This window comes from Pseudophryne corroboree, chromosome 1 (assembly GCF_028390025.1).
Source record: "Pseudophryne corroboree isolate aPseCor3 chromosome 1, aPseCor3.hap2, whole genome shotgun sequence".
In the NCBI taxonomy this organism is placed as follows: Eukaryota; Metazoa; Chordata; class Amphibia; order Anura; family Myobatrachidae; genus Pseudophryne; species Pseudophryne corroboree.
In genome coordinates, this window is record NC_086444.1 from 1,145,595,756 (window position 1) to 1,146,691,666 (window position 1,095,911).

Below are 1,095,911 nucleotides of genomic sequence, written 5' to 3' on the forward strand. Positions count from 1 at the left end.
GCCTGTTAATTGCTCTTCCCTGCCAGATATCTTGGGTTCTGTCTGATTTAGAGCTTTTCTGCGGTTATAATCCTAAAGCTGTGACTCTCCCCTTTTGGTGGACACTGGCAGCTTGTCTCTACTATGCCCAGAACAAGAGATATCAGCCTTCAAGCAGCCAGTCCCTGCTCCAGCTCCACATGCCTAATATGCAGTTTTAGATTTTCAGAATCAGAATCAGAATCAGCTTTATTGGCCAGGTATACTTACGTATACTAGGAATTTGTCTTCGGTTTGCTATACAACAGCCAAGTAGGTAACAGGTAAGCAGGTGTGTGTGTGTGTGTGTGTGTGTGTGTGTGTGTGTGTGTGTGGGGGGGGGGGGGGGGGGGGGGCAAGTAAAGTTACACAGATAGGTATACCGCAGGGACACAAGTGAGTCACATGTACGTCTAGTCAGTCAATGTTCAGGAGTTCAGCAGGCGGACAGCTTGGGGAAAGAAACTTTTGAGGCTTCTGGTGGATCTGGCGGGGACAGCCCTGTAACGCCTGCCTGAAGGAAGCAAGTTAAACATGCTGTGGCCGGGGTGTAGCTGGTCATTTACTATCTTCATTGCCCGCTTTTTAGCTCTGGACAAGTACAGGTCCTGGACTGAGGGAAGGTCGGCCCCGATGATCTTCTCTGCGATTCTGACCACCTTTTGGAGCCTGCATATGTCCCTCGCACTGGCGGAGCTGTACCATATGAGTATCGAGGAGCACAGTACCGACTCCACAATCGCGGAGTAGAAGAGGAGCAGGAGCTTCTGTGGGATGTTGAACTTCCTTAGTTGCCTGAGGAAGAACAACCTCTGCTGCGCTTTCCCAACAGTGGCGTCAGTGTTGGACCCCCATTTAAGGTCCCTGGAGATTGTGGTCCCTAGAAACTTGAATGAGTCCACTAGCGATACCACACTATCAGCAATCGTTAGCGGAGGTGCACTAGATGACTTCTTCCTGAAGTCCACTATCATCTCAACAGTTTTGAGGGGGTTGAGGTCAAGGTTGTTGTGGATGCACCACTGGGCCAGCCGGTCTACTTCCCGTCTATAGGCCGATTCGTCCCCATCCTTGATGAGGCCGATGACGGTGGTGTCATCGGCGAATTTGATGATCCTTACTGATTGCGCCTCTGAGGTACAGTCATTTGTGTACAGGGAGAAGAGCAGGGGTGAGAGGACACAGCCCTGAGGGGCCCCTGTACTGATGGACCGCGCTTGAGAGGTGAATTCCCCCGCTTTCACCACCTGTGTCCTATCTGTCAGGAAGTCTATTATCCAGGAACAGGTAGCTTCTGGGACCCCTAGGCGAAGTAATTTGGGGTGGAGGATGCTGGGGACGATTGTATTGAAGGCCGAGCTGAAATCGACAAACAGGACCCTCGCGTAGGTACCGGGAATGTCTAGGTGCTGTAGAATGTAGTGCAGGCCCAGGTTGACTGCATCCTCGTGTCACGAACCGGTCTCTCACCTTTGCGGGTTCTGGGGTTCATCCGTTGCCAGTGCGGTTGCTCGCGGTGCTGTGCGCCCGTGTGGGGACACGGCGTGATCAATGGCACAGGTAATGCAGAGTCTGGGAACTGTGAGTGCGGGGACCAAATGGCCTAAGGCACTGCGGTGTGTCTGCTGTATAGGAGGTGGCCATGTTGGAGACCAAATAGCTAATACTGAGCACTTGTGAAAACACCTGTGGGCAGGTGTAAGCCAATCCCGTGCTTGTGCTGCCTTTAAGTAGGCTGGGATTATGTTACTCTGGGCCAGTGCTTTGTTGTATCAAAGCTGTGCTCTAGCTCTGAGCTCTCTCCGTGCATTCCTGTGTGATTCCCGTGGTCCAGATATCGCCTCCGTTCCCAGAGGTCCGTCTGCAGCCTTCACTGCTGAAAGATCCACCGGCTCTCCGCTGTGCTGTCAGTTAATTGCACTCCTATTGGAAATAGTTGGATTCCCAGTGTCCTGCATGAGGTTACCTTGTCAGTCTGCCTATCATTCAAAGTCTGGAGGATTCTGTTTCTCTCAGCTGTTCGTTTGTTCAACTCTGCATTTAACCCATTCATCACCTTGTCTTCTACTACAGTTTCACAGTGATCTCCGGAACCCGCAAGTAACCCAATTCAGTACTTTTATTTGCTATGTTGTCATTACAAGGATAATTCATCACAGTTTCTCAGTTAACCCTCAAAACTCCATTGCAAATTCTTACAGTTAATTCACCATGTCTGCATTAACCAGTTAAACACAATCTGCAGTTCAGCATCAAAGCTTGTTTATATTTGGACAATTCAACATTTATTCTTCAGCTTGTTTTTGCATATGTTTCCATGAACATTTCTTTTATTTATTTTTGAGTTTTCTCTTGCATATTATTTCTGCCATTCTTGCAATATTTCAGTATAATGATGATTAACAACTAGTCATTTAACTCCTTACTGAATTGTTATTTAATAAATATATGAAGCGGAACTTTCTTCGTTCTCCCTGCTTTCTTCATACCCCAGCACCTACACCTGTGGTTGGTTCCGGGTTAACGGATTCACAAAAACACCCGGGCCTGACAGTAAGCACTGGCCACATGGATCCGTCAAGTGACCAATTCGCAGGAGGCGGTGCTACGTCAGATATCCTTTCCCGTCTGGAAAACCAGGAGTCTATACAGACACAAATAGTGCAGTTTATGCAAACTATGGCAGACCGTTTAGAGACTCTTCATACAGCTATTAAAACGTCTCAAGTTCAGATTCCAACTCCGGTTGTCCCAGTTACCACTACAGCTTCTCCTGTGATGCTGCCTACGTCCCGCTTGCAGTTACCCTCTCCAAGTAAGTTTGACGGGACTCCAAAACTTTGCAGAGGATTCCTGAATCAATGCGAGATCCAGTTCGAACTGATGTCCGCCAGTTTCCCATCAGCTCGTTCTAAGGTCGCATATATTATTGCCCTCCTCTCTGGTCAGGCTCTGGAGTGGGCATCACCATTATGGGAGAGAGGTGATCCTATCCTCTCTAACTACAAAGAGTTTGTATCTTCCTTCCGGAGAATCTTTGACGAACCAGGCAGGACCACCTCAGCATCCTTGGAGATTCTCCGTCTACGTCAAGGTTTACGTCCTGTCAGTCTATATATTACTCAGTTTCGCACGTTGTCTTCAGAGTTAAACTGGAATGAGGAGGCCCTGATCGCCGCGTTTTGGAATGGACTTTCAGAGAGAATCAAGGATGATTTAACTATCCGGGACGTGCCAACTAAACTGGATGAATTGATTTCTCTCTGTAACAAACTTGACCTACGCTACAGGGAGCGATGTTTAGAGAAATCCAGGGCAGAGCGATCCAGTCCACGTTATCATCCTAGGCCTCGACAAGACTCTTCTTCACAGTCTCCGGTAACGACAGAAGAACCTATGCAGATTGGGCGCTCTCGCCTCACAGAAAAGGAACGACTTCGTCGTCGACAGGGTAACCTCTGCATGTACTGTGGGTCCTCCGAACACTTAGTTAAATTCTGCAAACTCCGACCGGGAAACTCTCGCTCCTAGCTTATTCAAGAGAGGTTAAGCTAGGAGTTACTCTAGAATCACGTTCTGGGAAAGAGCCGACCTTGTCTATTCAATTAGAAGTTCCAAGTTCTACAGTGAAAGTTTCAGCTCTCCTAGATTCCGGGGCAGCCGAGAACTTCATCTCCTCAGCCTTTGTCATACGGTCTAAAGTTCAAACCATGCCTCTGGAAGCAGCAGTTGCCGTTACAGCAGTGGATGGAAGTCGAATTCCAGATGGTATAATTACTCATCGAACCGTATGTCTCAAGATGAAAGTTGGTGTGCTCCATTCCGAATACCTCTCCTTCTACGTGATTCCCAAAGCCTCTCAAGATGTGATACTTGGTTTACCTTGGCTGCAGAAACATAATCCTCAACTTAATTGGCAAACCATGGAAGTCCTTTCATGGGGTAAATCTTGTACCAAGGACTGTTTAGCCTCAATTGTACCTCTCCGGTCAATTAGCCTTCCCGACCTACCTCCGGTGTATCAATCCTTTGCGGATGTTTTCAGTAAACAAGCAGCAGACTCTCTACCTCCTCATCGCGAATGGGACTGCCCAATTGTCCTGGTTCCGGGTAAAACACCTCCTAGGGGACGAATTTATCCGCTATCCATCCCAGAGACGCAAGCTATGTCTGATTATATACAGGAAAATCTAACCAAAGGATTTATCAGACCATCTTCTTCACCTGCAGGAGCCGGATTCTTTTTCGTTAAGAAGAAGGACGGTGGGTTACGACCATGCATAGATTACCGTGGACTCAATGAGATCACTGTGAAAAACAAGTATCCATTACCCTTAATTCCAGAATTATTTGACCGGGTAAAAGGAGCTACTGTGTTTACAAAACTGGATCTCCGAGGGGCCTACAATTTAATCCGCATCCGGGCAGGGGACGAGTGGAAGACTGCTTTTAATACCCGGGATGGGCATTACGAATACCTTGTAATGCCTTTTGGTCTTTGTAATGCACCTGCAGTTTTTCAAAGCTATGTGAATGAACTTTTTCGTGATCTTCTCTACAAGTGTCTAGTAGTGTACCTGGATGATATCCTAATATTCTCTAGGGATATAAAGTCTCACCGTCACCAAGTTAAAGAGGTACTGACACGTCTGAGGAAAAATCAACTTTATTGTAAGTTAGAGAAGTGCACTTTTGAAGTATCTTCCATACCGTTCCTTGGTTACATCATTTCTGGATCAGAGCTATGTATGGATCCCGGTAAGGTACAAGCTATCCGAGATTGGTCCACTCCTACAACTCTCAAGGGGATTCAGCGATTTCTCGGCTTTGCTAATTTCTATAGGAGATTCATTAAGAATTATTCTACGTTAGCTGCTCCCATCACAGCCCTAACTCGCAAGGGAGCAAATCCTACGAACTGGTCTTCTGAAGCAATCAAAGCCTTCTCTGATTTAAAGCAAGCCTTTGGGTCAGCACCCATTCTTCGACAGCCTGATTTGAATCGTCCCTTTCTACTAGAGGTGGATGCATCTACAGAAGCAGTAGGAGCTGTGTTATCACAAGTCTTTGAAGATAAAAAGGTCCATCCCTGCGGATATTTCTCCCGTAAGTTCCTCCCGGCCGAACGTAATTATGCAATCGGTGAGCAAGAATTACTTGCCATCAAGTTGGCATTTGAGGAGTGGAGATACCTTCTAGAAGGAGCACAACATCGCATTACAGTTTATACTGATCATAAGAATCTTCTGTACCTGCAGTCAGCTCAGTGTTTGAATCCACGACAAGCTCGATGGGCGCTTTTCTTCACACGATTTGATTTCAAGCTCACCTATCGTCCAGGGTCTCAGAACAAAAAGGCAGATGCCCTTTCCCGGTCCTTTGCTTCTTCTGAATTAAATGATGCTACCATGAATCAAGCCATTGTGAATCCTACTGTCACAACTGAGGGCCTGAGCTGACGGGAGGCAGCCTCAGTTGTAGGGGCTGAGATGTACCGGAACCTGGGAGGTTGTATCAGACCCCTGGACATGTAAGTAACATGAATAATAACTGCCCGAAGGCGTGACCACGACAACTTGGATAAAAGTCAATGATGTTTATTATGACAACTCCGCAACACAGCAGCAGTAAAAGAAAACGTAAAAGTCAGCAAAGAATAAATACAGTTCCTGGGTACTACAGGATGGCAAGAGCCACAGGGCACTGGTAGTGTGAGATAGTTCTTATGATCTTCTAGATGGAAAGTCCTTACCAGGCCCGACTGTAGCAATGGAGATAACCCAGGATTGTGCCAGCTGGTGTTCCAGGAAAAGCTGGGTTGCTGAAGATAAAACAGCTGCTGTGGATACTGGCTGGAACCAGACTGTTGTTAGCACGGAGTGGATACTGGCTGGAACCAGTTAAATAATAAATGAACTTGGGAGCGATGAAATATGAACTGAAATGTAGAACTTGAGAGCGGAGAAATAATAATACCGGTGGAGAGTGGTAAAGTGTAGAAAGGACACCGGCCCTTTAAGGGAAGCTGTACTCTGCTGGAAGCTGAGCTGGAAGCAGGTAATGTTGTAGCTGGAAACAGATGAATCCACAATGGATTGGAGAGTCAGGCTACACCGCAGGTGGAACGCTGGTGCGGGTCTCTATGGTGGAAGTCTTGAGACAGGAGCTGGAACCTGGAAGACAATCACAGGAGAGAGACAAACAGGAACTAGGTTTGACAACCAAAGCACTGACGCCTTTCTTGCTCAGGCACAGTGTATTTATACCTGCAGCAAGGAAGGGATTGGCTAGGCAATTATGCAGATTATCAATACTGAGAACAGATTGGTGGAAATGATCAGCTGACAGAATCCAAGATGGCTGCGCCCATGCAGACACTTGGAGGGAAGTTTGGTTTGTAATCCATGTGGTAATGAAAACAGTAATGGCGGCGCCGGCCACCGGAGACAGGAGGCGCCAGGCTGACAGATGCACATCCAACCACGCGGACACAGCGGAGGCCGCGGCTGACGTAATCGCCACTCAGACACTCTGCATGCAGAAGTTCAGGGACGGCGGCGGAGGCCGCGGGAGACGCCATGCCAGGTGTAATATGGCGTTTACTGTGAAAGCGTCCCAGAGTGACAGGAGAGGATACAGGAATGTACACATCAGGATAACAGATGGAATCCGGTCCTGGAACGCTGAGCCAGCCTTAGGAGGCATCTGATGGGTAAGAAATGGCGTCCAGATACCCGGATCGTGACACCTACGTCCTTTTTAATGACTCGAACCTCTCCAGTTTCTCCGCCTGGCAAGACCTTTGTCGCCACAAGTCTTCGAAAACGGCTGCTTACCTGGGCTCACTCCTCTGCCTTCATGGGTCATCCTGGCGTTCTAAAGACTCTCAAGTTTATTCAACAGTCTTATTGGTGGCCACGTCTCAAAGCCGATGTCCAAGAGTTTATTGCAGCATGTCCTAAATGTGCCCAACATAAGAGTCCAAGAAGTTCTCCACCAGGTTTATTACATCCATTATCCATACCCAAACAACCATGGACTCATATCTCAATGGATTTCGTGACCGATCTACCTCCATCAAAAGGGCGAAATACCATTTGGGTGATAGTGGATCGATTTTCGAAAATGGCACATTTCATTCCATTAACTGGGTTACCATCAGCCCCTTTATTAGCCAGATTGTTCGTCTCTGAAATCTTCAAGTTGCATGGCCTTCCTCGAGAGATCATCTCTGATCGGGGAACACAGTTTGTGGCCAAGTTTTGGAGGTCGCTTTGTTCATCTTTAAATGTCAAGTTGAACTTTTCTTCTGCATATCATCCTCAGACAGATGGACAAACTGAGAGAGTCAACCAAGATCTTGAAACATTTCTCCGGCTATATATATCGTCCTCACAGGATGACTGGGTTGACTACCTTCCATTGGCAGAATTTGCTCATAATAATCTCTTCCATTCATCTTCAGAATCTACGCCCTTTTATATTAACTTCGGCTTTCATCCTCGTGTGCCAGAGTTTCATCCATTGCCAGCCCTAGAGGTTCCAGCGGCAGATCAAGAGCTTCAACGTCTATCTAGCATCTGGAGTTGTGTACGTAAGTCCTTGGTCAAAACTTCCGCTCGTTATAAATCTTTTGCAGATAGAAAACGTAAAGCTGTACCGAATTACAAAGTGGGAGACCAAGTTTGGATTTCTACGCGCAATCTCAAGTTCAAAGTTCCTTCTAAGAAATTTGCTCCCAGGTTTATTGGTCCATTTCCCATTGTAAAGGTACTCAACCCTGTGTCATACAAAGTCAAGTTGCCACCGTCTTTGAGAATTCCTAACGCCTTTCATACATCTTTACTGAAGCCTTTGATTCTCAATAAGTTCCGTACTACCCAGTCCAAACCTCCTAAAGTTCACTCTTTGCAGAATGAGGAATTTGAAGTTAAAGAGATTGTGGACTCACGTTCCCGATATGGACGTTTACAGTTTCTGGTCGACTGGAAGGGTTACGGTCCGGAGGAGAGATCCTGGGTTTTCTCTGAAGATGTTCATGCTCCAAGACTGGTACAGAAATACTTCTCCAAAAATCCTGACAAGGTTCAAAGGTGTTCGGAGACCACCCGTAGAAGAGGGGGTACTGTCACGAACCGGTCTCTCACCTTTGCGGGTTCTGGGGTTCATCCGTTGCCAGTGCGGTTGCTCGCGGTGCTGTGCGCCCGTGTGGGGACACGGCGTGATCAATGGCACAGGTAATGCAGAGTCTGGGAACTGTGAGTGCGGGGACCAAATGGCCTAAGGCACTGCGGTGTGTCTGCTGTATAGGAGGTGGCCATGTTGGAGACCAAATAGCTAATACTGAGCACTTGTGAAAACACCTGTGGGCAGGTGTAAGCCAATCCAGTGCTTGTGCTGCCTTTAAGTAGGCTGGGATTATGTTACTCTGGGCCAGTGCTTTGTTGTATCAAAGCTGTGCTCTAGCTCTGAGCTCTCTCCGTGCATTCCTGTGTGATTCCCGTGGTCCAGATATCGCCTCCGTTCCCAGAGGTCCGTTTGCAGCCTTCACTGCTGAAAGATCCACCGGCTCTCCGCTGTGCTGTCAGTTAATTGCACTCCTATTGGAAATAGTTGGATTCCCAGTGTCCTGCATGAGGTTACCTTGTCAGTCTGCCTATCATTCAAAGTCTGGAGGATTCTGTTTCTCTCAGCTGTTCGTTTGTTCAACTCTGCATTTAACCCATTCATCACCTTGTCTTCTACTACAGTTTCACAGTGATCTCCGGAACCCGCAAGTAACCCAATTCAGTACTTTTATTTGCTATGTTGTCATTAGAAGGATAATTCATCACAGTTTCTCAGTTAACCCTCAAAACTCCATTGCAAATTCTTACAGTTAATTCACCATGTCTGCATTAACCAGTTAAACACAATCTGCAGTTCAGCATCAAAGCTTGTTTATATTTGGACAATTCAACATTTATTCTTCAGCTTGTTTTTGCATATGTTTCCATGAACATTTCTTTTATTTATTTTTGAGTTTTCTCTTGCATATTATTTCTGCCATTCTTGCAATATTTCAGTATAATGAAGATTAACAACTAGTCATTTAACTCCTTACTGAATTGTTATTTAATAAATATATGAAGCGGAACTTTCTTCGTCCTCCCTGCTTTCTTCATACCCCAGCACCTACACCTGTGGTTGGTTCCGGGTTAACGGATTCACAAAAACACCCGGGCCTGACACCTCGACACACCGATTCGAGCGATAGGCGAACTGCAGGGGGTCCAGTTGGGGGCCAGTCACAGTTTTCAGGTGATTCAAAACCAGACGCTCGAACGTTTTCATGACCACAGACGTCAGTGCTATCGGCCTGTAGTCGTTCAGGTTCGTGATAGTGGGTTTCTTGGGGACCGGGACTATAGTAGACCTTTTGAGGCAGGAAGGGACTTTCTGTAGCTCCAGCGATTTATTGAAGATCTTGGTGAATATGGGGGCGAGCTGACCCGCACATGCTCTTAGGGCAGATGGTGACACTCCGTCAGGACCCGGAGCTTTCCTGGTTTTGGTCCTTTTGAACAATGCCTCCACCTCTTCTTGGGTGACTTGCAGTGCCTGGGGTTGGCCGTCGGTGTTCGGGGCATCGTAGAGGTGATTGTTTTGGTTGCAGGGGACTTCTTTTGCGAACCTGCAATAAAAGTGGTTCAGTTCATCTGCAAGGTCTTGGTGCATGGCGGTGGACTTTGATGTTTTCCTATAGTTGGTTATGGATTGCATTCCTTTCCATACAGATACGGGGTCATTGGTGGAGAGATCGTTTGTCAGTTTTTCATTGGTGAATTGCTCTGGCTCCTGAACTCTGATCCCCAAGTCCCCAGTACTTTCTGAAAGGTGGGACTCTCTAGTTTTTTTTATCCCATTCAAAGCTAAGAAATACATTTTCAGGAACTTGAGATATCTGCAGTCAAGCACGCTGCCCTCCCACGGGAAATTGATAGATATTAAGCCCACACCCCTCCCCTACGTATTAAACACCCCCTACCACCCTGGAAGTCATGTACTAGGGCTTCTTCATTCAGCCCAATGCCCCCTTCTACAGTTTAGCCCCATCTGTACAGTAAAGGAGTAATTAGCAGAAATTACTGCTCCAGGTCCTACATGCTGAGTGGAAGATAGAACACCCCCTACCGCCTGCGGGACATCAAAGCTTCCGCTGATAGCACCTCCCACCCTTACTGCTGGAGGATGGGTAGGGGACCCAGTGCATTGCTGTGCCCAGGGGCCTACACTGCTGTTAAGATGGCCCTGGATAGAGAGGGTGCACCCCTACTTCTGCTGTCCAATGTCATATACGGTTATAGAGGACATTGGATGAGAGAGATGGGGTGCTGAGAGAACATTTTTTATAGAAATGTATGACAGATATTTCTACCAGGTGGTTTGTAAACATCATAACCTTTTTTGCCAGAAATGTGTGGTAAAACTGTCACCTTTTTCCAGACAATGGTTTTATTAGGTATTGGTGGACATTATAACCTCTTTTGTCAGAAATGCATGACAAGTACTTAGTAGAAATAAGTGCAAGCACTTTAAGCAGTAGGTGAAAATTAATGAGCAATGGGTTAACACGTCAGTAATTTGTATATTCAAAATGTACCCTCAAATTCCTATGGCTTTTTAAATAAAGTCCAAAGCATATGTTGGTACATCAAATTGGGAAAAACAATAATGACCCCTTATAAACAAAATGGATTGATCACAGGCACATATATATACTGGTCGGATCCATTCCGACTAGAGATGTGCACCAGAAATTTTTCGGGTTTTGTGTTTTGGTTTTGGATTCGGTTCCACGGCCGTGTTTTGGATTCGGACGCGTTTTGGCAAAACCTCCCTGAAAATTTTTTGTCGGATTCGGGTGTGTTTTGGATTTGGGTGTTTTTTTTTTTTTAAACTAAAAAAACAGCTTAAATCATATAATTTGGGGGTAATTTTGATCCTATAGTATTATTAACCTCAATAACCACAATTTCCAGTCTATTCTGAACACGTCACACCTCACAATACTATTTTTAGTCCTAAAATTTGCACCAAGGTCGCTGGATGACTAACCAAAGCGACCCAAGAGGGCGGCACAAACACCTGGCCCATCTAGGAGTGGCACTGCAGTGTCAGACAGGATGGCACTTCAAAAAATTGGCCCCAAACAGCACATGATGCAAAGAAAAGAGAAAAAGAGGTGCACTGTGGTCGCTAAGCGACACAAACACCTCAATATCACAGGAATTATTCGTTCTAATCAATGGTATTATTGGTCCAAATCACTGGAAGAAAATGACAAAATCACTGGAATTATTTGTTCTAATCAATGGTATTATTGGTCCAAATCACTGGAAGAAAATGAAAAAATCACTGGAATTAAATGACAGTAAAGTCGGGAATGATATCAAATGGCAGTACCACTGGACATATACGGAAGTGTCAGACAGGATGGCACTTAAAAAAATTGTCCCCAAACAGCACATGATGCAAAGAAAAGAGAAAAAGAGGTGCACTGTGGTCGCTGGACGGCTAAGCTAAGCGACACAAACACCTCAATATCACAGGAATTATTTATTCTAATCAATGGTATTATTGGTCCAAATCACTGGAAGAAAATGACAAAATCACTGGAATTATTCGTTCTAATCAATGGTATTATTGGTCCAAATCACTGGAAGAAAATGACAAAATCACTGGAATTATTCGTAAACATTTGTAGAAAGTCGCTGCTTTCCGATTACAGAAATGCTCAGATATTCCTGCGAATCCACAATCCCTTCCTAGAGGAGAAAGAAATTGAGAAACCGTTGTTTGAGAACATTTGTTCTCTTTCCCTTACAAAGGAACAAACCACTTTCCAAGAAGACTGACGTTTTTGGGATTATGGAGACATAATGTTTTTGAATATAAATCCTAAAGCAGGTGGTGTATTAGAGCAAAAGAATGCAAGAGACCAGCCATGCAGTTTCTGAAATATTATGACAAAATATTACTGTATTTCATAAGCACTCATTCCTAACTCTGCTAAGTACTGTTTGGTACACTGTATCTGGCTTCCATGAGGTAGTTGTCCATTATTTCAGCTTCCATTGACCTTTTTGAAAGCGGTAGAAGTTATCAATTCTTTTTTTTTTTTTCTCCCCTATTTTTAATTTTCTCCTGCATAGCCCAGTAAACTGTTGCAATGTTAAGTATTGACTTCTGGGGGTCCACTTCTTCACCAAACCCAGCCAAATCTCATCCTAACCCTCTGTTCCACGTTCTCTATGTACCCCATCTGTGTCACCCATATCTGTCTACCCCTCCCCTTTAGGTTGTACGCTCTCACGAGCAGGGCCCTCTTCCCTCATGTGCTTATCCTTTGTCTTACTTTAATAATCTTCAACTGTACCACATCCAGCAGTCTTCTGCCACCTGATACTTATTCCAGTGTCATCTGCTGATGTAACTGTGTATTTACCCTGTACTTGTCCTATACTGTCATCAACTGTAAATTGCTGTTTTCCTGTTTGATTATTTATGTACTCTGTAATTGGGCGCTGCAGAACCCTTGTGGATAATAATAATAATAATATAGGGTGTATAATCCCCAGGTGTATCTCACATATCACACAGTACAGTATATAGGGTGTATAATCCCCAGGTGTATCTCACACATCGCTCAGTACAGATTACAGGATGTATAATCACCAGGTGTATAACACAAGTCGCACAGTACAGTATACATACTGGTCACAACAATGCAGCAGATATTGAGCACTGATCAGGATACTAGAAGTGACACAGAGCTGCAAGATAGAGCAATGGCCTACTGTAGTGTACTATATATGTATACGGCTGGTCACCAAAATGCTGCACTGTCCTACTATATACTGCTCACAATAATGCAGCACAGATATGGAATGGATACTTGTAGTGACACAGAGCTGCAAGATACTACAGCAATGGCCTAATGTACTGTACAACTATATACTGTTGGTTACCAAAATGCTGCACTGTAATACTATATATACTGCTCACAAAAATGCAGCACAGATATGGAATGGATACTTGCAGTGACACAGAGCTGCAAGATACAGCAATGGCCTACTGTACACAACTATATACTGTTGGGTCACCAAAATGCTGCACTGTAATACTATATATATATATACTGCTCACAAAAATGCATTGACACAGAGCTGCAAGATACAGCAATGGCCTACTGTACACAACTATATACTGTTGGGTCACCAAAATGCTGCACTGTAATACTATATATACTGCTCACAAAAATGCAGCACAGATATGGAATGGATACTTGCAGTGACACAGAGCTGCAAGATACAGCAATGGCCTACTGTACTGTACTACTATAAGTATAATTATATACTGGTGGTCCCCAGTCCCCACAATAAAGCACACTGAGCACAGATATTTGCAGCACACTGAGCACAGATATGGAGCGTTTTCAGGCAGAGAACGTAGATATTTTCAGCACACTGAGCACAGATATTTGCAGCACACTGAGCACAGATATTTGCAGCACACTGAGCACAGATTACGGAGCTTTTCAGGGAGAGAACGCAGCCACGTCCTCTCCGTTCAATCTCCAATGCACGAGTGAAAATGGCGGCGACGCGCGGCTCTTTATATAGAATACGAATCTCGCGAGAATCCGACAGCGGGATGATGACGTTCAGGCGCGTTCGGGTTAACCGAGCAAGGCGGGAAGATCCGAGGCTGCCTCGGAACCGTGTAAAATGGGTGAAGTTCGGGGGGGTTCGGATCTCGGAGAACTGAACCCGCTCATCTCTAATTCCGACAAATGAATATCGGAATGGATCTGACTTCAATTGAATATACCTCTATATTTACATCCTCTTGTTAGAAATAGAAATCTAATGACACGTATTCAAATACCAAAAAATTAAACTTTGCTCAGCTGATTACCCACAGCACCAAGGGAGCAATTATCAAGGAGTTTACATGATACTCATATCATTTTATTACAGTAATAAATGTACTCCTGATACACTTAGATATCATATATATCTCTGTTTTGAAATATTTTTCACCTTAGGCGTAAATCTCAAGTTGACACTGTCCACTATGGAATTTGATTAGTGTCAATAGAGGGTATTTTTAACCCTAATATTTACATAGTTTAAGCATCCTATAGGTGTTTGTTTTTAGACTAAAGTCTATGTCGATCCTTTTTCTTATGATTAACTTTAATAAACGTTAAGTTTTAACATATTTCATATTTCCAAAGTGTGCACCAACACAGTCTTTCTTTTTCCTTCCAAAACTACCACTTGTATTACTGACTCTGGGAGCACCACCAACATATACACAATAGATACCCATAGTAGGGATCATTTATTTGTTACATATTGTTGGTCTCTGCAAAGGCATATGCAAAACCCTCCGCAAACAGAAATTCAGTGCGGTGTCCAACCCCACTAAGCCTTGCCTTATACCAGAGACGAGTGGTAGGGTGAGGCAGGTGAGGTAGAGCCTTTCCTGTCATACTAATGTTTGTACCAGAGGTTTGACTGTATAAAGTATATGAAAAATACAAAGAAGATGTTTCAAATATCTTTGCATTATTTTAATCATTTTTATAGCCAAAGCTCTGGAGTAAAAAGTCTATGGCAGGTGCACTGACCTATCAAGACTCACCAAATTTCCAGAAGTTTATACTGCTGCACCTGTGTATAATGCCCAGATGTACGTTTTGGCTCATATATTGCGTTTAAATCTGGCTTTGGTGCTAGCCAGTGCCTCCTGAGCCATTTAGCTCACCGCACGTCCCTGCCTTATACAGAGTCAGACAGACACTAGTGCATCTCAGTTTGTGATTTTCTTTAAAATAGCATCTCTGAGACCTACTTTGAGTCAGTAGCATCTCCAGCTTCAGCCCCCTTTCCTGGTCTGGGACTCAGAGCCGTAACTAGATGCGTGCGGAGTGTTCCACGGTACATAGCGCTGCAGGGTAGGGGGCCCTATTGATGGCACTTGTCAATTATTTGTATTAATTACTTTCACTTGCAGCTTCCCCCCTATTTTGAAGCCAATCAACTCCTGATTGCCGCTGTCTCCTACCCCCACCCTTTCCGTTGCTAATACCTATACAACATTTATGAATTTAGGGGGTAATTCAGACCTGATCGTAGATGCGCTAAATTTAGCACATCTGCAATCATCCACACTGACATGCGGAGGGACGCCAAGCACAGGGCTAGCCTACCCTCCAACATGACCCATTCCACTAGGTACAAAATGCTCTGTTCCTGGTTTTTCTTGCCAGTGGCAGTTACAGAGGTGGGAATGCAACACAGTCCAAAATTCAAACAGGGAAGCCACACCAACTGCCAGTGAGTCCTGGCCGGTGATGTTTGGCAGTGTTTGGGGCAGCAGTTGGTGTGGCTCCCCTGTTTGAATTTTGGACTGTGCTATAGCCCCACCTCTGGAGCCACCATTGGAAGAAAGTCCAGGAACAGAGCATTTTGTACCTAATGGAATGAGTCATGTTGGAGGGTATGCGCTAGTCCACCCTGCATGTCAGGCCCCCCCGATCCACACAGGTACAAAAGCATTGCATCTCACTGGCTGCACATGCGCAGTGCGCCTGGCGCGCGTGCGCACTGTGCATAGTAATTCAGACTGCGATCGCTTCCGTTGCAGCGATATGCAGTCTGAATTACCCCCTTAACTTGATAGCTCTTTGTCATTCAGTCACACTGTCCTTTATTAAATTTCAAGATGCTGACATACCCGGGATTCAAACCCATTGCCTGTGGCATTGCAGTCAGACGCCTTATGTCCCTATTGGAAAAAGGAAGGGGGGCACTGATTCTCTTTCTGGCACAGAGCAACAAAAAGTCTAGTTATGGCTCTGCTGCGTCTCATCCCACCCTTCCCTTATCGTACTTGAAGTGGACCAGAGGAGAAGTTGCCTATGGCAACCAATTATCTTCTACCTCTTATTTTTTACAATGTACTTGATAAATGCTACCTCAAACCTGATTGGTTACTATGGACAATTTCTCAACTTGTCCGCTTCTCCGCTCTTTAGAAGTTTTAATACATTTCCATAAATCTTGATGGGCATGCAGGGGTGAGTTACAGAGAGGATAAGGTAGTTCAGCACACAGGTGGTTATTCAGATGTGGCTAGCACACATTTTGGCATCATGTGATATGGCGGCCCAGTAGTCAGATCTAACCAGACATATCTGACTGTTCCCTCTTCCTCCAGCTGTCCTCCGAGCTGTCAGCAGCCTCTAAACACTCAATCTGCAGCTGCCACGGAAGAGGGGCTCTGTGGTTTCCATGCCTGCACTGTGGCTCATCACTCTCAGGCTCTGCTGGCCGCGAAGCTGCCCGCAGCCAGCCGTCAAGCTCCGCCCTAATTTCATCCGGACTCGCACATGTGCTGTTCACATTTGAGCCAGGACTGGGGGACTCTAGGGGATTTCTACCGGCCAGTGTGAGACTGGTCGGTAGAACGGGAGCCTCCCGCAGAATGCGGGAGTGTTGGCAAGTATGGCTTTACATGTTAGGTTAATTTCTTAATTAAGACTAGTAACCAGCAGCTAATAGGGCCGATTCAGAGTTGGGAGCTGAGCAAACAAAAGGAGCAACTTTGTACTTTGGTAAAATTATGTTGCACTGCAGGTGGGGCAGATGTAAAATGATCTAGATTTTAAGAAAGGGGCTTCTGCTCGTTACCTCACAGAGGCTGGTTGTAGAAGCCTGGAAGAGTAGGTGGCCCTCCCGCATCCCACATGCGCCCTAGTGCAATGGGCCAGACAGGGAACATAATGCTGCAATTTGCTGGTTTATGAGGAGGCGACGGAGCCCATATGATGCAATTCTATGAGATGCATTAGATCATTCAGCAGCATTTTACCTCCAGACTTTTCGCAGAGGGAAGAAACTTACGTATGCCAGTATATTGCATCTGTTATTTGTACAGCAACGGCCTATGTGGTAATCCCAGTCACATTGCTGACTAAATTGGGATGGCTGAGTGGTAATGGACGTTTGCACATAGGACAAGACCACTGAGGGCGTGCTGAGCGTTGCTGGAAATGTGAGACTTGTGTGTATGCAGCGATCTGCCTGATAGGATAGACCGGTGCACACTGATAGTGATGACGCCTACTTCTAAGCGTGCAGAGAGTGGAACTGAGCATGCATTTCCATGCGTACACACAAGCTGCAACATGAGTGCAACTCTGATCATGGGCCAGTGAATCTACTTCCACATGTCAGCGGCTGGTGATGTTAGATGTTTCGCCAGTAGAAGGATGGGTGAACCTGTTGTCTGTCGTAAAGCTGGGTACACATTAAACGATGTGCAAATGATGCAATGGTTGTCCCGATTTCCCTTGAACTCCTGGACAAATGAGGCGCACCCACTGTGCAATCTTACAAACGACCAACTGAAATATTGTGCATTAAGGTTGGGGTTGGGATGCCGGTGGCCAGCACAGTGACGCCGGGATCCCGGACGCTAGAATGCCAGCAGGGGGGCGAGCGCAACGAAGCCTCTTGCGGGCTCGATGGCTTGCTGCGCTTGACACAGGTTCTTTTCCCACTCTATGGGTGTTGTGGATGAGTGGGAACAACCCCTGTTAGCCAGGATCCCGACTGCCGGCAACATAACTAAGGGGGCAATTCAGAGCTGATCATAGATGTGCTAAATTTAGCACAGATACGATCATCTTCCCAGACATGTGGGGGGACGCCCTGCACAGGGCTAGTCCGCCCCACATGTCAAGCCCTGCCCTGCTCCCCCCCCCCCCCCCCCACACACACAGGTACCAAAGAATCGCACAGCGGCTATGCTTTTGTACCTGGCGAGTAACTCCCTGGCAGCGCAGCTACTGCATACTGGCAGGGAGCTAACCGTCTTATTCTGGGTTGCAGTGGCTGCGTGTGACGTCACGCAGTCGCCGCAGGCTGCCACCCAACGGTCCAGACACGCCTCCGTTGTCCGGACCATGCACTGTCAGCAGCATTCTAACACCGTTTGTCACGCCCCCTCCAACCCCACAACCGCCTCTGCCTGTCAATCAGGCAGAGGCGATCACAGCCCTGAGATGCTGATAGGGGTGCGCATGCGTAGTGCGGCCGCTGCGTGTGTGCACTCCACAAAGTAATTCACACTGCGATCACTGCCTCTGTAGTGATCCAGTCTGAATTACCCCTATATCCCGTAGGTCGTTAACAATATATATGTGTACTAGCTGGAGTACCTGGCGTTGCCCGGGATTTTAGAAATGGCTGTTTACAAACATAAATGTAAATATTAAACACACGGTATAAATAACATTGTAGATAGCTGGATACCCGTGCTTTACTACGGGATGGGGATGGTAAATTAGAATTATAGTTGTTCGTTAATTTATGTTGGTTGGAGATCTAGTATATAGGCATATCTTGCTTCCCTGATGCACTTTGTATAGTGGCCGGACCCCTTTTTGGTCCCCCAAGGGACCCTGCTCTTCCCCCTATAAAACTCTCAGTCTGTGGCTTCCTGCTGCCTCCATTCCCCTCCTCACATCATGTCAGTGCCCCTGTAAAATCATCAATTTTTTCACAGTTTCTTATATAGCGCAGCACATTATGTATCTCCTGATATACTCTGTGCTGCTGGGGGACCGTGCTACTTCCACTATATAACTCTCAGTGTGTGGGTTTGTGCAGTAGTGGATCTTGCCACGGGCAAGCAAGACTTTTGCCCGGGGCGCCACCTTCCGGAGAGCGCCGGCGCCATCTGGAGGGCGCCGCACCATGGCAAGATCCGCTACTGCTGTGCCCCCCGCTGCCCGCTGTGTCCCCCGCCGCTCCGCAGGTTCCCCGCTGTAAAGGGAACTAGACGCTGCACGTCTAGTTTCCCTTCGTGGAGAGGACCTTTGCTGTGCGGTGCGCGATGACGTCATCGCACACCGCACAGCATTGTGGGACTGACACAGACGCTAGGGGTCATAATTGACCTCTAGTGTCTATCTATGCCAGATCCGAGGAGAGGAGCGGCGCCGGTGGAGGTCTGCAGCGGTCAGGAGCGGGGATAGTAAGTATTAATTTTTTTTTCCTTTTTCAGCGGCGCTACTCTACTGTACAGGGGGCGTAACCGACCACGCCCCCTGTATGAAGCCACGGCCATATTTCCCGCCCTGGGCGCCAAAAGGGAAAGAACCGGCCCTGGGTTTGTGCTACCTGCATTCCCCTCCTCACATCATGTCGCTGGTCCTGTCACATGCAGCCCTGTCATCACTGACATATCATGCATGTCCTGATATACTCTGTGCTGCTGGCCCACCCCTAGGGGTGCTAGTGGTGTGTTACCCCCACAGTGTTTGTTCCCAGAGTGTAAGTCATTTGTGTAGCAAGTTTGGTGTAAATAGGTCCAGGCATTCGTGAGTTATGTTGTCTTCTGAAATTCTCTGTGCTGCTGTCCCTCCCCTAGGGGTGCTAGTGGTGTGTTACCCCCACAGTGTTTGTTCCCAGAGTGTAAGTCATTTGTAGAGCAAGTTTGGTGTAAATTGCTCCAGGCATTTCAGAGTTATGCTGTCTGCTGAAAAACTTTGTCAGCCTGTAAGTCATATGTACCCCATCTGTGTCACCCCTGTCTGTCTACCCCTCCCCTTTAGATTGTAAGCTCTCACGAGCAGGGCCCTCTTCCCTCATGTGCTTATCCTTTGTCTTACTTTAATAATCTTCAACTGTACCACATCCAGCAGTCTTCTGCCACCTGATACTTATTCCAGTGTCATCTGCTGATGTAACTATGTTTATTTACCCTGTACTTGTCCTATACTGTCATCAACTGTAAGTTGCTGATTTCCTGTTTGATTTTTTATGTACTCTGTAATTGGGCGCTGCGGAACCCTTGTGGCGCCATATAAATAAAGGATAATAATAATAATAATATGTGTACCAAGTTTGTTTTAAATAGGTCCAGGCATTCGTGAGTTATGCTGTCTCATGAAATACTCTGTGCTGTTGTCCCACTGCTAGAGGTGTCTAGAGTTTGTTTAAAGATTGTAAGTCAGATGTGTATCAAGTTTGGTGTAAATTGTTCCAGCCCTTCCACAGTTATGCTGTCTGCTGACATACTCTGTGCTGCTGTCCCACCTCTAGGGGTGCTAGGGGTGTCTGACCCCCACAGTGTTTGTTCCCAGAGTGTAAGTCATATGTGTACCAAGTTTATTGTAAATTGCTGCAGGCATTCCAAAGTTATGCTGACTGCTGACATACTCTGTGCTGCTGTCCCACTACTAGGGGTGTCTGACCCCCACTGTGTTTGTTCCCAGAGTGTAAGGCATATGTGTACCAATTTCTGAGTACATTGCTCCAGCAATTCCGGAGTTATACTGTCTCCTGATATACTCTGTGCTGCTGTTACCCCCCCTAGGGGTGCTAGGGATTTCTAATTGTTTTAGTTGCCTCCGGCGTGTTTTAATACACTTGTATGTCAAATTTCACGATCTTCGCTTGTAAACTGTGGATTTGTATAGAAAGACAGACAGAAGGACAGATTTTCACTTTTATATAGTAGATATATAAGGTAGTGCATACACACAGGGGCATATCTACCTATTGGCCAGGATGGCACTCGCCAGGGGCGCCAGCAGAGGAGGGGCACCCACGGCCAGTAGGTAGCAGCTGAATCTGTTCCTCCTCCCCTCCCCTCCCGCGCCGGGTAGTTTCTTACCTGCTGCAAGGGCCAGCAATGAACACAGCATGCAGCAGCGGGCACCAGGGTCTGGCACTGCTCCACACTACAAACAAGAAACTCTACATACACTACACCTCCCAGCAGCCCGTGCAACCTGGAGCTCCCAGCAGCAAGGGCTGCTGGGAGGTGTAGTTTATGTAGAGTTTCTTGTTAGTAGGGAGCTGCAGTGCCGGACGCCGGCGCCAATTACATCGGCTACCGCTGCTGCTTGCTGTGTCCATTGCTGGCTGTCACAGCAGGTGAGGAAGTACGGGGGTAAAAGGGGTTCAGCTGCTGCCTCTAAGAGTGCAATCATTCTATATATATATATATATATATATATATAGAGAGAGAGAGAGTTATTGCACCCACTGTATATATATTGTATGTATGTATATATATATATATATATATATATAAAATGTAAACTGTATAATTATTGCACCCATTGTATATATATTATACATTATATAGCCTTCCAAAAAAGAGACTGGCACTCAGGAGACTGCTGAGAATGTTAAGTGTATTGCCCCAATATCAACATTTCGGAGGTATAATCTTCGTCGTCAGGACCATATAGCAAAACAGGTATATGGTCCTGACGACGGGGCTTATTCCCCCGAAACATTTTGATATTGGGGCAATACACTTTACATTCTCAGCAGTCTCCTGAGTGCCAGAGCAGATGAAAAAAGCATAGGGGCGCCAGCAGTCATTGGATTGGTATATATAATATATATATGCACGACTGTGTGGCATAATGTGTATAAGGGGCAGGACTGTGTAGCATAACCTGAGTAACGGACATTACTGTGTCATGTAATGTGAGTAAGCGACACTACTGTGTGGTGTAATTTGAATTGGGGTACTATTGAGTGGCCACACCCCTTTTTTGACACACGCGCCTTCCCTATTTCAATAATGGCGGGGCGCCAGTCCTTTACTTTGCCAGGGGCACTTGGAACCCTAGATACACCCCTGCATGCACACTGCACGATGTGCTGAAAATCGTTGACCTTCATGTACAATCTGAAGATGCAACGAACGACTCATGGAAGTGCGCGATAGTGCATACACACTGGATGATGTGGACAATTGTGCAGTAACTGGTGTCAGTGCATCTCCTGCTCAGTGTCTGAGACTGTAGGTCCATTGCATTGAGGCCCAGCACTTTCTGCTGCAGTTACCATACAGACTCGGGGTGGGGGATGATCCCCATTGTTGAGCTGGGCTGTGGACGTCCATGTCCGCCCTCCTGATGCAAATTAATGTAAACTGGATTAGGCACTGAATGAAGCTGAGTGGCCTCACCGTTCACTTTTGGCTTCACGCTCCCTCACAACAAGAAGAGATTTCATTAATTAACAGGAATTACATGCTGTAATTATGGGCACAGGTGAAGGGTATGCAAGGTTGGTAGGACTGAAACTGTTAAATCTAAGCTTAGATCTAGTGGACATGAGTCTGAGGTGGGCACAGGGCTGTGGGGTGCAACAGGATGTATATATATATATATATATGGGATTCTGAAGTAAATATTTAATTATTATTTATTAATAGTTTCTTACATAACACAACAAATTCCGTTGCGCTTTACAATTGGAAATAACAATGATATAACAAAACTGGGTAATAACAAACAGTCATAGAGGTAGGAGGGCCCTGCTCGCAAGCTTACAATCTATAGGGAAATAGGCATGGATACACAAGGAAAGGTGCTATCTATTGCATAGTTGTCCACCAGATTCCAACGGTTCTTGTTGGGCTGTATGATATGGTCACACAGCAATGATGAACCGGGGTCGGGAGGAAGGGAGAGTGAAGAATGAGAAGACATGTGAGGATATGTGTGTACTGTGCAGAGTGGATGCAGTTAGGTAGGAAAGCTTAGTAAGGTTGAGTGAGCGGTTCTGGAATGTGATAGGCTTGACTGAAGAGGTGAGTTTTCAGGGAACGCTTGAAGGTTTGGAGACTAAAGGAGAGTCTTATATCTGGTCACATTGCTTTATGCTAGAGATGTGCGGCGGGCACTTTTTCGTGTTTTGTGTTTTGTTTTTAGTTCTAATTCCCCGCTTGTGTTTTGGTTTTGCCAAAACCACCCTTTCGTGTTTTGGTTTGGATCTGGATGATTTAAAAAAAAAAAACAGCTAAAATCACAGAAATTGGGGGTAATTTTGCTCCTACGGTATTATTAACCTCAATAACAATCATTTCCACTCATTTCCAGTCTATTCTGAACACCTCACACCTCACAATATTGTTTTCAGGCCAAACGGTTGCACCGAGGTGGCTGTATTACTAAGCTAAGCGACACAAGTGTGCGGCACAAACACCTGGCCCATCTAGGGTTGGCACTGCACTAATGGCGGATACCGAACGCACGTCTAACACTAGCATAGTTGTTATGGCCTCAGTAATCCGCTTTGCAACAGGGTATAAATATACGGCAGTATCACTGGACTTATACGCCAGTACCACTGTAATTATACGGCAGGATCACTGGATTTATACGGCAGGATCACTGGATTTATACAGCAGGATCACTGGATTTATACGGCAGGACCACTGTAATTATATGGCAGGACCACTGTAATTATATGGCAGGATCACTGTAATTATATGGCAGTACCGCTGGACATATACGGCAGTATCACTGGACATATACGGCAGTATCACTGGACTGTACTTCTACGCCAGTACCACTGTAATTATATGGCAGGATCACTGCAATTATACGGCAGGATCACTAGAATTATACAGCAGGATCACTGGAATTATACGGCAGGATCACTGTAATTATATGGCAGGATCACTGGAATTATACGGCAGTACCGCTGGACATATACGGCAGTATCAATGGACATATACGGCAGTATCACTGGACATATACGGCAGTATCACTGGACTTTACTAATACGCCAGTACCACTGTAATTATACGGCAGGATCACTGGAATTATACGGCAGGATCACTGGAATTATATGGCAGTACCACTGTAATTATACGGCAGGATCATTGGAATTATATGGCAGTACCGCTGGACATATACGGCAGTATCACTGGAATTATACGGCAGGATCATTGGAATTATACGGCAGTACCGCTGGACATATACGTCAGTAACAATGGACATATAGGGCAGTATCACTGGACTGTACTTATACGCCAGTACCACTGTAATTATACGGCAGGATCACTGGAATTATACGGCAGGATCATTGGAATTATACAACAGTATCACGGAAATTATACGCCAGTATCACAGGAATTATACGGCAGTATCACAGGAATTATACGGCAGTACCACAGGAATTATACAACAGTATCACGAAAATTATACGCCAGTATCACAGGAATTATACGGCAATATCACTGGAATTAAACGCCAGTATCACGGGAATTATACACCAGTATCACTGGAATTATATGTCAGTATCACAGGAATTATACGCCAGTATCAGGAATTATACGACAGTATCACGGGAATTATATGCCAGTATCACAGGAATTATACGCCAGTATCACAGGAATTATATGTCAGTATCACTGGAATTATACACCAGTATCACGGGAATTATATGACAGTATCAAGGGAATTATACGCCAGTATCACTGGCATTATACGCCAGTATCACGGGAATTATACGCCAGTAACACTGGATATATGGCAGCAGAGGACACCACCACTGTGACTGGCTGGACTGATGCAGCATAAGACACTACACTGGACTGAGCAGCACAAGACAGCACTGGAATCGCCACCCCACTTTCTCGCCCACACAGACACTGAGGACGGAGACACGTCCTCTCACTACACTCTCCGAGACTGGAGTGAAAATGGCGGCGACGCGCGGGTCCTTATATGGGATCCAAACCCAGCGAGAATCCGACAGCGGGATGATGACGTTTTGCCTCGTTCTGGTTTTCGAGTCAGGTGGGAAAACCCGAGCCTGACTTGGATCCGGACTCGGGTAGGGAGGTTCGGTAGGGTTCGGTTCTCAGGCAACCGAACCCGCTCATCTCTACTTTATGCGCTGAGCATTAAACTGCTATTCTGGGTAGAGTCAGTGTTTTGGGGAAATGGGTTTGCTATGAGCTGTATTTATATTTCTGCTATACCGTGACATCTACATTCTCTTTCTGTTCTGTGCAGAGCACAATTATTTATGTTACCTCATCCAGATGTATCCATTACCACCGTTACTTCAGTCATGCCAAACAGCCCCATCAGATTCCGTACAACTCTGCCGTACCAAGAGTCTTTTCTGCTCAAAATCTGTGTCCTATTCTCATAATGAAAACACATAGGAGAATATTCAATTGATCGCTGGTAATTGTCCTGCGCGGGGGCTATTCAATTAGCCCCGATAAGACGATTTATCGGGGATTTGTATCACCTGCCACAGACAGATTAATAAAACCCCTAACCGAAAATGGTCTGAACCTGTGATTTCGGGTGAAAATGTTTTTTCTGGGTGATAAAACATTGATGAAACATCAGAAAAAAATGCCTGCAGCTTCTTCATGTATAATTGAATACCCCCCATAGAAGCATCATAACCGCATTGCTAGCATACACTGATATATCTGATGTGCAACATTTGTACATCTGTGTTCAAATTAGTGATGTGCACCGGAAATTTTTCGGGTTTTGTGTTTTGGTTTTGGATTCGATTCCAAGGCCGTGTTTTGGATTCGGACGCGTTTTGGCAAAACCTCCCTGAAATTTTTTTGTCGGATTCGGGTGTTTTTTTTTTTACAAAAAACCCTCAAAAACAGCTTAAATCATAGAATTTGGGGGTCATTTTGATCCCATAGTATTATTAACCTCAATAACCATAATTTCCACTCATTTTCAGTCTATTCTGAACACCTCACACCTTACAATATTATTTTTAGTCCTAAAATTTGCACCGAGGTCGCTGGATGACTAAGCTAAGCGACCCAAGTGGCCGACACAAACACCTGGCCCATATAGGAGTGGCACTGCAGTGTCAGACAGGATGGCATTTCAAAAAAATAGTCCCCAAACAGCACATGATGCAAAGAAAAAAAGAGGCGCAATGAGGTAGCTGTGTGACTAAGCTAAGCGACCCAAGTGGCCGACACAAACACCTGGCCCATCTAGGAGTGGCACTGCAGTGTCAGACAGGATGGCAGATTTTAAAAATAGTCCCCAAACAGCACATGATGCAAAGAAAAAAAGAGGTGCACCAAGGTCGCTGTGTGACTAAGCTAAGCAACCCAAGTGGCCGACACAAACACCTGGCCCATCTAGGAGTGGCACTGCAGTGTCAGACAGGATGGCAGATTTAAAAAATAGTTCCCAAACAGCACATGATGCAAAGAAAAAAAGAGGTGCACCAAGGTCGCTGGATGGCTAAGCTAAGCGACCCAAGTGGCCGACACAAAAAAACCTGGCCCATCTAGGAGTGGCCCTGCAGTGTCAGACAGGATGGCAGATTTTAAAAAATAGTCCCCAAATAGTCCCCAAACAGCACATGATGCAAAGAAAAATGAAAGAAAAAAAGAGGTGCAAGATGGAATTGTCCTTGGGCCCTCCCACCCACACTTATGTTGTATAAACAGGACATGCACACTTTAACAAACCCATCATTTCAGCGACAGTGTCTGCCACACGACTGTGACTGAAATGACTGTTTGGTTTGGGCCCCCACCAAAAAAGAAGCAATCAATCTCTCCTTACACAAACTGGCTCTACAGAGGCAAGATGTCCACCTCCTCCTCATCGTCCGATTCCTCACCCCTTTCACTGTGTACATCCCCCTCCTCACAGATTATTAATTCGTCCCCACTGGAATCCACCATCTCAGGTCCCTGTGTACTTTCTGGAGGCAATTGCTGGTGAATGTCTCCACGGAGGAATTGATTATAATTCATTTTGATGAACATCATCTTCTCCACATTTTCTGGGAGTAACCTCGTACGCCGATTGCTGACAAGGTGAGCGGCGGCACTAAACACTCTTTCGGAGTACACACTGGAGGGGGGGCAACTTAGGTAAAATAAAGCCAGTTTGTGCAAAGGCCTCCAAATTGCCTCTTTTTCCTGCCAGTATACGTACGGACTGTCTGACGTGCCTACTTGGATGCGGTCACTCATATAATCCTCCACCATTCTTTCAATGGTGACAGAATCATATGCAGTGACAGTAGACGACATGTCAGTTATCGTTGGCAGGTCCTTCAGTCCGGACCAGATGTCAGCACTCGCTCCAGACTGCCCTGCATCACCGCCAGCGGGTGGGCTCGGAATTCTTAGCCTTTTCCTCGCACCCCCAGTTGCGGGAGAATGTGAAGGAGGAGCTGTTGACGGGTCACGTTCCGCTTGACTTGACAATTTTCTCACCAGCAGGTCTTTGAACCTCTGCAGACTTGTGTCTGCCGGAAAGAGAGATACAACGTAGGTTTTAAATCTAGGATCGAGCACGGTGGCCAAAATGTAGTGCTCTGATTTCAACAGATTGACCACCCGTGAATCCTGGTTAAGCGAATTAAGGGCTCCATCCACAAGTCCCACATGCCTAGCGGAATCGCTCTGTTTTAGCTCCTCCTTCAATGTCTCCAGCTTCTTCTGCAAAAGCCTGATGAGGGGAATGACCTGACTCAGGCTGGCAGTGTCTGAACTGACTTCACGTGTGGCAAGTTTAAAGGGTTGCAGAACCTTGTGTTATGATTCTGATACTCAGGTCAGGGGTGATCTTATACGGTAGGACCTGAATACCAGAACGTAATGCTGGGAAAGGGGAATGGAAAGGGAATAGCCCCTGGCACCCTATCTCCGTTGTCTCGCCCGTGCTGTCAGTACACTCTTGCGAGACTATGGTTGCTTGGGCCCATGGCAGCCGCGTTTGAAGGGCGGATTACGTCTGCCCAACTCCGATGCCCCCTCAGGTCTTAATGAGAGACAAAGAGTGAACCGAGACAGGGTGATAACAAGGGGCCCTCTAACTGAACAACAAGGCCAGGGGCTACTAACAAAGCTGAAACTAAAGTATGCGCGGATTTCCGCCAGGGAAAAGAACAACAAAATACTCCACTTGCCCACTCTCCTACACGGCACCGCCGAGTACCGGAGAGGACTGTGGAAGCGGATACCTCCGCAAATGCTCCAATAACAGAAAACAATATAAAGCGGTTTAGGTCGCAACTTGCGGCAGAGCCGCCACTCACGAAACCAAGCAAGATCCTCTATCGACTGCCACAGGTAAACGAGGACCAGAAGAATTCCTTAGGATAAGATGGCTACTCCAAGACTCAGGAACTCAGAGAACTGGAAAGACCGGGCACAGCAGACCAGGAACGGACGTTCACCAAACATGAGCAGCATGCAGGAAGCTATCACCGGCGTCTGTGTGAGGCACTGAGGAGGCTTAAAACAGGGAACCCTCCAATCAGAGTCCAGAGCCTAATTACCCAAAATGTCGTGCAGCTGCCTTGCTGCACGACCAGAGAACATGTGTGAGTGCATACTAATTAAACACCAGCAACGGGGAACGCGGTCCGCCTGTGGCGTCCCCGTTGCTATGGACCCGGCGGCTCGGCACGCACGCGTCCTGGCGTTGCTAGGGACCCGGCGGCTCAGCGCGCACGGCGTCCTAGCGTTGCTAGGGACCCGGCGGCTCAGCGCGCACGGCGTCCCTAGCGTTGCCAGGTGCCGTGCAGAAAGGGGAGAAGGTGCAGCGGCCGGCTACGGACCGCTGCGCCTAACAGTACCCCCCCCCCCTTGAGGAGGGGTTAAAGAACCCCTAAAGCCAGGTTTCCGAGGAAATTCCTGAAAAAATAATCTCTTGAGTCTAGGGGCATGTAGATCGCCATCCAGGACCCAAGACCTTTCCTCCGGACCATAGCCCTTCCAGTGAACCAAACAATAAAGTCGGCCCGAGAAACTTTTGAATCTAAAACCTTCTCAACCAAAAACTCCTGTTGCCCCTGAACATCCACTGGAGATCTACCCTGGGAGGTCTTCCGAGGAAATCTCCTGGAAGAAACATATTGTTTCAACAGGGAACAGTGGAAAGTATTTCCAATTCTGAGATATCTTGGCAAGCGTAGCCGAAAGGCAACTGGGTTGACCTTCTTAATGATAAGAAACGGTCCAATAAATTTGGGTCCCAGTCTAGCCGAGGGTTGTCGGAGCTTGATGTTGCGAGTTGACAACCATACCTTATCTCCCACCTTAAAAGTGAAAGGACGTCGGAGCCTATCAGAAAATTTCTTTTCTCGGAAGGCAGCTTTTCTGAGGGCAAGGTGCACTTTTCTCCAAATTGCTCTGAGGTGGGAGGTTAAGGTCAACGAGGAAACTGGAGAATGATGGAAAAAAAAGTTGGCTCTAGGATGAAAACCAAAGACTGAAAAGAATGGGGACTCCTTGGTGAAGGAATGACAAGAGTTATTATAAGCAAATTCGGCCAAAGGAAGAAACTCGGACCAATCATTCTGGAGTTTGGCCGAATACAAGCGTAAGTATTGTTTTAATGACTGGTTGACTCGTTCGGTTTGCCCATTAGACTGTGGATGGTAACCAGATGTTAAAGACAGTCTCATCTTCAATGAGGCACAAAAACGTTTCCAGAATCGTGCGATGAATTGCGGACCCCGATCAGAGACAATATCAGTGGGCAAACCATGGAGCCTGAACACATGGCGGAGGAACAAAACTGCCAACCCTTGAGCAGAGGGTAATCGGGGAAGAGCAATGAAATGAGCCATTTTACTAAAACGGTCCACCACCACCCAAATGACTCGAAATCCGGCTGAAAGGGGAAGGTCAACCACGAAATCCATGGAAATATGAGACCATGGCCTGAGAGGAACGGCTAAAGCAGGGGTGGGCAATTATTTCAGCTGGGGGGCCGCTTAACACTTCCAGCGAATATTCGAGGGCCGCACACAAAATACTCAAAAAGAGATCCCTTTTTACACATTACGGCAGACAGCGTCCCCCTGTTTACACATTACGACAGACAGCATCCCCTTTTTACAGATTACGACAGACAGCACCCCCATTTTTATAATTACGGCAGACAGCGCCCCCGTTTTTATACATTACGGCAGACAGCGCCCCCGTTTTCATACATTACGGCAGACAGTGCCCCCGTTTTTACACATTACGGCAGACAGCACCCCCGTTTTTACACATTACGGCAGCAAGCGCCCCCGTTTTTACACATTACGGCAGACAGCATCCCCTTTTTACACATTACGGCAGACAGCGCCCCCGTTTTTATACATTACGGCAGACAGCGCCCCCGTTTTTACACATTACGGCAGACAGCGCCCCCGTTTTTACACATTACGGCAGACAGCGCCCCCGTTTTTATAATTACGGCAGACAGCGCCCCCGTTTTTACACATTACGGCAGACAGGGCCCCAGTTTTTACACATTACGGCAGACAGTCCCTACCCCCCTTTCCCCACCCTCCCCTAAACCTATATAGCAGTCCTTACCCTCCCCCTCCCCTAAACCCATATAACCGTTTTTAACTCCCCTCCCCTGAACTTATATGGCAGCTTTAGCTTTATCCAGGACAGGGGGTTTACCTATTTGTCAGTGGCAGACGATCCCCGCTGTCTGATGATCCGCGCTGCTGCTGCTGCTGCTGCCGCCGCCGCTTCTCCTCACTGGCCGCCGCTTCTTCTCCCCGCTGGCCGCCGCTTCTTCTCCCCGCTGGCCGCCGCTTCTTCTCCCCGCTGGCCGCCGTTTCTTCTCCCCACTGGCCTCCGCAGTGCTCCCCACTGGCCGCTTCTGCTCCGAGTCCCCACTGCAGTGCCCGCCCAGCGCCGCCCCCCGTGACGCCCAGCGCCGCCCAGCGCATGATAGAGGAAATCCCGGTCAGCTGACCCTGTGACGTGACCGGGATTTCCTCAGCGGCGCCGCGTCTGAGAGCAGTGCAATGACAAGCGGCCTGTCGGGCCTCTTGTCATTGCACTCTGGTGGGGCACAGCGGGCCAGGCAGGATCGGTCCGCGGGCCGCATCCGGCCCGCGGGCCGCCTGTTGCCCACCCCTAGGCTAAAGGCATGAGTTGCCCGATAGGCAACGAACGAGGGACCTTATGCTGTGCACAAACATGACAGGAATGGACGAAATCCTTAACGTCTTTAGAAAGACTAGGCCACCACACTGAGCGAGAGACTAACTCCAAGGTCTTAGTGATACCTGGATGCCCCGAGACTTTGTTGTCATGAAACTCAGTTAAAACAGTGCCTCTCAAAAATTCAGGGACAAAAAGACGACCAGCAGGAGTTAGCCTAGGAGCTTGGTGTTGAAGCTGGTTTAACTAAGTAAATAAATCCTGTGTGAGGCCTGCCCGGATGACTGAAGATGGAACTATGGGGGTAGTAACAGGATTGCTATTGTGAACCGGAAGAAAGCAACGTGACAGGGCATCAGCTTTCGTATTCTTGGAACCAGGCTTGAAGGTGATAATAAACCTGAAACGAGTAAAGAACAATGCCCAACGTGCCTGCCGAGCATTAAGCCGTTTAGCTGACTCAATATATTGCAGGTTCTTATGGTCAGTAAATACAGTAATAGTATGCCTAGCTCCCTCCAGCCAATGCCTCCACTCCTCGAAAGCCCATTTTACTGCCAGTAATTCCCGATTACCAACGTCATAGTTGGATTCTGCGGAGGAAAATTTCCTGGACATGAAGGCACAAGGATGTAGTTCCTGAGACTCCGGATCTTCCTGAGAAAGGATAGCCCCCACTCCAACCTCTGAGGCATCAACCTCCACAATAAAGGGAAGCTCCGGATTAGGATGTCTGAGGACAGGAGCCGAGACAAAGGCCTGCTTCAAGGCCCGGAAGGCAAACTCAGCTTCAGGCGACCAATTGGAAGGATCCGCTCCTTTTTTAGTCAAAGCTACTATGGGAGCGACCAGGTCAGAAAAAGTATGAATGAACCGCCTATAATAATTTGCAAACCCTAAAAAGCGCTGAATTGCTTTTAAATTAGTGGGTTGCGCCCAATTAAGAATGGCCTGGAGTTTTTTCGGTTCCATGCAAAATCCCTGGGGAGAAATAACGTACCCCAAGAAAGACACTTCTGTGATGTGAAAATCACACTTCTCAAGCTTAGCATATAAATGATTCTCTCGTAGTTTTTGAAGAACCAGACGCACCTGGGTAACATGTTGTTCTATAGACTCAGAGTATATCAAAATGTCGTCTAAATAAACGACCACGAACTTCCCAAGGAAGTCACGGAGAACATCGTTGATGAGGTCTTGAAAAACCGCCGGAGCATTTGACAGGCTAAACGGCATCACCAGGTATTCATAGTGACCCGACTGAGTGCTGAAAGCCGTCTTCCACTCATCCCCAGATTTTATTCGGATGAGGTTGTAAGCTCCCCTCAGATCGATTTTTGAAAAGATCACGGCGGAGCGTAACTGATCAAAAAGCACTGAAATCAATGGCAAAGGATAGGTGTTCTTCACAGAGATTTTATTCAGAGCCCTAAAGTCAATGCATGGTCTAAGCGACCCATCTTTTTTCTCAACAAAGAAAAACCCTGCACTCAACGGAGATTTTGAAGGCCTAATAAAGCCTTTCTTAAGGCTTTCCTGAATGTAATTATTCATGGCCGTGGTTTCTGGTCCGGACAGGGCATATAATCTCCCTTTAGGCAAAGTGGCACCTGGTACTAACTCGATTGCACAGTCATAGGACCGATGGGGAGGCCGAATGTCCGCATTGCCTTTGGAGAACACATCGGCAAAATCCTGATATTCCACAGGAATAAGTTCTGGGACGACTGCCACAACCCGGACTGGATGAGAAATACATTCCTTAACACAAAAAGGACTCCATTGGGAAATCTCCCCAGACCGCCAATCAATGGTGGGTTTATGAAAGGCAAGCCAAGGGTGACCCAAAACTACAGGGACTGCCGGACAATGTGTAAGGTAGAATTCTATATCTTCTGAATGTAAGGCCCCTACTGTAAGTAATACTGGAGGTGTGCGGTGAGAAATTATCCCATTGGAAAGCGGACCCCCATCTAACCCGTGCATGGTGATACGTCTATCCCAGGGAATCTGTGGAATGCCTAAGGCCTTAGCCCAAGCTAAGTCCATAAAATTTCCTGCAGCTCCACTGTCGACGAAGGCCGACACTAATGAACCGAGGCTGCCAAAGGAAATTTTAACAGGAACTAATAGAGAGTCATTTGAGGAGATAAGCTGCAGACCCAAGTGAACCCCCTCACAATTCACTTGGTCAGAGCATTTCCTGACTTGTTCGGGCAGTTGCGAGCAATATGTCCCTTACCACCACAGTACAAACAGAGACCAGAACTTAATTTTCTGGTTCTTTCCTCTGGGGACAGCCGGGAGAGACCCATCTGCATGGGCTTCTCGACGTCCTCAGGAAAGGTATAAACACTAGGACTAGGCCTAAAAGTTGTGCCTCTTTCAGCCCTCCGCTCTCGGAGACGACGATCTATTTTAATTGCAAGCTCCATGGGTTTGTCGAGAGTCTCAGGAGCAGGGTACTGAAGGAGACTGTCTTTAATAAGTTCCGACAAACCGAGGCGAAACTGACTGCGCAGGGCCGGGTCATTCCAGCCACAGTCGTTCGACCAACGGCGGAATTCGGTACAATACACCTCTGCAGGATTTTTACCTTGTTTAAGAGCACGCAGGTGACTCTCAGCTGACGCCTCTCTATCAGGGTCATCATACAACAGGCCTAACGATTTAAAAAAGGCGTCTACTGATAACAAAGCAGGATCTTCCGTTCTTAACCCAAACGCCCAGGTCTGTGGATCACCCTGGAGCAATGACATAACAATCCCAACCCGCTGAGACTCAGTACCAGAGGACTTAGGCCTTAAACGAAAATAAAGCTTACAAGCTTCCTTAAAATTAAAAAAATATTTTCGGTTACCCGAAAAACGGTCGGGTAAATGCATCTTTGGTTCTGGGACCACACTCGGGGAGGCTCGCAAAAGATCTTCCTGCGATCTCACCCGAAGAGAAAGGTCCTGAACCATCTGAGTTAGTTCTTGAATTTGGTTAACCAAAAGCTGACCGGGATTTGGTCCTAACCCTGCCGGATTCATGAAGCCGGATTTTACTCTCACCAAAACAGAATGGGAAAAAATAAAAACCCCTTTTTCTTTTAAAGTTTTGGGCCGGTGATAATGTTATGATTCTGATACTCAGGTTAGGGGTGATCTTATACGGTAGGACCTGAATACCAGAACGTAATGCTGGGAAAGGGGAATGGAAAGGGAATAGCCCCTGGCACCCTATCTCCGTTGTCTCGCCCGTGCTGTCAGTACACTCTTGCGAGACTATGGTTGCTTGGTCCCATGGCAGCCGCGTTTGAAGGGCGGATTACGTCTGCCCAACTCCGATGCCCCCTCAGGTCTTAATGAGAGACAAAGAGTGAACCGAGACAGGGTGATAACAAGGGGCCCTCTAACTGAACAACAAGGCCAGGGGCTACTAACAAAGCTGAAACTAAAATATGCGCGGATTTCCGCCAGGGAAAAGAACAACAAAATACTCCACTTGTCCACTCTCCTACACGGCACCGCCGAGTACCGGAGAGGACTGTGGAAGCGGATACCTCCGCAAATGCTCCAATAACAGAAAACAATATAAAGCGGTTTAGGCCGCAACTTGTGGCAGAGCCGCCACTCACGAAACCAAGCAAGATCCTCTATCGACTGCCACAGGTAAACGAGGACCAGAAGAATTCCTTAGGATAAGACGGCTACTCCAAGACTCAGGAACTCAGAGAACTGGAAAGACCGGGCACAGCAGACCAGGAACGGACGTTCACCAAACATGAGCAGCATGCAGGAAGCTATCACCGGCGTCTGTGTGAGGCACTGAGGAGGCTTAAAACAGGGAACCCTCCAATCAGAGTCCAGATCCTAATTACCCAAAATGTTGTGCAGCTGCCTTGCTGCACGACCAGAGAACATGTGTGAGTGGATACTAATTAAACACCAGCAACGGGGAACGCGGTCCGCCTGTGGCGTCCCCGTTGCTATGGACCCGGCGGCTCGGCACGCACGCGTCCTGGCGTTGCTAGGGACCCGGCGGCTCAGCGCGCACGGCGTCCTAGCGTTGCTAGGGACTCGGCGGCTCAGCGCGCACGGCATCCCTAGCGTTGCCAGGCGCCGTGCAGAAAGGGGAGAAGGTGCAGCGGCCGGCTACGGACCGCTGCGCCTAACACCTTGCACAACGTTGAAATCATTCTCCACTGCACTCGAGTTCCCCCTCCTTTGCTTATATCGTAGGCAGATGTATAGGCTTGAATGGCCTTTTGCTGCTCCTCCATCCTCTGAAGCATATAGAGGGTTGAATTGCACCTCGTTACCACCTCTTGCTTCAGATGATGGCAGGGCAGGTTCAGGACTGTTTGCTGGGGCTCCAGTCTTCGGCACGCGGTGGCTGAATGCCGAAAGTGGCCCGCAATTCTTCGGGCCACAGACAGCATCTCCTGCACGCCCCTGTCGTTTTTTAAATAATTCTGCACCACCAAATTCAAGGTATGTGCAAAACATGGGACGTGCTGGAATTTTCCCAGATGTAATGCACGCACAATATTGGTGGCGTTGTCCGATGTCACAAATCCCCAGGAGAGTCCAATTGGGGTAAGCCATTCTGCGATGATGTTCCTATGTTTCTGTAAGAGGTTGTCAGCTGTGTGCCTCTTATGGAAAGCGGTGATACAAAGCGTAGCCTGCCTAGGAACGAGTTGGCGTTTGCGAGATGCTGCTACTGGTGCCGCCGCTGCTGTTCTTGCTGCGGGAGTCAATACATCTACCCAGTGGGCTGTCACAGTCACATAGTCCTGAGTCTGCCCTGCTCCACTTGTCCACATGTCCGTGGTTAAGTGGACATTGGGTACAACTGCATTTGTTAAGTGGTTAAGTGGACATTGGGTACAACTGGCGTTTGCGAGATGCTGCTACTGGTGCCGCCGCTGCTGTTCTTGCTGCGGGAGTCAATACATCTACCCAGTGGGCTGTCACAGTCACATAGTCCTGAGTCTGCCCTGCTCCACTTGTCCACATGTCCGTGGTTAAGTGGACATTGGGTACAACTGCATTTTTTAGGACACTGGTGACTCTTTTTCTGACGTCTGTGTACATTTTTGGTATCGCCTGCCTAGAGAAATGGAACCTAGATGGTATTTGGTACCGCGGACACAGTACCTCAATCAAGTCTCTAGTTCCCTGTGAATTACCAGAAACACGTTTCTCACCATCCAGGCTGCCAAGGCCTGAGTTATCCGCTTTGCAGCAGGATGACTGCTGTGATATTTCATCTTCCTCGCAAAGGACTGTTGGACAGTCAATTGCTTACTGGAAGTAGTACAAGTGGTCTTCCGACTTCCACTCTGGGATGACGATCGACTCCCAGCAGCAACAACAGCAGCGCCAGCAGCAGTAGGCGTTACACTCAAGGATGCATCAGAGGAATCCCAGGCAGGAGAGGACTCGTCAGACTTGACAGTGACATGGCCTGCAGGACTATTGGCTTTCCTGTGTAAGGAGGAAATTGACACTGAGGGAGTTGGTGGTGTGGTTTGCAGGAGCTTGGTTACAAGAGGAAGGGATTTAGTGGTCAGTGGACTGCTTCCGCTGTCATCCAAAGTTTTTGAACTTGTCACTGACTTCTGATGAATGTGGTCCAGGTGACGTATAAGGGAGGATGTTCCTAGGTGGTTAACGTCCTTACCCCTACTTATTACAGCTTGACAAAGGCAACACACGGCTTGACACCAGTTGTCCGCATTTCTGTTGAAATAAATCCACACCGAAGAGGTGATTTTTTTTGTATTTTGACCAGGCATGTCAATGGCCATATTCGTCCAACGGACAACAGGTGTCTCCCCGGGTGCCTGACTTAAACAAACCACCTCACCATCAGAATCCTCCTTGTCAATTTCCTCCCCAGCGCCAGCAACACCCATATCCTCATCCTGGTGTACTTCAACAGTGACATCTTCAATTTGACTATCAGGAACTGGACTGCGGGTGCTCCTTCCAGCACTTGCAGGGGACGTGCAAATGGTGGAAGGCGCAACCTCTTCCCGTCCAGTGTTGGGAAGGTCAGGCATCGCAACCGACACAATTGGACTCTCCTTGGGGATTTGTGATTTAGAAGAACGCACAGTTCTTTGCTGTGCTTTTGCCATCTTAACTCTTTTAAGTTTTCTAGCAGGAGGATGAGTGCTTCCATCCTCAGGTGAAACTGAACCACTAGCCTTGAACATAGGCCAGGGCCTCAGCCGTTCTAGCCACTCCGTGTCGTAAATGGCACATTGGCAAGTTTACGCTTCTCCTCAGACGATTTTGATTTCGATTTTTGGGTCATTTTACTGAGCTTTATTTTTTTGGATTTTACATGCTCTCTACTATGACATTCGGCATCGGCCTAGGCAGACGACGTTGATGGCATTTCATCGTCTCGGCCATGACTAGTGGCAGCAGCTTCAGCACGAGGTGGAAGTGGATCTTGATCTTTCCCTATTTTACCCTTCACATTTTTGTTCTCCATTTTTTAATGTGTGGAATTATGTGCCAGTAATATATCAATAGCAATGGCCTACTACCAGTGCCGTTTCTAGCGGCGGGTGAGCCGCGCAACCGCACGGGGCGCCCGCCGCGGCACTTTGTGTGGCCTTATCTCCTCTCCTCCCTCTTCCCGAGCGCTCCAGCTCGGGGGGCGGAGTTTCTCGGAATGACGCGCTTGCGTCGTAACGTCACGACGCAAACGCGTCATTCCGTGAAACTCCGCCCCCCGAGCAGGAGCGCTCGGGAAGAGGGAGGAGAGGAGATAAGCCTGGAAGGAGGAGGCGGCCGGCGCGAGGGACGTGAGGCGGCCGGACCCGAAGAGCGGGTAGATGTAAGTAGTATCTCTATCTCTCTCTCTCCCCCTTCCTTCCCCCCCACTTGACACCTGCCTGCCGCACTGTGTAAAATGGGGATACCTGCCTGCCGCACTGTGTAAAATGGGGATACCTGCCTGCCGCACTGTGTAAAATGGGGATACCTGCCTGCCGCACTTTGTAAAATGGGGACACCTGCCTTCCGCACTGTGTACAATGGGGGCACCTGCCTGCCGCACTGTGTAAAATGGGGGCACCTGCCTGCGTACTGTGTAAAATGGGGGCACCTGCCTGCCGCACTGTGTAAAATGGGGATACCTGCCTGCCGCACTGTGTAAAATTGGGACACCTGCCTGCCGCACTGTGTAAAATGGGGGATACCTGCCTGCCGCGCTGTGTAAAATGGGGACACCTGCCTGCCATGCTGTGTAAAATGGGGGCACCTGCCTGCGTACTGTGTAAAATGGGGATATCTGCCTGCCGTACTGTGTAAAATGGGGATACCTGCCTGCCGCACTGTGTAAAATAGGGATACCTGCCTGCCGCACTTTGTAAAATGGGGACACCTGCCTGCCGTGCTGTGTAAAATGGGGGCACATGCCTGTCACGCTGTGTAAAATGGGGACACCTGCCTGCCGCACTGTGTAAAATGGGGACACCTGCCTGCTGCGCTGTGTAAAATGGGGACACCTGCCTGCCGCGCTGTGTAAAATGGGGTCACCTGCCTGCCGCGCTGTGTAAAATGGGGTCACCTGCCTGCCGCGCTGTGTAAAATGGGGACACCTGCCTGCCGCACTGCGTAAAATGGGGACACCTGCCTGCCGCGCTGTGTAAAATGGGGACACCTGCCTGCTGTAATGTGTAAAATGGGGACTTTTTTTCTTTTTTTTTTTTTTTCCCTGTGGTGGGCGTGATGATATCAGATGAGGCCACACCCACTTTAATGAGACCACGCCCATTTTAATCAGGTGACACGCCCTTGTCGGGAGAGCGCGCGCATGCTTTTTCTTTTTATAGCTATGTGGGGGGGGGACGCAATTTTTTTTATAGCAATGGGGGGGGGCGCATTTTGAAATCTCGCACTGGGAGCCAAATTGTCTAGAAACGGCCCTGCCTACTACTATATATACTGCGCACAACTGAAATGCACCACAGGTATGGATGGATAGTATACTTGACGACACAGAGGTAGGTAGAGCAGTGGCCTACTGTACCGTACTGCTATATAGTATATACTGGTGGTCAGCAAACTGTGCAAAACTGAAATGCACCACAGGTATGGATGGATAGTATACTTGACGACACAGAGGTAGGTAGAGCAGTGACCTACTGTACCGTACTGCTATATAGTATATACTGGTGGTCAGCAAACTGTGCAAAACTGAAATGCACCACAGGTATGGATGGATAGTATACTTGACGACACAGAGGTAGGTAGAGCAGTGGCCTACTGTACCGTACTGCTATATATTATATACTGGTGGACAGCAAACTGTGCAAAACTGAAATGCACCACAGGTATGGATGGATAGTATACTTGACGACACAGAGGTAGATAGAGCAGTGGCCTCCTGTACCGTACTGCTATATATTATATACTGGTGGACAGCAAACTGTGCAAAACTGAAATGCACCACAGGTATGGATGGATAGTATACTTGACGACACAGAGGTAGGTAGAGCAGTGGCCTACTGTACCGTACTGCTATATAGTATATACTGGTGGTCAGCAAACTGTGCAAAACTGAAATGCACCACAGGTATGGATGGATAGTATACTTGACGACACAGAGGTAGGTAGAGCAGTGGCCTTCTGTACCGTACTGCTATATAGTATATACTGGTGGTCAGCAAACTGTGCAAAACTGAAATGCACCACAGGTATGGATGGATAGTATACTTGACGACACAGAGGTAGGTAGAGCAGTGGCCTACTGTACCGTACTGCTATATATTATATACTGGTGGACAGCAAACTGTGCAAAACTGAAATGCACCACAGGTATGGATGGATAGTATACTTGACGACACAGAGGTAGGTAGAGCAGTGGCCTACTGTACCGTACTGCTATATAGTATATACTGGTGGTGAGCAAACTGTGCAAAACTGAAATGCACCACAGGTATGGATGGATAGTATACTTGACGACACAGAGGTAGGTAGAGCAGTGGCCTACTGTACCGTACTGCTATATAGTATATACTGGTGGTCAGCAAACTGTGCAAAACTGAAATGCACCACAGGTATGGATGGATAGTATACTTGACGACACAGAGGTAGGTAGAGCAGTGGCCTACTGTACTGTACTGCTATATATTATATACTGGTGGACAGCAAACTGTGCAAAACTGAAATGCACCACAGGTATGGATGGATAGTATACTTGACGACACAGAGGTAGATAGAGCAGTGGACTACTGTACCGTACTGCTTTATATATAGTTATACTGGTGGTCAGCAAAATTCTGCACTGTTCCTCCTACTACTACAATGCAGCACAGATATGGAGCGTTTTTCAGGCAGAGAACGTATAATACTGGTGGTCACTGGTCAGCAAAACTCTGCACTGTCCTCCTACTATATAATACTGCTGGTCCCCAGTCCCCACAATAAAGCAATTAGCACACTGAGCACAGATATTTGCAGCACACTGAGCACAGATATTTGCAGCACACTGAGCACAGATATTTGCAGCACACTGAGCACAGTCAGATATGGAGAGTTTTTCAGGCAGAGAACGTAGATATTTGCACTTGCAGCACACTGAGCACAGATATTTGCAGCACACTGAGCACAGATATTTGCAGCACAATTTGCAGCCCACTGAACATAGGGGACGCCAGCGGCTGCAGTTTTTCCTTGTGCTGGTGAGGTTATTTTTAGGCTGCGGGAGGACGGTTAGGCTGTGGGGGGAGGGGGTTGGGCTCTTAGGCACCACCGGGGTGGGTTAGGCTGCAGGAGTGGGTGGGTTAGGTGTAGGCTGCGGGGAAGGGGGAGGTAAGATTTAGAGACCACCGGAGAGGGTTAATGTTAGGCTGTTGGGGGGGGGGGGTTAGGGTCAGGCTACAGGAATGGAGGGTTAGAGAGGAAGAGGGAGGTTTAGCCTACTTACCTTCCAGGTGTCAGGAATCTGTGTCGGCATTCTGACTGCCGGCATCCCAAGCACCGAGATCCTGATACCATCCCAGAAGATGCATCTCTACCGATCTTTACTATAACTGACAAGAGACACGCAGAGATGTAAAAAATTACATTGTGTTTGTTTGGGAAATAGTTAACAGCTTTGTTAGTAGACCCTATATAGGGACTATAGCAAAGAATACAAAGGAAGACTTACAAAAATATACAGGTATGTTATTACTTACCCCCCAGCTGCAGGAGCAGAGCACTTATGAGTGAGCTGGAATAAAGTCAGGGAGAATCCTCTCATCACTAATGCTAGGAAGATCTTTTCTTTGTAGATTCGATGAAAGAAAGTGTAGTTATTTATATTTATCAGACATTTTCTGTAATTGCATTTTATTCCCAACTCTCCTTCTAGTCTGGGCAATTTGCTTTTATACTGCAGATATAATGGAATATCAGAATGATGGAGCGGAGCTGCATGTCAGATACACATTTACCTGCATTCCTTCCCCCATATGCCTGTAACACCTGAAAGATGATCCCCAGCAAGGCTTATAATTAATTCACTCCGAGTCGCATCTCAGTGACTCTCCCCCTGGACGTACAGCCAGGAGGTCACTTCATGTTACATTTCTCCAGCATTTTAAGCTTTCCCTTGTCAAATTATCCAAGACAAGATTTCAAGTTACGTGAATTCAGAGACCGTAAAAATGTCTTACTCCAATAATGAAACACCATATACAGTTCATATTATTATGCCGTGAACTACAGAGATTGGCCAGCGGTAAGGTACTATTGGCAAACAAAGAAATATCTACTTAATAGACTACTGAACCTAGAATACAGTCCTGTATAAAAGCGCAGCTTATAACACTGACAGATCTATATAGAAAGATTTCCATACCTTTCATGATCTTTGATAGTGCAATAGATGTTCTGTTATCAGCCATATTCAGGCTAAAAGTGTCTTTGAGGGTCATTCCGACCCGAACACACGCTGCAGTTTTGTTCGCAGCGATGCATTCGGGTCAGACTGCGCATGCGCCGGCGTCGCAGTGCGTCGGTGCATGCCAGACGGCCGAAGGACCTCGTTGCTTAGCGATCGCCTCTGCCTGCATTTGGCCGCCTTTTGTGGGTGCGGCCCGGCCAACGCAGGCGTGGCTGGACCGTGGGGGGGCAGGCCACAGCGGCTGCGTGACACACACAGCCGCTGCGACCCAGGGCAGCGACGAGTAACTCCCGGCCAGCCGCAGGAGTTGCGCTGGCCGGGAGTTACTCTTCAAGTACAAAAGCAACGCCGCTGTACGATGCTTTTGTACTTGTGCAGGGGGTCTGTCATGCGGGGCGGACTAGCCCTGTGCTGGGCGTCCCCCCGCATGTCAGTGTAAGTGATTGTTGTTGTGCTAAATTTAGCACAGGTATGATCAGGTCGGAATGACCCCCTTTTTTTGTGATGTTCATCCATGGGATTACCAACATGAACTCTGCTGTCCTTAGGATAAATATATTCCCCCACAATATCTTCAGTTGAGTTGGGTAAGTATACCTACCTTCCACCCAATGCCCCCCTAACCCTAAAGGCCCGTATTTACGGGCAGATCTAGGGAGAGATGTGTGATGAGCGTGCGGGGGGGGGGGGGGGTCGCTCATTTCACCCAGCGGGTGAAGTGAGTGACCTGCTAGATAGAGGCCAATCTAGCACCAGCGATAGCGATGCACGGGGCTGCGCATCGCTATCACTGTGAGGGGTACACACGGAGTGATCGCTGCTTAAAATCTAAGCAATCTAGTCAGATTGCTTAGATTTTAAGCAGCGACCTCTTCGTGAGTACCTCCCCCCCCCCCTTAACCCTCCCTTTCCACAGCCTAACCCTAACCCTCCCTGGTGGTGCCTAATCCCATTCAGTTTAGCTCCTAAAGTGTGAATTGTATTTTCTGGCTTTTCTTAAGTGTTAGAATAGTTTCAAATAAGACTACTAAAAAAAAAATAGTTCACAGCTTATTGTCATATTTCTATGACACTATCACTAGCCACTGCAATAAATTCATTAAATGAATAATGTAGAGAACATCACAGTGACCACCATATAATACAGAGAGCATTGCAGCAACTAGAGATGAGCGCCTGAAATTTTTCGGGTTTTGTGTTTTGGTTTTGGGTTCGGTTCCGCGGCCGTGTTTTGGGTTCGAACGCGTTTTGGCAAAACCTCACCGAATTATTTTTGTCGGATTCGGGTGTGTTTTGGATTCGGGTGTTTTTTTCAAAAAACCCTAAAAAACAGCTTAAATCATAGAATTTGGGGGTAATTTTGATCCCAAAGTATTATTAACCTCAAAAAACATAATTTACACTCATTTTCAGCCTATTCTGAACACATCACACCTCACAATATTATTTTTAGTCCTAAAATTTGCACCGAGGTCGCTGTGTGAGTAAGATAAGCGACCCTAGTGGCCGACACAAACACCGGGCCCATCTAGGAGTGGCACTGCAGTGTCACGCAGGATGTCCCTTCCAAAAAACCGTCCCCAAACAGCACATGACGCAAAGAAAAAAAGAGGCGCAATGAGGTAGCTGTGTGAGTAAGATTAGCGACCCTAGTGGCCGACACAAACACCGGGCCCATCTAGGAGTGGCACTGCAGTGTCACGCAGGATGGCCCTTCCAAAAAACCCTCCCCAAACAGCACATGACGCAAAGAAAAAAAGAGGCGCAATGAGGTAGCTGTGTGAGTAAGATTAGCGACCCTAGTGGCCGACACAAACACCGGGCCCATCTAGGAGTGGCACTGCAGTGTCACGCAGGATGGCCCTTCCAAAAAACCCTCCCCAAACAGCACATGACGCAAAGAAAAAAAGAGGCGCAATGAGGTAGCTGACTGTGTGAGTAAGATTAGCGACCCTAGTGGCCGACACAAACACCGGGCACATCTAGGAGTGGCACTGCAGTGTCACGCAGGATGTCCCTTCCAAAAAACCCTCCCCAAACAGCACATGACGCAAAGAAAAAAAGAGGCGCAATGAGGTAGCTGTGTGAGTAAGATTAGCGACCCTAGTGGCCGACACAAACACCGGGCCCATCTAGGAGTGGCACTGCAGTGTCACGCAGGATGTCCCTTCCAAAAAACCCTCCCCAATCAGCACATGATGCAAAGAAAAAGAAAAGAAAAAAGAGGTGCAAGATGGAATTATCCTTGGGCCCTCCCACCCACCCTTATGTTGTATAAACAAAACAGGACATGCACACTTTAACCAACCCATCATTTCAGTGACAGGGTCTGCCACACGACTGTGACTGATATGACGGGTTGGTTTGGACCCCCCCCAAAAAAGAAGCAATTAATCTCTCCTTGCACAAACTGGCTCTACAGAGGCAAGATGTCCACCTCATCTTCACCCTCCGATATATCACCGTGTACATCCCCCTCCTCACAGATTATCAATTCGTCCCCACTGGAATCCACCATCTCAGCTCCCTGTGTACTTTGTGGAGGCAATTGCTGCTGGTCAATGTCTCCGCGGAGGAATTGATTATAATTCATTTTAATGAACATCATCTTCTCCACATTTTCTGGATGTAACCTCGTACGCCGATTGCTGACAAGGTGAGCGGCGGCACTAAACACTCTTTCGGAGTACACACTTGTGGGAGGGCAACTTAGGTAGAATAAAGCCAGTTTGTGCAAGGGCCTCCAAATTGCCTCTTTTTCCTGCCAGTATAAGTACGGACTGTGTGACGTGCCTACTTGGATGCGGTCACTCATATAATCCTCCACCATTCTATCAATGTTGAGAGAATCATATGCAGTGACAGTAGACGACATGTCCGTAATCGTTGTCAGGTCCTTCAGTCCGGACCAGATGTCAGCATCAGCAGTCGCTCCAGACTGCCCTGCATCACCGCCAGCGGGTGGGCTCGGAATTCTGAGCCTTTTCCTCGCACCCCCAGTTGCGGGAGAATGTGAAGGAGGAGATGTTGACAGGTCGCGTTCCGCTTGACTTGACAATTTTGTCACCAGCAGGTCTTTCAACCCCAGCAGACCTGTGTCTGCCGGAAAGAGAGATCCAAGGTAGGCTTTAAATCTAGGATCGAGCACGGTGGCCAAAATGTAGTGCTCTGATTTCAACAGATTGACCACCCGTGAATCCTTGTTAAGCGAATTAAGGGCTGCATCCACAAGTCCCACATGCCTAGCGGAATCGCTCCGTGTTAGCTCCTTCTTCAATGCCTCCAGCTTCTTCTGCAAAAGCCTGATGAGGGGAATGACCTGACTCAGGCTGGCAGTGTCTGAACTGACTTCACGTGTGGCAAGTTCAAAGGGCATCAGAACCTTGCACAACGTTGAAATCATTCTCCACTGCACTTGAGACAGGTGCATTCCATCTCCTATATCGTGCTCAATTGTATAGGCTTGAATGGCCTTTTGCTGCTCCTCCAACCTCTGAAGCATATAGAGGGTTGAATTCCACCTCGTTACCACTTCTTGCTTCAGATGATGGCAGGGCAGGTTCAGTAGTTTTTGGTGGTGCTCCAGTCTTCTGTACGTGGTGCCTGTACGCCGAAAGTGTCCCGCAATTTTTCTGGCCACCGACAGCATCTCTTGCACGCCCCTGTCGTTTTTTAAAAAATTCTGCACCACCAAATTCAAGGTATGTGCAAAACATGGGACGTGCTGGAATTTGCCCATATTTAATGCACACACAATATTGCTGGCGTTGTCCGATGCCACAAATCCACAGGAGAGTCCAATTGGGGTAAGCCATTCCGCGATGATCTTCCTCAGTTGCCGTAAGAGGTTTTCAGCTGTGTGCGTATTCTGGAAAGCGGTGATACAAAGCGTAGCCTGCCTAGGAAAGAGTTGGCGTTTGCGAGATGCTGCTACTGGTGCCGCCGCTGCTGTTCTTGCGGCGGGAGTCCATACATCTACCCAGTGGGCTGTCACAGTCATATAGTCCTGACCCTGCCCTGCTCCACTTGTCCACATGTCCGTGGTTAAGTGGACATTGGGTACAACTGCATTTTTTAGGACACTGGTGAGTCTTTTTCTGACGTCCGTGTACATTCTCGGTATCGCCTGCCTAGAGAAGTGGAACCTAGATGGTATTTGGTAACGGGGGCACACTGCCTCAATAAATTGTCTAGTTCCCTGTGAACTAACGGCGGATACCGGACGCACGTCTAACACCAACATAGTTGTCAAGGACTCAGTTATCCGCTTTGCAGTAGGATGACTGCTGTGATATTTCATCTTCCTCGCAAAGGACTGTTGAACAGTCAATTGCTTACTGGAAGTAGTACAAGTGGGCTTACGACTTCCCCTCTGGGATGACCATCGACTCCCAGCGGCAACAACAGCAGCGCCAGCAGCAGTAGGCGTTACACGCAAGGATGCATCGGAGGAATCCCAGGCAGGAAAGGACTCGTCAGACTTGCCAGTGACATGGCCTGCAGGACTATTGGCATTCCTGGGGAAGGAGGAAATTGACACTGAGGGAGTTGGTGGGGTGGTTTGCGTGAGCTTGGTTACAAGAGGAAGGGATTTACTGGTCAGTGGACTGCTTCCGCTGTCACCCAAAGTTTTTGAACTTGTCACTGACTTATTATGAATGCGCTGCAGGTGACGTATAAGGGAGGATGTTCCGAGGTGGTTAACGTCCTTACCCCTACTTATTACAGCTTGACAAAGGGAACACACGGCTTGACACCTGTTGTCCGCATTTCTGGTGAAATACCTCCACACCGAAGAGCTGATTTTTTTGGTATTTTCACCTGGCATGTCAACGGCCATATTCCTCCCACGGACAACAGGTGTCTCCCCGGGTGCCTGACTTAAACAAACCACCTCACCATCAGAATCCTCCTGGTCAATTTCCTCCCCAGCGCCAGCAACACCCATATCCTCCTCATCCTGGTGTACTTCAACACTGACATCTTCAATCTGACCATCAGGAACTGGACTGCGGGTGCTCCTTCCAGCACTTGCAGGGGGCATGCAAATAGTGGAAGGCGCATGCTCTTCACGTCCAGTGTTGGGAAGGTCAGGCATCGCAAACGACACAATTGGACTCTCCTTGTGGATTTGGGATTTCAAAGAACGCACAGTTCTTTGCGGTGCTTTTGCCAGCTTGAGTCTTTTCAGTTTTCTAGCGAGAGGCTGAGTGCTTCCATCCTCATGTGAAGCTGAACCACTAGCCATGAACATAGGCCAGGGCCTCAGCCGTTCCTTGCCACTCCGTGTGGTAAATGGCATATTGGCAAGTTTACGCTTCTCCTCCGACAATTTTATTTTAGGTTTTGGAGTCCTTTTTTTTCTGATATTTGGTGTTTTGGATTTGACATGCTCTGTACTATGACATTGGGCATCGGCCTTGGCAGACGACGTTGCTGGCATTTCATCGTCTCGGCCATGACTAGTGGCAGCAGCTTCAGCACGAGGTGGAAGTGGATCTTGATCTTTCCCTAATTTTGGAACCTCAACTTTTTTGTTCTCCATATTTTATAGGCAGAACTAAAAGGCACCTCAGGTAAACAATGGAGATGGATGGATTGGATAGTTTACTAGTATACAATTATGGACGGACTGCCACGGTTAGGTGGTATAAAAAAACCACGGTTAGGTGGTATATATTATAATAATAATACAATTATGGATGGACGGACTGCCTGCCGACTGCCGACACAGAGGTAGCCACAGCCGTGAACTACCGCACTGTACACTGGTTGATAAAGAGATAGTAGTATACTCGTAACAACTAGTATGACACTATGACGACGGTATAAAGAATGGAAAAAAAACCACGGTTAGGTGGTATATATTATAATAATAATACAATTATGGATGGACGGACTGCCTGCCGACTGCCGACACAGAGGTAGCCACAGCCGTGAACTACCGCACTGTACACTGGTTGATAAAGAGATAGTAGTATACTCGTATCAACTAGTATGACACTATGACGACGGTATAAAGAATGGAAAAAAAACCACGGTTAGGTGGTATATATAATAATAATACAATTATGGATGGACGGACTGCCTGCCGACTGCCGACACAGAGGTAGCCACAGCCGTGAACTACCGCACTGTACACTGGTTGATAAAGAGATAGTAGTATACTCGTAACAACTAGTATGACACTATGACGACGGTATAAAGAATGGAAAAAAAACCACGGTTAGGTGGTATATATTATAATAATAATACAATTATGGATGGACGGACTGCCTGCCGACTGCCGACACAGAGGTAGCCACAGCCGTGAACTACCGCACTGTACACTGGTTGATAAAGAGATAGTAGTATACTCGTAACAACTAGTATGACACTATGACGACGGTATAAAGAATGGAAAAAAAACCACGGTTAGGTGGTATATATTATAATAATAATACAATTATGGATGGACGGACTGCCTGCCGACTGCCGACACAGAGGTAGCCACAGCCGTGAACTACCGCACTGTACACTGGTTGATAAAGAGATAGTAGTATACTCGTAACAACTAGTATGACACTATGACGACGGTATAAAGAATGGAAAAAAAACCACGGTTAGGTGGTATATATTATAATAATAATACAATTATGGATGGACGGACTGCCTGCCGACTGCCGACACAGAGGTAGCCACAGCCGTGAACTACCGCACTGTACACTGGTTGATAAAGAGATAGTAGTATACTCGTAACAACTAGTATGACACTATGACGACGGTATAAAGAATGGAAAAAAAACCACGGTTAGGTGGTATATATTATAATAATAATACAATTATGGATGGACGGACTGCCTGCCGACTGCCGACACAGAGGTAGCCACAGCCGTGAACTACCGCACTGTACACTGGTTGATAAAGAGATAGTAGTATACTCGTAACAACTAGTATGACACTATGACGACGGTATAAAGAATGGAAAAAAAACCACGGTTAGGTGGTATATATTATAATAATAATACAATTATGGATGGACGGACTGCCTGCCGACTGCCGACACAGAGGTAGCCACAGCCGTGAACTACCGCACTGTACACTGGTTGATAAAGAGATAGTAGTATACTCGTAACAACTAGTATGACACTATGACGACGGTATAAAGAATGGAAAAAAAACCACGGTTAGGTGGTATATATTATAATAATAATACAATTATGGATGGACGGACTGCCTGCCGACTGCCGACACAGAGGTAGCCACAGCCGTGAACTACCGTACTGTACACTGGTTGATAAAGAGATAGTAGTATACTCGTAACAACTAGTATGACACTATGACGACGGTATAAAGAATGGAAAAAAAACCACGGTTAGGTGGTATATATTATAATAATAATACAATTATGGATGGACGGACTGCCTGCCGACTGCCGACACAGAGGTAGCCACAGCCGTGAACTACCGCACTGTACACTGGTTGATAAAGAGATAGTAGTATACTCGTAACAACTAGTATGACACTATGACGACGGTATAAAGAATGGAAAAAAAACCACGGTTAGGTGGTATATATTATAATAATAATACAATTATGGATGGACGGACTGCCTGCCGACTGCCGACACAGAGGTAGCCACAGCCGTGAACTACCGCACTGTACACTGGTTGATAAAGAGATAGTAGTATACTCGTAACAACTAGTATGACACTATGACGACGGTATAAAGAATGGAAAAAAAACCACGGTTAGGTGGTATATATTATAATAATAATACAATTATGGATGGACGGACTGCCTGCCGACTGCCGACACAGAGGTAGCCACAGCCGTGAACTACCGCACTGTACACTGGTTGATAAAGAGATAGTAGTATACTCGTAACAACTAGTATGACACTATGACGGTATAAAGAAAGAAAAAAAAATACCACGGTTAGGTGGTATATATTGTAATACAATTATGGATGGACGGACTGCCTGCCGAGTTCCGACTGCCGACACAGAGGTAGCCACAGCCGTGAACTACCGCACTGTACTGTGTCTGCTGCTAATATAGACTGGTTGATAAAGAGATAGTATACAATACATACAACAATGAATATACTACTATACTGGTGGTCAGGCACTGGTCACCACTAGTCACACTGGCAGTGGCACTCCTGCAGCAAAAGTGTGCACTGTTTAATTTTAAATTAATATAATATTATGTACTCCTGGGGGCTCCTGCTATAACAACCTGCAGTGCTCCCCAGTCTCCCCCACAATTATTATAAGCTTTGCCTTTTATACATTGATGTGCAGCACACTGGGCTGAGCTGAGTGCACACAGACTGAGTCACACTGTGTGACTGGCTGCTGCTGTGTATCGTTTTTTTTCAGGCAGAGAACGGATATAGCAGAGAACGGATATATATTAAAATAAATAAAAGTTAACTAACAACAACTGCACTGGTCACTGTGGTAAACTCTGTCTGACTCTGCACAATCTCTCTCTCTCTTCTAATCTAATTTCTAATGGAGAGGACGCCAGCCACGTCCTCTCCCTATCAATCTCAATGCACGTGTGAAAATGGCGGCGACGCGCGGCTCCTTATATAGAATCCGAGTCTCGCGAGAATCCGACAGCGTCATGATGACGTTCGGGCGCGCTCGGGTTAACCGAGCAAGGCGGGAGGATCCGAGTCTGCTCGGACCCGTGAAAAAAACATGAAGTTCGTGCGGGTTCGGTTTCAGAGAAACCGAACCCGCTCATCTCTAGCAGCAACTACCATATAATACAGAGAGCATTGCAGCAACTATCATATAATACAGAGAGCATTACAGTGACCACCATATAATACAGAGAGCATTACAGTGACCACCATATAATACAGAGAGCATTATAGTGACTGTCATAATACAGAGAGCATCGCAATTAGCACCACACCTTACAGAGAGCAATGCAGTGATCAATATATAATACAGGGTATTACAGTGACTGACATATAATACAGAGAGCATTGCAGCAGCTGCCATATAATACAGAGGGCATTACAGTGACCACCATATAATACAGAGAACATCTCAGTGACCACCATATGATAGAGCATTATAGTGGCTGCCATATGTTACAGACATCATTGCAGTGACTGCCATATAATACAGTATAATGCAGTCAGTCATATCGTGCAGTCTGTGGCGCCGCTGAATAATAATGATTATTAATCATCATCACCAATGGCAAATTTTACCTATGGACTGTAGGACTGCAGCCTCCCCCCCCCCCCCCTCCCTTCCAGGTAAAATTCACCACCCAGTAGATTTTACCTTGTCAGCGAAGCCAGATGCAGTCCGTGTTTAAGTAAGTAGGAGCCACCACTGATCATCCCCTTTCATTTATCTCACCGATGCAGCTCACTCCCAGTTGTCCCATCCTCCATCACCCAGAGCACATGCCCCACCCACTCCCTGCACCCCAGCATATATATATATATATATATATATATACGCAAAAACATATCAATACAACATACATATAAATACATAAATATACCCTCCAGACCTCACATATTCAGATTATCTGCCTCAATCTCAACTCTCTCAGGTGACAGGTCCTAGTCAATCATTCATGATGTGTCTTCACAGAGCTGCTCTTCCTCTGACTGCTTTGGGTGCGGTGGAATGTGACATCACACAGCGCAGAGAAGGTGACGAGGTACTCTATATGGCGCAGGAACTGTTTCAGAGCGGAGAATAACAAATACAGTCATGAATCTCCCTTCTGGATCCTGGAACATCTTGAGTAAAAAATCCAGTGTGGCACCATGGCTGAGGCCAACTATCCACAAAATAGATGTCTCACTGATGTAACAGCTCAGTAATCACTCAATCTATAGCAAGAAACACATTATTGTCTCAAATCACATAAACAGTTCGACCCTTTATTGCAAAAGAATTAACCCTCTAGAAGGTAAATATCCAAAATATTCCAACACTGACAATATTTATAAAAAGGGCTTTTCAAAAATGAACCCGGTTGGACCACTTGGTTATATACAGGGTAGGACTTAATTTGCCCCAATGTCTAACTGGGTTGTTGTGGAGTGTGTATGAAACTGTCTGGATGAGCCGTATCTCGTTAGCGGTAAGAACGCAGCACTTGTGCATAAAAGTTCATTTTATTTTAATGGCAAACATCTTGTAATTAGATATGTTTTCCTTTCCGTGTTGAGCAATCAAACTAAACTTCAAACAACACCTTAATGTCCTAATGGGATTCAGCTGCAGTCATTGCCTCCGAAGTGTTCAGCAAAAAGCCGCCTCCATCTCCTCGCTGACCTCTCCATGACTCTCCATCCGCTCTTTCCTGAAATTGTTTGGTGGCTTAATATACAAGCGAAGTTGGGAAAATACTTCCACAGTGTGTAATGAATGATCAGAAAGCAGAGGAGCGTGCACAGCCTGCTTCTGCTCCTTCATTCCCATCCTTCATACCGTACGGATCTGAGTGGCTGAATAGCTCATTTCCCAGTGTGTGAAAATATACAAGCCTATCTCACTTTCATACAGAAACTCTTTAAATGAACTAAAGTCTGGGATTGTAATGGAGATGAGGCCCATAGCAACCAATCAAATTCTAGCTGCCATTTTCTAGAAAGTACCAAATAAATCAGAAGCCGAATCTTATTGGTTGCAACACTCGCTTTTGTAAACCCACTTTAGTAAGGGTATCCCTATGTTTGTCATGTAAAGGTCTTTTTATATAAGGCTCACAGTAGAACAATGTGTTCCTTGGCCCATAGCAGGAGGGTATGGAGTGGGACCCAGCAATGTTATTGTGGTTCAAAGAGCAGAGAGGAGGCTACCTCTGAGTGTGTGCACCAAGGCAGAGTGAATAGTTGCGGGTGCCTTTGGCCCCGTATGCTGTACATATCGTACTACAGAGAGGCTTTGACTTTACAGACGGCACTAAGGACCACTGATTGAAAACTACGTCCCATGAGGCATCTAAAGGGTGATAATTCACTTCTGATTGGCTGTCCATACAGGGCAGGATAAAGGATTGTGGTAGCCCCAGCGCAACGCGCTTGTGGGGGCACGAACCCAAAAAGTTAATTATGCCACACAGTGCCCCCCATATGCCACACAGTGTCCACCAATTACTCTACACACTGTTCCTCAATTATGCCACATTGTCCTCTATATGTCACACAGTGTTCCCCAATTATGCCGTAGTGTCGCCCCTATTATGCCACACAGTGCCCCCACTACTGCTACTCCTGGCAGGACCATGGTGACTTTGCAGAGGTGGCATCAATAAGAGAGCAAACAGAGTAGGTCACATGACGTAACACTTAACCACTTAACTGGCATGGTCGCATGTGACGTGACTGGAGCCAGGTGCACATTACCTGGCTTGGTCACATCACATGCGACATGCTGACTCCGCCGTCTGCAGCCCCCCTCTCTCTCAATCTTCGTGACGCCATGTTTGGGAACAGGTGCCACTGGCCATCTGCTCTCATGTTCTTTTAATCTAACCCTATGTCCGTCCATTAAGAATACGGGTTACTGTACGCTTAGAGGTCTATTTATCATGCAATATTTGCGGGTAGCCGCAAATATTTAGGATCCCCTGGATGTACCATGGGGGGATTACAGCTGTGCTGTGGCCCCCCATATCTTCGGGGGATGCTATATAGTCGGATTTGCTAAGCTCTGGAATTCAGAGCATTCCGTAGCTTAGCCCCAATAGGTAATGCTATCTCCAGATGGCTGTAGCCCATACTTGCCAAATCTTTGAATGCCAGGGAGACTCCCTGTAATAGTAGCAACCTCTCAGACTCTGGATCACTATTCGTTGGCCCTTGGTGATGCATCCACCACGCATGGCTGCACAGGACCCAAACCAGGAAGCAATGTGATTGCATTATGATATAACACTGCTTCCAGCGCCTCGCCAGGACAAGCTCTTATCAGAGCCTGCCTCCAGGCAAGAGAAGATTGGTCATTTTGCATGGAAATATTCATTATCACATTGCAATTTTATGCAAAAAATACTTATCACATCAGCATATGCCCTGGGCCGAATTAAGCCTTGGTGGTGCCCGGGGCACATAAAACAGGGGGGGGGCAGTGGAAGATTGTGCACACCTCCCAACATAGGGGGCCATTCCCGAGTTGATCGTAGCTGTGTTAAATTTAGCACAGCTACGATCAGGCACTCAGACATGCGGGGGGACGCCCAGCACAGGGCTAGTCCACCCCGCATGTCAGCCCCCCCCCCCCCCCCACACACACACACACACACACACACACACACACACACAAGTACAAAAGCATCGCACAGCGGCAGTGCTTTTGTACTTGACAAGTAGCTCCCTACCTGCGCAGCTCCTGCGCTCCGGCAGGGGGCTACTTGTCGCATCCTGGGTCGCAACAACTGCGTGTGACATCATGCAGCTGCCGTGGCCCGCCCCCCGCATGGTCCAAATGCTGCCGGCCCGCCCCCATCCGCTGGTCCGCCCCGCATGTCAGGCCGCCCCCCCCAACAGAAATGCAAAAGCATCGCACAGCGGCTCCTACGGCTGGCCGGGAGAACCTCTTCGCTGCCCGGGTCACACAGCCACCGCGTCCCGTCCCCCCAACGGTCCAGCCCCTCCTGCGTCGGCCGGACCGCGCCCCCTAAATGGCAGCTTAACGCTGCCGTCCAGCCCCCTCCCGCCCAGCGACCGCCTCTGCCTGTCAATCAGGCAGAGGCGATTGCTAGAGAACAACGGCCTTCAGCCGTCCAGCATGCATCGGCGCAATGCGGCACCGGCGCATGCGCAGATCCGGACCGATCGCTGCTATAAACTGCAGCGAGCGATCGGGTCAGAATGACCCCCATAATCCATTCCAGGAGGGACAGAATGCTCTCTACCTGGACTTCCCTTTTAATGTATGATTGGCATTACCTGTGTGGAACTATTTCATTGATAAGAAAGGTGTTTTCAACACAGGTGATTGCAATCAGAAATTAAGAAGGAAGTCCAGGTAGAGAGCATGTTGTCTCTCCTGGAATGGGCCATGGTAAGATGTGTGGATTGTGTATATTCAATCTAAGCCAGTGGTTCTCAAACTCGGTCCTCAGGACCCCACACAGTGCATGTTTTGCAGGTAACCCAGCAAGGGCACAGGTGTATTAATTACTCACTGACACATTTTAAAAGGTCCACAGGTGGAGCTAATTATTTCACTTGTGATTCTGTGAGGAGACCTGCAAAACATGCACTGTGTGGGGTCCTGAGGACCGAGTATGAGAACCTGTGATCTAAACCAATGGTGTATATTAGATTTAAACTAATAGTTTACTAATGCCTGGGTACTGTTTAGAGCGCCACTTAATTGAGAGACAACTATTTTATAAAAATTTCTTGTAGTGGAACAAAGACAACTTTAAAATACACGTAGAAAAATAAAATCTGTAATGTATCTTGTCACTTGCAAGAATAGCAGCAGCCTCTGTACTACTTACACACTCAGAGCCGGCCCTAACCAATATGATGCCCTAGGCAAGATTTTGGCTGGTGCCCCCTAGCACCACCGCTGGTTCTGCCTCTGACCTTGCACCTCTTTCTCAGCACCAGTGGCGGAACTAGCAAGCGGTGGGCCCAGGTGCGACAAAATGCTTTGCCCCCCCCCCATCCCATCCAAGTCCACCCCCTCACCCCTTGAGAGGATCTGGTGAGGGGGACCTGCTCAGGGCCAGAGAAATGGATACCTAGCAACAGTGCCGTAACTAGACATTTTAGCACTGTGTGCAAGAAACGGCATCGGAGCCCCACTCCTGCATGCAAAACAGGGGCAGTGCGCGCAAAAATACATAGTGGCGCGGCTTCGCGGGGAAGGGGTGTGGCCACAAAATAATACCAATTCATAAAACGGTGCACAGTAGTCTCCATTCTTCAAATTACGCCGCACAGTAGCACCACTACACCAGGTAGAGACCCTTTTACACCTTACAGCGAACAGATTCCTCTTTTTACACATTACGGCAGACAGCGTCCCCTTTTTACACATTACGGCAGACAGCGTCCCCCTTTTTATACATTACGGCAGACAGCGCCCCCTTTTTACACATAACGGCAGACAGCGTGCCCTTGTTACACATAGCGGCAGACAGCGTGCACTTTTTACACATTACGGCAGACAGCTTACACTTTTTACACATAACGGCAGACAGCGTGCCCTTATTAAACATAGCGGCAGACAGCGTACACTTTTTACACATAACGGCAGACAGCTTCCCCCTTTTTACACATTACGGCAGACAGCGTCCCCTTTTTACACATTACGGCAGACAGCGTACACTTTTTACACATAACGGCAGAAAACGTACACTTTTTACACATAGCGGCAGACAGCGTGCCCTTGTTACACATTACGGCAGACAGCGTGCCCTTGTTACACATTACGGCAGACAGCGTGCCCTTGTTACACATTACGGCAGACAGCGTGCCCTTGTTACACATTACGGCAGGCAGATTCCCCCTTTTTACACGTTGCGGCAGGCAGTGCCCCGTTTTTACACATTGCGGCAGGCAGATTCCCCATTTTTACACATTACGGCTGGCAGATTCTCCCTTTTTACACATAGCGGCAGGCAGATTCCCCATTTTTACACATTGCGGCAGGCAGATTCCCCATTTTTACACATTGCGGCAGGCATTCCCCCTTTTTTACACATTGCGGCAGGCAGTCCCCCATTTTTACACATAGCGGCAGGCAGTCCACCCTTTTTACACATTGCGGTAGGCAGTCCCCCATTTTTACACATAGCGGCAGGCAGTCCCAACAAATAAAGAAAGAAAGAGACAGAAAGAAATAAAGAAAGAAAGAAAGAAAGAGAAAGAAAGAAAGAAAGAAAGAAAGAAAGAAAGAAAGAAAGAAAGAAAGAAAGAAAGAAAGAAAGAAAGAAAGAAAGAAAGTAGAATCATACTTAACCCTCTCCACTGGCTCAGGCTCCTTGTGCAGCTTGACGATTCCCGGGCAGTAGACGAGGTGGAGGAGGGAGCCGCAGCAGCGCTGTGTTATTGGTGGAGGCGCTGCTGCTGCTGCCCCCCTGCTTCACTATAGGCTGTTCTCGGAAGACAGCCTATAGTGAAGCAGAGGGGCAGCAGCAGCAGCGCCTCCACCAGTAACAAAGCGCTGCTGCGGCTCCCTCCTTCACCTCCTTCCTCCTCCTTCCCCCGTCCGTGCCGCTGCTCTTCTCCTCTGTGGGCGGCTGTGTGCTGCGGGCAGCGGTTGCCCGCAGCGCACAGCGGCATGTAATGAGTCAGTTTGACTCATTACATGCTTGGGCCCCTGGACAGAGGCGGGCCCCAGTGCAACGCACTGCTTGCCCTGCCGGTAGTTCCGCCTCTGCTCAGCACCATCATCCCTCACCCATAGCAGTCCTTGTACCCCCTATATTTTAAATCGGAACAGTTCGCACATATGACGCACAGCCCAAAAAGGGGCATCTTCTTACTGGGAAGGGGTATGGCCACACAATAGTAACCCCAATTCCAATTACGCCACACAGTACTGCAACTTTATTCACATTTTATCTTGCAATAGTGTCCATAATTCATATTACATCCCACAGTAGTATCACTTTACCTTATAAACATTACACCTCACAGTAGTGCCCCTTATTCACATTACATCACACTGAATTGCTCCTTATTCACATTACACCACACCTTATTGCTCTTTATTCACATTAGACGACACAGTAGTGCCCTTTCTATATGCAACGCCACATAGTACAGCACCTTATACACATAATGCCACACATTAGTAATGCATTTATACACAATTCCATACAGTAATGCCCCTTACACATATGAGACACATTAATGTCCCTATAAACTTAATGCACCTTACACATTATGACAACCTTTATTATGCCCTTTTACACATAATGTCCCTTACACATATGCCGCACATTATTAATGCCCTTATACACATAATGACACACATAGTGCCCCCTACACATTTGCTGCACATTATTAGTGCCCCTATACCCATAATGACACACATACAGTAGTACCCTGTTACACATATGCCGCACATTATTAATGCCCTTATACACATAATGACACACTTAGTGCCCCTTACACATATGTTGCCCATTATTAATGCATTTTTACATGACACACATAATGCTCCTTACACATATTCCGAACACTACTGCACAACCAACCCACTCACATGCACACAGCACTCACACTGCCACTAACACTGTGACCTCTGTCTCTGCTTGGATACAAATGTGTCCTCATAAATCTTGCATCAATGCTAACGTCGGGCACCTTTTTTTTTAATGAAAATGCATCTTATTTGCATTACTATGTGGCTAGGATGCACAAGCAGCTTCTGCTGATTAAACTGATATGCAGCATGCCTATATATTGTGTGAGACTGTGGGTGTATCTGCATATGAAATGCTACATACAGAATATAGGCATGCTGCATATCATTTTAATCAGCAGAAGCTGCTGATGCCCCTGGGCATATCAAATGTCCTAGGCAATTGCCTAGTTTGTCTATGCCTATGGCCGGCTCTATACACACTTGGGGGGGTGATTCAGAGTTGATCATAGATGTGCTAAATGTAGCACATCTACGATAATTTACTTTGACATGCGGGGGGGCGCCCAGCACAGTGCTTGTCCGCCCCGCATGTCAGGAGCCTCTCCCCCCCCCCCCCCCCCCCACACACAAGTACAAAAGCATCGCACAGCGGCAGTGCTTTTGTACTTGACAAGTAGCTCCCTACCTGTGCAGCACCTGCGCTCTGGCAGGGAGCTACTTGTCGCATCAGGCAGAGGCGATCGCTGGGATGCATATGCGCACTGCGGCAAATGCGCACTTCAGACCTGTGCGAAAACGCAAAGCAGCGATCAGGTCTGAATTAGCGTGTGTGTGTGTTTGTGTGTGTGTGTGTTTGTGTGTGTTTCTCTAGATCCTCATTCGATAACAGTTTACACAGGACTCAGACATCCGGGCGGGGAGGAGGAGAAGCTGGGATCCCTGTGTCACTTACAGCTCTCTCCACCCTCCTATCTCTCCTCTGGTCAGAAAGCTCTGTCAGTAGCTCATGAAACCTGATACTGCTGTGTCTCTACCTGCACTGCATACTGTCCTGCTCGCATTCTGGCTGCTGGCTCCGCTGCTGCATAAGAGGGAAACTAGTGATGTCCGTGTGCTCTGGCTGGGGGGCCCCCTGCAAACGGGGTCCTGGGGTACAGTATGCCCCTATATCACCCCATTAATCTGGCTATGCATATGCCCCAAACTCATTTCACGCCGGGAGCTACTCGGGAGCAGTCCATGTTACTTCCATGGGTCTTTTCTAAATGGATTAAGGCGGATCAAGGAACCAAGAAGATTGTAGCTAGGTAACGCCAACTCCAGCTGGCTTAGCCAATAGCAGCTTATGGGCCATCGGCATCTTAACGTACAGGCACACTGGGCAGCAGCCCAAGGCTCCACGATTCTAGGGGCCTTCGAGCAGGAGTGGGCCGGGCCTATCTATCTGCCTCCCAGTCTGCCACCTGACAGTAAGTGTCTGTCAGCATGCTGACTGGTGGATTACAGAAGCTATCCACCAAAGTGCAGCATCCTCTACCTACCTACCAGCCTGCAGCCAGATAGTGAATGGCTGTCAGCATGCTGGCTGAAGCTATCCACCAGAGAGCTGACAGTCATTCACTGTATGGAAGCATGCGTAGATACGTTATGCATGTTGAAAGACTGCACCGAACCGCAGGAGGTGTACATTTATTGTTCCTGTGAATGGGTGGGTGGGTAGGAGCCCCAGTACATTGCTTGCACAGGGCTTAAAATGCTGTTAAGGCGTCCCTGCTATGAGCTACTGTTTTGCTAAATCTAGGTTCAAAATAATATTACTTGCACAAAAATTATACCTAACTTAAAACAAAGGGGCAATATTATTAAAGAAATACTATATGCTGCACTTTTTAAAAATAAAATATAGGTGCACTATCCTTTATTTTACAACATTGGGGGACACTAAAGCGGCTTAGTATAGTCCTGTTAAAATAGGTGCTCATATAGGGAGTGCTGCAAGGGTCCCCCACAAGCGTCCACTCAGGTCTATTCTTCCTACCAATACATTTCTATATATACACAGTACTGTGCAAACGTTTTAGGGAGGTGTGGAAAAAATGCTGCAACGTAAGAATGCTTTAAAAAATAGAAGTATTAATATTTGTTTTTATAGATTAACAAAATGCAAAGTGAATGAACAGAAGATAAATCAATATTTGGTGTGACCTCCCTTTGCCTTCAAAACAGCAGAAATTCTCCTAGGTACACTTGCACACAGTTTTTGAAGGAACTCAGCAGAGAGGTTGTTCCAAATATCTTGGAGAACTAACCACAGATCTTCTGTGGATGTAGGCCTGCTCAAATACTTTTGTCTCTTCATGTAATCCCAGACAGACTCGATGATGTGGAGATCAGGGCTCTGTGGGGAACATATCCTCACTTCTAGGACTCCTTGTTCTTCTTTACACTGAAGATAGTTCTTAATGACATTGGCTGTATGTTTGGGGTCGTTGAACAAATTTGCAGCCAATCAGATGCCTACCTGATGGTATTACATGATGGATAAGTACATGCCTGTATTTCTCAGCATTGAAGCACAAAGCAACGGGCAATGTTGAGGACCGTAGATGCAGTGGTTGGTGGTTGGAAACTTAGTGCATCAGATGAAAGACACATAGTGCTTACTTCCCTTCGAAACTGGAAGATATCCAGGAGTGCCATCAGCTCAGAACTGGCAGAAACCAGTGGGACCCAGGTACACCAAGCCACTGTTTGGAGAAGACTGGCCAGGCCCAGAAGTGGTCTGCATGGAAGAATTGAGGACAAAAAGGCCATACCTTCGGTGTAATTATAAAATATAAAACTATATTCCATAAAATAACATAATCTGACAGTTCCTGCTGGTTGCAGCAGTGTATTACTTTCTTAGCTAAGCTGCCATAGCAATACTCTGCTAAATCTAGATCTATGACTCCACTCTACAGTGTGAGATCTCTAGCAAATTCCGCATAAATGCATTACCGGGCTTCATCTAGTAAATCCGGAATGGTTTTATTATACAGTGCTGTCATGCGTTGCAGGGTGGATAGTAACAGTGTGTTTATGAAGAAGAATTCTCTATTACATCAGCTTTACCTAGGTGCTGTAGCTCTATCTAGTGTTTCCACATGTGTGCAGTTCTCAGAACATTCTCATTAGAGAGCAGACAGAAATGTAAGAGCGCCCTCTTGTGCTCCATATGTTTGGTGCACCGAAGAGTTTGCCACTACACTAAGCCCATGAGATACACTAATAAACAGGAGCTCACTGCCACTTGTTGTTGCTGTTGTTGGGGGATTTTTTTTGTCCTCTTGGCTCTTCAATGTGAGCCAACACATTGAGGAAACCATCAGTTTTATACGTTCTGCCAGTGGGGAAGATAACGGGGAATGTTAAATATGAAGACCAACTGCGCAGGCCTAATTTACATGTGCTGCACAACGGTGGCCCAGCTGTATTGGGTCAAGAATAGCTCAGGAAAATCAAATTCCATTTTAAATCCATCCATAAGGTACAGTCTTTCCCAGCCGCACATTGGGGGTCATTCCGAATTGATCGCTCGCTAGCAGTTTTTAGTAGCCGTGCAAATGCTATGCCGCCGCCCACTGGGGAGTGTATTTTAGCTCAGCAGAAGTGCGAACGCATGTGCAGCCGAGCTCTGCAAAAACAGTTTGTGCATTTTCTGAGTAGCTCTGAATCTACTCAGCGCTTGCGATCACTTCAGCCTATTCGTGTCCGGATTTGACGTCATACACCCGCCCAGCGAACGCCCAGCCACGCCTGCGTTTTTTCAGACACGCCTGCGTTTTTGCAAACATTCCCTGAAAACGGTCAGTTGACACCCAGAAACGCCCCCTTTCTGTCAATCTTCTTGCGGCCGTCAGTGCGAAGGAAAACTTCGCTAGAACCTGAGCACAACCACAAAGAGCATAAATGCAGTTTTTTCACCTGATCGCTGCGCTGTGAAAATCAGCAGCGAGCGATCAACTCGGAATGACCCCCATAGACACTGCCAAAAGGGTACAACAGTGGCTAGAGACATCTGTGGGTTTATACACTATACCAGGGATTCCCAAACACGGTCCACAATGCACACTAGCAGTCCAGGTTTTCTGGATAGACACACTTGAGCACAGGTGACTTAATAAGTTCCTCAGTTATTTTGAGTTAACTGTCTGCGCTCAAACATGGATATCCCAAAATCATGGACTGTTAGTATGCCCTGAGGACCGAGGGTAAGAAACACTGCACTATACTGTACACACCTCTAACCAGCTTTCTGGTGGGCAGCCTTGCAAGAGTTCTTCCCATTAATGTATTTTAGACTAGACATTTTTAAGGGTACTTAAGTTTTATGGAATAAAAAGAATAATGCACTAGATGCGTTTTTCTGTCTTCTAATCCCTTTTCTTCAGGAAACTCATAAATAAAGAAAACAGCTTTAAAAGGAAGAATTTAGAAGAAAGAAAATAGAAGAAAGGAAAATCGACATCCAATTATATACAACGCCTGCTACATCTATTATATAAAGTAAGTGCATTACAATTTGGCCGTGAAAGGCGCTGCAAGCAAGTTTTCCCAACTTATTTGTATGTGGACTTTTTGTATGTAAAAATAAGTAGTGGCTGAAAGGAAGGATAGAGAACCGAGACTTAGATCATATTTTATGTTTTACTCAGTGTTCCGTGCTGAAAATAAGAACGCACTATGGGGGTCATTCCGAGTTGTTCGCTCGTTGACGATTTTCGCTATATTGCGATTAGTCGCTTACTGCGCATGCGCAAGGTTCGCAGAGCGCATGCGCTTAGTTATTTTACACAAAAGTTAGGTATTTTACTCACGGCATAACGAAGCTTTTTCATCGCTGTGCTGATCGTAGTGTGATTGACAGGAAGGGGGTGTTTCTGGGCGGAAACTGGCCGTTTTATGGGAGTGTGCGGAAAAACGCAGGCGTTCGAGTTGCAAAATGCAGGAGTGGCTGGAGAAATGGAGGAGTGGCTGGGCGAACGCTGGGTGTATTTGTGACGTCAAACCAGGAACGAAAAGGACTGAGCTGGTCGCAATGGCTGAGTAAGTCTGGAGCTACTCAGAAACTGCGGGGTAATCGTTACGAGAAAATTAGCAAAGCTTTCGTTCGCAATTCTGCTAGGCTAAGATACACTCCCAGTAGGCGGCGCCTTAGCGTGTGCAATGCTGCTAAAAGCAGCTAACGAGCGAACAACTCGGAATCACCCCCTATGTGCTCTTTTCCTGAATACTCGCCCCCTCAGGGGCAGCTGATGACAGATAGATAGATAGATAATATCTCTATCTATCTATCTATCTATCTCTATATACACACACACACACACACACACACACACACACACACACACACACACACACATACGCACACATTTATGGAAGAAGCAGCATAGAGGACAATAAGGGGAATGCAGATAATAGTGTATTCGAAGAAAAATACAACATTAAGGGCCCATTAACTGTTTATTGAGGTGTATACTCAATAAATAGAATTTCTTATTGCTGCTATTCGGACAATAAGAAATAAATTTTTGCCCAGATTTATTAAAAATCACATCCAGGGACAGACGGTTCAATAGGAGCTCATCCCAGCAATGTGTAAGCTACATAAAGTGATGGTTATGCTGAGCGCCTACTGCATATGTGTGGTCATTAGACAGCACATACACCAGTGGCTGTTACCGGGGAGGGATCTGGACAATCCCTCTCCTAGTAAATTGTGCAATATGTATCCCATAGTTAACAATGGCTAATGGCATCACTATTGCAGTAGGAAACAGGGAAAGCACAGCAGACATGTTTGATATCTGCTGCGGAACCCCTGTAATACTTTCAGGGGATCATTACTGTACATTTTAAGGGTATGCTGATTTTTTGGGTGATTTTCCACAAAATACATATAATGCCCCGAGAACATAACTGTAATGTGAGTGGCTTTATGTAGAAGACAAAGAGACAGGATCCACTCATAGCTCACACACTGACTGTGGGCTAGATGCATCATCGCATGGAGAGTGATAAAGTACAAAGCCAATCAGCTCCTAACTGTCATCATGTTACAGGCTGTGTTTGAAAAATGACAGTTAGGAGCTGACTAGCTGGTACCTTTTCTTTCTCCATTTTATCACTCTCCGAGCAATGACGCATCTAGCCCTGAGACTTTACAGGGTACATTTGCAGCTGTACGCGGTTGGAAATGGAGGAAGGTCAGGGGGTGCCGTGAGGGAAGGGGGTTGGAGGACAAAGGGGAACTGAGGGGGGAGAGGCGAGGAACATATGAAGTGGGAGGTCAGAAGAGCACAAGGCTGGTCCCAAAGCGAGAGTAACTAGCCACACACTGTAGGGGTTAGAGCTGGGTGCAGAAGGGAGGAGGGCTTAAGGGGAAAGGGGGCTCTGGGGGTAAGTACCCCAGGCCCCCCTATTTGAGAGGTCCCCCCTCCACCAGCCACTGATCAGATCTGATCTCTATAGCTCATTGGATCCACGATACAATGATCCCGGCTCCGCACTTACACCCTGACAGCTGCCGGCACCACAGAGCAGTAATGGGCTGCAGCTGCCAAGCAACGGATCAGCTGTCCAATAGTAAGTTAAGCTGTCGCCAGCAGCTCCATGACTGGCTGAGTGCGCAGGTTGCGGTGAAGAAGGAGGCAAGATCCCCTGGCAGTAGCAGCTAGAGCAGATCCCTGGCGGCGGATAGAGGTTGTGTGCTCAGAAGAGAGACAGAGAAAAATGTGCATGCTATCGCTCTCCTGTTACTGTATGTGCGTGGGTCATCACCGGCTGTCTTTGGTGTCAGCAAAGCAAAAGTAAGACAGGCTGTATTAAACTTTTATTTTCTTCTGTTACCAATTAAAGTTGAATTGTAGGCTCTGGGGTTTATGAATGGTTATGGTTTATGATATGTTAGGAAGTTGAAATGTAACATGGGTATTCTTCAGGTGGGAAATAAGAAAACTACGTAATTAGCATTTTAATAAACCTCCCCTAAGGGGATGAAAAGGGGGATGACATAATGACATCATTAGCTATGTGTGGCTTGCGTTCCATGAAAGATAACGCCCAAAGACAACCATCGGATCAAAATTTGGATTGCACCTCCAGTGTGTAGAGTTTAATAAACTACAAAAATGGTCCTGTTACTTTTGACCATATCTCCTACGGGTGCTCCTCGGGTAACGCCAAGAACCATGGATTAATATTTACTTATATTAAGATGTCTCAAATTTACATCTCTATAGATTTACCAAATTTTTAACACTCATTTTTATTTACAACCGTGAAAATCAGAATCTCCTGTGCAAAGAACTCCACAGCCCCCCCCCCCCCCCCCCCCTCCCCACACGCGTATTTCACCACCAAACGCTCACTTGGGTTCCTGGTGAAACCCCATCACTGCTTGGAATGACGGCGACGGCATCCCTACTAGGATCACTATCCTAGTTCCGGAATTCCAACTGCCAGAAACCTGAACGAGTGTTTGCCGGCCTGCCAGAGAGGTAAGCCGCGTGCGCAGGGGGCAGAGGGAGTTAGGTTTAGGCTGCGGGGGGAGGATTAGGGATAGACTATGGGGAGGGTGGGTTAGGTTTAGGCTGCGGGTGGGGGGGTAGGTTTAGGTACCCACGGGGAGGGTTAGGCTATGGTTGGGAGGGTCAGGTTTAGGCTGTGGGAAGGAAGGGTTAGGTTTAGGCGCATCCAGACCGCCGGCAGATCACTCCCCACCCAATCTCTCAGATAGCGGAGATGGATAGCATGACTGTAAGCACTAATGAGCCTAATTCAGCATGGATCATTATTCTGAGAAATTGCCGTTATCTGCGAGTAGAAAGGCGCCACACCAACAGGAAGAGAAAATGCCCCATGCAAAATTTCAAATGCATTGCAGATCGCTATCAACTCACAGATGCATACGCAATTCCCGGAACATGGAAGAATCTTTGGGGGTAATTCAGACTGCATAGTTGCAGCGGCAGCGATCGCAGTCTGAATTACTATATGCAGTGCGCACGCGCGGCGGGTGCCCTGCGCATGTGCAGCCAGTGAGATGCTATCAGCATCTCACTGGTGCAATCGCCTCTGCCTGATCGACAGGCAGAGGCGGTCGCAGCGCGGGAGGGGGCGTGCCAATGGTGTTAGAACGCTGTTGGCGGGGCACGGTCCGGACAACGGAGGCGTGTCCGGAGCATTTGGGGGGTGGGCAGTAGCGGCGGCTGCGTGACATCACACGCAGCTGCTGTGACCCAGGACACAAGGGTAGCCCCCTGCCAGCGTGCAAAAGCATTGCCGCAGTGCAATGCTTTTGTACCTGTGCAGGGAGGGGTGGGGGGGTGGGCCTGACATGCGGAGCAGACTAGCCCTATTCTGGGCGTCCCCCGCATGTCAGAGTAAATTATCATAGCTGTGCTAAATTTAGCACATCTGCGATCAACTCTGAATTTCCCCCTTTGCCGTCTGAGCAAATGTGAGTAGGTCTCAGAGTAGATCTGAGGCTGCCAGTAATCTGTGAATGAGACGGCCTGGAAGTGGTCTGCCCTGATGTCAGAGACCCTCCTCAAAAACACCTTGGGGAATGGATGCCTGCGTTTTTTTCTGACTCACCAAAACAACTGCACGTTTCTACAAAGAAACACCGGCTTCCTGTCAGTCAAACAGCGGCTACATTGCGATTATTATCTGCACGCAATTTCTGTCACTATTACTCCTCAAGCGTGTGCAATGCAAATGCTACGCATGCGCAGTCTTCCGATAAACGCTCAATTTGCGATTTCTCTGAATAGCGATCCATGCTGAATTAGACCCAGTGTTAGGTAGGCTACTACCACCATTGAATCTGCTTTGCTGAAGCTTTACAAGGCCATTCCTAGCCCTCTTACCATTCCAAGTAAAAGTGTGTGCTGCACCTAGACAAATTAATGAGTGTCCTTAGGGACTTTGGGGCATATTTATCATAAGAACACCAATGGGGTATATGCAATTGCGGTCGAATTCCCGAAATTGTCGAATTTCGGGTCATTTTCGACCAAAAAAAAAAATCGCCTATGCAATTCAGTGCTTTCCGACCAAAAAACGGACTTTCAAAATTCGACTTTTTGAAATTCGACTTTTTGCAAATTCGACTTTTCTGCAATGATACAAGTGCTGCAATTCGACCAAAGCATATTCAATTCAAGTTTGGAAATTCGACAGCAGTGCTTTTAGACAGCAAATTCGTCATTTTCAATCCGCCACACTTTGGAGGGTGAAAACAAATAAAAAAATTTTAAACATGTTTTTTTTTTGTGTTTTTTTGGGGGGGAATAACAGATCTATTTATATTAGAAGGGATTAGGTACTTTTTTTTTTTTTTTTTGGAGGCACAAATATTATTTATATATTTTTTAAAATATATATATATATATTTTTTTTTTTTTATGCTGGAACGGTGAAATCATAAAAAAAAATGGCGTGGGGTCCCCCCTCCAAAGCATAACCAGCCTCGGGCTCTTCGAGCTGGTCCTGGTTCTAAAAATGCGGGGGGGAAATTGACAGGGGATCCCCCGTATTTTTAAAACCAGCACCGGGCTCTGCGCCTGGTGCTGGTGCCAAAAATACGGGGGACAAAAAGAGTAGGGGTCCCCCGTATTTTTAACACCAGCATCGGGCTCCACTAGCTGGACAGATAATGCCACAGCCGGGGGTCACTTTTATGCCGTGCCCTGCGGCCGTGGCATTAGATATCCAACTAGTCACCCCTGGCCGGGGTACCCTGGGGGAGTGGGGACCCCTTCAATCAAGGGGTCCCCCCCCCCAGCCACCCAAGGGCCAGGGGTGAAGCCCGAGGCTGTCCCCCCCCATCCAATGGGCTGCGGATGGGGGAGCTGATAGCCTTTTGTGATAATAAAAAGATATTGTTTTTTCCAGTAGTACTACAAGTCCCAGCAAGCCTCCCCCGCAAGCTGGTACTTGGAGAACCACAAGTACCAGCATGCGGGAGAAAATCGGGCCCGCTGATACCTGTAGTACTACTGGGGAAAAAATACCCAAATAAAAACAGGACACACACACCGTCGACAGTAAAACTTTATTTCATACGTCGACACACACATACTTACCTATGTTCACACGCCGACATCGGTCCTCTTCTCCATGTAGAATCCACGGATACCTGAAAAGAAAAGATCAATATACTCACCCCAGCCATGGTCCAGAGATAAATCCACGTACTTGGCAAAAAAACAAACCGAACACCCGCTCCATGCCGGACTGAAAGGGGTCCCATGCTGACACATGGGACACCTTTCCACGAATGAGACCTGTCAGTGACAGCTGTCACAGAAAGGTCTCTAAGCCAATCAGGAAGCGCAACTTCGTTGCGCTCACCTGATTGGCTGTGCGCTGTCTGTACTGTGACAGCACATCGCAAAGCCGCTCCATTACTTTCAATGGTGGGAACTTAGCGGCTAGCGGTAAGGTCACCCGCCGGTCAGCGGCTGACCGGCGGGTGACCCCACCGCTAGCCGCTAAGTTCCCACCATTGAAAGTAATGGAGCGGCTTTGCGATGTGCTGTCACAGTACAGACAGCGCACAGCCAATCAGGTGAGCGCCACGGAAGTAGCGCTTCCTGATTGGCTGAAGGGACTTCAGTGACAGGAGTCACGTGATGTCCCGGCATTCGGTAGAAAGGGGTCTGATGTGAAAGCATTGGACCCCTTTCTAGTCCGGTATGGAGCGGGTATTTGCGTGTTCTTTTTTTTTTACAAGTACGTGGATTTATCTCTCTGGACGTGGATTTATCTCTGGACGCTGGAAGGTGAGTATCATTTTTTCACAGGTACCCTCGGATCGTCGGAGACCGTGGCAGTCGGCGTGTCAACATAGGTAAGTATGTGTGTGTCGGTAGTGTGTAATAAAGTTTTACTGTCACGGTGTGTGTCCTGTTTTTTTTGGGGTATTTTTTTCCCAGTAGTACTACAGGTACCAGCGGGCCCGTTTTTCTCCCGCATGCTGGTACTTGTGGTTCTCCAAGTACCAGCTTGCGGGGGAGGCTTGCTGGGACTTGTAGTACTACTGGAAAAAACAATATCTTTTTATTATCACAAAAGGCTATCAGCTCCCCCATCCGCAGCCCATTGGATGGGGGGGGACAGCCTCGGGCTTCACCCCTGGCCCTTGGGTGGCTGGGGGGGGGGGGACCCCTTGATTGAAGGGGTCCCCACTCCCCCAGGGTACCCCGGCCAGGGGTGACTAGTTGGATATTTAATGCCACGGCCGCAGGGCACGGCATAAAAGTGACCCCCGGCTGTGGCATTATCTGTCCAGCTAGTAAAGCCCGATGCTGGTGTTAAAAATACGGGGGACCCCTACTCTTTTTGTCCCCCGTATTTTTGGCACCAGCACCAGGCGCAGAGCCCGGTGCTGGTTTTAAAAATACGGGGGATCCCTGGCCAATTTTTCCCCGGATTTTTAGAACCAGGACCAGCTCGATGAGCCCGAGGCTGGTTATGCTTTGGAGGGGGGACCCCACGCCATTTTTTTTTCCGGGTTTTTCCCGTTTTTTACCGTTTTTTAAAATCGCGGCAAAATCCGCCAAATCGGCCGATTTTCGCCCGCGACTCTGGCGAATCCGTTTTTCATTGAATATGGTGAATTCCGGAAGCCACCTTCCGGAATTCACCTGTCGAATTGAGTCGAATTTAAAAACGGCGATAATTTGCCGCGATTCGCCGTGAATTGCATATACCCCTATATCTGGTTGATATCCGCAAGCTTCAAGCATCTCCAGAATGTATCTAGGAGACTGCAGGAGATATCGGATAACATTATGAATTTGGCATTGTACATGATAATTTAACATTTCTATTAAAAGATACGTACTTTACTGGGCCCCATAGTGGCTGTGAAGTACTAAAAATCGCATCGCTGAATTGTGGAAGCCTCCTGCCTCGTTTCCTGGCTGCAAAGTCAGGCACAGAGCGACCATGTTTTCACAAGGACGCCCCGAAAACAACACTGACCCGCCCCCATTTCCCTGCATCGCCTTCCCACAACATCAAGTCAACACCTACCCGACGCCCAGCGCGGTCAATTCCGGGATGAGACCGCAATATGCCAGCCCGCGAATGCGCATCGCCACTGACAGAGCCGGCCTTAGCTATAGGCAGGCTAGGCATTTGCCTAGGGCATCCAAGCATGTCTAGGGGCATCCAAGCATGTCCCTGCAGTATCTCATGCTGAGAGGGACAGTCCGCAAACTAACTGTTACTTTCCAAATGTATTCAATCAGTACTTGTATACACTGCTGTTTACATTTGTAAAAAAAAATGCACACTGTGCCTTAAACTTCCTCTGACATGCTTGAATGCCCCTGACTTGTGAGACCTCAGACAGACAGCAGAAGCCAAGTAAATGCAATTCCTGGACCTGTGACATTTTTACTGACTATATAAGGTTATTACTGGATGGCTTCTTATGATAACACATGTGTATTTTGGAAGACTGCTTCACAGAAACCTGACATCACCTATACTGCTTGTGCACATAGGGGAGGGGGACCCTGTTATCCTGTGTCCCTTATCCCTGTGCAATTCCCAGGTGTCTGCAGGGACATAACATGGGCAGTGTTCTCCCCACACTTTATTTCCTAGTCAGTCCATACCGTAAAATTCCCCTGCCATCTAGCACTGTAACGTGGTCAGTAAGTTGCGTTGTGCTTTTCTATATGAAACATCAGAGCAGCGTGACTTTCGGACTCATCAGACTGGAGGGCAGAGCATTTAGCTCCCACAGTATAAAGTAAAGGGCATGCAGTTAACGGGAGTAACAGACACCAGCAAACACACTGAATAGTGAAGAGAATGGACAGTTTCTACATGTTTGATACTGGTCTTTTTGTATAACCAGCAAGTGTGGCAGTATCTGTGGCAGTATATGTGTATTATGGGCATTACTAATGTGGGGCATATGTGTAAGGGGCATTACTGTGTGGCATTATGTATATTATGGGCATTACTAATGTGGGGCATATGTGTAAGGTTCCTTTACTGTGTGGAATTATATGTATTATGGTCATTACTGTGTGGCATTGTGCAGAGTTGAACTGGCCCACAGGGTAACCCCCCCGGTGGGCCCCACTACCTGAGCGTTGCAGGTACAGATGCAGAACTAGCGGCGGAGCTAGGGGGCACCAGACAAAATTTTGCCTAGGGCATCAAATTGGCTAGGGCCGGCTCTGGCCACTGATGCACATAAGCAGTAAAGTATGGGTCAGGAGAATGTATCTCCGACTCATGCTGAATAAGGCCCAATATATATCATACCCCTTTCACATCGCACAAATAACCCAGTATCGACACGGCATATTGCCATGTCGAAACGGGTCAGTGTGCGATGTGAAAGCACTTGCACCGAATTAGCGGGTCGCCTGACCCGGTAATTCAACCCGGTAAAAAAGAAGGATTATACCCGGGTTGAATACCGGGTCAGGCGCAGTGTGAATGGGAGCCACGTCGATGCGACACGGTTCCCGTTCACAGCATAGGGAGAGGCGGCGCAGGAGATGAGCTCATCTCCCAGCGCCGCCTCCACCCCCGCCCCTGCTGCGCCCCCCCCCCCCGCTGCTATGGCAACCGACCCGGTATATTGCCGGGTCGGAAAGCCACCATAGCAGAGCAAATGCCGGATCCCACCTGGTAAGGACAAGTTTCTCTTCCCGGGTGAGATCTGGCATTTGCGATCTGAAAGCGGTATAAGACAGCTACTTTTTCCCTAATTCCTTTCTACAGTAATTCCTAAATTAACTTGAAAACTTTTTGGGGGGCTTAAATGTTCTCACATGCAGTTATGGCATGTAGAAATGTGTTTGCTTCAGGAATACAAATGAAATATCTGTCCAGAATAGCAGATACCAAAACAATATTACTTTTCTTTTAATGCTTAGTTCCGCTTTATTGAATTTAAAGCTTTATTCATGCAATTTGCAGTACATCTGGATTCAAAGGTCATAAGCAAATAGTGGCATTAAAGGGGAAGTGGAACTTCTCAAACATTTCTGCTATGGAACAACATTATTATTGTAGGAATACAATTTTTTTTAAGTCCTGTTTGGGGCTCAAATAGACGGGGGCGATATGGTCTGGGAATAAGATGGATTACATGTACTGTATGCAGTCCCCATGTCAACATGGTCTGAATGTCAACACATTTAGGGGTAGGGTTATATTGCAAATGGGACTCCTTAATCCACATACATTTTTGTCGTTTAATCTACATTTCAAGTTCACAGTAACCTGAGTTACCAACATTAACTGCATCAAGGGTACCATGGTGGTCATTCCGAGTTGATCGCTCGTTATTTTTTTTTTCGCAACGGAGCAATTAGTCGCTAATGCGCATGCGCAATGTCCGCAGTGCGACTGCGCCAAGTAAATTTGCTAAGAAATTTGGTATTTTACTCACGGCATTACGAGGTTTTTTCTTCGTTCTGGTGATCGTAGTGTGATTGACAGGAAGTGGGTGTTTCTGGGCGGAAACTGGCCGTTTTATGGGAGTGTTTGAAAAAACGCTGCAGTTTCTGGGAAAAACGAGGGAGTGTCTGGGCGAACGCTGGGTGTATTTGTGACGTCAAACCAGGAACGAAACTGACTGAACTGATCGCAGTGGCAGAGTAAGTCTCGAGCTACTCAGAAACTGCTAAGAACTGTCTATTCGCAAATCTGCTAATCTTTCGTTCGCAAATCTACTATGCTAAGATTCACTCCCAGTAGGCGGCGGCTTAGCGTGTGCAAAGCTGCTAAAAGCAGCTTGCGAGCGAACAACTTGGAATGACCACCCATATCCATTGCAGCACTGCATACCGGCTAATTTAAAGTATATATTGTGGTTTAGTTAGCCATAGCGAGGCATGTGATTTGGTGCATAAAACAGTGTGATGGACCTTACAGGTTATTTACTTATATTGAGACCATGGGCATAACTGTAATGGGTGCAGGGGGGTACCATGATTACGGGGTCCAGAGGTTTGGGGGAACATGGACCTAGAATATAAAGTTGCATACCAATCTGCCATATTTGCCTGCTAAGCAATTGTGTCTGACCCATTGCTCAGCCTGAAGTGTGTGACTGGAGGGCACTGTAATGTGGCACAATCTGATCTGCTCATTGTAATGTGGAGGGCACTTTAATGTTACATAATAATAAATGGGGCACTTTAATGTGCACCAGTGCTCAAAGTAAGCCGGTATGCAGTGGTATGGCAAACCGGCACTTTGATTGACTGACCAAGAAGTTGCTGCATTCCGAGAAGCGAGCGGCTGTACAGCGGGGGAGTGGCTTACGGCATGCAGAATGTTGTACAGCCACACGCTAAACTGTCATTTTAGATACAGGTCTAGTAGCCCCCAGGTTCATTTTGACGGTGAGCTGCTGCAGTGTAGCGTGTTTGTCGGTACTCATGCACCACTGTAGCTGACATTTACCTCTCACGTCAATGTCACATGGTGCTCCGCCATTTTCACAATGGTTATTCGCAATGGTGCCATTTGTCCAGTCACGACACACCTTCACCGCAGCAGCACGCAAACAGTTCACAAACTGCGCTGTTTCAGAAATACTGCCACCCTTGGCCGGAAAGCCGATAAGCATCCCTTTTTTGCAACTCAGATAAATCGCCCCTTTTACCCATGACAGCAACGAGTGATATGTGTGCAGTCGGCCTATCGCACACCTTATATACCCACCAAGCCAGCGCACAACACATTACGTACTTCATGCGCTACACGCAGCCGATGTCAAAGGTAGGATGTGGTCATAATAATGTGACTTGATGTAAAGCTGTAAGATAAAGTAAAATAAATATATCTATTTTTGTGTTTCATTTTGGTTACCACACAGTCTCCACTTGTATTCGCAATTACTTGAGAATTAGGGGGACATGTACTAAGCAGTGTTAAGAGTGGAGAAGTGAGCCCGTGGAGTAATTGCCCATGGCAACCAATCAGCTGCTCTGTGTACTTTTATAGTATGCAAATTATAAATGTTACGTCAATGCGGATTGGTTGCCATCTGAAACTTCTCCACTTTTATCACTGCTTAGTACATGCCCCCTGACAATGCTAAATTCCTTTGTCGTATAAACAACTCTTTATGAAGCTAAGAACACTGTACGCTGTTTACTTAAGAAGTACCGTAATGGTACGCTATCTGCGTAGCGATCGCTCAGCCGTAGGCGAGACGCTCAAGCGTCACGTTCGCTCACGGCCCAGTGATCACAGGACACGTTATTGGTTATGTCTAGGGGAATGATTCGCTGTAGCGTAGCATACGCTCGAGACCACGAGGAGGTCACCAGCGATGCAGACGCTTACAACACTATACCTTTATGTTAAAACCTTATACCAATGAAATACACTGAATACCTTAATGTGAGTACAGGGTGTAAGTGCAACCTTGTGTAACCTGACTATCTACAAAGCTGCTTGAGCGTCACCGACGCTCAAGTGAACACTTATCACTATAGAAAATACACAGATACTGGTTTAGGTTCCAAGGCCTATTAACTGTATTATGTCTAATATACTTGTAAAAGGGGATAACAGTACATATGATACACTACAATATAACAGAGACTTCCTAACCACAGAACTAAACAATAAATACAAAAGGACAATACTACTCTGACCTAAATGAAATACAATACAATACTATCTAATACAATACAATACTAGCCTAGTCTAGGGGAGATATGAGAGAACAGAACAGAGAGAGAGAGAGAGAGAGAGAGAGATATATTGGCTCACAGAAAGACAATGATAACGGAGAGAAACTTACGCACAAAGGGTATGATCGCCTGCGCCTCGATATCCAGCTCCCGGCTATCAGCAGATAACCGTTGATGAGAGAGTGAGAGCTGGATGTGGTCGGCCTGCCTATTTATGCCCCACACACAATGCAATCTCCTGGTCCTACAATCCCATTGTCCATTGGCCGAAGGAATTCGGTCCTGCATCATAACAAAAGGTCATAGGGTGATTCATACAGGTGGGCTGTGACGATTTCCAACAGCTCAGGTGGGTGGGAAACTGGGTTTCCCGCCGCATACCTGAGTATGTGTAAATAATAGAAATGGACATAAACTTCTTATGTCCATAACTATTCGCACGAGCGATTAATACGCTCCAAACCAACACCGGAATATTGCTAATTAAATACTCTTCCGATGGGTACCAAACACTGCTGTATGATTCCTGTTAGACCCTTTGTACGATATAAAGAGGGATTCCTCAGCTCTGGGACATTGTATTTTAACCAAACTTTCAGAATCTATCAAAGGGACCGTGATCTATAAACTACATTAATTGTGAACATTTGTAACGAATGAGTCGCACGCTACGACTACATAAACTCTACCGTAAATACGCATACCGCGCCTGCGAGTGCACGTTATTGCGGGTATGCGCATCCACGGGAGAGCGTACGCACGCGCAGCGCGGACCAGTGTGCGGTGCAAATATGGCAACGTGCATTGAGACATTTTTCTGACTTTGACAGTCCACCCTTTGGCAGTCAATAATAACTGCCACAAAACATTTAAGGAGAAAAATGTAAGTCAGGGGTTAATTGATTTCCATGGTTGGGTAGGGGAGGAGAGAGGAGAAGGTGTGAAGAGGGTATGACCTAGTGAGATAGCAGAAGCATGTGTGTATGAATCCATGTTTGGGGGGTCATGTATCATCGTGCCGTACGTGTTGTAAATCAAGCTTCGAGGTATTGCGAAGTATACATTTGAATTCCTTCTTATCCTGTGGTACAGGTCTGTGGATGGGCTGTCAAACTTTACCGAGCTCATTTCGGCTGTGGTTGTAACAAAATGGGGATGCACATTTTAGTTGATGATACATGAATGGGGGAGGTATGTGGTTGCTGATATCTGTGCCTGTATTCCCTATCGTCTATGTGTGTCGTTACCTGAGGGTTGTAGAGATGAAGATAAAGAACACTTACGAAAAATGCAATGATATTCTATGTCAGGGAAATGTACATCTGTCGTCGAAGTTGTTTTCGGTATCTGTTGAGAGTCGTCTTCTTTGTGCTGTATTGCTCCTTAGGCATGAGCAAATAGCTTTGTCTGAGCCATCAGATTTACAAAAATGTTGGGCTAGCGTGAGTTTAAAAATACTAGGGAAACTGGGGATCCATGGCAAAGTTCATCAAGTGTCCATATTTAAAGTTGTCAAATCTTCTTCTTCGGTGCTTGTCTGTTGTCTGTATACATCTCGTCTCGTCAGCTTCCTCGTCCAAGGGGGTCTTTGTATCTTGGAGAAAAGCAGAAAAACAGGTGAAAGAAACGGACCGTATAATCGCATTTTCATCACATTCTGGTTTCTATCATTGGGTCATAAATCAAATCCAGGTTAATTACAGTTTCCTCACTCCTCAAGCTCATCACTTTTGTACTTTGTTTGCACCTCATTAAAGCCTGCCCGCATCTAAATATCAATCCAATCGATATAACGACACCCAAGATACATAGTAGAAACTTTCCAACATCCATTATGACTCCTTGAGCCCAGTCCCCCAAACCGGAGAACCAATTTCGCGGGTTCAACCATGACACCCAACCAGTCAGCTCATTACCTACAGCAGCAAGGGTGAGATTGTGTTTTCGACGAAATTCCCACTTCAATTGGAGAATATCATCCATCTTTTGGTCTATGACCTCTACCGGATCCTCGGTGCTATTTGTGATATACGTGCAACACTTTATGCCGTACTGTGTTGCCAATGTAACACAATATCCGCCTGTTACTGCTGTAAGATAATTAAGAACCATCCTATGCTGAACTAGTTCTGTTTTATAAGCTTGAAGTTCTCTTCCAGTGTATCTAAACGTGTCATCATACATTTCAGTGATATTATCTAACAAATTGGCGAGTGCGGAAATGTATCTATAATTCATCACACCTCGAGCGGTACGAGTGAAATCTAACGCTACCAGAACCTGAATCCCGGTGGATTCATGGATAAGATCAGAGGCCGGATGCTCTAACCTTTCTGACAGTTGTCTTTTAACTCGGTGCTCGTAATGAGTGTGAGTATAAGGAGCTTGGGCACCACGGTGTATGTCCTTCATTTTGTCATGTGTAACAGTCATCACTTCAGGCAATACTTTTCCAATATAACACAATCCTTCAGAGTTTGGGGCAAGCCACTTGTACGCCTTTCTCCCGCATATGAAATATGCATCATCGGGGAGAACATATGGGACGGAGAAGGACATGACCATGTTACAAACCTTCCAGGTGAAATCTCCTGACCCTAATTCTTCCAACTGCTTAATGCACGTATCGGTTTGTACGATATGTGCACAGTATCCTGGTGATACCTCTCCAACTCTAGTAATCCTATTTCCTAAGGTATATCGATACCGGAAAGATTTTCCTCTACTGGCTATGTGGCGTACGAGCTCTGTATCTGTAGGCATTCTATCTGCTCTGTGTGAAAAGGTCATGGTAAGGTTGCTCCATGACACTTCCCAATTTCCCGGTTTTCTGGGATTGGAGATGTTAAAACATAAGAGGGACCTATCCACATGGTATTGGTGGAGCTTCAAACTAGGAGGGCTGGAGATATTAAACCTCCGGTCCACCGGTCTCCCACCGCTTAGCTCAAGTACCTCCCCTAACGTTAAAGGAAATGGTACTAGCCCTGATTTGCTGTGTCCCTGAGGTACTTGAGAGCATACCCAACAATCGGTCTTATTTAACACATTACCCACTAAGGAGTGATAGTCACTCAATGGATGCCGGTCCATATGGATATTAAAACTGGATTGGCATTACTTTGTTACAGAGCCTACAGATACAACTTTCTTTTTGAACTAACATTCCTTCACAGTTGTTTACAAATAACATGGTTGTTAGATCGTGCCCGGTACTCGCCTTTGCTTGGTGATTGGGTTGCTATTGGAAATTTACACCTCCGTCTCAGTCATCAGGACCTTTCTGGATCCTTTCTCGACCTCACTGGTACTCTCACCGAAACAGACTGCTCTGGTCAACATCATGGTTAACGGGAAAATCCATGTCACAGTCTCTTGGGGCAAGTCCATCTTACAGGAGGAGAAAAGAAGAAATTTGTAAAGGGGGTATAAGAAAATCAGTTTGAGGGGGAGAGAACTCGTTACGATAATAAGTTCTCTCGTTTTGTTGTTCTTTTTGTTCTGCTGTCCTCTCAAAAGGTGTTGTCTCTCAGTCTTCAAAAACGATCATTCTGGTGATGCAATATTCCTTCCTAACCGACGATCTTTCTGTAAGGAGCAAAAATCTGGCATTACCATTGGTCCAACTGAGGGGTGACATACCATCTTTAAATCATGGAAACATGAGTGAGAAGAGAGAGAAAATAAAAACAAAAGAGATAGAGAACAATTCATGTGCATATATACATTACATAACTCGACAATAACCATCAATAAGAGAAGAGAAACAAAGCATTTTTAAACATTGTCAACATTAAGAAAACATTGTCAGACTATTTGGCTGTCGTATCTACGTGTCTAATGGTTTCCTTGAGCAGTCCCTCCCCACCAGCACTTGCATTATTCCACTGTCTGTATCTGGCCAGAATACATTGTGGTGGATAGGTCATGCTGGGGTTTGGTAGACTTCTGCAAGGACCAAGCGAATATGCAATGTTTGAATTCTTACCAATAATCGTCAGAGATGGGGATAGAGAGAGAAAGAAAAAACATTTTTCACAAATACATTTACAACGTTTAACCTGGTCATTCCTGTGTCTTCAGTGAATGACCTCCCAATTTACTAACCGTTACTTCAGGCTTGCCTCCATTCCTAATAATCACCTTTCCTGCCTATGTGATCCTTGATTATAATGGTGTGTATTGTAATTTTGCTCATTTCTTGGTCTAGGGGGTCTAACTTTATGTGGGTTATTACAGTTGCTAGCATAATGCCCTTCTCTCCTACAATGGTAACAAATCCTGGGCTCCCTCCACGTGTCAATGACCTGAGGTTTTGGTTGATTTGATGCCTCCTCAAACGCTCGGATGCTCATCACCATCAACCGCTTTCCCTGTACCTACCTGATTCCTTGGATACCATGATTATGTCGTTGTCTAGGGGGTTGGTATGCCTTCTGTGAATCTTTGATCATACAGTTAGATCTTTCCTAGGATCTGGGTAATCAGACATGATTGATCTCAATTCTGTCCGGGACCAGGGATGGCGCATTGCACTGTCCTTGACGGGAATGGTTCCCTGATCGTCAGTCTTCCCATTGGGGACTGTGATCACCCTGACAGGACTAAACTCAATTACATCACCTTGTTTTGGTCTTATAATATGGGGTACATTTGTTTGTGCGTGATATAAAACATTGTACGTACCTGTGGACACGACCTCACCTGACCCTCCGTTAGGGGGTTTGATTATTGCCTTTACCAATTTGGTCGTGTCCACCTGGATGTCTTGTAGGATGGCTTCTGGAAGAGGTGCCGACATCGTTCTGGGCTCACTTTCTTGTTTGTATTCCTGAGGGAGGTTTGACATGGGGTGCAGCTTGCACAGGTTAATAGTTGTACATTCAACAGTATTACAATAATCATTGTTACATTTATTACACTTATTCTTATAATCTATATTACAGTTGCTAAGAGCGTTTTTATTGTTCCACCTTTGTGCTTTTCTCTCCGCAATCAACTCCTCTCCTGCTGCCATATCTCTCCTCTCAAGATAAGAGTCAGAAAAGTCAATAGACTCTTTTTGTAATTCACTTTCCTGTTGCCATAACTGTAAATATTCATAATGTTTATTTTGTCTCTTCGTTGGTTCAATGAGACTTATCCTCCTCCTTAAATTTTGTAACACTACTGGACTGAAGCTACCTATTCTTGGGAATTTGTCCCTGTCTTGTACAGTCATTCTCTCCTATTCATCACATAAAACTTCAGCGTGATTTCCATATTTCTTACACATCACATATCGTGCCGACCCGATGGATCGGTTCTCTGAATCAACCCGAACCGAGGTTGATCGCCCCCTACCTGAACAAATGGCCCCCATAATCTGCAGGCGTTGCCTATTCCTCCTTGAATATCAAGGCTTTCAGCGAACCCTTACAAACAAACCAAGATGTCCTTGGGCAGGCCGGCGGTGGTGGTTTATCAAGTACCCCACTTACTTCTCGCCCACGTTGGCCTGTGCTGCAATCACTGTAGCCAGAGCTGCTGTACCCAACCTAGGGCCCCTGTGAACCTTTATTTACTGGGGCGTGCTGGACCTACCAGTCCCCAGTAAGTATCGGTTGTTGGATAGTTCCCGAGTGACCAGCGAACTTCCCTTCCAAAAATAAAAAATTACACAAATCACGTCAGAATGTACAGATAGCGTTTGTGACCACTTTACTCTAATGGTATTAGGTCAGATTACTAACTACTGCACACAATTACGTGCGGTCCAATCGTTCAGTACACGAGCACTACTTGTCATGTACTGAAAGATCAATGGAATCTATGTTTCCGGCTGCGATTCCTTCAGCCAGAGCTTGTATGGCCTATATGGGTTCTGCACCAACACCCCAGGCGTTGTGCCACTGTACTTTTATAGCGGACCTCTTTGTTACCTTATGACCTCCTGGTCTGTTACCTTTACCTTATGACCTCCTGGTCTTGTTACCTTATGACCTCCTGGTCTTGTTACCTTATGGTCCGCTATACTCTAATGCTCAAATATTATTTAACCAGGGATGCCTCCCTAGCCACCGTATATGTCACTTACACGTATGTCCCTTGACGAGTACCCGGCTTTTCCTTTTGGTTCCACCTTTTAAATTGTATAAACACACTCACTCAACACATGTACACTTTTGTTTTTATATCTATTTCTGCGCAGAAATTTGTCTTTAGCCCAAGAGTGTTACCAATTAGGAGCAGGATCTGTTAAACTAAATTTCAGATTTTCTAAAAATAGATTTGCGTTATTTACCGCTTCGCGTTATCTACCGCTGTGCGTTACTTATCGCCTTGCGCTAATTATCGCTTTGCGCTAATTCAACTTTTTCGTGACTTGAGCTACGTGAGCGTAACCGGACGCTACGTTGCGTAATGTACGCTGCGTGCGTCTGCCTTTTGGATTGCGTACGCTAGTCTTTGTTAGCGACACGTGTACGCAATGCAAAGGATCCACCGTAACACAATATATTTTTATCAATGTAAATGATCCCTGATCATCTACCGCAATCCACACTGACTGCCTTGTATCTCAGACAAACCGTGTGTTTGTTCTATACTTTAACTATTACCTCTACTATGAAATAACAGCAAATCTCTTTTTAGCACTTTCTATCAACTATAAAATTGGCAAACAGGAATAGTGATATACGAAAATGAAACAGAAATGCAGATATATGCGTGCGTACGCAAGACAAAAGAAAAATAAAAGTTTTAAAAGACACAAGCGTTTTGTTCTTACTTCCGGTTACCGGGTTCCTTCAGCACTCTTTATCTAAGCGAAGCAGACGCTTATCCCGCCAGCACTGTGAGACAACCTCCCACCCTTTGCTGGGGGATAATGTCTGCTGATCTACCTAGTGCAGATGTGAGAAGTATAGGACGAGCCCGCAATTGACAATGCTAAATTCCTTTGTCGTATAAACAACTCTTTATGAAGCTAAGAACACTGTACGCTGTTTACTTAAGAAGTACCGTAATGGTACGCTATCTGCGTAGCGATCGCTCAGCCGTAGGCGAGACGCTCAAGCGTCACGTTCGCTCACGGCCCAGTGATCACAGGACACGTTATTGGTTATGTCTAGGGGAATGATTCGCTGTAGCGTAGCATACGCTCGAGACCACGAGGAGGTCACCAGCGATGCAGACGCTTACAACACTATACCTTTATGTTAAAACCTTATACCAATGAAATACACTGAATACCTTAATGTGAGTACAGGGTGTAAGTGCAACCTTGTGTAACCTGACTATCTACAAAGCTGCTTGAGCGTCACCGACGCTCAAGTGAACACTTATCACTATAGAAAATACACAGATACTGGTTTAGGTTCCAAGGCCTATTAACTGTATTATGTCTAATATACTTGTAAAAGGGGATAACAGTACATATGATACACTACAATATAACAGAGACTTCCTAACCACAGAACTAAACAATAAATACAAAAGGACAATACTACTCTGACCTAAATGAAATACAATACAATACTATCTAATACAATACAATACTAGCCTAGTCTAGGGGAGATATGAGAGAACAGAACAGAGAGAGAGAGAGAGAGAGAGAGAGATATATTGGCTCACAGAAAGACAATGATAACGGAGAGAAACTTACGCACAAAGGGTATGATCGCCTGCGCCTCGATATCCAGCTCCCGGCTATCAGCAGATAACCGTTGATGAGAGAGTGAGAGCTGGATGTGGTCGGCCTGCCTATTTATGCCCCACACACAATGCAATCTCCTGGTCCTACAATCCCATTGTCCATTGGCCGAAGGAATTCGGCCCTGCATCATATCAAAAGGTCATAGGGTGATTCATACAGGTGGGCTGTGACGATTTCCAACAGCTCAGGTGGGTGGGAAACTGGGTTTCCCGCCGCATACCTGAGTATGTGTAAATAATAGAAATGGACATAAACTTCTTATGTCCATAACTATTCGCACGAGCGATTAATACGCTCCAAACCAACACCGGAATATTGCTAATTAAATACTCTTCCGATGGGTACCAAACACTGCTGTATGATTCCTGTTAGACCCTTTGTACGATATAAAGAGGGATTCCTCAGCTCTGGGACATTGTATTTTAACCAAACTTTCAGAATCTATCAAAGGGACCGTGATCTATAAACCACATTAATTGTGAACATTTGTAACGAATGAGTCGCACGCTACGACTACATAAACTCTACCGTAAATACGCATACCGCGCCTGCGAGTGCACGTTATTGCGGGTATGCGCATCCACGGGAGAGCGTACGCACGCGCAGCGCGGACCAGTGTGCGGTGCAAATATGGCAACGTGCATTGAGACATTTTTCTGACTTTGACACCCCCTTAGTTTACAACTGCGTGCAGTAAGGGTTTCTGATGATATACGCTCATGCGCAGTAGCAAAACGTTGAACATTTGCAACATTGTGTATAAATCGTAATCAGGCCCTCTGTGGAATGTTGTTGGGGTGTTTACAATAAGACCTGTGTAATAGTAGTTAGACTGTGGTCTGTGTTATGGATGTAGTCTGCAGACCGCCGTTTACTGGTGACATTTAACCATGACATACTGTGTGTTGTCATGTACACATATATGTATGCAGGGTCACATAGAATGAAGCAGGTACATGAGTCACATGAGTCAATCAGGCAGAGGCGATCGCAGAGCTGAGACAGCCGTCGGCTGTATGGCATGCGCCGGCGCACTGCGGCGCTGACGCATGCGCAGTTCTGACCTGATCGGCTGCTGTGCGAAAACACATAGCACCAATCAGGTCTGAATTAGGCCCTATATCATAACACTTCATCACTGCACTACATTCCCCTATCCACTGCACTACATCACTACACTACATCCCCCTACATGCTAAACTACATCATTACACTACATGCCCCTATACACTGCACTACACTACATCCCCCTATTTGCAGACTACATCACTACACTACACTGCACTATATACCCTTTATGCTACACTACATCACTACACTACATCCCCTTATATGCTATACCACATCAGTGCACTACATGCCCCTATATACTGCAATACATTACTACACTACATACCCTATATGGTACACTACATCACTACATTACATCCCCCTATAAGCTACACCAAATCCCCCCATCTGGGAGTCAAAGCGGAGGTTGATACTGCTAACTGGGAGCACAGTGCCGATAATAAAGTCTGTCTTTAAACTCACCACAAAGCTGCTGTAGTGATACTCAGTGAGAGCTGGAGGTTGTCCAGGCTTTTGGTTGTGGTGTGTAGCCAGCATCTTGTTATTGGTTGGTGCTGGGCAGGCAGCCGGGATCATAGCCTGCTGAAAAACACAGCACCAACAGATCGCTTCTATAGCTTGCACGGTGCACCGCATACTGGTCGCTGCACTGCATGGCATAGAAGAGAGTTTAAGCCAATAGCCGGCATAGGAGAGATTCCAGATACTGGAGCTCACCCGAACAGCGTTGGAGCCAGCTGCGGGCAGACAGGTGGGTCTGTGACAATGCCCTGGGAGCCATCTGCTGTTTCACTGGAGCAACACAGCAATGCTGATAAAAAATAAATTAAAAAAAACAACCCTGCTCCTCTGTAACTCCTCGGCACCCCCTCAAATCCTGCACCTGGGGCGCATGCCCCCTTAGGCCCCCGCCCCTACTTGAGGCCCTGAGTTTAAACAGTGCTTTAGGGGTTTGGAACTGTTTCAGTTTTAGGGGTCTATTCATGAAGCAGTGAAAAGTGTGGAGAAGTGAGCCAGTAGAGAAGTTTCATAGTATGCAAATTAAAATGTTACTTCAGTGCTGATTGGTTGCCATGGGCAACTTCTCCACTGGCTCACTTCTGCACACTTTCACTTCATGAATAGACCCCCATAGTCCTCCAATGTGCTGGATATTAATTCTGAAGCCATAATCAACTTCAGTATGCGGAGATTTCAACCTACCAGAAAGTTTTTATTTATAGCATAACTGTGTGCCGTGGTAATCCTGGGGTGCCTCAGGGCACTTGCCGGGGTGCCTTGGATAGGTGGTCCAGGGCCAGTTCAAATTATTTGTGGTCAATGGAATGGGCAAAACCAGTGCTTGTGGCTGCCAATCATAAAATGTGTGGAAAAACAGAAGCAAATTCTGTCCCTCACCACACAATTGAACCTAAGGATGACATATAAACACAATTTACTTAATTTAACATTTCTTTCTAAATTTCTCGATACGAAACTTTTGGCCTAGGGGTGCGGTGAAATAATTATTTTACTCTAGGGTGCCGTGATTTAAAAAAGTTTGGGAACCACTTCCTTAATCACTTACCTTGTGATGTGGGCTCAGGGCCTTTGATTAGTATGGAAATGGGGGGAATGTTATGGGACAGAATACTAATGATGTGATTGTGTGTACTTTATAATATTTATCTCACAGTAATTAGGGAACTGCCATTGCACAGCATGCTATAAATCAGGGGAGCTGGTCTGGGAATATGTGACTGAACTATAAGACACTAGGGCGTGTGCATCCGCAATACAAATAAAATGTAATATAACACAATAGTAAGAACTTTAAAGACTCTGCAGGTAGTGGCGGTTCCAAGGGGGATCATATCATGATGGAATATTGCTAGAAATAAAGATATTGCTCGCTGAGTATTTTTTTATTAACATGAAATAAGATGAGACGCATAATGAGGAAAGCAGCATAATGGTCATTAACGCAAGTCCCGTCAGCTACAGATAAAACATTAAAAAATAGATTATGTCTGTGACATTCAACAAAATACAGCTCTTCTATCATAGAAAATAACATGTTACTAATGACACATTCTCTTAGTATTGTCAGTGGCTTTTTATGTATATATAAAAATATTCAAACTGGAAAGCTCCCCCATGTCACCATCTTTATTTACAGGGACCTGCAGCCTACACACACAGCAGAGTCGGCCATTTTGTTTTCTGAGCTGTACCTGCAGGCATTCCCATAATGGTCAATTGGGACCCAAAACCACCCAATATTCTTGTTTCCAACATGGTCACACCAAGATTAGACGAAGACACATTGAATGCCAAAACCTGGGACTGTCCTCGGTAAATCTAGATTGTTGGAAGATTTGACAAACTCATAGTCAACCCATAATTTTCATTTCTTGCTGACAGTCCAAACAGGGCCGAAACTAGGACTAACGGCACCCGGGGCAAGACAGTAATTTAGCGCCCCCCCTTCACCCCCCCCCCCCCACACACACACACACACACATAAAGGAAATATATTAAATACAGAATTACATAGAACAAAAAATAAATAAATAAATAAATAAGTAAGTAAGAAACAAACAACAAAATTCAAAACAGATATCCCTCAGACCAGCAGACCCCAGTAATACAAACATGGTATAATACTATATATATATATATATATATATATATATATATATATATATATATAGTAGCAGTATTACCCGGCACTCCTGGTCCTACGGTTTCAATTTGCCTGGGTGCCCTCCATAGCAATGTATACAGACGGTAGGAAATAAATGGCGTCACTCCAGGTCTTGCAATCATCAAAATGTGTATTTAAAAAATTAACACAGTGCCAACGTTTCGGGGCCCGTAGCCCCTTTGTCAAGGTGTGTGTGGTATAAGGTAAGATGATTTTCTGTTATACCACACACACCTTGACAAAGGGGCTACGGGCCCCGAAATGTTGGCACTGTGTTAATTTTTTTAAATACACATTTTGATGATTGCAAGACCTGGAGTGACGCCATTTATTTCCGACTATATATATATATATATATATATATATATATATATATATATATGTGTGTGTGTGTACACACCCACATACACTATATATATATATATATATATATATATATATATTCTGTAGTTGTCACAGTGGTGAAAATAAGCGGTCTCAGCATTTATAGATTAGGGCAATATACTGTACATAAGTTTAAGAAAACTACAGTATAAATGAACTGCAGGGGTTAACACCAGTCACAGTGAGTATGAGAGAGAGAGTGACAGTGTGTGTGTGTGTGTGTGTGTTTTACCTCCAGTCCTCTCGCTCTTTACTAAGGTGGAGGTGAAGGCTGCCGTCCTGCTCAGTGCTTACATCCATCACTGTGCTGTCAGCGACTCAGCCTGAATGCAGCTCTGTGTGGGGCCAGTGAAAGGTCAGCAGCATGACCACTTTCATAGCTAGGGCGGGCGGCTGGTATACATTTTCGCCGCTGAGGAAGGGAAGCTACACACGCTGTCCTGACTACTGAAGCTCCAGCAGCGGTGCAATGCATCATGGGATTTGTAGTCTGTTTGTTACTGCATAAAGTCTAAGCAGTAGCACACATGACTACAAATCCCATTTTTCTACACTACCTTCTCTGCTGTGTCAGATGCAGCTGATCCCAGCGCCCTATCCAATCCAGCGCCCGGGTCACATGCCCCCCTAGCCCCTCCCTAGTTTCGGCTCTGGTTCAAATTATGCATCACTTTCTTCCAGAATGTTCAGAGGATTCCCAAATTTTTGGGATGTCCTATGGACTCTGGGGAAAGTGGGCTACCCTCCTGTTTAGTGAAATTGTCAAAATGGGGAGGGGAGGGGGGATCATCTTGGACTCACCCCCTTCTCACCAACCAGTGATTTGTGGCATTATTGGTGTGTGTGGGGGGGGGGGGGGGGGGGGTGTGTGTGTGTGTGTGTGTGTGTGTGTGTGTGTGTGTGTGTGTGTGTGTGTGTCTTGATATGTATCATTGGTTGCAATGGTTAGGCATAATCCGTGTTGAGGGTCAGAGTTTGTAGGTAGTAGGTGTTGTAGTTATAGCATGGTGTGTGTGTGTGTGTAGGGGGGGGGGGGGGGGCTAATGATGAAAAGCTCCCGACCGCAAACCAACAGTGATCATCTTCTCTCCGGCATCTATAATGAAGAAAACCATTTTAAAGTTTGTAAGTAAGGTATGTCCCAAATGGTCATGCAGAAGGTTATGCAACAAAACCACCAAAACAAACCCATTGTGAGACCACTCATCTTTACAGTTACAGTAGGATGTACACCTTTCTGATGCTGCAAAACTGGGCTTTGGCAGATACACAATTCTCAATGGTTCCGAGATATCACTGATGGATAAAGATGAACAAAAAATGATCAACTTAAAGGTATGTGACCACAACGATGGACCTTACTGCTGCAAAATGTAAATCTCTGCAACACTTTTCGCTCATGTTTATGGAAGCATGAGGCTCTTCATGATGTAACTGGTTCCTGGTGGACTGTTGGGTTGCCTTCTGATGAATATTGGTTAAACTCACAAAATCGCTCCTTGCAAGTTGTGTAGGTAACAGGACCACTTGAAGTTTTTTTTATTCCTTAAAGTGAATAATTTTCTATTTATTTTTTTACAGCTATACAATTTACAATGTTATCTAAATATAACAAGTGCATATAGATACCTTATATATATATATATATTTACATAAACTATGCTAGTAGTATATATTTTATGAGTGAGTGCAAAAAGCGCATTGGTGGGAAATCTGACTGCTGGTATAGACAAAAATGGAAAAATAAGTGGGTCTAGTAGCAGTTACAAAATATACATACGTGTTTCCGTATCCAAACAGAATGTAATATATTACATTATATTATAAGTGCCACACATAAACAGGTTGCATTAAAAAATACACTAATAAAATTGGTTCATTATTGGTAGCCATTGACCGCCGGTCCTGGCTATTGGAAAAAAACTTATTTATTGTGAAAAACTGGTATAAATGTATTTTTTTGTGGCATAATAGAGACGATGGCCCAAATGTAATAGGCACCAATTTGGTTGGTCTAAATCGATTCTAGCAATATAGGGGGTCATTCTGAGTTGATCGCTTGCTAGCTAGTTTTAGCAGCCATGCAAACGCTATGCCGCCGCCCACTGGGGAGTATATTTTAGCTTAGCAGAAGTACGAACGCATGTGCAGCCGAGCTCTGCAAAAACAGTTTGTGCAGTTTCAGAGTAGCTCTGAACCTACTCAGCGCTTGCGATCACTTCAGCCTATTCATGTCCGGATTTGACATCATACACCCGCCCAGCGAACGCCCAGCCACACCTGCGTTTTTTCAGACACGCCTGCGTTTTTACAAACACTCCCTGAAAACGGTCAGTTGACACCCAGTAACGCCCCCTTCCTGTCAATCTTCTTGCAGCCGCCAGTGCGAAGGAAAACTTTGCTAGAACCTGAGCACAACCACAAAGAGCTTTGTACCCGTACAGCGCGCGTGCACATTGCGGGGCATACACAGAAATTACGTTTTTTTCACCTGAACGCTGCGCTGCGAAAATCAGCAGCGAGCGATCAACTCAGAATGACCCCCATAGCCGCTAGATTTAAAGTGGTGATTTCAAGGCAAAACCATGTTTCTTTTGCGTTGAAGCTAATTGCCCCTTTAAATCTTGTGGTTATTTCTCCAGAATCACGGCGGGAACCAGCAAACTGGAGTCTGTGACATTTCTGCCTGCATGGCTGGTCTGTGAGGGCCAAACACAGTCCTGTAGGCAGTTACTTGGATGGTACGGATACCAATTCGTCTTCTTCTATGTCTTTCCGTAGACTGATGATGAGTTTTCCTTCCTGGCATGTACAGAAGAATATGGTTTCTGCGCTAGTCCACAAGTGTTACAGGTGATACCTTCGGGTGTGGGAAACTCTAGAATCTATCACTGCTACTTGTAGTGGCCTAACGAGCAGTTGCTGGGCAGTGGGTCTCTACTCACAGCTCTGGAGCCCCCACTGGTTCTCTGAGAATGCCCCTGGCCTGCCAGTTGAGTTTCATTACAATGTAGAAGAGTAGGGCAGGAAGCCCAGGGGCTAATGAACATACACCACTGGCCACTCAATTACCGTTAGGCATCAGAGCAGCCACTTGGGCTGACGTACCAGTAGTTATACCCCTGAGTACTAGTCATTCCCAAGTACAGATGATGAATACGAAAACTGCATATATTATATTCAACAGTGGGACATTCAGTTGGCATGGTACCATAGTGAGATAGTCCTTGAGAAATCAGGTCTGTTCATAGCCGCATAGAATCATTGACCACTCAACATTTTTACTCTTTTGAAAAAAGTGATTAAAGCAGCAATAATCCCTATATAAGTGCTGGGCTGTTATACAAAGTCTTCAGTAATGGTTCTGTTCTTCGCCAAGTTACGGTGCTCAAAGATGTCATGACAACTGCCCATGAGTCCATCTCCCTACCATAAACCATAAGCGGACAGTTGTTGGCTTGGAGATTGGAGTGTTGCGGAGCGTTATCCATAGGAACTAGTAGATATGAGATATGGTTATTCCCCAAAGCAAGTTAGGGTGCTGATTTGGAGATCATCTTCTCCAGAAGGTTCATCATCCTCTCCTGGAGCTGGAGGCTTTGTACCTGGATGATGTTCTGCTGGTCCAAGATCCGTCGGACCTCTCTGCAGGTTTCTTCCATCGCTCGGCTTAACCTCTTCTGCTCTTCTAACATGTTCTCCATAATCTTTAGCTTCTTCTTCTGAAAACTACAGCTGTGCAGTTTCCTTTTCTTGACGGCTCTCTCTCCAGACCTAGGACAAGGAGGGAAAAGTTACTGCAAATGTTGTTATCACAGTACACAAATATTGTATAAGTATAAGAATAATTGGGGTGATTCAGACCTGATCGTAGATGTGCTAAATTTAGCACATCTACGATCAGCTCCCCTGACATGCGGGGGGACGCCCAGCACAGGGTTAGTCCGCCCCGCATGTCAGGCCCTACTCCGTCTTACAAGAACAAAAGCATCGCACAGCGGGGGATGCTTTTGTACTGTAGGAGTAGCTCCCAGGCAGCGCAGCTCCTGCGCCCTGGCAGGGAGCTACTCGTCGCTGCCCGGGTAGCAGCGGCTGCATGTGACGTCAGGGAGCTGCCACGGCCCGCCCTCCCAACGGTCCGCGCACGCCTGTCTTGTCCGGACCACGGCCCCTAAACGGCGTCCAAATGCCGCTGGCCCGCCCCCTCCTGCCCAGCGTGATTGACAGGAAGAGGCGATCGCAGGACCAACGTCGGCTGTCTGCCATGTGCCGGCGCATGCGCACTTCAGACCCGATCGCTGCTGTGTGTGCGATCATGTCTGAATTAGCCCCAATGTCTCATATATGGTGAGCACTGATGTGATATAAAGGACACTGCGGACATACTGGTTTAAGATGGTGAATACTTAGACCGCTACATATGTCAGCAAAAGTGCATGTGCGCAGTTTGTAAATAGTCGTGATATGCTGCAGCATTCAAACTTGTGTGTAAATCACAATCTGACCATTAGTGTGTTACATGAATTATATCACCTGTAAATCCGTGGGGGGAGCTATTTACATGATTTGTACAAAACATTAATGGTCAAATTTTATATATTTTTTATTTGTTTTGATATAAACTTAACAGTGTTTTCAGTTAGGTGTAAATATGATTTATTACATAAAAAACAGATGCTTTGTATGGGAAGTAGTTGGCATCCCGACAATTACAATTCCAGCTGCAGAATTATGGTTCCATAATCCCGACACTTGTCAAAATCCCGACACCAGAAAGTTGACATTCATAATGCCAAATGGAAGTATCAGGGGAGGGTTAGAGTTAGGCTGTGGTGGTGGTGGTGGCGGGGGTGGTGGTGGTGGTGGGGGGGGTAGAGTTAGGCTGTGGTGGTGGTGGTGGTAGGGGTGGTGGTGGGGGGGGTAGAGTTAGGCTGTGGTGGTGGTGGTGGTGGTGGTGGTGGGGTTAGAGTTAGGCACTAGGGAGACGGTTAGGCTGCAGGAGGGGCGGGTTCGGGGAGGAGTAGGGTTGGGTTACTTAAAATAGTATCAGGATTCTGACCAGGATGCCTCTTTTGGTATTCTGACTGCCAGCATCCAGACTGTATGTCCCATTTTGCCTGAGTACTCCGGTATCTTAAAACGCTTTAAGAAAGTTACAGTACTGCTTTTTCTACCTATTAGGACAGAGGGGGAGATGTACTAAACCGTGGAGAGTGATAAAGATCCCAAGCTTTCCAGTTTATCTAGCAGTCCGTGATGCGGGACTGTGTCAAAAGTCTTACTGAAGTATAGATAAACTACATCTATGGCCCCACCTTGATCTATTACATATAATTTTTTTATTATTTAGTCATGCAGTAAAAAAAGTAATTAAGATTTGTTTGGCATTATCTCCCCCCCAGTAAATCCATGCTGTTTATGATCCTGTAAATAGCTGAATGTGAGATATTCCACTCTTTTTTTTAATAGTGTTTCCATTAGTTTTCCTACTACTGATGTAAGGCTCACTGGTCGGTAGTTGCTTGATTCTCTCTTGCTTCCACTTTTGTGCAGTGGGACTACCTGCGCTATTTTCCAGTTCTCTGGAATTGCTCCTGTAGCTAGTGAGTGGTTAAATAACTGTGTTAATGGTGTTACTAGTACCCCTTTAAGTTATTTTAATATCCTTGGATGTATCTCATCTGGTGCTTTGATTTATCAACTTTCAGTTGTAACAGTTCTGTTAGGATCTTCTCCTCTGTAAATGTACTTTTATCTATAGTTGTGGAAACTCTAAATATCTGTAGACAAGCATACTGCTCGGGAACTGGCCATCAATGTAGCAGCTAGTGGTCTACTTCGTATGTAAGCACCACTCATAATGGAAGTGAAAGCCACAGCAGCCAGTAAGGAGATAGAAATCAAGTAACAAAATTGTCTTCACCACTGAACCATCTTCGACACCCTGGTCTCCCTTCTTATCATGTGTATCCAGCTGTAAACGCGGCTCTATAAATCCTTGTAGTATTGTTGCTCCTACAAAGGAGCATATGACAATGACATCAATCCGATATTCAATCCAATTCTACCATTTGGCTTGTGCCTGAGCAACAAATTTTCTAGCTATAGTTGTTTGATCCTTACTCTTATATCACTGTATTACAGAGCTCTGACCTTCATTGTTTGCGTTAACTTGCTTGGTGTAGTTATTGATTTATAAACCAGTACCACAGGCCTATGACCTTACAATAGCATTCTGACTTTGCGTGTAAGCTAAAAGGTCCAACTTAGCTGTACCTGAATGTTCTCCTGCCAGTCAGTGACTACCTAACGAGACAAGCCTAGGGGCTGTGGCCTGTGGGTTAGTGACAGTTTTCTCTTTCACTGATGTTACACTATGGTAACACTACAATCTAACAAACAATACCAGATCATGCACTTTCTTAACGGTCTGTCTAATGACCTGGATGCATTTCAGGGTTCTCACTTTCTAATGCTATTCCATCTTCTGCACATCAGAGCCTATTCCTGTACCATCCAAGTCTAAACTTTATATTCCTCTTTAGTGCCTTGCTCTAATGTAGGTCCACAGACCTGTATAGTGTTCCTTGGTGTTCAATATATTTTCACTTACAATCAGGCAATTTTATCAATTTTATCTGTGAACAGACTGAAGCAGCCGTCATCATCCCATTATTATGCTATACCTCAGGCCATAAACAGGGTTTCTCCAACGTGAGAAACAAATGACCCTAGTATTTACAGGTGCTCAGCTGTCATTTCAGCTCTCCTCAGCGTCTTTGACAAACCCTGACAGGGGTCTTCTACAATGGAATATAATCCCATGTCAACAGTCACAATGTCAACAGTTATGATGTCAGCATTGTTAATATGTAGAATGTTGACATCCACAAAATGTCAACATGTTCAAAATGTTGAACTCTGAATTGTGGACAAGTGGTAGCAGATGGACAGGCACTATGGAAGGTTTAGGGTTAAGGTGCAGAGGAAAGTTAGGGCTAGGCTACGGAAGGGAGGATTAGGGTTAGGCCCTAGGAGGAGGGTTAGAGTTAGGCTGTCAGTGAATAGAGTAAGAGTTAGGCCCTAGGTGGGGGGGGGGGGGGGGGGGGTTAGGGTTAGGCTGTGGGAAGGGGGAGTTAGGGATAGGCACTGGGGGTTAGGGTTAGGCTGCGGGAGGGGAGAGTAAGGGTTAGGCTGCGAGAGGGGAGAGTAAGGGTTAGGCACTAGGGGTTTAGGCTGCGGAAAGGGAAAGTTAAGGTTAGGCACTGAGGGGATTAGGGGAGGGCCGAGGAAGGGAAGAGTAAGGGTTAGGCACTATGGGGGTTAGGGTTAGGCTGCGGAAGGTGTTAAGGTTAGGCACTGAGGGGATTAGGGAAGGCCGAGGGTTAGGCTGCAGGAGGAGAGAGTAAGGGTTAGGCACTAGTTGGAGGGTTGGGGTTAGGTACTAGAGGAAGGGCTTTGGTTAGGGGCATTATTCACCACTGGATCACTGCTGGAAGTCATCAAGTAAGCGCTGCACCACTGAGACTTTTTTGTCGACATTCTAATCATGTTGACATTTCATCAGTGTCAACATCGCGAGTGTTGACATGGCCAACATGCTGCATGTCAAAATGACAACGATATCAACATTCGAATGTCGACATGGTAAATATTGACAAAATAATATATCGAACCCTCTACATCTACCATCCTACTTCATTTTAGGCAGTGCAGAATGACAGTAGGTAAGTGTGCCATACAATTCAGAACTGTAGCCTCACAGTTTAGTTAGAACACTGAGTCTTGGGTCACTGCTTTCTAGCAGGCATCTCTGAATCAGCATCTCATGACCTCCTGATCTTGGTGATCTTATGTAGCAAGAACATTTCAGGGAATGCAGTTTATCGAAGGGAAATGCGTTAGGTCCATATGCGTCCGAGTTTTAGAAATATCACTGATTTATTTTACCGATTAGCAAGTGGGCCATTTTTCATATTTCTGGTGAGAACCTTGGGTCTACACTACAGTATGAATGATCACAGAGGCAATGTTAGGGGAAAATAAATCCTATTCAATTAATAAGCCTTAATTTATTTTTTCTATTTTTTTCAGTGTAGCAACTTTCTCCACCTTTGCCTTCCAATACTCTGTGGCTGTTCTATACCTTTCTATCATATTATGGAATTGCCACAATTCCTTTTGACTATCAATTGGCTTCTAGCACTATTGGTGGGAGCTTCATTGCTGGTGGCTTTGTTGGGTTTTGGACAGCCTCTCAACATATAAAGGAAAATCTTGTGCTTCATTTCTTCATTGTCTATTTTTATTGTCTGTCTCTGCAGGTGTACTGTGCATCCGGAAAGTGTTCACAGCGCGTCACTTTGTCCGCATTGTATTATGTTACAGGCTTATTCCAAACTGGAATAAATTCATTTTTTCCGTCCAAATTCTACACACAACACCCCATAATGACAATGTGAATTGGGCGACGGTTTCAGCAGGACAACAACCCTAAGCACACAGCCAAGATATCAAAGGAGTGGCTTCAGGACAACTCAGTGAATATCCTTGAGTGGTCCAGCCAGAGCCCAGACTTGAATCCGACTGAACATCTCTGGAGAGATCTGAAAATGGCTGTGCACCGACGCTTCCCATCCAACCTGATGGAGCTTGAAAGGTGCTGCAAAGAGGAATGGGCAAAACTGCCCAAAGATAGGTGTGCCAAGCTTGTGGCATCATATTCAAAAAGACTTGAGGCTGTAATTGCTGCCAAAGACGCATTAACAAAGTGTTGAGCAAAGACTGTGAATACTTATGTACATGTGATTTCTTAGTTCTTTATTTTTAATAAATTTGCATAAATCTCAAAAACACTTTTTTCATGTTGTCATTATGGGATTTTGTGTGTAGAATTTTTGACGGAAAAAAATAATTTATTCCACTTTGGAATAAGGCTGTAACATAACAAAATGTGGAAAGAGTGAAGCGCTGTGAATACTTTCTGGATGCACTGTATATTCTCTTATAGTTTACACGTGAAACCTGTATTGCAGTGGTTCTCAAACTCGGTCCTCAGGACCCCAAACAGTTAACGTTTTCAAGGTTACCTGGCAGGTGCATGTGTATCACCAACTGCCACATTTTAAAAATCCACAGGTAACATGGAAAACATGAACTGAGGACCGAGTTTGAAAACCTGTGCCGTATTGAAAAAGTTTGTACTAAACTGGAGAAATTTACTTTTTACAAGCCCAGGCTTCTTTTTAAAGGTGCACCACTGGACTTCAGATAGACCCGATAAGGTGCCTGCCATTCTGAACTGGCCTCAATCTGAAGGTCTCAGGACCCCACAGTTGCTTTCATAATAGTGTCACTAGAAAGTGGGCTAACTCACAATGGAATTTTTCTTTCGCTATTGCGCTATTGCCACCCCCTGATCCTTCTTGATTTTTTTTTATAGATGAATGATAAATATCAGGAGAGTACAAAACTTGTAGGAGTCATTCATACTTAAAGGAATCATAATTGGGGAAGCATGGTTGGCATAGTGGTTAGAATTATAGTGTTACAGCCCTGAGGTCATGACTTCAACTCCTTATGTGGGCCATATAGGTGTGGAGTTTTTACGTTCTCTCTGTTTGCATGGATTTCCTCTGGATGCTCTGGTTTTCTCCCACAAATGAAAAACATCCTGGTAGTTTAACTAGCTTCTGACCAAAAAAACTCTAAGGGTCACTGGTCGGCTCACTCTAATGTGTATCTGTGTGTCTATTGTTCAAAGAGGAGTACGTTACTGCACACAGGGCCGGTGCAAGGTTTTTCGGCACCCTAGGCAAAACTACAGCAGCTCCCCCCCCCCCTTCCCCCCGCCTCTACCCAGTCCGTCAGGTGAAAGTATAGAGGTAGCTTCTTATAAGTTCCGCTCCCAGCCACTTGACCTTCAATTCCTCCTCTCTGTACAGTCCACACATATCCTGACATATTTTGTCTTTTTTTACTTTCACATCCTCCTGACCCTTGGTCAACATCACTGGGTAAAATAGTCTCACCCGCACACTATAAAATATATTTAATTAATTTCTCACCCTCAATGACCTCAGTGCTGACTTGCGGGTCCCAGCTCGGTCAGGCAGATTCAGAATCCGATTCCAGTCTCCCGAGTCCCACTCATCGTCGCCTTCTTGCGGGATGAGACGTCATAATGTCTCATCCACAGTGCCAGCAGCACACGGTCATCTACCAATCACTGGTCCCGCCAGAAGGGGAGAACAAGCAGCACTGCGGGTTTATAGACACAGCTGCGCGAGTCGGCGATTATTCTACTTCTCTCCCAGCCAGTGTTAGATTAAGGCTTGTAGGGGTCCAAGACAACCAAGTTGTGGGAGACCCCACTAATAACATTGATGTGAAACCACATTACCCCCCCCCCCTCCCCACCCGCATAATAGTTATACCCCTTTTCCACTAGCTCAAAAAACATGGGTAAATGCACGGGGGCGCGCATTTACCCGTGTTTTTTGCTAGTGGAAAAGGGTCAACCCGGATCAAGTGATCCGGGAATCCTACTCGGGTAGCTTACCGGGTTGAACACGAGTTCAACCCGGTAAGCCGTGCAGTGTAAACGGAAGCCGTGGCGATGCGACACGGCTCCCGTTCACAGTCTATGGAAGGGCGGCGCTGGGAGCACAGGTGTCAGGCTCCCGACTGCGATCCTGCTTTAGAGGTGGAAAAGGGGTATTAGAGGTACATTGGGGCGGTGGGTGCCACAGACGCACACCGCCGGCCAGAGACAGAGCAGGGAGCCGCTGGGTGAGGGCACGGAATCCCCTTCATGCTTCTTCTTCACACGAGACAAACCTAGGCAGTGTGAGGAGCTCATCGGCATCCAAAGAGGGGGGTATGGGGAAACAACTAAATGTTGTGCTCTGATTTTATTTGCAGTGCTGGTAGCTGATTCGGGAGATATTGTGTTAGGGCCCCAGGACGACTGTCCCTGTTGACCTTTTTATAATCTAGCCCTGGTCCCAGATATAGATATATTGTGTTACATATATTGGGAGTGCTGTCTATTTGGAATTATATATATATATATATATATATATATATATATATATATATATTTATTAGCAGTTTCTTATATAGCGCAGCATATTCCGTTGCGCTTTATATCCACACACATAAACCCAGAGCCTAATATTGAAATGTAGTTGGTAACAGAAAAAAAAAACATTTAATACAGCCTGTCTTATTCTTTGCACAGGACAGAGAGAGCCTGAACATTCCTCTCTGTCTGTGCTGTAAACAAACATAACCTCAAGACTCACATGGATCCCGATTCCTTCTTCCATGCAGCCTGCGTGCCCAGCTAGTCACGGAGCCGCAGGCTGCATACACTAGATAAGTTACTTCTGGGCAGCTGGTCCATTCATTGCTCGGCAGCCACAATCACTGCCTGCGAAGCCAGCGGCTGTCAGCATGCAAGTGGGGAGCAGGGAGCACTGTACCGCAGATCAGATCTGTTATAGAGATCAGATCCGATCTGTGGTGGCTGGCCCATTCAGATGGGGTGGGGGGGCAGCAATCATGAAGGGTGCGTGGGGGGGGGGGGGGGCTAAGAATATGCGGAGTAGCAATCGCAGGGTGGGCCAGGGGGTGTAATATGCGGGATGAGTGAGAGAGGGTGGGAGAGATCGTGCTGTTGTGGTGCGGGGCGGCAGTGAGGGTGCGGAACAAGTGAGTTCATTACAGCGAGGGGGGGAGGAGAAAACTACAGGGAGCAAAGGGCAGCGCCGGCCAGTGGGAGGAGAGCAGTTGGAGAAGACAACGGTAGCGCAGAGAGGGGAGATTCTGCAGCAGGACAGCTTAGAACAATCCGCACTCACACTGTTAGTGCCGGCTGATGGGAAGTGACGGGCGGCTGCAGCATCCTTGCTCCTCGTCTCTTAGGGAATGTAAGGAGCACACAGCTAAGGGCATAATAAAGGAAGCGTTTATCGGAAGTGTGCGGGGCCGCCCTCCAGTGGCCGGCGCCCATAGGCAGCTGCCTAAAGCTGCCTAGTGGTGGCGCCGGCCCTGACTGCACAGACTCCAGTCTTCTGTCCTCCAGGGCAGCTTCATGCCCTACCCCAATCACTGTGTGAGACTGTATTAGAGCATCACAGTGGAAGACATATTTTTCACTTAACTCCAGATAAACTTGTGATTATCGGCAGACCACAACAATTCCAGTGTTCCTACACCACTGCCCACTGCCTACATACAGTGGAGCGGTATGACACACGCATGTAACAGTGAGTACTGCTGTACCTGCTATCTATCAACAAACCAACACCGCTGGTTAAGTAACTGGGATGTTCAACGTTTAAGTTATCCACTGGTGTATGGATATGGAACTCTACAAACCAACGCATGCACACACATAATTTCCAACAGGTTATAAGCATAGGCACCCAGACACACAAGCTACTAGGAGGCCAGTGGCAAACACAGGATTTCTAGAGGGGGGTTTCAAAAATACAATCCAAACTCTCCCGCTCTGCAGGACCTTGGAGCAAGGGCGGGAGTTTAGGCAAGCGGTAGAGAGACCTAGTACCAACCCTGGACATTAATGTACACATTGGTCTTTTTATATACTGGATACCGTGTTGAATACAGTATTAATATTTAACGCTATAGATGCTCTATATTATATGCTGTATCAAACATATTTAACTAATATAAATAAAATAACCGGTCAGGTAAAGGTTAAACAGCCCACAATGGAGAGAAACATAAGAGAAACAGTAGGAGACAGAACTGCACTTTCTAAGCACACATTCTTCCACCGGGTATGGGCCATTAGGTCGACAAGATTTAGGTCGACAGTCATTAGGTCGACCACTATTGGTCGACATGCATTAAGTTGACAGGGTCACTAGGTCAACATGGTCATTAGGTCGACATAGAAAAAGGTCGACAGTAGTTTGTTTTTTTACTTCTTTTGGTGTCATTTTCTTTGTAAAGTGACGGGGAACCCCAATTAGTACACAGTGTCCGCTCACCATGCTTCGGGCACTTCCCTCTGCACAGGTTACCATTCCCAATTGTAGTCCATGTGGCTCATAAAGTATGAAAAAGTTAAAAGAATGGAAAAAAAGGAAAAAACTCATGTCGACCTTTTTCCATGTCGACCTTGTTCATGTTGACCTAATTACCATGTCGACACAATGACAATGTCGACCAATAGTGGTCGACTTAATGACTGTCGACCTAAGTCTTGCCAACCTAATGACCGTAAGCCCTTCCACCTCATGGTAATGTGTCTGTCTCTTCTTCTTGGCAGCTACTCTCTGGTCCACTACAGTGACTGAGGGTTCAGATCCACACACATAGCAAATTTGGTAGAAGCTGCTACTACTATCCCTTAAACTGCAGGTTGTGGTGACAGCTCTCATAATCGTATTATATTCTATTGCTATTGTTGTCATAATCTGAGTCGCAGGCCAAGAGGAGGGGCGTTTCCAGGCAACCGGAAACCCCCCCCCCCCCTTCCCCTGCATTTCCCTATGTAGGAGACCCACAGTAGCACACAGACGGCATCTTTAGCACATGTATAGTGCAGAGTGCCATAGAGCACAGAGTGAAGACAACACAGTGTGTTTCCAGTGTAGTGTGTCAACACAGAAGCTAGTTAGTACAAATAAGCTACCTAGAACAGCACAGAGTGTTTCCAGTGCAGTGTAGCAGCACAGACGCTGTTTAGTGCACAAAACCTGCATAGTTAAGTCTGTAGCGATCATGAATACAGAAGATACACAGATAATGGGGTTTCTCAAGCTAAATGTTTCAGAGAATTATATAACCTGGAAGTTTGCTATGGAAATATATAATTGAAGCGTGAAAGATTGTGGAAGGCTACAATAGATCCAGATGCCGTTTCAAACTCAGACAATGTAGAGAGAAACATGGTACCATCATCTTAAGTGTAGAGCATCATGTTTCTCTATAATGTATGGGAAGATGTCAGCTAAAGACATGTGGACAGCACTGCAGGGAGCATATCAGGGTAGAGGTTTTAAGAGAAGGATACATTTAAGACGTGCATTGTACAATACTAAGTTATGTGAATGTAGCAGTATGAGTGACTACATTGACAAAATAATTCACGCTTGTGTTTACTGTTCTCACTCTGCACTTTTCTGGTCTGTTTACCAACCTCCAAATTTAGTCAAATGGTGATTCACTGGGTGTGGCCAAAGACATGATAATCGGGGGATACTCAATTTTTTGAAAAGTTGGTTGAGTGTCTGTTTTTTCCTGTCTATTAGATAGGAAAAAACAGACACCCAACTGACTTTTCAAACATTTGAATCCCTTCCGATGAGTTTTCCAGTATATTAATTACCTTTACTGTCCCTGTGTAGGCAAAACGTACAGTATTTGCAAAAATCTGTGGCCCTAACACTTAACCTAAAGTTGTTACTGGCAGCCAGTGTTGTCCCAGTGGTTGTGTGGTGTAGTCTACCTAGAACGTGATTATGGATGGAATCTTCATGATCACTTATGGCCAAGTCAATATTTAGAAAATGCTTTGGTTAAAAAGATGAATAGAAATTTTCCATGTATCACATATGGTGGTCTTATCCTAAAATAACAGATTTTGGAGCTGTATAGAATTTACTGTATGGCTGACAAAGGAGGTGTCAGGTGGCCCTACTAAATAAAACAAATCCCAAATTACCTAAATCCATCCACAGTCTTACTTCTAAGGAACTCTTTGCCCGAGTGATCCTTTGATTTTTTTATTTTGATCCTTTGATTTTGGTCTGGAATCCTACTTCTATTATATGTACCTGAAACTCATGTTTAGTGTCTGGATGGTAACCAGCAAGCCCTGGTGTAATCATACCTCCTCTAGGAATGATGCGTGGGGTAACTTACCTCAGTTTGTATGACTGTAAGCTTGTGGAGCTCTCTGAGTTGTCATCCTCAAAACACCCTTCCCTCTCCTCATATGTAAACTGGTTGTACGGCAAGTAGAGAGGTGTAGATTTGGTAGACGGGGACTGAGAGGCCTCGGTTTGAGATGTTGAAGGTCCGGGCTGTAACTTTCCATCACTCTGCTCAGGTATCTTGGACAGAATTCGGTCAATGGTTTTAAAATAGGGCCAATCGGGAGGAACAGATTCCCCATCTGTCATACATTTTAATTTCCTACAAAAAAGAAAAAAAAGAAAAGAAAAAAGACATAATAATAATAATAATAATAATAATAATAATAATAATATAATCTTATTTAATAAGCTGTTAAACAATAGTTTAAAGACTGACTGAATCAATCAGCCGATCATATCTGTGTTGTCACAATAGCCTCTTGTATTATGGAACTATAAAGAACCACCTCAGACCTCCATGGAAACTGATAGATGTAGATCAGAGCTGGCCAAACCAGTCCTCGAGATCTACCAACAGTTCACATTTTCCAGATCACCTAGATGGTGCTCAGGTGTAGTCATTACTAATTAAGATGTGCTGCATTCATTCCTAACTGACAATTCTACAGATCTCCAGGAGGCCTGGAAAACATGAACTGTTGGTAGATCTCGAGGACCGGTTTGGCCAGCCCTGATGTAGATAGTCTCAAATGTAGAAAAGTAGGTCTCAATCAATATATTGATGAAAGGATATTACCAGCTTCCTATAAGCAATGCAAGGCCTGGATAATGCAGTTTTGTACAATGGGTCTGGGCTGCGATTAAATATTGGATACACGGAGACAAAAACTTTGGTACAAGGAGACCTCACCGTCAAGGAAAAAGAACTGTTGCTGCCCAACAAGACCCTTCCCATTGTGCAGTACACGTCAAGGCCACCTCAGCCCTATAGGAAAATAGGCAGTGATACTCAAGGGTAGGTGCTATCTATTGCATAATGGTCCTGACAGATTGCAAAGGTTCTTAATGGGCTGTATGATATGATATGATCACACAGCAATGTTGGCCAAGGGTCAGGAGGATGTGTGGACTATATAGAGGGGATGTAATTAGGTAGGGCAGTGGTTCTCAAACTGTGTGCCTATGCACCCTGGGGTGCCTTGGGTACTTGCAGGGTTGCCCTGGGTTGGTGGTCCAGGACCAGTTAAAATTAGTTATGGCCAATGTTTGTGGCTTCCAGTCATAAAATATGTGGACAAACCAAAGTCAATCCTGTCCCTCATCACATAACTGGCCCTAAGGATGACATATACACAAAATTTACTTAATTTCATATTTTTTTTCTCTAAATTTCTCAGTAAGAAACTATTGGCCTATGGGTGCCGTGAAAAGAATTCTGATACTCTAGGGTGCCGTGACTCAAAAATGTTTGGGAGCACTGGGATAGGGTAACTTCTGAAAGTTTTTTTGTCCAGTTTGACTTTTTCTATTCCCAGTTCTGCCTCCTGAAATGTGCTGAAATTTGGATATCATAGGCATACATAGAAGTTATTCAGGTTTGTTAGCAAACCAAAAAAGCACACTAATGGGCAAAACCATGTTGCACAGCAGGTGGGGCAGATGTAACATGTGCAGAGAGCGTTAAATTTGGATGGGTTATATTAGGGGTCATTCCGAGTTGTTCGCTCGCAAGTGAATTTTACCAGATTTGCTCATGCTAAGCCGCCGCCTACTGGGAGTGAATCTTAGCATCTTAAAATTGCGAACGATGTATTCGCAATATTGCGATTACACACCTCGTAGCAGTTTCTGAGTAGCTTCAGACTTACTCGGCATCTGCGATCAGTTCAGTGCTTGTCGTTCCTGGTTTGACGTCACAAACACACCCAGCGTTCGCCCAGACACTCCCCCGTTTCTCCAGCCACTCCTGCGTTTTTTCCGGAAACGGTAGCGTTTTTTCCCACACGCCCATAAAACGGCCTGTTTCCGCCCAGTAACACCCATTTCCTGTCAATCACATTACGATCGCCAGAACGATTAAAATGCCGTGAGTAAAATTCCAAAGTGCATAGCAAATTTACTTGGCGCAGTCGCAGTGCGGACATTGCTCATGCGCATTAAGCGGAAAAACGCTGCGATGCGAAGATTTTTACCGAGCGAACAACTCGGAATGACCCCCATTGTTTGTGTGGAAGGTAAATACAGGCTGCATTATTTTTACACTGCACTACACCCCACCCAAATATAATTGTTCTTGGATGATTGGGAGAAGTTGCTCTTGGGGGATTTTTTGGTACCATTCTATATTCATGGCTGTGTTCTTAGGCAAAATTCTGAGTGAACCCTATACACCTATGGCAACCTATCTGATTGAAACCCCTGAATTCAATAATTAACAGGTGTGGCCAAACACTTTAGTCCATATAGTATATATAGCCCAGCCTGATGGCCATCTGGATCCGGAGAATACTAGAGCAGAGAAATGGAGCACTCACCAATACAACAATGGTACTGTCTTCTTTATTGGTCACATATTAAAAGAATTAGTCGACGTTTCGGTCCCATGTGGACCTTTGTCAAGACAAGCAAAGTCCTGGAGCAGCAGCATCATACATATATATATATATATATATATATATGTATATGTGGCATGCAGCATAAAAACTGTCTGCTTTTGCATGTAGTCCACAAATACTGAACATATTTGTGGCTCCTGCACTCCATCATGGACACCAAGGCCATAACTAGGTGTGTGCAGAAGGTGCTTTGCCCACAGTGCATTTGCCCTGTGGGTGCACCTTCTACATACACCCGAAGTAGCCGCATATTCCTCTGCTGATGGCCGCTCCTGCTCCCTTGTATGCTCTGCAGCATCTGGCGCCCGCAACCCCAAGCTCTGACCAGCGGGAGCCTCTGCCGCTGGTCGCTGCATATAGTCAGCGGAAGCACTGGCAAGTGAGTAAATCTCAGTGTGCTGTGATCCCCTCTCTTGGCCTGCAGTGCAGTCTACAGAGAGAGTGAATTCCGGGGCAGAAGCCAGCAGCAGTGCAGGCAGAAGGGAGAAATAATGTAAGTGCCTACACACTACACTACTCTACACTATATTACACTATACTATACTACACTACACTACACTACACCCTAAGGGTGGTTGGGGGGGGGGGGGTATGTAAGGTGCTCTACCTGACATAATGTGTACTAGGGAGTCTACCTGGCATAATGTGTGTGAGGGGCTCTACCTGATGAAATGTGTGTAAGGGGCTCTACCTGGTGTAATGTGTGTAAGGGGTTCTCTCTGGCATAATGTGTGTTAGGGGCTATATAAGGGCTATACCTGGCATAATGTGTATAAAGGGATCTACCTGGCGTAATGTGTGCATAGGGATCTACCTGGCGTAACGTGTGTAATGGGCTCAACCTGGTGTAATGTGTGTAAGGGGTTCTATCTGGCATAATGTGTGTTAGGGGCTCTATTAGGGCTCTACCTGGTGTAATGTATATAAAGGGATCTACCTGGCGTAATGTGAACATGGGGATCTACCTGGCGTAATGTGTGTAAGGGGCCTTCGGTGTGCACTAGCCCTATTTTACATATTTGGGGGGAGGGCACTAATTCTCTTTCTGTCCCAGGGCACCAAAATGTCTAGTTACAGCTCTGCTGGACACTGTACCCATCTGGACATCGGTGACCTGGTCGTATCTGTCCACCTACCCAAACTCTTACCCTAATACCTTAACCCTAACTCCTAACCCTAATCCCCAAGGGCGTAGCTACCAAGGGTGCAGGGAGTCCATCACAGCTGCCCGCTCTGCTGGGATGAGCTATCTGTGTAATATAATGTGACAACAGTCCTATGCAAGGTGAGCTTCGTAGGCCTGGCGTCATTAAAAACTCAGGACCAAACTGGCTTTGAAAAGTTGGGACCAGGGGTAAGGGAGCGTCTTGTGGCGCCCGTCAGTGTATAGTTACACCCCTGCTAATACCTTAACACTAATACCCTAACTGAACCATTTTCCGCTAACCCTAAGACCCTAACCCTAAAGGGCCAGACTAGATGGGCCAACTGGTTCTTATGTAATGTCAAATCCTATGTTTCTATGTTTATTTTTATGCTGCAGTTTAGATTGAGACCCTCCCACATCTAAATCTCTCTGCACCTTTAAATCTGCCCTACTTGCTGTACCAGGGCTCCATAACTGCCCCATCCATCCCTGATCAGCCCCATGGGGGTTTGGAGGTTATAGTATGCAATTACCAAATAAATCAGTATCACAGTAGCAAGTTGAGGGCTATCACAGAAGGAAAGAAGTAATTATGCTGCTGCTGAGCACATACTAGGGGAATGTTCTGTATGTCTCCTAAAAGTGATGTCATTCTGCATAATGGACTGATTTTAGGAGGTCACTCTTTGCAGCAGTGTTCCCTGTGCTAAGGAAGGACCCTTCACAGATCCTGGTTATAATTATTGTAGGATATATGTCTGCAGTCAGAGCTTCCTCAGGTTTAACTCTCCCTGCACAACTGCAATAAAATACTTCCTATAACTTTTATATTACCTTATACTCCCACATGTCTGTTTATAGGCTGAATATATCACAATACGCGCACATACCGTACATAGCCCAAGTCATTCCTGGCTCTGTCACTTTGCCCAGAAACCACTGCGTTAACAGCAACAACATAATGTAAGACAGATCAGCAATCAACGATTGGCAGCTTAAGTGTACCAGCAAAGGTCACGTATCACACGCACCATTATTCTTACACTCCCAATAACAAAAGTGTTTTTATTCTGTTTGTTGGTGACCTGCTCAGCTCTTAGCAGGAAATGTATCAAAGCTTAGAGAGAGAGAGATAAAGCGGAGAGAGATAAAGTGCCAACCAATCAGCTTCTGGCCTTTTTTAAACACAGCCTGTAAAATGACAGTTAATTGGATGTTACTTTATCCCTCTCCAAGCCCTGATAAATCTCCCCCTTAGTATCAAATTATTTAAGCCACAGTTGTGAAACGTTCCAGGAACAGTCCTTGCTATTAAAAGGTTTGTTTTGGGATATTTTTAATCCCTATTTTCAGTATTAAATAATGGCACAATACACTTTTTCTTCGTTGGCATGTTAGATGCAATTCTTTCCATCTAGTCCTAGTCGCCCGTCTTTAGGAAGGAACATGCTTGAAAAATAATATTTAAAATGAAAAAAACAAAACAAAACTCTGCTACCTCATTCATTAGACCTAGCCAACTGGGGGGCTGTAGTCCGCGGAGGTCCGCTGAGAAAGTTTCACACTGGAGCTAGGTGAGCGCACTGTCAGCAAGGAGCGTCTGGATAATGTTTTAAAAAAATGGTCAGCGATGTATTTTTGCCTAGTCTTATCATACTTAAACTTAAATTACAAAAAAATAATGTCTGCTGTTAAATGAGATAATGTTGAAGCCTAATATGTTTGTAGTTTGTATAAACTCCCTGGGTTCCGTAGTTGTACCATTTATCCTAAAAATCTCCTATGATATGCAATATACAACTAAACGATTCAGATCCTAAAAATCTGCATAATGTTGGACTGTGATATAAGGTTAATATTCTTTCTGCATATAATATACAGTAGTGTGGTTTTCTGAGCAGGGCCAGCGTCATTAGTTAGAATAAAAACTTCCCTCTGTGCAGCAGACCTGAGAGATCTTGGCATTTAATTGCGTTTAAATGAAACAGACCATTTACTGTCGCCTATAGGGAAAAAACCCCACTGAGATTGAACCTCACCAATCAAAAGCAAAGTACCAGAATCCTCTCTGGCAACCGTTGAGGATTTTTGCCAGTAGATATTCTCCTCACAAAGGCGCAAAGCCTGCGGTTAGCTCGGAGGCTGTAGGGGATAAAGGGGGGTTAAGCAGAAAACACAGGGCTGCAAAACTTACTCACCTGTACTGAAAAGTCATGTTGGTGATTTTGATTTTTATCTCTTCGCCGTGGCGGTGTTCCCCGGTCATTTCAAAGAGCTTATTCGCCATGCGCTCATAAACTTTGGCGTTCCTCTTAGTCTGCTTCAGCTCCTCGAAAAATTCCTCCCACACCAACATAAGGCCTCTCATCTCTGCGTCAGTCCAGTTCCTGGCCCTCCTGTGCTTCTCACTCTGAGAGGAAAGCAGATAGCCAGGTACCTCAGCTGCAGCCATGGCTGACTGAGGCAGCTGAGAGGGGTTTTAAAAGACAGAGCTGATTTTTAAGTTTAAATCCCCTTGCCGAGCCAGGCTTGTGCATGTGTGCAGCTGAAGCATTTGAATGACAAGAGAACATATGAAACCCTTTTGCAACAGCTTGAAGTCTGAGAGCATAAAATGGGGCCTACATCTGACAGGCTGGAATTCAGTTAAAAGCTTTTAAACAGGAAAACGTCAGCTTGATGTCACGTTCCTATGGCAACAGAGCAGCAGCATAAGCTAGAACAACAAAAACCTTTTAACTGAAAGCCAAATAATCAGGACAAAGTTGACAGGCCTTCAATATTAAAGCTTTTAAACACTTAAAAAAAAAAAGGTTCAGCAATAAAAGATCCGCAGAGCCTTTGGGGTCATGCTTTCTAGAAGAAGCTTTTAAGTTGCTCTTTATAGCATTATTTTATTTTTCAGAGAGAGAGAGAGAGAGAGAGAGAGAGAGAGAGAAGAGAAAAGAGAGACCAAATACACAAAATACACAAAGGAAGCTTCTCCATTTAGAATGTTAATTAAAGATTGCAGAGAACTGCGTCGTGCTGCTAAATGTATTCTGGAGGTCTGTTTTGTAGAAATGTTACATCCACTGAAAGAGGAAGGCTTTCCTACCACAACGTTAGACTGTGAAAGCCAACGAAAGAATTGCGGCCTTATGTATGCATTATCATTTTTACGGCTAAGTGTTCTGCTCACATATCCCAGGATGGATCTGTGGCAATACAATAAAATTGATCAAGCAAACAGGATTAGATTTATCAGATCTTGGAGAGAGATAAATTACCAGCCAACCAGCTCCTGCCAGCTAGAAAAATAACAGCTAGATGCTGATTGGTTGAAACTTTAAAAAATTGGCAAAATAATCAACTATATAGGGCCTAATTCAAGGTTGATTGTAAAACAACATTTCTGTCTAATGGGCAAAACCATGTGCTGTGCAGGTGGGGCAGATGAAATGTGCAGAGAGAGTTAGATTTGGGTGGGTTATTTTGTTTCTGTGCAGGGTAAATACTGGCTGCTTTATTTTTACACTGCAGTTTAGATTTCAGTTTGAACGCACCCCACCCAAATCTAACTCTCTCTGCACATGTTATATCTAGCCCCCCTGCAGTGCACATGGGGGTCATTCAAACCCGATCGCACGCTGCGTCGCAGCCGTGTGATAGGGTAGTAACTGCGCATGCGCTGCGGCCGCAATGCGCAGGCGTGTCGTTGCCCGGCGATGGCCGTCACCAGTCAGCAACACCGCTAGCAAAGAAAGCGGGCGCAGCAGCGACCGCTAGAACATTGACAGGAGGAAGGCGTTCTGGGGTGTCAACTGACCGTTTTCTGGGAGCGGTGTGGTGAACGCAGGCGTATCCAGGCGTTTGGAGGGCGGATGTGTGACGTCAATTCCAGGACCATCAACGCTGGATTCATTGCACAGGGTAAGTAACTCATACCCTGGTCTTGTTCTGCACAAAACTTTTTTTGCATAGCAGGGCTGCACAAGCGATCGCAGCCTTGCTATGTAAAAAAAACACTCCCCCATAGGCGGCATCAAGTTGATCGCATGGGCTGCAAAAAGTTGCAGCGTGCGATCAACTCGGAATGACCCCCAAGGTTCTTTCCGTTAGATGAAAATGTTGTTTTGTAACCAACCTCGAATTAGGCCCATAGTACAATGTGACGGCCTCTTGTGAGAGTCCGGTACTAATTGCAGGTCACTTGCGGACACTGACATAGGGATGAATGGGTGAGCTCTTTGTAGGTCACTGCTCACAGGGATGACTGACCAACGGAGGCCTGGTCATGACAGGAGGCCTGGTCATCTCACCTCTGTAGTCACACAAACTCCTGTAGATCATCTATGATTTTGTTTGGAAATCTGAACGATACAATATTTAGGAAGGACAACCACTAAAACCTGTGACTAATGGTACAAAGCCAGTTTCCCTCTGCCAGATCATAAAAGAGCTTGGGAAGATGAGATAAGTTATATAACTCATGAGTGGGTAGAAACATTGGCATTAAAGAGAATGTCTTGCCATGTGTTTTATATTTAAGACTTTGTCAAGTGTTTGCCTCTATTAAATAAAGTTGTACATTTATAGGGAATGGGAATGACTGACATGAGGAGCAGTCTAATGGCTGTTAGAGGAAGCAGTGGTCTACCTGCTGTAGCCTTGCGGGAAATTAGACTGAAATACAGAACATTACACACATGTGAGAGCAGTGGCGGGAACTAGCGAGCGGTGGGCCCAGGTGCGACAAAATGCTTTGGTCCCCCCCCTCATCCCATCCAAGTCCACCCCCTCACCCCTGGGACCCCCTCACCCCTGGAGAGGATCTGGTGAGGGGGACCTGCTCAGGGCCAGAGAAATGGATACCTAGCAACAGTGCCGTACCTAGACATTTTAGCACTGTGTGCAAGAATCTGCATCGGAGCCCCACCCCGGCATGCAAAACAGGGGCAGTGCACGCCGTAGGCGCACGCAAAAATACATAGGGGCGTGGCTTCGTGGGGAAGGGGTGTGGCCACAAAAAAGATACCAATTCATAAAACTGTGCACAGTAGTCTCCATTATTCAAATTACGCCTCACAGTAGCACCACTACACCATGTAGAGACCCTTTTACACCTTACGGCGGACAGATTCCTCTTTTTACACATTACGGCAGACAGCGTCCCCCTTTTTACACACAACGGCAGACAGCGTCCCCTTTTTACACACAGCGGCAGACAGCGTGCCCTTGTTACACATTACGGCAGACAGCGTCCCCCTTTTTACACATTACGGGAGACAGATTCCTCCTTTTTACACATTGTGGCAGACAGCGTCCCCTTTTTACACATCACGGCAGGCAGATTCCCCCTTTTACACGTTACGTCAGGCAGATTCCCCCTTTTTACACACTGCGGCAGGCAGATTCCCCCTTTTTACACATTACGGCAGACAGCGTGCCCTTGTTACACATTACGGCAGACAGCGTCCCCCTTTTCACACATTACGGCAGGCAGATTCCCCCTTTTTACACATTACGTCAGGCAGATTCCCCCTTTTTACACATTGCGGCAGACAGCGTCCCCTTTTTACACATTACGTCAGGCAGATTCCCCCTTTTTACACATTGCGGCAGACAGCGTCCCCTTTTTACACATGAAGAAAGAAAGAAAGAAAGAAAGAAAGAAAGAAAGAAAGAAAGAAAGAATTATACTTACCCTCTCCGCTGGCTCAGGCTCCTCGGTGCAGCTTCTGGCAGAGATGGATCACGATTCCCGGGCAGGAGAGAAGGAGTAGGAGGGAAGTGGAGGAGGGAGCCGCAGCAGCGCTGTGTTATTGGTGGAGGCGCTGCTGCTGCTGTCCCTCTGCTTCACTATAGGCTGTCTTCCGCCACTGTGAATGGCTGGGATGCGCTTCACAGCGTCGGAAGACAACCTATAGTGAAGTAGAGGGACAGCAGCAGCAGCGCCTCAACCAGTAACAAAGCGCTGCTGCGGCTCCCTCCTCCACCTCCCTACTTCTCCTTTCCCCCGTGACCGCTGCGCTCCTCTCCTGTGTCCTGCGGGTGGCTGTGTGCTGCGGGCAGCGGTTGCCCGCAGCACACAGCAGCATGTAATGAGTCAGTTTGACTCATTACATGCTTTGGGCCCCTGGACAGTGGCGGGCCCCAGTGCAACGCACTGGTTGCACTGGCGGTAGTCCGCCTCTGTGTGAGAGGTCTAGTTACATTACCTAGTGAGCAACACTCGTAATTAATGTTTTATCAAATTTTGTTAATATCATGGAAAACTTCATTTGCTAGCATCCATAAGAAATCTGAAATACCCAGGAACAGACTTTTCAAGATCTACAATTAGGACACTTTGCCCCAACCTCATCATTGCAAAGTACAATTGTTACCAATTAAAGGGGAATGCAAATACCTGCCCAATCAAAGGAAAGTTATTTCCTTCCCCTACCATGCCATCCTCATTCCAAGATCATCCATCCCAGGAGCTGCACAGAATGGCTTGGTAGCACTATTCAGATTTAACATAAGACAAAGAATTCTGGCGAAAAACTCATAAATACTCAATAAGCAAGGGAAACACCTACAGACACTGGTATCTGAAAGCAGGGCCGGCAGCGGCGTAGCAATAGCCCCCCGGAGACCGCATAGTAGCTTGGAGGCGACAGCACTGACTGGCTGACTGACGCTCTTTTCCCCCCATAGGAGAATCTAAGGGGTGGTCCGGATGTGCACTGGACCAGAAACTCTTTTGGCAAGGGTGTGCAAAATTTATAGTTACACCACTGAGGGTCGGAACTTAATCTTAGCACCTGGGTCAAGAAGAAAAACTGACACCCTCTCCCTTCCATCACCCAGTCCTCAAATGCCACCAAATGAATCTAAAATATTAATTTCCATACATCCCCTTCATCTTTGAGCCTTGTGCGGTTGCCCTACTTGAACTGCCCTGCATGAAAAGCTCCACTGCATGCGCCCAAGGACATAAATCGTGAACTGGAGATATATGGATGAGTTGGAACCCTCTTACGCATCTTTGATCTTCCATGGATAAAACAGAACTATAGCACAGAAACCACAGTAACACACATTCCCACCTCCATGATATAACTCTTACTTAATAAGCTGATGAAATGAGTTGAGAAACTAACCTGGCAATGCTGCTAAATACCAAGTAGCCTGCTTCTGGGAAGATGAAGATTGTCCCTATTATCGTGAGGTGATAAGCCACATGTGGGAGAGATGTATAGAGCCTTGGAGAGAGATAAAGTGGGGAAGTTGCCCATAATAGCCAATCAAATTCTAACTGTCATTTCTTTGTGCAACTTCACTTTCTCGATCTCCAAAGCTTGATACATCTCCCCCATGGTCTGCTCTACATAGCAGCAGTAGCAGCATAAGAAACAACACCTTGTACAAACTGCATAGGAACGGATACCCTTGGCACTTATTTCACTCAGTTTCCCTCCCAGATTCATCCTGATAGATGTTCCCCAATCACCCGTCAACTATCCACCCTTAATTTATTTACAGAAACGTCCATAATATATCAAAATCATCTCCACGATTTTGCCACCAAACCTTCCTTTAATTTCCCCCCATGAAAATAAAATTTTCTTTTCACGTTATCTGAAAAACACGTATATGTATATGTATGAGCAAACATATACTAATACTTTTATTTATCTGCCTTTCACATATCCAGTGGCATCAAGAGGTAAGTGGAGCGGGGACAACTCACTTGGGCCCCTATAGGGGCCTGGGAGTGCAGGGAAGGGGTAACCTGTTTTACCACAATTACACCCCTGTGCTTTAGGATGAGGCACACACTAGTAATGTATATAAGGGTTCAATTAATTTCTCACCGGCAGATCACAGAGTTTTTTTTATGGTATATACTCATCATCACCAGTGCCACTGCCATGTGGTGTTCCACAAGGTTCATACTATCCCCCATGCTTTTTGCAGTATACATGCTACACTGGGTGAAATATTCGAGTGTCATGGCCTGATCTACCACCAATATGCAGATGATACCCAACTGTACCCAATAACAACCCTATATGGCTGTCTAGATGAGCTCCAGGTGGCTGCGACTGAATCCTTATAAAACATAGGGGGTAATTCTGACCTGATCGTAACTGTGCTAAATTTAGCACAGCTACGATCACTGACACAGACATGCGGGGGGTAGCCCAGCACAGGGCTAGTCCGCCCCGCATGTCAGGCCCGGCCCCACCGCATAAGTACAAAAGCATTGCATCTTTTGTACTTGTAGAGTAACTCCCAGCCAGCACATCTCCTGCGGCTGGCCGGTAGTTACTTGTCAATGCCAGGGTCGCAGAGGCTGCGTGTGACGTCACGCAGCCTCTGCAGCCAGCCCCCTGCGCCATCTGGCCACACCTGCGTTGGCCACCCCCTCCCGCCCAGCGACTGACTCTACCTGTCAATCAGGCAGAGGCGATTGCTAGGCAACAACAGCTGTCTGGCATGCGCCGGCACACTGCGGCATGGGCGCATGCACAGTTCTGACCCGATCGCACTGCTGCGAAAAACTGCAGCGTGCGATCGGGTCGGAATGACCCCCAAAAATCCTTATGATAGGACCTCAACATCAAAGGACAAGACTATAGCATAGCCAACCAACTTGACTTGTATCTGAACGCCCAAATTAAAACATTGATTATGTGCGGAATCTTGGCATTGTCCTGGATGGTGCCTTGACACTTAAATGTCAGATATCAGCCACAATCAAATCCTCATTCTTTCATCTGAGGAACATAGCCAGAATCAAGCACTTAATTTCTTCTGAAGATCTGCCAAACGTCATAAATGCATTTGTGTCATCGTGATTAGACTACTCTAATGCCCTCTACCTACGTCTCCCAGGAAAACAATTGCTCTGATTACAGCTGGTACAAAACGTAGCTGCCAGGCTATTAACCAAGCAGCCCCATAACACCTATTATCTACTCCCTCCACTGGCTGTCTGTAAGATGGAGAATCATTTTCAAGATTGCCTTACTGACTTTCAAAGCCCTACATGACCAGGGCCGCTTCTGGTTCCATACTGTCCCACTCAATAACTGCGATCTGTAGATGAAGAACTTTAAGCAGTACCTAGAATCTCCCATAATTCATCTGGGGGTTGAGCTGTTAGCTATGCAGCTCTGACTCTATGGAACTCTCTTCCCAGCACAGGTTGTGAGGCTCCCCCTCTAGAATGCTTCAAAAACAGACTTACGACTCTCCTGTTTACTCACGCATTTGCTTAATGTCCTTTTAGTTTCTCTTTGCTCTCTGTATTTTATGAAAAGCTCTTTTGTTCTGTATTGTTTCTGTACTGTATTATGTTAATGCTACCTGTTAAGCGCCTTGAGTCCTATTGGATAAAGAGCGCTACATATATAAAATTATTTTTATTAAGGGGGTGTAGTCGTTCCACCTCTGCACCCACCCACCCATAGTTATGCCAGCCCTGCCCATGTTTGTATGTATATAATATGTACAGTATTGTGACATAAGCAGTCTAAAATAAATAAAATAGATGGGACCAAATAGTGATCTACTTTTATTCCTAGAAAGGGTATTGTCTTTATAACTTATACTTGAAACATTTAAAATATTTGCAAAAAATATATACATGTACAAATGTACAAATAAAAAATATACACGTACACATATAAATGTACAAAATTGATCTCTGTACTTTTAATTAAGAGTATTATTATTATTATTATTATTATTATTATCATCATCATTTATTTATATGGCGACACATGGGATCCGCAGCGCCCAATTACAGAAAAAACAAATAAGCAAAACATGAAGACAGTGACTTACAGATCAATACAATATAGGACAAGTAGAGGGTATATAAACATAGCTGCGTCAGCAGACAACACTGAAATAAGTATCAGGGTGGCAGAAAACCGAAGGATTTGGGAAGAGGACCCTGCTCGTGAGAGCTTACATTCTAAAGAAGAGATGTGCTGCGGGCACTTTTCGTGTTTTGTGTGGCACAAATACCTGGCCTATCTAGGAATGGCACTGCAGTGGCAGACAGGATGGCACTTAAAAAAACTAGGCCCAAAACAGCACATGATGCAAAGAAGAAAAAGAGGTGCAAGATGGAATTGTCCTTGGGCCCTCCCACCCATCCTTATGTTGTATAAACAGGACATGCACACTTTAACAAAGCAATCATTTCAGCGACAGGGTCTGCCACACGACTGTGGCTGAAATGACTGGTTTGTTTGGGCCCCCACCAAAAAAGAAGCAATCAATCTCTCCTTGCACAAACTGGTTCTAGAGAGGCAAGATGTCGACCTCCTCCTCATCCTCCGATTCCTCACCCCTTTCACTGTGTACATCCTCCTCCTCACAGAGTATTAATTAGTCCCCACTAGAATCCACCATCACAGGTCCCTGTGTACTTTCTGGAGGCCATTGCTGGTTAAGGTCTTCCCTGAGGAATTTATAATTCATTTTGATGAACATCATCTTCACCACATTTTGTGGAAGTAACCTCCCACGCCGACCGCTGACAAGGTTTCCGGCTGCACTAAACACTCTTTCGGAGTACACGCTGGAGGGGGTGGGCGGGCAACTTAGGTAAAATAAAGCCAGTTTGTGCAAGGGCATCCAAATTAAATTGCCTCTTATTCCTGCCAGTATACGTACGGACTGTCTGACATGCCTACTTGGATGCTGTCACTCATATAGTCGTCCACCATTCTTTCAATGGTGACAGAATCATATGCAGTGACAGTAGACATGTCAGTAATCGTTGGCAGGTCCTTCAGTCCGGACCAGATGTCAGCACTTGCTCCTGACTGCCCTGCATCACCGCCAGCGGGTGGGCTAGGAAATCTTATCCTTTTCCTCGCAGCCCCAGTTGCGGGAGAAAATGAAGGAGGAGCTGTTGACACAGGTCACGTTCTGCTTGTGTTGACAATTTTCTCACCAGCAGGTCTTTGAACCTCTGCAGACTTGTGTCTGCTGGAAAGAGAGATACAATGTAGGCTTTAAACCTAGGATTGAGCACGGTGGCCAAAATTTAGTGCTCTGATTTCAACAGATTGACCACCCTTGAATCCTGGCAAAGCGAATGAAGGGCTCCATCCACAAGTCCAACATACTTTGCAGAATCACTCTGTCTTAGCTCCTCCTTCAATTTCTCCAGCTGCTTCTGCAAAAGCCTGATGAGGGGAATGACCTGTCTCAAGCTGGCAGTGTCTGAACTGACTTCACGTGTGGCAAGTTCGAAGGGTTGGAGAACCTTGCACAAGACGGAAATCATTCTCCACTGCGCTTGAGTCAGGTGCATTCCCCCTCCTTTGCCTATATCATAGGTGGATGTATAGGCTTGAATGGCCATTTGCTGCTCCTCCTCCATCCTCTGAAGCATATAGAGTGTTGAATTCCACCTTGTTAAACAACTTGCTTCAGGTGATGGCAGGGTAGGTTCAGGAGTGTTTGATGGCGCTCCAGTCTTCGTCATGCGATGGCTGAATGCCAAAAGTGGCCCGCAATTTTTCGGGCCACCGACAGCATCTCCTGCACGACCCTGTCATTTTTTACAAATTTCTGCACCATCAAATTAATTGTATGTGCAAAACATGGGATGTGCTGCAATTTGCCCAGATGTAATGCATGCACAATATTGGTGGCGTTGTCCGATATCACAAATCCCCAGGAGAGTCTAATTGGGGTAAGCCATTGTGCAATGATGTCCCTCAGTTTCCGTAAGAGTTTGTCAGCGGTGTGCCTCTTACGGAAAGCAGTGATACATAGCGTAGCCTGCCTAGGAACGAGTTGGCGTTTGCGAGATGCTGCTACTGGTGCCGCCGCTGCTGTTGTTGCTGCAGGAGGCCATACATCTACCAAGTGGGCTGTCACAGTCATATGGTCCTTAGTCTGCCCTATTCCACTTGTCCACATGTCCATGGTTAAGTGGACAGTGGGTACAACTGCATTTTTTAGGACACTGAGGACACTTTTTCTGACGTCTCTGTACATTCTCGGTATCGCCTGCCTAGTGAAGTGGAACCTAGATGGGATTTGATACCAGGGACACAGTACCTCAAACAATTCTCTAAGTACCAGTGAACTAATGGCAGATACCGGACACACATCTAACACCAACATAGCTGTCAAGGCCTCAGTTACCCGCTTTGCAAAAGGATGACTGCTGTCATATTTCATCTTCCTCACAAAGGACTGTTGGACAGTCAGTTGCTTAGTTGAAGTAGTACAAGTGGTCTTCTGACTTCCCCTCTGGGATGACGAACGACTCCCAGCAGCAACAACAGCAGCAGCAGAAACAGTAGGCGTACCACTCAAGGATCCTCTGAAGGAATCCCGGTTAGGAGAGGACTCTACAGTCTTGCCAGTGACATGGCCTGCAGGACTACTGACGTTACTGACTGAGAAGGAAGTTGACGTTGAGGGAATTGGTGGTGTGGCTTGCAGGAGCTTGGGTACAAGAGGAAGAAGGAATTTAGGTGTCACTGGACTGCTTACGCTATTACCCAGAGTTTCACAACTTGACACTGACTTTTGTTAAATGTGCAGCAAGTGACGTATAAGGGAGGATGTTCCTAGGTGGTTAACATCCTTACACCTACTTTTTACAGATCGACAGAGGCAACACACGGCTTGACACCTGATTTGTGGAGAAATAATTCCACACCGAAGAGGTGGCTATTTTGGTATTTTGCCCAGGCATCACAATGGGCTTCTTCATCCCACGGACAACAGGTGTTTCCTCCGGTGCCTGGTTTAAACAAACCACATCACCATCAGAATCCTTATCGTCAACTTCCTCTTCAGCACCAGCAATACCCATATCCTCATCCTGGTGTACTTCAACAGTGACATCTTCAATTTGAATATCAGAAACTGGACTGTGGGTGCTCCTTCCAGCACTTGCAGGAGGCGTGCAAATGGTGGAAGGAGCCACCTCTTCCCATCCAGTGTTGGGAAGGTCAGGCATCGCAACCACCGACACACTTGGACTCTCCTTGGGGATTTGTGATACCATCTTAGAATGCACAGTTCTTTTTTGTGCTTTTTCCAGCTAAACTCTTATAATTTTTCTAGCGGGAGGATGAGGGTTTCCATCGTCATGTGAAGCTGAACCACTAGTCATGAACATAGGCCAGGGCCTTAACCGTTCCTTGCCACACTGTGCAGTGGCGTAAGTTTGTCCCAGACGCCCGGAGGCAAGATAAATATCGGTGCCCCCCCTATATATAGACAAATAAATATATATATATATAAATATATATATATATATATATATATATATAGAGGTGGAGAGGCACCCATATTTATATGATGAATATATATATATATATATATATATTTATTTCACCATTCTTCGCAGGCATAATGGCGTATGCTTGAAGAAAATCCCAAAGGACAGCTCTTGTGGTAAGAGCTGTTCTTTGGCTATGATGGGAATTCCTGCGCATGAGTGGGCAGACACGTGCCACTGGGAGGCATCTAATTGAATCCTATGTCAGACTGGGGGGGGGGGGGTGCAGACCAGAGTAGGGGACAGGATGAGGCAGAATGGGGGTAATTGCTGACTAGTATATATATATATATATATATAGCTATATCTGTTTTTATATATGTATGGAAAACAAGAATGGTCAATGCGCTACGTCCCTCCACCTTTAGTAGGAGAAGTAGTACTTTCTTCGATCTGTCGATAAGTGCATGCAAAGTTCCACAAGCAACATGTGGGCGGCTGCTCAGTCCTCAAAACGGCCACTAGGTTCAGTGGCTGGAAAATCTGGAATGAGAGGGGAAGAGGACATGCGCCTGATGGTGCAGTAATTTTCACACTTGGTTTAGTGACGCAACAACACTCATAAAGGTAATCTGCGTACCAGATGAGGGATTTTGTATCATGCACATCAAACACTATTGCTCTGGTCTTCAGTCTGTTGCTCACAACAAAGGGGGGCTATAAACAAAAAACATAAAAAACACCTCTCATGGTGCAGTATTGTTGTATCGAATTGAAGGATATTCAGCACCTCTGTAGGTATTGGGGGTAATTCCAAGTTGATCGCAGCAGGATTTTTGTTAGCAATTGGGCAAAAACATGTGCACTGCAGGGGAGGCAGATATAACATGTGCAGAGAGAGTTAGATTTGGGTGTGGTGTGTTCAATCTGCAATCTAATTTGCAGTGTAAAAATAAAGCAGCCAGTATTTACCCTGCACAGAAATAAAATAACCCACCCAAATCTAACTCTCTCTGCAAATGTTATATCTGCCTCCCCTGCAGTGCACATGGTTTTGCCCAACTGCTAAAAAATGTCCTGCTGCGATCAACTTGGAATTACAACCATTATGCGTACCAAAAGGTTGGAATAGATCAGCAAATCACAAGGAGTCTTTATCCTCCAATTTGTAATTGACACTGCAGCGGAATCTCACCCTGTGATCCAGGCTGTCTCTTTGGGCAGTGCAGCAGGGGTGCGAGCACACCTCGGGAGGAGATGAGAAGGCAGCGGCAGCACCCTCCACATATGGTACTCTCCGCGATGTAACGGTCGGGTTGGTCCTGTGATTTGGTAGTATTTGTTTATAGCCCCCCTTTGTTGTGAGCAACAGACTGAAGACCAGAGAAATATTGTTTGATGTGCATGATACAAAATCCCTCATCTGGTACGCAGATTACCTTTATGAGTGTTGTTGCATCACTAAACCAAGTGTGACATGTACTGTGTACATATATATATATATATATATATATATATATATATATCACAGTATATCACAAAATATATTTACTAGAATATGGCAGTGCACTCAAAGAGGGAGAAAGGGAGCATACCTTTTATATAGGCACGTACAGAACACAGACACCTCGTTCCTAATCTTCTCCTGGTGCCCCTTCTACTCGTCCTCCTCTGCACTAGTGAAAGAAGGCTCTGCTCTCCCCGCAGAGCACCAGCCACAATAGGGAATCTGAGGTGAGCGCTGTAGCTGTACCGGCTGTTCTTATAATAACAGTGCCGTGCACGTCCGTCCCCCCCGTCCCTCCTGCAGCAGCAGAAGCTCCTCTCCCAACTTTCACGACCACTGCAGTCGCGCACAAGTGACATGCCTTCCTGGAGGTGAGTGCTGGAGGAATCGCATCACAGTCTGCGGCCGGCGGGCTTACTGTATGGGAATGAGTCAGTTTGACTCATTGCTGCCTTCACGTAACTGGAGACAACGGAGGTGAGGTGCCCCCTGTAAAGCAGGAGCCCGGCGGCAGCCGACTCCGTTGCCTCCCAGAGTTCTGCCTGACTCCGTGTCGTAAATGGCATATTGGCAAGTTTACGTTTCTCCTAAGACCATTTCAATTTATTTATTTTTAGGTCTTTTTACTGAACTTTGGCTTTTTGGATTTTACATGCCCTCTACTATCACATTGGGCATCGGCCTTGGCAGGCGACGTTGATGGGATTTCATCATCTATGTCATGACTAGTGGCAGCAGCTTCAACACTAGGAAGAAGTGGTTCTTGATCTTTCCCTATTTTATCCTCCAAAATTTTGTTCTCCATTATTTTTCTGGAGTTATATAACAATATGCATGATAGGAGAGCGTACCTCTACACCACACAGGGCAAACCCTGTGAAAATAGGATTTTAATACCTACCGGTAAATCCTTTTCTCTTAGTCCGTAGAGGATGCTGGGGACTCCTTAAGGACTATGGGGTATAGACGGGATCCGCAGGAGCTTGGGCACACTAAAAAGACTTTGGCTGGGTGTGAACTGGCTCCTCCCTCTATGCCCCTCCCCCAGACCTCAGTTATAGGAACTGTGCCCAGGAGAGACGGATATTTAGAGGAAAGAATTTATTGTTTAAACACAGTGAGTGTCATACCAGCTCACACCATGAACAAACCGAATAACGTGGCATTCAATAGAATACCAGCCAACGGCATGAAAAATACACAGCCACATGCTGATAGAATATGTAACACAAGCAGTGTGTCAACACACCAATAATAAGACACCGTCTGCCAAGGCATGCACAACATCAGCAACAGCCTGACAGAAAAGAAACACCACAAGAGTGTAACCATCACCAATAACTGCAGACACAGTACGCACTGGGGCGGGCGCCCAGCATCCTCTACGGACTAAGAGAAAAGGATTTACCGGTAGGTATTAAAATCCTATTTTCTCCTACGTCCTAGAGGATGCTGGGGACTCCTTAAGGACCATGGGGTTTATACCAAAGCTCCAGACCGGGCGGGAGAGTGCGGACTACTCTGCAGCATCGATTGAGCAACATGAGGTCCCCATCAGCCAGGGTATCAAACCTGTCAAGCTTAGCAAAAGTGTTTGAACCCTAACCAAGTATCCGCTCAGCAAAGTTGAACCGCCGAGACTCCTCGGGCATCCGCCCAAGAAAAAACCCACCTTCCTAGTAGAATGGGTCACCACCTAATTCGGTAACTGCCATCCAGCCGTAAAACGAGCACGCCGAATCGGATCACAGATGTAGCGTGTAACCGACTGCAGAGACGCAGGCGCCCCAATCACGCTGGGAGCCTACCGGACAAAACAGAGCCTCTGTTTCCCCAATCTGAGCCAAATTGGCGACATAAATATCCAAAGCCCTGACTACATTGAGAGACCTTGAATCAGCCAATGCTTAAGTAACCACAGGCATCAAATAGGCTGGTTTCAGCTAAACACCTAAACCACTTTTGGCAGAACTATTATCCGAGTTCTCAATTTCGCTCTATCCACCTGGAAGATCAAACAGGGGCTCTTTTGAGACCCAGCCAGTACATCCGACACCCGCCCTGCGGACGCCAAAGGCAAAAGCACGACCACTCTTCCAGAGAGAAATTGTAACACAGCCCTTCAGACAGGTTCCAATCATTGTGACACAAGAAAACTCAACACTACTGCGAGGTCCCAAGGTGCCAATGGGGGCACCAATGGAGGTTGGATGTGCAGTACTCCTTCCCCGGTCCGAACTTCCGGAAAGGCTGCCAATTATTTCTTGAAAGAAAATTTTATAAGGCCAAACCACATTTGAATGGAGCCTAACTTTAGTCCTGCACCCACACCTGCTTGCAAAGAATGGAGAAGAACGACCCAGCTGAGGCTTCCGTAATAGCCTTTTTGGATTCACACCAAGACACATATTTCCTCCAAACACGGTGGTAAGGCTTTGCCGTTATTTCTGTTCTAGCCTGAAGAAAGGTGGAAATGACTTCACTGGAATACCCTTTCTGGCTAGGAAATGGCGTTCAACCACCACACCGCCAAACGCAGCCGCGGTAAGCCTTGATACATGCCCGGATCTTAATGTAACAGTTCCTCCCGTAGAGGAAGAGGCCAGGGAACTTCTATGAGGAAATCTTAAAGAACTGGATACCAATCCCTCGATGTTCAGACCGGAACAAAGACGATCGCCTGAACCTTTGTTCGTCTTACGTTTATCACCTTCAGAAGAGTGAAAACGGAGGGGACACATAGACCGACTGAAAACACCCAAGGTGTCCCGAGGACGTCCACTGCTAAAGCTTGAGTGACCCCTGACCTGGAATAATATCCCTGAGATCTCCCGTTGATGTGAGACGCCAACATGTCCAATTGAGGCCCTCCTCAAGACTCGCCGCTTCAGTGAAACTTCTCGATGACGACTGTATTTCTCCCGGATGGAGATCGCATCTGCAGAGGAAGCTATTTTTCGGTCGTTCACATCCGGAAAGAAGACTGCTAATATAGCGTTTATCAGTCCTTTCGTCCAGCGGAAAACTTTTACGTCATCTGCCATTGCCACTTTGCTCCTTGTTCCGCCCTAGCGGCTTACTTACACCACTGCTGTCAATTCATCCAACAGAATCAACACGGCCAGATCACTAAGCATATATTCACTGAAAATAGCTCTTAATCCAAGAAAGCTTATTGCAGACAAGCTTCCCAGTTTGACCTTTTCCTCTGAAAATACTTCCCTTGCAAGGACTGCTCCCCAGTCTCGGAGATCTGCATGCATGGACACCAGGAACTCCACCTGGATTCCGAACCTTCGTCCCTCTAGGAGGTGAGAATTGTGCATACACCACAGGAGCGATATCCGTGCCATTAGGATTATATTCTGGAGCATGTGCAGGTGAGACCTGGACCGCATTTCCAACTGTCCTTGTGAGAACCACTCTGGCATTCGACCTGCTCACTGAAAAACTTCTTAGGCCGCACCATCTTCTTCATCAACGGAACATATTGCTGGATTGTCACTGCAAATCTGAGACTCTGGATCCTGAGACCCTTTTTCCACAGGAAACCACAGAACCTCAACCGTTCAGTATCTACTCTGATACCCACCTCCGACATCTGCTTCGTTGGGAACAACAGCCATTCCCTGTGTTGAAGCACAGTCAGAGAGAACCAACGTCTTGCACCACTTGCTTCTTGACCTCGCCTTAATCAGGAGAGCGTCTCAGTACAGAATAACCATGGCTCTTACTATTGAAAGAAACCCATCATACTGCCATCACTCCGGTGAAATGGCAAATACAATCCTGGACATCAACCCAGGTAAGCCGAATGCGGAGAAAAACACATTTAACCCCTTTTCTACCTTTACGTGCTGTTTTAAAAAAAAAAAATGATGGACAGCAGGACCATGTCCTGAACGTGACGCAACTCTGGTATGGCATTGCATACCGCCTCCCCTTCTAGAGGGGAATCCCTAAGATCTATTCAAACACTCAGTGAGGGGAATCATCTGTAAACTCCAGCATGTCCCCTATTGGATTCTATTAGAAACTCACAGGTTCAAGGCTCTTCCCGGACTGACCGAAAAATAATAGACAAGTTTCCACCAGAGTGGGCACCAGCCAGACAGACCCAGCGACATGCTTTGGATGTGGTAGAACAGAAACCAACATCCGCTTCTGCGAACCTAACAAGGCTGCAGAACTCTTACCTTGTCACCTTCCACAATCTGCACCGAGAAGAAAAAAAAAGAAAGGTATCTAACCGGTTAAATGACTGCATCCCACAACCGAATGCGTCACCAGCCCTTGTGAGGAAATCTAACTCACGAAGTTAGGCTTACCCGTGGTATCCGCCGAGATTGACTGATCTGAGGCCTCCCTAACAGCTGTACACCGTCCCAGGGAAACACTCCAGTATCACGGATTCAGCCTCAGCATTTCTTCTGCAGTCGTACAGCAACCTGCCTCCATGTTATAGAGAAGGATCAACATAAGGAACATCCCCTCTCTCTATAGGGTAATTCTATCGGATGCCTTACCGAATACAATCACTCCCCCATGTGCAGGCAATGCAAATAGCTCCAAAGTAAAGAATAAAAATGTCAATTAGCTTCCTGTATACAATCCTTTTTGATAGGGCCCCGTGTCGTCCAGGAGTTGACCTTCACAGTATTCTATCCGCAGCGGGAAAAGAATAATCATTCGGATTCCTTGAGGATCTGAGACCAACTTTTCCCGGCCGACCTAGAGCTTTTTCAACAGAGCGACCAGCACATGAGAAGGAATACCATTATTTCAGCATTCATTATAAATCATAATATGATTATACATAATGTAATACACAATTTTACACATATCCTAAACATATATATAGCAAAACATTCCAAAAGCATGAGAATCCCTCCTCAGCAAAAAGAAAGAAACCAGCACACCAACAATAATCGATTCAAAAGTGCTCTATTTCAGCATGGCAACAGTCAGAATTTGAAAAAACATTATCTTCCAGTTAGGCTAAACATGATACATCACATGTCCCTCTGGTAGGAAAGTCATGGTTTCATCTGCCCAACAGCTGTTTCGGTGTCACCACCTTCCTCAAGGGCATCCAAACTACTACTGAGCCAAACCCTGTCTTTTATCCTCAGTCAAACGCCCGTCAACAACCTCATAATCCCACTCACCTGTCCACAAAAAGTACCAACACCTGGGACCAGTCACGTTCACATTGCTCAAAACCGGAAGTTCCCGACTTGGAACGCAATCGGCCCGCGGTGGAACGCACTTTCTGTCCCGGCCTACATCGCGGGAGCAACACACTTCCGCAAATTGCGGCCGGGCGCTCCCGCTAGCCAATCCACTGTGTGCACAGGAGTTCACCTAGGCAACCAAGGTAAACTAATTCTCCTCGTCATCCGAATTTAGCTCTGACGGTACTCTGGTAATCACCCACAGGTGCTCCCAGCATTTTCAAAGAACCTAATGTGACTGGGACTGAGATATGCCTGACAGGCGTCATTCCCGAGGACTCCTATGTCAAATCAATACAGGACCCAAAAATAATAACAAAACAACAAAAAAAACATATATATACATATCCTACAACATACAAAAATAAAGAAATAAAAAACACAATATTAAACATAATCAATAATCATAAAGCAGCCCTCAGAGACCATTCCTACTAATATCAACATGGCAAGTGTGAACCACGGCAATAATATGATGATCTAATGAGAAGCGCTCAAAAATTAATCATATTTATAAGAAGCAAGTAAACGTTAATTCCTCATTTAGACCAAGAGGTGAGACAGTCTTGAAGTTATATATCAGTTCACATTCTTTCTGTAGCAGCCTTTTATGCCGATCACCCCCTCTCTTCCAAGGTTTGATCTGATCCAACGGCATAAATTTAAAGTCACGTAATGTGTGACCACAGGTCGCAAAATGCCTCGCTACAGGAGGTGTAGTTTGTTCAACCTTGGACATAGCTTTTTTAATTGAAGAACGATGCATAGCAATACGTTCTTTCAATCTCCGGATCGTTTTCCCAATATAGATTAGCTTGCATGGGCACAAAACCAGATACACGACATATTTGCTATCGCAGGTCATGTGATGCCTGAGGACAAATTTCTTTCCAGTTTGCGGATGGATAAAAGTATCGCCAGTAATCATATGCTGGCAATTGACACAGCCACTACACCCATAGGCTCCATTTGATGGTGCCTGCTTGCATGTTCAATTCATCAATAAAGTTGGACAGTGTACCACTGTCCCCTGTCCAAATTAAAAAAATATCGTCGATAAAACGCACAAAAAAAGCAATGTACTGTGAATATAGAGTGCTGCCCAAAATGTGTTTCTTTTCATACTCATGCATAAATAAATTGGCGTATGATGGGGCCACATTGGACCCCATCGCCGTCCCTCGTAATTGTAGAAAAAAAGAATTTTCAAAAATAAAATAATTTTTATGCAAGATCATATCCAAAAGCAGCACTAAATATTCACAGGGGGGACCTGTATATGCATCATTTGAAGTGATAGATGTTCTTATAGCATCAATACCTTCCTCATGCCCAATATTGGTATAGAGACTCGTAATATCACATGTGACCAACAAGCATTTGTCAGGTGGAGGACCAAATGCAGCTAGTCTCTGCAGAAAGTCTGTTGTATCCTTTAAAACTGTCGGTGTGGACCGTACTACCGGCTGCAAAAAATAATCTACAAACTGATATATAACTTCAAGACTGTCTCACCTCTTGGTCTAAATGAGGAATTAACGTTTACTTGCTTCTTATAAATATGATTAATTTTTGAGCGCTTCTCATTAGATCATCATATTATTGCCGTGGTTCACACTTGCCATGTTGATATTAGTAGGAATGGTCTCTGAGGGCTGCTTTATGATTATTGATTATTGATTATGTTTAATATTGTGTTTTTTATTTCTTTATTTTTGTATGTTGTAGGATATGTATATATATGTTTTTTTTGTTGTTTTGTTATTATTTTTGGGTCCTGTATTGATTTGAAATAGGAGTCCTCGGGAATGACGCCTGTCAGGCATATCTCAGTCCCAGTCACATTAGGTTCTTTGAAAATGCTGGGAGCACCTGTGGGTGATTACCAGAGTACCGTCAGAGCTAAATTCGGATGACGAGGAGAATTAGTTTACCTTGGTTGCCTAGGTGAACTCCTGTGCACACAGTGGATTGGCTAGCGGGAGCGCCCGGCCGCAATTTGCGGAAGTGTGTTGCTCCCGCGATGTAGGCCGGGACAGGAAGTGCGTTCCACCGCGGGCCGATTGCGTTCCAAGTCGGGAACTTCCGGTTTTGAGCGATGTGAACGTGACTGGTCCCAGGTGTTGGTACTTTTTGTGGACAGGTGAGTGGGAATATGAGGTTGTTGACGGGCGTTTGACTGAGGATAAAAGACAGGGTTTGGCTCAGTAGTAGTTTGGATGAAAATTCTTTTTTTCTACAATTACGAGGGACGGCGATGGGGTCCAATGTGGCCCCATCGTACGCCAATTTATTTATGCATGAGTATGAAAAGAAACACATTTTGGGCAGCACTCTATATTCACAGTACATTGCTTTTTTTGTGCGTTTTATCGACGATATTTTTTTAATTTGGACAGGGGACAGTGGTACACTGTCCAACTTTATTGATGAATTGAACATGCAAGCAGGCACCATCAAGTTGACGCACAATAGCAGCCCTCAGAGTATAGATTTTTTAGACATTACGGTCTCTATTAATCATGGCAAGTTTGATACGGCAATTTTTAAGAAACCGACTGATAAGAACACGGTATTACTATGTGAGAGCTTTCATCCTAGACCACTCAAAAAAGGACTTCCGTTCTCACAATTGATCCGAGTGGTGAGAATAACATCAGATAAGACCACACTAAAAGATGCTTTGTGGAAAATGGGTAACGATTTCATTGAACGAGGTTATCCTGTAGCGGAGATCGAGGAGGCTATTCAGAGATGCCTCACATTAGATCGCAGTTCTTTGTTAAATAAATCTCAGGATAAAACAGCCTTGGACCGGATGATTTTTCCAAATACATTTTCTATTTCATCCCAACATTTAAGAAGTTCAATCTATCAGCATTGGCATATATTGCAGTCAGATCAGACTATGGGTCCTTTTTGCAGAAATAAGCCGCTTTTTGCATATAAAAGAAGTTCTAACCTGAAGGACATGATTACATCTTCTGACATTAGCCCAGGAACCCTGAGAGCAAATTGGCTATCCTTGAAAAATGGAGCCTATGGGTGTAGTGGCTGTGTCAATTGCCAGCATATGATTACTGGCGATACTTTTATCCATCCGCAAACTGGAAAGAAATTTGTCCTCAGGCATCACATGACCTGCGATAGCAAATATGTCGTGTATCTGGTTTTGTGCCCATGCAAGCTAATCTATATTGGGAAAACGATCCGGAGATTGAAAGAACGTATTGCTATGCATCGTTCTTCAATTAAAAAAGCTATGTCCAAGGTTGAACAAACTACACCTCCTGTAGCGAGGCATTTTGCGACCTGTGGTCACACATTACGTGACTTTAAATTTATGCCGTTGGATCAGATCAAACCTTGGAAGAGAGGGGGTGATCGGCATAAAAGGCTGCTACAGAAAGAATGTGAACTGATATATAACTTCAAGACTGTCTCACCTCTTGGTCTAAATGAGGAATTAACGTTTACTTGCTTCTTATAAATATGATTAATTTTTGAGCGCTTCTCATTAGATCATCATATTATTGCCGTGGTTCACACTTGCCATGTTGATATTAGTAGGAATGGTCTCTGAGGGCTGCTTTATGATTATTGATTATTGATTATGTTTAATATTGTGTTTTTTATTTCTTTATTTTTGTATGTTGTAGGATATGTATATATATGTTTTTTTTGTTGTTTTGTTATTATTTTTGGGTCCTGTATTGATTTGACATAGGAGTCCTCGGGAATGACGCCTGTCAGGCATATCTCAGTCCCAGTCACATTAGGTTCTTTGAAAATGCTGGGAGCACCTGTGGGTGATTACCAGAGTACCGTCAGAGCTAAATTCGGATGACGAGGAGAATTAGTTTACCTTGGTTGCCTAGGTGAACTCCTGTGCACACAGTGGATTGGCTAGCGGGAGCGCCCGGCCGCAATTTGCGGAAGTGTGTTGCTCCCGCGATGTAGGCCGGGACAGGAAGTGCGTTCCACCGCGGGCCGATTGCGTTCCAAGTCGGGAACTTCCGGTTTTGAGCAATGTGAACGTGACTGGTCCCAGGTGTTGGTACTTTTTGTGGACAGGTGAGTGGGATTATGAGGTTGTTGACGGGCGTTTGACTGAGGATAAAAGACAGGGTTTGGCTCAGTAGTAGTTTGGATGCCCTTGAGGAAGGTGGTGACACCGAAACAGCTGTTGGGCAGATGAAACCATGACTTTCCTACCAGAGGGACATGTGATGTATCATGTTTAGCCTAACTGGAAGATAATGTTTTTTCAAATTCTGACTGTTGCCATGCTGAAATAGAGCACTTTTGAATCGATTATTGTTGGTGTGCTGGTTTCTTTCTTTTTGCTGAGGAGGGATTCTCATGCTTTTGGAATGTTTTGCTATACTTGTTATATGGAATTACAGCACCCGGACTTAACTATGCAAATGTGTGCGGCTTTTCTTGCTTGTTTTTTCTAAACATATATATATATATATATATACACATATAATCGGATTATCCGGAACCCACGGGTCCCTAGTGACATTAATGTGTTCTGAATGTGTATGACCATGTACTGAATGCCCCAGTTGTGGATCTACCAGGAAACATTATGGTCGACAGAAAACTTAGTATTCATCGACAGCAGGGAGTAGTAACTAGGTAAAATAACAGTCTTGTAACTCCAAGGGGACCGAGGGAAGTATACATAAATAAGTACAATAACACTGCCCCACATATACTACCATGTCTGCGCTCGACCTACAGGCCCATGGAACCGTACCATACATATACATATAAACATATATACAGGCATAAGGTAGTTACCGCAAGTTAATTTACACCCAATAAGAACAGTTGGTGCCGACAGAGTCACCCACATACTACTGTCTCCCATACAGTGTTTACTTTTGATAAGTATACAACTACCGACCTGCCGACACTGCATCTACAGAATCAATTACCAACCCAAAGTGAGGACTAAGCCCCGCCCCTTCTCGACGCGCTTCAGCCCGCTAAAAATATAGCATTATTTATGGTATTGGGGGTCCCTATACAGCGTCTTCCCACTGTATAGCTCTGTTGTCACCCACAAATAGGTATATTGCCGCCCAGGGCGCTCCCCCCTAGCGCCCTGCACCCTGTACAAACCGTTGGTGTGTGGGAGCAATGGCGCACAGCGTGACCGCTGCGGTATCTGTCGGGGGAATCGTAAACGGTGCCCAGGCACCAAACATGTAATTATGCCAGTGTTAAAACTTACAGTAACTTGCTGCCCAGGGCGCTCCCCCCCCAGCGCCCTGCACCCTGTGAGTGCTGTTGGTGTGTGGTAGCATGGAGCGCAACGCGACCGCTGCGCTGTACCTCCGTTACTGAAGTCTTCTGTCGTCACTGATGTCTTCTTTTCTTCTAATACTCACCCGACTTCTTTCTTCTGGCTTCTGTGAGGGGGGTGACGGCGCGGCTCCGGGAACAAGCAGCTAGGCGAACCAAGTGATCGAACCCTCTGGAGCTAATGGTGTTCAGTAGCCTAAGAAGCAGAGCCCTTAACTAAGAAGAAGTAGGTCTGACTTCTCTCCCCTTAGTCCCACGATGCAGGGAGCCTGTAGCCAGCAGGTCTCCCTGAAAATAAAAAACCTAACATAAAGTCTTTTAGAGAAACTCAGTAGAGCTCCCCTAGTGTGTGTCCAGTCACTCCTGGGCACAAAGTCTAACTGAGGTCTGGGGGAGGGGCATAGAGGGAGGAGCCAGTTCACACCCAGTCAAAGTCTTTTTAGTGTGCCCAAGCTCCTGCGGATCCCGTCTATACCCCATGGTCCTTAAGGAGTCCCCAGCATCCTCTAGGACGTAGAAGGAAATTATTTGGATAAAATATGAATAACCCCTTTATTTGGAGTAAATAATATAAAGCACAGGACAGCACCACTGAACTTATATGGCAGCACCACTGGACTGGATTTATACGGAATTATATGGAATTATACGGCAGGATCTCTGGATTTATACGGCAGTACCGCTGGACATATACGGCAGTATCAATGTACATATACAGCAGTATCACTGGACTGGATTTATATGCCAGTACCACTGGAATTATATGGCAGGACCACTGGACTTATACGCCAGGATCACTGGACATATACGGCAGTATCACTGGACTGGACATATACGGCAGTACCACTGGAATTATATGGCAGGATCACTGGATTTATACGGCAGTACTGCTGGACATATACGGCAGTATCAATGGACATATACGGCAGTATCACTGGACATATATGGCAGTATCACTGGACATATACGCCAGTATTACTGGAATTATACGGCAGGATCACTGGATTTATATGGCAGTACCGTTGGAATATACGGCAGTATCAATGGACATATACGACAGTATCTCTGGACATATATACGGCAGTATCACTGGACCAGATTTATATGCCAGTACCACTGGAATTATACGGCAGGATCACTGGATTTATACGCCAGTACCACTGGAATTATACGGCAGGATCACTGGAATTATATGGCAGTACCGCTGGACATATACGGCAGTATCACTGGACTGGATTTATATGCCAGTACCACTGGAATTATACGGCAGGATCACTGGATTTATATGGCAGTACTGCTGGACATATACGGCAGTATCACTGGACAGGATTTATACGCCAGTACCACTGGAATTATATGGCAGGATCACTGGAGTAATACGACAGTACCACTGGAATTATACGGCTGGATCACTGGATTTATACGGCAGTACCGCTGGACATATACGGCAGTATCAATGGACATATACGGCAGTGTCAATGGACATACACGCCAGTACCACTGGAATTATACGGCAGGATCACTGGATTTATACGGCAGTACCGCTGGAATATACGGCAATATCACTGGACATATACGACAATATCACTGGACATATACGGCAGTATAACTGGACTGGATTTATACGCCAGTACCACTGGAATTATAAGGCAGGATCACTGGACTTATACGCCAGTTCCACTGGAATTATACGGCAGTACCGCTGGACATATACGGCAGTATCACTGGACATATACGGCAGTATCACTGGACTGGATTTATACGCCAGTACCACTGGAATTATACGGCAGGATCACTGGACTTATACGCCAGTACCACTAGAATTATACGGCAGGATCACTGGATTTATACGGCAGTACCGCTGGACATATACGGCAGTATCAATGGACATATACGGCAGTATCACTGGACATATACGGCAGTTTCAATGGACATATGCGGCAGTACCACTGGACATATACGACAGCACAGGGACAACACCACTGGACTGATGCAGGACAACACAGCACCACTGCAATGGACTGGACTTATACAGCAGCACTGGACATATGGCAGCAGAGGAAACCACCGCTGTGACTGGACTGATGCAGCACAACACACCACCACTGGACTGATGCAGCACAACACAGAACCACTGGACTGGACTTATACAGCAGCACTGGTCTCATGGCAGCAGAGATCACCACTACTGTGACTGGACTGATGCAGCACAAGACACCACCACTGGACTTGATGCAGCACAACACAGCACCACTGGACTGGACTTATACAGCAGCACTGGACATATGGCAGCAGAGGACACAACCACTGTGACTGGACAGATGCAGCACAAGACACTACCACTGAGGACGGAGACACGTCCTCTTTCTACACTCTCCAGTGCCGAAGTGAAAATGGTGGGGATGCGCGGCTCCTTATATGGAATCCAAACCCCGCGAGAATCCGACAGCAGGATGATGACGTTTTGCCTCGTTCTGGTTTCCGAGTCAGATGGGAAAACCCGAGCCTGACTCTGATCTGGGCTCGTGACATGAAGTCCGTGGGGGTTTGGTTCTCTGAGAACCGAACCGCTCATCTCTGTTCTAAAGGGGAGTATAATTTGCCAGTCTACAGACTTCAATGGGCTGACTGGACTTGACCCTTAAAATCCTTATGGGCAGTGCCGGATCTGCAACTTTTCACTTACAGCCCATGGAAAACTTGTCTGGAGGACGCAATGTGCTGTTCCAGAATAGCACACAGAAACATAGAATTTGATGGCATATAAGACTAGTCTGCCCCTTTCTCATCCTTTAGGTAATCTCAACCCTTATTGAACCTTAGTTCTTTGTAAGGATATTCATATGCCTATCCCAAGCATGTTTAAATTGCTCTACTGTCTTACCACTTCCCTCTCTGTGAAGTAATTTGTCCTTGAATTTCCCCTGAACCTACCTCCCTCCAGTCTCAGTGCATGTCTTCGAGTTCTAATACTTCTCTTACTTTGAAGAATGTTTCCCTTAGAGATGAGCGGGTTCGGTTCCTCGGAATCCGAACCCGCCCGAACTTCAGTTTTTTTTACACGGGTCTTCCCGCCTTGCTCGGTTAACCCGAGCGCGCCCGAACGTCATCATCACGCTGTCGGATTCTCGCGAGGCTCGGATTCTATATAAGGAGCCGCGCGTCGCCGCCATTTTTCACACGTGCATTGAGATTCATAGGGAGAGGACGTGTCTGGCGTCCTCTCCGTTTATAGAGATTCGAGAAGAGAGTGAGACAGAGAGAGACACAGTAGTAATTTGGGGAGCATTAGGAGGAGTACTACTACTACTAGTACTTGCTGAAGTGATAGAGAGAGATAGTGTGACTGTATTATCTGACTTGTGGGGGAGACACTGACAGTGGGGAGCAGTTAGAGTCTGAGAGCAGGACTCAGGACTCAGGAGTACATATAACGTACAGTGCACACTTTTGCTGCCAGAGTGCCAGCCACACTGCCATTGTTTGTGACCACACTGACCACCAGTATAATATATATTGTGATTGTCTGCTTAGGACTCAGGAGTACTACTTGCAAGTTGCTGATAGTGTGACCAGTGACCTGACCACCAGTTTAATAATCACCACCAGTTTATGAGTTTAATATATATTATATATATATATATATATATATATATATATATATAATTGTATATAATATATATATAATATTGTATACCACCTAGCACCTACCCGTGTTTTTTTTTTTTTTTCTTTCTTCTTTATACATACTACTATAGTAGCTTACTGTAGCAGTCTGCGGTGCTGCTGAGCTGACAGTGTCCAGCAGGTCCGTCATCAGTCATTACATAATAAATATATAATATATACCTGTCCGGCTGCAGTACTAGTGATATTATATATACATATATATTGATTTCATCTCATTATCATCCAGTCTATATTATCAGCAGACACAGTACGTTAGTCCACGGCTGTAGCTACCTCTGTGTCGGCACTCGGCAGTCCATCCATAATTGTATACCACCTACCCGTGGTTGTTGTTTTTTTCTTTCTTCTTTATACATACTACTATAGTAGCTTACTGTAGCAGTCTGCGGTGCTGCTGAGCTGACAGTGTCCAGCAGGTCCGTCATCAGTCATTACATAATAAATATATAATATATACCTGTCCGGCTGCAGTACTAGTGATATTATATATACATATATATTGATTTCATCTCATTATCATCCAGTCTATATTAGCAGCAGACACAGTACGTTAGTCCACGGCTGTAGCTACCTCTGTGTCGGCACTCGGCAGTCCATCCATAATTGTATACCACCTACCCGTGGTTTTTTTTTTTTCTTTCTTCTTTATACATACTACTATAGTAGCTTACTGTAGCAGTCTGCGGTGCTGCTGAGCTGACAGTGTCCAGCAGGTCCGTCATCAGTCATTACATAATAAATATATAATATATACCTGTCCGGCTGCAGTACTAGTGATATTATATATACATATATATTGATTTCATCTCATTATCATCCAGTCTATATTATCAGCAGACACAGTACGTTAGTCCACGGCTGTAGCTACCTCTGTGTCGGCACTCGGCAGTCCATCCATAATTGTATACCACCTACCCATGGTTGTTTTTTTTTTCTTTCTTCTTTATACATACTACTATAGTAGCTTACTGTAGCAGTCTGCGGTGCTGCTGAGCTGACAGTGTCCAGCAGGTCCGTCATCAGTCATTACATAATAAATATATAATATATACCTGTCCGGCTGCAGTACTAGTGATATTATATATACATATATATTGATTTCATCTCATTATCATCCAGTCTATATTAGCAGCAGACACAGTACGGTATTCCACGGCTGTAGCTACCTCTGTGTCGGCACTCGGCAGTCCATCCATAATTGTATACCACCTACCCGTGGTTGTTTTTTTTTTCTTTCTTCTTTATACATACTACTATAGTAGCTTACTGTAGCAGTCTGCGGTGCTGCTGAGCTGACAGTGTCCAGCAGGTCCGTCATCAGTCATTACATAATAAATATATAATATATACCTGTCCGGCTGCAGTACTAGTGATATTATATATACATATATATTGATTTCATCTCATTATCATCCAGTCTATATTATCAGCAGACACAGTACGGTAGTCCACGGCTGTAGCTACCTCTGTGTCGGCACTCGGCAGTCCATCCATAAGTATACTAGTATCCATCCATCTCCATTGTTTACCTGAGGTGCCTTTTAGTTGTGCCTATTAAAATATGGAGAACAAAAATGTTGAGGTTCCAAAATTAGGGAAAGATCAAGATCCACTTCCACCTCGTGCTGAAGCTGCTGCCACTAGTCATGGCCGAGACGATGAAATGCCAGCAACATCGTCTGCCAAGGCCGATGCCCAATGTCATAGTACAGAGCATGTAAAATCCAAAACACCAAATATCAGTAAAAAAAGGACTCCAAAACCTAAAATAAAATTGTCGGAGAAGAAGCGTAAACTTGCCAATATGCCATTTACCACACGGAGTGGCAAGGAACGGCTGAGGCCCTGGCCTATGTTCATGGCTAGTGGTTCAGCTTCACATGAGGATGGAAGCACTCAGCCTCTCGCTAGAAAAATGAAAAGACTCAAGCTGGCAAAAGCACCGCAAAGAACTGTGCGTTCTTCGAAATCCCAAATCCACAAGGAGAGTCCAATTGTGTCGGTTGCGATGCCTGACCTTCCCAACACTGGACGTGAAGAGCATGCGCCTTCCACCATTTGCACGCCCCCTGCAAGTGCTGGAAGGAGCACCCGCAGTCCAGTTCCTGATAGTCAGATTGAAGATGTCAGTGTTGAAGTACACCAGGATGAGGAGGATATGGGTGTTGCTGGCGCTGGGGAGGAAATTGACCAGGAGGATTCTGATGGTGAGGTGGTTTGTTTAAGTCAGGCACCCGGGGAGACACCTGTTGTCCGTGGGAGGAATATGGCCATTGACATGCCTGGTGAAAATACCAAAAAAATCAGCTCTTCGGTGTGGAAGTATTTCAACAGAAATGCGGACAACAGGTGTCAAGCCGTGTGTTGCCTTTGTCAAGCTGTAATAAGTAGGGGTAAGGACGTTAACCACCTCGGAACATCCTCCCTTATACGTCACCTGCAGCGCATTCATAATAAGTCAGTGACAAGTTCAAAAACTTTGGGTGACAGCGGAAGCAGTCCACTGACCAGTAAATCCCTTCCTCTTGTAACCAAGCTCACGCAAACCACCCCACCAACTCCCTCAGTGTCAATTTCCTCCTTACCCAGGAATGCCAATAGTCCTGCAGGCCATGTCACTGGCAATTCTGACGAGTCCTCTCCTGCCTGGGATTCCTCCGATGCATCCTTGAGTGTAATGCCTACTGCTGCTGGCGCTGCTGTTGTTGCTGCTGGGAGTCGATCGTCATCCCAGAGGGGAAGTCGTAAGCCCACTTGTACTACTTCCAGTAAGCAATTGACTGTCCAACAGTCCTTTGCGAGGAAGATGAAATATCACAGCAGTCATCCTGCTGCAAAGCGGATAACTGAGGCCTTGACAACTATGTTGGTGTTAGACGTGCGTCCGGTATCCGCCGTTAGTTCACAGGGAACTAGACAATTTATTGAGGCAGTGTGCCCCCGTTACCAAATACCATCTAGGTTCCACTTCTCTAGGCAGGCGATACCGAGAATGTACACGGACGTCAGAAAAAGACTCACCAGTGTCCTAAAAAATGCAGTTGTACCCAATGTCCACTTAACCACGGACATGTGGACAAGTGGAGCAGGGCAGGGTCAGGACTATATGACTGTGACAGCCCACTGAGTAGATGTATGGACTCCCGCCGCAAGAACAGCAGCGGCGGCACCAGTAGCAGCATCTCGCAAACGCCAACTCTTTCCTAGGCAGGCTACGCTTTGTATCACCGCTTTCCAGAATACGCACACAGCTGAAAACCTCTTACGGCAACTTAGGAAGATCATCGCGGAATGGCTTACCCCAATTGGACTCTCCTGTGGATTTGTGGCATCGGACAACGCCAGCAATATTGTGTGTGCATTAAATATGGGCAAATTCCAGCACGTCCCATGTTTTGCACATACCTTGAATTTGGTGGTGCAGAATTTTTTAAAAAACGACAGGGGTGTGCAAGAGATGCTGTCGGTGGCCAGAAGAATTGCGGGACACTTTCGGCGTACAGGCACCACGTACAGAAGACTGGAGCACCACCAAAAACAACTGAACCTGCCCTGCCATCATCTGAAGCAAGAAGTGGTAACGAGGTGGAATTCAACCCTCTATATGCTTCAGAGGTTGGAGGAGCAGCAAAAGGCCATTCAAGCCTATACAATTCAGCACGATATAGGAGGTGGAATGCACCTGTCTCAAGCGCAGTGGAGAATGATTTCAACATTGTGCAAGGTTCTGATGCCCTTTGAACTTGCCACACGTGAAGTCAGTTCAGACACTGCCAGCCTGAGTCAGGTCATTCCCCTCATCAGGCTTTTGCAGAAGAAGCTGGAGACATTGAAGGAGGAGCTAACACAGAGCGATTCCGCTAGGCATGTGGGACTTGTGGATGGAGCCCTTAATTCGCTTAACAAGGATTCACGGGTGGTCAATCTGTTGAAATCAGAGCACTACATTTTGGCCACCATGCTCGATCCTAGATTTAAAGCCTACCTTGGATCTCTCTTTCCGGCAGACACAAGTCTGCTGGGGTTCAAAGACCTGCTGGTGAGAAAATTGTCAAGTCAAGCGGAACGCGACCTGTCAACATCTCCTCCTTCACATTCTCCCGCAACTGGGGGTGCGAGGAAAAGGCTCAGAATTCCGAGCCCACCCGCTGGCGGTGATGCAGGGCAGTCTGGAGCGACTGCTGATGCTGACATCTGGTCCGGACTGAAGGACCTGACAACGATTACGGACATGTCGTCTACTGTCACTGCATATGATTCTCTCACCATTGAAAGAATGGTGGAGGATTATATGAGTGACCGCATCCAAGTAGGCACGTCACACAGTCCGTACTTATACTGGCAGGAAAAAGAGGCAATTTGGAGGCCCTTGCACAAACTGGCTTTATTCTACCTAAGTTGCCCTCCCACAAGTGTGTACTCCGAAAGAGTGTTTAGTGCCGCCGCTCACCTTGTCAGCAATCGGCGTACGAGGTTACATCCAGAAAATGTGGAGAAGATGATGTTCATTAAAATGAATTATAATCAATTCCTCCGTGGAGACATTGACCAGCAGCAATTGCCTCCACAAAGTACACAGGGAGCTGAGATGGTGGATTCCAGTGGGGACGAATTGATAATCTGTGAGGAGGGGGATGTACACGGTGATATATCGGAGGATGATGATGAGGTGGACATCTTGCCTCTGTAGAGCCAGTTTGTGCAAGGAGAGATTAATTGCTTCTTTTTAGGTGGGGGTCCAAACCAACCCGTCATTTCAGTCACAGTCGTGTGGCAGACCCTGTCACTGAAATGATGGGTTGGTTAAAGTGTGCATGTCCTGTTTATACAACATAAGGGTGGGTGGGAGGGCCCAAGGACAATTCCATCTTGCACCTCTTTTTTCTTTAATTTTTCTTTGCGTCATGTGCTGTTTGGGGAGTATTTTTTGGAAGGGCCATCCTGCGTGACACTGCAGTGCCACTCCTAGATGGGCCCGGTGTTTGTGTCGGCCACTAGGGTCGCTTATCTTACTCACACAGCTACCTCATTGCGCCTCTTTTTTTCTTTGCGTCATGTGCTGTTTGGGGAGGGTTTTTTGGAAGGGCCATCCTGCGTGACACTGCAGTGCCACTCCTAGATGGGCCCGGTGTTTGTGTCGGCCACTAGGGTCGCTTATCTTACTCACACAGCTACCTCATTGCGCCTCTTTTTTTCTTTGCGTCATGTGCTGTTTGGGGAGGGTTTTTTGGAAGGGCCATCCTGCGTGACACTGCAGTGCCACTCCTAGATGGGCCCGGTGTTTGTGTCGGCCACTAGGGTCGCTTATCTTACTCACACAGCTACCTCATTGCGCCTCTTTTTTTCTTTGCGTCATGTGCTGTTTGGGGAGGGTTTTTTGGAAGGGCCATCCTGCGTGACACTGCAGTGCCACTCCTAGATGGGCCCGGTGTTTGTGTCGGCCACTAGGGTCGCTTATCTTACTCACACAGCTACCTCATTGCGCCTCTTTTTTTCTTTGCGTCATGTGCTGTTTGGGGAGGGTTTTTTGGAAGGGCCATCCTGCGTGACACAGCAGTGCCACTCCTAGATGGGCCCGGTGTTTGTGTCGGCCACTAGGGTCGCTTATCTTACTCACACAGCTACCTCATTGCGCCTCTTTTTTTCTTTGCGTCATGTGCTGTTTGGGGAGGGTTTTTTGGAAGGGCCATCCTGCGTGACACTGCAGTGCCACTCCTAGATGGGCCAGGTGTTTGTGTCGGCCACTAGGGTCGCTTATCTTACTCACACAGCTACCTCATTGCGCCTCTTTTTTTCTTTGCGTCATGTGCTGTTTGGGGAGTGTTTTTTGGAAGGGCCATCCTGCGTGACACTGCAGTGCCACTCCTAGATGGGCCCGGTGTTTGTGTCGGCCACTAGGGTCGCTTATCTTACTCACACAGCTACCTCATTGCGCCTCTTTTTTTCTTTGCGTCATGTGCTGTTTGGGGAGGGTTTTTTGGAAGGGACATCCTGCGTGACACTGCAGTGCCACTCCTAGATGGGCCCGGTGTTTGTGTCGGCCACTAGGGTCGCTTATCTTACTCACACAGCTACCTCATTGCGCCTCTTTTTTTCTTTGCGTCATGTGCTGTTTGGGGAGGGTTTTTTGGAAGGGACATCCTGCGTGACACTGCAGTGCCACTCCTAGATGGGCCCGGTGTTTGTGTCGGCCACTAGGGTCGCTTATCTTACTCACACAGCTACCTCATTGCGCCTCTTTTTTTCTTTGCGTCATGTGCTGTTTGGGGAGGGTTTTTTGGAAGGGCCATCCTGCGTGACACTGCAGTGCCACTCCTAGATGGGCCCGGTGTTTGTGTCGGCCACTAGGGTCGCTTATCTTACTCACACAGCTACCTCATTGCGCCTCTTTTTTTCTTTGCGTCATGTGCTGTTTGGGGAGGGTTTTTTGGAAGGGCCATCCTGCGTGACACTGCAGTGCCACTCCTAGATGGGCCAGGTGTTTGTGTCGGCCACTAGGGTCGCTTATCTTACTCACACAGCTACCTCATTGCGCCTCTTTTTTTCTTTGCGTCATGTGCTGTTTGGGGAGAGTTTTTTGGAAGGGACATCCTGCGTGACACTGCAGTGCCACTCCTAGATGGGCCAGGTGTTTGTGTCGGCCACTAGGGTCACTTATCTTACTCACACAGCTACCTCATTGCGCCTCTTTTTTTCTTTGCGTCATGTGCTGTTTGGGGAGGGTTTTTTGGAAGGGCCATCCTGCGTGACACTGCAGTGCCACTCCTAGATGGGCCAGGTGTTTGTGTCGGCCACTAGGGTCACTTATCTTACTCACACAGCTACCTCATTGCGCCTCTTTTTTTCTTTGCGTCATGTGCTGTTTGGGGAGTGTTTTTTGGAAGGGCCATCCTGCGTGACACTGCAGTGCCACTCCTAGATGGGCCAGGTGTTTGTGTCGGCCACTAGGGTCGCTTAGCTTAGTCATCCAGCGACCTCGGTGCAAATTTTAGGACTAAAAATAATATTGTGAGGTGTAAGGTATTCAGAATAGACTGAAAATGAGTGGAAATTATGGTTTTTGAGGTTAATAATACTTTGGGATCAAAATGACCCCCAAATTCTATGATTTAAGCTGTTTTTTAGTGTTTTTTGAAAAAAACACCCGAATCCAAAACACACCCGAATCCGACAAAAAAAATTCGGTGAGGTTTTGCCAAAACGCGGTCGAACCCAAAACACGGCCGCGGAACCGAACCCAAAACCAAAACACAAAACCCGAAAAATTTCAAGTGCACATCTCTAGTTTCCCTCCCGTACCTTGTTAAAACCCTTGGTATATTTGACAGTTTCCATCATGTCCCCACTTTCCCTTCTCTCCTCCAAACTATACATGTTAAGATCTTTTAGTCTTTCTGGGTAAGTTTTGTGATGTAGGCCATGCACTAATTTAGTTGCACTTCTTTGTACTGTCTCTAATGTATTAATATCGTTCTGAAGATATGGCCACCAGAATTAAACACAGTATTATAGATGAGGCCGTACCAATGACCTATACAGTGGCATTATTACTTCTTTCTGCTGCTGATTCCTCTCCCAATGCAGCCAAGCATCTGACTAGCCTTCCTCATTGCTTTAATACATTGCTTACCTGCCTTTAAGTCACCTGAAATAGTGACTCTTAGATACCTTTCCTCCTCAGTAGTTTCCAGTATAGTACCCTTAATACTATATTTAGCCTTTTTGTTTTTGAGACCCAAGTGCACTATTTTGCATTTTTTAGCATTAAACTGCAGTTGTTACGTTCTTGACAATTTCTCAAGTCTACATAGGTCATCAATAAAAATTTTTTTACCTCTTCTGGTGTGTCTACCCTGTTGCATATCTTTCTGTCATCTGCAAAAGGCATACTTTCTCTTCATTACCATTTGCAATGTCACCAACAGAGATATTAAAGAGCACCGGCCCAAGTACAGATCCCCGGGGTACTCCACTGGAATGCACTCCATTTACTACAACTGTCTGTTTCTTATCCTGCATATCGTCTGCTATGCCGAAGTATTGAAACCCCCCCCCCCTATAGTTTATGAAAGCTACCTTACATAAAGTGTATTTGAAAAACAAGTCAAATGTCACCTTATTTTCACTAAATGCTCCATCACCTGCACATTAGATATCACACTTATTTTTCTACTGAATATTACAATGTCCAGCTTTGCATCCTTTTTTCCCCCCACCTGCCCATAAGGACTTTTAATTGTCATAATTTTAGCAGAAATCTTCTTTACTGGCCTTGCCTTTAAACATGTTTTTTTTATTTTTATTCAAAATAAAATGTTATGTACAAATATCGCTTAACACACAGGAAACACGGGTAATACACATTTGCAGTACAACAAAATAAAATATATAAATATAGTATTGAGCTTGAAGCACCACATACAATGTAATATATTACGACTGTAACAGAGAGCCTGGTTTATAATTACACATCAGAAAACACTGTATTTTAAGTGCACATGTGGATAGGCAAATACTCATACTGAAAAAATAGCGAAATCTGTAAACAGTATAATGACCATCATTAAACTTTTTTTTCACAATTTACATTTGTAAATAACTAATTAACCTATAAAAACCTTATAACAAAAAGAAGAAAAAAAAGCGAGAAGTGAAAGTACAATTATAAAAGTACCTGAAGCACGGCATCCACACAGGGCCCAGAGAGTCCTAGATCCCCAGTACCCTCTATATTAGAAGATTCGGGTGAGGAGTATGGAGATTTGAGCCAGGGAGACCAGATTTTCTCAAATTTAGAGGTAGCGTTATGTTTCATATATATGAAGCGGTCCTTGGAAAGAGTGTCATTCACCAAGACCCTGAATGCAGAAAATGAAGGACTATCAGGAGCCATCCATAGTCTCGCAAGGTACACCTTGGCCAAGGCACATATACTGCTAGCGTACAGGCTCTCCCATCTGGACACAAAAGCAGATCCACCCATCCCCAAAAGACAAAACTGTGGGGTGAGCAAGTTCCCAGACACTCCTGTTCCCTCCAGAATCGACCTGATCCCAGACCAAAACACTCGCACCGACGCACAATCCCACACTAGATGCCAGAAGGAGCATACCGCAACAGCACATTTAGGGCAGACGTCTGAGTGGCCAGTCCCAAACCTAGCCAGCCGAACCGGTGTCATGTAAGTTCTATGTAAAAGAAAAAACTAGATCTGTTGAAATCTAAGGGACTTGGTGACTGTGCCAGGGTATTCCAAGGCAAGAGCCCAGCCCTCTTCGTCTATAGGGCCCAAATCGCCCTCCCATTTCTCACGGAGACGAGAGAGAGGGTCCATATGAAGTTTAGCAAGAAGATATGCATAGGCGAGGGAGGTCGTCTTAACTCGACCCAGTTTGCTTTCAAAGGTCTTAATGGGAAATGGGAGGAGTGCAGGGGGTGAATTCATGAACTGAGTCTGTACAGCGTGCCGAAGTTGTAAATATCTATAGAAATATGAATTAGCTAAATCAAACTCATTTTTTAATTACTGGAAAGATTTTAATGTGTCATCACTGTACAGCTGGGATATTGAGACTATGGATCTAGGATCCCAAACCTCCCCTCCCGCAAGAGTTTTTAATTCAGGGAGCCACCTAGAGTACCAGAGGGGAGTATCCGGGTGCAAACTCTCACATTTAAGAAGAACCCTCAGGGCCTGCCATGTTTTTGTAGCCTGAAAGACAATGGGAGGAAATAACTGAGATATGTGCCCGCTCAATAAAACCTGCGTAGGGGACAGGCCAGGAAAGTAGCATTGGATAAACACCCAGTGTAGAGAACTGACATTAGCACCTTGCACCCAGGCACTAAGGTATGCCAACTGGGCGGCATAGTAATACATTTGAAAATTAGGTAACGCTAATCCGCCATCACGTTTCTGCCTGGTGAGAGTAATCAACTGTATTCTAGGTCTCTAATTAGCCCATATCAAAGACAATAAAATATTATTCAATTTCCTGAAAAATGTCGGAAAGATGTAAACAGGAGATTGCAGAATAATATAAAGAATTTTAGGCAGTAATAACATTTTAATGAGGCTGACCCTGCCAGTCACTGTTAACGGGAGCTTGCACCAAGTTTTAAATTTACGCGTAATCTGTTGCATGAGCGGGTCGAGGTTCAGAGGTATGAAGTCTGAAGGGTCATTTGTAATTTGGATACCGAGGTACTTAAATTGTGCTGTCCAACAAAGCGGCAATGACATTTTTTGGAACAGTAGGGGGGGGGACCAATAACTGGCATTATAAATGATTTAGTCCAGTTGATATGGAGACCAGAGAAACTACCAAATTCCTCAATCACCTGCAACAGAATAGGCATAGACTAGGCATAGTCCTGCAAAAATAACAACAGGTCGTCTACGTAAAGGGCAATCTTATCTGTGCGAGGGCCTGTATCAATACCTACACTACCTGTGTGAAATCTAATTAGACAAGCCAAAGGCTCAATGGCTAGGGCAAACAACGTGGGGGAAAGGGGGCAACCCTGCCTGGTGCCACGGGACAATGTAAAGGAGGAAGAAATATAACCGTTTACTGAGATTCTGGCTATCGGGTGTTGGTACAGCAATTTGGTCCACCGTATATAGTTAGACCCAAAACCCATACATTTCATGACTTCCCATAGGTAAGACCATTCAACGCTATCAACCACCTTGGCCGCGTCCAAGGAGACCACGATCGAATCTGAGGGAAAGGCATGTGGGGCTTGTAGAATGGTATGTAATCTATGCAGGTTAATGGAGGTGGACATCCCATGCATTAAGCCAGTTTGGTCCGGGTGATTGATGGACGTAATAACCGTGTTAAGCCGTAGTGCCAAAATTTTTGCCAGGATCTTTTTTTTTTTTTTTTTTTAAATTGTTTATTTAAGTTTTCAGGCTATAAAGGGTTACAACGACCCCCCACCGCACATGGGGTAAGCCTTTTCGTTAAACAATAAAATACTAAGAGCAGAAATATAACTACAGAAAACAGCGGTAAAGTATACATCTGGAGTTACAACAGCAGTTCAATCGAATGGGAACCAAACATTAAACTCGTGGCTATAGCAGAAGATAGAAGAAGACTAAAGACAAAGTAAGAAGAGAGAGAGGAAAAGAAGGGAAAGACGGGGGGGGGGGGGGGTATAGAGTAGGGGGAGAAGAGATGGGGTTAGAGGGAACCGCTGGCGCGCCCCCAGACGCCACAATCCCCGCTCAAAGCGCTAGCGTAAGATGTAGGGTAACCTTTGAGGAACACGGAAAGGGAACACTAGGGGTAGAATCCAATCTACTCGACAGGACAGGAAACTACAGAAATCATAGTAGCAGAGCCATCGAGCCCCCAGAGGAGCGTATTCTATTTGCGGGAGCCTGAGAGGCGAACCATAGTTCCCAGGTCATAAGAAACTGGAAAGATCTATTATGAAGGTATGCAGTGATTTTTTCCATGCTTGCGAAGAACCATACTTTATCGATGACCTGTTTGATAGGGGGAGCCTCTCTCTGTTTCCATTGGAGGGCAATTGAACACCTGGCTGCGTTTAAGATCTGTGTCAGTACTTTACCGGCTTGTGGGGGAACGTTAACAATGGGGAGGCCTAGTAGAAAAGACCAAGGGTCTTTGCATATTTGGGTCTGGAGCACTGTACTCATCAGGCTTGCGACTGAGTCCCAAAATAGCATGATCTTAGGGCACGTCCACCAGATGTGGTGGAAAGAGCCATGACCGCTGCAACCTCTCCAGCACATGGGTGAAGAGGAGGGAAATATTTTGTGGAGTCTAGAAGGGACAAAATACCACCTATATAATATTTTGTAGGCGTTTGCCTTTACTAGGGTTGAAATGGAGGATTTCGCGGCCGCCGAGAAGACATCCGACCATTCATAGTAGTCAGGCAGCGGTCCTAGATCCCGTTCCCATTGGAGCACAAAGGCCGGGGTCGCCGACTGGCCCCATGTCTGGAGAAGGGAGTACAGTAGGGAAATGATTCCGCGGACAAGCGGTTTGTGATAGCAATAAGACTCCAGGGTGGATAAAGGTTGGAACGGGGATGAGTTTGATAAAGAAGAAATAAAGTGTCTTAATTGGAAATAGGTAAAAGGATTCACTTCCGGGAAGTTATATTTTGACATGATCTCCGGTAGAGGTGCACAGGCACCCTCGTGTAGCACGTCCAGAACAAAGCGGATATTCCTCTCCAACCATGGGCGGGAGCGGGCCAGAGAATGACCCGGAGCAAAAGAAGGGTTATCCCAAAAGGGGGTAAGCACAGAGGGGGATGACAGCAGGTTAAAGGGACGAGTGCAGTAGTCCCAGAGCTGGCAAGTGAATTCCAGCACAGGGTGCAGTTGCAAATGGGGAGATCTAGCTCTAGAGGGGGATAAGAGTAAGGACGACAAAGATGGGGTGTGACTGAGCGCCGTTTCCAACTGGAGCCAACGAATGGACTGGGTAGGGGCGAACCATGCCACCGCTTAGCTAAGATGAGTGGGCAGATAGTAAAGGCGAATATCTGGGAAACCCCTGCCCCCATCCTCCACCGGTTTGCGTAAAGTAGAGAAACCTATCCTAGGGACCCTATTTCTCCACACAAAGCGGAGCAACCAAGAGTGGATCTGTGCTAAGACAGAGTCCGGAACTTTCACTGGTAGCGTCTGAAACAAATAAAGTAGGCGGGGGATAATGTTCATTTTCAGCGCTACTATACGACCCAGCCAGGAGATAATCAAAGATTGCCATTTATGAAGATCAGCCTTAAGGTTATTAGGCAACGGCGGGAAGTTCTCCTTATACAGGTCTCCGTAGCGGCGCGTGACAAAGATCCCCAGGTATCGGATTTTAGACGCACACCAGGAGAATTTAAAGTTGGTTTGCATGCGGGACAGTTGAGGAGGGGGAATGTGGAAGGGAAGAGCTTCCGTTTTAGACCAATTGACTTTATAACCCGAAACATGTCCGTAGTCAGACAGGAGGTTAAAAAGGTTTGGCAGAGAGGTGTGTGGTGAGGAAAGCGAGAGGAGGACATCATCTGCGAATAGGGAAATCTTGTAAACAGAGCCCCCCACCTCCAGACCCCCAATGTCGGTCGAGGCTCGGATACGGGCTGCTAATGGTTCAATTACTAATGCAAAGATCAGGGGAGAGAGTGGGCAGCCCTGTCTGGTGCCACTGGAGATATCCAGAGGGTCCGACTGCACGTCGTTCACGGAAACCCTGGCGGAGGGGTTCAAGTACAAGGCCTGGATCCCCGTGAGGAATTCCCCCTGAAAACCAAAGTGAGCAAGAGTTTCAAACATAAAGGGCCAGCCTATCCTGTCAAACGCTTTCTCTGCGTCCAGAGAAAGCAAAAGAGCAGGGGTATGTGTGAGGTTGATACAGTGAGCCAGGCTAACAACCCGCCTCGTGTTGTCTCAAGCTTGGCGGCCGGGTATAAATCCTACCTGGTCATTATGGATAAGGTGGGGCAGGACGCTGTTCAAATCGGAGAGCAAGGATTTTCGCGTAAATCTTAATATCAGAGTTAAGTAGTGAGATAGGTCTATAGTTAGCGCAATTGGATGTATCCTTGCCATCCTTGGGGATGACTATGATCTTAGCCTCCAGAGTAGACTTGGAGAAAGAGGCTCCCTGTAAAACAGCATTGAAGAGGGTTGAAAGGTGGGGCGCCAACTGGGGGAGAAAAGTTTTGTAATAGGCGGCCGAAAAGCCGTCCGGGCCTGGAGCCTTGTTAAGTTTTAAGGATTTAACGACGGTGGCAACTTCTTCGTCAGTGATCTTTGCGTTCAGTTCTGCTGAAACCGATGGGCTCAGACAGGGCAAATGGCAGTGGGACAGAAAAGTGTGAATAGCTGCATGAAAGTCCGGGCTCGATTGAGTGGGCCCATGAGCATTGTACAATTTCTCGTAGAAGCGAGAGAAAGTCTTGGTGATACGCTTGGGATCACCCGTTTTCTTACCAGGGGAAGACTCGATAGATAAAACGTTATTCCTTGCCAATCTAGCCCGAAGCCTAGAGGCTAGTAGACGATCAGCCTTATCCCCTTTTTCGTAAAAGGACTGGTTGAGCCATTTCAAGCTAGTTTCTACCTTATCCGTCAGGAGCATGTTTAATTCTCCCCTGGCTGAGGACAGGGAAGAGAGATCTGCTGCGGACCCTGACTTTTTGTGTTTCAGTGAAAGGGAAGCGACCAAGTCCGAGAGCTCCTGGATACGTTTGGTTCTGGCCCTCTTGTTATGAGAGGAGGCACTGATCAGGCATCCGCGTATTACCACCTTATGGGCGTCCCACAATAACATAGGAGGAACAGACGGAGACGTGTTTGTTTCAAAGTAATGGGATATTTCGGCGACTATGTGAGCTTTGGTTTGGGGATTAAAAAGGAGTCTGTCATTCAACCTCCATGCAGGGTGGCGAGCTGGGGGATGTGGACCAGGGACATCCACAGTGACCGGGTCATGGTCTGACCACGTACTAGGGTGAATGGAGGCGTCAAGGATACACTGGGCAGGCTCTGTACTCAAAAAAATCATATCCAGTCTTGTGTAAACATCATATATAGGGGAATAGTAAGTGTAGTCCTTAGCATTTGACTCCTTCATTCTCCACGCATCGAAGAGAAGGTGTCGTGATAGCAAAAGATTCAAAGCAGTTGCTTTAAGCGCATGAGAGGTGCGCATAGATCTGGGCAGAGGCCTGGATCTATCCAGTGCACTATCCAGGGTCACGTTAAAATCCCCCCCAAGACCACATTACCACGCCTGTGCAGGGCCAATAGGCTATTTAGGGAGTGAAAGAAAGGGGCCTGTAGTTGGTTGGGAGCATATATATTCAGGAATGTATAGGGGGTCCCATTTAACAACCCCACTAACAGGAGGTATCTACCCTCAGGGTCCCTCAGCACCTCGGACGGGATGAAGTCCAGGTGGTTAGCAAAGAGTATAGAGACCCCCTTCTTCTTGTGCATGGGATCGCAAGCATGGAAAGTGTGTGGGAAGGGTTTAGACCTAAGTTCAGGATGTGACTTGCCAGAGAAGTGGGTTTCTTGTAGAAATATGATATCGCCTCTGAGTTGTTTAAGGGACTGAAATAAGAGAGAATGTTTGCGTGGGCTGTTCAAACCTTTCGTGTTCAGGGAAACTATTCTAAGAGCCATGGAATAGAAGTGGAGAACTGTCCATGTGGAAGCGCACCAGCGGGATCCCAGAAGAGAAGGGGAGCAAAGAAGGAAAGAAAACCAGAGAAAGAAGAGGAGAAAGGGTAGGAGAACAGAAGAAGAACAGGCATATATCAGTACCAGTAACTAGAAAACAGAGAAGATCTATTCTCACTAGTCGGACCCAAGGAGGAAATAGACCCGCGGGTCCAGTTCGTCCGACGTCGACCTTGGAGGTCGAGTGGGGGATGGGTGAACCCAGCCGCACGGAGAGGAGACCGGGGCCCGTGTGTGGACAAAATCAATTAAGTGTACGTATTGTATTTAGTAAGCAAAAGGAGCTATAGGGGGAGGGAAGAGGAGGAGAGGGAGGAAAACAAATCTACAGGAACAGAGAGGGGAACAAGGTGTGGTGACCTAATAGCCGCAGTAGTAACACTATAACTTGTTAGAAACACGAAGAGGAGGGTGTGACCCCATCGGGCCACCCGGGGCCGGAGCCCCCGCGGCCAGCCGCGGAAAACCCCGGCCCCGGGGGCCCGAACAGGCCCACCCACCCCAAATTTACCAAGGCGGTAAACGATAAACATTAGCCAAACAGAGGATTCTGCACAGTATGGGAATCTTGACGTATGGCAGAGATATCCCCTGGGGTCCATAGAGAACATGTGCGGACATGGAGTTAGTACAGGGATCGCCACATCTGTAGAATCATGTATCCGGAGAGGCATGGGAAGCAGATCCAACGGTGTTCCAATTCGAGGATGGGGCTGTGAGGGAAGGGGAGGTGTTGACTGGGGGAGGACGCTGTGAGATGGTTGGAGGGCCGGAGATGTTCAAATGGCGAAGTAGCTGGAGGGCCTCGTCGGGGGATCTAGCAGATAGGATTTTGCCGTCCGCCCTGACTTGGAGGGCAAAGGGAAAGCCCCACCTATATCTGACGTTGTTGTCTCTCAGGGTTTTGGTTATATCCTTTAGTTCCCTTCTTCTGTTCAACGTAACCGGTGACAAGTCCTGAAATATTAGGAGATCTGAGCCTTCGAAAGAGATGATTGGCGTCCTCCGGGCTTTAGCATAGATTTGATCTTTGTCAGCAAAGTAGTGGAAACGTAGAATTACATCTCTCGGCTTTTTAGCGTCTTGAGATCTAGGTCGAAGGGCCCTGTGAGCTCTATCTAGAAGTAGCATATTGTCGGGAACGGAGGGGGCAAGTGAGCGGAAAAGGCGGAGCAGGTAATCCGTGAGGTGGGTTTGTTCCACCGTCTCGGGGACATTACGGATTCTAAGATTGTTCTGACGACCTCTGTTATCCAGGTCTTATTGTTTATCCGCTAATAGCATAACATCTGTACGCATTTGGGTCATCTCCTGTTCTGATTCTTGTTGGAAGGCAATGAGCTCCTCTTGTTTCCTTTCAATGTCATCAACCCTGGAGCCTAGGTTGTCCACATCTGTCTTCAGCCCAGATATAGCCTCCTGCACCTCCGCACGGATTGATTTTTTTAATGTTGCGCATTTCGGACAGGAGAAGAGCTATGTCTGCTTTTGTAGCGGGGGTAGAGGAAGAGTCATCCTCTGAGTCCCGGTTGGACGCTGCTGATGTGGGCGGAGGTAAGGATGGTTTCCGGGCGGAGGATGGGGTAGAGTTCTTGAAGTATCCCACCAGATTATGGGCATTTGACTTTTCCCCCCCTTTAGGCATGGTGACGATGAGAGATGAGGTATATTGGTAGTCAACACCTGGGCGGGAGCGGAGAAGCTCCTATAGCATTAGAATCACACACAGGACCGGGTGCGTTACATCATGAGATCACATGGCGGGCAGTTCACAGAGAGTGGCCGGGAGAGCCCGGCCGGGTATATTGTAAAATGTAGAATGTAGATATTGACCAGGTCTCAGCACAGTGGGTGTTCACCGTCCAGCCCAAATAGATGCGGGGTCATCAGGGGGGCTTAGGTTATTATGAGGGGGCCCCCACAGTTCCGCAGCCGCTATATGGGGGGAGTGCAATAGAGGTCACCACAGATGTGCTTTTAGAGGCACGGGTGTTTCTGTTAGTGTGCCGCAACCCTACCTAGGCGCAACCGGAGGGAGCAGCATAACCCTCAATACGGGGTATTTAGGGAGGAGAGAGCACGTGCAGGGTGTAATCCCCCAGCAGCAGCACGGAGAACTTCCCCGTTGTTAGTATATAGTGCAAAGCTGTGCAGCTAATAAATGTACAGGGGCCCAAAGCAGGTATCCTGGGGGTCAGGGACAGCTATTGAGCTGCACATCTCCCACCCCAAAGAGCAACAGGAGTGCCAGGGGAGAGCTGCGTCCCCACTAAGATGGCCGCCGGGCTTCCCGTGGAGCCGCCGGTCCGCCCGTCCTTCGTCGCGGCCTCCGGCTAAGATGACAGGTGGGGATGGCAGGGAGGTGTTCCCGGGAGTATGCTACAGCGGGCCGGGCAGACAGGAGTGGAGGAGGAGACCGAGAGACCCTAACCGCCACGTGCGCGGGCCTCCCCGGCTTGACGGCAGAATCAAGGCCCCGGCTTGAGGGCCGCTGATAGGCCGCAACCCGCGGGAGCTCTGGGGACTGCTCCCCGATTCCGTGGCACGTATCAGGCCCCCCCAGGTATGTCAAGAGGGGCAGGGGTGGTGAGGGGAGAGAGGAAGGGTCCTCGATGCTGCGCTGGAGCAGACCAGCAAGAGGGGACTCACCCGCCGTACGAGGCCGCACGAGGCCGCTTCCGTCAGCAGTACCGTGTCCGGATGTCTGCCACAGGCTCACGGGGGAACTCAGGCACCCGCGTTATCGACGCACAGGTCTCCGAGGTATCCCCCACCGGTCGGCCCGCACAGCCATGCTTCCGGGTGGGGGGGAGAGAACCGCACCACAGACCCCGGCTTCTTGTGGAGGGGAAGGCCGCAACCCGCAGGAACCCTTAAAAGGGCTCCCCGGCTCCGCAACCTAGACCCTCTGGACCCAGATGATATAGGGAGCAGGTATACTGGGTACAGGAGTTTGTAGACCTGCAAGGTGCTGTGTAGAGCAGGTAGTAAAACAGGGCCAGCAGGAGCTCTTACAGACTGCCTCCTCTCAGCTCACGAGCCAGGCCACACCCCCTTTGCCAGGATCTTAGCATCTGTGGGAATTAGGGAGATTGGCCTATAAGAATCCAGAAACCTAGGGTCCTTACCGGGTTTTGGTATTACTATGATGATAGCCTCAGACATAGAGTGGGGGAAATTGGTTGTAAGCAAATACTGTATATCCAAATATATAGTATGCAGGGGCAATAAATAGGGGCAATAAAAATCAATGGGGTATATTTACTAAGCTCCCGATTTTGACCGAGATGCCGTTTTTTCATCAAAGTGTCATCTCGGTAAATCTCGGTCATTTACTAAACACTAATCACGGCAGTGATGAGGGCATTCGTAATTTTTTGCTAGTTCAGGTTAAAAATTACGAATGAATACACCATCGGTCAAAACGCGGCTGTTTAAGTATGAATCTCGGTCATTTACTAAGAAGTGCAAAGCAAAAAAACACAAAACACTGCCGTGAAAAATTACAACTCGTAAAAAAGTCCTAAAAAAAAAACAGACCTGCTTTTTTTATCCGTGATTTGAGATGCATGCAGGGATCCATGAGATCCGTGCATGTATATCAGTGGGAAGGGGTGTGAAAGTGCTTATTTTTGCTAAAAAAATTGCGTGGGGTCCCCCCTCCTAAGCATAACCAGCCTCGGGCTCTTTGAGCCGATCCTGGTTGCAGAAATATGGGGAAAAAAATGACAGGGGTTCCCCCATATTTAAGCAACCAGCATCGGGCTCTGCGCCTGGTCCTGGTCCCAAAAATACGGGGGACAAAAAGAGTAGGGGTCCCCCGTATTTTTAAAACCAGCACCGGGCTCCACTAGCTGGACAGATAATGCCACAGCCGGGGGTCACTTTTATACAGCGCCCTGCGGCCGTGGCATCAAAAATCCAACTAGTCACCCCTGGCCGGGGTACCCTGGGGGAGTGGGGACCCCTTCAATCAAGGGGTCCCCCCCCCCCAGCCACCCAAGGGCCAGGGGTGAAGCCCGAGGCTGTCCCCCCCCATCCAATGGGCTGCGGATGGGAGGGCTGATAGCCTTTGTTGTAAAATAAAAGATATTGTTTTTAGTAGCAGTACTACAAGTCCCAGCAAGCCTCCCCCGCATGCTGGTACTTGGAGAACCACAAGTACCAGCATGCGGCGGAAAAACGGGCCCGCTGGTACCTGTAGTACTACCACTAAAAAAATACCCAAAAAAAGACAAGACACACACAACGTGAAAGTATAATTTTATTACATACATACACACATACATACATACTTACCTATGGCCCCACGCAGGTCGGTCCTCTTGTCCAGTAGAATCCAAGGGGTACCTGTTGAATAAATTATACTCACGAGATCCAGGGGTCCAGGCTCCTCGGCAAATCCAGGGTTAATCCACGTACTTGTTAAAAATAAAAAAACGGTATCCCGACCACGAACTGAAAGGGGACCCATGTTTGCACATGGGTCACCTTCCCACGAATGCCAGAAACCCACTTTGACTTCTGTCTAAGTGGGTTTCTTCAGCCAATCAGGGAGTGCCACGTTGTAGCACTCTCCTGATCAGCTGTGTGGTCCTGTCCTCACTGACAGGCAGCACACGGCAGTGTTACAATGTAGCGCCTATGCGCTACATTGTAACCAATGCTGGGAACTTTCTGCCCTGCGGTTGACCTAAAGTGACGTCACCGCTGAGCAGAAAGTTCCCAGCATTGGTTACAATGTAGCGCATAGGCGCTACATTGTAACACTGCCGTGTGCTGCCTGTCAGTGAGGACAGGACCACACAGCTGATCAGGAGAGTGCTACAACGTGGCACTCCCTGATTGGCTGAAGAAACCCACTTAGACAGAAGTCAAAGTGGGTTTCTGGCATTCGTGGGAAGGTGACCCATGTGCAAACATGGGTCCCCTTTCAGTTCGTGGTCGGGATACCGTTTTTTTATTTTTAACAAGTACGTGGATTAACCCTGGATTTGCCGAGGAGCCTGGACCCCTGGATCTCGTGAGTATAATTTATTCAACAGGTACCCCTTGGATTCTACTGGACAAGAGGACCGACCTGCGTGGGGCCATAGGTAAGTATGTATGTATGTGTGTATGTATGTAATAAAATTATACTTTCACGTTGTGTGTGTCTTGTCTTTTTTTGGGTATTTTTTTAGTGGTAGTACTACAGGTACCAGCGGGCCCGTTTTTCCGCCGCATGCTGGTACTTGTGGTTCTCCAAGTACCAGCATGCGGGGGAGGCTTGCTGGGACTTGTAGTACTGCTACTAAAAACAATATCTTTTATTTTACAACAAAGGCTATCAGCCCTCCCATCCGCAGCCCATTGGATGGGGGGGGGACAGCCTCGGGCTTCACCCCTGGCCCTTGGGTGGCTGGGGGGGGGGACCCCTTGATTGAAGGGGTCCCCACTCCCCCAGGGTACCCCGGCCAGGGGTGACTAGTTGGATTTTTGATGCCACGGCCGCAGGGCGCTGTATAAAAGTGACCCCCGGCTGTGGCATTATCTGTCCAGCTAGTGGAGCCCGGTGCTGGTTTTAAAAATACGGGGGACCCCTACTCTTTTTGTCCCCCGTATTTTTGGGACCAGGACCAGGCACAGAGCCCGATGCTGGTTGCTTAAATATGGGGGAACCCCTGTCATTTTTTTCCCCATATTTCTGCAACCAGGATCGGCTCAAAGAGCCCGAGGCTGGTTATGCTTAGGAGGGGGACCCCACGCATTTTTTTTTTTAATTTTACATTGTTTAATTAAATAAAAAAAAAATAAGAACCCCAGCACGGATCACACAGATCCGGCCGAGATTGATTGTAAAAAAAAACGGCAGTGTTTTGCTAATCACTGCCGTAAAATTAGGTAAAAAACCACGAATGACATCGACATCGGAAGAAAAGAAAAACCCGAATACGACAGCTTAGTAAATCCATCGTAATCAATTCAAAAAGTTGCAGTTTTACACTGTCGATGTCATTCGTGATTGAACTTTGACCTTTTTTCGGAAATTACGAATCTTAGTAAATTTACCCCAATGTGTTTTTTTGTAGACTTCAGTGGAGATTCCGTCACTGAATCTGGTGCCTTACCGTTTGGAGATAAGCCAATGGCCGCGGTCACCTCATCTAACATTATAGGAGCATCCAACAAATCACGAGCCTCAGAGGAAAGTGTAGGAAGAGTAGTAGTCTGCAAATAAAGGCAAAGGTCCGCATTGGAGCAGGCCAGCCTAGACTTATAAACATCAGCAAAATAAGACAGAAATAACTGCACAATGGTGGTCATTCCGAGTTGTTCGCTCGCTAGCTACTCTTAGCAGAAATGCAAACACAAAGCCGCCGCCCTCTGGGAGTGTATCTTAGCATAGCAGAATTGCTAACGAAAGATTAGCAATTCTGCTATTAAGTATTTCCTTGCAGTTTCTGAGTAGCTCCAGACCTACTCCTAGACTGCGATCACCTCAGTCCGTTTAGTTCCTGGTTTGACGTCACAAACACGCCCAGCGTCCGGCCAGCCACTCCCCCGTTTCTCCAGCCACTCCTGCGTTTTCTGCTGGCAAGCCTGCATTTTTTAGCACACTCCCGGAAAACGCTCAGTTACCACCCAGAAATACCCACTTCCTGTCAATCACTCTCCGATCAACAGAGCGACTGAAAAGCTTTGTTCGCCCGTGAGTAAAATAGCATAGTTTTGTGTGAAATTGCTTAGTGCATGCGCAGAACTGCCAAATTTGAGCCTATTAGCAATTCTGCTAAAAATAGCAGCGAGCGAAGAACTCGGAATGACCACTAATGTCTGGCGTGGTGTCAACAATAGTGCCATCAGGAACGGACATTTGAGTAACAGTAGTCCCAGGATGATCATATAGTGTACTAAATGGGCCAGCAAGCTGCCAGGTCTATCTGCTTGCATATATATATATATTGGTAGCTCGAAACAGAAGAGAACGTGAGTTCTTGTCTGATAGGTGGGCTAACCAAGCTGACTGAGCCATCAACCAGCGCGTTCTAAATGCAGGGGTACCATCTTTCAAATAATGAGTCTCCAGATTCCTAAAGTCAGTTTCAAGGGCCTGCTCATTTTCCCTGCAAGACATTTTATGGGCTGCTATTTGTCCAATAAACGTTCCACGTAAAAAAGCCTTCAATTAATCCCAGACTACTGTTACTGGGGCAGAATCTGTATTATTGGTGAAGTATCCCTCCCATTGCGTCTCCAAGTCGTGACATTCGCCCAACTGAGCCAGCCAGGAAGGATGCAGCTTCCAATAGGACTGTCCACTCTGGCACTCTACATTAAGTAACATCAGCAAGGGTGAATGATCGGATACACCCCGTGCCTCATAATGGACATCCGTGATTTTAGGCATCAGTGCAGGAGAAACCAGGATCAGGTCAATTCTAGAAAAGGAACCATGCGTGCTGGAAAAACAGGAAAACTGCTGGAGCGTGGGATACCAAGCTCTCCAAGCATCTATCCACTGTAAACTACTTTAAAAATCAGCAAATTTAGCGGAGCCACCACCCACCACGGGGACAGGAGGAGACCTCCATCTATCCAGAGAAACATCTAGGACATTATTAAAATCCCCCAAACAAATGACAGGAGTATGAGGGGAGGAAGCAGTAAAAGAGGCGGCCTGTTGCAAAACATCATAAGAGAATGGAGGAGGGACATAGACAGATAGAAGAAAAAAGGGCTGAGAGCTCAATTTACATTCTATACAAAATTACCATATGGGTCAGTTTTAATTGAAAGTAACTGAAATTGCACAGTTTTTTATCAGGACCGACACCCCACGAGAGGAGGAGTGTGAAGCGTGATAAGCCCACCCCACCCAGGGTCTGCGAAGTGACATCAATCTGTTACCCTCCAAATGAGTCTCACTGAGACAAGCAATGTCCGGGTCATACTTCCTAATCATGTTTAGGACTAGGGAGCATTTCATTTTATTGTTAATACCTCGGGCGTTCCAGGCAAGAAATTTCAGGTCGGGCATAGCACCTGTGGGAGCATGTGAGTTACTGCAGATAAAAACCATGCAAAGTATTCTTGAGGACCCAATGGTAAAAGCAGCCAGGTATACAAATGTCTAAATGATCCAGAAAAAGGGTCAGAGCCTCTGAAAGGGGGCCAAATATACATTAGCCCATAGAAATAATGAAATCCTAAATCCCTAACAGAATCAAGCCATACACTGTCCCTGAATTGTAAACCGTGCCAACCAATAAAACTGGCAGTCACTTCGCAAATTGGAGTATGCACATTTGAGGAAAAAAAAAAAACTGAAGAAAGAAAAAAAAAGATACACAAAAACTAACAATTTCCCAACAATCCCCCACCCCGTACACCACCCCAAACACTGGCATACTTGTATCCCAAACAAAACCCTAACCCTTAAAAACGAAATTCCCAAGAGAAAACTGTAAATAAGGCTAGTCGGTGAAGTCCAGAGCCACCAAAGCAACGGGGGCTCCCCGGACATATACTTGCATATCCAGTGTACAGAAATCTGGCAGTATCAGCACAGGAAATTAGTCTGGAGCCAGCTGACGGGCGCCCGGTGCATATCTGTCCAACCAAGCGGCCGCCTCTCTAGAGGAGCTGAAGAATTTAGTCTCCCCCTCCGCCACCACCCGGATCCTGGACGGAAATAACAAAGTAGGAAAGATTAAGATCCCTGAGACGACGCTTGATAGGCATAAATTGAGCCCAGTCCTTCTGAACAACAGCAGTGAAGTCTGGGAACGCCAACACCCTGACGCCATTCCTGAGAAGCGGACCATTTATACGGCCCAAACGAAGGACTGAGTTACGATCTTTATAGTGTAGGAATTTTGCGATAAAGGTACGTGGAGGGACACCAGGAGGTAAAGGTCCAAAGGGTTTGTGGTGTGCACGTTCCACCACAAACTGTGAAGTAAAGGAATTCGCACCATACAGCTCTTTGAGCCATGATTCAAGAAAGTACTCAGGGTGAGATCCCTCCTCTTTCTCAGGCAGACCCACAAATCTTACATTATTTCTGCGTAGGTGACCTTCCATATCCAGGAGCTTGTTTTGAAGTGAGGAAAATTGCTGGGACACAGAAAGTTTGCTTTAAGGGACCACATAAATCCTCCAAATTGGAGACACGCGTCTCGGCCTCTCCCACTCTCTCTCAGATGCATTGAGCATCTTACCGCAACAAGGATGGTCACAAAGTACTTACTCCATTTTATCGGACAAACGTTGTTCATTGCCCGCTATAGCTTCCAGCACTTGTTGAATAGAGGGAGCAGAGGGTGACGTAGAGGTACCTGAGGCGGGCCCCAGAAGGAGGATCAGGATGAGCAGAAGAAGACGGGGGAGGCGTCTGCGAGGCCTGACTGCCAGATTGTCTAGCAAACTTCTCCAATTTAGCTGCAGCCACACGCTGGCCATCCTTTACCATAGTGACCAAGTATGAACTGGCAGGCAAATAGAGAGAGGAGCTCAGGCAGTGTCACAGAGTAGAAGTGTAGACAGTTGCAGGCAGCAATGAGGTCACAAATATTCAGTATCAATAAAGGCAGCCAGTGTCCGAGTACATAGATCAGTGTGATGAAGACTGAGGAGGCTGCTCCCAAAATGGCCACCGGACCCAGAGCCCCCCCTCCTTCTCTATTAATATGCAGCCACCAGACACTGGGCCCATGGGGGAACAAGGTAAGGATACCTGGGGGCAGCAGGGGTGTCTGTCTGCACTCAAGGGACCAAGTGGCGCCGGGTACCACAGCGGGTTCACGGATGTAGCTAACCAGCGAGCACCTCTCCTGCCCCTCACTGCTATGTCCAGCGGCAGCGTGTGGGATCTCAAAACAGTCGCTGGTTCGTGAGCCAATCAGAGCTCATGGACTGGCAGCCAATCAGGAGCCAACGATGCCGGTCTGCGAGCTCTGATTGGCTCATGAACCGGCGCCTGGTTTGAGATCCTACACGCCGCCGCCGGACTAAGCACTGAGGGGCAGGAGAGGCATGCGCTGTGCTCTCCTTCCCTAACTCACACACAGCAGCAGCAGCTGTGAGCAACACTGTGCGGTGGGGGCATGTGTGTACCTGGCACTGTAGGGGGCATATCTGGCACTGTGGGGACATATGTGTATCTGGCACTACTGGGGACATATGTGTATCTGGCACTGCACTACTGGGGGCATATGTGTATAACGCCCCCATTTTCATTGGCCACTCCCCATGTGGCCACACCCATTTTTTTGGCACACAAGCACACAGTACCACCAACACATTTTTTCTACTTGCACCACTGTTTATTGTATACTAGTTTTTACTTTTTGGTATTATTAAATATCTGTGTATTCATCTGCCAATTATATTATATATGTAATATTCCCACTGCAATATTTTACTATTGTTACCTCAGGTTACGCAGCAGTTGTTATAAGGTGAAGTTTCCATTAGGTGTCCTGGTATATTTATTCTAACAATCTTGGATAAATTCTTACTGCCACACAAAAGTCCCGGTGGCATCTTTAGCTGTATGAGAAAGGTGGCTGTTGTACTGTAGGCAATATCAAAGGTTCTGACTCTGAAATGTAATAAGTATTATTATAAGATTCCGAACAACATGCTTGAAATTCTAGACTTTAATCAGAGACAAGTTATACCCAATATTTAATTCCCTTCCATTGTTACAGAACGCATTCTCAGCATTCCATTGCTACATTATTCCAGGCACCAGTTAGGTCTGTCACTTCACATGGACAGTGATCACAACCTCACTTACCAGGTTTTAATTCCACTGTTACGTTTTTTTTTTTTCCTTGTGTTCTTAATACTCATATTTCAAATGTTTATAACCTAATTAACATTTATTTGTGGCGGTTTTTACATCATGCTTTCTCTCACTATTGATAAAGCAGCAAGCTATTCAATCAGATCTTTTTTTTTCGATACAGAAATAAAAGGGAAAAGGAGTGATAGAAAGGGTTTAGAATTTTACAACTGAAAGCAAAAATTCTTATATTAAACCATCAACAGGAGAATAGAATTCAAATCCTTACGTAGCTCCTAAAATTCTAAGATCGGAAAAGGCAAAGACCCCTTCTCAAGATCTAGAGTTCACAAAGGAACTAAAACAAAAATATAAAAGCCAACCCTGCCTCAACCCTCAACCCCCCCCCCCCCCCCCCGCCCCTTAAAAATAAACAGGAAAAATCACCTCTGTGGTGGTAAAGCGAAACTTAGTAACATAACAATGAATAAAACTTTTATTATGCACTTGCAAATTATTGTGATAAAAACAGCGTTGACTGTATCACCCTATTATATTGGCTTCGACAAGGATTTTCTACTGCGACTAGTGATGAGCGCCGGAAATTTTTCGGGTTTTGTGTTTTGGTTTTGGGTTCGGTTCCGCGGCCGTGTTTTGGGTTCGAACGCGTTTTGGCAAAACCTCACTGAATATTTTTTGTCGGATTCGGGTGTGTTTTGGATTCGGGTGTTTTTTTCAAAAAAACCCTAAAAAACAGCTTAAATCATAGAATTTGGGGGTCATTTTGATCCCAAAGTATTATTAACCTCAAAAACCATAATTTCCACTCATTTTCAGTCTATTCTGAACACCTCACACCTCACAATATTATTTTTAGTTCTAAAATTTGCACCGAGGTCGCTGGATGGCTAAGCTAAGCGACCCAAGTGGCCGACACAAACACCTGGCCTATCTAGGAGTGGCACTACAGTGTCACGCAGGATGGCCCTTCCAAAAAACACCCCCCAAACAGCACATGACGCAAAGAAAAAAAGAGGCGCAATGAGGTAGCTGTGTGAGTAAGCTAAGCGACCCAAGTGGCCGACACAAACACCTGGCCCATCTAGGAGTGGCACTGCAGTGTCACGCAGGCTGGCCCTTCAAAAAACTACTCCCCAAACAGCACATGACGCAAAGAAAAAAAGAGGCGCAATGAGGTAGCTCTGTGACTAAGATAAGCGACCCAAGTGGCCGACACAAACACCTGGCCCATCTAGGAGTGGCACTGCAGTGTCACGCAGGATGGCCCTTCAAAAAACTACTCCCCAAACAGCACATGACGCAAAGAAAAAAAGAGGCGCAATGAGGTAGCTGTGTGAGTAAGCTAAGCGACCCAAGTGGCCGACACAAACACCTGGCCCATCTAGGAGTGGCACTGCAGTGTCACGCAGGCTGGCCCTTCAAAAAACTACTCCCCAAACAGCACATGACGCAAAGAAAAAAAGAGGCGCAATGAGGTAGCTCTGTGACTAAGATAAGCGACCCAAGTGGCCGACACAAACACCTGGCCCATCTAGGAGTGGCACTGCAGTGTCACGCAGGATGGCCCTTCAAAAAACTACTCCCCAAACAGCACATGATGCAAAGAAAAATTAAAGAAAAAAGAGGTGCAAGATGGAATTGTCCTTGGGCCCTCCCACCCACCCTTATGTTGTATAAACAGGACATGCACACTTTAACCAACCCATCATTTCAGTGACAGGGTCTGCCACACGACTGTGACTGAAATGACGGGTTGGTTTGGACCCCCACCAAAAAAGAAGCAATTAATCTCTCCTTGCACAAACTGGCTCTACAGAGGCAAGATGTCCACCTCATCATCATCCTCCGATATATCACTGTGTACATCCCCCTCCTCACAGATTATCAATTCGTCCCCACTGGAATCCACCATCTCAGCTCCCTGTGTACTTTGTGGAGGCAATTGCTGCTGGTCAATGTCTCCACGGAGGAATTGATTATAATTCATTTTAATGAACATCATCTTCTCCACATTTTCTGGATGTAACCTCGTACGCCGATTGCTGACAAGGTGAGCGGCGGCACTAAACACTCTTTCGCAGTACACACTTGTGGGAGGGCAACTTAGGTAGAATAAAGCCAGTTTGTGCAAGGGCCTCCAAATTGCCTCTTTTTCCTGCCAGTATAAGTACGGACTTTCTGACGTGCCTACTTGGATGCGGTCACTCATATAATCCTCCACCATTCTTTCAATGGGGAGAGAATCATATGCAGTGACAGTAGACGACATGTCCGTAATCGTTGTCAGGTCTTTCAGTCCGGACCAGATGTCAGCATCAGCAGTCGCTCCAGACTGCCCTGCATCAGCAGTCGCTCCAGACTGCCCTGCATCACCGCCAGCGGGTGGGCTCGGAATTCTGAGCCTTTTCCTCGCACCCCCAGTTGCGGGAGAATGTGAAGGAGGAGATGTTGACAGGTCGCGTTCCGCTTGACTTGACAATTTTGTCACCAGCAGTTCTTTGAACCCCAGCAGACTTGTGTCTGCCGGAAAGAGAGATCCAAGGTAGGTTTTAAATCTAGGATCGAGCACGGTGGCCAAAATGTAGTGCTCTGATTTCAACAGATTGACCACCCGTGAATCCTTGTTAAGCGAATTAAGGGCTCCATCCACAAGTCCCACATGCCTAGCGGAATCGCTCTGTGTTAGCTCCTCCTTCAATGTCTCCAGCTTCTTCTGCAAAAGCCTGATGAGGGGAATGACCTGACTCAGGCTGGCAGTGTCTGAACTGACTTCACGTGTGGCAAGTTCAAAGGGCAGCAGAACCTTGCACAACGTTGAAATCATTCTCCACTGCGCTTGAGACAGGTGCATTCCACCTCCTATATCGTGCTCAATTGTATAGGCTTGAATGGCCTTTTGCTGCTCCTCCAACCTCTGAAGCATATAGAGGGTTGAATTCCACCTCGTTACCACTTCTTGCTTCAGATGATGGCAGGGCAGGTTCAGGCGTTTTTGGTGGTGCTCCAGTCTTCTGTACGTGGTGCCTGTACGCCGAAAGTGTCCCGCAATTCTTCTGGCCACCGACAGCATCTCTTGCACGCCCCTCTCGTTTTTTAAATAATTCTGCACCACCAAATTCAAGGTATGTGCAAAACATGGGACGTGCTGGAATTTGCCCAGATTTAATGCACACACAATATTGCTGGCGTTGTCCGATGCCACAAATCCACAGGAGAGTCCAATTGGGGTAAGCCATTCCGCGATGATCTTCCTCAGTTGCCGTAAGAGGTTTTTAGCTGTGTGCGTATTCTGGAAAGCGGTGATACAAAGCGTAGCCTGCCTAGGAAAGAGTTGGCGTTTGCGAGATGCTGCTACTGGTGCCGCCGCTGCTGTTCTTGCGGCGGGAGTCCATACATCTACCCAGTGGGCTGTCACAGTCATATAGTCCTGAGCCTGCCCTGCTCCACTTGTCCACATGTCGGTGGTTAAGTGGACATTGGGTACAACTGCATTTTTTAGGACACTGGTGAGTCTTTTTCTGACGTCCGTGTACATTCTCGGTATCGCCTGCCTAGAGAAGTGGAACCTAGATGGTATTTGGTAACGGGGGCACACTGCCTCAATAAATTGTCTAGTTCCCTGTGAACTAACGGCGGATACCGGACGCACGTCTAACACCAACATAGTTGTCAAGGCCTCAGTTATCCGCTTTGCAGCAGGATGACTGCTGTGATATTTCATCTTCCTCGCAAAGGACTGTTGAACAGTCAATTGCTTACTGGAAGTAGTACAAGTGGGCTTACGACTTCCCCTCTGGGATGACCATCGACTCCCAGCAGCAACAACAGCAGCGCCAGCAGCAGTAGGCGCTACACGCAAGGATGCATCGGAGGAATCCCAGGCAGGAGAGGACTCGTCAGAATTGCCAGTGACATGGCCTGCAGGACTATTGGCATTCCTGGGGAAGGAGGAAATTGACACCGAGGGAGTTGGTGGGGTGGTTTGCGTGAGCTTGGTTACAAGAGGAAGGGATTTACTGGTCAGTGGACTGCTTCCGCTGTCGCCCAAAGTTTTTGAACTTGTCACTGACTTATGATGAATGCGCTGCAGGTGACGTATAAGGGAGGATGTTCCGAGGTGGTTAACGTCCTTACCCCTACTTATTACAGCTTGACAAAGGCAACACACGGCTTGACAAATGTTGTCCGCATTTCTGTTGAAATACTTCCACACCGAAGAGCTGATTTTTTTGGTATTTTCACCAGGCATGTCAATGGCCATATTCCTCCCACGGACAACAGGTGTCTCCCCGGGTGCCTGACTTAAACAAACCACCTCACCATCAGAATCCTCTTGGTCAATTTCCTCCCCAGCGCCAGCAACACCCATATCCTCCTCATCCTGGTGTACTTCAACCCTGACATCTTCAATCTGACTATCAGGAACTGGACTGCGGGTGCTCCTTCCAGCACTTGCAGGGGGCGTGCAAATGGTGGAAGGCGCATGCTCTTCACGTCCAGTGTTGTGAAGGTCAGGCATCTCAACCGACACAATTGGACTCTCCTTGTGGATTTGTGATTTCGAAGAACGCACAGTTCTTTGCTGTGCTTTTGCCAGCTTGAGTCTTTTCATTTTTCTAGCGAGAGGCTGAGTGCTTCCATCCTCATGTGAAGCTGAACCACTAGCCATGAACATAGGCCAGGGCCTCAGCCGTTCCTTGCCACTCCGTGTGGTAAATGGCATATTGGCAAGTTTACGCTTCTCCTCCGACAATTTTATTTTAGATTTTGGAGTCCTTTTTTTACTGATATTTGGTGTTTTGGATTTTACATGCTCTGTACTATGACATTGGGCATCGGCCTTGGCAGACGACGTTGATGGCATTTCATCGTCTCGGCCATGACTAGTGGCAGCAGCTTCAGCACGAGGTGGAAGTCGATCTTGATCTTTCCCTATTTTTGGAACCTCAACATTTTTGTTCTCCATATTTTAATAGGCACAACTAAAAGGCACCTCAGGTAAACAATGGAGATGGATGGATACTAGTATACTTATGGATGGCGAGCGACTGCCGACACAGAGGTAGCTACAGCCGTGGACTACCGTACTGCGTCTGCTGCTAATATAGACTGGATGATAATGAGATATAAAATATATATATATCACTACTGCAGCCGGACAGGTATATATTATATAATGACGGACCTGCTGGACACTGTCAGCTCAGCACTGCAGACTCCTAAAGTAAGCTACTAGTATCAAGAAGATAGAAAAAAAAAAAAAACACCACGGGTAGGTGGTATACAATTATGGATGGACGAGCGACTGCCGACACAGAGGTAGCTACAGCCGTGGACTACCGTACTGCGTCTGCTGCTAATATAGACTGGATGATAATGAAATAAAAAATATATATATATATATATCACTACTGCAGCCGGACAGGTATATATTATATAATGACGGACCTGCTGGACACTGTCAGCTCAGCACTGCAGACTCCTAAAGTAAGCTACTAGTATCAAGAAGATAGAAAAAAAAAAAACACCACGGGTAGGTGGTATACAATTATGGATGGACGAGCGACTGCCGACACAGAGGTAGCTACAGCCGTGGACTACCGTACTGCGTCTGCTGCTAATATAGACTGGATGATAATGAGATAAAAAATATATATATATCACTACTGCAGCCGGACAGGTATATATTATATAATGACGGACCTGCTGGACACTGTCAGCAGAATGCGTTTATAGAATAAAAAACACCACACGACGAGTGTTTAACTTTTTCAGGCAGACAATCACAATATACTGGTGGTCAGCAGACAATCACAATATACTGGTGGTCAGTGGTCACTGGTCAGTCACACTGGCAGTGGCACTCTGGCAGCAAAAGTGTGCACTGTACTTAAAATATGTACTCCTGCTATAACTGCTCCCCAGTCTCCCCCACAATTAAGCTGTGTGAGCAGTGAGCACTCAGCACAGTCAGATATACAGTATTACATATGATGCAGCACACTGAGGCTGAGCACAGATATGGTATGTGACTGTGTCACACTGTGTATCGTTTTTTTTCAGGCAGAGAACGGATTAATTAAACTGGTGGTCACTGGTCACACTATCAGCAACAGCAAGTAGTACTCCTAATATGCTCCCCAAAATTAGTAAATCAACAATCAAGTGTCTCTACTCTAGTCTAAACGGAGAGGACGCCAGCCACGTCCTCTCCCTATCAATCTCAATGCACGTGTGAAAATGGCGGCGACGCGCGGCTCCTTATATAGAATCCGAGTCTCGCGATAGAATCCGAGCCTCGCGAGAATCCGACAGCGGGATGATGACGTTCGGGCGCGCTCGGGTTAACCGAGCAAGGCGGGAGGATCCGAGCCTGCTCGGACCCGTGTAAAATAAGCTGAAGTTCGGGGGGGTTCGGTTTCCGAGAAACCGAACCCGCTCTCGACTGCACAAGATTTTCACTGCCAGGAGTGAGATTTTGTCAGGTTGTGGCTGCCAGTGCCATGCTTTGTGCATGATGAGATGTGACTACTTGAACTTTGGCACATTACTTTTATTGCATCACTATTGTACTGAGTTCATTTTACAGTTTGTAGACAGTCTGTTGCCCATCACTGTGCATATCCATCAGCCCCTTTCATCAACTGTCCATTATCGGGAATGAGACCAATGTCATCCAGATGTTAATTGGATAGTGGGTGGGGCATCATCACAATGTTCCACAGCCAGTTTACGTTAACCTCCCAGATGTGATAAGGGGAATGGTGGTCCAGAGCTCTGGAACTCATGTAACACCTCCAGGTACTTAAAAGGCCAGGACGGTCGCCGATCAGTCAGTCACCACACTTGAAGCTTTTCGGACAAATGTCTTTCTTCAGAAGCATGGTGGCTGACTGCACTGATCACATTTTGATACAGGACCGGTATGGGATTCCGGAGGTCAGGAGACAGACGCCAGGAACCCGACTGCCAGCATCCTGTTCCCTAGCGGGCTTGCTGCGTTCACCACACTTTGGGCCCGGTGGCAATCTTCGGTCACCACACTATTATATTCCCCGCCGAGTGGTAGCGTGGACCACCATCCGAGTGGGAATACCGGGCTTGGGTTGGGATTCCGACCGCCAGTAATTTAACTGCATACCATTTATACCCCATATGATTAGTAATCCAGTCTAGGTGTAACTGCACACTGATTGCAATAGGACTTCCAGGTCTCCAATGTCAGGAAAGACGTGCTGGACGAATTATTGGAACCGTAAGTGTGTCACTGCGTTCCAGGTCTAAAATGGCAGAAGTGACGCGACGGGTAGTGCACCGGAACCGGAAGTAGACAGTATGCGTTCCATCACAGCCATGAATTACACTGGCATCCATAATGGCGTCCATTCCAAAAGTATATGGATCCACCTCGTTAAGTTGCAAAATGCATTTGTCCTTCATTTTAGAATGTAAGCTCTCACGAGTAGGGCCCTCTTCCCTCATGTGCTTATCCTTTTTCTTACTTTAATAATCTTCAACTGTACCACATCCAGCAGTCTTCTGCCACCTGATACTCATCTCAGTGTCATCTGCTGATGTAACTATGTTTATTTACCCTGTACTTGTCCTATATTGTCTTCAACTGTAAGTTCCTCTTTTCCTGTTCTAATTATTTATGTACTCTGTAATTGGGCGCTGTGGAACCCTTGTGGTGCCATATAAATAAAGGATAGTAATAACCACTCAACGGACTATTTTTTCCCCAAAAAACCGCTCAGAAACTGTTGTGTTTTTTTTAATGAGTGAATTAGGTGAAGAACATGAATTTAACCCTATCCAAAATGATGTTAGTTAAAAAAAAGATATTTTTCAAACATCCCCCCCCCCCCAAACATCGATCGGGAACATCACGACCATCGGAACATCAGTAGCATCGCGACTTTAGTTTTTAGAGCCCGGACAGCTGCCAGGTACACAGGGTGGGTCTGGGGGCACTTGGGGGCAATGATTTACACTTACCAGCGGCTGCTATTGTCTGCAGCCTTCGGGGGATCCTGCCGTGCTGACCCATCAGGAAAGATCAGCAGCACGGCAACACTGGGGGCTTCTGGTCCCTCTGAGAGCAGCAGCAGAGGGAACTTTCCCTTCCCTGCCACTGCTAACACTTTGTCTGACTGGTCGCACCCTATGCGACCAGGTCAGAGAAGACACTTCTGGTGCAACCCTGCCAGGCAAGTGGTTAAAGTCCACAGGGTTTATAAATATATAAAAGCCACAGAAAGAAGTCTTACTAAAACCAATGGCAATTAAAGATATATATATCAGTAAAAAAATAATAAAAAAAAATCGAAAACAAATGGTTTTTGTGATATTTTTTATTGATATACAGTGCATCCGGAAAATATTCACAGATCTTCACTTTTTCCACATTTTGTTATGTTACAGCCTTATTCCAAACTGTAATAAATTCATTTCCTCCCCCCCTGAAAATTCTACACACAATACCACATAATGACAAGGTGAAAAAAATTTTTTTTGCAAATTTATTTAAAATAAAAAACTAGGAAATCACATGTACATAAGTATTCACAGCCTTTGCTCAATACTTTGTTGATGCAACTTTGGCAGCAATTACAGCCTCAAGTCTTTTTGAATATGATGCCACAAGCTTGGCACACCTATCTTTGGCCAGTTATAACCATTCCTCTTCGCAGCACCTCTCAAGCTCCATCAGGTTGGATGGGAAGCGTCAGTGCACAGCCATTTTCAGATCTCTCCAGAGATGTTCAATCGGATTCAAGTCTGGGCTCTGACTGGGCCACTCAAGGACATTCAGAGTTGTCCTGAAGCCACTCCTTTGATATCTTGGCTGTGTGCTTAGGGTCGTTGTCCTGCTGAAAGATGAACAGTCACCCCAGTCTAAGGTCAAGAGCGCTCTGGAGCAGGTTTTCATCCAGGATGTCTCTGTACATTGCTGCATTCATCTTTCCCTCTGTCCTGACTAGTCTCCCAGTTCCTGCCTCTGAAAAAGATCCCCACAGCATGATGCTGCCACCACCATGCTTCACTGTAGGGATGGTATTGGCCTGGTGATGAGCGGTGCCTGGTTTCCTCCAAACATGATGCCTGGCATTCACGCCAAAGAGTTCAATCTTTGTCTCATCAGACCAGAGAATTTTGATTCTCATGGTCTGAGTCCTTCAGGTGCATTTTGGCAAACTCCAGACGGGCTGCCATGTGCTTTTTACTAAGGAGCGGATTCCGTCTGGTCACTCTACCATACAGGCCTGATTGGTGGATTGCTGCAGAGATGCTTGTCCTTCTGGAAGGTTCTCGTCTCTACACAGAGGAATGCTGTAGCTCTGATAGAGTGACCATCGGGTTCTTGATCAAATCCCTGACTAGAGCCTTTCTCCCCCAATCGCTCAGTTTAGACAGCTGGCCAGCTCTAGGAAGTGTTCTGGTGGTTCCAAACTTCTTCCATTTACAGATGATGGAGGTCACTGTGCTCATTGGGACCTTTAAAACAGCAGATATTGTTCTGTACCCTTCCCAGGATTTGTGTCTCGAGACAATCCTGTCTAGGAGGTCTACAGACAATTCCTTTGACTTCATGCTTGGTTTGTGCTCAGACATGCACTGTCAAGTATGGGGTTTTATATAGACAGTTGTGTGCCTTTCCAAATCATGTCCAATCCACTGAATTTACCACAGGTGGACGCCAATATTAAGCTGTAGGAACATCTCAAGGATGATCAGTGGAAACAGGATGCACCTGAGCTCAATTTTGAGCTTCATGGCAAAGGCTGTGAATACTTATGTACATGTGATTTCTTAATTGTTTATTTTTAATTCATTTGTAAAAATCTAAAAAAAAAAAACTTTTTCGACATTGTTATGGGGTATTGTGTGTAGAATTTGGAGAAAAAAAAAAAGGAGATTTATGGTAAGACTTACCGTGGTTAAATCTCTTTCTGCGAGGTACACTGGATTCCACAGTGAATAACATTGGGGTGTAGAGTTGGATCTTGATCCGAGGCACCAACAGGCTAAAAGCTTTGACTGTTCCTAGGATGCATAGCGCCACCTCCTCTATATCCTCACCTCCAAGCACTGGAGCTCAGTTTTGTTAACCAGTCCAATGCAGTAGCAGGTAAGAGAGACGACAACAGTTAACAGCCACATACAAGAATATATAAAAAGTGTATTGCGCTTGATGTATAAATGTTTATATTTAGGTTTTCAAAAAATATATATACAGGTGTCTGCTTGTACCCAATTCAGCACACATGGAACTTGCTTAATACATTTAAATAAAAATTCATTAACACATAGACATTAACTAATAAACCAAAAATTTAGCTCAGGCACACTGATAAAAGCATTCAAAGTTCATTGCCACTTTGTAGTTAAATGGAGACAATGTAGCTTGTGTAATACCACACAGACCCGTTTGGTCTATTTGAGTAAATAAACAAATTGCAACAGTTGCTAAAGCCTTTGATGAAAACTGTAACTCCGGTCCTCTGTGCTACTGGCGTCCCAGTGCAGAGGAATGCTGCTATTTATAATTACCCGACCTGCGGGAGTGTTCAATCTTGCAGCACAAGAATTCACGGAGGTGTCTTCACAGCGTCCGCCGCCGGCACTATCACGGTGCAGATATCACTGTCCTGGCGGGCGGGTGCGGACGCATCAGATGTCTGCAGACCTGGCGTACCGGTGTGGGAGCTCCAAAGGCTGGTCCAAGGTTAGCCGCTATAATTAATGTATAATTAATTCATTTACAACTATTTGCGCCAGGAGTAGGAGTGGTAAAACACTCCAAACAAATAAAACAGCCACATACAACTAAATTCTGACGACAGGAGAAGGTACCAGCTGCTAATGCCATACAAACCCAAAGAAGCTAAGTGCATCAGGGTGGGCGCCCTGTGGAATCCAGGGTACCTTGCAGAAAGAGATTTAACCATGGTAAGTGTAACCATAAATATCCTTTTCTGCAGCAGGGTACACTAGGATTCCACAGGGAATAACATCAGGTACGTCCAAAAGCAGTTCCTCATGGGAGGGGATGCACTGTAGTGGGCACAAGAACCTGGCGTCCAAAGGAGGCATTCTGGGAGGCAGAAGTATCGAAGGCATAGAACCTTATGAACGTGTTAACCGAGGGACACGTAGCCGCCTTGCACAATTGTTTAAGGGTAGCACCACGGCGGACCGCCCAAGAAGGTCCAATAGACAGAGTAGAATGGGCTTTGATGGTAGCAGGAGCTGGAAGGCCAGCCTGTACATAAGCATGTGCAATAACCATTCTAATCCATCTGGCCAAGGTCTGCTTATTAGGCCAGCCACGTTTTTGAAAACCAAAAAGAACAAAGAGAATCAGATCTCCTAAGCGAAGCTGTTCTCTTCACAAATACGAAGAGCCCGTACCACATCCAAAGACCGCTCTTTGGAGGATAAACCAGGAGAGGTAAAGGCCAGAACCACAATCTCTTGGTTAAGGTGGAAAGAGGACACCACCGTAGGCAGATAACCGGGGCGAGTTCTAAGAACCACCCGGTCACTGTGAAAAATCAGAAAGGGTGACTGATAGGACAGGGCACTCAAGTCTGGCACCCGTCTAGCAGAGGCAATAGCCAGCAAAAACAAGACTTTCAGAGTAAACCACTTAAGGTCCACAGACTCAAGAGGTTCCAATGAAGACTCTTGTAAGGCATCCAGGACAACCGAAAAATCCCAAGGAGCCACAGGAAGAACATAGGGAGGTTGAATCCGTAAAACACCCTGGGGCAGATGTATTAACCTGGGGAAGTAATAAGGAAATGATAAACCAGTGATAAAGGGGTGATATGTGCAAGGTGATAACGCACCAGTCAATCAGCTCCTAACTGCTAATTTAAATGTGGGAGCTGATTGGCTGGTGCATTTATCACCTTGCACTTATCACTTCCTTATGCCTTCTCCATGTTAATACATCTGCCCCCCTGAGTGAAAGTATGAACGTCAGGCAGAATCACAATTTCTCTCTGAAACCACACCGACAAGGCCGAAATATGAACCTTGAGGGAGGCCAGACGAAGGCCCTGTTGCAGAAAAGCCAAAAGTTTGGCAGTACTGAACTTATATGCATCATAATTCTTAGTCTCACACCAGGTCAAGAATTCCAGACCCTATAATAAATCCGAGCTGAAGCCGGTTTACGGGCTTTCAACATAGTTTGAATGACCGCCTCAGAGAATCCCTTGGTCCTCAGAACTGAAGCTTCAAGTGCCATGCTGTCAAAGCCAGTCGGGCCAGATCCTGGTAGACACAAGGGCCCTGAACGAGGAGGTCTGGGTGATGCGGAAGTAGAAGAGGACGTTCTATCGAGAGACCCTGCAGGTCTGAGAACCAATGCCATCTGGGCCACGCTGGAGCGATTAGAAGTAGTATTCCTCCTTCTTGCTTGAACTTCCTTATCACCCTGGGCAGAAGTGACACCGGAGGGAACACGTACGGCAGCCGAAAGTTCCATGGAATTGCCAGGGCATCCACGAACGCTGCTTGAGGATCCCTTGTCCTTGCTCCGAAGACCGGAACCTTGTGATTGTGTTGAGACGCCATCAAATCTACATCTGGTAGGCCCCACTTGTCCACTAGGAGTTGAAATACTTCAGGATGAAGGCTCCACTCTCTGGCGTGTACGTCCTGACGACTGAGGAAGTCCGCTTCCCAGTTGAGGACACCCATAGAAGAATCTTTGACACTTCAATCATTGCCATGCGGCTTCGAGTGTCGCCTTGATGATTTATGTACGCCACCATGGCGTTGTCCGACTGTACATAAATAGGCCTGTTCTGTACTAGAGGCAGGGCCAGTGTCAAAGCATTGAATACTGCCCGCAACTCCAGAATGTTTATCAGGAGGAAAGATTCCTCCCTGGTCCATCGACCCTGAAGAGAGTGTTGCTCGAACACTGCACCAAAACCCCGCAGACTGGCATCCGTCGTTAGAAGGACCCAGTTGGAGATCCAGAAGGGATGACCCCTGCTCAATTGCTGGTCCTGTAGCCACCAGGTCAGTGACAGGCGAACCTCCGGAGTCAAGGAGATCATGCGGGTCCTGATCCTGTGTGGCAGGCCGTCCCATTTGGAAAGAATTAACTTCTGCAGAGGACGGGAATGAAATTGAGCGTACTCCACCATGTCGAAAGCCGACACCATGAGGCCTAGTACTTGCATCGCCGAGTGTGTCAACATACGTGGGCGAGATAGGAAGCATCTTATCTTTTCTTGAAGTTTCAGTACTTTCTCTGGGGACAACAACCACCGTTGGTTGTGGGTGTCCAATAATGCCCCCAGGTGCACTCTGAGCAGGGACCAGTGAGGATTTCTTCCAGTTGATGAGCCACCCCTGGGCTTGCAGGTATTGGACCGTCCATTCCAGATGACGGAGGAGAACCTCTGGAGAGTTTGCCAGGATCAACAAATCGTCCAGATACGGCAGGACCCTGATACCCTGACGGCGGGGCATAGCCGTCATGACATTGGTGAAGATTCTCGGAGCTGTGGTCAGACCAAAAGGTAAGGCCTGGAATTAAAAATGTAGGTTGCCAATAGCAAACCGCAGGTATTGCTGATGCGACATGGCAATAGGAATATGCAGGTAAGCATCCTGTATGTACCATATAGTCCATGGACTCCAAAGCCAGAACAATAGGGCGAAAATTTTCCATACGGAATTTGGAAACTTTCACAAATTTGAGGTTGAGAATGGGCCGGGAAGACCCATTCGGTTTTGGAACTAGGAACAACGATGAATAGTACCTTCTGCCTATCTGAACCAGAGGCACCGGCACTAACACTCCTGTGTCTAGGAGGGATTGTACCACCAAATGGAGTTTTTGCTTTTACCGGATCCGAAGGGATGTTTGTTGAGCAAAAGTGGCGAGGGGGACGTTTCTTGAAAGATGTATATAAAGAAAATGAAGCGCTGTCCAAGTCAGTATACAGTATATTTAAAAAACACAAAACATTTATTAAACAATACATTACAAACACATATCACTCGGCCGGTGTTTGATGTTATTGAAACAATTAGAAAAAAAAGCTTAACATTTCTCATAGCTACTCCGGAGTTTTACAGGCTTAATTAGTGCACTATAGGTTAGTAGCAAATGATCACGCCTAAATCAATGGGCTTGAAATAATTAAAAAGTTAAAAGCATGACAATTTGTTAAGCTTGAAAGAATTGAAAGTTCAAGGCATGCAGACTTGTTAGTATAAAGCGTATTAATGGAAAAAACACTTTCATGCAAAAAAGTACATCCACTGCAGGATGAAATTATACTTAGCAGTCCAGCGTGGCCATGCTTGATTTACAGCAGGTCTGCGTGTCTTCAAACCTGGAAATTGTATATGCAGGGTGACGTCTCACTCCTTTTAGCTCTGTAACCAGTCCTCACGCTGTAATGCTGTTGAAGAAAAACAAATGCTCCCAGCCGGGGATAGCACTCCTCTTACTCGTTTCTCCGCCTGTGTGCAGCTCGGCGGCTTCCGCAAAGAGGAAATTCATTCATTCTCTTTTGTCATTTTTGAATCTCAGCAAGGTTAACAGTGACCTCCTAGTGAAGCGGCAGCCCTAAATCAGTGAGTCTAAACACCATAGGATTTGAGTGTCAGCGCCCAGGTATTCTTATGTTTCTTGAAAGAGATGGCGTATACGTGAGTGACGACTTCCTGTACCCAGGCATCCGAAGTGGTCTGTTACCATAACTGTGCAAACCGCAGAAGTCAGCCTCCCACCCTGGGGTCCCCCAGGAGGAGGCCCGCCCCGTCATGCAGCCGGCTTGTCTGTTTTGGAAGCAGGCTGACGGGCAGCCCAGGAGCGTTTAGGTTTGGGCTTAGTGGATTTGGAAGTGTGAGCCTGTTTCGGGTACGCCTGACCCTTTGCTTTACTTGGAGGTCGAAAGGAGCAAAAGGAAGTACTAGGCAGACAGGCAGTCTTAGTGGATGCTAAGTCAGCAAAAATCTTGTCAAGATCCTCCCCAAAAAGGATGTTTCCCTTAAAGGGGATCACCTACAAGGTCTTTTTAGAGTCCAGATCTACAGACCAGGATCGCAACCAAAGAATCCGGCGAGCCAGAATGGACGTAGTAGATGCTTTGGCCGCTAGGACACCAGCATCAGATGCCACCTCCTGAATATAATGAGAGGCTTTAATAATATATGAAAGACACTGTCTAGCATTATCAGGAAAATCAGACGGTAGTTGCGCTTCAACTTCCTGAACCCAGGGCTTCAATAGCTTTTGCAGTCCAAGAAGCCGCAATAGTGGGCCTATGCACAGCTCCTGCAGGAGTGTAAATAGACTTCAAGCAACCCTCCACACGCTTATCCGTCGGTTCCTTTAGAGAGGTGACGGTAGTGACAGGCAGAGCAAAAGAGACCACCAGACGCGCGACCTGTGAGTCCACCGGCGGCGGTGTTTCCCAATTTTTACTTAACTCTGCAGCGAGGGGATAACAAGCTAGCATCTTCTTAGACAGGGAGAATTTCTTTCCTGGATACTCCCAGGATTCCTGACGTATGTCAACCAAATGGTCAGAATGGGGTAAAATAAGATTTTAAACCTACCGGTAAATCTTTTTCTCGTAGTCCGTAGAGGATGCTGGGGACTCCGTAAGGACCATGGGGATAGACGGGCTCCGCAGGAGACATGGGCACTTTAAGAAAGATTTTGGATCTGGGTGTGCACTGGCTCCTCAGTCTATGCCCCTCCTCCAGACCTCAGTCAGAGAAACTGTGCCCAGAGGAGACGGACAGTACGAGGAAAGGATTTTAGTTAATCCAAGGGCAAGATTCATACCAGCCACACCAATCACACCGTATAACTTGTGATATACAATCTAGTTAACAGTATGAAAAAACAACATAGCATCGGTCCAAAACCGATGAAACTATAACATAACCCTTATGTAAGCAATAACTATATACAAGTCTTGCAGAAGTAGTCCGCACTTGGGACGGGCGCCCAGCATCCTCTACGGACTACGAGAAATAGATTTACCGGTAGGTTTAAAATCTTATTTTCTCTAACGTCCTAGAGGATGCTGGGGACTCCGTAAGGACCATGGGGATTATACCAAAGCTACCAAACGGGCGGGAGAGTGCGGATGACTCTGCAGCACCGATTGAGCAAACAGGAGGTCCTCCTCAGCCAGGGTATCAAACTTATAGAACTTTGCAAAACTGTTTGACCCCGACCAAGTAGCAACTCGGCACAGCTGTAGTGCCGAGACCCCTCGTGCAGCCGCCCAAGAAGAGCCCACCTTCCTAGTGGAATGGGCCTTAACCGATTTTGGTAACGGCAATCCTGCCGTAGAATGTGCCTACTGAATCGTGTTACAGATCCAGCGAGCAATAGTCTGCTTTGAAGCGGGAGCGCCAACCTTGTTGGCTGCATACAGGACAAACAGTGCTTCTGTCTTCCTGACTCTAGCCGTTCTGGCCACGTAAATTTTCAAAGCCCTGACCACATCAAGGGACTCGGAATCCTCCAAGTCACGCGTAGCCACAGGCACGACAATAGGTTGGTTCATATGAAAAGATGAGACCACTTTAGGTAGGAATTTAGGACGAGTCCGCAATTCCGCCCTATCCATATGGATAACCAGATAGGGGCTTTTATGTGATAAAGCCGCTAATTCCGAAACTCGCCTAGCCGAAGCCAAGGCTAACAACATTACCACCTTCCAAGTGAGATATTTCAACTCCACCATTTTAAGTGGTTCAAACCAATGTGACTTAAGGAAACTTAACACCACGTTAAGGTCCCAAGGCACCACCGGAGATACAAAAGGAGGCTGAATATGCAGTACTCCCTTCACAAACGTCTGTACTTCTGGGAGAGAGGCCAATTCCTTTTGAAAGAAAATGGATAAGGCCGAAATCTGAACCTTAATAGATCCTAATTTTAGGCCCAAATTCACTCCAGTTTGTAGGAAGTGAAGAAAACGGCCCAGATGGAATTCTTCCGTAGGAGCATTCCTGGCCTCACACCAAGAAACAAATTTTCGCCATATTCGGTGATAATGTTTTGATGTCACGTCCTTCCTAGCCTTTATTAGTGTAGGAATGACCTCATCCGGAATACCTTTTTCCACTAGGATCCGGCGTTCAACCGCCATGCCGTCCAACGCAGCCGCGGTAAGTCTTGGAACAGACAGGGTCCCTGTTGCAACAGGTCCTGTCTTAGAGGAAGAGGCCACGGATCTTCTGTGAGCATCTCCTGCAGATCCGGATACCAGGTCCTTCGTGGCCAATCTGGAACAATGAGGATTGTTCTCACTCCTCTTTTACTTATTATTCTCAACACCTTGGGTATGAGAGGAAGAGGAGGAAATACATAGACCGACCGGAACACCCATGGTGTCACTAGGGCTACCGCCTGAGGGTCTCTTGACCTGGCGCAATACCTTTGTAGCTTTTTGTTGAGACGGGACGCCATCATGTCTATTTGGGGCAGTCCCCACTGACTGGCAATCTGCGCGAAGACTTCCTGATGAAGTACCCACTCTCCCGTATGTAGGTCGTGTCTGCTGAGGAAGTCTGCTTCCCAGTTGTCCACTCCCGGAATGAACACTGCTGACAGTGCGCTTACATGATTCTCCGCCCAGCGAAGAATTCTGGTGGCTTCCACCATCGCCACTCTGCTCCTTGTGCCGCCTTGGCGGTTTACATGAGCTACTGCGGTGACGTTGTCTGACTGGATCAGAACTGGTTGGTCGCGAAGTAATGCTTCCGCTTGACTTAGGGTGTTGTATATGGCCCTCAGTTCCAGGATGTTGATGTGGAGAAAAGTCTCTAGACTTGTCCAAAGACCTTGGAAATTTCATCCCTGTGTGACTGCTCCCCAACCTCGGAGGCTCGCGTCCGTGGTCACCAGGATCCAGTCCTGAATGCCGAACCTGCGGCCCTCTAGGAGGTGAGCACTCTGCAGCCACCACAGGAGAGATACCCTGGCTCTGGGGGACAGGGTAATCCGCTGATGAATTTGTAGATGTGACCCAGACCACTTGTCCAGTAGGTCCCATTGGAAAGTCCTCGCATGGAACCTGCCGAAGGGAATGGCTTCGTATGATGCCACCATCTTTCCCAGGACTCGAGTGCAGTGATGCACTGACACCTGTTTTGGCTTCAATAAGTTCCTGACCAGAGTCATGAGTTCTTGAGCTTTTTCTGTCGGAAGAAAAACCCTTTTCTGGTCTGTGTCCAGAATCATGCCCAAGAAGGTCAAACGATACGTAGGATTCAGCTGCGACTTTGGAATATTGAGAATACAGCCGTGTTGCTGTAACACCTTCAGTGAAAGTGATACGCTGTTCAGCAACTTCTCCCGTGATCTCGCTTTTATGAGATCGTCCAAGTATGGGATAATTGTGACACCCTTGCGCAGGAGCACCATCATTTCCGCCATTACCTTGGTGAAAATCCTCGGGCCGTGGAAAGCCCAAACGACAATGTCTAAAATTTGGTAATGACAATCCTGTACCGCAAATTTCCTTTATGTCCAGAGACACCATAAAATCTCCCCCTTCCAGGCTGGCGATAACCGCTCTGAGCGATTCCATTTTGAACTTGAACCGTTTTAAGTAAAGGTTCAGGGATTTTAAATTCAAAATGGGTCTGACCAAACCGTCCGGTTTCGGGACCACAAACAGAGTTGAGTAGTATCCCTTCCCTCTTTGAAGCAGGGGAACCTCGACCACCACTTGTTGAAGACACAATTTGTGAATCGCATGTAACACTATCTCCCTTTCTAGGGGAGAAGTCGGTAGCGCCGATTTGAAAAACCGGCGAGGGGGCACCTCTTTGAATTCCAGCTTGTATCCCTGAGAAACAATTTCTATTGCCCAGGGATCCACCTGTGAGTGAACCCAGATGTGGCTGAAAAGTCGAAGACGTGCCCCCACTGGAGCGGACTCCGCCAGGGGAGCCCCAGCATCATGCGGTGGATTTTGCAGAGGCCGGGGAGGACTTCTGTTTCTGGGAACTAGCTGTGTTGTGCAGCTTTTTTCCTCTGCCCTTACCCCTGGCAAGAAAGGACGATCCACGTACTCTTTTGCTTTTATTTGAACGAAAGGACTGCATTTGATAATGAGGCGCTTTCTTAGGTTGTGAGGGAACATAAGGCAAAAAATAAGATTTTACTCACCGGTAAATCTATTTCTCGTAGTCCGTAGTGGATGCTGGGGACTCTGTAAGGACCATGGGGAATAGACAGGCTCCGCAGGAGACTGGGCACTCTAAGAAAGATTTAGTACTACTGGTGTGCACTGGCTCCTCCCTCTATGTCCCTCCTCCAGACCTCAGTTAAGGAAACTGTGCCCGGAAGAGCTGACATTACAAGGAAAGGATTTTGGAATCCAGGGTAAGACTCATACCAGCCACACCAATCACACCGTATAACTTGTGATAACATACCCAGTCAACAGTATGAACAACAACAGAGCATCAGACAAACCTGATGCAACCATAACATAACCCTTATTTAAGCAATAACTATATACAAGTATTGCAGAAGAAGTCCGCACTTTGGACGGGCGCCCAGCATTCACTACGGACTACGAGAAATAGATTTACCGGTGAGTAAAATCTTATTTTCTCTAAAGTCCTAGTGGATGCTGGGGACTCCGTAAGGACCATGGGGATTATACCAAAGCTCCCAAACGGGCGGGAGAGTGCGGATGACTCTCAGCCAGGGTATCAAACTTGTAGAACTTTGCAAAAGTGTTTGAACCCGACCAAGTAGCTGCTCGGCAAAGCTGTAATGCCGAGACCCCTCGGGCAGCCGCCCAAGAAGAGCCCACCTTCCTTGTGGAATGGGCTTTTACTGATTTTGGAGGCGGCAAGCCAGCCGCAGAATGAGCCTGCTGAATCGTGTTACAGATCCAGCGAGCAATAGTTTGCTTTGAAGCAGGAGCACCCAGCTTGTTGGATGCATACAGGATAAACAGCGAGTCAGATTTCCTGACTCCAGCCGTTCTGGCTACATAATCTTCAAAGCCCTGACTACATCTAGTAACTTGGAATCCTCCAAGGCACGAGTAGCCGCAGGCACCACAATAGGTTGGTTCAAATGAAAAGATGACACCACCTTTGGCAGAAATTGCGGACGAGTCCGTAATTCTGCCCTGTCCATATGGAAAACCAGATAGGGGCCTTTACATGACAAAGCCGCCAATTCTTGACCACTTTCCACGTGAGATATTTTAACTCCACGGTCTTAAGCGGCTCAAACCAGTGAGATTTCAGGAAACTCAACACCACGTTAAGATCCCAAGGTGCCACTGGTGGCACAAAAAAGGGGCTGAATATGCAGCACTCCCTTTACAAACGTTTGAACTTCAGGTAGAGGAGCTAGTTTTTGTATGAAAGAAAATGGATAGCGCCGAAATCTGGACCTTAATGGACCCCAATTCTAGGCCCAAACTCACTCCCGACTGTAGGAAGTGAAGGAAAGGCCCAGCTGGAATTCCTCTGTAGAGGCATTCCTGGCCTCACACCCAGCAACATATTTTCGCCGTATACGGTGATAATGTTTAGCCGTCACTTCCTTCCTAGCCTTTATCAGCGTAGGAATAACCTCATCCGGAATCCCTTTTTTCTACTAGGATCCGGCGTCCAACCGCCATGCCGTCAAACGCAGCTGCGGTAAGTGTTGGAACATACAAGGTTCCTGCTGCAACAGATCCTGCCCTAGAGGCAGAGGCCCTGGGTCCTCTGTGAGCATTTCTTGCAGCTCTGGATACCAAGTCCTTCTTGGCCAATCCGGAACAATGAATATTGTTCTCACTCCTCTTTTCCGTATGATTCTCAGCACCTTGGGTAAGAGAGGAAAAGGAGGAAACACATAAACCGTCTGGAACATCCACGGTGTCACCAGTGCGTCTACAGCTATCGCCTGAGAGTCTCTTGACCTGGCGCAATACCTCTGTAGCTTTTTGTTGAGGCGGGATGCCATCATGTCCCCCTGTGGCAGTTCCCACCGACCTACAATCTGCGCGAAGACTTCTTGATGAAGTCCCCACTCTCCCGGGTGGAAGTCGTGCCTGCTGAGGAAGTCTGCTTCCCGGTTGTCCACTCCCGGAATGAACACTGCTGACAGTGCGCTTACGTGATTCTCCGCCCAGCGAAGAATTCTGGTGGTTTCTACCATCGCCACCCTGCTCCTTGTGCCGCCTTGGCGGTTTACATGAGCCACTGCGGTGATATTGTCTGACTGAATCAGAACCGGTTGGTCGCGAAGCAGGGTCTCCGCTTGACTTAGGGCGTTGTATATGGCCCTTAGTTCCAGGATAATGATGTGAAGGCAAGTCTCCTGCCTTGACCACAGCCCCTGGAAATTTCTTCCCTGTGTGACTGCCCCCCACCCTCGGAGACTTGCATCCGTGGTCACCAGGACCCAGTCCTGAATGCCGAATGTGCGACCTTCGAGGAGGTGAGCACTCTGCAGCCACCACAGGAGAGACACCCTGGCTCTGGGGGATAGGGTAATTAACCGATGCATCTTGAAGATGTGATCCGGACCACTTGTCCAGTAGGTCCCATTGGAAGGTTCTCGTATGGAACCTGCCGAAGGGAATGGCCTCGTATGATGCCCCCCTCCTTCCCAGGACTCGAGTGCAGTGATGCAATGACACCTGTTTTGGTTTTAATAGATTCTTGACCAGTGCCACGAGCTCCTGAGCTCTCTCTATCGGGAGATAAACCCTTTTCTGGTCTGTGTCTAGGATCATGCCTAGGAGAGGCAGATGAGCTGTAAGAAGCAACTGCGACTTTGGAATATATAGAATCCAGCCGTGTTGCCGTTACACTTCCAGAGAGAGTGATACGCTGTTCAGCAACTGCTCTCTTGATCTCGCTTTTACGAGGAGATCGTCCAAGTACGTGATAATAGTGACACCTTGCTTCCGCAGGAGCACCCTCATTTCCGCCATTACCTTGGTGAATATTCTCAAGGCCGTGGAGAGACCAAACGGCAACCTCTGAAATTGGTAATGACAATCCCGTACCGCAATTCTGAGGTACGCCTGATGAGGTGGATAAATGGGGACATGGAGGTATGCATCCTTTATGTCCCGAGTCACCATAAAATCTCCCCTTTCAGGCTTGCAATGACCGCTCTTAGCGATTCCATCTTGAACTTGAACCTTTTCAGGTATATGTTCAGGGATTTTAAATTCAATATGGGTCCGACCGAACCGTCTGGTTTCGGGACTACAACATGGTCGAATAATAACCCCTTCCTTGTTGAAGGAGGGGAATCTTGACCACCACCTGGTGAAGATACAATTTGTGAATTGCAGTTAACACTGTTTCCCTCTCGTGGGGGGAAGCCGGCAGGGCCGTCGGTGAGGGGGCATCTTCTCAAAGTCCAGCTTGTATCCCTGAGACACAATATCTATTGCCCAGGGATCTAACAGGGAGTGAACCCACTTGTGGCTGAACTTACGAAGGCGTGCCCCCACCGGGCCCAGCTCCGCCTGTGGAGCCCCAGCGACATGCGGTGGATTTTTGTAGAGGCCGGGGAGGACTTCTGTTCCTGGGAACTAGCTGTGTTGTGCAGCTTCTTTCCTCTGCCCCCCCCCTCTGGCAAGAAAGGACGCACCTCGGACTTTCTTGTTTCTTTATTTGAAAGGCTGCATTTGATAATGTCGTGCTTTCCTAGGCTGTGCAGGAATATAAGGCAACATATCAGAATTACCAGCTATAGCTGTGGAGACCAGGTCCGAGAACCCTTCTCCACACAATCCTCAGCCTTCCATATGCCTCTTAAGTCGGCATCATCTGTCCATTGCATATTCTACAGGACACGTCAAGCAGAAATCGACATAGCTTTGACTCTAGGACCCAGTATACTCATGTCTCTTTGGACATGTTTTATATATATATACATATCTCTTAAGACAGCATCTTTAATATATATATATCTCTTTCTATATATATATATATATATATATATATCTATATGTATACTAGGGTCTCAATCTCTGCTGATAAGGTACCTGTCCACGCTGCCACAGCGCTATAAACCCATGCCGACGCAATCGCCAGTCTGAGTAGTGTACCAGAATGTGCACGCTATCTGCAGGATCCCTGAGAATAGCTAGTGCTACCTTCTGGGCAAACGTGACACCCTAGGGGAAGATTCCCATCACATCCTGGCCCTAGTGGGGAAAGGATACTGCCTGAGAATTCTTTGTGGGAAGCTGCAGTCTCTTGTCTGGAGATTCCCGCTCTTTTTCCTCATGAGAGGAGGGAAATTTACCTCAGCTTTCTTCCCCTTAAACATGTGTACCCTTGTGTCAGGGACAGATGAGTCATCAGTGATATGCAAATCATCTTTTATTACAATAATCATATATTGAATACTTTTCTGCCATTTTGGCTGTAACTTTGCATTATCGTAGTCGACACTGGAGTCAAACTCCGTGTCGATATCAGTGTTTATTATTTTGGATAGTGAGCATTGTGAGACTCTGAAGGTCTCTGTGACATAGGGACAGACATGGGTAAATTTCCTGTCTGTTCTCTAATCTTTTGTGCAACAAATTCACCTTAGCACTTACACATATCCAAACAGGTGTAGGCATTGTCGACGGAGACACCCTCTCACACACATATTTGCTCTATCTCCTCCTTAGGGGAGCCTTTTACCTCAGACATGTCGACACACACGTACCGACACACCACACACACAGGGGATGCTCTATTTGAAGCCATTTCCCCCACAAGGCCCTTTGGAGAGACAGAGAGAGAGTATGCCAGCACACACCCCAGCGCTATATGACCCAGGAATCACACAGTAACTTAGTGTTAACCCAGTAGCTGCTGTATATATTGTTTTTACGCCAAATTTATGTGCCCCCCCTCTCTTTTTCACCCTCTCTATCGTGCTTCTGCAGGGGAGAGCCTGGGGAGCTTCCTCTCAGCGGAGCTGTGGAGAGAAAATGGCGCTGGTGAGTGCTGAGGAAGAAGGCCCCGCCCCCTCAGCGGCGGGCTTCTGTCCCGCGATTTTGTGTAAAATTAATGGCGGGGGCTCATGCATATAACAGTGTCCAACTGTATATATGCGGCTTTTGCCAGGAGGTACTTAATTGCTGCCCAGGGCGCCCCCCCCCTGCGCCCTGCACCCTACAGTGACCGGAGTGTGTGGGTTAGTGTGGGCGCAATGGCGCACAGCTGCAGTGCTGTGCGCTACCTCATATGAAGACAGGAGTCTTCTGCCGCTGATTTTGACGTCTTCTTGCTTCAACCCGCCGGCTTCTGTCTTCTGGCTCTGCGAGGGGGACGGCGGCGCGGCTCCGGGAACAGACGGCAAGGTCAGGTCCTGTGTTCGATCCCTCTGGAGCTAATGGTGTCCAGTAGCCTAAGAAGCGCAACCTAGCCGCAGTTAGTAGGTTTGCTTCTCTCCCCTCAGTCCCACGTAGCAGAGAGTCTGTTGCCAGCAGAAGCTCTCTGAAAATAAAAAACCTAACTAAAATGCTTTCTTATTAGCAAGCTCAGGAGAGCTCACTAAAATGCACCCAGCTCTGTCCGGGCACAGATTCCAACTGAGGTCTGGAGGAGGGGCATAGAGGGAGGAGCCAGTGCACACCAGTAGTACTAAATCTTTCTTAGAGTGCCCAGTCTCCTGCGGAGCCCGTCTATTCCCCATGGTCCTTACGGAGTCCCCAGCATCCACTAGGACGTTAGAGAAAATTCGATTTACCTGTGTAGCTGTGGAGACGAGGTCTGAGAGGCCTTCTCCAAATAATTCCTCACCCTTGTAAGGTAAAAACTCCATATGCCTCTGAGTCGGCATCACCTGTCCACTGTCGGGTCCATAAGACTCGCGTAGCAGAAATAGACATAGCGTTTATTCTGGAACCCAGTAAACTAATGTCTCTTTGAGCATCCCTCATATATAACACAGCATCTTTTATATGCCCTAGGGTCATTAAAATGGTATCCTTATCTAGGGTCTCAATTTCCGCTGATAAGGAATCTGTCCATGCTGCTACAGCACTGCAAACCCAGGCCGACGCAATTACCGGTCTGAGTATCGTACCAGAATGTGTGTAAATGGACTTCAAGGTAACCTCCTGCTTGCGGTCAGCAGGATCCTTGAGGGTAGCCGTATCTTGGGATGGCAGCGCTATCTTTATTGATAAGCGTGTCAATGCTTTGTCTACCCTAGGGGAGGATTCCCACCGTATTCTGTCCTTTGGCGCGATAGGATACGCCATAAGAATCCTTTTGGTAATCTGCAGTTTTTTGTCTGGAGTTTCCCAAGCTTTTTCGCATAATTCGTTCAGCTCGTGTGAGGATGGAAAGGTGACCTCAGGCTTCTTTCCTTTATACATGTGTACCCTCGTGTCAGGGACAGGGGGTTCTTCTGTGATATGCAAAACATCTTTTATTGCAATAATCATATATCGAATACATTTAGCCACTTTTGGGTGTAATTTTGCATCATCGTAGTCGACACTGGAGTCTGAATCCGTGTCGGTATCTGTGTCAACTATTTGGGATAGTGTGCGCTTCATGAGACCCTGAAGGTCCCGGCGACATTGGGACAGACATGGTTTGACTCCCTGACTGTTCCCTAGCCTCAGCTTTGTCTAATCCACACGTTCTCAAACTCGGTCCTCAGGACCCCACACAGTGCATGTTTTGCAGGTCTCCTCACAGAATTACAAGTGAAATAATTAGCTCCACCTGTGGACCTTTTAAAATGTGTCAGTGAGTAATTAATACACCTGTGCACTTGCTGGGTTACCTGCAAAACATGCACTGTGTGGGGTCCTGAGGACCGAGTTTGAGAACCACTGGTCTAATCTTTTGTGCAATAAATTTACATTAGCACTTAAGACATTCCACATATCCATCCAGTCAGGTGTCGGCGCTGCCGACGAAGACCTTACATTCATACACTCCCCCTCCTCCTTAGGTGAGCCTTCAACCTCATACATGTCGACACACGCGTACCGACACACCCCACACCAGTGGCAAACGCAGGATTTAGCGAGGGGGGTTTCCGTGGGTGTGTATGTATATGTGCATGTATGTGTAATATATATATATATATATATACATACACAGTGGTCGGAGTGGAAATTTTGAAGTGGGGGTATGCAAAAGTCAAGGACGTACACTGAATGAGCCGAAATTCACATTGTAGCACACTGAATGAGCCGAAATTCACATTGTAGCACACTGAATGAGCCGAAATTCACATTGTAGCACACTGAATGAGCCGAAATTCACATTGTAGCACACTGAATGAGCCGAAATTCACATTGTAGCACACTGAAAGAGCCGAAACTCACATTGTAGCACACTGAATGAGCCGAAACTCACATTGTAGCACACTGAAAGAGCCGAAATTCACATTGTAGCACACTGAATGAGCCGAAAATTCACATTGTAGCACACTGAATGAGCCTAAATTAACATTGTAGCACACTGAATGAGCCGAATTTCACATTGTAGCACAATGAATGAGCCGAAACTCACACTGTAGCACACTGAAAGAGCCGAAACTCACATTGTAGCACACTGAATGAGCCGAAATTCACATTGTAGCACACTGAATGAGCCGAAATTCATATTGTAGCACACTGAATGAGCCGAAACTCACATTGTAGCACACTGAATGAGCCGAAACTCACATTGTAGCACACTGAATGAGCCGAAATTCACATTGTAGCACATGGTACAAGCCGAAACTCACATTGTAGCACACTGAAAGAGCCGAAATTCACATTGTAGCACACTGAATGAGACGAAATTCACATTGTAGCACACTGAATGAGCCTAAATTAACATTGTAGCACACTGAATGAGCCGAATTTCACATTGTAGCACAATGAATGAGCCGAAACTCACATTGTAGCACACTGAAAGAGCCGAAACTCACATTGTAGCACACTGAATGAGCCGAAATTCACATTGTAGCACACTGAATGAGCCGAAATTCATATTGTAGCACACTGAATGAGCCGAAACTCACATTGTAGCACACTGAATGAGCCGAAACTCACATTGTAGCACACTGAATGAGCCGAAACTCACATTGTAGCACACTGAATGAGCCGAAATTCACATTGTAGCACACTGAATGAGCCGAAATTCACATTATAGCACATGGTACAAGCCGAAACTCACATTGTAGCACACTGAATGAGCCGAAATTCACATTGTAGCACACTGAATGAGCCGAAATTCACATTCCAACACACGGTACGAGCCGAAATTCACATTCTAGCACACTGAATGAGCCAAAACTCACATTGTAGCACACTGAATGAGCCGAAATTCACATTGTAGCACAGTGAATGAGACGAAATTTTGACAGCAGGGACAGCCAGAGTGACGACAGGGAGAGAGAGAGTGACAACAGGGAGAGAGAGAGTGATGACAGCGACGACAGGGAGAGTGACGACAGTGAGAGTGACGACAGGGAGAGAGAGTGATGACAGGGAGAGAGAGTGATTACAGGGAGAGAGGTGACAGCAGGATGGCCACTTCCCTCGCCTCCTGCTGCACTTTCAGTGCATTTCAGCCCCACTTCGACCACTATATATATATATATATATATATATATATATATATATACACACACGCACACACATACATACATATATACCACATTCAAACATACATACACAAACACACACATATACACAAATACACATCCATACATACATACATACTGTACATACACCAGTGCACAAACACACAGGCATACTGTACATACAAACATACAAATACACACATAAACACTGGCTGCAAACTTACATGATACACCAGGGCCTGGGACAGCAGAAGGACGGCAGAGTGAGGATGGAGCGGAGGGAGCTGCTGTTGCTGAGCATGCGCAGCCAGCAGCTCCCTCGGCACATTCTGCAAGCAGAGAGCTCCACAGCTCTCTCTTGCTGCTGCAGCTCCGCGGTCGCGATCGCGGTAGCGGCTTTTGCTGAGATGGAGACAAAGCTGTCTCCGTCTCAAAATAGAAATCTCGGCTCATCAGGGGGGGTTTCCAGGTACTCGGAAACCCCCCCCCCCCCCCCCCTGCGTGCGCCACTGCACACACACAGGGAAGCTCTTTTCTGAAGACAGTTTCCCCACCAGGCCCTTTGGAGAGACAGAGAGAGAGTATGCCAGCACACACCCCAGCGCTATATGACCCAGGAAAAACACAGAATGTTTACCCAGTAGCGCCTTTATGTATGTATATGCGCCAATTATGTGCTTCCCCCTCTTGAAAACCCTCTGTCACCATGAGTAAGCAGGGGAGAGTCCGGGGAGCTTCCTCTCAGCGCTGTGCTGTGGAGAAAATGGCGCTGGTGAGTGCTGAGGGAGAAGCCCCGCCCCCTCGGCGGCAGGCTTCTGTCCCGCTCAAAATTCTTAAAAACATGGCGGGGGCTCTTTATATACATGTACAGTGCCCAGCTGTACATGTATATATGTACTTTTGCCACAGGAGAGGTTTATATTGCTGCCCAGGGCGCCCCCCCTGCGCCCTTACAGTGACAGATGTGTGTGAGGTGAATGGGAGCACCTCTATGAAGATCAAGATGTCTTCTGCCGCATCTGAAGTCTTCTTTTCTTCTCATACTCACCTGGCTTCTATCTTCCGGCTCTGCGAGGGTGAGACCTGCGTACCAATCCCTCTGGAGCTAATGGTGTTCAGTAGCCTAAGAAACAGAGCCTTGAAACTCAGAGAAGTAGGTCTGTTTCTCTCTCCTCAGTCCCTCGATGCAGGGAGTCTGTTGCCAGCAGTGCTCCCTGAACATAAAAAACCTAACTAAAATACTTTCTGACAGGAAACTCAGGAGAGCTCCCTGAAAGCACCCAGTCCCCACTGGGCACAGTATCAAACTGAAGTCTGGAGGAGGGGCATAGAGGGAGGAGCCAGTGCACACCCAGATCCAAAGTCTTTCTTAAAGTGCCCATGTCTCCTGCGGAGCCCATCTATCCCCATGGTCCTTACGGAGTCCCCAGCATCCTCTAGGACGTTAGAGAAAACGAATTTAGTAACCTTCCGACGCTTGAACTTATCAGGTTTCTTAGAGGTATCTGGAGGTTCTGCTTCATCATCAATTTGAAGAATCAGTCCGTTAGCCTCCAAGAGGTCAAGAACATCAACCTGTGTAACAGATTCCCCATCAGAAGCATCTGCATCAGTGTCTGAGGGGTCAGTATATGGGCCATCTTTATCAGATGAAGTATCCGAAACGTGTGTGGATTGTGAGGAAGTAATGGCCCGCTCAGATGACCCCTTGGTCTTAGGCGGGCAAGGGTTAGGTTTTTGTTTTGCCAAAGACTGATTTAATTGCTGTAACTGAGTGGACAGATTATCTGCCCATGGCGGATTAACCGCAGGGACAATATGTGGCTGTAATAGCACAGGTGGTCACACAGGGGGCGCAAGTCTAGTTACCAGCGTAGTCAGTAAATTAGAAAAGGCAGCCCAAGGTGGGTCTTCGTGTGCCTCTCGGTGCTGCAGACTGACTGAGGGGTATAGAACCCCCGGTACCTGAACCCCCAGCTGCAATGTTTTCCTACGAGCAATCCGTGGCGTCAGCACTGCACGGTGCAGGATCAGCCATGGATCTACCACCCTGTTTAGCAGACAATATTTGTAAGCGTAACCTTAGGGCGTATTAGTACAATAAAAGCAGATAAATTACCTGACAAAAATCCCCTGTATAGTGCGACTGCAAAGCAGAGCACAAACAGAGAATTTACAGGTATATGGAGACTGAAACACACAGCGAAAAATACGAAAGTAGTATATCCTGTGAGACACTATATCATATGAGAACCCTGATGCACTTATCCCCCCTCAGGGCACAGAATATAGGGATAGCAATATGTGTGAGATACACGGAATAGAGATCGCACAGCAGCTATTTGGCACACACAGTCACATGTACAATGCAGAAATTATTATAAACAATAAAACTGCACTGGATTAGCAATACTAAGTAACTGGACTAAGTAAAGCTATGCAAATATATATAACAATGGACAGTAAAGACTGGATGTACTGTATATCACAGGGTACTTGTACTAATTATCCCTGTAGTAATGCACATGTTCTTAACCAACACTGACTAAATGACATGTAGAATACTTAAGTGTCCTGTAAATGCACAGCGCTGATGAAGCAGGCGGCTTTTCAGAGGAGACATTGCCCAGCAGTCCCAGAACCCACTCAGCTCTGTGTGTAATGGCGCCCAAACGCTGACAGGGAGTGAGGGAGGCAGAAGAATGCAGCTCCAGGGCGGTCACATTTGCAGTAAATGGCGCCTGGGGCTACAGGTCAGAACCTTATCCCCTTGCTGGACTTCACCACCGGGTACTGTGTGGCCTATTTGAAACAGATTTTAAGAAATCTGATCTGTGCCCCTTGCCCTGGTGGTCTAGTGGGGTCCCTGTACTGCCACAGTGTCCACGCCAGCGCGTGCGGTCCATCTCCTGGAAACCACGCCGGATCACGATTTCAGCGGGTCCCGGCTGGGGAACCCTACCTCCTTCCAAAGATGCGGCCACGCGATCCAGGAGAGCAGCGGCGAGTGTGTGCCTGAAGTAACCGGAGCCCTCCGCTGTAAGTACCCGGTAACCAGGGCGTGGGAGTATACAGCGCTGCTGGGGGAGGTGAGGGAGGTGCAGCACGATATGTCAGCATGCCTGTGCTGTGGCCCTTGAAGTCTTCTTTCTTCAGAAAAGCTCTTTTCAGGGCTGCCTAGCACAGCCCTCCCTGTTAGCTGCCTGCACTGCAGGCACCAACTTACAAACTGAGCTCCAGTGCCTGGAGGCGGGGATATAGAGGAGGCAGCGCTATGCATCCTGGGAACAGTCAAAGCTTTTAGCCTGTTAGCGCCTTGGATCAAGACCCAACTCTACACCCTGATGTTATTCCCTGTGGAATCCCAGTGTACCACGCTGCAGAAATGAACTTATTACATTATGGAATAAGGCTGTATCAAAATGTGGAAAAAGTGAAGCGCTGTGAATATTGTCCGGATGCACAGTATATCTTTAATTACCATATACTTTTGGAATGGACTTCATTACAGATGCTGCTATAGCTGCTGTAATTCCAGTTTGCGGCTGTGATGCATTGAACTACCCGTCCCTTCTGCCATTTTACGACCTGGAACGTATGGTGGAACGCAATGATGCACTTCCAGTTCCGGTAATAAGTCTGGCGCGTCATTCCTGACATTGGAGACCAGGAAGACCTATTGCAATCAGTGCAGTTACACCTGCACTGGATTACTAATCATATGGGGTATAAATACAGTATGTGATCAGTCTAGTCAGCCACCATGCTTCTGAAGGACATTTGTCCGAAAAGCTACAAGCATGGTGACTGACTGATCGAGACCATCCTGGCCTTTGAGTACCTGGAGGTGTTACATGAGTTCCGGAGCTCTGGTTCATCATTCCCCTTTATCACATCTAGGATGGTAACTAAAACTGGCTGTGGAACGCCATGATGATGCCCCACCCACTCTAGTGGTATACATGCTTTTATTCTTGTATACATATATTGTGAGTCCTTTGGCATAAAAATAGGATTTTAATTACCTACCGATAAATCCTTCTCTCATAGTCCGTAGAGGATACTGGGGATCCATTTAGTACCATAGGGTAGAAACGGGTCCACTAGGAGCCATGGGCACTTTAAGAATTTGATAGTGTGGGCTCTATGCCCCTCCTACCAGACTCAGTCCAGGAAACTGTGCCCAAAGAAACGGACATACTTTGAGAGAAGGATAAAAGGATAGTGGTGAGATTCCGAACCAGCACACACAAACAAGAGGAAAGTGAGGCTAACCAAACTTGAAATAGCAACAGCCGAACAAACCAGAATACTTAACCAAGTAACAGTGCAGGAAGAACGAAGCACTGGGCGCCCAGTATCCTCTACGGATGAGAAAAGGATTTACCAGTAGATAATTAAAATCCTATTTTCTCTTACGTCCTAGAGGATTACCATGGGGAAGTACCAAAGCTCCCAAACCGGGTGGGAGTGCTGAGGTTCCTGCAGAACTGATTGACCAAACTGAAGGTCCTCAGAGGCCGAAGTATCGAACTTGTAGAACTTTGTAAATGTGTTCAAACTAAGTAGCCGCTCGGCAAAGCTGTAAAGCTGAGACACCCCGGGCAGCTGCACAGGAAGAACCCACCTTACGAGTAGAGTGGGCCTTAACAGATTTAGTACACAGCAATCCTGCCGTAGAATATGCATGCTGGATAGTGACCCTGATCCAGCGAGAGATCGTCTGCCTAGAAGCAGGACACCCAATTTCTTGGGATCATACAGGACAGAGTCCGATTTTCTGTGACGAGCAGTCCTCGTCACATAGATTTAGGAAGAGTAGAAAACGTCCCAGTTGAAACTCCACCGTAGGAAACTTCTTGGACTCACACCAAGATACATATTTTTCCCAAATACGATGGTAATGTTTAGATGTAACTCCTTTCCTAGCCTGTATCAGGCGTTCAACCTCCATGTCGTCATACGCAGCTGCGGTAAGTCTTGATAGGCGAACGGCCCCTGCTGCAGCAGGTCCTCCCGAAGAGGAAGAGGCCTCGGCTCTTCTAGCAGTAGATCCAGAAGATCCGCGTACCAAGCCCTTCTTGGCCAGTCCGGAGCAATGAGGATTGCCTGAACTCTTGTTCTGTTTATAAGTTTTAGAATCCTTGGAATGAGTGGAAGTGGAGGAAACACGGTCACTGACTGGAACACCCACGGAGTCACCAGGGCGTCCACCGCCACTGCTTGCAGGTCTCTTGACCCGGAACGTACCTCCGAAGCTTCTTGTTGAGACGGGAGGCCATCATGTCTATTTGAGGTACACCTCAAAGATTTGTCACCTCCGTGAACACCTCCGGATGGAGGCCCCACTCTCCTGGATGGAGATCGTGCCTGCTGAGGAAGTCCGCTTCCCAGTTGTCCACTCCCGGAATGAAGATTGCTAACAGCGCCAACGGGTGCCTTTCTGCCCAGAGGATGATTCTTTTTACCTCTGACATTGCAGCTCTGCTCTTCATTCGACCCTGTCGGTTTATGTAGGCCACCGTCGTTACATTGTCCGACTGCCCCTGCATGGCCCGATCTTGTAGAAGATGTGCCGCTTGTAGAAGACCGTTGTACACGGCCCTTAGTTCCAGAATGTTGATTGGAAGAATGGATTCCAGACTTGACCACCTTCCTTGGAAGGTCTCTTCTTGGGTGACTGTGCCCCAACCTCTGGGGCTTGCATCCGTGGTTCGAAGGATCCAGTTCTGAATCCCGATCCTGCGGCCCACTAGAAGGTGAGGCAATTGTAGCCACCACAGGAGTGAAATCCTGGCTTTTGGCGACAGACGTATCCTCTGGTGCATGTGCAGATGAGATCCCGACCACTTGTCCAGTTGGAAGGACCGTGCATGAAATCTTCCATACTGAAGAGCCTCGTAGGAGACAACCATCTTTCCCAGAAGGCGAATGCACTGATGAACCGATACACGGGTAGGCTTCAAGACATCCCGGACCATAGCTTGGATCACCACCGCCTTTTCCACCGGTAGAAATACCCTCTGCACTTCCGTGTCGAGGATCATCCCCAGGAAAGACAATCTCCTTGTCGGCTCCAAATGTGATTTTGGAAGATTCAGGATCCATCCATGTTCCCTGAGCAATGGACTGCAATAACCTTTCCCTGCAAGATGCCTTTATCAGCAGATTGTCCAGATAATAAGAATTTACTTACCGATAATTCTATTTCTCGGAGTCCGTAGTGGATGCTGGGGTTCCTGAAAGGACCATGGGGAATAGCGGCTCCGCAGGAGACAGGGCACAAAAAGTAAAGCTTTAGGATCAGGTGGTGTGCACTGGCTCCTCCCCCTATAACCCTCCTCCAAGCCTCAGTTAGGTACTGTGCCCGGACGAGCGTACACAATAAGGAAGGATTTATGAATCCCGGGTAAGACTCATACCAGCCACACCAATCACACTGTACAACCTGTGATCTGAACCCAGTTAACAGTATGATAACAGCGGAGCCTCTGAAAAGATGGCTCACAACAATAATAACCCGATTTTTGTAACTATGTACAAGTAATGCAGATAATCCGCACTTGGGATGGGCGCCCAGCATCCACTACGGACTCCGAGAAATAGAATTATCGGTAAGTAAATTCTTATTTTCTCTATCGTCCTAGTGGATGCTGGGGTTCCTGAAAGGACCATGGGGATTATACCAAAGCTCCCAAACGGGCGGGAGAGTGCGGATGACTCTGCAGCACCGAATGAGAGAACTCCAGGTCCTCCTTAGCCAGGGTATCAAATTTGTAGGATTTTACAAACGTGTTTTGCCCCTGACTAAATAGCCGCTCGGCAAAGTTGTAAAGCCGAGACCCCTCGGGCAGCCGCCCAAGATGAGCCCACCTTCCTTGTGGAATGGGCATTTACATATTTTGGCTGTGGCAGGCCTGCCACAGAATGTGCAAGCTGAATTGTATTACACATCCAACTAGCAAAAGTCTGCTTAAAAGCAAGAGCACCCAGTTTGTTGGGTGCATACAGGATAACAGCAAGTCAGTTTTCCTGACTTCAGCCGTCCTGGAACCTATATTTTCAGGGCCCTGACCACATCTAGCAACTTGGAGTCCTCCAAGTCCCTAGTAGGCGCAAGACACCACAATAAGCTGGTTCAGGTGAAACACTGACACCACCTTAGGGAGAGAACTGGGGACGAGTCCGCAGCTCTGCCCTGTCCGAATGGACAAACAGATATGGGCTTTTTTGAGAAAAAAACCACCAATTTGACACTCGCCTGGTCCAGGCCAGGTCCAAGAGCATGTTCACTTTTCATGTGAGATGCTTCAAATCCACAGATTTGACTAGTTTTAAACCAATGTGTTTTGAGGAATCCCAGAACTACGTTGAGATCCCACAGTGCCACTGGAGGCACAAAAGGGGGTTGTATATGCAATACTCCCTTGACAAACTTCTGGACTTCAGGAACTGAAGCCAATTCTTTCTGGAAGAAAAATCGACAGGGCCGAAATTTGAACCTTAATGGACCCCAATTTGAGGCCCATAGACACTCCTGTTTGCAAGAAATGCAGGAATCGACCGAGTTGAAATTTCTTCGTGGGGCCTTCCTGGCCTCACACCACGCAACATATTTTCGCCACATGTGGTGATAATGTTGTGCGGTCACCTCCTTTCTGGCTTTGACCAGGGTAGGAATGACCTCTTCCTGAATGCCTTTTCCCTTAGGATCCGGCGTTCCACCGCCATGCCGTCAAACGCAGCTGCGGTAAGTCTTGGAACAGACATGGTACTTGCTGAAACAAGTCCCTTCTTAGCGGCAGAGGCCATAAGTCCTCTGTGAGCATCTCTTGAAGTTCCGGGTACCAAGTCCTTCTTGGCCAATCCGGAGCCATGAGTATAGTTCTTACTCCTCTACGTCTTATAATTCTCAGTACCTTAGGTATGAAAAGCAGAGGATGGAACACATACACCGACTGGTACACCCACGGTGTTACCAGAACGTCCACAGCTATTGCCTGAGGGTCTCTTAACCTGGCGCAATACCTGTCCCGTTTTTTTGTTCAGACGGGACGCCATCATGTCCACCTTTGGTAATTCCCAACGGTTTACAATTATGTGGAAAACTTCCCCATGAAGTTCCCACTCTGCCGGGTGGAGGTCGTGCCTACTGAGGAAGTCTGCTTCCCAGTTTCCATTCCCGGAATGAAACACTGCTGACAGTGCTATCACATGATTTTCCGCCCAGCGAAAAGTCCTTGCAGTTTTTGCCACTGCCCTCCTGCTTCTTGTGCCGCCCTGTCTATTTACGTGGGCGACTGCCGTGATGTTTTATCCCACTGGATCAATACCGGCTGACCTTGAAGCAGAGGTCTTGCTAAGCTTAGAGCATTATAAATTTACCCTTAGCTATATTTATGTGGAGAAAAATCTCCAGACTTGATCACACTCCCTGGAAATTTTTTCCTTGTGTGACTGCTCCCCAGCCTCTCGGACTGGCCTCCGTGGTCACCAACATCCAAAACTGAATGCCGAATCTGCGGCCCTCTAGAAGATGAGCACTCTGTAACCACCACAGGAGAGACACCCTTGTCCTTGGATATAGGGTTATCCGCTGATGCATCTGAAGATGCGATCCGGACCATTTGTCCAGCAGATCCCACTGAAAAGTTCTTGCATGAAATCTGCCGACTGGAATTGCTTCGAAGGAAGTCACCATTTTTTTTACCATGGCCCTTGTGCAATGATGCACTGATTTTAGGAGGTTCCTGACTAGCTCGGATAACTCCCTGGCTTTCTCTTCCGGGAGAAACACCTTTTTCTGGACTGTGTCCAGAATCATCCCTAAGCACAGGAGACTTGTTGTCGGGATCAGCTGCGATTTTGGAATCTTTAGAATCCACCCCTGCTGTTGTAACAGTATCCGAGATAGTGCTACTCCGACCTCCAACTGTTCCCTGGACTTTGCCCTTATCAGGAGATCGTCCAAGTAAGGGATAATTAAGACGCCTTTTCTTCGAAGAAGAACCATCATTTCGGCCATTACCTTGGTAAAGACCCGGGGTGCCGTAGACAATCCAAACGGCAGCGTCTGAAACTGATAGTGACAGTTCTGTACCACGAACCTGAGGTACCCTTAGTGATAAGGGCAAATTTGGGACATGGAGGTAAGCATCCCTGATGTCTCGGGACACCAGATAGTCCCCTTCTTCCCGGTTCGTTATCACTGCTCTGAGTGACTCCATCTTGATTTGAACCTTTGTAAGTGTTCAAAATTTTTTTAGATTTAGAATAGGTCTCACCTAGCCTTCTGGCTTCAGTACCACAATATAGTGTGGAATAATACCCCTTTTCTTGTCGGCCGGGCACAAAAATCTAACTGAGGCTTGGAGGAGGGTCATAGGGGGAGGAGCCAGTGCACACCACCTGATCCTAAAGCTTTACTTTTTGTGCCCTGTCTCCTGCGGAGCCGCTATTCCCCATGGTCCTTTCAGGAACCCCAGCATCCACTAGGACGATAGAGAAAAGGAATTACATTCACCCCCTGCCTGCGGGGGAGAATCATCTCTGCCATTACCTTGGTGAACCACCCTCGGTGCTGTGGAGAGGCTGAATGGCAGTGCCTGGAAATGATAGTGACAGTCCAACAGCGCAGATCTGAGATAAGCTTGGTGTGGCGGCCAAATCGGAATGTGGAGGTATGCATCCTTGATGTCCAAGGACACCAGAAACTCTCCCTCCTCCAGCCCTGAGATCATCGCTCTCAGAGACTCCATTTTGAACTTGAATTCCCTCAGATAAGGGATTAGCGACTTCAGGTTCAAAATTGGCCTGACCGAACCATCTGGTTTCGGTACCACAAACAGGTTTGAATGGTAACCCTGGTTTACCAGATGAGGTGGAACTGGAGCAATTACATCTGACCTTTCCAATTTGTGAATGGCTTCCTGAAGGATAGCTCTTTCTATCAACAAAGCTGGCAGGTCTGATTTTAAGAACCTGTGGGGTGGGAGCTCTTGAAACTTCAGTTAGTACCCCTGGGACACAATGGGGGTAATTCCAAGTTGATCGCAGCAGGAAATTTTTTAGCATTTGGGCAAAACCATGTGCACTGCAAGGGGGGGCAGATATAACATGTGCAGAGAGAGTTAGATTTGGGTGGGTTATTTTGTTTCTCTGCAGGGTAAATACTGGCTGTTTTATTTTTACACTGCAAATTAGATTGCAGATTGAACACACCACACCCAAATCTAACTCTCTCTGCACATGTTATATCTGCCTCCCCTGCAGTGCACATGGTTTTGCCCAATTGCTAACACAATTCCTGCTGCGATCAACTTGGAATTACCCCCAATATCCTGTACCCAGAGATCCAGACCGGACGACACCCAGACGTGAGAAAAACGTCTGAGCCTCACTCCCACCTGCCCGTTCTCCAGGCAGGGAGGTCCACCGTTATGCTGAGGATTTTGAGGACACAGAGGCAGGTTTCTTGTCTTGGGAACCTGCCAATGCAGTTTTTTTTTTATTTTGCTCGCCCACCTCTGAAGAAAGTGGTAGGAGTCTTGGACTTTTTAGCTTTTGCAGACCGAAAGGACTGCACAGAGGACGTAGAAAAATGTTTCTTCGCCGTGAGAGAAGAAAGGTTGACTTACAAGCGGTTGCCACGCATCCACTGCTTCCCCAAATAGAGCCTGACCTGTGAAGGGTAGGTTCTCCACACTTCTCCTGGATTCTGTGTCTGCAGATCATTGGCGTAGCCAGAGTCACCTGCGAGACTTATGTCCGATGTCCTTGCAGTCAGATTACCCAGGTCCTTCATGGCCTCCACCATGAAGCCCGCAGAATACTGTATGTTACGTAAAAACATTTCAATGTCACTTCTATCCATAGAATCTAAGTCCTCTAGTAATGTGCCTGACCACTTTACTATGGCTTTAGAAATCCATGCACAGGCAATAGTGGGACTTAATGCCACTCCTGAAGCAGTGTATATGGATTTGAGCGTAGTTTCAGTCTTGCGGTCTGCCGGTTCCTTCAAAGCTATAGACCCCGGGACAGGTAAAACCACCTTTTTAGACAGTCTAGATACAGAAGAGTCTACTATAGGCGGGTTTTCCCACTTTTTCCTATCATCCTCAGGGAAAGGAAAAGCCACAAGAACCCTCTTTGGGATCTGGAATTTTTCCTCTGGATTTTCCAAATAATGTGTTTAATTCCTTAGACGCAGGGAAAGTCAGGGAGGCCTTCTTATTGTCTGTAAAGTAAGCCTCCTCTACCTGTTCAGATGGTTTGTTAGTAATGTGTAACACATCCCTAATAGTCTCAATCATGAGTTGCACCGCTCTTGCCAGGGAAGCCTCACCCCCCCCCCCCCCCGCATATCCGCATCACCCTCTGCCAGAGTCGGTGTCCGTGTCGACCTGCATAATCTGAGCAAGCGCACCTTTCTTGGATACACCAGGGGATTTTGAGGTACAGTAGTGGGGACAGAACCATACAAAACCTCCACAGATTGTTTTAAAATCTGTGATTCAGTCTCATTGTGGGCAATCCTAGTTTTAAATCTGGGAAATCATGCCCCTAATAGAAGCTACCCACTGGGGCTCAGATTTAGAGGGCTGAGACAAAATATTACATTCCTGAGTACATGGAATGGATTCCTCTGGAGAAGATACATATTCTGCCGCAGAAGACACAGAGTCCCTGGACATGGTTATGTGAGAATCTGCATACACACACACACACACAGGAAAATGTCAGATACAGTTTCCCCCAAGTACCTTCAGAGAAACACAGAGATTGGAGCCAGCACACACAGCGCCCCAGTATGCAGTGACAGAGTAACTGCCTGGCGCTGACTGTGTCCCCTTGGGTCTGGGAATCAGGGTCGACAACAAAAAGGTCGACACACCTTAGGTCGACGCCAATTGATCGACACCTTAGGTCGACATGGACAAAAGGTCGACAGGAACAAGGTCGACATGGAAAAAGGTTGACATGAGTTTTTTTAATGTTTTTTTTGTGTCGTTTTTTTCGTAGAGTGACCGGGAACCCCAATTAGTGCACCGCGTCCCCTCGAATGGCTCGCCATGCTTCGGGCATGGTGCTTTCGCTCCGCTACCGCTTCGCTCGGCACAGATTACTGTTCCAATCGTAGTCCACGTGGATCGTTAAGTATGAAAAGGTTCCAAAAAAGAAAAAAATTGTGAAAAACTCATGTCGACCTTTTTCCTTGTCGACCTTGTTCATGTCGACCTTTTGTCCATGTTGACCAATTGGCGTCGACCTAAGGTGTGTCGCCCTTTTTGTTGTCGACCTGGAGTCCGGATACCGTCCCCTTAATAGAATACACAGTAAAATAGTCGTCCCCTTCCTTCTACAACCCCCTGGTACCGCACAGGATAGCTGGAGTTGTCTGGAGGGTCAGCGCTTCTCAGTGATGACCTGCATGAAAAAAATGACGCTGGTGAGCTGCTGGGTCTGCTGAGAAACTCCACCCTCAAACATGGCGCGTCTTCCCGCACTTTACTGGATCATACTGGCCTGAGGTATTATAAACTAGCAGCAGAACTAACGCCCCTGATAGTAGAAAATAAGATTTTACTTACCGGTAAATCTATTTCTCGTAGTCCGTAGAGGATGCTGGGGACTCCGTAAGGACCATGGGGAATAGACGGGCTCTGCAGGAGATAGGGCACTTTAAGAAAGCTTTGGACTCTGGGTGTGCACTGGCTCCTCCCTCTATGTCCCGTCTCCAGACCTCAGTTAGAGAAACTGTGCCCAGAGGAGATGAACAGTACGAGGAAAGGATTTTTGTAAATCTAAGGGCAAGATTCATACCAGCCACACCAATCACACCGTATAACTTGTGATGAACTACCCAGTTAACAGTATGAACAATAACATAGCCTCGGTTCAAACCCGATCAACTATAAGAAACCCTTATGTAAGCAATAACTATATACAAGTCTTGCAGAAGAAGTCCGCACTTGGGACGGGCGCCCAGCATCCTCTACGGACTACAAGAAATAGATTTACCGGTAAGTAAAATCTTATTTTCTCTAACGTCCTAGAGGATGCTGGGGACTCCGTAAGGACCATGGGGATTATACCAAAGCTCCCAAACGGGCGGGAGAGTGCGGATGACTCTGCAGCACCGATTGAGCAAACAGGAGGTCCTCCTCAGCCAGGGTATCAAACTTATAGAACTTCGCAAAGGTGTTTGACCCCGACCAAGTAGCAGCTCGGCACAGTTGTAGTCCGAGACCCCCCGGCCCGCCGCCCACCTTCCTAGTGGAATGGGCCTTAACCAATTTAGGCAATGGCAATCCTGCCGAAGAATGCACCTGCTGAATCGTGTTACAGATCCAGCGAGCAATAGTCTGCTTTGAAGCAGGAGCGCCAACCTTGTTGGCCGCATACAGAACAAACAGAGCTTCGGTCTTCCTGATCCTAGCTGTTCTGGTCACATAAATCTTCAAAGCCCGGACCACATCCAGGGACTCGGAATCCTCCAAGTCCCGTATAGCCACAGGCACGACAATAGGTTGGTTCATATGAAAAGATGAGACCACCTTGGGCAGAAATTGAGGACGAGTCCTCAACTCTGCCCTATCCACGTGAAAAATCAGGTATGGGCTTTTATATGATAAAGCCGCCAATTCCGAAACCCGCCTTGCAGAAGCTAAGGCCAACAACATGACCACTTTCCAAGTGAGGTATTTCAACTCCACTGTTTTGAGTGGTTCAAACCAAGGTGACTTGAGGAAACTTAATACCACGTTTAGGTCCCAAGGCGCCACCGGAGGTATAAAGGGAGGCTGAATATGCAGCACGCCTTTCACAAAAGTCTGTACTTCAGGAAGAGAAGCCAATTCTCTTTGAAAGAAAATGGATAAGGCCGAAATTTGAACCTTTATGGACCCTAATTTTAGGCCCAAATTCACTTCTGTTTGAAGGAAGTGAAGCAGACGGCCCAACTGGAACTCCTCCGTAGGAGCAGCTCTGGCCTCACACCAAGAAACATATTTTCGCCATATACGGTGATAATGTTTCGACGTCACGTCTTTCCTAGCCTTGATCAGGGTAGGAATGACCTCCTCCGGAATCCCTTTTTCCGCTAGGATCCGGCGTTCAACCGCCATGACGTCAGACGCAGCCGTGGTAAGTCTTGGAACAGACAGGGCCCCTGCTGCAGCAGGTCCTGCCTTAGAGGAAGAGGCCACGGATCTTCTGTGAGCAACTCTTGCAGCTCCGGATACCAAGTCCTCCGTGGCCAATCTGGAACAATGAGGATTGTTCTGACCCTGCTTATTCTTATTATTCTCAACACCTTGGGTATGAGAGGAAGAGGAGGAAACACATAGACCGATCTGAACACCCAAGGTGTCACCAGAGCGTCTACCGCTACCGCCTGAGGGTCCCTTGACCTGGCGCAATATCGCTTTAGCTTTTTGTTGAGACGGGACGCCATCATGTCTATTTGAACCAGCCCCCACCGACCCGTGATCTGTGCGAAGACTTCTTGATGAAGTCCCCACTCTCCCGGATGCAGGTCGTGCCTGCTGAGGAAATCCGCCTCCCAGTTGTCCACCCCCGGGATGAAGACTGCTGATAATGCGATTACATGGCCTTCCGCCCAGCGTAGAATCCTGGTCGCTTCTGCCATGGCCACTCTGCTTCGCGCTCCGCCTTGGCGGTTTACATGAGCCACTGCCGTGACATTGTCTGACTGAATCAGAACCGTTTTTTCCCGAAGCAATTCCTCCGCTTGACGCAGAGCGTTGTATATGGCCCTCACTCCAGGACGTTGATGTGGAGACAAGTCTCTAGATTTGACCAGAGACCTTGGAAATTTCTTCCCAGTGTGACTGCTCCCCAGCCTCGGAGGCTTGCATCCGTGGTCACCAGGACCCAGTCCTGAATGCCGAATCTGCGACCCTCTAGTAGGTGAGCACTGTGCAGCCACCACAGGAGAGATACCCTGGTCCTGGGAGACAGGGTGATCCTTTGATGCATTTGTAAATGGGACCCTGACCACTTGTCCAAGGGTCCCATTGAAAAGTCCTCGCATGGAACCTGCCGAAGGGGATGGCCTCGTATGAAGCTACCATCTTCCCCAGAACCCGTGTGCAATGATGCACTGAAACCTTTTTTGGCTTTAATAGGTTCCTAAGGGGCTATGAGCTCCTGAACCTTTTCGATCAGAAGAAAAACCTTTTCTGGTCTGTGTCCAGAATCAGGCCCAAAAAGGTCAGACGCGTTGTAGGGACTAGCTGGGACTTCGGTATATTGAGAATCCAGCCGTGTAACTGCAACGTCTTCATGGACAGAGACACGCTGTCCAGCAACTTCTCCCGAGATCTCGCCTTTATGAGGAGATCGTCCAAGTATGGGATAATTGTGACACCCTGCCTGCGCAGGAGCATCATCATTTCTGCCATTACCTTGGTGAAAATTCTCGGGGACGTGGAAAGCCCAAACGGCAACGTCTGAAATTGGTAGTGACAGTCCTGCACTGCAAATCTCAGGAACGCCTGGTGAGGGGGGAATATCGGAACATGAAGGTAAGCATCCTTTATGTCCAGGGACACCATCCAATCCCCCCCCTCCAGGCTGGCGATGACCGCCCTGAGTGATTCCATTTTGAACTTGAACCTCTTCAAGTACAAGTTCAGGGATTTTAGATTTAAAATGGGTCTGACCGAACCGTCTGGTTTCGGGACCACAAACAGGGTTGAGTAATATCCCTCTCCTTGCTGGAGATGAGGAACTGTGATAATCACCTGTTGAATATACAATTTTTGGATTGCTGCCAACACTAGCTACCTCTCTGACGGGGAAGCCGGCATTGCTGATTTGAAAAACCGGCGAGGAGGCAAGTCTTCGAATTCCAGCCTGTATCCCTGAGAAACAATCTCTAATGCCCAGGGATCCACCTGCGAGTGAACCCAGACGTGGCTGAAAAACCGAAGACGAGCCCACACTAGGTCTGCCTCCCCCCGGGAAGCCCCAGCGTCATGCGGTGGACTTTGCAGATGCAGGGGAGGACTTCTGCTCCTGGGAACTAGCTGTGTGCAGCCTTTTTCCCTTGCCTTTTCCTCTGGCAAGAAAGGACGATCCCCGTACCTTCTTGCTCTTATTGGAACGAAAGGACTGCATTTGATAATGAGGTGCCTTTTTTGTATGCTGCGGGGGGACATAAGGTAAGAAATTTGACTTACCAGCCGTAGCAGTAGAGACAAGGTCCGAGAGGCCGTCTCCAAAAACTCCTCCCCCTTGTAAGGCAAGGACTCCATATGCCGCTTTGAATAGGTGTCTCCCGTCCACTGTCGGGTCCACAAGAGCCGCCTAGCAGAAATAGACATAGCGTTTATTCTGGAGCTTAGTAAACAAATGTCTCTTTGAGCATCTCTCATATACAAGGCAGCCTCCCTGATATGCTCTATGGTCATTAAAATGGCATCCCTATCTAAGGTGTCAAGCTCCGTAGATAAGGAATCTGCCCATGCCACGACAGCACTACAAACCCAGGCCGAAGCTATAGCCGGTCTAACAATAGTACCGGAATGAGTGTAAATGTGCTTCATGGTAATTTCCTGTCTGCGATCAGCAGGATCCTTGAGGGAAGCCGTATCCTGCGAAGGCAGTGCCACCTTTTTGGATAAGCGTGTCAGCGCCTTGTCTACTTTAGGCGAAGATTCCCATCGTATCCTATCAGTTTGTGGAAAAGTATACGCCATAAGAATCCTTTTGGGAACTTGTGGTCTCCTATCTGGAGATTCCCAAGCCTTTTCGCACAATTCGCTCAGCTCAAATGAGGACGGAAAGGTGACCTCAGGCTTTTTCCCTTTATACATGTGTACCCTCGTGTCAGGGGGTTCCTCAGTAATATGCAAAACCTCTTTAATGGCAATAATCATGTACCGAATACCTTTTACCACCTTCGGCTGTAATTTTGCATCTTCATAGTCGACACTAGTCAGTATCCGTGTTGGTATCTGTGTCATCGATCTGGGATATGGTGCGCTTCTGAGGCCCTGAAGGTCCTGGCGCCACAGGGACAGGCATGGACTGGCTACCTGACTGATCCCTAGCTTCAGCCTTGTCTAACCTTTTATGCAATAGATTGACATTTGCATTTAAGACATTTAGCATATCCATCCATTCCTGTGTCGGCGCTGCCGACGGCGATATGACATTCAAGCACTCCACCTCCACATTAAGCGAGCCTTCCTCGTCAAACATGTCGACACACGCGTACCGACACACTTCACACACGGAAACTCTTTTCTGAAGACAGTATCCCCTTTAAGGCCCTTTGGGGAGACAGAGAGAGAGTATGCCAGCACACACCCCAGCGCAATAACCCTGGAGACCAACACAAAATGTTTTTCCCCAGCCGCACTGTATAATATGTTATTCGCCAATTATGTGCCCCCCCCCTTCGTTTTTAAACACCCCTTCACCGTGTGTAAGCAGGGGCGAGTCCGGGGAGCTTCCTCTCAGCGGTGCTGTGGAGAGAAAATGGCGCTGGTGAGTGCTAAGGGAGAAGCCCCGCCCCCCCTCGGCGGCAGGCTTCAGTCCCGCTCAAAGTTATTAAAAAATGGCGGGGGCTCTTTTATATACTTGTACAGTGCCCACCTGTACATGTATATTGTCTTTTGCCATAAGAGAGGTGTTATATTGCTGCCCTGCACCCTTACAGTGACCGGAGTATGTGAGGTGTATGGGAGCAATGACGCACAGCTGCGGTGCTGTGCGTTACCTCAGTGAAGCTCTGAAGGCTTCTGCCGCCTGAGACGTCTTCTGTCTTCGTTTCTTCTGGCTCTGTGAGGAGAATGGCGGCGCGGCTCTGGGGTGAACGCCCAGGACGAACCTGTGTTCACTCCCTCTGGAGCTAATGGTGTCCAGTAGCCGAGGAAGCAGAGCCTATCAATTAAGAAGGTCTGCCCCCCTCTCCTCAGTCCCTCGATGCAGGGAGCCTGTTGCCAGCAGTGGTCCCTGTAAAAATGTAGAAAAATTCCAAACAAAAATGCTTCCTAGGCAGAGAACTCCGGGGAGCTTCCTGCAGTGCACCCATCTCGCTCTGGGCACTGTGTAAAACTGAGGTCTGGAGGACCTAGAGGGAGGAGCCAGTGCACACCCAGAATCCAAAGCTTTCTTAAAGTGCCTTATCTCCTGCGGAGCCCGTCTATTCCCCATGGTCCTTACGGAGTCCCCAGCATCCTCTAGGACGTTAGAGAAATTATCAGTTTTGAGGGTGTTTGCGCTGGCCCAGGGTGCCGCACCTGATGTACCGCTGAGCCTTCCGGAGCGCAGTGTCAGTCCTGCGCTCCCACCATTCATACCAGCTCCCCGCTTGTCGGATCAACGGTGTCACACTCACCACCGCGATCTTCTGGCTGTTAGGGGGTGGCGGCAAGCTGCAGTAGTGAGCGGTCGCCTCGGGGCCAACGATCATCACCCTCAGGAGCTTAATGTCCTGTCAGCGGAGACAGTGCCCATTAACCTCTGAGGGTTGGACACTGCTCCCCCCCTAAGTCCCACGAAGCAGAGAGGCTGTTGCCAGCAGCCTCCCTGTGCCTAGCATCTTAAAAAAATAAAACCAGAAAAGCTATAGGAGCTCCCCTAGCCGTGACCAGCTCCACCGGGCACATTTTCTAAACTGAGTCTGATAGGAGGGGCATAGGAGGAGCCAGCCCACACTATTAAAGTGCCCATGGCTCCTGGTGGACCCGTCTATACCCCATGGTACTAATATGGACCCCAGCATCCTCTAGGACTTAAGAGAAAAATGCAGAAAACTCTTCTGGAGCTTCCATAAGCGTGACCGGCTCCTCCGGGCACATTTTCTAAACTGAGTCTAGTAGGAGGGGCATAAACGGAGGAGTCAGCCCACACTATCAAATTCTTAAAGTGCCCATGGCTCCCAGAGGACCCGTCTATACCCAATGGTACTAAATGGATCCCCATTATCCTCTAGGACGGAAGATACATTTCTGTAATCCCTATTCAATTGGCTGTATTACACAATGCCCCTTTCTTTGTATTTCTGAGCTTGAAAGGTGAAGTATGGAATTGCTACTCACCATACAGCTACTTAACAGCACCAAGCTGAAAAGGGAACACGTTCTATTTTGAAAGGAAATTGGACATCAAAGTTATTCGTAATGTAAGAATATTTGAAATGTGTTTGCGCTAACTGTGGATTTTATTTGTTTTATTGTATCTGTATACTAGTGAAGAGTCTGTTTCCACAGAAGCTGCATCCCTGGTTGCACGATCACTGTTAAAAAAAAAAAAATTGCAATATTTGTTATTTGGATAGTGACACTGCTCATATAAAATCCCGTGTGTAGTTTCCAAAAGTGACAGCATTATGCCTACTCATCCCCCGCATTCAGTATGACTTTCCGGCACTTGGGTTCATGACGGTCATAATTCCAATGCCAGGGTCCCGAAGACTACAACCACTCCCTTCCTGTACCATAACCTCACCCTATTGTACCTGCTTGTGGTGGTACTGACAATGCTAAATTCCTTTTGTCGTAATTATAACCCTTTATGAAGTCTAAGAACACTGTACGCTGTTTGCTTAAGAAGTACCGTAATGGTACGCTAGTTGCGTAACGATCGCTCAGCCGTAGGCGAGACGCTCAAGCGTCACGTTCGCTCACGGCCCAGTGATCACAGGACACGTTATTGGCTATGACTAGAGTAATGATTCGCTATGGCGTAGCATACGCTCGAGACCACGAGGAGGTCACCAGCGGCGCAGACGCTCACAACGCTATACCTTAATGTTTAAACCTTATACCAATGAAATACACAGAATACCTTAATGTGAGTACAGGGTGTAAGTGCAACCTTGTGTAACCTGACTAACTACAAGGCTGCTTGAGCGTCACCGACGCTCAAGTGAACACTTAATACTATAGAAAATACACAGATACTGGTTTAGGTTCCAAAGCCTATTAACTGTATTATATCTAATATATTTGTAAAAGGGGATAACAGTACAAATGATACACTACAATATAACAGAGACTTCCTAACCACAGAACTAAACAATAAATACAAAAAGACAATACTACACTGACCTAAATGCAATACAATACAATACTATCTAATACAATACAATACTAGCCTAGTCTAGGGGAGATATGAGAGAACAGAACAGGGAGAGAGAGAGAGAGATGAGAGAAATTGGCTCACAGAAAGACAATGATTACGGAGAGAAACTTACGCACAAAGGGTATGATCGCCTGCGCCTCGATATCCAGCTCCCGGCTATCAGCAGATAACCGTTGATGAGAGAGTGAGAGCTGGATGTGGTCGGCCTGCCTATTTATGCCCCACACACAATGCAATCTCCTGATCCTACAATCCCATTGTCCATTGGCCGAAGGAATTCGGCCCTGCATCATAACAAAAGGTCATAGGGTGATTCATACAGGTGGGCTGTGACGATTTCAAACAGCTCAGGTGGGTGAGGAACTAGGTTTCCCGCCGCATACCTGAGTATGAGTAAATAATAGAAATGGACATAAACTTCTTATGTCCATAACTATTCGCACGAGCGATTAATACGCTCCAAACCAACACCGGAATATTGCTAATTAAATACTCTTCCGATGGGTACCAAACACTGCTGTATGATTCCTGTCAGACCCTTCGTACAATACAAAGAGGGATTCCTCAGCTCAGGGACATTCTATATTAACCAAACTTTCAGAAATCATTAAAGGGATCATGATCTATAAACTACATTAATTATGAAAATATGTAACGAATGAGTCGCACGCTACGACTACATAAACTCTACCGTAAATACGCATACCGCGCCTGCGAGTGCACGCTATCGCGGGTATGCGCCTTCACGGGAGAGCGTACGCATGCGCAGCGCGGACCAGTGTGCGGTGCAAATATGGCAACGTGCATAGAGACATTTTTCTGACTTTGACAGTCCACCCTTTGGCAGTCAATAATAACTGCCACCTTCTAAAATATTTAAGGAGAAAAATGTAAGTCAGGGGTTAATTGATTTCCATGGTTGGGTAGGGGAGAAGAGTGGAGTAGGTGTGAAGAGGGTATGACCTAGTGAGAAAGCAGAAGCATGTGTGTATGAGTCCATGTTTGGAGGGTCATGTATCATCGTGCCGTACGTGTGGTAAATCAAGCTTCGAGGTATTGCGAAGTATACATTTGAATTCCTTCTTATCCTGTGGTACAGGTCTGTGGATGGGCTGTCAAACTCTACCGAGCTCATTTCGGCTGTGGTTGTAACAAAATGGGGATGCACATTTTAGTTGATGATACATGAATGGGGGAGGTATGTGGTTGCTGATATCTGTGCCTGTATTCCCTATCGTCTATGTGTGTCGTTACCTGAGGGTTGTAGAGATGAAGATAAAGAACACTTACGAAAAATGCAATGATATTCTATGTCAGGGAAATGTACATCTGTTGTTGAAGTTGTGTTCGGTATCTGTTGAGAGTCGTCTTCTTTGCGCTGTTTTGCTCCTTAGGCATGAGCAACAAGCTTTGTCAGTGCCATCAGATTTACAAAAATGTTGGGCTAGCGTGAGTTTAAAAATACTAGGGAAACTGGGGATCCATGGCAAAGTTCATCAAGTGTCCATATTTAAAGTTGTCAAATCTTCTTCTTTGGTGCTTGTCTGTTGTCTGTATAGCGTCTCGTCAACTTCCTCGTCCAAGGGGGTCTTTGTATCTTGGAGAAAAGCAGAAAACAGGTGAAAGAAACGGACCGTATAATCGCATTTTCATCACATTCTGGTTTCTATCATTGGGTCATAAATCAAATCCAGGTTAATTACAGTTTCCTCGCTCCTCAAGCTCATCACTCTTGTACTTTGTTTGCACCTCATTAAAGCCTGCCCGCATCTAAATATCAATCCAATCGATATAACGACACCCAAGATACATAGTAGAAACTTTCCAACATCCATTATGACTCCTTGAGCCCAGTCTCCCAAACCGGAGAACCAATTTCGCGGGTTCAACCATGACACCCAACCAGTCAGCTCATTACTTACAGCAGCAAGGGTGAGATTGTGTTTTCGACGAAATTCCCACTTCAATTGGAGAATATCGTCCATCTTTTGGTCTATGACCTCTACCGGATCCTCGGTGCTATTTGTGATATACGTGCAACACTTTATGCCATACTGTGTTGCCAATGTAACACAATATCCGCCTGTTACTGCTGTAAGATAATTAAGAACCATCCTATGCTGAACTAGTTCTGTTTTGTAAGCTTGAAGTTCTCTTCCAGTGTATCTAAACGTGTCATCATACATTTCAGTGATATTATCTAACAAATTGGCGAGTGCGGAAATGTATCTATAATTCATCACACCTCGAGCGGTGCGAGTGAAATCTAACGCTACCAGAACCTGAATCCCGGTGGATTCATGGATAAGATCAGAGGCCGGATGCTCTAACCTTTCTGACAGTTGTCTTTTAACTCGGTGCTCGTAATGAGTGTGAGTATAAGGAGCTTGGGCACCACGGTGTATGTCCTTCATTTTGTCATGTGTAACAGTCATCACTTCAGGCAATACTTTTCCAATATAACACAATCCTTCAGAGTTTGGGACAAGCCACTTGTACGCCTTTCTCCCGCATATGAAATATGCGTCATCGGGGAGAACATAAGGGACGGAGAAGGACATGACCATGTTACAAACCTTCCAGGTGAAATCTCCTGACCCTAATTCTTCCAACTGCTTAATGCACGTATCAGTTTGTACGATATGTGCACAGTATCCTGGTGATACCTCTCCAACTCTAGTAATCCTATTTCCTAAGGTATATCGATACCGGAAAGATTTTCCTCTACTGGCTATGTGGCGTACGAGCTCTGTATCTGTAGGCATTCTATCTGCTCTGTGTGAAAAGGTCATGGTAAGGTTGCTCCACGACACTTCCCAATTTCCCGGTTTTCTGGGATTGGAGATGTTGAAACATAAGAGGGACCTATCCACATGGTATTGGTGGAGCTTCAAACTAGGAGGGCTGGAGATGTTAAACCTCCGATCCACCGGTCTCCCACCACTTAGCTCAAGTACCTCCCCTAACGTTAAAGGAAATGGTACTAGCCCTGATTTGCTGTGACCCTGAGGTACTTGAGAGCATACCCAACAATCTGTTTGGTTTAACACGTTACCCACTAAGGAGTGATAGTCACTCAATGGATGCCGGTCCATATGGATATTAAAACTAGATTGGCATTTCTTTATGCATCCATCTTCAACCAGATTATCACAGAGCCTACAGATACAATTTTCTTCAGCTAACAATCCATCACAATTTCTTCTATCGGATCGTTTTCTGATACTCGCCTTTGCTTGTTGGTTTGGTTGATCTTGGAAAACTACGCCTCCATCATCATAATCGGAACCCATTCCAGAACCTCTCTCGACCTCTATGGTACTCTCGCCGGAACAGACTGCTCTGGTCAACATCATGGTTAACATCAAAATCCGGATCACAGTCTCTTGGGGCAAGTCCATCTTTGAGGAGGAAATAGAGAAGAATGAGAAGGGGGAAAAAAAAATTTTTTTTTTTTAAGGGAGAGGGGCTGGGAAGTGGAGAAAAACAATAAAAGGGAGAGGGGAGTCGACAACTGCTTCCGGTCTTCAAGGCTCAGGTGCCGCCTCAGTCCTCCTGGAACAGACACTCTAGTGATACAACCTCTACCGTCTGTTCCTTATCACGGGACTTCTCTGGATCAGCAACCTTTTTGCAGTGGGATGAATGGACCCAAGTCTCTCTCTCAGCAACCTTCAATGCTGTGGTGCTAGTCAATAAGACCTGGTATGGTCCTTCCCATCTATCAATAAGACAACCTGAGCGTAGAAAATTTCGTATCATTACATAATCCCCAGGTTCAATGTCATGACAATTACTACCTGGTAAATCAGGAATCACCAACTTCAGATTATCATTTTGACTCCTCAACTGCTTACTCATGTTAATCAAGTACTTTACAGTTACTTCATTGTTACATTTCAAATCATCCTGAGGGTTAATCATGACATGCGGTTGTCGACCAAACAAGATTTCAAAAGGAGACAGATTAAGAGGGGACCTGGGAGTGGTTCTGATGCTATACAAAACAATGGGTAAAGCTTCTGGCCACGTCAATCCTGTCTCTGTCATTACTTTACTCAATTTATTTTTAATAGTGCTGTTCACTCTTTCGACCTTCGCGCTCGCCTGTGGACGGTACGGAGTGTGCAGCTTGCTATCAATACCCATTAATTTACACATTCCTTGAAAGACATCACCTGTAAAATGGGTACCCCTATCACTTTCAATGATTCTAGGGATACCATATCTACATACAAATTCCTGCACAATTTTCTTAGCTGTAAACATAGCGGTATTTGTAGCTGCTGGAAATGCTTCGACCCAATTCGAGAAAACATCTATACAGACAAGTACATATTTCAAATTTCGACATGGGGGTAATTGAATGAAGTCAATTTGTATTACCTGGAAAGGCCCGCCGGCAGGTGGGATATGGGATGGTTCTGTAGGTATTGCTTTTCCAATATTCTTTCTCAGACAGGTAAGGCATGACATTGCTCTTTTACTCGCATGAGAGGAGAATCCTGGGGCGCACCAGTATGCTCTTACCAATTTGCACATCCCCTCCTTGCCTAGATGAGTCAGCCCGTGAGCTGCTTCAGCCAGACATGGAAGGTATGCCCTGGGGGCCACCGGTTTACCATGTCCATCCGTCCAGAGCCCTGAGGACTCCTGGCCATATCCCTTTGCCTTCCAGACTGCTCTTTCCTGTGTGGAACACAAATTCTGCATCTCACACAACTTTTGTGTGTTGATGGTATTAAATACCATCAGTTGTGTGGTGTCTGTCTGTATGGGGGTAGCAGCTGCAAGCTTTGCGGCTTCGTCTGCTCGGCTGTTACCAAGTGACACTGGGTCTTGACTATATGTATGTGCTTTACATTTGATAACAGCCACTCTGTCGGGTTCCTGTATCGCTGTTAGAAGCCTTTTTATGTGAGCTGCATGCGCTATCGGTGTGCCAGCTGCCGTCATGAAATTTCTGAGCCGCCATAGGGCTCCGAAATCATGGACTACCCCGAAGGCGTATCTAGAATCGGTGTAGATATTGGCTGACTTACCCTTAGCCAATTCACATGCTCTGGTTAGGGCGACCAATTCAGCAACCTGGGCTGAGTGAGGTGGGCCTAGCGGTTCCGCTTCTATGGTGTCTTGGTCATCTACGACTGCGTATCCAGTACACAAGTCTCCCGAGTCTGACTGTCTGTGACAACTACCGTCCGTGTAGAACGTGAGTTCTGCATCTTCCAGTGGATTGTCACTGATGTCAGGCCTTGCGGTAAAATTTTGGGTCAAATATTCCATACAATCATGTGTATCTTCCTTTGCATTAAATCCTCCTTCCCCATCACTCTCACCTTCCACCCTTTGTGCCTGACCAGGCACACCTGGGAGAAATGTTGCAGGGTTTAGTGCACTGCATCTCCTTATGGTGATGTTTACTGGGGCCATTAATGCCAATTCCCATCTCGTAAACCTTGCTGATGAGACGTGTCTGGTTTGGGCAAAATTCAATAAGGCAGATACCGCATGCGGTGTATGGATTGTGAGGTTGTGGCCTAGCACGACATCTTCGCTTTTTGTCACTAGCAATGCTATCGCCGCAACGCTACGCAAGCATGTGGGGAGGGATCGCGCTACCGTATCTAGCTGAGCGCTGTAATATGCAACTGGCCTGCTGGCATCACCGTGTTTTTGTGTTAGTACACCTGCTGCGCACCCAGCACTTTCTGTTCCGTATAGTTCAAAGGGTTTCCCATAGTCTGGCATACCTAGTGCTGGTGCCTGCGTTAGGCATTGCTTGAGTCTCTCAAATGCTGTTTCAGATTCGTCTGTATGCGAAATCCGATCAGGTTTGTTTGAAGAGACCATTTCCTGCAAAGGTAGCGCCAATATGGAAAACCCTGGGATCCAATTACGGCAATACCCACACATTCCTAGAAACGTCCTGATCTGTTGCTGGGTTTGTGGCAGTGTCATGTCTCTAATGGCTTGGATTCTATCAGCGGTCAGGTGTCTCAGTCCTTGTGTTAGACAGTGTCCCAAATATTTTACCTTAGTTTGGCATAATTGCAACTTGTCTTTGGAAACCTTGTGACCTGTGTCTGAAAGATGAAACAGGAGCTGTTTCGTATCCTTCAGGGAAGCTTCCAATGAATCAGAACACAGTAGTAGATCATCCACGTACTGTATCAACACTGATCCACTCTCCGGTTGGAAAGACTGTAAACAATCATGCAAAGCCTGAGAAAATATACTTGGACTATCTATGAAACCTTGGGGTAACCGAGTCCACGTGTATTGGACTCCTTTGTATGTGAATGCAAACAAATATTGGCTGTCAGGGTGCAGAGGTACCGAAAAGAATGCGGAGCAGAGGTCAATAACAGTGAAAAATTTGGCAGTGGGAGGAATTTGCATTAGGATGACAGCTGGATTAGGCACTACGGGGAACTGACTCTCAACTATTTTGTTAATCCCCCTTAGATCTTGCACTAGCCTGTAACCCCTCCCCCCACTCTTTTTAACAGGGAAGATGGGACTATTTGCTGTGCTGGACGTTCTTACTAGAATGCCCTGTTGTAGCAAGCGCTCTATTACTGGGAAAACTCCTAACTCCACCTCTGGCTTCAGAGGATACTGTGGGATTTTTGGAGCTATCCTACCATCTTTTACTTGTACAACTACTGGAGCTACGTTTGCCATTAATCCAGTGTCCTGTCCATCTTTTGTCCAAAGTGACTCTGGTATCTGAGATGTCATCTCTTCTACTTGGGATGGATTCCTATTTGTCATAATGGAATGTGACATTAATTTTGATGGGGAGTCTAACATGTCTCGTACCTCCTGAGCGTGATTCTCAGGGATGTCCAAGAATACACCTTCAGGAGTACAATAAATGACGCAACCCATTTTACATAGTAAGTCTCTACCCAGGAGATTAGTTGGTGCCGATGCAGCCAGCAAAAAGGAATGCTTGGTATGCAAAGGCCCTATTGTAATCTCGGCTGGTTTGCTAACAGGGTAGTGCTGGACTACTCCTGTTACTCCCATGGCTGGAATTGTCCTACCAGTGGTTCTCATGCCCACTGTCGAATTTATCACTGACTTGGCCGCCCCTGTGTCTACAAGAAAGTTTAAAGTTTTTCCAGCTACATTGATTGCAATTTCTGGTTCGCTTCCAAGACTAGCAATCAACTTAACTGGGTGCAGATTACAGGTATGGCCACACCCCTATTGGGTATGCTGACCTCCCTGAATCCCGCTGGCAGCAACTACTTGTGAGGGGGTTAGCTGGGAACTACCAGAGGCATGCCAATCTCTGTTCGGGGGGTATCTTTTTGTTTCCCCTGTATGTGGCTCAAAACTCCGCCTCTGTGGACCCTGCTCCCATTGTCGTGTGTTGTGTTGTTGTCTAGGGGGTTGAAAAGATCTTTGTACATTCTTTGTTCTACATTCTCGTGCAAAGTGTCCCGGTCTGTTACAAGAAAAACATGTTATTACACTTGCCTTACCCACAGGATTCGGTGGTACATACGCAGGCTGCTTTGTGGTCAGCGCCTGTATACTTACGGACATCAACTTATCACTTTGCGACTCCCTGTGCCTAGTGATATTTCTGTCGTGATCAATAGCAGCCTCTCTCAATGTGGACACTGACAGACCTCGCCAGCATGGTTGCGTGGTCTGTACCCTAGCTTTCAATGTTTCTTTCAAACCATCCATCAGTACAGATACTGCTACTTCTCGATGGTTTGGGTTGGTCTTAATGTCTTCTATACCAGTGTACTTTGCCATTTCTAATAGTGCCCGGTGAAAATATTCTGTTGCCGTTTCGGACTCCTTTTGCTTAATGGAAAATATTTTATTCCATTTAACAACGGCTGGGAAATACTCCTTTAGCTGTAAATTTATCCTTTTTACATTATCCTTGTTGTACACGTCTGTAAGCGGTACATCTTTATCCAATGCACAGTCAGCTAAAAATTGAGTTGCGTCAACATTGGAAGGTAAACAAGCTCTTAGCAGTATCTGCCAATCCTTGTTGTTGGGTTCTACAGTGTTACCTAGATCCCTGATGTATTTTTGGCTAGCAACTAAATCCTTCCTGGGGTCAGGAAATTCGGACACTATTGTTCTTAATTCCATTCTGGAAAATGGAGTGTACATGGCAATGTTCCTTATGGGAGTGGCTCCAGACACATCTGTTTTTCCATTGGGAACTGCTATTACCCTTACAGGAGCAATTCTAACAGCCTCTTCCTGTGTAGATTCTACAGCTTGTTGTGGTACAATTGTTTCAGTGTAGTGCATGGTGCCGTACTTACCCGTTGACACGACCTCACCTATCCCTCCGCTAGGGGCTTTCACTAATCTCGTGGGTGTCGCTGTGCCTACTGTGGTCTCTGCTATGGTGGCTGCAAGAGAGAGAGAGCTGAAATTGTTGCTGAATCGTCTTCTTGATCACACTCCTGAGGAAGGTTCAAAACAGGGTACATCTTGCACGGGTTAATACTTGCATGAGTTATTTGGTTAACATCATTAACATTTACAAGGTTACTAAGAGTTTTTGTTTTATAACCCAGTGCGTTTCTCTCCGTAATCAACTTCTCTCCTGCAATGTATGGTGGAGGAGGAGCTGTGGCTATCAGCTTCCTGACTGCCCCAGATCCTGCCGCCAGAGCCAAACCTCTCTGTATCTCACCTTCCTGGTGCCATAACTGTAAATAATCATGATGCTGAATTCGTCTCTTTGCTGATTTTACGAGACATATCCTCCTCCTTAAATTTTGTAACACTTCTGGACTAAAGCTACCTATTCTTGGGAATTTGTCCCTGTCTTGTACAGTCATTCTCTCCCATTCATCACATAAAGATTCGGTGTGACTTCCATATTTTTCACACATTACATATCGTGCCGACCCAACTGGTCGGTTCACAGAATCAACCTGAACCAGGGTTGATCGCCCCCTACCTGAGCAACTGGCCCCCATAGTCTGCAGGTGTTGCTTAGTCCTCCTTGGATCTCTGTATCAAGGTTTTCAGCAAGCCTTTTCAGACAACCAAATTACTCCACAGTAGGCCGGCGGTGGCGGTTTACCGAGTACCCCACTCACTCGCCCACCTCGACCAATACGACCTGATCACACCGACGTGGTGCTGGCGTACTCGATACAGGGCCCCTATGGAAGCTTCAGTTTACTGGAACATATGAGGGTTACCCGCAGGACACTTACTCTTTCCAGTAAAGTTGGGGTTGTTAGATAGTTCCTGAGTGACCAGCGAACTTCCCTTCCAAAAATAAAAAATTACACAAATCACGTCAGAATGTACAAATAGCGTTTGTGACCACTTTACTCTAATGGTATTAGGTCAGATTACTAACTACTGCACACAATTACGTGCGGTCCAATCGTTCAGTACATAAGCACTACCTGTTATGTACTGAGAGATTAATGGAATCGATGTTTCCGGCCGCGATTCCTTCAGCAAGAGCTTATGGCCTATATGGGTTCTGCACCAACACCCCAGGCGTTGTGCCACTGGACTTTTATAGCGGACCTTTTACCTTACGACCTCCTGGTCTTGTTCCTTATGACCTCCTGGTCTTGTTACCTTATGGTCCGCTATACTCTAATGCTCAAATATTATTTAACCAGGGATGCCTCCCTAGCCACCGTATATGTCACTTACACGTATGTCCCTTGACGAGTACCCGGCTTTCCTTTTGGTTCCACCTTAAAGTTGTATAAACTTATGTATACAAAACCACACTCACTCAACACATGTACACTTTGTTTCTATATCTATTTCTGCGCAGAAATTGTCTTCAGTCCAACAGTGTTACCAATTAGGAGTAGGATCTGTTAAACTAAATTTCAGATTTTTTTCAAAAATAGATTTGCGTTATTTACCGCGTCGCGTTATCTACCGCTGTGCGTTACTTATCGCCTTTGCGCTAATTATCGCTTTGCGCTAATTCAACTTTTCGTGACGAGCTACGTGGGCGTAACCAGACGCTACGTTGCGTAATGTACGCTGCGTGCGTCTGCCTTTTGGATTGCGTACGCTAGTCTTTGTTAGCGACACGTGTACGCAATGCAAAGATCCACCGTAACACAATATATACTTTTATCAATGTAAATGATCCCTGATCATCTACCGCAATCCACACTGACTGCCTTATCTCCCAGGCAGATCGTGTGTTGTTCTATACTTTAACTATTACCTCTACTATGAAATAACAGCAAATCTCTTTTAGCACTTTCTATCAACTATAAAAATTTGGCAAACAGGAATAGTGATGTACGAAAATGAAACAGAAAGAAATGCAGATAAATGTATGCGTGCGTGTATACGCAAGACAGAAGAGAAATAAAACAGTTTTAAAAGACACAAGCGTTTTGTTCTTACTTCCGGTTCCCGGATTCCTTCAGCACTCTTTATCTAAGCGAAGCAGACGCTTATCCCGTCAGCACTGGGAGACAACCTCCCACCCTTTGCTGGGGGATAATGTCTGCTGATCTACCTAGTGCAGATATGAGAAGGATAGGACGAGTCCCCAATTGACAATGCTAAATTCCTTTTGTCGTAATTATAACCCTTTATGAAGTCTAAGAACACTGTACGCTGTTTGCTTAAGAAGTACCGTAATGGTACGCTAGTTGCGTAACGATCGCTCAGCCGTAGGCGAGACGCTCAAGCGTCACGTTCGCTCACGGCCCAGTGATCACAGGACACGTTATTGGCTATGACTAGAGTAATGATTCGCTATGGCGTAGCATACGCTCGAGACCACGAGGAGGTCACCAGCGGCGCAGACGCTCACAACGCTATACCTTAATGTTTAAACCTTATACCAATGAAATACACAGAATACCTTAATGTGAGTACAGGGTGTAAGTGCAACCTTGTGTAACCTGACTAACTACAAGGCTGCTTGAGCGTCACCGACGCTCAAGTGAACACTTAATACTATAGAAAATACACAGATACTGGTTTAGGTTCCAAAGCCTATTAACTGTATTATATCTAATATATTTGTAAAAGGGGATAACAGTACAAATGATACACTACAATATAACAGAGACTTCCTAACCACAGAACTAAACAATAAATACAAAAAGACAATACTACACTGACCTAAATGCAATACAATACAATACTATCTAATACAATACAATACTAGCCTAGTCTAGGGGAGATATGAGAGAACAGAACAGGGAGAGAGAGAGAGAGAGAGATGAGAGAAATTGGCTCACAGAAAGACAATGATTACGGAGAGAAACTTACGCACAAAGGGTATGATCGCCTGCGCCTCGATATCCAGCTCCCGGCTATCAGCAGATAACCGTTGATGAGAGAGTGAGAGCTGGATGTGGTCGGCCTGCCTATTTATGCCCCACACACAATGCAATCTCCTGATCCTACAATCCCATTGTCCATTGGCCGAAGGAATTCGGCCCTGCATCATAACAAAAGGTCATAGGGTGATTCATACAGGTGGGCTGTGACGATTTCAAACAGCTCAGGTGGGTGGGGAACTAGGTTTCCCGCCGCATACCTGAGTATGAGTAAATAATAGAAATGGACATAAACTTCTTATGTCCATAACTATTCGCACGAGCGATTAATACGCTCCAAACCAACACCGGAATATTGCTAATTAAATACTCTTCCGATGGGTACCAAACACTGCTGTATGATTCCTGTCAGACCCTTCGTACAATACAAAGAGGGATTCCTCAGCTCAGGGACATTCTATATTAACCAAACTTTCAGAAATCATTAAAGGGATCATGATCTATAAACTACATTAATTATGAAAATATGTAACGAATGAGTCGCACGCTACGACTACATAAACTCTACCGTAAATACGCATACCGCGCCTGCGAGTGCACGCTATCGCGGGTATGCGCCTTCACGGGAGAGCGTACGCATGCGCAGCGCGGACCAGTGTGCGGTGCAAATATGGCAACGTGCATAGAGACATTTTTCTGACTTTGACAGTCCACCCTTTGGCAGTCAATAATAACTGCCACCTTCTAAAATATTTAAGGAGAAAAATGTAAGTCAGGGGTTAATTGATTTCCATGGTTGGGTAGGGGAGAAGAGTGGAGTAGGTGTGAAGAGGGTATGACCTAGTGAGAAAGCAGAAGCATGTGTGTATGAGTCCATGTTTGGAGGGTCATGTATCATCGTGCCGTACGTGTGGTAAATCAAGCTTCGAGGTATTGCGAAGTATACATTTGAATTCCTTCTTATCCTGTGGTACAGGTCTGTGGATGGGCTGTCAAACTCTACCGAGCTCATTTCGGCTGTGGTTGTAACAAAATGGGGATGCACATTTTAGTTGATGATACATGAATGGGGGAGGTATGTGGTTGCTGATATCTGTGCCTGTATTCCCTATCGTCTATGTGTGTCGTTACCTGAGGGTTGTAGAGATGAAGATAAAGAACACTTACGAAAAATGCAATGATATTCTATGTCAGGGAAATGTACATCTGTTGTTGAAGTTGTGTTCGGTATCTGTTGAGAGTCGTCTTCTTTGCGCTGTTTTGCTCCTTAGGCATGAGCAACAAGCTTTGTCAGTGCCATCAGATTTACAAAAATGTTGGGCTAGCGTGAGTTTAAAAATACTAGGGAAACTGGGGATCCATGGCAAAGTTCATCAAGTGTCCATATTTAAAGTTGTCAAATCTTCTTCTTTGGTGCTTGTCTGTTGTCTGTATAGCGTCTCGTCAACTTCCTCGTCCAAGGGGGTCTTTGTATCTTGGAGAAAAGCAGAAAACAGGTGAAAGAAACGGACCGTATAATCGCATTTTCATCACATTCTGGTTTCTATCATTGGGTCATAAATCAAATCCAGGTTAATTACAGTTTCCTCGCTCCTCAAGCTCATCACTCTTGTACTTTGTTTGCACCTCATTAAAGCCTGCCCGCATCTAAATATCAATCCAATCGATATAACGACACCCAAGATACATAGTAGAAACTTTCCAACATCCATTATGACTCCTTGAGCCCAGTCTCCCAAACCGGAGAACCAATTTCGCGGGTTCAACCATGACACCCAACCAGTCAGCTCATTACTTACAGCAGCAAGGGTGAGATTGTGTTTTCGACGAAATTCCCACTTCAATTGGAGAATATCGTCCATCTTTTGGTCTATGACCTCTACCGGATCCTCGGTGCTATTTGTGATATACGTGCAACACTTTATGCCATACTGTGTTGCCAATGTAACACAATATCCGCCTGTTACTGCTGTAAGATAATTAAGAACCATCCTATGCTGAACTAGTTCTGTTTTGTAAGCTTGAAGTTCTCTTCCAGTGTATCTAAACGTGTCATCATACATTTCAGTGATATTATCTAACAAATTGGCGAGTGCGGAAATGTATCTATAATTCATCACACCTCGAGCGGTGCGAGTGAAATCTAACGCTACCAGAACCTGAATCCCGGTGGATTCATGGATAAGATCAGAGGCCGGATGCTCTAACCTTTCTGACAGTTGTCTTTTAACTCGGTGCTCGTAATGAGTGTGAGTATAAGGAGCTTGGGCACCACGGTGTATGTCCTTCATTTTGTCATGTGTAACAGTCATCACTTCAGGCAATACTTTTCCAATATAACACAATCCTTCAGAGTTTGGGGCAAGCCACTTGTACGCCTTTCTCCCGCATATGAAATATGCGTCATCGGGGAGAACATAAGGGACGGAGAAGGACATGACCATGTTACAAACCTTCCAGGTGAAATCTCCTGACCCTAATTCTTCCAACTGCTTAATGCACGTATCAGTTTGTACGATATGTGCACAGTATCCTGGTGATACCTCTCCAACTCTAGTAATCCTATTTCCTAAGGTATATCGATACCGGAAAGATTTTCCTCTACTGGCTATGTGGCGTACGAGCTCTGTATCTGTAGGCATTCTATCTGCTCTGTGTGAAAAGGTCATGGTAAGGTTGCTCCACGACACTTCCCAATTTCCCGGTTTTCTGGGATTGGAGATGTTGAAACATAAGAGGGACCTATCCACATGGTATTGGTGGAGCTTCAAACTAGGAGGGCTGGAGATGTTAAACCTCCGATCCACCGGTCTCCCACCACTTAGCTCAAGTACCTCCCCTAACGTTAAAGGAAATGGTACTAGCCCTGATTTGCTGTGACCCTGAGGTACTTGAGAGCATACCCAACAATCTGTTTGGTTTAACACGTTACCCACTAAGGAGTGATAGTCACTCAATGGATGCCGGTCCATATGGATATTAAAACTAGATTGGCATTTCTTTATGCATCCATCTTCAACCAGATTATCACAGAGCCTACAGATACAATTTTCTTCAGCTAACAATCCATCACAATTTCTTCTATCGGATCGTTTTCTGATACTCGCCTTTGCTTGTTGGTTTGGTTGATCTTGGAAAACTACGCCTCCATCATCATAATCGGAACCCATTCCAGAACCTCTCTCGACCTCTATGGTACTCTCGCCGGAACAGACTGCTCTGGTCAACATCATGGTTAACATCAAAATCCGGATCACAGTCTCTTGGGGCAAGTCCATCTTTGAGGAGGAAATAGAGAAGAATGAGAAGGGGGAAAAAAAAATTTTTTTTTTTTAAGGGAGAGGGGCTGGGAAGTGGAGAAAAACAATAAAAGGGAGAGGGGAGTCGACAACTGCTTCCGGTCTTCAAGGCTCAGGTGCCGCCTCAGTCCTCCTGGAACAGACACTCTAGTGATACAACCTCTACCGTCTGTTCCTTATCACGGGACTTCTCTGGATCAGCAACCTTTTTGCAGTGGGATGAATGGACCCAAGTCTCTCTCTCAGCAACCTTCAATGCTGTGGTGCTAGTCAATAAGACCTGGTATGGTCCTTCCCATCTATCAATAAGACAACCTGAGCGTAGAAAATTTCGTATCATTACATAATCCCCAGGTTCAATGTCATGACAATTACTACCTGGTAAATCAGGAATCACCAACTTCAGATTATCATTTTGACTCCTCAACTGCTTACTCATGTTAATCAAGTACTTTACAGTTACTTCATTGTTACATTTCAAATCATCCTGAGGGTTAATCATGACATGCGGTTGTCGACCAAACAAGATTTCAAAAGGAGACAGATTAAGAGGGGACCTGGGAGTGGTTCTGATGCTATACAAAACAATGGGTAAAGCTTCTGGCCACGTCAATCCTGTCTCTGTCATTACTTTACTCAATTTATTTTTAATAGTGCTGTTCACTCTTTCGACCTTCGCGCTCGCCTGTGGACGGTACGGAGTGTGCAGCTTGCTATCAATACCCATTAATTTACACATTCCTTGAAAGACATCACCTGTAAAATGGGTACCCCTATCACTTTCAATGATTCTAGGGATACCATATCTACATACAAATTCCTGCACAATTTTCTTAGCTGTAAACATAGCGGTATTTGTAGCTGCTGGAAATGCTTCGACCCAATTCGAGAAAACATCTATACAGACAAGTACATATTTCAAATTTCGACATGGGGGTAATTGAATGAAGTCAATTTGTATTACCTGGAAAGGCCCGCCGGCAGGTGGGATATGGGATGGTTCTGTAGGTATTGCTTTTCCAATATTCTTTCTCAGACAGGTAAGGCATGACATTGCTCTTTTACTCGCATGAGAGGAGAATCCTGGGGCGCACCAGTATGCTCTTACCAATTTGCACATCCCCTCCTTGCCTAGATGAGTCAGCCCGTGAGCTGCTTCAGCCAGACATGGAAGGTATGCCCTGGGGGCCACCGGTTTACCATGTCCATCCGTCCAGAGCCCTGAGGACTCCTGGCCATATCCCTTTGCCTTCCAGACTGCTCTTTCCTGTGTGGAACACAAATTCTGCATCTCACACAACTTTTGTGTGTTGATGGTATTAAATACCATCAGTTGTGTGGTGTCTGTCTGTATGGGGGTAGCAGCTGCAAGCTTTGCGGCTTCGTCTGCTCGGCTGTTACCAAGTGACACTGGGTCTTGACTATATGTATGTGCTTTACATTTGATAACAGCCACTCTGTCGGGTTCCTGTATCGCTGTTAGAAGCCTTTTTATGTGAGCTGCATGCGCTATCGGTGTGCCAGCTGCCGTCATGAAATTTCTGAGCCGCCATAGGGCTCCGAAATCATGGACTACCCCGAAGGCGTATCTAGAATCGGTGTAGATATTGGCTGACTTACCCTTAGCCAATTCACATGCTCTGGTTAGGGCGACCAGTTCAGCAACCTGGGCTGAGTGAGGTGGGCCTAGCGGTTCCGCTTCTATGGTGTCTTGGTCATCTACGACTGCGTATCCAGTACACAAGTCTCCCGAGTCTGACTGTCTGTGACAACTACCGTCCGTGTAGAACGTGAGTTCTGCATCTTCCAGTGGATTGTCACTGATGTCAGGCCTTGCGGTAAAATTTTGGGTCAAATATTCCATACAATCATGTGTATCTTCCTTTGCATTAAATCCTCCTTCCCCATCACTCTCACCTTCCACCCTTTGTGCCTGACCAGGCACACCTGGGAGAAATGTTGCAGGGTTTAGTGCACTGCATCTCCTTATGGTGATGTTTACTGGGGCCATTAATGCCAATTCCCATCTTGTAAACCTTGCTGATGAGACGTGTCTGGTTTGGGCAGAATTCAATAAGGCAGATACCGCATGCGGTGTATGGATTGTGAGGTTGTGGCCTAGCACGACATCTTCGCTTTTTGTCACTAGCAATGCTATCGCCGCAACGCTACGCAAGCATGTGGGGAGGGATCGCGCTACCGTATCTAGCTGAGCGCTGTAATATGCAACTGGCCTGCTGGCATCACCGTGTTTTTGTGTTAGTACACCTGCTGCGCACCCAGCACTTTCTGTTCCGTATAGTTCAAAGGGTTTCCCATAGTCTGGCATACCTAGTGCTGGTGCCTGCGTTAGGCATTGCTTGAGTCTCTCAAATGCTGTTTCAGATTCGTCTGTATGCGAAATCCGATCAGGTTTGTTTGAAGAGACCATTTCCTGCAAAGGTAGCGCCAATATGGAAAACCCTGGGATCCAATTACGGCAATACCCACACATTCCTAGAAACGTCCTGATCTGTTGCTGGGTTTGTGGCAGTGTCATGTCTCTAATGGCTTGGATTCTATCAGCGGTCAGGTGTCTCAGTCCTTGTGTTAGACAGTGTCCCAAATATTTTACCTTAGTTTGGCATAATTGCAACTTGTCTTTGGAAACCTTGTGACCTGTGTCTGAAAGATGAAACAGGAGCTGTTTCGTATCCTTCAGGGAAGCTTCCAATGAATCAGAACACAGTAGTAGATCATCCACGTACTGTATCAACACTGATCCACTCTCCGGTTGGAAAGACTGTAAACAATCATGCAAAGCCTGAGAAAATATACTTGGACTATCTATGAAACCTTGGGGTAACCGAGTCCACGTGTATTGGACTCCTTTGTATGTGAATGCAAACAAATATTGGCTGTCAGGGTGCAGAGGTACCGAAAAGAATGCGGAGCAGAGGTCAATAACAGTGAAAAATTTGGCAGTGGGAGGAATTTGCATTAGGATGACAGCTGGATTAGGCACTACGGGGAACTGACTCTCAACTATTTTGTTAATCCCCCTTAGATCTTGCACTAGCCTGTAACCCCTCCCCCCACTCTTTTTAACAGGGAAGATGGGACTATTTGCTGTGCTGGACGTTCTTACTAGAATGCCCTGTTGTAGCAAGCGCTCTATTACTGGGAAAACTCCTAACTCCACCTCTGGCTTCAGAGGATACTGTGGGATTTTTGGTGCTATCCTACCATCTTTTACTTGTACAACTACTGGAGCTACGTTTGCCATTAATCCAGTGTCCTGTCCATCTTTTGTCCAAAGTGACTCTGGTATCTGAGATGTCATCTCTTCTACTTGGGATGGATTCCTATTTGTCATAATGGAATGTGACATTAATTTTGATGGGGAGTCTAACATGTCTCGTACCTCCTGAGCGTGATTCTCAGGGATGTCCAAGAATACACCTTCAGGAGTACAATAAATGACGCAACCCATTTTACATAGTAAGTCTCTACCCAGGAGATTAGTTGGTGCCGATGCAGCCAGCAAAAAGGAATGCTTGGTATGCAAAGGCCCTATTGTAATCTCGGCTGGTTTGCTAACAGGGTAGTGCTGGACTACTCCTGTTACTCCCATGGCTGGAATTGTCCTACCAGTGGTTCTCATGCCCACTGTCGAATTTATCACTGACTTGGCCGCCCCTGTGTCTACAAGAAAGTTTAAAGTTTTTCCAGCTACATTGATTGCAATTTCTGGTTCGCTTCCAAGACTAGCAATCAACTTAACTGGGTGCAGATTACAGGTATGGCCACACCCCTATTGGGTATGCTGACCTCCCTGAATCCCGCTGGCAGCAACTACTTGTGAGGGGGTTAGCTGGGAACTACCAGAGGCATGCCAATCTCTGTTCGGGGGGTATCTTTTTGTTTCCCCTGTATGTGGCTCAAAACTCCGCCTCTGTGGACCCTGCTCCCATTGTCGTGTGTTGTGTTGTTGTCTAGGGGGTTGAAAAGATCTTTGTACATTCTTTGTTCTACATTCTCGTGCAAAGTGTCCCGGTCTGTTACAAGAAAAACATGTTATTACACTTGCCTTACCCACAGGATTCGGTGGTACATACGCAGGCTGCTTTGTGGTCAGCGCCTGTATACTTACGGACATCAACTTATCACTTTGCGACTCCCTGTGCCTAGTGATATTTCTGTCGTGATCAATAGCAGCCTCTCTCAATGTGGACACTGACAGACCTCGCCAGCATGGTTGCGTGGTCTGTACCCTAGCTTTCAATGTTTCTTTCAAACCATCCATCAGTACAGATACTGCTACTTCTCGATGGTTTGGGTTGGTCTTAATGTCTTCTATACCAGTGTACTTTGCCATTTCTAATAGTGCCCGGTGAAAATATTCTGTTGCCGTTTCGGACTCCTTTTGCTTAATGGAAAATATTTTATTCCATTTAACAACGGCTGGGAAATACTCCTTTAGCTGTAAATTTATCCTTTTTACATTATCCTTGTTGTACACGTCTGTAAGCGGTACATCTTTATCCAATGCACAGTCAGCTAAAAATTGAGTTGCGTCAACATTGGAAGGTAAACAAGCTCTTAGCAGTATCTGCCAATCCTTATTGTTGGGTTCTACAGTGTTACCTAGATCCCTGATGTATTTTTGGCTAGCAACTAAATCCTTCCTGGGGTCAGGAAATTCGGACACTATTGTTCTTAATTCCATTCTGGAAAATGGAGTGTACATGGCAATGTTCCTTATGGGAGTGGCTCCAGACACATCTGTTTTTCCATTGGGAACTGCTATTACCCTTACAGGAGCAATTCTAACAGCCTCTTCCTGTGTAGATTCTACAGCTTGTTGTGGTACAATTGTTTCAGTGTAGTGCATGGTGCCGTACTTACCCGTTGACACGACCTCACCTATCCCTCCGCTAGGGGCTTTCACTAATCTCGTGGGTGTCGCTGTGCCTACTGTGGTCTCTGCTATGGTGGCTGCAAGAGAGAGAGCTGAAATTGTTGCTGAATCGTCTTCTTGATCACACTCCTGAGGAAGGTTCAAAACAGGGTACATCTTGCACGGGTTAATACTTGCATGAGTTATTTGGTTAACATCATTAACATTTACAAGGTTACTAAGAGTTTTTGTTTTATAACCCAGTGCGTTTCTCTCCGTAATCAACTTCTCTCCTGCAATATATGGTGGAGGAGGAGCTGTGGCTATCAGCTTCCTGACTGCCCCAGATCCTGCCGCCAGAGCCAAACCTCTCTGTATCTCACCTTCCTGGTGCCATAACTGTAAATAATCATGATGCTGAATTCGTCTCTTTGCTGATTTTACGAGACATATCCTCCTCCTTAAATTTTGTAACACTTCTGGACTAAAGCTACCTATTCTTGGGAATTTGTCCCTGTCTTGTACAGTCATTCTCTCCCATTCATCACATAAAGATTCGGTGTGACTTCCATATTTTTCACACATTACATATCGTGCCGACCCAACTGGTCGGTTCACAGAATCAACCTGAACCAGGGTTGATCGCCCCCTACCTGAGCAACTGGCCCCCATAGTCTGCAGGTGTTGCTTAGTCCTCCTTGGATCTCTGTATCAAGGTTTTCAGCAAGCCTTTTCAGACAACCAAATTACTCCACAGTAGGCCGGCGGTGGCGGTTTACCGAGTACCCCACTCACTCGCCCACCTCGACCAATACGACCTGATCACACCGACGTGGTGCTGGCGTACTCGATACAGGGCCCCTATGGAACCTTCAGTTTACTGGAACATATGAGGGTTACCCGCAGGACACTTACTCTTTCCAGTAAAGTTGGGGTTGTTAGATAGTTCCTGAGTGACCAGCGAACTTCCCTTCCAAAAATAAAAAATTACACAAATCACGTCAGAATGTACAAATAGCGTTTGTGACCACTTTACTCTAATGGTATTAGGTCAGATTACTAACTACTGCACACAATTACGTGCGGTCCAATCGTTCAGTACATAAGCACTACCTGTTATGTACTGAGAGATTAATGGAATCGATGTTTCCGGCCGCGATTCCTTCAGCAAGAGCTTATGGCCTATATGGGTTCTGCACCAACACCCCAGGCGTTGTGCCACTGGACTTTTATAGCGGACCTTTTACCTTACGACCTCCTGGTCTTGTTCCTTATGACCTCCTGGTCTTGTTACCTTATGGTCCGCTATACTCTAATGCTCAAATATTATTTAACCAGGGATGCCTCCCTAGCCACCGTATATGTCACTTACACGTATGTCCCTTGACGAGTACCCGGCTTTCCTTTTGGTTCCACCTTAAAGTTGTATAAACTTATGTATACAAAACCACACTCACTCAACACATGTACACTTTGTTTCTATATCTATTTCTGCGCAGAAATTGTCTTCAGTCCAACAGTGTTACCAATTAGGAGTAGGATCTGTTAAACTAAATTTCAGATTTTTTTCAAAAATAGATTTGCGTTATTTACCGCGTCGCGTTATCTACCGCTGTGCGTTACTTATCGCCTTTGCGCTAATTATCGCTTTGCGCTAATTCAACTTTTCGTGACGAGCTACGTGGGCGTAACCAGACGCTACGTTGCGTAATGTACGCTGCGTGCGTCTGCCTTTTGGATTGCGTACGCTAGTCTTTGTTAGCGACACGTGTACGCAATGCAAAGATCCACCGTAACACAATATATACTTTTATCAATGTAAATGATCCCTGATCATCTACCGCAATCCACACTGACTGCCTTATCTCCCAGGCAGATCGTGTGTTGTTCTATACTTTAACTATTACCTCTACTATGAAATAACAGCAAATCTCTTTTAGCACTTTCTATCAACTATAAAAATTTGGCAAACAGGAATAGTGATGTACGAAAATGAAACAGAAAGAAATGCAGATAAATGTATGCGTGCGTGTATACGCAAGACAGAAGAGAAATAAAACAGTTTTAAAAGACACAAGCGTTTTGTTCTTACTTCCGGTTCCCGGATTCCTTCAGCACTCTTTATCTAAGCGAAGCAGACGCTTATCCCGTCAGCACTGGGAGACAACCTCCCACCCTTTGCTGGGGGATAATGTCTGCTGATCTACCTAGTGCAGATATGAGAAGGATAGGACGAGTCCCCAATTGACAATGCTAAATTCCTTTTGTCGTAATTATAACCCTTTATGAAGTCTAAGAACACTGTACGCTGTTTGCTTAAGAAGTACCGTAATGGTACGCTAGTTGCGTAACGATCGCTCAGCCGTAGGCGAGACGCTCAAGCGTCACGTTCGCTCACGGCCCAGTGATCACAGGACACGTTATTGGCTATGACTAGAGTAATGATTCGCTATGGCGTAGCATACGCTCGAGACCACGAGGAGGTCACCAGCGGCGCAGACGCTCACAACGCTATACCTTAATGTTTAAACCTTATACCAATGAAATACACAGAATACCTTAATGTGAGTACAGGGTGTAAGTGCAACCTTGTGTAACCTGACTAACTACAAGGCTGCTTGAGCGTCACCGACGCTCAAGTGAACACTTAATACTATAGAAAATACACAGATACTGGTTTAGGTTCCAAAGCCTATTAACTGTATTATATCTAATATATTTGTAAAAGGGGATAACAGTACAAATGATACACTACAATATAACAGAGACTTCCTAACCACAGAACTAAACAATAAATACAAAAAGACAATACTACACTGACCTAAATGCAATACAATACAATACTATCTAATACAATACAATACTAGCCTAGTCTAGGGGAGATATGAGAGAACAGAACAGGGAGAGAGAGAGAGAGAGAGATGAGAGAAATTGGCTCACAGAAAGACAATGATTACGGAGAGAAACTTACGCACAAAGGGTATGATCGCCTGCGCCTCGATATCCAGCTCCCGGCTATCAGCAGATAACCGTTGATGAGAGAGTGAGAGCTGGATGTGGTCGGCCTGCCTATTTATGCCCCACACACAATGCAATCTCCTGATCCTACAATCCCATTGTCCATTGGCCGAAGGAATTCGGCCCTGCATCATAACAAAAGGTCATAGGGTGATTCATACAGGTGGGCTGTGACGATTTCAAACAGCTCAGGTGGGTGGGGAACTAGGTTTCCCGCCGCATACCTGAGTATGAGTAAATAATAGAAATGGACATAAACTTCTTATGTCCATAACTATTCGCACGAGCGATTAATACGCTCCAAACCAACACCGGAATATTGCTAATTAAATACTCTTCCGATGGGTACCAAACACTGCTGTATGATTCCTGTCAGACCCTTCGTACAATACAAAGAGGGATTCCTCAGCTCAGGGACATTCTATATTAACCAAACTTTCAGAAATCATTAAAGGGATCATGATCTATAAACTACATTAATTATGAAAATATGTAACGAATGAGTCGCACGCTACGACTACATAAACTCTACCGTAAATACGCATACCGCGCCTGCGAGTGCACGCTATCGCGGGTATGCGCCTTCACGGGAGAGCGTACGCATGCGCAGCGCGGACCAGTGTGCGGTGCAAATATGGCAACGTGCATAGAGACATTTTTCTGACTTTGACAGTACCTAACCCTCCCCCTAAACCTCTCTCCCCTGTGGGTGCCTAAGCCTACTGCCCCCTTCCCCCCCCCCCCCACGTCTCCAGATGTTGACTAGACTAACACCCCCCCTCCCCCTTAAACCTAACCTAGGCGCTATACTTACGTAGGTTGGGATTCCGGTGTCTGTCTCCTGACCTTTTCAGGATTCCGGCGCTGACATTGTGACAGGTGTTGGGATTCCTGCATCAGGATCCAGACAGCCAGCAAATTAACCATACCCCGATCCCCCTACCACAGTGCATTCAGTTATTTACATTTTTTATATAACCCATTCTGCCTGTTAATTGTACATACACTCACACAATAATTAGAACCTACTATAAACTATATATAATCGTGCCACTAAAGTAGTAGTCAATTGTTAAGTCACTCGGCATGTATTTATTAGTGATACGGTGTGTGATCTGTAAGGAAAGATGGAGAAGTAGTGGCCGGATATTGCAGTTAGTGTGACCAAAATAGAAGTGCCATGCCTAAATGTACCTGGTTCTTTACTGTACTCAGTCTCTGTCTTTAGTGCTCTTTCATCTGTATAACTTACATGTCCGAGAGCAGTGTTCTAGTATTTAACACCACACACACATTACACATCATGCTGATATAAAAGACTTGTTTTAGGCAGGAAATCTGGAGCACAAACAGCCAAATCACCAATTGTGAAATGCGCGGAGTCCCATTGGACAGAACTGTTATCCAGCAGTTTTAGTTGGGGAGACCAAATTTGTTCTAAAAATATTTTATAAGCAAAGAACATTTAAAAAGTGTAAATATAGAAAATATTCTGAAATTTCTGAGGCCTTTGGAATGGGTTCTGAGCTCAAAAAGTCTGACATGTCCTGGTGAAAATCCCTGGCCTCAATCGTAACAAGGTACTGGTGTATTTCCATCTAATTTATTGGTGGGCACCATTCTTTCTAACCCACAGCGCACAAACTAACTTTATGTACATTTATGTCATGCTTTTACTGTTCATCCCCAAACACAATGAATGACTTGCTTTTATGGTTTAACATTTCTTTAATTTATGTGTGCAATATAACCAGCAATCTTTTAATTTAAACATACATTTTAATATATATACTCTGCTTAACTGTGAAAAACAAAGAAGGTTGGGCTCCGGAAGTCACCCATCATAGCCCAGGTAACAGGTTACAAAGTGGCACGTTAAAGTCTAACGATGAACTGGAAGTAAATGAGATGAGACTGGATTAGCAAAGAACATGCAGATATTAGCGGAGAAGGAATGAAAGGTCAGCCTAATGCACAGCTGTTTACTTTAAATGAGAGGTGAACTTCAAGCACTGTCCACCTCTCTGCAATGTTTCTTCTACCTACTGGGATCGCTCCTCAAAAAATGACATGGCTGAAAACAGCAGATCCTTCAGTGGCATAAAGCAGCCAATATGTCTGCCCTTACATTACTATAACTCGTTCTTGCTAATCACACAGCTCCCAATATTCTTGAATGGAAATATCAGGGTGTTATACCCACACTTTTCACATATGGCAAATCCCTTTTACCCATAAGAACAATGGATACCTAGTATGTTCGAATGTACTTTTACCAAAGCCATAAATAAAAAAGAGGCTATGGCTATCCAAGACAGCTGGATATATGAACAATTAAAAATAAATTTAGAACAAAGATTTCTAGATTATAGTCAAAAGGGTCTCCACCATCATACCCAAGGTCATCCCTGTGGATGCCTATGAACCCTGAAGAATAAAGTGTTGTAGTAAAAGCTGCAATTCTTGATAAGACCTAGCCAGATGTCCAGTAAATTATAACTACACATAGTCTTATATGATCACAGGTATATACTGTAAGTGCTTCAGGTAATAATTAGAAGTGAATGTAAGACCGCAATAAAATACTGTTACAGTGGAACTGAAGGCAACCTCAAGGAAGCTGTTGTTTAGGGGCTGAACAAATATTTAGGACACTGAAGGCTACCGATTCACAAGGAGCCATCTCTGAAGCAGAGTACGCCCATAGTCAGGATTCTAATGAAAATTGGTCCAAAGACTTATGTGGCGGGACCACTTTAAAACATACACCAGTGAGCCATTCATATTACACAGGAAGACACGGTTGTACATAAGCTGATAAAACCATGTATATACTCTCACCTATTTTACAAGACATCTCTTCTGATTACTCCACATTTTAGGCTTCACATCAACAAGCAGTTACAGAATACTCAGTGCTGAGCACAAAAATAGGGATTTTTGTTTACTTACCGTAAAATCTCTTTCTCTGATTCCATCTGGGGGACGCTGCGCACTTACTAATGGGGTTAGAGTGTGTGGGATGGGAGTTTGGCACAGAACCTATAAAAAAAACTAACTCCTCCCCCCTCTAACCCCTCCCATCTCCAGCCTGACCAGCAGATTACCTCAGTTAACGTTTAACAAAGCCGGAAAAGGCAGAACAGAACATATATACGGGAGGGATCGCAGCGTCCCCCAGATGGAATCAGAGAAAGAGATTTTACGGTAAGTAAACAAAAATCCCTATTTCTCTTTCATCCATCTGGGGGACGCTGCGCACTTACTAATGGGATTTCCCAAAGCAAGCTAATTAGAGGAGGGAGACACAGACGACATAGCAGTCTGCAAAATTTGATGCCCAACAGAGGCAGTCTCCAAACCAAAAGTATGAAAAACTGAAGAACCTTGTGAAGGTATATACGGACGACCAGGTCGCCGCTCTACACAGCTGTTCGACAAATACACCGCCGCGAACAGCACAAGAGACTCCAACAGGTCGAGTCGAATGAGCCCCTAAGGAATCAGGAACAGGCAACGCCTAAGAAACATAAGCCTGCTGAATAGCAGAATTAACCCAGCACGTCACCGTGTTCTTAGAGGTCAGCCAGCCACGCTTGGGCGCAGCAAACAAACCCAACAAGGTAATATGTAAGGTTCGAACGACAACCAATAAGGCCAAGTACCGCCCCGCCCCGGATGAGCCCGGGACGACACAGAAAGCACAATGTGTTGGAGAGGAAAAAACAGCTACAACTTGTGGTTTGTAAGTAAAACCACCCTAACTGCATAAACAAAAACACTGTAAGAGAAAAGAAACCGCAACTCAACAAGAGTCCAGAGGCCGGAAAGGAGAAACAGGAGCCATTCTGGAAAGTAAATTCTAGAGCAGAACCCTGTCTCCTAAGACAAGAAGACAATGTAGCTCTGACAACTGTGTTGCAGAAAAGATAAGAGGCTGAAAGGACTAAGAACTCCAGCTGAGTGACCGTTAAATACACACCAACGATGACAAGTGTTCTGGCATTGTGATTGGTTAGAGACCCAGAAACGTAGTAGGGCTTGATGACGTTGTTCTCCACAATCACGCCGTCACAGTCAGAAGAGACAAAAGCCCGTTGATGACGCAAAGTTTGAGAGTGGAAAGCTGGCCGGAAAGGTACCCTGTAAGGAGCCCTGGTCACCCTGGCCTGAAGCATTGCAGAACATAGTCAACAGGCAAATCCGAAGCGGATTAGGAAAACCGAAAGAGCCACTGGTCAAATGCGTTGAAGTACTCACTAGATTTTGCCAGAGGTAGAATAAATATGCTAGATGAAAGTGAGAAGGAGCTGACACAGCATCCATGATTGCCACAAGAGGATCCCCGGAGCGATCACAGTACCAAGGAAGCCCTGAGGTCTATGTCGGCTAGTCATAGACACACCAAAGCCAGAAATCCCAGAGGAAGAACAGCCTGACGATCCAGGAAGTCCGCTCCCCAGTTGCCCATTCTGCAACTGGAGATGACAGATATTGCCGGAATCCAAAATTCCGCCCTCTGCATATGTTAGATACTGTTCCGATGGCTCTCCAGCTACAAGTGCCACAGAACAATTGATATAGGCCACAGTGGACAGACCTTATAGAAGACATTGAGCTGGAGTCAAGGCGTTGTAGATCGCCCGTAGATCGGAAGTGACATTTCCACTTCGGACATCAGTTTCATTGAAAATGACAGAGTTGAAACCAAAAACCGTAATGTGTGAAACTTTTGACTGTAGGTATGACCCTCCATGTCGAGACAGAATGAAGTCCTATGAGTCAGATCTGTATTGTGTAACGAAAAGATCGACCAATGAAAATATCTTCGTATTTTAATTGAGAAGCTATGCTGTTTATGTAAACTCAATCCTGCCTGAGATTAATAACATTGAAACTGAGATTGAAGAAACCCGGCAGAAGATCGGGGGAATGGAGCCACCTGTAAAATCACCACTGTCCTGCAGAGGAAGTGTATGCCTGACCCCTGAATCTATTCTGGTCAGTAAATCCTGCACTCCGCCAAAGTTCGAGATACCAGGTATCGAAAAGAATACCACCCATGAATAACATCATCTGCGAAGGAAGAAATCCAGAACCAAGGTCCGCTGTAGAACAAAGTGCATGAGACAGAGCTCTTTTTTTTTTTTTTTTAACAACTGACCCAAAATGGCAGCGATGCCCAGATGATGGGAAAAGGATTGGACTGAATACTCCTGTGGCGGATAGCGAACAGACTGCAATGATTAGAGCCCGTCTCTTGGATGCAACATAAACAAGATGGGCACTAAAGAATTTTGCTTGGTACGTGTTCCCCAAGATTCAGAATATATGTTCGTGATACAAATTCACTACAACCAATGGACCAGTGGACTCTGAGAAAGTTGGTATCTTCCCCACTGGGAACCAGCGTGTCCGACTCCGTGGCCCCTGCAGAGGGCACCTCGGAAGGCCGTGTTCTAGGCAGACAAATGCCTCCCAAAAGAATACACATTTTCCTGACATAGGTTAAAATACCCATTTCTCAGCTATTTACTCAGGATGAGAACCCACGACCTGTTATACCGCAGGCATACACTTTACTGATAGAGTTATTTGCTCCTGCCTGCAAAGTACGTTGTAATTTGGAAGCAGAATTTCACGATTCGCAACCATAATGAATAGAAGGGTGTCATAGCCAGGGAAAAGATGCAACATTGAGTAGATAGGGAATAGAGCCTGAGAGACCAAATCTGTCAATGGATAATTTGAAAAGGATCAGCTGCCACAAGAATGGACAACTTGCATTATGCAACCTGCAAACGGTTTAAAAATTCATGCATAAGCCAGGAGAGCGCGTAGTAATATTCCTGTCAGAATGAATACCAATATAATAACGGTCTCACTGTTGTCAATCTGTGATGACTGTTAAGGTCACATACTGTACTTTAGTAAAGACAGTCGCCGTAGGCTCTCCCATGATGGATGCGTCCACTAATTATTAGTGGAACCTTCATTAGATCAGTGTCTTTATCAGCGAAAAGGATAAAGAAATACTGTCTCTAATAATGAGACACCGAAACTGAACCGAAAACAGTATGTACTAGAGACAGACACATTTCCCTGGAAATATAAACTTTTTGCATCAGGTGTGTAGTCAGACTTCCATCAACATTCTCTCAACGTGAAGGAAGAGGTGGAAACCAAGAAATTCAGTAGATTATTTCTTATTTCTATCCTGAAGGATCCTCACTGACAGGATTTATCTCACCATTTTCTTTAGAAGAAGCCTCAAAATGCCTCTGAAGTAAAGGAGCTATATTGTCTGTCAAAGACCAGCTTCGTTGCACAGTATGAACTGATTAAGGAGCTTTGTCAAGCCATTTGGCAATTCATGAGTACATAGAGTACAAGAAATAGAAAAAGTCTGTTTGACAGGTGCACCGGTCCCGGAGGTACTGCAATACCGGGTCAATGCGTGGAGTGGACAGAGCAAGCTCTTCTTCCATCTCCCTGTTCTAAAAATCCATTTAATACATGGCCCCCAGATAGGGGGCGTATCAGATATTAAACTGATAAGAATAGATACTACACCTGATCTTAGCCAAAAGACCAAGAAGCGGCTAAGTAATAAACAGAGTACCAGACCCATTACATTGACATAGTGTAAGGAAAAGTAGACTCAAAAAAATACCGGTATTTGTGGACCGGTCCTGGAACCCCAATCCCTGCAAGTACAGGGAATATATATACATATATAACTTCACACAGTTATGGGCATACACTGAACGGAGGTAGGTTCAGGGAAAATTTAAGGAAAAAATTTATTCACAGAAGGGGTAGTGGATAAGTGGAATAGCCTCCCATGAGCGGTGGTAGAGGCTAAGACTGTAGAGCAATTTAAACCTGCTTGGTATATGCATATACTTCTATTTAAACAAGCTCATGGCCTCAGTGCTGTGAGGCAGCAATGCTAACCACTACCCCATCCGTATTATTCTGGATTGGGGTGTGTCTGGCCCACAGAGGCATAAACTGATCCCTGGAACCTCCCGGCTGCTCCGCAACTAGTGTCCCGGAGCATGGGGTACCTGTGTCCGTGCTACCTTAAGGAAGTCTGGAGCCACATTGGGAACATGCAATTAAATGTATATGGGAATCAAACCTGTGTACTCTATCTTGCCAATACACAGCATTAGCCCACCACGCTATTGGAGCTCCTGTGTAGTAAACTACTGAACTTGCCGTTCCTTTAGGAGATTTGCTGGTTTACAGACCATGGAATATACAAGGCCACAACCAAAGCACACAATAATGTTCCTCTTAACTCTGTGTGCTGTGGTCCAGTTCTACCGACTGAGCTATAACGCTCCTTTTATAACATGATGTTTGTAAACAGGTAAAAAACAAAAAACTGTTGTCTATGTCAGAATAGCACAACACTAGTTAAGAAATGATCCCCGCCTGTGTAATAAACAGGGTGAGATAAAAATAACTTTATTACAGTGAGACTACCGAAATATAGGCAGACAAGACATAAAATTGGGAGATGCAGATTTCTGATTTAACCCAATAACACTTGTATTTTCTGATCCCCGCCTGTATAATAACAGGGTGAGTCAGGTTTCTGTCAGATAATCTCCTCCTCTGTTGTGCAGCGTTCCCTGTTCAGACAGCGTTGATACAGAGGGAGTGGGTAGTAAAATGGCGCCCGCTGGTTGAGTCCGTCCCCACAGACAGTGATGGGCGGAACAGTAAAGACCGGCAATGCGGGAAGAGCACGGCGGGAAGCCCCTTTAGGAGAACGGCCTGTAGCAGCCGTAAAACTCCTTCAGTTATACAGACGCGACTACCGCTCCCCTTCTGCAGTCCCGCCGCCGCCTGCCCTGAAGCGGAAATGGCAGGATCCGAAGTAGCGGTGAGCGGCATGTCAGCGGCGTGATCCTAGCTGCTCTCAGTACCCTGCTGCGCGTCACTGTCTAAATGGAAATAGTAATAATGGGACACTGTCCAACACTGCCAGGGCAAGTTGTCTGTCCTACCTGATATAGTGCCTCCTCGGTGCTGTGTCCGGTAACAGAAAGCCCCAGAGACCTCTGGCATGGTGACTTTCTAGAGGCTGGGTGAGTGAGAAATAAGGCACACAGCCGCCTTCTATATAACTTAACCCCACTCACAATATGCTTGTCGCCTGTATACAGGGACTAAACATAAAATCAAAACAGATAGGAAACAAAAACCTACTAAAATCTAAGAGCAAAGGAAACTGTGCCTGTCCTCCAAGGCACAAAACTAAAACTGAGGTAATCTGCTGGTCAGGCTGGAGATGGGAGGGGTTAGAGGGGGGAGGAGTTAGTTTTTTTTATAGGTTCTGTGCCAAACTCCCATCCCACACACTCTAACCCCATTAGTAAGTGCGCAGCGTCCCCCAGATGGATGAAAGAGAAAGGCATACACCCCAATGTCAAGAGCATACACCCCAAAGTCAGACACAAGTAAGGAAATATCATAAAACATCTCACCCAGCACCAACCCATGAATTCCTTTTATTCCTTTTTATGGTGTACTAGAGAAGTACAACTACCAATGCTCAGGGAACATTGGTAAGTTCTCCACAATTGATAATATAGAGACTCCCATTGTCGAAATGACCATGGGATAAAACGAAGCCGTGTTTTAGTACTGATAACGGATCAAGCTACAAAATGAAAAAAGGGAGTCAAGTACAAGAAAACTAAAATGTACAAATACTTTCCTCCAAATATCAGTCTGCACAGCAAAATCCCAAATATATATGTTAGACATATGGAATCCACCATACGAAAGCACTGTCTTTACTGTCTCATTTGTGTGTCAGCCTATTAACTACCTTGTTGCAGATTTCAGTCCTACCAGTAAGGCGGCAGTGCTACACTTGTATAAATTCTCTCAAAAATATTTTCAGCTTCCTCAACTTTCACAGAGTTTCTCTCTTTGAATAATAACAATCAATGGTGGTAAAAGCACAGTACTGTCTCGGGAGTGGACCCCTCCAAGACGAATGGATGAACTTTAGCTTAAATCTGTCTATTATAATACTTAAATCGGTGAAAATAGGGTTGGAGCTGTGTTACCGCTGGGCTCGCCACAAGTGGGAATATTCCCTGTTAGTTGGCATGCCGACTGTCAGGCTTTCGTCCCGTGAAAATACTATCGCAGTGAGAAGCCTGTGTACTCCCAAAAAATATGACGCAATGCGAACTACTGTCTGTGTGTTTTAATGCAAATCAAAAACTAAATGTGCGTAATTGGTTCTTTATTTAGTACACATGAAACTGCAGTGCAATCTGGCCCCTGCACACTGAGAAACAGGCCACAATGTATGGCTGCATCCTGCTGGCCTCACTTTACAGACTTGTTCTATTGCGGGAGTCCTGCACTAAAGCATAAACAAGTCCTAGCACAGTGGCGTACAACAAAATCAATACACAGGGCCAGATGTACTAAGCCTGAAAAGTGATAAATATCACAGTGATAAAGTACCAGCCAATCGGTTCCTAACTGTCATTTTTCAAACACAGCCTGTAATATGGCAGTTAGGAGCCGATTGGCTGGTGCTTTATCACAGTGATATTTATCACTTTTCAGGCTTAGTACATCTCCCCCACTGACAGATATTATATGGGCGCTCTTATCTTGCTGGAGGGAAAATCGCAGAAGGTAATACTGCAATAATGACACTTGACATGTGTTTTTTAGCAGTTATGTTTCAGGGAAATCTTGTTTGTACTTTAACTGTAGGGACAATGGGCAGTATTTTTAGTACAAAGGATTAATCACTCACTTAAATCAAAGTGAAATATTTCTGAGACAATGGAACCCCCCCCCCCCATTTAAACAAATTTAAAAAAACAAACTCAATTGTAAGATGCAGTATTTGTGATATGAGGAGTTACAGTAGAATGTTAGTACTCCCATTACCCGCAGATGGGATCATACAGACCCAACTGGCCAGACAAGGCGGGCCTCGAGGTATAGTACTTTAATTAGGATCTAAAGCAGTTGCTAGCCCCGGTTTATAGATTAGATGGTTGAAACTGCAAATTATTTTGTGTTGGCAAACCTATATGGTGTCTATGGGAAAGAGCAGAGGAGGATGAAGTACTAGTACACAGCTGTGATGGCACCAAGCCTGAAGATTCCAACGGTGAGAATGGTGGTGAAGGTACCGCTCGCAGAGAACATGGTAACGCCAATTCTGCATGGTAGATATTTTAGAATATGACTTTTTGTGTGTCCATATAATGAAAACTGCAACACCATGAGATGAATGAAGTGATAACCACGTCATGTTCTGCATTAGCTCAGGTCTGTGTAAATTATTTCTATGAATGGGTTAATGAGATGACACTCTCTCTAGGCTGCATAAGAGCTGCAAAACAGGCAATGCGGGAGAAAGGATGTAGCAGAGTATCATGAACTGTCAGTTTTACAATTATACATATTTTACATTATATAGAAATAGAAGATAAAACCATTTATGCCAATACCCAAATTAAGTGAAGGAAATGGGAGAATGACTGTAGTGCACATTATGCACCGAGGTCTTTACACCAACGAAATGCCCGCTGTGGCTGATAGGCTTACCCAAGAACACGTGACCCTTCTCCAAGTGCGCCTGTGAATCGCCAGAGGCAATGACTATCCCGCCTCTCAATTGCTACTCACTAAAGGTGAGGGTCACTATTACTCATGCGGCACTTGAGAGTAACCATCCAGCCCTCTACGTTAGATGCTGTTCTCGAGACACTCCACAAGTCGTTATGAATGGACTCCACAAAGGAGGTTTAGTAACACACATGAACGGACACGTGGATATTGTTTAGTGGTGCAGGTTTGTGTTATTACAGACTTCCACTGTAAAAACACGTTAAAGAAACAGGACATTTACATTCACTGCATTAAAGCAAAGATCTATTTGCAAATCAGGACATATGTACAAGAAGCAACATTCAGAGAAGTGTGAGAGTCACGGTTACTCCGGGGCGGGGTTGGTGAGGTTGCTCGGGGCTTGGAGACGTAGAAGAGCTGTAGAGTTTCCCTTGTTTTAGGATGTCTGTTGCGTTGTTACTGCCAGCGTCGCCCGCTCAGTGCTTAGAACACCGTGATCTTGTGCACATTCTGCAAGCACATCAGCAGGCTGTGATAGGGACTTCCAGGGGCAGCCACCAGCTCAAACACTGACTGAAAGGCTCTGCGGTCCAGTTCTTCATCTATCTGATGCCTGTAAAAGTCTATGGCCACTAAACAGAACAGGTTGATGTCCACTGGCTCCGATTTTCCCATTCTGCTGATCACATGTGGAAGACTTTAATGGAAGTTAAGGGGAAAACAAATATAATAAGACATAACTTAGCATTTCTGTAACACTAATGAATAAGGCACTGGACCCAATTCCAAATCGCTGAAAAACAGAAAGCGGCTGCATCTAGCAATCTAGACCAACAGGCATTTTATCTGACCCTGCCGATATCCAGGACATACACTGAGATCTCTCACAGTGTATGTTACGCGATATTGGTGCTCCGTCCCCGGGAGGAGACATTTCCCCATTCCTTCCTATGTGAAGGTACAGGGGAATTTCTGTCGGTCGGCTGCAGTAGGGCATACACATCTATATTTTTGGGTCTCTCGTCCACATACACACTGCAATTATCTGTCCGATCCACTAATTGTATGACCAGCATTAGCGTTCTGTTGACCGCAAGTGCCTAGAATTGCGGCTGCACTACATAGGACTCAGGAACCAGGAGCATACTATGGATACCACACAACAATGAGCTAGAAAGCCACCATATCTGAGCGTTCTAAAGGGCACTTTATAACTGCGTATTTCCTTACATCAAATCTTTTCCTACATTTCATCCATAGACCCATGCCCCCAGATGAAGGAGGACTCCCCAAATGCTCTCACAAGACCCAGCCAGAGATGGGTCTTACTGCTGTGTTTGGAGTAGGAAGGGACCATTAAGGATACATTGCAGAGATCCACTTGCTGGTAGACGCGCTGACAAAGAAGCAGGAGAGGCTCCACATAGCCATGGCCACCGGCGTTCTCTGAGTGAAGTTGGAGAGGGACAGCATCACCCAGTCACGTACCATAGAGGACTGCCCAGTGGCATGCAACGTCTGAAAGACCTGGAGAGAACACAAAGCTCATCAGACATGTCCCAATGCACAAGAACATCCTCTACACACTAATCTGAGCGGAGGGACAGAAAAAAAGAATCCTATAAATGCAGTTCCTAGAAGTGCCCCAACCGTGCCCCTAATCCTATGTTATGTGCTCCCTCGTGCAGCAAACATGAGCTACTGAACAAAAATTCATTCTTTGTTGTAAATGGGACCAAATACTGAGGTACAAGTGGTGTTCTGAGTTTTCCACATTCTTTTTACTCATGTTTTGCCAAATAAGTAACTACAAACCACCATGGTTAGACCATACCCCTCTAATACCCAGCGCAGTGGTCATGGGCTGTGGCGAAGTTCCTGAGAATGGGGCTTCATGTCTCAGAGCAGTCACTGGTGAATGGAGGCTGTACTGTCATCACTATGGCTACTGTGCACAAAATGGCGGAATTACTGTGCACTGACAAGGTGCACACTGAAGCTGGCATTCAGGTTGTAATGCACGTTTGTAGTGTGCTGCCCCATGGGCTGAGGGAAAATAACATTACTGAAACATGTCGTAAGAGACTTGTATTGTTTCCAGTCACACTGTCTCACATACAAGTTTTATTTTCCCTTGAAGAAATTTATTTGCAGTTGATGTTCTTTTTTTTTGGGGGGGGGGGGGGGGGGGGACGACGACAATGGGACCAAATTATGAAAGCAAATTGCAACGCACTGTAGAGAGAATATGGATGCACTACAATGATTGCTGGCTTATAGTTTGTGCACATGAGAATTAGTGAGGTGTAAATCCTATGTACGCTGTACCCTGCAGATTCTAGCTCACTCCAAACTGCCAATTTACATTTGTAAATTTGCCCTTGGCTGATGCATAGCAGGTTGCAGGGTAACACATACGGTTATTGGCACCTGTGGAGATTAATATACTTCTGTAACAAAACATAAAGGTCTCTACAGAACCCTTTATTCTGTAACGCAGGTATCATGGTGTTAACCTGTTCACGGACACTTGGGCTGTGGATATAATGCACTGCAGGGTTGCACGGTGAAGGGATTTGGCTGAAATCCTATTTCCGTCCGCTCTGTGCAGACACGGCAGGTAGCAGCATTGCAGAGAATCAGGAGGCTCTCAGGCAGTGTAAAAACATCCTTATATTACTACGGCAATTCCACTTTATTACTGAAGGGCACATTTACTTCGTATAATATGGGGATGTTTTAGAAAATAGATGGAATGCAAACTTTAGTTATAAAGTAGCTCTGGCAATATTTAATCTCATATTGCTAACATAGGTATAATAACTACAGTGTGCATTTACTAACAGCCCCTCAACTGTTACACCGCGCCGCCCAGCGCACGACACAAATATAGCGCAATGTCTCCTGGCTCATTGGTATACTTCCAATGGCACCATCTGCCCCAGATCTTTAATTCTTTCAATACATTCTCATTATATTAACACCCCTTTATGTAGGCAGCCCCTCCATATGTATGCACTGCTGAAAGAGCTTACGAGGGCTTCTCTGACACTTGCAGCAACGGAAGTGAATTGCAGTGCTGCACTCCACGTTATCACCACTCTCACAAGTGATGCTCACATCACGTAACAGTGTACACAGGGCCCGATTCATGTTTGTACGGAATTGCACAGCGGCACAGAAGCGGCTGTGCAATTCGATGTCATTAAAATTTGAATACAGCGTCTGTAGTAGATAAGACGCCTGCTGCTTCTGAGGAAGCAGCCTTGGATCACAGACTGTGGCCATTCCCAATGGTTTTAGGCACCGACCCGTCTGTGTAAGTTACTCAGGCTGGCCGTAAGGTTGGACACTTGGGTACAGGATGTCTAAACCAGTCACGTCTTGAAACATGGGCAGCATGCCCCTGATTTGAAAGATGGTGCCGCGTGCTGCCACCAGGGGCGGAGGTGGGTGGGTGGGGGGGGCTGGGGGGGTTTCAAAATAAATAAATATATAAAAGCCAGGGCATTACAGCTAGATGTTATATAAATCTGTTACTGCAGATTCAGCTACTTCATGACAGGATATTCCTTCCCCTACACTCAGGCACATAAACAGACACTTTCAAGATCTTAAAAATATTTATGTAAACACAGAGAACAATTCTTAAAAAAACAACAACAAAAAACCCCCAAAAAACTTCTGTATGAATAGGATGCTTTCATTAGTATAAAATAAATGTAACCATTCTAGAATAAATAGATGTACACAGACACAAGTGGGTAAACAATAGGCTTTTTCAAGTTTCTGGCGTCATGTACTATCGGGGAATCCAAGCTCACACAAAGACATATTTGTTATGGCTAAAATTCATCATCAGAGTTGTTGACATCTGGGTTCTAGAACTAATCTGTGACATCTATTATCTGATGGGACCTGCAATATTGTTGGATACTTTTGGATTAAACATCTTACAGTAAGCCTGACCTGAGGCACTGGCCTTACCTTGTAAACAACAGTCGCCATAAACTGTGGGTAGGGCTGCTGGTTGGATAAAAACTCCCCGATGACTTTGTTCATTACGTCCTGAGGGGGGAAAAAGTCATCCAAAAATTGGGGGAGGATCCTCGCCACCACTCTGGCCTCAAAGGGGAATCCTTTCCTTATCCTAACGCAAGAAAATGAAATAAAAGAACAGTTTATGAATGCTAAACAAAGTGCTAAGGGGCAGATTCAATTACACACCAGCTGCCAGTTACAGCAGGCCAATTCTGCTTGCAGGAAGGATATTACTGGCCCCCACGGATCTGTGACTGATTGCTGCAATTCACCGATCCAATGCCTGGGTCAGAGAATCGGTGATATTCAACAGGTTGAAAGATGTAAATTCCCCTATCTCAACCCGAAAATGGTCAGGATTGGCAAATCGGAATTTTTAACATTAAGAATTTCCCCCATTGCCAGACAGATTGCTGATCATTTATGGCCGCCTGGTTGGATCAGAGAGTTGGGGAAAAGAGGATTTTAATACCTACCGGGTAAATCCTTTTCTCTTAGTCCGTAGAGGATGCTGGGGATGCTTCAAGAAACATGGGGTATAGATGGGATCCGCAGGACACATGGGCACGCTATAAGACTTTGAATGGGTGTGAACTGGCTCCTCCCTCTATGCCCCTCCTCCAGACTCCAGTTATAGGAACTGTGCCCAGGGAGACGGACATTTCAAGGAAAAGGATTTATTGTTAAACTAAGGGTGAGATACATACCAGCTCACACCTCAAACACTCCGTACAACATGGCATTAGCAAAAAGTCCAGTCAACGGCATGAACAAAATCAGCAACAGGCTGACCATAACTGAAACACAACCTTTGTGTAACACAAGTAATAACTATTAAACAAGTACTGCAGATAGTGTCCGCACAGGGACGGGCGCCCAGCATCCTCTACGGACTAAGAGAAAAGGATTTCCCGGTAGGTATTAAAATCCTATTTTCTCATACGTCCTAGAGGATGCTGGGATGCTTCAAGAACCATGGGGTTTAAACCAAAGCTCCAGAACGGGCAGGAGAGTGCGGATGACTCTGCAGCACAGATTGACCAAACAAGAGGTCTTCCTCAGCCAGGGTATCAAACTTGTAAAACTTTGCAAAGGTGTTTGAACCCGACCAAGTAGCAGCTCGGCAAAGCTGTAATGCCGAGACCCCTCGGGCAGCCGCCCAGGATGAGCCCACCTTTCTGGTAGAATGGGCCTTCACCGATTTCGGTAACTGCAATCCCGCCGTAGAATGGAGCCTGCTGAATCGTATTACAGATCCAGCGTGCAATAGTCTGCTTGGAAGCAGGAGCCCCAATCTTGTTGGGAGCCCACAGGACAAACAGAGCCTCTGTTTTCCTAATCTGAGCCGTTCTGGCGACATAGATTTTCAAAGCTCTGACCACATCAAGAGACTTCGATTCCGCCCAGGCGTCAGTAGCCACTGGCACCACAACAGGCTGGTTTACGTGAAACGATGAAACCACTTTTGGCAGAAATTGCTGACGAGTTCTCAACTCCGCTCTATCTACATGGAAGATTAAATAGGGGCTTTTGTGCGACAAAGCCGCCAATTCAGACACCCGCCTTGCGGATGCCAAGGCCAACAGAATGACTACTTTCCAAGTAAGGAATTTCAACTCTACCGTACGTAAAGGTTCAAACCAATGAGATTGCAGGAACTGCAACACCACATTAAGATCCCATGGTGCCACTAGGGGCACAAAGGGAGGTTGGATGTGCAGCACGCCTTTCACGAAGGTCTGAACTTCTGGAAGGGAGGCCAATTCTTTCTGAAGAAAATTGATAAGGCCGAAATTTGTACTTTAATGGAGCCTAACTTTAGGCCCGCATCCACATCTGCTTGCAAAAAATGGAGCAAACGCCTCCGCTGAAATTCTTCCGTAGGAGCCTTCTTGGATTCACACCAAGACACATATTTCCTCCAAATACGGTGGTAATGCTTCGCTGTTACTGCTTTTCTAGCCTAAAGTAGTGTGGGAATGACTTCACTGGGAATACCCTTTCGGGCTAGGATTTGGCATTCAACCGCCATGCCGTCAAACGTAGCCGCTGTAAGTCTTGATACACACACGGTCCTTGCTGTAGAGGAAGAGGCCAGGGATCTTCTATGAGTAATTCTTAAAGATCCGGATACCAGGCCCTCCTTGGCCAGTCCGGAACAATGAGTATCGCCTGAACCCTTGTTCTTCTTATGATCTTTATCACCTTTGGAATGAGTGGAAGCGGAGGGAACACAGACAGACTGAAACACTCACGTTGTCACCAGGGCGTCCACCGCTATTGCTTGAGGGTCCCTCGACCTGGAACAATATCTCTGAAGTTTCTTGTTGAGGCGAGATGCCATCATGTCTATTTGAGGAATTCCCCAACGACTTGTCACTTCTGAAAAGACCTCTTGATGAAGACCCCACTCTCCTGGATGGAGATCGTGTCTGCTGAGGAAGTCTGCTTCCCAGTTGTCCACTCCTGGAATGAAGACTGCTGACAGAGCGCTTGCATGTTTCTCTGCCCAGCGAAGAACTTTTGTGGCCTCCGCCATCGCCGCTCTTTGTTCCGCCCTGGCGGTTTATGTACGCCACTGCTGTTATGTTGTCTGACTGAATCAAGACGGGCAGACCGCGAAGAAGTTCCGCTTGCAGAAGGCCGTTGTAAATGGCCCTTAATTCCAGAATGTTTATGTGCAGACAAGCTTTCTGTGGTCACCAGGATCCAATCCTGAATCCCGAACCTGCGTCCCTCCAGGAGGTGAGAACTGTGCAGCCACCACAGGAGTGAGATTCTGGTCCTGGAAGATAGGATTATTTTCCGGTGCATGTGCAGGTGAGACCCGGACCACTTGTCCAACAAGTCCCACTGAAATACCCTGGCATAGAACCTGCCAAACTGAATGGCCTCGTAGGCCGCCACCATCTTCCCCAGCAACCGAGTGCATTGAAGAATCGACACGCTTGCCGGTTTCAGAATCTGTTTGACCATGTTCTGTATTTCCAAAGCCTTTTCCACTGGAAGAAAGACTCTCTGTAATTCTGTATCCAGAATCATACCCAAGAATGACAGCCGTGTTGTCGGAACCAACTGTGATTTTGGCAAGTTTAGGAGCCAACCATGTTGTTGCAGAATTGTCAGGGAGAGCGTAACGTTTTTCAGTAATTGCTCCTTGGATCTCGCCTTCATCAGGAGATAGTTCAAATACGGGATAATTGTGATTCCCTGCTTGCGCAGGAGAACCATCATTTCCGCCATAATCTTGGTGAAAATTCTCGGAGCCGTGGACAGACCAAACGGCAACGTCTGAAATTGGTAATGACAATCCTGAACAACAAACCTCAGATAAGCCTAATGTGGAGTATATATGGGGACGTGTAAGTAGGCATCCTTTATGTCGACCGACACCATAAAATCCCCCTCCTCCAGACTGGAGATCACTGCTCGGAGAGATTCCATCTTGAATTAGAATTTTTTTAGATAGAAATTGAGGGATTTTAGGTTCAGAATCGGTCTGACTGAGCCATCCGGCTTCGGGACCACGAACAGGCTCGAATAAAAGCCTTCCCCCTGTTGTGACGGGGGTACCGTGACAATGACTTGATTTTGACACAGCTTTAGTATTGCAGCGCATACTACCTCCCTTTCTGGAAGAGAAGCTGGCAAGGCCGATTTGAAAAATCGGTGATGGGGCACGTCTTGAAACTCCAATTTGTACCCTTGGGCTACTATTTCCAATACCCAAGGATCCAGGGCCGAGCGAACCCAGATCTGACTGAAGAGTCGGAGACGTGCCCCTACCGGTGCGGACTCCCGCAGAGGAGTCCCAGCGTCATGTGGTGGATTTGGTAGAAGCCAGGGAGGACTTCTGCTCTTGGGAATTTGCCACAGCCTGTGACCTTTTTCCCCTTCCTCTCGCAGCAAGGAAGGAAGACCCTCGTCCTTTTTTGTATTTATTGGGCCGAAAGGACTGCATCTGATAGTGTGGCGTTTTCTTTTGTTGTGCAGGGACATAAGATAGAAACGATGACTTACCCGCGGTAGCCGTAGATACCAGGTCAGCGAGGCCGTCACCAAACAAGACACCACCTTTATACGGCAGAGACTCCATAGCCTTCTTAGAGTCAGCATCAGCATTCCATTGATGAATCCACAATGCCCTCCTAGCCGAGACTGCCATGGCATTGGCCCTTGATCCCAAAAGGCCAATATCCCTCGCAGCTTCCTTTAGATAGGCTGCAGCGTCCCTGATATGACCCAGTGTCAAAAGAATGCTATCCCTGTCCAGGGAATCTATATCAGATGACAAGTTATCTGCCCACTTTTCAATAGCGCTACTCACCCATGCCGATGCAACTGCAGGCCTGAGCAGTGCACTTGTAGCGACATAAATGGATTTGTGTATGTTCCTGCTTACGATCCGCAGGATCCTTTAGGGCTGCCGTGTCAGGAGACGGAAGCGCCACCTTTTTGGACAGACGCGATAAAGCTTTGTCCACCGTGGGGGTTGACTCCCACTTTTCCCTGTCCCCAGAGGGGAACGGATATGCCACCGGAATTCTCCTAGGAACCTGTAACTTCTTGTCAGGATTTTCCCAAGCTTTTTCAAAAAGAGTGTTCAGTTCATGAGAGGGAGGAAACGTCACCTCAGGTTTCTTTCCCTTAAACATACAGACCCTAGTATCAGGAACAGCAGGGTCTTCCGTGATATGTAATACGTCTTTTATCGCCACAATCATGTACTGAATGCTCTTAGCCAGTTTAGGATTCAATCTGGCATCACTATAGTCGACACTGGAATCAGAGTCCGTGTCGGTATCTGTATCCACTATCTGGGTAAATGAACGGCTTCTGTGACCCCGAGGGGGTTTGAACTTGTGATAACGCATCCTCCATGGATTTTCTCCATGTCTGGTTCTGAGACTCAGATTTATCTAATCTCTTATTTAATCGAGCCACATTTGCATTCAAAAACACTCAAAACATTAACCCAATCAGCTGTCGGCAGTGCAGACACGGTCACTCCCACAGTCTTTTCTGTCCCCAGTCCAGCCTCCTCCTGGGAACAGCACTCAGCCTCAGACATGTCGACACCCGCGACCACACTGGGCTATAGGGGACAGACCCACAGTAAAGCCTGTCAGAGAAACACAGAGGGAGTTTGCCAGCTCACAACCCAGCGCCTATGCCGGTACTGAAACTTACACACAATGCCTCAGACCTGTTAGCGCTTTTATAATTATTAAAACAGCACCAAATTTACTGTGCGTGCGTGCCTGCCCCCCGTTTTGCACCCTGTTACTTGGACAGTAGTGTAGGAGGCCGGGACCAGCGTTTCTGCAGCTCTGTGAAGAGAAAATGGCGCTGAAGAGAGCTGTGAGGGCTAAGCCACGCCCCCTTAATGGCGCGCTTCAGTCTCGCTAATTTTCTTATTCTTTATACTGGCGGGGGTCTGGATATAGTGCCAAAGCACTATATTCCTCTTTTGCAAGGTGTTTATGAGGTATTATGCTGCCCAGGGCGCCCCCCCTGCGCCCTGCAATGCTGCTGTGTGTGGGGGAGCATGGCGCGCAGCGCGGCCGCTGCACGGTACCTCAAACACACTGAAGTCTTCTGATCTTCTTTTACTCACCCGTCTACTGATTTCTGGCTCTGCAAGGGGGGTGACGGCGTGGCTCCGGGAACGAGCATCTAGGCGTACCTAGCGATCAGACCCTCTGGAGCTAATGGTGTCTAGTAGCCTAAGAAGCAGAGCCTTGAAACTCACAGAAGTAGGTCTGCTTCTCTCCCCTCAGTCCCACGATGCAGGGAGCCTGTTGCCAGCAGGTCTCCCTGAAAATAATAAACCTAACAAAGTCTTTTTTAGAGAAACTCAGTAGAGCTCCCCTGGGTGTGACCAGTCTCCCTGGGCACAGAATCTAACTGTAGTCTGAAGGAGAGGCATAGAGGGAGGAGCCAGTTCACACCCATTTAAAGTCTTAAAGTGCCCATGTCTCCTGCGGATCCCGTCTATACCCCATGGTTCTTGAAGCATCTCCAGCATCCTCTAGGACGTATGAGAAAAGAGGATTTTGGTACTTACCAGGTAAATCCTTTTCTTTGAATCCATAGGGGTCACTGGAGTACTCTTAGGGATATGGACGGGCCGTTAGCAGGAATAGGCACATTTAAATTAGTAACCCTTCACCCCCTCTATACTTCCAAAGGTACCTCAGTGTTTTTACTGAGCCGAACAGGAGCGAGAGAGGATGAACAATAGAGAATTACATATAACATTATAACAAAACGAACAACTATAAAGTTGACACATAACATAACGGACAACTAAACAGTTGGCACAACAATAGCTAACAATCGCCTTAACATTTGAACAAGTCGGTGAGGATGTGTTACAATAAGATCTACTGAACTTACCACAAGCCAGGTGAAACTACTCTGGGTGGGCGTCCAGTGACCCCTATGGATTCAAAGAAAAAGATTGACCTGGCAAGTACTAAAATCATCTTTTCTTTTTTATCCATTAGGGGTCACTGGAGTACTCTTGGGACGTACCAAAGTTTACCCCCTGGGCGGGAGAGCTGTTTGGCATCTGTAATACTAGATGGCCAAAGCTAGATGCTGATGCCGCAAACGTATCAAACTTGTAAAAGCGCTTAAACGTGTGCACAGATGACCATGTAGCTGCACGGCAAAGTTGTGTCGTAGAAGCTCCACGACCTGCTGCCCATGATGTTCCCACAGAACTTGTGGAATGCGCTGAAACTGATGCAGGTGGTTGTAGACTAGCATGAAGGTAAGCCTGACATATGGTCAGCTTAATCCATCTGGCCAAGGTTTGATTGGAAACTGTCCAACCTATCTTGACTGCATCATGGAGAACAAACAATGTATCCGTTTTACGTACTGTAGATGTTCGGGCTACATAAACGCGGAGTGCACGTACTACATCCTGCACCTTCTGATAAAACAGGAACTACGATTGGTTGATTGATGTGAAAAGACACTACCTTTGGTAGAAAAGCGGGATTTGTCCGAAGTTCCGCTCTATCATCATGAAACACCAGATACGGTGGCTTGCATGACAAGGCACCCCAAGTCTGAAACACGCCTTGCTGATGCTAAGGCTAGGAGAAACACTGTTTTCCAAGTTAGAAACTTAACATCCACTTGTTGTAAGGGTTCAAAAAGTGAAGACTGCAAAAAATCTAAAACTAGATTCAAGTCCTATGGCGCTGTAGGTGGTATAAATGGAGGTTGTACTCTGAGGACACCTTGCAGGAAAGTGTGAACTATTGGCAAAAGGGCCAAACGCCTTTGAAAGAAAATTGACAAGGCAGAGACCTGCCCCTTTAGTGTCGCAAAATGTAGTCCTCCATCTAAACCAGTCTGTAAAAATAGCAAAAGATAGGATAACTTGAAAGAAGACGTTGGAAACTTCAAAGCTTCACACCACCCAATATAAGCTCGCCAAATCCTGTGATAATGAGCTGCTGTAACTGGCTTCCTAGCACGTAACATGGTTAGTATCACAGACTCTGGAATGCCCTCTCGTCTTAAGAGAGCGGTTTCAATAGCCACCTCGTCAAACGCAGCCACGCTAAATCGGGGTAAAGAAATGGACCTTGTTGTAGCAGGTCTGGACGTAGCGGGAGCGACCACGGATCGTCTGTGAGTAGACCACAGAGATCCGAGAACCACGCTCTCCAAGGCCAATGAGGCGCCACTAGTATGATAGTCGTGGATTCTCTTTTGATCCGCTTTAACAACCGAAGAAGCAGCGGAAATGGTGGAAATAGATACACGAGGCTGTACGGCCACACTATTGTGAGAGCATCCACTGCCATTGCCTTTGGATCTCTTATTCTGGACACATACTGGGGTGTTTGATGATTTTGGCGAGATGCCAACAGATCCACCTGTGGGTAACCCCACCGCTGGACCAACAGCTGGAACACTTCTGCATTTAACGCCCACCATTCTCCTGGATGGAAATCCTGATGGCTGAGATAATCCTCTTCCCAGTTGTCCACTCCTGAAATTAATACTGCTGACAATATCACCTGGTGATGCTCGGCCCAATTCAGGATTCGAGCAACTTGTCGCATGGCCTTGTGACTTTGAGTTCCTCCTTGCTTGATGATGTATGCGACTGCCGTCGCGTTGTCTGACTGAACCTGACAGTAATCTTTCCCGGTCTGACCATAGACCCTGAAGCTGACAATTGAGGACCACTGCTCCCCAACCTCTGAGACTTGCGTCCGTCGTCAGAATTATCCAATTCCAAACTCCAAACCTTTTTCCTGCGGTGAGATTGTGTATGTGGAGCCCACCAGAGTAATGATACTCTGGCCCTTGGAGACAACCGCACCAACTGATGGATCTGTAGATGTGAGCCTGACCAGTTGAAAAATAGGATTTTGGTACTTACCAGGTAAATCCTTTTCTTTGAATCCATAGGGGGCACTGGAGTACTCTTGGGATATGGGCGGCGTAGCAGAACAAAGGCACTGAATATTTAAATTTAGAACTCTCCACCCCTCCATATCCCTAGAGTACCTCAGTGTACGAACCCAGTGTTTTTACTGAGCGAACTACTATAGAGAGGTTGACAATGGAGAATTTCTATAACATAACGGACAACAACAAAGTTGACCCATAACGTTAGTGTCAACTAAACAGTTGACAGCATAACCGATAGACCTTTATAGTTTGAACCAATCGGTGAAAATGTGTTACCATAAGCTCCTTTGAGCTTAATACAAACCAGGTAAAACGTGTTACCCTAAGCTCCTCTGAGCTTAAAACAACCCAGGTAAAACTGCTCTGGGTGGGCGTCCAGTGCCCCCTATGGATTCAAAGAAAAGGATTTACCTGGTAAGTACCAAAATCCTATTTTCTTTTTCATCCACTAGGAGTACTCTTGGGACGTACCAAAGCTTCCCTCGTGGGCGGGAGAGCTGTTTGACACTTGTAACAGTAGGCAGCCAAAGCTAGATGCTGATGCCGCAACCATTCATAACGTGTAAACGTGCACAAACGTGGTGCACTGAAGGCTATGTAGCCGCGTCGTAGACGCTCCACGACCCGCTGGGTCTGACATTCCCACAGAACCTGTGGGATGAGCTATTACTGACGTAGGCGATTGTAACTTAGCCTTAAAGTAAGCCTGACTTGTAGTCATTATTGTAACTTAGCCTTAAAGTAAGCCTGACTTGTAGTCATTATTATTATCCCACTGGATAATATCTGCTGAGAAACTGGCTAACCCCAGTTGGCAGCATTATAGAGAACAAACAACGTATCCGTATCCGTATCACGTACTGTAGACGTTCGGGACATATATAAACGCGTAATGCGTGTACCACATTCAGAATTCTAGAATGTGCTGTCAACACAGGAACCACTATTGGTTTATTGATGTGAAGAATAATAAAGCGGAATTCGTCCGAAGATCTGCTTTGTCATGAGAAAACTCAAATACGGTGGCTTGGAATACAAGGCACCCAAATATGAAAACAAAACCCTTGCCGAAGCTAAGGCTAGAAGAAAAATGTTTTCCCAAGTGAGAAACTTAATCCCCATTTATTGTAAGGGTTCAAAATATGAAAACTGTAAGAAATCTGAACCCAACCTCAAGTCACCTGGCGCTGTAGGTGGGATAAATGGAGGCTGCACTTTGATGACACCTTGTAGAAAGGTGTGTACAGACGCAATAGAGTCAAACGTCTTTGAAAATAAGTTGACCACACAGATACCTGCACCCTCAGTGCAGATAAACGCAGTTTTCCATCCCACCCCGTTTAACAGAATACGGGTAACTTGAAGGATGATGTCGGAAACTTCCGAGCTTTACCACCTATGTAAGCACACCAAATTTTGTAATAATAAGCTGCCTTAAGCGGCTTACTAGCTCGTAACATGGTTGGTATAATACTGTAATGCCCTATTTCTTTTCTTAAGAGGGCGGTCTGAACCCTCACCCCGTCAACCGCAGCTGCGGTACATAGGTAATAGGTACATAGGTAACTATGGGTAAAAGAACGTTCCCTGTTGTAACAGGCTGGACGTATTATGAGCGGGCCAAGATCGTGTGCAAGTATTCCTTGGAGATTCGAGAAGCAAGCTCTCCGAAACCCATGAGATATCACTAGTATGACTGTGACGAACTGTCTTATGATCCGTTTTGGCAACGGAGAGAGCAGCGGAAAATGGTGGAGCCAGATACACGATGCTAAATGACCACACGAATGTGAGAGACTCCACCGCCACTGCCCTTGTGATCTGTTGTTTTGTACACATACTGAGCTGTAATTGTGGCGAGATGCCATCATGTATACCTGAGGCTAACCCCCTTCTGTGGACTCACATATGAAACACCTCTGGATGTAATGTCCAGTTTTCAGGATCTAAATCCTGACGGGTGAGATCATCTGTCTAACAGATGTCCACTCACGGAATGAACCCCGTTGACATTATCACATAATGGTGTTCTGGGCAATTGAGGATTCGAGTTACCTGCCGCATTGCCATGCGGCTTCTTGGTTCTCTCTGGTTGTTGTGTATGCAACTCCCGTTGCGTTGTCTGACTGTTGGTCAGACTGAAAGCGAAGCATGTAGTGCATTGTAAAATGCACGGAGTTCCAGGACATTTATCGACAGCAATCTGTCGTGATCCGTTTCAGAACCTCTGTCGCTGATCTTTTTTAACTACAACTCCTGAACCTCTGAGACTCTCGTCCAGATTATATACACCCTCGCCCCTCTGTGGGAAACGCGAGTGAAGGCCGGCGAACTAAATCGCTTTGAAACACATCATTATTCTTAACAGGCGAATCCAGCAATGTACCGCTAGTGCGCGTGTTGGCGAATACAGCAATGTACCGCTAGTGTGCGTGTTTTGCACTAATAACTAGATGTACATTTGTTCTTGCTGGTGTAGTAGGTAAATGTCTTCGATTTACCGTATTTATAATCTTACCTAGGAATTGACGTCGTTTAGACGGAATTAGATGCGATTGTTTTTGAACTTGATCTGCCACCGCAGTATACATTAGTAGCGCAAGTTAGAGGAACTTTGTTGAGACAGAGTTCTGGCAGATCGTCTATCAGGACTCTGAGATGAGCTATCATCACCAACATCACTTTGGTAAATACCCGAGGCGACAAGAAACGGTAGACCTGAAATGGTTAATGGTTGTGGCGTTTTGCAAACGCTAGAACCTGTGATGAACAAACCGGAATGGGTAAATACGCATTGTGAAGATCAAATGCAATTATGCAATTTTGTGGCTCTAATAAGCAAAATACTAACCGCAGAAATTCCATTTTCAAACTGCAGTAAGTGACTTGCTGATTGAGATTGCGACGGAGCTGTCTGGTTTTGCTCAAACAGAGGGGAATAAGTAACCCTAACTCTGTTGGTGTACTACTGCCTGGATTATAAAGACAGCTGAAAACCAGCAGAGACTAAATGGCAACCTGCCAAACCGTTCGACAGAGGCAGTCTTGTCCTTTAATCTGTAAATAGCTGAGACATCCATGAGTTGAAGTCTGGAACCCCCGCAAATGTAACATGTAAAGACGCGCTTCCACAATTGGAAAAGAGGTCATCAAACCACTGGCTTGCTGACTGTAGCGTCCTGTCGTTACAAGGCGTGACTGTTTTGTACCACCGCCTGGAAAAAACTGAAGTCTAAAGGGACTAAACGCCGGCACAAGTATTTCCGTTTTGATACTGAATGCGGTAATGGCTGAATATCAAATTTAGGACCAAACAAGCTCTGGCCTTGTCGTGCTGAAACTAGCGACGATGAAAAGTGAGAATCGAAGTAACCGGCGTTAGTAGAAGCTTTACAGATATACTCTACAGCTTCTTTTAACAGTTATCTCATTGTTTGCATACATAGAGTCTAGTGACCCAAATGTATCTTGGGTCTTTATAATGTTTGACACAGACGCATTTACCAATGGCGGATCGCGTCATTTTGGAAAGGATTAAATAGTGGTCAAAGTCTACTCAGTCTTTGTAAAAATGGAGACATTGACTGGGATTTAGCAATGTACGTCAACAACCCCGCACTATCTGAGTGCTGGTCTAATGTACCCTTCTCACTCGTAGTTATCGGTGTGAGATCTGACATAGAATCGTGCATTAAATTATAAGACCAGTTAAATAAACACCCTGGTACCCAAAGGGAAATTGGCCCTTTGGAAAGACTGTCTTTTGTTAGAGCAGGCGGAGTACTTCCGAGACTCCGATGTTACCGCTCTTTTAATTTGAATTGCCCATGCTTATAGGATTTTTAAAATTATTTTTAGTCTGCGCTAGAGCCTCACTCGCTATGCAGACAGACACCACAATAGGCAACGGACAGACACTTGCCCGACTTATTGAAGTTATTATGTGTCATATATATATTTTATTGTATATGAAACTCATGGTTGTTCCTCTCTACGGAAATCTTTAGTAAAAGGCGAAAGATTTATTCGCTCTGAAGAGAAACAAGAGTATTCTTATGTGAAAAGCAGTTCACATGGGCATGTGAAATCCGAACCAAATTCCCACTAACACCCCTGCGCCTCTGGTGGCTTAGAGATGTAAGGCAGGAATGTTCCAGAATTACAAACTGGAAAACAACAGGAAGCATGGTTAAAATGGCCCCTTTGCCATGCTGACCCTGATAATCACAGAACAAATTACAATTGTTTCCGTGTTAATATATTATACAGTATAATCACAGGCCGGGTACAACACATGCTCTATGAATAAATATATCTAAGCTCATAGCCTATGATAATTACATACATTAATATATTTATACAGCATTAATATAGGCTCAATAGCCTATTATACAGTGATACCACCGACCTTAATATAGGCTCCCTAGCCTATTTACAGTGTTAATAACAGCCATTAATATATAGGCTCAATAGCCTATTCACAGACAGTAATATAGATTCAATAGCCTATTACTGCCAGGACAGGTACAATACCTTATAAATACCTGTGATATATATATATATATATATACCCTGCTGTTGATATATTTGATCCGCCAGCTTCCACCGTGCCTCTTCCCCCCTGTAACGCTGTGTCTGCGGGAAGCCTGCACTGGCATGTCACCGTCTCTGTACTGAGACTGAGGGAGCTGCGGCTGTATGGCGCTGGGCGGCCGGACGTAGCTGGGCGGCCGACTCTCTGCGGGAGGCCTGCACTAGCACTTTGTGGATGGAAGGTGCCGGAGCGGCGGTCATACTGAGACTGAGTATGGCTTCCCCCCTGCTGTGCGGCCGGACGGAGCTGGGCGGCCGAACGGAGCGCTGGGACGGGCGGCTTGATGTCACCGTCTCTGTTTCTCTGTTAGACGTAGCGGCTGGGCTTGGCGGCGTATGAGCGGCGAGGCAGCATATTACCCCCAACATAGCGGGGCGGCAGCCTGCGCTGACCGCCCCGTTCCCCAGCCTACCTTGCTTGCTCCTGATCATGGCTGCGACGGGGCTTCTTATGTGTAAGCTCCGTCCAGCTTCAGTGATGTGACTCATGGCTGTGACGGGGCTTCTTCTGTGTAAGCTCCGTCCAGCTGTGTAGTCCTGGCTGCGACGGGGCTTCTATGTGTAAGCTCCGTCCAGCTTTCAGTCAGCTTCCAGTGATCTATGGCTGCGACGGGGCTTCTTCTGTGCAAGCTCCGTCCAGCTTTTTAGTCCTGGCTGGCTCTTTGTAGGAGCAGTGGGCTGTCTGTGGCTGTGAGGGTGCTCTTTGTGAGGACCGACACGCCATGCGCTGCCCGTGCAGCGGCACTATCCCGGACCCATGTCTTTCTTGAAACTGGGAAGGGATGTGCTCTTAAAAAAAAATTAAAAATAAAAATGAAAAATTAATAAAATCTTCCAACAAGTGTGGGAATCCCACAAGCCGATGTTAGTGCTTTGAGCACAGAAAAAATAAGATTTTACTTACCGATAAATCTATTTCTCATAGTCCGTAGTGGATGCTGGGGACTCCGTCAGGACCATGGGGAATAGCGGCTCCGCAGGAGACAGGGCACAAAAGCAAGCTTTTAGGATCACATGGTGTGTACTGGCTCCTCCCCCTATGACCCTCCTCCAAGCCTCAGTTAGGTACTGTGCCCGGACGAGCGTACACAATAAGGAAGGATCTTGAATCCCGGGTAAGACTCATACCAGCCACACCAATCACACCGTACAACTTGTGATTTGAACCCAGTTAACAGTATGATAACAATGAAGTAGCCTCTAAAAAAGATGGCTCACAACAATAATAACCCGATTTTTTGTAACAATAACTATGTACAAGTAATGCAGACAATCCGCACTTGGGATGGGCGCCCAGCATCCACTACGGACTATGAGAAATAGATTTATCGGTAAGTAAAATCTTATTTTCTCTAACGTCCTAGTGGATGCTGGGGACTCCGTCAGGACCATGGGGATTATACCAAAGCTCCCAAACGGGCGGGAGAGTGCGGATGACTCTGCAGCACCGAATGAGAGAACTCCAGGTCCTCCTCAGCCAGGGTATCAAATTTGTAGAATTTAGCAAACGTGTTTGCCCCTGACCAAGTAGATGCTCGGCAAAGTTGTAAAGCCGAGACCCCTCGGGCAGCCGCCCAAGATGAGCCCACCTTCCTTGTGGAATGGGCATTTACAGATTTTGGCTGTGGCAGGCCTGCCACAGAATGTGCAAGCTGAATTGTACTACAAATCCAACGAGCAATAGTCTGCTTAGAAGCAGGAGCACCCAGCTTTTTGGGTGCCTACAATATAAACAGCAAGTCAGACTTTCTGACTCCAGCCGTCCTGGAATTATATATATATATATATTTTCAGGGCCCTGACAACGTCTAGCAACTTGGAGTCCTCCAAGTCCCTAGTAGCCGCAGGCACCACAATAGGTTGTTTCAGGTGAAACGCTGACACCACCTTAGGAAGAAACTGGGGACGAGTCCGCAGTTCTGCCCTGTCCGAATGGAAAATCAAATATGGGCTTTTGTAAGACAAAGCCGCCAATTTTAACAATCGCCTGGCCCAGGCCAGGGCCAACAGCATGGTCACTTTCCATGTGAGATATTTCAAATCCACAGATTTGAATGGTTCAAACCAATATGATTTGAGGAATCCCAACACTACGTTGAGATCCCACGGTGCCACTGGAGGCACACAAGGGCTGTATATGCAATACTCCCTTGACAAACGTCTGGACTTCAGGAACTGAAGCCAATTCTTTCTGGAAGAAAATCTATAGGGCCGAAACTTGAACCTTAATGGACCCCAATTTGAGGCTCATAGACACTCCTGTTTGCAGGAAGTGCAGAAAACGACCTAGTTGAAATTTTTTCGTGGGGCCTTCCTGGCCTCACCCACGCAACATATTTTCACCACATGTGGTGATAACGTTGTGCGGTCACCTCCTTCCTGGCTTTGACCAGGGTAGGTATGACCTCTTCCGGAATGCCTTTTCCCTTAGGATCCGGCGTTCAAACCGCCATGCCGTCAAACGCAGTCGCGGTAAGTCTTGGAACAGACAAGGTCCCTGCTGGAGCAGGTCCTTTCTTAAAGGCCGATGCCACGGTTCCTCTTGGAACAGACATGGTACTTGCTGAAAGCAAATCCCTTCTTAGCTCCCGAGGCCATTAGTCCTCTGTGAGCATCTCTTGAAGTTCCGGTTACCAAGTCCCTCTTGGCCAATTCGGAGCCACGAGTATAGTTCTTACTCCTCTATGTCTTATAATTCTCAATACCTTGGTTATGAGAAGCAGAGGAGGGAACACATACACCGACTGTTACACCCACGGTGTTACCAGGACGTCCACAGCTATCGCCTGAAGGTCTCGTGACCTGGCGCAATACCTGTCCCATTTTTTGTTCGGGCGGGACGCCATCATGTCCACCTTTGGTCTTTCCCAACGGTTCACAATCATGAGGAAAACTTCCCGATGAAGTTCCCACTCTCCCGGGTGGAGGTCGTGCCTGCTGAGGAAGTCTGCTTCCCAGTCGTCCACTCCCGGAATGAACACTGCTGACAGTGCTATCACATGATTTTCCGCCTAGCGAAAAATCCTTGCAGTTTTGCCACTGCCCTCCTGCTTCTTGTGCCGCCCTTTCTGTTTACGTGGGCGACTGCCGTGATGTTATCCCACTGGATCAATACCGGCTGACCTTGAAGCAGAGGTCTTGCTAAGCTTAGAGCATTATAAATTTGCTCTTAGCTCCAGTATATTTATGTGGAGAGAATTCTCCAGACTTGATCACACTCCTTGTGTGACTGCTCCCCAGCCTCTCAGGCTGGCCTCCGTGGTCACCAGCATCCAATCCTGAATGCCGAATCTGCGGCCCTCTAGAAGATGAGCACTCTGTAATCACCACAGGAGAGACACCCTTGTCCTTGGATATAGGGTTATCCGCTGATGCATCTGAAGATGCGATCCGGACCATTTGTCCAGCAGATCCCACTGAAGAGTTCTTGCGTGAAATCTGCCGAATGGAAGCGCTTCGTAATAAGCCACCATTTTTACCAGGACTCTTGTGCAATGATGCACTGACACTTTTCCTGGTTTTAGGAGGATCCCGATTAGCTCGGATAACTCCCTGGCTTTCTCCTCTGGGAGAAACACCTTTTCCTGGACTGTGTCCAGAATCATCCCTAGGACCAGCAGACGTGTCGTCGGAACAACTGCGGTTTTGGAATATTTAGAATCCACCCGTGCTGTCGTAGAACTACTTGAGATAGTGCTACTCCGACCTCCAACTGTTCTCTGGACCTTGTTCTTATCAGGAGGTCGTCCATTTTCTTTGAAGACGAATCCTCCTTTCGGTCATTACCTTGGTAAGGACCCGGGGTGCCTTGGACAATCCAACGGCATTGTCTTGAAACTGATAGTGACAGTTCTGTACCACGAACCTGAGGTACCCTTGGTGAGAAAAGGCAAATTTTGGGACATGGAGGTAAGCATCCCTGATGTCCCGGGACACCATATAGTCCCCTTGTTCTTTGCTATCACTGCTCTGAGTGACTCCATCTGGATTTAAATCCTTGTAAGTGTTCAAATTTTCCAGATTTAGAATAGGTCTCACCTAGCCTTCAGTACCACCATATAGTGTGGAGTAATACCCCTTTCCTTGTTGTCGGAGGGGTAATTTTATTATCACCTGCTGGGAATACAGCTTGTGAATTGTTTTCAATACTGCCTCCCTGTCGGAGGGAGACATTGGTACAGCAGACTACAGGAACCTGCGAGGGGGGAAACCTCTCGACATTCCAATCTGTACCCCTTGGATACTACTTGTAGGATCCAGGGGTCCTGTACGGTCCCAGCGTCATGCTGAGAACTTGGTAGAAGCGGTGGAGGGCTTTTGTTCCTGGGAATGGGCTGCCTGCTGCAGTCTTCTTCCCTTTCCTCTATCCCTGGGCAGATATGACTCTTATAGGGACGAAAGGACTGAGGCTGAAAAGACGGTGTCTTTTTCTGCAGAGATGTGACTTAGGGTAAAAAACGGTGGATTTTCCAGCAGTTGCCCTGGCCACCAGGTCCCATGGACCGACCCCAAATAACTCCTCCCCTTTATACGGCAATACATCTTTGTGCCGTTTGGAATCTGCATCACCTGACCACTGTCGTGTCCATAAACATCTTCTTGCAGATATGGACATCGCATTTACTCTTGATGCCAGAGTGCAAATATCCCTCTGCGCATCTCGCATATATAGAAATGCATCCTTTAAATGCTCTGTAGTCAATAAAATACTGTCCCTGTCAAAGGTATCAATATTTTTAGTCAGGGAATCCGACCAAGCCACCTCAGCTCTGCACATCCAGGCTGAGGCGATCGCTGGTCGCAGTATAACACCAGCATGTGTGTGTATACTTTTTAGGATATTTTTCAGCCTCCTATCAGCTGGCTCCTTAAGTACGGCCCTATCCGTAGATGGTACCGCCACTTGTTCTGATAAGCGTGTGAGCGCCTTATCCACCCTGAGGGGTGTTTCCCACCGTGCCTTAACTTCTGGCGGGAAAGGGTATACCGCCAATAATTTTCTATCGGGGGAAACCCACGCATCATCACACACTTCATTTAATTTATCTGATTCAGGAAAAACTACAGGTAGTTTTTTCACCTCACACATAATACCCTTTTTTGTGGTACTTGGAGTATCAGAAATATGTAACACCTCCTTCATTGCCCTTAACGTGTGGCCCTAAAAGAAAATACGTTTGTTTCTTCACCGTCGACACTGAAATCAGTGTCCGTGTCTGGGTCTGTGTCGACCGACTGAGGTAAATGGGCATTTTACAGCCCCTGACGGTGTTTGAGACGCCTGGACAGATACTAATTTGTTCGCCGGCCCTCTCATGTCGTCAACCGGCTTGCAGCGTGTTGACATTGTCACGTAATTCCATAAATAAGCCATCCATTCCGGTGTCGACTCCCTAGAGAGTGACATCACCATTACAGGCAATTTGCTCCGCCTCCTCACCAATATTTTCCTCATACATGTCGACACACACGTACCGACATACAGCACACACATAGGGAATGCTCTGATAGAGGACAGGACCCACTAGCCCTTTGGGGAGACAGAGGGAGAGTTTGCCAGCACACACCAAAACGCTATAATTATCCAGGGACAACCTTTATATAAGTGTTCCTCCCTTATAGCATTTTAATATATATACATATCGCCAAATCAGTGCCCCCCCTCTCTGTTTTAACCCTGTTTCTGTAGTGCAGTGCAGGGGAGAGCATGGGAGCCTTCCCACCAGCCTTTCTGTGAGGGAAAATGGCGCTGTGTGCTGAGGAGAATAGGCCCCGCCCCCTTTTCGGCGGGCTTCTTCTCCGGAGTTTTAGATATCTGGCAGGGGTTAAATACATCCATATAGCCTCAAGGGCTATATGTGATGTATTTTTCGCCATACAGGTATTATACATTGCTGCCCAGGGCGCCCCCCCCAGCGCCCTGCACCCTCCGTGACCGCTGTGCGAAGTGTGCTGACAACAATGGCGCACAGCTGCAGTGCTGTGCGCTACCTGATGAAGACTGAGAGTCTTCTGCCGCCTGGTTCCGGACCTCTTCATCTTCAGCATCTGCAAGGGGGGTCGGCGGCGCGGCTCCGGGACGAACCCCAGGGCGAGCCCTGTGTTCCGACTCCCTCTGGAGCTATGTCCAGTAGCCTAAGAATCCAATCCATCCTGCACGCAGGTGAGTTGAAAATCTCTCCCCTAAGTCCCTCGATGCAGTGAGCCTGTTGCCAGCAGGACTCACTGAAAATAAAGAACCTAAAAACTTTTTCTAAGCAACTCTTTAAGAGAGCCACCTAGATTGCACCCTTCTCGGCCGGGCACAAAAACCTAACTGAGGCTTGGAGGAGGGTCATAGGGGGAGGAGCCAGTACACACCATGTGATCCTAAAAGCTTGCTTTTGTGCCCTGTCTCCTGCGGAGCCGCTATTCCCCATGGTCCTGACGGAGTCCCCAGCATCCACTAGGACGTTAGAGAAAACACTGGGTTCGTACACTGAGGTACTCTAGGGATATGGAGGGGTGGAGAGTTCTAAATTTAAATATTCAGTGCCTTTGTTCTGCTACGCCGCCCATATCCCAAGAGTACTCCAGTGACCCCTAGTGGATGAAAAAGAAAGGACGCGAGTGAAATCTTCCGAACTGGATTGTTTTCAAAGACGCCACCATCTTTCCTAACAGTCGAATGCACAAATGCACCGAGACTGTCCGTGGTTTGAGCACTAGCTGTACCAGATGACGAATACTTTGTGCTGTCTGTTCTGGCAGGTAAATTCGTTGATCCACCGTATCGAGAATCATTCCTAGGAACTGAAGTCTTTGAGACGGAATCAGGCTTCATTTCTTGAAGTTGACAATCCAACCATGCTGTACTAGTACATTGTACGTTACTAAGGCATGGTGAAGAAGTATTTGTTGAGACGGCGCTTTGATGAGAAGATCGTCTAAGTTTGGAACTATTATCACTCCCAGGGATCGGAGATGAGCTATCATCACAGACATCACCTTTGTGAATACCTGAGGCGCTGACGAGAGGTCAAACGATAGTGTCTGAAATTGATAATGGATTTGTTGTACTGCAAACCTTAAAGTACACCTGATGTGGTGACCAAATTGGAATGTGTAAGTACGCATCCTTAAGATCCAAAGAAATCATGAATTCCTGCGGTTGTAAACCTGCAATCACTGACTGCAGGGATTCCATTTTGAATCTGTAGCAAGTGACGTATTGATTGAACCCCTTGAGGTTCAATATCGGTCTGACAGAGCCGTCCGGCTTTGGTACTACAAAAAGATTGGAATAACAACCTTGACCCTGTTGGTGAACTGGGACTGGAATCAAAACTGCAGAATCTACGAGAGACTGAATTGTGATCTGCAGAACTGGCTTTTTGTCTCCTGACACAGGCAGGCCTGTCTTTAAAAATCGCATTGGTGGTAGACAATCAAACTCTATTTTGTAACCTTTGAACACTAAATAGCGGATCCACCCATTTGTGGATGTCTGAAACCACGCCAACCCGAGATGGGCTGGAAGCCCGTTATGCCACTGGCTTGTCAGCGGCCTTTGTGTCCTGTCGAGAGTTAGTGGTTTTTTGAAAACCATGTTCTCTACCACGTCTACTCTGTATGGTTGTTTCTCTAGCACGGCCTCGAAAGGACGGAGTTCTAGAAGATTTGAACGCTGGTCCAGCATATTTGGAACTGGTGTGGGCAATGGCAGGAAAACAGACTTTCCCCCAGTGGCCTGAGAAATCCATTTGTGTAAATCAGGACCAAACAACATATCGCCAGTATAAGGCAACGCTTCTATTCCTCGTTTTGACTCCGCCTCCGCTGCCAAGAAAGGAGCAAAAGCACCCATCGGGCCGCAACTAGAGACGCAGAAAGGCGAAAACTAACTTGGCCGACATCCATAGAAGCCGTACCTAAATACTCAGAAGATTCACAAATGTGATCAGCAAGAAGTATAAGCTGGTCTAAGGGGAGATGCTGTTGTAGGCCCAACTCGAGCTGTGTTGCCCATGCAACTACAGCCTTGTTAACCCAAACTCCAACTAAAGCAGGTCTAAGCAACACTCCTACCGCTGTATACATTGACTTTACGCTCTGAAGGGTCCTTAAGCGTCGTAGCAGCTGGGACTGGAATGGTTAACTTCTTGGAAAATTTGGACACAGAGGAGTCCACCGTCGGTGGAGTTTCCCATTTCGTAGTCATAGACTCTCGGAATGGGTAGTTAGACAGAAACCATCTAGGCATAGAAAACCATTTATCCGGATTCTTCCATAAGGAAAACACACACAGGTGCTCTGTGTTTTTTTTGCAAATAAAACCTAATCATTTGAAAGAGGTTCTTCAGTCTCAGTAAAATTCAAAACCTGACTTACTGCCCTGATAAGATTATCAACGGCCGGGCTATCAGTAACCTCACTATCTGACTCCTGGGCCAGTTCACCTTCCTCATGTTCCTCCCGAGATAACAGGTCTGGCATGGAATTGTCAAAATGCAACACAGCTGACACCGGTAGGTTATGAGACCACCGATGACTACTTTTCGGATTTGCACTAGACTGGGACTGCTGTAAACCTTGCAAAATCCTTGACATCTCCTGAGCCCACTCCGGCAGCTCAGACGGTATCAACCTAGCCTCAGATCTAGCCATCTCACGTGCAGCAGCCAACTTTGATTGTAAGCCAGTCATCACACCCAAGGCAGATCAGGGGAAATGGTCGTATATGTACCCGTATTTGCAAGAGACATTGTGTTCCCTGAGGTAACACACTCTCACAGACCTTGCAGCCAAGCTGCTTTTGCATTTGTACACACACAAATATACAAAAGACAAGTCACACGACTCAGTAAATTAACCAAAGTGTATATAAGCCAGAAGTGCAGTACACGTTTGGACACTCTAAATCAGTTAAATAGCTTTACTGAATTCCTACCAACACTCCTACTCCTCCAGTGGCTGAGTGTTGTAGTACTAGCACCAAACTTCCTGCAAGAAGAACCAGGAAGTAGTGTTAAAATGGCGTCCTGCCATGTGCTCTGCATATACACAAAACCCTATGTATAATAAAGCAACCTGCTTAGACTATCGCCATATTAGTTGATATATGTATGTGTATATATAATAAGAATTTACTTACCGATAATTCTATTTCTCGGAGTCCGTAGTGGATGCTGGGGTTCCTGAAAGGACCATGGGGAATAGCGGCTCCGCAGGAGACAGGGCACAAAAAGTAAAGCTTTACGATCAGGTGGTGTGTACTGGCTCCTCCCCCTATGACCCTCCTCCAAGCCTCAGTTAGGTACTGTGCCCGGACGAGCGTACACAATAAGGAAGGATTTATGAATCCCGGGTAAGACTCATACCAGCCACACCAATCACACCGTACAACCTGTGATCTAAACCCAGTTAACAGTATGATAACAGCGGAGCCTCTGAAAAGATGGCTCACAACAATAATAACCCGATTTTTGTAACTATGTACAAGTAATGCAGATAATCCGCACTTGGGATGGGCGCCCAGCATCCACTACGGACTCAGAGAAATAGAATTATCGGTAAGTAAATTCTTATTTTCTCTATCGTCCTAGTGGATGCTGGGGTTCCTGAAAGGACCATGGGGATTATACCAAAGCTCCCAAACGGGCGGGAGAGTGCGGATGACTCTGCAGCACCGAATGAGAGAACTCCAGGTCCTCCTTAGCCAGGGTATCAAATTTGTAGAATTTTACAAACGTGTTCTCCCCCGACCACGTAGCCGCTCGGCAGAGTTGTAATGCCGAGACCCCTCGGGCAGCCGCCCAAGAAGAACCCACCTTCCTTGTGGAGTGGGCTTTTACCGATTTTGGCTGTGGCAGGCCTGCCACAGAATGTGCAAGCTGAATCGTACTACAAATCCAGCGAGCAATAGTCTGCTTAGACGCAGGAGCGCCCAACTTGTTGGGAGCATATAGTATAAACAGCGAGTCAGATTTCCTGACTCCAGCTGTCCTTGAAATGTATATTTTTAAAGCTCTGACAACGTCCAACAACTTGGAGTCCTCCAAGTCGCTTGTAGCCGCAGGCACTACAATAGGTTGGTTCAGATGAAATGCTGACACCACCTTAGGGAGAAAATGCGGACGAGTCCGCAGTTCTGCCCTGTCCGAATGGAAAATCAGATATGGGCTTTTGTAAGATAAAGCTGCCAGTTCTGACACTCTCCTGGCTGAAGCCAGGGCTAGTAGCATGGTCACTTTCCATGTGAGATATTTCAAATCCACAGTTTTTAGTGGTTCAAACCAATGAGATTTGAGAAAGTCCAAAACAACATTGAGATCCCACGGTGCCACTGGAGGCACCACAGGGGGCTGTATATGCAGCACTCCCTTAACAAAAGTCTGGACTTCAGGAACTGAAGCCAATTCTTTTTGGAAGAAAATCGACAGGGCCGAAATTTGAACCTTAATAGATCCCAATTTGAGACCCATAGACAATCCTGATTGCAGGAAATGTAGGAATCGACCCAGTTGAAATTCCTCCGTCGGAGCACTCCGATCCTCGCACCACGCAACATATTTTCGCCAAATGCGGTGATAATGTTGCGCGGTTACTTCCTTCCTTGCTTTAATCAAAGTAGGAATGACTTCTTCCGGCATGCCTTTTTCCTTTAGGATCCGGCGTTCAACCGCCATGCCGTCAAACGCAGCCGCGGTAAGTCTTGAAACAGACAGGGACCCTGCTGAAGCAAGTCCCTCCTTAGAGGTAGAGGCCACGGATCTTCCGTGATCATCTCTTGAAGTTCCGGGTACCAAGTCCTTCTTGGCCAATCCGGAACCACTAGTATCGTTCTTACGCCTCTTTGCCGTATAATTCTCAATACTTTTGGTATGAGAGGCAGAGGAGGAAACACATACACCGACTGGTACACCCAAGGCGTTACCAGCGCGTCCACAGCTATTGCCTGCGGATCTCTTGACCTGGCGCAATACCTGTCCAGTTTTTTGTTGAGGCGAGACGCCATCATGTCCACCATTGGTCTTTCCCAACGGGTTACCAGCATGTGGAAAACTTCTGGATGAAGTCCCCACTCTCCCGGGTGAAGGTCGTGTCTGCTGAGGAAGTCTGCTTCCCAGTTGTCCACTCCCGGGATGAACACTGCTGACAGTGCTATCACATGATTCTCTGCCCAGCGAAGAATCCTTGCAGCTTCTGCCATTGCACTCCTGCTTCTTGTGCCGCCCTGTCTGTTCACATGGGCGACTGCCGTGATGTTGTCCGACTGGATCAACACCGGTTTTCCTTGAAGCAGAGGTTCTGCCTGGCTTAGAGCATTGTAGATTGCTCTTAGTTCCAGAATGTTTATGTGAAGAGACGTTTCCAGGCTCGACCACACGCCCTGGAAGTTTCTTCCTTGTGTGACTGCTCCCCAGCCTCTCAGGCTGGCGTCCGTGGTCACCAGGATCCAATCCTGTATGCCGAATCTGCGGCCCTCCAATAGATGAGCACTCTGCAACCACCACAGAAGAGATACCCTTGTCCTTGGAGACAGGGTTATCCGCTGGTGCATCCGAAGATGCGACCCTGACCATTTGTCCAACAGATCCCTCTGGAAAATTCTTGCGTGGAATCTGCCGAATGGAATTGCTTCGTAAGAAGCCACCATTTTTCCCAGGACTCTTGTGCATTGATGTACAGACACCTTTCCTGGTTTTAGGAGGTTCCTGACAAGCTCGGATAACTCCTTGGCTTTTTCCTCCGGGAGAAAAACCTTTTTCTGAACCGTGTCCAGAATCATCCCTAGGAACAGCAGACGTGTTGTCGGAATTAACTGGGATTTTGGAATATTCAGAATCCACCCGTGCTGTTTTAGCACTTCTTGAGACAGTGCTAATCCCATCTCTAGCTGTTCTCTGGACCTTGCCCTTATTAGGAGATCGTCCAAGTATGGGATAATTAATACGCCTTTTCTTCGAAGAAGAATCATCATCTCGGCCATTACCTTGGTAAAGACCCGAGGTGCCGTGGACAATCCGAACGGCAGCGTCTGAAACTGATAGTGACAGTTCTGTACGACGAACCTGAGGTACCCCTGGTGTGAGGGGTAAATTGGAACGTGGAGATACGCATCCTTGATGTCCAAGGATACCATAAAGTCCCCTTCTTCCAGGTTCGCTATCACTGCTCTGAGTGACTCCATCTTGAACTTGAACTTCTTTATGTACAGGTTCAAGGATTTCAGATTTAGAATAGGTCTTACCGAGCCATCCGGCTTCGGTACCACAAATAGAGTGGAATAATACCCCTTTCCTTGTTGTAAAAGGGGTACCTTGACTATCACCTGCTGAGAGTACAGCTTGTGAATGGCTTCCAAGACCGTCACCCTGTCGGAGGGGGACGTTGGTAAAGCAGACTTCAGGAAACGGCGAGGTGGATCCATCTCTAGTTCCAACCTGTACCCCTGAGATATTATCTGCAGGATCCAGGGATCTACCTGCGAGTGAGCCCACTGCGCGCTGAAATTCTTGAGACGACCCCCCACCGCCCCCGAGTCCGCTTGAGAAGCCCCAGCGTCATGCTGAGGCTTTTGTAGAAGCGGGGGAGGGCTTCTGTTCCTGGGAAGGAGCTGCCTGTTGCTGTCTCTTCCCCCTTCCTCTGCCTCGTGGCAGATATGAATATCCCTTTGCTCTCTTGTTTTTAAAGGAACGAAAGGGCTGCGGTTGAAAAGTCGGTGTCTTGTTCTGTTGGGGAGTGACTTGAGGTAAAAAGGTGGATTTCCCGGCTGTAGCCGTGGCCACCAAATCCGATAGACCGACACCAAATAACTCCTCCCCTTTATACGGCAAAACTTCCATATGCCGTTTTGAGTCCGCATCGCCTGACCACTGTCGCGTCCATAAACTTCTTCTGGACGAAATGGACATAGCACTTACCCGTGATGCCAGTGTGCAGATATCCCTCTGTGCATCACGCATATAAAGAAATGCATCCTTTATTTGCTCTAAAGACAGTAAAACATTGTCCCTATCCAGGGTATCAATATTTTCAATCAGGGACTCTGACCAAGCTACCCCAGCACTGCACATCCAGGCTGTCGCTATAGCTGGTCGTAGTATAACACCTGTATGTGTGTATATACTTTTTTGGATATTTTCCATCCTCCTATCTGCTGGATCTTTAAGTGCGGCCGTCTCAGGAGAGGGTAACGCCACTTGTTTTGATAAGCGTGTGAGCGCCTTGTCCACCCTAGGAGGTGTTTCCCAGCGCGCCCTAACCTCTGGCGGGAAAGGGTATAAAGCCAATAACTTCTTTGAAATTAGCATTTTTTTATCGGGGGCAACCCACGCTTCATCACACACCTCATTTAATTCATCTGATTCAGGAAAAACTATAGGTAGTTTTTTCACACCCCACATGATACCCTGTTTTGTGGTACCTGTAGTATCAGCAATATGTAACGCCTCCTTCATTGCCAAAATCATATAACGTGTGGCCCTACTAGAAAATACGGTTGATTCGTCACCGTCGCCACTGGAATCAGTGCCTGTGTCTGGGTCTGTGTCGACCGACTGAGGCAAAGGGCGTTTTACAGCCCCTGACGGTGTTTGAGGCGCCTGGACAGGTACTAATTGATTGTCCGGCCGTCTCATGTCGTCAAACGACTGCTTTAGCGTGTTGACACTATCCCGTAATTCCATAAATAAAGGCATCCATTCTGGTGTCGACCCCCTAGGAGGTGACATCCCCATATTTGGCAATTGCTCCGCCTCCACACCAATATCGTCCTCATACATGTCGACACACACGTACCGACACACAGCAGACACACAGGGAATGCTCTTAACGAAGACAGGACCCCACTAGCCCTTTGGGGAGACAGAGGGAGAGTTTGCCAGCACACACCAAAAGCGCTATATATGACAGGGATAGCCTTATAATAAGTGCTCCCTGTATAGCTGCTTTAATAATATAGTTTTGCCACAATTTTGCCCCCCCTCTCTTGTTTTACCCTGTTTCTGTAGTGCAGTGCAGGGGAGAGCCTGGGAGCCTTCCTGACCAGCGGAGCTGTGTGAGGAAAATGGCGCGGTGTGCTGAGGAGATAGGCCCCGCCCCTTTTTCGGCGGGCTCGTCTCCCGCTCTTTAGTGGATTCTGGCAGGGGTTAAATATCTCCATATAGCCCCCGGAGGCTATATGTGAGGTATTTTTAGCCAAAAAAGGTTTTCATTTGCCTCCCAGGGCGCCCCCCTCCCAGCGCCCTGCACCCTCAGTGACTGCCGTGTGAAGTGTGCTGAGAGGAAAATGGCGCACAGCTGCAGTGCTGTGCGCTACCTTAAGAAGACTGAGGAGTCTTCTGCCGCCGATTCTGGACCTCTTCTCGTTTCAGCATCTGCAAGGGGGCCGGCGGCGAGGCTCCGGTGACCATCCAGGCTGTACCTGTGATCGTCCCTCTGGAGCTAATGTCCAGTAGCCAAGAAGCCAATCCATCCTGCACGCAGGTGAGTTCACTTCTTCTCCCCTAAGTCCCTCGTTGCAGTGATCCTGTTGCCAGCAGGACTCACTGTAAAATAAAAAACCTAAGCTAAACTTTTCTAAGCAGCTCTTTAGGAGAGCCACCTAGATTGCACCCTTCTCGGCCGGGCACAAAAATCTAACTGAGGCTTGGAGGAGGGTCATAGGGGGAGGAGCCAGTACACACCACCTGATCGTAAAGCTTTACTTTTTGTGCCCTGTCTCCTGCGGAGCCGCTATTCCCCATGGTCCTTTCAGGAACCCCAGCATCCACTAGGACGATATATATATATATATATATATATATTTCTCTATCTATCTATCTATCTATCTATCCATCAATATAGTAATATAACGGAGACCCTCATAAACCTGCAACACAGGCTTAATAGTCTGAAGGCAGGGTCTACTTGCCCACTACTATAGTAATATAACCAAGACTCCCCATAAACCTGTAACACAAACTTAACAGCCTGATTTACTTGCTGCACTGTGCTGCTGCAGGCATAATCCCCCTCTCCCTCTTCAGCTCGCAGCTTCATGCTGGCGGACCGCGGCAGCAGTGAGTGTTGTCCATGGTCAGCCTGAAGACGGAACCGCGGCAGCTTAGAAACTGTCTGCGGCAGAGAGCCCTGGGCGGGTAGAGGAGGCTAACCGTGGAATTGAGGCGGGGAGCGGCAGCTGGGCAGGGAGACAAACAATGAAATGTACAGTCCCCACATGGTGCCCCTCACCCCTAATAAAATAAAGCAAGGGAGTGGCGGCAGTGTGAGCTGCCTAACCGCCCATTACCTGCATGTAGAGGGGGCTATGCCGGGGCTTCTCTCTAAGCAGTGTCCAGCTCCTTCTGCAGCCTGAGGCAGAAATAGGCAAACACTGATTGTGGTCTATGATGGGGCTCCTCTCATGAGCACCGACCAAGCCAATAGCTGCAATGAGCAGCACCAACAATCTGGACCCAAGCTTCTTAATAAGCTGGGAAGGGATTTTGAGATTTTAAATTTTTTCACACAAGTAGAAGAAAAACTGTGGAGAATCCTCCACGTGTGCCTTCCCAACTGAGGCACAAAAAACACTGAGGTACCTTTGGGAGTATGGAGGGGGTGGAGGGTTACTAATGTAAATATTCTAGTGACCAAGAGTACTTCAGTGACCCCTAATGGAAGAAAAAGAAAAAGCCACCAGATTTATGGGGCCCTTCAGACACAAGGGTGGAAAGAGGGATGTGTGTGTGTGTGTTACTGATTGCTTGGTTCTGCAGAAGGGGGCCATGGGCAGCTGTTTTACAGCACCGCACTAAGTATAATTCCTTTTCTTAGGGAGGTGTGGCCACACCGCCCTGATTTGACTTCCCCTACAATACTACGTCTCATTTTAAAGGACTGAACAGCGGCTGTTTTAAAGGAAGGTGTCAGTCTCCTAACTCAAACTGATTAAACAATAATAAATGAAAAAGGAACAGCCTTGTAAAGTGTAGAAGAATACCATGTAAATACAGCTTCAGTCTTTGCTGAATTACTCTGGTTATAGCTCTTTAAATGACAATGTGCTGACATTCTTTCTTCCAGTAATGATAATATTATATATATATATATACATATATATACAGTACATGTAGTAAAGATGGATAATCCCACAGCATACACATATACCTAATCCCTCAATTACCTGTCGAAAAGTACAGACACACGCTCCATGGCTACGATAACAGATTCGCTGTCTGGGACGGCCGGATTCGCCTCTGATGTGCGGCCGGGGCTGATCTTCTCCTTCCCTGGATAGGACAAAAAAAGAAGCCCCTCAATCTGTTAATACGAGTCTCCCAGTGTTGTACTCTTATGATCCACGTAATAGGGAAAACATCCAATAACCACCAGCACAACGGCAGGGCATTGCAGGCTGTATCAGAGATGTACAACACACTACCATGGAAGAAACACTTATGGCAACAGGGATGTTCTATTATTCATAAAGGGGGCCGGCAGAGGGATGTATAAGGGATAAGAATCAGCTCCTGTCCCTGCACAGGTCACGCTCCAATATCGTTAGACTAATCTGCCTGTAAATCAGTGCTGGGGCTGCTTGCAAGAATGTAGCAGAGGGTGAACGTTTTAGAGTGTAAACCTTTATTATATTTATACATAAAATATTTTCAAATAAATAAATCGAACTATACCGTACTCCTCCATATTCACATTGCGATTAGTGTGTATTCACAAACAACTATCTTGCCCCAGTGCCCAGCTATAATGTGAGCTAATGGATAGTCTTCTAGTACTCAAAATAAACTGTTTTGTTTCCTTAACATGTCTGTAGAGTAATGTACGGGATAGTCACATGGATGACATTCATAATGCCAAACCCACCATGTCGACACTTGAAAGTCAACATGGTTCATACGCTGACAGACTCAGAATGTTCACAATGTTAACATCTGAAATGTCGCTCATTCTCAGAATGGTTAGGTATAGTCACCGCCACAAGGGCTCGGCATTAGGGGGAGATTAGGGTTAGGATGCAGGGTGGAGGTTAGGGTTAGGCACTAGAGGGAGGTTCGGATTAGGATGCAGGTTAGGCACTAGAAGGAGGTTAGGATGTAGGGTGGATGTTAGAGTTAGGCAATACTAGTGGGAGGTTAGGGTTAGGATGCAGGGTGGAGGTTAGGCATTAGAGGGAGTTTAGTATCCAGGATGGAGATAAGGCATTAGAGGGAGGTTAGGATGAAGATTAGGGTTAGGCATTAGAGGGAGTTTAGTATCCAGGATGGAGATAAGGCATTAGAGGGAGGTTAGGATGAAGGTTAGGGTTAGGCATTAGAGGGAGGTTAGGATTCGGGATGGAGATAAGGCATTAGAGGGAGGTTAGGACGAAGATTAGGGTTAGGCATTAGAGGGAGTTTAGGATCCAGGATGGAGATAAGGCATTAGAGGGAGGTTAGGACGAAGATTAGGGTTAGGCATTAGAGGGAGTTTAGTATCCAGGATGGAGATAAGGCATTAGAGGGAGGTTAGGATGAAGGTTAGGGTTAGGCATTAGAGGGAGGTTAGGATTCGGGATGGAGGTTAGGGCTAGAGGAAGGTTAGGATGGAGATTAGGGTTAGGCACTACTAGTGGGAGGTTAGGCATTAGAGGGAGGTTAGAATGCAGGGTGGAGGTTAGATACTACCAGAGGGAGGTTAGGCATTAGAGGGAGGTTAGGGTTAGGACGCAGGGTGGAGGTTAGGCATTAGAGGGAGGTTAGGATTAGGATAAAGGGGGGAGGTTAGGGTTTGGCACTAATAGAGGGTAGTTAGGGTTTGGCACTACTAGAGAGGGTAGTTAGGATGCAGGGTGGAGGTTAGGGATAGGCACTAGAGGGAGGACCAGATTAGGATGCAGGGCGGAGGTTAGGCACTACTAGTGGGAGGTTAGGGTGCAGGTTAGGCATTAGAGGGGGTTAGGATCCAGGAAGGAGGTTAGGATGAAGGGTGGAGGTTCGGGTTAGGCATTAGAGGGAGGTTAGGGTTAGGCACTACTAGTGGGAGGTTAGGGCTAGGCACTAGAGGGAGGTTAAAAATAAGAATTTACTTACCGATAATTCTATTTCTCATAGTCCGTAGTGGATGCTGGGGACTCCGTCAGGACCATGGGGAATAGCGGCTCCGCAGGAGACAGGGCACAAAAATAAAGCTTTAGGATTAGGTGGTGTGTATTGGCTCCTCCCCCTATGACCCTCCTCCAAGCCTCAGTTAGGATACTGTGCCCGGACGAGCGTACACAATAAGGAAGGATATTGAATCCCGGGTAAGACTCATACCAGCCACACCAATCACACCGTATAACTTGTGATCTGAACCCAGTTAACAGTATGACAAACGTAGGAGCCTCTGAACAGACGGCTCACAACAATAACAACCCGAATTTGTTTGTAACAATAACTATGTACAAGTATTGCAGACAATCCGCACTTGGGATGGGCGCCCAGCATCCACTACGGACTACGAGAAATAGAATTATCGGTAAGTAAATTCTTATTTTCTCTAACGTCCTAAGTGGATGCTGGGGACTCCGTCAGGACCATGGGGATTATACCAAAGCTCCCAAACGGGCGGGAGAGTGCGGATGACTCTGCAGCTCCGAATGAGAGAACTCAAGGTCCTCCTCAGCCAGGGTATCAAATTTGTAGAATTTTGCAAATGTGTTTGCCCCTGACCAAGTAGCAGCTCGGCAGAGTTGTAATGCCGAGACCCCCCGGGCAGCCGCCCAGGATGAGCCCACTTTCCTTGTGGAATGGGCCTTGACAGATTTAGGTTGTGGCAAGCCTGCCACAGAATGTGCAAGTTGAATTGTGCTACAAATCCAACGAGCAATCGTCTGCTTAGAAGCAGGAGCACCCATCTTGTTGGGTGCATACAATATAAACAGTGAGTCAGACTTTCTGACTCCCGCCGTTCTTGAAATATATATTTTCAATGCCCGGACCACGTCCAACAACTTGGAATCCTCCAAATCGTTAGTAGCCGCAGGCACCACAATAGGCTGGTTCAGGTGAAACGCTGACACCACCTTAGGCAGAAAATGAGGACGTGTCCGCAGTTCTGCCCTGTCCGTATGGAAAATCAGATATGGGCTCTTATATGATAAAGCCGCCAATTCTGATACTCTCCTGGCTGAAGCCAGGGCCAGTAGCATGGTTACTTTCCATGTAAGATACTTCAACTCCACCGATTTGAGCGGCTCAAACCAATGGGATTTGAGAAAATCCAAGACTACATTAAGATCCCACGGTGCCACTGGGGGCACAACCGGGGGCTGTATATGTAGTACTCCTTTTACAAAAGTCTGGACTTCAGGAACTGAAGCCAATTCTTTCTGGAAGAAAATCGACAGGGCCGAAATTTGAACCTTAATGGACCCCAATTTGAGGCCCATAGACAATCCTGTTTGCAGGAAATGTAGGAATCGACCCAGTTGAAATTCCTCCGTGGGGGCCTTCCTGGCCTCACACCACGCAACATATTTTCTCCAAATGCGGTGATAATGTTGTGCAGTCACCTCCTTCCTGGCTTTTACCAGTGTAGGAATGACCTCTTCCGGAATGCCTTTTTCCCTTAGAATTCGGCGTTCAACCGCCATGCAGTCAAACGCAGCCGCGGTAAGTCTTGGAATAGACACGGTCCCTGCTGAAGCAGGTCCGGTCTTAGAGGTAGAGGCCACGGATCCTCCGTGAGCATCTCTTGAAGTTCCGGGTACCAAGTTCTTCTTGGCCAATCCGGAGCCACTAGTATCGTTCTTACTCCCTTTTGCCGTATAATTCTCAGTACCTTTGGTATGAGGGGCAGAGGAGGGTACACATACACTGACTGGAACACCCACGGTGTTACCAGAGCGTCCACAGCTATTGCCTGAGGGTCTCTTGACCTGGCGCAATACCTGTCCAGTTTTTTGTTGAGGCGGGACGCCATCATATCCACCATTGGTTTTTCCCAACGGTTCACAATCATGTGGAAGACTTCTGGATGAAGTCCCCACTCTCCCGGGTGTAGATCGTGTCTGCTGAGGAAGTCTGCTTCCCAGTTGTCCACTCCCGGAATGAATACTGCTGACAGTGCTATCACATGATCTTCCGCCCAGCGAAGAATCCTTGCAGCTTCTGCCATTGCTGTCCTGCTTCTTGTGCCGCCCTGTCTGTTTACGTGGGCGACTGCCGTGATGTTGTCCGACTGGATCAACACCGGCTGACCCTGAAGCAGGGGTTTTGCCAGACTTAGAGCATTGTAAATCGCTCTTAGCTCCAGTATATTTATGTGAAGAGACATCTCCAGGCTTGACCATACTCCCTGGAAGTTTCTTCCCTGTGTGACCGCTCCCCAGCCTCTCAGACTGGCATCCGTGGTCACCAGGACCCAGTCCTGTATGCCGAATCTGCGGCCCTCTAACAGATGAGCACTCTGCAACCACCACAGAAGAGACACCCTTGTCCGTGGCGATAAGGTTATCCGCTGATGCATCTGCAGATGCGATCCGGACCATTTGTCCAGCAGATCCCACTGAAAAGTTCGTGCGTGGAATCTGCCGAATGGAATCGCTTCGTAAGAAGCCACCATCTTTCCCAGGACTCTTGTGCATTGATGCACAGACACTTTCCCTGGTTTTAGGAGGTTCCTGACAAGTTCGGATAACTCCCTGGCTTTCTCCTCCGGAAGAAACACCTTTTTCTGAACCGTGTCCAGAATCATTCCCAGGAACAGCAGACGTGTCGTCGGGGTCAACTGAGATTTTGGAAAATTCAGAATCCACCCGTGTTGTTGCAGCACTAGTTGGGTTAGTGCTACTCCAGCTGTTCTCTGGACCTTGCCCTTATCAGGAGATCGTCCAAGTAAGGGATAATTAATACGCCTCTTCTTCGCAGAAGAATCATCATTTCGGCCATTACCTTGGTAAAGACCCGAGGTGCCGTGGACAATCCAAACGGCAGCGTCTGAAACTGATAATGACAGTTTTGCACCACGAACCTGAGGTACCCTTGATGTGAAGGGCAAATTGGGACATGTAGGTAAGCATCCTTTATGTCCAGGGACACCATAAAGTCCCCTTCTTCCAGATTCGCTATCACTGCTCTGAGTGACTCCATCTTGAACTTGAATTTTTGTATGTACAGGTTCAAAGATTTCAGATTTAGAATAGGTCTTACCGAGCCGTCCGGCTTCGGTACCACAAATAGCGTGGAGTAATACCCCTTTTCCTGTTGTAGGAGGGGTACCTTGACTATCACCTGCTGAGAAAACAGCTTGTGAATGGCTTCCAATACCGTCGCCCTGTCTGAGGGAGACGTTGGCAAAGCAGACTTTAGGAACCGGCGAGGGGGAGACTTCTCGAATTCCAACCTGTAACCCTGAGATACTACCTGCAGAATCCAGGGGTCCACCTGTGAGCAAGCCCACTGTGCGCTGAAATTCTTGAGTCGACCCCCCACCGCTCCTGAGTCCGCTTGTAAGGCCCCAGCGTCATGCTGAGGGCTTTTCAGAACCCTGGGAGGGCTTCTGTTCCTGGGCAGGGGCTGCTTGCTGCCCTCTCTTACCCCTTCCTCTGCCCCGAGGCAGATATGACTGTCCTTTTGTCCGCTTGTTCTTATAGGACCGAAAGGACTGCGGCTGAAAAGACGGTGTCTTTTTCTGTTGGGAGGGGGTCTGAGGTAAAAAGGTGGATTTTCCGGCAGTTGCCGTGGCCACCAGATCCGATAGACCGACGCCAAATAATTCCTCCCCTTTATACGGCAATACTTCCATATGTCGTTTGGAATCCGCATCACCTGACCACTGTCGCGTCCATAAACTCCTTCTGGCAGATATGGACATCGCATTTACTCTCGATGCCAGAGTTCAAATATCTCTCTGAGCATCTCGCATATAAAGGAAAGCATCCTTTAATTGCTCTATTCAATAAAATACTGTCCCTATCCAGGGTATCAATATTTTCAGTCAGGGAATCCAACCAGACGACCCCAGCACTGCACATCCAGATCTGAGGCGATGGCTGGTCGCAGTATAACACCAGTATGTGTGTATATACTTTTTAGGGTAGTTTCCATTCTCCTATCAGCTGGATCCCTGAGGGCGGCCGTATCAGGAGACGGTAACGCCACTTGTTTTGATAAGCGTGTGAGCGCCTTATCCACCCTAGGGGGTGTTTCCCAGCGCGCCCTAACCTCTGGCGGGAAAGGGTATAATGCTAATAACTTTTTTGAAATTAGCATTTTTCTATCTGGGTTAACCCACGCTTCATCACATACATCATTTAATTCCTCTGATTCAGGAAAAACTACAGGTAGTTTTTTCACCCCCCACATAATACCCCTTTTTGTGGTACTTGCAGTATCAGAGATATGCAAAGCCTCCTTCATTGCCGTGATCATATAACATGTGGCCCTACTTGAAAATACGTTTGTTTCATCACCGTCGACACTAGATTCAGTGTCTGTGTCGACCGACTGAGGTAAAGGGCGCTTTAAAGCCCCTGACGGTGTCTGAGACGCCTGGGCAGGTACTAACTGGTTTGCCGGCCGTCTCATGTCGTCACGTAATTCCATAAACAAAGCCATCCATTCCGGTGTCGACTCCCTGGGGGGTGACATCACCATTATCGGCAATTGCTCTGCCTCCACACCAACATCGTCCTCATACATGTCGACACACACGTACCGACACAGCAGACACACAGGGAATGCTCTTATCGAAGACAGGACCCCACTAGCCCTTTGGGGAGACAGAGGGAGAGTTTGCCAGCACACACCCAAGCGCTATAATATATATGGGAACAAACTTATATAAGTGTTGTTCTTTATAGCAGCTTAAATATATCAAAATATCGCCAAAAAAATGCCCCCCCTCTCTGTTTTACCCTGTTTCTGTAGTGCAGTGCAGGGGAGAGTCCTGGGAGCCTTCCTCACAGCGGAGCTGAGCAGGAAAATGGCGCTGTGTGCTGAGGAGAATAAGCTCCGCCCCCTATTTCGGCGGGCTTTTCTCCCGTAGTTTTAGATAACTGGCATGGGTTAAATACATACATATAGCCTCAATGGCTATATGTGATGTATTCTTTTGCCATAAAGGTATTAAATATTGCTGCCCAGGGCGCCCCCAGCAGCGCCCTGCACCCTCCGTGACCGCTTGGTGTGAAGTGTGTGACAACAATGGCGCACAGCTGCAGTGCTGTGCGCTACCTTCATGAAGACTGAAGAGCCTTCTGCCGCCTGTTTCCGGACCTTCAATCTTCAGCATCTGTAAGGGGGGTCGGCGGCGCGGCTCCGGGACGAACCCCAGGGTGAGACCTGTGTTCCGACTCCCTCTGGAGCTAATGGTGTCCAGTAGCCTAAGAATCCAATCCATCCTGCACGCAGGTGAGTTGAAATTCTCTCCCCTAAGTCCCTCGATGCAGTGAGCCTGTTGCCAGCAGGACTCACTGAAAATAAAAAACCTAAAAACTTTTTCTAAGCAGCTCTTTAGGAGAGCCACCTAGATTGCACCCTGCTCGGACGGGCACAAAAACCTAACTGAGGCTTGGAGGAGGGTCATAGGGGGAGGAGCCAGTACACACCACCTAATCCTAAAGCTTTATTTTTGTGCCCCGTCTCCTGCGGAGCCGCTATTCCCCATGGTCCTGACGGAGTCCCCAGCATCCACTTAGGACGTTAGAGAAATGCAGGGTGGAGGTTAGGCACTAGAGGGAGGTTAGGATACAGGGTGGAGGTTAGACATTAATGGGAGGGAGAGAAGATGGCATTAGGGTTAGAATACTCACCAAAATGTCACTCCTCAGACATCTCCACCGGAATTGCTACCGCCGGTAAATGAAAGACGATGCTGAAGTTGTGGGGAGCACCTAAGAGCCCACCATGGATGGTAGTTTGTTGACAGTCTATCATGCTGTCAGTGTATACATGATAGAATACTAAGCACGTCAACATATCCACCATGTAGACAATCTCATGTCAACCTAAAGTGTGTTCACATGATAACTATCGACCTGTCTAGTAAGTATGTGAATATGGATGGATGAATAAATTAGTAATGATAGGTAACTTGTGTGACAGGTGCATGTAAGCAATGCGCATGCTCCGCAGCTGACGGCACGTATAACTGGGTGGCAACTGCGTATAAGCATGCACGGTAAAGGTGACAGGGCGTTACATCTATTCTGAGTTATGCATACACAAATAACCATCTGATTTCAGACGGGTCTCTGCAGGGCTGGTGCAAGTGCGCCCCAATAATGATGTCCACTACTTCCATAGGCTGAGGGGTACGGGTGATGCGATCGTACTGATGTAGGTTATGGGTTAATGCCCACATTTAGTTCTGTCTGAACAGAGTGAGTGCGACAGTGGTCGTCTTGCGTTCAACTCCGAGTGTCTTATTCATCTTTCTGCTTCAGGTTCCATAGGGCTTCACAGGGATAACATCGGGGTTATAGGTGGAACGATCAGATCCTGGGCACCACATAGTTAAGCCTTTCCGATATCCCAGGATGTTCCGGTCCCAAAACTATAACTCTGCCCCCATGCTCAGGCAGGTCAATTTTTTGTATGGTCCAGCAGGAAGCTGGATGCCCGTTTTTACAGGGGGCTGCTCTTGCAGCCCCAAAGCCTTTTTTACTTATTTTTTTCTCTTTTCATACTGAGCCTGTCAGCGTTGGATGTCTATTAGAGTCCAGCACACAGGCTACAACACTCCCACACAGGCGGATAGCACCGCTGTTGCTGGCAACCCCCGGACTGCGAGGCCGGCCATCAGGGAGCAGGTAAATCGTGGTCCCGTTCTGCAGTGATGCAATACGTTTTGAGGATTACATCATCTCTCTATGTACACTGATGAATCACCATGCTCTTTGAAGTATCAGGGTGGTGCAGATGTGCTAGAGTCACTACGTAAACAAAAGCGTTCTATATAAAAGGATTTGGCAACCTTTAGTCTCGCCAGCTGTTGTGGGATTTGTAGTTCCTCAAGGGATGGATTTGCTTAGCTCAGATCACAAGTTAATGACATGGGATATTACTCCTGGCTTCATGACACATGCTGTTTGTTTATTGGCCTCAGAATGCCAGAGGCACACAATGCTTGTATATTGCCCCAGGCAATAAGAGTACACTATACAAGAATAGCAGCTCAGTAAGCACGTCGATAGCTCTATATCAGTAAAGTCATGCAATCCCCACCTGTGTACATGCACGTCAGCATCAGTCCTAATGCAGTCATCGCTCTGTGGGGACTGTGCATATTGACTCTGTCAACGCTCAGTTTTACCAGAGCTTCCCCATCCAGCCTGGACAGCTGCTCGGATAGCAGGAGGCGTTCCAGCCCTCTCAGAACGCAGTGATAGATCATAGACGGCGTGGACTCTTCACTCCCAGACACCATCACTCCGCACATCTAAGCAGAGAAGAGACAAGGATCAGGACATCCTACTGGTACTGATAACAGGTGTTAAACAGAACGGTATGCAGCTCAAAGCTGGAGCTGCGAGATAAAGACGCACTGCATTAAATATCACCAATATGGGTATGGGATCTATTATCCAGAATACTCAAGCGTTCTCTGGATTAGGGTTTAGAACACAATGCCTAAAATTTACTAAAATATTCACTTGTGACACAGTGAGCTTAGACCTCAAGTACCTAAAACCCAAATTACATACCCTGTATAAAGAGCTGCAGTGACAACCTAACCAGCAATAAGTCACGTGACACAATCACGTGACTGTAATTAAAGAGGACAAAGTAAGCAAGAACGCAAAAGACATCATATTACTACAAATTCATAGCGGTAAACCATCATGTAACGTAGTAACCTACAGCAATAACATCATCTATTTTTTTAGAACAGTTAATTTTTTTTTTTACAAGAAATGTGATTGGCTGCAGATGGCGACAGAATCTTATTTCCAACCGGATCAGCATAATACAGAAGACAATGGTTAATCGTAACGACTAACACAACAGATCAGTTGTGTAACAAACTTTAGCGCCAGTGCGGCCCAGGCTGTAATGAGGGCCAGATGTGTGCAATGTCAACAATTCTGTCTGCACTTCATTACATTCAAGTACTGTACATGTAATGAATTTTCAGTGGGTAGGCCACTGCATGCCTACCTGTATAATGCCCGAAGTGAACTCTGACCCCACATCCAAGGGGTAGTTCTCGATCAAGTAGAATGCGGCAGCGCACATAATGAGTAGGTGCTGCTGGTTATGAAGATTTACACAGCTAGAAAAAAAAAAAAAAAAAAAAAAGAAGCTATGACAAGGTAATGAAATATGAAGAGGAACCTTATAATGTTCCCAAAGGTACAAAAGCTGCTGACTACGATTTTAGTAATACATACAGGTACTAAGACAATGAGATACACGTAAGACACTCACTGTGCGATTCCCCGCAGGTTGGAGAGCAGGTAATCGCTGATGATTGGGATAAGCTGCTTGGCCGTTTCATCCAGAAGATCACACTCCAGCACATAGAGGATACCGTGTAAGGCTCCAATGCGGCTGGGCATGTGAGTGCTACGAAGTGCCGTCTCCAACAATCGACTGACAGGCTCAGCGATAGCCTTATCCTGAGAACAATTGTACAATGAGTCAGCCACGGTTAATGAAAATAAATAAATAAAAAAAAAAAATCGAATGCACCAATACAGCCTATTCATTTAATAGTAAATATCAAACAAGTTAGAAAATGCAACCTAGCAAGTCAATGGGAACTAGCGACATCACATAACGTCATTCCGTATTGTCCTAAAATTTCTAGTGAACCAAAACTCCGCTGAATATTGGTTCACGTCCCATGAAATAATAAAAAAATAAAAAAAGGATTTTAATTACCTACCGGTAAATCCTTTTCTCGTAGTCCGTAGAGGATACTGGGAATTAATTTAGTACCATGGGGTATAGACAGGTCCACTAGGAGCCTTGGGCACTTTAAGAATTTGATAGTGTGCGCTGGCTCCTCCCTCTATGCCCCTCATACCAGGCTCAGTCTAGGAAATCGTACCCGAGGAGACGGACATACTTTGAGAGAAGGCTTGATAAGGAAAATAGGATTTTAATTACCTACCGGTAAATCCTTTTCTCGTAGTCCGTAGAGGATACTGGGCACCTGCCCAATGCTTCGTTTTTTCCTGCACTGTTACTTGGCTAATTATTCTGGTTTGTTCCGCTGTTGCTGTTCATGTTTCAAGTTTGTTTAGCTTGACTTTCCTATTGTTCTGTGTGCTGGTTTGTAATCTCACCCCTTTCTCTAAAGTCCTAGAGGATACTGGGAATCCATTTAGTACCATAGCTCCCAAACCGGGTGGGAGAGTGCTGAGGTTCCTGCCGAACTGATTGACCAAACTGAAGGTCCTCAGAGACCAAAGTATCGAACTTGTAACCTTTGCAAACGTGTTCGAACCTGACCAAATAGCTGCTCGGCAGAGCTGTAAAGCCGAGACACCTCGGGCAGCCGCCCAAGAAGAACCCACTGACCTAGTAGAGTGGGCCTGTACAGATTGTGGAACCTGCAATCCTGCCATGGAATAAGCATGCTGGATAGTGAGCCTGATCCAGCGTGCGATAGATTGCTTTGAAGCAGGACACCCAATTTTATTGGGATCACAGAGAACGAACAGCGAGTTGGATTTTCTGTGATGAGCTGTTCTCTTTACATACACCTTCAAAGCCCTCACAACATCCAAAGACTTTGAAGTAGCAGAGGTGTCCGTCACAGCCGGAACCACAATACGTTGATTGATGTGAAAAGCAGACACCACTTTAGGAAGAAATTGCTGACGAGTTCTGAGTTCAGCTTTTTTTTTTTAGTCGGGATAATTTTGGGATTCCTCTTCTGGCTAGAATCACCGTTCAACTTCCATGCCGTCAAACGTAGCCGCGCTAAGGCCTGATAGACGAACAGTCCCTGTTGCAGAAGAGGTAGAGGCCACGGATCTTCAAGGAGCATCTCCAGAAGGTCCGCGTACCAGGCCCTTCTTGGCCAGTACGGAGCAATGAGTATTGCTTAAACTTTTTCCCTTTTTATTCTTTTGAGAATTCTTGGGATCAGAGGAAGTGGAGGAAACACGTACACCATCTGATAGACCCATGGAGTCGTCAGACCGTCTACCGCCACTAACTGTGGGTCACTCGATCTGGAACAATACCGCTTGAGCTTCTTGTTGAGACGAGAGGCCATCATGTCGATGTGTGGATATCCACACTGACGCGTCAAGCACCTGAACACTTCCGGGTGAAAGCCCCACTCCCCCGGGTGCAGGTTGTGTCTGCTGAGGAAGTCTGTTTCCAAGTTGTCTACTCTCGGAATGAAGACCGCTGACAACGCCACAGCGTTTTTTTCTTCCCAGAGGAGAATTCTTGACACCTCTGACATTGATGCTCTGCTTTTCGTTCCGCTCTGTCGGTTTATGTACGTCACTGCCGTCACATTGTCCGACTGCCCTTGAATGGCCTGATCCTGAAGAAGAGGCCTGCAGAAGGGCATTGTATATGGCCCTGAGTTCCAGAATGATGATTGGAAGGACAACTTCCTGACTTGACCATCTTCCCTGAAACTGCACCCCCTGGGTGACTGCTCCCCAACCTCGGAGGCTTGCATCCGTGGTTAACAGGACCCAGTCCTGAATTCCGAATCTCCGACGAGGTGTGAGGTCTGTAGCTACCACAGAAGGGAGATCCTGGCTTTTTGGCGACAGACTAATCCTCTGGTTCATGTGAAGATGTGATCCGGACTATTTGTCCAACAGATCGAGCTGGAAGGGTCTTGCTTGAAACCTTCCGTATTGAAGCGCCTTGTAAGAGGCCACCAATTTCCCCAGAAGGCGAGTGCATAGATGCACCGATATACAGGTTGGCTTCAGGACATCCCGTACCATTGACTGGATTACCAATGCCTTTTCCAATGGAAGAAACACTTTCTGCGACTGTGTCCAGTACCATTCCCAGGAATAGGAGCCTCCGTGTTGGGTTTAGGTGAGATTTTGGAAGGTTCAGAATCCACCCGAGATCCTGGAGAAGTTTGGTTGAGAGGGCAATGCTATCCAGCAACCTCTTTCTGGATGGCGCCTTTATCAGAAGATCATCCAGGTACGGAATTATGTTCACTCCCTGCTTGCAGAGTATAAAAATCATCTCTGCCATCACCTTGGTGAACACACTCGGTGCCGTGGAGAGACCAAATGGAAGGGAGTGGAACTGGTAGTGACAGTCCTGTAGTGCAAACTGTAGATAAGCCTGGTGAGGCAGCCAGATCGGAATGTTAAGGTACGCATCCATGATATCCAGAGACACAAGGAATTCCCCTTCCTCCAGACCTGAGACCACCGCTCTCAGTGATTCCATCTTGAACACTCTTAAGTACGGGTTCAAGGACTTGAGGTTCAGAATCAGATGTACCAAACAGTCCGGTTTCGGTACTACAATCAAGTTGGAATAGTACCCCTTGTTGTGTAGATGAGGTGGAACGGGAACAATGACTTGAGTCTGTACCAGTTTTTGGATGGCCTGCTGTAAAGTTATACTTGCCTCTTGTGAAGCTGGTAAGCCTGATTTGAAGAATGTGTGAGGTGGGAGCTCTTGGAACTCCAGTCTATAGTCCTGGGAAATAAGATCTATTAGCCAGGGATCCCGGTACGAACTTGACCAGATGTGACTGAAAAATTGAAGTCGGGCTCCCACCTGACAGACCTGCAGGCCTCGCGGTCTACCGTCATGCTGAAGGCTTTGAAGAAGCAGAGCCTGAGCTCTGTTCCTGAACACCTGCAGATGCTGGTTTGCGTGGTTTACCTCTTGCGCCAATGGAGGCTGTAGTAGCACCTCTGGATTTTCCCTTAAACTTGGCTGTAAATTTGAAGCTTAATAAGCTTACCTGGCTGGGCGAGCTGCAGAAGGAAAATATGTAGACTTACCCGCAGCAGCTTTGGAGAGCCATTTGTCTAGTTCGTCTCCAAACAAGGCCTCTCCTGTGAATGGTAGGCCTTCCACGCCTTTCCTGGAGTCCGCATCAGCCGTCCACTGGCGTAGCCACAAGCCCCTTCGTGCTGACACTGCCATAGCGGTGGTGCGTGCATTAAGCAAACCAATCTCTTTTATGGCTTCCACCATAAAGTTTGCAGAGCCCTGCATATGCTGCAGGAGTAAAACAACATCCTCCCTAGACAAGGAATCTAACCCCTCAATTACAGTAGGTTACCTGACCATTTAGCAATGGCTTTTGTGATCCACACACATGCAATAGTGGGTCTTTGGGCCACCCCAGCAGCTGTGTACAATGATTTGAGTGTAGTCTCAATTTTCCTATCTTTTCGGGAGGCTGCACCAGGGACAGACAATACAATTTTACGTGACAGCCTAGAGACTGATGCGTCCACTATCGGTGGATTTTCCCATTTTTTCCTATCCTCCAGAGGAAAAGGAAAAGATGAGAGCAACCCTTTAGGGATTTGATATTTCTTATCGGGATTAACCCACCGTTCTTCAAACAGGGTATTCAATTCCTTTGACGCAGAAAAGGTGACCGTGGACTACTTTTTTTACATTAAGATTCTCACACTCCTCTGACACCTAATCAGGAATTTGCAGAACATCTCCGTTAGCCTCTATAAGGGCTTCTATTCCCTGTGACATAGTAGCATCCCCCCCTCCCAATCCACCTCACCCTCCTCTATGTCTGACCCGTCAGCATCAGACTGCGGGATATGGGCAAGAGATCGTTTTTGTGGACAAAATGGGAGGGGATTGAGACGCTAGCTTGGGGACCGAGTCTCTATCCATAAACTCATCCACAGTCTGTCTTAAGTATTGCGTCTCTTTTTCTTGTTGCAGGATAGCTTTGTAGAAATATTTGAGATCATTCCCTTATTGGAATTAACCCATTCCGGCTCAGCCCCGCTATTCTGGGAAGGTGCACTGTCCTGAGTACCCAGTAGTGAGCCCCCTGGTGAAGAGGAACATTCCGCTGTACAAGAAACACACTCTTTGCCTGACATAACGTAAATGTGACAACACACACACACAGGAAAAGGTTAAGCACAATTAACCCACAAAGAGCCCTTCAGGGAGACAGAGTAATTTGGAGCCAGCCCCCACCGCGCCCTTATCGCTAATGCCAAGCTTAGCCGGGTCGCAGACTAAGTACCTTGATAGGGAACTTAGTGTACTAATAGTCGCTCCCCCCCCCTGTTATGACCCCCTGGTACCGCTGAGGTAATATGGAGTCACACTGGAGGAGCTGCGCGTCCCTGTCAGTCAGCGTCTGTGTCCACTGCAGAAGGAAAATGGCGCTGGTGAGCTGCTGGATCCGCTCATAGTGAAGCCCCGCCCTTCAATGGCGCGCTCTGTTTATACTGGCTGAGGTAATCTGTTGCTTAAAATGGAGAGAAACTGATTTAAGGCTGTTTTTGCCAGTGTGGGTACTATGTACAGTGTACTGAGACGCAGCTGTGTACTGTGTCTGGAGACGCAATCCACCCCAGTTAGAAGCCATGCGTCTCTGTACCCTCATGCCGCTGTGTGTCTTTGTAACCTCATGCTGGCTTAGTACTCACCACTCTTCTTTCTTCTGGCTCTGTTAGGGGTGGCGGCGTGCTGCGGGAATGTACGCTCGCCGTGGTGGGGCTTGCGAATAGTTCCCTCAGGAGCTCAGTGTCCTGTCAGCAGGGAACGGGACCATTAACCCTTCAAGAAGTTGGGCCGTTCCTCCCCCGAAGTCCTACGAAGCAGGCAGGTTGGTGCCAACTAGCCCTGCCTGAAAATAACATACCTAAAATAAATGCAGAAAACTCTTCCATAAGCGTGACCGGCTCCTACGGGCACATTTTCTAAACTGAGTCTGGTGGGAGTGGCATAGAGTGAGAAGCCAGCCCACACTATCAAATTCTTAAAGTGCCCATGGCTCCTAGTGGACCCGTCTATACCCCATGGTACTAAATGGAGCCCCGTATCCTCTAGGAGGTAAGAGAAAAAAAAACATACATAAAACCTTCCAGGTCCACTGACTTGGGAGTTCAGCTTACTAACACCACAGTAAGTCTGATATCAATGACCTTTAGGCCATCCAGACCCAGGGGCACGCAATGTCGGGCGCAGTGGAGCAGGTTTTTTTTTTGCCACCGCGCATGAGCCAAAGCAGCACGTGCAACAAATGATTAGTGATTGTGGACGCATAGAGGATATATTCGCAGAGTGAGTGACAGGTAGTCTGCGTTTGGGGAAGGAGGCTAGAAAGACGCAGGCCTGTCGACACCATTGTCTGGCCAGGCCATAGTCAGCCACTGCAATTTCATTCCCAGCTGGGAGAGGTCCCGGCGGCTTAGGTGAAAAGCTTATTCTGAGACAGCCTAGGGTGCTCAGTTGTCCAATGGTGTGACTGATGTTTCTGCTTTTGTAAGTAAGCGGTGGGTGTGAGGCGCTAGCAGCGGGCGTCGCTATGTACAAGGCAGCATTGGAGTCGAGCATATTTTTTCACGTGTGCCCCATATGTATATCGCAGCGGCGCATGCCACTGCCTGCGCCTCCGGCTCAGGCCCCCAGTCTCACTGCACTCTTGAGTGTGTCAGGTGATCCCCCAGGTTGGCTGGTACACCTTGCGGGTGGGGGTGGGTTGAGATAGAGAAGGGGGGTCTCCTCATTAACATCTTGTTTGCAGATGTGCCTCACCCCCATACATAATGCTTCTGTGTGGTACCTCCTACCTCCTGTAGAAGAAAAGCCCAGCAATGGTCATTTATTACATTGTGATTTCCGGTGCAGGACTCACAGCGCAACAATGACTGCAGTGTTCCTAGGATGTTCTGCTTACAGCCCCCAGCTGTGGATAGTTCAGTTACTCAGTGCCCAATATGTTTATCTATATGTGCATGTATATGGGCACATATAGTAAATATAATTACATAAATGTATATTCTATACACAGATACACTGAAACCACAATTCAAGGTGTTTCACAATAAAGATTCTATTGGAGTTTCCCCCTGTGCGACAAGACAAGCATACACATCTCCGCCACACTGCAGCCACCGTGCATTCTCCTGGGTAATGCTGGAGGAGCTGCTAATGGAATGGGCAACAAGGGGGTGGCACTTCCAGCTCAGCGTGCAGCACATTCATGTCACCAATTAAGAGGGCAGAGAGTCTTTCAGAGCGCTCACTCCCACACTGAGCAATAGAGCTTCAGGCCGCCGGAGCTCATCTTACCATTCCCAGCACGGCCGCAGCTTTGCAGATTGCAGGCACTAGATACTGAATGAGAATTTCATCCTCGGATGGGTGCTGCTTCTGGAGCTCAGTTAAAGCCGTGTACATCATCTCAAACTGATTCCTCTCCGTGAATAAATCAGACACTGCCAGCAGCTGCAGCGGGGGGAACAAAGTGAGAGACTAAAACCACTCTAATAACACAACGTGCTGATTTGTAAACACTGTCTGTCCTTATCCTAAACGTTCCAGATGCTATTAAAGGAATGTACAGTTAGGCTGGGCATACACTATACAGTTATCACGGATTTTACCAATTTGTCTTTACCATTGTCTTTGTTCTGTTTGCAGATGATCGATTGTCATTTGTTCCCCACCATTACCAGATTTTAATTCCAAGCAACCAGATGTTCTGCCAGACAACTGATGCTACCGGAGCCAGGCGTACGTCACCTAGCCAGGATGCATCACATAGGACGCCTTGCCTCTGCTGTGCGCTGCCCCCACTTGTGCCCAGAACCCGGCAGTGACCCGGCGGTCTCTGCGACCTCCGACATCACTTTCGGAATCGTGCCATAGAATGCAGTGTATGCTCTGAGGAAGCGCAGTGCTGGGAACTTCATAAGGCTGACTACTGCAAGTGGGGGGTGGAGAGATATAGTGCTTTTACTGGCGAGAGGGGGTTTGGATGGGAAGTGTTTTTATAAAACATGTTTTGTGGGTGGTTTTTATACTAAGGGGGTGTGGGAGCTACTATTATGGATTCAGTCCACTGGGGGTCTAATCACAAATGGGGGTCGTAAAGTTATTTTATAGTGGGGGCCTATGGATGCGGGGGATGCAAAACACCCCCTAGATATAGTTTTATATAAAGTAATTTTAGATTTTATTGAAGATACTCTTTAAACTTTATTAAGCAATAAAAAAAATAAAAAAAAAATCATCGGAGTGGTCTTGTGGGGGAAAATCATCAGTTTAGTGGTTAAGAAAACAGCAGACACAGCCTCTGAGCACTGTACATAGTAACGATATAAAAAGGTGGTTCTTTAGCAACTGCAGACACATCCGGACAACTGTGCATCTCTATACAGTTATATATCGCAAATGATATGTGTGGTATAAATGTGTAATACTGTCTATAGCAGACTCATGCCCTCCACAAAATGGGAGAGATGTATTCAACTTTTTAAAGAACACAAGTGGAAAAGTTGCCCATACTGTAGCTAATATTTGATAGAATTGCTAGACAAATGATTGCTAGAGTCTAATTGGATGCTATGGGCCACACCAGTTAGCAGCATTACAACTGCCGGGAGAACATAGCTGGCATTTCAGTGTCTACTAGATTTCCATGCCCACCATCACAGACATTAATGGGGAGATTCAAATGTTTGAAAAGTCATTTGGGAGTGTGTCCTATCTAATAGACAGGAAAAAACAGACACCCAACCGACTTTTCAAAGATTTAAATTCCATCCAAAGTCTCATGCTTATTACCATGTCACCTCTATTGCACCTGCTCCCACCATAACAGCCTGATGTTCACATGTTTTGTGCCCAGATTTCTCCAGTCTTACCTAATGATACCCTGGACCTGATACACAGGCTCATGCTAACCACATACTATACAGTCCTACAGCGTGCCAGTCTCTTCTCTTGTCTCCATGAAATACAGTCCTCCTGCCAACTTAATTTACAACTTCTTACATCACTCGATGGTGGTCAGTGGGGAACAGACAGGTCTCGGGAACAAAGCTGCACAAGTACTTAATGTACCTGCTCCTGTGACTTACTCACCGATCTCACCACCTCACTGATCAGAATGACTGGAGTCTTCTTGCCGGTACTAGTGGGGAGAATCCACTGGCTGTACAGCTCAAGAAGAAACTGAGAACAGGAATGTATATCCACTCCAGCACGATGTTTCCTGGAAGTGGTCAGAAAGGACACTTAATAACAGCGTACAGGGTCCATCTGGGAGAAAACACAAAGACAGGGCCTACCTAGAGTTTATGGGAGATACTGGAGGAGAAGACGGGGCTGGAGCATCATTCTCATCTTCTTCATCGAGTTCCTCAGGTCTCAGTGGAGTGATGTTGTTTCCCAGCCAGACAGAGTGGATAGAGACCTAGAACATGGACAGATTTATCGTAGCAGTAAAGACTAACAGAGAAGATCCAGAGCACCTCTGGTGAAATTGTACACAGTAATACAAAAAGCTGAATTTGAAATAGCTTATCGTACAATATACATGACAGTGGGCCTAATTCAGAACAGATCTCTAGGAAACAATTTTTGCACTGCTGCGATCAAATAGTCGCCGCCTACAGGGGGAGTGTATTTTTGCTGTGCAAGTGTGCGAATGCATGTGTAGCAGAGCTGTACAAACATATCTTGTGCGGTCTCTGCGCAGCCCAGGACTTACTCAGCCGCTGTGATCACATCAGCCTGTCCAGGACCGGAATTGACGTCAGGAACCGTCCCTGCAAATGCTTGGACACGCCTGCGTTTTTTCCAGACACTCCCTGAAAACGGTCATTTAACACCCACAGACGCCTTCTTCCTGTCAATCTCCTTGCCATCTCCCATGCGAACGAATCCGTCGCACAAACCCATCGCTCAGCGGTGATCCGCTTTGTACATGTGCGACGCGCCTGCGCATTGTGGTGCATATGCAGTTTGGACCTGATCAGGTCTGAATTACCCACATCACCCCTACTAAATTCCAGGAAAATCTGAAATAATTGGCTGCAAATCGCACCATGTATGGTAATCATCAAGTTACATGGCAAGGACAGTAATACCAGCATATTAAGTCATTGTCTAAGTCACAGTCGTGATGCCTCATCTGATCTGAATGGCACAAACTATGATCATTGGTAATTCTCCTACATCCTAATGTCGCTGGTATAAAAATCTGATCCGTAAGCTAAAGCTATTTGCAGAGTTATAAACAATGAACATAACCCTATCTGGTGTAGCCAAAGTGTGTGTATTTTCTATTGTGATCTACAGGAACATAAGGAACCATTGGCTCGCCATTGCCTACACAAGTGGATGCATTCATGCTATTGGCGGACCTCTCCTCATGTAAATGCAGCCTCGGTGAGGTCATTGGTTCCCAGCAACTTGATAGGCTTTATATGCCTCTGAGAACGGTTGATTCCCAAAAGTATGGATATAGGGTGTATTTGCATATTGTTTAATCCTACAAAATTTGGATTTTTTACTTACCATAAAACCTCTTTCTCAGAGTCCATCTGTGGGATGCTGCGCACTTACTGCTGGGTTAGAGTGTGTGAGCATGGAGTTTGACACAAGCTATGAAAAGAACTCATCCTCCTCTAACCCCTCCCATCAACCCCCAGGTCACAGGAAGGAATCCTGAGTTAAAGTTTAAGAAAGCCAAGAGAGAGAAAAAACCCGAAGCCAACAACCAATAAACAGGACAAAAAAAGGAAAGGAATCGCAGCGTCCCCCAGATGGACAAATTGCTACAGAATTTTGTAAAGGTATGCACAGACGACCAGGTTGCCGCCCTACACAGCTGCTCAACAGAGGCACCCCTGCAAACCACCCAGGAGGCTCCAACAGCCCGAGTCGAATGATCCCTCAGAGGGTCGGGAACTGGAACAGTAGAAGACATGTAGGCGTGATAGACAGCCGAAGTGATCCGATGAGCTATAGTGTTCTTAGAGGCCGGCCAACCTCGCTTCGGCATTTCGATGAGAATCAATAACGAATCTGTACGGAGAACAGACTCTGTACGAGAGAAGTTAATGTGTAACCCCCCCCTCCCCTCTCTGTCGGCTATTTGTTTGTGATCCCTCCCCCTTCCTAGCATCTGATACATAATTATCTCCAGGAATGATTGAGCAGCTGCTACTGTTACACAGTCTCGAATGCCGCCACCATTTTGCCCAAGACCTGCATGCACCGAAGGACTGAGACCAGTGGCATCTGTAACAGAGATCTGACCCTGGCTAGTAGATCCTGAATCTTGTCCTGTGGAAGAAAGATCCTCAGACAGGTTGTGTCGAAAAGTAGGCATAAAAATAACATTCTTTGAGAGGGAACAAGTGTGAACTTGGGAAAATTCCCTATCTACCCAAATTGCTTTAGAGTGTCTATTGTGAGCTGCAACTGTAGTCGGTGTCAACTCTGAAGGAGCCTTCAGCAACAGGTCGTCTAAGTAGGTAGTTATGTTGACTACCTGACATCCCAGCACCGCAATCATGTCAGCCATGACCTTCGTGAACACGCGAGGGGGAGTGGAAAGGCCGAATGAGAGTTTTAAATTGTAAATGCCAAGGACCCACTGCAAACTTCAGAAGATGATGACCACACCAAATAGGAATGTGTCCATTATGTCAGTGGAAGCCAAAAACTCCTCTGCTTTCATGGCGCAGATGTTGAACGAATGGATTCCATCTTGAACTTTTCCACATAAAGATAAGGATTGAAGCATTTCAGGTTGAGAATTGGTCGATACGAACTGTCCGATTTGTTTAGGAAAAAAAAAGATTGGAGTAAAAGCCTCGACCTTGCTGGTGTTTGGGAACTGAAACTGAAAGGATTACTCCTTGTTCTAAAAGATATAAAACTGCCTGAATGAGAGCTTGACACTTGGAAGAGTCCAGAGGAAGGGGTGCAGTGAAAAAACGTCTGGGAAAGACAATCGAGGTCCAGACTGTAAGCCCGTGAAATGATCCCGCTCACCCAACAGTTCGGGTTCGACTGAAGCCAACATCTAAGCAAGCATCAAACCGTCATGCTATAGGCTTGTCAGTTGGTTTGGTAGCTGGTTTACAGACTCCCTGAACTCCTCTGCCTCAAAAGGCTCCTCTGTGTGGTGGTCTACCACGAAAGGAATGAAAACTGCCCTTGCTTTTGTCCGAGAAGTGTGAAACTGGCTCTTACCTTCCATGGTATTTGAGATAATTTTGGTAAGTTCTGAACCAAAGAGAAATTCACCTACGAAAGGGACTGCTGTTAACATGTGTTTGGAATCGAAATCATCATTCCAAGAACGAAGCCAAAGAGACCTCCTTGCCGTCACGGCCAATGTAGAGACTTGAGATTTTAAGTAGACAGAATCCAGTAAAGCTTCCCCTACACATGTGAGCACCCGTGAAATCTGTTCTGACAACTGAATAGCCTCAGATGGATCATTGGACTGCATTCCTGTAACTACCTGCGTCAACCATGTGTCCACTGACGTATGAACCCAAGCACTCGCAAGGATAGGACAAAGCGATATTCCTGACAATGCAAACATTGATTTGAGAACTGCATCTGTCTTCCTATCCGTAGGATCCTTTAACATCACTGACTGTACAGAAGGTATAACTGTGCCTTTGAGAGATGAGTAATTGGAGCATCCACTTTTGGAGGTACTTTCCAAGGTTTAGTATCCTCCTCTGCGAACGTATATAGATATCTCAATTTCTTGGGAACTTGAAATTTTGAATTTGGTTTGAGCCTGGCTTTAAGGAAAAATCAAAATACAAAAAAGGAAAAACTGCAACCTGGTTCTTCTGTCGCTTAAACAGAGTATGAACCTGTCTCTGCCACTGTCTCCTGTAGATTAAAAGTCTGGGAAATTGCATCTATCAACAGCCTGACTCCAGCACCTGTAGTCATCTCTTCTTCCTCCCAGGCAGATGTGTCCTCCCACTCTGGGTCTAATTCACCTTCCTCCTGAGAGGAAGCAGAGGAGTACAGTTCCTCACCAGGAAAGTTTATAGCAGGAGTTGTCTGACGTCTTCGTATGGTTAACCCATAGAGGCCACTATTTTGTTTAAAGACTGCAAAATCGGAGAGGCATACTTTCCCATACTTTTAGCCCAAGGAGGTTCCTCAGTAGACTCCACTGAGGCAGAGCTTGACTAGGACTGACGTAGATCTGCTATGGCGACTGTCATATTTCTGGCCCACTGAGGTACAGACTGGTCTGTAGAACCTCCCGGTCTCTCCACAATCCGTGCCTCTGAGCAAGCAGTACAGGTGGTCATTCCGAGTTGTTCGCTCGTTATTTTTTTTCCGCAATGGAGCGTTTAGTCGCTAATGCACATGCGCAATGTCCGCAGTGCGACTGCGCCAAGTAAATTTGCTATGCAGTTAGGTATTTTACTCACGGCATTACGAGGTTTTTTCCTTCGTTCTGGTGATTGTAGTGTGATTGACAGGAAGTGGGTGTTTCTGGGAGTGTGTGAAAAAACGCGGGAGTGGCTGGAGAAACGGAGGAGTGTCTGGGCGAACGCTGGGTGTGTTTGTGACGTCAAACCAGGAACGAAACTGACTGAACTGATCGCAGATGCAGAGTAAGTCTGGAGCTACTCAGAAACTGCTAAGAACTGTCTATTCGCAAGTCTGCTAATCTTTCGTTCGCAATTTTGATAAGCTAAGATTCACTCCCAGTAGGCGGCGGCTTAGCGTGTGAAATGCTGCTAAAAACAGCTTGCGAGCGAACAACTCGGGGCCAGAGAGCAACTTGGTCCGGCACTCGCCCCTTTTCAGCTGGGTTGATGTGCACAGGTACCCTCCGGGAGATGAATCCAATATATCAGACCGAATTGCGGCACTCCGAGACTGGTGTAATTTTAAGAAAAGTACTTCAAATTACACCAGTCTCGGAGTGCCGCCATTCTGTCTGATATATATATATATATATATATATATATATATATATATATATATATATATATCTCTATATCAAACTGTCTTTTCCGACAAGTTTGTTAACAAGGGTAACTACAAATAAGGCTGATACAGAACATTGAACTAGCCCTACTATAGCATAGCACTAAAATTAAATAGAAGATGAAACAGAGTTAAAGAAGGGCTGATGCAGTCTCTGATCTAGCCCTGTAATACTTGCTGTGAGCGCCGCCTGTGTAGTGTTTGGGAGAGCTAGCAAAAGCGCTCCTTTAAGCGTCCCCCAGCGCGCTGCAATCGGTATAGCATCCGTTCCACAGCCTGGGAAACAGCTAACTAAAATGGTACCAGTCCCTTACAGCGTGCGCCCACCAGAAGCAGACGCGCGTCGCTGTTGATCGGAGAGCAGGAAAAAGACATGCAGAGAAAAGGGGGAGGGACGCAGCTGTCCACCACACTACTGCGGTGCTTCCTAAGGCCGTGCGGCATCCAGTAAAAACAGTGTGGCCGTCGATAAGACACCGCCTCGCTTCACCACCGCTATATGCTGAGGTAATAAAAGTAATGGCAGTTCACAACAACCGCGCGACAGCAGCAGACTGGGTGACCCGTACAGTTGGAGTACCATAACATAACAATATGGATCCAGCCGAACGCTATGCATAAGGTTATAGCTGTCTTATCTGACCCCAACGCCTCCTCAGTGCTGTGTCTGGAAGGGAGAACCCCAGTGAGCCAGCGGTATGGCGACTCCCGAGAGCCAGATGGAGTGAGGATCCTACTCACAGCAGCCTACCTAACTAAACCTCACTCCTTATATGCTTGTCGCCTGTACACAGGGACTAACCGGTTTTATTTTTCAACAAGTAAAATAATATAAACTTAGCTAAAAAAAGTCTGTGCCTGCACTCCAAGGCACAAAACTAAAACTGAGGATTCTTTCCTGTGACCAGGGGATCGATGGGAGGGGTTAGAGAGGGAGGAGTTAGTTATTTTCATAGCTTGTGCCAAACTCCAAATTCACACATACTAACCCATCAGTAAGTGCGCAGCGTCCCCCAGATGAAAGAAAGAGAAAAGGCCAACACTGCTGTGAGTAGGCAACACAAACTTTGAAGAACTATAATAGATTACAGAAACAAAACAAAACCCCAGGAATTGCTCACCTGACCCAACTTATAGCTCATGTTGCCAATTTCCCGTTCTGTATTGATCTGCAATAATAGCTTCTCATGGCTTATAAGAGCTCCTGAAACAGATAGCATATAAAATGAGTGACGTAACCACATCTCTCCCGACGCATCAAACAATATAAAATATTTCCTGCTTCCAAAAATAGGATTTTAATTATATACCGGTAAATCCTTTTCTCGCAGTCCGTAGAGGATACTGGGGTCCATTTAGTACCATGGGGTATAGACGGTCCACTAGTAGCCTTGGGCACTTTAAGAATTTGATAGTGTGCGTTGGCTCCTCCCTCTATGCCCCTCCTACCAGACTCAGTCTAGGAACCTGTGCCCGAGGAGACGGACATATGACAGTGGTGAGATTCGAACAAACACACACACACACACACACACACACACGGGGAAAGGCGTGCTAACCAAACTTGATGAGGAACAGCAACAGCTGAACCAACAACAGTACTTAACAAGTAAACACGAAGAACTGGGTGGGCACCCAGTATTCCCTACGGACTACGAGAAAAGGATTCACTGGTAGGTAATTAAAATCCTATTTTCTCTTACGTTCTAGAGCAGGCATTTTCAACCAGTGTGCCGTGGCACACTAGTGTGCCGCGACCAGTTGCAAGGTGTGCCGCGGAGCCAGAGCAGCTTCCTGCACCGTCAGAGTGAACGGTTGGCCCAGGCTCTTCTTAAAGGATCAGTCGTGCTCTGGCAGTGACCTATGCCTTGAAGACGCAGTGGTGTGATATCATAGGTCACGGCTGCCGCGTCTCACCACCCAGCCAGCCCACCCGCCTGCAATATGCATCTTCCAGTTCCTGCCTGCATACACAGCTTTCTTTGCACACCCACACATACCCGACCACCCGCTGCTCAGTATTCAAAGAACTCCACTATGAATAACCCCCGCCACTGAGTGACAGGGAGGACAGCTGACCGGTAGGGGCTAATATTTGTTATGTTATTTCTCCTGTGGGGTGCAATAGGATTTATGTGGGGAGAATAAGGATTTATGGATTTATGTGGGGAGCAATGTGATTGATATATGTGGGGAGCAATAGGATTTATGTAGGGAGCAACATGATTTATGTAGGGAGCAATGTGATTGTTTTTTCTGTGTAGGCCAATGTATGTGTGGATTTTTTTTTACTGATGGAGTGCCTTGGCAATTTTAAAATATTGTTTGGTGTGCCGTGAGTAAAAAAAAAAGTTTGAAAATCACTGTTCTAGAGGATACTGGGGTCCATTTAGTACCATGGGGATGTACCAAAGCTCTCAAACCGGGTGCGAGAGAGTGCTGAGGTTCCTGCAGAACTGATTGACCAAACTGAAGGTCCTCAGAGTCCAAAGTATCGAACTTGTAGAACTACGGAAACGTGTTCGAACCTGACCAAGTAGCTGCTTGGCAGAGCTGTAAAGCAGAGACTCCCCGGCCAGTCGCCCAGGATGAACCCACCGTCTAGTAGGGTGGGACTGTACAGATTTTGGAACCACCAAACCTGCCATAGAATAAGCATGCTGGATAGTAAGCCTGATCCAGCGAGCAATTGACTGCTTTGAAGCACGACACCCAATTTTATTGGGATCATAGAGAACAAACAGCGAGTCTGATTTTCTGTGATGAGCTGTCCGCATCACGTAGATCTTCAAAGCCCTCACAACATTCAAGGACTTTAAAGTAGCAGAGGTGTTGGTAACCTCCGGAACCACAACAGGTTGGTTGTTATGAAACGCAGACACCACCTTAGGAAGAAATTGCTGACGAGTTCTGAGTTCAGCTCTATCTTCATGAAAAAATCAAATCGGGGCTTTTGAAGCACCCAGTTCCGACACACGCCTTGCTGAAGCTAAGGCCAACAGTGTGATGGTTGTCCACGTAAGAAACTTCACGTCAACCTCCTGTAATGGCTTGTAGAAACGGCAACACCACGTTGAGATCCCAAGGTGCCGTGGGAGGCACAAAGGGCGGTTGGATGTGCAGAACACCCTTCAAGTACTTCTCTTCCTCCGGGAGTGAAGCCAATTGTTTCTGAAAGAAAATGGACAAGTCCAAAATTTGGACTTTTATGGAGCCCAACGTAGGCCCACGTCCACCTCTGACTGCAGAAAAAGGGGAACACGTCACAGTTGAAATTTCACCGCAGGAAATGTCCTGTTTTCACACCAAGAGACTTATTTTTCCCAAATACGGTGGTAATGTTTAGACGTTACCCCCTTTCTGGCTTGGATCAAAGTTGGAAGAACCCTGTCTGGTATCCCTTTCCGGGGTACAATTTGACGCTCAACCTCCATGCCGTCAAACGTAGATGTGTTAAGTCTTGATAGACGAATGGCCCTTGTTGCAGAAGATCCTCGCGAAGAGGTAGAGGCCACGGGTCCTCTAAGAGCATGTCCAGTAGATCCGCGTACCAAGCCCTTCTTGGCCAGTCCGCAGCAATGAGTATTGCTTGAATATTTTCTCTTCTTATTCTTTTGAGAATTCTTGGGATCAATGGAAGTGGTGGAAACACGTACACCATCTGGTAAACCCATGGAGTCACCAGAGCGTCCACCGCCACAGCCTGTGGGTCTCTCGACCTGGAACAATACCGCTTGATCTTCTTGTTGAGACGAGAGGCCATCATGTCGATTTGAGGAACCCCCTACTGACGTGTCAAGCACCCGAACACCTCCGGGTGAAGGCCCCACTCTCCTGGGTGGAGGTCGTGTCTGCTGGGGAAGTCTGCTTCCCAGTTGTCCACTCCCGGAATGAATATTGCCAACAACGCCATAGCGTGTCTTTCTGCCCAGAGGAGAATCCGTGTTACCTCTGACATTGCTGCTCTGCTCGTCGTTCCGCCCTGCCGGTTTATGTACGTTACTGCCATCACTAAACCTGAATGGCTTGATCTTGAAGAAAATGCGATGCCTGTAGAAGGGCGTTGTATATGGCCCTTAGTTCCAGAATGTCGATTGGGAGAATGGTTTGCTGACTTGACCATTTTCCTTGGAACTGTTCCCCTTTGGTGACTGCTCCCCAACCTCTGAGGCTTGCGTCTGTGGTTAGCAGAATCCAATTTTGAATACCGAACCTTCGGCCCTCTGTCAGGTGAGAGGTCTGAAGCCACCACAGAAGAGAAATCCTGACTCTTGGCGACAGATGATCTTCTGGTGCATGTGGAGATGCGATCCGGACCATTTGTCCAACAGATCCAGCGTGAAACCTTTCCGTACTGCAGTGCCTCGTAAGCGGCTACCATCTTCCCCAGAAGGCGAATGCATAGATGCACCGATATCCGGGTTGGTTTCAGAACATCCCGCACCATCAAGTGGATTACCAAAGCCTTTTCCAATGGAGGGAATACCTTCCATGCCTCCGTATCTAGTATCATCCCCAGGAACGGAAGCCTCCGTGTTGGTTCCAGGTGAGATTTTGGTAGATTCAGAATCCACCCTTGATCTCGGAGTAGACGAGTTGAGAGGGCAATGCTGTCCAACAACCTCTCCCTGGATGGTGGCTTGATCAGCAGATCGTCCAGGTACGGAATTATGTTGACTGAAAACTCTTACTCATGTTCCCACCTGCCTGTCTTCCATGCTGAAGGCTTTGAGGAAATATAACCTGAGTTCTGTTTCTGTGAACCTGCAGTTGCTGGTTTTCTGGGTTTACCTCCATTGCCTCTTGAGGCTGTAGAAGAACCTCTGGTTTTATTTTTAAATTTAGCTGTCCGAAAGGACCGCAAAGTTGGAGCAGAGTAGGTCTTCCTAACTGGGGGGGTTGTGGAAGGAAGATATGTAGACTTACCCGCCGTAGCCTTGGATATCCAGTATCCAGTTCATCTCCAAATAGGGCCTCACCTGTGAATGGTAGGCTTTCCACGCCCTTCTTGGAATCCGCATCCGCAGTCCACTGGTGTAGCCATAAGCCCCTGCGTTCTGACAATGCCATGGCAATGGTGCATGCATGGAGCAAGCCTATTTCTTTAATGGCCTCCACCATAAAATTTGCAGAGTCCTGTATATGTTGTAGGTGAAAAACTACCTCCCCCCTGGATAAGGAATCTAATCCCTCAATTAGGTTACCTGACCATTTTGCAATGGCCCTAGTAATCCATGCACAAGCAATAGTGGGTCTCTGGGCCACCCCAGCAGCTGTATATACAGATTTGAGAGTGGTTCAATCTTGCGGTCAGCCGTGTCTTTTAAGGAGGCTGCCCCAGGGACAGGTAAGATTATTTTACGTGATAACCTAGATACCGATACATCAACAATCAGTGGATTTTCCCATTTCTTCCCATCATCCTGAGAAAAAAGGGAAGGATGTGAGTAACCTTGTAGGGATCTGAAATTTCTTATCAGGATTAACCCAAATCTCGTCAAATAGGGAATTCAACTCTTTTGAAGCAGAAAAAGTAGCAGAGGATTTTTTTTTACAATAAGATTCCTCATCCTCCTCTGTCACCTTATCAGGAATGTGCAGGACGTCTCTAATAGCTTATATCAGGGCCTTTATTCCTTGTGATAGAGCAGCATCCCCCCTTCCTGAGTCCACCTCACCCTCCTCCGCATCTGATACGTCATTATCAGCCTGCAGGATCTGGGCCAGTGCATTGCAGAAAAATGGTAGGGGTCTGAGAGACTGGTATGGGAACTGAATCTCTAATCATCAGGTCATCCACAGACTGCCTCAAGTATTGCGTCTCTTTCATGATGGGATAATGTTTTCAAAATATTTGCGATCATCCCTTTAACGGAATCCAACCACGCTGGTTCGGACTCACTAGCCTGAGAATGTGTATTATCCTGAGTGCACTGTAGTGATCCCCATGAGGAAGAAAGACACTCTGCGGTATATGAAACACACTCCTTGCCTGACATTGTAAATGTGAAGCAGACACATACAAAAACACACACACACACACACACACACACACACACACACACACACACACACACACACACACACGAAAGGTTAAAACACAGTTAACCCCCACAGAGCCCTTCCAGGGTAGACACAGAGTATATAGGAGACAGCCACATTGCGCCCTTAGTGGTAAAGCCAACCTTAGCTGGGTCGCAGACTAAGTACCCTGATATGGGCTTAGCACTCTAATAACGCTAACCCCCCTTACTATGGAGTCCTTCTGGAGAAGCTGTGTTTCCCTTCCAGTCTGGCTGTGTAGAATTGCAGAGGGAAAATGGCGCTGGTGAGCCGCTCATAGTGAAGCCCCGCTCCCTTAATGGCGAGCGGTCCTCCCAGTTTTATTTTAAACTGGCCGAGGTGTTTTAGATGCCTAAACAGTGGGACTTAGCCCCTGTAAGTGTATTTGCCAGTGCGGATACTGTATAGGATGACTCAGCTTGCCCCTCAAAGCGGTGCAGCCTGCGCTTGTTTGAGCCTGGAGACGCAGCCTGCTCCTCAGTGCTGCGCTCCGTACCCTCATGCCGCCATAATAGCCGGCGACCCGCTAAGCGGGATGCCGGCCTAACACTCGCCACTCTTTTTTCTCCTGGCTCTGTTAGGGGTGGCGGCGTGTTGCGGGAATGTACGCTCGTTGCGGTGGGGCTTGGGAATGGTTCCCTTAGAAGCTCAATGTCCTGTCAGCGGGGAACGGGACCATTAACCCTATAGGAGGTTGGGCCGTTCCCCCCCAAAGTCCCATGAAGAAGGCAGACTGGTGCTAACCAGACCTGCCTGAAAATAACTAATAGAAAATAAATGCAGAAAACTTTTAAGGAGCTTCCCTACGCGTGACCGGCTCCTCCAGGCACATTTTCTAAACTGAGACTGGTAGGAGGGGCATAGAGAGAGGAGCCAGCCCGCACTCTCAAACTCTCAAAGTGCCAATGGCTCCTGGTAGACTAGTCTATACCATATGGTACTAATGTCGACCCCAGCATCCTCTAGGATGTAAAAGAGAAAATAATTGTGTGTAATAAAAGCAAGGGGGTGGGCAGTATGGGACAATATACTGCAAAACTACAAGGATAATTCCTAAGTGGATTGCTCTGTACAGCTCTTACATGAAAGCAGGCTGAGTCACAGAAGAACAGTTAGGGTATAACATAGTGTAGGGGAACGTACCGTACATCTCATTACAGAGCAATACCTACAGGGAAGGACACCAATTCAAAAGTACTGTACAAGTGGAAATAATGGACATTAATGGTGAATGTAGACAAATGTAGCTATTTCTTCAGTGCAGGGAAAGTAAAGGACAGATGGTGACACAAAGCTTATTAGGAATGTAGATTAAGATACAGATATGCAGCTGTGGGAAGAGAAATTTATTCTGAAAGTAATTTACTATTTTTAATCCCCAGGTCAGTGATCTTAATACTTGCATATGGAGATTTCAGCAAGCATGTATTAATAGGATTTGAAAAGAGAAGAGTCTGGATATCTCTTCGCTTCTCTGTTCACAACAATAATCTCGGTAAGCAGTCGGGACAGTGGTTACTTGTTGCACGTGACTAGGATCTAAAATACGGAACGATGTGTCCTCCGGGGACATATCTCGAGCGACAGGACCTGGTGGAGTGCCAGTATCGGCAAGTGTACACATGACGAGCGACGGCAGGGTGTTTGGTGAGGAGTGGGGCCATACTGCATTTGGCATCGTTTGCCACCTCCTCAGATTCTTCTGCGTGTTCAAGAGATCTGAGGAGACAACGAACTACACATGGATGCGTGCATCGCATTGTTGACATGCCCACACTCGGACCGTTTTTAAACAATGTGTCGTTCCGATCAATCAGAAACACCCAAATTAAATGTATGGGCACCATTGGTGGGCACCATGTGTGGGCACCATTGCTGTATTTAATCCTTACTTCCGAGTCCTGCATCTTTTCAAGGGAGGCAATGGTTCTGGAGTCCACTTGCATGTATGACTGCTATGATCCCAAGAAGTGGTGATTGGGAAAGGTACTGTACCTGTGGTTGAAGCAGATAAGCAAGGCACGGGGTCCCACGCTTGATACGCATGATGGGTGGCAATATTGTCCCTTCTGGATACCAATGCTTGGATTTCTTGCTCCACAATCCCCCTTATAACACTCAGCTTCCTGCCAAACCTGGAGGTAACAGAAATAGAACAGTTAACACTCAGTTATCTTCAGCTACTATGGTAAATAAATACAGTTCGGTCCTTATATACTGTAGTTGGACACAGAGACAATTTTTGGCATATTAGTTGTTTACCAAAACTTATTTGAGTTACAATTGTATAATGAATATGGTTTTAAAGTGCAGAGTATCTGCTTTGAGGGGGTTCACATCCAAATTGGAAGAAGGGTTTAGGAACTACAGCTGTTTAATATGTAGACCCCTCTTTCTCAAGAGACCAAAAGTAATTGGACAATTGACTTGAAAGCTGTTTGATAAACAGGTCTTGTTATCTAGCAATTGAGCAGGCAAAAGGTTTGGCGTTGATTCCAAGTATGGCATTTGCATTTGGATGCCGATGCTGTGAACCCAAAAACATGTGGTCAAAGGAGCTCTCAATGCAAGGTAGGAAGGCCATCCTTAGGATGCAAAATCCACCGGAGAGATAGTGGGAACCTTAGAAGTGGCCAAATCAAGAGTTTGGTACATTCTGATAAAAAAAACCTAGTTAGCACGGCAACAGCAAAAGGTCTGTGCATATATAGAAGACAACAGTGTTAGATGATCGCAGGATCCTTTCCATAGTAAATCAAAAGACATATTATCCAAGTCTACCATACAGAGAAGACTTCACGAGAGCAAATACAGAGGGTTCACCACGAGGTGCAAACCATTCAGAAGCCTCACAAATAGAAAGGACAGATTAGACTTTGCCAAAACAAAACATCTAAAAAAGCCAGCCCAGTTCTGGAACAACATTCTTTGGGCAGATGAAACCGAGATCAACCTGTCCCAGAATGACAGGAAGCAAAAAGTATGTAGAAGGCTTGGAATGGCTCATGATCCAAAGCATACCACATCTGCTGTAAAACATGGTGAAGGTAATGTGATGGCTTGGACATGCATAGCACTGGGTCACTAGTGTTTACTGATGATGTGACAGAAGTAGATGGATGAATTCTGAAGTGTATGATATACTGTCTGCTTAGATTCTCGGTACAGATGGACAATGACCCAAAAAGTATTCCAAAAGCAACCCAGGAGTTTAAGGCAAAGAAGTGGAATAATCTGCAAATAAAAATGTTATTAGGATTATGTTAATTTGTCCATTTACATTTAAGCCCATGAAAACAGGAGACAATGCATAAAACTGGGAGTAAATCCGAAACGTTTCATACAGTATTTCTGTTCAACCCCTTGAATCAAGCTGAAAGGCTGCACGTTAATTGCATCTTTATTGTTTACTTTTAAATCAATTGTTATGGTGGTGTGCAAAATTAGGAAAATTATGTCAGTGTCAAAATATATATGGACCTAAATTTAACTTATCAGAGTCATCAATACTATTAGAAACAATTAGGAGCAGGGTAAAATGGTACAGATGGGTACTGGGGCTGGGTTCTCTTCATTCATTCAATTCATTCCTTAATTAATTTAAATCCTGGGACGCAAAGTGTCTTATGGGAGACTTTTACTTCAGGGTTTGGCTATCATTGTTCTGGGGCAGATTTTGGTTTGGGGGGAGTGGGGGCTGAACACTAAAATAGAGATCCTGTGAAGTAGCATGTGTGGAATAGGATTTTACCGGTAAATCCTTTTCTCCTAGTCCGTAGAGGATGCTGGGGTCCACATTAGTACCATGGGGTATAGACTGTTCCACTAGGAGCCATTGGCACTTTAAGAGTTTGAGAGTGTTGGCTGGCTTCTCCCTCTATGCCCCTCCTACCAAACCCAGTCTAGAAACTGTGCCAGAGGAGACGGACATCTTCGAGAGAAGGATTACACAGATAGTGGCGAGATTCACACCAGCTCACACACAAGGCAACCCAAGCTAACTAGCTTGAAACATCAGCTGAACAAGATTACTTACCAAGTAACAAGACTGAACTAAGCAGTACTGAACTAAATAACCACTGCAGGATAACAGAGTGCTGGGAGGGCGCCCAGCGTCCTCTACGGACTACGAGAAAAGGATTTACCGGTAGGTAATTAAAATCCTATTTTCTATTACATCCTAGAGGATGCTGGGGTCCACATTAGTACCATGGGGATGTACCAAAGCTCCCAGAACGGGAGGAAGAGCGCGGAGGCTCCTACAGACCCAATTGACCAAACTTAAAGGTCCTCAGAGGCCAAAGTATCAAACTTGTAGAACTTTGCGAACGTGTTCGACCCCGACCAAGTAGCTGCTCGGCAGAGCTGCAGTGCCGAGACAACCCGGGCAGCCGCCCAGGAAGAATTCACCTTACGAGTAGAGTGGAGCTCAGTTTCGTTAACCAGCCCAATGCAGTAGCAGGTAGTAGAGACGACAATCGCTCGTAGCCAAGAACACCACACACACCACAGGAGAGGGTGTCGGCCGCTATGCCACACCAACCCAAAGAAGCTAAGTGCGTCAGGGTGGGCGCGTTGTGGAGCCCAGTGTACCTCGCATAAAGAGATTTAACAACGGTAAGTTCTTACCATAAATCTAATTTTCTGCTGCAGGGTACACTGGGCTCCACAATGATTAACATGGGGGATGTCCTAAAGCAGTTCCTTGTGGGAGGGGACGCACTGTAGCAGGCACAAGAACCTGGCGTCCAAAGGAAGCATCCTGGGAAGCGGCGGTATCGAAGGCATAGAACCTTACAAACGTGTTCCCTGAGGACCACGTTGCCGCCTTGCACAATTGTTCAAGGGTCGCACCACGGTGGGCCGCCCAAGAAGGTCCAACCAACCGAGTAGAATGGGCTTTGATAGTAGCAGGAACCGGACGACCAGCCTGTATATAAACATGTGCAATCACCATTCTAATCCATCTGGCCAAAGTCTGCTTGGTAGCAGGCCAGCCACGTTTGTGAAAACCAAACAATACAAAAAGATAATCAGATTTCCTAATGGAGGAAGTTCTCTTCACATAGATATGGAGAGCACGTACCACATCCAAAGACCGCTCTTTGGAAGACAACTCAGGAGAATTAAAGGCCAGAACCACTATCTTCTGGTTAAGGTGGAAGGAAGACACCACCTTAGGTAAATAACCTTGCCGCGTTCTAAGAACCGCCCAGTCACGGTGAAAAATCAAATAGGGAGACTTACAGGATAAGGCACCCAAGTCCGAGACCCTTCTAGCTGAAGCAATCGCCAGCAAGAATAGGACCTTAAGGGAAAGCCACTTAAGGTCAGCAGAGGCAAGAGGTTCAAACAGAGACTCTTGCAAGGCCTTCAAAACCACAGACAAATCCCAAGGGGCCACAGGTGGCACATAAGGAGGCTGAATACGCAACACACCCTGAGTGAATGTATGGACATCAGGTAGGGTAGCAATTTTTCTCTGAAACCAAACAGACAAGGCAGAGATGTGAACCTTGAGGGAGGCCAGAGGCAGGCCAAAGTCCAGGCCCTGTTGTAGAAAGGCCAATAGTTTGGCCGTACTAAACTTGAAAACGTCATGATTGTGAGACGCACAACAAGTAAGCATTCCAGACCCTATGGTAGATCCGAGCAGAAGCCGGCTTACGGGCCTTCAACATAGTTTGAACGACCGCCTCAGAAAAACCCTTGGCCCTCAGGACGGAAACTTCAAGGGGATCCGGTCTGAAGGTCGACAATGTTTAGGTCGACAGTCACTAGGTCGACATGGATGGAAGGTCGACAGGGTTTCTAGGTTGACATGTGCTAGGTCGACAGGTCTAAAGGTCGACATGAGTTTTTCACATTTTTTTTTTCATACTTAACGATCCACGTGGACTACGATTGGAACGGTAAAGCGTGCCGAGCGAAGGCACCATGCCCGAAGCATGGCGAGCGAACGCGGTGCACTAATTTGGGATCCCGGTCACTCTACGAAAAAAACGACACCCCAAAAAAAAATAAAAAAAAATCCTCATGTCGACCTTTAGACCTGTCGACCTAGCACATGTCGACCTAGAAACCCTGTCGACCTTCCATCCATGTCGACCTATAGTGGTCGACCTAAACATTGTCGACCTAGACACTGTCGATTTCATGAACCACACCCGCTTCAAGAGCCATGCCGGCAAAGCCAGACGGGCCAAATCCTGGTAAACACAAGGGACCTGAACGAGAAGGTCTGGTCGTTGTGGAAGGAGAAGGGGACGATCCCATGAGAGACCCAGGAGATCGGAGAACCAGTGCCATCTGGGTCACGCAGGAGCGACCAGAAGCAGGTTTCCTCCTTCTTGCTTGAACTTCCATATTACTCTTGGCAGGAGTGACACCGGAGGGAACACATACAGTAGCTGAAACTTCCATGGATTTGCCAGAGCGTCCACGAAGCTTGAGGTTCCCTTGTCCATGCTCCGTAGACCGTAACCTTGTGATTGTGTCGAGACGCCATCAGATCCACATCTGGAAGACCCCACTTGTCCACGAGAAGTTGAAATACCTCCGGATGGAGGCTCCACTCTCCGGCGTGTACGTCCCGACGACTGAGATAGTCCGCTTCCAAGTTCAGGACGCCCGGAATGAACACTGCGGATATGGCCGGCAGAAGGCACTCCGCCCACTGAAAAATCCGTGATACTTCCCTCAGTGCCATGCGGCTTCGAGTGCCGCCTTGATGATTTATGTACGCCACCGTGGTGGCGTTGTCCGACTGTGCTTGAACAGGTCTGTTCTCTGTTAGATGCTGGGCCATTGTCAACACATTGAACATTGCCCGCAGTTCCAGAATATTGATCGGGAGCAGAGATTCCTCCTTGGTCCACCGACCCTGAAGAGTGTGTTGTTCCAACACCGCGCCCCAACCTCTCAGACTGGCATCCGTCGTCAGAAGGACCCAGTTGGATATCCAGAAGGGATGGCCCTTGCTCAATTGTTGGTCCTGAAGCCACCAGCTCAGTGACAAGCGTAACTCCGGAGACAATGAGATCATGCGAGATCTGATCCGGTGAGGCAGGCCGTCCCACTTGGAAAAAATTAACTTCTGCAGAGGGCGAGAGTGGAATTGAGCATACTCCACCATGTCGAAAACAGACACCATGAGACCCATCCCTTGCATTGCCGAATGAATTGACACTTGCGGACGAGATAGGAAGCATCGAATCCTGTCCTGAAGCTTCAGGACATTCTCCTGAGACAGGAACAACCGTTGGTTGTGAGTGTCCAATAACGCTCCCAAATGTAACATGCTCCGAGCAGGAACCAGGGAGGATTTCTTCCAGTTGATCAGCCACCCGTGGGCTTTCATACACTGGACAGTCAGATCGAGATGACACAGGAGAAGTTCTGGGGAACTTGCCAGTATCAACAAATCGTCCAAGTACGGTAGGATCCTGAGCCCTTGATGGCGGAGTGTAGCCTTCATGACCGCCATAACTTTGGTGAAAACTCGTGGAGCCGTTGTCAAACCAAAGGGTAACGCCCGAAACTGGTAATGAAGGTTGCCCACCGCAAACCTCAGGTACTGCTGATGAGATACCACAATAGGAATATGTAGGTAGGCATCCTGTATGTCCAGGGAGACCATATAGTCCCCAGGCTCCAAGGCCAGAAACTTGGAGACCCGGCACATGCTTGTTCAAGGACGTCAGATTGAGAATGGGCAGCGAGGACCCGTTCGGTTTCGGGACTAGGAACAGCGGTGAATAGTACCCCTTGCTTCTCTGAGCCAGAGTCACCTGTACTACCACTCCTGTGGACAGGAGGGAATGTACCACCGAGTGCAAAGTGTTTGCTTTTACCGGATCCAGAGGCACATCTGTCAGGCAAAAATCGATGAGGGGGACGATTCTTGAAGGGTATGGCGTAACCTCGAGCAATGACTTTCCTCACCCAGGTATCTGAAGTGGTCTTCAACCATTCCTGGGCCTTACCTAGAAGTTGCCCCCCACCTTGGGATCCCTCAGAGGGTGGACCTCCCCGTCATGCGGCAGTCTTGTCAGGTTTGGAAGCTGGCTGACGGGTGGCCCAGGCACACTTCGGTCTGGGCTTGGCAGGTTTGGAAGCACAAGCTTGCTTTGGGTACGCCTGACCTTTTGCTTTTCCTGGAGGACGAAAGGGTCGAGGGAAAGTACTTTTAGCCTTCTGTGCGGAAGGAGCCGTACTAGGTAGGCAAGATGTTTTAGCAGTAGCCAGATCAGCCACAATCTTATGGAGGTCTTCTCCAAAGAGAATGTCTCCCTTGAAAGGGAGCACCGCCAGGGTTTTCTTGGAATCCCTATCCACCGACCAGGATCTCAACCAAGGATACATCTGGCCAAGACGGACGTAGTAGCAGCCTTGGCCGCGAGCACCCCGGCATCGGAGGCCGCCTCCTTAAGGTACAGAGAAGCCGTGGTAATATACGAGAGACATTGTCGAGAATGTTCAGATGCGTTAGAAGGCAGTTCCGCCTCAAGCTCCCGAGCCCACACCTCAACAGCTTCAGCAGCCCAAGTTGGTGCAATGGTTGGTTTATGCACATCCCCCATTAGGGTATAAATCGCTTTCAAACAACCCTCCACACGTCTATCTGTTGGTTCCTTCAGAGAAGTGACGGTAGTTACAGGCAGAGCAGAGGAAACAACCATAGGCGCCACATGAGAATCTACGGGCGGAGGAGTTTCCCAATTCTTTCATACCTCCACAGAGAGAGGCTAGCGAGCCACCAGTCTCTTACTCGATGTGAATTTTGTCCCCGGATTTTCCCAGGATTCCGGACGTATGTCAACCAGGTGTTCAGAATGAGGTAAAACTTGTTTAACCACCTTCTTACGTTTTAACCTATCCGGTTTCTTAGAGACAGCCTCAGGCTCAGGATCATCAGACACCTGAAGAATGAGCCTAATAGCTTCAATCAAATCCGGGACATCCACCAATGACTTCCCTTCCCCATCAGAAACATCTGTGTCAGTGCCTGTGGGATCAGTATATGCGCCATTCTCGTCAGAGTATGTGTCTGGGATAGCAGTGGATTGGGAGGAGGTATGGCCCGTTTAGAAGACTTAGTCTTAGGCGGGCGAGAGTGACACTTAGATTTAGTCAATGTTCAAATGCTGTAATTGAGTGGAGATTTGATCTGCCCATGGCGGATTAATAGCAGGGACCATAAACTGCTGCATTGGCACATGTGGTCCCACAGGGGACGCCAATTTAGTTACAAGCGTGTTTAACAGCGTGGAAAAGGTAGCCCAAGGTGGGTCCTGAGATGCCCCAGGTGCTACTGACCCACTGGGGGGGTAAGGAACCCCCTGAACCTGAACTCTCAGCTGCCATATTCTCCTCCATCACGTCTGCGGCCTCACTACCACGCAATGTGGGAGAAACCCCAGCGTCGTTGCCACGTGTAGCAGACATAGGAATGTGCACAATAACGGGCAACCTGGTACAAGGTGTAGCAGCAATATACCTAGCAAGAACACTCGGTGAAGTGTGACTATGACCGCACAAACTGGGATTTCAAGAGATATATAGGGTGACTATGAATCACAAATAATAATACACAGCAAGTATATCTTGTGATACAATCCTATAGTATGCAGAAAGAAACCTGATACACTTAGCCCCCTCAGGTATAGCAATATAGGAGTAGCCCACTGAGTGAAATACCCTTTAATAAGGCAACCACGCAGCAGCTACATGCACACACACAAATATAGTCACAAGTGTACCATGCAGAAATGATGTACCATAAAACTGCACTGGACCAGCAATACAAAGTAATACTCAGTATGGCTATATGTGTTAACAAAAAGATAGAAAGCACAGTAACTACTGGATGTATATCACAGGGTGTTTGTACCACACAACCCTGAATGTATGCACTCTTTCTTAACTAACACTGTCCCAGTGACAGGTAGAATACTTAAGTGTCCTGTAGGAAGCACAGCACTGGCAATCAGGCGGTTCTACAGAGGAGGATTTGCCCCAGCAGTCCCAGTAACAGTACAGCTCTATCAGTGATGGCTGCTGGCCAGGAGTGAAGGAGAGGAAAGCAGCTCCAGGGCGGGAACATTTGTAGAAATAGCGCCCTGGGGCTGGGGAGAGGGGCCACAGGTCCGACTTGCGCCCCCTGCTGGCATCCCCATCGGGCACTGCGGGTAGTTAAAAATGGGGTTTATGTACAGTAAAAGCCCCCCCAGACCTGTGCCCATTAAGTGTCCCTGGTGGCTAGTGGAGCGGCAGCCCAGTAATTACTGTCCACACCAGCGCGCGCATGGCCCACCTCCTACGGCTGCACTGGATCGCGGTAAAGTGCGTGCACAGAAGACCCTTATCTCCCCCGTACCTGCGGCCCCACGATCCGGGAGGACGGCGGCGTGCGTGTGAGACTCACGATTTGAAGGAACCGGCGCCTCCGCTGCACTGACTCGGCAACCAGGGCGCGGGAGTATACAGCGCCATTTGGGGTGACGGAGCTGCAAACAGGAAAGTGTATGAGACTTTGCCTGCTGCAGCCCTTTGTAGTCTGACAGAAGAATCTTCCGTTCTTTCTTTCAATTAAAGCAATGAATAGGCTGCCTAATGCAGCACTCCTGTTAAGTGCCTGCATACTGCATGGCACCAACTTACAAACTGAGCTCCTGTGCATGGAGGCGGAGTTATAGAGGTGGCGGCGCTGTGCATCTTGGGAACAGTCATAAGCTTTGAGCCTGTTGGGGCCTCGGATCAAGATCCTACTCTATACCCCGATGGTAATCCTTGTGGAGCCCAGTGTACCCCGCAGCAGAAAAATACTTTCTGCAGACCTGAATTCAGTACAGCCCCCGAGTGAGTCATCCGTTGTGACGGCACCAGAGATAATTTTGCCTAATTTATGAGCCACCCGTGTCTCTGCAGGCATGTTATTGTCTGTTGGAGATGGCACAGGAGCAATTCCTGTGATCGTGCCAGGATTAAAAGGTCGTCGAGATATGGAAAAATTGTTATCCCCTGCTTGCGGAGATAAGATGCCATAACCACCATAATCTTGGTAAATACTCTGGGGGCTGTGGCTAACCCAAAGGGTAGGGCCTGGAACTGAAAATGCTGCTGGAGGATGGCGAACCTGAGATAACACTGATGGGATAGTGCTATAGAAACATGTAGGTAAGCATCCTGAATATACAGGGATACCCTATAATCCCCTTACAGGTATTTAGACAGGGATAGATAGGGATTTAAAACAAACCTTATTCTTTGGTTAAATCTATACCCGATCCTTAATTAGTCCTAAAAGGGCTGTAAACATGTCACTAATTTTTTCCTTCCTACAGGTTTTGCGCACATATTCTATATATATATATATCAAGCGCTCATTACTTTTATCTTATACTATTATTTATAATAGAGCTGCTAAAAAAAAATCCCATTTAGCGCGATTAAGTAATTCTTTTTATCTTGGACCTGCTAGTATATCAGACACAGACGCCCGCCGAAACAGCACTGTACTCGTGGGTAAGCGTTGTCACGACCCGGCGGAGAGATGTTGGAGCTACTCTTTCCAATATGCGTATAAGACGCTGTTTAGAAAGATCACTCAAAAAACAAAACAAAAAAAAACCAACTAGTTAATAAAAATAAACATGAGAAAGCTTAGGGCTGCTAAAGAAACAGCAGCCCTCTGACCATGGTCCGGCTCCTGCCGCACCAGACAAAAAACTGATTTGCCTGAGCCAGTGGGCAGGATATATGGATGGACCCGTTGCATCCTGGGAGGCCAGAAAGCTTTTGATCGTTTAGTGCCAATCCGCTGTCGCTCCATCATATCCCAGAGGTATCCTGTGGAAAACCAGTGGACCCTGCCGGAGAAACAGATCCCTGCCACAAAGAAAAATGGTGAAAATGTGAAAGTTGTCAATAAGCAAAAAACAAATCAGCCTGCACTCATTATAGGGACAAGTGGGCTGATTATCCCTAGGCAAACCTGTGCGTGATAAAAGAGGAAATTTAGTCACTTATTATTGAATCTTTTTTCTTATTTTTTGATGTAGCCAGCGAGACACTGGACCATGGGATTGCAGGTTGGGCTGGAGTTTGAAACTTTAACTACTGTAACTTAAAAATTTAGCTCCTCCACCTACATCCCTATAAGGACAGTCAAGGAATAGCAGTAACCCAGTGAAACCAGTAGGGAAAAGAAGATCAAAAACCAAAATCCTGCATGACAGTGTGAGGGAGGCAATGCAGTGTCTCGCAGTTTGTTTCAGAAATAAGGATTCAACGATTAGTGACCAAAACTCCTCTTTTCTCTTTCAACAAGGCTGGTGGGACACTGGACCATGGGGATGTTCAAAAGCCACCTCCACGGCAGGGAACGCTCAAGCTGCTTGACCGGAGAACTGAATGCTCAAAGTGGGCGTCGGAGGCAAGAACATGAAAACGGTAAAAACAAGTAAATGTGTGGACAGAGGACCAGGTAGCTGCACGACACACCTGTTCAGTGTTGCACTGCCCAGGAGTTCACCACCGCCATATTGGAATGCGCTGACACCTGGTCTGGTGCCAGTCGACCCGCATTGGATGAGTGGGTCCAATGTGCAATGGTCTGCTTTAAAGTGGCCCAACCAGGTTTGTGTGTGTCATAAAGAACAAGCAGAGAATTCATGCGGCGGACATGTTCAAGGAAATCCGCAAAACTCAGACTACATCTAGCAGAGCCAGATCATTTTGGTCCCGGGAAGTGACCGATGGAGGAAAAACCAGAAAGAAAAGTTCCTGGTTTAAGTGAAAAGCTGAAACAACTTTTGACTGGAATGCAAGAACTGTACAGAAAACCATTCTATTGCCATTGAAGGCTAGAAAAGGCGTCTTGCAAGGTAAAGCCCCTAACTTGGAAACACACCGGGCTGAGACAAGCCATAAGCTAAACTAGCTCCCAAGTAACAAACTGAAGATGAATCCAAAGGCTCAAATGGTGTCAAAGTCAAAAAATATTGTAATACACACATCATGTACTAACCACACACACATGCCCGCTGCGCGTGCACTTGTTCCGCCGTGCGTGCACATATCAGCAATTTGCGTATGGTAGCTCCCGCGGTCCTGCGCGTGGTGTGGGTATTTACGGTGGAGTTTGTGAACGCATGGAGGGTTATCAAAACATTACATATTTAATCCAAATAGTGCACAATGAACACATAGTCCCCCTGCACCACATCAGCAAGTATCAACAGTTTAAATAATAATAATAATAATAATAATAATAATTTTATTTATATAGCGCTCTTTCTCCAACAGGACTCAAGGCGCTTTACAGACATCAAAAACAATACACATGATACAGAGGATTTGAGTAATATGACAATAGACAAGCAACACAGACATAAAATAAAAACCTTAAGCCCACAGAAAGCATAACGCAGGATTGGTGCAGGTATTTTGGGTAATGACTTCCAAGGGTTGTGGTTGTGATTCCAGGACTCAGGAATTCGCCTTTACATGATAGGAAGGGACAGACTTAGGTTATAAGGTGGTCTAGTATCCAGCTGTAGGGTATTTTAAGGGTAACATTCCGGTGTTGGTTAGAGGAAGATCGCATGTTCTTGCGTATAGTTATGTGCAGAAGTAGAATATAGATATAAACTGTATTTACTGTATATTATGTATGCAGCGGGAATCCAGAGGAGACCACCGACAAGAGCAGTTGAGAAAGACATCGCCCACCTTTTCAAATCAACCTATGACCTCTCCTGTAATGTAAAGATGCATCTCTGTGTCCAATGGACAACGGGATTACAGTATCAATTGTATTGTTATTGGAAGTAGTGTATAAAAAGCCTGTTGCTGCCTGGCTGGTCAGAAGACTCTTAATGCTATCTACCTGATGAGCGGAGGACTGAACCAGGTTGCGCAAGCGAATATTCTCACGTATGTACATTGACTGTAGCAATTTACTCTGTTGTATTTTGTAGTGTATAAATTGTATTGTTATCCCCTTTCAGATATATACGCTGAGGTTTCGGATCCCAGTGTTTAACTACAAATTGGTGTTGTGTCCTCTTTTCCCTGCTAGGGTTTAAAGCATATTACATTACCAAACTGTATAAGGTTTAAGAGTGTATTGATAAGGTGTGTGCACGCTGCGGGTACTTTGTACCGTCAGCAATGCATAAGGTTTAAGGTGTAACATCTTTGCAGTGCTTTGCTGCATAGGGTTTAGAGTGTAATAATATCATTGCATTGCATTACTAATAAGGTTTAAAGAATATCAAGAGTGTGCGCTCGCGGTGTGTACTTTGTACTCCCGGCACGGCGTTTGTACGCTAAGTCCGTATAAGGTACGGGACTCTGTACGCAAATAGCGTACAAGGTACGTAGCGCGTGTATTAAGTCTAGCGGTCACAGCGGCTCCATGGTAAAACTGTGTTGAAAGGTATAGCTTTATGGTTTAAGATAATATCGACATTATCAATTGGGGGCATCGTCCGGTTTTTCCACATACCCGCAACCTAGCAGGTTAAAGCAGACTTTATCTATCAGCAAAGGGCGGACAGGTATCCTACGTAAGCCTTTTTCTGGCTGTAGAATACACTGGTAAACCCTATCTCAATTGCTGATAAGATGGCGTCTGCTCTGCATGGTTTGTAGGGATGCTGGTGGGAACTGTAAGGTAAATATACAAAGCTATTTTAAAAGTCTGTGAATTTCTGTTTGGCGCCAAATGCGCACACAACACAAGCATACACCTGTACTTTGTATTTGTATACCTGCTCGCATTGTTGCCATAAGTACTGATTACTAGATTCATTTAGACCTGTACTGAGAAATTTGTTGCTATTTAGTTAAAATATAGAATAAATATTAAGGAAGTAAACGTAAAACACAAATACAGTCTGGCCTAGTTAAACAGGTTTATACAGAAAGATACTGTGTTGTGTTAAGTAAACGATTATAGGTAATATCGCTTACATTTATAGAAGTGTGGGATTTGTACTATTGCGGACGTACAGTCTTTGTACACGTGTCTCGGACAAAGTACGGGACTGCGTACGCAACGTAAAGACATACGCACGGTCGCGTGTTTGCGCAACGTGCGTAAGGGTACGACCGCTCAGTACAAATTAAACAATAGCATTGTTTAGTTTAGGGGCCGGACGGTAGCCACGCGACAATAGCACAAATTGCTCAGTTGCCAAGATTTAGTTTAAATAAAACCTTTTTTAACTGTATTACCTCTGGTACTAAGGCTGTTTATCTGAATGAAAGTTAATTTTCTGTTCAGAAAAACCAAAGTGTATTTGAGTGAACGAGCGTGAGTGTGCAAATATAATAAAGGTTTTGTGGACCCAGGGAATTCGGGATCCCGTAGGAGACCACACCAGGTGAGTGGAGACTTGGTGGCGTGAGAATTAGCTGGTTCACGTTAACATAAATTGAAGTACAAAGGAGCAAGGTAGCAGAGTACTGCAGGCCAGAAGGTCAGCAAAGGTTTAGAGTACCGCAGACCAGAGGTCAGCGAGGTTTTAGAGAACCGCAGCCCAGGGGGTTGGCGAAGAAACCCATTTAGTTTTTTTGATCGATTCGCTCCGGCTGAGGGTTCTTAGCCTGAAAAACCGATTCCAATGGTCGTATGGCGGATAAGTAACAAGTACCTATACGCTGTGCGATTGGACCGCGCGTTCGTGGCTGTAATAGTTAGCGCAACTCTTTTACGAGCTTTGCGTAAAATCGCGGTATCATTAGCGCTGGTTATGATTTGTGTGTAATAAAGGTTTAGGGAGTGTTCGCTGGTCTCTCTCTCAGGAACTCTCCAACAACCAATATTTAGTGGAAAGGGTAAGTCACTCCCAGAAACCTCCAGTGAATAGAGGCTACACAGGGCCCTAGGTTGGGTACGTGCCTTCGCTATACAGCATCCGGTAGTATTGGCCAACGTGGGCGGTGAGTGGGAGAAAGTACTCGGAGAACTTTCACCGTTGCCTTATATTGAGTATTTTGTTTTTTTTTGTAGGATTAGCCGGGACGGCAATACCTGCAAAATATGGGGGCCAGTTGCTCAAGTAAGGGACGTGCAACCAGGGTTCAGGTTGACATACCGCGACCCAAAGGGTAAGCATGGACCACATGCAGAAATTTTGTGCAATGAATGGGAATGTATGACTGCGGAAGATAGGGAACCATTCCCTAAGGTAGGCAGTTTTGAACCAGAGCTACAGATGTAGCCACCTTTATCTTGACCAATTCTCCACCAAGACGGACGTTTAGTTACGCTAAGGCGTTAGCTGAGTTTAAACACAGACAGGCGCGTTGAGGCGATTCTAGATACTCAGCATGCATTACACATCTCCACCACTGGGTGGCTAATGCTCCACTAATCCAGTACTTTCGATCGTACAGTATAGTGGCAGATTGATCTACAGCTCTGGCAATTGGTCAGTGACGACTGTAATGTTAATACTGTAGGCGTAACGGGAGGCGGTGGAAAAAGATGGTGACCTACACTGTGCTTTTAAAATACATGTACAGTACATGTGCGTCTGAGTTCCCTAAGGCATAATGGGAATGGTGGTCTAGCGGGAGGCGGTGGAAAATACAGTGCTTTACAAATGCGAGCGTCTGAGTCCCCTAAGGCATAAACCAACACCAATGGGGAGGGGGCCGGGCGCTTTTTGCTGTACTTTTACACATGAAATTGGGAATCTCTCATGAGGTGTCGTGGGCTAGCGATGAAGGCTCCCACCTCCCATGCTGGGGGTCTAGGGTTCAAGACCTGATGTGCCTTTTTTTTTTAAATTGTAATAATATACTGTATTATTTTATTTTCATTGTAAGACAGTCAATGGAAAGGTGCACACAAGTTACATATAAATCAGAGTACATCTGCAGGAGCGATTCTTTACGCTAAATGCAACTACGCAGCGACAATGAGTAGAAATTAGTGTATTCTGACGCAACGAATTGAGCAAAACAGTACAGTAGATCTTCGGCGTTTGTGTATTGCACAGGACCTGAATTCCCTGTCTACTGCATGATCTGTGCAGGCTCCCAGGGGGGAAGGGCGATGGGGGTAGGGGGAGACGTTGGAAAATACTGTGCCTTTGAAATGCAATTATATGAGCGTCCAAGTCCCCTACGGCATAAACCAACACCAATGGGAAGGAAGTGCCAACCTTTTTTTTTTTAATGTGTTCCCGTGACATTCACTTTAATATTTTTTTTCTCTCTCTAATACATCCAATGTAAGGATGCACACAAGTTTCACATAAATCAGAGTAGATCTGCAGGAGTGATTCTTTACGCTAAATGCATCTACACAGCGGTAATGAGGAGAAATTAGTGTATTCTGAGTGAGCAAAACAGTACTGTAGATCTTCGGCGTTTGTGTATTGCACAGGACCTGAATTCCCTCCCTATCCACTGCATGATCTGTGCGGACTCCCACGGGGAAAGGGCGATGGGCTAGCAGAAGGCGGTGGAAAATACCGTGCTTTACAAATGCGAGCGTCTGAGTCCCCTAAGGCATAAACCAACACCAATGGGAAGGAAGTGCCAACCTTTTTTTTTTTATGTGTTCCCGTGAACAAGCACAAACAGCTAATTAGTACCCTAATAGAACATAATGTACAGATATACTAAGTACGGTGATTTGGCATCCAGGAACTTACTGAGGAGCTTTTATCTCTCTCCATTTTACATAGAAATATTAAACTTGCCACTGTACGTTACAAGCTGTTCGTGCTAATTAGTACACTAGTAGAACATAGAGTACAGAGATACTAAAGACGGTAATTTGGCACCCAGGAACTTAGGGAGGAGCTTTTATCTCTCTCCATTATACTTAGAAAGATTACAATGGAGAGAGATTAACGCTCCTTCCTAAATTCGTGGATGACAAATCACTGTCCTTAGTATCTCTGTACAGTATGTTCTACTAGTGTACTAATTAGCACAAACAGCTTGTAACGTACAGTGGCAAGTGTAATTTTTCTAAGTATAATGGAGAGAGATAAAAACTCCTCCCTATGTTCCTGGATGTCAAATTACCATGCTTAGCATTTATGTACAGTATTTCCTATCTAGCCAGAAAGCCTGCATCCTGTGAAAGTTAGGCGGACAACTGGAGGGGACCTGAAACACGGTTGCTTCCCGTTTCCCTTTCCAGTGTCACATAAACTAGTGGTTGGTCTGCCCCCGAAAGCCAAGAGTCTCCTCATTTGTATGGTACCAGTCCTGAGTCTCTGGCACACCCAGAACCAGAGATATCAGTACGCAAAGTGGACCCATTTTCCCATACTTTAATGGGCCCCCGTTAATTCAGACCCACCATGGGTTCCGACGCTTGCCATGAGCCTTGTGGGGGTCACAGAAACTTGGGGTTGGTACCCTCCGGTAGCTAATTGTCTCCCCTTCCATACCAACCTAGCGATGAAGGCTCCCACCTCCCATGCTGAGAATCCCAAAGTGCCAACCTTTTTTTTTTATATGTTCCCGTGACATTCACTTTATTATTTTTCTTTGTTATACATTCAATGAAAGGGTGCACACAGGTTTCACATAAATCAAAGTAAATCTGCAGCAGCGATTCATTCCGCTATATACAAATACACAGAGGTAATGAGTATAAATTAGTGTATTCCGACACAACTGAGTAACACAGTGCTGTAGATCGTCAGCATTTGTGTATTGTACCTGACCTGAATTCCCTCCATGTCCACTGCATGACCTGTGCAGGTTCCCAGGGCGATGGGGGTAGGGAGAGGCGGTGGAAAATACCGTGCTTTTGAAATACAAGTATTAGCATCCGAGTTCCCTAAGGCATAAACCAACACCAATGGGAAGGAAGTGCCAACCTTTTTTTAATGTGTTCCTGTAACATTCACTTTATTATTTTTTTTCTTTGTTATACATTCAATGGAAGGGTGCACACAGGTTTCACATAAATCAAAGTGGGCGGTGGATTTTCCTACATACAGTAGTATACTGTTGCACATGTCTTGTAACCTGATCGGAACTCCCTCCCTGTCTACTGCATGTACTTTGCAGGCTCCCACGGGGGAAGGGGAAAGTGGGATGGGGGTAGGGTGAAGCAGTGGAAAATACAGTGTTCAAAGAAAAGGCATAATCAAAACCATGGGGAACGTTGCGGTGTATCGTTATGTGCAAAGACCTCACTTATCCCTATCACCCCTGTGTATTTTAGCTAGGGGATTCTGACGCTCCTTCAGCATTGCCCCGTGACCTATCAAATCTGTGCTGTTACTTGCTCCATAGCCGAGGGCCTCCATTGGGCGAGGAGTCACAGGCAGTAGCCATTTCAATTGAGTCTGCCCTGCTACAGAATTGTATGTGTACAATATGGTGCATAGACCCTTAACAGTACAACTGCTCCTGCAGCTTTGCCCTGGTTTATGTGAATAACTCCCTCCCTGTCTACTGCATGACCTGTGCAGGATCCCAGGGGGGAAGGGCGATGGGCTAGCGGGAGGCGGTGGAAAATACTGTGCTTTTGAAATGCAAGTACTATATGAGTCCGAGTCCCCAGTACGTTCTTCTAGTGTACTAATTAGCATGAACAGCTTGTAAAGTACAGTGGCAAGTTTAATCTTTCTATGTATAATGGAGAGATCAAAGCTCCCCAGTAAGTTCCTGGATGCCAAGTCACCGTCCTTAGTATCTCTGTACAGTATGTTCTACTAGTGTACTAATTAGCATGAACAGCTTTTAACTAGATGCCAAATCACTGTACTTAGTATCTCTGTACAGTATGTTCTATTATGGTACTAATTATCAAGACAGCTTGTAAAGTACAGCGGCAAGTTTAATCTTTCGATGTATAATGGAGAGAGATAAAAGCTCCCCAGTAAGTTCCTGGATGCCAACTCACCGTCCTTAGTATCTCTGTACAGTATTTTCTATTAGGGTACTAGTTAGCACAAACAGCTAATTAGTACCTTAATAGAACATACTGTACAGAGATACTAAGTACGGTGATTTGGCATCCAGGAACTTAGGTAGGAGCTATTATCTCTCTCCATTATACATAGAAAGAATAAACTTGCCGCTGTACGTTACAAGATGTTCGTGCTAATTAGTACCCTAATAGAACATACTGTACAGAGATACTAAGTACGGTGATTTGACATCCGGTAAAAAAAGCTGTTCATGCTAATTAGTACACTAGTAGAACATACTGTACAGAGATACTAAGGATGGTGATTTGGCATCTAGGAACTTCCAGATGAGCTTTTATCTCTCTCCATTATACATAGAAAGATTAAACTTGCAACTGTACGTTACAAGCTGTTCGTGCTAATTAGTACACTAGTAGAACATAGAGTACAGAGATACCAAGGATGGTAATTTGGCATCCAGGAAGTTAGGGAGGAGCTTTTATCTCTCTCCATTATACTTAGAAAGATTACAATGGATAGAGATTAAAGCTCCTCCCTAAGTTTGTGGATGCCAAATCACTGTCCTTAGTATCTCTGTACAGTATGTTATACTAGTGTACAAATTAGCACGAACAGGTTGTAACGTACAGTGGCAAGTTTAATCTTTCTATGTATAATGGAGAGATAAAAACTCCTCTGTAAGTTACTAGATGCCAAATCACCGTCCTTAGTATCTCTGTACAGTATGTTCTACTAGTGTACTAATTAGCACGAACAGCTTGTAACGTACAGTGGCAAGTTTAATCTTTCTATGTATAATATAGAGAGATAAAAGCTCCTGGTTGCCAAATCACCGTCCTTAGTATTTCTGCATAGTATTTTCTATTAGGGTACTAATTAGCACAAACTGCTAATTAGTACCCTAATAGAACATACTGTACAGAGATACTAAGTACGGTGATTTGGCATCCAGGAACTTAGGTAGGAGCTATTATCTCTCTCCGTTATACATAGAAAGAATAAACTTGCCGCTGTACGTTACAAGCTGTTCGTGCTAATTAGTACACTAGTAGAACATACTGTACAGAGATACTAAGTACAGTGATTTGGCATCCAGGAACTTAGGGAGGAGCTTTTATCTCTCTCCATTGCAATCTTTCTAAGTATAATGGAGAGAGATAAAAGCTCCTCCCTAAGTTCGTGGATGCCAAATAACTGTCCGTAGTATCTCTGTACAGCATATTCTTCTAGTGTACTAATTAGCACGAGCAGCTTGTAACGTACAGTGGCAGGTTTGATCTTTCTATGTATAATGTAGAGAGATAATAGCTCCTCCATAAGTTCCTGGTTGCCAAATCACCGTCTTTAGTATCTCTGTATAGTATTTTCTATTAGGGTACTAATTAGCACGAACAGCTAATTAGTACCCTAATAGAACATACTGTACAGAGATACTAAGTACAGTGATTTGGCATCCAGGAACTTATTGAGGAGCTTTTATCTCTCTCCATTATACATAAAGATTAAACCTGCAATGTACGTTACAAGCTGTTCGTGCTAATTAGTACCCTAATAGGACATACTGTACAGAGATACTAAGTGCGGTGATTTGGCATTCAGTTAAAAGCTGTTTGTGCTAATTAGTAAACTAGTAGAACATACTAAACAGAGATACTAAGGATGGTGATTTGGCATCTAGGAACTTACAGAGGAGCTTTTCTCTCTCCATTATACATAGAAATATTAAACTTGCCACTGTACGTTACAAGCTGTTCATGCTAATTAGTACACTAGTAGAACATAGAGTACAGAGATACTAAGGATGGTAAATTGGCATCCAGGTAGTTAGGGAGGAGCTTTTATCTCTCTCCATTATACTTAGAAAGATTACAATGGAGAGATATTAAAGCTCCTCCCTAAGTTCGTGGATGCCAAATCACTGTCCTTAGTATCTCTTTACAGTATGTTCTACTAGTGTACTAATTAGCACGAACAGCTTGTAACGTACAGTGGCAAGTGTAATTTTTCTAAGTATAATGGAGAGAGAGATAAAAACTCTTCCCTATGTTCCTGGATGTCAAATTACCATGCTTAGCATTTCTGTACAGTATTTCCTATCTAGCCAGAAACCCTGCATCCTGTGCAAGCTAGGCGGACAACTGGAGGGGACCCGAAAAACGGTTGCTTCCAGTTTACCTTTCCAGTGTCACAAACTAGTGGTTGGTCTGCCCCGAAAGCCAAGAGTCTCCTCTTTTGTATGGTACCAGTCCTGAGTCTCTGGGACACCCAGAACCAGAGATAATCAGTACACAAAGTGGACCCATTTTCCATAGACTATAATGGGCCCGTTAATTCAGACCCACCATGGGTTCCGACGCTTGCCATGAGCTTTGTGGGGGTCACAGAAACTTGGGGTTGGTACCCTCCGGTAGCTAATTGTCTCCCCTTCCATACCAACCTAGCGATGAAGGCTCCCTTCTCCCACGCTGAGAGTCCCAGGTTTAAGTCCAAAAGTGCCAACCTTTTTTTTTATATGTTCCCGTGACATTCACTTTATAATTTTTTTTCTTTGTTATACATTCAATGAAAGGGTGCACACAGGTTTCACATAAATCAAAGTAAATCTGCAGCAGCGATTCATTCCGCTATATACAAATACACAGCGGTAAGGAGTATAAATTAGTGTATTCCGACGCAACTAACTGAGCAACACAGTGCTGTAGATCGTCGGCATTTGTGTATTGTACCTAACCTGAACTCCCTCCCTGTCCACTGCATGACCTGTGCAGGCTCCCAGGGGGGAAGGGCGATGGGGGTATGGAGAGGCGGTGGAAAATACCGTGCTCTTGAAATACAAGTATTAGCGTCCGAGTCCCCTAAGGCATAAACTAACACCAATGGGAAGGAAGTACAGGTTGAGTATCCTATATCCAAATATTCCAAAATACGGAATATTCCGAAATACAGACTTTTTTTTGTGAGAGTGAGACAGTGAAACCTTTGTTTTTTGATGGCTCAATGTATACAAACTTTGTTTAATACACAAAGTTATTAAAAATATTGTATTAAATGACCTTCAGGCTGTGTGTATAAGGTGTATATGAAACATAAATGAATTGTGTGAATGTACACACACTTTGTTTAATGCACAAAGTTACAAAAAATATTGGCTACAATGACCTTCAGGCTGTGTGTATAAGGTGTATATGTAACATTAATGCATTATGTGCTTAGATTTAGGTCCCAAAACCATGATATCTCATTATGGTATGCAATTATTCCAAAATACGGAAAAATCCGATATCCAAAATACCTCTGATCCCAAGCATTTTGGATAAGGGATACTCAACCTGTACCAACCTTTTTTTTTTAATGTGCTCCTGTAACATTCACTTTATTATTATTTTTTTTCTTTGTTATACATTCAATGGAAGGGTGCACACAGGTTTCACATAAATCAGAGTGGGCGGGGGATTTTCCTACATACAGTAGTATACTGTTGCACATGTCTTGTAACCTGATCGGAACTCCCTCCCTGTCTACTGCACGTACTTTGCAGGCTCCCAGGGAGGAAGGGGAAAGTGGGATGGGGGTAGGGCGAGGAAAATACAGTGTTCAAAGAAAAGGCATAATCAAAACCATGGGGAACTTTGCGGTGTATCGTTATGTGCATTGACCTCGCTTATCCCCATCACCCCTGTGTATTTTAGCTAGGGGATTCTGACGCTCCTTCAGCATTGCCCCGTAGCCTGCAAAATCTGTGCTGTTACTTGCTCCATAGCCGAGTGCCTCCATGGAGCTAGGAGTCACAGGCGGTAGCCATTTCAATTGAGTTTGCCCTGCTATAGAATTGTATGTGTACCGTACAGTGCATAGAACCTTGACAGTAGAAGCTCTCCTGCAGCTTTGCCCTGCTTTATGTAAAACTTGTGTTTTGTCAGTTTGCTATGCAATCGAGCCCAGTGTAACGTAATGTGCATAGACCTCACTTATCTTTATCGCCCCTGTGTACTTTGGCTAAGGGATTGTGACGCTCCTTCAGCATTGCACCGTCGCCTGACAAACTTATACCATCTCTCACTCCATATCCGAGCGCTGCCTGCCACATGGTGGGGGTTCAGGGGCAGTGGCCATTTTGCCAGTGTGCTATGCGATCGAGTCCGGTATACCGTAATGTGCATAGACCTCACTTATTCCTATCGCCCCTGTGTATTTTAGCTAGGAGATTGTGACGCTCCTTCAGCATTGCCCCATAGCCTGCAAAATCTGGACTGCTACTTGCTCTGTAGCCTAGGGCCTCCATGGAGCAAGGAGTCATAGGTGGTAGCCATTTCTATTGAGTCTACCTTGCTACAGAAAATTTACAGGAATTTAAAATATGTGTTAGTCTGTATTGATGTGTTTTCCAATTGGGTAGAAGCGGTCCCTGCTGCCAGAAATACTGCTACGTTCACTGCAAATAAAATTGTGCAGGAATTTGTGTGTAGATATGGTATCCCTAGAATAATTGAAAGCGATAGGGGTACCCATTTTACAGGTGAAGTATTTCAGGTTATGTGCAAACTGATGGGAATTAATAGCAAGCTGCACACTCCGTACCGCCCACAGGCGAGTGCGAAGGTGGAGAGAGTAAACAGCACTATTAAGAACAAACTGAGCAAAGTGATGGCTGAAACTGGATTGTTGTGGCCAGAAGCTTTGCCACTAGAACCACTCCCAGGTCCCCCCTTAACCTATCACCCGTTGAGATTCTTTTTGGTCGACAACCCCATGTAATGATAGACCCCCAGGATGATTTGAAATGCAATAACGAAGTGACTGTAAAATATTTGGTTAAGATGAGCCAGCAGCTGAGGAATCAAAACAGAAATCTAAAGCTGGTGATTTCTGACCTACCAAACAGTAATTGCCATGAGATTGAACCTGGGGATTTTGTAATGATTCGAAATTTTCTACGTTCAGGTTGCCTCATTGACAGGTGGGAAGGACCATACCAAGTTTTACTAACCAGCACGACAGCATTAAAGGTTGCCGAAAGAGAAACTTGGGTCCACTCGTCCCACTGTAAGAAGGTCGCTGACCCAGAGAGAACCCGTGATAAAGAGAGAGTGATAAAGATCGTATCACTGGAGTGTCATTTCCGGGAAGGCTGAGAGGCAGTACGGTTGAGACGGCACCTGAGCGCGGAGAACAACAAGACCAGAGGCGGTTGTCGCACCAGTTTTTCTTTTTTATTATTTTCTCTATCTCCCACCACCCTCCTTCTCTCCTTCCCTTTCCTCCCCTTCTGGTTTCTTTTCTCTCCCCTTAACAAGATGGACTTACCCCAAGAGACTGCGTTCCGGGTTTTCCTGTTAATCCTGATGTTGACCAGAACAGTCTGTTTCGGTGAGAGTCCCAGAGAGGTCGAGAAAGGATCTGGAATGGGTTCTGATGGAGGACGGATTTGTAGAATTCGAAGAGCAACACATCACTCGAGCAAAGGCGAGTATCAGAAAACGATCTGGTAGTCAGGAAACTAGGAGGCACTGTGAAGGGTTATTGGCTGAGGAAAATTGCATTTGTAAAAATCGGGAGAACATAGTTGAGGATGGGTGCATCCAGAGATGTCAGTCTAGCCTTAATATCAGGGTCTTAAACAAGACAGAATGCTGGGTGTGCTCACAAGTACCTCAAGGTCAGAGCAAGTCAGTTAGTACCGTACCCTTTAGCAATAGATGAGGTACTGGAATTACGGGATGGGAGACTGGTGGACAAGAAATTTAATATTTCTAGGCCCCCTAGTTTGAAGCTCCACCAGTATCATGTAGATAGATCCTTAGTGTGTTTCAACATTTCCAATTCCCGAAAAACCAGGAAATTTGGAGGTGACATGGAATAATCAGACCATGGCCTTTTCGCATAGAGCTGATAGGATACCCGTAGACTCTGAACTTATACGCCAAATAGCCAACAGTGGAAGGTACTTCCGGTACAGGTATACTCAAGGAAGCAAGACCATGCGGGTTGGAGAAGTATCACCAGGGTACTGTGCGCATATCATACAGCCTGATACTAGTACTGAACAGATGAGAGAACTAGGGTTTGGGTTTTTCACTTGGAAAGTTTGTAATATGGTAAAGTCATATTCTGTCCCATATGTTCTCCCCGATGATTCCTATTTCATATGTGGGAGGAAGGCGTATAAGTGGCTTGCCCCAAACTCAGAGGGATTGTGTTATGTTGGAAGAGTGTTGCCAGAGGTCATGACCATAACCCATGATAAAATGAAAGACGTTCACCGCAGTGCTCAGGCTCCTTATACTCATACACACTATGAACACATCGCTAAGAGACACCTCATAGATAGGACAGAGCACGTAGCCTCTGATATGATCCACGAACCACCGGGATTCAATTCCTTCAGGTATACGGGTAGAGAGTTGCAAGCTTACAAAACGGAACTGATCCAGCATAGAATGGTCCTTAATTATATCACAGCTGTGACGGGTGGGTACTGTGTCACTTTGGCAACTCAATATGGTGTGAAGTGCTGCACGTATATTACAAACAGCACCGATGACCCAACCGAGATCATCGATCAAAAGATGGACGATATCTTGCAGTTGAAGTGGGAGTTCCGAAGGAGACACAACCTTACCCTGACAGCTGTGAGTAATGAACTGACCGGCTGGGTCTCATAGTTGAACCCAAGCAATTGGTTCTCAGGTTTAGGAGAGTGGGCTCAAAATGTTATTATGAGCGTAGGGAAGTTTCTCCTTTGTATCTTGGGAGTCGTCATAATTATTGGCTTGATATTTAGGTGTGTTCGAAATTTAACGCGGCGCAAGCATTGTTACAGCAGATTTGATTTACGACCCATCCATAGAGACAATGTTATGATAAGACATGATTGCAAATGAATTCCACGGCCCGTTTCTTTCACCCGTTTTTCCTTTGATCCGGAAGAGACATCGACTACACCCAAGAATTATTACGAAATTGTTATGTGAATGTATTTTAGATATGTGTCTTATCTTCATCTCTACAACCTTCAGTTAGTGACACACATAGTCGACAGGTGATATCTACATATACTAGCACTCACATATTTTCCCCCTCCATGTATCATCAACTAAATGTGCACCCCATTTGTTAGAACAAGAAGCCGAAAAGAGCTCGGTAGTGTTTGTTGGCCCACTTACAGACCCTTAATACGGGATGAGAAGGATTTAATGTATACTTCGCAATACCTCGAAGCTTATCTAGAACATATGCGGCACGATGATACATGCCCCTCAGACATGGATTCATACATACATGCTTTTACTATCCCACTAGGTCATACATTTCCCGCCTACACCTCTCCTCCTACCATCTAATCATCTCTAGATATTGTATTGTATATTTCTGTTTAATGTTTAGATAGTGGCAGTTATTGTTGACTGCCAAAGGGTGGACTGTCAAAGTCGAAAAATATTGTAATACACACATCGTGTACTAACCACACTCCGCCGTGCTTGCACATATGCGCAATTTGCGTATGGTCGCTCCCGCGGTCCTGTGCGTGGTGTGGGTATTTACGGCGGAGTTTGTGAACGCATGGAGGGTTATCAAAACATTACATATTTAATCCAAATAGTGCACATTGTACACATAGTCCCCCTGCACCACATCAGCAAGTATCAAAAGTTTAAATGATTCCAGGACTCAGGAATTCGCCTTTACATGATAGGAAGGGATAGACTAAGGTTATAAGGTGATGTCTAGTATCCAGCTGTAGGGTATTTTAAGGTTAACATTCCGGTGTTGGTTATAGGAAGATCGCATGTTCCTGCGTATAGTTATGTGCGGAAGTAGAATATAGATATAAACTGTATTTACTGTATATTATGTATGCAGCGGGAATCCAGAGACCACCCACAAGAGCAGTTGAGAAAGACATCGCCCATCTTTTCAAATCAACCTATGACCTCTCCTGTAATGTAAAGATGCATCTCTGTGTCCAATGGACAACGGGATTACAGTATCAATTGTATTGTTATTGGAAGTAGTGTATAAAAAGCCTGTTGCTGCCTGGCTGGTGAGAAGACTCTTAACGCTATCTACCTGATGAGCGGAGGACTGGACCAGGTTGCGCAAGCGAATATTCTCACGTATGTACATTGACTGTAGCCATTTACTCTGTTGTATTTTGTAGTGTATAAATTGTATTGTTATCCCCTTTCAGATATATACGCTGAGGTTTCGGATCCCAGTGTTTAACTACAAATCGGTGTTGTGTCCTCTTTTCCCTGCTATGGTTTAAAGCATATTACATTACCAAACTGTATAAGCTTTAAGAGTGTATTGATAAGGTGTGTACACGCTGCGGGTACTTTGTACCGTCAGCGCTGCATAAGGTTTAAGGTGTAACATCTTTGCAGTGCTTTGCTGCATAGGGTTTAGAGTGTAATAATATCATTGCATTACTAATAAGGTTTAAAGAATATCAAGAGTGTGTGCGCGCGGTGTGTACTATGTACTCCCGGCGCGGTGTTTGTACGCTAAGTCCGTATAAGGTACGGTACTCTGTACGCTAATAGCGTACAAGGTACGTAGCGTGTGTATTAAGTCTAGCGGCCGCAGCGGCTCCATGGTAAAACTGTGTTTAAAGGTATAGCTTTATGGTTTAAGATAATATCGACATTATCAATGGAGACTGCAAAAAAAAGGGGATATTGTAAATTCTGGCGCAAAGTTGTCAGCCCAATCTATAACCTCAACAAATCTGCCCAAATAACAGATCAAATATTGACATAAAATAAACATTATGGGGGTATGATCAAAGGCGATAACAAAAAGAAAAATAAGGATGTGAAAATACGTAACTTGTATAGTATGGAGTCCTTTTCAGGTAATTATCCCTCTTTTGATCGTCTCACACAGCATCCAAATTTTATACATGTAAACAAGAAAAAATACACACACATGGGTGGTATTGCATGATATATAGATTATACAGCCCGTGAATGTCCAGAAAGGAAAATTCTGAAGTGCTAGAACCAGATTTTGTAGATGATAGTATCTCACCACCACTTCACTCTGATTAATTGACGTACCGAGACTCGCAGGACCAGGTGTGTAAGGGTATCTTTAATACTTTATCCCACGTGATATAGAACAGGAAACTGAGCTACTACGGGTAACGTACCCAACTCACTTTTCAAAGAGGATTATTCCACATATAAAGGTATCTTTAAGCCAGGATCATGAAGATGGCATCCAAAAATGATTCAACAGAATTTATTCATAAAAAAATGTATAAAACAGCATTCTGCTACTTTTCTGTGATAATTCCACTTTTTAGTTTGCACAATAGTATGTAGGTCAGATTTAACAGACAAAAACAGGTGTAATCCGGTTTTACACCAGTACTATAATGTAGAGTACGCTTCTAAAGTAGTGTCCACATGAAAAGAACAAAATTTCAATGAAAATGGTCAATAAAAATAGTAAAAAAAACCACTGCCTGGTGGCACCAAGGTGACCTTGACAAAGACCCGAGTGGTCGAAACGCCGTTGGTGCCACCAGGCAGTGAGTTTACCATTTTTATTGACCATTTTCATTGAAATTTTGTTCTTTTCATGTGGACACTACTTTAGAAGCGTACTCTACATTATAGTACTGGTGTAAAACCGGATTACACCTGTTTTTGTCTGTTAAATCTGACCTATATGCTATTGTACAAACTGGAATTATCACAGAAAAGTAGCAGAATGCTGTTTTATACATTTTTTATGAATAAATTCTGTTGAATCATTTTTGGATGCCATCTTCATGATCCTGGTTTAAAGATACCTTTATATGTGGAATAATCCTCTTTGACAAGTGAGTTGGGTACGTTACCCGTAGTAGCTCAGTTTCCTGTTCTATATCACGTGGGATAAAGTATTAAATATACCCTTACACACCTGGTCCTGCCAGTTTTTGATGCGAGTCTTGGTACGTCAATTAAGCAGAGTGAAGTGGTGGCGAGATACTATCCCTATCATCTACAAAATCTGGTTCTAGCACTTCAGAATTTTCCTTTCTGGACATTCACGGGCTGTATAATCTATATATCATGCAATACCACCCATGTGTGTGTATTTTTTCTTGTTTACATGTATAAAATTTGGATGCTGTGAGACAATCAAAAGAGGGATAATTACCTGAAAAGGACTCCATACTATACAAGTTACGTATTTTCACATCCTTATTTTTCTTTTTGTTATCGCCTTTGATCATACCTCCTACTGTTTGTTTTATGTCAAATGGAGACTGTTTGAGAGGAAATACGACCAGATTCCCAGGGTGCTACAGGTGGACAAAATGGTGCTTGAATACGCACCACACCCTGTAAAAAGGTTTGGGCCTCTCTAAGAGGTCCAAAATCCGTACAGGGCCGAAATCTGTACTTTCAAAGAACGAAGTTTCAACTCCCCCTGAAGGAAGGCTAAAAACAGAGAGATGAAACCTGGATATATGAACCCTTTTCAGTCCAGACCACAAGATGAAGTTTCCATACTCTGTAATAATTGCTTGACAAAACCGGTTTCCGAGCTCGCAGTATTGTACGGACTACAAAGGAAGAAAACCTTTAGCTTTCAAAAGCTCAGTCTCAATAAGGAAGGTCTTTATGTAGAAATACATTGTTGTAGCAGGTCTAGCTGAAGAGGAAGGAAGACGTCACCCAGGACCTGCCGAAATTTAGAATGCTGGCATACCACTACCTGCGTTGCCAGTCACCTGTTGATCCTTGATGCGCTTGAGTACCTGAGGCAACATTGGGATCAAAGGAAACAGATAAGCTAAATATAAATCCTATGAAACTGTCATGACAACCACTGAGAAAGCCAGCGGGTCCCAGGATCTCGCACAAAACTGTGGAACCTTGAAGTTGTGTAGAGAGGCCATGAGATCTACCTGCAGAAGGCCCTACTTCCGAACAAATAGATGGAAAAACTGGATTGAGAGACTACTTTCCTGTGTAAAAAAGTTCTCCTTAGGAAGTCTGCTTTAAATGTTTTCTCTCGGTATGGATTCCGCTAACAGTGCTGGAAAAAGGTCTTCGCCCAGGAAAGGAGGCAGGCTGCCTCCACCATTGTTGCGGTTCTCTATGTGCCTCCCTGACGATTTACATACACCATTGACGTAGTTTTTTCAACTGAATATGAACTGGCTGGCCAGGATGGACTAGGCATCCCAGAGAGAGTCAGAAAAATGGCTCAGAGCTCAAACACATTGATCGGCTAAGCAGTCTCCCCTGTGACCAACGGCCTTGGAACCAAAGATGTAATGTTACGGCACACCATCCTAGGAGCCTCGCATCCGTGGTCACAATGACCCAATCCAGAGTGTCCAATGATCATCTTGTGAGGATTATCAGAAACCAGCCACCGATTTAGAGATTATCTAGTGCTGATGGACAGAACAAGAAACTGAGATGAGATGGATGCGGAGCATCCCGTCCAAATTTGGAGAATTTCCCCCTGGAATTCACCAAAATGGAATCTGGCAGGAGGAGACCAATGGGCCAACAGCTTCATGCAAAACTAGATAGATAGAAGAGGCACTGACAGTACCAGCGTGAGCAAGTTCTTCAGGATCCATGCTTTGGACTCAGTCAAGAAAAATAGCTGGAGAGAGGAATCGATGATTACCCCCAGTAACTGAAGGCACTGACAAGGTCTTAGGTGAAACCTCTTAAAATTCAGTCTCCATCCGTATTTCTTTAGTAGTTGAACTGTGCGATCCAGTTGTTTTTGCAACCGTGCAGCTGAGTCAACTTCCTTTTGCAGTAAGCTCGCCATCACAGACATGATGATGGTAGGGCCTGGAACGGATAGCTAGAGGATATGACTGCAAAAAAAAAAAAAAAAAGAAGGAGAGAATGAGGACCTACCCAAATCAGAACATGACGGTACGCTTCTCTGGAATCAAGGGAGGCCAAAAATTTGTTGGTCTTCATGCTGTGAATCATTGATTGGAGAAATTCCTTTTGAAAATGAACTACCCACAACTTGGTGTTCAAGGTGTAAAGATTCAATTCTGCCAGAATGATCTGTTCGCCTTCCGAACAAGATGGAGTAAATGCCCAGTTTACGTGAAGGAACGGACGCCGTCCGAGAGGAGGGAATAGATAGCCTGTTCCAATGCCAACCCGAGGAAGAGCTGTGGCGAAGAAACGCAGTATTGGTGGACCAGGGGTTTATGATGTAACCTCTGTAAATGATGCCTAGCACATAGATGTCTTTAACGACTCCACCCAATGGTCTCTGAAAATGAGAAACTGCATTGGTGACCGTACTAGGTGGAGAGGGACCCAGTCAGGCACTAGGCTTCTCCAGAGCCTTTGCGTCCAAGCACTGGCTGGCACCACAAAAACTGCTCTTCGATGCCATACCATTGCCAGGGAAGCGGCCTTTTGGATGCATGATACTCCGGAAGTGGATAAAAGGAAGTGAATTTGCAAGGAACAGAACTTTTTATATGGCGCTTTCCTGACGACCCTGATGAGGTTGGAGAGCTCTGAAACAGACAGGAAAGTAAGCACTTTCTTGTGTCAACACAAGAAGGGTCCCTCATAGTCTCTGCTTGGGAAAAAGAGGATTTTGGTACTTACCGATAAATCCATTTCTCTGAATCCTCTAGGGGACACTGGAGTCCTATACAGTAGGGGTGTGAAGCTTGCAACCGGAGGTGTGGCACAATCTAAAATTAGCACTGTCTGCACAGCCGGCTCCTCCCCCTTCACATCCCTGCTCCCTCAGTTTGAAAAGTTTGACTGAGAGAATAGGACATGATACTATAGCACATGGCGAGGAACCGAACCGTACAACATATCAAACAACAGCCAAGAACTCTTAACCGAATAACTAATGCTGTTTGCACGAACGGTTTTAATCATGAACTTTGAACACAGCAGGTCGACAGCACCGAGGCGGGCATCCAGTGTCCCCTAGAGGATTCAGAGAAATGGATTTATCGGTAAGTACCAAAATCCTCTTTTCTCTTTCATCCACAAGGGGACACTGGAGTCCTATACAGTAGGGGACGTCCCAAAGTTATCCCCCAGGGAGGGAGTGCTGTCGGTGGCCTGCAAAACTAAACGTCCGAACTTAGAGTCTCCGGGCGCAAAAGTAACAAACTTGTAAAATTTCGCGAACGTGTGGGCTGAAGACCACGTCACCGCTCTGCAAAGTTGAGTAGTGGAAGCACCCCTGGCAGCCGCCCACGAGGCACCCACTGATCGGGTAGTATGAGCACCCGTCTGAACCGGAACCTGTTTGCCACAGGAAATATAAGCTTGCCGAATGGGAAGTCTTATCCATCTAGACAAAGACTGCTTAGATGCTGGCCAACCCTTCTTTGGCCCATCATAAAGAACAAACAAATGGTCCGACTTTCTGAAGGACAACGTAACCTGTACGTACACCCGTGAAGCTCGGACAACATCCAATGACACGTGCTCATCTGTGAGACCCTGGAAAGATGGAACCACTAGTGGCTGGTTTACGTGAAACCCCGAAACCACCTTCAGAAGGAAGTCTGCTCTTGTACAGAGTTCCGCCCTATCCTCATGAAAAACTAAAAAAGGACTCTTACAGGATAAGGCTCCCAACTCAGAAACCCGCCTAGCCGAAGCCAAGGCAAGTAATAACGTGACCTTCCAAGATAGATATTTCAGGTCTGTTCTAGCCAACGGCTCAAAAGTTGGTGATTTCAAATAATCTGGTGCAGTGGGAGGACGAAAAGGGGGTTGTATCCTCAGAACCCCCTGTAAAAAGGTTTGAATCTCTAGCAAGGATGCTAACCGCTGCTGAAAAAGAATGGAGAGCGAAAATCTGAACCTTCAGAGAGCCCAGTCTGAGCCCTCCATCTAGACCGGCCTGAAGGAAAAGTAGAAGTCGGGATAAGTGGAAGATCGTTGAATTCCATCCCCGTTCCTGACACCAAACCATGTACAGTCTCCAAATCCTGTAGTAGTGCCTGGCTGTGACTGACTTCCTAGCGGCAATCATTGTAGGAATGGCCGTTCGTGGTATCCCTCTGTTTCTTAAGATCCGGGTTTCAATAGCCACGCTGTCAAACGCAGCCTGTCCAGGTCGGAGTGTAGGAACGGTCCCTGAGATAGCAGGTCCTCTCTCTGAGGTAACCTCCAAGGATCTTCCGCAAGTAACCCCCGCAGGTCTGAGTACCAACTTCTGCGGGGCCAATCTGGTGCAATTAGAATTGCCCACACTCGTTCCCGCTTCACCTGTTTCAGAACCCTGGGTATGAGTGGGAATGGTGGAAATATGTAAACCCTCCTGTACCACCAAGGAAGCGTTAATGCGTCCACTCCTTCTGCTGCTGGATCTCGTGTCCTGGACACATATCTGGGCAGCTGATGGTTTTGCCGAGACGCCATTAGGTCCACCTGAGGCAAACCCCATCTCCTCACAACCATGTCGAAAATCCGTGGATGTAGGCACCACTCTCCCGGATGCATGTCTTGGCGACTGAGGTAATCTGCTTCCCAGTTCTCCACACCTGGAATGAACACTGCAGAGAGGATGATTTTTCGACTTTCTACCCACAACAAGATCTTTGTGGCTTCCTTTAACGCCATCCTGCTCTTTGTTCCTCCTTGACGGTTTATGTAAGCCGTCGTCGTGACATTTTCCAACTGTATTCTGACGTGTTGATTTATGAATAGGTCTTCTGCTAAGAGAAGCGCGTTGTAAACTGCTCTTAGTTCGAGGATATTTATGGGTAGTTTGCTCTTTTGTAACGTCCACCGTCCCTGAAACTGATGGTCCTCTAGGACGGCTCCCCAACATCTGAGACTGGCATCCGTTGTCAGGATCCTCCAATTCCAAATGCCGAATCTCTTCCCGACTGCGAGGTTCTTGTGTAACGACCACTATATCAAGGAGACTCGCACTTGCGGTTGAAGTCGGATTCTCTGACGGAGAAGCCAGTGTGAACCTGCTCCCTGAGCAATGAGGTTTATTTGGAATGGTCGGGAATGAAGTCTGCCGTATTGGAGAGCTTCGAACGACGCCACCATCTTCCCGAGAAGTTGCACACAGAGGTGCAGGGAAACAGTTTGCGTCCTCAGTACCTGAGCCACTAATCTCTGTAGGTCCTGGACCTTGCTCTCTGGTAGGAACACACGTAATAGTACTGTGTCCAAGATGAGGCCGAGGAATTGAATCCGTTGAGTCGGTAGGAGGTTGGACTTTTGGAAATTGACAATCCACCCATGTTGAATAAGAAATTGATGGGATGTCTGAACACCCTTGAGCAGTCGACTCTGAGATGGTGCCTTGATCAGTAAATTGTCCAGATAAGGTATAATTGTGACACCCAACAGTCTCAGTCCTGCAACCATAATTGCCATGATCTTCGTGAAGATTCTTGGGGCTGATGATAGACCGTCCGGAAAGGCCCTGAATTGGTAGTGATCCGCCATCAGTGCGAACCTTAAGTAAGCCTGGTGAGGAGTCCAGATTGGAATATGCAGATATGCATCCTTTATGTCCATGGATACCATGAACTCTCCCTGTTCTAAGCCTGCAATGACCGATTGGATTGATTCCATCTTGAATTTGTAGACCCTCACAAACTGGTTGAAAACATTTAAATTGAGTATTGGTCTGACCGTCCCGTCTGGCACGACAAAAAGACTGGAATAGAACCCCGTTCCTCTCTGAGAAGCGGGAACCGGAATAATGACCTCTGACTGTAGCAATTTTAGAATTGCTGCCCGTAGTGCCCTTGCTTTTTGAGGGCACTGAGGCAATCCTGTTGTAAAAAACTGACTGTGAGGCCTCTGTTGAAATTCTAGCTTGTATCCCTGAGAGATTAAGTTGTTCACCCAAAGTTCTGGTGAGGTTTTGGCCCAGATGTCCTGAAAATCTTCCAGATGGCCGCCCACCAAGGGGGACCCCAGGTGAGCTGGGAGGCCGTCATGCCACGGTCTTGTCAGCAGGTTTATCCTGCTTTCTGGTTGCTGCCTGTGAGCGGCCTCTACCTCTGCCCCCACGTGCCTGTGTACCGAACCCCCTTCCCCGGGCTCGAAAGGACTGTGATCTAAATGAAGTAAATGCTGGTCCCGAATACTTCTCCTAGCCTGTGGAGCGGTTCTCGTATAAGGAGTAGGCAGAAAAGTGGACTTCCCAGCTGTAGCCTGCGAAATCCACTTGTCCAACTCTGGTCCGAAAAGCATCTCACCTCCAAAGGGGATGGATTCTACCGCCTTCTTGGTGTCAGTCTCCCTGCCATTCTCTGAGCCATAAAATCCTTCTGGCCGATATGGCCGATGCAGATATGCAAGATGCTATTCTGCTAATATCTTTAGAGGCTTGACACAGGTATGAAGCAGATTTTCGAATGTGTTCCGCCAGTTGGGTAATCTCTGCTAAGCTATTTTCCTCCTCAATAGCTTGTACAATACGTCCAGACCATGCACCCATGGCCTTGTTGACCCAAGCACAGACGATCGCAGGTCTCTGCGCTGCACCAGCTGCTACAAAAATTGACTTTAATGCTGTGTCAACCTTACGGTCTGAAGCATCCTTTAAAGTCGTTACATTAGGAATTGGTAAGATTGTCTTCTTTGACAACCTCCCTAGGGAAGCATCCACTACTGGTGGGGTCTCCCACTTATCTATTACACCCTTAGGTAGAGGATAAGTTACCTGAAACCTTTTTGGAAATTGAAAGCGTTTGTCAGGTTGTTTCCAAGCCTCCTCCATCTGAGATTGGAGGGATTTAGGAATGGGAAACACTGCTGAACGCGGCTTTTGGGATTCGAACAAATCGAAATCTTCCGGCTCCCGTATTTCTTCTTCCTTAAAGTTTAAGATCTCCTTTACCGCGTCAATTAAAGAATCAAGACCCGAGATTGCCGTGTCCTCCTCTGGAAAATCGGTGTCTAGGGTAGATTCAATTAACCCACCTTCCTGTATCAAGGAGAAGACACTCTTCCTCCTCTGAGTCTGGTATAATAGGGAGAGGTCTTTTTTACCAGCCTTGCGCACACTCGTTTCTGCGTGTGCGGGCGGTGTTAACTCGATGAGAAATTCCTCCATCGTCTTTGAGAATCCCGCAGCCCACTCCGATTGCTGCTTGCGCGATTCTGCCATTTCCTTGGAGATTCTATTAGCAAGGTTGTCTTCCCATGCCCTAGCCAGAGCACTGCTCCCAGGTGGAGCGTCCTTGTCTAAGCAGGAGTCGCACACCCTGGAGCTGCCAACCCGTGTGCTCTTCTTGTCACATTTCGTACAAACATAACAGGTCTGGGAGGTCTTGGTTGCCTTAGACATGCTGTTTTCAAACCCTTTACCAGGGTATTACGCATTTCACCCTTTAAACTAGGAAGAGAAAGACTGGGAGATGACGGAAGCGAAGGTATTGGATCAGACTGGAATTACCTGTCCCTTCCTTATATAAAAAGGATCAGGCTAAAATATTTTTACATGAAAAAAAATAAGATTTTACTTACCGGTAAATCTATTTCTCGTAGTCTGTAGTGGATGCTGGGGACTCCGTAAGGACCATGGGGATAGACGGGCTCCGCAGGAGACATGGGCACTTTAAGAAAGAATTTAGGTTCTGGTGTGCACTGGCTCCTCCCTCTATGCCCCTCCTCCAGACCTCAGTTAGAGAAACTGTGCCTGGAAGAGCTGACAGTACAAGGAAAGGATTTTGGGAATCCAGGGTAAGACTCATACAAGCCACACCAATCACACCGTATAACTTGTGATAACTTTATCCAGTTAACAGTATGAACAATCACAGAGCATCAGATAAACTCTGATGCCACCATAACTTAACCCTTATTGAAGCAATAACTATATACAAGTATTGCAGAAGAAATCCGCACTTGGGACGGGCGGCCAGCATCCACTACGGACTACAAGAAATAGATTTACTGGTAAGTAAAATCTTATTTTCTCTAACGTCCTAGTGGATGCTGGGGACTCCGTAAGGACCATGGGGATTATACCAAAGCTCCCAAACGGGCGGGAGAGTGCGGATGACTCTGCAGCACCGATTGAGCAAACACAAGGTCCTCCTCAGCCAGGGTATCAAACTTGTAGAACTTTGCAAAAGTGTTTGAACCTGACCAAGTAGCCGCTCGGCAAAGCTGTAATGCCGAGACCCCTCGGGCAGCCGCCCAAGAAGAGCCCACCTTCCTAGTGGAATGGGCCTTAACTGATTTTGGCAGCAGCAATCCAGCCGCAGAATGAGCCTGCTGAATCGTGTTACAGATCCAGCGAGCAATAGTTTGCTTTGAAGCAGGAGCACCAAACTTGTTGGAAGCATACAGGATAAACAAAGACTCTGTTTTCCTGACCCTAGCCGTTCTCCTCCAAGTCAGTAGTAGCCACAGGCACCACAATAGGTTGGTTTATATGAAAAAGGATGAAACCACTTTCGGTAGGAATTGTGGACGGGTCCGCAATTCTGCTCTATCCGCATGGAAAACCAGATAGGGGCTTTTATGTGACAAAGCCGCCAACTCTGACACACGCCTAGCCGAAGCCAAGGCTAATAGCATGACCACTTTCCACGTGAGATATTTCAACTCCACCGTTTTGAGTGGTTCATACCAGTGGGATTTCAGGAAACTCAACACCACGTTAAGATCCCAAGGTGCCACTGGAGGCACAAAAGGGGGCTGAATATGCAGCACTCCCTTTACAAACGTCTGAACTTCAGGTAGAAGCCAACTCTTTTTGAAAGAAAATGGATAGGGCCGAAATCAGGACCTTAATGGAACCCAACTTTAGGCCCAAATTCACTTCGGACTGTAGGAAGTGAAGGAAACGGCCCAGCTGGAATTCCTCCGTAGGAGCATTCCTGGCCTCACACCAAGCAACATATTTACGCAATATACGGTGATAATGTTGAGCGGTCACATCCTTCCTAGCCTTTATCAGCGTAGGAATGACCTCATCCGGAATGCCTTTCTCAGCTAGGATCCGGCGTTCAACCGCCATGCCGTAAAACGCAGCCGCGGTAAGTCTTGGAACAGACAGGGCGCCTGTTGCAACAAGTCCTGTCTTAGAGGAAGAGGCCACGGGTCCTCTGTGAGCATTTCTTGCAGTTATGGATACCAAGTCCTTCGTGGCCAATCTGGAACAATGAGTATTGTTCTCACTCCTCTTTTTCTTATTATCCTCAGCACCTTGGGTATGAGAGGAAGAGGAGGAAATACATAGACCGACTGGAACACCCACGGTGTCACCAGGGCATCTACAGCTATCGCCTGAGGGTCTCTTGACCTGGTGCAATACCGCTGTAGTTTTTTGTTGAGGCGGGATGCCATCATGTCCACCTGTGGCAGTTCCCACCGACTTGTAATCTGTGCAAAGACTTCCTGATGAAGCCCCCACTCTCCCAGGTTGAGGTTGTGTCTGCTGAGGAAGTCTGCTTCCCAGTTGTCCACTCTCGGGATGAACACTGCTGACAGTGCGCTTACGTAATTCTCCGCCCAGCGAAGAATCTTGGTGGCTTCCGCCATCGCCACTCTGCTCCTTGTGCCGCCATGACGGTTTACATGAGCTACTGCGGTGATGTTGTCTGACTGAATCAGAACCGGTTGGTCGCGAAGCAGGGTCTCTGCTTGACGTAGGGCGTTGTATATGGCCCTTAGTTCCAGGACGTTGATGTGAAGGCAAGTCTCTTGACTTGACCACAGACCTTGGAAATTCCTTCCCTGTGTGACTGCACCCCAACCTCGGAGGCTTGCATCCGTGGTCACCAGGACCCAGTCCTGAATGCCGAATCTGCGGCCATCGAGAAGGTGAGCGCTCTGTAGCCACCACAGGAGTGACACCCTGGCCCTGGGGGATAGGGTGATTAACCGATGCATCTGAAGATGTGATCCGGACCACTTGTCCAGTAAGTCCCATTGAAAGGTCCTCGCATGGAACCTGCCGAAGGGAATGGCCTCGTATGATGCCACCATCTTTCCCAGGACACGAGTGCAGTCATGCACTGAAACCTGTTTTGGTTTTAATAGGTTCCTCACCAGTGTCATGAGTTCCTGAGCTTTCTCCATCGGGAGATAAACCATCTTTTGGTCTGTGTCTAGAATCATGCCCAGGAAAGGCAGACGAGTCGTAGGAACCAACTGCGACTTTGGAATATTTAGAATCCAGCCGTGTAGCCGTAACACTTCCAGAGAAAGTGCTACGCTGATCAGCAACTGCTCTCACGATCTCGCCTTTATGAGGAGATCGCCCAAGTATGGGATAATTGTGACTCCTTGCTTTCGCAGGAGTACCATCATTTCCGCCATTACCTTAGTAAATATTCTCGGTGCCGTGGAGAGACCAAACGGCAACGTCTGAAATTGGTAATGACAATCCTGTACCACAAATCTGAGGTCCGCCTGATGTGGTGGATAAATGGGGACATGAAGGTATGCATCCTTTTGGGTATATGCAATTGCCGGCGAATCGCGGCAATTTTTCGCCCCCCCTTTTTTTTTTAATTCGACAAAATTCGACCACCGAATTCCGTCAAGTGGGTACCGGAATTCAACATATTCAATAAAAAACGGATTCGACAGTCCCGCTGTCGAAAAACGGCTGATTTGACGGATTTTGATTAGATTTTTAAAAAGCGGGACACCCCCCCCCCAAAAAAAAAAATTGCGTGGGGTCCCCCCTCCAAAGCATAACCAGCCTCGGGCTCTTCGAGCCGGTCCTGGTTCTAAAAATCCGGGGGAAAAACTGACAGGGGATCCCCCGTATTTTTAAAACCAGCACCAGGCTCTGCGCCTGGTGCAAAAAATACGGGGGACAAAAAGAGTAGGGGTCCCCCGTATTTTTTACACCAGCATCGGGCTCCACTAGCTGGACAGATAATGCCACAGCCGGGGGTCACTTTTATACAGCGCCCTGCGGCCGTGGCATTAAATATCTAACTAGTCACCCCTGGCCGGGGTACTCTGGGGGAGTGGGGACCCCTTCAATCAAGGGGCCCCCACCCCCCAGCCACCCAAGGGTGAAGCTCGAGGCTGTCCCCCCCCATCCAAGGGCTGCGGATGGGGGGCTGATAGCCTTGAGAAAAATGAAAGAATATTGTTTTTTCCAGTAGTACTACAAAGTCCCAGCAAGCCTCCCCCCGCAAGCTGGTACTTGGAGAACCACAAGTACCAGCATGCGGGAGAAAAACGGGCCCGCTGGTACCTGCAGTTCTACTGGAAAGAAAAATAGGATTTTGGTACTTACCAGGTAAATCCTTTTCTTTGAATCCATAGGGGGCACTGGAGTACTCTTGGGATATGGACGGCTTAGCAGAAACAAAGGCACTGAATATTTAAATTTAGAACTCTCCACCCCTCCATATCCCCGAGTACCTCAGTGTAGTATCTCAGTGTTTTTTACGGAGCCGAACAGGAACTATAGAGAGGTTGACAATGGAGAATTCCTATAACATAACGGACAACAACAAAGTTGACACATAACGTTACAGACAACTAAACAGTTGACACCATAACCGATAGAACCTTATAATTGAACCAGTCGGTGAAAATGTGTTACCATAAGATCCCCTGAGCTTAATACAACCCAGGTAAAACTGCTCTGGGTGGGCGTCCAGTGCCCCCTATGGATTCAAAGAAAAGGATTTACCTGGCAAGTACCAAAATCCTATTTTCTTTTTCATCCACTAGGGGTCACTGGAGTACTCTTGGGACGTACCAAAGCTTCCACCGTGGGCGGGAGAGCTGTTTGACACCTGTAACACTAGGCGCCAAAGCTAGATGCTGATGCCGCAAACGTATCAAACTTGTAAAAGCGCACAAACATGTGCACTGAAGACCATGTAGCCGCACGGTCAAGCTGTGTCGTAGAAGCTCCACGACCAGCTGGCCATGACGTTCCCACAGAACCTGTGGGATGAGCTATTACTGATGTAGGCGACTGTAACTTAGCCTTAAGGTAAGCCTGACGTATAGTCAGTTTTATCCATCTGGATAAGGTCTGCTGAGAAGCTGGCCAACCCCACTTGGCAGCATCATAGAGAACAAACAACGTATCCGTATTACGAACTGTAGACGTTTGGGACATATAAACGCGTAATGCGCGTACCACATTCAGAATTCTAGAATGTGCTGTCAACACAGGAACCACTATTGGTTGATTGATGTGAAAAAAATAAGAATTTACTTACCGATAATTCTATTTCTCGTAGTCCGTAGTGGATGCTGGGGACTCCGTCAGGACCATGGGGGATAGCGGCTCCGCAGGAGACAGGGCACAAAAATAAAGCTTTAGGATCAGGTGGTGTGTACTGGCTCCTCCCCCTATGACCCTCCTCCAAGCCTCAGTTAGGATACTGTGCCCGGACGTGCGTACACAATAAGGAAGGATATTGAACCCCGGGTAAGACTCATACCAGCCACACCAATCACACCGTATAACTTGTGATCTGAACCCAGTTAACAGTATGACAAACGTAGGAGCCTCTGAACAGACGGCTCACAACAAATAACAACCCGATTTTTTTGTAACAATAACTATGTACAAGTATTGCAGACAATCCGCACTTGGGATGGGCGCCCAGCATCCACTACGGACTACGAGAAATAGAATTATCGGTAAGTAAATTCTTATTTTCTCTAACGTCCTAAGTGGATGCTGGGGACTCCGTCAGGACCATGGGGATTATACCAAAGCTCCCAAACGGGCGGGAGAGTGCGGATGACTCTGCAGCACCGAATGAGAGAACTCAAGGTCCTCCTCAGCCAGGGTATCAAATTTGTAGAATTTTGCAAACGTATTTGCCCCTGACCAAGTAGCAGCTCCGCAGAGTTGTAATGCCGAGACTCCCCGGGCAGCCGCCCAGGATGAGCCCACTTTCCTTGTGGAATGGGCCTTGACAGATTTAGGTTGTGGCAAGCCTGCCACAGAATGTGCAAGTTGAATTGTGCTACAAATCCAACGAGCAATCGTCTGCTTAGAAGCAGGAGCACCCATCTTGTTGGGTGCATACAATATAAGCAGTGAGTCAGACTTTCTGACTCCCGCCGTTCTTGAAATATATATTTTTAATGCCCGGACCACATCCAACAACTTGGAATCCTCCAACTCGTTAGTAGCCGCAGGCACCACAATAGGCTGGTTCAGGTGAAACGCTGACACCACCTTAGGCAGAAAATGAGGACGCGTCCGCAGTTCTGCCATGTCCGTATGGAAAATCAGATATGGGCTCTTATATGATAAAGCCGCCAATTCTGATACTCTCCTGGCTGAAGCCAGGGCCAGTAGCATGGTTACTTTCCATGTGAGATACTTCAGCTCCACCGATTTGAGCAGCTCAAACCAATGGGATTTGAGAAAATCCAAGACTACATTAAGATCCCACGGTGCCACTGGGGGCACAACCGGGGGCTGTATATGTAGTACTCCTTTTACAAAAGTCTGGACTTCAGGAACTGAAGCCAATTCTTTCTGGAAGAAAATCGACAGGGCCGAAATTTGAACCTTAATGGACCCCAATTTGAGACCCATAGACAATCCTGTTTGCAGGATATGTAGGAATCGACCCAGTTGAAATTCCTCCGTGGGGGCCTTCCTGGCCTCACACCACGCAACATATTTTCTCCAAATGCGGTGATAATGTTGTGCAGTCACCTCCTTCCTGGCTTTTACCAGTGTAGGAATGACCTCTTCCGGAATGCCTTTTTCCTTTAGAATTCGGCGTTCAACCGCCATGCCGTCAAACGCAGCCGCGGTAAGTCTTGGAATAGACACGGTCCCTGCTGAAGCAGGTCCCGTCTTAGAGGTAGAGGCCACGGATCCTCCGTGAGCATCTCTTGAAGTTCCGGGTACCAAGTTCTTCTTGGCCAATCCGGAGCCACTAGTATCGTTCTTACTCCCTTCTGCCGTATAATTCTCAGTACTTTTGGTATGAGAGGCAGAGGAGGGAACACATACACTGACTGGAACACCCACGGTGTTACCAGAGCGTCCACAGCTATTGCCTGAGGATCTCTTGACCTGGCGCAATACCTGTCCAGTTTTTTGTTGAGGCGGGACGCCATCATATCCACCATTGGTTTTTCCCAACGGTTCACAATCATGTGGAAGACTTCTGGATGAAGTCCCCACTCTCCCGGGTGTAGATCGTGTCTGCTGAGGAAGTCTGCTTCCCAGTTGTCCACTCCCGGAATGAATACTGCTGACAGTGCTATCACATGATCTTCCGCCCAGCGAAGAATCCTTGCAGCTTCTGCCATTGCTGTCCTGCTTCTTGTGCCGCCCTGTCTGTTTACGTGGGCGACTGCCGTGATGTTGTCCGACTGGATCAACACCGGCTGACCCTGAAGCAGGGGTTTTGCCAGACTTAGAGCATTGTAAATCGCTCTTAGCTCCAGTATATTTATGTGAAGAGACATCTCCAGGCTTGACCATACTCCCTGGAAGTTTCTTCCTTGTGTGACCGCTCCCCAGCCTCTCAGACTGGCATCCGTGGTCACCAGGACCCAGTCCTGTATGCCGAATCTGCGGCCCTCTAACAGATGAGCACTCTGCAACCACCACAGAAGAGACACCCTTGTCCGTGGCGATAAGGTTATCCGCTGATGCATCTGCAGATGCGATCCGGACCATTTGTCCAGCAGATCCCACTGAAAAGTTCGTGCGTGGAATCTGCCGAATGGAATCGCTTCGTAAGAAGCCACCATCTTTCCCAGGACTCTTGTGCATTGGTGTACAGACACTGTCCCTGGTTTTAGGAGGTTCCTGACAAGTTCGGATAACTCCCTGGCTTTCTCCTCCGGAAGAAACACCTTTTTCTGAACCGTGTCCAGAATCATTCCCAGGAACAGCAGACGTGTTGTCGGGGTCAACTGAGATTTTGGAAAATTCAGAATCCACCCGTGTTGTTGCAGCACTACTTGGGTTAGTGCTACTCCGTCCTCCAGCTGTTCTCTGGACCTTGCCCTTATCAGGAGATCGTCCAAGTAAGGGATAATTAATACGCCTCTTCTTCGCAGAAGAATCATCATTTCGGCCATTACCTTGGTAAAGACCCGAGGTGCCGTGGACAATCCAAACGGCAGCGTCTGAAACTGATAATGACAGTTTTGCACCACGAACCTGAGGTACCTTTGATGTGAAGGGCAAATTGGGACATGCAGGTAAGCATCCTTTATGTCCAGGGACACCATAAAGTCCCCTTCTTCCAGATTCGCTATCACTGCTCCGAGTGATTCCATCTTGAACTTGAATTTTTGTATGTACAGGTTCAAAGATTTCAGATTTAGAATAGGTCTTACCGAGCCGTCTGGCTTCGGTACCACAAATAGCGTGGAGTAATACCCCTTTCCCTGTTGTAGGAGGGGTACCTTGACTATCACCTGCTGAGCAAACAGCTTGTGAATGGCTTCCAATACCGTCGCCCTGTCTGAGGGAGACGTTGGCAAAGCAGACTTTAGGAACCGGCGAGGGGGAGACTTCTCGAATTCCAACCTGTAACCCTGAGATACTACCTGCAGAATCCAGGGGTCCACCTGTGAGCAAGCCCACTGTGCGCTGAAATTCTTGAGTCGACCCCCCACCGTTCCTGAGTCCGCTTGTAAGGCCCCAGCGTCATGCTGAGGGCTTTGCAGAACCCTGGGAGGGCTTCTGTTCCTGGGCAGGGGCTGCTTGCTGCCCTCTCTTACCCCTTCCTCTGCCCCTAGGCAGATATGACTGTCCTTTTGTCCGCTTGTTCTTATAGGACCGAAAGGACTGCGGCTGAAAAGACGGTGTCTTTTTCTGTTGGGAGGGGGTCTGAGGTAAAAAGGTGGATTTTCCGGCAGTTGCCGTGGCCACCAGATCCGATAGACCGACGCCAAATAATTCCTCCCCTTTATACGGCAATACTTCCATATGTCGTTTGGAATCCGCATCACCTGACCACTGTCGCGTCCATAAACTCCTTCTGGCAGATATGGACATCGCATTTACTCTCGATGCCAGAGTGTAAATATCTCTCTGCGCATCTCGCATATAAAGGAAAGCATCCTTTAATTGCTCTATAGTCAATAAAATACTGTCCCTATCCAGGGTATCAATATTTTCAGTCAGGGAATCCAACCAGACGACCCCAGCACTGCACATCCAGGCTGAGGCGATGGCCGGTCGCAGTATAACACCAGTATGTGTGTATATACTTTTTAGGGTAGTTTCCAGTCTCCTATCTGCTGGATCCTTGAGGGCGGCCGTATCCGGAGACGGTAACGCCACTTGTTTTGATAAGCGTGTGAGCGCCTTATCCACCCTAGGGGGTGTTTCCCAGCGCGCCCTAACCTCTGGCGGGAAAGGGTATAATGCTAATAACTTTTTTGAAATTAGCATTTTTCTATCTGGGTTAAACCACGCTTCATCACATACATCATTTAATTCCTCTGATTCAGGAAAAACTACAGGTAGTTTTTTCACCCCCCACATAATACCCCTTTTTGTGGTACTTGCAGCATCAGAGATATGCAAAGCCTCCTTCATTGCCGTGATCATAGAACGTGTGGCCCTACTTGAAAATACGTTTGTTTCATCACCGTCGACACTAGATTCAGTGTCTGTGTCTGTGTCGACCGACTGAGGTAAAGGGCGCTTTACAGCCCCTGACGGTGTCTGAGACGCCTGGGCAGGTACTAACTGGTTTGCCGGCCGTCTCATGTCGTCAACTGATTTTTGTAATGTGCTGACATTATCACGTAATTCCATAAACAAAGCCATCCATTCCGGTGTCGACTCCCTGGGGGGTGACATCACCATTATCGGCAATTGCTCTGCCTCCACGCCAACATCGTCCTCATACATGTCGACACACACGTACCGACACACAGCAGACACACAGGGAATGCTCTTATCGAAGACAGGACCCCACTAGCCCTTTGGGGAGACAGAGGGAGAGTTTGCCAGCACACACCCAAGCGCTATAATATATATGGGAACAACCTTATATAAGTGTTGTTCCTTATAGCAGCTTAAATATATCCAGTATATCGCCAAAAAATGCCCCCCCTCTCTGTTTTACCCTGTTTCTGTAGTGCAGTGCAGGGGAGAGTCCTGGGAGCCTTCCTCACAGCGGAGCTGAGCAGGAAAATGGCGCTGTGTGCTGAGGAGAATAAGCCCCGCCCCCTATTTCGGCGGGCTTTCCTCCCGTGGATTTAGATAACTGGCATGGGTTAAATACATACATATAGCCTTAATGGCTATATGTGATGTATTCTTTTGCCTTAAGGTAATAAAATATTGCTGCCCAGGGCGCCCCCAGCAGCGCCCTGCACCCTCCGTGACCGCTTGGTGTGAAGTGTGTGACAACAATGGCGCACAGCTGCAGTGCTGTGCGCTACCTTCATGAAGACTGAAGAGCCTTCTGCCGCCTGTTTCCGGACCTTCAATCTTCAGCATCTGTAAGGGGGGTCGGCGGCGCGGCTCCGGGACGAACCCCAGGGTGAGACCTGTGTTCCGACTCCCTCTGGAGCTAATGGTGTCCAGTAGCCTAAGAATCCAATCCATCCTGCACGCAGGTGAGTTGAAATTCTCTCCCCTAAGTCCCTCGATGCAGTGAGCCTGTTGCCAGCAGGACTCACTGAAAATAAAAAACCTAAAAAACTTTTTCTAAGCAGCTCTTTAAGAGAGCCACCTAGATTGCACCCTGCTCGGACGGGCACAAAAACCTAACTGAGGCTTGGAGGAGGGTCATAGGGGGAGGAGCCAGTACACACCACCTGATCCTAAAGCTTTATTTTTGTGCCCTGTCTCCTGCGGAGCCGCTATCCCCCATGGTCCTGACGGAGTCCCCAGCATCCACTTAGGACGTTAGAGAAAATTACACTAGCTTTGGTAAGAAATCGGAAATCGTCCGAAGTTACGCTCTGTCATCAGGAAACACCAAATACGGTGGCTTGCAAAACAAGGCACCCAAATTTGAAAAACGCCTTGCCGAAGCTAAGGCTAGAAGAAAAAACGTTTTCCAAGTCAGAAATTTAATATCCACTTGCTGTAAGGGTTCAAAATATGAAGACTAAGAAATCTGAACCCAAATTCAAGTCCCATGGCGCTGTAGGTGGGATAAATGGAGGCTGTACTCTGAGGACACCCTGCAGAAAAATGTGTACCGACGGCAATAGAGCCAATCGTCTTTGAAAATAAATTGACAACACAGATACCTGCACCTTCAGTGTAGATAAACGCAGTCCTCCATCCAACCCCGTCTGTAAAAATAACAGAATACGGGTAACTTGAAAAATGATGTCGGAAACTTCCGAGCTTCACACCAACCTATATAGGCACGCCAAATTCTGTAATAATGAGCTGCCGTAACCGGCTTCCTAGCTCGTAACATGGTTGGTATAACTGATACTGTAATGCCCTCTCTTTCTTCTTAAGAGGGCGGTCTCAACAACCACCTCGTCAACAGCAGCTGCGCTAAATAGGGGTAAAAGAACGGACCCTGTTGTAACGGGTTGGACGTAGTACGAGCGGCCAAGGATCGTCTGCGAGTAGTCCTCGGAGATTCGAGAACCAAACTCTCCGAGACCCATGAGATATCACTAGTATGACTGACGGACTCTCTTATGATCCGTTTTAGCAACGGAGAGAACAGCGGAAAACGGTGGAAACAGATACACGAGGCTGTACGGACACGCGATTGTGAGAGCCTCCACCGCCACTGCCCTTGGGAACTGTCGTTCTGGACACATACTGGGCGTTTGTAATTGTGGCGAGATGCCATCATGTCCACCTGAGGGTAACCCCACCTGTGGACCAACCTGTGAAACACCTCTGGATTTAATGCCCAGTCTCCTGGATGAAAATCCCGACGGCTGAGATCATCTGTCTAACAGATGTCCGCTCCCGGAATGAACCCAGTCTACTTGTGGTATGAACCTTGTGGTATTCTGGGCAATTGAGGATTCGAGCTACTTCCCGCATTGCCATGCGGCTTCTCGTTCCTCCCTGGTTGTTGTGTATGCGACTGGCCTTGGACAGTCTGAGAGCGAAGCATGTAGTGCATAGTAAATTGCACGGAGTTCCAGGACCTTTATAGACAGCAATCTGTCGTGATCCGTTTAGAAACCCTGTCGCTGACCATTTTAAACTACAACTCCCCAACCTCTGAGACTCTCGCCCAGAGTAGAGACACCCTCGCCCCCCTGTGGGATACGCGAGTGAAAACCTCCGAACTGAAGCGCTTCGAAAGCCCATCATTGTTCCTAATAGGCGAATACACCAATGTACCGATAGTGTGCGTGGCTTGAGCACTAATTGTACCAGATGGCGTATAATCTGTTCTTTCTGGTGTAGTAGGTAAATTCTTTGATTTACCGTATCTGGAATCATACCTAGGAATTGAAGTCGTTGAGACGGAATTAGATGCGATTGTTTTTGAACTTAACACTGCAACCGTGGTGTACGTTAGCAGCGCAAGTCGGAGGAGCATCTGTTGAGACGGAGCTCTTATGAGCAGATCGTCTAAGTATGGAACGATTGTCACTGCCAGGGATCTGAGATGAGCTATCATCACAAACATCACTTTGGTTAATACCCGAGGCGCTGACAAGAGGCCAAACGGTAGAACCTGAAACGGTTAATGGTTGTGGCGTATTGCAAAACGCAAGAACCTGTGATGAGGTGACCAAACCGGAATGTGTAAGTACGCATCCTGGAGATCAAGCACAATCATGCAATCTTGTGGCTCCAAATATGCAAATACTAACCGCAGAAAATCCATCTTCAATCTGTAGTAAGTGACTTGCTGATTGAGACTGCGACGGAGCCCTCTGGCTTCGGTACCACAAACAGACGGGAATAATAACCCTGACTTTGTTGGTGTACCAGGCCTGGAAATAAAAACTGCTGAAAACAGCAGAGACTGAATGGCAACCTGCCAAAACGCCTTATTTCGTCCGACAGAGGCAGTCCTGTCTTTTAACCCTAAATAGCGGATACATCCATGAGTGGATGGCTGGAAACCCGGCAAATGTAACGTGTAAAGGCGCACTCCCACAATTGGAAATTTGAGATGGGCTGAGAGCCCGTCAAGCCACTGGCTTGTTGTGACTTTAGCGCCCTGGCGTTACAAGGCGTGACTGTTTTTGTACCACAGCCTTGAAAAGACTGAAGTCTAAAGGCTTTAAACGCCGGACCAGAGTATTTCCGGCTTGATACCGGAGGAGGCCATTTTGTCAAATTTAGGACCAAACAACTTCTGGCCTTGTCGTGCTGAAACTAGCGACGATGAAAAACGAGAAGCAAGGTAACAGGCGGCAGCAGACGCTGTACCGAGATACTCAGCAGCTTCTCATTAACGATAAGTATAACGTGATCGTCATTGTTTCCATACACAGAGCGCCCTAGTGACCCAAATGTATCTTGGGTCTTTATAAGGTTTGACACAGACGAATTCACCAATGGCGGATTCTCCAATTTAGATGTCACTGTGTGGAAACGGGTAAATAGCCTTAAATCTTAGTAAGATATCTAAATAAGAAAACCATTGAAGATCTGTCGTTTAGTAAATACAACGGATTAGATGTTAGAGGCTCCTTATTCTCTGTAAATTTAGATGTTAGAGCCTCCTTATTCTCTGTAAATTTCAGAGACTGACTCACTGGTCATTAGCAATGTATGGTTGTCAAAACCCGCACTATCTGACTGTCTAATGTGCCCTCCTCACTCGTATTTAGCGCTGTGAGGTTTGACATAGAATTGTCAGGACTGCAACATAGAAGAAATGTCCAAAGCGAAATTGGACTGAGACTCCTCCGTTAAAGCTGGCGGAGTAACTTCCGAGACTCCGATCTTACCGCTCCTGTCGAGCGGAGTCAATTTGAATTGCCAATGCTTAACATAGGATCTGGGAATGAACCGGCTTCCGGAGTGGAAACCTACAAAACATACTGAACATGTGGTAGATTTATGTCCAGACTTTTGTTTAAAAGTATTTTTAGTCTGTGCTGGAGCCTTACTCCTTATGCCGACAGACAACACAATAGGCAAAGGACAGACACTTGCACGACTCAGTAAAATTATTACTTAAGGTGTGTAATATATATCTATCTATTTATGGCCGAAATGCAGTTCACATGGCCAGCCTATGTGAAACCTGAACCAAACTTCCCACTAACACCCCTGCGCCTCCGGTGGAGTAGTGATGTAGGGCAGGAATGTTCTGGAATTACAAACTGGAAGAAACAGGAAGCATGGTTAAAATGGCCCCCATGCCATGCTTACCCTGATAATCACAGTTACAATTGCTACATTGTCAATATAGGCTGAATAGCCTATTATACAGTGAAAATCACAAGCAGGTTACAATACATGCTGTAGTGTTAATATAGGCTCAATAGCCTATTATACAGTGAAAATCACAGGCAGTCCACAATACATGCTGTAGTGTTAATATAGGCCCAATAGTCTATTACACAGTGAAAATCACAGGCAGTCTACAATACATGGATCCAGTATTAATATAGGCTCACTAGCCTATCATACATTAACTCTGCCTGCTGTTTATATAGGTATGGCAGCCCTTTACATTCCCTTGCCGCTGTAATCAGCCAGATTCTCCCCCCCCCCCCCTTCCCCCTGTACTCCCTGTAGCGCTGTGTCTCAGCGGGGAGCGCCGGGAAGTTGCAGGGAGGCGAGGGACACTTCTTGCCGAGCAGCGGAGGTCGGCTGGCCGGAGCGGCGCGTAGCGGCTTCCGGCGTCGCTAGCCGAGCTGCGGCGGTTCTCCCCCTCTCAGCGCTGGCACCAAGACAGCACTGACGGAGCGTCTGGGCGGGCGGACGGTGCTGGAGCAGCCGGACGGAGGGGCTGGGGCGGCCGGAGCGGGCGGCTGTATGAGCGGCGGCATTACAACAGTGACACCACACAGCGGGGCGGCAGCCTGCGCTGACCGCCCCGTTTCCCCAGCATACCTTGTTGTAGGGAGGCCTGCGACGGGCTTCTAAGCTCCGAGCTCTTCCGGTCATGGCTGCGACGGGGCTTCTATTTGTAAGCTCCGTCCAGCCCTTCAGGTCATGGCTGCGACGGGGCTTCTATCTGTAAGCCCCGTCCAGCTGTTGCAGGAGACAGTGGGCTGCCTGTGGCTGTGAGGGTGCTCTTTGTGAGGACCGACACGCCATGCGCTGTCCGTGCAGCGGCACTATCCCGGACCCATGTTTTTCCAGAAACTGGGAAGGGATGTGCTAAGTGAAAAAAAAAAGTAAAATGTAAAAGTAAAAATGAAAAATTAATAAAATCTTCCACCAAGTGTGGGAACTCCACACAAGCCTTGTTAGTGCTGTGAGCACAGAAAAAACACTGAGATACTACACTGAGGTACTCGGGGATATGGAGGGGTGGAGAGTTCTAAATTTAAATATTCAGTGCCTTTGTTTCTGCTAAGCCGTCCATATCCCAAGAGTACTCCAGTGACCCCTAGTGGATGAAAAAGAAATACCCAAATAAAAACAGGAGACACACACCGTGAAAGTAAAACTTTATTTCACACCTGCCGACACACACATACTTACCTATGTTGACCCGCCGACTGCCACGCCCCCCTCGTCACTGAAGAATTCGGGTACCTGTGAATAAAATTATACTCACCTGATCCAGTGTCCAGATTATAATCCACGTACTTGGCAAAAAAAAACAAAAAAAAACGAACACCCGGACCAGGCGGCTGAAAGGGGTCCCATGTTTACACATGGGATTCCTTTCCCCGAATACAGAGACCCCTGAATGTGTATAAATGGACTTCAGGGTACCCTCCTGTTTGCGATCAGCAGCATCCTTGAGGGTAGCCGTATCCTGGGACGGCAGGGCTACCTTTTTGGATAAGCGTGTTAAAGCTTTGTCCACCCTAGGGGAAGATTCCCATCGTAACCTGTCCGTTGGCGGGAAAGGATACGCCATAAGAATCCGTTTGGAAATCTTCAGTTTTTTATCTGGAGATTCCCAAGCTTTTTCACATAACTCATTCAGTTCGTGTGAGGGGTGAAAAGTTACCTCAGGTTTCTTTCCCTTATACATATAAACCCTTGTGTCAGGGACAGGGGTTTCCTCTGTGATGTGCAAAACCTCCTTAATTGCTATAATCATATATCGGAGTGATTTAGCCAACTTTGGCTGTAACTTTGCATCATCGTAATCGACACTGGAGTCAGAATCCATGTCGGTATCTGTATCAACAATTTGGGATAGTGGGCGCTTCTGAGACAATGAAGGCCTCTGCAACATAGGATCAGGCATGGGTTGGGACCCTGACTGTCCTGAGGCGTCAGCTTTTTCTAACCTTTTATGCAAGGAATTAACATCATCATTTAAAACCTTCCACATATCCATCCAATCAGGTGTCGGCGCCGTCGGCGAAGACACCACATTCGCTTGCTCCCGCTCTGCTTCCACATAGCCTTCCTCATCAGACATGTCGACACAAGCGTACAGACACCACAAACACAGGGAATGCCCTTTTTGAAGACAGTTCCCCCACAAGACCCTTAGGAGAGACAGAGAGAGTATGCCAGCACACACCCCAGGCTATAAACCCAGGAATAACACAGTAACTTAATGTTAACCCAGTAAGCTGCTGTTTATATTGTTTTTTGCGCCTAATTATGTGCCCCCCCCCCCCCCCCCCTTCTTTTTACCCTCTTCTACCGTGTAACTGCAGGGGAGAGCCTGGGGAGCTTCCTCTCAGCGGAGCTGTGGAGAAAAAATGGCGCTGGTGAGTGCTGAGGAAGAAGCTCCGCCCCCTCGGCGGCCGGCTTCTGTCCCGCTTAAATATGCAATTTTTGGCGGGGGCTCATACATATATACAGTGCCCAGCTGTTTATATGTTTAACTTTTGCCAAAAGAGGTCCCAAATGCTGCCCAGGGCGCACCCCCCCCTCCCGCGCCCTGCTTACAGTGACCGGAGTATGTGAGGTGTGTGGGAGCAATGGCGCACAGCTGCAGTGCTGTGCGTTACCTCAGTGAAGAACGGAGTCTTCTGCCACCTGTGAAGTCTTCTTTGCTTCTCATACTCACCCGGCTTCTGTCTTCCGGCTCTGCGAGGGGGACGGCGGCGCGGCTCTGGGATCGGACGGCGAGGGCGAGTTCCTGCGTACGATCCCTCTGGAGCTAATGGTGTCCAGTAGCCTAAGAAGCAGGACCTATCTTTAGAGAGTAGGGCTGCTTCTCTCCCCTCAGTCCCATGATGCAGGGAGTCTGTTGCCAGCAGAGCTCCCTGAAAATAAAAAACCTAACAAAATACTTTCTCTCAGCAAACTCAGGAGAGCTCACTGAAAAGCACCCAGCTCGTCTGGGCACAGTATCAATCTGAGGTCTGGAAGAGGGGCATAGAGGGAGGAGCCAGTGCACAACAGAACCTAAATTCTTTCTTAAAGTGCCCATGTCTCCTGCGGAGCCCGTCTATCCCCATGGTCCTTACGGAGTCCCCAGCATCCACTAAGACGTTTCCCTTGAAAATATAATTAGTAAAATAGCTCCCCCTGCTGCTCTGACTGGATATATGACTATACTAATTTTAGTACAGGGATTCATTATGCTAACAGCTCCCTCTGCTGGTGTAAATTATATATGTGAGGATTTCCTGAAAAGTAATCATATTTCTGAAGAGCCTCCCTTATGTTCTTCCCTGGGGGGGGATACATCCTTTCCCTCAGACTGGCGCCATAAATAATATTAAACATGGCTGCCACTAAAGTTCCAGGTCATATCTTTTTATGCCCTCAGTATCAGTCTTGTCTTTTACAGAGTTAAAAATAATTCTCACTCCCGCTGTGCCTATATCGCCGCGCGCTGCCGAGAAACTCCTCAGCTGCGCGGCGCTTCTCTCTCTCTCCCCCTCCCGCTGGCTGGCGCACGCCGGGACCGCTGTTAGAATGTCCCGTAGCGGCGTCTGTGCACCGCTTCTTCCGCTCTATAGCGCGCCGCTCTGCCGTCTCTCCCTGCAGACAGGGAAGACAAGCTGAGTCTCGCGCCACACTTAGCTCCCGCGCGCCGGCCGCTGGATAGGCTTCTATGAAGAGGGGGGATTAAGCTACAATAAAGCAAGTAACTGAGACAAATAGAAACTAAAAAAAAAAAAAAAAATGTTTAATTAAATATTCTACATGAAAGGACCTAGTCTAAGCTATTCTTCTAATCTCTTTCAACCAGTACTCACTATTAGTTGTTGGAGGATCTCCTGTGGAGAGATGCAGGTCCCTTCAAAAGGGATCTTTGTCTCTCCAATATAAAGTGGCTTTGACTTCCTTTTATTAGGTTGACGCAGCACACCACTTTAGAAATTTCAGTCAGGAGCTCAGTTCTCCACGTGCTGTACCTCCAGCACAATTTTTTAAACTGAGGGAGGAGGGATGTGAACGCGGAGGAGCCGGCTGTGCAGACAATGCTAATTTTAGATTGTGCCACACCTTTGGTTGCAAGCTTCACATCCCTACTGTATAGAACTCCAGTGTCCCCTAGTGGATGAAAGAGAAAAAAACATCTAAACAGCGTAGAGATTGGCGTACAGCAGCAATGAGGTCTTCCACAGCATGACTGGAGGAGCTAAGTTCACTCTCCTCCTCTGACTCTTTCAACCAAATCCTGAAAGGAGGAAGACGATTATGCGCTGCACACAGCTGAGGTTCCTCGAGGGAAAAAAACGTTCAAAATAAGAGGAGCCTTTTTCAAACCCTGACGCCATGCACTCTATGATACCGAGCCAGGAAGGGTTAGACACCGATTGAGCAGTCGTCCCTCCAGGAGCAGGCGACTCAGAACCACACATAGATGAAACAGATGCAGTAACAGCTCTAGCCTGATCCTCCCACTGAAGCGCTACAAGTTCACCATGTCAGAAACCGACCAACCGAGAGCCTGTCTCCCCACAATGGCAGACACAGTGGCCTGGGACGCCTGCATGGCACTAAACCTCGCTTGACAGTCCACCTATCCACATGGTAATGTAAGATTACACTGGGTACAAGTGAAATACAAAGCCATAGTAGCATTTTTTTTGTTTTGACGGGTTTGGCTTTAACTTTTGGGTGCTTAAATTTCCCATTTAAATAGGACAATTGTCACTATTCAGTTGTTTTTGCGTAAATGCATATCGCTCCCAAACAGACAGGGTTTAGCCGCGAAAAAGGGATGTTGAAGGGTAAAAATACTTACCCCGTCCAATGATAGGATCTTCAGTGTCGGGATGCCGCGGTCGGTCATCTCAATAGCCGGAATTTCACATGTATTCCCTTAGAACAGCAGAGGCAATAATAGATAATAAAAAATTCAAATACTCAGCTTTCCTGAGGTTAACAGCTGCAGAGGAGAGGAGCCTAGGCAAAACTTGCACCAGGCAAAATCAAAGCCTGCAGAGGTCCAGAAGAGTAAATTTCACTTTTCTCTTGTGAGTGCTCTGCAGCAGTAATGACTGCACCACCATAGTAGAAAGAGCAGGGGAGACCAGCAGCTGTAGGCTCTGCCTCTCAACTCCGTGGCTGCACTGTGTTAATGTGCTACGCTACTGTGAGGGGAAAGCACTTAAGATTGCCCCAAAAGCCAGGCAAGATGGCAGGTGTCAAAGTCGAAAAATATTGTAATGCATACATCATGTACTAACCACACACACATGCCCGTTGCGCGTGCACTTGTTCCGCCGTGCGTGCACATATCCGTAATTTGTTTGTGAGCGCATAGAGGGTTATCAGAATATTACATTTAACCCAAATAGTGCACATTGTACACATAGTCCCCCTGCACCACATCAGCAAGTATCAACAGTTTAAATGATTCCAGGACTAAGGGATTCGCCTTTACATGATAGGAAGGGACAGACTAAGGTTATAAGGTGATGTCTAGTATCCAGCTGTAGGGTATTTAAGGGTAACATTCTGATGTTGGTTAGAGAAAGATTGCATGTTCCTGCGTATAGTTATGTGCAGAAATAGAATATAGATATAAACTGTATTTACTGTATATTATGTATGCGGCGGGAGTCCAGAGGAGACCACCCACAAGAGCAGTTGGGAAAAGACATCGCCCACCTTTTCAAATCAACCTATGACCTCTCCTGTAATGTAAAGATGCATCTCTGTGTCCAATGGACAATGAGATTACAGTAACCATTGTATTGTTTATGGAAGAATTGTATAAAAAGCCTGTTGTTGCCTGGCCGGTCAGAAGACTCTGATCGCTATCTACCTGATGAGCGGAGGACTGGTCCAGGTTGCGCAAGTGAATATTCTCACGTATGTACATTGACTGTAGCCATTATTCTGTTGTAGATTTATCTTGTTAGCCTTGTAGTGTATAATTTGTATTGTTATCCCCTTTCAAATAATCCACTGTGGTGTTAGAACCCAGCGGTTAACTACAAATCGGTGTTGTGTTCTCATTTCCCTGCTAAGGTTTAAAGCGTATTACATTACCTAACTGTATAAGGTTTCAAAGTGTATTGATAAGGTGTGTACGCACTGAGGGTACTTTGTACCGTCAGCGCTGCATAAGGTTTAAGGTGCAACATCATTGCAGTGCTTTGCTGCATAAGGTTTAAAGTGTAATCATATCATTGCATTGTATTACTAATAAAGCTTAAAGTTTATCAAGAGTGTGTGCGCGCGCTGTGTGTACTTTGTACCCCCAGTGCGCCGTTTGTACGCTAAGTACGTACACAGTACGGGACTCTACGCAAATAGCGTACGAAGTACGTAGCGTGTGTATTAAGTCTAGCGGCCGCAGCGGCTCCATGGTAAAGGTGTGTTTAAAGGTATAGATTTGTATTTTAAGGTAATATCGACATTATCAATGGCCATCCGCAACAGTGCTGCCGCCGGGCAACTTCTACAAGGGTGAGTGCACATACTGTCCAAGTGAAGACGGTCCCCACCCTAATCCTTGAGGTACTTAAAAACAGGATTTTAATACCTACCGGTAAATCCTTTTCTCCTAGTCTGTAGAGGATGCTGGGGTCCACTTCAGTACCATGGGGTATAGACGGTTCCGCAGGAGCCATGGGCACTTTAAGACTTTTCAAGGGTGTGAACTGGCTCCTTCCTCTATGCCCCTCCTCCAGACCTCAGTTATAGGAACTGTGCCCAGGGAGACGGACATTTCGAGGAAAGGATTTACTTTTATATTAATGGTGAGATTCATACCAGCTCACACCTCAACCATGCCGCACAACATGGCATTTAACATGACACACACCAACAGTCATGAACCATTTACAGCAACATGCTGAAAACAAATGAAACACAACTTGTGTAACTATAAAGAACAAACTGCAGGTAAAGTACGCACTGGGTCGGGTGCCCAGCATCCTCTACGGACTAGGAGAAAAGGATTTACCGGTAGGTATTAAAATCCTATTTTCTCATACGTCCTAGAGGATGCTGGGGTCCACTTCAGTACCATGGGGTTGTACCAAAGCTCCAGTACAGGTGGGAGAGTGCGGATGACCCTGCAGTACAGATTGACAGAACTTGAGGTCCTCATCGGCCAAGGTGTCAAACTTATAAAATTTAGCAAATGTGTTTGACCCAGACCAAGTAGCTGCTCGGCAAAGTTGTAAAGCCGAGACGCCCCGGGGCAGCCGCCCAGGATGAGCCCACTTTCCTAGTAGAATGGGCCTTCACAGACTTCGGTACCGGCAAGCCTGCCGTAGAATGAGCCTGCTTAATTGTCCCTCTGATCCAGCGCGCAATAGTCTACTTAGAAGCAGGACACCCACTCTTGCTGGGAGCATACAGGACAAACAGAGCCTCTGTTTTCCGTAATCGAGTTGTTCTTGCGACATAAATCTTCAAAGCTCTAACCACATCTAGAGACTGTGACTCACTGAAAGTGTCAGTAGCTACTGGCACCACAATAGGTTGGTTTATGTGGAAGGACGAAACCACCTTTGGAAGAAATTGTTGACAAGTTCTTAACTCTGCCCTATCTTGATGGAATATCAGGTAAGGGCTCTTGTGAGACAAGGCCCCCAACTCAGACACCTGCCTTGCGGATGTCAAGGCCAAAAGCATCACCACTTTCCAAGTGAGAAACTTCAATTCTATATCCTGCAGAGGTTCAAACCAATCTGACTGAAGGAACTGCAACACCACATTAAGGTCCCATGGTGCCACTGGAGGCACAAATGGAGGCTGGATGTGCAGAACCCCTTTCACGAACGTGTGAACTTCAGGAAAGAAGGCCAATTGTTTTTTGAAAGAAAACTGTTAAGGCCAAAATTTGGACCTTGATTGACCCCAATCTAAGGCCCGCATCCACACCAGCCTGCAGAAAATGGAGAAAACGTCCCAACTCAAACTCTTCCGTAGGAGCCTTCTTGGATTCACACCAAGACACATATTTTCTCCAAATACGGTGGTAATGTTTAGACGTTACTCCTTTCCTGGCCTGAATAAGAGTGGGGATGACTTCCTTGGGAATACCCTTTCGGGCTAGGAACCGACGCTCAACAGCCATGCTGTCAAACGTAGCCGCGGTAAGTCTTGATACACACACGGCACCTGCTGTAGTAGGTCCTCTCGAGGAGAAAGAGGCAGAGGATCTTCTATGAGCAACTCCTGAAGATCTGGATACCAAGCCCTCCTTGGCCAGCCTAGGGCAATGAAGATTGCTCAAACTCTTGTTCTTATTATTATTTTGAGAACTTTTGGAATCAGTGGAAGTAGAGGGAAAACATATACCGACCGAAACACCCACTGGGTCACCAGTGCATCCACTGCTGTTGCTTAAGGGTCTGTCAACTTGGAACAATATCTCTGAAGCTTCTTGTTTAGACGAGATGCCATCATGTCTACTTGAGGAACTCCCCAAAGACTTGTCACCTCTAAAACTTCTTGGTGGAGGTCCCACTCTCCTGGACGGAGATCGTGTCTGCTCAGAAAGTCTGCTTCCCAGTTGTCCACTCCCTGAATGAAAATTGCTGGCAGAGCTCTAACATGTCTGTCTTTCTGCCCAGAGGAGAATCCTTGTCACCTCTGCCATTGCCGCTCTGCTTTTCCTGTTTATGTACGCGACTGCTGTTACATTGTCCGACTTGATCTGCACGGGATCTTGAAGAAGATGTACCGCTTGTAGAAGGCCATTGTAAATAACTCTCAATTCCAGAACGTTTATGCGAAGGCAGGCTTCCTGACTTGACCATTTTCCTTGGAAGCTTTCCCCCCTGTGTAACAGCTTCCCAGCCTCGTAGACTTGCATCAGCGGTTATTAGGACCCAGTCGTGAATCCCAAACCTGCGTCCCTCTAGTAGGTGAAAACTGTGAAGCCACAACAGGAGCGAAATCCTGGCTTTGGGGAACAGGATTATTTTCCGGTGCATGTGTAGGTGGGATCCGGACCACTTGTCCAACAGGTCCCACTGGAATACTCTGGCATGAAATCGGCCAAACTGTATGGCCTCGCAGACCGCTACCATTTCCCCCAACAACAGAATGCATTGATGGATCGACACGCTTGTTGGGTTCAATATTTGTTTGACCATTTTCTGGATTTCCAGAGCCTTTTCCACTGGAAGAAATACTCTCCGTACTTCTGTGTCCAGAATCATCCCTAAAAAGGACAATCTTGTCGTCAGTTCCAACTGCGACTTTGGAAAATTCATGATCCAACCGTGTTGTAGTATTGACAGGGAGAGTGCGATGTTCAGCACCAACTGTTCCCTGGATCTCGCTTTTATCAGGAGATCTTCCAGATAAGGAATTATATTGACTCCTTTTTAACGAAGGAGGACCATCATCTCCGCCATCACCTTGGTGAATACCCTCGGTGCCGTGGAGAGTCCTTAAGTGAAGCCATTCCAGGCGCAGGGAGAAACACCTTTTCTCTTTAATGACAGGGCCCCGTCTAAAATGCGAGGCGACTCCCATCTTTTTTAGAAAAAAGTAAGCTGCCTGAATTCCTTTTAGGAATCTGAAATTTCTTTTCAGGTTAAATCAGACTCCCTCCAAGAGACTGTTCAATTCCTGAGGTGGAGGGAAAATAACATGACTTCTTTACTAAAGAAAACCCTCTCCTTGTGGTAAAAGAGGGGACTTCGTAACTTCTAACACCTCCTTTATAGCTAAAACATGTTTTGAATGCTTTTTTGCTAACTTAGGACCTATTCCCCTGGAATCACTAGTGTCGACACAGGAATCAGAGTCCGTGTCGGTATCAGTTTGTACTACTTGTGCAAATTTGTATGTGACCCAGAAAGGTCCCTGTGGATGAAAGGCAGAACTATTAAAAATCACATCTTCAACAGATTATTTTCATTTTCTGTATGAGATTCAGTCCAACCTCTTACTGATATGATTCACACTATCATGTAACCTTTCACCCAGTCAGGCTCTTGGTGTCATATTACACCTCTGTGTCCCTAACATGTCCCCACAGCGTTCCCTGCCACAGACATGTCACACACGTACACACCCACACCACAGACACTCCGGGACTTATAGGGGGACAGACCCACAGTAAAATCCGTCAGAGGGACACAGATAGGATTTGCCAGTTCACAGCCCAGCGCCAGTAACACAATTTCTGTGAACACAAATTGCCAAGACACGCAGCGCTTTATAATGTTAATCAAACAATTATAGAGCACCAAATTCACTGTGGCCCCCCGTTTTACACCCTGATACTTGTTCAGTAGTGGAGGAGGACCAGCGTTGTCTCTGCAGCCTGAGGGGAGAGAGAAAATGGCGCTGAGCAATGTGCTGGCTGACTGAGGAAGAAGCTCCACTCTTCAATGGTGCATTTTTCCTCAGCTTTTATGAGGTAATTTTTTATACTGGCGGGGGTAGGACTGTGCCTCAGCAACTTATGCCCCTTATTTATGCCAGTTTCCATAGGTTTCATGCTGCCCAGGGAGGGCGCCCCCCCTCCCCGGACAGCATGAAACCTATGGAAACTGGCACCTTGAAGAAACGGTGAGGCGGGGGATCTTGAAACTCCAGTCTGTACCCCCTGGACACTATATCCAGGACCCAGGGGTCCAGACCAGACGACACCTAGACATGGCTGAACTGTCGAAGTCTCACCCCCACCTGACCGTCCTCCAGGCCCAGCCGTCCACCGTAATGCGGAGGGCTTAGTGGCATCAGAAGCGGGCTTCTGAGTATGGGAACCTGCGGAAGCAGGTTTCTTTCCTTTTGCATGACCACCTCTGAAGAAGGTGTTTAAAGGTTTGTTTTATATTTGCCTCGCGGTCCGAAAGGACTGACGCGGCTGGTGTAAAAAGGCTTCTTCGTAGCCGGTCCAGCTGAGGGGAGAAAAGTAGACTTACCCACGGTAGCCGTGGCAATCCATGCATCCAGCACCTCCCAAAGAGTACCTGACCAGTGTAGGGTAGGCCCTCCATGCTGTTCCTGGATTTTGCATCCGCAGACCATTGGCGCAGCCAGACCCCTGCGAGCAGAGACGGACATGGAGGAGATCCCCGTAGCCATGGAGCCCAGGTCCTTCATGGAATCCACTAGGAACCCTGCAGAATCCTGATTATGTTGTAAAAACATATCAACGTCATCTTTATCCAGCGTAGCCGATTCTTCCTGCATAGTGATAGACAACCTGGCAATAGCTTTGCAATCCAAGCAGAGGCTATATGGCCCCAGAAGCCGTGTACATGGATTTTAACGTAGCATCCACCTTGCGATCCACTGGGTCTTTCAACGCGGTAGATCCTGGTACCGGCAGCACAACCTGTTTGGACAGCCTAGATAGAGAGGCATCGACCATTGGCGGGGACTCCCATTTTTTCCTATCTTCCTCTGGGAAGGGAAAAGCAACCAAAACCCTCTTAGGGATCTGAAATTTCTTTTCCGGAGTTTCCAAGGCCTTTTCAAAGATAGCGTTTAACTCTTTGGATGCTGGAAAGGTGAGGGGGGGGGGGGCTTCTTGTTTTCTGTAAAGAAGGCCTCCTCCACCTGTTCTGGAGCTGTGTCCGAAATGTGCAAAACATCTCTAACAGCCGCAATCATCAACTGTACCCCCATGGCAAGTGATGCCGTTCCCCTCTGTCGAAGTCGGAAAATATTGCAATACACACACCACATGCAAACACCACACAGATGGCATCCATATATGTACTTAGTCTGGCGTGCGTGCAGCATACTCGCAAATAGCGTACAATCGCCTCCCACGGGAGTGCGCGTACGGGCGTGGTATGAGCAATTACAGAAAGATTCTTACTTGCAATGGAAATTAATACAGGGACACATGCCACATGACCCAGCCTGTGTCGAGTCATTGTTCACACACACACTAATCTAACCAAACACGCACATCCTTCCAACACAATGTCTTGTTTACTCCAATGTTTGAACAGACCCCCTGGTCTGTGAAGAAAGACAAACAAACCAAACAAGACATCGTTTGTGGGGGCCAGAACAATGGGAGACAAATATCCCAATAGATACACAAGCCTGCGGTTGCAAATTATTAACTACTGGCAGCCTGCAGTCTAAAAAAACCTTTGAAAGATAGATATAATTAACAGGGAAACACTTGTACATATATATATATATATATATATATATATATATATTTATTTATTTATTTGTGTGTATCTTGAGAATGGTTGGTCATTTCATGTGTAGGATCATGTTGCCTGGAGATAACATAACAAAGTAACCTAATTAACATGGAAATATCTGTCACACATTACATATTTCCCAAACTTAGTACACACATTACACATTGTCTCCCCTTTCCCCTCATGCAACTTTTACTTATTTACAAGGCACAACAAGGGAATTATACACCTTTACAGTATGCGAGGGGACAGTAACTGATCAGAGCATCGTGCATGGTATCTACGTGTTCGGATAATTATGAGTAATAATCCGGTGTTGGTTTGGAGAAGATCGCATGTTGTTGCGAATAGTTATTCGCAAAGGCAGATTAAAGGTATATTTGGGTTTATTATGTACTTGGTATGCGGCTGGAATCCAGAGCTGACCAGCTGTACACACCCCTGGATCAAGGCATCGCCCATCTCTTCAAACCGACCAATGACCTCTCCTGTACTGTAAACGACCATCCCTCCAACCAATCAGTGGAGAGCATACAACCCCATTGTATTGTATTTTGGGCAAGGGTATATAAACCTTGCACCTGGGCCGGTCACTCTCTTTCTGCTTTTTAAAGACTCATAGGTAGTCTTGCCAGACGGCTGGGGACCGGATCCGGGTAGCGCAAGCGACAAAGCGTACGTATCATTGGGTGTGACTCTCTCTCTGTGTGATTGAATTGTATTGTGTTGTACCATTTATATTGTAACTTATTGTAATCCCCTTTTTCAAATATATTATTACTTGTTGCTGCTTTGGACCACAACATACAATCACATACTGTTGTCGCATTCAGTTTCTGTCGAGCGTTTGTATAGTGTAATTGCCACACCTAGAGCTGCCTTGTGCTCTCAGCGTGTCAGTCTGTGTGTATGCACTGAGTGTAAGCTGCACGGCTATTTCGGAGTGTGTACGCAAAGTACGTGCACAGTACGGGACTGTGTACGCTAACTGGGGACAGAGTACGTAGGTAAAGGATTTATTACAGCGGCCGCAGCGGCTTCAGTTACAGTGTGCAATCACCTCGACACATTCCCGTCAGAGTCGGTGTCCGTGTCATCCTGCAACATTGCAAGTGCACGTTTCTGAGAATGAATCGCAGGGGACCCCCGAGGAGGCGGTATCAGACCAAAAAACCACAGAGGACTGGAGGACCTGAGTGGCGTGTGCAGTCCTAGCAACTCTATCAAATCTGGGAAATAATCCCCCTCAGAGAGACTAACCATTCTGGCTCTCTAGCAGGGATCTGCGCTAAAACTGTGCAATCCGGATAACATGGAATGGAGCCCTCTTGTGAGGATAAATCCTAAGCAGCATATGATACATTGTCCCTAGACATGTTACCACACACACACACACACACACACACACACACACACACACACACACACACACACACACAATGGCAGAGAGACACAGAGATTGGAGCCAACCCACACGCAGCGCTATTAAAGGTATAGGGAGTCCCTAACCAGCTGGAGATTGCTCTGGAGGGACCTGGATCCACTTGGCAGTGAGAGCAGGCAGGAAAAATGGCGCTGAACGCTGATGGGTCCGCTCTGAGCAGACCCAGTGGCCGGCTGCTGGGGCGGGCGTCCCCCTGTGGCGGGGCGCGATCGGACTCGCCGGAGCGAACGTCCAGTCAGCGGGAGCAGTGGCTCAGGACCCCGCGGGGCGAACACTCCTCGCCAACAGCCTCCCTGTAAAACATAAAATCCTGAAAGAAATACAACTCTTATACCAAGAGAACTCAGTAGAGCTCCCCTAGCTGTGACTGCCTCCTCCGCCCAAATTTTCTAAACAGAGTCTGGTAGGAGGGGCATAGAGGGAGGAGCCAGCCAACACTATTAAACTCTTAAAGTGCCAATGGCTCCTGGTGGACCCGTCAATACCCCATGGTACTAATATGGACCCCAGCATCCTCTAGGACGTAAGAGACAGAACATGATAAGATTGCATAGAGGAGGAGCCTACGTTTTAAAGTTACAGTATTTTAAGTGCAAACCTCCAGCCCAAGCTGCAATCCCATGTCCAGTGTCCCACCATCTTTGCTGAAAGGGCAAGTATATATGCAGTAAGAAAGAAGTGTCCCATATAGAAAAGGAATGGGTGTTAAAAGTTATTGACATTACAATGCTCTGCTCACTTTCAATGGTAACTGTACAGAAAAGGGCAGCATTGTCTAAAGAAATCAGACATTTGCTATTACAAATTAAACTATATTTAGAGTATTAAAACATCTTGTAAAAGTGGTTTTACCCACAGCAGATATCTGTACACAAGCTTTCAAAGATCACACCAAATTTCTAGACTAGAATGAAAAAGCGTAACACAATGGTCTGCATTGGAGAGGAGGCATTTATTGTTCAGATTATCCATTTTAATATAATCAAGACAAATAATTATTGGTGTTCAATTATTCATCAACTGCAGGAATCTAGTAAGATGTTCATCTATGCAATGAAGTGAATTTCTACACAGAGAACAATGCAACAAAATAGTGCAACAGATTGCCATATACAGTATATGACCACTAAAATATAAATGCATACCTGGTGTCAAGGGACTTCAAAGTCTTGTTTCGTGGTTGCTGTTCCAGGCAGCTGATGGATGGATTGCCAGCGGAAGGGATGGTCATTGCACTCAGCACCAGGGATGTAATGGCTTGAACCGCAAGCACATTTATTTGGGTTCTCTCCGTGTCTTCCTGCAACCAATGACAGTACATTGTGAGGGAAAATCCACTTTAGTGTCCCCATCTCCTATATGATGATCCCTTTCTGGCACTGGCTCTTCATTATTACAAGAACACTGATCATATAAAGGTACAATTGGAAGAAGGAGGAACACCATATTGCCCGAGGATTTTAATTACCTGAACGGTAAATCCTTTTCTCGTAGTCCGTAGAGGATACTGGGGTCCATATTAGTGCCATGGGGTATAGACGGGTCCACCAGGAGCCATTGGCACTTTAAGAGTTTAATAGTGTGGGCTGGCTCCTCCCTCTATGCCCCTCCTACCAGACTCAGTCTAGAAACTCTGCCCGAGGAGAAGACATACTTCAAGAGAAGGAATTACAGATAGTGGCAAGATTCATACCAGCTCACACAACAAGGCAAATCCGGCCAACATGCCGGAACAACTCAGCAACAGCTGAAACTGTAAACAACGCAGGACTTACCTAGGCACCAGGCAGTACTGAACTATAAAAAAACAAAGCAGGAAAACAAAGCGCTGGGCGGGCGCCCAGCATCCTCTATGGACTACGAGAAAAGGACTTACCGTTCAGGTAATTAAAATCCTATTTTCTCTTACGTCCTAGAGGATGCTGGGGTCCATATTAGTAACATGGGGATGTACCAAAGCTTCCAGTACAGGAGGGAGAGAGAGGAGGCTCCTGCAACACTGCTTGACCAAACTTGAGGTCATCAGGGGCCAAAGTATCGAATTTGTAAAACCTGGCAAACGTGTTCGACCCAGACCAAGTAGCAGCTCGGCAAGCTGTACAGCCGAGACACCCCGGGCAGCCACCCAGGAAGAGCCCACCTTACAAATAGAATGGGCCTGGACAGATTTAGGACACGGCAATCCTGCCTTAGAATATGCATGCTGGACGGTGAACCTGATCCAGCGTGAAATTGACTGCTTAGAAGCAGGACACCCAATTGTCTTGGGATCAGAGAATAAACAAGGAGTCAGTCTTTCGATGACGAGCTGTCCTCTTCACATAAATCTTTAAAGCCCTCACAACATCCAAGGCCTTTGAAGCAATTGAGGAGTCAGAAGCCACTGGCACAATAGGCTGGTTGATATGGAAAGCCGATACAACCTTAGGCAGGAACTGTGGACGAGTCCTAAGTTCCGCCCGGTCTTCATGGAGGATCAGATAGGGGCTTTTACAAGATAAAGCCCCCAATTCCGACACGAGTCGTGCTGAAGCCAAGGCCAACAAAGTGACCGCCTTACACGTGAGAAACTTGAGATCAGCCTCCTGTAGAGGCTCAAAGCAAGCAGATTGCAGGAACTGCAACACCACATCAAGATCACAAGGTGCCGTAGGTACCACAAAGGGAGGCTGGAAGTGTAGAACCCCTTTCAAAAAGGTCTGAACCTCAGGGAGGACAGCCAATTGTTTTTGAATAAAGATGGACAAAGCAGAGATCTGGACCTTGATAAAGTCCAATCTCAGTCCCATATCCACACCTGCTTGCAGGAAAAGGAGAGAACGTCCAAGTTGAAACTCCACCGCAGGAAATTTTCTTAATTCACACCACGAAACATATTTCTTCCAAATACGATGGTAATGTTTAGACGTTACCCCCTTCCTAGCCTGAATCAGGGTAGGAATGACTGCACTCGGGATACCTTTCCGAGCTAAGATCTCGCGTTCAACAGCCATGTCATCAAACGTAGCCGTGGTAAGTCTTGATAAGCGAACGGCCCCTGCAGTAACAGATCCTCCTGAAGAGGTAAGGGCCTTGGATCCTCTAACAGAAGATCCAGCAGATCCGCGTACCAAGCCCTCCTTGGCCAGTCCGGAGCAATGGGAATTGCCAGAACCTTTGTTCTCCTCACCAGCTGAAGAACCCTTTGTATCAGAGAAAGTGGAGGGAACACATACACTGACCTGAACACCCACGGTGTTACCAGTGCGTCCACCGCCACTGCCTGAGGGTCTCTCAACCTGGAACAGTATGTCCCCAGCTTCTTGTTGAGGAGGGAGGCCATCAGGTCTATGTGAGGAACCCCCCACCAACCGGTTACCTCCTCGAACACCTCCAGGTGGAGGTCCCACTCTCCCAGATGGAGATCGTGGCAGCTGAGGAAGTCTGCTTCCCAGCTGTCTACTCCCGGAATGAAGATTGCCGACATCGCGTGTCTTTCTGCCCAGAGGCGGATTCTTGACACCTCTGACATGGCAGCCCTGCTCTTCGTTCCGCCTTGTCGGTTTATGTAGGCCACCGTGGACACGTTGTCCGACTGCACCTGAACAGCCCGATCCTGTAGAATGCGTGCTGCTTGCAGAAAAGCAAACATGGCCCTTAGCTCCAGGATGTTTATTGGGAGAAGGGATTCTAGATTTAACCACCTTCCCTGAAAGGTTTCCCCCAGAGCGACTGCTTCCCAACCTCTTAGACTTGCATCTGTGGTTAAAAGGATCCAGTCCTGAATTCCGAACCTTCGGCCTTCTAGAAGGTGCGTAAGTTGTAGCCACCAGAGGAGTGAAATCCTGGCTTTCGGAGACTGGCGTATCCTCTTGTGCATGTATAGGTGAGAGCCCGACCACTGGTCCAATAGATCCAGCTGAAAAGGTCGAGCATGAAACCTGCCGTACTGCAGAGCCTCGTAGGCGGCAACCATCTTCCCCAGAAGGCGGATGCATTGATAAACCGATACCCGGGTAGCCCATAAGACATCCCGAACCATTGTTTGAATCACCAATGCCTTCTCCACTGGGAGAAAAACCCTCTGCACTTCTGTGTCGAGGATCATTCCCAGGAAAGACAGCCTCCTTGTCGGCTCCAAATCAGACTTTGGAAGGTTCAGGATCCAACCGTACTTCATGAGCAGCTGCGTCATGAGCGCGATGGATCGCAACAGCCTCTCCCTGGACGATGCCTTGATCAGGAGATCGTCCAGATATGGAATTATGTTCACCCCCTGCTTGCGGAGGAGAACCATCATCTCCGCCATCACCTTGGTGCTGTGGAGGGGCCAAACGGCAGCGCCTGGAACTGATAGTGATCGTCCAACAGTGCAAACCTGAGATATGCCTGGTGCGGCGACAAAATGGGAATGTGGAGGTAAGCATCCTTGATGTCCGGCGACACCAGGAACTCCCCCTCAGTCAGTCCTGAGATGACAGCTCTCAGAGATTCCATCTTGAATTTGAACTCCTTGAGATAAGGGTTCAAAGATTTTAAGTTTAGAATAGTCCGTACTGAACCATCCGGTTTTGGTACTACAAAAAGGTTCGAATAATAACCCTTGTTCCACTGTTGAGGTGGAACTGGAACAATGGACCTCTGACACCATCAATTATATTCTGCCCGCCAACAGAGCTGGCAAGCCTGACTTGACTAAAACAGTGAGGTGGGGGACCTTGAAACGCCAGTCTGTACCCCCTGGACACAATGTCCAGGACCCAGGGGTCAAGACCAGAAGACACCCAAACATGGCTGAACTGCCGGAGTCTTGCCCCCACCTGACCTTCCTCCAGGCCTGGCTGTCCACCGTCATGCGGAGGACCTAGAGGTATCAGAAGCGGGATTCTGGGCTTGGAAACCTGCGGGAGCAGGTTTCTTTCCCTTGGCACGACCACCTCTGAAGAAGGTATTCAAAGGCTTGTTCTTTCTAGACCTCGCGGGCCGAAAGGACTGTGACGTGGCTGGTGTAAAAGGCTTCTTCGAAGCCGATGCAGCTGAGGGGAGAAAGGTAGACTTACCCGCGGTAGCCGTGGCAATCCACGCATCCAGCACCTCCCCAAAGAGAGCCTGGCCTGTATAGGGTAGGCCCTCCACACCCTTCCTGGATTCCGAGTCTGTAGACCATTGGCGCAGCCAGAGACCCTTGCAAGCCGAGAAGGACATGGAGGAGATCCCGGCAGCCATGGAACCCAGGTCTTTCATGGAATCTACCAGTAATCCTGCAGAATCCTGAATATGGCGTAAAAATAAATCAACGTCACCTGTATCCATCGTAGTCGATTCCTCCTGCAGAGTGATTGACCACCTGGTAATAGCTTTTGCAATCCAAGCACAGGCTATATTAGGCCGTAATATAGCCCCGGAAGCCGTGTAAATGGATTTTAGCGTAGCATCCACCTTGCGATCCGTCGGGTCCTTCCATGCGGTAGATCCCAAGACTTGCAATACCACCTGTTTAGACAGCCTGGTGACAGAGGCGTCCACTATCGGCGGGGACTCCCATCTTTTTCTATCTTCCTCTGGGAAGGGAAAAGCAACCAAGACACTCTTAGGGATCTGAAATTTCTTTTCTGGAGTTTCCCAGGCCTTTTCAAAGATAGCGTTTAATTCTTTGGATGCCGGGAAGGTGAGGGGGGGGGGGGGCTTCTTATCAGTAAAAAAGGCCTCCTCCACCTGCACAGGCGCTGTGTCAGGAAATAAGAATTTACTCACCGGTAATTCTCTTTCTCGCAATCCGTAGTGGATGCTGGGACTCCGTAAGGACCATGGGGAATAGCGGCTCCGCAAGAGACTGGGCACAACTAAAAGAAAGCTTTTGGTCTAACTGGTGTGCACTGGCTCCTCCCACTATGACCCTCCTCCAGACTTCAGTTAGGATACTGTGCCCGGAAGAGCCGACACAATAAGGAAGGATTTTGAATCCCGGGTAAGACTCATACCAGCCACACCGTATAACTCTTGATACAATACCCAGTTAACAGTATGACAACAACTGAGCCTCTCAACAGATAGCTCAACAATAACCCTTTAGTTAAACAATATCTATATACAAGTATTGCAAACAATCCGCACTTGGGATGGGCGCCCAGCATCCACTACGGACTACGAGAAATAGAATTACCGGTGAGTAAATTCTTATTTTCTCTGACGTCCTAAGTGGATGCTGGGACTCCGTAAGGAACATGGGGATTATACCAAAGCTCCCAAACGGGCGGGAGAGTGCGGATGACTCTGCAGCACCGAATGGGCAAACTCTAGGTCCTCCTCAGCCAGGGTGTCAAACTTGTAGAATTTAGCAAATGTGTTTGACCCCGACCAAGTAGCTGCTCGGCAAAGTTGTAGAGCCGAGACACCTCGGGCAGCCGCCCAAGAAGAGCCCACCTTCCTCGTGAAATGGGCTTTCACTGATCTAGGATGCGGCAGTCCAGCCGCAGAATGTGCAAGCTGAATCGTACTACAGATCCAGCGAGCAATAGTCTGCTTTGAAGCAGGTGCACCCAACTTGTTGGGCGCATACAGGATAAATAGCGAGTCAGTCTTCCTGACTCCAGCTGTCATGGAAACATACATTTTGAGGGCCCTGACTACGTCCAACAACTTGGAAGCCTCCAAGTATTTTGTAGCCGCAGGCACCACGATAGGTTGGTTCAGATGAAAAGCTGATACCACCTTAGGGAGAAACTGGGGACGAGTCCTCAATTCTGCCCTATCCATATGGAAAATCAGATAAGGGCTTTTACATGACAAAGCCGCCAATTCTGATACACGCCTGGCCGAAGCCAAGGCCAACAACATGACCACTTTCCACGTGAGATATTTCAATTCCACGGTTTTAAGTGGCTCAAACCAATGTGACTTTAGGAAATCCAACACCACGTTGAGATCCCAAGGTGCCACTGGAGGCACAAAAGGGGGATGAATATGCAGCACCCCCTTAACAAAAGTCTGAACTTCAGGTAGTGAAGCCAATTCTCTCTGGAAGAAAATCGATAGAGCCGAAATCTGGACCTTAATTGAACCCAATTTGAGGCCCATAGTCACCCCTGACTATAGGAAGTGCAGAAAACGGCCCAGCTGAAATTCCTCCGTTGGGGCCTTCCTGGCCTCACACCACGCAACATATTTTCGCCAAATGCGGTGATAATGGTTTGTGGTCACTTCTTTCCTAGCTTTAATCAGCGTAGGAATGACTTCCTCCGGAATGCCCTTTTCCTTCAGGATCCGGTGTTCAACCGCCATGCCGTCAAACGCAGCCGCGGTAAGTCTTGTAACATACAGGGCCCCTGCTGCAGCAGGTCCTGTCTGAGCGGCAGAGGCCATGGGTCCTCTGAGATCATCTCTTGAAGTTCCGGGTACCAAGCTCTTCTTGGCCAATCCGGAACAATGAGTATAGTTCTTACTCCTCTTCTCCTTATAATCCTCAGTACCTTTGGTATGAGAGGAAGAGGAGGGAACACATAAACCGACCGGTACACCCACGGTGTCACTAGAGCGTCCACAGCTATCGCCTGAGGGTCTCTTGACCTGGCGCAATATCTTTCTAGCTTTTTGTTTAGGCGGGACGCTATCATGTCCACCTGTGGCTTTTCCCAGCGGTTACAATCAGTTGGAAGACTTCCGGATGAAGTCCCCACTCTCCCGGGTGGAGGTAGTGTCTGCTGAGGAAGTCTGCTTCCCAGTTGTCCACTCCCGGGATGAACACTGCTGACAGTGCTAACACGTGATTTTCCGCCCATCGGAGAATCCTTGTGCCTTCTGCCATCGCCGTCCTGCTTCTTGTGCCGCCCTGTCGGTTTACATGGGCGACTGCCGTGATGTTGTCTGACTGGATCAGTACCGGCTGGTTTTGTAGCAGGGGTTTTGCCTGACTTAGGGCATTGAAAATGGCCCTCAGTTCCAGAATATTTATGTGTAGGGAAGTCTCCTGACTTGACCATAGTCCTTGGAAGTTTCTTCCCTGTGTGACTGCCCCCCAGCCTCGAAGGCTGGCATCCGTGGTCACCAGGACCCAATCCTGTATGCCGAATCTGCGGCCCTCTTGAAGATGAGCACTCTGCAGCCACCACAGCAGGGACACCCTGATCCTTGGAGACAGGGTTATCAGCCGATGCATCTGAAGATGCGATCCGGACCACTTGTCTAACAGGTCCCACTTCGTAGGAAGCTACCATCTTTCCCAGGATCCGCGTGCAGGGATGCACCGACACCTGTTTTGGTTTTAGGAGGCCTCTGACTAGAGAAGACAGCTCCTTGGCCTTCTCCTCCGGGAGAAACACTTTTTTCTGTTCTGTGTCCAGAACCATCCGCAGGAACAGTAGACGTGTCGTAGGGACCAGCTGTGACTTTGGAATATTTAGAATCCAGCCGTGCTGTTGTAGCACCTCCCGAGATGGTGCTACCCCGACCAACAACTGCTCCCTGGACCTCGCCTTTATCAGGAGATCGTCCAAATACGGGATAATTAAAACTCCCTTCTTTCGAAGGAGTATCATCATTTCGGCCATTACCTTGGTAAATACCCTCGGAGCCGTGGATAGACCAAACGGCAACGTCTGGAATTGGTAATGACAATCCTGTACCACAAACCTGAGGTACTCCTGGTGAGGATGGTAAATGGGGACATGCAGGTAAGCATCCTTGATGTCCAGTGATACCATGTAATCCCCCTCGTCCAGGCTTGCAATAACCGCCCTGAGCGATTCCATCTTGAACTTGAATTTTTTTTATATACGTGTTCAAGGATTTCAAATTTAAAATGGGTCTCACCGAACCGTCCGGTTTCGGTACCACAAACATTGTGGAATAGTAGCCCCGTCCTTGTTGAAGTAGGGGCACCTTGACTATCACCTGCTGGGAATACAGCTTGCGAATTGCCTCTAACACTGCCTCCCTGCCTGAGGGAGTTGTTGGCAAGGCAGATTAGAGGAAACGGCAGGGGGGGGGGGGGGGGGGGAAGACGTCTCGACTGATCGCTGAAGTTTTTGAGACGGGCCCCCACCGTACCTGGCTCCGCCTGTGGAGCCCCAGCGTCATGCGGTGGACTTGGAGGAAGCGGGGGAGGACTTTTGTTCCTGGGAACCGGCTGTATGCTGCAGCTTTTTCCCTCTACCTCTGGGCAGAAAGGACGCGCCTTTAACCCGCTTACCCTTATGGGGCCGAAAGGACTGTACCTGATAATACGGTGCTTTCTTTGGCTGCGAGGGAACATGGGGTAAAAATGCAGACTTCCCAGCTGTTGCTGTGGAAACGATGTCCGAGAGACCATCCCCGAACAACTCCTCACTTCCATGTGCCTTTTAGAATCTGCATCACCTGTCCACTGCCGAGTCCATAACCCTCTCCTGGCAGTAATGGACATTGCACTTATTTTAGATGCCAGCCGGCAAATATCCCTCTGTGCATCTCTCATGTATAAGACTGCGTCTTTAATATGATCTACGTTTAGCAATATAGTGTCCCTGTCTAGGGTATCAATATTTTCCAACAGGGAATCTGACCACGCAGCTACAGCACTGCACATCCATGCTGAAGCAATAGCTGGTCTCAGTATAATACCTGTGTGTGTATATACAGACTTCAGGATAGCCTCCTGCTTTCTATCAGCAGGTTCCTTTAGGGCGGCCGTATCCGGAGACGGTAGTGCCACCTTCTTTGACAAGCGTGTGAGCGCTTTATCCACCCTAGGGGATGTTTCCCAACGTGACCTATCCTCTGGCGGGAAAGGGTACGCCATTAGTAACCTTTTAGAAATTACCAGTTTCTTATCGGGGGAAGCCCACGCTTCTTCACACACTTCATTTAATTCCTCAGATGGAGGAAAAACTACTGGTAGTTTTTTCTCTCCAAACATAATACCCTTTTTTGTGGTACCGGGGGTAACATCAGAAATGTGCAACACATTTTTCATTGCCTCAATCATGTAACGTGTGGCCCTATTGGAAGTTACATTAGTCTCATCGTCGTCGACACTGGAGTCAGTATCCGTGTCGACATCTGTGTCTGCCATCTGAGGTAGCGGGCGTTTTAGAGCCCCTGATGGCTTTTGAGACGCCTGGGAAGGCACAGGCTGAGAAGCCGGCTATCCCATATTTGGTATGTCGTCAAACCTTTTATGTAAGGAGTCGACACTGTCGCGAAATTCCTTCCACATAACCATCCACTCAGGTGTCGGCCCCGCAGGGGGTGACATCACATTTATCGGCATCTGCTCCGCCTCCACATAAGCCTCCTCATCAAATTTTTACGCCTATGTAGCCTTCCTGACTATATATGGTGTAGATTTGCCAGCCAAGGTGTATTATATTGCCCTCAGGGTGCCCCCCCCCCCCCAGCGCCCTGCACCCATCAGTGACCGGAGTGTGAGGTGTGCATGAGGAGCAATGGCGCACAGCTGCAGTGCTGTGCGCTACCTTGTTGTAGACAGAAGTCTTCTGCCGCCGATTTTCTGGACCACTTCTTGCTTCTGGCTCTGTAAGGGGGACGGCGGCGCGGCTCTGGGACCGAACGATCGAGGTCGGGTCCTGTGTTCGATCCCTCTGGAGCTAATGGTGTCCAGTAGCCTAAGAAGCTCAAGCTATCTCCAGTCAGGTAGGTTCGCTTCTTCTCCCCTTAGTCCCTCGCTGCAGTGAGTCTGTTGCCAGCAGATCTCACTGTAAAATAAAAAACCTAAATATACTTTCTTTCTAGAAGCTCAGGAGAGCCCCTAGTGTGCATCCAGCTCAGCCGGGCACAAGATTCTAACTGAAGTCTGGAGGAGGGTCATAGTGTCAGGAGCCAGTGCACACCAGTTAGACCAAAAGCTTTCTTTTAGTTGTGCCCAGTCTTCTGCGGAGCCGCTATTCCCCATGGTCCTTACGGAGTCCCAGCATCCACTTAGGACGTCAGAGAAATATGTAATATATCCCTCACAGCTGCAATCAACTGCACCCCCTTAGCAAGTGATGCTGTTCCCCTCGACACATTCCAGTCACCGTCTGCAGTATCAGAGTTTGTGTCCGTGACATCCTGCGTAAGCAATGCAAGTGCATGTTTATGAGAATGTACCGCAGGGGACCCCGAGGAAGCAGTATCAGACCACACAACCATAGAGGATTGTAGGATCTGAGTGGCATGCTCAGTCCTAGCAACCCTGTCAGAAATCTGAGAAATAGTCCCCCTCAGAGAGACTAACCATTCTGGTTCTCTAGCAGGGATCTGTGCTAAGACAGTGCAATCCTGATTACATGGAATGGAGTCCTCCTAGGAAGACAAATCCTCGGCAGCATATGAAAAAGTGTCCCTAGACATGTTGCACACACACTCAAACACCCCACAGACACACAGGGTATTATGAAGACAGAGTTTCCCCCCAAGAATGGCAGAAAGACACAGAGATTGGAGCCACAGCGCTATCAAAGGTATAGGGAGACCCTAACCAGCGCAGACTGTGTCCCTTAATAGGTGACACAGCCTGTATACAGTAAACTCCCCCCTACCTTGAACAACACCCTTGGTACCGTACATATAGCTGGAGATTGCACTGGAGGGACCTGGTTCCACTTGTAGTAAGAGCAGGCAGGAGAAAATGGCGCTGAACGCTGCTGACCACTTTTCTGACCACTTTTCAATAGCATTACTCACCCACGTACACAGGCAATGGTAGGCCTGAGTAATGTCCCATTAGCCACATAAATAGATTTGAATGTATTCTCTAACTTGCGGTCTGCCGGCTCTTTTAGTGAAGCCGTCCCAGACCAGGGAGAATCACCTTTTTTGTTAACCGTGACAAGGCACTGTCTAAAACAGGGGGTGACTCCCACCTTTTCCTGTACTCTGCAGGGAACGGGCACGCTACCTGAATTCTTTTAGGAATCTGAAATTTCTTTTAAGGGTTTGCCCAGACTCCCTCAAATAAACTGTTCAGTTCATGAGATGGAGGAAAAGTTACATTAAAGCTTCTATTCTTTATAAAAGTAAGCCTTCTCCTGTGGTAAAGGAGGGGTCTCCGTAACTTCTAAGACTTCCTGTATAGCCACAATCATGTATTGAATGTTTTTCGCTAATTTTGGATCTATTCCCCTGGAATCACTAGTGTCGACATAGGAATCAGAGTCCGTGTCGGTATCAGTTTGTACTATTTGTGCAAATGACTTTTTATGTGACCCAGTGGGGTACCCTGTGGATGAAAAAGCAGAACTACTAAAAATCACATCTCCCACGGATTTTCTCCAGGTTTCTGCAGGAGACTCAGACTTATCCAATCTCTCACTGATATGATTCACACTATCACGTAATTCTTTCACCCATTCAGGTTCATGGTGTGCCGGCAGAGCCACCACATAATAACTCTGTGTCCGTAAAATGGCTCCCCTCAGGGGAAGAGCTCCCTGCCTCAGACATGTCACACACATACACAAACCCCCCACAGACACTCCGGGGCTTATAGGGGTCAGAACCACAGTAAAATCTGCCAGCAGGACACAGAAAAGGGCTTGCCAGTTCACAACTCAGCACCAGTGACTAAAATCCGTGTCATGTAAAATGTCTAGAGACCCTTAGTGCTTTTACAATGTCAAATTGTATAATTGAGCACCAATATACACTCTGCCCCCCCTTTTTTTCAGCCTGATACTTGTTCAGAAGTGGAAGAGGACCAGCGTTTCTTCCCCTGCAGTCTGCCTGGAGAAAATGGCGCTGAGCAGTGTGCTGGCTGACTGAGGAGGAAACCCCACCCCCTGTAATGGCACATTTCCCCTCAGAAATGATCACAATACTTTTTATACTGGCGGGGGCGTAGGACTTTGCCACGGCATCATATGCTACATTTAGCCAGTTAAAGAGTAGGTTTCATGCTGCCCAGCCCCCCCGTGCCTGTGTTATGGAGAGCATGTTCGAGCAGCGTTCCCGCCCGCTGCGCGGTACCTTGAGCCGTCACGAAGACCTGAGGTCCCTCTTGCAAATCTCCGGTAATATTACTTACCTGTCTTCTGACTCTGTTATGGGGGTGACTGCGTGCTGTGGGAGTGAGCGCATAGCCGCAGCTAGTGTTCAGTACCCTTCAGGAGCCAATGGTGTCCTGTCAGGCAGAAGCAGAGCCATGAAACTATTCAGGAAGTTGGTTCCTACTTCTTCCCCTTAAGTACCACGAAGCACGGAGACTGTTGCCAGCAGTCTCCCCGAAAATAAAAAACATAACAAAGTATTTTAGTGAAACTCAGTAGAGCTCCACTAGAGTGCGACCAGTCTGCCTGGGCACATTTTCTAAACTGAGGTCTGGAGGAGTGGCATAGAGGGAAAAGCCAGTTCACACTCTGAAAAAGTCTTAAAGTGCCCATGGCTCCTGCGGAACCATCTATACCCCATGGTACTGAAGTGGACCCCCAGCATCCTCTAGGACGTATGAGAAAATGTGTTAGTCAATATAGTCACTATACTAATTTGTGCAATGTACATAATTTGTTAATTTAGAAGAAACACCCTCAGCTGTCGCATGCTGAACTTAAGTAAGGATCTTGTCGGGGACAAATGTAATTTTTGATAGCCCAAGACTGTGACTCAAGAATCCTGGCTAATTCCCAGTAACATGCGTAAAGCTAAATCAAAGACACTGTCATAATCAAGAGACCATTAGGTAAGGAATAATCATCCCTCTTCTTGAATCAATTAACACACAATATAAATATTACACAACAGTTTTGGATTTCCATTGTTGCACTTGGGACTAAGCTGGCGCCACTTATATGTTTTTCACATATCAGTTGGGAGGTGGGGAACCAGAATTATCTGGATCAATATTACATTACTGAACAATAACTGGTTACCTTCTGTATCTCTGGAAAGGGCCATAAAGTTAAATAAGTTTTGTTAATTGAGGTGAATTACTTGGTGCACATTCGTAGGACTGTACCTCTTGCTGGCTTTCCTCCTGGCCCATTGCTATAGGCTGTGTCACCAGAACTCCGAGCAATGTAGCCCAGGTCTCCTCAAACTGCGTGCGACTGGTCCATCCTACAATTCAGGTGGGATATGTCAGAAGAAAAGTGTGAGGAATATATAGAAATACAACAGGAGAATAAGGTCACATAATTATAGTTACAGTTAAGTAGAAAATCAATGTGTTTACATAAATGTCAAGCACGGACAGAAGGGAGAATTAAGAGAGGAGGGGCCCCAATTGCAGCATCCGTGTGGACCCCCTCTACTCTCCCAGTCTACTGCGATGTCCAGGAACCTGGGCGCATGCCATATTCTAGTGCAGGCATTCCCAACCACGGTCCTCAAGGCACACCAACAGTGCAGGTTTTAGTGATATCCAGGCTTCAGCACAGGTGACTTAATTAGTAGCTCAGTTATTTTGATTTAACCATCTGTGCTGAAGCCTGGATATCACTAAAACCTGCACTGTTGGTGTGCCTTGAGGACCGTGGTTGGGAATGCCTGTTCTAGTGGATTCTCTGCAAATCTTCATGAAAATGGTGCCAGAATACCCAATAAATAAGTATGGCTTAACTCAGACATCTTGGGTGGCGGTGAACTCGACAGAGAGGTGGCCTAAAGGTGCAGGAGGAGCAGTGTGTCCCCCCCTCCCCCACACATTCTTGATACACCAATGCACGGACAATGTTATTGGTGCTCTTGTAAAAACAAGGATTTTAATACCTACCGGTAAATCCTTTTCTCTTAGTCCGTAGAGGATGCTGGGGACTCCAAAAGGACCATGGGGTATAGACGGGATCCGCAGGAGACATGGGCACTTTAAGACTTTAAATGGGTGTGAACTGGCTCCTCCCTCTATGCCTCTCCTCCAGACCTCAGTTATAGGAACTGTGCTCAGAGGAGACAGACATTTCGAGGAAAAGGATTTTGTTAAACTAAGGGTGAGATACCTACCAGCTTACACCACCACACACCGTACAACATGGCCTGTAACTACAACCAGTTAACAGCGTGAACCAAAACGATCAGCAACAGGCTGACCTTAACCAAAACACAACCATTGTGTAACATAAGCAATAACCGTTAACAAGTACTGCAGATAGACGGGCGACCAGCATCCTCTACGGACTAAGAGAAAAGGATTTACCAGTAGGTATTAAAAATAGGATTTTTGTACTTACCAGGTAAATCCTTTTCTTTGAATCCATAGGGGGCACTGGAGTACTCTTGGGATATGGACGGCTTCCGCAGGAACAGGGCACTGAATATTTAAATTTAGAACTCTCCACCCTTCCATATCCCAGAGTACCTCAGTGTTTTTTACTGAGCCGAACAGGAGCTATAGAGAGGTTGAACAATGGAGAATTACATATAACATAACAGACAACAATAAAGTTGACACATAACGTTACTGACAACTAAACAGTTGACACCATAACCGATAGAACTTGATAATTTGAACCAGTCGGTGAGAGAGTGTTACCATAAGATCCCCTGAACTTACCACAAACCAGGTAAAACTGCTCTGGGTGGACGTCCAGTGCCCCCTATGGATTCAAAGAAAAGGATTTACCTGGTAAGTACCAAAATCCTATTTTCTTTTTCATCCACTAGGGGTCACTGGAGTACTCTTGGGACGTACCAAAGCTTCCCCCGTGGGCGGGATAGCTGTTTGGCATCTGTAACACTAGGCGGCCAAAGCTAGATGCTGATGCCGCAAACGTATCAAACTTGTAAAAGCGCACATACGTGTGCACTGATGACCATGTAGCCGCACGGCAAAGCTGCGTCGTAGAAGCTCCACGACCAGCTGCCCATGAAGTTCCCACAGAACGTGTGGAATGAGCTGTTACTGATGTAGGCGGCTGTAACCTAGCATGAAGGTAAGCCTGACGTATGGTCAGTTTTATCCATCTGGATAAGGTCTGCTTAGAAGCTAGCCAACCCATCTTGGCAGCATCATAGAGAACAAACAACGTATCCGTCTTACGAACAGTAGAAGTTCGGGATACATAAACACGTAACGCGCGTACCACATCCAAAGTTCCAGAATCTTCTGTTAACACAGGAACTACTATTGGTTGATTGATGTGAAAAGATGACACTACCTTTGGTAAGAAAGCGGGATTCGTCTGAAGTTCCGCTCTGTCATCATGAAACACCAAATACGGTGGCTTGCATGACAAGGCACCCAAATCTGAAACACGCCTTGCTGAAGCTAAGGCTAGGAGAAAAATTGTTTTCCAAGTGAGAAATTTAATATCCACTTGTTGTAATCGTTCAAAATATGAAAACTGTAAGAAATCTAAAACCAGATTCAAGTCCCATGGCGCTGTAGCTGGAATGAATGGAGGTTGTACTCTGAGGACACCTTGCAGAAAGGTGTGTACAGACGGCAATAGAGCCAATCGTCTTTGAAAGTAAATTGACAAAGCAGATACCTGCACCTTTAGTGTAGATAAACGCAGTCCTCCATCTAACCCAGTCTGTAGAAATTATCCAATTCCAGGCGCCGAACCGTTTTCCTGCGGTTAGATTGTGTACTTTGAGCCACCAGAGTAGAGATACCCCGGCCCGTGGCGACAACCTCACCCTGTGGTGAATCTGCAGATGCGAGCCCGACCACTGTGCAAGCACATCCAGTTGAAAAGTACGTGGGTGAAATCTTCCGAACTGAAGCGCTTCGAAAGCCGCCACCATTGTGCCTAAGAGGCGAATGCACAAATGTACCGAGACTGTGCGTGGTTTGAGCACTAATTGTACCAGATGACGAATAATCCGTACTTTCTGTTCTGGTAGGTAAATTCTTTGATTTACTGTATCGAGAATCATACCTAGGAATTGAAGTCGTTGAGAGGGAATTAGATGTGATTTCTTGAAGTTGACAATCCAACCGTGCTGAACCAGTACATTGTACGTTAGCAACGCATGTTGGAGGAGCATCTGTTGAGACGGAGCTTTGATGAGCAGATCGTCCAAATACGGAACTATTATCACTCCCAGGGATCGGAGATGAGCTATCATCACAGACATCACCTTGGTGAATACCCGAGGCGCTGACGAGAGGCCAAACGGTAGAGCCTGAAACTGCCGTATCGCAAAACGCAAGAACCTCTGATGAGGTGGCCAAATTGGAATGTGTAAGTACGCATCCTTGAGATCTAGCGCAATCATGAATTCCTGTGGCTCTAAACCTGCAATTACTGACCGCAGAGATTCCATCTTGAAACTGTAGTAAGTGACGTACTGATTCAGACCCTTTAAGTTCAATATTGGCCTGACGGAGCCATCCGGCTTTGTTACCACAAACAGACTGGAATAATAACCCTGACCTTGTTGTTGTACAGGGTCCGGAATCAAAACTGCTGAATCCAGCAGGGACTGAATGGCAATTTGCAGAACCGCCCTCTTGTTGTCCGACAGAGGCAGTCCTGTCTTGAAAAACCGCAGTGGCGGGAAACAGTTGAACGCTATTTTGTAACATTTTAACACTAAATTGCGGATCCACCCATCTGTGGATGTCTGGAACCATGCCAAATGGAACGTCTGAAGGCGTGCTCCCACAATTGGAGATTCGAGATGGGCTGGGAGCCCGTCATGCCACTGGCTTGTCGGTGACCTTAGCGTTCTGACGACTGCTGTTGGTTTGTTGGAAACCACGTCCTCGACCTCGTCTACCAGGCGTGGCTGTTCCTCTACCACGGCCTCGAAAGGGCTGAGGTCTAAAGGATTTGAACGCCGGGCCAGAGTATTTCCTTCTAGGTACCGTTGGAGGCGATGGTAGGAAAACAGATCTTCCTCCCGTGGCCTCAGAAATCCATTTGTCCAATTCAGGACGAAACAACTTCTCGCCACCGTAAGGTAACGCCTCTATACCTCTTTTTACCTCTGCTTCCGCTTGCCAAGAACGCAGCCAGAGTGCTCGTCGTACTGTAACTAGCGACGAAGAAATACGAGAAGTGAGTAGTACAGACGTCAGTAGAAGCTGTACAAAGATACTCAGCAGCTTCACAGATTTGATCAGCGAGAAGTATAAGGTGATCATCATGTAGGGTAGACTTGAGTTCTGTTATCTACACTATTAGCGCCTTAGTGACCCAAATGCCAACCAACCCAGGTCTAAGCAGCACTCCTGCTGCTATATACATGGACTTTAGCATAGTTTGTATTTTACGGTCTGAAGGGTCTTTAAGCATAGTAGCAGTTGGTACTGATACAGTTTATTTCTTTGTAAGTTTGACACAATCCATTGGCGGATTCTCCCATGTACATGTTACCGACTCTGGAAACGGGTAACTAGACTTAAATCTGCGAGGTATAGAAAACCGTTTATCTGGATTCTTTCGTGTTTCTACTAACATCTTATTAAGAGATTCCGAAACAGGAAAACACATTGGAGATTTCTTTCGTTTAGTAAAGACGACTTCATAATTTGTCAGAGGCTCCTCAGTTTCTGTAAACTTCAGAGACTGACGCACCGCTCTGATGAGATTATCAATACCTGGGCTGTTAATATCATCACTATCTGACTGCTGGTCCACTTCCCCCTCCTCACCCTCATCTTGCGCAGTGAGGTCTGGCATGGAACCGTCAGAATGCAACATAGCAGAAACTGGTAAATCATAAGACATCTGAAATGTATCCCGTCTACCCAAAATGGATTTGGACTTTTGGCAAGGCTGAGACGCCTCCGGTAGTTCTGGCGGTCTCACCGTAGACTCAGATCTTGCCGCTTCCCGCTCTTGTCGAGCGGCGGCCAATTCTGATTGCAACCCAGCCATTACATTGGCTAGCATTTCCCATGGAGGGTCCGGGGAGGAAACCGGCTTCAAAACCGAGCAGAAATTGTATTCGTAGCTGAATTCACAAAACATACTGTACAAGTGGTAGATCCATCCGGTAACACACTGTTGCAGACTTTGCAGTGAAACTGCTTTTTTGCTTTTGCTGGTGCCTTACTCATTATGGAGACAGACAATACAATATACAAAGACAGACAACTTGCACGACTCAGTAAAATAGTACTAAGGTGTGTGTGATATATATATCTGGCCAAGTGCAGTGCACGTGGCCAGTACTATATGAAATCTGATCCCAAATTCCCACTAACACCCCTGCGCCTCCGGTGGAGTAGAGATGTAGGACAGGAACGTTCTGGAATCACAACAGGAAGCATGGTTAAAATGGCCCCCATGCCATGCTTACAGTATAATCACAGTACAGGTTATAATCTTGTGAAACACATATATAACCTGGGATAGTGTTAATAAAGGCTTAATAGCCTATGCTGTCGTATTATCTATGCAGCCTATATACTGCTGCTGCCCCCACCGTGCAGCTGCATGTGCTGTGAAACTCCCCCGCCCCTCTGTGCTCCGTGTACTGGAACACCGGGGCGCGACTAGAGAGAGCTGGGTAGCGGGAGCCGGGGAACGGGAATCGGGTAGCGCGCTCCATCGAGCCGTGAAGCGGCTTATATGAATGAAAGAACATGCGGCCGGCGCGGCAGGACATCAATCAGCGGCCGCGGCGGGCGGCTTACATAGCGGCGGGCGGCGCTTCACAGAAACAGTGTCCCCACACAGCGGGGCGGCAGCTCCCGTCCCCCAACATACCTGGACGCCTGTGGTGAGGGCTATGACGGGGCTTCTCTGCAAGCTCCGTCCAGCCTTTTCTGCAGGTAGTCTGCACTTGGCTGTGAGGGTGCTCTGTAGTGAGGACCGACACGCCACAGCTGCTTGCAGCAGCTTCCACTATCCCGGACCCTTGCCTTTTGGAAGGGGGGAAGGGATGTGGATAAAGTGAAAAATAAAAAATCAAATAAAAATATATTCAAAAGAAGTGTGGAAGCTCCACACTAGCCTGTTGCTACTTCGAGCACAGAAAAAACACTGGGGTACTCTGGGATATGGAAGGGTGGAGAGTTCTAAATTTAAATATTCAGTGCCCTGTTCCTGCGGAAGCCGTCCATATCCCAAGAGTACTCCAGTGACCCCTAGTGGATGAAAAATAAATCCTATTTTCTCCTTCGTCCTAGAGGATGCTGGGGACTCCAAAAGGACCATGGGGTTTATACCAAAGCTCCAGACTGGGCGGGAGAATGCGGATGACTGCAGCACTGATTGAGCAAACATGAGGTCCTCATCAGCGAGTGTATCAAACTTAGAGAATTTTGCAAAAGTGTTTGAACCTGACCAAGTAGCTGCTGGGTAAAGTTGTAATGCCGAGACACCCCGGGCAGCCGCCCAAGACGAACCCACCTTCCTAGTGGAATGGGCCTTCACCGAATTCGGTAACGGCAATCCAGCCACAGAATGGGCATGCTGAATCGTATTACAGATCCAGCGTGCAATAGTCTGCTTAGAAGCAGGAGCCCCAACCTTGTTGGAAGCATACAGGACAAACAGCTCCTCTGTTTTCCTGATACGAGCCGTTCTGGCTACATAAATTTTCAAAGCTCTGACCACATCGAGCGACTTAGAAACAGCCAAGACTTCAGTAGCCCACAGGTACCACAATAGGTTGGTTCATGTGAAACGAAGAAACCACCTTTGGGAGAAATTGTTGACGAGTCCTCAATTCCGCTCTATCAATATGGAAACCAAAGTAGGGGCTTTTGTGAGACAACGCCGCCAACTCTGATACCCGCCTTGCGGACGCCAAGGCCAATAGCATGACCACTTTCCAAGTGAGAAATTTCAACTCAACCTTTTGTAAAGGTTCAAACCAATGTGACGTAAGGAACCGTAACACCACGTTAAGGTCCCATGGAGCCACAAATGGAGGCTGGATGTGTAGTACCCTTTTTTACGAAAGTCTGTAATTCTGGAAGCGAGGCCAATTCCTTTTGAAAGAAAATAGATAAGGCCGAAATCTGCACTTTAATGGAGCCTAACTTTAGGCTCGCATCCACACCTGCTTGCAAAAAATGGAGAAAACGACCTAGCTGAAATTTTTCTGTAGGCGCCTTCTTGGATTCGCACCAAGACACATATTTTCTCCAAATACGGTATAATACTTCGCCGTTACCTCCTTCCTAGCTTTCAGTAAAGTCGGAATGACCTCTTCGGGAATACCCTTTCGAGCTAGGATTTGGCATTCAATCGCCATGCTGTCAAACGCAACTGCGGTAAGTCTTGGAACACGCACGGTCTTTGCTGTAATAGATCCTCTCTCAGAGGAAGAGGCCAGGGATTTCCTATGAGTAATTCCTGAAGATCCGGATACCAGGCCCTCCGTGGCCAATCTGGAACAATGAGTATCGCCCGCGCCCTTGTTCTTCTTATGATCCTTAACACCTTTGGGATGAGTGGAAGTGGAGGGGAACATAGACCGACTGAAACACCCACGGTGTCACCAGAGCGTCCACTGCTATTGCTTAAGGGTCCCTCGACCTGGAACAATATGTCTGAAACTTCTTGTTCAGGCGAGACACCATCATGTCTATTTGAGGCAGTCCCCAACGACTTGTCACTTCTGCAAAGACCTCTTGATGAAGACCCCACTCTCCTGGATGGAGATCGTCTCTGCTGAGGAAGTCTGCTTCCCAGTTGTCCACGCCTGGAATGAAGACAGCTGACAGAGCGCTTGCATGTTTTTCGGCGCAGCGAAGAATCCTTGTGGCCTCCGCCATCGCCGTTCTGCTCCTTGTTCCGCCCTTGCGGTTTATGTGCGCCACCGCTGTTATGTTGTCCGACTGAATCAGGACAGGTAGGCCGCGAAGGAGATGTTCTGCTTGTAGGAGGCCGTTGTAAATGGACCTTAATTCCAGAATGTTTCTTGGCTTGACCATTTTCCCTGGAAATTTCCCCCGTGTGACTGCTCCCCAACCTCGGAGACTCGTATCCGTGGTTACCAGGATCCAATCCTGGATCCCGAACCTGCGATCCTCTAGAAGGTGAGAACTTTGGAGCCACCACAGGAGAGAAATCCTGGCCCTGGGGGGATAGGCTTATCCTCCGGTGCATGTGTAGATGGGACCCGGACCACTTGTCCAACAGGTCCCACTGAAAAGTCCTGGCATGAAACCTGACAAACGGAATGGCCTCGTAGGCCGCCACCATTTCCCCCAGCACTCGAGTGCATTGATGAATCGACACTATTGCCGGTTTCAGAAGCTCCTTGACCATTTTCGGGATTTCCAGAGCTTTTTCCAATGGAAGAAAAACTCTCTGAACATCCGTGTCCAGAACCATGCCCAAGAACGACAGACTGGAGGGGGGGGGGGTTATGGTGTCAGTCGACATAAAGGATGCTTACCTACATGTCCCCATTTATCCTCCTCATCAGGTACGCCTGATGAGGAGGACAAATGGGGACATGTAGGTAAGCATCCTTTATGTCGACTGACACCATAAACCCCCCCCCCCCCCCTCCCCTCCAGACTGGAGATCACCGCTCGGAGAGATTCCATATTGAATTTGAAACTACTCAAAAACAGACTGAGGGATTTTAAGTTCAGAATCGGTCTGACCGAGCCATCCGGCTTCGGGACCACAAACAGGCTTGAATAAAACCCTTCTCCCCGTTGTGATGGGGGTACCTCGACAATGACTCGCTGCTGACACAGCTATTGCATTGCTGCACACACTACCTCTCTTTCCAGAAGAGAAGCTGACAAGGCCGATTTGAAAAATCGGTGTGGAGGCACGTCTTGAAACTCCAGTTTGTATCCTTGGTCACAATTTCCAGCACCCAAGGATCCAGGCCCGAGAGAACCCAGACCTGACTGAAGATGAGCCCCCACTGGTGAGGACTCCCTGCAGGGGAGCCCCAGCGTCATGCGGTGGACTTAGCAGAAGCCGGGGAGGACTTCTGCTCCTGGGAGCCTGCCACAGCCGGCGATCTTTTTCCCTTACCTCTTGCCGCAAGGAAGGAAGGATGATCCACGTCCTATCCGGAATTTTTGTGACCGAAAGGACTGCATCTGGTATTGAGGCGTTTTCTTTTGCTGTGGAGGAACAAAGGCAGAAAAGAGGACTTACCCGCGGTAGCTGTAGAAACCAGGTCCGCGAGGCCTTCACCAAATAAACTCCACCCTTATAGGGCAGAGTCTCTATAGCCTTCTTAGAATCAGCATCACCATTCCATTGATGAGTCCACAACGCCCTCCTAGCCGAGATTGCCATGGCATTGGCCCTTGATCCCAAGAGGCCAACATCTCTCGCAGTCTCCTTTAGATAAACTGCAGCGTCCCTGATATGACCTAGTGTCAAAAGCACGCTATCCCTATCCAGGGTGTCCAATTCAGGTGACAAGGTATCTGCCCACTTTTCAATCGCGTTACTCACCCAAGCCGATGCCACGGCCGGCCTGAGCAGCGTCCCCGTCGTAACATACATAGATTTCAAGGTAGCTTCCTGCCTACGATCAGCAGGATCGTTAAGGGCTGCCGTTTCAGGGGACGGTAGTGCCACCTTCTCAGACAATTGCGCTAGAGCTTTGTCTACCATGGGTGTTGACTCCCACCTAACCCTATCCTGAGAAGGAAACGGATATGCCATAGCAATTCTCCTGAGAATCTGCCACCTCTGGTCTGGAGTTTCCCAGGCCCTTTCAAAAAGAGCGTTCAGTTCATGAGAGGGAGGAAATGTTACCTCCGGTTTCTTCCCCTTAAGCATACAGACCCTTGTCTCAGGGACAACGGGGTCTTCCGTGATATGTAACACGTCTTTTATCGCCACAATCATGTATTGAATACTCTTAGCCACCCTAGGGTGCAACTTTGCATCATTATAGTCGACACTGGAGTCGGAATCCGTGTCTGCTATCTGGGTAAATGAACGTTTCTGAGACCCCGAGGGGGTATGAGTGTGTGGCACCACCTCTCCCATGGATTGTCTCCATGCTTGGTTCTGAGACTCCGATTTGTCCAACCTCTTATGCAACAATGCCACACTTTTATTTAAAACACTTCACATCTCAACCCAATCAGCAGTCGGTGGTGCCGACCGAGTAACTCCCTCATTCTGTTCAGCCCCCACGCGAGTCTCCTCCTGGGCATAGCATTCAGCTTCTGCCATGCCGACACACGCATACTGACACCCCCAAACACACTGGGCTAAAGGGGTCAGACCCACAGTAAGGCCTTTCAGAGAGACAGAGAAGGAGTTTGCCAGCTCACACCCAGCGCCCCACCGGTCTGAAGAATTAAACAATGCCCCAGACCTATAAGTTACTGTTTTATAATAATAACCAACACCAAATTTTCGTGCCCCCCCCTTGTTTTTAACACCCTGTTACTTGTGACAGCAGTGAAGGGCCAGGAGCAGCGTCTCTACAGCAAGCTGTGGAGAGAAAATGGCGCTGGTCAGAGCTGGAGAAAGAAGCCCCGCCCCCTACATGGCACGCTTATGTCCCGCATTTTTTTTTATACTGGCGGGGGTCTCCTAACAGTGCCTCCCCACTGTATATACATGCCAGTCCTTATTTTTTAGGTTTTTATTGCTGCCCAGGGCGCACCCCTGCGCCCTGCACCCATGTAGTGCCTGTGTGTGCGGGAGCAATGGCACACAGCGCGACCACTGCGCGGTACCTCAGGAAGACTGAAGTCTTCTGCCGCCTTCACTGAAGTCCTCTTTGCTTCGGTTACTCACCTGTCTTATTTCTTCAGTCTCTGTGAGGGGGACGGCGGCGCGGCTCCGGGAACGAGCAGCTAGGTGACCCAATTGATCAGACCCTCTGGAGCTAATGGTGTCCAGTAGCCCAAGAAGCAGAGCCTTTCAACTCACAGAAATAGGTCTGCATCTCTCCCCTCAGCCCCACGATGCAGGGAGCCTGTTGCCAGCAGCGCTCCCTGAAAATAAAAAACCTAACAAAAGTCTTTTTAGAGAAACTCAGTAGAGCTCCCCTAGTGTGTGACCAGTCTCCTCTGGGCACAGAATCTAGCTGAGGTCTGGAGGAGGGGCATAGAGGGAGGAGCCAGTTCACACCCATTTAAAGTCTTAAAGTGCCCATGTCTCCTGCGGATCCAGTCTATACCCCATGGTCCTTTTGGAGTCCCCAGCATCCTCTAGGACGAAGGAGAAAAATAAGATTTTACTTACCGATAAATCTATTTCTCGTAGTCCGTAGTGGATGCTGGGGACTCCGTCAGGACCATGGGGGAATAGCGGGCTCCGCAGGAGACAGGGCACATCTAAAAAAGCTTTTAGGTCACATGGTGTGTACTGGCTCCTCCCCCTATGACCCTCCTCCAAGCCTCAGTTAGGTACTGTGCCCGGACGAGCGTACACAATAAGGAAGGATCTTGAATCCCGGGTAAGACTCATACCAGCCACACCAATCACACCGTACAACTTGTGATCTGAACCCAGTTAACAGTATGATAACAATGAAGTAGCCTCTAAAAAAGATGGCTCACAACAATAATAACCCGATTTTTGTAACAATAACTATGTACAAGTAATGCAGACAATCCGCACTTGGGATGGGCGCCCAGCATCCACTACGGACTACGAGAAATAGATTTATCGGTAAGTAAAATCTTATTTTCTCTAACGTCCTAGTGGATGCTGGGGACTCCGTCAGGACCATGGGGATTATACCAAAGCTCCCAAACGGGCGGGAGAGTGCGGGTGACTCTGCAGCACCGAATGAGAGAACTCCAGGTCCTCCTCAGCCAGGGTATCAAATTTGTAGAATTTTACAAACGTGTTCCCCCCTGACCACGTAGCTGCTCGGCAAAATTTTAAAGCCGAGACCCCCTCGGGCATCCGCCCAAGATGAACCCACCTTCCTTGTGGAATGGGCATTGACAGATTTTGGCTGTGGCAGGCCTGCCACAGACTGTGCAAGCTGAATTGTACTACAAATCCAACGAGCAATAGTCTGCTTAGAAGCAGGAGCACCCATCTTTTGGGGTGCATACAATATAAACAGCAAGTCAGACTTTCTGACTCCAGCCGTCCTGGAAATATATATATATATATATATATATATATATATCTATATATTTTTAGGGCCCCGACAACGTCTAGCAACTTGGAGTCCTCCAAGTCCCTAGTAGCCGCAGGCACCACAATATGTTGTTTCAGGTGAAACGCTGACACCACCTTAGGAAGAAACTGGGGACGAGTCCGCAGTTCTGCCTTGTCCGACTGGAAAAACAAATATGGGCTTTTTTAAGACAAAGCCCCCAATTCTGACAATCGTCTGGCCGAGGCCAGGGCCACAACATGGTCACTTTCCATGTGAGATATTTCAAATCCACAGATTTGAGCGGTTCAAACCAATATGATTTTAGGAATCCCAACACTACGTTGAGATCCCACGGTGCCACTGGAGGCACACAAGGGGCTGTATATGCAATACTCCCTTGACAAACGTCTGGACTTCAGGAATTGAAGCCAATTTTTTCTGGAAGAAAATCTACAGGGCCGAAACTTGAACCTTAATGGACCCCAATTTGAGGCTCATAGACACTCCTGTTTTCAGGAAGTGCAGAAATCGACCTAGTCGAAATTTTTTTCGTGGGGCCTTCCTGGCCTCACCCACGCAATATATTTTCACCACATGTGGTGATAACGTTGTACGGTCACCTCCTTCCTGGCTTTGACCAGGGTAGGTATGACTTCTTCCGGAATGCCTTTTCCCTTAGGATCCGGCGTTCAAACCGCCATGCCGTCAAACGCAGTCGCGGTAAGTCTTGGAACAGACAAGGTCCCTGCTGGAGCAGGTCCTTTCTTAGAGGCAGATGCCACGGTTCCTCTTGGAACAGACATGGTTCTTGCTGAAAGCAAATCCCATCTTAGCTCCCGAGGCCATTAGTCCTCTGTGAGCATCTCTTGAAGTTCCGGGTACCAAGTCCCTCTTGGCCAATCCGGAGCCACGAGTATAGTTCTTACTCCTCTACGTCTTATAATTCTCAATACCTTGGTTATGAGAAACAGAGGAGGGAACACATACACCGACTGTTACACCCACGGTGTTACCAGGACGTCCACAGCTATCGCCTGAAGGTCTCGTGACCTGGCGCAATACCTGTCACGTTTTTTGTTCGGGCGGGACGCCATCATGTCCACCTTTGGTCTTTCCCAACGGTTCACAATCATGCGGAAAACTTCCCGATGAAGTTCCCACTCTCCCGGGTGGAGGTCGTGCCTGCTGAGGAAGTCTGCTTCCCAGTCATCCACTCCCGGAATGAACACTGCTGACAGTGCTAACACATGATTTTCCGCCTAGCGAAAAATCCTTGCAGTTTTGACCACTGCCCTCCTGCTTCTTGTGCCGCCCTTTCTGTTTACGTGGGCGACTGCCGTGATGTTATCCCACTGGATCAATACCGGCTGACCTTGAAGCAGAGGCCTTGCTAAACTTAGAGCATTATAAATTTGCTCTTAGCTCCAGTATATTTATGTGGAGAGAATTCTCCAGACTTGATCACACTCCCTGGAAATTTTTTCCCTGTGTGACTGCTCCCCAGCCTCTCAGGCTGGCCTCCGTGGTTACCAGCATCCAATCCTGAATGCCGAATCTGCGGCCCTCTAGAAGATGAGCACTCTGTAATCACCACAGGAGAGACACCCTTGTCCTTGGATATAGGGTTATCCGCTGATGCATCTGAAGATGCGATCCGGACCATTTGTCCAGCAGATCCCACTGAAGAGTTCTTGCGTGAAATCTGCCGAATGGAATTGCTTCGTAATAAGCCACCATTTTTACCAGGACTCTTGTGCAATGATGCACTGACACTTTTCCTGGTTTTAGGAGGATCCCGATTAGCTCGGATAACTCCCTGGCTTTCTCCTCTGGGAGAAACACCTTTTTCTGGACTGTGTCCAGAATCATCCCTAGGAACAGTAGACGTGTCCTCGGAAAAGCTACGATTTTGGAATATTTAGAATCCACTCGTGCTGTCGTAGAACTATTAAAGATAGTGCTACTCCGACCTCCAACTGTTCTCTGGACCTTGCCCTTATCAGGAAAGCGTCCAAGTTTCTTTTAAGAAGAATCATCATTTCGGCCATTACCTTGGTAAAGACCCGGGGCGCCGTGGACAATCCAAACGGCAGCGTCTGAACTGATAGTGACAGTTCTGTACCACGAACCTGAAGTACCCTTGGTGAGAAGGGCAAATTTGGACATGTAGGTAAATGTCCCTGATATCCAGTGACACCATCTCATCCCCTTCTTCCTGGTTCGCTATCACTGCTCTGAGTGACTCCATCTTGATTTGAACGCTTGTATGTAAGTGTTCAAATATTTCAGATCTCACCGAGCCGTTTGGCTTCAGTACCACAATATAGTGTGGAATAATACCCCCTCCCTTGTTGTAGGATGGGTACTTTGATTATCACCTGCTGGGAATACAGCTTGTGAATTGTTTCCAATACTGCCTCCCTGTCGGAGGTAGACGTTGGTAAAACAGACTTCCGGAACTTGTGAGGAGGAGACGTCTCGAATTTCCAATGTACACCTGGGATACTACATGTAGGATCCAGGAGTCCCCTTGCGAGTGAGCCCACTGCGTGCTGAAAATCTTGAGATGACTCCCTACCGCACCTGAGTCCGCTTGTACTGCCCCAGCGTCATGCTGCGGACTTGGCAGAAGCTGTGAATGGCTTCTGTTCCTGGGAATGGGCTGCTTGCTGCAGTCTTCTTCCCGTTCCTCTACCCCTGGGCAGATATGACTGGCCTTTGCCCGCCTGCCCGTATGGGGACGAAAGGACTGAGACTGAAAAGACTGTGTCCTTTTCTGCTGAGATGTGACTCGGGGAACAAAAGGTGGATTTTTCAGCTGTTGCCATGGCCACCAGGTCCGATGGACCGCCCCTTTATACGGCAATACTTCCATGTGCCGTCTGGAATCTGCCTCACCTGACCACTGTCGTGTCTTCGTCTGGCAGATATGGACATCACATTTACTCTTGATGCCAGAATGCAAATATCCCTCTGCGCATCACGCATATATAGAAATGCATCCTTAAAATGCTCTATAGACAATAAAATCTTGTCCCTGTCAAGGGTATCAAAATTTTCAGTCAGGAAATCCGACCAAGCCCCCTCAGCGCTGCACATCCAGTCTGAGGCGATTGCTGGTCGTAGTATAACACCAGTATGTGTGTATATACTTCTTAGGCTATTTTTCAGCTTCCTATCAGCTGGCTCCTTGAGGGCGGCCGTATCTGGAGACGGTAACGCCACTTGTTTTATAAGCGTGTGAGCGCCTTATCCACCCTAAGGTGTGTTTCCCAACTCGCCCTTACTTCTGGCGGGAAAGGGTATACCGCCCATAACTTTTTATCGGAGGAACCCCACGTATCATCACACACTTCATTTAATTTATCTGATTCAGGCAAAACTACAAGTAGTTTATTCACACCCTACAAAATACCCTTATTTGTGGTACTTGTAGTATCAGAAATATGTAACACCTTCCTCATGCCCTTAACATGTAACGTGTGGCCCTAAAGGAAAATACGTTTGTTTCTTCACCGTCGACACTGGAGTCAGTGTCCGTGAGGTAAATGGGCGTTTTTACAAGCCCCTGACGGTGTCTGAGACGCCTGGACAGGTACTAATTTGTTTGCCGGTCGTCTCATGTCGTCAACCGGCTCGCAGCGTGTTGACATGATCACGTACTTCCACAAGTAAGCCATCCATTCCGGTGTCGACTCCCTAGAGAGTGACATCACCATTACAGGCAATTTGCTCCGCCTCCTCACCAACATTTTCCTCATACATGTCGACACACACGTACCGACATACAGCACCCACACAGGGAATGCTCTGATAGAGGACAGGACCCACTAGCCCTTTGGGGAGACAGAGGGAGAGTTTGCCAGCACACACCAAAATGCTATAATTATACAGGGACAACCTTTATAAAAGTGTTCCTCCCTTATAGCATTTAATATATATTTATATCGCCAAATCAGTGCCCCCCCTCTCTGTTTTAACCCTGTTTCTGTAGTGCAGTGCAGGGGAGAGCATGGGAGCCTTCCCTTCAGCCTTTCTGTGAGGGAAAATGGCGCTGTGTGCTGAGGAGAATAAGCTCCGCCCCCTTTTCGGCAGGTTTTTTCTCCCGGTTTTTAAGAACTGGCCTGGGTTAAAATACATACATATAGCCTTAATGGCTATATGTGATGTATTTATTTTGCCAATAAGGTACTTATATTGCTGCCCAGGGCGCCCCCAGCAGCGCCCTGCACCCTCCGTGACTAGGTCAGTGAGCCGTGTGACAACAATGGCGCACAGCTGCAGTGCTGTGCGCTACCTTCATGAAGACTGTGAAGTCTTCTGCCGCCTGTTTCCGGACCTCCGTTCTGCCGTCTTCTTCAGCGTCTGTAAGGGGGATCGGCGGCGCGGCTCCGGGACGAACCCCAGGCTGACCTGTGTTCCGACTCCCTCTGGAGCTCAGTGTCCAGTAGCCTAAGATCCCAATCCATCCTGCACGCAGGTGAGTTGGAGATCTCTCCCCTAAGTCCCTCGTTGCAGTGATCCTGTTGCCAGCAGGAATCACTGAATGAAACCTAAAAAAAAAAACTTTTCTAAACAGCTCTTTAAGAGAGCCACCTAGATTGCACCCTTCTCGGACGGGCACAAAAACCTAACTGAGGCTTGGAGGAGGGTCATAGGGGGAGGAGCCAGTACACACCATGTGACCTAAAAGCTTTTTTAGATGTGCCCTGTCTCCTGCGGAGCCCGCTATTCCCCCATGGTCCTGACGGAGTCCCCAGCATCCACTAGGACGTTAGAGAAATAGGATTTTAATACCTACCGGTAAATCATTTTCTCTTAGTCCGTAGATGCTGGGGACACTTCAAGAACCATGGGGTATAGACGGGATCCGCAGGAGACGTGGGCACTTTAAGACTTTAAAAGGGGTGTGAACTGGCTCCTCCCTCTATGCTCCTCCTCCAGACTCCAGTTATAGGAACTGTGCCCAGGGAGACGGACATTGAGGAAAAAGGATTTATTTTGATTTAAACTAAGGTGAGATACATACCAGCTCACACCTCAAGCATGCCGTACAACATGGCATTTAACCCACAATAACGACAGCAACAGGCTGACTATAAATGCAACACAACACGTGTTTAACTATAACCAATAACTGCAGATACAGTACGCACTCGGACGGGCGGCCAGCATCCTCTACGGACTAAGAGAAAAAACTGAAGAGTTTGAGACGTGCCCCCACCGGTGCGGACTCCCGCAGAGGAGCCCCAGCGTCATGCGGTAGATTTGGCAGAAGCCGGAGAGGACGTCTGCTCTTGGGAACTTGCCATAGCCGGTGACCTCTTTCCCTTTCCACTAAAAGCAAGGAAGGAAGACCCTCGCCCTTTTTTTAATTTATTGGGCCGAAAGGACTGCATCTGATAGTGGTCACCAAACAATACACCACCTTTATACGGCAGACACTCCATCTCAGGGGACGGAAGCGCTACCTTTTTGGACAGCCGTGATAGGGCTTTGTCCACAGTGGGGGGGTGACTCCCACTTTTCCCTATCCCTAGAGGGGAACGGATATGCCACCCGGAATTCTCTTGGGAATCAAACTTCTTGTCAGGATTTTCCAAAACCTTTTCAAATAGAGCATTCAGTTCATGAGGGGGAGGAAACGTTACCTCCGGTTTCTTTCCTTTAAACCTACAGACCCTTGTATCAGGAACAGCAGGGTCCTCCGTGATATGCAACACGTTTTTTTTATCGCCACAATCATATACTGAATGCTTTTAGCCAGTTTTGGATTTAATCTGGCATCACTATAGTCGACACTGGAGTCAGAGTCCGTGTTGGTATCCGTATCTGCTAACTGGGTAAATGAACGCTTTTGTGACCGCGAGGGGGTCTGGACTTGTGACAACACATCCTCCACGGATTTTTTTCCATGCCTGGCTCTGAGACTTAGATTTATCTAATCTCTTATTTAACTAAGCCACATTCGCATTCAAAGCACTCAAAACATTTAGCCAATCAGGAGTCGGCGGTGCCGACAGGGTCACTCCCACAGCCGTTTCTTTCCTTAATCCAGTCTCCTCCTGGGAAGAGCACTCAGCCTCGGTCATGCCGACACACGTGTACCGACACCCACAAACACACTGGGCATATAGGGGACAGACCCACAGTAAAGCCTGTCAGAGAAACAGAGGGAGTTTGCCAGCTCACAACCCAGCGCTTATCCTGGTTCAGAAATCCCTTATGTAAAGCCTCAGACCCGTTAGCGCTTTTAGAATTACACCAAAATAACTGTGCCCCCCCCCCCCGTTTTGCACCGTTACTTGTACAGCAGTGTAGAGGAAGGACCAGCTTCTCTGCAGCTCTGTGAAGAGAAAATGGCGCTGGCAAGAGCTGTGAGGGCCCTTAATGGGGCGCTTCAGCCCCGCTATTTTTTTAAAAATATTTATACTGGCGAGGTTTCGGATTTAGTGCCTAGGCACTTAAAAACCACATTGCCAGTCCATATTGAGGATTTTTATGCTGCCTCTAAGCAGTCACTTAAGTCTTCAGATCTTCTTCTTCCCACCCGTCTTCTGACTTCTGGCTCTGTAAGGCGGGTGTCGGCGGGCTCTGGGAATGAGCATCTAGGCGTACCTAGCGTTCAGACCCTCAGGAGCTAATGGTGTCCTGTAGCCAAAGAAGCAGAAGCCTTGAAACTCACAGAAGTAGGTCTTCTTCTCTCCCCTCAGTCCCACAATGCAGGGAGCCTGTTGCCAGCAGTTCTCCCTGAAAATAATAAACCTAACAAAAAGTATTTTTCAGAGAAACTCAGGAGAGCTCCTCAGAGTGCATCCAGTCTCACTGGGCACAGAATCTAACTGGAGTCTGGAGGAGGGGCATAGAGGGAGGAGTCAGTTCACACCCTTTTTAAAGTCTTAAAGTGCCCATGTCTCCTGCGGATCCAGTCTATACCCCATGGTTCTTGAAGTGACCCCAGCATCCTCTAGGACGTAGGAGAAATTCATATTTCCCTTGCATATCATTGAGGGCATACAATAGTTTATATGGCTGTTGAATTTAACTCTCACAGAGGGATATTTGAAACACCATGCGTATATGCTTTATAAGTTAGAAGGGACCTAGCTTACCTAATGTGTTGATGCGGTAGATAAATTCTTTAAATACTTCTTTTTCTTGCAAGAACTCAACAGGAATTTCAGGAAGCGACGTTCCAAAATCCCCCCCTGTCTTAGGGGACCAGCCAAGTTTCCACACCTTAGAAAGGTAATCAATAATAGGTTATATAGAGTAACATCGCCCCAGCAATGTCATCAATATTGGAACTTGTTTGAGAAATATATAAATATTTTTTAATCTTTCAAAAAGGGGACATATTTTAACAAACACACTGCAAAGAGGTTACATGTAACGGGTTCACTACGGCTGGCCGGCGGTCGGGCTCCCGGCGACCAGCATCCCGGCGCCGGGAGCCCGACCGCCGGCTTACCGACAGCGTGGCGAGCGCAAATGAGCCCCTTGCGGGCTCGCCGCGCGCCACACTATTTTATTCTCCCTCTATGGGGGTCGTGGACCCCCACGAGGGAAAATAAGTGTCGGTATGCCGGCTGTCGGGCTCCCGGCGCCGGTATACTGAGCGCCGGGAGCCCGACCGCCGGCATACAGAAGACCACCCCATGTAACACCTACGTCACTTAATAGCCTTGCATCCTCTGAAATAACACCTTGTTTTGACATTAATGCTGGAAATAAGGAGAATTATGGTAGACTTACTGTACAGTACCTTTGTTTACTCTTTCTTCGAAGACCATAGAGTCCACAGGGGAGACGAAGTGTAGGTGGTGGTTGGGAACAGGCATCAAATAGATTAACAGATCCCCGGATGCTCCAGTGCACCCCCCCTATACCGCGCCCACAGCCCAGGCTACTCACTTTTGTTAACAAGCCCAAGGCAGGAGCAGGATAGGAGAGAAGGAAGACTGGTACACAGAAGAATTACACTCTCACGCAACACAGAGGGGAACTGGTGACCAAAAGGAAAAACACATAGAAGCCAAGTGTGTTAGGGTGGGCACCCTGTGGACTTCGAAGAAAGAGAATTAACAAAGGTACGTTTACCAAAACTTTGTTTTCTTCAGGGTCCATAGGGCTTCACAGGGGAGACAAGTCCAAAAGCAGTTGTTCAAGGGAGGGGTTGCTCCTGAGCGGACAGGACAATCCGGCGTCCACATAAAGCATCCTGAGATGCCAACATATCAAAGGTATTGAACCTGAGAAAGATGGAGACAAAAGACCACATGGCCGTCTTGCAGAGTTGTCCGGCAGATGCGCCATGGCGGGCCGTCCAGTAAGGACCCACAGAGCAAGACTGTATCCGGCAGCCTGCGTGCAAGCATGTGAGATTGACATGCGACGCTATCTAGAGTCTCTGTTTGTCAGCTGGCCAGACCCTCTTGTGGAATCCGTAGAGGACAAAGAGGAAATCCGATTTCTAAATGGAACTGGTCAGTCCACGTAAATCCGAGGGGCACGAACCAAGTCCAAGGAGGACTCCCTCGCCGAGAGATCCGAGAATTGGAAGGCCGGTACCACTATTTCTACATTAAGTTGTAAATGGGACACAACCATGGGAAGGTAGCCAGGCTGAGTTTCAAGAACAGCTCTGTCCAGATGAAAGATCAGAAAGGAGGAGCGTCAGGAGAGCGCCCCCAAATGGGACACCCTGCGGGCAGATGCAATAGCCAGAAGAAACGGTGTCTACACTGTTACCCATTTAAAATTCACTGATTCCTGGGGTTCAAACGGAGGTTCTTGAAGTGCCTAGAGAGACAATGACAGATCCCATGGAGCCACCGGAGAAACAGAGGGAGGTTGAATATGAAGGACTCCGTGAAGAAAGGTGCGAACATCAGGCAGTGAAGCAATTCTACGTTGGTACCAGACTGATAAGAGCCGAGAAGTGTACTTTCAGAGATTCTAACCCTCCGAGGAAACGACCAGCCACTGCCGGTCAAGAAACGCCTCAGGGCTGGACTCAGGATCCGACTACTTCCATCTGATTACTTCCACTACCCACAATCTCCATTTGCTTCAGCTTCCATCTAATGTCGGGCTGAATTTGCCCAAAGAAAAACACCTGCATTGGTCTCATTTGCAATACAGGGACCGTGGCTACAAAATCATCTCCCCATGCCAGCGGGACATTGGACACTCACAGTGCCGTCGGATGCTTCTCTGGAGGCGGTAAGCGGCTAATGGTCTGACACGCTGTGGCAGGGAGAAAGTGTAAGATTGAGCCTCTGGAGTTAGCGGCATCTAAGCACCTGTCAGTGCCGTTGTTACATCTATCGAGGAAGTGGTAAGCGGGATCATCCCGACACGCTGCTACAGTAATCAGAATAGCAGATTGAACTGGTGCGGTATTTGGTATCTAACAAATAATAAGAATTTACTTACCGATAATTCTATTTCTCGGAGTCCGTAGTGGATGCTGGGGTTCCTGAAAGGACCATGGGGAATAGTGGCTCCGCAGGAGACAGGGCACAAAAAGTAAAGCTTTCCGATCAGGTGGTGTGCACTGGCTCCTCCCCCTATGACCCTCCTCCAAGCCTCAGTTAGGTACTGTGCCCGGACGAGCGTACACAATAAGGGAGGAATTTTGAATCCCGGGTAAGACTCATACCAGCCACACCAATCACACCGTACAACTTGTGATCTAAACCCAGTTAACAGTATGATAACAGAGGAGCCTCTGAAAGATGGCTCCCTACAACAATAACCCGAATTAGTTAACAATAACTATGTACAATTATTGCAGATAATCCGCACTTGGGATGGGCGCCCAGCATCCACTACGGACTCCGAGAAATAGAATTATCGGTAAGTAAATTCTTATTTTCTCTATCGTCCTAGTGGATGCTGGGGTTCCTGAAAGGACCATGGGGATTATACCAAAGCTCCCAAACGGGCGGGAGAGTGCGGATGACTCTGCAGCACCGAATGAGAGAACTCCAGGTCCTCCTTAGCCAGAGTATCAAATTTGTAAAATTTTACAAACGTGTTCTCCCCTGACCACGTAGCTGCTCGGCAAAGTTGTAATGCCGAGACCCCTCGGGCAGCCGCCCAAGATGAGCCCACCTTCCTTGTGGAGTGGGCCTTTACAGATTTAGGCTGTGGCAGGCCTGCCACAGAATGTGCAAGTTGGATTGTGCTACAGATCCAACGAGCAATCGTCTGCTTAGACGCAGGAGCACCCATCTTGTTGGGTGCATACAATGTAAACAACGAGTCAGATTTTCTGACTCCAGCTGTCCTTGCAATATATATTTTCAATGCTCTGACAACGTCCAGTAACTTGGAGTCCTCCAAGTCACTTGTAGCCGCAGGCACTACAATAGGCTGGTTCAGATGAAATGCTGACACCACCTTAGGGAGAAAATGCGGACGAGTTCGCAGTTCCGCCCTGTCCGAATGGAAAATCAGATATGGGCTTTTGTAAGATAAAGCTGCCAGTTCTGACACTCTCCTGGCCGAAGCCAGGGCTAGTAGCATGGTCACTTTCCATGTGAGATATTTCAAATCCACATTTTTTAGTGGTTCAAATCAATGAGATTTTAGAAAGTCCAAAACCACATTGAGATCCCACGGTGCCACTGGAGGCACCACAGGAGGCTGTATATGCAGCACTCCCTTAACAAAAGTCTGGACTTCAGGGACTGAAGCCAATTCTTTCTGGAAGAAAATCGACAGGGCCGAAATTTGAACCTTAATAGATCCCAATTTGAGACCCATAGACAATCCTGATTGCAGGAAATGTAGGAATCGACCCAGTTGAAATTCCTCCGTCGGAGCACTCCGATCCTCGCACCACGCAACATATTTTCGCCAAATGCGGTGATAATGTTGCACGGTTACTTCCTACCTTGCTTTAATCAAAGTAGGAATGACTTCTTCCGGCATGCCTTTTTCCTTTAGGATCCGGCGTTCAACCGCCATGCCGTCAAACGCAGCCGCGGTAAGTCTTGAAACAGACAGGGACCCTGCTGAAGCAAGTCCCTCCTTAGAGGTAGAGGCCACGGATCTTCCGTGATCATCTCTTGAAGTTCCGGGTACCAAGACCTTCTTGGCCAATCCGGAACCACTAGTATCGTTCTTACGCCTCTTTGCCGTATAATTCTCAATACTTTTGGTATGAGAGGCAGAGGAGGAAACACATACACCGACTGGTACACCCAAGGCGTTACCAGCGCGTCCACAGCTATTGCCTGCGGATCTCTTGACCTGGCGCAATACCTGTCCAGTTTTTTGTTGAGGCGAGACGCCATCATGTCCACCATTGGTCTTTCCCAACGGGTTACCAGCATGTGGAAGACTTCTGGATGAAGTCCCCACTCTCCCGGGTGAAGGTCGTGTCTGCTGAGGAAGTCTGCTTCCCAGTTGTCCACTCCCGGGATGAACACTGCTGACAGTGCTATCACATGATTCTCTGCCCAGCGAAGAATCCTTGCAGCTTCTGCCATCGCACTCCTGCTTCTTGTGCCGCCCTGTCTGTTCACATGGGCGACTGCCGTGATGTTGTCCGACTGGATCAACACCGGTTTTCCCTGAAGCAGAGGTTCTGCCTGGCTTAGAGCATTGTAGATTGCTCTTAGTTCCAGAATGTTTATGTGAAGAGACGTTTCCAGGCTCGTCCACACTCCCTGGAAGTTTCTTCCTTGTGTGACTGCTCCCCAGCCTCTCAGGCTGGCGTCCGTGGTCACCAGGATCCAATCCTGTATGCCGAATCTGCGGCCCTCCAATAGATGAGCACTCTGCAACCACCACAGAAGAGATACCCTTGTCCTTGGAGACAGGGTTATCCGCTGGTGCATCTGAAGATGCGACCCTGACCATTTGTCCAACAGATCCCTCTGGAAAATTCTTGCGTGGAATCTGCCGAATGGAATTGCTTCGTAAGAAGCCACCATTTTTCCCAGGACTCTTGTGCATTGATGTACAGACACCTTTCCTGGTTTTAGGAGGTTCCTGACAAGCTCGGATAACTCCTTGGCTTTTTCCTCCGGGAGAAAAACCTTTTTCTGAACCGTGTCCAGAATCATCCCTAGGAACAGCAGACGAGTTGTTGGCATTAACTGGGATTTTGGAATATTCAGAATCCACCCGTGCTGTTTTAGCACTTCTTGAGACAGTGCTAATCCCATCTCTAGCTGTTCTCTGGACCTTGCCCTTATCAGGAGATCGTCCAAGTATGGGATAATTAATACGCCTTTTCTTCGAGGAAGAATCATCATCTCGGCCATTACCTTTGTAAAGACCCGAGGTGCCGTGGACAATCCGAACGGCAGCGTCTGAAACTGATAGTGACAGTTTTGTACGACGAACCTGAGGTACCCCTGGTGTGAGGGGTAAATTGGAACGTGGAGGTACGCATCCTTGATGTCCAAGGATACCATAAAGTCCCCTTCTTCCAGGTTCGCCCTTGTTGTAGAAGAGGTACCTTGACTATCACCTGCTGAGAGTACAGCTTGTGAATGGCTTCCAAGACCGTCTCCCTTTCGGAGGGGGACGTTGGTAAAGCAGACTTCAGGAAACGGCGAGGTGGATCTGTCTCTAGTTCCAACCTGTATCCCTGAGATATTATCTGCAGGATCCAGGGATCTACCTGCGAGTGAGCCCACTGCGCGCTGAAATTCTTGAGACGACCGCCCACCGCCCCCGAGTCCGCTTGAGAAGCCCCAGCGTCATGCTGAGGCTTTTGTAGAAGCGGGGGAGGGCTTCTGTTCCTGGGAAGGAGCTGCCTGTTGCTGTCTCTTCCCCCTTCCTCTGCCTCGTGGCAGATATGAATATCCCTTTGCTCTCTTGTTTTTAAAGGAACGAAAGGGCTGCGGTTGAAAAGTCGGTGTCTTTTTCTGTTGGGGAGTAACTTGAGGTAAAAAGGTGGATTTCCCGGCTGTAGCCGTGGCCACCAAATCTGATAGACCGACTCCAAATAACTCCTCCCCTTTATACGGCAAAACTTCCATATGCCGTTTTGAGTCCGCATCGCCTGACCACTGTCGCGTCCATAAACTTCTTCTGGCCGAAATGGACATAGCACTTACCCGTGATGCCAGTGTGCAGATATCCCTCTGTGCATCACGCATATAAAGAAATGCATCCTTTATTTGCTCTAAAGACAGTAAAACATTGTCCCTATCCAGGGTATCAATATTTTCAATCAGGGACTCTGACCAAGCTACTCCAGCACTGCACATCCAGGCTGTCGCTATAGCTGGTCGTAGTATAACACCTGTATGTGTGTATATACTTTTTTGGATATTTTCCATCCTCCTATCTGCTGGATCTTTAAGTGCGGCCGTCTCAGGAGAGGGTAACGCCACTTGTTTAGATAAGCGTGTGAGCGCCTTGTCCACCCTAGGAGGTGTTTCCCAGCGCGCCCTAACCTCTGGCGGGAAAGGGTATAAAGCCAATAACTTCTTTGAAATTAGCATCTTTTTATCGGGGGCAACCCACGCTTCATCACACACCTCATTTAGTTCTTCTGGTTCAGGAAAAACTATAGGTAGTTTTTTCACACCCCACATAATACCCTGTTTAGTGGTACCTGTAGTATCAGCTAAATGTAACGCCTCCTTCATTGCCAAAATCATATAACGTGTGGCCCTACTGGAAAATACGGTTGATTCGTCACCGTCGCCACTGGAATCAGTGCCTGTGTCTGGGTCTGTGTCGACCGACTGAGGCAAAGGGCGTTTTACAGCCCCTGATGGTGTTTGAGGCGCCTGGACAGGCACTAATTGATTGTCCGGCCGTCTCATGTCGTCAAACGACTGCTTTAGCGTGTTGACACTATCCCGTAATTCCATAAATAAAGGCATCCATTCTGGTGTCGACCCCCTAGGAGGTGACATCCCCATATTTGGCAATTGCTCCGCCTCCACACCAATATCGTCCTCATACATGTCGACACACACGTACCGACACACAGCAGACACACAGGGAATGCTCTTAACGAAGACAGGACCCCACTAGCCCTTTGGGGAGACAGAGGGAGAGTTTGCCAGCACACACCAAAGCGCTATATATGACAGGGATAGCCTTATAATAAGTGCTCCCTGTATAGCTGCTTTTATAATATAATTTTTGCCACTATTTTGCCCCCCCTCTTTTGTTTTACCCTGTTTCTGTAGTGCAGTGCAGGGGAGAGACCTGGGAGCCGTCCTGACCAGCGGAGCTGTGTAAGGAAAATGGCGCTGTGTGCTGAGGAGATAGGCCCCGCCCCTTTTTCGGCGGGCTCGTCTCCCGCTCTTTAGTGGATTCTGGCAGGGGTTAAATATCTCCATATAGCCCCCGGAGGCTATATGTGAGGTATTTTTTAGCCAAATAGGTTTTCATTTGCCTCCCAGGGCGCTCCCCTCCCAGCGCCCTGCACCCTCAGTGACTGCCGTGTGAAGTGTGCTGAGAGGAAAATGGCGCACAGCTGCAGTGCTGTGCGCTACCTTTAGAAGACTGAGGAGTCTTCTGCCGCCGATTCTGGACCTCTTCTTGTTTCAGCATCTGCAAGGGGGCCGGCGGCGATGCTCCGGTGACCATCCAGGCTGTACCTGTGATCGTCCCTCTGGAGCTGATGTCCAGTAGCCAAGAAGCCAATCCATCCTGCACGCAGGTGAGTTCACTTCTTCTCCCCTAAGTCCCTCGTTGCAGTGATCCTGTTGCCAGCAGGACTCACTGTAAAATAAAAAACCTAAGCTAAACTTTTCTAAGCAGCTCTTTAGGAGAGCCACCTAGATTGCACCCTTCTCGGCCGGGCACAAAAATCTAACTGAGGCTTGGAGGAGGGTCATAGGGGGAGGAGCCAGTGCACACCACCTGATCGGAAAGCTTTACTTTTTGTGCCCTGTCTCCTGCGGAGCCGCTATTCCCCATGGTCCTTTCAGGAACCCCAGCATCCACTAGGACGATAGAGAAAGAGGTAATACTTCATGAAAAACAAATAACAGTGCACTTGTTATACGTTCTATTATGGGACTGATCTGTGGATAAAACACAAAACTGTCAGCAGTAACCATCAGCTGTCATTTCTTGGATCAAACAAGGGACATGTTGGGTCCACTATAGAAGATCAGCATTGTATCGGTTCCTATCTATAATCTATTAGTGCACTGATATTATGGAAATATAGGAAGTTTAGTACGGTTCCTGTTCTAATATTCATTGGCTACGATTTTGTATTTTTAGGTATATCTATACCATTTTACTATGTGATGATTGTGCGTATTTTATGATTAAAAACTGTTAATTTTAGGAGTCTGCTTGCGCTCTCTTTTTTCTATTTATGTTTTTCTTGTTTAGGGTTGCTAATACCCTATTCCCCTGAGAGCAGCGAGCAGCACTTCAACATAAGCTCTGGGAAGCGCCTTTCTTTCCCCTTTTTTCCATTTACTTTCAGAGAGGCCAGGCTCGAGTCCGAGATACTGTCTAGCTTGAAGAGGTAAACTCGAAAAACCAGAGGGTCAGTGTTTTCAGCGCTCCACTGGAAGAATGTATGCCACACCTGGTAATAGATATGGGCAGAGGCTGATTTCCACGCCCGAAGCATGGTCTGAATCAGAGTGGGAGAACCCCTTGGACCTTAGGAGGGATGACTCAAGAGTTGACCCTGAGATAACCGGTCTGTTCGGAGAGGAAGTGGAAATCTATGGATAGACTGTGAGAACCAATGGCCTGGGCCAGGCCGGAGCTACCAAAAGTGCTGGATGGCAGGGGAATTTTACTGCATGGACTGACTGAGAAACAAAGTGAGGAGAGAACACTGCCCATGTTATATCCCTGCAGACACCTGGGGTTTGCACAAGAATAAGGGACACAGGATAGCAGGGTCCCCCTCCCCCCTGTGCACAAGCAGTATAGGTGATGTCAGATTTATGTGGAGAAGTCTTCCAAAATACAAATGTGGCATCATAAGGAGCCATCCAGTAATAACCTTATGCATTCTACATGACAAATGTAAACAGCAGTGTATACAAGTACTGATTGAATACATTTAGAAAGTAACAGATAGCTTGCAGACTATCCCTCCCAGAATGAGATACTGCATGGACATGCTTGGATGCCATAGGCAAATGCCTAGCCTGCCTATAGCTAAGGCCGGCCCTGTCTGGTGGAAGGAAACTTCTCTATGCCTGAGAAACCAAGAGAGCTCCCAGTGTAACATCCTTTGAGAAAGCATAAGGGATGACTTTTTCAAGTTGATTAGCTAGCCGTATATTGGCAGGAAGGTAATGGTCAGCTGAAGATGGAGGACCTCTGGAGATTGTGTAAGGATCAGCAGGTCGTACAGGTATGGGAGTATTCTGACCCCTGACGACACAGCTGTGCAGCCATAACAGCCATGATTTTGGTAATTACCCTGGGAGTAGTAAAAGAACAAAGTGCATGTCTGTAATTGGAAATGTTGCTGGAGGACAGCAAACCGTAGGAAACTTTGATGAGAGGGTGCTATAGATACATGCAGGAAGCCAGAGTGAACGCTGTGCTGTAATCGCCAGAGCAGAAACGCGTGACTGTAACAAAGTTGATTCCAACAAGGCTTCCCCAACATAAGTGACAGCCTCAGAAATCTGCTCAGCTAATTGGATAGCCTCCGACGGGTCATCAGACTGCATGCCCGACACCACCTGCGCTAACCAGTCATCTACAGCTTTAAGTACCCAGGCACCAGAGCGAACTAGACGCAGAGAAATACCTGATAAAGTAAACATAGATTTAAGAATTGCTTCAATCTTTCTATCCGTCGAATCCTTCAACGTCACTGATTGCACCGAAGGAATTACTGTAGCCTTCGCCAGGTAAGAAATAGGGGCATCCACTTTCGGAGCAGTCTCCCAGAATTTGGTATGCTCCGCAAAGGGATAAAGAAACCTTCATGACTTCCGGTTCCGGCGCCCATGTGAGGAGAAGCTGATTGCTGCAGCTCTCCTGCACCCTCGGCAACCGGAGCACACAGCGCCTCCAATTCGCGTCTTTTCTCCGCGCCGGCCGCACAATAACAGTGGGAAGGTGTAGAGAATTGGATGGAGAGGTTTCTGTCCTCCCCTATGCCCCCTAAAGTCCAAAGATCGAGGTCTGAAAAACGGCCGGGAGAATCCAAGATGGCCGCCGCATCTAACTCACAAACGAGTCTGCAGGCTGCTGGCAGCACCAAACAGGCTTCTGCAAAACACACTTCTCCCTCAGGTGAGCCTGACTGTACCCCTGTCTGTCCAGTGACTTATGCTGATGTAGTAAGAGCTGTTAGGGATGCCATGGAGCCTATCATGGATGCACATGCTGAACAAGGAACTGTGGGGCACAGGACCAGGCTCAGCAGGGACATCCCTATTGCTTCTAAGTATTGAGTATGCCCCGCACATTATCTTACCCACCCGTACTAAGATCTAATCAAAATGTTAGCCCAATCCTACTCTACCACTGGTTACCTGTTTTTTTTTTTTTTTCCCTCCATTGCTCGCTTCCACTCCACCATGTGTTTTTCCTGTAATGTTTACCTCCACTGATTGCACACCTTTCCATTGTGCCCTACATGCAGGGTACATCATACTACAACATAAGCATCAGTTTTCCCACATTTGACCTTGGCCCTTGTATGGCTCACCTCCCACAGTGTAACCTCCAAAGTGCGCCCAACATGGCTGCCCCATATGGTACACTTGTGGATGGGATGAAAAATACATAGGCCTGATGGTTTTGATGGAACCCTACTCTGAACTGTAGGACTCTGAAATCACCCCCATTTTGTGTCATCACTTCTAGGGGCGGACTATCCCACCCTGGGTAATCCTACGCCGAGCGCCTAATATGGCTGCTGCACCTGGTACCTTGTGAGGGTGGAATACACAACCCTTGGAAGTTATTACCCAAAATGCCTGCACCAATCCTGCGTTATGCTTTCTGTGGGCTTAAGGTTTTCTTTTATGTCTGTTGCTTGTCAATTGTTGTATTACTCAAATCCTCTGTATCATGTGCATTGTTTTTGATGTCTGTAAAACGCCTTGAGTCCTGTTGGAGAAAGAGCGCTATATAAATAAAATTATTATTATTATTATTATTATTAAAATGCAGCAGGCAGTAAAAGATCTAAAATCCAAAATTAAGCAGCTCACCAAAACTGTTCTTACAAATGAACAAAGGCTGGAGGAGACTTTTCAGGATGTTAGGGATCTTAAGCACAGATATGATGAGCTCCAGAAATCTCACTTTCAACTGCTGAACAAGGTTGATGATCTTGAAAATAGATCGAGGAGATCGATTCTTCGGGTACTGGGGCTCCCTGAGTCACTGAAAGGTCCTGATTTGACTCTGTTTTTGCAAACGTCCCTCCTTGATTTACTGCATATCCAAGATGAATGCACCGGCTTAGTTATTGAGAGAGCCCACAGACTGGGTCCCCCACGTTCTGCACCTAATAGCAGACCACGTGTGGTCATATTTAAATGTCTGAACTTTCTCCATAAGGAGGCAATATGGTCGGCATCCAGGAAGCATAGAAATTTACAATGGGAGGGAGCTCGTTTGGCCATTTTCCAGGACTACTCCGCGGAGGTTTCCCGGGCCCGTCGAGAATTTACCCCCCTTTGCTCTCGTTTGGTAAAGGCGAATAAAATATTTGCTCTGCTCTTCCCTGCAAGACTGCGTCTGTTTGATGGAAATTCTTTTCGAGACTTTACAAATCTTGCAGATGCAGAGGCTTATATTTCCGAGGCCTCCCAGGCAGATGAAGACTCCTCTCAGGCGGACGACACCCTGGAGAGGGATGGCTGAGTATTGCTCCTGGACTTCTCTGTGTCTGGCGATGCCCGTCAATCTAATATAATTTAATTATTGCGGTAGAAGCTGCAGCAGGTGTTTTTTCCCACAAAAGAGCATTTGGTCTTATACAACGGGCCGAACCATTTTACTTTGTTTTATGTTTTAGATTTTTCTTATACATCTGCTGTTTTCTCCTGGAAATGCAATCTTTCTAGAATGTTTACATATGTTTAGAGGAGATATTTCCATCCTTTTATTTATGTGACAGGCTGCATTTTTCTTTTTCTGTAACATGCTCTGTGTGCTCTGATATTTTCTGGTTAATTTTCTTAGATATATTTTCATATAATATGTTGCCGAGGGTGGGTAGGGGCGCCCCCTCCCTCACTTTTTTTTCTCAGGTTATCAAATTCTGGCTTGCTCAGTGGTGGTCTATGACGGCCTCTGTGCTTGCTCGAACCGGTTGTTCTTGTTTTCTGAAGTTATGATCGTCCTTAGCAGGACTTTCTTTCACAATTTTAATGTTATATTCTGTGTGTTTTCTATGTTTTTGTTCTTCTTTTCTTCTCCCCCTCCCCTTCTTTTCCTTATGTGTCCACCCCGGTATGTTTGGTATTTGTTTTTCGACGGCTGTAGATATTATGGTTACTGTGCATGTTTTCAGGTTCTCTCAGGACATTTGATGCATGGCTAGTCTGAGGGTAGGCACGTGGAATGTGGGAGAGATCAACTCCCCAGCTAAACGCAGAAAGATTTTACTCTATCTTCGGAAGGTGGATCCACTACGGACTACGAGAAATAGAATTATCGGAAAGTAAATTCTTATTTTCTCTGACGTCCTAGTGGATGCTGGGAACTCCGTAAGGACCATGGGGATTATACCAAAGCTCCCAAACGGGCGGGAGAGTGCGGATGACTCTGCAGCACCGAATGAGAGAACTCCAGGTCCTTCTCAGCCAGGGTATCAAATTTGTAGAATTTAGCAAACGTGTTTGCCCCTGACCAAGTAGCTGCTCGGCAAAGTTGTAAAGCCGAGACCCCTCGGGCAGCCGCCCAAGATGAGCCCACCTTCCTTGTGGAATGGGCTTTTACAGATTTTGGCTGTGGCAGGCCTGCCACAGAATGTGCAAGCTGAATTGTACTACAAATCCAACGAGCAATAGTCTGCTTAGAAGCAGGAGCACCCAGCTTGTTGGGTGCATACAGGATAAACAGCGAGTCAGATTTTCTGACTCCAGCCGTCCTGGAAACATATATTTTCAGGGCCTTGACTACGTCCAGCAACTTGGAGTCCTCCAAGACCCTAGTAGCCGCAGGCACCACAATAGGCTGGTTCAGGTGAAACGCTGACACCACCTTAGGGAGAAACTGAGGACGAGTCCTCAATTCCGCCCTGTCCGAATGGAAAATCAGATAAGGGCTTTTACAGGATAAAGCCGCCAATTCTGACACGCGCCTGGCCGAAGCCAGGGCCAACACATGACCACTTTCCACGTGAGATATTTCAAATCCACAGATTTAAGTGTTTCAAACCAATGTGATTTTAGGAACCCCAAAACTACATTGAGATCCCAAGGTGCCACTGGAGGCACAAAAGGAGGCTGTATATGCAGCACCCCCTTGACAAACGTCTGAACTTCAGGAACTGAAGCCAGTTCTTTCTGGAAGAAAATCGACAGGGCCGAAATCTGAACCTTAATGGATCCTAATTTTAGGCCCATAGACACTCCTGTTTGCAGGAAATGCAGGAATCGACCCAGTTGAAATTCCTCCGTTGGGGCCTTCCTGGCCTCGCACCACGCAACATATTTCCGCCAAATGCGGTGATAATGCTTTGCGGTCACATCCTTCCTGGCTTTGATCAGGGTAGGAATGACTTCTTCCGGAATGCCTTTTTCCGTCAGGATCCGGCGTTCAACCGCCATGCCGTCAAACGCAGGCGCGGTAAGTCTTGGAACAGACAGGGTCCTTGCTGGAGCAGGTCCCTTCTTAGAGGTAGAGGCCACGGGTCCTCTGTGAGCATCTCTTGAAGTTCCGGGTACCAAGTCCTTCTTGGCCAATCCGGAGCCACGAGTATAGTTCTTACTCCTCTCCGTCTTATAATTCTCAGTACCTTGGGTATGAGAGGCAGAGGAGGGAACACATACACTGACTGGTACACCCATGGTGTTACCAGAGCGTCCACAGCTATTGCCTGAGGGTCCCTTGACCTGGGGCAATACCTGTCCAATTTTTTGTTGAGGCGGGACGCCATCATGTCCACCTTTGGTTTTTCCCAATGGTTTACAATCATGTGGAAGACTTCTGGGTGAAGTCCCCACTCTCCCGGGTGGAGGTCGTGCCTGCTGAGGAAGTCTGCTTCCCAGTTGTCCACTCCCGGAATGAACACTGCTGACAGTGCTATCACATGATTTTCCGCCCAGCGAAGAATCCTTGCAGCTTCTGCCATTGCCCTCCTGCTTCTTGTGCCGCCCTGTCTGTTCACGTGGGCGACTGCCGTGATGTTGTCCGACTGGATCAGCACCGGCTGACCTTGAAGCAGAGGTCTTGCTTGGCTTAGGACATTGTAAATGGCCCTCAGCTCCAGGATATTTATGTGAAGTGATGTCTCCAGGCTTGACCACAAGCCCTGGAAATTTCTTCCCTGTGTGACTGCTCCCCAGCCTCGCAGGCTGGCATCCGTGGTCACCAGGACCCAGTCCTGAATGCCGAATCTGCGGCCCTCTAGAAGATGAGCACTCTGCAACCATCACAGGAGAGACACCCTTGTCTTTGGTGACAGGGTTATCCGCTGATGCATCTGAAGATGCGATCCGGACCATTTGTCCAGCAGGTCCCACTGGAAAGTTCTTGCGTGGAATCTGCCGAATGGGATTGCTTCGTAGGAAGCCACCATTTTTTTCCCAGGACCCTTGTGCATTGATGCACTGACACTTGGCCTGGTTTTAGGAGGTTTCTGACTAGTTCGGATAACTCCCTGGCTTTCTCCTCCGGGAGAAACACCTTTTTCTGGACTGTGTCCAGGATCATCCCTAGGAATAGAAGACGTGTTGTCGGGATCAGCTGCGATTTTGGAATATTGAGAATCCAACCGTGCTGCCGCAACACTACTTGAGATAGTGCTACCCCGACTACCAATTGTTCCCTGGATCTTGCCCTTATCAGGGGATCGTCCAAGTACGGGATAACTAAAACTCCCTTCCTTCGAAGGAGTATCATCATTTCGGCCATTACCTTGGTAAGGACCCGGGGTGCCGTGGACAAACCAAACAGCAGCGTCTGAAACGGATAGTGACAGTTCTGTACCAAAAACCTGAGGTACCCTTGGTGAGAAGGGTAAATTGGGACATGGAGGTAAGCATCCTTGATGTCCAAAGACACCATATAATCCCCTTCTTCCAAGTTCGCAATCACCGCTCTGAGTGACTCCATCTTGAATTTGAACCTGTGTATGTAAGTGTTCAAGGATTTCAGATTTAAAATAGGTCTCACCGAGCCGTCCGGCTTCGGTACCACAAACAGCGTGGAATAATACCCCTTTCCCTGTTGCAGGAGGGGTACCTTGATTATCACCTGCTGGGAATACAGCTTGTGAATGGCTTCCAATACCGCCTCCCTGTCGGAGGGAGACATCAGTAAAGCAGACTTTAGGAAACGGCGAGGGGGAGTGCCTGAGTCCGCTTGTAAAGCCCCAGCGTCATGCTGAGGACCTGGCAGAAACGGGAGAGGGCTTCTGTTCCTGGGAACTGGCTGATTTGCTGCAGCCTTTTTTCCTCTCCCTCTGCCACGGGGCAGAAATGAGGAGCCTTTTGCCCGCTTGCCCTTATGGGGCCGAATGGACTGCGCCTGATAATACGGCGTCTTCTTATGTTGAGAGGCTACCTGGGGTAAAAATGTGGATTTCCCAGCAGTTGCCGTGGCCACCAGGTCTGATAGACCTACTCCAAATAACTCCTCCCCTTTATAAGGCAATACTTCCATATGCCTTTTGGAGTCAGCATCACCTGACCACTGCCTCGTCCATAACCCTCTTCTGGCAGAAATGGACAGCGCACTTACTCTTGATGCCAGTCGGCAAATATCCCTCTGTGCATCACGCATATATAGAAATGCATCTTTTAAATGCTCTATAGTCAGTAATATACTGTCCCTATCTAGGGTATCAATATTGTCAGTCAGGGAATCCGACCAAGCCACCCCAGCACTGCACATCCAGGCTGAGGCGATTGCTGGTCGCAGTATAACACCCGTGTGAGTGTATATACATTTTAGGATATTCTCCTGCTTTCTGTCAGCAGGTTCCTTAAGGGCGGCCGTATCAGGAGACGGTAGTGCCACCTGTTTAGACAAACGTGTGAGCGCTTTATCCACCTTAGGGGGTGTTTCCCAACGTGCCCTATCCTCTGGCGGGAAGGGGTATGATGCTAATAACCTTTTAGGAATTATCAGTTTTTTATCGGGGGGAAACCCACGCTTCATCACACACTTCATTTAATTCCTCAGATGCAGGAAAAACTACAGGCAGTTTTTTTCTCACCAAACATAATACCCTTTTTAGTGGTACTTGTATTATCAGAAATATGTAAAACATTTTTCATAGCATCAATCCTGTAACGTGTGGCCCTACTGGAAGTCACATCCGTCTCTTCATCGTCGACACTGGAGTCAGTATCCGTGTCGGCGTCTGTATCTGCCATCTGAGGTAACGGGCGTTTTAGAGCCCCTGATAGCTTTTGAGACGCCTGGACAGGCACGAGCTGAGTAGCCGGCTGTCTCATGTCATCTACTGTCTTTTGTAAAGAGCTGACACTGTCACGTAATTCCTTCCATAAGCTCAGCCACTCAGGTGTCGACTCCCTAGGGGGTGACATCTCCATTACAGGCAATTGCTCCGCCTCCACACCATTTTCCTCCTCATACATGTCGACACAATCGTACCGACACACAGCACATACACAGGGAATGCTCTGATAGAGGACAGGACCCCACTAGCCCTTTGGGGAGACAGAGGGAGAGTATGCCAGCACACACCAGAGCGCTATATATATACAGGGATAACCTTATAGAAGTGTTTTTCCCCTTATAGCTGCTGTTTTATTTATACTGCGCCAAATTAGTGCCCCCCTCTCTTGTTTTACCCTTTTCTGTAGTGCAGGACTGCAGGGGAGAGTCAGGAAGACGTCCTTCCAGCGGAGCTGTGAGGGAAAATGGCGCCCGTGTGCTGAGGAGATAGGCTCCGCCCCCTTCTCGGCTGACTTTTCTCCCGCTTTTTGCTATATTCTGGCAGGGGTTAAAATACATCCATATAGCCCTGGGGGTTATATGTGATGTATTTTCGCCAGCCAAGGTGTTTCTATTGCTGCTCAGGGCGCCCCCCCCAGCGCCCTGCACCCTCAGTGACCGAAGTGTGCCTGAGGAGCAATGACGCACAGCTGCAGTGCTGTGCGCTACCTTGGTGAAGACTGATGTCTTCTGCTGCCGATTTTCCGGACCTCTTCTTGCTTCTGGCTCTGTAAGGGGGCCGGCGGCGCGGCTCTGGGACCGGACTCCGAGGCTGGGCCTGTGTTCGGTCCCTCTGGAGCTAATGGTGTCCAGTAGCCAAGAAGCCCAAGCTGGCAGGTTCGCTTCTTCTCCCCTTAGTCCCTCGATGCAGTGAGCCTGTTGCCACCAGGTCTCACTGAAAATAAAAAACCTAAAACTAAACTTTTACTAAGAAACTCAGGAGAGCCTCCTAGAATGCACCCTTCTCGGCCGGGCACAAAAATCAAACTGAGGCTTGGAGGAGGGTCATGGGGGGAGGAGCCAGTGCACACCAGGTAGTCCTAAAGCTTTACTTTTGTGCCCAGTCTCCTGCGGAGCCGCTATTCCCCATGGTCCTTACGGAGTTCCCAGCATCCACTAGGACGTCAGAGAAAAGGGATTTAGATTTAAAATAAGAATTTACTTACCGATAATTCTATTTCTCGTAGTCCGTAGTGGATGCTGGGGACTCCGTAAGGACCATGGGGAACAGCGGCTCCGCAGGAGACTGGGCACAAAAGTAAAGCTTTAGAACCACCTGGTGTGCACTGGCTCCTCCCCCCATGACCCTCCTCCAAGCCTCAGTTAGGATACTGTGCCCGGACGAGCGTACACAATAAGGAAGGATTTTGAATCCCGGGTAAGACTCATACCAGCCACACCAATCACACCATATAACTCGTGATCTAAATCCAGTTAACAGCATGATAACAGAGGAGCCTCTAGAAAAGATGGCTCACTACAGCAATAACCCGATTTTTTTTTGGTAACAATAACTATGTACCAGTATTTCAGACAATCCGCACTTGGGATGGGCGCCCAGCATCCACTACGGACTACGAGAAATAGAATTATCGGTAAGTAAATTCTTATTTTCTCTAACGTCCTAAGTGGATGCTGGGGACTCCGTAAGGACCATGGGGATTATACCAAAGCTCCCAAACGGGCGGGAGAGTGCGGATGACTCTGCAGCACCAAATGAGAGAACTCCAGGTCCTCCTCAGCCAGGGTATCAATTTTGTAGAATTTTACAAACGTATTTGCTCCTGACCAAGTAGCTGCTCGGCAAAGTTGTAAAGCCGAGACCCCTCGGGCAGCCGCCCAAGATGAGCCCATCTTCCTTGTGGAGTGGGCATTTACAGATTTTTGGCTGTGGCAGGCCTGCCACAGAATGTGCAAGCTGAATTGTACTACAAATCCAACGAGCAATAGTCTGCTTAGAAGCAGGAGCACCCAGCTTGTTGGGTGCATACAGGATAAACAGCGAGTCAGATTTTCTGACTCCAGCCGTCCCGGAAACATATATTTTCAGGGCCCTGATAACGTCTAGCAACTTGGGAGTCCTCCAAGTCCCTAGTAGCCGCAGGCACCACAATAGGTTGGTTCAGGTGAAACGCTGAAACCACCTTAGGGAGAAACTGAGGACAAGTCCTCAATTCCGCCCTGTCCGAATGGAAAATCAGATAAGGGCTTTTACAGGATAAAGCCGCCAATTCTGACACGCGCCTGGCCCAGGCCAGGGCCAACAGCATGACCACTTTCCATGTGAGATATTTTAACTCCACAGATTTAAGTGGTTCGAACCAATGTGACTTTTGGAACCCAAAAACTACATTGAGATCTCAAGGTGCCACTGGAGGCACAAAAGGAGGCTGTATATGCAGTACCCCTTTTACAACGTCTGAACTTCAGGGACTGAAGCTAGTTCTTTTTGGAAGAAAATTGACAGGGCCGAAATTTGAACCTTAATGGATCCCAATTTCAGGCCCATAGACACTCCTGTTTGCAGGAAATGTAGGAATCAACCCAGTTGAATTTCCTCCGTCGGGCCTTACTGGCCTCGCACCACGCAACATATTTTCGCCAAATGCGGTGATAATGTTTTGGGGTTACATCCTTCCTGGCTTTGATCAGGATAGGGATGACTTCATCCGGAATGCCTTTTTTCCTTCAGGATCCGGCGTTCAACCGCCCTGCCGTCAAACGCAGCCGCGGTAAGTCTTGGAACAGACAGGGTCTTTGCTGGAGCAGGTCCCTTCTTAGAGGTAGAGGCCACGGATCCTCCGTGAGCATCTCTTGAAGTTCCGGTTACCAAGTCCTTCTTGGCCAATCCGGAGCCACGAATATAGTGCTTACTCCTCTCCATCTTATCAATCTCAGTACCTTGGGTCTGAGAGGCAGATGAGGGAACACATACACTGACTGGTACACCCACGGTGTTACCAGAGCGTCTACAGCTATTGCCTGAGGGTCCCTTGACCTGGCGCAATACCTGTCGAGTTTTTCCCAACGGTTTATAATCATGTGGAAGACTTCTGGGTGAAGTCCCCACTCTCCCGGGTCGAGGTCGTTGTCCACTCCCGGAATTGCTGACAGTGCTATCACATGATTTTCCGCCCAGCGAAGAATCCTTGCAGCTTCTGCCATTGCCCTCCTGCTTCTTGTGCCACCCTGTCTGTTTACGTGGGTGACTGCCGTGATGTTGTCCGACTGGATCAACACCGGCTGACCTTGAAGCAGAGGTCTTGCTAAGCTTAGAGCATTGTAAATGGCCCTTAGCTTCAGGATATTTATGTGAAGTGATGTCTCCAGGCTTGACCATAAGCCCTGGAAATTCCTTCCCTGTGTGACTGCTCCCCAGCCTCGCAGGCTGGCATCCGTGGTCACCAGGACCCAGTCCTGAATGCCGAATCTGCGGCCCTCTAGAAGATGAGCACTCTGCAACCAACACAGGAGGGACACCCTTGTTCTTGGTGACAGGGTTATCCGCTGATGCATCTGAAGATGCGACCCGGACCATTTGTCCAGCAGGTCCCACTGGAAAGTTCTTGCGTGGAATCTGCCGAATGGGATTGCTTCGTAGGAAGCCACCATTTTACCCAGAACCCTTGTGCATTGATGCACTGAGACTTGGCTCGGTTTTAGGAGGTTCCTGACTAGCTCGGATAACTCCCTGGCTTTCTTCTCCGGGAGAAACACCTTTTTCTGGACTGTGTCCAGGATCATCCCTAGGAACAGAAGACGAGTCGTCGGACCCAGCTGCGATTTTGGAATATTGAGAATCCAATCGTGCTGCCGCAACACTACCTGAGATAGTGCTACACCGACCTCCAACTGTTCCCTGGATCTTACCCTTATCAGGGAATCGTCCAAGTAAGGGATAACTAAAATTCCCTTCCTTCGAAGGAATATCATCATTTCGGCCATTACCTTGGTAAAGAACCGGGGTGCCGTGGACCATCCATACGGCAGCGTCTGAACGGATAGTGACAGTTCTGTACCATAAACCTGAGGTACCCTTGGTGAGAAGGGTAAATTTGGACATGAAGGTAAGCATCCTCGATGTCCCGAGACATCATGTAGTCCCCTTCTTCCAGGTTCGCAATCACTGCTCTGAGTGACTCAATCTTGAATTTGAACCTCTGTACGTAAGTGTTCAAAGATTTTAGATTTAGAATCGGTCTCACCGAGCCGTCCGGCTTCGGTACCACAACAGTGTGGAATAATACCCCGTTCCCTGTTGCAGGAGGGGTACCTTGATTATCACCTGCTGGGAATACAGCTTGTGAATGGCTTCCAAAACTGTCTCCCTGTCAGAAGGAGACATCGGTAAAGCCGACTTTAGGAAACGGCGAGGGGGAGACATCTCGAATTCCCCTGAGATATCACCTGAAGGATCCAGGGGTCTACTTGCGAGTGAGCCCACTGCGCGCTGAAATTCATTGAGACGGGCCCCCCACCGTGCCTGATTCTGCTTGTAAAGCCCCAGTGTCATACTGAGGGCTTGGCAGAGGCGGGAGAGGGTTTCTGTTCCTGGGAACTGGCTGATTTCTGCAGCCTTTTTCCTCTCCCTCTGTCACGGGGCAGAAATGAGGAACCTTTTGCCCGCTTGTCCACGAAAAGACTGCGCCTGATAATACGGCGTCTTCTCATGTTGAGAGGCGACCTGGGGTACAAACGTGGATTTCCCAGCTGTTGCCGTGGCCACCAGGTCTGAAAGACCGACCCCAAATAACTCCTCCCTTTAATAAGGCAATACTTCCAAATGTCGTTTGGAATTCGCATCACCTGACCACTGACGTGTCCATAACCTTCTACTGGTAGAAATGGACAACGCACTTAGACTTGATGCCAGTCGGCAAATATTCCGCTGTGCATCACGCATATATAGAAATGCATCTTTTAAATGCTCTATAGGCAAAAATATACTGTCCCTATCTAGGGTATCAATATTTTTAGTCAGGGAATCCGACCACGCCAACCCAGCACTGCCCATCCAGGCTGAGGCGATTGCTGGTCGCAGTATAACACCAGTATGTGTGTAAATACCTTTTAGGATACCCTCCTGCTTTCTATCAGCAGGATCCTTAAGGGCGGCCATCTCAGGAGAGGGTAGAGCCCTTACAAGCGTGTGAGCGCTTTATCCACCCTAGGGGGTGTTTCCCAACGCACCCTAACCTCTGGCGGGAAAGGATATAATGCCAATAACATTTTAGAAATTATCAGTTGTTATCGGGGGAAAACCACGCATCATCACACACCTCATTTAATTTCTCAGATTCAGGAAAACTACAGGTAGTTTTTCCTCACCGAACATAATACCCCTTTTTGGTGGTACTCGTATTATCAGAAATGTGTAAAACATTTTTCATTGCCTCAATCATGTAACGTGTGGCCCTACTGGAAGTCACATTTGTCTCTTCTCCGTCGACACTGGAGTCAGTATCCGTGTCGGCGTCTATATCTGCCATCTGAGGTAACGGGCGCTTTAGAGCCCCTGACGGCCTATGAGACGTCTGGACAGGCCCAAGCTGAGTAGCCGGCTGTCTCATGTCAACCACTGTCTTTTATACAGAGCTGACACTGTCACGTAATTCCTTCCAACAGTTCATCCACTCAGGTGTCGACCCCCTAGGGGGTGACATCACTATTACAGGCAATCTGCTCCGTCTCCACATCATTTTTCTCCTCATACATGTCGACACAAACGTACCGACATACAGCACACACACAGGGAATGCTCTGATAGAGGACAGGACCCCACTAGCCCTTTGGGGAGACAGAGGGAGAGTTTGCCAGCACACACCAGAGCGCTATATATATATATATATATATATACAGGGATAACATTATATAAGTGTTTTTCCCCTTATAGCTGCTGTATCTTTAATACTGCGCGTAATTAGTGTCCCCCCTCTCTTTTTTAACCCTTTCTGTAGTGTAGTGACTGCAGGGGAGAGGCAGGGAGCTTCACTCCAACGGAGCTGTGAGGGAAAATGGCGCCAGTGTGCTGAGGAGATAGGCTCCGCCCCCTTATCGGCGGCCTTATCTCCTGTTTTTCTATGTATTCTGGCAGGGGTTAAATGCATCCATATAGCCCAGGAGCTATATGTGATGCATTTTTTGCCATCCAAGGTGTTTTTTATTGCGTCTCAGGGCGCCCCCCCCCAGCGCCCTGCACCCTCAGTGACCGGAGTGTGAAGTGTGCTGAGAGCAATGGCGCACAGCTGCAGTGCTGTGCGCTACCTTGTTGAAGACAGGACGTCTTCTGCCGCCGATTTTCCGGACCTCTTCTGCCTTCTGGCTCTGTAAGGGGGCCGGCGGCGCGGCTCTGGGACCCATCCAGGCTGGGCCTGTGATCGTCCCTCTGGAGCTAATGTCCAGTAGCCTAAGAAGCCCAATCCACTCTGCACGCAGGTGAGTTCGCTTCTTCTCCCCTTAGTCCCTCGATGCAGTGAGCCTGTTGCCAGCAGGTCTCACTGAAAATAAAAAACCTAAAACTAAACTTTTCACTAAGCAGCTCAGGAGAGCCACCTAGTGTGCACCCTTCTCGTTCGGGCACAAAATCTTAACAGAGGCTTGGAGGAGGGTCATGGGGGGAGGAGCCAGTGCACACCAGGTGGTTCTAAAGCTTTACTTTTGTGCCCAGTCTCCTGCGGAGCCGCTGTTCCCCATGGTCCTTACGGAGTCCCCAGCATCCACTTAGGACGTTAGAGAAATTCACAATATTTGGAAGCCCAGGCGGCTCTCACTCTCGCTTTCCAGGAATTTAAGTCCTCCCCCTCCCCTTCTACTAGAGAACGGTACCTTACACAAAAAACACTGTTTGATACCCTCCTTTCTCAATTGGAAGCGAAATATTCTTTTTCAAGAGACTGTAGCATTTACAGATATGGCAACAAGTCTGGCAAACTGTTATCACGTTTATTAAAGGGCAGACACCCTAAAGTGGTCATTCACTCTCTGCTCACCCAAGGTGGAGACAGAGTACGGACCTCGGCCGAGATTGCTGAGGTGCTACAGTCTTTCTATTCCACTCTGTATGCACGTCCTATTATCAACCAGACACACAAATCTAGCTTTTGGTCTTCTACTGATCTGCCTCAAATGTCTGAGTCGCACTGTACCTCTCTTCTTGCACCTATCACCACTGAGGAAGTTTCTCTAGCAATAGCTGGACTGAAGACTGGGAAGACTCCGGGCCCTGACGGTTTCGCCAATGACTACTATAAAATTCTATCTACTAGACTGAGCGAACCTCTTTCTGTCTTATTTAATTCTTTTATGCAGGGTGCTTCCTTGCCCCAATATTTTATTAAGCCGTCATAAAGGTTATCCCGAAGCCTGGCCGGGATCCTGAGTCTCCCAGTTCTTATCGTCCGATCTCCCTTTTAAACACGGATTATAAATTATTCACTAAAATCCTCTCAAATAGACTCAAATTCATAGTCCCCGACATAGTGCATACGGACCAGACTGGATTTGTCTGGGGTCGGCAATCAGTGAGCAATATCCGAAAGGTCTTGACTGTTATGCAGGCCTTTCAGCTTTCCAAACCCACTGATACTAATGTATTATTATCCATTGATGCCGAAAAGGCGTTCGACCTGGTCACCTGGGACCATCTGTATGAAACGCTCCATCGCTTTGGTGCACCCGAGGACTTTGTCGCTCTTATTTCCGGTCTATATGAATCTCCCTCCACTCAAGTTTTGGGGAATAGTATTCTCTCTTCCCCTTTCCTTATCCAGAGTGGCACACGACAGGGCTGCCCCTTGTCACCTTTATTATTTGCCTTAGCTTTAGAACCCTTAGCTGTTTCCCTGAGAAACTCTCCCGAATTTGCAGGCATAAAAATCATGGACACCACGGTAAAATTATCACTGTATGCCGACGACATGCTGCTATTTATTTCCCATCCTGATACGTCCATCCCTGCGATTGTCTCCCTGATTGAACAATTTGGTTCTTTTGCGGGATACAAGATTAATATATCTAAATCCGAGCTCCTCCTCCTTTCAGGGGACTCTTCCCTCTTTCCATCACACCCGGTCCTGTCCCGATTCCCAGTGACCCGAGATAGTCTTAAATATTTAGGAGTTCAGATCCCTACTTCTCTCCCGGATCTATATGCGATGAATTTTGGTCCTATTTTGTCCAAGGTGTCTAAAATACTTACTGACTGGGCGTCCCTGCCCTTATCTCTTATGGGTCGTGCAGAAGTTATTAAATCTGTGATATTTCCCAAGATTGCTTATTTCCTGCTTATGCTCCCTATTGCCCTCGTTGACAAAGATGTCCTTTTCCTTAAACAATGTTTCACTAGATTTCCATGGGCCGGAAAACGACCAAGAGTCCCCTACGCTAGATTGCAGCTATTACGTGAAGAGGGAGGTATGGGAATCCCGGATCCTGTCCTATTTAGTAGAGCAGCAATGTACAGGTATATCACAGACTGGCTTTGGGGCAGATCAGTATTTACGAACCTGACACTTGAACTGGCCGTATTTCACCCTTTCTCCTCTGCTGCACTCTTACACACCCCAAACTCCCGTCTCCCATCTGGGATAAAACAGAATATTTTGTTTTGGCATACATATCGAGCATGGCAAGCCACACACACTAAAGCACAGAGAAAACCTGACACCTCTCTTCACACTACATTCTGGGGCAACCCATGTTTCCTTCCTGGCCTTGATAACACACATTTTTTGAGTTGGAGAGAAAAGGGGATCGCAGCTATTAGAGACATATACGACCCAGGAGGCAACGCAGTGCTTTCTTTCTCTGACATCCAGATAAAAAATAAGAATTTACTTACCGATAATTCTATTTCTCGGAGTCCGTAGTGGATGCTGGGGTTCCTGAAAGGACCATGGGGAATAGCGGCTCCGCAGGAGACAGGGCACAAAAAGTAAAGCTTTAGGATCAGGTGGTGTGCACTGGCTCCTCCCCCTATGACCCTCCTCCAAGCCTCAGTTAGGTACTGTGCCCGGACGAGCGTACACAATAAGGAAGGATTTATGAATCCCGGGTAAGACTCATACCAGCCACACCAATCACACTGTACAACCTGTGATCTGAACCCAGTTAACAGTATGATAACAGCGGAGCCTCTGAAAAGATGGCTCACAACAATAATAACCCGATTTTTGTAACTATGTACAAGTAATGCAGATAATCCGCACTTGGGATGGGCGCCCAGCATCCACTACGGACTCCGAGAAATAGAATTATCGGTAAGTAAATTATTATTTTCTCTATCGTCCTAGTGGATGCTGGGGTTCCTGAAAGGACCATGGGGATTATACCAAAGCTCCCAAACGGGCGGGAGAGTGCGGATGACTCTGCAGCACCGAATGAGAGAACTCCAGGTCCTCCTTAGCCAGGGTATCAAATTTGTAGGATTTTACAAACGTGTTTGCCCCTGACTAAATAGCCGCTCGGCAAAGTTGTAAAGCCGAGACCCCTCGGGCAGCCGCCCAAGATGAGCCCACCTTCCTTGTGGAATGGGCATTTACATATTTTGGCTGTGGCAGGCCTGCCACAGAATGTGCAAGCTGAATTGTATTACACATCCAACTAGCAAAAGTCTGCTTAAAAGCAAGAGCACCCAGTTTGTTGGGTGCATACAGGATAACAGCAAGTCAGTTTTCCTGACTCCAGCCGTCCTGGAACCTATATTTTCAGGGCCCTGACCACATCTAGCAACTTGGAGTCCTCCAAGTCCCTAGTAGGCGCAAGACACCACAATAAGCTGGTTCAGGTGAAACACTGACACCACCTTAGGGAGAGAACTGGGGACGAGTCCGCAGCTCTGCCCTGTCCGAATGGACAAACAGATATGGGCTTTTTTGAGAAAAAAACCACCAATTTGACACTCGCCTGGTCCAGGCCAGGTCCAAGAGCATGTTCACTTTTCATGTGAGATGCTTCAAATCCACAGATTTGACTGGTTTTAAACCAATGTGTTTTGAGGAATCCCAGAACTACGTTGAGATCCCACAGTGCCACTGGAGGCACAAAAGGGGGTTGTATATGCAATACTCCCTTGACAAACTTCTGGACTTCAGGAACTGAAGCCAATTCTTTCTGGAAGAAAAATCGACAGGGCCCAAATTTGAACCTTAATGGACCCCAATTTGAGGCCCATAGACACTCCTGTTTGCAAGAAATGCAGGAATCGACCGAGTTGAAATTTCTTCGTGGGGCCTTCCTGGCCTCACACCACGCAACATATTTTCGCCACATGTGGTGATAATGTTGTGCGGTCACCTCCTTTCTGGCTTTGACCAGGGTAGGAATGACCTCTTCCTGAATGCCTTTTCCCTTAGGATCCGGCGTTCCACCGCCATGCCGTCAAACGCAGCTGCGGTAAGTCTTGGAACAGACATGGTACTTGCTGAAAGAAGTCCCTTCTTAGCGGCAGAGGCCATAAGTCCTCTGTGAGCATCTCTTGAAGTTCCGGGTACCAAGTCCTTCTTGGCCAATCCGGAGCCATGAGTATAGTTCTTACTCCTCTACGTCTTATAATTCTCAGTACCTTAGGTATGAAAAGCAGAGGATGGAACACATACACCGACTGGTACACCCACGGTGTTACCAGAACGTCCACAGCTATTGCCTGAGGGTCTCTTAACCTGGCGCAATACCTGTCCCGTTTTTTGTTCAGACGGGACGCCATCATGTCCACCTTTGGTAATTCCCAACGGTTTACAATTATGTGGAAAACTTCCCCATGAAGTTCCCACTCTGCCGGGTGGAGGTCGTGCCTACTGAGGAAGTCTGCTTCCCAGTTTCCATTCCCGGAATGAAACACTGCTGACAGTGCTATCACATGATTTTCCGCCCAGCGAAAAGTCCTTGCAGTTTTTGCCACTGCCCTCCTGCTTCTTGTGCCGCCCTGTCTATTTACGTGGGCGACTGCCGTGATGTTTTATCCCACTGGATCAATACCGGCTGACCTTGAAGCAGAGGTCTTGCTAAGCTTAGAGCATTATAAATTTACCCTTAGCTATATTTATGTGGAGAAAAATCTCCAGACTTGATCACACTCCCTGGAAATTTTTTCCTTGTGTGACTGCTCCCCAGCCTCTCGGGCTGGCCTCCGTGGTCACCAACATCCAAAACTGAATGCCGAATCTGCGGCCCTCTAGAAGATGAGCACTCTGTAACCACCACAGGAGAGACACCCTTGTCCTTGGATATAGGGTTATCCGCTGATGCATCTGAAGATGCGATCCGGACCATTTGTCCAGCAGATCCCACTGAAAAGTTCTTGCATGAAATCTGCCGACTGGAATTGCTTCGAAGGAAGTCACCATTTTTTTACCATGGCCCTTGTGCAATGATGCACTGATTTTAGGAGGTTCCTGACTAGCTCGGATAACTCCCTGGCTTTCTCTTCCGGGAGAAACACCTTTTTCTGGACTGTGTCCAGAATCATCCCTAAGCACAGGAGACTTGTTGTCGGGATCAGCTGCGATTTTGGAATATTTAGAATCCACCCCTGCTGTTGTAACAGTATCCGAGATAGTGCTACTCCGACCTCCAACTGTTCCCTGGACTTTGCCCTTATCAGGAGATCGTCCAAGTAAGGGATAATTAAGACGCCTTTTCTTCGAAGAAGAACCATCATTTCGGCCATTACCTTGGTAAAGACCCGGGGTGCCGTAGACAATCCAAACGGCAGCGTCTGAAACTGATAGTGACAGTTCTGTACCACGAACCTGAGGTACCCTTAGTGATAAGGGCAAATTTGGGACATGGAGGTAAGCATCCCTGATGTCTCGGGACACCAGATAGTCCCCTTCTTCCCAGTTCGTTATCACTGCTCTGAGTGACTCCATCTTGATTTGAACCTTTGTAAGTGTTCAAATTTTTTTAGATTTAGAATAGGTCTCACCTAGCCTTCTGGCTTCAGTACCACAATATAGTGTGGAATAATACCCCCTTTTCTTGTTGTAGGAGGGGTAATTTAATGATCACCTGCTGGGAATACAGCTCGTGAATTTTTTCCCATACTGCCTCCTTGTCGGAGGGAGACCTTGGTAAAGCAGACTTCAGGAGCCTGCGCAGGGGAAACGTCTCGACATTCCAAACTGTACCCCTGGGATACTACTTGTAGGATCCAGGGGTCCTGTACGGTCTCAGCGTCATGCTGAGAGCTTGTCAGAAGCGGTGGAACGCTTCTGTTCCTGGGAATGGGCTGCCTGCTGCAGTCTTCTTCCCTTTCCTCTATCCCTGGGCAGATATGACTCTTATAGGGACGAAAGGACTGAAGCTGAAAAGACGGTGTCTTTTTCTGCAGAGATGTGACTTAGGGTAAAAACGGTGGATTTTCCAGCAGTTGCCGTGGCCACCAGGTCCGATGGACCGACCCCAAATAACTCCTCTTCCTTTATACGGCAATACACCTTTGTGCCGTTTGGAATCTGCATCACCTGACCACTGTCGTGTCCATAAACATCTTCTGGCAGATATGGACATCGCACTTACTCTTGATGCCAGAGTGCAAATATCCCTCTGTGCATCTCGCATATATAGAAATACATCCTTTAAATGCTCTATAGTCAATAAAATACTGTCCCTGTCAAGGGTATCAATATTTTTAGTCAGGGAATCCGACCAAGCCACCCCAGCTCTGCACATCCAGGCTGAGGCGATCGCTGGTCGCAGTATAACACCAGTATGTGTGTATATACTTTTTATGATATTTTTCCAGCCTCCTGTCAGCTGGCTCCTTGAGGACGGCCCTATCTATAGACGGTACCGCCACTTGTTCTGATAAGCGTGTGAGCGCCTTATCCACCCTAAGGGGTGTTTTCCAACGCGCCCTAACTTCTGGCGGGAAAGGGTATACCGCCCATATTTTCTATCGGGGGGAACCCACGCATCATCACACACTTCATTTAATTTATCTGATTCAGGAAAAACTACGGTAGTTTTTTCACATCCCACATAATACCCTCTTTTGTGGTACTTGTAGTATCAGAAATATGTAACACCTCCTTCATTGCCCTTAACGTGTGGCCCTAATAAGGAATACGTTTGTTTATTCACCGTCGACACTGGATTCAGTGTCCCTGTCTGTGTCTGTGTCGACCGACTAAAGTAAACGGGCGTTTTAAAACCCCTGACGGTGTTTTTGAGACGTCTGGACCGGTACTAATTGTTTGTCGGCCGTCTCATGTCGTCAACCGACCTTGGCGCGTGTTGACATTATCACGTAATTCCTAAATAAGCCATCCATTCCGGTGTCGACTCCCTAGAGAGTGACATCACCATTACAGGCAATTGCTCCGCCTCCTCACCAACATCGTCCTCATACATGTCGACACACACGTACCGACACACAGCACACACACAGGGAATGCTCTGATAGAGGACAGGACCTACTAGCCCTTTGGAGAGACAGAGGGAGAGTTTGCCAGCACACACCAAAAACGCTATAATTATATAGGGACAACCTTATATAAGTGTTTTCCCTTATAGCATCTTTTTTATATATTTCTAACGCCAAATTAGTGCCCCCCCTCTCTGTTTTAACCCTGTTTCTGTAGTGCAGTGCAGGGGAGAGCCTGGGAGCCTTCCCTCCAGCCTTTCTGTGAGGGAAAATGGCGCTGTGTGCTGAGGAGATAGGCCCCGCCCCTTTTTCGGCGGCCTCGTCTCCCGCTCTTAACGGATTCTGGCAGGGGTTAAATATCTCCATATAGCCCCCGGAGGCTATATGTGAGGTATTTTTAGCCAAAAAAGGTTTTCATTTGCCTCCCAGGGCGCCCCCCTCCCAGCGCCCTGCACCCTCAGTGACTGCCGTGTGAAGTGTGCTTAGAGGAAAATGGCGCACAGCTGCAGTGCTGTGCGCTACCTTAAGAAGACTGAGGAGTCTTCTGCCGCCGATTCTGGACCTCTTCTCGTTTCAGCATCTGCAAGGGGGCCGGCGGCGAGGCTCCGGTGACCATCCAGGCTGTACCTGTGATCGTCCCTCTGGAGCTAATGTCCAGTAGCCAAGAAGCCAATCCATCCTGCACGCAGGTGAGTTCACTTCTTCTCCCCTAAGTCCCTCGTTGCAGTGATCCTGTTGCCAGCAGGACTCACTGAAAAATAAAAAACCTAAGCTAAACTTTTCTAAGCAGCTCTTTAGGAGAGCCACCTAGATTGCACCCTTCTCGGCCGGGCACAAAAATCTAACTGAGGCTTGGAGGAGGGTCATAGGGGGAGGAGCCAGTGCACACCACCTGATCCTAAAGCTTTACTTTTTGTGCCCTGTCTCCTGCGGAGCCGCTATTCCCCATGGTCCTTTCAGGAACCCCAGCATCCACTAGGACGATAGAGAAATTGGTATATCCCACCGGGAATTTTTTATGTACCTACAGGCTAGACATTTTGCTCAATCCCAGTCTCATCCTATGATTTCTGAGGCTACCACAGACCCGCTGCGCACCCTAATGGTGCTCACTAAAGATTGTCCTTACCATCTCAATTATTTCAGAAATACCTTTAGGGTCTCATATAGAGACCGGCTCTGGGAACCCGCGCTGTCCTCATGGTCCAGAGATATCCCCAATATGGGATCGAGTGCTGAATTATTAGATAACATTTTACCCATTTTTAGGTCCTTATACTCTGCCTCTTTGCAAGAGGTACACTTGAAAACGCTCCAAAGGGCATATATAGCACCTAATCAGAGGGCACACATGGTCCCAGACGACACTGGCTGTTGCATCAAATGTACTGCGCAGAATGCCACCTTGTACCACAATATGTGGTCTTGCCGGAAAATATCTAAGTTTTGGTATAAGGTGGTCGCTTATCTCAACACAGTATTTAACTTACGGTTAATAAAACGTCCTAAGGCTTGCTTGTTACTTGATTTTAGGGAATGGTCTCTTGGGCCTGAAGATAGAGATATTGTTCCGGTAATCTCCGTCATTTTGACAATTGCCAAGAAACAAATTCTTAATAATTGGATCAAACCGTCTACCCCTTCTTTGATGGCTGTGAAACACATGACCCTCCGAATTATTTATTTTGAGAGGCGTGCTACTCTTCCTGATATAGAAATGGGGGTCAGGCGGTTTGCCAAGAAGTGGGAGAGGTACATTGATACTCTAGATCCGGACATACAATCTTTCATTTATAAAGTTTTTGAGACCACAAAGTGGTACCTATATAGACAAATCGATAGGGCCTCTTGATAACTTAGGCCTATGTACTGTTCCTTTGAGACCTCCTGTTCTTTTCCTAGGAAATGTAATCATACTAATTTTAATACCCCACGCTGTATGTTTAGTCCGAGGCCAATTAGATACTGAACCTTCTCTTTGGTTAGAGTGGCTAACCATGCCGGAAATGCCTTTTTACTATTCTTAATTAAGATGTCTTTGGCCGTTACTCACTCATGAACTGATCATACTTGTATTGTCTTCCCCATTTGTTCCCCCCCCCCCCTCCTCCTGTCTCTCTTCTTCATTGACCTCTCCGGTATATTGATGTTCTGTGAATTCTCAGGTAAAACTAGGTGCTTGACCTTGGGTATATGATGATTTCGTATGCTGAGACGTACACGGGTACTGTTTTCATCATTTCCTAGACCTCATGTAGATTAAGATTGTCCATCCTTTGCCTCTTACCCAAGCCCACAGCTACCGACTATTTGTTGATTTCACTAATGTGATTTAAAAGCACTTTACGTTGGAACACTGTAACTATACCGGTTTCTCTCCGGTTTTTGGTCTGTCTGTACCATGAAGGTCTTCCCTGTTTTTGTATTTCTATATAAAAATCTAATAAAAATTGTTGAATAAAAAAAAAAAAAGAAACCTTCATTTTTTTAGGCGCTTGAAACCGTGAATCCGGCTTAAGCCAAGGTTCTTTCAAGATATCTGCAAAATGTGTATATGAAGGAAAAACAGTTACTTGTCTCTCCTGCAGTTTGAAAAAGGCCGTAGAAGTCTCCGCCTCCACCGTATCTTGAATATTAAGGGTTTGGCGTATGGCTTCGATTAATAATCTGACACCTGAATTTACAGACCAGTCTTCTTCTTCCCAAGCGGAAGAATTTTCCCAGTCAGGATCCAGTTGTCGAAGTCAAAAATATTACATAGAAAGAACATACAAACTACACACATTATGAGTCGGTATACTTACAAATATGCGCAGCGAGCACAGCAATATATTGTAACACACGCATTTACACGGACATGCCACATAGATGGATTCGACACTTATTTCATACAGTACATAATTAAAATAATATAAAGCGCCAGACATGATGATTTAAAATTGTATAATGAAGTAATGTCATGTATGTGTATTATTTGAACGAAACAAGATAGACCTGTCATATTTACTATTAAAGCAACCAGATTAATGTGTAGATTCATTTGATACTTGTTATTAAGTTGTAGGACATTGCAACAAATAATTATGATTAAAGGTATAAAAGCTAAAATCACTTATTTAAAACAATAAGATATTCCAAACAGGTAGTGGACAGGAAGCTCAGGCCAGCCCCTTTGAATGGCCCCAAAGCTGAACCTGTTTAGCATATACAAAGAGACTAGTGACTCATCATGAATGAGTAAGTTCCCTCCCCAAAAACTAGGTAACACATTGCTGATCACACAGGAGGTCAGTTGCTGTGTTTTGGACTAGAGGATGATGGAGTTATTGCCAGATCAGTTCCTGTATTTATTTGCTGAGAGAGAGAGAGAGAGATATTAAGAGGAGGATGCATTGAAAGATATGGTAATTGTATCGCTGGCCTGTAACTGTATGTTTTAACTGCTTACTGTGTCAGTGTAACCATTGGTATAATATACTTTGTAATATATTGAATCCATATCTTTTTGATAACAAATATATACATCAATAAGCTTTGGAACTCAGATAATGTGTGGGTGTATTGTTTTTCTCTTATGCGATAAAGTGTTTTGCAATGTACAGCGCACTTTTATCGTATATGGTAATAAGATGCGCCTGGCGTCTGCAGAATATATTAGAGTGGGCATTTAAAATATTTGTGAGAAAGCAATTTGGCATTCACACAGTTCACCCTCTTCCAAAGGAGTGGCTGGAACTGACTCCTCACCAGGAAAGGTGATAGCAGGTAGCGGGTGCTGTCATTTTGCGGCTGCTGAGCCCGAAGTAGTCATAATTTTGTTAACAGACTGTGCTAAATCCGACAGACATTTACCCATATTTCTCGCGCAAAGTGGTTCTTCCGCAGGTTGATCTGTACGAGAACCTGACGGAGATTGACGCAAATCTGCAATAACATCAGTCACGTTCCCGGCCCAGAGAGGCACAGATTGATCTGCCGACCGACTAGGCTGCTCAACTACAGGTGTCCCAGAGCATGCAGAGCAGAGAGAACCTGGATCCGTGCTACCCTTAGAAAGTTTGAATACGCATTGTGAACAAGCAAAATAAACAGCAGAGCCTGTTTTCCCCTTAGCGGGATGGCCAATAAGCCGGACAAATCTGCTATGTTAAAGATCAAGGATATCCTAAGAAAGGAGTACTAAGTAAAAACTGACACAATCTACTCTTAACCCCCCTATCTATCTGAACCCCACATATAAAGAAAAACTGCGGCGGGGGAGAGACTAGTATCTGAACAGAGTAAAGCTAGGGACTCAACTGTAAGTGATACAGTGTACTTGCGGTTGGCTGATTCCCTCTTGGAAGGGTGAGAAGCCGAATCTGAAATGCTGTGTATGTGATGTGGAGCGCAGCGTCCCCCGCACTGTAGCCGTCACTGTAGCGTAGAGAAAATGGCACCCGGAGAAGAAGCCCGCCCCCACGGACTGAGGTGGGCGGCGCTGTGCTAAGCGGGAGAAGTCCTGTTTTACCCTGCTTCCGCCGCGGCTGATGGACCTTTGGTACAGCCGTGCCGCCTAGCAGGGACGGGGTTCAAGCGCAGTCTCGCGCCCTCTTAGAAACAAACCAGTGGTGACCGGTGGTAGAGGCAGGCAGGAGTAGCAGCTCGCCCGCCTTCTCCAGCGCTGTCACGAGTGGCAGTTTCTCCCCCTCACAGCGTGCGCTGCACATACACACACACATGCTAAGGAAAAGTAAAGTGAAAGGAACAGCCCAACACAGTAACACAGGTTGTGGCTGTTCAGCATACCTGTATAGGAGCCTCATTTGTAGAGAAACAAATCTAGATAGAGTGAGCCCCAGTGTCAGAAAGTGGTGACGTCCCCAGAGGCTGCAGAGAGTGGGGAAGAACTTAACTAACTAGCCCCCACTCAATAGACACCTGTCACCTGTAAACAGGGACTTGGGATATCTTTCAATTAAAATCAAAACAAACCAAAGAATACCTAACTAAAAACTAACAGAAAGGAACTGTGCATGCACTCTCCAGGCACAAAACTTAAACTAACGTGTTAGGCCAGGCTGGAGATGGGAGGGGTTAGGAGTTTATTTTGATAGGTTCTGTGCCAAAGCTCCCTCCAACACACTCTAACCCATCAGTACAGACACAGCATCCCCCAGATGGATGACAGAGAAATGGCACTCAGAAAGCGTCACACACGCCCGCCAATTGGATCCTGTTCTCACCCATAAGGAACACAAGATGACTTGCAGTCTCCCCATCCTATTCCCCCTCAACAAGGCTGCATCATCTACCATATGACAGGAAACTTCTGATAATCCAGGTACTACAAACATTTTATTGCTACATTACTACAAGCATCCACGTGACATATGGAAGCAGTTTTATTATTTTAATGCTACAACTTCATAACTATAATATGCACTGCAGATTATTTTCAGCATCACAGAATTTATTTCTTTTTCATCCAATAGGGGTCACCGGAGTACTCTTGGGATATGGACGGCTTCCGCAGGAACAGGGCACTGAATATTTAAAATTTAGAAATCTCCACCCCTCCATATCCCAGAGTACCTCAGTGTTTTTTCTGTGCTCACCGCACTAACAAGGCTTGTGTGGAGCTCCCACACTTATTTTGAATATCTTTATATTTTTCTTTTTAACAACTTTATCCACATCCCTTCCCCGTTTCCAAAAGGCGTGGGTCCGGGATAGTGGAAGCTGCTACAAGCAGCTGTGGCGTGTCGGCCCTCACTACAGACCACCCTACAGCCAAGTGCAGACTACCTGCAGAAAAGGCTGGACGGAGCTTGCAGAGAAGCCCCGTCATAGCCCCTCACCACAGGCGTCCAGGTATGTTGGGGGACGGGGCGGTCAGCTCACGCTGCCGCCCCGCTGTGTGGGGACACTGTACTGTAAAGCGCTGCCCGCCGCTATGTGAGCCGCCCGCCGCTGCTGATTTATCTTGTGAGCGGATGACGAACCCGCTCAGTCCCACCGGACAGAGACGGAGAGAGGGAAGTTTCTCAGCAGCTACATTGGGGGGGGGGGGGGGGGGGGGGGGGGGGTTGTGTACCCATAGCAGCAGCAGTATGAAACGCTGCATGGGTTATAAGAAGCATAGGCTATTAAGCCTTTATTAACAGAATTTGTTATTACACAGATATTCCCAGGTTATATATGTTTGGCACAAAATTATAACCTGTACTGTGATTATAACTGCAAGCATGGCATGTGGGCCATTTTAACCATGCTTCCTGTTTTTCCTGTTGTGATTCCAGAACGTTCCTGTCCTACATCTCTACTCCACCGGAGGCGCAGGGGTGTTAGTGGGAATTTTGGCTCACATTTCATATAGTACTGGCCACGTGCACTGCTCTTATATATTTATAGACACACCTTAGTACTATTTTACTGAGTCGTGCAAGTTGTCTGTCTTTGTGTATTGTATTGTCTGCATAATGAGTAAGGCACCAGCAAAAATAAAAAGCAGTTTCACTGCAATGTCTGTAAGAGTGTGTTACCGGATGGATCTACCATATGTACAGTATGTTTTGTAGATTCAGCTACTAATACAATTTCCGCTCCGGTTTTAAAGCCGGTTTCATTGCCGGACCCTCCATGGGCTATGGTAACACAGGACATGGCTGGATTGAAATCAGAATTGTCCGACGCTCAACAAGATCGGGGAGCAGCAAGATCTGAGTCACGGGTGAGACCGCTAGAACTAACGGAGGGGTCTCAGTCTTGCCAAAAGTCCAAGTCCATTTTGGGTAGAAGGGATAAATTTCATTTGTCTTATGATTTACCACTTTCTGCTATGTTGCATTCTGACGATTCTATGCCAGATCTCACTGCGCAAGATGAGGGTGAGGAGGGCGAAGTAGACCAGCAGTCAGATAGTGAAGATTTTGACAGCTCAGGCATTGATAATCTCATCAGAGCGGTGCGTCAGTCTCTGAAGTTTACAGAAACTGAGGAGCCTCTGACAAATTATGAAGTCGTCTTTACTAAACGAAAGAAATCTCCAATGTGTTTTCCTGTTTCGGAGTCTCTTAATAAGAGGTTAGTAGAAACACGAAAAGAATCCAGAAAAACGGTTTTCTATACCTCGCAGATTTAACTCTAGTTACCCCTTTCCAGAGTGTGACATGTACATGGGAGAATCCGCCAATGGTGGATTCGTCTGTGTCAAAACTTACAAAGAAATTAACCATACCAGTAAAGACCCTTCAGACCGTAAAATAGAAGCTATGCTAAAATCTATGTATATAGCAGCAGGAGTGTTGCTTAGACCTGGGTTGGTTGGCATTTGGTTCACTAAGGCGCTAATTGTATGGATAACAGAACTCAAGTCTGCCCTACATGACGATCACCTTATACTTCTTGCTGATCAAATCTGTGAAGCTGCTGAGTATCTATGTACAGCTACTACTGATGTCTGTCAGCTCACTTCTCGCATTTCATCGTCGCTAGTTACAGTACTACGAGCACTCTGGCTGCGTTCTTGGCCAGCGGAGGCAGAGGTCAAAAGAGGCATAGAGGCGTTACCTTACGGTGGCGAGAAGTTGTTTGGTCCTGAATTGGACAAATGGATTTCTGAGGCCACGGGAGGAAAATCTGTTGTTTTCTTACCATTGCCTCCAACGGTACCTAGACGGAAATACTCTGGCCCGGCGTTCAAATCTTTTAGACCTCAGCCCTTTCGAGGCCGTGGTAGAGGAACAGCCACGCCTGGTAGACGAGGTCGAGGACATGGTTTCCAACAAACCAACACCAGTCGTCAGGACGCTAAGGTCACCGACAAGCCAGTGGCATGACGGGCTCCCAGCCCATCTCGGATCTCCAATTGTAGGAGCACGCCTTCAGACGTTCCATTTGGCGTGGTTCCAGACGTCCACAGATGGGTGGATCCGCAATTTAGTGTTAAAAGGTTACAAAACAGAGTTCGACTGTCTCCCGCCACTGCGGTTTTTCAAGACAAGATTGCTTCTCTCGGACGACAAGACGGCGGTTCTGCAAATTGCCATTCAGTCCCTGCTGGATTCAGCAGTTTTGATTCCGGTCCCTGTACAACAACAAGGTCAGGGTTATTATTCCAGTCTGTTTGTGGTAACAAAGCTGGATGGCTCGGTCAGGCCAATATTGAACTTAAAGGGCCTCATTTAGTACGTCACTTACTACAGATTCAAGATGGAATCTCTGCGGTCAGTAATTGCAGGTTTGGAGCCACAGGAATTCATGATTGCGCTGGATCTCAAGGATGCGTACTTACACATTCCGATTTGGCCACCTCATCAGAGGTTCTTGCGTTTTGCGATAAGGCAGAACCATTACCAATTTCAGGATCTACCGTTTGGCCTTTCGTCAGCGCCTCGGGTATTCACCAAAGTGATGTCTGGGATGATAGCTCATCTCAGATCCCTGGGAGTGATAAGTTTCGTACATGGACGATCTACTCATCAAAGCTCCGTCTCAACAGATGCTCCTCCAACATGCGTTGCTAACGTACAATGTACTAGTTCAGCACGGTTGGACTGTCAACTGCAAGAAATCACGACTTCAATTCCTAGGTATGACTCTCGATACGGTAAATCAAAGAATTTACCTGCCAGAACAGAAAGTACAGATTATTGTTCATCTGGTACAATTAGTGCTCAAGCCACGCACAGTCTCGGTACATTTGTGCATTCGCCTCTTAGGCACAATGGTGGCGGCTTTCGAAGCGCTTCAGTTCGGAATATTTCACTCCTATCCTTTTCAACTGGATGTGCTCGCACAGTGGTCGGGCTCAAATCTGCAGATTCACCACAGGGTGAGGTTGTCGCCACGGGCCAGGGTATCTCTACTCTGGTGGCTCAAAGTACACAATCTAACCGCAGGGAAACTGTTCGGCGCCTGGAATTGGATAATTATAACGACGGACGCGAGTCTCAGAGGTTGGGGAGCTGTAGTTCAAAATTGTCAGCTCCAGGGTCTCTGGGCGGATCACAAAAGATTGCTGTCTATAAATGTCCAGGAACTCCGGGCAATTTACAATGCGCTACGACAAGCAGTGCACATGCTTCGGTCGCAGACTGTCCATGTGCAGTCAGACAACGCGACGGCGGTCGCATACATCAACAAACAAGGAGGAACGAGAAGCCGCATGACCATGCGGGAAGTAGCTCGAATCCTCAATTGGGCCGAGCATCACCAAGTGATATTGTCGGCAGTGTTCATTCCGGGAGTGGACAACTGGGAGGCGGATTATCTAAACCGTCGGGATTTTCATCCAGGAGAATGGGCATTAAACCCAGAAGTGTTTCACATGTTGGTCCAGAGGTGGGATTACCCACAAGTGGATCTGATGAAAACGCGCCGCAATCACCAAACGCCCCAGTGTGTCCAGAACGCGAGATCCAAAGGCAGTGGCGGTGGATGCTCTCACAATCGCGTGGTCGTACAGCCTTGTGCATCTGTTTCCACCGTTTCCGCTGCTCCCTCTGGTGCTAAAATGGATCAAAAGAGAGTCCGCCACAGTCATACTAGTGGCGCCTCATTGGCCTCGGAGAGCTTGGTTCTCAGATCTCCGCGGAATACTCGCAGACGATCCTTGACCGCTCCAACTACGTCCGGACCGGTTACAACAGAGTCCGTTCCTTTACCCCGCTTTAGCGCGGCTGCGTTTGACGGGGTGGCTGTTGAGACCGCCCTCTTAAGAAGAGAGGGCATTCCAGAATCGGTTATACCAACCAAGTTACGAGCTAGGAAGTCAGTTACGACAGCTCATTATTACAGAATTTGGCGTGCCTATATAGGTTGGTGTGAAGCTCTGAAGTTTCCGACATCTTTCAAGTTATCCCGTTTTTTGTTATTTCTACAGACGGGGTTAGATGGAGGACTGCGTTTATCTACACTAAAGGTGCAGGTATCTGCTTTGTCAATTTACTTTCAAAGACGATTGGCTCTATTGCAGTCTGTACACACCTTTCTGCAAGCTGTCCTCAGAGTACAACCTCCATTCATTCCACCTACAGCGCCATGGGACTTGAATCTGGTTTTAGGTTTCTTACAGTCGTCATATTTTGAACCCATACAACAAGTGGATAGTAGGATTTTGGTACTTACCAGGTAAATCCTTTTCTTTGAATCCATAGGGGGCACTGGAGTACTCTTGGGATATGGACGGCTTAGCAGAAACAAAGGCACTGAATATTTAAATTTAGAACTCTCCACCCCTCCATATCCCAGAGTACCTCAGTGTACGACCTCAGTGTTTTTTACTGAGCGAACAGGAACTATAGAGAGGTTGACAATGGAGAATTCCTATAACATAACGGACAACAACAAAGTTGACACATAACGTTACTGTCAACTAAACAGTTGACACCATAACCGATAAACCTTTATAATTTGAACCAATCGGTGAAAATGTGTTACCATAAGCTCCTCTGAGCTTAATACAACCCAGGTAAAACTGCTCTGGGTGGGCGTCCAGTGCCCCCTATGGATTCAAAGAAAAGGATTTACCTGGTAAGTACCAAAATCCTACTTTCTTTTTCATCCACTAGGGGTCACTGGAGTACTCTTGGGACGTACCAAAGCTTCCCTCGTGGGCGGGAGAGCTGTTTGACACCTGTAACAGTAGGCGGCCAAAGCTAGATGCCGCAAACGTTTCAAAACGTGTAAACGCGCACAAACGTGTGCACTGAAGACTATGTAGCCGCGTCGTAGAAGCTCCATGACCAGCTGGTCATGACATTCCCACAGAACCTGTGTGATGAGCTATTACTGACGTAGGCGACTGTAACTTAGCCTTAAGGTAAGCCTGACTTGTAGTCAGTTTTATCCAACTGGATAATGTCTGCTGAGAAACTGGCTAACCCCAGTTGGCAGCATCATAGAGAACAAACAACGTTTTCGTCTTACGAACTGTAGACGTTCGGGACATATAAACGCGTAATGCACGTACCACATTCAGAATTCTAGAATGTGCTGTCAACACAGGAAACACTATTGGTTTATTGATGTAAAAAATAAGAAAATCGGAATTCGTCCGAAGTTCCGCTCTGTCATGAGGAAACCCAAATACGGTGGCTTAGAATACAAGGCACCCAAATGTGAAAACAAAACCCTTGCCGAAGCGAAGGCTAGAAGAAAAAAACGTTTTCCAAGTGAGAAACTTAATCCCCATTTGTTGTAAGGGTTCAAAATATGAAAACTGTAAGAAATCTGAACCCAGGTTCAAGTCGCATGGCGCTGTAGGTGGGATAAATGGAGGCTGCACTCTGATGACACCTTGTAGAAAGGTGTGTACCGACGCAATAGAGTCAAACGTCTTTGAAAATAAATTGACCACACAGATACCTGCACCCTCAGTGTAGATAAACGCAGTTCTCCATCCCACCCCGTCTGTAAAAGAACAGAATACAGGTAACTTGAAAGATGATGTCGGAAACTTCCGAGCTTCACACCCACCTATATAGGCACACCAAATTTTGTAATAATGAGCTGCCGTAAGCGGCTTTCTAGCTCGTAACATGGTTGGTATAACCGATACTGTAATGCCCTATGTCTTTTCTTAAGAGGGCGGTCTGAACCACCACCCCGTCAACCGCAGCCGCGGTACATAGGTAAATAGGGGTAAAAGAACGGTCCCTGTTGTAACAGGTTGGACGTATTATGAGCGGGCAAAGATCGTGTGCGAGTATTCCTTGGAGATTCGAGAAGCAAGCTCTCAGAAATCCATGAGATATCACTAGTATGACTGTGACGAACTGTCTTATGATCCGTTTTAGCAACGGAGAGATCAGCGGAAAACGGTGGAGCCAGATACACGAGGCTGTATGACCACACGAATGTGAGAGCCTCCACCGCCACTGCCCTTGTGATCTGTCGTTCTGTACACATACTGAGCGTTTGTAATTGTGGCGAGATGCCATCATGTACACCTGAGGGTAACCCCACCTGTGGATCCACATGTGAAACACCTCTGGATTTAATGCCCAGCTTTCTGGATGAAAATCCCGACGGGTGAGATCATCTGTCTAACAGATGCCACTCCCGGAATGAACCCCGTCGACAACATCACCTAATGATGTTCTGGGCAATTGAGGATTCGAGCTACCTCCCGCATTGCCATGCGGCTTCTCGGTCCTCCCTGGTTGTTGTGTATGCAACTCCCGTTGCGTTGTCTGACTGCACTTGGACAGACTGAAAGCGAAGCATGTAGTGCATTGTAAATTGCACGGAGTTCCAGGACATTTATAGACAGTAATCTGTCGTGATCCGTTTTAGAACCCCTGTCGCTGACCTTTTTAACTACAACTCCTCAACCTCTGAGACTCTCGTCCAGAGTATATACACCCTCGCCCCCCTGTGGGAAACGCGAGTGAAACCCGGCGAACTAAAGCGCTTTGAAAACACATCATTGTTCCTAATAGGCGAATACACCAATGTACCGCTAGTGTGCGTGGCTTTTGCACTAATTGTACTAGATGGTATATTTGTTCTTTCTGGTGTAGTAGGTAAATATCTTTGATTTACCGTATTTATAATCATACCTAGGAATTGAAGTCGTTCAGACGGAATTAGATGCGATTGTTTTTGAACTTGACCTGCCACCGTGGTGTACGTTAGTAGCGCAAGTAAGAGGAACCTCTGTTGAGACAGAGTTCTTATGAGCAGATCGTCTAAGTATGGAACGATTGTCACCGCCAGGGCTCTGAGATGAGCTATCATCACCAACATCACTTTGGTGAATACCCGAGGCGTTGACAAGAGGCCAAACGGTAGAACCTGAAATGGTTAATGGTTGTGGCGTATTGCAAAACGCAAGAACCTGTGATGCGGTGACCAAACCGGAATGGGTAAATACGCATTGTGAAGATCAAGCGCAATCATGCAATCTTGTGGCTCCAAATATGCCAATACTAACCGCAGAAAATCCATTCTCAAACTGTAATAAGTGACTTGCTGATTGAGACTGCGACGGAGCCCTCCGGCTTCGTTACCCCAAACAGAGGGGAATAAGTAACCCTGACTCTGTTGGTGTACCAGGCCTGGAAATAAAAGCAGCTGAAACCAGCAGAGACTGAATGGCAACCTGCCAAAACGCCTAATTTCGTCCGACAGAGGAAGTCTTGTCTTTTAAACTGTAAATAGCTGATACATCCATGAGTGGATGTCTGGAAACCCGGCCAATGTAACATATAAAGGCGCGCTTCCACAATTGGAAAATCGAAATGGCCTAAGAGGCCGTCAAGCCACTGGCTTGTTGACTTTAGCACCCTGGCGTTACAAGTCGTGACTGTTTTTGTACCACAGCCTTGAAAAGACTGAAGTCTAAAGGGATTAAACGTCGGACCAAAGTATTTCCGTTTTGATACCGGAGGCGGCAATGGCCTGAATATCAAATTTAGGACCAAACAACTTCTGGCCTTGTTGTGCTGAAACTAGCGACGATGAAAAGCGAGAATCGAGGTAACAGGCGTCAGCAGAAGCTTCACAGAGATACTCTGCAGCTTCTCATTAACAGTGATCGTCATTGTTTCCATACATAGAGCGTCTAGTGACCCAAATGTATCTTGGGTCTTTATAATGTTTGTCACAGACGAATTCACCAATGGCGGATTGTCCCATTTAGATGTGGAAACGGGTAAATAGAGTTAAATGTTAGTCAGATATTCTAAATAATAACTCATTGAAGATCTGTTGTTTATTAAATTCGACGGATTAGATGTTAGAGTCTACTTAGTCTCTGTAGAAATTGAGACACTGACTCACTGGTTATTAGCAATGTATGGTTGTCAAAACCCAGCACTATCTGACTGCTGGTCTAATGTACCCTTCTCACTCGTAGGTATCGCTGTGAGGTTTGACATATAATTGTCAGACTGCATTAAATTATAAGACCAGTTAAATTAACACCCTGGTACCCAAAGGGAAATTGGACCCTTGGAAAGACTGAGACTCCTTCGTTAGAGCTGGCGGAGTAACTTCCGAGACTCCGATCTTACCGCTCCTGTCGAGCGGAGTTAATTTGAATTGCCAATGCTTAACATAGGATCTGGGACTGACCCGGCTTCCGGAGTGGAAACCTACAAACCAACTGAATCTGTGGTAGATTTATGTACAGACATTGTAGTAAACCTTATATTTAGTCTGTGTTGGAGCCTTACCCCTTATACAGACAGACACCACAATAGCCAACGGACAGACACTTGCACGACTCAGTAAAATGTTTACTTAAGGTGCGTAATATCTATATATATATATATATATATATATTTATGGCTAAATACAGTTTACATGGGCCTATGTGAAACCTGAACCAAAATTCCCACTAACACCCCTGCGCCTCCGGTGGCGTAGAGATGTAGGGCAGGAATGTTCTGGAATTACCACTGGAAGAAACAGGAAACATGATTAAAATGGCCCCCATGCCATGCTTACACTGAAACTCACAGGAGAAGTTACAATACCTGCTGCCACTGATAATCACAGTCTAGTATACACTGATAATCACAGTCTAGTATACACTGACACATGCAGGTTACAATACAATCACAGGAAGGTCACATTTAATATAAGCTCTGCCTGCAGTTAATTATGTATTAATATCTTCTATAGATATGGCAGCCTGTTAATATTAATATCTTCTATAGATATTGATTTTCCCCTTGCAGCATCTGGCAGCTGCAGCCACGCAGTAATCAGCCAGGTCCCCCACTCCCCCCCCCCTTCCCTGTACTCCCTGTAGCGCTGTGTCTCAGCGGGGAGCCGGGAAGCTCATTGCAGGGAGGCGAGGGACCATAGTCCAGAGCAGCAGAGGTCGGCTGGCCGGAGCGCGGCGTCGCTAGGCAAGCTGCGCGGGTCTGTCTCTGAGAGCACCGCTGACGGAGCGAAGCTGCGGCGGGTCTCCCTGTGTGCGGCGGGTCTCCCTGTGTGAGCACCGCTGACGGTTGTGGCGGGCGGCGCGCCTGGCGGGAGGACGGAGCGCCTGGCAGGGGGACGGAGCGTGGGGCGTCGGAGCGGCAGACGGGGCACTGGAGCGGCTATCACGGTAGTGAGCGGTCGGCTTTACCCACGGACCCCACACAGTGGGGCGGCAGCCTGCGCTGACCGCCCCGTTTCCCCAGCATACCTTTTGTAGGAAGGTCTGCGACGCTTTCCGGTCATGGCTGCGACGGGGCTTCTATCTGTAAGCTCCGTCCAGCTCCTCAGATCATGGCTGCGACGGGGCTTCTATGTGTAAGCTCCGTCCAGCTGTTGCAGGAGACAGTGGGCTGCCTGTGGCTGTGAGGGTGCTCTTTGTGAGGACCGACACGCCATGCGCTGCCTTGCAGCGGCACCATCCCGGACCCATGTTTTTCCAGAAACTGGGAAGGGATGTGCTAAGTGTAAAAATTAAAAAGTAAAAATTAATAAAATCTTCCACCAAGTGTGGGAAGTCCCCACAAGCCTGGTTATTGCTGTGAGCACGGAAAAACACTGAGGTCGTACACTGAGGTACTCTGGGATATGGAGGGGTGGAGAGTTCTAAATTTAAATATTCAGTGCCTTTGTTTCTGCTAAGCCGTCCATATCCCAAGAGTACTCCAGTGACCCCTAGTGGATGAAAAAGAAATTAAGTTTCTCACTTGGAAAACAATTTTTCTCCTAGCCTTAGCTTCGGCAAGGCGTGTTTCAGATTTGGGTGCCTTGTCATGCAAGCCACCGTATTTGGTGTTTCATGATGACAGAACGGAACTTCGGACGAATCCCGCTTCCTTTCCAAAGGTAGTGTCATCTTTTCACATCAATCAACCAATAGTAGTTCCTGTGTTAACAGAAGAATCTGGAACTTTGGATGTGGTACGCACACTACACGTTTATGTATCCCGAACGTCTACTGTTCGTAAGACGGATACGTTGTTTGTTCTCTATGATGCTGCCAAGATGAGTTGCCCAGCTTCTAAGTAGACCTTATCCAGATGGATTAAACTGACCATACGTCAGGCTTACCTTCATGCTAGGTTACAGCTGCCTACATCAGTAACAGCTCATTCCACACGTTCTGTGGGAACTTCATGGGCAGCTGGTCGCAAGGCTTCTACGACGCAGCTTTGCCGTGCGGCTACATGGTCATCAGTGCACACGTTTGTGCGCTTTTACAAGTTTGATACGTTTGCGGCATCAGCATCTAGCTTTGGCCGCCTAGTGTTACAGATGCCAAACAGCTATCCCGCCTACGGGGGAAGCTTTGGTACGTCCCAAGAGTACTCCAGTGACCCCTAGTGGATGAAAAAGAAAATAGGATTTTGGTACTTACCAGGTAAATCCTTTTCTTTGAATCCATAGGGGGCACTGGACGTCCACCCAGAGCAGTTTTACCTGGTTTGTGGTAAGTTCAGGGGATCTTATGGTAACACTCTCTCACCGACTGGTTCAAAGTTTCAAATTCTATCGGTTATGGTGCCAACTGTTTAGTTGTCAGTAACGTTATGTGTCAACTTTATTGTTGTCTGTTATGTTATATGTAATTCTCCATTGTCAACCTCTATATAGCTCCTGTTCGGCTCAGTAAAAAACACTGAGGTACTCTGGGATATGGAGGGGTGGAGAGTTCTAAATTGAAATATTCAGTGCCCTGTTCCTGCAGAAGCCGTCCATATCCCAAGAGTACTCCAGTGCCCCCTATGGATTCAAAGAAAAGGATTAACCTGGTAAGTACCAAAATCCTATTTTCACACTGAAACACATTGTGGCTGATTCAATTAGCCATAAAAGCAGTTAACTGCAGAAGGCAATTTCTGCTCACACCCCATGGAGGTACAAACATGGAGGTGCAAACAGAATCAGCCTATCAGCCTGACGGCCGGCATCCAAAGTAGGGACCCCTGCCTGACGGCCGGCATCCAAAGCATTGCCCCCTGCCTGACTGCCGGCATCCAAAGCAGGGCTCCCCGCCTGACGGCCGGCATCCAAAGCAGGGCACCGCGCCTGACGGCCGGCATCCAAAGCAGGGCCCCCCGCCTGACAGCCAGTAAATTTAAGAAATATAATTTAATTGTTTTAGAAGAGCAGGCTGTACTTACCAATGGGGGTACTCTGGTGTAGCTGTTGACTATAGGTAGTCTAGCTAAACTTATGATTATGTTTCTGAAAACAGGAGTGAGAAACGCGGCTATATTGCTATTCTTGTTGTGCCCATAAGATAAAACGGTCTGCAGAGAATCCACCATCTCAGACATCATCACACAGGTAGCCTTGATAGCTGCAGCACCTGGGTGAAAACAAATGCATATACATCATGCAACTGGTCGCCTACCAACAGTGCAGGCATAAGAATGGAGCCACCACATGATGCAGATTGCCACAATGATGTCATTGATACCTTGTGGGGTGGTGGGCAGCATTTTTACAAAAATACCTGCCATAGTCCTGTGTAGATACATTTTTGCATGTTCAAACGTTACTGTACCTAGAACGCCAGGATCCTCCTTATCCCCAGACTGGTCATCTGATAAGCAATTTTTTTTCCTCTCTGGGCTTAGAAGTTGTTCCCCAGGTTCCACAGCAACTAAAACACACAATTACCAAATCAAGATACATGAAGCATCTCAAATCTATTCATTAACAACAGAAAAAGCAGCCAACTGTATTTTTGCTATTGATGGCCGAGACCCAAATAGTTCTCTGCCATCGATGATACAGAGCCCCCCCAATGTTTTTTTTTTTTTTTACAAGGTGCCGGGATACGGAGCAAATCTATTCTACCCCCCCACCCTTCCCCCTACCAATCCCTTAACCGATGCACCCACAAAAACCCGTCCCCAATCTCTGATTGGCCTGCAGTGCAGCAAGTCATAGAGCATGAATGACCATCGGTGGATGAAGCCATAGATTGGTTCCATGTGAAAGGTGTTATCCGATGGTAACATCGATGTTAACCCACTGATGGCCATCCCTACCAGGAAGCATGTATAATGGTTTTACACAACTGCAATAATAAATTTAAAAAAGGACAATAGATAATTCTGTGCAATAGATAATAACATATAGTGTATGCATCATCCTTTAACACAGGTGGCAGCCATTTAGTGGGCTGAACCAACCTGGATATGCCTCCCTCAGGAACGTCACTATTTTCATGTGAACGGATAGGCCGCTTCCTGCATTACCCAGGAATATTTGCTCAGCCCACCTCAACAATGTGACAAGTTGTATTATAATTTAGGAGTAGATTTATCAAACCTTCTACAAAGGACTAGAGGAGATGTTGCACAATAGCCACCAGATTTTAGCTATCATTTTACAGAATGTACTAAATGATAGCTATAATCTTATTGGTTGCACACCTCCACTTGTCCTCATTTTGAAGCTTTACTAAAACGTCCTCCTATATGTTCCCAAACTCTCTGAGCCACCGAGTGCTGAAATGGTGACCAGTAGGCTAACTGTTCCACACCATGCTCATCATAGATGTGTATAGGTGTTTTGTGAGGTATTAAAGACCAACCATATATGAATGTAAAGTATCTTATTATACAGAAGATCAGCATTCTGTAAATACCCGTATTAGCATAGAAAATAAGAATTTACTTACCGATAATTCTATTTCTCGCAGTCCGTAGTGGATGCTGGGAACTCCGTAAGGACCATGGGGAATAGCAGCTCTGCAGGAGACTGGGCACAAAAGTAAAAGCTTTAGGACTACCTGGTGTGCACTGGCTCCTCCCCCTATGACCCTCCTCCAAGCCTCAGTTAGGATACTGTGCCCGGACGAGCGTACACAATAAGGAAGGATTTTGAATCCCGGGTAAGACTCATACCAGCCACACCAATCACACCGTACAACCTGTGATCTGAACCCAGTTAACAGCATGATAACAGAGGAGCCTCTGAAAAGATGGCTCACAACAATAATAACCCGATTTTTTGTAACAATAACTATGTACAAGTATTGCAGACAATCCGCACTTGGGATGGGCGCCCAGCATCCACTACGGACTACGAGAAATAGAATTATCGGTAAGTAAATTCTTATTTTCTCTGACGTCCTAGTGGATGCTGGGAACTCCGTAAAGACCATGGGGATTATACCAAAGCTCCCAAACGGGCGGGAGAGTGCGGATGACTCTGCAGCACCGAATGAGAGAACTCCAGGTCCTCCTCAGCCAGGGTATCAAATTTGTAGAATTTAGCAAACGTGTTTGCCCCTGACCAAGTAGCTGCTCGGCAAAGTTGTAAAGCCGAGACCCCTCGGGCAGCCGCCCAAGATGAGCCCACCTTCCTTGTGGAATGGGCTTTTACAGATTTTGGCTGTGGCAGGCCTGCCACAGAATGTGCAAGCTGAATTGTACTACAAATCCAACGAGCAATAGTCTGCTTAGAAGCAGGAGCACCCAGCTTGTTGGGTGCATACAGGATAACAGCGAGTCAGATTTTCTGACTCCAGCCGTCCTGGAAACATATATTTTCAGGGCCCTGACTACGTCCAGCAACTTGGAGTCCTCCAAGTCCCTAGTAGCCGCAGGTACCACAATAGGCTGGTTCAAGTGAAACGCTGAAACCACCTTAGGGAGAAATTGAGGACGAGTCCTCAATTCCGCCCTGTCTGAATGGAAGATCAGATAAGGGCTTGTACAGGATAAAGCCCGCCAATTCTGACACGCGCCTGGCCGAGGCCAGGGCCAACAACATGACCACTTTCCATGTGAGATATTTTAACTCCACAGATTCAAGTGGTTCAAACCAATGTGACTTTAGGAACCCCAAAACTACATTGAGATCCCAAGGTGCCACTGGAGGCACAAAAGGAGGCTGTATATGCAGTACCCCTTTTACAAACGTCTGAACTTCAGGAACTGAAGCTAGTTCTTTCTGGAAGAAAATTGACAGGGCCGAAATTTGAACCTTAATGGACCCCAATTTTAGGCCCATAGACACTCCTGTTTACAGGAAATGCAGGAATCGACCTAGTTGAAAATTCCTCCATCGGGGCCTTATTGGCCTCGCACCCCGCAACATATTTTCGCCCAATGCGGTGATAATGCTTTGCGGTTACATCCTTCCTGGCTTGATCAGGATAGGGATGACTTCATCCGGAATGCCTTTTTCCTTCAGGATCCGGCGTTCAACCGCCCTGCCGTCAAACGCAGCCGCGGTAAGTCTTGGAATAGACAGAGTCCTTGCTGGAGCAGGTCCCTTCTTAGAGGTAGAGGCCACGGGTCCTCCGTGAGCATCTCTTGAAGTTCCGGGTACCAAGTCCATCTTGGCCAATCCGGAGCCACGAGTATAGTTCTTACTCCCCTCCGTCTTATAATTCTCAGTACTTTTGGTATGAGAGGAAGAGGAGGGAACACATACACTGACTGGTACACCCATGGTGTTACCAGAGCGTCCACAGCTATTGCCTGAGGGTCCCTTGACCTGGCGCAATACCTGTCCAATTTTTTGTTTAGGCGGGACGCCATCATGTCCACCTTTGGTTTTTCCCAATGGTTTACAATCATGTGGAAGACTTCTGGGTGAAGTCCCCACTCTCCCGGGTGGAGGTCGTGCCTGCTGAGGAAGTCTGCTTCCCAGTTGTCCACTCCCGGAATGAACACTGCTGACAGTGCTATCACATGATTTTCCGCCCAGCGAAAAATCCTTGCAGCTTCTGCCATTGCCCTCCTGCTTCTTGTGCCGCCCTGTCTGTTTACGTGGGCGACTGCCGTGATGTTGTCCGACTGGATCAGCACCGGCTGACCTTGAAGCAGAGGTCTTGCTTGGCTTAGGGCATTGTAAATGGCCCTTAGCTCCAAAATATTTATGTGAAGTGATGTCTCCAGGCTTGACCACAAGCCCTAGAAATTTCTTCCCTGTGTGACTGCTCTCCAGCCTCGCAGGCTGGCATCCGTGGTCACCAGGACCCAGTCCTGAATGCCGAATCTGCGGCCCTCTAGAAGATGAGCACTCTGCAACCACCACAGGAGAGACACCCTTGTCTTTGGTGACAGGGTCATCCGCTGATGCATCTGAAGATGCGATCCGGACCATTTGTCCAGCAGGTCCCACTGGAAAGTTCTTGCGTGGAATCTGCCGAATGGAATTGCTTCGTAGGAAGCCACCATTTTTCCCAGGACCCTTGTGCACTGATGCACTGACACTTGGCCTGGTTTTAGGAGGTTTCTGACTAGTTCGGATAACTCCCTGGCTTTCTCCTCCGGGAGAAAACACCTTTTTCTGGACTGTGTCCAGGATCATCCCTAGGAATAGAAGGCGTGTCGTCAGGATCAGCTGCGATTTTGGAATATTGAGAATCCAACCGTGCTACCGCAGCACTATCTGAGATAGTGCTACCCCGACTTCCAACTGTTCCCTGGATCTTGCCCTTATCAGGAGATCGTCCAAGTAAGGGATAACTAAAACTCCCTTCTTTCGAAGGAGTATCATCATTTCGGCCATTACCTTGGTAAAGACCCGTGGTGCCGTGGACAATCCAAACGGCAGCGTCTGAAACGGATAGTGACAGTTCTGTACCACAAACCTGAGGTACCCTTGGAGAAGGGTAAATTGGGACATGTAGGTAAGCATCTTTGATGTCCAGAGAGACCATATAGTCCCCTTCTTCCAGGTTTGCAATCACTGCTCTGAGTGACTCCATCTTGAATTTGAACCTTTGTATGTAAGTGTTCAAGGATTTTAGATTTAAAATTGGTCTCACCGAGCCGTCCGGCTTCGGTACCACCAATAGTGTGGAATAGTACCCCTTTCCCTGTTGCAGGAGGGGTACCTTGATTATCACCTGCTGGGAATACAGCCTGTGAATGGCTTGCAATACTGTCTCCCTATCTGAGGGAGACGTCGGTAAAGCAGACTTTATGAAACGGCGAGGGGAAGAAGTCTCGAATTTCTTGAGACGAGCCCCCACCGTGCCTGAGACCGCTTGTAAAGCCCCAGCGTCATGCTGAGGACTTTGTGGAGGCGGGAGAGGGCTTTTGTGGGAATTGGCTGTGAGGGGCGCATAGATCTGGGCAGAGGTTTAGATCTGTCCAGAACGCTGTCCAAAGTCACATTAAAATCCCCCCCTAATACCACACTACCGCATCTGTGTAGGGCTAAGAGGCTATTTAGGGAGTGGAAAAAGGGGGCCTGGTTCTGGTTTGGAGCATAGACATTTAAGAATGTATAGGGGGACCCGTTTAACAACCCTAACAGCAACAGGTATCTACCTTCAGGGTCGCTCAGTATTTCAGAGGGGATGAAATCTAAATGATTAGCAAAGAGTACAGAGACCCCTTTCTTCTTGCGTATGGGGTCGCAAGCATGGAAAGTGAGCGGGAAGTGTTTGGACTTAAGTTCTGGATGAGATTTACCCGAGAAATGAGTCTCCTGTAGGAAAACAATGTCGTCTTTAAGTTGCTTAAGGGATTGGAATAAGAGAGAGCGTTTACGCGGGCTATTCAGACCTTTCGTGTTCAATGTGATTATTCTAAGAACCATGGTATGAGAACAGAGCACTCTTCATGTGGGAGCGCACCAGCTGGGCTCCGAAAGAGATAGGGGAAGGGAAAGGAAAGAGGATCAGAGAGAGAAGAAAAGAGAGGGTAGGAGAACAGATGAAGGACAAGCATATATTAGTATCAGTGGCTAGAGGGCGGAGAAAATCCATTCTCGCTAGTCGGACCCAAGGAAGAAGTCGACCCGCAGGTCCAGGTCGTCCGACGTCGACCTTAAAGGTCGAATGGGGGGTGGGTGGACCTAGCTGCTCGGAGAGGAGACCAGGTCCCGTGTGCAATCAGACTAAAATTAAGTGTACATATTGCGAACAATAAACTAGGGGAGCTTAAAGGGGAGGGAGAAGGGGAGGGAGGAGGGGGGGGAGGAGGGAGGGAAACAGCATTAATGGAACTGGGGGTAAACATGTCATGTCGACCACATAGCAACAATAATAACATTACAACCTGCATGAGGTAAAGAGAGAAGGTTCGGCCCAGACGGGCCTCCCGGGGCCGGAGCCCCCGCGGCCAGCCACGACGAACCCCGGCCCCGAGGGCCCGGACAGGCCCCCCCACAACAGGATCACCAAGGCAATAAATGGTAAACATTAGCTTAACCAAAGTCTCTACATCCTATGGGGATCTTGGCATAGTGCGGAAAGACCCCCTGCAGTCCGTTAGGGACTCGTATGCGCATCGAGACCCATCATGGACATCTATACATGGCGATTCATGTATCTGGGGAGGTGTGGGAAGCAGATCCGACGGTGGTCCAGTTTGAGGCTGGGGCTGTGAGAGAAGGGGAGGTGTTGACTGGAAGAGAGCGTTGAGGAGTGGTCGGGGGGCCGGAGATGTTCAGTTGATGGAGTAGTTGGAGGGCCTCATCTGGGGACCTAGCAGAGAGGGTTTTACCATCCGCTCTGACTTGGAGGGCAAAAGGGAAGCCCCATCTGTATCTGACATTATGATCTCTTAGGGCTTTGGTTATGTCTTTTAGCTCCCTCCTTCTGTTCAGCGTGACCGGCGACAGGTCCTGGAAGATCAAGAGATCGGAGCCCTCGAACGGGATAGTCGACATCCTCCTGGTTTTGGCGTAGACTCGATCTTTGACCGCGAGATAGTGAAAGCGGAGAATTATGTCTCTTGGTGTTTTGGCGTCTTGGGATCTAGGACGTAGAGCCCTGTGGGCCCTATCTAGAAGAAGCATATCGTCTGGGACGGAGGGAGCAAGTGAGCGGAAGAGGCGGAGTAGATAATCCGTGAGGTGATTTTGTTCCACCGTCTCGGGAACGTTGCGTATTCTAAGATTGTTCCGACGGCCTCTGTTGTCCATATCTTCCTGTTTATCCGCTAAGAGCATAACATCCGTACGCATTTGAGATATCTCCTGTTCTGATTCTTGTTGGAAGGCGATAAGCTCTTCTTGTTTTCTTTCGATGGCATCCACCCTGGTGCCCAGGCTATCCACGTCCGATTTTAGACCCGAGATAGCCTCCTGTACTTCTGCACGAATTGATTTTTTAATATTACGCATCTCGGATAGGAGAAGGGCGACATCAGCCTTTGTGGCGGGAGTGGAGGAAGAGTCATCGTCCGAGTCTTTGTCAGAGGTTGCTGAAGTGGGTGGGGGTGAGGTTGCTCTCCGGGTGGAAGATGGAGCCGAATTCTTGAAGTAGCCCACCAGGTTATGGGCATTCGACTTTTTCCCCCCTTTAGGCATATTGGCGGAAAGAGGTGAGGTAGGTTGGTTGTCAACACCTGGGAAGGACGAGGGAGGCTCCTATATCATTAGGATCACACACGGAACCAGGTGTAGTACATATCGAGGTCACATGCTAGGCACTTTGAAGAAGATGGTCAAAAGGGTCCAGCTGGGCATGCCACGGCATGTAGGTAATGAGTGACGCTTCTAAGCTCCGGCAGGATTGGGATCCTCCGGAGGCCGGGGCTTCTTTCAGAGATACTCAAGGCCCTGCAGGCGTCACGTGTGTGGGTGTCAGGGGGGGGGAGGGCCCTGCAGGGTGCTTAAAGAGTACCGTTGTACCGGTAATAGTGGCCTGAACCCTCTGAGGTGCTATCTGGTCCAGTAGTTCTAGCCCGTAGGAGCACCTATAGGGCGTGATAGGGTGTTCAGGAGGTGAGGGTGAGAGCAGGGTAAGGAATTCTGATGAGGTCACTAAGCGAGGCTCAGAGGGTGAAGTGGAGCCGCAGTGGGCCGGTCTGATGGAGTGTGTTCTGCTCCCAAGATGGCCGCCGGACTTCTTCTAGCTCCGCCGGGCTGCCCCGTTTTCGTCCTGGTCCCTGGCCTACGGAGCTGGTAAAAGCAACAGGGAGCCCTCTAGAATGTGCAGCGGCTTACTGAGGGGTCAGGAGCGAGGAGAGAGGCCACACCTCCAGATCGCGTCTGACGTGGTACACGCCGGGCTGGTCCTGTGCGCGAGTCCCCGGTCTGAGGGCCGCCGGGAGGCCGCAGCTCGCTGGAGCTCAGGGCCTGTTCCCTCGACCCGCGGCACACAGCAAGCCTCCTCCGGTGGTATTGTAGAGGCGGGAGCCGCGGGGAGAGGGGGCAAGGAGCCTCGTTGACCCGCTTAAGTGCGGTAGCAAGAGGGGACTCACCCGCCGCGTAGAGCCCTCACTATCAGCTGCGCCCGCTTCCGATGGCCGCTACAGGTTCACAGGGGGTCTCCGGCGTTGGTGGCAACGACTCCCACCTCTCCAGGTAACAGTCGACAGCCGCGTCTATCCGGTTTCCTCCGTCACCCGGCCCGTCCAGCCGTACCTCTGGTAGGGGGGTCGCACCACAGTCCCCGGCTTCCTGGGGAGGGGAAGGCCGCAACCTGCAGGAGCCCTGATAAGGGCTCCCCGGCTCCGCAACCGAGCCCCTCTAGTGTTTTGTGTTAGGGGGAGCAGGTGGTATTATAGCCCCTCCGAGGTAGCACCAGCCCGTGGGAGCACAATTTAACCTTGATAGGGTATATTAAAGGAGAGAGGGCAATTGCAGGGTGAAGTGGTCGCTGCACAACAGGTTCTCCCCCCTCACAATTTGGCGTAGTGAGCAGCAGTGCCGAGGTACTGGGCACGGGGGTCTAGGCGGGGGTTCTGAGGAGTACTGGGAACCCAATCCCCCAGCGGTGTTTTCAAGATGGCCGCCGGGCTTCACGCACTTTTGCCGTGCGGCACTATTTTGTGCTCGGTGCGATGGAGAGGTAGAGGTAATAAGGCCTCTTTTAGGGATGTAGCCGCCAGCCGAGCCGTCAGGGGCAGTGTCAGGGGCCGCAAAATCTGTCCGCGGCTATCGCGGGTCCGGCCCCGCAATCGAGGTCCCGGTCTGAGGCCCGCCGCTAGGCCGCGTCTCGCGGGAGCTCCGGTGACCGCTTCCCGAGTCCGCGGCACAGAGCAGGCTGCAGCAGGTGAAGCGGTATGGACAAGGGCCGCGGGGAGAGGGAGGGGAGAGCCCCGATGCTGCGCTGGTGTGCACCGGTAAGGGGGGGACCCACCCACCGTACGGAGCCGCCTCCGCCGCCAACCGCACACGATCCCGATGGCTGCTGCAGGGTCACAGGACGGGGTCCCCGGTCCTGGGGATATCTCTTTCCGTCGGCCCGGCGTATGGGCTCGTCCTCCCGGACAGCAGTCCCGATCAGTCTCACTTCCGGTGGGGTGGGAGGTCGCACCACAGACCCCCGGCTTCTTATGGAGGGGAAGGCCGCAACCTGCAGGAGCCCTGACAAGGGCTCCCCGGCTCCGCAACCGACACCCTCTGGTACTGGCTGGAACAGGGAGCCGGTATACACGTTTAGAAGTGTGTGGTGACCTGTGAGGTATATTTTATAGGTGATAGAAGGCCCAAGCCTACAGGAGCACACACAGTTCACCTCTTCTCTGCTTGCTAGCTAGGCCACGCCCCCCCCCCCCCCTTTTTTAACCCCTTTCTGTAGTGTAGTAACTGCAGGGGAGAGCCAGGGAGCTTCCCTCCAACGGAGCTGTGAGAGAAAATGGCGCCAGTGTGCTGAGGAGATAGGCTCCGCCCCCTTCTCGGCGGCCTTTTCTCCCGTTTTTCTGTGGAATCTGGCAGGGGTTCAAATACACCCATATAGCCCTGGGGGTTATATGTGGTGTATTTATGCCAGCCAAGGTGTTTTACATTGCTGCTCAGGGCGCCCCCCCCCTAGCGCCCTGCACCCTCAGTGACCGGAGTGTGAAGTGTGCCTGAGTAACAATGGCGCACAGCTGCAGTGCTGTGCGCTACCTTGTTGAAGACTGATGTCTTCTGCCGCCGATTTTTCCGGACCTTTTCTTGCTTCTGGCTCTGTAAGGGGGCCGGTGGCGCGGCTCCGGGACCGAGCTCCGAGGCTGGGCCTGTGTTCGGTCCCTCTGGAGCTAATGGTGTCCAGTAGCCTAAGAAGCCCAATCCACTCTGCACGCAGGTGAGTTCGCTTCTTCTCCCCTTAGTCCCTCGATGCAGTGAGCCTGTTGCCAGCAGGTCTCACTGAAAATAAAAAACCTAAAACTAAACTTTTCACTAAGAAGCTCAGGAGAGCCCCTAGTGTGCACCCTTCTCGGCCGGGCACAAAAATCTAACTGAGGCTTGGAGGAGGGTCATAGGGGGAGGAGCCAGTGCACACCAGGTAGTCCTAAAGCTTTTACTTTTGTGCCCAGTCTCCTGCGGAGCCGCTATTCCCCATGGTCCTTACGGAGTTCCCAGCATCCACTAGGACGTCAGAGAAATTAAATTATTACTTTTGCTGTTGAATCTCCGATTAATGTATGATACAGGAACAGTAAACACAGAATTCACTTTAATAATCCTGGATACAGAAGGTGAAAATCCTTTTAATCAGGTTTTTTAATTACACATTGCACGTCCATACCCAGACATCTCCCGCTAGCATTAGTGCACGCTCTGCTAGCATGTGTATAACATAATCTATACTTCATGCTACATATCAGCCAGGCTCTTCCTTGCGATCGAACCAATGCATCCGTAATAAGGCAACGAATGTAAAGGAATGGATTACAGGGAAAGAAGTGAGGCAGAACATGGAAACCACGCTGTGCTGTAACAAATCAGTCTGAGTTATGTTTTCTAACGGATTAGAGAATTTAGGTTTTATATCTACTGTTGTATACCTTTTCCACCAAAATTCTAGATGCAACCCTGAGATTCGGAAGACTGTACCAACACGGGTTAGACCCGGGACGGAGACCGTTACCACTGCAGCTCCGACCCCGATTATTCCCGGGTCGGCGTCATTTACACTGTACAGTGGTGCCGTCTAGTCTGATGGCCCTAGGAGATTAGATCATCTCCAAGCGGCCGGAAATCCAGCTCTCCCCATGCTCTAACCGGGATCCGAGTCAGATAACATGTGTGACCCTGGTTTACACTGCAACCTACCCCGGTTAGGATTACTGGGTCATTTTAGACTTAGGAATTTAGAAATAGAAACACTCCCGAACCAGGATATTTATTTCTGAAAAATCTATTAGGAAGGAATATCACGTAATATTTTATGTTTACAATTAGGAATATTTTTACATGAAATACGTGTAGATGGTGCTGCTAGTTGATTCAAATGCATATGAAAAATTTAAAAAATGAGAAAAAGGAATCAACTTTCTAGCAGCAGCACTCTAACATTATTTCTCCTTCATCCACTAGGGGCCACTGGAGTGCAGATACAATAGGGATATAGTAGGCAGTAACTGGTGTCAGGAATCCGCAGTCTCCATTGCATCACTTCCAGTGAACAGGGCTCTCCTGGCTTCAGTCCTCTGTCCTCAGAGCATCCCCTGTGAATTGGACCTGTGGAACTACAGGTCCCAGCAGTTCAAGTTCTGTTCCAGTCTTCAGTCTCCTGCAGCCCACAGCTCACCGTGCTCCACCTAACCAGTTCAGTTCTGTTCCAGTTCTGGTTTTCAGTCCTCTGCAGCCTGGAATGCTTCAGCTAACTCACAGCTGATCTGGACACCTAATCCAGCTAGTATCTCTGCCTGCAGTTTGTGTCCAATCACTGCTGGGCAGGAGGTATAACTTCCAGTTTGTGGCTCTCTCACATGGCCTTGGACAACACGTCACATCCCGTGAACAGACCGCTCCTGTTTGCAATCCTCTGTCTACAGAGATTTCCTTGTGTATTAGACCTGTGGAACAACAGGTCCCAGCTGTTCCAGTTCCCAGTTGTTCCTGTGTTCCTGTGGAACTACAAGTTCCAGCAACCCCTCCAGCTCTCCTGCGACATTCCGTGTGCAAGTTCCTGTGTTCCTGTGGAACTACAAGTTCCAGCAACCCCTCCAGCTCTCCTGCGACATTCAGTGTGCAAGTTCCTGTGTTCCTGTGGAACTACAAGTTCCAGCAACCACTCCAGCTCTCCTACTGCATCCTGTGGTTCCCTGTGTTCCAGTCTCCAGATCCCCTGTGTTCCTGGTTATCCTCCTGCATCTCTGTGGAACTACAAGTTCCAGCAACCACTCCAGCTCTCCTGCTGCATCCAGTGGTTCCCTGTGTTCCAGTCTCCAGATCCCCTGTGTTCCTGGTTATCCTCCTGCATCTCCGTGGAACTACAAGCATCAGCAATTCCTGCATTCATTTACAGGCTTCACACCAATCTCCAACACAGTGTGCTTCAGCCTCAGCTGTAGAGACTCCATCTCCAGGTGCAGCTCATCACCTCACCTGTGAATCAGCTTGCAAGCTGCCTGTGCTTTCCAATAGCACTGTGAACCCTGCATCAAGTCTTCTGCATCTGCTACCAGGTTTGCTACCATTATCATCACCTCTGCTGGCTCCACGTGTTTATCATCTCTGGTTCCCATACCAGCATATTGCCATAGACTCTCACTGTATTGCCATAGACTCTCACTGTTTTGCCATAGACTCTCAGCTTCCACGCTGCATCATACCCATTGCATTTATTATTGTTTATTTCTCCAAGTATTCCTGCTGCCATATTGTTTTATCTTTCTCCTTAATAAACAACATTGCGCACATGCGCAGGAATCCAATCCAGTATCCTCACTTCTTCCATCCTACCTCCACTGACCCACTAGCGCCCCCTCCGGGGACACAAACCAGACCGAACCTGACAGTTTGTCCAAGGCCCATGGACTCGGATGGTGGTCAGAATGTGGGGTCAGGGGCCTTACAAAATCTGGTCTCCCGTTTGGATGGTCAAGAGGCTGCGCAGCAGCAGATGTTCCAGTTTCTACAGGGAATGTCTATCCGTTTGGATACCTTGCAGCAATCCCTTCCAAGTTCTGTTGTTTCTCCAGTTCCTGTTCAAGTCACTCCTGCTCCAGTCATTTCAACTTTCCCTGCACAATCCGTTCCTGTGGATGATTCTTGCTCAAGTCAGTCCTATGGAAGTCCCTTCACAGCTAATTCTCCTGAGAGAGCGAATTCCTCCTTTGAAAGCTTCAAGACTCCTTTGTTGTCTGCTGTGAACTCTGAACCAATAAGCACACTTTATCATCTATTGGAACAACTTCAAAGTCTCCTAACAAAAATCATTCCAATAATGCCAGAAATCCTAGGTGGTGCTTTAAACGCAGTCAAGAGTACCGCTCAAAGTATTGAGACTAGTGCGACCTCCGTGTCAACTTTTCTTCAAGCTAAAGTCTCTTCTCCTATGCAGAGAGAGGGCAGATTCCAGAGCTACCCGCGCTCCAAACTAACGGAAGCTGAACGCCGGCATCGCAAGCAGCTTCACCTCTGCTTTTACTGTGGGAGTTCTAGTCATCTTATTAAGGACTGTTCCTTCCGCAACTCAAAAGTTGGTGACAGGTCCCAGCATCACAGTGTTTTCACCTGCAAACCTTCCAACGTATCCTCTGCAGTTTCAAGTTCCTTTACCTCGGACAGGAGAGTCCAAAAAGTATACGATTGGGGTCCTGTGACAAATAGACCCAATCCCAAGTTCAGAAATCAACAGAGACTATCTATGTTACCCATAACTAAAGTAGTTTCTGTGCCTACAGCCCGAGAAGGGGCGTCTGTGCCTACAGCCCGAGAAGGGGCGTCTGTGCCTACAGCCCGAGAAGGGGCGTCTGTGCCTACAGCCCGAGAAGGGGCGTCTGTGCCTACAGCCCGAGAAGGGGCGTCTGTGCCTACAGCCCGAGAAGGGGCGTCTGTGCCTACAGCCCGAGAAGGGGCGTCTGTGCCTACAGCCCGAGAAGGGGCGTCTGTGCCTACAGCCCGAGAAGGGGCGTCTGTGCCTACAGCCCGAGAAGGGGCGTCTGTGCCTACAGCCCGAGAAGGGGCGTCTGTGCCTACAGCCCGAGAAGGGGCGTCTGTGCCTACAGCCCGAGAAGGGGCGTCTGTGCCTACAGCCCGAGAAGGGGCGTCTGTGCCTACAGCCCGAGAAGGGGCGTCTGTGCCTACAGCCCGAGAAGGGGCGTCTGTGCCTACAGCCCGAGAAGGGGCGTCTGTGCCTACAGCCCGAGAAGGGGCGTCTGTGCCTACAGCCCGAGAAGGGGCGTCTGTGCCTACAGCCCGAGAAGGGGCGTCTGTGCCTACAGCCCGAGAAGGGGCGTCTGTGCCTACAGCCCGAGAAGGGGCGTCTGTGCCTACAGCCCGAGAAGGGGCGTCTGTGCCTACAGCCCGAGAAGGGGCGTCCGTGCCTACAGCCCGAGAAGGGGCGTCCGTGCCTACAGCCCGAGAAGGGGCGTCCGTGCCTACAGCCCGAGAAGGGGCGTCCGTGCCTACAGCCCGAGAAGGGGCGTCCGTGCCTACAGCCCGAGAAGGGGCGTCCGTGCCTACAGCCCGAGAAGGGGCATCCATGTCTACAGCCCGAGAAGGGGCATCCGTGTCTACAGCCCCAGGTGGGGCATCTGATGTTGTGACCCCAGTAGGGGTATCTGATGTTCAGGTTCCAGAAGTGGCATCCGGGCATGCAACTCAAAGAAGTGTGTCTGATCTATTAACCCCAGGAGGGGTCTTTAGAGTTTCAGCCTCAAGTGAGGAATCCAGGGCCAAGATCCCAGGAGGAATTCTTAAAGTCACAGATACAGACATGAACTTTTGTTTGCCAACTTCAGAGAGTGCTACCAGCTCAGTACCACTCCAAAAGGGATCATCAGAACATCCGGATTCTGTCTATACAGAGTCAAGTGTCAATGGACCTAGCCCGGTTCCAGCCGTCGGTCCAAAGTCTCCACTGGTTCCAGCCAGCCTGAGTGGCTCCAATGATGGGCTACCTCCTTCGGTTCCAGCCGATTCCAGAATCCTCGGATCAAATCCGGTCCTATCCGTCAGTCCGAGGACTCCACCGGTTCCTGCCGATTCAAGCTCTTCCGGACCCAATCCGGTCCCATCCGTCTGTCCGGATCAGCCTCCTCTGGTTCCAGCCAGCCCGAGTAGCTCTGTTTCCAATGCTGAGCTACCTCCTTCGGTTCCAGCCGATTCCAGCATCCTCGGATCAAATCCGGTCCTATCCGTCAGTCCGAGGACTCCTTCGGTTCCAGCCGATTCCAGTCTCTTTGTATCAAATCCGGTCCTATCCGTCAGTCCGAAGACTCCTGCGGTTCCAGCCGGTTCAAGCTTATCTGGACCCAATCCGGTCCCATCCGTCTGTCCAGATCAGCCTCTTACAGCTCAAGTCAATTCAAGTAGTCCTGGACAAATCCCTGTTCCATCCGTTTGTCCAAAGTTGTCGTCAGTTCCTGCCGATTCCAGTTCCTCTGAACCCGGTGTGGTTCTCTCCAGTGTTTCAAGTAAGCAACTCCTGTCGCTATGTCCAGAGTCTACAGTTCTTCCAGATATTGCAGTTGCCTCAATCCAGATGGAGGCTCTACGCATATCACCCCAAGATGAAGCTTCTAGCGTTCTGTCAACCTCGGCAGAGAATTCCCGTCAGTCAATCCAGGAGATGACGTCCTCTCTCCACCCTCGAGCATTTCAAGTTGATTCTACTCCTGCTTCTGAATGCTTATTCCAGTCCTCAACTCTCAAGTGTCCTACATTGTCTTCCGAGACTTCAACTGACATTCAGCCTTCCAAGTGTCCACCAGATACAAAAGCTCCAGTCTACTTTGATGGTGACTATGCTCAGTTTCGTGCAGTGGCGAGCCAATACCTCGCTTTTACTGAGTCAGAACCTTCAGTGACTATTTCTCCAGCCAATGCAATCAGATACTTCCTCCTGTTCTTCAAAGGTAGAGCACTGGACTGGGCGAATCCTCTCATTGAATCTAAAGATCCGCTACTGAGTGATCTTCCCGCTTTCTGCGAAGCCGTAAAACAGGAGTTTGCTCCAAAGTTTATGCATTCAGAGTCATCTGGGCATTCTGGCCAATTTGTCAACAGTTTGTCTACTGCTAAATCCTCTCCAACATCTCTGTCTGTGCAAGATCAGGATACGTTAGACCAAGCTATTAAAGATTTCCAAGCTGTAAAGTCAAGACAAGGTTCTCAGACTTCAGATTTGAAAGTTGCATATACTCCCGTGTCTCCATCCTACAGCAACACTTCTGAAAGTGAGTTTGTTGATGACGACTCAAGTTACATTATGGGGGGTTCTATCCTTCCGAGTTATGCCTTCTTCCAGGAAGTAAAACCTGTCTCAAATGACCATGAATGGTCTACTTGTTCTGACGAGGAAAATCTGTCTTCTGAAGATGAAAGTTGGGAAGACTTTTGAGGACCTCTGCTTTTGTGTATTCCTAAGTTCTTTTTCAAGGATCCTCCAAGTTCCTGCGTGGGTGTTCGGTGCCCACCCATAAAAGGGGGGGTACTGTCAGGAATCCGCAGTCTCCATTGCATCACTTCCAGTGAACAGGGCTCTCCTGGCTTCAGTCCTCTGTCCTCAGAGCATCCCCTGTGAATTGGACCTGTGGAACTACAGGTCCCAGCAGTTCAAGTTCTGTTCCAGTCTTCAGTCTCCTGCAGCCCACAGCTCACCGTGCTCCACCTAACCAGTTCAGTTCTGTTCCAGTTCTGGTTTTCAGTCCTCTGCAGCCTGGAATGCTTCAGCTAACTCACAGCTGATCTGGACACCTAATCCAGCTAGTATCTCTGCCTGCAGTTTGTGTCCAATCACTGCTGGGCAGGAGGTATAACTTCCAGTTTGTGGCTCTCTCACATGGCCTTGGACAACACGTCACATCCCGTGAACAGACCGCTCCTGTTTGCAATCCTCTGTCTACAGAGATTTCCTTGTGTATTAGACCTGTGGAACAACAGGTCCCAGCTGTTCCAGTTCCCAGTTGTTCCTGTGGAACTACAAGTTCCAGCAACCCCATCCAGCTCTCCTGCGACATTCCGTGTGCAAGTTCCTGTGTTCCTGTGGAACTACAAGTTCCAGCAACCCCTCCAGCTCTCCTGCGACATTCAGTGTGCAAGTTCCTGTGTTCCTGTGGAACTACAAGTTCCAGCAACCACTCCAGCTCTCCTACTGCATCCTGTGGTTCCCTGTGTTCCAGTCTCCAGATCCCCTGTGTTCCTGGTTATCCTCCTGCATCTCTGTGGAACTACAAGTTCCAGCAACCACTCCAGCTCTCCTGCTGCATCCAGTGGTTCCCTGTGTTCCAGTCTCCAGATCCCCTGTGTTCCTGGTTATCCTCCTGCATCTCCGTGGAACTACAAGCATCAGCAATTCCTGCATTCATTTACAGGCTTCACACCAATCTCCAACACAGTGTGCTTCAGCCTCAGCTGTAGAGACTCCATCTCCAGGTGCAGCTCATCACCTCACCTGTGAATCAGCTTGCAAGCTGCCTGTGCTTTCCAATAGCACTGTGAACCCTGCATCAAGTCTTCTGCATCTGCTACCAGGTTTGCTACCATTATCATCACCTCTGCTGGCTCCACGTGTTTATCATCTCTGGTTCCCATACCAGCATATTGCCATAGACTCTCACTGTATTGCCATAGACTCTCACTGTTTTGCCATAGACTCTCAGCTTCCACGCTGCATCATACCCATTGCATTTATTATTGTTTATTTCTCCAAGTATTCCTGCTGCCATATTGTTTTATCTTTCTCCTTAATAAACAACATTGCGCACATGCGCAGGAATCCAATCCAGTATCCTCACTTCTTCCATCCTACCTCCACTGACCCACTAGCGCCCCCTCCGGGGACACAAACCAGACCGAACCTGACAACTGGGAGTTGGCACTTTAAATTTATAACCATGTGACTAGCTCCTCCCCTACTATGTCCCCCCCTCCAAGCCAGTCTTTAATTTGTGCCCAAGTTGAGCTGGTCACACTTGAAACTTCTCCTGAAGAATTTTATTTTATTATTTATTTATTCTTTTATTTACTCACAGACTGGCAGCTCTGCCACTGCCTGTCTGCACAGCGGGAGCTGCCAGCGGGGTCTTATCGCAGCTGTGTGCGGATCGGGATGGATCCCCGGCTGAAGGAGACACTGGCTCTCTGGAGATGGCCGGACGCCGCGCGTGTCGGGGCCACTCCATCAGCAGAAGATCCAGCAGATGTAAATATAAAAGGCCCCCGGCTCGCATTGCCGGCGGAGGATGCTGGGCTCCCCCCACTACGATTGCGCTAGGCGCTTCTACAGTTTAAATTGGGTGCCATAACGGGGGGCTGAACATCTGACCGGACTCCGCTGCTTGTCGGGGTCAGCTTCTCGGTGGCCCGGCCAGCACGGCAGCGGTGAGTATAACCCTGGCTTCTGTCTTAAACCAGACATTGACAAAAGACTTGTGCTGTTCATACAAGAGGCATCATAGCCTAGTGGACAGAGGCACTGTTATATCAATGTTCAATCCCTGTACGGGACCCATATTTACACTCCCACCGCAATTTACCGGGAACATCCAGGTACAGAGACCTGGGTTTCAAAGTCCCACATATCAGGCTGGCCGCCATTTTATAACTAAGCGGTGCTTACAAGAAACCGGTATTACACATGTTTTACTAAGTTAGCAGTGCACTACATACGGGGCGGGTACTGCCTTCCCTTTATTTTTCCTTTGATTCACACTTTTTTTTTTCCAATAGTGGGTTGAGGACAACGCCACAGGCACTAACAGCAGGGTCATCTGAACACAGGAACCTGGGTTCCATTCCCACCAAAGGCAAACTTTTAGGAATGTGTGTGGCATCAGACAGGGAAACGTGACTGTCAGTGCACGTTATATAGTGCAGGGATTATATAGGGCTACACTTCTTTAACCGCCTTTTCTTTTAGTTTAACTAACGCAGTGTGTGTAGGGGTCTGTGTGAAAGGTGCTGGCATAGCTGGTAAAGGTTCCAGTGCAGCACAAAAGGTTTTCACATGTCCGAAATGTTCTGTGAGGTTCCCTCAGGACAGTCGGAGAGTTCCCTATTATGTGAGGATTGTGCGGCGGAGCCATCTGCGCAGCCCTCAATGCAGCTGCAGGACGCTCCTGTTTAGACTGCTCAGCTTACGCAGGTAATGTCACTATTAACCAGAGACCCTGTTAGTCATTTCTCCCCAGGTTTCAAAAAAAGAGGTTGCTAGCCTCAATGTTACACATCTCTGCTGATGAGAGGCCTCTCTTGGACATCTATCACCTCCTCCAGAATACAGATGACAATAGGGTTTATGTGGAATCTGAACCGGTGTCTCGGGGTATTGGGAGCGTTTATTGCAGCAGTTCGTCTTGTGATGCAGGTGAAAGAGTCGGAACTGGACACTTCACACCCCTCGGGGTTCGGCACCAATAAACACCGGACAGCGACTTTTCCATTTTCTGATGAGCTTTGTGTACTCCGGACGGCGGCCTGGATACATCCGGATGCAACATTCAGGTGTCAAACAATGTTTGTCTTCCTATCCTTTCCCCGCAGATAGCAGGAACCGATACAAGACCCCTCCAATAGTATACCCCTTGTTGTCTCGCAGGTCCACGAAGATGCCGGTCCCTGCAGCAACTTAGTTGAAGGAGCAGTCTTATAGAAATACGCGGCAGCGAGGGGGTTTTACTTTGCCCGGCGCAGGTAGGTTGTTGGGGAATAATTGTCCTCAGTGCTACAGGACGGTTTGTATCAGGATCAACTGATACCTTTGGCAGATCATATTCGCGAATTTGCTTTAGATCCTTTTGAGGTCTCCAAGGACGTCTCTATCCTCGGAGCCTGAATTTCCGCTTTGGCTGTCTTGGCCCCGAAGAGCGCTCTGGCTGAGACAGGGGCAGGCGCATACTGAATACAAGTGGACAGCAAAGGCGTAGCCCTTTACGGGCCTGGTCGCCATTTCTCTTCCCACTGCTGCTCTAAGCTCTTCAACAGACCTATTACAGTCCTTCCTTTAGATCCTTTTGTGCCCCCTCCAGGTTTCGAGACCATGCCGGGGGCGGTGCCTTCATCATCCGTGGATCTCAAGATACGGGCCGAGTCAGAGGTTCAACAACCTCGGCCCAGTCAGATGGTAAGTCCTCCACCACATCCACCGCATGACGGGCCTCCCAGGCTGGGAGCTTGTCAGTGGAATTTCGGGAGGCCTGGGTTCAATCCTGTCCGGATGCTTGGGTCAGGGTTCTCATCACTTGAGGTTACATGCTCGATTTTAAAAACCAACCGCCTCAGTGGTTTTTCGCCACAGGGTTGCTGGTTTCCGACGACAAGAGGGTCATCCTACAGGCGGCGTTCCAGAAGCGTCTATCAGCTAGGGTGCTGATCCCCGTTTCCTCACATTATCGGAAACGGGGCTATTTCTCAGACCTTTTTTCGTGTACCGAAGCTGGACGGCTTGGCTAGGCCTATTCTGAACTAAGAAGACCTCATTCCATTTTTGAGGAATCCTTTCAGTCTGTCATTGCCAGGTTAGAGCAAATTGAGTTTAGGCATCCTTAGACATCAAGGAAGCCTGCTTACACGTTCCCAATTGGCTTCCTCATCAGGCGGTTCGCGATACAGGATGCTCCTTTCCACTTTCAGGCCCTTCCGTTCGTTCTCTCTTCCGCTCCCAGAGTGTTTTCACGAAGGTCCGGGCACTCAGGAGTACGGATGGCGTAGTGGTTAGCATTACTGCCTCACAACACTGAGTTCATGGGTTTGATTCCCACCATGGCCCTAACTGTGTGGAGTTTGTATATTTTTGGCCCTACTTCAAAAAGGCAGGGAGTGACGATTGTGGGAGACCCACTCTACAGTCCTGTTGCTTCAGGATATCCGGATAACCTAGGATCTTCTGATTCGGCACAGGTCTCAATTATGCCCCTCGCACAGTTTCTATGTTTGGGGATGATTCTCAACACGGTCCATCAGAGGTTTTTTCCTTCTTCAGGACCAGCTCCTCTCTCTTCAGACAAGTGCAGTACTGAGAGAGGTCACCAACGTTATCCTCTGAGCAGGGGAAAACAATCTTCATTCCAGGGGTGGTCACGTGGGAATCCGATTATCTCAGCCGCCAGGTCGGGCACCCGGGTGAGTGTACACTCAATCCCCGGGGTTTCGTCAGCTAGTCCGCCGATGGGGGCAGACCTCTGATCGACCTCAGGGCGTTCCGACTGACTCTTCAATTGCCTCTTTACTACTCTCGGACGAGAGCCCGGGTGACAGTGGCCGTAGATGCCCTCAGGACTCCTCGGAATTTCTGGTTAGTTTACCTTTCCTGTAACTACCTCGATTTCTGCAACGCGTAAAGGGAGTATGCGCGCTAGTACTCCTGGTGTTCCAGATTGGCCGCGCAGGACTTGGAACTCCGCCCTACACCTGTTGTCTGTAGAGGAGCCTTGGCCCCTGCCTCTCCGAGACGATCTACTTCAACAGGGTCCTTTTCTTTGCTCAGCCTTCCACGGACTTCATTTGCCGGCGTGGCTGTTCACAAGACCTTCTATGAAGGAAGGAGTTCCCTCGTTCGGTTATACCTACTATGCTCCGAGCTCGGAAGTCAGTCTCCTCGTTTCACTTTTACCGCTTTTGGAAACTATGTTGCCTGGTGTGAACGACACCCTTCGGTTTTTCATTTAGCCGCCTTCTTCGTTTTCTCCAGGTGGTTTTCTCGGCTGAGCTCTGACTAGGTTCACCTGAGGTTCAGATCTCTGCTTTTTCGTTTTTCTTCCAAAGGAAATTAGCCTTGCTGCCGGATATTCGGACATTCTTGCTGGGAGTTCTCTGAATACAGCCTCCCTTTCGCCCTCCAACGGCACAATGGGACCTCAAACGTTTTCTCACTTTTCTGCAGTCTCTTTAAATTTCTGGAGTCGGTGGAGCTGAACTCTCTCACCAGGAAAGTGGTCCTTCTCCTGGCTCTGGCCAGATGGGTGTCGTAACTTGGGTCTCTTTTCTCTCCTGTCGGCCTCCTTACCCGATTTCCATGAGGATACGGCTGAGCTTCATGCTCGGATGTCGTTTTTTCCAAGTGTAGTGTCCGCTTTTCACATAAATCAGCCACTCGTGTTTTCGGCCCTCTCGGTGGATTTGTGAACTTTGGATGTTGTCAGGGCGCTCCGACTCTCTGTACAGAGGACTTCGGCTATTTGGCGGTCTGATTTCTTCTTTGTTCTGTACGATGCTCCCGTCCTGGATGGCCGGTTTCCACACAGACGTTGGCCCGTTGGATACGTCTGACCATCAGACAGGCTTATTTGGCGGTTGCTCGAGAGCCTCAGTCTCCCATTTCGGCGCACTACGCGCTCTGTTGGACCTTCGTGGGTGGCCGCCTGCAGGGTTTCTGTGACTACTTTATGTTGCTATGCCACTTGGTTGGGCCGTCATACGTTTGTCACGTCTTACAGGTTTGACACTTATGCGGCCTGTGTGTCACAGTTTGGCCGGGCGGTTTTGCAGGACTCTCAGCGCTTTCCCTCCCGTCTTGGGAGCTCTGGGACGTCCCCATTGTATCTGCACTCCAGTGGCCCCTAGTGGATTAAGGACAAATCAGGATTTTGGTACATACCGATAAATCCCTTTCTCCGATTCCACAGGGGCCACTGGACGCCCATCCTGCGCTGTTTTCCTCCTACGTCACTTCTCGTTTACAGGTCACTGTGCGACTGCTCGTTTTGTTCATGTTACACTTTCACTTTGTTTCCAGGTTTCCTTGGTGTTATCCTGTTTTAAAGGGTTTAGCTACCTCCTCTACTTTAACGTTGGTCTTTTCCAGCTCTCCTCAGGCACAGTTTTACCTAGACTGGCTTGGAGGGGGGACATAGTAGGGGAGGAGCTAGTCACATGGTTATAAGTTTAAAGTGCCAGCTCCCAGTTACTGCCTACTATATCCCCATTGTATCTGTACTCCAGTGGCCCCTGTGGAATCAGAGGAAGAGATTTATCGGTAAGTACCAAAATCCTGATATGAGCATGGGGAATACGTAGGAACATGCAACAGAAATCACTTGATACAGTAGGACGCATCATTATAGCAGGCATTTTTCTTTTTCATCCACTAGGGGTCACTGGAGTACTCTTGGGATATGGACGGCTTTAGCAGAACAAAGGCACTGAATATTTAAATATAGAACTCTCCACCCCTCCATATCCCCGAGTACCTCAGTGTTTTTTCTGTGCTCACAGCACTAACAAGGCTTGTGTGGAGCTCCCACACTTGGTTGAAGATTTTATTAATTTTTCATTTTTACTTTTACATTTTACTTTTTCACACATCCCTTCCCAGTTTCTGTAAAAACATGGGTCCAGGATATAGTGCCGCTGCACGGAGCAGCGCATGGCGTGTCGGTCCTCACAGCCACAGGCAGCCCACTGCCTACTGCAACAGCTGGACGGAGCTTACAGATAGAAGCCCCGTCGCAGCCATAAACTGAAGAGCTCGGAGCTTACAGATAGAAGCCCGTCGCAGGCCTCCCTACAACAAGGTATGCTGGGGAAACGGGGCGGTCAGCGCAGGCTGCCGCCCCGCTGTGTGGGGTCAGTGTTGTAATGCCGCCCGCCCCAGCCGCACCGTCCGGCCGCCCCGTCCACCCGCCCAGACGCTCCGTCAGCGCTGTATTGCAAGTGCCAGCGCTGAGAGGGGGAGAACCGCCGCAGCTCGGCTAGCGACGCCGGAAGCCGCTACGCGCCGCTCCGGCCAGCCGACCTCCGCTGCTCTGCAAGTAGTGTCCCTCGCCTCCCTGCAATGAGCTTCCCGGCGCTCCCCGCTGAGACACAGCGCTACAGGGAGTACAGGGGGAAGGGGGGACCTGGCTGATTACAGCGCGGCTGCAAGGGAATGTAAAGGGAAAGAATAGCACTGCCATATCTATATTAATAGAGAGATCCCTATATTAAACTGCAGTCAGCAGGCAGAGCCTATATTAACACTGGAGGCATGTATTGTAAACTGCCTGTGATTATCACTGTATACTAGACTGTGATTATCACTGTATAATAGACTATTGAGCCTATATTAACACTGCAGCAGGTATTGTAACCTGTCCTGTGATTATCAGTGTAAGCATGGCATGGGGGCCATTTTAACCATGCTTCCTGTTTCTTCCAGTTTGTAATTCCAGAACGTTCCTGCCCTACATCTCTACTCCACCGGAGGTGCAGGGGTGTTAGTGGGAATTTTGGTTCAGGTTTCACATAGGCTGGCCATGTGAACTGCATTTCGGATAGATATATATATATATATATATATTTTACACGCCTTAAGTAATAATTTTACTGAGTCGTGCAAGTGTCGGTCCTTTGGCTATTGTGTTGTCTGTCTGCATAAGGAGTAAGGCTCCAGCACAGACTAAAAATAAGTTTTACTACAATGTCTGTACATAAATCTACCACATGTTCAGTATGTTGTGTAGGTTTCCACTCCGGAAGCCGGTTCATTCCCAGATCCTATGTTAAGCATTGGAAATTCAAATGGACTCCGCTCGACAGGAGCGGCAAGATCGGAGTCTCGAAAGTTACTCCGCCAGCTCTAACGGAGGAGTCTCAGCCTTTCCAAAGGTCCAACTTCACTTTGGGTACCAGGGTGTTAATTTAACTGGTCTTATAATTTAAACATTTCTGCTATGTTGCAGTCTGACAATTCTATGTCAAACCTCACAGCGCTAAATACGAGTGAGGAGGCCACATTAGACCAGTAGTCAGATAGTGTGGGTTTTTGACAACCATACATTGCTAATGACCAGTGAGTCAGTCTCTGAAATTTACAGAGATTAAGGAGCCTCTAACATCTAATCCGTCGTATTTACTAAACGACAGATCTTCAATGGGCTTCTTATTTAGGATATCTTACTAAGATTTAAGTCTATTTACCCATTTCCACACAGTGACATCTAAATTGGAGAATCCGCCATTGGTGAATTCGTCTGTGTCAAACCTTATAAAGACCCAAGATACATTTGGGTCACTAGGGCGCTCTATGTATGGAAACAATGACGATCATGTTATATTTATCATTAATCACATCTGAGAAGCTGCCGAGTATCTCTGTACAGCTTCTGCTGCCGCCTGTTAGCTCGCTTCTCGCTTTTCATCGTCGCTAGTTACAGCACGACAAGGCCAGAAGTTGTTTGGGGGAAAGTCTAGTTTCCCGCCATTGCCTCCTCCGGTATCAGGACGGAAATACTCTGGTCTGGCGTTTAAAGCCTTTAGACTTCAGTCTTTTCAAGGATGTGGTAAGTCACGCCTTGTAACGCCAGGGCGCTAAAGTCACCAACAAGCCAGTGGCTTGACGAGCTCCCAGCCCATCTCGGATTTCCAATTGTGGGAGCGCGCCTTTACACGTTACATTTGCCGGGTTTCCAGGCATCCACTCATGGATGTATCCGCTATTTAGGGTTAAAAGAAAGCTGTCTCCCGCTACTGCGGTTTTTCAAAGCAGGACTGCCTCTGTCGGACGACAAGAAGGCGTTTTGGCAGGTTGCCATTCAGTCTCTGCTGGATTCAGCAGTTTTTAATTCCAGGCCTGGTACACCAACAAGGTCAGGGTTATTATTCACGTCTGTTTGTGGTACCGAAGTCAGAGGGCTCCGTCACAGTCTCAATCAGTAAGTCACTTACTACAGATTGAAGATGGAATTTCTGCGGTCAGTATTTGCATATTTGGAGCCACAAGATTGCATGATTGCGCTTGATCTCCAGGATGCGTACTTACACATTCCGGTTTGGTCACTTCATCACAGGTTCTTGCGTTTTGCAATACCCCACAACCATTAACAGTTTCAGGCTCTACCGTTTGGCCTCTTGTCAGCGCTTCGGGTATTCACCAAAGTGATGTTTGTGATGATAGCTCATCTCAGATCCCTGGCAGTGACAATCGTTCCATACTTAGACGATCTGCTCATAAGAGCTCCGTCTCAACAGATGCTCCTCCTACTTGCGCTGCTAACGTACACCACGGTTGCAGTGTCAACTTCAAAAAAAAAATAAAAATTGCATCTAATTCCGTCTCAACGACTTCAATTCCTAGGTATGATTCCAAATACGGTAAATCAAAGAATTTACCTACTACACCAGAAAGTACAGATTATACGCCATCTTGTACAATTAGTGCTCAAGCCACGCACACTATCGGTACATTTGTGGGCTTTCGAAGCGCTTCAGTTCGAAGGTTTTCACTCGCGTCCATTTCAACAGCAGTGGTCGCCCTCACATAGGCAGATTCCCCACAGGGTGAGGTTGTCGCCAGGGGCGAGGGTGTCTCTACTCTGGGCGAGAGTCTCAGAGGTTGGGGAGTTATAGTTTAAAATGGTCAGCGACAGGGTCTCTAGACGGATCACGACAGATTACTGTCTATAAATGTCCTGGAACTCCGTGCAATGTACAATGCACTACATGCTTCGCTCTCAGACTGTCCAAGTGCAGTCACACAACGCGACGGCAGTCGCATACACAACAACCATGGAGGAACGAGAAGCCGCATGGCAAGGCGGGCAGTAGCTCGAATACTCAATTGCCCAGAATACCACAAGGTGATATTGTCGACTGGGTTCATTCCGGAAGTGGACAACTGCTATGCGGATGATCTCAGCCGTCGGGATTCTCATCCAGGAGACTGGGCATTAAATCCAGAGGTGTTTCACATGTTGGTCCACAGGTGGGGTTACCCTCAGGTGGACCTGATGGCATCTCGCCACAATTACAAACGCCCCAGTATGTGTCCAGAACGACAGATCCAAGGGCAGTGGCGGTGGACGCTCTCACAATCGCGTGGCCGTACAGCCTCGTGTATCTGTTTCCACCGTTTTCCGCTGCTCTCTCAGTTGCTAAAACGGATCAAAAGAGAGTCCGTCACAGTCATACTAGTGATGCCTCATTGGTCTCGCAGAGCTTGGTTCTCGAATCTCCGCGGACTACTCGCAGACGATCCTTGGCCGCTCCTACTATGTCCAGACCTGTTACAACAGAGTCCGTTCTTTTACCCCTATTTAGCGCGGCTGCGTTTGACGGGGTGGTTGTTGAGACCGCCCTCTTAAGAAGAGAGGGCATTACAGTATCGGTTATACCAACCATGTTACGAGCTAGGAAGCCGGTTACGGCAGCTCATTATTACAGAATTTGGCGTGCCTATATAGGTTGGTGTGAAGCTCGGAAATTTCCGACATCATCTTTCAAGTTATCCCGTCTTCTGTTATTTTTACAAACGGGGTTGGATGGAGGACTGCATTTATCTACACTAAAGGTGCAGGTATCTGCGTTGTCAATTTATTTTCAAAGACGATTGGCGCTATTGCCGTCGGTACACACTTTTCTGCAGGGTGTCCTCAGAGTACAGCCTCCATTTATTCCACCTACAGTGCCATGGGACTTGAATCTGGTTTTAGATTTCTTACAGTCTTCATATTTTGAACCCTTACAGCAAGTGGATATTAAGTTTCTCACTTGGAAAACGATTTTTCTTCTAGCCTTAGCTTCGGCAAGGCGTTTTTCAAATTTGGGTGCCTTGTCATCCAAGCCACCGTATTTGGTGTTTCCTGATGACAGAGCTGAACTTCAGACGAATCCCGCTTTCTTACCAAAGCTAGTGTCATCTTTTCACATCAATCAACCATTAGTAGTTCCTGTGTTGACAGCACATTCTGGAACTCTGAATGTGGTAACGCGCATTACGCGTTTATGTGTCCCGAACATCTACAGTTCGTAATACGGATACGTTGTTTGTTCTTTATAATGCTGCCAAGTGGGGTTGGCCAGCTTCTCATCAGACCTTATCCAGATGGATACAACTGACTATACGTCAGGATTACCTTAAGGCTAGGTTACAGTCGCCTACATCAGTAATAGCTCATCCCACAGGTTCTGTGGGAACGTCATGGGCAGCTGGTCGTGGAGCTTCTACGACGCTGCTTGACAGTGCGGCTACATGGTCTTCAGTGCACACGTTTGTGCGCTTTTACAAGTTTGATACGTTTGCGGCATCAGCATTTAGCTTTGGCCGCCTAGTGTTACAGGTGTCAAACAGCTCTCCCGCACACGGGGGAAGCTTTGGTACGTCCCAAGAGTACTCCAGTGACCCCTAGTGGATGAAAAAGAAAATAGGATTTTGGTACTTACCAGGTAAATCCTTTTCTTTGAATCCATAGGGGGCACTGGACGCCCACCCAGAGCAGTTTTACCTGGGTTGTATTAAGCTCAGGGGATCTTATGGTAACACATTTTCACTGGTTCAAATTATAAGGTTCTATCGGTTATGGTGTCAACTGTTTCGTTGTCAGTAACGTTATGTGTCAACTTTGTTGTTGTCCGTTATGTTATAGGTAATTCTCCATTGTCAACCTCTCTATAGTTCCTGTTCGGCTCAGTAAAAAACACTGAGGTAATCGGGGATATGGAGGGGTGGAGAGTTCTAAATTTAAATATTCAGTGCCTTTGTTCTGCTAAAGCCGTCCATATCCCAAGAGTACTCCAGTGCCCCCTATGGATTCAAAGAAAAGGATTTACCTGGTAAGTACCAAAATCCTATTATTCTGCTTTATATACAAGGGACAATAGGCATACAAGTTTGCACAGCTCCAGGTATTATCTGTATTTTAAATAAAGCGGTTATTAGTCAGACAATTATTTAGCATATCTATTAATTGTATTAATAGCTGGATTCATTCAGTGTTTATAAGTCAGGCATATACCCAATTGTATTGCATGGGGAGGACGGGAACCTGCTGAACACTGTAATGCGGTTATAAATACCTCTATTTAGCTACAGGAAAGCAACAAATATAAATTTCTAACCACTGAAATAGGAATGCATAAATATCAGACATAATATTGTTACAGTTGTTGCCACCATCAGACATCACTGCTAAAAATAATCTAGCTGTTATTTATAAGCAGAAAAGTAATTTCAAAAACATTACAGGTAAAAATCATCATACAGAATAAAGACAGCGCACAAGCATTATCTTTTAAATCACATTTTTATTTTTTCACACTAGTTTTTTGTAATGTACTTTCTACACTTTATTCACTATCAATTTTTATATTTCATGTTGCATGACCCCAGACTTTAGGGGAACATATAATACATCATATGTGATAATATCAAATAAATACATATCACATATGGGTATTGGAGAAAAAAGAAAAGAAAAAAAAAAACCTAAAAATCTAAGATTTTTTTTTAATCAATAAAGTATTTATGCTATATTCTACAAGAAAAATTATATTTCTGTTTGTGGAATGGGAAAGTGTTGCTGGTAGAGAGTTGATTCCCTTTTCTCTTATTTGGAATTTTATCTTAGACCCTACTGTCGCTCAAGGCTTGGGATAGGAAGTCGGAGCAAGCCGAGACCACCAATGTATTTGCACCCAAATAACTGCTGCAGTGGTAATCAATAATATATGAAATCAAGCCGCAAAGGCAGCCAATGCAAGACCCCATGTGCTGTGGACTACAAAATAATTATCCTGCAGGATGGGTATACAGAGGGGAATACATTTTTAGCAACTCTAATTTACTTAAAGTGCTTAAGTCCTTATGGAAGCGCTATATCCCTGTGGTCCTGTGAGAAATTAGATGCAAGACCATTTCGATTGCAATTTCCTCCATGTCTTGCAAGGAATAAGGAGTTCTGGTAGATTACCTTTGTCAACTCTCTTCTTCAAGTCCCATAGGGCTCCAAAGTTAGACAATGGAGTATAGGTGGTGGCAATGGGCCGGGCACAAAACCGTTAAAACTTTATTCCATGATGCTCCGGTACTTCTCCCCTATTACACCACCGCCACCCCAGCCCCCCCCCCCCCGCCCCCCCAAGCTCAGGCGCTTCAGAATTGCTTTTGTGCCGGCAGGAGCCGGTTCACTATTAAGCAGCCCAAGCTTTGTTATCTTACTTTTTTTAATCTCTTCTGACAACAGAGCAGCAGCGCTAGGCAGTCCACTGGACGCCAGCGCTTCCGCTCAAACCCCCCCATCGGCAACAAAACTTCCTTGGCCTGGTACTTTCTGGCGGGGCACCTGGGAGCTCACCTAGCACAGCTCTCATGGAGGACCCTGGACTGCAAGCTGGCACAGGGGGTACAGGTATGGAGGGTTCCTGCGTCTTGTATGGAGTCCTGCCTCCTTTCTCAGGACACCGGTTCGGGGCAAACATACTGGTGCAGGTTTCAGCTTAAACAGAGGCCAAGGTACCAGTGGATTAAGTCAGCATAGGGGAAGGCAGTCCCCTGCCTGCGGCTCCTCCCCCAGCTCAGGGCGCCATTAACTGCGGTCTATCTCCACCCTCGTGCCCTCAGAGACCCACAACAGCAATTTTCAGCTCTGCAGCTACAGGTCTTCGGGAACACTGGGTCCTGTCTCCCTGTATACTTCTCCTACCAGCCACTGCGATCTGTGTAGTTGATTCAGTGTCCATTGCAGTATAAATTATTGCATTCTGCATTGTCTGTGACTTGTGCTAGATCTGCTGTTTGATTTCTTCTACTGTCAGCTTATACCTATCCCTTTGTCTCTTTCAACCCTGAACACGTGTTTAAGAGTTTCATCTACTTCACAGCTCCCCGAGTTGGTGAAATTTGTCACAGTACTGCCATTGTTACATACTGCTTAGTGCCATATTGTGCGTTTGTCATACTCTTGCAGCTATGTGTAGCAAAGGCAAGGGTCGCAAGGAGGCTGCTGCACCTGTTGGTCTCATGCAGGACCTGTTCTGTAGGTTTATCCTCTCAGGACATTGTACAGGATGGTTTATGTGCATCTTGCCCCACCTCACCATCCAGCTCCTCCAGCCCCTGTGCAGGATACCCCCTGGGTTTCCTTTTCACAGTTACTGGGTCAGATAGCTGACTGCCTTGCAACCTCTGCAATTGCTCCCACTATGGCATTCCCTCAGCAAATACATTCTGCTATGCCAGTGCCAGCTATGCCCTCCTCCTGTGTGGATGTCCTTTCTACCGCACAGAGTCTGGCAAATACCTCCACTGCTTTTCAACAGGATGTAACAGGGTGAAAGGCCCTTGTCCACTAAAGCCACTAGGCATACTGTACCCTCCTCTCAATATACGCAGCTTTCAGAATCTGAGGTATCATCTGGTGAGCCAGAGGATGCAGATACCGCTCTCACCGAGTCCCCCTCAGGGGAGGAGGAGGTGTCAGCCTACCTTAGACATATCTGCGCGTGTAAGAGCAGCCAAATGCATTTTTCAAATAGAGGAGGAGACTGCTCCTGAACCAAAAAAGTCCCAGCTATTTAACTGGTTCTGTATGCTGTTCTCCTGGCTTCCACTGCGTCTGCTACCTCGGTGGTTGTCTGCCGCATCCTCTGGCTCTGTTCGTGGAAAGCGGACGCGAATTCCAAGTAGGCACTGGAATTGCTGGCTTACACTGGGGATATCCTGTTTTGAGCAAAGTTGGATAAGAGTTAGACCACAGAGCGAGAGAAACCTTTGGATCTCAGTAAGGATGACTACAGAGCCACGCCGTCAAATACACAACGGGCTAGGTCTGGTGTAGACAGGGGTCCTGAGACAACAGGTCTGGTTGTAGGGTAAGTGGAAAGGGAAGATCTATGGAAATCAGAGTACCAATGGCGTCTTGGCCAGGCTGGAGCTACCAAAAGGACAGTGCCTACTTCTTGCTTGAATTTCCAAAGAACTCGAGGAAGAAGGGAGAGGTATGCCAGACAGAAGGTCCACCTCACTTGTCAGAGCGTCCACAAAAACTGCTTCGGGATCTCTTGTTTAGGAACCATACACAGGAACCTTGTAGTTGTGACGGGAGGTTATGAGGTCCACGTCCGGCAGGACCCACTTGTCCACCAGAAGCTGGAAGAAGTTGCTGTGAAGAGCCCTCTCATCTGCATGCACGTCGTGACGGCCATGAAAGTTAGCCTCCCAGTTCAGTATCCATGGTATGAAGACAGCCGAGATGGCGTTCAGCCCACCTGTAGAATGTGCGCTACCTCCTGCATCGCCAACTGACTGCGGGTGCTACCCTGAAGGTTGAGGTAGGCCACTGCCGTGGCACTGGCGGACTGAATTCGAACCATTTTTCTCCAGATTAGATTCTGCGACAGAGTGAGAGCTCTGTATACCGCCTGAAGTTCCAGAACATTGATGGGCAGGCAGCTTTCTGCAGAAGTCGAATGGTCTTGAAAGGAGTACTGTCCGGTCACTGCACCCCATCAGCGGAGGATTGCGTCCGTGGTAATAAGAACCCAATCCAGAATTCAGTGGGTTCGTCCCTGGTTGAGACAGTCCATATGGAGCCACCAGGTGAGGGACAATCGTACCTCCGGGTAGAGAACCATTGTCAGTGACCTGATTAAATAAGGTTGCCCATTCCACCCGGACAGTGGAACAGGTGTTGCAGAGGTCTGGAATGGAACTGGGCGTACTCCACCATGTCGGAGGTGGAAAACAAGAACCCCAGACTTGCATGGCCGAGTCGATGGACACAATGTGACGGTGCAGCGCTGAAATCTTGTCTGCAGATAGGAAAAGTCTCTGGACCAGAGACTCAAAGAGAGCTTCCAGATGTTGAATGCGTTGTGAAGACATGAAGGAAGACTTTTTCCAGTTGATGAGCCAATCATGTTGCTGCAGGATGGCAATAGTCAGTTGGATGGCATTGCAGGACCTCTGGAGAATGTGCCAGAAGGAGCAGGTCGTCCAGTTAAGGGAGTAGTCTGACCCCCTGACGACGTAGCTGTGCCACCATAACTGCAACAATTTAGGTAAAGACCCTGGGTGCAGTAGACAGTTCAAATGGCAGGGCCCGAAACTGGTAATGTTGTTGAAGTATAGCGAACAGGACTCGTTGATGAGAGGGTGCAATATGGAGATGCAGATAGACATCCTGAATGTCGAGAGACACCATAAAGTCCCCAGGCACCATAGCCAGGACAATAGAGCGGAGGGTTTCCATACGAAACCTGGGTACTCTCACAAATGAGATTGAGGAAAGGTTGATGAGCCCAGTTAGGTTTCTGAACCAAAAACAGGGTACAACAGAAAACAGTCCTACGTTGTGACCAAGGGACAGGTACTATCACTCCTGACTGCAGGAGAGATCGACTAACCTCATGGAGGGCTGCAAAGGGCCTGATGGTGCAGGATGGAGATGCATTACAAGAGGTACACAAATCATCTTGTACAATGTCCCGAGGAGATAAACCAGCAGAGCAGTACTTACATGAGACTAACAGAGGAGCCTCTGTCTCTTTATGACTCTTGCTTTTGCCAGGCACAGCTGCAAGGGTATTTCTGCACACAAAATGCAAACAGTGCTGTGACTAACTTCACTGCTCTCAGAGCTGCTGAAGACTGTAGCAACCCTTAAACACCTGGTCACGGGGTGAAAGGGAAGAAACAGAAGGGATAGGTATATGCTGACAGTGAATAAGTAAAGAGAACAGACAGCAGCACCACCACAAGTCACAGACAATTTTAAATACACTGCAATGGGCACTAATTCAATTACATAACAGCAGTAGCTGGTAGGATATTCACGCTTAATAACTTGGCACCTTGGAGAGATATACAAGGAGACTGAACCCAACGTTCCCGGAGACCTGTAGCTGCATACGCTGAAAATGGCTGCTGTAGGTCTCTGAGGGGAAAATGGAGCAGCTCAGCGGCAGGGAGACCGCATGGATGGCGCACTGAGCTGGGGGAGGGGTCCCACAGGTAGAGTGCTATCCTTCCCTATGCTGGCGTTACCCACCTGGCACTCTGGCCCCATTAAGGTTTGCCTATGCCAGTAAAAGGCCATGGTGGTCTAGTGGAGTTCTGGCGCACCAGTGTCCACACCAGCTTCCTCCGGTCTTTCTCGTGTGAATGGAGGATAGATGGCTAAGAAGTTGCGGGTTCCATAGGATAGCCTAGCGCTGCTACTCATATTTGTTAAAAATAAAATCTTCTAAGCAGCCCCAGTTTAAACGGTGACCCGGCTCCTGCGGCACCAAAACTAAACGGATCTGACTGAGCATTGAGGCGGGATATAGAGGGGTGGAAGGACCGGAGCATCTTGGTATACCTAAAAGCTAAACTGTTTGGCGCCCAGTCCTTTACCACCACCTACAGTACACCCCACTGTCTCCCCTGTGGAGACTATGGAACCTGGAAAAGTAATAAATAGCCAGTTGCTGGGAAGAACCATCCCTAAATCGTCCAGACCCAAAAGAACTTTGAGAACTGTGGACGCCTCTATTCGGAAGTGCGTGATGTAGAAGGGGGATGACCCTTCAACTGTCTCAATCCTTGCCCTAAAAATACACTAACTCATAATGGTGGCACTTACCCCCAATCAGTAAACCTGTGTCCCCAAGATGAATGCCCGAGAAATGGGATCTCTAGTATTCTACAAAGGCTTACAATGACCACTTACCTGCTTCTATAATGAAGCGTATACAAGTGATGAGGGAGCAGGCTTGTGTCATATACTCTGTAGAAGCCAGCAGATTCCACAAGCCAGGCTGCTGGAGAGCGAGGCAGCAGCAATCCAGCACCGCCTGGAGATCCACACTCAGCGGGATCTGCTCATGTACAAAGTGCCAGGAGACAGCCTGCAGACAGAGATTTCATCAGCTGTGCAACTGCTGCCTATTTATACAAATGCACATATCTTTTTCTTCTTGGTGTACTAGGTGCAAGTCACTTACCTCCACTGACATCACCACAAACTTCACAATGTCTGACTGCTTCTCCTGAGTTATGTGATAAGCTGGAGGTAGTTTTGGAAGAAACAGCATATACTGCGCCATAGCACGACAGATGGTGACAAGAGAGTGGTATACCTCGGCGTCACCTAAACCAAACATAATGTCACTAAAGGTGCAGAGCTTCAGCTTGGTGTACAAATCACACACTACTGATGATATAAGACAAAAATGGATACGGATTTAGATATCCAGCCCTACAGACAAAGATGACTGGTAAAACAGGAAAAGCACAGACTTTCCTTATGGCAAAAGCAAGTTTTCTACCTTATAGTGAACCAACTTGAGCATTATGTGGTTGTTCTATCATGTACTTGTCATGACACAATTTATATGCACTTTAAATGCCCTTCCCAACAAACCCCCACCAGCGACCATATTAAGAACTATTTTTATTGCCAGCAGTGTGGCTGAATTCACTGCTACACCCTCACCTTGGAGGAGATGTATCAAACCTAGGAGAAATATAAAGTACCAGCCAATCAGCTCCTGTTATTTTGCAAGCACAGACTGAAAATGGCAGTTAGAACCTAATTGGTTGGTACTTTGTCTCTTTCTAAGCTTTGATATATCCCCCTTGTTTCAAACGGCTATGGACATTTGAACAAAGTTCTGTGGGGTATGTGTGTATGACCCATGTTATAGGCTGCATACCTACAGATATATCCCCCCACATTTCTCGTCGCGAACTGGCCGCACGGTGACTAGCTGCGACCCACTCGCAGGGGCGTGCACAGTGCAGAGTCGCATTTTCCGCAAATAGCCGCAAAGATTAGCTAAAACTCAACAGTATGTAGATAAAAGGTAGGGTGACGGCCACTCAAACAACGGCAGATAGGCGAGTCAGCCATCCTACACCACCAGGTTCCACTAATGTATCTCAAGCTTCCCTATGCAAAGCAGCGAGTTTCTGATGTGAAAAGAATCTGGTGACTTCATTAGTAATTACCCATAGAATCTGAGGAACATGAATTTACCAGGGTCACAGTAAGATTTGCAGGTCACAGATATGAATGAACTAGAAACAAGTGTGACATAGTTACCTATAATTATGCTCAGCTTGTCCCAGTAGGGGTCCTTCTCCATGGGCTGCAGAAGTTGGAGGAGCTGATGACTGACTGGCAGCTGCTGTACAGTCTGCGACATGAGATCCAGAACCACCGACCTCGATGTCTCAAAGAAAGTGCTGTCCTGATCTCCTAACATCTGGTTCACCCCCAGGGCTAAGCAAGGAGCTAGCAGGCTCAGGTTAAACTCCTGGAATTGTAAGGAAAATATCACCCGAGTTTAACTATTACCAACCTAAATCTGAAGAGCATGTGTGACAAAATGCAGCTTTCTAATCTAATTATTACATGCAGACCCCTAGCCCGCTGTCAGCTGTCATGTTCTTCATACCTTGCTGGCCATAAAGGGAAGGCGCTCAGATGGAGGGATTCTATTCACCAATTCTGCTCCTTCCAGCAGTGCAGAATCCGAGTGTGCGTAACACTGAGAGCGTACCAATGACACATACCAGTTCTAGAGAAATACAAAAAACACCACAAGTGGTAAACTCTTTATTTACATTCTTCATGCTCAGATGTGATTACATGTCTATGATCCTCATGTAGTGTTGTACGTAAAATATAGATATTTCACTGCATTCCTTAAAGCTCCTATATGTCTGCAACATGATTATGAGCATGGGGGGTTATTTAGAGATGAACGCAGTTCCCACCGCTCATGTGTCTTTGGACGCCACAGCAATGCGAAAATATTCTAATACTGCAGAAGGCGCCTTATGTTAGTAGACTCCTCCTTCCAGCATGTGTGATCCTTGCTGCGTCCAATCCCCAGCCGTCTGATCATTTGCATGAACATCAGCAGTCTGAGGATGGCTGTGTAGTCCAGACTTGCGGGGCCATACGACACAGACCCTGGCCTCGGCAAGCCTACAAATCGGGAGCTCCCGTCACCTCCTCCTAAACAGCATGCTGTGGCTGAGGGGCGCTGCGAGCGGGATCACATACAGATATGGGCATATGCTCAGTACAGATTCTGAGTATTCGCCAATCACTAAATCTCAGAGTTGTGCTAAAACCTTTGTGTTAATGTTTATTTGCTAGGCAGATATACATAACACCATAATTTACCCCCTGCTTACCGAGCGCACAGAAAATTATTCTGACACGAGTATGGTTATCTCAGCTATGGTGTGGAATCAGGTATTATTATTATTTTTTTTTAATTTACTTTTAATTTTGCCATCAACAAATGCTCAAATTTTTCTTGAATGGTTTTAGAACAGGGGGACGGTTACAGAAAAACAAGTAAACCTATAATAGGTACATCTTCAGAGCAACAACCTGAATTTACTTGTTTCTTTAAAATACTAACAATCTTCCTCATCCACCACATAGCAGAGGCTTACCCACCTCATCAGGGTCCAACGTCTCCAGCCGTGGCCGATTTTCCCCGTCCAGCGGGTGAGAGGTTACTAAAGGAGAAGGGCTGACTGTATCCAGTGCCACAGTAGCCCGAAATCTGTCCAGCAGAGAATAAAGTCTTTGGTGCCTTTAAGAGCAGATATGTCAATAAGACAAAGGAAATGAGACAACAATAGGCTGCTTTCTAGAGAGCTCCATTTGCATAATATTACGCACCATAATCAGGAGTTACAGGACTACAGAAAATAAGAATTTACTTACCGATAATTCTATTTCTCGGAGTCCGTAGTGGATGCTGGGGTTCCTGAAAGGACCATGGGGAATAGCGGCTCCGCAGGAGACGGGGCACAAAAGTAAAGCTTTTACAGGTCAGGTGGTGTGTACTGGCTCCTCCCCCTATGACCCTCCTCCAGACTCCAGTTAGGTACTGTGCCCGGACGAGCGTACACAATAAGGGAGGATTTTTGAATCCCGGGTAAGACTCATACCAGCCACACCAATCACACCGTACAACTTGTGATCTAAACCCAGTTAACAGTATGATAACAGAGGAGCCTCTGAAAGATGGCTTCCTAAACAATAACCCGAATTAGTTAACAATAACTATGTACAAGTATTGCAGATAATCCGCACTTGGGATGGGCGCCCAGCATCCACTACGGACTCCGAGAAATAGAATTATCGGTAAGTAAATTCTTATTTTCTCTATCGTCCTAAGTGGATGCTGGGGTTCCTGAAAGGACCATGGGGATTATACCAAAGCTCCCAAACGGGCGGGAGAGTGCGGATGACTCTGCAGCACCGAATGAGAGAACTCCAGGTCCTCCTTTGCCAGGGTATCAAATTTGTAAAATTTTACAAACGTGTTCTCCCCTGACCACGTAGCTGCTCGGCAGAGTTGTAATGCCGAGACCCCTCGGGCAGCCGCTCAAGATGAGCCCACCTTCCTATTGGAATGGGCCTTAACAGATTTAGGCTGTGGCAGGCCTGCCACAGAATGTACAAGTTGAATTTTGTTCCAAATCCAACGAGCAATCGACTGCTTAGAAGCAGGTGCACCCAACTTGTTGGGTGCATACAGTATAAACAGCGAGTCAGATTTTCTGACTCCAGCCGTCCTTTAAATGTATATTTTTAAGGCTCTGACAACGTTCAACAACTTGGAGTCCTTCAAGTCGTCTGTAGCCGCAGGCACTACAATAGGCTGGTTCAGGTGAAACGCTGATACCACCTTAGGGAGAAGATGCGGACGCGTCCGCAGCTCTGCCCTATGTCGAATGGAAAATTAAATAAAGGCTTTTATAAGATAAAGCCGCCAGTTCAGATACTCTCCCGGCCGAAGCCAGGGTCAGTAACATAGTCACTTTCCATGTGAGATATTTTAAATCCACATTCTTTAGTGGTTCAAACCAATTGGATTTGAGGAAATCTAAAACTACATTTAGATCCCACGGTGCCACCTTAGGCACCACAGGAGGCTGTATATGCAGTACTCCTTTGATAAAAATCTGGACCTCAGGGACTGAGGCCAATTCTTTTTGGAAGAATATTGATAGGGCCGAAATTTGAACCTTAATAGATCCCAATTTGAGACCCATAGACAATCCTGATTGCAGGAAATGTAGGAAACGACCCAGTTGAAATTCCTCCATCGGAGCACTCCGCTGGTCGCACCACTCAACATATTTTCGCCAATTACGGTGATAATGCTTCGCGGTGACTTCCTTCCTTGCCTTTATCAAGGTAGGAATGACTTCTTCTGGAATGCCTTTTCCTTTTAGGATCTGGCATTCAAACGCCATGCCGTCAAACGCAGCCGCGGTAAGTCTTGAAAAAGACAGGGACCCTGCTGCAGCAGGTCCCTTCTCAGAGGTAGAGGCCACGGATCGTCCGTGACCATCTCTTGAAGTTCCGGGTACCAAGTCCTTCTTGGCCAAACCGGAGCCACTAGTCTTACTCCTCTTTGCCGTATAATCCTCAATACCTTTGGTATGAGAGGCAGAAGAGGAAACACATATACCGACTGGTACACCCAAGGTGTTACCAGCGCGTCCACAGCTATTGCCTGCGGATCTCTTGACCTGGCGCAATACCTGTCCAGTGTTTTGTTGAGGCGAGACGCCATCATGTCCACCATTGGTTTTACCCAACGGTTTAATAGCATGTGGAAAACTTCTGGATGAAGTCCCCACTCTCCCGGGTGAAGGTCGTGTCTGCTGAGGAAGTCTGCTTCCCAGTTGTCCACGCCCGGGATGAATACTGCTGACAGTGCTATTACGTGATTCTCCGCCCAGCGAAGGATCCTGGCAGCTTCTGCCATTGCCCTCCTGCTTCTTGTGCCGCCCTGTCTGTTTACATGGGCGACTGTCGTGATGTTGTCCGACTGGATCAACACCGGTCTTCCTTGAAGCAGAGGTTCCGCCTGGCTTAGAGCATTGTAGATTGCTCTTAGTTCCAGAATGCTTATGTGAAGAGACTTTTTCAGGCTCGACCACACTCCCTGGAAATTTCTTCCCTGTGTGACTGCTCCCCAGCCTCTCAGGCTGGCATCCGTGGTCACCAGGATCCAATCCTGTATGCCGAATCTGCGGCCCTCCAATAGATGAGCCTCCTGCAACCACCACAGAAGGGATACCCTTGTCCTCGGCGACAGGGTTATCCACAGGTGCATCTGAAGATGCGACCCTGACCATTTGTCCAACAGATCCCTTTGCATGGAATCTGCCGAAAGGGATTGCTTCGTAAGAAGCTACCATTTTTTCCCAGGACTCTTGTGCATTGATGTACAGACACCTTTCCTGGTTTTAGGAGGTTCCTGACCAGGTCAGATAACTCCTTGGCTTTTTCCTCGGGAAGAAAAACCTTTTTCTGAACTGTGTCCAGAATCATCCCCAGGAACAGCAGACGAGTTGTCGGCATTAATTGGGATTTTGGAATATTCAGAATCCATCCGTGCTGCTTTAGCACCTCTTGAGATAGTGCTAAACCCATCTCTAGCTGTTCTCTGGACCTTGCCCTTATTAGGAGATCGTCCAAGTATGGGATAATTAATACGCCTTTTCTTCGAAGAAGAAATATTATCTCGGCCATTACCTTTGTAAAGACCCGAGGTGCCGTGGACAAACCAAACGGCAGCGTCTGAAACTGATAGTGACAGTTTTGTACAACGAACCTGAGTTACCCCTGGTGTGAGGGGTAAATTGGAACGTGGAGATACGCATCCTTGATGTCCAAGGATACCATAAAGTCCCCTTCTTCCAGGTTCGCTATCACTGCTCTGAGTGACTCCATCTTGAACTTGAACTTCTTTATGTACAGGTTCAAGGACTTCAGATTTAGAATAGGCCTTACCGAACCATCCGGCTTCGGTACCACAAATAGAGTGGAATAATACCCCTTCCCTTGTTGTAGAAGAGGTACCTTGACTATCACCTGCTGCGAATACAGCTTGTGAATGGCTTCCAAAACCGTCTCCCTTTCGGAGGGGGACGTTGGTAAAGCAGACTTCAGGAAACGGCGAGGTGGCTCTGTCTCTAATTCCAACCCGTACCCCTGAGATATTATCTGCAGGATCCAGGGATTTACCTGCGAGTGAGCCCACTGCGCGCTGTAATTCTTGAGACGACCGCCTACCGCCCCCGAGTCCGCTTGCGAAGCCCCAGCGTCATGCTGAGGCTTTTGTAGAAGCCGGGGAGGGCTTCTGTTCCTGGGAAGGAGCTGCCTGTTGCTGTCTCTTCCCTCGTCCTCTGCCTCGTGGCAGATATGAATAGCCCTTTGCTCTCTTATTTTTGAAGGAACGAAAGGGCTGCGGTTGAAAAGTCGGTGCCTTTTTCTGTTGGGGAGTGACTTGAGGTAGAAAGGTGGATTTCCCGGCCGTAGCCGTGGCCACCAAATCCGATAGACCGACCCCAAATAACCCCTCTACGCATCGCCTGTCCACTGTCGTGTCCATAAAGCTCTTCTGGCCGAAATGGACATAGCACTTACCCGTGATGCCAGTGTGCAGATATCTCTCTGTGCATCACGCATATAAAGAAATGCATCCTTTATTTGTTCTAACGACAGTAAAATATTGTCCCTGTCCAGGGTATCAATATTTTCGATCAGGGACTCTGACCAAACTACCCCAGCACTGCACATCCAGGCAGTCGCAATAGCTGGTCGTAGTATAACACCTGCATGTGTGTATATACCTTTTTGGATATTTTCCATCCTCCTATCTGATGGATCTTTAAGTGCGGCCGTCTCAGGAGAGGGTAACGCCACTTGTTTTGATAAGCGTGTTAGCGCTTTGTCCACCCTAGGAGGTGTTTCCCAGCGCTCCCTAACCTCTGGCGGGAAAGGGTATAAAGCCAATAACTTCTTGGAAATTAGCAGTTTTTTTATCGGGGGCACCCCACGCTTCATCACACACGTCATTTAATTCTTCTGATTCGGGAAAAACTACTGGTAGTTTTTTCACACCCCACATAATACCCTGTTTAGTGGTACCTGTAGTATCAGCTAAATGTAACATCTCCTTTATTGCCAAAATCATATAGCGTGTGGCCCTTCTGGAAAATACGGTTGATTCGTCACCTTCACCATGACGCTATCCCGTAATTCCACAAATAAGGCATCCATTCTGGTGTCGACCCCCTAGGAGGTGACATCCTCATATTTGGCAATTGCTCCGCCTCCACACCAATAACGTCCTCATACATGTCGACACACACGTACCGACACACAGCAGACACACAGGGAATGCTCTATACGAAGACAGGACCCACTAGCCCTTTGGGGAGACAGAGGGAGAGTCTGCCAGCACACACCAAAAAGCGCTATATATGACAGGGATAGCCTTATGATTAAGTGCTCCCTTATAGCTGCTTTTATATTAATATATTGCCATTTATTATGCCCCCCCTCTCTGTTATACCCTGTTTCTGTAGTGCAGTGCAGGGGAGAGACCTGGGAGCCTTCCTGACCAGCGGAGCTGTGACAGAAAATGGCGCCGTGTGCTGAGGAGATAGGCCCCGCCCCTTTTTCGGCGGGCTCGTCTCCCGCTATTTAGTACATTTAGGCAGGGGTAAATATCTCCATATAGCCTCTGGGGCTATATGTGAGGTATTTTTAGCCTTTTTAAAGGTTTTCATTTGCCTCCCAGGGCGCCCCCCCCCCAGCGCCCTGCACCCTCAGTGACTGCCGTGTGAAGTGTGCTGAGAGGAAAATGGCGCACAGCTGCAGTGCTGTGCGCTACCTTTAGAAGACTGCAGGAGTCTTCAGCCGCCGATTCTGGACCTCTTCTTGCTTCAGCATCTGCGAGGGGGCCGGCGGCGCGGCTCCGGTGACCATCCAGGCTGTACCTGTGATCGTCCCTCTGGAGCTTCATGTCCAGTAGCCAAGAAGCCAATCCATCCTGCACGCAGGTGAGTTCACTTCTTCTCCCCTCTGTCCCTCGTTGCAGTGATCCTGTTGCCAGCAGGAATCACTGTAAAATAAAAAACCTAAGCTAAACTTTCTCTAAGCAGCTCTTTAGGAGAGCCACCTAGAATTGCACCCTTCTCGGCCGGGCACAAAAATCTAACTGGAGTCTGGAGGAGGGTCATAGGGGGAGGAGCCAGTACACACCACCTGACCTGTAAAAGCTTTACTTTTGTGCCCTGTCTCCTGCGGAGCCGCTATTCCCCATGGTCCTTTCAGGAACCCCAGCATCCACTTAGGACGATAGAGAAATTAGAATTTACCTTATCATGGGGCACATTTATCAATGAGTGATAAAACTTGTTTAATTAGTTCCCAAGTGTCATTTTGCAAACACATGACAGCTAGGGACAGATTGCCTGGAGAACCATTTATCACACGCAATGAGTTTTATCATTCACAACGAGTTTTAGGACTCGTTGATAAATGGGCCCCTATATCAGCTGTTCGGACAAGGGGCTGCAGGGAAAGAAGTCAATAGTAAACTCATGCCACTCATCCTGTGTATTAGATGCAACCTCCACATCACTACACAAAATTGTGTAGTGGCTGAAACATAACAGGGCCGGAAATGAAACTTATCGGCAGCACAAAACCGCACAAGTGCCAAGACAACCAGTCAGGGCCTCGTCAGATATGTTTTTCACATCAATAAAAAGCCATGAGTACCTCCATACCTTTACTTATGGGTCTGCAGCCAGGATAGAGTGCACAGCTAGAAAACCAGAGTGCCCCATGTTTACATACATATACACATTATTTTTCTCTCTTTGGCACGTCACATTCTCTCAGGCACATAATGATATTATGAACACTGCTCTGGGTAAACACTTAGATTTGTCAGCTAGGGAAATGAGCCGTGCCAGACTCACTACCTAGAGGGGAAGAGTATGTGTATTCCCAAATGGCCAAGCGCCTGTATACTTGTTGCAATGTTTATAGTTTGTACAAATGAACAACACTGTACAATGCTCTTACCTGCTGCTTTACCAATATATGTGTTTGCCCATAAGCAAAGAGTGTACACAGTTACCTTTGTGCTAATCCACTGCTCTGCAGATACTCCTGTATTCTATTCAACTCCTCCACAGGCAGCTGAGAATTAGTATTCTGTAGGGAACAAGCATAATGACTCGGCATCAAATATAGGGACTAATTCAGACCTGATCGCTTGCTAGGGCTTTTTTTTTTTCATTGCTGCGAGCAGATAGTCGCCACCCATTGGGGAGTGTATTTTTGTTTTGCAAGTGTGCGATCGCATGTGCAGCCGAGCGCTATAAAAGTTTTGTGCAGTTTCTGAGTTGCCCAGAACTTACTCAGCCGCTGCGATCACTTCAGCATGTCCGTCCCTGGAATTGACGTCCGACACCCACCTTTCAAATGCTTGGACACGCCTGTGTTTTTCCAAATACTGTCAGAAAACTGTCAGTTGACACCCATAAACGCCTTCTTCCTGTCAATCACCTTGCATTGACTGTGAGAATGGATTCTTCGTAAAATCCATCGCACAGCAACGATTTGCTTTGTACCCGTGCGACGCGCCTGTGCATTGTGGTGCATAAGCATGTGCAGTAATGACCTGATCACAGCACAGCAAAAAAACAACTAACGTGCTATCAGGTCTGAATGACCCCCATAATCCATAGCCTTAAATCTTCCAGTTCTCTCTAGCCTTTACATCGGGGCATGGAAAGCTAACAGTTTTTCTAAATTCAGGTAGTTACAATGCCAGAAGCAATGAAATGTTCATTTTGTCAATTTTGATCTGTCAATACAGATACAGATCTGTCCTCATACACCTATCCCTTTTTCGGCTCTTTGGAATGAGAAGCCTGGCGAGTTTCTCATGCTGCATACTTTTTTCATCAGTCTTGTGACAATAGGCTCGATTCAATTCAGCACAAACTGAACGGCGTCGAAAAGGAGATCCCGGAGCTATTCAATTCAGTGTGATGTTATGCCCGACTGGAGAATTTCTTCTTGCACCCCTCCTGGGGTGCGAGCAGAAATCCGACAAAACTGCTGGCAAGATGCAGTTTTCTGTCCTTAGCACGCTTGAAACAGCATCGTGACCAGCACTTAAGTAGTAGAATGCCGGATCTCGCGACTAAACATGTTTAAGGCGCGAGAACAGTCATTCTCTGACATAACAGCGTGCTGAATTGAACAGAGCTCTCAGTTGGCAAACAGTGTCCTAGATGTTGTTGCAAAGTATTTGGCATACAGTCGGAGATAAAGCCTACTGATGCATGGCGAGAGTCTCTCGTATCGTATCGGTTATGCATACTTATATCTCAATTTTGTGTCTTAGTTCGTAAATAGTGTATTAGGTGCTTAAGATTAAGTAGCAAAATTCACGGCTCGATAAATTTGACTATTTGGAGCAATTTGAGGTAAGGAATATGTAGACACATCAGTATCAAAAGATATTCAATTAATCGTGGGACCAAAGGGGGGTACACACGGAGAGATACGCGTTTAAAATCTAAGCAATCTGACTAGATTGCTTAGGTTTTAAGCACGGATCTGTCGTGTGTATGCCCCCCAGCGATAGCGCTATCGCCGGTGCTAGATTGAGAATGCATGCAGGCTCAATCTAGCGGGTCGCTCACTTCAGCACTGTGTGAAGTGAGCGCCCCCCCACCTTCCTCAGCACACACGCTGTGCTGAGTGGGGGAGAGATGTGTGCTGAGCGGTCTGTGTTAAGATCGCTCAGCACACATCTCTCCCGTCAGCTCCCAGGTTAAAACCCTGAATCTATTCAAATACTGCCCGTGGTAAGCCCAGGGGGACCACGTAATGCAGATTTTATTTGCACCTCCGGAGGGTGTAAACAAAGTGCTTCCTCGGAACACACTGCACGTTGTAACTAACGGCTCCGCGCAATTCACCTGGAATCTACACCTTACCAATCCTGGGGCTTACTGATGGATATAAGTGAATATCTCCGGGCACTTAACCAGTAAGTCCCACGGCTAAGTGAATATGTCTCTAAAAGGCATGCAACACTGTCCTTTTTCTGGGTTAGTACCCAGTAGGTATAGGCAATGGTCACACAAGTAGTTCCCCCAGCTTTATTAACAGCAGAGGTCTGGGCTCCCAGGAGAATTCAGCAACACGCTATATGAGGTCCTGGTGTTCTCCATCAACAACAGTGAAGGGCTGCAGATTGTGCACAAATAGTAAAGAGAGATATCTAGTTACAGCAGAGCAGTGATAGCCCAGTACCTGTGGAGTGGCAGCCAACAGCATTTCCACCCGACGACAGGCCAGCGTATCCACCATGCGGGCCAGCACACGGAACGGAGTACACAGCAGCTTGTCAATGTACAACATCAACACAGCACCAGACTGACTTAGGTGAATGCCTTCTAAGCACTGCAAGGTTTTCTTCAGGGACGTCGGCTGGTGGACAGAACAGGAACAGACATTAAGCTATCGGCTACGCACACTGTAAGGTTACCTTTGTTTAATTAAAATTAACCTGCTAAACAGAAAATCAGGAGTAATTTCTGGGAGAAGACTGCAGGGAACTGTACACCGTATTCAGATATTATATTTGCATTTTCTATAAATGATCTGTATAATTCAGTCACAATTCTTTTAGCACTTAACTACTGTATTTTTCCCAATTAAGTCTGCATTCATCACCAGCTGTCCTACTGTTATGATGGCTGGTGTAACTATAGACTGTGGTATTGTAGCCTACTGTATGTAAAAAAAAAAAGTAGAATACATAGGGTGGTATTCAAATGATATATCACGCCAAATCTCCTTTCTAAAATGATACCCGTTATCGCGCATATCGCACACATAGTAATCAGGATTAACTACGTAAAGGGTTAGGGCGCCTCGCTACCCCAGGGGTAGCAAGCTGAAATGATGACACCACACCCGTTAGCAGAAACAGAACAGATGTGGAAAGGGGTGAAAAGAATTGAATACCACCAATAGGCTTGAAACTAACGCCCCCTTGTGGTCATTCAACATGGGAACGCATTTAATAAATTGCCTTGTTTTACAAAGGCCGCAACTATAAAATGTGAACCACTGATAAAAGCCGACACAGCCCTGCCAACAGATAATTGCCCCAGACACACATGTATCTAGGTGCGGGTTTGGTATGTCTTGCCCACACAATGCTGACAGTCAATTTCAGCCTAGCTTTAAATCGCTAAAACTCCTATTGTCAACATTGTGACAGTTGACATTAGTGTTGGCCTTTTGGGCGGGATTCAATTCTTTTCACCCGTTTCCACACTCGTTCTGTTTCTGCACTCAGGATCGTTGTATCATTATTTCAGCTCGCTACCCCTGGAGTAGCGAGGCACCCAACCCTTTACACAGTAAACCTGATTACAATGGGCGCAATATGCGCGATAACGGAGATCATTTTAGAAAGGAAATTGGGCGTGATATGTCCATTGAATCTCACCCTTAGACTGTTGACATGACAACTTCATACCTCCAGGCAACTGCTGAATTAGGACTATTTATATATAAAGTGAGCAATACATTTTCAGTGGCCCGTATATGGGTGTACAGCACTTCTTTCATTTAAAACAATAGCTTCCAACAATGATGGGCTCTTAATCTCGCTCTACTGAAACTACAACAGAATGCTTGGTGCCTGAGACAAGACCTGGAGCTAGTCTGATAAGGGAACGCTAATGCTGTCCGCACCCGCATTTTGAAAAGAAAATGTTACAATGTTTTTTTGGCTACTGTTCTTACCTTAAAGGCCACTGGTGACTTTTTGATGTCAAATATGACATTCTAACCTAGCTTTCAATTTAAGCAATCATCAACTTTTAATGCCAGTGCTTGTTATCCACATCTTCTCGCAATCATATTTACAAACCTATACCCAACGTCTGTAATACAAAACATCTCCTATCGCTTAATTCCTAATTACAATCTAACCCAAAATGGATTACCAGAATAATCCCTTAGTACAGTGCTTGAACACATGTTGTCACTTAGTAGAACTAGTTAGTTATTGATAATAAAGCCAGGTTATACTGATTTAGCTCATTACTGATGAACAGAAGGCACTCACCGTTGCTAGGTTCTCACAGCGGGACTGGATTGCCTGGATGAAAAGGCCGCTAGCTGCGGAGTTCCGGTGTATTGCACTAATGAAGTCCTGCACTGGGGGTTCGTGTGACAGGTTGATTAGATCCTGCACGTGGTTCACTATCAGCCAGGTGAGATGCTCTGAATCGTGCAGATTCTGACACTAAAACACACAAAGTAACAGCATTACAGCCATAGGATTGTAGTAGGATTTAACAGTGTTAACAATACTTTCTGTCAATATGGGGGGTATGAATGCAAACTGTGCACACAAAAAGAGGACTTTAAATACCTACCGGTAAATGCTTTTCTTGTAGTCTATAAGGGATACTGGGAACACTTAGTATGATGGGAAAAGAAGGGGTCCAAAGGAGCCGGTGCGCTTTAATTTTCTTCAACAGGGTGTGCTCCCTCTCTTCAGATTATTTTTAGAACCGTGGGGAGCAACGGAATCAGAAGGCACAGGTATACCAGCTGGTAAACCCATGGAGTTGCCAGCACGTCCAATGCCCTTGCCAGGGAGTCCCTCGTCCTGGAACAATAGCACTGAAGCTTGTTGTTTTGACGAGAGGCCATCAGATCTATCTGTGGGCAGCCCCACATCTCGGTTATTTGTCAAAACACCTGAGGATGGAGACCCCAATCTCCTGGGTGGAGGTCGTGACGGCTAAGGAAGTCCGCCTCCCAGTTGTCGACACCTGGAATGAATATGGCAGACGCCGCTCTTGCGTTCTCTTCAGCCAAGAGGAGGATCTTGGATAGCTCCCTCATGGAGGCCCTGCTCTGTCCCGCCTTGCTGATTGACGTAAGCCACAGCCATGGGGTTGTCATACTGTCCTGTAAGGCTCGGCCTTGGAGCAGAGGAGTTGCCTGTAGCAGAGCATTGTATATCGCTCTGAGTTCCAGTATGTTTATAGAAAGACGGGCTTCCAAGGTGTGACCACCGGCCCTGGAATTTTTTTCCTTGAATCACCGCTCCCCAGCCCCGAAAACTGGTCCATGGTCAAAAGAATCCAATCCTGGATCCCGAATATTTGGAGGATTGCAACCACCACAGGAGGGAGATCCTGGCCTGCGATGATAGACGTATGACCTGGTACATCTGCAGATGTGAACCCGACCATTTCTTCAGGAGTTCCACTTGGAAAATCCTCGTATGGAATCTTGACAAATGGAATGGCCACGAAAGAGGTCACCATTTTTCCCAACTGATTGGGTCTCTGTGCCTCTACAACCAACTCCTGAAGTGCTTTCACCTTGTCTGGGAAGGAATACCTTCTGAGCCACAGTGTCCAGGATCATCCCGAGAAACTGGAGACGCTGGGTTGGCTCCAGGTGAAACATTCAAAAATTTAGAATCCACCCGTGACAGCAGGGAAGTCGTGCGGGAGATGCTGTCCAGCAGTAATTCTTTTGATCTTGCTTTGATCAGCAGATCATCTAGGTAGGGGACAATATTCACACCCTGAATCCGGAGTTTGAACATCATTTCCGACATCACTTTGGTGAAGACCCTTGGGGCCGTTGATAGGTCGTAGGGTAGAGCCTGGAACTGGTAGTATTCCTGCAGCAGAGCAAATCTGAGGTAAGCCTGATGATGCGGCCATATTGGTATATGGAGGTAAGCATCCTTTATGTCTAGGGAGACCAAGAACTCTCACTCCAGACTTGAGATCACTGCTCTCAGAGACTCCATTTTGAACCGAAAAAATCCGCAGATGTGGGTTTAACGACTTGAGGTTCAAAACGGGCCTCACTGAACCGTCCGGCTCTGGTACCACAAAAATATACGTTATGGTAAGAACTTACCATTGATAACAGTATTTCTCATAAATTCACAGGTTATCCACAGGATAACAATGGGATATGATGGAGCGACAGCGGATTGGCACCAAACGATCAAAAGCTTTCAGGCCTCCCAGGTTGCAACGGGCCCGTTCAAATATCCCCGCCCACTTGCTCAGGCCAATCAGTTGTATTCCAAAGTACTAGGCAGGAGCATCATGTAGAGCCCTAATCATGAGAGAAGAACACACATGCACACCCTTCCGTACAAGAAGGAAGATGTTAGTTAGTAGAAGGATCCTCAAATAAGGTGCGTCAGGGTGGGATCCCTGAGGTACCTGTGGATTTAGGAGAAACACAGTTCTCAATGGTAAGTTCTTACCATAACGTATATTTCTCCGGCAGGGTCCACAGGTTATCCACAGGATAACAATGGGATTTCCCAAAGCAATTTAGTGGTGGGGACGCTCCTGATTGGACAGGAGAACCTTACGCCCGAATTCAGCGTCATGAGAGACAAAAGTATCCAAGGCATAATGTCTAATGAATGTGTTAATGGAAGAACATGTGGCTGCCTTACATATCTGTTATGCTGAAACACCATGTTGTACTGCCCATGAAGAACCTACCTTTTGAGTAGAGTGAGCAGAGACATTAGCCGGAACAGGGAGATCAGCTTGAAAGTATGCTTCTGAAATAGTCATTCAAAGCCATCTTGCCAGCGTCTGTTTAGTAGCAGGCCATCCTCTCTTGTGAAATGCGTAGAGAATAAAATAGGATTTTAATTACCTACTGGTAAATCCTTTTCTCGTAGTCCGTAGAGGATGTTGGGGTCCATGTTAGTACGATGGGTATAGACGGGTCCACCAGGAGCCACTGGCACTTTAAATGTTTAACAGTGTGGGCTGGCTCCTTCCTCTATGCCCCTCCTACCAGACTCAGTCTAGATACTGTGCACGAGGAGACAACATACGTCGAGAGAAGGAAATACACAGATAGTGACGAGATTCATACCAACAAACACAACAAGGCAAATCCGGCCAACATGCCGGAAAACTCAGCAACAGTACTGGAACAGTAAAGAACGCAGAACTTACCTAGGAACCAGCCAGTACTGAACTGAGTAACCAATGCAGGAAACAAAGCGCTGGGCGGGCACCCAGCATCCTCTATGGACTACAAGAAAAGGACTTACCGTTCAGGTAATTAAAATCCTATTTTCTCTTACGTCCTAGAGGATGCTGTGGTCCATATTAGTACCATGGGGATGTAACAAAGCTCCCAGAACGGGAGGGAGAGCGCGGAGGCTCCTGCAAGACCGCATGACCAAACCTGAGGTCATCAGAGGCCAAAGTATCGAACTTGTAAAACTTAGCAAACGTGTTCGACCCAAACCAAGTAGCTGCTCGGCAAAGCTGTACAGCCGAGACACCCCTGGCAGCTGCCCAGGAAGAACCCACCTTACGAGTGGGCCTTTACAGATTTTGGACACTGCAATCCTGCTGTAGAATATGCATGCTGGATGGTGAACATGATCCAGCGTGAAATCGACTGCTTAAAAGCAGGACACCCAATTTTCTTGGGATCATAGGAGGACAAACAGAGTCAGATTTTCAACGACGAGCAGTCCTCTTCACATAAATTTTCAAAGTCCTCACAACAGCCAAGACCTTTGAAGCAATTGAGCAGTCAGTAGCCACTGGCACCACAATAGATTGGTTGATATGAAAAGTTGAAACAACCACTGGAAGGAACTGCGGACGAGTCCTGAGTTCCGCCCTATCTTCATGGAAGATCAGATAGGGACTTTTACAAGATAAAGCTCACAATTCCGACACACGTCGAGCAGAAGCCAAGGCCAACAAAGTGACCGCCTTCCACGTGAGAAACTTGATATCAACCTCCTGTAGAGGCTCAAACCAAGCTGATTGCAGAGCTGCAACACCACATCAAGATCCCAAGGTGCCGTTGGCGCCACAAAGGGAGGCTGGATGAGCAGAACCCCTTTCAAAAATGTCTGAACCTCAAGGAGGACAGCCAATTGTTTTTGGAAGAAGATGGACAAAGCAGAGATCTGGACCTTGATGGAGCCCAAGCTCAGTCCCATATCCACACCTGCTTGCAGGAAAAGGAGAAAACGTCCAAGTTGAAACTCCACCGCAGGAAATTTCTTGGACTCGCATCAAGAAACATTTTTTCCAAATTTCATTGTAATGTTTAGACGTTACCCCCTTCCTAGCCTGTATCAGGGTAGGAATGACATCACTCGGGATACCCTTCCGAGCTAAAATCTGGTGTTCAACCGCCATGTCGTCCAACGTAGCCGTGGTAAGTCTTCATAGGCGAATGGCCTCTGCAGTAGCAGATCCTCCCGAAGAGGTAAGGGCCTTGGATCCTCCAGCAGAAGATCCAGCAGGTCCGCGTACCAGAACCTCCTTGACCAGTCTGGCGCAATGAGGATTGCCAGAACCTTTGTTCTTCTTACCAGTTGAAGAACTTTTGGTATCAGAGAAAATAGGATTTTGGTACTTACCAGGTAAATCCTTTTCTTTGAATCCATAGGGGGCACTGGAGTACTCTTGGGATATGGACGGCTTCCGTAGTAAACAGGGCACTGAATATTTAAATTTAAAACACTCCACCCCTCCATATCCCCGAGTACCTCAGTGTTTTTTTCTGAGCCGAACAGGAGCTATAGAGAGGTTGACAATGGAGTATTACATATAACATAACGGACAACAACGAAGTTGACACATAACGTTACTGACAACTAAACAGTTGACACCATAACCAGCACTTGATCATTTGAACCAGTCGGTGAGAGTGTGTTACCATAAGATCCCCTTAACTTACCAAAAACCAGGTAAAACTGCTCTGGGTGGGCGTCCAGTGCCCCCTATGGATTCAAAGAAAAGTATTTACCTGGTAAGTACCAAAATCCTATTTTCTTTTTCATCCACTAGGGGTCACTGGAGTACTCTTGGGACGTACCAAAGCTTCCCCCGTGGGCGGGAGACCTGTTTGGCACCTGTAACACTAGGCGGCCAAAGCTAGATGATGATGCCGCAAACGTATCAAACTTGTAAAAGCGCACAAACGTGTGCACTGATGACCATGTAGCCGCACGGCAAAGCTGCGTCGTAGAAGCTCCACGACCAGCTGCCCATGAAGTTCCCACAGAACGTGTGGAATGAGCTGTTACTGATGTAAGCGGCTGTAACCTAGAATGAAGGTAAGCCTGACGTATGGACAGTTTTATCCATCTGGATAAGGTCTGCTTAGACGCTGGCCAACCCATCTTGGCAGCATCATAGAGAACAAACAACGTATCCGTCTTACGAACTGTAAACGTCCGGGATACATAAACGCGTAAAGCGCGTACCACATCCAGAATTCCAGAATGTGCTGTTAACACAGGAACTACTATTGGTTGATGTGAAAAGATGACACTACCTTTGGTAAGAAAGCGGGATTCGTCCGAAGTTCAGCTCTGTCATCATGAAACACCAAATACGGTGGCTTGCATGACAAGGCACCTAAATATGAAACGCGCCTTGCTGACGCTTAGGCTAGAAGAAAAATTGTTTTCCAAGTGAGAAACTTTATATCCACTTGCTGTAAAGGTTCAAAATATGAAGACTAAGAAATCTAAAACCAGATTCAAGTCCCATGGCGCTGTAGGTGGAATGAATGGAGGCTGTACTCTGAGGACACCTTGCAGAAAAGTGTGAACCGACGGCAATAAAGCCAATCTTCTTTGAAAATAAAATTGACAACGCAGATACCTGCACCTTTAGTGTAGATAAACGCAGTCCTCCATCTAACCCCGTCTGGAGAAATAACAAAAGACGGGATAACTTGAAAGATGATGTCGGAAACTTCCGAGCTTCACACCAACCTATATAGGCACGCCAAATTCTGTAATAATGAGCTTCCGTAACTGGCTTCCTAGCACGTAACATGGTTGGTATAACAGATTCCGGAATGCCCTCTCTTCTCAAGAGGGCGGTCTCAACAACCACCCCGTCAAACGCAGCCGCGCTAAATCGGGGTAAAAGGAACGGACCCTGTTGTAACAAGTCCGGAGGTAGAGGGAGTGGCCAAGGATCGTCTGCGAGTAGTCCGTGGAGATCCGAGAACCAAGCTCTTCGAGGCCAATGAGGCGCCACTAGTATGACTGTGACGGACTCTCTTTTGATCCGTTTTAGCACTAGAGGGAGCAGCGGAAACGGTGGAAACAGATACACGAGGCTGTATGGCCACGCGATTGTGAGAGCATCCACCGCCACTGCCTTTGGATCTCTCGTTCTGGACACATACTGGAGTGTTTGGTGATTGTGGCGAGACGCCATTAGGTCCACCTGAGGGTAACCCCATCTGTGAACCAACATGTGAAACACCTCTGGATTTAATGCCCATTCTCCTGGATGAAAATCCCGACGGTTGAGATAATCCGCCTCCCAGTTATCCACTCCCGGAATGAACACTGCCGACAATATCACCTGGAGATATTCTGCCCAATTGAGGATTCGAGCTACTTCCCGCATTGCCATGCGGCTTCTTGTTCCTCCTTGTTTGTTGATGTATGCGACTGCCGTTGCGTTGTCTGACTGCACTTGGACAGTGAGAGCGAAGCATGTGTCCTGCTTGTCGTAGTGCATTGTAAATTGCACAGAGTTCCAGGACATTTATAGACAGCAATCTTTCGTGATCCGCCCAGACACCCTGGAGTTGACAATTTTGAACTACAGCTCCCCAACCTCTGAGACTCGCGTCCGTCGTTAGAATTATCCAATTCCAGCCGCCGAATAGTATCCCTGCGGTTAAATTGTGTTCCTTGAGCCACCAGAGTAGAGACACCCTTGCCCTTGGCGACAACCTCACCCTGTGGTGAATCTGCAGATGTTGAGCCCGACCACTGTGCGAGCACATCCAGTTGAAAAGGACGTGAGTGAAATCTTCCGAACTGAAGCGCTTCGAAAGCTGCCACCATTGTGCCTAAGAGGCAAATGCACAAATGTACAGAGACTGTGCGTGGCTTGAGCACTAGTTGTACTAGATGGCGAATAATCTGTACTTTCTGTTGTGGTAGATAAATTCTTTGATTTACCGTATCGAGAATCATACCTAGGAATTGAAGGCGTTGAGACGGAATGAGATGTGATTTTTTTTTTAAAGTTCACAATCCAACCGTGGTGAACTAGTACATTGTACGTTAGCAGCGCATGTTGGAGAAGCATCTGTTGAGACGGGGCTTTGATGAGCAGATCGTCTAACTACGGAACTATTGTCACTCCCAGGGATCTGAGATGAGCTATCATCACAGACATCACTTTGGTGAATACCCAAGACGCTGACGATAGGCCAAACTGTAGAGCCTGAAACTGGTAATGGTATTGGCGTATTGCAAACCGCAAGAACCACTGATGAGGCGGCCAAATCGGAATGTGTAGGTACGCATCCAAGAGATCTAGCGCAATCATGAATTCCTTTGGCTCTAAACTTGCAATCACTGAGCGCAGAGATTCCATCTTGAATCTGTAGTAAGTTACATACTGATTGAGACCCTTTAAGTTCAATATTGGCCTGACTGAGCCATCCGGCATCGGTACCACAAACAGATTGGAATAATAACCCTGACCCTGTTGGTGTACAGGGACCGGAATCAAAACTGCTGAATCCAGTAGGGACTGAATGGCAATTTGCAGAACTGCCCTCTTGTCGTCTGACAGAGGCAGTCCTGTCTTGAAAAACCGCAGTGGCGGAAGACAGTCGTCTTAACACTAAATTGCGGATACACCCATCCGCGGATGTCTGGAACCACGCCAAATGGAACGTCTGAAGGCGTGCTCCCACAATCGGAGAACCAAGATGGGCTGGTAGCCCGTCATGCCACTGGCTTGTCGGTAACCTTAGCGTCCTGACGACTTGTGTTGGTTTGTTGGAGACCACGTCTACCAGGCGTGGCTGTTCCTCTACCACGTCCTCGAAAGGACTGAGGTCTAAAGGATTTGAACGAAGGTCCAGAGTACCTCCTTCTTGGTACCGGTGGAGGCAATGGTAAGAAAACCGACTTTCCTCCCGTAGCCTCAGAAATCCATGTGTCCAATTCAGGACCAAACAACTTCTTGCCATCGTAAGGTAATGCCTCTATACCTCGTTTGACCTCTGCCTCCGCTTGCCAAGAACGCAGCCAGAGTGCTCGTCGTGCCGTAACTAGCGACGATGAAATACGAGAAGTGAGCTGACAGACGTCAGTAGAAGCTGTACAGAGATACTCCGCAGCCTCACACATTTGATCAGCAAAAAGTATAAGGTGTTCGTCGTGTAGGGCAGACTTGAGTTCTGTTATCCATACTATGAGCGCCTTAGTGACCCAGATACCAACCAAGCCAGGTCTCAGCAGCACTCCTGCTGCTAAATACATGGACTTTAGCATAGTTTCTATTTTGCGATCTGAAGGGTCTTTAAGCGTAGTAGCCACTGGCACTGGTATGGTTAATTTCTATGTAAGCTTCGACACTGACAAATCAACTATTGGTGGATTCTCCCATGTACATGTTACCGAGTCTGGAAACGGGTAACTACAGTAGACTTAAATCTGCGAGGTATAGAAAACCGTTTATCAGGAGTACGTCGTGTTTCTACTAACATCTTATTAAGAGACTCCGAAACAGGAAAACACATTGGAGTTCTCGGTCGTTTAGTTAATACGACCTGATCATTTGTGAGAGGCTCCTCAGTTTCTGTAAACTTGAGAGACTGACGCACCACTCTGATGAGATTATCAATGCCTGAGCTGTTAAAATCCTCACTATCTGACTCCACTTCGCCCTCCTCACCCTCATCTTGTGCCGTGAGGTCTGGCATGGAATCGTCAGAATGCAACATAGCAGAAACTGGTAAATCATAAGACATATGAAATTTATCCCGTCTACCCAAAATGGATTTGGACCTTTCGCAAGGCTGAGACCCCTCCGGTAGTTCTGGCGGTCTCACCCTAGACTCAGATCTTGCAGTTTCCCGCTCTTGTCGAGCGGCGGTCAATTCTGATTGCAACCCAGCCAGTACATTGGCTAGCATTTCCCATGGAGGGTCCGGGGAGGAAATTGGCTTTAAAACCGGAGCAGAAATTTTATTCGGAACCGAAACCACAAAACATACTGTACATGTGGTAGATCCATCCGGTAACATACTGCTACATACTTTGCAATTATGCTTTTTAATTTTTGCTGGTGCCTTACTCATTATGGCGACAGACAATACAATACACAAAAAATAGACACTTGCACGACTCAGTAAAATAGTACAAAGGTGTCTATATATATATATATCTGGCCAAGTGCAGTACACGTGGCCAGTACTATGAAATGTGATCCCAAATTCCCACTAACACCCCTGCGCCTCCGGTGGAGTAGAGATGTAGTACTGGAACGTTCTGGAATCACAGCAGGAAGACACAGGAAGCATGGTTAAAATGGCTGCCATGCTTACACACATAATCACAGTGTAGGTTACCAGCCTTTAAAGTGACATCTAACCTGTGTAATTAACCCTGCAGCCTAGCATACTGCTGTTGCTGCAGGTTATCCCCCCTCATGCCGCTGATTGCATCTGTTAGCAGTTCTCACTGAGCAGTATATCACAGTACTATCCCTGACCCTGCCTTTTGGAAGGGGGAAAGGGATGTGTATGAAAAAGAAAAAATATTCACAAAAAAAAAAAATATATATTCAAAAGAATTGTGGACCCAGCCACAGACCTGTTGCTACTTCGAGCACAGAAAAAACACTGAGGTACTCGGGGATACGGAGGGGTGGAGTGTTCTAAATTTAAATATTCAGTGCCCTGTTTCCTACGGAAGCCGTCCATATCCCAAGAGTACTCCAGTGACCCCTAGTGGATGAAAAAGAAAGTGGAGGGAACACATACACGGAGGTGAATACCCACGGTGTTACCAGTGGGTCCACCGCCACTGCCTGTGGGTCTCTCGACCTGGAACAGTACCTCCCCAGCTTCTTGTTGAGGCGGGAGGCCATCATGTCTATGTGAGGAACCCCCCACCAACCGGTTACTTCCTCGAACACCTCCGGATGGAAGCCCCACTCTCCTGTCTGCTGAGGAAGTCTGCTTAAAAGTTGTCTACTCCCGGAATGAAGATAGCAGACATCGCCACCGCGTGCCTTTCTGCCCAGGAGGATTTTTGACACCTCCGACATGGCGACCCTGCTCTTCGTTCCGCCTTGTCGGTTTATGTAGGCCACTGTGGTCACGTTGTCCGACTGCACCTGAACAGCCCGATCCTGTAGAAGGTGTGCTGCTTGCAGAAGGCTGTTGTAAACGGCTCTTAGCTCCAGGATGTTTATTGGGAGAAGGGATTCTTGATTCGAAGACCTTCCTTGGAAGGTTTCCCCCTGAGCGACTGCTCCCCAACCTCTTAGACTTGCATCTGTGGTTAGAAGGATCCAGTCCTGAACTCCGAACCTTCGGCCTTCCAGAAGGTGTGGTAGATGTAGCCACCAGAGGAGCGAAATCCTGGCTTTCGGTGACAGACGTATCCTCTGGTGCATCCCGACCACTGGTCCAAGAGATCCAGCTGAAAGGATCGAGCCTGAAACCTTCCTTACTGTAGAGCCTCGTAGGAGGCAATCATCTTCCCCAGAAGGTGGATGCACTGATGAACAGATACCCGGGTAGGCTTCAAGACATCCCAGACCATTGTTTGAATCACCAATGCCTTCTCCACCGGTAGAAACACCCTCTGCACTTCCGTGTCTAGGATCATCTCCAGCAAAGACAGCCTCCTTGTCTGCTCCAGATGAGACTTTGGAAGGTTCAGGATCCAACCGTGCTCCTTGAGCAGTTGTGTCATGAGAGCAATGGATCTTAACAACTTCTCCCTGGACGACGCCTTGATCAGGAGGTCGTCCAGATACAGAATTATGTTTACCCCTTGATTGCGGAGGAGAACCATCATCTCTGCCATCACCTTGGTGAAGACCCTAGGTGCTGTGGAGAGGCCGAATGGCAACGCCTGAAACGGATAGTGATCATCTAACAGTGCAAACCTGAGATATGCCTGATGCGGCGACCAAATGGGAATGTGGAGGTACGCATCCTTGATGTTCAGGGACACCAGGAACTCCCCCTAGTCCTGAGATGACAGCTCTCAGACTCCATCATGAATTTTAACTCCTTGAGATAAGGGTTCAAAGATTTTAAGTTCAGAATTGGACGTACCGAACCATCTGGCTTCGGTACCACGAAAAGGTTCGAATAGTAACCCATGTTCCACTGATGGGGTGGAACTGGAACAATGACCTCGGACACTAACAGTTTTCGGATAGCTTCCAGAAGAATTGTTGTTTCTGCTGGCAAGCCTGATTTGAAGAAACGGTGAAGTGGGAGAGTTTGAAACTCCAGCCTGTACCCTCTGTACACAATATCTTGTACCCAAGAGTCCAGGCCAGACGACACCCAGACATGGCTGAAATGCCGGAGTCTTGCCCCCACCTGACCTTCCTCCAGGCTGAGCTGTCCACCGTGACGTGGCTGGTGTAAAAGGCTTCTTCGTAGTTGGTGCAGCTGAGGGGAGAAAAGGAAATTTACCCGCGGTAGCCATGGCAATCCACGTATCCAGCGCCTCCCCAAAGAGAGCCTGACCTGTATGTGGTAGGCCCTTCACACTTTTCCTGGAGTCCGCGTCCGCAGCCAGAGACCCCTGCGAGCCAAGACGGTCATGGAGGAGATCCCCGCAGCCATGGAACCCAGGTCCCCTGCAGAATCCTGATTACGTAAAAATAAATCAACATCACCTTTATCCATCGTAGTCAAGTCCTCCTGCAGAGTGATTGACCACCTGGCAATAAGCTTTAGAAATCCATGCACAGGCAATAGTAGGCCGCAGTATAGCCCCTGAACCCGTGTAAATGGATTTGAGGGTAGCATCCACCTTACAATCTGCCGGGTACATCAACGCGGTAGATCCCGGGACTGGTACAGCTCCCACGGTGCAGACTGGCAGTGGCAGAGCTGCCAGTCTGTGTGTGTGTGTGTGTGTGTGTGTGTGTGTGTGTGAAAGAAAAATAAAATAATAAAGAAAAAAGAAAAAATTCTTCAGCTAAACCCAAGTGAACCAGCTCACCTCGGGCACTAAACTAAGACTGACTTGGAGGGGAGATAGTAGGGGAGGAGCTAGCCACAGTGTTACAGTTTTAAAGTGCCAGCTCCCAATTACTGCCTACTATTTCCCCATTGTAACTACGCCCCAGTGGACCCTAGTGGATGAAGGAGAAACCACCTGTTTTGACAGCCTGGAGACGGAGGCGTCAACTATCGGCGGAGATTCCCATTTCTTTCTATCTTCCTCTGGGAAGGGAAAAGCAACCAAGACCCCCTTAGGAATCTGGAATTTTTTCACCGGATTTTTCCAGGCTTTTTCAAAGATAGCATTTAATTCCTTAGATACTGGGAAGGTGAGGGGGGCTTGATACTGTCCGTGAAAAAGGCCTCCTCAACCTGCTCAGGAGTGGTGTCAGAAATGTGCAATACATCCCGTACAGCCTCAATCATCAACTGCACCCCCTTAGCAAGTTATACCGGCCTCCTCGACACAATCCCGTCACCGTCTGCAGTGTCAGAATCGGTGTCCGTGCATAATTTTGGCAAGTGCACATTTGTGAGAATCCAGAGGGAGAAGTCAGACCATACAACCATAGAGGATTGCAGTACCTGAGTGGCATGCTCAGTTCTAGCAAACCTTTCAGAAATCTGAGTAATAGTCCCCCTAATGGTGTGTACACACGGTGAGATCCTTGCTATGCCCGATTTTCACTTTGCGATTTCCCATGAAATTCCCGTAGCCCAGCACCACTGATATTGACTAACTTTTCTTGAGATATGGACTATGTGCTTACGATTTTGGCTTTTGAGAGATTTTGGCTTATGCGAGATCTAATTGACATGCGAGATGAACTAGATAGTACACCGATCTAGCAAGGATTGACTTGCCTGCCCGGTGTATCTTTTCTTGCGATAGCAACCTGGAGGGACCGCGAATCGGGATCGCAAGTGGCATAACACCTTGCGATTTGCACTAAGTTTTCTTGCGATTTTGACTACATAGTAAAAATCAAAAGAAAAAATCTCAACGTGTGTACACACCATAAGAGGGGCTAACCATTCCGGCTCTCTAGCTGGGATCTGCGCTACAACAGTGCTATCCTGATTACATGGGATGGGATCTTCCAGAGTAGATAAATCCTCCACAGCATATGAAAAAGTCTCTAGACATGTTTGCAAATACACTCCAATCACCCCACATACATACAGGGTACTGGGCAGACAGTCTAACCCCCCACCCCCCAAGAATGGCAGAGAGACACAAAGATTGGAGCCAACCCACTCACAGCGCTATTACAGGTATAGGGAGACCTTAAACCAGCGCTGACTGTGTCCCTTAACAGGAGACACAGCCTTTATACAGCCTCCCCTCCCTTCTACAACCCCCAAGTACAGTAAAGATAGCTGGAGTTGCACTGGAGGGACTGATCTTCTACTTGCACCCGACTGCAGGCAGGAAAATGGCGCTGAAACGCTGCTGGGTCCGTTCTGAGGAGAAGCACCGCCCCTTTAATGGCACTGTCTTCCCACTCTTCTGAGATTATACTGGCCTGAGGATTTTGTTCTGGCTGAGATCCGCAGACCCCGACAGTGTAGAGTCAGGTGCTGGCTCATGGCGCCCCTCACAGCGCCAAACCGAAGTACCGCTGAGCTGTCCGGAAGCGCAGTTAATACTACGCTCCTACCCTGAAGCCGCCATCTTCACACCGACCCCCCGCTTGTTAGGGGGGACGGTGACTTACTCGCCACACTTCAGCTCTGCAGGGGGGTGGCGGCCTGCTGCTGGGGTGAGCGTTCCCCTGTGGCGGAGCTCGATCTATCCCCTCTGGATCTTAATGTCCTGTCAGTGGAGACAGTGGCTCAGAACCCACAGGGCGGACACTGCTCCCCCCCTCAGTCCCTCGATGCAGGCAGGCTGTTGCCCACAGCCTCCTGTAAAAAAATAAACTCTAAAGATAAAACTTTACTAGAAAAGCTCTGTAGAGCTCCCCTAGCTGTGATCGGCTCCTCCGGGCACATTTTCTAAACAGAGTCTTGTAGGAGGGGCATAGAGGGAGAAGCCAGCCCACACTATTAAACTCTTAAAGTGCCAATGGCTCCTGGTGGACCAGTCTATACCCCATGGTACTAATATGGACCCCAGCATCCTCTAGGACGCAAGAGAAATCTGAGCGCTGATGAATCAAGAGGATTTACAGAGGAGACCTTGCCCTGCAGTCCCGGAGACCTGTCGCAGCTACTGTGAGAAGATGGCGCTCAGTATCTAAGTCAGGGAGTGTGTAGGGCAGCTCCAGGGCAGGAAACCCAATGCCTTTTCCCCTATGCTGGTCCTCACCACCGGGTACTATGGGGCCTTATTAAAGTGGATCATTTACTATCCGACCTGTGCTCCCATGCCCTGGTGTATATAGTGGGGTCCCTGCTCTGTGACAGTGTCCACGCCAGCGGCGCGGTTCGTCTCCTTAAACCACAACTGGAATGAGATTTAACAGCGGGTCCCGCCTGGGAGACCCTCTTACCTCCTCCCTTAGTAGCAGCCACGCAATCCAGGAGAGCGTCTGCGGTGGTGTGCCTAGGAACCAGAGCGCGTCTGCCGCAAGTACCCGGCAACAGAGTCTGTCGGGGTCTGTGGATCCAGGCCAGCATAATCTTCACTGAACAGGAAGACAGCGCCATTGAGGGGGCGGAGCTTCTCCTCAGAGCGGACCCAGCAGCAGTCAGCAGCTCACTGCCAGTGGATGCCAGGTCCCTCCTAAACGACTCCAGCCATCTGTACGGTACCAGGGGTTTGTAGAAGGGAGGGGGAGACTGTGTTAAGGCTGTGTCACCTATTAAGGGACGCAGTTAGAGCGGGTTTAGGGTCTCCCTATACTCTAACAGCGCTGTATGTGGGTTGGCTCCAGTCTCTGTGTCGCTCTGCCATTCTGGGGGGGGGGGGAACGGTCTGCCCAGTACCCTGTGTGTTTGGGGGGGGAGGGGGTGACATGTCTTGGGACACTGTTTTATATGCTGCAGAGGATCTGTCTTCCCAGGAAGAGGAGGAAACGTCCCAGTTGAAACTCCACCGTAGGAAACTTCTTGGATTCACGCCAAGAGACATATTTCTTCCAAATACGATGGTAATGTTTAGACGTTACCCTTTTCCTAGCCTGCATCAGGGTAGGAATGATCTGAATGCCCTTCCGAGCAAGTATCAGGCGCTCAACTTCCATGCCGTTTAACATAGCCGCGGTAAGTCTTGATAGGCAAACGGCCCCTGTTGCAGCAGGTCCTTCAAAAGAGGAAGAGGACTCGGATCTTCTTGCAGTAGATTCAGAAGGTCCGCGTACCGAGCCCGTCTTGGCCAGTCTGGGGCAATGAGGATCGCTTGAATTCTTGTTCTCCTTATGAGCGGTTAGGATTCCTGGGATGAGTGGGAGTGGTGGAAACACATACACCGACTGGAACACCCACAGACACACCAGGGCGTCCACTGCCACTGCCTGTGGGTCTATCGACCTGGAACAATAACGCTGAAGCTTCTTGTTGAGGCGAGAGGCCATCATGTATATTTGGGGTAATCCCAAAAGGTCTGTTATTTCCTTGAACACCTCCGGATGGAGACCTCAATCCCTTGGATGGAGATCGTGTCTGCTGAGGAAGTCTGCTTCCCAGTTGTCTACTACCGGAATGAAGATGGCTGACAGCGCCAACGCATGTTTGTCTGTCCAGAGGAGTATTCTTGTCACCTCTGACATTGCCACTCTGCTCTTCGTTCCGCCTTGTCGGTTTATGCAAGTTACTGTTGTTACGTTGTCCGACTGCACTTGAATGGCCCGATTTCTTAGAAGAAGACCGTTGTAGACGGCTCTTAGTTCCAGGATGTTGATGGGCAGGACAGCTTCCAGGCTTGACCACCGTAATTGGAAGGTTTCTCCTTGAGTGACTGGTTAGCAGGACCCAGTCCTGAAACCCGAACCTGCGGCCTTCCAGAAGGTGAGGCAATTCGAGCCACCAGAGGAGCGAAATCCTGGCCCTTGGCGACAGACGAATTCTTTGTGCATGTGGAAATGAGATCCTGACCACTTGTCCAGGAGATCCAGTTGGAAGTCAGAGCGTGGAACCTCTCGTACTGGAGAGCCTCGTAAAAGGCCACCATCTTTCCCAATAGGCGAATGCATTGATGAACAGACACCCGGGCTGGCTTCAGGACATTCCGGACCATAGCTTGTATCACCAACGCCTTTTCCTGCGGAAGAAACACCTTCTGCACTTCCGTATCCAGGATCATTCCCAGAAAGGACAACCTCTGGATTAGTTACAAATGTGACTTTGGAAGGTTCAGAATCCAACCATGACTCCTGAGGAGGCTTGTTGTAAGAACAATGGATTGCAGCAGCTTCTCCTTGGACGATGCTTTTATCAGCAGATCGTCCAGCTATGGAATGATGTTCACACCCTGTTTGCGGAGGAGAACCATCGTTTCTGCCATCACCTTGGTAAACACCCCTAGTGTCGTGGAGAGGCCGAATGGCAGGGCCTGGAACTGGAAATGACAGTTCAGCTATGCGACACGGAGATAAGCTTGATGCGGCAGCCAGATCGGAATGTGGATGTATGCATCCTTGATATCCAGTGATACCAGCAATTCTCCCTCTTCCAGACCTGATATCACCGCCCTGAGAGACTCCATCTTGAACTTGAACTCCATTAGAAAGGGGTTCAATGATTTCAGGCTCAGAATGGGCCTGACCGAACCGAACCATCTGGTTTCAGTACCATGAAAATTGTTCGAATAGTAACCTTTGTTCTGCATGTGAGGTGGTACTGGCACAATGACCTGTGCCTCCACCAGCTTTTGGACAGCGTCCTGTAGTACAGTGCTGTCTGCCAACAGAGCTGGTAAGCCTGATATGAAAAAAATAAGATTTTACTCACCGGTAAATCTATTTCTCGTAGTCCGTAGTGGATGCTGGGGACTCCGTAAGGACCATGGGGAATAGACGGGCTCCGCAGTAGACAGGGCACTTTAAGAAAGAATTAGGAATACTGGTGTGCACTGGCTCCTCCCTCTATGCCCCTCCTCCAGACCTCAGTTAGGATACTGTGCCCGGAAGAGCTGACACAATAAGGAAGGATTTTGAATCCCGGGTAAGACTCATACCAGCCACACCAATCACACCGTATAACTCGTGATACTATACCCAGTTAACAGTATGAAATATAACTGAGCCTCTCAACAGATGGCTCAACAATAACCCTTTAGTTAGGCAATAACTATATACAAGTATTGCAGACAATCCGCACTTGGGATGGGCGCCCAGCATCCACTACGGACTACGAAAAATAGATTTACCGGTGAGTAAATTCTTATTTTCTCTGACGTCCTAGTGGATGCTGGGAACTCCGTAAGGACCATGGGGATTATACCAAAGCTCCCAAACGGGCGGGAGAGTGCGGATGACTCTGCAGCACCGAATGAGAGAACTCAAGGTCCTCCTCAGCCAGGGTATCAAATTTGTAGAATTTTGCAAACGTGTTTGCCCCTGACCAAGTAGCAGCTCGGCAAAGTTGTAAAGCCGAGACCCCTCGGGCAGCCGCCCAAGATGAACTCACCTTCCTTGTGGAATGGGCTTTTACGGGTTTAGGATGCGGCAATCCAGCCGCAGAATGCGCCAGCTGAATTGTGCTACAAATCCAGCGAGCAATAGTCTGCTTAGAAGCAGGAGCACCTATTTTGTTGGGTGCATACAGGATAAAAAGCGAGTCAGTTTTCCTGACTCCCGCCGTCCTGGAAACATAAATTTTCAAGGCCCTGACTACGTCCAGTAACTTGGAATCTTCCAAGTCCCTAGTAGCCGCAGGCACTACAATAGGTTGGTTCGAGTGAAAAGCTGATACCACCTTAGGGAGAAACTGGGGACGAGTCCTCAATTCTGCCCTATCCATATGGAAAATCAGATAAGGGCTTTTACATGACAAAGCCGCCAATTCTGACACCCGCCTGGCCGAAGCCAAGGCCAATAACATGACCACTTTCCACGTGAGATATTTCAAATCCACAGTTTTAAGTGGCTCAAACCAATGTGATTTCAGGAAACTCAACACCACATTGAGATCCCAAGGTGCCACAGGAGGCACAAAAGGGGGCTGAATATGAAGCACTCCCTTAACAAAAGTCTGAACTTCAGGCAGTGAAGCCAGTTCTTTCTGGAAGAAAATCGACAGAGCCGAAATCTGGACCTTAATGGAACCCAATTTTAGGCCCATAGTCACTCCCGACTGTAGGAAGTGCAGAAAACGACCCAGCTGAAATTCCTCTGTAGGGGCCTTCCTGGCCTCACACCACGCAACATATTTCCGCCAAATACGGTGATAATGGTTTGCGGTTACTTCTTTCCTGGCTTTTATCAGCGTAGGAATGACTTCCTCCGGAATGCCCTTTTCCTTTAGGATCCGGAATTCAACCGCCATGCCGTCAAACGCAGCCGCGGTAAGTCTTGGAACAGACAGGGCCCCTGCTGTAGCAGATCCTGTCTGAGCGGTAGAGGCCATGGGTCCTCTCTGATATCATTTCTTGAAGTTCTGGGTACCAAGCTCTTCTTGGCCAATCCGGAACCACGAGTATCGTTCTTACTCCTCGCCTTCTTATTATTCTCAGTACCTTTGGTATGAGAGGCAGAGGAGGGAACACAAACCACGGTGTCACTAGAGCGTCCACAGCTATCGCCTGAGGGTCCCTTGACCTGGCGCAATATCTCTTTAGCTTTTTGTTGAGGCGGGACGCCATCATGTCCACCTGTGGCCTTTCCCAACGGTTTACCAACAGTTGGAAGACTTCTGGATGAAGTCCCCACTCTCCCGGGTGTAGGTCGTGTCTGCTGAGGAAGTCTGCTTCCCAGTTGTCCACTCCCGGGATGAACACTGCTGACAGTGCTAGTACGTGATTTTCCGCCCCTCGGAGAATCCTTGTGGCTTCTGCCATCGCCATCCTGCTTCTTGTGCCACCCTGTTGTCTGATTGGATCAGTACCGGCTGGTTTTGAAGCAGGGGCCATGCCTGACTTAGGGCATTGTAAATGGCCCTCAGTTCCAGAATATTTATGTGTAGGGATGACTCCTGACTTGACCAAAGTCCCTGGAAATTTCTTCCCTGTGTGACTGCCCCCCAGCCTCGAAGGCTGGCATCCGTGGTCACCAGGACCCAGTCCTGTATGCCGAATCTGCGGCCCTCTAGAAGATGAGCACTCTGCAGCCACCACAGTAGAGACACCCTGGTCCTTGGAGACAGGGTTATCAGTCGATGCATCTGTAGATGCGATCCCGACCACTTGTCCAAGAGGTCCCACTGGAAGGTCCTTGCATGGAACCTGCCGAATGGAATTGCTTCGTATGAAGCCACCATTTTTCCCAGGACTCGTGTGCATTAATGCACCGATACCCGTTTTGGTTTCAGGAGGTCTCTGACTAGAGATGACAGCTCCTTGGCTTTCTCCTGCGGGAGAAACACTTTTTTCTGTTCTGTGTCCAGAATCATCCCCAGGAACAGTAGGCGTGTGCAAGGAACCAGCTGTGACTTTGGAATGTTTAGAATCCAGCCATGCTGTTGTAGCACTTCCCGAGATAGTGCTACTCCGACCAGCAACTGCTCCTTGGACCTCGCCTTTATTAGGAGATCGTCCAAGTACGGGATAATTAAAACTCTTTTTTCGAAGGAGTATCATCATTTCTGCCATTACCTTGGTAAACACCCTCGGTGCCGTGGACAGTCCAAACGGCAGTGTCTGGAATTGGTAATGGCAATCCTGTACCACAAATCTGAGGTACTCCTGGTGAGGAAGGTAAATGGGGACATGCAGGCAAGCATCCTTGATGTCCAGGGATACCATGTAATCCCCCTCGTCCAGGCTTGCAATAACCGCCCTGAGCGATTCCATCTTGAACTTGAATCTTTTTATGTATGTGTTCAAGGATTTCAAATTTAAAATGGGTCTCACCGAACCGTCCGGTTTCGGTACCACAAACAGTGTGAAATAGTAACCCCGTCCTTGTTGAAGTAGGGGTACCTTGACTATCACCTGCTGGGAATACAGCTTGTGAATTGCCTCTAGCACAGCCTCCCTGCCCGAGGGAGTTGTCGGTAAGGCCGATTTGAGGAAACGGCGGGGGGGAGACGCCTCGAATTCCAGCTTGTACCCCTGAGATACTACTTGAAGGATCCAGGGATCCACCCGTGAGCGAACCCACTGATCGCTGAAATTTTTGAGGCGGCCCCCCACCGTACCTGGCTCCGCTTGTGGAGCCCCACCGTCATGCGGCGGATTTGGAAGAAGCGGGGGAGGACTTTTGTTCCTGGGAACCTGCTGTTTGTTGCAGCTTTTTTCCCCTTCCTCTGCCTCTAGACAGAAAGGACCCGCCTTTTCCCCGCCTGTTTTTCTGGGTCGAAAGGACTGTACCTGATAACACGGCGCTTTCTTATGCTGTGAGGGGACATGGGGTAAAAATGCTGACTTCCCAGCTGTTGCTGTGGAAACAAGGTCTGAGAGACCATCCCCGAATAACTCCTCACCCTTATAAGGCAAAACTTCCATGTGCCTTTTTGAATCTGCATCCCCTGTCCACTGCCAAGTCCATAAGCCTCTCCTAGCAGAAATGGACAATGCACTTATTCTAGATGCCAGCCGGCAGATCTCCCTCTGTGCATCTCTCATGTATAAGACTGAGTCTTTTATATGCTCTACGGGTCCTGCGGTCGATCCCTCTGGAGCTAATGGTGTCCAGTAGCCTAAGAAGCCCAAGTTAGCTGCAAGCAGGTAGGTTCGCTTCTTCTCCCCTTAGTCCCTCGTTGCAGTGAGCCTGTTGCCAGCAGGTCTCACTGTAAAATAAAAAACCTAACATATACTTTCTTTCTAGGAGCTCAGGAGAGCCCCTAGTGTGCATCCAGCTCGGCCGGGCACAGAAATCTAACCGAGGTCTGTAGGAGGGGCATAGAGGGAGGAGCCAGTGCACACCAGATAGTACCAAATCTTTCTTATAGAGTGCCCAGTCTCCTGCGGAGCCCGTCTATTCCCCATGGTCCTTACGGAGTTCCCAGCATCCACTAGGACGTCAGAGAAACGATGAGGAGGGAGACTTTGAAATTCCAGCCTGTATCCCTGGGATACAATATCTATCACCCAGGGACCCAGGCCGGACGATACCCAGACGTGACTGAATTGTCTGAGTCTGGCTTCCACTGGCCCCATCTCCAGGCCGCGCGGTCCATCGTCATGCGGAGGACTTGGCGTACCTGAAGCAGGCTGTTGCTCCTGGGAACCTGCAGCTGCAGGTTTCTTGGGCTTAACTCGACCTCCCCTAAAGGTATTGGACGTTCCAGCCTTTCCAGGCCTGTTAGGCTGAAAGGACTGCGTTGCAGATCGAGAAGGATTTCTTCGGAGCAGGTGCTGCTAAGGGAAGAAACGGAGACTTACCCGCTGCAGCCATGGATATCCACGCATCTAGAGCTTCCCCAAAGAGAGCCTGACCTGTATAGGGTAGGGCCTTCACACTTTTCCTGGATTCTGCGTCGGCAGACCACTGGCGCAGCCAGTACCAGACAAGCTGAAACAGAAATTGAAGATAATCCTGCCGCCATGGAACCCAGGTCTTTCACAGATTCTACCAGAAAACCTGCTGAATCATGTATATTGCGTAAATATAATGCAACATCTTCCTATCCATCGTATCCAAATCCTCAAGTAAGGTAGCCGAACACTTTACTATTGCTTTTGCAATCCATGCAGTAGCAATAGTGGGACGTAATATGGCCCCTGAAGCAGTGTACATTGATTTAAGCGTGTTATCAATTTTTCTATCAGCCGGCTCCTTTAAGGCGGTAGATCCTGGAACAGGCAAAACCACCTTCTTTGAGAGTCTGGACACAGATGCGTCAACAATCGGTGGGTTTTCCCATTTTTTTCCTATCATCCACAGGAAAAGGAAACACCACCTGGACCCTTTTAGGGACCTGGATTTTTTTCTCAGGGTTTACTCATGCTTTTTCAAATAGAGCATTCAATTCATTTGAAGCAGGGAAGGTTAGCGAGGCTTTTTTATTTCCAGTGAAAAAAGCCTCCTCAACCTGCTCAGGTGTGGTATCATTAACATTCAACACATCCCTGATAGCATCTATCAACAATTGCACCCCCTTTGCAAGAGATGCGGACCCCCGCAACACATCCCCATCACCGTCTGTGGTGTCAGAATCAGTATCCGTGTCGTCTTGTGTGACCTGCAGAAGCACACGTTTGTGAGTGTATACAGCGGGCGTCCTGAGGTACCAGAAAACGGCCATACTGCCATAGAGCTCTTGGTTGCAGATTCATTACTTGCAACCCTGTCAGAAATCTGATAAATCCAAGATTTGATAGAGGAAAACCACTCAGGTTCCCTTGCTGGTATCTGTGCTAAATCAGTGCTATCCTGAACACATGGAATGGGATCATCCTGGGAGGATAAATCCTCTGCAGCATGACACAGTGTCCCTGGACATAGCTAAAGAAGACCACCAGACACTACACACACAGGTGAGGGCAGACAGTTTCCCCCCCAAGAATGGCAAGGGAGAGACAGAGATTGGAGCCAACCCACACACAGCACTTTTAGCAAAGGCAGACACCTTGTCAGCGCTGACTGTGCACCTTAATAGGACACACAGTCTTATTACAGCCTCCCCTCCCTTCTACAACCCCCTTGTACCGTGTACAGATAGCTGGATTTGCTGTGGAGGGACCTGTTGTTCCTCTCAGCGCTGTGCAGGCAGGAAAATGGCGCTGCTGGGTCCGCTGTGAGGAAAAGCTCCATCCCCTTAATGGCGCTGTCTTCCCGCTCTTCATAGATTATACTGGCCTGAGGAAAATGTGCTGGTTGAGATCCGTGGACCCCGACAGGCTTCTTGACCTGTGTACGGGGTAAGCGCTGGCCCAGGGCACCCCTCACAATGCCGCACCATGTACCGCTGAACCTTCACAGGAGTGCAGTTAGTACTGCGCTCCCTCCCCGTTGCCGCCATCTTCACACCGGCCCCCCGCTTGCTGGGGGGTCGGTGTCTCACTCACCACATCTTCAGCTCTATAAGGGGTTGGCGGCATGCTGCTGGGGCGAGTGGTCCCCTGTGGCGGGGAACGATCCGACCAGTCTGGAGCTTAGTGTCCAGTCAGCGGAGACAGTGGCTCAGACCCCGCTGGGCAGACACTGCTCCTCCCCTTAGTCCCTCGCTGCAGGGAGGCTGTTGCCAGCAGCCTCCCTGTAAAAAAATAAACTCTAAAAATAAACTTTCCTAGAAAAGCTCAGAAGAGCTCCCCTAGCTGTGACCGGCTCCTCCGGGCACATTTTCTAAACTGAGTCTGGTAGGAGGGACATAGAGGGAGGAGCCAGCCCACACTCTCAAACTCTTAAAGTGCCAATGGCTCCTGATGGACCAGTCTATACTCCATGGTACCAACGTGTACCCCAGCATCTTCTAGGACGTAAGAGAAACCCCATTTCATAAAGGAAATAAAATTCTGCAATAGCACTTGTGGATTTTAACAAAATATTTAAGCCTCGTACTTACGATGCCTGAGAGGTATATACAGAACAGCTGTCTCACAAGCCCTGGATACTATAGAGAACGAGGAAAGCTGCAGTGTTTACATACTAAGAAACCTGCATTTTAGGTCATCCATTAAATATGTTACACTCCATGTCTACTTACTCATTCATATCACATTCTAACAAAGGAACAGCAAAGGAATAAAATAGCCTCTGATGGGGACTATTAAGTATTTATTTTACGTATTTATTTTTATGGCATATAAAAAGGCATGAGAAAATGAACAAGTTTGTCTTATAAAAGCACCACCTTCCTGGCGACTGTCAGACATCAGAGCCCAGCTGGTGCATTAGAGATAATGCTCCCGTTTACACAGACCTATATAAAACATCCCACCTGCTGATACTTAATGCGAGGAGAAAACCATGCAAATTTTCTGCAGTTACATATCTTTTCCAGCACTTAAATTGCATTAAGAGACAAAGCAGAAGCAGCTGCATTCTTTATATTCTTATGCAGTATTAATGAATGATACAGTACAAATACTCTACTATACATTTGCTATACTGTGTACTAGGAAAAATAACTCGTTGCTAAATAGCAAACCGAAACGAGAATTAAGTTTTAGTAAATATATCCACTCTGTATTATCATACAATATTTAATATGGTGCCCATCTGCATCAGACTAATACAGCTTGAGTATCCCTTATCCAAAATCCCACAATATCGTTTTCTCAGTAGGGGAACCAAAAATGTGGGATTTTGAATTTTGGATACTCAACCTATAATGCGATCATTAGACTAATTATGTTATCATTTGCCGGGGAAGGCACATATTATACTCACCACATAGTCACAGAACAGGATAAGGGCACCGCGTCTCACTATTTCCCGGTTGCACACGCCAAGCTTGGATTGTGGCTCTGGCTCGTCACTGTCAGTTGACATTTGAGGACTTAGCAGTAGTTTAGTGCTGGACAGACTGTTCCTCCTGCACACATTAGATAAATGATTAGTTTGTAGCATTTTATGGTAAGATCAGTTTTGTTAAGGGCCCTACAGACTGGGCGACCCGCAGCCGAGCTGCCCAACTGCCGATACGGCAGACGGGCGACCCGGCGGCAGGGGGAGTGAACACTCCCCCCGTCACCCGGCTCCATAGCAGTGCATCCAACTATGGACGAGATCATCCATATTGGCCTGCATGCACAAGCGACGGTGCACCAACACTGAACGAGCACGGGGCCGCGCATCGTTCATCGTTGCTACCTCCAAACTGAAAGATATGAACGGTATCTCGTTCATTAATGAACTAGATTGTTCATATCTTTCAGTAATATCGCCCAGTGTGTAGGGCCTACCAGATTACATCACATTTAAGGTTCATTGAAACTTTTAGTGATAGCAATATACGGCACTGACCTGGTTAGAAATAAGGAGAGTTATGGTAGACTTACCTTTGTTAATCTCCTTCTTCGAGGTCCATAGGGTCCACAGAGAGACAATGGGGTGTAGGTGGTGGGAAAGGACCAGGCACCAAACAGTTAAAGATTTAGGTATCCCATGATGCTCCGGTCCTCCCCCCCCCACCTATAACCCAGCTCCAGCTTCCTAAGTTTTGTCAACAAGCCGAAGGCAGAAGCAGGATAGGAGAGAAGGAAGAAGTGGCACACACAGAAAACACACTCTCACGGACAACAGAAGGGAACCGGTGACCAAGAAACAAACCCATGAAAGCCAGGTACATCAGGGTGGGTGCCCTGTGGACTCTATGGAGCTCAAAGAAAGAGTTAACAAAGGTAAGTCTACCATAACTCCCCTTTTCTTCTTTGCGTTCTTTAGAGCTCCACAGAGAGACAATGGGGAAAGCAGTTGTTCAAGGGAGGGGATGCTCCTGAGCAGATAGAAGACTGAGGCGTCCAAATAAAGCATCCAGAGAGGCAAATGTATCAAAGGCATAAAACCTGAGAAAGGTGTGGACAGAAGACGACCATGTGGCTGTCTTGCACAGTTGTTCGGCAGACGCGCCACAGCGATCTGGCCACGAATGACCCACAGACTAAGTAAAATGAACAGAGACCGTAGCAGGCGCAGGAAGGTAAGCCTACGTGTAAGCCTGTGTGATAGTCATGAGAAGCCATCTGTTCAAAGTCCATTTATCAGCTGTCCACCCCATTTTGTGGAATCCGTAAAGGACAAAGAGAGAATCCTATTTCCGGCTAGAAATGGTACGATCCATGTAGATCCAAAGGGCACGGCCCACATCCAGGGAGGCCTCCGCTGCACAGAGGTCAGGAGAGCGGAAGGCCGGTACCACTATTTCTTCATTAAGGTGGAAACGGGACACCACCTTAGGTAGGCAGCAAGTCCGAGTTCTAAGAACAGCCCTGTCCCAATGAAAGATCAGAAAGGGGGAGTGAAAGGAGCACGCCCCCAAATCTGACACTCTACGGGCAGATACAAAAGCCAGAAGAAAGTTGTCGCTGTTAGCAATTTGAGATCCACTGATTCCAGGGGTTCAAACGGAGACTCTGAAAGTGTATGGAGACTCGCTTACAAATCCCATGGAGCCACCAGAGGGACAAAGGGGGGTTGAATACTGGGGACACCCTGAAGAAAGGTATGGACATCCTGCAGCAATCCTGCGCTGGAACCATATGGACAGAGCAGAGACATGCACTTTCTGAGATACAAGACAGTCCTAGATACAAACCAGCTTTAAAGAGACAGGATCCAGTAAAATCGAAAAATCAGGGGGTTATAGCGTCTGGCAGTGCACCACTGGAAGAATGTATGCCACACCCGGTAATCTATACAGGCAGAGGCCGACTTCCAAGCTCTAAGCATGGTCTGAACCACAGAGCGAGAGAAACCTTTGGACCTTAGGATGGATGACTCAAGAGCCACGCCATCAAAGACAGACGGGCCAGGTCCGGTTGGAGACAGGGGCCCTGAAACAATGGAAGATAAAAACTTAATCTCACTCGCAAGAGTGGGTATGCCACGCGCTTGACAGAGTTGATTCTCCTCTAGCAGCTGGAAAAAAATTGGAACGTCACTCCAAACTGAACACAATATACAGTTATAGTCTAGGTACCAAAGACAGCGCTTAGTAATACACAAAAAATTTTAAAATTAAAAGTAAAACAGATGTATGCAGACAGGTGGAAAGGATTAATCAATATTTATTGAATTTCTATTTGGTCGGTTTAAAATGCTTTGTTACACATATAAGGGCGTTTATGTGAACAAATTAAAACATGACTGACTTGAAGCAAGCTGGGTGATCGTGTGCAGGGCACTAATAAATAACCAGTGGTTGGTGGACCTATATTTACCTTTCATACCCAGGAAATATAGGTCCACCAACCACTGGTTATTTATTAGTGCCCTGCACACGATCACCCAGCTTGCTTCAAGTCAGTCATGTTTTAATTTGTTCACATAAACGCCCTTATATGTGTAACAAAGCATTTTAAACCGACCAAATAGAAATTCAATAAATATTGATTAATCCTTTCCACCTGTCTGCATACATCTGTTTTACTTTTAATTTTAAAATTTTTTGTGTATTACTAAGCGCTGTCTTTGGTACCTAGAGTACAACTGTATATTGTGCCCTGAAACAATGGGTCTGGTTATAGCGGAAGTGGAAAGGGAGCGTCTATGGAGAGACTGTGGAGATCTGAGAACCAAAATCGCATCTGGGCCAGGCCGGGGTTACCAACAGGATGAAGCCTCCTCCTTGCTTGAACTTCCGAAGAACTTGTGGAATGGAAGATTTATGGTAGCCGGAAGGTCCATCTCACGGCAGCGCGTCCACGAAGGCTGCTTCGGGATCTCGTCCTGGACCCGTACATGGGAACCGTGGGGTTGTGTCGTGAGGCCATGATGTCCATGGCCGGCCCCATTTGTCAACCAGAAGCTGGAAGATTTGTGGGTGTAGAGACGACTTGTCGGAGTGTACATTGTGAGAGCCGAGGAAGTCCTCCTCCCAGTTGAGGACCCTGGGATGAATACTGCCGAGATGGCGATCAGCCCATCGAAGAATATGAGCCACTTCCTGCATTGCCAATAGAATGAGTGCCCCCTGATGGTTGAGGTAGGCCACCGCAGTGGCGTTGTCAAAAAAATGGACCTGGACCAGGTCCTGTGCTAGAGTGAGGGCTCTGTAGACAGCTCGTAGCTCCAGAACATTGATCGGAAAGTAACTTTCGGCAGGAGTCCAACTGCCCTGAAAGGAGTGATGTTTCGTCACTGCACCCCATCGACGGAGACTTGGCATCAGTGGTCAGAAGTGTCTAAGTGCGCAGTCTAGAGCCACCAGGTTAGAGACAGTCGAACATCCAGAGAAAACCATCGTCTGGGACCTGATCAGGTGTGGGTGTCCGTTCCACCTGGACAGAAGCTGCAGGAGCCTGGAGTGTATTCCATGTTGAAGGTGGAGACCATGGATCCTAGAACATGCATGGCCGAGCGGATGACACTCGGTGGCTGTGAAGCAATCTGCACACCCGTTGCTTTAATGCTGAACTTTTGTCTGCAGGTAGAACAGCCTCTGGACGTGAGACAGTAGGAGAGCTCCCAAATGTAGCATCCATTGTAAAGGGGTAAGGCATGACTTGTCCCAGTTGATTAGCCAGCCATGTTGCTGCGGGAAGGCAATAGTCAGCTGAAGATGGCGGTGATGGACCTCCGGGGAGTATGCGAGAATTAGAAGGCCGTCCAGATAAGGGAGTATTCTGTCTCCCGGACAACGTAGGTGTGCCGCCATAGCAGCCATAATCTTGGTAGAGACCCTGGGAGCAGTTGAAAGACCAATGGTCAGTCACCGAAATTGGTAATGTTGTTGAAGGATAGCAAACCTTACTGATGAGAGGGTGCTATAGGGACATGCAGAAAAGCATCCTGAATGTCCAGGGCCACCATAAAGTCAGCAGGCGCCATAGCCAGGGCAATAGTGGAGGGTTTCCATACGAAACCTGGGTGCCCTGATTAACTTATTTGAGATTGAATGTGGGTCGATGAGACCCGTTGGGTTTCTAAACCGGGAACAGGGTGGAAAGAAACCGGTCCCGCATTGTGATCAAGGGACTAGCACTATCACTCCTGATTGCAAGAGGGACTGAATGGCCTTCTGGAGGGCCAGAGCCTTGCACGGGTCCATGGGCCTGTGCAAAAGAATTGTTGAGGGGGGGTCGTCTTCTGAATGAGACAGCGTACTCGCGAGAGACCACTTCCTGCACCCAGGCATCTGTGGTGGTCTGACACCAGGAGTGTGCAAACTGAAGAAGTCGGCCTCCCACTCTGGGATCCCCCAGGAGGCCAGCCCCGTCAAGCGGAGGGATTGGCGTCAGTCTTGGTAGTTGGATGTCTTGCAGACCAGGCTGCTTTGTGGAAGTCGTTTGTCTAGCGAAGGACTGACCTTTAGCTTTACCTTGTGGACGAAAGGTTGATGTCAGAGCCCGTGGAGTAGAAGCCAAAGGCAGGAAAGCCATCTTGGCAGCTGCCAATGTAGCCACAATTTTGTCCAACTCTGCTCCAAACAGGTCTTCAGCGTATGGCACGAGCCTAGACAGAGGATGTGGTGGGCGACTGACGAGGTAGCAGACGCCCTGGAAGCTAGGGGACCTGCATCCAAAACTGCTTCCCCTAGGTAAGAGGCAGCCTAGTTGATATGAGAGAGGTGAGATAGATGCTCTGGGGACACGTCCGAGGGAAGGCCTTCCTACAGGGCCTACACCCAGCTGCTGGAACAGACGAATGAAACTAGTTGCCTAGGGAGTGGAAATTACTTACCAGGAGTATTCCAAGCATCACGCATGAGCTCCGTAAGATCCTCACCCTCTATTTGAAGGATAGATTTGACAGATTATGTCCAAGGTAGACCGACGCTCATCACCCTCCCCCTTAGGGAGAGACATCAGCCTACTCTGCCTCACCAGATAATGCCTCTAAATCTGAAAGCTACATAGATTGTGAGGAGGGCGCAGTATGCCTGGTGGCCTTAAAGGGCAAGGGCCTGTCGCCTCATAACATCTGTTAAATAGTGGAGGTAGTTACCAGGCTTTATACGGAGGTGGAGTCTGGTAACCACCCAAGAGGGAGGCATTGCTGGGATTGGTATAGCAGGATGTACCTGCTGAGGGAATCCCATAGGTAAAGCAACCGCAAGGGTTGCAAGACTGTCAGCTAATTAACCCAGTAACTGTGAGAAGGAATCCCGGGGGGATCCTGAACATGGGTTGGGGTGCTGGCTGGTTAGATGTGATATAGCAAGATGCATATAAACCATCCTGTACAATATCCTGAAAGGATAAATCTGCTTAACAGGACCTGCATGAGAATAACAGAGGTGCATCAGTCTTCATGCTACTTTTGCCTTTGCCACACATCATCGCAAGAGTAGTATAGCACGCAATATAGCACTAGAAAGTGTACAACAATACTGTACTGTGACTGGCTTCAAAAGCCCAGAGAGCTGTGAAGTATTTAGAACCACTTAAACACCTGTTCTGTAGGATAAAAGGGAGGGGAAAAAAAGGGAAACGTATATGCGGACAGTAGAAGAAAGGCAGACTGCAGAGCTAGCACACGTCACAGACAACGCAGAATGCAATTTAAACATACTGCAATGGGTACTAAATTAACTACACAGCCACAATGGCTGGTAGGATATAGCGCTGTATAACCTGGCACATTGGAGAGGTATACAGGGAGACTGTAACCACGTTCTCAGAGACCTGTAGCTGGAATTGAAAATGGCTGCCGTTGGTTACTGAGGAGAAGCAACGCAATGGCAGGAAAACCGCAGTGGAATCACTCCATGAACTGGGGGAGGGGCCGCAGGCAGGATGCTGACCTATGTTGGTGTCACCGACTGGTGCTCTGGCTTCTGAAAGTCAACCTGCACCAGTAAAAAGCCCTGGTGGTCTAGTGGAGTCCCGTACAAACTGGGGTCCACACCAGCACCTCCGGTTCATCTCCGGGGAACGGAGGAAGGACTGCCTCCCAATGCCGGCTTGCAGTCCTGGGGTCCCCCGTGGGAGTTGTGCTAGCCGTGCTCCCCCTTGCCCTGACGGAAGTACCTGGCCTGAGTTTCGGCACCTGCAGGGAGTGATGGAGCAGCAGCGCTAGCATCCAGAGGACTGCCTAGCATTGCTGCTCTGTACAGATAAAATAGGATTTTAATACCTACCAGTAAATCCTTTTCTCTTAGTCCGTAGAGGATGCTGGGGTCACATCAAGAACCATGGGGTATAGACGGGATCCGCAGGAGACATGGGCACTTTAAGACTTTCAAAGGGTGTGAACTCCCTCTATGCCCCTCCTCCAGACTCCAGTTATAGGAACTGTGCCCAGGGAGACTGACATTTCGAGGAAAAGGATTTATTGTTAAACCAAGGTGAGATACATACCAGCTCACACCTCTAGCACGCCGTAGAACACGGCATTCAACATAACGCAAGTCAACAGCATGAACAACTTCAGCAACAGGCTGACTAAAAAACATAACATGTGTTGAAACGTAACAAAAAAAAACAAAAAACTGCAGATACAGTCCGCACTGGGACGGGCGCCCAGCATCCTCTACGGACTAAGAGAAAAGGATTTATCGGTAGGTATTAAAATCCTATTTTCTCATACGTCCTGGAGGATGCTGGGGTCACATCAAGAACCATGGGGTTATACCAAAGCTCTAGAACGGGCGGGAGAGTGCGGATGACTCTGCAGCATCGGTTGAGCAAACATGAGGTTCTCATCAGCCAGGGTATCAAACTTGTAGAACTTTGCAAAGGTGTTTGAACCCGACCAAGTAGCCGCTCGGCAAAGTTGTAATGCCGAGACCCCCCGGGCAGCCGCCCAGGACGAGCCCACCTTTCTGGTAGAATGGGCCTTCACAGATTTCGGTAACGGCAATCCAGCCGTAAAATGAGTATGCTGAATCGTATGACAGATCCAGCGCGCAATAGTCTGCTTCGAAGCAGGAGCCCCAATCTTGTTGTGAGCATACAGAACAAACAGAGCCTCCGTTTTCCTAAACTGAGCCGTTCTGGCGACAAATTTTCAAAGCTCTGACTACATCGAGAAACTTCGATTCCAGCAAGGCATCAGTAGCCACTGGCACCACAATAGGTTGGTTCAAGTGGAACGACAAAACTACTTTCGTCAGAAATCGCTGACGAGTTCTCAACTCTGTTCTATCTTCATGGAAGATCAAATAAGGGCTCTTGTGAGACAAGGTCGCTAATTCAGACACCCGCCTTGCAGATGCCAAGGCCAACAGCATGACCACTTTCCAAGTGAGGAATTTCAACTCTACCTTCTGTAAAAGGTTCAAACCAATGAGATTGAAGGAATTGCAACACCACGTTAAGATCCCATGGTGCCACAGGGGACACAAAGGGAAGTTGGATGTGCAACACGCCTTTCACGAAAGTCTGTACGTCTAGAAGGGAGGCCAATTGTTTTTGGAAGTAAACCGATAAGGCTGAAATTTGTACTTTAATTGCGCCCAACTTCAGGCCCGCATCCACACCAGCTTGTAGAAAATGGAGAAAACGTCCTAACTGAAATTCTTCCATAGGAGCCTTCCTGGATTCACACCAAGACACGTATTTTCTCCAAATACAGTGATAATGTTTAGACGTTAATCCTTTTCTGGCCTGAATAAGAGTGTGGATGACTTCCTTGGGAATACCCTTTTGGGCTAGGATCCGGCGTTCAACCGCCAAGCCGTCAAACAAAGTCGCGGTAAGTCTTGGAACACGCACGGTCCCTGCTGTAACAGATCCTCCCTCAGAGGAAGAGGCCAGGGATCTCCTATGAGTAATTCCTGAAGATCTGGATACCAAGCCCTCCTTGGCCAGTCTGGAACAATGAGGATCGCTTGAACCTTTGTTCGTCTTATGATTTTTATCACTTTTGGAACGAGTGGAAGCGGAGGAAACACATACACAGACAGGGCTGTCACTAGGGCGTCCACTGCTATTGCTTGAGGGTCTCTCGACCTGGAACAGTATCTCTGAAGTTTCTTGTTGAGGCGAGACGCCATCATGTCTATTTGAGGAATTCCCCAAAGACTTGTCACTTCTGCAAAGACCTCCTGATGAAGACCCCACTCTCATGGATGGAGATCGTGTCTGCTGAGGAAGTCTGCTTCCCAGTTGTCCACTCCTGGCAAGAAGATCGCTGACAGAGTGCTTGTATGCCTTTCCGCCCAGCGGAGAACCTTTGTGGCCTCTGCCTTTGCCGTTCTGCTCTTTGTTCCGCCCTGGCGGTTTATGTACGCTACTGCAGTTATGTTGTCCGACTGAATCAAGGCGGCCAGATTGCGAAGATGTTATGCATGCAGAAGGTCGTTGTAAATGGCCCTTAACTCCAGAACGTTTATGTGTAGACAAATTTCCTGGCTTGACCATCTTCCCTGGAAACTTTCCCCCTGTGTGACTGCTCCCCAGCCTCAGAGACTCGCATCCGTGGTCACTAGGATCCAGTCCTGGATCCCGAACCTAGGAAGTGAGAGCTGTGCAGCCACCACAGGAGTGAGATTCTGGTCTTGGAAGACAGGATTATCCTTTGGTGCATGTGCAGATGGGACCCGGACCACTTGTCCAACAGGTCCCACTGAAACACTCTGGCATGGAATCTGCCAAACTGAATGGCCTCGTAGGCCGCCACCATCTTCCCCAGCAACCGAGTGCATTGATGGATCGATACTCTTGCTGGTTTCAGAATTTGTTTGACCAGGTTCTGAATTTCCAGAGTCTTTTCCACTGGAATCATTTCCAAAAACGACAGCCGTCTCGTCGGAACCAACTGTGATTTTGGCAAGTTTAGGAGCCAACCATGTTGCTGCAGAATTGTAAGGGAGAGCGTAATGTTCTGCAGTAATTGGTCCCTGGTTCTCACCTTTATCAGATCGTCCAAGTACGGGATAATTGTGACTCCTTGCTTGCGCAGGAGAACCATCATTTCGGCCATTACTTTGGTGAAAACCCTCGGAGCCGTGGACAGACCAAACGGTAACGTCTGAAATTGGTAATGACAATCCTGAACTGCAAACCTCAGGTAAGCCTGATGTGGAGGATAAATGGGAACGTGTAAGTAGGCATCCTTTATGTCTACCGACACCATGAAATCCCCCTCCTCCAGACTGGAGATCACTGCCCGGAGAGATTCTATCTTGAATTTTCTCAGGTAGAAATTGAGGGATTTGAGGTTCAGGATTGGTCTGATTGAGCAGTCTGGCTTCGGGACCACGAACAGGCTCGTGGTCCCGAATAAAAACCTTCTCCCTGTTGCGACGGGGGAACCCTGACAATGACTTGTGACACAATTTTTGTATTGCGGCGCATACCACCTCACTGTCCGGAATACAAGCTGGCAAGTCCGATTTGAAAAATCGGCGAGCGGGAACGTCTTGAAACTCCAGTTTGTACCCCTGTGACACTATTTCTAAAACCCATGGGTCCAGGGCCGAACGAGCCCAGCACTGACTGAAGAGACTGAGACGTGCCCCACACCGAGCCCCAGCGGCATGCGGTGGATTTAGCAGAAGCCGGGGAGAACATCTGCTCCTGGGAACCGGCCACAGCCGGTGATCGTTTACCTTTTCCCTTTTCTCTAGAAGCAAGGAAGGAAGACCCTCGGCCTTTCTGTATTTATTGGGCCGAAAGGACTGCATCTGATAGTGGTGTGCTTTCTTTTGTGGTGCAGGCACATAAGGTAAAAATTATGACTTACCCGCGGTAGCCGTAGATACCAAGTCAGCGAGGCCGTCACCAAACAATACACCACCTTTATACGGTAGAGACTCCATAGCTTTCTTAGAGTCAGCATCAGCATTCCATTGATGAATCCACAATGCTCTCCTAGCTGAGACTGCCATGGCATTGGCCCTTGATCCCAGGAGGCCAATATCCCTCGCAGCTTCCTTTAGGTAGACTGCAGCGTCCCTGATATAACCTAGTGTAAAAAGAACGCTATCCCTATCCAGGGTATCCATTTCAGATGACAAGTAATCTGCCCATTTTTCGATAGCACTACTCACCCACGCAGATGCAATGGCTGGTCTGAGTAGCGTACCCGTGGTGACATAAATGGATTTCAAATGTATTTTCCTGCCTACGATCCACAGGATCCTTTAGGGCTGCCGTGTCAGGGGACGGAAGAGCCACCTTTTTGGACAGCCGTGTTAGAGCTTTGTCCACAATGGGGGGGGGGGGGGGGTGACTCCCATTTTTCCCTATCCCCAGAGGGAAATGGATACTGGCCACTGGAATCCTTTTGGGAATCTGAAACTTTTTGTCAGGATTTTCCCAAACCTTTTCACAAAGTGTGTTCAGTTCATGAGAGGGAGGAAACGTTACCTCAGGTTTCGTTCCTTTATACACACAGACCCTAGTATCAGGAACAGTAGGATCCTCAGTGATATGTAATACGTATTTTATTGCCACAATCATGTGCTGAATGCTCTTTGCCAGTTTTGGATCTAATCTGGCATCACTATAGTTGACACTCGAGTTAGTGTCCGTGTCGGTATCCGTGTCTACCAGCTGGGCAAATTAACGTTTTTGTGACCCCGAGGGGTTCTTGACTTGAAACAACACATCCTCTATGGATTTCTTCCATGCCTGGTTCCGAGACTCAGATTTATCCAATCTCTTATTTATCAGAGCCACATTTGCATTCAAAGCACTCAAAACATTCACCCAATCAGGCGTCGGCGGTGCCGACAGGGTCACTCCCACAGCCATTTGTGTCCCTAACATAGTCTCCTCCTGGGAAGAGCACTCCGCCTCAGACATGCTGACACATGCGCACACCCAACACACCCAGACACACTGAGCCTATAGGGGACAGACCCACAGTAAAGCCTGTCAGAGGGACAGAGGGAGTTATTGCCAGCTCACACTCCAGTGCTCAATCCCGGTCTGAAACACCACAGAAAATGCCCCAGACCTGCAGTGCTTTTATAATTAACATATAATGCACCCAAATAACTGTGCCCCCCCCCACACCCCGTTTTTCACCCTGATACTTATGCAGCAGTGTGAGGAAGGACCAGCGTCTCTGCAGCCTTGTGTAGAGAAAATGGCGCCGGGTTGTGTGCTGCGAGGGCTAAGCTACGGCCCCGTATTGGTACGCTTCAGACCCGCTCTTTTCAAATAAATTTTTATACTGGCGGGGGTCAGGACAATGTCCTGGCACTATGTCCGCTCTTGCCAATTACTAATAGAGGTTATATATGCTGCCCAGGGCGCCGCCCCCCTGCACCCTGTAGTGCCACTGTGTGTGGGTGCATGGCGCGCAGCGTGCGAGCGCTGCGGTACCTCAGAAGCCGTCACTGAAGTCTTCTTTTCTTCTACTCACCTGTTTTCTGGCTCTGCATGGGGAATGAGGGGCTCTGGGAACGAGCATCTATGCGCACCTGGCGATCAGACCCTCAGGAGATAATGATGTCATGCAGCCAAAGAAGCAGAGCCTTTAAACTCACAGAAGTAGGTCTGACTTCTCTCCCCTAAGTTCCACGAAGCGGGGAGACTTTTGCCAGCAGTCTCCCTGAAAATAAAAAACCTAACACACCGTATATACTCGAGTATAAGCAGACTTTTCCAGCGCTTTTTTGTGTGCAGAAAAAGCCCCCTCGGCTTATACTCGAGTCAGTGTAGGGAAGGAGTGGGGACACGGAGGGCAGTCAGTGCAGTGTGAAGGAGGGACACGGAGGGCACAGCGCGCACCTCTCCTGTGGGTCTATTAAAGGAAGTACCCGTTCGTGAGCTCTGATTGGCTCACGAACCGGCACTTAATTTAACAGACCTGCCACGGCCGCCGGGGACACAGGAGAGGCGCTCTCTGTGCTCTCAGTGTCCCTCCTTCACAAGACAGCGTGGGAGCGGCGGAAGGTAAGTAACTGGCACTGGGGGAGCATATTTGGCACTTGGGGGGGGCGCATATCTGGCACTATGTGGGGGGCATATCTGGCAGTGTGAGGGCTGTGTACGGCTAGAGCTGCATTTCCCACCCTAGGCTTATACTCGAGTCAATAAGTTTTCCCAGGTTTTTGTGATAAAATAAGGTGCCTCGGCTTATATTTGGGTCGACATACTCGAGTATATACGGTAAGTCTTTTTCAGAGAAACTCAGTAGAGCTCCTCAGAGTGCACCCAGTCTCACTGGGCACAGATTCTAAACTGGAGTCTGGAGGAGGGGCAGAGGGAGGAGCCAGTTCACACCCTTTGAAAGTCTTAAAGTGCCCATGTCTCCTGCGGATCCCGTCTATACCCCATGGTTCTTGATGTGACCCCAGCATCCTCTAGGACGTATGAGAAAAATAAGAATTTACTCACCGGTAATTCTATTTCTCGTAGTCCGTAGTGGATGCTGGGGACTCCGTAAGGACCATGGGGAATAGACGGGCTCCGCAGGAGACTGGGCACTCTAAAGAAAGATTAGGTACCATCTGGTGTGCACTGGCTCCTCCCTCTATGCCCCTCCTCCAGATCTCAGTTAAGGAAACTGTGCCCGGAAGAGCTGACATTACTAGGAAAGGATTTGGAATCCAGGTTAAGACTCATACCAGCCACACCAATCACACCGTACAACTTGTGATAACCTTACCCAGTTAACAGTATGAACAACAACTGAGCCTCACTCAACGGATGGCTCATAACAATAACCCTTATTAAGCAATAACTATATACACGTATTGCAGAAAGTCCGCACTAGGGACGGGCGCCCAGCATCCACTACGGACTACGAGAAATAAAATTACCGGTGAGTAAATTCTTATTTTCTCTAACGTCCTAGTGGATGCTGGGGACTCCGTAAGGACCATGGGGATTATACCAAAGCTCCCAAACGGGCGGGAGTGCGGATGACTCTGCAGCACCGAATGAGCAAACACAAGGTCCTCCTCAGCCAGGGTATCAAACCTGTAGAACTTTGCAAAAGTGTTTGACCCCGACCAAGTAGCTGCTCGGCAAAGCTGTAAAGCAGAGACCCCTCAGGCAGCCGCCCAAGAAGAGCCCACCTTCCTTGTGGAATGGGCTTTCACTGATTTAGGATGCGGCAATCCAGCCGCAGAATGAGCCAGCTGAATCGTGCTACAGATCCAGCGAGCAATAGTTTGCTTTGAAGCCGGAGCACCCAGCTTATTGGGTGCATACAGAATAAACAGCGAGTCAATCTTCCTGACTCCAGCCGTTCTGGAAACATATATTTTCAAAGCCCGGACTACGTCCACCAACTTGGAGTCCTCCAAGTCCCGAGTAGCCGCAGGCACCACAATAGGTTGGTTCAAATCAAACGATGATACCACCTTTGGGAGAAATTGGGGAAGAGTCCGCAATTCTGCCCTGTCCATATGGAAGATCAGATAGGGGCTTTTACATGACAAAGTCGCCAATTCTGACACACGCCTAGCCGATGCTAAGGCCAACAGCATGACCACTTTCCACATGAGATACTTTAGTTCCACGGTCTTAAGTGGCTCAAACCAGTGGGATTTCAGGAAATCCAACACAACGTTAAGATCCCAAGGTGCCACTGGTGGCACAAAAGGGGGCTGAATATGCAGCACTCCCTTTACAGACGTCTGTACCTCAGGCAGTGAAGCCAGTTCTTTTTGAAAGAAAATAGATAGGGCCGAAAAGAGGATTTTGGTACTTACCGATAAATCCATTTCTCTGAATCCTCTAGGGGACACTGGAGTCCAATACAGTAGGCGTGTGAAGCCTTGAACCGGAGGTGTGGCACAATCTTAAATTAGCATTGTCTGCACAGCCGGCTCCTCCCCCTTCACATCCCTCAGTTTGAAAAATTTGACTGAGAGAATAGGACATGACACTATAGTCCATGGCGAGGAACCGAACCGTACAACATATCAAACAGCGGCCAAGAACTCTTAACCGAATAACTAACGCTGTTTGCACGAACTGTTTACAACAAGAACTTTGAACACAGCAGGTTGACAGCACCGAGGCGGGCGTCCAGTGTCCCCTAGAGGATTCAGAGAAATGGATTTATCGGTAAGTACCAAAATCCTCTTTTCTCTTTCATCCACTAGGGGACACTGGAGTCCTATACAGTAGGGGACGTCCCAAAGTTTTCCCCCAGAGAGGGAGTGCTGTCGGTGGCCTGCAAAACTAAACGTCCGAACTTAGATTCTCCGGACGCAAAAGTATCAAACTTGTAAAATTTCACGAACGTGTGGGCTGAAGACCACGTTGCCGCTCTGCAAAGTTGAGTAGTGGAAGCACCCCTGGCAGCCGCCACGAGGCACCCACTGATCGGGTAGTATGAGCACCCGTTTGAACCGGAACCTGTTTGCCACAGGAAATATAAGCCTGCCGAATGGCAAGTCTAATCCATCTGGACAAAGTCTGCTTAGAGGCCGGCCAACCTTTCTTTGGCCCATCATAAAGAACAAACAAATGGTCCGACTTTCTGAAAGATGACGTAACCTGTACGTATACCCGTAAAGCTCGGACAACATCCAATGACACGTCCTCATCTGCGAGACCCTGGAAAGATGGGACCACTATTGGCTGGTTTACATGAAACCCCGACACCACCTTCAGAAAGGAAGTCTGCTCTTGTACGGAGTTCCGCCCTATCCTCATGAAAAACTAAGAAAGGGCTCTTACAGGATAAGGCTCCCAACTCGGAAACCCGCCTAGCCGAAGCCAAGGCAAGTAATAACGTGACCTTCCAAGAAATATATTTCAGGTCTGTACTTGTCAATGGCTCAAAAGTCGGTGACTTAAAATATTCTAACACCAAACCTAAGTCCCATGGTGCCGTGGGAGGACGAAAAGGGGGTTGAATCCTCAGAACCCCTTGTAAAAAGGTTTGAATCTCTGGCAAGGATGCTAACCGCTGTTGGAAAAGGATGGAGAGAGCCGAAATCTGAACCTTCAAAGAGCCCAGTCTGAGTCCTCCCTCTAGACCGGCCTGAAGGAACAATAGAAGTCGCGATAAATGGAAATTTGATGAGTTCCATCCCCGTTCCTGACACCAAGCCATGTACCGTCTCCAAATCCTGTAGTAGTGCCTGGCTGTGACCGGCTTCCTAGCGGCAATCATTGTAGGAATGGCCGTTCGTGGGATCCCTCTGTCTCTTAAGATCCGGGTTTCAATAGCCACGCCGTCAAACGCAGCCTGTTTAGGTCGGGGTGCAGGAACGGTCCCTGAGATAGCAGGTCCTCTCTCTGAGGTAACCTCCAAGGATCCTCCGCCAGTAACCCTCGCAGGTCGGTGTACCAACTCCTGCGGGGCCAATCTGGAGCAATTAGAATAACCCACACTCGTTCCCGCTTTACTCTTTTCAGAACCCTGGGTATGAGTGGGAATGGTGGAAATATGTAAACCTTTCTGTAACACCACGGAAGTGTCAATGCGTCCACTCCTTCTGCTGCTGGATCTCGAGTTCTTGACACATATCTGGGCAGCTGATGGTTTTGTCGAGACGCCATTAGGTCCACCTGAGGTAGGCCCCATCTTCTCACAATCATGTTGAAAATCCGTGGATGAAGGCACCACTCCCCCGGATGCATGTCCTGGCGACTGAGGTAATCTGCTTCCCAGTTCTCCACACCTGGAATGAACACTGCGGAGAGAATGGATGTCTCGTCTTTCTGCCCACAACCAGATCCTTGTGGCCTCCTTTAACGCCATCCTGCTCTTTGTTCCTCCTTGACGGTTTATGTAAGCCGTCGTCGTGACATTGTCTGACTGAAGCCTGATGTTTTGATTCATGACTAGGTCTTCTGCTAAGAGAAGGGCATTGTAGACTGCTCTTAGTTCGAGGATATTTATGGGTAATCTGCTTTCCTGTAGCGTCCATCGTCCCTGAAACTGATGGTCGTCTAGGACGGCTCCCCAACCTCTGAGACTGGCGTCCGTCGTCAAGATCTTCCAATCCCAAATGCCGCATTTCTTGCCGGCTGTAAGGTTCTTGTGTGAAGACCACCATATCAAGGAGACCCTTACTTGTGGTTGAAGTCGAATTCTCCGATGGAGAAGCCAGTGTGAGCCTGCTCCCTGAGCAATGAGGTTCATTTGGAATGGTCGTGAATGAAGTCTGCCGTACTGGAGAGCTTCGAACGACGCCACCATCTTCCCGAGAAGTTGCACACAGAGGTGCAGAGAAACGGTCTGCGTCCTCAGTACCTGAGCCACTAATCTCTGTAGGTCCTGTACCTTGCTCTCTGGGAGGAACACACGTAAGAGGACCGTGTCTAAGATGAGACCGAGGAATTGGATCCATTGAGTCGGTATGAGGTTGGACTTTTTGAAATTGACAATCCATCCATGTTGAATTAGAAATTGATGGGATGTCTGAACATCCTTGAGCAGTCGATTCTGAGATGGAGCTTTGATCAGTAAATCGTCCAGATAAGGTATAATCGTGACCCCCAACAGTCTTAGTCCTGCCACCATGATCTTTGTGAAAATTCTTGGGGCTGACGCTAGACCGAACGGCAAGGCCCGGAATTGGTAGTGCTCCGCCACCAGTGCGAACCGTAAGTAAGCCTGGTGAGGAGTCCAGATTGGGATATGCAGATATGCATCCTTTATGTCCATGGATACCATGAACTCGCTTGGTTCTAAGCCTGCAATAACTGATTGGATTGATTCCATCTTGAATCTGTAGACTCTTAAAAACTGGTTGAAAACTTTTAAATTGAGAATTGGTCTGACCGTCCCGTCTGGTTTTGGCACGACAAAAAGATTGGAATAGAACCCCGTTCTCTCTGAGAAGCGGGAACCGGAATAATGACCTCTGCTTGTAGTAATTTTTGAATTGCTGCCCGTAGTGCCCTTGCTTTTTGAGGGCAGAGGCAATCCTGTTGTAAAAAACTGACTGTGAGGCCTCTGTTGAAATTCCAGTTTGTATCCCTGAGAGTTGTTCACCCAAAGCTCCGGTGAGGTTTTGGCCCAGATGTCCTGAAAACCTTCCAGTCGGCCGCCCACCAAGGTGGACCCCAGGTGAGCTGGGAGGCCGTCATGCCACGGTCTTGTCAGCAGGTTTATCCTGCTTTCTTGTTGCTGCCTGCGATCGACCTCTACCTCTGCCCCCGCGTGCTTGTGTACCGAAACCCCTACCTCGGGCTCGAAAGGACTGTGATCTAAATGAAGTAAACGATGGTCCCGAATAACCTCTCCTAGTTTGTGGAGCGGTTCTCGTATAAGGCGTAGGCAGAAAAGTGGACTTCCCCGCTGTAGCCTGCGAAATCCACTTGTCCAGCTCTGGTCCGAACAGCATTTCACCCCCAAAGGGAATGGATTCTACCGCCTTCTTGGTGTCAGAGTCTCCTTGCCATTCTCTGAGCCATAAAATCCTCCTAGCCGATATGGCCGATGCAGATATGTGTGATGCTATTCTGCTAATATCATTAGAAGCTTGACACAAGTATGTAGCAGATTCCCGAATGTGTTCCGCCAACTGTGTAATCTCTTCTAAGCTATTTTCCTCCTCAATAGCTTGCACTATACGGCCGGACCATGCACCCATGGCCTTGTTGACCCAAGCACAGACGATCGCAGGTCTCTGCGCTGCACCTGCTGCTACAAATATTGATTTTAACGCAGTCTCAACTTTACGTTCGGACGCATCCTTTAAAGTAGTTACGTTAGGAATTGGCAAGATTGTCTTCTTTGACAACCTTCCTAGGGAAGCATCCACTACCGGCGGAGATTCCCACTTGTCCATTACACCCCTAGGTAAGGGGTAAGTTACCTGAAACCGTTTCGGAAATTGAAAACGTTTGTCAGGTTGTTTCCAAGCCTCTTCCATCTGAGATTGGAGGGATTTAGGAATGGGAAACTCTGCTGAACGCGGCTTCTGGGATTCGAACAAATCGAATTCTTCCGGCTCCCAGATTTCCGCTTCCTTAAAGCTTAGGATGTCCTTTACTGCGCCAATTAAGGAATCCAGACCCGAGATCGCCGAGTCTTCTTCAGGAAAATCGGCGTCTAGGATGGGTTCAATTAACTCACCTTCTTCCGTATCCGGAAGAAAACCCTCTTCCTCCTCCGATTCTGGTATAATAGGAAGAGTTCTTTTAACAGCCTTGCGCACAGTCGTCTCAGCGTGTGCGGGCGGCGTTAACTTGATGAGAAATTTCTCCATTGTCTTTGAGAATCCCGCAGCCCATTCCGATTGCTGTTTGCGGGATTCTGCCATTTCCTTGGAGATTCTATTAGCAAGGTTGTCCTCCCATGCCTTAGCCAGAGCACTGCTCCCAGGTAGAGCGTCCTTGTCTAAGCAGGAGTCGCACACCCCGGAGCTGCCGACCCGCGTGCTCTTCTTGTTACATTTCGTACAAACATAGCAGGTCTTTGAGGTCTTGGTAGCCTTAGACATGTTGTTTTTGTTATTTTAAAACCCCTTATCAGGGTATTACGCAGCGCTTTCACCCTTTAAACTAGGAAGAGAAAGACTGGGAGATGACGGAAGCAAAGGTATTGGATCCGGCTGGAATTACCTGTCCCCTTTTATAAAAGGAACAGTTCAAAAAATTTTAAATTTTTTTTTAAATAAAACACCAGCCGACTCGCAACCCTCACACCCCAACTGTAAATCAGCTACGATGTTAGAGTTGGCTTGCTTCCGTGTATTTTCTCCGGGATCTTTGAAACAGACGTCCCTTGAAAATATAAATTTGTAAAGTCTGATTACTTTTCAGGAGATCCACATATTGTATAATATACATTTCACCAGCAGAGGGAGCTGTTGCCTAACTCTCTCTACTATTTTAATGCCTGTTCTATCCAGGCTGTGCAGCAGGGGGAGTTTTTCTACTTCCTATGTACACTACTGGTGGGGGAGGACCCATCCCTCACCTAAGCCTGGCGCCAAAACGTAAAATGTCCTTCCTATAATAAAAATATATATGTGTGCCGGACTGATTTTACATCTAGTGCCTTTGCATTTAACTGGTCCTTGTGTCCGCTACACAGCGCGCTCCGGACCCGCCGGCTGGCGCGCGACGGGTCCGTCTCCCGTAGCGGCGCCTGTGCTCTCTCTCTTACCGAGTCTTCCCCCATGTGCAGCGCACCCGCCGGCTGGCGCGCGCGACGGGTCCGTCTCCCGTAGCGGCGCCAGTGTTCCCCTCCGGCGATGGGCTTAAATACCTGCTGCTATTGCTGACAGGGAAAGGCAGTGAGTCACTGAGAGAGCTCCCGCGCCGCACTAGGGCTCCCACGCGCCGGCCATACTCTGTCTGCTCTGCCCTTTCCTATCAGGTTCTATAAAGGGGAGTTAACAGCAAGCTATAAGATGGAAGAGAAAGGGGTAAAAAAAAAAAAAACTTTTACTACTGAAAGACCCTAGTCTAATTTATACGACCAGTACTCACTATTTTGCAGGATCTCCTGTGGAGAGATGCAGGTCCCTTCAATAGGGATATTTGTCTCTCTGACCTGAAGTAGCTTTGTCCCCCCTTTATTAGGGTTACGCAGCCCCCCTGTTATTTTTGTCAGGAGCTCAAGTGCTCCACGTATTGTGCCTCCAGCACAATTTTTCAAACTGAGGGATGAGGGATGTGAAGGGGGAGGAGCCAGCTGTGCAGACAATGCTAATTTAAGATTGTGCCACACCTCCGGTTCAAGGCTTCACACCCCTACTGTGTAGGACTCCAGTGTACCCTAGTGGATGAAAGAGAAATCTGGACCTTTATGGACCCTAATTTTAGGCCCATAGTCACACCTGACTGTAGGAAGTGCAGAAATCGACCCAGCTGGAATTCCTCTGTAGGGGCCTTCCTGGCCTCGCACCAAGCAACATATTTTCGCCATATACGGTGATAATGCTTTGCTGTCACATCCTTCCTAGCTCCTATCAGCGTAGGAATCACTTCATCCGGAATGCCCTTTTCCTTTAGGATCCGGCGTTCAACCGCCATGCCGTCAAACGCAGCCGCAGTAAGTCTTGGAACAGACAGGGCCCCTGTTGCAACAGGTCCTGTCTGAGAGGCAGAGGCCATGGGTCCTCTGTGATCATCTCTTGTAGTTCTGGGTACCAAGTCCTTCTTGGCCAATCCGGAACTATGAGTATTGTTCTCACTCCTCTTTTTCTTACTATTCTCAGTACCTTGGGTATGAGAGGAAGAGGAGGAAACACATAAACGGACTGGAACACCCACGCTGTCACTAGTGCGTCCACAGCTATCGCCTGAGGGTCCCTTGACCTGGCGCAATATTTTTTTTAGCATTTTGTTGAGGCGGGACGCCATCATGTCCACCTGTGTCCGTTCCCATCGATTTGCTATCTGTGTGAAGACTTCTTGATAAAGTCCCCACTCTCCCGGGTGGAGGTCGTGTCTGCTGAGGAAGTCTGCTTCCCAGTTGTCCACTCCCGGAATGAACACTGCTGACAGTGCTTGCACGTGATTCTCCGCCAAACGAAGAATCTTTGTGGCTTCCGCCATTGCCACCATGCTTCTTGTGCCGCCCTGGCGGTTTACATGGGCGACCGCAGTGATGTTGTCTGACTGAATCAGCACTGGTTGGTCTCGAAGCAGGGGCTCCGCTTGACTCAGGGCGTTGTATATGGCCCTTAGCTCCAGTATATTTATGTGCAGACAAGTCTCCTGACTTGACCACAGCCCTTGGAAGTTTCTTCCCTGAGTGACTGCCCCCCATCCGCGGAGGCTTGCATCCGTGGTCACCAGGACCCAGTCCTGTATGCCGAACCTGCGGCCTTCGAGGAGGTGAGCACTTTGCAGCCACCACAGAAGAGACACCCTGGCACTGGGGGACAGGGTGATCAGCCGATGCATCTGAAGATGCGATCCGGACCACTTGTCCAACAGATCCCACTGAAAAATCCTTGCATGGAACCTGCCGAAGGGAATGGCTTCGTATGACGCCACCATCTTTCCCAGGACTCGCGTGCAGTGATGCACCGACACCTGTTTCGGTTTTAGGAGGTCTCTGACCAGAGTCACGAGCTCCTGAGCCTTCTCCGCCGGGAGAAACACCTTCTTCTGGTCTGTGTCCAGAATCATGCCCAGGAAGGGCAGACGCGTCGTATGGATCAGCTGCGACTTTGGAATATTCAGGATCCACCCGTGTTGTTGCAACACTTCCTGAGTGTGCTAGGCCGATCAGCAACTGCTCCCTGGACCTCGCCTTTATGAGGAGATCGTCCAAGTACGGGATAACCAACTCCTCGCTTCCGAAGGAGTACCATCATTTCCGCCATTACCATGGTAAATACTCTCTGTGCCGTGGACAGACCAAACGGCAACGTCTGGAATTGGTAATGACAGTCCTGTACCACAAACCTAAGGTACTCCTGGTGAGGTGGATAAATAGGGACATGCAAGTACGCATCCTTGATGTCCAGAGATACCATAAAATCCCCCTCTTCCAGGCTTGCAATGACCGCCCTGAGCGATTCCATTTTGAACTTGAATCTCTTGAGATAAATGTTCAGGGATTTTAAATTCAGAATGGGTCTTACCGAACCGTCTGGTTTCGGTACCACAAACATAGTGGAATAGTAACCCCTTCCTTGTTGGGAACCTTTACTATCACCTGCTGGAGGAATAGCTTGTGAATTGCCGCCAGTACCACCTCCCTTTCCATGGGGGAAGCTGGCAAGGCCGATTTTAGGTAACGGTGAGGGGGCGTCACCTCGAATTCCAGCTTGTATCCCTGAGATACAATATGTATAACCCAAGGATCCACCCGTGAGCGAACCCACTGGTTGCTGAAATGTCGGAGACGCGCCCCCACCGCTCCTGGCTCCGCCTGTGGAGCCCCAGCGTCATGCGGTGGACTTAGTGGAAGCCGGGGAGGACTTTTGTTCCTGGGAACTGGCTGCATGGTGCAGCTTCTTTCCTCTCCCCCTGCCTATGGCAAGAAAGGAAGCACCTCTGACCTTCTTGCTTCTCTGAGAACGAAAGGACTGCATTTGATAATACGGTGCTTTCTTGGTCTGTGAGGAAACCTGAGGCAGGAAAGTCTACTTTCCAGCTGTCGCCGTGGATACGAGGTCCGAGAGACCGTCCCCAAACAATTCCTCACCCTTATAAGGCAACACCTCCATGTGTTTTTTAGAGTCGGCATCCCCTGTCCATTGCCGAGTCCATAAGACCCTCCTGGCAGAAACGGACATTGCATTAATTCTATAACCTAGCAGGCAAATGTCCCTCTGGGCATCCCGCATATATAAGACGGCGTCTTTTATATGGCCCAGGGTTAGCAAGACCCTGTCCCTGTCCAGGGCATCTATGTCCTCTGACAGAGTATCTGTCCAAGCTGCTACAGCGCTACACATCCAGGCTGAAGCAATAGCTGGTCTCAGTAAAGTACCAGAGTGTGTATAAATAGACTTCAGGATAGCTTCCTGCTTCCTACCCGCAGGATCCTTTAGGGCGGCCGTATCCTGAGACGGCAGGGCCACCTTCTTAGATAAGCGTGTCAGCGCCTTGTCTACCCTAGAGGGGGATTCCCAACGTAACCTATCCGTTGGCGGGAAAGGGTACGCCAGCAGTAATCTTTTGGGAATCACTATTTTCTTATCAGGGGAGGTCCACGCTTCTTCACATAACTCATTTAATTCATGTGACGGGGGAAAAGTCACTGCCTGCTTTTTCTCCCCAAACATATGTACCCTCTTGTCAGGGACAGGGTTAACCTCTGAAATGTGTAAAACATTTTTCATTGCAATAATCATATAGCGGATGGCCTTGGTCATTTTAGGCTGCAATTGTGCCTCATCATCGTCGACACTGGAGTCGGACTCCGTGTCCGCATCCGTGTCAACCATCTGAGATAGTGGGCGTTTATGAGACCCTGGCGGCCTCTGAGTTGCCTGGGCAGGCCCGGGATGAGAGCCCGGCTGTCCCCCGGCTGTAACATCATCAAACCTTTTATGTAATGAGTTTACATTATCATTTAAGACCTTCCACATATCCACCCAATCAGGTGTCGGCCCCGACACCACATTTATCTGCACTTACTCCACCTCCACACAACCCTCCTCATCACACATGTCGACACAGCCGAACCGACACACAGCACACACACAGGGAATGCTCTGACTGAGGACAGGACCCCACAAAGGCTTTTGGGGAGACAGAGAGAGTATGCCAGCACACACCACAGCGCTATATAACCCAGGAATACACTCTATAAAAAGTGATTACCCAATAGCTGCCGATTATATGACTTTTGCGCCTAAACTTATGTGCCCCCCCCCCTCTCTTTTTACCCTTCTTGTATCAGGATACTGCAGGGGAGAGCCTGGGGACCGTCCTTCCAGCGGAGCTGTGAAGAGAAAATGGCGCTGGTGTGCTGAGGAATAAGGCCCCGCCCCCTCAGCGGCGGGCTTCTGTCCTGCTTCTGTGTGAGAAAAAATGGCGGGGGATTTTACATATATACAGTGCCTGACTGTATATATGTAGTTTATTCCAAAAGGTACTTCAATTGCTGCCCTGTGTGGTGTGCTGTGGGAGCAATGGCGCACAGCTGCGGTGCTGTGCGCTACCTTAAATGAAGACAGGAGTCTTCAAGCTTCTGTTCTTCTGGCTCTGCGAGGGGGACGGCGGCGCGGCTCCGGGAACGGACGATCGAGGACAGCTGCCTGTGTTCGCACCCTCTGGAGCTAATGGTGTCCAGTAGCCTAAGAAGCGCAACCTAGCTGTAAACAGGTACGTTTGCTTCTCTCCCCTCGGTCCCTCGTAGCAGTGAATCTGTTGCCAGCAGAAACTCACTGAAAATAACAAACCTAACAAATACTTTCTTTAACTAGCAGGCTCAGGAGAGCCCACTAGGAGCACCCAGCTGTGGCCGGGCACAGATTCTAACTGAGGTCTGGAGGAGGGTCATAGAGGGAGGAGCCAGTGCACACCAGATACTACCTATTCTTTCTTTAGAGTGCCCAGTCTCCTGCGGAGCCCTTCTATTCCCCATGGTCCTTACGGAGTCCCCAGCATCCACTAGGATGTTAGAGAAAATAAGAATTTACTTACCGATAATTCTATTTCTCGTAGTCCGTAGTGGATGCTGGGGACTCCGTCAGGACCATGGGGAATAGCGGCTCCGCAGGAGACGGGGCACAAAAATAAAGCTTTAGGATTAGGTGGTGTGTACTGGCTCCTCCCCCTATGACCCTCCTCCAAGCCTCAGTTAGGATACTGTGCCCGGACGAGCGTACACAATAAGGAAGGATATTGAATCCCGGGTAAGACTCATACCAGCCACACCAATCACACCGTATAACTTGTGATCTGAACCCAGTTAACAGTATGACAAACGTAGGAGCCTCTGAACAGACGGCTCACAACAATAACAACCCGAATTTGTTTGTAACAATAACTATGTACAAGTATTGCAGACAATCCGCACTTGGGATGGGCGCCCAGCATCCACTACGGACTACGTGAAATAGAATTATCGGTAAGTAAATTCTTATTTTCTCTAACGTCCTAAGTGGATGCTGGGGACTCCGTCAGGACCATGGGGATTATACCAAAGCTCCCAAACGGGCAGGAGAGTGCGGATGACTCTGCAGCACCGAATGAGAGAACTCAAGGTCCTCCTCAGCCAGGGTATCAAATTTGTAGAATTTTGCAAATGTGTTTGCCCCTGACCAAGTAGCAGCTCGGCAGAGTTGTAATGCCGAGACCCCCCGGGCAGCCGCCCAGGATGAGCCCACTTTCCTTGTGGAATGGGCCTTGACAGATTTAGGTTGTGGCAAGCCTGCCACAGAATGTGCAAGTTGAATTGTGCTACAAATCCAACGAGCAATCGTCTGCTTAGAAGCAGGAGCACCCATCTTGTTGGGTGCATACAATATAAACAGTGAGTCAGACTTTCTGACTCCCGCCGTTCTTGAAATATATATTTTCAATGCCCGGACCACGTCCAACAACTTGGAATCCTCCAAATCGTTAGTAGCCGCAGGCACCACAATAGGCTGGTTCAGGTGAAACGCTGACACCACCTTAGGCAGAAAATGAGGACGTGTCCGCAGTTCTGCCCTGTCCGTATGGAAAATCAGATATGGGCTCTTATATGATAAAGCCGCCAATTCTGATACTCTCCTGGCTGAAGCCAGGGCCAGTAGCATGGTTACTTTCCATGTAAGATACTTCAACTCCACCGATTTGAGCGGCTCAAACCAATGGGATTTGAGAAAATCCAAGACTACATTTAGATCCCACGGTGCCACTGGGGGCACAACCGGGGGCTGTATATGTAGTACTCCTTTTACAAAAGTCTGGACTTCAGGAACTGAAGCCAATTCTTTCTGGAAGAAAATCGACAGGGCCGAAATTTGAACCTTAATGGACCCCAATTTGAGGCCCATAGACCAGGCCTGGCCAACCTGTGGCTCTCCAGATGTTGCAAAACTACACATCCCAGCATGCCCTGCCACAGTTTTAGCATTCCCTAATAGTAAAACTGTGGCAAGGCATGATGGGACTTGTAGTTTTACAACAGCTGGAGAGCCACAAGTTGGCCAGGCCTGCCATAGACAATCCTGTTTGCAGGAAATGTAGGAATCGACCCAGTTGAAATTCCTCCGTGGGGGCCTTCCTGGCCTCACACCACGCAACATATTTTCTCCAAATGCGGTGATAATGTTGTGCAGTCACCTCCTTCCTGGCTTTTACCAGTGTAGGAATGACCTCTTCCGGAATGCCTTTTTCCCTTAGAATTCGGCATTCAACCGCCATGCCGTCAAACGCAGCCGCGGTAAGTCTTGGAATAGACACGGTCCCTGCTGAAGCAGGTCCGGTCTTAGAGGTAGAGGCCACGGATCCTCCGTGAGCATCTCTTGAAGTTCCGGGTACCAAGTTCTTCTTGGCCAATCCGGAGCCACTAGTATCGTTCTTACTCCCTTTTGCCGTATAATTCTCAGTACCTTTGGTATGAGAGGCAGAGGAGGGAACACATACACTGACTGGAACACCCACGGTGTTACCAGAGCGTCCACAGCTATTGCCTGAGGGTCTCTTGACCTGGCGCAATACCTGTCCAGTTTTTTGTTGAGGCGGGACGCCATCATATCCACCATTGGTTCTTCCGAACGGTTCACAATCATGTGGAAGACTTCTGGATGAAGTCCCCACTCTCCCGGGTGTAGATCGTGTCTGCTGAGGAAGTCTGCTTCCCAGTTGTCCACTCCCGGACTGAATACTGCTGACAGTGCTATCACATGATCTTCCGCCCAGCGAAGAATCCTTGCAGCTTCTGCCATTGCTGTCCTGCTTCTTGTGCCGCCCTGTCTGTTTACGTGGGCGACTGCCGTGATGTTGTCCGACTGGATCAACACCGGCTGACCCTGAAGCAGGGGTTTTGCCAGACTTAGAGCATTGTAAATCGCTCTTAGCTCCAGTATATTTATGTGAAGAGACATCTCCAGGCTTGACCATACTCCCTGGAAGTTTCTTCCCTGTGTGACCGCTCCCCAGCCTCTCAGACTGGCATCCGTGGTCACCAGGACCCAGTCCTGTATGCCGAATCTGCGGCCCTCTAACAGATGAGCACTCTGCAACCACCACAGAAGAGACACCCTTGTCCGTGGCGATAAGGTTATCCGCTGATGCATCTGCAGATGCGATCCGGACCATTTGTCCAGCAGATCCCACTGAAAAGTTCGTGCGTGGAATCTGCCGAATGGAATCGCTTCGTAAGAAGCCACCATCTTTCCCAGGACTCTTGTGCATTGATGCACAGACACTTTCCCTGGTTTTAGGAGGTTCCTGACAAGTTCGGATAACTCCCTGGCTTTCTCCTCCGGAAGAAACACCTTTTTCTGAACCGTGTCCAGAATCATTCCCAGGAACAGCAGACGTGTCGTCGGGGTCAACTGAGATTTTGGAAAATTCAGAATCCACCCGTGTTGTTGCAGCACTAGTTGGGTTAGTGCTACTCCGTCCTCCAGCTGTTCTCTGGACCTTGCCCTTATCAGGAGATCGTCCAAGTAAGGGATAATTAATACGCCTCTTCTTCGCAGAAGAATCATCATTTCGGCCATTACCTTGGTAAAGACCCGAGGTGCCGTGGACAATCCAAACGGCAGCGTCTGAAACTGATAATGACAGTTTTGCACCACGAACCTGAGGTACCCTTGATGTGAAGGGCAAATTGGGACATGTAGGTAAGCATCCTTTATGTCCAGGGACACCATAAAGTCCCCTTCTTCCAGATTCGCTATCACTGCTCTGAGTGACTCCATCTTGAACTTGAATTTTTGTATGTACAGGTTCAAAGATTTCAGATTTAGAATAGGTCTTACCGAGCCGTCCGGCTTCGGTACCACAAATAGAGTGGAGTAATACCCCTTTCCCTGTTGTAGGAGGGGTACCTTGACTATCACCTGCTGAGAAAACAGCTTGTGAATGGCTTCCAATACCGTCGCCCTGTCTGAGGGAGACGTTGGCAAAGCAGACTTTAGGAACCGGCGAGGGGGAGACTTCTCGATTTCCAACCTGTAACCCTGAGATACTACCTGCAGAATCCAGGGGTCCACCTGTGAGCAAGCCCACTGTGCGCTGAAATTCTTGAGTCGACCCCCCACCGCTCCTGAGTCCGCTTGTAAGGCCCCAGCGTCATGCTGAGGGCTTTGCAGAACCCTGGGAGGGCTTCTGTTCCTGGGCAGGGGCTGCTTGCTGCCCTCTCTTACCCCTTCCTCTGCCCCGAGGCAGATATGACTGTCCTTTTGTCCGCTTGTTCTTATAGGACCGAAAGGACAGCGGCTGAAAAGACGGTGTCTTTTTCTGTTGGGAGGGGGTCTGAGGTAAAAAGGTGGATTTTCCGGCAGTTGCCGTGGCCACCAGATCCGATAGACCGACGCCAAATAATTCCTCCCCTTTATACGGCAATACTTCCATATGTCGTTTGGAATCCGCATCACCTGACCACTGTCGCGTCCATAAACTCCTTCTGGCAGATATGGACATCGCATTTACTCTCGATGCCAGAGTGCAAATATCTCTCTGAGCATCTCGCATATAAAGGAAAGCATCCTTTAATTGCTCTATAGTCAATAAAATACTGTCCCTATCCAGGGTATCAATATTTTCAGTCAGGGAATCCAACCAGACGACCCCAGCACTGCACATCCAGGCTGAGGCGATGGCTGGTCGCAGTATAACACCAGTATGTGTGTATATACTTTTTAGGGTAGTTTCCAGTCTCCTATCAGCTGGATCCCTGAGGGCGGCCGTATCAGGAGACTTTAACGCCAATTGTTTTGATAAGCGTGTGAGCGCCTTATCCACCCTAGGGGGTGTTTCCCAGCGCGCCCTAACCTTTGGCGGGAAAGGGTATAATGCTAATAACTTTTTTGAAATTAGCATTTTTCTATCTGGGTTAACCCACACTTCATCACATACATCATTTAATTCCTCTGATTCAGGAAAAACTACAGGTAGTTTTTTCACCCCCCACATAATACCCCTTTTTGTGGTACTTGCAGTATCAGAGATATGCAAAGCCTCCTTCATTGCCGTGATCATATAACGTGTGGCCCTACTTGAAAATACGTTTGTTTCATCACCGTCGACACTAGATTCAGTGTCTGTGTCTGGGTCGACCGACTGAGGTAAAGGGCGCTTTACAGCCCCTGACGGTGTCTGAGACGCCTGGGCAGGTACTAACTGGTTTGCCGGCCGTCTCATGTCGTCAACTGATTTTTGTAATGTGCTGACATTATCATGTAATTCCATAAACAAAGCCATCCATTCCGGTGTCGACTCCCTGGGGGGTGACATCACCATTATCGGCAATTGCTCTGCCTCCACACCAACATCGTCCTCATACATGTCGACACACACGTACCGACACACAGCAGACACACAGGGAATGCTCTTATCGAAGACAGGACCCCACTAGCCCTTTGGGGAGACAGAGGGAGAGTTTGCCAGCACACACCCAAGCGCTATAATATATATGGGAACAACCTTATATAAGTGTTGTTCTTTATAGCAGCTTAAATATATCAAAATATCGCCAAAAAAGTGCCCCCCCTCTCTGTTTTACCCTGTTTCTGTAGTGCAGGGGAGAGTCCTGGGAGCCTTCCTCACAGCGGAGCTGAGCAGGAAAATGGCGCTGTGTGCTGAGGAGAATAAGCCCCGCCCCCTATTTCGGCGGGCTTTTCTCCCGTAGTTTTAGATAACTGGCATGGGTTAAATACTGTATTTGCTGGCGTATAAGACTACTTTTTTGCCCTGAAAAACATGCCTCCAAGTGGGGGGGTCGTCTTATACGCCGGGTGCACTTCAGTTGGGATAGACATAGCTGCCATAGTGGCCTTCCGATACTCGTCCGATGCCCACAGTGGCCTCCCGATGCCCGCCCACCTCATTCTACATACCATCCAGTATCGCGCGGTATCCAGTGCGGCCGCGGCGGGTCACTAGTGCCAATTACAGGAAGATGCAGGGACTGGCCGGAGGCACTGCGGTCGCGTTGTGGCCGTACAATGGTGACAATGACAGGTACTGTAATGGCACTAATACTATTGGCACTCATGTGAAACCGGTAACAATAAATGCACACAGGGGTATACTTTTATACATTTTACAACTTTCTCCTCGCCCCCTCCCCCCTTCTTATGCATACCTTGATAAATACTCCCTATCCAAATCTCTTATCAGGTCATAATATACAGTATGTCACAAATCTGATGTTCTTTTACGTTTTATTTGGTGTGTGGAAGGGGGTAGTCTTATACGGCGAGTATATAACAAACTCTATATATTGAGTGGAAATGTTTGGGGTCGTCTTATACGCCCAGTCGTCTTATACGCCGGCAAATACGGTACATACATATAGCCTCAATGGCTATATGTGATGTATTCTTTTGCCATAAAGGTATTAAATATTGCTGCCCAGGGCGCCCCCAGCAGCGCCCTGCACCCTCCGTGACCGCTTGGTGTGAAGTGTGTGACAACAATGGCGCACAGCTGCAGTGCTGTGCGCTACCTTCATGAAGACTGAAGAGCCTTCTGCCGCCTGTTTCCGGACCTTCAATCTTCAGCATCTGTAAGGGGGGTCGGCGGCGCGGCTCCGGGACGAACCCCAGGGTGAGACCTGTGTTCCGACTCCCTCTGGAGCTAATGGTGTCCAGTAGCCTAAGAATTCAATCCATCCTGCACGCAGGTGAGTTGAAATTCTCTCCCCTAAGTCCCTCGATGCAGTGAGCCTGTTGCCAGCAGGACTCACTGAAAATAAAAAACCTAAAAACTTTTTCTAAGCAGCTCTTTAGGAGAGCCACCTAGATTGCACCCTGCTCGGACGGGCACAAAAACCTAACTGAGGCTTGGAGGAGGGTCATAGGGGGAGGAGCCAGTACACACCACCTAATCCTAAAGCTTTATTTTTGTGCCCTGTCTCCTGCGGAGCCGCTATTCCCCATGGTCCTGACGGAGTCCCCAGCATCCACTTAGGACGTTAGAGAAAATAAGAATTTACTTACCGATAATTCTATTTCTCGGAGTCCGTAGTGGATGCTGGGGTTCCTGAAAGGACCACAGGGGGATAGCGGCTCCGCAGGAGACAGGGCACAAAAGTAAAGCTTTTACAGGTCAGGTGGTGTGTACTGGCTCCTCCCCCTATGACCCTCCTCCAGACTCCAGTTAGGTACTGTGCCCGGACGAGCGTACACAATAAGGGAGGATTTTGAATCCCGGGTAAGACTCATACCAGCCACACCAATCACACCGTACAACTTGTGATCTAAACCAGGTTAACAGTATGATAACAGAGGAGCCTCTGAAAGATGGCTTCCTAAACAATAACCCGAATTAGTTAACAATAACTATGTACAAGTATTGCAGATAATCCGCACTTGGGATGGGCGCCCAGCATCCACTACGGACTCCGAGAAATAGAATTATCGGTAAGTAAATTCTTATTTTCTCTATCGTCCTAAGTGGATGCTGGGGTTCCTGAAAGGACCATGGGGATTATACCAAAGCTCCCAAACGGGCGGGAGAGTGCGGATGACTCTGCAGCACCGAATGAGAGAACTCCAGGTCCTCCTTTGCCAGGGTATCAAATTTGTAAAAATTTACAAACGTGTTCTCCCCTGACCACGTAGCTGCTCGGCAGAGTTGTAATGCCGAGACCCCTCGGGCAGCCGCCCAAGATGAGCCCACCTTCCTTGCGGAATGGGCCTTAACAGATTTAGGCTGTGGCAGGCCTGCCACAGAATGTACAAGTTGAATTTTGTTACAAATCCAACGAGCAATCGACTGCTTAGAAGCAGGTGCACCCAACTTGTTGGGTGCATACAGTATAAACAGCGAGTCAGATTTTCTGACTCCAGCCGTCCTTTAAATGTATATTTTTAAGGCTCTGACAACGTCCAACAACTTGGAGTCCTTCAAGTCGTCTGTAGCCGCAGGCACTACAATAGGCTGGTTCAGGTGAAACGCTGATACCACCTTAGGGAGAAAATGCGGACGCGTCCGCAGCTCTGCCCTATGTCGAATGGAAAATTAAATAAGGGCTTTTATAAAACAAAGCCGCCAGTTCAGATACTCTCCCGGCCGAAGCCAGGGCCAGTAACATAGTCACTTTCCATGTGAGATATTTCAAATCCACATTCTTTAGTGGTTCAAACCAATTGGATTTGAGGAAATCTAAAACTACATTTAGATCCCACGGTGCCACCTTAGGCACCACAGGAGGCTGTATATGCAGTACTCCTTTGATAAAAATCTGGACCTCAGGGACTGAGGCCAATTCTTTTTGGAAGAATATTGATAGGGCCGAAATTTGAACCTTAATAGATCCCAATTTGAGACCCATAGACAATCCTGATTGCAGGAAATGTAGGAAAACGACCCAGTTGAAATTCCTCCATCGGAGCACTCCGCTGCTCGCACCACGCAACATATTTTCGCCAAATACGGCGATAATGCTTCGCGGTGACTTCCTTCCTTGCCTTTATCAAGGTAGGAATGACTTCTTCTGGAATGCCTTTTCCTTTTAGGATCTGGCATTCAAACGCCATGCCGTCAAACGCAGCCGCGGTAAGTCTTGAAAAAGACAAGGACCCTGCTGAAGCAGGTCCCTTCTCAGAAGTAGAGGCCACGGATCGTCCGTGACCATCTCTTGAAGTTCCGGGTACCAAGTCCTTCTTGGCCAATCCGGAGCCACTAGTCTTACTCCTCTTTGCCGTATAATCCTCAATACCTTTGGTATGAGAGGCAGAGGAGGAAACACATATACGGACTGGTACACCCAAAGTGTTACCAACGCGTCCACAGCTATTGCCTGCGGATCTCTTGACCTGGCGCAATAACTGTCCAGTGTCTTGTTGAGGCAAGACGCCATCATGTCCACCATTGGTTTTACCCAACGGTTTAATAGCATGTGGAAAACTTCTGGATGAAGTACCCACTCTCCCGGGTGAAGGTCGTGTCTGCTGAGGAAGTCTGCTTCCCAGTTGTCCACGCCCGGGATGAATACTGCTGACAGTGCTATCACGTGATTCTCCGCCCAGCGAAGGATCCTGGCAGCTTCTGCCATTCTGTTTCTTGTGCCGCCCTGTCTGTTTACATGGGCGACTGCCGTGATGTTGTCCGACTGGATCAACACCGGTCTTCCTTGAAGCAGAGGTTCCGCCTGGCTTAGAGCATTGTAGATTGCTCTTAGTTCCAGAATGCTTATGTGAAGAGACTTTTTCAGGCTCGACCACACTCCCTGGAAATTTCTTCCCTGTGTGACTGCTCCCCAGCCTCTCAGGCTGGCATCCGTGGTCACCAGGATCCAATCCTGCATGCCGAATCTGCGGCCCTCCAATAGATGAGCCTCCTGCAACCACCACAGAAGGGATACCCTTCTCCTCGGCGACAGGGTTATCCGCAGGTGCATCTGAAGATGCGACCCTGACCATTTGTCCAACAGATCCCTTTGCATGGAATCTGCCGAAAGGGATTGCTTCGTAAGAAGCTACCATTTTTTCCCAGGACTCTTGTGCATTGATGTACAGACACCTTTCCTGGTTTTAGGAGGTTCCTGACCAGGTCAGATAACTCCTTGGCTTTTTCTTCGGGAAGAAAAACCTTTTTCTGAACTGTGTCCAGAATCATCCCCAGGAACAGCAGACGAGTTGTCGGCATTAATTGGGATTTTGGAATATTCAGAATCCATCCGTGCTGCTTTAGCACCTCTTGAGATAGTGCTAAACCCATCTCTAGCTGTTCTCTGGACCTTGTCCTTATTAGGAGATCGTCCAAGTATGGGATAATTAATACGCCTTTTCTTCGAAGAAGAAATATTATCTCGGCCATTACCTTTGTAAAGACCCGAGGTGCCGTGGACAAACCAAACGGCAGCGTCTGAAACTGATAGTGACAGTTTTGTACAACGAACCTGAGGTACCCCTGGTGTGAGGGGTAATTGGAACGTGGAGATACGCATCCTTGATGTCCAAGGATACCATAAAGTCCCCTTCTTCCAGGTTCGCTATCACTGCTCTGAGTGACTCCATCTTGAACTTGAACTTCTTTATGTACAGGTTCAAGGACTTCAGATTTAGAATAGGCCTTACCGAGCCATCCGGCTTCGGTACCACAAAAAGAGTGGAATAATACCCCTTCCCTTGTTGTAGAAGAGGTACCTTGACTATCACCTGCTGAGAATACAGCTTGTGAATGGCTTCCAAAACCGTCTCCCTTTCTGAGGGGGACGTTGGTAAAGCCGACTTCAGGAAACGGCGAGGTGGCTCTGTCTCTAATTTCAACCTGTACCCCTGAGATATTATCTGCAGGATCCAGGGATTTACCTGCGAGTGAGCCCACTGCGCGCTGTAATTTTTGAGACGACCGCCTACCGCCCCCAAGTCCGCTTGCGAAGCCCCAGCGTCATGCTGAGGCTTTTGTAGAAGCCGGGGAGGGCTTCTGTTCCTGGGAAGGAGCTGCCTGTTGCTGTCTCTTCCCTCGTCCTCTGCCTCGTGGCAGATATGAATAGCCCTTTGCTCTCTTATTTTTAAAGGAACGAAAAGGCTGCGGTTGAAAAGTCGGTGCCTTTTTCTGTTGGGGAGTGACTTGAGGTAGAAAGGTGGATTTCCCGGCCGTAGCCGTGGCCACCAAATCCGATAGACCGACCCCAAATAACTCCTCTACGCATCGCCTGTCCACTGTCGTGTCCATAAAGCTCTTCTGGCCGAAATGGACATAGCACTTACCCGTGATGCCAGTGTGCAGATATCTCTCTGTGCATCACGCATATAAAGAAATGCATCCTTTATTTGTTCTAACGACAGTAAAATATTGTCCCCGTCCAGGGTATCAATATTTTCGATCAGGGACTCTGACCAAACTACCCCAGCACTGCACATCCAGGCAGTCGCAATAGCTGGTCGTAGTATAACACCTGCATGTGTGTATATACCTTTTTGGATATTTTCCATCCTCCTATCTGATGGATCTTTAAGTGCGGCCGTCTCAGGAGAGGGTAACGCCACTTGTTTTGATAAGCGTGTTAGCGCTTTGTCCACCCTAGGAGGTGTTTCCCAGCGCTCCCTAACCTCTGGCGGGAAAGGGTATAAAGCCAATAACTTCTTTGAAATTAGCAGTTTTTTATCGGGGCACCCCACACGTCATTTAATTCTTCTGATTCGGTAAAAACTACTGGTAGTTTTTTCACACCCCACATAATACCCTGTTTAGTGGTACCTGTAGTATCAGCTAAATGTAACATCTCCTTTATTGCCAAAATCATATAACGTGTGGCCCTACTGGAAAATACGGTTGATTCGTCACCTTCACCACCGGAATCAGTGCCTGTGTCTGGGTCTGTGTCGACCGACTGAGGCAAGGGGCGTTTTACAGCCCCTGACGGGTGTTTGAGGCGCCTGGACAGGCACTAATTGAGTGTCCGGCCGCCTCATGTCGGCAAACGACTGCTTAAGCGAGTTGACGCTATCCCGTAATTCCACAAATAAAGGCATCCATTCTGGTGTCGACCCCCTAGGAGGTGACATCCTCATATTTGGCAATTGCTCCGCCTCCACACCAATAACGTCCTCATACATGTCGACACACACGTACCGACACACAGCAGACACACAGGGAATGCTCTATACGAAGACAGGACCCACTAGCCCTTTGGGGAGACAGAGGGAGAGTCTGCCAGCACACACCAAAAAACGCTATATATGACAGGGATAGCCTTATGATTAAGTGCTCCCTTATAGCTGCTTTTATATTGATATATTGCCATTTATTTTGCCCCCCCTCTCTGTTATACCCTGTTTCTGTAGTGCAGTGCAGGGGAGAGACCTGGGAGCCTTCCTGACCAGCGGAGCTGTGACAGAAAATGGCGCCGTGTGCTGAGGAGATAGGCCCCGCCCCTTTTCCGGCGGGCTCGTCTCCCGCTATTTAGTACATTTAGGCAGGGGTAAATATCTCCATATAGCCTCTGGGGCTATATGTGAGGTATTTTTAGCCTTTTTAAAGGTTTTCATTTGCCTCCCAGGGCGCCCCCCTCCCAGCGCCCTGCACCCTCAGTGACTGCCGTGTGAAGTGTGCTGAGAGGAAAATGGCGCACAGCTGCAGTGCTGTGCGCTACCTTAAGAAGACTGCAGGAGTCTTCAGCCGCCGATTCTGGACCTCTTCTTGCTTCAGCATCTGTGAGGGGGCCGGCGGCGTGGCTCCGGTGACCATCCAGGCTGTACCTGTGATCGTCCCTCTGGAGCTTCATGTCCAGTAGCCAAGAAGCCAATCCATCCTGCACGCAGGTGAGTTCACTTCTTCTCCCCTCTGTCCCTCGTTGCAGTGATCCTGTTGCCAGCAGGAATCACTGTAAAATAAAAAAACCTAAGCTAAACTCTCTAAGCAGCTCTTTATGAGAGCCACCTAGAATTGCACCCTTCTCGGCCGGGCACAAAAATCTAACTGGAGTCTGGAGGAGGGTCATAGGGGGAGGAGCCAGTACACACCACCTGACCTGTAAAAGCTTTACTTTTGTGCCCTGTCTCCTGCGGAGCCGCTATCCCCCTGTGGTCCTTTCAGGAACCCCAGCATCCACTTAGGACGATAGAGAAATAAGATTTTACTCACCAGTAAATCTATTTCTCGTAGTCCGTAGTGGATGCTGGGGACTCCGTAAGAACCATGGGGAACAGATGGGCTCCGCAGGAGACTGGGCACTCTAAAGAAAGATTTAGTACTACCTGGTGTGCACTGGCTCCTCCCTCCATGCCCCTCCTCCAGACCTCAGTTAAGGAAACAGTGACCGGAAGAGCTGACATTACAAGGAAAGGATTTTGGAATCCAGGGTAAGACTCACACCAGCCACACCAATCACACCGTATAACTCGTGATAAACTTACCCAGTTAATAGTATGAAAAACAACAGAGCATCACTCAACGGATGCCACATAACGATAACCCTTTATTAAGCAATTAACTATATACACGTATTGCAGAAAGTCCTCACTTGGGATGGGCGCCCAGCATCCACTACGGACTACGAGAAATAGATTTACCGGTGAGTAAAATCTTATTTTCTCTAACGTCCTAGTGGATGCTGGGGACTCCGTAAGGACCATGGGGATTATACCAAAGCTCCCAAACGGGCGGGAGAGTGCGGATGACTCTGCAGCACCGAATGGGCAAACACAAGGTCCTCCTCAGCCAGGGTATCAAACTTATAGAACTTTGTAAAGGTGTTTGAACCCGACCAAGTAGCTGCTCGGCAAAGTTGTAATGCCGAGACCCCTCGGGCAGCCGCCCAAGAAGAGCCCACTTTCCTTGTGGAATGGGCTTTCACTGATTTTGGATGCGGCAAACCAGCCGCAGAATGAGCCTGCTGAATCGTGTTACAGATCCAGCGAGCAATAGTCTGCTTTGAAGCAGGAGCACCCAGCTTGTTGGATGCATACAGGATAAACAGCGAGTCAGTTTTCCTAACTCCAGCCGTCCTGGCTACATAAATCTTCAAAGCCCTGACTACATCAAGCAAGCTGGAGTCCTCCAAGTCACGAGTAGCCGCAGGCACCACAATAGGTTGGTTCAAATGAAAAGATGACACCACCTTCGGGAGAAATTGCGGACGAGTCCGTAATTCTGCCCTGTCCATATGGAAAACCAGATAGGGGCTTTTACATGACAAAGCCGCCAATTCTGACACACGCCTAGCCGAAGCTAAGGCCAATAGCATGACCACTTTCCACGTGAGATACTTTAGCTCCACGGTCTTAAGTGGCTCAAACCAGTGAGATTTCAGGGAAAACTCAACACCACGTTAAGATCCCAAGGTGCCACTGGTGGCACAAAAGGGGGCTGAAAATGCAGCACTCCCTTTACAAACGTCTGAACTTCAGGAAGCGAAGCCAGTTCCTTTTGAAAGAAAATGGATAGGGCCGAAATCTGGACCTTTATGGACCCTAATTTTAAGCCCATAGTCACTCCTGACTGTAGGAAGTGCAGGAACCGGCCCAGCTGGAATTCCTCTGTAGGGGCCTTCCTGGCCTCACACCAAGCAACATATTTTCACCATGGGGGTCATTCCGAGTTGTTCGCTCGGTAAATTTCTTCGCATCGCAGCGATTTTCCACTTAGTGCGCATGCGCAATGTTCGCACTGCGACTGCGCCAAGTAAATTTGCTATGCAGTTAAGTATTTTACTCACGGCTTTTTCTTCGTTCAGGCGATCGTAGTGTGATTGACAGGAAGTGGGTGTTTCTGGGCGGAAACAGGCCGTTTTATGGGAGTGTGTGAAAAACGCTACTGTTGCTGGGAAAAACGCGAGAGTGGCTGGAGAAACGGAGGAGTGTCTGGGTGAACGCTGGGTGTGTTTGTGACGTCAAACCAGGAACGACAAGCACTGAACTGATCGCACTGGCAGAGTAAGTCTCGAGCTACTCAGAAACTGCACAGAGAAGTCTTTTCGCAATATTGCGAATCTTTCGTTCGCAATTTTAAGATGCTAAGATTCACTCCCAGTAGGCGGCGGCTTAGCGTGTGCAATGCTGCTAACAGCAGCTTGCGAGCGAACAACTCGGAATGAGGGCCCATATACGGTGATAATGCTTTGCTGTCACATCCTTCCTAGCGTAGGAATAACTTCATCCGCAATGCCTTTTACCGCTAGGATCCAGCGTTCAACCGCCATGCCGTCAAACGCAGCCGCGGTAAGTCTTGGAACAGACAGGGCCCTTGTTGCAACAGGTCCTGTCTGAGAGGCAGAGGCCATGGGTCCTCTGTGAGCATTTCTTGCAGTTCCGGGTACCAAGTCCTTCTTGGCCAATCCGGAACAATAGTATTGTTCTCACTCCTCTTTTTCTTACAATTCTCAGCACCTTTGGTATGATAGGAAGAGGAGGAATCACATAGAACGACTGGTACACCCACGGTGTTACTAGTGCGTCCACAGCTACCGCCTGAGGGTCCCTTGACCTGGCGCAATACCTTTTTAGCTGTTTGTTGAGGCAGTTACCATCGGTTTGCAATTTGCGTGAAGACTTCTTGATGAAGTCCCCACTCTCCCGGGTGGAGGTCGTGCCTGCTGAGGAAGTCTGCTTCCCAGTTGTCCACTCCCGGAATGAACACTGCTGACAGTGCTTGTACGTGATTCTCCGCCCAACGAAGAATCCTGGTGGCTTCTGCCATTGCCACCCTGCTTCTTGTGCCGCCCTGGCGGTTTACATGGGCCACTGCAGTGATGTTGTCTGACTGAATCAGCACTGGTTGGTTTCGAAGCAGAGGCTCCGCTTGACTCAGGGCGTTGTATATGGCCCTTAGTTCCAGGATATTGATGTGCAGACAAGTCTCCCGATTTGTCCACAGCCCTTGGAAGTTTCTTCCCTGAGTGACTGCCCCCCATCCTCGGAGGCTTGCATCCGTGGTCACCAGGACCCAGTCCTGTATGTCGAACCTGCGGCCTTCGAGGAGGTGAGCACTTTGCAGCCACCACAGAAGAGACACCCTGGCCCTGTGGGACAGGGTGATCAGCCGATGCATCTGAAGATGCGATCCGGACCACTTGTCCAACAGATCCCACTGAAAAATCCTTGCATGGAACCTGCCGAAGGGAATGGCTTCGTATGACGCCACAATCTTTCCCAGGACTCGCGTGCAGTGATGCACCGACACCTGATTCGGTTTTAGGAGGTCTCTGACCAGAGTCACGAGCTCCTGAGCCTTCTCCGCCGGGAGAAACACCTTCTTCTGGTCTGTGTCCAGAATCATGCCCAGGAAGGGCAGACGCGTCGTAGCGATCAGCTCCGACTTTGGAATATTTAGGATCCACCCGTGTTGTTGCAACACTTCCTGAGAGTGTGCTAGGCCGATCAGCAACTGCTCCCTGGACCTCGCCTTTATGAGGAGATCGTCCAAGTATGGGATAATTGTAACTCCTTGCTTTTGAAAGAGTACCATCAGCTCCGCCATTACCTTGGTAAATATTCTCGGTGCCGTGGACAGGCCACACGGCAGCGTCTGGAATTGGTAATGACAGTCCTGTACCATAAACCTGAGGTACTCCTGATGAGGTGGATAAATGGGGACATGCAAGTAAGCATCCTTGATGTCCAGCGACACCATTAAATCCCCCTCTTCCAGGCTTGCAATGACCACTCTGAGCGATTCCATTTTGAACTTGAATTTCTTCAGATAAATGTTCAGAGACTTTAAATTCAAAATGGGTCTGACCGAACCGTCCGGTTTCGGCACCACAAACATTGTGGAATAGTAGCCCCTTCCCTGTTGAAGAAGGGGAACCTTCACCACCACCTGCTGGAGATATAACTTGTGAATTGCCGCCAACACTACCTCCCTTTCCATTGGAGAAGCCGGCAGGGCCGATTTTAGGTAACGGTGAGGGGACTTCACTTCGAATTCCAGCTTGTATCCCTGAGACACAATTTGTATAGCCCAAGGATCCACCCGTGAGCGAACCCACTGGTGGCTGAAATTTCGGAGACGCGCCCCCACCGCTCCTGGCTCCGCCTATGGAGCCCCAACGTCATGCGGTGTATTTAGTGGAGGCCGGGGAGGACTTTTGTTCCTGGGAACTAGCTGCATGGTGCAGCTTCTTTCCTCTACCCCTGCCTCTGGCAAGAAAAGATGCACCTCTGACTTTCTTGCTTTTTTGTGAACGAAAGGACTGCATTTGGTAATACAGTGCTTTCTTTGGCTGTGAGGGAACATATGGCAAAAAATTCGACTTCCCAGCCGTTGCTGTGGAAACCAGGTCCGACAGACCGTCCCCAAACAATTCCTCACCTTTGTAAAGTAAAACCTCCATGTGTTTTTTTTAGAGTCGGCATCACCAGTCCACTGCCGAGTCCACAGGACCCTTCTGGCAGAAATCGACATTGCGTTTACTCTAGAGCCCAGTAGGCAAATATCCCTCTGGGCATCCCTCATATATAAGACAGTGTCTTTGATATGTCCCAGGGTCAGTAAAATAGTCTCCCTGTCCAGGGTATCTATTCCCTCAGACAGAGTATCTGTCCATGCTGCTACAGCACTACACATACAGGCCGAAGCAATTGCTGGCCTCAGTAGAGTACCAGAATGTGTATAAACAGACTTCAGGATACCTTCCTGCTTCCTATCCGCAGGATCCTTTAGGGCGGCCATATCCTGTGACGGCAGGGCCACCTTCTTAGATAAGCATGTCAACGCCTTATCTACCTTAGGGGAGGATTCCCAGCGTAACCTGTCCGTTGGCGGGAAAGGGTACGCCATAAGCAATCTTTTGGAAATCAGTACTTTCCTATTAGGAGAATCCCAAGCTTTTTCACATAATTCATTTAATTCATGTGAAGGGGGAAAAGTCACTTCTTGCTTTTTCTCCCCATACATATAAACCCTCTTGTCAGGGACAGGGTTTTCCTCTGATATGTGCAATACATCCTTCATTGCTATAATCATGTAGCGGATGGCCTTAGCCATTTTAGGCTGCAACTTAGCATCATGGTCATCGACACTGGAGTCAGAATCAGTGTCGATATTTATGTCAACAATCTGGGATAGTGGGCGCTTTTGAGACCCTGGCGGCCTCTGAGCTGTAGTATCAGACATGGGTTGAAACCCGGACTGTCCCAAGGCTTCAGCTTTATCCAACTTCTTATGCAAGGAGCTTACGTTATCATTTAACACCTTCCACATATCCATCCAATCAGGTGTCGGCGCCGCCGTCGGCGACCCCACATTCATCTGCACTTGTTCTGCCTCCACGTATCCTTCCTCGTCAAACATGTCGACACAAACGTACCGACACGCCGCACACACCCAGGGAATGCTCACTTGAGGACAGGACCCCCACAAATGCTTTTGGGGAGACAGAGAGAGAGTATGCCAGCACACACCGCAGCGCTATATAACCCAGGGATTACACAGTAACTTAGTGTTTACCCAGTAGTTGCTGTTTATGACAATTTGCGCCTAAATATATGTGCCACCCCCCTCTCTTTTTCACCCTTTTTCTACCTGGATACTGCAGGGGAGAGCCTGGGGAGCTTCCTCTCAGCGGAGCTGTGGAGAGAAAATGGCGCTGGTTAGTGCTGAGGAAGAAGGCCCCGCCCCCTCAGCGGCGGGCTTCTGTCCCGGGTCTGTGTAAATAAAATGGCGGGGGCTCGTACATATATACAGTGCCCGGCTGTATATATGTGTCTTTTTGCCAAGAGGTATCCTGATTGCTGCCCAGGGCGCCCCCCCCGCGCCCTGCACCCTACAGTGACCGGAGTGTGTGGGTAGTGTGGGCGCAATGGCGCACAGCTGCAGTGCTGTGCGCTACCTCATGTGAAGACAGGAGTCTTCTGCCGCCGATTTCGATGTCTTCTCCGCTTCTGCCGTCTTCTGTCTTCTGACTCTGCAAGGGGGACGGCGGCGCGGCTCCGGACGACCAAGGTTAAGATCCTGTGTTCGAACCCTCTGGAGCTAATGGTGTCCAGTAGCCTAAGAAGCGCAACCTAGCCGCAGTTAGTAGGTTTGCTTCTCTCCCCTCTGTCCCTCGTAGCAGAGAGTCTGTTGCCAGCAGAAGCTCTCTGAAAATAAAAAACCTAACTAAATTACTTTCTTATTCGCAAGCTCAGGAGAGCTCACTAAAAGCACCCAGCTCTGGCCGGGCACAGATTCTAACTGGAGGAGGGGCATGGAGGGAGGAGCCAGTGCACACCAGGTAGTACTAAATCTTTCTTTAGAGTGCCCAGTCTCCTGCGAAGCCCGTCTGTTCCCCATGGTCCTTACGGAGTTCCCAGCATCCACTAGGACGTTGGAGAAATATATAAAACCTCAAATAAAAGCATGGGGCTGTTTAGAAGTATTCCCACTGTTAAATGGAGCGACTGGCTCCTGTCGGCACCAAAGCAAAACTGAAGAGCCTGAGTGTGGAGGCGGGGTATAGGACCAGAGCATCTTGGGATGCCTAAAAGATTAACTGTTTGGAGCCCAGTCCTTTACCACCACCTACACCCAATTGTCTCCCTGTGAAGCCATATGGAACCCGAAAGCACCCCTTCCTTTGGGTACGCTAAGAAATACTAGTTCCCTACAAGATGGGTATACAAGAGGATCACACTTTGTGTTAAAAGTGCTATTGAAAGCTCTATACCAACATGGTCTGATTCCCATCATAGGATGAAATAAAGTCAAAAAGGGAAAAAGCCGACGTCGCTTTAGGTAGAAGCTAGTAACCATGACAGCAAACTGTTATTTGTTAGGCATCCCAATTAATAATATGGGACCAAGTAATTATGCACAAATTTGGGGGGGGGGGAATACACTTTATGTGATGGCTGTATAGGAACAAACAATGTATTTATGAAGAAGTGTGTCATATTAGATTTGATCTTACAATACATGTACCAACCTTTCCTTCTACAACAGTTGTATTTAAAGCTAATTATGAGGTATCCCGAGGTTGCATATGTTTGTAAAATAATTGATAATAAGACATAAAACACTAAAAAGGAGTTTTTTTGTCCATACCTGTCAAATACTTTTCTCAGAATCCATGAGGGACACTGTGATGACCCTGGTTATAGAGTGGAGCTGGGAACTTGGGCACCAAACAATTAAACGTTCCTTTCCCAGGAACACAGGCTCACTCTCTCCTATACCCTGCCCACACTAAAGCCAGTTACATTAACAAGCTCAAGGACAGGGAGACGGAGAAGGAAGACTGGCACACACAAAGCATAAAAACCATAGCTGAGAGGAAAAACTGAAGCATGTAACCCCCCCCCCCCCCCCCAGTAGGGTGGGCGCCCTTTGTTCCCTATGGATCATGGATTCTGAAAAAAGGCTTTGACAGAAAAGGACAAGAGACTCCTTTTCACCATTCATCCATAGGGAACACTGGGATGACGCTGTGACATCATAAAACTGTTACCTTAAGGAAGAGAATGCTAAATGTGCTGCACTCAAGACCCTACACCCAACATTAACATGAGTCGAGGCAAAAGTGTCAAAACGCTAGAACTTGATGAACATATGAGCAGAGGACCACGTGGCCACTTTACACAGCTGCTCCGCAGAGGTGCCACGCTGAGGACAGGCCGGCTGGACCATCAACAAATAAGCATGTCCAATAGTGAAACGAAGCGAGCGAGCTAAGGTTCGTTCTGTAACCGGCCAACCACGCTTGTGGAAGTCAGAGGACCAACAGATAATCAAACTACCTGATGTCCTGAGTTCTGGAGATGTAAATCCGGAGATCACGAACAACATCCAACAATGTCTGTTCAAGGGAAGAGTCTGAAAGGCAGGGACAACAATGGCTGATATGAAAACGGAGGACTACTTTTGGTAGGTATCTGAGACGTGTCCGAAAGACAGCCCTATTATAGTCGAAAACAAGAAAAAGGAGAGCAATGGTATAACATGCTCAAGTCTGAGACTCTACGGGTCGAGGCTATGGTAAGCAGGGAAACAGTCTTCAGGGTGAGCCACCAAAGATTCAGTGTTAAAAGTAAGCTGAACGAAGAGTCCTAAGGACCAACGACAAGTCCCATGAAGCCACCGAAGGAACAAATAGACGCTGAATAGAAAAAAAGGCGTAGGGCCCAAGACAAACCTGGCCTACGGTAATGACAAATCCCGGGGGGGAGTCCACATGACAGAGACAGAAGGTCCGGCCTCAGAATACGCCTCGGGGAGTCTATGGAGAGACTCAGAAGAAACGTGAACCAGGCCGGATGTGGGCAATCCAAAGCGGCAGATTGGTGGTACGACCCTGCATCTTCAGATTACCGAGAACCCGTCAAATATTGGATATTGGACGGAAGATGTAAAGAAAACATCCACGGAACGGTCAGAGGGTTCACCAGAAGAGTCTCCGTAGTGCACATCCTGGCAGCTCAGAAAGTTTGCCTCCCAGTTTTGGGCGCCAGATGTATGAACTGTCAACAGTGCTTGAAGGTGCAGCTAAGTCCACCTGAGGATGTGACTTAATTCTCTCATAGCTACCCCTGCTTCTGGTTCCGTCATGATTGTTTATATAAGCGTTTATCGTGGCGTTATTGGACAGAACCTTGACCGGCCTATGTAGAAAGAGGAACTTGTGTTCTGTAAATCACCCAGAGCACCAATATGTTGATTGTGAGAACCGCCTCCCACTCCATCCAGCAACCCTGAAAAAAGTGTTTACAGGTCACCACCCCCCAGCCCCGAAAGCTTGCATAGGTGATGAGAAGGACCCAGTCCTGGATCCAGAAGGGATGGCCCTTGTCCAAGTTTGGGGGATAGAGTCACCACAATAAAGAGTTACCCACCTACAGAGATAGAATTGTTTGAGACCAGAGGTGTAGTTGGGAGTAGTTCCACCAGGACAAAATCTCCAGTTAGATGCCTGAAATGAAACTTGGCAAACTCCACCACGTCCAAGGTGGATACAAGATGTTTAAGCAGGCATAAATTAACACCTGTGATGACATAAGAAAGCCTAACGTTTGTCATGTAAAGCCGTTAGTTTGTCTTTGGTGAGAAACACCCCCTGAACTTGAGTTCAGCAAGGCCCCCCAAGTGAAGCATCTTTTTAGACGGAGACCAATTAATCAGCTATCCATGGGATTGGAGGATATCTACGGTGAGCCGATGGTGTTCCTGAAGAACATCCGAAGATTGTGCCAGGATAAGCAAGAAGCTCAAATAGGGGAGTATGTGGATCCCTTTGCGTCCGAGATACACTGCCATCACTTTTGTAAATACCCATGGTGCTGTGGAAAGTACAAATGGCAAGACTCGAAAACGGATCGTGAACCGCCCTGACCGCAAACCTGTGGAACCTCTCACATTGGTACCAGATGGGAATACACCTCCTGGATGTCCAACGAGGCCATATAATCCTCTGTTGCCAATGTTAGATAGAGCGAAGGGACTCTATTCAAAATTTGGGAAACCTGGGGACACAGATTGATGGATTTTAGTTTGAGAATAGGGTGGAAGGAACAGTCAGGTTTCCACACCAAAAAAAGATTGGTGTAAAAACCTGTGCTGCGAGAAGGTGAAACTGGGACGATCGCGTGGGTGACCAGAAGAGACTTAATGGAAGTCTGCAAGGCTTCTGCTTTTCCAGGATTGAAAGGAAGGCCTATGAAAAAAATGGGTTGGAGGCTGTTCCAGGCAGGTGAGTATCCCCTGGAAACGATGAACCTTACCCACAGGTCTGAAGTAGTCTTTAACCAGGCACCGGAAAAGCAGAAGACGGCCACCCATGCTGGATGGTCCCAGGTGGGGGCCCGCCATATCATGTGGCAGGCTAGTCAGCACATTTGGGGCCCGAGCGGCATGTCCACCAGGACTGGCGAACTCGAGATTTGGCACCTTTAGCAGAAGAACCCTGTGACCTGGAATAAGACTGACCCTTGGTCTTGCCTTGTGGGCAAAAGCCCCTCGACTTAGGAGCCGCAAATGGCAAAATATCTGTGTTTGATGCCAACAACTTATCAAGCTCTGGACCAAATAAGAAATTACCTGAGAAAGGGAGAGACTCTAATGCATTCTTTGAATAGGAGTCTGCCTGCCAGGTACGTAGCCAGAGGACCCGCCTGGCGGCCACAGATGTAGCAGAGACTCTAGAGGAAAAAATGGCTGAATCTTTGGCCGCTTCACGAAGATAAACACTGGCCTTACGAATCAGAAATACTTTTGACAGCAATTTTGTTCTGTGGGTACCTTTGCGGAGATCCTTGTCTATAGTCCACCCAAAGGGCCAAAGCTTTAGCAACCAATACCGACGCTAGTGCAGGACGTATGGCTGCACCCGCATTGGCATAAATAGACTTAAGTAAATTCTCCACTTTCCTGTCGGTAGGATCAACAAGAGTTGCCGAGCTCGGATTAGGTAGAGCCATGGGTTTGCCCAAATGGACAATATGCCAATCTACCAGAGGTGGAGTTTCCCACTTTAACATGTCTGCAGAAGGAATGGGATAAAATTTCAAAATGCGCTTGGGGACTGAAAAGCATTTACTAGGATGTGACCAGGCTTCATCCAGATCGCCTGTATGTGTAAAGGAAGGAAAAACAGGCGCCACTCTCTTTTTACGCTTAAAAAGCGGACCCTGTGCAGGAGGTGCTGTGTCTGAGTCTTTAATTTGGAGTACGGACCCGACAGCTTTAACTAAAGCATCTACATCCACTTGACACAGGTCTTCATCCAGGCTGGAAAAAGATTCCACATCAGAAGTAACAGACATAGCTTCCCCTAGATCTGAGGAGTGTTCTAACAAACTCGCATAGCCAGATTGAAGGGGAGTGTAACTATCCCGTCTGGTAGACTCCCCCCTAGACGGGTGTTCCAGCATATGCTGTTGAGAGGAATGTGCCTGCATGCAGCCCTGAACACGGGCCGGATCTGCACTGGTAGGCTGTGAACCCCTTGGGTGCACTAACATTAGCTGACCCCCACCAGAAAGTGGCTGTACGGAAGGTGGAGGCCGGAAAGCTGCCAACTGACTAGCTAATTGTATCATAGACTTCGTAAGTTTAGATACCCATGCCGGTTCCAAGTGGGAACCCGTGGCATTAGAAACCTCACGCTGCACCTCTGTGAAGCAAACCTGACATATGCCATCATGGTCCTCAGCTGGAGCAGAAATAACCTTGCTGCAGGTTTTGCAGGACAAAGTGTGCAGCACAGCAGCATCCCCCTTCCTGGGGACTTTAGCTTCACGGCCCTTGAAAGACATAGCAATAAAAACCAAAGGGTACCCCTGTAAACACTAATATTACCAGCTGGATGATGTGTGTGTAGTGGGGGAGGCAGGGAATGTGCAGAGTCCCACAAAGAAGTGCTACAGTTGTGCAGTAACTGCAATAGAACGCTGGAGAGTGTTTTAAATCAGCGTGTAGCGTTTTTCAAATAGAGGAAATAGTTTGTCAAAACCAATAAAGATACTGACAGAACAAGAGAAGAGATACTGACAGGATTACAGGAACAGAGGTAACATGCACTCATGTAACACATTCACAGCCAAAGACATGGGCACAAATTGCTCGACAACCAAACCCTACTGGGGAGACAGTGTGTGCAGCCTGCACCCGGTGCGCGGTATAGAGGAGGCAGGAACCCGATATGCCTTCTATTCAGTGCAAGGCAGTGGCGCTATAACATGGCAGCCCGGCGTCTCCGGAGAGGAGGAGAGAGGGGCAGGGGAAGCCCTGTGGCGGGAAACCTGGAGCCGTGGACGCGCCAAGTGTTGGAGGAGGAGCTGTTGGGGAATGCGATCCTCCTCCCGCCCCGTCTGGTAAAGAGACCTTCCCCCAGGGAAATGGCCGCCATGCCTGCTAGTGCCCCATTACCAATAGCACTCTGGTGTTCCAGTCGGGGTGCGGAGATGACGCGGCGGCGGTTTCCACACACGGGCGGTAACAGCCGCTGTATGCCGAGAGCCGCTCTGCCTGCTCCCCGACTCGCCCGGTGGGCTGTGTGCTGCTGATGGGCGCGCTGGGATACAGTCAGTCAGCGCTCCGGCCGCCTGGCTGGGGAGCAGGGAGAGCAGCAGGGGTGCCGGCGTCGCTCAGTCAAAAGAAGAAACCGAATATAAAAAGTGAAACAATTAGGCCGCTCAGAGTGATGAAATGGAGAAAGATAAAGAATCAGCAGAGGCTGTGACATGGCAGAAGCTGATTGGCTGGTACTTTCTCCATTTTATCACTCTCTGGGGTAAATGTATGAACAGTGGTTATGGGGGAGAAGCAGTATCAGCGCTCTACCGCTTGACCCCCATGTATGATAGCTGTGGTGCGGGCACAGTGGCGGAACTACTGCCAGTGCAAGTGGTGCCTTGCACTGGGGCCCGCCACTGTCAAGGGGCCCAAAGCCAGTGCGGCATGTAATGAGTCAAACTCATTACATGCCGCAGTCAACTGTAACGGAGGCCACCGCCAAGGAGAGGAGCAGCAGGGACGCTGTCTGCTGTAATGTGTAAAAAGGGGACGCTGTCTGCCGTGCTGTGTAATATAGGGGACGCTGTCTGCCGTAATGTGTAAAAAAGGGGACGCTGTCTGCCGTAATGTGTAAAAAAGGGGACGCTGTCTGCCGTATTGTGTAAAAAAGGGGACGCAGTCTGCCGTAATGTGTAAAAAAAGGCACGTTATCTGCCGTAATGTGTAAAAGGTGGACTCTGCCGTAATGTGTAAAAAGGGGGACTGCCTGCTATAATGTGTAAAAAGGGGACACTGTCTGCCGTAATGTGTAAAAAGGGGAATCTGCCGTAATGTGTAAAAAGGGGAAGCTGCCGTAATGTGTAAAAAGGGGACGCTGTCTGCCGTAATGTGTAAAAAAGGGGAATCTGTGCGGCGTAATTTGAATAATGGAGACTACTGTGCACAGTTATATGAATTGGTATTATTTTGTGGCCACACCCCTTCCCCATGAAGCCACGCCCCTATATTTTTTGCACCTGCTTTGCATAGAGGGGGGGGCTCAGATGCCATTTCTTGCATACAGAGCTAAAATGTCTAGTTACGGCACTGTTACTAGGTATCCATTTTCCTGGTCCTGAGCAGGTCCCCCTCACCAGATCCTCTCCAGGGGTGGACTTGGACGGGATGAGGGGAGGCCCAAAGCATTTTGTCACACCTGGGCCCACCGCTCGCTAGTTCCGCCACTGCAGTGACGGGCGCATCCTTATTGGCGCTGCTATCTAAAAGATGCTTGGGCAATGATGCTGACCGTTCTGACACCTGCAGCTGTCGATTTCAACAGCTGCATGGCGTTGATGTCATGTTCTCCACAGCAGGGACAGAGCTGTGCCTGGCTATGGGGCGGGTGCCGGCTCTGGACTGCACAGGGGATCTCGCATGAGTAGCGATATCCCGCACATGCGCACGAGAGCCAAGAAGGAGACTCAGCGCGTCGCCTCTGAGCTGACGCTCTGTGAGCTCAGGAGGACATAGCCGGAGAGGGCAGCGCGCTTCAGCAGACAAGATGTTAATACATCTTGTTGATGTCCCTTCCTGCTTTACCTCGGTAATGAGGAGAAGCAGGAAGTGCGTCCGTCACCTCTAATTGCAGGCGGAACTCCGCCCGGCCACAGTATCAGGTCCCTCCTACATTATCAAGGTGTCAGCGGCCGCCAGCCAATCCTGGCTCGCGGACCGGCTGCAGCACCAATCAAAAGAAGGGGAGGCTTTTTTAAAATCTGCAGCGAGCCAATCACGGCTCCCGAATCACCTGCCAATGAGAAGCTGCCAAGTGGCAGCTTCTCATTAGCTGGCGGTCCAGGAGCAGTGAATGGCGCACAATCGACATCAGATTCAAAGTGCCCTCTCTCCCCCCTCTCCACCAGGGAGGTTACAGTGCCCAATCTTCCCCACAGCCGCCAGAGTGTGAGCCGCGGGCTATAACGCCCGATCCCCCCCGCAGCCGCCGGAGTTTATTGTGAGGCTAAGCAGCATGCAGTAATGCCCGTACCCACTCCCCATCTCCCTCTGAGCGGTGTGCAGTAATGCCCGTACCCACTCCCCATCTCCCTGCCAGCGCAGCATCTTAAAGTCCACCACACCCCACAGCTTAGTGACCCGCGGGCTGTAATGCCCTTCCCACCTCCACCGGACCACTGTCTGCAAGTGAGTGATGGTCCGAGGCCCTATCCTAACCGTGGCACACCCCTGGGCGTCTGGCATACTAGTCACCTGACACAGCCGATAAATTACTAAGGAGCAGCTAAGGAGCAGCTGACACAGGTTTGGAACAATTAAGATTACACAGGGGTGCATGAAAAGGCCTGTGACCATGGTTAATAAGAGTTAACCAAAGATTAACCCCATAGTATACAAACAAATATAGAAAACCACAGCACTCGCTGTGTCAGGTGACTAGTATGCCTTTTAAAAGCCACTAGATATGTGGCAGGCATACATTAAACCTAGTGGGCATATTTGCAGTTATATTATATATGATACAGTTGCCAGGTTTTAATTCTTTAAGCTTTGTGATAGTGTAGGACCTGCATGAAGGTGGGGTACCTTAAAAATCGGTATGCAGGCTTCCGTGCATTGGCCAATCCACTAACTAAACCCCCATCATTTATTTATTGATGTAGTGAGGACAAGTGAGCTTGCTATGGCGAGTGCTGAATTCTCTATTTTGTATGTATTTGGGTAGGTGGCCATGGGCTGCATGCACCCCACCCTATGAGTGGTGAGTGCAGACACTGCACCCCGCTTCTGGGGTGGCGAGTGCTGTGGTTTTCTAGATTTGTTTGTATATATATATATATATATATATATATATATATATATAATCTCTACATCTCTATATATCTCTCTCTCTCTGGAAAACCCCTCATAAAATCCTGCGTTGCCCCTGGAGGGGGCTCTATCTGCCGTACTGTGGAAAATGAGGCTCTGTCTGTCATACTGTGTAAAAGGGGGCTCTGTCTGTCATACTGTGTAAAAGGGGGCTCTGTCTGTCATACTGTGTAAAAGGGGGCTCTGTCTGTCATACTGTGTAAAAGGGGGCTGTCTCTCTTACTGTGTAAAAGGGGGACTCTGCCTGCCGTACTGTGTAAAATGGGGTTCTGGCTGCCATACTGTGTAAAAGGGTCCTCTACCTGGCATAATGTGTAAAAGGGAGCTCTACCTGGCGTAACGCATGATAGGAGCTCTACCTGGTGTAATGTAAGTGGTGCTACTGTGCGGCATAATTTGAATAATGGAGATTACTGTGCAGCGTAATATGAATTGGTATTATTGTGTGGCCACGCCCCTTCCCCCTGTATTTTAGTCACTGGTCCTCTTTTAAATATGGGGGGGGGGCAATGCTGTTTCTTGCACACAACGCTAAAATGTCTGGTTACGGCACTGCCTAGGATGAAGATATGGACACATGAGAGTGTCAGACAAAGGAATCAAGAAAGCAGAAGGGACACATAGAAGACATACTGTATGAGAGGTGAGCAAAGATTGTTCAACATATACTCCTATATTGTGAACCAAATCTAAAATTAGGAGGGGGGCACTGCTGTGGGCATTGTGTGTGTGTAAGTGGCTCTGCTATTGTGGGCATTGTGTGTGTAAAGGGCACTAGTATGTGGGGCGGGCAATGTAAATAAGATTGTGCTACTGTGAAGCATTATTTTGAATTGGTGGTACTTGTGTGGCCACGCCCCTTCCTTGTGAGGCCACACCCCTTTCTGTGGCGCATGCTAAGCAGGAGGGGTCGTGGGCGAGGTGAGTTCCCCCACCTCTCCAGGACCACTTTAAGCCCTGCATTTACCTATCCAAGCGATGAAGCATCTAGCCCACTGGCTCTAGGGGCTGACAGTCAGCGCATGGAGGAGCCCTGTCTTCAGCCCAGGTGTTGTGGTAGTTGCCAGAAATCTCGTTATAGAAAAGGTCACCTACTGTAAAGGTGGGTACACACTTGTGAACTATATCGTTAATTTTCCCACTCGGTGTGTATGCCGCTGCCGGGCAATGCTTGGCACCGAGGTTCGTTATCGACCCTCGGTCTCAGCGGTGCATGCAGATCAATTTGGGGGGAGGCATTCAATTTTCCGGCTGTCAGGATACAGACGCCGGAATCCTGACACCCGGTGAAATACCGGCGGTCGGGATTCCTTCCGACCGCCGGCTGAAATCACCACTCGGGTGGGGGTCCACACCATTACCTGAGGTGGAATATAACCCTGTGGCGACTAAAGGGGACACACTGCGCTCACCGATGGAATCCCGGAGTCGGTCTCCTGACCACCGGGATATCATACCGAATCCATTTGTGATATCATAGTGTTTCCCCTCCCGGTCCGGGATTGGAAATACTAGGCAATGTTGATCACGGAGCACATCGCCTAGTGTGTATCCACCTTAAGTCAGACCCTGCACTGGCCATGTCACGCCATCATCCGAGGTGGAGGTAGAAGGGATGATTCCATGGCGGAAGTAATACCGCGGCTCCTTGTGCCTCCCTTGGAAGAGGTCACGAAGCGCTGCTCAGCTCCTTAGGGCTTGCAGCACAAAGCATCCACACCCTGGGCTGGACGCAAGGCATTATGGAGTGATACCTGTATATGGGGAATTTTTAATTTTTTGATAGTCACTCCAGGTTTTGGGGCCCATTTATCATTAATCGCATATTCAGTGCGATCTGGACAATATACGATTGTACCAGTGCCATATATTATAGAGCACCCGCAGGACTCGGAGCCCATCCCTGCAATGCGCTCAGTGTGGAAGCAGCACAAATGCACATGCGCAGTCCTGCTGACCACACTTGTACAGCGGCTTTTCCGGTGTGGATTCCGAAGGAGCTCTCTGCCGAGGAGGGATTGCAATGCGTGTTTAGCCCATTCCGGAAATTGATACATCTGCCAGCATCACATCCCACATAGAAACCTATGGGGGATGTGGCTGCCGGCGGGAATGGAGGGAACGCAGCAGGTATCGGAGATAACTGCTGAAGTTCCTCCCACAAACATTTGAGGGATACTAAATATTTGCGGCTAACCCTTGAATACGGGGGTTCGGGGGAAAAAACAACAAATCTTTTTTGATAAATGGGCCCCCCTAGCCTTGGATGTACTGTACTTCCCAGACATAGAAAATGAGGGGGAGAATGATAAGACAGCTGCAGTTAAACAACCCCAATAGGAAGTGGTGATATGAAAAACAAATCCAGAGACAGGAAAGAGCCCAAGACAACACCTAGAACCCTAATCCAACATCTGCTCCCCCCCTAAGGGCCAGTTGGCACTGTTACAACCGTCACCTCGCACAGTGGAAATGTGGCAGCAGCAGCAGTGACTGGTTTCGCACACTGGCACAGCCTGCCAGCAGAAGGAAGTACCGTGGAATGGTCTAGACCAAGGGTGGCCAACCAGTCAGAGGCAAAGAGCCTAAAAATATTTGTAGTAAAGTTAAAAAGCTGATATCACGTGCGCGCCGTAGGCCCATTTTTGCGCGCCTGCCTTCAGTATGACGATTGTAGGAGTATGAACATGTCACGCTGAGGACGAGAAACACTGAAACAATCCAGATCCACAAAGTATACTGAAACAAGCCAGTCTCCCCCCTTCACTCCGTGTCTTCTCAGCCTGCTCCCCCTTCACTCTGTGCCTCCCAGCCTGCTCCCCCTTCACTCTGTGCCTCCCAGCCTGCTCCCCCTTCACTCTGTGCCTCCCAGCCTGCTCCCCCTTCACTCTGTGCCTCCCAGCCTGCTCCCCCTTCACTCTGTGCCTCACAGCTTGCTCCCCCCTTCACTCTGTGCCTCACAGCCTGTTTCCTCCTTCACTCTGTGCCTCCCAGCCTGCTCCCCCTTCACTCTGTGCCTCACAGCTTGCTCCCCCCTTCACTCTGTGCCTCACAGCCTGTTTCCTCCTTCACTCTGTGCCTCCCAGCCTGCTTCCTCCTTCACTCTGTGCCTCCCAGCCTGCTTCCTCCTTCACTCTGTGCCTCCCAGCCTGCTTCCTCCTTCACTCTGTGCCTCCCAGCCTGCTTCCTCCTTCACTCTGTTCCTCCCAGCCTGTCCCCCCTTCACTCTGGGCCTCCCAGCCTGCTCCCCCCTTCACTCTATGCCTCCCAGCCTGCTTCCTCCTTCACTCTGTGCCTCCCAGCCTGCTTCCTCCTTCACTCTGTGCCTCCCAGCCTGCTTCCTCCTTCACTCTGTGCCTCCCAGCCTGCTTCCTCCTTCACTCTGTTCCTCCCAGCCTGCCCCCCCCCCCCCTTCACTCTGGGCCTCCCAGCCTGCTCCCCCCTTCACTCTGGGCCTCCCAGCCTGCTCCCCCCTTCACTCTGGGCCTCCCAGCCTGCTCCCCCCTTCACTCTGGGCCTCCCAGCCTGCTCCCCCCTTCACTCTGGGCCTCCCAGCCTGCTTCCTCCTTCACTCTGGGCCTCCCAGCCTGCTTCCTCCTTCACTCTGGGCCTCCCAGCCTGCTTCCTCCTTCTCTCTGTTCCTCCCAGCCTGCCCCCCTCTTCACTCTGTGCCTCTCAGCCTGCCCCCCTCTTCACTCTGTGCCTCTGGGCCTCCCAGCCTGCTCCCCCCTTCACTCTGGGCCTCCCAGCCTGCTCCCCCCTTCACTCTGGGCCTCCCAGCCTGCTCCCCCCTTCACTCTGGGCCTCCCAGCCTGCTCCCCCCTTCACTCTGGGCCTCCCAGCCTGCTCCCCCCTTCACTCTGGGCCTCCCAGCCTGCTCCCCCCTTCACTCTGGGCCTCCCAGCCGGCCCCCATTCACTCTGCACTCTTCAGCCTGCTCCTCCTTCTCTCTCAGCCTGACCTATTCTTCTCTCTGCCTCTCAGCCTGACCTACTCTTCACTGTGCCTCACAGCATCCTTCCCATCTCAGGTCACTGGTAGCTAGCCACACTCACCTGTATGGGCTATTTCACTCCAATCGCAAGAGGTCAGACAGGGCAGGGCAGGGAGTTGGCCGTGATGAAATGCAGACATCGTACGCCCAACTCCTTTCCCTGCAGCCCTGCGGTAAAGGCGGGTTCGGGTGCCACCGCTGATCTAGACATTCCCGGCTGGTTAATGGGACTGGAGGCATGAGGGGTGTGTGTGGACGGGGATGGCATCAAGGCTATAGTAGCCAGACTGCTTTCAATGCACTCTAGGAGAATTAATAATTACAAATCAATTGCTTTTGATATGTACTTTACTCAAAAGAACCAAGGGAAACACAAGACCATTCATTTGTGGTCCGGACAATAAGGGGCAGAAAATAAGCCTTTATTGCAATGCACAAGTAAACAGATTTTGTTTTTCTATTTATCTAAGGAGAAAAATGCACTGATCATATACTGACCTACACAAAACACACAAACAGTGCAAATAACTTCAGGCATATTCATTAAAGCAAAAGTATGTAATGATGTGCAGCAAGAGGAGAACACTACGCAGCCAGGGAATGAGCACGTGTCAACGTATGGCCTCTGTACTGCCACCAATATGTCACTACTAGGCTGAGCCCAAAAGTACTGACATGTATTATATCACCATACAATCCCTGACTTGTAGAAAGCATATCCTACCCCCTTACGCATAAAACCACACACTTCAGGAACTTTAGTGCAGAGTTAGGGATTCCTCTCGGCAATTACCAGCACATTTAGGGGGACATTTACTAAGTAGTGATAAGAGCGGAGAAGTGAGCCAGTGGAGAAGTTGCCCATGACAACCAATCAGCATTGAAGTAACATCTATAATTTGCATACTATAAAATTATACAGAGCTGCTGATTAGTTGATGGGGCAACTTCTCCACTGGCTCACTTCACCGCTCTTATCACTGCTTAGTAAATGTCCCTCTTCGTTACAGGATTCCGTCTGGCCTTACTTGAGGGTTTGGTGCACTTCCGACCACCAGTTGTAGTTCGTGTAGTCAATGAGCAGCAGGAACTGGCACCAGAGCAGCACTAGAGGAGGGTGGGTAGGAAACAAGGACTGCACCAGGGTGCTCAGCCTCTCCAACGTGTAGAAGTTCCCATTATCACCATCCCCCTTGAACAATCTTGAAGCTGCGCTTGTGATCCTTCGGAATGTTCCTGCATGCGACACAATGGCAGTATCAGGACAGAGTATAGTGAAAGTAAAACCTACGTGCCCTGGCCCATGCCAATCCAGAATGAGCCACATTCAGCACTTTTATACAGGGCCGCTGAACACAGACACCTCATTGATTGCTATGGGATAGAATCACATTGTTGCTCTAGGCACCACATTGTTAAATACATAGCATTATTTACATCTAATAAGGGGTGCTTTGTGTAGATGTTGGTCATCATTTATTAATACACTGTACTGCTTTATGGTGAAGCGTCCTTTGCGTACAGACATTTAATAACCTGTTCAGGAACTACGAGATCCAGTATGCTAACCAGCATCTAATGGGCACAGGTATGCTGAGACTTGTAGTCTAAAAACCGCCGATGATGCAAAGGTTGCCTATGCCATCAGCGCAAAAACCTTAAATATTTAATTGGAGAAAACAGGATAGAGAAATGAGCCTGTCCGAGAGCAAGAGGCGGCTATACAGTACAAGGAATATGTACAAGAGCCTCACTCATGTTATCCCTGTGGAGCCCTATGGAACCCGAAGAAGAAAGTAACTATTGCGATTAAATGTTGGGAATTCGTAACAAAACCTAACAAAGGACCGAAGGATCCTCACGGACACTGTATACTGATTTTAACAAGATTATATTTAATTGTACATGAGCTGAATGTCTGCGAATGCTTTATTACAGCATCTTGGTTTTGTGGCCCCGACTATGGGCCTAATTCAGACTTGATAGCTGTTGTGCGAAATCGCACAGCGGGCAATTATCAAACAACTGCGCATGCATACAGATAGTAATGCGCAGGCCAAACTGCGAAAAAAATCCTGCGTCTTTTTTGATCACTAGGTGTACGCCGGTTGATTGACAAGAAGCGCGAGATTGGGGGTGGTAACGGCCTGTTTTCTAGGAGTGTCAGGAAAAACGCAGGCGTTCCCAAGTGTTTTCCGGGAGGGTGTGTGACGTCAGCTCTGCCACGATCAGTCTGTTTCTTTCGTGCTGTAGGAGTAAGTCCTGGGCTATGCACAGACTGGAAAAATCATTCGATGGTGAGTTGCAAACGGATTTGCAGCTGACCAGCATTTGCAAAGCTTTTCCCATGGCGTACACAGACTTGCACGGAGTGGATTTTTCCTCTGGCTGGGCGGCGACTATCTGATCGCAAACCTCTGCAAATTCACAGAGGTGCGATCAGGTCTGAATTAGGCCCTATATACAGAGCCACACACCACAACACAGTCAGATTGATATATTTATGAGGAAAAGGAGTGGAATATCCATATAAAGGGACATAAAAGGGCAACAGGAGAACAGAAGGCAGTATCCTGTAGGAATGTACATTGTTACCTGATTTGAAGATATGGACCAGACACATGAGCAGGGTCCCCAGCTGCTGACAGTAAAACGTATGCTGCTGCTCACTCAGGTCCACCTTCAGCTCCTTGTGTACAATATCCTCCAGCAGGATACCCACCAACTGTAACAGGAACCTTAACCATGACAAAACCAATAACTATAACAACAAGCACAGATCAGTCATGGCACAGAATTTATTTGCTAACAGTATTATACTGATTATTACACTGCAACTGCTGCTAAAGACTACATCAGGCTTTTTCAACCAGTGTGCCGTGGCACACTAGTTTACCGCGACCAGTTGCAAGGTGTGCCGTGGAGTCAGAGCAGCTTCCTGCACCTTCAGAGTGAACTGTTGGCTCGGGCTCTTCTTAGAGGATCAGTCATGCTCCGGCTGTGACCTATACCTTGATGACGCGGCAGTGTGATATAAAGGTCACGTCCGCCGCGTCTCACCAGCCAGCCCACCTGCTTGCATACACATCTTCCAGTTCCTGCCTGCATCCACAGCTTTCCTTGCCCACCCACATCCACACCTGCCCAACCGCCCGCTGCTCAGTATTCGCAGCACTCCACTATGAACAACCTCCGCCACTGAGGGACAGGGAGTAGGACAGCTAAGCAGTGGGGCTAATATTTGTTATGTTATTTCTCCTGTGGGGAGCAATAGGATTTATGGGGGGAGAACAATGTGAATAATTCATGTGGGGAGCAATAGGATTTATGTGGGAGGAAATGAGATTGATTTATGTGTGAGCAACATGATTTATGTGGGGAGCAAAGTAATTGTTTTTCCTGTGTAGGCCAATGTATGTGTGGATTCTTATTTTACTGTGAGGGCCAATGTATGTTTTGTTTTGTTTTTCTGTGGGGAACTGATGGTGTGCCTTGGCAATTTTAAAATATTGTTCGGTGTGCCGTGAGTAAAAAAAGGTTGAAAATCACTGGACTACAGAGTAAGTATGCCTTCACACAGCAGCAGCAGCAGCAGCAGCCATTTTGTGGGATGAACCAGTATTAAGGAAAATAATCTTTGAAGGTTTAGCGTACAAAATGGTTGCCTCAAGAAAAAGTTTGCTGACTTAAAAAAAAAAATGGCTCCCTCTGAATAATTTTATCTGACAACAATAAAGCAAAGAGCACGATGAAAGCAGTGTTTACATGCAATGGTGCAAGCAGATTTGCGAGCGATAGGCTCACTGTTTCGACAGATAGAAGACCACAGAAGTTCAGAGGGCCATCTTCAATTTTAACATGTTAATAAACATGTGTATGAAACAGGCCAATGGAAGGTGCAATACGTTAAGAGTCATACAAAAGTGCGGGGGTGAATAATTACCGAGAGACGGTTTCCTCTGGGAGGACCTTGATCTGGTTCTGCTCCACACAATTTTCTAAAGTTGGATGGAAATTGTCCTGTTCTCTTAACCGAACAATATTCTGACATGAGATGAGAAAGGGAGAGAAGGACAGCTCCTGGATTCGGGACAGAACAATATCCTCCGTAGACTGTGAGATAAGGACGCGGAGAATGGCCAGGATTCCCGAAATCCAGAGCTGGACAGTGCCGACTGAGGCCTGCAAGAAGCAAATGCACACATCATTAATATATATGCAATATTGACCATATACCACTCCCTTCACCTGCCTCATTATACAGATAACATTCACCTGGATTCCAATGTTCTAGTAAATTTCCAATGATCCATTTATAACATGCTAATGGATAAAATCCAGTAACTAATATCTGTATATACAGAGTTCCGAAATGATTATTTTAGTATTCAATATGAAAATGTGAGCATTATAAGAAAAAAAGCACTCCACAAAGAAACTTATTATAGATATTACAAATCACCTTGGAGGCCCGTATATGGTCAGGGGAGAACTTGGTGACTTTAGGGGAGGTGTAGAAAACCTTCTAAAGACAAGTGGAGAAGTTGCCCATAGCAACCAATCAGGTTTTGGATATCATTTTATAGAATGTAAGGTTTGATACATCTGTAGTTTAATATTCTAGAATTTGTAGTAAGAAATACGCTATAACATCTACAGATGGCCAATATATTAGAATTGTTATAAAAGTAGGTGCAAATGTTTATAGGAGCAGATCTGCTGAAAGTGCGGAGGGTAGGTCACAATTAGGCTTTATCCCAAGCAGATACAGGTGTATCCTCATGCACCTAGCCTCAATACGCTATGTGGTGCAACATACCTGCTGCAAGTGAACTGCATCGAGCGGTGGCTTTTTTGCATCATCTTAGCTTGAATGTGTGTCTAAGTTGCAACTGGATGCGACAAACCCGCTTCATGAGACTGCACTGATTAATTACATATGTGACACTTGAATATCTGTGTACTGCCGCTGCATCGTAGCACTTGGTTTACAGACTCAGTCGCACACACAAGTGTCTCAAATCAAATTAATCAGTAGAATTTTGTGAAGCTGTTTTATTGCATCTCATTGTGATTAAGATGCACATTCCAGCGAAAGAGACGCCTAGCGCAAGCCAAGCCGCTTGTGACCTGGCGTGCTGAGAAGGCATGTTTGGTGCGACTGCAGCAATAGTGTATGGGCACACCTCTGTATGTATTATTCTTGAATTATTTTGTAAAACTGGGGCAGATGTATTAAGTCTGGAGAAGGCATAAAGAAGTGATAAAGCAGCGATAAGTGCACAGTGATAACGCACAAGCCAATCAGCTCATAACTGACAATTTACATATTGGAGCAGATTGGCTGGTGTGTTTACCCCTTGCACTTATCACTTGTTTATCACTTCTTTATGCCTTCTACAGGTTAATACATCTGCCCCAATATTCCACAGCACAGTGTAAGTTATCCTGTCTCTCTGATAGTCACTAGTCCTTCTAGTCCATTCCACATATTTACAATCTTGAAATATCCAAATCATAGCATTAAACTTAGTATGTAAATCCAGCACAATGCCATTTACTGTTATTTTATCTGAGTGTTATTTGTGAGCATGCCGTCTCCAACACAGAGACTCTTGCAGCAGGGCCGTCTTTTCGTATGGGCTCAATGGGCACTTGCCCAAGGGCCCCAGGAGTATAAGGGCCCTAGGCTGACAGCTGAGGGTCCCCTCTTTCCAGGGGTACCAGATTTTTTAAAATCGGGCTAGGGAAACCAGAGATATCCAACTTCAAAGCAGTGGTCCCCATCCAAGCCTGTTAATTGCTCTTCGCAGCCAGATAACTCGGGTTCTGTTTGACTTATAGTTTTTCTGAAGGTATAAACCTAAAGCTGGGACTCTCCCCTTTTGGTGAACACTGGCAGCTTGTCTCTACTATTCCCAGAACCAGAGATAGCAGCCTTCCAGCAGCTGGTCCCTGCTCCAGCTCCACACACCTGGTATACAGTTTTATATATTTGTTGGTGGATTGCTCTGGCTCCTGAACTCTGATCCCCAAGTCCCCAGAACCTCCTGAAAGGTAGCACTCTCTAGTGTTTTTATCCCATCCAAAGCTAAGAACTTTATTTCCAGGAACTGGAGATATCTGCAGTCAAGCAAGCTGCACTCTCACCAAAAAATGGTGAATATTAAGCCCACTCCACTATCTACCCCTCCCCTGCATATTAAAAACCCCCTACCACCCTGGAAGTCATGTACCAGGGCCCCTTCATTCAGCCCAATGCCCCTTCTACAGTTTAGTGTTCCCTCCGCCTCATCTGTTCAGAAAAGGATTAATTAGCAGAAATTACTGCTCCAGGTCCTACATGCTGAGCAGAAGATAGAACACCTCATACCGCCCACGGGACATCAAAGCTGCCGCTGATACCACCCCCACTGCTGGAGGATAGGTAGGAGCCCCAGTGCATTGTTGTGCCCAGGGGCCCACACTGCTGTTAAGACGGCCCTGTCTTGCAGCTCTGATCTTTCACATGCACCAAAAGGGAAGATCTTGCATTATCCCCGAAGCAATATGGAATTATGGAATTGGGCAGTACCATCCGTACTGCCCAATTCCATAATTCCATATTGCTTCGGAAATGGTTAGCATTACTGCCTTAAAGCACTGAGGTCAGGGGTTCGATTCCCACCATGGCCCTAACTGTGTGGAGTTTGTATTTTCTCCATGTACTTGCGTGGGTTTCCTCCGGGTACTCCGGTTTCCTCCCACAATCCAAAAATATACTGGTAGGTCAACTGGCTCCCAACAAAAAATTAACCCTAGCGTGAATGTGTCTGTGTGTACATGTGATAGGGAATATAGATTGTAAGCTCCACTGGGGCAGGGACTGATGTGAATGGGCAAATATTCTCTGTACTAAATAAATAATAATTAGACCTCTATATCCAGCTATTAAGCCTGCAATTACACGTCATGTTCTCTACTCACCATAGTGTATGGAATTACAAACATACTTCTCAGTAACATGTCTACTGGGCGCAGGGATGATGGAGCCAAGGTTTCAAATAAAGTATTTAACACACCCAGAGCTTCATGACAGTCTATGTGCATCTACGTAGAAAACAAATGACACATCACCATCCATCTCATTACTCTGTTCAGGAAAAATGCGCAATACTGTTAGATTAGTTGCACATCTACAATTGAAGTTCAGGGTAGGTAGATATTTACCTGTTGCTTTGACAGCATTGGTAGAATGACATCAGCTATCTGTCGAGACAACCTTTTCCACTTGTCTTCATTCTCCTTGTGACACTGCTGCAGGACTAATATAAACATCTCCAGAACCTACAAAACAAAGAACTTACACTAGACACCCAAGGGCGAGCCCAGCCAGGCGGCCCCACCAAGGGCGAGCCCAGCCAGGCGGCCCCACCAAGGGCGAGCCCAGCCAGGCGGCCCCACCAAGGGCGAGCCCAGCCAGGCGGCCCCACCAAGGGCGAGCCCAGCCAGGCGGCCCCACCAAGGGCGAGCCCAGCCAGGCGGCCCCACCAAGGGCGAGCCCAGCCAGGCGGCCCCACCAAGGGCGAGCCCAGCCAGGCGGCCCCACCAAGGGCGAGCCCAGCCAGGCGGCCCCACCAAGGGCGAGCCCAGCCAGGCGGCCCCACCAAGGGCGAGCCTAGCCAAGCGGCCCCACCGATGATTTGTCTGAGACAGACGATTGTGATCTGCCAATTCTTATGCTCAGATGTATATTGTATGAGTCTCTCTTTGCATTGTGTATACCTAGATTAGTGAAGTACTCAGCAATAACGGATGAAAGCGTAGGGGATGACCCCGCTCACCTGATGGTACTGGATCAGCCGGAGAAGCATGGACACCACAACCTCTTTCTGAGTCTCCAGCTCTTTACCCGCATCGGCTTTATTTGCTCCCCTCAACACAAACAAGTCATGGACTATGGGCTGCAGTGCTGGAATCGCTACAATACAAAGACCAAAATCACCAAATCATCATCATCTGAATAAAGAAATACCTCAAGGAAATGTTTTCACTGATTGATTGATTGATTGATCATCTTCTATAACAAACACTGAAAGGGTTGGCAGAATAATATGGTACCAGTTGCTCTGCAAGGTCTAAGCAGCACAAAGTCCTGTAATGTGCGACTGGTTGTTACGGGTTACAGCACACTGTTACAGACTGTGACCTGTCTATGTACCGTGAGTGACTGCTTTCCTCCCGCTGGCCATGATGCCGTCACACAGCTGGATGATTTTGGGAATGCCAATGATCTGCTTGGAATGGTAGCGCTCATAGGACAGCAGTACCAGGAAGAAGAACACACTGGGAATGATAGCTTCAGACTCTCTGCCAGGATAATGAAATAAACATAGTAAGTACTGTAATGGGAAATGGTCTGCATTACAGGTACCTCTAATAACAGCGACACACAGATGGGGGCTCACCTGAACTGACCGACTTCAATGTATTCAAACTGCTTCAGTACAAACCCAATGAACACCTACGGGTAATAAGTGGGGAAAATAAAGACCTAAAAATCCTGTCCTCCTTCACATGATTCATCAATTACACGAGAACTTGCTGCATACTAATATTCTATAGATTACATGGTGTTTAGGGGTATCAGGGACCATATATTGCTAATATAATTACTACTGAACAGCAACCTGTTCCTAATCTCTACCCATCTTTCCATCTATCCTCTGCAGCTCATATAGATAGATAGATAGATAGATAGATAGATAGATAGATAGATAGATAGTTAGTATATGTATAGATAGTATATGTAGATCCTTCTATATCGACATTATATATATATATATATATATATATATATATATATATATATATATATATATATATATATATATACACATACATATACACACACACACACACACACACACACACACACAGTACCACTCAAGTTTGGACACACCTTATCAATGTTTTTTTTTTATATATTAATTACTTTCTATATTGTAGATTAATACTGGAGACATCAAAACTATGAAAGAACACATATGGAATTATGTTAGAAACGAAATAGTGTTAAACAAATCAAAATAGGTTTTATATTTTAGATTCCTCAAAGTAGCCCCCTTTTGTTTTGATGACAGCTTTGCACACTCTTGGCATTCTCTCAATCAGCTTCATGAGGTAGTCTCCTTTAATGGTTTTGAATTAACAGGTGTGCCTTGTCAAGAGTCAATCTGTGAAATTACTTGCCTTCTTAATGTGTTTGAGACCATCAGTTGTGTTCTGCAGAGGTAGGGTTAGTACACAGTGGACACCCCTATTTGACTACTGTTGTAATCCATATTATGGCACGAACCACTCAACTCAGCAAACAGAAACGACAGTCCATCATTACTTTAAGATATGAAGGTCAGTCGATACGGAAAATGTCAAGAACTTTGAATGTATCCTAAAGTGCAGTTACAAAAACCAAACGCTATGATGAAACTGGCTCTCATGAGGACCGCCCCAGGAAAGGAAGACCAGGGGGTAAATTTACTAAGATGGGAGTTCTATTTAAGATGGGATGTTGCCCATAGTTATCAATCAGATTCCAGGTATTCTCTTCTAGAAGGTGCTAGAAAATGAGAAATAGAATCTGATTGGTTGCTATGGGCAACATCCCATCTTAAATAGAACTCCCATCTTAGTAAATTTACCCCCAAGAGTAACCTCTGCTGCAGAGGATAAGTTCATTAGAATTACCAGCCTCAGAAACCGCTACTTAACAGCACCTCAGACTAGAGCCCACAAATTCTTCACAGAGTTCAAGTAGCAGACAAATCTCAACATCAACTGTTCAGAGGAGACTGCATGAATCAGGCCTTCATGGTCAAATTGCTGCGAAGAAGCCACTACTGAGGATGAACAACAAGAAGGAGAGAATTGTTTGGGCCAAGAAACACAAGGAATGGACATTAGACCAGTGGAAATCTGTACTTTGGTCTGATGAGTCCAAATTTTAGATTTTTGATCAAACCGCCGTGTCTTTGTGAGACGCAGAGGTGGTGAGCAGATGGTTTCTCCATGTGTGGTTCCCACTGTGAAGCATGAAGAAGTAGGTGTGATGGTGTGGGGGTGCTTTGCTGGTGACACTGTTGGTGATTTATTCAAAATTCAAGACACACTTAACCAGCATGCCTACCACAGCATTCTACAGTGCCATGCCATCCCATCTGGTTTGCGCTTACTGGGACCATCATTTTGTTTTTCAACAAGACTGACTCCAAACACACCACCAGGCTATGTAAGGGCTACTTTACCAAGAAGGAAAGTGATGGAGTGCTGCGTCAGATGACCTTGCCTCCACAATCACCCGACCTAAACCCAAATGAGATGGTTTGGGATGAGTTGAAGTGAAGGAAAAGCAGCGAACAAGTGCTCAGCACCTCTGGGAACTCCTTCAAGATTGTTGGAAAACCATTCCAGGAGACTACCTCATGAAGCTGATTGAGAGAATGCAAAGAGTGTGCAAAGCTGTCATCAAAGCAAAAGGGGGCTACTTAGAGGAATCTAAAATATAAAACATATTTTGATTTGTTTAACACTTTGTTTGTTTACAACATAAGTCCATATGTGTTCTTTCATAGTATTGATGTCTTCAGTATTAATCTACAATGTAGAAAAAGATTAAAATAAATAAAAACCATTGAATGAGAAGGTGTGTCCAAACTTTTGACTGGTACTTTCTGTTGGGTGTTTACCAGAATGCTACATTCCATTACTGTGTGTATCCGCATTTACACATCACACATGCCTACAATTGCTAGAAACAGATATCGCATTGATATGCGTTTTTATACCAGTGTCCCCAAGATTGGATGCCAGAGAATATAGGTTCCGTCTACTAAGCAGTAACATTTGGATTCATATGTGCTAATTATCACAGGGATATTACCTGGTCAGAGTCCAGTAGGCAGTAGTTGACCCGAAGCTGGACAAGCTGAGCAAGAAGATCCAGGACCTGCCTCTGCAGCTGCACAGAAGTGGTGGTGGTGTACTGCTTCAAGGCTTTAATCACCAAAGGCTCAAACAGGCGGATATGATTGTGAATAGTATTCTATAATAAAACAAAGAAAGTCTCTAGCTGCGCTCTCTGGTATATTCACCACTGACTGGTCTCATAACCAGACAGCCACATGTTTAACAGGTCTCATAACCGCACAGCCACATGTTTAAAGTGAAATTATGTTATGAAACTGCTGGTTATATTGGGATATTCTGCACTCCATACTCCAGTAACACATAAAGGGTCTGTACTGGCACAGCTCTTGGACCTGCATGGAAATGTATTATCCCCTTGACACAGATAATTCACCACTTTCTAAGATGACAGGGTCTGCCTACATGTTTACATTCAGTGGTTACAGGTTTCTGGAATTTGTCTGACTCTGATCCACCGTACCAATATCTTGTCACCTATCAATTACTGTAAGTCACTAGCTATGGTTCTCCTGGGGCGATGTACAGCCATATTATTATTGGCAGATGTAATTTCAGCAGTATCAAGGATAAAGAACTCCAAGGGGGGAATCCAAATGTTTGAAAAGTCGGTTGGGTGTCTGATTTTTCCTATCTTTTAGATAGGAAAAATCAGACTCCTAACTGACTTTTCAAACATTTGAATCTCCCCCCAAATCTTCTTTAGTGAAAATAAATAACAGTTGGAAGTGCTAAATTATAGAGCTACCATGGCTATATATTACTCTTACTAAAGGACGGGGTAACAGGTACAGATGTGCCCTCATACACTACTGCTGTAATCACGCCAAACAGCTCTTCTCAGCGCCCCAGGTCCCGTGCGACTTGGCTTACATTGAGCGTCTTTTTCCATCAAATGTGCGTCTTAATCGCATTGCGATGAAACAGAACCGCTTCACGAGACTGCACGGATTAATGTGATATGCAAAACTTGTCTATATGTGTGCCACTGACATACAAAGTGCTATGAAGCAGCGCCAATTACTCGTGAAGCAGTTTTGTCACATCAGATTGTGACTAGACATCTTCAACCAAATAAGATGCTGCACTGCTCGGCTCACTCGCACCAGGAGTCTAGCACCGCATGGCGTATCGCGGCTATGTGCATGAAGACACATCTGCAGGCCACAGAGAGCCAACTCTTCATAAAGACGGATTTAGCTATAGATCAACCCCTTGTCATCTAGTACACAACACAACATACCTTGTCTGCTCGATGCTTAGTAACATTGGTAATGTTGTTCTTCAGCTGTGAGGAAACCTTCTGGAGAACATCAAACCACCTACAGTACAAAACATAGTATTAAATCGATGTAACAAAAGGACCATAGTGACCGGTGTACAGAGAGTGTAAAGAGAGAACATGATAAAGCTGACTTGGAAGCCAGGACTGGTAAGTGATAATCTTAGTACAACAGAACTACCAGTGTGAGACAAGGTACAAACCAACAGCATGTAGCACTGATACTAACTTGTAACTTAAACATGTATAAGCAGTGGGAACTTACCCCGATGTTTCCTGCTCCTGGTCAGCCTGAACCATGTTCCTTAGACTGGCATCTGCCAATGCCTGGGTGAAATGCGTATATGGGGCCATGAAGCAATAATGGTATAACCCGGGGCGCAAGTTAGAGGAGCCCAGGCGCTGGGCTTTGCCTTGGGATTTGCTTGGGTTTGATGATAAAGCCTCAAATTGCGATGCCAGGTTAGTTCCAAAGAGGGTCTTCAACAGCTAAGGAACATTGATAATAATTAACTTCAATGTAGGAGTACAAAAAAAAAAAAAAAAAAAACCAACGGAAAATAAGTACATAACCAATATCAGAAGAAAATATTGAGGTGTTGCTACAGCCAGAAGTACATAAAGCCCCACTAGTTCATAAATATTACAGGTAATGAGGATGTGTGTCATTCAGCAGGCTAATGTAACGCACAGATAAGACATGTCCTTTGACAGGACGCAATAACGATTAAAAATATGAGAAGCTACAGTAAAACAATGCATAAGGCTGCATAGCGTCATGTGACACAGTAGTCACGTAACGAGGTCATGAGCTTGGAGGCCCCACGACAAAGCAAAGCAGGCCCATTGTAATACAAAAGCAGGACGGCCACCCAACAGTCAGCGTCATATTTCTTGGTTGCTTAATCTCACCTGCTGCACACAGACTGTGGCCATAACCGGTTCACGGTTGAAACAGGACTTCAGATAACCCAGTATTTCTTCAACGCTCTGTATAGAAAACATTACCGGATCTCAGAGAGCAATACTATAGAAAACTGCACAAGCATTTTTATCATCAATGCAAGAAGAGTGCATGCACAGGACATAGTTGGATGCAGATTATTAATACAGGTTGAGTATCCCATATCCAAATATTCCGAAATACGGACTTTTTTGAGTGAGATAGTGAAACCTTTGTTTTTTGATGGCTCAATGTACACAAACTTTGTTTAATACACAAAGTTATTAAACATATTGTATTAAATGACCTTCAGGCTGTGTGTATAAGGTGTATATGAATCAAATGAATTATATGTATGTACACAAACTTTGTTTCATGCAAAAAGTTATGAAAAATATTGACTAAAATCCCCTCCAGGCTGTGTGTATAAGGTGTATATGTAACATAAATGCCCTCTGTGCTTAGACTTGGGTCCCATCACCATGATATCTCAGTATGGTATGCAATTATTCCAAAATACGGATACTTCTGGTCCCAAGCATTTTGGATATGGGATACTCAACCTGTACATTATTAAAGACTACTATTAAAATGCACAGTGCATATAAAACCTTTACTGGTACATTAACTAGTGCATAAATGTAGGAAAAGCAAATACTGTAAGCCATACAGTGTATTTACCAGGGCTGGTCTCAACCAAACCCAAAACACACGTTTCTCTCCTCCCTTTGCATTCGTCCAATGTAAATATAAAGAGGTCATTATATAAAAAAGCATACCTTTTATAGGACTTTACCTAGTGTCTTATGATGAGGATAGTAAAAATGCTCGTAGAGCTCATCACTGCTATTGTCTGTATTCTCCTTCCCATAATAGTCTCCTAAGCATTTTGCAAAGCTCACTGAGGCGTGAATCCTCTCCAAACACAGGGGCAGATGTATTAAGCCTGGATAAGGCATAAAGAAGTGATAATGCGGTGATAAGTGCAAGGTGATAAAGCAGCAGCCAATCAACTTATAACGGTCAATTTACATATTGGAGCTGATTGGCTGGTGCGTTATCACCTTGCACTTCTCGCTTTATCACTTCTGTATGCCTTATCCAGGTTTAATACATCTGCCCCACTGTGAGGTTGGAGAGTTTTCAAAATGCGTGATGGGGCTGTAGTAGTCAAGGCGGCGGACAAGGCTTATGAGTAACAAACGGGACAGAGAGCAGGCATAGAAGTAGGAGGCACAACGCCCTTAAGGTGGGTACACACTGGCCGTTCTATTGAACGTCCAATATATCGCAGGTCTGTCGGCCAGTGTGTACGGGCGATATGTCTGTGAACTCCATCGTTCACAGACATATTGCGTCAGCCCCGCAGCACAGCCGACGGACAATAAATCTACCGATATACTGGCGCGTCGCTGTGTGTGTACGTACACATACTGCGGCAAACGGCGGTGACTGACAGCTAAACTGGTTCATGATGTTAGTCCCCGACGGATCGGGCAGTGTGTATGCTCAACACAATGCCCGATCCATCCATAGATGCAGATCAATTGATTGGCAGATATATCTATCAGTGTGTACCCACCTTAAGTTTGATGAGACATTCCAGAGGCGGCTGTAGACATCAGGAGGTTCAGATGTTAGCTCCTGAGCCAGCCTCTAGAACCCCACTGTGAGCTGCGTCCCCCAAAAGGATTCCGAGAAATGGATTTAATGTTAAGTTTCAAAAGTCCTCTTTTAATAATGTGTTATACTGTATGAGGATTATCACATAAAATGACCAGAGAAATTTGGGAGGCGTGATTTATGTGCAATGGCAAACATCATGTAGAACATCAGACAAGATGCAGAATATGGTCACTCACTTTGCCGATATCCGTTAGTGTAGCAAGTTCTAAAATCTGCGATAGAACATCCAGGGCCGAGCGTAGAAAGCTCACAAACTTCTCATTGCTGGTCTGTAGGTCCAGCGTCACCTGGGCGCACGAGAGGAGGCAATTCACCCAATGTTACAACAAAAAGGCAATACAAACATCCAAGCTAACCGCGGGAAGGCCACAACAGTTTAATCATATATTTTCAAAGTTTATTTACTGTAAAGAGGCCTGATAAAGGTACACCCTGATAGGCCCTGGTGGCTGCCTACCTTGTAGTTGGCATAGGTGGCTTTCAATACATCATATAGTTTTAAATACGATGGAAGATGGTAGAAGCTACCAAGAGACTTGCTTGTTTGAGCCGGACCAGAAGTGTCTGTTTGCCGAGAAGCTGTAATAAATATATAAGACCACAAACACAAATATATGAAAAAATCAGCATCCAACATTCTTTGGTGCTGTGACGTACCCACTAAACTACATCACATGATTCACTTTCTTAAATCACCAAAGTACTATAATACACAGAACTAAAATCATCATAATTTATTATTCTAGAGATGTCGACCAGTTACATACAGGGAAGAGAGAGTTAGTGGAATTTAACAATTCTCTTAGTGTCAATACGGTATATTATCATTAATTAATGATCAGCTTTCTATATAGTGCTCTCGCATTACGCAGCACTTTACAGAGAAACATTTGTAATTCAGATCAGTGCCTGCCTCAGCACACAATCAGGCCAATTAACTACCAGAATTTTTTTTTCTTTTGATTGTTGGAGGAAACTATTACAAACATGGGGATAACATATAAACTCCACACACAATAGGGACCTGGTGGGAATCTAATTAATTAACCCTTATTGATCTGAGATAGCAATGCTATAATCCAACACAAGGGTTCAATCAAGAACAATGCTATATATTATACTAGTATATACTCGCTGATGTGGCAGCCATACAGCATTATCCTCACTGTATCTCTCCAGCCTCATGCCACCCCTGTATTCTATCATCTGTCTCCCCTCTGTCACCTCCGTTTATCTTATCTCTGCCCTCCTCCTCGCTCTGATCTCTCCCCTTAACTTGTTGGGGGTGGGGGTGGTCTTGGTGGGTCCATAGTAAGTGTTGTAGTTGGTATAGTTGGTAGGGCAATGGGGGGGGGAGGGGGTCACATGTATGGGTTTGCACCAGTTCCGAGCGCTAACAGGTGTCTTCTCCCCTCTTCGCATCTATGTAAATCTCCCTGTCTGTCTCTTTCATCTCTGTCCCCCCAACTTGACAGTGCTGGGTGAGAGAGAAGTGAAGCAGGCAGCCAGTGAGAGCTGCGAGGGAAGGGAAGTGGCGGGTCCTCCCCAGGAGCTCCCTACTGAGCCTATGCTAGAGATATGCCTTACCGCATTCATGCTCTGAAGAACATCATAGGCTAAACATTGGCAAACTGCCATGGAAATGGCATCACCCAGAAGCCTATTCTACTACTCTTTAGAGTGCTTCACACACGTGTTATTCAGAACGTCTTGACACACAACACATGTCCTGACACTTGAAAGAGGTCTCCTGGCACATTATAAAGGTCTCCGCAGTATATTACAGAATCCATACAAAAGTACACCTTAGCCACTCTCTTATCAGGATTGTAGTATTGCGCTGAATAATGAACTGAGACACAAAAGAATAATCCGCACGCCAGACTGGTCGTCCGATTTATAACTGGGGGAGATGTCTGAAAGTGTGCTGTGGTTTCTGCTGACCACAGTGCACATAAAGCCTGCATTTTGCGCTTCACATCAATGTATGAACGGCGTGTGCATTGCCAGTCGCGTAGCCCAGCCGCTTACTGCTTCCCCGTAGTAGAGAATAGGAGAGGAAGGGCAGAGGCAATGTATGATTGCCTCTGCTGTCACTGTTTGTCTCCTAAAGCTGCCTGGCCGGAACTTCTCCCCCAGGCAGGCGAGGTGTGCAAAATGTGCACTCGCTTAGTCTTTTTTATTTATTTTTTTTAACAAACTTTATTGAACGTGGACATTCTTCTGCTGGTACACACAGCTTAATTGCGCATGTGCCGGGGGCCTCCAGCGGCGCAGGCAGGAAGCAGGGGAGAAGGGCGCATGCTCACATCTGCGGCACCGATCCCAGCAGAGCTGATGTTGAAGGAGCGATATCGCGGGACAGGTGAGAACGCCCTCCCACATCAGCTGCCACACATATAATACATTGTGGCGGCGGGTGGGTGCGTATCACCACGATAATGTGGTGATACGACCCCAGGCACATAACGTCCGTTAGGACGTTTTTCATACATCTCCCTCTGTGTTCTCTGATGCAATTATTCTATTTCCTGCACAAAGGGCCTAATTCTGAGTTGATCGCAGCAACAAATTTGTTAGCAGTTGAGCAAAACCATGTGCACTGCAGGGGGGACAGATATAACATGTGCAGAGAGAATTAGATTTGGGTGGGGTGTATTCAAACTGAAATCTAAATTGCAGTGTAAAAATAAAGCAGTCAGTATTTACCCTGCACAGAAACAATATAACCCACCCAAATCTATCTCTCTCTGCACATGTTATATCTGCCCCCCTGCAGTGCACATGGTTTTGCCCAATTGCTATCAAACTTGCTGCTGCGATCAACTCAGAATTACCCCAAAAACTCCTCAGGGAAATCAGGGTTCAGACTTTATTAGCCAGATCCTGACTCTTTGGTCAGTCTAAGAGAATAATGATGTTTAAACTCTGATTGGATTCACGTTTAATTGACTGTAATGATCAGCCATATGGGAATACTTTGGCACAAGTCAATCACTTTAGCACGAATTACATTATACGGAACTAGGATTACCTGTTTTAATACAACTCATTTATTTTTTATCCACTAGGGGTCACTGGAGTACTCTTTGATATGGACGGGGTGTAAGCAGGAATAGGCACATTCAAATTAGTAACCCTCCGCCCCCTCCATACTCCCAAGGTACCTCAGTGTTTTTTCTGTGCCTCGCTGGGAAGGCACACGTGGAGAGTTCTCCACACTTTACTTCTATTTTTGACTAGATGTTTATTTTTACACTCAATCCCTTCCCAGCTTATTCAGAAGCTTGGGTCCTGGATTGTGGGTGCTGCAGACTGCAGCATTGGCTTGTCGGCGCTCAGGAGAGGAGCCCCACCATAGGCCACAATCTGCAGAGCTGATTTCAGCCTAGGGCTGCATCAAGTAGCTGGACAGAGCTTACTGAAGAAGCCCCGTCACAGCCTCCACTGTGCTCAGGTAATAAGCGGCCAGGCAGCTCCCACTGCCGCTGCTCCTTTGCTGTGACACATTGCTGGGGGATCGGGGCGGCCGCTGTTTGGGACTGTACGTTTTTAATACATATGTCTCCCGGCTACTGCTCCCCAGCCCATAGCTCCCGCTGCCAGCTCCCCAGCCCAGCCACGCTGCCGCCGCTGGGCGCCCGCCGCCGCTCCCCGGCTCCCTCCCGCTAGCTTAGTCACACTGCCGTGGACAGCTTCTACGTTGCCGCGGCTCAGCCCTTACTCAGATTACGGACAACTCTCACTGCTGCTGCGGTCTGCCAGTGTTGGAAACAGCGATGCTGCAGGGTGGAGATAGCAGGGGGGGGCTGTGGGTATAATAATATGGGTCTAAGTGATATACAGTCCCTGCTATCAGGCTATTAAGCCTGTAATGCATGCTTATGAGGGATGTATATTACAGAGAGTTATAAATAATCGGTATGTATTCTGTGATTAGGTTATAACCAGACAATGTGGCTTTATTATACATAAAAAATTATGTATATGGTGAAAGCACATGGCTGGACGTCATTTTGACTCAACTTCCTGCTTATTACAGAAAGTTTGCTACAGTCCTACAACACTCAGCCACTGGAGGGTGCAGAGGTGTTAGTAGAAATTTTGTAAAGCACATATTTCATTGATTGTAGTGTGTACCAGGTGCACTGCACTTCTGGGTTATACACACTTTAGTTAAATTTTTACTGAGTCGTGGGACTTGTCTTTCTCTGTATACTGTCTGTGTACATAATGGGGGTCATTCAGAGTTGATCGCTCGCTAGCAGTTTTTAGCAGCCGTGCAAACGCATTATCGCCGCCCACTGGGGAGTGTATTTTTGCTTTGCAGAAGTGCGAACGCTTATGCAGCAGAGCGCCTGCAAAAACATTTTGTGCATAACAAGACAAACCCTGAACTTACTCTTCGTGTGCGTTGATTCTACCGTTGGTGGGATGACTGACGTCACACACCTGCCCAGCCACGCCTGCGTTTTCCTTGGCACGCCAGTGTTTTTTCAAACACTCCCAGAAAACGGTCAGTTGCCACCCAGAAATGCCCCCTTCCTGTCAATCTTCTTGCAGCTGCCAGTGCGAATGAAAACGTCGCTAGAACCTGTGCAAAACCACAATTCACTTTGCTGAGCATATGCACGCGCAGATTATCCCATTTTTACACTGATCGTTACGCAGTGAACAACGGCAGCTAGCGATCAACTCGGAATGACCCCCAATGAGTAAAGCTAATGCAAAATCTAAAAAGCAGCTTGTCTGCGATATCTGTCAGAGTGTGTTACCTGATGGAACTACCACTTGCACAGTGTGTCTGGTCAATACGGGTACTAATACGAACCTCTACCCTGATCCTCCTTGGGCGATGATGGCAGGTGTGATGACTGGCTTACAATCAGAGTTGGCTGTTGCGTGAAAGGAGCGTGAAGCGGCTAGATCTGAGACTAGGTTAATACCGTCTGAGCTGCCACAGTGGGCTCAGGATATGTCAAGAACTTTGCAGAGTTAACAAAAGTACAGATCTGGGGGCGTGTCCTGACCTTGCTGCGGGAGAGACGTGTCTCTCTGGAGCTCCTGCACAGGGCGCTTATCTTTGTTCCTCCCTGCACTCCCGAGGTGCTGTTGAAGTCCAGGTGACTCTCTGCTCTCCCCCCCCCTCCCCCTCATACCCTGGGCAGCGCTGCGGAGCCAGGGACCGCGCTTGGTGATCGCACGGGTTGTAGCCTGCTCGCCTACCTAACACCGGGGCCTCGATTTAAGGCTGCACCAGACGTGGACTTCCAGACTGGAGGGGCCGCGGTATAGAGGCCTCCACCGCCCGCCAAAATTGCTGCCGACAGGACCGCCAGGTACAGACACTCTGCGGGAGCCGCGGCTGACACTCGTGCCTGTGTCCTCCCGAATCGGCCCTGCTACCCGGCACCCATTTAGCGGCCCTCACCCTCCTCACTCCCATGCATCCCGGGACGGCTGTCACCCCCAGAGGCTATCCACCTGTCCTAAAAGTGCCTCCTCTCTGCCACTGCAGCTGTAGACAGCCTGGATCAGCACAGCTACTGCCGGCACCCAGACTCTTTATAGCTCCTGCGGCCATCTGCTCACGGGCGGAGGGACCAGCTGCGGGGGAGGGGGAGCTGTTGCAGAACGCGGCCCCCTGCGGCTTCTGTCAATCTGCTGCTTCTGCCAACCTGCTGCTCGGCTGTCACCCCCAAAGGCTATCCACCTGCCCTAAAAGTACCTCCTCTCCGCCACCGCAGATGCAGGCAGCCAGGATCAGCACAGCTGCTGCAGGCACCCAGACTCCCTATAGCTCCTACGGCCATCTGTTCATGGGTGGAGGGACCGGCTTAGGGGGGCTGTTGTAGAACACGCCCCCTGCGGCTTCTGTCAACCTGCTGCTGTCCGGGCCACTGGCGTTACCGCAGGCTGCACTGCTTCTGGAAACCTGGACCCAGCGATTGCCTCCCCTCTGCAACTGGATCTGACTGGTTGCCTCTCCAGGACCAGAGCGGGGCCAAGTCCTCAATATCAACCTCCGGGCTACTTCGCATCTAACCAGGGCAGGTGAGTGCGCTCTTGCAGCACACCCTCTTCAATCCTACTAACCTTCTCCCTTATTCTGCTGCAGTGCCCTCTACCCACCCTCTGCCATCCGAGCAGACAAGCCAACAGTGGTATATAATCTACTAGAAAATTGGGGTTGGTGGGAGGTAGTATCCCCCCCCCCCTTCCATTTGACATAGGACCTTCTTATTAAACCACAATTCGCCCTATCTATACGGTTAAACCGCATCTCAGCTGTACGTCAACTGCACAGAGGCTCAGACCATGGGGTAAATTTAGTAAGATGGGAGTTCTATTTAAGATGGGATGTTGCCCATAGCAACCAATCAGATTCTACTTCTCATTTATCTAGCACCTTCTAGAAGATAATACATAGAATCTGATTGGTTGCTATGGGCAACATCCCATCTTAAATAGAACTCCCATCTTAGTAAATTTACCCCCATAATTATACATTACATTGTGTCCCTCTGGGATCTCCCAGTTTTCTCTGAACTGTCTACAATGTGATCTTGCAAAGTAAAGCACCTGGCCCCGTGTGTGATCCTGATGCCTTAGGAGCTTCCCCATTCCCAACCAGGTGTTGACTAAAGTACTACCTCCTTTATCTCCTTCACCATACCTAAAAGGGGGAAAAAAGACGAATGCCTATAACTTGGTGAGTTATTTCAAGAACTCTACTCCATCTTCTTCCCAGAAATCTTCACCACCACCGCCTGCCTCGACAGCCTCCAATTGTGACTCTGATGACGACTCTTCCTCAACTCCCGCCACTAAGGCAGAAGTCGCTCTTCTTCTGTCCAAAATGCGCAATATAAAAAAAAAAAATTAGCGCAGAGGTACAAGAGGCTATTTCTGGCCTAAAAACGGATGTGGACAGTTAGGGGTCCAGAGTTGATGCCATAGAAAGGAAACAAGAAGAGATTATCGCCTTTCAGCAGGAATCGGAACAGGAGGTGACACAAATGCGTACAAATGTTATGCTATTGGCGGACAAACAAGAAGATTTGGATAATAGGGGCCGTCGAAACAATCTTAGAATATGTAACATCCCCGAGACGGTGGAACAGGTCCACATCACTGATTATCTGCTCCGCCTTTTCCGCTCTCTCGCTCCCTCTGTTCCTGATGATATGCTACTCCTAGATAGGGCTCACAGGGCCCTCCGTCCTAGATCTCAGGATGCTGAAACGCAGAGATGTGATTCTACGATTTCACTACTTTGCTGTCAAAGACCAAGTCTATGCTAAAGCTTGGATGTCTCCTGTCATTTCTTTCGAAGGCGCCAACCTTCTTGTCTTCCAGGATCTGTCTCAGGTCACGTTGAACAGACTACGGGAACTAAAGGCCCTCACAAAAACCCTGAGAGACAATAATATCAGATACAGATGGGGCTTTCCCTTCGCCCTCCAAGTCAGATCCGACGGTAAAGTCTTAACGGCCAGATCCCCTGATGAGGCCCTTCAATTGCTCCACCGATTGAACATTTCCGGCCCTCTGATTACCTCTCAACTTCCTCCTCCAGATAACACCTCTCCTTCCCTTGCAGCCCCATCCTCAGCCTGGAACACTGTTGGATCAGCCTCCCATACTCCTCCAGTTACTAATTATGCTACTACCCTAGAGTTGGTCCTACTCTCACTGGATCTCAGGTTGACTTTTTGTGTATCATCACTGTTCCCATAACCTGCAGTGTCCTATATTTAGTTATCAATTGCTGTTCTTTAAATCCATATGGTTGAGGAGGTTGGGCCTACTTGGACCTCGGGGTTTGTGTTCTTCGCAGTCAACCTCACGAGCCTATAAGTACTTCTGCTTAAGATATATTCTGTTGATATGGCTCATATTTGTGTGTATGTGGACACCGGCTCCGAGGGATCCAATCCGGTCATGCCTTATATTCCGGTTTTTAATGGTTCTAATGTTATTGTTTTTCTCTTTCCCGGTGTTTCAATGTATGTTATTTCGGGGGCTCTGGAGATGGGGGTCTTCGGACCTCTGTTTTTCCTAGGGATATATAGCTGCCACACCATGTTTCCCCTTTGTTCCTTTGGATTTGGCCTCCCTCCTCTTCTTCCCCTACCTTTCTTCCTCCCCCCTCCCCATCAGCTCCTTTTGCCTTTTAATTACGTTACACGGCCGACATCGGACATAATAGACCTGCGATTCTATGTTCCCCTTGGGTCCGATTTGTGGGAATGAATTTTCTCTGTTACCTAATTGTTGGTACTATCATATGCCTGTTTACCATCTGCTCTCCTCCTATTCCTCTTCTTCTTTCTCTGGTCTTCTTTTCTTTTTCTTCCCCTCTCTTTTCCGAGGTCCTGCTGGTGCAACTCTACCTGAATAGTGTTACACTCTTATTCCATGGTTCTTAGAATAGTATCCCTGACCACGAAGGGTTAGAACAGCCCACATAAACGTTCTCTCTTATTTCAGTCCCTTAAGCAATTACGAGGTGATATTATATTTTTGCAAGAGACCCACTTTACTGGCACGTCACACCCTGAACTTAGATCTAAAAATTTCCCACACACTTTCCATGCTTGCGATCCCATACGCAAGAAGGGGGTTTCGATACTCTTGCTAGCCATCTAGCTTTCACCCATTCCAATATAATGAGACCCTGAGGGTAGGTATCTGCTGTTAGTGGGGTCATTAAATGGGATCCCCTACACATTCCTGAATGTCTACGCTCCAAACCAATCACAGGCCCTTTTCTTCCATTCCCTAAATAGCCTATTGGCTCTGCATAGATGCGGTAATGTGGTTTTAGGTGGGGATATTAATGTAACTTTGGATAGTCAACTGGACAGATCTAAACCTTTGCCCAGATCAATGCGCTCCTCTCATTCCTGTAATTCTGCTGCTTTGAATCTTCTGCTGTCCCAACATCTCCATTTTGACACATGGAGAGTGAAAGAACCGAGCGCTCGCAATTACACCTACTAGTCCCCTATATATGATGTTTACACAAGATTGGATATGCTTTTTTGAGTACAGAACCTGCTCAGTGCATTCTTGACACCTCCATTAATCCTAGCACGTGGTCAGACCATGGTCCGGTTACTGTGGACGTCCCGGGCCCACAACTTCCCACACGCCACCCCATGTGGCGGTTAAATGACAGAATCCTTCTTAATCCCCAAATGAAAGCCCAAATCGCTGCCAAATTTTCCTAATACTTTAACACAAATGCATCTCCGACTATTTATCCTATGTCCACAAGGCGGTCCTACGTGGTTATTTGATCAGTGCCTCCTCTCATAATGCGAAATCAAGAACCAACCGCATTCGGGAACTCTCTGATATGATCAGATCCCTTTTTTCGCTGAAACAAACCGTCAGGGTCCAAAGCAGATCTCTCCTCTTTGTCCACCACCAGGGGCGAGCTAAACTTAGTTTTGACGGCTAAGGCAGAAGCTAGCTTGAAATGGCTCAACCAGTCTTTTTATGAAAAAGGAGACAAGGCTGATCAGCTGCTAGCTTCTAGGCTTCAAACTAGATTGGCAAGGAGTAACGTTCTCTCTATCCAATCTTTTCCTGGTAAGAAAACTTGCAATCCTAAACTTATCACTGAAACTTTTTCTCGTTTCTACGAGAAACTATACAATGCTTTTGGATCCTCCCAGACTAACCCTGACTTTATTGCGGAAACCCGTGACTTTCTGTCCTGTTTGTCTCCAACGGTTGCCATAGAGCTTAACTCTAGGACCTCTGATGAAGAAATTGCCACCGTCATTAAAAATCTAAAACTTAATAAAGCTCCTGGCCCTGACTGCTTCTCAGCTACCTACTACAAGACTTTTCTTCCCCAGCTTACGCCCCACCTTTCAACTCTCTTTAATGCTGTTTTACAGGGAGCATCTTTTTGCGAGTCAGCTCTGGAGGCTAGGATTATCCCCAAAGATGGCAAAGATGCTTCCAACTGTATTAACTATAGACCTATTTAATTATTTAATTCTGATATTAAGATATATGCGAAAATCCTGGCCCTCCGTTTGAAGTGTGTTACCCCAACTTATCCATAATGACCAGGTGGGATTTATTTCTGGTAGACAGGCCCGCGATAATACAAGACGTGTTATTAGCCTTGCCCACAATATCAACCTCACACATACCCTGGATCTTTTGCTTTCTCTGGACGCGGAGAAAGCATTCGACCGGATCAGCTGGCCCTTCATGTTCGAAGCTCTCGCACGTTTTGGTTTTAGGGGTGAATTCCTCGCAGGGATTCAGGCCTTGTACTCGTGTCCTTCTGCAAAGGTCTCCGTAAACGGAGTGTTGTCATACCCTCTACAGATCTCCAACGGTACTAGGCAGGGCTGCCCACTCTCGCCCCTGATCTTCGCTTTAGTGATAGAACCGCTGGCAGCCCGCATTCGGACGATATTAAGGGGGTTGACGTGGGGGGCTCTGCCTACAAGATCTCCCAGTTTGCAGATGATGTCCTCCTTTCTCTTTCCTCACCACACACTTCCTTGACAAACCTTTTCAGCCTTCTGTCCGAGTATGGACATGTGCCTGGTTACAAAATTAATTGGTCACTTCCATATCCCTCCAACCCACCTGACCCACATGCCAGCCAACTATACATATACCTGGTGTTCTTCTAAAATCCTATACCTGGGGATTTCTATTACACGCCGCTACGGAGATCTGTATAAATAAGAATTTACTCACCGGTAATTCTATTTCTCGTAGTCCGTAGTGGATGCTGGGAACTCTGTAAGGACCATGGGGAATAGACGGGCTCCGCAGGAGACTGGGCACTCTAAAAGAAAGATTAGGTACTATCTGGTGTGCACTGGCTCCTCCCTCTATGCCCCTCCTCCAGACCTCAGTTAGGGAAACTGTGCCCGGAAGAGCTGACACAACAAGGAAAGGATTTGGAATCCAGGGTAAGACTCATACCAGCCACACCAATCACACTGTACAACTTGTGATAACCATACCCAGTTAACAGTATGAACAACAACTGAGCCTCATTTAACGGATGGCTCATAACAATAACCCTTTAGTTAAGCAATAACTACATACATGTATTGCAGAGAGTCCGCACTTGGGACGGGCGCCCAGCATCCACTACGGACTGCGAGAAATAGAATTACCGGTGAGTAAATTCTTATTTTCTCTGACGTCCTAGTGGATGCTGGGAACTCCGTAAGGACTATGGGGATTATACCAAAGCTCCCAAACGGGCGGGAGAGTGCGGATGACTCTGCAGCACCGCATGAGCAAACTCAAGGTCCTCCTCAGCCAGGGTATCAAACTTGTAGAACTTAGCAAACTTGTTTGACCCCGACCAAGTAGCAGTTCAGCAAAGCTGTAAAGCCAAGACCCCTCGGGCAGCAGCCCAAGAAGAGCCCACCTTCCTTGTGGAATTAGCTTTCACCGATTTTGGATGCGGCAATCCAGCCGCAGAGTGAACCAGCTGAATCGTGCTATAGATCCAGCGAGCAATAGTCTGCTTCGAAGCAGGAGCGCTAACCTTGTTGGCTGCATACAGAATAAACAGCGAGTCAGACTTTCTGACTCCCGCCGTTCTGGAAACATAAATTTTCAAAGCCCGGACTACGTCCAGCAACTTGGAATCCTCCAAGTCCCTAGTAGCCGCAGGCACCACAATAGGCTGGTTCAAATGAAACGATGATACCACCCTAGGGAGAAATTGGGGACGAGTCCTCAATTCTGCCCTGTCCATATGGAAGATCAGATAAGGGCTTTTACATGACAAAACCGCCAAATCTGACACACGCCTAGCCGAAGCTAAGGCCAATAGAATGACCACTTTCCACGTGAGATATTTTAGCTCCACGGTCTTAAGTGGCTCAAACCAGTGGGATTTCAGGAAATCCAACACAACGTTAAGATCCCAAGGTGCCACCGGTGGCCCAAAAGGAGGCTGAATATGCAGCACCCCCGAAACAACGTCTGAACTTCAGGCAGTGAAGCCAGTTCTTTTTGAGAGAAAATGGATAGGGCCGAAATCTTGACCTTTATGGATCCTAATTTTAGGCCCATAGTCACTCCTGACTGTAGGAAGTGCAGGAATCGACCCCGCTGGAATTCCTCTGTAGGGCCTTCCCGGCCTCACACCAAGCAACCTATTTTCGCTATATACAGTGAAAAAGTCTTGCGGTCACGTCTTTCCTAGCCTTTATCAGCGTAGGAATAACTGCATCCGGAATGCCCTTTTCCGCTATGATCCGGCGTTCAACCGCCATGCCGTCAAATGCAGCCGCGTTAAGTCTTGGAACAGACAGGGCCCCTGTTGCAACATGTCCTGTCTGAGAGGCAGAAGCCCTGAGTCCTCTGAGAGCATTTCTTGCAGCTCCGGGTACCGAGTCCTTCTTGGCCAATTCGGAGCAAAGAATATTGTTCTCACTCCTCCTTTTATTACAATTCTCAGCCCTTGGGTATGAGAGGAAGAGGAGGGAATACATAGACCGACTGGAACACCCACGGTGTTACTAGTGCAACCACAGCTATCACCTGAGGGTCCCTTGACCCGGCGTAAAACCTTTTTTAGCTTTTTATTGAGGTGGGACGCCATCTAGTCCACCTGAGGCAGTTCCCATCAATTTGCAAACTGCGTAAAGACTTCCTGATGAAGTCCCCACTTTCCCGGGTGGAGGTCGTGCCTGCTGAGGAAGTCTGCTTCCCAGTTGTCCACACCCGGAATGAACACTGCTGACAGTGCGCTTACTTGATTCTCCGCCAAGCGAAGAATTCTGGTGGCTTCTACCCTCGCCACCCTGCTCCTTGTGCCGCCTTGGCGGTTTACATGAACCCCTGCGGTCTGACTGGATCAGAACCGGTTGGTCGCGAAGCAGGATCTCCGCTTGACTTAGGGCGTTGTATATGGCCCTTAGTTCCAGGATATTGATGTGAAGGCAAGTCTGTTGACTTGACCACAGACCTTGGAAATTTCTTCCCTGTGTAACTGCCCCCCACCCTCGGAGGCTTGCATCCGTGGTCACCAGGATCCAGTCCTGAATGCCGAATCTGCGGCCCTCGAGAAGGTGAGCACTCTGCAGCCACCACAGGAGAGACACCCTGGCCCTGGGGGATAGGGTGATTAACCGATGCATCTGAAGAGGTGATCCGGACCACTTGTCCAGTAAGTCCCATTGGAAGGTCCTCGCATGGAACCTGCCTAAGGGGATGGCCTCATATGATGCCACCATCCTTCCCAGGACTCGAGTGCAGTGATGCACTGACACCTGTTTTGGTTTTAATAGATTCCTGACCGGTGTCATGAGCTCCTGAGCTCTCTCTATCGGGAGATAAACCCTTTTCTGGTCTGTGTCTAGGATCGTGCCTAGGAGAGGCAGATGAGCTGTAGGAACCAACTGCGACTTTGGAATATATAGAATCCAGCCGTGTTGCCGTTACACTTCCAGAGAAAGTGATACGCTGTTCAGCAACTGCTCTCTTGATCTCGCTTGTATGAGGAGATCGTCCAAGTACTTGATAATAGTGACACCTTGCTTCCGCAGGAGCACCATCATATCCGCCATTACCTTGTTTATGACAATCCCGTACCGCAATTCTGAGGTACGCCTAATGAGGTGGATAAATGGGGACATGAAGGTATGCATCCCTTATGACCCGATTCACGAAAAAGTCTCCCTCTTTTTAGGCTTGCCCTGACCGCTCTTAGCGATTCCATCTTGAACTTGAACCTTCTCAGGTATATGTTCAGGGATTTTTAATTCAATATGGGTCTGACCGAACAGTCTGGTTTCGGGATTACAACATGGTCGAATAATAACGCCCTCTTGTTGAAGGAGGGGACCCTTGACCACCACCTGTTAAAGATACAATTTGTGAATTGCAGTTAACACTGGATCCCTCTCTTGGGGGGAAGCCCGCAGGGCCGTCGGTGAGGGGGCATCTTCTCACAGTCCAGCTTGTATCCCTGAGACACAATATCTATTGCCCAGGGACCTAACAGGGAGTGAACCCACTTGTGGCTGAACTTACGAAGTCGTGTCCCCACCGGGCCTAGCTCCGCCTGTGGAGCCCCAGCGGCATAGGTGGATTTTTGTAGGGGCCGGGGAGGACTTCTGTTCCTGGGAACTAGCTGTGTTGATCCCGGCTCTGACAAGAAAGGACGCACACCAGACTTTCCTTTTTCTTTATTCGAAAGGCTGTATTTAATAATGTTGTGCTTTCTTAGGCTGTGCAGGAATATAAGGCAAACTAGCAGAATTACCAGCTATAGCTGTGGAGACCAGGCCCGAGAACCCTTCTCCACACAATCCTCAGCCTTCCATATGCCTCTTAAGTCGGCATCATCTGTCCAATGCATATTCTACAGGACACGTCAAGCAGAGATTGACATAGCTATGACTCTAGGACCCAGTATACTCATGTCTCTTTGGGCATGCTTTATAACTATATATCTATCACTTAAGACAGCATCTTTAATATATTTACTAGGTCTCAATCTCTGCTGATAAGGTACCTGTCCACGCTGCCACAGCGCTATAAACCCATGCCGACACAATCTCCGGTCTGGGTAGTATACTAGAATGTGCACGCTATCTGCAGGATCCCTGAGAATAGCAAGTGCTACCGTCTGTGCAAACAGGACACCCTAGGGGAAGATTCTCAACACATCCTGGCCCTAGTGGGGAAAGGATACAGCCTGAGAATTCTCTTGTGGGAAGCTGCCGTCTCTTGTCTGGAGATTCCCGCTCTTTTTCCTCATGAGAGGAGGGAAATTTACCTCAGCATTCTTCCCCTTAAACATGTGTACTCTCGTGTCAGGGACAGATGAGTCATCAGTGATATGCAAATCATCTTTTATTTCAATAATCATATATTGAATACCTTCTAGCCATCTTGGCTGTAACTTTGCATTATCGTAGTCGACAGTGGAGTTAAACTCCATGTCGATACCAGTGTTTGTTATTTTGGATAGTGAGCATTGTGAGACTCTGAAGGTCTCTGTGACATAGGGACAGACAAGGGTAGATTTCCTGTCTGTTCCCTAACCATTTGTGCAATAAATTCACCTTAGCACTTACACATATCCAAACAGGTGTTGGCGTTGTCGACGGAGACACCCTCTCACACACATATCCGCTCTATCACCTCCTTAGAGGAGCCTTTTACCTCAGACATGTCGACACACGCGTACCGACACACCACACACACAGGGGATGCTCTATTTGAGGACAGTTCCCCCACAAGGCCCTTTGGAGAGACAGAGAGAGAGTATGCCAGCACACACCCCAGCGCTATATAACCCAGGGATTACACTACAACTCAGTGTTTACCCAGTAGCTGCTGTATATACAATTTTTAGGTGCCCCCCCCTCTCTTTTCACCCTTTGTGTACCAGGATACTGCAGGGGAGAGCCTGGGGAGCTTCCTTCCAGCAGAGCTGTGAAGAGAAAATGGCGCTGGTGTGCTGAGGAAGAAGGCCCCGCCCCCTCAGCGGCGGGCTTCTGTCCTGTTTCTGACTAAAAATGGCGGGGGTTTTACACATATACAGTCACAGACTGTATTATGTGTATTTTTATGCCAAAGGTATTTTTATTGCTGCCCAGGGCGCCCCCCCCAGCGCCCTGCACCCTACAGTGACCGGAGTGTGTGGTGTGCTGTGGGAGCAATGGCGCACAGCTGCGGTGCGCTACCTTAATGAAGACAGGAGTCTTCTGCCGCCGATTTCATCGCTTCTCTTCTGTCTTCTGGCTCTGCAAGGGGGACGGCGGCGCGGCTCCGGGAACGGACGATCGAGGTCAGGCCCTGTGTTCGAACCCTCTGGAGCTAATGGTGTCCAGTAGCCTAAGAAGCACAAGCTAGCTGCAAGCAGGTAGGTTTGCTTCTCTCCCCTCAGTCCCACGTAGCAGTGAGTCTGTTGCCAGCAGATCTCACTGAAAATAAAAAACCTAACAAATACTTTTTCTAGCAAGCTCAGGAGAGCCCACTAGGAGCACCCAGCTCTGGCCGGGCACAGATTCTAACTGAGGTCTGGAGGAGGGGCATAGAGGGAGGAGCCAGTGCACACCAGATAGTACCTAATCTTTCTTTTAGAGTGCCCAGTCTCCTGCGGAGCCAGTCTATTCCCCATGGTCCTTACGGAGTTCCCAGCATCCACTAGGATGTCAGAGAAAAGAGAATTTTTCCCCTTTACTTATAAATATTAAAGGCTGATCTCCATAAGTGGCAGTCTCTGATTATCTCTTGGCTGGGACGTATTATAGCCCTAAAAATTAACATTATGCCCCGTCTACTTTATTTGTTTCAAACGTTGCCAGTGAAAGTCCCGGACTCTATCTTAGCACAAGTACACTCCTGGTTCCTTCGTTTTGTCTGGAGAAACAAGGTCCCTAGGATAGGTTTTTCCGCTCTTCGCAAACTGATACAGGACGGTGGCAGACGCTTCCTAGATATCCGCCTTTACTACCTGGCCACTCATCTCAGTCAAGCTATTGCCTGGTTTCGGTGGCTTCAGCTGAAATCTGCGCTATGCCACACTATTTCTTTGCCGTCCTTGCTCTTATCCCCCTCTAAATCCAGAACTCCTCACTTACAATTACAGCCTGTGCTAAAATTTTCTTGCCAGATATGGGACTATTGCACACGCTGCTTTAATCTGCTGTCATCCCCCTCTTCGCTTACCCCCTTATGGGACAATCCTTCTTTTATTCCGGTCATTCTTTAACTTGCTCTCGTCTATGGTCAGGCAAGAATATCCGTTTTGTTCTAGATGTACTGTCCGAGGGCGCCTGCGCGCCTTTATCGGATCTCATGACAACATATCACTTTACCGAGGCAAATCCTTTCACCTATTTTCAGATAAGACATTTTGTCTCCTCTCTATCGAACTCTTCACCATTTCAACCCTTATACACTCTGGAGTATTTTTGCTATCATAAATCGCTTGCTCGTGGAATTATCTCCCGACTATATTCCGTTATGGATTGGGGTCAGTCGTCGACACCGTCATTTGTACCTCAGTGGGACCGGCACCCGGGCCCACCACCTGCTGACCATGATTGGTTGGATATCTTCACTGCTGTTGCAAAATCTATCTCAACCCTGGTAAAAGAAAATGCCTACAAAATACTATATAGGTGGTATTTTGTCCTCACTAGACTTCATAAAATGTTTCCTTCTTCTTCTCCCTTGTGCTGGAGAGGCTGCGGCGGGCAAGGCTCTTTCCTCCATATCTGGTGGTCATGTCCTAAGATTGTGTTTTGGGATACGGTCGCACACCTAATAAGTACAGTGATCAACACCCAGGTGTCTAAAGATCCTTGGTCTTTTCTCCTGGGCCTCCCCATTGTAAATATTCCTCCAAACTCCAGTAAATTGATAATGCAGATCTTGAACGCCGCTAGGTGCTTAATTGCCCTCCACTGGAAACAGAGAGAGGCCCCCCTCTTAGTTGGGTCATTGATAAAGTATGGAAAAGATCACTGCATACCTCCATAACAGATCATTCCAGTTTTTACTGATATGGGACATGTGGTTCAAATCTCAAGCCCCCACATGTAGTTCACGCTCCTCTAGAAGTTCTCTAGCACTCCTCCTGTGACTTTTGTAAACCCCTATCCTATTGAGTAGCCATGAGGACGTTCTTTATAGTACCATTTCGTGTATTTCAGCTATTAGCTCCAACCTATAATTAGACTTGCGAGTTATTTATGTTACGTAAGGAGATGTACCAGGGGGTCCTCCACCCGTCTATTTCCCCTCTACTCTATACCTTCCCCTTCTTTCCCCCCTCTCTTCTTCTCTTGCCTCTTCTTCATTCTTCCGTTCTCTGCTTGATTACTAGACTATTATTTGGTTCCTCTATGTATGACTTGCTTTTGTTACTCACGATGTCTATTTTTTTTCTTTTCTTTTCTCAGTGTAATGTCTTTTACTCTGTGAACCCTATGACTGCTTTATCAATGTTATATTTCTAATCTATACATACAGTAATGTAGTTTTATGAATACATTCTCTCCTCGCTGTGGGGGGACATTGTTGTCTCTTTTAACTTGAAAACTAAATCAGCAATAACAAAATAAAAAAAAAAACAGATCTACCTCAATTCCTAAAACTGGTCATACTTTGTCTCATAATGTACCGGTTTCAGCTGTGTTACATTCTGACGATTCAATGCCAGACCTTATCTCGCAGGAGGAACATGAGGAAGGTGAATTGGGCCAGGAGTCAGATAGTGAGATTACTGATAGCCCAGCCATTGATAATCTCATCAGGGCAGTATGCCAGGTTCTAAATTGTCCAGAATCTATGACAACTAAATGGGAGAATCCACCAGCAGTGGATTCCTCCGTGTCAAAACTTTCAAAAAAAGGTGATTTTTGTTACTTACCGTAAAATCTCTTTCTCTGATTCCATCTGGGGGACGCTGCGCCATTACTTGTGGGTTAGAGGTGTGTGGTTGTGGAGTTTGGCACAGAACTATTAAAACCTGACTCCTCCCCCCTCTAACCCCTCCCATCTCCTTCCTGCCTAGCCAGTACCTCAGTTAACGTTTAGCCAAGCCAAAGGAGATAGATCAAAGAAAATTAACTGGTTAAACCAGACAAACATCTGGGAGGGATCGCAGCGTCCCCCAGATGGAATCAGAGAAAGAGATTTTACGGTAAGTAACAAAAATCACCTTTTCTCTTTCATCCATCTGGGGGACGCTGCGCCATTACTTGTGGGATTTCCCAAAGCAAGCTAATAAGAGGGAGACGGGGACGGCATAGCCGTCTTTAATATACGACGCCCAACAGCGGCAGTCTCCAAACCAAAAGTATGAAAACGGTGAAAGTATGTGTGAAAGTATGAACTGACGACCAGGTTGCCGCCCTGCACAGTTGCTCAACAGATGCACCACCGCGAACAGCCCCAAGAGGCTCCAACAGCTCTAGTAGAATGAGCCCTAATTGAGTCAGGAACCGAAACATTAGCAGACACGTAAGCCTGTCTTATGGCCGAAGTTATCCAACGGGCCACAGTATTTTTGGAGGCCGGCCAACCTCGTTTCGGAGCATCAATCAAAACCAGCAAGTTATCCATACGCCGGAATGACTCGGTGCGAGACAAATAGACACGTAAAGCTCGAACCACATCCAGGAGAGCTAAATGAGAGTCCTCCCCAGGAGAAGATGTCGGAGTAAAGGCCGGAAGGACAATGTCCTGATTTAAATGGAATTTTGAAACAACCTTTGGAAGGAAAGAAGGCTTAGTCCGTAGAACCACCCGGTTCTCATGAAACACTAACAAGGGGGGTCTGCAAGAAAGAGCCGCCAACTCAGATACTCGTCTAGCTGAGGCAATAGCCAACAGAAAAAACAACTTTCTGTGTCAGATAACGGAGTTCAACCGATTCTAAGGGTTCAAATGGAGAGGTCTGAAGAGTCGTAAGGACCAAGTTTAAATCCCAGGGAGGAACCGGAGGGACAAAAGGTGGTTGAATCCGAAGTACTCCCTGCAGGAATGTTTGAACCTCTGGAATATTTGCTAGTTTCTTCTGAAAAAGAACCGATAAAGCTGAAACCTGACCTTTTAGTGAAGAAAGCTTTAGGCCCTTGTCGAGACCCTCCTGAAGGAAAGAGAGTAGGCGAGGTAGCCTAAACAAATGCGGAGTTAGTCTCCGTTTTTCGCACCATGCAATGTAAATACGCCATATCCTATGGTAAATGCCAGAGGTCACCGGTTTCCTTGCTCGAATCATCATCTGAACAACCGATCGAGAAAGACCTTTTGCCTTCAAAATCTTGGATTCAAGAGCCAAGCCGTCAAAGCCATCCTATGTAAATCTGGGTGGCGACAAGGTCCTTGAATAAGAAGATCTGGTCGCAGAGGTAGGCGAAAGGAGTCTGACGACCATACTGCGCAGTAGAGTGTACCACTGTCGACGCGGCCAATCTGGAGCCACTAGAATCACTGCGAGACCCTGTCGCCGAATGCGTTGAAGTAGACTCGGGATCAGTGGAATTGGCGGAAACACATATCCCAGTTGAAACTGCCATGGAGCAGTTAGAGCATCGATCAGGAATGCCTGTGGATCCTGAGTCCTTGCGCCGTAGTGAGGAAGTTCTGCGTTGAGGCGAGACGCCATCAGGTCTATGTCTGGCATTCCCCATCGGTCCACTAGAGAGAGGAACACCTCCTGATGAAGTTCCCATTCTCCCGGATGAATCGTGTGATGACTCAAAAAGTCTGCTTCCCTCCTGGAATGTGGATCGCGGAGATCACCGGAACCCAACGTTCCGCCCACGCGAGGATCTGAGCGACTTCTCTCATTGCGGACCAGCTGCGAGTTCCTCCCTGTTTGTTGATGTAAGCCACTGCGGTGGCATTGTCGGACTGCACACGAACTGGTTGACCCTGTACCATGGTTTGAATGTGAAGGAGTGCATACCGAATCGCCCTTAGTTCCAGAATGTTGATTTGCAATTTTGACTCCTGATTGCTCCAGCGTCCCTGGAAGTGATGAGTCTGGAACACTGCCCCCCAACCACTGAGGTTTGCATCCGTGGTGACCATCATCCAAGACCAGATCGTGAAAGGTGTACCCTTTTTCAAATTCCGACTGTGAAGCCACCATTGAAGAGACTGACGAGTCTTTACCGACAAGCGGATCAACTGTAATTCGAGACGCGGTTCCGTCCGAGTCCAACAGTTGAGTCTGGAGAGGTCGGGCATGAAATCTGGCATATGGAACTGCCTCGAAAGAGGATACCATCTTGCCCAACACCTGCATACATCTGAGGACCGACACTACTGGTAAGTGTAACAGGGTTCGGATTCTGGACTGTAGTCCCTGAATCTTGTCCGCCGGAAGAAACACCTTCTGGCTGTTGGTGTCGAATAGAAGTCCTAGAAAAATCATTGTCTGAGAAGGAAGTAGAGATGACTTTGGAAAGTTGATTATCCACCCGAACGACTGTAGCGTCTCCATCGTGAGATGCAGGTTCTGAGTGAGAATCTCCGCTGATGGTGCCTTGACCAACAGGTCGTCCAAATATGGAGTGATGTTGACCCCTTGACAACGGAGAACTGCGACTACATGACCTATGACCTTTGTAAAAAACCCAGGGAGCCGTAGAGAGACCAAAGGGAAGAGCCTGAAACTGAAAGTGCTCCGGGCCCACTGCAAATCTCAGTAGAGATTGATGTCTTACCCAAATCGGGACATGTAAGTAAGCGTCTTTTATGTTCTTGAATTTTTGGGTTGAGGGATACGGGCTGAGAGCCTTCAGATTCAGAATGGTTCGAAACGAACCATCCGGCTTGTCTACGAGAAAAAGACCTGAGTAAAAACCCCGACCCCTCTGATGAGAGGGAACCGGAATGATTACTCCATTTTGTAAGAGGGTGTTAGGGTCTCCTGCCCTGTGCTGCCACGTCGTCATGGCAACCGGGAGACAAGTGCTAGTGGAGTAACCTGAGCGCAGCTGATACTCCGGTTCGGGTCTTTTGCTGTGCAGTGGTTATAGGCTCTGTGCACGGCAGGGGATCCGGTGCTGGTTTTTGTGCTCACAGTCTGTGAGGTCTGAGTGGGGCGTGGACAGCACCTGCTTTATAAGGCCTCTTTTCAGGGTAAGCAGATGCTGCTGAATCTTTGTTGGTTAGTCAGTTTCTGAAAGTTAGCCAGTACTGTGTAGCTTTGTATTTGTTTGTTGCTTACTGCAAATAGGCCTGGGGATTTGGTATTACACTCTGCCAATCCAGACCTAGCAGTAAGACTGGAGTCAGTCGTTTAGCTTGCTGGGGTTCTGTTACTACTCTGTGAACTTAGCAAGTTTGCGGCTGTATTCTAAGACTTGCCTGTCTAATCCTGTCTCACTGTGCTAGGTGTCAGGGGTCAGTTTAGTGGCAGTAAGCTAAAACCTGTGCACTGCAAGTGAGAAATAGGATTGTGGAGACTCTCCTTGTGTCTATCATTCCATCTCTGACCAAGGAGTTTACTGCCACACCCGTTGGTAACCCTTTAGGGTTTTGCTGTTGCCCTTAGCAACAGCATTTCGGGTTCTCTACGTATTAAAACACAACATCTTGCTTTTTCCATCTGTGCAGTTCTAATACAAGGGAGATACCCAGTTCCTTAGCCTCTGGGCTTCTCTGTTCACTTTGTGTGTATTTTGTTACCCTATTACCTTCTGTGTACGTTATGTCATATTCCCCAGTTTGTCTGTGAGTCCATTTGTTTTGCATAACAGTTCAAACACCAGTACATTCCTGCAGACACTGGAGTGCATAACAGTTCTGACACCAGTACTTTCCTGCAGGCACTGGTGTGCATAACAGAGGGTTGTTATTGCCTGAAGGAGAGCTTGACGTCTGGAGGGATCGTCTGGGAGAGGTGTTATAAATAGTCGGGTTGGGACTGTTTCTTCGAAATCCAACATATATCCTCTGGATATGACTCCCATTATCCACCGATCCGGTTTCGATAGGAGCCACACATCCTTGAACTGAAGTAACCGGGCCCCAACCTTCTTTGATCCCTCCAGGAGACCTGAGGCGTCATGGCTCAGGTTTGTCGGCAGGCTTACTGGCCGGCCTGCGAATAGCCTGGGATCCTCTTCCTCTGAAAGACCCCCGTCTTGGAAATCTGTAGGAAGCACGAAAGGATTGGAAACTACCTCTGCCCTGTGTACGAAAGGACCGAAACCTTGTAGGTTTTGGTTTGTGAGGTGCAGATGGAAGGAAAGGGCTCTTTCCTCCAGTAGTGTCTGAAATAATCTTCTTTAACTCTGATCCAAAAAGAAACTCACCTTCAAAAGGCACTGCCGTCAAGGTTTGCTTTGAGTCAGAATCAGCATTCCAAACTCTAAGCCACAAGGAGCGTCTTGCGGATACTGTCAAGGCTGAAACCCGAGACTGTAGCGCAACCGAATCCAACCAGGCCTCACCCACATAAGTGAGGGCCTCCGAAATCTGCTCTGCTAATTGGATGGCTTCTGACGGATCGTCCGACTGCATTCCCGATACCACCTGTGCAAGCCATTCATCCACGGCCTTAAGTACCCAGGCACTCGCCAGTACTGGACGGAGGGAAACACCTGATAAAGAAAACATAGATTTTAGTAATGCTTCTATCTTCCTATCGGTAGTGTCTTTTAAGGTCACAGACTGTACCGACGGAATCACCGTAGCTTTTGCCAGATGTGAAATAGGAGCGTCTACCTTTGGGTCCGTCTCCCAAAATTTTGTATCTTCCTCCGTAAAGGGATATAGAAACTTTAACTTTTTAGGCGCCTGAAAACGAGAATCCGGCTTAAGCCAGGGTTCTTTTAAAATATCTGCAAAGTGAGAATAAGAAGGGAAGGCAGTAACCTGTCTCTTCTGTCGTTTGAAGAAGGGGGAAAGAGTCTCCGCCGCGTCCTGAATATTAAGAGTCTGACGAATGGCTTCTATTAGCAATCTAACTTCCCAAGCCGAAACTTCATCCCAATCAGGATCTACCTCCCCCTCCTCCAAAGGAGATGACAGAGTGTCCGCCTCCTTACCTGGAAACGCTATAGCTGGTAACGGCTGCGATCGCTTAGTAGCAGTCGAACTGCTGGCCGCATTTACAAACTTATTTAAGGACTGAGTTAAATCAGTGATACTCCTGCCCATATTCTGGGCCCACAAGGGCTCCACCTGAGTCCGAGCAGATTCAGTCTCTCTAGACTGACGCAAATCTGAAATTGCACCAGAACATGCTGTACATAGGGTACCCGCGTCAGTACTACCTTTTGCTAGCTTTGAGCCACACTGAGAGCAGGAAAATTAAACCACTGAGGCCCCGTTTTTCCCTTTGAAGGTTTGTCCGGTTTACTAGTCATTTTCTCTATTCTGAATGTACTAAAGAAAGCAGCATACAATTGTGACTAGTGACCTTTCAATAGGAAATTTATAGCTTGAAGAGATCTCTGGGACTGTAACCCAGTATGCTGGCTCTCTTTGCCAAGTAATAAACAGCCTTAGCCCATTAGCTTGATTGTAATCTCCCCCTATGAATAGCCCCTCTATACTTGCGGTTTTGTAAATAAAGTCTCCCCCTGAGAGGCTCTCCTGTACTGCACAGCGTCCCCTCCGGAAGATGGCGTCAGGCAAAGTGACGCGCGCGCGGGCAGAGCAGGGCGGGAAGCAGTCCCTGCACTCCTGTTACTACGCGATCAACCGGAAGTTCGGGCTGCCGCGCGTTGCTAAGTATAGCGACTTACGCGGCGGCTTCTCCGGGATCCCCGTCCGTCCCCACAGCCCCTCAGACACTACTGCGGGTGTAGGGATACAGGTCTCCGGCATAGCTCCCGCTGGCGGGCTTGCGCCGGGGGAGAGGGGGTCGGGGGGGGGGGGGGTGAAATATTAATAATCAATAAAATAAATCAAATAAATAAATATTAAATAAAATAATAATAAAATAATAATAAAAGCAGTTAGGGACAGCCCAATACTGTCAGTGACAGATTGTGGCTGTCCAGTACCTTTTTGATCTGTCGTTTTAGTGAATAAAAAGGCCCCAGTGACCAAGGTATGGTGGCCCTTTCTGACAGCATCCTTGTTCCATTTATACCTGTCACCTGTAGACAGGGACTAGGTATAGAAAAATAAGAAAGGGAAAAAAAAAAAAAAAATCTAAGGAGAAAGAAAAACTGTGTCTGTACTCCACAGGCACAAAACTAAAACTGAGGTACTGGCTAGGCAGGAAGGAGATGGGAGGGGTTAGAGGGGGGAGGAGTCAGGTTTTAATAGTTCTGTGCCAAACTCCACAACCACACACCTCTAACCCACAAGTAATGGCGCAGCGTCCCCCAGATGGATGAAAGAGAAAAGTTAACCATTCCAGTCCCCGCTGCAACGACTCTTAAAGACCCATCAGAGTGTAAGCTAAAAGCTATGCTAAAGTCAATGTATACAGCAGTAGGGGTGTTGCTTAGACCTGCTTTGGTTGGAGATTGGGTTAACAAGGCTGTCGTTGGATGGGCAACACAGCTCAAGTTGGGCCTACAACAGGATCTTCCCTTAGACCAGCTTATACTTCTTGCTGATCACATCTGTGAATCTGCAGAGTATTTAGGTACGGCTTCTATGGACGTCGGCCAGGTTTGTTCTCGGCTGTCAGCTTCACTAGTTGCGGCACTATGGCTGTGTTCTTGGCAGGCAGAGGCAGAGTCAAAATGAGGAATAGAAGCGTTGCCTTACGCTGAAGAGATGTTATTTGGTCCTGAATTGGACAAATGGAGTGGTTTAAGACATCCACAGATGGGTGGATCCGAAATTTAGTGTTCAAAGGTTACAAAATAGAGTTTTTCAAGACAGGCCTCCCTGTGTCGGAAGACAAAAAGGCGGTTCTGCAGACCGCGATTCAAACACTCGTAGATTCAGCAGTTTTGATCCAGGTTCCAGTTCACCAACAGGGTCAAGGTTATTATTCCAGTCTTTTTGTAGTACCAAAGCCGGACGGCTCTGTCAGACCGATATTAAACCTGAAGAGGCTCAATCAGTACGTGACTTACTACAGATTCAAGATGGAATCCCTGCGGTCAGTGATTGCAGGTTTAGAGCCACGGGAATTCATGATTTCGCTGGATATCAAGGATGCGTACTTACACATTCCAATTTGGCCACCGCATCAGGTGTACTTAAGGATTGCAATAAAGCAAAACCATTATCAATTTCAGGCACTGCCATTTGGCCTCTCATCCGCGCCTTGGGTATTCACAAAGGTGATGTCTGTGATGATAGCATATCTCAGATCCCTGGGAGTGATAATAGTTCCGTACTTAGACGACCTACTCATCAAGGCTCCGTTTCAACAAATACTCCTTCAACATGCCTTACTAACATACAATGGGGGTCATTCTGACCTGATCGCTCGCTGCCGTTAAGCACAGCAATCAGGTCAGAATTGCGCATTCGCCGGCACATGGCTGACAGCCGATTGTTGTCATTACCTAGCAATCGCTTCTGCCTGATTGACAGGCAGAGGCAGTCGCTGGGCGGGAAGGGGTGGCACGGTGGCGTTTGGCAGCCGTATTGTGGGTGTTCCGTCCGGCCAACGCAGAAGTGGCCGGATCGTGCAGGGGGCGGGCCGCAGAGGTGTTGTGACGTCACACGCAGCTGCTGCGACCTGGGCAGCGACGAATAGCTGCGCTGGCCGTGAGCTACTCCTTAAGTGCAAAAGCATCGCCGCTGTGCGATGCCTTTGCATTCTGGGTGCGGGCCTGACATGCGGGGCAGACTAGCCCTGTGCTGGGCGTCCCCCCGCATGTCAGTGTGTCTGATCGTAGCCCTGCTAAATTTTGAAGGGCTACAATCAGGTCTGAATTAGGCCCAATGTACGGTTGTATTGTCAACTTCAAGAAATCAAGCCTGGTTTCGGGTCAAAGAATTAAATTCCTAGGAATGATTCTGGATACGGTGGATCAACGCGATTACCGGCCAGAAAACAAAGCACAAAGCATTTGTCATCTGGTACAGTTAGTGGTCAAACCACGGATAGTCTCGGTGCAGTTGTGCATCCGCCTGTTAGGAAAGATGGTGGCGTCTTTCAAAGCTCTCCAGTTCGGAAGATTTCACTCACGTCCTTTTCAGCTAGATCTTCTAACACAGTGGTCAGGCTCTTATCTACAAATTCATCAGATGGTGCGGTTGTCTCCAAGGGCCAGAGTATCACTACTCTGGTGGCTCCAAGTACAGCATCTCACCGCGGGGAAAACAGTTCTGTTTGGAATTGGATAATTCTGACAACGGACGCTAGTCTCAGAAATTGGGGAGCAATGGTCCTACATTGTCAATTTTAGGGTCTCTGGTCTGACCGAAAAAAAAATAAGAATTTACTTACCGATAATTCTATTTCTCATAGTCCGTAGTGGATGCTGGGGACAACGTAAGGACCATGGGGAATAGCGGCTCCGCAGGAGACTGGGCACAAAAGTAAAAGCTTTAGGACTACCTGGTGTGCACTGGCTCCTCCCCCTATGACCCTCCTCCAAGCCTCAGTTAGGATACTGTGCCCGGACGAGCGTACACAATAAGGAAGGATTTTGAATCCCGGGTAAGACTCATACCAGCCACACCAATCACACCGTACAACCTGTGATCTGAACCCAGTTAACAGCATGATAACAGAGGAGCCTCTGAAAAGATGGCTCACAACAATAATAACCCGATTTTTGTAACAATAACTATGTACAAGTATTGCAGACAATCCGCACTTGGGATGGGCGCCCAGCATCCACTACGGACTATGAGAAATAGAATTATCGGTAAGTAAATTCTTATTTTCTCTAACGTCCTAAGTGGATGCTGGGGACTCCGTAAGGACCATGGGGATTATACCAAAGCTCCCAAACGGGCGGGAGAGTGCGGATGACTCTGCAGCACCGAATGAGAGAACTCCAGGTCCTCCTCAGCCAGGGTATCAAATTTGTAGAATTTAGCAAACGTGTTTGCCCCTGACCAAGTAGCTGCTCGGCAAAGTTGTAAAGCCGAGACCCCTCGGGCAGCCGCCCAAGAGGAGCCCACCTTCCTTGTGGAATGGGCATTTACAGATTTTTGGCTGTGGCAGGCCTGCCACAGAATGTGCAAGCTGAATTGTACTACAAATCCAGCGAGCAATAGTCTGCTTAGAAGCAGGAGCACCCAGCTTGTTGGGTGCATACAGGATAAACAGCGAGTCAGATTTTCTGACTCCAGCCGTCCTGGAAACATATATTTTCAGGGCCCTGACAACGTCTAGCAACTTGGAGTCCTCCAAGTCCCTAGTAGCCGCAGGCACCACCATAGGTTGGTTCAGGTGAAACGCTGAAACCACCTTAGGGAGAAACTGAGGACGAGTCCTCAATTCCGCCCTGTCCGAATGGAAAATCAGATAAGGGCTTTTACAGGATAAAGCCGCCAATTCTGACGCGCGCCTGGCACAGGCCAGGGCCAACAGCATGACCACTTTCCATGTGAGATATTTTAACTCCACAGATTCAAGTGGTTCAAACCAATGTGACTTTTGGAACCCAAAAAACTACATTGAGATCCCAAGGTGCCACTGGAGGCACAAAAGGAGGCTGTATATGCAGTACCCCTTTTACAAACGTCTGAACTTCAGGGACTGAAGCTAGTTCTTTTTTGGAAGAAAATTGACAGGGCCGAAATTTAAACCTTAATGGACCCCAATTTCAGGCCCATAGACACTCCTGTTTGCAGGAAATGTAGTAATCGACCCATTTGAATTTCCTCCGTCGGGCCTTACTGGCCTCGCACCACGCAACATATTTTCGCCAAATGCGGTGATAATGTTTTTCGGTTACATCCTTCCTGGCTTTGATCAGGATAGGGATGACTTCATCCGGAATGGCTTTTTCCTTCAGGATCCGGCGTTCAACCGCCATGCCGTCAAACGCAGTCGCGGTAAGTCTTGGAACAGACAGGGTCCTTGCTGGAGCAGGTCCCTCCTTAGAGGTAGAGGCCACGGATCCTCCGTGAGCATCTCTTGAAGTTCCGGTTACCAAGTCCTTCTTGGCCAATCCGGAGCCACTAATACAGTGCTTACTCCTCTCCATCTTATAATTCTCAGTACCTTGGGTATGAGATGGCAGAGGAGGGAACACATACACTGACTGGTACACCCATGGTGTTACCAGAGCGTCTACAGCTCTTGCCTGAGGGTCCCTTGACCTGGCGCAATACCTGTCGAGTTTTTCCCAACGGTTTATAATCATGTGGAAGACTTCTGGGTGAAGTCCCCACTCTCCCGGGTGGAGGTCGTATCTGCTGAGGAAGTCTGCTTCCCAGTTGTCCACTCCCGGAATGAATACTGCTGACAGTGCTATCACATGATTTTCCGCCCAGCGAAGAATCCTTGCAGCTTCTGCCATTGCCCTCCTGCTTCTTGTGCCACCCTGTCTGTTTACGTGGGTGACTGCCGTGATGTTGTCCGACTGGATCAACCCCGGCTGACCTTGAAGCAGAGGTCTTGCTAAGCTTAGAGCATTGTAAATGGCCCTTAGCTTCAGGATATTTATGTGAAGTGATGTCTCCAGGCTTGACCCTAAGCCCTGGAAATTCCTTCCCTGTGTGTGACTGCCCCCCCAGCCTCGCAGGCTGGCATCCGTGGTCACCAGGACCCAGTCCTGAATGCCGAATCTGCGGCCCTCTAGAAGATGAGCACACTGCAACCACCACAGGAGAGACACCCTTGTCCTTGGTGACAGGGTTATCCGCTGATGCATCTGAAGATGCGACCCGGACCATTTGTCCAGCAGGTCCCACTGGAAAGTTCTTGCGTGGAATCTGCCGAATGGGATTGCTTCGTAGGAAGCCACCATTTTTCCCAGAACCCTTTCATTGATGTACTGAGACTTGGCTCGGTTATAGGAGGTTCCCGACTAGCTCGGATAACTCCCTGACTTTCTCCTCCGGGAGAAACACCTTTTTCTGGACTGTGTCCAGGATCATCCCCTAGGAACAGAAGACGAGTCGTCGGAATCAGCTGCGATTTTGGAATATTGAGAATCCAATCGTGCTGCCGCAACACTACCTGAGATAGTGCTACACCGACCTCCAACTGTTCCCTGGATCTTACCCTTATCAGGGAATCGTCCAAGTATGGGATAACTAAAATTCCCTTCCTTCGAAGGAGTATCATCATTTCGGCCATTACCTTGGTAAAGACCCGGGGTGCCGTGGACCATCCATACGGCAGCGTCTGAACTGATAGTGACAGTTCTGTACCACAAACCTGAGGTACCCTTGGTGAGAAAGGTAAATTGGGACATGAAGGTAAGCATCCTTGATGTCCCGAGACATCATGTAGTCCCCTTCTTCCAGGTTCGCAATCACTGCTCTGAGTGACTGAATCTTGAATTTGAACCTCCGTATGTAAGTGTTCAAGATTTTAGATTTAGAATCGGTCTCACCGAGCCCTCCGGCTTCGGTACCACCACAGTGTGGAATAATACCCCGTTCCCTGTTGTAGGAGGGGTACCTTGATTATCACCTGCTGGGAATACAGCTTGTGAATGGCTTCCAAAACTGCCTCCCTGTCAGAGGGAGACATCGGTAAAGCCGACTTTAGGAAACGGCGAGGGGGAGACGTCTCGAATTCCAATTTGTACCCCTGAGATATCCCTTGAAGGATCCAGGGGTCTACTTGCGAGTGAGCCCACTGCGCGCTGAAATTCATTGAGACGGGCCCCCACCGTGCCTGATTCTGCTTGTAAAGCCCCAGCGTCATACTGAGGGCTTGGCAGAGGCGGGAGAGGGCTTCTGTTCCTGGGAACTGGCTGATTTCTGCAGCCTTTTTCCTCTCCCTCTGTCACGGGGCAGAAATGAGGAACCTTTTGCCCGCTTGCCCACGAAAAGACTGCGCCTGATAATACGGCGTCTTCTTATGTTGAGAGGCGACCTGGGGTACAAACGTGGATTTCCCAGCTGTTGCCGTGGCCACCAGGTCTGAAAGACCGACCCCAAATAACTCCTCCCTTTAATAAGGCAATACTTCCAAATGCCGTTTGGAATCCGCATCACCTGACCACTGTCGTGTCCATAACCCTCTACTGGCAGAAATGGACAACACACTTAGACTTGATGCCAGTCGGCAAATATTCCGCTGTGCATCACGCATATATAGAAATGCATCTTTTAAATGTTCTATAGGCAATAATATACTGTCCCTATCTAGGGTATCAATATTTTCAGTCAGGGAATCCGACCACACCAACCCAGCACTGTACATCCAGGCTGAGGCGATTGCTGGTCGCAGTATAACACCAGTATGTGTGTAAATACATTTTAGGATACCCTCCTGCTTTCTATCAGCAGTATCCCTAAGGGCGGCCATCTCAGGAGAGGGTAGAGCCCTTGTTCTTACAAGCGTGTGAGCGCTTTATCCACCCTAGGGGATGTTTCCCAACACACCCTAACCTCTGGCGGGAAAGGATATAATGCCAATAACATTTTAGAAATTATCAGTTGTTATCGGGGGAAACCCACGCATCATCACACACCTCATTTAATTTCTCAGATTCAGGAAAACTACAGGTAGTTTTTCCTCACCGAAAATACCCCTTTTTGGTGGTACTCGTATTATCAGAAATGTGTAAAACATTTTTCATTGCCTCAATCATGTAACGTGTGGCCCTACTGGAAGTCACATTTGTCTCTTCACCGTCGACACTGGAGTCAGTATCCGTGTCGGCGTCTATATCTGCCATCTGAGGTAACGGGCGCTTTAGAGCCCCTGACGGCCTATGAGACGTCTGGACAGGCACAAGCTGAGTAGCCGGCTGTCTCATGTCAACCACTGTCTTTTATACAGAGCTGACACTGTCACGTAATTCCTTCCAACAGTTCATCCACTCAGGTGTCGACCCCCTAGGGGGTGACATCACTATTACAGGCAATCTGCTCCGTCTCCACATCATTTTTCTCCTCATACATGTCGACACAAACGTACCGACACACAGCACACACACAGGGAATGCTCTGATAGAGGACAGGACCCCACTAGCCCTTTGGGGAGACAGAGGGAGAGTTTGCCAGCACACACCAGAGCGCTATATATATATACAGGGATAACCTTATATAAGTGTTTTTCCCCTTATAGCTGCTGTATCTTTAATACTGCGCCTAATTAGTGCCCCCCTCTTTTTTAACCCTTTCTGTAGTGTAGTGACTGCAGGGGAGAGCCAGGGAGCTTCCCTCCAACGGAGCTGTGAGGGAAAATGGCGCCAGTGTGCTGAGGAGATAGGCTCCGCCCCCTTCGCGGCGGCCTTATCTCCCGTTTTTCTGTGAATTCTGGCAGGGGTTAAATGCATCCATATAGCCCAGGAGCTATATGTGATGTATTTTTAGCCATCTAAGGTGTTTTTATTGCGTCTCAGGGCGCCCCCCCCCCCAGCGCCCTGCACCCTCAGTGACCGGAGTGTGAAGTGTGCTGAGAGCAATGGCGCACAGCTGCGGTGCTGTGCGCTACCTTATTGAAGACAGGACGTCTTCTGCCGCCGATTTTCTGGACCTCTTCAGTCTTCTGGCTCTGTAAGGGGGCCGGCGGCGCGGCTCTGGGACCCATCCATGGCTGGGCCTGTGATCGTCCCTCTGGAGCTAATGTCCAGTAGCCTAAGAAGCCCAATCCACTCTGCACGCAGGTGAGTTCGCTTCTTCTCCCCTTAGTCCCTCGGTGCAGTGAGCTTGTTGCCAGCAGGTCTCACTGAAAATAAAAAAACTAAAACTAAACTTTTCACTAAGCAGCTCAGGAGAGCCACCTAGTGTGCACCCTTCTCGTTCGGGCACAAAAATCTAACTGAGGCTTGGAGGAGGGTCATAGGGGGAGGAGCCAGTGCACACCAGGTAGTCCTAAAGCTTTTACTTTTGTGCCCAGTCTCCTGCGGAGCCGCTATTCCCCATGGTCCTTACGGAGTCCCCAGCATCCACTTAGGACGTTAGAGAAATACTGTTAATAAATGTCCTGGAACTCAGGGCAATCTACAACGCTCTGCGTCAGGCAGTTCAAATATTCCAGCCTAAGACTGTTAAGGTTCAGTCAGACAACGCGATGGCAGTCGCCTACATCAACAAACAAGGAGGGACTCAAAGTCGCATGGCTCGAATCCTGAATTGGGCCGAGCATCACCAAGTGATATTGTCGGCAGTGTTCATTCCAGGAGTGGACAACTGGGAAGCAGAGTATCTCAGTCGTAAGGATTTTCATCCAGGAGAATGGGCTTTACATCCAGAGGTGTTCCAGATGTTGGTCCAGCGGTGGGGTTACCCACAGGTGGCTCTAATGGCATCTCGCCAAAACCATCAAACTCCCCAGTATGTGTCCAGAACAAGAGATCCAAAGGCAGAGGCAGTGAATGCTCTTACAATAGCGTGGCCGTACAGCCTCGTGTATCTGTTTCCACCGTTTCCACTGCTTCCTCGGTTGCTAAAGCGAATCAAAAGAGTCCATGACAGTTATACTAGTGGCGCCTCATTGACCTCAGAGAGCGTGGTTCTCGGATCTCCGAGGTCTACTCGCAGATGATCCATGGTCACTTCCGCTACGTCTGGACCTACTACTACTACAGGATCCGTTCCTGTACCCTGATTTAGCGCGGCTGCATTTGACGGGGTGGCTGTTGAGACCGCTCTCTTAAGACGAGAGGGCATTCCGGAGTCGGTTATACCAACTATGTTACGTGCTAGGAAGCCAGTTACAGCAGCTCATTATCACAGCATATGGCAAGCTTATATACTGTAAGTTGGTGTGAAGCTCTGAAGTTTCCGACATCTTCTTTCAAGTTATTCCGTCTTTTGCTATTTTTACAGATGGGGTTACATGGAGGACTACGTATTGAGACACTAAAAGGTGCAGGTCTCGGCCTTGTCAATTTTCTTTCAAAGGCGTTTGGCCCTTTTGCCAATAGTTCACACTTTCCTGCAAGGTGTCCTGAGTACAACCTCCACTTATACCACCTACAGCGCCATGGGACTTGAATCTAGTTTTAGATTTTTTGCAGTCTTCACTTTTTGAACCCTTACAGCAAGTGGATGTTAAGTTTCTAACTTGGAAAACAGTGTTTCTCCTAGCCTTAGCATCAGCAAGGCGTGTTTCAGAATTGGGTGGCTTGTCATGCAACCCACTGTATCTGATATTTCATGATGACAGAGCGGAACTTCGTACGAATCCCGCTTTTCTACCAAAAGGTAGCATCTTCCTTTCACATCAATCAACCAATCGTAGTTCCTGTTCTTTCAGAAGGCTTAGGAACTCCAGCTACTTTGGATGTGGTAGGCGCACTTCGCCTTTATGTAGCCCGAACATCAACAGTACGTAAAACGGATACATTGTTTGTTCTCTATAATGCAGTCAAGATAGGGTGGCCAGCTTCCAAACAGAGCTTGGATAGATGGATTAAGCTGACCATTCATCAAGCGTACTTTCATACTAGTCTACAACCACCTGCATCTGTTTCAGCACATTCCACACGTTCTGTGGGAACGTCATGAGCAGCAGGTCGCGGAGCCTCTACGACGCAACTTTGCCGTACAGCTACATGGTTATCAGTGCTTTTACAAGTTTGATACGTTTGCGGCATTAGCATCTAGCTTTGTCCGTCTAGTGCAGTGTTTCCCAACCTCGGTCCGCAAGGCACACTAACAGTCCTAGTTTTAGTGATATCCAGGCTTGAACACAGGTGACTTAATTAATACCTCAGTTATTTTGATTTGACCATCTGTGCTGAAGCCTGGATATCACTAAAACCAGCACTGTTGGTGTGCCTTGAGGACCGCGGTTGGGAATGTCTGGTCTAGTGTTACAGGTGCCAACTTGCTCTCCCGCCCAAGGGTACGTCCCAAGAGTACTCCAGTGACCCCTAGTGGATGAAAAAGAAAATAGGATTTTGGTACTTACCAGATAAATCCTTTTCTTTGAATCCACAGGGGGCACTGGACGCCCACCCAGAGCAGTTTCACCTGGCTTTTGGTAAGTTCAGTAGATCTAATGGTAACACATTCTGGCCCATCTAGACTTCCCTAATCACAAGTACATGCAAACACTGGGGTTATTTTTTGGGGGGGGGAACCAATTAACCAACCATAATTTTTGGATTATGGGAGGAAATCTGAGTACCCGGAAGAAACCCAAGCAAACACTGGGAGAACGTACAAACTCAGTACAGTTAGGGTCATGGTGGGAATTGAACCCCCAACCTCAGTGCTGTGAGGCAGTAATGCTAACCATTAAACTATTTGTACTGCCCAGCTGGCAGCCTGGCACAGCTGCTGTGCTGAGACCCAGTGCCATGCCACTCAGGGTGCACTCAACAATTTTGTGAGGTGAGCAATCAAATTTTCTATGCAAACCGCCATGTTTGAAAAAAGAAAATGAATACGCCTGCGCTTGCTTTTAGCCATATTGTACATGCGGAGAGATGTACTACGCCTGAAAAGTGATACATTTCCTGGTGATAAAGTGCCAGCCAATTGGCTCCTAACTGCCATGTCACTGGCTGCGTTTGAAAAAAGAGGATTTTGGTACTTACCGATAAATCCATTTCTCTGAATCCTCTAGGGGACACTGGAGTCCTATACAGTAGGGGTGTGAAGCTTGCAAACGGAGGTGTGGCACAATCTAAAATTAGCATTGTGTGCACAGCCGGCTCCTCCCCCTTCACATCCCTCCTCCCTCAGTTTGGAAAATTTGACTGAGAGAATAGGACATGATTCTATAGCACCTGGCGAGGAACCGAACCGCACAACCTGTCAAACAGTATCCAAGAAACGGTTAACCGAAAAACGAACGCTGTTTTACGAACTGTTTAAACAAGAACTTCGAACACAGCAGGCTGACAGCACCGAGGCGGGCGTCCAGTGTCCCCTAGAGGATTCAGAGAAATGGATTTATCGGTAAGTACCAAAATCCTCTTTTCTCTTTCATCCACTAGGGGACACTGGAGTCCTATACAGTAGGGGACGTCCCAAAGTTATCCCCAAGGGAGGGAGTGCTGTCGGTGGCCTGCAAAACTAAACGTCCGAACTTCTCCGGACGCAAAGTTATCAAACCTGTAATAATTTGTGAACGTGTGGGCTAAAGACCACGTTGCCACTCTGCAAAGTTGAGTAGTGGAAGCACCTCTGGCATCCGCCCATGAGGCCCCCACTGATCGGGTGGTAAGAGCACCCGCCTGAACCGAAAACTGTGTTACAGGAAATATAAGCTTGCCGAATGGCAAGTCAAATCCGTCTAGACAAAGACTGCATAGGTGCAGGCCAAAACTTCCGTGGCCCATCTAAAAACAAAACAAATGGTCCGACCTTCGGAAAAGTCGATGTAACCTACACGTATACCACTAAAAACGCGGACAACATGCAAAGACACGTCCCCATCTGCAAGACCCTAGGAAGACGGGACCATGCATGGCTGGTTTACGTGAACCCCCGAAACAAACTTAGGAAGGAAATCTGTTCCTGTACGGAATTCCGTCCTATCCGCATGAAAGATGAAAAAGGGACGTCTACCCTATAAGGCTCCCAACTCATAAACCCGCCTGGGCGAAACCAAGGCAAGCAATAATGTGATCTCCCAAGAGAGATATTTCAGGTCTTTCTTGCAAACGGCTCAAAAGTTGGAGTTGTCCGAAACTCCAACTCCAAAATGAAGTCCCACGGCTCAGTGGGAGGACGAAAAGGGGAACGTATGCTCAGAACCCCCAGTAAAAAGGTTTGACCTCTGGCAAGGATGCCAACCGCCGTAGAAATAGGATGGAGGGAGCTGAAAGTTGAACCTTCAGAACGCCCAGTATCAGTTCTACCTCTAGACCGACCTGAAGGAAAATAGAAGTCTGGATAAGTGGAAGTTCGTCGAATTCCACCCACGTACTTGACACCAAGCCATATATCTCTTCCATCTATGTAGTAGTACATGATTGTGACCAGCTACCTAGCGATAAACATCGTAGAAATGGCCGTTCTTGGTATCTCTCTGTCTCTTAAGATCCGGGTTTGAAGAGCCACGTCGTTAAACTCGACCTGTGCAGGACTGGGTGTTGAAACGGTCCCTGATATAACAGGTCCTCCCTCCGAGGCCACCGCCAAGGATCTTCCCCTAGTAATCCTTGCAGTTCTGAGTACAACTGCGGGACCAGTCTGGTGCGATCAGGATCGCCCACATTCGTTCTCTTTTCAACCCTTTCGGAAACCTGGGTATGAGTGGGAAAGGAGGAAAAATGTAAACCCTCCTGCAACACCAAGGAAACGTTAATGCGTCCACTCCGTCTGCTGCTGGATCCCTTGTCCTGGACACATATCTGGGTAGCTGATGGTGTTGTCAAGACGTCATTAGGTCCACTTGACGTAGACCCCATCTCCATACCACAATGTCGAACATACGTGTAGGCACCACTCTCCCGGATGTATGTCCTGGCAACATGAGAGAATCTGCTTTCCCAGTATTCATCACCTGGAATGAACACTGCCAAGAGGATGATGCGTCGCCTTTCTGCCAACAACAAGAACCTTGTGTCAGCCCTTGGCGCCTTCCTGCTCATTGTTCCTCCTTGACGGTTTAAGCAAGCCGTCGTCATGCCATTGTCCGACCGTATCCTGACGCGTTGACCCATGACTAGGTCTTCGGCTGAGTACACCGCTCTCAGTTCGAGAATGTACATGGGCAGGCTGCTCTCCAGTAACGTCCATCTGCCCTGAAACTGATGTTCCTCTAAGACGACACCCAAACTTCTGAAACTGTCGTCTGTTGTCAGGATCCTCTAATCCCAAATGCCGAAACTCTTGCCAGCTGCGAGATTCCTATGTAACAACCACCAAATTAAGGACGTTCGTATGCGCGGTGGAAACCGGATTCTTCGATATAGAACCCAGCGCGAACTTGCTCCCTAAGCAATGCGTTTATCTGGAATTGTTGAAAATGAAGTCTGCTGTATTGGAGAGCCTCGAACGATGCCACCATTGTTCCGAGAAGATGCATACAGAGGTGTAGCGAAACCGTGTGTGTGTCCGCAGTTCCTGAGCCACTAAGCTCTGCAGGACCGGGACCTTGCACTCTGGTAGGAACACTCCCAAGTGTACCGTGTCCAAGAGGAGACTGAGGAATTGAGTCTGTTGAGTTGGCATGAGGATGGGTTTCTGGAAATTTACAATCCACCCATGTTGTATGAGAAATAGATGAGATGTCTGAACATCCTTGATCAACTGTTCCCATGCCTTGATCCGGAGATCGTCTAGAGACGGTACAATCGTGACACTCAACAAACTCAATCCTGCAACCATGATTGCCATGGGCTTCGTAACATTTTTGTGATGAAAGACCTAATAGCAAGGCCCAGAATTGGCAGCGATCCATCACCAGTGCAAACCCTACTCAGCCTGGTGAGGAGCCCAGATTTGGATATGCAGACATGCATCCTGTATGCTTTCTGAGGGCAGTGGGGCAATCCCGTTGTAAACAAACTGACTGTGAGGTCTTTGCGAAAATCCAGTTTGTTGGGAGATTATGTTGTTTATGTAAAGGTCTGGTGAGGTTGTGGCCCAGATGTCCCGAAAACCTTCCAGACGTGAGCCCACCAACGGGGACCCCAGGTGAGCCGTTAGGCTGTCATGCCACGGTTTTGTCAGCAGGTTTATCCTGCTTTCTGGTTGCTGCCTGTGAGCGGCCTCTCCCCTGCCCCCACGTACTTGTGTACCGAAACCTCTTCCCCGGGCTCAAAAAGGACCGTGATCTAAATGAATGAAATGAAAAACTGGTCCCAAATAACCTCTCCAAACCTTGGTTCCTGTATAAGGTGTAGGCATAAAGGTGGATTTCCCTGCAGTAGCCTGCAAAATCCACTTGTCCAACTGTAGACCGAAAGGCATTTCACCCCCAAAGGGGGTGTATTCTACCGCCTTCATGGTGTCAGTCTCCCTGCCATTCTCTGAGCCATAAAATCTGTCTAACCGATATGGCCGATGCGGAGATGCGCGATGCTATCCTTCTAATATCCTTTGAGGCTTGACACAAGCATGAAACAGATTCATGACTGTGTTCCGCCCGTTGGGTAATCTTTCCTAAGCTATTTTTCCTAAATAGCCTGTACAATACGTCCAGACCATGCTCCCATGGCCCTGTAGACCCAAGTTCAGATGATCGCAGGTTTCTGTGTTGCACCTGCTGCTACCAAAACTTTGCCTTGCAAAATCGTCACATTAAGTATTGGTAAGATTGTCTTCTTCGACAACCTTCCTAGGGAAGCATCCACTACTGGTGGGTTCTCCCACTTAACCATTACACCCATAGGCAGGGGATAAGTTACTTGAGGCCCCCTTTTTTTTTTTTTTTCCCCCCAGAAATTGAAAATGTTTGTCAGGGGATTCCCAAGCCTCTTCCATTTGAGATTGGAGGGATTTAGGAATGGCAAACACTACTGAACGCGGCTTTTGGGATTCGAACAATTCGCATTTTTCTTCCATTACCGCTTCAAATAAAGACTCAAGACCTGAGATTGCCGTGTCCTTTTCTGGAAAATCGGCGCTTAGGTTAGATTCAATGAACTCACCTTCCTCTGTATCAATGAGAATACCCTCTTCCTCCTTCCGGTATAATAGGAAGAGGTCTCTTAACTGCCTTGCGCACATTCGTTTCTGTATGTGTGGGTGGCGTTAACCTGATGAGAAATTCCTCCACCAATCTTAGTTTTATTCTATTTGCAAAGTTGAGCGTGTTCCCTTCCTTCACGCTTTCTGCAACCGCAATCTGGTTTAGCGTGCTTGGCTGGTGCTTTTGACTGAAACAGCAGACACACACATATAGAATATTCAGCGGTACTTTCACCCTTTTAATTAGGTAGAGAAAGACCGTAGGGATGATGCAAACAATAGCCTTTACCTGGCCGGCTGCGTCTTCAGAATTAAATTATTATTATTATCTTCCATATAACAGCCGTCTTACAACCCTTGCACCTCCAACTGTGAATCAGCTTTTATGAGCGGGGTTGATGTTCAGTTGCATCTCTTTATTTTCACGGATCTTTTAAATAGAAGTCCTTGAAAATATAAAGCATAAAGATCTATGATTAATATATACAGGAGGATCCTTTGCAGCAGTGACCACTATTCACCAGAAGAGGGAGCCAAATCCTCTGTATTTTTACCAGGCCAGATTTCTCATAAATAGAGGGAGCACTCATATTTTAATATAAGACCCCACCCCCTATTCTGACTGGCCAGACCTCATGTCCCCACGAAGAGGGGCGTGTTCTTGCTAACAGTGACGTTTGGCGCCTCTTAGTCCCGAAAAATGGCCGCATTTGAACATTTTGTGACACCTCAATTACATTTACAAAAGGTACCCTGTGGCTCCCGGAGCCCCTAATGTCTCAGCGCTCGTTGGCTTTGCCGTCCTCGCAGCGCGTCCCATAGCGAGACGCCTCTGCTGCATGAGTCACCCTCCACCCCGCCGCTCACACAACACAGTCTCTCCCGATCTCCTCCATATGCTGCACCGCGGAGTTACCTTGCCGCGTGTGCAGCTTAGAAGCGGGAAGGGACGGCTGCAGCTGGCCGGGAGGCTGGAAGACTAACACTGTCTCCGTGAGGCGGCGGGAGGGGGATGATCGCATGTGCCTCGTTCTTACGTCCGCTAATTTCTGCTACCCCTGCTGCGGCTACACTGATCTCCTCACCGCTGTTAACAGGGGAGATCAGTGTGTAAAAAATAAGAATTTACTTACCGATAATTCTATTTCTCGGAGTCCGTAGTGGATGCTGGGGTTCCTGAAAGGACCATGGGGAATAGCGGCTCCGCAGGAGACAGGGCACAAAAAGTAAAGCTTTCCGATCAGGTGGTGTGCACTGGCTCCTCCCCCTATGACCCTCCTCCAAGCCTCAGTTAGGTACTGTGCCCGGACGAGCGTACACAATAAGGGAGGAATTTTGAATCCCGGGTAAGACTCATACCAGCCACACCAATCACACTGTACAACCTGTGATCTAAACCCAGTTAACAGTATGATAACAGAGGAGCCTCTGAAAGATGGCTCCCTACAACAATAACCCGAATTAGTTAACAATAACTATGTACAATTATTGCAGATAATCCGCACTTGGGATGGGCGCCCAGCATCCACTACGGACTCCGAGAAATAGAATTATCGGTAAGTAAATTCTTATTTTCTCTATCGTCCTAGTGGATGCTGGGGTTCCTGAAAGGACCATGGGGATTATACCAAAGCTCCCAAACGGGCGGGAGAGTGCGGATGACTCTGCAGCACCGAATGAGAGAACTCCAGGTCCTCCTTAGCCAGAGTATCAAATTTGTAAAATTTTACAAACGTGTTCTCCCCTGACCACGTAGCTGCTCGGCAAAGTTGTAATGCCGAGACCCCTCGGGCAGCCGCCCAAGATGAGCCCACCTTCCTTGTGGAGTGGGCCTTTACAGATTTAGGCTGTGGCAGGCCTGCCACAGAATGTGCAAGTTGGATTGTGCTACAGATCCAACGAGCAATCGTCTGCTTAGACGCAGGAGCACCCATCTTGTTGGGTGCATACAATATAAACAACGAGTCAGATTTTCTGACTCCAGCTGTCCTTGCAATATATATTTTCAATGCTCTGACAACGTCCAGTAACTTGGAGTCCTCCAAGTCACTTGTAGCCGCAGACACTACAATAGGCTGGTTCAGATGAAATGCTGACACCACCTTAGGGAGAAAATGCGGACGAGTCCGCAGTTCCGCCCTGTCCGAATGGAAAATCAGATATGGGCTTTTGTAAGATAAAGCTGCCAGTTCTGACACTCTCCTGGCCGAAGCCAGGGCTAGTAGCATGGTCACTTTCCATGTGAGATATTTCAAATCCACATTTTTTAGTGGTTCAAACCAATGAGATTTTAGAAAGTCCAAAACCACATTGAGATCCCACGGTGCCACTGGAGGCACCACAGGAGGCTGTATATGCAGCACTCCCTTAACAAAAGTCTGGACTTCAGGGACTGAAGCCAATTCTTTCTGGAAGAAAATCGACAGGGCCGAAATTTGAACCTTAATAGATCCCAATTTGAGACCCATAGATAATCCTGATTGCAGGAAATGTAGGAATCGACCCAGTTGAAATTCCTCCGTCGGAGCACTCCGATCCTCGCACCACGCAACATATTTTCGCCAAATGCGGTGATAATGTTGCACGGTTACTTCCTTCCTTGCTTTAATCAAAGTAGGAATGACTTCTTCCGGCATGCCTTTTTTCTCTAGGATCCGGCGTTCAACCGCCATGCCGTCAAACGCAGCCGCGGTAAGTCTTGAAACAGACAGGGACCCTGCTGAAGCAAGTCCCTCCTTAGAGGTAGAGGCCACGGATCTTCCGTGATCATCTCTTGAAGTTCCGGGTACCAAGTCCTTCTTGGCCAATCCGGAACCACTAGTATCGTTCTTACGCCTCTTTGCCGTATAATTCTCAATACTTTTGGTATGAGAGGCAGAGGAGGAAACACATACACCGACTGGTACACCCAAGGCGTTACCAGCGCGTCCACAGCTATTGCCTGCGGATCTCTTGACCTGGCGCAATACCTGTCCAGTTTTTTGTTGAGGCGAGACGCCATCATGTCCACCATTGGTCTTTCCCAACGGGTTACCAGCATGTGGAAGACTTCTGGATGAAGTCCCCACTCTCCCGGGTGAAGGTCGTGTCTGCTGAGGAAGTCTGCTTCCCAGTTGTCCACTCCCGGGATGAACACTGCTGACAGTGCTATCACATGATTCTCTGCCCAGCGAAGAATCCTTGCAGCTTCTGCCATTGCACTCCTGCTTCTTGTGCCGCCCTGTCTGTTCACATGGGCGACTGCCGTGATGTTGTCCGACTGGATCAACACCGGTTTTCCCTGAAGCAGAGGTTCTGCCTGGCTTAGAGCATTGTAGATTGCTCTTAGTTCCAGAATGTTTATGTGAAGAGACGTTTCCAGGCTCGTCCACACTCCCTGGAAGTTTCTTCCTTGTGTGACTGCTCCCCAGCCTCTCAGGCTGGCGTCCGTGGTCACCAGGATCCAATCCTGTATGCCGAATCTGCGGCCCTCCAATAGATGAGCACTCTGCAACCACCACAGAAGAGATACCCTTGTCCTTGGAGACAGGGTTATCCGCTGGTGCATCTGAAGATGCGACCCTGACCATTTGTCCAACAGATCCCTCTGGAAAATTCTTGCGTGGAATCTGCCGAATGGAATTGCTTCGTAAGAAGCCACCATTTTTCCCAGGACTCTTGTGCATTGATGTACAGACACCTTTCCTGGTTTTAGGAGGTTCCTGACAAGCTCGGATAACTCCTTGGCTTTTTCCTCCGGGAGAAAAACCTTTTTCTGAACCGTGTCCAGAATCATCCCTAGGAACAGCAGACGAGTTGTTGGCATTAACTGGGATTTTGGAATATTCAGAATCCACCCGTGCTGTTTTAGCACTTCTTGAGACAGTGCTAATCCCATCTCTAGCTGTTCTCTGGACCTTGCCCTTATCAGGAGATCGTCCAAGTATGGGATAATTAATACGCCTTTTCTTCGAAGAAGAATCATCATCTCGGCCATTACCTTTGTAAAGACCCGAGGTGCCGTGGACAATCCGAACGGCAGCGTCTGAAACTGATAGTGACAGTTTTGTACGACGAACCTGAGGTACCCCTGGTGTGAGGGGTAAATTGGAACGTGGAGGTACGCATCCTTGATGTCCAAGGATACCATAAAGTCCCCTTCTTCCAGGTTCGCTATCACTGCTCTGAGTGACTCCATCTTGAACTTGAACTTCTTTATGTACAGGTTCAAGGACTTCAGATTTAGAATAGGTCTTACCGAGCCATCCGGCTTCGGTACCACAAATAGAGTGGAATAATACCCCTTTCCTTGTTGTAGAAGAGGTACCTTGACTATCACCTGCTGAGAGTACAGCTTGTGAATGGCTTCCAAGACCGTCTCCCTTTCGGAGGGGGACGTTGGTAAAGCAGACTTCAGGAAACGGCGAGGTGGATCTGTCTCTAGTTCCAACCTGTATCCCTGAGATATTATCTGCAGGATCCAGGGATCTACCTGCGAGTGAGCCCACTGCGCGCTGAAATTCTTGAGACGACCGCCCACCGCCCCCGAGTCCGCTTGAGAAGCCCCAGCGTCATGCTGAGGCTTTTGTAGAAGCGGGGGAGGGCTTCTGTTCCTGGGAAGGAGCTGCCTGTTGCTGTCTCTTCCCCCTTCCTCTGCCTCGTGGCAGATATGAATATCCCTTTGCTCTCTTGTTTTTAAAGGAACGAAAGGGCTGCGGTTGAAAAGTCAGTGTCTTTTTCTGTTGGGGAGTAACTTGAGGTAAAAAGGTGGATTTCCCGGCTGTAGCCGTGGCCACCAAATCTGATAGACCGACTCCAAATAACTCCTCCCCTTTATACGGCAAAACTTCCATATGCCGTTTTGAGTCCGCATCGCCTGACCACTGTCGCGTCCATAAACTTCTTCTGGCCGAAATGGACATAGCACTTACCCGTGATGCCAGTGTGCAGATATCCCTCTGTGCATCACGCATATAAAGAAATGCATCCTTTATTTGCTCTAAAGACAGTAAAACATTGTCCCTATCCAGGGTATCAATATTTTCAATCAGGGACTCTGACCAAGCTACTCCAGCACTGCACATCCAGGCTGTCGCTATAGCTGGTCGTAGTATAACACCTGTATGTGTGTATATACTTTTTTGGATATTTTCCATCCTCCTATCTGCTGGATCTTTAAGTGCGGCCGTCTCAGGAGAGGGTAACGCCACTTGTTTTGATAAGCGTGTGAGCGCCTTGTCCACCCTAGGAGGTGTTTCCCAGCGCGCCCTAACCTCTGGCGGGAAAGGGTATAAAGCCAATAACTTCTTTGAAATTAGCATCTTTTTATCGGGGGCAACCCACGCTTCATCACACACCTCATTTAGTTCTTCTGATTCAGGAAAAACTATAGGTAGTTTTTTCACACCCCACATAATACCCTGTTTAGTGGTACCTGTAGTATCAGCTAAATGTAACGCCTCCTTCATTGCCAAAATCATATAACGTGTGGCCCTACTGGAAAATACGGTTGATTCGTCACCGTCGCCACTGGAATCAGTGCCTGTGTCTGGGTCTGTGTCGACCGACTGAGGCAAAGGGCGTTTTACAGCCCCTGACGGTGTTTGAGGCGCCTGGACAGGCACTAATTGATTGTCCGGCCGTCTCATGTCGTCAAACGACTGCTTTAGCGTGTTGACACTATCCCGTAATTCCAAAAATAAAGGCATCCATTCTGGTGTCGACCCCCTAGGAGGTGACATCCCCATATTTGGCAATTGCTCCGCCTCCACACCAATATCGTCCTCATACATGTCGACACACACGTACCGACACACAGCAGACACACAGGGAATGCTCTTAACGAAGACAGGACCCCACTAGCCCTTTGGGGAGACAGAGGGAGAGTTTGCCAGCACACACCAAAGCGCTATATATGACAGGGATAGCCTTATAATAAGTGCTCCCTGTATAGCTGCTTTTATAATATAATTTTTGCCACTATTTTGCCCCCCCTCTCTTGTTTTACCCTGTTTCTGTAGTGCAGTGCAGGGGAGAGACCTGGGAGCCGTCCTGACCAGCGGAGCTGTGTAAGGAAAATGGCGCTGTGTGCTGAGGAGATAGGCCCCGCCCCTTTTTCGGCGGGCTCGTCTCCCGCTCTTTAGTGGATTCTGGCAGGGGTTAAATATCTCCATATAGCCCCCGGAGGCTATATGTGAGGTATTTTTTAGCCAAATAGGTTTTCATTTGCCTCCCAGGGCGCTCCCCTCCCAGCGCCCTGCACCCTCAGTGACTGCCGTGTGAAGTGTGCTGAGAGGAAAATGGCGCACAGCTGCAGTGCTGTGCGCTACCTTTAGAAGACTGAGGAGTCTTCTGCCGCCGATTCTGGACCTCTTCTTGTTTCAGCATCTGCAAGGGGGCCGGCGGCGAGGCTCCGGTGACCATCCAGGCTGTACCTGTGATCGTCCCTCTGGAGCTGATGTCCAGTAGCCAAGAAGCCAATCCATCCTGCACGCAGGTGAGTTCACTTCTTCTCCCCTAAGTCCCTCGTTGCAGTGATCCTGTTGCCAGCAGGACTCACTGTAAAATAAAAAACCTAAGCTAAACTTTTCTAAGCAGCTCTTTAGGAGAGCCACCTAGATTGCACCCTTCTCGGCCGGGCACAAAAATCTAACTGAGGCTTGGAGGAGGGTCATAGGGGGAGGAGCCAGTGCACACCACCTGATCGGAAAGCTTTACTTTTTGTGCCCTGTCTCCTGCGGAGCCGCTATTCCCCATGGTCCTTTCAGGAACCCCAGCATCCACTAGGACGATAAAGAAAAATAAATAAATGACGCAGCGCTCACTGAAGAGGGGACGCAGGGAGAGCTGGCTGGAGGTACTGGATAAAGCTGTGGAGGGAGGGAGGGAGTGTTGTAATAAATAGTCAGATGGCAGCAGCGTGGTGTGGGGTTAAGAAACTGGGGCTTCTGTTACTACCAGTACTCACGACACCTCTGAGTCCTCCTCCCGTTGAGAGATCTAGATCCCTTTAGCTGGGATCCTTGTCTCTCCACACTGCAGACACTTGTCCTCCTTTTACTAGGTGGACGGAGTCCTTTATTCGTTTTGTTAAGCCTGCACCCTCCTTCCATTTAGGTGGGATTGGGCAACGTCTTTTTTCCTGTGCTCAAGCCTGCACCCTCCTTCCATTTAGGTGGGATTGGGCAGCTTTCCTTAGGAAAAAGCCTGCACCCTCCTTTTAGTTAGGAGGGATTGGGCCAGTATAAAACAATAAAAATTAAAAGTAGAAATAAATAAAATAAGTAAATTGTCTTCATGGAGCAGGAGCTCCCATCTTGTGCTTCTTCCTCCTGGCACAATTTTCCAAACTGAGGGAGGAGGGATGTGAAGGGGGAGGAGCCGGCTGTGCACACAATGCTAATTTTAGATTGTGCCACACCTCCGGTTGCAAGCTTCACACCCCTACTGTATAGGACTCCAGTGTCCCCTAGTGGATGAAAGAGAAATGACAGTTAGGAGCCGATTGGCTGGTCATTTATCACTTTTCAAGGCTTAGTACATCTGGCCCTTGGAATCGGGTGGTCTTCAGTTTGCCAGCTGTCAAGATCCCGGCGCACTGTATACCGGCACCGGAATCCCGAAAGCCGGCATACTGACACTTTCTCCCTCTTGGGGGTCCACGACCCCCCTGGAGGGAGAATAAATAGCGTGGCGAGCGTAGCACGCCACCGAGCCCGCGAAGGGCTCATTTGCGCTCGCCACGCTGTCGGTATGCCGACGGTCAGGATCCCGGCGCCGGTATGCTGGTCGCCGGGAGCCTGGCCGCTGGCATACCATACTACACCCCTTGGAATCAGCTGCACAGCAATATTAATGCCATACATGAATACAAAACAGAAAGACGGCTGTTGTCCGCGCTAACACGGCTACTGGAAATTTGTGTAATCTAGCAAATGAAGGCATTGGCAATTATTTATATTTTGATCAAAACATTTACGCTTGCAGCCCATCATCAAGGGACCCCAATAATCTCTGTTCCAATGCAAGCCTAAAATGACTGTAGTGATCCACCTAGCAATGGTCTGCTTGGACGCTAGCAAACCTCTCCTGAGGGCATCATAGAGATCCAAACGATCATCTGTCCTGCACAACTCAGACCATCAAAGCCCTAATAATGTTCAGAGAGCCCTTATCTTCAGTCTAAGGCCAGGATCACAGCACAGCAACCAGTCCTAGACCCTTCTCTAGCACGTTTACCTGGAGTGACGTCGCTGGACTTCTTTGGGCTCAGCGGCACTGCCGTTTGATCAGCGGTTTCTCGTTCCTTCCCTTTCCGTCGGATGGGACTTAATGAAGGCGGGTTAGTAAGAGACGGTAGGGTTGTCTGAAAGTAACACAAACAACGAGTTGTCAGTAGTCTGCCGCATATCAAAGCCTATCATTCTGTACAGAGACAACCACACAACACAGTAACAACTGTGGAGGGAACTAAGCTTTACTAACAACTAACTAAAGGCTCTTTACTTATTAGAAACAATGGGGTGTTTAAAATACAAGACTCCTGTAATAACCAGGTTCTACTCCTGGACACTGCAGATCTAGTACTCTCTGTTACTACCTACAGAGCAAAGTGCAGAGTGGCTGGATACAACATATACAAACACAGCATAGAAAATCCAAATAGGCCACATAGGATGTAATTGTCCGAGCTCACCTTTATTACTGGCCCTGGAGTCACGTCATCAATCACATGAGCACATATATTGATGGCCTTCAGTAAATGAACAAACAGCTGGTCCACCATGCTGATCATGGAGCGATCGCCAAGAGCTGGCCATGGTTCTTCTTGTTTGTTTGCTCCCTGGTTGGTTTCATCCTCTGCTGTCCATGGATTTTTCAGAGATTTAGGGACAGTAGCTGGAATGAAATAAAAGCCCCACTGGATATCAGGCTTGGTGTGTACTAAACTACTCTCTAAATTCTGCTTTACTTTACTATTCTTTTAAAACTCAGCATACAGTAACGGTATGTAGTTAATATCCCGGCACAGTAACACGTGACATTAAGTCATTGAGATTTCTTCTACTTCAATGTACAGATATCAGAGAGAACGTGGCCAAAACCGCACTAAGCTGTGCTCTATCATAACATTAGCATTTGCTATGGATTGTTTTGCTTCCCAGCGGGCGAAGAAGTAGAACAAGATATAACTGGAGTATACAGTTTTTTTTCCTCCATCATCTGAATTGGTGACAATGAGCTCATGGGCTATAGGGGGCACAGACATAAGTTTGGGCACTTTAAAGACACTGAGCCAAGTCTGAAACTCTTCCCCTTATAGGTTCCCTATTCACTGGGAAAGAGGAGTACTGAGAACCGGGCTATCTGCTAGCACAGAACACCCAGAGCTGGGAAGGGGGTCAGGTTAGAGGCTTTACAAGACACAAGGCCCCTCTCACAGGCAACAACCGCCCAATAGGGTCACAAACATTTTTTTATGGTTTTCCTTAAATGTTGAGATCAGGAAGAAATCAAACCCCAACAAAATGAACCTCCTCCTTGCATGTGTTTTATTTATAATAGAGGAAAGCTCACCTAATCTGTAAATTGAGACCAACAGCTGCAGCTCTTTCCCCTGATCTCTCGCTGCAAGGTAGTACATTTTTCTCCTGTTCTGCAAGGTCTGTAAACGCTCCATTACACTCATGGTTCAGTCATGTTAGACAAAGGGAGTAGCGACAAAGCTAGATCTGGAGGTGGCATAATCTGTACAATTTTCCAAAATTGGCCAGTGGACATTCAGTGGGGGACGCCCTTGGCGCAGTGTGTTAGGCTGGGGCAAGATTAAGGCTTGGGAAGTGGACACTGGGTTGTCGTCATGGGATTTAAAATGGCAAAAATATTAAATGCAAAACACTGCTGATTATGCACGCAATAATATTTCCCTCCTAGATCAGGTAATCAGAATTGCTGGAAAGTGCGTCATAAATATATGTCACAGAGTCTAAGTGGAGTCCTAAGTACCTGCTATTTGCAGGTAATGTCTTCTACCTGCAGTAGGTAACAATTATTAGTCAGACCACAAAAGCTGTGAGCATCACTAGAGTGGGTGTCTTACCGACTTACCCTGTCAACCCCAGTCCTATCCCTTGTGAATAGAGGGGTGGCCTCACGTCAGCAAAGCCACGCCCCCAGGTACATGTCTGCATGTCATGCCCCTGTATTCGTCATGCTGGGGGCTTGCCCAACACTCCGGTAGCTGCTGGGTGGCACCCACCAATGCCTGTTCTCATTGCTGCTCGGTGACACCATCTGAGGGTGCTCAGCTATTTTGGTGCCACCCGCTCGTATAGCGTCAACCACTGTGGCCCGCACCCCCTAGTGGCGCCACTGCACGTTAATGTTCTAGAGGTCCTAGATTCCGATCACTGTGCTTCTCAGGATGAGTTAGTGGCTCTAATTCCAGATATCAATGCTATGTCAGCTAAGTGAGCAGTCGCCAAGGTCACATAAGTGTTCCAGGACATATAAAGACTGCTCTGAGGAACGTTATTCAGTCTCAAATCTCCTCTGTGTTGGTCATTCAATTCCCTGAAACAGTGCCACAATTCTCAGTACACAATACAGCTGGGAAGCAAGGTGAGAGGGGGTAATAAGCGAAGGGCGAAACCTGTCTCCGGTAGTGACGGCACGCCGAGCATGAGTAGAACCATGGAAGAGACGAAGGGCTGTGACCGAGAGTAATTCCAGGCTAAACGGCCACCGAGTAGGTGAAGTCCGTCGCTGACGTGCTAGAGAAGAGGGCTGTGAAAACAGGAGAGAGGAGGACCCTGCTCCTAGGAGCTTACAATCTAGAAGAGAGGAAGACTGACAGATGACAAGAAGGGTGAGCATGTGGATGGGAACATGGGAGCAGGAAGTAGGAGAGGTAGAAATGACGGAGGTAGGAGGGTGGGGTGAGACACCCGGTGACAAGGTTACTATATGTGGTGGAAGGGTAGGCTTTGATGAACAGGTTGAGCTTTCTATGCACGTTTAAAGCTATGCAGGGTCAGGGAGAGCCTGATGGAGCAAGGGGGGCCATAGGCGCAAAAGTAGTAAGGTATGTGACCACATATCTGCACTATTCAGTTCTGTGCTTACGTACATACCTGCCAGCAAGTTTCCAGCAAGGATCAGGGCATCCTGATGAGCAGAGAGATCAAGGGGGAACCAGACAGAAGACAGCAGAGATAGCATCATATTGGCCATGCCAGCGGTGCAGCTTTTCCGGGGCTCCTCTGAGGGGCTCTGCTGGGAAATGCTGGAAACAAACACAATTGCAGCTTTATATTTATATGCCAGACTGAGAAAAACTGCACCTTTACCATTACTACATGAACTAACAACATGTATCTACCATCATAGTCAGAAATGCACGGCTCTCCAGAACTGCCTACACTGCACACCCCTTTATTATGCCTCACTGTGCCACATATGTGATACCCGCATCTCTTAGGTTGTGTCCCTGCTTCTGGCATACACACTCTTCCATTCGCTGACAACCTGCTCGCTGTGACAGCAAATCACATACCCACCTTCTGAGTAAATGTTGCAGGCTGGGTTTGAAAAATGACAGCTAGGAGCTGTTTGGCCGATACATTATCTCCATCCACTTTACTGTAGCTCTATCAAAGGCTTAGTAAATAGACCACTTTGCCCTCAGCAAGTGTAAAGGAAGGATTCAACGGCAAATGTACTGTAAGTGTAGCCCTGCAATCATACTACTGCAGAGGTCTGATCATAAAAATATACTGATATTTATCCCTTAATACTTACAGTATAAAACCAATTCATAGGGAAATATAAAAACAATGCTTGGAGATTCTTTAATATCATGATTAACAGATCACACTTTCATACCCAGATGCAGCTTAACCAAGTAACACTCCAGGTCACCTAGGTGACCCTTAGTTTACACATGCAGTGACCCAAGCTTCAGGCTGTTAACCAGTCCTCTGAGTTTATCAAGCTACTAATTTCCGTCATGTGCATTTCTAACCACCAATCACATCCCATTATTATTCCTACCTAAAAACAGACACTGCAGGTCAGATTACCTACAGCCGAATTACCTGAAGGAGCGGCCTCGGTTCTTATACACTTGGATCCGTGAAGTCTGTGCGCCGGAGGAAATGACGTACCCACAATGCCACCCGACACTCCATGTGCATACTGGATATACCGTTGATAGCAGACATAAAGCTTCGCAGCAACCAAACTAAACGGCGAGAGTACAGAAATAAGTCCTAGGTTATATAAATCAGTCTGTTGGCTTGCAATTCTATTTTATGGCTTCTGGCGTCATGGACAAACCGCCTTTCCCAAATCATGGCATCGGTTAATGATAGTATGGTAACTATCGAAAAAAATAAAGCAAATAAAAAAAATAAAAAAACATAAACTAAGCTTAATACCCTAACCCCTAGCCCTCAAGGGCAGACTGGATGGCCATAGATATAGTTTTTATCTGTTGTCAAATTCTATGTTTCTATGAATTGTGCTTTAAACTCTATAGCCAAAACCGTTTATAAGTCGCATGGTCAACAGTACCCATGACGACATCACAATGTAAACATCAGAATACCGATGCAGCTAAAACTGTCAACACCATGTCAACATTCTCAAACAATCGACTGGTTCATAATGTCAACATCTGAAATGTTGCCATGTGAAATGTAGACATTCAGAGGACACCGATGGTTAGGGTTAAGCACCACCACAGGGGTAGGGGTAGCATCGAAGATCCGTGCTGGAAGCTGATGTCACTACACAGCCGATACCACTAGGCCACAAAGAGGCAGTTTGTCGACAGTTCTTCATGTCGACATATCCAGGTAGACATGATGAATGTAAACATGGTCTCTGTCAACACGCTGCATGACGACAGCTCAATCATGTTGACATAATCATGTTGACATTCTCATGTCGGCCTGACGACTGTCGACATGATAATCATTGATAAATTATACCACACCCGCCAAAACCCAAACAGAAGTGGTGACACTGCATCCGGAACCCGATTGTACTAATGATCCAAAGTGGGTCGGAGGTTTATTAATAAAACAGGCCTATGCATTAGAGTTAGTTATAAAAAAAAAAACAGCCACAAACGTGGGCAGAATCCTATACCCTTATTCACTGTACTATGGGGGTAATTCCAAGTTGATCGCAGCAGGAAATTTTTTAGCAGTTGGGCAAAACCATGTGCACTGCAGGGGGGGGCAGATATAACATGTGCAGAGAGAGTTAGATTTGGGTGTGGTGTGTTCAATCTGCAATTTAATTTGCAGTGTAAAAATAAAGCAGCCAGTATTTACCCTGCACAGAAACAAAATAACCCACCCAAATCTAACTCTCTCTGCAAATGTTATATCTGCCACACCTGCAGTGCACATGGTTTTGCCCAATTGCTAACTTTCTTGCTGCTGCGATCAACTCAGAATTACCCCCTATGTTAAAAAGAGAACTTGTTTTTATTATAATTGCTTTTTAGGTTAATACTACTAGAATAGCAGAGGCCACTTGGATTAGTTTAGCCCTAAATGCGCAATTAGGAAACCCTCTCTGCCGTCAGTCACTATTGATCAGAGTTGATGACGGCCACATTTACCGTGAGAGCTCGTGTGGTCGATGTGGTCAGGGCGTGAGAAACAGCGGTGATAACCTTGGACAAGTTATTCTCCATACTGACATCGGTGGGACTCTGCAGAATATTGTACCCTCGGTAAATCCTGCAGGAAGAGTCAGAACAAACATATAGAATGATCTCACTGTGGCCTGAACTTTCAGCACAGTTCACTAAACTACAATGTACCCAATAGTGAGTTGGATGCAGTAGCACCTGTGTCTTTTGCTGCAGCTGCGTCTGATGCCAATCCCTTATCCCGATTTCATCTAAACTGAGACACTCACATGCAGCATCTAGAGACGGTGCTTTTCCTTCTTAGAGCGTCTTTAGACGCACTATTGAAACTATGCCTATGGCAGGTGCAGGTTCTCCACCGGAAAATGGCATCCTTTATGAGTGCCTGGGTGTCTTTGGACACAGACACTCTCAGCAACACCCCGCATCGATTTAGCCACAGCCATTACTGCAGAGGAACTCCTGCTAAACTCCAGTGAGACTGCGTCCTTTGCTGTAGTGGGTCTCTGAGTGGTAACAATTGGGACCCATGTGCAACTCTGACGCATGGGCAGACTTACAAGACTGGCCAACTGCGTGCTGCACTGTGCCCAGCCCTGACTCAGCCCAATGTGTCACCCCTGACAGTGAGAACATCCATTACAGAGATTACAATGTATCTTGTAATGTAAGTTACCGGGAATAAGCGGACTTAATGGACCAACTGGGAGCGAGACTCGTATAAACACATGCTAGCCTCAAACTGCAAACTAAAAGGTAGTGTAAACCCAAAACACAACATGTTCTATATCAAGAACATGTAGAGTGCATCCGGAAAGTATTCACAGCGCTTCACTTTTTCCACATTTTATGTTATGTTACAGCCTTATTCCAAAATGGAATAAATCACATGTACATAAGTAATCACAGCCTTTGCTCAATACTTTGCTGATGCAGCAATTACAGCCTCAAGTCTTTTTGAATATGATGCCACAAGCTTGGCACACTTATCTTTGGCCAGTTTTGCCCATTCCTCTTTGCAGCACCTCTCAAGCTCCATCAGGTTGGATGGGAAGCGTCGGTGCACAGCCATTTTCAGATCTCTCCAGAGATGTTCAATCGGATTCAAGTCTGGGCTCTGGCTGGGCCACTCAAGAACATTCACAGAGTTGTCCTGAAGCCACTCCTTTGATATCATGGCTGTGTGCTTAGGGTTGTTGTCCTGCTGAAAGATGAACGGTCGCCCCAGTCTGAGGTTGAGAGCGTGCTGGAGCAGGTTTTCATCCAGGATGTCTCTGTACATTGCTGCATTCATCTCTCCCTCTATCCTGACTAGTCTCCCAGTTCCTGCCGCTGAAAAACATCCCCACAGCATGATGCTGCCACCACCATGCTTCACTGTAGAGATGGTATTGGCATGGTGATGAGCGGTGCCTGGTTTCCTCCAAACATGACGCCTGGCATTCATGCCAAAGTGTTCAATCGTTGTCACATCAGACCAGATAATTTTGTTTCTCATGATACGAGAGTTCTTCAGGTGCATTTTGGCAAACTCCAGGTGGGCTGCCATGTGCTTTTTTACTAAGGAGTGGCTTCCGTCTGGCCACTCTGCCATACAGGTCTGATTGGTGGATTGCTGCAAAGATGGTTGTCCTTCTGGAAGATTCTCCTGCTGTAGCTCTGACAGAGTGACCATCGGGTTCTTGGTCACCTCCCTGACTAGGCTGTAACATAACAAAATGTGGAAAAAGTGAAGCTCTGTGAATACTTTCCGGATGCACTGTATTTCCTGATGCGTACATGCTTTTTTTTACGCTTATTCAAAAACTCCACAGCCAGACATTTGGGGTGTAAAGGTGACATGGCGCTGAGCATCACTTTATTAACCATTCCATAGGCACTAACGAGCGCACATCACCTGGAACTGAATCTACCCCCTAAAATAGGTAACACATGGTAACCACTTGCACTAAGCGGCAGATCATATGCAAATATACCATATACCAAACACTTCAAGGTCAGCCACTGTACAGGAACATTCACATTTCTGAATAAGAAGCCTGATTTCAATAGACTCTATAGCAGTAATCATTATGGAAAAATTCTGGTAAAAACATTTGAGGGGGGAAACAAACTAGCCACTCGCAGAAATGATACGGTTACTCTCGAAGCTATTCACTAAAACAGCCTCTTCCCCACACTATAAACACGTGCACTAACCCACTTATTCTGTGTAATGCAGAATCAATGGGCAGTATCCTAATCCAGGAGATTAAATGGGTGTGGTTCATTAGGTCGACATACATTGGGTCGACCACTGAAGGTTGTATGCATTAGCTCGACATGGAAAAAAGGTTGACATTGAAAAAGGTCGACGTGGAAAAAGGTCGACATGAGGTTGTTGTTTTTTTACTGTTTTTGGTGTTGTTTTCTTTGTAAAGTGACGGGGAACCCCAATTAGTGAACCGCGTCCGCTCGCCATGCTTCGGGCAAGGTGCCTCGCTCCGCTACCGCTGCACTCGGCACAGGATACCGTTCCCAATTATAGTCCACGTGGATCGTTAAGTATGAAAAAGGTGAAAAAATGGAAAAAAAATTTTAAAAACTCATGTCAACCTAATGCATGTCGACCCTTCAGTGGTTGACCCAATGCTGGTCGACCTAACGACCGCCTCCCGATTAAATGTCAGGTGCGCAAAACGTCAGTTTTTCACAACTGTTTATTTTCCGCTTTTTTCTGATGTTTCACCAATTTTTTTATTTTTATTTTTTATAGGCTATCTAATTAGGATCGCCCGTATAAAAACAGCTTTCCTCCCGAAAACACACAGGTTCAGTGAAACCTGTGCGTTTTCTTGAGCAACAGCCCCGTTTTTGCTTGAAAACGGGGCTGTTTCCAGGAATCTGGTTTCAAATGCCGAGGCAGGTGAAACAAAATCCCTGATAAGCCACGGCAGCCTGTCAGTGTCCCATGCCTGCCGCAGCAGCACACTGGGACTGCAGTGAGGGCGCCGCGGCCCGGGAGCCGGTACTCAGCATTGTGACCCTCAGCAGGGGGAAGGCGGTGCAGCGCCATGACCCACATCCCCCCTCTTCCCTGCCCCCGATCACATGATGGGGGACCGGTCAGGTGACTGGGGAGCCAGAGGTGCAGCACTGCACCGGGAGCTAACATTGTTCCAGGAGGCTGGGACTACACCCACCATTCCCGTGTCCCCTGGTACTACACACTGTTCTGTTTTATAGGGTCTGGCCCAACAACAACAACCACTAAAGCCTAACAGTTCTCTATCAAAAGGGAAATTAACACAATTTCCACAGCAGTGATTGGTATTACAGATAAACACAGAAGAAGGGGTTAGAATATTTATAGTGATAGATATGAATTTTAGTTTCCCATTACAGTATTTTTGTTAGGTTAGGAATAATTGTGATGTCATTTCTGTACAGTGTAGAGATTGCAGCACAGTGATGGTCTCTGGACTCTTCCAGACGGCAAACGGTGCTCATACCTGGTGACCGTACTGATGGCAAAGTGCGACGCCGGCTGAGTTTCATGCATGAGAAGCTTCAGGTAGACACTGCTTTGGTCTCTGGCTGCTGCTACCACAGGGTCTGCCTGCCCTTGATCACAGTTGTAAAACAACTTGGGAACCAGTCTGTGTAACAACAAAGCAAAAGGAAGATTTGAAAATAAAAGAGGTGACAGCGGCTGTGCTTGTGTCCCCAAACCACATTAACAATGGGAATCTCTCCAAGCTATGAACCAATGGTTACATGCACGGATTGGCCCACATTTACACTAAGCGACTGGGTGGAGAGACTGGTTCAAACCCTGTTATACCCGGCGTAACATGGAGAAACCCCATTAGCAACACTGAAATGTGCATTAACAAAAGAGACATCGTCCCATTCATGCTGACTAATTACCGGACTAATGAGGCTGCAGCTACATGCCTCACCCGCGCATCTTCATCTCCCAGAAGGCTGACAATCACGCCGTTTAACACACGGTCCTGAAGGTGTAGCAGCTGCAGAAGACACAGATCACATATTAGAATAAAACCAGTAGCCCGTCCACTTCTGTTTCAGTCAAAACACTTGTTTGAAAATAACTTAAAAATTAAAACCTCAAATCACTTTCATGCATCATAATGGCCATAGTTCAAGTGGGTGCAATCTCTTTTTACTTTCAGCTGGCAGTCAACCCAGTTATAATGACTGACATTTTGTCATAGATCAACACAATCCAGTGCTACAGGCCGTTTGTACAGTACAAACAAAATTCCATGTTTAGTTACCATTTGTGCTCACCTGTAGGTGCTGCTTCCAGGACCGCCATGTATCTATACTAGCATTTCTTACTTTGTAACGCTGGAGGTTCATTTGTCATGTGGATACAATTAGAAGTACAAGTATGTGCACAAAAGATGCCCAAGAATAACACAAGCAAAATACTGCCACCTTCTGGTTAGAGGGAAAGGTGCAAAATATAATGTACCTTCCATGCAGCAATGCTTTATAGTTCTTGCACAACTCATTTAATAAAATGTATAAAACCTGGTCAGTTCTTTGCAGAGGTCTTTTATATTATATGAAACTCCATTTCAGCTTTCAGGGCACCAGCCAGCTGTTTTAAAATGCCCTTTGTAATATACTATATTCAGAAAAGATTAGCTGCACTCACCCCAGTATAATGGTGGACACCTCTATGGAGCCCTTCTGCTCGTCCTTCCAAGAAACTGATTAACCTGCAACAAAACCCCCCAGACAAGTTGGAAGTATGAGAGAACATAGAGAACACACACTGGACACCTCATTATTCTGCTGTAATTAACAACAAGCATCAAACCATAGCTGCCCCCCCCCCCCCCCCCCCCCCCACAGATTAGCCCTAGCCGCCAGCCCCAAGGGTTAGGGTAGGGGTAAAATACTTACCCCTTTCTAGTGTTGGGATCCCGCAGTCGGTCATGTGACCGCCAGCATCCCGACAGCCAGTCTTTGATACCCAAAATGTTTAAAGGGGGGGGGGGAGAAGAAAAAAAAAGCAGCTTGCTTTCCCTTTTCTGTGATTAGACACCTCGTTCAATGAGGAATGGATCACACCTAACTGTGGACTCCCGGCAGACGTTTGTTCAAGATCCCGACGTCAGTATTCCAAACATCAAGCCCACAGTCAATACGAAACTTTGTATATATTATATATCACTTTATATTAACTCACCCAAAGTCAATTTCTGCAAGTGTTTCCAAGAGCTCCGTCCTCACCAGCCAGTAGGAGCTGTTTTTTAGGGTGAGCAGATCGACCATCAGCTGTAATCCAAGCTCGCTGTATGTACTACAACATAAGCTTGATATGCAGTGCTGGAAATAGAAACACAGGTATGTTCCCCGGACGTTTGGACCGAAACAATCATAGTATTACCTCTGTATATCAGACTAAAGCAGAACATATAAATAATAATTGGAATAAAAAGAACAATAACGCAGGAAAGAAAATTAACCTGCTTCTTCTGGACACATTAACACAGTGAACGGCTGCTCACATAAACTCATGCGTCTGCATGGACGTCCTTTTAATTACACCTGTTTACTGTTCATCTTTTTTTTTTTTGTTAGACTTCATGCAGCCCATATGAATTATCATTGTGTTTCTTTATACTCATAGGGCACGATACTAAGGGTTGGGGCTGCATTACAGGCGGCCGGGATCCCGGCGGTTAGCATCCAGACACCTGGATCCCAGCTGCAGAACGCCAGCGCTGGGGGCGAGCGCAACAAAGTCCCTTGCAGGCTCGGAATAGTCCCCGTTAGTCGGCATAACGACTGTCGGGATTTTCGGGGGTTGGAATGTAGTGGTCGGTATTGTCACCGGTGGTCTCCTGACCGCCAGTCACATAACTACATCCCGATACTAATACTACTCCTAAGTACCCGGACACTATAATCAACTTTGTATGCGGCTTCAACACCAATAAGCTACATTTAGGAAAAGGCCCTGGAATCGCTACCCACGGCAGGGCGTATATGGATGGATGGATGAGAACACATCTGTACTGGCCACTTGGATAGAGAGCAGATATTTCCTTACAATGTATTTCTTGCCTGTGTTCTAGTGTGTGCCGTAAGTGTACTCTACGGCTAACGTGCCTTGTAGAAAGAGGTGTATGCACAGCAACAAAGCAGGAACAAACCCCCACAACTTGCAGGCCCATAATGGCAGCGTACAGAGCGGATCCTTGCACTCACCCTGACTGCAGCACAAGCCAACTTGCACGTAACAGACGATTCGTCTCGCAGGCACTTCTGTAACAGAGGAATGCAGTCCTCCATAGAAAAGGTATTCCCTACCGAAAAGTAATCACACACACATTACATTACTGTATTCTGCCCCATACAGTACAGTATTCCCTACACAATAATACTCTGATGTAGATCTTTCTCATACACATTTTCTAACAAGTTAGTTATTCACTGTATAATATATGCTGCAACTGACAAGCTTGATAACTATGATGGTAACTATGTAGCATCCTGGGCAATGTGCCGGCTAGTGTCATATACCTGGGATAGAACAACTCTAAGGGTGGTACTCAATTGTTTGAAAAGTCAGTTGGGTGTCTGTCCTATCTAATAGACAGGAAAAAACAGACACCCAACCGACTTTTCAAACAATTGAATTCCCCCCTAAGAATTATCTACATTTTGAAAAATTATAAAATTAGAACTTCTGATAGAACTAGATAGTGAAAATATCAATGTGATCAGAATTAGACTCAAAATGATTGTCACTAAAGTTGTATAGAATAAATTAGAAGTAAAAGCTTACTGCCCACTTTACAAATTACTCTACTGTAGTTGCCAATGATATTTCAGTTTACAGATGTCCATCAATGTTCTTGTGATGAACAATCTAGTATTTACAGCTTCTAGTAAAGTTACCATCACAAATCCTAGATTGGCAACAGGGTGCCTCTTGCCCTAAGGTCTCCTCATTACCAGTACTGCTGAGAATTGGGACAGAACTGCACACATCCAGATCTGTTATCTACTGATCTATAAACTGCCCAGTTCTACGTAAAACATTGCACTCAGATGTTGGTTTGGGGTTTTCAGATATCAGATAAGTTACCTGTACAGCTTTTAACAATGGCTAGCCACTGCTCAGCATCATAGCGAGACTTGTTCAGTATAGAAAAGACCAGAGTTCCACACAGAATGGACAAGGCTCCCCTAACCTGAGGGTCTCCGTGATTAATGTAGTCCAGGATGTCTGAAACATATTGTACGTCTGTAGTGGAGGAGAGGAAAAAAACACCGTCAGTCACCAGCACCAGACATCTTTAACAGAGCTCAGGCAGTGCACGAGCAGCGGAGCGCCGACAGTGCACGAGCAGCGGAGCGCCGACAGTGCACAAGCTGCGGAGCGCCGACAGTGCACAAGTTGCGGAGCGCCGACAGTGCACAAGGGGGGGTACTGCACGAGCGACGGAGCGCCAGCACTGCATGACTGATGGGGCCCACGCACTGTATAATTACACAATTTAATTTAAGATTACTTAAAATAAACTCCTTTTATTCTGATTAACATACAAATTAAACAAAAAAAATAGCTTACTTTACTAATAATAGAAATTATAATACACTAACTATTTTATTATATATACTTTATATCAAAAAAGGATGAAAAAAGTGAGCTCCCATTCAGTCCCCATGCAATCCTCCAAACCTGTTTGCAGCATACCCCATTTGTGATTGCTACATGAGCGATGATTGCTGTGTGTGGGGTACATGAATAAAAACTGCAATATGCAATCTAACCAGCTCAGAAACGTGACGTCCGATTCGGACTACAAATAATGATACAGATAAGGGCACGGCCAACTTTCAGAATTAGGAAATGTATTCATTGCAGAAGTTTAAAAACATATTAAGGTGGAAGATCCTCTGGCAGCAGCAGCGCACCACAAGCGGGATAATACACAAGAAGCATAGGCGTGACAGTACCTGAAGGATTGTTACATTCGGTCTGCAGCTTGAACAGCCTGCTGAAGAAAGCTTCAGGATACAGAGCCACCGCTGCCCCGGCACAGCTCAGCGCCAAGGCTTTCACGCTGACCCGCACTTCTCTGTCTGGAACCAGAGCTGGAGAACACAAACGTCACAACAAGGTAACAGCACTGTCACACGGAATATCATCCTCGCTCATCTTAACCATTACAGTATCAGAAGAAGGAATTAGGGGTTGACGTATCAAGCCGTGGAGAAGTTGCCCATAGCAACCAATTAGCTTTGATGTAGCATATATCAAGCACATTGTATAAAATGAAAGGTAGACGCTGATTCTTTGCTTTGGGAAGCTTCTCCACTTTTTTCACGGCTTGATAAATTCCCCTCATTGGGAGCAATGGACGGTGCCAGGAATGTTGTATTGGTATTCAAATATTTGTATGGTAATACAAAATGACAATCCCTATAGCCTAGAATACAAATGTCTTCTGTTAAATCTATTATCCCTCAGGTCCATTGGGGGGCCTCCACACAATGCGGCATACAGTCTGTATACAGTGCGGTGGCAGAAGCTTGAGCACTTTACATTAATGTACACGTACAGTAATTACTCTTTATAACCAGGCAGGCCGTTCAGTTGTATTGAGTGACTGCTGGAGCTGGGCACTTTTTTCATGGCATCCTATGGCAGTCACTTTATGAAGCTCCATTTTCTTTCCATTCAAGATGGAGCACCTCACTCTGCCTCTAGGAAATGCCTCTAGGGGGAGCTAGTCAGTGCAGACATACAACTCCCGTACTATGGAACTGTACTGTTATCACAGCTGACTCCCTGCTGTGCTCTTAGACAGGAACAGGTTTTTGAATCTGTTCCACACATATTTATGAAAATGACTAGTAAATGTGTCATATATAATATATATAGGTGGCATTTTAGGTCTAGAGTCCAGAAGTCAGGTTTGTTTGTCACCACTTTTCGATTAGGCTCCAGTTCTCAGAGTGATAACAATGTAATGGTGTTCTTACCTCCCTTCTGTCCAGTGAGCAGGAAGGAAGCAGAAAGCAGACGTACACAGTGCACTAAAGGTGGCGCATCGGTATCCGTGTAATGTCCTATGTCTCCCTTCATCCTGGGGAGCTGCAACATGAACGAAAACAATAAGGGGGCATAAGCATCTCATACTCACTATGGACACAGGAATAAAATACTGCGCATGTGTCATCTGCATAATACACAAATTGTCACCTTATTTTCCAAGTCTCCCGGCTCCACCATTTCCTCCTTGGTGACAAAGCGGTCAACGCTGCTATCGGAGGACTGACGGCTGTGGCCCATGGTTTTTAATAGATGACTCTGGTTCAGCCCTACAGAGATAAGGAAGACGTATATGTTTAAATTAAATATTTCTTAGAAGAAAACAATCAGAAATTTGTACTAAAAACACACAATAAAAAAAGGTGCATTTGATTATAGGGATATAGCACAAATAGATATACTTACAGCGTACCTGTTAGATTAGAAGGAACAGTATAAAATCTGAAGCCAGTAACTACCTGTTAAGTGTGCAGACTGCACTGTGTAATGAAAATTCCCATCATTTTATCCTTAATAAATTAATGGCTAAAAATAAACATTACAACATATCTTGCTGTAATTCCTCTGCTACTAGCTTTTAATTTTTTCATTTGTTTCCTTTACAAACAATAAAATTGGGAACCTATATTTATCCCACCGTTCACCTTTATAATGCTTAATGAGAAGCCAACTACTAGGCTTATAATAGCTCATCATGTGGCCTCTGTCATGTATTCTTCTGTACATAGGACTCTTCCCTCCCAGGTGGTAGCGGATGTTCCATCAGACCCCAATTTGCTCCTTCCACCCCTTCCATTACTTATTTACTCCCAATTGCTAGTGTTATGAAATACTTAAATCTAACAGGACGATAAACTGAATGAAACAAAGGATCACATACCTATAATAATAAACAAAGTGGAAATACAGTATAAAAATCAACAAACAATTCACCCTGGTGCAGTATACTGTAAGTAATAAACTGCATTATTATTATTATTAGTTATTATTATAAGTGAATGTATAAATCAGAAATGACTCCTCAGTGAAAAGCAGATGAATGTAAGGAACCTTAGAACCTAATTTTATTGTTTCAGCAATGATGTCTATAAAGAGGACAAGCACATTACAACCCATAAAATACAGCCAATCTACCAAGAGACGGGTTCCCGAAACAGTCTGCTAGCTCTTCCTGGAGAATGAGCGCCCCTTCATCTTCCTCATCCTGCAGCTGTCCGATCTGCATGCCGGAATACTGGCTCTCAGCACCGTCAATTACCTGCAGGTTACAGATACAAGAGACTCCTAGAAGCATCTACCAAATACCAGGACGAGGATTCACCAAATAGCAATACAAATCATAAATGATCTCCTAAAGCAAAGCACGAGAGTTAAGGGACAAAGCAATAATTAGGGGTCTAATAGCAATAGTTTAGTTTTCATACCAGTCTCTCAATGACCTATACCAAACCAGAAAAGCCAGGTGAAACTAGAGGACATCATGCCATGAACACAGATCATACAAAGCATTGCAGCACTCAATATCGAGAAGCCACATATACAATGTAGCTATATACAGCATAGCCTTTAACAATGTCAAATCTGAGCATTTAACATGCTTCAGTAGGCAGAGTATGGGCTGAATGGTTTGAGAAACGTTAGTGATTTATTACCAAGCTGAAGATAAACCAACCAGACTAGCATCCTGGAAGGACAGCACGCCATATGCTCGAAAAGGACGTAAACGGTTCACCATGATGTGTACACAATTTAAAGGCTTTCCACATGAAACGGAGGGCTATCTACAAGGAGCTATGCCATCAAAACATATTTTAACAGAGTCCCTTAAAGCCAACTGTAATGGAAAGAAAATATAGAGACGGGAAACCTAGAACTTAAAATACCATAGTCTCAAATTCTTGTCACATTCCACATGATACAAACTTTATAGGCTCTTACCCTAAGTCAGAGGTTCTCAAACACGGTCCAGGTTATAGGTATAGCCATGAATTAGCACAGATGGTTAAATCAAATTGGATGAGGTGCTAATTAAGTCACCTGTGGAAAAGTGATCCGTCTGCCAATATGTCCCCTACCCTATATGTACAGTAATTGCTGTTTCCATGCACTCTACTACAGTTTATATTGCACTTCCTGTACCTGGTTTGAAGCTCATGAAGTCTCAGCTATCTACAGAATGATGCCTTTACCATATTACCAAGCCATAGAATTTGGACATAGTACTGGAAATTTCCATTTATTATGCTGACTAGTTCATGCTGGGATTGTGTTGTGGTGGATGGTAAGAAACGGCACACAGATCCGTCCTGAGGAAGAGGTCAGGAGCTCCAGGCCAGGTACAGGTGTAGTATAAACTCCGGTGACATCATCTCATATGTTAAGGCCTCAGTTACCCACAAAAGATACTCTAAAGGGCCCCATACACTACAACGATAAGTCTGAGGCGATTTCCCTTGAACTCTTCCTGGCGCTTCCCGGGAGTGGTTCCATACGATTTTATACGATTTGGTACATTTTGCATGTGATATATCGTATGTGATCCAAGCCATGCATGCAGGAACTGACATATCACGAGTGCAGCACTAACGATCTAGGGGAACCGATCCGACCCTAACGGAAACACGCATTGGATCAGATTGGATACACCTCCAAAATGCCCTATTTCAACCGATATATCGGCCCGAATGCCCGAAATTGGATGAAATCAGGCATTATTATTCTAGTGTATGGGGCCCTTAAGAAGAGTACCAGGCTTCCAAATATCTGTGGGTCGCGTCTTAACATTCCATTATTATACTCAACTCATAGTTGCCCGCCTTTGTATTGCTTCATAGGGTGTATGGGGTAGCATGCCCAAGATGCACTAAAATCTACACAAAAAAAAGCATTTTGGAAAGTGTTTGTAGTAATGAAATGCAGATACTTATGACACAAAAAATAAGAATTTACTCACCGGTAATTCTATTTCTCGTAGTCCGTAGTGGATGCTGGGGACTCCGTAAGGACCATGGGGAATAGACGGCTCCGCAGGGCACATCTAAAGAAAGATTTAGGTCTATCTGGTGTGCACTGGCTCCTCCCCCTATGACCCTCCTCCAAGCCTCAGTTAGGACACTGTGCCCGGAAGAGCTGACACAATAAGGAAGGACTTTGAATCCCGGGTAAGACTCATACCAGCCACACCAATCACACCGTATAACTCGTGATAGGAACCCCGGTTAACAGTATGATAACAACGGAGCCTCTGAACAGATGGCTCGCAATAACAACCCGATTTTGTTAACAATAACTATTTACAAGTATTGCAGACAATCCGCACTTGGGATGGGCGCCCAGCATCCACTACGGACTACGAGAAATAGAATTACCGGTGAGTAAATTCTTATTTTCTCTGACGTCCTAGTGGATGCTGGGGACTCCGTAAGGACCATGGGGATTATACCAAAGCTCCCAAACGGGCGGGAGAGTGCGGACGACTCTGCAACACCGATTGAGAGAACTCCAGGTCCTCCTCAGCCAGGGTATCAAATTTGTAGAATTTTGCAAACGAGTTTGCCCCTGACCAAGTAGCAGCTCGGCAAAGTTGTAAAGCCGAGACCCCTCGGGCAGCCGCCCAAGATGAGCCCACCTTCCTTGTGGAATGGGCTTTTACAGATTTAGGCTGCGGTAGTCCCACCGCAGAATGCGCCAGCTGAATAGTGCTACAAATCCAGCGCGCGATAGTCTGCTTAGAAGCAGGAGCACCCAGTTTGTTGGGTGCATACAGGATAAACAGCGAGTCAGTTTTCCTGACTCCAGCCGTCCTGGAAACATAAATTTTCAGGGCCCTGACTACGTCCAGTAACTTGGAATCCTCCAAGTTCCTAGTAGCCGCAGGCACCACAATAGGCTGGTTCAAGTGAAAACGCTGATACCACCTTCGGGAGAAACTGAGGACGAGTCCTCAACTCTGCCCTATCCATATGGAAAATCAGATAAGGGCTTTTATAGGACAAAGCCGCCAATTCTGACACACGCCTGGCCGAACAGCATGACCACTTTCCACGTGAGATATTTCAAATCCACAGTCTTAAGTGGTTCAAACCAATGTGATTTAAGGAACTCCAAAACCACATTGAGATCCCAAGGTGCCACTGGGGGCACAAAAGGAGGCTGAATACGCAGAACTCCTTTGACAAAAGTCTGAACTTCAGGCAGTGAAGCCAGTTCTTTCTAGAAGAAAATCGACAGGGCCGAAATCTGGACCTTAATGGACCCCAATTTGAGGCCCAACGTCACCCCTGCTTGCAGGAAATGCAGGAATCGACCCAGTTGAAATTCCTCCGTTGGGGCCTTCCTGGCCTCACACCAAGCAACATATTTCCGCCAAATGCGGTGATAATGTTTTGCAGTGACATCCTTCCTGGCTTTGATCAGGGTAGGGATGGCTTCCTCCGGAATGCCCTTTTCTCAGTACCTTGGGAATGAGAGGCAGAGGAGGAAACACAAACCGACTGGTACACCCACGGTGTTACTAGAGCGTCCACAGCAATCGCCTGAGGGTCCCTTGACCTGGCGCTATATCTTTTTAGCTTTTTGTTGAGGCGGGACGCCATCATTGTCCACCTGTGGTCTTTCCCACCGGTTTACCAGCATTTGGAAGACTTCTGGATGAAGTCCCCATTCTCCCGGGTGGAGGTCGTGCCTGCTGAGGAAGTCTGCTTCCCAGTTGTCCACTCCCGGAATGAACACTGCTGTCAGTGCTAACACATGATTTTCCGCTCATCGGAGAATCCCTGTGGCTTCTGCCATTGCCCTCCTGCTTCTTGTGCCGCCCTGTCTGTTTACATGGGCGACCGCCGTGATGTTGTCTGATTGGATCAGTACCGGCTGGTTCTGAAGCAGGGGCCTTGCTTGGCTTAGGGCATTGTAAATGGCCCTTAGCTCTAGAATATTTATGTGAAGCGAAATCTCCTGATTTGACCACAGTCCTTGGAAATTTCTTCCCTGTGTGACTGCGCCCCAGCCCCGAAGGCTGGCATCCGTGGTCACCAGGACCCAGTCCTGTATTCCGAATTTGCGGCCCTCTAGTAGATGAGCCCTCTGCAGCCACCACAGCAGCGACACCCTGGTCCTTGCCGACAGGGTTATCCGCTGTTGCATCTGGAGATGGGACCCGGACCATTTGTCCAACAGGTTCCACTGGAAAGTCCTTGCGTGGAACCTTCCGAATGGAATCGCTTCGTACGAAGCTACCATTTTTCCCAGGACTCGTGTGCATTGATGTACTGACACCTGTCCCGGTTTTAGGAGGTCTCTGACTAGAGATGACAACTACTCGGCTTTTTCCACTGGAAGAAACACTTTTTTCTGGTCTGTGTCCAGAATCATTCCCAGGAACAGAAGACGTGTCGTCGGGACCAGCTGTGACTTTGGAATATTGAGAATCCAGCCGTGCTGTTGTAGCACTTCCCGAGAAAGTGCTACCCCCACTACCAACTGTTCCTTGGACCTCGCCTTTATCAGGAGATCGTCTAAGTACGGGATAATTGAAACTCCCTTCTTGCGAAGGAGTATCATCATTTCGGCCATTACCTTGGTAAAGACCCTCGGTGCCGTGGATAATCCAAACGGCAGCGTCTGGAACCGATAGTGACAGTCCTGTACCACAAATCTAAGGTACTCCTGGTGAGGAGGGTAAATGGGGACATGCAGGTACGCATCCTTGATGTCCAGGGAGACCATGTAATCCCCCTCGTCCAGGCTCGCAATAACCGCCCTGAGCGATTCCATCTTGAACCTTTTGATATAAGTGTTCAAGGATTTTAAATTTAAGATGGGTCTCACCGAACCGTCCGGTTTCAGTACCACAACAATGTGGAATAGTAACCCTTCCCTTGCTGAAGGAGGGGTACCTTGACAATCACTTGCTGTGAATACAGTTTTTGGATAGCCACCAACACTGCCTCCCTGGCAGAGGGAGTTGCTGGTAAGGCAGATTTTAGAAAACGGCGGGGGGGGGACGTCTCGAATTCCAGCCTGTACCCCTGAGATACTACTTGAAGGGCCCAGGGATCCACCTGTGAGAGAGCCCACTGTGTGCTGAAATTTCTGAGACGGGCCCCCACCGTACCCGGATCCGCCTGTGAAGCCCCAGCGTCATGCTGTGGACTTACCGGACGCGGGGGAGGACTTTTGCTCTTGGGAACTGGCTGTATGCTGCAGCTTTTTCCCTCTACCTTTGCCTCTCGGCAGAAAGGATGCGCCTCGAGCCCTCTTGTGTTTATGGGGCCGAAAGGACTGTACTTGATAATACGGTGCCTTCTTTTGCTGTGGGGTAGCCTGTGGCAAAAATGTCGATTTCCCAGCCGTAGCTGTGGAAACGAGGTCTGAAAGACCATCCCCAAACAGTTTCACCCCCTTATAAGGCAAAACTTCCATGTGCCTTTTTGAATCGGCATCACCTGACCACTGCCGAGTCCATAACCCCCTTCTGGCGGCAGTGGACATTGCGCTTATTTTTGATGCCAGCCGGCAAATATTCCTCTGTGCATCACGCATGTATAAGACAGCGTCCTTTATATGCTCTACTGTCAGCAAAATAGTGTCCCTATCCAGGGTATCAATATTATCCGACAGGGAATCTGACCACGCAGCAGCAGCACTGCACATCCATGCTGATGCAATCGCTGGTCGCAATATAATGCCCGTGTGTGTATATATAGCTTTTAGGGTAGCCTCCTGCTTTCTATCAGCAGGATCTTTTAGGGCGGCCGTATCCGGAGACGGTAGTGCCACCTGTTGTGATAAACGTGTAAGCGCTTTATCTACCCTAGGGGACGTTTCCCAACGTGACCTATCCTCTGGCGGGAAAGGGTACGCTGCCAATAACCGTTTAGAAATTATCAATTTCTTATCGGGGGAAGTCCAGGCTTCCTCACACACCTCATTTAATTCCTCAGATACAGGAAAAACTACTGGTAGTTTTTTCTCACCGAACATAATACCCTTTTTTGTGGTACCTGGGGTACTATCAGAAATGTGTAATACATTTTTCATTGCCTCAATCATGTAACGGGTGGACCTATTGGAGGGTACACTAGTCTCATCGTCGTCGACACTGGAGTCGGTATCCATGTCGACATCTGTGTCTGCCATCTGAGGTAGCGGGCGTTTTAAAGCCCCTGATGACATTTGAGACGCTGGAACAGTCACAAGCTGAGTAGACGGCTGTCCTATGTCGTCAAACCTTTTATGTAAGGAGCTGACACTGTCACGTAATTCCTTCCATAAGTCCATCCACACAGGTGTCGACCCCACAGGGGGTGACAACACATTTACAGGCATTTGCTCTGCCTCCACATCATTTTCCTCATCATACATGTCGACACAGCGGTACCGACACACAGCACACACACAGGGAATGCTCTGACAGAGGACAGGACCCCACAAAGCCCTTTGGGGAGACAGAGGGAGAGTATGCCAGCACACACCAGAGCGCTATATACCACAGGGATATCACCTATAAAGAGTGTTTTCCCTTATAGCTGCATATATATATTATACTGCGCCTAAATTTGTGCCCCCCCTCTCTTTTTTACCCTTTCTGTAGTGCAGGACTGCAGGGGAGAGCCAGGGAGCGATCCTTCCAGCGGATCTGTGAGGGAAAATGGCGCCAGTGTGCTGAGGGAGATGGCTCCGCCCCTTTTTCGGCGGGCTTTCTCCCGCTTTTTGTGTTATTCTGGCAGGGGTAATTTACACCTATATAGCCTCTGGGGCTATATATGGTGTCAGTTTTGCCAGCCACGGTGTTAATATTGCTGCTCAGGGCGGCGCCCCCCCCCCCCCCAGCGCCCTGCACCCATCAGTGACCAAAGTGTGTGGTGTGCATGAGGAGCAATGGCGCACAGCTGCAGTGCTGTGCGCTACCTTGGAGAAGACAGAAGTCTTCAGCCGCCGATTTTCCGGACCTTCTTGCTTCTGGCTCTGTAAGGGGGACGGCGGCGCGGCTCCGGGAACGGACGACGAGGTCGGGTCCTGTGTGCGATCCCTCTGGAGCTAATGGTGTCCAGTAGCCTATGAAGCCCAAGCTACCACCACTTTGGTAGGTTCGCTTCTTCTCCCCTTAGTCCCTCGCTGCAGTGAGCCTGTTGCCAGCAGGTCTCACTGTAAAATAAAAAACCTAAACTATACTTTCTTTCTAGGAGCTCAGGAGAGCCCCTAGTGTGCATCCAGCTCGGCCGGGCACAGAAATCTAACTGAGGCTTGGAGGAGGGTCATAGGGGGAGGAGCCAGTGCACACCAGATAGACCTAAATCTTTCTTTAGATGTGCCCAGTCTCCTGCGGAGCAGTCTATTCCCCATGGTCCTTACGGAGTCCCCAGCATCCACTAGGACGTCAGAGAAATGACCAATTCCAATAAGGGCCTTGCCACTCACAATGTACAACTCATGCCACAGACTTAGCTGTAACGTACCATATACAGACATAAAACCAAATCAGATGTCAGAAGAGAAGCCACTCCATAACTCTGCCCGGATCACACAAGCAAACCTTCTGAGAAAAATCTATCTTCTGTGGGGTCACCTCACGCAAAGGGGTAGATTTACTAAAGCTTCTAAAAAATCATGTTCTCATTGTCCATCATTTTCAGACTGCAACAGAGAAATGATAGCTATAATCTGATTGGTTGCTACGGACAACACCTCCACTCTTCATATTTAAAAACTTTAGTAAATCTACCCCTCAGGGTCTTGCTCATCTGTGTTGGACCTGCGGCACAATCACTACTCGCTGGTTGCTGGCTCACTACTCCGCTAACAATTGTTCCTCTGGAAGCTGCAATATATAAAGCAGACCCCAAACACAGAGCCGCCCTACAAGAAAATAATGTAGCCCCCTGTTGGAGCACTTGTGGATCCACTCCAGCTGTACTTCCTTTAGCAGTTACTAAAATGACCGCAGACGACAATGTCTATGCAGCAACTGTGCAAAATTCTGCAAATGCTGAAGCCACCTGGATTTATACGGAGATGCTCACAGGCGGCTTGCGTGTCCCAGCAGATGCGTACAAATATGCAGCATCTGTTGCAGATCAGTTGATTATCGGAGTAAGGTGCAGGAGACATTTTAACTGCGTTCGGGACTGCAGTCACAGGTTGAGACACATCCCAAAAACAGGTCCCAGCATGACTGCGGATTTACCGCCCCTCCCCGTTACCACCCCCAAGTGGTTCCAGACTGTCAATCACATTGCAAATAAATCCTCACTTCAAGCGACGTTCGAAGACCAACATGGTGCATGCGTAGTGTAACTTGGACAATAATCTCTCACTCTGTGTAAAAAAATAGGTCTCTGTATCAGGCTCTATATTCTAATATCAAAACAACTGAAATTAGCTCCATCCGTAAAACATCAAGTAAAGGACCTGTCTTAAATAGTAAACACAATGTCTATTTGGTTCAGCTAATCGAAATCTTGAAAGTTTGCAGGAAAAAAAAAACACATGCATCCTAGTTAGTGGCTCATTGAGGACTGGTTTGAAAATTAACCATAGCAGAAATAATAAGAATTTACTCACCGGTAATTCTATTTCTCGTAGTCCGTAGTGGATGCTGGGAACTCCGTAAGGACCATGGGGAATAGACGGGCTCCGCAGGAGACTGGGCACTCTTAAAAGAAAGATTAGGTACTATATCTGGTGTGCACTGGCTCCTCCCTCTATGCCCCTCCTCCAGACCTCAGGGAAACTGTGCCCGGAAGAGCTGACATTACTAGGAAAGGATTTGGAATCCAGGGTAAGACTCATACCAGCCACACCAATCACACTGTACAACTCGTGATAACTATACCCAGTTAACAGTATGAACAACAACTGAGCCTTAGTAACAGATGGCTCATAACAATAACCCTTTAGTTAAGCAATAACTATATACATGTATTGCAGAGAGTACGCACTTGGGACGGGCGCCGAGCATCCACTACGGACTACGAGAAATAGAATTACCGGTGAGTAAATTCTCATTTTCTCGGACGTCCTAGTGGATGCTGGGAACTCCCTAAGGACCATGGGGATTATAATAAAGCTCCCAAACGGGCGGGAGAGTGCGGATGACTCTGCAGCACCGAATGAGCAAAGGCAAGGTCCTCCTCAGCCAGGGTATCAAACATGTAGAACTTAGCAAATGTGTTTGAACCCGACCAAGTAGCAGCTCGGCAAAGCTGTAAAGCCGAGACCCCTCGGGCAGCCGCCCAAGAAGAGCTTACCTTATTTGCGGAATGGGCTTTTACTGATTTAGGATGCGGCAATCCAGCCGCAGAATGAGCTTGCTGAATCGTGTTACAGATCCAGCGCGCAATAGTTTGCTTTGAAGCAGGAGCACCCAGCTTGTTGGGCGCATGCAGGATAAACAGCGAGTCAGTTTTCCTGACTCCAGCCGTCCTGGCTACATAGATTCTCAAAGCCCTGACTACATCTAGTAACTTGGAGTCCTCCAAGTCCCTAGTAGCCGCAGGCTCCACAATAGGTTGGTTCAAATGAAACGCTGATACCACCTTAGGGAGAAATTGGGGACGAGTCCTCAATTCTGCCCTGTCCATATGGAAGATCAGATAAGGGCTTTTACTCGACAAAGCCGCCAATTCTGACACACGCCTAGCCGAAGCTAAGGCTAATAGCATGACCACTTTCCACGTGAGATATTTTTAGCTCCACGGTCTTAAGTGGCTCAAACCAGTTGGATTTCAGGAAATCCAACACAACGTTAAGATCCCAAGGTGCCACTGGAGGCACAAAAGGCGGCTGAATATGCAGCACATTCTTAACAAACGTCTGAACTTCAGGCAGTGAAGCCAGTTCTTTTTGAAAGAAAATAGATAGGGCCGAAATCTGGACCTTTATGGATCCTAATTTTAGGCCCATAGTCACTCCTGACTGTAGGAAGTGCAGGAATCGACCCAGCTGGAATTCCTCTGTAGGGGCCTTCCTGGCCTCACACCAAGCAATATATTTTCGCCATATACGGTGGTAATGTTGTGCTGTCACGTCTTTCCTAGCCTTTATCAGCGTAGGAATCACTTCATCCGGAATGCCCTTTTCCGTTAGGATCCGGCATTCAACCGCCATGCCGTCAAACGCAGCCGCGGTAAGTCTTGGAACAGACAGGGCCCCTGCTGTAACAGGTCCTGTCTGAGAGGCAGAGGCCATGGGTCCTCTGAGATCATTTCTTGTAGTTCTGGGTACCAAGTTCTTCTTGGCCAATCCGGAACGATGAGTATAGTTCTTACTCCTCTCTTTCTTACTATCCTCAGTACCTTGGGTATGAGAGGAAGAGGAGGGAACACATAAACTGACTGGTACACCCACGGTGTCACTAGTGCGTCCACAGCTATCGCCTGAGGGTCCCTTGACCTGGCGCAATATTTTTTTAGCTTTTTGTTGAACACTGCTGACAGTGCTAGCACGTGATTTTCCGCCCATCGAAGAATCCTTGTGGCTTCTGCCATCGCCATCCTGCTTCTTGTGCCGCCCTGGCGGTTTACATGGGTGACCGCCGTGATGTTGTCTGAATGAATCAGCACTGGTTGGTTTTGAAGCAGGGGCTCTGCTTCACTCAGGGCATTGTAAATGGCCCTTAGTTCCAGTATATTTATGTGTAGTGAAGTCTCCTGACTTGACCACTGTCCTTGGAAGTTCCTTCCCTGAGTGACTGCCCCCCATCCTCGGAGGCTTGTGTCCTTGGTCACCAGGACGGACCCAGTCCTGTATGCCGAATCTGCGGCCCTCGAGAAGATGAGCACTCTGCAGCCACCACAGCAGAGACACCCTGGCCCTTGCATCTGAATATGCGATCCGGACCATTTGTCTAACAGATCCCACTGAAAGATCCTTGCATGGAACCTGCCGAAGGGAATTGCTTCGTAAGAAGCCACCATCTTTCCCAGGACTCGCGTGCAGTGATGCACCGACACCTGTTTTGGTTTCAGGAGGTCCCTGACCAGAGATGACAATTCCTGGCCTTCCCAACCGGGAGAAACACCTTCTGTTCTGTGTCCAGAATCATGCCCAGGAAGAGCAGACGCGTCGCAGGAATCAGCTGCGACTTTGGGATATTCAGAATCCAGCCGTGCTGTTGCAACACTTCCCGAGAAAGTGCTAAGCTGACTAACAATTGCTCTCTGGACCTCGCCTTTATAAGGAGATCGTCCAAGTACGGGATAATTATAACTCCCTTCCTCCGAAGGAGTATCATCATTTCGGCCATTACCTTGGTAAATACCCTCGGTGCCGTGGACAGACCAAACGGCAACGTCTGGAATTGGTAATGACAGTCCTGTACCACAAACCTGAGGTACTCCTGGTGAGGTGGGTAAATGGGGACATGTAGGTAAGCATCCTTGATGTCCAGTGACACCATAAAATCCCCCTCTTCCAGGCTTGCAATAATCGCCCTGAGCAATTCCATTTTGAACTTGAACTTCCTTATATAAGTGTTCAAGGATTTCAAATTTAGAATGGGTCTCACCGAACCGTCTGGTTTCGGTACCACAAACATTGTGGAATAGTAACCCCGTCCCTGTTGAAGGAGGGGAACTTTGATTATCACCTGCTGAAGGTACAGCTTGTGAATTGCCGCCAGTACTACCTCCCTTTCCTTGGGAGCAGCTGGCAAGGCTGATTTGAGGTAACGGCGAGGGGGAGACGCCTCGAACTCCAGCTTGTATCCCTGATATACCACTTGTAGAACCCAGAGATCCACCTGTGAGCGAACCCACTGGTCGCTGAAGTTCCGGAGACGCGCCCCCACCGCACCTGGCTCCACCTGTGGAGCCCCAGCGTCATGTGGTGGACTTAGTGGAAGCAGGGGAGGATTTTTGTTCCTGGGAACTGGCTGTCTAGTACAGCTTTTTCCCTCTACCCCTGCCTCTGGGCAGAAAGGACGCGCCTCTGACCCGCTTGCCTTTCTGAGGCCGAAAGGACTGTACTTGATAATACGGTGCTTTCTTAGGCTGTGAGGAAACCTGAGGTAAAAAAAAATCGACTTCCCAGCTGTTGCTGTGGATACGAGGTCCGAGAGACCGTCCCCAAACAATTCCTCACCCTTATAAGGCAAAACCTCCATGTGCCTTTTAGAATCAGCATCACCTGTCCACTGCCGAGTCCATAATACTCTCCTGGCAGAAATGGACATTGCATTAATTCTAGATGCCAGCCGGCAAATGTCCCTCTGTGCATCCTCATATATAAGACGACGTCTTTAATATGCTCTATGGTTAGCAAAATAGTATCCCTGTCAAGGGTATCAATGTTATCTGACAGGGTATCAGACCAAGCAGCTGCAGCACTACACATCCATGCTGAAGCAATTGCAGGTCTCAGTATAGTACCTGAGTGTGTATACACAGACTTCAGGCTAGCCTCCTGCTTTCTATCTGCAGGCTCCTTTAAGGCGGCCGTATCCTGAGACGGCAGTGCCACCTTTTTTGATAAGCGTGTGAGCGCCTTGTCCACCCTAGGGGATGTTTCCCAACCTAACCTGTCCGTTGGCGGGAAAGGGTACGCCATTAGTAACCTCTTAGAAATCACTAGTTTCTTATCTGGGGAACACCACGCTTCTTCACACAATTCATTTAACTCATCAGATGGGGGAAAAGTCACTGGCTGCTTTTTCTCCCCAAACATAATACCCTTTTTAGTGGTAACCGGGTTAATGTCAGAAATGTGCAACACATTTTTCATTGCCGTAATCATGCATCGGATGGCCCTTGTGGACTGTACATTTGTCTCATCCTCGTCTACACTGGAGTCAGACTCCGTGTCGACATCTGTGTCTGCCATCTGAGGTAGCGGGCGTTTTGAGCCCCTGATGGCCTCTGAGACGCCTTGGCAGGCGTGGGCTGAGATGGCGGCTGTCCCAAAGCTGTTACGTCATCAAACCTTTTATGCAAGGAGTTGACACTGTCGGTTAATACCTTTCACATATCCATCCACTCTGGTGTCGGCCCCGCAGGGGGCGACATCACACTTATCGGCTCCTGCTCTGCCTCCACGTTAGCGCCCTCATCAAACATGTCGACACAGCCGTACCGACACACCGCACACACACAGGGAATGCTCTGACTGAGGACAGGACCCCACAAAGTCCTTTGGGGAGACAGAGAGAGAGTATGCCAGCACACACCAGAGCGCTATATAACAGAGGGATTTACACTAACACAAAGTGAATTTTCCCCCAATAGCTGCTTATATCACCTTTTGCGCCTAAATGTATGTGCCCCCCCTCTCTTTGTTACCCTTCTTGTAGTGTATACTGCAGGGGAGAGCCTGGGGAGCGTCCTTCCAGCGGAGCTGTGAAGAGAAAATGGCGCCGGTGTGCTGAGGGAGATAGCCCCGCCCCCTCCGCGGCGGGCTTCTCCCGCTTTTTTAATAATGTTAATGGCGGGGGATTAGGCACATATACAGTCTATAACTGTATTATGTGCACATTTGCCAAAAGGTATACTTATTGCAGCCCAGGGCCCCCCCCCCCCCAGCGCCCTGCACCCACCAGTGACCGGAGCGTGTGGTGTGCTGTAGGAGCAATGGCGCACAGCTGCAGTGCTGTGCGCTACCTTATTGAAGACCGGAGTCTTCAGCCGCCGATTTTCTCCTGGTTCTTCCGTCTTCTGGCTCTGCAAGGGGGACGGCGGCGCGGCTCCGGGAACGGACGATCGAGGTCGGGCCCTGTGTTCGATCCCTCTGGAGCTAATGGTGTCCAGTAGCCTTAGAAGCCCAAGCTAGCTGCAAGCAGGTAGGTTTGCTTCTCTCCCCTAAGTCCCTCGTAGCAGTGAGTCTGTTGCCAGCAGATCTCACTGAAAATAAAAAAAACTAACAAATACTTTCTTTTCTAGGAAGCTCAGGAGAGCCCCTAGTGTGCATCCAGCTCTGGCCGGGCACAGATTCTAACTGAGGTCTGGAGGAGGGACATAGAGGGAGGAGCCAGTGCACACCAGATATAGTACCTAATCTTTCTTTTAAGAGTGCCCAGTCTCCTGCGGAGCCCGTCTATTCCCCATGGTCCTTACGGAGTTCCCAGCATCCACTAGGACGTCAGAGAAATTGCAAGACTGTAAAAGAATAGTGAGAGCTATACAAAGCGTGCTTAAAAGAATAAGATAACATGGAGGAGTTCTCTTCATGGAAAGGAATAAACGGAAGCCGTAAAGGATGGTTCCTCAGACTGGCCATAGCGCATCATGCACGGGAATATGCTCTTAGGAGGTCATGCTCTCAGGCAGAGGTATGCTGACCTTTTCAAAACTATTGGCTGAGAGTGAAAAGGAAGATGAATAGGTAGATGTTTCCAACTCGGGGCCCTCCATGGAGGAACTCTGAGACATGTCAGGCCCTTCAGTAGAAGACTGGGATACCCCCTCCGCCCGCTGCACACTTACAATTTCAGAACTGTCCGAAGGGGTCACAGCAGAGTCTGGACCTTCTGTGGTGGTCTGTGAGCTGTCGCTCACCGGTGAGGAAGCCTGCGTGGTTCCCTCATTCAAGTCTAGGTCAGACTGGACAGTGCAGATTTGGCTAGAGCTGCGACTTAAAATGTCCTCCTCATCCCCTTCGGTTGCAGTGCTGGCCAGGTCAGAACCACTCAGGTCTACAGAGTCAGACTGCAGGGTGTGCTGTGACCGGGGCTGCTCTGTGATAATGTCATGAGTCACAGAATCCAGGGAGGAGGCCGGAGCCGCAGCAGTGCCACCAGAAGTCTCCGCCACATCCGATGTTCCCTCGCTCTTAACGCCAGCTAAAAAAAAAAAAAAATAAATATCATTACAAAAATTGGTATATTGTTTTCTATGTCAGCAACGGAACTGGTGCATTGTGTATACAGTACACGTAACCCTAAGAGTGCTTGTGGGTCAGTGAGGAGAACATACACAGTAATAAATACCTGGAGGGCCACAGCTACAGTGGTGCATAACAAAGATGCTGTGCAGACGAGTGCACGAATAAGGCATATAAGCAATCTAGATTTATGGGACAGCCACTTCCGAAATACTGAAACTCTGTATTCTCCACTACACGCTGCCTCTGTTTACCGTTGCTTGGGCCTCTCTTCTGTAGCTTCACTTCAGCTAATGGTGCTGATTCAGAGTCGCATGTTTTTCCGCCCGCAGCATTCTACTCTCTCATATGCTAATGCAACAAGTGGCCAAACTAAGGGTGTGATTCAGAGATGGATGGAATGTCAGTTATGAACGGAGTGGAGCCACTGCACATGTGATACGATGGTTTTGCAACGATCGTTGCAGTGACCATTTATTAGCAAAGTGATTTTGACACATCTCTGAATCGGTCATAACTCTGTGCGTCTGAAAGCAAAAACCTATCCCACCACCCGTTCCTGCGTCTTGATACCCAGGTTGTCACCCAGAAGCTACTACTCTCACGCTGGTCTCCATTCGCACAAGGTGCGGCAGGCACACCCCTACATATGACATATCATGTGTGACACATGCGCACTCTACATTCTGAAATTTAGAAGTACACTCAGTCAGCTGGAAAAACGGAGACATGTCCGGCTCAGAACCAGGCCCAGGGTGAAGCACACTTATATTAAATAGGAAGAAGTCTGCAAACTTAAAACTAAATAGGGGAGGCACAAATGGTCAAAGGAGGAAAATGTGGCTGGGAACATAAAAGTAACAGAGTATATGTATGATATGATGACCTATGAGGGAACTCCTGCATGAGGTATATTTATAAATCTTCTATTCTAAATTGTATTTACAGTCATTAAAAAGACTACAGGAGTTCAGCACAGGTCTCAATAAACGCAGGAGGGGGGCTGCGTGGCCCAGTGCGCAAAGTTTAAATAGCCACTAGCTTAGTAAACAATCCCGCAAAACAAAGGGGCATATGTAATAGGATCAGAGTTTGCAGGAGGTGCGGGATGCCGGACGATCTCTTGGGGGGGGGGGGGGGGGGGGGGTTTACAGCGGCAATCACTTACAAGGCATCCGGCACCTCCAGCAAACTCGGACCCTACTACATATGCCCCAATGGTTTCAAACATGCTGACACTCACAAAATGGGTCCACAAGTAACAGTGTGGTAAAGGTGCAGCAACCAATGGCGATTAGATGCTTTCTTTCATTTCAAACTGCGAGTGTGGGACTATGGGAAAACACGTTTTGAACAGTTTTCATGGTGTATCCCAATGTTCGCAGAGATCGTGAATATTAAAAGGAGAAGGATAGCCTTTAATTCTGACGAGTACTTACGATGTACCAGAACACATGATGATGATGATGATGATGATGATGATGATGATGATGGAGAACCTTACCTTAAATAGGAGGCAAATCGCACACAGAGAACACTATTCAGTTCCCCTACACTATGACCTCACACCATGGGGAGCTCCGGGCTTCAGGAGACTAGAGGATTCTAGGGTAGTGATTGCTCCCCCTATTTGCTACAGATTGTGGTCAGACATGGCCATAATAAGGGAAGACTAGAAATCTCAGGGATGGTACACTGACATATCTGACCCCTCCCCCCCAAAAAAAAAAAACACTCAACCCCTAATAAAAAACATTTTAATTATATTATATTATATTATATTATATTATATTATATTATATATAATCATAACGATGGGAATTGCACTGACGAATGGTGAACAAGCTGGTGTTTCTTATCAACATTTTTCGGGGTCTCCCCCTCCATCACACAATACCTGATAAAGGGGGAGACCCCGCGAAACGTTGATATGAAAAACCAGCTTTGTTCACCATTTGTCAGTCTTGGAGTGCCATTCCCACTGAGTGTTTTTGTGCATTTGGGGTGTGCCATCCCCAGGAAAGGAAACCTAAGCAGATAACATTGCAGTGGTTACACATGTTAGAGTGCCGGATAGTTACCGAGGTGCAAGGACCCAGGAGGGACTTACTTCCACCGAGGTGTCTCTCCTATCAGTAGGGGCAGTGGTTGAGCTGTGGGCTGCTGTCTGCGCTGGAAATACCTCTGTGAGTGTGACCTGCAGGTGACTGGGCACACTCAAAGGCTGAGCTGCTGCCGTGCAGCAACTGGTTCAGCGCGGCGTCAGAGTCATGACGCCGGCTCCACGGGGACCAGACCAAATGGACAGTAATGGGGGTGGGGGGTGGATTGCAGAAGGGTTTATGCGGCCAGCCGGCTCCGTAGTTGTTTGGTGTCCAGTTAAAAAGTATTAATAGGTGCTGCTGGGTGCACATTTTGTGTGTGTTACGGATCTTCGGGGCCCCTTTAACCCTTGCTGCCTGTTATAGGTGTTCCCTTTGTCCCCCTGTTGCCGGGCCTGGACAGAAGCACCCCTTTGAGGATATGGCCTGTTGGGCCTGTGCAGGACTGACCTGTACAAGGAGCAGCAGTGACATCAGACTTCAGTTCGGACTCATCTTCCAAACCTTCATCATCACCCAGGCATACTTTACCTGACAGAGGATACAGAACAAGAAACTTCACACTAAATTCTATCATCAAACTGTAAAATATGTGGAGTACCGCCCAGCAGCGCACGTTCTCAGGACAAGAATAGTAACAAGCCAAATGATGAAGATACACTGTACAGGAAACTACGTTACAGAAATTCCAGTGCGGTCACCCAAACGCCATTTTCTTCAGGAATCATTAAATATCAAATGTGGTCACAGAGGATCCTGCTGCTGGTCACCACTTCACACATCAGTGGCTCTCTCTATGAACTCCTTAGAACACACAATACACAGTCAAAGGCGGCGAGACACCAAATGGAGACAGATGCCACCTCAGCTACCACAGGGATTCCCTCTTCTACTCTCTCGTCGCACTTATCAGTCACCGGCCTAGTAACAGAAACGTCAGAGGCTGGGGTTGGTGTCCTGGACGTTACGCTATGCAGAAGGGAGTATATAGTTATTTAAACTATTTGTAAGCGCTGTATAAATAAACTTCAATAGAGCCATATATTTATGCAATCACAAGTTTCTGACGGCATACTATACCACTCCAATTGAGGTGGTTTTAACTACACGTTAGAAATACTCAGCTGGAGCAAATTTCACCAATGAAAACTGTCCGCCATTTAAAAATAATAATTTTTGGTCTAGATCAGGGGGAAAGACAAAGGTGGACCAATCCTCTATGGTAGAAATAGAGCTAAAGGGGTTAAAGAACATTGCAGATTCATTACAGATCCAAAAAAACACTAGTCAGTGAAGTAGATTTTATTATTGTTTTTTAAGCACATAAGCACAATTCTTTAGCCAATGTGACCGCTATCCCATCAGTTATGGTCCAAGCCAAACACATTTGTATTGATTACACAAGGTGCGGTGCAAAATATCTTTGGCCAGTGAGCCAAACTACAGCATGTACAGATATGTCCTCTTACAACTTTGCTCCATGCGTCACTAATCGCTTACACATAACGCGTGAGTGCCGTGCGACTCGGTAGCGCCGAGTGTGTTTTGCTCCTTTTACTGCGAAAATGCGTCTTAGACGCAATGTAATGAAATAGGACGCAGGAGCAGCTTCTGCTGATTAAAATATGTGCAATGCCTATATTCTGTGTGTAATAGCGGCTCTATCTGCATCCGTAATGAAACGTTACAGTGTTCTCCAGGACAACACTGTAGCATAGTGTTTTGTATGCAAATACAGTCACAGTCACGCACAGGCATGCTGCACAGCATTTTAATCAGCAAAAGCTGCTTGTGCGTTCTATTGTATCACATTGCGTCTAAGACGTATTTGTGCGGCAAGAGATGCAAAAACAGACGCCCGGCGCTACAGAGTCCAGCCACAGCATGGCGCCACTTGAAGGGCTGTTTAGCGTGTCTGCAGCAAGGATGTAAGAGGACATGTATGTACTGCCTTCTCAGCCGAGATCATGGCAGACTGCGGTCATATATGCCACCTGGTGATCAAGCCAACTATTGAATCTGACCACAAATGGGCAATCTCCACGTATGCTATATAGAGTAGACCCCTTCTCTCAGTTGGACAGGGTCTCCCAGGCTTTGGTCAGTAGGATACTATTATTGCTGGCACCATACTGTTTAACAGAAACAAAACATCTATTGGAAGCTGCAGTTTTAGGGAGGATGAACTCAGGAGACGGGCGGTTCAATACAGACGCCTCCTTGTGTCTGTTCTTTCAGTATGAAACATTCAAAATAATACAGCGCCATAAAACATGGCAATGTACTGTAATTAATATTTCATTTGGAGAATACTTGCAGCCGTAAGACCGAGAACTTCTTCAACCCAATACTGCTGTGAAGTCTCATCTTTTACAGAATAAGGAGCTGATGAGGAGTCAATTACCAATTGTGGGTATACTACTCATAAAAATAGTATCCCCCCGTCAATATACAGAGCCAAATTTACCACTAGATGCGGCTGCCTCCGCACCAGCAACATATTTGATTGTTGTAAGCAAAGTCATCATCAGCAAATACATGTTCCTGCACTCCCAACAGATGTACAGTATGTGCCTGTCTATGCAGTTCTACATGGGCCCTTACCGCATTCTGCCTACAGTATGTACGCACATCCCTTACAACCCCCTTTCTGGCGCACCAGTCAAGAGATTATATACTGTATACACGCAAGTCTGGATGGGTGGTATTCATGTGACCGCCGGTCAGCTGAACGACAGTCACATGACCTCCTCCACCATCCCGACGGCTGGCATGCCGACCAACAGGGACTATGTCCACTCGTGGGTGTCCACGACACCCATAGAGTGGGAATAGAACCCATGGCGACCGCAGGTCGCCAGCGAGCCCGCAAGGGGCTTGCTGCACTCGCCCCTCCCCGCCGGGAGCCCGGCGTCGGTATGCTGCCGGGATCCCGGCGCCGGTCAGCCGTTCTACACCCTGGATGGGTGGTATTCATGTGACCGCCGATCAGCTGACCGACAGTCACATGACCTCCTCCACCATCCCGACGGCACACTATCCCGATGGTCGGCATGCCGACCAACAGGGACTATTTCCACTTGTGGGTGTCCACGACACCCATAGAGTGGGAATAGAACCCGTGGCGACCACAGGTCGCCACCGAGCCCGCAAGGGGCTTGCTGCACTCGCCCCTCCCCGCCGAGATCCCGGCGTCGGTAAGCTGACCGGCGGTCTCCTGACCGCCGGTCAGCCGTACTACACCCGTCTGGATTAGTGCATTGTAAATGCACACTAGGCAAACAGGCATACAGTAACTTCCACTTGGCTTTAGTTTGTCACTATAGCACAGATAAGAGAACATATCACCATAGTGTGCACACATCTGCAGAACAAGGCTGGCAATTCTTGGGCCAAAACCATCACAATATTCAGAAACTATTTCAGCACATGGGCAGACGGACAGAATCTGATCTGCGTCACCTGGCATGCTGATCTATCCCAAATCCATATTATCATGAGAACCAATCATTTTGGCTACAAACTTTGGGTGCATGGACTGAGCAATCTGGATGAAACGGCTCAACAACAACTCAGGACAACTGTTCCCTGTATAGACAGTGTTACATTAGACACCCCAGTAAAAGGACAATTTACACAGCAAAATGAACATAGTTGAAGAAAAACACTGAATTATCACAGTTTAAATGCGTTTCAAAGAGTTTAACTGTACGTTCAGGACACCTACAACCTCTAATGTATAAGAATGCAAGTTAATGGCAAGAGGTTTGTGATATGAAATGCTGATGACTGCGGAGGCTTAAAGAGGGTTACATGAGTACAGTATATGGAATGATCAGCAGAGCTGCAGAAAGAAGGGGGGGGGGGGGTAAATCGGTTGAAGAACAAACAGTAATCACCTTTTAGTTTCCTGGACAGAACAGGGCTGCAGGTAGAACTTCCCCCGGCTGCAAATCACAGAGAATGGAAGAGTGCAGAGAAATTATTAGGGAGGCATGCAGTAGCAGACATCAAGGTTGGGAGAGCTCTTTGGGTAGAATTAGATTAGTAGAGGATCACCCCACAGTAATATCATTAAAGCTAGCACAGATTTATTCATTCGCAGAGGAGAATATCAGAAAAGGAGTATGAAATTAGAGAAAGACTGTTACAGGCCATCTACAGACCATCACTCAGGAGCTCAGGCTGTAAAGAACTCTCCTCCTACCAATGTGTACTTCTACCGATATCCCTACAGCATATAGCAAATGGATGGCAAGTATTATAATGGGGCAAGCCAAGTTATGTGTTATGCATCAGAGAGAGTTGTTAGGTTGCGGAACCTCTAGCTGTATTAATCCAATTTTGCCCATATCTAATCTCGGTGTATAAATTAAACATGGGACTTAACAATTAGGAACCTCAAGAACAGTTGAGAACAAACCCAACTGGAGGGTACAAACTGGATAAGGGGTTCAGATGCAATAATGTTCAATGACATTTGCAATAACTGCACTGCAACTTGGTTTTGTGAAGATGCAAGACTGAGAGCCTAATTCAGCCCTGATCGCAGCAGCAACATTTTTCTCTAATGGGCAAAACCATGGGCACTGTAGGTGGGGCAAATGTAACATGTGCAAAGAGAGAGAGTTAGATTTGGGTGGGTTATTTTGTTTCTGTGCAGGGTAAATACTGGCTGCTTTATATTTACACAGCAATTTAGATTTCAGTTTCAACACCCCCCCACCCAAATCGAAGTCTCTCTGCACATGTTACATCTGCCTCACCTGCACTGCAGCATGGTTTTGACCATTAGAGAACAATTTTGCTACTGCGATCGGGTCTAAATTAGGCCCTGAATTTTCTACTTGGATTTACTCCAAACACTAGACGTGACTCTAAATATATAACTACAATGTGCAGGTTTGCACTGGAGAAAAAAAAAGTAAGATTATATATATATATATATTATATATATATTATATATATATATATATATATATATATATATATATATATATATATATATATATATATATATATATATATATATATATATATTTATTTATTTATTTTTTATTTTTTTATATGCACTAGTACATTTCTGCCTATACATTGGTTTCTCTATACTGCGGCTTGGAGTGATTTATTAATCACAGGATGTGATGTACCCATGGGTGACACACCTGCCTCAGTTATATTAAGCTGTGTAGAGCCCTGCAGTGCACGCTGTAGATACAGGACAGGAGGAAGAGTGGCACTTGGTGTGTCCATTCTCCTTTATTCACTTTCTAAAATCCCTCTCTCTCTCCTTTTGTTACTGCCACATTAACACCACAATGAACGGCAGCAGCAGCTCAGACAGGCATATACAGTGCATGCAAAACCTGATGCTTAAATGCATTTCTGAAAAAATAAGAATTTACTTACCGATAATTCTATTTCTCGTAGTCCGTAGTGGATGCTGGGACTTCCGTAAGGACCATGGGGAATAGCGGCTCCGCAGGAGACTGGGCACAAAGTAAAAGCTTTAGGACTAGCTGGTGTGCACTGGCTCCTCCCCCTATGACCCTCCTCCAAGCCTCAGTTATGATACTGTGCCCGGACGAGCGTACACAATAAGGAAGGATTTTGAATCCCGGGTAAGACTCATACCAGCCACACCAATCACACTGTACAACCTGTGATCTGAACCCAGTTAACAGTATGATAAAACTTAGGAGCCTCTAAAAAGATGGCTCACAACAATAAACAACCCGATTTTTTGTAACAATAACTATATACAAGTATTGCAGACAATCCGCACTTGGGATGGGCGCCCAGCATCCACTACGGACTACGAGAAATAGAATTATCGGTAAGTAAATTCTTATTTTCTCTGACGTCCTAGTGGATGCTGGGACTTCCGTAAGGACCATGGGGATTATACCAAAGCTCCCAAACGGGCGGGAGAGTGCGGATGACTCTGCAGCACCGAATGAGAGAACTCCAGGTCCTCCTCAGCCAGGGTATCGAATTTGTAAAATTTTGCAAACGTGTTTGCCCCCTGACCAAGTAGCTGCTCGGCAAAGTTGTAAAGCCGAGACCCCTCGGGCAGCCGCCCAAGATGAGCCCACTTTCCTTGTGGAATGGGCTTTAACAGATTTTGGCTGTGGCAGTCCTGCCACAGAATGTGCAAGCTGAATTGTACTACAAATCCAACGAGCAATCGTCTGCTTAGAAGCAGGAGCACCCAGCTTGTTGGGTGCATACAGGATAAACAGCGAGTCAGATTTTCTGACTCCAGCCGTCCTGGAAACATATATTTTCAGGGCCCTGACTACGTCCAGTAACTTGGAGTCCTCCAAGTCCCTAGTAGCCGCAGGTACCACAATAGGTTGGTTCATGTGAAACGCTGAAACCACCTTAGGGAGAAATTGAGGACGAGTCCTCAATTCTGCCCTGTCTGAATGAAAAATTAGGTAAGGGCTTTTATAGGATAAAGCCGCCAATTCTGAGACACGCCTGGCTGAAGCCAGGGCTAACAGCATTACCACTTTCCATGTGAGATATTTCAATTCCACAGTGGTGAGTGGTTCAAACCAATGTGATTTTAGGAACCCTAAAACTACATTGAGATCCCAAGGTGCCACTGGTGGCACAAAAGGAGGCTGTATATGCAGTACCCACTTGACAAACGTCTGAACTTCAGGCACTGAAGCCAGTTCTTTCTGGAAGAAGATCGACAGGGCCGAAATTTGAACCTTAATGGATCCTAATTTTAGGCCCATAGACAGTCCTGCTTGCAGGACATGTAAGAAACGACCCAGTTGAAATTCCTCTGTGGGGGCCTTCTTGGCCTCACACCACGCAACATATTTTCGCCAAATGCGGTGATAATGTTTCGCGGTTACATCCTTCCTGGCTTTGATCAGGGTAGGGATGACTTCATCTGGAATGCCTTTTTCCATCAGGATCCGGCGTTCAACCGCCATGCCGTCAAACGCAGCCGCGGTAAGTCTTGGAACAGACAAGGTCCCTGCTGGAGCAGGTCCTTTCTTAGAGGTAGAGGCCACGGATCCTCCGTGAGCATCTCTTGCAGTTCCGGGTACCAAGTTCTTCTTGGCCAATCCGGAGCCACGAGTATAGTTCTTACTCCTCTCTTTCTTATGATTCTCAGTACTTTTGGTATGAGAGGCAGAGGAGGGAACACATACACCGACTGGTACACCCACAGTGTTACCAGTCTGCTGAGGAAGTCTGCTTCCCAGTTGTCCACTCCCGGAATGAACACTGCTGACAGTGCTACCACATGATTTTCCGCCCAGCGGAGAATCCTTGCAGCTTCTGCCATTGCCCTCCTGCTTCTTGTGCCGCCCTGTCTGTTTACGTGGGTGACTGCCGTGATGTTGTCCGATTTGATCAATACCGACTGACCCTGAAGCAGAGGCCTTGCTTGACTTAGGGCATTGTAAATGGCCCTTAGTTCCAGGATATTTATGTGAAGAGACGTTTCCATGCTTGACCACAAGCCCTGGAAATTTCTTCCCTGTGTGACTGCTCCCCAGCCTCTCAGGCTGGCATCCGTGGTCACCAGCATCCAATCCTGAATGTCGAATCTGCGGCCCTCTAGAAGATGAGCCCTCTGTAACCACCACAGGAGAGACACCCTTGTCCTTGGAGATAGGGTAATCCGCTGATGCATCTGAAGATGCGATCCGGACCATTTGTCCAGCAGATCCCACTGAAACGTTCTTGCATGGAATCTTCCGAATGGAATCGCTTCGTAAGAAGCCACCATTTTTCCCAGGACTCTCGTGCATTGATGCACTGACACCTGGCCTGGTTTTAGGAGGTTCCTGACTAGCTCGGATAACTCCCTGGCCTTCTCCTCCGGGAGAAACACCTTTTTCTGGACTGTGTCCAGAATCATCCCCAGGAACAGTAGACGTGTTGTTGGAATCAGCTGTGATTTTGGGATATTTAGAATCCACCCGTGCTGACGTAACACTACCTGAGACAGTGCTACTCCGAACTCTAACTGTTCCCTGGACCTTGCCCTTATCAGGAGATCGTCCAAGTAAGGGATAATTAAGACGCCTTTTCTTCGAAGAAGAATCATCATTTCGGCCATTACCTTGGTAAAGACCCGGGGTGCCGTGGACAATCCAAACGGCAGCGTCTGAAACTGATAATGACAGTCTTGTACCACAAACCTGAGGTACCCTTGGTGACAAGGGAAGATTGGGACATGGAGATAAGCATCTTTGATGTCCAGAGATACCATATAGTCCCCTTCTTCAAGATTCGCTATCACTGCTCTGAGTAATTCCATCTTGAACTTGAACCTTTTTATGTAAGTGTTCAAGGATTTTAGATTTAAAATTGGTCTCACCGAGCCGTCCGGCTTCGGTACCACAAACAGCGTGGAATAATACCCCTTTCCCTGTTGTAGGTGGGGTACCTTGATTATCACCTGCTGGGAATACAGCTTGTGAATAGCTTCCAATACTGCCTCCCTGTCGGAGGGAGACGTTGGTAGAGCAGACTTCAGGAATCTTCGAGGGGGAGACGTCTCGAATTCCAATTTGTACCCCTGTGATACTACCTGCAGGATCCAGGGGACCACTTGCGAGTGAGCCCACTGCGCGTTGAAATTTTTGAGACGGGCCCCCACCGTGCCTGAGTCCGCTTGTAAAGCCCCAGCGTCATGCTGAAGACTTGGCAGAAGCGGGGGAGGGCTTCTGCTCCTGGGAAGAGGCTGCCTGGTGCAGTCTTTTTCCTCTTCCTCTGCCCCGGGGCAGAAATGAGTGGCCTTTTGCCCGCTTGTTCTTATGGGAACGAAAGGACTGAGTTTGAAAAGACGGTGTCTTTTTCTGCTGAGAGGTGACCTGGGGTAAAAAGGTGGACTTTCCAGCCGTTGCCGTGGCCACCAGGTCTGATAGACCGACCCCAAATAACTCCTCCCCTTTATACGGCAATACTTCCATATGTCGTTTGGAATCTGCATCACCTGACCACTGTCGCGTCCATAACGCCCTTCTGGCAGAAATGGACATCGCACTCACTCTTGATGCCAGGGTGCAAATATCCCTCTGTGCATCTCGCATATATAGTAATGCATCCTTTAAATGCTCTATAGTTAATAATATACTGTCCCTATCCAGGGTATCAATATTTTCAGTCAGGGAATCCGACCAAGCCACTCCAGCGCTGCACATTTAGGCTGAGGCGATTGCTGGTCGCAGTATAACACCAGTATGTGTGTATATACCTTTTAGGATATTTTCCAGCCTTCTATCAGCTGGTTCCTTGAGGGCGGCCGTATCAGGAGACGGTAACGCCACTTGTTTTGATAAGCGTGTGAGCGCCTTATCTACCCTAGGGGGTGTTTCCCAACGTGCCCTAACCTCTGGCGGGAAAGGGTATAGTGCCAATAATTTGTTAGAAATCAGCAGTTTTTTATCGGGGGAAACCCACGCCTTATCACACACCTCATTTAATTCATCTGATTCAGGAAAAACTACTGGTAGTTTTTTCACACCCCACATAATACCCTTTTTTGTGGTACTTGTAGTGTCAGAAATGTTCAATGCCTCCTTCATCGCCGTGATCATGTAACGTGTGGCCCTACTGGACATTACGTTCGTCTCCTCACCGTCGACACTGGATTCAGTATCCGTGTCTGGGTCTGTGTCGACCATCTGAGGTAACGGGCGTTTTAGCGCCCCTGACGGTGTCTGAGACGCCTGAATAGGCATTAACTGATTTGCCGGCTGTCTCATGTCGTCAACAGTTTTTTGCAAAGTGCTGCCATTGTCACGTAATTCTTTAAATACAACCATCCAGTCAGGTGTCGACTCCCTAGGGGGTGACATCACTAACACAGGCAATTGCTCTGCTTCCACATCATTTTCCTCCTCATACATGTCGACACAATCGTACCGACACCCAGCACACACACAGGGAATGCTCTGACAGAGGATAGGACCCCACTAGCCCTTTGGGGAGACAGAGGGAGAGTTTGCCAGCACACACCAGAGCGCTATATATATTCAGGGATAACCTTATATAAGTGTTACTCCCTTTATAGCTGCTGTATTATATATTAGCTGCCAATAGTGCCCCCCTCTCTTGTTTTACCCTGTTTCTGTAGTGTAGTCTGCAGGGGAGAGTCAGGGAGCCGTCCTTCCAGCGGAGCTGTGAAAGAAAATGGCGCTTGTGTGCTGAGGAGATAGGCTCCGCCCCCTTCACGGCGGCCTTTTCTCCCGCTTTTTTCTGGAAAACTGGCAGGGGTTAAATGCATCCATATAGCCCAGGAGCTATATGTGATGCATTTCTTTAGCCACATAAGGTTTTTATCAAGTTTTATTGCGTCTCAGGGCGCTCCCCCCAGCGCCCTGCACCCTCAGTGACCGGAGTGTGAAGTGTGCTGAGAGCAATGGCGCACAGCTGCAGTGCTGTGCGCTACCTTATCTGAAGACAGGAACGTCTTCTGCCGCCGCTTTCTCCGGACCTCTTCGCTCTTCTGGCTCTGTAAGGGGGCCGGCGGCGCGGCTCCGGGACCCATCCAGGCTGAACCTGTGATCGTCCCTCTGGAGCTAATGTCCAGTAGCCAAGAAGCCCAATCCACTCTGCACGCAGGTGAGTTCGCTTCTTCTCCCCTTAGTCCCGCGCTGCAGTGAGCCTGTTGCCAGCAGGACTCACTGAAAATAAAAAACCTAAGTATACTTTTACTTCTAAGCAGCTCAGGAGAGCCACCTAGATTGCACCCTTCTCGGCCGGGCACAAAATCTTAACTGAGGCTTGGAGGAGGGTCATAGGGGGAGGAGCCAGTGCACACCAGCTAGTCCTAAAGCTTTTACTTTGTGCCCAGTCTCCTGCGGAGCCGCTATTCCCCATGGTCCTTACGGAAGTCCCAGCATCCACTAGGACGTCAGAGAAAAAGATCTGCCAGCATGTGCAGAGCTTGATTAACAATGGGGCGGATGGAGCTGCAGCTCCAGGACCCCCATTGAAAATAGGCCCACAGGAACCCCTGCAGTTCTACCAGTGTTAACAGGAAAACATTTTCTGTCACCACAAGCCCAGCTCTCTCCCCTCCCTGACCACAGCCAGCCGACAAATGTCCCTCTAATGTCAGAGTCAGGCAGCCGCAGCACCATCTCCCGACCTGTAAGAAGCTCCGCCCCTGTTCTGTCAGAAGCCCCACCTCCTAAGCCCATAATAAGCTCTGCCTCCCGGACCAACAGAAGCTCCGCATCCCGGACCAACAGAAGCTCCGCATCCCAGCCCCGTCAGAAACTCCTCATACTGACCCGTCCAAAGTCCCGCCTCCCAGACCCATCCAAAGCCCTTCATCCTATACCTGTCGGAAGGTTCAAAGCTCCGCAGTCACGAAGTAAGTGAACTTTTGAAGCTGGATTGGCAGCAGGTGGGTAGAGCTGGGAGGCAGTGGGAATGCCCGGGCGTTGTGGTAGTGGTTAGTTAGTAACAGACCATTTAGGACCGACTTGGTTGCCAGGAATTTCACAAATGCAGCAGTTATCAAAGGAGTCACAGCTCTTCCTGTGAATGTGCCTCAAGACACCATATTTGCTCCTCCCCTGCTGCTCTTCCACCAGCATCTATGCCACCCTCTCCACCTGTATCTCAACCACCTCCACACCTGTGTCTCTGTCTCCCTCTCCACCTGTACAGTATCTCCGCCTTCCTCACAGCTGTGTCTCTGCCCCCTCTCCACCGTGTCCCTCCCTACCTGTATCTCTGCCTCCTTCCCTTCTGTGTCTCTGCCTCACCACCTGTGTCTCTGCCCCCTCTCCAGTGTCCCTCCCTATCTGTATCTCTGCCTCACCACCTCTACCCCCCCCCCCCCCCAAGTATCTCTGTCTTGCTCCACACCTGTGTCTATGCCCCCTCTCCACCTGTATATTTGCCTTCCTATTAGTCCTTATTAGTATAGTCGCATACTCCCATACCATGTATTGGCCCAGTGCACATGCGCTGGGCCCACTCTGCGCGTGCATGGAAATGCGATCGCATCTCTGTAATGTGAACGCCTCTGCCTAATTGACCGGCAAAGGTGTTTGAGGGGTGGTCGAGGCGGCAATGCGGCGTTGTGGGGGGGGAAATCGCCTCGCTGGCGGCCATTAGCATGCTGCCCTGCCCTGTGGTGGGCTGCCCACAGCATGTGACTGTGGCAGTGCATGCGCTGTGCAATCTCAGGGTATTTTTCATGAAAAATACCCTGAGAAATGTGGTAACCGGATTCGCAGGGACAGAGCTTAGTCATCTCCATGCGATTTTGGTCACATTTATTGCATTCCATTGGCACTGCGTATTGTGATAAATATGCCCCATAGTGGGGAGACGTATTGTGGTGTGGGGAGGAAGTGCAGTGATGTAGTATGTCGCCACTCACCCCTGCTCTCAGGGGGAGAAATTCTCTGTGGCGCTAATCACACCCACTGCGCCGCGTGCAATAGGCCCTTCATAGATTTCGGCTCCTGGCACATGAAGACCATAATCTAGCACTGAGCGCGTGACATACATCTTCCCTTCACCCACTTCAGTGGTCCTCGCCCTCTTCTCAGACGTTTAATGTTTCATATTTCCTCTTCAGGCTGTAACCTCATATGGACAAAGACATCTATATATCTAATACAACTGTTTATCACGTAAATCGCCATTTCCCCATACTGTACAGCATTGTGCAAAATATTTTTGCTCCAAGAATACTGGATAATGAAACGTAATAAACTCACTAAATGAGGGTTGCGAGCGATGGTGATGTAGATAGGGAACATGGCTGAAGTGCTATGGAGCTGTAAATTGCACAAACGCATGCGAAACAGCCACTTCAATTGGGAAGATGTTTGCACATCCAGCGTCTATATGCAAAGTTTGAAGACGCTGCCCTTCGTGTAGTATCCTACACGGGATCCGGATTGAAAGTCGACAGTAACTAAGTCGACAATGTCTAGGTCGACCACTATTGGTCGACAGTAACTAGGTCGACAGGGTGTCTAGGTCGACAGGGTCTTTAGGTCGACATGTTCTAGGTCGACAGGTCAAAGGGTCGACATGAGTTTTTCACAATTTTTTTCTTTTTTTGAACCTTTTCATACTTAACGATCCACGTGGACTACGATTGGAACAGTAATCTGTGCCGAGCGAAGCGAAGGCACCATGCCCGAAGCATGGCGAGCGAAGCGAGCCATGCGAGGGGACGCGGTGCACTAAATAAGAATTTACTCACCGGTAATTCTATTTCTCGTAGTCCGTAGTGGATGCTGGGAACTCCGTAAGGACCATGGGGAATAGACGGGCTCCTCAGGAGACTGGGCACTCTAAAAGAAAGATTAGGTACTATCTGGTGTGCATTGGCTCCTCCCTCTATGCCCCTCCTCCAGACCTCAGTTAGGGAAACTGTGCCCGGAAGAGCTGACACAACAAGGAAAGGATTTGGAATCCAGGGTAAGACTCATACCAGCCACACCGTATAACTTGTGATAACCATACCCAGTTAACAGTATGAAAAACAACTGAGCCTCCTTTTACGGATGGCTCATAACAATAACGCTTTAGTGAAGCAATAACTATATACATGTATTGCAGAGAGTCCGCACTTGGGACGGGCGCCCAGCATCCACTACGGACTACGAGAAATAGCATTACCGGTGAGTAAATTCTTATTTTCTCTGACGTCCTAGTGGATGCTGGGAACTCCGTAAGGACCATGGGGATTATACCAAAGCTCCCAAACGGGCGGGAGAGTGCGGATGACTCTGCAGCACCGAATGAGCAAACTCAAGGTCCTCCTCAGCCAGGGTTTCAAACTTGTAGAATTTAGCAAATGTGTTTGAACCCGACCAAGTAGCAGTTCGGCAAAGCTGTAAAGCCGAGACCCCTCGGGCAGCCGCCCAAGAAGAGCCCACCTTCCTTGTGGAATGGGCTTTTACTGATTTAGGATGCGGCAGTCCAGCCGCAGAATGTGCCAGCTGAATCGTGCAACAGACCCAGCGAGCAATAGTTTGCTTTGAAGCAGGAGCACCCAGCTTGTTGGGTGCATGCAGGATAAATAGCGAGTCAGTTTTCCTGACTCCAGCCGTCCTGGAAACAAATTTTCAAAGCCCGGACTACGTCCAGCAACTTGGAATCCTCCAAGTCCCGAGTAGCCACAGGCACCACAATAGGTTTGTTCAAATGAAACGCTGATACCACCTTTGGGAGAAATTGGGGACGAGTCCTCAATTCTGCCCTGTCCATATGGAAGATCAGATATGGGCTTTTACATGACAAAGCCGCCAATTCTGACACACGCCTAGCCAAAGCTAAGGCCAACAGCATGACCACCTTCCACGTGAGATACTTTAGCTCCACGGTCTTAAGTGGCTCAAACCAGTGTGATTTCAGGAAATCCAACACAACGGTAAGATCCCAAGGTGCCACTGGAGGCACAAAAGGGGGCTGAATATGCAGCACTCCCTTAACAAACGTCTGAACTTCAGGCAGTGAAGCCAGTTCTTTTTGAAAAAAAATAGATAGGGCCGAAATCTGGACCTTTATGGACCCCAATTTTAGGCCCAAAGACACCCCTGACAGTAGGAAGTGCAGAAATCGACCCAGCTGGAATTCCTCTGTTGGGGCCTTCCTGGCCTCACACCAAGCGACATATTTCCGCCATATGCGGTGATAATGCTTTACTGTCACATCCTTCCTAGCTTTTATCAGCGTAGGAATCGCTTCATCTGGAATGCCCTTTTCCATTAGGATCCGGCGTTCAACCGCCATGCCGTCAAACGCAGCCGCGGTAAGTCTTGGAACAGACAGGGCCCCTGCTGTAGCAGGTCCTGTCTGAGAGGCAGAGGCCATGGGTCCTCTGAGATCATTTCTTGTAGTTCTGGGTACCAAGTTCTTCTTGGCCAATCCGGAACGATGAGTATAGTTTTTACTCCTCTCTTTCTTACTATCCTCAGTACCTTGGGTATGAGAGGAAGAGGAGGGAACACATAAACCGACTGGTACACCCACGGTGTCACTAGTACGTCCACAGCTATCGCCTGAGGGTCCCTTGACCTGGCGCAATATTTTTTTTTTTTTTAGCTTTTTGTTGAGGCGGGACGCCATCATGTCCACCTGTGGCAGTTCCCAGCGATTTACAATCTGTGTGAAGACTTCTTGATGAAGTCCCCACTCTCCCGGGTGGAGGTCGTGCCTGCTGAGGAAGTCTGCTTCCCAGTTGTCCACTCCCGGAATGAACACTGCTGACAGTGCTAGCACGTGATTCTCCGCCCATCGAAGAATCCTTGTGGCTTCTGCCATTGCCATCCTGCTTCTTGTTCCGCCCTGGCGGTTTACATGGGCGACCGCCATGATGTTGTCTGACTGAATCAGTACTGGGTGGTTTTGAAGCAGGGGCTCTGCTTGACTCAGGGCGTTGTAAATGGCCCTTAGTTCCAGTATATTTATGTGTAGTGAAGTCTCCAGACTTGACCACTGTCCTTGGAAGTTTCTTCCCTGAGTAACTGCCCCCCTTCCTCGGAGGCTTGCATCCGTGGTCACCAGGACCCAGTCCTGTATGCCGAACCTGCGGCCCTCGAGAAGATGAGCACTCTGCAGCCACCACAGCAGAGACACCCTGGCCCTTGGGGACAGGGTGATCAACCGATGCATCTGAAGATGCGATCCGGACCATTTGTCTAACAGATCCCACTGAAAGATCCTTGCATGGAACCTGCCGAAGGGAATTGCTTCGTAAGAAGCCACCATCTTTCCCAGGACTCGCGTGCAGTGATGCACCGACACCTGTTTTGGTTTCAGGAGGTCCCTGACCAGAGATGACAATTCCTGGGCCTTCTTCACCGGGAGAAACACCTTCTTCTATTCTGTGTCCAGAATCATGCCCAGGAAAAGCAGACGCGTCGCAGGAATCAGCTGCGACTTTGGGATATTCAGAATCCAGCCATGCTGTTGCAACACTTCCTGAGAGAGTGCTACGCTGACCAACAACTGCTCTCTGGACCTCGCCTTTATGAGGAGATCGTCCAAGTACGGGATAATTATAACTCCCTTCTTCCGAAGGAGTATCATCATTTCGGCCATTACCTTGGTAAATATTCTCGGTGCCGTGGAGAGACCAAACGGCAACGTCTGGAATTGGTAATGACAGTCCTGTACCACAAACCTGAGGTATTCCTGGTGAGGTGGGTAAATGGGGACATGCAAGTAAGCATCCTTGATGTCCAGCGACACCATAAAATCCCCCTCTTCCAGGCTTGCAATAACCGCCCTGAGCGATTCCATTTTGAACTTGAACTTCTTTATTTAAGTGTTCAAGGATTTTAAATTCAGAATGGGTCTCACCGAACCGTCCGGTTTCGGTACCACAAACATTGTGGAATAGTAACCCCTTCCCTGTTGAAGGAGGGGGACCTTGATTATCACCTGCTGGAGGTACAGCTTGTGAATTGCCGCCAGTACTACCTCCCTTTCCCTGGGAGCAGCTGGCAAGGCTGATTTGAGGTAACGGCGAGGGGGAGTCGCCTCGAACTCCAGTTTGTATCCCTGAGATACAATTTGTACAGCCCAGAGATCCACCTGTGAGCGAACCCACTGGTTGCTGAAGTTTCGGAGACGCGCCCCCACCGCACCTGGCTCCGCCTGTGGAGCCCCAACGTCATGCGGTGGACTATAGTGGAAGCAGGGGAGGATTTTTGTTCCTGGGAACTGGCTGCCTGGTGCAGCTTCTTTCCTCTACCCTTGCCTCTGGCCAGAAAGGATGCTCCTCTGACCCACTTGCCTTTCTGAGGCCGAAAAGACTGCATTTGATAATACGGTGCTTTCTTAGGCTGTGAGGGAACCTGAGGTAAAAAAGTCGACTTCCCAGCAGTTGCTGTGGATACGAGGTCCGAGAGACCGTCCCCAAACAATTCCTCACCCTTATAAGGCAAAACCTCCATGTGTTTTTTAGAATCAGCATCACCTGTCCACTGCAGAGTCCATAATACTCTCCTGGCAGAAATGGACATTGCATTAATTCTAGATGCCAGCAGGCAAATGTCCCTCTGGGCATCCCGCATATATAAGACGACGTCTTTTATATGTTCGATGGTTAGCAAAACAGTATCCCTGTCGAGGGAATCAATGTTGTCTGACAGGGAATCAGTCCATGCTGCTGCAGCAGCACTACACATCCAGGCTGAAGCAATAGCAGGTCTCAGTAGAGTACCAGAGTGTGTATACACAGACTTCAGGATAGCTTCCTGCTTTCTATCCGCAGGCTCCTTTAGGGCGGCCGTATCCTGAGACGGCAGTGCCACCCTTTTAGATAAGCGTGTGAGCGCCTTGTCCACCCTAGGGGATGTTTCCCAACGTAACCTATCCGTTGGCGGGAAAGGGTACGCCATTAGTAACCTCTTAGAAATCACTAGTTTCTTATCAGGGGAACTCCACGCTTCTTCACACAATTCATTTAATTCATCAGATGGGGAAAAAGTCACTGGCTGCTTTTTCTCCCCAAACATAATACCCCTCTTGGTGGTAACCGGGTTAATGTCAGAAATGTGCAATACATCTTTCATTGCAGTAATCATGCATCGGATGGCTTTTGTAGACTGTACATTTGTCTCATCCTCATCTACACTTGAGTCAGACTCCGTGTCGACATCTGTGTCTACCATCTGAGCTAGCGGGCGTTTATGAGCCCCTGACGGCTTCTTAGTCGCCTGGGCAGGCGCGGGCTGAGACCCCGGCTGTCCCAAGGCTGCTGCGTCATCGAACCTTTTATGTAAGGAGTTGACACTGTCGGTTAAGACCTTCCACATATCCAATCAGGTGTCGGCCCCGTCGGGGGCGACACCACACTTATCTGCCCCTGCTCCGCCTCCACGTAACCCTCCTCAAACATGTCGACACAGCCGTACCGACACACCGCACACACACAGGGAATGCTCAGACTGAGGACAGGACCCCACAAAGAGAGAGAGTATGCCAGCACACACCACAGCGCTATATAACACAGGGATTTACACTATAAAAAGTGATTTACCCAATAGCTGCTTAAATATCTTATTTGCGCCTAAATTTATGTGCCCCCCCCCTCTCTTTTTTACCCTTCTTGTATCAGGATACTGCAGGGGAGAGCCTGGGGAGCTGCTTCCAGCGGAGCTGTAAAGGGAAAATGGCGCTGGTGTGCTGAGGAAGAAGGCCCCGCTCCCTCAGCGGCGGGCTTCTGTCCCGCGTTTTCTGTAACTTAATGGCGGGGGTTTTTACACATATACAGTGTTCAGACTGTATTATGTGTATATTAAGTGTCAAAAGGTATTATAATTGCTGCCCAGGGCGCCCCCCCCCCCAGCGCCCTGCACCCTACAGTGACCGGAGTGTGTGGTGTGCTGTGGGAGCAATGGCGCACAGCTGCGCTGCTGTGCGCTACCTTAATGAAGACAGGAGTCTTCTGCCGCCGATTTCATCGCTTCTCTTCTGTCTTCTGGCTCTGCAAGAGGGACGGCGGCGCGGCTCCGGGAACGGACGATCGAGGTCAGGCCCTGTGTTCGAACTCTCTGGAGCTAATGGTGTCCAGTAGCCTAAGACGCACAAGCTAGCTGCAAGCAGGTAGGTTTGCTTCTCTCCCCTCAGTCCCACGTAGCAGTGAGTCTGTTGCCAGCAGATCTCACTGAAAATAAAAAAACCTAACAAATACTTTCTTTTCTAGCAAGCTCAGGAGAGCCCACTAGGAGCACCCAGCTCTGGCCGGTCACAGATTCTAACTGAGGTCTGGAGGAGGGGCATAGAGGGAGGAGCCAGTGCACACCAGATAGTACCTAATCTTTCTTTTATAGTGCCCAGTCTCCTGCGGAGCCCGTCTATTCCCCATGGTCCTTACGGAGTTCCCAGCATCCACTAGGACGTCAGAGAAATTGGGGTTCCCGGTCACTCTACGAAGAAAACGACACCAAAATAACATTAAAAACTCATGTCGACCTTTTGACCTGTCGACCTAGAACATGACGTCCTAAAGACCCTGTCGACCTAGACACCCTGTAGACCTAGTTACTGTCGACCAATAGTGGTCGACCTAGTTACTGTCGACTTTCAATACGACACCCACAGTACACGTAAGCAGTCTACTAATAAGCTTACACTGGCGAGTCTCACTTACTTTACACACTGCCTACACATACAGCTATAATTACTGGCATCTGTCCGGGGACCAGAATGGCGGGCACTGCAAAACAAGTCACGCTTACATTGTTCTTCTTACAATGCCAAAAGACCAATACAGTAAGTAATAGTTACAATTCAGTACATAGGGCCTAATTCAGCAGGAGTTGTAGTTGTGCGAAAAGTCGCACAATTACAACTCATTTCTCTAGCATGCAGGGGGGGGGGGGGGGGGGGGGACCAGCACAGGGCAAGGCTGCCCCACATGTCGCCCGCTAAACTGTGAGCGCTTCACTTAACAACAAATTGCTCTCATTCCAAGGCAGTCACGGGGCAGCCATGTTTCGGGTGGGTCGCCCGCGCCCCCCCCCCCCTCCCCCAACGTTGCGTCGACGCACCTGCCCACCCCACAAACGCCTCTGCTGGTCGATCAGGCAGAGTCAATAGCATAAGTGAGATGTCGTTGCGCACACTAAGTTCCATAGTGAATTATGCCCATAATCTTCACAATACAGTACATAGCAATCACAATACAGTACATAATCAAACAACAAGACATGTATGCATACAATATAACAAGGTGAATCTGAACCTTTTGTTACACTGTCATCAAGATAATTCTTTTGTGAAGGACAACAACATAGGCATGACTAGTTACTTGTGTAGTAGAGGGTGCATGTACAGAACACATTCAGATCCATGTTATATACACAGTACCAGAGAAGAGAGCCAGCTGATAATGAAGTCTACAGCATGATCACTGTATAGAATAAGATTGAAGTGCTACAGATCACTTGCCTATAAGGTCTAAGATGCTTCCACTTCGGCTGCGGCTGCGAGACTCGTCTCGACATATACTGACGTGCGGTATACTCCCGGGGGTGGTGAGTACGTGGAGAAGCTCAATGGGAGGAGTCCGAAAAATCTGCTGCAGCAGCTCAAGTGCCCCCGTTACCACATTATGATCCCGGTGCTGGGTGTAATGCAACGTCAGCTCATAAATCTAGGAATAGGGAGAACAACATGGAGTGAAGCCGCACTGGGAGGAGGTCAACAAGAGGAGAACATTCAGAATAATAAGCTGACCAAATCGTTAGAACATCGAGCCAGAAACATGCCCCTCTCTGGCTGGCCTTTAGCATTACAACCTACAACGTCCAGACGGGTCACCTAGCCAACTAGTTAGTTACTGAAGTATACTGGGGGCCTGAGTCGCATAGAGGTACATATGCAGCTGCATCAAGGACATTTTAGCAAACTGTGCATGTGCCATGACGGATATACACATCTGTGTGACACAGGCATCTTTGTGTAACGCCAGGCAATTCATAGTCAGACGGATTTTGCCCATTTCTCTCCATATGTGAAATATTCATTTCTGGGTGTCAACTGGGCGCATGCACAAAGACAACCGTCTCATGGGAATGTCATGGTCTTGTAGCCAAAGTACCTTCTTATTCTGAGTCGTGAGCCCTATTCTGAGTTGGGGGTACGCCCAGGGGCAGACTTATGGGTCAGGCCAACCCTAGGCACGGTATTATTGGGGAAGCTAGCTAGTGGTGTCCCTAAGCACGTGCTCCATGTGCTTAGTGGGAAATCCAGCCTATTTCAGATGGACCCCATGCACCCAGCGTGGGGAAGGTGTGAGTGCAGTTATGTTCCATATTCAGGCCAATGTGCGACTCGGAATCTGGCCCAAATTGGATTTTCAGCAAGGAAAAAGTGCCAAGTTGCAGCAATTCTTGAATGACAGTAAATAAACAAGAAAGACCAGCGGGTGTGGTTCATCAAATCGACAGTGTCTAGGTAGACAATGTTTAGGTCGACCACTATAGGTCGACAGTCACTAGGTCGACAGTCACTAGGTCGACATGGATGGAAGGTCGACAGGGTTTCTAGGTCGACATGTGCTAGGTCGACAGGTCTAAAGGTCGACATGAGGATTTTTTTTTTTTTTGGGCGTCGTTTTGACCGGGATCCCAAATTAGTGCACCGCTTCGCTCGCCATGCTTCGGGCATGGTGCCTTCGCTCCGCTACCGCTTCGCTCGGCACACTTTACCATTCCAATCGTAGTCTACGTGGATCGTTAAGTATGAAAAAATCCAAAAAAAGAAAAAAAATGTGAAAAACTCATGTCGACATTTAGACCCGTCGACCTAGCACATGTCGACCTTCCATCCATGTCGACCTAGTGACTGTCGACCTATAGTGGTCGACCTAAACATTGTCGATCTTCAGACCGGATCCCAGACCGGCATTAGCAAGAGGTTACCTGTGTCAGCTGCTCTAATGAAGGAGAGATTTCAGCCTCTTTTCGAGTCACTCCGAAACTGCCTTTTAGACTGGTGTCTTTCACCTGCTGCTGTAGTAGTGGAATCAGATAACGTAGTGTTAACAGAACACCCAGAATTAACAGAGTCGGGTGCTCATCCTCAACAGGAACCAGCAAACCTGCAACAGAAGGTTGGGATCATGAGATTTATAGGTACCTCGACATCTACGTATAAAAAGAAATGGGGTCTATCTATAGATTGTAAGCTTGTGAGCAGGGCCCTTGTATGGTCTATGACTGTGCGTTATTACCCAGTTTTGTTTATTGTGTTCAATTGTAAAGCGCAACGGAATTTGCTGTGCTATATAAGAACCTGTTAATAAATAAATATTATCTGGAAAATAGCTGCTGCTGCTCTGTGAGGGTGACACACAAAGCCCCACCACCTGCTGTCACTGTGGGAGGTGAACCTAATTCAGAGGGACTGAAAATAGTCATTCCTAGGTAATAACGAGATTATGTGGAAGAAATTGTGGTCAATGGTTAAAATGAAAGTAATGTCTTGCGTTATTATTGTGTTTTCTTTATGAAAATAACATTAGCTGAAATGACTGGTGTATGGCTGGAGTACGGATGGAAAGTATAAATTATGGAAGGTTAATATGCAGCAGAGAGTCAGAAAGGTCATATTGTTGAAATCAATAGAAAAAATAAGAATTTACTTACCGATAATTCTATTTCTCGTAGTCCATAGTGGATGCTGGGAACTCCGTAAGGACCATGGGGAATAGCGGCTCCACAGGAGACTGGGCACAAAAAGAAAGCTTTAGGACTACCTGGTGTGCACTGGCTCCTCCCCCTATGACCCTCCTCCAAGCCTCAGTTAGGATACTGTGCCCGGACGAGCGTACACAATAAGGAAGGATTTTGAATCCCGGGTAAGACTCATACCAGCCACACCAATCACACCGTACAACTTGTGATATGAAACCCAGTTAACAGCATGATAACAGAGGAGCCTCTGAATAGATGGCTCACAATAAGAACCCGATTAGTTAACAATAACTATGTACAAGTATTGCAGACAATCCGCACTTGGGATGGGCGCCCAGCATCCATTACGGACTACGAGAAATAGAATTATCGGTAAGTAAATTCTTATTTTCTCTGACGTCCTAGTGGATGCTGGGAACTCCGTAAGGACCATGGGGATTATACCAAAGCTCCCAAACGGGCGGGAGAGTGCGGATGACTCTGCAGCACCGAATGAGAGAAGTCCAGGTCCTCCTCAGCCAGGGTATCAAATTCATAGAATTTTGCAAACGTGTTTGCCCCTGACCAAGTAGCTGCTCGGCAAAGTTGTAAAGCCGAGACCCCTCGGGCAGCCGCCCAAGATGAGCCCACCGTCCTTGTGGAATGGGCTTTTATTGATTTAGGCTGCGGTAATCCTACCGCAGAATGCGCCAGCTGAATAGTGCTACAAATCCAGCGCGCAATAGACTGCTTAGAAGCAGGAGCACCCAGCTTGTTGGGTGCCATCAGGATAAACAGCGAGTCAGTTTTCCTGACTCCAGCCGTCCTGGAAAAATAAAATTTTCAGGGCCCTGACTACGTCCAGCAACTTGGAATCCTCCAAGTCCCCAGTAGCCGCAGGCACCACAATAGGTTGGTTCAAGTGAAAACCTGAGACCACCTTCGGGAGAAACTGAGGACGAGTCCTCAACTCTGCCCTATCCATATAGAAAATCAGATAAGGCCTTTTACATGACAAAGCCACCAATTCTGACACACGCCTGGCCAAGGCCAAGGCCAACAGCATGACCACTTTCCACGCGAGATACTTTAGCTCCATGGTTTTAAGTGGCTCTACCCATGCGACTTTAGGAAATCCAACACCACGTTGAGATCCAAAAAGTGCCACAGGAGGCACAAAAAGGAGGCTGAATATGTAGTACTCCTTTAACCAAAGTCTGAACTTCAGGCAGTGAAGCCAGTTCTTTCTGGAAGAAATTCGACAGAGCCGAAATCTGGACCTTGATGGACCCCAATTTGAGGCCCAAACGTCACCCCTGCTTGCAGGAAGTGCAGGAATCGACATAGTTGAAATTCCTCCGTCGGGGCCTTCATGGCCTCCCACCGAGCAACAAATTTTCGCCAAACGCGGCGATAATGTCTTGCGGTGACATCCTTCCTGGCTATGATCAGGGTAGGGATGACTTCCTTCGGAATACCCTTTTCCTTTAGGATCCGGTGTTCTACCGCCATGCCGTCAAACGCAGCCGCGGTAAGTCTTGGAACAGACAGGGTCCCTGCTGCAGCAGGTCTTGTCTGAGCGGCAGAGGCCAAGGGTCCTCTGCCAGCATCTCTTGAAGTTCCGGGTACCAAGCTCTTCATGGCCAATCCGGAACCCCGAGTATGGTTTTCACTCCTCGCCTTCTTATTATTCTCAGTACCTTGGGTATGAGAGGTAGAGGAGGAGACACATAAACCGACTGGTACACCCATGGTGTCACTAGAGCGTCCCCAGCGATCGCCTGAGGGTCCCTTGACCTGGCGCCATATCTTTTCAACTTCTTGTTGAGGCGGGACGCCATCATGTCCCCCCGTGGTCATTCCCAACGGTTTACCCGCATTTGGAAAACTTCTGAATGAAGTCCCCATTCTCCTGGGTGTAGGTCGCCCATCGGAGAATCCTTGTGGCTTCTGCCATCGCCATCCTGCTTCTTGTGCCGCCCTGTCTGTTTACATGGGCGGCCGCCGTGATGTCGTCTGATTGGATCAGTACCGGCTGGTTCTGAAGCAGGGGCCTTGCTTGGCTTAGGGTATTGTAAATGGCCCTTAGCTGCAGAATATTTATGTGAAGCGAAATCTCCTTGGAAATTTCTTCCCTGTGTGACTGCACCCCAGCCCCGAAGGCTGGCATCCGTGGTCACCAGGACCCAGTCCTGTATTCCGAATCTGCGGCCCTCTAGTAGATGAGCCCTCTGCAGCCACCACAGCAGCGACACCCTGTTTCTTGCTGACAGGGTTATCCGCTGTTGTATCTGTAGATGGGACCCGGACCATTAGTCCCACAGGTCCCACTGGAACGTCCTTGCGTGGAGTCTTCCGAATGGAATTATGCTTCGTACGAAGCTACCATTTTTCCCAGGACTCGTGTGCATTGATGTACCGACACCTGTCCTGGTTTTAGGATGTCTCTGACTAGAGATGACAACTCCTCGGCTTTTTCCACTGGAAGAAACACTCTTTTCTGGTCTGCGTTCAGAAACATTCCCAGGAACAGAAGACGTGTCGTCGGGACCAGCTGTGACTTTGGAATATTGAGAATCCAGTCGTGCTGTTGTAGCACTTCTGCTACCCCCACTACCAACTGTTCTTTGGACCTCGCCTTTATCAGGAGATCGTCCAAGTACGGGATAATAAAAACTTCCTTCTTGCGAAGGAGTATCGTCACTTCGGCCATTACCTAGGTAAAGACCTTCGGTGCCGTGGACAACTCCAACGGCCGCGTCTGGAACGGATAGTGACAGTCCTGTACCACATATCTGAGGTACTCCTGGTGAGGGGGGTAAATGGGGACATGCAGGTACGCATCCTTGATGTCCAGGGAGACCCTGTAATCCCCCTCGTCCAGGCTCGTAATAACCGCCCTGAGCGATTCCATCTTGAACTTGAATCTTCTGATATAAAAGTTCAAGTATTTTAATTTCAAGATGGGTCTCACCGAACCGTTTCGGTACCACAACCACTGTGGAATAGTAACCCCTTCCTTGCTGAAGGAGGGGTACCTTGACAATCACTTGTTGTGATTATAGTGTTGAATATCCACCAACATCGTCTCCCTGGCAGAGGGAGGTGCCGGTAAGGCAGATTTTAGGAAACGGCGGGGGGAAGAACGTCTCGAACTCCAGCCTGTAACCCCTGAGATCCTGCTTGAAGGACCCAGGGATCCATGTGAGAGAGCCCACTGTCCGCTGAAATATCTGAGACGGGCCCCCACCGTACCCGGGTCCGCCTGAGCAGCCCCAGCACCATGCTGTGGACCTACCGGACGCAGGGAGGACTTCTGCTCTTGGGAACTAGCTGTGTGTTGCAGCTTTTTCCTCTACCTTTGCCTCTCGGCAGAAAGGATGAGCCTCTAGCCCTCTTGCTTTTCTGGGGCCGAAAGGACTGTACTTGATGATACGGTGCTTTCTTTTGTTGTGGGGTAGCCTGTGGCAAAAAAATTGATTTCCCAGCAGTAGCTGTGGAAACTAGGTCTGAAAAACTATCCCCAAACAGTTTTACCCCCTTATAGGGCAACTTCCATGTGCAGATTCGAGTCGGCATCGCCTGACCATTGTCAAGTCCATAACCCCCGTCTGGCGGCAATGGACCTAGCGCTTATTTTTGATGCCAGCCGGCAAATATCCCTCTGAGCATCACGCATGTATAAGACCACGTCTTTTATATGCTCTATTTTCAGCAAAATATTGTCCCTATCCATAGTTATTTTCCGACAGGGAATCTGACCACGCAACGGGAGCACTGCACATCCATGCCGAAGCAACGGCTGGTCGCAATATAATGCCCTAGTGTGTGACCATATCTTATAGGGTAACCTCCTGCTTTCTATCAGCAGGTTCCTTCAGGGCGGCCGTATCCGGAGACGGTAGTGCCACCTTTTCTGATAAGCGTGTAAGCGCTGTATCTACCCTATGGGGTGTTTCCCCGCGTGACCTATCCTCTGGCGGGAAAGGGTACGCTGCCAATAACCGTTGTAGAAATTATCAATTTCTTACCGGGGGAAGACCACTCTTCCTCACACACCTCATTTAATTTCTCAGATGCAGGAAAAAATAAGAATTTACTTACCGATAATTCTATTTCTCGGAGTCCGTAGTGGATGCTGGGGTTCCTGAAAGGACCATGGGGAATAGCGGCTCCGCAGGAGACAGGGCACAAAAGTAAAGCTTTCCGATCAGGTGGTGTGCACTGGCTCCTCCCCCTATGACCCTCCTCCAAGCCAGTTAGGTACTGTGCCCGGACGAGCGTACACAATAAGGGAGGAATTTTGAATCCCGGGTAAGACTCATACCAGCCACACCAATCACACCGTACAACTTGTGATCTAAACCCAGTTAACAGTATGATAACAGCGGAGCCTCTGAAAAGATGGCTCACAACAATAATAACCCGATTTTTGTAACTATGTACAAGTATTGCAGATAATCCGCACTTGGGATGGGCGCCCAGCATCCACTACGGACTCCGAGAAATAGAATTATCGGTAAGTAAATTCTTATTTTCTCTATCGTCCTAGTGGATGCTGGGGTTCCTGAAAGGACCATGGGGATTATACCAAAGCTCCCAAACGGGCGGGAGAGTGCGGATGACTCTGCAGCACCGAATGAGAGAACTCCAGGTCCTCCTTAGCCAGGGTATCAAATTTGTAGAATTTAGCAAACGTGTTTGCCCCTGACCAAGTAGCTGCTCGGCAAAGTTGTAAAGCCGAGACCCCTCGGGCAGCCGCCCAAGATGAGCCCACCTTCCTTGTGGAATGGGCATTTACATATTTTGGCTGTGGCAGGCCTGCCACAGAATGTGCAAGCTGAATTGTATTACACATCCAACTAGCAATAGTCTGCTTAGTAGCAAGAGCACCCAGTTTGTTGGGTGCATACAGGATAACAGCAAGTCAGTTTTCCTGACTCCAGCCGTCCTGGAACATATTTTCAGGGCCCTGACAACATCTAGCAACTTGGGGTCCTCCAAGTCCCTAGTAGGTGCAAGGCACCACAATAAGCTGGTTCAGGTGAAACACTGACACCACCTTAGGGAGAGAACTGGGGACGAGTCCGCAGCTCTGCCCTGTCCGAATGGACAAACAGATATGGGCTTTTTTGAGAAAAAACCACCAATTTGACACTCGCCTGGTCCAGGCCAGGGCCAAGAGCATGGTCACTTTTCATGTGAGATGCTTCAAATCCACAGATTTGACTGGTTTTAAACCAATGTGATTTGAGGAATCCCAGAACTACGTTGAGATCCCACAGTGCCACTGGAGGCACAAAAGAGGGTTGTATATGCAATACTCCCTTGACAAACTTCTGGACTTCAGGAACTGAAGCCAATTCTTTCTGGAAGAAAATCGACAGGGCCGAAATTTGAACCTTAATGGACCCCAATTTGAGGCCCATAGACACTCCTGTTTGCAGGAAATGCAGGAAACGACCGAGTTGAAATTTCTTTGTGGGGCCTTCCTGGCCTCACACCACGCAACATATTTTCGCCACATGTGGTGATAATGTTGTGCGGTCACCTCCTTTCTGGCTTTGACCAGGGTAGGAATGACCTCTTCCGGAATGCCTTTTTCCCTTAGGATCCGGCTTTCCACCGCCATGCCGACAAACGCAGCTGCGGTAAGTCTTGGAACAGACATGGTACTTGCTGAAGCAAGTCCCTTCTTAGCGGCAGAGGCCATAAGACCTCTGTAAGCATCTCTTGAAGTTCCGGGTACCAAGTCCTTCTTGGCCAATCCGGAGCCATGAGTATAGTTCTTACTCCTCTACGTCTTATAATTCTCAGCACCTTAGGTATGAGAAGCAGAGAAGGGAACACATACACCGACTGGTACACCCACGGTGTTACCAGAACGTCCACAGCTATTGCCTGAGGGTCTCTTGACCTGGCGCAATACCTGTCCCGTTTTTTGTTCAGACGGGACGCCATCATGTCCACCTTTGGTATTTCCCAACGGTTTACAATCATGTGGAAAAAACTTCCCGATGAAGTTTCCACTCTCCCGGGTGGAGGTCGTGCCTGCTGAGGAAGTCTGCTTCCCAGTTTCCATTCCCGGGATGAAACACTGCTGACAGTGCTATCACATGATTTTCCGCCCAGCGAAAAGTCCTTGCAGTTTTTGCCATTGCTCTCCTGCTTCTTGTGTCGCCCTGTCTGTTTACGTGGGCGACTGCCGTGATGTTTTTCCCACTGGATCAATACCGGCTGACCTTGAAGCAGAGGTCTTGCTAAGCTTAGAGCATTATAAATTTACCCTTAGCTCCAGTATATTTATGTGGAGAAAAGTCTCCAGACTTGATCACACTCCCTGGAAATTTTTTCCTTGTGTGACTGCTCCCCAGCCTCTCGGGCTGGGCTCCGTGGTCACCAGCATCCAAACCTGAATGCCGAATCTGCGGCCCTCTAGAAGATGAGCACTCTATAACCACCACAGGAGAGACACCCTTGTCCTTGGATATAGGGTTATCCGCTGATGCATCTGAAGATGCGATCCGGACCATTTGTCCAGCAGATCCCACTGAAAAGTTCTTGCGTGAAATCTGCCGAATGGAATTGCATCGTAGGAAGCCACCATTTTTACCAGGACCCTTGTGCAATGATGCACTGTTTTTAGGAGGTTCCTGACTAGCTCGGATAACTCCCTGGCTTTCTCTTCCGGGAGAAACACCTTTTTCTGGACTGTGTCCAGAATCATCCCTAGGCACAGCAGACGTGTCGTCGGGATCAGCTGCGATTTTGGAATATTTAGAATCCACCCGTGCTGTTGTAGCAGTATCCTAGATAGTGCTACTCCGACCTCCAACTGTTCCCTGGACTATGCCCTTATCAGGAGATCGTCCAAGTAAGGGATAATTAAGACGCCTTTTCTTCGAAGAAGAATCATCATTTCGGCCATTACCTTGGTAAAGACCCGGGGTGCCGTGGACAATCCAAACGGCAGCGTCTGAAACTGATAGTGACAGTTCTGCACCACGAACCTGAGGTACCCTTAGTGAGAAGGGCAAATTTGGGACATAGAGGTAAGCATCCCTGATGTCCCAGGACACTATATAGTCCCCTTCTTCCTGGTTCGTTATCACTGCTCTGAGTGACTCCATCTTGATTTGAACCTTTGTAAGTGTTCAAAAAAAATTTTAGAATAAGTCTCACCTAGCCTTCTGGCTTCAGTACCACAATATAGTGTGGAATAATACCCCTTTCCTTGTAGTAGGAGGGGTAATTTAATTATCACCTGCTGGGAATACAGCTTGTGAATTTTTTCCCATACTGCCTCCTTGTCGGAGGGAGACCTTGGTAAAGCAGACTTCAGGAGCCTGCGAAGGGGAAACGTCTCGACATTCCAATCTGTACCCCTGGGATACTACTTGTAGGATCCAGGGGTCCTGTACGGTCTCAGCGCCATGCTGAGAACTTGTCAGAAGCGGTGGAACGCTTCTGTTCCTGGGAATGGGCTGCCTGCTGCAGTCTTCTTCCCTTTCCTCTATCCCTGGGCAGATATGATCTTATAGGGACGAAAGGACTGAGGCTGAAAAGACGGTGTCTTTTTCTGCAGAGATGTGACTTAGGGTAAAAACGGTGGATTTTCCAGCAGTTGCCGTGGCCACCAGGTCCGATGGACCGACCCCAAATAACTCCTCTTCCTTTTTACGGCAATACACCTTTGTGCCGTTTGGAATCTGCATCACCTGACCACTGTCGTGTCCATAACATCTTCTGGCAGTTATGGACATCGCATTTACTCTTGATGCCAGAGTGCAAATATCCCTCTGTGCATCTCGCATATATAGAAATGCATCCTTTAAATGCTCTATAGTCAATAAAATACTGTCCCTGTCAAGGGTATCAATATTTTTAGTCAGGGAATCCGACCAAGCCACCCCAGCTCTGCACATCCAGGCTGAGGCGATCGCTGGTCGCAGTATAACACCAGTATGTGTGTATATACTTTTTATGATATTTTCCAGCCTCCTGTCAGCTGGTCCTTGAGGACGGCCCTATCTATAGACGGTACCGCCACTTGTTTTGATAAGCGTGTGAGCGCCTTATCCACCCTAAGGGGTGTTTCCCAACGCGCCCTAACTTCTGGCGGGAAAGGGTATACCGCCCATAATTTTCTATCGGGGGGAACCCACGCATCATCACACACTTTATTTAATTTATCTGATTCAGGAAAAACTATGGTAGTTTTTTCACATCCCACATAATACCCTCTTTTGTGGTACTTGTAGTATCAGAAATATGTAACACCTCCTTCATTGCCTTTAACGTGTGGCCCTAATAAGGAATACGTTTGTTTATTCACCGTCGACACTGGATTCAGTGTCCCTGTCTGTGTCTGTGTCGACCGACTAAAGTAAACGGGCGTTTTAAAACCCCTGACGGTGTTTTTGAGACGTCTGGACCGGTACTAATTGTTTGTCGGCCGTCTCATGTCGTCAACCGACCTTGCAGCGTGTTGACATTATCACGTAATTCCCTAAATAAGCCATCCATTCCGGTGTCGACTCCCTAGAGAGTGACATCACCATTACAGGCAATTGCTCCGCCTCCTCACCAACATCGTCCTCCTACATGTCGACACACACGTACCGACACACAGCACACACACAGGGAATGCTCTGATAGAGGACAGGACCCACTAGCCCTTTGGAGAGACAGAGGGAGAGTTTGCCAGCACACACCAAAAAACGCTATAATTATATAGGGACAACCTTATATAAGTGTTTTCCCTTATAGCATCTTTTTTATATATTTCTAACGCCAAATTAGTGCCCCCCCTCTCTGTTTTAACCCTGTTTCTGTAGTGCAGTGCAGGGGAGAGCCTGGGAGCCTTCCCTCCAGCCTTTCTGTGAGGGAAAATGGCGCTGTGTGCTGAGGAGATAGGCCCCGCCCCTTTTTCGGCGGCCTCGTCTCCCGCTCTTAACGGATTCTGGCAGGGGTTAAATATCTCCATATAGCCTCCGGAGGCTATATGTGAGGTATTTTTAGCCAAAATAGGTATTCATTTGCCTCCCAGGGCGCCCCCCTCCCAGCGCCCTGCACCCTCAGTGACTGCCGTGTGAAGTGTGCTGAGAGGAAAATGGCGCACAGCTGCAGTGCTGTGCGCTACCTTTAGAAGACTGAGGAGTCTTCTGCCGCCGATTCTGGACCTCTTCTTACTTCAGCATCTGCAAGGGGGCCGGCGGCAAGGCTCCGGTGACCATCCAGGCTGTACCTGTGATCGTCCCTCTGGAGCTGATGTCCAGTAGCCAAGAAGCCAATCCATCCTGCACGCAGGTGAGTTCACTTCTTCTCCCCTAAGTCCCTCGTTGCAGTGATCCTGTTGCCAGCAGGACTCACTGTAAAATAAAAAACCTAAGCTAAACTTTTCTAAGCAGCTCTTTAGGAGAGCCACCTAGATTGCACCCTTCTCGGCCGGGCACAAAAATCTAACTGGCTTGGAGGAGGGTCATAGGGGGAGGAGCCAGTGCACACCACCTGATCGGAAAGCTTTACTTTTGTGCCCTGTCTCCTGCGGAGCCGCTATTCCCCATGGTCCTTTCAGGAACCCCAGCATCCACTAGGACGATAGAGAAACTACTAATAGTTTTCTCTCACCAAACACATTACCCTTTTATGTGGTACCTGGGGTATAATCATAAATGTGTAATACATTTTTCATTGCCTCAATCCTGTAACGGGTGGACCTATTTGGAGGGTACACCAATCTCATCGATGTCGACACTGGAGTCAGTATCCGTGTCGACATTTGTGTCTGTTATCTGAGGTAGCGGGCGATTTTAAAGCCCCCCCATGACATTTGAGACGCTGGAACAGGCACAAGCTGAGTAGCCGGCTGTTCCGTGTCGTCGACCTTTTATGTAAGGAGTTGACACTTTCACGTAATCCTTCCATAAGTTCAACCACCCCGGTGTCGACCCCGCAGGGGGTGACAACATATTTACAGGCATTCGCTCCGCCTCCACCTCATTATCCTCCACATACCTGTCGACACAGCCGTACCGACACACAGCACACACACAGGGAATGCTCTGATAGAGGACAGGACCCCAGAAAGCCCTTTGGGGAGACAGAGGGAGAGTATGCCAGCACACACCAGGGCGCTATATATATCACAGGGATAGCACCTATAAAAAAGTGTTTTCCCTTATAGCTGCATATATTTGTATACTGCGCCTAAATTGTGCCCCCCCTCTCTTTTTAACCCTTTCTGTAGTGTATTAACTGCAGGGGAGAGCCAGGGAGCTTCCCTCCAACGGAGCTGTGAGGGAAAATGGCGCCAGTGTGCTGAGGAGATAGGCTCCGCCCCCTTCTCGGCTGACTTTTCTCCCGCTTTTTTCTGGAATCTGGCAGGGGTTAATATACATCCATATAGCCCTGGGGGTTATATGTGATGTATTTTTGCCAGCCAAGGTGTTAATATTGCTGCTCAGGGCGCCACCCCCCAGCGCCCTGCACCCATCAGTGACCGGAGTGTGTGGTGTGCATGAGGAGCAATGGCGCACAGCTGCAGTGCTGTGCGCTACCTTGGTGAAAACTGATGTCTTCTGCCGCCGATTTTCCGGACCTCTTCTTGCTTCTGGCTCTGTAAGGGGGCCGGCGGCGCGGCTCTGGGACCGGACTCCGAGGCTGGGCCTGTGTTCGGTCCCTCTGGAGCTAATGGTGTCCAGTAGCCTAAGAAGCCCAAGCTGGCTGCAAGCAAGCAGGTTCGCTTCTTCTCCCCTTAGTCCCTCGATGCAGTGAGCCTGTTGCCAGCAGGTCTCACTGAAAATAAAAAACCTAAAACTAACTTTTTCTAAGAAGCTCAGGAGAGCCCCCTAGATTGCACCCAGCTCGGTCGGGCACAAAAATCTAACTGAGGCTTGGAGGAGGGTCATAGGGGGAGGAGCCAGTGCACACCAGGTAGTCCTAAAGCTTTCTTTTTGTGCCCAGTCTCCTGCGGAGCCGCTATTCCCCATGGTCCTTACGGAGTTCCCAGCATCCACTAGGACGTCAGAGAAAATATATATATGTACGTACGTACGTACAATTGCAAAGGTTCTTTTCTGAATTGATTTAATAGCAGCTAATTTTGGGGCAGATGTATTAACCTGGAGGAGGCATCAGGAAGTGATAAACCAGTGATACGTGCAAGGTGATAAACACACCAGCCAATCAGCTCCTATCACCTTGCACTTGTCACTGGTTTATCACTTCCTTATGCAGTCTCCAGGTTAATACATCAGCCCCTTTATTTGATGTTAGAAAAAAACAACAAAACACATACAACAAACACATGAAGGGGTTGTACATCAGCTGCACTTTCGGTAGCCATTGCTTATTGTAATACCCCATAGGGTGCTGCATACTGAAATGTGCAATTTAGAGGAGAATTTGGGTGAAAATAAAGGTGACATAGGGCGTTATTGTTGGTACTTCGACACCCCCACAAAGTCACATTGCGGACATTGCAAACCCCCCCCCCCCCCCCCCCCCAAGATACCAATCCATTATTCCCCCATCCACTTACCCAGCAGTACGTTGAGCAGCCATGTGTAGAAATGCTGAGTCCTCCGGGAATGCTGACAGATGTGTACTGCAGAACTCGCTGCTGTGCGGCGGATGGTGGGAGAGCTGCACTTCAGATTGGCTACAAATGCTTTCAGTAGAACCTGAAAGCAAATAAATCACTTGTATAATACACCACACAATGCCATAAACAGTACACAGTACATTCACTCCCTGTATTTTAGAATTTCATTTTACATTTTTTTTGGCTTTGTTCAAGAACAAATTTTGACTTCCAAAATTAATGATGGCTGTAAAAAAAAAAAAACAATATGTGAAATGTTATGAAAGGCTGACTCCAGCCTCAGTGGCATTTCCACAAATATCTACCAACTGAGTATGCAAGCAGGTCAGCCACTATTGTAGGGTTCAACTTTCACGTTTTTCCTGTTTGCATTTTACAAACACTGGAGGTAGTACTAGTGCTTTTACTAGGTCACCAGGGGATGTATCTTACTGCTTGGTAAAGAACTACTGAACTACATCGCTTCACACTGTGGAGGGTGAAACGCAGAGTATAGCATAGCTGTGCCAGTAGCACTGGATCAGATCAGCTCTATGACAGGGGCGAGAGTTCCTGCTAAGCAAAGACAGCCCAGCAGCAGGACATGCACGGATATAAGGTAATTATAGAGGATGGACTGCACAAAGCATTTTACACCTTGGTGGTACAATATCCAGTGCTGACCTGCCTGAAGAAGAAACAGCCCGAGGTCGACTGAATTTAAAGAATGCTGAAAATTGACAAAAATGCTTTGGTGAACACACCTTCAAAAACAAACAAAAAAAAGGAAACTTACAAAGAAAATGAAGAATATGTTTAAAAGGTTGCGTTACATTAAAACTTACAGCGGTCCCGATTGGTCAATTCAATTAGGAGCAACATAAGTGCATCTACAAGCAAGTAAGCCTAATTGAATTGACCCATGTGGGAGAGATGAAGTGCCATTGCTGTCGTTTCCAGACTGTTTAAATGGAATAGGAATTATTTGACTTAACGTAATGCTTCCTTTAAATCTTCCGCACATTTCATTTGCTACGATTATGTTAATTTTAAATGAATGATTTTTATATAACAATGGACAGTACAGCAAGCGTCACCAGTATCACACTGAAGTCCCAATTTTAGAACATGGTTTCATATGTTTATAGATCGTATCCTTACCTTGATTTCATGGTCGTTTGCAAAGTTACCAAAGGCAGCCATGATTTTCGGAATAGCAGCAGCAAGCGTCTCTTGTACCGACTCTTCCTGACGTTTACATATTTTTGAGATGCAAGGAAGCAGGTTCACCAAGTATGGTCTAGTAACATGTAAAACAGGAGAATTTAGAAGTATACAGTAAGAGGACGCAATACTGTAATATACTGCAATTCATTACTGGCACTCATGAAGTTAAATGCTCTGTTACAAGACCCACGTGTACAATATGAATAACGTTAGCCTGCACAACACAAATGTTTCCTTCCGTTTTCTGAGGCTTGACAGATAACGATTCAATTTACATATACTGGGTCTTCTCACTCAGCATTGTAAGGAGGATCCCAAACACATATCAGCCAATGAAAAACAGCGCAGCAGTCATTTAAAAGGGCAACTTAACCCAATAGGTGAATATTTCAAATATGACCTACGGATGTAAAATACAGTTACTGATATTCAATGGTAAAAAAAAAAAAATTGTTGTATAGTTTTTTGTTCTCAGCAATAATACATTACCCTTTTCTCTGCAGTTATGTACATTTAGTTCTGAGCAATATATTACCTGCACTTTTGAGGTCGAACAAGGTGCGCAAGCTCGGCAAACCTCCAGAGGGCGGCTCTAAGGCTCCGCGCGGCCCCGTTCTACACAGAGACCAGCAGATGATTATTTGCAAATAGAACAAATACAGAAACACACCCCCTACATTGCAGCCTCACTAGCACGTAACAACAACCATCTATACCCCACTGTTATGAATACTCCAGTGTCCCCTATGGCATGAAGGAGAAAAAGTGAAAAACAAACGCAAAAAACTCCCACAAATACAAAAGTGCTGAAATGATTTTACAACATACAATAAACATATATGCACACACACTTTAATATAAATGTATCTTCTTGATTTAAGAGTTAAGGGGGGTACACACAGAGATCAGTGCTTAAATTCGTAAGGGGGGTACTCACGGAGCGATCGCTACTTAAAATCTAAGCAATCTGACTAAATTGCTTAGATTTTAAGCAGCGATCACTCAGTGTGTACCCCTCACAGCGATAGCGATGCGCAGCCCAGCGCATCGCTATCGCTGGTGCTAGATTGGCCTGCATGCAGGCTCAATCTAGCAGGTCGCTCATTTCACCCGCTGTGCTGAGTGGGGGGAGAGATGTGTGCTGAGCGGCACATATCTCTCATTAGATCTGCCCATGAATACGGGCCTTAAGAAACCTGACTAGACTGATTAGAAATTAAGCACGGATCTCTCCGTGTGTATGCCCCACAGCGATAGCGATGCACGGCCCCACACGTCGCTATCGCCGGTGCTAGATTGGCATGCATGCAGGCACAGTCTAGCACAGAGGTCCTCAAACTCGGTCCTCAGGACCCCACACGGTGCATGTTTTGCAGGTCTCCTCACAGAATCACAAGTGAAATAATTAGCTCCACCTGTGGACCTTTTAAAATGTGTCAGTGAGTAATTAATACACCTGTGCACCTGCTGGGTTACCTGCAAAACATGCACTGTGTGGGCCCCCGAGGACCGAGTTTGAGGACCTCTGGTCTAGCACATGGCTCATGTCACCGCTGGGTGAAATGAGCGCACTCCCCTTCATCGCTCAGCACACGTCGCGCTGTTTGCCGAGTGGGGGGGGGGGGCGGGGAGATGTGTGCTGAGCGGTCTGTGCTAGATCGCTCAGCACACATCTCTGTTCCACATCTCCCCTTGTGTACTGGCTATTAATGTAACCTTGGACAGGCTCCTCAGCCAATAACCAAGGTGAACAACAGTGCTGGGCACATTGAGGTTTCATTTTCTAATAAGTTCTGTTATTGCCAATAAAACCCAACATAAAATAAAAGCAACACATGCATTACACAGTTTGCTGTACAGCGCACAGCCAGGCAACAGGACAAGGGAAGACATTGATGGGAGTCTTTGACTTTAAAGTAGGATTGTCAAACAGAGGAAAATCTACATTAATAGTCAAAGGCATAAATTGTTCCCCTCTTGCCTGCTATTGTTTGTGTGCCGCTGGGCAAAAAGCAGAGGAGAGTATAGAGCAGTAACATAGACCCATTTAACCCATTCACTACCAAGAAGGTAAAATTAGCGCTCACATGATGAGCTGTCACACATTGTGGTGACCAGTGAAGTGGATTCCACATTACCTCTGGAGAAGAGAAGAGTGTAAAATACAAATCTCTACCTCAGCGCCCCCAGTGGTGCAGCATGTCCTTACATGCCTTACCGCAGATATGCGCTATCCACATCTATCAGTACTGCATGACAACATAAATGCCACAAAAACAAAATAGTTACTCAAGTAAATTAAACACATCAAAGCCACATCAGCCCTGAAATATTATATGAAATTTATTTTTGAAGAGCTAAAAGTGAGGTGCAAATTTGGCAATGAGAGAGTTAATCTATATATTATATAAATGCGAAAATCCTCACTCACTCACCGACTCATCACTAATTCTCTTACTTCCCGATATGTTAGGAAGATGAAATGTAACATGGGTATTCTTCAGGTGGGAAATAGGAAAGCTTCATAATTATAATTTTAATAAACCTCCCCTAAGGTGATGAAAAGGGGGTTGACACAATGACGTCACTGCCAATGCGTGGCTTGCGTTGCGTAAAGGATAACGGCAAAACAGACAATCAGATCACAATTTGGATTGCACCTTCAGTGTGTAGAATTTAATAAACTACAAAAATGGTCCCGTCACTTTTTACCGTATCTGCTGCGGGTGCTCCTCGGGGAAACGCCAAGAACCATGGATTAATATTTACTTACATTAAGATGTCTCAAATTTACATCTCTATAGATTTACTAAATTTTTAACACTCATGTTTATGTACAACCGTGAAAATCAGAAACTCCCGTGCGAAGAACAGATAGTGTGTACATATATGTATAGAGGGCAGGTACACTTAAAAACAAGCAGAATGGGCGCATTTTTATTTTTATAATGCAGATTCAACAATGAGGCCTTTAACGAGCCGCGGCTGGTGAGCAATGTTCCCCATCTCCACTTTAAGGTAAGGTTTAAGCCAGTCATCCAATCATAGAAAGATAAGCAATTCACCTTTTTAATTTCTTTGTAGAGCTCAAGTTGAAGCCGCGGGAGGTTGGAATCCATCAAAGCCTGTAACAAGAGTGCGCCTGGGTCAACATAATGCTGTATTTCCCTGCTACACAGAGTGTAAAGGCATGTCATCTTTACAGGACACAGCACCTCACATGTGGCTAAGCAGGAAGGCTGCATGAAATCTTATTTCAGTGTCTTCACCACTGCATGATATAAGGTAACAATAGTAGTAGCAGCAGGAGAAGCAGGAGGAGCAGAGGATATCATATAAAACTGGAACTATTACTTCTAGAGTCATTTAAGCCCTTATCTTAAGCCACACAAACAATTTAAAAAAAATAATTTAGGGTGATGGATGGATTTGAAAACTGTAAAAATGGTATAACGAAGAAAATAAGATTTTACTTACCGATAAATCTATTTCTCGTAGTCCGTAGTGGATGCTGGGGACTCCGTAAGGACCATGGGGATATAGCGGCTCCGCAGGAGACAGGGCACAATAATAAAAGCTTTAGGATCAGGTGGTGTGCACTGGCTCCTCCCCCTATGACCCTCCTCCAAGCCTCAGTTAGGATACTGTGCCCGGACGAGCGTGCATAATAAGGAAGGATATTGAATCCCGGGTAAGACTCATACCAGCCACACCAATTACACCGTACAACCTGTGATCTGAACCCAGTTAACAGTATGATAACAACGAAGGAGCCTCTGACAAGATGGCTCACAACAAGAATAACCCGATTTTTGTAACAATAACTATGTACAAGTATTGCAGACAATCCGCACTTGGGATGGGCGCCCAGCATCCACTACGGACTACGAGAAATAGAATTATCGGTAAGTAAAATCTTATTTTCTCTGACGTCCTAGTGGATGCTGGGGACTCCGTAAGGACCATGGGGATTATACCAAAGCTCCCAAACGGGCGGGAGAGTGCGGATGACCCTGCAGCACCGAATGAGAGACTCCATGTCCTCCTCAGCCAGGGTATCAAATTTGTAGAATTTAGCAAACGTGTTTGCCCCTGACCAAGTAACTGCTCGGCAAAGTTGTAAAGCCGAGACCCCTCGGGCAGTCGCCCAAGATGAGCCCCCTTCCTTTTGGAATGGGCTTTTACAGATTTTGGCTGTGGCAGGCCTGCCACAGAATGTGTAAACTGAATTGTATTACAAATCCAGCGAGCAATCGTCTTCTTAGAAGCAGGAGCACCCATCTTGTTGGGTGCATACAGGCTAAACAGCGAGTCAGATTTTCTGACTCCAGCCGTCCTGGAAACATATTTTTCAGGGCCCTGACAACGTCAAGTAACTTGGAGTCCTCCAAGTCCCTAGTACCCGCAGGTACCACAATAGGTTGGTTCATGTGAAAAACAGAAAACACTTTAAGGAGAAATTGAGGACGAGTCCTCAATTCTGCCCTGTCAGAATGAAAAATTAAGTAAGGGCTTTATATATGATAAAGCCGCCAATTCTGACACACGCCTGGCTGAAGCCAGGGCTAATAGCATCGTCACCTTCCATGTGAGATATTTGAAGTCCACAGTGGTGAGTGGTTCAAACCAATGTGACTTTAGGAAACTCAAAACAACATTGAGATCCCAAGGTGCCACTGGGGCACAAAATGAGGCTGTATATGCAGTACCCCTTTTACAAACATCTGAACGTCAGGCACTAAAGCCAGTTCTTTCTGGAAGAAATTCGACAGGGCCGAAATTTGAACCTTAATGGACCCTAATTTTAGGCCCATAGACAGTCCTGTTTTCAGGAAATGTAGGAAACGACCCAGTTGGAATTCCTCTGTAGGGGCCTTCTTGGCCTCACACCACGCAACATATCTTCACCAAATGCGGTGAAAATGTTTTGCGGTTACATCCTTCCTGTCTTCGACCAGGGTAGGGATGACTTCATCTGGAATGCCCTTTCAGGATCCGGCGTTCAACCGCCATGCCGTCAAACGCGGCCGCGGTAAGTCTTGGAACAGACAAGGCCCCTGCTGGAGCAGGTCCTTTCTTAAAGGTAGAGGCCACGGGTCTTCCGTGAACATCTCTTGAAGTTTCGGGTACCAAGTCCTTCTTGGCCAATCCGGAACCACGAGTATCGTTCTTACTCATCTCCCTCTTATGATTCTCAGTACTTTTGGTATGAGAGGCATAGGAGGGAACACATACTCTGACTGGTACACCCACAGTGTTACCAGAGCGTCCACCGCTATTGCCTGAGGGTCCCTTGACCTGGCGCAATATCTGTCTAGTTTTTTGTTCAGGCGGGACGCCATCATGTCCACCTTTGGTTTTTCCCAACGGTTTACAATCATGTGGAAGACTTCCCGATGAAGTCCCCACTCTCCCGGGTAGAGGTCATGCCTGCTGAGGAAGTCTGCTTCCCAGTTTTCCACTCCCGGAATGAACACTGCTGAGAGTGTTATCACATGATTTTTCGCCCAGCGAAGAATCCTTGTAGTTTCTGCCATTTCCCTCCTGCTTCTTGTGCCGCCGTTTACGTGGGCGACTGCCGTGATGTTGTCCCACTGGATCAATACCGGCTGACCTTGAAGCAGAGGTCTTGCTAAGCTTAGAGCATTGTAAATTGCCCTTAGCTCCAGTATATTTATGTGGAGAGAAGTCTCCAGACTTGATCACACTCTCTGGAAATTTTTTTCCTTGTGTGACTGCTCCCCAGCCACTCAGGCTGGCATCCGTGGTCACCAGGACCCAGTCCTGAATGCCGAATCTGCGGCCCTTTCATAGATGAGCACTCTGCAGCCACCGCAGAAGAAACACCCTTGTCCTTGGAGACAGGGTTATCCGCTGATGCATCTGAAGATGCGATCCGGACCATTTTTCCAGCATATCCCACGGAAAGGTTCTTGCGTGAAATCTACCGAATGGGATCGCTTTGTAAGAAAACGCCATTTTTCACAGGATCCTTGTGCAATGATGCACTGATACTTTTCCTGGTTTTAGGAGGTTCCTGACTAGCTCGGATAACTCCCTGGCTTTCTTCTCCGGGAGAAAACATCCTTTTCTGGACTGTGTCCAGAATCATCCCTAGGAACAGTAGACGTGTCGTCGGAAAAAACTGCGATTTTGGAATATTTAGAATCCACTCGTGCTGTCGTAGAACTACTTAAGATAGTGCTACTCCGACCTCCAACTGTTCTCTGGACCTTGCCTTTATCAGGAAAGCGTCCATATTTCTTTTAAGAAGAATCATCATTTCGGCCATTACCTTGGTAAAGACCCGGGGTGCCGTGGACAATCCAAACGGCAGCGTCTGAACTGATAGTGACAGTTCTGTACCACGAACCTGAGGTACCCTTGTTGAGAAGGCAAATTTTGACATGTAGGTAAGCGTCCCTGATATCCAGTGACACCATATCGTCCCCTTCTTCCTGGTTCGCTATCACTACTCTGAGTGACTCCATCTTGATTTGAACGCTTGTATGTAAGTGTTCAAATATTTCAGATCTCACCGAGCCGTCTGGCTTCAGTACCACAATATAGTGTGGAATAATACCCCTTCCCTTGTTGTAGAAGGGGTACTTTGATTATCACCTGCTGGGAATACAGCCTGTGAATTGTTCCCAATACTGCCTCCCTGTCGGAGGGAGACGTTGGTAAAGCAGACTTCAGGAACTTGTGAGGGGGAGACGTCTCGAATTTCCAATGTACACCTGGGATACTACGTGTAGGATCCAGGAGTCCACTTGTGAGTGAGCCCCCTGCGTGCTGAAACTCTTGAGATGACCCCCTACCGCACCTGAGTCCGCTTGTACTGCCCCAGCGTCATGCTGCGGACTTGGCAGAAGCTGTGGAGGGCTTCTGTTCCTGGGAATGGGCTGCCTGCTGCAGTCTTCTTCCCTTTCCTCTACCCCTGGGCAGATATGACTGGCCCTTTAGCCCGCCTGCCCTTATGGGGACGAAAGGACTGAGACTGAAAAGACTGTGTCCTTTTCTGCTGAGATGTGACTTGGGGTAACAAAAGGTGGATTTTTCAGCTGTTGCCATGGCCACCAGGTCCGATGGACCGCCCCTTTATACGGCAATACTTCCATGTGCCGTCTGGAATCTGCATCACCTGACCACTGTCGTGTCTTCGTCTGGCAGATATGGACATCACATTTACTCTTGATGCCAGAATGCAAATATCCCTCTGCGCATCTCGCATATATAGAAATGCATCTATAGTCAATAAAATCTTGTCCCTGTCAAGGGTATCAATATTTTCAGTCAGGAAATCCGACCAAGCCCCCTCAGCGCTGCACATCCAGGCTGAGGCGATTGCTGGTCGTAGTATAACACCAGTATGTGTGTATATACTTTTAGGATATTTTTCAGCTTCCTATCAGCTGGCTCCTTGAGGGCTGCCGTATCTGGAGACGGTAACGCCCCTTGTTTTTATAAGCGTGTGAGCGCCTTATCCACCCTAAGGTGTGTTTCCCAACTCGCCCTAACTTCTGGCGGGAAAGGGTATACCGCCAATAATTTTCTATCGGAGGAAACCCACGTATCATCACACACTTCATTTAATTTATCTGATTCAGGAAAAACTACAAGTAGTTTATTCACACCCTACATAATACCCTTATTTGTGGTACTTGTAGTATCAGAAATATGTAACACCTCCTTCATTGCCCTTAACATGAAACGTGTGGCCCTAAAGGAAAATACGTTTGTTTGTTTATTCACCGTCGACACTGGAGTCAGTGTCCGTGTCTGTGTCAACTGACTGAGGTAAATGGGCGTTTTTACAAGCCCCTGACGGTGTCTGAGACGCCTGGACAGGTACTAATTTGTTTGCCGGCCGTCTCATGTCGTCAACCGACCTTGCAGCGTGTTGACTCACGTAATTCCTAAATAAGCCATCCATTCCAGTGTCGACTCCCTAGAGAGTGACATCACCAATACAGGCAATTTGCTCCGCCTCCTCACCAACATCGTCCTCCTACATGTCGACACACACGTACCGACACACAGCACACACACAGGGAATGCTCTGATAGAGGACAGGACCCCACTAGCTCTTTGGGGAGACAGAGGGAGAGTTTGCCAGCACACACCAAAAACGCTATAATTATACAGGGACAACCCCTTATACAAGTGTTTTCCCTTATAGCATTTTTATATATGTAATCATATCGCCAAATAAGTGCCCCCCCTCTCTGTTTTAACCCTGTTTCTGTAGTGCAGTGCAGGGGAGAGCCTGGGAGCCTTCCTCACAGCAGAGCTGAGCAGGAAAATGGCGCCGTGTGCTGAGGAGAATAGGCCCCGCCCCCTTTTCGGCGGGCTCTTCTCCCGGAGTTTGAGAGATCTGGCAGGGGTTAAATACATCCATATAGCCTCAAGGGCTATATGTGATGTATTTTAGCCATAAAAAGGTATTATACATTGCTGCCCAGGGCGCCCCCCCCAGCGCCCTGCACCCTCAGTGACAGTTGGTGACTGTTGGTGAAGTGTGCTGACAACAATGGCGCACAGCTGCAGTGCTGTGCGCTACCTTATGAAGACTGAAAGTCTTCTGCCGCCTGTTTCTGGACCTCTGGACGTCTTCAAATTCGGCATCTGCAAGGGGGGTCGGCGGCACGGCTCCGGGACGAACCCCAGGGTGAGACCTGTGTTCCGACTCCCTCTGGAGCTAATGGTGTCCAGTAGCCTAAGAAGCAAATCCATCCTGCACGCAGGTGAGTTTACTTCTCTCCCCTAAGTCCCTCGTAGCAGTGAGCCTGTTGCCAGCAGGTCTCACTGAAAGAAAAAAACCTAACTTAAACTTTTATTCTAAGCAGCTCAGGAGAGCCACCTAGATTGCACCCTTCTCGGCCGGGCACAAAAATCTAACTGAGGCTTGGAGGAGGGTCATAGGGGGAGGAGCCAGTGCACACCACCTGATCCTAAAGCTTTTATTATTGTGCCCTGTCTCCTGCGGAGCCGCTATATCCCCATGGTCCTTACGGAGTCCCCAGCATCCACTAGGACGTCAGAGAAAAATACGTTATTATACATTATTAGTTAGGTCTTGTACATATTTTGGGGGATGGAAGGCTTGGGAACACTATCTGTTTTTCAGCTGTGGAAGAGCAGAAAGACCGGATTGGACTACATTCTATAGTAAAGGATATCTTTCTATTTATTGACCCTCCCCTTATATGTGTCTGTCTTTCAATAAAGCTTCGGGCTTGTGATTTCCTCCACCTTCTTACACTCCACACCCATAGCCTTATTAACTGATGTATTATTGTATAGTTTAAATGTATAGTGCAGTTCATGATTTATAGTGTAGGCTGGCCTGTGCTGTATTTCTTGAACTGTACTATACCGTCTGCATTTGTATTGTGTTTTGGCTGTGCTGCAACACGGTACTTATGTGTGTAATGTTTATGTATGTTTTTTTTGCTTCTTTATGTCAATAAAGATGCAATTAGCTCCAATCATTTCAGGGTTAATGAATTCGCCCCACTGAGTATTCAATTAGGGCCGTTGTTGCCCGTTTTGAAGGCATTTTCGCCAATGCCGTTTCACTTTTTTTTTTTTTTTTTTTAAGTGAAAATGCCTCAAAAATCGGCGAAAAATGTCCCGTGTTTTCGGCGGGAAACCCGTGGATTCGCCAATCCACATGTTTTCCGCCCCAGGAAAAATCCGGCCTTGCTATTGCATAGGGTGATCTAAAAAAAGCGAAAAGCTCAGTTTTTTCGTCTAGGCGAAAATAACAGAGCTACAGTAATTGCATAAAAACCTTAGTCTTCAACATGCACACAATATACTGTGTACCGTTTTAGGGCATATTGTTACACTGCACTGCAAGCAAATAAAGCTGCTCTTGTAGCTGCATGTCAAGAACACGATAAATAAAGACCAAAAATCAGAATGATTATTAGCAGATCACAAAGACAAAAAGAGGACAGAATCTAGAAGCCAGGTGACGCCTAATGACCAATTTCGGAATTTTCTAATTGCCAGGAAGGGGGTGAATCTGCACATATGTAAGGTATAACTCCAAAGAGGTGACAGAGTATCACTTTACAGGTTCATGTAAATACAGTTACTGTCATGGCAGTCTAGAACAGGGAGAGAGATACACTGTAATACCCACACTCCTGTTCTACGGCAGAACACACTACCTGTGTCGGAGCAGACTTACTTTCACCACTTTGTTGAGACACTCGTCGGCCACCATCCTGACGTCGGACTCTGCATCATCGCTGCACAGTAAGAAGAGCTCCATGGCGATACCCAGCAGCTTCTGAAACTCGGGCGAGTTCCTGCAACACAGAGTACAGTAGGGTGAATCACTCCGTCAGCTGCATCATGACTTCCATCAGGCCTGCAGTAAAGAGCAGAACTTGCCCTCTTGTATCCAGTGCTGTTACTCTGGCTTGTAATTTACCGCATAAATGCCTCCTGCTCAGTGTTCCAATCGCACATCAATAAAACAGCAACGACAGGAAAAAAAAATGTATAGATGGCGAAAAATAAAAAATATGGATAAATTCTGTTCCCAACTCTGTCTATTCTAACTTGTCTACAAGAGAACAAATTACATTTCAAATATTTATTACACTTTTACCATTTGCCATCGCTCAAGTTATTTGCTTCCTAAGCATGTATTAAACAGACCTCTAAAGAAATTAGATCGTGACCTGGCTGAGGTGACGTCTGACCTCTATGTATTAATGGGATACAGTACATATTAATGGTGTCTATTTCAAACGCTTTATCCTATGTACTAATTGAAGTATGAGCTTGTAAGCACACATCTAAGTGATTTAACAAAAATGTAAAACTCTTTAATGTACAGTGCCTTGCTAAAGTATTCACCCCGCTTGGCTTTTTAGTTATTTTGTTACATTACAAGGTGTAATTTAATTTTTTTTTTTTACTCTGAATTTTATGTGATGGATCTGCACAAAATAGTCTAAGTTGGTGAAATGATATGAGAAAAATGTATATAAAAAGAGATTTTTTTATAAATTAAAATCTGAAAATTGGCATGTGCATATGTACAGTATTCACCCCCTTTGCTAGGAAGCCCCTCAAAAGTTCTGGTGCAACCAATTACCTTCAGAAGTCACATAATTAGTGAAATGAAGTCCACCTGTGTGCAATCTAAGTGTCACATGATCTGTCTGTATAAACACACCTTTTCTGAAAGGCCCCAGAGGCTGCAACACCACTAAGCAAGAGGCATCACACCATGAAGACCAAGGAGCTCTCCAAACAAGTCAGGGACAAAGTTGTTGAGAAGTACAAGTCAGGGTTGGGTTATAAAAAAAAAAAAAAAAAAAAATAATAAGATTTTACTCACCGGTAAATCTATTTCTCGTAGTCCGTAGTGGATGCTGGGAACTCCGTAAGGACCATGGGGAATAGACGGGCTCCGCAGGAGACTGGGCACTCTATAAGAAAGATTTGGTACTATCTGGTGTGCACTGGCTCCTCCCTCTATGCCCCTCCTCCAGACCCCAGTTAGGATACTGTGCCCGGAAGAGCTGACACAATAAGGAAGGATTTTGAATCCCGGGTAAGACTCAGACCAGCCACACCAATCACACCGTATAACTCGTGATACTATACCCAGTTAACAGTATAAAATATAACTGAGCCTCTCAACAGATGGCTCAACAATAACCCTTTAGTTAGGCAATAACTATATACAAGTATTGCAGACAATCCGCACTTGGGATGGGCGCCCAGCATCCACTACGGACTACGAGAAATAGATTTACCGGTGAGTAAAATCTTATTTTCTCTGACGTCCTAGTGGATGCTGGGAACTCCGTAAAGACCATGGGGATTATACCAAAGCTCCCAAACGGGCGGGAGAGTGCGGATGACTCTGCAGCACCGAATGAGAGAACTCAAGGTCCTCCTCAGCCAGGGTATCAAATTTGTATAATTTAGCAAACGTGTTTGCCCCTGACCAAGTTGCAGCTCGGCAAAGTTGTAAAGCCGAGACCCCTCGGGCAGCCGCCCAAGATGAGCCCACTTTCCTCGTGGAATGGGCTGTTACTGATTTAGGATGCGGCAATCCAGCCGCAGAATGCTCCAGCTGAATTGTGCTACAAATCCAGCGAGCAATAGTCTGCTTAGAAGCAGGAGCACCTATTTTGTTGGGTGCCTACAGGATAAAAACGAGTCAGTTTTCCTGACTCCAGCCGTCCTGGAAATATAAAATTTTAAGGCCCTGACTACGTCCAGTAACTTGGAATCTTCCAAGTCCCTAGTAGCCGCAGGCACTACAATAGGTTGGTTCAAGTGAAAATCTGATACCACCTTAGGGAGAAACTGGGGACGAGTCCTCAATTCTGCCCTATCCATATGGAAAATCAGATAAGGGCTTTTACATGACAAAGCCGCCAATTCTGACACACGCCTGGCCGAAGCCAAGGCCAATAACATGACCACTTACCACGTGAGATATTTCAAATCCACAGTTTTAAGTGGCTCAAACCAATGTGATTTTAAGAAACTCAACACCACGTTGAGATCCCAAGGTGCCACAGAAGGCACAAAAAAGGGGCTGAATATGTAGCACTCCCTTTACAAATGTCTGAACTCCAGGCAGTGAAGCCAGTTCTTTCTGGAAGAAAATCGACAGAGCCGAAATCTCGACCTTAATGGAACCCAAATTTAGGCCCATAGTCACTCCTGACTGTAGGAAGTGAAGAAAACGACCCAGCTGAAATTCCTCTGTTGGGGCCTTCCTGGCCTCACACCACGCAACATATTTTCGCCAAATACGGTGATAATGGTTTGCGGTTACTTCTTTCCTGGCTTTTATCAGCGTAGGAATGACTTCCTCCGGAATGCCCTTTTGCTTTAGGATCCGGAATTCAACCGCCATGCCGTCCAACGCAGCCGCGGTAAGTCTTGGAACAGACAGGGCCCCTGCTGTAGCAGATCCTGTCTGAGCGGTAGAGGCCATGGGTCCTCTGATATTATTTCTTGAAGTTCTGGGTACCAAGCTCTTCTTGGCCCCTCCGGAACCACGAGTATCGTTCTTACTCCTCGTTTTCTTATTATTCTCAGTACCTTTGGTATGAGAGGCAGAGGAGGGAATACATAAACCGACTGGTACACCCACGGTGTCACTAGACCGTCCACAGCTATTAGTAAAATGAGATAATAACCGCGCTTATGTTTGTATTTAGCAGCTCCCTATAATAAAAATAACAATAAACACTAAAAAGGGGAGCGCTTGATTAGATTTGCATAATGAATTGAACGCACATACCTGTAAAAGAAATTTGGTTAATAATATGTTTAAGCTCTTTTTTGAAGAAGTGGTGGAACAGAGATAATTGATATTGTTTGTGAATCAATTAATAATTTGCCGGACAGTTCTTTCCCACGGGTAATACTATCCCTGCTGTCCCTAATACCTTTTGCGGCTTGTTGTTTGTAGCCTCGGCGTGCATCAGCGTGCACCACGGGTATCGCTTGTCCCGTCTCTCCCGTTGTGACGGTTACTCCGGCTCCGTATTGCTTTTGCGGCGTGCCTGTTTAGAAGCGTCTCAGCATATCAGTGTTAGCGTTCACTGATCCAATATTCTCCGTTTCTTTGATGGTGCAGAAACGGAGAATATTGGATCAGTGAACGCTAACACTGATATGCTGAGACGCTTCTAAACAGGCACGCCGCAAAAGCAATACGGAGCCGGAGTAACCGTCACAACGGGAGAGACGGGACAAGCGATACCCGTGGTGCACGCTGATGCACGCCGAGGCTACAAACAACAAGCCGCAAAAGGTATTAGGGACAGCAGGGATAGTATTACCCGTGGGAAAGAACTGTCCGGCAAATTATTAATTGATTCACAAACAATATCAATTATCTCTGTTCCACCACTTCTTCAAAAAAGAGCTTAAACATATTATTAACCAAATTTCTTTTACAGGTATGTGCGTTCAATTCATTATGCAAATCTAATCAAGCGCTCCCCTTTTTAGTGTTTATCGTCCACAGCTATTGCCTGAGGGTCTCTTGACCTGGCGCAATATCTAATTTTTTGTTTAGGCGGGACGCCATCATGTCCACCTGTGGCCTTTCCCAACGGTTTACCAACAGTTGGAAGACTTCTGGATGAAGTCCCCACTCTCCAGGGTGTCGGTCGTGTCTGCTGAGGAAGTCTGCTTCCCAGTTGTCCACTCCCGGAATGAACACTGCTGACAGTGCTAAGACGTGATTTTCCGCCCATCGGAGAATCCTTGTGGCTTCTGCCATCGCCATCCTGCTTCTTGTGCCGCCCTGTCGGTTTACATGGGCGACTGCCGTGATGTTGTCTGATTGGATCAGTACCGGCTGGTTTTGAAGAAGAGGCCTTGCCAGACTTAGGGCATTGTAAATGGCCCTCAGTTCCAGAATATTTATGTGTAGGGACGACTCCTGACTTGACCAAAGTCCTTGGAAATTTCTTCCCTGTGTGACTACCCCCCAGCCTCGAAGGCTGGCATCCGTGGTTACCAGGACCCAGTCCTGTATGCCGAATCTGCGGCCCTCTTGAAGATGAGCACTCTGCAGCCACCACAGTAGAGATACCCTGGTCCTTGGAGACAGGGTTATCAGCCGATGCATCTGAAGATGCGATTCCGACCACTTGTCCAAGAGGTCCCACTGAAAGGTTCTTGCATGGAACCTGCCGAATGGAATTTTGCTTCGTAAGAAGCTACCATTTTTCCCAGGACTCGTGTGCAGTGATGCACCGATACCTGTTTTGGTTTCAGGAGGTCTCTGACTAGAGATGACAGCTCCTTGGCTTTCTCCTGCGGGAGAAACACTTTTTTCTGTTCTGTGTCCAGAACCATCTCCAGGAACAGCAGGCGTGTGGTAGGAACCAGCTGTAACTTTGGAATGTATAGAATCCATCCGTGCTGTTGTAGCACTTCCCGAGATAGTGCTACTCCGACCAACAACTGCTCCATGGACCTCGCCCTTTATAAGGAGATCGTCCAAGTACGGGATAATTAAAAACTCCCTTTTTTCGAAGGAGTATCATCATTTCTGCCATTACCTTGGTAAAGACCCTCGGTGCCGTGGACAGTCCAAACGGCAGTGTTTGGAATTGGTAATGGCAATCCTGTACCACAAATCTGAGGTACACCTGGTGAGGATGGTAAATGGGGACATGTAGGTAAGCATCCTTGATGTCCAGGGATACCATGTAATCCCCCTCCTCCAGGCTTGCAATAACCGCCCTGAGCGATTCCATCTTGAACTTGAATTTTTTTATGTATGTGTTCAAGGACTTCAAATTTAAAATGGGTCTCACCGAACCGTCCGGTTTCGGTACCACAAACAGTGTGGAATAGTAACCCCGTCCTTGTTGAAGTAGGGGCACCTTGACTATCACCTGCTGGGAATACAGTGTCAAAGTCAGAAAAATGTCTCAATGCACGTTGCCATATTTGCACCGCACACTGGTCCGTGCTGCGCATGCGTACGCTCTCCCGTGGAAGCGCATACCCGCAATAGCGTGCACTCGCACGCGCAGTATGCGCATTTACGGTAGAGTTTATGTGATCGTAGCGTGCGACTCATTAGTTACAGATGTTCACAATTAATGTAGTTTATAGATCATGATCCCTTTGATAGTTTCTGTAAGTTTGGTTAAAGTATAATGTCCCAGAGCTGAGGAATCCCTCTTTGCATCGTACGAAGGGTTTAACAGGAATCATACTGCAGTGTTTGGTACCCATCGGAAGAGTATTTAATTAGCAATATTCCGGTGTTGGTTTGGAGCGTATTAATCGCTCGTGCGAATAGTTATGGACATAAGAAGTTTATGTCCATTTCTATGATTTGCACATACTCAGGTATGCGGCGGGAAACCCAGTTTCCCACCCACCTGAGCTGTTGGAAATCGTCACAGCCCACCTGTATGAATCACCCTATGACCTTTTGTTATGATGCAGGGCCGAATTCCTTCGGCCAATGGACAATGGGATTGTAGGACCAGGAGATTGCATTGTGTGTGGAGCATAAATAGGCAGGCCGACCACATCCAGCTCTCACTCTCTCATCAACGGTTATCTGCTGATAATCGGGAGCTGGATATCGAGGCGCTGGCGATCATACCCTTTGTGCGTAAGTTCTCTCCATAATCATTGTCTTTCTGCGAGCCAATCTCTCTCTCTCTCTCTCTATCTCTCTCTCTCCTCTTTTTCTCTTAAATACCTTATAGTATTATAGTATTGTATCGTATTGCATTTAGGTCAGTGTAGTATTGTCTTTTTGTATTTATTGTTTAGTTCTGTGGTTAGGAAGTCTCTGTTATATTGTAGTGTATCATATGTACTGTTATCCCCTTTTACAAGTATATTAGACATAATACAGTTAATAGGCCTTGGAAACCTAAACCAGTATCTGTGTATTTACTATAGTGTTAAGTGTTCACTTGAGCGTCGGTGACGCTCAAACAGCTTTGTAGATAGTCAGGTTACACAAGGTTGCATTTACACCCTGTATTCACATTAAGGTATTCAGTGTATTTCATCGGTATAAGGTTTAACATAAAGGTATAGTGTTGTGAGCGTCTGCACCGCTGGTGACCTCCTCGTGGTCTCTAGCGTATGCTACGTTACAGCGAATCTTTCCCCTAGACATAACCAATAACGTGTCCTGTGATCACTGGGCCGTGAGCGAACGTGACGCTTGAGCGTCTCGCCTACGGCTGAGCGATCGTTACGCAAATAGCGTATCATTACGGTATTTCTTAAGTAAACAGCGTACAGTGTTCTTAGCTTCATAAGGGTTGTTTATACGACAAAGGAATTTAGCATTGTCAACAGCTTGTGAATTGCCTCTAGCACAGCCTCCCTGCCTGAGGGAGTTGTCGGCAAGGCAGATTTGAGGAAACGGCGGGGGGAGACGCCTCGAATTCCAGCTTGTACCCCTGAGATACTACTTGAAGGATCCAGGGATCCACCTGTGAGCGAGCCCACTGATCGCTGAAATTTTTGAGGCGGCCCCCCACCGTACCTGGCTACGCCTGTGGAGCCCCCGCGTCATGCGGTGGACTCAGAGGAAGCGGGGGAAGAATTTTGATTCTGGGAACTGGCTGACTGGTGCAGCTTTTTCCCTCTTCCCTCGACTCTGTGCAGAAAGGAAGCGCCTTTGACCCGCTTGCTTTTCTGAAGTCGAAAGGACTGTACCTGATAATACAGTGCTTTCTTAGGCTGTGAGGAAACCTGAGGTAAAAAATTTTCTTCCCAGCTGTTGCTGTGGATACGAGGTCCCAGAGACCATCCCCAAACAATTCCTCACCCTTATAAGGCTCTATGTGCCTTTTAAAGTCAGCATCACCTGTCCAGTGTCGGGTCTCTAATACCCTCCTGACGGAATGGACATTGCATTAATTCTGGATGCCAGCCGGCAAAATGTCCCTCTGTGCATCCCTCATATATAAAAGACGACGTCTTATGTTCGCAAAATAGTATCCCTGTTTGACAGGGTTACAGACCACGCTGCAGCAGCACTATCTGCAGGTCTCAGTCTAGTACCTGAGTGTGTAAATACAGACTTCAGGATAGCCTCCTGCTTTTTATCAGCAGGTACCTTCAAAGTGGCCGTATCCTAAGACGGCAGTGCCACCTTTTTTGACAAACGTGTGAGCGCCTTATCCACCCTAGGGGATATCTCCCAGCGTAACTTATCCTCTGGCGGGAAAAGGTACGCCATCAGTAACTTTTTTAGAAATTATCAGTTTCTTATCGGGGGAACCCACGCTTTTTCACACTTCATTCACTCATTGGATGGGGGAAACAAAACACTGCCTGCTTTTTCTCCCCAAACATAAAACCCTTTTTTAGTGGTACTTGGGTTAATGTCAGAAATGTGTAACACATTTTTTATTGCCGGGATCATGTAACGGATGTTCCTAGTGGATTGTGTATATGTCTCAACCTCGTCGACACTGGAGTCAGACTCCGTGTCGACATCTGTGTCTGCCATCTGAGGGAGCGGGCGTTTTTGAGCCCCTGACGGCCTTTGAGACGCCTGGGCAGGCGCGGGCTGAGAAGCCGGCTGTCCCATAGCTGTTACGTCATCCAGCCTTTTATGTAAGGAGTTGACACTGTCGGTTAATACCTTCCACCTATCCATCCACTCTGGTGTCGGCCCACAGGGGGCGACATCCCATTTATCGGCATCTGCTCCGCCTCCACATAAGCCTCCTCATCAAACATGTCGACACAGCCGTACCGACACACCGCACACACACACACACACACACACACACAGGGAATGCTCTGACTGAGGACAGGACCCCACACAGCCCTTTGGGGAGACAGAGAGAGAGTATGCCAGCACACACCAGAGCGCTATATAATGTAGGGATAAACACTATCACTGAGTGAATTTTCCCCAATAGCTGCTTGTATAAACAATATTGCGCCTAAATTTAGTGCCCCCCCTCTCTTTTTAACCCTTTGAGCCTGAAAACTACAGGGGAGAGCTGTCTTCCAGCTGCACTGTGAAGAGAAAATGGCGCCAGTGTGCTGAGGGAGATGGCTCCGCCCCTTTTTCGGCTGACTTTTCTCCCGCTTTTTTATGGATTCTGGCAGGGGTAATTATCACACATATAGCCTCTGGGGCTATATATTGTGATTATTTTGCCAGCCAAGGTGTTTTTATTGCTGCTCAGGGCGCCCCCCCCCCAGCGCCCTGCACCCTCAGTGACCGGAGTGTGAAGTGTGTATGAGGAGCAATGGCGCACAGCTGCAGTGCTGTGCGCTACCTTGGTGAAGACTGAAGTCTTCGGCCGCCGATTTTCCGGACCATCTTCATGCTTCTGGCTCTGTAAGGGGGACGGCGGCGCGGCTCCGGGAACGAACACCAAGGACGGGTCCTGCGGTCGATCCCTCTGGAGCTAATGGTGTCCAGTAGCCTAAGAAGCCCAAGCTAGCTGCAAGCAGGTAGGTTCGCTTCTTCTCCCCTTAGTCCCTCGTTGCAGTGAGCCTGTTGCCAGCAGGTCTCACTGTAAAATAAAAAACCTAACATATACTTTCTTTCTAGGAGCTCAGGAGAGCCCCTAGTGTGCATCCAGCTCGGCCGGGCACAGAAATCTAACAGGGGTCTGGAGGAGGGGCATAGAGGGAGGAGCCAGTGCACACCAGATAGTACCAAATCTTTCTTATAGAGTGCCCAGTCTCCTGCGGAGCCCGTCTATTCCCCATGGTCCTTACGGAGTTCCCAGCATCCACTAGGACGTCAGAGAAAAAAAAATCCAAATCTTTGACGATCCCCCGGAGCACCATCAAATCCATCATCTTCAAATGGAAAGAACATGGTACCACAACAAATCTGCCAAGAGAGGGCCGGCTACCAAAACTCATAGATCGGGCAAGGAGGGCATAAATCAGAGAGGCAGCACAGAGACCAAAGGTAACCCTGTAGGAGCTGCAGAGTTCCACAGCAGAGACTGGTGTATCTGCGCATGTGACCACAATAAGCCGTACACTCCATAGAGCTTGGCTTTATGGAAGAGTGGCCAGAAAAAGCCATTACTTAGTGTTAAAAATAAGAAGGCACGTTCTGAGTTTGCCAAAAGGCATGTGGACGACTCCCCAAATGTATGGAGGAAGGTGCTCTGGTCAGATGAGACTAAAATGTTACTTTTCAGCCACCAAGGAAATGCTATGTCTGGCGCAAACTCAACACATCCCATCACCCCAAGAACACCATCCCCACAGTGAAACATGGTGATGGCAGTATCATGCTACGGGGATATTTTTCAGCAGCAGGGACTGGGAAACTCTTTAGAGTTGAAGGAAAGATGGATGGTGCTAAATACAGGGATATTTTTTAGAAAAACCTGATTCAGTCTGCCTGTGATTTGAGACTGGGACGGAGGTTCACCTTCCAGGAGGACAATGACCCGAAGCATACTGCTAAAGCAACACTCGAGTGGTTTGAGGGGTAAACATTTAAATGTGTTGTAATGGCCTATCCAATTGAGAATCTGTAGTCAGACTTGAAGATTATTGTTCAGAAGCAGAAACCATCCAACATGAAGGAGCTGGAGCAGTTTTACCTTGAGGAATGGGCAAAAATCCCAGTGGCAAGCTCAGAGACTTATCCAAAGCGACTTGCAGCTGTAATTGCCACAAAAGGTGGCTCTACAAAGTACTGACGTTAGGGGGGTGAATAGTAACGCACGCTGAAGTTTTCTGTTATTTTGTCCTATTTGTTGTTTTTTTTATTTTTATTGTGAAGCAGACAGCTTCAAAGTTGTAGGCATGTTCTGTGAATGAAATGATGCAAACCTTCAAACAATCCATTTTAATTCCAGGTTGGGAGGCAACAAAACATGAAAAATGAAAAGGGCGGTAAATACTTTAGCAAGGCACTGTATGCACTCAAAGAATTACAAGATAAAAAAATGTATCACAGGATTCTGTCATTTAAGCTGCTGCGACCTCACTGGTCCCACCCCTGTGTAGTAACCCAAAACGGACATATCTGCCAATCAAGGTCTGCCCAACTGTCAGCCACTCGGTACAGTCTGATAGCAAAGCACCTCCCACTGAACATAGCAGCCAGCTGTAGAGGAGTGAAGGAGTTGTGGGAAATGTGAAGGATAAAAACTGCAGAGAATTAATGAAAGTTATTCACATCAGTAGTATGCAGCCTTACAATAGATTTATGTGACATCGTGGCTTTACTTTGGCTTTAAAAAACACAAATTATTTCACATAAAAGGATCTACTGATAAACTCACAGGTAAAGAGCCATTTTACTGTGGAGAACGGAAATGTTCTGCACATCAACAGGTTAAGTAGATCTACATAATCTTTACCTAGTGCTCACTCTAAAGGGGGTTACTCACGGAGAGATAATCTAAGCAATATGTGACTAGATTGCTTAGCTTTTCAGCAAGATCTGTTTGTACCCCTCACAGCGATAGAGATGCGCGGCCCCGTGCGCTGGTGCTAGATTGGCCTCAATCTAGCAGGTTGCTCATTTCACTTGCTGAAATGAGCAGTCCACCCCCACACATCGAACTGTGCTGAGCGGGGGGAGAGATGTGTGCTGAGCGGTTTCGCTTAGCACACATTTCTCCCCTGATCTGCCGGTGAGTACGGGCCTTAACACCACACCTAATCAGTAAGGAGGGCAGTTTCTAATTTTGAAGGACAACATTTTATACATGACGTGTCGCTACTGTAACTATAGCGATACATCCCATATAAAAGGATGCATTTAAACAATAACTTCCCTCCTCACTGATTATGTGGGTGCTAGTGTGAGCACTATTTACTGACTACTACAGTATTAGTTACATACATAGTAACATAGTATCTAAGGTTGAAAAAGACAATTGTCCATCGAGTTCAACCTATTTGTGGTTTCCTATGCACGATTATTTTGTATAAAATTTTGACTGAAGTTGATGACTGCCGTTACGTTTTACCCGTCTTTTTTATAATAACCATAGTGCATGACTATGCCCCGTAACCCTGGATATCCTTATCCATTAGCAATTTATCTAACCCATTCTTAAAGGTGTTGACTGAGTCGGCAATTACAACTCCCTCAGGCAGGGAATTCCAAACATGTATCGTCCTTACCGTATAAAAAGCCTTTACGCCATATTGTGCGGAATCTCCTCTCCTCTAACCTGAGCGAGTGTCCACGAGTTCTGTGTGTTGATCTAACCAAAAACAGGTCCTGCGCAAGATCTGTATATTGTCCCAATATATATTTGTAAATGTTGATCATGTCCCCTCTTAATCTCCTCTTTTCCAGTGTAAACATGCCTAGTCTTGCAAGCCTTTCCTCTTATTCCAGCGTCTCCATACCCTTAATTAGTTTGGTCGCTCGCCTTTGAACCTTTTCTAGCTCCAAGATATCCTTTTTGTAGTAAGGTGCCCAGAATTGTACACAGTATTTAAGGTGTGGCCTCACAAGTGATTTATATAATGGGAGTATAATACTCTCATCCCTAGCATCAATTCCCCGTTTTATGCATGCTAATATCTTATTGGCCTTCTTTGCTGCAGTCCAACTTTGGGTACTACTGCTTAGTTTGCTATCTATGAGGACACCTAAGTCCTTTTCCAGTACAGAATCCCCTAATTTTACCCCATTTAGTAGGTAGGTGTTATTTTTGTTCTTGTTACCACAGTGCATTACCTTACACTTGTCTGTATTGAACCGCATTCTCCATTTCGCTGCCCATGCTTCTAATTTAACTAAGTCGTTCTGAAGCGACTCATCACCCCCCTCCGCATTTATAACTTTACACAATTTGGTATCATCTGCACAAATTGACACCATGCTCTCTAGACCTTCTGTTAGGTCGTTAATGAAAATATTGAACAATAGCGGTCCTAATACTGAGCCTTGCGGCACACCACTTAGCACTTCAGTCCAAGTTGAAAAAGATCCATTAACCACAACGCGCTGCTCCCTATTATTTAACCAGTTTTTGACCCAAGTGCATATTGTGCTTCCTAGCCCTGATTCTTGTAGCTTGTAGATAAGTCTTATGTGTGGTACAGTTGCGCTAGATCCCAAAGTATGAAACAGACAGCAATGTATAATCTGTCACTGCATTTTACCATTGTAAACCAAGGAAACGGGTGTAAATACAGGAGCACATCCTCACATCCAAACTAAAGGCCAGTACTGATGGGAGAGATGTGTGCTGAGCGATCTTAATGGGCCCTACACACTGGGTGATATTACTGAAAGATATGAACAATCTCGTTCATTAATGAACAAGATACCGTTCATATCTTTCAGTGTGGAGGCAGCAATGATGAATGATGCGCGGCCCCGCGCTCGTTCATCGTTGGTGCCCCGTCGCTCGTGCATGCAGGCCAATAAGGACGATCTCGTCCATATTAGCAAGCACTGCTATGGAGCCAGGTGACGGGGGAGTGAAGAAACTTCACTCCCCCCGCCACCGGGTCGCCCGTCTGCCGTATCGGCGGTCGGGCAGCTCGGCGGTGGGTCGCGCAGTGTGTAGGGCCCTTAACACAGACCGCTCAGCACACATTTCCCCCCCCCCCCCCTCCCCTTCTTGTTCAGCACACATCGCGCTGTGCTGAGTGGGGGAGAGGACGCTCACTTCAGATTGCTTAGATTTTAAACACGATCTCTCCGTGTGTACCCCCCTTAAAACACAGCCAAGGCATACACTATCAGAGATGTACATGGACTCATGTAGCACAATACACAAGGGGGAAAAAGTTGCAGGTGCACTATCTCACGCTATCTCATGTAGCACAAACCAGAATGATTGACAGTTGGCATGCTGACAATGTGACTTTACATTCACTTTGAATCCTAACCCTAACATTGTCTGCAGACATTCACAATGACTGCAGGCCCACGTACATAGATGTGGCATGTCAGGTGAAACACGTGGGTGATGACCCAGGATGTTGCGGATAGAAAACTTTATTCTTTAAAAACTGCATTTTCAAATTACAGCTTTCTACTGTCAACATTGTTCACAATATATAAGCATTCCCCAGTATTCCCTATGGATGTAAGAGAAAATATATATGTCTTTGGAAAACGTTTTTTTTGTTTTGTTTTGTTTTTAAAGTTAAATTTACAGCACAAGAACTTGTCAGGGATGAGTACATGGGATTTGGATTTGGTGTTACTTGCAATTTCTGAAGGCAGTACCACTGAGTAACAGTGCCACCACTGGACTCCGCAGCAGTGGAAAGCCCGCCACCACTGGACTCCGCAGCAGTGGAAAGCCCGCCACCACTGGACTCCGCAGCAGTGGAAAGCCCGCCACCAGACCATTACAGATTGCCAGTACACATTAAAATGCACTTGGCTGCACACTATATCTTTTGGTTGGCCATGCTGCTCAGCCGACCAGAAGAAATGGCATTCCACCAGCGGAAGCGCGCAATCCTGGAAAACAATAGCCAATCTTCACGACTTGTCGTACCAAAACGACAAATCACCAAGATATCGTTGTAATGTGTACCTGGCCTCAGTTTTTTTAATGGGTGAAGGTGTTCTGACCAAGAGATCATAGTAACAATGTTATTTTAACAGTTGCTAGTTGATTTACGGATATATTCTGTGGATAAATGTGCTATGTCCAATTCTTAGCTTTAGCTATTTATCTTTAGCTGGAAGTAGACTGTTTCTTCTAAATATAACACCTTCATCCACTCATCTCTTCAATTGTGTGAGTCTACCCTGTGGCTCAATGGATGCAAATCCATCCACTCATGTTTATAAATCTAGTGGAAAGATATCCCTGAAGGTGGAGGCTGCTAGCATAGTTTTGAATTGTACAAGAAGCTCATATGGGTGTGATACTGAACGGTCCACATCCTTTGGCCATGTAGCATATGTCCTGTAAGGTAATTTGTTAAAGCAAAGAGAGTTATCTGCATGACAGAGTACCAACGTAACTAGCTACTACATGGATCTACAGTATGTCCTGTATGGGGACTAGTAAAAGCGGACAGCAGTACCTCAGAGACTGCGCGACAATGTTCTCGCATATTGTCAGACAGTGAGTCACACGATCTTTCTTGTTTGTGGAAGGATCCTTCTTCCTGGAACGAAAAGGGAAAAAAAAAAAAAAAAACAACACAGAATCAGAACACAGGTTAGAGAGAACAGGACCAAACAGCAGCACATCGCCGCATGCCTAACAAGGGATCAAATAACGAAGGACAAGAAGAGGATTATAGAAATAAATTAATAAAATATTACAACATACAATTTTAAAAGAAACGATAAACACTTTTGGAACATTACCATTTTGGCCATTAAAATATTTTTATACAGTATGTATAGCATGCATGAAGCCACCAAACAAGCGTGGGAATCGGACGTGGAGAGGTCCATATCATCAGCGCCTACCTATCATTTTATAGCATGCACTTGATAAAGGATAGCTAGGAAATGATGGGTTGCTATGAGCAATTTTTTCATTAGCAACCCATCAGGTTTTGAAATAAACAAGTTACAGAAGACCACAGAAAAATATACACTGGCTAATTAAAAGTAACTAACCTAAAATTACAAATAAGTTAGACTTCTAGCATTAACAAGAAAGAAAACTTTTATGCAGTACGGTTGAAAAATATTTCGAATTACACGCCTGCAAATGAGCACAAATATACAAGAAGAATTTTTGGCCACGAGTTTCAGCCTTGAGAAAGACTCCAGGAAAAGGAGTTGAAACGCGTTGGCGAGTCTCATTTGTGGTCAGTATCCAGAGGGTGGCCTGCGTCTCTAAGAACCAGTGATCTTCCAGCTCCCAGCCCGGGCGGTTCTGGAGTTTAAAGAACTTGTTTGAGAACTTTTTTGGGTTCTCTGACTTTCTGGTAATTGTTTCACAGTCTCCCTGTGGCTGTCACACATGGGAAATTTACCATCTTTTACTTGTGATTATTTATGTCCTTTGTATGTGTGTATATGTTATTAAATTACTGTACTACACATGTGGTTTCCCTCTGTTTTACATATCGGTATTCCTTTGGTATATGCTGTGAGGAGGAGGTGTGAGAACACTTGCATCAGCTTTCAGGGTTGTATATGCTTCATGATTTTTACTTTATTATTTTTGCATGAGAGCACTTTGTATAATATTATTCAGTCCAGGCACCTGGTGGCACTCGTGGCCAAAAATTCTTCTTTGTATATTTGTACTTGTTGTGTTCTGGGGAGACTCTGCCCATGGTCACGGGAACTATAAGGCAGCCCTTGAACATAATCGCGCAACACGCGGGCGATTGGACAAATTGTTTGCTTCTTTGACTTAAGATGAGCACACACCTATACACTTGTCGGCCCATTCTCCCGATATTGGGTGAACGACTGACTGTTGTATACTGTAGGTGTGTACGCAGTACCAATGAAGGAGCGTTAGTTGATAACGACTTTTAATGCTCCTGCAAAGGTCATATCGTGAGGTTGCATCTTATGTGCTGCACAGCCGACCCAAAAAGAGCAGGGTGAGACAGTCTCACATAAACTGCTGGTTCTCTTGCTGCTACCGCCTCTCAAATGGGGTCACACTGGGTACACTGCTTGGCTGATGGGGAGCATCTTACCTGGTCAGCCGAGGATCGGGAACCCGCGTACCTAGCTTTAGAGGAGCATTAAATCTCGGTGCTTATGCTGTGGCAAAAAAAAATAAAATATATATATATATATATATATATATATATATATATATATATATATATATATATATATATATATATATATATATATAATTATTATTATGATTATGGTGTTGTTTTTTTAAAGAAACCACTTTCTCACTTCTGTTGATGCTTTATAAATGAAACACTGAAGGATTGAAAAGTGCTTTAAAAATTTTACAAACTCTTCCCAGGGTGCCTTTAGGGGCTGTGGGTAAGAGGAAAAAAGGAACTTATGTACATCTGTTTCATTTACCCATGGTTACTATTTTTAATCATCGTCTATGCAAAATGAATGGTCAATGCAGGTGAGGTTTTAAGCAAACAGATGACAAAGATCAGAAATGTCTGCTGCTAGTGGTTTCATACACAAACCAGAACGTTCTGCACATTCCCCAACGATTGTATCCTGCGCAGCGTTGGCTCTGCTCTCACACATGGGCTAGCCGGCTGGGGATATACAGCGTGTGTTAGCAGGGCACGTAACACAAAATGCAGGCTTTCACACAGAAAGAACGCCCACTGCATACCTTGCTGCTGAATGTGTATGAGACCATCTGCCTAATACAAGCTACTGAGCAAAGTTCTAATAGCTTTATTGTTTGTACCGTCTGCAGGTGATACCGCTACCAATGTTGCTTATGGAGGCATGAACGCCAGAAGTGCTTTCAGAAAAGCACTATACAAAGTCAAAATCAGGTTATAAACTCCACCAAAAGTACATCATATTATAGCGCTGAAGCAAACCTATGCATTTACTCCCAACACTGCATGCTGTAGCTTTACGGAAAGTAAAATGCAAAGTTAAGAATATCATACATTGGGGCAGATGTATTAACCTGGAGAAGGCATAAGGAAGTGATAAACCAGTGATATGTGCAAGGTGATAAACCCACCAGCCAATCAGATCCAATATGTAAATTAACAGTTAGGAGCAGATTGGCTGGTGCCTTTATCACCTTGCATTTATTACTGGTTTATCACTTCCTTATGCCATCTCCAGGCTTAATACATCTGCCCCATTAAGTCATATTTTGATCCTCCCACCTGTCAATATTACAGCCCAATCCGCATAATTATGAAAATAAAATGTCACAATTTATCCCAAAATTACAAGTTATTGTAATCAAAAATTGTTTCCAGCTAATTACTGTGTATAAGTAAACATGAGGTATGTGTACAGTATTTTGATTAAGGAAACGTTTGTGTAACAAAACATGTCTCAACTATGTATACCTGCCCTCTAAGGAAGCTATGGTAAATGAATGCTCTCTTAGGAATCAATTAATTATAAAGCATGTTTCATATGCCTTAGTGGAACAAATGATACCATGTTTAGCTGAAATAATGCTATACATCTCATCTTATTAGTACTACAGTATGCTTAGACTATAGGTCAATAAATCGGTAATAAACCTATTAGCATAGTAGCACATCTTTTCAATCATGTCAGTTGGCATTGGACAAGGAAAACACAGGATACACACAGCAGTGACATATGCGGCAGAGATTTTGAGGGGATTAGTCTACTTCTGGGAAACTGTCCAGAGTATGAGAGTCTAGTTCTTCAATTTCTGTGGTTTTGTTCTGTTTTACTTAACTTTCTGCATTTATACAGCCCATGTTAATTGGTCATTCTAAATCCCACTTACAGTAACACTGCTTTCTAAGTGCTCTTCGTAAGTTCACAAGTCAGATCGGTTTGGTGTATAAAATGGCACACTTATGCAGGGAATTGATTGATATATGGTATAAAGTCAAGGACTAACTGAAGAATTCTAATAGGCCCTACACATTAGGCGACATCAATGAGAGATATCATTCATATCTTTCAGTGTGTATGCACCAACGATGAATGATGCGCGACCACGCACTCGTTCATCGTTGGTGCCGGGTCGCTTAAGCATGCAGGCAAATATGGACAATCTTGTCCATACTAGCATGCAGGACTATGGGGCCGGGTGATGGGGGGGGGGGGGGGGGGGGAGTGAAGAAACTTCACACCCCCTGTCACTCTCCCCGCTGCCGGGTCGCCCGTATCGGCTGTCGGGCACACCGGCGGCATATCAATTAATATGTAGGGCCCATAAGAATGTCAGCTCTTGAATTACAGCTGGGTTATTCCACAACAAATCAATACAGGTTTCAGACTGACCATTTCAGATTGTGATGAAATTTGGTATAATAAATGTTGCCATGGGTATAAAGAAAACCCCCAAATCAGCGCTTTTGCAGTTATGGTTTTGCAGTTATAGGATTTTAAAACTGCAATTTTTTCACAAAAAAACGTGCTAACATTTGTTTGTTTTTTAATTGCACTTGCAGCTCATCTAATTGTGCTAGAGAGTTGGGCAGGGTCTCACTTTAAACCTTTTATGGGCTTTCATATGATATATAACACAACAGTAGGTTTCCATACAAATAAAAACATTTTCAAAAACAAAACTTTGATTCTCAAAAGCCAAAATGTTAAATAAATAAATAATAAAAGAAATAAAAAACATCTCAGAAATTGTTCATAATGTTGGTAATAAATCCCCAAAGTTTTATTTTGGGATGGGAACACTTGCTATAAGTGCTCTCATTTTTGAGTGATTCATGAAATTTTTATTTAAAAATCAACAAACAATATTTTGTCCAGTTCACTACATTACAGGAATGCACGTTCCTCTTCAGGTGTGTTTGTGGATGAGAGTCTACAGACAGCGCCTGCTTCCACTTCTGTGCAGGTGCACAAACTAAAGTGGAAAGATATTTCATGTGGAAAGACACTTCAGCTGTGTTAAATAGACCAGTCTTTTACATTTACTTGGATCCCCACAAGTGGTCCAGGGACAGGATAGGTTTGGGTGGGCTATAAATAGTGAAGAAAGCCTATTGGTCACTAAGTTAAGCCCACAAAGACATAACCTGTACCTGGACAACTTGTATCACATTTGAAAAAGCAGAGGAGTATCAGACTGGGCTGCAATATTAAAAAAAAAAAAAAACGTTAATAGCACAATTATCGTGACAAAATTGAAGCTTTAAAAATGCATATGTCAGGCTCCGGGGCCTTACCTCCGGCGGGTGCTCCCGGGGGTTGCCGTCCCGCTGGTTGGTACGGCTGTGGCGGCAGGGAGCAGCTGGAGGCGGAACCGCCTAGAAGGATGTGCGGCTGCCAAGGGTCGGGGGTCTGGAGAGCCGGGTGCTGCGGCGTGGGATCGCTGCGGTAAGGTCCTCTAGTGTGACACAGTATACTGTGTCAGCGTCAGAAGCTGGCTAAAGCTGTGTGCTAACAGCTGAGTATGTCTCCTGTGCTGGGGTAGCCATGTTGGAGACCAGAGCATTACCAATTAAGTTCCCATTATGTGTCCAGCCAATCCTGCGTGTTCTCCCCTTACAAAAGGGGGCTGGCCCAGAGGGAGATTGCCAGTGCTCTGTGCTCCCAGGTTACTTCTAGTGCCCTGGTCCTGGTTGCTCTCATCTATCGGTTACCTAAACGCTCCTGCTAAGTCCGTCGCCACTCGTGGAAGTGCTCACGGGGTCCCAGGTCGTACAGGAGCTCCAGGTTCTAACCGCAGCTCTCGCAGACGTCTTCATTTCTTCAAAGTCCAAGTTCTTCAGCCTCGTCTTTCAATCAGTCTTCAGTTCTTCTTTACCGGAGTTCTTCAGCTTCTCTCTTCAAGTCATTTAACCATAGACTCTAATTCTTCCAGTTTCGTCAATTTCTCCAATATTCGCATACAGCCTGTTATTCGTTAAAACTACAGTTACCTTCCTACGGAGTCCTCCTTTTCCTTTACGCCCTCCGGCCAACGTTAACAATTAGTTTGGCCTCCAACATGAGGAGGAATTACATTCAGCCACCTCATTTACAGGTAGCTGTCCCTTCAGCCAAAAACTCTGTTGTCGGGACCCCAACTTATGCCGAGCGTGACAGCATATAACTTTAAAACCGCTGAATATATCATCCTAAGATTTGGGGGTTTTCTTTACACCAATGGCAACATTTATTATACCAAATTTCATCACAGTCTGAAACCTGTGTTGATTTGGTGTGGAATAACCCAGCTCAGGACATTCAAGGAAATTCAATTCTGCATGTAGGATGCAATGTACTGTTCCCAGAGCAACACAGAGGAGCAAGGGAAAAATTGCGATGTTGTCACTTCCACAAATGGCTAACTTGTGCACAGTCATGGCACATCGCTTTAAATTGCCCCTTTGCGCTTGTCAGCATGAGATGGGAAATGGTATTCATTATTTTCCGACTGGTCTGCTGGAATTCTATTGATTAGTCGGATCACTCACACACACACACACACACACATACATACATATCACAAGTGTCCACGTGGGTCTGGTCACGACACACCTCATTCTGAAGCAACTAAATAATGGTTGCATTAAAGCCTTGCAATGGAAGCACCTTCCCACTGCATTAACTGTACAGGATGTACACTACACGTTGATGAATGTGGGTCCCTACACTAGTGTATGGGGACGGAGAGCCACATTGGGATGGTCCCTTATCTTTTTCATTACAGCGATGCTAAATGGTCAGTTACTAAAAACATGCGTAAACTATTGTTCTGCATGTATAGATGTGTCCAAGCACACCCAGCCTCAATAAGCCACGCAGTGAAGGACACCTGGTGCGAGTCAGCCACTCCGAGCAGCGCAGTGTGTACTGCTCAGATGTGCTTCTTCAACGCAATGCGACAAAACTACTTCACAAGAAGTGACCGAATCTGAATACAAAGAACAATGGCCGCTGCATTGTAGCACTTCGTATACAGATTCAGACGCACACAGTTATGTTACAGAAGTGTCGCATATCAAATTAATCAGTGCAGTCTCATGGGTGGGATTTGTGTTATGGCACTGCAATTTTAGATGCATATTCGAGCGAAAAAGCCACTCAGTGCAAGCAAAGTCACATGGGTCCTGGGGCGCCGAAACCGCGGCAACAGTGTATGGGGACAAATCTCTATAAGACCTATTCAGCTTGATGAATAAGCTCCTAATACCCCTTTCAGATATCCTCCAAAATCCCGGGATTTTGCACATGAACACGCATCATCCCAGGATTTTTGCATGTCTGAAAGGCCCCAACCCAGGAACACGTTCCCGGATTGCTGACCCTGCAAGTGACCAGGGTTGTTCCCAGGACTTAAATCCCGGGTAGACAACTGGCTTAGGTCTGAAAGGTGCGACCCGGGAATTTACTCCAAGGTCGCACCTAGATGCCTCTGATTGGCGTTTGGTCTGCTGGAAGGGGCAGGGCTGCCTGGATGGGGCGTGCGCCGGCTGCTGCAGTGAGTAGTAAAAGCAGCCGACGCAACCTAACAGAGGCAGTCTGCAGTGGTGAGGTCTTGCATTGTGTGATTGTGTGTGTGTGTGTGTGTGTGTGTGTGTGTGGTGTGACATGATAGTGGCCTGGTCTGCCCTGGCTGCCAGGGCAGACCATGCTTACGTCTGAAAGCGGTTGACCCGGGAATCTCCCAGGTCTCAGGTTTAGTGTGTAAGTGGGTCTCCAGAAAAAACCCGAGCAGGGAAATTCCCGAGTCGTATGTCTGAAAAAGGTATAATAGACCAAATAAGACAAAAGGCAGACTACTAAATTCTGGGATCAATATATACACACACACACACACACACACACACACACACACTCTTCTTGCAGGGGATAAAATCTTTTTTTTATACTAGCAAAACACGCTACAAACTCATTTCTGACATTTTCTACATGGAAATCACTGTTGCATTCTAGAAACGTGCCTTAGTAGCCACAAAGAGCACAAATTTCCTATAGACGTAGGGGAAGCAGCTATTACGTGGGCTGAACCCATATACAGAAGAATATATCCTACTATGTCACTATGAACCAGTGATATCACAGAGATGCAATGTGCAGTAACTATGGCAACATGGTTGCATCTCATTACTGTAACTTCTGCAGCCTCAGAGGTGTCCCATCAGCGTGATAGAAATTGTCAGGATGAGCAACAATCTCCCAATTGGATATTGGTCTTAAGCGCTGCTGGGATATCACATCAATCATTTCAGAGAGATAAGCATTATTCTAGGGGTACAAATATTATTCCAACCATGTGAACTGTAACTTATTAAACTCCAAGAGACTACAGTGTTGCAAAGATCACTTGTTCACCAATGTAAACAAACTCTGCCTTGTTACATAGTACTAATTCTGAAATCTGGTTACTATTAGTGTTTCCTACACTACATCAACAAATGTAAAAATTCTTCTGACACTCACCCTTTCCAAGGGTCAACAGCCCAACGCCCCCTTTTACTTGCATTTCAGCAAGTTGCCTTTGTGTTGCAGTGTTCAGGCACATCTTGCTCCAGTCAGTATATTTAATACAACTGAAGTCAGATGAACAGAATGTCCCCCACTGACACTTTAATATGCAAACTCATTAACCACTTTATTTATTTATTTTAAACCCCTTAGAAATTGTCTATTTTTTTTAAATAAGTGCATTAGGTGAAGAATATGTATTTAAAACTTATCCAAAATTATTTTATTTAGCAAACAAAAACCCCAAAAAAGGTTTTTTCAATAATGTACATAACATAATTTTTTCCAACATTGGAACATCGGTCAGCAGCATCAGAAACATTGCAACTATCACGACTTTTATTTTAGCAGCTGCGCAGCAACCAGGTACACACCGGGGAAGGGGGGGGGGGGGGGCAGGTTAATTTACAATTCCCCAGCAGCTATTGTCTGCAGCCGCCTGGGTGGGGGATTCAGCAGTGATTGGCCAGCACGGCAGACACTGGGGGAGGGTGCGGGGAGGCAGAGTGGCAGCAGCAGGAAGTTATTCTTCCATGCAGCTGCACATGCTGTGTATCTGATTGGTTGCATCCTGAGCGACTGGATCAGATAAGGCACCTGCTGGTGTGGTCACATCTGATGCGACCATGCAAGACAAGTGGTTAAGACAAGCAGATACATGAACGCCCATATCTGAATATGTAAAACAATATACATATTTACTTTCAGGTATACTGTTGGGCAGATGCATTTATAACAGTTATGTGTTGAACACTATACTACAACTATACAGAAAAAAAAAATGCATTACGTATTTACATTTTTACATGGTCACTCTTTTCGTCATTCCTACTTTATAAGTTAGCTCACTGTGGGGGAGTTGTACTAAGCCTGAAAAGAGATAGATTTCACGGTGATAAAGTGCCAGCCAATCAGCTCCTAACTGCCATGTCACTGGCTGTGTATTAAAAATTACAGGAGCTGACTGGCTGGTACTTAATCACTTGATATTTATCACTTTTCAAGGCTTAGCCCAAATGGCCCTGGGTGAGTAAAAGGTCGAAGCTGAGACAATTACCGGGACAGTTCCAGAACACTGTACAGCCCTCCTCTTAGTAAAGCTGGGTACATGCGGGTCGGCGGGCGTGTACAAACGATGTCTGTGATGACTAGAGTGCATGCTAAAGGGAATGTGCAAAAGTGGCAACAGCGATCCATAAATGTATGTTGCGATCGTGGGTGTGACTATTCGCACCCGGTCGCATCTAGTCACTGCAACGATGCATGCAAAAGCATCATAGCAATGACCAGGCTGGACACATCTGTATATCGACGCGACTGTCTGTACACTTACTGCAGGGACTGAAGTCAAAGCTGGGTGGGCAAATTCAAATGGTAAGTGTATACGTATACATACCTAGATAGCCTGCGCGGTCGGCACGTCCGTCGATGTGTCAGCTCAGTGTGTACCCAGCTTAAGGGACTGTCTACTCTAGTCACAGACACATTTTTATCAAGTTATAACAAAGATTATTGCTATATTAATTTTTCCCCCCACATAGTATTTTCTGTAAGCTCACCTTAAAACTTGGGACAAATTAGCAAATGATGAAAAACAAGAAGATGCGCACACCTCTGTCATAAGCACCTTAAAACCAAGATTTATCTTTTGAAAGAAAAACCGTAAATACAATTTTTGACAATTAAAAAAAACGAAACGATTTTAATTACCTACCGGTAAATACTTTTCTCGTAGTCCGTAGGGGATACTGGGAATACATTTAGTACCATGGGGTATAGATGGGTCCACTAGGAGCCTTGGGCACTTTAAGAATTTGATAGTGTGTGCTGGCTCCTCCCTCTATGCCCCTCCTACAAGAATCAGTCTAGGAAACTGTGCCCGAGGAGACGGACATACTTTGAGAGAAGGCTAGATAAGGAAAGTGGTGAGATTACGAACCAGCACACACAAAACAAGAGGAAAGCCAAGCTAACCAAACTTGAAACAGCAACAGCTGAACAAACCAGAATACTTAACCAAGTAACATTGCAAGAAGAACGAAGCACCGGGCGGGCGCCCAGTATCCTCTACGGACTACGAGAAAAGGATTTACCAGTAGGTAATTAAAATCCTATTTTCTCTTACGTCCTAGGGGATACTGGGAATCCATTTAGTACCATGGGGAAGTACAAAAGCTCCCAAACCGGGTGGGAGAGTGCTGAGGTTCCTGCAGAACTGATTGACCAAACTGAAGGTCCTCAGAGGCCAAAGTATCGAACTTGTAGAACTTTGCAAACGTGTTCGAACCTGTACAACTAGCTGCTGTAAAGCCGAGACACCCCGGGCAGCCACACAAGAAGAAACCACCGACCTAGTAGAGTGGGCCTGAACAGATTTTGGAACCGGCAAGCCTGCCGTGGAATAAGCATGCTGGATAGTGAGCCTGATCCAGCGTGCAACTGACTGCTTTGAAGCAGGACACCCAATTTTATTGGGATCATAGAGAACGAACAGCAATTACGATTTCCTGTGACGAGCTGTTCTTTTTACCTACACCTTCAAAGCCCTCACAACATCCAAAGACTTTGAAGTAGTAGAGGTGTCCGTAACAACCGGAACCACAATACGTTGGTTGATGTGAAACCCAGATACCACCTTAGGAAGAAATTGCTGATGAGTTCTGAGTTCAGCTCTGTCCTCATGGAAAATTAGGTAGGAGCTCTTGTGAGACAACTCCCCTAGCTCAGACACACGTGTTGCTGAAGCCAAAGCCAACATCCACGTAAGGTACTTTACATCCACCTCCTGTAACGGTTCAAACCAGTCCGATTGGAGGAACTGTAGCAACAAATTTAAATCCCAAGGTGCCGTGGGAGGCACAAAGGGAGGATGGATGTGCCGAACACCTTTCAAGAACGTCAGGACCTCAGGGAGAGAAGCCAATTATTTCTGAAAGAAAATAGACAAGGCCAAAATCTGGAGTTTTATGGAACCTAGACGTAGGCCCACATCCACTCCCGACTGCAGAAAAAGCAGGAAACGTCCCAGATGAAATCCCACCGCAGAATATGGTCTGCTCTCACACCAAGAGACGTATTTTTTCTAAATGCGGTGATAATGTTTAGACGTTACCCCTTTCCTGGCTTGGATCATAGTCGGGATGACCTTGTCAGGAATCCCTCTCCTGGCTAAAATCAGCCAATCAACTTCGATGCCATTAAACGTTGCCGCGGTAAGTCTTGATAGACGAACGGGCCCCGATGTAGAAGATCCTCGCAAAGAGGATCTTCGAGCAGCATCTCGAGAAGATCCGCATACCAGGCCCTTCGTGGCCAGTCCGGAGCAATGAGGATTGCTTGAACCTTTTCTCCTTTTTATTCTTTTTAGAATTCTTGGGATTATAAGAAGTGGAGGAAACACGTACACCAGCTGGTAGACCCACGAAGTTGTCAGAGCGTCTACCGCCACTGCTTGTGGGTCCCTCGACCTGGAACAATACCGCCTGAGCTTCTTGTTGAGTAGAGAGGCCATCATGTTGATTTGTGACTATCCCCACCAACGTGCCAACCACCGAAATACCTCCGCGTGAAGGTCCCACTCCCGCGGGTGCAGGTCATGTCTGCTGAGGAAGTCTGCTTCCCAGTTGTCTACTCCCGGAATGAAGACCGCTAACAATGCCAGAGCATTTTTTTCTGCCCAGAAGAGAATTCTTGACACCTCTGACATTGCGGCTCTGCTTTTCATTCCGCCCTGTCAGTTCATGTACGCCACTGCCGTCACATTGTCTGACTGGATCTGAATGGCCCGATTCTGAAAAACAGAGGAGGCCTGCAGAAGGGCGTTGTATATAGCCTTGAGTTCCAGGATGTTTATTAGAAGGACAACTTCCTGACTTGACCATCTTCCCTGAAACTGCACCCCAACCTCTGAGGCTTGCGTCTGTGGTTTTACAATCAGCCGCGTCTTTTAGGGAGGCTTCACCCGAGACAGGCAATACAATTTTTCTTGAAAGCCTGGATATTGATGCATCCACTATCGGTGGATTTTCCCATTTATTCCTATCCTCAGGAGGAAAAGGAAAGGATGATAATAACAGTTTAGGGATTTGAAATTTCCTATTAGGACTAACCCACGGTTCTGCAAACAGGGTATTAAGAGGGTGATGTATAAAAAACGGCCTTTACGGACGTTATGTGCCTGGTGCCGTATCACCACATTATCGTGGCGATAGGGCCGGTCCCTGCGCCACAATGTATTACCTGTGTGGCTACCGATGTGGGAGGGCGTTATCTTACCTGTCCCGCGATAGCGCACCTTCCACATTAGCTCGGCGCCACAATGTGTGCGCATGCGCCCTTCTCCACTGCTTCCTGTCTGCACCGCCGAAGGACCCCGGCGCATGCGCAGTAAGGCTGTGTGGACCAGCAGAATAATGTCAACGTTCAATAAAGTTTATTTAAATAAAAAAAACGAAGCCAGTGCACATTTTGCAGACATCGCCTGCCTGGGGGAGGCGTTCTGGCCTGGCAGCTTCACGAGACAAAAAGTGACAGCAGAGGCAATCATACATTGCCTCTGCCCTTCGTCTCCCATTGTCGACTGCAGGGAAGAGGTAAGTGGCGGGAGCGTGAAGCAGCCACAGCACGCGGCGTTAACACGCCGTTGATACATTAATGGGATGCGATAACTGCAGGCTTTACGTGCACTGTGGTCAGCAGAAACCACAGCGCACTTTCATACATCTGCCCCTATGTTCCTTTGACACAGGAAGAGTGGCTGAGGATTTCTTTTTTATATTAAAATAAGATTCCTCACTCTCCTCGGTCACCTTATCAGGGATATTTAGAACTCTGATAGCTTCTATTCCCTGCGATAGAGTACCCTCCGCCACCTCTGAGTCCACCTCACCCTCCTCCATTTCTGACCCCTCATCATCCGAGTCAGACTGCAGGATATGGGCCAAAGTGCGTTTTTTGCGGACAAATGGCAGGGGACTGAGACACTGGTTTGGGTACCGAGTCTCTTTTCATAAACTCAGTCATAGATTGTCTTAAGTATTGCGTCTCCTTAGTAGAGATTGTGGAAATCATTTCCCTAATGGAGTCCAGCCATGCTGGTTCTGCCACACTAGCCTGGAAAGGGACACTACACCGAGTACACACTAGTGAACCCCCCCTGGAGAAGAGGAACACTGTGCCTTACATGAAACACACTCTTTGCCTGACATACTGTCTAGTGACAGCACACACACACACACACACACACACACACAGGAAAAGGTTAAATGCACAATTAACCCACATAGAGGGAGTATGGAACCAGTACACGGCACCCTTAACGCTAATGCCAAGCTTAGCCAGGTCGCAGACTAAATACCTAGATTAGAGACTTAGTACACTAATAAACGCTCCCCCCCCCCCTTCCTGCTATGACTCCCTGGTACCGCTGAGGTAATCTGGAGTCTCTCCAGAGGAGCTGCGCGTCGCTGTCAGTAAGCATCAGTGTCAGCTGCAGAGGGAAAATGGCGCTGGTGAGCTGCTGGATCCACTCATAGTGAAGCCCCACCCCTTCAATGGCGCGCGGTCTTCCCCCTCTTTTTTATACTGGCTGTGTCTAAGTGTATAAAATGGAGAGACTACTGTTACGGCTTTGCTGACAGTCTGGGTACTGTGTCCGCTGTTCAGTGTCTGTCCCCTTACACAGCGGGAGACGCAGTCCGCCCCGTTTAGAAGCCATGCGTCTCCGTACCCTCATGCCGCCGTAATGACCGGTGACCCGCTAACCGAGATGCCAGCTTAGTACTTACCACTCTTCTTTCTTCTGGCTCTGTTAGGTGTGGTGGCATGAAGCAGGAATGTATGCTCGCCGTGGTGGGGCTTGCAAATAGTTCCCTCAGGAGCTAGTGTCCTGTCAGCGGGGAACGCGACCATTAACCCCGAGAGAGGTTGGGCCGTTGCCCACCTCTCTAAGTCCCACAAAGCAGGCAGGCTGGTGCCATCCTGTCCTGCCTGAAAACATAAAACACAAAAAATAAATGCAGAAAACTCTTTAGGAGCTTCCAGAGACGTGACCGGCTCCTCCGGGCACATTTTCTAAACAGAGTCTGGCAGGAGGGGCATAGAGGGAGGAGCGAGCGCAGACAATCAATTTTTTAAATGGCTCCTAGTGGACCCGTCTATACCCCATGGTACTAAATGGATTCCCAGTATCCCTTAGGACATAAGAGAAAAGATAATTACCAAAAATACCCAAACTAATTCCATTGTGTGGCACAGATAATAAGCGCTTGAGCATTTATTGAAAATGTATTTAATGACTTCCCAGATTTCTAGTAAAGCTGCTTTGACATCTACAAACGCTGTTAGTGGTTCTACTGTACAGATCAATAATGCATCATTGTAATTCAAAGGCCGAATGCCAAACACAATAGGAGGGCAACATAAGTAGGTAAATTAGTCAAGCCAATATATATATATGAATAAATGAGAAGTCCAGCTTTATATAAGCACAAGCAATATAATATACACACAAAAAAAAAAAAAAAAAAAAATAGGATCAACACAGTAAAGCCTAAGTGTTTTTTTTTCTGACTTTGAATGACCTTAACTTATTGGCTTGCAGGCAGAGTTGTTAGTTTATGTTACCCTGGAATATACATAGAACATATGAACTGTAGAGAGCACAGTAGGTCTGTATTATAGAAGAATTAAACCAACTATGTAAAATGCAGTATTTAGGTGGTTCTGGGCGAGATACAATGGGTTCTGAACTACAAAGGGATGGATAATGCCACGAGCCGTTCCAATAGATTAAACAAGCCCACTCTAGCTGTCTGAGCCATAGTGGAGCCCACTGAAAACAAGGATGGGGCAGGACATGTAAGATTTTATTTCTTTTCCACCTAATTGCAGATAAAAGTAATCTTTTCAATCTAGAAAAAAAGAATAGCACTTTATTATACAATAAACATACTTTAATAATCTTGGAAAAAAAAATATAGAATACACACTGCTAAGCAAGGGACATTAAAATGCCAGGTAAAGGAGTCTAGATGCATTTATACAAGTTGCACACCATTGTATACCTTTGTGTCTGCCAATATCCGCTCTACAATGTCAGATCTTACGAGCAGGACCCTCCCCCCCCCCCCCCCCTATTGCCTCCTCTGAAATTATGTAACTTGCAGGATGTATTTATAAACTTGTCTGGAGCCGACTAATGCACTTACATTTGTTGTGTGTTTTATCCTGTGTATGGTGCTGTGGAACCCTTGTGGCGCCATATAAATAAAAGATAATAATAATAATAATAATAATAATAATAATAATGTGGAATATCGTTCATTGACCAGTGTGGGAATTAGGGGAGGCGGTCAATTTACCTACAATCAAAATCCCAACAACAATTGACCGACGGTCAAAATCCCGACATGGTTATAATACCAACATTTAAAATATCAACAGGTCAAAAAGTCGACACAAGTTTTTTATTATTTTTTCATTGAAACCTACCTGCTTCTTCATACTTTATCACCCCAGTGGACCTGGAGGGGGAATATAATAGTGTGCCTTGCGCAGCGAGGCACCGTGCCCGATTAATGGCGAGTGCAGCGAACCATTTGAGGGGACGCGGTACATCAAACTATGTCGACATACACACACAAGAAAAAAACAATGAAAAGCTTGTGACGACTTTTTGACTTGTCGACATTTTAAATGTCGGTATTTTGACCTTGGTGCTTTTTTATATGTCGGTATTTTGAACATGTTGCTATTTTATATGTTGGTATTTTGACCGTCGGGATTTTGATTGTATGGTATTTCATATTAAACCCGGAATTACAATGCACGACTGCCTAACTAACACGAAGCTGCACAAACGTTGCATCATGCAGACATTGCATCTTATGGCTTGCTCCGGCAATCTTATTACTATTACGTTGGGTGTTGCTGTCCAACTTCAGCTAGAAAGCAGAGTATGACAATCCCTGAGTTATGCCATGGAGATAAGTATCAACAAAAGTGACCACATGCAATGTCAATGTGTGGTTCCCTCAACAGCTATAAAGCTGTCTAACAAGATATCCTGGGACTAAACTCACTGTACAGAGGTTATAGTGAATTTAAGGTCCACCACGCGGCTGCGTTTATAGTAATCTGGATTAGCAGGTTTGACAATCCCCGCTGCACACAAAAGCTGTGTGTAGTACCGAGATACAATGATGTAAATATTCCGGCACACTGCGCTTTCACTTTCTTTATCATACTCAGCGCTGCCTCATCTACACAATGGGTAGTATAATTATACCGCATAGGAGGCCAATTAACCATTGCAGTTTTATAAAAGCGCAGACATGCCTTTCCCCTCAGTATTAAGATTTATTTCCTGGAGAATAAAAGTGATATTCATAAACTCCTGTAAATATGATCGCCAAATTCTGATATCCCAAGTTGTTCATTAGAAACACTTCTGTATTATAATTATCCATAATAACGCAATATCTATCATAGATTATGACATCAGCCAGAATACACACTGGAAACTCTCCAGCACTGTAAAGCAAATCGTGTACACTTTGCAGCACTGATGTGAACGTGGAAAGCAATTTGCAGAGAGCACCTAGGATGTGACAAATGCACGTATGGCTGCTATATATTTGACAAAATAGCCGTTTTTAAAAGAGGTTGCTGGGGGTGTCATCTTTCCCAAGGTGAAAACAACAAAATCAATTTAAGGCACAGGATAAGCTTTAATTGTTCAAATCAATCGCATTTTCCTAAATTGTTTATTTCTTTTGCCAATATATTCTGAAAGCTTATTTCATTTGTAGCTCTTATCCTGGTCTTAACGATACTTGAGCATTCTCTATACTCCTATCCCTGCATCAATATTGTCTTTTTACCACAAATTACTTGCAGATTATGGTTGTTTCAAGGTATCCAAGTTGCAGGCGGATTCAGTTTTTCAAGTATGATTGATTAATTGGTATTTCAATGAAACTACAGTAAACAGTGTTACAATCAACTCAAGGATGATTATAAAATAGTCATGCTACCCCCTTTTCAGTCTGCCTGTTCAACAAATGTAATCATTTTTATAGACCGAGCCAGTGGAACCCTGCAATGAAAAGTGCAGGATAATATCTTTTAACCATTTCAGTGCTAAGACGAGTGGGACTTGTCCTCAACATGTACATTAAAAAAATGCAGAGGACACAGCAGGCCTTCTGTCACGTATTACATATACTCACAGGAGTCCCATCACTATTTACTACCATGGGAAGTGAAAGGGGGGGGGAAATGAATACCTGGAGATAAATATATGGTTACAAATATAAGTATTATAATCACATAATAAGGATAATTGGCAGAGAAAAATATCTTGAAATAGGCCCTCTGAGGTAGAGCAAGCGGAAAGAGTCTCCACATTCAATATGTTCTGCCAGCGGGAAGGGGAAGAGATGATGGGGGGGGGGGGGGGCTTTTGTACTTGTCCATGAGTTCATCTTTCACAAGTACTGAATAAGCAGAACCCTGCAACCTGCCACATGGCCTCTGCATCCTATACATAATTGCTGTGGGAAATAAGAGACCAGCTATCACCTTCCTGTGTGTCGGAGTTATGTGCACGCAGGCAGACATCATGACACAGGGGAGACAGAGGAGAAATAAAGCACACCAGTAGGAAAGATTGTGCACATAACATAAGATGCAGTACTGGGCTGATGTACGGTACATTTCTGTGGCTGGGAAGCATTACTAATTCTATCAAATGTCATTATTACATTATTTCCATGACATACAGTACTGTGCAAAAGTTTAGGCAGGTGTAGAACAAATACTGCAAAGTAACTAGGCTTTCAAAAATAGAAGTGTTAATAGTTTCTTTTTATCAACTAACGAAATGCAAAGTGAATGAACAAGAGAAATCAATATTTGGGGTCTGATGCTCCGATACTCTGGCCGAACTTGTAGGTTTTGTTAAAGCAGCAAACATTTACAAGGCAAAACCTAGTTGGATTTGCCTTGTAAACATTTGCTGCTTTAAAAAAAAAAAAAAAAGTACGAGTTCGGCAAGAGTCTTGGAGCTCCGGCCGTCACGCACGCGATTACATCCGGCCCCTCGTGTGACCACCCTTTGCATCAAAACAGCATCAATTGTTCTAGGTACACCATCACCTGTTCTAATCAATTGTTCTAGGTACACTTGCACACAGTTTTTGAAGGAACTCGGCAGAGAGGTTGTTCCAAAATATCTTGGCGAACTAACCAGTGGTGCCACAAGCCGGGTGGGTGTCACCAAAGTGACGACTCTTCTGCAGTGACAGGAGTCGAATGCTGCATTGGGATATTCACCTGCAGCACTTGGCTCCCGTCACAAATGAAGAGCTGGCACTGCACTCAGCCCAGTCTCCGGGGGCAGCCAGCAATTCCGGAGATGCTGGGTAAGACCCCGGAGTGAAGAAACGGAGATCCCCGTGAGGCCACGGCCCCTTTTGTTAGGCCACGCCCCTTTAAGGGAGGCTACGCCTCCAGTGCGGCGCAGCGGGTGTCACCGCACCTGGTGACGCCTCTGGAACTAACCACAGATCTTCTGTGGATGTAGGCTTGATGAAGAGCTACTGTCTCTTCATGTAATCAAAAACAGACTTGATGATGTTGAGATCAGGGCTCTGTGTGGGCCATATCATCACTTCTAGGACTCATTGTTCTTCTTTACATGGAAGATAGTTCTTAAATGACATTGGCTGCATATGTCGTTGTTCTGCTGCAGAATAAATTTGGAGGCAATCAGACGGGATGCAGTCAGATCCCGGCAGTCAGAATACCGACACTGGAATACCGACCCTATTCTGAATACCGACTGCTAGGAACTTGAATGAGAACACAGCGCGCCGCAAGTCAGGTAAGCCGCAGGGGAGAGAGGAGGTGGTTAGGGTTAGGCTGTGGGGAGGCGGGTTAAAGTTAGACATCCCCTCCGAGGGTTAGGCTGCAGGGAGGGGGTGGTAAGGGTTAGGCACCCGCCGAGGGTTAGGTTTAGGCAGTAGGGAATGGGGGTTAGGTTTAGGCAGCAGAGATAGGAGGTGAGGTTTAGACACCTGTGGGGGGTGGTTAGCGTTAGGCAACATGGGGGGAGGTTAGGGTTTAGCTGTGGGGAGGGAGGGTTATGGGGTTTGGGAAAGGGGAAGAACACCCCTTACTCAACCCTGTCTGCTTCTAAAACATTGAGATCCCGGCATTGGTATTACGACCGCCGGGATCCAGCAAATCATACTGATCTCAATCAGACGCCTCCCTGATGGTATTGCATGATGGATAAGTACCTGCCTGAAATGTGTCTAACCGCGGGTCGACACGGGATACGGGATTCCGGCTGTTATGATCCCACCAGCCAGAATGCAGGCTGTGGGGTGAGCTCTAGAAAGCCCCTTGCGGCCACATTGCTTGTTGCGCTCGCCACAGGTTGTATTCTCCCTCTATAGGTGTCGTGGACACCCACAGAGGGAGAATAGCTTGTCTTGTCGGTATTCCGGCAGCAGCATTTCACCCCCGCCAAGAATCCGGCATCAGTATTGTAACCGCTGGGATCCCGACTGCCGATACTGTAACCGCTTCCCGTCAGTGCGTCCTAACAGAGCAACAACTGAATTGCTCCATTGGGCATCATCTAGTGGCGGCCTTGTCGAGAAACAACCGAATTCCCACCACAGAATCTGGAATAAGTCCCTGGGGCTGTGGATTAATACGTTTGCGGCACCTGCGATCATGGTATTTAAACACAGATTTCTATTCGAGCCTTCCTTGGGCTGAAACTAAAATGTGTTAAGTGAAGTCTGCGGGCTCTAATTGAATAGCCCCTGCAGATCAATTAGCCCATGGTAATTAACTGCAGCTAACTGAATCAGGCCCTATGAGCTTTAGCAATAGGAGAGACACCAGAGACATATATGACAGGTTAGGTTTTCTCTTAAGAAAAAAAAAAAATAATGAAATACCAAACCCATAGCTTTTCATCTGCTATGAATATATATTATGGGACCTAGCCAAATAACATTTTGGATAAGCTTCTGTAGCTGCACTGTATACTAAATTATTGGCATGCCCAGTGAAAAGTGCATTTTCCGTGGACTAATTTAGAGATAGGAACAAATACATTCAAGTAGTGGAAATTTGCAGGAGGGAAAACCTCATTGCAGAGGTGAGAATGTTATTTTGTACATGGGTGGTCATTCCGAGTTGTTCACTCGTTGCCGATTTTCGCTATGCTGTGATTTGTTGCTAAATGCGCATGCGCTTAGTTATTTAACTAAAAACTTAGCAGTTTTGCTGTTGTCTGTGCGGCACTTTTCAGTCGCACTGCTGAACGGTGAACGATTGACAGGAAAGGGGCGTTTCTGGGTGGTAACTGAGCGTTTTCCGGGAGTGTGCTAAAAAACACAGGCGTGTCAGGCAAAAACGCAGGAGTGGCTGGAGAAACGGGGGAAGTGGCTGGCCGAACGCAGTGCGTGTTTGTGACGTTAAACCAGAAACTGAACGGACTGAGCTGATCGCAATCTGTGAGTAGGTCTGGAGCTACTCAGAAACTGCAGGAAAATATTTAGTAGCAGTTCTGCTAATCTTTCGTTCGCAATTCTGCTAAACTAAGATACACTCCCAGAGGGCGGCGGCCTAGCGTGTGCAATGCTGCTAAAAGCAGCTAGAGAGCGAACAACTCGGAATGACCACCATGGATAGAAAACACTGCCTGCTTCTGAGCATAGAACACATATAGGGGGCAGCTTTATTTTGCACTGCACTATAGAGATCAGGTAGTATGTGCCCCCTCCTAAAGCTGGGTACACACTAATGGGCCGATAATTGTGCTCCAGTATCTAAATAAAGTCCATAATGGAAGGCTTTTCCCATCAGAATTATACAGAAAGATATATAATTATTTTCATTATTATTATTATTTATTTATTTCATTTAATTTATTTTATTTTTTATTGTATTAATGGCATTCCCTTTACGTTCCTAAATACTAGATACGAGAAAAACTTTTCGTCTTCCTGGGCGATTGCCATTGATCATGAGCCATCAATCCTGTATTTGTTACAGTGACAGATCCCTGGACAGAACAGTGGCAGTAAAACACTCTCCCGCTACAGGGAGGACACCAGTGCTTATCTTCTCACAATGATTTACTGTAAACTGACAAACGCTTTAAAGGGATGGTGCCTAGAATACCATCAGAGGTCGCTCATTTTCACACTAAAATGTAATAGAATAAAATCTTTCTAAATCAGAAAGTCTACGCACAGTGTGCCAGCCTACACTGGGAGGGTATTCACTGGTAAAGTCCGAACCCACTGTGCCTGTGACACATTGTTACATGCTGAAAGAATGAAATGCCAGGACATACATTATGCTGAGAAGGTTCAAAGTTACTTTGTACTGTGCAGATATACAGTATGGTGGGGTGATTCAGTTGTTATCTCCGGACCCCCATACCGTGCGGGCAAGTCAGCAGCTATTCAATTGTTTGTCGACAGGCACGATTACATCATTTCAGCTTGCAGCCTCTTGAAGTGGCGAGCAGAAATTTGCCAAGTGTCCGGTTTGGGCATGCAAGCGACACTTTTACGCATCACTCCCAGTACTTTAGTCGTGCAAAACGGCTAAACCCGTTACTTCTGGACACAATCAGCGCAAAAAAATAATTTAAGTGCTCCAGAACAATTGTCCAAAGTGACGGGGGATATACAATTATGGGCGCCCATTAAACAATTGAATCACCCCCATAAATTGTATAGAGTTTACTAAAAACATACGCAACTTTTGTAGACAAAATATTTACTTATAAAGTTATCTTTAATTAAACTGTCATATTCAGGGACATATTAAAATATTAAATCAACATAAGTGTGCGACATCCCCTGTAAATATTTATTTTCAGGGGACACCCACAAAAATGAATCACAACAGATAACAAAGATATGGTTTCTATAGGGGCTGCTAAATTGTTAGATTTACCAAGCTCTAGAATGCGAAGCCCCAGTAGCTAACATCATCTTCACGTGGTGTTAGACCACTGTAGCCTATGGAATACTGTTACTCATTTACTGGGGGTCATTCTGACCAAATCGCACGCTGCAGTCTATCGCAGCAGTGCGAACGGGTCAGAACTGCGCCGGCGCCACAGTGCGCCTGCCAGACAGCAGAAGGCCGTCGGGCTGCTACGATCGCCTCTGCCTGATTGACAGGCAGAGGCGGTCGCTGGGCGGGGGAGGGGGGGGGGTCGCGGATTTCGTGGGCACGGTCTGGCCAACGCAGGCATGGCCGGACCAAACGAGGGCGGGCCGCAGCGGCTGCATGACGTCACACGCAGCCGATGCGGGCCGGGTAGCGATGAGCAGCTCCCGGTCAGCACGCTAAAGCTGCACTGGTCGGGAGCTACTCTTGAAGTGCAAAGGCATCGCCGCTGTGCGATGCCTTTGCACTTCTGCAGGGGGGGGGGGAGAGCACTGATATGCGAGGCGGGATAGCCCTGTGCTGGGCGTCACCCCACATGTCAGTGTGAATGATCGTAGCTGTGCTAAATTTTGCACAGCTACGATCATCTCGGAATGACCCCCATTGTCCGTGACATCATGCAAGAGGGGAGATAGAAAATGGAGAGCGGCCCAGATTCTATGGACGACTCTACACACTGCAGGGTGAAATCCCAGAGCGTCCTTTTAATGTTCCAGTCAGCACTAAAGCAGCAATACTTGCCGCAGGGTCAAGGTCCAGGCATCCTGCTAGCCGAAGACAGGGGCCGCGAGGCAGCAATGGTGCTGCCCTACAGCCCTGCGTCCTGGGCGATGGCACCACCTGCACAACCCTCCCTACGGTCCTGGCATGCGCAGCCACGCATTAGGCTCGCCAGGCCCATACCCGAAAAAGTCTGCTTCATTGGTTCTAACTCCTAGCCAGGGGTGTAATATGGTATGCCGGCGGCCGGGCTCCCGGCGACCAGCATACCGGCGCCGGGAGCCCGACCGTCGGCATACCGACAGCGTGGCGAGCGCAAATGAGCCCCTTGCGGTCCACGCTATTTATTCTCCCTCCAGGGGGGGGGTCGTGGACCCCCCACAAGGGAGAATATCTGTCGGTATGGCGGGTGTCAGGATTCCGGCGCCGGTATACTGTGCGCCGGGATCCCGACATTCGGCAACCTGAATACCACCCCTAGCCGGGGTAGGGCTTTCTCTGAAGCTCTGTCCCAGCTCCTGAAGAATGATAAATTCTAGCAAAACTTGTGGTTTCCGCAATGTGAGTTGGAGGTGAAAGTTTCATACCACAATCACATTTAAAATGTAGATGCTGAAGACTAAGCACAGCGGACACGGCCATTTTGTGGGCTGAATACTCATAACAATGTACTGCTGACTTTACTAAGGGGATATGTATAAAAGCTTGGAGAGAGACAAAGGAGTCTATTTACTCAGCAATGGAGAGAGCTAAAGTGGAGAGAGACAAAGTACCAGCCAATCAGCTCCTAGCAGCCATGTTACAGGCTGTGTTTGAACAATAACAGGAGCTGCTTGGTTCGTTGGTACTTTTTCTCCGTCCACTTTCTCTCTGGCTTAGTAAATAGACCCCAAAGTGCCAACCAATCAGCTCCTGTCATGTCTCAAACATAGCCTGTACATCTCCCCCTAAGGCACGATGCAACAAAGATGTCACTAGCTTCTAGTGAGTAGGTCTAACATACAAGATGGCTTCTATGTAGGCAACGCACTAATATTAAAATGTATAATTATTTACTGTTGTAATAAGCAATAACATGGCTGTATACAATGTGACATGAGATAACTATAGCTTGCAGCATAATATATATATCTATACCAGGATAATCATAGCCTACAAGTCCAAAATGCGAATCATGGGATAACCATAGCTTATAATATAAAATACAGATGACGGTATAGCTTTTACACTATATGGCTCACTAGGGCTGGAATTTATGGTTTATTACTTCCAACCACACGATGGCAACTCCTTATTTTCTTGTTAATGGGTCAACACAGAGCATGGTGCAAGTGACTGAGCACAGTATAATAGCAGAGGTGACAGCAGGCAGGTGCAGCTACCTTTATATCCCCACCTCCATCGAACAATCATTTACAGTCAGGCTGTCCGCACTAGCCGCAACACTCATACAAACGCTACCAAATAAAAAGAAGAGCATTACAGTATATCAGCACAGAAATCACATAAAAGGAAAACATTGGGACTGGCTCTAAACACAAATGGCTAGCTGGAAGCTATGGAGCCGAGGCAGCAGAAGAAGCAAGCTTGCACACCATTAAGGATTGGCTATATCCACATCATGTGCCATTTATTGCATCGCGCACTTGTAGGTACAGAGAAACTCTGCAGCAAGCCTATGTGATCTGTGCTATGCTGCATGAATCACACAGTATGCACAGCCTACGCTTTAAATGCATTGGGTGGACTTTGACCCAAAATTCACTTCTCTATGACTCATGTAATCTACAGGTTTACAACAGCTAAAAGGTACAGCACATATGGCAGCTTGGTAGATTGTAAAATTAGTTTTAAAGGGGCAATTCAACTGTTTTGGGCGCCCATAGCTACCATCTAAAGTGGTGGGAGCTATTCAATTGTTTGCACAGCGAACCCCGCAGTGCCTAATACGACATTGAGGCATCACTTATAGAACCAAGGCTTGAGAAATACACTATTTCACACGGATGGAGAGTAAAGCCCTGGTGCCCTTTCAGCCAGCACCTTTCATGCTTGAGCTGGTGGCCTCTCTTTGTCACATGACTGGTTCGTCCTTTTAAATATAAGCTGGCCATACACTAGTGCAATTTGACCTCTTTTCATCCGATTCAGACGCATCATGCCGAGAAATTGGATGAAAAGTGGCCAAATCATAGGTGTTTGACATATGATCCGATCCGATGCGCGGTCCCGTTCGCATCGAGGCTGAGTCGGTGGCCGGACGTGGTGCACATAGGATAAATCGGAATCGCAGCCACCAGGTGCACATCGCGGCTGGTTTTTTAGCACCTGTGATATATTGCATGCCATTTCTCTGGACCCACCCACACAGCGGCAGCAGCATGCGATAAAGCGCATGTAAAAAATGGCACATCAAGTACCAAATCGGATGGAAGCACTCCCGGGGAGCTTCAAGGAAAATCGGATCCGACTTGTGCCTCAGACAAGTCACAGTAATGTATGGGGGGCTTAATACTTTGATGTTTAGCTTTTTTTTTCTGGAATTTTCTCACAATTAAAAAATGTTTTACTGTAACACAAGCATAGCTTATATGCAACACCGATATTTGTTTTAGAAATGTTATCATTTGTATCCTCCGATGGGACAAAATATACTCAAAACATGTATAGAACAGGGATGACCATTGGTGTGTTCGCCATCAATGGTTGCCATCGATGGCAAAACTGTGAAGGACCATTGATGGTCACTAGCTATGCTACGGTAGACCATCAATGGTTTCACTCATCGATGGCCACCCCAATTAGTTCTGAGAATGACCCACGGGCCAATCACATACAGGGGGCAAGGCTTCATGGGTGCTGGGGGTGGAGCTATGCTCCGTGTCCCAGCATCTTTATGTAAAAAAAAAAAAATATATTCGTTTAGGCAAAGCCATTGATGGAGAGAAACCATCTGGTTCTCTACCATCGATGGCAAAACTATTCAACATCGGCCATAAACCATCGATGATTATGAATCATCAATGGTCGATGGCCATCCCTAGTATAGAGCATATATGTACAATAACTTCAGTTGTTAACATTAGATAGCAGATATACTAATAGGGTAAAACGTACTTTCATACCGTGGTGCTAGGTTTGGGAACTTTTTAGAAGTTTCATTATTTTGGGATAAATGGGACCTCAAATGTGATCAGATCTTCATCAAAACAATAAAAAACAGATAAAGAGAACCCAATAAATCAAACACACAAAACAATACAACACTAGATTACTTCCTATGTGTGAAACTCCAGGATCATCAGTTCAGGTAAGGGGAGATTTTAGAGTCAGACATGAAAATCAATAGGAAGCCAATCAGGCGCGAGATTTTCGGAGGCCCTGTCCTATTATAAAACATAAACCGTAATCTGTACAATCAAAGTTTGGCCTTTGCCATACACAGTTTTGCTAATGCATGCTATGTCTTCAAGGACCTAAGGAAAATAGCTGTTGATACTCCTCAGTCTGGTAGAGGTTACAAAACAAAGATGGTGGCTCTCACCAATCCACTGTCAGACAGAACAGTTCAACACCACTGTCACTCACCCAGGGAGTGACCATCCAACAAAAGCCACGCCAAGAGCATGGCACATACTATTCCAAGGAGAAAGCAGAGAACCCAGGGTAACATGCCAGGATCTGCAGATCTCTCTTGCACTGCTCACGAGTGCCACCATCAGACACAGAACAAGAATAGTGTGCATGGGGCGGTTACCAAGGAGGCAGCCACTACTTTTACAAAAGGAACGTGGCTGTCTGTTTAAAGTCTAATAAAGAATGGATGAGCGAGAAGACTACTACAATAATATTCTGCAGACAGATGAGCCTGAAATAGAAGTTTTGGCTTAAATTAAAAAAACGTTATGTTTGGTGCAAACAAGACACTGTATTCTGTACGTAACCTCATCACACCCATGAAATAGAGTGGTGGCTCATTTAGGGTCACAGGACCAGGATGGCTTGTCATCATTGCTAGAACTATGGATTCTGGATTTAAACAGCACCTTCAACAAGAAAATGTCAATAAGATCATGGAGCAAGATAACGATCCTAAACACCCACACGTCAGTCAACAAAAAAATTATTGGTTGAAACAGAAGAAATTCTCCGTATTGGAACAGCAGTCAACGCCCAAACCATAATCCAAGCATAAATGTTGCAGCGGCAGGACCTGAAGACGGGTGTTCATGCAAGAAAGGCCACCAACATCCACCGAGTTGGAGCAGTCCTAATAAGGAGGAATTTGCCAAATTTCTTCCAGGCCAATGTGCAGAACCAATCAATAATTACCATAATGTCTGACTGAGGTCATTACTGCTCAAGGGGAGGTCACACCTAGAAGGTCACAAATTGTTTCCGACAAAGAAATATGCTGGAATATTTTGAAAGAAAAGTACAGTATATAATTGTGGGGGGGTGTTTTAAATTTAGAAACCCTATCATTTAAATGACGTAGATCAGGAGTATTCAACATGCGGGCCTCCAGCTGCTGTAGAACTACACATACCAGCATGCCTCGACTCAGTTTTGGTATTGGGGTATGCTAAAACTATAGCAAGGGATGCTGGTATGTGTAGTTCCGCAGCAGCTGGAGGACCGCGTGGTGAATACCCCTGACTTAGATGAAGATCAGAACCCATTTACTGTAAGGTTACATTTATGCAGAAATTCATAAAAGGTTCACAAACATTGTAGCACCACTGTACACATGACATCTGTAGTTTATAGAGAATGCCCCCAGAAACGAAACCCATACACAGCAGGGAGTGTCACCCCTGCAGATTAGACATGTAAGGATATAGGGTTAGGGTCCCGGGTCCGGTGATGTTCACAAGGGCTGGAAGGATAACCTTGCTTCCTCTATGACATGGTTACATGTGGCTTTGGATGGTGTAACATTTACGGGATACGGTCATTAGGCCGACCATTATTGGTCGACATGGTCAACATGGAAAAAGGTTGACACTTTTTTTTCCAATTTTTTGGACTTTTTCATACTTTACGATCCACGTGGACTACAACTGGGAGCGGTAACCTGTGCCGAGCGCAGCGAGGATCTTGCAGAAGCATGGCGAGCCACGCGAGGGGACACGGTGCACTAATTGTCGCTCCCGGTCACTTTACGAAGAAAACGACACCAAAAAAAACATGAAAAACTCATGTCAACCTTTTCCTATGTCGACCTAGTACATGTCAACCTACTGACCGTGTCGACATAATGCATGTCGACCTAAGCCTGATGGACCTAATGACCCATACCCACATTTACATGCCTAATGGAAATAGCTGGCGCCTGGTATACAGCTTGGTCACCCAAAGGCTGCCCAGCTCCCGGACGCTTGAGCTGTCTGTGTCCCTCTTCTCCAGGCAGTCGGAAGTGCCCCAGACTCCAAACAGCCTATGTGCCAATGCTCCTGGCAGTAGGGATGGTTTAAGACCCCATTGGGTACTAGGCAACGTACTGGTTTGAAACACAATCAGTCACAAAAACAAAACACAGAAGAGGGGTGGGATTTAATCCAACACAATGTGCTGCCGAGTATCAGGCCAGTGTCCAGCTGCGCATGTATAATCTAATTACAGTAATCCCAGCATAACTTCCCCGCGCATCTCTACAGGGGGGAAAGCAAAAGTACTACTGGTGTACACAAATATGATTGGCTGATTGTAGACAACAAATCACATCCATAGTGGAGCGCTGAATAGCTTAGCGTAATACCCTGGCACACAGGCTTGTGATGGGCAGAGAATAGGCATTGTACTGTACCCTGGGCACACAGGCTAGCGGCTGGCAGAGAATAGGCACTGTACTGTACCCTGGCACACAGGCTGGTAGTTGGCCTGGTAGGAAGAGAATAGGCACTGTACTGTATCCTGAGCACACAGGCTAGTTACTGGCATGGTGGGCAGAGAATAGGCACTCTGTACTGTAACCTGGCACAGGGTGGTGGTGGGCAGAGAATAGGCATCGTACTGTACCCTGGCACACAGGCTGTTGGGCAGAGAATAGGCACTGTACTTGTACCCTGGGCACACAGGCTGGTAGATGGCCTGGTAGGAAGAGAATAGGCACTGTACCCTGGCACACAGGCTGGTGGTTGGCCAAGTGGGCAGACACTAGGCACTGTACTGTACAATGGGCACACAGGCAAGTTACTGGCATGGTGGGCAGAGAATAGGCACTCTGTACTGTAACCTGGCACAGGCTGGTGGTGGGCAGAGAATAGGCATTGCACTGTACCCTGGGCACACAGGCTGGTGGTTGGCCTGGTGGGCAGAGAATAGACTGTGTACTGTACCCTGGGAACCCAGGCTGGTGATTAGCATGGTGGGCAGAGGATAGGCACGGTGTACTGTACCCTGGGAACCCAGGCTGGTGATTAGCATGGTGGGCAGAGGATAGGCACGGTGTACTGTAGCCTGGGAACCCAGGCTGGTGGTTAGGCTGGTGATTGGCCTGGTGAGCAGAGACTAGGAATTGTACAGTACCCTGGCACACAGGCTGGCACACGCAGGGGTCTGTATGGGAATGAGGCAGGGGACACTCACGCTTTGAGCACCGGCTCCTCGGGCACCACTGGCACCTGCTGCTGCTGGAAGGATTTAAGGGACTCGAAGGCTCTCATCAGCTTCTCCATGGTGGCCATGTTCCCTCAGCGCGCACACCGTACTGTCAGGGCCGCCCCGGCACTCTCCGTCACAAGGGATACGGTCACTCCGCGGACACACACCCAGCAGCCCGCATTCGCCGCCCAATGCGTCCCATCACCAGCCGCTGTACCGGGAGGAATCACTGACAGCTCCGGCCGCAGCCTAACCCGCTTCTAAGCTCCCAGCCTATGGGAAGCGACACAGCGACCAAAAGACAGGAATACGGACCAGTCAGGATGCAGGGAGAAAGGCCACAATAGAGCGGTGATTGGCGGAAAGGATCCTCCATTCCTCACAGCCAGCGACAGGAAGGGGAGGAGCAATGTGCGGGGCTAAGGGTCTGGTAAGGATGCACCGCGGCGTCTACCGGTCAATCACACTGTTGACAGGCTGCATATACTGTGCTGTACCCTATGCCCAGTGACAGGCTGCATATACTGTACCCTATGCCCAGTGACAGGCTGCATATATTGTACCCTATGCCCAGTGACAGGCTGCATATACTGTGCTGTACCCTATGCCCAGTGACAGGCTGCATATACTGTACCCTATGCCCAGTGACAGGCTGCATATACTGTGCTGTACCCTATGCCCAGTGACAGGCTGCATATACTGTGCTGTACCCTATGCCCAGTGACAGGCTGCATATACTGTACCCTATGCCCAGCGACAGGCTGCGTGTACTGTGCTGTACCCTGTGCCAGGCTGCATATACTGTACCCTATGCCCAGTGACTGACTGTATATACTGTGCTGTACCCTATGCCCAGTGACAGGCTGTATGTACTGTACCCTATGCCATGCCGAGTAACTGGTTGCATATTCTGTGCTGTACCCTATGCCCGGTGACAGGCTGCATATATTTTACCCTATGCCCAGTGACAGGCTGCATATACTGTACCCTATGCCCAGTGACAGGCAGCATATACTGTGCTGTACCCTATGCCCAGTGACAGGCTGCATATACTGTGCTGTACCCTATACCTAGTGACAGGCTGCGTGTACTGTGCTGTACCCTGTGCCAGGCTGCATATACTGTACCCTATGCCCAGTGACTGACTGTATATACTGTGCTGTACCCTATGCCCAGTTACAGGCTTCATATACTGTACCCTATGTCAGGTCTGTAACTGTGTCTACCCGGAGGGGGCACTAGTGGGTCAGTGGTGGTGCGATGGAGAAAACGAGGAGGCTGTAGAAGATTCCTGCGCATGTGCGCAATGATATTTATTTAGCACACAGCGGTATGACAGTCACTGAAGCACAATAACAATACTGATGGTTTCAGCAAAGAAGCTGACAGAGGTATACCAGTCACAGGTGATAATCTGTAAACCAGTGAAATTAATAACAGTGATGACCGGCCTGGAAGCCAATGGCAAACATCGATGGTCAACTTGGAAGTCAATGGTAACAGGATCCAATATGTAGACGATAGTAATGCAGCTGATAACCGTGTTCACAGGCAATAGTAACTCCGGAGATTGGTCTGGAAACCAACAGCAGTAGATTCACACAGTCTATATATATGCACAAGTCCACAAAGCTAAGCAAGGCCAAAGCAGGAGACAGTTTGTAAATTGCAAACTGGTTGTTTTAAGTGCCAGATGGAATAGCACAGTGCTGAATGCAGATTAACAACACACAGGTGAGAATGGTCAGTAGCATCTGGAGAGAGTCTCTTATACCCCTTTCACACAGCCATAAATTTCCCGGGTTAAAACACATGAACGCGCATCAACCCGGGATTTCTCTGGCTGGGTCCACAGGATAACATTGGGATATTGTCGAGCGACAGCGAAAATGGCACCAACACGGTCACGAGCTTTCTGGCCTCCCAGGATGCATTGGGGCCTCCCCTATATAGTCCCGCCCACTGATTCAGTCAGATCAGTTTTTTGCTTGGTGCGGCAGGAAGCCGCATGGTCACAGGGCTGCTGTGAAAGCAGCCTCAAGTTTTCATTACTTTATTTTTATAGACTTACTGTTTTTGTTTGAGCGACTTCTCTTAACAGCGTCTTAAACGTGTATTAGAAAGAGTCGCTCCAACAACTCCCCACCGGGTCGCAACAACGCTTACCTTCACGGTACAGTGCTGTCTCGACGGGCGTCTGTGTTGGATGTTCTAGCAGGTCCAGCAGACGTTACCAGGCTGTGGCCGGAGCATGGGGAGACAGTAAGTATATGGACTTCCTCTTACTAGAGGGGTCAGGACACAGCTACGCTGATTTGGTGGAGACTACAAACAGCGTGTTGATGCGCCGAACATCTCGAGTGTGACAGCGCTACGCTCCGGGGATCATAGGCGCCAGGACTAGGTAAGGCCGCGATCCTGGGAGTTTAAGTCAACAGGGGGTTTCAGACGCTCTCCTGGCCGTCCCTCCTCCGAGTTCATGGCCAGTTCCCGCGGGTCTCTCGTTTCATGAACTGAATAACCTCACTTCCGGCTCAGACGCTACCACGAGGGTACTCGGTCGCAGCTTAGACGCTGCGGTTGTGTACACTGGATATAAACCCGCCCAGACCGAGTCGCAGGCCTTTAGTGTCTGCATGCACGTGGAGTCGCTCAGCGTCCGTGTCCGTTGGTGAGCGTCCGTGTCCGTTATCAGTTACCAAGAGCGGCAGTGTACACCAGTAGCGTCTGAATCCACTCAGCGTCTTTCGAGCGTCTTTGCTTGGATATGGAAGTGTGGTGAGTCTCCCTGTATCCCGCTCCCTGGAGGCAGGGTATACAGTACTAAAAATTCCTTCTACTTCTTAGTGTGCACTGTTAATTTCTCTATCGTCCTAGTGGATGCTGGGGTTCCTGAAAGGACCATGGGGAATAGCGGCTCCGCAGGAGACAGGGCACAAAAAGTAAAGCTTTAGGATCAGGTGGTGTGCACTGGCTCCTCCCCCCATGACCCTCCTCCAAGCCTCAGTTAGATTTTTGTGCCCGGCCGAGAAGGGTGCAATCTAGGTGGCTCTCCTAAAGAGCTGCTTAGAAAAGTTTAGCTTAGGTTTTTTATTTTACAGTGAGTCCTGCTGGCAACAGGATCACTGCAACGAGGGACTTAGGGGAGAAGAAGTGAACTCACCTGCGTGCAGGATGGATTGGCTTCTTTGGCTACTGGACATTAGCTCCAGAGGGACGATCACAGGTACAGCCTGGATGGTCACCGGAGCCTCGCCGCCGGCCCCCTTGCAGATGCTGAAACGAGAAGAGGTCCAGAATCGGCGGCAGAAGACTCCTCAGTCTTCTTAAGGTAGCGCACAGCACTGCAGCTGTGCGCCATTTCCTCTCAGCACACTTCACACGGCAGTCACTGAGGGTGCAGGGCGCTGGGAGGGGGGCGCCCTGGGAGGCAAATGAAAACCTTTTTTGGCTAAAAATACCTCACATATAGCCTCCGGGGGCTATATGGAGATATTTAACCCCTGCCAGAATCCATTAAAGAGCGGGAGACGAGCCCGCCGAAAAAGGGGCGGGGCCTATCTCCTCAGCACACAGCGCCATTTTCCCTCACAGAAAGGCTGGAGGGAAGGCTCCCAGGCTCTCCCCTGCACTGCACTACAGAAACAGGGTTAAAACAGAGAGGGGGGGCACTAATTTGGCGTTAGAAATATATTAAAGATGCTATAAGGGAAAACACTTATATAAGGTTGTCCCTATATAATTATAGCGTTTTTGGTGTGTGCTGGCAAACTCTCCCTCTGTCTCTCCAAAGGGCTAGTGGGTCCTGTCCTCTATCAGAGCATTCCCTGTGTGTGTGCTGTGTGTCGGTACGTGTGTGTCGACATGTATGAGGACGATGTTGGTGAGGAGGCGGAGCAATTGCCTGTAATGGTGATGTCACTCTCTAGGGAGTCGACACCGGAATGGATGGCTTATTTAGGGAATTACGTGATAATGTCAACACGCTGCAAGGTCGGTTGACGACATGAGACGGCCGACAAACAATTAGTACCGGTCCAGACGTCTCAGAAACACCGTCAGGGGTTTTAAAACGCCCGTTTACTTTAGTCGGTCGACACAGACACGGACACTGAATCCAGTGTCGACGGTGAATAAACAAACGTATTCCTTATTAGGGCCACACGTTAAGGGCAATGAAGGAGGTGTTACATATTTCTGATACTACAAGTACCACAAAAGAGGGTATTATGTGGGATGTGAAAAAACTACCGTAGTTTTTCCTGAATCAGATAAATTAAATGAAGTGTGTGATGATGCGTGGGTTCCCCCCGATAGAAAATTATGGGCGGTATACCCTTTCCCGCCAGAAGTTAGGGCGCGTTGGGAAACACCCCTTAGGGTGGATAAGGCGCTCACACGCTTATCAAAACAAGTGGCGGTACCGTCTATAGATAGGGCCGTCCTAAAGGAGCCAGCTGACAGGAGGCTGGAAAATATCATAAAAAGTGTATACACACATACTGGTGTTATACTGCGACCAGCGATCGCCTCAGCCTGGATGTGCAGAGCTGGGGTGGCTTGGTCGGATTCCCTGACTAAAAATATTGATACCCTTGACAGGGACAGTATTTTATTGACTATAGAGCATTTAAAGGATGCATTTTCTATATATGCGAGATGCACAGAGGGATATTTGCACTCTGGCATTAAGAGTAAGTGCGATGTCCATATCTGCCAGAGGATGTTTATGGACACGACAGTGGTCAGGTGATGCAGATTCCAAACGGCACAAAGGTGTATTGCCGTATAAAGGAAGAGGAGTTATTTGGGGTCGGTCCATCGGACCTGGTGGCCACGGCAACTGCTGGGAAATCCACCGTTTTTACCCTAAGTCACATCTCTGCAGAAAAAGACACCGTCTTTTCAGCCTCAGTCCTTTCGTCCCTATAAGAGTCATATCTGCCCAGGGATAGAGGAAAGGGAAGAAGACTGCAGCAGGCAGCCCATTCCCAGGAACAGAAGCGTTCCACCGCTTCTGCCAAGCTCTCAGCATGACGCTGGGACCGTACAGGACCCCTGGATCCTACATGTAGTATCCCAGGGGTACAGATTGGAATGTCGAGACGTTTCCCCTTCGCAGGCTCCTGAAGTCTGGTTTACCAAGGTCTCCCTCCGACAAGGAGGCAGTATGGGAAACAATTCACAAGCTGTATTCCCAGCAGGTGATAATCAAATTACCCCTCCTACAACAAGAAAAGGGGTATTATTCCACATTATATTGTGGTACTGAAGCCAGAAGGCTAGGTGAGACCTATTCTAAATCTAAAAAAATTTGAACACTTACAAAGGTTCAAATCAAGATGGAGTCACTCAGAGCAGTGATAACGAACCAGGAAGAAGGGGACTATATAGTGTCCCGAGACATCAGGGATGCTTACCTCCATGTCCAAAATTTGCCCTTCTCACTAAGGGTACCTCAGGTTCGTGGTACAGAACTGTCACTATCAGTTTCAGACGCTGCCGTTTGGATTGTCCACGGCACCCCGGGTCTTTACCAAGGTAATGGCCGAAATGATGATTCTTCTTCGAAGAAAAGGCGTCTTAATTATCCCTTACTTGGACGATCTCCTGATAAGGGCAAAGTCCAGGGAACAGTTGGAGGTCGGAGTAGCACTATCTCGGATACTGCTACAACAGCACGGGTGGATTCTAAATATTCCAAAATCGCAGCTGATCCCGACGACAAGTCTGCTGTGCCTAGGGATGATTCTGGACACAGTCCAGAAAAAGGTGTTTCTCCCGGAAGAGAAAGCCAGGGAGTTATCCGAGCTAGTCAGGAACCTCCTAAAATCAGTGCATCATTGCACAAGGGTCCTGGTAAAGATGGTGACTTCCTACGAAGCAATTCCATTCGGCAGATTTCACGCAAGAATTTTTCAGTGGGATCTGCTGGACAAATGGTCCGGATCGCATCTTCAGATGCATCAGCGGATAACCCTATATCCAAGGACAAGGGTGTCTCTCCTGTGGTGGTTACAGAGTGCTCATCTTCTAGAGGGCCGCAGATTCGGCATTCAGGATTGGATGCTGGTGACCACGGAGGCCAGCCCGAGAGGCTGGGGAGCAGTCACACAAGGAAAAAATTTCCAGGGAGTGTGATCAAGTCTGGAGACTTTTCTCCACATAAATATACTGGAGCTAATGGTAAATTTATAATACTCTAAGCTTAGCAAGACCTCTGCTTCAAGGTCAGCCGGTATTGATCCAGTGGGAAAAACATCACGGCAGTCGCCCACGTAAATAGACAGGGCGGCACAAGAAGCAGGAGGGCAATGGCAAAAACTGCAAGGACTTTTCGCTGGGCGGAAAATCATGTGATAGCACTGTCAGCAGTGTTTCATTCCGGGAATGGAAACTGGGAAGCAGACTTCCTCAGCAGGCACGACCTCCACCCGGCAGAATGGAAACTTCATCGGGAAGTTTTCCACATGATTGTAAACCGTTGGGAAATACCAAAGGTGGATATGATGGCGTCCCGTCTGAACAAAAAACGGGACAGGTATTGCGCCAGGTTAAGAGACCCTCAGGCAATAGCTGTGGACGTTCTGGTAACACCATGGATGTACCAGTCGGTGTATGTGTTCCATCCTCTGCTTCTCATACCTAAGGTACTGAGACTTATAAGACGTAGAGGAGTAAGAACTATACTCATGGCTCCGGATTGGCCAAGAAGGATTTGGTACCCGGAACTTCAAGAGATGCTCACAGAGGACTTGTGGCCTCTGCCGCTAAGAAGGGACTTGTTTCAGCAAGTACCATGTCTGTTCCAAGACTTACCGCAGCTGCGTTTGACGGCATGGCGGTGGAACGCCGGATCCTAAGGGAAAAAGGCATTCCGGAAGAGGTCATTCCTACCCTGGTCAAAGCCAGAAAGGAGGTGACCGCACAACATTATCACCACATGTGGCAAAAATATGTTGCGTGGTGTGAGGCCAGAAAGGCCCCACGAAGAAATTTCAACTCGGTCGATTCCTGCATTTCCTGCAAACGGGAGTGTCTATGGGCCTCAAATTGGGGTCCATTAAGGTTCAAATTTCGGCCCTGTCGATTTTCTTCCAGAAAGAAGTGGCTTCAGTTCCTGAAGTCCAGAAGTTTGTCAAGGGAGTATTGCATATACAACCCCCTTTTGTGCCTCCAGTGGCACTGTGGGATCTCAACGTAGTTCTGGGATTCCTCAAATCACATTGGTTTAAAACCAGTCAAATCTGTGGATTTGAAGCATCTCACATGAAAAGTGACCATGCTCTTGGCCCTGGCCTGGACCAGGCGAGTGTCAAATTGGTGGTTTTTTTCTCAAAAAAGCCCATATCTGGTTGTCCATTTGGACAGGGCAGAGCTGCGGACTCGTCCCCAGTTCTCTCCCTAAGGTGGTGTCAGTGTTTCACCTGAACCAGCTTATTTTGGTGCCTTGCGCCTACTAGGGACTTGGAGGACTCCAGGTTGCTAGATGTTGTCAGGGCCCTGTAAATATAGGTTCCAGGACGGCTGGAGTCAGGAAAACTGACTTGCTGTTATCCTGTATGCACCCAACAAACTGGGTGCTCTTGCTTCTAAGCAGACTATTGCTAGTTGGATGTGTAATACAATTCAGCTTGCACATTCTGTGGCAGGCCTGCCACAGCCAAAATATGTAAATGCCCTTTCCACAAGGAAGGTGGGCTTATCTTGGGCGGCTGCCCGAGGGGTCTCGGCTTTACAACTTTGCCGAGCGGCTATTTAGTCAGGGGCAAACACGTTGGTAAAATCCTACAAATTTGATACCCTGGCTAAGGAGGACCTGGAGTTCTCTCATTCGGTGCTGCAGAGTCATCCGCACTCTCCCGCCCATTTGGGAGCTTTGGTATTATCCCCATGGTCCTTTCAGGAACCCCAGCATCCACTAGGACGATAGAGAAAATAAGAATTTACTTACCGATAATTCTATTTCTCGGAGTCCGTAGTGGATGCTGGGCGCCCATCCCAAGTGCGGATTATCTGCAATACTTGTACATAGTTACAAAAATCGGGTTATTATTGTTGTGAGCCATCTTTTCAGAGGCTCCGCTGTTATCATACTGTTAACTGGGTTCAGATCACAGGTTGTACAGTGTGATTGGTGTGGCTGGTATGAGTCTTACCCGGGATTCAAAATCCTTCCTTATTGTGTACGCTCGTCCGGGCACAGTATCCTAACTGAGGCTTGGAGGAGGGTCATGGGGGGAGGAGCCAGTGCACACCACCTGATCCTAAAGCTTTACTTTTTGTGCCCTGTCTCCTGCGGAGCCGCTATTCCCCATGGTCCTTTCAGGAACCCCAGCATCCACTACGGACTCCGAGAAATAGAATTATCGGTAAGTAAATTCTTATTTTTTAGTACCTATTGCATATGAGACCTGTATATTACTGTGTTTTCTGCATGTTATGTTGAAAAAGAACCAGTTAAACAGAAGTACAAATTTCCTACTTATGTATAAGTTATTATGGAGGTTGTATTCTCATATGACAATGTCTAATGCTTTAACATGTGACTGACTGCTAGTATGTGTGCTGACTTTTCTGTGTAATGTCAGTCCTGTTCTGACCCTCAAATCAGGTGCACTGTGGTCAGATTGATTTCACCTCTATATACTGATTATAGGGTGTGGTTCAGTCACAAAATTGTGTAGTCAATATCAGAAAAAATGTCTGTGAGCGGCAAAAGTGATGAGGAGAATTTGTCAAGCACTCCTACAGCCCTAACATGCTTATCTTGTAAGTCAGGGGTAATTGATATGATTCAATTGGTCACTTATGAGGGTTTGTGTGCAAACTGTTTCGCTTTTCAGCGAAGTAAAAAACAGGAGTTAGTTCAACCTCCAGTAGAGCCACCATGGAATATGTTCGCAAAGACTCTGTCTTCAATAGCGGACAGGTTAGCTCCAGTAGCACCACCTCAGGGGTTAGGTTACACTATGAACCCATACATGCAGCTCCCTTCCTATGGTTTGGTTCCAGTAGCCTCTACAAGCAACCAAGGGGTAGGTAAGACTAAGACAGATACGTCTGTATGGCAGACTACACAAGAGGATACATCGGATGATGATGCGGAAACAATAGATTCAACTCCGTATGATGATCAGTCGCAGAGCTTTAGTTCAGATGATGTAGCTGAACTCATTAATGCAGTAAAGGCTGTGCTTTCTCTGGAAGAACCAGCCAAGACAGCGTTAAAAGCAAAAGCACCTGTATTCAAACGAACAAAGTCAGTGAAAGCTGAATTTCCAGCGTCAGAGGAGTTGACGGAAATTATGGATGAGTCTTGGGCAGCGCCCGGTAAAAAGTATAAGATTCCTAGAAGATGGGATTCTTATTATCCATTTCCTGCTGGAGATTGTTCGAAGAGAGAAGTTCCTTCAAAAGTAGATGCACATGTTCTGCGACTCGTGCACAAATCTGCTTTGCCACTGTCATCTACCTCTTTGAATGATGTCACAGACAGGAGGGTAGAGAGCCTATTGAAAAATATTTTTTCTCTTGTGGGTGCAGTGGTAAGACCTGCTATGGCTTCGGCCTGGGTAGCAAAGGCAATGGGCGAATGGATAGAGGAACTAGAGAATGACATCCCCTCTCCTACTAGGGAGCAAGAGGATCGTCTTTGCCGTTTAAGACAATCTGCCCAGTATTTAGAAGAAGCAGCCATTGATGTAGGCACTGTTGCTTCTAAAGCTTCAGCCCTGGCAGTAGTCGCTCGCAGAGCAGTCTGGCTACGGACCTGGAAGGCAGATGCGGAGTCCAAGAAGGAATTGGAAGCATTGCCTTTCATGGGTAATATATTATTTGGAAAACCTTTATCGGATATCCTAGAGTCAGAGGCTGAATCGAAGAAGGTCAGATTTCCGGCTACCTACAACCCTAAGTCCAAGGGTTTAAAATTTCGCTCATTTCGCTGGCAAAGCAAAGCGAAAGGTAAAGAGGAGCCTAAACAACCCCAGTTTAAATCCAGGGGTAAGAAGCAGTGGGCTAGCAAAAAGCCAGCTTCCAAACCTGAACAAAAGCCCTCAGCCTGAAGAGACGGGCCTCCGCCTGGAGGATTCCAGGGTTGGGGGCCGACTCCTGCAATTTGCACACACATGGCAACAGTCAACAACAGATGCCTGGGTGCAGAAGGTAGTATCTCAGGGGTATGGGTTCCCATTCAGGAGGCAGCCTCCTCAAAGATTTTTTTGCACCAGCCCGTCTCGTATAGAGTCGAAGGCCAATGCCCTGCAAGAAGCAGTCCAAAAATTACTGCAGTCAGGTGTGATTGTCCCAGTACCTCCATCACAAAAGGGACAGGGGTATTACTCCAATCTGTTTCTAATCCAGAAACCAAATGGGTCATATCGACCAATTCTAAATCTGAAGATGTTGAACAATTACATATGGATCCCGAAGTTCCACATGGAGACGTTACGCTCCATAATGTTGGCTATGGAACCGGGAGACTATATGGTATCTCTGGATGTGCGGGATGCTTACCTACATGTGCCTATAGCACTATCACATCAGTGTTACCTCAGGTTTGCCATCCTCAAGGAACACTTCCAGTTCCAAGCTCTGCCCTTCGGGCTAGCTACAGCACCCAGGGTGTTTACCAAGATCATGGTGGTTATGGCAGCTTGTCTGCGCAAACAAGGGATAAGGATATTCCCATACCTAGACGACCTATTAGTCTTAGCAGAGTCGCAAGATTTACTGTTGAGCCATCTCCAACAGACGATAGTTTGTTTACAGAGACACGGGTGGCTCATAAATTGGGAGAAGTCGTCCCTGAATCCATCACAGCGGATGGTTCATTTGGGAGCCATATTGGATTCAGACCTACAGAGAGTTCTCTTACCAGAGAATAAAATAGTCAAGGTGCAGGTCATGGCTCAGGAAGCGTTGCAAGCCCAGACAATGTCAGTCCATGCAGCAATGCGACTGTTGGGTCTGATGGTATCAACGTTCGACACGGTGGAATATGCGCAATTCCACTCCAGACCATTGCAGCATCTCATTTTGACAAAATGGAACGGAAATCATCAAACAATAAAGAAGCAGATGATAAAGATTCCAGTAAATGTAAAAAGGTCTCTAGCATGGTGGCTACAGACAGACCATTTAAACAAGGGGAGACCCTTTTGGATAAAAGAGTGGCAAGTCCTGACGACAGATGCCAGCCTGCAAGGTTGGGGGGCGGTACTCGGAAGCCTATGGTTCCAGGGAAAATGGACCGCAAGGGAAAGTCGCCTGCCGATAAATCTGTTAGAAATAAGAGCCATTTACTTGGCCCTAGTTCAGGCAAAGGACAATCTACAAGGAAGACCAGTCCAGATCCGCTCAGACAATGCGACGGCAGTAGCATACCTAAATCATCAAGGAGGGACTCACAGCAAGAGTCTGATGGAGGAAGTAACTCCCATTCTAAAGTGGGCAGAACTCCATCTCCCAGCATTGTCAGCAGTATTTGTCCCGGGTGTACTAAATTGGGAAGCGGATTTTCTCAGTCGGCACACCATTCAGGAAACCGAATGGGCACTACACCCAGAAGTGTTTCAAACACTGGTGAACAGATGGGGTCTACCGGAGATAGACCTTATGGCGTCTCGTCTAAACAACAAAGTTCCGAGGTACGGATCAAGAACAAGGGACCCAGGAGCAGTCCTGGTAGACGCACTGTCAGTAGAATGGAGGTTTCAGCTGGCATATCTGTTCCCTCCAATATCTCTGTTACCCAGAGTAGTGAGAAAGATAAAACAGGCAAAAGGAGCAATCATTCTAATAGCTCCAGCTTGGCCAAGAAGGCATTGGTACACAGATCTGTGGAGAATGTCCGTGGAAGCACCGATACTGCTCCCTCAACGTCCAGATCTGTTAATGCAGGGTCCTTGTTGTCACAGTCATCTGGATCGCCTGTCTTTGACGGCGTGGCTGTTGAAACCTCTATCTTAGAGGCTAAAAGATTTTCAAAGCAAGTAATCCAAACCATGCTTAGAGCAAGAAAGCCTTCTTCGGCCCGTGTATATCATAGAATATGGCAAGCCTATATTCGTTGGTGTTCTGGAAAAAATTACAATCCAAGAGCCTTTAAAGTAGCTAGAATTTTGGATTTTCTGCAGGCAGGATTGGATAAGGGGTTGAAGGTTGCTTCCTTGAGGGTGCAAGTCTCAGCGTTGACTGTATGGTTTCAGCAGAAGATTGCTGACCTACAGGATGTACGTACTTTTTTCCAAGGAGTAGTACATATTCAACCTCCATTTGTTCCTCCTGCAGCTCCCTGGGATTTGAATTTAGTTCTTAAATTTCTCCAGGGTCCTTTGTTTGAACCACTTGAGAGAGCAGATCTTAAGTGGTTAACGGTTAAAGTTCTTTTTTTACTGGCAATGGCGTCAGCCAGAAGAGTGTCAGATTTAGGAGCATTATCATGTAAGTCTCCTTTCTTAAGTTTTTTTCCAGACAGAGCAGTTCTCAGAACGAGATCTAGTTATCTTCCAAAGGTGGTGTCAAAGTTTCACCTGAATGAAGAGATTGTAGTCCCAGCTTTTCAGGTATCGGGACTATCTGCGGGAGAAGCGTCACTGGACGTGGTCCGGTCTTTAAAAATCTACATAGATCGTACTAGTGCCATCAAGAAAACAGATTCCCTCTTCATCCTCTACGGATTCCATAGGAGAGGTTGGCCTGCTAGTAAACAGACGCTGGCGAGATGGCTCCGAATGGTAATATCTGAAGCTTATTCTCATGCAGATCTCCCTATTCCGGCTAATGTCTCTGCACACTCTACACGTAAGGTAGGTCCTTCTTGGGCAGCACAACAGGGTGCATCAGCAGAACAGATATGTAAGGCAGCCACATGGTCTTCCATAAACACATTCATCAGACATTATGCCTTGGATACTTTTGCCTCTCATGACGCAGACTTCGGGCGAAAGGTCCTCCTGTGCAATCAGGAGCGTCCCCACCACTAAAATGGCTTTGGGAATCCCAATGTTATCCTGTGGATAATCCTGTGGACCCAGCCAGAGAAATGAACGTTATGGTAAGAACTTACCGTTGATAACGTGATTTCTCTTATGTCCACAGGTATCCACAGGGATCCCACCCGGACGCATCTGATTTGAGGATCTAGACAAACACTAAAAACCTCTTCCTTCTTGTATGGAAGGGTGTGCATGTGTGTTCTTATCGCCTGTACAGGTCTCTACCTAATGTTCCTGCCTATAATCGCTGTGGAAAGAACTGATCTGACTGAATCAGTGGGCGGGACTATATAGGGGAGGCCCCAATGCATCCTGGGAGGCCAGAAAGCTCGTGACCGTGTTGGTGCCATTTTCGCTGTCGCTCGACAATATCCCAATGTTATCCTGTGGATACCTGTGGACATAAGAGAAATCACGTTATCAACGGTAAGTTCTTACCATAACGTTCATATTTCTTGGTGTGAAAGGGTACAGGGACAAAAACCCGGGATTTCTGTCCCTGCATTTCAATCCTGCAATCGACCAGGGTTGGTCCCGGGATGATCCCTGGACCCTGGACAGTGTGAATGGTGCAGGAACATGTCCCACCTTCCCAGGTTGCCTATACTGATGATGATTGGCTCTTCAGGGCACTTCCTGGTCTTGTGTTTTTTCTGAGACGCCCATTTTCAGAAAATGCAGGGCCATCCCGGGTTCAGTATGAAAGGTGCAGACCCGGGTTGTCTCTGCAAAAAATGCTGGTGTGAAAGGTGCGTACCCGGGAATGTCCCTGCATGAGCCCGTGGCAGAATTCCCGGGTTTGTCCCTGCATTTCTGGTGTGAAAGGGGTATTACTGCATGCGGAGGTGGAAGGAGTTGTAGCAGAGCAGGATGGCTGGAGCCTGTAGTTCCGCAGAGACACTGGAGCAAGGAAATCATGGCGACTGGAGCCAGGAACCATTGTACACTGGATGTGACACGTTGTTCAAGGCAATGAGACTGAGCTGATGTTCTGGATTTATACCCCTTAGTCAGTAGGCATTGGATGCTTGAATCATGTGTGCACACACAGCGCAGGATTGGGTGTTTGCAGGTCAGCTGACCGCAAGTGTCATGGAGGCACCCATGCTGCACAGATGGTGGGTACACACTAGATGAACTTCAGGGGTACAAAATGACAATGGGCACCGTACCCGCGGCAAGAGCATTCAGGCTGTCGCAGACTTGGGCACTGACCTCCGGAGGCCTGCACACCAGCGCGCCGGTAAGTGAGATTCCACTGAACGCCGATTCCTGACACCCTATGCCCAGTGACAGGATGTATGCTGTGCTGTACCCTATACCCAGTGACAGGCTGTATGCTGTGCCCTATGCCCAGTGACAGGCTGTATGCTGTGCTGTACCCTATGCCCAGTGACAGGCTGTATGCTGTGCTGTACCCTATGCCCAGTGACAGGCTGTATGCTGTGCTGTACCCTATGCCCAGTGACAGGCTGTATGCTGTGCTGTACCCTATGCCCAGTGACAGGCTGTATGCTGTGCTAACACTATGCCCAGTGACAGGCTGTATGCTGTGCTGTACCCTATGCCCAGTGACAGGCTGTATGCTGTGCTGTACCCTAAGCCCAGTGACCGGCTGTATGCTGTGCTGTACCCTATGCCCAGTGACCGGCTGTATGCTGTGCTGTACCCTATGCCCAGTGACAGGCTGTATGCTGTGCTGTACCCTATGCCCAGTGACAGGTTGTATGCTGTGCTAACCCTATGCCCAGTGACAGGCTGTATGCTGTGCTGTACCCTATGCCCAGTGACAGGTTGTATGCTGTGCTAACCCTATGCCCAGTGACAGGCTGTATGCTGTGCTGTACCCTATGCCCAGTGACAGGCTGTATGCTGTGCTGTACCCTATGCCCAGTGACAGGCTGTATGCTGTGCTGTACCCTATGCCCAGTGACCGGCTGTATGCTGTGCTGTACCCTATGCCCAGTGACAGGCTGTATGCTGTGCTGTACCCTATACCCAGTGACAGGTTGTATGCTGTGCTAACCCTATGCCCAGTGACAGGCTGTATGCTGTGCTGTACCCTATGCCCAGTGACAGGCTGTATGCTGTGCTGTACCCTATGCCCAGTGACAGGCTGTATGCTGTGCTGTACCCTATGCCCAGTGACAGGCTGTATGCTGTGCTGTACCCTATGCCCAGTGACAGGCTGTATGCTGTGCTGTACCCTATACCCAGTGACAGGTTGTATGCTGTGCTAACCCTATGCCCAGTGACAGGCTGTATGCTGTGCTGTACCCTATGCCCAGTGACAGGCTGTATGCTGTGCTGTACCCTATACCCAGTGACAGGTTGTATGCTGTGCTAACCCTATGCCCAGTGACAGGCTGTATGCTGTGCTGTACCCTATGCCCAGTGACAGGCTGTATGCTGTGCTGTACCCTATGCCCAGTGACAGGCTGTATGCTGTGCTGTACCCTATGCCCAGTGACAGGCTGTATGCTGTGCTGTACCCTATGCCCAGTGACAGGCTGTATGCTGTGCTGTACCCTATGCCCAGTGACAGGCTGTATACTGTGCTGTACCCTATGCCCAGTGACAGGCTGTATGCTGTGCTGTACCCTATGCCCAGTGACAGGCTGTATGCTGTGCTGTCATCCAGAGATACCCAGAAATGTATTACAGCGCTATTCCAATCTTAGAGGTTTTTCACGGAATGCACCTCTTTAAATGCTCTCAAATAACGTTCCTCAATGTTGCTTTCACGGGATATAATGTCCACACAATCAATTGTATTCCAACAATGGGCCTAATTCAGACCTGATCGCTAGGGTGTGTTTTTTGCATCCTTGCGATCAGGTAGTTGCCGCCTACAGGGGGAGGGGGAAATCGCTGTGCAGGGGTGCGATCGCTTGTGCAGGAGAGATGCACAAACAGAAGTTTATGCAGTCTCTGCACAGACCAGGACTTACTCTTCCAGTGCGATGATCGGGGCCGGAGCTGACTTCAGAAACCCTCCCTACAAACGCCTGGTCCCTCCTGCGTTTCTCTGGACACTCCTTAAAAACGGTCAGTTGCCACCCACAAACGCCCTCTTCCTGTCAGTCATCTTGCGATCGCCCGTGCGATCGCTTTTGTCGCACATCCCGTCGCTGCCCGCAGATCCCCGTCGCTGCGGACCGACGCACCTGCGCATCGCGGTGCATACGCAGTTCAGACCTGATCGCAGGCTGTACAAAAACGCAGCCTAGCGATCAGGTCTGAATTAGGCCCAATGTTCCAAACATAGATTTAAAAAAAAGTCTGAGGATGCAGCCTCAGATCACTGATGGACGCGACTCGCGATGTTTGCAGACTGCGCTAAGTCTACATCTTAGTAGTAGGATCCAGACACCTGGGTGCAGAAAGTCTACCGCTTGCCTACAAAATGGGGATGACACCCCCATTTTGAAGAATGGTGCCAGTTGCCACTCCCCAAATGCAACAGCATGTCAATCCTGCTGCACCGAACTGGGCGATATTGCAAAACCCATCCTTCACATGTGCAGGGTATTGCGCCAGTGCAGAACCCTAAACATTGGATTTGTACGTAAACCGTCAGGTTTTTGTACAAATCAGAATCAGGACCAGAAGTGTCTGAAGAGCTCAGAATGAAAGTTATTAGCAAGCCTGTTAAAGTAAAGGCTATAAGACCATCTCCATGTATCTTGATGTTCCTGTGACTACAGTTGCAAATATTGTCCATGGCACTGTGGCCAAACTCCCTGGACGCAGCTGCGAGAGGAAAGGAAAATTTGGCTACCCAGGAGGACTCCACTTTTGAAAACAAAGCAAAAAAAAGCCAGACTGAAATTTGACACTGCTTCTGGGGGGATGCAGTCAATTTACCGACAATCAAAATCCCAACGGTCAAAATCCCAACAGCAATTGACCAACGGTCAAAATCCCGACATGGACAAAATACTGACATTTAAAATACTGACAAAGTCAAAATACCGACATGTAAAATGTTGACAGGTCAAAATGCCGACATGAGTTTTTCATGTTTTTTTCATTGAAGCCGACTTGTTCATACTTTACCATCCCAGTGGACCTGGAGGGGGAATATAATAGTGTACCGAGCGCAGCGAGGCACGTGGCACACTTACATGGTGTCCATGTCGACATACACACCAAAAAACAATGAAAACCTCATGTCGGCATTTTGATCTGTCAGCATTTTACATGTCGGTATTTTGACCTTGTCTGTATTTTAAATGTCGGTATTTTGTCCATGTCAGGATTTTGACCTTGTTGAGATTTTGACCGTCGGTCAATTGCTGTCGGGATTTCGACCTTCGGGATTTTGATTGTAGGTATTTCATACCGATCCCCTTCTGGGAAATTGTCCTGTGAAGTAAAAACTGGAGCTGTTTGTCAAGCCATATCAGATCTGTGTTCATAGATGAAAAACAAAGCTTTTACCCAAAAGAACACCAGGGGGGAAATTTACTAAGATGGGAGTACTATTTAAGATGGGATGTTGCCCATAGCAACCAATCAGATTCCAGGTATTATCTTCTAGAAGGTGCTAGATAAATGAGAAGTAGAAGCTGATTGGTTGCTATGGGCAACATCCCATCTTAAATAGAACTCCCATCTTAGTAAATTTACCCCCATATCTACTGTGAAACATGGAGCTTCGGTTATGTTTTGCTGCATCTAGCATTGGGTGCCTTGAATCTCTGTAGGCACAATGAAATCTCAAGACTATCAAGACATTCTGGAGTGAAACATACTGCCCACTGTGAGAAAACTCTGTCACCAGCAGGTCATGAGTCCCCCCAACAGGATAATAACCCAAAACTCATCTTAAAGAACCCAATGATGGGTAAGAACAGAGCCATAACTAGGCAGGTGCCAGTGGTGCCTTGCACATAGTGGAGATCGCTCTGGGGCGGAACCAGACGCCCCCAATCTGTCCATTTGCTCCTGTTCTGAAGTCTTTAGCACTATTTCGGAGCTCACTCTGGAGCGCTGACCCACAGTGCTGAGGTGCCATTCTGTTGTGCGGCCGGAGCAGTGGCAGGCAGCAGAGTAAGTGTCAGTGACTGACACTGTGAGGTTGCACTGACCGAGTGGCCCCCGGCTGGGTGAGTCACACAAGCAGGGGGAAGCGGGCGAGCAGGTGCGCTAGGGGGGTCAGGGTGCTTACGAGTTGAATAACCTTACATGTCCTCATATATATTTTTTATTTTTTTTAAGTCACAGGGAAACTGTTCTACAGTATATTTCCCAGAGTCTTTGCACCAGAGAGCCACACAAGGATAAGTTGTATCCAGTACAGTCACTGTCCCCACGATACATATAGCTATGAATTTCTACTTTTAATCAATTTGCCAACTTATTTGGCTAATACATGACACACACTTTACTTATAATATAGACTGATGCTGTACAGCTTATCTAAAGCTGGGTACACACTACACAATGTGTGTACTCAGCAGTATCGGCAGCAACGGGACCCGATGGGGGTGCCTGCATCAGCAAGTGCATACACAGCGATGGACCGACGCTGGAGGCCATGCTGCATTCGGCAGTAGGACCCTTGCTGGCAATGTAACTGATGATGCGCAGGAGCGCGCATCATCAGCAACATAGCATGTACACACTAGACAATGTACCCTACTGTGTGGCATAATGTGTATAAGGGATATTACTGTGTGGTGTAACATGTATAAGGGGTCTTACTATGTGATATAGTGTGCATAAGGGGTACTACTGTTTGGTGTAATGTGTATATGGGGTGCTACTGTGTGACATAACGTGAAAAAGGTCTACCACAGTGTGTTGTAATGTAAATAAGGGGCACTACTGTGTGGGATAACATGAACAAGGGACACTACTATATGGTGTAATGTAAATAAGGGGCACTACTGTGCGGGGGTAACATGAATAAGGGACACTACTATATGGTGTAATGTAAATAAGGAGCACTACTGTTGGGGTAACATGAATAAGGGACACTACTATATATTGTAAATAAGGAGCACTACTATGCGGGGGTAACATGAGTAAGGGACACTACTATATGGTGTAATGTAAATAAGGGGCACTACTGTGCGGGGGTAACATGAGTAAGGGACACTACTATATGGTGTAATGTAAATAAGGAGCACTACTGTGCGGGGGTAACATGAGTAAGGGACACTACTATATGGTGTAATGTAAATGAGGAGCACTACTGTGCAGGGTAACATGAATAAGAGACACTACTATATGGTGTAATGTAAATAAGGGGCACTACTGTGCAGGGTAACATGAATAAGGGACACTACTATATGGTGTAATGTAAATAAGGAGCACTACTGTTGGGGTAACATGAATAAGGGACACTACTATATATTGTAAATAAGGAGCACTACTGTGCGGGGGTAACATGAGTAAGGGACACTACTATATGGTGTAATGTAAATAAGGAGCACTACTGTCGGGGTAACATGAATAAGGGACACTACTATATATTGTAAATAAGGAGCACTACTGTGTGGGGTAACATGAATAAGAGACACTACTATGTGGTGTAATGTAAATAAAGGACACTACTGTGTGGGGTAACATGAACAAGGGACACTACTATATGGTGTAATGTGAACAAGAGGCACTACTGTGCGCGGTAACATAAACAAGGGACACTACTATATGGTGTAGTGTAAATAAAGGGCACTACTGTGCAGGTTAACATGAATAAGGGACACTACTATATGGTGTAGTGTAAATAAAGGGCACTACTGTGCAGGGTAACATAAGGGACACTACTACATAGTGTAATGTAAATAAGGAGCACTACTGTGCGGGGTAACATGAATAAGGGACACTACTATATGGTGTAGTGTACATAAAGGGCACTACTGTGCAGGGTAACATAAGGGACACTACTATATAGTGTAATGTAAATAAGGAGCACTACTGTGCGGGGTAACATGAATAAGGGACACTACTATATGGTGTAATGTAAATAAGGAGCACTACTGTCGGGGTAACATGAATAAGAGACACTACTATATATTGTAAATAAGGAGCACTACTATGCGGGGGTAACATGAATTAGGAACACTACTATATATATAAGGGGCACTACTGTGCGGGGTAACTTGAATAAGAGACACTACTATATGGTGTAATGTAAATAAGGGGCACTACTGTGCGGGGTAACATGAATAAGGGACACTACTATATGGTGTAATGTAAATAAGGGGCATTACTTTGCAGGGTAACATGACTAAGGGACACTATATAGTGTTATGTAAATAAGGGGCATTACCGTGCGGGATAACATGAATAAGAGACACTACTATATGGTTTAATGTAAATAAGGGGCACTACTGTGTGCGGTAACATGAATAAGGGACACCTCTATATGGTGTAATGTAAATAAGGTGCATTACTGTGCGGGGTAACATGAAAAAGAGACACTACTATATATTGTAAATAAGGAGCACTACTGTGCGGGGGTAACATGAATAAGGAACACTACTATGTATATAAGGGGCACTACTGTGCGGGGTAACTTGAATAAGAGACACTACTATATGGTGTAATGTAAATAAAGGGCACTACTGTGTGGGGTAACATGAACAAGGGACACTATTATATGGTGTAATGTGAATAAGAGGCACTACTGTGCGCGGTAACATAAACAAGGGACACTACTATATGGTGTAGTATAAATAAAGGGCACTACTGTGCGGGGTAACTTGAATAAGAGACACTACTATATGGTGTAATGTAAATAAGGGGCACTACTGTGCTGGGTAACATGAATAAGGGACACTACTATATGGTGTAATGTAAATAATGGGCATTACTGTGCAGGGTAACATGAATAAGGGACACTATATAGTGTTATGTAAATAAGGGGCATTACTGTGCGGGATAACATGAATAAGAGACACTACTATATGGTTTAATGTAAATAAGGGGCACTACTGTGTGTGGTAACATGAATAAGGGACACTAATATATGGTGTAATATGTAAATAAGGTACATTACTGTGCGGGGAAACATGAATAAGGGGCACTACTATGAGGTGTAATGTAAATAAGGGGCATTACTGTCGGGGTAACATGACTAATGGACACTATATGGTATTATGTAATTAAGGGGCATTACTGTGCGGGGCAACATGAATAAGGGACACTACTGAACGGTGTGTTGTAAATAAGGTTGCACTACTGTGTGGCATAATTTGAATTGGGGGTACTATTGTGTGGTCACACCCTTTACCCATGCCCATATTTGGGGGCGCACACCTTCGGCGCGTCCTGTGCGTATACATAATATAGAGGGGAGGGGGGCACCACTGCTCTTTCTGGCACAAGGCACCAAAATGTCTAGTTATGGCATTGTGTACTGAAATGGCCTTCATTGAGCCCTGATCTGAATCCTTTCCAACATCTATGGAAAGAGCTGAAACATGCCGCCAGGAGAATGCAACCATCACACCTAAGACTGCTGGAGCAGTTTGGACATGAAGAGTGGGCCAAACTACCTGCTGAGCTGGCAGGTACAGAAGTCCCATTGAGAGCCTTAGGAATCACTTCATTGTACAACAAAATATTAGATTAAGGGGCCCATCATTTTTGTCCATGACATTTTCATTTGTTTTATTAAAATATTCTGTTGAATCAATAATGAAATGCAAATTCTGATTTATTAAATATGGAACAAACTATTATGGATGCCAATTGCGTTTGTCAGTTTCAAGTTGTTTCAGAAAAAAATATGGTTTATTCTATATTCATTGAAGGGTACCTGCAGCGGCTGACCGCGGGTAACCTCACCGCTGACCGCAAAGTTCCCACCATTGAATATAACGGAGGTGCTGTGCGATGCGCTGTCTGCCAGCTCAGACGCGCATAGCCAATCAGGAGAGTGCCACGACGTGGCGCTCCCTGATTGGCTGAAGGGACCCTCTGTGACAGGAGTCACGGGGGGTCTCAGCATTCGGGGAAAGGGGTCCCATGTGTAAACATGGGACCCCTTTCAGTTCGTGGATCGGGTATGCGGTTTGTTTTTTTGGCAAGTACGTGGATTACAAATAATAACAGGACACACTGGATTTAGGTGAGTATAATTTTATTTTCAGGTACCCCGGGTTCTACTTGGAGACGTCGACAGACGGAGACGTGGCCAGAGTCGGTGTGTCAACATAGGTAAGTATGTGTGTATCGGCATGTATGTAATAAAGTTTTACCTTCAAGGTGTGCATGTCCTGTTTTTAGTTGCTGTTTTTTTTGCAGTAGAACTACAGGTACCAGCGGGCCCGTTTTACCCCCGCAAGCTGGTACTTGTGGTTCTCCAAGTACCAGCTTTCGGGGGAGGCTTGCTGGGACTTGTAGTTCTTCTGCAAAAAACAATATTCTTTGATTTTACACAAGGCTATCAGCCCCCCATCCGCAGCACTTGGATGGGGGGACAGCTTTCGCTTCACCCCTGGCCCTTGGGTAGCTGGAGGGGGGGACCCCTTGATTTAAGGGGTCCCCACTCCTCCAGGGTACCCCGGCCAGGGGTGACTAGTTGGGTATTTAATGCCACGCCCGCAGGGACCGGTATAAAAGTGTCCCCCGGCTGTGGCATTATCTCCAGCTAGCGGAGCCCGGTGCTAGTTCAAAAAATACGGGGGACCCCTACGTCTTTTGTCCCCCATATTTTCTGCACCAGGACCGGACGCAGAGCCCGGTGCTGGTTCTAAAAATACGGGGGATCCCCTGTCCATTTTTCCCCCGTATTTTTACAACCAGGACCGGCTCCAAGAGCCCGAGGCTGGTTATGCTTAGGAGAGGGGACCCCGCGCATTTTTTTCTGTGTTTCTTAACCATTTTTGCGCCGTCGGAAAAGTCGAATCCAGGACGCACTTATCCGTCAATTGGTCCGTTTTTCAACAGCGGGACTGTCGAATCCGTTTTTTATTGAATACTGGCACCCGCCGGACGGAATTCGACGGTCGAATTGTGTCGAATTTAAAAACGGGCGAAAAAAAGCCGCAATTCGCCCGGAATTGCATATACCCAATAAACAGTAAAAGGTTAAAGAAGGAGAACGTAGGCCCATTAAAAGATTAATTGGGAGCTTTGATAACCGATGATAAAATAAAAGCTGAAATACTGAACAATTGTTTCTCTAACGTCCTAGAGGATGCTGGGGACTCCGTAAGGACCATGGGGATAGACGGGCTCCGCAGGAGACATGGGCACTTTAAGAAAAAATTTAGTTCCTGGTGTGCACGGGCTCCTCCCTCTATGCCCCTCCTCCTGACCTCAGTTTGATACTGTGCCCAGACGAGCTGGGTGCTTTTCAGTGAGCTCTCCTGAGTTTACTGATAGAAAGTATTTTGTTAGGTTTTTTATTTTCAGGGAGCTCTGCTGGCAACAGACTCCCTGCATCGTGGGACTGAGGGGAGAGAAGCAGCCCTACTCTCTGAAGCTAGGTCCTGCTTCTTAGGCTACTGGACACCATTAGCTCCAGAGGGATTGGTACGCAGGATCTCGCCGTCCGTCCCGGAGCTGCGCCGCCGTCCGCCTCGCAGAGCCGGAAGATAGAAGCCGGGTGAGTATGAGAAGAAAAGAAGACTTCAGAGGCGGCAGAAGACTTCATGATCTTCACTGAGGTAACGCACAGCACTGCAGCTGTGCGCCATTGCTCCCACACACCTCACATACTCCAGTCACTGTAAGGGTGCAGGGCGCAGGGGGGAGGGGGCGCCCTGGGCAGCAATATAAACCTCTTATTTGGCAAAAGGAGCATATATACAGCTGGACACTGTATATATGCATGAGCCCCCGCCAATTTTACACTTTTGGCGGGACAGAAGCCCGCCGTCGAGGGGGCGGGGCTTCTCCCTCAGCACTCACCAGCGCCATGTTTTTCTCCACAGCACCGCTGAGAGGAAGCTCCCCGGACTCTCCCCTGCTTATACCACGGTAGAAGAGAGGGTTTTAAAGAAGAGGGGGGCACATAATTTGGCGCAGATAATAACAGCGCTACTGGGTAAACATTAAATTGCTGTGTTTTTTCCTGGGTCATATAGCGCTGGGGTGTGTGCTGGCATACTCTCTCTCTGTCTCTCCAAAGGGCCTTGTGGGGGAATTATCTCCAGATGAGCATTCCCTGAGTGTGTGGTGTGTCGGTACGTGTGTGTCGACATGTCTGAGGTAAAAGGCTCTCCTAAGGAGGAGATGGAGCAAATGTGTGTTTGAGTGGTGTCTCCGTCGACAACGCCGACACCTGATTGGATGTGTGAAATAAAGTGCTGAGGTAAATTTATTGCACAAAATATTAGAGAACAGACAGTGAATCTACACAGGTCTGTCCCTATGTCGCAGAGACCTTCAGAGTCTCACAATGCTCACTATCCAAAATAATAGACACTGATATCAACACGGAGTCTGACTCCAGTGTCGACTACGATAATGCAAAGTTACAGCCAAAACTGGCAGAAAAGTATTCAATATATGATTATTGTAATAAAAGATGTTTTGCATATCACTGATGACTCATCTGTCCCTGACACGAGGGTACACATGTTTAAGGGGAAGAAAGCTGAGGTAAATTTTCCTCCTCTCATGAGGAAAAAGAGCGTGAATCTCCAGACAAGAAGCTGCAGCTTCCCAAAAAGAATTCTCAGGGAGTATCCTTTCCCTACTAGGGCCAGGATACGATGGGAATCTTCCCCTAGGGTGGACAAAGCTTTGTCACGTTTACCCAAAAGGTAGCGCTGACTTTACAGCTATCCTCAGGGATCCTGCAGATAGCTTGCAGTAAAAGTACTTTGAAGTCCATTTATACACATTCTGGTACACTACTCAGACCGGCGATTGTGTCGTCATGGGTTTATAGCGCTGTAGCAGCGTGGACAGATATCTTATCAGCGGAGATTGAAACCCTAGATAAGGATACCATGGTATTGACCCTAGTATATGTGTGTGTGTGTGTGTGTGTGTGTGTGTGTGTGTATATATATATATATATATATATATATATATATATATAAAACATGCCCAAAGAGACATTAGTCTACTGGGTTCTAGAGTCAACGCTATGTCGATTTCTGCTAGAAGTGTCCTGTGGAACATGCAATGGACAGGTGATGCCGACTAAAAGAGGCATATGGAAGGTTTACCTAACAAGGCTGAGGAATTGTGTGGAGAAGGGCTCTCGGACCTGGTCTCCACAGCTATAGCTGGTAATTCTGATATTTTGCCTTATAGTCCCTCACAGCCTAAGAAAGCACGACATTATCAAATGCAGTCCTTTCGGTCGCAGAATAACAAGAAAGTACGAGGAGCATCCTTTCTTACCAGAGGTAAGGGTACAGGGCACAGCTAGTTCCCAGGAACAGAAGTCCTCCCCGGCCTCTACTACATCCAACGCATGACGCTGGAGCTCCACTAAGGGAGTCCGCCCCAGTGGGAGCACGTCTTCGACTCTTCAGCCACATCTGAGTTCACTCACAGGTGGTTCCCGGGGCAATAAAAAATTGTTTCTCAGGGTTACAAGCTGGAATTCGAAAGGTGCCTCCTCGCCGGTTTTTCCTTATCGGACCTACCGGCTACTCCCCCAGGAAGGGAGATAATATTAAATACAATTCACACATTGTATCTCCAACAGGTGGTGCTCAAGGTTCCCCTCCTGCAACAAGGAAGGCGATATGACTCAACCTTGGCTGTAGTCCCGAAACCGTACGGTTCGGTCAGACCTATTTTTAAAATTAAAATCTCTGAATCTATACGGGAAAAGGTTCAAATTTAAAGTGGAATTGCCCAGAGCGATCATCGCCAGCCTGGAAGGGGGGGATTTGATGGTGTATCTAAATATAAAGGCTGCATACCTTCATGTTCCCATTTATCCACCCCATCAGGCGTACCTGACAATTGCGGTACAGGATTGTCATGATCAATTTCAGGGTAATTGGCGGAAATAATGGTGCTCCTACGCAAGCAAGGAGTCACAGTTCTCCCATACTTGGATGATCTCCTAATAAGGGCGAGATCAAAAGAGCAGTTGTTGAACAGCGTGTCACTTTCGCTGAAGGTGTCACAGGAACACGGCTGGATTCTCAATTTCCCGAGGTCACAGTTTGTTCCTATAACTCGTCTGCCCTTCTTGGGTATGATTCTGGATACAGACCAGAAATGGGTTTACCTTCAGATAGAGAAGGCCCAGGAACTCATGACTCTAGTCAGGGACCTATTGAAACCAAGACAGGTGTCAGTGCATCAGTGCACTCGAGTCCTGGGAAAAACATTCCCTTCAGCAGGTTCCATGCGAGGACTTTCCAATGGGACCTACTGGACAAGTGGTCCGGGTCACATCTACAGATTCATCAGTTGATCACCCTATCCCCAGGGCCAGGGTATCTCTCCTGTGGTGGCTGCAGAGTGCTCACCTTCTAGAGGGCCGCAGATTCGGCATTCAGGACTAGATCCTGGTGACCACGGACGCGAGCCTCCGAGACTGGGGAGCAGTCACACAGGGAAGAAATTTCCAAGGTCTTTGGTCAAGTCAAGAGACTTGTCTTCACATCAACATATTGGAACTAAGGGCCATATACAACGCCCTACGTCAAGCGGAGACCTTTCTTCGCGACCAACCGGTTCTGATCCAGTCAGACAACGTCACCGCAGTTGCTCATGTAAACCGCCAAGGCGGCACAAGGAGCAGAGTGGCGATGGCGAAAGCCACCAGAATTCTTCGCTGGGCGGAGAATCACGTAAGAGCACTGTCAACAGTGTTCATTCCGGAAGTGAACAACTGGGAAGCAGACTTCCTCACCAGACATACGTCCTGGAGAGTGGAGACTTCATCAGGAAGTCTTCGCCCAGATTGCAGTTTGGTGGGGACTGCCACAGATAGACAGGATGGCGTCCCGCCTCAACAAAAAGCTGCAGAGTTATTGCGCCTGGTCAAGAGACTCTCAGTCAGTAGCGGTAGACGCCCTAGTGACACCGTGGGTGTTCCAGTCAGTTTATGTATTTCCTCCTCTTCCTCTCATACCCAAGGGTTGAGAATAATAAGAAAAAGGAGGAGTGAGAACAATCCTCATTGTTCCAGATTGGCCACGAAGGATCTGGTATCCGGATCTGCAGAAAATGCTTACAGAAAATCCGTGGCCTCTTCCTCTAAGACAGGACCTGTTGCAACAGGGCCCATGTCTGTTCCAAGACTTACCGCGGCTGCGTTTGACGGCATGGCGGTTGAACGCCGGATCCTAGCGGAAAAAGGCATTCCGGATGAGGTCATCCTACGCTGATAAAGGCTAGGAAGGACGTGACATCTTAACATTATCACCGTATATGGCGAAAATATGTTTCTTGGTGTGAGGCCAGGAATGCTCCTGCGGAAGAATTCCATCTGGGCCGTTTCCTTCACTTCCTACAAACTGGAGTGAATTTGGGCCTAAAACTTAGGCTCCATTAAGGTTCAGATTTCAGCCCTATCCATTTTCTTTCAAAAAGAGTTGGCTTCTCTACCAGAAGTTCAGACGTTTGTAAAAGGAGTGCTGCGTATCCAGCCCCCTTTTGTGCCTCCCGTGGCACCTTGGGATCTTAACGTGGTGTTAAGTTTCCTAAAGTCACACTGGTTTGAACCACTTAAAACGGCGGAGTTAAAATATCTCACGTGGAAGGTGGTCATGTTATTAGCCTTGGCTTCGGCTAGACATGTGTCAGAATTAGCGGCTTTGTCACATAAAAGCCCCTATCTGGTTTTCCATATGGATAGAGCGGAATTGCGGACCCGTTCACAATTTCTGCCGAAAGTGGTATCATCTTTTCATATGAACCAACCTATTGTGGTGCCTGTGGCTACACGTGACTTGGAGGATTCCGAGTTACTTGATGTGGTCAGGGCTTTGAAAATTTACGTGGCCAGAACGGCTAGAGTCAGGAAAACTGAAGCGCTGTTTGTCCTTTGAAGCAGGTGCCCCTGCTTCAAAGCAAACTATTGCTCGCTGGATTTGTAATACGATTCAGCAAGCGCATTCTACGGCTGGATTGCCATTACCAAAATTGGTCAAGGCCCATTCCACTAGGAAGGTGGGCTCTTCTTGGGCGGCTGCCCGGGGGGTCTCGGCACTACAGCTGTGTCGAGCTGCTACTTGGTCGGGTTCAAACACTTTTGCAAAATTCTATAGGTTTGATACCCTCGCTGAGGAGGACCTCATGTTTGCTCAATCGGTGCTGCAGAGTCATCCGCACTCTCCCGCCCGTTTGGGAGCTTTGGTATAATCCCCATGGTCCTTACGGAGTCCCCAGCATCCTCTAGGACGTTAGAGAAAATAAGATTTTACTTACAGGTAAATCTATTTCTCGTAGTCCGTAGAGGATGCTGGGCGCCCGTCCCAAGTGCGGACTTCTTCTGCAATACTTGTATATAGTTATTGCTTCAATAAGGGTTACGTTATAGTTGCATCGGTCTTGCACTGATGATATGTTGCTTTCATACTGTTAACTGGGTAGTTATCACAAGTTATACGGTGTGATTGGTGTGGCTGGTATGAATCTTGCCCTTGGATTAACAAAATCCTTTCCTTGTACTGTCCATCTCCTCTGGTCACAGTTTCTCTAACTGAGGTCTGGAGGAGGGGCATAGAGGGAGGAGCCAGTGCACACCAGGAACTAAATTCTTTCTTAAAGTGCCCATGTCTCCTGCAGAGCCCGTCTATCCCCATGGTCCTTACGGAGTCCCCAGCATCCTCTACGGACTAGGAGAAATAGATTTACCGGTAAGTAAAATCTTATTTTCTCTAACGTCCTAGTGGATGCTGGGAACTCCGTAAGGACCATGGGGAATAGCGGGCTCCGAAGGAGGCTGGGCACTCTAGAAAGATCTTAGACTACCTGGTGTGCACTGGCTCCTCCCACTATGACCCTCCTCCAAGCCTCAGTTAGATTTCGTGCCCGGCCGAGGTTGGATGCACACTAGGGGCTCTCCTGAGCTCTTAGAAAGTTATAGTCTTAGAATTTGTTATTTTCAGTGAGACCTGCTGGCAACAGGCTCACTGCAGCGAGGGACTAAGGGGAGAAGAAGCGAACTCGCCTGCTTGCAGCCGGATTGGGCTTCTTAGGCTACTGGACACCATTAGCTCCAGAGGGATCGACCGCAGGCCCAGCCTTGATGTTCGGTCCCGGAGCCGCGCCGCCGTCCCCCTTACAGAGCCAGAAGCAAGAAGATGGTCCGGAAAATCGGCGGCATGAAGACTCTGTCTTCACCAAGGTAGCGCACAGCACTGCAGCTGTGCGCCATTGCTCCTCTCACACACTTCACACTCCGGTCACTGAGGGTGCAGGGCGCTGGGGGGGGCGCCCTGAGGCAGCAATAAAAACACCTTGGCTGGCTAAAATACCTCAATATATGGCCCCAGGGGCTATATATGAGGTAAATACCCCTGCCAGAATTCCATAAAAAAACGGGAGAATAGGCCGCGAAAAAGGGGCGGAGCCTATCTCCTCAGCACACTGGCACCATTTTTCCCTCACAGCTCGGCTGGAAGGAAGCTCCCTGGCTCTTCCCTGCAATTCTACAGTACAGTAAGAGGGAAAAGAGAGGGGGGGCATTTAAATTGGCACTGTATACAGTATATTATATAAAAAGCAGCTATTAGGGACATAACTCAGTTAGTCCCTGTATATATATAGCGCTCTGGTGTGTGCTGGCATACTCTTACTCTGTCCCCCCAAAGGGCTTTTGTGGGTCCTGTCCTCGTTTAGAGCATTCCCTGTGTGTCTGCGGTGTGTCGGTACGGCTGTGTCGACATGTTGAATGAGGAGGCTTATATGGTGACAGAACAGAGGCCGATATATGTGATGTCGCCCCCTGTGGGGCCGACACCAGAGTATTTGGATAGATGAAAGGTATTAACCGACAGTGTCAACTCCTTACATAAAAGGGTGGATGACGTAACAGCTGTGGGACAGCCGGCTTCGCAGCCCGCGCCTGCCCAGTCGTCTCAAAGGCCATCAGGGGCTCAAAAACGCCCGCTCTCTCAGATGGCAGACACAGATGTCGACACGGAGTCTGACTCCAGTGTCGACAAGGTGGAGACATATACACAATCCACTAGGAACATCCGTGACGTGATCCCGGCAATAAAAAATGTGTTATATATTTCTGACTTTAACCCAAGCACCTCTAAAAATGCGTTTTAGGTTTGGGGAGAAAAAACAGGCAGTGTTTTGTTCCCCCATCAGATGAATAAATGAAGTGTGTGAAAGCGTGGGTTCCCCGTTAAGAAACTGGTAATTTATAAAAAGTTACTGATGGCGTACCCTTTCCCGCCAGGTGGATAAGTTACGCTGGGAGATATCCCCTAGGGTGGATAAGGCGCTCACACGTTTGTCAAAAAAGGTGGCACTGCCGTCTTAGGATACGGCCACTTTAATAGGTACCTGTTGATAAAAAACAGGAGGCTATCCTGAAGTCTGTATTTACACACTCAGGTACTAGACTGAGACCTGCAGATAGTGCTGCTGCAGCGTGGTCGGTGACCCTGTCAAACAGGGATACTAGTTGGCAAACATAAAAACATATTAAAGACGTCGTCTTATATATGGGGGATGCACAGAGGGATATTTTGCCGGCTGGCATCCAAAATAAATGTAATGTCCATTCTGTCAGGAGGGTATTAGAGACCTGTCACTGGACAGGTGATGCTGACTTAAAAAGCGCATAGAGAGCCTTATAAGGGTGAGGAATTATTTGGGGATGGTCTCTGGGACCTCATATCCACAGCAACTGCTGGGAAGAAATAATTTTACCTCAGGTTTCCTCACAGACAAAGGTACAGTCCTTTCGGCTTCAGAAACAAATGGCGCTTCCTTTCTGTACAGAGACAAGGGTAGAGGGAAAAAAGCTGCACCAGTCAGCCTGTTCCCAGAATCAAGATTCTTCCCCCGCCTCCTGTGAGGCCACACCATGACGCGGGTGCTCCACAGGTGTAGCCAGGTACGGTGGGGGGCCGTCTCAAAAATTTCAGCAATTAGTGGGCTCGCTCACAGGTGGATCCCTGTTTCTTTCAAGTAGTATTTCAGGGGTACAAGCTGGAATTCGAGATGTCTCCCCCCAGCCGTTTCCTAAAATATGCCTTGCTGACAACTCCCTCAGGCAGGGAGGCTGTGCTAGAGGCAATTAATAAGCGGTATTCCCAGCAGGTAATACTCAAGGTGCCCCTACTTCAACAAGGACGGGGTTACTATTCCACACGGGTTGGGGTACCGAAACCGCATGGTTCGGTGTGACCCATTTTATATTTAAAATCCTTGAACACAAAAATTCAAGTTCAAGATGGAATCGCTCAGGGCGGTTATTCTAAGCCTGGACGAGGGGGATTACATGGTATCCTGGGACATCAAGGATGCTTACCTGCATGTCCCCATTTACCATCCTCGCCAGGAGTACCTCAGATTTGTGGTACAGGATTACCATTACCAAGTCCAGACACTGCCGTTTGGACTGTACATGGCACCGAGGGTGTTTTATCAAGGTAATGGCCGAAATGTTGATACTCCTTCAAAAAAAGGGAGTTGTAATTATCCCGTACTTGGACAATCTCGTTATAAGGGCGAGGTCCAAGGAGCAGTTGGTAGTCGGGGTAGCACTATTTTGGAAAGTGCTACAACAGCATGGTTGGATTCTAAACAGTCCAAAGTCACAGCTGGTTCCTATGACACGTCTACTGTTCCTGGGGATGGTTCTGGACATAAACCAGAAATAGTGTTTCTCCCGGAGGAGAAAGCCAAGGAGTTGTCATCTCTAGTCAGAGACCTCCTGAAGCCAAAATAGGTAGCGGTGCATCATTGCACGCGAGTCCTGGGAAAAATGGTAGCTTCCTACGAAGCAATCCCATTAGGCAGGTTCCATACAAGAACTTTTCAGAGGGACCTGTTGGACAAGTGGTCCGGATCGCATCTTCCGATGCATAGGCTGATAACCCTGTCTCCAAGGACCAGGGTATCTCTACTGTGGTGGCTGCAGAGTGCCCATCTTCAAGAGGGCCGCAGGTTCGGCATACAGGACTAGGTCCTAGTGACCATGGATTCCAGCCTTTGAGGCTGGGAGGCAGTCACACAGGGAAGAAATTTCCAGGGACTTTGGTCAAGTCAGGTTATTTCCCTACACATAAATATTCTGGACCTGAGGGCCATTTACAATGCCCTGAGGCCGGCAAGGCCTCTGCTTCAAAACCAGCCGGTACTGATCCAATCAGACAACATCACGGCAGTCGCCCATGTAAACCAACAGGGCGGCACAAGAAGCAGGATGGCGATGGCAGAAGCCACAAGGATTCTCCGATAGGCGGAAAATCATGTGTTAGCACTGTCAGCAGTGTTCATTCCCGGAGTGGACAACTGGGAAGCAGATCTTCTCAACAGACACGACCTCCACCCGGGAGAATGGGGACTTCCTCCAGAAGTCTTCCAATAGGATTGTACACCATTGGGAAAGGCCACAGGTGGACATGATGGCGTCCCGCCTCAACAAAAAGCTATAAAAGATATTGCACCGGGTCAAGGGACCCTCAGGCGATAGCTATGGACGCTCTGGTAACACCGTGGGTGTACCAGTCGGTTTATGTGTTCTCCCCTCTGCCTCTCATACCAAAGGTACTGAGAACAATAAGAAGGCGAGGAGTAAGAACGATACTCGTGGATGGCCAAGAAGAGCTTGGTACCCAGAACTTCAAGAATTTATATCAGAGGACCCATGGCCTCTGCCACTCAGACAGGACCTGCGGCAGCAGGGGCCCTGTCTGTTCCAAGACTTACCGCGGCTGCGTTTGTCGGCATGGCGGTTGAACGCCGGATCCTGAAGGAAAACGGCATTCCGGAGGAAGTCATTCCTACGCTTACTAAAGCCAGGAAAGAGGTTACAGCAACTCATTATCACCGCATATGGCGAAAATATGTTGCATGGTGTGAGGCCGAAAGGGCCCCAACAGAGGAATTTCAACTAGGTCGATTTCTGCATTTCCTGCAAGCAGGAGTGACTATGGGCCTTAAATTGGGTTCCATTAAGGTACAGATCTCGGCTCTGTCGATTTTCTTTCAAAAAGAACTAGCTTCGGTACCTGAAGTTCAGACATTTATAAAAGGAGTGCTGCAGAGTCAGCCCCCGTTTGTGCCTCTTGTGGCACCTTGGGATCTCAACGTGGTGTTGAGTTTCTTAAAATCACATTGGTTTGAACCACTAAAAACCGTGGATCTGAAATATCTCACGTGGAAGGTGGTTATGTTATTGGCCTTGGCTTCTGCCAGGCGAGTATCAAAGTTGGCGGCTTTGTCTTGTAAAAGCCCTTATTTGATTTTCCATATGGATAGGGCAGAATTGAGGACTCGTCCCCAGTTTCTCCCAAAGGTGGTGTCAGCGTTTCACCTGAACCAGCCTATTGTGGTGCCTAGGCTACTAGGGACTTGGAGGACTCCAAGTTGCTAGACGTTGTCAGGGCACTGAAAATATATGTTTCCAGAACGGCTAGAGTCAGAAAATCTGACTCGCTGTTTATCCTATATGCACCTAACAAGCTGGGTGCTCCTGCTTCTAAGCAGACTATTGCTCGTTGGAGTTGTAGTACAATTCAGCTTGCACATACTATGGCAGGCCTGCCACAGCCAAAATCTGTCAATGCCCATTCCACAAGGAAGGTGGGCTCATCTTGGGCGGCTGCCCGAGGGGTCTCGGCTTTACAACTTTGCCGAGCAGCTACTTGGTCAGGGGCAAACACGTTTGCAAAATTCTACAAATTTGATACCCTGGCTGAGGAGGACCTGGAGTTCTCTCATTCAGTGCTGCAGAGTCATCCGCACTCTCCCGCCCGTTTGGGAGCTTTGGTATAATCCCCATGGTCCTTACGGAGTTCCCAGCATCCACTAGGACGTTAGAGAAAATAAGAATTTACTCACCGGTAATTCTATTTCTCGTAGTCCGTAGTGGATGCTGGGCGCCCATCCCAAGTGCGGTTTATCTGCAATACTTGTACATAGTTATTGTTAACTAAATCGGGTTATTGTTGAGCCATCTGTTGAGAGGCTCTATGGTTTCATACTGTTAACTGTGTTTCATATCACGAGTTGTACGGTGTGATTGGTGTGGCTGGTATGAGTCTTACCCGGGATTCAAAATCCTTCCTTATTGTGTACGCTCGTCCGGGCACAGTACCTAACTGAGGCTTGGAGGAGGGTCATAGTGGGAGGAGCCAGTGCACACCAGGTAGTCTAAGATCTTTCTAGAGTGCCCAGCCTCCTTCGGAGCCCGCTATTCCCCATGGTCCTTACGGAGTTCCCAGCATCCACTACGGACTACGAGAAATAGAATTACCGGTGAGTAAATTCTTATTTTTTCCTCCGTATTCACCAGGGAGGATCAGACGGTGTGAGTAGTGCATAACAATAGTAAAGCTAATGACTCTTGGCTTGATGCTTGTTTAAGTGAGGAAGTAGTCCTGGAGAGACTAAGCTACATAAAGATTAATAAATCACCAGGCCCAGATGGTTTTCATCCGAGGGTTATTATGGAGCTTAGGTCGCAGCTAGCAAAACCCCTATACTTGATTTTCCATAGTTCAATTACATCAGGCATGGTACCACGCATAGCTGAGGTAGTGCCTTTATTTAAAAAGGGAACTCAAAATAATCCTGGTAACTATAGAGCAGTTAGTTTAACCTCTATAGTGGGTAAAATATTAGAAGGTATTTTGAGGGATAGTATAGAGGATTATCTGCAGGTTAATAAGAGTATTAGCAAAAGTCAGCATGGGTTTGTAAGGGGCAGATCATGTCAAACTAACTTAATTAGCTTCTACGAGGAATTGAACAGGGAAAATCAGTGTGTGTGGTGTATTTAGATTTTGCAAAATCCTTCGATAACAGTGCCTCACAGGAGACTGATCATCAAATTAAGGGATCTTGACCTAGGATATACTATTGGCTGGATAACAGAGTACAACGAGTAGTGGTCAACGGGATGTTCTCCAGCTGGGCACCAGTAGTCAGCGGAATACCACAAGGGTCCGTACTTGGGCCCTCATTCCGAGTTGTTCGCTCGGTATTTTTCATCGCATCGCAATGAAAATCCGCTTAGTACGCATGCGCAATGTTCGCACTGCGACTGCGCCAAGTAACTTTGCTATGTAGAAAGTATTTTTACTCACGGCTTTTTCATCGCTCCGGCGAACGTAATGTGATTGACAGGAAATGGGTGTTACTGGGCGGAAACACGGCGTTTTATGGGCGTGTGGCTGAAAACGCTACCGTTTCCGGAAAAAACGCAGGAGTGGCTGGAGAAACGGTGGGAGTGCCTGGGCGAACGCTGGGTGTGTTTGTGACGTCAACCAGGAACGACAAGCACTGAACTGATCGCACAGGCAGAGTAAGTCTGGAGCTACTCTGAAACTGCTAAGTAGTTAGTAATCGCAATATTGCGAATACATCGGTCGCAATTTTAAGAAGCTAAGATTCACTCCCAGTAGGCGGCGGCTTAGCGTGTGTAACTCTGCTAAATTCGCCTTGCGACCGATCAACTCGGAATGAGGGCCTTGGCCCGCTACTGTTCAATATATTTATTCATCAATTATCTAGGACTAGGCCTAGAAAGCACAGTGTCGCTCTTTGCAGATGATACTAAACTGTGCAAGGTAATTAAGTCAGAAAGCGATGTGGAGTCTCTACAGAATGACTTATTTAAACTTGAAACCTGGGCGTCTAAATGGGGAATGAGGATCACTATAGAAAAATGCAAAGTTATGCATTTTGGGCCAAAAACACACATGCATCCTATACTCTAAATGGGGAAAATATAGGGGCAGCTGTGGTGGAAAAAGATTTGGGTGTGCTCATAGATAATAGGCTTAATAACAGTACACAATGTCAAGTAAAGTGCTTGCGTGCATAAAACGGGGCCTTGAGACAAGGGACGAGGATGTAATCCTGCCACTGTACAAATCATTGGTACGTCCATTTGGGCACCATATTATAAAAAAGATTTCGGGGAACTAGAAAGAGTTCAAAGGCGAGCTACTAAATTGATTAAAGGGTTAGAGACTCTGGAGTATGAGGAAAGGCTTACTAGGTTAAATATGTATACACTAGAAAAGAGGCGTCTAAGAGGAGACATTATTAATATCTTCAAATATGTAAAGGGTCATTACAAGGAGTTAGCAGGGGATTTGTTTATTAAAATAACTGTATAGGACACGTGGGCACTCGCTGAGACTAGAGGTGAGATAATTCTGTACACAACGTAGGACAGGGTTCTTCACGGTAAGAGAAATAAAGATTTGGAACTCCCTGCCAGAGAAGGTAATAACGGCAGACTCTGTAAATGCATTTAAGAACTGACTGGACAAATTTTTAACTGGAGAAAGTATCCAGGGTTATAGCATTTAACATACTGACATTAATATCTGTAAGTGGTAAGAATCATAGTTGTCGATTGGTACTAAACCATTACTTCAGCAGGTGCATTATAATATGAACAGCTTAGCACAGAACACAGGTTGAACCTGATGGGCATTTTGCCTCTTTTCAACCTCACTAACTATGTAACTATGTAAGACTTCTAGAGGGGGTGAGGCAACCTAGATGGCCAATATGTTTTTTTTCTGTGTGGGCTAGTGGATTTCTTTTCTGTAGGTGCCAATATATGTTTTATTTTTCCTGTGGGGGCTAATGTGTTTTGTTTTTCTCCTGTCGGGGGCCAATGTGTTTATTTTCTTGTGGGGGAGCAATGTTTTTAGTGTTTTCTCTGTGGTCTAGTGTAGTTTTTTCTGTGGGGACCAATGTGTGTTTTTTTTTTCCTGTGGGGACCAATGTTTTTTAAATTTATTTGTGCAATTTTTTTAATCTGCGCTTGTGTCTAAGTGGTGCCACACATGCTTCCTGATGGTGTTCATATAGTGTTGCAGTACAAGCACATGCACCAAATCATCTTTGTCCGAGCACTGGGTTATGGGAAAATTACCTGGTAAGCCTTCTTCATCAAAGAACTCTCAGTTATCAACTCCTACTAAGATTGTCAGGAACAGACCTTCGACCAGCAAGTCCACACCTTCATTGTAGGCCTTGTCAGCTCTATCACCAGATCCTCCTGCAGCTGCTCATGAAGAACAGGTTGTTGTAGTGGCTCCATTACAGAAATGTCATGTCTCAGATTGACAAAAAGTTTGAGTGCCTCAAGACCAAATTAGATACATACTTGGCTAAGGTGGAATCTAACTATTTGATAACATTCAGTCTGGAGAAAAGACTGAATGATGAAGACAATACTTTCTCTTACGTCCTAGAGGATGCTGGGGTCCATATTAGTACCATGGGGTATAGATGGGTCCACTAGGAGCCACTGGCACTTTAAGAGTTTGAGAGTGTGGGCTGGCTCCTCCCTCTATGCCCCTTCTACCAGGCTCAGTTTAGAAAAAAAGCCCGGAGGAGACTGTCACAGCTAGGGAAGCTCCTAGAGCTTCTTTAGTTTTATTATTTTCTAAGAGTTAGTTTAGGCACAGGGAGGCTGCTGGCAACAGCCTCCCTGCTTCGAGGGACTAAGGGGGGGAGTAGTGTCCGCCCTGAGGGGTCTGAGCCACTATCTCTGCTGACAGGACATTAGCTCCTGAGAGTGATGATCGCTAGCCGCCCCCAGGCGAACGCTCACTCCTGCAGCATGCCGCCACCCCCTTACAGAGCCAGAAGATTCCGGTGGCGAGTGAGTCACTGGCCCCCCTGACAAGCAGGGAGCCAGTGTGAGGATGGCGGCAACAGGGTGGGAGCGCAGTATTAACTGCGCTCCAGAGGCTCAGCGGTAAATAGTGCGGCGCTGTGAAAGGCGCCCTGAGCCAGCGCCGATACACTACACTGGTCTACAAGTCTGTCAGGGACCTCGGTAACGCTATCAGCACTAACCTCAGGCCAGTATAAAACAACTGAAGAGCGGGAAGCAGCGCCAGGTTTAGGGGCGGAGCTTATCAGAGCGGACCCAGCAGCGGTCAGTGCCATTTTCCTGCCTGCAGATCCTGATACAGAGACGCTGACAGGGAGAGCTGTCCCTCCAAGCAACTCCAGCTATCCTGTGCAGTACCAGGGGGTTGTAGAAGGGGTAGAGGCTGTGTAAAGTCTGTGTAGACTATTAAGGTACTCAGATAGCGCTGGTAGTTGTGTAATTTCTACCTCAAACAGCGGTGTGTGTGAGTTGTCTCCAATCTCTGTGTCTCTCTGTGGCATACTTGGCGGGGAAACTGTGTCTGACATTTCCCTGTGTGTGTGGGGGTGTTTGTTTTCTTCCATAGCCATGTCTAGGGTCTCTGTGTCATATGCTGCAGAGGATGTTAACTCTCAGGAGGAGTCCATTCCATGTACACAGGAATGTAATGCCTTGTCTCAGATCCCTGTTATTGAGCCTGAGTGGTTAACCTCTATTAAAGGGATGATCTCTCAGATCTCTACTAGGGTAGCTAATACTGAGACTGAAACTCAGGTGTTATAGAAATCTCTGGCAGTTTGGTCAGGTTCTGTCCCTATTCCTGCAAAATCCCCTAGCATGTTCCCACAGAAACGTGCACTTTCCCAAATTATGCAACATGGCCCGGATACCGACTCTGATACTGCAGACAGTGATGGGGATGTGCTGAGGGGGGCAGCATCCCTTGCAAAGGAGGTGCAGCTCATGATTGAGGCCATTAGAGATGTGTTAAACATTAATGACACGCCACCTTAGCAGGTTGAGGAGGCTTACTTCACTGACAATAAGAAAGCCTCGCTAACCTTCCCTGCGTCTAAAGAATTAAACACTATATTTGAAAAATCCTGGGAAAACCCGGAGAAAAAATTCCAGATCCCAAAAAGGATTCTGGTTGCTTTTCACTTCCCTGAGGAGGATAGAAAAAAATGGGAAAACCCACCCATAGTGGACACATCTGTCTCCAGACTGTCTAAAAAGGTGGTTTTACCTGTCCCTGGATCTACAGCGTTAAAAGAACCGGCTGATCGTAAGATTGATACTACTCTCAAATCCATTTACACTGCTTCAGGAGTGGCGTTAAGGCCCACTATTGCCTGTGCATGGATTTCTAAAGCCATAGTAAAGTGGTCAGGCACATTGCTAGAGGATTTGGATACAATGGATAGAAGTGAAACTGAATTGTTTCTACGTAACATACAGGATTCTGCGGGGTTCATGGTGGAATCCATGAAGGACCTGGGTACTCTGACTGCGCGGAAATCTTCCATGTCGGTATCAGCTCGCAGGGGACTCTGGCTACGCCAATGGTCTGCAGACGCGGAATCCAGGAGAAGTGTGGAGAACCTACCCTACACAGGTCAGGCTCTATTTGGGGAAGCGTTGTATGCATGGATTTCCACGTAAACCACAGGAAAGTCACCTTTCCTTCCCTCTGCTACGCCTCCTACGCAGAAACCTTTCTCTTCATCTGTATCGCAGTCCTTTCAGACCGCTAGGGCAAAAAAGTCCAAGCCTCCTTCCACCTTCTTTAGAGGTGGTCATACAAAGTAAAAAAAAGCCTGCTCCCGCAGGCTCCCAGGACCAGAAACCTGCTTCTGGTTCCTAAAAATCCTCAGCATGACAGTGGACCGCAGAGCCTGGGGGACGGGTCATTGGGTGCGTGACTCAGGCGTTTCAGACACGTCATCCAGCCTGGATCCCTGGGTACAGGATATTGTGTCCCAGGGGTAGAGACTGGAGTTTCAAGAACTCCCGCCTCACCGATTCTTCAAATCAGGCTTGCCAGCCATGCTGTCAGACAGGGCTATCCTACAGGAAGCCATCCTAAAATTGGAAAAGTCACAGGTCATTATTCCAGTTCCACATCATATGCAAAACAAGGGTTATTATTCATACCTTTTCATGGTACCGAAACCGGATGGTTCGGTCAGACCGATTTTGAACTTGAAATCGCTGAAACCTTAACTGAAGGTCTTCAAATTCAAAATGGAGTCACTCAGAGCAGTGATCTCAGGTCTAGAGGAGGGAGAGTTTTTGGTATCCCTGGATATCAAGGATGCGTACCTCCACATCCTGATTTGGCTGCCGCACCAGGCCTATCTCAGATTTGCACTGTTAGACAGTCACTATCAATTTCAGGCGCTGCCATTCGGCCTCTCCACAGCACCGAGGGTGTTCACCAAGGTGATGGCAGAGATGATGATTCTCCTCCGCAGACAGAGGGTGAACATAGTTCCATATCTGGACTATCTGCTGATAATGGTATCATCCGGGGAGACGTTGTTGCAGTCCATTGTTCTCACGACTCATCTGCTCAGGGAACATGGTTGGATCCTGAACCTTCCAAAATCACGTTTGGAGCCGACAAGGAGATTGTCTTTTCTGGGAATGATCCTCGACACGGAAGTGTAGAGGGTGCTTCTGCCAGAGGAGAAAGCGTTGGCGACTCAAACAATGGTCTGGGACGTCTTGAAGCCAGCCCGGGTATCGGTTCATCAGTGCATTCGCCTTCTGGGGAAGATGGTTGCTTCTTACGAGGCTCTACAGTACGGAAGGTTTCATGCTCGGTCCTTACAACTGGATCTCCTGGACAGGTGGTCGGGATCTCATCTACACATGCAACAGAGAATACGTCTGTCGCCGAAAGCCAGCATCTCCCTCCTCTGGTGGCTGCAAATACCTCACCTTCTGGAGGGCTGCAGGTTCGGGATTCAGGACTGGACCCTTCTAACCACGGATGCAAGTTTCCGGGTCTGGGGCGCAGTCACTCAGGGGGAAACCTTCCAAGGAAGGTGGTCAAACCTGGAATCCAGTCTTCCAGAAAAATTCTGGAACTAAGAGCCGTCTACAGTGGTCTTCTCCAAGCGGCTCATCTTCTGCGAGATCGAGCCATTCTAGTGCAGTCGGACAATGTAACGACGGTGGCCTACATAAACATACAGGGCGCAACGAAGAGCAGAGCTGTGATGTCAGAGGTAACAAGAATCATCTAATGGGCAGAAAAACACGTGTTGACACTGTCAGCAATCTTCATTCCGGGAGTAGACAACTGGAAAGCGGACTTCCTCAGCAGACACAATCTCCATCCAGGAGAGTGGGGCCTCCCTCCATAGGTGTTCAAGGAGGTGACAGATCTTTGGGGTTACCTTAAATAGTCATGATGGCCTCCCATCTCAACAAGAAGCTTCAAAAGGTATTGCTCCAGGTCAAGGGACCCACAAGCCATGGCAGTGGACGCCTTGGTGTCTCCATGGGTGTTCCAGTCGGTGTATGTGTTTCCTCCACTTCCACTCATTCCAAGAGTTCTAAAACTCATAAGGAGAACAAGAGTTCAGGCAATCCTCATTGCTCCGGACTGGCCAAGAAGGGCTTGGTACGTGGATCTTCTGGGTCTTCTGCTGGAAGATCCTAGGCCTCTTCCTCTTCGGGAGGACCTACTGCAACAGGGGCCATTCGCTTATCAAGACTTACCGCGGCTACGTTTGACGGCATGGAAGTTGAACGCCAGATATTAGCTCGGACGGGCATTCCGAACACTGTTATTTTTACACTGATACAGGCTAGGAAAGGAGTAACATCTAAACAATACCATCGCATTTGGAAAAAGTATGCATCTAGGTGTGAGTCCAAGAAGTTTCCTATGGTGGAGTTTCAACTAGGACGGTTTCTCCTCTTCCTGCAAGCAGGTGTGGACATGGGCCTGAGGTTGGGATCCGTAAAAGTCCAGATTTTGGCCCTATCCATTTTCTTCCAGAAACAACTGGCTTCCCTCCCTGAGGTTCAGACTTTCTTGAAAGGGGTTCTGCACATCCAGCCTCCCTTCGTGCCACCTACGGCACCCTGGGATCGTAACGTGGTGTTACAGTTTCTCCAATCAGATTGGTTCGAGCCTCTACAGGAAGTTCAGGTCAAGTTTCTCACATGGAAGGCTGTCACTTTGTTGGCCTTAGCTTCTGCTAGATGTGTGTCGGAGTTGGGGGCTTTGTCTTGTAAAAGCCCCTACTTGATCTTCCACGAAGATAGAGCTGAGCTCCGGACCCATCAACAGTTTCTTCCTAAAGTTGTGTCGGCATTTCATATCAACCAACCTATTGTGGTGCCAGTTGCTACGGACTCCTCCATTTTTTTCAAAGTCCTTGGATGTCGTAAGGGCTCTGAAGCTCTATGTGAAGAGGACTGCTCGTTACAGAATATCTGACTCTCTGTTTGTCCTGTATGATCCCAAGAAAATTGGGTGTCCTGCTTTTAAGTAGACTATCTCTCACTGCATCAGGTTCACTATCCAGCATGCGTATTCTACAGCAGGCTTGCCGTGTCCAAGATCTGTTAAGGCCCACTCTACTCATAAGGTGGGTTCTTCCTGGGCAGCTGCCCAGGGTGTTTCGGCTTTACAACTTTGCCGAGCAGCTACTTGGTCTGGGTCGAACACGTTTGCTAAGTTCTACAAGTTCGATACTTTGACCGCTGAGGACCTAACGTTTGGTCAGTCAGTTCTGCAGGAGTCTCCGCGCTTTCCCTCCCATTCTGGGAGCTTTGGTACATCCCCGTGGTACTAATATGGACCCCAGCATCCTCTAGGACGTAAGAGAAAATAGGATTTTATTTACCTACCGGTAAATCTTTTTCTCGTAGTCCGTAGAGGATGCTGGGCGCCTGCCCAGCGCTTCGTGATCCTGCAGTGGTTATATAGTTCAGTACGACTTTGTTCTTAGTTAAGTACTGCCTTGTTACTTGGTTTATTAATGTTTCAGCTGTTGCTGAGTTTCAAGCTAGTTGGCTTGGTATGCCTGGTTGTGTGAGCTGGTGTGAATCTCGCCATGTAAAATCCTTCTCTCGAAGATGTCCGTCTCCTCGGGCACAGTTTCTAGTCTGAGTCTGGTAGGAGGGGCATAGCTGGAGGAGCCAGCCCACACTCTCAAACTCTTAAAGTGCCAGTGGCTCCTAGTGGACCCCATGGTACTAATATGGACCCCAGCATCCTCTACGGACTATGAGAAAAGGATTTACCGGTAGGTAATTTAACTCCTATTTTTAACTCCCTACAGGCGATGTCAGAGAAACTTGATGATTTGGAGAACAGGAGTACAGTAGATCTCTGAATATATTAAAGGAGAATGACTCTGAGTACCTTAGTACCACCATGACCAGTGTTCTCGTTATCTCTTCTGGCAAAAGTCCTCTGCAGGGTAAAATGGTGTACAGATTGGGGTTGGTGAGAGCGGTAGCAGGAGGCTGACCTCGTGCTCTCATCACTAAATTTATATACCATAAAGCAAAAGAAAAAAAAATAGTGGCATATGGAAAGAGACCTCGGCATGTATTAGATGACAGAAGATTTGATATCTTTCAAAATTCTTAGCTTCAAAGAAAGAATTTTTCATGGTTTGCAGACACGGTAGAGAACATTGGGGCAGATAAAGCAGTGATAAGTGCAAGGTGATAATGCACCAGCAAATCAGCTCCTAGCTAAATTTACATATTGGAGCTTATTGGCTGGTGCGTTATCACCTTGTACTTATCACTGCTTTGTCACTTTTGCAGGTTTAATACATCTGCTCCAAGTGGCTTGTCCTTCTGTATACTGCTAAATAAGTGGAAATCAACCGGTGCATTGTCTTGTTCATAGGCCCCAACAAGGCTAAAGTTAACTTCCTTACAGCCTCTTCCTCCATGCAATTACCCTGCCATTCTGCTAGTACTTGATTCCAATGCCTTTATTCCTTTATTATGTTTAATAGAAATGTATTTAATAGCCACATAGTCAGGGATCTTGTTATGTTTTTGACCTGTTAATGACTCCCTATCTTCCTTAAGCCAATACTCAGAGACTTTTTGGGAATCTCTTTTGGCATTGTTTACTTGGTTGATTCTATATCGGAGTGGGAGAAGGGACCTTCTGACGTACCTAGGGGAGGAGACACATCACCAGGGGGAGGAGCTACTGCCGAACAGGGTACTAGAAAAGTACGCTCGCCACCTGATTACTAAAGGTAACAGTTGGTGGCGTGGATAGTAGAGGAACTATCCCACTGGCCTAGCTCCTCCCCCATGTGTCGTGGCTCCTCCCCCTGATGGAAAAAGGTCCCTTAGCCCACTTGGATCTAGCATCAACCTTGTTTACTTCTTTAGTCTTTTTAAATTAATTATCATAGTGCGCCAGTATGTTCACTGGTGCGTACTAATGGTTTATTTGGTAGGAACATTTTGGAAATGTTTATCTAAGGCAATTTTAGCTTAAGTTTGCCATGTTCAACCTTGTCTTCCTTTGTACTAACTTGTGTGTTATTTCTGTACTGCTTATATAGTGTTCCCCCAACACATTCACGGATCTCCCTGATTGCTGGGAAAAAGAGGTCACTCCTTTTTGGAATAAGTCCATTAGCAACTCCATGGTGGCTGAGAGAGTGGGATGAGTGGACCTGCACAGACACGTAGCTCCCTCTTCCACATTCCACAGCACGCATTTTGATTTGGAGTCCTTGAATGTGCAAGGCTTGAATTCCTCTAGTAAGCATAAGACAGTAAAGATGCATACACACGGTGCAATGTAACCTTCCGTTTTTTACTATATAGTCAAAATCATAAGGAAAGTTAGTGCAAATTGCACCATGTGTACACAGCTTGCTATACCGATGTGCGGACCCGCGGGAGTCGGTATCGCATGAAAAAAGAGACTGTGCAGGCAAGTCAATCTTGACTATATTGTGTACTATCTAATACAAAGTTGGCACTTAGTCAAAATCGGTGCTTCTGGGCTCTGGGGGAGTTCAAGGGAAATTGCAAAGTCAAAATCGAAGATAGTCAATATCTCACTGTGTGTATGCACCTATACTCTACATCTGATTGTAGATAATTGGTTGGGGACAACTCCTCTCTCAAGGACAGTTGGCTTGGCAAATGCATATCAGACCCATATAACAATAAGTCCCAGGGGTGGCTATAATTATAGTCGCAATATGAAATCTGGGAAACATACCTTGGATCCTGGTGGGTGCTTTATTACCCTTTACATTAATATTTGGACTCTATTGAATCTATACACATCTAACAATCAATCCTCAGATTTTTTGGGGAACTCTCTTGATTTCTCCTGGTTACTTTAAGGGTATAAGCACCCCTGTGGGCTGTTGAACTCTTTTCGCACACACCCATAAAACGGCCAGTTTCCGCCCAGAAACACCCACTTCCTGTCAATCACATTACGATCACCAGAACGAAGAAAAAACCTTGTAATGCCGTGAGTAAAATACCTAACTGCATAGCAAATTTACTTGGCGCAGTCGCACTGCGGACATTGCGCATGCGCATTAGCGACTAATCGCTCCGTTGCGACAAAAAAATAACGAGCGAACTCGGAATGACCACCCATGGGCCTAATTCAGAGTTGATCGCAGCAGCAAATTTGTTAGCAGTTGGGCAAAACCATGTGCACTGCAGGGGGGGGGGGGGGGGGGGGGGGGGGCAGATATAATATGTGCAGAGAGAGTTAGATTTTATGTGGGTTATTTTGTTTCTGTGCTGGGTAAATACCGGCTGCTTTATTTTTTACACTGCAATCTAGATTTCAGTTTGTACACACCACACCCCACCCAAATCTAACTCTCTCTGCACATGTTATATCTGCCCCCCCCCCCCCCCTGCAGTGCACATGGTTTTGCCCAACTGCTAACAAATTTGCTGCTGCGATCAGGTCTAAATTAGGCCCAATAAAGAGATAAACAGGTAGGCTCCCATCTAACCCACATTTAGTACAGTCCACACACATTTATTTTTTGCCTAAACCTAATAGGGTTACAGGCTGATTGCTCTCTTGAATGTCAACTTAAAAATTGTAACTTAGATTATGGCCAGCAGGCTGTCAGTGTCTGATTTTGTCTGGATAGAGCAGGGTCCGAGGTTGATATGTAGCGCCGGAGGCTGTATGATGGAAACCTGTAAGTTTAATAAGATTTGCCCACATAAATGGTAACAATGGAACCAGGGGCGGATTTAGGGGTGAGAGCGCCCCTAGGCACAACAGTAATGGCCGCCCCCTACCTGCCTGATTTTATTATTTCTCATACGTCCTAGAGGATGCTGGGGACACTTCAAGAACCATGGGGTATAGACGGGATCCTCAGGAGACATGGGCACACTATAAGACTTTGAATGGGTGTGAACTGGCTCCTCCCTCTACGCCCCTCCTCCAGACCCCAGTTAGAGTCTGTGCCCAGCGAGACTGGATGCACACTGAGGAGCTCTCCTGAGTTTCTCAGAAAAATACTTTATTTAGGTTTTTTATTTTCAGGGAGACCTGCTGGCTACAGGCTCCCTGCATCGTGGGACTGAGGGGAGAGAAGTCAGACCTACTTCTTCTGAGTTCAAGGGCTCTGCTTCTTAGGCTACTGGACACCATTAGCTCCAGAGGGTTCGTTCACTTGGTACGCCTAGCTGCTCGTTCCCGGAGCCGCGCCGTCGCCACCCTCACAGAAGCCAGAAGAAAGAAGACGGGTGAGTATGAGAAGAACAGAAGACTTCAGTGATGGCAGAAGACGGCTTGAGGTACCGTGCAGCGGTCGCGCTGCGCGCCATGTTCTCACACTGATTATGGCACTGCAGGGGGGGGGGCCTGGGCAGCATGAGGGGCCGCAATTGACACTGGCATACAATATAACAGTGCCCAGGCACTTGTTTGGGGACCTCCGCCAGTATAAAGAAGTTTAAGCGGGGCTTAGCGCATAGCTCTCACCAGCGCCATTATTTCTCTTCACAGAATGCTGCAGAGACGCTGGCCCTGATCCTACACACTGCTGTGCAAGTAACAGGGTGCAAAACGGGAGGGGGGAGGGGGGGGGCACTGATAATTGGTGAATTATATTACTTGATAAAAGCGCTAGCAGGTCTGGGCAGTATTATTGCTGACTTCAGAACCTGGGATAGGCGCTGGGCGTGAGCTGGCTGAACTCTCTCTGTGTCTCTCTAACAGGCTCTGCTGTGGGTCTGTCCCCTATAGCCCAGTGTGTTTGTGGCTGTCGGTACTTGTGTGTGTCGACATGTCTGAAGCTGTATGCTCTTCCCAGGAGGAGGAGGCTGGCGTGGGGACTGACAGTTCTGTGAGAGTGACAGTGTCGGCACCACCGACGGATGATTGGATCAATATGCTGAGTGTTTTAAATTCAAATGTGACTAAGTTGGCTAAGAGGTTTGATAAATCTGAGTCTAAGAACCAGTCATGGAGGAAATCCATGGAGGAGGCTTTATCACAGGTCCAGACCCCTTTGGGGTCGCAGAAATGTACATTTGCCCAAATAGCAGATTCGGATACCGACACGGACTCTGAATCCAGTGTCGACTATAGTGATGCCAGATTACATCCAAAACTGGCTAAGAGTATTCAGTACATGATTGTGGCGATAAAAGACGTTTTACATATCACTGAAGACCCTGCTGTTCCTGATACGAGGGTCTGTATGTTTAATTTCATGTTAACCAGCCAATTGTGGTGCCAGTGGCTACTGACGCCTTGACGGAGTCAAAGTCTCTCGATGTGGTTAGAGCTTTGAAGATCTATGTCACCAGAATGGCGCAGATTAGGAAAACAGAGGCTCTGTTTGTCCTGTGGGCTTCCAACAAGATTGGAGCTCCTGCTTCTAAGCAGACTATTGCGCGCTGGATTTGTAATACGATTCAGCAGGCTGATTCTACGGCAGGATTGCCGTTACCGAAATCGGTGAAAGCCCATTCTACCAGAAAGGTGGGCTCATCCTGGGCGGCTGCCCGGGGAGTCTCGGCGTTACAACTTTGCCGAGCTGCTGCTTGGTCGGGTTCAAACACCTTTGCAAAGTTTTACAAGTTTGATACCCTGGCTGAGGAAGACCTCTTGTTTGGTCAATCGGTGCTGCAGAGTCATCCGCACTCTCCCGCCCGTTCTAGAGCTTTGGTATAAACCCCATGGTTCTTGAAGTGTCCCCAGCATCCTCTAGGACGTATCAGAAAATAGGATTTTAATACCTACCGGTAAATCCTTTTCTCTTAGTCCGTAGAGGATGCTGGGCGCCCGTACCAGTGCGGGCTGTACTTGCAGTTTGGTTATAGTTACGCTCAGGTTGAGTTCAGTCAATCTGTGACTGTTGGTGGTCATGCCGTTGCATGCGTTGTTGTTGAATGCCATGTTGTACGGCGTGTTAGTGGTGTGAGCTGGTATGTATCTCATCTTAGTTTAAAATAATTAAATAAATCCTTTTCCTCGAAAATGTCCGTCTTCCTGGGCACAGTTCCTATTACTGGGGTCTGGAGGAGGGGTGTAGAGGGAGGAGCCAGTTCACACCCATTCAAAGTATTATAGTGTGCCCATGTCTCCTGCGGATCCCGTCTATACCCCATGGTTCTTGAAGTGTCCCCAGCATCCTCTACGGACTAAGAGAAAAGGATTTACTGGTAGGTATTAACATCTTATTTTTTATTGATTTGTTATTAGCCCTTGTTTTAGGATAGTCAATTTAATAGAATAGTAAATCAAATCCACTATTACATGTTTTTTTTTTTTTTATTATGTTTACATACAGTATATACTAAGCAGGACAGTTTATAAGGAAAGTGTGTGCATGTTCTACCCGTTTACACTCCATTCAAGATGGAATATGATACAGTACAGTGGAAATATTTAGTAGTTACTGCATGGGCGCATCTAGAGAAGCGGATGCCTGTGTGCAGGATCGTCTGGACCCTCTCCTCTCTTGCCGGCAGTGCGGTAGCTCTGAGCATTAGGGGACTCTAGTGCTGTCCCAGAGTCTAGAGCGCTTGTGCAGGTCTCCGGAAAAATGTCGTGGTGTCCATTTTCAAAGTGATTTTCCTACTGCTCATGTGCGAAACACCAGAAAAATAGCCACTGTGCCATTTTCCCAATGATTTATGCAACACAGTTGATGCGCTGCAGGACTCCAGAGGTTAAGTATTGCAAATAATGAGTGCAGGGTGTGCAGTGGGGTCTCGTGTGCACTACACCCATTGTAAATGCGTCAGTAAGTTACTGGTACTTTTTGACAGGACCAACACAAGCATCCAAGTGCTGCCCCCAAACAAGTGCAGCCCCAGGCATGTGCCTCACGTGCCTAATGGAAAGTTTACCCCAGAATGGATCTTGTTTAATAAGCACAATGTATCAGATATCTGATAGGGCACAATGTACAGTCTCTGATTATCAGCCAGGCTGGCAGATATGATGAACACAGGGAACTGCTGAGAGTGCCCAGCACAGATTATTATAATTATAGAGTCTCTGTGGTAACAGTAGTCTTTAATAAACAGAAGCCAATGTGTAGTAGATAACACAATGATGCTTCTTAGCAGCAGGTAGTGTACTTAATAGAAAGGAAGAGAAAGGGTTCGAAATGCCCTATGGTGGTGCACACAATCTTATATTAAAATATAACTTTTATTACAATATATAATAAAACCAGCGAATATTAAAAGGAATATAGAATAATGTGAAATAAGAAAGAAATCGTGATTAAAATGATAAGTGCTGCGCACTAGATGTCACCGGATTGGCTCATCTATTACTATTAAATTTTTTAGTGGTCAAGAGTGTGTTAGGAGTGTATAATTCCTGTATATACGCCTAATAACTGCAGTTTACATTCACACTACAGTTCTTCTGGCTATAAGTAGGACTCCTAAAATAAACGTCTAACTTTTCTAATCCCTCCCAGGATTTAACGTATTAGACCGTTTAGGGAAGCAGGATCCCAGATGCCATCGTATATAATGATGATAATATCTTGAGGTGTATAGCCATACCTCCCAACATGACCCTCTCCAGGAGGGACACAATGCTCTGCTTCTGGAATTTTCTCTTAATTTATGATTGCCAGCACCTGTGTTGAACAGGTTAATGGATAAGAAAGGTGTTTCACTACAGGTGATGGCAATCATGCAATAAGAGGGAAGTCCAGAAGCAGAGCATAATGTCCCTCCTGGAGACGGTCATGTTGGGAGGTATAGTATAGATTTCTATGTGTGATGCTTTCAATAAATATTCTCAATAAAGTAATCAAACAAATAGTGTGTATTATACTTTCTTATTCTGATAGGGCACAATGTACAGTCTCTGATTATCAGCCAGGCTGGCAGATATGATGAGCACAGGGAACTGCTGAGAGGGCCCAGCACAGATTATTATAGTTATAGAGTCTCTGTGGTAACGGCAGTCTTTAATAAACAGAAGCCAATGTGTAGTAGATAACACAATGATGCTTCTTAGCAGCAGGTAGTGTACTCAATAGACAACTGTTAATAGCTCTAGCTGGACTGACTGGTGCTTCATCATACGTCCCAACATGACCCTCTCCAGGAGGGACAGAATGCTCTGCTCCTGGACTTCCCTCTTAATTTATGATTGCCATCACCTGTGCTGAAACACCTTTCTTATCCATTACCCTGTTCAAAACAGGTGTCTGCAATCATACATTAAGAGGGAAGGCCAGAGAACATATTGTCCCCCTGGAGAGGGTCATGGTGGGAGGTATGGCTTGATGGTACACACAGGAGCCTGAATATTGCAGGCAGAGCTGTCTAATACAGCAAACACTTAGGACCTGATTGTTGATAGCACTCATCTGGACTAATTACGTAGTACTTGAAGAGAACAGAGCTGATCACAGGAGTCTGTGAATGATGTTTAGCAGTACTGACGGGAACTTGGGGCATAAAGGACTGCACAGAAGACTGGATAGCACTCAGTGGGACATTCTAGCACTGGATAAAATACAGCTTTGCACAAGGGTCCTGACAGGGCCGTCTTTTTGTATGGGCTCAATGGGCTCTTGCCCAAGGGCCCCAGGAGTATAAGGGCCCTAGACTGATAGCTGAGGGTCCCTTCTTTCCAGGGGTACCAGAATTTTGAAAATCGGCCCTGGGGAACCGGAGATTTCCGACTTCAAAGCAGTGGTCCCCATCCAAGCCTGTTAATTGCTCTTCTTAGCCAGATATCTCAGGTTCTGGCTAAGAGTGTTTCTGAGGGAATACTGCAAAAGTTGGGGCACTCCTCTTTCGGTGGACACTGACAGCTTGTCTCTACTATGCCCAGAACGAGAGATATCGGCCTTCAAGCAGGTGGTCCCTGCTCCAGATCCACACGACTGGTATGCAGTTTTATATTTTAATTGGTGGATTGCTCTGGCCCCTGAACTCTGACCCCCAAGTCCCCAGAACCTCCTGAAAGGGGGGACTCTATAGCTTTTTTTTTTATCCCATTCAAAGCTAAGAAATAAATTTCCAGGAACTTGAGAGATATCTGCAGTCAAGCAAGCTGACCTATCACCAGAAAATGATAAATATTAAGCCCATTCCACTATCCACCCCTCCCCTACGTACTAAACACCCCCTAGCACCCTGGAAGCCATGTGCCAGGGCCCTTTCATTCAGCCCAATGCCTCCTTCTACAGTTTAGTTTTCTCTCTCCCGCCCCATCTGTGTAGTAATGGAGTAATTAGCAGAAATTACTGCTCCAGGTCCTAGATGCTGGGCGGAAGATAGAACACTCTCTACCGCCCACGGGACATCAAAGCTACCGCTGATAGCACCCCCCACCCATACCGCTGGTGGATGGGTAGAGGGCCCAGTGCATTGCTGTGCCCAGGGGCCTACACTGCTGTTAAGACGGCCCTGGGACCTGACTCTGCTCAGAAGGAAAGGATGGAACTTAATGCATACAGCATACCTCCCAACATGACCCTCTCCAGGAGGTACACAGTGCTCTGCTTCTGGACTTTTCTCTTAATGTATGATTGCCATCACCTGTGTTGAACAGGATAACGGACAAGAAAGGTGTTACAGCACAGGTGAGGCAATCATACATTAAGAGGGAAATCGAGGAGCAGAGCATTCTGTCCCTCCTGGAGAGGGTCATGTTGGGAGGTATGCATACAGCAATGCACAGGAGACTATGCGTAGCTCTCATCAGGACTGGCTAGTCCTGGAGAAATATATAGTTTTATGTCACACTGCGGGTTCTCAAACCCTCTTAACTCACCCGACACTGCCGATTCACTGACTGGCATGTCTCCACAGGTCAGGCATCTCACAATGTTCCTGTTTATTCAAGTTCAGATTAATGTTCCTGCCATCTTGACTGAGGGCAGCTGATACTATTGCAGCCAGTCACAAAGACGTACTTCTCACATGACTCCAGTATCCAATCCCACTGCAGTAAGCCCTATATAAACCATTCCCAGGCACCAGTGCTTTGCCAGTTCAACTTGTCTCAAGTCTTCACCTGGCTCTGTTTCAGAAGAGGACCTCCGTTCCAGAGTTACCCACTTCCGTTCTGTGAAGATTCTGTTTGGATTCTATGCTCTCCATTCTGCAGCAAGGATTCATCACCATTACTCCTGCTATAATCAGCTCATATCTTTGGTGTGAATCTTTTTCTCAAGCACTCATGTTCAAAGCTTAAAGGGCCCTACTCACTGGCCGACCCGCCGCCGAGCTGCCCCACGGCGGATACGGCCGACGAGCGACCCGGCGGCGGGGGGGCAGTGACGGGGGGAGTGAAGTTTCTTCACTCCCCCCGTCACGCGGCTGCATTGAAGTGCAGGCAAATATGGACGAGATCGTCCATATTGGCCTGCATGCACAGCCGACGGGAGACCAGCGATGAACGAGCGCAGGGCCGCGCATCGTTCATCGCTGGAGTCTCCACACTGAAAGATATGAACGAGTTCTCGGTCATTTATGAACGAGATCGTTCATATCTTTCAGAAAATCGGCCAGTGTGTAGGGCCTATTACTGTATAGCTACCACTGCCAGGAAGCATACTTTAGTTCAGCTTAGGATTTCTCTATTCTTCTATGCTTAACCTGTGTGTTGTCTGCCTCCTGCTGCTAAACCAGTATATTACTGCAATCTGCTATACCTAGGCTCCTGCATACAGCTTCCTTCACCATGTCTTCTGGGTTCAGAGCTGCTACTAACTACTCAAGTTCTACAGCTGTCATTGCAAACACACATATCTCTAGTGAAATGGGTATGATATTCCGGCTGACGGGATGCCGGCTGTCAGCATACCGGTAGCGGCATTCCATCAGCCAGTATACCGGCAGGGAGTCCGCTGGCCAGGCTTTGGGCCCGGTGGTGAGCTACGATTGCCACTGGTTCTATTCCCACTCGGTTGGTGGCGTGGACCCACCAACCGAGTGGGAATTAAAGGGGGAAGGGGGGGCATTCCATCCACAGGTAATATGTCAGCTGTCTGGGGTCGGGCTCCTGAACCCCGGGTTTTCTGGCAGCCGGCATTATAACTATATCCCTATCTAGTGTATACTAAGACTGTACTGTGTTTACAAGCACATATCCAAGTCTCCCGTTTGTACCAGTCCTGCCCATTGTCCCAGTCCTTTGTCCAACACACATATAGACTAGCATTTTACACAGAAGTCCTGAATGGTGCCCACGGCGTCTCATGGAACACACTGAACTGTGGAACCAAACTCTGGATATTGCAGACTATGACTATCAGGCAGGATACATAAGTTGCTGTACTGGCAGGGAGTAGCCAGGAAGATACTTGTATAGGGTGCCCTGACTGCTGATAGGACAGTGAAGTCATGTGCAGAAGATCTTTGCTGGAATTGGTTGAGCCGCAGTCAGCTGATCTCAGGCAAGATGATGGAATCCATGTCCCGGTGGCACTGGCTCCACATAAAGAAACCAGTCTAAATTATAATTATTGCTTGGAACATGTCCTGACAGTTTAGGTGAGTGATGCACTGCCAGAGACAATGCCTGGTGCAGAAACGGCCTTTTCCAGTCCAACGTGTGACACAGGCTTCATTTGATCCTCCCTAATTAAATAAAACATTATGCTTATGGAGGCTCGTCAAGGGCATCCCGATCGAAAATTATGGCCGCTGTAGAGTTAGCTCAAAATCAAACCTCCATTAATGCTTTATAGTCTATATATTACCAAAGCTTTTGATACAAACCCAGTACTGTGCATGGACTTATCTGAGCTGTTAGCACACAGAGCTTTTGGACCATGCTGATGCACTCTCTCTACACACAGCACATTTCTATTGAACAGACTACGGGGAGGTGGGATACTGATGCACGTGCACATGCCAGGATTGCACGTATCGATTTAAGGTCGACCCCTGCCAGCACAGCCTTGCTGCGTTGGCAGGCGGCCCTTCACCTTTTTTTTATTATTGTAGCGGCTGCATGTGCCGTCATGTAGCAGCCCCGAAAATGGTCCGGACACGCCTGCGTTGTCTGTACCATTGCCACAAAGACACCTCCCTGACAGCCGCCGCTGTCAATTACCTTGCGGCCACATCCTGGAAGGATGCGGCCGCATAGTGAAGAGTTGTGCACATGCCGCTGCACAGACCCCCTGGATGCAGCCGCTGTGTGCGAATGTGCGGCTGCGTCCAGGTCTGAATAGACCCCTATGTTAGCTCTTGTCAGGAACATACAGTGGAGGGGTTTCCTATTTAGGTAGAGCCAGTATACACAAAATTGTCTCCTTTCCAGTAATGATGTACAGTACCTTGCTCATTTATTCCCCTATTACTCATGCTGGAAGATACCAAGAAAAATGGTTTACGATTTAAAAATGTTACATGGACTAGTAAGAGACATAGGACAGATTTCATTAAGCTCCAGCAGTCCAAGTCCAATAGTTTGGATTTGGAATGGAGTTTGGAATTGGATTGCAAATTAAATTTGCAGAGTGAGATTCCCGTGAGAATATCTCGCAGGTCCCCGCTTGTACCTAACTGTATTGACCTCATTAACTGATATAGGTAGGCAGTATATATACTGTACATACATGAAAGGTGTAGACAATGTCCAAGTAGCAGATGGTAAACAGGGTTGCTGCAATTAATAAGCATGTATAATAGAATGCTAATCCTGGGAGTAGGCGCATTGGCAGTATAGTTCCTAGAAGAATAATCATTACCTAGAATCCTGTATGTAAAAAACATTTAATAGTGGCCACCAGTGGTAACGTCCTTGGCACAGACATAGGGGTTGATGTACCAAGCAGTGAAAACAGTGAAGTGGGTCAATGGAGAACTTGCCCAAAGCAACCAATCCACATATACCTATCATTTTAAAGGATGTGCTTGATAAATGTTTCCTCAAAGTGGATTGGTTTCTCCAATCATTACTGCTTCATACATCAACTCCACAGTCACCAGGTGTCTTCTCCGATAGTCACTGCTCTGTTATATAATCTATGGAGCAGGGAATGCCAGGGACGGTGCGACAAATAAGAGTCATTTTTAAATGTACTTTAGCATGTAATCGACAATACCACAAAAACTGCAGCAGAAGAGTCCAAACACCAAGCATTTTGGATAATAGCCCTTTTAAGGCAAATGCTTTATTGATTATCTACTGACTAAGGTTTCGGGGAGACACGTGGGAGCGCGAACTAGTTATGTCTTTACTTTAACAGCGTTACTACATTTGCAAGTAAAAAAGAAAAAAGAAAAGCAGAATTGAGTCACTTTTTACATATTTATATTTTTATCTTGCCGGTTTAATTAAGAGAATACAGATGACTATGGATAGTGCATACATAACCACGTGTTTGTTTCTTCAAAATTAAATTCATGGTCAAGACAGAAACAGAAGACTCGTCAATCTTGGCGCACATGTACGGCAAAACATAAACATATACGTAAAATGTCATTGCGCCTCATGGCAAGTCCAACCAATCAACTTCACCTCCTCCAGGTAAGGAGTGTCACGATCCGGGTATCTGGATGCCATTTCTTACCCATCAGATGCCTCCTAAGGCTGGCTCAGCGCTCCAGGACCGGATCCCATCTGTTATCCTGATGTGTACATTCCTGTATCCTCTCCTGTCACTCTGGGACGCTGTCACAGTAAACGCCATATTACACCTGGCATGGCGTCTCCCGCGGCCTCCGCCGCCGTCCCTGAACTTCTGCATGCAGAGTGTCTGAGTGGCGATTACGTCAGCCGCGGCCTCCGCTGTGTCCGCGTGGTTGGATGTGCATCTGTCAGCCTGGCGCCTCCTGTCTCCGGTGGCCGGCGCCGCCATTACTGTTTTCATTTCCACATGGATTACAAACCAAACTTCCCTCCAAGTGTCTGCATGGGCGCAGCCATCTTGGATTCTGTCAGCTGATCATTTCCACCAATCTGTTCTCAGTATTGATAATCTGCATAATTGCCTAGCCAATCCCTTCCTTGCTGCAGGTATAAATACACTGTGCCTGAGCAAGGAAGGCGTCAGTGCTTTGGTTGTCAAACCTAGTTCCTGTTTGTCTCTCTCCTGTGATTGTCTTCCAGGTTCCAGCTCCTGTCTCAGGACTTCCACCGTAGAGACCCGCACCAGCATTCCACCTGCGGTGTAGCCTGACTCTCCAATCCATTGTGGATTCATCTGTTTCCAGCTACAACATTACCTGCTTCCAGCTCAGCTTCCAGCAGAGTACAGCTTCCCTTAAAGGGCCGGTGTCCTTTCTACACTTTACCACTCTCCACCGGTATTATTATTTCTCCGCTCTCAAGTTCTACATTTCAGTTCATATTTCATCGCTCCCAAGTTCATTTATTATTTGACTGGTTCCAGCCAGTATCCACTCCGTGCTAACAACAGTCTGGTTCCAGCCAGTATCCACAGCAGCTGTTTTATCTTCAGCAACCCAGCTTTTCCTGGAACACCAGCTGGCACAATCCTGGGTTATCTCCATTGCTACAGTCGGGCCTGGTAAGGACTTTCCATCTAGAAGATCATAAGAACTATCTCACACTACCAGTGCCCTGTGGCTCCTGCCATCCTGTAGTACCCAGGAACTGTATTTATTCTTTGCTGACTTTTACGTTTTTTTTACTGCTGCTGTGTTGCGGAGTTGTCATAATAAACATCATTGACTTTTATCCAAGTTGTCGTGGTCACGCCTTCGGGCAGTTATTATTCATGTTACTTACATGTCCAGGGGTCTGATACAACCTCCCAGGTTCCGGTACATCTCAGCCCCTACAACTGAGGCTGCCTCCCGTCAGCTCAGGCCCTCAGTTGTGACAGTAAGCACTGACCTAATGAATCCAGCCGGAGACCAGGATCAAGCGGCCAGGCCGATGCAAGAACTGGCAGCCCGACTAGAACATCAGGAGGCTGCACAGGGCCACATCATCCGCTGTCTCCAGGATCTCTCTACTCGGCTGGATGGGATTCAGACAACTCTCCGTGGATCAGGCGCGTCTGGTGCGTCAACCACAGTGACTCCAGCTATAACCCCACCCACCTTACCCATTTCTGCTCCACGTCTTCATCTTCCAACGCCAGCAAAATTTGACGGATCTCCAAGATTTTGCAGGGGATTTCTCAACCAGTGTGAGATTCAGTTTGAGCTACAACCTGGCAATTTTCCCAGTGACCGTACAAAAATTGCCTACATTATTTCTCTTCTCAGTGGCTCAGCCCTTGATTGGGCATCACCGTTATGGGAGAGGTCCGACACCCTGCTATCTTCCTACACTGCCTTCGTGTCAACATTCAGGCGCATCTTCGACGAGCCAGGCCGGGTAACCTCAGCTTCATCCGAGATTCTCCGTTTACGCCAGGGGTCACGTACTGTAGGACAATATCTGATACAGTTCCAGATCCTGGCATCCGAACTGGCATGGAACGACGAGGCCCTGTATGCTGCATTCTGGCATGGCTTATCTGAGCGTATTAAAGATGAGTTAGCTACCAGAGACTTACCTTCTAAGTTAGATGAGCTAATCTCACTCTGCACGAAAGTTGATTTACGTTTCAGAGAGAGAGCAACTGAGCGTGGAAGATCATCTGCTCCAAAATCTTCTGCTCCTCCTCCTCGTCAACTGTCACCATCTAAAGATGAGCCCATGCAACTTGGCCGTTCCCGTTTAACTCCTGCTGAGCGCCGAAGACGTCTCTCCGAGTTTCTCTGTCTCTATTGTGCAGCTCCGTCTCACACCATTAATGCCTGTCCCAAACGTCCGGGAAACTCCAAATCCTAGCTCGCCAAGGAGAGGGCCGGCTAGGAGTAATGATCTCCTCTCCATCTCCTCAAGATTGTAATCTCCCAGTCTCGCTTCAAGTTGCTCAACGTTATCGGAACGTCATTGCCCTCCTTGATTCCGGAGCAGCTGGGAACTTTATTACCGAAGCCTATGTTAAACGGTGGTCCCTACCCACCGAGAGACTTCCTTCGTCCATTTCTTTAACTGCCGTGGATGGCAGCAAAATTTTTGATGCAGTTATTTCTTTAAGGACTCTACCAGTTCGTCTGAGAGTGGGAGTTCTTCATTCCGAACTTATTTCTTTTTTAGTGATTCCAAGAGCCACACATCCTGTGGTCCTGGGCCTTCCATGGCTCCGTCTTCACAATCCTACAATTGATTGGACGACTACGCAAATCCTGGCATGGGGTTCCTCCTGTGCTGAGACATGTTTGTTTAAAGTATTGCCTGTCTGTTCTTCCTCCCCCAGGTCGTCTGATGTTCCACCTCCTCCATATCAAGATTTCACGGATGTGTTCAGTAAAGCTTCTGCTGATATCCTTCCTCCTCATAGAGAATGGGACTGTCCGATTGATCTCGTTCCAGGGAAGGTTCCACCTCGAGGCCGAACTTATCCGTTGTCTCTGCCTGAGACGCATTCTATGGAGGAATATATTAAAGAGAACCTAGCAAAGGGGTTCATTCGACCTTCTTCTTCTCCAGCCGGCGCAGGCTTCTTTTTTGTAAAAAAGAAAGATGGTGGTCTGCGGCCGTGCATCGACTACAGAGGTTTGAACGACATTACCATCAGGAACCGTTATCCTTTACCCCTGATTACTGAGCTCTTTGACAGAGTTAGCGGAGCTACCATCTTTACAAAGCTGGACTTGCGAGGTGCATACAATCTCATCCGGATCCGTGAGGGTGACGAGTGGAAGACCGCCTTTAACACCCGTGACGGACATTATGAGTACCTCGTCATGCCCTTCGGATTGAGCAATGCTCCAGCTGTCTTCCAGCATTTTGTCAATGAGATCTTCAGAGACATTCTATACTGTCATGTCGTGGTCTATCTAGACGATATCCTCATTTTTGCCAACGATTTAGAGGAACATCGTTTTTGGGTTAAAGAGGTTCTGTCCCGTCTCCGTGTCAATCATCTCTATTGCAAATTAGAAAAATGCGTCTTTGAAGTCAAGTCCATTCCGTTTCTAGGGTACATTGTGTCCGGTTCCGGACTAGAGATGGATCCTGAGAAACTGCAAGCAATCCAAAATTGGCCGGTACCCTTAACCCTCAAAGGGGTCCAGAGGTTCTTAGGGTTCGCCAACTATTACCGAAAGTTTATACGAGACTTTTCCACCATTGTGGCGCCTATTACTGCTTTCACTAAGAAGGGTGCTAACCCGTCCAAGTGGTCTGAAGAAGCCATGCAAGCATTTCATCTTTTAAAACAAAGGTTCATCTCTGCGCCTGTTCTGAAACAGCCTGACATCGACTCTCCTTTCATCTTAGAGGTGGATGCCTCCTCCGTTGGAGTAGGAGCGGTGTTATCTCAGAGGGCTAAAGATGGCCATTTACACCCTTGCAGTTTCTTCTCCCGGAAGTTCTCCCCAGCTGAGCGCAACTATGCCATTGGCGACCAGGAGTTGCTAGCCATCAAGCTCGCTCTAGAAGAGTGGAGGTATCTGTTGGAGGGAGCTTCTCATTCAATCACCATACTTACAGACCACAAGAACCTTTTATACCTGAAGGGCGCACAATGTCTCAACCCTCGTCAGGCCAGATGGGCACTTTTCTTTTCCAGGTTCGACTTTAAACTCCAGTTCTGTCCGGGCTCTCAGAATCGCAAGGCCGATGCCCTTTCCCGCTCATGGGAGCAAGAAAATGAGTCAGAGTCTTCAGACAAGCATCCTATTATAAATCCGTTGGCATTCTCCACGGTAGGGATGGACTCTACGCCCCCATCAGGGAAAAGTTTTGTGAAGCCGATGCTAAGGAAGAAGCTCATGCATTGGGCCCATGCTTCCCGTTTTGCCGGACATACAGGTATCCAAAAAACCCTGGAGTTTATCTCTAGGTCCTATTGGTGGCCAACTCTGAAAAAGGACGTCTTGGAGTTTATTGCATCTTGCCCAAAGTGTGCCCAACATAAAGTATCCCGCCAGTCGCCTGCGGGGCAACTGGTTCCACTATCCGTTCCCCGTCGACCATGGACCCACTTGTCGATGGATTTCATTACAGACTTACCCATGTGCAACAAGTTCAATACCATCTGGGTGGTAGTTGACCGGTTCACCAAGATGGCACACTTCATTCCTCTCACCGGCCTTCCGTCAGCTTCCAAGTTGGCTCAAGTATTCATACAAGAGATCTTCCGACTCCACGGTCTTCCTGAAGAAATTATCTCAGATCGAGGAGTTCAATTCACAGCCAAATTCTGGCGAAGTTTATGTCAAGTCCTCCAAGTCAAGCTAAAGTTTTCCACGGCTTACCATCCTCAGACCAATGGTCAAACCGAGAGGGTGAATCAGGACTTGGAGGCCTTCCTCCGCATCTATGTGTCCTCCTCTCAAGATGACTGGGTTCAATTACTTCCCTGGGCCGAGTTCTGTTATAACAACCAGTATCATTCTTCATCTGCTTCAACACCATTCTTCACTAACTTTGGATTCCACCCTAAAGTCCCTGAGTTCCAACCGCTTCCAGCAACTTCTGTTCCCGCAGTGGATATCACCTTGCATCAGTTTGCCAATATCTGGAAGAGCGTACGATCAGCTCTGCTCAAGGCATCGTTCAGGTACAAGAAGTTTGCGGATAAGAAGCGTCGAGCAGTTCCTGCTCTCAAGGTGGGTGATCGGGTATGGTTATTCACGAAGAATTTGAGGTTAAGAGTTCCCAGTATGAAGTTTGCACCTCGCTATATCGGTCCTTTCAAGATTGAACAAGTCATCAATCCTGTTGCTTACAGACTCCAGTTGCCTCCCTTCTTAAAAATACCCAGGACATTCCATGTTTCCCTGTTGAAACCGCTGATCTTGAATCGGTTTCATTCCTCACTTCCTCCAACTCCGAAAGTCCAAACTCAACGAGGCGTTGAGTATGAAGTGGCCAAGATCCTGGACTCACGTCACCGTTACGGTCAACTACAATATCTTATTGACTGGAAGGGTTATGGTCCTGAGGAACGTTCATGGACCAATGCTTCTGATGTCCATGCTCCTGCCTTGGTCCGGAGATTCCATTCCAAGTTTCCTCAAAAGCCAAAGAAGTGTCCTGGGGCCACTCCTAAAGGGGGGGGTGCTGTCACGATCCGGGTATCTGGATGCCATTTCTTACCCATCAGATGCCTCCTAAGGCTGGCTCAGCGCTCCAGGACCGGATCCCATCTGTTATCCTGATGTGTACATTCCTGTATCCTCTCCTGTCACTCTGGGACGCTGTCACAGTAAACGCCATATTACACCTGGCATGGCGTCTCCCGCGGCCTCCGCCGCCGTCCCTGAACTTCTGCATGCAGAGTGTCTGAGTGGCGATTACGTCAGCCGCGGCCTCCGCTGTGTCCGCGTGGTTGGATGTGCATCTGTCAGCCTGGCGCCTCCTGTCTCCGGTGGCCGGCGCCGCCATTACTGTTTTCATTTCCACATGGATTACAAACCAAACTTCCCTCCAAGTGTCTGCATGGGCGCAGCCATCTTGGATTCTGTCAGCTGATCATTTCCACCAATCTGTTCTCAGTATTGATAATCTGCATAATTGCCTAGCCAATCCCTTCCTTGCTGCAGGTATAAATACACTGTGCCTGAGCAAGGAAGGCGTCAGTGCTTTGGTTGTCAAACCTAGTTCCTGTTTGTCTCTCTCCTGTGATTGTCTTCCAGGTTCCAGCTCCTGTCTCAGGACTTCCACCGTAGAGACCCACACCAGCATTCCACCTGCGGTGTAGCCTGACTCTCCAATCCATTGTGGATTCATCTGTTTCCAGCTACAACATTACCTGCTTCCAGCTCAGCTTCCAGCAGAGTACAGCTTCCCTTAAAGGGCCGGTGTCCTTTCTACACTTTACCACTCTCCACCGGTATTATTATTTCTCCGCTCTCAAGTTCTACATTTCAGTTCATATTTCATCGCTCCCAAGTTCATTTATTATTTGACTGGTTCCAGCCAGTATCCACTCCGTGCTAACAACAGTCTGGTTCCAGCCAGTATCCACAGCAGCTGTTTTATCTTCAGCAACCCAGCTTTTCCTGGAACACCAGCTGGCACAATCCTGGGTTATCTCCATTGCTACAGTCGGGCCTGGTAAGGACTTTCCATCTAGAAGATCATAAGAACTATCTCACACTACCAGTGCCCTGTGGCTCCTGCCATCCTGTAGTACCCAGGAACTGTATTTATTCTTTGCTGACTTTTACGTTTTCTTTTACTGCTGCTGTGTTGCGGAGTTGTCATAATAAACATCATTGACTTTTATCCAAGTTGTCGTGGTCACGCCTTCGGGCAGTTATTATTCATGTTACTTACATGTCCAGGGGTCTGATACAACCTCCCAGGTTCCGGTACATCTCAGCCCCTACAACTGAGGCTGCCTCCCGTCAGCTCAGGCCCTCAGTTGTGACAAGGAGCTGCAGATCTCGATAGCATATGCTGGCTGAAGACCACACAATGTGCTGTATAGACCTTGCAAACACAACTTTCAGTCTGCGAGGGAAGGTCATTTTATTGTCACATTCAAATCAAATATACACTATTGCTCTATGGGGGGAGTTCAATTATTTCTCCCCACAGCCGCCACTAGATGGTGTCCAACGGACATTTCAATTGTTGCCGGCAAGCTGAAATGTGTGAAAAGTGACCCATTTGAGCACGCAAATGGCACTTTTTGCATTGCGTCCAGCACTTTAGTTGGGTTTAGCCATTTTACGCAGCTAAACCCGGCCTGTCAGGGTGCAACTTGTGCAATAAACAATTGAATTGCCCCTATAAGTCTGTTTATCAGGTTGAAAATCTGGACAGGAAAGGTAGAGATGAGATAACAGGGCAGGCTTTACAATATGTGTATAGGCACCTACTAAACACCTAAATGTTACCCATCCAAACAATATGGGTATTACAGTATTTGTTAACCACTTCTTTTTCAAGGGATTATATGAAAGCATGAATTTAATTTATTGAAATACATCATGGGCGTGACACTGGTGCAGTGAACATGGTTATCTTACTCAGAGCTGGATTAGCCACTAAGCAACCTATTCTGGCACCTAGGGCCAGGGTTACTCAAACCAGAGTTTCTATGTATTATTTTCTTTTACTTTAGCAATTGGATGAGGGTAGGCGCCCCAACCAGTATTAAGTTGTATGGTCCTATAGCATATCTCCCACCTGTCCCGAATTTAGTGGCACAGACCCTATCTGATGGCTCTTTCCTGCCATCAAGCTCAGGTCAGCATTAGCCCAGTCAGCTGGGTAGTTGGCATGTACTGTATGTTCTATCACCAATGGTGAACGGATGCCAGTGGTGCACGGGGCAGTGGAAGAGTTATTAGAGGGATCCAGAGAGAGGGTAGCGGCAGCCTGTGCCATGTGTCCCAATCCTACCCATTCAAGGGTACGAGGGATGCCATAGGCTCGGATTTTACATAAGCAGATGCTACAACAGCGATGCAGAAAATAGGATTTCAGCACCTTGCCCCTTCATAAGCTTTGGTGGGGTGACTGAGTATGCACCAGCAACGGGAGACAGATAAGAACATGTTAGTCTACTCATAACCTGTATTATTATTAGGCTAATTGTATTCATTGTGTAAATTCCCTTTAATTACCATGACTGTCCAGCAGACCAGATGATTTGTTATAAGAAAGTAGTGCAGAAACACTGTTCCAACAAAGTAAACAAACACTGTGCGGTCCACATTGTCATTTCCAGCAGTCCAATCAGATTCTATGTATCATTTGTCCAGTACATTCTATAAAATGGTAGCCTGAATCTGATTGGTTACTATGGGCAACACCTCCACTTGTCCTCTTTCAAAGTTTGCTAAATCTTTCCGTTAGTTTTTTTTTTTTTCATTAAAACTGATCCAAATACGGTTCATGTATGAACAAAAAATTACTAGCCACCTGGATGCACTTCAGGACTATCGGATAATAATGTTGTCCCAGCATTGTGATTGGCCGGTTTGTGTGGTCACTAGCCTAGGTCCCATGAGACCAGAATGCTGACCCTAACCACGGCGGGCAACCCAATTCAGATCACAGACTGTATCAGATTATGGTAAGAGGCTGCTTTACTTCAGTCACAGCTTATGCCAAGTCCTATTACATTGGGCAGGACAGAAGGAAAGTTTAGACAATCTGCATTTATCTGAATTACAGGTGGTATTTAGTTTGCCGGCTGTTTGGATCCCGGCGCACAGTATACCGGTGCCGAAATCCCGACACCCATCATATCGACACCTTTTCTCCCCTCTTGGGGGTTCACGACCCCCCTGGAGGGAGGATAGCGTGGCGCGCCACCGAGCCCGCAAGGGGCTCATTTGCGCTCGCCCAGCTGTCGGGATTCCGGTGCCCGGAGCCCGGCCGCCGGCATACCATACTACACCCGAATTTACAACACGTAAACCAAAAGATCACAAAAAACAATAATTTATCCTCTGCAGCTAGCAGCATAGGAGAACACAAACATTTATTGGTCCTCTTACCCCGTAATCGTTAGTCATAATAATTATTACTTTTTCTACCAGCTCCTGCATGCTGCGATGAACACATCTATTTGTCTGCAGTAAGATCCAGTCACCATCCATCAAGTTAATTGCACAGAAACCTCTCTCATTAATTCCAAAGCCATCGCTCCTATCAGTAGCTCTCATTCATTGTAAGAGGCTTGGGCTGGGGGATAGAGGCAACATTTCCCAGTGATCGATCATTTCACACACAGATAACCCTTGATGCTCTAAAAAAAGTTTACACACTAAAATGCTGTATTTCCACCATAAGGCAGTAAAGAAAAAAAAAATGTAACAATGAGTTGATTACATTTTCGAATCATTGATGATCTAGTGGACCAATCATGATATTACAAAGTCTTTTTCACAAGAAGTTATTGATTGGAGTGATAACTAAACTCTGGAACAGCCTACGACGTACGCATTGGCTACAGCAGGTGAAACAGACCTTTACGACAATTTCAATTATATGTGTGAAGTAAAAAATAAAATACTTGCTAAAGCATAATGTGAATGTTTTGGGGACCTTACTAACATCTACATGTGTAATACCCAGAAATGAATGTACATCTCAGGCCTGTGACACACACCAGTACATAGGGGTCTATTCATGAAGCAGTGAAAAGTGTGGAGAAGTGAGCCAGTGGAGAAGGTGCCCATGGCAACCAATCAGCATTGAAGTAACATTTATAATTTGCATACTATACAATTGTACGGAGCAGCTGATTGGTTGCCATGAGCAACTTCTCCACAGGCTCACTTCTCCACTCTTTTCACTGCTTCATGAATAGACCCCACAATCTGCTTATACAAATATAAAGAGTTGGAAAACTGTGGAGGAGTACAAGTTCAGTTTACAAACAAGTAACTCAAAATGAGGGTTATCTGTATGATAATAACACCACCAGTGAACTCCGTGGGCATTACACCCAGCTCATGGTATCTGCTGAATTGGAGCTACTTGTTTGTATTGCAGCATGTGCAAACAGGGTTGGACTAGTCCACAGGGGTACACTGGAAACCCCTGGTGAGCCCCATTGCCTGAAGGTCCAGGACTATGGTGTATTTTCTACAGTGCACTGCTATTAATCTTGCACTTTATCATGGACTATATTTATCAGGAGGCCCAGACCATGCAGGCCCTAATGGTAAGCCAAGCCTCTGTGGTGGCTGGCCACATCCCCTCTGGAGGCTGGCCACACCCTTAAGCATGGGCCCCTACCACTGCATTCCCCCAGTGGACCCCATCATACCCCAGTCCAACATTGTGTGCAGAGCTTATTGCAGGAAAATAAGGCATATGTCATGTTTCCTATTGTGAATATGAAAGGTAGCCAGCATTCACTAAACAGCCAACCCGCACCTGTCATCTCCACATGGTGGAGCCAGAAATGTTCTCAGCTGGGCCAGTAAAGGTGAAACTTAGCTTCGCCTCAGGGTATCCAGCGACATCACTGAGACGTAACCTGTGTTACAGCTGACATTTACCAGGAAATGTTCCGTCCATAACCTCTGATCCACTCTGTATTTCTGCACTCTGGCCCTCATTCCGAGTTGTTCGCTCGCTAGCTGCTTTTAGCAGCATTGCACACGCTAGGCCGCCGCCCTCTGGGAGTGTATCTTAGCTTAGCAGAAGTGCGAACGAAAGATTAGCAGAACTGCTACTAAATAATTCTTTGCAGTTTCTGAGTAGCTCCAGACCTACTCACATATTGCGATCAGCTCAGTCCGTTTAGTTCCTGGTTTGACGTCACAAACACGCCCTGCGTTTGGCCAGCCACTCCCCCGTTTCTCCAGACACTCCCGCGTTTTTCCCTGACACGCCTGCGTTTTTTAGCACACTCCCGGAAAACGCTCAGTTACCACCCAGAAACGCCCCTTTCATGTCAATCACTCACCGATCAGCAGAGCGACTGAAAAGCGCCGTAGGATCCACAGCAAATCTACTAAGTTTTTAGTTAAATAACTAAGCACATGCGCCCTGCTTGCCTTGCGCATGCGCATTTTGCAACAAATCGCAGCATAGCGAAAATCGGCAACGAGCGAACAACTCGGAATGACCACCTCTGTAGTCAGATTCAGGCTGATACCTCACAGTAGAGATAATAAGATATATGGCAGATTATTTTATATAAACGGTTATTGTAAAGGGGAACAGCACCTTTGATTCACAGTGTAGATAAATCCCTATAAAATCCCTACAGGTCTGACATGCAGGGAACACCACGGTGTCTTGAAACATCGTAAGAAAACCATCGATGGCTGAGTGCTGTGCAACCATCGGAACAACGCTGCTGATGTTTTCTCAACATTAGGTGCAGTCATCGATGGACAAAAAAAAAAAAAAACACCACTTACCAGCGGTCATAGAACATTATAGGTTGTTTGCAAACATTCAATGGTTGATGCCATCCCTACTGAGCAAGCATCTGGTCCAGTACACAGGATAATGGCTACACAGTGGCCAGTGAAGAGCAGGTATCAGACTAGACTCACTCATAGACTTTAAAGTTATGAGACACTCTTTATGTGCACCCATGGCCAACACACAATGGGGACAGCCACCAATCCAGTATGCATGAGAACACAGCCCATCAATTCAGTAAGCCTTAGGCTGAGCCAGTAGTAAATCCAGACCAATGAGTAACTCAGTTTGCACACGGTCCCTTGGAGACTGGAGAGCAGATGTGCACCTTTACATGCACTGCCCTAACCATCCAATGGTTCGCTGCGCATCTAGCGTAGGCCATAAGATGAGGCCACTTTGTGCAGGCCATAGGTGCTCTTACCAGTCTGCGGAATGAAAATAGCTCCTGGCTCCCCTAAAAAGTGTTCAATCCAGAAACAATTATATATAATTCAAATTAAGAACATATATGCCATTAGCGGTCCACGAAAGATACCTGGACAGAAGGATGCGGGTGGTGACCTTTTTTGGTGCAGTGGCAGCAGACAGAAGTGTGAAATAATGGCTGCGTCACTTCTCATGTTCTAACATGGCAGAAAATAATTAAAACAAAACATTCTGTAAGAATATAAAGAGAAGACACGAGGAAACTCAGCCAGGATTTAACCCCTTTGCTGCCACAAGGAGTAGAGAATGGTATCCTACCTTACATATTGCAGCGGGCCAGCAGAGCATACTGGGAGCTGCACTTTACACATGGTGTATACCCACTACTCCGGACGCTTATCAGGGGTTTATATAACGACCTTACCCACAGTACCTCTCCTATTTCTCCTAATCAAAGTGCATGAACTTGGTTTTTGTGGAATAAACATAAAGTAAAGCATTCAGCACTGGTTGCAGAAGCAACTATACACAAAGGAATTATAAAGTCATATGTAGGTGGAAAACCACTTTAATCCACAGCTAACTGACCATACTGGTCACAGATAGAAGGGTAGAGGGCGTTCGCCTATTCCTGATGTCATTTCTACAAACAAACCGGTCATTGTCCTATTTTCACTCCAATAGTCCAGACCTGATTTCATGCATACAGCTGAACATTAGCGCATGGCGTCCTCAACCTATAAGGGACAAGGCCTCACCAGCCGCTCACTATGGCTCTGTGTGATCCTGTGGGCACCAACAGTCTACGGGATTGATTGAGAGGTGAGCGGCATTCCGATGCTTCCGCAGTATTTCCGAGGGTAGTTGTTGTGTGTATACGCCGGAGCAGCAGTGTGCATGTGCTGCGGTTCTGGACGCAATGCCCTGGACACCGCTGTCTTATTGACAGTCAGTTTGGGGGAGGGGGTGCGATTCAGAAAACTGGGGCACGTCGACTCTGCTTTCTGAGTGTGCGAGGCCAGCGACTGTATCTTCTAATGCAATCGGCACCGTGGTTGTGGTGGCCATTCTGAGTAACCTTAGGGTGATCTGATGCAATGTGTTCAGCTGCAGCAGCGGATCACAGAGCCCACCCGCTGCAGCCTTGGCATAATCTCGCACAGCCGCTGTGTACAAATTCGCAGCTGCTGTGCTACAGCTTCCCGCCTCTGAATCAGCCCGGATTTTGGTAATTTTTTGCCCATCCGCATTTTATAAAAAAAGTTATAAAAAAAAAAATCATGGCACTGAATGGCAGCAAAGGGGTTCGTTAAATACAATAAAAAAACATAAATAAAGCAAAAATTAAAAGTTTTCCTTTAATCCACAAATATAGCTTAAAAAATAAAAACCATACAAACAGTATAGACAAGTCGTTGCAGTGCTGCTTCCTATGAGAGACGGCGTTTGGTATAGAGCTCGCAGTCGTTGTGCATACCTGTCTACGGAATAACATTAGGAGGTGAGTCTCCCCGCAGCACTGTACACACCTAATGCCGCTAACACAGACTGTGGCTTTAAATACTTTCAGTCATTCAAAATAACATTGTGTGCACATATAGGCATATTATATATATTATATATAATCAATATACATATGCGCACACGCACGCAAACACACCGTATGCATTGGAGTGGTACGATTATGGCCTTTTTGTACAATACACTTATGTGAAAATATACATCTTAACAGAATTCAAGTAGAAATGTACAAAATCTGTAAACTCATACAGAATTCTTTGTTTAATTTATAATACACCTTTACAGTTTATAGATACAATAAAATATTTGCAGTTTAATGCTCTAAGATTTGATTTTTTTGGCTATTGGACAGTGGTTCATGGTCTGGAGGCGTCTTCCTCTTCATCACTGTAAGATTTAAAGCAGACCTAGAAGATGAAGAAGACGACTGTTAGAGAAACACGTTCTAGTGATGCTTTAGCAGCTATTATTCATTCAAACATCTCAGATGTGTCTTCTTAAAACTGACCCATAGCACGAAATGTTAAGTGAAAGAGTGAAATGTTAAGGATGGAAAAGAAAAGACACTACAGTCAAATACCCCATTAAACATTATTTAAAGGTTACACAGCTGCAGGAGGTGGTCCATCTCAACAAACGGGTTTAAATGACGGTACCCTGGCCAACCAGCAGCGGGGGTCTGTCAAAATACTTTTTCTTCCCATACATAGTTCTCCGATGACTCAAGAACCTTATAGTTACCAGAGGATCCTTTTGTGGGTACCAAACCCATGCAAACCTCTGTACTTTATTTAATATTAGAACAAATGGGTTTTCTTTTTGTCTTATTGGTATTAACACATTTTAGTCAAATACATCCATATTGTAGACTGTATAGACTGTAATCAAGAACATATACAGTATGAATTTAATAAAATATACTATTTTAACAGTATTTGTGGGTCCTGCGTACCCCACTCCGATATGTTACTTTTAAAAGTTCCTGATCACTAAATACACCTTGGATCACCTCAATAATCAGGAATGACCGACTACTGCCAGCCAAGACCATTTGCTCCACCTATTTTACAGATCCTTTAGGAGACCAATTCTGTGGTTGTGCCTCCATGCATTTACTGTATAAACCACGGGTCCAAACAACTATCTGTGGAACAGCATTTGGGTTATAGGTTCACTCCTGAACTGAGGTTCGGTCATCTCACGCTAAAACATAGAACTGATCCCATCTGTGAGTTTTGTAATCTAGTGTGCCTCTTCTTGGATTCAGCACTCCTGGAATATACTTTCTACTGCACAGTGCATCAACAGAGCCTGAATCCAGGGGTGCTCACACCCTGTGTTTATACTCCATATGGCACCAACAAAGATTGATAATCCCAGCAGTGCCCTCACCCCATGATTATACTCCACAGGGCACCAACAAAGACTGATAATCCCAGCAGTGCCCTCACCCCATGATTATACTCCACATAGCACCAACAAAGACTGATAATCCCAGCAGTGCCCTCACCCTATGATTATACTCCACAGGGCAACAACAAAGACTGATAATCCCAGCAGTCCCCTCATCCAATGATTATACTCCACATAGCACCAACAAAGACTGATAATCCCAGCAGTGCCCTCACCCCATGATTATACTCCACAGGGCAACAACAAAGACTGATAATCCCAGCAGTCCCCTCATCCAATGATTATACTCCACATAGCACCAACAAAGATTGATAATCCCAGCAGTGCCCTCACCCCATGATTATACTTCACATAGCACCAACAAAGACTGATAATCCCAGCAGTGCCCTCACCCTATGATTATACTCCACAGGGCAACAACAAAGATTGATAATCCCAGCAGTGCCCTCATCCCATGATTATACTCCACAGGGCAACAACAAAGACTGATAATCCCAGCAGTACCCTCGCCCCATGATTATACGCCACATAGCACCAACAAAGACTGATAATCCCAGCAGTGCCCTCACCCCATGATTATACTCCACATAGCACCAACAAAGACTGATAATCCCAGCAGTGCCTTAACCCCATCATTATACTCCACAGGGCAACAACAAAGACTGATAATCCCAGCAGTCCCCTCACCCAATGATTATACTCCACATAGCACCAACAAAGACTGATAATCCCAGCAGTGCCCTCACCCCATGATTATACTCCACATAGCACCAACAAAGACTGATAATCCCAGCAGTGCCCTCACCCCATGATTATACAGTACTCCACATAGCACCAACAAAGACTGATAATCCCAGCAGTGCCCTCACCCCATCATTATACTCCACAGGGCAACAACAAAGACTGATAATCCCAGCAGTCCCCTCACCCAATGATTATACTCCACATAGCACCAACAAAGATTGATAATCCCAGCAGTGCCCTCACCCCATGATTATACTTCACATAGCACCAACAAAGATTGATAATCCCAGCAGTGCCCTCACCCCATGATTATACTCCACAGGGCAACAACAAAGATTGATAATCCCAGCAGTGCCCTCACCCCATGATTATACTCCACAGGGCAACATCAAAGATTGATAATCCCAGCAGTACCCTCGCCCCATGATTATACTCCACAGGGCAACAACAAAGCCTGTATAGACCGATTCCTAGCAGAAAGTCCTGAGATTTCAGTGAATTAGCACATAAATTGGTAGCAGCAATGTTTGGTTTTGCCTTACTGAACATTTTATCTTTACATTTTTCTACTAATCTCAGCATTTACAGAATTCCGCACTTTATCACATTTATCCCTTCATCTAATGAGCGGCTCTTTAAAGGTAAGAGCAGTAATAGCAGGAAAACTGACCAGCTGTAAAGGTTGTGCTTATTTAAACCTGCAATATACAGTAGAAAGACCTTCAGAGCAAGAGACAATAAAATTAGATTTCCTGTATGGCTACAGTTGTACTGAATATCACATCTGATTAGTCTCACCCCTCTCCTGAACAATCGATGGAAGAAGCTTCTCTTTGGTCTAATGTTCGGTTTGCTCACATCCAGATCTGGCGACAAGCAGCCGTCTGTCTCATAAACATTAATATCTTTAAAACATTCTGTTTCTATCATCTGTAAGAAGGAGAACAGCAGAAACTCAGAATAAGTACTAATGAAAAAGCACAGAAAGTGTCTGGACTTTGTCCTATCTCACAGCACTAGGGTGGTCCCTGTTCTGATGCGCTTACCCCCCTCCTTCCCCAATCTGCAATGACATCTCCAGCTGTATTGAAGGAGAATAGGACATACAGTGATGATGCAGTTGTTGGAGCAGGAGACATGCAGTCTGGGTATACACATGGAACATTTATCACCTGAGCTGTGCTTTTGCCTGACACTGGTCATACCTGTGGGTGAACAACTATTGCAAATCTGGGGTATTGTAGGTAAGGCCAACTAGGCTGGTCCTCAATGTTGAACTAAAAAAAATACTTTTTCCAGGCACACCCGCGTTTGTGTCTGACACGCCTGCGTTTTTACACACACTCCCCGAAAACGGTCTGTTACCTCCCAGAAACACCCACTTCCTGTTAATCTCTCTGCGGTCAGCAGTGCGACTGAAAAGCATCGCTAGACCTTGTGTGAAACTGCAATGGCTTTTGTGAAAGTACGTCGCGCGTGCGCATTGCGCCCCATACGCATGCTGCGAACGAAAGCAGCTAACGATCAACTCGGAATGACCACCATAGACCCGAGAAAGACAGACAAACAAACAGAGATAGAGAAAAAAGAGAAAAAGATAGACAGAAAAAAGATAGAGAAAGAGATACTACAGACAGATAGATAGAATATACTGTCCTGCAAGGTGCCACTTACAGGACTTGTAAAGAAAAAAAAGAGAACCTCAGCTATAATCCAACATTTCAGAATTAACTCACTACTCAGAGATTCAAGGTGTAGCTAAATTATATGTAGATATATATATTAAGATAGATAGATAGATAGATAGATAGATAGATAGATAGATAGATAGATAGATAGATAGATAGATAGATAGATAGATGTTTGAAGCAATATGATTTTTATTTTTTTTCAACGCTATGTAGCAATTGTGTACATGATCCCTAATTTATTTTGCTATTTACACAAAGAGGGACATAAAACGTTGGCTCATGAAGCAAGCTTCTGTTAGTGTGTGAATGAAAAGATAGAAAACATAGCGTGTCAGTACCTCTTGCTGCCAGGGGATGGAGACACTGCCCGTCACAAACTTAGAGTAGAAATCATCATCTGTGGTATCCAGATTTACTCCTTTCACAGTAGAAAACTGCTCAATGTCCAGCACATCCTTACAATACACAGCACGCGGCTGGAGGGGACACAGAAACAAGGCTTTACTGACAGCCTCTGTAATACAGGATTGCAGGATACCTTTAAATAAAAGCCAGACACACTGACTATTGGAAGGGTTCGCTAACACAGAGCTACAAACAGCCTCAAAATCTATGAATGGGTTAACTCAGGAGAAGGTCACTGCTCACCTTTTCCTGTGGTGACCAGAGCCCTTTGTGAAAGAAGATGTATTGTACAGTACTTGAAATTTTGACTAGTTATTTGCCAAGTCACTGTATAGCCTCAAGCCTTAATATTCTCTCCAGCCTTATCCCCCCAAATCTTGCATCTCTCCAACCTCATGATGCCCTCCCTCCCTGGTCACTTCAGTCTCATTCCTCCCACTGTTTCTCTCCCGACTCATGCCCACTTCCCGTGTCTCTTCAGCCTCATGGTCCACTGTTTCTCTCTGATCTCTGTCCCCCTCCCCTTCATCTCATCTCTCCTATCCAAACTCCCTCTATATCTCCCTCATCATAGTGGAGGATATGGACTCAAAATAAACCAGCCATCCTGTGATCATAACATACCTGGAGTCCATCACAACTGAGGGACAACGCTCATAAAGGACCACACATGTGGTCACGGTCAATCTACTAATAATGCCAAAAAATCAGTCACTGTACAAATCCATGCGGTGAGATGAGGTAATAATAACATAGTATATATTATTAATAAAAGTGTTTATATGTATGTTCTCTATAAACTCAGGAACAACTGAACTGATTTAGATCAGGTGTTCACTATGCGTGCGGAAGTTGAGGCTGCGTCACTACCAACACACACCGGATAAAGACGAAATGTGTGGAAGTGAGACAAACTCAAGTCTACGCCTACAGCGCTCCCGGTCCCATGGACACTGCTCCCTATGTATCGAACGTGTCCATGCGTTCTTTAAGAATTTTCATATTACTACATCTTCACTATACAATCGAGTTCCTAAACTCACCTGTCCGGATTACCCCCACATGAATTGAATTTAAAAAAGGATATTCCAATTATAATGTTAAGGGATTTAAAGCCACGCCAACTTTGCTATGGCACACGCTTGTCAAAAAGACGTTTGTTGGCTAACGTCATTGAGGCAATCATCCTGACAGCAGCAAGTGAAATCACGTTTATCCCCAGAATCCCAGTGATTCCGTCAGATTTGCTGTATGAATTTAAGCGATTACAGTTTCCCGGATATGTTTTGGAATGACAATAAACAAAGCTTAAGGCCAGTCCTTTAATGTCACTGTGGACTTGTGCAGTGAAGTCTTCTCACATGGGTGGAGATGTACTAAGCAGTGAAAAGAGTGGAGAGGTGAGCCAGTGGAGAAGTTACCCATGGCAGCCAATAAACTGCTCTATATAATTTTATAGTATGCAAATTATAAAAGTTACTTCAATGCTGATTGGTTGCCATGGGCAACTTCTCCACTGGCTCACTTCTCAACTCTTTTCATTACTTAGCACATCTCCCCCATGGACAGTTATACGTGGGTCTCTCCAATATCAATCAAATCATACTCATAACTAATGACAGTAATAAAACACGTCATGTGGTTTACAGTGAGATATTTACAGGCTGAATGAATTGGTAAACAATAAGAAATTTTCATTACCTACCAGTAAATCCTTTTCTCGTAGTCCATAGAGGATACTGGGGTTCCATTTAGTATCATGGGGTACCAGACTCAGTCTAGGAAACTGTGCCCAAGGAGACGGACATACTTTGAAAGAAGGATAGATAAAGATAGTGGTGAGATTCCGAACCAGCACACACAAACAGAGGAAAGCTATGCTAACCAAACTTTAAACAGGAACAGCAAGTTAACAACACTTAACCAAGTAACAGTGCAGGAAAAACGAAGCACCAGGTAGGCGCCCAGTATCCTCTACGGACTACGAGAAAAGTATTTACCGGTAGGTAATTAAAATCCTATTTTCTCTTACATCCTAGAGGATACTGGGGTTCCATTTAGTATCATGGGGATGTACCAAAGCTCCCAAACTGGGTGGGAGAGTGCTGAGGTTCCTGCAGAACTGATTGGCCTCTGAGGACCTTCAGTCTGGTCAAAGTATCGAACTTGTAGAACTTAGCAAACGCGTTCGAACCAGACCAAGTAGCCACTCGGCAGAGCTGTAAAGCCGAGACACCCCGGGCAGCCGCCCAGGAAGAACCCACTGACCTAGTAGAGTGGGCCTGTACAGATTTTGGAACCGGCAAACCTGCCGTGGAATAAGCATGCTGGATAGTGAGCCTGATCCAGCGTGCAATTGTCTGCTTTGAAGCAGGACACCCAATTTTATTGGGATTGTATAGAACTAACAGCGAGTCGGATTTCCTGTGATGAACTGTCCTCTTTACGTATACCTTCAAAGCCCTCACAACATCCAAAGACTTTGAAGTAGCAGAAGTGTCTGTGATAATCGGAACCACAATAGGTTGGTTGATGTGAAACGCAGACACAACTTTCGGAAGAAATTGCTGACGAGTTCTGAGTTCAGCTCTGTACTCATGAAAAATTAAATAGGGGCTCTTGTGAGACAAAGCCCCCAGCTCCGACACACATCTTGCTGAAGCCAAGGCCAACAGTGTGACGGTATTCCACGTAAGATATTTTACGTCCACCTCCTGTAATGGTTCAAACCAGTCCGATTGGAGGAACTGCAGCACCAAATTGAGATCCCAAGGTGCCGTGAGAGGCACAAAGGGAGGTTGGATGTGCAAAACACCTTTCAAGAACGTCTGGACCTCAGAGAGAGAAGCCAATTGTTTTTGAAAGAAAATAGACAAGGCCGAAATCTGGACTTTTATGGAGCCCAGACGGAGGCCCACAACCACACCTGCCTGCAAAAAAAGAAGGAAACGTCCCAGATGAAATTCCACCACAGAATAATTTCTGCTCTCACACCAGGAGTCCTATTTCTTCAAATACGGTGGTAATGTTTAGACGTTTGGCTTGGATCATAGTCGGTATAACCTTGCTATAGATCCCTCTTCTGGCTAGAATCAGCTGTTCAACTTCCATGCTGTCAAATGTAGCCATGGTAAGTCCTGATAGACGAACGGGCCCTGTTGCAGAAGATCATCGCGAAGAGGTAGAGGCCACGGATCTTTGATGAGCATCTAAAGAAGGTCCGTGTACCAGGCCCTTCCTGACCAGTCCGGAGCAATGAGTATTGCTTGAACCTTTTCCCTTTTTATTCTTTTGAGAATTCTTGGGATCAGAGGAAGTGGAGGAAACATGTACACCATCTGATAGACCCATGGAGTCGTCAGAGCGTCTACCGCCACTGCCTGTGGGTTTCTCGACCTGGAAAATACTGCTTGAGCTTCTTGTTGAGACGAGAGGCCATCATGTTGATTTGTGGATATCCCCACCGATGTGTCACGCACGCGAACACTTCTGGGTGAAGTCCCCACTCCCCCGGATGCAGGTCGTGTCTGCTGAGGAAGTCTGCTTCCCAGTTGTCTACTCCCGGAATGAAGAACGCCGACAACGCCACAGCGTTTTTTTCTGCCCAGAGGAGAATTCTTGACACCTCTGACATCGCTGCTCTGCTTTTCGTTCCGCCCTGTCGGTTTATGTATGTCACTGCCGTCACATTGTCCGACTGGACCTGAATGGCCTGATCGTGATGAAGAGAAGAAGCCTGCAGAAGGGCGTTGTATATGGCCGTGAGTTCCAGGATGTTGATTGGAAGGATGACTTCCTGACTTGACCATCTTCCCTGAAACTGCACCCCCTAGGTGACTGCTCCCCATCCTCTGAGGCTTGCGTCCGTGGTTAACAGGATCCAGTCCTGAATTCCGAACCTCCGACGAGGTGAGAAATCTGTAGCCACCACAGAAGGGAGATCCTGGCTTTTGGCGACAGACGGATCCTCTGGTGCATGTGAAGATGTGATCTGGACCATTTGTCCAACAGATTGAGCTGAAAGGGTCTTGCGTGAATCCTTCCGTATTGAAGTGCCTTGTAAGAGGCCACCATTTTCCCCAGAAGGCGAATGCATAGATGCACCGATATCCGGGTTGGCTTCAGGACATCCCGAACCATCAACTGGATTACCAATGCCTTTTCCAACGGAAGGAACACTTTCTGTGACTCCGTGTCCAGCATCATTCCCAGGAATGGGAGCCTCCGTGTTTGCTCTAGGTGAGATTTCGTAAAGGTTCAGAATCCACCCGTGATCCTGAAGAAGTTTGGTTGAGAGGCCAATGCTGTCCAGCAACCGCTCCCTGGACGGCGCTTTTATCAGAAGATCATCCAGGTACGGAATTATGTTCACTCCCTGCTTGGAGTATAAACATCCTCTCTGCCATCACTTTGGTGAACACCCTCTGTGCCGTGAAGAGACCAAATGGCAGGGCCTGGAATTGGTAGTGACAGCCCTACAGTGCAAACCGTAGATCAGCCTGATGAGGCGGCCAGAATGTGAAGGTACGCATCCTTGATATCCAGAGACACTAGGAATTCCCCCTCCTCCAGACCTCAGATCACCGCTCTCAGAGACTCCATCTTGAACTTGAACACTCTTAAGTACGGGTTCAAGGACTTGAGGTTCAGAATCGGCTTTACTGAACCGTCCGGTTTCGGTACTACAAACAAGTTGGAATAGTACCCCTTGTTTTGCAGATGAGGTGGAACTGGAACAATGACTTGAGTCTGTACCAGTTTTTGGATGGCCTGCTGTAAAGTTATACTTGCCTCTTGTGAAGCTGGTAAGCCTGATTTGAAGAATATGTGAGGTGGGAGCTCTTGGAACTCCAGTCTATAGTCCTGGGAAATAAGATCTATTACCCAGGGATCCCGGTACGAACTTGACCAGATGTGACTGAAGAATTTTAGTCGGGGTCCCACCTGGCAGTCTTCCAGGCATCGCGGTCCACTGTCATGCTGAAGGCTTGGAGGAAGCAGAGCCTGAGCTCTGTTCCTGAGCACCTGCAGTTGCTGGTTTACCCCTTGCGCCTCTGGAGGCCGTAGAAGCACCTCTGGATTTTCCCTTAAACTTGGATGTCCGAAAGGACTGTAAATTTGAAGCTGAATAAGCTTTCTTGGCTGGGGGAGCTGCAGAAGGAAGATACGTAGACTTGCCCGCAGTAGCTTTGGCGATCCATTTGGCTAGTTCATCTCCAAACAAGGCCTCTCCTGTGAATGATAGGCCTTCCACGCCTTTCATGGAGTCCGCATCAGCAGTCCATTGGCGTAGCCACAAGCCCCTGCGTGCTGACACTGCCATAGCGGTGGTGCATACATTAAGCAAACCAATCTCTTTTATGGCTTCCACCATAAAGTTTGCAGAGTTCTGTATATGCTGCAGGAGTAAAACAACATCCCCCCTAGACAAGGATTCTAACCCCTCAATTAGGTTACCTGACCATTTAGCAATGGCTTTTGTGATCCACGCACATGCAATAGTGGGTCTCTAGGCCACCCCAGCAACTGTATACAATGATATGTAGTCTCAATTTTATGATCAGCCGTATTTTTTAGGGAGGCTGCACCAGGGACAGGCAATACAATTTTTCGTGACAGCCTAGAGACTGATGCGTTCACTATCGGTGGATTTTCCCATTTTTCCCTACCCTCCAGAGGAAAAGGAAAAGACGAGAGCAACCTTTTAGGGATTTGAAATTTCTTATCAGGACAGTTCTTCAAACAGGGTTTTCAATTCCTTTGACGCAGGAAAAGTGACTGAGGACTTCTTTTTTACATTAAAATAAGATTCTTCACCCTCCTGACACCTGCTCAGGAATGTACAGAACATCTCTGATAGCATCTATAAGAGCCTCTATTCCCTGTGACAGAGTAGCATCCCCCCCCCCTTCCAAATCCACCTCACCTCCATGTCTGACCCGTCGGCGTCAGAGTCAGACTGCAGGATATGGGCCAGAGATCTTTTTTGCAGACAAATGGGAGGGGATTGAGACGCTGGTTTGTGGACTGAGTCTCGATTCATAAACTCTTCCACAGTCTGTCTTAAGTATTGCGTCTCTTTCTCATTGCGGGATAGTTTTGTAGAAATATAACCCACTCCGGTTCAGCCCCGCTATTCTGGGAAGGTGCACTGCCCTGAGTACCCAGTAGTGAGCCCCCTGGTGAAGTGGAACACTTCGCTGTACAAGAAACACACTCTTTGCCTGACATAATGTAAATGTGACAGCACACACACACACAGGAAAAGGTTAAGCACAATTAACCCTCAAAGAGCCCTTCAGGGAGACGCACAGTTATTTTGGAGCCAGCCCCCGCTGTGCCCTTATCGCTAATGCCAAGCTTAGCCGGGTCGCAGACTAAGTACCCTGATAAGGGACTTAGTACACTAATAAATCGCTTCCCCCCTGCTACGACCCCCTGGTACCGCTGAGGTAACCTGGAGTCTCTCCGGGAGAGCTGCGCGTCCCTGTCAGTCAGTGTCTGTGTCTACTGCAGAGGGAAAATGGCGCTGGTGAGCTGCTGGATCCTCTCATAGTGAAGCCCCGCCCCTTCAATGGCGCGGTCTTCCCGCTCTTTTTATACTGGTTGAGGTAATCTGGTGCTTAAAATGTAGAGAAAACCGTTTTAAGGCTGTTTTGCCAGTGTGGGAACTGTGTCTGGAGACGCATTCCGCTACGGTTAGAAGCCATGCGTCTCTGTACCCTCATGCCGCCACAATGGCCAGCTGCCTGCTAGCCGGGACGCCGGCTTAGTACTCACCACTTTTCATTCTTCTGGCTCTGTTAGGGGTGGCGGCGTGCTGCGGGAATAAACGCTCGCCGTGGTGGGGCTTGCAACTAGTTCCCTCAGGAGCTCAGTGTCCTGTCAGCGGGGAACGGGACCATTAACCCTTCAAGAGGATGGGCCGTCCCCCCTTCCCCCTAAGTCCCACGAAGCAGGCAGGCTGATGCCAACCTGCCCTGCCTAAAAATAACAAACAGAGAAAATAAATGCAGAAAACTCTTCAGGAGCTTCCTTCAGCGTGACCGGCTCCTCCGGACACATTTTCTAAACTGAGTCTGGTAGGAGAGGCATAGAGGGAGGAGCCAGCCCACACTATCAAATTCTTAAAGTGCCCATGGCTCCTAGTGGACCAATCTATACCCCATGGTACTAAATGAAACCCCAGTATCCTCTAGGACATAAGAGAAAATAAAAATATTTATTTTTACTACAGAAGATATTAAGACCGTGAACTAAAAAAAAATGGTAAAGAAAAAAATGGGCTCTCTATGAGATCCTGGCGCATAGGATCCTGGTGCTCTAAATACAGACGCTGGGATCCCAATGTGGAAGAAGCCGACAGAGGTGAGTAAGGGGTGTTCTCCCCAACCCCCTAACCCACCCTACCCACAGCCTAACCTCCCCCCATAGTGCCTAACCCTAACCACGCCCCAGAGGTGCCTAAACCTAACCCCCCCAGGACATACCCTAACCCTATCATCCCCCCGCGCGCCTTACATATGGTGTGCCGTGGCCGGTCCTCGTTCGGGATCCTGGCTATCGTTATTCCGGCACCGAGATGGTGCACCCATTCTGGATGCTGTGTCGGCATTCAGTAAAGGGGCGGTATTCCTGCATCTGTATTCTGACAGCCGGGACACCGACAACCGGGACACCGACAGCCGGGATCCTGACTGCTTCCCAAAAAAATGTATAACTGCATAAAATTAATAATCACTCAGCAACGACAGGTAGGCACCGTTAGATAATAAATACACAGCACATAGAAGTTTTTAAAATCCATAATTTAAGTTACACATACAGTAGGAGGCGATTCAATTGTTTGAAAGAATTGCTGGCCAACACTGGTCATGGCGGCCACATTATCACACCCTAGAGCTCGGGAAAAGCTGCGTGAAGCCAGAAGTGCTGCAGCACGCCAATCCAGCCCAAAGCGCTACCTTACACAGATGTCAGCTAGCACCTTAGAAGGGTGCAAGCTGCAATTGCGATAAGTGCAGCCTCAGGGGTGGTCGTCTAAAACAAATGAATTCTCTCCTGGTCACTTTAGATAGGAGCTAATGATCTCAAACAGAAGAATCGCCCCCATACGGTAATTCTCAGGCACTAGTGACTGTACTAACATCAGGAAAGAATGGTGGCTCCAGCATATTGGCTTCCAGACGCTTGAAGTTGATGTTCCTGAATATCGGATGCTGTTTGACACCAGCGGCTCCGTCTCCCTTACAGCCCAGCCTCTGCTTGGGATCCTTGGTGAGTAGCTGCATGGGGGAGAAAAAAAAAAAAAAAGACAGAATGTAATTTGCAGAGTTACACCAAGAGTTACTAGGATAGGTCACAGTTATTCTCTCCAAGGGGGGAATTCAATTGTTTGTTCCACCGGCAGCCAGCAGATGGCGCCCAACGGAGCTATTCAATTGTAGGTCCATTTGAGTGCCGGCATTTCAGTTCGCACTCCCCGTTGGTGGTGAGCTGAAATGCGTGAAAAGTGAACCATTTCAGCACTCAAAAGGGACTTTTCGCGTTGCACCTATTAGTTAGGTCAGGTTTATCTGCTTTACACGACGGCTAAACCAGAACTCTCTGGGTGCAATGAGTGCAGAAAAAAAAAAACAATTGAATTGCACCCCGCGATCTCCTGTAATTTTAGACGGGAGACCAGGCGCGCAAAACAACTGAATTCCCCCTTAAAAATGTTACAACACTGCTACTATGAAATAAGGCCTGATTCAAGGATGGACGCAATGATAGCATTTGTGATCTTCTCTGTATATGGCCCTTAGAATTGACATTTGCTCGGTGTATAGAATGTTGCCCTATACTTCTAACCTCATCTATAGCACTTTCTAGTTACACCCCCGTAAAGGCCTAAACAGGAGACACAAACTATACTGGCTCAAGGATGGTCTCCTTCAAACAGGGTGGTCGATGACGTTTGCTGTATGTTTTTTATGTCCTTTAATGTTATTTCACTGATCAAAAATTTACATTGCACTTAAACATTGAGAGTGGTTTGTAGAGCTTATAAGTGGCACACATGACAAACTGAGGCAAATAAAGGTTTAGGTTCAGCTATTGCAAGAGGTATGACACCAGAGAAAGGGAAAGGATCAAGGGAATAAGGGGCAGATTCTAAAGAGGATAGGTGGAGACGTTTCCCACAGCAACCTATCAGATTATAGCCATCATTTATCTAGTACAAAGGTTCTCAAACTCGGTCCTCAGGACCCCACACAGTGCATGTTTTGCAGGTAACCCAGCAGGTGCACAGCTGTATTAATTACTCACTGCCACATTTTAAAAGGTCCACAGGTAGAGCTAATTATTTCATTTGTGATTCTGTGAGGAAACCTGCAAAACATGCACTGTGTGGGGTCCGAGGACCGAGTTTGAGAACCTATGATCTAGTACATTCTAGAAAATGATAAATAGAATCCGATTGGTTGCTACAGATGACACCTCCATTTGGTTATCAGAAAATGTGATAAAGCTCCTCATAACTGTCACCGTTTCACGTTCACCTACCATCCGGCAGATAGATTTGGCATCTTCTGAGAACTTATTGGAATATTCCTCCTCATCCTCCTTCACTCGCCTGTCCACCTCATCCCGCTTCACTTTCTCCTTCCGCTTCCTGAAGGGTGACTGACCTTGGATCATTTCATAAATTAGGCAGCCAATCCCCCACCAGTCTGGGCTGAACGTATAGCTTTCATTGTTTATGACTTCTGGCGCTGAGGAAACAACAAGACGTCAAGAACAGTCATCCGAGAGATCACACATCTTAACCAGTAAACCACCATATCAACTAATGGCCTTGCCCTCAACAAATATGGCAGATGTGGACATTTCTGTGTGGGGAATGCTAACTTCAGCAGAGACATGGAGTCAGGGCAATTCTGGTAATCTTGTAAAGATGTCACATAATGCGGCTGATACAAAGATGTGGTTTTCGCACTGCACATGCTTCCTAGCCAAGAAAGGGCCCCTAAGGCAACTCAGAGTCGGCGATTTTTAACTGAATTTCTCCGACGGATAACCAATCATCGATGGCCGCCGATCTGTGTTTTTGACCAAAGAATCTGATTGGGGAATCGGTACCCCGATGTTTTGCCCGCATTACTGAACACAGACAGTTTCGCTTAAAAAGAAAAAAAAAATTGTTCTGAAGTTTCCTACTACTTGCCAGAATCTGATAGGGCAGTGGTTCTCAAACTCGGTCCTCAGGACCCCACACAGTGCATGTTTTGCAGGTAACCCAGCAAGTGCACAGGTGTATTAATTACTCACTGACACATTTTAAAAGGTCCACAGGTGGAGCTAATTATTTCACTTGTGATTTTGTGAGGAGACCTGCAAAACATGCACCGTGTGGGGTCCTGAAGACCGAGTTTGATAACCTGTGTGATAGGGCTTGGAAAACAGAATAAAACAAGACATCTGAACGTGCATGGGAACATTATCGCCTTAGGTTAGTCTTAAGGCTGCCACTTCATGTAATACTGAATAATGATGGCAAAAACTCTTGTTTTGCTTTTTTTAATGTAAGGATAACAATTTGCTGGGCTCGCACATTACCAGACCCTCTGAGGAAGCAATTTCCCTCTGGATCAAGTGTTAGAAACGGATAATCACAGTGTCCCATAGTGGATGGAGGAGAAATTACCCTAATTTCACTCTAAGCGGGATGTACTAAGGGTAAAATCCAGCTAGCTTCCGAAAACTGCAGTTTTCGGAGGTTTGCCGCATTCCCAATACGGACCAAACTCTGGAAAGTGAAATTCTCTAGAGCTTGTATCCAATAGGCAATGCCTATGAGCTTCTTTCCGCAGAATTCCCCTAAGAGGGATCCTTGTCAGAAGAGCTGTCTTTTGCATTTTTTTTTGTAATATGTATTTATTGAGAAGGAATACACAATAAGAGTATAAGTCATAATGCTTAAAAGAACATTAACCACTGCAATGTACAGAAATTGTCAAAAGAAGAGCAAAACAAAAAGTTTGAAATATCATAAACAGGGTTATGAGGGCCATCAACCATACAGTTGAATTATTAAGATGCAATATCAGTCAGACAATTTAAAAGGGTGGTGAGCCTAGGGTGAGAGATTCCGTATTATACCATGTTGTTAATCTAACTACTTTGCGCACATAGTCCTTGGTTGTAGTGGGCAGCGTGAGTAAGTAGGGCAACCAAATGGCAAAGAATTTCGGGGAACGGGACTCTACGTCTAGGGAACAATCTACCCAATCCATTTGATAGAGGTAGGTTAAACGTGGTAACACGAGGGAAATGGGTATCGGTTCCGAGTGTATCCATTGGGATAAGATTGTTTTCTTAGCGGCAGCGGCCACAGGGTCGGCGCTACCATTAGGCAGCTTTAGGCAGCTGCCTAGAGCGCCAGCCACTGGAGGGCGGCACTGATCCTCTAACAAAAAACACAGAAGGATGTCTCTTGTCTGTGACGAGACATCCTTCCATTTAGATAATGCCGGCAGCAGCCCGCCAGACTTACGACCCCTCACCTCTTCCACACAGGCTAGCATTTCCCCCCCCTGCTACCCGCCATTTAAGCCCCGCCCCCAATCGGCACTTGGCTCCGCCCCCTAATCGGCATTTGGCTCCGCCCCCTTTCTACATGTCAGGGCACACTGCAAGGGGGCGGGGCCTGATTGAGTTAGGCACCCGGCCAGCTCCTCTTCCAGTCACAGTGAGTGACCTACTGTATCCGCTGTGCTGCTCCTGTTGCTGATCTCAGTCAGCGGTAAGTTAAGCAGTATGGATGAAGGGGACGGGTGTAAGTACAGACTAGAAATATATTGTGTTTGTCTTGTAATTATTGCTGCCAGTGTACATATATATATATATATATATATATATATATATATATATATATAGTATATATGTATAATTCATACAGTTCATACACAAACACTAACAAACCCCGCATATAGGCTCCAGCCCATCTCCAGACCATCTTTGGAAACACCCCTGCATAAATCCTGCGTTTGCCCATGCACATAGGGCCGACTGGCCAATTACGCCAGGTATGCAGCCGCGTATGGTGTCAAGCTTCAAGGGCAGGCTGCACTGACAACTTAAGCCGCAGCTGCCTGCCCGTCAGTGCTTACTGGCTCAGTCACCGCTGATGTATCCGGTCTTCCTCCTCGCAGCTCTCACACGAAGCAGCCACATTTGCGCATGAGGAGCTCCAGGCACAGGGACTCCGGCAGGCTCAGCCACAGTACGCCGACGTCCCTGCACAGGGTCATAGGGGAGAATGAGGAGCAGCGGTGCCACCAGCTGATATGTTTCTGCTCTAGGACCCAGGGGAAAAACAGACTATGGAGGATGAGATGAGGGGCCTGGGCGCACTGCACCGCGGCACCTACCTCTCACGCTGAGCATGAGGGGCATTACTGGCACCTCGGGTCAACGAGAAGAAGGGCCGCGCAGCCTGGCCTCTCATCCGGCAGTCACAGCACCCCCCACACCGCAGTGAGATGGTACTTGATCAGCGCTGCTACCACTGTACACTGCTGCGGTATAGTCGTGTGCAGTCAGGGTTTATAGGTATGATACAGTGACGCACTTCTTTCTGTAGCTGGGCAGATGGAAGCAGAGAAGGGGGTAACAGCAGCACAATATCTCCCCCCCCCCTTTGTGTACATGGCATGACTAAGGCTCCGATGGGAGAGTTATGCAGAATCGGAGAGCTTAGGAGGTGATTCAGATCTGATCGCTGGGCTGCAGTTTGTTGTCCTGGGATCAGACAGTCGCCGCCTCCATGGGGAGTGTAAATTCGCAGTGCAAGTGTGCGATGCTATGTGTACGCAGAGCTACAAAAATCCAGTGCGTGCAGTGTGTGTGCAGCCCAGGACTTACTCCTCCAGTGTGATGAGAACAGGCTGATCGGGGCCGGAGCTGATGTCAGACACCCTCCCTGAAAACGCTTGGGCACGCCTGCTTTTTACGGACAGTCCCAATAAACGCTCAATTACCACCCACAAACAGCCTCCTCCTGTCAATCACCTTGCGAACGCCCATGTGTTTGTTTTTTTCGCTCCATCCCCTCGCTAACCAGTGATGCCCTTTGTTGCTGTCCGACGCGTGTGCACATTGCGGTGCATGCGCAGTTATGCCCTGATCCCCCGCTGTGCGAAAACGCACAGCAGCGATCAGGTATGAATCACCCCCTTAGTAACATGGTCACCAATAGGGTTGGGATATGAGTTGTGTGCACCTTGTTATTCAGTCAGGGTTGGCCGCCCAGTTATGCCAGGTACTCAGTCACGTGCCGCACAAATCTGCAAGGGTGCCATCTTCCACTTGCTGCACTGACAACGACCACCTGCGCTGTTAGCTTCACCTGTAGCTGCCTTCCCATCGGTGCCTCCCAGCTCCTGGTCCCCACTGACTGATCTAGTCTTCCTCCCTTCATTGCCTGTGCATTCATCACCCCATCGTGGCTGCTGCCCGTCTGCGCCTACCAGTACCGTGCCCACACACGGTTTTGTCAAAGTATATAGAAGGTTTGGTGTGTAATTTTCTTGTTAGCAAATAATGTGGATCAAGTGGCAAATATGAATAGAGTATATATAGCTACAGACTGAAGCTGGATTCATTTGTTATTGAGGAATAACATGGGTAGGCATTTCTGCATTTTGTTCCAAACAAATTGACTAACATTTACCAAAGGTTCTTACTGAATTATTCTAAGTAGAATTAATAAAATAAAATAATTTAGTTGAACTTGTTTACATGTGCATCATTGTCTATCTACAGGACAATGTAAAATACTGTAGGTCTGGATTTATATACTATACAAATGCAGTTTGTGTTTGGCATGTACAGTATTGAGTATACTCCAGTGCTTTTCATTATTTTCATGTGGAGGCTAAGGTCCAGTATGTGGATTTTTTTTAATGTGGGGTATATGTGTATGTTTTTTTTTAACGTGGAGGCTAGTGTGTGTTTTTTTTTTCACACATGGAGCAAATGACAGTTACAGACAGCTACGCTCGCATGAATGGGTGCACCTAGACACGCCGAGAGTGCTCGTTAAGCGCAGATGTAGCCATGATGAGCATGGCTACATCTGTATGTAAAAATAAGGATTTATTCTTACCAAAAAAATTAGGCTCAGGCAGTGCCTGCCTGCACATATGACTAACCTGCCAGCCTGGCTCTAATGGTCCATACACACTAGACGACGATGCTCTATGAGCGATGTTGTCTGTTGTTTTTCACTCCCGGGCCGAGCGGTCGGCAGCTGCCCATACACACTGAGCTATATGACCGTTCATATCGCTCAGTGACGTCATGCAGCCGCCGGTTATGCATGCACTGCCGACAGTCCAGATAGAGCATGCATGCACTGCCGACTACGACGATCGTTGCCGACCTGCAGGGCCGCGCATCGGTCGTCGCTGGCAGCATACACATTTGCCGACAAAATGAGCGACGTCGCTGAGGAAGGGGGAAAGTGAGTGACGTCGTTAATTTTCTCGGCAAGTGTGTATGGGCCTTAAGTGTTAGTCTCAGTGTGGCTACAACATCAGCACTGACAGTCACATGACTGTCATGTGCTGTGATGTCGCCTGCCTGTGCAGCACCTGCTCTCGGGTGGCTCCTCCCTGGCTGTAGTCTCTCCATTCCCTCCTCGTCAGCAATTAATTATCCCACCCCTTTTGTTTCAGGTGCATGTCACCACATTTGGCAACTGCAGCTATGGATAATGGGAGTTTTGTGAGTCCTGTATTAATCCATGTAACTGACTGACATGCCTATGCCCAGATAGCAGAGGGGCCACAAGTATCCAGTAATAGAGGTACTACAAGTTCCAGCACACCCTGTACTCATTGTACTGTATTGCAATCCCAAAGGTGTTGTCTGTATGGTATGGTGGTCACTGTTAGGGGCCCTACACACTGGCCGACCCGCCGACGAGCTGCCCGCCGGCGGATACGGCCGACGAGCGACCCGGCGGCGGGGGGGGCAGTGACGGGGGGAGTGAAGTTTCTTCACTCCAAAACTGCAGGCAAATATGGACAAGATCGTCCATATTGGCCTGCATGCACAGCCGACGGGGGACCAGCGATGAACGAGCACGGGACCGCGCATCGTTCATCGCTGGAGTCTCCACACTGAAAGATATGAACAAGTTCTCGTTCATTTATGAACGAGATCGTTCATATCTTTCAAAAAATCGGCCAGTGTTTAGGGCCTATTACCGTGTGCTGTCTGTGCAATACGGCAGATGATAGGATGCTCTCTGTGCGGTGTGGCACTTACTGGCATGCTGTGTATGTGGTATGGTAGTCATTGTGACAGTGAATGTGCAGCACTGCAGTAACTGCAGTGATGTCAGTATTGTATGTTCTGTCACTGCATTGATGCCTATAATCATGGGTGTAACTATTGTGGGTGCAAGAGGTGCCATTGTTATGGGGCCCGGAGGCTTAGGGGGCCCTGGACCCAAGTTATAAAGTTGCATAGCAATTTCCCTAGTTTTGGCTGCTAAGCAATTGGGTCTGATCCATTCCCAGCCTGAGCTGTGTGACATTACATTGTCCGTGAGAGGAGTGTGTAGTGGATGTTATAATGGCAGGGGGGCACTGTAATGTGGCATAATATGAACTGAGGCTTCTGTAATGTGACATAATCTGATCTACTAATTGTAATGAGCAAAGGGGATTGGTATGGGATCCCGGCAGTGGCGATCCCAGCGGTTAGGAGAGTGACACCGGGATCGTGACAGGCGGAATCCCGACAGCGAGCGCAGCGTGTACCCATGCAGGCTTGTTGCGCTCGCCACACATCGGCCCCCCGTGGCGACCTTTGGTCGCCACACAAATATATTCCCCCTCGGACCACCATGGGCCACCAAACAAGGGTGAATATCGGGCTTGTGTCGGTATTCCGACTGACGCCATTTCGCAGAGTGTCAGGATTCCGGCATCGGTATCCTCACCGCCGGGATCCCGACAGCCAGGATGTTAACCGCATACCGAGCAAAGAACGCTCCCTCACAACTATAGTACACTCCATATGCTGTGTATCTATTTATATCTCCTGCCTGTGTTGTCCTCCTTCCCTAGACTTCAGCCTACCTGGGGTCTCTGCAAAAGTCGTGCTTAGCATTTTTTTTTTTTTTGTAGGTGGCATTCTCTATTTAGCAATATCGGCTGTGGAACTTCTAAGACGCCACCTCCACATTTTCACCTGAGGGGGAGAGTGCGCAGAAGTTTTGCCTAGGGTGCCGAGAAACCTTGCACCGGCCCTGAGCGGCCACACGGGCCAACAATAAGTTTGTCCCTATGGAATATGGGGGATCCTGAGCATTTATACAGTTCCAAAAAGCCCAAACCATAGTAATATTAAAAGAAATATGAAGTTCCACATTAATGTATGTTTGGACTGCAGTCCAGAATTTTTGTACCACTGGGCACACCCAGAGACAATGAATAATATCGGCTTCAGGGAAATTGCATTTAAAACATAGAGAATAATCAGATACTCCAGTAAGGAACCGGAGTCTGGGGGTGTAATACGCTCTATGTAGTATTTTGAAATGCATCTCTGCATAAGAAGAGGAAACTAATTGTTTATTTAGTACGCTACACCACCGAATCACTGTTAGAAGATCAGTGTCAGGGAGGGTGTCTGTCCATTTGGCCATCCCAGTTGTGAGCTTAGATAGATCCAACCTCCGCCTAGTATGAGAATAAATTAAAGAAGCGTTATATGGGGCTACTGGGCACCGCCACACTAGGCCATCTAGGGGAAAAGTGAGATCAGGGGAGCGTAGTCGCGATAATTTGCTAGTAATAAAGCTGCGGACTTGGAAATAAGCAAAAAGAGGAAAATGAAGAGTGGGGTATTTTTCTTTTAGTTGAGATAAAGTCAAGATCGCTGAGCATTCCACATTCAAAAATTGATATAATAAAGAAAGGCTCTGGAGATGCCAACCACGAACAATCTCATTATCCTTTCCACCCTGAAATTGTGGGTTACACGACAGAGGCTGAAATAAGGAATCCGTCAGGGGAAGGCCTAAGCGTTTCCTAAGTATACGTCAAGCCGTACATGGAGCATATAACAATGGATTGTGGAGTCATGTTGAAGAGGGTCATTGGCGAAATGCAATATATGTACCAAATTATGCTGAGGTGAGAAAGCTTGTTCCAAAGCTCGATTAACAAAGTTGTAACCATTCCCTATCCAATCCAGAGCATATCTATAATTGGAGGCTAGAGAGTAGTCTTCAGGACAAGGGAGATTGACACCACCAAGTGACAGGGGTTGTTTTAATTTGAAAAGTGCTATGCGGGGACGTTTGTTTGCCCAAATAAATGTAGTAAGGGCTTTTTTAATAGTATGGACATCTCGTTTGGACAATAGAAATGGGAGCATCTGAATTGGATAAAGTAGTCGAGGGAAGGAGACCATCTTATATAGATGGCACCTGCCTAAATAAGAGATAGGAAGGTGTTGCCATTTCAAAAAATCATCCATCATTTGAGTGATGTGGTGAGAGAAATTTACAGTGTATAGGTCAGTGAGGATTGGCGGAATGCGTAGGCCTAAATATTTTTAAGTATTGGCAAGCCCATTTAAAGGGGAACGTGTTACCTCAGTCCAGAGTAGCCTCTTCTCCCAATGCTAGCGCCTCTGTCTTATCAAAATTAATTAGGAATCCTGAAATTAAATTAAACTCATGTAGTGTGGTTAGTAATGATGGAAATGCCTGTCTGGGGTCAGAAAAATATAATAAAAGGTCATCAGCAAAAGCAGAAACCTTGACATCATTGTGACCTACCATAATACCTTGCCAAGTGGGATCTTGTATAAAATGACGTATCAACGGATCAAGGGCCAGATTGAATAGCAGGGGAGGGAGAGGGCAGCCCTGGCGCGTTCCTCTACCTATCGTAAAGGCAGATGAGTTTAGTCCATTTATAGTTAAATGTGCCTGGGGTAGTGCATACAACATTTTAAATAGATGGATGAATTCCACACCAAATTGCTGAACATGTAGAATACGAAGTAAATGAGACCAGGAGACGCGGTCAAACGCCTTATTGGCGTCACAACTTACAATGAGAGCTTTTGGGCAGGCAGATTGTTGTGCACTAGACATTGCTGCAATCAACGTACGAATATTATGAACTGAGATTCTACCTTTGACAAACCCTGTTTGGGCAGGATGTAAGACCCTGTTCAATACAGGCTGCAGTCGTGTTGCAATCAGTTTTGTAAAAAGCTTCAAATCCTGATTCAATAATGAAATAGGTCGATAAGACTGAGTATATCGGGGATCTTTTCCCGGTTTCGGAAACAACACAATTCTGGCTTCGCTAAATCCGATAGGAGGAGGTTTACCCTCCAACAATGCATTAAAAAGAGATAACAAATGGGGGTAGTAGATGGGGGGCAAGGATTCGATAATACTCTGCTCCAAATCCGTCCGGGCCAGGAGACTTGCCATTTTGTAGTGATTTAATCAAGGACAACAATTCCAATTCCGTGGCCGGTTCCGTTAAGGATTTTCTTTCCTCTTCCGTTAAGATGGGCAAGTTTGCTCTCTCAAGGAATTGCATTCCTAAAGTCGGATGATCCAAGGGAGCTTCATAAAGAGTTTTATCATATTGTAAGAAGGCCTCAGAAATTGAGGGTGTATCAAAAACAACTGCAGACGAATCAGTAATTAGATGAGGGATACTAGAAGGAGCGGAGTACGACTGTACCAGATTCGCCAATAATTTTCCGGACTTATTTCCCCCTCGAAAAAATCTATTCCATTGGAAATCATATGAAAAGTTCACCCGCTCAGTGTACAATGAGTCATACAGCTGTTTAGCAGCAAGATAGGCCTGCCGCTTGTCTAGTGAATCCTGCAATAAGAGTGCGTCATAAGTCTTGGTCAGATTACAAGCAAGGTCATGTAATTGGGTAGCGAGTAGCTTGCGTCTCCTGGAAACATACTCCATGATATGGCCTTGAATCACCGGTTTTGAAGCTGACCAAAACAGATTGATCTTCTACATGTGTAATATTGTCTTCTACATAGTTACGAAACGAGTGTTCTAGATGCGTACAAAAGTCAGAGGATTTCATAAAAGCTGGATATCTCCAATTATATGACTGAGAGACAGGGGAGTGTAAGTTAAGGGTAAACCAAACTGGGGCATGGTCAGATAATACTATGGGTTCTATTTTAGTTTTGGCTACACGTTGTAAAAGAGTGTTTGTGATCAGCCAATAGTCAAGGCGAGAGGAGGACTGATGTGGGTGGGAGTAGAATGTGAACTCGCGGGAGTCAGGATGTTGGCATCTCCAGGGATCGCAGAGCCGTAGTGAGTAAGTCAATAAAGATAGAGAATGGGGTGGTGTGGAAATATGCAATCTGGCATAGGTGAATCTACCCAAACCAGGAGACTGGATAGTATTGAAGTCCCTGCCTAAAATAATCTCTCCCTCTGCCCATTCTTGTAATTTATTGTAAAGATTAGAAAAAAAGAGCGAGTTAGGGCCATTAGGTGCATAAATAGTAGCTATGGTATAAGGAACTCCAAAAATAGTGATTTTTATAAATAAATATCGCCCTTCGGGGTCACCCAGACTATCATTTATTTGATATGTCAGACGTTTACTAAAAAGAATTAGTACACCCCTTCGTTTGGTTGAATAGGAGGCCGCTTTAAATTTCCCCACCCAGGAATCTCTCACTACATTGGGATCTGTATTTTTCCAATGGGTTTCCTGTAAGAGAGCTATGTCAGGTTTTAGACGTTTAAGATGGGAGAGAATCTTTCTTCTTTTGATTGGGGTGTTTAAACCCTCAACATTCCAAGTTACAAACTTAATATGTGACTGTACGCTAGTGGAGGTGGCAGCAGTCGTTGACATCTAACCTATACCAACTCTAGGCCAAAAACCCCATTTGACTTGTAAGAGCAGACCCGTCCAGCCCGTCCCAGCAAGCAGGCTAACGAGTAAAATATCCATACCAAAGCAGCATAATAATAAACATAACAACGGTAACAATGACATACAGTTTGTTTGAGCATCAACTAGATCAAGATCCCAACTCAAAATTATTTTAAGTATTATATGAACCAAAGAGTTGAAGTCCATGGAGCGGTCCACCGATAAACTTAATAAATTCCAACCTAGAACATGGGTAACATGGTGAATCGAACCAAGAGACCGTACAATAATCAAGCATAAAAATAACAGATAAGAGAAGGGAAAGGGAGGGGTAAAGTAAAGCTGGAGAAGAAAAGAATAGAAGTCAGAGAAAGTAGGGAGTATTTCAAGAAAAAATTAAAACAATAGAGTAAGCGGTCACAATTCCCTCCGTTTGGAAGCAACCATATAAGAGAAGTCCTGGAAAAGTAGCAATTTAGCGTCCTGATATCTCAAGTCGGCACATTTTCTGTAGGCATCTAATAACATGACCTTGTCAGCGTAGTTGAGGACTCTCATGACGACGGGCCGGGGCCTGTCTCTTGTGGATTGTCGCTCAGGGCCTATATGGTGTACATGTTCCACTACAATCTTTTGCATTTTTTTATTCGCATTTATTCATGCATTCAGTGTTAATAAATGCCACTTTGTATGCAATAAGCGGCGCGAGGTATGGCATGCAATATGTGATGCATGATATATCCTGCCCGAACACCTCACATGTCCCAGCACATTCACTGTTCCATATTACAGAGCATGTGCAAGACTAAGGCAGAGTGGAAGTAGCATTTATCAAGTACATTCTATAAAATGATGGGTAAAAGTTGGTTGCTATGGACAACTTCTCTCATCCACTCTTTAAAAGGTTGATAGACCTCCCCCCTCTAGTCACTATAGCCCTGTGAGGCGAGTTAATGGCCATGCACAATGTACGTAGGTAAATGAGGCCAAATCCTTTACAGGACTCCGGGACTGCTCCTCTGTGTCCGGCCAGGACTGCTCACTTCCTCTTTCAGAAGCTAATTGAGCATTTACTTATTAATCGGTAGAACTGACAGACCGAAATAAGTCTTTCAACATTAATATTTGATTGGACCTAAGAGCACGAAAATCTACAACACAAATCATTGTAATAAATATTTTCAAAAAGCCACTTTTAAATAGATTTTGGATTAAAATGACTTGTTTCAAACACAAGAATATAAAGCCTCTTGCGCTAATTTCACCATCTTCCTAATGCTGACTTCACCTGTTCATGAATAAAGCACTAATGTAGCCAATGCTTCAGGATGACAAATGTGCCTGTAACACTGACCTTCAATGTAAAGAAGCATTTAACAAAATGGAGGCACACAGGGGGTTATTCAGAGATGGACGCAGATCTTGCTTCCCGCAGCAAGATCTGTGTCCATCTACTCATATGCTGGGGGCTGCCCAGCACAGGGCAAGGCCGCGCAACATGTATGTGGCGCCACCCTGAAAATGGTCTGGACACATTTGCGTTGTCCGGACCACACCTAGAAAACGCTAAAACGCTGGACATACTTTGAGAGATGGAAAATAGACAAGAAAGTGGTGAGACCCGAACCAGCACACAACACAACAAGAGGATAGCCATGCTAACCACAACTTGAAACAAGGGACAGCAACAGCAGACCCAACCGAGAAACACAAGAACAAAGCATGCAGGAAAACAAACAAAGCACAGAGGCGGACCCCCAGTATTCCCTATGGACTACGACAAAAGGAATTACCAGTAGGTATTAAATTCCTATTTTCTCTAACGTCCTAGGGTATACTGGGATGGTCTTAGTACCATGGGGAAGTCCCAAAGCTCCCAGACCGGGTGGGAGAGTGCAGAGACCCCTGCAAAACTGAGTGACCAAACTGAAGGTCCGATTTAGTCAAGGTATCGAAATTGTAAAACCTTACAAACGTGTTCGAACCAGACCAAGTAGCTGCTCGGCACAACTGTAAAGCAGAGACACCACGGGCAGCTGCCCATGAAGAACCCACCAACCATGAGGAGTAGGCCCCGAACAGATCTCGGCAGCGGCAAGGCTGCCGAAGAGTAAGCCTGTTGGATGGTCAGACAAATCCAACGAGCAATGGACTGCTTTGAAGCAGGACATCCAATTTTGGTAGCATCACAGAGAACAAAAAGCAAGTCAGATTTCCTGTGACGAGCCGTCCTCTTCACATAAATCTTCAATGCCCAAACCACGTCCAGGGATTTCGGCGTAACTACTTGTCAGACACCACGGGAACCACTATCGGCTGATTGATGTGAAATGCTGACACCACCAAGGCAAAAACTGCGGGCGAGTCCCGAACTCCGCTTTATCCTCGTGGAACACCAGATAAGGGCTCTTATAGGATAAGGCCCCCAATTCTGATACACGCCTTGCAAAGACCAAGGCCAATAGCACGACATTCTTCCAAGTCAAACACTTCATGTCCACCCTATGTAAAGGTTCAAACCAATCCGATTGGAGAAAGGTCAGGACCAAATTGAGATTCTACGGAGCCATGGGAGGCACAAAGGGTGGTTGAATACAAAGAACACACTTCAAAAATGTCTGGACCTCTGGGATCACAGCCAACTGCCTTTGGAAGTAGTAAGACAAGGCCGAGACCTGAACTTTTAGGGAGCCTAAACGTAGGCCCATATCCAAACCTGCCTGCAGGAAGAGTAAGAACCGGCCAAGATGAAAATCTAAAGTAGAATACTGTCGACCCTCACACCAAGAAACATATTACTTCCATATGCGGTGGTAATGTTTAGATGTTACCACCTTCCTGGCTTGGACCATAGTCGAGATAACCTTGGCGGGAAGCCCTTTCCTCGCTAAAATCTCCCTTTCAACCTTCATGCCATCAAACGAAGCCGCGGTAAGTCTGGATAGACTAATAGTCCTTGCTGGAGAAGATCTTTTTAAAATGGCAGAGGCCAGGGCTCCTCGAGGGACATGGCCAGGAGGTCCGCATATGAGGCCCTGCGAAGCCAATCCGACTGGACCTGTACGGCCTGATGTTGAAGGAGGTAAGAGGCTTGCAGAAGGGCATTGTAAATCGCCCGGAGTTCCAGAATGTTTTTTCGGAAGAGAAGCCTCTTGGGGTGACCACCTTCCCTGAAACTGAGCCCCTTGCATCACAGACCCCCAGCCGTGGAGGCTCGCATCCGTTGTCATTAGAATCCATGACTGAATTCCGAACCGTCCTCCCTCCACTAGGTGGGAGATCTGCAACCATCATAGAAGGGATATCCTTGCCTTTCGGGAAGGGTATATCCTCTGCTGCATGTGGAGATGTGACCCTGACCACTTGTCCAGCAGGTCTAGCTGGAATGGACGGGCATGGAATCTTCCGCACTGAATAGCCTTGTAGGAGGTCACCATCTTGCCTAGTAGTCGGATGCAATGATGCACCGAGATCTTGAAAGTTTCATAATGGAGCGGACCATAGACTGGATTGTCAAGGCTTTGTCCATAGGAAGGAACACTTTCCGTGTCCAGTATCATCCCCAGGAACTGAAGTCTCTGCGTAGGTTCCAGGTGTGATTTTTGTAGATTGAGAATCCACACGTGACTTGTGAGAAGTCGCGTAGTCAGGTTGCTGCTTTCCAACAACCGAGCCCTGGACACATCTTTTATGAGGAGATCATCCAAGTACGGGACTATGTTCAATCCCAACACGCAGAGTTGCGACATCATCTCCGCCATAACATTTGCGAACAGTCTTGGTGCTGTGGAGAGACCAAAAGGCAAGGCCCGAAACTGGAAGTGGCTGTCCTACAGCGCAAATCTGAGGTAAGCCTGATGAGGCGGCCAGATCGGGATGTGAAGGTACGCATTCTTGATATCCAGGGATAGCAGGAACTCCTCTTCCTCTAGGCCAGAGACCACCACTCTCAGAGATTCCATTTTGAACTTGAATACCCGTAGGTACGGATTCAGAGATTTGAGGTTCAAGATCGGTCGTATCAAATCGTCCGGCTTCGATACCACGACCATGCTTGAATAAAATCCTTTGTTTTGAAGTAGAGGAGGGACTGGGACAATAACCTGCGTTAACAGCAGTTTTTGTATGGCGTCTTGCATGGTAACTCTTGCCACAGGTGAAATTGGTAAGCCCGACTTGAAGAGTCTGTGAGGAGGGAGTGTTTGAAACTCTAACCGGTACCCTTGCGAGATTAGGCCTCTCACCCAAAGATCCCGGCAAAACTCTGCCCAAACCTGTTGGAAATATTGAAGTCGAGCACCCACCTGAAAGTCCCCCTACAGCTGGGGTCAACCGTCATGCAGAGGTCTTAGCTGAGGAATAATCTGAATTCTACTCGCTGGTCTGCGAGGTTTACCTTGATTTCCTCTAGCTGCATTTGAGGCACCCCTGGCCCTGCCTCTGAATCGGCCACACGAAAGGACTGTAGAGAGGGGCCGGGGCAAGCCCGTCTAGCCGGAGGAGCCGCAGAAAGCAGATAGGTGGACTTACCAGCCGCTGCTTGTGAAATTAACTTGTTTAGTTCCTCACCAAACAGAGCCTCCCCCGTGAAGGGAAGATTCTCAATGCCCCTTTTGGACTCCGCATCTGCTGTCCACTGTCGCAGCCATAGCGCCCTGCGAGCGGACACAGCCATAGCCGTGACGCGTGAATTGATTAGGCCAATCTCCTTGATTGCCTCACTCATGAAGTTAGCAGAATCCTGATTATGTTGCAGGAGTGTCAGAAGTTCATCCTGAGGCATATAGTGTCAAAACCCTCTGTCACATTACCAGACCACAAGCAATGGTGGGTCTTTGTGCACCTCCAACTGCAGTGTAAAGGGATTTGAGTGTAGTCTCAATCTTACGATCATCAGGGTCTTTTAAGGAGATAGCACCAGGTACAGGCAGTACAATTTTACGTGATAGCTTGGACACTGAGGTATCCACAGCTGGAGGATTCTCCCACACCTTCCTATCCTCAGGGGGGAAAGTGAAGGAGGTTAGCAACCGCTTAGGGGTTTGAAATTTCTTGTCAGGATTAACCCACGTCTCTTTAAAAACTGTGTTTAATTCCTTAGAGGCAGGAAAGGTGGAGTAGACTTTTGTTTTACATTAAAAAAACAACTCATCAGGTTCTGCCTCTTTATCATGGATGTTCAGGACCTCCTTAATAGAATAGATAAGTGCTTCCACACCCTGAGACAGAGTACTGTCCCCTTTATCAACCTCTACTTCCCTTTCTTCCAAATATGGCATCTCAGTATCAGAGGCAGACTGGAGCACATGGGGCAGCGTACGTTTCTGAGAAACCAGCATAGGGGCTTGAAAGGAAGGTCTGAGATCAGAAGTCTGAACCAGAAAATCATCCATAGATTTTTGAAACACTTGTGTTTCCTGCCTGGCAGTACCCAGTTCAGATATGTTAGACATCATCCCTTTAATCGAATCCAGCCATTCTGGTTCCCCTTAATAGTGCGCGGTCCCTGTACTTTGTATTATACTGGCAAGTCTCTCTAATTTACAGATAACGGGTTAAAACCCCTTTGCTGTGTCAGCGCCAGTGTGGGTATATGCAGCGGGCACCACAGCCTGCAGCGCCAACTGCCCGCCACGTCCTTATGCCGCCATGTGAACCGGGGACCCGCTAACCAGGACCCCCGATTCCTCTACTCACCACACCAGCGTCTTCAGCTCTGTTTGGTGTGGCGGCATGCTGTTGGAGTGCACGCACACCCTGGGGACGAGCGAAACACCTCAGGAGCTATGTCCTGTCAGCGGGGATACAGACCATTAACCCTTCAAGGAGGTTGGTCCGGTCCCCCCCCTAAGTTCCACGACGCAGGCAGACTGGTGCCAACCAGTGCTGACTGAAAATAACAAACTAAATTCAAGTTTTTGAAGAAAACTCTCTTGAGATCCAGATAATGCACCCGGCTCCTTGGGCACATTCTTCTAAACTGAGTCTGCAGGAGGGGCATAGAAAGGAGGAGGAGCCAGCACACTCTGAAGAATTTTTGAAGTGCCATCCTCCAATGGACCCCATCTATACCCCATAGTACTAAGACCATCCCAGTATCCCCTAGGACGTTAGAGAAATATATAATAACCCCAGTGTAATAAAAATATACAGTAATGCCCCCAGTATAGTAAAAATATATTGTGACGCCCCCAATTTAATAAAAATACATAGTAATGCCCCCATTATAACAGGAATATAGACTGTAGTAGTGCCCACCGGTATAATAGAAATATATAGTAGTGTCCACATTACAAAAGAAATATATACAGTAGTAATGCCCCATAATAATAGAAATATATAGTAGTGTCCACATTACAATAGAAATATATAGTAATGCCCCATAATAATAGAAAATAAGATTTTAAACCTACCCGTAAATCTTTTTGTCGTAGTCCGTAGAGGATGCTGGGGACTCCGTAAGGACCATGGGGAATAGACGGGCTCCGCAGGAGACATGGGCACTTTAAGAAAGACTTTGACTCTGGGTGTGCACTGGCTCCTCCCTCTATGCCCCTCCTCCAGACCTCAGTTAGAGAAACTGTGCCCAGAGGAGACGGACAGTATGAGGAAAGGATTTTTGTTAATCCAAGGGCAAGGGCCCTCATTCCGAGTTGTTCGCTCGGTATTTTTCATCGCATCGCAGTGAAAATCCGCTTAGTACGCATGCGCAATGTTCGCACTGCGACTGCGCCAAGTAACTTTACTATGAAGAAAGTATTTTTACTCACGGCTTTTTCTTCGCTCCGGCGATCGTAATGTGATTGACAGGAAATGGGTGTTACTGGGCGGAAACACGGCGTTTCAGGGGCGTGTGGCTGAAAACGCTACCGTTTCCGGAAAAAACGCAGGAGTGGCCGGAGAAACGGTGGGAGTGCCTGGGCGAACGCTGGGTGTGTTTGTGACGTCAACCAGGAACGACAAGCACTGAAATGATCGCACAGGCAGAGTAAGTCTGGAGCTACTCTGAAACTGCTAAGTAGTTAGTAATCGCATTATTGCGAATACATCGGTCGCAATTTTAAGAAGCTAAGATTCACTCCCAGTAGGCGGCGGCTTAGCGTGTGTAACTCTGCTAAATTCGCCTTGCGACCGATCAACTCGGAATGAGGGCCAAGATTCATACCAGCCACACCAATCACACCGTATAACTTGTGATAAACTATCTAGTTAACAGTATGAAACAACAACATAGCATCGGTCCACAACCGATGAACTATAACATAACCCTTATGTATGCAAAAACTATATACAAGTCTTGCAGAAGTAGTCCGCACTTGGGACGGGCGCCCAGCATCCTCTACGGACTACGAGAAAAAGATTTACCGGTAGGTTTAAAATCTTATTTTCTCTAACGTCCTAGAGGATGCTGGGGACTCCGTAAGGACCATGGGGATTATACCAAAGTTCACAAACGGGCGGGAGAGTGCGGATGACTCTGCAGCACCGATTGAGCAAACATGAGGTCCTCCTCAGCCAGGGTATCAAACTTATAGAATTTTGCAAAGGCGATTGAACCCGACCAAGTAGCAGCTCGACACAGCTGTAGTGCCGAGACCCCTCGGGCAGCCGCCCAAGAAGAGCCCACTTTCCTCGTGGAATGGGCCTTGACCGATTTCGGTAACGGCAATCCAGCCGTAGACTGCGCTTGCTGAATCGTGTTACAAATCCAGCGAGCAATAGTCTGCTTTGAAGCAGGGGCACCAATCTTGTTGGTTGCATACAGGACAAACAGCGCTTCAGTTTTCCTGACTCTAGCCGTCCTGGCCAAGTAAATTTTCAAAGCCCTGACCACATCAAGTAACCCGGAATCCTCCAAGTCACGCGTAGCCACAGGCACCACAACAGGTTGGTTCATATGAAAAGATGAGACCACCCTTGGTAGGAATTGAGGACGGGTCCGCAATTCCGCCATATCCACATGGAAAACCAAATATGGATAAGGCCGATATCTGGACCTTAATAGAGCCTAATTTTAGGCCCAAATTCACTCCAGTTTGTAGGAAGTGAAGGAAACGGCCCAGATGGAAATCTTCCGTAGGGGCATTCCTGGCCTCACACCAAGAAACCTATTTTCGCCATATACGGTGATAATGTTTTGACGTTACATCCTTCCTAGCCTTTATCAGCGTAGGGTTGACCTCAACCGGAATGCCTTTCTCTGCTAGGATCCGGCGTTCTACCGCCATGCCGTCAAACGCAGACGCGGTAAGTCTTGGAACAGACAGGGACCCTGCTGCAACAGGTCCTGTCTTAGAGGAAGAGGCTACGTATCTTCTGTGAGCATTTCCTGCAGATCCGGATACCAGGTCCTCCGCGGCCAATCTGGAACAATGAGGATTGTTCTCACTCCTCCTTGTCCTATTATCCTCAACACCTTGGGTATGAGAGGAAGAGGAGGAAATACATAGACCGACCAGAACACCCACGGTGTCACTAGGGCGTCTACAGCTACTGCCTAAGGGTCTCTTGACCTTGCGCAATACCTCTGTAGCTTTTTGTTGAGGCGGAACGCCATCATGTCTATCTGTGGCAGTCCCCACCGACTTGTAATCTGTGCGAAGACTTCCTGATGAAGTCCCCACTCTCCCGGATGTAGGTTGTGTCTGCTGAGGAAGTCTGCTTCCCAGTTGCCCACTCCCGGAATGAACACTGCTGACAGTGCGATTACGTGATTATCCGCCCAGCGAAGAATTCTGGCGGCTTCTGCCATCGCCACTCTGCTCCTTGTGTCGCCTTGGCGGTTTACATGAGCCATGTGAAGACAAGTCTCTTGACTTGACCAAAGACATTGGAAATTTCTTCCCTGTGCGACTGCTCCCCAACCTCAGAGGCTTGCGTCCGTGGTCACCAGGATCCAGCCTTGAATGCCGAACCTGGGGTCCTCGAGAAGGTGAGCACTCTGCAGCCACCACAGGAGTGATACCCTGGCCCTGGGGGATAGGGTGATCAACGACGAATCTGTAAATGTGACCCGGACCATTTGTCCAGTAGGTCCCACTGAAAAGTCCTCGCATGGAACCTGCCGAAGGGAATGGCCTCGTATGATGCCACCATCTTTCCCAGGACTCGAGTGCAGTGATGCACTGACACCTGTTTTGGTTTCAATAGGTTCCTGACAAGAGTCATGAGTTCCTGAGCTTTTTCTATCGGGAGATAAATCCTCTTCTGGTCCGTGTCCAGAATCATGCCCAAGAAAGACAGACGAGTCGTAGGAACCAACTGCGAATTCGGGATATTGAGAATCCAGCCATGTTGCTGCAACACCTTCAGTGAAAGTGACACGCTGTTCAGCAACTGCTCTCTTGATCTCGCTTTTATGAGGAGATGGTCCAAGTACGGGATAATTGTGACACCTTGCTTGCGCCGGAGCACCATAATTTCCGCCATTACCTTGGTGAAAATTCTCGGGGCCGTGGAGAGACCAAACGGCAACGTCTGAAATTGGTAATGACAGTCCTGTACCGCAAATCTCAGGTACGCCTGATGAGGTGGATATAAGGGAACATGAAGGTATGCATCCTTTATGTCCATGGACACCATAAAATCCCCCCCTTTTCAAATTTAATATGGGTCTGACCGAAACGTCCAGTTTCGGGACTCCAAACATGGACGAGTAATATCCCTTTCCTTGTTGGAGGAGGGGAACCTTCACCACCACCTGTTGAAGATACAATTTTTGTATTGCATATAACACTATCTCCCTTTCCTGGGGAGAAGTTGGTAGAGCCGATTTGAAAAATCGGCGAGGAGGCACTTCTTCGAATTCCAGCTTGTAACCCTGAGAAACAATTTCTATTGCCCAGGGATCCACCTGGGAGTGAACCCAGATGTGGCTGAAACTCCGAAGACGTGCCCCCACTGGGCCGGACTCCGCCAGTGGAGCCCCAAGCGTCATGCAGTAGATTTTGTAGAGGCCGGGGATGACTTCTGTTCCTGGGAACTAGCTGTGTTGTGCAGCTTTTTCCTCTGCACCTACCTCTGGCAAGATAGGACGCACCTCGCACTTTGTTTCTTTGTGACCAAAAGGACTGCATTTGATAATGCGGAGCTTTCTTATGCTGTGAGGGAACATAAAGTAAAAAATTTGATTTTCCAGCTGTAGCTGTGGAGACCAGGTCCGAGAGACCTTCCCCAAACAATTCCTCACCCCTGTAAGGGAAAACCTCCATATGCCTTTTTGAGTCGGCATCACCTGTCCATTGCCGTGTCCATAGGACTCTTCTGGCAGAAATCGACATAGCGTTTATTCTAGAACCCAGTAGACTAATGTCTCTTTGAGCATCTCTCATATATAGAACAGCATCTCTCATATGCCCCAGGGTCAATAATACAGTATCCTTATCTAGGGTATCCATCCCCTCAGATAAGGTATCCGTCCATGCCGCCACAGCACTACACACCCAGGCCGGCGCAATTGCCGGTCTGAGTAAGGTACCTGAATGTGTATAAATGGACTTCAGGGTAATCTCCTGTTAGCGGTCACACCGAATCTTTGAGGGTAGCCGTATCCTGTGACGGCAGGGCTACCTTCTTGGATAAGCGTGTTAATGCTTTGTCCACCCTAGGGGAGGATTCCTATCGTAACCTATCCGTTGATGGGAAAGGATACGCCATAAGAATCCTTTTGGAAATCTGCAGTCTTTTATATGGAGATTCCCAAGCTTTTTCACATAACTCGTTCAGCTCGTGTGAGGGGGGAAAGGTTACCTCAGGCTTCTTTCCCTTGTACATATGTACCCTCTTGTCAGGGACAGGGGGTCCCTCTGTGAAGTGCAAAACATCTTTTATTGCCATAATCATATATCGAATGGATTTTGCCAATTTTGGCTGTAACTTTGCATCATCGTAATCGACACTGGAGTCAGAATCCGTGTCGGTATCTGTGTCAACAATCTGGGATAGTGGGCGCTTAAGAGACCCTGACGGTCCTTGCAACATAGGATCAGGCATGGGTTGAGACCCTGACTGTCGCAAAGCTTCAGCTTTGTCTAATCTTTTGTGTAATGAGTTTACACTAGCATTTAAAACCTTCCACATATCCATCCAGTGAGGTGTCGGCGCTGCCGGCGGAGACACCACATTCATTTGCTCCCGCTCCTCTCCAACATAGCCTTCTTCCTCAGACATGTCGACACACGCGTACCGACACACCACACACACAGGGAATGCTCTTTCTGAAGACAGTTCCCCCACAAGGCCCTTTGGAGAGAGAGAGAGAGTATGCCAGCACACACCCCAGCGCTATATGACCCAGGAAAAACACAGAATGTCTACCCAGTAGCGCTGATATAACTCTTTACACGCCAATTATGTGCCCCCCCCCCCCCTCTTGAAAATCCACTGTCACCGTCAGTAAGCAGGGGAGAGTCCGGGGAGCTTCTTCTCAGCGCTGTGCTGTGGAGAAAATGGCGCTGGTGAGTGCTGAGGGAGAAGCCCCGCCCCCTCGGCGGCGGGCTTCTGTCCCGCTAAAAATACTGTAAAACATGGCGGGGGCTCTTTATATAGATGTACAGTGCCCAGCTGTACATGTATATACTTCATTTTGCCATAGGAGTGGTTTTTATTGCTGCCCAGGGCGCCCCCCCTGCGCCCTGCACCCTTACAGTGACCGGAGTGTGTGAGGTGTATGGGAGCAATGGCGCACAGCTGCAGTGCTGTGCGTTACCTCAGTGAAGCTCACGAAGTCTTCTGCCGCCTTTGAAGCCTTCTTTTCTTCTCATACTCACCCGGCTTCTATCTTCTGGCTCTGCGAGGAGGACGACGGCGCGGCTCTGGGACGAACTCCAGGGTGAGACCTGTGTTCCGACTCCCTCTGGAGCTAATGGTGTCCAGTAGCCTAAGAAACAGGACCTTGAAACTCAGAGAAGTAGGGCTGTTTCTCTCTCCTCAGTCCCACGATGCAGGGAGTCTGTTGCCAGCAGTGCTCCCTGAAAATAAAAAACCTAACAAATATACTTTCTTACAGGAAGCTCAGGAGAGCTCCCTGCAGTGCACCCATCTCCTCTGGGCACAGTATCAAACTGAGGTCTGGAGGAGGGGCATAGAGGGAGGAGCCAGTGCACACCCAGAGTCAAAGTCTTTCTTAAAGTGCCCATGTCTCCTGCGGAGCCCGTCTATTCCCCATGGTCCTTACGGAGTCCCCAGCATCCTCTAGGACGTTATAGAAATATATAGTAGTGTCCACATTATATTAGAAATTAATGACCCCACACAGTGAAGCCAGAGAAATGCCCGGCAGTCCAGCCTGTGAAGAAGAAAAGCCGCTCAGTGCCGATGCGTCACTCGAGCCGAGTGAAGGGAAACAGCTGGACACTGCGGGAAAAGGCCGCTAGCCCAGTCCACAGTCTCCTCTCTTCGTGCCAGCCGCGGCCGCCAGGAGAGGAAGCGTGATGTGATCTCATGATGTCACCGTCGCTCTCCCTGTAGCCCTGACAAAGTAGGAGGCGCTATCATGTTGCCGAATACCATGGTCTTGTTGCTCAGCAGCGTATTATAATTGCAGTCACAGGCGCAAAGTGTGCAGTGGGTGGTACTGCGTACCTGCTGCCAAATTCTTAAGGGTACTCTGTACCCAAGCGTACCTACATACTTGCACCACAGCATGTGACATGGGAGAGATTTCATATGGCATCCCCTATTCAAAGTCTGCACCACTATTATTATTTCTGATGCGATAATGATTCCAAATGGTCACCTTTATTGAAATTCTGCATTACTGTAATTTTTTTGAAGACTTGTCGCTGATCAATTTTTGGTGTGACATGAATTTGTGAAGATTACCATAATATCTTCAAGGTGAACCCTTTCTGGTTGTTAGGAGAAAATCTGTCACCTAGCAACCCAGTTTTGTGTACCCATTTATACTGCTGGAGCACTATCATTTACGATATATGCCTCTAATACCATTCTCTGTTGTTTGTATATTATATTATACTGACAATATAGATAACTGACATATTAGATACGCTGATCTCCAGACAGAAAACGTGTAAACCTACCATAGATCTCCTTCTATGTGTATAAACACTCTGGACTGCCATATTACTTCAGCCCTGTTAGATAACTGTATAAGTGCCTACATCTTATAGAACAGATATTCATATCCTTTGTATGTTTTGTTTGGAAAGATGGAAATATTTCTATGGCCAAGTGGCATTCGCAATTAAAGCGAAATTCAATCCACAATCACAGTGGTTATACACAGGCTGAAATACTCATGCAAAGGAGAACTTTGATTTGTAAGAGTATCAAGGTGTGCATAGGAAGACTTTCTTTTCAAGCCCTCCAAAGAAATTACTTTTTGAATACCTTCCCTATTATATTTTAAAACAGAATAAATACTAGGGAGGCCAATCCCGGGATCGGGATTGGCGGGATCCAGGTCAAAAAATGGCCGGGATTCAATCCCGGGATTGGAAGCTCCAATCCCGGGGATTGCGGGATTTACCTGACCATTTTTTTTTTTTTAATGCCGGGCAGCGTTGAGCTTCCTCAGGAGGCTCAGACACTGCCCAGCTCTCTCGTTCTGGCTCCCCCTGCCCCCATAGTGCATACTGTGCATCATGACATGATGTCAGAGGTCCCGCTGCGCAGTGTGAAGCCAGCTGCCCGCGCCGGCCAGGCCGCACCTTGCCGCTTGCACCACATCGCACGTGAGCCCTCCCACCCACAATGGTGAATCTGAAGCCAGCCGCCCGGACCGCACATCGCCACCTGCAGCCTGGAAGCCCAGTTCCCACCCACTATGGTGAGTATTTGTGCGGGCTGGTCTGGGGTGGGTGGGTCTTTAACCCAATCCCGGGAATCCCAGGATTGACCTTTCTTCAAACCCAATACCTGGGATTGAAAAAAAGGCCCGGGATTGGCCTCCCTAATAGATACAAGTTATATATTAAATTAATTCAATACCAAAGAGTACCCCCAAAAAGGTTTTACTTCTCTGTTCCTTGTGTCTATACAAATGAATTTCTTCCCCTGTTAATGCTGTCGTGACTACAAGACCCAGCATGCCCTGTCACAGCTTTTCTATTAGGGAAAGCTAAAACTGTGGCTGGGCACGCAGGGATGTGTAGTTTCACAATGAGAGGGAAAAGGGGAGCAGATACTAATTACCCAGGCTCGGGCTGCTGGAGGGGCCCAGAGCTGCCCCCCCCCCCCTTCAGAGTATACCTATATTTAAGGCCGGAGCCCCTGGAAGTTGGTGCCTGCACATTGAAAGCAAAGACTTGAGGAACTGTGCCAGAGTCTTTGCTGTCTGGCACATGCACCATCTTCCCAAATATGACTGGGAAGATGGCGCCGGCTGAAAAGGAGGAACCCACTGCCCACAAGCAAGGTGGGTGCACTGAGAATTTTTTTAAATTAGCAAATACAAATCGGTAGAGAAACAATGACACACATCCATGTAGTTTAATACATAATATTAAAAAGGAAGTAAATAAATACAAACCTTACTCGTATCAAGTAAGGATATATATGCAGGAATGAAAGGAAAGCAAGTTACATACCCATATAACCTACTGTGCCAACTCTGCCACGGATGGTCTCTCCCTCGGGTATCTGCACAGCTAACCCCAGATCTGAAATCCTGATGTGTCCTGTGAATGAAGGAACAGGTCATGATACTGATTTTCCTGGAGGGAATAATAAGACCTCACATGCTCCTACAATCCACAATGATAGATCAGAAGGTAACCACAGCTTCCAAACACTATCCCATTTGTACTACTGTACATATGTGCACTTACCACAGTCGTCCAGCAGAATATTTTCTGGCTTCAAATCTCTGTAATATATGAATAAAGACTCCAATAAGCAAAAAAAAAGAAAAAAATATATGTTTAAAATGTTTTCACTTATTCAAATTATTTGTAACTGTTTTTATTACCATCAAGTTACAGCACAGTCGACCTATTTCCCGCCAAAAATCTGTAACACGCACTCATTCTTCCATACTTTAATCTCAAGTTAACGGGGCATAACTGCTTTACATCATTATTATTTATTAACAGTTTCTTATAAAGCAAATTCCATGGCACTTTACAATTGGAAACAGTGATAACATAAAACAAAACAATTGCAAACAGTGAAAATAAAAACCAAGACTGGGAAATAAACAGTCATAGAGGTAGGAGGGCCCTGCTCGCAAGCTTACAATCTATAGGGAAATAGGCATTGATAGGTGCTCTCTATTACATAAAGGTCCACCAAATTGCAAAGGTTCTTGGTGGGCTGCATGATAAGATCACACAGTGATGTTGGCCTGGGGTCAGAAGGATGGGAAGGTGAAGAACGAGAAAATATGTCAGGATATGAGTTGACTGTACAGAGGGGATGTAACTGGATAGGAAAGCTTATGAAGGTTGAGTGAGCGATTCCGGAATTTGATAAGCTTGCCTGAAGAGTTTTCAGGGAAAGTTTGATGGTTTGGAGACTAGAGGAGAGTCTTATTATGCGTGGAAGGGCATTCCAGTGTGTGTGTACCTCGAAGAAAGTCCTGCAATCGCGCAATGGAGTGAATAATGAGTGTGGACGAGAGACGTAGATCTTGTGAAGAGCAGAGAGGTCGGGTTGGGAGATATTTTGATAAGCAAAGAGATGTACGTTGGTGTAGTTTGGTTTAATGGCCTTGTGAGTGAGTAAAAGTATTTTATATTGAATACAGTAGAATAGCGGTAACCAATGGAGGGACTGACAGAGTGGATCTGCAGCTGAGGAACGTCTAGCGGGGAAGATTAGTCTCGCAGCTGCATTCAAAATGGATTGTAATAGTGAGAGTCTCTGTTTAGTAAGACCAGTAAGAAGACTATAGCAATAATCAATGCAGGAGATAAAATGAGCATGGATTGTTGTGTCTTGTGTGAGGTATGGTCGTATATTGGATATGTTTTTAGATGCATGTAGGAAGATATAGAGACAGATTGAATGTGGGGAACAAAGGACAGTTCAGGGTGAAGGATGACAGCTAGGCACTGAGATTGTGGGGGAGGATCGATTGTCGAGTTTTCAGCAGTGATAAAGATATCAGGTTGGTAAATACTATTGGTTGGTGGAAATATAATTCATTCTATTTTGGAAATATTAAGTTTGAGGTGGCGAGATGACATCCAAGAGGAAACGGCAGAAAGGCATTCAGTGACAGACCAAAACAGATGTTGAAATCTGGGAAGGATAGGTAGATTTGAGCATCATCCACGTACAGATGATTCTGAAATCCAAAAGAGCTGATTAGCTTAAAAAGAGATGTGGTATAGATAGAGAAAAGCAGAGGACCTAAGACTGAGCCTTGTGGTACCTCCAACTGATAGAGGTAGCGAAGAGGAGGTGGATTCAAAGAAGCAGACACTGAGAGCGATTAGATAGGTAGGATGAGAACCAAGAGAGGGCTGTGTCCTAAAGACCTAGGGACTGCAGTGTTTGTATGAGAAGAGAGTGGTCAACAGTGTCAAATGCAGCAGAGGGATCTAGTAGAATAAGAAGTGAGTAATGGCCTTTGGCAGTGCCGTAACTAGACATTTTAGTGCTGTGTGCAAGAAATGGCATCGGCGCCCCCCCCCCCCCCCCCCATCCTTATGCAAAATAGGAGCAGTGCGTGCCGTAGGCGCGCATCAAAAATACAGGGGCGTGGCTTTATGGGGAAGGAATGTGGCCACAAAATATTACCAATTCATATTACGGTGCACAGTAGTCTCCATTATTCAAATTACGCCGCACAGTAGCGCCACTACACCAGGAAGAGCCCCTTTTACACATTAAGGCAGACAGCGTCCTCTTTTTACACGTTATGGCAGACAGAGTCCCCTTTTACACATTACGGCACACAAAGTCCCCCTTTTTACACATTACGGCAGACAGCCCCCTTTTTTACACATTACAGCAGACAGCTCCCCTTTTTACACATTACGGCAGACAGAGTCCACCTTTTACACATTAGGTAGATAGAGTCCACATTTACACGATAGATAGATAGATAGATAGATAGATAGATAGATAGATAGATAGATAGATAGATAGATACTTACAGTCTCTCCGCTGGCTCAGGCAGTCGGGCTCCTCGGTGCAGCATCTGCTGGCATATCCCGGGCACGGGATGAGGAGGGAAGGGGACTCCTGGCACACACGTAGTTACGGCCCTGGCCTTTGGACTTAGCAGTGACCAGATCATTCACTACCTTACTCAGTGCTGTCTCAGTGGAGTGTTGAGAACGAAAGCCTGACTAAAGTGGGTCCAATAAGTTGTGTGAGTTTAAAAAGTGTGTGAGGCGAGTGTAGGCAAGTCTCTCAAGTAGCTTGGAGGGGCATGGGAGCTGAAGATCTTAATTAAAAATAAATTACATCTTACGGCTATGTCCAACTCTAGGTCACATAAGTATATACTGTAAAATAAATAAATAAATAAATAATGGAAGCCTGTACATGAGGTGCTCCCGATCCATATTATAGGATTTAGCGGAGTGCCAAACTGAACATGAGCCCTAAATTGTATATAAAATTAAAACAGATGCGTTGTGAAGATATAAAACAAATAATCTGTCATTTCATATCTGAGAAATTAAAGCCTGTGGACTGACTGCCAAAAATCATAATGAAATGAGAATTATGTTGAATTAGTATAATATGTAAGACTAAGTATTTTGCCAAATTCTGTATACAGTGCAATCCCAGTTATTATTGAGACCAGGTGCATATACACACCAGTGCCAATGGTAAGATATAGAGGTTGTGTGTGTATTATGCAGGTACAAATATAATAAACATCCAGGATGGCCTGGTCCGGGACAGTGAGGTTCCCTATCACATGACCAATGGCACTGACAGACATACAGTATACAGTAACCGTTTCTCACCTGTAAACTATTCTCTCTTTCTGCAGATCCTCCAGTCCACAGCATAGCTCGGCAGCATAAAACACTGCCCTCTGTTCCTCAAATCCTGGGTTTCCCATGTTGTATATGTGAAACTTCAGGTCCCCTCCATTCATAATGGTTAATACTAGGCAAATGGCATCCTTTGTTTCATATGTGTAGGCTAAACTAACCTGGAAACACAGGAGGTAACGTCAATAAATGTTTACAGCCATACAAAGTTTTTACAGATCAGACATAACAAAAAACAAAAAAGAGCGTGTGGGACACTTGGGTCACCTCAATCTAGACTGGCACATCGCTGATTCCAAATGTTATACTGTAAGAACTGTAGCTGACCATTATATCCCTTTAATTAGCAAAAAAATAACTCCACTCAAAAATGTTTTTGCCTAATTAAAATAATTAGATTAGGTTTTGCAGTTTACTGGTATGGCCCCTGATACTGCCAGAAATTGCATGTTGAAAACTCAGGAACAATAACTTGCTGCCACTGGACACACAGGTCAACGCTGCAGTCTGCAGTTTGTTCCCATGGTTACAAATATTGCTAATGGCAAGAGTGTGTTACTAAGTTTCCATCAGGTAATTTCAGGCAGAAGTCTGAAGGCAAAATAATTTCGAGCAGCTTCTCTTTTATCACAATTAACAAATGTCTATACTACATTGGAACTGTCCAGATAGCGTACTGCATACAGCAAAAACACAAAACACACCTAGGTACGATTATCCAAGGTAACTATTTAGTTGATGTCAGCGTTTAAATTTGCATGGCTAATGTAACCATGATAAACATAAGGTTCCCTTCTCTTTAATACCTCCATTTAACCACATAAACAACCCTCCTGACAGCAGACATGTACTTAAATTACTGTCTAAATGATGGTGTAAATATTACACAAATGGCCAAGCTGACCAGTAAGAATTGCGGAAACTTGTTCTTAAAATTTAGATCTGGCTCCTTACAAACCTAACCGAAAGAAAACATTCACAGGTCAATTAATGTTATATGTATAAAAACAGTGGCAGCACCCGTATGTACATATATGGAGTATAGATTAGTAATAAATATGTTTGTGTGGTGAACACAGGTAAAAGAGAATGTTGAGAACATATCTCTTTCAAAGCAACAACACATCTTCAAGCCAACATAGAGACTTTGTTATAGGGATGACAAGATGACAAGATGCTTATTATGAACTAAATTGAATTAACATTCCAGTCTGTTTTTCCCACTTTGTTGCTGAAAGACCCATTCTTGTAGTTCCAGAGCCCTTGGCTTTGCTGCCTCATCTAGTTCAGACATACATAGAGTAACGGCTGAGGGACCCATAACGTGCCAACATAGAGTACAAAATTCCAGCAGTGTCATTTTAAAATCAGAGATTCTGTGAATTCTGTCACCCCGAGGAGATCACAGCACAAAGAGACATCTGTTGCAGCCATTGGGCAGCGTTACATTTACAAAGTCAACTTTTATTCTTCACAGACGGCAGACATGTTACAATCACTCCAGGAGGGTTCACAAGTGCAACTGCAAACCTTGTGACTGGACATACTTCCCCAGACACAGAGCTGCTAAGCAATGATATAAACGACAGTGCACATGCTGCTGCTAGACTATGGAGGCGGCCATTTTGGGGGCAAAACTACTATTTGTGTGACTGCAACCAAACAATTCAATGTAAATGGTGATGTCACTGAGGAGAAAGGTACAAAGTGGTTCATGCCTCAGTGATGTCATCCGTTCCTCTACAATTTATAGGCTGAAATCAGCTAATTCAGTGATATCCCTACTTTAAAGTGAATTAATAAGCTGCATTTACAGTCAATAAAATGGGATCAGTACTAAATCCCGCTGGACGGGATCCCGGCGGTCGAAATACCGACGCCGCAATCCCGACCACACAATCCCGACAGGGGTGGCGAGTAGAACGCAGCCCCTTGCGGGCTCGCTTCGCTCGCCACGCTTCGGGCACAGTGCCTCGCTATGCTCGGCACACTCATTTATTCTCCCTCTATGGGTGTCGTGGACACCTACGGAGGGAGAATATGTTGGGATTGTGCCAGTCGGGATTCCGCCGTCGGTATTTCGACCGCCGGGATTCCATCCGGCGGGATCTTGACCGCATCCCAATAAAATGGCTTCATACACAGTAGGTGGAGTATTTGAAGGTGTAATTCACTGTGAACAGAGACCACAAATCAATAACTCAGGGACAAGTGTTAGTTTTACAACATCATCATATTAGCCATGTACTGTTAGTAATAATTTTGTGACATTTTTATTTGTCAGAAGAAAGAGAAACATCATTGATAATTTTACTATAGTATCATATCAGAGCAGTGTTTCAGTACATAAAAATTGTCAGTCTTTATATTTTTATCAAATGGTTAACTAAATTCTACTACAAATGCAACGGTTGTCCCAGTTATTTAACACAGGGGCCGATTCAGACCTGATCGCTACTGTGCGTTTTCGCACAGCGGGCATTCAGACCCAAACTGCGCATGCACCGCAATGCGCAGGCGTGTTGCACGGCTGCAAAGAAGATAGCCGGTCAGCGAAAGGTTTGTGCGAAGGATCCATTCACACAGACGATCGCAAGGAGATTGACAGGAAGAGGGCGTTTGTGGGTGTCAACTGACCATTTTCTGAGAGTGTTTGGAAAAATGCAGACATGTCTATACATTTGCAGGGAAGGTTCCCGACGTATATTATGGTCCTGGACAGGCTGATGTGATCGCAGCGGAAGAGTAAGTCCTGGGCTGTGCAGAAACTGCACAAAATCAGTTTGTGCATCTCTACTACACATGCGATCGCACACTTGCACACACTCCCTCGTAGGCGGCGACTATCCGATCGCATGGCTGCAAAAATCGCTGCCCAGTGATCAGGTCAGAATTACCCCCAAAGCTCCAATCAATACTCAACTCAGTTTTTGATGCTTTCTACTCTTTCACCACTAGAGGTCACACTCACCATGCTTTCATATTATACAGCATTTTAAAAAATAAATACAAAATTCTATGTTGTCCAAGTTTTTCATTCTTGTATGCAGGGTAAATGAATGTATGTTTAAAAATGTATAAGAGAATGTTTTCTGGGTCGGCAGAACGGTGCATTTCTCATGAATCTTTAAGCACAAATCGATAATGACCAGCATTTCATGGTTACACTTATCTCTGAAGTGACTGGACCTGACCTTGTGCATAATTTATGTGTCTCGAACATAGTTTGAGGTGCAGTCTGACAGAGAACTGGGACCCAGCGTTGACCGGTCTAATGCTGGATAGTATTAGCAGAATTTCTGTCATCTAATATCAGCCTGTGCCTCGCATTAATATTGTGTAGTAACAGAATTAAAATGTAGTGAACATAAGGAGATGGAGCCATATATGGGCGATAAACCAGGCAGGCGCGTCAGTCTCCAATGGCAGAGGGGTGTGAATCGGTAGTGGAAAATTAAAGGCCACATCAGTAAATGTTCCACTGGAGGACATGCTGTATGGCAGGGGTGTCCAAACTTTTTGCAAAAAGGGCCAAATTTGGTGAGGTGAAAATGTGTGGGGGACGACCAGATACACAAATGCCCCCCAAGTGCTGCCAGATACACAAATGCCCCCAGTGCCAGATACACATTATATGCCCCCAGCAATGCTGCCAAATACACATTATATGCCCCAGCAGTGCTGCCAGATACACATTATATGCCCCCAGCAGTGCTGCCAGATACACATTATATGCCCCCAGCAGTGCTGCCAGATACACAAATGCCCCCAGTGCTGCCAGATACACATTATATGCCCCCAGCAATGCTGCCAAATACACATTATATGCCCCCAGCAGTGCTGCCATATACACATTATATGACCCCAGCAGTGCTGCCAGATACACAAATACCCCCAGTGCCAGATACACATTATATGCCCCCAGCAATGCTGTCAAATACACATTATATGCCCCCAGCAGTGCTGCCAGATACACATATGACCCCAGCAGTGCTGCCAGATACACAAATGCCCCCAGAAGTGCTGCCAGATACATTATATGCCCCCAGCAGTGCTGCCAGATACACAAATGCCCCCAGTGCTGCCAGATACACATTATATGCCCCCAGCAATGCTGCCAAATACACATTATATGGCCCCAGCAGTGCTGCCAGATACACATTATATGCCCCCAGCAGTGCTGCCAGATACACATTATATGCCCCCAGCAGTGCTGCCAGATACACATTATATGCCCCCAGCAGTGCTGCCAGATACACATTATATGCCCCCAGCAGTGCTGCCAGATACACATTATATGCCCCCAGCAGTGCTTGCAGATACACATTATATGCCCCCCAGCAGTGCTGCCAGATACACATCAGTAAATGTTCCACTGGAGGACATGCTGTATGTCAGGGGTGTCCAAATTTTTGCAAAAAGGGCCAAATTTGGTGAGGTGAAAATGTGTGGGGGCCGACCAGATACACAAATGCCCCCCAAGTGCTGCCAGATACACAATATATGCCCCCCGCAGTGCTGCCAGAAACACATTATATGCCCCCCGCAGTGCTGCCAGATACACATTATATGCCCCCCGCAGTGCTGCCAGATACACATTGGAGAACTACTTACAAGTGAAAATGCTTTAGCCCAGAACACCTATGAGGGGGTGAAGCACTGAACTTATTGAGACCGCTGATCACCACACACTGCTGCAGAGTTGCAGTGAAGATGGCCACCGTGATGATCCTCCCTGGTGTCTCCTTTTATAGATTCATATACACAGAAGGGCTGGGTTTGTTTCGGCGGGAGAGGCAAACCCAGCCCTCCTGTCTCACCAGATCATCAGACCAGCCTATAGCCTGCACACAGAGGAGGGGAAGATAGCTTTCAGTCACCGTGTAGCGCAGCTGACAGCAACGGGCAGGGAGTGCTAGTGCGGCTGGGTTCAGCGGTCTGCAAAGGCAGTGTGCCCGAGAGCTGAGGGCTGCATAGAGGCTGCGGGCTGGTGGAAATGTGAGCACAGGCCGCAAATGGCCCCCGGGCCAGACTTTGGACATGCCTGCTGTATGGGATCTATTACCCAGAATGATTGGGAATCCAGACCTTGCTTTTCCCATTAACAACCTCTGGTGCACTCCCACTTGTTTAGCAATAAAAGTTTATTGTTGTTTTTTTTAATTGAACAGCAATAAAAAGGTGTACAATTATCACAATAGGATGACAAAACCAAAACACTGCATAACAAATATCCAGAAATCACCCTATCAATTCCAAAACATATATTGCCGTCTATTTTCATTTCTCTGACGTCCTAGTGGATGCTGGGGACTCCGTAAGGACCATGGGGAATAGCGGCTCCGCAGGAGACTGGGCTCAAAAGTAAAGCTTTAGAACTACCTGGTGTGCACTGGCTCCTCCCCCCATGACCCTCCTCCAAGCCTCAGTTAGATTTTTGTGCCCGAACGAGAAGGGTGCACACTAGGTGGCTCTCCTGAGCTGCTTAGTGAAAAGTTTAGTTTTAAATATGTGGAGTTAAAATATCTCACATGGAAAGTGGTCATGCTGTTGGCCCTGGCCTGGGCCAGGTGCGTGTCAGAATTGGCGGCTTTGTCCTGTAAAAGCCCTCATCTGATTTTCCATTCGGACAGGGCGGAATTGAGGACTTGTCCTCAGTTTCTCCCTAAGGTGGTTTTCAGCGTTTCACCTGAATCAACCTATTGTGGTGCCTGCGGCTACTAGGGACTTGGAGGACTCCAAGTTGCTAGACGTTGTCAGGGCCCTGGAAATATAGGTTTCCAGGACGGCTGGAGTCAGAAAATCTGACTCGTTGTTTATTCTGTATGCACCCAACAAGCTGGGTGCTCCTGCTTCTAAGCAGACTATTGCTCGTTGGATTTGTAGTACAATTCAGCTTGCACATTCTGTGGCAGGCCTGCCACAGCCAAAATCTGTAAAAGCCCATTCCACAAGGAAGGTGGGCTCATCTTGGGCGGCTGCCCGAGGGGTCTCGGCTTTACAACTTTGCCGAGCAGCTACTTGGTCAGGAGCAAATACGTTTGTAAAATTCTACAAATTTGATACCCTGGCTGAGGAGGACCTGGAGTTCTCTCATTTGGTGCTGCAGAGTCATCCGCACTCTCCCGCCCGTTTGGGAGCTTTGGTATAATCCCCATGGTCCTTACGGAGTCCCCAGCATCCACTAGGACGTCAGAGAAAATAAGAATTTACTTACCGATAATTCTATTTCTCGTAGTCCGTAGTGGATGCTGGGCGCCCATCCCAAGTGCGGATTGTCTGCAATACTGGTACATAGTTATTGTTACCAAAAAAATCGGGTTATTGCTGTAGTGAGCCATCTTTTCTAGAGGCTCCTCTGTTATCATGCTGTTAACTGGGTTTAGATCACAAGTTATATGGTGTGATTGGTGTGGCTGGTATGAGTCTTACCCGGGATTCAAAATCCTTCCTTATTGTGTACGCTCGTCCGGGCACAGTATCCTAACTGAGGCTTGGAGGAGGGTCATGGGGGGAGGAGCCAGTGCACACCAGGTAGTTCTAAAGCTTTACTTTTGTGCCCAGTCTCCTGCGGAGCCGCTATTCCCCATGGTCCTTACGGAGTCCCCAGCATCCACTACGGACTACGAGAAATAGAATTATCGGTAAGTAAATTCTTATTTTTTCTGTTTAACAAAAAAACCAAAATATTATAGAAGATGAACACAATAAAAGTTAGAAAATATACAAAACGGAAAGAAAAGAAAAAGAGAAGAGAAGAAAAAATAAATGAAACAATGAAAATGAAATCAGAGATGTACCACCAGGTGGCACATATTGATGCAATTACTGCAATATAAATGTACTACTACTGACAATCAAATGTAAAAATATAAAATTAAAAAAGATTATGACCACATGCCGCATCTGTTTGACTAATTGTAACACAAAATTCTACAACCCCAAACCTGTAAATAGAATGAAAGAAATGTATATCAAGAAATCTGACGTAGTAAAAAACACTCTGTATGTTCAAGCACCATCCATATATTAGTTTGCGTGTGGACAGGTAGGCAGCTAATGCAAGCCTCCCATTTCTTCGAGAAAGACAAGATCCCTTTGTCTACAGTTTATCATACGTGGCCATGCACCGTTTATAGTAAACTATATCCAAAACCACCGCTTTCCATTCTGACAGAGAGGGGGTTGAACGTGAGATCCAATGTTTGAGTATGAGATGTTTGGCAACTGTAATCATAACTGCTAGAGCCGATTTCCAAGGAGTGATTTACATATTTAATCCCCATGTTGTAAAATCTGCAAAAAGGAAAGCTGCAGCAGTTTTAGATCCGTCAAGGTGGAGTGTATACGTCATATAATTCAGAATCTTGCACCAAAATTTACTGATCTTGCCGCACTGCCAGAGATTATGAGTAAGGGATGCATCCCTCTGACCACACTTAATGCAATTACCCTCATCAGAAGGCACAAACTGTTTCCTTTGAGCAGGGGACATGTAAGTATTGTCACAACTGAGGGCCTGAGCTGACGGAAGGCAGCCTCAGTTGTAGGGGCTGAGATGTACCGGAACCTGGGAGGTTGTATCAGACCCCTGGACATGTAAGTAACATGAAGAGAAACCGCCCGAAGGCGTGACCACGACAACTTGAGTAAAAGTCAATGATATTTATTTATGACAAACTCCATGCATCACAGTAGCAGTAAAAAGTAACATAAAAATCAGCAGAGAAATAATAATACAGTTCCTGGGTACTACAGGGTGGCAGGGGCCACAGAGCTCTGGTGGTATGAGACAGTTCTTATTATCTGCAAGTTGGAAAGTCCTTACCAGGCTCAACTGTAGCAATGAGGAAAGCCCAGGGTCGTACCAGCTGGTGTTCCAGGGAAAGCTGGACTGCTGTAGATAAAATGCTGCTGTGGGTACTGGTTGGAACCAGACAGGTGTTGGCACGGAGTGGATACTGGCTGGAACCAGTTAAATAATAAATAAAGCTTGAGAGCGATGCAATGTAGATGAAATGTAGAATTTGAGAGCGGAGAAATAATAATACCGGTGGAGAGTGGTAAACTGCAGAAAGGACACCGGCCCTTTAAGAGAAGCTGTACACTGCTGGAAGCTGAGCTGGAAGCAGGTGATGTTGTAGCTGGAAACAGGTGAGTCCAGTATGGATCGGAGAGTCAGGCTACACCGCAGATGGAATGCTGGTGCGGGTCTCTATAGCAGAAGTCTGGAAACAGGAGCTGGAACCTGGAAGACATTCACAGAAGAGAGACAAACTGGAACTAGGTTTGACAACCAAAGCACTGACGCCTTCCTTGCTCAGGCACAACCTATTTATACCTGCAGCAAGGAAGGCATTGGCTAGGCAATTATGCAAATTAATAATACTGACAACGGATTGGTGGGAAAGATCAGCTGACAGAATCCAAGATGGCTGCGCCCATGCAGACACTTGGAGGGAAGTTTGGATTGTAATCCATGTGGTCTGGAAAACAGTAATGGCGGCGCCGGCCACCGGAGACAGGAGACGCCAGGCTGACAGATGCACATCCAACCACGCGGACACAGCGGAGGCCGCGGCTGACGTAATCGCCACTCTGAATGTAGAAGCTCAGGGACGGCGGCGGAGGCCGCGGGAGACGCCATGCCAGATGTATAAGGCGTTACTGTGACTGCGTCCAGAGAGACAGGCGAGGATGCGGGAATGTGCACATCAGGATGACAGATGGGATCCGGTCCTGGAGCGCTGAGCCAGCCTTAAGAGGCATCTGATAGGTAAGAAATGGCGTCCAGATACCCGGATCGTGACAAGTATGAGTCAATATTCTCAAATGGACTGCCTGTAAACGAGCCGATTTGAGGCATGGCAAAATCTTGACTAAGGAGTTTATAAATGATTGGAAATCAGGTAAGTCTGGGAGTTCTAAACTCCAAGCTCATGATACAGAGGACCAGGTATGAGGGGTTGACTCAATTAAATGAGGGTATAAATACCGGATCCTAAATTCCAATGACTGACACATGGAAGAGCATTCAAAGCATCTGGAGGCTGCTTAGGTGAGAGAGGGCATCTAAAAGACTGGACGTAATAACGTACCTGTAGAAACATATAGGAATGTTGTCGGGAAAGGTTATACTTATCAGACAAATCCTGGAAAGATAAAAGATCGCCAACAGAATCAAAAACATTTTTGATAGATAAAATACCTTTCTGATACCAAATTTTGTACTTGGAGTTATATAGTGATGGAGCAAAGATGGATTACCCCATAATGATATATAAGGGGAAGAGTAAGGATTACGGCTAAAATGGGAATGAATATTAACCCAAAAAAGGATGTTAGAAGGAATGTGGGGTGGAAGATGGGAGTTCGGGGCATGCAATAAGGCCATTGGGGAGAATGGGTGGAACAGGGCTTCTTCTAGTGCGGGGTTAGTGTAATGGTCAGTATGAAATAACCAGTTTGCTGCATATATGAACAGGGCTGATTTTGGAAAGACTGCTATGTGAGGGATGCCTAGGCCACCTTTAATTGTTGGAAGGAAAGTACGAGCTCGATTCGTTCTAAGTTTACCATAGTGCCAAATAAATTGTGAGAAAATTTGGGTGCAATGGAACACATCTGCCTTGGACAGTGACATTGGTAACATTTGCAGGAGATACGCTAGCTTGGGGTATATTATATTTTTTAATTACTACAACTTGACCAAGTAGGAGATAGTTTAAGACCTTTCCAACAGAGAAGCTGTGTTTTCAATTTAGCAATGAGTGGTGTGAAGTTGGTGCCGTATAATTGAGTAAGTGCAGAGGTAACATGTATGCCCAAATATTTGATTTTGACGGGTGTGACCTTAAATAAAGAAGATATAACAGAATGAGACAAAAGAAAAGAAGAATTAATACGGAGCAATTCAGATTTTTCTAGATTAATACGATACCCTGCGAAAGACCCAAAAGATTGAATAACTTAGAATTTCAGGGATAGAACGAAGGGGGTCCGATATAAATAGCATATTATCCACGAAAAGAGATATCTTGCATTCACAATCTCTGATATGTATCCCTGTGAACAAAGAATCTCGTCTTCGGACTATTGCCAGAGGTTCAAGCGCAGCCGCAAAGAGGAGCGGGGAAAGAAGACATCCCTGTCTTGTACCCCTTTGAATATTAAAGGTTGGGGACAAATATCTATTAGTCAGAATGAGTAGAGAGTGGTATACAAGAGGATAAAAGATTAATAAAATGGAAGGGAAGGCCAAAGTGGTGTAGCGTCTCGAATAGATGATCCCAGGTCACCAAATCAAAGGCTTTCTCAAAGATAAAAGGAACCTGGGATCATCTGAACTAGAGTCAGCAGTGGATTGAATAACCGAAATAACTTTTCTGATGTTAGTAACCGAACTCCAGGCCCCCGATAAATCCCGTTTGGTCGGGGTGGACAATAGACGGGAGAATAACTAAGTCTCTCTGCAAGTAATTTAGTAAATATCTTATAGTCGATATTAAGTAAGGAAATAGGCCTATAGGACGATGGCGATAAAGGGTCCCTACTGGGCTTTAGTAAAACCTTGACTATGGTTGAGTTAAGGTGCAGTGGGGATGGATGGCCATCTAAAATGGAGTTAAAGAGGATCGTAAGAGATTCCTCAATATAGGGTTGGAGAAACTTATAGAACTCCCCACTATAAATATCGGGACCTGGGGCTTTCAGCAGTTTAAGAGATTTGATAATCTGGCTAACTTCAGTCACAGTGAATTTCCCAACCAAACTACAGTAGCAGCCTGCAGTGAGGATATCTGAGGTAAGGAGATTCCCTCCCAATAAGAATGTTTCTGTTGAACCGAGATCGGTTCCTGGGAATAAAAATCTTGGTAATAATGATAGAAAATGTCCGCTATTTCATTACCCTTAAAACGAACAAAAGACCTGTGATCTTTAAGATCCGCTATATTTGAGTGACTCCTGTCCCCCCCGCAACATATTAGAAAGGAGTTGACTAGATTTGTTACCATAACGGAAAAAGTGAGCTTGGTCCTAACCTGAGATAAGACCCGTCTAATTGCGTAAGAACTTGATCAAAAGTAGTTTACTTTCGAGATAAGCAGCCTTATTAGCAGGAGAGGGAGTGGTTTTTAGAGCTTGCAAAGTCAGCCAGATTTGAGTCGATCTATACAGTGCATCCTGCTCCAATCTAAATTTCTTCATAAAAGAGATAATGATACCTCTAATTACAGCCTTAGCAGTTTGCCAGAAAAGGCATGGATTATCCTTGTGAGACTAAAATTTGATAGACGACGCTAATTTGGCCGAGAAACGCCACTGAGAACAAGGACCAAGGATGAATTTTCCTTGGATATCAATCCATACCGGGGCATGATCCGAAATAGAAATGGGCTCAATACTCATGTCTAAAACGGTATCCGTTCACATGGTCGACCATGTTATGGTCGACAGTCATTAGGTCGACCACTATTGGTCGACATTGACATGGTCGACATGGACACCTGGTCGACACATGAAAGGTCGACACATGAAAGGTCGACACATGAAAGGTCGACACATGAAAGGTCGACACAATTTTTTTAACGGCACCAAAAAAGTTAAAAAACTCATGTCGACCTTTTCATATGTCGACCTTTCATGTGTCGACCATGTGTCCATGTCGACCATGTCAATGTCGACCAATAGTGGTCGACCTAATGACTGTCGACCATAACATGGTCGACCATTCATACCGGAACCGTCTAAAACCATGGGAGATAATGAATTAGATAATTACATAAATAAAAAAGTATAATCTAGTTGATGCATCAGGAGTAGCCAGGTCTGGTGCAAGGTCTCTCTGCACCCTAGGCAAAACTTCAGCCTAGGCCCAATAACCTGCAAACCCCTGCAACATTTTTTGACTTTGTCACAATATACTTTCACTTTAAAAGTCCACGAGTGCCATCTATTCTTTATATACTGTATAATACCATATATTGGGTTTGGTGGGAATATTTAATTGGGATTGGGTACGGGATGCCACCAGTCAGAATACCGCCAGCGGCATCCCGACCGATATAATACTGACATTTTGAATTATATTTATGAACCTTACCCCAACCCATCGTCCCTGCAGCCTAACCTAACCCTCCCCGGCATAATAACATTCGGGATGCCAGCTGCTGGGAATCCGGTGTCAGCATTCTGAACACTGGGATGCAACTACATCCCTTTAATTGAATGTGTATACATACATATATACACACAGACTAACATATATTTGTATGCTCCTTATTGTGTTCCATCCCCATCTGTAAGTTCATTACTGACCCGCATACAGAGACAGCCTTCAGTTTTTTGCTGGGTGAATTCAGTGGTGCCCTCCAGTGGTCGGCGCCCCTAGGCAGTTGCCTAAAGTTGCCTAATGGTAGGGCCGGCCCCGTGAGTAGCGGAGCAATAAGAATAATCTAAATCAACCGGATGCCGCACCCTCCAAACATCCATTAAGTTCAGCTGAACTGCCAGATAATTCAGCCCAATTTTAGGTTGCTTAGGGGTAGTACAAGAAAGGGATTTTCTGTCTAGAGTGTTAGAGGCTACCAAGTTAAAATCCCCCCTAGTTGAGCACTAGTTGAGTGTCGATAAAAGGGAACAATTTAGTAATCAAGCTTAAAAGGACCATTTTATCGTAGTGGCTAGGATCATAAACGTTACATAAGGTATACCTCGTCCCATCTAAGGTGACATCTGCAATAATATAGTGGCCATGTTAATCAGTAACCAATGAATGAACAGTGTACGAAATACCTTTGTGAATTAATATAGCTACGCCCCTGGCTTTAGAGGAATAGGAGCAGGAGGCCGGTACTCGCTGGTGCAACATATTTAATTTATCATGTTTGGGAGGAGATAAGTGGGTTTCCTGAAGATAAGTGATGTCTGCTTTTATTTTGTTTAAATACAGTATGTCAAGATTCGCCGACTTTTAATCGGGGAGTGTATACCCCTAACGTTCCAAGTACAAAATCTAAGATGCGAGGCCATAAGTTACAGAGAGCAATAAGCTACAGACATTTGCTGTCTTGATCTTAGTAACATCAAGAAAGGAGGTTATAGATCCAGATGCGCATGTGGAGTCAGGCAATTTAAAATACATAATAAACATTGCGATAAAAATAATAAAACACTGAAGTAAATTCAATAGCAGTAGAATACATAAAATATAAAATCCAAAAAAAATATGTGAGTGACATTAAATTACAAATAAGCAGAAATGGCAGTCACCGCCAAATATAGAAATTAACAGAAAATTGTAGTCAACTGGACTGAAGGCAATACATAAATCAGAGAGAACAAACCTCAGCTATCATAATACCTCGATAAATCAACCCCCAGTATCAGCGAAAATCAAACGAACCTGAGGCCTTGTAGTCGAAGTAATAATCAAGAAGTAAAATAACAAAACACCATCTATAACAAATAAAATGGAAATATCAACAGTCTGAGTTATCATGCAAGCATTGCAATACGACCTGAGAGTAGTATCAGAGAGATCCAGAACATGGACAGTGGGGTCGGACAGACCGATTCAAAAGAGTTCATGTCCTGTTCGGAATCCTGTAGAAATGACTGAGCGTCTGACACATTTGTGAAGTCCTTGACCCCCTGCTGAGTGAAGATGCGTAGCCTCGCCGGATAGAGGAACGCAAAATTAACGCCCCTCTTCACCAGCTGTGTACAGATAGGAGACAAATCCCTGCCGGCTCTGGAAACTTCCGCTGAATAGTCTTGGAAGATATGAAGGCGTTGACCATCCCAGTGTAAAGGACCCTTTTTCTTCACAGATAGGTTCTTTATGACGGAAGTTCAGACATTTGAATATAACAGCCCTAGGTCTAGAGTTGTGAGAGTAACAATAAGGCCCCAAGCGATGGGCTCGCTCAATCTCTAAAGCAGACAATTCCGAGGTTATACCCAATAATTCCAGGAGATTGTATACAAGGAATTTAGTACGATCTGGGCCCCTAACAGATTCTTTGAGACAGATGATGCGCAAGTTATTCCGCCTGGACCTGTTTTCAAAGTCATTGGCTTTAGTTAATAAGGCGGCTTGAGTAGATGAGAGGCTGGCCACTTGTTGCTTTAAGTTGGAGATTTCGTGAAAATTCAAGCCAATTTTATTTTCATTTTCAGAGACTTGGCGCGAGACCGAGGACAGACGCGAGTTAAGATCAGCAACAGCTCCCTTAAATTTGTCCGCTTGCTTTTGTAGGAAGGGCTCAAGAGTTTCCCTAATAGCCCGGACAATTTCATCATAGGACAACGAAGATGGTGTAGGCCTTATAGAGGAGGTATGTTCGTGATCATCGCCAACATCTGAGGACACCACCTTTCTTACCTCCACTCCTGGTCCGTTGAATTTTAGGAGTAGTCTGGGCCACAAATTTATCCATTGCAGAGACAAATATGATTCCTCATATAAATCAAAAGGTGAGTCCAGTTAAGATAAAGCGTGGGTGACTGCAACCACTACGGCATGAGAAGAAAAAAATCACATCATATAGTAGGAAAAACTGCTCAAAAAGGAAACAGGTGATAGTGCCGCTTAGTGGTAAAAATAAAAAACAAAAATTTGTTTGGAAAAGTCACTGGAAGATATGCCACGTGAATGGTATAAAGATGAAAGCAATATACGGAAGCCGAATTAGAGTTATTCCATCCAGGTGCTGCAGTACAAGGCGGGGCCTGACCAGCAGAGACCCGCCAGGTATTAACAACAGAGTAGATGGCCCCAGTGGGTTATCATACAATTATAGCGGTGATGTAACAGACTTTATCCACAGGCCGGGGACAGGTGATGGTAAAACATGTGGCACAGTTGTTCAACAGGAGCACAATGGAGCATAGGCAGCCTGATACACTAGAGCAGGCCTGGCCAACCTGTGGCTCTCCAGATGTTGTGAAACTACACAACCCAGCATGCCCTGCCACAGTTTTAGCCTTCCCTAATAGCAAAACTGTAGCAAAGCATGATGGGACTTGTAGTTTTACAACAGCTGGAGAGCCACAGGTTGGCCAGGCCTGCACTAGAGTATAACTGGAGGGAGAGTCATACAAAACGTAAAGTTCCCCGTTCACTTGTCCGTATAGGGTACATGTAAAGCAGTGTATAAGAATACAAGTGCAGGTCCTGTACTGTTGGGCACAAAGCAGTGTGCTGATGCAGGCAAGATATCACATAAAATGGCTACCTCAGCTGAAGCAGTGAGACTGGGGCTGCAGCAGCGTTACTGCCACCCAGTCCTCAAGGGTATTCCTATGTGGCCCCCAGCAAGGAGGTTCAGCGCCAATAGCAGGTGGTCTGTAAGAGAGGGGGAGCCTCTCCGTGACGGGTGCCGCGAGTGACGGAGCTTGCGGCCCGGCTTCAGCCACCTAATTGAGGCCGCAGCTCCAGAGGTGCGGGAAGGCCCTACCCGCAAATAGCTTATCGGATAGATGCCCGACCGCGGCGTCTGATGCACGGTGGCGGGTGCAGGGAGCAGCCGGGAGGTAGGGAGAGAGCTCCTATAATAGATGACCAGCTGAGGAGCTCTATGCAGACATGTCTGCTCCAGTGTGTGTCCAAGCCACCCCCCCCCCTGTAGGTGAAAAGTTTAACCTGAATTCTGTTTGGGATAGGGAGCAGGTGGAGGGACCGGCAGGAAAAGGAGGCAGAAGCTATATGAAAAGTTCAATCTACGGTCTTCTCTTCCAACCAAATGACCCCCCCTCCCCGTTATAATGGCGTCTCCTTCAGCTCACATGTCCTCGAAGTTATGTATCAGAAACATTTTAGTTGCCAAGCGGGCTGAATGCCCTCTCTCTCACCGCATTGACCAATCAGCATGCCACATACATTACATGTGCAAATGTAAGTGCACTTTACATCCTACACCCCCTACAGTACCTACACTATCATACCGCTTCCTATATAAATCAGTATATTAGTCATAGACTACCCTGGAACAGTGGTTAATAGAGCATGCTGGTACTTCTAGTCCCACACTGGTTGGCTTAGCCATTTTACTCATTAGAACATGCAGTAGTCACAGCATGTTCCATCCCAGCATCACGCAGCGCATGGACTCTGCTTTACGGCCTTATACTTTCTAAGCGCACTGTATATTGGCCACATCAATCTCTGTGAGCTCATCGCCTTGAGTAGTCAGTGACATACAGGAATTTGAATAAAAATATACATTACAGTAACCTAATGGCTAGCATTATCTATTAACATCAATTATTCAAGGACAGCAGTTTTTGAAATAGGATTTCATCATAACCAAAGGAAGTTTGATCAATATTTAACTTAGTTTGGACAAACGTGTAGCACTCAGCCTATTGATTGCTTCCTGGGACGTGGAATGTTTGCTGGCAGTGTCCAGGGGATGAGTGTTTAGATATTGGGGGGAGGGGTGGTAGGACTGGACATATGGAAGCAGTGAGATGTGAACACATTGCACACACATTGCACTTCCTGGACAGAGAGTTATCGATCTGTTGACCCTCTCGCTGGCCACTATATATATTATCTATCTGGAGTTCTTATAGAAGAGAATCGGAGTAGGGCAGTTTATCAGCCCACTGCTGGCAGAGCAACACTCAACCCCGTCTCTCACACCACTATCTACAGCAGTGGTTCCCAAACGTTCCTCAATCGCGGTACCATAGGGTATCAGCATATTCTTTCAGGGCACTCCTAGGCCATCATTTTCTTATTGCGAAAATCAGCAAAAATTATTAAATTAAACATATCACTCAAACAAGGCAAAACAATATGGAGTATGTAAATTTGTGAGGAAATGACCCTTATTTTAAATTCTGGCTAAATGCCAAAAGTTCATAACACTGTAATAGTGGAAATTAAAGCGACAGTTATCAAAAGACAAGGCAATTCTAATGCTGTAAAACTGGGCTGGTATCGGGATCCTGATGGCTGGGATGTCAGCTGTCAATATACCATCAGCAACATCTCAATGTTTAAAATAATGGCATACACTAAGTAACTACGCTAACCCTGACCCCTAACCCCCCTTTCCTGCAGCCTAAATGTACCCCCGCCCCCCAGTGGTGCCTAACCCAAACCTTCCCTCCCCGCAGCCTAAACCGAACCCTCCCTTCCCGCAACCTAACCCGCCCCGGGGGGTGCATAACCCTAACCCGCCCCGGGGGTGCATAACCCTAACCCTCCCTCCCTGCAGCTTAACCCTAACCTCTCACCCTCCTACCTTCCCTAAATTCCAGTGTTGGTACCAGTGCTTAGGGATATCCCCAGTACACCTTTTCTATTGGCTTGTTGCATTTTCTTGGTGGTCCTGACAAATACGCTGAGGCTAAACTACCGGGCAGCTGAGCATTATGGGAGAAATCGTTCAGAAAAACTGTTTTACCCTATCTGCAGACGCATATTCTGCCCTCTTACTCCTGGTCTTTGGTTTCAACCCACACTGCTCCCAGTCTGTGTAAAATAAATACCAATTCAGCTTCATTGGGGATCGGTGTTAAATGTCTGAAGCATGCACATAAAAACAACAGGATGTGTAAGGTGAGAGTTGCGCTGTCCATACTGTGTATCTCAGCTTGTGTGGCCGTCCGAACAAACCCAGGACCCACACTGGTTACCAAACCAAACAAGGACTTGATACTTACTACAAATCGACTATTTACTTTTTCTAAAATCTGTTTTTCATTTAATGCCATTGATTCTCCTTTCCTCTTTTTTATCCTCTTCTTTTCCAGCTTTTTGCAGGCGTACATTTTCCCGGTGGCTCGTACTTGGCAGGCGCACACCTAGCAAAATAATAGAGGGAAAGTCAGGGAAACACTGATGCGACAGCGCAACAGGCACTGACCAGAGGTCACTAGATTGCCTCACCTCACCAAATCCACCTTTCCCCAACACCCGGTAATGTCGGAACGTGTTCTTAGTGACTGGCTGCCTGAAAAACAGGAGGTAAAAATATTTTTTTTTTAAAGATTTTTTATAAATGAAACATGATAGACCCATGAGCGGAGAGCGTAACTAGTAATACATTCTTCTTTGGGTGGAGCTGTAACATATGTCCCTCCCACCCCCAGTAATTTCAGACCCAAAGATGATTTGATTCCCTTTTCCAAGAGGAGAATATTCACCTACAGGTAATGTTAGCTACACTCACCACTAGGGGGTATATAACCAATAGTAAAAGAGAAGCCAAAAACCTGTACATACAAAACAGTCAGCAGCTGAGAGCAGAAAAATTATGGGGAGAATTTATCAAGTCTTTGGGGTCGATTCTATTCGGCAACTAATGAATAGCGCCGGGAATTAGCTCCCGACGCTATTCAATTCAGCAACTAATTACCTGCAATTGTCATCCCCGGGGGATGAGAAGAGAAACCAGACAAAAGTGCTGCCTCGCGGCCGGCGCGAGGCTGATTCTGTCGGGAATCAGCCTCGCGCCGGGGAGTGAAGTCGGAGAATGCCCATTCTCCCGACAATTCAACCTGTTTTGTCGGCGAGAACGGGCCATCGCCGACGTAACTAGTTGCTGAATTGAATAGCGTCGGGAGCTAATTCCCTGCGCTATTCATTAGTTGCCGAATAGAATCGACCCCTTTGAGAGAGATAAAGTAGAGAAAATGCTCATCACAACTTCTCTTTCTGAAAATTTGACACATCTCCCCCTATGTAATAAACACAATAAAAACAAACAAACAAACTGTAAAATGTGGTTCATTCTTGCCTACTTTTGAAAACTAGAATCCCTCCTACCAACTCTAACATCTTTCTTCCCTGTATCTGGAGAGGAAGACATAGTCCTCATGCGGTCATCCCCCCAGCCACCTCCCCACTTGACCCTATTCCCTCCCGCCTTCTCCGCTTCCTCTCTTCTTCTGCCAGTTCCCATCTTGCCCATCTATTCAATCTCTCACTCTCATCAGGCACTGTCCCCTCTGCCTTCAAGCATGCACTTGTCTCCCCTATTCTTAAAAACCTTACTCTTGATCCTACCTCTCTCTCCAACTACCGACCTCTCTCTCTCCTCCCTTTTGTCTCCAAACTCCTTGAGCGTATTGTCTACAACCGCATCACTGTCTTTCTTTCCTCCCACTCACTGCTTGACCCTTTCCAGTCTGGTTTCCATCCTCTGCACTCCACTGAAACTGCCCTCACTAACGTCTGTAATGACCTCCTTGCTGCTAAATCCAAGGGCCACTACTCTCTGCTTACTCTCCTTGACCTCTCTGCTGCTTTTGACACTGTGGACCACCCTCTCCTCCTGCAAATCCTTTACTCCCTTGGTCTGCATGATACTGACTCCACCTCCGCTCCACTTCCTCTACCAGTAGGTGTCCCCCAAGGTTCTGTTCTTGGGCCTCTCCTTTTCTCTCTCTCTACACATTCTCATTAGGTGAGCTCAGTAGCTCTTTTGACTTACAATATCTACACTGATGACACTCAAATCTACCTTTCCTCCCCTGACCTCTCTCTCCCCTGCTCTCATCACTCGTATCTCCAACTCTCTCTCTCTGCTATCTCTTCCAGGATGTCCCAGCACTTTCTTAAACTTAACATGTCTAAGACTGAGCTGATCATCTTCCCTCCCTCCCGCATAACCTCACCTCCCACAATTTAATTATCCATTGATGCCACTACTATCTCCTCTAGCCCCCAAGTGCGATGTCTTGGAGTAATCCTCGATTCCTCCCTCTCCTTCAAACCACACATTCAGTACCTCTCACAAATGTGCCGTTTCAATCTCAAAAACATCTCCAGGATCAGATCCTTTCTCACCCAGGACGTTACTAAGACCCTCTTCCACTCACTGATCATCTCCAGATTGGACTACTATAATCTCCTCCTATCTGGCCTCCCTGAAAAATGCCTCTCTCTACTCCAATCTATCCTCAATGCTGCTGCCCGTCTCATCTTCCTCACCAAACGTACTACATCCACCTCCCCTCTCTTGCAGGACCTCCACTGGATACCCTTCCCATTCAGAATCCAATTCAAGCTTTACACACTCACCTACAAAGTCCTCACCCACTCTTCTCCCTCTTATATCTCTGACCTTATCTCTTTACATTCCCACCCGTCCTCTTCACTCTGCTAATGCACGCTGTCTCTCCTGCCAACTAATTACTTCCTCACACTCTTACCTACAAGATTTTGCATATGCTGCTCCCTATCTCTGGAATTCTCTACCTCTCCCCATCAGATTCTCCAAAAAACTTCAAATGGGTTCTCAAGACTCACTTCAAACCCAGCCTAATCTCATCCTAACCCTCTCTTCTACGCTCACTGTCTAACCCATCATTTGATTATGTACTATGTAATGGGCGCTGCGGATCCCTTGTGGCGCCATATAAATAAAGGATAATAATAATTAATAATAATCAGGGAGTTTACAATAGGATGTGCCGCACAACTCTGTTATACTCTGCCCAAAGGGCGTTTCTAGTTCCACAGGTTGACTTGTCTATGCGTAAACGCTTGTTGCAAGATATTTCTATATAGCATTAGTAACAATATATTTTGGAAAGTTTTGCAAGTATCTAATAATAGTGTGAATATGTGTACATGTGATAGGGGATATAGTGTGTAAGCGCCACTGGGGCACGGGCTGATGTGAACGGACAAATATTCTCTGTAAATGCTGCAGAATATGTGTGTGCTATATAAACAACTAGTAATTGTAAGCGCAACGGAATATGCTGCGCTATATAAGAAACTGCTAATAAATAAATAATAATAGTGATAAATAAATAAGTATTGATACTAACATTGCTGTCTGCAATATGGGGTTTCTTGTTTGCAATATATATTTACAGTGATATTTCTTTTCTTCTCACTCAGCACAATATACAGTACATGGTAAATGTGATGCCTATGCAATAAATTCTAAATGCAATGTGACCTTGTGTGAATTCATCACTAAACATATAAGTAAATTATGATTTTGGTGTATTACGTTATTTAACTGTAAACACTGGACGTCTGCATCTTGTAGGCACTAAATATATTTATTGGATGTGCTGTTTTCCATACCATTACAGCATTAACTATATCATTACAGACACCCGATACTCTAATAAAACAAATGTATTTATTATTATTCTTTATTTATATGGCGCCACAAGGGTTCCGCAGCGCCCAATTACAGAGTACATAAACAAATAATCAAGCAGGAAAACAGCAACTTGCAGTTGACGACAATATAGGACAAGTACAGGGTAAATAACCATAGCTACATCAGCAGATGACACTGGAATAAGTATCAGGTGGCAGAAGACTGCTGGATTTGGTGCAGTTGAAGATTATTAAAGTAAAAAAAAGGATTAGCACATGAGGGAAAAGGGCCCTACTCGTGAGAGCTTACATTCTAAAGGGGAGGAGTAGACAGACAGGGGTGACACAGACGGGGTACATAGAGAGCGTGGAACAGAGGGTTAGGATTAGATTTGGCTGGGTTTGGTAAAGAAGTGGTTCTTGAGAGCCCTCAGACACTCCACCTTTGTAGAAAGGTGAAGAGTCTGAGGGGGAGAGGTAGGGAATTCTAGAGAAATGGAGCAGCACGTGAAAAGTCTTGGAGGTAGGAGTGGGAGGACGTAATCAGTATGCAGGAGAGTCTGCAGCAGAGCAAAGAGGACGGGTGGGAGTGTAAAGGGAGATAAGGTCACATGTAGATGGGAGAGGAGTGGGTGAGGGCCTTGTGAGTGTGAGGAGCTTGAAATGGATTATGAAAGGGAAGGGGAGCCAGTGAAGGTCTTGTAAGAGAGGAGAGGTGGACGTAGTGTGTTTGGTGAGGAAACTACAGAAAGATTGCTAACAATGCTCAGCAGCAGCAGTACGCTATGGATGAGTGCACACCACCACAGATCATGTGCTGCCGTCTCTCTCCTGGGTTCCCACAAGGGGGGATTATGAGAGTCGTAAGCAGTGACTCCTGTGCAGCTGCAGCAAATCACTGTTTATGCAAAGAAAGTCCTTAGTATTAAGGGGAGAGATGGGTCTATATGACCCAGAGCATTTCAGATTTTTACCCGGTTTGGGCAAAACTTTGAGAATTGCCAAATTAAAATATAAGGGCAGATATTTATTAGTCAGAATGTGTTTGTACATATTAGTTAATGTATCCCCAATTTTTGTGGAGAGAAGCTTACCGTATTCTCCACTGAGCCCGTTAGGGTCAGGTGCCTTACCCGATTTTACACCCTGAATAATCCTCTGAACCTCAGAAATAGTAATATGAGTGGTTAGGGATTAAGCCAACTCGGAAAGCAACTGAGGCTGGACGATGGATGACCAAAAAGAGTCACTATTTTGCCTATCAGGTGCTGAAGAGGTATATAAAGCAGAATAAAAAGCTAAACTCATCAACTATTTGTTTACATGAGGAAGTATAGATTCCAGTGGGCGTACGGCATCGTTTGATGAGAACTGAAAGATGCGGACCCCTCAAAAGGTTAGCCAATAACCGGCCAATCTTATTACTACCGTATTTGTAAAATTGATATTTATTATGAAAGGTAAAACGGTCTCCCATGGCCGTCAGAATCCCAACAAAGTAAGCTTTATGTTCCAAATAAGCTTGTTTATGGGCAGGGGAGGATTTATATGTATGAAAGGATCCGGTAAGCAACTGTTGAACAGATCTAAAAAGCACTTAGAAACTTCTTACGATTATCAGCTACATAAGAAATTATATCCCCTCTAATTACGGCCTTTGAGGCCTACCAAAATAATGAAGGGTCGTCTGGAGCAGAGGTAAGGTTACCATGCTTATAGGCAGTGGCGTAAGTTCGTCCCAGTTGCCCGGAGGCAAGATAAATATTGGTGCCCCCCTATTTCCGCTATTAAGATAAATATATGCATGTATGTGTGTGTGTGTTCTGAAAAAAATTTATATACTGTATTTATACATTTAATTGTCTTTTATTTTAAATGACACATTTCTTAGCAGTCATACCCAGGATTAGAACCATGACCTGTTACACCAACAGCAGACACTTTACTGATGGAGTTATGAGAATTCTAACTATATGAAGTAGAAGTTACGTGTAATTGACAGAGAAGTATCTTCATATAGTTAAAATTCTCATATTTCCTATACAGGAGCAAACAGCTTCATCAGTAAAGTGACTGATTCCAGTGTAATAGGTTGTGGTTTCTAATCCTGGGTGTGACACTTGTAAAATGTGTATATTCAGTATAATAAAGACGGTGTGATTTGTAAGGTGCAGGGACCAGTGAGGAAGTTGGACACTGAAAAGACAGCGGCAGCTATCAATTAACTTAATTAAATGGTGTCACAGAATAGGAGGAGAGATGCCCCCTTCAGAGCAGGAGCCCGATGACTCCGTTGCCTCCCAGAGTTCTGCCTCTGCTTATAGGTTAGCCAAAATGGTTTAATCCTATTTCCAAATTTTAATGAGGAAGTTAGGTTGAGGGGGAACCTCCATTGTTTGAAAGGTCCCCTGTCAATATTCATTGCTAAAGAGGCCCATACTATTGCATGGTCAGAAAGACCTATTGGCTCTATTTGACTATCTAGAACTTTCAAAAAATATAGCCTTAGATGTCAATATATAATCTAAGCGGAATAAAGACCCATAAGAAGCCGATAAACATGTAGAGTCTCTGTCTACTGGGTGTTTAGCTCTCCACACATCAGTCAAATTGAGTTGTCGTAGGACATACGAAATACCAGTTTTTGGCGGGTGCGTGGGTTGCCTCTCTGGATGCTGTTGATCCATAGCTTGTGAAACAACACAATTAAAATCACCACAGAGGTTTAAATTATCAAACTGCAGAAGGTACAATTAAGTCAATACAGAGCGAAAAACATATCGTAATGATCAGGTGCATTAACATTACACAACACATACGGGGTCTCAAAAATTGAAGTTTCGAGGATAATAGAGGCCTTCAGGATCTATGATAGAGGAAATAACAAAGATAGGCAGATAATGCTTAACCAGTACAACCACACCCATAGATTTAGCGTTATATGGAGCAGATGCTAAGACTTTCCAGTCCAGCATATTATGCTTAGACACCTCTGAAGGGATCAGGTGTCTCATGTAGGAAGACTATATCCGAGTGCACTATATTTAAATACAATGACAACTTCTTATGTTTTATTGGGGCGTTGAACCCCCCAACATTCCAAATACCCAGCTTTGGTCGTAACATAATAATTTCTCAATCAATATACAATAGCAGAACAGACTATTTCGATTGAATGACATAGGAGTTAACATTTCCCACAATACCAAAAGAGTATAACAGGTGATTTCAACAGTACAGAAAAAGGTAAGGAGGTGGAGGAGGACATAAGGAGAGAGACAAACAGGGGAAGGACAGATATAAAAGAAAAAAGATAAACAGACTCAAGTAAGATATTGCAGTATAACAAGTGCACTGCTTCATTCTTAAATAGCGGACTTCTGGTTGGTACAGATATTTGGGGTTTATTTACTAAGCCTTGGATGGAGATAAAGCGGACAGAAATAAAGCACCACCCAATCAGCATCTAACTGCCATCTAATAGGCTGGGTTTGAAAAATGACAGTTAGGAGCTGATCGGCTAGTACTTTATTTACGTCCACTTTATCTACATCCAAGGCTAAGTAAATAGACCCCTAAGTACCATATCTATGGCCCAGCCACTCAGCTCCTATATAAACCCAGCAGAGGTGTTGAAATACAGCATATCGCAATGCGGTAAATAAAGTACAGTAAGTGATAACCATAGAGAAGCAGCACTGCAGGATCAATCGACAGTAGGAGAAACTGGAGAGGTGGGAATCCTGGACTGCTCAGAATCACGCATCTCCTGTAAATACGCCTCTGCATCCATAGCAATGGTAAAATCTTTATAAGTGTCTTTTTCATACTATCATCATTTTGGCGGGAATAGAAGAGCAAAGTTACGGACTTGTTGTATCAGGTTCTGACAGATAGGGACAAATTCTTTCCGTGCTTTAGTAACCTCAGTAAAAAAGTTCTGAAATATGAATAATTTATGACCTTCCCAAGATAAATTATGGTGCTTGCGGGATGCAGACCAGGGGCGGGATGTACTATCAGTGATCGCAGGCCATCTCCGGTCATCGCAATAATGCTAATCGTGTATGTATTAACATATGTGATTAGTATCGCAATGCGATGCCAGGGGCCCCCTGCGATCCCTGGTGGTCTGGAGGAGAGGGTGAGCGGGTGCCTCCGTCACCTCCCAGCACCGGGAGGTGACATGTGCTGGGAGTCCCTGGGTTCCTCCTCCCTGCAGCCGGAAGGAGACAAGGCTGTGATACGGAGGAGGAGGCTGGGGATCGTGGAGCCGAAGAAGCAGGCTGCCAGGACACAGGTATGTGTGTGTGTGGGGGGAGGGGGCGTGAGCGGCGGTTGCACAAAGAAGCCCATAGGCTTCTATAGGGTATTGCCATAAAAGGATGGCGATACCCTCCGCGGCGATACGTGGGCGGCTGGGTCTTAGTACATTTGAAAATGGGGGTTTTACAGCATTTTTCCCTTAGTACATCCTGACCCAGATCCGTTCCTTATTGACAATATTGAGGAACCTAAATATGATCACATGGAGGCAGTCAGGCATTTCTCTGAGGGCCCAAACAGTGTGATCTGTCCATAACTATATCTCGACATTCATCGGCTATATCCAGGACTGCAGGGAGGGTCGTATTCAGGAACTTGATAAGGTCAGGTCATTTCAGCATCTCCGGCAGTCCCATTACTCACAGGTTATAACGACGAGACCTATTTTCTAGGTAGTCGACCTTATTAAGCAAATGTAAATGGGATTTACGGAGTGTGACATAGCTTTGAGGTAATTAAGCTCTTCGAAATTGCTGCCAGACACGTTTTCAGTAGTAGAAACCCTCCGAGAGAACTGCTGCATCTGACCTTCTAAAGCGGAGAGGTTTTGCTGAAACAGATCCGCCAGCTTCTTAAACATGGGCTCCATAGCGTCTGTAATTGTCTGGACCACCTCTACGTAAGTAATAAAAGAGACAGCGGTACCAGTAGCAGAGGTGGAAGGGCTCTGGCCAGCAGTCTGTGTTTCTCCTGCTCCTGGAGTTAAGGTCACAGCCGCCATCTTGGATTCAGAAGGGTGGCAGTCAGCGAGTTGTTTATGAGCTTTCCCTGGCATCTCTGGCAAAAAAAAACCTGCTCCATATAGTTGTAGAGGTCTGGAGAGGGCAGGGGGTGTCTCTGGAGGCAAAGTAAAGGCTGTAAAACCGCGTGTAAGCCAGGGTCAGAGTGGAGCTGCAGCCAGGCACAGCTCACTGCATGGTGGGAGGATTCCGAAGTCCTGTCGGGGGAGCTCAGTATGATATCCCGGTGATCGGGATCCCGCGGTCAGGAGACTGATGCCGGGATCCCGACAGCCAGGATACCGGCAGCGAGCGCAGCATGACCCCTCGCGGGCTCGCCACACTTCAGGCCCTTCGGTCACCACAGGGTTCTATTCCCCCTCGGGTTGTGGCGTGGATCACCACCCGAGTAGGGATATACTGTCACCCAAGTTGGGTATACCGACAGCCGGGATCCCGACAGGCGGTAAACTGACTGCTTTCCCCGTAGGGGATATTTTTACCAATTTCTCGATCCAGTCTGAGCTCAATGGGGCATTATGTAAAATCAAGTTTTTATTATTTATCATCTTTTTACAAGATCTAATGATGATTAACATGTCAATGAATGTGATGAATGATTCTAGTAGATTTAATTATTAATGTTTCAGCAAAGAATATTAGCAGATTATTAATGATTAATGTGACAGTATTTTAGAAGTGTACAACGTACACACACACACACACACACACATACATACAAACATTTAAGACGAGTAAGAGATGTGGTGACTCGCTGAGTGTAGGGGGGGTGGGGGGTTGGGGGCATTTCAGTTGACAACTACAGCTAATTAGATTTATATAACCTTACTGGTGACACTAGTTGAAAGAGTTAAAATCACCCGAGTCTGTTATCTTACAGGTATGGAAATATAATCTATTAGTCAGTGGTTCCCAACCTCTGTCCTCATGGCACAGTAACAATCCATGTTTTCAGGAAATCCATGTTTAAGCACAGGTGACTACAATAGTACCTCAGTCAGTTTCATTATACTATCTGTGCACGAACATGGATATCCTTAAAACTTGAACTGTTAGGGTGCCTTGAGGACCAAGGGGCAGATGTACTCGTATTAAGCCTGGAAAAGCGATAAAACGGTGATAAGTGGAATGTGATAACGCACCAGCCAATCATTACGGGTTTGAAAAGTGACAGGAACTGATTGGCTGGTACGTTCTCACCTTCCACTTATCAATTCTTTATCACTGCTTTATCACTTCTCCAGGCTTAAGACACCTGCATCCAAGTTTGGGAAACCCTGCTTTAGTGTCTTAACACAGAATAATGCTCTCTGACCCACTGTCTCAATCTATCCTAGGTCTACATAAATATAACTATCTTCACTTATCGATATTTAGAAAACTGTATCTGATCTGATATAGCGTGCCCAATACGCAGATTTACTGGCCTCGGCTATGGATGTGAGGACATCTGAGTAACCGGAGGATGTTCTCGCAAGTGATCAGATGCTGCATCTTCGGATGCAGCAGACGATCACAGAAGCTATCAGGAGGTGTCTGCTTACACAGGACACCTCCTGCAGTGTAAGCATGTTTGCATACAGCTGCTGCGTCCAAAGATAGATAGATAGATAGATAGATAGATAGATAGATAGATAGATAGATAGATAGATAGATAGATAGTATAATTTGCATGTGCCCATTGTAAGCAGTGGACAGAGGTCAGCATGGGCAATGTGACTGGTCTGCAGCTACACAGCCCCAAACACAGAAAGCTGCAATGTCATGTGTGTTCTGACATCTGTCTATTATAGCCAGCATTGACGCTTTCTGCTACAGTAGTTCTTCTGTGGGATCGGATCAGGCGGGCTAGACTTCGATCCACCCGCACATTAATAAGTCTTGGGCGCCCATGATCTTGTCGCAGTGACTAACCACTTCATACCGGAAACATCCCACACGACCTGCCGTTATGGAGATGCTCTGACTCAGGCATCTAGCCATCACAATTTGGCCCTTGCCAGAGTCGCTCAGATCCTTACACTTGCCAAGTGTTTTGCTTCTAGAGCATAAACGTCAAGAACTGAGTGTTCACTTGCTGCCTAATAATCCCGCCCCCTGACAGGTGACACTGTAACGAGATAATCAATGTTATTCACTTCTCCAGTCAGTGGAGAAAGCCGAATGTCGCCATAAATCTGGCAGAAAGAATCCATCAAAAACAGAGAGTGACAAGGAGCAACTTGTATTCCTCACAACCTTTGATACTGGCAGCTTTGCTACAAGATCTGCTATAAAGAAGAATTGGGGCATTGTGGCTACGGACAATGCTCTAAAAGACATCTTTCCGAAACAACCGCTGATAGCCTACAGGAGGGGGCCAAATTTACGCAATATGCTCATGCGTCTGGACATATCAGTGGGTAAGGAGATGGATTACTGGCTACCTGCGAAGAAATTAGGATGCTACAGGTGTCCGAACTGTACAACTTGTAGGAGTATGCTTACAGGCAGTACCTTCCCACACCCATATGATGGTAGACGGATATCAATTCAACATCGTTTGACATGTACCTACGATTATGTCATCTATATCCTGATATGCCCCTGCTCACTAGTATATGTGGGCAAGACTATAAGATCATTCCGTGAACGGATCTCCAACCACCGTTCGAATATACGACTGGCATTAAAGACAGGAGGGTCTGACAAACCGGTTGTGCGTCACTTTGTACAACATCAGCATCAATTAACAGCTTTGCGCTATATGGTAATTGATAGAATACCACCGCTGCCCAGAGGAGGTGACCGAGCCAAGATCCTTTTACGTCGAGAGGCATACTGGATACATAGATTGGACACTGTCCAAAAGGTCTTAATGACTTGGTACATCTCAGTATCTTTCTATGATGAGCTTGCACCATGGTACATGCTATAATTGGTCCTCTAACAATAAGGTATCAATGGATTTATTATTTTTTTATTTTTTACTTTTTCATCTTAATTTTTTCATTTTATTTTTGTTTATTTAGTGTGTTCTGATCAGTGTTTTCCTTCCATATACACTATCCATATGACTTTGTATTGCTTATATACAATGAATATGATTATCTATATATTATGTTGTGTTGTAATTCCTCTAACCATATTTTTCCCCCTTATTGGCCATATTTGTCTTTGTGTCCAATCTCTGTATGATTAATTGCATGTACGAGGGTTTGGGCACACGCGATAATTCCCTGTGTTAATATGTTTATACAGGTTGAGTCTCCCTTATCCAAAATGCTTGGGACCAGAGGTATTTTGGATATGGGATTTTTCCGTATTTTGGAATAATTGCATACCATAATGAGATATCATGGTGATGGGACCTAAATCTAAGCACAGAATGCATTTGTGTTTCATATCCACCTTATACACACAGCCTGAAGGTCATTTTAGCCAATATTTTTTATAACTTTGTGCATTAAACAAAGTGTGTCTACATTCACACAATTCATTTATGTTTCATATACACCTTATACACACAGCCTGAAGGTCATTTAATACAATATTTTTAATAACTTTGTGTATTAAACAAAGTTTGTGTACATTGAGCCATCAAAAAACAAAGGTTTCACTATCTCAATCTCACTCAAAAAAGTCCGTATTTCGGAATATTCCGTATTTCGGAATATTTGGATATGGGATACTCAACCTGTATACAGTGTTGGTGGTTGCCAGGTGACAGTTTATTTCACCATGGCAACCTGACGCCAAGTAGTCAAAGTGCTGCACATTTGTTATGTTATCTGGGTCTGATGAACCGCCTCACGTGTTTGTTCTACGTGTGCGCTTCATTGGTTTCTCTGAAGTATCTGTTCTCATTGCTACGCAGTCCACGTGATTGATTCACGTGGGTGCGCTCCAACTGATGTCCCGGCTGCTTCCGCCTCCGCTGGCGTGCGTTCCACCCGCGGGAGGTGTAGACGGCTGGAATGAGTAAGTTTAACTGTGCTTATCTAATAGAAGGAATGGAGGATGCGACTTCTCTACATTATGGCATATATGGGTTTGTAATAATATACGTGTTCTCTGTATTGTTTGTTATATTGTGTGTGTGTTCCTTGCCATGTTTTCTGCCTTACACTATGACATACATTGTGTGGGCTATTTATGGGGGAACGGTTTGTGTGTCATTTGAACCTTGACAAAGGTCCAGTAAGGACTGAAACGTCGGTGATGACTTTATCCCAAGCTACAATAAAGGTCTGCTGATTTTACGATTCGTCTGGTGAGTGCATGCTATACAAGATATTATGTGTTCATGGAGAAAGGACTGTGTCTATTTTGCTCTATGAAGTTTTGAGTGTCACCCTAGCAAACTCATCATTAATTGAGAGTGCAGACAACATTTGGATTTGTGTGTATATACACACACGAACACACACAGTGTGTGTATCCACACACACGGACACACACAGAGCTCAATGTGGGGCAGGTACAGTATACGGAGCCAGGCCCTGTGACCAAATATTATCTAGGTTGAGCTATGCGTTTCATTGCAGCTTCAAGCTAAAGGCAAAACAACTCTATAAAGCAATAACTAATCAATAACACAACTACTTCTGATCAAGGTCCAGTGCGCTTTATGTGCACATATAAGCCAACATTTGCAGCCACACGAGAGACACATCGCCTCCTTGCACTATAAAAGCAATTGCACGGTGTATCCAAGTGGAACAATTTAAAGTTAAGGCCAGGCTCTTATCTAAACTCCCTGCATGCATTTATTTTATGGCGGCAATCATGCATTCTAGGGCCATAACACAAAGCACAAGGTGTGTGCGAGACGTAGCCCGGGCACAGCCACATATAATTATACCAAGGCAGAATTCTTCCAGCACACATTTATCGCTTATAACATGGCACATTACCAGCTGAAGAGACGGAGAGCAATGTACGTTGGAAGCATTTAAATTACTCCTACTTTTATTTTTTATAAAGAAAACACAACCCCTACTTAATATAATTTAATAATAATAACTACCCCTGATGGAAGAACAAGCATACAGTATATTATACTGTAGTTTAATGTAATCCATTTGTGGGCAGCATATTCCAGACAGTTTGGGCTCAATATGCCGGCACTCAGTGGGAATCTGGACAATGCCCCCCTAACCCTAGCCCTCCCTTCCCGCTGCCTAAAACAAACCCCCCACCTGCAGCACCTAACCCTAAACTTCCCTGGTGGTGCCTAAACCTAACTCCCCCCTTCCCACAGCTTAAACCTAACCCACCCCCTTACCCCTCCCCCGCAGAATAACTCTAATCCCCACTCCCAGCAGCCTAAACCTAACCTACCCTACCCCCTTCCCTGCATCTTACCTGTCCTGCCGAGCAGTGTCAGGGTTCCGGCGTCAGTATTTCGACTGCCGGGATCCCAACCGGATCCTTTTAAGACACCAGGAGAAGCTCCAATTGGCTCCTCTTCATAATTTACTGTATTACCATAGACCAGTGGTTCCCAACCATGGTCCTGAAGGCACCTCAACAGTCCAGTCCAGAACATACATGCTTAGACACAGGTGACTTAATTAGCACCTCAGTCAGTTTGATTATACCATCTGTGCACAAGCAGGGATATCCCTAAAACCTGGACTGTTGGGGTGCCCTGAGGACCGTGTCTGGAAACAGATACGTACACGTTCTGGTGCCAGGACCTTAGCAATTTCCATGCCGCAGCCAAGTAATGCTGGTGCGCCAGGAGCTAAGTTTCTAGTCCCCAACTGTACGTGCACACAGTCCTGCAGCCCAGAGACAATGGAGGATATGTACTAAGCAGTGATAAAAGTGGAGAAGTGAGCCAGTGTAGAAGTTGCCCATGGCAACCAATCAGCATTGTCATAACATTTATAATTTGCATACTATAAAAGTATACAGAGCTGCAGATTGGTTGCCATAGGCAACTTCTTTACTGGCTCACTTCTCCACTTTTCTTTTATCACTGCTTAGTACATCCCCTCCATGTCTTGGCTGCAGCAGCCTTTTGAACACAGCCCACCCCACCCCCCAACCATCCTGCAGTGAGAACAGCCTTTCCAGTCTACTGGCTGCAGGTAAAGTGGAGAAATAAAGATTTTCCATAGTGATCCTATTTAAAAGTATTTAAAAGTGCACTTACCTCTCAAGCCATTTCCACTGTAAGAAGCGAGAGAAGTACATGCTTGCCTGGAAGCTTTCAAATGGTACTCCACTCAAATAATCGTGAACCACTCTGCAATATAGAGAGGCAACAGGCGTTAGCTATGGCATTTAATGGCATTATGTGCACAGGGCTTCTCAATTGCTATACAGACAGCAGGCAGGAGACAGCAGGAACCGGTCATTACATATCAGGACTGTAGTGAGGAATAGATGTCTGGATAAAAAGCAGGATTGTCAACTTTTCGACATACTACAGAGAACTAATGAGTAGAACAGTGCATTATGGGATAGTACTAGCTGCAAAACGCAAGACAAAACAAACTCCGAGCTAAATACATGAGAAACAAATCTATAGGGCCAGAGATCTCCTACATCAATAGTACGTAGGTCAATTGTATTTAGAATTCCTAAGAGGCAAAGGTACACGCTGAAAAGACACTATTGGGTGAGCTGAAGATGTTATCATAATCTATTGGTCTTCGTCACTCCTCAGGTAAAGTGTACTTGTATTAATTATTATTACTTTGGCATGAAAATATCTTGGACTGCACAAAAGCATTGGTAATGTGTTTCCATATATAATAAACATAATATAAAGCTATGTGAAAAATCTTAGAGAACAAGGGATAAAAAAAAAAAAAGTTATACAAAATGGATTTTGGTCACTAATTACTTCATTATTTTATGATCCAAAAAATAGAAGGAGAAAGCACATTATCAGGACTGCTCCGGATTCCAGATACAGTTTGAGTCTTCCATACCCAGGACGTTTTTTTCCGGATTTTTTTGGAATATCTGCATATCATAATGAGATGTACAGTATTGGGGATGGGACACAAGTCTAAACACAGAATGCATTTAGGTTTCCTTTACACCATATACACATAGGGGCCGATTCAATTGTTTTTGGCGTCTAAGAATCGAATCTAAAAACGGGACTGGTTAGACGCCCAAACAATTGTCACAATTCAATTGATATTTGGGCCCCCATACACATCGTGCATGTCGCACCCAAACAGACAGGGTTTAGCAGCGTAAAATGGCTAAAATCCTGCTTTGTGGATGCCCAAAGTGCGGACTTAACACACATTTCTTCTCGCACCTCCAGAGGCTACAAGAAGAGATGTCAGTCCCGCGGCTACTTGACATCTAAAACAGAGCAACAATTGAATTGCTCCGTTTTGCAACCCCAAGTGGTAGTCACGGGGTAATACAATTGAATCGGCCCCACAGTCTGAAAGTAATTTTATACAATATGTTTTAATACGCTTGTGCAGTAAATAAAGTCTGTGCACATTTTCACAAAGCAAAGGTTTTCAGAATATTCTGTATTTCATAAATCTGGATATGGAAAACTCAAGCTGTATTTAGATATTATAAAGAAATAAGAACAAGACTGTTCCCCACTGGTCCTAGAAACAACGTATGGGGAACTAATCAGGATGTGAGCAATAGGAAAGAATACCGATGTTCACTGAGCGGAGTGATGTTATTTTATGCTGTGCATGTATCTAGCGTCTTGGCTGTGATGAGCTATGATGTAACATGCACACACGGAGTACATATAAAAGGCATTGGGAGTTCCTGGGTGGTGAATGCCAGTTGGCTGTATAGATGCATGGAGACTGTCCCTCCTATGGACAAGTTCCGGGAGGTCCTGCGGCAGTGTCACTGAAGTGGTTGCTTACACAGACACATACTGTAGGAGATTTAAATGGTACGACTGATGACAGCGTCTAAACATACACCAGGCATTATTTCGGTGTCTTCGGATGCTAACAGTGGGCGCCTTAGTCCTTACACATTTGAAGCACAGATATACACCAGGGATGGGCTTTGCAGCCGCATTTGCATACAGACTCAGATGAGAAACTGAGAAAAGACACAGACACAGATGCTGCTGCTTCGGACTCCTAATCAGGCACTTTAAGTTAGGGAAAAAAATATTTTTATTAAAATTTTTTGGTTATAAAGGCCTTTACGAAGACATACTGTAAATAGGACCTTGAAAAAAGTCTTTATGTAGACCGATATGCTGGAATGGAGAGGGTTGTTCATCAAGCTTGTATACAGTATTTAACAATACATTAATAGTATCCTAAAATTTGATCAATTGAATCCATGTGACAAATAACCTGTAAGACTAAGGCCAAACGTAGCGGCCAAGCGTGTCCCACTGAACAGGGCGGGGGGGTTGTGTTCACACAGATCCTATTCTGCGGGATGCCGCAGAACAGAATCCGGTCAGTGACACACGGGATTTCAACAGTGCGGCAGTGCATTGAAATGTATGTGTTCACAATGAAATACCGTCGTACCGCCGCCGGATGGAGCCGGCGGGACTGCCGCACATGTGTGGGCGCCTGCATAGGCACCCATGTGCACTCTCCTTCCGGCCAAGCGGGTCCCCGCTTGGCCGCTATGTGTGGCCCTACACTGAGAGTTTATCATTCTCCTTAAAACAAACAATTAAGATGTTTAAACATATAAATACTAATCAGCTCTTCGCAGCTTCACCTATAAGGTGTCTTAGTAAATGCCTAAGTGCTTGCACAGGCTAGCTCGCTAATGTAGCAGAGGTAGGTAAGGGACTCAAAAGACCTTGTAAGCTACTAAAAAAAAAATGTAGCTTTGGACACAGAAAAGTATAGTTACGCCCTTTTGTGGGACCCGGGATTCTAGTAGTTATGGCTGACCAGACAGAACAAACAGACATCAAAGTTGTCTTATGGGGCGCTGTCACGGCAACCGAACGGTTCACAATTACAGCCATGTTGTGTGGTGTCAGTCAACCTGACCACCACGGTGACGTCATCGCTGAGCCGCACTCTCACAATCGGTGCTCGGGGTAGAACAGCATTAACCACCACTTAAAAAAGAACACATCCATATAGATTTTATGATAAAACAGATGGATAGGATTCTTATTGATTTGTCTTACAGCCATATATCCTATACAGGGAGGAACAGCATCACGCTGACAGCGTGTATTTATTCAAATAAAATAATAATAACAATAGAATAAATAAGGTTTTAGGTAATGTCCATATATGTCAAAGCAACCAAATACTTTTGACATATGCTTTTCCAGAGAAACGAGCAGCGAAACATGTGTTGGTTCAGAGAATAACATTATAAATTAAATGTTGCGATTCGTACGCAGAATACATGGCCTTTCTGCGTGACTGAGTTGCTGGGAAGGTCGATTATGGGAGGATCTGCGAGCATTGCTGCGTGTTTGTACGCAGATGGTGACACTTGCAAGGCCACTAGTGGGCATCTCATTGCATTTCCAGGTGCTGGCAGCATTAGCATATTTTCATACATCTGCTGTGTGCAGGAAAGCAGCTGCGAATGCATTAGCGACCATCTCTAAATCATACCTATAGATCAGTAGCATGCAGGGCCGTTACCAGGGTGGTGCGATATGTGGTACCACAAGGGAGAGGGCGCTGTTCGGTGGCACCTGTCAATTTACAGTTGAATTATTTAATCACTTGTAGCTTCCCTCCTTTTGGATACCTGGCATCTTCTAGCCTCCCATCCTCCCTGGCCAACTCACCCACACATCTACCTTTTTTTAAAGAACCTATTTCAAATACCGTCACAGCTGGGATTAGAACCCATGTCGTATTACATTGTAGTCAGACACTTTACTCATGGAGCTTGAAAACCAATGCAGCTGAGCAGATATATTAAGTGTGAAGCTGCAGGGGATTGGATGTGTGGCTGCACACTACATAGATCTGTTCAGGTGCAATGGTTTTCAACTCACAATTACAAGTAGCCTCATTTAGTTAGAATTTGTAGGTTTCTTTGCAGGAGTAATTAGCTCCACGAGTAAGGTTTCTGACTATAATGTAAAGTGTCATGGGTACGAGTCCAGGGTATGACAGTATTTAAAATGTGTGCCTTAAATAAAGGAAGACTTTAATAAAGGTGCCTACGAAAGTGACAGGTCCAGATCATGGCTGTTAAGAATGATATAAAATAAAAAAATAAGATTTTACTCACCGGTAAATCTATTTCTCGAAGTCCGTAGTGGATGCTGGGGACTCCGTAAGGACCATGGGTAATAGACGGCTCAGCAGGAGACTGGGCACATCTAAAGAAAGATTTAGGACTATCTGGTGTGCACTGGCTCCTCCCCCTATGACCCTCCTCCAAGCCTCAGTTAGGAACTGTGCCCGGAAGAGCTGACACAATAAGGAAGGATTTTGAATCCCGGGTAAGACTCATACCAGCCACACCAATCACACCATATAACACGTGATAGGAACCCCGGTTAACAGTATGATAACAATTGGAGCCTCTGAAGAGATGGCTCACAACAAAACCCGATTTTTGTAACAATAACTATGTACAAGTATTGCAGACAATCCGCACTTGGGATGGGCGCCCAGCATCCACTACGGACTACGAGAAATAGATTTACCGGTGAGTAAAATCTTATTTTCTCTGACGTCCTAGTGGATGCTGGGGACTCCGTAAGGACCATGGGGATTATACCAAAGCTCCCAAACGGGCGGGAGAGTGCGGATGACTCTGCAGCACCGAATGAGAGAACTCCAGGTCCTCCTCAGCCAGGGAATCAAATTTGTAGAATTTAGCAAACGTGTTTGCCCCTGACCAAGTAGCTGCTCGGCAAAGTTGTAAAGCCGAGACCCCTCGGGCAGCCGCCCAAGATGAGCCCACCTTCCTTGTGGAATGGGCTTTTATTGATTTAGGCTGCGGTAATCCTACCGCAGAATGCGCCAGCTGAATAGTGCTACAAATCCAGCGCGCAATAGACTGCTTAGAAGCAGGAGCACCCAGCTTGTTGGGTGCATACAGGATAAACAGCGAGTCAGTTTTTCTGACTCCAGCCGTCCTGGAAACATAAATTTTCAGGGCCCTGACTACGTCCAGCAACTTGGAATCCTCCAAGTCCCTAGTAGCCGCAGGCACCACAATAGGTTGGTTCAAGTGAAAAGCTGAGACCACCTTCGGGAGAAACTGAGGACGAGTCCTCAATTCTGCCCTATCCATCTGGAAAATCAGATAAGGGCTTTTTCAAGACAAAGCCGCCAAATCTGAAACCCGCCTGGCCGAAGCCAGGGCCAACAGTATGACCACTTTCCACGTGAGATATTTTAATTCCACAGTCTTAAGTGGTTCGAACCAATGTGATTTCAGGAATGCCAAAACCACATTGAGATCCCAAGGTGCCACTGGGGGCACAAAAGGAGGCTGAATATGCAGAACTCCTTTGACAAAAGTCTGAACTTCAGGCAGTGAAGCCAGTTCTTTCTGGAATAAAATCGACAGAGCCGAAATCTGGACCCTGATGGACCCCAATTTGAGGCCCAACGTCACCCCTGCTTGCAGGAAGTGTAGGAATCGACCCAGTTGAAATTCCTCCTTCGGGGCCTTCATGGCCTCACACCAAGCAACATATTTCCGCCAAATGTGGTAATAATGTCTTGCGGTGACATCCTTCCTGGCTTTGATCAGTGTAGGGATTACTTCCTCCGGAATACCCTTTTCCTTTAGGATCCGGTGTTCAACCGCCATGCCGTCAAACGCAGCCGCGGTAAGTCTTGGAACAGACAGGGTCCCTGCTGCAGCAGGTCTTGTCTGAGCGGCAGAGGCCAAGGGTCCTCTGCCAGCATCTCTTGAAGTTCCGGGTACCAAGCTCTTCTTGGCCAATCCGGAACCATGAGTATGGTTTTCACTCCTCGCATTCTTATTATTCTCAGCACCCTGGGTATGAGAGGTAGAGGAGGAAACACATAAACCGACTGGTACACCCACGGTGTCACTAGAGCGTCCACAGCGATCGCCTGAGGGTCCCTTGACCTGGCGCAATATCTTTTCAACTTTTTGTTGAGGCGGGACGCCATCATGTCCACCCGTGGTCATTCCCAACGGTTTACCCGCATTTGGAAAACTTCTGGAAGAAGTCCCCATTCTCCCGGGTGTAGGTCGCCCATCGGAGAATCCTTGTGGCTTCTGCCATCGCCATCCTGCTTCTTGTGCCGCCCTGTCTGTTTACATGGGCGACCGCCGTGATGTTGTCTGAATGGATCAGTACCGGCTGGTTCTGAAGCAGGGGCCTTGCTTGGCTTAGGGCATTGTAAATGGCCCTTAGCTCCAGAATAATTATGTGAAGCGAAATCTCCTTGGAAATTTCTTCCCTGTGTGACTGTACCCCAGCCCCGAAGGCTGGCCTCCGTGGTCACCAGGACCCAGTCCTGTATTCCGAATCTGCGGCCCTCTAGTAGATGAGCCCTCTGCAGCCACCACAGCAGCGACACCCTGTTTCTTGCCGACAGGGTTATCCGCTGTTGTATCTGTAGATGGGACCCGGACCATTTGTCCCACAGGTCCCACTGGAACGTCCTTGCGTGGAACCTTCCGAATGGAATTATGCTTCGTACGAAGCTACCATTTTTTCCAGGACTCGTGTGCTTCCACTGGAAGAAACACTCTTTTCTGGTCTGTGTCCAGAATCATTCCCAGGAACAGAAGACGTGTCGTCGGGACCAGCTGTGACTTTGGAATATTGAGAATCCAGTCGTGCTGTTGTAGCACTTCCCGAGAGAGTGCTACCCCTACTACCAACTGTTCTTTGGACCTCGCCTTTATCAGGAGATCGTCCAAGTACGGGATAATAAAAACTTCCTTCTTGCGAAGGAGTATCATCATTTCGGCCGTTACCTTGGTAAAGACCTTCGGTGCCGTGGACAACTCCAACGGCAGCGTCTGGAACTGATAGTGACAGTCCTGTACCACACATCTGAGGTACTCCTGGTGAGGAGGGTAAATGGGGACATGCAGGTACGCATCCTTGATGTCCAGGGAGACCCTGTAATCCCCCTCGTCCAGGCTCGTAATAACCGCCCTGAGCGATTCCATCTCGAACTTGAATCTTCTGATATAAAAGTTCAAGTATTTTAATTTTAAGATGGGTCTCACCGAACCGTTCTGTTTCGGTACCACAACCATTGTGGAATAGTAACCCCTTCCTTGCTGAAGGAGGGGCACCTTGACAATCACTTGTTGTGATTATAGTGTTGAATAGCCACCAACACCGCCTCCCTGGCAGAGGGAGGTGCCGGTAAGGCAGATTTTAGGAAACGGCGGGGGGAAGAACGTCTCGAACTCCAGCCTGTACCCCTGAGATACTACTTGAAGGACCCAGGGATCCATGTGAGAGAGCCCACTGGGCGCTGAAATTTCTGAGACGGGCCCCCACCGTACCCGGGTCCGCCTGAGCAGCCCCAGCGTCATGCTGTGGACTTACCGGACGCAGGGAGGACTTCTGCTCTTGGGAACTAGCTGTGCGCTGCAGCTTTTTCCTCTACCTTTGCCTCTCGGCAGAAAGGATGAGCCTCTAGCCCTCTTGCTTTTCTGGGGCCGAAAGGACTGTACTTGATGATACGGTGCTTTCCTTTGTTGTGGGGTAGCCTGTGGCAAAAAAGTCGATTTCCCAGCAGTAGCTGTGGAAACGAGGTCTGAAAGACCATCCCCAAACAGTTTTACCCCCTTATAGGGCAAAACTTCCATGTGCCGATTCGAGTCGGCATCGCCTGACCATTGCCGAGTCCATAACCCCCGTCTGGCGGCAATAGACCTAGCGCTTATTTTTGATGCCAGCCGGCAAATATCCCTCTGTGCATCACGCATGTATAAGACCACGTCTTTTATATGCTCTATTGTCAGCAAAATATTGTCCCTATCCATAGTTATTTTCCGACAGGGAATCTGACCACGCAGCGGGAGCACTGCACATCCATGCCGAAGCAATGGCTGGTCGCAATATAACGCCCGAGTGTGTGACTATATCTTTCAGGGTAACCCCCTGCTTTTTATCAGCAGGTTCCTTCAGGGCGGCCGTATCCGGAGACGGTAGTGCCACCTTTTCTGATAAGCGTGTAAGCGCTGTATCTACCCTATGGGGTGTTTACCAACGTGACCTATCCTCTGGCGGGAAAGGGTACGCTGCCAATAACCGTTTAGAAATTATCAATTTCTTACCGGGGGAAGACCACGCTTCCTCACACACCTCATTTAATTTCTCAGATGCAGGAAAAACTACTGGTAGTTTTCTGTCACCAAACATAATACCCTTTTATGTGGTACCTGGGGTATTATCATAAATGTGTAATACATTTTTCATTGCCTCAATCATGTAACGGGTGGACCTATTTGGAGGGTACACTAGTCTCATCGTCGTCGACACTGGAGTCGGTATCCGTGTCGACATCTGTTTCTGCCATCTGAGGTAGCGGGCGTTTTTAGAGCCCCCCATGACATTTGAGACGCTGGAACAGGCACAAGCTGAGTAGCCGGCTGTTCTGTGTCGTCGACCTTTTGTGTAAGGAGTTGACACTTTCACGTAATCCTTCCATAAGTCCAACCACACAGGTGTCGATCCCGCAGGGGGTGACATCACATTTACAGGCATTCGCTCCGCCTCCACATCATTATCCTCCTCATACATGTCGACACAGCCGTACCGACACACAGCATACACACAGGGAATGCTCTGACAGAGGACAGGACCCCACAAAGCCCTTTGGGGAGACAGAGGTAGAGTATGCCAGCACACACCAGGGCGCTATATATCACAGGGATATCACATATAAAGAGTGTTTTCCCTTATAGCTGCCTATATATATTGTATACTGCGCCTAAATTGTGCCCCCCCTCTCTTTTTAACCCTTTCTGTAGTGTATTGACTGCAGGGGAGAGCCAGGGAGCTTCCCTCCAACGGAGCTGTGAGGGAAAAATGGCGCCAGTGTGCTGAAGGAGATAGCTCCGCCCCTTTTTCGCGGACTTTCTCCCACATTTTTATTGATTCTGGCAGGGGTTAAAAAGCACCAATATAGCCTCTGGGGCTATATATGGTGCCAGTTTGCCAGCCAAGGTGTCAGTATTGCTGCTCAGGGCGCCCCCCCCCCCAGCGCCCTGCACCCATCAGTGACCGGAGTGTGAGGTGTGCATGAGGAGCAATGGCGCACAGCTGCAGTGCTGTGCGCTACCTTGGAGAAGACAGAAGTCTTCAGCCGCCGATTTTCCGGACCACCTTCTTGCTTCTGGCTCTGTAAGGGGGACGGCGGCGCGGCTCCGGGAACGGACGACGAGGTCGGGTCCTGTGTTCGATCCCTCTGGAGCTAATGGTGTCCAGTAGCCTAAGAAGCCCAAGCTACCACCACTTAGGTAGGTTCGCTTCTTCTCCCCTTAGTCCCTCGATGCAGTGAGCCTGTTGCCAGCAGGTCTCACTGAAAATAAAAAACCTAACAAACACTTTCTTCCTAGGAGCTCAGGAGAGCCCCTAGTGTGCATCCAGCTCAGCCGGGCACAGAAATCCAACTGAGGCTTGGAGGAGGGTCATAGGGGGTGGAGCCAGTGCACACCAGATAGTCCTAAATCTTTCTTTAGATGTGCCCAGTCTCCTGCGGAGCCGTCTATTCCCCATGGTCCTTACGGAGTCCCCAGCATCCACTAGGACGTCAGAGAAATAATGTAACTGAAAAATAAAGATCGATAAAGTGGAGTGTATGAATGTGTGATGTAAAAGGACTGGTGTCCAAATCCATGTTTTTAAGGTGCATACAACAGAGAAAATGAGCAATGTCGCTCATTTTCTCGGCAAGTGTGTATGCCGCTGCCGACCAGCACTCATTAACAACCCTTGTTGTCGGCCGTGCAGGCAGCTCAATTTAAACTGTTGTCCAAGAGCTGTCTGCATGGCCCGTGACCTCACTGAGCGATATGGTCGTCATATCGCTCAGTGTGTACGCCCTGCCCCCGGCCCGAGCGGGGAAACACTAGGAGATGTCGCTCATAGAGCACGTGTACCTAGTGTGTCCCCACCTTTAGGGTTTTCTGCTGAAAGCATAGGTGTTCTACAAATGTGTACGTCATGTGGGTAGGGCATGCATTTTCTCTGGAATCAGTTTAGTCAGGCCCCTCCCCCGTGAGGTAACACCACTTTTTTGTGGGGGCACCTTAGCCACATATATGAAAAATGGAAGGGGGGATGTCAAAGCTCCTTTTGATCCAGGGCACCAAAGAGTCTAGTTACAGCTCTGACAGCATATAAAATTAACTAAAAGTATTGTATCCGTAGACAGCCCCTGGACTGTTATTACTCCACAAGTTTTTAAATTTAAGTAATACAATTGCGTCACAAATATATAGAAGCAACCGATTTGATTGTACTTTGCACATACAGACATAACACATTATGTATAGGAACATATGTCATTAATAAAATGTAGCAGCTATTCAATATTTTGCATTCCGTTTCATCATAAAATAATAACATATTTGTGACGTAGATACCTACATAATTCAGAGATCACTTCCCTAAGCGACAGGTATTGTTGGCCTAATTCAGCATGAGTTGTAGTTTTGCTAAAAAGTTGCTACAACGCTTATAGTTATGTGACGGGATTACCGGCACATACATCCCACCCCCACTAATCCCATCGGTTGGCATGCCGACTAGTTGGGACTATTTCCACTCGTGGGTGTCCACGACACCCGCAGAGTGGGAATCTAGAACCTGCACAGAGCCCACAAGGGGACCTTCCGCATTCCGCGGCCGGGATCCCGGCGTCGGGAAGCTGATCGATGAGATCCTGGCCGCCGGTAACCCATACCCAACCCGGCAAGGCTGCCCCGCATGGCAGGTACAGCCCTCCCCCACCCCCCACGTACTCTGCTAACATGTGAGTGCATCGCTATACAGTGTGACATCACACAGCCGCCGTGGCCTGCCCCGCAAGCGGTCCGGACATGCCTGCGTTGTCCGAACCACAACCTCAACGTCGACGCCCCCGTCACCTCTTAAACTGCAATCACACGTTTAAGACCTCGCACAGGAGTGCGGAAAACGGCAAATATGATGCTGAATCAGACCCTGTATTTTACATGGAAGTTAAAGGGCAGCTTTCAACCCACAGGTGTACAGTTTACAAAACGTGCATGACGCCAAGGCCATTTTCCTATTAAATGTTAGCAAATACCAGTGAGAGACTGGGGGCTTTTGGTTACAGTAGATTTCTTGCACCACCCCATGTGCACCGCGCCCCAAACCTTTTACAGAGACTGTTATTGTAAATACCACAGATGTGCACATGAGCCAGTAGGATAAGAGGAAACCATCTGCTGTATAGCTGGCAGTATCTTCCTATAGATTGTGCCTAGGTCACAGAGACTGTAGAAGGATGTGTGACTGTTCCTATGGCAGCCACGCAGTTGTAGCAGGTGGAGGGTGGGACCACAACGGCTGACATGATGCATTGCATGTGTTATGGTTGCATACAGCAATGTACGTGAAGAGTCACTGACATACCATTAAATCTCTGAGTCAGCTTCCTGACCAGCTTTTATTGCTTCTGAAATGGGCACTGGTCCACTTCCATCTCTATCTGCTATACCGGAGTCAGGCCCCATTTCTGCAACAGACTGCCCCGTCACCAGCACTTTCAGCAGGACGCTTTCTAGACCAATGGCTCCCAGGGTGAAGTGCGAAATTGACAAAAGATTCCACTGAACACGAAGCAAACTTGTCTTTGGAAGCAGTGACGCAATCAGGGGGAAGATAGCAATGCAAAAAGGAACCAGGAACCGTGTGTGACCTGCTCTGTCCTCTGTCCCATTTCCTAGTCATCCTCCCCCACTTGCCTGTCTGCCAATTTGTTTCCACAATTTTTGTTCTATATGTTACCCACCCCTCACCCTATGCTTTTCATTTGCCGATCTACTCTTCTCCCTGATTCTCCCATAGGGGGTCATTCCGAGTTGATCGCACGTAGCAACTTTTTGTTGCTCATGCGATCAATCTGACGCCGCCTATGGGGGAGTGTATTTTAGCATAGCAGGGCTGCGAACGCTTGTACAGCCCTGCTATTCTAAAAAAGTTTCACGTAAAACAAGACCAGGGCTGCAATTACTCACCCAATGCGACGGATCCAGTGATTAAGACATCCTGACGTCAGACATCCACCCTTCAAACGCCTCGACACTCTTGCGTTGGACTCACCACGCCTGGAAAACCGTGAGTATCCGCCCCGGAACGCCTCCCGCCTGTCCGCCTTCTTGCGTTCGCCGCTGCGATCACATTTCTCGCTGGCGGCATCGTTGCCTGGTGACGATCGTCGCCAGGCAACGACGTGCGAGCGCAATGCGTCTGCCGCGCTTGCGCATATCCAACCCGTTCGCACCGTAGCAAAGAACCGCTGCGTGCGAACGGGTCGGAATTAACCCAATAGTCCTATGCCCACGTCATGTCACCAATGTATCCACTAGTCCTACACGCCTATATTCTAGCTTGCTGACAGTTTCCTCTGGTCTTCCCACAAGTTCTTTCTCTCTGCCCTCCCATCCCTCTATGGCACCACTTTCTGTATTCTATTACATCTTGCTTTTTTGTTTTTCCTCTTGTCTCAGCCAACCGGCTGCCTGCTTTTCTTAGTCAGAAGTCCATCGTTTGAGGAAGGGGTTGGAAGAGGCACGACGACTACAGGATCCAGAGGTGAAAGAAGGGGGTAGGGGAGGGGCATACTCATTGCAACAGTGTTGTTTCCACCACTGGCATCTGAGAGCAAGGGCATGGGTACGCCGTGCACGCAGAAGCCCATCCATGGGGTCTGGTGATGTAATGTTCCATTCCTGAGTGTCAAACTGATTCAAGATAGCAGCTGCCTTGCATTTCCCAACTATCCAGATCATCAGGTCTTTAAATGGGCGGGTGCCTTAAATGATCTGGGTGTAGTTTTACTAAAACTGGGTGTGGTTGGTCGGACCATGGCATGGTTTGCGCGAATCAGGGCAGTGTTTTTTGTTTGTCCCTAATACTTCATACATAACCGTTGGGAGGCATGCACCAGTTCTGTAATACCTGCTTTCGCTTAAATAAATCTGCCTTTAAGTGTCTCTCATACTGATCACTATACAGCATACTTGGAGCAAATAAATGATCGTATCACACGGTTACATAACACAGCTAATAATGAGGAACTTTTGCAAGATTTACTAAGAATTACAGTATGCATTCAACATATTGATGTCTTCTACTCAGGTAGCAAAGACATTGAACATCCAGTCACGTACGTAACCTACCTAGTGCAGCCGTTAAAGAGCTCCTTGCAGGGGATATGTTCCAGCCTCTCCTTACATTCGTGTACGGTGTCCTGAGGTATTTCCGGCAAATGGGCTGCAGACTGCCAAACAGAGGAGAAAGGCACATGTAAATATGTATATACAGTCACCAACTATAAAGCTATCCGTTTCGGTACAGATAAAACTTTACTGTTATGTCAAAGACTATTGGAATCCATGAAGTGATTACATTCTAATTAAATACACCAAAAGTTTTAATTAAGATTTAAATAGACCGCTTATATGACAATGTACAGATGTGTCCTCATATATTATTGCTATAGTGGGGCCAGACAGTCCGTCTTAGCGCACCAGGGGCCTAATTCATGTTTGTACTCAATGTCTATGCAGCTGCGGTTTCCTAGGTGACGGAACTACTTATCATCGCAAATGAAGCTGCCATACAGGAAAGAAGATAGACGTCCACTGTAGCCATCGTAAAGTCTGCCCTTAATTACGTACTCATAAGCAGAAACCAATGCAATAACGAGGAACATCGACCCCTAGGGTTGATCTATGGCTCCGCAGACTGGTCGCGGCAGTAGCGGCGCTGGCGCCATGTTTCTCTACGGACATGATCGCAGCTCAAGGCAGATAAGCCACGAAAATGGTGCTGCCTGCGTTTTTGCGGCTACTCCCCCAAACAGACCCTTCCTGTCAATCACCCTGCATATAAAAGGTCAGTGTGCGCGCGACTGCAAAGGCACCTTGGCAAAGTGCGCAGTGCGATTGCAGCATATGTGCAGTCTGCTGATAACTGCACCCTTTGCAAAAACATAGCAATGCGTACAAAGATGGATTAGGCCCCAGGTACCAGGCGTCTCTGCTAGTACCAGGTGTCTTTCTACACGAAAATGCGTCTTCATTGCAACAGGATGCAACTAGGACGAACCAAAAGGGAGTGCTAATTCATTTGATATGCGACACGTATATATCTGTGTGCAACTAAGTCTGAATTCTCATACGAAATGCTACGATGCAGCGACTGTGGCTTCTTTCCACGGCGAGTACCGTTATGCTACATATAGATACTCTGCCGCCAGTGGCAGTTCCAGAGGTGAGGCTGCAGCACACACCCCAAAAATCAAATAGCTGCACCAACTGCCAGTGAGTCCTGGTCGGTGATGTTTGGCAGCGTTTGGGGTGCTATTTGAATCTTGGACTGCACCTCTGGAGCCTCCAAGTGTCGCATATCAGATTACTCATCAGTGTCTCCCGGTGCATCCTTGTCAAAATTTTCGGGTAAAAAGATACCTGGTGCCAGCCGAGTCGCATGGGACCAGGCGCCTCGCTTCACATGGCTATTTGTACAACTGGCGATACAGTCATTCTACCTGTGGCCAGAGACACATAACATTTTTCACCATGAGAAAGCAAAATTGGTGACATCACACACTACAGCGGCCATGTTTCCAGCCTGATGAAAACTTCATAAACCAGTACGAAATCAGCCGGCCAGTGTGAACGGTCAATTGACTGAGGTGTTTAAAAATGAGAGATCAACTTACAAATATGGTGAGAAAGTACCACAGAGAGAGAGCAACCTCTGTACATGTGAAGTGAAGGTTGCTTAGGTTTAATAAAAGTAATATTTCATGTCCAGCCCCTGTTGTGCATAGCTCGGAAGTATTAAATCAGCGAAGGCGGCTATGGTAGGTTACGGTGCCAGCGTACCATAACTCCAACCAGATATTTGTCAGAGCTCAAATATAAGTAAACAACTGTGTCCAATGTCCTTATAACCGTTATATAACACAAACTGCCATTAATAGGAAGCATCCTATGTGGAGTTCAGGGTAGTAATCTGCATGGATCCTATGAGAACAGACTGAATTGGAATAGCTTTCAGAGCCGCTTGGCTTACACATATAGTTTACATCCTGGCAGGCACTGCCCGTGACATACTGTACACAGTCTTTTACAACCAAGAGGCACAATAATATCAGTGTATATCAACGTATACACACCTGTCAATATTTGCACTGCAAAAGGATAGTCTACACTTTTACGCAGTGGCTGTTAACAAATAGGTAACAGGCTTAAGTCCTGGAGAATCAATAGGAACAACTTGTTACCTGTTAACCCCTTCAGCTCGTAAATTGCACAAACATTTCATCGTATTCCGAGCGTGTAGCGGCAATGCACTGTAAGCATTCACATGTAGTTACAAACCATTACACACCTTGTAGGGGGGGTGTGATACAAGTTTTGCCGGCATTCAGGCTGCCAGCAGTTATAAAACCGACAGCAGCATCCTGATGGAAAAGATCACGACAGGGGGTTCTGTAAATATACTTACCTTCCCCCTAACCCTTTGGAATATGGGAGTAAACCGGGTGGTCTTCAGTATGCCGGCGGTCGGGCTCCCGGCGACCAGCATACCGGCGCTGGGAGCCCGACAGCCGGCATACCGACACTTATTCTCCCTCGTGGGTGTCCACGACCCCCCTGGAGGGAGAATAAAATAGTGTGGCGCGCGTAGCGCGCCACCGTGCCCGTAGCGTGGCGAGCGCAGCGAGCCCGCAAGGGGCTCATTTGCGCTCGCCACACTGTCGGTAAGCCGGCGGTCGGGCTCCCGGCGCCGGTATGCTGGTCGCCGGGAGCCCGACCGCCGGCATATCGTAGTGAACCCGAGTAAACCGGAGTACCCAAAGGAAACCCACACAAGAACGGGGAGAATATACAAACTCCACACAGTTAGGCCAAGGTGGGAATAGAACCCAAGACCTTAGTGCAGAGGATCAGAAAGTCTAGTGACTTATCTGGGATATTAAATGTTCCATCACACAATGCCTACAATTCACTGCATAACTGATGACTGAGGGGAGTAAAGCTGGGTACACACTATACGATATATAATATGAAATACTGTCCCAACGCAGATCGGAACAATATATCTTACCCATCAAACAGTGTGCACTCATGTGCTGCTGTTCAAATCGTCTCACTGGATGTGGTGCACGTCCAATGGGATGATTCCATGGCCAATGCGAAGGTAATAACATTTCAGGGTGTAACAATACATAGAAGCGGCGTAGAGCGGATAGTGCAGTATGTACAGCGGATGTGATGTATTGTTACACGCCACGTCACTGTGTAGCACTATAATAATATGGTGTGTACCCAGCTTAAGACCATAAGCAAGATTTTTGTAATCGCTTTGCCTTGAGGTGATGTTACTGGGTAATAGTGTTCTGTTCCTAGCAACACCATAACCTCACTGCCCCTACTCACACCCTCTAGTCAGTGGGGGTCTATTTACTAAGCCTTCAAAGGAGACAAAGTGGAAGGAGATATAGCACCAGCCAATCAACTCCTAACTACCATGTCACAGGTTGGTTTTGAAAACGGACAGTTAGGAGTTGGTTGGCTGGTACTTTATCTCCATCTAAGGCTTAGTAAATAGACCCCCCGGGTACACACGGAGAGATGTATGCTTAATTCCTAAGCAATCTGACTAGATTGCTTAGAAAGTACAGTAAGCACGGATCTCTCAGTGTGTATGCCCCCCAGCGATAGCGATGCACATTCCTGCACATCACTATCGCCGGTACTAGATTTGCCAATCTAATTACATCGCTCACTTCACCGCTGGGTGAAGTGAGCGCCCCCCCACCCACCCCCCGTCGCTCAGCACACATTGCGCTGAGTGAGGGGAGAGATGTGTGCTGAGCGTTCTGTGATAGATCGCTCAGCACACATCTCCCCGGTGTGTACCCCCCCTTTAGTGACAATCCTTAGCCACGCCCCTATCTAGAAATGTGAAAATAAAAAGGTGGTAACCCTATCACCTTGCAATGACCTATTATTTTGCTTTATCTATACAGGCCAATTACAATGTACAGCTTTGTACAGAGAAGACATAATCATTCACATCAGACCTACTGGAGCGTAACATCTAAAATTTCCTACCAGACACACAAGGGTCAACTACATCAGAAGCCAATTATCCTACCAATATGTTTTGGGCTGTGGGAGGAAAATGGAGCACACTCACGAAACACATTGGGGGAACATATAAACTCCACACATATAAATAAGGCTTTGGCCAGAATCAAAGCCATGATTTCAGTGCCGTGAGATGGCAATGCTAACCACTGTGCTGCCCTCAGTATTACTGTTCTTGAAATGTACAAAAAAACATAATTATAGAAGTCTACTACATACAGTATATAAGCAAGGCTTCATAAAAGTGTTGCAGCTTCATCATTCATTAATAAATGACATAAGCGTAAGAAAAGAGCTTGTGCCTGACTATGCCACGCTCATCCGTATACGGTATTTGCCTTTATGAACATTTTCATAAAAATGTTTCAAGCTTTTTGAGCTTTACGGATCAAACAGTAATAACAAAAAAAAAAAGCTTTAACCATCCCTGGAGAGGAGAACAAATGCCAGTTAGGGAGGAAGGAAGGGAGTGGCATGAATAATGGACAAAGGTTGGTGAGGACTCCGGCTAATTAAAGAATAGAGGGGCTGCACGGACTGCGAGGTGGTAAGTTCATTACAGAGACTGTAGAAGTGCAGACTTTCTGTGACAATACCATTCCTTAGGACAGTAATTCTCAAACAGTGTGCCATGGCACCCTGGGGTGTCTCAGGGCACTTGCAGGGGTGCCTTGGATTGGTGGTCCAGGACCGATTCAAATCATTTATGGTCAATGTAACAGGAAAACCAGTGCTGGTGACTGTCAATCATAAAATATGTGGACAAACCCAAGGTTGACATATAAACACAATTTACTTAGTTTCATATTTATTTCTAAATTTCTCAATAAGAAACTTTTGGCCTGGGGGTGCCGTGAAATAAATTGTAATACTCTAGGGTGCCATGAATTCACAAAAGTTTGGGAACCACTGTGTTAGGGTAACACTGTGAGCTGGGCTTCAGCAGAAATCCTCCCCCACTTCCCAGCCTATAGAATGGCAGTATACTGTAGATGTACTATACCGGCACGTGCCTGGAATTGCTGGGGAATTATTCAGTTACTGTTAAGAATGTTGTGTTTACAAGTTTAAGGGCAATGACCACACAGCTACAAATAATATCTGGTCTCTATATACAAAGCTCAGAGAAGCGGCCAGATTGTTTCAGTCACTGCGAGGGGCTGAATATGTCAGTGTCACATTCACACAGGGGGTCTTTTAATAAAAAAAGGTGCGCTGTTTGACAACAACAAAAATTCTGTCCGGCAACTAGACATTTGCTTTGTTTTTGTTTTTTTATGAGAATACAAAACTGTCACTAAGAATGTGATTAGTTTTGCCGTGGGTTGCAGATTTTATTTTATTGCTGTCCACAATTTATGTTTATTAATGTCCATCCTACCACCGTAGGTATAATGTTTCACAATCATGCTCTGCTTTCATATAGGACACTCCTCTCCCCAAGATGTTCTGGGAACACGGATGTCCTGTTAGAGTGGCTGCCTGTCCTAGCTGACAGTCCAGTCATTCCTTGTTCGGTTTGTGTGGCTGCCATTCCCAGTAATCACTCTTTGTCCTGCTGATGTGTCTGCTGTGTTAGTCTAGCCTTGTCCTGCTGGTTTGTCATCCTGTCTCGAAAGTCTCTCCTTCTATTGGTCTATCTGCCTATTCATCTAGTCTCTCCTCCTCTTGCTGTTGTGTCTCTAGATCTCAAATGTCTTCCTTTGTATTAATGAAATTTCTGCCTTTTCCTGTAGTCTCCCGTCTTGTACTGTTGTTTTGTCTGCCTTTGCCCGTTGTCTCTCATTATCCTGCTGGTGTGTCTTCCTGTCCTGTTAGTCTTCCTTGTCCTGTTGGTGTGTCTGCCTGCTGGGTTAGTCTTCCTTGCCTCATTGGTGTGCCTGCCTGTCCTGTTAGTCTTTCTTTACTATTGGTGTGTCTGCCTGTCCTGTTGGTCTTTATTGCCCTGTTGGTGTGTCTGCCTGTCGTATTAGTCTTCTTTGTCCTGTCACTGTCTAGTTAGTATCTGTGTCCTGTTGGTATGTCTGGATGCTTCTGCCTAGGACAATATCTATCCTCGCAGAGCTTTTCCCATACACTCTGCTCCTTGTCCTGTCTTCCTATAAAATACTTCTATGTAGAAAACTGTCCGTTTCAATGAGCTTAAAAATGTATTTCTCCCATGGCAGAACTCTTAGGTTCTCTCCCCTCATAGATTCTAATTGTAGTACATTTGGACAATATTTTTTTGTTCAAGTACGTCTTATAATCATTTGCCAAGTTAATGTCAATCTTGCTTCATCAGGTCTCGTTGTGGAAGTGGGAGGAGATATTGCTAAAGGAGAGATCAAAAGGTGTCATGTACAGTAAGTCCTAATGTGACTAATGGACCTCTGGTACTTCAACCATCTTTCCATCACTAGGGGGGGTTCTACTGTACGTTTTTGACCAAATGTACCACATCACGCCTGCAAGCATCGTAAGATTGCCCTCACACCCTATAGAGGTGCAAATGAAAACTTGCCAAGTCACGTATAGTGTTTATATCACCTGTATATCACCACATATATGCCTTACCCATCACTGTAAATAGAGTAGAGCATATCAGAAAACGGCACACTATAAGAGGAGATAAATGATAAGAACACAATTTGGCTCTATAGTTTATTTACACTCCGATCATGTTTGGCATGTGTGTGAGTTAGTCAGAGCCTGTCCTATATCCCTGAGCTCAATTCATGAGAACCATCACAAATTAAATAAACTAATAAAATAAAGTGAAATAAGGAAACGTGATCGTAACGAAACAGGTGATAAAAGTATGGTAACACGGAGCTTTTTGTGCACACCACATGTTTACAGGGGGTTGGGGGTACAGTCTGCAGCTTGTGCACACTGGCAGCAATGAAAATGCATGTGGTAAATAAAGCTCCTTCACTCAATACCAGGAACCACAAACTCATGTCAACTTTTATTTTATTCCACTCTCAAAACACATCTATAAAAACAGGGTTTCCCCCAATGTTTTCACAGTATAAGCTCTTCTACCACTTACCCACTTGTGTTCTTTGTACATGAGAAACTAGGACTTTGCAAATATGATGTGGGCTGGTTTGGCAATTTCCGATCTAATAAATTATTGAGGAACAGAGGATATGGAATCCCTCTTGCCTTTGATCTAATAAATTATGGAGGAACAGAGAATATGGAAGCCCCCTTACCCTCGATCTAATAAATTATGCAGGAAGAGAGAATATGGAAGCCCCCTTACCCTCGATCTAATACATTATGGGAGGAACAGAAAATATGGAAGCCCCCTTGCCCTCGATCTAATAAATTATGGAAGAACACACAGTATATGGAAGCCCCCTGCCCTCGATCCAATACATTATGGGAGGAACAGAAAATATGGAAGCCCCCTTGCCCTCAATCTAATAAATTATGGAAGAACACAGAGAATATGGAAGCCCCCTGCCCTTGATCTAATACATTATGGGAGGAACAGAGAATATGGAAGCCCCCTTGCCCTCGATCTAATAAATTATGGAGGAACAGAGAATATGGAAGCCGCCTTGCCCTCGATCTAATAAATTGTGGGGGAACAGAAAATATAGAAGCCGCCTTGCCCTCGATCTAATAAATTGTGGGGGAACAGAAAATATGGAAGCCCCCTTACCCTCGATCTAATACATTATGGGAGGAACAGAAAATATGGAAGCCCCCTTGCCCTCGATCTAATAAATTATGGAAGAACACAGAGAATATGGAAGCCCCCTGCCCTTGATCTAATACATTATGGGAGGAACAGAGAATATGGAAGCCCCCTGCCCTTGATCTAATACATTATGGGAGGAACAGAGAATATGGAAGCCCCCTGCCCTTGATCTAATACATTATGGGAGGAACAGAGAATATGGAAGCCCCCTTGCTCTCAATCTAATAAAATATGGAGGAATGAGAATATGGAAGCCCCCTTGCCCTCAATCTAATAAATTATGGAGGAATGAGAATATGGAAGTCCCCTTGCCCCTAATTCTCGGAGTTACTCATGAGAATGCAAACATGAATGCAGCAGTCTCTGGGGGGAGGTTGGGGAATGCCCTGAGTATGCCTATTTCCCAATTTAAAATGTTCAACGTTGGGAGGAATGTAAAGCCCAAGAAGTCACCATTGTCATCACTTTCCTCCAACCATAATGACAGTGGTTAGTAGTGAAAGCAGACATCTTATTGATTGCTACGGATTCATCATTAATATTGATCTTTCCTCATTATTAAATAAGCCTGTTAGTATATTTTTAGGTTTATAAAACAACTGTAGCCCATATCAACATTTTACTTCTCTGACAAGCAAATGATAGACCAGTAGACCTTACCAGCAGACCACAGCAAATTCCTCCATTAATGTTAGATTTGGTTGTTACAGTTTATAACACTTTTTGAAAATGTCTGCTGATAAATTATTACTCACTATTGGGCTAATTCCGGTTGGATCGCAAACGCTTTATTTCCAGGGAGGAGATGGATCATTGCGGGGGCGGGGCGGCGTGAACGGGGATCGGAGTTGGCCAAACAGGGGCGTGTTGTGGGCGTGATCACAGGGGCTGCATGACTTCACATGCAGCCGCCGTGATCAGGGAGAAGGCGGTGGATCTCCTGCGGGCGCAGCTAAGCTGCACCGGCAGGAGACTTCCAGTATTTCTGCTAACAAGCTGAAATTGCGATCACTCGCAATTTCTGCTTGTTGAAGGGAAGGGGGGGGGGGGGGGGGGGGGAGGAGGCTCCGGTCAGCATGCTGGGCGACCTTGCCCAGCGATGGACGGCCCCCGGCATGCTAGGAAAAGGTTTGCAAATTCTGCTGATTTGCTATCCTTACTGAATTAGGCCCCAATATCCTCAACCACTTATAACTTTCGCCCATATAGCATAAGACCCCTGGTGAGAATCGCTGTTCCATGGTTTTTCCTAAATTTTGGTTTTATTTCCCTCAACTTTACTACTTTTTCCTCAAATAGTGAACTATGTATTTAGGATTAGTTTTGGGCTTTTTTTTTTGCAGCAGCAAAAGAAATGGTATAAAGTTGTATCGGAGCGGTCTATTGCCTTTTTACCCTGGATGTAGTACTTTTTCCTTCATTGCGCTACTTTTTCGTCAGTTTTGCATCTTCGGGCCTGAATCGGATTTGCCAGTAACCTTGTGTCTGGAACAAACCATGTTGCCAGGCAAGGGGAGCAAATATTTTTTTTTTGCTGTGCTGTAGTACACGTTCGACGCCTATTTTTACACTACAATTTAGATTTCAGATTGAACACACCCCACCCAGATCTAAGTCTCTCTGCACATTACATCTACCCCACCTGCAGTGCAATATGGTTTTGCCCAGTTGCTTGCTTTTTTGCTTTGCTTCCACATCTGTATAACTCCCATAGTGTACAACTAGGTACTTTTAGTTTAAGAAGCAGAATCTGTGGCACACTACATGTGGCTATTTTATTATTATTACATTTTATTTATAAGGCGCCACAAGTGTTCCGCAGCTCCGTTTAAAGGACAGTACAGGGAGACAAAACGTAACAATACAGTAAATAAATAACAAAAATGGAGTACAGGTAACAAAGAGCACCACAATTCTCAAAATATAATACAGCTTAGATATAAGTAGCGAGGGAGTAATCACCGTACTACTTGGGGCTGGCAGCCATAGATAGAGATGAGCCTTTACGAGCAGGAGAAAAAGGGGGTAAAGATGGTCACTGAGTAGGAGAGAGCTGTGAGTGAAATGTGTCTAGAAGAGGGCTTTGACAACAAGAGGAAAGAGGGCCCTCCTCTGAAGAGCTAACAATCTAGTGGGAAGTGGCGACAGACAGATTACATGAGGTGCACAATGTGAGGAAAAGCGTATGTAAACACATCTGTAGGTGTCTCTTTCTCTGGTTACCAAGTCTGTTCCTCAACGGCGAGTTTGCCCCTGCCTTAGGTACAGGCTCATTGGGCGGTATTCAAATTATACATCACGCCCAATCTCCTTTCTAAAGTGATCTCCGTTATCACGCCCATAGTAATCAGATTTAGCTGCGTAAAGAGTTGGGCATCCTTGCTACCCCAGGGGTAGGGAGCGGAAATGGTTACACCACGCCAGTCAGCATAAACAGAACGGATGTGGAAAGGGGTGAAAAGAATTGAATACTGCCCACTGAGTGCCAAACTGCCTTCCCTACCCTGTGACTTACCATTGCTTGCCTGTCAAGATAGGGGAAGATGTATCAAATATTGGAGAGAGATAAAGTGGAGAAATTGCCCATCGCAACCCATTAGCTTGTAACGTTCATATTATAAAATAAGCTATATAAATGATACAGTACCTAGAAAATGAGTGGTTGCTATGGCCAACTTCTTCACTTTCTGTGCGTACACACTATGTAACACATGCATTGTAAAGGTTTTCAGAACTTCTCACGAACACGCAGTTGCAATTAATGGCATACCTACATTGCATTGCGTTCGGATTGTGTGTGACTGAATCAGGCCCACACAACTTCGCTATATAAAACATTTTGGAACAATATAAAAGGGGCTTTCGGTTAGAATAAATTTCCCTTTTCCAATGTTCCCCCAAGACCCCGCTTAGACTTGATAGGGATCTGTGGTGGATACCCGGTGACTGTAATGGACAGCTCTGCAGACATAGAAGAACACTGTAGAAACTAGCAGCACTGTAAAATAGAGAAACACAATAGCTTGATGAGCTGTCTGTTTTCACAACCTGAAATCGTGATACTAAACACTTTCCAACACTTCTCATTCGCATTCCTATAAACAATCTTTAAAATCCCTCTGAGAACTGCAAGTCACCATGAATTGGAAAAACGCAGCATTCCTAGTCTGGCACGGTGACCTAAAAGCGCCAAATGCAAACAGCGCGGTCCTATTAAATTACCTGTGGAGCATTTTATTGCTGGTCTTGGAATCAGGCATTTAGGACTGTGTGTATTTTATATCAGGAAGGAACTATGGTTGCTGTATATCCAAAACCTTGGTGTTAAAGTGACCTCTATTTAAACTGTTTTATGTAGGATATTCGTATTATATAAGACCCCCTGCCTTAGACAATCCTAGCATTCACGTATTCTGGGAAATTATATTACGTATAGGGGGCTAATTGCGGTCACAGTCACCCAGTGACTACATACTTTGGATGCAGGGATGACAATATGGGCCAGATGTACTAAGACTTGAAAAGTGATAATGTACCAGCCAATCAGCTGCCATTTTACAGGCTGGGTTTGAAAAATGACAGTTAAGAGCTGGTTGGTTGGTCATTCATCTCTCTACACTTTATCACTTTTCAAGGCTTAGTACATCTGGCCCATGTGTCAGAAGCAAAAGTAAACTGGGGTTAAATTCAAATTGCACATCTGGTTGCTTGCTCATTTTTTTATGGCATAATAAGGAATAACAACAGTCCTTGTAACACAGTTCCTGTCAGCAGAACCACCCCCATAAACTGTGGGGTCAGATACTCTGAAAACTCTACACCAGGGGTGGCCAACCAGTCAGAGTCAAAGAGCCAAAAAATCTTGTTAGGTACGTCAAAGAGCCGAAGGCGAGAATGCAAAAATGGGGTGTGGCCTTGTGCCTGTTAGGCACCGCCCCTAGTGTAAAGTCCATTGAAAAAGCCAGATCCACATAAAAAAATTTTTAAAGCCAGATCCAACATAAAATACATTGAAGAAGTCACTTCCACAAAAAATAATTGAAAAAGCCAGAACCACATGATAAAATATAATGAGACGATTCATATAGTACACTTCAGCTCTCCCATGTGTCACTCCAGCCAGCTTCCCCACATGTCACTCCTGCTAGAACCCTCATGTGTCACTTCAGAGCTCCCCCCACCTCATGCCATTGTAGCAGCTCCTTATTACCCCTTTCACACCGCACAAATATCCCGGTATCGACCCGGCATAATGCCAGGTGGACACGGGTTGGTGTGCGGTGTGAATGGGCCATGGTCGAATTCCTGGGTCGCCTGACCCGGTAATTCAACCCAGGGTATAAGCAGTGTTATTCCTTGGTTGAATACCGGGTCAGTGGCAGCGTAAACGGGTTCCAGGTCAATGCGACCCAGGACCCGTTTACTACATAGGGAGAGGCGGCACAGAGATGAGCTCATCTCCCAGCGCCTCCCCCACCACCGCTGCCGCCCTCCAACCCCCTGCAGCTATGGTAACTGACCCAGCAAATTGTCAGGTTGGGTAGCCACCTGTTAGGGTCCAATGCTGGATCCCACCCGGGAAGGACTGTTTGTAATTCCCGGGTGGGATCCTGCAGTGGCTTATCTCTTGTATCTGGCTTCCTCCGTCCACCACCCTCATAGTGCGTCTGCGTGTCTTTCTGGAAAGCAGTGGTTACCGGATCTGTTGTGGTAATGCGACTTCAAGTGTCAGGAAACACATTTAAAGAAAGAAAGAGCCACATGCGGCTCAAGAGCCACAGGTTGGCCACCCCTGCTCTACACGGTGCAAATAGCAGAAAAAGAAACGGAACCACAACGTCCACCCTACAGTACTTCAATTTTAGAACCAGAAATTTCATACAAACTTTCTAAAACATTTTAATTAAATCACGGCCCAGTTTAGCCTCATTTGTGACCGAAATGATTCATGATTTAAATCGGATTTTTCACAAATGCAAAAAACTAGGAGCATGTGCGTCAAATCTACAAGAGCCAAGGACTGTAACATGATGAAGCGCCCAAGTGCACGCTATAATGTTCAAACTGTTCATGTCCCAAAATGACAAACAAATGCTCCCAGCGTCTGCTCATATTGTCTAGTCCCATCGGATTCTGACTATTGCACGGTCAAATAAAACAATCTGATTGCATTGCTAGAGGAAGGGCGTATTATTGACAATATTGTTACGTAAAGATGGCCAGATCCCAGTTTACAAATTTTAGTGCACAAAATAGACTGACTATATCCAGGTGCGAGTATCACAAATAAGTGACCATTAGAATAATTACAGGAGCAGGTTGTAGATGTTCCCACAGGAGATTAACGCAAGATTCCGGCACAGGGATGGGTTATCTAGCACAGAGCTTCCATGTTTTGTGTCCATGCCTCTGGTTGGATAGAGGAGACGACATGTTGGTGTGATGTGACGTTTGCAAAGATGTTGGTTCATGCTGAGATATATCATTTCTGGCCAGCCGTGTGCCCACCAAACTCAATGGATACCTGAACTGACTGCATCTTAAGTCCCAACTGGTTACAGAATGTAGAAGACACAAGATGTTAGCCAGACAGTGATGGGGAGCCAGTGTGCCTGCAAAATACTCAACGTCTCATTTCCAGAATACAATGACCGAGTATTTAATGGATTGCTATTCAGGGAACGTTCCACACTTCACGTGATTAGATCTTAACGGGTGCCTCAGAGAAGTTCCATCACATCGCCGTTAATTTCCAGGGGCAATCAAAAGTTCAAAAAGTTTGTTAGAAGCGTTAATGTCATAAACAGGGTACTGATCTTACCCCTCAAACACTGCAAGCAACAAGTCAACATGAACTGAACACTGACTTCAAATAAAAAATAGCAAATTATAGCCAGCACGTATCAATATAACCAGTCCCGGTGTTTCTAAGCTGGTTATGCAGTACGCTATTTAAATGGACCTTGGAGGGGTGTTCTATAAAAGCAGTGGTCATCAAAAAACATTAAAAAAAAAAAAATTGAAACCCAAACAGTAAATTTTTATTGAGTTTTAATTTACGTTAAAGAATAAACACTAAACTGAAACAGCACAATTATAGTGGTAACAATGAACAAGATTAAAAACAAAGTCATCAACAGTTCCAAGTACTGTACCATTCATCCTGTGCACAAACCGCAGCACAGCCATCTTGAGCACACTATGGGCAGTATCCACTTATGGTCACTGGCTCCTGATGTTTCATTGCAGGTAATTGGATACCCACCCTGATGATTTAGGTGGCAGGATCAGTAATACATAGAAATGAGAAAGATGTACCTTGTGTTTAGAGGGGAATGTAGTCCTAATGTGTCGACATCACAATGTTGACAGTTATGATGTCAATATTGTTGAAATATCGACATTGAACATGTCACCATGTTTACAATGGTGATATGTGAAATGGTAACATTCTGCATGAACTGGAAGAGGTGGGTTAGTGTAGGAGAAGAAAGGGTTAGAGTGGAGGATTAGGCACTAGTGCAATGGTTAGGGTATGGGAAGGGAAGGTTACAGGTCAGGATTAGTAATAATTACTGCATCAGGAACACTGGAGCTAACAAACCCGCCGCACCATGTAAGTCACCACTAGACCACCTGGGACATTATGCCAACATTCTAATCATGTCGACATTTCATCATGAATGTTGATGTGGTCAATGTTGATATGCTGCTTGCTGACACGGTTAAGGTTGACAGAAATGCACCACACCCGTCTAAAGAACCTCTTACCTCCACACTTTGTAGATAGATTTTGCTTATGTACTGGTTTTCCTTAAAGTCCCACAAAAACTCTTTTGGTCTCTATTTACAAACTAGGCCGGCTGTCTATACGCTAATCAGCAGCAACTTCTGTAAAAGAGCAAGGGCTCTATTTACTAATCCTTGGACGGAGATAAAGTACCAGCCAATCAGCACTGAACGGTCATTTTTCAAAAACAGCCTGTGACATGGCAGTTAGGAGCTGATCCGCTGGTACTTTATCCAAGGCTTAGTAAACAGACCTCTATGTCCCAAATAAGGGACTACCCTGCAAAACCAATGACACTCCATCACATCTTAGTGCAAGAGAAAATACATTATCCAAATGCTGCCGTTAAATTTGTTTGTATTTAAAAAAAAAAAATATACATCGGAGCTACACACCTACCACACTCTAGCTGCACACCTACCACACTCTGCATTCTCTTTGTAATCTGTCTTTTGGGGAATAGTTTGTGAGCTTTGATTCAGAGCCAAACTTTGAAAAACACACTCAGAGCTCATTTCCTGTTGCTGTTGTACTTGGCTGGGAACATCTGGTGATCATTTCTGAATACTCGGAGCATAGCAGAGTCACAACTTTCCACTATGCACACAGTAACGAAAGTGCCCCCAAAATCTGCATTAAAGAATGGAGGGGAGATTTATCAAAACTTCGAGAGAGATGAAGTGGAGGAGATGCCCACAGTAAGCAATCAGCTTCTAGCTATCGTTTATCTAGCACAGGCAATAAAATGACATAAGCTGATTGGTTGTTATGGGCAACTTCTCCCTTTTATCTCTCTCTCTCGAAGGTTTGAAATATCTCCTCCTGTATAAGCACTATACATAAGCAGACTGCTCTGCCACTAAGAAGTACAGCTAATAAACATGTCCGTACAATGGGAGACATGACCATACGCCTCACAAAAGAAAAGAATGGTTATTTTTTTATAAAAAAATAAATAAATCTAAATCAAACAGTGCCACATGTGTGGACCACAAATGATTAGCTCTAATATGATTGGATCATTCAAATATCTGGTTGATTCATCACCACATCAGAATGGGCGGGATGTACTAATGTACATCGCGGCCCATCGCCGCCCTGCACCACGATGCTGATCGCATATGTACTAACATATGCGATCAGCATTGCGGAGGACAGCTCTTCCGATAAGAGCTGTCCTCCGCGATGCACAGCGGCAGCCTGACTTCTGGGATTCGGCCCCAGGAGTCAGAATGCGCATGCGCGGGGTGACGGGGGCGGCCGCAGGGCATGCTGGGAGGGATCCGATCGGATCCCTCACACAGCGCGGCAGAGAGAAGCCCTCTATGGACGAACCCCGCCGCGGCGCTGACCTGCCGGACGTGGGTTAGTACATCGGGAAAATGCGGTAAACAGGGAGTATACCGCATTTTCCACTTAGTACATCCCACTCAATGTGAGGTCATGGTGTCATTTTAATAACAGTTTCTTATATAACGCAGCATATTCCGTTGCGCTTTACAATTAGAACAACAGTAATAGAACAAAACTGGGTAAAAACAGACAGACATAGAGGTAGGAAGGCCCTGCCCGCAAGCTTACAATCATTCAGCCCAAAAACACAAAACCTGGGTAACCGTTTAGTGGAATTGTAAATGTGTTTTGCAGAGATCTTAATGCTATATACATAATACTGTATGTTAACACAGGTGGACAAATGTGCTGTCTGGGTCCTGGATGTGGATCCATTTGCTTGGGAAACCATTTCAGAGTGCCACTTGCTGTTCCTACTGGGGGCTGTCACTGTAGAACAGGCATGTCCAAACTGCGGCCCCCCAGCTGTTGGGAAACTACACATCCCAGCATGCCCTGACATAGTTTTGCTGTCAGAGAATGCTAATGCTGTGTCAGGGCATGCTGGGATGTGTAGTTTCTCAACAGCTGGAGGGCCGCAGTTTGGACATGCCTGCTGTAGAACATCAAAAAGGTACAATGCTCTGAATCGAAAAATTGATTATAAGAAATTAAACAGAAATGCATTTGATATCAACCTCCATACTGATATGACAATGAGGAAAGCCATCTCCTAAATTTAAGTGTTGAGGATACTGGCTGGGTATTATCAATTTCCTTATAGTGGTTTCAACCACTGGAACAATTTTACAATTCTTAAATAAAGGGACGTGCACTTGTACAGTAAGTACATTTAAAAACTAGAAACATCTGAAAAGACTGAAACAATTTATAAATGAATGTATTTCGAAAAAGGCTCCATAGCGGTTCACAGAGCAGTAAGGAAGAGAGGTGGACTCCCGGGTGCAGGCCCCAAATGAACAAAAGGAAGAAAGCGAGAAAAAAAATGGGAAAATGGAAAGAGTATCAAAGGTAATCAAGAAGGGATAGGAGGACAGAGAAACTGGGGGGTCTTCAAGCAGAAGCCACATCTCGTACCACGCAATGCTCCTCAAACAGGTGTGAATTTGTTTATGAATCATGGAAGGTAGGGCTAAGAGACTTCTGAAGTACCAGAAATCACTGAGTCTAGATATATATAAAAAATAAAAAAATAAAAAAAATGATTATATATATACAGGTTGAGTATCCCTTATCCAAAATGCTTGGGACCAGAGGAATTTTGGATATGGGATTTTTCCGTATTTTGGAATAATTGCATACCATAGTGAGATATAATGGTGATGGGACCTAAATCTAAGCACAGAATGCATTTATGTTTCATATACACCTTATACATACAGCCTGAAGGTCATTTTAGACAATATTTTTTATAACTTTGTGCATTAAACAAAGTGTGTCTACATTCACACAATTCATTTATGTTTCATATACACCTTATACACACAGCCTAAAGGTCATTTAAAACAATATTTTTAATAACTTTGTGTATTAAACAAAGTTTGTGTACATTGAGCCATCAAAAAACGAAGGTTTCACTATCTCACTCTCACTCAAAAAAGTCCGTATTTCGGAATATTCCGTATTTCGGAATATTTGGATATGGGATACTCAACCTGTATGTATATATATATATATATATATATATATATATATACACACACACACACACACACACACACATAGTATATATATATATATATATATATATATATATATATATACACAGCAAAAAAGAGGCGGCACTCGGAGACTTAAAGTGCAGATGAATTGTATTCCACAAAAGTAGACTAACGTTTCGGGGTCACATTACCCCTTTGTCAAAGTGAACAAGTGTTCACTTTGACAAAGGGGTAATGTGACCCCGAAACGTTAGTCTACTTTTGTGGAATACAATTCATCTGCACTTTAAGTCTCCGAGTGCCGCCTCTTTTTTGCTGTGTGTGAATTGCCCTTGGAGGGCACCGGAGCCTATTTATAGAAGATAGTGGGAGTGCCGGTCCGTGTGGTCTATATATATATATATATATATATCTCCATGTAAGAAATGGCACTCAGAGTCGACATGATCAGCAAACAAACAAAACTGTATTGAAGTTGAGTACTTTCGGGGACAGCACCCCGTCCTCAGAACCTTACAGCAGATGAAACAGATGCACTGGATTTTGAGAGAGGTGGCAGCATTGAAGCACTCAAACCTCATGATTTGAGGCCAACTATTTTTTATCTATCCAGTGTTGTGTATAAACACTCAGTATATGGGTCTGGTATAAATTTATAGACCTACCCTTCTCCTATTTGACCGTTTTTAAAAAAATTGGTAAAAAGAATTGTCACCTTGATATCGGTCTATAAGTCTGATTGGTCCAATATTGGTGTAGGTTTATCTTTGATCTTATAAATATGGATTTCGTCTGGAGTTATTAGCCTCAGACATTTATTGATCTAATACCCCTGAGGAAGTCCTAAGGGATGAAACGCGTCGGGTTCTACATCTGGTCAAACCTAATTGGTGCATATTGGAATTGGGTTCTGCATCTGATCAAACCTAATTGGTGCATATTGGAATCTATACATGTTTGATTGAATATCCATCCTGTATGGTGATAATGTTATTGACACTATGAAATGGAGATAGCATTCTGTTTTATGAATAAATTTTTAAATCATTGTGATTGTCTGTAATAGATTAATAATAAGAATTTACTCACCGGTAATTCTATTTCTCGTAGTCCGTAGTGGATGCTGGGGACTCCGTAAGGACCATGGGGAATAGACGGCTCCGCAGGAGACTGGGCACATCTAAAGAAAGATTTAGGTCTATCTGGTGTGCACTGGCTCCTCCCCCTATGACCCTCCTCCAAGCCTCAGTTAGGACACTGTGCCCGGAAGAGCTGACACAATAAGGAAGGATTTTGAATCCCGGGTAATCACCGTATAACTCGTGATAGGAACCCCGGTTAACAGTATGATAACAACGGAGCCTCTGAACAGATGGCTCGCAATAACAACCCGATTTGTGTAACAATAACTATTTACAAGTATTGCAGACAATCCGCACTTGGGATGGGCGCCCAGCATCCACTACGGACTACGAGAAATAGAATTACCGGTGAGTAAATTCTTATTTTCTCTGACGTCCTAGTGGATGCTGGGGACTCCGTAAGGACCATGGGGATTATACCAAAGCTCCCTAACGGGCGGGAGAGTGCGGATGACTCTGCAACACCGAATGAGAGAACTCCAGGTCCTCCTCAGCCAGGGTATCAAATTTGTAGAATTTTGCAAACGTGTTTGCCCCTGACCAAGTAGCAGCTCGGCAAAGTTGTAAAGCCGAGACCCCTCGGGCAGCCGCCCAAGATGAGCCCACCTTCCTTGTGGAATGGGCTTTTACAGATTTAGGCTGCGGTAGTCCCACCGCAGAATGCGCCAGCTGAATAGTGCTACAAATCCAGCGCGCGATAGTCTGCTTAGAAGCAGGAGCACCCAGTTTGTTGGGTGCATACAGGATAAACAGCGAGTCAGTTTTCCTGACTCCAGCCGTCCTGGAAACATAAATTTTCAGGGCCCTGACTACGTCCAGTAACTTGGAATCCTCCAAGTTCCTAGTAGCCGCAGGCACCACAATAGGCTGGTTCAAGTGAAACGCTGATACCACCTTCAGGAGAAACTGAGGACGAGTCCTCAACTCTGCCCTATCCATATGGAAAATCAGATAAGGGCTTTTATAGGACAAAGCCGCCAATTCTGACACACGCCTGGCCGAAGCCAGAGCCAACAGCATGACCACTTTCCACGTGAGATATTTCAAATCCACCGTCTTAAGTGGTTCAAACCAATGTGATTTCAGGAACTCCAAAACCACATTGAGATCCCAAGGTGCCACTGGGGGCACAAAAGGAGGCTGAATACGCAGAACTCCTTTGACAAAAGTCTGAACTTCAGGCAGTGAAGCCAGTTCTTTCTGGAAGAAAATCGACAGGGCCGAAATCTGGACCTTAATGGACCCCAATTTGAGGCCCAACGTCACCCCTGCTTGCAGGAAATGCAGGAATCGACCCAGTTGAAATTCCTCCGTTGGGGCCTTCCTGGCCTCACACCAAGCAACATATTTCCGCCAAATGCGGTGATAATGTTTTGCGGTGACATCCTTCCTGGCTTTGATCAGGGTAGGGATGACTTCCTCCGGAATGCCCTTTTCCTTCAGGATCCGGTGTTCAACCGCCATGCCGTCAAACGTAGCCGCGGTAAGTCTTGGAACAGACAGGGCCCCTGCTGCAGCAGGTCCTGTCTGAGCGGCAGAGGCCAAGGGTCCTCTGAAAGCATCTCTTGAAGTTCCGGGTACCAAGCTCTTCTTGGCCAATCCGGAACCACGAGTATAGTTTTCACTCCTCGCCTTCGTATTATTCTCAGTACCTTGGGAATGAGAGGCAGAGGAGGAAACACATAAACCGACTGGTACACCCACGGTGTTACTAGAGCGTCCACAGCGATCGCCTGAGGGTCCCTTGACCTGGCGCAATATCTTTTTAGCTTTTTGTTGAGGCGGGACGCCATCATGTCCACCTGTGGTCTTTCCCACCGGTTTACCAGCATTTGGAAGACTTCTGGATGAAGTCCCCATTCTCCCGGGTGGAGGTCGTGCCTGCTGAGGAAGTCTGCTTCCCAGTTGTCCACTCCCGGAATGAACACTGCTATCAGTGCTAACACATGATTTTCCGCCCATCGGAGAATCCTTGTGGCTTCTGCCATTGCCCTCCTGCTTCTTGTGCCGCCCTGTCTGTTTACATGGGCGACCGCCGTGATGTTGTCTGATTGGATCAGTACCGGCTGGTTCTGAAGCAGGGGCCTTGCTTGGCTTAGGGCCTTGTAAATGGCCCTTAGCTCTAGAATATTTATGTGAAGCGAAATCTCCTGATTTGACCACAGTCCTTGGAAATTTCTTCCCTGTGTGACTGCGCCCCAGCCCCGAAGGCTGGCATCCGTGGTCCATCCACACAGGTGTCGACCCCTCAGAAGGTGACAACACATTTACAGGCATTTGCTCTGCCTCCACATCATTTTCCTCATCATACATGTCGACACAGCGGTACCGACACACAGCACACACACAGGGAATGCTCTGACAGAGGACAGGACCCCACAAAGCCCTTTGGGGAGACAGAGGGAGAGTATGCCAGCACACACCAGAGCGCTATATACCACAGGGATATCACCTATAAAGAGTGTTTTCCCTTATAGCTGCATATATATATTATACTGCGCCTAAATTTGTGCCCCCCCTCTCTTTTTTACCCTTTCTGTAGTGCAGGACTGCAGGGGAGAGACAGGGAGCGATCCTTCCAGCGGAGCTGTGAGGGAAAATGGCGCCAGTGTGCTGAGGGAGATGGCTCCGCCCCTTTTTCGGCGGGCTTTCTCCCGCTTTTTGTGTTATTCTGGCAGGGGTAATTTTCACCTATATAGCCTCTGGGGCTATATATGGTGTCAGTTTTGCCAGCCAAGGTGTTAATATTGCTGCTCAGGGCGCCCCCCCCCCAGCGCCCTGCACCCATCAGTGACCGAAGTGTGTGGTGTGCATGAGGAGCAATGGCGCACAGCTGCAGTGCTGTGCGCTACCTTGGAGAAGACAGAAGTCTTCAGCCGCCGATTTTCCGGACCTTCTTGCTTCTGGCTCTGTAAGGGGGACGGCGGCGCGGCTCCGGAAACGGACGACGAGGTCGGGTCCTGTGTGCGATCCCTCTGGAGTTAATGGTGTCCAGTAGCCTAAGAAGCCCAAGCTACCACCACTTAGGTAGGTTCGCTTCTTCTCCCCTTAGTCCCTCGCTGCAGTGAGCCTGTTGCCAGCAGGTCTCACTGTAACATAAAAAACCTAAACTATACTTTCTTTCTAGGAGCTCAGGAGAGCCCCTAGTGTGCATCCAGCTCGGCCGGGCACAGAAATCTAACTGAGGCTTGGAGGAGGGTCATAGGGGGAGGAGCCAGTGCACACCAGATAGACCTAAATCTTTCTTTAGATGTGCCCAGTCTCCTGCGGAGCCGTCTATTCCCCATGGTCCTTACGGAGTCCCCAGCATCCACTAGGACGTCAGAGAAAAGTAATTAGCGCCCTCAGATTTGATATATATATATATATATATAAATATAAATAGTTATGCAGTACCGCTCCTGGCCACTATGTGGTGATGCAGAGCCCTTCCATACCAACAATATATTCACAGCTAACGATCATTTGTAGGTTGTACTACGGCAGGATACATAAATACAGTAGTATATTTGAACTTCCTGCATTAGCTGTATACAGTATTACCAAAATTGGCATTTGACAAAAATGAAGAGTGTTATGGTACCATAAAAATCCTGTGTTATTCTATAGGACAGGTCCCACTTTAATAAACTGGATCATTCTGCAACCCGCCTTTCAAGCAATTTAATCTTCAAGTTCTTTCTATGTCACCACAGGCATAAGCCATAAGCAGTATAAATGAACAAAACACTGCAAGCGAAAAACCACAAAAGCAAACAGGCCAACGTAACCCCTTTTAAGAAGGACATAGAGATCGGTGTGGAGCACTATTACTGTGAGTGGGACACTGAAGAGGTCTGTCCTACTCCCCTTCTCATCTGCAAATAATCAAGCAGCTCACTGACGTTACATGAATCCCAAGAGTTCAAGTCAGTCAATTTAGGAACATTCCTCCCAAATAATTAGCATTACACCAGCATATCCAAGTGTGGAACAAACAACTGGTAAAAGGGCAAAATAAGCTTATTTATTTCTCACTAGATGCATTACTGATCAAATAAATCAATACTTTTTAGATATATATTTTACACAGTGAGAGTCTCAATATTATTAAGTACTGGTGGTAGTGAAGAGAGAGTCCAAAAGGCTGAGAGAGAAAAGATCCGGCTAAAGTGAGAGAGAGAGAGAGAGAGAGAGAGAGAGAGAGAGAGAGAGAGAGAGAGAGAGAGAGAGAGAGAGAGAGAGAGAGAGAGAGAGAGAGTCAGAAAAAGAGCAAAACAGTGAGTATGAGAGTGAGTCAGCCAGGGAGAGCTAGAGATAGCAGGAAAGTGAACAGGTCGGTTTTGTCTTTTTTTTTTTTTTTTTACATTTCCAGCATTAAATCCCACTGAAAAATTGGGTGCACTGTGGGAAGAAAGCAAGCCGTAGAGGTAGTGCGATGCTCTGGGCAGTGTTCTGCTGGGAAACCTTGGGTTTAGGCATTCATGTGAATGTCACGTACTGTACCTCCCAAGCATTGTTGCAGACCAAGTACACTACTTCACAACAGCGATATTCCCTGATGGCAGTGGCCTCTTTCAGCAGGATAATGTGCCCTGCCACACTGCAAACATTGTTCATGAACGGTTTCAGGAATATGACAAAGAGTTCAAAGTGTTCACATGGCCTCCAAATTTCTGAGATCTTAATCCGATCGAGCAACTGTTGGATGTGCTGGAAAAACAAGTCAGAGCCATGGAGGCCCCACCTCACAACTTACCGGACTTAAGGGATCTGCTACTAATGTCTTGTTGCCAGATCCACCGTACACTTTCAGGGGACTCGTGGAGCCCATGTTCAATGGTCAGAGCTGTTTTGGCGGCACAACGGAAACCTACACGATATTGGGCTGGAGGTTTGAATTTTATGGATGATCTGTGTGTATCCCTGAAGGAGGTTTATAATAAACCATAATGTTTGTAACGTTGATGGTCCATCAGTACCGTTGAACTTCCAAGTCCCTGAGTGCTACCTTCTATGAAGATTTCTAGATTATTGTAGGCACCTTGGCAGACTGAATACATTTCTTGTCAGAGTGCCAGGTAATGGACATTGAATTGTTGTTTAGGAGGCTGGCAGTGCTGTTTCAACTTTGAGATTTAAAAGGCCAGGAGCGTGCATCGCTTTCATTATGAAATGATGTGGTCTCTCCCTGCAGCAGCCACTCTACAGAAACACTGCAACAGGCCATTTCCTCACGGGGGATTGGTTGGTTTAACATCTTATTAACTGGGTTTTCACACTGTTCTCTTCACCAGCCACTGAAAGCTGAAAACGTCTCAAAACAGTGACTCATCTCCTCAAGATTGTTCATGGGATTCCTGAAACCACACGGTTGCAGAAATGACAGCTGGGCATCAATAAACACCTCCTGGTACTTCCAGCATGTGGTGGAGTAAAACCACTGACCTCTCTGTCAATGTCAAGGGCAAAAAGCCCTAGTATTTCACATTTTCAATGGATACACTGCCATATTTGTCAGACCTTTAAGGTCTGTGCACACAGGCGTTAATTCCTCCCCTATACTTTGGGAACAGTGACAGAACGTTGCTCAGATTTCTATAAGGAAACATTGATGCTGTAAACATGGCCATTTTTCCTAGAAGGGTGACAGGATGGAGGCAGGGAATAGTGCCTCTTCATAATTCCCCAAACCACAAAACCATTTACCACTGGAAAGAAACCATTGGTGGCTTGTCGATGGCCAGCCCTAATTAAAAGCACTTATACCTGTAGGCTCAATCCGCCATATGGACTGATTAGTCGGTAGACATGGCACAGTATAGAAGTGATGTCACAAAATCATGTCTCACTTAATTTACTAACTATGCCAGAGGTTCCCAAACTGTGTGCCGTGGCTCCCTGGGGTGCCTCGGGACACTTGCAGGGGTGCCCTGGGTTGGTGGTCCAGGACCAATTCAAATTATTCATGGTCAATATAATAGGCAAAACCAGTGCTGGTGGCTGCCAGTCATAAAATATGTGGCCAAACAGAAGCAAATCTTGTCCCTCACCACACAACTGACCCCAAGGATGACATATAAATGTGATCTACTTAATGTAATATTTGTTTCAAAATTTCTCAATAAGAAATTTTTGGCCTAGGGGTGCCGTGAAAAATATTTTGATATTCTAGGGTGCGTGATTCAAAAAAGTTTGGAAACCACTGAACTATGCAATAGTGACGGAGATCTATGGCTTTACAATCGATGGTCAATGTATTTTTTTCACAGTAACCATTGATGGTTACCAATTAATGGGAGAGTGCTGTTAAATCGTAGACATTAGGCTGGCACCGCCAATGTTATCAACATCGGGGCACTGTCATCGATAGGGTATCCGGTCTATAGAGCTACACTAAAAAGGTCTGCAATCAATAGGTCCACACACATTAGGTCAAAAGGTTGACAGGTTGTAACTGTCGACTAAAGATTTTTACTTATTATTTTATTTTTTAAACTTTTTCATACTTTCCCATACATGTGGACAATAACTGGGAATAGTCACCTGTGCCTGTAGCATGTTGAGCGAAGCGAGCCATGCAAGGGGACGCGGTACACAAATGGGGCTTTTTTGTGTCAGGAAAGTGACAAACCCCCCACCCCCACCCCCGATTAATGTTTACTTTTTTTGTGTCAACAAACTCCATGTTGACCTTTTGACCGAGCACACCGTTTGTAATGTCGACATATTCCATGTCGACCTTTTGAACCCTGACGACCGAATACGTGTTGACCTATTGACTGTAGAACTTTTTAGTGTAGATCCAATGATTCACACCCAACATTGGTGCAGCATTGGTCCCTTGCCATTGGTCATAGACCATTGATGGTGAAAACAGATAAATAAAAATATTGATGGTTGATGGCCATCCCCAATATGCAGCATTATTATACACCGAAGATAGAAATAGTGTCACCTACTAGGGCATGAATGAGAAACCAGCCACTGAGGACATGATAGAGAGACAACAAGCTGTGTAGGAGGACAAGGTGAGTGTGATCCGCAATTTATTTTCTCTAACGTCCTTGAGGATGCTGGGACTCCGTAAGGACCATGGGGAATAGACGGGCTCCACAGGAGATGGGGCACTTTAAGAAAGCTTTGGACTCTGGGTGTGCACTGGCTCCTCCCTCTATGCCCCTCCTCCAGACCTCAGTTTTACACTGTGCCCAGAGCAAGATGGGTGCACTGCACAGAGCTCTCTGCCTAGAAGCTTTTTTGTTTGTTTGTTTTTTTCTTCTACCTTTTACTACTTTTTCACAGGGAGCACTGCTGGCAACAGGCTCCCTGCATCGAGGGACTGAGGAGAGAGGAGCAGACCTTCTTGTCAAAGATAGGCTCTGCTTCCTCGGCTACTGGACATCATTAGCTCCAGAGGGGGTGAATGCAGGTTCTTACTGGGCGTCCACCCCCGGAGCCGCGCCGCCGTTCTCCTCACAGAGCTAGAAGTACAGAAGACAGAAGTCGTCAGGCGGCAGAAGCCTTCAGCTTCACTGAGGTAACGCACAGCACTGCAGCTGTGCGTCATTGCTCCCATACACCTCACATACTCCGGTCACTGTAAGGGTGCAGGGCGCATGGGGGGGGGCGCCCTGGGCAGCAATATAAACCTCTGCATGGCAAAAAGACTATATACATGTACAGGTGGGCTCTGTACATGTATATAAAAGAGCCCCCGCCATATTTTACTAAGTTTGAGTGGGACAGAAGCCCGCCGCCGAGGGGGCGGGGCTTCTCCCTCAGCACTCACCAGCGCCATTTTCTCTCCACAGCACTGCTGAGAGGAAGCTCCCCGGACTCTCCCCTGCTTACACACGGTGAAAGGGTGCTTGAGAGAGAGGGGGGGGGGGGGAACATAATTGGCGGTTTACATATTATACAGCGCTGCTGGGGAAAAACATTTTGTGTTGGTCTCCAGGGTTATTGCGCTGGGGTGTGTGCTGGCATACTCTCTCTCTGTCTCTCCAAAGGGCCTTGACAGGGATACTGTCTTCAGGAAAGGGGTTCCGTGTGTGTGTGTGTGTGTGTGTGTGTGTGTGTGTGTGTGTGTGTAGTGTGTCGGTACGCGTGTGTCGACATGTTTGACGAGGAAGGCTCGCTTAATGTGGAGGGGGAGTGCTTGATAGTCAGGTCGCCGTCGGCAACGCCGACACCGGAATGGGTGGATATGCTGAATGTCTTGAATGCAAATGTCAATCTATTGCATAAAAGATTAGACAAGGCAGAAGCTAGGGATCAGTCAGGTAGCCAGTCCATGCCTGTCCCTGGGGCGCCAGGTCCTTCGGGGTCTCAGAAGCGCACCATATCCCAGATCGATGACACAGATACCGACTCTAGTGTCGACTATGAAGATGCAAAATTACAGCCAAAGGTGGCTAAGAGTATATGGTACATGATTATTGCCATTAAAGAGGTTTTGCATATTACTGAGGAACCCCCTGTCCCTGACACGAGGGTACACATGTATGAAGGGAAAAAGCCTGAAGTCACTTTTCCATCCTCATTTGAATTAAGTGACTTGTGCGAAAAGGCTTGGGAATCTCCGAATAGGAGACCACAAGTTCCCAAAAGGATTCTCATGGCGTATCCTTTTCCACGAACTGATAGGATACGCTGGGAATCTTTGCCAAAAGTTGACAAGGCGCCGACACGTTTGTCCAAGAAGGTGGCACTGCCTTCTCAGGATACGGCTTCCCTCAAGGAACCTGCTGATCGCAGACAGGAAATTACCTTAAAGCACATTTACAATCATTCCGGTACTATTGCTCGACCAGCTATGGCGTCGGCCTGGGTTTGTAGTGCGGTTGTGGCATGGGCAGATTCCTTATCTACGGAAATTGACACCTTAGATAGGGACGCCATTCAAATGACCATAGAGCATATCAGAGATGCTGCCTTGTATATGAGGGATGCTCAGAGAGACATTTGTTTATTAAGCTCCAGAATAAATGCTATGTCTATTTCTGCTAGGCGGCTCTTGTGGACCCGACAGTGGACAGGAGATGCCGATTCAAAGCGGCATATGGAGTCCTTGCCTTACAAAGGGGTGGAGTTGTTTGGAGACGGCCTCTCGGATCTTGTCTCTACGGCTACGGCTGGTAAGTCAAATTTCTTACCCGATGTCCCCCCGCAGCATACAAAAAAGGCACCTCATTATCAAATGCAGTCCTTTCGTTCCAATAAAAACAAGAAGGTACGTGGATCATACTTTGTTACCAGAGGGAAAGGCAGGGGAAAAAAGCTGCACACAGCTAGTTCCCAAGAGCAGAAGTCCTCCCCTGCGTCTGCAAAGTCCACCGCATGACGCTGGGGCTTTCCGAGGGGAGGCAGATCTGGGGGGGGGCTCGTCTTCGATTTTTCAGCCACGTCTGGGTTCACTCGCAGGTGGATCCCTGGGCATTAGAGATTGTTTCTCAGGGATACAGGCTGGAATTCGAAGACTTGCCTCCTCGCCGATTTTTCAAATCGGCTCTGCCGGCTACCCCGTCAGAGAGGGAGCTAGTGTTGGCAGAAATCCAAAAATTGTATATTCAACAGGTGATTGTCACAGTTCCTCATCTCCAGCAAGGAGAGGGATATTACTCAACCCTGTTTGTGGTCCCGAAACCGGACGGTTCGGTCAGACCCATTTTAAACCTGAAATCTCTGAACCTGTACTTGAAGAGGTTCAAGTTCAAAATGGAATCACTCGTGGGCGGTCATCGCCAGCCTGGAGGGGGGGGATTGGATGGTGTCCCTGGACATAAAGGATGCTTACCTTCATGTTCCGATATTACCCCCGCTTCAGGCGTTCCTGAGATTTGCAGTGCAGGACTGTCACTACCAATTTCAGATGTTGCCGTTTGGGCTTTCCACGGCCCCGAGAATTTTCACCAAGGTAATGGCGGAAATGATGGTGCTCCTGCGCAGGCAGGGGGTCACAATTATCCCATACTTGGACGATCTCCTCATAAAGGCGAGATCTCGGGAGAGGTTGCTGGACAGCGTGTCTCTGTCCATGAAGACGTTGCAGATACACGGCTGGATTCTCAATATACTGAAGTCCCAGCTAGTCCCTACAATGCGTCTGACCTTTTTGGGGCTGATTCTAGACACAGACCAGAAAAAGGTTTTTCTTCCGATCGAAAAGGTTCAGGAACTCATAGCCATGGTCAGGAACCTATTAAAACCAAAAAAGGTTTCAGTGCATCATTGCACGCGGGTCCTGGGGAAGATGGTGGCTTCCTACGAGGCCATCCCTTTCGGCAGGTTCCATGCGAGGACTTTTCAATGGGACCTCTTGGACAAGCGGTCCGGGTCCCATTTACAAATGCATCAAAGGATCACCCTGTCTCCCAGGACCAGGGTATCTCTCCTGTGGTGGCTGAACAGTGCTCACCTACTAGAAGGTCGCAGGTTCGGCATTCAGGACTGGGTCCTGGTGACCACGGACGCAAGCCTCCGAGGCTGGGGAGCAGTGACACTGGGAAGAAATTTCCAAGGTCTCTGGTCAGGCCTAGAGTCTTGTCTCCACATCAACGTCCTGGAGTTGAGGGCCATATACAACGCCCTGCGTCAAGCGGAGGAATTTCTTCTGAGAAAACCGGTTCTGATTCAGTCAGACAATGTCACGGCAGTGGCTCATATAAACCGCCAAGGCGGAACAAGGAGCAGAATGGCCATGGCAGAAGCGGCCAGGATTCTACGCTGGGCGGAAGAAAACCGGTTCTGATTCAGTCAGACAATGTCACGGCAGTGGCTCATATAAACAGCCAAGGCGGAACAAGGAGCAGAATGGCCATGGCAGAAGCGGCCAGGATTCTACGCTGGGCGGAAGGCAATGTAAGCGCGCTGTCAGCGGTGTTCATCCCGGGGGTGGACAACTGGGAGGCAGACTTCCTCAGCAGGCACGACCTGCATCCGGGAGAGTGGGGACTTCATCAAGAAGTCTTCGCACAGATCACGGATCGTTGGGGACTGCCTCAAATCGACATGATGGCATCCCGTCTCAACAAAAAGCTAAAGCGGTATTGCGCCAGGTCAAGGGACCCTCAGGCGGTAGCGGTAGACGCTCTGGAGACACCTTGGGTGTTCAGATCGGTCTATGTGTTTCCTCCTCTTCCTCTCATACCCAAGGTGTTGAGAATAATACGAAGAAGTAGGGTCAGAACAATACTCATTGTTCCGGATTGGCCACGGAGGACTTGGTATCCGGAGCTGCAAGAGTTGCTCGCAGGGGATCCGTGGCCTCTTCCTCTAAAGCAGGACCTGCTGCAGCAGGTGCCCTGTCTGTTCCAAGACTTACGGCGGCTGCGTTTGATGGCATGGCGGTTGAACGCCGGATCCTAGCGGAAAAAGGGATTCCGAAGGAAGTCATTCCTACCCTGATCAGGGCTATGAAAGACGTGACGTTAAAATATTATCACCGTATATGGCGGAAATATGTTTCTTGGTGTGAGGCCAGAGCTGCTCCTACGGAGGAGTTCCATTTGGGCCATCTACTTCACTTCCTTCAAACAGGAGTGACTTTGGGCTTAAAATTAGGGTCCATAAAGGTCCAGCAAAAAAAGGAAAAAGAGGTAATGGTGGCGCTGGCCGGCCTGTGTGTATGTGCACCCTGGGATTAGCTGCCACCTGGTGAGGAGGTAGCCGGCCTCCTCAACAAACAAAGCAATTAGGAAAATTACCAGGTCGGCGCTTAATACCAATTGGTGAACACAATGATAAAAATTAAACCAATTTATTAACAACAAATCACAAAAAACACACATAAAAATAAATAAAATTATACATAAACAGGACCACAATATAATAATATAAAACTGAGGTTCCGTGAACCTCTAAATTAAGCAATAAATTGAACCTTAATTGGGTATACTCAGAGGGCCGTCACAGTACCTATGTTAAAGGATAATTCTTTTTTAGCTGTTTAGCTACGTGAAGTTTTCTTGCCAAGATGTAAAAAGGCACAACAGTACTTAGCACAATTGTGCATATAGGTGTCCTCACTTTATAATTTATTTTCCAATTGGGAAAAGTTCATCACTTGCCAATTTTAGTGTGGACTGTGCAGAGGTAAGCAGTAAAGGGATAGCTGTTACTCACAAACTGGACGGTATTTTCTCTTGTTGTACCGCAATGGTACCGGCGTGCATAGCCGCTCTCTATCACCCTTAGCACGGGTGAGACATCCGTCAGCGGTAGGACTCGTCCGTGGCGTGAGTAGTTGGTAGCGTCAGCTAAACGACCGCTCTCTCCTCCGGCAAAGTGTGAGTATACCGGTACAGCGTGTTCCACTCTCAGTATTGGTGGAATGATGTTCACCAAATTCAGGTGTTCCCAGTGTGATCCGAGGGACTAAATGAATCAGTCACGCTAAAAAGTGTAACAATTACCGGCAATGGTTTTTGATAAGCTGCTGGGAGGACACACTTCAGTTCTTATTGGCAGTAGGTACTGGGGCTCCTTCTCTCTGTATCCTCAACGCGTTTCTCCGCACCCCAGGCGGCTTCTTCAAGAGGCAGAAAGGTCCAGATTTCGGCCTTATCCATTTTCTTTCAAAGAGAATTGGCCTCTATTCCTGAAGTACAGACCTTTGTGAAGGGAGTGTTGCATATTCAGCCTCCCTTTGTGCCTCCGGTGGCGCCTTGGGATCTTAACGTGGTGTTACGTTTCCCACCCAGAGTCCAAAGCTTTCTTAAAGTGCCCTATCTCCTGTGGAGCCCGTCTATTCCCCATGGTCCTTACGGAGTCCCAGCATCCTCTACGGACTACGAGAAATAGATTAACCGGTAAGTAAAATCTTATTTTAGACTAGTCACCAGCTCGTCCAAATGACAGAACATCATAACAGTAATGTCAGCCCCGTGGCTGTGCGCAGGCGAACCGAGGAACACTTGAACTGCTCCATTGTGTGCCATCTAGTTGCCGCCGGCAAGCAAAACACTTGGGATGAGGAGCAGCGGCACCCTTTTATCATTATAGGTTTATCATACATAAGTTTGAATCATTGATATTTGCATCTGATATCTTGCTATCTAAAGTAAATTTATTAACACTTATGTTTTTCCCTGTCACATTGTATATATTTTTGTATTATTTTAATCACACGTCACTTACATAGCACTTATGTGCTTCTTATTAATCCTTACTAATTTTCACCTGTGTACTGCCCTGGGGTAGCCGACCTGTGCCGACATGATGGGGTCCCGCACCCCGGACCCACACCTAGTATTAGGGACCCCCAGTGACAGACGCCTTGCCGTTCGGCCTGGGGGCTTAACCCTATATCTGCAGATATACGCAACTAAGATCTCTGTATTATTTTATTATTATGTAGTGTTATTTCTCACTCAGTGTGCATTAGGGATAGCTATATGTTTTTCTCTTACTCAGAATCACCCCTTCCTTTTAGCACCTGAGTGACATCACAATCTGATTGAGCAACTTAACAATAAATGTGCATTGTAGTCAGAGAGGTATGGATGGGTCAGCATTAGGAGGGATTGCTGACTCCAGAGTGCCATTGGAGAAGTTAGAGGTGTCTCCAGGTAAGCGGTCTCTCAGATGCTGTAGGAGCCATTATCATGTGGCCTTACACTGGGCATTCAGACCCAGACATATTTGTAATTATTTACATCTAAGATCTCTGTATTGTCTGATTATTATGTAGTGTTATTTCTCACTAAGAGTGCATTAGGGATAGCTATATGTTTATCTATAGTAAATACATTCCAAATTATTCTTTTGCCTTTTGTTTTACCTAATCACTCGTATGTTGGTTTAGCAGCGATCAAGCTAAAAAAAAAAAGCCAAAAGATTATCACTAAAATCCTTTATGCAGACCTCCAAACTTCTATTGGCGGTCAATAAAAACAATCAGATCAATGTTTGTACAGTAAAATATCTGTCATTGCAGAGAATTATTTCCGCTAACCACGGTTGGAACGGTGTATGAGCACAAAGTCACAGGCGATCAATTAAATATAAAAAAGTGCTGATACGGTGCTTATGCTTCGGCCAATTTTGGTTGAAGATGCAATGGGAAAAAAAAAAATGTGCATTGTTTACAGGGGACAAACCGTATCTCCATAGATGTGTCTAACTAAGCATAGTAGAGAACTTAATGTTACTTACCCCATTGTTGAAGTAGGTGTCCAATACTTTGAGACCATGGTCTTTACGCTTCTCATCTGGGGCCACCTCGTATTCTGCCTGCAGAGTTGAAATACAAAATACAGAAACTTAGTGCTACAAAAACAAAATAAAAAAAACAATTCTGAAGTATTCGGTTTCAGCCATAGGCAACAAAACAGTCAAACAAAAACAAAACAGGACTTAATTAAAAAACAAACAAAACAACAAAACAAAACAAACTGAAGACTCTCAAACTCCTGGTAGAAGTTAAAATAGGATTTTGGTTACCTACCGGTAAATACTTTTCTCGTAGTCCGTAGAGGATGCTGGGGTCCACATTAGTACCATGGGATATAGACGGGTCCATAGGAGCCATTGGCACTTTAAGAGTTTTAGAGTGTGGGCTGGCTCCTCCCTCTATGCCCCTCCTACCAGACTCAGTCTAGAAATTGTGCCCGAGGAGAAGGACATCTTCAAGAGAAGGATTTAACACAGATAGTGGCGAGATTCATACCAGCTCACTCATACAAGGCACATCAAGCTAACTAGCTTGAAAAACTCAGCAACGGCTGAAACATTACTTACCAAGTAACAATGCAGGACATAACTAAACAAAGTAGTACTGAACCAGATAACGGTTGCAGGAAAACGAAGCGCTGGGCGGGCGCCCAGCATCCTCTATGGACTACGAGAAAAGGATTTATCGGTAGGTAACCAAAATCCTATTTTCTCTTACGTCCTAGAGGATGCTGGGGTCCGCATTAGTACCATGGGGATGTACCAAAGCTCCCAAAACGAGAGGGAGAGCGCGGAGGCTCCTGCAGAACTGATTGACTGAACTTCAGATCATCAGAGGCCAAAGTATCGAACTTGTAGAACTTTGCAAACGTGTTCGACCCAGCCCAAGTTGCCGGTTGGCAAAGTTGTAACGCCGAGACATCCCGGGCAACCGCCCAGGAAGAACACACCTTACGAGTAGAGTGGGCCTTGCCGGATTTTGGACACGGCAGTCCTGACGTAGAATAAGCATTCTGGATAGTGAACCTAATCCAGCGAGATATAGTCTGCTTTAAAGCAGGACACCTAATTTTCTTTGGCTCATACAGGACAAACAAACAGTCCGATTTCCTGTGACGAGCAGTCCTCTTCACATAGATTCTCAAAGCTCTCACAACATCTAAGGACTTTGACGAAATTGAGAAGTCAGTAGCCACTGGCACCACAATAGGTTGGTTGTTATGAAATGCTGACACAACCCTTGGAAGAAACTGCTGATGTGTCTGGAGCTCAGCTCTATCTTCATGGAATATCAAGTAAGGGCTTTTAAAGGACAAAACCTCCAATTCTGACACACGTCTAGCAGAAGCTAAGGCCAACAACATGACAGCCTTCCATGTAAGAAATTTGACCTCAACCTCCTGTAGAGGCTCAAACCAGTCCGACTGGAGAAACTGCAACACCACGTTAAGGTCCCAAAGCGCCGTAGGTGGTACAAAGGGAAGTTGGATGTGCAGAACTCCTTTCAAAAAGGTCTGAACCTCAGGGAGGGCAGCCAATTGTTTCTGGAAGAGAATGGACAGGTCCGAAATCTGGACCTTCACAGATCCCAACCTCAGGCCCACATCCACACCTGCTTGCAGGAAGAAGAGAAAACATCCCAGTTGAAAATCCACTGCAAAAAACTTCTTGGACTCACACCAAGAGACATATTTCTTCCAAATACGATGGTAATGTTTAGACGTTACTCCTTTCCTAGCCTGTATGAGGGTCGGAACCTTTTTCGGAATGCCCTTCCGAGCTAGTATCAGGCGTTCAACCTCCATGCCATCAAACGTAGCCGCGGTAAGTCTTGATAGGCGAACAGGTCCTCCCGAAGAAGAAGAGGCCTTGGCTCTTCCTGCAAGAGATTCAGAAGGTCCGCATACCAAGCCCGCCTTGGCCAGTCTGGAGCAATGAGGATCGCTTGAACCCTTGTTCTCCTTACGAGCTTTAGAACACTTGGAATGAGTGGGAATGGTGGAAACACGTACACCGATTGGAACACCCACGGAGACACCAGGGCATCCACTGCCACTGCCTGTTGGCTCCTCGACCTGGAACAATAGCGTTGAAGCTTCTTGTTGAGACGAGAGGCCATCATGTCTATTTGGGGTAACCCCCAAAGGTCTGTTATTTCCATGAACACCTCCAGATGGAGGCCCCACTCACCCCGGATGGAGATCGTGTCTGCTGAGGAAGTCTACTTCCCAGTTGTCCACTCCCGGAATGAAGATTGCAGAGAGTGCCAACGCGTATTTTTCTGCCCAGAGGATGATTCTCGTCACCTCTGACATTGCAGCTCTGCTTACGTTCCGCCCTGTCGATTTATGTAAGCCACCGTCATTACATTTTCCGACTGCACTTGAATGGGCCATTTTCTTAGAAGATGGGCCGCCTGAAAAAGACCGTTGTAGACGGCTCTTAGTTCCAGGATGTTGATCGGCAGGCCGGCTTCCAGACTTGACCACTTTCCTTGGAAGGTTTACCCTTGAGTGACTGCGCCCCAGCCCGAAGGCTCACATCCGTGGTTAGAAGGACCCAGTCCTGAATCCCGTACCTGAAGCCCTCCAGAAGGTGAGGCAATTGGAGCCACCAGAGTAGAGAAACCCTGGCCTTCGGCGACAGTCGAATTCTCTGGTGCATGTGTAGATGAGATCCTGACCACTTGTCCAGGAAATACAGTTGGAAGGCCCGAGCATGGAACCTCCCGTACTGGAGAGCCTCGTAAGAGGCCACCATCTTCCCCAAAAAGCGAATGCATTGATGAACAGACACCCGGGCTGGCCTCAGGACATCCCGGACCATTGTTTGTATCACCAATGCCTTGTCTTGCGGAAGAAACACCCTCTGCACTTCCGTGTCGAGGATCATCCCCAGAAAAGACAACCTCCGGGTTGGTTACACATGAGATTTTGGAAGGTTCAGAATCCAACCGTGGACTCCGAATAGGTGGGTCGTGAGTTCAATGGTCTGCAACAGATTCTCCTTGGACGATGCTTTTATCAGTAGATCGTCTAGATATGGAATGATGTTCACCCCCTGTTTTCGGAGTAGAACCATCATCTCCGCCATCATCTTGGTGAACACCCTTGGTGCTGTAGGGAGGCCGAATGGCAGGGCCTGGAACTGGAAATGACAGTCCAGTAATGCAAAACGGAGATAAGCTTGATGCGGCAGCCAAATTGGAATGTGGTGGTACGCATCCTTGATATCCAGGGATACTAGGAATTCCCCCTCTTCCAGACCTGATATCACCGCCCTGAAAGACTCCATTTTGAACTTGAACTCCTTCAGAAAAGGGTTCAGTGATTTTAGGATCAGAATGGACCTGACCGAACCAGCGAGATTCGGTACCACGAAAAGGTTTGAATAGTAACCCGTGGCTTGCGAATGAGGAGGCACTGGCACAATGACCTGTGCCTCCACCAACTTCTTCTGTACCGCTGCTTGTAGGACAGTCCTGTCTGCCAGCAGAGCTGGCAAACCCGATTTGAAAAATCGGTGAGGAGGGAGATTTTGAAATTCCAACCTGTATCCCTGGGAAACAATATCTATCACCCAGGGATCCAGGCCGGACGATACCCAGACGTGACTAAACTGTCTGAGCCTCGCTCCCACTGGCCCCACCTCCAGGCCGTGCGGTCCACCGTCATGTGGAGTACTTCGGCGTACCGGAAGCAGGCTTAGTTTCCTGGGAACCTGCCGCAGCAGGTTTCTTGGATTTAGCTCGACCTCCCCTAAAGAAGGTATTGGATGGCTTGGCCTTTCTAGGCTTGTTAGGCCGAAAGGACTGCAATGCTGATGAAGAGAAGGATTTCTTCGGAGCAGGTGCAGTTGAGGGAAGGAACGGAGACTTACCCACTGTAGCAGTAGATATCCATGCATCCAAAGCTTCCCCAAAGAGAGCCTGACCTGTGTAGGGTAGGGACTCCACACTTTTCCCGGAATCCGCGTCGGCCGACCACTGACACAGCCACAGTCCCCGACGAGCGGAAACAGACATAGAAGAGGTCCCCGCAGCCATGGAACCCAGGTCTTTCATGGATTCTATCATAAAACCTGCTGAATTGTGAATGTTACGAAAAAACAATTCAACATCCCCTCTATCCAAATCCTCAAGTAAGGTGTCTGACCATTTTACTATAGCTTTTGCAATCCATGCACTAGCAATAGTGGGACGTAATATGGCCCCCGAAGCTGTGTACATTGATTTAAGTGTATTATCAATCTTTCGATCAGCCGTCTCCTTTAAGGCGGTAGATCCCGGAACAGGCAAAACCACCTTTTTTGAGAGTCTGGACACAGATGCGTCAACAATTGGTGGGCTTTATAATTTTTTTCCTATCCTCCTCAGGGAAAGGAAACGCCACCTGGACCCTTTTAGGGATCTGGAATTTTTTCTAAGGGTTTTCCCATGCTTTCTCAAATATAGCATTCAATTCCTTTGACGCATGAAGGTTAGCGAGGCTTTCATATTTTCAGTGAAAAAAGCCTCCTCAACCTGCTCAGGTGTGGTATCATTAATATTCAACACATCACTGAGCCTCTATCATCAATTGCACCCCCTTTGCAAGAGAGGCAGACCCCCACAACACATCCCCATTACCGTCTGTGGTGTCAGAATCGGTATCCATATCATCTTGCGTGACATGAATAAGCGCACGTTTGTGGGGGTATATAGCGGAGCGTCCTGTGGTACCAGAATCGGGCCATACTGCCATAGAGTTCTGTAATACCTGGGTTGCGGATTCATTAATTGCGACCCTGTCTGAAATCTTAGAAATCCAAGCTTTGATAGAGGAAAACCACTCAGGTTCCCTTGCTGGAATCTGTGCTAAACCAGTGCCATCCTCATAACATGGATGGGATCATCCTGGGAGGACATATTCTCTGCAGCAAATGACACAGTGTCCCTGGACATAGCTAAAGGACACCACAAAACACTCCACACACACACAGGGGAGGGCAAACAGAGTTTCCCCCCCAAGAATGGCAAGAGAGACACAGAGACTGTAGCCAACCCACACACAGCGCTTTTAACCAAAGGGAGACCCCTTATCAGCGCTGACTGTGCACCTTAATAGGATACACAGTCATATTGCAGCCTCCCTCCCCCCCCCCCCTTCTACAACCCCTTGGTACCGTGAGAGATAGCTGGAGTTGCTGTGGAGGGATCTTATTTCTCCTGATCAGAGCTGTGCAGGCAGGAAAAATAAGATTTTACTTACCGGTAAATCTATTTCTAGTAGTCTGTAGAGGATGCTGGGACTCTGTAAGGACCATGGGGAATAGATGGGGCTCCGCAGGAGATAGGGCACTTTAAGAAAGCTTTGGATTCTGGGTGTGCACTGGCTCCTCCCTCTATGCCCCTCCTCCAGACCTCAGTTAGGGAAACTGTGCCCAGAGGAGATGGACAGTACGAGGAAGGATTTTTGTAAATCTAAGGCAGTGATTGTCAACCTTTTTCAAGTCGCGGCACACTGACCACGATTTTAAAATTGCCAAGGCACACCAACCATTAGCCTCAGGAATAGAGGCTAATTCTCTTTGAAAGAAAATGGATAAGGCCGAAATCTGGACCTTTATGGACCCTAATTTTAGGCCCAAAGTCACTCCTGTTTGCCTTAGAGGAAGAGGCCACAGAAGGATTTTTCTGACCCTGCTTCTTCGTATTATTCTCAACACCTTGGGTATGAGAGGAAGAGGAGGAAACACATAGACCGATCTGAACACCCAAGGTGTCACCAGAGCGTCTACCGCTACCGCCTGAGGGTCCCTTGACCTGGCGCAATACCGCTTTAGCTTTTTGTTGAGACGGGACGCCATCATGTCTATTTGAGGCAGTCCCCACCGATCCGTGATCTGTGCAAAGACTTCTTGATGAAGTCCCCACTCTCCCGGATGCAGGTCGTGCCTGCTGAGGAAGTCCGCCTCCCAGTTGTCCACCCCCGGGATGAACACTGCTGACCGCGCGCTTACATGGCCTTCCGCCCAGCGTAGAATCCTGGTCGCTTCTGCCATGGCCACTCTGCTCCTTGTTCCGCCTTGGCGGCTTATATGAGCCACTGCCGTGACATTGTCTGACTGAATCAGAACCGGTTTTCTCCGAAGCAAGTTCTCCGCTTGACGCAGGGTGTTGTATATGGCCCTCAACTCCAGGACGTTGATGTGGAGACAAGTCTCCAGGTTTGACCAGAGACCTTGGAAACTTCTTCCCAGTGTTACTGCTCCCCAGCCTCGGAGGCTTGCGTCCATGGTCACTAGGACCCAGTCCTGAATGCCGAACCTGCGACCCTCTAATAGGTGAGCACTGTTCAGCCACCACAGGAGAGATACCCTGGTCCTGGGAGACAGGGTGATCCTTTGATGCATTTGTAAAAGGGACCCGGACCACTTGTCCAAGAGGTCCCATTGAAAAGTCCTTGCATGGAACCTGCCGAAAGGGATGGCCTTGTATGAAGCCACCATCTTCCCCAGGACCCGCGTGCACTGATGCACTGAAACCTTCTTTGGTTTCAATAGGTTCCTGACCATGGCCATGAGTTCCTGAACCTTTTCGATCAGAAGAAAAACCTTTTTCTGGTCTGTGTCTAGAATCAGCCCCAAAAAGGTCAGACGCGTTGTAGGAACTAGCTGGGACTTCGGTATATTGAGAATCCAGCCGTGTATCTGCAACGTCTTCATGGACAGAGACACGCTGTCCAGCAACTTCTCCCGAGATCTCGCCTTTATGAAGGTTCGCATCCTTTATGTCCAGGGACACCATCCAATCCCCCCCCCCTCCAGGCTGGCGATGACCGCCCTGAGTGATTCCATTTTGAACTTGAACCTCTTCAATTACAGGTTCAGAGATTTCAGGTTTAAAATGGGTCTGACCGAACCGTCCGGTTTCGGGACCACAAATGGGTCTGACCGAACCGTCCGGTTTCGGGACCACAAACAGGGTTGAGTAATATCCCTCTCCCTGCTGGAGATTAGGAACTGCGACAATCACCTGTTGAATATACAATTTTTGGATTGCTGCCAACACTAACTCCCTCTCTGACGGCAGAGCCGATTTGAAAAACCGGCAAGGAGGCAAGTCTTCGAATTCCAGCCTGTATCCCTGAGAAACAATCTCTAATGCCCAGGGATCCACCTGCGAGTGAACCCAGACGTGGCTGAAAAACCGAAGACGAGCCCCCACCAGATCTGCCTCCCCCCGGGAAGCCCCAGCGTCATGCGGTGGACTTTGCAGACGCAGGGGAGGACTTCTGCTCTTGGGAACTAACTGTGTGCAGCTTCTTTCCCCTGCCTTTCCCTCTGGTAACAAAGGACGATCCCCGCACCTTCTTGTTTTTATTGGAACGAAAGGACTGCATTTGATAATCTTTGTATGCTGCGGGGGGGACATAAGGTAAGAAATTTGACTTACCAGCCGTAGCCGTAGAGAAAAGGTCCGAGAGGCCGTCTCCAAACAACTCCTCCCCCTTGTAAGGCAAGGACTCCATATGCCGCTTTGAATCGGCATCTCCCGTCCACTGCCGGGTCCACAAGAGCCGCCTAGCAGAAATAGACATAGTATTTATTCTGGAGCTTAATAAACAAATGTCTCTCTGAGCATCTCTCATATACAAGGCAGCATCTCTGATATGCTCTATGGTCATTTGAATGGCATCCCTATCTAAGGTGTCAATCTCCGCAGATAAGGAATCTGCCCATGCCACAACCGCACTACAAACCCAGGCCGACGCCATAGCCGGTCTAGCAATAGTACCTGAATGAGTGTAAATGTGCTTCAAGGTAATTTCCTGCCTGCGATCAGCAGGTTCCTTGAGGGACGCCGTATCCTGAGAAGGCAGTGCCACCTTTTTGGACAAGCGTGTCAGCGCCTTGTCCACTTTAGGCAAAGATTCCCAGCGTATCCTATCAGTTTGTGGAAAAGGATACGCCATAAGAATCCTCTCGGGAACTTGTGGTCTCCTATCCGGAGATTCCCAAGCCTTTTCGCACAATTCATTTAATTCAAACGAGGATGGAAAAGTGACTTCAGGCTTTTTCTCTTTATACATGTGTACCCTCGTGTCAGGGACAGGGGGTTCCTCAGAAATATGCAAAACCTCTGTAATGGCAATAATCATGTACCGAATACCTTTTGCCACCCTCGGCTGTAATTTTGCATCTTCATAGTCGACACTAGAGTCAGTATCTGTGTCGGTATCTGTGTCATCGATCTGGGATATGGTGTGCTTCTGAGACCCCGAAGGGCCTGGCGCCACAGGGACAGGCATGGACTGGCTACCTGACTGATCCCTAGCTTCTGCCTTGTCTAACCTTTTATGCAATAGATTGACATTTGCATTCAAGACATTCAGCATATCCACCCATTCCGGTGTCGGCGCTGCCGACGGCGACCTGACATTCAAACACTCCCCCACCACAGTAAGCGAGCCTTCCTCGTCAAACATGTCGACACACGCGTACCGACACACTTCACACACACACAAGGAACCCCTTTCCTGAAGACAGTATCCCTGTCAAGGCCCTTTGGAGAGACAGAGAGAGAGTATGCCAGCACACACCCCAGCGCAATAACCCTGGAGACCAACACAAAATGTTTTTCCCCAGCAGCGCTGTTAATATGTAAACCGCCAATTATGTGGCCCCCCCCCCCTCTCTCTTTTAAACACCGTCTTCACCGTGTGTAAGCAGGGGAGAGTCTGGGGAGCTTCCTCTCAGCAGTGCTGTGGAGAGAAAATGGCGCTGGTGAGTGCTGAGGGAGAAGCCCCGCCCCCTCGGCGGCGGGCTTCTGTCCCGCTCAAACTTACTAAAATATGGCGGGGGCTCTTTTATATACATGTACAGAGCCCACCTGTACATGTATATTGTCTTTTGCCATACCAGAGGTTTATATTGCTGCCCAGGGCGCCCCCCGCTGCGCCCTGCACCCTTACAGTGACCGGAGTATGTGAGGTGTATGGGAGCAATGACGCACAGCTGCAGTGCTGTGCGTTACCTCAGTGAAGCTTAAGGCTTCTGCCACCTGACGACATCTGACTTCTGTTCTTCTAGCTCTGTGAGGAGAACGGCGGAGCGGCTCCGGGGGTGGCCGCCCAGTAAGAACCTGCGTTCACCCCCTCTGGAGCTAATGGTGTCCAGTAGCCGAGGAAGCAGAGCCTATCTTAGACAAGAAGGTCTGCCCCTATCTCCTCAGTCCCTTGATGCAGGGAGCCTGTTGCCAGCAGTGCTCCCTGTGAAAAAGTAATAAAAAGTAGAGAAAAAATCCAAACAAAAATGCTTCTAGGCAGAGAACTCAGGAGAGCTCTCTGCAGTGCACCCATCCTGCTCTGGGCACAGTGTTAAACTGAGGTCTGGAGGAGGGGCATAGAGGGAGGAGCCAGTGCACACCCAGAATCCAAAGCTTTCTTAAAGTGCCCTATCTCCTGCGGAGCCCCGTCTATTCCCCATGGTCCTTACGGAGTCCCAGCATCCTCAAGGACGTTAGAGAAATGGCGCTGAATGCTGCTGGGTCTGCTCTGAGGAGAAGCTCCACCCCCAAAATGGCGCTGTCTTCCCGCTCTTCATCTGATTATACTGGCCTGAGGATTGATGCCCCTCACCGCTGAGCCATCCTGGAGCGCAGTTAATACTGTGCTCCTACCCTGTTGCCGCCATCTTCACACCGGCCCCCTGCTTGCTAGGGGGTCGGTGACTTACTCGCTACAATCTTCAGCTCAGTAAGGGGTTGGCGGCATTCTGCTGGGGTGAGCGATCCTCTGTGGTGGGGAACGATCTATCCCCTCAGGAGCTCAGTGTCCTGTCAGCGGAGTAAGTGGCTCAGACTCTGCAGGGCGGACACTAATCCCCCCCTTAGTCCCACGCTGCAGTGAGGCTGTTGCCAGCAGCCTCCCTGTAAAATAAAAACTCTAAAATATTTTTTTTCTGGAAAAGCTCTGGAGAGCTCCCCTAGCTGTGTCCGGCTCCTCCGGGCACATTTTCTAAACCGAGTCTGGTAGGAGGGGCATAGAGGGAGGAGCCAGCCCACACTCTCAAACTCTTTAAGTGCCAATGGCTCCTGGTGGACCAGTCTATACCCCATGGTACTAATGTGGACCCCAGCATCCACTAGAACGTAAGAGAAAAGAAAATGAGACCGTTCCCACCGACATCATACATCCCCCTCATCTGTCTATCACCTGCAGACCAAGGTGTCTGCAACATATTCCAGGCCTACACATGGCGGCAGCGGAGAACATTTAGATTAAGAGGCTAAATATTGACTAGGAGAAGTATATACAATCTCCACAGTCAGGCGAACGGCCCATCATGCCCATCACGGGAGTAAACAGAGAACACAGACCGCAGAATAAGCTTTCAATGACGCAGCAAGTTCAGGTGGAGAATGACGTAATCGGAACATGGAGGGCCACACAGAGCCATCGCTGACCATGAATTCAACAGTACTTTATATTTAAAATAGAAATATCGTTAAAGAGCGTTTAGTGATGACTAGAGCATAAGAATAATTCACTGTAATAATAAACATAAGTAAGGAACTACATTTCACTTCCTGTGCTTACATATATAATCGGCGGTATGTTTATTTGTGGTATACTCAAGGGTACGCAGTAGTGGAGACTTTTTTGTGGCGTCACTTTTAATTCTTATAACTAGTTCCAGAAACTGGAAGAACTCTGTGAAATCATCTCTGACATAATAACATAAATAAGTATCTGAATGCTTTTCCAGAGTATCTCGTATCCGCTTGTGACTTAAGGCAAGTAATTCTAACATTTGTGTGAGGACCAGCAGAAGTTTTCATTGAAAATCACTATACAGTATAACAATGTAATAGAGCCATTTTTGTAAATTAGGAAGACATTAGAAATTGCTGAGGAGCTCCACTAATGAGTCATCTATCAGAGTGGTTCTCAACCTCGGTCCTCAAGTACCCCCAACAGTTCATGTTTTCCAGGTCTCCTCACAGGATTGCAAGTGAAACAATTTGCTCCACCTGTGGGTCTTTTATAATGTGTCAGTGAGTAATGAATACACCTGTTCAACGGCTAGGTGACCTGGAAAACATGAACTGTTGGGGGGTACTTGGGGACCGAGGTTGAGAACCACTGATCTATCACACCAAGGGCCAGATTCAATCAGCTGCGCTAATTACGGTGGGCTTGTAGCAATGACCTGGGCTAGTTAATTGCAAGCCGCTTCAAGACCACAGAGTGCACTTAATGCAGAAACCTGTGGTAAGTGGGGCTTTCTGCCCTTATCGTGGCCGACACGAGCACATTCATCCATAGTTCCGGGTACTTTTTCCAGAATCTATGAGGTAATGTGCATTAGCCGCAGATTTACAACAGGAGGAAAAGGGCTTGTAATTGAATACTTCCAGGAGTAAAAGTCAAACACTTACAGCAGGGGTGGGGAACCTGCGGTCCTCCAGCTGTTGTTGAACTACCCATCCCAGCATGCCCTGCAACAGTTTTAGCATGGCCAAATGGCAAAACTGTAGCAGGGCATGCTGGTATGTGTAGTTCAATGACAGCTGGAGGGCCAAAGGTTCCCCACCCCTGACTCACAGCCTTCACAGGGTAAAAAACTCCTCATTATCATGATTAGAAAAAAAGATTTTACTTACCGGTAAATCTATTTCTCGTAGTCCATAGTGGATGCTGGGGACTCCGTAAGGACCATGGGGAATAGACGGGCTCCGCAGGAGACAGGGCACTTTAAGAAAGAATTAGGAATACTGGTGTGCACTGGCTCCTCCCTCTATGTCCCTCCTCCAGACCTCAGTTAAGGAAACTGTGCCCGGAAGAGCTGACAGTACAAGGAAAGGATTTTGGAATCCAGGGTAAGACTCATACCAGCCACACCAATCACACCGTATAACTCGTGATAAACTTACCCAGTTAACAGTATGAACAACAACAGAGCATCAGACAACCTGATGCAAACATAACATAACCCTTATTTAAGCAATAACTATATACAAGCATTGCAGAAGAAGTCCGCACTTGGGACGGGCGCCCAGCATCCACTACGGACTACGAGAAATAGATTTACCGGTAAGTAAAATCTTATTTTCTCTAACGTCCTAGTGGATGCTGGGGACTCTGTAAGGACCATGGGGATTATACCAAAGCTCCCAAACGGGCGGGAGAGTGCGGATGACTCTGCAGCACCGAATGAGCAAACACAAGGTCCTCCTCAGCCAGGGTATCAAACTTGTAGTACTTTGCAAAAGTGTTTGAACCCGACCAAGTAGCTGCTCGGCAAAGCTGTAATGCCGAGACCCCTCGGGCAGCCGCCCAAGAAGAGCCCACCTTCCTTGTGGAATGGGCTTTTACTGATTTTGGAGGCGGCAATCCAGCCGCAGAATGAGCCTGCTGAATCGTGTTACAGATCCAGCGAGCAATAGTTTGCTTTGAAGCAGGAGCACCCAGCTTGTTGGATGCATACAGGATAAACAGCGACTCAGTTTTCCGGACTCCAGCCGTTCTGGCTACATAAACATTCAAAGCCCTGACTACATCTAGTAACTTGGCATCCTCCAAGTCACGAGTAGCCGCAGGCACCACAATATGTTGGTTCAAATGAAAAGATGACACCACTTTTGGCAGAAATTGCGGACGAGTCCGTAATTCTGCCCTGTCCATATGGAAAACCAGATAGGGGCTTTTATGTGACAAAGCCGCCAATTCTGACACACGCCTAGCCGAAGCTAAGGCCAATAGCATGACCACCTTCCACGTGAGATATTTTAACTCCACAGTTTTAAGTGGCTCAAACCAGTGTGATTTCAGGAAACTCAACACCACGTTAAGATCCCAAGGTGCCACTGGTGGCACAAAAGGGGGCTGAATATGCAGCACTCCCTTTACAAACGTCTGAACTTCAGGAAGAGAAGCCAGTTCCTTTTGAAAGAAAATGGATAGGGCTGAAATCTGGACCTTAATGGACCCCAATTTTAAGCCCATAGTCACTCCCGACTGTAGGAAGTGAAGGAAACGGCCCAGCTGGAATTCCTCTGTAGGGGCATTTCTGGCCTCACACCAAGCAACATATTTTCGCCATATACGGTGATAATGTTTAGCAGTCACGTCCTTTCTAGCCTTTATTAGCGTAGGAATAACCTCATCCGGAATGCCTTTCTCTGCTAGGATCCGGCGTTCAACCGCCATGCCGTTAAACGCAGCCGCGGTAAGTCTTGGAACAGACAGGGCCCCTGTTGCAACAGATCCTGTCTGAGAGGCAGAGGCCATGGGTTCTCTGTGAGCATTTCTTGCAGTTCCGGATACCAAGTCCTTCTTGGCCAATCCGGAACAATGAGTATTGTTCTCACTCCTCTTTTCCTTACGATTCTCAGCACCTTGGGTATGAGAGGAAGAGGAGGAAACACATAAACCGACTGGAACACCCACGGTGTCACTAGTGCGTCCACAGCTATCGCCTGAGGGTCTCTTGACCTGGCGCAATACATTTGTAGCTTTTTGTTGAGGCGGGATGCCATCATGTCCACCTGTGGCAGTTCCCAACGACTTGTAATCTGTGAGAAGACTTCTTGATGAAGTCCCCACTCTCCCGGGTGGAGGTCGTGCCTGCTGAGGAAGTCTGCTTCCCAGTTGTCCACTCCCGGAATGAACACTGCTGACAGTGCTTTTAGGTGATTCTCCGCCCAGCGAAGAATTCTGGTGGCTTCCGCCATCGCCACCCTGCTCCTTGTGCCGCCTTGGCGGTTTACATGAGCCACTGCGATAGTGTTGTCTGACTGAATCAGCACCGGTTGGTTGCGAAGCAGAGGCTCCGCTTGACTTAGGGTGTTGTATATGGCCCTTAGTTCCAGGATATTGATGTGCAGACAAGTCTCCTGACTTGACCACAGACCCTGGAAATTTCTTCCCTGTGTGACTGCCCCCCATCCTCGGAGGCTTGCATCCGTGGTCACCAGGACCCAGTCCTGAATGCCGAACCTGCGACCCTCGAGAAGGTGAGCACTCTGCAGCCACCACAGAAGAGACACCCTGGCCCTGGGGGATAGGGTGATCAGCCGCTGCATCTGAAGATGCGATCCGGACCACTTGTCCAACAGATCCCACTGAAAGGTCCTCGCATGGAACCTGCCAACGGGAATGGCTTCGTATGACGCCACCATCTTTCCCAGGACTCGCGTGCATTGATGCACCGACACCTGTTTTGGTTTTAAGAGGTCTCTGACCAGAGTCACGAGCTCCTGAGCCTTCTCCGCCGGAAGAGAAAAACCTTCTTCTGGTCTGTGTCCAGAATCATGCCCCGGAAGGGCAGACGCGTCGTAGGAATCAGCTGCGAATTTGGAATATTCAGAATCCAGCCGTGCTGTTGCAACACTTCCTGAGAGTGTGCTACGCTGATCAGCAACTGCTCTCTGGACCTCGCCTTTATGAGGAGATCGTCCAAGTATGGAATAATTGTGACTCCTTGCTTTCGCAGAAGCACCACAATTTCTGCCATTACCTTGGTAAATATTCTCGGTGCCGTGGACAGACCAAACGGCAACGTCTGGAATTGGTAATGACAGTCCTGTACCACAAATCTGAGGTACTCCTGATGAGGTGGATAAATGGGGACATGCAGGTAAGCATCCTTTATGTCCAGAGACACCATAAAATCCCCCTCTTCCAGGCTTGCAATGACCGCTCTGAGCGATTCCATCTTGAACTTGAACCTCTTCAGGTAAATGTTCAGGGATTTTAAATTCAATATGGGTCTGACCGAACCGTCCGGTTTCGGTACCACAAACATTGTGGAATAGTAACCCCTTCCCTGTTGAAGGAGGGGAACCTTTACCACCACCTGCTGGAGATATAATTTGTGAATTGCCGCTAACACTATTTCCCTCTCTATGGGGGAAGCTGGCAGGGCCGATTTTAGGTAACGGTGAGGGGGCATCACTTCGAACTCCAGCTTGTATCCCTGAGATACAATCTGTATAGCCCAGGGATCCACCCGTGAGCGAACCCACTGGTGGCTGAAATTTCGGAGACGTGCCCCCACCGATCCTGGCTCCACCTGTGGAGCCCCATCGTCATGCGGTGGATTTAGTGGAAGCCGGGGAGGACTTCTGTTCCTGGGAACTAGCTGTATTGTGCAGCTTCTTTCCTCTACCCCTGCCTCTGGCAAGAAAAGGACGCACCTCGGATTTTCTTGCCTCTTTGAGATCGAAAGGACTGCATTTGGTAATATGGTGCTTTCTTAGGTTGTGAGGGAATATATGGCAAAAAATTTGACTTCCCAGCCGTAGCTGTGGAAACCAGGTCCGAGAGACCGTCCCCAAACAATTCCTCACCCTTAGAAGGTAAAACCTCCATGTGCCTTTTTGAGTCGGCATCACCTGTCCATTGCCGAGTCCACAGGACCCTTCTGGCAGAAATCGACATTGCATTTATTCTAGAGCCCAGTAGGCTAATGTCTCTCTGGGCATCTCTCGTATATAGGACAGCGTCTTTTATATGCCCCAGGGTCAGTAATATGGTATCCTTGTCCAAGGTATCAAGTTCCTCAGATTAAGTATCTGTCCATGCTGCTACAGCACTACACATCCAGGCCGACGCAATTGCCGGCCTTAGTATGGTACCTGAATGTGTATAAACGGACTTCAGGATACCTTCCTGCTTTCTATCCGCAGGATCTTTTAGGGTGGCCGTATCCTGTGACGGCAGGGCTACGTTCTTAGATAAGCGCGTCAAAGCTTTGTCTACCCTAGGGGAGGATTCCCAGCGTAACCTGTACGCTGGCGGGAAAGGATACGCCATAAGCAACCGTTTGGAAATCTGCATTTTTCTATCTGGAGATTCCCAAGCTTTTTCACATAACTCATTTAACTCATGTGAAGGGGGAAAGGCCACCTCATGCCTTTTTTCCCCAAACATATAAACCCTCGTCAGGGACTGGGTTTTCCTCTGAGATATGCAATACATCCTTCATTGCTATAATCATGTAGCGGATGGCTTTAGCCATTTTAGGCTGCAACTTTGCATCATCGCCATCGACACTGGAGTCAGAATCCGTGTCGATATCTGTGTCAACAATTTGGGATAGGGGGCGCTTCCGAGACCCTGACGGCCTCTGCGCTGTAGGATCAGGCATGGGTTGAGACCCTGACTGTCCCAAGGCTTCAGCTTTATCCAACCTTTTATGCAAGGAAGTAACATTATCATTTAAAACCTTCCACATATCCATCCAATCGGGTGTCGGCGCCGACGGCGGTGACCCCACATTCATTTGCTCCCGCTCTGCTTCCACATAGCCTTCCTCGTCAAACATGCCGACACAAGCGTACCGACACACCACACACACAGGGGATGCTCTATTTGAGGACAGAATCCCCACAAGGCCTTTTGGAGAGACAGAAAGAGAGTATGCCAGCACACACCCCAGCGCTATATGACCCAGGAATTACACAGTAACTTAGTGATTACCCAGTAGCTGCTGTATATACTGATTTTGCGCTAAATTTATGTGCCCCCCCCCCCCCTCTTTTTACCCTCTTTCTACCGTGAATCTGCAGGGGAGAGCCTGGGGAGCTTCCCCTCAGCGGAGCTGTGGAGAGAAAATGGCGCTGGTGAGTGCTGAGGAAGAAGCCCCACCCCCTCAGCGGCGGGCTTCTGTCCCGCGATTTTGTGCAAAATAATGGCGGGGGCTCATGCATATATACAGTGCCCAACTGTATATATGCCACTTTGCCAAGAGGTCTCTAATTGCTGCCCAGGGCGCCCCCCTGCGCCCTGCACCCTACAGTGACCGGAGTGTGTGGGTTTAATGTGGGAGCAATGGCGCACAGCTGCAGTGCTGTGCGCTACCTCATATGAAGACTGGAGTCTTCTGCCGCCGCTTTTGAAGTCTTCTTGCTTCTCACGCCGGCTTCTGGCTCTGCGAGGGGGACAGCGGCGCGGCTCTGGGATCGGACGACCAAGGGTGCGTTCCTGTGTTCGATCCCTCTGGAGCTAATGGTGTCCAGTAGCCTAAGAAGCAAGACCTATCCACAGTTAGTAGGGCTGCTTCTCTCCCCTCAGTCCCACGTAGCAGAGAGTCTGTTGCCAGCAGATCTCTCTGAAAATAAAAAAAAATCCTAACAAAATACTTTCTATTTAGCAAGCTCAGGAGAGCTCACTAAGGTGCACCCAGCTCGTCCGGGCACAGATTCAAACTGAGGTCTGGAGGAGGGACATAGAGGGAGGAGCCAGTGCACACCAGTATTCCTAATTCTTTCTTAAAGTGCCCTGTCTCCTGCGGAGTCCGTCTATTCCCCATGATCCTTACGGAGTCCCCAGCATCCACTAGGACGTTAGAGAAATAGGGTGTGCAGTCCAAGACCCTCCCCCACTCCCCCTATTTACAGGGTAAAACCCCTCGTAATCAATCTCAGAGGGTTTTTCTTAATGCTGCACATGATTTCTAAGGTATTTGTGATTAATATTAGGACTGTTATTACCCAATTAACCTGCTTTCTGGATTAGGAACACCTACTAAATTACACGGGTTCTTGGGAAATGTGAGACTCTGTTCAGCCAGACGCAGAACCTCTGCAATTTCATCATGTTGCTTCTTACAGTATTATCTACATGATAGTGATACCACCTATAGAGCTCACGGTCATTACTACAATGGTGCATATGCACCAAAATGGTGGCAATAGTCCCTAATGAATTTATACTCTGCAGTTCACTCCACTGCGTGTAGGCCAAACGTACCATTCATCATGCACAGTTTTGCACTTTTACAGAGAAAACAGCCAAACTACAGTTATATTGGTACTAATGGCTATTACCAAGAGCCTCAGAGAATCATTAAAGGTGTCCACAGACAGGTCGTTTTGGTAGCTCTACCCAACCATATACAGTGAAAATCAAAAAGATTTAGCCGCTGGGTAACTGATGAACGGCCACCATTAGTCAGTCAGTGACTCTCCTACTCTAATAGTGTATTAGCGCAGTTGGGTAATGACAACATAGTAAAACGCATGGGGGGGGGGGGGGGGGTTTCCAGTTGCCCTGGCATAAATGGACAATTGCAATCATCACACTACTGAATTTACAGTCTGCCCCGACAGTCATCCCATTGCTCCTAACCACCTTGATTGCAATCGATGCTCTTTCTAGGTCTTTGCACACTGACTTTGTGTCCAGTTATGGTTTAAAACGTACCATTTGTCTTTTAAAATCATAGCATGTGTTACTTACAGTACAAAACACACTGCCAAACTGCAACATCTGCCTTAGGTCTTTATGAAACAGCCTCCTAGAATAATACTTGTAGTAGTTACTGGCATCAGTCATTCTGACTCTACAGGCAGCAGTGGTCTAGCGATGATATCTCCCGAGTGATACAAGACTGCAATAGCCGCACTTCGTCTCCGCAAGTGTTCTGTGACTGAACGCTGGAGTGATGTAAAAGAAATGCCTCCAAGAAGTTTGCAGAGAGGCCAAACTCCTGGAGGACATCCAGTCCTCGGCTGTCGAGAACATATAAGACTAGCATAATTACATTTTCTTGACTAAATCTACAAAGCTAATAAACATATGCTGAATCATTAAATAACCGTTCAAGAAATGTTTATGTAGCTTAACGTCTTAAGAGTCAAAGCAAGAATCATACAGGACCACAGTGCAACGCGTTTCGTGGGCAACCTCATTGCATGGGATTGTGTGCGTCAGTAAGAGGGCATAAAATAGTAAATGCCCCACAAAAAATGATAAAGTGTCAACAATGCAGATAAAACGAGTAAAAAGTAAAACACAGTGTGCATAAACTATCGAAACACAATACAGAGGTTATTGCGCATTAAGAGGCTGATGGAGTCCCAATATGATGGTTTGCGGCTACAGACGTAAAACCAGTGACAAACATACTGATCCTAAGCACCCAGTACACTAGACGTGACTTTGGATGCAGTTGCAATGCAACAAAGAAGCTCAATTAAAAAATAAGGGCCTAATTCTGATCTGATCGCAGCAGCAAATTTGTTAGCTAATGGGGAAAACCATGTGCACTGCAGATTGGACATATGTCACATGTGCAGAGAGAGTTAGATATGGGTGGGGTGTGTCCAAACGGAAATCTAAATTGCAGTGTAAAAATTAAGCAGCCTACATCACCTCGCACAACTATGAGAATTTAGGCTGGATGATACTGATTTGTTTTATTCTGCTTATGTTTTCGGTTTATTTTATTTATTTATTATATATTATTATTATTATTTTTTTGTTGATTATTATTAGTTTAGGTACTTTTTTTTTTTTTTTTGGTGTACTTAGGCCATATCTGGCCTCATAGTTGGGGGGTTTATTGAGTTAGTTTGGGGAGAAATTTGAAAATGTTTTATGAATGTGTTGACATTTATTTTCAGACTTCAGAAAACCTGTTTCCGTGGGTTGACATTAAATGGCCTTATGTCTGCCGGTCATGTTTAAACCTATGTGTATATGGTTCGGTGGGGCTATATAATTGTACATGTTCTGTAATACTACCCGGATGTCCCGGTGTACACTGAAATGTCTGTATTACTTCCATTTTTGCTGAATAAAAATACTCTATTAAAAAAAAAAAAAATTAAGCAGCCAGTATTTACCCTGCACAGAAACAAATAACCCGCACAAATCTAACTCTCTCTGCACATGTTATATCTGACCCCCCCCTCCCCCACCCGCAGTGCAACATGGTTTTGCCCATTAGCGAACAAATTTGCTGCAGCGATCAGATCTGAATTAGGCCCCAAGAAAGTCTGGGAATCGCTACCCGTTGAAGAACATCTCAGTGACACTATGCACCCTGTGCCATACAGGAGAAAGTGGATAGGTGCATCAGGACACACTAGGCAAGACCATAGCACATTATACAGTACTATGCAGTGCCATCACATTATAATAAAATAATTCAGTCCGTGCGGTTCTGTGCACCTGCTAAATGCATGTTACATAGATTAGAGCCGGACCTCCTGCAGTCGCCGTCAGCTCTGGACATCAGAAACAGTAATGGGAAGCGCAAACAGGAGCTAGCTGGGCAACTGACCCTAAAAGTAGAACTGAAGGAGGATTATAGATTTCAGGTGGACGTTACTATTAAGGCAGTGGTATCTAACATGCAGCCCTCCAGCTGCTGAGGAACTACACATCCCAGCATTGCCTGCCACAGTTCTACAACTAGTGCATTCTAAAACTGTGGCAGGGCATGCTGGAATGTGTAGTTCCACAGCAGATAGAGGGCCGAATACGCCGGTACTAGGGCATCAGCTCCTGGGTGACCCTTATGTACCCTGCGACCAGTAAAATAAGCACAAAATCCCTATTTGTATTAGTTTACAGGAATTACTAGCAAATTATTAGTGGGCATAAGTCTCATTATGATCCCATTACTGTGGACTACTCTTATTTCTGACATATTATTGGACATTACTATAAGTGATGATTCATTAAGGGACCATTTGTGGCATTTTTCCAGACATTTGAAACATGACCGTTCGCAGCTGATTGGTCGGTTCTTTACCTCTCTCCAAGGTCTGATACATCTCCCCCTTAGAGTCTTAGGAGGGACATGTACTAAGCAGACATAAAAGTGGAGAAGTGAGCCAGTTCAGAAGTTGCCCAAGGCAACCAATCAGCATTGATGTAACATTTAGAATTTGCATACTATAAAATTATACAGAGCAGCTGATTGGTTGCCATGGGCAACTTCTGCACTAGCTCACTTCTCCATTTTTATCACTGCTAAGTACATGTTCGCCATTGGGTCTATTTACTAAGCCTTGGAAAGAGATAAAGTCGCCGTGGATAAAGTACCAACCAACGAATCATTTTGCACACACAGGGGTATATTCAACAAGAGTCGGATCCATTCCGACATGCAGTTGTCGGAATGGATCCAACAACCCCTATTTAATAGACGGCCAAATCCGACTGTCGGATTTGGCCGTACACAGGGACCCATCCTGTCGCTGCCGTCAGCGGCTGCAGATGCGCTGACAGGTGCGCAGATGGCGGCGGGAGAGAGCGGGATGGCGGTGGGGGTAAGCTGGGCGGCGGGGGGGAGCAGAGATCGGCGGCGGCAGGAGGAGCTGGCTGCAGGGAGGGAGCACAGATTGGCGGCCGGCGGGAGGAGCTGGCTGCGGGGGGACAAGTCTGCGGCGGCAAGGGAGGCGCTGCAGAGAGAGAGGTGCCAGGCACCTCTTTCCCTGCAGAGCCTGCCTCCGCCACCGCAGACATGTCCCCCGCAGCCAGCTAACCCAGCCGCCCGCAGCACCGCTTGTCTTCTCACCTCAATCCGACTTGTTTTCAAGTCGGATTGAGTTTGTCGGAAAAGGGGCCAAAACCTGTCGGATCTGGCCCCATTTCCGACAGAAGCACGTGGATCGGCGGCTATTCCGCCGATCCACGTGTTTTCCTTCAAGTCGGGAATTCCCGACTTGTTGGAAAAAATCAGCCCCTATTGAATAGGTCGGAACCCCTTACGACCTATTTCTGTCGGAAGCTGCCGTCTTTCCGACAAGACGGCAAATTCCGACAGTTATTGAATACACCCCACAACCTGTAACATGGCAGTTAGGAGCTGATTGGCTGGTACTTTACCTCAGTCCAATTTATCTCCCTCCATGGCTTAGTAAATAGACCCCCTAAATACATGCACTGTTCTAATGGGTGCAGTATGGTATGCCGGCGGCCGGGCTCCCAGCGACCAGCATACTGGCGCCGGGATCCCGACCGGCGGCATACCGACAGTGTGGCGAGCACAAATGAGCCCCTTGCGCGCCACGCTATTTATTCTCCCTCCAGGGGGGTCGTGGACCCCATGAGGGAGAAAAAGTGTCGGTATGCTAGCTGTCGGGAATCCGGCGCCGGTATACTGTGCACCAGGATCCTGACAGCCGGCAAACTGAAGACCACCCGTTCTAATAGGTGTGGTGCATTAGGTCGACATACATTGGGTCGACCACTGAAGGTCGACAAGTATTAGGTCAGCATGCATTAGGTCGACATGTAGGTGGTCAACATGAGTTTTTTTACGGTTTTTGGTGTTGTTTTCTTCTAAAAGTGACAGGGAACCCAATTAGTGCACCGTGTCCCCTCGCAAGGCTCCCGGCTTCGGGCAAGGTGCCTCGCTCTGCTGTCGCTTTGCTCAGCACAGGTTACAGTTCCTAATTGTAGTCCACGTGGATCGTTAAGTATGAAAAAGGTCAAACAAAGATACATTTTTTTTTTAAAACTCATGTCAACCTTTATGCATGTCGACCTTCAGTGGTCAACCCAATGTATGCCGACCTAATGCTTGTCAACCTAACGACCGCCATCCGTTCTAATGCAGATAAAATATTAATAATACATCATCTTGCTGTATATGGCTGCAAAATATGCACAAAGTGGTCAGGAGCATACTACTGTATAACAAAAGACGGGGGCTTACCACAGCATCCATAAACTCAATGCACCTTTTCAGCTCTGGTCTGGTGTCGCAAAACTGCCTGAAGAGAAGTCTTCCGATTGGCTGCCGCTCACAAACATTGTTGTAATCTCTTTCTAACGAAGAAAGCATAAAACACAGAACTTAGTACTTCACAAGGCTCCAGCACTGAGAGCGACATACGCAGCTCATTAGGAGAATACGCTTAAATGATTACAGCTGGGTTCCAACGAGGTCCTGGGAGCTGACATGTCTCTTGTTTTATGTATAGTTCACTGCACGTCACAGATATGTACCAAAAAGCAGCCTGATATATATACAGTATCTCCTGATGAGAACGGCTACAGCATTCATATTGGCAGTGCATAAAGTGGTCCTAGAGAGGTGGTCAACTCCCTGCAGCGACGGGGAAACATCGCTGGGTTAGGTGAGCCGGAGGAGGCGGAACTGCGTTCAGTCTCCAAGTGGAACTGACGGAACGCATTTCCGCCCCGTTCCGGCTCACTTTAACCCCTTCATATTGGTAATATCAGAATCAAATCAACAAAAAAGTAAAACCTAGAACATGGACAGAATCTGATTGGTTGCTATGGGCAACCTCACCTCTTGTTATTTTTAGGGGGACATTTATTAAGCAGTGATAAGAGCGAAGAAGTGATCCAGTGGAGAAGTTGCCCATGTCAACCAATCAGCACTGAAGTAACATCTATAATTTGCATACTATAAAATGATACAGAGCTGATGATTGGTTGATGGGGCCACTTCTCTACTGGCTCACCTCTCCGCTCTTAACACTGCTTAGTAAATGTCCCCCTTAGAACCTTTAGTAAATTTACCCCTTATTGTAAAAGTCCATTTATTGCTCATCTATTTATACACTAGTTATTATCAGCCAGTCAAAATTACGGAACATAAAAAGTTAATGTCATCGCCGGCGACTGTGCGCGCCCGACTCGAATTGCTCGGTCGGGTGCCATCTAGTGTCCACTGGCACGCAAAACACTTGAATTTTATTATACAGCATATCAGTATAGACAGGAAACTAAAATTTAAGGATACAAAACAATGAGCAGTTTACTTATACACAGTTACTTATATAGGTGGTCATTCAGAGTTGATCGCTCGCTACCTAGTTTTTAGCAGCTGTGCAAACGCTATGCCACCGCCCTCTGGGAGTGTATTTTAGCTTAGCAGAAGTGCGACCGGTTGTATCGCAGAGCGCCTGCAAAAAATGTTTGTGTCGTTTCAGAGTAGCTCAAAACCTACTCAGCGCTTGCGATCACTTCAGACTATTCAGTTCCGGATTTGATGTCACACACCCGCCCAGCCACACCTGCGTTTTTCCGCACACTCCCTGAAAATGGTCAGTTGCCACCCAGAAACGCCCACTCCATGTCAATCACTCTGCGGCCAGCAGTGCGACTGAAATGCATCGCTAGACCCGATGCAAAACTACATAGTTCGTTGTGCCCATACGTCGCGCGTTCGCATTGCACCGCATGCGCAGATCTGCCGTTTTTTTTAGCCTGATCACTGCGCTGCGAACAAATTCAGCTAGCGATCAACTCGGAATGACCCCAATAGTGCCAGCATGTTCCGTTGCACTTTACAACTTGGGGACGATGACACAGTAATAAAACAAGACTTGGTAATAACAAGCAGACAAAGCGGTAAGAGGGCCCTGCTTGCCAGATTACACTCTAGAGTTTACAGTTAATCTTTCAGTACAAGATATTTATTACGGTTTTGTTTCATATTAAGCAACGGTTAGAGGGAGTAATCAATTCCCTAGGGACACCTGATGTTTTCAGAGGCAGGCAGCTGCATATACCTGTTGAATCTGAAACATTTGGGCTTGGAGTAGCTCTGGAACACTAGAAAAGGGATGACAACTAAAATAAAAGGACTGTTTGAAATTTGTATACTTTAAGGGTGATGGAAAAATGACAATTAAGCGGGAGAAGCGTCACAACATAAAAAGCGTTTTGTGAATTGGAACACGACCAGAACTATGTGCAAATGCCGCAGTCAGCGCTATTCACAAGTCACTGCATTAAAAAAAGATGCAGCATTAAATCAAATACAGAAGACGATCTTATTACCTTGCCTGGTATGAGATACAGAGGTATGAGGAAGCCACACATTACACCTGACAGCATGGAATGTACCGATAGCAGACTTAGGGGAATATCCAATTATCCCCGGTAAAACATTGGGTCGTTTTTACGGACTTTTTTTTTTTTTTTTTTTTTTTACAGGCTATCTAGATGGATCGCATGTAATAAAAAAAAAACCTTCTCCCGAAAACCCACAGGTTCAGTGAAACCTGTGTGTTTTCGTGTGAAACAGCCCCGTTTTCGGACGAAAACGGGTCTGTTTCGGTGGACTCTGTTTCACCTGGTGGAGGCAGGTGAAACAAAACCCCAAATAAGCCGGCGCGTGCTGCGGCTTATCGGGGCTAATTAGCTAGCCCCTGGCGGGACAATTAGCCCCGATAAATTACCGGGGCTAATTGGATATCCCCCTTATTACTCCATTGCTGAAAACAAATAAGAAAATAAAACACTCGCCTATTTCACGAGAACCACTTCGGTTTAAAATGATTTTCTTAAAGCTACATTACGGCCTATGTGACAGTATGCTGTGTGCCACTTTATATGGCTGCGCAGCGCATGTGTGGGTGAGAGGACAAATCAGAGGGGTCTATTTACTAAGCTTTGGATGGAGATAAAGTGGATGGAGATGAAGTCCCAGCCAATCAGCTCCTAACTGCCATGTCACAGGCTGTGTTTGAAAAATGATAGGAGTTGGTTGGCTTTTACTTTATTTCCGTTCACTTAGGGGGACATTTACTAAGCAGTGATAAAAGTGTAGAAGTGAGCCAGTGGGAGAAGTTGCCCATGGCAACCAATCAGCATTGACGTAACATTTATAATTTGCATACTGTAAAAGTATACAGAGCAGCTGATTGGTTGCCATGGGCAGCTTCTCTACTGACTCACTTCTCCACTTTTATCACTGCTTAGTAAATGTCCCCCTTAATCTCCATCCAAGGCTTGGTAAATAGACCCCAGAATCTGCAAACAGGCGCACGATATCCTGCGCAGCATAATTTTCTACGGTTCCCCAGGTTTTCAAGGAATTTTATGCAGAAACATGCCAGATGTTTTCATTGGGGTCAGTTACATTAGGGGCAGATGGGCAATCAGTGCCCTCTACGTGCCATTGGAACGCTGCACCTTTCACGGCCCCGATTTCACCCTTAAATCACGTATTGTATACTGCAGCCCCCCCTAGAGGTGCGTATTAAAATAATGCATGTACGGCTGACATTCACACTGAACAGAATATACATTGTTTTCATATGAACATCAATAAATTACATTAAATAGATCTGCTATATGTCCTAACACACGAGAGGCGACATCTGAGGTCTTTCAAAGACATCATCTGCATAATTGCACCAACGTCTACTGGTGACACACTGGGCATTTAAATCCAAACGCATTATAGTACATAGGCCTCATGGCCGCTACTAATTACAATAAATTCTGCATATGCCTACGATGGTTATTAGAGGACTCGAGTACACATGTAAACCAATCACAATGGAGTCATTCAACGCCTGCTCCTCATGTGCGTCAGGTTCTAAGAGGCTGACCTGGCAACCCTATTTACATCTAGAGAGCGTTAGCTGTACCCCCACCTTATTATACTGGTACAATAAAGCCATTTACAGAGAATAATAATGACATTTGTATTATTATTTATAGGATTATTTATCAAAGGCATCTGCTTCACATTAGGCACAGAGGAAAGAACGGGCATAGTGTCTCTGCTGTGAGATTTAATATTAGTTTATTTATTTAGATGGCGGAACACTTTTTTAAATGTACAAATAAAGCACGGCAGATGCATGAATACTGTTAAAAATTAACACACACACGCACAGAGATGTATCAAGTCTTGGAGAGAGATAAAGTAGCTGTCAATTAGATCCTGTCATTTTACAGACTGTTTGAAAAACAGTTATAAGCTAATTGGTACTTTATCTCTCTTTACTGTATCTCTCTCCATAGTTTGATACATCTCCCCCGTGGATATTTACTCTAGTCCGCCTCAGAATAAGTTTATACTTTTATTTCACTCTAAGGGGTTTATTCATGAAGCAGTGAAAAGTGTGGAGAAGTGAGACAGTGGAGAAGTTGCCCATGGCAACCAATCAGCTGCTACGTATAACTTCATAGAATGCATTTTGCAAATGTTATCTCAACACTGATTGGTTGCCATGCCAAAAGTGTAACAAAGCCCTCTCAGATGTCCGCTAATTGTTTATTAAAGCAGACAGGGCCATATAAGAAGGCGACTGGCACCAACTTGAAGTTGTGAGGCAGTCAGGTTCTGCCTTTCCAAAGACCATTATGACACATTTTCAACATGTTTCACACAGAGATGGGTACTACTTATTGATAAGGTAAGACTAGAAGAAGCATCACACCATGTCTAAGAGGCCCAACAGGCAAACCCCTCCTCTGTACCTGCAATGTTACGTTTGTGAACCATATGGAGTGTTGAGTGAACAGGCAGATAGGGGTGATGCAAGATGGGATCCGGTCAGGAACCCATCTTCCATCACCCCTTTCTGGCAGTCGGAAAACAGACGAAGGAATCCTGACACTGCTCTGAACCATCCCTGGCAAACAATCCACTGAACAACAACAACGCCAATGTTTAAATTTCACACCAAACTCCGTAAAGCGGATACATTATATGATGACCGACAGTCTCAAGACATTATTTGCAGGATGTCATTATAATGAGGTGTTAGAGGGGAAATAATTCTAATTAACTAGTTTTCTTGATACAGTTCTCTAGACCAGGGGTTCTCAAACTCGGTCCTCAGGACCCCACACAGTGCATGTTTTGCAGGTAACCCAGCAGGTGCACAGGTGTATTAATTACTCACTGACACATTTTAAAAGGTCCACAGGTGGAGCTAATTATTTCACTTTTGATTCTGTGAGGAGACCTGCAAAACATGCACCGTGTGGGGTCCTGAGGACCGAGTTTGAGAACCTGTGCTCTAGACTAATGGTAGTGACATAGTTTGCAGAGCTAATCATACTGGCCTATTTAGGACAGTAAAATTGAGGTCAATCCTCTATAAAATGCTGTTTTCAGGGAGAATTGGCACAATTTAGAGTATCAGGACTATTTAAGAAGGGGGTGCCACAGCAGATAACGGAGACCTCTGCTACTGCGCTTCTCAATGATGTCAGCAGCAGTCCCCGTAGCTTTCTATGGGAACTGCGATAATGCTCCATTTGCCAAGCTCTGAGAAGCTTATCCATGTTAGACACTGCAGTCTATAGCCCGTATTAAACACAATTTATTTTTCCAGCAAGGGATTTAAGGTAATTCAGACTTGATCGCAGCAGAAAATTTGTTCTCCAATGGGCAAAACCATGTGCACTGCAAGTGGGGCAGATATAACATGTGCAGAGAGTTAGATGTGGATGGGTTGTTTGTTTCTGTGCAGGGTAAATACTGGCTGCTTTATTTTTTACACTGCAATTTAGATTTCAGTTTGAACACACCCCACCCAAATCTACTCTCTTTGCACATGTTATACCTGCCCCACCTGCAGTGCACATGTTTTGCCCATTAGAGAACAAATTTGCTGCTGCGATCAGGTCTGGATTAGGCATATGGCAACTGCCGCTTGAACGTGTGCGGCCCGACTGCTGTGCATTCGTAGTAGTCAGGTCTGAACACAGAAGTAACTTGACAGCGTTAGCTTTCACTGGGATGGGCTCTTACTGCAGCCTGCATCCAAGCATCCGACCCACGTTAAGCAGACTCGCAAAAAGCATTCCAAATCACTGTGGCATGTGGCGATAAGGCATGCTAATTTACAGGGGCCACAAAGATTCATTAATAACCAATAGGACACCTGAACACTACAAATGGTATTTGTCTTTTAGAGAGTGTACATAATACATATACAAAAAATCATTAAAGGTAAAATATTTTAAAGTAGAAAACACGTTACGTCTGCATGATTGTTTCGGCACAACCCTAATTATATGATTAATACAGTGGTTCTCAAACTGTGTGCCGTGGGTTAATATAGTGGTTCTCAAACCCTAACCCTGGGGTGCCTCAGGGCTCTTGCAGGGGTGCGTTGGATTAGTGGTCCAGGGCCAATTCAAATTATTTATGGTCCATGTAACAGTCAAAACCAGTGCTGGTGGCCAGTGGCGGATCCAGGGGGGGGCACTCGGGCCCGTACCCCCCCCCTGTCATTTGTGGCCGTTCTCCCTCCGTCCGTCAGTCCCCGCCGCACAGGGAGATGACGGGCGCCCGCTGAGATTGTTTTACCAGCGTGCGCCCATCTCCCTGCACAGCGGCAGCCGGAGGCAGGAGCTCAGTACTGAGCTCCGGCTTCCGGCGCTGTCACTGCGGCGTGCGCTATGGAAGAGACGTCAGTCATGAAGTCTCTCTCAAAGTGCTGAGGAGAGGACGCCAGGAGGAGGTCTGGAAGCGGGAACGGGGCTCGGTAAGTATGTAGTTTTTTATCTTTCTTAGTGCAGCGGGGGCATCTACTGGGGGCAAATTACGGGGGGACATTACTACTGGGGGGAGGCATCAACAAGGGGCATTACTGCTGGGGGGGCATTACTACTGGGGGCATTTACTGGGGGGCATCTACTGGGGGCATTACTACTGGGGGGGTCATCTATTGGGGCATTACTACTGGGGGCAGCTTCTGGGGGACATTTTTACTGGGGGGCATCTATTGGGGGCAAACTACTGGGGGACATTATTACTGGGGGCATTATTACTGGGGCCAACTACAAGAGGGCAAACTACTGGGGATAAGCTACAAGGGGGCATACTACATAGGCCTTACTACTGGGGGTATACTGCAGGAGGGCATTACTACTGGCGGCGTAACTACAGGGGCATTACTACTGGTGGCGTAACTACAGGGGCATTACTACTTGGGGGCTAAACTACAGGGAGGCCAAACTACTGGGGGCATAACTACAGGGGCCAAACTACTGGGGGATAACTACAGGGGCCAAACTACTGGGGGCATTACTACTGGGGGCTAAACTACAAGGGGGGCATAACTACAGGGGCTAAACTACAATGGGGCAAACTACAGGGGGGGCATTACTACTGGTGGCTAAACTACAAGCATGCAAACTACTGGGGGAATTACTACTGGGAGGCTAAACTAAAGGGGGGGGGGGGGGGTAAACTACTGGGGCCATAACTACAGGGGCATTACCACTGGGGGCATAACTACTAGGGTGCTAAATGACTGGGGGTATTACTACAGGCAACATTACTACTGGGGGCAATACGGGCATTGCATAAGGGGCAGCACTACTATGGGGTCTATATAAGGGGCACTACCAGTATAATGGACATTGCATAATGAGCGCTACAACTGTGGGCATTGTATAATAAACGCTACTGTGGTGGGCATTATGTGTATTACGCGGTGCTACTACTGTGGGCATTATTACGCTGCCCCCTGCCCCTCACACACTGTCCCCTGTACCCAGCACCTCACACACAGCCCCCTGCACCTTGACCCTCACACGCTGCCCCCTGTCCCTCAAACGCTGGCCCCTGCACACTGCACCATGCACCGAAGCCGCACGCAAATGTACTTGCCCCTTCCATGGTGCCCCCCCTATCATTTTCTTCTGGATCCGCCGCTGCTGGTGGCTGTCAATCATAAAACATGCTGGCAAACAGAAGCAAATCTTGTCCCTCACCACACAGTTGAATCTAAGGTTGACATATGAACACAACTTACTTAATTTAATATTTCTTTCTAAATTAGTCAATAAGAAACATTTGGCCTAGAGGTGACATGAAAAAAAAAAAAATAAGAATTTACTCACCGGTAATTCTATTTCTCGTAGTCCGTAGTGGATGCTGGGAACTCCGTAAGGACCATGGGGAATAGCGGGCTCCGAAGGAGGCTGGGCACTCTAGAAAGATCTTAGACTACCTGGTGTGCACTGGCTCCTCCCACTATGGCCCTCCTCCAAGCCTCAGTTAGGTACTGTGCCCGGACGAGCGTACACAATAAGGAAGGATTTTGAATCCCGGGTAAGACTCATACCAGCCACACCAATCACACCGTACAACTCGTGATATGAAACACAGTTAACAGTATGAAACAATAGAGCCTCTCAACAGATGGCTCAACAATAACCCGATTTAGTTAACAATAACTATGTACAAGTATTGCAGATAAACCGCACTTGGGATGGGCGCCCAGCATCCACTACGGACTACGAGAAATAGAATTACCGGTGAGTAAATTCTTATTTTCTCTAACGTCCTAGTGGATGCTGGGAACTCCGTAAGGACCATGGGGATTATACCAAAGCTCCCAAACGGGCGGGAGAGTGCGGATGACTCTGCAGCACTGAATGAGAGAACTCCAGGTCCTCCTCAGCCAGGGTATCAAATTTGTAGAATTTTGCAAACGTGTTTGCCCCTGACCAAGTAGCTGCTCGGCAAAGTTGTAAAGCCGAGACCTCTCGGGCAGCCGCCCAAGATGAGCCCACCTTCCTTGTGGAATGGGCATTGACAGATTTTGGCTGTGGCAGGCCTGCCACAGTATGTGCAAGCTGAATTGTACTACAAATCCAACGAGCAATAGTCTGCTTAGAAGCAGGAGCACCCAGCTTGTTAGGTGCATATAGGATAAACAGCGAGTCAGATTTTCTGACTCTAGCCGTTCTAGAAACATATATTTTCAGTGCCCTGACAACGTCTAGCAACTTGGAGTCCTCCAAGTCCCTAGTAGCCTAGGCACCACAATAGGCTGGTTCAGGTGAAACGCTGACACCACCTTTGGGAGAAACTGGGGACGAGTCCTCAATTCTGCCCTATCCATATGGAAAATCAAATAAGGGCTTTTACAAGACAAAGCCGCCAACTTTGATACTCGCCTGGCAGAAGCCAAGGCCAATAACATAACCACCTTCCACGTGAGATATTTCAGATCCACGGTTTTTAGTGGTTCAAACCAATGTGATTTTAAGAAACTCAACACCACGTTGAGATCCCAAGGTGCCACAGGAGGCACAAACGGGGGCTGACTCTGCAGCACTCCTTTTATAAATGTCTGAACTTCAGGTACTGAAGCTAGTTCTTTTTGAAAGAAAATCGACAGAGCCGAGATCTGTACCTTAATGGAACCCAATTTAAGGCCCATAGTCACTCCTGCTTGCAGGAAATGCAGAAATCGACCTAGTTGAAATTCCTCTGTTGGGGCCCTTTCGGCCTCACACCATGCAACATATTTTCGCCATATGCGGTGATAATGAGTTGCTGTAACCTCTTTCCTGGCTTTAGTAAGCGTAGGAATGACTTCCTCCGGAATGCCCTTTTCCTTCAGGATCCGGCGTTCAACCGCCATGCCGACAAACGCAGCCGCGGTAAGTCTTGGAACAGACAGGGCCCCTGCTGCCGCAGGTCCTGTCTGAGTGGCAGAGGCCATGGGTCCTCTGATATAAATTCTTGAAGTTCTGGGTACCAAGCTCTTCTTGGCCATCCACGAGTATCGTTCTTACTCCTCGCCTTCTTATTATTCTCAGTACCTTTGGTATGAGAGGCAGAGGGGAGAACACATAAACCGACTGGTACACCCACGGTGTTACCAGAGCGTCCATAGCTATCGCCTGAGGGTCCCTTGACCCGGTGCAATATCTTTTATAGCTTTTTGTTGAGGCGGGACGCCATCATGTCCACCTGTGGCCTTTCCCAATGGTGTACAATCCTATTGGAAGACTTCTGGAGGAAGTCCCCATTCTCCCGGGTGGAGGTCGTGTCTGTTGAGAAGATCTGCTTCCCAGTTGTCCACTCCGGGAATGAACACTGCTGACAGTGCTAACACATGATTTTCCGCCTATCGGAGACTCCTTGTGGCTTCTGCCATCGCCATCCTGCTTCTTGTGCCGCCCTGTTGGTTTACATGGGCGACTGCCGTGATGTTGTCTGATTGGATCAGTACCGGCTGGTTTTGAAGCAGAGGCCTTGCCGGCCTCAGGGCATTGTAAATGGCCCTCAGGTCCAGAATATTTATGTGTAGGGAAATAACCTGACTTGACCAAAGTCCCTGGAAATTTCTTCCCTGTGTGACTGCCTCCCAGCCTCAAAGGCTGGAATCCATGGTCACTAGGACCTAGTCCTGTATGCCGAACCTGCGGCCCTCTTGAAGATGGGCACTCTGCAGCCACCACAGTAGAGATACCCTGGTCCTTGGAGACAGGGTTATCAGCCTATGCATCGGAAGATGCGATCCGGACCACTTGTCCAACAGGTCCCTCTGAAAAGTTCTTGTATGGAACCTGCCTAATGGGATTGCTTCGTAGGAAGCTACCATTTTTCCCAGGACTCGCGTGCAATGATGCACCGCTACCTATTTTGGCTTCAGGAGGTCTCTGACTAGAGATGACAACTCCTTGGCTTTCTCCTCCGGGAGAAACACTATTTCTGGTTTATGTCCAGAACCACCCCCAGGAACAGTAGACGTGTCATAGGAACCAGCTGTGACTTTGGACTGTATAGAATCCAACCATGCTGTTGTAGCACTTTCCAAAATAGTGCTACCCCGACTACCAACTGCTCCTTGGACCTCGCCCTTATAACGAGATTGTCCAAGTACGGGATAATTACAACTCCCTTTTTTTGAAGGAGTATCAACATTTCGGCCATTACCTTGATAAAACACCCTCGGTGCCATGTACAGTCCAAACGGCAGTGTCTGGACTTGGTAATGGTAATCCTGTACCACAAATCTGAGGTACTCCTGGCGAGGATGGTAAATGGGGACATGCAGGTAAGCATCCTTGATGTCCCAGGATACCATGTAATCCCCCTCGTCCAGGCTTGGAATAACCGCCCTGAGCGATTCCATCTTGAACTTGAATTTTTGTGTTCAAGGATTTTAAATATAAAATGGGTCACACCGAACCATGCGGTTTCGGTACCCCAACCCGTGTGGAATAGTAACCCCGTCCTTGTTGAAGTAGGGGCACCTTGAGTATTACCTGCTGGGAATACCGCTTATTAATTGCCTCTAGCACAGCCTCCCTGCCTGAGGGAGTTGTCAGCAAGGCATATTTTAGGAAACGGCTGGGGGGAGACATCTCGAATTCCAGCTTGTACCCCTGAAATACTACTTGAAAGAAACAGGGATCCACCTGTGAGCGAGCCCACTAATTGCTGAAATTTTTTAGACGGCCCCCCACCGTACCTGGCTACACCTGTGGAGCACCCGCGTCATGGTGTGGCCTCACAGGAGGCGGGGGAAGAATCTTGATTCTGGGAACAGGCTGACTGGTGCAGCTTTTTTCCCTCTACCCTTGTCTCTGTACAGAAAGGAAGCGCCATTTGACCCGCTTGCTTTTCTGAAGCCGAAAGGACTGTACCTTTGTCTGTGAGGAAACCTGAGGTAAAATTATTTCTTCCCAGCAGTTGCTGTGGATACGAGGTCCCAGAGACCATCCCAAATAATTCCTCACCCTTATAAGGCTCTCTATGCGCTTTTTAAGTCAGCATCACCTGTCCAGTGACAGGTCTCTAATACCCTCCTGACAGAATGGACATTACATTTATTTTGGATGCCAGCCGGCAAAATATCCCTCTGTGCATCCCCCATATATAAGACGACGTCTTTAATATGTTTTTATGTTTGCCAACTAGTATCCCTGTTTGACAGGGTCACCGACCACGCTGCAGCAGCACTATCTGCAGGTCTCAGTCTAGTACCTGAGTGTGTAAATACAGACTTCAGGATAGCCTCCTGTTTTTTATCAACAGGTACCTATTAAAGTGGCCGTATCCTAAGACGGCAGTGTCACCTTTTTTGACAAACGTGTGAGCGCCTTATCCACCCTAGGGGATATCTCCCAGCGTAACTTATCCACCTGGCGGGAAAGGGTACGCCATCAGTAACTTTTTATAAATTACCAGTTTCTTAACGGGGGAACCCACGCTTTCACACACTTCATTTATTCATCTGATGGGGGAACAAAACACTGCCTGTTTTTTTCTCCCCAAACCTAAAACCCATTTTTAGAGGTGCTTGGGTTAAAGTCAGAAATGTATAACACATTTTTTATTGCCGGGATCACGTCACGGATGTTCCTAGTGGATTGTGTATATGTCTCCACCTTGTCGACACTGGAGTCAGACTCCGTGTCGACATCTGTGTCTGCCATCTGAGAGAGCGGGCGTTTTTGAGCCCCTGATGGCCTTTGAGACGCCTGAGCAGGCGCGGGCTGCGAAGCCGGCTGTCCCACAGCTGTTACGTCATCCACCCTTTTATGTAAGGAGTTGACACTGTCGGTTAATACCTTTCACCTATCCATCCACTCTGGTGTCGGCCCCACAGGGGGCGACATCACATATATCGGCCTCTGTTCTGTCACCATATAAGCCTCCTCATTCAACATGTCGACACAGCCGTACCGACACACCGCAGACACACAGGGAATGCTCTAAACGAGGACAGGACCCACAAAAGCCCTTTGGGGGGACAGAGTAAGAGTATGCCAGCACACACCAGAGCGCTATATATATACAGGGACTAACTGAGTTATGTCCCTAATAGCTTTTATATAATATACTGTATACAGTGCCAATTTTAATGCCCCCCCTCTCTTTTCCCTCTTACTGTACTGTAGAATTGCAGGGAAGAGCCAGGGAGCTTCCCTCCAGCCGAGCTGTGAGGGAAAAATGGCGCCAGTGTGCTGAGGAGATAGGCTCCGCCCCTTTTTCGCGGCCTATTCTCCCGTTTTTTATGGAATTCTGGCAGGGGTATTTACCTCATATATAGCCCCTGGGGCCATATATTGAGGTATTTTAGCCAGCCAAGGTGTTTTTATTGCTGCCTCAGGGCGCCCCCCCCCAGCGCCCTGCACCCTCAGTGACCGGAGTGTGAAGTGTGTGAGAGGAGCAATGGCGCACAGCTGCAGTGCTGTGCGCTACCTTGGTGAAGACAGAGTCTTCATGCCGCCGATTTTCCGGACCATCTTCTTGCTTCTGGCTCTGTAAGGGGGACGGCGGCGCGGCTCCGGGACCGAACATCAAGGCTGGGCCTGCGGTCGATCCCTCTGGAGCTAATGGTGTCCAGTAGCCTAAGAAGCCCAATCCGGCTGCAAGCAGGCAGGTTCGCTTCTTCTCCCCTTAGTCCCTCGCTGCAGTGAGCCTGTTGCCAGCAGGTCTCACTGAAAATAACAAATTCTAAGACTATAACTTTCTAAGAGCTCAGGAGAGCCCCTAGTGTGCATCCAACCTCGGCCGGGCACGAAATCTAACTGAGGCTTGGAGGAGGGTCATAGTGGGAGGAGCCAGTGCACACCAGGTAGTCTAAGATCTTTCTAGAGTGCCCAGCCTCCTTCGGAGCCCGCTATTCCCCATGGTCCTTACGGAGTTCCCAGCATCCACTAGGACGTTAGAGAAAAGGAGATTTATGGTAAGACTTACCATTGTTAAATCTCTTTCTGCGAGGTACACTGGATTCTACATGGAATAACATCGGTGTGTACAGTTGGATCTTGAGCCGAGGCACCAACAGGCTAAAGCTTTGACTGTTCCCAGGATGCACTGCACAGTCTCCTCTATAGCCCCGCCTCCAGGCACTGGAGCTCAGTTTTGTTAACCAGTCCAATGCAGTAGCAGGTAAAAGAGACGACAGTAGTTAGTAGCCACAGACAACCACATTCTCACGACAGGAGAAGGTACCAGCGGCTAATGCCATACAAACCCAAAGAAGCTAAGTGCGTCAGCGCACTGTGGAAATCAGAGTACCTAGTAGAAAGAGATTTAACAATGGTAAGTCTTACTATAAATCTTCTTTTCTGCAGCGGGGTACACTGGTATTCCACAGGGAATAACATCGGGGATGTCCTAAAGCAGTTCCTCAAGGGAGGGGAGGCACTGTAGCGGGCGCAAGAACCCGGCATCCGAAGGAAGCATCCTGGGAGGCGGAAGTAACAAAGGCATAGAACCTGATGAACGTGTTCACAGAGGACCACGTAGCTGCCTTGCACAATTATTCAGCGGACGTGCCACGGCGGGCCGCCCAAGAAGGTCCAACAGACAGAGTAGAATGGGCCTTGATAGCAGCAGGAGCTGGGAGCCCAGCCTGCACATAAGCTTGTGCAATCACCATTCGCAGGCCTGCCACGTTTGTGAAAACCAAAAAGTACAAAAAGGGAATCTGACCTCCTGATAGAGGCAGTCCTTTCTACATAAATACGGAGAGACCGTACCACTTCCAAAGATTGCTCTTTGGAGGACAAACCAGAAGAGATGAAGTCTAGAACTGCAATCTCCTGGTTAAGGTGAAAAGATGATACCACCTTAAGCAAATAACCTGGGCGAAATCGAAGAACTGCCCGGTCACGGTGAAATATCAGAAAGGGTGGACGACAGGACAAAGCGCCTAAGTCCGACACCCTCACAGCAGAGGCAATAGCCAACAGAAAAACTACCTTAAGCGTAAGCCATTTAAGGTCCACAGACTCAAAAGGTTCAAATGGAGACTCTTGAAGGGCATTTAGAACAACAGACAGATCCCATGGAGCCACAGGAGGGACATAAGGAGGCTGAATCCATTAAACACCCTGAGTGAAAGTGTGAACGTCAGGAAGAGACGCAATTTTCTTCTGAAACCATACTGACAAGGCAGAAATATGAACCTTGAGGAGGCCAAACGAAGGCCCAAGTCCAGGCCTTGTTGTAGAAAAAACAAAAGTCTGGAAGTCCTGAAAGTATATGCATCATAGTTCTTACTGGCACACCAGGTGAAGTAAGAATTCCAGACCCTGTAATAAATCCGAGCCGAAGCCGGCTTACAGGCTTTTAACATAGTTTGAATGACCGCCTCAGAGAAACCTTTGGCTCTCAGGAGTGATGCTTCAAGAGCCACACCGTCAAAGCCAGTCTTGCCAGGTCCGGGTAGACACAAGGGCCCTGAACGAGGAGGTCTGGGCATTGAGGAAGTAGAAGAAGATACTCTATCAAGAGACCATGCAGGTCTGAGAACCAATGCCGTCTTGGCCACGCTGGAGCGACTAGAAGTAGTATTCCTCCTTCTTGCTTGAACTTTCGTAGCACCCTGGGCAGGAGTGACACTGGAGGGAACACGTATGGCAGCCGAAAGTTCCATGGAATTTCCAGTGCGCCCACGAATGCTGATTGAGGATCCCTTGTCCTTGCTCTGAAGACCGGAATATTGTGATTGTGTCGAGACGCTATCAGATCTACATCTGGTAGGCCCCACTTGTCCACTAGGAGTTGAAAGACTTCCGGATGAAGGCTCCACTCTCCGGCGTGTATGTTCTGACGATTGAGGAAGTCCGCTTCCCAGTTGAGGACCCCCAGAATGAACACTGCTGATATTGCTGGCAGATGGCGTTCCACCCATTGAAGGATTTTTGACACTTCCATCATTGCCATGCAGCTTTGAGTGCCGCCTTGATGATTTATGTATGCCACCGTGGTGGCGTTGTCGGACTGTACTTGAACAGGCCTGGTCTGTACCAGAGGCAGGGCAAGCATCAACGCATTGAACACCGCCCGCAATTCCAGAATGTTTATCGGGAGGAGAGATTCCTCCCTGGTCCACCGACCATGGAGAGAGCGTCGCTCCAACACTGCGCCCCAACCCCGCAGACTGGCATCCGTCGTTAAGAGGACCCAGTTGGAGATCCAGAAGGGATGGCCCCAACTCAACTGTTGGTCCCGAAGCCACCAGCTTCGTGACAGACGAACCTCCGGAGTCCAGGAGATCATTTGAGACCTGACCCGGTGAGGCTAGCCATCTCACTTGGAAAGAATTAACCACTGCAGAGGGTGGGAATGAAATTGAGCGTACTCTACCATGTCGAACGCCGACACCATGAGGCATAGTACTTGTATCGCTGAGTGTATTGACACTCTCTGGCGAGAGAGAAAGTATCCTATCCTGTCCTGAAGTTTCAGGACCTTCTCTGGAGGCAAGAACAATTGTTGGTTGTGTGTGTCCAACAATGCCCCCAGGTGCACCATGCTCTGAGCAGGGACCAGTGAGCACTTCTTCCTGTTGATGAGCCACCCGTGGGCTTGTAGGAATTGGACCGTCAGTTCCAGATGACTGAGGAGAACCTCTGGGGAGTTCGCCAGGATCAGCAAGTCGTCCAGATACGGCATGATCCTGACACCCCGACAGCGTAGAAGAGCCGTCATGACTGCCATGACCTTGGTGAAGATCCGAGGATCTGTGGTCAGTTCGAAAGGCAAGGCCTGAAATTGATAATGTAGGTTGCCAATAGCAAACCGCAGATATTGCTGATGGCGACATGGCAATAGGTATGTGCAGGTAAGCATCCTGTATGTCCAGGGATACCATATAGTCCTTGGATTCCATGGCCAGTACAATAGAGCGCAGAGTTTCCATACGGAATTTGGATACCCTCACAAATTTTTTCAAAGATTTGAGGTTGAGTATAGGCCGGGAGGACCCATTTGGTTTCGGGACTAGAAACAGGGTCGAATAATATCCCCTGCCTCTTTGAGACAGAGGTACCAGCACAATCACTCCAGTATCTAGGTGAGATTGTACAACCAAGTGTAAAGTCTGTTCTTTCAACAAATCCGAAGGGATAACCGTCGAGCAGAACTGGTGAGGGGGATGTCTCTTAAAAGAGATTGCGTACCCGTGAGAGACAACGTCCCGCACCCAGGCGAAGTGAAGAAGTCGGCCTCCCACCCTGGAGTCCCCAGGGGGAGGCCCGCCCCGTCATGTAGCAGGCTTGTCCTGTTTGGAAGCAAGCTGACGGGTGGCCCAAGGTTGTTTAGACTTGGGCTTGGTGGTTTTGGAAGCATGAGCCTGTCTCGGGTACGCCTGACCCTTCGCTTTACCTCGAGGTCGAAAGGAATAAAAAGTGGTACTCTTAGCCTTCGGAGAAGAAGGATTAGTACTTGGGAGAAACGCAGTCTTAGCTGTTGCCAAGTCAGTCACGATCTTGTTCAGATCCTCCCCAAATAGTATGTCTCCCTTAAAAGGGAGCACCTCCAAGGTCTTTTTGGAGTCCAGGTCCACTTTCCAGGACCTTAACCACAAAATACGGCAAGCCAGGATAGACGTAGTAGACGCCTTGGCCGCCATAACGCCTGCCTCCTGAATATAGTGAGAGGCTGTTGTAATATGCGACAATTATTGTCTGGCAGTGTCAGAAAAATTCAGAGGCAGCTCATCCTCAATTGCCTGAACCCATGCTTCAATACCTTTTGCAGCCTAAGAGGCTGCCATAATGGGTCTATGCGCCAGTGAGGGAGTAAATAGATTTCAGGCATCCCTCCACACGCTTATCTGTCGGTTCCTTCAGTGAGGTGACAGTGGTGACAGGCAGAGAAGACACCACTAGACGGGCGACATGAGAGTCCACTGGCGGTGGAGTTTCACACTTGTTACTCAACTCCGCAGGGATAGGATAATGAGCTAGCATCTTTTTGGACAGGGAAAACTTCTTTCCTGGAGACGACCAGGATTCCGGGCATATGTCAATTAAAAAGGTCAGAATAAGGTAGAACCACTTTAGTAACCTTCTGACGTTTAAACTTATCAGGTTTCTTAGACGTAGCAGGAGGATCAATCTCATCATCAATCTGGAGAATCAGTTTGATAGCCTACACTAGGACAGGAACATCAACATGAGTTGTTGATTCCTCATCAGCAACAACTGTATCAGTGTCTGACGGATCAGTATAATCCCCATCCTCATCGGAAGAATCATCTGAAACATTAGTGCATTGTAAGGAAGAAATGCCCCACTTAGATGACCTCTTAGCCCCAGCAGGGCGAGGGGTAGGTTTTTGTCTAACCAAAGACTGATTTAATTGTTGTAACTGGGTAGACAGAGTATCCGCCTAGGGCAGGTTAACTACAGGGACAATATGTGGCTGTAATGGCACAGGAGGTCCCACAGGGGGCGTAATCCATGTTACAAGCGTAGTCAGCATATTTGAAAATGCAGCCCCAGGTGGGTCCTGATATGCCACAGGTGCTGCAGACTGACTGGAAGGTGCAGGGCACCCAGTACCTGAACCCTCAGCTGAAACCTTTCCCTCAGTCAAATACGTGTCGCCAGCACTGCATGATGCAGGAGCGTCTGCGGATTTCCCGCCCTGTGTAGCAGACATTATTGAGAATGTAGCCTTAGGGCGTAACAGTACAATATAGCCAGACAAACACAATACCTGCAAAAAAAAAAACACCCTGTGTTATGTGACAGCAAATGCAGAGCACAAACAGAGGATTTAAGCGGTGTGAGGTGACTGAAACACACAGTGAAAAATACAAAAAACAGTATATCCTGCGGAACACTATATGTTATATGAGACCCTGACGCACTTAGCCCCCCAGGGTAGAGAATATAGTGATAGCAATACGTGTGATACACAGAATAGCATCCACACAGCAGCTATAGACACACTCAGTCACAGGTACAATGCAGAAATGATTACATATAAACAATAAAACTGCACTGGACTAGTAAACCTACATATAGATATGTATGTATACAGATATAACAATGCACAGTAAACACTGGATTTATATCACAGAATACTTGTGCTAAATATTCATATAGCAGTACACTTGTTCTTAACTAACACTGTCTAAAATGACATGTAGAATACTTAAGTGTCTGTAAATACACAGCGCTGACAAGTCAGGTGGTTTTACAGAGTCAGTGCCCAGCAGTCCCGGAGATCAGCCCAGCTAGTAGTGAAGATGGCGCCAAAATCTCAGCAAGGAGTGAGAGAGAGAAAAATGCAGCTCCAGGGCGGGAACACCAGCAGTAGATGGCGCCCGGAGCTGGGTGAGGGGCTACAGGTCAGCGCTTTATCCCCGCTGCTGGACTTCACCACCGGGTACTGTGGAGCCTATTACAAATGGATTTTGGTAAATCCGAGCTGTGCTCCCTGTCCTGGTGGATATAGTGGGGTCCCTGTACGGCCACAGTGTCCACGCCAACGGCGTGGTCAGTCTCCTGGGACAGCAACAGGATCGCAATTTACCACCTGGGGGACCCTCTTACCTCCTCCCTGTCATGCAGCCACGCGATCCAGGAGAACAGCAGTGGTGGTGTGCCTAGAAACCGGTGCGTCCCTGCTGCAAATACCCGGGAACCAGGCCGCGGGAGTATGATGGAGCCGCAGCACAGCATGTCAGAATGACATAAAAAGTGCTGCAGCCCTTGAAGTCTTCTTAAAAAGCTCTTTTCAGGGCTGCCTAGCGCAGTTCCCTGTTAGTGACCTGCGCTGCAGGCACCAACTTACAAACTGAGCTCCAGTGCCTGGAGGTGGGGCTATAGAGGAGGCGGAGCAGTGCATCCTGGGAACAGTCAAAGCTTTAGCCTGTTGGTGCCTCGGATCAAGATCCAACTCTACACCCCGATGTTATTCCCTGTGGAATACCAGTGTACCCCACTGCAGAAAAATTCAGATACGCTAGGGCACCGTAATGTAAAAAATTTTTTTTAGAACCACTGAACTAGAGAATACCTTTGTGAATGCACAATGCATTCAGCTGCAGGCAGCTAGAAAGTAACGCTGTGACATCACAAAGCATTCAGCTGCAGGCAGCTAGACAGTGCCTCTGTGACAAAAAAATGCATTAACTGCAAGCAGCTAGATTGTGCCTTAGTGACATCACAATGCATTCAGCTGCAGGCAGCTAGACACTACCTCTGTGACATCACAATACTTTCAGCTGCAGACAGCTAGACTGTTCCATTGTGACATCACAATGCATTCACCTGCTGGCAGCTAGACATTACCTCTATGAGATCACAATGCATTCAGCTACAGGCAGCTGGACACTACCTCTGTGACATCACAATTCATTCAGCAGCAGGCAGCTACAGAGTAACTGTGACATCACAATGCATTAAGCTGCAAGCTGCTAGACAATACCTCTATGACATCACAATTAATTAATCTGCAGGGAACTACAGTACAACTACACTGTGGTGTCTCAGTGACATCACATTGCATTCAGCTGCAAGCAGCTAGACACTACTTCACTGACATCACAACGCATTTACATACATGCAGCGAGACAGTACCTTTGTGACAATAATGCATTCAACTGCAGGAAGCTAGACTACTGTACTTCTTAGCCATCACAATGCAATCAGATGCAGGCAGCTAGAGCAGTGGTTCCCAAACTGTGTGCCGTGTCACCCTGGGTTGCCTCAGGGCACTTGCAGCAGTGCCTTGGATTGGTGGTCCAGGACCAATTTAAATTATTTATGGTCAATGTAATGGGCAAAACCAGTGCTAGTGGCCGCCAATTATAAAACATGCTGGCAAACAGAAGCAAATTCTGTCCCTCACCACACAGTTGCATCTAAAGCTGCATACATACAAGACGACATCGCTCTATAAGCGACGTCATCTAGTGTTTCCCCTCCCGGTCCGGGCGGATGTCGGCCACCCGTGCACGCTGAGCGATATGAACGGTCATATCGCTCAGTGACGTCACACAGCGGCCTGGCAGGCAGCTCCTGGACGACAGTCCAGATGGAGCATGCATGCACTGCCGACACCGAGGGTCGTTAACGACCCGGGTGGCCGCGCATCAGCCGTCGTCTCTGGCATACACACTTGCCGAGAAAGTGAACGACGTCGCTCATGAAGGGAGAAAATGAGCGACGTTGTTCATTTTATAGCCAAGTGTGTATGCACCTTAAGGTTGACGTATAAACACAATTTACTTAATATAATATTTATTTCTAAATTTCTCAATAAGAAACATTTGGCCTAGGGGAGACATGAAAAAATTCTTATACTTTAGGGCGCAGTGATTTATAAAAGTTTGAGAACCACTGGATTAATATAATCAATTTGCACACTGTATAGCGGAGCTCTCTAAATTACACATCTAACCAGTGATACTGTATTTCACACAATTATTAGGGGAGATTTATCAAAGCATAGAGAAAGATAATGTGGAAAGAGATAAAGCACAGTACCAACCAATCGGCTCCTGTCCTTTTTCAAACACAGCCTGTAAAATTACAGGTAGCCGATAGGTTAGTACTTCACCTCTCTCCAGGCTTTGCTATATCACTCTCTTAGTCGTCTTGTATCTTTGATTCACGGGGAAAAAAAAACCTGTGACCTTTTCTATCCATAAACATCAGTAATGTCCCTAAAGGAACACTCTATGCAAACAGCCACTCCGAAGCACGGGTCAGTCATAGGAAATATATATTAATTCTCTGTGTATTCTTTGGCGGTCATCACTAATGAAATGAGTTAATGTTTAAGTTCACCCATTCAGAAAGAAGGTGAGAGTGACGATAATCCCTTGCCTGATACCATAGTCAGCAGCTGAAGTTGGTTGAGAGTCACTGACTTGGTTCAATGCCCCTCAGTCCATTGTATCAGAGAAGGTCACAGAAAGCACACACACAGTATATTTGGCAAGCCTGCATATAATTAGGATATGAGCCTGAGGGGACAGAATAAATCTTTGGTTCTGACTGAGATAGCTGTGAAAACAGGTCCCTTGTTTCCACAGGCAGCAGAGGAACATACTGAGACAACAAGAAAATGCAAACATTCTATTTATCCAGGCACAGTAATAATGCACATTAAGGTCCATGTTATATATTAAACATAACTTTATAGAGGAGGTTTATTGTCACACACAGTCCCGGTTTTACAATTTGTCCTAGGTAATTTTTGCACATTTAAATGTGTCAATACTGTACAAAAAGGTATTGCACTGTATATTGTACACTGCACATTCAAAACCAGTGCAGTTCCTCTTTCCTGCTTTGGGTGTCGTTCTCTGCTATGGTGCTTCTAGCAAAGGGATCTATTCATGGAGCAGTGAAAAACGTGGAGAATTAGCCAATGGAGAAGTTGCCCATGGGAGCCAATCAGCTGCTATGTATAATTTTATAGAATGCATTTGATAAATGTTTCTTCAATGCTGATTGGTTGCCTTGGGCAACTTATCCACCGACCCACTTCTCCACTCTTTTCACTGCTTCATGAATAGACCCCACAGTCTGGTCTGTATCTCAGAGGGGAAGCAAAAGACCATCTATAAATTAAGTGCCGGATTATTGCTGAGGCAGCCAACATGGTCACCCCGGGGCCCACCCACACAGTCAGAACTAAATGGGGTGAGACAGATAGCAAACGCAACCCCACCACTGCAGCATATAGGAGTGAGTGCGCAGGCTGGGGCCCCCCCACCTCGCATGCAGCATATGCTTTTTCCAAAGATGCTCGCAATGTGTTCACTTTTTCTGAGAAAGAATAGCTTCCCGCCGTCCAGGCTAGCGATCCCTCTGAGCCCAGGTGGATCCTGAGCATTCGGTAGTGAAGCAGTTTGGGGCACTTTTTTTTGTAATATGCAGCCCCTTATATAGGGCTGCAGTAATATACAGTAGTAGTGGCTCCTCCAGGGTTGGACTGGCCCACAGGGGAACCCGTGGCACTGCATGAGGGCCCACCTCCTCCTCTAGGGATCAGGATCCAGACTGTGCACTTGAATTATACATTATACTGCACAGGACGGTCTTATTTTCTACAGTGCGTTCCTGTCACTAATTTGGTATATTTTCATGCATACAATAACAATATTTATTTTATATTGAAAATGGTCGACACATCCCAAGTCGACATGCAATGGGACACGCTACACTAATTGGGGTTCCTGGTCATGTTATGGAAAAAGTGACACCAAAAACAGTTCAATAATCCATGTCGACCTTTCCATGTGTCGACCATGTCAATGTTGACCAACCGTAATAGTTAGCTAAGCCTCTGTAAAGGCTGGCCACACCCCTAAATATGGGCCCCTATTACTATTCATGCCCCAGTCCGACACTAGACTCCTCCCATATGCACCCAATATTGCTCTGGCTACTCTTACACTAGATCAGTCTTCATTTCTTCAATCCCCGATTCTTTGCAGTTTATGGTGTAAGACGCACATGTAAGTTTGATAACCAGCACTGTACAGTCGTTGCGATGACAAAGGTGTAGCAATGCGTAATACAAAAATTATTGGAGTCAGACAGAATCTCTCTTGATGAAATCTCATTCCTTTATTTACTCCTGCACTTTACTTTCAACCTGGGGATCACCTCTAGAACTATACACTGTCTCCGTCACAAGGTCTCTCCCTACTGGGTGAGCAACACAGTCCCTAAGAATCTGCATAGTGTTGAGATGGGTGCACTTTTAGTTCCACTGTGCCCACTTGTACTCTCACTCAAGTTACTTATATCAAATAATAGTGCATGGGCACTTTGGATTGAAGGGTTTGTCCGTTTTTACAGGTTTGCAACAAACAGGTTTTTAATGATATAACCATCTAATTGATAATATAATCTACAGCCTAGGTAGCTGCCCAGTGCCAGGCTACAGGATTAAATGGAGCCCAGCTCACTGCATGGACAGATTAAGGTTTCAGGGGATACCTACCAATAAAATTGTCAATAACATATGCTAGCTGTGTTTTTTAAACTTATAATGTGTAAATAGTGTTCCCGCTAGAATGCAGGCAGGGTGCTTGGGTGCGGGCACTGGTTGCCTGCGTGCATGCTTCTGAAAAAGGAGCATGGCCAATCAGGGAGGGGGGTAAGCGTCACTCTTGGGGGCATGCCCAGCACTTACTGCGGTGCAGGGCTTTCCCCAAGCTCTCCCCTCAGTGTGATTAGGCATTTATTCATGTGTCACCGAGCGGAAGCGCAACTATTACCAACTGAGGGACACTGTGACCCACGGATGTGGATGGCAACGGGCAGGATGATTTAACAGGGTGCTGCGATTAGGGCAGGATTCATTTTACCACTTTGAAATTAGGCAGGGCACGGCGCTCTGCTAAAACAGCCTAGCGTGAACATTACTGTATGTAAATGCTCCCAGCACCGCAAATGTGTTGAACACACTGTAGTGTCTAAGGTTGACATGCCGCCTAGAAACCCCAGTTCACATCAAGTCACAATACCCCCACATTGGTGGTGTATCTGTGTGTGTATGGGGCCCCAGGGCGACCACTCTAGCTGTCCTGTTATTAATCCAGCCCTCTGTTCCTATAAGCATCTTGACCATCAAATATATTGGCAGGCTGGCTGTACGTTTATAAAACTCAGGAGAAGCCATAAACGAAGAAACTAAAGACGACGCAAAGACAGAAGCCATTATGTTCCAGCTCAGTACGTGGTAAGGGGACTGTGAAAGAACCAGAAGGTCGAGGTTCAGGCCTCACCATCACTAGTAAATCATTTAACCAATCAGATAGAGGCTAACGCAAATTTGTTGCCTAGAGCCCCCACAAACCTTAATCCTGTCTGCCATTATGCGAAAGAAGAGCAATAAGCCCTACTTTAGTCATAGCTATAGATGTGGCCTCCCATGTGGCTGCTGTGAGATAAAGTGTTCATCCACTCCACAGTTGCCCGCTTAGGGATGACAAAAAAGCACCATCTCCTCGGCATTCGTAGAAGACCAAAGTGCCTCAATATCCCTAAGTAGATAAGCATCACTGATAATTATCCCTTTTCCTGGGGAGTGGAGTGTGCTGTGGAGCCCCTGAGCCCTAAACCTCGAGGACAAAGTTGGAGAAGTGGCCTAATTTGTCCACAGTTTCCATGAGAGGCAGGCTGCAAACCGTTTAAGTGGAACAAAACTGGTTTCTAGTGAGATATGGAGGTGGTTCCTGCTGCCTCCTTCTAAAATGGCACCCAGGAGTGAGGGAAAGAAAGGAGCCGATGAATAAATCGCAGATGAAGGGAAAACTCCTACCACTTTTATTATCTGCAGTATCGTGCAAAGTAGCAGTAATGTTAAAAAAAAAAAACCCTGGTGTAATTTCTAAGGAAGCTGAGTTTACAAAAAAGACAATTCAATATAATGATATTTACCTCATGGCGAGAATTTTCTTTCCAGTACATAAAACATATTATAATAACAGAAATATGATCAGCTTGAAAAGTACAAATGACTCATGTATTTATAATTTGGTATAGGCTCACATCTTAGAAACTATGCATAGCTCCTTGTTTTTGTTTTAACCCCTTAATGGTAAACCAGATGAGAAGCGTGTTCGAACTGACAGACACTTGATTAAATTGCAATAGCTCTCTGACCAATCTACGGCTCATACACCTGTCCATTTTGTGCCATATGGTGATATTTTTCCTCAGTTTTGCTACTTTTCACTCAGTTTTGGGTCTTAATTCACATATGGGGTCTTGGACCTTATTTAGCATCAGTTGAAGTTTTGCTAAAATAGCAAAACTGCAACTGCTTGCAATCGCATGTTTGGGGCCGCCCAGCACAGGGCAAGACAGTCCAGCATTCTAATGGCGGCCCGTGATGTGATCACAATTGAATTGCGATCACATTGCTAAATAAGGGAAGCCCACCCATACTTCCCATCACAGCGGCCACGTGTTAAATCACATGACCCCCCGTTTCCGAAGCCATGCCCCGCAACACCAGCTCGCCGACCCCACAACATAGTGTTGCCACCGTGCAAGATCCTCTGCTTATCAATCAGATGAGATCGCATTAGCCGGCCTTTGCCCACTGCGCGAGCGCACTGGGCCTATAAAGTCAGTATGCGAACGCATTGCCTATGTGTCGCATACTGAATTAGGCCCCCGATTCTGATTTGCAAAGCAAGCAAGCAACTGGGCAAAACAATGCTGCACTGCAGGTGGGGCAGATGTAACATGTGCAGAGAGATTAAGTTTTGGGGGGCGGTGTGTCCAAATTGAAAGCTTACTTGCAGTGTAAAAATAAAGCTGTCTACCATTTGTGGGCTACATGCAAAATCAGCTGGTATTTACCCTACACGACCATGTAACATAATTGGAATAAGGGCTTTACGGTGTGGCATAATGTGTATACGGTGTAACATGAATGAGGGACAGTACTGTGTGGTTTAACATGAATAAGGAGCACTACTGTGTGATGTAATATGAATAAGGGGCACTACTGTGTGGCGTAATATGAATTAGGGGCACTACTGTGTGGCGTAATATGAATAAGGGGCACTACTGTGTGGCGTAATATGAATAAGGGGCACTACTGTGTGACGTAATATGAATAAGGGGCACTACTGTGTGACGTAATATGAATAAGGGGCACTACTGTCTGGCGTAATATGAATAAGGGGCACTACTGTGTGGCGTAATATGAATAAGGGGCACTACTGTCTGACGTAATATGAATAAGGGGCACTACTGTGTGACGTAATATGAATAAGGGGCACTACTGTGTGACGTAACTTGAATAAGGGGCACTACTGTGTGACGTAACTTGAATAAGGGGCACTACTGTGTGGCGTAATATGAATAAGGGACGCTACTGTGTGGCGTAATATGAATAAGGGGCACTACTGTGTGGCGTAATATGAATAAGGGGCACTACTGTGTGGCGTAATATGAATAAGGGGCACTACTGTGTGGCGTAATATGAATAAGGGGCACTACTGTGTGACGTAATATGAATAAGGGGCACTACTGTATGGCGTAATATGAATAAGGGGCACTACTGTGTGGCGTAATATGAATAAGGGGCACTACTGTCTGACGTAATATGAATAAGGGGCACTACTGTGTGACGTAATATGAATAAGGGGCACTACTGTGTGGTGTAATATGAATAAGGGGCACTACTGTGTGGCGTAATATGAATAAGGGGCACTACTGTGTGGCGTAATATGAATAAGGGACGCTACTGTGTGGCGTAATATGAATAAGGGGCACTACTGTGTGGCGTACTGTTGATAATTGGCAATACTGTGTGGTGCAACATAAATAAGGGACATAACTGTGCAGGGGGAAATTGAATAATGTTGCACTACTGTGGCTTAAATTTAATTGTGGATACTACTGTGTGAACACAACCGTTCAGTGCACGACATCCCTATTCAAAATATGGTGGCGGGGGGAGGGGGAAGGGGGGGGGTACTAGTGCTCCTTCTGGCACAGGGCACCAAAATGTCTAGTTCCAACTCTGGGATATACAGTATGTGTGGGTAAAGATAAGTCATGACTTCAAACATATAACAGAAATAAAGTATACAATGATTACTTTACAAACAAACTATACAACTACAATAACTCTTTACATGGTTGTACTAAGGTAAAGAAACTATAGAAGTATGTTTGTATTGCAACAAAAGCTGCTTGTACATTATCGTCATACGTTTATTTAACATCACTCATTTTCTAGTTTAAAAAGCAACTCAAGTCTGCCTATAACGATATACAGAAACCCACAGTAAGTACAAATTCCATATTCAACCTTAACAGTAAAAGTGCAGTGATCAGTCATTTATACGGAATTGGTATGATATACCGGCAGTTAGAATACAGACAGCAGCATCACGTCCATCAGAATCCAACAGCCCTCCAGAGAGTACCCTTAACACTCCCCTGGCCCCTACCCTAACCCTCCCTTGTGGGTACAGAAAATGAACTGTCCCAAGGCGCAAATAAAGACTTATGCAGCTAGATACAAACAAAGGGACCACCAATACCCTATAATAGAAACAATGATGCAAAAAAAGAATGTAGCTAAGCGCTCAGTCCTGTATCAACATAAATGTCCCATGCAAAACCTTTTTTTTGGAGCGGTATCTTCTACAGGTCACCGAACCGCTTGTGAATGATGTATCAATCCTTAGTCGTCAGTCCATATGATTCCCTCCAGTGATGGATAAACCTCAGAACAAACCAAATGGAAATTATATAGTGTAGTATGTCTATAGTAAGATGGTAACACCCATGTGAGAATATGAATGGGGTGAAATATTCTGCGTACCAAAACTCACACTTGTAAAAAGAAAGTGACTCCCATAAAGGTATCTTTCGCCACCAATCTCAGAAAACGTGAATAAGTCAGCCGTACACACACCTTCATGCAATGGTCTCAATATTATGACGTACCGTACTCGCATAATACACAGTGAGTACACTCCCATAAAGGTATCTTTAGTCACCGGTATTCAATGTCTTTTTGGAGTAGTGTCTTCTACGGGTCACCGGACCTCTTATAAATGATGTATAAATTCTTATTCGGCAATCCTTATGCTTCCCCCCGGTGATGAATAAACCTCAGGACAAACCAGATGGAAATAACATAGTGTAGTACGTCTACCGAAGAATGATAGCACCCGTGTGAAAGTATAAATGAGGTGAAATATTCTGCGTACCGGAACTCACACTAATTAAAAATGAGTGACTCCCATAACGGTATCTTTAACCACCGATCTCTAATGACGTGGATAAGCTAGCCGTACGTACACCTTCATGCAACAATCCCAGTATTATGACGTACCGTACTCACACAATATAACACGAATACACTCCCATAAAGATATCTTTAGCCACCAATATTCATTCGTGTATATAGAGCCACCGAGAGTACCACTCAATATATTATTCACCTGGTGCGGGACGTACCGTACTCACATAACAAAAGACAGTTGTACTCATATAGTGGTTTCTTTGGCTTTCTTCTAGGACAGTGTGATGTTTAATAATTCTCCCAAATGGGGGAATTATGACCCAAAAGAAACCAAAAGGGCACTCTTAAAATCCATAAAATTTATTACAAACACGGTCTAAAAACATAGGGTAACAGATGGCAGATGGAAAAAAGGTATACCTGAAAGGCAGTCTCGGCCGTGAATACCCGACAGGGAAAACCAAACCGTCTGTACCCAATAGCGTAATAGTGATCAGTAGCACTCCTGGACCAACATGTTTCGACTATAAAATTAAGTCTTTTTCAAGGTAGAGGAGCGCCACTGAATGAAGTTACTTTTATAAATTCCTGTATGCACATCAATTTCCGGACGCCACATGCACGTGGCCGTTTCTTTCCTTGTTCACCGCACTTCCGCCAACCAGCCAACCACAACCGGATGTAGGAAGTGGGGGGAACATAAACAGTAAATCGGAGCCCACAGGATGAACTGAATCAGGCCCACAACATGAAGAAACATTAGTGATATATTCATAACAGTAGTAAATACATTTATGACCAAAATGTGCACATATACATCGAACCTTACATGTATCGCCGGGTGACTTCCGCCAACCACCGGCATTCTGATTCCTGCCAACCACAGCCGGATGTCACCACAACCGGATGTGACTCACTTCATGTGTATGTGCAGATAATAAACTACTTGGCACACTAATATTAATATACTGTGCCGGGCATGAATGTTTATACCCTGCACTTGTACGGCATATGCAATTAGAAAAACCTCCTATCGATTTTAAAAAACTCCGTATCGGCATGTTCCGATACGTCACTTCTGGGGACGTTCTGGCAATATAGTGGACAGTAAGGGATCTTTAAGCAGAATGTGCCCTTACTGTCCACTATATTGCCAGAACGTCCCCAGTTCATTTACAGGAAAGCGGACAACATCAAAAATAGAGTAGTCGCGAGTGCATTTTCTAATGATAAGGGAGGAATGCATACCCGTCAGAAGGGCTTTCATAAATGCCATGACTGTAGCATGTGCAAAGCATGCACCAATGACGGGAAAAAGACACTAAGTTTCAGTCATGAGGGCTCTGTATATCAGATTAAGCCATTCATTACCTGTAATTCGAAGTACTGCATTTATGCTATTACATGCACTTGTGATAAGTTGTATGTCGGTAAGACCACCAGGACACTGGGAGTACGTTGGTCTGAACATGTGCGTAATATTAAAAAGGGGAATGAGAATCATCCATTCTCTTTACACTTCAAAAACGTGCATAATAGTTCAGTTAAACATATAAAAAATTTCTGGGGTATAGATCAGGTAAAGGACAGTTGGAGGAACCGCAATAAAGATTCCGCTTTAGCTAAGAAAGAGATGAAGTGGATATACGATTTAAACACACTGGCACCCAGAGGACTTAACCATGAATTTGAATTAAAATGGTTTCTGTAGTTATCTCCTACTCTTTATATACATTTCATGCATTGTACCATATGTTTTTTAACATGACGTATCTGTATTTAATTTTGAATTCCATCTATGCATTTAGAGGCACATGTAGGATGTAGATACTGGGCCATTATACAGTAGTTTAAAATAGTTGTTTCAGGGGGGCTCAACCTTTTTAAACCCCTAGGTATTCTAGACATATACATATAACCCGATTTGTAGGCCTTTATTATGTAATTTGGGGATAGTTTGAGATACTGTGCTTTGCCTTATCTGACCATGGTTGGCAGGACATAAACAGGCTGGAGGGCGGAAGTGACGTATCGGAACATGCCGATACGGAGTTTTTTAAAATCGATAGGAGGTTTTTCTAATTGCATATGCCGTACAAGTGCAGGGTATAAACATTCATGCCCGGCACAGTATATTAATATTAGTGTGCCAAGTAGTTTATTATCTGCACATACACATGAAGTGAGTCACATCCGGTTGTGGTGAAATCCGGCTGTGGTTGGCAGGAATCAGAATGCCGGTGGTTGGCGGAAGTCACCCGGCGATACATGTAAGGTTCGATGTATATGTGCACATTTTGGTCATAAATGTATTTACTACCGTTATGAATATATCACTAATGTTTCTTCATGTTGTGGGCCTGATTCAGTTCATCCTGTGGGCTCCGATTTACTGTTTATGTTCCCCCCACTTCCTACATCCGGTTGTGGTTGGCTGGTTGGCGGAAGTGCGGTGAACAAGGAAAGAAACGGCCACGTGCATGTGGCGTCCGGAAATTGATGTGCATACAGGAATTTATAAAAGTAACTTCATTCAGTGGCGCTCCTCTACCTTGAAAAAGACTTAATTTTATAGTCGAAACATGTTGGTCCAGGAGTGCTACTGATCACTATTACGCTATTGGGTACAGACGGTTTGGTTTTCCCTGTCGGGTATTCACGGCCGAGACTGCCTTTCAGGTATACCTTTTTTCCATCTGCCATCTGTTACCCTATGTTTTTAGACAGTGTTTGTAATAAATTTTATGGATTTTAAGAGTGCCCTTTTGGTTTCTTTTGGGTCATAATTCCCCCATTTGGGAGAATTATTAAACATCACACTGTCCTAGAAGAAAGCCAAAGAAACCACTATATGAGTACAACTGCCTTTTGTTATGCGAGTACGGTACGTCCCGCACCAGGTGAATAATATATTGAGTGGTACTCTCGGTGGCTCTATATACACGAATGAATATTGGTGGCTAAAGATACCTTTATGGGAGTGTATTCGTGTTATATTGTGTGAGTACGGTACGTCATAATACTGGGATTGCTGCATGAAGGTGTACGTACGGCTAGCTTATCCACGTCATTAGAGATCGTGGTTAAAGATACCATTATGGGAGTCACTCATTTTTAATTAGTGTGAGTTCCGGTACGCAGAATATTTCACCTCATTTATACTTTCACACGGGTGCTATCATTCTTCGGTAGACGTACTACACTATGTTATTTCCATCTGGTTTGTCCTGAGGTTTATTCATCACCGGGGGGAAGCATAAGGATTGCCGAATAAGAATTTATACATCATTTATAAGAGGTCCGGTGACCCGTAGAAGACACTACTCCAAAAAGACATTGAATACCGGTGACTAAAGATACCTTTATGGGAGTGTACTCACTGTGTATTATGCGAGTACGGTACGTCATAATATTGAGACCATTGCATGAAGGTGTGTGTACGGCTGACTTATTCACGTTTTCTGAGATTGGTGGCGAAAGATACCTTTATGGGAGTCACTTTCTTTTTACAAGTGTGAGTTTTGGTACGCAGAATATTTCACCCCATTCATATTCTCACATGGGTGTTACCATCTTACTATAGACATACTACACTATATCATTTCCATTTGGTTTGTTCTGAGGTTTATCCATCACTGGAGGGAATCATATCGACTGACGACTAAGGATTGATACATCATTCACAAGCGGTTCGGTGACCTGTAGAAGATACCGCTCCAAAAAAATAAGATTTTACTTACCGATAAATCTATTTCTCGGAGTCCGTAGTGGATGCTGGGGTTCCTGAAAGGACCATGGGGAATAGCGGCTCCGCAGGAGACAGGGCACAAAAAGTAAAGCTTTTTCCGATCAGGTGGTGTGCACTGGCTCCTCCCCCTATGACCCTCCTCCAGACTCCAGTTAGGTACTGTGCCCGGACGAGCGTACACAATAAGGGAGGATTTTGAATCCCGGGTAAGACTCATACCAGCCACACCAATCACACCGTACAACTTGTGATCTAAACCCAGTTAACAGTATGATAACAGCGGAGCCTCTGAAAGATGGCTTCCTACAACAATAACCCGAATAAGTTAACAATAACTATGTACAATTTATGCAGATAATCCGCACTTGGGATGGGCGCCCAGCATCCACTACGGACTCCGAGAAATAGATTTATCGGTAAGTAAAATCTTATTTTCTCTATCGTCCTAGTGGATGCTGGGGTTCCTGAAAGGACCATGGGGATTATACCAAAGCTCCCAAACGGGCGGGAGAGTGCGGATGACTCTGCAGCACCGAATGAGAGAACTCCAGGTCCTCCTTAGCCAGAGTATCAAATTTGTAAAATTTTACAAACGTGTTCTCCCCTGACCACGTAGCTGCTCGGCAAAGTTGTAATGCCGAGACCCCTCGGGCAGCCGCCCAAGATGAGCCCACCTTCCTTGTGGAGTGGGCCTTTACAGATTTAGGCTGTGGCAGGCCTGCCACAGAATGTGCCAGTTGGATTGTGCTACAGATCCAACGAGCAATCGTCTGCTTAGACGCAGGAGCACCCATCTTGTTGGGTGCATACAATATAAACAACGAGTCAGATTTTCTGACTCCAGCTGTTCTTGCAATATATATTTTTAATGCTCTGACCACGTCCAGTAACTTGGAGTCCTCCAAGTCACTTGTAGCCGCAGGCACTACAATAGGCTGGTTCAGATGAAATGCTGACACCACCTTAGGGAGAAAATGCGGACGAGTCCGCAGTTCTGCCCTGTCCGAATGGAAAATCAGATATGGGCTTTTGTAAGATAAAGCTGCCAATTCTGACACTCTCCTGGCAGAAGCCAGGGCTAGAAGCATGGTCACTTTCCAAGTGAGATATTTCAAATCCACCTTATTTAGTGGTTCAAACCAATGAGATTTTAGAAAATCCAAAACTACATTGAGATCCCACGGTGCCACTGGAGGCACCACAGGAGGCTGTATATGCAGCACTCCCTTCACAAAGGTCTGGACTTCAGGGACTGAAGCCAATTCTTTTTGAAAGAAAATCGACAGGGCCGAAATTTGAACCTTAATAGATCCCAATTTGAGACCCATAGACAATCCTGATTGCAGGAAATGTAGGAATCGACCCAGTTGAAATTCCTCCGTCGGAGCACTCCGATCTTCGCACCACGCAACATATTTTCGCCAAATTCGGTGATAATGTTGCACGGTTACTTCTTTCCTTGCTTTAATCAAAGTAGGAATGACTTCTTCCGGCATGCCTTTTTCCATTAGGATCCGGCGTTCAACCGCCATGCCGTCAAACGCAGCCGCGGTAAGTCTTGAAACAGACAGGGACCCTGCTGAAGCAAGTCCCTCCTTAGAGGTAGAGGCCACGGATCTTCCGTGATCATCTCTTGAAGTTCCGGGTACCAAGTCCTTCTTGGCCAATCCGGAACCACTAGTATCGTTCTTACGCCTCTTTGCCGTATAATTCTCAATACTTTTGGTATGAGAGGCAGAGGAGGAAACACATACACCGACTGGTACACCCAAGGCGTTACCAGCGCGTCCACAGCTATTGCCTGCGGATCTCTTGACCTGGCGCAATACCTGTCCAGTTTTTTGTTGAGGCGAGACGCCATCATGTCTACCATTGGTCTTTCCCAACGGGTTACCAGCATGTGGAAGACTTCTGGATGAAGTCCCCACTCTCCCGGGTGAAGATCGTGTCTGCTGAGGAAGTCTGCTTCCCAGTTGTCCACTCCCGGGATGAACACTGCTGATAGCGCTATCACATGATTCTCTGCCCAGCGAAGAATCCTTGCAGCTTCTGCCATTGCACTCCTGCTTCTTGTGCCGCCCTGTCTGTTCACATGGGCGACTGCCGTGATGTTGTCCGACTGGATCAACACCGGTTTTCCCTGAAGCAGAGGTTCTGCCTGGCTTAGAGCATTGTATATTGCTCTTAGTTCCAGAATGTTTATGTGAAGAGACGTTTCCAGGCTCGTCCATACTCCCTGGAAGTTTCTTCCTTGTGTGACTGCTCCCCAGCCTCTCAGGCTGGCGTCCGTGGTCACCAGGATCCAATCCTGTATGCCGAATCTGCGGCCCTCCAATAGATGAGGACTCTGCAACCACCACAGAAGAGACACCCTTGTCCTTGGAGACAGGGTTATCCGTAGGTGCATCTGAAGATGCGACCCTGACCATTTGTCCAACAGATCCCTTTGGAAAATTCTTGCGTGGAATCTGCCGAATGGAATTGCTTCGTAAGAAGCTACCATTTTTCCCAGGACTCTTGTGCATTGATGTACAGACACCTTTCCTGGTTTTAGGAGGTTCCTGACAAGCTCGGATAACTCCTTGGCTTTTTCCTCCGGGAGAAAAACCTTTTTCTGAACCGTGTCCAGAATCATCCCTAGGAACAGCAGACGAGTTGTCGGCATTAACTGGGATTTTGGAATATTCAGAATCCACCCGTGCTGTTTTAGCACTTCTTGAGACAGTGCTAATCCCATCTCTAGCTGTTCTCTGGACCTCGCCCTTATTAGGAGATCGTCCAAGTATGGGATAATTAATACGCCTTTTCTTCGAAGAAGAATCATCATCTCGGCCATTACCTTTGTAAAGATCCGAGGTGCCGTGGACAATCCGAACGGCAGCGTCTGAAACTGATAGTGACAGTTTTGTACAACGAACCTGAGGTACCCCTGGTGTGAGGGGTAAATTGGAACGTGGAGATACGCATCCTTGATGTCCAAGGATACCATAAAGTCCCCCTCTTCCAGGTTCGCTATCACTGCTCTGAGTGACTCCATTTTGAACTTGAACTTCTTTATGTACAGGTTCAAGGACTTCAGATTTAGAATAGGCCTTACCGAGCCATCCGGCTTCGGTACCACAAAAAGAGTGGAATAATACCCCTTCCCTTGTTGTAGAAGAGGTACCTTGACTATCACCTGCTGAGAGTACAGCTTGTGAATGGCTTCCAAAACCGTCTCCCTTTCGGAGGGGGACGTTGGTAAAGCAGACTTCAGGAAACGGCGAGGTGGATCCGTCTCTAATTCCAACCTGTACCCTTGAGATATTATCTGCAGGATCCAGGGATCTACCTGCGAGTGAGCCCACTGCGCGCTGTAATTTTTGAGACGACCGCCCACCATCCCCGAGTCCGCTTGAGGAGCCCCAGCGTCATGCTGAGGCTTTTGTAGAAGCCGGGGAGGGCTTCTGTTCCTGGGAAGGAGCTGCGTGTTGCTGTCTCTTCCCTCGACCTTTGCCTCGTGGCAGATATGAATAGCCCTTTGCTCTCTTATTTTTAAAGGAACGAAAGGGCTGCGGTTGAAAAGTCGGTGCCTTTTTCTGTGGGGGAGTGACTTGAGGTAGAAAGGTGGATTTCCCGGCTGTAGCCGTGGCCACCAAATCTGATAGACCGACTCCAAATAACTCCTCCCCTTTATACGGCAAAACTTCCATATGCCGTTTTGAATCCGCATCACCTGACCACTGTCGCGTCCATAAAGCTCTTCTGGCCGAAATGGACATAGCACTTACCCGTGATGCCAGTGTGCAGATATCCCTCTGTGCATCACGCATATAAAGAAATGCATCCTTTATTTGTTCTAACGACAGTAAAATATTGTCCCTGTCCAGGGTATCAATATTTTCAATCAGGGACTCTGACCAAACTACCCCAGCACTGCCCATCCAGGCAGTCGCTACAGCTGGTCGTAGTATAACACCTGCATGTGTGTATATACTTTTTTGGATATTTTCCATCCTCCTATCTGATGGATCTTTAAGTGCGGCCGTCTCAGGAGAGGGTAACGCCACTTGTTTAGATAAGCGTGTTAGCGCCTTGTCCACCCTAGGAGGTGTTTCCCAGCGCTCCCTAACCTCTGGCGGGAAAGGGTATAATGCCAATAATTTCTTTGAAATTATCAGTTTTTTATCAGGGGCAACCCACGCTTCATTACACACGTCATTTAATTCTTCTGATTCAGGAAAAACTATAGGTAGTTTTTTCATACCCCACATAATACCCTGTTTAGTGGTACCTGTAGTATCAGCTAAATGTAACGCCTCCTTCATTGCCAAAATCATATAACGTGTGGCCCTACTGGAAAATACGGTTGATTCGTCACCGTCACCACTGGAGTCATCGCCTGTGTCTGGGTCTGTGTCGACCGACTGAGGCAAAGGGCGTTTCACAGCCCCTGACGGTGTTTGAGTCGCCTGGACAGGCACTAATTGATTGTCCGGCCGCCTCATGTCGTCAAACGACTGCTTTAGCGTGTTGACACTATCCCGTAGTTCCATAAATAAAGGCATCCATTCCGGTGTCGACTCCCTAGGGGGTGACATCCTCATATTTGGCAATTGCTCCGCCTCCACACCAATATCGTCCTCATACATGTCGACACACACGTACCGACACACAGCAGACACACAGGGAATGCTCCTAACGAAGACAGGACCCACTAGCCCTTTGGGGAGACAGAGGGAGAGTTTGCCAGCACACACCAAAAGCGCTATATATATATCAGGGATAGCCTTATAATAAGTGCTCCCTTATAGCTGCTTTGTTATATCAATTTATCGCCATAAATGTGCCCCCCCCTCTCTGTTTTACCCTGTTTCTGTAGTGCAGTGCAGGGGAGAGACTTGGGAGCCGTCCTGACCAGCGGAACTGTGAGAGGAAATGGCGCCGTGTGCTGAGGAGATAGGCCCCGCCCCTTTTCTGGCGGGCTCGTCTCCCGCTATTTAGAGAAATTAGGCAGGGGTTAAATATCTCCATATAGCCTCTAGGGCTATATGTGAGGTATTTTTAGCCTTTATAGGTAATCATTTTGCCTCCCAGGGCGCCCCCCTCCCAGCGCCCTGCACCCTCAGTGACTGCCGTGTGAAGTGTGCTGAGAGGAAAATGGCGCACAGCTGCAGTGCTGTGCGCTACCTTTTGAAGACTGCAGGAGTCTTCAGCCGCCGATTCTGGACCTCTTCTGTCTTCAGCATCTGCAAGGGGGCCAGCGGCGTGGCTCCGGTGACCATCCAGGCTGTACCCGTGATCGTCCCTCTGGAGCTTGATGTCCAGTAGCCAAGAAGCCAATCCATCCTGCACGCAGGTGAGTTGACTCCTTCTCCCCTCAGTCCCTCGCTGCAGTGATCCTGTTGCCAGCAGGAATCACTGTAAAATAAAAAACCTAGCTAAACTTTTTCTAAGCAGCTCTTTAGGAGAGCCACCTAGATTGCACCCTTCTCGGCCGGGCACAAAAATCTAACTGGAGTCTGGAGGAGGGTCATAGGGGGAGGAGCCAGTGCACACCACCTGATCGGAAAAAGCTTTACTTTTTGTGCCCTGTCTCCTGCGGAGCCGCTATTCCCCATGGTCCTTTCAGGAACCCCAGCATCCACTAGGACGATAGAGAAAAAGGTTTTGCATGGGACATTTATGTTGATACAGGACTGACCGCTTAGCTACATTCTTTTTTTGCATCAATCCTCCCTTGTGGGTGCCTAACCCTAACCCACCCTTCTCCGGTAGTGCCTAACCCTCCCTTCCACGCTGCCTAAACCGAACCCCCCCCCCCTCCCTGATACCTACCCACCCACTCCCCATCCCTGCACCCAAACCCCCCTTCTAATGTCTGAACCTTACCTCCCAACCCCTGCGGCAGGACGCAAGCGCATCCCGCTAAAAGAACGTTTGGGATTCCAAGCATCGGTAGATCGACAGCTGGGATCCCGTCAGGCGGCATATTAACTACATCCCATTTATATAAGTTAACCTGGGTACACACTGGTAGATATATCTGCAGATCAATTGATCTGCAGATATATCTATAGCTGGATCTGGCAGTGTGTTGTGCTTACACACTGCCCGATCCGTTGTGACAGATGACACGAACTGGGCAGCCATTTACACGTGGCTGTCCAGTTCAGCAGTCAATCACCACCGCCTGCTGCAGCATGTGTACGGACGGTCGGCTTTATAATGGGTAATCTGGCTATGGGTTCAGCCTTCATAACTGTCGTGCACAAGTGAGTGTAGAACTGCACATCTCGTCACCAACACTGGGGGTCATCCCGACCCGATCGATTGCAGCGCTTTGTCGCAGCGATCAGGTCGGAACTGCTGCGTCGTCGGTGCCCACAGCTACTATCAACTCGGAATGACCCCCACTATCATAATGAAAGTGATTTCAACCAATATGTAAAATGACCATTGATCTAGACCACTGGTTCTCAAACTCGGTCCTCAAAACCCCACACGGTTCACGTTTGCCATGTCACCCAGTAGCTGCACTGTGTATCACCAACTGTCACATTTTAAAAATCTACAGGTGACCTGCAAAACAAGAACCGTGTGGGGGCCTGATGACACAGTTTGAGAACCTGTGATCTAGACATACTCCTAACCTCCCTGCCTTCATGTTAACGTGCTTCACACACGTCAAAAGTGTTCAAATAAGTTATAAAGCCCGGTGAGCAAGAACAAGATGTGAGTACAGGTTGAGTCTCCCTTATCCAAAATGCTTGGGACCAGAGGTATTTTGGATATGGGATTTTTCCGTATTTTGGAATTGCATACCATAATGAGATATCATAGCGATGGGACCTAAGTCTAAGCACAGAATGTGTTTATGTTACATATACACCTTATACACACAGCCTGAAGGTCATTTTAGCCAATATTTTTTGTAATTTTGTGCTTTGAACAAAGTGTATCTACATTCACACAATTCATTTATGTTTCATATACACCTTATACACACAGCCTGAAGGTCATTTAATACAATATTTTTAATAACTTTGTGTATTAAACAAAGTTTGTGTACATTGAGCCATCAAAAAACAAAGGTTTCACTATCTCACTCTCACTCAAAAAAGTCCGTATTTCGGAATATTTGGATATGGGATACTCAACCTGTACTGCAACTAATACCCAAGTAGAGATATACTGTGGGCCTCGGAGTTGTACGCTACGCCGATGTTTTCACAACTGAGTGATTATCGCCAGACTGCGCACGTGCTGCGATCGCACTGCACGTGTAAAGGTGCTTTTGCAATTCTGCTTGCATCAAGGATTTCTTTGCAGAGTGATTGACAGGAAGGGGCCATTTGGTGTGGCAACGGGGGGTGGCGGCAAAAATACAGGTGTATCATGGCCGTTTTTCGTGGCGTGGATCTGGCGTCAGCTGCGATTTAGTACGCAGAGAAACAACTGCTACTGGCGCGGCCACTCTGCGTAGCCATAAACCAGTTGATGATCCCCGTTGTTGCGTGTAGGCTGCAAAAGTGTACGCAGGTGCAAATGGGGTTTGAGATGGCTCCGGTGGGCGTCTTTATTTCTGGGCGGCAGCTTCACTTGCTAACACTAGCAGCTCTGTAGCCTAGAAATATGCAATTGTATTAGTGTAAACATATGTAGAACCCTACAAGTCATTAGTCAGCGGTAAAAATTCTGGACGTTTCCACTGACTTTTCAACTTAAGGGGGGTACTCAAGGAGAGATCCATGCTTAAAATCTAAGCAATCTGACTAGATTGCTTAGATTTTAAGCACAGATCACTCGTGTGGTGCTAGATTGGCCTGCATGCAGGCTTAATCTAGCACGTCGCTCATTGAGCGGCCCCCCGTCCTCCCCCGCATCGCTCAGCACACATCGCGCTGTGCTGAGCAGCGGGAGAGATGTGTGCTGAGCGGTTCGCTCAGCACACATCTCTCCCATGTATAGGGCCCTTTATTCCCGCAATTAGATTGTGAGATCAATTGGCCATCGAAACTGCCTAACCTTAGTGCCAGATGTACTAATCCTTAAAAAAGTGATAAAGTGGAGAGTGATAAACTACCAACCTACCAGCTCCTAACTGTCTTTTATCAAACACAGCCTGGGACATTGCAGTTACGCATTGATTGGCTGGTACTTTATCACACTTCACTTTATCACTTTTCAAGTCTTAGTACATCTCCCCCAAGACTTTTTAGTTGCCCAAATAGAAAAACTCACTTCATCTGTTATTCCATTGCTGAACATAAGAGACAATAACATTTCTTTTTCAAATGTCTAAACAAAAAGTTACAAAGGCCTCAAAGTACTGAGAACATAAAACTAAAAATCTCCCGTTACTTACAGTGCAGTAAGAGGGACTTTGGTTTGTTAAACGTGGCTCCCGTCTCAGGGGAACGTTCTCCCACTATTTTGGCTGCAGGCTGCCCGTTCACATGTCAATCACAGCGCAGGAGACAGACAGCAGACAGCGTAACAGTCTGGATATATGCACAAGGACCGAGATCCCATCGCCATGTTTATTTTGTGACTTTCATATCAGCATTATCTACATTCTCTACTGGTTACGGAATGACAACGCCAACTCCCCCCCCCCCAACAAAAAGTAAAAAGAAAACTTGAGTGTGTAAAATATGGTAAAAGGTATCTAGCTGCACTCACGCACAAGCTAGATAGGTGCCGTGCAAACATGTGATCCGCAGAATAAGGACAAGCAGTAATAAAAGGAGATTTATGAGAAATCTATAATTTTATTATATTACATTTACAGGGGTGTCACGCTAAAACATGAATGGGACCCGATCAAACACAAGCACACTCATTGCAAAGCTAAAATCGGTTCACACAGGGACGTCCCGTGGAAAGTTTGATGGGGGTCATTCCGACCCGATTGCTCGCTGCAGTTTCTTACAGTGCAGCGATCAGGTCGGACCTACCGTTTAGGGGGCGTGGCCGGACCGTTGGGGGGGGGGGGGGGGGGGGGGGGGGCGGGCCACAGCGGCTGCGTAATGTCACATGCAACCGCTGCGGGCCGGGCAGCGACAAGTAGCTCCCGGCCAGCACGCTAAAGCTGCACTAGTCGGGAGCTACTCTTCAAGTGCAAAGGCATCGCCGCTGTGCGATGCCTTTGCACTTCTGCAGGGGGGGGGGGCGCGGCACTGACATGCGGGGCATGTCAGCGTGAATGATCGTAGCTGTGCTAAATTGATCAACTCGGAATGACCCCCCATGGGCCTAATTCAGAGTTGATCGCAGCAACAAATTTGTTAGCAGTTGGGCAAAACCATGTGCACTGCGGGGCGGGGGGGGGGGGGGGGGGGCAGATATAACATGTGCAGAGAGTTAGACTTGGGTGGGGTGTGTTCAAACTGAACTCTAAATTGCAGTGTAAAAGTAAAGCAACCAGTGTTTACCCTGCACAGAAACAATATAACCCAAATCTAACTCTCTTTGCAAATGTTATATCTGCCCCCCGTGAAGTGCACATGGTTTTGCCCAACTGCTAACAAATTTGCTGCTGCGATCAACTCTGAGTTACCCCCAATGTGCAAACGTGCTACAGACGACAAGACAAAACTGCAATATGTAACACACACATCTTTCAATCTGCTTGGGAGACACCACCGTCTAAAACTCACCACTGCACTGGCCAGGGAAGAAGTTGAAGCTCATCATCAAGCTCCTCAAACCAAGACGGAACATACCGTTGTTTGTATTGGGGCACTGTTATCTTGGATAAATGCATTATGGTTGGGAAACGTCTGGCCCACTGGGTGCACATGGTAACCTAAAATATGCAGGGGTCAAGGAGCTAAGCCTTGCCCTCCACAATGGCCTGCCATTCTTCCCAGTACAGGATGGTGCAAACCATTGATGGTTCACGGTTGATTGTTTCATGCCATCATGCTCACAGGGTCGACAGTCATTAGGTCGACAGTGACTAGGTCGGCAGTCATTAGGTCGACATGAACAAGGTCGACATGGAAAAAGGTCGACATGAGGTTTTTTGGGGTTTTTTTATTTATTTTTGTGTCGTTTTCATCTCAAAGTGACTGGGAACCCCAATTAGTGCACCGCTTCGCTCGCCATGCTTCAGGCAAGGTTACTACTCCCAATCGTAGTTCACGTGGATTGTAAAGTATGAAAACGTTTTTTTTTTAAAAAGGTGAAAAACGCATGTCGACCTTTTTCCATGTTGACCTAGTACGTGTCGACCTAGTGACCATGTCGACCTAATGCATGTCAACCAATAGTGGTCGACCTAAGTGTGGCCGACCTAATGACCGTATCTCTCAATGCTAATGACAGATGGCCATCCCTACCTCTGCCATGGTCTCACAGATCAGGGTTAGACCTCGCCTAGAACACCATGTTCTGTTCTTCAGTCGATACCAATGTTCCCGTTTATCTAAATCCCCAACAAGTCACACCGCGTGCACAGAGTTATAGGACCAATTGGGCAGCACGGACTTCATGTGTTGGGCGTTCCGGGGCAGCAACTGTAGGGTGGCTATGCAGACGCACAGAGGGCCTAATTCAGACCGGATTGTACATGTGCGAAAAAACGCACATCTACGTTCAAAGTATTTGGCATCCGGGGGATGCCCAGTACAGGGCAAGTCTGCCCCGCATGTCTGGTCCATCCCCGCCCCCGTGCAGACAGGCAAAGGCATTGCACAGCGGCGATGCTTTTGCACCTGCTGAGTAGCTCTCTGCCTACGCAGCCATGTTTAGGGTCGCAGCGGCTGCGTGTTAAGTTACCCAGCCGCTGCAGCCCACCCCATAAACGCTGCCGCAACGCCCCGCGACCGCCACTGCCTGTCAGTCAGAGACGATCGCACAAGTGAGATGCAGTTGCATCTCACTGTGTGTGCAGGCGCAGTGGGGCTGCTGTGTGTGCGCACACAGCACAGGGCTTTAGCCTGTGTACGCTGCAGCGACCAGGTCTGAATTGGGCCTCGAGATACTCATTGTTATGGGCAGGAGTACCTTTGGACTCCTAATCATATACAGTGGTGCCCATTCTCTGACAGGGACTCCACCTAACACGGGGCTGCTGCAAGTCTGATGGTTGCAACTGAAGTTGGATCCTGGCCCTTCTCCGCAGTCAGACGCACGGCTGTACACCAGAGATAAGCTGATGTTGGCATTAGCACACAGCTCCTGATTCAGCTACAGCACAAGACGCCAATGCGTTGGCAGCAGGATCCAACTCAGATCCTGTCCCTTTATCTCCAATGGGACATAGATAAGAGATTGTGGCACTACAATGATGACACAGTCTACACCACACAACTGTACCCATGATGGGAAAGTGGGATATGACAGATGGGTATTGTAGGTGCACATCTGTTATGTTCAGGGTGTGTTTAGGGGTCGGGGCACACGTAGCCATAAGAGTAATGGTCGCCCCTACCATCTGATTTTATTATGTTCACTATTTGGTGATAAGCCCTCATTGGGAAACTGCCAGTTTAAAATAATATAATTTAAAAAAATGAGGATTAATTTTGTTCTTAATGATCTATACAAGTTTGCTAAGTAGGAGACACACTTCACTCAAGATAGCAAACAGTACAGTGGGAATAAGTTATACTTAGTAAATTTCAGACTGGCTGTAATAAAACAAGTGTCACCCAAAGCAGGTTGGGTACAAAATCCAGATGGTGAAAATCCAGACAGACAGTCAGGATGCCAACAGCTGCATCCAGATGGATCCGGGTAAGTAATTTAACCCTATCCCTAATCCTAAACCACCACTACAACCTAACCATCCCCTCCCGCAGACTAACCCTAACCACCCCAACCACCACTACCACCTAACCCTAACCATCCCCTCCCGCAGACTAACCCTAAATGCCCCCCACCACCTAACCCTAACCATCCACTCCCGCAGGCTAACCCTAACCGCCCCAACCACCACTACCACCTAACCATCCCCTCCCGCAGACTAACCCTAAATGCCCACCACCACCACCTAACCATCCCCTCCCGCAGGCTAACCCCAACCACCACTACCACCTAACCCTAACCATCCCCTCCCGCAGACTAACCCTAACCATCACTATCACCTAACCCTAACCATCCCCTCCCGCAGACTAACCCTAACCACCCCAACCACCACTACCACCTAACCCTAACCATCCCCTCCCGCAGATTAACCCTAAATGGCCACCACCACCTAACCCTAACCATCCACTCCCGCAGGCTAACCCTAACCGCCCCAACCACCACTACCACCTAACCCTAATCATCCCCTCCCGCAGACTAACCCTAACCATCACTATCACCTAACCCTAACCATCCCCTCCCGCAGACTATGGGGGGTATTCAATTATCCGCAAATTCGCTGCACTTTTTTGCACGAAAATTTTGCGCATCAATCAACTGAAAACTGCCACAAAAACGGTTTTTCGCGGGTATGCGCACTCCCGTTTTTCGACCTATTCAATTTCAAACGGGTTTCACGTGAAAATTGTTGCAGTGAAAAGTGTAGGTGAAAATAGGGAAATCAGCCTGTACCCCCAAAAAATGCTAAACTAACAGGAAAACATAAGTAAAGTGTATTAGAGATCACATTAGAGAGTTTTTAGGGACTTAAATTGATAGAAAGCAAGTATTTTTTGTGCAAAATAAATGCTCTCATTAAACTTGGGGTACATGAAAATGGGTATAAGTATATATTTGGGTCATTTTAGGGTAGTTTAAAAAAAAAAAAAAAGTGGAAACAGACGATTACTCCCACCTGCAAGCCTAAAAACACCCGTCCCACTCATAAAGCACCCCAATATACCTGTCCCATACCTTGAACCCCAATTTCCATCACTTTGTACTTTTTCACCCCAAAAATGACGTGTCATTATTGGCCAATTAAAATTAATTAAAAACTTTAATGTGCCTTAGTCATTAAGGGGGGTGTCCCAGGGTTTCTGTACCATATCCAAACATTTTTACCTTAAAATAGTGAGTTTTCCCAACTTTTCACCTACTCAGAGTAGGTGAAGTGAAATTTGTGAAAAAATTATCACCTATAAATTTTCCCGGAATATTTAATAGGCTGTAATTGTGTTTCGCGGGAAAAGTCAGGTTTTTTTGCGCGAAAAGTCAGTTATCGCCGCTAATTGAATACCCCCTAACCCTAACTGCCCACCACCACCACCTAACTCTAACCATTTACTCCCGCAGGCCAACAATAACCCCAAGGCCACTACTTACCTTTGTGATCCATCAGGATTCAGACAGTCCTGATCCTGCTTTCAATATTCCATTGGATCTGCCGGGATCCTGACCACATCCCCAAACAACAATGCCTAAATTTACCATTGGTAATGATTTTATTGACCTCCTTCCATATGATATACTGTCTTTACCACTGACATGGTCTCCTAGCCTCTCTCTCTCCATTTGGAACTACAAAATGGCCACCCCTGTGGCATTGATTCTTGTTTCAATTTGGGATGAGGCAGCTGGAACTGAAATCTACAATTTACGGGAACCAGCTGCTGCACTATTCTGGAGAAAATAAGAATTTACTTACCGATAATTCTATTTCTCATAGTCCGTAGTGGATGCTGGGGACTCCGAAAGGACCACGGGGACTGTCAAAGTCAAAAATATTACATAGAGAGAACATACAAACTACACACATTTAAGTCGCTATACTTGCAAATATGCGCAGCGAGCACAGCAATATATGGTAACACACGCATTTGCTCAGACATGGCACGGAGATGGATTCGGCGCTTGTTTCATACAGTACATGGTTATGATAATGTCGGGCACCAGACATCATGGAGATTTAGAATTGGCTGATGAATTGATGTCATGAATGTGTATTATTTGAACAGAACCAGATGCGCCCGTCATGTTTGGTATTGAAGCAAGCAGATTGATGTGTGGGTTAGTTTGAGGCTTGTTGTGAAGTTGTGGGACATTGCAGCGGATAGATATGATTATATGTATAAAAGCTAAGATCATTTTGTTAGAACAATGAATGATCAAGCCAACCCTTTACTAAGATTTCAGGGCTGAACCGGATTCGCATATACAAAGCAAGAGAGACCCCTCCCCCAGGAACTAGGAAAACAGGCATGGCTAGAAAAGAAGTCAGTTTCAGTTTGCTTGGGGCCTCTGAGGACAGATATACTGTAGCTACTCACACAGCTACCTGGCACCCAGCAGCATGGCGGCTACATCCCCAGGACTGACCTCCAAACTAAAGGCTAAGTATTGAATTCACATGGCTAGATAAGGAAATATAGACAGATTGCTTTAAGGTCAATGGTGCTGGTTTAAATAGGATATTGTAACTTGTTTGTGTGATCGATCTGGGAATATGTGCTGGTAGCAATGGCAGGCTGATATGTGTGGTTACATTGTGATCTGGTCTTGTGATGAATATGCTCTGGTTATTGAGATACTGAAGTTGTTTGGAATGTGAAATTGAATAAGATGGTTCTAGGAAGTTGGATTGTAATTGTGAAAGGTGATTTAGATGGTTTGGAATTGTAAAATCAGAACATATGCATTGTTTTGAGGCTTGGACATTTTGGAATAAAATGGAGTCTTGTGTCTTCTGCTATGTGATTGTGGTGTAGCAGAGAGTGCCATGTGTTTGGACCTGCAAATCTAAAATGGCTGCTGCCGGGTATTTTCCCCTCCCCCTTTCAACCATGTGGTGCAGTCTTTGGAATCATGGGAGTTTTCCCAAAATGGAGTCTAGCTTCTGTCCCATGCGGTATTGTAGGGTTGTGTATATAGGGACAGCCAGTATGGGTAAGGTCAAGTATTTTCTCCACAAAGATTCTCAGCATTGACTAACTGCGCAGCGATTGTCTCTCACATGTGTAGTTTTATCTGCAATCATATTGTTCTTATTGTTATTGTGAGCCATATCTCTCTCTCTCTCTCTCTCTCTCTTCTCCTCTTTCTCCCTCATTTTCCCTTAAACGTAAATTGTATTGTATTGTATTTCCTGCGTAGTTATCTGGTTAGTTAGTCTATGTTATATTGGTAGTGTATAATTGTATTGTATTATTCTTTTGCAAGCATACCATCCATAATATATATATAAGGCGTTAGACCCTAAGCCCAGGTATCTGTGTATTTCTTATAGTGTTAAGTATTCTCAGAGCGTTGGTGACGCTCAAACAGCTTTTAAGTTAATAAGGTTACACTGCATTACATCTACACATTGTCACTGCACAAATGGTTACAGTATAAGTACATTCCTTAAGGTATAGTTAAGGGAGTACCCTTGCGGTACTTTTTGCGCCAATTGCGTACTGTGTTCTTTAACCTTTAACGTGTTTTTAATAGGACAAATATTATAGACATTGTCAATTGGCGGCTCCTCCGGTCTTCACATATCTGCACTAGGTAACTTCAGCAGACATTATCGGTCAGCAAAGAGTGGAAGGTAGTATCCCTCGTTAAACCGTTTGGAGGTCGGGGATACTGCAGTGCTGACCAGTTAATTGTCTGCTTCACTTGGTAAGGAGTGCTGAGGGAATTCGGGAACTGGAAGGTAGGAACAGTACGTTATTGTCTTTGAAAATCTGTTTTTTTTTAAATTATTTCTATTTGGTGCCAACTACACACGCAGATTGGATGGTTTGTCTGTTTAAATAGGTTTAAAATTATTTTTAATCGCTCTGCATAGCCTTGATATAGTTAAAAAAAAAAAAAAAAAACTCAGGCCTAGAATAACTTTAGGAGTTTGAATGATGACTTTCTTTGTGACAAGAAGCAGCATGGTCTGTCCACCATTTTGTGTGACCCTCATGGAGGTGAAAGGGGGAGGAGCAGCGGCAATTTTGGGAAGGTCAAAAAAAAATTTTTTTTTCTTTCTCTCCCCTAAGCGGCTGATTTTCAGTTGACTCAGGAAATAATCAGCCATCCACTGTCAAAGAAATCATCATTTAATGAGTTTTTTTTAATGCTTTTATTTAATCTATATCATAGTCAATCATAAGTAATAGTGATTGGTACTTATATGTAAAATCTATATGCGTGTGCTTACATCAATGTATGTTATTAGATTAAATTTAGAATTGCATGTTCATTTGTGTAAGTTTCACATCTCACCTTCCTGTTTGCCATTTGCATTGATAACGTACTAAGAAAGATTTGTTGCTATTAGTAGTTAAAAAAGATAAAAAGTAATATTTAAGGGTATAATTGTAAAAAGCACACACGCAGCTCTACCTAAAGGTACAAGGAGAGATTGGTGTGGTGCTCGGTAGACGATCGAGGATCATCTACATTGATAAACGTGTTAGTTGTGTTACGATGGATAAAAGACTGGTGTACACGTGTCTCTAACAAAGGGTGAGACTCGCGTGCACAAAGGCCGACGCACGCAGCGTAAATTACGCAACGGAGCGTCTGGGTACGCCCAAGTAACTCAAGTCACACGATAGTGTTATTTTAGCAGGCGAAGAGGTGGCAACGCGATAAATAGCGCAAGTCGATTTTAGTGTCCGAAATTTAAATTAACAGATCCTTCTCCAAATTTACAACACATCTGGTGTAAAGGAAATTTCTGCGCAGAAATAGAAATAGAAACAAAAGTGTACATGTGTTGAGTGAGTGTTTGCATATAAGTTTTTTTACAATATTGGGGATTGAACCAAAGAAATCATCGAGTTCTCATGAAGGTACATACGTATAAGTGACATACGTGGTGGCTAGGGAGGCATCTCTGGTTAAACATAAAATTTGAGCATTAGAGTGTAGCGGACCAGGAGGTATAGCAGACCAGGAGGTCAGACCAAAAGGTCGTATAACAGACCAGGAGGTCTAGGTACAAAGAAGTCCGCTATAGAGACAAGGCACAACACCAAGAAGGGTTGGTGCAACACCCATATAGGCCAATAAAGCTCAGGCTGAAGGAATTCGCAGCTGCCGAATGTCGATTCCACTGGTCGCTCCGTACATAAGATTAGTTGCTTATGTACTGAACGATAGTACCGCACGTAATTGTGTGCATTAGTTAGTAACCTGACCAGTACCATTTGTGTACGAACCCGGTCACAAACGCTATTTGTACATTCTAACGTGATTTGTGTAATTTTTTATTTTTTTCAAAAAGGGAAGTTCGCTGGTCACTCAGGAATTATCCGACAACCCCACCTTTACTGGAAAGGGTTAGTGCTCTTCGGATCACACTCACATGTTCCAGTAAACTAAGGTTAATAGGGGCCCTGGGTCGAGTACGCCAGCACTATATCAGTGTGAACAGGTCGTATTGGTCGGCGTGGGCAGAGTGAGTAAGGTGCTCGGTAAACCTTACCGTCAACCTATCTTTGAATATTTTGTTTTTTTGTACGGGTTCGCTGAAGACCCTGATATAAAGGTCAGAGGTAGAGCAAGCAACACCTGCAAATTATGGGGGCCAGTTGTTCAGGAAGGGGGCGATCAACCTCGGTTCGGGTTGATTCAGTGAACCGACCAGTCGGGTCGGCAAGGTACGTAATGTGTGAAAAATACGGGTCACACACAGAAGTTTTATGTGATGAATGGGAGAGAATGACTGTACATGACGGGGAGAAATCCCCAAGAGTAGGCAGCTTTAGCCCAGAAGTGTTACAGAACCTAAGGAGAAGGATAGGTCTCATTAAATCAGTAAAGAGACGGATCAAACATTATGATTGTTTAAAATTGTGGCAACAGGAAAGTGAAATGCAAAGAGAGTTAACTGACATATCTGACCCTCATCTTGGGAGGAGAGACATGGCAATGGAGAGGATTATGGTTGAGGAGAAAGGCACAATGTTGTACAATAAAAATGCACTTAGCAACTGTATTATAGATGATAAGAATAATTGTAATAAACATAACAATGATAATTGTAATACTGTTAAATGTACAACTATTAACCTATGCAAGTTGCACCCCATGTTAAACTTCCCTCAGGAATACAAGCAAGAAAGTGAGCTCAGCATGATGTTGGCACCTCTTCCAGCAGCCATCACACAAGACATCCAGGTGGACGCGACCGAATCGGTAAAGGCAATAATCAAACCCCCTAACGGAGGGTCAGGTGAGGTCGTGTCCACAGGTACGTACGGTGTTATATATCACGCGCAAACAAATGTACCCTATATTGTAAGACCAACACAAGGTGATGTAATTGAATTTAGTCCTGTCAGGGTGATCACAGTCCCCAATGGGAAGACTGACGATCAGGGAACCATTCCCGTCAAGGACAGTGCAATGCGCCATCCCTGGTCCCGGACAGAATTGAGATCAATCATGTCTGATTTCCCAGATCCTAGGAAAGATCTAAGTGTATGATCAAAGATTCACAGAAGGTATATCAACTCCCTAGACAACGACATAATCATGGTATCCAAGGAATCAGGTAGGTACAGGGAAAGCGATTGATGGTGATGAGCATCCAAGCATTAGAGGAGGCATCAAATCAACCAAGACCCCATTTCACTGACACTTGGAGGAAGCCCAGGGTTTGTGATCTTTGCAAAAGAGAAGGGCATTATGCCAGTAACTGCAACAGCCCACATAAAGTCAGACCCCCTAGACATGAATATGAGCATGAATATGACACACCAAATTATAATCAGGGATCATATAGGAAGAATTTTGGGCCACACCCATAATATATAGTCAGGAAAGGGGATCACTAGGACTGATAGTAAGCCTGAGGTTACAGTTAATGAAATGGGAGGTCAGTTCCTTGCAGGCACAAGGACGGCCGGGTAGACGTTGTAATTTATCTGTAAATGTTCTTTTCCCCATCTCTGACGTTCATCGGCAGGACCCAAATATCACATAGCTATTTGGTCCTTGCAGAAGTCTACCACACCCCAGTATGACCTGCCAGCATCGATGTATCCTGGCCAGATACAGTGTAGGTATGGAAATGCTGGTGGGAGAGACTATGCAAGGATACCATTGGACATGTAGATGTGACAGCCTGATGGTGAACGGAAGATCTGACAATGTTTTTTTTTCTTTCCTGAAGAAAAAAAAGAATGTTTGAAAAATGCTTTTTTCTGTTGTTTATTGTTGATTTATGTGATGCATATATTTATATATATATATATATATATATATATATATAAACGGTTCTCTCTCTCGTTGTTTTTTTCTCTCTTTCTTCTTTCTCATGTTCTCATAACGTTACAGATGGTATGTCACACAGTAGTTAGACAAATGGTAATGCCAGATTTTTGCTCCTTACAGAAAGATCGCTGGTTGGGAAGGAATATTGTATCACCAGAATGTTCGTTTGGAAGACTGAGAGACAACACCTTTGAGATGACAGCAGAACAAGAAGAACAACAAGACTAGAGAACTAATTATCGTAACAAGTTTCTCTCCCCCTCAAACTGTTTTCCTGTACCCCCATTACAAATTTCTCCTTTTCTCCTCCTGTAAGATGGACTCGCCTCAAGAGACTGTGATCCGTGTTTTCATGTTGACCCTGATGTTGACCAGAGCAGTCTGTTTCGGTGAGAGTACCAGTGAGGTCGAGAAAGGATCCAGAATGGGTTTCTGATGACTGAGACGGAGGTGTAAATTTCCAATAGCAACACAATCACCAAGCAAAGGCGAGTACCGGAAACGATCTAGCAGCCATGTTATTTGTAAACATTGTGAAGGATTGTTAGCTGAAGAAAACTGTATCTGTAGGCTCTGTGACAATGTAGTTGAGGATGGGTGCATTAAGAAATGCCAATCCAGTTTTAATATCCACATGGACCGGCATCCATTGAGTGACTATCACTCCTTAGTGGGTAGTGTGTTAAATAAGACAGATTGTTGGGTATGCTCTCAAGTACCTCAAGGTCATAGCAAATCAGGGCTAGTACCATTTCCTTTAACGGTAGGGGAGGTACTTGAGCTAAAGGGTGGGAGACCGGTGGACAGGAGGTTTAATATCTCCAGCCCTCCTAGTTTGAAGCTCCACCAATATCATGTGGATAAGTCCCTAATATGTTTTAACATTTCCAATCCCCGAAAGCCGGGAAATTGGGAAGTGTCATGGAGTAACCAAACCATGACCTTTTCATATAGAGCAGATAGAATGCCAACAGATACAGAGCTTATACGCCACATAGCCGGTAAGGAAAAATCTTTCCGATATAGGTATACCCTAGGAAATAGGATCACGAGAGTTGGAGAGGTATCTCTAGGATACAGTGCACAGATCGTACAAACTGATAGGTGTACTAAACAGATGGGAGAATTAGGGTTAGGAGATTTCACATGGAAGATGTGTAATATGGTTATGTCATACTCTGTCCCATATGTTCTCCCCGATGATGCATATTTCATATGCGGCAGGAAGGCGTATAAGTGGCTTGCCCCAAACTCTGAAGGATTGTGTTATATTGGAAAAGTACTGCCTGAAGTAATGACTGTATCACATGCCAAAATGAAAGATATACACCGTGGTGCCCAAGCTCCTTATACTCACACCCATTACGAGCACGTAGTTAAAAGGCAACTGACAGAAAGGACAGAGCATTTGGCCTCTGATATGATCCATGAATCCACTGGGATTCAGGTTCTACTTGCGCTAGATTTCACTCGCACCGCTCGAGGAGTGATGAATTATAGATACATATCTGCGCTTGCAAATTTGTTAGATAATATCACTGAAATGTATGATGACACGTTTAGGTATACTGGAAGAGAACTTCAAGCTTATAAAACAGAACTGGTCCAGCATAGAATGGTTCTTAATTATCTCACAGCAGTGACAGGCGGATATTGTGTCACACTGGCAACGCAGTACGGCGTGAAGTGTTGCACATATATTACAAATAGCACCGAGGATCCGGTCTAGGTCATAGACCAAAAGATGGACGATATTCTCCAACTAAAGTGGGAATTTCGCAGGAGACACAATCTCACTCTTGCTGCTGTAGGTAATAAGCTGACTGGTTGGGTGTCATGGTTGAACCCGCGAAATTGGTTCTCTGGTTTAGGAGAATGGGCTCAAGGAGTCATAATGGATGTTGGGAAGTTTCTTCTATGTATCTTGGGTGTTGTCATATCAATTGGCTTGATATTTAGATGCGGTCAGGCTTTAATGAAGTGCAAACGTCGTACCAGGGTAATGAGTTTGAGGAGTGAGGAAACTGTAATTCCAATGGATTTGATTTATGACCCAAATGTAGAAACAATGATGTGATGAAAATGCGATTTCTACGGTCCGTTTCTTTCACCTGTTTTTCTGGTTTTTCCAAGGTAAAAAGACCCACTTTTGACGAGGAATTTGATGATCCGGTATACAGACAACTGATGGATTAAAGAAGAAGTTTTGACAACCTTATACACAGATATTTGATGAACAATGCCATAGACCCCCAGTTTCCCTAGAAATTTTAAAATTACGCTAGCCCAACACTTTTGTAAGCCTATGGACATTGACAAAGCTTTTTGCCCACACGCCTTTTGGCAAAAGCACAAAGAAGACTGCATTCAACAGACACCGAACAAGACTTCAACCGACAAATGTTCATTAACCTGACATAGAATACCACTGCATTCACTGTAATTATGTCTTTTCTTCATTTCTACGACCCTCAGGTAATGACACACATAGTCGATAGGGAATACAGGCACAGATATCAGCAATCACATACCTCCCCCATTCATGTATCAACTAAAATGTGCTCCCCCATTTTGTTGCAACCACAGCCGAAAAGAGCTCGGTAAAGTTTGACAGCCCATCCACAGACCCTTAATACGGGATAAGAAGGAATTCAAATGTATACTTCGCAATACCTCGAAGCTTGATTTAAAACACGTACGGCACGATGATACATGACCCCCCCAAACATGGATTCATACACACATGCTTCTGCTATCTCATTAGGTCATACCTTTTCCCACCTTCTTCTCTCCTCCCTTACCCAATCATAGAAATGTATTTACATATGACATATATTTTTCTCTTTTTGAAAATGTTTTAGGAAGTGGCAGTTATTGGTGACTGCCAAAGGGTGGACTGTCAAAGTCAAAAATATTACATAGAGAGAACATACAAACTACACACATTTAAGTCGCTATACTTGCAAATATGCGCAGCGAGCACAGCAATATATGGTAACACACGCATTTGCTCAGACATGGCACGGAGATGGATTCGGCGCTTGTTTCATACAGTACATGGTTATGATAATGTCGGGCACCAGACATCATGGAGATTTAGAATTGGCTGATGAATTGATGTCATGAATGTGTATTATTTGAACAGAACCAGATGCGCCCGTCATGTTTGGTATTGAAGCAAGCAGATTGATGTGTGGGTTAGTTTGAGGCTTGTTGTGAAGTTGTGGGACATTGCAGCGGATAGATATGATTATATGTATAAAAGCTAAGATCATTTTGTTAGAACAATGAATGATCAAGCCAACCCTTTACTAAGATTTCAGGGCTGAACCGGATTCGCATATACAAAGCAAGAGAGACCCCTCCCCCAGGAACTAGGAAAACAGGCATGGCTAGAAAAGAAGTCAGTTTCAGTTTGCTTGGGGCCTCTGAGGACAGATATACTGTAGCTACTCACACAGCTACCTGGCACCCAGCAGCATGGCGGCTACATCCCCAGGACTGACCTCCAAACTAAAGGCTAAGTATTGAATTCACATGGCTAGATAAGGAAATATAGACAGATTGCTTTAAGGTCAATGGTGCTGGTTTAAATAGGATATTGTAACTTGTTTGTGTGATCGATCTGGGAATATGTGCTGGTAGCAATGGCAGGCTGATATGTGTGGTTACATTGTGATCTGGTCTTGTGATGAATATGCTCTGGTTATTGAGATACTGAAGTTGTTTGGAATGTGAAATTGAATAAGATGGTTCTAGGAAGTTGGATTGTAATTGTGAAAGGTGATTTAGATGGTTTGGAATTGTAAAATCAGAACATATGCATTGTTTTGAGGCTTGGACATTTTGGAATAAAATGGAGTCTTGTGTCTTCTGCTATGTGATTGTGGTGTAGCAGAGAGTGCCATGTGTTTGGACCTGCAAATCTAAAATGGCTGCTGCCGGGTATTTTCCCCTCCCCCTTTCAACCATGTGGTGCAGTCTTTGGAATCATGGGAGTTTTCCCAAAATGGAGTCTAGCTTCTGTCCCATGCGGTATTGTAGGGTTGTGTATATAGGGACAGCCACAAAGATTCTCAGCATTGACTAACTGCGCAGCGATTGTCTCTCACATGTGTAGTTTTATCTGCAATCATATTGTTCTTATTGTTATTGTGAGCCATATCTCTCTCTCTCTCTCTCTCTCTTCTCCTCTTTCTCCCTCATTTTCCCTTAAACGTAAATTGTATTGTATTGTATTTCCTGTGTAGTTATCTGGTTAGTTAGTCTATGTTATATTGGTAGTGTATAATTGTATTGTATTATTCTTTTGCAAGCATACCATCCATAATATATATATAAGGCGTTAGACCCTAAGCCCAGGTATCTGTGTATTTCTTATAGTGTTAAGTATTCTCAGAGCGTTGGTGACGCTCAAACAGCTTTTAAGTTGATAAGGTTACACTGCATTACATCTACACATTGTCACTGCACAAATGGTTACAGTATAAGTACATTCCTTAAGGTATAGTTAAGGGAGTACCCTTGCGGTACTTTTTGCGCCAATTGCGTACTGTGTTCTTTAACCTTTAACGTGTTTTTAATAGGACAAATATTATAGACATTGTCAGGAATAGCGGCTCCGCAGGAGACTGGGCACAAAGTAAAAGCTTTAGGACTAGCTGGTGTGCACTGGCTCCTCCCCCTATGACCCTCCTCCAAGCCTCAGTTAGGATACTGTGCCCGGACGAGCGTACACAATAAGGAAGGATTTTGAATCCCGGGTAAGACTCATTACCAGCCACACCAATCACACCGTACAACTTGTGATCTGAACCCAGTTAACAGCATGATAACAGAAGGAGCCTCTGAAAAGATGGCTCACAACAACAATAACCCGATTTTTGTAACAATAACTATGTACAAGTAATGCAGACAATCCGCACTTGGGATGGGCGCCCAGCATCCACTACGGACTATGAGAAATAGAATTATCGGTAAGTAAATTCTTATTTTCTCTAACGTCCTAGTGGATGCTGGGGACTCCGAAAGGACCATGGGGATTATACCAAAGCTCCCAAACGGGCGGGAGAGTGCGGATGACTCTGCAGCACCGAATGAGAGAACTCCAGGTCCTCCTCAGCCAGGGTATCAAATTTGTAGAATTTAGCAAACGTGTTTGCCCCTGACCAAGTAGCTGCTCGGCAAAGTTGTAAATCCGAGACCCCTCGGGCAGCCGCCCAAGATGAGCCCACTTTCCGTGTGGAATGGGCTTTTACAGATTTTGGCTGTGGCAGGCCTGCCACAGAATGTGCAAGCTGAATTGTACTACAAATCCAACGAGCAATCGTCTGCTTAGAAGCAGGAGCACCCAGCTTGTTGGGTGCATACAGGATAAACAGCGAGTCAGATTTTCTGACTCCAGCCGTCCTGGAAACATATATTTTCAGGGCCCTGACTACGTCCAGCAACTTGGAATCCTCCAAGTCCCTAGTAGCCGCAGGCACCACAATAGGTTGGTTTAAGTGAAATGCTGAAAACACCTTAGGGAGAAATTGAGGACGAGTCCTCAATTCCGCCCTGTCCGAATGGAAAATCAGATAAGGGCTTTTACAGGATAAAGCCGCCAATTCTGACACGCGCCTGGCCCAGGCCAGGGCCAACAGCATGACCACTTTCCATGTGAGATATTTTAACTCCACAGATTTAAGTGGTTCAAACCAAAGTGACTTTTGGAATCCAAAAAAAACTACATTGAGATCCCAAGTGCCACTGGAGGCACAAAAGGAGGCTGTATATGCAGTACCCCTTTTACAAACGTCTGAACTTCAGGGACTGAAGCTAGTTCTTTTTGGAAGAAAATTGACAGGGCCGAAATTTGAACCTTAATGGACCCCAATTTCAGGCCCATAGACACTCCTGTTTGCAGGAAATGTAGGAATCGACCCAGTCGAATCGACCCAGTCGAATTTCCACCGTCGGGCCTTACTGGCCTCGCACCACGCAACATATTTTCGCCAATTGCGGTGATAATGTTTTTGCGGTTACATCCTTCCTGGCTTTGATCAGGATAGGGATGACTTCATCTGGAATGCCCTTTTTCCTTCAGGATCCGGCGTTCAACCGCCATGCCGTCAAACGCAGCCGCGGTAAGTCTTGGAACAGACAGGGTCCTTGCTGGAGCAGGTCCCTTCTTAGAGGTAGAGGCCACGGATCCCCCGTGAGCATCTCTTGAAGTTCCGGTTACCAAGTCCTTCTTGGCCAATCCGGAGCCACGAATATAGTGCTTACTCCTCACCATCTTATCAATCTCAGTACCTTGGGTATGAGAGGCAGAGGAGGAAACACATACCCTGACTGGTACACCCACGGTGTTACCAGAGCGTCTACAGCTATTGCCTGAGGGTCCCTGGACCTGGCGCAATACCTGCCGAGTTTTTCCCAACGGTTTATAATCCTGTGGAAGACTTCTGGGTGAAGTCCCCACTCTCCCCGAGTGGAGGTCGTGCTGAGGAAGTCTGCTTCCCAGTTGTCCACTCCCGGAATGACTACTGCTGACAGTGCTATCCCATGATTTTCCGCCCAGCGAAGAATCCTTGCAGCTTCTGTCATTGCCCTTCTGCTTCTTGTGCCACCCTGTCTGTTTACGTGGGTGACTGCCGTGATGTTGTCCGACTGGATCAACACCGGCTGTCCTTGAAGCAAAGGTCTTGCTAAGCTTAGAGCATTGTAAATGTCCCTTAGCTTCAGGATATTTATGTGAAGTGATGTCTCCAGGCTTGACCATAAGTCCTGGATATTCCTTCCCTGTGTGACTGCTCCCCAGCCTCGCAGGCTGGCATCCGTGGTTACCAGGACCCAGTCCTGAATGCGTGGAATCTGCCGAATGGGATTGCTTCGTAGGAAGCCCCCATTTTACCCAGAACCCTTGTGCATTGATGCACTGAGACTTGGCTCGGTTTGAGGAGGTTCCTGACTAGCTCGGATAACTCCCTGGCTTTCTCCTCCGGGAGAAACACCTTTTTCTGGACTGTGTCCAGGATCATCCCTAGGAACAGAAGACACGTCGACGGAACCAGCTGCGATTTTGGAATATTGAGAATCCAATCGTGCTGCCGCAACACTACCTGAGATAGTGCTACACCGACCTCCAACTGTTCCCTGGATCTTACCCTTATCAGGGAATCGTCCAAGTAAGGGATAACTAAAATTCCCTTCCTTCGAAGGAACATCATCATTTCGGCCATTACCTTGGTAAAGACCCGGGGTGCCGTGGACCATCCCTACGGCAGCGTCTGAACTGATAGTGACAGTTCTGTACCATAAACCTGAGGTACCCTTGGTGAGAAGGGTAAATTTTGACATGAAGGTAAGCATCCTTGATGTCCCGAGACATCATGTAGTCCCCTTCTTCCAGGTTCGCAATCACTGCTCTGAGTGACTCAATCTTGAATTTGAACCTCTGTATGTAAGTGTTCAAAGATTTTAGATTTTAGAATCGGTCTCACCGAGCCGTCTGGCTTCGGTACCACAATAGTGTGGAATAATACCCCGTTCCCTGTTGCAGGAGGGGTACCTTGATTATCACCTGCTGGGAATACAGCTTGTGAATGGCTTCCAAAACTGCCTCCCTGTCAGAGGGAGACGTCGGTAAAGTCGACTTTTGGAAACGGCGAGGGGGAGACGTCTCGAATTCCAATATGTACCCCTGAGATATTACCTGAAGGATCCAGGGGTCTACTTGCGAGTGAGCCCACTGCGCACTGAAATTCATTGAGAACGGGCCCCCACCGTGCCTGAGCTTGTAAAGCCCTAGCGTCATACTGAGGGCTTGGCAGAGGCTGGAAAGGGTTTCTGTTCCTGGGAACTGGCTGATCTCTGCAGCCTTTTTCCTCTCCCTCTGTCACGAGCAGAAAAGAGGAACCTTTTGTCCGCTTGCCAACAAAGGACTGCGCCTGATAATACGGCGTCTTATTTTGAGAGGCGACCTGGGGTACAAACGTGGATTTCCCAGCTGTTACCGTGGCCACCAGGTCTAAAAGACCGACCCCAAATGTCCCCTTTCAAAGGCAATACTTCCAAATGACGTTTGGAACCCGCATCACCTGACCATTTTACTGGTAGAATTGGACAACGCACTTATACTTGATGCCAGTCGGCAATTATTCCGCTGTGCATCATGCATATATAGAAATGCATCTTTTAAATGCTCTATAGGCAATAATATACTATCCTTATCTAGGATATCAATATTTCCAGTCAGGGAATCCGACCATGCCAACCCAGCACTGCACATCCAGGCTGAGGCGATTGCTGGTCGCAGTATAACACCAGTATGTGTGTAAATACCTTTTTTTGGATACCCTCCTGCTTTCTATCAGCAGGATCCTTAAGGGCGGCCATCTCATGAGAGGGTAGAGCCCTTGTTCTTACAAGCGTGTGAGCGCCTTATCCCCCCTAGGGGGTGTTTCCCAATGCATCCTAACCTCTGGCGGGAAAGGGTATGCAGCCAATACTTTTTAAGAAATTATTAATTGTTATCGGGGGGAAACCCACGCATCATCACACATTTTATTTCTCAGATTCAGGAAAACTACAGGTAGTTTTTCCCTCACCGAACATAATACCCCTTTTTTGGTGGTACTCGTATTATCAGAAATGTATAAAACATTTTCCATTGTCTCAATCATGTAACGTGTGGCCCTACTGGAAATCACGGTTGTCTCTTCACCGTCGACACAGGAGTCAGTATCCGTGTCGGCGTCTGTATCTGCCATCTGCCTGACGGCCTATGAGACGTCTGGACAGGCACAAGCTGAGTAGCCGGCTGTCTCATGTCAACCACTGTTTTTTTATATAGAGCTGACACTGTCACGTAATTTTCAACAGTACATCCACTCAGGTGTCGACCCCCTAGGGGGTGACATCACTGTTACAGACACTCTGCTCCGCCTCCACATCATTTTCCTCCTCATACATGTCGACACACACGTACCGACACCCAGCACACACACAGGGAATGCTCTGATAGAGGACAGGACCCACTTAGCCCTTTGGGGAGACAGAGGGAGAGTTTGCCAGCACACACCAGAGCGCTATATATGTATAGGGACAACCTTACAATAAGTGTCTATCCCTTATAGCTGCTTATATCTGTTATTTTGCCAAATAAGTGCCCTTCTCTCTTTTTTACCCTGTTTCTGTAGTTGCAGGATGCAGGGGAGATTCTGGGAGCCTTCCTACCAGCGGAGCTGTGTGGGAAAAATGGCGCTGTGTGCTGAGGAGATAGGCCCCGCCCCCTTCACGGCAGGCTCTTCTCCCGCTTTTTACTGGAAAACTGGCAGGGGTTAAATACATCCATATAGCCCAGGAGCTATATGTGATGTATTTTTCGCCAACTAAGGTAAATTCATTGCTTCCCAGGACGCCCCCCCCAGCGTCCTGCACCCTCAGTGACCGGAGTGTGAAGTGTGCTGAGAGCAATGGCGCACAGCTGCAGTGCTGTGCGCTACCTTATGAAGACAGGAAAGTCTTCTGCCGCCGATTTATGGACCTCTTCTTGCTTCAGCATCTGTAAGGGGGCCGGCGGCGCGGCTCCGGGACCCATCCATGGCTGGGCCTGTGATCGTCCCTCTGGAGCTAATGTCCAGTAGCCTAAGAAACCCAATCCACTCTGCACGCAGGTGAGTTCGTTTCTCTCCCCTAAGTCCCTCGATGCAGTGAGCCTGTTGCCAGCAGGTCTCACTGAAAATAAAAAACCTATTTAAACTTTTACTCTAAGCAGCTCAGGAGAGCCACCTAGATTGCACCCTTCTCGTTCGGGCACAAAATCTAACTGAGGCTTGGAGGAGGGTCATAGGGGGAGGAGCCAGTGCACACCAGCTAGTCCTAAAGCTTTTACTTTGTGCCCAGTCTCCTGCGGAGCCGCTATTCCCCATGGTCCTTTCGGAGTCCCCAGCATCCACTAGGACGTTAGAGAAAAACATTTGCCTATCAGTACGGTTAATGCCGTCACATAATACCTTTGTTATAGCTTTATTCAAAGGTTTAAACAAAGTACAGCAGGAAATAATTCTGCACAGGATGTATTAGAACAAGAGAACAGACACTAAAACAGAAGAATAACAACAGGTATAGAGGAATAATTACTTAAAAAAACAAAAAAATATTATTTAGGTGTAAAAACCTCCCAAAGAGCTGATTAATGACAAACAATGGGTGTGTCGGTCACATGACCAGATCCCCAAACAATGGCATGGATGATGAAATATGCTTTGCGTAAAGCTGCCCTAAATGTGGAAAAAAAGATAAAAATACAATTCTATAGATTCTCATCAAGGTAAAAGTGTCTGAAAATTCCTTTTAAATACGTATTATTGGGCGTTACAGCATGCTCGTGTTCCTCTATCCAAAGTTCATTATTTTTACTCTGTAACAGGTATTCAGTCAAAACCAATATGATAACGTTTCTAAAATAGTTTTATTTTATTTTATTAAATTACTCTGATTGTTTAATGCAACTCTGCTGCCAGCGCTGCAAGGGTTCTGGAGAGCGGAACCAGAGACTCAGGTTACACTGCGGCTCCCACCTTCCTATTTACCGAGCCCCCAGAGTGTCTTCTCTGCTTATTATACGTCCGCTCTCCGCTTTTATAAATAATGTCAAAGGAAATAGTTCACATGTGAGCGAGCGAGCTCTGGTGTTATAGCTAAATTACAGCTCAGAACACTTAAGAATATTCATAAATATTTATTTAAAAGTTTCCATACTTCGGGATAAATGTGATCTATTTTAAAATGCCTTGTGTTAGTGCTGGGAACATATCGGGCCCTGCTGCCTGTTCCCGTAGCTGCTCAGGGGTCTGGTGCAGTGGTCTGTGCTAGGGAGACGGAAGCTGAGAAGGAAAAGATGGATGATGCTTGGCGTAGAAATCCTCTGCCCCCTTTTCTGATCCCTTTTTTGCAGGCCAAAAAAGGTTAACTTGTAGAAAAGTGAGCTTCCCACACCAGCATCACATCATCTGAGTTAAAGAACGTAGAACATTGGGCAGCCTCCAGTTACAGATGGGCACCCTGGAGAAACGCCCCCAGTTTGGGCACTAGAAAATAGAGCAGGTTTAACCATGGGAAACCATTTAGGACATTACCTGCTGCTAACTTTGGTCTGGTGGCAGCCATCACAAGCTAGCATCTCCTGAGATCTAGTCCATTAAAGGTCTTACACTATTTTTATTTTATAGCTTTTTAGAGCCCGACCATTGCCCCACGATGTTCAACTAGACCCTCCATCCCTAAAATGTTGTGTCAGGATACCATTATCAAATATGTATAAAACAGGCCAAAGGGTGACGAGGTAGGAGCTATATGTAGAGAAAACCACAATGGGAGAACTGTATCAAACCTTGGCGTGAGATAACGTGGAAAGAGATAAAAGGGGTCTAATTCATGAAGCAGTGTAAAGAGCTGAAAAGTGAGCTAGTGGAGAAGTTGCCCATGGCTACGTCTAATTTTATAGAAAGCACTTGAAAAATGTTACTGATTGGTTGCCATGGGCAACTTCTCCACTCGTTTCACTGCTTCATGAATAGACCCCAAAGTACCAATCAGCTTTTAACTGCCATTTTTTCAAACACAGCCTGTAGTATGGCAGTTAGAATGTAATATGGCAGTTAGAAATTGCCTGGTTGGTACTTTCTCTCTCCAAAGTTTGATACATCTCCCCCAATGTTACTGTATGTAAGGCAGACACTGCAGAGATATCACATTTAAAGACCCCAGGAACATTCTTGCTACATAATACTATTTTATCTACAGTATATGTAAAGAAGGAGGGGTATTGTAGGATCACCACTAGAGGATTACACGCAGCCCCAGCCTGTATAGAAGCACCATGGGGACAGCAGCTGTTATTACAGCATCAAACACCACAGGACCTTCTGGATGAGCTGTGTTTATTATAATTGTATATTTAGCATATTTGAATTAACATTACATTTTACATATTGCTCTATATAGCTCTTCTTTCTGCATCCTTTCGGAGATCCCGATATTGATTAAGCAATAAGGAGCTCTGGATAGGATCAATTCAGAGAAGTTTGAATTCTCTATATAATTAGTACAGGCTCCCTTTATAGACATCGACTATGTAGGGGAGTTAATTCCCCCGGTAGTGTATAAAGCTGGCTAGAAATCAAATCTATGATTGATATAAATAAAGTAGAGATAAGCGGGTTCGGTTTTACTCTGATTTACCCGAATCTCCATATTGGCTCACGGACATCACGTGTTTTGGTTAGCCAATAAGACAAATCCAGAAAAAAATAACTTGCGATAATTCTGGCGTTAAGAACCGAGTAAATCTGAACCCGCTCATCTCTAAAATAAAGAAATCCATAGTACCCAATAGTCTAGTGCCTAGTCACATCCTCTACATTCTATACATATACACGCATACACACACACACATATATATATATATATATATATATATATATATATATATATATACACACAAACTAAACACAAATTAAGAAGTAAAAACAGGGGCTTGGGGATTGATAATGAATAAAACCTCAGTCATTTAGGGGTCTATCCATGAAGCAGTGAAAAGAGCAGAGAAGTGAGCCAGTGGAGCTGCTCTGTATAATTTTATAAATATGCAAATTATAAATGTTACTTCAGTGCTGATTGGTCACCATGGGCAACTTCTCCACTGGCTTACTTCTCCACACTTTTCACTGCTTCATGAATAGACCCCTTAGTTGGTAGGCTGCAGCCGTATTGGTTTAGCACACAACGCCCTAGTCACGTGGACACCATTCGGTCTCACTAGAGAGTAGCTCTGGACTGGTAAATATGGCTCGGAGAACCTGACGTTGTTAGTACATGTGTACAGTCTTCCACTACGTAGTCATTTCTCTGTAATTTTGGTGATATATAGAACTCCTGAGATAATTGTCTGTTTGCTGTACACATCGATGACAAACATCTGTCTGTGGACGAAGGCAAATGTAAGAACACTTAAAAACCATTGAGAAAAAGGATTTAGCAGAAGGTTTTCATCAGATGAACAGGAAAAATGATGTAAGTTTATATTTTGGGGATATTAAACCCGGCGGCTTATACATGCACCATTAAGAACATGCTGTTTAGTAAAACAAACAAGAGTGACACATATAATGATATTCCCCATTTACACTATAAAGCATCATACCAAGAACTCTGCTTAGCTGCTCAGGCCGCTGGCTGAGTGTCGGAAAACAAACAGAGCTTTGTGCCAGCGAAGCTTAAATGACGACTTTATACAATGTTTATTAAAAGGAGAAATGACATCTGGCCAAAGTAGAAATGACACTCTAGGCAGGAACACGCATCGCCATGCTGCAGTGCCTATGCTCACAGTTGTACACTATAATGCAGAGAATTAATGCCAACCTATTAAATCTCAGGATTGGGGGGATTTTACCGTTTCTTGACTTTATCCCCCAATCGCGAAGGCTTTAAGAAGCTGAGAAACAGCTGTCACATTTATCTTGGTAGCCAGCAGAGAGGAAGCACTGTATTGTCATCTCTATGTATACTTTAAGTAAAGAGCTCCTGAGAATGCTCTCCGCACTGTAGAGAGCTAGTGAGAATGCTCTCCGCACTGTAGAGAGAATGCTCTCCGCACTGTAGAGAGAATGCTCTCCGCACTGTAGAGAGAATGCTCTCCGCACTGTAGAGAGCTAGTGAGAATGCTCTCCGCACTGTAGAGAGCTAGAGAGAATACTCTCCGCACTGTAGAGAGCTAACAAGAATGTGCTCCGCACTGCAGGGAGCTCACAGATTGTCCCCTGCACTGTACAGAGCTCACAAAAATGTCCCCTGCACTGGACAGCTCACCACAATGTCCCCTGTACTGGACAGCTCACCACAATGTCCCCTGCACTGGACAGCTCACCACAATGTCCCCTGCACTGGACAGCTCACCACAATGTCCCCTGCACTGGACAGCTCACCACAATGTTCCCTGCACTGGACAGATCGCTACAATGCCCCCTGCACTGGACAGCTCACTAGAATGACCCCTGCACTGTACAGCTCACCACAATGTCCCCTGCACTGGACAGCTCACTAGAATGTCCACTGCAGAGCTCACTAGAACATCCCCTGCACACTGGACAGCTCACTATAATGTCCCCTGCACACTGGACAGCTCACTACAATGTCCCCTGCACTGGACAGCTCACTAGAATATCCCCTGCACTGGACAGCTCACTAGAATGTCCCCTGCACTGGACAGCTCACTAGAATGTCCCCTGCACTGGACAGCTCACTAGAATGCCCCCTCCACTGGACAGATCACTAAAATATCCACTGCACAGAGCTTACTAGAACATTCCCTGCACACTGGACAGCTCACTATAATGTCCCCTGCATACTGAACAACTCACTACATCATCCCCTACACTACTCAGAGCTCACAAGAATGTCCATTGCACTGTAAAGCCCATGAATGTTGCATGCGGAGTAAAGAGCTTTCTAGAATGATGCCTGCAGTGTACACCGCTCATGACAGTTGTTCTCTACACTGAATACTGGTGAGGTGAGGCATGGCAGTGTTACACTAATACAGCTTTGTGAGACTTTTATTTTTCATATATTTCATTGTAAAACCCTGCCCATTTTCGTTGTGCTGCAATAAGAGGAATTCAATTTGGCGCATGGCTTGCCATGCAGGGAAAGGCTCCGGGTTTCACATATAGTGAGTTATTCAATAACAAAGTTATTCAATCATCCAACATATTCCCTGCGCGGTAAACCAATGGTTTAATGCGCGCTAACCCATAGATTCTGCGCAAAGTGCAGAGTCCGCAGTTTAACGTTGATTTGTCCTCGCAGCTCCTGAAGCTAAAAGATACACCCTCTGTGGCTTAGTGCGCGGCGTTCCCGCAGCGAAATGAATCAGACAGTGCACATCTAAATTTAAAGAAAGAAAGATAAAAAGAAAGAAAGAGAAAGAAAGAAAGAAATTTGAAAAAACAAACAAAAAACAAACACCCTTTTTTTAAACACGCCTAAACACTCAACTAAACCTACATGAAATCGCGGGGCAGCTGGAGGGCAGTGTACAGAGCGGAGTGTACAGATTGTAACCTAAACTATTAAACATCCCACAGTGAAAGCACAAATTTTGAGTTTCTTAGGGGCGTATTCATTTAGAGAAATGGCACTTTTCGGCTGTTTATAGGTCGAATTTACATTCGACCTATTCAACGACCGTACCGTTTTTTCGACTGGAGGAAAAAACAGTCACGGACAAAAATCACGTGGATTGGCGAATTCGCCGACAATCCACGTGCTTTGGCGAATTTGCGGGTGTTTTGGGGTCCATTTTCGCCCAAGCTGATTCGTCCACAAACCCCCCCCCCCCCCCAAAAGGCACGGGTGCAAAGTGACTCCAAAATGCGCGAAAACGCCCGCAATTGAATATACTAATGTCGAATTAGTGCGTTTTTCTATGGCAGATAGGAGTAATTTGTCACAAATTGTACCATAGTGCAAGCAATCAGCTGGTCGAAGTTATATAATATTGGATGACTAAATGCATTAAATAACAATACTGTATATGCGGACTGCAGTATATTCCACTTTAACAAGAGGACAGAGTCCATTCGTTTTTCCAATTACAGTGACAATGGTTTATGCAGAGTCTGATCATTTCTGCACATTATTGCTGAATATCTAGAAAGGGAGTGAATTTCCATCTATAACTGCAGATCTGAGAAGGGGACATAGGTGTGCTATCTGTGACTGTGATGTGCAGGTACAGCGCTGGTGATGTGGACACATGAGGTCAGTGACCATCCACTACTGTATGTGGTCTTCATTCGATTCCCATTGTCAAATAACCTGCTCAGTCCTCTTTCCTTTCCAGATTGCTTCTGGTCGTGAGGAACAGGTGGGTACAGATTAACTCGCGCACCGGTGTACGTGGTTTATCGTTACTCGGCTGGTTTTAATTATATAAAGCACTTTTATTTTTATTCACAGGCATGCTGGTGCTTCCACATATTGTAATAAAATACAGCTCACTATAGACGGTTACTAACTACTAGGCAATGTAATAAATTGAATTGAATGACTGTCACATACATTATGCTACAGTAGCTGGTTATCAGAATCAGCTTTATCGGCCAAATATACTTGCGTATACTCGGAATTTGCTTCCGGGTTACATTGCCGCAGCTCAGTAACAACATGAGAGAGGGGAGGGGGGAGGGGGGGCACATATAGCATATCATCATACAGCATATCATATAACACACAACATACATAATTTTGTGAGCACAGAGTAGTGTTACTTTATCAGTTTACTTGTTTGGGCATGCTAGTCTTTGTCCAGCTGGTGAACCACTTCTACAAAGAAGCTTTTTGAGCGCCTAGAAGACTTGGCCAGGATGGTCCTATAGCGCCTGCCCGATGGTAGCAGTTTGAACAAGTCATGTCCTGGATGGAGCTGGTCATCCGCAATTTTCTCTGCGCGTTTCTTAATCGTGGATTGGTACAGGTCCTGAACAGAGGGTAGGTCGGTTCCGATGAACTTTTCCGCCATCCTCACCACCCTTTGGAGCCTACTTCTGTCTTTTTCGCTGATGGAGCCGTTCCAGACTATGATTGAGGGGCTTAGTGCTGACTTGACGATTGCAGAGTAGAGGAGGAGCAGCATTTTCTCTTGGACGTTGAATTTCCTGAGTTGCCTCAGGAACAGAAGCCTCTGGTGCGCCTTTCCTGCGATGGTATCGGTGTTGGATCCCCATTTTAGGTCTCGGGAGATCTTAGAGCCTAGGAACTTTAAGGAGTCCACCAATGAGACTGCGCTTCTGGTGATCACGAGCGGGAGCAGGACAGTTGGTTTCCTTCTAAAGTCCACCACAATCTCTACTGTTTTAAGCGGGCTCAAGTAAAGGTTGTTGTTTCCGTACCACAGGGCCAGCCAGTCCACCTCCCGCCTGTAGGCAGACTCCTCCGCATCCCTGATTAGACCAGTGTCATCAGCAAATTTTAGGATTTTTACAGTTTGCTCCTCCAAGGAGCAGTAATTGGTGTACAGGGAGAAGAGCAGTGAGGAAAGTACACATCCTTGGGGGTCCCCGGTGCTGATCGTGCGAACACTTGACCAGAATTTCCCAGCTTTATCCACCTGGCTTCTGTCAAACAGGAAGTCCATTATCCAGTAGCAGGTAGGTTATGGGATCCCTAGACAGAGTAGTTTGGGGAGCAGGATGCTGGGAACAATTGTGTTGAACGCTGAGCTGAAATCAACGAACAGGACTCTTGCGTAGGTGCCCGGTAGGTCCAGGGGCTGCAGAATAAAGTGCAGCCCCATGTTATAATAACACAGCTAATCTGTTAAACTGTTTAGGATGATTAACAATAATGTCATAAAATATTTAATGTTATAACTTTCATTACAATTCTTGCAACACTCCGCTCCCGGATAAAAAGAAAAAATGTGGGGTCAAAAATAGTCATCAGTTTTAAAATGTGTTTAACATTCCAATAATCTATCACATACAACTGTGATTGGCTACGGAGCAGAGATGCCCATTCTGAGTAGCCTTAGGCTCACTCAGATGGCCGATGCTGCAACCGAAGGTCGTGATGGTGACCCGGTGCAGCAATCGGATCGGTGATGCCGGTAGGAGGCACCTCCCACAGCTTTAGCATATTTTATCATCGCTGTTGCATCCAAAGACACAGCAGTGATGCAAATAGCGTCCATTGCTCAATTGCCCCCACAGTTACAATCTCTGGCAAAATAATCTCCTAGAATGCATGCTTTATAGCCCGGGTGACCAGTATATTTTATGGGATTAATGTCTAGACAAAGTCCCAATATGTGCAACGCTAGCAGTCAGAATGGATGACCCACAAGCATCATCAAAACAGAGGACTGAAGAGGACTGCGGAGCGGAGGTGGACAGGACTGGAGGATGGCATGCCAGAGTGTGTGTGGAAGGATTGGGGGGCGTGAGGGGTCTAATAAGGGGTACTTGGTAAACACCCGATTCTAAAGAGTCTATTTTTTTCCATGGATCCCAACACCCTCATGTCAAGAGCTGTCTAAGCCACTGCTAATGTTATCCCATATCTATAAAAAATGGATGGGTGAGGTAGGTTCCTGCGCACTCTCTATGCTGCCCTGCGTTAGGTCCTATCCTGATGTGTCACCACACACCTGTACAAGATTAATACACAGAAAGAAAAATAGGATAGAACCTGCTGTGGGCGCAAAGTGTAGATGATAATGGTGTTTATGCCGTGGAGTCAAAGCCCAAAGTTTTACGTGCGAGAGTCCTTCGCTGTTCCTAGAAAAAGTCCCTCGTACTGAAAGTTCTTTTACCTCAATCGATGTTACATGTGAAGAAAACACAAAATATATACAAGAGTTCAAAAGGGAATTTCTCCCAATGCAGATGGTCTAAAGTGATGGTGACTTCTCCCCGGACTCTCTGGACTATGGTGTAGCGGGAAAATGTGAAGATATCCGTAAGGGTTCACCCTAGTGCTTCAAGATAGACGTGGCCCCTCACATGTGTGCTTACTTTCATGCATATGGAAAAAGCCTATAAAGGTTTCTTTATAGCCCCTTGAGGATATTCTTGGTACTGAGAGTGGATGTGCTCCAAACATTCACATGCAAACACTTCTGAAAGGATGTTCACATCCAGGCTTACTTCAGAAGGCGCCGTACTTTCACGTAGAGGTATCTTTATCTCAGCAGGCTGGATGGTCGTCCTCATTCACCCCCTTTGTTTCGTCTTTAGGCTCCGTGTAAAGCACAGAAACGAAGGGATGTATGAGGTTTCATATACATTTATTGCAAAAAAATCAACGTGGATCAATAAAAACAAATACTGGATGGTATACCACAACAGACAATCTCAAGGATGTTTTTTTCAGTAAAATCAAAATGGTGAGAAAAAATGATGTTAACCCGGGGTGTCTCACCGTATTACTGCTATTAGAGATGATTGAAGTGGTACCTCAAATCCTCACATGCTCCAACGCGTTTCGACTAATGAGTCTTTTTCAAGGTGCCTTTTTCTAGGAACAGCGAAGGACTCTCGCACGTAAAACTTTGGACTTTGACTCCACGGCATAAACACAGTTATCCCATATCTGACCGAAGCTGCCAGTATGTTATACAACTCTATATCCACGTGTGGGCTAAATGCTTGTTTAATGATTGGAATACTCAGAGTTGTTATATAGGGGAAGAGTCGCCTGCCCTTTTTACAGCTGGAAGTGGGAGGAGACTGGCAGAGTCTGTGAGACGGAGGATATAGGAGGACAAATACTAAGCATTGCAAAAAGTGGGGGTGAGCCAGTGGAGAAGTTGCCCATGGCAACCAATAAGCTGCTCTGTATACTATTTATAGTATGCAAATTATAAATGTTAAGTGAATGCTGATTGGTTGTCATTGCCAACTTCTCCACTTTTATCACCGCTTATTACATATCCCCCATAGTCTGCTGAAACAATCTCTGTATACTGTACGTATTTGTGAGATGCCCACAGAGTCCTTAATTGTCCCCATATTCAGAATATACAGACCTGATTCCTGACCATCAAGGAGACCAAGCATAAGAATCAAATGTAAATAACACAGGGGGTTTTAAAAAACTTATCGAGCACTCTTGTAGTGCTCGATAAGTTTAATATAGCGGGACTATGTGACTCAGGCCTTAGCCAACAATCCTTCCTAATCCTATTTAAGTCCACAACTGGTACATGACAGGTCTGCCCCATTATTTTGCACCAATTATGGAACTACTAGGATTCATCAAAGCCCAGATGTCTCAGGTGTGCAAGTGGGTTATAAACCGCATACGCTGATGACATTTTGCCATTATTCTTCCCAATATCTTTAGCGAATTTCTCCGACTGCCCCCTACACGAGAAACTGTTGGAAATTAACTTTCAATCTAAATATTTGGGCATCTACGTCAGACTCCTCACTTAAAGCAAATTACACCCCCGCTTCTAACGAACATCAAAGGGAACCTCAGAGCTTGGAATAAGTTACTACGCTCTTGGATTTGCCAAATCACATCAATCAAAGAGGAATATTTTTTCCCAAGTTAAATCTGTTAAAAACATTGCCCTTTGTATAAGCCGAGAGGGAGCCATGGGTTAGGGCAGAAATATTTCAGTTCTCAACACTGGAGGGTTGGTTTTGGGAGTGTTTGCCCAATCTGAAGAAATACCTTTTTGCTTCCCATCTTACCCCATGTCTCAAAAAACAAACCAAAAATTACTAATGGGCAACAAAACCACAAAGACACAAAATATATCCTTTAATTACTATTTTGACTTAGGTTTATACTTCAGTTGTCATTTGTGCTTTATTCAGGTTTGTGGGTCATAAGTCATAATGTACTTCCAAGATGACCGGTTTTGGGAGTGCGGAGCAGCAACGTTCATAGTTTGCTTGCAATACATCCTGCCACTCTCCGCATGCATATCGGCATTTATAAACGCCATATGCATGAAGAAAATCACAAAGGACAGCTTTTACTGCCCTTTGTGATACGACTCTGGGTCATAAACCCAGGAGTCTTATCTGCGCATGTGTTGAGTGCAGCGGTGGGTGCTGTCAGGAAATAGAAGTGCGAGAAAAGCCCATAGGCTTCTACTGGGCAATGCCATATGAAGATAGTGTTGGCCACCGCATCCAAGCCCTGGAATCTATTGTATTCTGGGGTCTGATGCATATGCAGTATGGAAATTGCATTTTCGGAGGTTTGGCCGTATATATAAGCCAGCATAATACTTACACATTTTTCAATGGTCCCCTCCAGGAGATCAAGGAATGACAGGTCTGGGTGGGAGAGCGTGGAGCTGTGAATTAGAAACCCACCCACACTGTACGGTGCTGCAATTATTAGCATTGTGCCTTATGGGCGGGGCTACAATTACATGGTTCACAACATCGAGCGCTCAAACCGGCTGGTCACTTTCATGGGGGAGGCTGATCTACCCTCTTGGGACTGAGGGAGTACTCCTTGACATTCTGGGGAATCCCAAACTTTCCTGAAGTGTATACAAGTACGTAACGGGTGAAGCACTAGTAACCCTCCTAAATAAACCAATTAAATCTGTGATCTTACCAAATTATGGGCTGGTCACGCATAACTGCAATGCAACTAATATGTAATGGCAAGTCTCTTTGCAAAAACACTCCAAAAAGAATCTTTGTAAACTTTCATTCCTCAATATCCAGGTTAGAAAAATGCAAAGGAAGAATAAAGCGAAATAGGAGCACTTTTAATGGTTTCTCTGTGAGCGCTCAGAAGCAAACACAGTACACCAAAAACAGAAAATTTAATCCATCAGAATTCCCTTGAACGCGATGAAACACAACAACGCTGCAAGAATGTGTGTAAGAACCATTACAAGTTCACCCAGACATTAAAAAAAGAAAAAAAAACAACATCTTCCCGTGATCTAAACAGACAGAAAAGTAAAACAGGCAGACAAGTTGGGACAACAGATTTTCATCTACTGTCAACTTCCATATTGTATGACATTGGAATGTTTGTGCTATTGGTCTAGACTCTAGACGCACAGATGCCAAGAGAAAGGTCAACCCATTCCACAAAATTACACAGTCCAATACTAATAATAATGACAAAAAAAAAAGTATGTAAAAAATTGGGGGAGAATAAATTGGATACCTAAAGTAAATTAAAACCAGCATTTGTGTTCAAGTTCACACACACTTCGGAGGACTCTTGTAACCGCTGCATACTTACTTTTTTTTTTTTTTTAAGAAGTTAACATCTGCAGCCAAACATATGCTGTTAAAGATATGTCAGCGTATAAACACGAATGACGCAAGCCCTTACTAAGCAGCAGAGTAATTGGAGGATAAGAGAGGGACAAGGCTTAGAAACAGATGTGTCTCCATATTAATCTACAAGATGAAAAAAACAGGAAGATGGGGGGGAGGGGGTCTCCTCAGAAAATACATTTCTATTAATTCTGTCATTCAAAAACTTGAAAGAGCTTGATGTGTGGTGTTTGCTGCTGTATAACTTTATGGGAAATGGGAATGTGTCCAAATTCCACATAAATAAAAATGGTGATGTATAATGTGCCCCGGTGATACAATATAAGAATATAAAGAGCCACCAAGGAATTCTGTAGAAACAATGCAAGTTACTGTAATTGTGTGTGGTGATCCCACACTTCCAGGTGTGTTTTGCTTTATACAGTAAGTCGATATTAAAGGAAAAGTAATATTAGCGCTTATTCCATTTAGGTACAAGAATTTCACAAAGACACAGCAACAAACCAAGGATTACATTTTATCAAGTCAGTCAGATAATGAAAGCCAGTGTGCTATTGGTTGCTACGGTGTAGGGCATTCAGTGCAGTTTCCACAGTTCTGAAGTAGCCACAAAACAGCCGGGGAAGGGGGGAGGTTTCACTGTGGCATATGTGACCTGTAGTTTCTGGGTGACATAAGGTGAATTAGGGGAACTGCAGTGTGTTTAGTGCATTGGTGGTGCTGGGAGTATTTACACATTATACTTTTTAATAACATCGTCAGCATGTCATATTCAGGGTTGCCCTCAGAAAATATGGGGCCTGGGACTGACAAAATCGACAGGGCCCTCTCTCCCACCCCAAAAAAAAAAAGATTTTGCCACACTGCTCCACCCCATGTGACATCATACACTGTGACACAAAAAAAGGTATCTATAGTGTGCGCTCATTTCTTGAGAGAAGTTTGCAATCCAATGGTATAAACAAAGTCTAAATTTTATGACAAAAACGACATGTAATTTATTTAGATGTCCATGATTATAAAGTAACACAGTGCACATAAAATATGGATTTCACATACAGTACAAAAAATTAAAAAAACAATCTATTGCACAGACCCTTATAGTAAACATCAGCAGTGTAAACATTAGAGGACAGTCTATGTGCATAATTTTCAATTGTGGGACTTCTGGCTCATACCGTTTTTGGTATGTGGTGTGTGCCTCGTTAAAAGGTGGGTTTCCAGCAGGCAACCCAGCAACACACCACACACTTTGCCCAATGCAGATGGATACAGCAGATCACCGGTGAGAGTCCAAGAAGGTCAAAGTCCCGATACTGGCACAACGCGTTTCGGATAGGTCATCCTTTTTCAAGCACTTGAAAAAGGATGACCTATCCGAAACGCGTTGTGCCAGTATTAGGACTTTGACCTCTAATGTTTACACTGCCGATGTTTACTATAAGGGTCTGTGCAATACATCGTTTTTTTAAATTTTATGTACTGTATGTGAAATCCATGTTTTATGTACACTGTCACTTTATAATCATGGACATCTAAATAAATTACATGTCTTTTTTGTCATAAAATTTAGACTTTGGGCGTAATTCCAAGTTGATCGCAGCAGAATTTTTTTTAGCAGTTGGGCAAAACCATGTGCACTGCAGGGGGGGGCAGATATAACATTTGCAGAGAGAGTTAGATTTGGGTGGGTTATTTTGTTTCTGTGCAGGGTAAATACTGGCCGCTTTATTTTTACACTGCAATTTAGATTGCAGATTGAACTCACCACACTCAAATCTATCTCTCTCTGCACATGTTATATCTGCCCCCCCTGCAGTGCACATGGTTTTGCCCAACTGCTAAAAAATTTGCTGCTGCGATCAACTTGGAATTAACCCCTTTGTTTATACCATTGGATTGCAAACTTCTCTGAAGAAATTAGCGCTCAATATAAATACTTTTTTTTGTGCAACTATTGATTCTTGACACCTGTGTTTGTGTCTACTGGTATCCTACTAGTTTGCAGCAAATTTTTCTTCAAAGTGCGCATCAGTCCACCAAATCAATACTTTCAGATCATACATTGTGACGTTACATAAAGGTGGAGTGCGGACCTACTGGAACGATTTACAGAGAGCTGATGCGCATATAAGGCTTGTTTTAAGAAGTCCTCCCTGTGCATCAGACTGCTGTTGATTCACAGACTGGTGCAGCTCTACAAGTTTTGGCGGTTGAAGCCAGGGGTGGCCCCCCCTCTTTGTTAGGACACCAGTCTCCACAGTCCACCCCTGATGGCTGCAATGGTCATATTGACCACTTAAATGATATGGCCCACACAAGTCAGCCGCTGAGGGGTTTTCACAATCCGTAATTCAGCTCAGAGTCTCTATAAAATATGGCTGCCAGAAGGAAACAAAAGAACGTACCTCACACACTCACCCCACCTCCCAACTTTGCTATGTATTACCAGTCAGTACTTCTATACCACCACCACCATGACCAGCGCTGGTCCCTACTTGGGCCCAGATTTATTAAGCCTTGGAGAGTGATAAATAACAGGGGTAAATGTATGAAGCAGCGATAAGAGTGGATAAGTGAGCCAGTGGAGAAGTTACATCACTGCTGATTGGTTGCCATGGGCAACTTCTCCACTGGCTCACTTCTCCACTCTTATCACTGCTTCATACATTTACCCTACAGTGATAAAGTACCAGCCAACCAGCTCCTAACTGTCATTTGTCAAACACAGCCAGTGACATGTAAGTTAGGAGCTGATTGGCTGGTACTTTACCACTGTGCTATTTATCACTCTCAAATGTTTAATAAATCTGGGTCTTGATGAGAAGAGATCTTCTCTGCAATCAGTTTCTCTCAGTTTACAGTGCATTGCTGGCCATCAAGTAGAGGCCCAGGCAGGAGCCAGAGCAGAGCCCACTCTGCTGTTGCATGGGCCGAGGGGGAGATGTATGAAACCTTTGAGAGAGAAAGTGGAGATGTTGTCCACAGCAGCTTCTGTGCTAGATGAATGATGGCTAGAAACTGGTTGCTATGGGCCAGAGCCGGGATTAGGCATAGGCAGAATAGGCATCTGCTAGGGGCACATGAAAAGCCTAGGCATCTGGGCTGGCAGGACACGTAAATTCTAATTTGCAATTTCAGGATGTAGATTTATTGCAGCCGATGTAAGTTTATTGCACTGGCGGTGCAATAAAGTTTATTTTGTTCATTGCTTAACAGTGTGCGCGACATCATGAGGTCATGCAGTACCGCTGAGACAGGCAAAGCAGAGGAGCTGCGGCACTGGGCAGCCAGAAGACATCAAGCAAGGTAAAGTGTAGTGGCTGTAGAGACACTTGTGGGGACTGGGGCTGGAGTCTGCAGGGATTCAGTCAGGTTGTGTGAGATAGATAATATATATTAGTGTGCACTACTTTAACAACATTCTGGAGCTGGTACTGGAGAAGACACTCGTGTGGGCTGGAGAGACATAATGGGGAAGATGCCATGTGGGAGCGGGAGCACAACACAAAGGGGGAATGGGAGCACCGAATTACAAGGCCACACACTTCCGCAAAATCACTCGCCTTCCGGGCCATGTGTACTCCCACACTTTTGGGGGGAATGCTATGGGAATCTTCTAAACTGTGGTGATCATTCTGAGTTGATCGCAGCCAGTAACTTTTTGCTGCTGGTGCGATCAACTAGTCCACGCCTATGGGGGAGTGCATTTTAGCTTAGCAGGGCTGCGTTCGCTTGTGCAGCCCTGCTAAGCTATAAAGGCTTTGTGCTGCTGAAGAGTAAGGCTGGTTATACATATCCTGTGCGACGGATCCAGCGACGTTCCTCCCGGCTTTGACGTCAGACAACCGCCCTCCGTTTGCCTGGATACGCCTGCGTTCGGAGGATCACTTCTCGAAAACGGCATCAAACGGTGAGTATCCGTCCCGGAACACCTCTCCGCTGTCAATCTTCTTGCGATCGCTGTGCGCGCCGTTGCTAACGACGTGTGTGCGCAATGCGCATGCGCAGTTCCGACCCGTTCGCACCACAGCGAAGAACCGCTGCGTGTGAACGTGTCGGAATGACCCCCTTTATCTCTCTGAAGGGTGTGATACATTTCCCCATGTACCTTCTGCTCCATGCATTGCGGGACAGGGTCGCTGCGCAGCTTTGTAGAAAAACAAAGTACTGTAGGAGAGAGGAGAAAGGTTCAGGGTGTAACATTAGGGTGGTCTGGGCACACCTTGCATAACTGCAACATGTTCAAATTATTTACATGGACTTTTTTTGTTTTTGTTTTTTGTTGCTGTGGTTCAGCAATTCTGTCCTGGTGGTTCTTGGTTCCCTGTAATACATGGACACTGGCAGCATGTTCCTCCATAACACCAACTCTGCTCAGGACACTAAAGGAGAGTACACACTGGCCGATATATCGCAGGTCCATCAGCCAAGTGTGTACGGGCAATATGTCTGTGAACGCCGTCGTTCACAGACATATCGCGTCGGCCCCGCAGCACAACCGATGGCCAATATATCTACGGATATACTGGTGCATCGCTGTGTGTGTGTGTGTGTGTGTGTGTGTGTGTGTGTGTGTGTGTATGTGTGTGTGTGTGTGTGTATGGGCGACCAGCCGGCCGCCCGTACACATGCTGTGGCAGCCGGCGGTGATGGACAGCTGAACTGGGCGGGCATGTGTACACGCCCGCCCAGTTCATGACTTCAGTCCCCGACTGATCGGTCAGTGTGATCCATCCATAGATATATCCATAGATCCATCCATAGATATGTCTGCCGATCAATTGATAGATACATTTATCAGTGTGTACCCCACCTTAACACTGGGGCAGATGTATTAAGCCTAGAGAAGTGATACAGCAGTGATAAGTGCAAAGTGATAAACACACCAGGCAATCAGCTTCAATATGTAAATTAACAGTTAGGATCTGATTGGCTGGTGCCTTTATTACCTTGCACTTATCACTGCTTTATCACTTCCTTATGCTAATACATCTGCCCCACTATTAGCAGCACCTGCACAGACAATAACAGCACTTCCATCCAGGTTACACGAACCTTTTATTCAGTCCCAGTACCCACCTTGCATTATACTTTATTTCTGCCGCTGCATATTAAACCTTTGCAGTCATCAGTGTATTCAAGTCTCCCAAACTCTCTGCCATTACAGTCCAGGGCTAGGGGTATCTATGCTTAAGCACAGGTGAATTAATTAGTACCCCAGTCAATTTTATTTAACCATCTGGACTCAAGCATGGACTCCTTAAAACCCGGACAGTAATGGAGGGTTCGTGAAACTCAGGTGTTTTCTCTACCTCCCACATCTACTAACGACACACTCCTGATAATTACAATAGTTCATTATGTGTGTGTGTGTGTATATATATATATATATATATATATATATATATAAACACACACACACACACTATCTACTTTATCTGTCCTCGCACGGAAGCTTCATTACATGCTTGCCCACAGTATCCACTCGTTCCTCCCATCTACATAAATAGTGTTCCGTTTGTGTCCTTACTGTCTATATTAGTATGCCAACAGGTTGGGTACGGAATCAGGATGCAGACGTTCAAAATACTGACAGCAGCATTCCAACTGTCATAATCCCAACACATCTTGGTAAGTACTATAACCCTTATCCTCCCGCAGCCTAACCCTAATACTTACCAGCGGATTGTGTTGGGATTCTGAAAGTTGGGATGCCGCTGTTGGGATGCGGACTACATCTCTATGCCATCATGCAGTATGACGTCACTAATGTGTCATGCACAGTACATGTCTTAACTACCCGTGTACAAGGCTGCACCAGTCACCTACTCTGCTGCTAGGACTGCTGGAAAGGTGACATGCCCGGTGACCACCTTTAACTGTGGACATTATGTGAGAGTCACATGACAAGTGCGGATGGTGCCTGCCAACTCATGTGAATACCACGCATGTACTGGTGACAGCGATCTTTTACAACCTGTACTCTTTAAAGCTGGCTTCAGCTCAAATCCCGAAGATTGCAAAATTGCGGTTCTCTTGGGGTGCCTCAGGACACTTGCAGGGGTGCCTTGGATTAGGGGTCCAGGACCAATTCAAATTATTTATGGTCAATGTAATAGGCAGAACCAATGCTGGTGGCTGCCAATCATAAAATGTGGACAAACTTAAACAAATCTTGTCCGTCACCACACAATGGAACTTAAGAATGACATACACACACAATGTACTTCATTTAAGAGTTATTTTTACATTTCTCAATAAGAAACTTTTGGCCTAGAGGTGCAGTGTAAAAAAAAACAAAAAGTCTTATACTCCAAGGCGCAGTGATTCAAAAAAGTTTGGGAACCGCTGTTTTAGACAATTGCCAGCTATGACCCTGAATTGGAGGCTCCCCACCACCACCAAACAGCCTTGAACACAATGTTAGTCCTACTTTGTCCCTCCAGTTATACTGCACCTATGCTCAAAAGGGACAAAATGGGGATAAAAATAAGATTTTAGTACCTATCGGTAAATCCTTTTCTCCTAGTCTGTAGAGGATGCTGGGGACTCCAAAAGGACCATGGGGTATAGACGGGATCCGCAGGAGCTTGGGCACACCAAAAAGACTTTGACTGGGTGTGAACTGGCTCCTCCCTCTATGCCCCTTCTCCAGACCTCAGTTATAGGAACTGTGCCCAGTAGAGACGGACATTTCAAGGAAGGGATTTTTGTTTAAACTAAGGGCGAGAAAACTACCAGCCCACACCACAAACATACCGTACAACCGGAGTATCAGGAAACTAGATAACAGTATGAATTAATAACAGCAACAAGCTGAACATTACTAACACACAACCTGCATGTAAACAAATTTAACCAGTAATAATACACTGCAAGTAACAGTCCGCACTGGGATGGGCGCCCAGCATCCTCTACAGACTAGGAGAAAAGGATTTACCGGTAGGTACTAAAATCCTATTTTCTCTTATATCCTAGAGGATGCTGGGGACTCCAAAAGGACCATGGGGTCTATACCAAAGCTCCAGAACGGGCGAGAGAGTGCGGACGACTCTGCAGCACCGATTGAGCACCCATGAGGTCCTCATCAGCCAGGTTATCTGTGGCCGGAGAGAGCCCTCAGCCACATGGTTAATGGCGGTTGCGGCACTGAAGGGAGTTAACCCTCAGTGCCCGGCGCCGTATTCAAGGACAATGAGCGCTTGGAGCCACTTTTAAACTGTGCACTGGTGCTAGGCACCATCTTTAAATGTATTGTGGGTGCTAGGCACCGGGTATTTAAAAATATATTTAATACTGTGTTTTCACCATGTTATTATAGTTAATGCTCTAGGCACAGTTGTGGGATTGCACATTTACAATGCAGCAAATGCCAGCACTTAGAAGGAATGTGTAAGCTGTGTTGGTTTTAAAATGCATTTACGTTTGAGGACAAATGGCCTTGGAAGCTTCTCACCTAGGAATTGAGATGCTGATGACCCTGGCACCTGGAAAGGGGTGTATGGACAAGCCATTTCTTTGAGATTGAGATGCGTCTCTGTGTAACTTTATAGACACATGCAGGTGAAAGGATTTGTTTGCTGTCTTCTCTGAATATTGTGTGAACTGGTTTTGCATGGAGACACAAGGGGCTGCTAAATCAGATTGTGTTTTATGAATGCAAACTAGTGTGTTTCGTTTACCAACAGTTTGATGTAAGATTTCTTAGTCTGCATTATGTGTGATGCAGATTATGTTTAATTTACAGTATAAGAACGTTGTCTATGTGTGAGAGGGTGAATGCAATTGAAATTCAAGTTACATTTACAGTTGTGAAAGAGACAGGGACATGGTAATCAGATGGTGTTTGGGAAAGCCACTGGTTTGGTTATATATGAAAAGGAGCAGAAATGCGCTTTATCTAATTCTTAACTTTTGAAATGTAACTTGTATTTATTTATATTTTGTGCGATAACCTTATTGGTTGGAGAAGACAGGGAGGGCTTACCCCCTGTGGTACTGTGTGTAGACCGGAGATAAAAAGAGGAAGCCTGTGAGCCTCCAAGTGTACTGTACCATCTTCATTCTGCTGGAACATCTTGCTGTATGCTGTTGCCCTTAGCAATAGGGAAGAGTATTTTTTAAGACTATAATTGAGCAAATAAACATCATCTGCCTCAAGAAGATTGCTTCATCTTGTGACCTATAGGGTTATGCCAAACATAGCCCCGTCCTACGGCTGTCCAGGGAAGCACCTAACGTCTCCAAGTTCCGCCTTCCACCAGCTACCGCTAGAGGCCTAGCAAGTGGCTAGTGGGGATTCGTCAACACCACACAGGTGTGGTAAGGCAGCGTGTCGGCACATACAGAGCAGAACCGTGGTTCCAAACGCCACGGCAGGTTAGGAGTTTGGTGGTGGCAGCATAAACCCGCCCACAGAGCAGTGGGTGGAGTCAGTAACAGGCGGTTACTGACGGTAAGCGGGAATCCCCTATGTGGTCAGGTCCCGTGTGACCTAACCTTCCATTCTGTGCACTGGGGACGGAACGTGAACGAAAGGCGTCCGGTCACAGAAATTGGTGGCAGCAGTGGGATGAGTCAGCAACAGGCGGTTACTGACAGTAAGCGGGAATCCCCTATGTGGTCAGGTCCCGTGGGACCTAAACATCCATTCTGTGTACTGGGGACAAGCCCGTCCGGTCACAGTATCAAACTTGTAAAACTTAGCAAAGGTGTTTGAACTCGACCACGTAGCTGCTCGGCAAAGCTGAAGCGCCGAGACCCCTCGGGCAGCCGCCCAAGACGAGCCCACTTTTCTGGTAGAATGGGCCTTTACGGACTTCGGCAACGGTAGCCCAGCCGAAGAATGAGCTCGCTGAATCGTATTACAAATCCAGCGTGCAATAGTTTGCTTGGAAGCAGGATTTCCAATCTTGTTGGAAGCATACAGGACAAACAAAGCCTCTATTTTCCTGGTAAGAGCCGTTCTGGCTACGTAAATTTTCAAAGCTCGTACAACATCAAGAGACTTTGGAACCGCCACAGCATCTGTAGTCACAGGCACCACAATAGGTTGGTTAATGTAAAACGAAGAAACCACCTTCGGCAGAAATTGTTGACAAGTCCTCAATTCTGCTCTATCCGAATGGAAGATCAAATATGGACTCTTGTGAGATAAGGCCGCCAACTCTGACACTCGCCTGGCCGACGCCAGAGCCAAAAGCATGACCACCTTCCAAGTGAGAAACTTTAACTGAACCTTACGCAAAGGTTCAAACCAGTGAGACATAAGAAACTGCAACACCACTTCAAGATCCCACTGCGCCACAGGCGGCACAAATGGAGGATGGATATGCAGCACTCCCTTCACGACAGTCTGAACCTCTGGAAGGAAGGCCAATTCCTTTTGAAAGAAAATCGATAAAGCCGAAATCTGAACTTTGATGGAACCCAATTTCAGGCCTGCATCTACGCCTGCCTGCAAAAAATGGAGAAACCGACCCAAGTGAAATTCCTCCGCAGGAGCAGCTTTGGTTTCACACCATGAAATATACTTTCTCCAAATACGGTGATAATGTTTTGCCATAACCTCCTTCCTAGCCAAGGAGAGTGGGGATGACCTCCCCAGGAATACCCTTTTCGAGCTAAGATTTGGCGCTCAACTTCCACGCCTTCAAACGCAGCCGCGGTAAGTCCGGAAACACGCAGGGCCCCTGCAGTAACAAGTCCTCTCTTAGAGGAAGTGGCCAAGGATCTTCCACAAACAATTCCCGAAGGTCCGGATACCAGGCCCTGCGTGGCCAGTCTGGAACGACGAGTATCGCCTGAACTCTTGTTCGTCGTATGATCCCCAGCACCTTGGGAATGAGAGGAAGCGGAGAGAACACATATACCGACTGAAACACCCACGGAGTTACCAGGGCGTCCACTGCACTGGCTTGGGGGTCTCTTGACCTGGAACAATACCTCGGAAGCTTCTTGTTGAGGCAAGACGCCATCATGTCTATTTGAGGAATTCCCCAACGCCCCGTCACTTCTGCAAATATCTCTTGTTAAAGAGCCCACTCTCCCGGATGAAGATAGTGTCTGCTGAGGAAGTCTGCTTCCCAGTTGTCCACGCCCGGGAGGAAGACTGCTGACAGAGCACTCACGTGCTGTTCCGCCCAGCGAAGGATTCTTGTAGCCTCCGCCATAGCCGCCCTGCTCCTTGTTCCGCCTTGGCGGTTTACGTACGCCACCGCTGTCATGTTGTCCGACTGGATCAGGACAGGATGACCCTGAAGAAGGCACTTTGCTTGTAGCAGGCCGTTGTAAATGGCTCTTAACTCGAGAACATTTATGTGGAGACAAGATTCCTGGTTTGACCATTTCCCCTGGAAATTTCTTCCTTGGGTGACTGCGCCCCAGCATCGGAGACTTGCATCTGTTGTCAGCAGGACCCAGTCCTGGATTCCGAATCGGCGTCCCTCTAGAAGGTGAGAGCCTTGTAGCCACCACAGGAGAGAAATCCTGGCCCTGGAAGATAGACTTATTTTCCGGTGCATGTGCAGGTGAGACCCGGACCATTTGTTCAGCAGATCCCACTGAAACACCCGGGCATGCAACCTGCCAAACGGAATGGCTTCGTAAGCCGCAACCATATTCCCCAGAACCCGAGTACATTGATGAATCGACACACTTGTCGGTCTCAGAAGCTCCCTGACCATTGTCTGTATTTCCAGAGCTTTGTCTTCCGGAAGAAACACTCTCTGTAACTCCGTGTCTAGAATCATGCCCAGAAAGGACAGCCGAGTGGCCGGGATCAACTGAGACTTTGGCAAATTTAGAACCCAACAGTGTTGTCGCAGAACCGACAGAGACAGATCCACATTTCTTAACAACTGTTCCTTGGACCTCGCCTTTATCAGGAGATCGTCCAAGTACGGGATAATTGTAACCCCTTGCTTGCGAAGGAGAACCATCATTTTTGCCATGACCTTGGTGAAAACTCTTGGGGCCGTGGAAAGCCCAAATGGCAACGTCTGAAATTGGTAATGACAATCCTGCACCGTAAATCTCAGGAAGGCCTGATGCGGAGGATATATCGGGGCGTGTAAGTAGGCATCCTTTATGTCGACTGACGCCATAAAATCCCCCCCTTCTAGGCTGGAGATCACAGCTCGAAGAGATTCCATCTTGAACTTGAAAACTTTCAAGTATGGATTGAGGGATTTTAGGTTCAGAATCGGTCTGACCGAACCGTCCGGCTTCGGTACGACATAGAGGCTCGAATAGAACCCCTCCCCCCGTTGGGACGGGGGAACAGGAACAATGACCCTCTGTTGACACAACTTTTGTATTGCAGCATTTACCACCTCTCTATCCGGAAGAGACACTGGCAAGGCCGAAATGAAAAAGCGGTGAGGGGGCATCTCCTGAAACTCCAGCTTGTATCCCTGAGACACTATGTCTAGGACCCAAGGATCCGGGCCTGATTGAACCCAGACCTGACTGAAGATCCGTAGACGGCCCCCACCGGCACGGACTCCCGCAGGGGAGCCCCAGCGTCATGCGGTGGACTTGGTAGTGGCGGGGGAAGACTTTTGGTCCTGGGCGCCTGACACTGCAGGCGACTTCCTTCCCCTTCCTTTACCCTTTGAAGCGAGGAAGGACGAGCCCTTTCCTCGCTTGTATTTATTGGGTCGAAAGGACTGCATCTGCTGATGGGGTGCCTTTTTCTGTTGTGTGGGAACATAAGGAAGAAAAGATGACTTACCCGCAGTCGCGGTAGACACCAGGTCAGCCAGGCCGTCACCAAACAAGACAGTACCTTTGAAGGGAAGAGCTTCCATATTTTTCTTGGAGTCGGCATCAGCATTCCATTGATGGGTCCACAGCGCCCTCCTGGCCGAGACCGCCATGGCATTGGCTCTTGATCCCAAGAGACCAACATCCCTCGCTGCATCCTTCAGGTAATCTACAGCGTCCTTGATATAACCGAGAGTCAAAAGAACAGTATCTTTATCAAGGGTATCCATATCAGAAGCTAAATTATCAGCCCATTTAGCAATAGCACTACTCACCCACACCGACGCCACAGCAGGTCTGAGCAATGCACCCGTGTTAACGAAAATGGCCTTCAGAGACGTTTCCAGCTTGCGATCCGCCGGATCCTTGAGAGCTGCCGTGTCAGGGGACGGAAGCGCCACCTTCTTAGACAAACGGGATAGAGCCTTGTCGACATTCGGAGACGACTCCCATTTTTCCCTGTCATCAGAGGGGAAAGGATACGCCATGAAAATTCTCTTGGGAATCTGCCCTCTCTTGTCTGGTGACTCCCAAGCCTTTTCACAAAGAGTATTCATTTCATGAGAGGGGGGAAATTTCACCTCAGGTCTTTTCCCTTTAAATAAACAAATCCTTGTTTCCTGCACCGCAGGTTCCTCAGAGATACGTAACACATCTTTAATAGCCACAATCATGTACTGAATACTCTTAACTAGCCTTGGGTGTAAAGTAGCCTCACTGAAATCGACATCGTAATTAGAATCCGTGTTGGTATCCGTATCTACCATCTGGGTAAACGAACGCTTTTGTGACCCTGAAGGGGTCTGCACCTGAGTCAAAGCATCCTCCATGGATTTCCTCCATACTTGTGTCTGAGACTCAGATTTATCCAACCTCTTAGACAATGAGGCCACATTTACATTAAGTGTACTCAACATAGTAACCAAATCAGGTGTCGGCTGTGCCGACAGAACCATTTCCAGCCCCTTTTCTGCGCCCCCCGTAACCTCCTCCGGGGAGGAACACTCAGCATCAGACATGCCGACACGTAGTACCGATACACCCACACACACACTGCCCAAACTAGGGGACAGACCCACAGGGAAGCCCGGAGAGAGAAAACACAGAGGGAGTATGCCAGCTCACAGCCCAGCGCCCATATATCACACCAATATAATATATGATGATAGCGCTGCCCTTAATTATAAACAAGCACCAATTTATTTGTGCCCCCCCCCCCCCCCCCCCCGTTTTGCTCCCTTTTACCTGAATGGAGCCTGGAGGTCCCGGGCCAGCGTCTCATGCAGCGGCTGTGAATGAGAGAAAATGGCGCTGGTGAGCGGTGTGGCTAAGCCCCGCCCCTTCCCGGCGCGCTTCAGTCCCGCAAAAATTCAAATCTCTTATGCTGGCAGGGGTATGAAAAAATGGTGCCCAGCCACCGAATATGCCTGTCTGCCAGCTCACAATAACCCCAGTAACATGCTGCCCAGGGTGCTCCCCCCCCAGCGCCCTGCACCCGCAAGTGCCGTTGGTGAAGTGTGTGGGAGCATGGAGCGCAGCGCTACCGCTGCGCTGTACCTCGTTACTGAAGTCTTCAGCCGTCAGATGTCTTCGGATCTTCTCATACTCACCCGGCTTCTTTCTTCTGGCTTCTGTGAGGGGTGTGATGGCGCGGCTCCGGGAACAAGCAGCTAGGCGTACCAAGTGATCGAACCCTCTGGAGCTAATGGTGTCCAGTAGCCTAAGAAGCAGAGCCCTTAACTAAGTATAAGTAGGTCTGACTTCTCTCCCCTCAGTCGCATGATCCAGGGAGCCTGTAGCCAGCAGGTCTCCCTGAAAATAAAAAACCTAACAAAAGTATTTTCTAGAGAAACTCAGTAGAGCTCCCCTAGTGTGTGTCCAGTCACTCCTGGGCACAAAGTATAACTGAGGTCTGGAGGAGGGGCATAGAGGGAGGAGCCAGTTCACAACCAGTCAAAGTCTTTTTAGTGTGCCCAAGCTCCTGCGGATCCCGTCTATACCCCTTTTGGAGTCTCCAGCATCCTCTAGGACGTAAGAGAAAAAAAATTCTTCATGGACATTAGAAAGGTCTATAGAAATCTAGAGCACACTACAGGCACAACATCTATGTGGCTTTCACTGCGACGAAGCACGGGGATTGGGGTCACATTTGCAACCACTCTTGTTCTCCCTTACACTTATACTTAGTGGTTTTGGAAGGGACGTCAAACCTACATTTATATAGACTCACATTACCAACATACGATTAAACCCGACCAGTAACAAGTGGACACTGAATTCTATGAACTGAATTGGCAAACATCAAAGTTGGTGCACTGTAAGAAGACAATAGGAGCGATTATGTTTCAAAGAACACCTTTAAATAATATTATTTAGACTGTAACCCGAACTCGTATTAGAGGGAAAATATTTTATCAAGCAGAAGAAAGTATTGTTTAAGAGAACGTTCTGCTTCTGCAGTTTGAATGGAAACAAGAGAGACTTTTTGGGCTATGTTATGAAACGTTAAAAAAATAAATAGCTGAAAAACTTCTCTCAAACAAAACAATGAGGTTTATTTTAATATTTAGACTGTCCAGTTTCAGGAATAGCCGAAGAACAGATGGTTTGACTTTGTGATCAAATGCTCTATTATTCAACCCCCCCACCAACACCTCCAATGGTTTGGACTAATCACAATACCACAAAATTGTGTGGCTGCATAATCTATTTGTATTTCAAATTTTCTTGGGTCACAAGGATCCTTATTAGTATGTAATATATTGAATTCTGCATGAACGTTCAATTAAATACAGCGCCACTGAAAAAACACACAAAAAAAATCAAATAAAAAAAGGCTAACGACTTTCCTTAATCATACAAATAAAATACAGACAGACAATAACTGATTATGTAAGTCTCCACACGCATTGTTGAAGACCCTGTAGTGTAGAAGCCCCTCAGCAGCAATTGCAGACGTGTGTATATTTGGTGACTCATTACATTTTGCCTAGTCTTCTTTGAAATATTGCTCCATCAGGTTTGATTGGGACTGCATGTAAACTGTAATTCTTAAGATTAGATTGGAGTTCTCTCCAGCCAGCCCCCCCTTTAGTTATCTCAAACCAGCCATCCCCACCTTTGTGTTCTCTCTAGCCAGTCAGTCCCCCTTCTGTTTGCTTCAGTCAGCCTTCACACTATCCCTCCCGCCTGTCACTCCAGTCAGTCAGCCTGCTCCCCCATCTATTCTCTCCAGCCAGCCAGCTCCACCCCCTTTCTCTGATCTCCAGCCATACACTCACCTCCTGCGCTATACCCTTCGCAGTGCGCCCAGCTCCTCTTTCTGACAGAGGACGTCACGCGCACCTTGTCCCATTAAAATATTTTTTTTTATTGTAACAGGCAGCTGGCCGGACCCAGAAGCGACCACAGGAATAGATATATCTCATTTATAGTGGGTAAGCAGACTCAGGTGGGCCCCCATCTGCAGTCCCCCCTTGATGGTGGCACTCAGCATAAGCATTAGCCAGTGTTAAAAATGACGATTATTAGAAAAAAAAAAGATGTCCTATGCAATGAACTTTGACTTGCAGTATATGAGCCAGGGATCATGCCAAAAACTTGTTATATCAATACAATACTCTCTAGGTATACGGAAAAGAAGAAGAAAAAGAAGAAGACGACGACATAGAAGAAGAAGAAGGGTTTACACTTAAACATTCCATTGTTAAACAAATATCCAAATCTAGAGTATTTGTAAAATAAGAAATTAAATGTAAAAATTCCATTAAAGAATCCGAATTTCCCTTCCAGATAAAAAAGACAATAGTCTACAAATCTTTTTACAGCTGAGAAGGTGAGTTTTAGGGTCATTGAGAACACGTACAAACAATTGTTCCCACAACCCCACTTGTAAGTCAAATAAAGCAATGCAAGCCACAAATAACTGCTCGGTCTGGATTGTGTCATTTGCATTTATCAAAAGCCCTGGGCCATTTGTCTTACCTGCATTGCGCACGTCCGTATGGAATTCTATTTTCCATGGCTTACTATGCTGCTGGATTGACAGTTTCCATGATGGTCTGGTGAGTGGTTTGAGTGTCTAATGACAATGCTTACATGCCCTACACTGATTTACGCTTGGCGAGCATACACTGTGCATTATTTAGAGATGAGACCATTCCTGAATATGTCAAACGTGCTGGCTTTATATATTTTTTCCATGCTCTGCTTTCATGGCGTACTACATTTACTCTCTGCCCATAGGGGCCTCTCGTGTGGCTTCACAGGCCATAGAATATATTGGGCTTACCAAAGATAATGCTAGAGCCAGAGCTGGATTAAGAGGGACACACAGGGGCTAAGTACCAGGGGACTAGAATCTGAGAAAAAACATAGGTACAATACGCTGGGCATATTTAAATTCAATACAGTTACTCCATATGGTCCCAATGAAGAACTGAATTTCAGTCCTGTTTTGTGAAATCTTGATTCATCAAGAGGGTATGCGGTAGTCATACCGATCGTCGGGATCCTCGCGGTCACAATACAGACCGCGGGATCCCGACGGAGGCATCATACCGGCAAGGTAGGGGATTACCCCTCTACGGGTGTCCACGACACCCATAGAGGGAGAATAGAACCTGTGGCGAACAAAGCAATGCACCGAGCCCGCAAAGAGCTTAGTTGCGCTTGCCCCCCTGTCGGCATTCCACTGCTCGGCATGCAGACAGCATTATACCGACATTCAGCATCCCGTGCGACAGTAATTCATACCGAACCCATCAAGATGACTGCTAGTTTTGTGTTGTGGGTTTATACTTTATTCATTTATTGGTTATATGTTTTATTTTGTTACTTTGTTTGGTTTTCTTTTAGGATTGGTTTTTGTTGCACAATTGTAGGTGTGATGGGAGGGCGCTTGTCAGGCTTAAATATGCCCAATGTATCTGTGTTTTCGCTCAATGCGGGAGATCCCGGATATTGGACGCCGGCCTGGAGATGCCTCTATGCACGGTTGTGCACAGGCGAGTATCAGGCTGCACAGGTGAGAGGCATAAGACGCTGATAACGGGCCCCTTACCATTTATTAGGCAGCTTTGTGAAGTAGTTATTATGTCTCCTTGAGGAAGGTGGTCGGGCAGGTGGGGCTCAGGCTCTTAAAGCTACACCCAATGGGACATGATAATAAGTACCATTCCGGTTTCATGGTAATCCTTATTGGAAGTTGTTTCTTTGCTAGGAGACATTTGCTGCCCTCATATACGAATTACAAGCACTTTGTACACTTGAATTGGTGGTATGCTGGTTTCTTTGTTAGGCTGAGGATTTCTGCTGAAAATTGATTGCTATATCTTTATTATGACATTTCAGCACCACATAATAATTGGCGGCACTCTGGGATTGTCTTTGCTCATGGTGGTAGGCCCTGCACTGCCTCATGGGAGGTACAGGGGGAGGAGGAACACATCTCTACACATCGGTTTATTCACACTGCATGCATGCTACTGCTATCCACATAGATAATACTGTGTGATCACTCAAATAACTGTTATACTGAGCATTGTGACTGCAAAAATAAAAGTATTAAACAGACCATATAGACACTTGTTTCTCACATACAACACTCAGTATACAGTTGGGCGCAGGTATCAAAAACCTGAACAATAAAACATCAGGCTTAGTACATAGACCCCTTAACCTGCTGTAGTATAGTTGTTGGAAAAGGCTCTAAGGCCAACAGATCATCTCTGTTCCATCTCCCCCTAAACTGCACTTTCTCCCAAAGTTTAGGAAGGAGAAAGAACAAACAAAAGGCACGCCAATCCACAAAGCGTATTGGCTAAACTGTTCCTAGTACAATGAAATGCACATGCTACACATAGCATTCCTATGTACAGACAACCAGCACGGGTGGTCTTCAGTATGCCGGCTGTCGGGATCCCGGTGCACAGTATACCGGCGCCGGCATACCGACACTTATTCTCCCTCCCTGGAGGGAGAATAAAATAGCGTGGCGCGCGTAGCAGGGGCACTGTTGGTATGCCGGCGGTCGGGCTCCCAGCGCCGGTATGCTGGTCGCCGGGAGCCCGACCGCCGGCATACCATACTACACCCAACCAGCACAGATTTACTTATTGCCAACAATGAGAATACATAAAGCGTGGTCTTCATACCAAAACTTCCAATGCTGGGAAGCCGGGAATAGGGACAGGTTGCACTGATACATCCCCCAGGGGAATTCCTGGCTATGGAAGCACATTCCTTCTCGCTCCCCTTCCATTCCAACACCCATCCATCATCGCCAAGTATCCGTGAACAGGATGTACCTCCAAAACTTCCCACCCGTGGGACGTAATATGTTGCCAATGGGACAGAAGCTTCAAAACCTGACTATCACATAAACCGGGACACTTGGAAGCTACGTCATAGTGATAAATAGGTCACTGCACCAATAGCACAGTCCCCATTACGTGGCTTCGACACAGCGTTAATATACACCCGGAATAATGATCTCTGTCACTCTTTCCTATGTCTCACATTAAAGAGACACCAAATTCAACACCCATGAAATAAACAGAATTTCCCAACAACACTTACCGGTGAGATTACCTTGGCTGCTGTGTTGTCATATGTCAGTAAGAGGTTATGTCAGTAAGAGGTTAAGTATCCATTGGACAGAGAGTAAAAACACATTTCAGAATTTATTTCACTTCATACCAAAAAACAGCAAAATGCAGCCAACAATTCCTGCTATTCAGTGGTTAAAGCTCTGCTATAAAACACAGGCTGACAGGAACCTAGTGACCGATATTCACCATTCCACAGTCTCCAGGAGATAGAAATCTGTAGATGACTTTTGTATTCAAATGTGCGCGCGTATACTAACTCAGATCAGGGCCGGTAATAATATAAATACCACAACATCTCATTATAAACACGCATATATAGGCAATCGTTTTAAAAAGAACTCAAACATCTTCATTTTATAGCATTTCCATATGATATTTCTAATGGCGTTCTAAAGAGATGTACTTATGTAGGAATTTGCACAGAAAGGCAATTTGTACATTCTTTGACATTACCAACATCAAACAGACCATCCAAAGCACAGACACAATTCTGTGCGTCATTCCCCATATATGACCTTTTCCTACTTGGCCCACTAAATGTTCCAAGCTGACCGCCACCTTCTCCATACTGCAGATAGAAGCACTACAGCATTTTATCAGACACTTCCAGATGGGAATAGAAGTGACCTCTTCCCATCACAGAAATATATTTATCAGGAAAAGTAGGCCATAAAAAAAAAAAAAAGGGGGGGATAGATTTAACAGTGAGTGATATTCTTGTTTTCACTCATAACAAATGTTACATGTTGCTCCAGCCAATCAGCTCCTGTCATGTGTTTGAAAAAATAAGAATTTACTTACCGATAATTCTATTTCTCATAGTCCGTAGTGGATGCTGGGACTCCGTCAGGACCATGGGGAATAGCGGGCTCCGCAGGAGACGGGCTCCGCAGGAGACAGGGCACATCTAAAAAAGCTTTTAGGTCACATGGTGCGTACTGGCTCCTCCCCCTATGACCCTCCTCCAAGCCTCAGTTAGGTACTGTGCCCGGACGAGCGTACACAATAAGGAAGGATCTTGAATCCCGGGTAAGACTCATACCAGCCACACCAATCACACCGCACAACTTGTGATCTGAACCCAGTTAACAGTATGATAACACAAACGAAGTAGCCTCTGAACAGATGGCTCACAACAACAGTAATAACCCGATTTTTGTAACAATAACTATGTACAAGCATTGCAGACAATCCGCACTTGGGATGGGCGCCCAGCATCCACTACGGACTATGAGAAATAGAATTATCGGTAAGTAAATTCTTATTTTCTCTAACGTCCTAGTGGATGCTGGGACTCCGTCAGGACCATGGGGATTATACCAAAGCTCCCAAACGGGCGGGAGAGTGCGGATGACTCTGCAGCACCGAATGAGAGAACTCCAGGTCCTCTTTAGCCAGAGTATCAAATTTGTAAAATTTTACAAACGTGTTCTCCCCTGACCACGTAGCTGCTCGGCAAAGTTGTAATGCCGAGACTCATCGGGCAGCCGCCCAGGATGAGCCCACTTTCCTTGTGGAATGGGCCTTTACAGATTTAGGCTGTGGCAGGCCTGCCACAGAATGTGCAAGTTGGATTGTACTACCTATCCAACGTGCAATCGTCTGTTTAGACGCAGGAGCACCCAACTTGTTGGGTGCATACAATGTAAACAACGAGTCAGATTTTCTGACTCCAGCTGTCCTTGAAATATTTTTAATGCTCTGACAACGTCCAGTAACTTGGAGTCCTCCAAGTCGCTAGTAGCCGCAGGCACCACAATAGGCTGGTTCAAGTGAAATGCCGAAACCACCTTAGGGAGAAATTGAGGACGTGTCCTCAATTCTGCCCTGTCCGAATGGAATATCAGATATGGGCTTTTGTATGACAAAGCTGCCAACTCCGAAACTCTCCTGGCTGAAGCCAGGGCCAACAGCATGGTTACCTTCCATGTAAGGTATTTTAAATCTACCGATTTTAAAGGCTCAAACCAATGAGATTTGAGAAAATTTAGAACCACGTTCAAATCCCACGGTGCCACTGGAGGCACTATTGGGGGTTGTATATGTAGTACACCTTTGACAAAAGTTTGTACTTCAGGCACTGACGCCAATTCCTTCTGGAAGAAAATTGATAAGGCCGAAATTTGAACTTTAATGGACCCCAATTTGAGGCCCATAGACAATCCTGCTTGCAGGAAATGTAAGAATCGACCCAATTGAAATTCTTCCGTTGGAGCCTTCTTGGCCTCACACCACGCAACATATTTTCTCCAAATGCGGTGATAATGTTGTGCGGTCACTTCTTTCCTGGCTTTAATTTAAGTAGGAATAACTTCCTCAGGAATGCCCTTCTCTTTTAGAATCCGGCGTTCAACCGCCATGCCGTCAAACGCAGCCGCGGTAAGTCTTGGAACATACAAGGTCCCTGCTGAAGCAGATCCCTTCTTAGAGGTAGAGGCCACGGATCCTCCGTGAGCATCTCTTGAAGTTCCGGATACCAAGTTCTTCTTGGCCAGTCCGGAGCTACCAGTATTGTTCTTACTCCTCTTTTCCGTATAATTCTCAGTACCTTTGGTATGAGAGGCAGAGGAGGGAACACATACACTGACTGGTACACCCACGGTGTTACCAGAGCGTCCACAGCTATTGCCTGAGGGTCTCTTGACCTGGCGCAATACCTGTCCAATTTTTTGTTGAGGCGAGACGCCATCATGTCCACCTTTGGTTTTTCCCAACGGTTCACAATCATGTGGAAAACTTCTGGATGAAGTCCCCACTCTCCCGGGTGAAGGTCGTGTCTGCTGAGGAAATCTGCTTCCCAGTTGTCCACTCCCGGGATGAACACTGCTGACAGTGCTACGACATGATTCTCCGCCCAGCGCAGAATCCTTGCAGCTTCTGCCATTGCACTCCTGCTTCTCGTGCCGCCTTGTCGGTTTACGTGGGCGACTGCCGTGATGTTGTCGGACTGGATCAACACCGGCTGACCCTGAAGCAGCGATTTTGCCAGGCTTAGAGCATTGTAGATCGCTCTTAGCTCCAGTATATTTATGTGAAGAGACGTCTCCAGGTTTGACCACACGCCCTGGAAGTTTCTTCCCTTTGTGACTGCTCCCCAACCTCGTAGGCTGGCATCCGTAGTCACCAGGACCCAGTCCTGTATGCCGAATCTGCGGCCCACTAACAGATGGGCAGTCTGCAACCACCACAGGAGAGACAACCTTGTTCTCGGTGACAGTGTTATCCGCTGATGCATGTGCAGATGCGATCCGGACCATTTGTCCAGCAGATCCCACTGAAATGTTCGTGCATGGAATCTGCCGAATGGAATCGCTTCGTACGAAGCCACCATCTTTCCCAGGACTCTTGTGCATTGATGTACTGACACAGTTCCTGGTTTTAGGAGGTTCTTGACAAGTTCGGATAACTTCCTTGCTTTCTCTTCCGGGAGAAATACCTTTTTCTGAACCGTGTCCAGAATCATGCCCAGGAACAGCAGATGTGTTGTCGGGGTCAATTGAGATTTTGGAAGATTTAGAATCCACCCGTGTTGCTGAAGCACTACTTGTGTTAGCGCTACACCGACTTCCAGCTGTTCTCTGGACTTTGCCCTTATCAGGAGATCGTCCAAGTAAGGGATAATTAATACGCCTTTTCTTCGTAGAAGAACCATCATTTCGGTCATTACTTTGGTAAAGACCCGAGGGGCCGTGGACAACCCAAACGGCAGCGTTTGAAACTGATAATGACAGTCTTGTATCACGAACCTGAGATACCCTTGGTGTGAGGGGTAAATCGGGACATGTAGATAAGCATCTTTTATGTCCAAGGACACCATGAAGTCTCCTTCTTCCAGATTCGCTATCACTGCTCTGAGTGACTCCATCTTGAACTTGAATTTCTTTATGTACAGGTTCAAGGATTTCAGATTTAGAATAGGCCTTACCGAACCGTCCGGTACCACAAATAGTGTGGAATAATACCCCTTTCCCTGTTGTAGGAGGGGTACCTTGACTATCACCTGCTGAGAATACAGCTTGTGAATGGCTTCCAAAACCGACGTCCTTTCTGAGGGAGACGTTGGTAAAGCAGACTTTAGGAACCGGCGAGGGGGAGACCTTTCGAACTCCAGCATGTAACCCTGAGATACTATCTGCAGGACCCACGGGTCCACTTGTGAGTGAACCCATTGATTGCTGAAAATCTTGAGTCGACCCCCCACCGTTCCTGAGTCCGCTTGTAAAGCCCCAGCGTCATGCTGATGGCTTTGTAGAAGCCGGGGCGGGCTTCTGTTCCTGGGCAGGGGCTGCTTGCTGCCCTTTCTTACCCTTTCCTCTGCCTCGCGGCAGATAAGACTGTCCTTTTGGTCGCTTTTTATAGGAGCGAAAGGACTGCGGCTGAAAAGACGGTGTCTTTTTCTGTTGGGAGGGGGTCTGAGGTAAAAAAGTGGATTTGCCGGCAGTTGCCGTGGCCACCAGGTCCGAAAGACCGACCCCAAACAATTCCTCTCCTTTATATGGCAATACTTCCATATGCCTCTTGGAATCCGCATCACCTGACCACTGTCGCGTCCATAAACTTCTTCTGGCAGATATGGACATCGCGCTTACTCTTGATGCTAGAGTACAAACATCCCTCTGAGCATCTCGCATATAAAGGAAAGCATCCTTTAATTGCTCTAGAGTCAATAAAATACTGTCCCTATCCAGGGTATCAATATTTTCAGTCAGAGAATCCAACCACACTACCCCAGCACTGCACATCCAGGCTGAGGCTATTGCCGGTCGCAGTATAACACCAGTATGTGTGTATATACTCTTCAGTGTAGTTTCCAGCCTCCTATCTGCTGGATCCTTGAGGGCTGCCGTATCAGGAGACGGCAACGCCACTTGCTTTGATAAACGTGTGAGCGCCTTATCCACCCTAGGGGGTGTTTCCCAGCGCGCCCTAACCTCTGGTGGGAAAGGGTATAATGCCAATAACTTCTTGGAAATTAGCAGTTTTCTATCGGGGTTAACCCACGCTTCATCACACACGTCATTCAATTCCTCTGATTCTGGAAAAAATACAGGTAGTTTTTTCACCCCCCACATAATACCCCTTTTTGAGGTACCAGCAGTATCAGAGATCTGCAAAGCCTCCTTCATTGCCGTGATCATATAACGTGTGGCCCTATTGGAAAATACGTTTGTTTCTTCACCGTCGACACTAGATTCATCTGTGTCGGTACCCGTGTCGACTGACTGAGGTAAAGGACGTTTTACAGCCCCTGACGGTGTCTGAGACGCCTGAACCGGTACTAACTGGTTTGCCGGGCGTCTTATTTCGTCAACTGACCTTTGTAATGTGCTGACATTATCACGTAATTCCATAACTAAAGCCATCCATTCCGGTGTCGACTCCCTAGGGGGTGACATTACCATCATCGGCAATTGCTCTGCCTCCACACCAACATCGTCCTCATACATGTCGACACACACGTACCGACACACAGCAGCCACACAGGGAATGCTCTAATCGAAGACAGGACCCCCTAGCCCTTTGGGGAGACAGAGGGAGAGTTTGCCAGCACACACCAAAAGCGCTATAAATGTATATAAACAACCCTAGAAGGTGTTGTTTACTATATATGCGCTCTTAATATATAAATATCGCCAATTTATGCCCCCCTTCTCTTTGTTACCCTGTTTCTGTAGTGCAGTGCAGGGGAGAGACCTGGGAGCCTTCCTCACCAGCGGAGCTGAGCAGGAAAATGGCGCTGAGTGCTGAGGAGAATAAGCTCCGCCCCTTTTTCGGCGGGCTTTTCCCCGGTTTTTAAGAAACTGGCCTGGGTTAAAATACATACATATAGCCTTAATGGCTATATGTGATGTATTTATTTTGCCACTAAAGGTAATTATATTGCTGCCCAGGGCGCCCCCAGCAGCGCCCTGCACCCTCCGTGACTGAGTCAGTGAGCCGTGTGACAACAATGGCGCACAGCTGCCGTGCTGTGCGCTACCTTCAAGAAGACTGAGGAGTCTTCTGCCGCCTGCTTTCCGGACCTCCGTTCTGCCGTCTCTTCAGCGTCTGTAAGGGGGATCGGCGGCGCGGCTCCGGGACGAACCCCAGGCTGACCTGTGTTCCGACTCCCTCTGGAGCTAAGTGTCCAGTAGCCTAAGACTCCAATCCATCCTGCACGCAGGTGAGTTGGAAATCTCTCCCCTAAGTCCCTCGATGCAGTGATCCTGTTGCCAGCAGGAATCACTGAGATTGAAACCTAAAAAAAAACTTTTCTAAACAGCTCTTTAGGAGAGCCACCTAGATTGCACCCTCTCGGACGGGCACAAAAACCTAACTGAGGCTTGGAGGAGGGTCATAGGGGGAGGAGCCAGTACGCACCATGTGACCTAAAAGCTTTTTTAGATGTGCCCTGTCTCCTGCGGAGCCCGTCTCCTGCGGAGCCCGCTATTCCCCATGGTCCTGACGGAGTCCCAGCATCCACTAGGACGTTAGAGAAATGACAGTTATTAGCCGATCTGTAGGAGCACCATTTAACATTCGGAACGAGTGATAACAAGAATATCACTCGTCATTAAATAGGAGGCAGGCTTGGACTGGCCTACAGGGGTACAGGGGAAACCACCGGTGGGCCCCACTGCCTGGGGCCTCACCTCCTGCTCTAAGGATCAGGTTCCAGACCGTGCACTTGAATTATACATATGTTACCTTATACTGGACTATGGTATATTTTCTACAGTGCATTGCTGTTATTAATTTGGTACATTATCATGCATGCAGCAGCTGAATTTAATGACGGGGCCCAGATGTTGCACTCTCTAATGGTTACTCAAACCAATGCGGTGGCAGGCCACACACCCCCTGCAGACTGGCCACACCCCTAAACATGGGCCCCTACCACTGCATTCCCCCGGTGGGCCCTACATGCCCCAGTCTGACACCGAATAGGCCTCATGTGGGGTGGTATTCATGTGACCGCCGGTCAGCTGACCGACAGTCACATGACCTCCTCCACCATCCTGACGGTTTACTATCCCGATGGTCGGCATGCCGACCAATAGGGACTATTTCCACTCGTGGGTGTCCAAGACACCGTTAGAGTGGGAATAGAACCCGTGGCGACCGCAGCGTGGCGAGCGCAGCGTGGTGAGCGCAGCGAGCCCGCAAGGGGCTTGATGCACTCGCCCCTCCCCGCCGGGATCCCGGCGTCGGTAAGCTGACCGCCGGTCAGCCGTACTACACCCCTCATGTGCACTTCTGTGCCTGCATCACACCATTAAAGAGGAGATCCTAAATGTGCTGCCCATTACCTATTAAGAGTTCATTATAACTTCCTCTAAGTACAGTATGGACTATGTAGGCAACTCCTGGTACTGCTGGACATGGAGAACCAAGGTGCGACAATTGGTGTAAGGATTAACACCCCCACCCCCCCTTCCAAAAAAGAAAATAAGATTTTACTTACCGGTAAATCTATTTCTCGTAGTCCGTAGTGGATGCTGGGGACTCCGTAAGGATCATGGGGAATAAACGGGCTCCGCAGGAGACAGGGCACTTTAAGAAAGAATTTGGATACTGGTGTGCTCTGGCTCCTCCCTCTATGTCCCTGCTCTAGACCTCAGTTAGAGAAACTGTGCCCGGAAGAGCTGACAGTACAAGGAAAGGATTTTGGAATCCAGGGCAAGACTCATACCAGTCACACCAATCACACCGTATAACTTGTGATAAACTTACCCAGTTAACAGTATGAACAACAACGGAAAATCAGATCAACCCTGATGCAACCAAACATAACCCTTATTTAAGCAATAACTATATACAAGTATTGCAGAAGAAGTCCGCACTTGGGACGGGCGCCCAGCATCCACTACGGACTACGAGAAATAGATTTACCGGTTAGTAAAATCTGATTTTCTCTAACGTCCTAGTGGATGCTGGGGACTCCGTAAGGACCATGGGGATTATACCAAAGCTCCCAAACGGGCGGGAGAGTGCGGATGACTCTGCAGCACCGAATGAGCAAACACAAGGTCTTCCTCAGCCAGGGTATCAAACTTGTAAAACTTTGCAAAAGTGTTCGAACCTGACCAAGTAGCTGCTCGGCAAAGCTGTAATGCCGAGACCCCTCGGCCAGCCGCCCAAGAAGAGCCCACCTTCCTTGTGGAGTGGGCTTTTACTGATTTTGGAAGCGGCAATCCAGCCACAGAATGAGCCTGCTGAATCGTGTTACAGATCCAGCGAGCAATAGTTTGCTTTGAAGCAGGAGCACCCAGCTTGTTGGATGCATACAGGATAAACAGCGAGTCAGTTTTCCTGACTCTAGCCGTTCTGGCTACATAATCCTTCAAAGCCCTGACCACATCTAGTAACTCGGAATCCTCCAAATCACGAGTAGCCACAGGCACCACAATAGGTTGGTTCATATGAAAGGATGACACCACTTTTGGCAGAAATTGTGGACGGGTCCGCAATTCTGCCCTGTCCATATGGAAAACCAGATAGGGGCTTTTATGTGACAAAGCCGCTAATTCTGACACACGCCTAGCTGACGCCAAGGCTAATAGCATGACCACCTTCCACATGAGAAATTTTAACTCCACGGTTTTGAGTGGCTCAAACCAGTGTGACTTCAGGAAACTCAACACCACGTTAAGATCCCAAGGTGCCACTGGAGGCACAAAAGGGGGCTGAATATGCAGCACTCCCTTTACAAACGTCTGGACTTCAGGAAGAGAAGCCAGTTCTTTTTGAAAGAAAATGGATAGAGCCGAAATCTGGACCTTAATGGAACCCAATTTCAGGCCCAAAGTCACTCCCGACTGTAGGATGTGAAGGAAACGGCCCAGCTGGAATTCTTCCGTAGGGGCATTCCTGGCCTCACACCAAGCAACATATTTTCGCCATATACGGTGATAATGTTTAGCCGTCACATCCTTCCTAGCCTTAATCAGCGTAGGAATAACCTCATCCGGAATGCCTTTTTCGGCTAGGATCCGGCGTTCAACCGCCATGCCATCAAACGCAGCCGCGGTAAGTCTTGGAACAGACAGGGCCCCTGTTGCAGCAAGTCCTGTCTTAAAGGTAGAGGCCATGGGTCCTCTGTGAGCATTTCTTGCAGATCCGGATACCAAGTCCTTCTTGGCCAATCCGAACAATGAGTATTGGTCTCACTCCTCTTTATCTTATGATTCTCAGCACCCTTGGTATGAGAGGAAGAGGAGGAAATACATAAACTGACTGGAACACCCACGGTGTCACTAGTGCGTCTACAGCTATCACCTAAAGGTCTCTTGACCTGGTGCAATATCTCTGTAGCTTTTTGTTGAGGCGGGATGCCATCATGTCCACCTGTGGCAGTTCCCACCGCCTTGCAATCTGCGTGAAGACTTCTTGATAAAGTCCCCACTCTCCCGGGTGGAGGTCGTGCCTGCTGAGGAAGTCTGCTTCCCAGTTGTCCACTCCCGGAATGAACACTGCTGACAGTGCTTTTACGTGATTCTCCGCCCAGCGAAGAATTCTGGTGGCTTCCGCCATCGCCACCCTGCTCCTTGTGCCACCTTGGCGGTTTACATGAGCCACTGCGGTGATGTTGTCTGACTGAATCAGCACCGATTGGTCGCGAAGCAGGGTCTCCGCTTGACTTAGGGCGTTGTATATGGCCCTTGGTTCCAGGATATTGATGTGAAGACAAGTTTCCTGACTTGACCACAGACCTTGGAAATTTCTTCCCTGTGTGACTGCCCCCCACCCTCGGAGGCTTGGATCCATGGTCACCAGGACCCAGTCCTGAATGCCGAATCTGCGGCCCTCTAGAAGGTGAGCACTCTGCAGCCACCACAGGAGAGACACCCTGGCCCTGGGGGATAGGGTGATCAGCCGATGCATCTGTAGATGTGATCCGGACCACTTGTCCAACAGATCCCATTGAAAGGTCCTCGCATGGAACCTGCCGAAGGGAATGGCCTTGTATGATGCCACCATCTTTCCCAGGACTCGCGTGCAGTGATGCACAGACACCTGTTTTGGTTTTAAGAGGCCTCTGACCAGTGTCATGAGCTCCTGAGCCTTCTCCATCGGGAGATAGACCCTCTTCTGGTCTGTGTCCAGAATCATGCCCAGGAAGGGCAGCCGAGTCGTAGGAATCAACTGCGACTTTGGGATATTTAGAATCCAGCCGTGCTGTTGTAACACTTCCCAAGAGCGTGCTACGCTGATCAGCAACTGCTCTCTGGAACTCGCCTTTATGAGGAGATCGTCCAAGTATGGGATAATTGTGACCCCTTGCTTTCGCAGGAGCACCATCATTTCCGCCATTACCTTGGTAAATATTCTCGGTGCCGTGGAGAGACCAAACGGCAACGTCTGGAATTGGTAATGACAATCCTGTACCACAAATCTGAGGTACGCCTGATGAGGTGGATAAATGGGGACATGAAGGTATGCATCCTTTATGTCCAGAGACACCATAAAATCCCCCCCTTCCAGGCTTGCGATGACCGCTCTGAGCGATTCCATCTTGAACTTGAACCTTTTCAGGTATATGTTCAGGGATTTAAATTTAATATGGGTCTGACCGAACCGTCCGGTTTCGGTACCACAAACATGGTCGAATAATAACCCTTTCCTTGTTGAAGGAGGGGAACCTTGACCACCACCTGTTGAAGATACAATTTGTGAATTGCAGCTAACACTATTTCCCTCTCTAAGGGGGAAGCTGGCAGGGCCGATTTGAGGTATCGGTGAGGGGGCATCTCTTCGAATTCCAGCTTGTATCCCTGAGACACAATCTCTATCGCCCAGGGACCCACCTGGGAGTGAACCCACTTGTGGCTGAAATTTCGGAGACGCGCCCCCACCGGCCTAGCTCCGCCTGTGGAGCCCCAGCGTCATGCGGTGGATTTAGTGGAAGCCGGGGAGGACTTCTGTTCCTGGGAACTAGCTGTATTGTGCAGCTTCTTTCCTCTACCCCTGCCTCTGGCAAGAAAGGACGCACCTTGGACTTTCTTGCCTTTTTGTGATCGAAAGGACTGCATTTGCTAATACGGTGCTTTCTTAGGTTGTGAGGGAACATATGGCAAAAAATTTGACTTTCCAGCCAAAGCTGTGGAGACCAGGTCCGAGAGACCCTCCCCAAACAACTCCTCACCCTTGTATGGTAAAACCTCCATGTGCCTTTTTGAGTCGGCATCTCCTGTCCATTGCAGAGTCCACAGGACCCTTCTGGCAGAAATCGACATTGCATTTATTCTAGAGCCCAGTAGGCTAATGTCTCTTTGAGCATCTCTCATATATAGGACAGCGTCTTTTATATGCCCCAGGGTCAGTAATATAGTATCCTTGTCCAAGGTATCAAGTTCCTCAGACAAGGTATCTGTCCATGCTGCTACAGCACTACATCTCCAGGCCGACGCAATCGCCGGCCTTAGTAAGGTACCTGAATGTGTATAAATGGACTTCAGGATACCCTCCTGCTTTCTATCCGCAGCATCTTTTAGGGTGGCCGTATCCTGTGACGGCAGGGCTACCCTCTTGGATAAGCGTGTTAAAGCTTTGTCTATCATAGGGGAGGATTCCCAGCGTAACCTGTCCGTTGGCGGGAAAGGATACGCCATAAGCATCCGTTTGGAAATCTGCAGTTTTCTATCTGGAGATTCCCAAGCCTTTTCTCATAACCCATTTAACTCATGTGAAGGGGGAAAGGTCACCTCTTGCCTTTTTTCCCCATACATATAAACCCTCTTGTCAGGGACTGGGGTTTCCTCTGTGATGTGCAACACATCTTTCATTGCTATAATCATGTAACGGATGGCTTTAGCCATTTTAGGCTGTAACTTTGCATCATCGCCATCGACACTGGAGTCAGAATCCGTGTCGATATCTGTGTCAACAATTTGGGATAGTGGGCGCTTCTGAGACCCTGACGGCCTCTGCGACATAGGATTAGGCATGGGCTGAGACCCCGGCTGTCCCACGGCATCAGCTTTATCCAACCTTTTATGCAAGGAAGTAACATTATCATTTAAAACCTTCCACATATCCATCCAATCGGGTGTCGGCGCCGCCGGCGGCGACCCCACATTCATTTGTTCCCGCTCTGTTTCCACATAGCCTTCCTCGTCAAACATGCCGACACAAGCGTACCGACACACCACACACACAGGGGATGCTCTATTTGAAGACCGTTCCCCCACAAGGCCTTTTGGAGAGACAGAGAGAGAGTATGCCAGCACACACCCCAGCGCTATATGTCCCAGGAATCACACAGTAACTTGGTGTTAACTCAGTAGCTGCTGTATATACTGTTTTTGCGCCAAATTTATGTGCCCCCCCCTCTCTTTTTACCCTCTTCTACCGTGATTCTGCAGGGGAGAGCCTGGGGAGCTTCCTCTCAGCGGAGCTGTGGAGAGAAAATGGCGCTGGTGAGTGCTGAGGAAGAAGCCCCGCCCCCTCAGCGGCGGGCTTCTGTCCCGCGTTTCTGTGTAAAAATATGGCGGGGGCCCATGCATATATACAGTGCGCAACTGTATATATGACCACTTTTGCCCCCCCCCCCCCCTCCCTGCGCCCTACAGTGACCGGAGTATGTGGGTTTAGTGTGGGAGCAATGGCGCACAGCTGCAGTGCTGTGCGCTACCTCATATGAAGACTGGAGTCTTCTGCTGCCGATTTCGAAGTCTTCTTGCTTCTGTCACCGGCTTCTGTCTTCCGGCTCTGCGAGGGGGACGGCGGCGCGGCTCCGGAATCAGACGACCAAGGGTGCGATCCTGTGTACGATCCCTCTGGAGCTAATGGTGTCCAGTAGCCTAAGAAGCAGGACCTATCTTCAGTGAGTAGGGCTGCTTCTCTCCCCTCAGTCCCACGTAGCAGAGAGTCTGTTGCCAGCAGATCTCTCTGAAAATAAAAAACCTAACAAAATACTTTCTTTTAAGCAAGCTCAGGAGAGCCCACTAAGTAGCACCCAGCTCGTCCGGGCACAGATTCAAACTGAGGTCTGAAGAAGGGACATAGAGGGAGGAGCCAGAGCACAGCAGTATCCAAATTCTTTCTTAAAGTGCCCTGTCTCCTGCGGAGCCCGTCTATTCCCCAAGGTCCTTACAGAGTCCCCAGCATCCACTAGGACGTTAGAGAAATTATATTGTACCGGTTAGTCTCTTCCAATAGTACTTTAATTCAGCATTTTATTTTTTGGACATGCCTTTTCCTTAACAAATGTTGCTCCAGTTCAATGGTATGATGAGGGTCCCCACCCCTGGCCCATCCCCATATTTACTATAAAAACGTTTCACAAGAGAAGTATAAAGCTGTAGTTATTGTGGTCAAGCAGGGCAAGTAATTGAGACCCCCGCTGGAGGTGTGTAGTGAATGTGATGTCTGATTGGATAAGACCTGTAGCCAATGCAACCAGGCGCCACTCTTACTCCAAAAGACCTCTCATAGCTAGTAAGAGCTTTGTAAGACTGGTCCTCTGTGACCTGCAGGAGTGATCAGGTTACAGCGCAGGTAAAGAATACACTACAATTGGGACGGTCACTATGTAAGTAATGGGGTTTCCCAAAAGTGACAAATCCCTTTAATGTGTGTCTGGGAAAATCATTGAAAGCCTGTTACCACTGCAAACCAAACAAGTATAATGTGCTCACCTACTGAACGTCGGAGCACATCACATTGGCTTACGTGCGGAAGCCTTAACATTTCCTTCCATTTCTTACTACGACCATTTCTCTTGCCACCTCCACCTGTAACAAACAAATATTTATAAATAAAGCAAAAACACTGAGCAGCATAAAATATAAACCATTCCCAATAAAAAAATAATTTTGAAAAAAAAACAAACACAAAACCAATACTTGAACAATAGCTAATTTCCTCCTTTAGGGTGTTTCTAACTAAACCGTACGAAATCCCACATCACATCCCCTTTCTGTCCGAATGATGAGAAGTGTGTCTTCTCCCAGCCTTTGAAGAAAACAAAACTTTTGTCCATCTATTGAAGGGGATACGGTCATTAGGTCAACAGTCATTGACCACTATTGGTTGACATGCATTAGGTCGACATGGTCACTAGGTTGACAGTTCAAAAGGTCAACATGAGGTTTTTGTTTTGTTTTTTAAATCATATTTTTTTTTTTTACTTTTTCATACTTTACGATCCACGTGGACTACAATTGGGAACAGCAACCTGTGCTGAGCACAGCGAGACTCCTTGCCCGAAGCATGGCGAGCAAAGCGACCCATGCGAGGGGATACGGTGCACTAATTGGGGTTCCCCGTCACTTTACGAAGGAAACGACACGAAAAAAAAGTAAAAAAAAAACTCATGTCAACCTTTTGACCTAGTACATGTCGACCTAATTACCCTGTCGACCTATAGCGGTCAATCTGTCGACCCAACGACCTATACCCCTATTGCAGTTTCCACTATCAGACCTTTTGAAACACAAAGCTAGTTAAAAACGGGGGTCACTGACGACTGTGCTAAGAAGTATTTTATATTGGGGTAGGTTGAATGTGGCCCAGAATACGGTGAAAAATAAAGTAGAATAAGATAAGGGATTTACACAAACGTCAAATCTAAAAATAAATTCCATATAATACTGTACACAGAGGTGTGCTGAAATACTAGCCTTGCCGATCCTACGGCAATGAGCAAGTATGTGCGCAGCCAAACATCGCAGGATGTCTGACAGCACATAGCCCCTAATTGAATCGGCCCCTAAATATTTAAAAATGGCAAACGGGATGACCAACTAGAATGCGGTTAAACCTGAACCCTTCCTCTGATATGCATAAAATACCAGCAGCAACAATGAACTGGGAAAGCATAAAACTGAACGCAAATAAAACAAATCTCTGGAACATAGGTCTAGTACAGCGGTTCCAAAACTGGGTGCCGCAGGTTGGCGTTCCAGAATAAATTCACATTATCTGTAGCCCATGTGATAGGCAAAACCAGCGCTGGCGGCTGCCAGTTATAAAATGTGCACAAATAAGCAGAACCCTGTCCACACCACAAAACGGACCCTAGGATGACAGGTAAGCATTCAGTTTACTTTATATAATAATATTTTCAGATTTTCTTGATTAAAAAAAATTCTAGGCCTAGAGGTGTTAATAAATAAATGCTGACACTCTAGTGTGCCATGATTCAATAAAGTGAGGGAACCGCGGGTGTAGTATAAGATGATTCAGTTTACTGTGTATAGATTAACCACATGCAGTATTGCAAAGGGTGAAATACTTTTTGTTCTTAATATCCATTCATTTATATAGCCCCAGCATCCTTCACAGCAATAAACCAAGACAACCGACTCATTCCGATGGACAGTGTCCAAATTCAGCTGGGAGTTGGTAGAATGAATCTTGGTGTCAGTAAACCGTTACATTACTGTAAAATACAGTTCACACTGTGGGGGAGATGTACTAAGCCTGAAAAGTGATTAATATCACTGTAATGAAGCACCAGCCAATCGGCTCCTAACTGCCATATTACAGGCTGTGTTTGAAAAATGACAGTTAGGAGCCGATTGGCTGATATTTATCACTTTTCAGGCTTAGTACATCTGGGCCTGTATCAGAGATCCTCCGTGTGGCTGTTGCTTTTTCTTTTTGGGTCACGAGCCACGGGGGAGAAAGGGGGGGCAGGGAGATTAGGTTGGAGAGACAGACGGCCCTTTAAATCTTGCAAAACCCCTGGCCAAACCCCTCAGGGATCCCTGCAGACATAAGGATCCCACCTCCTAGAGAGTGTTCCTGCTCTTACGTTGTCTCTGTTCTAACAGAAACAGTATCTTTTACATTCTGTAAGCTGCTTTTTCAACTAGTGCCAGTAAAAACATTAAAGCAAGTCTGGTGCCAGAATACTGCAAATCGGGGGTGGGTTTTGTCTCCCTAAATGAACCCTCATTGTTTTATGGAGACAAATCACATACGACTTAAAAAAAAAAAAAAAAATCAGCGCTGATGGAGAGAGTACTCCCCTCTATCAGGAAAAAAAAAAAGTTTCTTAATGTAACCACTTAAACACACACATTCTGTATTACATAGAAATTGAGTAACATATCCACTAATGCACACTGTAAGGATACGGTAAAGCACAGAGAGTTCTGGGATAGTGCTTTATTACAGGTCAAAGAACATTAACGTGAATAATAATGCTATTTATTATTTTACAGGAGGGGGTTATACTTTATAATACAAATAGTCAGCTGGAAACAAGGTGCATAATATAAATTGCACTTGCGAAGCATCCCATTCATTCTCAGCATGCGTATCTGCGTATGTGTCGTGTGCTGCGCACCGCAAGAGGATGATGGGAGGGATCCGGTTGGATCCCTCTCCCAAGGTGCAGTGCGACTGAAGCCCATAGGCTTCTATTGGGCAACACAATCTGAATATGGCGTTGCCCACTGCATGAAAGCCTCAAAATCTATTGCATTCCGGGGCATAGTGCATATGCGGTGCGCAGCCAAACCTACAACAAAATTATTTTATTTTTTTAGGTTTGGCTGCATATTTCAGCTTCCTGCATCTCGCACTGGATGTTTTAGAGTTTGGTTTACCTTGCCGAGCACCAAACATCGGCTAGAGGGGTGTAAGGCACTGTTGAGCAGTGGATCCTGGTTTACCATTCACCAGATGAGAAAATAATTTTGTTTTGGCGGATGCCAGGAAAAAACACTTCCTGCCCAAATGAATATTTGTAACTGCAAAATCTGGTAGAGGAGGAATAATTATGTCATTTTGGCCCCACTCCCTATGCAAATATGCTCTACCGGCGTCATATTACCACATGGGGGTGGGGTCTAATTATGTAAATGCACCAGCTCCACCCCCATTCACCATCCCCTCTCCTGGCTTCCCCTTCCAGAGCCAAAACCACCAACTATAACATTCCCTGAAATGAGATGCCCTGATGAAAATGTGAAATAAGACATTGAAATGTTGGATAAGTACCTGCCGTAGGTTCATATACAGGTATACATAATTATATATACACACACATTATATATATATATATATATATATATATATATATATACACACATACATACACACACATTATATAAAATGTATTTAATTTTAATTCTAAATAAATGAAGATCTATGCAAATTAAAAGTAAAAATTGTGTGCTTCCTTTAGGTTGATTTATTTTTATACTTCGAAACCCAACAGTTTATGAGCAGACGGACATGGAGTGTAATAGTGTCCCATCATACACAATAGGAATAAATAGATCAAAGCATAAAGCACATGAGTTATCACAGGACACAACAGTATGTACACAACACAACAGCACAGTTAGGTGCGCTCTTTAGCAGGGACTTCATGACGCCTATTTCCCACATGCTCTGCTACAGGAATAACTAGGGCTGTTCCCTGGTATAAAATGTCAGCAGGTGTGAGCGTGACCTCAGCGGTCACCGCAAAAGTATTTAACACTTAAGAATCTTTGTTTTCCGTGTGCTTAACGCAGTCAAACAGAGGTGGAATGAATTAGCTACTTCCAGATGAGAAGTAGCCAAGTGCACGAAGGTAAAAGACCTGGAATGACAGAGGCAAATAGTGATCATCCGGGAAGCACAGCCAAAACACACACTCTGCACGCAGACCTTCAGCTCTCTGCTCCATCGCCGGGCCCCATAACACACTGACCCAACGGTGAGCACCGAGAGACATCAGAGAGGAAAGCACACACGGCATGTCCTGAAATGTTTCCCCAGACATGGAAACATGGACAGCAAACAGCGACTGGAATTCCGTGTAAACTAAAACCACATACTGGAGGTAAGAGAGATCAAACAAAACAGCTTATTGCAACATTATGCAAGATATCATTTTTACATTTTATTAAAAAAAATAAAAAAGAAGGTTTATAATAGAACCACAAATGCACACAAACATACTGTACACACACATATTTACACTACCCTTTCACACCCAGGGGAAAATGTTAAAGGGTCAGAGTTGCTCGTGGTCCAGGATTTCGTTCGAGAATGGCTGAATTTTTAAAGCGGCAATTTTTACAGCAAAACCGAATGCTTTAAACATGATTGCCGCTTTAAAAAATACGGTCAGTCACCCCTAGTTAAAGTGCAGAGGTCACAGTCAGGGGCAAACAGCAACTAACATTTGTGAGTCCTGTAGTAAAACTTGGTAAAGGCCACAACCAACTGTGAAAAAAACAAAACAAAACCATAGATACATGGGGGTATATGCAATTGGCGGCGAATCGCGGCAATTTTTCGCCCGTTTTTTAATTCGACACAATTCGACCGTCGAATTCCGGCAGGTGGGTACCGGAATTCAACATAATCAATAAAAAACGGATTCGACAGTCCCGCTGTCGAAAAACGGTCGATTTGACGGATTTTGATTAGACTTGTAAAAATGTAAAAAAAAAACGGGAACCCCCCCCCCCCAAAAAAAAATGCGTGGGGTCCCCCCTCCTAAGCATAACCAGCCTCGGGCTCTTCGAGCCGGTCCTGGTTCTAAAAATCCGGAGGGGAAAACGGACAGGGGATCCCCCGTATTTTTAAAACCAGCACCGGGCTCTGCGCCTGGTGCTGGTGCAAAAAATACGGGGGACAAAAAGCGTAGGGGTCCCCCGTATTTTTTACACCAGCATCGGGCTCCACTAGCTGGACAGATAATGCCACAGCCGGGGGTCACTTTTATACAGCGCCCTGCGGCCGTGGCATTAAATATCCAACTAGTCACCCCTGGCAGGGGTACCCTGGGGGAGTGGGGACCCCTTCAATCAAGGGGTCCCCCCCAGCCACCCAAGGGCCAGGGGTGAAGCCCGAGGCTGTCCCCCCCCTATCCAAGGGCTGCGGATGTGGGGCTGATAGCCTTGAGTAAAATGATAGAATATTGTTTTTTTCCAGAAGAACTACAAGTCCCAGCAAGCCTCCCCTGCAAGATGGTACTTGGAGAACCACAAGTACTAGCATGCGGGTGGAAAAACGGGCCCGCTGGTACCTGTAGTTCTACTGGGAAAAAAATACCCAAATAAAAACAGGAGACACACACCGTGAAAGTAGAACTTTATTTCATACATGCCGACACATACATACTTACCTATGTTGACCCGCCGACTGCCACGTCTCCTGATTCGACGATCCAGGGTACCTGTGAATAAAATTTTACTCACCTGATCCAGTGTCCTGTGATTTGTAATCCACGTACTTGGCAAAACAACAAAACGGCAACCCGAACCAAACGGACTGAAAGGGGTCCCATGTTTACACATGGGACCCCTTTCCACGAATTCCGGGACACCACGTGACTCCTGTCACAGAGGGTCCCTTCAGCCAATCAGCGAGCGCAACGTCGTGGCACTCTGCTGATTGGCTATGCGCGTCTGAGCAGTCGGACAGCGCATCGCAAAGCCTTACCATTATAATTCAATGGTGGGAACTTTGCGGTCAGCGGTGAGGTCACCCGCGGTCAGCGGCTGACCGCGGGTAACCCCACCGCTGACCGCAAAGTTCCCACCATTGAAACTAATGGAGGGAGCTGTGCAATGCGCTGTCTGCCAGCTCAGACGCGCATACAGCAATCAGGAGAGTGCCACGAAGTGGCGCTTCCTGATTGGCTGAAGAGACCTTTCTGTGACAGCAGTCACGGGGGGGGTCTCTGCATTCGGGGAAAGGGATCCCATGTGTAAACATGGGACCCCTTTCAGTCCGCCTGGTCCGGGTGTTCGGTTTTTTTTTTTTGCCAAGTACGTGGATTATAATAAAAGACCACAGGACACTGGATCAGGCGAGTATAATTTTATTTTCAGGTACACCGTGGATTCTACTTGGACAAGTGGACAGAGGTCGGCGAGTGAACATAGGTAAGTATGTGTGTGTCGACATGTGTGAAATAAAGTTTTACTCTCACGGTGTGCGTGTCCTGTTTATATTTGGGTATTTTTTTTCCAGTAGAACTACAGGTACCAGCGGGCCCGTTTTTCTCCCGCATGCTGGTACTTGTGGTTCTCCAAGTACCAGCTTGCGGGGGAGGCTTGCTGGGACTTGTAGTACTACTGGAAAAAACAATATTCTTTCAATTTTCAAAAGGCTATCAGCCCCCATCCGCAGCCCTTGGATGGGGGGGGACAGCCTCGGGCTTCACCCCTGGCCCTTGGGTGGCTGGAGGGAGGGGGGGAACCCCTTGATTGAAGGGGTCCCCACTCCTCCAGGGTACCCCGGCCAGGGGCGACTAGTTGGATATTTAATGCCACGGCCGCAGGGCGCTGTATAAAAGTGACCCCCGGCTGTGGCATTATCTACCCAGCTAGTGGAGCCCGATGCTGGTGTAAAAAATACGGGGGACCCCTACGCTTTTTGTCCCCCGTATTTTTTGCACCAGGCGCAGAGCCCGGTGCTGGTTTTAAAAATACGGGGGATCCCATGTCCGTTTTTCCCCCGGATTTTTAGAACCAGGACCGGCTCGAAGAGCCCGAGGCTGGTTATGCTTAGGAGGGGGGACCCCACGCCATTTTTTTTTTCTGACTTTTACCATTCCATTTAAAAAAAATAATAATAATATTTTTAAAAATATATAAATACTACTTGTGCCTCCAAAATAGACAAACCAAGTACCTAATCCCTTCTAATATAAATAGATATGCTATTACCAATAAAAAAAACACAAAAAAAAAACATGTTTTTAAATTTTTTTATTAGATTCCGCCAGCAAAGTGTGGCGGATTGAAAATGACGAATTTACTGTCTAAAAGCACTGTTGTCGAATTTACAATCTTCAATTGAATATACTTTTGTCAAATTGCCGCATTTGTACCATTGCAGAAATGTATAATTTGACAAATGTCGAATTTCTAAAAGTCGAATTTTGAAAGTCCGTTTTTTTGACTAAAAGTACTGAATTGCATTGTCGAATTTTTTTTTGTTTTGGGGAAAATGTCCCTTTTTCGACATTTTCGGGAAATCGACCGCAATTGCATATACCCCATGGTGTTTCCGTAGAGGCTACAGGGTCCTACCAGCAGCGCACTCCTACACTTCATGCTACTAGGTGACGCCAGTAAACTGGAAACCCCCCTAGGTTTGCCAATGCATGGGGAAGAGTAGGAGTTAAACAGAAGTAGCCAGGGAAGGAGCATTAAAAAAATAATAATAAATAAACAACAATAATGACTTTGGGTGTCTTGATAACATGCCAAATAAACATTCTGTAATGTAGCCGGTGACACTATGAAGTCTGGCTAATGTTACACTTATCTAAAGAATTTGTCATCTGCAGTCGTTTGCATATTATTGACACTTGGATAAGTATCACATTCTCATTATGCAAACTTCACAATTTAACAAAAATAAAACCAATCCTGTGTTGCCAAAGCCAAGAGATATCCAGGCCCATGAAACAATTTTCTAAACCATAAAGAGCATCCCAGTTATATGGGTGAAAGGGGACAGGAGACCTCCCAAAGATTTTAGGTAACTCCTGAAAACTCCTAAGCAACTGTGATCTACCTTGTAGGATGCAGCAAAGTCTTTTATTTGAGCTTCATTTACACGAAGCAACTGCGATTGTCACCTCACAACAGAAGGCAGCAAATGCAGTCCCACAGATACAGTAAATCCTCTCTCACACTGTACACTGAATGCACAATAATTTTGGTCAGCGAAGAGGAAATAAATATGAAATTGCTCATGTGGCTTGCCAACTACAAACCACTGATTACAGCTGCCGACATAAGCTCATTTTCTTATTACAAGGACAGGCATTTATTTATTTTTTAGTTTGGTTATGTTAAAATTCATTTAAAAAATTGTAGTAAGAACATACAGCAAACTTTAGAGAGAGATAAAGTACCAACCAACCAGCTCCGGTCATTGACCGCCTGTAACATGAAAGGGATGCAGTCAATTTACCTCCAATCAAAATCCCGACAGTCAAAATACCGACAACCACTGACCGATGGTCACAATACAGACAAGGTAAAAATACCGACATGTCATTAAAAAGGTCTACACGGTCAAAAAAAAAAAAAAAAAAATCAACAAGAGTTTTTCATGATTTTTTTAATTGAAACAGACTTGTTCATACTTTACCATCCAGGTGGACCTGGGAGGGGACACAATACACTTATATGATGTCCATGTCGACACACAAACATTTTGGGGGGGAAACCTCATGACGACTTTTTGACCTGTTGCGATTTTATATGTCGATATTTTGAACGTGTCATCATTTTAAATGTCTGTATTTTGACCATGTCGGTATTTTGACCTTGTCAGTATTTTGACCATCGGTCAATTAATGTTGATATTTTGAACACTGGGATTTTGATTGTAGGTAAATCATACTGACCCCACATGAAAGGAGCCGATTGGCTGGTACTTGGTTTGATACATCTCTCCCTAGCTGAGCAGGATCAAAATCTGACAGATTCCCCGTAGTTGGGATAAAGAGTGCAGACTATTGGCAACAGAGCTTTCAGAAACGGCACAGTTAGGCGCTGTGCCTCCCTGACAACATAAAAACTACCAAATTACTATGATTTTTTTCTTTGCATTTAATTTTACAGAATACAACCAAGGATTCCAGTGCTAGAACACAAATGAGGCCTTGTTCATACTACAGTACATACTAGTAAACATTAATCCGAAAGACAAAAAGTGCAGAGATAGAATGAAGGTGCCACAGCATAGTGTAGTATATAAATGGCAGCTGCTACGCTTGCAGAGTTTAGTTTGATACGGTTATTGTTTTGTAGTGTGTGTGTGTGTGTGTGTGTGTGTGTGTGTGTGTGTGTGTGTGTGTGTGTGTCTGAAAAAGCATCTTAGTCGCAACATAGTGCCACTAGAACGCACAAGGAGACTGTGCCGATTTGATATGAGACATGCGAGTCTCTGAATCCGTACATGAAGTGCTATCAATGTAGCAGCAGCAGCTTTTTCCCAATACAAGTTCTGTTCTGTACAAGACACAGACTCCGTCACACACAATATATACAAGTGTCACATATCAAATTAATCAGAACAGTCTTCTCGTGCGTCCGAGCATTGTGTTGCAATCAAGATGCATTTTCAGCAAAAAAAGACCGCCAGACGTTAGCAAAGTTGCACGAAACCCGGCGGCTCACTAGCGGCAGGCATCTAGCGCTGCATGGCATATTGAGGATGGATGTATGAGGACACATCTGTAACTGCAAGCCTAGCTATTCAAGAGCGGTTACTTTAGGAAATTTTAAGTGATTTAGCATTGCATCGAATACAAATTCCCTCTGCCCTGTTAATTGGTTACAGAGGTTGACCAGGTGGGTCCACATTACCGGTAAAAAAAAAACAGGGGGCTCAATAAAAAGATCAATACCCAAGGACTAATACAAGGAAGGAAAGGGGTTGTGAAAATCATTTATATGATTATGAAACGAGATCTTAATACCATAGTTATAAATGAGAGGATGTGGGACCGTTCCCATAAAGAAGCAATGTAAATGAATAAACAACAATAGAATCACACAGACGTTTCCTTGCTTGCTATGGTATTACAGCACCTGTCTTTGGGGGTCATTCAGATCTGATCGATGGGCAGCGTTTTTAGCTGTGCAGTGATCAGATAGTCACCGCCTACAGGGGGGGTGTATTTTCGCTGTGTAAGTGTGCGATCGCATGTGTAGCAGAGCTGCTAAAAATCAGTGTGTGCAGTCTCTGCGCAGCCCAGTACTATCTCTTCCAGTGCAATTGAATCCTGCTGATCGGGGCAGGAGCGGACGTCACACATCCTCCCTGAAAATGCTTGGTCAGTGGCCACCCACAGATGGCCTCTTCCTGTCAATCACCTTGCAAACGCCCTTGCGATCGGCTTTTTCGCACCATCCCGTCGCTGGCACCATGCTTGTTGATGTTGACTGACGCGCCTGAGGTGCATACGCATTCGCAGTTAGGATCTGATCTCCCGCTGTGCGAAAACGCACAGCAACGATCAGATCTGAATCACCCCCTTTGGACGGATTTCCCTGCTACATCGCTTCAAATCGAGATGGTCAAAATATTAAAAAAGAAAGTTTAAAAAAAAAGAAAAGAAAAAAAAACAAAGGCAGCAAGCAGACAACAAGAAACAAAAAAGGTACCACAACGGATTGTATATTCCAGTGGCCAGACACTAGTACTACACATAGGGGTATATTCAATAACTGTCGGAAGCTGCCGTCTTGTCGGAAAGAAGGCAGCTTCCGACAGTTTTAGGTCGGAAGGGGTTCCGACCTATTCATTAGTGCCCCATTTATTCCGACAAGTCGGGGAACCCGACTTGTCGGAATGCACGTTGATCAGCGGCTTCAGCCGCTGATCGGCATGCATTGTTGGAAGCGGGGCCAAACCCGACAGGTTTTAGCCCCGTTTCCGACAATCTCAATCCGACTTTAAAAAAAGTCGGATTGAGATGAGTGAGCTGAGAGCAGGAGACGGGAAAGCAGCAGGGAGAGCAGGGACCCAGCAGCAGCAGCGTCCACCCGGCTCCAGCAAGCGAGGTCCCGCTTGATGGAGCCGGGTTGACGCAGCCGTGAGCCTCCGCTGCTGCAGCCGCTGCTCCCCCGTCTCCTCCTCTCCCCCTCCCCATGCATATTTTGCATGCAGAGAAAACCCTAACTGTATGTACACTGCGATATCGACCTCAGAAAGGACAAAACACCTCTTAGCTCTAAAGTGTTCTGCCCAACCTGAAGTGCAACATGGTTTTGCTCATAAATCTACATCAGTCCCCACCTCTTATGTCTTACAAGCGGTGTCACCACAAACCAACCTCAACAGCAGCAACGCTAGAGCAATAAAGTTTTGAAAATCAGTCATTAAACACGCACAAATAAATAAAGGTGGCAATACAGAGGTAAGAAATAAAACACAAATCACAATAGGAGTTCTTTAAAGAGAAACTCAGCAGCGAGGAATAGAGTCTGTAGACAAAAATGTGACATGTAAGCTTTATAAAAAGAACCTGATGGTATTATGGTTAGCATTACTGCCTCACAGCACTGAGGTCATGGGTTCAATTCCCACCATGGCCCTAACTGTGTGGAGTTTGTATATTCTCCCCGTACTTGCGAGGGTTGCCTCCGGGTACCCCTGATTCCTCCAACAAAAAAAGATATATATATATATATATATATACACACACATATACATACATACATACATACATACACATACGCACACACACTAACTACCACAAAACCAGGATTTTCGTCAAATAACCTAAAGTTCCATGACACGTGCCAGCAGACGTAATGCCAAGTTACACCACCAGCTTAATATCCTAATTACAACATGGAAATCTTCTCTTATTGGCGTTTAAATTGATGTGGATACTGAAAACATTTATTGGTCTCCCCACAACAGAGAACCAAACGACAAGTAAAAGAATCTAATATGAAATATTTACCAGTTGCTCAGAAAACAGTCACACAATTGAGGCTTCCAGTGTGGTGTTATTCCTCTGCTGTGTCTACATCTCAATGAAAAAAAAGAGTCACTGTACATATTTTGGACAACCTCCGTGTACAGTACACCTTCTCAATTTCCCCTTTCTGTAGAGGGGCACTGTGACCGTATCACACGTTACACAGGACCTGGCCAATTAGGGGATGCCCGCTTACCGTCAGTAACAGTCTATTACTGACTCCACCCACTATGCAGTGGGCGGGTACTATGCTGCCACCACCTTGCCGTTGCATCTGGAACAACGGTTCTGCTCTGTATGTGTCGACACGCTGTCTTACCACACCTGTGTGGTGATGACGAATCCCCACTAGTTGCTTGCCCAAGCACAGCACGGTAGCAGACGGAAGGCGGAGCTTGGAGACGCTGGGTGTACCCAAAACAGCCTGAAGAATGGAGCTATGTTTGGCATAGCCCTGCAGGTCACAAGATGAAGCGGTCGTCTTGAGGCAGAAGATGTTTATTTGTCCAAATAGTTCTGAAAAGAACTCCGCAATACAGCAGATGTTTACAGCAGAAAGTAGATGGTATAAACAGGGCAGTAGCCCTCCTTTTATCTTACTCCAATACACATACCGCAGGTGGTAAGCCCACCCTAAGTCTTTTCCATCCAATCAGAATAAACTCCATCCTTTACCACCTGGCAGTTAACAATTCGCCTTTGATACACTTATCACATAGCTTCAAAATACGGTTTGTATTTGATTTTTCAAACAAAGATTCCTCTTCCCTTTCCTGCATATACCATTCAGGACTCGTATATCAATCAAACCAGCTACATAAACAAATATAGGTTCCAAACCCAATACGGCACCTTACATATGGAATAAGGAAATTCCCTGTGATTAACACCTTTGTCTAAGGGACTTACACTTTCAGCATATTACCTGGGATGCGGTCAAGATCCCGCCGGACAGAATCCCGGCGGTTGAAATACAGACACCGGAATCCCGACCACCACAATCCCGACATATTCTCCCTCCGTGGGTGTCCACGACACCCATAGAGGGAGGATAAAATAGTGTGCTGAGCGTAGCGAAGCACCGTGCCCGCAAGGGGCTGCGTTCCGCTCGCCACCCCTGTCGGGATTGTGCTGGTCGGGATTCCAGTGTCGGTATTTCGACCGCCGGGATCCCGTCCAGCGGGATTTCGTACTGATCCCTATTACCTGCCGTGCAACATTAAAAGGTTTTGTCATTTACCAGAACTGCTAGGAGATGGCAATTAGCATCCCATCTCCTAGCCACAGAAGATAGTGGATCCTTATTCAGGCATATACGTGCACTGTTTCCCTTTTAAAACACATGTGAGCACATCTTACATATAAATACTTTTAAACATGCAATCCTACAACAGTGCACAGAGCTTTACATATGACATGTTAAAACATATTTCAAAACTGGCGGCAAGCACCCATTGCCTCTGTAAATTGGCGCCGGGCAAGGAACGTTAACCCCTTCAGCACCGCGCCGTCATTAACCATGTGCCTGACAGGATCTCCGGCCACAGGCATCGATTAGATAATTTGGTAACTAAATGGCTTGCCAGAAGGAGGAAACTAAGTTTTAATAGGGGATCATCGTAGGCTGCACAATGTTTCCAGGGCGACGCTGGGCTGGCATACAGAAAATTTGTTAACCCGGATGGGCTGGCCAGCTCAGAGTCCAGATCTTAACCCTCATCTGGGACTAACTGGAGTGACAGGTGCATTCTAGACCGATATATCCTTCTTCAGTGTCACAGTTGGTCACTGTACTTAAGGCGGAATAGCAAAACATACCGCCTACTGTTGTCCAGGAACTTGTGGACAGTTTGTCAAGAAGGGTATCTGCAGTAATCACTGCACGTGGTGGACCTACAAAGTAAGGACGTCGATAAAATTATGATGATCTTTTAACGGTCAGACACAGTGTGGGGGTAATTCCAAGTTGATCGCAGCAGGAAATTTTTTAGCAGTTGGACAAAACCATGTGCAGTGCAGGGGGGACAGATATAACATGTGCAGAGAGAGATAGATTTGGGTGTGGTGAGTTCAATCTGCAATCTAAATTGCAGTGTAAAAATAAACCAGCCAGTATTTACCCTGCACAGAAACAAAATAACCCACCCAAATCTAACTCTCTCTGCACATGTTATATCTGCCCCCCCTGCAGTGCACATGGTTTTGCCCAACTGCTAAAAAATTTCCTGCTGCGATCAACTTGGAATTACCCCCAGTGTATCAGTGAATAAGTCTTTATGGGGTCTATTCATGAAGCAGTGAAAAGAGCAGAGAAGGTGCCCATGGCAACCAATCAGCATTGAAGTAACATTTATAATTTGCATACTACACAATTGTACGGAGCAGCTGACTGGTTGCCATGGGCAACTTCTCCACACTTTTCAATGCTTCATGAATAGACCCTCTAAACACAGTATCTATAAAAGTAAAAACACATCCGAAAAATTTTACTACCAGATGTGAGCAAGTGAATACCTTTTAGTCGTGAAGTGGTTAACCAGCAACAATTTTAAAATGAGCTCATCTTATGGGGCCTACACATCAGGCAGTGTATTGGGGCAATTCCCGATTGTGCTGTTGATTGGGTCTGGTCACCTGCAACATTTTTGGAAATCTTCAGTTCACTAATTTCGATCCAAACATTATCTGAATCAGCAAGTCAGGGGTTTTTAACATGAAGGATTTTGCCGAAACCCCAACAAGTTGCCAATTGGCAGATCGGATCGCCATTGGCAGACTGGTGAATTGGCCTGTAGATGTGTAGCCCGCATGAGGCCCCAGCAAGACAAGGCAATGTAAAGCAAATACTGAATCGTAATTAAATCAGATTCTTTCACAGACACTCAGCGGTCTTGTTACAGGGTAAACGCAGAAGAAGTGGGGGAAATCACACATAATATATTTATAGAAGACTATATATATATATATATATATATATATATATATATATATATATATATATATACACACACACACACATATTATATATATATATATATATATATATATATATATATATACACACATATATATATATATATATATATATTTATTTTACTGTGCAGATTTTGTGCGCTCTGTATGTTTGGCTTCACTAATGTGGAACTGTGTTCCCAGGAGTCACCTTGTTCACGTAATGCTTGGCCTTTTCTTTCTGTTTATACATCAGGGAGGAGTGACATCCGAAAAGGCGCTCAGGGACGTCATTACTAAGCATGCAGGGGGATGCGAGAGCGGCTCTCCCGGGCTTTCAAGGGACATCTGTGCAAAAGCTGCTCTGCGTAACGTCACAAGCAGCATCACCACTGGGCACTCTACCGTGAAGAGCGTTGTGGGTTTTTTGTAATGTAAACAACTTTCTTAAAACCTTACACGATATTTACATTGGCAGGCAGTTCTGCTGTCACACACATGGCAGTCACTGCTGATGTCGCAAGAATGCAATCCTTGGGGAAAATGAGAGGCTCCTGGTATAGGGCGAGATTTATCAAACCTTCTAAAGAGGACAAGTGGAGTGTCGTCCATAGTAACCAGATTGTAGCTATTTACAGAATGTACTACATAAATGATACTGCAGCTTCTCCCTTACACTGTACCCAACCGAGGCTTCAATCAGGCGCACTTTGGCATATCTATAATGGGTGCAGGTTGTGCACCCATTTTTTTAATACTCACCCCTCCGGAGAACCGTGTAGACGTCACCGGCGCTGTTAAAACTCTGTGAAAATGGCACAGCGGACATTTGCACCGAGTTCTGCGCATGCGCAGTAGAGAAATCACTGGGAAAATGGCCGCTGTGCACATGCGCAGTAGAGTCTGAGCCCACTAGAGCTCAGACTCTACAGCGCTCCCGGCAGAGAGGAGAAGGCCCAAATGGAGGCGACTAGACACGGGCCTCCTCCTCTCTTAAAGCGCCCCCTGCAGGTGCGCATACTGCAAGAACCCTTAATTTTCTGCTCACTCTCGAGGCGCGAACAGAAACGTAGGAAAAATCCAGCTTTTCGCACATTTTTCTTTTACTTTAGACAGGTTTAGTCACGTTCGCGGCTAAAACCCGCTGCTTTTGGGCACCATAAGCGCAAAAAACAATAGGCATCAGACAACAGAACGAACATCTAAAGTGACAGGCATTATACCGCGACAGGACGTGCTAAAATATTTAATCACCCCCTTTAACCCTGTATACCACCTTGTCCATTTAAATGGACATTATTAGACAATATATTGGGGGTAATTCCAAGTTGATCGCAGCAGCAAGTTTGTTAGCAATTGGGCAAAACCATGTGCACTACAGGGGGGGCAGATATAACATTTGCAGAGCGTTAGATTTGGGTGGGTTATTTCGTTTCTGTGCAGGGTAAATACTGGCTGCTTTATTTTTACACTGCAATTTAGATTTCAGTTTGAATACACCCCACCCATATCTAACTCTCTCTGCACATGTTACATCTGCCCCCCCTGCAGTGCACATGGTTTTGCCCAACTGCTAATAAATTTGCTGCTGCGATCAACTCAGAATTAGGCCCATTGGGGGTCATTCCGAGTTGTTCGCTTGTTAGCTGCTTTTAGCAGCATTGCACACGCTAGGCCGCCGCCCTCTGGGAGTGTATCTTAGCTTAGCAGAATAGCGAACGAAAGATTAGCAGAATTGCTACTAAATAATTCTTAGCAGTTTCTGAGTAGCTCCGGACCTACTCACAGATTGCGATCAGCTCAGTCCGTTTAGTTCCTGGTTTGACGTCACAAACACGCCCTGCGTTCGGCCAGCCACTCCCCCGTTTCTCCAGACACTCCCGCGTTTTTCCCTGACACGCCTGCGTTTTTTTTCAAACACCGGGAAAACGCTGAGTTGCCGCCAAGTAACGCCCCTTTCCTGTCAATCATTTACCGAACAGCAGTGCGACTGAAAAGCGCCGCAGAAGCCACAGCAAAACTGCTAAGTTGTGTTAAATAACTAAGCACATGCTCCCTGCGTGCCTTGCGCATGCGCAATTTGCAACAAATCGCAGCATAGCGAAAATCGGCAACGAGCGAACAACTCGGAATGACCCCCATTGTGTAGACTGTATTGTGATGACTGTTGCCACTCAAATCCCAATGTGTATGAAAATACTGTGAAAATGTCTCGGCAGATGGCAGCACCAGCTTGTAACTGGCGCTGCGAGTTTGAAAGATGGCTTCGCCCAGAGAGATTGTCGCAAGGCGAGTATCCCACTTTACCAGTAATACTTTATCAGATTTCGGCAAAATCGTTATGCAAACAGTCATTGAAAGACACTGAATTAGAACAAACTGCAATGTTTTGTACGCGCTAATACCGACTTAGCGCACATTTCGTCTTGCCCCTCAGGAGGCTGCAGGAGTATTGGGGGGCAAAGAGTGTCAGGGGGCAAAGAGTGGGGTGGAGCAGCAGATAAAGAGGGAGCAGACCAAGGTGACCCGGCATATGTTACTAGTATTTAATCATTCATACAGTAACAGCCTGTCTTATTGGACGCTTACGGTGTAAATCATGCCTGGCCAACCAATGGCTCTCCAGCTGTTGTGACACTTCATATCCCAGGATGCCCAGTAACAGATTTAGCATTCCCTAACAGCAAAATGGTGACAGGGCATGCTGGGACTTGTAGTTTCACAACAGCTGGACACCCACAGGCTAGTCAGGCCTGGTCTAAATTAACAAACATTCCAGGTCAGAAGGAAACCCATGAACACAGCCCACTGAGTCAGCAATGCTAACCACCTTGCCTTCCCTGTTATAAGATCTTATGAGCTGGGTGCCCACTCAATTAATGAACAATTGTATTATCACCCTTTATTAAGTAACAGTCTAACGTAAAAGTTAATGGATAAATAACTAATTTCCAGAAATGTTTGTTTCTGGAAATGTCCCTATACCTCAGTATTGAGCAAAAGCGCAGTAAAATCCCTTCTTCTACTAAGATAACGTCATGAACTGATTTCTATTAAAGAAGAGTAAACATGGACTTAATGACATACCTGGGGTTTGCATTTCAGGTCCTCAGGACGGTTTATATTGTTCAGAAGCAACTGAACTGAAAACTATAAAATGTTTGACAACTGGGTTGTTAGCAGTGTTCTGAGAACTTTGGGTCACGTTTGGTGAGTGAGCCTACTGTAGAGGCAGAGAGGAGGAGGAGGAGGGTCAGCAGCAAGAGTCCTGCTGATTACATTAATGGCTGATGGTGCGCTGCTTGCGGTCCTGCACAGTATTCCCACAGCCAACTGGAGCTCAGTACAGAAAAAGACAGAGGCAGATGTATAAAGTAGTGAAAAGAGTGGAGAAGTGGACCAGTGGAGACGTTAATTGGTTGCTATAGGCAACTTCTCCAGTGGACTACTTCTCCATTCTTTACATCAACCTCATACAGCTCTATCAGCCAGCAATAGCTTGCACTGCCAGATACGCTATTTTCACAGCAGGCAATTTTTCTCCCATACTCCTCCTTGCTTTGCCACTTCTATACAGTAAGGATTAGTTGGGCACCGGGCGGAAACTTGCACTGGGGCCCTTTCGTCTCATTACAACATGGTATAATAAATATAAATGAGACATACTGTATACAGATTATACACACACATATATATATATATATATTATATACACATATATATATAGATAGATATATAGATATAGGAATCGCAAGTCCGGCACTCCATGCTTCAGGCTATAGCTGCGGCGGTGCCCTCACAGTGATGGGGTATAGGTTGCAAAGGTGCGGCACTCATACCAAATAACGAACACTCGAAACCGTGGTCAGGTTGATACAAACCTGACCACGGTTTCGAGTGTTCGTTATTTGGTATGAGTGCCGCACCTTTGCAACCTATAGATAGATATACATATATACACACACATATATATATATATATATATATATATACACACATACATACATAAAATATTCTACATAGGTTTAAAATTAAATGGGCTATTTGTAGAGTACACAGATTAGAGACCTGTGCAGCCAAGCACGGGCTCTGTATGAAAAGCCTTATCGCCAGCAGCAACCTATTATGTGTCTGTGTGAAGGCATCATAAAAGCAATGAAGTGCATGTCAATCCTGCCAGCGTCAATATTTCGGATGTTTCCAAGCTGTCCCCATTAAACAGGCAGGAGTAAATGACTTTTTATTGTGCAGCCAGCAGAGTTTATACAGGGGAGTGGGAAGTCCGCACCATTACAAAGGAAGCAATGAGCAGTTTGTAACTGCAGTGGGTGCAAAATACCACACTGTGCAAACACGCTAAGTGCACGGTTTCCCAGGGATGCCTCCGTTATCTGGTCAAACATGGCCTGCGCCACCTTAACCCTTTACACACCATTTTCCAAACCCGTTCTGTACATCCCTATACCCCCTATATATATGGTCTGTAACATTATGCCAATTGACAGTCTCCAACTGTCCCAATTACAAGTATAATATTGGTTACAGATTCTGATAACAGGAAACAAAACCTCCAACTGACCCTCTACAGGATATTAATTATTATTGTGATGTCATATACTAGTAACAAATTCATACTACGCGCCATATAAATATTATCCAGCTACAGAATTATTACATACAGGTCATAAAAATCAGCTGGGTCCACCTACAGTACTCTTATGCGGCCGATTCCCTGTTCTGCCGATGCCATCGTCAATCTATCAGGGGGAAAACCAGCAATTCAACAAATTCTTTTTTTCATTTTTTAGTTGGAATCATCATATTGAGGATTTCCAACATGTGGAGTTTCCCAGATCCCCCGACCCAAGCACTGGCAAGACTGGGAATTGCTCAGATACCTGCAAGATGTACGGGACCCACTATTTCAGCAAGACTGTGGAGCAAGTTTGCAACTGTTGCGGAACATTGTTACACTTTAGTAGCAGTGAGCATGGTGACAAATCCAGCAAACAATCAAGCTTAACGAATGACTATAGATGCACCCGTCCTTAGCAACAACAAAAACAAAAAATATCTGGACCTGGAGAGTGACACAGAAAACTGATGTCTAGAAAGACGGTGGTTCCGTAAAATAAACATTACAATACTTAATAAGGAAATTCCATCGATTGAAAGTGGGATACGGTCACTAGGTCGACATGGAAAAAGGTCGACATACGTTTTTTCCATATTTTTTTTTGCATTTTTTGAACTTTTTCCTTCTTTATGATCCACGTGGACTACGATTGGGAATAGTAACCTGTGCTAAGCGCAGCAGTAGCAAAGCCAGGCACATTGCCCGAAGCATGGCGAGCGAAGAGAGGGGACACGGTGCACTAATTGGGGTTCCCCGTCACTTTACGATGAAAATGACACCCAAAAAAGTTAAAAAACAAAAACAAAACTCATGTCGACCTTTTTTTCATGTCGACCTAATCACTGTCGACCAATAGTGGTCGACCTAATGACTGTCACCCTAATGCATGTCGACACATCGAACCACACCCACTGAAAGCTTACAGGTATTGGTTGCTACGTACCCTCCTTCAACTTTTACTAATCATATTGCTTTTCCCTTTCTGGCTGTCCGCTGCGCTTCAGTCATGTTTTAAATCAAAGGGGCAGATGTATTAAGCCTGGAGAAGTATTAAAGTAGTGATAAGTGCAAGGTGATAACGCACCAGCCAATCAGCTCCAATATGTAAATTGACAGGAGCTGATTGGCTGGTGTGTTATTACTTTCCATTTATTACTTCTCCAGGCTTAATACATCTGCCCCAAAGTTACCTATTTTTTCCCCACCCTTGATAAGACGTACTGTATCACCGCTGTTCTCTCTGCATTAGCTATCCATAGAAGATAGCTTTGGGTCCTATTCATGGCAACACAAATAAAACTATACCCAAAGCTATAACACGTAGATATCAAACATGAATAAATAAAACATGCAGAGAAAAAGCCATCTGTTCTCAGTAATAGTTATAGGAGGACATGATGCACAAGCCAATATACTGTACG

At 46.9% G+C, this 1,095,911-nt stretch overlaps 3 protein-coding genes, 1 long non-coding RNA gene and 2 other non-coding genes across 12 annotated transcripts in view; 1 reads left to right on the top strand and 5 right to left on the bottom strand.

The window, feature by feature from the left end:
* Positions 1-88,011: 88,011 nt before the first annotated feature.
* On the bottom strand, positions 88,012-107,615 carry MSANTD1 (Myb/SANT DNA binding domain containing 1). Its single transcript, XM_063951593.1, has 3 exons — positions 107,186-107,615; positions 101,272-101,544; positions 88,012-90,144 (listed from the first exon to the last, which is right to left on the bottom strand). The coding sequence occupies exons 1-3, from the start codon at positions 107,437-107,439 to the stop codon at positions 89,904-89,906; spliced, it is 768 nt and encodes a 255-aa protein (XP_063807663.1). The 5' UTR covers positions 107,440-107,615; the 3' UTR covers positions 88,012-89,903.
* A 128,980-nt stretch (positions 107,616-236,595) lies between these two features.
* Positions 236,596-236,786, bottom strand: LOC134959990 (U2 spliceosomal RNA). The gene has a single exon (XR_010187684.1). It is a non-coding gene; the product is annotated as a U2 spliceosomal RNA (small nuclear RNA).
* Positions 236,787-241,017: 4,231 nt separating this feature from the next.
* Positions 241,018-758,744, bottom strand: HTT (huntingtin). 4 transcript variants are annotated; one of them, XM_063924303.1, is made up of 67 exons: positions 758,392-758,744; positions 729,099-729,182; positions 714,787-714,907; positions 707,651-707,710; positions 705,121-705,200; positions 704,520-704,658; positions 703,317-703,458; positions 691,022-691,200; positions 689,547-689,751; positions 673,526-673,573; positions 670,077-670,157; positions 667,128-667,483; positions 652,849-652,972; positions 651,865-651,983; positions 651,645-651,756; positions 650,616-650,753; positions 649,741-649,899; positions 648,858-648,955; positions 647,833-647,972; positions 647,296-647,359; positions 646,539-646,639; positions 646,121-646,267; positions 642,597-642,717; positions 641,059-641,204; positions 640,096-640,247; positions 637,659-637,861; positions 637,202-637,328; positions 590,352-590,473; positions 590,071-590,181; positions 588,178-588,255; positions 587,531-587,754; positions 587,227-587,305; positions 585,940-586,101; positions 583,469-583,524; positions 583,222-583,370; positions 582,845-582,981; positions 582,231-582,347; positions 581,988-582,110; positions 578,965-579,203; positions 577,617-577,759; positions 576,050-576,257; positions 520,182-520,326; positions 495,860-496,039; positions 494,029-494,205; positions 491,834-491,910; positions 485,326-485,464; positions 484,307-484,429; positions 483,952-484,165; positions 482,852-482,997; positions 482,578-482,755; positions 448,935-449,033; positions 448,549-448,736; positions 401,667-401,793; positions 382,607-382,707; positions 369,846-370,000; positions 305,843-305,982; positions 298,906-298,988; positions 293,086-293,210; positions 292,880-293,009; positions 291,083-291,238; positions 284,267-284,457; positions 283,997-284,111; positions 283,064-283,277; positions 274,042-274,147; positions 244,800-244,962; positions 242,179-242,339; positions 241,018-241,509 (listed from the first exon to the last, which is right to left on the bottom strand). In XM_063924303.1, exons 1-67 carry the CDS (start codon positions 758,487-758,489, stop codon positions 241,296-241,298), a joined length of 9,339 nt encoding a protein of 3,112 aa, XP_063780373.1. In that variant the 5' UTR covers positions 758,490-758,744; the 3' UTR covers positions 241,018-241,295. The 4 variants fall into 4 exon arrangements, with proteins under 4 accessions (XP_063780373.1, XP_063780382.1, XP_063780391.1 ...); XM_063924312.1 differs by lacking the exon at positions 670,077-670,157; XM_063924321.1 differs by lacking the exons at positions 670,077-670,157; positions 673,526-673,573.
* Positions 257,237-257,349, bottom strand: LOC134961698 (U5 spliceosomal RNA). Its single transcript, XR_010187952.1, has one exon. It is a non-coding gene; the product is annotated as a U5 spliceosomal RNA (small nuclear RNA).
* Positions 758,745-827,198: 68,454 nt separating the features above from the next.
* GRK4 (G protein-coupled receptor kinase 4) overlaps positions 827,199-1,095,911 on the bottom strand; it is a 402,980-nt gene continuing 134,267 nt past the window's right edge. For 2 of the 4 annotated variants that reach the window (XM_063924349.1, XM_063924340.1), the window contains exons 2-16: positions 1,075,129-1,075,224; positions 970,161-970,273; positions 947,703-947,780; positions 914,940-915,040; positions 901,801-901,893; positions 887,416-887,479; positions 887,190-887,330; positions 869,484-869,674; positions 866,385-866,422; positions 866,145-866,234; positions 841,189-841,397; positions 839,787-839,924; positions 831,573-831,710; positions 830,342-830,473; positions 827,199-827,793 (exon numbers count right to left, since the gene is read on the bottom strand). In XM_063924349.1, coding sequence (XP_063780419.1) covers positions 827,743-827,793; positions 830,342-830,473; positions 831,573-831,710; positions 839,787-839,924; positions 841,189-841,397; positions 866,145-866,234; positions 866,385-866,422; positions 869,484-869,674; positions 887,190-887,330; positions 887,416-887,479; positions 901,801-901,893; positions 914,940-915,040; positions 947,703-947,780; positions 970,161-970,273; positions 1,075,129-1,075,180 — 1,629 coding nt within the window. In that variant the 5' untranslated portion in view covers positions 1,075,181-1,075,224 and the 3' untranslated portion in view covers positions 827,199-827,742. Of the gene's footprint in view, positions 827,794-830,341; positions 830,474-831,572; positions 831,711-839,786; positions 839,925-841,188; positions 841,398-866,144; positions 866,235-866,384; positions 866,423-869,483; positions 869,675-887,189; positions 887,331-887,415; positions 887,480-901,800; positions 901,894-914,939; positions 915,041-947,702; positions 947,781-970,160; positions 970,274-1,075,128; positions 1,075,225-1,090,065; positions 1,090,087-1,095,911 lie in introns of those variants that run through there. The other 2 variants (XM_063924358.1, XM_063924369.1) reach the window with 2 other exon arrangements.
* LOC134928523 (uncharacterized) overlaps positions 1,078,925-1,095,911 on the top strand; it is an 18,784-nt gene continuing 1,797 nt past the window's right edge. The window contains exons 1-2 of the long non-coding RNA XR_010177942.1: positions 1,078,925-1,079,273; positions 1,094,663-1,095,911. The exon at positions 1,094,663-1,095,911 is cut by the window's right edge and continues 1,797 nt beyond it. This is a non-coding gene — a long non-coding RNA (uncharacterized LOC134928523). The remainder of the gene's footprint in view (positions 1,079,274-1,094,662) is intronic.

Bases quoted from the DNA above. Each gene is read 5' to 3' on its own strand.
- MSANTD1 (XM_063951593.1), bottom strand. From the start codon at position 107,439: ATGGCTGCAGCTGAGGTACCTGGCTATCTGCTTTCCTCTCAGAGTGAG. The intron at 101,545-107,185 runs GTGAGTAAGTTT...TCTTTTTTGTAG, and splicing joins AACATGACTTTTCAGTACAG to GAAATTAAAATGTATGACAG. The intron at 90,145-101,271 runs GTAAGTTACCCC...TCCTTGTCCTAG, and splicing joins TTACAGTCATACAAACTGAG to GTCTGGAGAGAGAGCCGTCA.
- HTT (XM_063924303.1), bottom strand. From the start codon at position 758,489: ATGGCCACCATGGAGAAGCTGATGAGAGCCTTCGAGTCCCTTAAATCC. The intron at 588,256-590,070 runs GTGAGTGACCAT...TTTTCTATACAG, and splicing joins CACTAACGGATATCGGCAAA to AGCGTTGAAGAAATACTGGG. The intron at 587,755-588,177 runs GTGAGATTAAGC...AATGTTCCTTAG, and splicing joins CCACAGTCTGTGTGCAGCAG to CTGTTGAAGACCCTCTTTGG.